Source organism: Pelobates fuscus, chromosome 1, assembly GCF_036172605.1.
Source record: "Pelobates fuscus isolate aPelFus1 chromosome 1, aPelFus1.pri, whole genome shotgun sequence".
Taxonomy (NCBI): Eukaryota; Metazoa; Chordata; class Amphibia; order Anura; family Pelobatidae; genus Pelobates; species Pelobates fuscus.
In genome coordinates this window covers 283,449,141-284,602,573 of record NC_086317.1, presented here as the reverse complement: position 1 = coordinate 284,602,573, position 1,153,433 = coordinate 283,449,141, and the positions used below count along the sequence as shown (strand labels likewise).

The following is a 1,153,433-nucleotide window of genomic DNA, read 5'->3' as shown; positions in this document are numbered from 1 at the left end:
TTATTACATAATACGTTGGTCACAAGTTATAAACAGCTGTTTCTAATTATAATCTTTCGCAATATAACGCAATACATATTTGATTAAAACCAGATATTTACAAAATACCGATATCTTGGACAATTAACAAGAACATTTCGAAATCAGTATTTTTCCAGCAAAAAAGGATTTTATACAAATCCTTTTTCCGAGAAATAAAGATGAAATGCCAAATTCATTCTTTGTTCAAATTAACTCTTATATGGACAGCTAGGATAGATATCGAAATGGATATTTGCATCTACAATTCCCCTCTTAGATCATATCATGATCTATCTTACGGTAAATATCCATGGGAGGCCTACGGCAGAGAAACAAGAGGAGGTATATTCAGACGTGCTAATCACGTCTGCGGGACTTTCATTATTTCTTCACCTCGATTTCCCCCATTTGCTCTGTGCCGTAGGTTTTCCCTTTAAGAGGAGTTCGAGCTGTCGATTTTCAGCTTCTGTAATCATTTGTTGTACACGTTTCTTAAGTGTGCAAGTTAGATAACAATTAAACAATATCATTAATGCAAGTATCATTACAATAATGACAATAGGATAGAAAAAGGACCTTACAACTTGTGCGCCAGTAGGAGACCAACCTGTGAGGGCATCATACCAATGATGAGCAAAATTCTCCTGGATTTTAGAACTAACTTTAATTAATTCCCTCTCAACTATGTGGGTGGATATTTCAGTATGTACTAAGGCATCTTTATTTGCTTTCAAATGTTTAAACATATCCTCTTTTCCTTTTATTAAATTGATTATTATTCCTATAGGAAGTTGATAATCAACGATAGGTAACGCAGGTGGAATATAGGTTATGGACCTGTATATACTGGGAATAGGTTGCAGGAAATAAGTCTGATCTTTCCACTTTATCCAGGTAGCATTTGATATACATCCCACAAAGGGTAAATGTTTATCAACTTCGGGAATATTAACAGGTTGGTTGGTAGCTAGGCACACTATTTGTGGTTCTATTTCTAACATAATTGAATAATCCGATGGATATACATGCCAAGTACAACTACTTATTTGATTAGCTAATAAGCATGGTTCATAGATGGGTGAGGAATGTCTGCATGTGTAACCTTTATCTGCCTTATCACAGTGTTCTAATGAATATGTTTTATTATCCTTGGGGAATATATATTCTCCTGTATAAGTTGGATTCCACCAAGTAAGATTATTATTAAGTACATTAAACATAGGTGTAGGTAAAGTGAAGAACTTACATGCTACTTTTATATGGGTTGGAGCAACTTCATATAACGTAAATCCAACCCTACATGAATAACTCGATATTTCATCTTCTACCCATTCTTCACAATATACATCATTTGACCTTAAACTAATCCAGTAGTTGTCAGTCAATTCCATCATTTCTCTGACTTGCTGTATTTTAGGTACCATAAGAGTATTCTCTAGTCTTAACCTCTGTTGATGCATCCATAAAACTCTAGTGGCACATAAGGTCCAGTCAGTGCTTCCTTTTGTTAGGTTAGTAATAGCATATGTTAGATTACCTAGATAGGTGTACATAGACTGATCTAGTTGTAATTCCTTAAATTGTGCTTGTACCACGGTAGGGGCCCATTTAGCCATTACATGGAATCCTATCCCTAATTCTTTCCCTGCCGTGGATAACTTATTCTTTAGTATTTCCATGTCTACACCATTTAATATTCCCATAGCTGTCCCCGTACCTCCTAATAGGGTATCATACCATTCCCTCTTCTCTCTATTAGGTAGTGGGTTACATAATCGTACATCAGGTGTAGATATATTTAGTGTTATGTGTACAGCCTTCTGAATTACTGTAGTGTTCACACATGATGAGGGTATTGGAATATGGGAATAATTATGAACAGTAGGTGTAGTATGTGGGCTACAAAATAATAAAACAGCAAACCAACCCCTGTTTTCTATTCTAGTACGATTATATATGATACGGACGTATCCTCTTGGCCATGTGGTATTATATGTGCCTTGAACATTATCACCAGTAGCAATAGATGTAACCGGATTGTCTTGATCTAGAGAAACATTAGAATTTTGCAAATAATAAAATATTGAACCAACCCCTTTGTTTGTGAAAGGATAAGGCTCTTCAAATAACCAAGCAAGAGTATAAAAACCAGTAGTGTTAGTAATTGTTATAGAGCAATTGACAGAATCATCATGCAATGGTTTGACCACTACTTGTGCAGTCTTTGCAGCAATACATATTTGACCAATAGTTGTAATATTAAGTACAAGGCAGGTTTCGCCACCATTACATATGAAATCGTCTTGTATTCTAGTCTCTTTGGCACGGCTCCACCAAAATACAGATTTAGAAGAACAGTTGGTTTGAGTTTGTAAAGTCTTGTCTGTGGGTAATGATCTTTTGTGTCTGGTTCTATTAGTAGGATGGTTAAGGCCTAATTGGGCACTGTAAATGGTGGAGTTGTGACTGGTTCTATTAGTAGGATGATCAAGGCCTAATTGGACACTGTAACTGGTTGAGTTGCGATCTTTCCAGAAACAGACTTTCTGGAACTCTCTCATATTCTCATAATCATAGTGGCAATCAAGAAGGACGATCAGCGGCAGGAAGATAATCATGGAGAGAATAAGAATGATGTAGAAATTCTTTGCCCCATGCAAGGGATCCAGTAGGTTTACTTTAGCCATTGCACTTCAGATAAGGATGTTGGGTCGTCAGGGCCAGTCGGAATTGCCTTGAGCTTGTCTCCTACTTCACCCCTCTTTGGACACGGCTTCAGACGGGATGCATGGATCCAGATATCTTGGGAGTCGGTGAGCACAGCGGTTCTTGTCACGGCAATCACAGTGGTAGGAGGGCCAAAAGGAAACTTTCCCTTCCTGCTCTTGTTCAGCTGTCGGATACAGACCAGATCACCAGGCTGGTAAGGATGTGTAGGTTCCTGTGAGGGTAGAGGAAACTGCACGGAAACATCACCATATACAGAGTTGAGTTTACAAATTAACTGTTTAACATACTCTTCCTGGATTAATTCTAAATCACCAGGCTTAATAACAAATCGTCCCTTCATCCAAGGAGTAGGAAATGGTCTTCCCATGAGTATCTCAAACGGTGACAATTTAGTAGTCCTGTTAGGGGTCATTCTTATTTCAGCTAGAATTGCGGGTAAGTATGTTTGCCAGTGAACCCATGTGCCATCGGTGGCCTTCATCAGTTTTTCCTTAATTGTCCTATTCATCCTCTCTACTATACCTGAACTCTGGGGGTGGTAGGGTACATTAAATTTCCAGGTAACCTGTAACCATTTGGCCAATTCCTGTGTAACTTTGCTAGCAAAAGCAGGGCCATTATCAGAATTGATCTGTAATGGGCAGCCATACCGAGGAATAATTTCAGTGGTCAGTATTCTCACCACAGTCCTAGCATCCTCCTTATTAGTAACAAAGGCCTCGGGCCATCTAGAGAAGTGATCCACAATAACCAGTAAGTATTGTTGTCGCTTACCTGTCTTAGGAATGTGGGTGAAATCTACCTGTAAATGGGTGAAAGGGCCTGTAGGTGGTGGGAGGTGTTCGTGTCTAGGCTTGTGTGTGACAGTAGTATTGGTCTGTAAGCATTGGACACACCTCTGTAAGTATACTTGACAGTGGAGAGAGAGATTTAAAATGACAAAATGTTGTTGAATAAGGCCCAAAGTGACCTTAAGACCCTTGTGACCCACTCCGTGTGCCTGGGAAATAAAAATAGGGGCACTACTTTCTGGTATCCCTATCCTCCCCTCTTTGGAATAAAGGCCATTTTGGTCTTTTTCCAAACCCTGCTTCTTCCAGTATGCAATATCCTCATGGGTTGCAAAACCCTGAAGTTCTTGCAACATCTGTTCTTCTGGGCAGGTAGGGGGACTAAAGATTGGAAATATCATACGGTAATAAATGGTTTGAGACGCTACCTCTTTGGCAATTTTATCTGCTAGTGCATTGCCTAAGGATATATTATCCCTACCTTGAGTATGTGCTCTACAGTGAACAATAGACACTGTACGAGGAAGTTGTAAAGCCTGCAAGAGGTCTTCAATTAATGTCTTATGAGAAATGCCTTTACCATCAGCTGCAATAAATCCTCTTTGTTTCCAAATCATTCCAAAATCATGCACAACCCCATGAGCGTATCGTGAGTCAGTGTAAATATTTACATCTTTGTTAGTAAATAGAGTGCATGCACGAGTAAGAGCAACTAACTCAGCAGCTTGGGCTGACATGTTGGGTATGGAATTAGCCTCAAGGACCTTATCAGGTAATTGGACTACTGCATACCCTGTCTGGTACTGTCCGTCAACAGGTCGGGAACAAGATCCATCCACAAACACATCCTCAGAACCTGGCTGAGGGGTATCCATGAGGTCTAAGCGGGGGGAGGTATGTGTATGTATAGCATGAATGCAGTCATGTTCCTCTGGCTGAGCATTGCTCAGATTAGGGTTGTCATGAGTAAGGATAGCATGCAGTACATTCATAGGGCCAGAATTAATAGGGCCATACTTGATTTGTAAATTAGTAGAATTCAAGAGAATTATTTCATAACCACTTAATCTCTGTGCTGTCATATGTTGTGTAGTGAGATTCTTAATCAAATGTAACACTTGATGTGATGTATGGAGAATAGTGGGATGGCCCAGAGTGATAGTAGTAGCAGTCTCAACAGCCATTGCACAAGCCGCTAAGGCCCTAAGACACGCCGGCATCCCCTGAACCGGAACAGGGACTACCTTGGAGAAAAATGCTACAGGACGCATGCCACCTCCATGTTCCTGAGCACAGACCGCAGCCATGGTTTTACAGTTGTCCCTTGCATAAAGATGAAATGGTTTACAATAATTAGGCAGTCCTAAAGCTGGGGCCTGCATAATACCTACTTTGAGTGCCACATATGCATCATCCATTTCAGGTGACCATCTGATATAATCTGGGCTGTCCCCTTTTACAGCCATTCTCATAATTGAGTCATAGTATGAACATTCAGGTATCCACTGACGACAATAATTAATCATACCCAAGAAGGTGAGCAACTCCTTCTTTGTAACAGGTTTGGGTATTTTTTGTATAGCTTCAATACGTTTGGAGCTGAGTGAGCGTGTACCTTGTTGTAATACAAATCCCAGATAATCAACCTTTTTTGCACCTAATTGGATCTTATGCTTGGCTACCTTGTGGCCTTCCAATGCTAAATGTTTCAACAAGCTGACAGTGTCTTGTGTGCTGGCTTCCCAGTCAGGACTGCACAGCAGTATATCATCAACATACTGCAGCAGGACGGAACCATGACAAGGGGTCCATGTGTTAAGGGTTTGCTGGAGCACCAGTGAATAAACAGCTGGTGAGTCCACGTAGCCCTGGGGAAGGCGGGTCCAGGTATACTGAACCCCCTCAAAAGTGAAAGCCATAAGTAGTTGTGTCTCTTGGTCAACAGGGACCGAAAAAAATGCATTACTTAAGTCAATGACTGTAAAATATTTAGCTTCATGAGGAATGGCTGTTATCAGAGTGTTAATATCAGGGACAATGGGGGCTATTGGGATAACTAGATTATTAATAGCCCTTAGGTCTTGAACAAATCTGTAGTCCTTGGTAGCTTTAGGAACCGGGTTAATGGGGGAGTTATAGGGAGAGACTACAGGCCTTAGTATACCCTGCTGAAGGAAGGACTGGATCATAGGTCTGATCCCATCCTTCTTCTCCTGTGACAGGGGATACTGTTTAATATAAATTGGGCTGACATTTGGGCGTAGTTTTGCTTTATAAGGGGTACAATTTATGTATCCTACATCTAGCTTGGACGAAGCCCATACAGAAGCAGGGACCTCATCCATATCCATCTGCAGGAAAATTCCAGAGGAGGGGGCAGTAAGGGAAACTGCCATGCCACCCTCATGGGAAAAATCCACAGTTGTACCCAGTACCCCAAGGAGATCCCTCCCTAGGAGATTAACAGGGCACCCTGGGATTAGGCTAAACTGATGGCTTAGAGAAATAGGGGAGTTGGACAATTTAACTTTCAAAGGGATAGTCTTGAAGGTTTTTGTTAACACTCCATTTATTCCCACAGAAGGTGTTGACTTTTCCCTTAAACCTCTATATACATCCATACATATGGTGGAACAGGTGGCACCCGTGTCTACAATAAAGGGCATATCCCTCCCATTTAGATTGAGGACTATGAAGGGTTGTTCCATAAAACTAGAGGATAATACAGGAAAAGCTGGAGTGTTACCTTCTGGGCACCCCTATGGCCATTGGATGTGATGGGTAGGGCCAGAAGGAGTATTGCGGCCAGAAGGGGCATTAGGGGCAGGAGAGCGAAATTGTGGGGGGTAGTGGGACTGCTGGGGTATCCGTGAGGGACCCTGGTAACCTGGGGCTTGTCCAGTCTGTGGTCTGATAGGATTGGGGCACTCATTCTTCCAGTGTCCCTGTCGTTTACAGTTAAAACAATGTGTCCCTCGATTAATAAATGGTTGGGACCTATTTCCTCCACGTCCTCTCCCCCTTGGGCTCCTGAATCCTCTTTCATTTAATCTCCTATCACCTCCAAAACCTCTTTCTCTTGCCTGATTAGGGTCACAATGCTGTAAACCCTGTGACTGATACAACATACTCTTTCCATCTTTTCCTATAGCAAAACAACCTGCTGCTTCTCTCTCATGTATTTTCTGCAAAAATTTAACTGGAGTTAAAGTTGACCACTCTGAAATCAGCTGTTTAACTAGCAGTGAATATGCTGGAAGCATATTCCCAATGCAAGTCTGTATTTTTAAAGAACCCATACCACTCTCCTCTGAACCAAGTCCAGCTTCATCTTTCCAACATTTATAAAACCTTTTAGTGAAATCTGTCACTGTCTCCTTTGTGCCCTGTTTACAGGACAAAGCAGTGGAGATAGACTGCTTGTCTTTCCACAATCTTATCATCTCTGTTTTCACTTCATCCCACATAATGTCTCTCCCTTTTTCCGTGGCTAATGGATAAGTACTCACTGTGGTTCCATCAAGTGGGACACTTACAGTGGGCACTCTATTCCATTCCCACCCAGATTCTGAGTCATAATCTAATAATCCATCAATAATTAACTTTATGTCAATCTGTGTCATATTTTGTCCTTGGCACATTCTCTTCAAATACATAATACATGCAGAGGGATTCGTTCTAGGATTTGGAGCACCCTTAATTATGTCCTTTAATTCTCCTGGAGTTAAAGGTTTCAAAATCAATTGATCTCCTACAGTTAGAAAAGGATATGTTTGCTGTGTGTCTGACTCATCAAGTTCTTCTTCCTCATCTTCCTCATCATCATCCTTATCTGTTCTTTTAACACCCAGTCCCATCTTTTTCTTATACCTAGTTTGGATACCCTTAGGGGACCTTCGCTGGATATGTTTAATCTTCTCATCTTGGGGAGAGATAGAAAGGGAGCTTAATGGGGCAGTGGCTACCCCCTGTGATCCAACTGCTATAGCAAGAACCAAATCATCATCTTTAGGTGGCAGGCTGGGATATAGTGGTCTATAGTATGGAGTGTAATTAGGAGGGGGCAGTGATTTGCAGCTATCAGCAACAGTCTCTTTAGTTTTCTTTTTATTCCTTTTTATCCTTTTCCCCTCTTTGGAAACAGGGTACCAATGAGGTGCAATCTTAAGCCAATTCTCACCCCCCTGTCTCATGTATTCCTTGTCCCATCCTGGATCTCCCTCATACCAAGGAAAAGATTTCTTATCACCCAAACATAATCCCTTAACCATACTCAGAAAATAATCATCATTAGCCCCGTCTTTAGGGAAGGGAGTTTCACTACCCTGTCCTTGTGTCCACCCTGACATATTATCCACCCATGGATCCACTAAATAATCCCCCAGCTCACCAATTCTGGCAACATACTGTTTGCAAGTCTCCCCTGGATTAGGGCGAGGGTATTTTTTAGACTGGGAAGTACCCATTTCAAACTCAATAAGAATTGGATTTGGAATAACTGATTATTCAGTGGATAAAGAACAGCTGTACGGAATCAAATGTTCCAACAAAACTGCTACTTCTCCACGAGCTGTATCGCTTAAAATCAGAAATTCCAATCCTTTGCAAAAAGCACAAAAGCCAACAGATATATCGCAAGCAAGCAGAACAGCCAAACAGGTTGCAGGACAGCCAAATAACCATCAACAGAGTACGTAGTTTAAAAGAATTCCCTTTCTAATTTATTTTGTTTTAATTATTTTTTTTTTCTTACTTTGCTAAAACATTACAGTTTGCAAAAGTTTTACCTGTACATAACTTTACCGCAGTCTGCTAAGAGACTGAATTATACACCGCAGTCTGTCTAACAGACTGAATTATACACCGCAGTCTGTCTAACAGACTGAATTACACCGCAGCCTGTCTAACAGACTGAATTATACACCGCAGTCTGTCAATACCTGTCAGACTGAATACCTTTTTTTACAACCTTAACAAAGGCAACCTCTTTTCTTTCAAAGAAAGAGGGGTCCTGGGACGTCTCCCACAGTTATGTACAACCTCATCTCCTACCCAAGGAGTGAAAAAAATCTCAAAAGTAAAATTCCCCTTTAAATAATCTAATGTGCAATGTGTAAAGGATAGGAAAAGACAGGTAAAAGAATAAAGGTCAAAAAAGACACCGAATCCTCCTACCTGATTTCCTCCTTTAATTGACCCCACTTCTGGTACCAAGTTGTTGGGGATTAACACAGCTATATACGAAACTCTCTGAGATGGATATTTTGCTGGAGCCGCGCCCTCTTTGGATAGACAGACAGGATCCCGGGAATCAGCCAAGAAGACAAGAGATGTGTTCTATAACCAATTCAAAGTTTATTTAAACGTTAGTAAGATATATACCCCATTTCCATGTTGGTGGGGGTCATGAGCGTTTATTACATAATACGTTGGTCACAAGTTATAAACAGCTGTTTCTAATTATAATCTTTCGCAATATAACGCAATACATATTTGATTAAAACCAGATATTTACAAAATACCGATATCTTGGACAATTAACAAGAACATTTCGAAATCAGTATTTTTCCAGCAAAAAAGGATTTTATACAAATCCTTTTTCCGAGAAATAAAGATGAAATGCCAAATTCATTCTTTGTTCAAATTAACTCTTATATGGACAGCTAGGATAGATATCGAAATGGATATTTGCATCTACAGGGCCGAGGACAGATCCTTGGGGGACGCCGACAGAGAGGGGTTGGTGAGAAGAGGCAGAACCAGAGAAATAAACACTGAAAGAGCGCTGGGAGAGGTAGGAGGAGCACCAGGAGAGAGCAGTATCCCGTAGACCAAAGTTACGAAGAATGTGAAGAAGCTGTTGATGATCAACAGTGTCAAATGTGGCAGAAAGATCAAGGAGGATTAGGATAGAGTATTGGCCGTGAGATTTAGCAGCAATTAAGTCGTTGGATACTTTGGTCACAGCAGTTTCGACAGAGTGACCAGCGCGGAATCCAGACTGAAGGGGGTCAAGCAGAGAGTTGGATTCGAGAAAGTCTGTCAATCTGGCGTACACAACTCTCTCGAGGATCTTGGAGGCAAATGGGAGTAGTGAGATAGGGCGGTAGTTGGATGGGGAGTTGGGATCAAGGTTGGGCTTTTTCAGAATCGGGGTTACGGTTGCATGTTTGAAGGGTGAGGGAAATGTGCCAGAGGAAAGGGAGAGATTGAAAATGCTAGCGAGAGGAAGAGCAAGAAAGGGAGACAAAGTGCGGATGAGATGCAAGGGAATAGGATCGAGAGAGCAGGTGGTGGGGCGGGAGGACAGGAGCAGTGCAGAAACCTCTTGTGCTGTAGCAGGTGCAAATGTGCATAGGGTGGCAGGGGGAGTGGGGTTGGGTGATATAATGATAGGGGAAGGAGAGAGATTAGAGATCTCTTTCCTGATTGTAGAGATCTTCTCAGTGAAATTAGATGCAAAGTTTGTGGCGGACAAGGTGGTGGAAGGAGGGGTAGTCACAGGGCGAAGAAGAGCATCAAAAGTGTGAAACAGGTGTTTGGGTTGATGGGACAGTGTGCTTATGAGGGTTTTGAAGTAGTTTACTTTTGCAGAGGAAAGAGCCATGCTGTAGGAGCGCAGCATGAATTTATAGTGGACAAAGTCAGATGCAGAGTGAGACTTTCTCCAGCAGCGTTCAGCAGTTCTGGAACATTTTTGGAGGTAACGGGTCAGCTTAGTGTGCCAGGGTTGTAGTTGGGGGCGCTTGCTGCGTTTAACTGTAGGAGGTGCCATGATGTCAAGTTGAGAGGAGAGAGTGGAGTTGTAGAGTGAGGTTGCCGAGTTAGGGCAGTTGAGATTTGAGATGGGTAAAAGGAGTGTTTGGAGTGTGGTGGAGAAGTGCTGGAGATCGAGGGAGTTGAGGTTTCTGCGAGGTTGGAGAGTTGAAGGTGTAGAAATTTTGGTATGAGGTATGCAGATGTTAAATGTTAGCAGATGGTGGTCAGACAAAGGACATTGATCAGTGGAGAGATCAGAGGTGGTACAGAGATTGGTGAAGATGAGATCAAGAGTGTTTCCTGCGGTGTGAGTTGCGGAGGAGGAAATCTGTGTGAGTCCAAAGGAGGAGGTTACAGAGAGCAGACGGGAGGCATCAGGGCAGTTGAGCTTGTTGATAGGGATATTGAAGTCCCCAAGTATGAGAGAGGGAGTGCTAGAGGAAAGAAAATGGGGTAACCAGGAGGAAAAGTGTTCTATAAATAGTTTAGGGTGACCGGGGGGGCGATAGATGATGGCAATTCTTAAAGGAGTGGGCTTAAAAAGGCGTACAGTGTGAACTTCAAAGGAAGTAAAGGATAGGGCAGGGGCAGGGAGGATAGGTTGAAAGGTGCATTGAGGGGAGAGAAGGATGCCTACACCACCTCCTTTACAGTCGAGTCTAGGAGTATGGGAGAACTGTAGACCACCGAAACATATGGACACATCACTTTCAAGCAGACCACAGGTAATGTTACTTCCTGGTTTGGTTAGCTCAGTGGAGATAAACTCAAGAGGCAGCAATTACCGAGAGCACCTTCCTTGTACAGACTTCTCATTGAGCTACATTGGAATGTTTATGATTGGACAGCCACAAAAAGTCTGGGTGGAGTTAAAAGGAGAGAGCTTGGAAACGCAGCAGACAAAAAACCTGCAGGCAGGTTTTAGAGTAGCTTCCAGGTATACTGCCAATGAAAAAATGCATAATTAAATGCATGCAAGTTTTCCTTTTAGGAATATATACTAAAAAGTGATTTTTATTTATTGTGTATTTGGGCTGTGGAGTGTACCTTTAATAAAACTTGCTTGAATTAGCTATTCAGTTAAAAAATATATTATAGTTCTGTAAAATATATACTACTATAAGTAGTAACAAGAACACAATGCTTTAACAAGAACACATAGCGCCCGCTGCACAAACAATATTACTAAGACCCCACAATCAAAACTTCATCTCACGCATTCCATGCTTGGATAAGGCAATGGTTTTAGGCCACATCTATAATTGTATGCCATCATTATTTATAGTAATAAAAATAATGGGAAATTACCAGTCACTGTTAGAAAATATACAATACATAAATCTCATTTGCAAGAAATTCTGACTTCCCACTTGAAATTATCTGATCAATCTCACTATTGGACCTTAATAAATGTGCAGAGGAAGGATTCCATCGGACACGTTTCTGGATGAGAGCAATCACTGAGAGACTCTTTGGGGTTCTGAAAATGCACTTCCCATGTCTAGACCTTTGTGGGTGGTGGTGGGTTTGTGGCAGTATATATCTGAAAATCTTGTGAAAATTATAATCACATATTGCTGCGTGCACAAACAGGTGCAGGAACCTGGTCTATTGCTGGATATGTAGCTTTCACTTAATCTCTGGCAGCAGGAAGAGAAAGGTGTTGCTGAAGGACTGCAGGCATAAGCATATCCTTGTAATGGAAAGAATGGTAGGGACAGAAGTTATAACAGAATTCTTCAGCTGTAAATTACAATCTCTAAATCTCTAATAATATTACAAGAATACATGCCAAAATACCCAGAGTATTCTATACTACGTACAAAAAAAAACAAGTCCTGCGCGCAAACTCCTACTACTGTTGGGCGGCAGCAGTGACCATACATACAGTAAAAACCAATGAAAAAAAGTTAAAAGGTAACTTTTTTTTCCATAGGGATTTGGGAGAGAGCGCAGGTAACTTTTTTTCTTTGTTTTTTACTGTATGTATTGGGGCTGATGTGTACAATGGTCGTTCCCAATTCCCTATTAAGGGTTAATAAGTATGTAGGGGTGGATATAAAAAATACCCATCTCTGTCTCATTAGAGATATCTTGGCCAGAAGCTCAAGGAAGCAAGGTGAATGGTTAGTGTAGGACCCATCTAGGGGGGTCTGCCTTGAAGTGGCAGGCGGGTATTCCCTCCAATGGCCATTGGAGTAACTAAATAACCTCCATTTGTATAAATATACATAGGTATTTGGGAGAGAGCGCAGGTAACTTTTATTCTATAGTACGTATCTATGTACAAGTAAAGTATGTTAACTAAATGTAAATATATATATACACACATGCAGATACACAGTGCAGGTAGAGGCTACCCAATCCCTTATTTCAAAGCAGCACTTTATCCCCTCCCCCCTCCCACGCAGCTACAAGGAATTGGCTGTCTCTATGTAGGATCCCATGGTCTCGCGGGATCCTCCATACACCTCATAGTTGTACTCTTAAGCATGTACGAGAGGTTGAGGTAAGTAAATCTCATCTTTAACTGCTCCCCCCTCACCACCTGGGTCACTGGACCATAAGCGGCGATTTCTCCATCATGGGTCTTCGCAAATCCAGCAGAGTCGTCAGACGGTGACAGTGATTCTTTAACACTACCAATTATTTGCTGATAACAGTCAGTCATATGTTATGGTAATTTATTTTTATTATTTTATTAGTAATCTAACATAAGATTATTATGTTTACTTTTTAAATATCTATTTCTGGTTTATTAATTGTTGTTATTATCACACAAACTCATTACATACCATTTTAACATGTCGAAATCAATCATTACTATTAGCACAGGCAATGCAATTAACGGTTTTCTTTCTTAAATAATCACCATTGCATCTAATTAAATCTATTTTCACACATATCACCTAATTAATAGTTCCAACAGTAACTCATTTCCAGTAAAAGTCTTGAAGTAGCCTGTGTCATCCCCATGTCCTCTTAACTTGTTAAGAGGCTTTGTTCCCTTTCTTATCATACCATTGTGCGAAGTCTGTAGTGTGATGTGATCGGATCGCATGTGATGTTATAGGATGACATCAGACATCATTATTGTGAGCCGCATAGAGCTACCCTGCTAATTTCTATATGATGCACACTTTGTGCAGCTCATTGTGGTAGTTCTGCCCCATACCTTCTATTACTAATGATGATAAAGTTATTCATTAAACTCCAAATATGAGCAAATTAAATCTGAATGCTAATTTAGCCAAGCTATGACAATGATTTTCTACATTAGCTATTTTAGCCTCACTTTTACAATTCAGTTTGGTGTTTAGTAAATAATGTAAGTAAAGTTAATGAAAGTGAAGGGAAAATATACTTGGGCTTTACCGAATTCCAAGTGAACTACAACAGTGGCGTTACCTAAAAAACTCAAACAATGGTACATATTCAAACATATATCATTTAAAAAAATAACAAAATACAATCCCATAATACAAGGTCTTTATTCTCACTGTGTGCCTAGTCCACATATTCTGCTACTACTGCACCTCGCAATCCACACTATGGGATTCTGATGTTATGCCAGTCTCATGCCTTATGCCAATATAAATGTGTATTGATAAGTAAATATAGGCTCAATTCATATTAAGTATTCCTCTGGAAAAATAAAGCATGATTGGACATTTGTCATTTGCATATAGCATATTAATTATTTGATAATAGAATAGGTATTTAGAGGTGTTCTTTATGAAATATAAATTTAAAATTACAAAACAGCAACTTTGTGTATAGATTGTGTATAGATCGCTTTTAAGGCAAAGATACAAATTCAAAATATGCACATTTGAACACATTTTTTTTTTCATTTGTTCATCTTTTATATAAATGATTGGAAAATTAAAATATTTAGGTAGTATACAGTATTGTCCATGTTTTACCATCTTCCAAAGATCCATAAGTCCATAGTTTGCCCTCCCTGCCATCTAATTGTTTCAGGGATTGGATTTTTGGGAGAGAGCCTATCGGAGTGGGTCGATGTGTACCTGCATCCAATGGTAAGGAGTTTGCAGAGCTTATTGAAGGATAGCAAGCAGGTTTTGCAGGTGATGAATACATTGGATTGGCAAGATTATTATATTTGGGCCACTTTTAATGTTGCTGCCCTCTGCTCCTCTATTATTCATGATTTGGGATGCAGGCTTTTAATCTCATTTTATGTCACCACTCAAGTTATACTGCAGAAACCCAAGAGTTTCCATTGGACAGTATTCATTTTCTGTTAACTCACAATTAATTTATTTTTTTGATGGGGATTGCTATATACAGAGGCATGTCACTCCAATGGTGATGAACTTCGTGTCCTGACATGCCAACGTGTTTATTGGTTGGTGGGACCAGAGCTACAACTTTGGAGATTGCAACCCTTATTGGGAGTCCATAACTTATTACGGATGTTACATCGATGATTTGTTGTTTTTAAGGTCTGGAGGAGTGGAATTATTACAGTCATTTGTTAAGTTCTAAATATTAATTATGTCAATCTGACCTCTACCTTTGCAGTGATTGCAGAGAGATAGCTCTCTTCGATGTGAAAATAATTGTCCTATTAACCACTGTGTACACACAAACAATTTCTGTAAAGACACAGTGAGTAATTCTCTCTTATTGACTAACAGTTCAATTATTAAACATGAGATTTTTGGGTCTGTTTCCCATAACACAGTTTTAACTTATAACTGTTTATAGACTTGCATGCTTATACGCCCATTCATGACGGAAATATTCTGTCATGATTCCCTTTTATTCCAGAAGTTGTGTCCTTAAGGGGATACGTAAGCTACATAAGATTTTAAAAAATTGTCTGAGGAAGTGTCGGAGTGAACACGAAACGCATCAGATTGATCCAACCCTTCCCCCACACATACCTGAGCAGTGATGTTACTTCAATGGTCCTTGTTGTTTTTTTCCTTATTTCTTGTGGATTGAGTTCTTCATTTTTTTCTTCTTTAGGATGAATGCAGCATTTTCATTCAATATCAAGTTTAAGCTGTCACAGAGCCTACATTTGAAATGATGGTACAATAAAAATGCAAAACTCTGTGTCCTTTACCCAACATAAGATTTTGTTATTGTCTCCAGTAATTTATTGTTTCTGTATACAGTAACCCTTATCCTGCAATATTTCACAAAGTTTCTGAAATATTTGTATAAGAGTAAACCTTTTTTCACATACAATAGGTGAAACAGAACCGGGGCCTGGATGGCAACAGCTTACTAAAAAAACAATAGAATGTAAAAAGAATGTATGTGTTTGATCAGAATGCCCACATACAGTAAGTACAGTTAAATCATGAATTTCTAAAACAAAATGTTAAAAGTTTTAAAGCACTCTCTGTAATGCTAAAATTCACGAGAGGCATACGAGTGATACTGTTCCCTCACCCCCTCTCTGTCTGCAGGAATGGTATGATCTTTAAAGAAAGAGAGGGAGAGAGGTGGTGCCTTTCAGAATTTTTGCAGTTATTAAATAAGTAGAATGGGACCTGGGGAAAAAGTTATCATCTAGCAGCTGGTAAGCATTCCTTGTGTATAAATGTAGGTTAGTGAGACTTTATGGAATACATTTTATTTTGCAAAACACGTTTTGGTAGTGAAGAGAAAAAAAAACAATAAAAGCATAAAAAATAAATAAAGAGCAAGTAAAATAATAAAAAATATATATATTTTAAAGTCCACAAAAATTATATAAAAAAATTAAAAATATAAATGTATAATTTTAAAAATATGCCATTCTTATATAAATATATTTTATAATCTTTAGTGACATTTTTTATTATCAATTAGTTATCATAATTATAGTCATGAAATCTATATTCTTTTGCCTTTCCCTTTGGGTACACAGAAATAAATTATAATAACATAAATGTTTCAATATTTGTATAATTTTATACGATTTTTTCGTAATTTGCAAAGACTCCTGAAGGGACATCGCCAATCGGTCCAGTGGCTGGAGGGGCAAGGAAAAATGAGATTTACTTACCTAAATCTGTCCCTTGTGAGTGCCGCCATCTTCTTCCTGCTGGTCACCACTGAGACCACGAGATCCTCCACATCTAATATCTTTGCAGCCATCACTGGTGACGACTGGGAGTTTGACACTACTAGAGAGTGGTAGCTCCGCCCAGTGTCTAGAAGTGTCAGGTGGAGGAAATATGCTGAGACAAAGTTGTTCCTACTGTGTCTCAGTGTATCTTTTGACTGAGTTGGAATTCCAACACAGTCTGTATTAGTATTTGGAGGGGGCGATTGTCAATACTTTATTCAATTATGTGAATTCGAGGACAGTGACATTTCCCCAGTGATAATCAAACATCCAGGGAGATATGTAATAAAGCTTAAGTGGTACAGAATTACATAAAGGAGAACAATGTGTCACAATATATTTAGCCCAATGCACAGGAAGCTGTCTGGCCTGCCCAACCCATGGACAATGCATTGACATTGTGCTAAGTGTTGGTGCCTGCCTGTAGGGTTTGTAAGAATGCATTTCCTACTGCATAAAAGCATGTTCTTCTTTCTCTGAACAACCTAGAAATAAACGATGACAATCTGGAAATCTGTGTTTCTGAGAATTCAATAGAGAGACACTCAATAATTACAAATAATCAGTATATTGGTCAGTTATATGTTAATATTTTTATGAAGAGGTTAATTGATGTTGGGGTGATCTCAACATCAGAAAAGGGTATTTTTATAAGAACATGGCTGAATAAGTACACTTGACCTGTGTTTTCAACTGTATTTTTCTCTATTTTCTGTAGACAATGTAATTCTTCCTGTTACAACTATTGATTAAATAATTTGCATCTACTGTAGAAACTGTAAAAAATCCCTAACAGCATTTGACACCATTAACAATCAATATTGACACTTGCTCTCATTACTATGACCTTGCGTAAGTTGTATTTGGGGAACCCTTTTGCATCATTTAAAAGTGGATTGCCCATAGTACAGTAGCACCCTTTGTTAACCTACTAAGATCCGTAAACTTAAATTGTTACATTGTATGGCTGAAAAAAAGTCTATTAAAACAAAAGTCTCATTTATTGAAGTAGGAGAAATACTCTGCATCAAAGGTATTGATAATTTTCCACAAAGTCTCAATGACTAAGACAGCAATCACATTAATCCCAGAGTAAATTTCTATTGATTACAATTATATGTAAGCATTTAGTATGTGCTAAATGTATAATTTCATTATCCTTACTGTAGAGCAGTGCTTCTCAAACAGTCCCAAAAGGACCACCAGTTTTGGAATTACCTCATTCTTTTCCATGGGATTTCCGTACCATTGAGGATTCTTTAAAAACCAATCTGAAATTCAGTGATTTATAGACATAGCTTGTACCCTATTTGAATATAAAATCATTTTTAACCTTAAGCACATTTCTTTAACTCCTCCAAAGATGTTAAAACAAAAACTAAGAATGTGTCACTTAGAAATAAAAAATAAACTATTTGCTAACTAGTTATTGTAGTATTATATTTTATATATACTGATCAGCAACAATATCCCTCTTGTGCAGTCAAAACAGTTTTGATGCATTGAGGCATGGACTAAAATATACCTCTAAACATGTCCTATGGTATCTGGTACCAAGAAATTTGCAAGAGATCCTCTAAGTGGTGCAAGTTGCGTGGTGGGGTCTCCATGGATTGGATTTGTTGTTTCAGCACATCCCACAGATGATCAGTCAGATTGAGATCTGGGGAATTTGGAGGCCAACACAACACCCTACAATCTTAGCCATGTTCCTCAAACCATTCCTGAACAATTTTTTGCAGTGTGGCATGGTGCACTAGCCTGTTGTGATTGATGGGGTGTAAGTAGCCTCTAGATAGGTGATACATGCCTAAGTAACATCCACATAAATGCCAGGACCCAAGGTGTCTCAGCAGAACATTACCCTGAGCATAACACTGCCTCTGTTGGCCTGCCTTCTTCCCATAGGGCATTCTGCTGCAATCTCTTCTCCAGGTAATCGATTGACATACATGCAGCCGGCCATCCACCTGATCAGAAGAAAATGTGATTTATCAGACCAGGCAACCTTCTTCTATTGCTCCATTTCCCAGTCCCTATTGAAAGCACTATTGGCAGTGGACAGAGTCATCATGGGCACTCTGACCGGTCTGCGTCTGCGCAACCCCATGTGCAGCAAACTGTGATACACTGTATGTTCTGACACCTTTCTGTCATGGGCAGAATTATGTTTTTCAGCAATCACAGCAACAGTAGCTCTTCGGTGTGACAAGAGAGGTGGGCTAGCCTCAGTGGTGGAATTCAACCAGTTCGCATCGGTTCGTTTGAACCTGTTTCTAAAATTTAACAAGTTAGCCAAACCAATTATTAAAATGGCCGTGAGTATATAAAACCAGCCTCCTCTTCCTGCACAGACCTGCGTGCTGTTTCCTGAGAGAGTGAAAAACTGGAGTGATATCTCCGCTTGCAGCTCTAATGTGTTAGTTGGAGAGGAGACAGAGGACACACCACACAGCACCAGTAAGTGTTTACTGCTGTCAAAGAATTGGGCAGCCGCAGGTACTAGTTGTCAGAGTAGTGTTCCCTATTAAGGGTTAATAAGTATAGGGGTGTATATAAAAAATACCCCTTTCTGTCTCATTAGAGATATCTTTGCCAGAAGCTCAAGGAAGCAGGCTGAAGGGTCAGTGTTAGGACCCGCTTAGGGGGGTCTGCCTTGACGTTGGCAGGCGGGCATTCCCTCCAATGGCCATTGGAGCAACTAAATGACCTCCATTTGTCTAAATATACATAGGGGTTAAGGAGAAAGCGCAGGTAACGTTTTTCTTTTCTTTGGTTTTTACTATATATTGGGGCTGATGTGTGTTGTAGTCCTTGCTGCTTAAGCGCAGGACTTCTCTCTTTTTGTATTTGTATTTACTTTGTATCACACAGCCTGGTTACAATGCTGCTACCCATCCCATGTGTTCCCTATTAAGGGTTAATAAGTATAGGGGTGTATATAAAAAATACCCCTTTCTGTCTCATTAGAGATATCTTTGCCAGAAGCTCAAGGAAGCAGGGTGAAGGGTCAGTGTTAGGACCCGCTTAGGGGGGTCTGCCTTGACGTTGGCAGGCGGGCATTCCCTCCAATGGCCATTGGAGCAACTAAATGACCTCCATTTGTCTAAATATACATAGGGGTTAAGGAGAAAGCGCAGGTAACGTTTTTCTTTTCTTTGGTTTTTACTATATATTGGGGCTGATGTGTGTTGTAGTCCTTGCTGCTTAAGCGCAGGACTTCTCTCTTTTTGTATTTGTATTTACTTTGTATCACACAGCCTGGTTACAATGCTGCTACCCATCCCATGTGTTCCCTATTAAGGGTCAATAAGTATAGGGGTGTATATAAAAAATACCCCTTTCTGTCTCATTAGAGCTCAAGGAAGCTCAAGGAAGCAGGGTGAAGGGTCAGTGTTAGGACCCGCTTAGGGGGGTCTGCCTTGACGTTGGCAGGCGGGCATTCCCTCCAATGGCCATTGGAGCAACTAAATGACCTCCATTTGTCTAAATATACATAGGGGTTAAGGAGAAAGCGCAGGTAACGTTTTTCTTTTCTTTGGTTTTTACTAGTTGTCAGAGAGCTGTTCACTGTAGTTACTGTGCTCTTCAAGAGCATCTCCTCAGGATATTCATCATATGGATTACACTTACTGCATGAGAAGCACCATTGTTGTTGTCTTTGTTCCTTAAGATGCCAGCAGTAGGTGATAAAGGTAGGATTTTCTATTTGCAGTCTGACCTCTCCACCCGGTGGTTGTCTTCAGGGGCCACTTGATCCAGGGAAGGCAGCTTGGGAAGGTTCTGAGCTCTGGGCTAGGGAGGAGCTGCTGTTGACATCTGAGGTGGTGTTGAAGGAGTGCTAGGGTGATGGGGAACCAATCTGGGGTAGTGTTGGTGTGATGGATGCTGTTAAGGTGGACTTGGGTGAAGAAGGGTGTGGACAGGGTGCCCTGCTGGTTGGAGCTTTGCATTTGTTTGCATTTACAGAGACGGTAAGTTCTGGTGTCTCACTCTCATTACTCTCAGCAGGTAGTTACTCTGCACCCACCCACACATAAACACTCCACTTTATCTGTTGCCCACACACCATATCCCCACACAAACACTGTCTGTCACCATCCCAACATAAACACTCTCACCATCCCCACACAAACACTGTCACAATCCCCACACAAACACTATCACAATCCCCCACACACACTGTCACAATCCCCCACACACACTATCTGTCACCATCCCCACACACTGTCACCATCCCCCACACACACTGTCTGCCACCATCCCCACACACTGTCACCATCCCCCGCACACTCTGTCTGCCACCATCCCCACACACTGTCACCATACCCCACACACTGTGTCACGATCCCCACACACACACTGTCTTCCACCATCCCCCCACACACACACTGTCACCTTCCTACACAATCACCATCCCCACACACTGTCACCATTCCACATTTTCATCTCCCACACACTGTGACCATACCCTTACACACTATCACTATCCCCCCACACACTGTCTGTCACCATCCCCACACACTGTTACCATGCCTGCACACACTCCCTGTCACCATCCCTATGCACTGTCACCATCCATCCACACACTTTCACCATCCGCCACACACACTGTCACCAACCCCTCACACACTGTCACCAGACAACAGAATGTTTATTGGCATGATATATAATATTTATTTTTTGTATATGTATATATTTATTGCTCATTGGCATGGAATACCTATTTTTTGTATTTACTGCACATTAGCTTTAAGGTTTATGCATTTAATGCATTAAATAGCATCCCCTTGCCTCTCCCCCCACCCCCAGGTTTTTTTTTTTTGCCACTTAGGGTATATATGCATGACTGCGTCGATGTTAGTGTGTGAAACATGGGAACTGGTTACTTACATTTTTGAATTCCACTACTGGCTAGCCTTCACTCCCCACTGGTCCTTCTTTTAACTACTTTTGGTAGGTACTACCCAATGCATACTGGGAATACCCCACAAAACAATACTTGCCGTTTTGGATGTGCTCTGACCCAGTCATCTAACCATCACTATTTGGCTCTTCTCACTTAGATCTTTTTGCTTGCCTATTTTTTCTGCTTCCAACTCATGAAATTCAAGAACCAACTGTTCACTTGGTGCGTAATGATTCTTACCCCTTGACAGATGCCACTGTAACAATATAATCAATGTTATTCACTTCCCCTGCCAGTGGTTTTACTGTTGTAGCTGATCTGTCTATGTTTATATAGTATTTACAGTACTGTAATTGGGAGATCCTACAAATCTGTGTTATAATTCAAACTAACACAATAAAGACAGTGAGGCTGGCATCCCTGCTCTTAACATTTGATACTTAGAGGGTTATTCACTAAAGTGAGAACTGTCAGACAATGACCACAGTGAATAAAACATTTTAGACCAAAATGGCCAAACTGGAAGCATAGCCAATTCAGATATTTTCACCTCAAATTTGGAATTCCCTTTGAATTCCTGAAAAATCTCACTTTATTGAATAACTCTGCGAATGATGAGGTGGGCACAATGACAGTTGTATGACTCAATTCCAATAAGGGGTCGAATACGATGGTCTTTAGATTATTGTAAGTACCATTGGCCAAGCTGATATCATGGGTTTGGAAGCACAGTCTATTAGGGTTTAGGAAAGGAAAATATGTTTTTAGAGCAACATGATTATTAACTCAAGTGAAGCAGAACCTGTAATGAGAGAAAAGTGTTGTGAAGTAAGAAACATTGTTTGGCAATGAATACTGGGATTTGCTTTATTGATTGATGACTTGGTTAGGCTTATTGAGTTGTCTCATATGTTTTGCTAAAGTAGGAGGGATTTTAAATTTGGGGGGAAGAGAAAGTCCAACAGGACAAATTACATTATTTAATGAACTAGGTACAATAAAGGAGAGAATGGAAGCACGTAATGAGAAATTAGTCAAGCCAATGTATTGATTTAGAGGGGAAAAAAAAGATGTAAACTGCAGTACAGTGCTGAGGGCTCTGTGTGTTAGTACCAAGGTTTTATGACTAATCCTGGAAAATTGGCAAATAATGCAGCTATTTTAGTGCCGTGCATTAAGTGATGCTTTTTATATAATTATAATACTGTGTTTATGTAGAACTTTCTGCGTATTCTGCAACTGTCTTGTAATACATTTTCCTGAATAATTCACTCTTACAAAAAACAAAGCATAAATAATTCCTTGTATACATAACCATAACATTTTATAATTAAGCCAGGTGTTGTCAGATAAGATTAATAATAGATTTAGACAAAATCATCTGGCCAATGATGTTGAAATTCACAGAAGACCTGATATAGTAACTGACATAAAGTAGCAAGTGACAATGCTTAACTGCTGATTGTATATATGTGTGTCTGTATGTGTGTGTGTGTCTTTGTATGTATGTATGTGTCTATGTATGTGTGTCTGTTTGCATGTGTGTATGTGTCTTTGTATGTATGTGTGCCTTCTGTGTGTGTGTGTCTGTATGTATCTTTGTATGTGTCTGTCTGTATGTATGTATGTATGTATGTATGTATGTGTGCCTGTGTGTGTCTGTATGTATGCCTGTCTATTTGTATGTATGTGTCTTTGTATGTATGTGTGTCTTGTGTGTGTGTCTGTTTGTGTGTGTGTGTATGTATGTGTGCCTGTTTGTATGTATGTGTCTTTGTATGTGTGTGTGCCTGTCTGTGCCTGTGTGTGTGTGTCTGTCTTTGAATGTATGTGTGCCTGTCTGTTTGTATGTATGTATCTGTCTGACTCTTCATGGCAGTTGCCGAATAAAGCTAAGTTTATTATTTTTTCACCAATTGAATGTAGTCCCTGGAGTGCTTTTTCCTATTTGATATATATCATTATTGCTGACAAGCACCGGGCTATAACTAATATTTTACTGGAGTGCAAGCATTGGACAGTATTGTCTGTATGTGTCTATGTGTGTGTGTGTGTGTGTGTGTGTGTCTGTCGGGGAGGTGGGGAGAGAGAAAGGGGGGCCCACAGATCTTTTTTGCATTGGGGCCCCATGGATTGTGTGTACGCCACTTCCCATGGGCACTATTACTGTCTAAGCCCTTTGACATCCTCGCTAGAGCCGAGAACAAACTAGCAGCACAAGTTGCACTGTTGACCAGTAGAGCCATTGGAGAACTATGGGCGATAGAGGACATTATTGGCATGGTCACGAGAACACAAAAAAAAAGAGTCAATCGAGATAAATAGACTCCCGGCACAATAACATGACACCCAAATCTGTTCAGGAAATTTGGGGTGCTTGGCTAAATGGAGACATCCTTAAATTTTGTTAGAATCATTTAGTCAGTGAATAAACATCTCACTCTCCTTAATCTCACAAAGCATATTAGCACACTCCCCTTTTCCTTTACTTTCTCCTATATCAGGGGTAGGCAACCTTCGGCACTCCAGATGGTTTGGACTACATCCCCAATAATACTCTTACACCCATAATGCTGGCAAAGAATCATGGGAGGTGTAGTCCAAAACATCTGGAGTGCCAGAGGTTGCCTATGCCTGTCCTATTTCCTCCCATATCCTCTTCAACAGGGCATTCATGCACTCTTTTCTTTTTCCTCCTTTTAACACACACATCCCTACTTTACCTTACTATCCATCCTGATAGATTTGTATATATTTTTCAGTGCCTCACATCTCCTTAGTTTCCAATACTCTATTCTTCATGATTCATGCTATCCCCCAACACCCCCAAGGTAATGCAAGGAAAATCTGTAAGAAACATAATCTTCACATCTCACTTTCCCATTTCTAGCCCTCTATTATTGGTCTTTATTCTGCACAATATTCATTCTCTTAAAGCATTAGGAAAATAAAAACTGTATTTTTAACGCGATAGTGTCCCTCAGCCCTACAGTTATTCCTATGGGGGACTTGTTTCACGCAGATAAACTCAGAGAAAGGCAAGGACGCACCTCTAGTTGCTGTCTGAGAGACTGCCACTTGAGGCAATATTAGCCCTGCAATGAAAGTTGGGTTAAAGGGACAGGACCCTGAACCCAGACCACATCAATGAATTCAAGTGGTGTGGGGGGCCTATAGTGTTCCTTTAGGCATATTACAAGTGGTTTTATCTTGGTAGCTTATTATTATATTATTTATTATTATATTATTTATTTATTTAGCTTATACAAAGTCTATCCAATGACGCACTTAGAATTACTTATGAGCAAGACTTTCAACTTGCTGACTGGCTGTAAACCTACCTACAGAGGATATCCAGTGCTTGGAAGTACTCAGGTACATGTGTAAATTGTTGCCCCTATTAGTAGGGCATAATGCCAAGGTACGCCTATGATCATAACCACTACAGAGGGGTGACAAATTAAATATCCATCTTAGTGAAAAAAAATGGCACTGCCAGATTTTCACTAACGAAGGCTGAAAAGTAACTTATTGCAACCAACCACACTGGCCAAATTGTTGGCAGTCAGGTACAACTTGAAAAGCATTGTGAGTATAGCAATCTACCCATTAACTGACTGTGTCATAACTAATAACTCCCCATGAACAATCATCCAATGACAATTCTAGCTGAAATTATCAAGCTGCCAGTTTATAAACAGTTAAAATGGTTGACGCCTTGCTTGCCACATGCACAGTGTACATAGGAATAATAAATGCTACAATATTTATCAGTTTAGCTCTTTTGTTTTCCTTAGGCAACATTCTGTTATTAATCAGGCTTGTAATCTATCCGCTAATTGCCAATTTGTTTTCATACTTTTCCCCAGATAGTTGGTTTTGCAATGGTTTAATAATTAGTTAGTCATTACCTTAGTCCATTTGACCTGCACTTTTATTGAACTATGTGCTCCATGTGATGATAATGTAAACCAAAACCGCAAAGGTTTATAGCTGGAAAAATAAACAGGCATTGCAACCCTCTAAGCACTTTTTCTGCGTTATTTAAAGAGAAATCTAAATGTATTATAGCCTGCTAAAATACAATTCGTTTTTCTTTAAGAACATACAGTTTGCCAAGGATCATTTTACAATAGAGGTTGTGAGCTTAATAATATTTGTTTTGGATTTTTACAAAACCTCCTAGCAGCAGGTTCTACCTATAAAAAACCTACATACTATTCGCAGGATTTACATTAGGGTGTATTCACTGAACTGTAGTAAAGTGCAGTGAAATTAAGCCAAATTGCAAATTTGAAAAAAAAGCTTAAATTCAGGTACTTTTACAACTTGACTAATCTGGCCTATATTTTACAATTCATATTTTTAATTCATTGCAACTAACTGTTTTGGAAATAACCCCCTTTATAAATAGTGTCTACTAGATTTAATTTAAAATGTTGATTCATTATAGACCTTGTGTTCATACAAGTGTTTATCCTGTAATTGTAGTAAAAAAAAAAAAAATAATCATAAAAAATTAACTGTGAGAAAATGTCTTAAAATGACACTATCACAGTCTCGGTACTTTGTCGAAATCGCAAAGTCCCCCAACAGTGACATCGCCGCTCCACTGGTGGTCCAGTGTCTGCGAGGGGCAAATAAGGGTGAGATTACTTACCTGACCCTTTCCGGCTAATTTTTAATATAGGGGTGACACAGCCGCTGTAATGATTCTCTTTTTTTCCATTAATACATGAACCACCAAAACTTTAAATAGTTAAAACAGTACATGAGTTTGCACTTTTCATTCGAGGGACTCATCATTATTATTACCCAGTTTGGAAGTCATCTTACCCACTTCAAAATGATGTTAGGATGAGTTTACTTTTGATGGGATGGGATACAAAGCAAACACCTGGCTGTATGTTACTAGTTTTGGAACTCTCTCATTCAGTATATAAAAAAAAACAAAAAACTGAACTACTTTGAGTAGCCCTGAGATTTCATGTCTATGTGTTAAAAGTGAAATGTTTATTTTGAGGAGATGGGGCTACCAGCACACACATGTGAAGATAACTCAATTGAATTTTCCTTATAGCAGCATTATAAGAATATTGCTCAATTGTGTGTACCAACAGAGTACAAAAAATATTTTAAAATTAATAAGAATACACAGCTACAACATATACGTGACCTTCTCCTCTACATAAACATGTTCAAAGGTTTTGTATAGGTCTCAATCCTTATCCTCAGAAGAGTACAATGCTGTATATCACCTGCCTAATGCTAAAAGACCTACTTAAATTATCTTGCAGCCAATCACAACACAACAGTCATAGTAAACAATGCTAATATGGTGGATGATTTTAATACTATTTATATAGCCTGCCGATCTTCCTTTTCGGCACCCCGATATAAACGTTTCTGTTTCTACTGTATACCAGGAACAGCACCTTGTAACATGATCCTTCATTTTCAGGTTTACCAAGTTAAGTGTTAAACAAACTACACCTCATATACAGAAAAAGAGGTATAGATATTATACCAAACAAGTGGAGCGCTATAAACAATAGAGGGATACACTCACCCCTTTAACCCCTTCAGGACCGGCCTGTTTTTGCGATGTTTGTACGTTAAGGACCAGAGCAGTTTTAACACTTTTGTGGTGTTTGTGTTTAGCTGTAATTTTCCGCTCTCTCATTTACGGTTCCCATACAAGTTATATACTGTTTTTTTCACGACAAGAAGGGCTTTCTTTACATACCAGTATATATATTATGTCATATATTGTATTTAAAAAAAATAATAAAATATGGTGAAAAATAAAAAAAAAAACATGTTTTTGGACTTTTACTTGAAAAATCTTTTACTTATCTACAAAAGCTAATGAAAAAAACTGCTAAATAGATTCAAAATTTTGTCCCGAGTTTAAAAACACCCAGTGTTTACATGCTTTATTGCTTTTTTTTGCAAGTTATAGGCCTATAAATACAAGTAGGAAATTGCTGTTTCAATATATATATATTTTAAATGTATCAATAGTGACATTGTTACACCGTTATCTGTCATAAATCCCCGAAACACACCTAACATGTACATATTTTTTAAAGTAGACAACCCAGGGTATTCAAAATGGGGTATGTCCAGTTTTTTTTAGTAGCCACCTAGTCACAAACACTGGCCAAAGTTAGCATTTATATTTGTTTGTGTGTTAAAAATGCAAAAAACGCTAACTTTGGCCGGTGTTTGTGACTAAGTGGCTACTAAAAAAAGCTGAACATACCCCATTTGCAATACCTTGGGTTGTCTTCTTTCGCAAATGGTATGCCATCATGGGGCTAATTCTCATTCCTTGGCTACCATACGCTCTCAAAGGCAACCTAACCAATCTGACAAATTTCAATAAAAAAAAAAAAGTAAAATCAAGCCTTATATTTGACCCTGTAACTTTCACAAACACTATAAAACCTCTACATGTGGGGTACTGTTATACTCAGGAGACTTCGCTGAACACAAATATTAGTGTATCAGAACAGTAAAATATATCACAGCAATAATATCCTCAGTGAAAGAGCTGTTTGTGTGTGAAAAATGCAAAAAACTTCACTTTCACTGACAATATCATCGCTGTGATATGTTTTACTGTTTTGAAACACTAATATTTGTGTTCAGCGAAGTCTCCCGAGTAAAACAGTACCCCCATGTACAGGATTTAGGGTGTCATAGAAAGTTACAGGGTTAAACACAGTGCTAGCAAATTAAATTATCTGTACTTTTGGCCTGGGTTGGCAGGCAGGTCCCTCAAATTGCAATCATTAAAATTACTTAATTAGGTAAAAATATTACATAAATATGCACGTAGAATTTTAATATATATACATATTTATATATTTGACGTCTACGTGTATATTTATGAAATTATTTATGTAATTATGTATGTGGACATATGTATATTTCGTATTATTTTTATTTATTTATTTATACATAGATATATATATCATTACATTCTAAGTATATTTTGATATAAATATATATATATCAATATCAAAATACTGTTAGAATAAAACTGAATATATATATATAATTTTTTTTTAATTATTAAAAATTATTTTTATTTTTTGTTATTTATTTTTATTAACATATTATTTGTATTTTATAATAATATATATATACCATATATAGTTATTATATATATTGTATATATTCGTGTGTAATTTAAATATAAGTGTATTTTTATAATTATATACGTATATATAAATATAAAAATACACTTAGTGTGACATTATATATATGATATATATACATATATTATATATAGGTATATATAGATATAATACATGTATATATAGCATATATATACACATATTTTTTTTTTTTTTTACACTTTATTTTGGATTTTTCACTTGCAGGGAGACTGCCTGTCAGCACAGACAGTCCCCCTGCAGGCAGACACATGGACACCTATTGCGGTCATGTGATCGAGTGATCACATGGCCGTGGGGTCCTGATCTGCCGAAGGGGGACTGCCTGGGCAGACAGGCAACCCCCCTGGACCGGGTGGAGCACTGATCGCCGCCGTGGGACCGACGGCGATCAGGTAAGTAGCCCAAAACCGTTATGACGGTTCAGGACCGTCAGCGGTCCAAACGCACGTTTTACCGCTGACGGTCCTGAACCGTCAGCGGTCGTTAAGGGGTTAATGCAATGACAATCCTGAATATTTATGCTTGGGTGTATATATAAAAGGAAACAGAAAGAAAACAAAAATATATAGTGCAGATGGTTCCAAAAAAAAGACAAATGATGGTAATAAATGGCTGAAACCACTCACATGGACAGGAGCCTATGTAATATTGGCTCCGTAAACAGATCCTTTATGCTCTTTGGGCAGCAAACACACCCCTTTGTCCCAAGTGGTACTCCTCCAGGGATATACAACAAGAAAAGAAAACAAAAAACGGCTGTGTAGAATGGCATAAACTGTAATAGTGGTACAGGTGGAAATGCTTATGCTCACCTTTGCCAGAGCCCTGGAATCCCGGCTCTGAGGTTGATGGACAGTGTGCTTTTTTGGGATAGCACTCTCCCAAATTAAGTTCCTGATGGCTAGGAAGGACTTTGGACTAAAGTGTAAAGTAATAGCACTTCAATGAATGCTACTTGATATTATTTTTAAATATGGGACCTGTTTGCCACATGCCTTATTGTGATAGTTCTTGGTGGATATATATTTATTTGTAATGTGATGTTTCTTTCATGGCTGCTAAAATAAATAAAAAAAATAAAAAAGTGAGATAATTTATAAATATGAACATTATGTTAAAAACACATTAATTGAGGATTGGCAGGCCTTGTTTGAATGCACTGGGGAATAATTCTCACTGACACGCATTTTGAATACAGTATGGCTGCAGACTTGTGCTTATTCATTGACATTTAATTGTGTTGTCTGTGAAGGTGGTTGTGTATTAGAACATCTTTGGACATATCTTATGCTTAGCTGACAAGCCGAGCTGACAGAACATCTTCCTTATCACCTTTCAAGTTTCTATAGCACAGACCCATCAATTCCCATCACTTTTGAGCCAGCATACTGTGCCAACATAACATGTTTTCTGTAAGTTTCCATACTGCACATGATTACCGTGTGTGCTTGCTTCATGTTTCAAGAGCTCTTATAATAATCACTTAAAATATTCAAGTGGTTACATGATTTGTTGTTGGAACAGGATGACATCAATGAAAATACCTTCCTTCTACTGTACCACACGACACCCTGAACAGATGTTTTTGTATATTTTTTTTTTTACAGGAAACCACAACCTCTCAAAAAAAATTATTTCAGAATTTTATAAATATTGTTTTATTGAACAAACATGAAGACCCAATAAATGCATTTGATACAAAGTTATTAAAGGGACACTATAGTCATCAAAACTATTTTAGCGTAATTAAGCAGTTTTTGTGTTTCATTTTCAATAAGGTGTAACTTATTTTAAAAGTTTTTTCTCCTGCTCTTTAAATGTAACTTTCATCACATGCAGGAGGCTCCTGCATGGTCTAGCAGGCTATTAACAGAGCAGGAGGTAATACATTCTAAATTTAACAAAATTTGGAATTTGCAATAAAGGAAGTGCAAATATTAGATAACTCTTTACAGGAAGTGTTTAGGATGGCTGTGTAAGTCACATGCAGGGAGGTGTGACTAGGGCTGCAAAAATAAAGTGATTTAACGCCTAAATGGCAGAGAATGAAGCAGTGAGACTGCAGGGTCATGATCTATACACCAGAACCGCTTCATTAAGCTTAAGTTGCTTTGGTTATTTTAGCGTCCTTTTAAGTATTACCTACTTGAATGAGCACTTGCAGTGTTGTGAATCACTTTTCTATATTTCCTCTATATTTCTCCAGCACAAAAAAACCCCAATAAATGAGAAAAAAGACAAAGTGCAATCAAGTTAATTAGAAGTCAAGTAAAGTGCACAATGCAGATTCATCATAACTTAATAAGATAAGTCCTACGCATTTGATCCCCCTTAGGGACTTCCTCAGGGACAGTTCTGTGTTCCAAAAAAGTACAAAGTGCCTACAGATTCCCCCTACCCTTCCCTGTCCTTATATACACCACTACATGAATCCAGCACCATTCTGATAGGTGCTTGGATCTCTTCAGCTATTAAAAGTTCTCTCTGATTCTTTTCCTGATTCCGCCTTTCTTAACACCATCACATCCAAGATGCGATGACATCATGCGTTCCACACATGCAGTCCACTGTAACTGGATTTGGAGCACCACCTTCTCCACTCCCGGAATCCAATGACGTTATCATGCTGTGTGCGTGATAGAGATGTGCATGGACAAAAAAATTGTTTCAGTTCAGTTCGGAAATTAGAGTAAGTAAAAAAATGTGTCTGCCTCGGCAATTTGGACCAATGGCATTCGGTTCAGTTCGGCACTTCCAAAATTCGGAACTTCGGCAATTCGGACATTCATAAGCATTCCTCTCTTGTTTTGTCACTTTTCAGAAATCTGAAGCACTTTGCCACCACAACCACTTACACATCTGTAGGTCTCCCTAACCCTTACTCCTAACCCTAAATTACTCCTAACCCTGTAAATTCGGAACGAAATGAATTGCACATGTCTAGTGCATGATGACTTTTGCATCCCACAATCATTCCACTCAGCAGACTCCTATTCTGCCTGTATATTCAGGCTTCATCAAGAGTTCACATATAAAGTTCATATAGGAAAAATACATGGTAAAAAAAAAAAACCAAGGAATAAACCATTACTATCTCTTAATAATTATTAAATGTAATAATTATAATATGAATGAAAAAAGAGTAAAAATAATCATAAACGATATATGATAATATAAAAAGGTATACCAACTAATAAAAAAAGAGTGATACATTTATGGGAAAAGCATTTAGTTTCTTTAGTTATTTTTTTTTTTTTTTAAACATTACAATTTCATTACCTCTAAAATCAGTCTGTGTCACAATAGTGTGGTTGTTTCCATGTAATCTTTTCTTTGATGCAAGTAGTTTTGAAGAGAAAAAAAAACATTCTTACATCTTTTTTGTAAATTTATTTTTATTGTAGCATTTAGTTTTCCTCCAAGTTATTATTATCCCCATCACATCAAAAAGCATATCATCATTGGGGTAGGTACCTATAAAAGTCAAACAGTACTGTGCTCCAGGTAGACTCGCAGGTCTCTTTAGATGTAGCAGGAGATGCGCAGGTCTCGACAGGTATACGGTGGTATACGCAGGCAGGGCCGGACTGGAGATACAAAGCAACCCCGGAAAAAAAATTATGCCAGCCCCACAGCACGGCATGGAAAAAAAAAGGTGAGTAAAAACATTATTTTTAAACACACACATAAACCATGACACACCTTGACAGACACAGAAACACCTTGACAGACACACACATACCATGACAGACACACACCTTGACAGAAAGACACATGTCTTGACAGACACACACACACACCTTGACAGACACAGAAACACCTTGACAGACACACACATACCATGACAGACACACACCTTGACACACATACATACCATGACAGACACACACATACCATGACAGATACACACACACACCTTGACAGACACACACACACCATGACAGACACACACATACGATGATAGACACACACATACCATGACAGACACACACACACACACACACACACACACCTTGACAGACAGACACACACACACACACACCTTGACAGACACACACACACCATGACAGACACACACACACCTTGACAGGCACACACATACCATGACAGACAGACACACACACACACACACACGCCATGACACAGACAGACCATGACACAGACACATACACCATGACACAGACACACCATGACACACACACACACACACACACACACCATGACAGACAGAAAGACACACCATGATACACACACACACACACACACACTGACAGACTGACACATAATATAGCTACCTGTGGGCGACCGGACAGGAGTCGTGCAGGGCAGACAGCTGGGTCAGGTGTGCTGTTGGCCACAGGGGTGAGTTGGTTGTTCTGGCGGCCACAGGGGGGAGCTGGTTTCTGGCTGTTCCAGCGTCCGCAGGGGGGAGCTGGCTGTGCTGGCTCTGCTCCCCAGCGTGCAGCTTAATGAGACCTGATATTCTGGCCCCGGTCTCGTTAAGTATCGTGCTTGGGCGGGGGAGCAGAGCCAGCAAAGCCAGATCCCCCCTGCGGCCGCCGGAACAGCCAGGAACTAGCTCCCCTCTGCGGCCGCAGGTCAGCTTGCTGTCTGTCTGGCCCCAGGTGCCAACGGCCCACCAGGAAATTTCCCGGTATCCCGGTGGGCCAGTCCAGCCCTGTACGCAGGTACCCAGTGGTGTATTCTGTTTTTTTGCTGCCATTGGCATGATATAACTTGGGCACTCCCCCCACCCTCCTTCCAAATTTATTTACTGACAGGCACACGCCCTCACTGATGCATGCACTGACATACATTCACTGACAGACACACAGTCATTGACACACACACTGTTTAAACAACACACACGTTCACTAAAACATACACATTTACAGACATTTACACTCACTCATTCACAGTTACACACACACACACACACTCACATTCACTGACAGACACACACATTCATCGACAGACACACAACACAACGACAGACATGTATTCACTGACAGACACGCATACACACTCACTGACAAGACACACATGCACACTCACTGACAGACACACACACTGACAGAAATGCATACACACTCACAGACAGACACACACTCACTCAGTGTAAGACACACACACACTGAGACGCATATATACTAACTGACAAACACACATACACACGCACTGACAGACATATACATATATACACTCAGTGCCAGACACACACACTGATGAGACCTGCTTGGGGAGATTCTGCTCTGCATAGCTGGTACTCCAGGGGCCCAGTCAGGCACTTAAAGGTCTACAGCGCCTGACCGGGCCCTTATTTAGCAATAACGCCCATTGGGTGGCCCTTAGTGCGGGCCTCACAAGATGTGCGGCCCCGGTGCACCGGCAGTAGTTCTACCACTGTACACAGCTATATTCAAAAGTTGCATATTACAAGGCAGTCTCCACTGAGGAATCGCCCACTCAAGGAACTGATTTACTTCTAAACAAAGTGCAAAAAAATTTGCACAGAAAAATGAATGCAAGCATAAAATGCAGGTTTTATTTTTTTCAAAGTTCCTAGGAAATGCAAATCTCAAATAAAAAATTATAGGGACTTGATCATATCACGTCGCAGTATTGTGCTGAGCCAAAAAATGCATAAAAGTTCCCTAATATCAGTGGATAAAAAATGTTCATACACATTTGAAAAAATATGTTAATCTGCATTATATTCCCTACAACAGTGCCGTCCAACTAGTGACTCACAATCAGCATGCAACCGTTTTTTCTAATTTTCAAATGTATCCTCCAGCTATTTGTTTAACATGGTTTATCAAATAAATGTGATTTTTTTTTTCTTGGTGTCATCTAAGTGGTCAGCATGAATATTATTTTATTCCTCATCTACTGGTTGTTTTTGTGCAGGAGAAATGACAAGTATATATCTGTGCAGCTTCTTACTGTAAACAAAAAGAGAATTACCGCACTCACAGATAGTGATGTACCGAACTGTCCGCCGGCGAGCAGTTCCCGGCGAACTTAGCGTGTTCGCGTTCGCCACGGCGGGGGACACATGCGCAGTTCGATCCGCCCCCTATTCGTCATCATTGGGCAAACTTTGACCCTGTGCCTCTCGGTCAGCAGACACATTCCAGCCAATCAGCAGCACTCCCTCCCTTCCACACCCTCCAACCTCCCTCCCAGCATCCATTTTCGATTCATTCTGAAGCTGCATGCTTAGTGAGAGGAGGGAAAGTTTAGCTGCTGCTGATTAGATAGGGAAATTGATAGCTAGGCTAGGGTATTCAGTGTCCACTACAATCCTGAAGGACTCATCTGATCTCTGCTGTAAGGACAGCACCCCAAAAAGCCCTTTTTAGGGCTATAACATCAGGCTGCTTTTTTTTTTTTTTTTTTTTTTCCTGTGTAATGTAATTGCAGGTGCCTGCCTGCCAGCTTCTGTGTGAGGTTCATATTGGATACTGTGCCTACTTGCCCAGTGCCACCACTCATATCTGTTTTTACAATAGGTTAAGCTTTACATTTAAAATAAATAATTTTTTTTCACTGTAATAGAATAGCAGTTGTCTGCCTGACAGCTTCTGTGTGAGGTTGGATGCCTTGCCCATTTGCACAGTCAGTGCCACCACTCATATCTGTTTTAACAATAGGTTAAGCTTTACATTTAAAAGAAATAATTTTTTTTCACTGTAATAGTAGAGCAGTTGCCTGCCTGCCAGCTTCTGTGTCAGGTTGGATGCCTTGCCCATTTGCACAGTCAGTGCCACCACTCATATCTGTTTTAACAATAGGTTAAGCTTTACATTTAAAATAAATAATTTTTTTTCACTGTAATAGAAGAGCAGTTGCCTGCCTGCCAGCTTCTGTGCCAAGTTGGATGCTTTGCCCATTTGCACAGTCAGTGCCACCACTCATATCTGTTTTTACAATAGGTTAAGCTTTACATTTAAAAGAAATATTTTTTTTTCACTGTAATAGAAGAGCAGTTAGTTGTCTGCAAGCGTCTGGGTGTCAGGCCTACTTCAGCGTGTGCTCTGCAGACCTGTGCCAGCGTGCTTTGACAGTTGCCAATCATATCTGGTGTCTCTTTAGCGTGCTTTTACAAAGAAAAAAGGTTTCCAGTGTAAGCTAATAGCAGCCAGTCAGTGTCCTTCAAGCGGCTCTGTCAGGCCTTCCTTCAGCGTGTGCCCTGCACAACCCTGCCAGCGTACTTTGACAGTTGCCACTCATATCTGGTGTCTCTATAGCGTGCTTTTACAAAGAAAAAAAGTTTCCAGTGTAAGCTAATAGCAGCCAATCAGTGTCCTTAAAGCGGCTCTGTCAGGCCTTCCTTCGGCGTGTGCTCTGCAGACCTGAGCCAGCGTGCTTTGACAGTTGCCAATCATATCTGGTGTCTCTATAGCGTGCTTTTACAAAGAAAAAAGGTTTCTAGTGTAAGCTAATAGCAGCCAGTCAGTGTCCTTCAAGCGGCTCTGTCAGTCCTTCCTTCAGCGTGTGCTCTGCAGACCTGTGCCAGCGTGCTTTGACAGTTGCCAATCATATCTGGTGTCTCTATAGCGTGCTTTTACAAAGAAAAAAGGTTTCTAGTGTAAGCTAATAGCAGCCAGTCAGTGTCCTTCAAGCGGATCTGTCAGTCCTTCCTTCAGCGTGTGCTCTGCAGACCTGTGCCAGCGTGCTTTGACAGTTGCCAATCATATCTGGTGTCTCTATAGCGTGCTTTTACAAAGAAAAAAGGTTTCTAGTGTAAGCTAATAGCAGCCAGTCAGTGTCCTTCAAGCGGCTCTGTCAGTCCTTCCTTCAGCGTGTGCTCTGCAGACCTGTGCCAGCGTGCTTTGACAGTTGCCAATCATATCTGGTGTCTCTATAGCGTGCTTTTACAAAGAAAAAAGGTTTCTAGTGTAAGCTAATAGCAGCCAGTCAGTGTCCTTCAAGCGGCTCTGTCAGTCCTTCCTTCAGCGTGTGCTCTGCAGACCTGTGCCAGCGTGCTTTGACAGTTGCCAATCATATCTGGTGTCTCTATAGCGTGCTTTTACAAAGAAAAAAGGTTTCTAGTGTAAGCTAATAGCAGCCAGTCAGTGCCCTTCAAGCGGCTCTGTCAGTTCTTCCTTCAGCGTGTGCTCTGCAGACCTGTGCCAGCGTGCTTTGACAGTTGCCAATCATATCTGGTGTCTCTATAGCGTGCTTTTACAAAGAAAAAAGGTTTCTAGTGTAAGCTAATAGCAGCCAGTCAGTGTCCTTCAACGGCTCTGTCAGTCCTTCCTTCAGCGTGTGCTCTCCAGAACTGTTCCAGTGCACATTGCCAATCATATCTGGTGTCTCTATAGCGTGCTTTTAAAAGCAAATTTTTTTTTTCACTGTTATAGATTGAATAGCAGTTACTTGTCTTCAAGCGGGTGTGTCAGGCCTACAGTGTGTGCTCTGCAGAACTGTTCAAGTGCACATTGCCAATCATATCTGGTGTCTCTATAGCGTGCTTTTACAAAGAAAAAAGGTTTCTAGTGTAAGCTAATAGCAGCCAGTCAGTGTCCTTCAAGCGGCTCTGTCAGTCCTTCCTTCAGCGTGTGCTCTGCAGACCTGTGCCAGTGTGCTTTGACAGTTGCCAATCATATCTGGTGTCTCTATAGCATGCTTTTACAAAGAAAAAAGGTTTCTAGTGTAAGCTAATAGCAGCCAGTCAGTGTCCTTCAAGCGGATCTGTCAGTCCTTCCTTCAGCGTGTGCTCTGCAGACCTGTGCCAGTGTGCTTTGACAGTTGCCAATCATATCTGGTGTCTCTATAGCGTGCTTTTACAAAGAAAAAAGGTTTCTAGTGTAAGCTAATAGCAGCCAGTCAGTGTCCTTCAAGCGGATCTGTCAGTCCTTCCTTCAGCGTGTGCTCTGCAGACCTGTGCCAGCGTGCTTTGACAGTTGCCAATCATATCTGGTGTCTCTATAGCGTGCTTTTACAAAGAAAAAAGGTTTCTAGTTTAAGCTAATAGCAGCCAGTCAGTGTCCTTCAAGCGGCTCTGTCAGTCCTTCCTTCAGCGTGTGCTCTGCAGACCTGTGCCAGCGTGCTTTGACAGTTGCCAATCATATCTGGTGTCTCTATAGCGTGCTTTTACAAATAAAAAAGGTTTCTAGTGTAAGCTAATAGCAGCCAGTCAGTGTCCTTCAAGCGGATCTGTCAGTCCTTCTTTCAGCGTGTCCTCTCCAGAACTGTTCCAGTGCACATTGCCAATCATATCTGGTGTCTCTATAGCGTGCTTTTAAAACCAAATTTTTTTTTTTCACTGTTATAGATTGAATAGCAGTTACTTGTCTTCAAGCGGGTGTGTCAGGCCTACAGTGTGTGCTCTGCAGAACTGTTCAAGTGCACATTGCCAATCATATCTGGTGTCTCTATAGCGTGCTTTTACAAAGAAAAAAGGTTTCTAGTGTAAGCTAATAGCAGCCAGTCAGTGTCCTTCAAGCGGCTCTGTCAGTCCTTCCTTCAGCGTGTGCTCTGCAGACCTGTGCCAGCGTGCTTTGACAGTTGCCAATCATATCTGGTGTCTCTATAGCGTGCTTTTAAAACCAAAATTTTTTTTTCACTGTTATAGATTGAATATCAGTTACTTGTCTTCAAGCGGGTGTGTCAGGCCTACAGTGTGTGCTCTGCAGAACTGTTCAAGTGCACATTGCCAATCATATCTGGTGTCTCTATAGCGTGCTTTTACAAAGAAAAAAGGTTTCTAGTGTAAGCTAATAGCAGCCAGTCAGTGTCCTTCAAGCGGCTCTGTCAGTCCTTCCTTCAGCGTGTGCTCTCCAGAACTGTTCCAGTGCACATTGCCAATCATATCTGGTGTCTCTATAGCGTGCTTTTAAAACCAAAATTTTTTTTTCACTGTTATAGATTGAATAGCAGTTACTTGTCTTCAAGCGGGTGTGTCAGGCCTACAGTGTGTGCTCTGCAGAACTGTTCAAGTGCACATTGCCAATCATATCTGGTGTCTCTATAGCGTGCTTTTACAAAGAAAATTTGTTTTTCACTGTTATAGATTGAATAGCAGTTACTTATCTTCAAGCGGGTTTGTCAGGCCTACAGTGTGTGCTCTGCAGAACTGTTACAGTTCACATTGCCAATCATATCTGGTCTCACAGTAGCTTGCACGCATAGTACCACTAATCCCCCAAAAAATGACAGGCAGAGGCAGGCCACCCCGCAGGGGCCGTCGTGGTCGTGGTGCTGTGATTCCCTTTTGCCCTAGAATAATGCCCAGTTTTCAGAAGCCACGTCCCCTGAACTTGAAAAGTTCTGAGGACTTAGTTGACTGGCTAACACAGGACACCCAATCTTGTACAGCCTCCGCTCGGAACCTTGACGCACCATCCTCCTCCAGCTTAGCTTCAGGCACCTCTCAAGATAGCACTCACCCGCCTGCCGCCACCACCAAAACTAGCACCACAGCCGCTTTACTTGGTATGTCAGAGGAGTTATTCACACACCCGTTTGAAGAAATGAGTGATGCGCAACCATTATTGCTAGAGGATGTAGATAACAGGGATATGTCTCAGGCAGGCAGCATTAAACACATGGAGGTACGGTGTGATGATGATGATGTTGTACCCGCTGCTGCTTCCTTTTCTGAGTTGTCAGATACAAGCGAAGCGGTTGATGATGACGATGCGTCCATGGATGTCACGTGGGTGCCCGCTCGGCAAGAAGAAGAACAGGGCGAAAGTTCAGATGGGGAGACAGAGAGGAGGAGGAGACGAGTTGGAAGCAGGGGGGGGTCGTCGCAAGGAGCTAGTGGCACAGTCAGACAGCATGCATTGGCACCCGGGGTCAGCCCGACAGCACGCCAATCAACGCATGCTGTGTCCACCACCAAAATGCCGTCATTGCAGAGCTCAGTAGTGTGGCATTTTTTTTGTGTGTCTGCCTCGGACAACAGCGATGCCATTTGCAACCTGTGCCAAAGGAAACTGAGTCGTGGGAGGTCCAACACCCACCTAGGTACAACTGCTTTGCGTAGGCACATGATCTCACATCACAAACGCCTATGGGATCAACACATGAGTACAAGCAGCACGCCTACTCTAAGTCGCCATCCTCCTCCTGGTCTAGCATCTTCAGCCACGTCAACCACTGCTGTCCTTCTTGCCCCCTCTCAACCATCCGCCACTCCGTCTCCCGCCTTGAGCAGTTCCCGCTCATCTGCCCACAGTCATGTGTCTGTCAAGGACATGTTTGAGCGTAAGAAGCCAATGTCACCAAGTCACCCCCTTGCCCAGTGCAGACAGCTGGCTTATCCGAACTATTAGCCCGCCAGCTTTTACCATACAATATGGTTGAGTCTGAGGCGTTCAAAAAATTTGTAGCTATTGGGACACCGCAGTGGAAGGTACCCGGACGGAATTTCTTTTCACAAAAGGCAATCCCCAACTTGTACTCGATTGTGCAAAAGGAAGTCATGGCATGTCTGGCACACAGTGTTGGGGGAAGGGTCCATCTGACCTGGTCTGCAAAGCATGGTCAGGGCAAGTATATCACCTACACTGCGCATTGGGTAAACCTGCTGACGGCTGACAAGCAAGGAATGCGTGGCATTGCAGAGGAGTTGGTGACACCGCCACGAATTGCAGGCAGTCCTGCTGCCACCTCCTCTACTCCTCCTACTCCATCCTCTTCCATAACCTCCTCGGCTGAGTCCTCTTGTGCTGCTGCGTCTTGCTCCACATCAACGGCACCCCCCCAGCTCCCCAGGTACTATTCCACATCCCGGATACGGCAGTGTCACGCCGTCTTGGGTTTGACTTGCTTGAAAGCAGAGAGTCACACCGGACAAGCACTCCTGTCCGCCCTGAACGCACAGGTGGAAAAGTGGCTGACTCCGCAGCAACTGGATATCGGCAAAGTGGTGTGTGACAACGGAAAAAATTTGATAGCGGCATTGAAGTTGGGCAAGTTGACACATGTGCCGTGCATGGCACATGTGTGTAATCTGATCGTACAACGCTTTGTGCATAAGTACACAGGCTTACAGGACGTCCTGAAGCAGGCCAGGAAGGTGTGTGGCCATTTCAGGCGTTCCTACACGGCCATGGCTCACTTTGCCGATATCCAGCGGCGAAACAACATGCCAGTGAGGCGCTTGATTTGCGACAGCCCTACACATTGGAATTCAACACTCCTAATGTTCGACCTCCTGCTCCAACAAGAAAAAGCTGTTAATGAATATTTGTATGACCGGGGTGCTAGGACAGCCTCTGGGGAGCTGGGAATTTTTTTGCCACGTTACTGGACGCTCATGCGCAATGCCTGTAGGCTCATGTGTCCTTTTGAGGAGGTGACAAACCTAGTCAGTCGCAACAAAGGCACCATCAGCGACATCATACCATTTGTTTTCTTCCTGGAGCGTGCCCTGCGAAGAGTGCTGGATCAGGCTGTAGATGAGCGTGAAGAGGAAGAGGAAGAGTTGTAGTCACCATCACCACCAGAAACAGCCTTATCAGCATCGCTTGCTGGACCTGCGGCAACGCTGGAAGAGGATTGTGAGGAAGAGGAGTCAGAGGAGGATTGTAGCTTTGAGGAGGAGGAGGAGGAGCAAGACCAAACACAACAGGCATCCCAGGGTGCTCGTTGTCACCTATCTGGTACCCGTGGTGTTGTACGTGGCTGGGGGGAAGAACATACCTTCAATGACATCAGTGAGGAGGAGGAACGGGAAATGAGTAGCTTTCATTTTGTCCTGCCTGTTGAGGGACCCTTGTATAAAAAGGCTGAAGGAGAACGACCACGCTACTAGACCCCCGGTATAAGCAGAAAGTGGCGGAAATGTTACCGAATTACAACAAGTCGGAAAGGATGCAGCATTTGCAAAATAAATTAAAAAGTATGCTTTACACAGCGTATAAGGGTGATGTCACAGCACAACGGGAATCTAACAGGGGGAGAGGTGGAAGTCATCCTCCTCCTCCTCCTCCCACGACCACGCCGGCAAGGACAGGATGCTTTAAAGACGTGTTGTTGATGGAGGACATGCGGACCTTTTTAAGTCCTATGCATCGCCACAGCCCTTCGGGATCCACCCTCAGAGAGCGACTCGACCGACAGGTAGCAGACTACCTCGCCTTAACTGCAGATATCGACACTCTGAGGAGCGATGAACCCCTTGACTACTGGGTGTGCAGGCTTGACCTGTGGCCTGAGCTATCCCAATTTGCGATAGAACTTCTGGCCTGCCCCGCTTCAAGTGTCCTGTCAGAAAGGACCTTCAGTGCAGCAGGAGGTATTGTCACTGAGAAGAGAAGTCGCCGAGGTCAAAAAAGTCTAGATTACCTCACCTTTATTAAGATGAATGAGGGATGGATCCCGAAGGGACTGACACTGGGCGATACATTCGATTAAAAAAGGCCTGATGAGATGAGCTGCCTTGGGCTAAAAATGGTCCACACGCTGCTGTATTTTAGCTCTGAATGACGTTTGACTTGCGTGAATTATCCGCCACCAACTAGGGTTCAAGCCGCCATGTTTTAGGGCACTTTCTGCCTGTGAAACAAACATCAATTTTTCTGGCCGCTGCTACAGCAGCGGCTGCAACAATACCAAATTTTTCAGGCATGTGTACATGCCTAATTTTTAGGCCCACTGGTGCAGCACTGTGGCTTCAAAAACCAAACCAAAAAAAAATCCTCCAAGATGGCACCAATATACCAGTGGTCTAAGCATCTTCCCACCTTGGCCTAAAAAGGGGAGGTGATTCAACAATTAAAAATCTCTGCCATTTACACGTCCACTGATCGGAGACGCGGAAGGTATTAAACTGATATGAACAATACTAAACTCACCACTCCTATCTGGTGGCACATTAGCTTGCCCGCGCAGTGCCCCAAATTTCAAGTAAGAGGACCGACCAAGCATCTTCTTCCATCTCCCTGTTACATAAATCAATGCCATATCCATAGAAATTGTAGAGAATATCCAGGATAGTTTTACAGGGCCAAATCATGTCGCCTGTTGAAAGAGGTGACCTTGCTCGGGTCCCAGGTGTGCGGTTCCTAAAAGTGCTGCCATATACACGTCCACTGATAGGAGACGCGGAAGGTATTAAACTGATATGAACATTTACTAAACTCACCACTCCGAGTGCTGTTATTTTTTTTTTTTTTTTTGTGGTGAGGCTTTACAGGACAGAGTGCTTCTCCACGGGACATGTTAACTCACGGGCAGCGGGCTCATCAAGGAACCAGAGCAGCTTGAACGAGGTGACCTTGCTCGGGTCCCAGGTGTGCGGTTCCTAAAATGGCTGCCATATACACGTCCACTGATAGGAGACACGGAAGGTATTAAACTGATATGAACAATACTCCACTCCTATCAGTAGGTCCATCCCATTGTGATTTATGCCCCCCACCCACCGCGCAGGGATGGGGGCCGGGGGGGAGGAAAGTAGGCTCCCCATTGTGATTTATGGCCCCCACCCACCGCGCAGGGGTGGGGGCCGAGGGGGGGAGGACAGTAGGTCCCCCCATTGTGATTTATGGCCCCCACCCACCGCGCAGGGGTTGGGGAGGACAGTAGCTCCCCCCAGTGTGTATCATGGGCTTTGAGGACAGGTGTCAATCCATACCTGCCAAGTGACCCTATGTAGGGGTAACAGTCCCTATTCTGCTCTGTGTCAGTGTGTATCATGGTCTCTGTGGACGGGGAACAGTCTCTATTCTGCTCTGTGTCAGTGTGTATCATGGTCTCTGTGGACGGGGAACAGTCTCTATTCTGCTCTGTGTCAGTGTGTATCATGGACTCTGTGGACAGGGAACAGTCTCTATTCTGCTCTGTGTCAGTGTGTATCAGGGGTTTTGAGGACAGGTGTCAATCCATATCTGCCAAGTGACCCTATGTAGGAGGAACAGTCCCTATTCTGCTCTGTGTCAGTGTGTATCAGGGGTTTTGAGGACAGGTGTCAATCCATATCTGCCAAGTGACCCTATGTAGGGGGAACAGTCCCTATTCTGCTCTGTGTCAGTGTGTATCAGGGGTTTTGAGGACAGGTGTCAATCCATATCTGCCAAGTGACCCTATGTAGGGGGAACAGTCTCTATTCTGCTCTGTGTCAGTGTGTATCAGGGATCATTAGGATATGTGTCAATCCATATCTGCCAAGTGACCCTATGTAGGAGGAACAGTCCCTATTCTGCTCTGTGTCAGTGTGTATCAGGGGTTTTGAGGACAGGTGTCAATCCATATCTGCCAAGTGACCCTATGTAGGGGGAACAGTCTCTATTCTGCTCTGTGTCAGTGTGTATCAGGGATCATTAGGATATGTGTCAATCCATATCTGCCAAGTGACCCTATGTAGGGGGAACAGTCCCTATTCTGCTCTGTGTCAGTGTGTATCAGGGATTTGACTATCTTTATTCAGATTCAAAAATTACAATTCCAGGAAAAATTTAACAAACATTTACAAGAACATGTTATGCACATCATAGAAACAACGTAAACCTCTTTAAAGCCACAAACTTAAGACAAAAAATACGTACACACAATGTGTAAGGGTTTGAAAAAATATTCTGAATCCTTACATGTTTTCTTTATCGTTTGTTTGATTTTTGTGAACCATATATAAACTACAAGCAGCGTGAAAACTATAAAAACTCAAGTGGCCATGCTGATCAAATTAAATAGTATGCTTTACACAGCGTATAAGGGTGATGTCACAGCACAACAGGAATGTAACAGGGGAAGAGGTGAAAGTCATCCTCCCCCTCCCACGACCCCGCCATATCTGCCAAGTGACCCTATGTAGGCAGTGGTGTATCCTGGTTTTGTGCTGCCCTAGGCAGGACAAAACTCAGGCGCCCCCCCTCCCCCGCGCCACCCCCACCCAACCTTTCCCCCCGCCCCGCATTCTAAATACACACACACACACACATTCACTGACAGATACGCATACACTAGCTAACAGAAACACACACTCGCTAACAGAAACACACACACACTCAGTAACAGACAAACACACTCAGTAACAGACACAAACTAACAGACACACACTCACTCACTAGCAGACACAAACTAGCAGACACACACACTCACTAACGTACACACACACTCACAGGCAAACACACACTAACAGATACACACACACTAACAGACACACACAGTCAGACACACACACACACACACACTAACAGACACACATACTAACAGACACAGACACACACTAACAGACACAGACACACACACTAACAGACACACACACTTACAGACACACACACACTAACAGACACAGACAGAAACACTAACAGACACACACACTAACAGACACAAACACTAACAGACACACACACTGACACACACACTAACAGACAAACACTAACAGACACACACTGACACACACACACACACACTGACACACACTAACAGACACACACACACTAACAGACACAAACACTAACAGACACACACACTGACACACACACTAACAGACACACACACTGACATACACACACTAACAGACACACACACACTAACAGACACACACACACACTCACCCACCCACATTAACATATTTTTTTAAATTTATTTTTAACACATTTTTTTTTTTTACACCCCCCCCCCCAGACTCCTTACCTTTGGGAATGCTGGGGAGGGGGGGGTGTATCTTCCTCCCTGGTGGTCCAGTGGCTGCTGGGCGATCGGGCGGCACTGCCTGGCGGGCGGGCGGCCGGCTGGCGAGGGAGCACTTCCCCTGAGCTGTCTGCTCAGCTCCCTCGCGCGCCTCAGAGTGAGGCTGGGAGCCGGAATATGACGTCATATTCCGACTCCGGCTCCCAGCCTCACTCTGCGGCTGTCGAGGGAGCTGAGCAGACAGCTCAGGGGAAGTGCTCCCTCGCCGGCCGCCCGCCCGCCCGATCGCCCAACAGCCCGCCGGCATGTCTGTTAGCCGCAAAGCTAACAAGACATTTGCCTTGGGCATTTGGGGGCGGCTTTTTTTTGCCGCCCCCTGGAAAATGCCGCCCAAGGCAAATGCCTTGTTTGCCTCGCGGCTAATACGCCCCTGTATGTAGGGGTAACAGTCTCTATTCTGCTCTGTGTCAGTGTGTATCATGGTCTCTGAGGACGGGGAACAGTCTCTATTCTGCTCTGTGTCAGTGTGTATCAGGTCAGGGCTTTGAGGACAGGTGTCAATGTTAGGTGATTTCTGCCCTTTATGGATTAAAAGCAGACTCTGCATCAACTGTGCAATTTTCCATGGGAGTTTTGCCATGGATCCCCCTCCGGCATGCCACAGTCCAGGTGTTAGTCCCCTTGAAACAACTTTTCCATCACTTTTGTGGCCAGAAAGAGTCCCTGTTGGTTTTAAAATTCGCCTGCCCATTGAAGTCAATGGCGGTTCGCGCGGTTCGCCGGTTCGCGAACATTTGCGGAAGTTTGCGTTCGCCGTTCGCGAACCGAAAATTCCGGGTTCGCGACAACACTACTCACAGACGCTCACAGGAAAATCAGCAGAAACTGTCTTTCGAAAATGCTACTTTATTATATGAAAGAATCGTACACATGGCAGAGAAAACCAAAACAAGCATGTGTGTAAGGGGGAATAACGTTTAAACACAGACAAAAAATGAGAGGGGGAACACACAAAACAAAATAAATATGAATTAGATGTCTACCAATCGACCCGTTGGTCCTCAAAGGATTAGAAAAGGCAGAGGGAAGTAGAAAAAACATGTTTTGAGCATATTTAGCATCTCTGAGATTTTGGATATTAATGAAGAAAATGGAAGGAGTTGGTCTCGCACCCCACTGATAGAAACACACATGCCGTCTTTACTTACACTGTACTACCTGCTCTCTGTATTTCATGCTACAGTGAGCTGTCCTGGAACCATCAGCTGTTTTCCTTATAATATATTATATGGGGGAATGCTGTACCCACTCTACCCAAGCACTGACTTTGTGGAAAGCTGTCAGGATCATTGCTAGGTTTGTGTATGTCTGTATCACAAAGGCGCAGTAAAACTTTATGTAAAATATGTCTGTTATTTTAGTATGTATATAATGCATGGGAACCAGCTGGCAGAAGAACTGGACACCATGGATATCAAGACCTGGAAATTACTCACTGTGAATGAAGAATTCCACCCGCAATCCAGCACCCAGAGACTGTTCACCAGCCAAAAGAAAGGCGGTTGGGGCCTGATGGGAGGCAAGGTCATAGTCCTATATGAAACACAGGGCATACATAATACATTACAAAGATTGCTCCCAAAGATGAATTGCTAATTGAATGCCTTAAACAACAACAGATAGAATATGTTAATAAGGAGGAGGGTTCCATGGCAAGACAAACTTCTCCATGGATCATTGGAAGAGAGTGGATGTGGCTCACATTATGAAATCCTACCACTGTTTGGAAAAAGAGGACTGATAGACAGCACTGAGGCACTAATCCTAGTAGCACAGGAAAGGTATTCCACATATAGTATTCTAGTGTACACCATCCCTCTTGGCTAAAAAAACATCCCCAAAGGACAACTTACTCGTTTAAGGTGTAACTGATTGGATTTACATGTGTTTAAAGAACAATCTCAAATCATAAAAAGTAGATATTTGAAAAAAGGTTATGATAAGTAAGACATAGAGAAGGCAGAACTATGCCTTAGTCAAACAGAATGGATTTCTTAAATAACAAATATAAGAATGATAATAGATTTAAATTCGCTTTTATAACAAGATACAATTCACAGGCCAAAATATTTTGAAAATGTTCTAAAAAAACCCACTGGTATATACAACAAAAATATGAGTTTCTTAATAAAATTTTACCAAATAGACCTACAGTACTATATAAAAAAGCAGATAATTTGAAGAACAAATTGGCTCCTAGTGTATTACCAGATAGTAAGAATACAATCAAACTCATATTCTAACTAAACAAATACTACAAGGTTTTTTTTCCATGTGGCAAATGTTCTACGTGCACTTTTCAAAAAAGAGGTATGCATTCATTTACAGATACCAAACAGACATACGATATTGGGAAATTCATCCAATGCTCCTTAACCCATGTGATATATTTATTACAATGTGGTTGTGGAGCACAATATATAGGTCATACTATACATAAATTACATACTAGACTTACAGAACATTTTTACAATATCAGAACTCATAAATTAGATCACAGTGTACCTAAACACTGTGTCAGTTGTCCACATTTTAAATGGTAGACTCTTTTGGCCTTTGGGATTTATAAAGTACAAAAGCATTGGAGAGGGGGGGATATTGAGATATCATTAAACATGAAAGAATCCCAATGGATTTACAACTTAAAAACTCTTAAATCTGGACTTATTTAAGAGATAGACCTCACCGGCCTTATCTAATTTCTATTTTCCGATTTTCCTTTTTCATTTTAACATCTTTAGATTTAATATTTTTTCTACATATCCTAATCATTATTTCTTTAGTTTTTAGAGATTGATCCAGGATATACTAGAATTATCCAAATGTAATATTGCTTTCGGTCCATTTCTTGAACAAGACTCAGCCTTTTGCACATTTTATATATTTTTTTATATATTTTATATATTTGTTTTATTTTTTATATTTATATCATATTTATTTCTTATATTTATTTTTTACTTCTTTCTTGTATTTTTCCTATTATTTTTTCAATTTCATTTATTTTCTTTATTTTTAACAAGCATATTCTTAGTTTTCATTGATATTATATATTCAATTTTATTTTTCTATATATTTCTATTTTTTTAAATTTTATTATATATTTAATTTTCCCATTTTCTTCTTCTTTTTTTGATATATTGTCTTATTCTTCATTTTTTATATTTACATTTTTCAAGCAATCAGCTATTATGCTCTGCCTTTCTATATGTTTTTGTATTATGTACATTTTTTCCCCTTTGTTTCCATCCTCTAAGTCCGGTCCGTCCTACTACACCAAAATTGTTTATTCACGTCCACAACCCGGATTTCCTCTGTGCGTTCCAACGTGAGATGCATGTTACAACTAATATCGCCATCCACACTCATGTGATGCTCAACACCTGGAAGTCGTCCCCTGCGACCCACGGTGAAACGCAAGTCGGCCCAGCTGCTGATCATCATTCTCAATACCTACTGAAATATAAGAAGAGTGTCTTAGAACACCTACATTGATCCCTGAAGAAGTCCTAATGGACGAAATATTGTGCAATAAAATTGACATTTTTTAAAACAATCTGCACTATATTCTTTCGTTTTTACTATCCTGAGCTATCCAGAAGATTCCTCTGAAGACCATTAATCTTAACTTCCTGTCCCTATCTGAAATGCTTGATTATACATCTATCTAGTGAGTTCTCTACCACACCCACCCTGATATTTTTATTGAACATACTGCACCATATATATTTTTATTTATTTGCAGAAAATCTTGTGATCATTTATCAGGTTGTACATAATCTTTATTATTCACTTTATTTTTTTTTATTTTTTTTTGGGGGGGGGGAGAGGAATAAACCATTACTATATTTTAAAATAAAGTGGAAATATATAGAAAAAAACTTTTATAAATGTAACAAAAAATGATAATATGAATGGAAAAAGAGTAAAAAGAATCATTAAAAAATATTTTATTATACAAAAAGGTATAACACACAATTAAAAAGAGTGATACATATATCATTATAGGGAAACCTCCCTACATCCCTTCAATGAATGAGATGTCTGCAGTAAACCATGGTAGATATTAAAGAGAAAAATATGTATTTTTTTTCTATTTAAACTCCTACTCACAACCTGGAGCAGTTCACTACATGTTCCCTGGGCCTCTCAGCATTACAGACCAGTGGGGGCTGAAGGAGATCTGTGATCTCCCTAGTGGCTGCTGAGTCCTCTTTTTGGGCTAGCGCTCATATAGCACCAGCTCTTTATTACCTTTATTTAGGTTTGATTGACTTAAATATCAATGTCTACACATTTCATTTGGATTTTCAATCAATAGACATTACTTTCTCAAAGCAGGGGTACTTGGGAATTTCTTTTAGACCTGCAAAGGTACTTCTCTGTAAAAGGTTGAGAAACACTGGCCTATATCATAGAGAAAAGGTAAACACTGCTTCTCATCCATCCAGGCAGCCTGCATTACTATTTCCGGGCAAATCTGCCTATCAGAGGACTTGTGGCAAAAAATTTAATCATTAGAAAACTTACCCAGTGCTTTTTAGGAGCCCACCCGGGACTCTAGCCTGATCAGCCCCCAACCCTCATAGCAATCCCCCTGGTAGCAGCAATACATATTTTTTTTCTGTAATCATTTTTGTGCTTAGCGTTCTCTGAATTGTAACATATATTCACACACAGACTGTAGAAAAATTAAACAAATAAATAAAATGACAAACTGTTTAACTACTATATGTTTCTGTCTGGGCCGCTTCAATGCACGTTTCTCTGTTCGCAGATTAATTGTGTATATAAACTGTGTTTTGTAAGATGTTTGATAGACTACCAGTGCTGGGAAAAAACTATTATTCTTACTGGAGCCTCACTTGTAGAACAAACAATGACAGAACAGATGGAAGAAAAAAAAACAGCAAGGAACATAATATTTTATATAAAAAAATGAATAAATGGACACAAAAGATCTAAAGGAAAACTAGGCCAACAAAATAGGTAGCATTTTGTTTTTTGAAAAGGAGATACAAATATCTTTGATATGGATATGCATACAGCCACGAGAAGACACCAGAATACTGCAGTCCTTCATCAGTGTCACATTATGACAAATGATGCAAAGAGAGCTTCTGTGCCGGGTAACTATGCCGCTTGCTGCCACTGCAACACCTTGGTAAGAAATGCGGATATTTTTAGCATTTGTGCCGCAGAGTTTCATTTCTACGATAATTAATCAAGGGGAAATTTCCATTGGTTTCTCTTCTGCATAGTCTCACATATTTAAATACATGAAGATTTGAAGTGCTAAACTTGTAATGACTTCCAAGCAGCCTTTTAAAGTAATGATCACAAGTGTAGCACCAGGCCTGTTAATGGTTAACAGACAGAAAAACAAGACAGAGCTCTGTGTTGACTTATGGGATATAGTACATCAATTATGTTGTCTGCATTAATGCAGCAAGAAAAAGTTCGATATGGAAATATTCAATTTTACTTTAAGCCGCCCCAATGTTCTTTAGTATCTTATGGCAATCGATGATATGTGCTTAATTAAAGAGACAGTGGCCTTGAATAAGATTTGCTACAATGGCAATAGTCTTAATCACTCAACCTTGCAATGCCTCTCCAACAATCTGTAATTGCTGATTCATTATTCAAGGCATGTATAATAGTTTTGACAAACAGAGGCCAGAATAAAAGAGCTATAAAAAGGATAAGTCCCAAGAATACACTTTCTGCATGCATCGGAAGAACAACTAATTGAAAGATATGAAGCAGGAGAAATGAAATACATTACTTTCTTTCTTTCTTTCTTTCTTTCTTTCATCACACCTACAAACTGTTTTTTTTAGGTTTAATATAAAAAATATGAAATAAGGAATAATGTGTATGTAATAAACATGTTATATTTAATATACGAAATATAATTAAATAGCTTCTTTTTTTGCCATGAAAAATATATAAGCAGTAAATAAATATTGTACATGTGTGAAATTTATTTCCCAGTATAAACAAAGGAGGATATGACGATGCCCTCGTTTTTTTAAGAAGCCTGTTTCTGGTTCTTTCTTGGGTGAAAGAACATTTCCTAGATTAAGATCAGCGTTTGTATTTTCGGCATATTTTTTTTCTTTGTTATATATATGAATTAATTTTAACTTACAGTACTGCACCTTTTTTGTTACTGATTTTTCTTAAAATGCTCTTAATTCTTTCTTAAAACGTTGTCAGTGGGAGACTTACACATATAAGCAACTTCCACATTTCCCTTATAAATAGCAGCCTACCACACTACATCTCAATTGTTTAGGACATTTGAGATAATTTGATATTTTTAAAATGTATTTAACAATAATTGTAGTTTATTAAAGCCTGATAACTCTAATTCAATGCATTTCTTAAGCATCAGTACATTGAAAGAGGTAAATTAATACATTTTGATAAATTGGTATTTTGGTTAAATTATACTTGTAATCACATGGTCAATCCACTAAATTCTAGTCCCCGTGGTACATTAATTCTCATCTAGCATTACTGGCTCCAATAATTTTAAATTAAATCTTACCCCATTCAAATGGGAACATGTAAACAAACACTTCACAATGTATATTGACAGCGTATGTTGGGTCACATGAAAATCAAGGTTCCATTTATTCAGGATTGGATTTTCCATACTTTAATGTTGCTAGAATTAAGTAATATGCACGTGGGCTTAGCTATAGACTGTACTGTACTGTACATCCATCTACATTCTGCTCATCCTTCTCCTCATTGTTAAGATGCCTCTAATACTAAGATAAAAGGAGAAGGGTGTCAGTGTTATCCATTCTATGGAGCACTTAGGGTGTATTTACATTCATGCCTTTCAATATATGGCATTTTGCTCTATGGGATATTGATGTAGATTATAGACTAATCCACTAGACCTAGGGTTTTGCATTTGATATGTAGTCTACTACATAAATAGGAAACCTTTGTTATCCCAGCTTTGTGATTGGTTGAGCCTAGCCAGAACCTTAACCCATAACAGCTGTAATGCTAAATGTACATTACAAAGATAATAACATTAATAAATTAACCCCTTAAGGACCAAACTTCTGGAATAAAAGGGAATCGTGACGTGTCAGACATGTCATGTGTCCTTAAGGGGTTAATAGCTTGGTGTGGCTATCACGGCTTGATGAACATAGCTTCTGAAATTGCAGTCTATTTTCACTTACAACCAGCAGGGGTCCCTAGTGACATTAGAACTATCAACCTTTTCTTTTCAAAATTCCCTAGGAACGTATTTGACTTAATTTAGCAGCCCTAAAATTCAGACTGAGCCTAAAATACCGACAGCAAGAAATGTAATGTTTCTTTTCATAAAACAAGAGCTGTACAGTCATATGGTATAGGCCATCTTCCCTCTGTATTTACCAATACCAAGCAACAGTGTAGTTCTTTTATAAAGAAAGCATAACATTACAGTAATTTTAGTCCAGATTGTCTTGCATTTAGTCAAGACATTATATTTTCTCCAATTCATTTAATTTATTCTCCCTCTTCTCTAGATAATCCAGGTAAGCCAGAGAACATAATGTAAAATGCAGAGGGATATGATAAAGATACTTAAAAATCTAACTTGTCAATGTTGTCATGCATTAATATGTACATTAGTGATGTACCGAACTGTTCGCCGGCGAATAGTTCCTGGCGAACATATCGTGTTCGCGTTCGCCATGGCGGGCGAACACATGTGCGGTTCGATCCACCCCCTATTCGTCATCATTGAGTAAACTTTGACCCTGTGCCTCACGGTCAGCAGACGCATTCCAGCAAATTAGCAGCAGAGTGGGTGTCAGGCCTTCAGCGTGTACTCTGCCAACCTCTGCAAGTGCACTTTGCCACTCATATCTGGTGTCACAATAGCGTACCTTTAAAAAGTAAAAAAGTTTTTCACTGTAAGCTAATAGCAGTCAGTGTCCTTCAAGCGGGTGTCAGGCCTTCAAAGTATGCACTTTGCCACTCATATCTGGTGTCACAATAGCGTGCCTTTAAAAAGCAAAAAAGTTTTTCACTGTAAGCTAATAGCAGTCAGTGTACTTCAAGTGGGTGTCAGGCCTTCAGCGTGTACTCTGCCAACCTCTACAAGTGCACTTTGCAACTCATATCTGGTGTCACTATAGCGTGCCTTTAAAAAGCAAAAAAGTTTTTCACTGTAAGCTAATAGCAGTCAGTGTCCTTCAAGCGGGTGTCAGGCCTTCAAAGTGTGCACTTTGCCACTCATATCTGGTGTCACAATAGCGTGCCTTTAAAAAGCAAAAAAGTTTTTCACTGTAAGCTAATAGCAGTCAGTGTACTTCAAGTGGGTGTCAGGCCTTCAGCGTGTACTCTGCCAACCTCTGCAAGTGCACTTTGGCACTCATATCTGGTGTCACTATAGTGTGCCTTTAAAAAGCAAAAAAAATTTTCACTGTAAGCTAATAGCAGTCAGTGTCCTTCAAGCGGGTGTCAGGCCTTCAGCGTTCACTTTGCCACTCATATCTGGTGTCACAATAGCGTGCCTTTAAAAAGCAAAAAAGTTTTTCACTGTAAGCTAATAGCAGTCAGTGTACTTCAAGTGGGTGTCAGGCCTTCAGCGTGTACTCTGCCAACCTCTGCAAGTGCACTTTGCCACTCATATCTGGTGTCACTATAGCGTGCCTTTAAAAAGCAAAAAGGTTTTTCACTGTAAGCTAATAGCAGTCAGTGTACTTCAAGTGGGTCTCAGGCCTTCAAAGTGTACTCTGCCATTCATATCTGGTGTCACAATAGCATGCCTTTAAAAAGCAAAAACGTTTTTCACTGTAAGCTAATAGCAGTCAGTGTACTTCAAGTGGGTGTCAGGCCTTCAGCGTGTACTCTGCCAACCTCTGCAAGTGCACTTTGCCACTCATATCTGGTGTCACTATAGCGTGCCTTTAAAAAGCAAAAATGTTTTTCACTGTAAGCTAATAGCAGTCAGTGTACTTCAAGTGAGTGTCAGGCCTTCAGCGTGTACTCTGCCAACCTCTGCAAGTGCACTTTGCCACTCATATCTGGTGTCACAATAACGTGCCTTTAAAAAGCAAAAATGTTTTTCACTGTAAGCTAATAGCAGTCAGTGTACTTCAAGTGGGTGTCAGGCCTTCAGCGTGTACTCTGCCAACCTCTGCAAGCGCACTTTGCCACTCATATCTGGTGTCACTATAGCGTGCCTTTAAAAAGCAAAAAAGTTTTTCACTGTAAGCTAATAGCAGTCAGTGTCCTTAAAGCGGGTGTCAGGCCTTCAGCATGTACTCTGCCAACCTCTGCAAGTGCACTTTGCCACTCATATCTGGTGTCACAATAGCGTGCCTTTAAAAAGCAAAAACATTTTTCACTGTAAGCTAATAGCAGTCAGTGTCCTTAAAGCGGGTGTCAGGCCTTCAGCGTGTACTCTGCCAACCTCTGCAAGTGCACTTTGCCACTCATATCTGGTGTCACAATAGCGTGCCTTTAAAAAGCAAAAAAGTTTTTCACTGTAAGCTAATAGCAGTCAGTGTCCTTCAAGTGGGTGTCAGGCCTTCATCGTGTACTCTGCCAACCTCTGCAAGTGCACTTTGCCACTCATATCTGGTGTCACTATAGCGTGCATTTAAAAAGAAAAAAAGTTTTTCACTGTTATAGATTGAATAGCAGTTAGTTGTCTTCAAGCGGGTGTCAGGCCTACAGCGTGTACTATGCCAACCTCTGCCAGTGCACATTGCCACTCATATCTGGTCTCACAGTAGCTTGCACGCATAGTACAATGACAGGCAGAGGCAGGCCACCCCGCAGGGGCCGTCATGGTCGTGGTGCTGTGATTCCCTTTGGCCCTAGAATAATGCCCAGTTTTCAGAGGCCACATACCCTGAACTTGAAAAGTTCTGAGGACATAGTTGGCTGGCTAACACAGGACACCCAATCTTCTACAGCTTCCGCTCGGAACCTTGATGCACCATCCTCCTCCAGCTTAGCTTCGGGCACCTCTCAGGATACCACTCACCCGCCTGCCGCCACCACCAACACTAGCACCACAGCCGCTTCACTTGGTATGTCAGAGGAGTTATTTACACATCCGTTTGAAGAAATGAGTCATGCGCAACCATTACTGACAGAGGATGTAGATAACAGGGATATGTCTCAGGCAGGCAGCATTACACACATGGACGTACGGTGTGATGTTGATGATGTTGTACCCGCTGCTGCTTCCTTTGCGGAGTTGTCAGATACAAGTGAAGCGGTTGATGATGACGATGCGTCCATGGATGTCACGTGGGTGCCTGCTCGGAGAGAAGAAGAACAGGGCGAAAGTTCAGATGGGGAGACAGAGAGGAGGAGGAGGAGGAGGAGACGAGTTGGAAGCAGGGGGAGGTCGTCGCAAGGAGCTAGTGGCACAGTCAGACAGCATGCATCGGCACCCGGGGTCAGCCCGACAGCACGCCAATCAACGCATGCTGTGTCCACCACCAGAATGTCGTCATTGCAGAGCTCAGCAGTGTGGAATTTGTTTTGTGTGTCTGCCTCTGACAACAGTGATGCCATTTCCAACCTGTGCCAAAAGAAACTGAGTCGTGGGAAGTCCAACACCCACCTAGGTACAACTGCTTTGCGTAGGCACATGATCGCACATCACAAACGCCTATGGGATCAACACATGAGTACAAGCAGCACACAAACTCAAAGCCGCCATCCTCCTCCTGGTCCAGCATCTTCAGCCACGTCAACCACTGCTGTCTTCCTTGCCCCCTCTCAACCATCCGCCACTCCGTCTCTCGCCTTGAGCAGTTCCCACTCATCTGCCCACAGTCAGGTGTCTGTCAAGGACATGTTTGAGCGTAAGAAGCCAATGTCAGAAAGTCACCCTCTTGCCCAGCGTCTGACAGCTGGCTTGTCTGAACTATTAGCCCACCAGCTTTTACCATGCAAGCTGGTGGAGTCTGAGGCGTTCAAAAAATTTGTGGCTATTGGGATACCGCAGTGGAAGGTACCCGGATGAAATTTCGTGGCACAAAAGGCAATCTCCAACTTGTACTCGATTGTGCCAAAGGAAGTAATGGCATGTCTGGCACACAGTGTTGGGGCAAGGGTCCATCTGACCACTGATACCTGGTCTGCAAAGCATGGTCAGGGCAGGTATATCACCTACACTGCGCATTGGGTAAACCTGCTGACGGCTGCCAAGCATGGAATGCGTGGCTCTGCAGAGGAGTTGGTGACACCGCCACGACTTGCAGGCAGGCCTGCTGCCACCTCCTCTACTCCTCCTACTCCATCCTCTTCCATAACCTCCTCGGCTGAGTCCTCTTCTACTGCTGCGTCTTGCTCCACATCAACGGCAACCCCCAGCTCCCCAGGTACTATTCCACATCCCGGATACGGCAGTGTCACGCCATCTTGGGTTTGACTTGCTTGAAAGCAGAGAGTCACACCAGACAAGCACTCCTGTCCGCCCTGAACGCACAGGTGGAAAAGTGTCTAACTCCGCAGCCTCTGGATATCGGCAAAGTGGTTTGTGACAACAGAACAAATTTGTTGGCGGGATTGAAGTTGGGCAAGTTGACACATGTGCCATGCATGGCACATGTGTGTAATCTGATCGTACAACGCTTTGTGCATAAGTACACAGTCTTACAGGACGTCCTGAAGCAGGCCAGGAAGGTGTGTGGCCATTTCAGGCGTTCCTACACGGCCATGGCGCACTTTGCAGATATCCAACGGTGAAACAACATGCCAGTGAGGCGCTTGATTTGCGACAGCCCGACACGTTGGAATTCAACACTGCTAATGTTCGACCGCCTGCTCAAACAAGAAAAAAAGCGTTAATGAATATTTGTATGACCGGGGTGCTAGGACAGCCTCTTGGGAGCTGGGAATTTTTTTGCCACGTTACTGGAAGCTCATGCGCAATGCCTGTAGGCTCATGCGTCCTTTTGAGTAGGTGACAAACCTAGTCAGTCGCACTGAAGGCACCATCAACGACATCATACCATTTGTTTTCTTCCTGGAGCATGCCCTGCGAAGAGTGCTGTATCAGGCCGTAGATGAGCGTGAAGAGGAAGAGGAAGAGTTGTGGTCACCATCACCACCAGAAACAGCCTTATCAGCATCGCTTGCTGGACCTGCGGCAACGCTGGAAGAGGATTGTGAGGAAGAGGAGTCAGAGGAGGAATGTGGCTTTGAGGAGGAGGAGGAAGACCAACCACATATCGACACTCTGAGGAGTGATGAACCCCTTGACTACTGGTTGTGCAGGCTTGACCTGTGCCCTGAGCTATCCCAATTTGCGATAGAACTTCTGGCCTGCCCCGCTTCAAGTGTCCTGTCAGAAAGGACCTTCAGTGCAGCAGGAGGCACTGTCACTGAGAAGAGAAGTCGCCTAGGTCAAAAAAGTCTAGATTACCTCATCTTTATTAAGATGAATGAGGGATGGATCCCGAAGGGACTGACACTGGGCGATACATTCGATTAAAAAAGGCCTGATGAGATGAGCTGCCTTGGGCTAAAAATGGTCCACACGCTGCTGTATTTTAGCTCTGAATGCCGGTTGACTTGCGTGACTTATCCACCACTAACTAGGGTTCAAGCCGCAATGTTTTAGGGCACTTTCTGCCTCGGAAACAAACATCAATTTTTATGGCCGCTGCTACAGCAGCGGCTGCAACAATACCTCATTTTTCAGGCATGTGTACATGCCTAATTTTTCGGCCCTCTGTTGCTGCACTGTGGCTTCAAAAAACAAATAAAAAAAGGCACATAACAGGGATTAAATTGATAGGAATAGTACTACTTAACACACCACTCCTATCTGGTGGCACATTAGATTGCACACGCAGTGCCCCAAATTTGAAGTAGGTGGCCCGACCAAGCATCTTTTTCCATCTCCCGGTTCCTAAAATCGATGCCATATACACGTCCCCTGATAGGGCGCCAGCTCGTTATTCTCTTGGGCGCCAGCTCATTATTCTCTTTTTCACTTCACTAGGGACACTTTACTGCACTATGGGCACTTAGTCCCACTCTTTGTCTTGCACACTGTTATTCCTAGCCAGCATCAGTGATGGGAAATCAGGCAGTCATCTAAACGTTTAGATTGAGCTTTAGCTTAGAACACCCTTGAAGGTGTTTAAGGAGATTAGGGCTAGTTTATAGGATTCTTCTTAGACCTCTCTGAGTCTTTATAGCCCTTCTACATATCCAGCATTTCTGGAAACTAGCTAAGAGAAAGGGTGGCTGTGTGTCTGTGATACATTTAACTTTATATCACCTTATTGACACTTTATCACTCCGGTCTCCATACTCTCTGCCTATACCCATCTATTTAGAGGGAATTTCCTTGCCCTGCCAATATTATATAATAGGTAATAGTATTACCATTATTACACAATTAGGTCTCTGAGGACAGGTGTCAATCCATATCTGCCATGTGACCCTATGTAGGGGGAACAGTCCCTATTCTGCTCTGTGTCAGTGTGTATCAGGGATCCTTAGGACAGGTGTCAATCCATATCTGCCAAGTGACCCTATGTAGGGGGAACAGTCTCTATTCTGCTCTGTGTCAGTGTGTATCATGGTCTCTGAGGACAGGTGTCAATCCATATCTGCCAAGTGACCCTATGTAGGGGGAACAGTCCATATTCTGCTCTGTGTCAGTGTGTATCAGGGATCCTTAGGACAGGTGTCAATCCATATCTGCCAAGTGACCCTATGTGGGGGGAACAGTCTCTATTCTGCTCTTTTTCAGTATGTATCATGGTCTTTATAGCCCTTCTACCTATTCAGCATTTCTGGAAACTAGCTAAGAGAAAGGGTGGCTGTGTGTCTGTGATAAATTTAACTTTATATCACCTTATTGACACTTTATCACTCCGGTCTCCATACTCTCTGCCTATACCCATCTATTTAGAGGGAATTTCCTTGCCCCTGCCAATATTATATAATAGGTAATAGTATTACCATTATTACACAATTAGGTCTCTGAGGACAGGTGTCAATCCATATCTGCCAAGTGACCCTATGTAGGGGGAACAGTCCCTATTCTGCTCTGTGTCTGTGTGTATCAGGGGCTCTGAGGACAGGTGTCAATCCACATCTGCCAAGTGACCCTATGTAGGGGGAACAGTCCATATTCTGCTCTGTGTCAGTGTGTATCAGGGATCCTTAGGACAGGTGTCAATCCATATCTGCCAAGTGACCCTATGTGGGGGGAACAGTCTCTATTCTGCTCTTTTTCAGTATGTATCATGGTCTTTATAGCCCTTCTACCTATTCAGCATTTCTGGAAACTAGCTAAGAGAAAGGGTGGCTGTGTGTCTGTGATACATTTAACTTTATATCACCTTATTGACACTTTATCACTCCGGTCTCCATACTCTCTGCCTATACCCATCTATTTAGAGGGAATTTCCTTGCCCCTGCCAATATTATATAATAGGTAATAGTATTACCATTATTACACAATTAGGTCTCTGAGGACAGGTGTCAATCCATATCTGCCAAGTGACCCTATGTAGGGGGAACAGTTCCTATTCTGCTCTGTGTCTGTGTGTATCAGGGTCTCTGAGGACAGGTGTCAATCCATATCTGCCAAGTTACCCTATGTGGGGGGAACAGTCTCTATTCTGCTCTGTGTCAGTGTGTATCATGGTCTCTGAGGACAGGTGTCAATCCATATCTACCAAGTGACCCTATGTAGGGGGAACAGTCTCTATTCTGCTCTGTGTCAGTGTGTATCAGGGGCTCTGAGGACAGGTGTCAATCCATATCTGCCAAGTGACCCTATGTAGGGGGAACAGTCTCTATTCTGCTCTGTGTCAGTGTGTATCATGGTCTCTGAGGACATGTGTCAATCCATACCTGCCAAGTGACCCTATGTAGGGTGAACAGTCCCTATTCTGCTCTGTGTCAGTGTGTATCAGGGTCTCTGAGGACAGGTGTCAATCCATATGTCAAGGTGTCAATATGTCATATTTCAGGTGTCAATCCATATCCATTGTGATTTAGGAATGTTAGGTGATTTATGTCCTTTATGGATTAAAACCAGACTCTGCATCAACTGTGTAATTTTCCATGGGAGTTTTGCCATGGATCCCCCTCGGGCATGCCACAGTCCAGGTGTTAGTCCCCTTGAAATAACTTTTCCATCACTTTTGTGGCCAGAAAGAGTCCCTGTGGGTTTTAAAATTCGCCTGCCCATTGAAGTCAATGGCGGTTCGCCTGGTTCTCCGGTTCGCGAACGTTTGCGGAAGTTCCCGTTCGCCGTTCGCGAACCGAAAATTTTGTGTTCGCGACATCACTAATGTACATGTGTGTATATAAACAGGTATAAAAAAGTCTTTGAGTATTTGTCATATGATTACTTAGTTACTTTCATTGTTTTATTTGATACTTTTAAAATAAATGTGAACATATGGCACTGTAAACATAGAACTTGCTCACGGTTCCCAAAGTTATTTGTTTAGGTAGAACACTGAGAGCACCTAGCACTTGCTATAGAGTTATACACTATAGGATATTTTCTTATTTTTGGATATTAATTTTAAGAGAACAATTTTCCAGAAATATGTGAGGTACCTGCGCATGTAAAATTAAATTCTTAAATTGAAGAAAATGCACACTTTGCTTTTTGTTTTATTCACTAGACGTGAATGCCATACTTATTTTGTGTTGTATATTTTCTAGAATTGCACACTACATAGAGGTTGACTCCGTCACCAGTCCCCTTATTCTGTATTTTTTTTTTGCTGCTGCATGTTTTGCAAGACACTCTATTGCACCTTTTCTGTATCTGTGTAATTATTTGTCTGTGTGCTCCAACTGATGCTAAAATGCACTTAAAGAAGGGCTATATAGACACTAATATGTCTCGCCATGTTCACTAAAGAGTAATTATTCGCTCTTATAATCACAAGACCTGGAACATCATCAGTAAATATGCTAATTAGGCCTGATTAACTAATTGCACATGAATATAAACTGACTCAATGCCGCCAATCTAATTTGGTAAATTTACATTTAAAGAGTTGTTGAAATGTTTCCATTATATTCACCACCAAAATGTCTTGTAGGCATGAAGGTGCTTTTGGATTAAATATAATAATAAAAATATACAAGCAAACAAAAAATTATGTCAGAGAGACAATAATCAGGTAGTTCACTAACTCTTATTTCAAGAAGCTGCAATTGGTCAATTATCCCGTAAATATGTAAGATATGATGTATTTGATCTATATATATATATATATATATATATATATATATATATATATATATATACAGTGTATATATTAAATATATTAAACATATGGCTGGGTTATAACAGCAATGTCTACTACTTTTATAGCTATGGCGATGTCACATATTACTGGCCTGGATATCAATCTGTATGAGGTCAATGCAGTTCATGTGTGCTTGCAATGCTTCTGTACATCCATATTCTGAATGCTTTTAAGGAATCCTCCTACATGCCTTGATATGAAACCTGTTTTAAAATATAGAGATTACAACAATTGTTTTACTTTTATACATTTTCAAAACATCAGTAAACCAGTAGTTTGATCCCTAAAATGGTTCATACAATGTGTTTTATGTTGAACATATTTCACCATCTTTCTAACCAGGCAAGCTGACTGCTTTCATTAAAGGGACAGTGTAGTCATAATAACCAGTTAATCTCCTTGAATTGGTTATAGCGCTTGGAGTTCATGTCACTGTCCCTCCATTCAGTGTTACACCATTTTTTGAGTAGTAACACTAAGGAGGGTCCCTGGTCACCCACCACCTGGCACCTGGAGGTGTAGTCAAAGCAGAGATTACACACTTCCTTCTGGGCATACCAAATCATACCAGCAATGAGCAGTAGGATAGGTTGAAGGTAGGAAGCTGACACTCTCAACCAATCACAGCTGCTCAGCTAATGCCTTCTCATTAGCACAAGCAGCACAGACGGTATAGACTGCTGAGCACTCTTCCACTAAAAGGAAGGATGCAGGGGACTCAAGACACTGTACCCAGTTTAATGAGATTAAGTAGTTACCAAATAGAGAGATCTTCAATTTCCTTTTTTTTAAATCTAATAATATCATACTCTCTAACGGAGAACTGTATAACCAGATGAAATTAGTTTTTTTTTGCACACACTTTGCAGCACAAGTTTTCTAAATGTGTTAAAATGATTGAGTTAGGAAAGACCAAAACCATTCCGTCGATAACAGTAAGATGGGAAAACATTTTTTAATATCCATGTAGAAGAAGAGGAGTGGTTTTCAGCACATTATAAAGTGAACAAATTAGTCCATGGTCTTTCTTTATATATATTGCAATATATATATTTAATATTTTTAATTTATTTTTTACATAGTATATGGTAATTTACATTTCATATAAGATAAGAGAGATATACTAATGGCATTTCCTTTGTTGAAAATTAGGTTAGACAGCGGGATGCAGAATTAAATAATATCTTATTGCCAGAAAATCTTCTTTCATATGATATTCCTTAGTCAAAGATATATATAGATAAGATATGTTTAAGCCCCTCATTATGCATACATTATTCTCAGTATACAGTATAAACCAAGGCAATAGCTGTTATAGGGCACCAGTAACCTCCTCTAGACAGACATTATAGTATCCTTGGCATAACAAAACATAGTGAATCTGTATCTGTGAATATCTAATGTTCCAAACATTTCTCTACTTATATAAAGCATATTAATAATTACCATACTAATGGGAATTAATGAATGTAATTAAGCATATACAATTAAAGTACTATGCAATTATATTGGTTTTGCATTTTGCATTCAGGAGACACAAAGTTACAGAGTGACAGTTTTTTGTAGGCCTGGAGTAAAGGATACAGATAGCATCCTGTGGCCAAGAAAGTACTCATTAATATAAGGCGATGGTATCATTTTCAGATAGTTGCTGGGCTAAATGTTTGCTTCTGCCTTACATAGTTACATAGTTGCATAGCCAAAAAGAGACTTGCGTTCATCAAGTTCAGCCTTCCTCACATATGTTTTTGCTGTTGATCCAAAAGAAGGCAAAAAACCCAGTCTGAAGCGCTTCTAATTTTGCAACAAACTAGGAAAAAAATCCTTCTTGACCACAAAATGGCAGTCAGATGTCTCCTTGGATCAAGCAGCTATTACCCCACTAATTAGAAATTATATCCCTGTATGTTATGTTTTTGCAAGTATTTATCCAATTGCAGTTTAAACATCTGTATGGACTCTGATAAAACCACATCTTCAGGCAGAGAATTCCATATCCTTATTGCTCTTACTGTAAAAAAAACCTCTTCTTTGCCTTAGATGAAATATCCTTTCATCCAGCCTAAATGTGTGTGACCTCATGTCCTATGTATAGCCCTGTTTATGAATAGATTTCTAGATAATGGTTTGTACTGGCCCCGAATATATTTGTATAATGTTATCATATCCCCTCGGAGGCGCCATTTTTCCAAACTAAAGAGACTTCAATTTTTCAACCTTTCTTAGTAACTAATTGCTCCATTCCTTTTATCAAATGTGTAGTTCATCTCTGCACTTTTTCTAGTGCCATGATATCCTTGTTTGTGCCATCTGCAAACACTGAAACATGGCTTTCAATGCCTATTTCAAGATCATTTATAAATATGTTAAATAGAAGCGGTCCCAAAACAGAACCCTTAGGGACACCACTTACCACTTTTGTCCAGCCTGAAAGTTTACCATTAATGACAACTCGTTGTACTCTATCCTTAAGCCAATGTTCTACCCAAGAACAAGAATATTCATCTAGACCAATTTAGTTTGAAGACTAACCTATTGTGAGGAACCGTATCAAATGCCTTGGCAAAATCCAAGTAGATCACATCCACTGCAACACCCTGATCTATAATTCTACTTACTTCTTTGCAGAATGCAATTAGGTTAGTTTGACATGCCTTGTGTTTGGAACCTCTTGCTATGGTCTTGGCGTAATCAGACATCTTCTATCAGACTGAGAAAAAGTTTTAGACCGCTTGATAAATAATGTGTCTAATTTCTATGGACACTATAGGCGCCACACCACTTCATCTCAAAATGTGCCATGTCCCTGTCTGTTTATCCCTGCATTGCAGGGTAAAAATGCCTCTATTGGCTGTCACAATGGCAAATAGACCATCTGATTGGTGCAGTGCGGCGATTTGCCATGCATGTGCACTAGCTTTCCAGTGCTTTCCTATGGGAAAGCATTGGCTTGGCTAAGATTATCAGTCTTGATGATCTCAGCCATGGAGGTGGGACAGCAACGCAGACTCTGGCGTTGTCAGAAAGAAAAGATAAGTACAACAGATTTTTTTTTTCCCTCGGACTGGGGCGGCAGGGTTCCTAAAGTGCTAACAGGGCACTATAGTGTTAGGAATACACATTTGCATTCCTAATGCTAAAGTATTTCCTCAATGTGTGCTGGTTTATTCTGTCTTCTAAATAAATTGTTATTATTGGTATTTATAGAGTGCCAACTTATCCGGCAGCGTTTTAAAGTCTAGAAAACAATTGGTTGAAGGCACATTGATACTGCTCTAAATAAAACGCCTGTGAATAAAAATAGAGGAAATGTTGTTTGATACTGTAGCAGATAATAACCCCCTCCCCCTCCACCCCCCCAAAAAAATTATGGTAAATATACATTTTCACCTGTCCTAGTTAACCAAAACTAGACTTGTCGTGGCAATGCTGTTGGTATGTCAGGCAAAACTGATGGTTCTAACAATCATCTAATATTTCAATTATTATTCACTGTCACTGATTTACATAATTTCAAATTTGAGTTAGGTAATAAGTTATTTATCAACAAAATATAACGATAACACATAAAATCAAGTCAAATTTGTATATGGTTACTGCCAGAAGTGATTAAATGTACATCTGTCGGACAGAGCTAAAGACAGACAAACTTATTGGCACTTACAAATAGAAGAATGACATTTTTTCTTTTGCAATTTATCTAGTAACAAGTGGTATTAAAACAATTAATTACAATATAGTTATAAATAATCTCAAGGTGGATGTGCAGCTGTATTAAATGTAGAATATTGTTTCAAAGAGGTAGAAAGATTTATTCAGATTTGATCACTTATGAAAAGCTTTCAAGTAATCCTACAAGTAAATTTCTCGCTGAGTTTATTAATTTATCTAATGAGGGTTTAGCATTTACCACACTGAGTAGGATGAATGTAATTTTTTTTTTTAATTTCAGACATGTACCTGCCTTATATAGGTTTGCTAATGCTTCTATATTTCAGGTCTTGGTACATTTGTCATCATTTTGTATTTCTGTTTTTTTTGTTTTTGTTTTTTTTTTGTCTGCCCGTTGATGGGGATAGGATATTTTCCTTTTCTTTATCTCTCCTCCCATTTCCCTTTCTTTTTTCTTTTCTTTTTCCTTTTCTCTTCCTCTTCACCCTCCTATTTTTTTCTTTCCTTTTTCTTTCCTATATTTCTCTCTTTTCCTTTTCTTTGTAGCGCTCTTTTTACTGTGTGTGGCAAATCTAGCTACTGTTCATTGTCCTTTATGTATATGTAATGTTATGCATACGTGTATATACCTTTAAGAACCAAGCGTATGTATTCTGTGTAACATGGTTCAAAGGAATCCTAGCATTCATATGCTGCCGGCATACGAAAACCGCCAGCATTCATGTAATCGTTTCACGAACGGTGAATTTCAACACCCTTCGTGAAACGAACAAACTACCGAATGGAAACCACACACAGGAGGTCGTGTGGCGCCCATTAAGGATTGCAACATTGTTGCAATCGGCAATTAAGAGGATTCAGGGTGGCCGTCGTTCGGCTACCGACCACGAGGCGGTTGGCCATTTTGGATCCTTTGTTAAGTTCAGCGGTATTTGGTCGTCGAGCGCCTGGAACTAAAATCGGCTACTCGACGGCACGAATACCGCTGGACTTCCAAGCCGTTCGGGAACCCTGGTCCTTCGGTAATGTGTTTCTACATAGTCATTCGGTAGTTTGAAGGTAACTTAGAAAATATATTTATTTTGTGCGGCGTTCGGTTATTTAAGCTGGGATATGAGCGGCAGTTTCACGAAACGTGCGCTCAGACCCCAGCTATCTACTGAACGTCCATTCATTGAAATCAGACGAATATTGTGGAAATTGAATATTTTTATGTGAAATATTGGTTCTGCTGCACGAGGGGATAATCCACTTAACTGTATACTCTGGTGGGAGTGTCCCTCTCGTGCAGCAGTGTATTGTGGGAGAAATGTCCAGGTTGCTAAGTTCCCCATGTAGTCCCCTACTGTACAACCCCTGCAATGTCAGTAGGGAAACCCCTTGCATGGGGAATTGCATAAATACTGTGACCTGTGAATAAAGCACTCAGTTGACTCCCAGCCTATGTTTCGTCTAGTTCTTGAGAGGGAAGGATTCTTACTACGCTACCTGGAATATTGTATGCTGTACCTGCCTATGCTGATTATTGCCTGTGTTCCTGTCTACCAGCGGAGATCTTGTGGATTATACTGCCTCTCCGCTACACTGTGTTTTGGTCCTTAACTACCCAGCTAATTGTTGCAAACTGGATTCATTAGGGGTGGGAGGGGGGGGGAAGTGATGGTGATATTATTAGTTTAACCTTTCCATTTTACCTATCCAAGTGTCCCAATCTTCAATTTGAGTATATCTATTTCCTAAATTCACCACAATGCCCATTTCCATTCTTGCTTGCTAAGAGACTGGTGTTATTAATTCTTGAATGTGTGGGATTGTCTCTGTTTTCCAGTTTCTTGCTAAAAGTAGATTAGCTGCTGTAATTATATGTAAAGTTATCATTAGTGTTTTTTTGGTCATTTTTGGCCAGTACAAGTTTAGCAGAACCACTTCTGGTTTAAAAACGAATTTTATATCCGTTAGCACTTCCAAAATTTGGCACTTCTGCAATTCGGTTCGGTTTAGCACTTCAGCAATTTCGACATTCGGCAGCATCCAAATGTCATAAATGCCAAAATTCGTTCTAATTTAAATTCAGACCGAACAATTCTCCTTTTAGTTAAAAAAACACTTTATGTGTCCCAGCACAAAGCAAATCTAGAAGCATTGGATTTTCTGTGTGGAGCACAGACGAAGAGACGAAGTACGGCGATTGCTCTCCATGCACCCTGTTTCCCATTGCTTCTCCATGAAGCATCAGATTGACCAGAAAATCATCAGCACTGCTGATCTCCTGGCGGGTGGAGTGGACCATCTCATTTCTGAATTACAGGTAAATAACTCTTTATTTACGCGGGTATTGTGGGGAGGGCACTAATCTAAATCTAAGATTTTTAGTTGTAACGCTTTATTGTTCCTTTAATTTTGATCTAGTCTTGTGACATTGTTACATTAATATTATTTTATTGATATAATCATCCTATTTATTTACAGTTTACCAAGGCATATAGACCTGGGTTCTCTTAGTAGAATATGAATTTACTCTGTTAACTGAATAGCCATAACTCATTTGTCTGTGGGAAAATTGTAATTCAGTAAGCAGAGTGAGCTGTTACTCAACTTAGAGAATCCAGCCCATATAGGGAGAATTATGTATGTTTTGCAGATTCAGAATTATACATTGGACCAGTAAATGCTATTAACATAAAAAGTTCTGCAAACTGACTGCATATAATACAGGCCTTCATTTTTAAGATGTAATAACAACTAAAATTAAGAAGGTGGGAGAATTCTTACATTCTACTAGACATTGTATCTCAGATTTTCAGGATAAGCAATAGATCTCTGAAGATTCTTGATAGGATACCTCAAAACCTTTGCACAAAAGAAGAATAATCAGATATTTAAGTAAAATTCTATAATATATATTTTTGAGATAACATAGAAGGGATAGGTTTGATGAAAATAAATAAATAAACTTTACACTATTTACTGATTGCTTGCTATGATTTTACTGCCAAGAGCAAAACCTATTTGGTTATTAGCTAATGGCACGGTCCATTATGTATTTAATTATGAACATTGCAAACTATTTATTGTATTTATTCCTTGCCCTCTTCTTCGACTTAGGGTCTTTAATTGGATGACACATCCATTTGAACCTTTATTAATAGTCTTTATATTTCCTGTTAATTTCATCTGATTATGTGATTGGTGGAGTGAATAATTGTATGTTATTGTGCCCTGAAATCCCCCACCGTAAGTAGTAAATGTGTTTAAGAATGGTTTGACTTATTATTTGGAGTTTAAATAGATTTTGTTGCATTTTATTATAAATCCTGATATGTAGATATTATGATATCTGTGGTTATTTTTATTTTTTTTTGCTTTTTGATTTATCATGCTATGTTATTCTTTTTTTTCTAATTATGTTTTTCATGTTGTAAAGATACAGTTGTTATAAAAGATAAACTGTGTTTATATTAACTCTTTTTGCAAGAGTTCAGATTTTTAAAAAGTATTTTATTTTTTTATAAAAACAACTATAAACAACAGACTAATGAAATAAATTAACAGATGTAAATAAATCAGCAATGAGAAAGAAATTTCTTCTTAAAACAGTAATGAGAAATACATTTATTTTTGATGCTTTATTTTTGGGATTTTAAACTCTTTCCTTTCTTTATGATTTATTAAGAGTTACAGTTTCTTTATTCTCTACTTTTTTTCTTTTTAAATCTAAATTTATTTTTTTTAACCAATTTTGTAATATCCCTTCTCTTTAACATCTGCAATCTAGTTTGTCATTATCTATGATTGAATCTTTTTGATGAAATGCTTAAGATAATGGCTATGCTCCTGCTTTTTCTATGAGTTACTTTTCTGCTTTTGAGGACAGCATATTGAAAAAACATTTAAACTTAGAAAGCCAACCAGTGAGTTTGCTGTACGATTTATTCATCTGATGGGCTAAAAGTGAAAGCTAAACAAATATACATCCAACCTGACGTGATGCATGAGATATTATGTTTAGGAATACAAGACTACTATAAAGGATATCATTATAGCATTAAGGCAACCAGGACCACAGATTGTGAACAAGGAGAGTATTACATGTTGGTTTTAGAGAGGTTCAAATGAATGCCATGAAAGGAGTCTATGTATTATAAACAAGACACAAGGGGTATCAGATTTCTGGATAAAACAAAATAAAAAGAGTGATGGCAGATTGAAATATATAGATTTGTGCAAAGTGAAAACATCTGGTGATCCCAAATTTGTTCATAGGGTGTTTCGTTTTAGATGAATTTCATTCAGAGTAACTTTTCTCTATAATGATTTAGACAAACCAAAGAGGTGGGAAAAGGTGTCTATTAGTGTACTAAAATACAAAAACTCTACAATTTTCCTAGTCTAATGACTCACCAATATGAGGCAGTCTTGCACTTTTATAATAATAATATAAATTTTTTAATGATTGATTGTTTATCCATTTGCAATAGGAAAATGGGGATCACCAGCAGCAGGAGTTATATCAATTTGAAAAAAACAACAACTGGATTTTAACACATTTTAAAGGAAGAGTCGGTGGACAGTTGATGACCCACTAACCCCTTCCAATCGGAGAAGAACAAAGCTTGGGCTTACATCCAGTTTGTTGTATCAGTAACCATCTTTCAATGTGGAAAACAACAGTCCTCTATCAGATTCTAACAACTGCGTCTCTGGAGTTAGCAGTCGTAGAATACTACAAAACTCAGCCAGGCAGGGTGAAAACTTTTACACAAAAATAAGTCCTACGCTCAGACTCCCACTACTTCTGGGCGGCAGCAATGACCATAGTACACATCAGCCTCAGAGCATACAGTAAAACTCCAAGGAGATTGTTACCTGCACACTTTCCCAAATCTCTATGCATATATAAATAAATTGAGGGTTTTTTTTCCCACTCCAATGGCTAGCCAACCTGCACAAGTCAAGGCAAACCTCTTAGGTGGGTCCTACACTAACAATTCCCCTTGCTTCCTTGAGTAATGAAAAAAACCCTCATGAGACAAACACGGGGTGGGTGGCAGTATTGTAACATGGCTGTGTGATACAAGAGCAAATATACAAAAATAAGTCCTGCACTCAGACTCCCACCGTTGGTGAAAATATTGCAACCACTGACACCACATTTTAAAATGTTTTAAAAACATCAAGAAAAATATTTACATTTAAGGGCAATTTACTTTTGTTGAGGTAACTGGTGTAGTCACACCACAAGATTTACCCAGATAGGGTGAAACCACTACAATAACAGGATTTTTTTTTTTTTTTTTTAAAGGAGGAGCAACAGGAGCAGGAGTAATTTAATTTGAAAAAAATTGGAAAATTCAAGGAAAAAAAAATCAGTGGGCAATTGACAACCCACTATCCAATCCCACCCTGAGAATAACAAAGCTTTTCTGCAGATTCACTCTATAGTGTAAGTGACATCCTTCAGTGTGGAGAAAAAAACAGAGCCCTGTCAACTTATACCAACTGCATCTGCAGATGTAACACCCCAAGAATCAATCATGGAGAAACTAGTACAATTAAAGCCATTAAAAAAAAAAGAGGGGGGGGGGGGAAGCAGTGGCAGCAGAAGTAATTTAAAGGACCACTATAGGCACCCAGACCACTTCAGCTCAATGAAGTGGTCTGGGTGCCAGGTCCATCTAGGATTAACCCTGCAGATGTAAACATAGCAGTTTCAGAGAATTGACAGCCGCTAGAGGCGCTTCCGCGCTTCTCACTGTGATTTTCACAGTGAGAAGACGCCAGCGTCCATAGGAAAGCATTGAGAATGCTTTCCTATGGACTGGCTGAATGCGTGCGCGGCTCTTGCCACACATGCGCATTCAGCCGATGACGTCGGAAGTAGGAGGAGAGTCCCCAGCGCCAAGGGAGCCCGGTGCTGGAGAAAGGTGAGTGTTTAACACCCTTCCTTCCCCTTCAGCCTGGCGGGAGTGGGACCCTGAGGGTGGGGGCACCCTCAAGGCACTATAGTGCCAGGAAAACGAGTTTGTTTTCCTGGCACTGTAGTAGTCCTTTAATTTAAAAACATGTAATTCTATTTTTTTCCATGAGGTGGTTAAACTGTTCCAAATTGATTGCCCTCTGCCTTTTCATAATTTTTCCTGTTGCAGATGATGTGTGGGAAACTCTGTTTTCTCTTTATTTTGCCTTAAGAGCTGCCTATCCTTCACACTACAGTGGAAATGCCAAGAAATCCTCCTGCAATAATGAAGTATGGTTGCCAATAAGGTTGGACTTACTTCACTATCAACTGCCTACTCGGGCATCGGGGGCTGCCCTGCCACCAGAGTGCTGTCAAAAAGAGAAAGCATCCACTTCTATCTTCTGGAAGGGTTATGGTCAGATATCTAAAAGATTCAGTTATTTTTTATGTATTATCTTCTCTTACAAAAATGTCTACATTTGAAATACTTTTTTTTGACATTCTTTATTTGTAGTTTTTCATCATACAAGTATATTGGTAAAGTGAACATCTTTAACTTAGCGGATAATACAGTAATACTTCACTTTAGTCTCCAAACAGGCGTACATATTTACGACAGCAGTCAGTAATAATCGCATACATGGACATTGGTTCGGTCAAAGTAAATAGTTACTGCAATGAGATACATACGTATGACAGTAATACAATATCATGACATGGATAGGCTTACGTAGGGACTTCCCGGCCCAGGGCCGACGTCCTGGTTCTTAGGTGGATCTACAGTATCCTGACTGTTATGATTTAGTTAAGGTAGGCCACGTATCGCAATGTTAGAGTTTCATTACCCAACAGCCCGATTAAACTTCACTTCAAGCTATGTGCGGGTGCTAGTTAGAACTCTAGGCGGGAACAATAGTAGGCACTTCGGTAAGCAGGCGGGTTTTGTCTAATTTGGCATGTCCCCGTACTCGCAAGTTGAAGTTGCGGGCGGAGACAGCGGGGGTGTCATACCTGGTTGGGTGTCATTGTGTCCCCCAATCTGCGTGGGCGTATTCACTACTGATCCCATCTATCGTGTGGTGTATCGAATAACTTCAATGTCTGCATCCCTTGTCTAGCATGAGCCGTGTCATGACTGTTCACGATTGTTTCCCTGCTGTACTGTCGTAGCGGTCGCTAGCGTTAGGTGTTCATTACTAACCCTCCTTCTATCTCCCCCCATGTCTTTAATTGCTAAGGGCGATGGCAGTGTGAATGTGGTTGACTTTTTGAGTTCGTGTGGGAAGTCAGGGTCCAGGGATAGGTGGGTTGTCTTTACGGCCTACGTTCGTGTTATCCTCTACCTAATCTCATTCAGTTGTAAGTCAGGTGATTGCCAGCTCCCTTCCTGATCCGAGAGGGTCTATCGGGATGGCAAGTGCGATGTAGGTCCGTGTATGTTTGCTATCAGGTGCCTGGGTTATGGTGGGAAGGGGCGTGTTTGGCGGTGTTTGGCAGCATCATGCGGTGGTTGTGAGTGTGTGTCTGATGTTTGCCTATGTCTCATTGTTCTGTCAGTGTCCGTTTTCCTGTCATGGTGTGGGTGCTGGTAGCCCCTGTCAGTCTCCATTAGTTGTAGTTGAACCAGGGCAGTCCCTTCGTCAGGGGTCCCTGCTTATGCCAGTGCGTGGTTGTGTTTTCTAAGGGTATCCTATGTATCTCGTCCAGCCTCACTAGTCGTTGAAGTCGCTTGTGATGTCTACACTGTGTCCGTCCCTCTTTTCACCTGTCGAGCACCTGTCCATAGTCATGGTCCGTCTGACGTCAAACTGTCCTGGGTAGGGAAGAAGGAATAAGGAGAAGCGTGGGGGAGTCCCGTCGTAGGTGAGGTCAGTCGGGTGTAATAGAGTCAATGAGTGCAAGTCAACCCGTCGGGATCTCTCGTGCGGCGGCACTGGTGTCCCCGTCGCCTTCCGTGTCGGCCTCCGCTGCTCTCCTAGAAATATAGTCCATCCATGGGAACCACGTCCGGGCGCAGTTGTCCGAGCGGCCTTGCAGGGATGCCGTCATCATTTCCATGTCATATATGGATTCCACTCTGGTTATCCATTGTTGGTACGTGGGCACTGCCGGGCTCTTCCACATCGTTGGAATGAGCGTTTTCGCCGCCGTCAGCAGGTGTATAACAAGACCTTTCTTGTATACTTTTGTCGGCGTAGTCGTGTGATTTAGCAGCATAGGTAACGGCTGAAAGGGGACCTCCGTTCCCGTGATGTCTTTGATTGTTCTTTGCACCATTCGCCATTACGGTATGATGTGCGTGCACTTCCACCATATGTGTATCCCTGTCCCGTCCTCTGCGCCACATCTCCAACATACACTCGAGATCGAATCATGCACATGGCGAAGAACGTCCGGTGTTCTGTACCAATGCGTCAGGATTTTGTAATTACATTCTTGGTATTTGGTGCAGATAGTCCCTTTGTGCGTTAGTTGGAAAAATTTTCCCCAGTCTTCTTCCGTGAGTTCTACCTCTGCATACATTTGAAATACTTTCCCATAATACAAAGGGTCTAAATACACCCCAAAAGCAAATTTTTAAAACAAATGCTGCTGTAGTATGTTTACAGGATTTGTTTCTGATCGTAACCCACCCTTCTTACCCTGACGGTGTACCATTCTTTTGTGCAAAATAAGTCCAAAGGGAGAGTATTAATTCTAGTAGAAAAGCTTAATTATACTATTGCCTCAGAAAATGTGCATGTTATATCAGAGACATACATGCATACAGAGACATACATACATTCATACAGAGACATACAAACAGAATCATACAGAGATATACATGCATACCGAGACATACATACATTCATTCATACAGAGACATACATACATACCGAGACATACATACATACATTCATACCGAGACATACATACATACATTCATACAGAGGCATTCATACAGAGACATGCATACATTCATTCATACCGAGGCATTCATACAGAGACATACACAGATATATACTAACATCAGTTCAACCTGAGGTGCATGCTGTCCGGCACTGTGGAGTCCTGTCTTGCAGCCAAGCCTCATCACAGGGCGCCAGCCGCGCTGTGTGGTACACATGGAGCAGGGATATGATGTCATTTATATCCCCGCCCCCTCCACACAGCATGCAGCAGACACCAGGGGAGGAGGCTGGGCTGGGCAGGCAGAAAGAGGCTGGGATCTGCATTGGAAAGCTCTGGGCTGCGCTAGGCCACGCTACAAGTAGTAAGCGGCTGGAGGGGAGAGCAGTGCGCTTCCCTCCTGCCGGACATCCTGACATTGCGCCCCCAGGGCAGGTGATGATGACTGTTTCAATGTGGCGAATTGTATGACCTGCTGCAATGTCTATTTATTTTATTTTATTAGTTTATTCAGCTATATGTTCTTGGTTTCATATGTGGTAGAACTGCATTTGTGGAATTTGTTATGCATAACTGTCAATTGTTATTCTAAATACATTCTTAATACACATCAAACAAAGAAAAATTGAGAAAGCAATGCTGGCCAGTAGGAGCACTCCACATAAATCTGGACAATCAGGAAGGTGATTTTGCTTTAAAAACATGGCCATGGAATTAAATCCAACAAAATTGTCAAGAGTGGTGGACACATCCCACGGATGATGAGTAAACCAACTGTCCCTGTCCACCCTGCCTTTGTCAAGACTGGAACTATCCTCAACAATCCCCCCTGCACGGGTGGTAGCAGTGGCGGAGATGCTGCTTCTGCTATAGTTGCTCTCCCCTTTTTAAAATGCCTGTCATTGTAGAGGTTTCACCCTGCCTTATGTTTGTGTTTAAAAATGGGTCGCTGCTAAGTGAATTTACTACTACTGTATGCTACTGTGCTTGCCTTTTAAGAGTTACTCCAAGCATCATTAACCTCATTAATGGTTTGCAGCCACTGCAGCCCACAGTACTTAGCTACCCCAGCAACCCCAATTTAATAAAAATAAAACAATGAAAAATCATATATGTATCTAATATTTATACAACAGGGTAACCATTAACATTTGCTGCCCATCTATGTATATGTGATATGTGTCACTGAAAACGTGGTGGATCTGGTAACACTAAACTCTTTACACAGGGTGTTTAGAAACTCTGTGTAAGTCACATGCAGGGAGGTGTGAATATGGCTGCATAAACAAAGTCATTTCAATCCTAAATGGCTAAGAATTGAGCAGTGAGAGTGCACTGGCATGATCTATACACCAAAACTGCTTCATTAAGCTAAAGTTGTTTTGATGGCTATAGTGTCCCTAATGAGATAAGAGATATTATTTACGAGCATGTGCATGTTTTATGAAATAATTCAAGTTTTGAAAGGCTTATAGAAAAAAATAAACAATGGCAATCATAAGGATGGTGCCTATGAAGTCTCGTACTCTGGGGTATACGCTCACCTAGTCTATTTGTAAGGGAAAGGGATTCCAGAACTTCTCAAATGCCTTCTAAAGTTATGTATAGATGTGTGTGCACCATGTTTATATTGTAAATATGTGAATGTAAGAAAATCATTTTTGTACACTGTTGCTGGAAAAAGTTCTGAAATACAGGAATTTATTAATTGTATCTCCTTGTTTGTAGTGTACCTCCTCACCTGTACAAAATGTTTGTTTGTTTGTTGTTTTTTTTTAAATCAAGCATAAGTGAAGAGCTTTAAATAATAATTCTCTTCTTATGAGGGCATTTTATATTTTTATCTGACTCAACATTTATTTTATATTTGCAATATTGTACCATTAGTTTTAAAATTTGTCATTTCATAAACCACACTGAGAACCACCGAAGTCACCAAGCCAACAATTATATCCACAACATGGGATTATACCGCTACATGCTATTACTAGTGGAGCTTGTGCAAAAGATCCATATCATGTGAGTGGGCATTTACGTACGTTATTGTCGGATATCCACCCATTGTAAGCAATCTATCAGTCCCCCTTTCTCACTTTTTGGTTTTACCTGCATCCACTGAGGAAGGATCATTCCATATATGAATCATAGCCATTAGAAGAAAAAAAAAGTTTTGGACTACATTTGGAATTTTATCTTATTCTGATTATTTACATTTTTAAATACATCCTTTTGTATTTGGCGCAACCTGTGCTTGTATCCCTATTTCCGTTCTGTGGGATACAGAGGGGTCTAGAGGGGTCCCTGTACCCATGGTTTGCTGCTCAAGGTGACCTACTTCTGAACCTCTAGCACATATACCCTGGTTACACTTCCTTTTCCTTTTTGGGATATTTTATGTGGCAAGAAAAGAGAAGCTAGTCTACAAAGCAAATGAAGTGGTAAGAAGAATAGGGGTAACCCTTAACTGAGAAGGCAGTAACTGCTAGGAACGTGTGTGCATATTTTTCTCTCCCCACTTAGTTAATATCTCCCTTTGCAAGTTTATTTTCTCACTTTGATTGTTCTGCAAGTTATTATATATCTATGTTGAGTCTTTGACTAGTTGACACGCTGTATTACTTGATATACAATGAAACCTTATCTGTCTACAAGTTACACACTGCCTGTTGAAAAGATAATCTGTGTCATTTTTATCAGCACATATTCTTGACTCGATCAGTATCCCTCTCATTAGTGAATCTGACCAGACAGGATTATAGAATACACTGCTCAGCACTACTATTTTATTGGTATTTAATGAAAGGCTACATCTTCATTTCACGTGTTGAATTGTTTAGAAATGATTGGCAATTGTATTTGAGAATGAAAAAAACTGAACTGTAGGTCTTAATTGTGAGCTTGATATGCTTTATTTTGTAGGCTAGGAGCATTTTGATTTGGATATGAATGACCTGTATCCTTGGTCAGTAAGTGAGGTGATGCTATTTAGCTGGTTTATATAGTAACATTTTGTAGCCGGACTTAATCAATACGTGATCGGAGATTAGTTACATTTACACTATGGCTTTCAGTTTTTGATTACAATCTATTTATATTAAGATCTGGTTTCTATGCTACTGGCCATCTAAGCTCTTTGAAAATGAAGCAATAAGAAAGAAGACATGAATAGCTTACAGTGAATAGAGTCTGATTGTCATTACCTGTTTTTATGATGTTTCCTCATTTCATGATTTATATTGTTATGGTCTAATATGAGTACTTGCTATTAGGGATTTTCTCAAATGAGATTAAAGCCATGTGTCATACTTTTGTTATGGATGCATATTTTATTTATGATGTGTTATTTAAGCTTTGCCTTCTGTTTCTGGTGATGTAAGGGTTAGTTATTTGGTGATTTCTTCTGTCTGTGAAGACAGTCAACGAACATTTTTACCTTTAAGAATGTAGTCAAACGGTACGCAGGAGGGAGAAAATGGGGGAAAAAAGGGAAAGATGTGAGGGGCGCTTCCCCACGACACACTCACACATCACACACAACAGTCTATTCAAAGAACCGAGCCTAAAGCTCTAGGAGTAGCACTGATTTGACATCCAGCCTAGAGCCCCCAGACAATGTTGGTCTCACTGTTATCTGTGTGTGCATGTGTCTGTCTGTGTATGCCATGTCTCTGTGTGGTTGTGTTTTTGTATGCCTGTGTGTGTGCCTGTCTGTGTTTTCCTGTGTTTGTTTGTGTGTGTGCCAGTAAGTGCTTGTATCTTTATGCGCTATAGACTGGGTTTGTTGCCTTTTATTGTGGCCAGCCTAAGGCATACCTGTGCAAAATTCATGCTGTCTAATCAGCATCTTGATATGCCACACCTGTGAGGTGGATGGATTATCTCGGCAAAGGAGAAGTGCTCACTAACACAGATTTAGAGAGATTTGTGAACAATATTTGAGAGAAACAGGCCTTTTGTGTACATAGAAAAAGTCTTAGATCGTTGAGTTCAGCTCATGAAAAATGGGGGCAAAAACAAAAGTGTTGTGTTTATAATTTTGTTCAGTGTATGTAACTATGAGTCTGGGTGTGCTTGCCTGGATGTGTGCTCCTATGTCTTTATGTATGCATATGTGAAGGTTAATGTGTTTTATTGCGTATATCTGTCCATGTCTTTTAGTATCCAACGGTGAGTTTGTTAATGAGTGGGATATGGAAGGAATCAGGTTTGGGGTTCTGAGAAGATATATTTTGGTATTTTTTGACCCTAGCAATGCTTCGGACATACAGTTTTAATTTCAGCGTAATTTTCTTAAGCTTCCTAATACGAGTTTGTACTCTGCATTTTTGAAAGAGAGGTACACTACAGTTATTTACAGAATACTATTAATTCTGACCGTACATATCACTTAGAGGATATAAAAACAAGATTGCGGACCCCTAGGACAACCCATTCAGAAAGCTGCCATAGGTAACTAGGAAAACAGATTTTAGGAAGCAGAGGTTTAGCTTCTTAATATCTTGCAAAACTACATGACAGGTGTCATTGTCGCCATATGGGCAGGAGGAGCTGTCTACTACCTTATGCCAACCCACCCCTAATAAAACACTGACACTCTTAGGTATGGGCCAATACCGACTGAGAAAACCTACCGGCGAAACGCATCTCGGAGTGAGAGGAGAGTCCACCTTACAGAATACTGGGACTGGTATTATTGATCCAAGTTTTATATCTATATTTATTTTGTGATAAGTAATAAAGTGTTATTTATTAATACCATCCAGTGGACCCTCTACTGTTTCCTGACCCTTAAAGTGACACATGCCCTGACACTTAGATCCTAGTATAATTGGCTCTATTATAGGTGAGCAAGTCTTTGTACTGCTATTTTTTTGCTACAACCTCATCTCTACAATCCTGCACTAGAATATCTTGTTTTCTCTTTGTTTCTTTATACCTGAGAACCACTGGGTCAAGAATCTGGAGAAGACTTGGTGTGACCTTACATACCCCTGCTTTTGAGACTTGAGCCTATCCTAGTAAGGCTCTATACCATATGAGTCTAACCCATATCTCCCATATATCATATCATGGTTTCATAGACATACTGCACCATTATTTGTCTGAATTTCTCTATTTTAGAAATTATTGTTTGTATACACCCCTACAAGTGGGAGAATATTGTCATGCGACTCCCCTATTATATGATAGGGTAAGCATATTTTATCAGCGCTCCACTGAATGTGTCTTTCTTTGGTGGGGTGTTCCATGGGGTCCACTCTTTTCTGGTATGGGTCAATATGCCCACAGCTTTAATTTTATTACAATCATAATAATAACAAAAACATATAAATAACTTTTTAAAGTCATTGCCCCACCCCAAATCCTCAGACATCCAAAATTATCACTTCCCCACATATCAAATCACAAGGCAATGACCCATGACATAACATAACATAGTATAACAAACATGTAAATATAACATAAACAAGATCCAACATTTTCCACACGATCCTGGCAGGGGTATACCTTCATACCCCTACACCACCCGGGTTCTGAGCTACCAAGGAGTTTGAAACCCACCAACATCTTACCAACAGCTAACCAACCATATTAACCAGCCAACTAACTACTCTTGCTCTTCTCTTACCTAAGCATGCCCGTTACCCCCTCAACCTTCCATATACCAGCCCGCCGCTGTGACCAAACGGGAAAATCATAACCCATGCATTGAGGGAGGGAGGGACCAACTCAGCCTGGTAAGTCAAATTAGTAATGGAGATTTCTAAATTGGCTGACATTTATATCAACCCAACCCCTAAACCCCACTCACCAATCACCATCAGGCTCCCCCTAAGCCCACCACCAAGCCCTGTCAAGGCCCCTTCTGCTAAGCTGCACTTTTCTTCTTGGGGCTACAAGTTTTTTGCTTTACAAATTACATAGCAATTTTAAAACCTTTTGTACCGGTAAACCTGACCACCATATTGGAAGAACATTCTGTACACCATCCCACACATACCTAGCAGACATGGGTTTTTGTCTGTGTTTTTGTTTTATCAAATGTTTATTATTTTAATAGTCCATTAACTATTTTATAGGTTTGCTTTTTATTTACCACTATCATACATGGAAAATCCATGTATGAACAGACAAGGAGCAATTTATTTAATGAGAATTCCAGAAAACTGACAAGGAAACTGCACATTGTAGGCCAAAATAAGCAAGTTATATTTGTCATAACAATCCCTTGCTATTCTTTAGAATTCTTAGTTTAGTGAATAAGCCCAACTTTGTTGTTGCATACGTGTACCTAGCCATACTGTATTCATGACTACGAAATTATTCTCTTGTTGTGCTATTTAAAATGTTAACACCTTCAAATGACAATAAATCTGCCTCATTAGCAACGGTTTTAACTAAATGTTTCTCATCTGTCACTGTTTCTGATTGAATACTTAGATTAGCTGCAAGGCAAAACAGTTTATATTTAAGTTTAACATATCTGTGCTGAGCAAATATTAGCCGTCTCAGGGGTTGATCAATATTTAATGGGGAATTTAAGAAGATTGACTACAGGATGCATGCTTAAAAATGCAGCACTTGCCCTAGGTAGAGCGTTTTAAAATGCTGCTGAAGTGTTTATAATTATTCATATTTATCTCCTCGCCATTTGCATTGGAAAGTCAAGTAGCATCTGGGTAACTGCTCTTTAAATACTTGTATAAGAAAAGGTGTCTGTTAAACAGAGTCATTAGCTTCAGTAGATAATAACAATTCCCTACTAATTCTCATGCAATGAGAGAAAGACGTCAGAAGAAGAAAATGGTTTTCAATGACTTTGCAAGTCTGCAAAGACATGCTTGGATAAGGAGTTTTCTCTGTGGGGTAGATTTCTACTTATAGTATTCCCTGTAGGGAGAGCTCCAAATGTTTTTGTCAGCTGTATGTGCTTTGGAAGTAAGAAGCTAATTCCACAGGTACTGAGGCAGAGCTGTTGTCTTTTGTTAGAGATTTCAAACATTAATTTGGGCTTTGTATTTGTGTTGCCTAAAATGTTGGCTTGTATATTAGGAATAAATGCTGTATACTGATTTATCTGCTTATCAGTATTGGAAATATGAAGTTGGTTGGAATTTAATACGTAATTAAGTATGTGTGTGTGACTGCATGTGACTGTATGTATGACTGTGTGTGTGTGTGTGTGTGTGTGTGAATGCCTGTGACTGTATGTGTGACTGTGTGTGTGCGTGACTGCCTGTGACTGTATGTGTGACTGTGTGTGTGTGTGTGTGTGTGACTGCCTGTGTGAGTGTGTGTGTGTGACTGCCTGTGTGACTGCCTGTGTGAGTGTGTGTGACTGTCTGCCTGTGACTGTCTGCCTGTGACTGCATCTGCAACTGTGTGTGTGACTGTCTGTCTGTGACTATCTCTGTGTGACTGCATGTACAACTGTCTGCCTATGACTGCATGTATAACTGTCTGCCTGTGATTGCGTGCACGACTGTCTGCGACTGTGTGTGTAACTGTCAACCTGTGACTGTGTGACTGCCTGTAACTGTGTGTGTGAATGTCTGCCTGTGGCTGTGTGTGTGACTATCTGCCTGCCACTGTGTGTGTGTGTGACTGACTGTCTGTGAGTGACTGTCTGTGACTGTGTGATGCTGCCTGTAATGGTGTTACAGTTTGCCTGTAATTGTTGCGTATTACTGCCTGTAACTGTGTGTTGACTGTGTGTGAGTAAATATGTGCCTGGCACTGTGTGCATGTGGTTGTATTTGACAGTATATGTGTATAACTGTGTGCATCTGACTGTGTCTGACTGTCTTCGCCCTGCAGTGAGCCAGCAAGTGGGGTATGACATCATCCCGGCATCGCGTCATTACAGTGCACGCGAGGGACCTGTGCAGGAAGAGCATAGAGATCCCAGCAGCAACCACTGACCACCAGCCCTCCCAGAGCAATTGTATGTGTGTGGATCTGTGATTGTGTATTTCTGTGATTGTGTGTGCATCTCTGTGGCTAAGTGTGTGTTGTGATTATGTGTGTGTTCATATATGTGATTGTGTGTGTAGGTCTAGAATTGTATGTGTGGGTCTGTGATTGTCTGTGTGTCTGTCTGCCTATGACTGCGTGTATGACTGCCTGCCTGTGCCTGCATGTGTTATTGTTTGCCTGTGCCAGTGTGGGTGACTGTCTACCTGTGACTGTGTGTGTGACTGTCTACCTGTGACTGTGAGTGTGAATGTGTATCTGTGACTATGTGTGTGACTATATGCCTGTGACTGTGTGTGTGTGACTGTATGCCTATCACCCTGTGTGTGACTACCTACCTGTGTGTGTGACTGTCTGCCTGTGTGACTGCCTGCGACTGTGTGTGTTACTATCTGCATGCAACAGTGTGTGTGTGACTGTCTGCCTGTGACTGTGTGATGCTGCCTGTAACTGTATTACAGTCTGCCTGTAATTGTGCATGCTACTGCCTGTGTCTGTGTGTGCGTGACTTTCTGCCTGTAGCTGTGTGTGTGTGTAACTGTGTGTGACTGTCTGCATGTAACTGTGTGTTGACTGTGTCTGAGTGACTATGTGCCTGGGACTGTGTGCACGTGGCTGTATTTGACAGTATATGTGTATAACTGTGTGCATCTGACTGTGTCTGTGTCAGGGTTCGTTCCTGAGGTTGGAGTTTGTAGCACAGATATGTTTGCTCTTCCTTGCAGATAGACACAGTCCAAGGTGACCAGGTAAGAAGCCACCTGAACTGTGAATCTGTGCACAGGGGCTGTGCAGGAAAGTTGATTCCAATGCAGTACCGACAAGGACATAAACAGCAGGATAGTCGAGGGATAGCCGAAGTCAAAGGATGCCAGAGGTCAGGATAAACAAAGTGTAGCCGAAGTCAAGGGATGCCAGAGGTCAGAATAAACTAAGACAGAAGCCGGGGTCAATATGGAGTATAAGTTCAAGAGACTAGAACACAGGAACTGAACACATACACCAGGATCAAAGATACCCAGCTAATGACTGATCTTTCTAGAACTATTCCAAAGAATAGGAACTGCTGCGGATGAAAGGCAGTATAGCAGGCCCAGGACAGCAAGGGACCCAGATTCAAATTCCCTGTTAGGCACGTCTGGGGCGGCCATGCGTGGCCGTCTGTATGGCATGGTGAGAACTGTGATAGCCTGACTATCTTCATCCTGCAGTGAGCCGGCAGCTGGGATATGATCGGCATCGACATCATTATACTGCATGCGAAGGACCTGTTCAGGAAGAGCACAGAGATCCCAGCAGCAACCATTGAACTCCAGCCCTCCCATAGCAAGGTAGGTTAGATGGACCTCCTATTAAATATATGTGGTGATTGACTGTGTGTGTAGGTCTAGGTACATACAAACAGGAATGATGACAAATAAGTACGGTAACAGAATTACAACTAAGTCATAAAGATACCCGGACATAACAACCCAACAAATAATACATATAAGACAAATAAATTCATACCAGAAATAGTGAGAAGAGGGGAAAAGTTAACCAGGGAGCTTGCTGGACGATTATTGAAATAGTTTAATCATTTAATGAATGGTCCAATGCAGTCCCCCAATTTCTGTAAAACCATTTTGCAAATGTTTTATAAGTAATGGGACTATCCCAGGCATTCGCCATCCTGACACTCTCGACCGGCTTAGATAATGAGTATGTTTCTTTTCCACCCTATCTGTTCAAAACTGTACTGCATTGGAGGATTAAGTAAAATTTCTTATATTTTTAAGTTACTCACCTTTGAGAATTATTAAGTTCTTTAAAGATTGGATTTCTTACAGTGTGACAGAGCTCATTTGTCATTTCATAAGTTTGGCTTTTTTCTTTTCCTTGAGTATGTACATATCAAAACTAACTGATTTCTAATTGAATCGGTTAATCAACAGCTGATTTTTTTTTTAAATCCAGTTTGGCTTCATGTATGTAACTTTTGGCAAATCTAGTTGTAATTTCAGACTTTTGTGGATAACTCATTTTGTATGAGACAAAGCAAGTGATCAAGATGCAAATGTACAACCCACATTTATTTTTTCAATAAGAAGATTAGTACAGACTAGTGAGAAAGAAACCCACTACAAATCCTATAACCCTTGTTAAAGTACTAGTCCAACATTGGAATGAGAAAACCTTACAAATGTATAATACACAACTTTATTAAATCCCTATAAGGATGATACAAAAACACACCCAAAAAAACAGTGCCAGAAAAATTTGATAAAGTGAAAAAATAGAAAATAAATAAAATTGGACAAGCAGAAGGATCCTTTATACAGAACACTGGTGAGACCTCACTTGGAGTACTGTACGCAGTACTGAAAACCCTATCTCCAGAAGGATATTGATACTTTAGAGAGAGTTCAGAGAAGGGCTTCTAAACTGGTTCATGGATTGCAGGATAAAACTTACCAGGACAGTTTAAAGGATCTTAACATGTATAGCTTGGAGGAAAGACGAGATGGGGGGATATGATAGAAACATTTAAATACATAAAGGGAATCAACACAGTAAAAGAGGAGACTATATTTAAAAGAAGAAAAACTACCACAACAAGAGGACATAGTCTTAAATTAGAGGGGCAAAGGTTTAAAAATAATATCAGGAAGTATTACTTTACTGAGAGTGTAGTGGATGCATGGGATAGCCTTCCAGCTGAAGTGGTAGAGGTTAACACAGTAAAGGAGTTTAAGCATGCATGGAATAGGCATAAGGCTATCCTAACTATAAGATAAGGCCAGGGACTAATGAAAGTATTTAGAAAATAGGGCAGACTAGATGGGCCGAATGGTTCTTATCTGCCGTCACATTCTATGTTTCTATGTTTATAGATAGTCAGAATGATCTCCCAGCTTGGAAATAGACTAAAAAGCACAGAAAGGTAACCTGATACTATGTTACAAAATTGCATATAAATTGAAAGCACCCAGCTAATAGTGATGCACCAAACTGTTCGCCGGCGGAGGGTGAACACATGCGCGGTTCGATCCGCCCCCTATTCGTCATCATTGACTAAACTTTGACCCTGTGCCTCACAGTCAGCAGACACATTCCAGCCAATCAGCAGCAGGCCCTCCCTTCCAGACCCTCCCACCTCCTGTACAGCATCCCTTTTAGATTCATTCTGAAGCTGCATTCTTAGATAGAGGAGGGAAAGTGTAGCTGCTGCTCATTTGATAGGGAAATGTATAGCTAGGCTAGTGTATTCAGTGTCCACTACAGTCCTGAAGGACTCATCTGATCTCTGCTGTAAGGACAGCACCCCAAAAAACCCTTTTTAGGGCTAGAACATCAGTCTGCTTTTTTTTGTGTGTAATCTAATTGCAGTTGCCTGCCTGCCTGCCAGCTTCTGTGTCAGGCTCACAGTGGATACTGTGCCCACTTGCCCAGTGCCACCACTCATATCTGGTGTCACAATAGCTTGCATTTAAAAACAAAAGCATTTTTTCGCTGTCATAGATTAATTAGCAGTTAGTTGTCTGCAAGTGTCTGTGTGTCAGGCCAACAGCGTGTACTCTGCCAGTGTGCACAGTGCCATTCATATCTGGTGGCACAATAGCGTGCATTTAAAAACCCACAAACTTTTTTTCACTGTAATAGATTGAATAGCAGTTAGTTGTCTGCAAGCGTCTGTGTGTCAGGCTCACAGTGGATACTGTGCCCACTTGCCCAGTGCCACCACTCATATCTGGTGTCACAATAGCGTGCATTTAAAAACAAAAAACTTTTTTCACTGTTATAGATGGAATAGCAGTTACTTGTCTGCAAGCGTCTGTGTGTCAGGCCAACAGCGTGCCCACTTGCCCAGTGCCACCACTCATATCTGGTGTCAAAATAGCTTGCATTTAAAAACAAAACATTTTTTTCACTGTAATAGATTAATTAGCCGTTAGTTGTCTGCAAGCGTCTGTGTGTCAGGCCAACAGCGTGTACTCTGCCAGTGCAAATTGCCACTCATATCTGGTGGCACAATAGCATGCATTTAAAAAAAAAAACTTTTTTCACTGTTATAGATTGAATAGCAGTTAGTTGTCTGCAAGCGTCATTGTGTCAGGCCAACAGCGTGTACTCTGCCAGTGCACAGTGCCACTCATATCTGGTGGCACAATAGCGTGCATTTAAAAACCCACAAACTTTTTTTCACTGTAATAGATTAATTAGCAGTTAGTTGTCTGCAAGCGTCTGTGTGTTAGGCTCCCAGTGGATACTGTGCCCACTTGCCCAGTGCCACCACTCATATCTGGTGTCACAATAGCGTGCATTTAAAAACAAAAAACTTTTTTTCACTGTTATAGATTGAATAGCAGTTAGTTGTCTGCAAGCGTCTGTGTGTCAGGCCAACAGCGTGTACTCTGCCAGTGCACAGTGCCACTCATATCTGGTGGCACAATAGCGTGCATTTAAAAACAAAAAACTTTTTTCACTGTTATAGATTGAATAGCAGTTAGTTGTCTGCAAGCGTCTGTGTGTCAGGCCAACAGCGTGTACTCTGCCAACCTCTGCCAGTGCACATTGCCACTCATATCTGGTGTCACAATAGCGTGCATTTAAAAACAAAAAACTTTTTTCACTGTTATAGATTGAATAGCAGTTAGTTGTCTGCAAGCGTCTGTGTGTCAGGCCAACAGCGTGTACTCTGCCAGTGCACAGTGCCACTCATATCTGGTGGCACAATAGCGTGCATTTAAAAACAAAAAACTTTTTTCACTGTAATAGATTGAATAGCAGTTAGTTGTCTGCAAGCGTCTGTGTGTCAAGCCAACAGCGTGTACTCTGCCAACCTCTGCCAGTGCACATTGCCACTCATATCTGGTGTCACAATAGCGTGCATTTAAAAACAAATTTTTTTTTTCACTGTTATAGATTGAATAGCAGTTACTTGTCTTCAAGCGGGTGTGTCAGGCCAACAGCGTGTACTCTGCCAACCTTTGCCAGTGCACATTGCCACTCATATCTGGTGTCACAATAGCGTGCATTTAAAAACAAAAAACATTTTTTCACTGTAATAGATTAATTAGCAGTTAGTTGTCTGCAAGCGTCTGTGTGTCAGGCGAACAGCGTGTACTCTGACAGTGTGCACAGTGCCACTCATATCTGGTGGCACAATAGCATGCATTTAAAAACCCACCAACCTTTTTTTTCACTGTAATAGATTGAATAGCAGTTAGTTGTCTGCAAGCGTCTGTGTGTCAGGCTCACAGTAGATACTGTGCCCACTTGCCCAGTGCCACCACTCATATCTGGTGTCACAATAGCTTGAATTTAAAAACAATGTTTTTTTCACTGTAATAGATTAATTAGCAGTTAGTTGTCTGCAAGCGTCTGTGTGTCAGGCCAACAGCGTGTACTCTGCCAACCTTTGCCAGTGCACATTGCCTCTAATATCTGGTTTCACAATAGCATGCATTTAAAACCCAAAACTTTTTTTCACTGTTATAGATTGAATTGCAGTTAGTTGTCTTCAAGCGGGTGTGTCAGGCCTACAGCGTGTACTCTGCCAACCTCTGCCACTGCGCAGTGCCACTCATATCTGGTCTCACAGTAGTTTGCATGCATAGTACCACTAATCCAAAAAAAAATGACAGGCAGAGGCAGGCCAACCCGCAGGGGCCATCGTGGTCATGGTGCTGTGATTCCCTTTTGCCCTAGAATAATGCCCAGTTTTTAGAGGCCACGTACCCTGAACTTGAAAAGTTCTGAGGACATAGTTGACTGGCTAACACAGGACACCCAATCTTCTACAGCTTCCGCTCGGAACCTTGACGCACCATCCTCCTCCAGATACCACTCACCCGCCTGCCGCCACCATCAAAACTAGCACCACAGCCGCTTCACTTGGTATGTCAGAGGAGTTATTTACATATCCGTTTGAAGAAATGAGTGATGAGCAACCATTATTGCCAGAGGATGTAGATAACAGGGATATGTCTCAGGCAGGCAGCATTACACACATGGAAGTACGGTGTGATGATGATGATGATGTTGTACCCGCTGCTGCTTCCTTTGTTGAGTTTTCAGATACAAGTGAAGCGGTTGATGATGACGATGCGTCCATGGATGTCACGTGGGTGCCCGCTAGAAGAGAAGAAGAACAGGGCGAAAGTTCAGATAGGGAGACAGAGAGGAGGAGAAGGAGACGAGTTGGAAGCAGGGGAGGTCGTCGCAAGGAGCTAGTGGCACAGTCAGACAGCATGCATCGGCACCCGGGGTCAGCCCGACAGCACGCCAATCAACGCATGCTGTGTCCACCACCAGAATGCCGTCATTGCAGAGCTCAGCAGTGTGGCATTTTTTTGTGTGTCTGCCTCTGCCAACAGCGATGCCATTTGCAACCTGTGCCAAAAGAAACTGAGTCGTGGGAAGTCCAACACCCACCTAGGTACAACTGCTTTGCGTAGGCACATGATCGCACATCACAAAATCGCACTGGACGCTCATGCACAATACCTGTAGGCTCATGCATCCTTTTGAGGAGGTGACAAACCTAGTCAGTCGCACCGAAGGCACCATCAGCGACATCATACCATTTGTTTTCTTCCTGAAGCATGCCCTGCGAAGAGTGCTGGATCAGGCTGTAGATGAGCGTGAAGAGGAAGAGGACGCGTTGTGGTCACCATCACCACTAGAAACAGCCTTATCAGCATCGCTTGCTGGACCTGCGGCAACGCTGGAAGAGGATTGTGAAGAAGAGGAGTCAGAGGAGGAATGTGGCTTTGACGAGGAGGAGGAAGACCAACCACAACAGGCATCCCAGGGTGCTCGTTGTCACCTTTCTGGTACCCGTGGTGTTGTACGTGGCTGTGGGGAAGAACATACCTTCATTTGTATCACTGAGGAGGAGGAACGGGAAATGAGTAGCTCGGCATCCAACCTTGTGAAAATGGGGTCTTTCATGCTGTTGTGCCTGTTGAGGGACCCTCGTATAAAAAGGCTGAAGGAGAACGACCTGTACTGGGTGTCCACGCTACTAGACCCTCGGTATAAGCAGAAAGTGGCTGAAATGTTACCAAATTACATTAAGTTGGAAAGGATGCAGCATTTGCAAAATAAATTAAAAAGTATGCTTTACACAGCGTATAAGGGTGATGTCACAGCACAACGGGAATCTAACAGGGGAAGAGGTGAAAGTAATCCTCCTCCTCCCACGACCACGCCGGCAAGGACAGGACGCTTTAAAGACGTGTTGTTGATGGAGGACATGCAGAGCTTTTTAAGTCCTACGCATCGCCACAGCCCTTCGGGAACCACCCTCAGAGAACGACTCGACCGACAGGTAGCAGACTACCTCGCCTTAACTGCAGATATCAACACACTGAGGAGTGATGAACCCCTTGACTACTGGGTGTGCAGGCTTGACCTGTGGCCTGAGCCATCCCAATTTGCGATAGAACTTCTGGCCTGCCCTGCTTCAAGTGTCCTGTCAGAAAGGACACTTGTCACTGAGAAGAGAAGTTGCCTAGGTCAAAAAAGTCTAGATTACCTCACCTTTATTAAGATGAATGAGGGATGGATCCCGAAGGCACTGACAGTGAGCGATACATTCGACTAAAAAAGGCCTGATGAGATGAGCTGCCTTGGGCTAAAAATGGTGACCCTATGTAAGAGGAACAGTCCCTATTCTGCTCTGTGTCTGTGTGTATCAGGGTCCCTGAGGACAGGTGTCAATCCATATCTGCCAAGTGACCCTATGTAGGGGGAACAGTCCCTATTCTGCTCTGTATCAGTGTGTATCAGGGTCTCTGAGGACAGGTGTCAATCCATATGTCAAGGTGTCAATATGTCATATGTCAGGTGTCAATCCATATCCATTGTGATTTAGGAATGCTAGGTGATTTATGCCCTTTATGGATTAAAACCAGACTCTGCATCAACTGTGTAATTTTCCATGGGAGTTTTGCCATGGATCCCCCTCCGGCATGCCACTGTCCAGGTGTTAGTCCCCTTGAAAAACTTTTCCATCACTATTGTGGCCAGAAAGAGTCCCTGTGGGTTTTAAAATTCGCCTGCCCATTGAAGTCAATGGCGGTTCGCCCGGTTCGCCAGTTCGCGAACGTTTGCGGAAGTTCGCGTTCGCCGTTCGCGAACTGAAAATTGTATGTTCGCGACATCACTACCAGCTAAGTCTTATGAGCTGCTGGGGGCTACAAAAGTCTGATATAGTATCCAATATATAACAATATATGTAGATAAAGAATAGCAGACTGATCCTAAGGCAGTTTAATAGATCATAGGCAGAAATTGTAGAGTAAAGAAGGCTCTGTATGGTGTTAAGCAATGCGTCTTACTAAGCAGCTTAACTAATCGTTAGGAAACCATAGAAAGAAAAATAAATTGGAATACATGGGTTAATCCAAAGCAGTGAACCCCAGGCTGAGAAACTATAACAGCTGGGAAACCAACAATTGAAAATGAAATTGTCCTTAGTATAATATCCCTCATGGTCAAGTGCTCAGAGCCAATATATTAATATATAGATGATAGACAAGTATGCAGACCTAAATTGGTCCGCTCATAAGTGAAGGAACAAGTAGTCCCATATAGGATACACCCTGAAGATACAGAGATTAGCCAATAGCATAGAAAAGATAGATAAAAATCTGTAAATAACTGCTTCAGGGTAACCAATCATAAACTACATATAGCCAGTGTGAAATAAGCTAAACATTGCTGCTTCAAGGCAGCCTATCATCTATCTAAAATAGCCTATACTAACTCATCTACTATTGCCTAAAAATAGAAACTGCCTTTTTGCCCAGGGAGATCGGTAAGATTTATAGTAATCGCAAGTTGCTAAGGCATGCAAAAGCTGTCCAAGTATTAAACATGACCAGTAGGAATGGTATTGGGCTTGTTTCTCGCTAGTCTGTACTAATCTTCTTATTGCTTTCTGTGTTGAGTTAGGCCCTAATTACTCAACAACCATTACGGACTCGGTGGGTGTTTCATCATGTTTGTATATTTATTACTAGTGATGTCGCGAACATAACATTTTCCGTTCGCGAACGGCGAACGCGAACTTCTGAAAATGTTCGCGAACGGGCGAACCCGGCGAACCGCCATAGACTTCTATAGGCAGGCAAATTTTAAAACCCACAGGGACTCTTTCTGGCCACAATAGTGATGGAAAAGTTGTTTCAAGGGACTAACACCTGGGCTGTGGCATGCCGGAGGGGGATCCATGTCAAAACTCCCATGGAAAATTATATAGTTGATGCAGAGTCTGGTTTTAATCCATAAAGGGCATAAATCACCTAACATTCCTAAATTGTTTGGAATAACGTGCTTTAAAACATCAGGTATGATGTTGTATCGATCAGGTAGTGTAAGGGTTACGCCCGCTTCACAGTGACAGACCAAACTCTCCGTTTAATGCACCGCAAACAACCGCAAACAGTCCATTTGTACAACCGCAAACTCCCCATTTGCACAAGGTTGGATACCGATCGATGGTTCAATACTCTGATTTACTGTACACGACTATTCGATATTCCCACAAATTTTATATAGCATTTTATGTTTGTTTAAGACCACCTTAAAAATATTGGATATCGCTAAAAATCATGATCACTATATACTTTCTCTACAAACCTCTAAAACGAACCAAACTACTCATCCAGCCGCTATACCACTTTATCCCACCTAGAACTAGTGCCCAGTTAAAATACTTGACTCTTACTTACCCACACTCAGTCATGCCACACACATTTCACCACTACTCTCACTGAATCCCTCTGACTACGGCTAAATTCATATTCTACATCAGAACACTACTCCTAAGATTGGGTTGTATCCATGTCTCGGGTCTTTCATTTAGAATAGGGGCAGCTTCTGTCTCCTTCAACACTGACACTCCAGTGCATATTATTAAAAGATTGGGCACATGGAAATCCTCTGTCTACAACCGATATATTCCTCATCCTGAGAAAGAAATGAGGAAAGCTTTTAAAAGCTTTTAAAAGTTTGGCTTTGTAAATTTGATGCAATAAGTGTGTTTTTCTTTAATACCTTTTCACCCTCTTTGCATGAACCCGATTTACGTATATTACTAATATGTTTCTGAACATATATATTATATTATTCACTCACTCGCTCACTCACTCACTCTCTGGGCCGGCCTAAGACATCATGCTGCCTAGGTCCAACGATAAATGACTATGGGGGATAATGTATAATAAACACAGGTTACTGGCTATGGGAGGGATAATGTATAATAAACACAGGTTACTGGCTATGGGAGGATAATGTATAATAAACACAGGTTACTGGCTATGGGGGGGATAATGTATAATAAACACAGGTTACTGGCTATGGGAGGGATGATGTATAATAAACACAGGTTACTGGCTATGGGAGGATAATGTATAATAAACACAGGTTACTGGTTGTGGGGGGATAATGTATAATAAACACAGGTTACTGGCTATGGGAGGATAATGTATAATAAACACAGGTTACTGGCAATGGGAGGATAATGTATAATAAACACAGGTTACTGACTATGGGGGGATAATGTATAATAAACACAGGTTACTGGCTATGGGAGGGATAATGTATAATAAACACAGGTTACTGGCAATGGGGGGATAATGTATAATAAACACAGGTTACTGGCTATGGAGGGATAATGTATAATAAACACAGGTTACTGGCTATTGGGAGGATAATGTATAATAAACACAGGTTACTGGCTATGGGGGGGATAATGTATAATAAACACAGGTTACTGGCTATGGGGGGATAATGTATAATAAACACAGGTTACTGGTTGTGGGGGGATAATGTATAATAAACACAGGTTACTGGTTGTGGGGGGATAATGTATAATAAACACAGGTTACTGGCTATGGGGGGGTAATGTATAATAAACACAGGTTACTGGCTATGGGGGGATAATGTATAATAAACACAGGTTACTGGTTGTGGGGGAATAATGTATAATAAACACAGGTTACTGGTTGTGGGGGGATAATGTATAATAAACACAGGTTACTGGCTATGGGGGAGATAATGTATAACAAGCACAGGTTACTGGCTATGTAGGGATAATGTATAATAAACACAGGTTACTGGCTATGGGGGGATAATGTATAATAAACACAGGTTACTGGCTATGGGGGATAATGTATAATAAACACCGGTTACTGGCTATGGAGGATAATGTATAATAAACACACAAAAAAAATAAAAAGAATAATAAAAAAAAAAAGAATGCAGCTTCAGAATTAATCTAAATTGTATGCTGTCTAGGAGGTGGGAGGGTCTGGGAGGGAGGGTCTGCTGCTGATTGGCTGGAATGTGTCTGCTGACTGTAAGGTATAGAGTCAAAGTTTACTCAATGATGATGAATAGGGGGCAGACCGAACATCGCATATGTTCGGCATCCGTGGCGAACGCGAACATGCGATGTTCGCCAGGAACTATTCGCTAGCGAACCGTTCGGGACATCACTATTTATTACATTTAGTTTTTGTTAAACATATGCTACCTTAAACATGCAATTTGTAGTAAGAGTTTGTAACCCCTTCAGGACCGGACTGTTTTGGCCATGTTAAGAACCACGTTAAGAACCAGAGCTGTTATAACACTTTTGTGGTGTTTGTGTTTAGCTGTAATTTTCTTCTCTCTCATTTACTGTTCCCATACAACATTATATATAGGGTTTTTTGTCATCATGTCATATAATTTAATTTCAAAATAATAATAACATATGGTTTAAAAATGGAAAAAAACATGTTTTTTGACTTTTAGTTGAAAAATTGTTTACTCATCTACAAAAGCTAATGAAAAAAACTACTAAATAGATTCAAAATTTTGTCCTGAGTTTAAAAACACCCAGTGTTTACTTGCTTTTTTGCAAGTTATAGGGCTATAAATACAAGTAGGACGTTGCTGTTTCAAAATATATATTTTTAACATTTATCAATAGTGACATTGTAACACTATTATCTGTCATAAATCTTTGAATCACACCCATGTACATATTTTTTTTTAAGTAGACAACCCAGGGTATTCGTCTAAGGATATTTTGACACTTTCTATGCAGCAATTTTACCACCAATCTTTGCCAAACTTCACATAGGTACTAAATTCTTTGTTTGATTTTTTTCACATACATTGCAATTCAGGTATAAATTCAAAGATCCTGTTATGTGTGGCTGTCAAAGAATACACCAATATGTGTTCAGCAGTATCTCCAGAGTACAGTGATACCACCCATGCATAGGGTTGTTTTGGGGGCTAAAAGGCATGTGCGCATATCGGTTTTTAGACATGTAGTCAAACTGCGGCCATGTCCGATTTGGGCCAATGTATTTTACCCCCATCAAACCATATAATTTTTTTTTTTAGAAAAGTAGTGTGGTGGAATCTCGGTAAAAATAAATTTAGTAGGCCGAGATTTCCACGTGGCATGTGTACGTGCATATGCTGACGTATCGATCAGTTGGTTGCACGAGGCAAGATACGATCAGTAGTGTACGGAGCATGTGCAAGAATACAGGCTGTAGTATTCCCCTCCTCCATTGTGCTGGACAAGCCATGCGGTCAAGCAGGAAGTTAATTCTTATTTGTATTGATTGGTCAAGAGAATGTGCGGGTGGAGCTTAATATGGGAGGAGTTATGTGCCTATATAAGGAGCCTGCACTATTGTCCGGGGCTCAGAACTTGTGGTATTTTGGTGACGCTAGTCCCTCTGAGTCCCGATCGGTGATCCAATAAAGAATCTCTTCCTTCCTGAAGAAACCTGTGTCCATCTCTCTGTGCTTCGCTTCCGTCAGTTTCTCCGGTATCATTTGGTGCATTGGCCGGGAAGCTCATCGTTCAACGGTAGCTGAGAGGCAGAGGCGTGAGACGGTCTATCTTTGCCCACGTTCTCTACGGCTGCACCCCTGAACTTCTGCGTGGACCTCCCTTCGTCTCGGCGCCACTGGTCTGTTGTCCAGGAGATCATCGGCCTCTACGTGAGAAGTGCTGGGGTGTCCCCGTCGATGAGTGTGAACTCAGGTTCAGGAACGAGGAGGTAAGACAACTGCTGTTTTAGACGGCAGACCCACTAGGGGTATACCGATTGTGCGGTAGGCCCATAAGGGGTTATTTGTGTATGGAATCTGCCCCCTCTGTCGGAGGGAAGGAGCGAAGGCGCACCGCTCAATCGAACGCTCTTTAGTCAGACCGTTTGATTTGGTTAGTCAGGCGGGGTCCTGTGTAAATAGCCCTAGCCGGACACCGGTGTCTTGTCTAGACTAGCGTTCTAGGGTGTATATTACGTTCGCTAGGTCGGAGGGACCGGGAGACTAAGCGGCGCCTGTGTAAATTCGGTTCGCTAGCTCTCAACCTATCTTGGCTAAGTGGGAAGGCGTGTAAATTTGGAACCCACTAGATTTTTGATAGTAATCGACTAAGAGGCGCCTGTGTAAATTCGGTCCTCTAGCTCGCTATATGTGGTGCTTGGGCAGTGTGGCTAACCAAAACGGGTGTATATAGTTTTAGGTAGTCCATCAAGGTACTGGCCAATAGTTTAGTTGGGATTGTAAATGTGTTAAAGATTGTTAGTAAAGTGTATATCTTGTTAGATAGCGCGAGCTCAGCCGTCTAGCGAGAGTGTTAATAGTGTGTTGCTGTATTATAGTGCACGGTACCATAACCCTGTATATTTACTGACACTGTATATAAGTACTAATCATTGTCGTCCATTGCATGTTTAACACCATAACCACTAATAATTGTATTGTGACCTTAACTTGTGCTTTGACCTATGCTAACCGTACTGTAACCGCTATTTGTAAAGGACGATGTTACTGGGGTGTGTTATAGACGGGTAATTCGTATATAGAGAATTATAGCGTGGGTGACTGTATAGTTTCGCCAAAGGGCATAATATTGATTATCTAGTGACTGGTGTAACAGCTGTGTGTGTACGGGAATTCCCTGAGTGTTTATTGTGTTATTGTATACGTTTCACTTGGTAACTGTACCACGTGGTGCTGTTGTCAGAGGAAACGGGTGTGACTGTTGAATAAATAAATACAGTAAAAAAGGCTGCGCACAAATATAAAATCCAATGGTTAAACAAAAAAGGAGAGAATTAGTCCAGCTATTGTGTCCTTACAAGTGTCCTTGGATGTTGAGGTCTTCTACTTGTATAGTGGTATCACTTGGTATGAAAGATAAAAAGGAACAAGGAACAACCAATGGTGTAGTACGTAAAATTCAGGTATAGGTGTGAAAAGTAATAGTATAAAACTCACATTTACCAGAGCTAATGTCCAGCTCTGGAGTGAAGTGCGTACAGCAGTTTGATCCCCGCTTATGGGATATAAGGCAGGTTCCTCTCCGTGAGTGGTTTTCAATTCTCGGGATAAAAAGAAGAAACAGCCAATAGTGCTCACTGTATGGCAATATGAATAAGAATAATAAAAAATGTACTTACAAAATAAGAGCAGACACACTGCTCTTTGATGACAGCTTGGGTGGATTGATCCCCACCTAAGGATTTCTTTGAGTACAGGAAACTTCCAGGAGTATTCAAGGTTTTTTATAAAACCAGTAAAAAATGATAAAAATAACAATAAAAAGCCAGGGTAAAATAGAAGTTATGTGTCTATAAAAAAGATAATTGGCACAAACAAATGACCAAATAATACTTTAATATATAAAACACAATATTTTAAATATCCATAACGCGTTTCGTCACTCAAGGACTTTTTCAAATGGAAAACATGTTTCTCCTGGCAGGTAGATATTATATAGGAACTTAATTATTTGAATTTTGGCGCCAAAACTTGGTCCATCCAATCAGAATTAAAAGCACGTTTAAAACTTAAAATACGTTAATAACTTAATAAAAGCTTAGTTTATAATATAACAACATGATTCTAATTAATATAAATCAAAAACGAGGGTAAAAAAGTATAGATTTAAACATTTCAAAATGGTCACATGACCGGCATCACTTCCGCATTTCGGAAGTGTAGCCGCAATGCTCAATGGGAAATGTAGTTCAATTTGGCCGTGAGCGTTAACGTTTAAAATACATTAAATAACCTAATGGGACTGTTGAATAGTACGCGTGCATAGTATTCGTTGTCAACGACGTTCCATTGATAAGTATGGGCGCGTCGCAGTCAACGATTCCGGATCCCTTAGGTTGTATGGTGAAGAATTTTAAAAAGGGATTCAAAACTTGTGATTTTGGGGTTAAAATGTCTCCTGTACGTTTGGTCACTTTGTGTACTAGGGAGTGGCCTACTTTGGTTGCGACATGGCCGCCACGTGGCAGTTTGGATCCAACTCTGGTACAGCGCTTACACGTGGCTGTATCGGGTAGGCCTGAACTTTACGGCCAGTTTCCTTATATTGATTGTTGGAGACAGGCCGTAAATGACTCGCCAAAATGGCTTCAGACATGCCACGAGGAGCAATGTCGCCTCATGGTAGCTAGGACTTGTTTGTCCACTAGGACTGGTGTTAGGCCCATTTTGGACACGCCCCCTGAGTCCGAGATCCCTTTGCCGCCCCCTTACTTTCCGTTAAGAGGAAGTGACGCAAATGCAGGAAGTCCTGCAACCCTTCCCTCATTACCCTCATCCACTTCTGCTTCCTCCTCCAGTACAGAATCCACCCCCTCTCGTACTAAATCTCCCCTTCCGGAATCAGAGCCAACCCCCATTAAATCCGAATATCCTGATTTGGCGCCACTTCAGACTTCCGGTCAAGCTTCTTCTAGCTCGACTCGAAGTGTTTTATTTACAACCTTTTCCCAAAACCAAGCTCCCACATCCCCATACCCTATTTCTCCCCGACTGGAACCTATGACTGACGCCCCTCCACGTAGCCCCATACAGACCCGACAACTGACCGGTACCCAACAATTAAAACACTATCAGATGCCTCTTTGTCTGAATCCTGGGTCAGCCTATATCGATGCCGCAGGCCAAATGGCACATGCTGACCCGGTCTTTGTATATGTCCCGTTCACGACAACCGATCTCTTAAATTGGAAGACCCATAATTCCTCGTATACTGAGAAACCACAAGCTATGACTGATCTGTTCACCTCAATAGTACAGACACATAACCCGACATGGGCTGATTGCCAGCAGTTATTAATGACTTTGTTCAACAATGAGGAAAGGACAAGAATTAATCAAGCGGCCATTAAAGCACTAGAGGATAAAGCCCGTACTTTAAACCAAGCCAATCCATCAGCATGGGCCGCAACACATTATCCCAACACCGATCCCGATTGGAATGTAAATGGTGCTGATATGGTTCAACTCAGAGCCTATAGAGACGCTATAATTGCTGGCATGAAAGCCGGAGGAAAGAAAGCCATTAATATGTCGAAGACAGTTGAGGTGATTCAGAAAAGTGATGAAGCGCCCAGTGTCTTTTATGACCGATTATTGGAGGCATACCGCTTGTATACCCCCTTTAATCCGGAAGACGCAGATAATTCCAGAATGGTGAACTCCGCCTTTGTCAGCCAAGCTTACGGAGATATTAAGCGCAAGCTACAGAAGTTAGAAGGGTTTGCGGGTATGTCCATCACCCAACTAATGGAGGTAGCGAATAAGGTATATATGAATAGGGAAACAGAAAGTAAGAAAGAGGAAGAGCGCAAGATGCGTAGAAAGGCAGACATGCTAGCGGTAGCGATCGCAGGCGTAGATAGACGGGGCCCAGATAGAGGCGATAGTAGATGGAGTAGGGAGCCTTTGAGTAGGAATCAGTGCGCGTATTGCAAGGAAGAAGGGCATTGGAGGAACGAATGTCCACAAAGAGAGCAGTACGAGAGAGACCAACCCAGGGCAGGTTACGGAAACTTTAGAGGCAGAGCGAGAGGTAGAGGAGGCCCCGGAGGGAGTAATGGTAATAGAGGGAGCAATGGGAACAGAGGAAGTGTTAGGGAAGATAGGTATATCCCAGCAGCGCAAAGGTCCCGCGATAGAGAAGGCAGGGACTTTGTAGGATTGGCTGACACGGTCATGGAGGACTATTGATACCGACCGGGCTCCATCCCCCTTGGTCGAGCGGAGCCTATGGTCGATGCATCAATAGGGGGAAAAAGGAGTGCGTTCATGATCGACACTGGTGCTGAACATTCAGTGGTGACTAATCTAGTTGCTCCTCCATCTGGAAGGACTATTACTGTAATAGGAGCAACTGGAAGAAGTGCTGAAAAAACGGTTCTTAAAAGTCGACTCTGTACATTGGGAGGCCACGTAGTAAAACATCAATTCCTTTATATGCCTGAATGTCCAGTCCAATTGCTGGGACGTGATATGCTATCAAAATTACAAGCGCAGATTACGTTCCTACCAAATGGAACAACATCCTTAAAGTTTAATGGACCTTCAGGTATTATGACATTATCCGTACCAAAGGAAGAAGAGTGGCGACTTTATACAGCGTTGACTAGCCAAAACCCTAGGAGTGATGAGTCATTATTCAACATACCAGGAGTTTGGGCAGAGAACAACCCACCAGGACTGGCCCGCAATATTCCACCTATTAAAATTGAACTAAAACTTGGGGTTTATCCAGTAAGCCTAAGACAATACCACATCCCGCAGAAGGCTAAGAAGAACATCCAATCTTATCTGGATAAGTTCATACGGTATGGTATCCTAAAATTCTGTACTTCCCCCTGGAACACCCCATTGCTGCCTGTTCAAAAGCCCGGTACAGATGAGTATCAACCTGTGCAGGACTTGAGAGCAGTCAATGATGCGGTTGTTAGTATACATCCAGTTGTGCCCAATCCATATAACCTGCTTGCTTTAATTCCGGGCAGGGCTACTTACTTTACAGTCTTAGACCTCAAAGATGCCTTCTTTTGCCTCCGAATTGCCGCAGAAAGTCAATGTATTTTCGCTTTCCAATGGGAGAACGCTGTAACGGGCTCAAAACGCCAAATGACCTGGACAAGACTGCCCCAAGGGTTTAAAAATTCACCTACCCTATTTGGTTCAGCTCTAAGTCAAGATCTACTGGATTTCGAGTCCATCCCAGGAGAGTGTGTATTGTTACAGTATGTAGATGACTTGTTGATAGCAGCAGTTACAAAAGAAATCTGTCAGCAAGCAACGCACGATCTACTACACATTCTCTGGAAGGCAGGATACAAGGTGTCTAGAAAGAAGGCTCAGTTGTGTTTGCCAACTGTCAAATATCTGGGATTCCATATCTCTGAAGGTCAAAGAATTATGGGGCCAGAGAGAAAAGAAGCTGTGTGCCAAATACCGATACCCAAGAATAGAAGACAAGTGCGAGAATTCTTGGGGGCAGCAGGCTTCTGTAGGATATGGATTCCCAGCTACGCGATACTGGCAAAACCTCTGTATGCAGCTATCAAAGGTACAGAGCACGACCCCTTCTTATGGACCCAAGAACAGCAAACGGCATTTGAAGATGTGAAGAAGGCTTTGATGAGTGCCCCAGCATTAGGTCTACCTGATCACACACGACCATTCTACCTGTATGTACATGAGCAAAGAAGAATGGCTGTGGGAGTATTGACACAGTACTTGGGATCATGGCAAAGACCTGTTGCCTACATGTCTAAGCAATTGGATGCAGTGGCCAGCGGACTTCCACCTTGTCTAAGAGCCGTAGCTGCAGCCGCCCTGCTAGTAGCTGAAGCCGATAAACTCACTCTGGGTCAAGAACTTTATGTACGAGTCCCACATGCAGTACAGACGTTGTTGGATTACAAAGGAAATCATTGGTTTAGTAACAGCCGTATGACCAAGTATCAAGCAATGTTGTGTGAAAACCCAAGAGTGCATTTAGAGACTGTAAACACCTTAAATCCAGCTACCCTTTTGCCACAACCTACTGAAAGTCAACATGATTGTTTGGAAGTAATGGATGAAGTATTCTCAAGTAGACCAGATCTTCGTGATTTTCCCATCCAGAACCCCGATGTTCAAAATTACACCGACGGCAGTAGTTATGTGAAAGAAGGGATCCGCTATGCAGGATATGCAGTAACAACAATAGACAAGGTGATAGAAGCTCGGCCACTGGCGAAAGGAACATCAGCACAAAAGGCAGAATTGATAGCACTGACACGAGCGTTACAATTGGCTGAAGGTTTAAGAGTGAACATCTACACGGACTCCAAGTACGCGTTTTTAACCACTCATGCCCACGGAGCTTTGTATAAAGAAAGAGGACTATTGAATTCAGAAGGCAAAGAAATCAAGTACGCAGCTGAAATCCTACAACTATTGGAAGCAGTGTGGGAGCCGAAAGAAGTCGGTATCATACATTGTCAAGCGCATCTGAGAGGAGATGGTGATGTAACCAAGGGAAATCGGATGGCAGATAGTGCAGCTAAGCGTGCTGCTGAATCAGGAAGACAGGAATATGTGGGGCATATAGCTGCTCTTATACCAACTCCACTGTCCCAATGGACTCCAGTTTATACAGCTCATGAAGAGGAGTGGTTAAAGACTGAACCAGGAAAGTATTTGGAGAACAAGTGGTATCAGCTAGAAGATGGAAGAATAGTCATACCAGCATCACTAGCGGTAGAAATTGTCCAAAATTATCACAACGGGACACATTCTGGGAGAGACAGCACAGAAGAATCTCTCAGAAAACATTTCTACATACCAAGATTGTCCAACTTGACTCAGGCCATTGTACGAAGATGTGTAACGTGTGCTAAAAATAATGCAAGACAAGGACCAGTAAAGCCACCAGGAGTCCAGTTTATGGGGGGACTCCCCATGTCCGATTTACAAATTGACTTTACAGTGATGCCTAAATCGGGTGGACATCGTTACCTGCTGGTAATTGTGTGCACCTATTCAGGCTGGGTAGAAGCATGTCCTACTCGTACAGAGAAAGCAGGAGAAGTTGTGAGATTCCTGCTACGAGAAATAATACCCCGATATGGACTACCCTGTTCTATAGGATCGGACAATGGTCCAGCTTTTGTTCATCAGTGCCTACAACAACTGACTCATATGCTTGGTATAAAGTGGAGGCTTCATACAGCATATAGACCCCAGAGTTCTGGTAAGGTAGAGAGAATGAATAGAACTATTAAGAATCAGTTGGCTAAAATGTGTCAGGAAACCCAACTTAAGTGGAACGTTCTCTTACCCATAGCTCTATTGCGAATCCGCAGTACCCCTACCAGAAGGATGGGCCTCTCTCCTTTTGAAATCATGTATGGGCGACCACCTCCCGTACTCGGTAACTTAAGGGGGGACTTGAGTCAGTTGGGAGAAGGAATTACCCGGCAGCAGGTTGTAGAGTTGGGTAAGACTATGGAGGAGGTACAGAAATGGGTACAAGATAGATTACCTGTGAATATTTATCCCCCAGTTCATAGTTATCATCCAGGAGATCAAGTGTGGATTAAAGAGTGGAATAATGTACCGTTAGGGCCCAAGTGGAGAGGTCCTTATGTTGTTCTTTTGTCTACCCCTACAGCGATAAAAGTAGCCGAAGTGACTCCGTAGATACATCACTCCAGGGTTAAACCAGCAGCAGTCGATTCTTGGCAAGTTACAGCAGATCCAGAGAATCCCTGCAAGATCCGGTTAAAACGCACGACTCAGTCGGAGTAACGAGGAATTATTGTGGATTACAAATTTTATTATTTTTGGGATTTGGTGCGTGAGTGAGAAGGCCATAATAAAGCCTGTCCGCCCACCGACGTATAGTTTATAAGCCAGGGAAAGTCTCGAAGGGACTCCTGTGAAGACGAGCAGAACTCCATTCCCTGCAGCCCTTACATCCTGGAAGCTGAGGTGCCTTCGCACGGACGAAGACTGAGGATGACGGCGAAAGATGTGTTGATGATAATGTTTATTTATGTGTATTTTTATATTCAGGAAGGTAGAGGTACCGACATTCCTAGCTGTGAGGTATGCATTAAGACTACAGGAACAGGTAACCATATTTCCCAAACCCTAATTTGGCATTCACAATACGAGTGTAAAGGAGATGTATCGAGATGTAGATACCTAAATATAGACTATAGTGTGTGCCATTTAGGAGTAGGAGAACCTAAGTGCTTCAGTCCAGAGTATCAACCCCGTACAATTTGGTTGACTCTCAGGAATGGAGATCCTCAGGGGACCCTAATTAATAAGACAGTGTTAGAATCCGTACATTCTTCGGGTGTTCTGCTATTTGATGCGTGTAAAGCGATATCAAGTGGTAGAAAGCCGTGGAATGTATGTGGGGATCTTAGATGGGAGAGGACGTATGGGTCTAATGATAAATATATTTGTCCCAGTAGTAAAAATAAATATGTGAGTCCTAGATGCCCAAATAAAGACTATAACTTTTGCCCATATTGGTCTTGTGTGGGGTGGGCAACTTGGGGACAGACAGTAGACAAAGACATGATAGTGACTAAGTTGCCTACCAGCCCATATTGTAAGTCAATGGAATGCAATCCCATCCATATACTTATAAATAACCCCGATAAGTTTTTAGACAAATATGGCAATTTATTTGGGTTTCAAATATACGGGACGGGTTTAGATCCTGGGACAGTATTGTTTATAGGGATAGAGACTGATACGGTATCCTCCCAAACTCATCAAGTATACCATTCCTTTTATGAAGAGATGCGTATAGATAATAAGATCCCCCATAATGCTAAAAACCTGTTCATTGACTTAGCTGAAAGTATTGCCGGTAGTCTTAATGTTACCAACTGCTATGTGTGTGGAGGTACTAACATGGGAGACCAATGGCCTTGGGAAGCAAAGGAGGTAATGTCCGGTTCTGAGGCAGTTGACCAACTAATATCTACACAAGCCGATTATCATATGAGTGTTAGAGGTAAATCTGAGTGGAGATTAAAGACCTCCATCATAGGTTATGTTTGCATAGCAAGGAAAGGAATAATGTATAATACTTCTGTAGGAGAATTAACTTGTCTAGGACAAAAAGCTTATGATGATGATACAAAGAATACAACTTGGTGGTCGGCTTCAAATGTCTCAGAACCATCTAACCCGTTTGCTAGATACGCCAATTTAAAGGATGTGTGGTTTGATTTATCCATCACATCTACCTGGAGAGCCCCAGCAAATTTGTACTGGATCTGTGGTAAGAAAGCCTATTCGGAGTTGCCACAGGACTGGGAAGGGGCATGTGTGTTGGGTATGCTCAAACCATCCTTCTTCTTGTTACCTATTGAAACAGGTGAGACTTTAGGTGTTAAAGTGTATGATGTGAATCATAGGAAGAAAAGGGGACCCATAGAGATAGGTGCCTGGGAAGATGATGAATGGCCTCCCCAGCGTATTATAGATTATTATGGGCCAGCCACGTGGGCAGAAGATGGTACCTTTGGTTATAGAACCCCTATTTATATGCTCAACCGTATTATAAGATTACAGGCGGTGGTTGAGATTATTACTAACGAAACATCACAAGCGCTCAATCTTCTAGCGAAGCATAATACCAGGATGAGGACAGCAGTCTACCAAAATAGATTAGCCTTGGATTACCTTTTGGCAGTAGAGGGAGGTGTATGTGGGAAGTTTAACCTGAGCAATTGCTGTCTTCAAATAGATGACGAAGGGCAAGCAATAGCTAAGCTTACTAGCCATATGGTTAAACTAGCGCATGTGCCTACTCAGGTATGGAAAGGGTATAATCCAAGTAGTTGGTTTGGTAGCTGGTATGAGTGGTTTGGAGGGCTTAAGGCAGTGGTAGGTGGAGTCCTACTGATTTTAATGTTGTGTCTACTCCTGCCGTGTCTTATACCCTTAGTAGTTAGGTCTGTGCAAAGCCTGATAGAAAATATAGCAGAGAGGAAGGCTGCTGCACAGATAATGGCAATTTATAAGTATAAGGCTCTAGATCAGGGAGAACCAATGCAGGAAGATGAGTGTTGAAGATTCACATCATAAGTTAAGTCTGGTCTGGTTCAAGGTAACTTGCGGTGTATGCAAACTAAGGTTAAGTGATGCCTCAAGTAATTGTGAAATATCAAGAGGCATCAAAGGGGGGAATGTGGTGGAATCTCGGTAAAAATTAAATTTAGTAGGCCGAGATTTCCACGTGGCATGTGTACGTGCATATGCTGACGTATCGATCAGTTGGTTGCACGAGGTAAGATACGATCAGTAGTGTACGGAGCATGTGCAAGAATACAGGATGTAGTATTCCCCTCCTCCATTGTGCTGGACAAGCCATGCGGTCAAGCAGGAAGTTAATTCTTATTTGTATTGATTGGTCAAGAGAATGTGCGGGTGGAGCTTAATATGGGAGGAGTTATGTGCCTATATAAGGAGCCTGCACTATTGTCCGGGGCTCAGAACTTGTGGTATTTTGGTGACACTAGTCCCTCTGAGTCCCGATCGGTGATCCAATAAAGAATCTCTTCCTTCCTGAAGAAACCTGTGTCCATCTCTCTGTGCTTCGCTTCCGTCAGTTTCTCCGGTATCAGTAGACAACCCTGGGTATTTTAAATGGTGGTATTATAACACTTTTCATGCACTAATTCTACCACCAGCTTTTGTCAAACTTTTGGGTAGTAATTTATTTTGTATTTTTTATTCACACACATTGTACTTTAGGCAAACTACCAAACAGTCCTGTGTACAGTGATACCACCCATGCGTAGGTTTGTTGGGTTGTTTGGGGGCCATGACAGAGACATGTGCATGTCAGTTTTTCAACTTAATATATAGGTATGCTTGTCCTACCTTCAGTTTGGCATATTTTGCATCAACCAGTTATTGTTACCATCATGAAAGTATATCTTTTTTATAAAGTAGACATGCCAGGGTATTGTAAATTGGGTATTTTAACATCCTTCCCCCAACCACTGTGCTAAGAAAATTTCAGAGAAAGTGCATGGTGGTAATTTTTTAATTCTGCTTTTTGATTTTAGCCAGTTGGTTATATGTTACTGCCAGAAAACACCCCAGTTCGTTTTCTGCAAAGTTCCCTGAGTACACCTATGGCCCCCCCATGCATTGGTGAATGAAACTGATTACCTAAAATTTCCGTCTATAAAAAAAAATACAAAATTGAGGATCAGGAATTCTAAAAAGGTATGTTCCGTGTGGTAGAGCTTAAAACATGTTCCAATACACAGTCCTAGTTTTGAAGGGCAATCGGGACAGTAAAAAGGGGTGTCTGTCCTTTTCCCTTTTTTTTATAACATACTTGGCAACGTTTCTGGGGATTGGCTTTTTTTTTCAGTTGGCGGTATCTTAAAAATAAAATGTGTAGCACCAACTCTGGACTCCTCTGCCACTGATGTTGGAACTTGACTATCTTCATAAATGGTTGTAGAAATCAGCTTGAGCTGAAATTGGAGAAAGGTGTTTTTTCCTGGATTCACTTTTTTTAAAGAGTAAAATGGAATTGTGTGTTGCTACTTGCATCAAATAGATAACCACCTTTTTATACCAGGCTTTTGTCTTTCTTAAGATAAGATATGGCTGTATCAGCTGATCAGAGTAGGGATAGGGTAGGGTTAGGGGTGGGGTTATGGTAGGGTTAGGTGTAAGGTTATGGTAGGGTTAGGGTTAGTGTTGGGTTAGGAGTAGGATTATGGTAGGCTTAGGGGTAAGTTTAGGGTTAGGGTAGGGTTAGGGGTAGGTCAGGGTTAGGAGTATGGTTAGGGATACCGTACCCCTACCCTAACCCTACCCCTACCCCTACTCCAACCACTAATCCTAACCCTACCCCAACCACTAAACCTACCCCAATCCTTAACCCTAACCCTACCCCTTAACCTAACCCTAACCCTACCTCTAACCCTACCTCTACCCCAACCCCTAACCCTACCCCAACCCCTAGCCCCAACCCTCTCCTGTTTAGCCATTTTTCAGAAATGCAAAGAACTTCGGTACTTGCAAAATTCTGCACTTTGGCAATTCGGCACTTTGGACATTCAGAAGCATCCAAACACCATAATCACTACAGCCGTCAGGGCACTACTGGCTCCATAATCACTATAGCATGTAGTAATGGTTATAGTGCCAGGAGTTCCATGGTTTCCCCCTAAGTAAATAGTCAAATCATTTGACTTCTCTCCTAGAGTCCACCAGATACCGTTCCCACACTACTTCTGACAGAGAGATGGATGCTACTGAGCAAGATCTTTCACTGACTCTACTCAGGTCTGAGGTCTGTCCCGTCCATGCTTAGGTCAGGCACAGCCAAAAGCTCTCTGTACCCAACAGACCTCAACTCAAACTATTAAACCATTCTAAAGTGGTTTGACTACTTACTATGGGGGGCAGAGCACCGGGGCACTACAGTGCACTGTAGTGGTTGTGGTGCTTGGAGTGTTCCTTTAAAATAAATTAGTAATATGTGTGAAAACAGCATGCTGTTCCGAACAGAAATCTGATTTTCATTATTGATTCAAGAAGGAATATTTCACCTTTTTGTGGCACATTTGAAATTAGAGTCCCCTTTTTCTTTTTAACTAACAATATATAATAATATAAATAATTAACCACCCAAAGTTTCTATATGATTAGAAACATTTCATTAAATAATGTTTTGAGTAACAGTTTTATTATAAAAACCCACAAACATTGGGGAATTTAATTTGATTAGTTTTTCACTGGCTGAGATAATCATTCCATAATTTAGTCTTCTGATTTTTTTATTAGCAATCCTAGTTCATTATCTATTAATTAAGGAGATTTGTGGGTGTTTCTTGGTCATTACATTGCATGTAAGCCTCATTAAATATTGATGCCTAATGCTCTGAGTTGGTGTCATAAGGCAAATCAGAAATTAAATAAGCAGAACATATGTATTGCTTGCGTAATTATGGAAAAGTTTGTCTTATTGCTTGCTTTAAAACATGTAAAAAAAAATCTCCATGGAGAACAAAATGCTCTCATATCACCATGCATTATCCAATAGAAATGGTAATTTACTACAAATTTAATTATTCAAACTTACCTCTGGAGCCTATGACATTGCGTTGTAAATACTCTCACTGATAAAGGTAGGCAGACAATGTAATAGAGCAGCAGGAAATGCTAGCAGAATGCTTGGTTGTATAGGGAGAGGTATTAGCAGCAGAAAGAGAGAAGTGCTCATGCCATTGTACAGAACACTGGTGAGACCTCACTTGGAGTATTATCCGCAGTACTGGAGACCGTATCTTCAGAAGGATATTGATACTTTAGAGAAAGTTCAGAAAAGGGCTACTAAACTGGTTCATGGATTGCAGTATAAAACTTACCAGGAAAGGTTAAAGGATCTTAACATGTATAGCTTGGAGGAAAGACGAGACAGGGGGGATATGATAGAAACATTTAAATACATAAAGGGAATCAACACAGTAAAGGAGGAGACTATATTTAAAAGAAGAAAAACTACCACAACAAGAGGACATAGTCTTAAATTAGAGGGGCAAAGGTTTAAAAATAATATCAGGAAGTATTACTTTACTGAGAGGGTAGTGGATGCATGGAATAGCCTTCCAGCTGAAGTGGTAGAGGTTAACACAGTAAAGGAGTTTAAGCGTGCATGGGATAGGCATATGGCTATCCTAACTATAAGATAAGACCAGGGACTAATGAAAGTATTTAGAAAATTGGGCAGACTAGATGGGCCGAATGGTTCTTATCTGCCGTCACATTCTATGTTTCTATGTTACTAAAATAATTTATTGCTGGAAGTCAGTTTAAAGATCTGTGAAATTTACTCTCATAGCACACAGGATTGCTTCTGACAATTACTCCGCTCAACCAGAGAACCTATTCTCCCAGTATAAGCATGGACTTTGTGCAACACCAGACCACTTCATCTCATTGAAGTGGTCTGGGTGCACTGTCCCTGTCCCCTTTGTTCTGATAAACTGCAATAATTACATTGCAGGGTTAAGACCACTAGTCTCTAGGCTTAATCAGACAACCACTAGAGGCACTTTCTGCTTCTTAGGTAACTTTGGTCGCCTAACTGACGCTGGACAGCTGACATCAGTCAAATTTCCATAGGAAATCATAACAGCGATCATTTGGGGAGAGACTACTATTAGCACCCCCGTCGGATGATGTCGAAAAAGAGGTGCTATATCTTTATCTATCCCTTTAACTCCTTAAGGACCAAACTTCTGGAATAAAAGGGAATCATGACATGTCAGACACGTCACGTGTCCTTAAGGGGTTAAGCTCCAAACAGCCACACTTTGTCACTGTTTTAAATTATTAACAGTAAAATATTGTATACCTGTATAAGCAGTAAAATAGTGTATATCCTCAGTTCACATGTTCCTGATGGGTGAATATTATCCCAAAATAAACCACATTCAACCATTTAAAATGTAAATATATTTTATTTGACAATATTAAAACTAATATGGCACACATGCTGACTTCTGACAATTGCTCTTCTCAGCCAGTAGTTCTGTTTTTCCAGTGTAAGTGCAGGCTTTGTTCCACACCGGGAAAATGCATCTTTAAATATAGCTGCAAACAGAATCACTGACTAAACTTACTAACTTACTTACTAAAGAGTAAAATGGTGTATACCATATATACCTTTAACTGATATAATTGTTCCAAGCCAAATATACTGCTCACATGTTTCTTCTGGGCTACTATAAAGCCAATGCAAACCAAGACCATAGTCAATCATTTAAAGGTTCAAATTTGACAATATTAAAAAGTTTACTTATTCATAGCTATCTCTCCAAGTCAAAATATAAAGAAAAACCTTAAAAACGCATTCCCTGCTACACATACACACACACTCACTGTTACACACATACACACACTACACTGACTGTTATGCACATACACTGCAGACTTACCTTCATTACCACTCTACCAGAACTTTTATGGGTTCTGATAAATGACTCAATCAGCAGTAATGTTGTGTGGTTGGCTGCTCCCTGCTTCCCTTCTCACTCTAGTCGTTTTGGTTGTAAGGGTGTGACGTTAAGTACCCAATTGGCCTTCAGCTGAATATTGTGCATTGGTATAGAGCAATTGCCATTCTCTGCTCCCTTGTAAGTTCACTGGTTCCCAGTTCTCAATTTACAGCCCCTCTCCTCCATCCTCCACACTATTAGTAACCCCAGGCGTACAGAAGACCAGTAGCATAGCTATAAGTGAGCACTGCATACATTAATTTCAATACATTGAGGATTGCACTCAGCCAGAGTGATTCTTTGTGTGTAGCTCTTCTGTGGGAGACCTGCAGGGTGTGAACAGACCCTGATAGTGTTTCTTTGCATGCCTCTATTCCATTTTGATCAGTGCTGGGCTTTGCAATTGCCTTACAATAATAACAGTGGGACATCATACCTGAGGTGATGATGTCACTTCCGGGGTTGGTGTAATTACATACTGATGGCAATAATAAGTATTGGCTATTTTTTTTTTTTTTTAATGACAATGTTTTAAATAAAATACTCCCTGATAAACCCATGATCACATATAGGGGAGTACCAAATCTAAGAGATAAGTTGGTCCATAGCCATTTCAAGGCTAGTAAACAAGAAAAACATTTTTGGAGAATCAAAAGGATTCAATGGCTGTGGCAAATGTGGGGCATGTAAAAACACAGGCTTAAAGAAAAGACATATCAAAATGTTTAATAAAATTTCAATTTTCAATAAAACAACTTATCACATGCCACTCCAAAAGAGTTATTTATTCAGTTGTATGTACCTGTGGCCTGGGATACATAGACAGAACCGGTAGGACTCTCAACGTAAGAATACAGGAGCACATAAGAAACATAAAAAACGGTTTTGAAAAAACATAGCCTTTCTTCTCATTTTACACATACAATGATCCAAAACAACTCCAATTTTTTGGTATCCAAAAAATAGAAACTAATTGGAGAGGGGAGGATATTAGTAGCAGGGACCTCAACCCCTCTGTTCCTGTGCGTCCATTTGTCTGGTTACAATTACATGTCTGTTCGTCCACCTATTGTTCAGTGCTATGGAATTTGCTCGCACTATATAAATAATGAAATAGTAATAATAATAATTAGGAAAATGGGTCAGCAGGAAATAAAGTGGATTTCAATTTGAATACTCTTACCCCTTTTGGCCTTAATAACGATTTTGAAATATGTAATTTCTTATAATTTATAAACCTTTTATCTAAATAAGAGACACTGGTTTTGAAGTATCTAATTGTGCTAATTCAATCCTTATTTGGCTTCTATATATTTTTTAATCACCATTTATAAACTTGTATTCATGTATGCACCTTATACATTAGACTTATTGGGGACTTTTATACTTTGGGGGGCATTTATATTTGTGAAATAACTGTTTTTTTCTTTCTTCCCTCTTTTATCCCCTTTTTATTTCTGGCATTCATGTTACATATGCTTTTTATACATTATATGGATAACCATGGCTGCATATGGGTGAGGAATACAGAGATCGTTTTTTTCCCCCACTTTATAGCCAAGAATATGCAATTAGCCTTTTTTCACTTATTTCAACCGATGTACCCTGACTAAATATGGCGATCAAAAAATGAGAGGATATGCCGTACAGTAGAGGTAGCATAACGTTACTTCGGAGTTACAGATCCAGGACGGAATATAGCTGTTTTAAAAGGAAGTGACGTGAATGGAGTGGTCACACCACTTCAGCAACGGACCGGGATCTAAATTTACATCACTTGGTAAGAACACACACCCCCAGAACCTCTGCACCTGGAAGAAAAAGGAAATACTGACCAATAGGAGAGGAGGAAGCCCTATTTGAAGGGGAGAATATGCAAGCAGGACATGCCAATTGATAAAGCCCTAAGACAGGGCGAAACGCCTCTCAGAGGAGAAGCTAAGACATTTTTTACTTTGATTATTTACATATCGTTTTTATTTAAAATTATTGTTTTATGCAATAAATTACTTTGCATGATCTAAGTCAGCTACTCCTGTTTCCTGCTTGCAAAGAAGGGTTGTGCCCGTAATAGACACAGAGCGCTAACACCTAGAGCCACGACCAAGGGGCTCTAGAAAAGGTGAACAATATCTATTTTATATATAATTGCCACGCTTTTGTGTAAATATACTACACCAGATTTCTGGTTCTTTCTAAATTTCTTTCCCACATATGCTACCTGAGTGGAGAAGAATGATTTGAGATAATCTTGGAAGGCTCATTTCCATGTGAGTTGGACCATTGTATATTACTCACATACGTAAGTGTTAGCTTTTTTTCCTTTTCCCGGAACTATTCTCCAATCCCTAATTAAGGGTAGGTGTTCACCTTATTGCACCTTGCACGCTCCACTAATTATGTTGGTGTTTAACACATATTCCTCTTTATGGTTGTTTGTATTTACGTTGGGGTGGATTTGAGAGATATCCACCTAGGTGTTGTAGCGTGCAGACCTATACTGTTGAACTTATCATTTCTAAGCGCCTTGGTATACACAGACACTGCGTGTTTATTTGGATTTAGGATTAGTATTAGGTTTAGGGTCCAGATTAGGGTTTGTTTTAGGATTAGGAACAGCAAGGGCAATCCTCTGCTGTCTGAATCCTTCTAACACTATTTCTAGGTTTAAGGTTAAGATCAGCATTAGATTTAGGATTAGAGTTGTGATTGGAGTTAGACAAAAAAATTAGGATTTAGGTTAGGATTAGATTTGCAATTTGGATTTGGTTTAGAATGAATTGTTTTAGGATTAGGGATATTGATAGGATTAAGATTACTTTTCTGCAAAGTTATACATTTGGGGTATTGTCCTACTCAGGAATTGTTGCTGAGTACAGGTAAGATAATTGTATTACAGTGTCCCACTTCTACCCCCTTTTGGACCGGTGGGGGTTATCCCGGTCCCCACTGATCGATCCAATATTTCATTGCTGCTCTGACTACGCTGCAAAGCATGAGAATACTTACAAAATGGCAGGTGAGCAATCTCCTCAAAGGAACACCTTGACAATTACCCCCAAAGTCCACCATGGCTCTATGGAATGATCTCTACAGAGATTAGAAGAAATATACCACAATTTCTGAACTACACTAAAGGCACGTGCAGCAACAAGTCAACTGAACCATCAAGATGGCAATCGTATGGGTGTGAGGCGGAATGGCAGTGAGCCTCCCTCCGATACTGTTCAACTCAAAGCATTTCCTACTTTCCATCATAACCCACCTAGGCTGAAGGTCACTAGAGGATTGCATTGACTACATCAACAGAGGTACAAGCGCAAACAGGAACAATGGATTACCTCAATGCTTTGCAATCCCTTAATTGGGAAGGACTTGGACTTTAGGAGTTTCTGAGTCCATGGTTCAATAAGGCAGGCCACGATAGAGGCTTGGTGCTGTCGGGTTGTTTTGCCTAACAACCGTTCCATTGCTACTCTCAACGATCCTTCAGCACTTACTTTACATCTCCCAAGCTTGTGAATTGGGAAACATGGCACTCTTTGACACATGCAGCCCTATTGTCTAATCTCTAAATCACATTGTGTCGCATGGATGTTTGTCTCTATACCATGTATTTACCTATGCACTATAATTGTGTTCCTTTATTCTTCTTTTTCATCTTCATTTTACTTTGTCTTGTTGATAGTGGCAGGATGTTAGCAATCTAAGAGCTGGTGGTTCCTCCTCGAGTAGTAACGCAGAGTGTGCTTAAACATTATAATTTCAATATTAATATTGTTAATATTGTTCTCCTCTAGTCTGGCTTTCTCAACTAACAAGCTTGGACCAAAATCTCTGTCTAGACATAGTTGCTTACCTACCACATCTCATGAAAAAGTGCATGTAAGGTTGAATTTTCATGTTATACCTAAGCTTTGTATTTCTCTAGACATAACAAGTTGATATGTATCTTCACTGCAAAAATAGAAAAGAAGAAAGAAAAGAAAAAGACTACAATCTATATGTAAAAATAAAAAAAAGTGAACAAATAACACCTCTATAAAGCTTAAAATATATCATCTCAGGGGGGCGGAGCCTGGCTGTGAAGCTGATCAGACGCGTACAGCTCGAGCTACCATCTGATTTTACGATAAAATCGAAATTAACCCGGCTATCAAGCTACAAACTCCACTAAATTACACCAACCAAGTAGGGGATGCAAGGGAGAACAAAACGATCCCACGCGTTAGTAACTAAGCCACTGGGAACTCGAGTTTGAACGTTGGGGCCTACTGCAGCGATAGAAGCTCTGTCTTGCGGCCTGGATAAGGGTGAAGGCACGATTGAGGCGGCCGATCACCCAGCCCAATACCCCCTGGAAGTGGGTCCTGAAGCTGCAGTGGCCCACCCACGAGCTTTCCTCTCCCCCCCCCCACCGGTGAGGGATATCCCGGCACCAGCAGCTTACCTACTGCAGACACTGCTCGCCCCAGAGACTGTCCAATACAAAGAGAACTAATCCCAATATGACGGATGCCATGCACCAGTCGCCAGGCTTGGGGGCCTGTGGAGACACAGCGACTCACTCTCTGACCAGACTCAATGAAATCTTTGCTGCCTTCTGGGCTAGGATCTCAGAGAGGATGTTGCACACCACTCCAAGTAAGCAGACCATTCCCACACGAGAACCCCTGGTAATCTCAAGCCCCAAGGGCAGACGGAGAGTGGCAACCGCAAGTGGCTTCCCAAAGAGACGCAGACGTCGGGACCAGCGGCACAGGCAGAAACGAAGCGCCCGCTCCCTGACCAGCATATTCCACCACTCCAAGCCACCACAACCTCGGACGGGTCCAGAGGTATCCTGCCCAATGGGGAAGCACAGATTCCCCCCATTACACATACCTCTACCGACAGATGCCAGATGCCTGTCTCCTGTTCGCTTATCTGCCCTTGACACTCCAGGGGACAATGGCTTTCAAAGACTGTACTCGGTGCCCAGAGGGGATCGGATGAACATGACCGGGAAACCGGAGTCAGTCAGTCCTCCTCTGACATAGTTTGACTCCCCCACCATGCCTTCTACCACACGAACTGCTCCCTGAATACCGGCAAAACATACAGCAACAACCACTAACCTGTCAGTATTTCATACTTGCTAAGAGACAAAGGTATATTGTTCTACTAGCTTATACAACATGCGGGGCAACCTAAGTCTGATTAATACCCACTAGGTAGCTGTTGGTCTAAAAGCCTGTCAACTCGCTTGAATGTACATACCTATGTATACCATCTTACATACAGGTGAGACTGGTAGCCTGTATTATGCCTGTTTGTTTCACAACTTTATATCTAAACAGCATGCTCCAAACTTGCTTCTCTTGAACGTAAACATAACATTTGTGCACTGTTCTCACATACCCCACTGTTATCATTGTTCTGAACTAAGCAAGTGGACTGCCGTTGGGGTACCACATGCCTGTTTGTTACACCCATATTCACTGCAAAAATATATATATTTTTTTAATGAAATATATCATCTCTACATTTGCAAATAGTATGCATTTATGGAGTAATTTAAATATGTGAGCTACTAAAATGCCTAAGAGGCATACATTATGGGTATTATTTTATTCGGAAGAGTTTGTTGAGCATAATTTGTCAAGTTTGTAGGGGCACATATCAGATTTACAAAATACCCCAAAAAAATTTAATGATGCAAAAAAACAAAACACAACTTTGGCATAAACTGGTGAACAAATATCAGCACGGTAATGCACAGTATACCCTGGAGTGTCTACTTTCACAAAAATTCTAACTCTAAAAACTGATGGTCAGATGTTTATATGGTATTGTAGCATCACAGGATAGTGACAAAGGCATACATTGAGGTATTGTTGTACTCAGAAGACGTAGCTGAACACAGTATGGGGTTTTGCACAGTAGTAGCACACATCAGGTATACAAAATACACATTAAAGATAAATGATATACAATGGTTCAAATGGGCACTTGCATGCCCTCTTTGGGTGCAGTTATGAACACAGTGACACAATTATCATCACAATCTAAAAGTTCATGGGACTGCACACACTAAGCAGATGGATATTTCAATGGTGCCTTACAAACGTGGATGGCTCCAAACCCCATACATACTCTTTCTATGTAAGAATTTCTATGTAAGTAATTTTTGCTTAATTGATTTAACCTATTGATGATGTATAAATACACTATGTTTTTTTTGAGAATAATGTGGCTTAAGAAAGGCTTTGACACTGGGTCAAAATGTTTCTTTTCAAAATCAGTGATGTCCCGAACTGTTCGCTGGCGACTAGTTCCTGGCGAACATCGCTTGTTCGCGTTCGCAACGGACGGTGAACACATGCGCTTTTCGGTCCGCCCCCTATTTGTCATCATTGAGTAAACTTTGACCCTGGCCTGTACCTCACAGTCAGCAGACACATTCCAGCCATTCAGCAGCAGACCCTCCCTCCCAGACCTTCCCACCATCTGGACAGCATCCATTTTACATTCATTGTGAAGCTGCATTCTTAGTGAGAGTAGGGACAGTGTAGCTGCTGCTGATTTGATAGGGAAATTGATAGCTAGGCTAGTGTATTCAGTGTCCACTACAGTCCTGAAGGACTCATCTGATCTCTGCTGTAAGGACAGCACCCCAAAAAGCCCTTTTTAGGGCTGGAACATCAGTCTGCTTTTTTTTTTTGTGTGTAATGTAATTGCAGTTGCCTGCCTGCCAGCCAGCCTGTGTGTCAGGCTCACAGCATATACTGTGCCCACTTACCCAGTGCCACCACTCAATCACTGCTGTCACAATAGCTTGCATTTAAACCAAAAAAAAACTTTTTTTAATGTAGTATAATAGCAGTCAGTTTCCTTCACTAGTGTGCGTTTCAGGGCCTGCCCAGTGCCACCACTCACTCACTGGTGTCACAATAGCTTGCATTTAACAAAAAAAAAAAAACTTTTTGGACTGTAATATAATAGTAGTCAGTTTCCTTCACTAGTGTGCGTTTCAGGGTCTGCCAGGGCACAGTGTCACACCAGTGCAACTCATATCTAGTGTAACAGTAGTGTACATTTTAAAAAAATAATAATAATTTTGACTGTAATAGATTGAATAGCAGTTAGTTGTCTGCCAGCGTGTGTGTCAGGCTTGCAGCGTATACTGTGCCCACTTGCCCAGTGCCACCACTCACTCACTGGTGTCCCAATAGCTTGCATTTAACAAAAACAAAACTTTTTTGACTGTAATATAATAGCAGTCAGTTTCCTTCACTGGTGTGCATTTCAGGGCCTGCCCAGTGCCACCACTCACTCACTGGTGTCCCAATAGCTTGCATTTAAAAAAACTAAACTTTTTTGACTGTAATATGATAGCAGTCAGTTTCCTTCATTAGTGTGCGTTTCAGGGCCTGCCCAGTGCCACCACTCACTCACTGGTGTCACAATAGCTTGCATTAAAAAAACAAAAACCAAAACACTTTTTGGACTGTAATATAATAGCAGTCAGTTTCCTTCACGAGTGTGCATTTCAGGGCCTGCCAGGGCACAGTGTCACACCAGTGCAACTCATATCTGGTGTAACAGTAGTGTACATTTAATAAAAAATATATATATATAATTTTGACTGTAATATGTTGAATAGCAGTTAGTTGTCTGCCAGCGTGTGTGTCAGGCTCGCAGCGTATACTGTGCCCACTTGCCCAGTGCCACCACTCATATCTGGTGTCACAATAGCTTGCATTTAACAAAAAAAACTTTTTGGACTGTAATATAATAGCAGTCAGTTTCCTTCACTAGTGTGCGTTTCAGGGCCTGCCAGGGCACATTGTCACACCAGTGCAACTCATATCTGGTGTAACAGTAGTGTACATTTAAAAAAAATAAAAAAAATACAATTTTGACTGTAATAGATTGAATAGCAGTTAGTTGTCTGCCAGTGTGTGTGTCAGGCTCACAGTGTATACTGTGCCCACTTGCCCAGTGCCACCACTCACTCACTGGTGTCCTAATAGCTTGCATTTAACAAAAACAAATCTTTTTTGACTGTAATATAATAGCAGTCAGTTTCCTTCACTAGTGTGCATTTCAGGGCCTTCCCAGTGCCACCACTCACTCACTGGTGTCCCAATAGCTTGCATTTAAAAAAAAACTAAACTTTTTTGACTGTAATAAAATAGCAGTCAGTTTCCTTCACTAGTGTGCGTTTCAGGGCCTGCCCAGTGCCACCACTCACTCACTGGTGTCACAATAGCTTGCATTTAAAAAAAAAAAAAAAATAACACTTTTTGGACTGTAATATAATAGCAGTCAGTTTCCTTCACGAGTGTGCATTTCAGGGCCTGCCAGGGCACAGTGTCACACCAGTGCAACTCATATCTGGTGTAACAGTAGTGTACATTAAAAAAAAAAAAAAAAATTTGACTGTAATAGATTGAATAGCAGTTAGTTGTCTGCCAGCGTGTGTGTCAGGCTCACAGCGTATACTGTGCCCACTTGCCCAGTGCCACCACTCACTCACTGGTGTCACAGTAGCTTGCATTTAAGAAAAAAAAACGTTTTGGACTGTAATATAATAGCAGTCAGTTTCCTTCATGAGTGTGCGTTTCAGGGCCTGCCCAGTGCCACCACTCACTCATATCTGGTGTCCCAATAGCTTGCATTTAAAATAAACAAAACTTTTTGGACTGTAATATAATAGCGGTCAGTTTCCTTCATGAGTGTGCGTTTCAGGGCCTGCCCAGTGCCACCACTCACTCCTATCTGGTGTCCCAATAGCTTGCATTTAATAAAAAAATAAACTTTTTGGACTGTAATATAATAGCAGTCAGTTTCCTTCACGAGTGTGCGTTTCAGGGCCTGCCAGGGCACAGTGTCACACCAGTGCCACTCATATCTATTGACACAGTAGCTTGCACGCATAGTACCACTAATCGAAAAAAAAATGACAGGCAGAGGCAGGCCACCCTGCAGGGGCCGTCGTGGTCGTGGTTCTGTGATTCCCTTTGGCCCTAGAATAATGCCCAGTGTTCAGAGGCCACGTACCCTGAACTTGAAAAGTTCTGAGGACATAGTTGACTGGCTAACACAGGACACACAATCTTCTACAGCTTCCACTCGGAACCTTGACGCACCATCCTCCTCCAGCTTAGCTTCGGGCACCTGTCAAGTTACCACTCGCCCACCTGCTGCCACCACCAACACTAGCACCACAGCCACTTCACTTGGTATGTCAGAGGAGTTATTTACACATCAGTTGGAAGAAATGAGTGATGCGCAACCATTATTGCCAGAGGATGTAGATAACAGGGATATGTCTCAGTCAGGCAGCATTACACACGTACGGTGTGATGATGATGATGTTGTACACACTGCTGCTTCCTTTGCTGAGTTGTCAGATACAAGTGAAGCGGTTGATGATGACGATGCGTCCGTGGATGTCACGTGGGTGCCTGCTAGAAGAGAAGAAGAACAGGGGGAAAGTTCAGATTGGGAGACAGAGAGGAGGAGGAGGAGACAAGTTGGAAGCAGGGGGAGGTCGTCGCAAGGAGCTAGTGGCACAGTCAGACAGCATGCATCGGCACCCGGGGTCAGCCAGACAGCACGCCAATCAACGCATGCTGTGTCCACCACCAGAATGCCGTCATTGCAGAGCTCAGCAGTGTGGCATTTTTTTTGTGTGTCTGCCTCTGACAACAGCGATGCCATTTGCAACCTGTGCCAAAAGAAACTGAGTCGTGGGAAGTCCAACACCCACCTAGGTACAACTGCTTTGCGTAGGCACATGATCGCACATCACAACCGCCTATGGGATCAACACATGAGTACAAGTAGCACACAAACTCAAAGCTGCCATCCTAGTCGTGGTCCAGCATCTTCAGCCACGTTAACCACTGCTGTCCTCCTTGCCCCCTCTCAACCATCCGCCCCTCCGTCTCTCGCCTTGAGCAGTTCCTGCTCATCTGCCCACAGTTAGGTGTCTGTCAAGGACATGTTTGAGCGTAAGAAGCCAATGTCACAAAGTCACCCCCTTGCCCAGTGTCTGACAGCTGGCTTGACTGAACTCTTAGCCCGCCAGCTTTTACCATACAAGCTGGTGGAGTCTGAGGCGTTCAAAAAATTTGTAGCTATTGGGACACCGCAGTGGAAGGTACCCGGCCTAAATTTATTTGCACAAAAGGCAATCCCCAACCTGTACTCGATTGTGCAAAAGGAAGTAATGGCATGTCTGGCACACAGTGTTGGGGTAAGGGTCCACCTGACCACTGATACCTGGTCTGCAAAGCATGGTCAGGGCAGGTATATAACCTACACTGCGCATTGGGTAAACCTGCTGACGGCTGCCAAGCATGGAATGCGTGGCTCTGCAGAGGAGTTGGTGACACCGCCACGACTTGCAGGCAGGCCTGCTGCAACCTCCTCTACTCCTCCCACTCCATCCTCTTCCATAACCTCCTCGGCTGAGTCCTCTTCTGCTGCTGCGTCTTGCTCCACATCAACGGCACCCCCCCAGCTCCCCAGGTACTGTTCCACATCCCGGATACGGCAGTGTCACGCCGTCTTGGGGTTGACTTGCCTGAAAGCAGAGAGTCACACCGGACCAGCACTCCTGTCCGCTCTGAACGCACAGGTGGATCAGTGGCTGACTCCGCACCAACTGGACATTTCCAAAGTGGTTTGTGACAACAGAAGAAATTTGTTGGCGGCATTGCATTTGGGCAAGTTGACACATGTGCCGTGCATGGCACATGTGTGTAATCTGATCGTACAACGCTTTGTGCATAAGTACCCAGGCTTACAGGACGTCCTTAAGCAGGCCAGGAAGGTGTGTGGCCATTTCAGGCGTTTCTACACGGCCATGGCGCACTTTTACAATATCCAGCGGCAAAACAACATGTTCGACCGTCTGCTCCAACAAGAAAAAGCCGTTAACGAGTATTTGTATGACCGGGGTGCTAGGACAGCCTCTGCGGAGCTGGGATTTTTTTTGTCACGTTACTGGACACTCATGCGCAATGCCTGTAGGCTCATGCGTCCTTTTGAGGAGGTGACAAACCTAGTCAGTCGCACCGAAGGCACCATCAGTGACATCATACCATTTGTTTTCTTCCTGGAGCATGCCCTGCGAAGAGTGCTGGATCAGGCCATAGATGAGCGTGAAGAGGAAGAGTTATGGTCACCATCACCACCAGAAACAGCCTTATCAGCATCGCTTGCTGGACCTGCGGCAACGCTGGAAGAGGATTGTGAGGAAGAGGAGTCAGAGGAGGAATGTGGCTTTGAGGAGGAGGAGGAAGACCAAGCACAACAGGCACCCCAGGGTGCTCGTTGTCACCTATCTGGTACCCGTGGTGTTGTACGTGGCTGGGGGGAAGAACATACCTTCAGAGAGATCACTGAGGATGAGGAACAGGACATAAGTAGCTCGGCATCCAACCTTGTGCAAATAGGGTCTTTCAGGCTGTCGTGCCTTTTGAGGGACCCTCGTATAAAAAGGCTGAAGGAGAACGACCTGTACTGGGTGTCCACGCTACTAGACCCCCGGTATAAGCAGAAAGTGCCTGAAATGTTACCGAATTACGGCAAGTCGGAAAGGATGCAGCAGTTCCAAAATCAATTAAAAAGTATGCTTTACACAGCGTATAAGGGTGATGTCACAGCGCAACAGGAATCTAACAGGGGAAGAGGTGAAAGTAATCCTCCTCCTCCCACGACCACGCTGGCAAGGACAGTACGCTTTAAAGACGTGTTGTTGATGGAGGACATGCAGAGCTTTTTAAGTCCTACGCATCGCCACAGCCCTTCGGGGTCCACCCTCAGAGAATGACTCGACCGACAGGTAGCAGACTACCTCGCCTTAACTGCAGATATCGACACTCTGAGGAGCGATGAACCCCTTGACTACTGGGTGTGCAGGCTTGACCTGTGGCCTAAGCTATCCCAATTTGCGATAGAACTTCTGGCCTGCCCCTCTTCAAGTGTCCTGTCAGAAAGGACCTTCAGTGCAGCAGGAGGTATTGTCACTGAGAAGAGAAGACGCCTAGGTCAAAAAAGTCTAGATTACCTCACCTTTATTACGATAAATGAGGGATGGATCCCGAAGGGACTGACAGTGGACGATACATTCGACTAAAAAAGGCCTGATGAGGGGGACTACTTAACACACCACTCCTATCTGGTGGCACATTAGATTGCACGCGCAGTGCCCCAAATTTGAAGTAGGAGGACCGACCAAGCATCTTTTTCCATCTCCCGCTTCCTAAAATTGATGCCTTATATACACGTCCCCTGATTGGGGACGTAACAGGGATTAAACTGATAAGAATAGTACTACTTAACACACCACTCCTATCTGGTTGCACATTAGATTGCACGCGCAGTGCCCCAAATTTGAAGTAGGAGGACCGACCAAGCATCTTTTTCACTACAACCCTTACACTACCTGATCGCTACACCGTCATACCTGGTGTTTTAAAGCAGGTTATTCCATTTAGGAATGTTAGGTGATTTATGCCCCTTATGGATTCAAACCAGACTCTGCATCAACTATGTCATTTTCCATGGGAGTTTTGCCATGGATCCCCCTCCGGCATGCCACAGTCCAGGTGTTAGTCCCCTTGAAACAACTTTTCCATCACTATTGTGGCCAGAAAGAGTCGCTGTGGGTTTTAAAATTTGCCTGACCATTGAAGTCTATGGTGGTTCGCCCGTTCGCGAACATTTGCGGAAGTTCGCCGTTCGCAAACCGAAAATTTTATGTTCGCGACATCACTATTTAAAATCTGTCTTTGGATTTGAGTAAACGAACAGCTTTCAATTCTATACCATTAGCATCACTAACTCACCCATATAGCTGCCCAACTCTAATTCTCCTTATTTACGACATGCTGAAGATGGCAACTCTGTTGATAGACAGCATATTTGCTGCTCAGTAATGCTGTGTAGTGAAAATGTACTGTATTTGTTAAATATATGACATATACATTTTTTTTGCACTGCTCCCCTATTTACCCCTCTATTGGCTACTCTGTGCTCTGGAATTCGCCCAGCCCAAATTCAGACTGAAAGAAATCTCCAAGTCTAATGGATAATGCTGTACCACCAACACATACTGGTACGGCAGTGAGATTAGTGTTTATTTACCCCTTATCACAGGTATTACAGGCTGCAGGTATTATAATCCACAACAACCCTTGTCCATTCCAACCAGAATTGTTTCTTAAAGTATAATGCAATGGTCGTCTACGTACAGTGCAAGCCTTGTACAACATTAGAAAAGGTTTAAAGACATTTCCTTTTTCTCTCTCATTCTCCCTCCAACAACCCTGAGCAACAAATAATCTGAAACAATCTGGATTTTGTTCTTTTCATTATTAAATTACAGCCAAATTAAATGTGTATTGTTGTTTTTTTTAACAAGGGTCAGTAATCCACATTCTGAAAATTGTTTTAATACATAGTGACCTAGGAGCATCACAGTATACAACACTATGTGATCAAAACGCAAACACTGACCTCAGTTTTACTTTATATTATCATTAACCTTCCATGTACCTGCATGACCGACAAACAACCTTATTATTGAATGCCTTTGTTCTGGATATTCTTTTATTACCTAAGCAGCTTCTCATCACCACATGCCCAGAGGAGATAGGTGATAGCGTAATGTTAACATGCAGATAATCACACACAATCAATATCTTATGTAGAGCATTTTGTGAACCCTTTCAATGCCAGAGGCAAGAGCAAACACATTTAACAAAATAAGTGTGCTCACTCTTCTGGCATGGAACAGGTTACAAAGAGTCTTTTAACGTTGTTGTCCGTGATGGTACCAATAAAAGAAGACAGTTTATGAGAACATTTTTCCTGGTCTCTGTGGTGTATCTATACAAGACAAATCCATTGTAATGCAATAAAACATGTGTAGGCCATGAGCTATGAACAGTCCATTATTTTAGCTGTTGTGGAAACAATAACACATCACCCAGATTTTGCTCTTCAGATTTTGTCTCTCTGGGGCTATATTGAGCCGCAAAAATAGTATTCTTGCCCTAACTTCTTCTTACTTTAGTCTGAACAGCAAAATACAATGATAACATGAGTAGGGAACATCATAGACAAGTGGCTGAGCCCTAGCAAGTTCACTTGAGTAATTTTTGAAGGGAAAATATAGAGGGGAAAATGACCCTCTGTTTTTAAAGCATTTTATAAATAACACATTAATACAGGACATACATAAAGGATTATTTACTAAAGTTAGAATTAAAAGTGAATTTCAAATGCAAGGCAAAAGTAGTCCAAAGCATAGCTGACTTAGAGAACTTTTTCAGTTTGGTTATTTTGATCATAAAGGGATACAGTAGTGCCAGAAATACAAAGCTGTATTCCTGGCACTACAGATCCCTCTGCCTATCCCCTCCCTTTCCCCCCTCCCCCCCCCCCCCCCGGTAAATAAAGGGGTAAAAACCCATTATTTACTTACCTGATCCTAGCATCGATGTCCCTCGGCAGTGGGTCGAAGCTCCGCCCACTCCGACATCCCGGGACAAGCGTGGTCTAATGCGCACGTATTAAACCTCCCCATAGGAAAGCATTGAATCAATGCTTTTCTATGGGGAAAGATCTGACGCTGGAGGTCCCCATGCACAGTGTGAGGACATCCAGCGTCAGATAACGGACCAAAAGTCTGTTACGATTCTGGAAGCGCCTCCAGTGGCTATCTGGTAGACTTAGTGCTGCATTGTAAACATTGCAGTTCTCTGGTCATTGCAGTACTAGGTGCAAAACGGACACTGCACTCAGACTACTTCCATTAGCTGAAGTGGTCTGTGTTCCTACAGTGTCCCTTTAAATTTGAAATTCTCTTTGAATTCACTTTGCATAGGGAATAACCCTATTAATGCACAATTATTAGATTTATGTTATTTACCTTCCATTCAATGCCCAATTTGCACCAGGGAGACTTTTATCCCATAAAAGGGAGTTTATGGGATAGTTTATTGTCAAGAACAGTTCCACTCATCACTTGTAATGATCAGAACTGTTCTGTAAACTGATACCAGCCATGCTGTGGCTAGTGCTACCATCAATCTACACATAGCCTGGCTTTCTGTTGTGGGTATAGGGCTATGTGCAGCTATCAGCAGATCTGCATTGCTGGGAGTAGAAGGATCTCAGTTCAACTTATACTATATGAGTTGGATTTCGAAATTTGTTTTTCAGTTTAGTACTCTTTGCACTTATTCACTAAAGTGGGAAAGAGCAGTGAATTTCAAATTTAAGGCCAAAATAGTCCAATTTGAAAAATTATCTAAGTCAACTATGCTTCCAGATCAAATACTTTGGCCTTAAGTTTTAAATTCACTTTGAACTCTCACCTTGAATACTTATATAACATAATACTGTTTATTGAATAAACACATTGCATTGACTATCACCAATGATGGTAAACCTATTTAAATAACAGAATTGGATATCATGAAAATACACATTAGGGAAAAAACACTATAACCCTTTATAAATGACTTGCTGTAAAAAATTAAACATGCATTATAACGTTTATTATAACGTTTATAAAAATAGTCTTTCTTTAAATTTAAGAAAATATTAAAATTATTCAAAAATGTAATGTTTTATAACTAATCCCAAGGAGCAAGGCATGTAACAATGCAGCGCTAACAAGAACCCACTCTAGCAGGAGATGAACCATGTCAGACAAGAAAATGGTCACACCAAAACGGAGGAGAAAGATCTGCATATGATATGTTGTATGCTAAAATCTGTTAGACAAACCTTTTGGATAGTTGTCCATTATTAATCAGGTTAGGGAAAGGACCCCTACACTGAGAGCATGTGTAAATATGAATTTATTTTGTATTGTCCGGTATAAACATGTCTCCTTTATTAAACACATTCATGTTTCATGAAATATGCCAAACTATTTAATGACAGGTGGGAGAAAGACATTTTAAATAGGGTTTTCTCCCATTCTATACTTCTACAAGCAGAATCTAGAGATGAAACTTTATGGTCTTTCAAAATCACATAACTTGCAGGTACCATGACACGTACCTGTGGCGAAACCGACCTCGCCACGTGTGCTTGGAGGGGGCTGCTTTCCCGCCTCTTGCCTTTGAACTATGGCCCTGGGAGATTCGGCCCTTTTACAAAACGTATTCGGCCCTAACAGAGTGCATGTCACTCATTCTGGCCCTTTAAATACAGTGGGGCCATTCGGTACTTGCCCTGTGTGAGCAGTGATACCCCCAGATAGCTATGCCGTGGAGCCTATTCATATAATGAAAGACTATGGGAAAGACTTTGGCTCCATGGCAATTAAACTGTATTTGTGTGGTCTGCGTGCCATTCACCTAATAATGTGCACGCAGACCTGAGCTATCTGGGGATATGTTACATGTCTGTGTTTAATGTATAAAAAGTAACTTTTTATATTTTAAAACATAATCCTGTATTTAGGTCCCCACATGTGTAATGGAGTTTTGTCTTTGACCTGGGAGATAATTGGATTACTTCTCCAATTATCTCCAGGGCAGAAGGGAGGAAACCAAGATGCATTGTGGGTATGTTTTACTTTTCCTGTTTGAGCAGATTAAAATACTGCCAGCCAGGGGGAACAAAAGATACTTTTACTAACTTTTGAACCCCTGGTCTGATTCATGCCATTTTTTAATATGTTGTTCCCCTGAATGGATTGATTGTGGATATGTATTTTTATGAGAATGCGATGTATGGTTTTAAAGTTACAGAGTATGTGTGGAAACTGTATTTTTACTGTATGTAATAATTATGTTAATTGCTTATCTGAGGGGAGGGGATGTGTGGGTTGTACTGTTGCTTGATTGGTTGTTTTATGCCTCCCCCTGGGTGTGTCCTGTATGTGCACAACTGTAATAAAAACCAGGCTGGGTGTTCCAGACCTCAGATTCTGCTTGACCCTCAAACCGATGTGTCGTCTCGTTTTTGGGGGAATTGGATTGTATGCTGACTGCCAGGAGTGTAAGCGGATTGTATGCTTTTCCTGTTCGGCTGATTCCAGGGTTCGTGTGTTTCCAGTTCGGGAGTTTCCAGAATTCGTACAGTTTGCAGTTCGGGAGATTGGTGCTTGCAGTAGCTGCTGGTCTATGGAAAAGGGGGATATCGCCTAAACTGGGTTTTATCCTCTTGTAAGTGAAACGGTCCGTTACAGTACCCTTTAAGGAAAAGGCTTGTGCACATCATGTACCGTATATACTCGAGTATAAGCCAACCCGAATATAAGCCGAGACCCCTAATTTTACCCCAAAAAACTGAGAAAACTTATTGACTCAAGTATAAGACTAGGGTGGGAAATGCAGCAGCTACTGGTAAATTTCAAAATAAAATTAGATCCTAAAAAATTTATATTAATTGAATATTTATTTACAGTGTGTGTATATGAGTGCAGTGTGTGTATGAATGCAGTGTGTGTGTATGAATGCAGTGTGTGTGTGTATGAGTGCAGTGTGTGTGTATATGAATGCAGTGTGTGTGTATGAGTGCAGTGTGTGTATGAGTGCAGTGTGTGTATGAATGCAGTGTGTGTATGAGTGCAGTGTGTGTATGAATGCAGTGTGTGTATGATGCAGAGTGTGATGGAGAGCCTTGGTGGGGGGTGGGCATTTTTATTATTATTTTTAAAATTATTATTTTAATATTATGATTATTTTTTTATTAGTAATTTTTGTTATTATTATTTTTTTATTATTAATAACTTATTACAATTTTATTAATTTTTTTATCCCCCCTCCCTGCTTGTTAGCTGGCCAGGGAGGGGGGCTCTCACTCCCTGGTGGTCCAGTGGTGTGCACTGTGTAGGAGGGGGACTGGCAGAGAGCTGTAACTTACCTCTCCTGCAGCTCCTGTCAGCTCCCTTCTCCTCCGCGGTGGTCCGGTCAGCTCCCCTGTCAGCTCCCAGTGTAAGTCTCGCGGCCGCGCTCTGACCACGCGGCTCTCGCGAGACTTACACTGGGAGCTGACAGGGGAGCTGACCGGACCGGCTCGGAGGAGAAGGGAGCTGACAGGAGCTGCAGGAGGGGTAAGTTACAGCTATCTGCCAGTGCCCCTCCTACACAGCCCCTTGTCTGTATTATGACAATGTAAATTGCTATAATACAGACATTGACTCGAGTATAAGTCGAGTTGGGGTTTTTCAGCACAAAAAATGTGCCGAAAAACTCGACTTATACTCGAGTATATACGGTAGGCTTCTTTGAAGCATCACTTACAACTTTGTTAAAATCCTTCACCTTGAGAGACCTTAAAGGCCATTTCTGGATTCTTGATTTCTTCGACACAAATATGAGTTGCCTCTGCTCACTCTTATTTACTGTCTCCCTTCACAAATTAATGCATTGGAGCAAATACAGCCTTAAAATGAGGATACAGCAAAAAGCATCAAATACAAACTTCAAGCACAAGTGCTCACTATCCAGACACTTGCTTACAAAGCTGATGATTTGGAAAATGTCAGTTGTTGTAATATATCAGATTTATCTCTTTTCCAAAGTCTGTTATACCAGCTAATCTATCTCTCTTTTCAAATTTTGGTTTGTTTTTGCATTTTTCCTCCACAGGGGGAAGCATGGTTAAAATATATAAAAGTAAGCAATATTGGTACTTTTAATGGTTAACTGGATGTATAATGTGCACAAACAAATAAAGTATATATATACCAGAGTGATGAAAAAGAACAAGTGTAAAAATACAGAAACATATTTTAAAAATGATGTACAACCATTTGGGTTCAAATATATGTGCATATCACAGAGATATCTAAAACAGAAAACAATAGACACGTGCGATTCGTTTCGTTCCAAATGCACATTCGTACGAATTTCATGCCATTCAGACATTCGGATGCTTATCAATGTCCGAAGTGCTGAATTCCCAATGAGCCGAAGTTCCGAGGTGACGAAGGGACGAAATTAGGTAGTTCGGAAGTTACGAAACTCCGAAGCTCCAAAGTGCCGAAATGATTCGGATTTCTGAAAAGTGGCAAACAAGAGAGAGGGATGTAAAATTACGTGAATGATGACAGGAATCTTGATCAATAAGCTAACTCCTTTTGTGCAATGACGTCATATCCTGTATGTGTCACATCGCGGCTACCAGCAGACCCTGAAAGACGTGCGAGGGAGCTGTGCTGCAAGAGCACAGTAAGTACTTTGCTCCCTCGCCACCTGGCATGGGATGTTTGTCCCATGCAGTCTCGCGCAGACTCTACTGCGCATGACTGCATCGGACAAACATCCTTAGCCAATTATTATATAGGATATTTAAAGTAAACATGTGCAATTCGTTTAGTTCCAAATGTACATTCGTACGAATTTCATGCCATTCAGACATTTGGATGCTTATGAATGTTCGAAGTGCCGAAGTTTCGAAGCACCGAAGTTCTGAAGTGACGAACCGAATTACATTGGTCCGAATTGCCGAAGCAGACACATTTTTTTACTTACCCGAATTTACGAACTGAAACAAATTTTTTGCCCATGCACATTTCTAGAAAACAAGCACATCTGTATAACAAGAAAAAGCCAGACTAAATAGTTTGACCACAACTCACATGTACCAGAGCCGTGCCAGACTCTGTATATAAGGCCCAGGAGTGCCAGTACCTTTTATAACAAAAATCCAACAAAAATCTAAATGTAAGTTAGCAGGTACATAGACTAGATCGGGGGTAGGCAACCTTTTGCACACCAGATGTGGTGTAGTACATCTTGCACAATGCTCTTACAGTCATAATGTTGGCAAAGCATCATGGAAGGTGTAGTCCAAAACATCTGAAGTGCCGAAGGTTGCCTATACCTGGACTAGGTCATGGGTAGGTAACCTTTGGCAACCTAGATGTGGCTGTAATGGCATTATGAGAGAAATAGTCCACAATTTCTGGAGTGACAAATGTCTCCCTCCCCTGGACTATGAGGACATATGCTTGAATGGTGGTGACAAAATCTAAACCTAATTTAAAAAAGGCAAGGTGAAGAGTGTGGAGAATTCCTGAGACTGAATTCAGTACAGTACAATCTCACAGGTATTTAGGCATTTTTTTTAAAGTGTCAGACATCTTCATATGTTTTCTATTTCTTTCTTGTTTTTCTTCTTTTGGGTAATTTGCATGGTAAACATTGATTTTATGTGTTAGTTTTTATTTAAAGGGAAATATTATTTTTTTTCCTCAAATTTTACTTTGTCTCAGTGTAGTGTAATCCCGTGGGGCATAGAATAAATGTGATGATGGGACACTAGTTGCAGAGTAGAAGGGGGCATTACATAATGGTAATACCTTTTGGTTGTCAACAAATCTATCTATCTATCTATCTATCTATCTATGGGAAAACAAGGGGCTGGCTGCACTCACCTGAACATGCTTAAATGGGGTGCTGTTGGGGGCCAATAAGTATAGTAAAATTAAAATCCAGTGCACTGGATTTTCATTTTTACTATCTATCTATCTATCTATCTATCTATCTATCTATCTATCTATCCATCTATAGTATCCATCTATAGTATCTATCTATATTTCTATCTATCTGTCTACTATCTATCTATCTATCTATCTATCTCTCTATCTATCTATCTATCTATCTATCTATCTATCTCTCTATCTCTCTATCTATCTATCTATCTATCTATCTATCTCTCTATCTATCTGTCTGTCTGTCTGTCTATCTATCTATCTATCTATCTATCTATCTATCTATCTCTCTCTCTATCTATCTGTCTGTCTGTCTGTCTATCTATCGATCTCTCTATCTATCTGTCTGTCTGTCTGTCTGTCTATCTATCTATCTATCTATCTATCTCTCTATCTATCTATCTATCTATCTAGTTCATGCAATAAAAGTACTTCTATAGAAAGAGCACTGCATGTTTGAGTCTAGCTGGCGCTCTTTCTTGCTATATGACTGTACCTTTAGCAAGTGTCACTAGTGGAATGGAAAAAGTAAAATTTCTTTGCTAAAGAACTAACTGTGCCTTCATTTGCTAAGGCTGCAGAAAGAAACCAGTGAGCAGGAACTGAAGTGCACAAGGCGTCTTTCTCTAGACACATTATTCAGCATGTTGACAGAAAGCTAACATCTCAAAAGCAGTTCTGAATTTCAAATTATCGGGTTCCTGTGGTAAATTAAAATAATTTCATGCACACACAATACCACACAATACCACGTCCTGAAATAGTCACGCTAAGTTTATATACATGCTACATACATGCCTATATATATATATATATATATACACATCAATTGAAAATAAAAATGACATGCCACAAAAGCAGTAGCTCAATGAAGTGATATGAAAACACAATGGAGATTACAAGTTTTAGTTAATGTATTTGCTAATTTCTGCTGAATGATGCTGATTTCTGTTGGAAGAACGTAGCTAAAAGTTATATGTGTTAACATGTCACCATCTGCTTTATTTAAGTTACAATGCAGAATGTTTACAAAGTACCAATTTTAAACGAAATCATGGGCAAATGCATTTGGTAGGATGTACATTTGCAAATTATCGTTCACTTACTTTTTGCAAAGGAAATCATGATTTTATGTACGATTGATATACTATTAGCAATAATAGCCAATGGGCATACAGTAAAAAAAAAAACCTCCAAAGCACAAGGATTAACAAAATAGCTGTTGGCCAGCTTTTACTAGTAACTGTCACACTGAAATGCCAAAAAAAAAACCTATGGGGGGCAATATTATTCCATATTACGTATAGTAAAAATCTCCCTTATGCCCTGTGGCAGAACCAGCCACCTATATGTGCTAAAGACTTAGTTGGTTCGACATCTGGAGTTCCCGAACGTATTAGAGCTATATTGTTCGTATGTCGAACCATCTACCGAACAGTTAGACCACCCAGGGAAGTCATGTGCCTCCAATTGACTGCACTCAAACTTAGAAACCGCAAGGTTCTAGGTGGTCAGCTAGGTGGGCGTCGTTCATATGACCGAACACTTGGCGACGGCAATCTTTGCTCACGAACACAGACTGCAGTGTTTGGTCATCAAGCGCATTGAACTATAATGTTGCACTCGTCAGAGCAAACACTGTTGAACTACCATACCTTCGTGGGTTCATTGCAATTCACCAAGAAAGATCGGCATTCGTATGGAATAAACTATCGAACACAGGACACACGACCCCCTGTTACACAAATGGTTCCATTAATTAATTTTGATGTTTTATACTCCCGAAAGAAGACCGGTCAAAGCTAAAACCCTCTGGAACAATTTTGGGATTTCACCTCGTGGTTGACCGGTCTAAACTTCACAAGAATGGCGTTCCTTATCTACCAAACGGATCTGAGTGATATTTCGAAAGAGTGGGCGCTCAGATTCCTGCCATTCAGTGAAGTATCTTTCGTGGAGTTCTGAACTATATGTATAGGTTTTATGGGGTTTTGAAATATTGTATATTTTCTGTACCTGGGAGATAACATAATTAAAGACTTGTTCTTACTCAATTATGTCCCAGGTACATAGGAGGAGTCTGGGACATGTTGCTTTGTCCCTTGTCCCCAACAACGTCCACCAGTGGAAAACACCTGGAATGCAATTTAAGAAACCCCTTGCATAGGGAGTTGCATAAAAGCCAGCTGTGGTTGAATAAAAATCAGTTGACTCCCAGAACTGTCTATCGTCCGGTTACTGGGGAATTGGGATTATAGTGCTACACTGCACTTCTCTTTTATGTTCTACAGTCTACCAGCGGATATATTGATTTTAATGTTGCAGCTCCGCAACATGCCCCCACCCACCTTGCATAAGTGGGGGCATGTCTACTACAGTTAGTAAAAGGAGGTGACATTCAATGGATTAAATTGATTAATAGGGAACGTCACCCATTGCCCACCTGTGAAAGACCAGATTTGCCAGTATAAAGGTTTTTCCCGCCTTAAAATGTCACCCAACGTAGAGTACTTGAAGGGCAAAGATGGATCATCTTTATTGTGTTACATATTTCGGTCTGTATTTTGCAATTCAGTTTTTTTATTCAATTTCTGCATCATTTTTTATAATGTTTTATGTGGCCTTTTGTGATGAGAAAAGCTTTAAGAAGAAAAGTATAATTGATATACATTTTACAGGTTTTAGATTTATGACCCCCACCCCTCAGAATTATTAGGGCAAGCATGATGGTTAACCATCTGGTGGCTGGCCAGCACTTGTTAGCCAGCAACCACATCACATTTGTTTTTTTTAAATAATAATCAATGGGTGTCAGTATGACCCCAAATTACTATAAGGGAAGTTTATACTGTAAGCATGTCAACTACTTTAAACAAAAGTAGGGACTACCCCATCGATATGAATACCCTTCTGGTGGAGGCTTAAATTCATTAATGGGGTGGACAAGTCCTATTTGCTGGCCACGGGTGGGATTAGGGAAGAGTATATTAGTCACTAGTTAATGCATTTCTGCCCCAACAGAGGGAGGTACAGGGCTACCAGTGACAGATCCCTCCCTCAGTATATCTAGTGATTGGGTAGCATAGCTAGCATTGCCAATTCTAAGTGTCTGTGTCCGGATGTCAGTTGAAATTTGGACCAAGTTCTGGCTTATCTTGAGCTGTCAAAAACACAAAAAAAGTCACCTAAGTTGATGTGATAAGAATATTAAAGCTCATGAAATGTTAATTACCCTTTTACGTTGCAAATAGTAGATATAACAAAGGATTCCTTTTTGTCCTCCAACATATAAAACAACAAAAACGATATATCTACAAAAATACAGAACACAACATACAACTCATAGTGTGGTATAGTACAGACACCTTCTATATATTTGTTTTCAAGGTTGCACTCACATAATTAGTATAAAGTCAGGGTCATCAATATAGTAGTCAGAGGCACATGTGGAGAAAAAGTGCAAAAGAACACATAGTAACACTGCAATATAAAATAATCAGCGCATTTATTGGTTACACTTACAAAATAGACATGAAAACACTGCCCATCAATCTAGTCCTGAAGTCCCAACTCCAAGTAGTCAAATAGGCAAAAAAGTATCTTCTGGCAGGAAACCTCAGGTCCAGTGTTCAAATACGGGCAATAAATAATTTTTTTTTATTAAAAACATAAACTTGAAATAAAAACATTAGGGAAAAAGGGAATAATAGCCCTATGCGTTTCGTCTTGACAACAAGACTTCCTCAGGGGCAAATTAGATATCAGTGTTTACTGTCCCAATGTTGTAATTCAAATGTTCCCATATGTCTTTTATAGGTATCTTGTTTCGTTGGTGAATCGCTTTCAGCCAATCCAGTATGCCGGCATCATCTGTGTTTCATCCGTAATCAGGTTCCGACATCAAATGCCGGAACTACTTTCCTTATAAGACCATGTTCTCCTTGGAACGCACGTGCGTTATACACACAATCATAAAAGTGAATATTTGTATTAACAAATACTAAAAAACCCTAAGTATATCATGTGATAGAAGCCAAGGAGGGGGTTATTGTTTTAACAAATATATTAAAAAAATTACAAAAAAATTGATTTACAAAATTGTATTCAAAAATATAAAAATCTGGAGCTTGGCTAGAAAAAATCCAGACACTGTTAAATAGTGTGAACTTTTTAAACATATTATATTGGGGTTATTTATAATATTTATTGAATAATGTTCAAAAAGGAGACAGAGTTGAGGTAATAATATAGTGATTCACAGCAAATTTCAGCAATATCAGCTTTATTTAAAAGCGTAGTCATCAAAATTATAATAAAATGGCTAGCATTTGGAAAAACTGAACTTTGCAAAATATAACATGGCTAGTATCAAAAAAGTGTTTACAACCTCATGATTAAATAGTTATGGCTACTTTTGGAGAAGAGGGATTGAGGAATAAAGTGGTCTTGTATAGTTTATTAATGCTCTATGACACCTGCAATCGAAGGGATTTAAGTCATTTTACAGTTATTTTGCTATGAGTTGAAGAGTTGAAATAAGGACATGGTATTACCGTTCAATAAGCTGAAAAATGACTTGTGTCCATCATCCAACATCTGTTTCTGCTATTGATCCAAAAGGAGGCAACAAATCGAGTTTGAAGCAGGCAGAGCTTCCCGCATCTCTTCTTACTCTAAATCTACTGTCTTCCAGCCTAAATGGATGACCTTGCATCCTATGTATAGTCTTATTTATGAATAGATTTCCAGACAATGGTTTGTATTGGCCTCAAATATATTTGTATAATGTTATTAAAATGGTCAATTCCCATTATTCATTTTGTAGTCTGCCTCTGCACTTTTTCTAGTTTATTAGTTGTATAGAACAGGTGACTATATTTGCATGTCATTGTGTTGTCTTACCATTGATTTGTAAATAGGCAATACCTTACTGGCCTTAGCAACTGCTGATTCAAATTGGACATTGTTGTCTAGTTTGCATTTTTATAACCATTCCCAAATCCTTCTCCCAACTCACTACCATTCAAGGACCATCCAAGAACAGAACCCTGAGGGACACCACTTACCACTTTTGTCCAGCTTGAAAATTTACCATTTATGACAACTTTCTGTACTCTAACTTTAATCCAATGCACTACCTAAGAACAAGAATTTTCATCGAGACCAATTTCTTTTAATCTGAACACTATTGTGTAGAACCGTATCAAATGCCTTGGCATAATCCAATTAGATCTCATCCACTGCAGCACCCTAATCTATACCTTTACTTCTCCCTAAAATGCAGTTAAGTTAGTTTAACATAGGCATAAAACCATGCTGATTTCTGCTAATTGTATTTTTGATCCCAATTATTCCTGAATATTAACTCTTAATAGCCCATCTAACACTTCTACAGTCACAGTAATCATACTCATAGGTCTATAATTTCCAGGCAAAGATTGGGAACCCCATCTCACTTTCTCCAATCCTTTGGCAAGATTCCTGAAATAAAAAAAAAATCATGAAATATTAAAAACAGAGGTTTGCTTATTGTCACATTTAGCTCCTTAAGTACTTGTGAATGAATACCATCTGCCCCTGGAGCTTTGTTTACATTAACTTTCTTTAGTTGCTGCAGTACCTTGTTTTGAGTTGTCCAGTCACAATCTTTCTGTAAGTTTTTTGCAGCAATCATTTGCAGGTACCTTGCTATAGGTTTCTCTTTGACATATATTGAAGTAAAAGAATACTTTAACATGTTTGCCTTTTCCTGATCTTCGTTTACAAACACACCCATCACTGAGTTTTGTATACACTTTACTTTTTTTAATTTTTAGAATTGATGTAATTAAAAACATTTTGGGGTTGGTCTTGCTATCTTTGGTTAACACTTTTTAAATTTCTAGTTTAGTCCATATAATCACTTTTTTACAGGCATCACTGGCTTCCTTATATTTTATATAGGAAGCCTTTGATTTATTTAATGTACATCCTTTTTCTTTAATATATTGGTACACCTTCGTACTAATTGGTTTTTAATGTTGTTAGTATTTCCCAGAAACATCCATACTGAGACCATAAGCCATTTCTACAACCACAACTGACAAGTATGTTACATTGCTTAAAGGATTTCTCAAACCAAAAACAGTGTTTTAACAATGCATGGTTTTTGGGTAAAGTAACCATTTTTTAAAGCTTAAACTTACATTTGATCCAGCACCGAAGGCATGTTTTACAGGACTGGAAACGGTAGTGTATCACGCAGTATAATGATACTCATTATGATTAGTGGTACGATAATGCCACTGTGCTATCTTCAAAGCTCATTGCAGTAATGTTAATTACTTATTTGAATGCAGTTTTTCATGTAAACATTTGGGATGTCTATTTGTCATGAACTTGTATGATTTTTTTTTATAAGGTAGATTCTAAATAAACCATCAACTGGTGAAAAACAGTACAAAAAAAAATAACACATTTGTACAATGAAAAAAACAAAAACGTACTAACAAAACTAAAAAAAGTTAAAAAAAAGTAAAAAAAAATAACAAATGCAAGCCCCCCCAGATAAAATTAGGAGGTGCTGCCTGGAAAGTAAGATCTAACTCAGTAAATCATAAATCACTGCATTATTAGAAAATCCCAACACAAAAAATAGGCACATATGATACGAACATATTAATACTGTCTAGCTGTCTCATCAAACAAATATAAAAAAGTGGCCCACAGATCCCACCAAACAAAAAAATATAAACCTATATATTCATATTATTTAAGCTGCCTATCCATACTGCAAACAAGCACTAGAAAAGTCTTACTATGATATATGATATATATATATAATTAGTGATGTTGCGAACATAAAATTTTCGGTTCTCGAACCGCGAACGCGAATTTCCGTAAATGTTCGCAAACCGGGCGAACTGCCATAGACTTCAATAGGCAGGCGAATTTTAAAACCCACAGGGAATCTTTCTGGCCACAATAGTGATTGAAGGGGGGGGGGAGACCTACTCTACTTCCCCTCCCCCAGCCCCCACCCCTGGGCGGCGGGTGGGGGCCATAAAGATAATGAGGGGGGGACCTACTGTCCTCCCCCCAGGCCCCCACCCCTGTGCGGCGGGTGGGGGCCATAAAGATAATGAGGGGGACCTACTGTCCTCCCCCCAGGCCCCCACCCCTGTGCGGCGGGTGGGGGCCATAATGATAATGAGGGGGGGGGACCTACTGTCCTCCCCCCCAGCCCCCACCCCTGGGCAGCGGGTGGAGGCCATAAAGATAATGAGGGGGGACCTACTGTCCCCCCCTGACCTCCACCTCTGAGCGGTGGGTGGGGGCCCTAAAAAAACAATAAGGGGGGACCTACTGTCCCCCCCCTGGCCCCCACCCCTGAGCGGTGGGTGGGGGCCCTAAATACTAATAAGGGGGGGGACTTATTTCAAATGGGCCCTAAATACGGCAGGTGGGGGCCCTAAATACAAATGGGGGGACCCTAGTCACCCCCTCCCCCCCAAAAAAAAGAATTATCCCCCTACCTACCCCCCTCACCCTAAAAATAATGAGGGGGACCTTTAACTAAGAACCTGTAAAAAAAATTAGAAAAAAACAACTTACCATTCGATGTTTTCTTTCTTCTAAAATCATTTTTTTTCAGTCCCAAAAAAATCCAAATAAAAAACCATAATAACCGACCCAAAAAAAAACAACAAAAAAAAAACGCAGTGCCAAACATTGTTATATAGGGGAATATTTACTAAATGCCAAACATTGTTGTACAGGGGAATATTCACTAAATGCAAAACATTGTTATATAGGGGAATAATCACTAAATGCAAAACATTGTTATATAGGGGAATATTCACTAAATGCCAAACATTGTTATACAGGGGAATATTCACTAAATGCAAAACATTGTTATATAGGGGAATATTCACTAAATGCCAAACATTGTTATACAGGGGAATATATACTAAATGCCAAACATTGTTATATAGGGGAATATTCACTAAATGCAAAACATTGTTATACAGGGGAATATTCACTAAATGCCAAACATTGTTATATAGGGGGAATATTCACTAAATGCAAAACATTGTTATATAGGGGAATATTCACTAAATGCAAAACATTGTTATATAGGGGAATATTCACTAAATGCCAAACATTGTTATACAGGGGAATATTCACTAAATGCCAAACATTGTTATATAGGGGAATATTCACTAAATGCAAAACATTGTTATATAGGGGAATATTCACTAAATGCAAAACATTGTTATATAGGGGAATATTCACTAAATGCCAAACATTGTTATACAGGGGAATATTTACTAAATGCAAAACATTGTTATATAGGGGAATATTCACTAAATGCCAAACATTGTTATATAGGGGAATATACCAATGTTTGGCATTTAGTGAATATTCCCCTATATACCAATGTTTTGCATTTAGAATAAAAAAAATAATAATAATAATAAAAAAATAAATATAAAAATGCTTGCAGCTTCCAAATGAATCTACAATGGATGCTGTCCAGTAGGTGGGAGGGACTGCTAGGGAAGGTCTGCTGCTGATTGGCTGTAATGTGTCTGCTGACTGGGAGGTACAGGGTCAAAGTTTACTCAATGATGACGAATAGGGAGCGGACCGAACATCGCATGTGTTCGCCCGTGGAGGCGAACGCGAACATGCTATGTTCGCCAGGAACTATTCACCAGCGAATAGTTCGGGACATCACTATATATAATACCAAACGATTTTGCACTCCAGCTATCCCTTGAAGTATTGCCTGGTGCTTGACTGCACAATGTATGGATGGATGAAAAAAGCCAGCACTCTGGGTCTTGTAAAAAAACTTCTCAGGCTTTATTCCAACAGGCAACGTTTCAGTTCCAATAGAACTTTCTTCAGGACATAAATAACTAATGTTAACAATATTGACCATATATAATATGAGGCATATTAATATTATATTGTAATGCATTTTTCATTTACTCGTATATTAGCACATTTGGGAACTTTTTTCATTGGATATGAGTTATTATAATTTTTCACATAGTCATTTTTTGGCACTTTCAAAGTATATGGATGCACTGTCACTTTAATAATAGCACTTTGCATACTTGGGAAATTAATCCTGTGATCTGCACATTATCAATTTACAATTGATACAATTGAATACTTGGTTTACCTATATCTATCATGCACTTTAGTTTATATCCTGGTATATAGATTTATGAGCAGTTGGATCAGCTACAATGACACTTATAATGTTTCACACATTGTGCACATGTAATCCACTTGTTCTCATTCATTCACAAGGTGACGGTTTGTTTCTATGGGTCACCTTGGAAACAGAGATACGGCACCTGGAAGTGACGTCAGTAGGGGGTGGAGCTTAATCGTGCATGCGCATTGGTGATGGCTGCACGCCGACACACAGGTGATCGGAGGCACGGCACCCGGAAGTGACGTTAGTAGGGGGCGGAGCTTAATCACGCATGCGCAGTGGTGATGGCTATACGCCGGCACACCGGTGATCGAGGTCTGGGTGAGTGAGTTTTTCCTTATATATGGTCAATATTGTTAACATTAGTTATTTATGTCCTGAAGAAAGTTCTATTGGAACTGAACTGAAACGTTGACTGTTGGAATAAAACCTGAGAAGTTTTTTTACAAGACCCAGAGTGCTGGCTTTTTTCATCCATATATATATATATATATATATATATATATATATATATGTAGTAAAATTGAAGAATATTATCATATATCTCAAAAGCATAGTATGATAATATTATTCTTTTTCGTTTTATACTGCTGATACCTTAAACATGCATTTATGCTAATATATGCCTGGTTGGTGATTGAGGAGCTGTGGTTTTCTTATAATCAAGGATTTTGAACTTCTGGTGCCATGTATTACAACCCTTACTGCAATAATAAATTATAGTTATTTGAAATCATAACAGGTCTCTTGGCTGCTGCATGGTTAATTAATATTATGTTACGTGCTAAATTGTCCAAATCATCTGCTGGTAAACGTACAGTGCGTACATGCATGACAGGTGCCTTGACAATTTTTTTTTATTTACACGAATCCCAACTAAATTAGAGGGGTAATCTGCCCGCAGAGCAGATAGGCATCTATTAAAAAAAAAATCTATCTTCCATGCCTGGCTTCTTCGAAGTATAAGGTATAGAATAAGGAAGAAGGTATAAAGAAAGAATAAGAAGATGAGTCAGAGGTGAATGCAAAAGGGAGATGAAAAAAGGAAGGGCCAGATGGGATGAGCAGGGAAGCAGATCAGGCATCGGTATTGGAAAAGGCATACAGTGTGAGGAAGGAGAATTGAATAATGTGAGTGATAAATGGAATTAAGGGGGGAAGAGGAGGATGAAGAGATTGAGTAAAGAGAGGAGAGTGAAGTTGGAATAGGGATGGGCAGACTGAACAAGGAGTGGAGAAAGCAAGGATGGAGTGCAAAATGATAGGAAGATAAGGGGGAATGAAAATGAATGTTTATTGTGGAGGTAGATGAGATGAAACTATATATATATATAAAATGTGGTAGGTAGATGAGATGAAACTAGATTGAGAGAAAGTAAAATAAATCTGTCAACCATTGATTGCTGATGCCACAGTCATCTCAACGGCTATGTGGGGTGGTTTGTGAGTAATTGTGTGCGTACATGCATGCATGATACCCCCTTCACCTAGTATCACAATGAATGCAAAGAGTCCTTTTTTATGCAAAATGATAAGTAAGAAAAACCTTGATTGTAATGGTATTATTAATCAGTTAATATCTGTAAAAAGTGTTTTATATTTAATGTTTTTGTGATATTATCTGCATTGGCTCTTTAAATGCACAGAGGGGTAGAAAGGGTTATGGATCCCTCCTCGTTTTATGATTACGGACAAATGAGAAAAGAGGAGATGTAGTACAAAGGATGATTCAAGGGACATGCTGTTACATTTGAAAAAGCCCCAGTAAGTGCAAAATGCACAGTGTGATGTTACACAACGTTATTGTCTAAGCCTGTGTGGAAAACCCTGTACAATCTGTTTAACTCGATAAATGAGCACAGGTCTAGGACTGATGTGGTGAATATGGTTATTTTAAACTTTAATAAAAGAGTGGTTATAATGTTTTAATAAACTTGTAAGCTTTTATTGATATTTTGTGACCTCCCTTTCTGCTAATTATAGATTCCGCACATGCAATACCTGAAATTTACAAAAATATTATCTTTTATTTGATCCTCCCAGAGCTTAACCCCTTAAGACCGGAGGGCGTACAATTACGTCCTTTTTTAAGCGGCTCTAAAAGCCGCCGGGCGTAATTGTACGCCCTCCCACGCTGGCGATCGCGGTTGGGGGGACTCCCAGGGAGCCCCCCGCGGCACGTCCGCCCTCTTCAGCCCCCCCCCCCCGGGCCATGTGAGAGTGAGGTCCTTGCGAGGACCTCACAATCACATGGCCGGGATAGCTGGCTGCAGCAATGCCAGTGTAATGACAGGTAGTCCCCCTGCTGGCTGGAAATAAAATAAAAATAATTAAAATAAGTGTCAAAAAAAAATTATATACTCAGACTTTTTCAAAAGTTACAGCGTCAAATATAAGGCTTGTGTTTCATTTTTTTCACATTAAAATTCGCCAGATTGCTTACACTGCCTTTGTGAGCCTATGGTAGCCCAAGAATGAAAATGACCCCTATGATGGCATACCATTTGCAATAGTAGACAACCCAAGGTATTGCAAATGAGGTATGTCCAGTCTTTTTTAGTAGCCACTTAGTCACAAACACTGGCCAAAATTGGCATTTTTTGCATTTTTCACACACAAACAAATACTAACACTAACTTTGGCCAGTGTTTGTGACCAAATGGCTACTAAAAAAGACTGGACATACCCCATTTGCAATACCTTGGGTTGTCTACTATTGCAAATGGTATGCCATTATGGGTGTAAATTTAATTCCTGGGCTACTATACAGTCTCAAAGGCAACGTAACCAATCTGGCGAATTTCAATTTTAAATGTAACGTGCTATATTTGACCCTGTAACTTCCCAAAACAACATAAAACCTGTACATAGGGGGTACTGTTTTACATGTGAGACTTTGCCTAATACAAATATGTGTATTTTATTGCAGTAAAAGCAAACAGTATTATGACATTGACAGTTAAAATGTCATGTAGAACTGATAAAATAACAACATTTCTTATTTTCTCCCATTTTTTTCATATTAAATTATGTTTCATAGCAAAATATTTGATATTAAATGAAAGCCCTGTTTCCCCTGAATAAAATGATATATAATAAGGGGGGTGCATTTAATTTGAAAGAGGTGAATTACGGTTGGACAGACATATAGCGCAAATGCCAGGTTTTGTTTACGTTTTGTTTTGTTCCCAACGTGTACATTTGGCTCAGTCCTTAAGGGGTTAAAAGGATTCTATGGTATAAGGAATATAAATCTTTATTCCTAACACTTTAGAGCGATCTGCCCACCACCCCCATAATCCCCCACTCTGCCACTGCTGCCACCAATAAGGGGTAAAAAAAACCTTTTGTCACTTACCCGATTCCAGCGACAATGTTCTCAGTGCTTTGTCAGCTCTCCACTACCTCCGACGTCATCTGATGGAGGGAGGGGTAATGCGCATGTGCAGTGAGCGTTGCAACCACATTATGCCTTCTCCTCAGGAAAGCATTGCCTCAATGCCTTCTTAATGGTATATAACTGATGCTGGATGTCCTCAGTTAGGGGACCACAAGTCTGTTAGCAACCAGGAAGTGATTGGAAGCCACTAGAGGCTGTATTAGCACTGTATGGTAATTATTGCAGTTTCTCAAAAACTTTATATTGCATTTATATTGCAGGACAAAGTGGGACAGGGACACTGCACCCACACCACTTCAATGAGTTGAAGTTGTCTGGGTGACTATGGTGTCTCTTTAAGGAGTTGAGTAACACTGAGCTACTCTGTGTTTGTGATTGTCAGTGAATCAATCTGCAATATATTATTATTATTGGTTTTAAAAGAAAACTCCAAGACTCCAAATTAGTATTGAGTGTATGTTTCTCTGTGCATAAACACACGTGTGTTTTACCACGGTCAATCAATGACAATAACATTCTAAAGAAATCAGAAAGCAGGTCAACAAATATATCCTTTTTGTGCATTCTATACTAGCTAAATATAGTGCTTCATAAATAACAGCATTGTTTTCAAATAATTACAACACTATATTATCGTAATATGGAGTTTGATTAAATTTCTTTGCCTGGATGCACAAATGTAAATTGACATTTATTTTTCAGTGCAATTAGTCACCCACTGCAGTTTGCATTAGTAATACAAAATCAGGTCTGGTGGAGATTAGACAGTGTATCTTAAAAATGTAATAATATCAACATCTCCACATCGTATTCATTTACCGAGGTACATTGCTTCAGCCTCCCTTTATTTATTTCAGCGTTCTATGATCAATCATGATTACTTGTTGACCTATATGCAACACCTATTAACCAGCTGTGTCCATCCCCCTGAAAAAAAACTGAAAAACACATTTGAGTAATTAACAGACACAATTTTCTTACACATACTACAGCCCAGGGCCCAATAGATCTAATAAAAACTTCTTTAGATTTTTTTTACAAATGACAGTGACAAGTACTAAATCTATATAAAGTATTTTATTTTTTTTAGAAAAAATCAATTATTCCTTAAACTGGACAACAATTAAATAATCATGTCTAACTTCATGTCTAACTTAAAGAGCATACTCAGAGATGGGATGAAATATTGGATATGCTGTCTAAACCCAAACGTCAACATCAATATAATTCTAATGCCCGTATTTGGAAGGGATATCAGAAACTAATTACATAAAAATACTCATTAGTGTTGATATCTTCTGCAGTTTTGTATGTCCTGTGGCTCTCATAAAATTCAGATGAGCAGTGCCAGGAAGAATTTCTTTTTCAACTTTCCATTGTCAGGTCTACTTCAGTCCGCCCGTTATAAGCCAACTATTGGCCTAGTCAGCTCCAAAACCATTGTAAACCATTATAAACACACGTTCTCAGAGGTAGGCCACTGAATATCTAGGACAAATGCCAAAGTGATCAAGCACAAGGCTAAAGTTCACCAATAATCTCGAGACAGAAGAAGAGGGGTCGGGGTGGGGGGGGAAATGGAAAACAAATCAGTAGTATTATGTCAATATTACTTTAACCAAGGCTATTCATATTTTACAGGGCAGTCAATACTGTGCTAAATGCAGTCCTTCGGTTTGAGGTACTGTATAGCATTGTACTATAAATATATGAGGCAATACTGAAGGCGTTAATGCACATCTGGTTTCTCTCTCACATGCTGTATATTTTTTTTCACTTCCTTCATGCAGACATTTTGCTTCAGTTACATTTTCAGCTGATTGACAAGGTAAGAAAAAAATCATTACTTTCATGGACTCAGAAGATATGTTCTATTAAACTTTACTCCTAAATCACTAGTATCGCTACAAGAAATCCATGTACAAGATTAAAGTAAATCATTTTTAAAAACGATATATTACTTGGGATTATACGTGTCTTAGAATAGTGGTTATGTACTGTTCCATGTTTCTGTAAATATCTTAAAATACTACTATCATTAAATTATCAGACTCTATATCAAGGCGTAGTTCTGTATAACAAAATATACTTTTATTTTTATTACCTTGTTTACATTTTATATATATATATTATATATTACAGTCTTACACTTCCAGGCCATGTGACATATGTCAGCTTCCTCTCTGTAAATCTTTGGACACTAGATGGGGCTAAGGTTGCATTATCAATAGTCCTTTCCAACAGTCCAAGACTTCTTTCAAAAAAGTACGCTAACAAAAAGAAAGACATTCCAAAAAGACAGAAAAAGACAAGAATAAATACAATCACAAGCCATTATTTTATATATATATATTATTGTAAAAATATGTACCGATTACAAGGTAAACTGCAAAAGTCTGGCATCACAATGGTTAAGGGAACTGTTCTCAATGGTAAACATATACAATGTTATTTGTCTGTAAATGGTATGTGTTGCAAATAATTTACAATTTATTAAATACATAGAATCTAGAATAGTTTATTTGTGCATTATTACATTAAATAATTTGTGAAAGAGCAGTTCAAATTTCTCTGCTCATCAGTAACAAGACTTTGGGCACCATTTTGTAATTGTCAAGAATAGAGTTAACCTAGCACACAAACCTAAAGGTAACAGTAAAGGTATATGTACCAGTCCTTAGAGTGGCCGGGTTAGTGCCTGAGACCGATATATGAAATGTCTGCAAGCAGACAGAATAAACGAGAGACAAGCAGAGATCAGGATTAAAGAAATACAGGGAATCGATAGCCAGGCCAAGATCAGGACAAAAGAGAGCAAGAATAGTCAAACAAGCCAAGGTCAGACAACAGGAAATCCAATACAAAGTATAAACACACTCTCAGGCAGGGGCGTTTTAGCTGCAAGGCAAACAAGGCATTTGCCTTGGGCGGCATTTTCCAGGGGGCGGCAAAAAACGCTGCCCCCAAATGCCCAGGGCAAATGCCTTGTTAGCCTTGCGGCTAACTGGGCTGCCGGTCAGGCTGATGGGCTGGGCGGGCGGTTGGTGAGGGAGCTCTTCCTCTGAGCGCTCTGCTCAGCTCCCTCGCGTGCCGCAGAGTGAGGCTGGGAGCCGGAATATGATGTCATCTTCCGGCTCCCAGCCTCACTCTGCGGCGCGCGAGGGAGCTGAGCAGAGAGCTCAGAGGAAGAGCTCCCTCGCCAGCCGCCCGCCCGCCAGCGCACAGCAGCCTGCACGCCCGGCCGGCAGCCACTGGACCACCAGGGAGAAAGAGACCCCCCCCAGCATTCCCAAAGGTAAGGAGGCTGGGGGGTAGGTTAAATTAAAAAAAAATATATATGTTAATTTGTGTGTGTGTGTGTTTGTCTGACTGTGTGTGTGTGTGTGTGTGTCTGACTGTTTGTGTGTGACTGTGTGTGTGTGTGTGTGTGTCTGACTGTGTGTGTGTGTGTGTGTCTGACTGTGTGTGTGTGTCTGACTGTGTGTGACTGTGTGTGTATCTGTGTGTGTCTGACTGTGTGTGTGTGTGTGTGTGTGTCTGACTGTGTGTGTCTGTTAGTGTGTGTGTCTGACTGTGTGTGTGTATCTGACTGTGTGTGTGTGTCTGTTAGTGTGTATGTGTGTCTGTTAGTGAGTGTGTGTGTGTCTGTTAGTGAGTGTGTGTGTGTGTGTCTGCTAGTGAGTGTGTGTGTGTGTGTGTGTGTCTGCTAGTGAGTGTGTATGTGTCTGACTGTGTGTGTGTCTGTTAGTGTGAGAGTGTTTGCCTGTGAGTGTGTGTGTCTGTTAGCTAGTGTATGCGTATCTGTCAGTGAATGTGTGTGTGTGTGTGTGTATTTAGAAGGCGGGACGGGGGGGAAGGGTTGGGTGGGGGTGGCGCGGGGGGGGGGGGGAGAGGGGCGCCTGAGTTTTGTCCTGCCTAGGGCAGCACAAAACCAGGATACACCACTGCTCTCAGGTAACAAAAACCATGACAGGGCAAGGAAACAAGGACAACCAAGAAGTATATATACCCTATACTGGGTAGTTATAGGTCGCAGAGGACAGTGATGTCACAAGCCTGTACACATCATCAAAAAGAGACACATGGGCTGACACTATAAAAGGAGAATACTGGGAGGGGTCCACATTATATATGATGTCATAATAGGGCACCAGGAAGTTAGGGATAAATGTGTGTGCATCAGAACTCAGAAAATACATAATATCTGTGATCACACCGCACCGCGGAGGACAGGTATCGTGACAGTAAAGTCCTTAACTGAAGTTAGACTTTGTGGTTAAGTATACAATAAATGTTCACTTTATATTTAACAATAAAAAAAACTGTCATAGGTACACATTCCAATGACATGTCCAGTACATGACTAATTAGTGCGAATAGGAGTGAGAAACTAGATTTCCAGTCCAAGTCCCTATAACAAACAATTGGGCTGTCCATGTGTCTGTGTTCTGATTTTGTAGTTATACAATTCATGTGTTACAATTCTATTAATCAGATGAAAAAATGTATGTTTGTGAGGTCTGAAAAATGCAAGAAATCACATTACTGTATTTAGCCATGGACAGATTTACATGTTATGCACCTGTAGGCATAGCATTCTAAGGTGCCCCCTGCCCCATAACCCAAAAACAGGACAGATACATTATAATTAAAGGAACACTATAGGGTCAGGAACACAAACATGTATTCATGACCCTATACTGTTAAAAACACTATCTAGCCCCCCTTTGCCATCCCAAATATAGTAAAATCTTATCTTTATTCCAGTCTGCTGGTGCTGGCTGACTTAATCAGAAGTGGTGATCTCAGCCAATCACAATGCTTTTCCATGGGAAAGCACTGGATTTGCTGAGGTTGTCAATTCTGATGATCTCAGCCAAGGAGGAGGGCGTTGGGGTGGAGCCAAACTCTATCCTGGCCAATCAGCATCTCCTCATAAAGATGTATTGAATCAGGTACTGACTATACTCACCAGAACAACTATAACAAGCTGTAGTTGTTCTGGTTACTATAGTGTCCCTTTAATTTATTAACTGGACATTGCAGGCCTAAAACAACTAAAACATATTCATATTCGACAACTGGATATGTATAAATGTATGTGCATATTTCTGCTTGTAATGTATCGTGTTTTAATCTGTGAGTATAGTGAGTGTTAAATTAAAATTAAATATGGCTTAGTAGAGAAGTAAAACAAGAGATTGAAAATAAGAAAATGGCATTTAAAGCATTTAAATTGCACAAATCAGATGCATCCTATAAAAGATATAAGGAAGCCAATAATGTGTGCAAAAAGACGATTAGATTTGCTCAACTTCAAAATGAAAAAATGATAGTCAAATAGAGCAAAACCAACCCGAAAGCATTCTTTAAGTACATAAATTCTAAAAAAACAAAAAATGAAAGTGTAGGTACACTAAAAACTGAAATGGGGGTGTTATTTAATGAAGACCAGGAAAAGGCAAGAATTTTAAATAACTATTTCTCCTCCGTATATATTAAGGAAGAACCCATGGCATTAGATGTGCAAATGATTGCTACTAAAAACTTGCAGAATAATTGTAATTGGTTAACTCAAGACAAGGTGCTGCAGCAACTAAAGAAAGTTAATATAAACAAAGCTCCAGGGCCTGACGGTATCCATCCACGAGTACTTAAGGAACTAAGTGTAGAAATAAGTGAACCTCTGTTTTTAATCTTTCAAGATTCTTTTTTTTCAAGAAGTGTTCCGGAGGATTGGAGGAAGGCAGATGTGGTTCCTATATTCAAAAAGGGTTCAAAATCCTTGCCTGGAAATTATAGACCTGTGAGCTTAACTTATGTGGCTGGGAATATATTTGAAGGGTTATTAAGGGATAATATTCAAGAATTCCTTGAGAAGAACATGGTTATCAGCAAAAATCAACATGGTTTTATGAAGCACAGGTCATGTCAAACTTACTTGATTGCGTTCTACGAAGAAGTAAGTAGAAGTATAGATCAGGGTGTTGCAGTGGATGTGATCTACTTGGATTTTGCCAAGGCATTTGATACGGTTCTTCACAATAGGTTAGTCTTCAAACTAAAATAAATGAATGGTCTAGATCAGTGGTAGTCAACCTTTTTTTACCTACCGCCCACTAATGCAACTTTTTGGGTGAAAAAATTTCCTTACCGCCCACCAGTTTTCGCGCAAATGCGGAATATTTTTTAGAAAGGAGGGTGTTTTACAAAAAATAAATGTACGTACATTTATCTTTTTATTTCTACTTAATGCAGGTTTATAAGGTTTTTAACTTTATAAAGTTTAATGAGAAAACAATAAAGTAAATTGAAATTACCTTTACTAGTGATTAATGAGATCCTTGAGGTTGATGCTGCGAGACTAAATATTTGATATCTGGTTCGATTTTCGTAAGGAACAAACGAAGGTCTCTTTCAGTGATATTCAGACGACTTCTCTGTTTGCGCATAATATGATTTCTCATATTATCTCTCTATGATTTTTCTTGTGCGTCAGCTCATCTCCTCTCCCTCCTCAATTCCCCTCCCCACCTTTTTTTTCCCCTTTTTTCTATTTTTTAACCTTCCTTGTAGCAATGCCCAGTAGGAAGGCTGAGCTAGGTAGCCCACTTACTATATAGTCCACTATAACAGACAGACACACGTACAAGACACACGTACAAGACACACATACAGACACACATACAGACACACATACAGACACACATACAGACACACATACAGACACACACACGACACACATACAGACACACACACGACACACATACAGACACACACACACGACACACATACACACACACACATGACACATACACACACACACGACACATACACACACACATACACATACATACACACACACGACACATACATACACACACACGACACATACATACACACACACAACACATACACACACATGACATACATACACACACACAACACACATACATACACACACAACACACATACAGACACACATACAGACACACATACAGACACAAATACAGACACATAGATACACAAATACAGACACATAGATACACACACACGACACATACATACACACACACACGACACATACATACACACACACACACGACACATACATACACGACACATACAGACACACACAACACATACAGACACACACGACACACACACACGACACACATACATACACACACACATACATACATACATACACACACACGACACATACATACACACACACACACGACACATACATACACGACACATACAGACACACATGACACATACAGACACACACAACACATACAGACACACACGACACACATACATACACACACACGACACATACATACACACACGACACATACATACACACACACACACACACAACACACATACAGACACAAATACAGACACAGATACACACACACACACACGACACATACAGACACACACGACACATACACACACAGACACACAGACACACATACATACACACACATACATACATACACACACACACACACACACATACACAAGACACACACGACACATACAGGAACACAGACAGACACACATACACACAAGACACATACATACAGACACACACACAAGACACACATACCAACAGACAGTCACACATACATACACACACACAAGACACACATATATACAGACACACACACACACACACACACACAAGACATACATACAAAGACACACACACACACACACACACACATTATATTTAAGTCACCCTCCTGTTTCCTACCTTTTAGATTCAGGAGGGTGACTTTCCCTGGGGTCCAGTGGTGGCTCAGGTGGATGGGAGTCAGAGTTCCCACTCTGACTCCCTGGTCTTCCTCCCGCGCGGCTCTCAGGGTTAGCTGGGAGGAGTGATGTGCAGTCACTTCCTCCCAGCTCTGCGATGTCATCACAGGGGGCCCGGTCGCGCTGTTAAAGCGCCCAGCGCTGACCGGGCCCCCTCACAATCCACATCCATCGGGTGGCCCTGACAGCATGGGCCACCCGATGGACCCCTCCATATGCAGCCCCGGCGGTTTGCCGCGCGGGCCGGAGCCGCAATTTGTCACGGCGGTACCCAGTCGCAGGGGTACCGCCAGCTCGCACCCGCCCGCCCGTCCGCCCGGTCGTCAAAACCTGGAAATCCCTACCGCCCACCTGAAATCCTAAAACGCCCACTAGTGGGCGGTAGGGACCAGGTTGACGACCCATGGTCTAGATGATGGTCTAGATGAATATTCTTGTTCTAGGGTAGAACATTGGCTTAAGGATAGAGTACAATGAGTTATCATTAATGGTAAATTTTCAGGCTGGACAAAAGTGGTAAGTGGAGTCCCTCAGGGTTCTGTTTTGGGGCCGCTTCTATTTAACATATTTATAAATTATCTTTAAATAGGCATTGAAAGCCACATTTTAGTGTTTGCAGATGACACAAAACTTTTTAAAGTAATAAAATGTGAGCAGGATATTGCTTTGCTGCAGAGGGATTTCGATAGATTGGGGGACTGGGCACTAAAATGGCAGATTCAATTTAATGTAGAGAAATGCAAAGTTATGCACTTCTGGGTCAAGAATGCACAAGCAACTTACACCCTAAATTGTAGTGAATTAGGGATAACAACAAACGAGAAGGACTTGGGAATTGTTATAGACAACAAACTATGCAACAATGTGCAATGTCAATCATCAGTGTCTAAGGCCAGTAAGGTATTGTCATGCATGAAAAAGGGCATTTATTCTCGGGATGAGAATATCATTTTGCCTCTTTATAAATCACTGGTAAGACCACATATTGAATATGCTTTGCAATTTTTGGCACCTGTTCTAAAGAAGGATATTATGGCACTAGAAAAAATGCAGAGGCGGGCTACAAAATTAATAAAAGGAATGGAACATATCAGCTATGAAGAAAGGTTAACAAATTTAAACCTATTTAGTTTAGAAAAACATCACCTGAGAGGGGATATGATAACATTATACAAATATATTCGGGGCCAATACAATCCATTGTGTGGAAATCTATTCACAAACCGGACATTACATAGGACACGAGGTCATGCATTTAGACTGGAAGAAAGAAGATTTCGTCTAAGGCAAAGGAAAGGTTTTTCTACTGTAAGAACAATAAGGATGTGGAATTCTCTGCCTGAAGAAGTGGTTTTATCAGAGTCCATACAGATGTTCAAACAGCTACTAGATGCATAATCTTTCAATGTAGGGTAATAACTGCTTGATCCAAGGATAAATCTCACTGCCATTCTGGGGTCAAGAAGGATTTTTTTTCCTAGCTTGTTGCAAAATTGGAAGTGCTTCAAACTGTTTTTTTTTTTTTGCCTTCTTTTGGATCAACAGCAAAAAACTAATGTGAGGAAGGCTGAACTTGATGGACGCAAGTCTCTTTTCAGCTATGTAACTGTGTATACAGACATGTAAAAGGGTTAAAGATAATGATAGAAGTGGTTAGGGTAAAGGTTAGAGAGGTTAATGTCAAAGTGAGATTACATAGAGTGTTTAGTAAAACGATTAACAGCTTGAGAGGTGTTGAAGTTGTAGTATGAAGTCTGTATAGGATTATTAAGTTCAAGGCTAGAGTTGTGTTACATTTAGTATTGGGGTACATGCCGTATTATGTTTTGAAGAGAAGATAAACACAGGATTAAGGTAATGGATTTATATTCAGGTTTAAGCTTTGAGTGCTGGGATGGAAAGGATATTTACAAAGTACTCATCCTGCTATGTCTTCTGTAGATCAGTCAGATTGATGATATTATAGTTGGAGGAGTGGTTATACCATATACATCACTACGCTCCTCCTGCAAGGCATTCCCTGTGTGAGAGGCTGTAAGTAGTCAGATGGGAAGTGATCCATTCTACTTCCTGTTTGTTCCACACACAGACCCTGGAGGAGCTGGGACAGCACTGAGTTTTACACTCTCTATAACTGTTCCTGCAGCTCTGCTATCAAGGCTGACTGAACTACAGGGGTCAATGACCAAGGATCCTGCTACTTATCTCTCCCACAAGCCTATATAAGCTCAAAAACATACATTATAAGTGATGAAAACATGTACCTACTCTGCCTAATGGGAAATATGGCCCTGGAAATATATATACTGAGTGCCACCATTTTGGATCCCAGTCAGTCATTTTTATAAACTGTCTTTGAACTGATCAGTCAGCAAAGAGAGGACCGAGGAGGAAAAATAGATATAACATTGGTGTTTCTCCTCTTTCCTCGTAATTTGTGCCCTGGTTTTGCCTGGACTGAACTGGGCCATGATGTTAATTGCTAAAGAACTAATATACATTTAAAAGAAAACACAGCGTTATGTGGGGGGAAAAAAGAGAATTTAACACAAGTAAAGTGACAGGTCCCCTTTAAAAAAAAAAAGAAGAAGCAAAAACAAAAAAAAAAATACCAACCACACAGTCATCTGATATATATCTCATCCTGATCAATAACTCAAACGTATGTGGATTTTAAATAGCTTTTCCCCAGACAATTTTTATATTATCTTACTGGAATTGCTATCTTTCACCTGTTAGCGCTGTCTGATAACACACCAAAAATCATAGCATTTACCCACATCCCCCAAGTGAAACCTTTTGGCTTTCCAGCTTCTGCTGCATTATCTAGGCCACTAGAAACATAGATATTTTAAGATGAGGGTGTCAGCAAGGGTCAGCTTCAACTTGGTTATCAAAACGAACCGTCAAGATGAGAGGATGTACCTGAGACTGCAGGAGCACATCAATCACACTGACAAGGAATAATCAGACAAAAGGAGCCTTTTCAGAAGTTGCGCGAGGATTAAAAAGGTGGCAGAGACAGTATTATTGTTCAAATCAAACAAATGATTTAGGATGGAAGATTTAAGCCAACAAACAAGACCCTTAGCCCTAACATCACTAGGATATGGTCCTGCAATCTTTTGTGTTTCTAGTCATCTGCCTCGGGTCTGTCAGATCTTTCCTCTGTTTTCGTTTCTCATTTTCAGGTGACATTACTGTCTTCCTTTCAAATTTCTGCTCCCATTTTCCAATCTTGATTCTGATCTTTCCTGACGTGACTGAGATACAGAAGTAATTCTGTGTATGGAAGTAAGGTAAATAGAAACATATCAGTGTTATTTTTCAAACGACTATTTTTGTCAAGACTATGAGATGACAGAATGATTCATATGGAGACAGGAAAGGGACTTTTGTTTTGCTTCTACATATTCAGAATTTCTTGACAGAAAACAACACTGTTTTTAGAATGAATCATTAGGAGTGGGAAGGTGTATCTTTCAAAGAATGAATCATCCAGAGTGGAATTGCTATACAATTTCTACTGTTTCCAGTATTTTACTTTTGACGCTTAGCATTTCATTTCCAATTCTTTAATTCCTTTCCCATTAGCTGGTTTGTGGAATGTGGCTAATAAAAAGTGCCGGGATCCTAAGGACAAAGATTTGAAAACTACTAGCCAACTGTTTAGGGAATAACTCTGATTACGTGTTACCATTTTCTATATGTTTTATATTTATGAAGCCTAAATGACACAAAGTGTTGTGCTCATCACTTATCACACATTACTGACTCCTGTGTGTATAGCTGGCTGCAATATACAGCTTGTTACTAAGGAAGAGAAGGGGGATAAACCAATATTAATATTGACAACTACATCAATACATTTCCTATACCTGCAACTACATTAGGGGTAGCGCCTTGTGGTATCATTGTGGGATTAACATGGCATTCTGCAAACAAATGCCAGGGTAATTTATCCATCGATCTATCTATCTATCTATCCATCTATCTCACTTAAGTTATTCTAAATGTTTTTATTATATTATTATGCGTCTACTTGTTATACAAAAGCACTAACTTTGCTGTGATCAGAAGTCAGTTTTATGGTTAAAATTTGAATTCTCTATGTATTACCATATACCAACAACATAAGACCAACATAGCTATTTTTTACAATTAACATTACATTCATCAGAATGCACTGTTTATTGAATAAACACCAAGATTAGTCATTATAATATACTAACAAAATATTATAATTGCTTTAAATATTGCTGCAGAATCTTTTCTACGCTATTGTTTCAGAATACTATTATCACTATTATTATTGCTAACTAATACAAGCATGATAAACACAGTGATTAATTTATTTTTTCACTTCATTAAAATAATATGATGTTTTTAAAAAAGTTTTACATTGCTTATTACTTCTTTTTATATCCAGTTTTTCAATATTTATATTTGGTGTATTACTTTTCATTTTGCGTTTTCAAAACTGTACGCTTAAAAATAACAGCAACCTTTCTTAGCTGTGCATACTGTTATTGATCTCACCTTTCTGCATAGTTTTCAACTTGCAACTTCTTCAGAAAACTACATAAATAATATCATATTCAAGATGAAAAAAGGCAAATACATGCGTAAGATGTAATAGAAGTTCAGTGTGCTCAGACTGTATCTCTTTATTTAAAATTTCATCTGTACAATAGGCTCATTGAGATGCCAAATCTTGTTTTCCCAAGCATCCTGAGGGACTCTGGGCCACCATAAAGTATCTTCAATAAATCAGTTGTTCTGCTCACATATATAAAGCATGAGCTTGTAAAACTAAGGAATGGAAATGTTCCAATAAAAGCTGTCGGTTGCAATACAGGTAGCATAACAGCTTATTAAAAATGAATAACTATCAGCCGTACAGCGTCAATGGAGAGAGCTTTAAAGCCTGAGTGCAAAATATAACATATCAATAATTCTGTAAATGGTTTTAAGATCATTTACTTTGTAAAACAGGTTTGATGTTTATAGTTATAATAGCAGCCCGAAGCAATTTTATTTGAGCTCTTTTGAAGATGTGTAGCACTTTGTGTGATATTTAACGTAACTTAATGGGACACTATAGTCACCAGACCAACTACAGCTTAATGTATTTGTTCTGGTGAGTATAGTCAGTCCCTGCAGGTTTTTTAATGTAAACACAGGCTTTTCAAAGAAAAGGCAGTGTTTACATTGCAGCCGTCAGAGTACTGCCACTAAAGGTGCTTACTGGATGGCGATGCTGAACGCTCCTCATGATGCTGATTGGCCAGGGCTGTGTTTTCATATGCGATAGCCTCCCAATGCTTTTCTTTGGGAAAACATTGGATTGGCTCCGATCATCAATTTTGATGATTTCAGGTACAGAGACAGAGCAAGATGGGGCAAGCTGCATTGATACCAGCACTCTGCTGGAAAAAAGGTAAGAACACCTTTTTAATGTAAGGAGAAGGGGGCGGTAAACTAAAAAGTTATTTTAACATTATAGTGTTAGGAATACATTGATATTCCTTCCTTTAAAGGGTCACTATAGTCACCAGAACTACTACAGTTGAATGTAGTGGTTCTGGTGTCTATAGTATGTCCCTGCAATGTTAATACTGTAAACACTGCCTTTTCAGAGAAAGGGCAGTTCACATTGGTCCCTAGTAAACCTCTAGTCATTCAGATGGACACTAGAGGTGCTTCCTCTCACTGGCATTCAGCGTCTCTTTTCTCTGCAAGGAGATGTTGCCCATAGGGATGCATTGATTCAATGCATCTCTATGAGGAAATGCTGATTGGTGCAGCACAGAAAGCATTGGATTGGCTGAGATCATCAATCATAAGATTGATTATTTCAGCCATGGAGCCTGGGAGAGCTTAAGTACGGTTCTACTCTAATCAGCCATTGGTATTGTGCATATATTCACCATTCTTTGTGATGCTCCAAGTTGGAATTATCTTTATGGCTTTCACTGCTTATATTCCCATATCATCTTTACTCACATTGCAGTAATTAATCTTGTATTATTGAAATGTAAATGTTAAGAAAAGCAGTGAAAAGTCATAAAGGTAATTCCAACGGATGATTAGAGAAGAACAGTACTTAAGCTCTCCCAGGCATAGATCAAAATAGTACCTACATAGCAAGAACAGAGTCATTAAAAATATAATCAAGAACATGTATATATTGTTACTGGATATGAATATATATATATATATATATATATATATATATATATATATATACAGGGAGTGCAGAATTATTAGGCAAGTTGTATTTTTGAGGATTAATTTTATTATTGAACAACAACCATGTTCTCAATGAACCCAAAAAACTCATTAATATCAAAGCTGAATATTTTTGGAAGTAGTTTTTAGTTTGTTTTTAGTTATAGCTATTTTAGGGGGATATCTGTGTGTGCAGGTGACTATTACTGTGCATAATTATTAGGCAACTTAACAAAAAACAAATATATACCCATTTCAATTATTTATTTTTACCAGTGAAACCAATATAACATCTCAACATTCACAAATATACATTTCTGACATTCAAAAACAAAACAAAAACAAATCAGTGACCAATATAGCCACCTTTCTTCGCAAGGACACTCAAAAGCCTGCCATCCATGGATTCTGTCAGTGTTGTGATCTGTTCACCATCAACATTGCGTGCAGCAGCAACCACAGCCTCCCAGACACTGTTCAGAGAGGTGTACTGATTTCCCTCCTTGTAAATCTCACATTTGATGATGGACCACAGGTTCTCAATGGGGTTCAGATCAGGTGAACAAGGAGGCCATGTCATTAGATTTTCTTCTTTTATACCCTTTCTTGCCAGCCACGCTGTGGAGTACTTGGATGCGTGTGATGGAGCATTGTCCTGCATGAAAATCATGTTTTTCTTGAAGGATGCAGACTTCTTCCTGTACCACTGCTTGAAGAAGGTGTCTTCCAGAAACTGGCAGTAGGACTGGGAGTTGAGCTTGACTCCATCCTCAACCCGAAAAGGCCCCACAAGCTCATCTTTGATGATACCAGCCCAAACCAGTACTCCACCTCCACCTTGCTGGCGTCTGAGTCGGACTGGAGCTCTCTGCCCTTTACCAATCCATCCATCTGGCCCATCAAGACTCACTCTCATTTCATCAGTCCATAAAACCTTAGAAAAATCAGTCTTGAGATATTTCTTGGCCCAGTCTTGATGTTTCAGCTTGTGTGTCTTGTTCAGTGGTGGTCGTCTTTCAGCCTTTCTTACCATGGCCATGTCTCTGAGTATTGCACACCTTGTGCTTTTGGGCACTCCAGTGATGTTGCAGCTCTGAAATATGGCCAAACTGGTGGCAAGTGGCATCTTGGCAGCTGCACGCTTGACTTTTCTCAGTTCATGGGCAGTTATTTTGCACCTTGGTTTCTCCACACGCTTCTTGTGACCCTGTTGACTATTTTGAATGAAACGCTTGATTGTTCGATGATCACGCTTCAGAAGCTTTGCAATTTTAAGAGTGCTGCATCCCTCTGCAAGATATCTCACTATTTTTGACTTTTCTGAGCCTGTCAAGTCCTTCTTTTGACCATTTTGCCAAAGGAAAGGAAGTTGCCTAATAATTATGCACACCTGATATAGGGTGTTGATGTCATTAGACCACACCCCTTCTCATTACAGAGATGCACATCACCTAATATGCTTAATTGGTAGTAGGCTTTCGAGCCTATACAGCTTGGAGTAAGACAACATGCATAAAGAGGATGATGTGGTCAAAATACTCATTTGCCTAATAATTCTGCACTCCCTGTATATATATATGTGTGTATGTATATATATATATATATATATATATATATATATATAAACAAGATGTGAGACATAAAATGTTAATAAAAAGGTTAAAAAATTAAATTTAAACCATTATTAGATATGCACTACATGTATATCACAATTCAAATAGTAATATATTTAATAGTATCATATGAACAGTATCTGACTACAGGTACAACTATCATATATTGTATAGACCACATAAAAGAGATGAAAAAGCGCACACAATGATTATGATTGTCTCCTGTAGTTTAAAAACGTATATGTCCAGGGCCGGATTAAGAGCACAGTGGGCCTGGTGCTGACAATTATGATGGGCATAATTACGGAATCTTATCAACCAAAAACACTAAAACAGTCGTACCTCCCAAGCGTCATGTATCTGATGGAGATGGTGCTGGAGGGAAACTCATAGGATGCAGCTATAAGAAAACACATATTCTATGCTAATCTCTCTCTGATTTATGCTTTCATGTTTCAAGTAAATCCATAACCCCTAACAGCTGTGTCCAGTGAAGCAGGAAGACAAAGGGCGGGGTAAAAGGGTGTGCCACTGGCGCGAATCACGTGACCAGACCTGCCAAAAGGGGTGAACATGCCCAAAAAGGGGGCATGTTTGTCCAAAGAATTGGAAGGTCAGCTGGCATGAATGCATGTTAGGCTGCCTGCCAATCCTGCAGGCTGTCCAACTAAGGGCGTACTATGCAGGCAGCACCCTGAGCTTGACATAAATGCGTCTAATGATGCGCTCACTCCATGCTTTCTAAGGACTGTCCCCTAGCACTCACTGGTCCACTTGTCTCCTTATCTTCTTACTAGCAGGCAGAAGTTCCTGGTATATAGTCTGAGACAGAGAAAAGGTGTATGTAGTGAGTGTAGAAGAAAGGGGACATGCCACAGTGTTAGAGAGACCAACGTCTGCATTGCCTAAACTAATTTTATTGTCAGCCAGTCCACACAAGTTTTGTTCCCATACTTCCCTCTTAAGCTTCCAAACTTAAGGGACACTATAGTCACCAGAACAACTACAGTTTATTGTATTCGTTCTGGTAAGTAGAATCATTCCATTCCGGCTTTTTGCAGTAAACAATGTCTTTTCAGAGAAAATAACTCCACTGGCGGCTCCTTAGATGGCTGCTAGAGGTGCTTCCTGGGGCAGTACTGTCTAGTGTGCAGCACTGCCATTCAGTGTCTCCACCCTCTGCATGCAGACATTGAACTTTCTTTATAGAGATGCATTGATTCAATGTATCTTTATGAGGAGATGCTGATTGGTCAGGGCTATGTTGGACTTGGGCTGGCTCTGCCCCTGATCTGCCTAGTTGACAGTCTCAGCTAATCCTATGAGGAAGTATTGTAATTTGCTCAGACCACCACTTCTGATGATGTCAGCAGACAGTCAGTTCATAGGCAGAGCCAGCAGCTGCAGACTTGAATACAAGTAATATTTTACTATATTTAGGGAGGCAAGAAGGGGCCAGGGTGGCGGTTTTAACATAATAGGGTCAGAAATACATGATTGTGTTCCTGACCCTATAGTGCTCCTTTAAGCAAGAGTATGTGAAGAGTAGTTAAGGTTGCCACCTTTCTTGGAAAAAAATACCAGCCATAATCATTTGTATAATTAATCACATGATGTAAATCACAAGGAGTGACATCAGAGAAAATTCTGTAAAATCACCAACAAACTACTCACAGTTTGATTCTGCTGTATAGATGGATTGCTCCCAGTGTCTCCCAGTGTCTCAGTCTCGCAAGTCACCCAGTGTCTCAGTGTCCCTATGTATCACAGTGTCAGTGTCCCCATGTCGCCCAGTCCCCTAGTCTCCCAGTGTCTCAGTGTCCCCATTTCTCCCAGTGTCACAATGTCTCAGTGTGTCCCCATGTCACTAGGATACCGGGGACACAGTGAGACCCGGGGACACTGAGAGACCCGGGGACACAGAGACATGGGGACACTAAGAGACATGGGGACACTAAGAGACCCGGGGACACTAAGAAACACGGGGACACTGGGAGACATGGGGACACTGAGACATTTAAGGAAACTGGGAGAAATGGGGACACTGAGACACTAGGGACACAGACACTGTGAGACATGGGGACACTGAAACATTTGGGGACACTAAGACACTAGGGACACAGAGACATGGGAACACAGACACGGGGAGACTAGGGGACACTGTGAGACTAGGGGACACTGGCTGGGAGACAGACACTTGGGGACACTGGGAGACATGGAGACAGTTGTGGACATAGACATGGGGACACTGAGACATATAGGAACACTGGGAGACATGGGGACACTAGGCACACTGAGGCACTAGGAACACAGACACTGGGAGACATGGGTACACTGAAACATTTGGGGACACTAAGACACTAGGGACACAGAGACATGGTAACACAGATACTGGGAGACTAGGGGACACTGGGAGACTAGGGAGGGGAGACTAGGGGACACTGGCTCGAAGACAGACACTTGGGGACACTGGGAGACATGGGGACAGTTGTGGACATAGACATGGGGACACTGGGACATATAGGTGTAGCGGAGAGGTAGTATAATCCACAGGGTCTCCGCTGGTAGACAGGAAAAGCAGGTAATAATCCAAGTAGGCAGATACAGCATGCAATAATCCAGGTAGCGTTATAAGAATCCTTCCCTCCCAAGAACTAGACGACACATAGGCTGGGAGTCAACTGTGCTTTTAATCACAGGTCACCATATTTATGGGATTCCCCATGCAAGGGGTTTCCCTACTGACATTTCAGGGGTTGTACAGTAGGGGACTACATGGGGAACTGAATAACCTGAACATTTCACCCATCATGCACTGCTGCACGAGAGGGACACTCCCACTAGAATATACAGTTAAGTGGATTATCCCTCCGTGCAGCAGAACTGACAATTTACATTAAAACCCATAACTTTTACATTATTCGTTATATTCTATGCTAATCTCTCTCTGATTTATGCTTTCATGTTTCAAGTAAATCCATAACCCCTAACAGCTGTGTCCAGTGAAGCAGGAAGACAAAGGGCGGGGTAAAAGGGTGTGCCACTGGCGCGAATCACGTGACCAGACCTGCCAAAAGGGGTGAACATGCCCAAAAAGGGGGCATGTTTGTCCAAAGATCCAAAGATACATTAAAACCCATAACTTTTACATTATTCGTTATATTTAGACGAATGGACGTTCGTTAGATAGCTGGGGTCTGAGCACACATTTCGTGAAAGTAACGCTCAGATCCCAGCTTAAATAACCGAACGCCGCATGAAATAGACATTACATTTAAGTTCACTTCAAACTACCGATTTAACATAGGGGAACACAATACTGTGTCTGTATTGTGTCTGTGTCACCATGTGTCCCCTAGTGTCTGTGTCCCCATGTGTCTCAGTGTTCCCATATGTCCCCTAGTGTCTCAGTGTCCCCTAGTGTCTCAGTGTCCCCATGTTTTTCAGTGTCCCCAAGTGTCTCAGTGTTCCCAGGTCTCCCAGTGTCTGTGTGCCCATGTGTCCTAGTGTGTCTGTGTCCCCATGTGTCCCCTAGTGTCTGTGTCCCCTAGTGTCTCAGTGTCCCCATATGTCCCCTAGTGTCTCAGTGTCCCCATGTATCTCAGTGTCCCCATGTGTCCCTGCTGCCTTTCTCCCTATCCCTCACTTACCTGAGCTGTAGAGCTGCTGTCTGGACTCTGCGCTATGTTGCTGCTCCCCCACAGTTCAATGAGTAGTAGAGAGAGGAAGGGATATGCTGTAACTTCCTATCCCTGCCTTTCTCCACACACAGTGACCCCTACTGGCCAGTGCTGGTATTGCAGAGTAATCTCTATTTATTCTGAGAAAAATACCGGCATTTGTATTGCCGGTATTACTGCAATACCGGCACGGCCAGACAGCCTCAAATACCGGCTGTGCCAGTAAAATACCAGTCAGGTGGCAAACCTAAGACTTTTTTTAATGGGCCTATTCCATGGGCCTGGGCCTGGAGCTGCAGCTCCATCAGCCCCTATGTTAATCCGGCCCTGTATATGACATAAACAAAGAAATATCATAATGGAGCATGAATGTACAAAAATAGATTGAGAGAGGGAGATTGGGAAAAATTTGGCTCTAAACTGTGGAGGTGTTAAACAGAAACCTTGCTTCAGGTAGGTATAGGTCCCAAGAGCGACTTGTAGTTACACCTTGCTTCAGGTAAATTGAGATACAATACACTTTTGGGGTGTTTTGCTGCACTGGATTGTGCTTTTATAAGCACCTATTTTCCTTAATTTTGCTGTGTGTTTTAAGATCCTATATTGTATATTCATATGTTGCGATAAATGTGCTCCCTTGTTAAAGGTTCTTGAAAAACCTTAAGTACCTAAAATGATTGCAATGTCAGGTAAATGCATTAATAGCTTTAATAATAATAATGCCTTTCTCCCAGTGGGACTCAAAGCGCTTTTCAGTGCACACTCTTGGAATTAACAAAATGGGCAGGTGAATAGTAATACATGTTGTTATTACCCAGTTGATGGCACACATTTGATTTGAACCTGTGACCTTGCATATTTTAATAGGCTTTGTCATTAGGGAATTTACTGAGCTACTGAGCTACCTCACCAGCTTTAAATAACTCTGCATACGCAGACAAGGGTGTAAGTAAATAAAGAGTTAATCAAAGAGTCAGGGGGCCAGAGATACTTGAGACTTTATCTGCTTAACACCATTAGGGTATACCATGCCATCCTGCACAAAATGGGCTTAAACGCCATTCGGGCGGCATGGTATGCCTAACGATCATGAGCCCTCTCAAACACACATACTCACCTCCTGTAGCGATACGCACAGTTCCCAATCAGGGGGTTGACTGCTTGACAACCCCGTCAGTCCTGCTGCAGCTAGAACTGCCCTAACAGGCTATGTCACAATGACATCAAGATCAGATGGCAGGCTAGTTATAACTGCTAGGTATAACTGCTTGCAGGGGGACTGCCTGGGTTGCCAGGCAGTCCCCCAAACACTAAAATAATGGGGGGAAATTATTTAAAGAAAAGCAATTATTATGTCAAATATATTATATTATGTCAAATACATATAGTAAAGACAACAAGAAAATTGGGGGCACCATTTCGCAGGAATGGTGCTGCCATAGTTACCAAAATGTATACATAATACAGATTACGGAATAGTGCACACATAAAAATACAGTTCTACATTTTATAAGGCTACTTAAAACCACCTATCTCAGCAAACAAATGTGGGGATTCATATCCCTCATATGACCATATTGTGTTAAGACCACCACTACTTCACAGAACCTGCCTTTCAGTGGGTCCTATACTAATTCCATTGTGGGAAGCGAATACAAAATACACTTTAGCCTATCTAGCACTAGCACTAAATAATTTGTCTCCCACGTTGGAATTAATGTAGGACCCACTGATAATACGATAATGGGGTACTGTGAAGTGGTGGTGGTAAAAATTATACATAAATATACACGTAGAAATAATATGTGTTTGTGTGTTTATATATATATATATGCGTGTGTGTTTTGGCAGCACAAGAGGGCTCTACACAATATTAGGCAGGTGGTATTAATGTTGAGACAGATCAATGTATAGTATATTAAATATGTCAAATGTCTCCTATGTATGCATATGCAGTAATGTTTACTTTACTTCTTTTTTAGACTTTTTATTGTTATTATTTCACTTGTCTCACATCTTAAAGGACCAATCCAAGCACCAATCATCAATGGATCGCTGTCAGTCCTGTATCTCTGGGCTTAGCTCAAGCCGAAAGATCCTGGCAGGCCTTTGGGCCAAAGTAGAGGCAGAGAGCAGCACCTAGCAGACCCTAGATAATTGCTGGTTTAAATACACCTTTAGTGGGTGTTTTCCTTATGGCCACTAGAGGAGCTTCTGCTGCAATTATTGCGTTTCACTTGGTCATGTGAAATTCAAACATTATTCAACTGCTGCAAAAGCAAGGTATTGGGTGTACATCCTTGTATTCCTAATGCTATAGTGTTCCTTTAGGATTATTTTTTTTTTTTTTTTAAACAAATGTTGTGAGTGAGAAGATAAAATTTACTATATAATGCATTGAGACTTACAAATTACATATGAAGTACAGCAGTTTTCATCCTTTGTGCCACGGTGCCAACTCACAAGAAGAGAAATGTCTCAGATAGAGGCAAGCTTACTTTGCGCTTAAATGAGACGAGCGATAAAGTCAGATATCCTAAATCTGTTCTTGAATCTGAAAAGAGTAGAATACTTGAGATTGACAGAGTGAGAAAAATACAAATTGTGCCACAAAAGAGCTCTAAAAGTCAGAAGGTAGCACACATTATTCATAGCCACAGGGGCATTTTTAGAAAAACCTTTCCTGAAATTGAGGAATTCCAATCACCACCACTTTTTCCTTATAAAAGAACACAGAATATTGGGCAGTCATGGAATCCTCTATGAGAAGCACAAAACACTTTCAATCCAGTCCAGCTTATGGAATCCTTCCATGCCTAAATTGCAATTGGTACAATTCTATCATTATGGACGACAAGTTCTACCACCTACGTACTAGTCAGGTTAAAGGTCCACATGTGATGCTTATGTTTTAAAGTGGCCGCGTGGTCTCATCACTGTAGGGGAGACTACTAAAAATTAGAGAAGGATAAACCTACTATTAGAACAAAACAAAAGGAGCTCCCTGTACCCTCACATTTTCTAGATTTTAACCACAATGTCTCGCAACTGCACTTCCAGATTAAATACCATATATCACCAAAGAGGAGGGAAGGTTATTGAACAAAATTTCTACTGAAGAAGGAGGCCTTTTGGTTTCCTACATTGGATACTTTATGACCAAAGGATTCATTTTTGAGTTCTTGTTTATGAATGTTGTATATATTAATGTGTATATTATTAAATTGCTAATGTCTCTTTTATTTTTAGTTCTTTGTCTGTGTTTGCTGTGTTTATCTTCATACTGATGACTGTTCCTTTGTGTCCACCTTAATCATGGTAGTTCCCCCTTGATAAAGTTCGACAATAGCAATTATCTATTTATTTATCTAGGTTTCTGTATTCTCTTTTTATTTTTTGTTTTATTCACTGCATGGAGACATGTTTAATTTATTGTACGATTATTTGTTGTTATATACATTGTATCTACTTATTGTGAATATACACTAATATACATTTTGTCCTACAACAGTATTGTCATGTGATTATTTTTTTTAGTGTTTAAATACATATGTAATTATTTTACAATTTGAATTGTTGCTGTGGAAGATTAAGGCCAAATGTTGCACTTTTTGCAGATTGATACTCCCCCAAATAAACATACACCCAACAGCATAACTGGCGCAGTGGCCATTGTCTCTTTTTGAGATCTTCAAGCTCTTGCCAAGGTGTAGTGAAGGCAGCGAGTGGCGCCTGGTGGTCTACATGTAAGAAATCAATCTGCTTGACTCTTTACAATGGGGTAGAGTACCAAGGCACTCTTAGCACATAGTCAGCACTGCGTGCTATAGTGGTTATGGTGCACTGAGTGTTCCTTTAAGACCATTATTTTATACACTTAGCAATAATACATTTTATATTTAAATGCTTTGGATTTTTTTATATGTTACTATATGTTTAGCTTTATTAATAATAGATTAGTGATTGCTAGAGGGAATTTAAATAAAGCTATCCTTTTTAAGCATAAATCTATTAAACTCAATTTCAGGTAGCTTTTCTATTCAGTGATGGCATTTCAACAGTTAAATATACCTTCCAATGGGAGATGATTCCTTCCTCTGACTACATGCAGAATCTATAAAAAATTATATTCCTTAACCATCCCTGCTCAATGCCCCATAAGACTCAGAAACTGGTGTTTAAACTCCTCGCACACTGGTACAGAACCTTGCAACCGGCTGTGAAAACTCTCCCTCGCATCTGGTGGGATTGTCTCAAGATCACACCAAACTGGAGTTGCATTTTCATCCCTATGAAAGATGTAAATATGGGTATTTTAATGTAATTTTCACAACATTTACATTTATTTCCTGTGGGTTTCCATGAATAAAAATGAGATAAGTATTAATTAAATAAAATAGCTATATTTAAATTAAATATCCCCAGGTCTCCAGGATCTGTCAGATTTTAAATAAAATTGTCAGTCATTTTTACGTTTTGTCAAATATTCCCTCCGACTACTGCCACATGAGCACTCGGTTAAATATTGAAAGTTTCAATATGAGTTTTCTTTATGTAAAGCTAAAGGAATCATCGTTTATAAGCTGGGGAGTAAAAATGTCTATTCTACTGCTAAATCTCATTCTTCTTCCATCAAACAATGAATGTAGTGCCATATTCACACAGTTAACAATATAAGAAACTATTTATAGGATTTCATACACATTAGATTTTACTGCTGTTTGTTTCTGTTGATACAAAGAATGAACTTAACTGCATCAATAAACTGAGATTTTTCTGATGCATTCAGACCCCTTTTGTGATGATGACAACCGGATACACAAAGCTCTGTAGACACACTTTGAACTTCTGCTTGAATCCAACCTTCATATCCATCAAATTGTGGGTCTATTTTGTGTTTTGTTTAACCAGTTACGTGAAAAAGGCTATGATTGCAATCAAAAAAAGCAGGAAAGGCCACTGGCTAAAACAGCTTATCAACTTATATTTGAGCAATTATAATTGATTTATTTACCAGCAGAATATCCTACGAAGATCAGCATTAAAAATCAGACTTCTGAAAAATAAAATAGTGTTTGGATGTTACCATATGTGGGAAACACTAATGAATGGGTTAAATATTGCCATTGCAATATGAAATTCATTGAAATTCATAGAAAAATTAATGACTGCATCAAGGAGAAACCAGGGTCAAAATAGAAGAAAATTCCCTGTAGATGTGAGCTACTCTACGAAGAAAGGTGCCTATTATTATTGATGCTAAACTTTCAACATGGTCCACTTTAGCTACCTATTTGGGGAGATATTTCAGCTGTGGTTCCTGAGGTGGGAAAATCGTAAATATTACTTTTGATTTTAAGATATTGGCAATCATTTGCCAGTGGTATCTCTTGGAATCCAGGAATGTGGTAGCTTTATCATACGTTTATTACATGCTAATTCAAGCAAATAAATGTGCTCCAGCTGTGGTGCAGAAGAGATTAATAACCTTGAAGATCACTTTACTGCTTTGATGAGTTTCTTGAACGGAGTAGAGTATATTTAGGTAGAGCTGCAAGATTAGTCAAAAAAAACATTTAATTATTAGTGACACTGCGCAAACGGCTTCATCTGAGTGGAATACCAAATACTTAACTCTCTGACCTTATTATTCAAATAAACACTTCCTATTATAGCAACATGGCTTGTTCGTCAACACATCACATCAGCTGCCTCTGAGGCAGATCGGAACGTCCCCTCTGTGTCATCTCTGAGCAGAAGGACTTCATTAGAATGTTGAATCCACTTAAGAACAGGAAAGACTCAGCAAACTTTACTTTCTGCTCCATTACTAAATGGGCTATAGACACAGGATGTTTTTTTCGAAGCAATCAGATTCTATTTAATTTGAATGCCCAGGGCGCTTACAAAGAAAAGACTCAGATAGATTATGACAGCCATGTCATGAAAGAACATTTCCTAATCAAAATCACTATTTGACTGACCACTATGGAATTTAAAGTGTATTTAGACACATCTGGTCACGTAAATGTAGCTAGAACCTTAACTGAGGTATTACATAGTAACATCATAACTAAAAAGGCAAAACATGTTAATGACATTTCGATCCATGTCATGTGAGATTTCTGCTAACCTCTCATTAGAGTTAAAACGTTCATGCAAGAACTAGCATATTTGTTATTTTGTATTTGGTTGGTTGGTTGTTTTTATTCCTCAGTTATTTTAGTCTATGTTATTACCCACTGTGACAGGTGATGATAAGATTAAACTGGAATTTGTTGGTGAACGTTATTCCAATCAAGGAAACTCTGGATAAGTATGATATTGGCATATTCACACTTAATCTCCCTTTCTTTGACCAGCAAAGCTTACTGAATCCAGCTTATTACCTTAAAACATATGAAAGGACACCAACCTATGTAGTAGTTGATCAGGGTAAAAACAGCCAAAGTCAACTATAGAATGACTAATTAATAAGAGAACGATGGCCATCAGCTGTGAAATGAGTCAAAACTCACAAGGAAATGTTAAGCCACTCCTTTTATCCAGACAATCATAAATGTTATTAAATGTTCACTCTAATCATCATAAAAAAATTGCACCATTGTAAAGGTTATTTTGCTAAGAATATACTACTGGCAGTTTTTCTGGATTATAAATGCAGAGATTTTTCAAAAGATTATTTATGCCCCTCCTTCTCTTGGACATTAAAGAAGCTGCTTCTGACCAGTGGACACAACAACATACATGCATACATAAGCCTGTCACGGTGTCAATAGGATGGGATAATCTCATAAGAACAGTCATTAGGTTAATGTAGATTAGAACTTGACAAAATTGGGTAATTGGTGTTGTGGGCACATTATGCCACCTTAGAAAGTTTTTTTGACACACATAGCAATTTAAGAATACATGTACGGAGAACTTAAAGGGTTACTGCCAAAGAACACCCCAATATGTGTTCAGGAACATCTCCTGAGTACAGTGATACCCTCCATGTATAGGTGTGTTGTGTTCTCTAAGCACTAAAATACCTTACTTGGAGGGTGCCCATTCCAGTTTTCCTACTTGGAATTTCCACAGCTGGTCATCATGCACCCATGTCCTATTTGGGACATTTTTGAAGCCGGCCAATGTAGTTTACCCCCATCAAACCCTATATTTTTGAAAAGTAGACACCCTAGGGTATTTCACATGGTGGTATTTTAACACTTTCCATGCACTAATTCTACCACCAGTCCTTGTCAACCTTGTCAACTACCTAGGGTAGTTTTTTCTTGTGTTATTTTTTTTCTCACATTGTACTTTAGGCATGGATTCTCAGTTCCTGTTATGTGTTACTGACAAAGAACACCCCGATATGTGTTCAGCAACATCTCCCGAGTATAAAAGTGCACTCAATGTACAGGTTTTATTGTTTTTTGCAAACTTACAGGGGCCAAATGTAGGGCTTTCCCCTTTTCCATGTTTGCACATTGAAATTTGTCAGATTGGTTTGCTGGGCCTATGTTGCCTTTTGAGACTATATGGCAGGAATATGAAATAACCCCCTCATGGCATATCATTTTTCAATGTAGACAACCCAGGGTATTCCAAATGGGGTATTTCCCGTCTTTTCTAGTATTGTAATCAATATTGACAGTATTGGCTATTGCTAAAATGGCAAAATAATAAGAAGCTTGCATTAACCATGAAACACTGCCAGTGACCTATTTGAGACTGAGTCTTAGTCTTATGGACAGATTAATCAAAGTGTGACATTTTCAGCTCATTATGTTGAGTAGAATAAGCAAAGCTTCTAAACCAAGAAGCCTACTGCATCTTGTGCTAATGCTATGAAGTACCCTCTAATATAGACCTAGTTGGTCAAGGGTTCATTCCACTGCATGATAATGACCCAAATATCTCCCCAGGCTATGTCAGAACTAGAACAACAAATACAACACTGTAGGCTTCAAATCATGGAAAGACCAGCATAGTCTTTAGACTTAAACCTTATCAAACTGGTTTGGGATGAACTTGACAGAAAAGTAAATACAAAGCAACCTTTATGAGTTGCAAACTTGTGGGAGCTATAGGAACATTTATATAGTTACATAGGTAAATAGGCTGAAATGTCAGACCTTCTCACATGTTTTAGCTTTAACCCAAATGAAACTAAAACCCCAGTTTGAAGAGCTTTCCAATTTTGCAACAAAATGGGGAAAATTTCTTTTTTTCAACCCCAGAAAGGCAGTCAGATCTCTCCGTGGACCATACTGTTACCCCGCATATTAAAAAATATATCTCTGAATATTATGTCGTCAGCAACTCATCCAGTTGCTGATTGTGTTGAAAAGAACTTTCCAAATACAGTGGGACCTCGGTTTACAAACGCCTCGGTTAACATAATTTTCGGTTTACAAATGAAAATCCATTGAAAATAATGCCTCGGTTTACAAAATGTTTTCGCAATACAAAGCAAGTTTCCCCAGGATGCATTGCACCTGGGAGGTTTATAGCTCCGCCCCCTGCATGCTGGAGCCTATGGGTAGCACGTGGCGTCGAGTGTGGAGGTGTCGGAGTGGCTTTTGCATTGAGTTTTGGAGCCACTCTGGAAATTGTCTGCAGTTGTTTTTGGACTTTTTGGTGCATTTCTCAAGCTGTCGAAAGGTAGGGAGCTGAGCTTCATCGCTTGCATGCCTTTTATTGTGTGTTCTGCATTGTGGGTTGGTTTCCACGCCAGCTCATTTTGACTTTTTTTCAGAACGGATTAATTGGTTTTCAATGCATTCCTATGGGAAACCGTGTTTCGGTTTACAAATGTTTCGCAATAAGAAACGACCCGGAGAACGCATTAAATTCGTAAACCGAGGTCCCACTGTACTCTTTGATGGACATTGTAGAAACAATATCACAAGTGTGTTATATCTGCTTGTTGGATGAGTCAAAACTTTATATTACCTCTTAACCCCTTAAAAAATTAGGCAATTGTTCAATATCCAGTTTAACAGTTTCTCTTTATCATATCAGAATGATTTTTATCGTTTTTCAGTTTATTGTTATTTACTTACAGTTTATTGTCTAGCATTGCGCAACATCTCCTTGTAACCTTCAGAATTCTTAGCTGCATGCAGAAATTTAAGTGCTGGAGCCTCAAGCATTAACTAATATTATGAACAATGAATTCAGAAGAGCCCGACTTTGCGAGGCAACAAATGGACCTTATTAAAAGAGGTCAGGTTCTGTAACCAGTCAAACAAATCTCCATTCATTAAGCGTTTATTGTATGTAATATTCTTGAAAGTGGTTTAGTAATGCAAAAAGTAATTTTCTCCTCAAATCCCACTCTTGAGTTTGGGCCACCTAGTACTCAATTAAGATCTCCATTTTGGAAAGCATTCTAATTTTGCAACATTTTTAACACCTACTTAATACTTTTGCATCGTAATGTGTGTATATACCTGTAACATTAGAATTAGTACTACATAAATATGTAGCATACCTTTAGAATATACGCACACTTTTTAAATCAGTTCAAGTTGTGAAATGTTCTTGAGAGACTTAATAATAATAATATTTAATTTGATAGACAGCCTACTTGACAGATTAGTGTTAAAATAGCCAGTAGCCAATTCAAGTTCATATTTAGCTCTGTTTACAGATATACAGTAACTAAAATGTGCATAACTGTAATAAAATATTATGTGAGCATTCTGTGATTTTTTTATATACTCTGTAACCATTTTCATACTACACAAAATGCAATATATACATTAAAAAAAAACCAGGCTATTTTTAACAAGTCTTATCTCCTAAGGTGTGGGTTCACATCTCATTGATGATTGCAGATACATATTACATTTTTAAACACATATCAGAAGATCTACCTACTTGTAGATACATATTTTATCTGTCATGCAACCAGATGCTGGCTCTAAAGCTTCAATGGAAGATATATATATAAAATACACTTGGGTGAGTACAATATACAAGAGACATCTCAGTGTAAGGTTCATGTGAGGAAAAGTCCTTTTTAAAGAGAGGGGTATATCAGTTATCTCAGTCTCCAGATGGCTGATATACGTCAGGAACATAACAGATGCCAGGTAACTACTATTTTTATTTTCGTATTACCAGAGTCAGTAACTGTTAGGAAAAAAAAAAAAATAATAAATAAATAGCTGAATTCCAAAATCACAAGTGTGTATTGATGTTCTTGGACTTAACGACAAAAAGAAGGATTTGGATTTAATTAAAAAATGTTACTGACTTTTACAGCAAAATTGAAAATTGATCAGAAATAAAAAGCCTGCCAATGCATCACCTCAAAGAGTGCATCAATAGCCAAGTTCAGCAATAAAGTATACAAAAAATTACACACTATTCTTAACATATTTAAAAATTCTACTTTAGACTGATTTTCACCCATCTTAAACTATGTTCCCTGATTTTAGTAATAGTAAAAGTAAGACATATTTACTCAAATTATGAAAATAAAGACTATGTTCCACTTAATAGAGCATGCAATGCATTTGGAAATCAGATATTTAACAGTTTTGTCTTTTCGTAAACATTAGAATATATGGAATAAGAAAGACTGTAGTGTATTTTTCACACGCATGGGGATTTTATATGTATTTTACATTGATAGATTGTGAACCTATCTTAACAGATAGGTTCTAAAGCATTACCTATTTTCTTTATCATAAAGATAAATTAAACATTTAATTGCCCCAGGGGTAGGCATGGCTGCCTTGAGAAATTTTGGAGCCCCTTACTAGTGATGTCACAAACATAAAATTTTCGTTTCGCGAATGGCGAACGCGAACTTCCGCAAACGTTCGGAAACCGGCGAACCGGGCGAACCGCCATAGACTTCAATGGGCAGGCGAATTTTAAAACCCACAGGGACTCTTTCTGGCCAAAAGAGTGATGGAAAAGTTGTTTCAAGGGGACTAACACCTGAACTGTGGCATGCCGGAGGGGGATCCATGGCAAAACTCTCATGGAAAATTAAATAGTTGATGCAGAGTCTGGTTTTAATCCATAAAGGGCATAAATCACCTAACATTCCTAAATTGTTTGGAATAACGTGCTTTAAAACATCAGGTATGATGTTGTATTGATCAGGTAGTGTAAGGGTTACGCCCGCTTCACAGTGACAGACCAAACTCCCCGTTTAACGCACCGCAAACAACCGCAAACAGTCCATTTGCACAACTGCAAACTCCCCATTTGCACAAGGTTGGATACCGATCGATGGTTCGATATTCTGAGCCCTCTCTGATTTACTGTACACGACTATTCGATATTCCCACAAATTTTATATAGCATTTTATGTTTGTTTGAGACCACCTTAAAAATATTGGATATCGCTAAAAATCATGATCACTATATATTTTCTCTACAAACCTCTAAAACAAACCAAACTACTCATCCATCCGCTATACCACTTTATCCTACCTAGAACTAGTGCCCAGTTAAAATACTTGACTCTTACTTACCCACACTCAGTCATGCCACACACATTTCACTAGTGATGTACCGAACTTCTGTCCACAATAGTGATGGAAAAGTTGTTTCAAGGGGACTAACACCTGGACTGTGGCATGCCGGAGGGGGATCCATGGCAAAACTCCCATGGAACATTACACAGTTGATGCAGAGTCTGGTTTTAATCCATAAAGGGCATAAATCACCTAACATTCCTAAATCACAATGGATATGGATTGACACCTGACATATGACATATTGACACCTTGACATATGGATTGACACCTGTCCTCAGAGACCCTGATACACACTGACACAGAGCAGCATAGGGACTGTTCCCCCTACATAGGGTCACTTGGCAGATATGGATTGACACCTATCCTAAGGATCCCTGATACACACTGACACAGAGCAGAAAAGGGACTGTTCCCCCTACATAGGGTCACTTGGCAGATATGGATTGACACCTATCCTAAGGATCCCTGATACACACTGACACAGAGCAGAATAGGGACTGTTCCCCCTACATAGGGTCACTTGGCAGATATGGATTGACATCTATCCTAAGGATCCCTGATACACACTGACACAGAGCAGAATAGGGACTGTTCCCCCTACATAGGGTCACTTGGCAGATATGGATTGACACCTGTCCTCAGGGACCCTGATACACACTGGGGGGGGACCTACTGTCCTCCCCCCTGCCCCCACCCCTGCGCGTTGGGTGGGGGCCATAAATCACAATAGGGGGGAACCTACTGTCCTCCCCCCGCCCCCACCCCTGCGCAGTGGGTGGGGGCCATAAAAATAATGAGGGGGTCCTACTGTCCTCCCCCGGCCCCCACCCCTGCGCGGTGGGTGGGGGCCATAAATCACAAAGGGGGGGACCTACTGTCCTCCCCCACACCTGCGCGGTGGGTGGGGGCCATAAAAATAATGAGGGGGGACCTACTGTCCTCCCCCCTGGCCCCCACCCCTGCGCGGTGGGTGGGGGCCATAAAAATAATGAGGGGGGAACCAACTGTCCTCCCCCTGGCCCCCACCCCTGCGCGGTGGGTGGGGGCCATACAAATAATTAGGGGGGACCTACTGTCCTCCCCCCAGCCCCCACCCTTGCGCGGTATGTGGGGTCCATAAGAATAATGAGGGGGGGACCTACTGTCCTCCCCCCCGGCCCCCACCCCTGCGCGGTGGGTGGGGGCCATAAATCACAATGGGGGGCCTACTGTCCTCCCCCCGCCCCTACCCCTGCGCGGTGGGTGGCGGCCATAAAAATAGTGAGGGGGGGACCTACTGTCCTCCCCCCTGGCCCCCACCATTGCGTGGTGGGTGGGGGCCATAAAAATAATAAGGGGGGACTAACTGCGCGTTATGTGCGGTCCCCTGCGCGTTTTGTGGGGTCCATAAAAATAATGAGGGGGGTCCTACTGTCCTCCCCCCGGGCCCCACCCCTGCGCGGTGGGTGGGGGCCATAAAAATAATGAGGGGGGAACCAATTGTCCTCCCCCTGGCCCCCACCCCTGCGCGGTGGGTGGGGGCCATACAAATAATTAGGGGGGACCTACTGTCCTCCCCCCAGCCCCCACCCCTGTGCGGTATGTGGGTTCCATAAGAATAATGAGGGGGGGACCTACTGTCCTCCCCCCCGGCCCCCACCCCTGCGCGGTGGGTGGGGGCCATAAATCACAATGGGGGGCCTACTGTCCTCCCCCCGCCCCTACCCCTGCGCGGTGGGTGGGGCCATAAAAATAATGAGGGGGGGACCTACTGTCCTCCCCTGGCCCCCACCCCTGCGCGGTGGGTGGCGGCCATAAAAATAGTGAGGGGGGACCTACTGTCCTCCCCCCTGGCCCCCACCATTGCGCGGTGGGTGGGGGCCATAAAAATAATAAGGGGGGACTAACTGCGCGTTATGTGCGGTCCCCTGCGCGTTTTGTGGGGTCCATAAAAATAATGAGGGGGTCCTACTGTCCTCCCCCCGGCCCCCACCCCTGCGCGGTGGGTGGGGGCCATAAATCACAATGGGGGGACCTACTGTCCTCCCCCCGCCCCCACCCCTGCGTGGTGGGTGGGGGCCATAAAAATAATGAGGGGGGACCTACTGTCCTCCCCCCGGCCCCCACCCCTACGCGGTTGGTGGGGGCCATAAATCACAATGGGGGACCTACTGTCCTCCCCCCTCCCCCACCCCTGCGCGGTGGGTGGGGGCCATAAAAATAATGAGGGGGGGGACCTTCTGTCCTCCCACCCAGCCCCCACCCCTGCGCGCTGGGTGGGAGCCATAAAAATAATGAGGGGGGACCTACTGTCCTCCCCCCGGCCCCCACCCCTACGCGGTTGGTGGAGGCCATAAATCACAATGGGGGGGACCTGCTGTCCTCCCCCCTCCCCCACCCCTGCACGGTGGGTGGGGGCCATAAAAGTAATGAGGGGGGGACCTACTGTCCTCCCACCTGGCCCCCACCCCTGCGCGGTGGGTGGGGGCCATAAAAATAATGAGGGGGGCCTACTGTCCTCCCCCCCTGGCCCCCACCCCTGCGCGGTGGGTGGGGGCCATAAAAATAATGAGGGGGGACCTACTGTCCTCCCCCCTGGCCCCCACCCCTGAGCGGTGGGTGGGGGCCCTAAAAAAAACAATAAGGGGGGACCTACTGTCCCCCCCAACCCCCACCCCTGAGTGGTGGGTGGGGGCCCTAAATAAAAATCCCCCCCCAATCAAAGGTGACTAGGGGTCCCCAAGCTCCTAGTCACCCAACCCCCCACCTCAAAAGAAGTTACCCCCTACCTACCCCCCTAACCCTAAAAAATAGTGAGGGGGGAATAAAATAACGCGCTCATTTTTTTTTTTCGTTTTTTTTTTAAATTGCGTCAGTTCTTATGGCTTTTTATTTGGCCTTTTTTGGGGCTGAAAAAAAGAAGATTTTAGAAAACAGAAGACGTCAAATGGTAAGTTGAATTTTTCTTTACAGGTTAGTTATTTTATTCCCCTCTCACTATTTTTTAGGGTGAGGGGGGTAGGTAGAGGGTAACTTCTTTTGGGGTGAGAGGCAGGTGACTAGGGGCTTGGGGACCCCTTATTGTTTTTTTTAGGGCCCCCACCCACCGCTCAGGGGTGGGGGCCAGGGGGGGAGGACAGTAGGTCCCCCCCTCATTATTCTTATGGCCCCCACCCACTGCGCAGGGGTTGGGGCCGGGGGGGAGGGCAGTAGGTCCCCCCCTCATTATTTTATGGCCCCCACATACCGCGCAGGGGTGGGGGCCGGGGGGGAGGACAGTAGGTCCCCCCTCATTATTTTTATGGCTCCCACCCACCGCGCAGGGGTGGGGGCGGGGGGAGGACACTAAGTCCCCCCCATTGTGATTTATGGCCCCCACCCACCGCGCAGGGGTGGGGGCCGGGGGGGAGGACAGTAGGTCCCCCCCTCATTATTTGTATGGCCCCCACCCACCGCGCAGGGGTGGGGGCGGGGGGTAGGACAGTAGGTCCACCCCCCAGGGTGTATCAGGGTCCCTGAGGACAGGTGTCAATCCATATCTGCCAAGTGACCCTATGTAGGGGGAACAGTCCCTATTCTGCTCTGTGTCAGTGTGTATCAGGGATCATTAGGATAGGTGTCAATCCATATCTGCCAAGTGACCCTATATAGGGGGAACAGTCCCTATTCTGCTCTGTGTCAGTGTGTATCAGGGATCCTTAGGATATGTGTCAATCCATATCTGCCAAGTGACCCTATGTAGGGGGAACAGTCCCTAATCTGCTCTGTGTCAGTGTGTATCAGGGATCCTTAGGATAGGTGTCAATCCATATCTGCCAAGTGACCCTATGTAGGAGGAACAGTCCCTATTCTGCTCTGTGTCAGTGTCTGGAGGGAGTATCTGCAGTAATACAGAGTGTCTGGAGGGAATTTCTGCAGTTACACAGGGTGTCTGGAGGGAGTATCTGCAGTAACACAGAGTATCTGGGGGAGTATCTGCAGTAACACAGAGTGTCTGGAAGGAGTATCTGCAGTAACACAGAGTGTCTGGAGGGAGTATCTGCAGTAACACAGAGTGTCTGGGGGAGTATCTGCAGTAACACAGAGTGTCTGGGGGGAGTATCTGCAGTAACACAGAGTGTCTGGAGGGAGTATCTGCAGTAACACAGAGTGTCTGGAGGGAGTATCTGCAGTAACACAGAGTGTCTAGGGGGAGTATCTGCATTAATACAGAGTGTCTGGGGGGAATATCTGCTTGTAACATTTATATGCACTGAAAAAAATAATAATAATAAATTGAAAAAAAAAATGAATGCAGCTTCCGAATGAATCTTAAATGGATGTTGTCCAGGAGGTGGGAGGGACTGGAAGGGAGCGTCTACTGCTGATTGGCTGGAATGTGCCTGCTGAATGTGAGGTACAGGGTCAAAGTTTACTCAATGATGACGAATAGGGGGCAGACCGAACATCGCATATGTTCGCCCGCCGTGGCGAACGCGAACACGCTATGTTCGCCGGGAACTATTCGCAAGCGAACCGTCCAGGACATCACTACCCCTTACACAGCTTAAGGCTTGGGCCCCAGGGCCCTGCCCCAAAGTCTATCTACAGAAGTCTATCCACAAGACGCACACACTATTGCTAGCAATTGGGCAAGCACAATATATGAATATAAGTTTATGGTCCACCAGTTAAACTAAGGTTGTGTGTATGAAATGACAGGTAAACATTAAAAGTGAGGATTTAAGTATTTATTCACTAAATAGTGAAATGTAGTGAATTAACGAACTGATGAGCCTGCCAAGCTGCAAAAACAAAACAAAAAAAAACCATTTTAAAGTCACTGTTATTTTTGTAAAATTCTTATGTAATTATTATGTAGAAGTTGGAACTATTTTTCCTTTTCTATAACTTGCAGATTGACAAACCTTGACAAAAAGGGTTGAGCCATAGTCCAGCTCCACGTCCTTTGTTAACTTTGTTGTGAGCAGTTCAGTGGTTTTGCTAGGATGTATTTAAACTAGGAGGGGAGGGGGCAAAAGGGTGATAAAACATCAATCCAATTGTCCCCCAAAACAAGGACAGAAGGTGCCTGTAGCAAGTGTGTTACAAAATGATAAGCTTAGAGTCATGTCTACAAATGCTCGCAGTTTAGGGAATAAGATTCATAAACTTGTGGCAATAATGGCAACTGATAGTGTAGATTTAGTCGCTGTTACTGAGACATGGTACAATGAGAAAAATTACTGGGACATAGCAATACCAGGGTACTCTTTATATAGAAAAGACAGGGAAGGCAGGAAAGGAGGAGGGGTGGCCCTGTATGTGAAGGATAGCATAAAATCTAGCCTACTAAAAGTTAGTGAGGCGAACATAGAGTCCGTTTGGGTTACGTTAGAATTTGGTAATCACACAGTAACTCGTGTAGGTGTGATTTATAGGCCCCCAGGACAAATTGAAGAGTTAGATAATCTACTAGTTGAGGAAATAGCTAAAATGACAATGAAGGGGGAAGTCATCATCATGGGTGACTTTAATCTTCCTGATGTGAATTGGAAAACAAAAATAGCTGCTTTTGCCCGGAGCACACATATTCTAAACTCCCTACTGGAATTGTCTCTAAAACAAGTCGTTGAGGAGCCAACTCATAAAGAGGCCATACTAGACTTAGTGTTAACAAATGGAGATTTGGTATCCGATTGTCAGACCTTCCGGCATTCGCTAACCGTGGACTTCCGGGTAGACGGAGCGCGGCCACTCCCCCTCCTCTGACGTGGTCGCTCCCAGGATACATAGGGAGACCGCGTCAACACCACAGTGCTGGATCAACTTGAAAGCTCCCGCGAACTTCAAAATCTGAATTACCTATTACCTCTACTGTGTATCGGACCCGGACTGTTTAATCGTTTGCCCTCCTTCTCCTCTCCTACGACCTCGGAACTGTTTTTGGATATTCTCTTGCCTGCTGTAACTCGATCCACCCTGGGAATCTATCTCACCAATTTTGGACTATCACTCCTACAAAAGCTAAGTAAAACAAATTGGCTCAAGCTGGATAATACCTATCTTACTTCTCTGCTTGCTCACTATCATCTCCACCTAAACTAATAACTCTGTTCCAACAATTACTAATCAATCAACTGCCATTTATTATTTCTATTTGGGAACTCCTCTCTGGTTGGACTAATTCTGCCTTATCCTAAACCCACTGCAACTCTGCTGCTACTTATTTTCTGCAAGGAATTAAAGAGACAGTTCAAATTGATTATTTCTTTATTCAAAGCAATAAAACATTCTCAGTTTAAGTTATCTGCAGTTGTGTTCCATCTTGTCAATAACTGAGCGTTACAGATTGATCCAGCCATCTAATGGATCCAGCAGATCTCACTTCTGAAATCACAAGATTGAATCAAAGAGTGGATACGCTTACTCAAGGCATGCAAGATCTACAGATTACCAATGAACGAATCCTTACTTATGTAAGGGACTTGCAAACACATACTCCTCATACAGTTACACACTCGGCTAGTGACCCTGCTGTCTCCAACCCCGAAAAGTTTTCTGGGGACAGGTCCCAATACCGAGAATTTATCAATTCCTGCAAATTGTTGATTGCCTTAAAACCTAGATCATATCCCACCGAAAGATCTAAGGTATGTTCTGTTATTTCATTTTTAAGAGGTGAACCCATGGCCTGGGCTCATTCCTTTCTGGAGAATGATGACCCCATATTGGATTCTCTGGATGAATTCTTTGAAGCCATGTCTCTTCTTTACGAGGACCCTAATAAACAAGCGACTGCAGATCTAACCATTAGAACACTGCAGCAAAGAAACAGGCCTGTCGAAGATTACATTGCTGAATTCAAACGATGGGCACCAGAAACTCAGTGGAATGACATAACCCTACGTAACCAGTTCCGTATTGGGTTATCTGAAGCTGTCAAGGATGAACTCTCCAGAACTGAACTACCTACTACACTGAATACTCTGATCCAACTGTCAATCAGCATTGACAGACGACTTAGGGAAAGAAAAGCTGAGAAATCACTCACTAGCTCCCTATGGAAAAAACCCTTCACTTCTTCAAGGGCACCTGAGAAACCTATAACTCCCACAGAACCTATGGACATAGGGGTTTTGAGAAGTCCTCTTACTCCAGAAGAGAGAACCAGAAGAAGACAAATGAACCTCTGCATGTACTGTGCCTCACAAGAACATGTGGTCCCAGAATGTCCTCTATTGAGACGTCCCAGAGGCGGTAAGCATGGTTCCACCACGACTGTAATGAGTGTACTTCCTTCTAAACCAACCTCTCATTTCTCCTCTGTTTCTCTCATATTACAGTGGGACAAAGAAAGAATTACGACTGAGGCCATTATTGATTCCGGTGCTAATGGGGTGTTCCTGGACTCATCCTTTGTTACAAAAAATAAAATTCCTTGTGTTCAAAAACGTAATTCCGTCTCTGTCCGAGTTATTGATGGCTCCTTAATATCCTCGGGGCCCATTCGCTTTGAAACTGTTCCTTTAAGAACCACTACTAATTATATCCATTCTGAGTTTCTTGTTTTTGATGTTATAAATTCTCCTCTTTATCCAATTATATTAGGAATCGACTGGTTACGGACTCACAACCCCCATATTACATGGGCTCCTTTCTCTCTCACCTTTAACTCTGCATATTGTAAGGGAACATGTCTCCAACACATCCCCATTTTACAAATTACTGAAGAATCCACTATACCTGACATCTATTCTGAGTTCGCCGATGTATTCAGTAAAAAGGAAGCGGAGACACTTCCTCCTCATCGACCCTATGATTGTCCTATTGACCTTGTTCCTGGTGCTCCTATCCCTTTTGGACACATTTATCCTCTCTCTGAATCAGAGTTAAAAACCCTCAAGGAATACCTGGATGAAAACCTCCGTAAGGGGTTCATTAGACCTTCCTGTTCACCAGCCGCTTCCAGCATGTTTTTTGTGAGAAACAAGGACCAGACTATACGCCCCATCATCGATTACAGGTCTTTAAATAAAATAACTATCAAGAATCGTTACCCTCTTCCCCTGATCAATGAACTGATCGAAAGATTAAGAACAGCTACCATCTACACTAAACTTGACCTTCGTGGGGCATATAACCTTGTTAGAATCAAGGCCAATGATGAATGGAAAACGGCGTTCAGGACCCGATATGGCCTTTACGAGTATCTTGTCATGCCCTTCGGGCTCTGTAACGCCCCTGCAACCTTTCAGCATTTCATAAACGATATCTTCAGAGATCTCCTGGATGTTTGTGTCATCATTTACTTAGATGATATTCTCATCTACTCCAACAACCTTGAGGAACACAGGAAACACGTGAGATGGGTATTATCCAGATTAAGAACACACAAATTATACGCAAAACCAGAAAAATGTATTTTTGAAGTCAATGAAATCACCTTTTTGGGATACGTTATCTCCCCTCATTCAATAAGCATGGATACCTCCAAAATAGATTGTATTGTCAATTGGTCTACTCCTACTAATACTAAGGACTTACAACGTTTTTTGGGATTCGCCAACTTCTACAGGAAGTTCATTAAAAATTACTCCAATGTTGCTCATCCACTTAACCTGCTCAATAGCAGTAAACGTTCCTTTGCTTGGAACGAAAAAGCTCAAGCAGCCTTTGATGAATTAAAACGGAGATTTACAAGTGCCCCCATTCTCCAACTCCCAAATCCTGCTTTTCTCTACGTCATGGAAACAGATGCTTCTGACACAGCTATCGGGGCTGTCCTTTCTCAACACCAAACGCCTCAAGATCCTCTCCATCCAGTAGCTTTTTTCTCACGATCTATGTCTCCTGCTGAACGAAATTATCCTATAGGAGAAAAGGAATTATTAAGTATTAAAGCAGCATTCGAAAACTGGAGACACATACTTGAAGACACACACACTCCTGTAATTGTTTATACTGACCACAGGAACCTTGAATATCTTCATTCTAACAAAACTCTCTCTGCCAGACAAGTAAGATGGAATCTTTTCTTTGCCCGGTTCAATTTTCAAATTATCTACAGACCTGGATCCAGAAACAAAAAGGCAGATGCCCTGTCCAGAATTCACCAAGATCTTCCTGTAAATGGAACTCCCCCACCTAAAATCATAGGTATCATTTCGTCATTAATAGATGATATTAAACAGCTTAAGGAAGAAGATCTTGAGCTTCCCAAACAAAACAAGCTATCAAAAAAGGACGGTATCTACTACTTCAAGAACAGGTTATATATTCCTCCCTTATTTAGGAATAAAATACTCTCCTTGATTCACGATTCCCCTTTGGCTGGTCATCCTGGTACAAGGAAAACACTGGAGCTGTCTAAAAGATATTACTGGTGGCCTCGCCAGGACAAAACCATAGAATCTTATGTCAAAACCTGTCCAACCTGTCTGAGATCAAAATCTGACCATCATCCACTATTCGGTCAATTATTAAGCCTACCTATCCCTGAAAGACCTTGGCAGTCTATTTCAATGGACTTTTTGGTTGAACTCCCTCCTTCGCAACATCATAACACCATTCTAGTAGTGGTAGACCGTTTCACCAAAATGTCCCATTTTATTCCATTGAGAAAATTACCCTCTTCATCTGAACTTGCCAAAATATTCATCGACAATATAGTGAAACTCCATGGACTTCCTGAGGAAATCATTTCAGACAGGGGAACACAGTTCACCTCCAAATTCTGGAATGAGATGTGTTCCTCCCTCAGTATTCAACGTAAATTATCTTCGGCCTATCATCCCCAAACCAACGGACAAACAGAGAGAGTTAACCAATGCGTTGAACAATACTTACGGTGTTACTGCTCTCACTTACAAGATGATTGGATCACATGGTTACCAATGGCTGAGTTCTCGTACAACAACTCTGTACACGCTAGTAGCAAAATGACTCCATTCTTTTCAAATTTTGGGTTCCATCCCTCTTCATTTCCTGATCAAGGGCTTCCTTCTTCTAATCCCTACGTCTCCAACCATAACGCTTTCATGTCTGCCCTCTTCCTCAAGCTACGAGATAACCTTAAAAATGCATCATGTGCTCAGAAGAAGTTTTTCGATACTGGTAGACGACCTCCCCCTACTTACAACGTTGGGGATCTCGTATGGCTCTCTTCAAAGAACATTGTCACCAACCGTCCCTCAAAAAAACTGAGTTCTCTCTTTCTTGGCCCTTTTCGTATTTTGTCGATTATCAACGAAAACGTGGTCAGATTAAAACTTCCGCCTACCATGAAACTTCATCCAGTCTTCCATGTGTCCTTGCTTAAACCACACCACTCCGACCCCTTCCTGAGGGATGTTCTTACCACTCCTGATCCCATTCTGGTACAGGGAGAAGAAGAATACGAGGTCCAGAGGATCCTGGATTCACGAATCCATCGTGGTTCCTTACAGTATCTTATTCGGTGGAAGGGCTACGGAGTTGACGAAGATTCATGGGTGTCGTCCTCCGCGGTACATGCTCGTCGACTTATCAACGCGTTCCATGCTCGCTACCCGTCCAGACCTCGTTGACTGCATCCGGTGGCTGCTTCTTATGGGGGGGGTTCTGTCAGACCTTCCGGCATTCGCTAACCGTGGACTTCCGGGTAGACGGAGCGCGGCCACTCCCCCTCCTCTGACGTGGTCGCTCCCAGGATACATAGGGAGACCGCGTCAACACCACAGTGCTGGATCAACTTGAAAGCTCCCGCGAACTTCAAAATCTGAATTACCTATTACCTCTACTGTGTATCGGACCCGGACTGTTTAATCGTTTGCCCTCCTTCTCCTCTCCTACGACCTCGGAACTGTTTTTGGATATTCTCTTGCCTGCTGTAACTCGATCCACCCTGGGAATCTATCTCACCAATTTTGGACTATCACTCCTACAAAAGCTAAGTAAAACAAATTGGCTCAAGCTGGATAATACCTATCTTACTTCTCTGCTTGCTCACTATCATCTCCACCTAAACTAATAACTCTGTTCCAACAATTACTAATCAATCAACTGCCATTTATTATTTCTATTTGGGAACTCCTCTCTGGTTGGACTAATTCTGCCTTATCCTAAACCCACTGCAACTCTGCTGCTACTTATTTTCTGCAAGGAATTAAAGAGACAGTTCAAATTGATTATTTCTTTATTCAAAGCAATAAAACATTCTCAGTTTAAGTTATCTGCAGTTGTGTTCCATCTTGTCAATAATTGAGCGTTACACCGATATTACTGTAGGTGAAAGTTTAGGATCCAGTGATCATCAGTCAGTGTGGTTTAATATAAGAACAATGACTGAGTCACACCACACAAAAACAAAAGTTTTAGACTTTAGAAAAACAGACTTTTCTAAAATTAGAATATGAGTAAAGGAGTCATTATCAGACTGGAGCAATTTAAATGGAGTCCAAGAGAAATGGGATTATTTAAAAGTTGCACTACTGAAGGCAACAGAAAATTGCATTAGGCTTGTCAGTAAAAGCAAAAAATTCAAGAAACCACTATGGTACTCCGCAGATGTGACCAAATTAGTAAAAAACTAAAAGTTAGCATTTAGTAATTGTAAAAAAAAACAGAGTGAGGAAGACAGAATGATCTATAAGATTAGGCAGAAAGAGGCTAAGCAAGTTATAAGAGCTTCCAAATCACACAGAGAAGAGAAAATAGCACAGTCAGTAAAAAAGGGGGACAAAACTTTTTTTAGATACATAAATGAGAAAAGAAAAGTAAAACAAGGAATAGTTAGATTGAAAACAAAAGAAGGAAGGTATGTAGAAGAGGATAAAGGTCTAGCTGACTGCCTCAATGACTATTTTTGTTCAGTATTTACAGATGAAAATGAAGCAAAGGGACCTCAGTTAAGAAAAAGGATAAATGAGTAATTTATTACACGTGAGTTTACAGAGGAAGAGGTTCTATTTCAACTCTCAAAAGTAAAGACAAATAAGTCAATGGGACCTGATGGAATACACCCAAAGCTATTAAAAGAGCTTATCGGTGTACTAGCAAAACCATTAACAGATTTATTTAACCAATCATTGATAACAGGAGTAGTCCCAGAAGATTGGAAGTTGGCGAATGTTGTGCCCATTCACAAGAAAGGTAATAGGGAGGAGTCGGGCAACTATAGGCCAGTAAGCCTTACTTCAGTAGTGGGGAAAGTGATGGAAACCATGTTAAAGGATAGGATTGTTGAACATCTAAAAATACATGGATTTCAAGATCAGAGACAACTTGGATTTACTTCAGGGAGATCATGCCAAACTAATCTTATTGATTTTTTTGATTGGGTAACTAAAATTATAGATCAGGGTGGTGCAGTAGACATTGCTTACCTAGATTTCAGTAAGGCTTTTGACACTGTTGCACATAGAAGGCTTATCAATAAACTGCAATATTTAAGTTTTGATTCCAATATTGTTGAATGGGTAAGGCAGTGGCTGAGTGACAGGCAACAGAGGGTTGTAGTCAATGGAGTATATTCGAAGCTTGGGCTTGTCACCAGTGGGGTACCTCAGGGATCTGTACTTGGACCCATTCTCTTTAATATTTTTAGTAGTGATATTGCTGATGATACTAAGATATGTAACAGGGTTGATGTTCCAGGAGGGATAAACCAAATGGCTAATGATTTAGGTAAACTAGAAAAATGGTCAGAGTTGTGGCAACTGACATTTAATGTGGATAAGTGAAAGATAATGCATCTTGGATGTAAAAACCCAAGGGCAGAGTACAGAATATTTGAATATTTGATAGAGTCCTAACCTCAACATCTGAGGAAAGGGATTTAGGGGTGATTATTTCTGATGACTTAAAGGTAGGCAGACAATGTAATAGAGCAGCAGGAAATGCTAGCAGAATGCTTGGTTGTATAGGGAGAGGCATTAGCAGTAGAAAGAGGGAAGTGCTCATGCCATTTTACAGAACACTGGTAAGACCTCACTCGGAGTATTGTACGCAGTACTGGAGACCGTATCTTCAGAAAGATATTGATACCTTAGAGAGAGTTCAGAGAAGGGCTACTAAACTGGTTCATGGATTGCAGGATAAAACTTACAAGGAAAGGTTAAAGGATCTTAACATGTATAGCTTGGAGGAAAGACGAGACAAGGGGGATATGATAGAAACATTTAAATACATAAAGGGAATCAACACAGTAAAGGAGGAGACTATATTTAAAAGAAGAAAAACTACCACAATAAGAGGACATAGTCTTAAATTAGAGGGACAAAGGTTTAAAAATAATATCAGGAAGTATTACTTTACTGAGAGGGTAGTGGATGCATGGAATAGCCTTCCAGCTGAAGTGGTAGAGGTTAACACAGTAAAGGAGTTTAAGCATGCGTGGGATAGGCATAAGGCTATCCTAACTATAAGATAAGGCCAGGGACCAATGAAAGTATTTAGAAAATTGGGCAGACTAGATGGGCCGAATGGTTCTTATCTGCCGTCACATTCTATATTTCTATGTTTCTATGTTTGTCATTGGCTGTCCGCTACTCACTAATCTCCCTCCAGTGTCACGTCATCTTCTCTCTGTGTTAAAGGGACTCTGTAGCCGCTCAGACCACTTCAGCTAATTGAAGTAGTCTGGGTGCTGTGAACCTTTTGCACTTAGTGCTGCAATGTAAAACATTGCAGTTTCAGAGAACTGCCATGCTTACATTGCAGCTCTAAGTCTGCCCTAGACTCCACTAGAGGGCTTCCGGAATCCAAACTGAATTTTGTTCCGTTATCTGATGCTGGACGTCCTCACGGACCTCGAGCGTCAGATTTTCCCCATAGGAAAGCATTAAATAATGCTTTCCTATAGGAAGGTCTAATGTGTGCGCCGCCATTGCCGCGCATGCTCACTAGGTTTCCCCTGCTGGCAGACGTCGGTAGTGTAGGAGCATGGGCGGAGCCTGACCCAGCGCCGAGGGACATTCAGGAAAAGGGGCCCTGAGGGAGAGGGCACCCCAGGAGCCTACAGTGCCAGGAAAATGGGTTTGTTTTCCTGGCACTATAGGATCCCTTTAACTATTACAGCATTATAAGAGTCAACACAGTGTAAGGCAAGCCTCCTGATGTCCAATGCTTATGCCCTAAGAATGGCAGAGGTTGGCTTCTGGACAGCGCTATCTTGGAAACACCCAGATGGCACTGCTGTAAATAAAAATCCGATGGGACCAACAAGATGTGGAAAATGGTAAGTTTAATCATATTAGGGCCACTCAAAATCATTGGTGGTGGGGCGCTAGAGGAATAGAAAAGTTGTTGAACGAAGAGGAGGGAAAGTGACAGAACAACTTTAATGTATTTATTTGGAAATAATTCTACAATTAGTCTGTTAATTCATCACAGTTTACAATGAATAATCCGTAATGTATTGCTCACTTGTCGCATGGGTTTAGGGAATATAAAAATAAAAATAAAAATCTGTATTCTCATCATGAACAAACTGTGATGTGCAAAAGTTTTACTTTAAATTCTAAGTTTAGTACATTCTTTCTCTATACAATTCTTTTATATTTATATAAATAAATATTTTATATTACTTACGTAAGCACTTCACATAGTGACTGGTAAAGTTACTTAGGGTCAAATGATTATTAAAATATGAATTTTTAGCAAAAAATAATACAAACAAATAATTAAATACAAAAAAAATCAATGTTCAGAAGAAAATTGGAAGGAAGAAAAAAAAAATTCTATTCTATTGAAATGCATTGAAGACCTTTCTCGCACTGACTGATTTACATTTGATTGCAATGCATAGTGAAGGTACAAAAAGACTTATCATCAACTTTCAGAAAACCTTGCAGGTCAACAATGTCTGTTTAACTGGATTCTATTAACATTTTTGCAGCTGTATTACTGCTTGCATTCCTAAATATGTTTCAAACTTGAATGTGTTATTGTGTTTATCATAAATGTAACCCATTTCTTACCTCCTTGAGACTTTACTAAGTCTACTTGCTTACTGTCTGAACATCGCCCCCTCATGTTTACTCCCACCATTCCAAACTACACCCATCACTATTTGTACCCATAGACAACTGTACAGAAGCAACCTTGCTCGACTCGGCTTCCCTGTCCAATTATCAACATCTTTCTGTAAGATGTAGGGTGAGCACACTTCAGTGTTGACTCAATTGCCCATTTGATGCTCAAGGCCAGTGTTTTTCAAACGTATCTCAAAGGCACATCAACAGCCTAGAATTTACATATATTCTCACTGTGATCTAATGGGGCCATTGACAAAATCTGGATAATTTGTGTGCCTTTAGGACTTGGTTAGGAACCACTGCTCTATGCAACTAAGGCATCCACCATGGCATACCAAAATCTGCCCAATACCATTAGACATGTTCCCACACCATAGATTGTTTATTTAGGAAAACCAGCTGAGATGGAATACTGTATTCCATCTCATTGAGCAATCCTTTCATTCAGGGTATACAAGCACCAAAGTTTCCACCAAATGCTGGTCTTGTTTTTTTTTTTTATAGGGTCAGCTGAAATAACACAAATAGATGCTCCATAGTCATCAAAGGGGCACTCTAAGCACGAAAACACTACATATTAAAATATGTAGCCTTGTTTACATTTGTCAGTCAAAATCTCTGTAGTCAATCAGACAGCCTTTAGAGGCACAGCCCTTTCAAAGCTTTTAATTTTTGATGACGTGGAACGCTAATTATTCTTCTCATAGAAAAACATTGAGATAATGCTTTTATAAGTAGTAACCAATTAGTGAAAGCAGTGATTGTAACGCATGCGCCATAGGGCGCCTATGATTCTCTATGGGAAGCATTGATTTGATCCAAGATTATGAACCCTGTTAATCTCAGAAGAGGGGCAGCAGCAAGGACTGGGTGACAGTGAACAGGGCCGGCGCATCCATAAGGCGGCACAGGCGGCCGCCTTAGGGCGCAACAAGAGGGGGGGCGCAAAATCCGAATCCTGGGCCCTTTGCCTGTGACTCACATTTTAAAAATATTTCCTGCTCCTGATTTGCTGCCCGGTTCCCAGTGCTGCTCTGATATGTCAGAGTAGTATGATGGGCGGGGCTTCCTCCTCCCTGCATTCCAACTCCCCGGCGGTCTCAGCTGAACGGAACTCAGGCCCAGTGTGCAGCTTCCCTGCATTGAGTCACTGCTGCACCTGGACAGGACACACACAGAGCTGTTGATGGGCCTGGCAGCATCACCAGTGAGCAGGTAAGGAGAGCAGCATGTAAATTTTTTAAATTAACCCCCTCATTACCCCATTCCTCTAGCTGTGTGTCACTTTGATCCCCTATAGCTCTGACAGGGGATTAGGGGGAAATGTGAGACAGAGTGAGGTTAGAGTCTTTAATTCCCTGTCATTGTTTGCCTAAGCCCTGTTTCAGTCTGTCCCAATAATTCCCTGACCACTAGCCCTGTGTCACTGTACCCCTAATCCCCTTAGCACTGTGTCACAGCCCCACTAATCCCCTGCCATGTGTCACTCTGCCCCCCCAGTCCTGTGTAACTATGCCCCCCTGCCCCCTAGGCACTGCCCCACTAATCCCCTGCCCCCTAGGCCTGTGTCTCTGTCCCCCTAGCCCTGTATCACTCTGTCCCCCTAGCCCTGTGTCACTATGTCCCCCTGCCCCCTAGGCCTGTGTCACTGCCCACTAATCCCCTGCCCCTAGGCCTGTGTCTCTGTCCCCCTAGCCCTGTATCACTCTGTCCCCCTAGCCCTGTGTCACTATGTCCCCCTGCCCCCTAGGCCTGTGTCACTGCCGACTAATCCCCTGCCCCTAGGCCTGTGTCACTGTCCCACTAATCCCCTGCCACCTAGCCCTGTGTCACTGTCCCCCTAGCCCTGTATCACTATGCCCCCCTTCTCCCTGGCCCTGTGTCACTGTCCCCCTGCCCCCTAGGCATGTGTCACTGCCCCACTAATCCCATGCCCCCTAGCTCTGTGTCACTCTGTACCCCTGCCCTTTAGCCCTGTGTCACCCCTAGCCCTGTGTCCTCCCTGCCCCCTAGGCCTGTGTCACTGTGTCACACTGTCCCCCTAGCCCTGTGTCACTATATCCCCCTGCACCCTAGGCCTGTGACCTCCCCACCAAACCCCTGCCTCCTAGCCCTATGTCACTATGTCCCCTTGCCCTCTAGGTCTGTGTAACTGCCCCACTAAACCCCTGCACTATAGCCCTTTGTCACTATATCCCCCAGCCCCCTAGACCTGTGTCACTGGCCCACTAATCCCCTAACCCTGTGTCACTCTGTCCCCCTGCCCCCTAGCCCTGTGTCACTCTGTCCCCCTAATCCCTGCCCCATATTACTATTTCACTCTGTCCCCCAATCCCTACCCCCATAATCCCCTGCCCCCGTAGCCCTGTGTCACTCTGTCACCCTAGCCCTGTGTCATTGTAGCCATAATTCCCTGCCCTAGCCATGGGACACTGTCTCCCTGCCCCCTAGCCCTGTGTCACTCTTTCTCCTAATCTCCTGCCCAATAAACCCTGTGTCACTCTATCCTCCTAATACACTGCTTCCCTAGACATGTATCACTTTGTCCCCCTAGCCCTGTGTCACTCTGTCCCCCTGATCCCCTGTCCGCATAGCCCTGTGCTAATCTGTCCCCCTAATACCCTGCCCCCTAGTCTTGTGTCACTCTGTCTCCCTAATCCCTTGTCCGCCTAGCCCTGTCACTCTGTCCCCCTAATCCCCAACCCTGCTATCACTTTGCCCCATAATTCCCTGTTACTCTCTGTCCCCCAACTTTGAGTTACTCTGTCCCAGTAACTTTGTTACTCTCCCTTGTGTCATTGTAATGCCCCGTCTCTCTAGCATTTTGTTCCCTTTGTTTAAATTTTTTTTTTCAATATATTACAAGATCAACAATTTAATAAATAAAAATTTTATTCCTTGTGAGCCGTAGGTGGAGTGCATGGTATGCACCTGTGTCTGGTGCAGACTATTATAATTACTGTCTCATGGTTTTGGTGCCCAGTTATAGAGTCAATGCACTCACACTGGGATTCCTAGCCTGAACTTTGACTCATAACAAGCACCAGACTAGAAGGAGGGGTCTGCAGTGCACCAGTCATAAGTACAGGACATGCGTTTTACCACCAGGCCACCAGGGAATTTAGTTCCCTCAATACAAAAAAAAGTAAACAGGAGTAGAGGTAAAACATATTTTTATTATATGAATTAAACACCCACTACACACAGCCAACACATAAAACATATTACACACAAACCAAACACAGCCATCACACATTACATTACATTATTATGAGGTTTATTATAGTGAAGCTCTGTGGAAGTGTTATACAAAATGCACATTCATTTTTATAGGTGTGGAGCTCCGATTTGTGATACACTCAAAAAATACATTTTAGTTTTTTTTGCTGTGGATCTCTGGGATTAACTCATACACAACACACAATACTGTGAATGTTAATGCCCAGGATCAAGGTAAATGAGGAATACCCAGTCCAAAGCAATAATCTTTGTGTTTGTAAGTGGCGCCTCTGTATACATCAAGGGAGTGATGGGGCGGCAAAATGCATCTCCGCCTGTGTACCTAAAAATTCTTGCACCGGCCCTGACAGTGAATAAAAGGTGAGTTTTGTTTTGTTTGTTTTTTAACTGGAGCTCAATTATCTAAACAACCACTGTAACTATATAACATTATAAAAATATATTTTAAACATAAGAATTTTTCCATTAATGTTTATTGCTTATAATTGGCTGTTAGAGCAGTGTTCATGAAACTTACTTAGTACTGCAAAACTCATATTTGAAACCCAGTAAGTGTCCTTTTGCAAGACATCTAATGATTTACAGTTGTGCTCAAAAGTTTGCCTACCCTGGCAGAAATTGTGAAATTTTGGCACTGATTTTGAAAATATGACTGATCATGCAAAAAGAAAGAAATGGCTTTTATTGAAGGATAGTGATCATATGAAACCATGGATTATCAAATAGTTGTTTGGCTCTTTTTAAAATCATAATGCTAACAGAAATCACCCAAATGGATCTGATAAAAAGGTTGCATACCCTAGAATGTTTACCCTATTTACAGACACACAAGGTTACACACACAGGCCTAATTTCCCACACCTGTGGCTTTTTAAAATGCAGTTAGTGTCTGTGTAGAAACATTCAATGAATTTGTTAGCTCTCACATGGATGCACTGAGCAGGCTTGATACTGAATCATAGGGAGCAGAAAAGAACTGTCAAAATACCTGCGTAACAAGGTAATGGAACTTTATAAAGATGGAAAAGGATATAAAAAAAGATATCCAAAGCCTTGAAATTGTCAGTACTGTTGGATCACTTATTAAGAAGTGGAAAATTTGGGGATCTCATGGAAAAGTTCGGGGATCTCTTGATACCAAGCCAAGGTCTGGTAGACCGAGAAAGATTTCAGCCATAACTGCCAGAAAAATTGTTTATGATATAAAGAAAAACCCACAGGTAACCTCAGGAGAAATCCAGGCTGCTCTGGAAAAAGACAGTGTGGTTGTATCAAAGATCACAATATGACGATACTTGAACAAAAATGAGCTGCATTGTCAAGTTGCCAGAAAGATCCTTTACTGCACCAATGCCACAAAAAAGCCCATTTACAATATGCCCGACAACACCTTGACATGCCTCACAGCTACTGGCAAAGTGTAATTTGATTAACGAGACCAAAAGAGAGCTTTATGGTCACAACCATAAGCGCTATATTTGGAGAGGGGTCAACAAGGCATATATTGAAAAGAATAACATCCCCACTATGAAGCATGGTGGTGGCTCACTAATGTTTTGGGGGATGAGAGCTCTAAAGGCACTGGGAATCTTCTGAAAATTGATGGCAAGATGATGGCAGCATGTTTCAGAAAATACTGGCAATTTGCATTCTTCTGTACGAAGGTGTCACATCCTGTTCCTCGCTGAGGATCATTCTGGCAATGGCTTCTGGTATCCAGTACTCTTTTTACAATTCTTGTTTATTTTTTCTTGTTTTTTACTGGTTTTCTATTCTATGTCTGGTTTTCTTTATGCTGGTTTTTTCTGGGTTCATTCCTGTATTCCGTCCCGGGAATTCCCAGTCTCCAGGGTTCCTTTAAATGTTTTATGTTGCCCACCCGTTTGTTTTCCATCATTCCTTTTGTTTCAGTGTTCCTGCAGGCAGCTGTTCAAGTCTTCTGCCCTTTCTTGCAGGTAAGTGCTAAATGTGTTTCTTTGGTTGGTTTAGCTTGCATTAGGCAGAGTAGGACCTGCCAGATATGGGGTACATTGGCGTTGTTGGCAGGCTTATGCAATGTATGATCATATAATGTGACTCAATCCCCATGATTTTCATATATAGTACTTATTATTTCTCCTCTTGTTTTGCCTATCATATCTTGTCTTGTTTTAGTTTGTATTCCCAGTACATGTACAGTCCTGTCCTGCCCATGTTATGTCTGTTTCCCTAATGTATTCTGTACATTTTCTGGGTTAAGCTTCCTATCCTTCTCCGGTTCTGGGTTCTGTTAGTTCTGTCTTGTTTCCATGTTTGGTGCCTTTCCTAGTCTTTCCTTGATTCTGTACTGGATACATATCTGCTGCAGAGCTTCCCTATTCAGCTCTGGGAGGTCTGCTTAATTCCTGTTCCTAGTTCCTGGGATCCGCATAAGCTGAATTAGGGTTCTGGTATGTGGCTGCACAAACGCTGGTGCTCAACACCAGGGGGCGTGCGCTTACCCTGCACCAGACCCTGCTAATCCTCCTCCACACTGTGACTCCTACTCTGAACATCAAGCATACTGGGTCCCGGTCCTCGCACCGCCGCCCGGACAGTGTCTGGGTCCCAGGCACCGGACCGCCACCCCGACAGAAGGCTGCGTATGGGACGCTCTTGGAGTTTCCAACATTACATTGACCCTTACACAAGGCCAAGTTGACCCTCCAGGTTTTACAGCAGAAAAAGGTGAAGGTTCTGGAGTGGCCATTACAGTCTCCTGACCATAATATTATCAAGGCACTCTGGGGAGATCTAAAACGTGCACTTTATGTAAGACAATTATAATTATAAAGTAATGAGACTCCTGGTAGAACAGGATCTTATAGTGTGTCCACAGAATCTTAGATAGGGGATAACCCTTAATTACAAAATGAATGTAGGAACTGCAGGTGGACCCAAGCCCAAAAAGAGCTCAGGGGCACCAAGAAAGATTCTATGAGTTTACTCTTGTATGGACAAAAAATAAAAACACCTTTATTGTAGGGTATAAATTCCCCCCAAAAAATAAAGGAAACTTATAAATAATGCTAACACATCTAATAAATCGTATTGAGGGAGGTAGTAATATATACAGATGAGAAAGGAGTGAGCAATTAAATCTTACACAGTAAGGTACTTAAGACCCTCTAACCAGGGGATTCTTTAGGTATCTATGTAGTCTGTGTATAAAATAGACAATGCTTGTTGAGGACTAAAAAGCCCTTAAAAGAAATAAGATTGTATCTTTTGTAGGTAGAGCTATTAACTTAGTCAATAGTAGGATTGATACAGTTAGACATTAAAGCCTTAAACATAGTATCAATTGTATCCAGGACTAGCAAGTCTTATGTAATCTATTGCTAATGCTTTTAATTACTGGGCTTCATCAAAGGGCCAAAGATGAGCTGTCCATATAAGGGGTTAAAGATGCCCCAAATGCTTAGTATATTACTTAGCACAAAGATGGAAAATTTATGCAGTAGTTATAATCTCTACAGGAGATTCTGTAGCCTAGCCTAAGTAACAGGTATCCACGCTGTTGCTCCTATTGGAAAGTAGTTAAACCTTCACCTGAGTGCCTAAGATACACTGTCCATATAAGGGGTTAAATGCCCCAAAAGTTAAGTATGTTGCTTAGCACAAAGGTGGAAGGCTTCTGCTGTGGTTATAATCTCTACAGGAGATTCTATAGTGTAGCATAAGCAACAGATAATCACGCTGTTGCTATTGTTGGAGAGTTGCTAGACCTTCACCAGAATGTCTGCGATAAATTGTCTACAAACGGGGTTAGATGCCCCAAGTTGCTCAGTATAATGCTTTACAACCACTGGAAATCTTATGCAGACATAAAGTATTTATAGTCTCTCCAAGAAATTTCAGCATAACATAAAGATACGGATATTCACGCTAGTAGTCCTGTTGTAGAGTTACTAAACTGAGACATCACGGCCACAGGCTTTAAGAAGCCCCAAATTACTCTAATCTGATATATCCATCAGTCTCCTATATTCTCATCTACCTCCCCTCACCTAGTGAACACACACAAAGTGCTTGGTGATAGTTAAAAAAGCATAACCTAACGCACGTTTCGGCGCTATGCAAGCATTATACTGAGCAACTTGGGGCATCTAACCCCGTTTGTAGACAATTTATCGCAGACATTCGGGTGAAGGTCTAGCAACTCTCCAACAATAGCAACAGCGTGATTATCTGTTGCTTATGCTACACTATAGAATCTCCTGTAGAGATTATAACCACAGCAGAAGCCTTCCACCTTTGTGCTAAGCAACATACTTAACTTTTGGGGCATTTAACCCCTTATATGGACAGTGTATCTTAGGCACTCAGGTGAAGGTTTAACTACTTTCCAATAGGAGCAACAGCGTGGATACCTGTTACTTAGGCTAGGCTACAGAATCTCCTGTAGAGATTATAACTACTGCACAAATTTTCCATCTTTGTGCTAAGTAATATACTAAGCATTTGGGGCATCTTTAACCCCTTATATGGACAGCTCATCTTTGGCCCTTTGATGAAGCCCAGTAATTAAAAGCATTAGCAATAGATTACATAAGACTTGCTAGTCCTGGATACAATTGATACTATGTTTAAGGCTTTAATGTCTAACTGTATCAATCCTACTATTGACTAAGTTAATAGCTCTACCTACAAAAGATACAATCTTATTTCTTTTAAGGGCTTTTTAGTCCTCAACAAGCATTGTCTATTTTATACACAGACTACATAGATGCCTAAAGAATCCCCTGGTTAGAGGGTCTTAAGTACCTTACTGTGTAAGATTTAATTGCTCACTCCTTTCTCATCTGTATATATTACTACCTCCCTCAATACGATTTATTAGATGTGTTAGCATTATTTATAAGTTTCCTTTATTTTTTGGGGGGAATTTATACCCTACAATAAAGGTGTTTTTATTTTTTGTCCATACAAGAGTAAACTCATAGAATCTTTCTTGGTGCCCCTGAGCTCTTTTTGGGCTTGGGTCCACCTGCAGTTCCTACTTTATGTAAGACAACCAAAGATTTTGCATGACCTGGAGGCATTTTGCCAAGACGAATGGACAGCTATACCACCTGCAAGAATTAAGGGCGTCATAGACAACTATTACAAAAGACTGCACGCTATCATTGATGCTGAATGGGGCAATACACAGTATTAAAAAGTAAGGGTATGCAGACTTTTGAACAGGGGTCATTTCATTTATTTCTTTGTTGCCATGTTTTGTTTTATGATTGTGCCATTCTGTTATAACCTATCGTTGGATATAAATCCCATAAGATAAAAGAAATGTGTTTTACCTGTTCACATGTTTTCTTTAAAAATGGTACCAAGGATATGCAAACTTTTGAGCACAACTGTAAATCTGTCAAGCTCAATAGATTGCAAGGTCATTTGAGCACTGCCTTCATATATCCTTTCTGTAATTGCAAAGCTCTGTGGAATATTTTGGCGTAATATAAGTGTTAATAACAGTAAGGATAAAGATAGTTTTTAGTTTTTTCTTTAATAGGTATGAGAAGTAGATGAAAATCCATAAAGTGGCATAGAACTATTAAAGTAGAGAAATAAAAAAACAGATGGCAAAAACAAACAAACAAAAAACACCTAAATAAAAAAAGAAAATCCAGACAGAAAAAATAATCCAGGTTCACCCGGCGAGGGCTTTGCGCAGACTGAGCTTGCAGGGTGGGGAAAGTCTTATAAAGGCTTTTTTGCAATAATAATAAAGATATACTGACCTTTTAAAGTCTTTTGTTTCAAAAGACACACACAGGAATTAGCTGAACTAATAACTGTTCTTCTGTTCCAAAAGAGGATATTGTTTTTTGTTAAGAAGTTTTTTAGAGGGAGGAGGGGGTATAATTAGTACAGCATTGGATTTGGGCAGGTTTTTTTGTTTTTGTTTTTTGTCTATGATCATGCATACAAAGCACATGTCATTCTTAATGTATTTTGTAGTGGTTTCTGGTGAAGTTTAAAGATGGCGAGGTGATCCCCCTCACCCTGAGATGATGGGTTTAACTATTTAACTCCTTGAGATGACATGTCCTGTTTTAAACCATCTGTATCTCCAATCATCAGTAAAGGGAGACTGGAAACTAGCAAATATAATCATTACAGATACATGTTTTGCTTCTAACACTTATCAGTAGTCCTTACAGTGCCAATACATTTTTATTGTATTTTTTTTGGAGCAAAAACTGGGGTGTACAGCCCCACCGAACCCTGTGGACCAGACTCCAATGGCATTCTGGTACACTTGTATTGTAGATGTCTAGAATCCTGGAGTTTCCCTTTAACAATTACATTTATTTTTTTAGCATTTCACTCGGGAAATATTTCAAGACAATGACAACTTGGCCTGATGCAAATGATAACCTACAGATCGTTACTATGTGAATAGCAATGCTGTGAGGCTGGTCCCTGAAGCAAACGCTCACCATGTCACTGGGCTATATCAGTAAGGTGTGATCTCGTTGTCATTGTCCTCTTGGTACAGATAGGTTCTTAATCACACAAGACTGCAACAAGATTCTGAACCAACAATTCTCATCAATATATATAGCAGAGAATATTCCTTAGAGATTACTTTCTTCTCGGCGTCATTGACAATCAATTTAGACAGACTTGCTTGTGTTCTTGGTATAGATCTGGGCTGCGTGCCATAAAACTATTAACCCTCCCGAGTGTGTCTAGTCTCTACAATGAAAGAGTCCCAGAGTAGCACTGATAGGACAAAAGTTTAAAATGATAAACTGTAGTACCAGTTCGTCCTACAAGCTGCTACCAAGTTAAAACAGACAGTGTTAATGTGTTCTGGACAGCATTGATACATGTGTATTTATTGGTTCATTCCTACTGATTGGGAAATTAGAATGTACTTTAAAGAAATCCAAACCTTCAACCACTAGACAAGTCAAATTCATGCATAGCATTACAGTGATGTTTTATAATCCAACCACTGGCCACAGACAGCAAAACGTAGACAGCTAAAAAGAACTTGGCTGTTTTGGAGCCCAGGTCCTTTGTATCCCTGCTCTTCCCATGAAATCCACAGGATCCATCAACATGAGTCAAAGTGTGGTGCGTGGTTCTAAAAAGATTGGACAATTTTCACTGCTCCTACTAGTAGAGTCAGGCATTATACGTCTACAGCTCTCTAATGCATGCAGCTGTGCAGGACTGGATGGAGAATAACAATTGTCTGAAACCATTTGCTTCCCTACTGATAACCAGAAATGTGCAACCCTCCTTCCCAGTCAGAGATACAGGAATTAAAGGACCAGAGGAAAGGAGGAGGGGGAAAGAGAGGACGATAAAGGAAAATACCTAGAGGCTGGTTGTAGTGGTAGGATTATGAAGGGACAAGTGGATTGCGAAAAAAAAGATTAGGGGAACTGATTTGTCAACAGATGGGGTCTGTAACAGGTTGCAAGACCACTGGACAGAGCGGGTGGTAAAATGAATGTCAAAGCCACCTCTTTTTAAACAATTGTGAAGATAAAGGACAAGATATTTGTGGGCAGAAGATGGTAAAAAAAAAACCCAACAAGATATCTTTGACAAAGCAGAGGAAGATGAGTTGGGTACAGAGTAAGAGTGGATGGGAATAATCTAGAGGCTACAATTTAGAGAGTAGGGTAGAGACCTGGGGACATTGTTGAAGGTATGGAGGAGTAGGAGAGGGCAAATGTATTTAGGACAAGGGAAAGAAGCAGGATAAAAGGGGATAATAACTGCTAAAGGAATAGGGGAGAGGGATTGCGAGAGACTGGTAGACAGAATGAGAAAGGAGGGTAAGAGGGAATAAGTTTGAGGACAGACAGAGGTAATTGAAAAAAAACAGACATTTAGACTGAGTGGAAAAATAAAGATTGTGAAAGATAAAAAATTAAGGATGAGAGTGGTGGAACAAGTAATAAGTTAGCAAACTGGATATTTACACACAGTAGCATTATCAGATGATGAATTTAATTAGTTACCCAATTAAAAATGCAAAAGTTGTGAGAATGGGAAACACTCATTGCGGTATAATGTCAGTGCTATGCTGCATCATTTCAACATAACAACCATATCCTTATTCATGTATCTCATAAACAGAACATCACATACCTACACAAAACAATGCTTCCAGTGATTCTGAGATTGTGGTGCACTTCAAACGTCTTGCGCAAGACTCTGTTCTCAAAAATGTTGGTTTACTCCCAATATCCAGGCTATTTTAGACTAAATTTTGTCATTCAGGTCACAGTTTACTATGGATTGGATAATTTTTTCCATAAATGTTTTTTAACTTCAGCTTTGCTAGTCACATTTTAATGGACTATGTCTCAGAGTTTAGCAAATTATCCTGACAAAAATGGACAGCCATCAGTTATCTAAAATACACCATAAAACACAAATTATAGTTTTGGCAATGCTTTCTGAAGATACTTGCTTCAAGGAATTCGTTGAGGCAACTTCCAGCATTCTGAAGTCGCACTGTGAACGTAGCTTTTAACCCCTGATCACTACATTCAAACTCAAAATCTGCATTTAGATAATCACATTAGTGTATTGCATTTCAGTGGCATTACTGACAAACTAAAAACTTCAAATACACCTTCTTTCCCGCTGTGTTCATCTTCAGTAACAACACTCATTTCATTTTGTATGTGGTTTATTGTGTATGCACATGGAATACTATGGCAAAGGTATGCCATATAAAAAGTGTTTATTATACCATTATACATAACATGCAATCATATAGCATGGTGGTTTCTTCAGTGACATAAAGATAAATTTATTTGTAGGCATGTGCATGGGGATAAATTTTGGTTCGGTTCGGCATTCCGAAATTTGGGATTTTCACAATTCGGGACTTCGGCAATTCGGCACTTCGGAAATTCGTCAACTTCGGCACTTCGGCACTTCGGCACTTCGACACTTCGGAAATTCGGCAACTTCGGCACTTCAGCACTTCGGAACTTCGGCACTTCGACACTTCGGAAATTCAGCAACTTCAGCACTTCGGCTCTTCGACACTTCGGAATTTCAGAACTTCGGCATTTCGGAATTTCGGGACTTCGCACCTCGGGACTTCTCTTGCAGCCGCTTGGTAGATAACTCCCTAATTCCCACGGTATTAGGGAGTTATCTACCAAAAGGCTGAAAGACCTTAATTGGTTTTTCAGCCATATTTACTAATATTAAGTAAAAATTACTTAGTATTAGTAAATTTTTCCCCTACTCGCTATACCGCGAGTAGGGGCATGTCCCCCCTGGCCCCCACCCCTGAGCAGCGGGTGGGGGCCCTAAATACTAATAAAGGGGGGACCTAATGTCCTCCCCCCCTGGCCCCCACCCCTGAGCAATGGGTGGGGGCCCTAAACAAGAATAAAGGGGGGGGACCTTATGTCCTCCCTCCTGGCCCCCACCCCTGAGCGGTGGGTGGGGGCCCTAAACAAGAAAAAGGGGGGGACCTAGTGTCCTCCCCCCCTGGCCCCCACCCCTCAGCAGGAGGTGGGGGCCCTAAATACTAATAAGGGGGGGACCTAAGGTCCTCCCCCTGGCCCCCACCCCTGAGCGGCGGGTGGGGACCCTAAATTGGAATAAGGGGGGACCTAGTGTCCTCCCCCCTGGCCCCCACCCCTGAGCGGCGGGTGGGGGCCCTAAATAAAATGTCCCCCCAGGTGACTAGGGGTCCCCCAACCCCTAGTCACCCCCTCCCCCCCAATAAAAATTATCCCCCTACCTACCCCCTCACCTAAAAACTAATGAGGGGGGACCTTTAACTAAGTACCTGTAAAAAATAAAATAAAACTTACCATTCAATGTTTTCTTTCTTCTAAAATCTTCTTTTTCCAGCCCCCAAAAAGGCCAAATAAAAAATCATAATAACCGACACAATTATAAAAAATAAAAAAAAACGAGCGCAAAAAAAATAATCCATCTTCACCCATGGAGGGCTCCACGCAGACTGAGCTCTGCAGGGCGGAGGAAGGCTTATAAAGCCTTGCCCCGCCCTGCAATTAGGCTCAGAGCACTCTGATTGGTGGGTTTAAGCCATCCAATCAGAGTGCTCTGACAGGTAAATGAAGAGACAGACAGGTAAGTCTCTACATTTACCTGTCATAGCACTCTGATTGGTTGGTTTGAAATCCACCAATCAGAGTGCTCTGTGTCATATTACACAGTGTGGGAAAGTTCTTTTGAATTTTCCCACGCTGTGTAATTTGACTCATAACTCTCTGATTGGTTACCCTTTTTGTTTTATAATTGCGTCGTTATTATGGTTTTTATTTGGCCTTTTTGGGGGCTGAAAAAAGAAGATTTTAGAAGAAAGAAAACATTGAATGGTAAGTTTTTTTTTTTTACAGGTACTTAGTTAAAGGTCCCCCCCTCATTATTTTAGGGTGAGGGGGATAGGTAGGAGGATAATTTTTATTGGGAGGGAGGGGGTTACTAGGGGTTTGGGGACCCCTAGTCACCTGGGGGAGGGTGGAAAAAAATTTTTAGGGCCCCACCCGCCGCTCAGGGGTGGGGGCCAGGGGGAGGACATTAGGTCCCCCCTTTATTATAATTTAGGGCCCCCACCCACCGCTCAGGGGTGGGGGCCAGGGGGGAGGACATTAGGTCCCCCTCCCTTATTCTGATTTAGGGCCCCCACCCACCGCTCAGGGGTGGGGGCCAGGGGGGAGGACATTAGGTCCCCCCTTTATTATAATTTAGGGCCCCCACCCACCGCTCAGGGGTGGGGGCCAGGGGGGAGGACATTAGGTCCCCCTCCCTTATTCTGATTTAGGGCCCCCACCAACCGATTAGGGGTGGGGGCCCGGGGGGAGGACAATAGGCCCCCCATTATTTTACTTAGGGCCCCCACCCGCCGCTCAGGGGTGGGGGCCGGGGGGGGGGGCAATAGGTTTTTTTTTGTTTACAGTGAGCAGCCACAGCGGTATAGCGAGTAGGGGCATAATTTACTAATACTAAGTAATCTTTTCTTAGTATTAGTAAATTTGGCTGAAAGACCAATTCAGGTCTTTCAGCCTTTTAGTAGATAGCTCCCTAATACCGTGGGAATTAGGGAGTTATCTACTTATTCATCCCTGTCATTACACTGACTGGCTAAGTAACTTACATTTTATATGAATGTATGTTACTTGATTGTTGTAAGTGTTGCAAATGCTTACAGCTGAATCCTGGCTATGTTTGTATTCTTTTTATTTAAAATTGTTTACTATGTAACATTCTTCTTCTTTCACTGGGTAAGTATATTAGTACTTAGACAATACTGTGCTTCGGAACTTCGGCACTTCGGCACTTTGACACTTTGGAACTTCGGCAACTTCGGAACTTTGGCAACTTTGGAACTTCGGAACTTCGGCACTTCAGCACTTCGGACCTTCGGCACTTCGACACTTCGGAAATTCAGTGATTTCGGAACTTCGGGACCTCGGCAATTCGGAACATCGGCAATTCGGACATTCGGACATTCGGAAGTACCCGAATGTCCGAATTGTCCGATATTCATCAGAATTCATATTTGGACCGAAACAAATTGCACATAGAAACATAGAAACATAGAATGTGACGGCAGATAAGAACCATTCGGCCCATCTAGTCTGCCCAATTTTCTTAATACTTTCACATGTCTATTTATTTGTGTTACAGAGAGGAAAGCACACTATTTTTTTTTGTTGTCAATCTTTCTTTTATTAAGGCATGTGCAATGGGGTACAGAATTAAGAGAGGGAAATGCACAAATGTTTTACAGTTTAGGGTTTGTACACCGTTTACAATGCCTAATTTTTTTGTTTTATATCGGTAACATCTTGTTTAATCACTTTATCGATTAGTAACATTAGCGTAGAGTTAATATTGGTTTCGAGTGTCGTCGTTTCAGTATCGATATATTGTAGGGTGAATATTGATGTCGAGTATCGTCGTTGTAATATCTATGTATTAACGGGGTTGTGCTCGACTATGCTTAAATGAGGGGCCTACATTTTGTGCAGTTACAGCTTGTCTAAGTAGTCGTGGTATGCAGTGTATGAAACAGTAAGCTTGCATTTCGGATTATGAGAAGCCATGTTGTTCTGACAAGTGGGTCCCTGCTGGTTATATCCTCGTTAATATGTCTAAGCTTATAGGATAGGTGTTAACGGTTGGTTACCAGGTTTACTAACCATAGACTTGGTTCTCAGCACATGGGAAGCGTTAGATTAACAGTCCGACTAGTCTGTGGATAACCTAGGGAAAAACTTGACATAGACCTATAAAAAAGCTAACTCAAATTATTGAAATGAAGATACCGCTGTTTAGTATGGGCTAAAGAGTGTTCATGTATTTCTGGTCACATTAAGAAGACATAAGTTAAGTCACACTGGCAGAAAACACAGTATACATGGTAATTACATAGACCAATCATATCCCTTTTGCTATTGCCCGCTGTCCTGAGAAATAAGCCCGCTGTGACCCGACATGTGCTGGCCCTACCTGCTAAGCCCCGAGGTGTGTACGGCTAGTGGACCGGGCAAGTGAAAGCATCTTACAGATATGTTTCGTCTGGTAAATTCAGGGGTTTTAGGTCCAAGTCCTGCAAAAGTGATTTTAAGTTTGCGTGGCTGTGGCTAGTGTGTCTGTGTTTTCCCCCTCATACTCCACCGGGTATACAGCATGGTGAGTATTGGTGTAAGTCTCCCAGTGTTGTGGCGGTTCTGTATCCGTGGGCCACCGACCTTCAACCCGAGGCCTTGACAGGAGCTCGTGCCCTTTAGCCATTGATCCTATCAGCGGGATCGTGGGTCCTGGGTTCTGCCGGATCACGGTTTTTCCCCCAGGAAGTATGGCAGGCTACAGAGGGGTTCCTCTTGGTGAGCGCCCAGCTCGGAAGAAGGACAAGATGTCGCACGGGCAGCTCCGTCCACTTGAGTAGCGTGTCGTATAGGGGCCTTAGTGCCTTGCATCCGCTATGACTCTGGACTTTGGTGCCGCTAAATGGTGTGGGTCGTTGAGTGTGTGCAGCGTTGTGTGCCGTGCCAGGTTGTATCTGTTGTCAGCTTCATGCTTTCGTTTCCCGCTCTCGTGGCCTCCGCCATCTTGGCCGCGTGTCTGGGGCCTGCATGGTGGTCTGCTAACACCTCCGTGTGTAACTTGGGGCATGGACCGAGATCACCCCCCCGGTCCAGTGTGGGGGGGAACAGGACCGGGTCCGCCGTTGTGCCTTGTGTGTTCCGGGATCCGTTGGGCCGGATAGTGGAGCGGCGGCCGTCCACTCCACTCACCGCCAGGCAGGTACCAGCTGGATGCTGCAGGGGACCCCTCCTCCGGGGGACTGGAACCCCGGGAGCAAGCCTCTCCCCAGCTCCGGTAGCCCATGTACTTAGCGGGTCGAGGTTGGTGGTCGCTGAGTTCAGCTAAATTCACGATTTATAAGTTAAATTGAGTATAATGTTCGGGAGCTGTTCTTTCCTGCGACTGCTAGGCTTGCGGCCCGGCCCCGCCCCCCTGGAAAGCACACTATTAGCCAGAATCCTAGCAGTTGTTGGACAGAACAGCAACTTCTGGCCACAAGAGGATGCCAGCTGAACCTCTGGTGCAAGTAAAACATAATATGATGGCTCCACATTGTTCAGAAAATCTTTATTATTAAAAGGGACACTATAGTCACCAGAACAACTACAGCTTACTGAATTTGTTCTGGTGAGTAGAAGCATTACCTTCAGGCTTTTTGCTGTAAACACTGTCTTTTCAGAGAAAATGCAGTGTTTACATTACAGCCTAGTGATAACTTCACTGGCCACTCCTCAGATGGCTGTTATAGATCCTTCCTGGGTCATGGCTGCCTAAAATGCATCCAAACATTTAGTGTCTCCACCGTCTGCATGCAGACACTGAACTTTGATAATACAAATTCATTGATTCAATACATCTGAGGAGATGCTGATTGGCCAGGGCTGTGTTTGAATCATGCTGGCTCTGTCCCTGATCTGCCTTCTTGTTAGTCTCAGCCAATCCTATGAAGAAGCACTGTGATTGGATCAGGCTACCACTACTGATGATGTCAGCAGACTGCTTATTTTTCTGAGGCAGACAGGGCAGAGCCAGCAGCTTCAGGCTTGAATACAGTAAGTGTTTTACTATATTTATGGAGGCATGAGGGGCTCAGGGGGGCTAGATAGTGGTTTTAACACTATAGGTTCAGGAATACATGTTTGTGTTCCTGACCCTATAGTGACCCTATAAATCTAACGTATGTCTCATTATTTTACCTGACACCTGTTTAGGGCATTGTAAAGAGCTGGCCTAAACTTATCTAAAATGAGTTGTTTGGAGCACAGAATGAACTCTCAAACTGACTCACAGTTTCACACTATGATATTATGTATTTTATGTTCAAGCTTATTTTTCTGAATGAAAAGTATATTTCCAGTTATTTATAAATCATACTGGATGAGATTTAAGGAAGGCACAACACATGCTATTCTGGATGCAAAGTGCTAAATATTTAGTTATTCCATTAGTTTCTATGGAGATTGCTCCTTATTTCGTATATTGCTTCAAAATAGCACATACATTTGCATTAAAAAATCTTCCCCATTGAATGCCAAATATGTATTTTACAAATAAGCATTTGTGGACTTCACAATTTTTAATTCAATATTTAATAAGTTGTTTTTTGGGACAAGCATTTCGATTTTAAGCTGTACATTATAGATACATACTAGAACCTCTTTTTTTTTTTTTTGCACCTTAGTTTAAAACAAATAGTAATATTAATAAGCATTAACCTGCATTAGACTTTTCCTATTCACACTCTTTCCCTTGATGTCCTTTTTTGTAACTACATTGTGCTCCATATGTCTTTTGTATTCCCTAAATTTTCAAATAATAGACCATGGTTTATTCAGTCATATTGATTGAGCTTAGCACAGAAAGGTCATCTGTGACTCGTAGATGGTATATTTTATGGTCATGTTGCACATGGTTACAATTGTAGGCATTTTTCTTTAATAGTGGAGATTTAGGGACAGCCTCCTGGAGTGTAAATAGAGATTAAAGTGAGTTCTAGGAAGGTCAGATATAGTTTATTTCTAAATCTGATCTAACAAGTGACTCTCTTGAGCTTCTTTATAGCTGCTAGTAAAAAAGAGCTTTATTTAATGATGGTAACTTTAGGCTGTCATGATAGCAGCATCACCCCAGAAATGAAAAGTACTTCTCCGGTCTCTCATGACATAAAGCCACAAAATAAAATAAAAAATATAAAGTTTCACAATTACCTCTCTCTCTGCTTTTCTTTTATCCGTGGCGGAATAATAGCAATGTTGGAAGATTGCTGTGTAAATATCAGCTACCAAAGCAGCTCTATTTGTCAATATTCTCCCTTTTCCATAGTACACGTGAAGGCTGGATTACACCCTGCCTGTTAATCTTACAAGGTATCCATTATGTGCATACTAGCAGTCATCTGACACAGTAAGGAAGTATCAAAGCTGGAAAGTCTAGCTCAAATCTCTATTCTGCTGTGAAAAGGAAATTCTAAGAAAATCTGTGGTGACTTTATAAATGTATCTGTTTTGATGTTATATCTTATATTTTCAGAACTGCACGGGGTGATCAGGAAACTAAAGGCCTATTGTGATTTCCTTATACATTGTGTAGAACAAAAGATCATTGACTCGGATTGCACTGATCCTAATACTATTATTTCACTTGCATTCTTCGAATTTAGAGCGTAGCGAGGACACATACAGAGGAGAGGGTAATGATGTAAAGATCTGTGCCAGTGGAGGTGCAGATCTCTTATTCATGTCACTATACATTTGAGTTATTAGCAGAAGCACTTCAATGCTAAAGATGCTAAAATGTAAGCTCATTATCCTCTTACAAAATGTAAAGATGAAATATAAGCTTATAGTCCTCTGTTTTGCTGCACTAAATACTCCATCCAGAAAAAGTTTGCCGAGTATGTGACTCCCTTGTAATTAACTAATGTTTACATTTTAAAATAAATCATTGTAAATGTGTTGAATTTGTTTTTAAGCAGACCAAATTCTTCCGATGAACTTCGACAACTGACCTTAGCAACTCACTCAACATGTTCTCTAAAGCTGTGTGCCCAGTACAGTTCAAGGATACTCAACTGGAATGCTGTGTGGTGGTCTCTAATTAGTGATTGTCTTAGGAACGCTATTGAAAACTTTTTTTTTTGTTAAAGTAATTGTGTAATTATATTATTTACAAGTGTCTTTTTACCTCCTTTTTACCCTCTTACCTACGTTTTGGTTTATTGGCTTGATATAATTTTAGCTATTATTATTTATTGCGCACGGTTATAACACTTTTGATCTTGTCTACTTTTGTTTTAATCTCACTAAAACCAATTTTGCTTTAATAAAATATGGGTCAAAATGAAAATAGATCATGAATTAACTGAGCTTGTTAAGGAGTCAAGGGAGGTTATGTATCAAGAGTATACAATATGTGGTGCAAATGTTGTACTTGTAAAGTGATTGATTGCTCCAGTTTTGATTGCTCCATTGATTGCTCCAGTTTTTAAACAGAGGGAGATTTAGTAAATTGTTGTGATCTAAAAAGTAAACAAAAGTATTACAAGTAATAAAAGTCCAGTGGAACTATCAGGCACATTTAATCAATACTTGCATTACTTTGATAAACCCCCCCACCCCCACCCCACTTTGTCTTTAAAATGCTATTAATATATAACATCTGCATTTTCCTATAACTATTTAGGACAGACAGAAACAGGAGTACTTAATATTTAAGTGCAAAACTATTTTGAAACTGTAACTGTAATGAATCATAATGAGATTTGTGTGTCCTCAATGGCCCTAGTGTTTATTGACTACCCTGTTCTACAAACAATTTCTTCATAAAAGCCTAGTAGGGAACTAGAGACCATTTGGCAAACCATCTGCTACCAACATCTATAGGCAGCGAGGGCATACACATTATATTTGATGCTATATGGTGTTATATATAACACAAGTTTAGTATGAAGCTCGCTGTAGGCATCAAAAATCCAAAATAGGATGTAATTCGATACATATGAACTATGCCGAGAATTACTCTTAAAATGAACAGAAATAGGAAATAGTATTAAGTACAATTTTATTTATTTTTTATAAAAGTGTGCTAATTTTCACATATCTTAGAGCAGGGGTCAGCAACCTATGGCTCACGAGACATCCCAAATGAATTATTATTTTAAGTAAGTTTTTCATGAGTGGTTGGTAATTGTGCCAAAAGAGAATACACACGCTCCTCCAAGTCCTTTTCCTCTCGTTCATCTTGCCCTAGTTTAAATGTCCGTGAGAGTATGTCTGCTATTGAGAGTAGCATTCCTTGCAGCCCTTGTGGAGCTGAAACTAGAGGTTTTTTTTCTATTTCCATTATACTCGCAAAAGGTTTCAGATCTGTCTCCACTGTTATTTTCTACCCATAGATCTGTTGATTAACTTGTCATATGCTATCACAATGGTCAACATATCCCTTTTTATTTGGGTATAGATGTGTTGAGTAGGAGCCATTGATCTGGAAGCATAAGCCACAGATCTGCCTTCCTGCATTGGTACCACTCCTAGCCCACAATAAGTCATCTGCCTGTATTGTAACCTCTTTATTGGGATCAAAATATTGTAAACCAGTTTCTGAAGTATGCACAATAAGATGTTTCATGTCTTCAAAGACTTTGTCAGTTCATCCAACTCATCAGCTTGCCCTTTTGTAGCAGTTCTCTCATTTCTCTCAGCAGAGTCGTGACATTTCAAAGGAGACAATGGGCAGCTTTCTGTTCATCTGAGATCTTGTTGCGGTCACCGGCCCGCCGAGCCTCACGGCCGTGCCCGACCAGTACGACCGCTGCCGACAACACGAGCTTACCTGCTCGTCGGCGAGCCAGGAACCGCTCTCTCAGTTCTTCCGGGCATCACGCCCGAATCCAACATGGCGCCGACCACGTGGTCGCGTCTATGGATAGCTCCACCCCCGAGAATTATACCAACGTGTGCGTGACATCACGACGTCAACGCACACGCACGTTTTGGGGTCAGAGGTCGCCCTCTGACCAATCATAGCATAGAGAGGGGTATTTAAACCCCTAATTCATCCCAGTACTTTGCCCTGTCGTGGTTTCCGTTTCCTGGTTTCCTGAGAGTGCTATTTTCGTGTTTCTGATTTCCTGGTATCCTGATCTTGGCTTTTCGCTGGTTATTCCGATTTTCTGGTTTCCTTGACTTGGCTTGTTTAAACGGTATTGAGTATTTTCTGGCTTCCTTGACCTCGGCTTTCCCTTTGACCATTCTCTGTCTCTAGCGTATTAGTCCGGCCATTCTAAGGTCCGGTTTACGCTCTGTCCTTTCATTTCTCTTTCCTTTCTTATGTATATGGTTACATAGTTTCTGCGTGCTGGACCACACCAGTAGTCGTGACATTCCGACAGGGACATGGATCCTGCAGAACTATGCAAACATATGATTGCCTGTGAAAATAGGGTGGAGGATATGGACCACAGGTTAGACCAGTTTGCCCAGGCATTTCAGACCTTGCTCCAGAGGACTGCCTATTTAGAGGTCCCTCCTGTACAACCTGTGGTTCCGCCACCTGTAGTGGTTCCCGTACCACATAAACCACCATCCATAACCCTTTCACCTCCCCCTCGTTATGGAGGTGATTCTAACGAATTCAGAGGTTTTTTAAACCAAATTGAATACCACTTTGAGGCTTCCCCAGGTTCATTCCCTACAGATAGATCAAAAATAGGCTATCTGATGAACCAATTAACTGGAAAAGCCTTAACCTGGGCTAACTAACCCCTTATGGGAAAGTGGAGATGCAGTAGCCCGTGATTACAGTGCTTTTCTCACAGCTTTTTAGGCTATGTTTGAACCTAAAGGCAGGGAGAAGAATGCTGCCAAAGCCCTTATGAGAATAAAACAAGGCAGTAGCTCTGTAGCCGATTACGCCATTGAATTCAGAACACTGGCGTCCGAAGCTGATTGGACCAATAGTGGTCTGGTGGCTGCTTTCTCTGAAGGTCTAGCTGAGAGTATACAAGATGAGACCGCAGCTAGAGACCTTCCGGTTAATCTTAATGAGTTTATTGCCTACATGATAGACATTGATAACCGGCTCAGAGAAAGAGAGAAAAACAAACAAAGTAATAGACGTCCTAATTTGTCCATAGCTCCTCGTTTCTCTAACCCAGTGGTGAGTAGCCAAGCTCCTCCTCCAGAACCTGAACCCATGCAATTGGGTAGTGCTAAACTCACTGAGGCAGAGAGACAACACAGACGTAACGAAGGGCTATGTATGTATTGTGGCAAGAAGGGACATCAAAGATTGTCATGCCCGGTTCGGCCGGAAAACTTGCACACCTAAGGCACGTACGGGGACCGACCTTAGGTGTGATGTATATGTCCCCTAAATTGACTAAGAACCGTTTCCTTGTCAGAGTTACCTTGTCTTTTAAGAGGACCACTGTTCAGTGTGAGGCTATGATTGACTCTGGGGCAGCGGAGAATTTCCTAGACAAAGAGTTCTCTGCAAAATATCTCCTGCCCTTAAGACAGAAAGAGAAACCTCTAGCAGTCGAGGCCATTGATGGAAGGCCTCTTACCCAGCCTTTCATCACACACGAAACTCTGCCAATCACTGTCTCAGTGGGTATTCTCCACTCTGCAGAAATGACCTTTCAAATCATATCTTCACCTACATGTCCGATAATACTCGGTTTCCCATGACTCCTGAAACACAATCCACGTTTGGATTGGGTTGAAGGAGAGATTGTGAGTTGGGGTGAGAGATGCAAAGATGTTTGCTTTAAGCAAATCCCACAACCTATTGGTACCATTAATGTTCCTATTGCACCTCCCTTGACCACACAGATACCGCCGCAGTATATGGATTTAAAAGAGGTATTTAACAAGGCCCAGTCAGAGGGGTTACCTCCACATAGACCTTATGACTGTACCAAAAAACGAATTACCAGGGACTATGCCTCCCAAGGGAGGAGTATATGCTTTGTCCCCCCAGGAAAATCTTTGTTTGGAAGAATATATAAAGGATGCTCTCAGAAAGGTTCATATCCATAGATCTTCCTCACCGGCCGGGGCTGGGTTCTTCTTTGTCTCTAAAAAGAGGGAGATCTACGGCCCTGTATCGATTATAGGGGTTTGAATAGGATTACTATAAAAAATGCCTACCCTATTCCCCTTATATCAGAGCTGTTTGACAGATTGAAGGGAGCTCGAGTCTTCACTAAGCTCGATCTCCGAAGTGCGTACAATCTAGTCAGAATTAAGGACGGTCACGAATGGATGACCGCATTTAACACAAGAATGGGGCATTACGAATACTTGGTTATGCCGTTTGGATTATGTAACGCTCCAGCGGTATTCCAGGATTTTATTAACGATGTCCTAAGAGAGTACCTTCACATGTTCGTTCTAGTGTACCTGGACGACATTCTCATCTATTCCCCAGACCTAGAGACACATCACGAACATGTGAGAGTTGTACTTAAAACCCTGTTACAGAACGGTCTTTACTGTAAACTGGAGAAATGCCAGTTTGACCAAACGGAGATACAATTCCTTGGATACATTATATCTCCGTCTGGTTTCCAGATGGATCCCCGCAAGCTGGAGGCAGTCTTACAGTGGCCGTTGCCCAAGGGCCTTAAAGCTACTCAACGCTTTATAGGTTTTGCGAATTACTACCGCAAATTCATAAAGGGGTTTTCTTCCGTAATTTCTCCTATAACCAATTTAACCAAAAAAGGAGCAAATTGTATATCTTGGCCCAAAGACGCAAGAGAGGCATTTGAACAATTAAAATCTTTATTTTCTTCAGCACCTGTCCTGACCCATCCTGATCCAACCAAACCGTTTATCCTAGAAGTGGATGCGTCAGAGACAGGAGTTGGAGCCATTCTGTCTCAGAGAGAAAGTCCTGATACGCCTTTACATCCCTGTGGATTTTACTCTCGCAAACTCACACCTGCAGAGAAGAATTATGACATAGGGAATAGGGAACTCTTGGCCATTGTACTTGCCCTTAAGGAATGAAGGCATCTCTTGGAAGGTTCCAAAGAGACACTTTTGATCTTACTGATCATAAGAATTTGGCTTATATTGGGGACACTAAGAGACTGTCCTCTCGTCAGGCTAGATGGTCATTGTTCCTCTCTCGATTCAATTTCGTAATTAGTTATAGGCCTGGAACTAAAAACACCAAGACAGATGCACTTTCTAGGCAGTTTGAGATAGAAGAGGTTCCTGAACAAGAGATATATCCTATTATACCTCCAGAATGCCTCATTGCCACCACAGTTTCCAAAGTGTCTTCTCCTCTCTTCTGTGCCATAATAGCAGATCAAACTCAGGCACCCGTGGGAAAACCTCCGGACAAACTGTATGTGTCACCTCCGTTCAGAAAAAAGGTACTAGATTTATTCCATGACAACCTCACAGCGGGCCATCCTGGAGTCCATAAAACCCTCTCTGCTATCTCCAGGAGGTTTTGGTGGCCTGCTCTTAGGAACGATATCAAAGATTATGTTGGGGCATGTCAAATATGTGCCGTTTCTAAAGTTCCTCCTAGATCACCCCCTGGACTGTTACAACCACTGCCCATACCTAATACTCCATGGACCCATTTGGCCATGGATTTCATTGTGGATCTACCCAGTTCAAACGGGTTTAATACAGTCCTTATGGTTATCGATAGATTCTCGAAGATGGCACATTTTATCCCACTTAAAAAAATTACCATCTGCTCAAGATCTAGTTCAAATATTCTTGAGAGAGATCTTTCGGTTGCACGGTGTACCCAAAAGCATAGTATCTGACAGAGGTACCCAGTTTATTTCTAGGTTTTGGCGTTCCTTTTGTAAACAATTGGGCATCGAACTCTCCTTTTCGTCAGCGTATCACCCTCAAACAAATGGAGCAGCAGAGAGGGCGAATCAGTCTTTGGAAGCCTATTTACGTTGCTTTATCAATGCCAATCAGTCTAACTGGTATGAACTCTTACCCATGGCTGAGTTCGCCAGGAACAACGCGACTCATGAATCTTCTAATCATAGTCCATTCTTTGTAAATCAGGGTTATCACCCCACTGTTTTCCCTTCTGAATTCTCAGACACGGACATCCCTGCTTTGAACACCCATTTAGAATCAATTCATGATACTTGGGATTACGTCCATTCAGCTCTGCAAAAGGCTTCGTTACGTGCAAAGGTCCAAGCTGACAAGAAACGGGGTGCTAATCCTGTCTATCTTCCAGGTGACAGGGTGTGACTCTCCACAAGACATATCAAACTTAAGGTTCCGTCCATGAAATTTGCCCCTCGGTACATAGGTCCTTTTCGAGTTATCCGACGTATCAATCCAGTGACCTATTCCTTGGCACTTCCGGCTCATATGAGGATTGCGAATACTTTCCATGTGTCTCTACAAAAGCCCCTTACTTGCAATCGATACACCAGGTTATCCACACCTCCTCCACCCTTGGTAGTGGGTGACCAAGAGGAATACGAAGTTCGTTCTATCATGGACTCCAAATTGTCCAGAGGTGTCTTGTCCTATCTTGTTGACTGGAAGGGTTATGGTCCCGAGGAACGTTGTTGGGTTCCTGCTGACCGGGTTCATGCGCCCCGTCTTGTCCGGTCGTTTCACAACCGCTTTCCTCTTAAGCCGGGTCCTTCCCGCCCGGTGCGCGGTCTTCGAGTGGGGGGTACTGTTGCGGTCACCGGCCCGCCGAGCCTCACGGCCGTGCCCGACCGGCACGACCGCGCCGACAACACGAGCTTACCTGCTCATCGGCGAGCCGGGAACCGCTCTCTCAGTTCTTCCGGGCATCACGCCCGAATCCAACATGGCGCCGACCACGTGGTCGCGTCTATGGATAGCTCCGCCCCCGAGAATTATACCAATGTGTGCGTGACGTCACGACGTCAACGCACACGCACGTTTTGGGGTCAGAGGTTGCCCTCTGACCAATCATAGCATAGAGAGGGGTATTTAAACCCCTAATTCACCCCAGTACTTTGCCCTGTCGTGGTTTCCGTTTCCTGGTTTCCTGAGAGTGCTATTTTCGTGTTTCTGATTTCCTGGTATCCTGATCTTGGCTTTTCCCTGGTTATTCCGATTTTCTGGTTTCCTTGACTTGGCTTGTTTAAACGTTATTGAGTATTTTCTGGCTTCCTTGACCTCGGCTTTCCCTTTGACCATTCTCTGTCTCTAGCGTATTAGTCCGGCCATTCTAAGGTCCGGTTTACGCTCTGTCCTTTCATTTCTCTTTCCTTTCTTATGTATATGGTTACATAGTTTCTGCGTGCTGGACCACACTAGTAGTCGTGACAGATCACAGATACATTGCCTGCATCAAAGTTCATTGGAAGCATCTGCATCTTGATTGCTTCCATAATACTTATGTAATGCCATCATTCCCCTTCTCCCCTTCTTCCAAATCCAGTTTAATCCTAAACATACATTTGCTCACTAATGGTATAGTTGATTCTGAATATATTTTATTGACACCCTATAATAACTCTCTAATTTAAGTGATATTCAGGGCACACAGAGCCAGCATGGTGTAACCTCTAGTGGTAGGAGGTATGAAACACACCATGAACCCTAAAACTATACTGTCCGTCAGTGAGGATATGATAAGCACTCACAAGGAAAACTATGTAAGTCTTCCTGTTTACTATAAGAATAGGTATAGCTATCAATGCATTTTTCTCCCCCCATTGGCATTTTATTTATCTATTTCCCTATATCTTTCCCCTTCATTAATACTGTTCTACTTTTTTCCCTCTGTGTTATTTTTTCATTATTGGCAATCATAGCCATTAATCACTTTACAACATTTCTTACCAATGATTGTATCTTATGCTATATTAATGTATTACTCTAAAACATGAAATATACCATGTTAGGATTCCTATGTTAGTGTGTGTTTAAGATGGGATAGATAATTATTTATAAGACTCATTTTATGGTTGTTCATCAATGTCATTGATTATAGGTCACGCAGAAATACTGTTTCACTTTTACAGCTTATTCCATTGAATATCTCTCCAGTTGGTATCGTATTGACTCAATGTAGACATTGTTTAAAACCCCAGATTTTCATATATTGTTCCCGGCTTTTTTGTCCTTGATATTTACCTTCTTCAATCATTCTTCATGATGTTCGAGTTCAAAGGGCTGAGTGGACATGGCTCTGAGTGGTGTCTGAATCTGTGCTTGTGTAAGACTTGCCACGTAAGGAATAGAATGCCATCAGGTTTTGTAAACAAGAAACAAGTTTATTTTTAAAAGAATTACAGATTTTCGGTTGGCGAGTCTCCCAGTAGCACTGCATCGTTACTCACAGATTTCTTTTTTGCATATTAGTTCCAGAATTTTTGTTTGTGACACCATCAGTTTGTCTTAAAAAGATATTCTTTTGTTACACACATGTATATTTCTGAAATTAAATTATTATTTTTTTTCTCATTTAAAGGGACATAGCTTTTTTGTGGTTCTGGTGTCTATAGCACGTCCCTGCAGGCTCAACAATGAAAACTTTGCCTTTTAAGATTAAATATTATATTTCTGCCTAGTATCAACTCTAATCACTCGCGGCACTTCTTAGTCTATTGTGTGCAGAACCTGAATTCAGCATCTCCATGCGCAAAAGCCTCCCATTGCTTTCCTATGGGAAACCAATGTATTGACAGAGATCATCAAGATTGAGGTGGGTGAGGTGGGGCCTGCCGCAGCAAGACCAGAAAAAAGGTAAGTAAAATATATTTTAACTCCAGACAGCGGGGCTGGACATCTAAACATCTATTCCAGCACTAGAATTTGCATTCCCAATGTTATAGTGTTCCTTTAAACATTCACTTTCCATTTTTTTCAGTTAAAGTAGCTTTTTTGGGGTTGAAAAAAAAAAGTATTTTGCATAGTGACACGTGTTGCAGAGACCTGCCTCTGTCATACATCCATATAATAATAAATGTTTATTACTGTAACCTTTGTAAATTAAGCTTATTGAGAGGAACCAACATGAAATCGCTAATATATCCTTAAACCTATAACCATATTGGACAAAAGTCAGTAGCACTGTTCTTCCTTGATACAGATATTGACGTATGAGCAATGTTGCCCTGATAAAGTTCACTATTGATGAAAAACACAAGAAGGAAGAGTTGCAAAGACCCAATTTATATAAATGTTGGTTGAACCCTAAACTAGGATGCTTCTGAATACATTTTAATTATACTTTTAGATACATTTTCCTAAATCATAGTGGTACTTAGCAAACTCATCACACATATATTTGACTCCTTCCGTATTCTGGTACTTTTACATTGTTTTCCAATCAAATCTAACAAAATCACAAAGCTGCTTTCATTCTCTCTCTCTCTTTATGCTTAAATTATCATACGGCTCTATTGAGATGATATCCTCCAGCTTCCAATACTTCACCTAAGAGAATTACAGTTTGGCAATGTTAACTTCCATAAATATTTTGCAATGTGACCTCTCATTTAGATGTAGTATTGATATCAGCCAAACATCCTAAATCTAAGATATGAATATATTTGGTGAGAAGGAGATAGGTTGTGTAGCAAATGCTATAAGTTCAACTATAGTAATGTACTATGAACATAAATTGAGCAAATCCATCCAGTAAACTCAAGTCACTATGTAACTCACTAAGAGCTTTTCTCGTTTGTGATTATAAAGTCCATTATGAAGACCAGGGGTGGACTGACAACGTGCAAGGCCCCTTGGAAACAGCATAGCAAAAGCACCCGATGCATGGATTTTTGGCTACAATGGTGAAGATGCATTTTGGTGCCCCCCTTCAAACTCCTCACACGTTTATACCCTTTTATTGTGGAATTCTCACATAGATAATATAAGTAGGCACCAAGAATTGCTGTGTGATAGCCGCAAAGTATTGACTTCAACCCCTGTAGGACCTCCAAACAGGCCAGAATTTACTTTTAAGGGGTTAATCCAACCAAATACTGTGTTTTAATAAAAACATTTTTTTGGTGGTGTAACCCTTCTGTCATGCCTCCTCCCTCACATTAAAATAAAGAACGGTTAGGGCCTGACATTATTAACACGGCGCCAAAGCATCAAACAATGGCGACACTGCGATGCTGCCATACTTGCATTATATTTATTATGTGAAATGGTTAATTTCTCTTCAGCTAATCTTAAGACACCACATACGTAGTTTGGCACATGACCATCTTTGCACTATCGCTACATCCTCTTATTCTAAAAAGATGGCACCTATTACATTATCCCCCTAGATAAATGTTAGAGCTATAACGCGTTATATGCATTCACCATGTAGTATGCACAAACTGTCCATGCTGTTAGCTAATAGATGTCAATATTTGGCAATTAATTATGCTCCCCCTAATCTTCCCTTTATAGTGTGTTATTAGAAAACCTTTGTTCTGTTTAATAAACAGCTGACATTTTTTAAATTAGACTCCATTGTATGTTCTGTATGTAAGTACTTAAAGAGTGTGGTAAAACCCAGATAGAAGTATTCTATACTACCTCTATGGCAGAGGTATGGTGATCCAAGGAGTATGTTCCAATAGTCTTAGGGGCTCTAGTCCAGAGTTCTGGATAAATACCGACCGGTGAGTGCATAACTGTTTTGTTTTTGTGTGCCTCCCAGGGCGGGATTACCCAGAACACTAAACCTAGTTGGAACAAAGAGACTCCTTCACTCAAGGCAGAAGGTTAAATGCACTGCAAGTGCACGCACATGGGGCTTTTTCCAGTGTGTTAGGAAAAGCAGATAGGGTGGTTTGAGTTCACCCTGGCTTTTTCCTTTGTTTATAGGAAAGCAAAAGGCTTTCAAGTGTTTTAGAAAAATCAGGTTAAGTATCTTCTATCCACATCTAAGCCCGTCCACCAATTGTATAAAGTGGTATACTGTTAAGAAGTTGTTTAAAGTATAGGGCTGTTTTTAACCTACCGTATATACTCGAGTATAAGATGAGTTTTTCGTCACATTTTTTGTGGTGAAAAAGCACCACTCGTCTTATACTCGAGTCAAGGTCTGTATTATGGCAACTTACATTGCCATAATACAGACCAGGACCGCCGGGCACCTCCGTGCAGCTCCCCTGTCAGCTCCATCCTGCTCACAGTGTAAGTCTCACGACACCCGCGGCCGTCAGAGCGTTGCCACGGGTTACCATGGCAACGCTCCACGCGGCACGCAGACACTGTGAGCTGAACGGAGGAGCTGCACGGAGGTGAAGGGAGCTGACAGGAGCTGCTGTAAAGGTAAGTCCCACTGAACAGCCAATGCCCCTGGACCACCAGGGATTCATATAGCCCCCTCCCTGGCCAGGCAACAAGCAGGGAGGGGGGGACAAAAAAATAAAATAAAACAAAAAAAATTATAAAATAATATTAAAATAATAATAATAAATATTAAAATAATATTAAAATATATATATATATATATATATATATATATATATTAAAATAATAAAAATGCTCTCCCCAACCCAGTTTACAAACACTATACAAACACACACACACTCTGCATCATATACACACAGAGTGTGTGTGTATATAATGCAGAGTGTGTGTTTGTATGAATGCAGTGTGTGTGTTTGTATGAATGCAGTGTGTGTATATAATGCAGAGTGTGTGTATATAATGATATATATCCAGTACCAACACTTTACTTAGTCTACCTCAATATAAAAAGAAAGCAGCCCGATCCTCCTTCTCCTACAGAGCACCGCATTTGTGGAACGACCTCCCGCACAAATTAAAATCTTCCCTAAGTTTAAAGTCCTTTAAGAGATCCTTCTCTACATACCTCAAAACAGAATGTACCTGTCATGGTTGATTATATATTTCCTACCTGTTCTATGTTAAATGTTGTATATATTGTATATTAATTTTGTATTTTATTGTACACTAACTGTAACAATGCAATGATTTGTGGACCCAGGACATACTTGAAAACGAGAGAAATCTCAATGTATCTTTCCTGGTAAAATATTTTATAAATAATAATATACACACACTCTGCATTATATACACACACTCATACAAACACACACTCTGCATTATATACACACACTGCATTCATACAAACACACACTGCATTCATTATATACACACACACTGCATTCACACAAACACACGCATTCTGCACTCATTATATACACACACTACACACAAACACAAACACACACACTGTAAATAAATATTCAATTAATGTAATTTTATTGGGATCTAATTTTATTTAGAAATTACCAGTAGCTGCTGCATTAACCACCCTAGTCTTATCCTCGAGTCAATAATTTCCTAATTTTTTAGTGGTAAAATTAGGGGCCTCGACTTATATTTGGGTCGTCTTATACTCGAGTATATACGGTAATTCTTTCCATTCTCAGTTCAATCTGCACACAGAATGCTTGTTAATATTTGCTTACAGGATGAAACAAAAGTGGTTAACCCCAAACGTTTACAAATTTGATGTAGTCAAATATATAATATGATCGAAAATATATGTGTGATGGAAGTGAGATTCCTTTATGTATCCTTTATGGAGGTTATGTCAAGAATGTTATGTGGAACAGCAGCTCCTGGTGGAAATAAAAGACAAGGTGCAAGAGAGTACTGGTGGTAACAACAACAGAGAAATGACGATTTTAGGATTTCAAAAGTCAGGCAGGAATTCGCAAGTGATAATGTTTTATAGGGTTTAAAATTATGTTGGCCAAAAGAAAGTACTTTGTCCATAAATGAAAGTTCGGAATCTGTTAATATGTACAATAGTTATGCCATGTTGCTAGACAGTCAGAGATGAGATAAGAAATACCAAAGTGGGCGGACCTAGTCAAACATGTCCATCTTATGACACATTATATGACTCTCACCCTTCCTATGTACCCTCCCAAAAGGTGAAAACAATGGTTCCACACTCCGTCATCAATGGGGAGGTAACAATGTCCGGACAGATTTTTAACAATCAGCATTTATCTTCTATATTACAAGATTGTCGAGTAAATTTAGTAAGCAGAGATCTTATTACATAGTTCCATCTGAGAATGTTGTTTTATCTTCTTTGTAAAATTATAAAATACTGTATAATATATTGTGTTAAATAATGTCTGATGAAGATACTATGTCATGGCAAAAGGATATTTCATGTTATGTTGTGGTGTTATGTTCCAGCATTTTTCTTTTTATAAGTCTTTATGTTGTTCTGGGATTAATGTTTATATTTTTAGGAAATAGCTAGTTGAAATCTGTTTCTGCAGCCCAGATCGAAAACCTTAAATAAACCTTTAACTATAAATTGTTGATAAATTAAATTGTTGAATTTCAAGTATTATTCAGAATTAGTGATGTACCGAACTGTCCGCCGGCGAACAGTTCCCGGCGAAATTAGCGTGTTCGCGTTCGCCGCGGCGGGCGAACACATGCGCAGTTCGATCCGCCCCCTATTCGTCATCATTGGGCAAACTTTGACCCTGTGCCTCTCGGTCAGCAGACACATTCCAGCCAATCAGCAGCACTCCCTCCCTTCCACACCCTCCAACCTCTCTCCCAGCATCCATTTTCGATTCATTCGGAAGATGCATGCTTAGTGAGAGGAGGGAAAGTTTAGCTGCTGCTGAATAGATAGGGAAATTGATAGCTAGGCTAGGGTATTCAGTGTCCACTACAATCCTGAAGGACTCATCTGATCTCTGCTGTAAGGACAGCACCCCAAAAAGCCCTTTTTAGGGCTATAACATCAGGCTGCTTTTTTTTTTTTTTTTCCTGTGTAATGTAATTGCAGGTGCCTGCCTGCCAGCTTCTGTGTGAGGTTCACATTGGATACTGTGCCCACTTGCCCAGTGCCACCACTCATATCTGTTTTAACAATTGGTTAAGCTTTAGATTTAAAATAAATATTTTTTTTTCACTGTAATAGAAGAGCAGTTGCCTGCCTGCCAGCTTCTGTGTCAGGTTGGATGCCTTGCCCATTTGCACAGTCAGTGCCACCACTCATATCTGTTTTAACAATTGGTTAAGCTTTAGATTTTAAATAAATATTTTTTTTCACTGTAATAGAAGAGCAGTTGCCTGCCTGCCAGCTTCTGTGTGAGGTTCACATTGGATACTGTGCCCACTAGCCCAGTGCCACCACTCATATCTGTTTTAACAATTGGTTAAGCTTTAGATTTAAAATAAATATTTTTTTTTCACTGTAATAGAAGAGCAGTTGCCTGCCTGCCAGCTTCTGTGTCAGGTTGGATGCCTTGCCCATTTGCACAGTCAGTGCCACCACTCATATCTGTTTTAACAATAGCTTAAGCTTTAGATTTTAAAGAAATCATTTTTTTTTCACTGTAATAGAAGATCAGTTAGTTGTCTGCAAGCATCTGGGTGTCAGGCCTACTTCAGCGTGTGCTCTGCAGACCTGTGCCAGCGTGCTTTGACAGTTGCCAATCATATCTGGTGTCTCTTTAGCGTGCTTTTACAAAGAAAAAAGGTTTCCAGTGTAAGCTAATAGCAGACAGTCAGTGTCCTTCAAGCGGCTCTGTCAGGCCTTCCTTCAGCGTGTGCCCTGCACAACCCTGCCAGCGTACTTTGACAGTTGCCACTCATATCTGGTGTCTCTATAGCGTGCTTTTACAACCAAAATTTTGTTTCCACTGTAATAGAAGAGCAGTTGCCTGCCTGCCAGCTTCTGTGTGAGGTTCACATCGGATACTGTGCCTACTTGCCCAGTGCCACCACTCATATCTGTTTTAACAATTGGTTAAGCTTTACATTTTAAAGAAATCATTTTTTTTCACTGTAATAGAAGATCAGTTAGTTGTCTGCAAGCGTCTGGGTGTCAGGCCTACTTCAGCGTGTGCTCTGTAGACCTGTTCCATCGTGCTTTGACAGTTGCCAATCATATCTGGTGTCTCTATAGCGTGCTTTTACAACCAAAATTTTGTTTCCACTGTAATAGAAGAGCAGTTGCCTGCCTGCCAGCTTCTGTGTGAGGTTCACATTGGATACTGTGCCTACTTGCCCAGTGCCACCACTCATATCTGTTTTAACAATTGGTTAAGCTTTACATTTAAAATAAATATTTTTTTTTCACTGTAATAGAAGAGCAGTTAGTTGTCTGCAAGCGTCTGGGTGTCAGGCCTACTTCAGCGTGTGCTCTGCAGACCTGTGCCAGCGTGCTTTGACAGTTGTAAAATCATATCTGGTGTCTCTTTAGCGTGCTTTTACAAAGAAAAAAGGTTTCCAGTGTAAGCTAATAGCAGACAGTCAGTGTCCTTCAAGCGGCTCTGTCAGGCCTTCCTTCAGCGTGTGCCCTGCACAACCCTGCCAGCGTACTTTGACAGTTGCCACTCATATCTGGTGTCTCTATAGCGTGCTTTTACAACCAAAATTTTGTTTCCACTGTAATAGAAGAGCAGTTGCCTGCCTGCCAGCTTCTGTGTGAGGTTCACATTGGATACTGTGCCTACTTGCCCAGTGCCACCACTCATATCTGTTTTAACAATTGGTTAAGCTTTACATTTAAAATAAATATTTTTTTTTCACTGTAATAGAAGAGCAGTTAGTTGTCTGCAAGCGTCTGGGTGTCAGGTCTACTTCAGCGTGTGCTCTGCAGACCTGTGCCAGCGTGCTTTGACAGTTGCCACTCATATCTTGTGTCTCTATAGCGTGCTTTTACAACCAAAATTTTGTTTCCACTGTAATAGAAGAGCAGTTGCCTGCCTGCCAGCTTCTGTGTGAGGTTCACATTGGATACTGTGCCTACTTGCCCAGTGCCACCACTCATATCTGTTTTAACAATTGGTTAAGCTTTACATTTAAAATAAATATTTTTTTTTCACTGTAATAGAAGAGCAGTTAGTTGTCTGCAAGCGTCTGGGTGTCAGGCCTACTTCAGCGTGTGCTCTGCAGACCTGTGCCAGCGTGCTTTGACAGTTGTAAAATCATATCTGGTGTCTCTTTAGCGTGCTTTTACAAAGAAAAAAGGTTTCCAGTGTAAGCTAATAGCAGACAGTCAGTGTCCTTCAAGCGGCTCTGTCAGGCCTTCCTTCAGCGTGTGCCCTGCACAACCCTGCCAGCGTACTTTGACAGTTGCCACTCATATCTGGTGTCTCTATAGCGTGCTTTTACAACCAAAATTTTGTTTCCACTGTAATAGAAGAGCAGTTGCCTGCCTGCCAGCTTCTGTGTGAGGTTCACATTGGATACTGTGCCTACTTGCCCAGTGCCACCACTCATATCTGTTTTAACAATTGGTTAAGCTTTACATTTAAAATAAATATTTTTTTTTCACTGTAATAGAAGAGCAGTTAGTTGTCTGCAAGCGTCTGGGTGTCAGGTCTACTTCAGCGTGTGCTCTGCAGACCTGTGCCAGCGTGCTTTGACAGTTGCCACTCATATCTTGTGTCTCTATAGCGTGCTTTTACAACCAAAATTTTGTTTCCACTGTAATAGAAGAGCAGTTGCCTGCCTGCCAGCTTCTGTGTGAGGTTCACATTGGATACTGTGCCTACTTGCCCAGGGCCACCACTCATATCTGTTTTAACAATTGGTTAAGCTTTACATTTAAAATAAATATTTTTTTTTCACTGTAATAGAAGAGCAGTTAGTTGTCTGCAAGCGTCTGGGTGTCAGGCCTACTTCAGCGTGTGCTCTGCAGACCTGTGCCAGCGTGCTTTGACAGTTGCCACTCATATCTTGTGTCTCTATAGCGTGCTTTTACAACCAAAATTTTGTTTCCACTGTAATAGAAGAGCAGTTGCCTGCCTGCCAGCTTCTGTGTGAGGTTCACATTGGATACTGTGCCTACTTGCCCAGTGCCACCACTCATATCTGTTTTAACAATTGGTTAAGCTTTACATTTTAAATAAATAATTTTTTTTCACTGTAATAGAAGATCAGTTAGTTGTCTGCAAGCGTCTGGGTGTCAGGCCTACTTCAGCGTGTGCTCTGTAGACCTGTTCCAGCGTGCTTTGACAGTTGCCACTCATATCTTGTGTCTCTATAGCGTGCTTTTACAACCAAAATTTTGTTTCCACTGTACAAGGTTGTATATCTGTACAGCGCTGCAGAATTTACTGGCGCTATAGTGTAATGTACAGTGTTGGTGTTTGAAGGGGTGCTTGTATATAGTTATTCTGTTTTAATACAGGGGTGTTTTTGCCTGCAATGTTTGCGTTTGATTGCAGGGGTGGGTCTGAATGTTCACTTTTAAATGCAGATGTACATTTGTGTGAAGTATTTGTGTTTAGGTGAAGGGGTAGGTTTGTATATATATATTTTTTGTTTGTTTATTTGTTTGAATGCAGGGGTGTGGTTGTATGTAATATTTGTGCTTGATTGCAGGAGTGTGCTTGTATGTTGTGCTGGTGTTTGACTGCTTGGATGTATGCACATACACTACCACATAAATACATACATACTTACACAGGTATTCATGCACATAAATACACCGACACATACACACAAATTCATATAGACACCGACATATACACACATATACATACACACCGCCATATACAAACATGCACCCTGACACACACAAATATTGATACATGCCCACACAATAACATAGATACACACACTGACATAAAAACACACTCACAGATGCACATACACAGATGCACACTGACATACACTCAAACTCATACACACTAATACATACACACACACACAAACTCATACACACTAATACATACACACACACACACAAACTCATACACCTACACACACTCAAACCCATACACATACATACACACACACTCAAACTCATACACACACACATTTAAACTCATACACACATTCATACACATACTCAAACTCATACACACACACTTGAACTCATATACACACTCATACACATACACAAACTCATACACACTCATACAAACACACACTCAAAGTCATACACATACACACACACTCAAACTCATACACACACTCAAACTCTCACACACATTAATACTCACTCATACATACACTGACTCAAACTCATACACATACACACACTCAAACTCTCACACACACATTCAAACTCATACACACACTCATATACACACACTCAAACTCATACACCTACACACACTCACAGACATACAAGTGATTTTTAAAAATATCTCCAGCCACCCTCCTGTACCCTCCAGCTTACCTTTTGTGCCAGGACGGTGGCTTGGAGTCCTGTTGCTGTGTGAGTTAGGGGTCTGGAGCTTTTCATGCTCCTCTCCCCTCACGCTGCGGCTGCCTCCGCCCACGCCGACTCCCTGCAGGATGCTGGGAGGAAGTGACAGACTGTCACTTACTCCCAGCCGGCTGACATCACAGACACCCGGTCGCGGTCACCTGACCGGGCCCCTGTTCAGTAGTAATGTTTCCCCGGTGCTATAATCATAACACCGGGGAAACATTACACAGCACCCCTGTGTGCACGTCGTGGCACCACAGGGTGCCGCGGCACACAGTTTGGGAACCGCTGCTTTAACACCTTAGTGACCCGACCGCTTTTTAATTTTCTTTCTGTTTGGGACAAGGGCTGTTTTTACATTTCTGTGGTGTTTGTGTTTAGCTGTAATTTTCCTCTTACTCATTTCCTGTGACCACACATATGATATACCATTTTTCTCGCCATTAAATGGTCTTTTAAAGATACCTTATTTTCATTGTATCATATAATTTACTATAAAAAAATTATAGAATATGATGAAAAAAAAAAAAAAAAACACTTTTTTGTATGTTTGACCTCCAAAATCTGTTACGCATCTACAACCGCCAAAAATCACCTGTGCTAAATAGTTTCTAAATTTTGTCCTAGGTTTAGAAATACCCAATGTTAACATGTACTTAGCTTTTTTTGGAAAGTTATAGAGCTATAAGTACAAGTTGCCCTTTGCTATTTCCAAACCATTTTTTTTTCAAAGTGAACACAAGTTACATTGTAACACTGATATATTTCAGGAATCCCTGTGTAGATGCAAATATCCATTTTGATATCTATCCTAGCTGTCCATATAAGAGTTAATTTGAACAAAGAATGAATTTGGCATTTCATCTTTATTTCTCGGAAAAAGGATTTGTATAAAATCCTTTTTGCTGGAAAAATACTGATTTCGAAATGTTCTTGTTAATTGTCCAAGATATCGGTATTTTGTAAATATCTGGTTTTAATCAAATATGTATTGCGAAAGATTATAATTAGAAACAGCTGTTTATAACTTGTGACCAACGTATTATGTAATAAACGCTCATGACCCCCACCAACATGGAAATGGGGTATATATCTTACTAACGTTTAAATAAACTTTGAATTGGTTATAGAACACATCTCTTGTCTTCTTGACTGATTCCCGGGATCCTGTCTATCACAGAGGGTGTGGCTCTAGCAAAATATCCATCTAACTAAGAGAGTTTCGTGTATAGCTGAATTAACCCCAACAACTTGGTACCAGAAGTGGGGTCAATTAAAGGAGGAAATCAGGTAGGAGGATTCGGTGTCTTTTTTGACCTTTATTCTTTTACCTGTCTTTTCCCAACCTTTACACATTGCACATTAGATTATGATTTTATTTAAAGGGGAATTTCACTGTTGAGATTCTTTTTTTCACTCCTTGGGTAGGAGATGAGGTTGTACATAACTGTGGGAGACGTCCCAGGACCCCTCTTTCTTTGAAAGAAAAGAGGTTGCCTTTGTTAAGGTTGTAAAAAAAAGGTATTCAGTCTGACAGGTATTGGCAGACTGCGGTATAATTCAGTCTGTTAGACAGACTGCGGTATAATTCAGTCTGTTAGACAGACTGCGGTGTATAATTCAGTCTCTTAGCAGACTGCGGTAAAGTTATGTACAGGTAAAACTTTTGCAAACTGTAATGTTTTAGCAAAGGAAAAAAAATAAAATAAATAAAACAAAATTAAAAAGGCAATTGTGTTAAACTACGTACTCTGTTGATGGGTATTTGGCTGTCCTGCAACCTGTTTGGCTGTTCTGCTTGCTTGCGATATATCTGTTGGCTTTTGTGCTTTTTGCAAGGGATTGGAATTTCTGATTTTAAGCGATACAGCTCGTGGAGAAGTAGCAGTTTTGTTGGAACATTTGATTCCGTACAGCTGTTCTTTATCCACTGAATAATCAGCTATTCCAAATCCAATTCTCATTGAGTTTGAAATGGGTACTTCCCAGTCTAAAAAAGACCCTCGCCCTAATCCAGGGGAGACTTGCAAACAGTATGTTGCTAGAGTTGGTGAGCTGGGGGATTATTCAGAGGATCCTTGGGTGGATAATATGTCAGGGTGGACACCATGACAGGGTAGTGAAACTCCCTTCCCTAAAGACGGGGCTAATGATGATTTTCTGAGTATGGTTAAGGGATTATGTTTGTGAGATAAGAAATATTTTCCTTGATATGAGGGAGATCCAGGATGGGATAAGGAATACATGATACAGGGGGGTGAAAATTGGCTTAAGATTGCACCTCACTGATACCCTGTTTCCCAAGAGGAGAGACTGTTGTTGATACCTGCAAATCACTGCCCCCTCCTGATTACCTAAAGATAATGATGATTGGGTGCTATCCTTGCTGTGGTAGTTAGTACCCACTGCTCCATAGAGTTCCCTTTTACCCCCTCCCCAGGAAGAAAGGATTGGGCAGCTCCTCTAAAGCCCTGAGGGTGTCTAAACCAGGTATAAGAATTAAGGGAATAAAATAATTGAGGGAATGTCAAAGGTACATGAGAAGGTGATGATAAATAAAAGAAAAAATAGAGGTTAATTAAAGGGGGTCTACAAATTCATGTTGTAAATGTAGGTGATTATAAATTAATATGAAATTTATATTTTCAGCACATGCTTCATTTCGTGCTGTAAACTAACTTGCTTGCTACAGGTACCTGACATGTTGTAAATGCTTTAAATTGTATGTATTCTGTAGAATTGTGAAAATCTGTAAATTGTTGTCTGGGGATGCAGAGATTTTATTGATTGTGACCCAAATGGTGGACCCCCTGTGCAGAAGTGGGTTTGAAATTTTGGTCATGTAGGATCAGAAACCATGGACAAAGATTTTTACCTGTGTTTTTATGACTTTTGGGAACTCAAATTGACCGGTCAAAATTTTGCCATGCCTTTAACATGGAGTAGTTTAAATATTTTGAGTTTTTGAGAGTTCTGACAAATGCAGGTGATACCATGTCTGTGTAATCTGGTCCAAATGTTCTATAAGCGTATAGGAGAGAAATTCTATTGACAGGGTACATATGTTGCAACTGGTTAATGCAGTTAATGCAAGTGTTATACAAATGTTTAAGTTAAACGCGTTATATGGCCATACGGGATCCCTTCTTTAATAAGAAAACTATTGGTACCAGAACTCCTAAATAATAAAATCAAATAAAAATAAAGAAAATATACAATAATATGTTCTGAATACAGCTGTTAAAAGTTTATTCTGTGTAAATGGTGATTGTGATAAATGTGTTTTGGTTACTCATTTTAAAGTATGCAGTTTGATTGTCATGTATGTTAATGGGTAATTTGCTGTGCTATTTTAAATTATATTTAAACTATGTTTGTCTCAGTATTGACATAGATGGAAATGGCAGCGTAATAATCTATTAAATAACTGATTTATTATTGAATACTAGTCCAAGAGCAATATGAGTTGTAATCCTTAAAGCAAAAGAAAAAAAAAAACACGCTAAGTTTTAGCTGTTTTCCAAAATTCTGTTGTAATAATGGACTTCTTGCCAAAATTCGACTTTCCAGTCCAGCTGCCAGGTTTTCTGATCTTAAAGCAGTACTGCTTGCATAGTTGCAGAATGCACAAACAAGGGAAACCTACATTATGTCTGTGTTTCTTTTGGGTGTGACATTTAATAATTTATTTTGGATTGAGTTAATTGCCTGTCCATTAATGGGTTTTTGTGTTGGGATGTCTGCTGGATATCTGCTACATTCGTTGTGTTCTGTGTTATAAGAGGACATGTGTGATATTACAATGAGTATGAAGACTATTTAAATTATATTTGCATGTCATTAACGCAAGCTTTTAGTGTCTTTTTACAACAGATTAAATGCTGATCAGCTCACGAAAAAGGGGCCCCTGGAAAAAATCTGCTTCTCAAAATCGTGGATCTCTCATTCTTCATATTATTAGGGGAGTATTTAGCGTTATCTTTAACATAAACAATTGTTATGTTATATGGTTATTTAACAAGAAAAAAATTAATGGATATATAGGATAAGTTTTTTCCCAGATTAAGATTAATCTTATATGCCTCATTGATTATAGCAAAATGATGAAATGGTATTTTTAATAGAGATCAGACAATTTATTTTGAGGCAATTCTAAACTACTGTATTATATTTGTATTGGTATATTGAAAGCATTTTGCAGACCCAGGAGAGAATAAATAATATAATAATTCTAAAAGGAACCATACTATGGGAAGAGGTCACCCTATTAACTCTCTAAGGGCTTAAACTCATTTTTGATAAGTATATAACGTTTAGTTTTTGTGGTTAGTCTTTTGATACTCAATTTGAACTCAATTGAAGTATAACAACCATATCCTTATAGGTGTAGGAAACGGCTGCAATATGATTTTAATATTTGCAATATATGTTTTCAATGTATTCTAACAATAGAAAAGTAACTAACTGCATTACATCTATGACCCAAACTGTCAGTATTGCAGACCCTGTAGGAAGACTCTGCTTTCACTGTTTACGTACTAATTCTTCAAAAGCTTATTAATATTATATCTGTGTGGTACACAAAGAAGTGTACACAAAGAGGGGGTGTGGGTTAGGTAATCTCGACCTGCATATGGAATATGCTTCATGAGAAAGATACGGCAGGTTGTTTTGATATAAAGAAAAGTATGTTGTATCGGTCACAAAGGATTGTGATTTTAAGCAGGCGAGACAAGGACATTTGTGAGGTGATAGGAGATTGAATCAGAAATGTTTTAGAGACAGAGGTAGAGAATTTTATCAAAGGGTCTAACTTTTGTAGAGGTGGCAACTTCAGCACTGTTTTAATTGTTTTAATTGTGGAGAGCAGGGGTTCACCCCAAGGTGCTCGTGGTGAACCCGGTCAAGCTGGCCCATTTCCACTGGTACTCCTGGTCAACAACCTCAGCCTAATACACAGATGGTTCATGTTCTTAATGTTTTATATATAGATAAAACAGTATTAATGCTGGCTCTTAGGGAAAGTACAAGCTGAAGTTGAGATGTAGACATTGTTTGCATAGGCTATAAAATAGGATAATAATAAGTATGCTTAGTCAATTTGTAACGTGGTATCATAGAGGCATCTGCAATGAAATAAGTGAGTTTAATATAATATATGTCTACAGTTTGCTGCCCCTTCCTTATCAGAGACCACTTGCAACCTTAGCAAAGCAAGACAACTCTGTATTAAACAAAGCACTTTGCAACAACAGTAATTCATTTTGTTTCTCCTATTTCATTCCTAGTTGTTCTAAAAAAAAAATATTGTCTAAGTGGGATAACTGTATGGAGGTTCCACCATGTATTAAACATGATCACACACATACAGAACTGGTGGCTTTTTGGACATCGGGATCTATAAAAGGCTTTGGTTTAAAAAAAATGTTACCTGGGTCCACAACATTTTTGACAGAATTCAGCATTCCAATTCTATTAAAGTAATTAATTGGGATTATCAAATTAAGGTTTAAGTTTAAGAACAGTATTTTATTAGGAATTATTAGGAATCCAATATGTATATGCTAGTGTTTTAGTACTCAACAAGCATTTATATAGAATGAGTGCTTCTCTCATCTCTAAAGGGAAATTATGTATTACAATTGTATAAAGGACAATGCAATGAAATATAAGCAACACTGAGAGAAGTACATGTTACACAAGTTAAGGATTTAACATTAGTCTCTAATTTGAGTTTAGCCTAGATAATTAATTTATTGATGTCGTACTGATCCTTGTGTTTGTATGATTATAGAGACCATACTGGAGTATTTGTGCCGCCTGATATTTGGGACTACACACCAATCTCTCTGGCTGACCTACCTGCCTACCTACCTACCTTTTTTTGCAATTAAATCTGTTTGGTCAAAATCCATGCTGGCCGAAGAAACTAAAATGCTTACTTATGAGTACATAGACTGACTTGGAAAGTCCTGAAGGTGCAGTGCTGTCTAATGCCGCTATGTCTGTATTAACCCTTTCAACAATTGGGGTGTTGCACAGAGCATTGTGGTGAACATCCAGCAAACAGAAGAATTAAGAACTATGTGGAAGCTGACATTGTCTTGTTGTCAGCCATATTGCTACCCTTAGCTATGTTATGGTGTCTAAGATTATGGAACAAAGTTTATGGTGTCTAACATTCTTTATTCTCCTTGAAAGACTTATTCTATTTTTTAGGACTATGCTGGACTATGCTGGACTATTGAACTATTTTGTTATTTTTATTTTTGTAGAGTTAGCCGGAGAGAGAGGAAGTGTTAACTTATTCAGGCATGGATGTACTATGCGTGTCATTGATGTATGTTGAGTGTACCAAGGATGGATTCCCATTTATTAAGTGTGGATATGACTGGACCATCGAAATAGGGATGTAATTAGGAGACATAGGATGCAAGGTCATGATTGGGATTATTGTTAGAATTACAAACTGATTATAAGTTATCTCATGATTTAATATGTAAATGGGCCTTTTGAAACTAATCAAGAAATGTTTCCCAATCCCGATACCCAACTATTTACTTACAAATGCAGGGTTTTATAAGTCACTAATGCTGTCAACGTGAGGGGATGGCCCTCACTCAGAGTTTCCCCAGATGTGCTTTTTTCCTCAAATATGAGTTTTTGCCACTGGGTTTTTTTGACCTGGCCCCAGATCACCGGGTGGAATGGTAATCCAAGACCCTGGTCCAAAGAGGGGATGGATCTTATTCCCGTTTTGACTATACGAGCTTACATTTTGAATAATAATAATAATAATATTCCCGTTGTTGGGAATAACACTTTGCCTTCACAAATACACTTTGCCTATATTGACCCAAGACTCAAGATACAGATAACATGATGTACACTTAAAAGATGTGTTCAACAGATAATTGAAAAAGCTGAAATCAACAGCTCGAACTCCTCTTTAAGGGAAAACCTATGGCACAGAGCAAATGGGGGAAATCGAGGTGAAGAAATAATAAAAGTCCCGCAGACATGATTAGCACGTCTGAATATACCTCCTCTTGTTTCTCTGCCGCAGGCCTCCCATGGATATTTACCGTAAGATAGATCATGATATGATCTAAGAGGGGAACTGTAGATGCAAATATCCATTTTGATATCTATCCTAGCTGTCCATATAAGAGTTAATTTGAACAAAGAATGAATTTGGCATTTCATCTTTATTTCTCGGAAAAAGGATTTGTATAAAATCCTTTTTGCTGGAAAAATACTGATTTCGAAATGTTCTTGTTAATTGTCCAAGATATCGGTATTTTGTAAATATCTGGTTTTAATCAAATATGTATTGCGAAAGATTATAATTAGAAACAGCTGTTTATAACTTGTGACCAACGTATTATGTAATAAACGCTCATGACCCCCACCAACATGGAAATGGGGTATATATCTTACTAACGTTTAAATAAACTTTGAATTGGTTATAGAACACATCTCTTGTCTTCTTGACTGATTCCCGGGATCCTGTCTATCACAGAGGGTGTGGCTCTAGCAAAATATCCATCTAACTAAGAGAGTTTCGTGTATAGCTGAATTAACCCCAACACCCTGAATAACCCTTCACATATATATATATTTTTTTTTAAAAGAAGACAACCTAAGGTATTAAACTTGGGGTATTTTAACTCTTTTCAAGCAATCATTTTACCGCCAATCTATGCCAAATGTTAAAAAATATATATAATAATTGGTGATTTATTTGACACAAATAGCAATTTAAGAATACATGTACGGAGAACTTTAAGGGTTACTACCAAAGTTCACCCCAATATGTGTTCAGCAACATCTCCTGAGTACAGTGATATCACCCATGTATAGGTGTGTCGGGTTCTCTGGGGGGGTAAAATGCCTTATTTGGAGGGTGCGCATTCCCGTTTTCCAACTTGTAATTTTCACAGCTGGTCATCATGCACCCATGTCCTATTTGGGACATTTTTGAAGCTGGCCAATGTAATTTACCCCATCAAACCATGCATTTTAGAAAGGTAGACAACCAAGGGTATTTTTAGTAGTCACTTAGTCACAAACACTGGCCAAAGTAAGCATTTTTTATTTGTTTTTGTGTTAAAGTTGCAAAAAACAATTATGAATGCTAACTTTGGCCAGTGTTTGTGACTAAGTGGCTACTAAGAAAGACTGAACATACCCCATTTGCAATACCTTGGGTTGTCTACTTTTGAAATGGTATGCATACTGGGGGTAATTCTCATTCCTGGGCTACCATACGCTCTCAAAGGCAACATAACCAATCTGGCACAAGTGGGGCATGTATTATTAACTTTTTATAGAAAGAAAAAAGTATTCTAAAGTGTGGTGTTAGTGGTGCTGGTGATCATCTGCCTTGTTTACCCAACTCAAAAAACAACTAAATTTATTTAATCTTTCTGCTGCTTCTCCCACCCTTTTTCAACTTGTTTTTTATTGAATTTTGTAAGTTGTAATGAGCAAACATATAAGTGGTGTTATAGGGAGTAATATACATGGTAGCATCAATGACATTGAAAGGGTAAACTATGTCACAAATAGCTTTTCGCTATATGTTGTATATATTCGTGATACAGAGTTAAAAAGCAAAGACAATGACATTGAATACAATGGTAGTTTGATATTTCCCTATGAAGTAAACATACTCTCTGAATGAGCATCATGCAGTTGACGTAAATTGGTGTGGTAATCTAGCCCAGTTCACAGTAAGTTCAGTCAGTGTTCATGTATCAGAGAGTAGTTAAACGGTTCTCCCCATTTTTTTTAAATGCCTTTCAATGTAGTGGTTTTGCCCTGCCTGGTTGAGTTTTTCCGGGATTGTTAGCTCTGCAGGTGCATATGATATAAGCTGATAGGGCACAGTTTTCTTTCCCCACAAGTAAGGATGTGCACTTATGCTACAGAATGGATCTATAGGAAAGCTTTGTTCTCACCAGGGTGCAGGTGGGAAGCGGGTGGTCAATTGCCCCTTGTCTTTTTCCTTTCATTTTTTAATAAATCCCCTTCTTTAGATATAAGATAGGAAAAAGATCACAATCAATCATTATAACAACAAGGCATCAATTTTAAAATCAAAGATTTTAGAATAATTTAATATTTTTTTACAACCTTTAAAAATTATTTAATATTATATCAGGATTTATAATAATCTAATTTTGCCAAAATGCCCGTTATTGCATAGTCATTAGGCAGGCAATATTGTGGACGATTTTGCATGTAAGCACAGTCATAGTCACCATCTTTCCTGCTGTTTCAGCGTTCCAACTCTTTTTTTTCAGTACCGAAATTCAGCCGAGTTGAACGGCTGCATGAACTAAACTCTGCCATCCGAAAAAAATAAATAAATACATTCTTCCAATGTATTTCGTAAAAAAAAATATATATATATATATCTTTTCACCATGCGCAAATCAACCAAGCACCTAGAAGAGAATGAACTGAAAATGCAAAGCTGAAGGAAAATTGAGAGCACTCTGTATATTTACTATTTTCAGCAGCAGATGGTAATTTCCAAGGTAGTCCTTAATTTAGCCGCTCATTCATTACTGCTATACCAGGAGAAAAGGTGGGGGAAAGGCAATAGAGAGGCATTATCTGCCCAGCTCCATTTGTGGCATATATACCATAATAAACAGGAGAGAGCCTGAATTAATGTCAGTAGCTGCAAATATCTGAAGATTAGGGGCACCTCCATTGCAGTGTCTATCACATCATGCAATATAGAATATAAATACATTTTGCTATGTGGAAGGCTTGCCCCAGTGTATGGATTCCAGAAAATATATTTAAAATGATTTTAATCCCTGTTTTACTTTAATTTGGAACGCATGCCAGTTACATTGGCTAATGTTAATATGTATGTGCTACACACAGTGAGGGACTGAAGTGTGTATAACTGGATGCTGTGATTGTTAATTAATGTTAGCTTATATATTTCATTAGAACACAGCACAGATTCTCTCTAATTAAGTGATTGTAATAATCATTTGCACATGAATGTTACATTTAGTTTAAAAGTCCTTGCTTTTTTATCATGCTTAATTTCCGTAACTTCCTTTATCTGATACCCCATGTACAAACAAAAGGTCTCAGCAAGCAGATATCCTATTTTACAAGTCCTGGTGAGAAGCATTAAACAGCTAAGTATTTCACTTTTACCATGCAGTAAAAGCCTTTCTAGATCTAATGACTCTGTCCCATATCCATTAAATTACTTTATTTAACTTGTGCTCATTATGGCTCTCTTCTACCTCCTGCATGTGCCACTTACACCTTCTGCCTGTGTGTGTTCTACCCAACACATTGTGTGCGTCTGTGCACTTCCTGCCTATCTCCTCCTATTCTACCACTCATGTGTCCCTCTCCCATCCACTTCCTGTGCTCCTTCTACCTTCTACTTTTAGTGGTGTGAAACCTGTACAATGGAACAGGATACACTCAAAAAGGGGGTGTTGCACGGGCTAGCAATACAGGCTGGCTGTGAAGGGAAAAAAAGTAAATGAGAGAAGAAAATAGCTTGTTCCGAAGAGAAATAAGTGACCATGGGGCATGGGAGTGGTCAAGGAAGAATGAAATTACACAGCTAGAGTCAGGGCACACAGATGAAACAGGCTGAGGAGAAGAGCAAAAGCTGTCCAAATTTCACCTATGTGAAATAGCCACAGCCTCTGCAATTCATGACACCCCACTCAGAGTGTTGCAGTGTACAGTGATGCCTTTTTTATTTGACTGACATAGTGTTTAGGGGACAGACTTTTGAGAGTTTTCCTCTCTTCTTCGGGTCTGGGGCAGTGCTGATCAGTCTGGTGGAGTTTGACACTTGGGACAGCTGGTGTTGGAGAGGGGGAGGGAGGAGGGATGAGTGGGGGTGTCATGATTGGATTAGGCTATTTTTAGCCAACCTGCACCTTTTACTTTCAGGCACATCTTCTGCTATTCATGACACCCCCTCCCCTTCTCTATGATCAGTTGTTTTACGTGTTAAATTCTGATTGATCAATTTTGCTTCAGACCTGAAGAAGAGAGGAAAACTCTCAAAAGCTTGTCTTTGAAATATTAAGTTAGTCCAATTAAAAAGATATCATTGCATACTGCAAAACTCTGGTATTTTGGCATCTTGTCTACTGAACTAATACGGCTAATCCAATCTACAATATATATATATAGTGTTGTCGCGAACCCGAAATTTTCGGTTCGCGAATGGCGAACGCGAACTTCCGCAAATGTTCGCGAACCGGCGAAACGCGCGAACCGCCATTGACTTCAATGGGCAGGCGAATTTTCAAACCAACAGGGACTCTTTCTGGCCACAAAAGTGATGGAAAAGTTGTTTCAAGGGGACTAACACCTGGACTGTGGCATGCCGGAGGGGGATCCATGGCAAAACTCCCATGGAAAATTGCACAGTTGATGCAGAGTCTGCTTTTAATCCATAAAGGGCAGAAATCACCTAACATTGACACCTGTCCTCAAAGCCCCTGATACACACTGACACAGAGCAGAATAGAGACTGTTCCCCGTCCTCAGAGACCATGATACACACTGACACAGAGCAGAATAGAGACTGTTACCCCTACATAGGGTCACTTGGCAGATATGGCGGGGTCGTTGGAGGGGGAGGATGACTTTCACCTCTTCCCCTGTTACATTCCCGTTGTGCTGTGACATCACCCTTATACGCTGTGTAAAGCATACTATTTAATTTGATCAGCATGGCCACTTGAGTTTTTATAGTTTTCACGCTGCTTGTAGTTTATATATGGTTCACAAAAATCAAACAAACGATAAAGTAAACATGTAAGGATTCAGAATATTCTTTCAAACCCTTACACATTGTGTGTACGTATTTTTTGTCTTAAGTTTGTGGCTTTAAAGAGGTTTACGTTGTTTCTATGATGTGCATAGCATGTTCTTGTAAATGTTTGTTAAATTTTTCCTGGAATTGTAATTTTTGAATCTGAATAAAGATAGTCAAATCCCTGATACACACTGACACAGAGCAGAATAGGGACTGTTCCCCCTACATAGGGTCACTTGGCAGATATGGATTGACACCTATCCTAATGATCCCTGATACACACTGACACAGAGCAGAATAGAGACTGTTCCCCCTACATAGGGTCACTTGGCAGATATGGATTGACACCTGTCCTCAGAGACCATGATACACACTGACACAGAGCAGAATAGAGACTGTTCCCCGTCCACAGAGACCATGATACACACTGACACAGAGCAGAATAGAGACTGTCCCCCCTACATAGGGTCACTTGGCAGGTATGGATTGACACCTGTCCTCAAAGCCCCTGATACACACTGACACAGAGCAGAATAGAGACTGTTCCCTGTCCACAGAGACCATGATACACACTGACACAGAGCAGAATAGAGACTGTTCACCGTCCACAGAGACCATGATACACACTGACACAGAGCAGAATAGGGACTGTTACCCCTACATAGGGTCACTGGCAGGTATGGATTGACACCTGTCCTCAAAGCCCATGATACACACTGGGGGGAGCTACTGTCCTCCCCAACCCCTGCGCGGTGGGTGGGGGCCATAAATCACAATGGGGGGACCTACTGTCCTCCCCCCCTCGGCCCCCACCCCTGCGCGGTGGGTGGGGGCCATAAATCACAATGGGGGGGCCTACTTTCCTCCCCCCCCGGCCCCCATCCCTGCGCGGTGGGTGGGGGGCATAAATCACAATGGGACGGACCTACTGATAGGAGTGGAGTATTGTTCATATCAGTTTAATACATTCCGCGTCTCCTATCAGTGGACGTGTATATGGCAGCCATTTTAGGAACCGCACACCTGGGACCCGAGCAAGGTCACCTCGTTCAAGCTGCTCTGGTTCCTTGATGAGCCAGCTGCCCGTGAGTTAACATGTCCCGTGGAGAAGCACTCTGTCCTGTAAAGCCTCACCACAAAAAAATTAAATAAATAACAGCACTCGGAGTGGTGAGTTTAGTAAATGTTCATATCAGTTTAATACCTTCCGTGTCTCCTATCAGTGGACGTGTATATGGCAGCCATTTTAGGAACCGCACACCTGGGACCCGAGCAAGGTCACCTCTTTCAACAGGCGACATGATTTGGCCCTGTAAAACTATCCTGGATATTCTCTACAGTTTCTATGGATATGGCATTGATTTATGTAACAGGGAGATGGAAGAAGATGCTTGGTCGGTCCTCTTACTTGAAATTTGGGGCACTGCGCGGGCAAGCTAATGTGCCACCAGATAGGAGTGGTGAGTTTAGTATTGTTCATATCAGTTTAATACCTTCCGCGTCTCCTATCAGAGGACATGTATATGGCAGCCATTTTAGGAACCGCACACCTGGGACCCGAGCAAGGTCACCTCTTTCAACAGGCGACATGATTTGGCCCTGTAAAACTATCCTGGATATTCTCTACAATTTCTATGGATATGGCATTGATTTATGTAACAGGGAGATGGAAGAAGATGCTTGGTCGGTCCTCTTACTTGAAATTTGGGGCACTGCGCGGGCAAGCTAATGTGCCACCAGATAGGAGTGGTGAGTTTAGTATTGTTCATATCAGTTTAATACCTTCCGCGTCTCCTATCAGAGGACATGTATATGGCAGCCATTTTAGGAACCGCACACCTGGGACCCGAGCAAGGTCACCTCTTTCAACAGGCGACATGATTTGGCCCTGTAAAACTATCCTGGATATTCTCTACAATTTCTATGGATATGGCATTGATTTATGTAACAGGGAGATGGAAGAAGATGCTTGGTCGGTCCTCTTACTTGAAATTTGGGGCACTGCGCGGGCAAGCTAATGTGCCACCAGATAGGAGTGGTGAGTTTAGTATTGTTCATATCAGTTTAATACCTTCCGCGTCTCCTATCAGTGGACGTGTAAATGGCAGAGATTTTTAATTGTTGAATCACCTCCCCTTTTTAGGCCAAGGTGGGAAGATGCTTAGACCACTGGTATATTGGTGCCATCTTGGAGGATTTTTTTTTGGTTTGGTTTTTGAAGCCACAGTGCTGCACCAGTGGGCCTAAAAATTAGGCATGTACACATGCCTGAAAAATTTGGTATTGTTGCAGCCGCTGCTGTAGCAGCGGCCAGAAAAATTGATGTTTGTTTCACAGGCAGAAAGTGCCTTAAAACATGGCGGCTTGAACCCTAGTTGGTGGCGGATAAGTCACGCAAGTCAAACGTCATTCAGAGCTAAAATACAGCAGCGTGTGGACCATTTTTAGCCCAAGGCAGCTCATCTCATCAGACCTTTTTTAATCGAATGTATCGCCCAGTGTCAGTCCCTTCGGGATCCATCCCTCATTCATCTTAATAAAGGTGAGGTAATCTAGACTTTTTTGACCTAGGCGACTTCTCTTCTCAGTGACAATACCTCCTGCTGCACTGAAGGTCCTTTCTGACAGGACACTTGAAGCGGGGCAGGCCAGAAGTTCTATCGCAAATTGGGATAGCTCAGGCCACAGGTCAAGCCTGCACACCCAGTAGTCAAGGGGTTCATCGCTCCTCAGAGTGTCGATATCTGCTACCTGTCGGTCGAGTCGCTCTCTGATGGTGGATCCCGAAGGGCTGTGGCGATGCATAGGACTTAAAAAGGTCCGCATGTCCTCCATCAACAACACGTCTTTAAAGCGTCCTGTCCTTGCCGGCGTGGTCGTGGGAGGAGGAGGAGGATGACTTCCACCTCTCCCCCTGTTAGATTCCCGTTGTGCTGTGACATCACCCTTATACGCTGTGTAAAGCATACTTTTTAATTTATTTTGCAAATGTTGCATCCTTTCCGACTTGTTGTAATTCGATAACATTTCCGCCACTTTCTGCTTATACCGGGGGTCTAGTAGTGTGGACACCCAGTACAGGTCGTTCTCCTTCAGCCTTTTTATACGAGGGTCCCTCAACAGGCAGGACAGCATGAAAGACTCCAGTTGCACAAGGTTGGATGCCGAGCTACTCATTTCCCGTTCCTCCTCCTCACTGATGTCATTGAAGGTATGTTCTTCCCCCCAGCCACGTACAGCACCACGGGTACCAGATAGGTGACAACGAGCACCCTGGGATGCCTGTTGTGTTTGGTCTTGCTCCTCCTCCTCCTCCTCAAAGCTACAATCCTCCTCTGACTCCTCTTCCTCACAATCCTCTTCCAGCGTTGCTGCAGGTCCAGCAAGCGATGCTGATAAGGCTGTTTCTGGTGGTGATGGTGACCACAACTCTTCCTCTTCCTCTTCACGCTCATCTACAGCCTGATCCAGCACTCTTCGCAGGGCACGCTCCAGGAAGAAAACAAACGGTATGATGTCGCTGATGGTGCCTTCGTTGCGACTGACTAGGTTTGTCACCTGCTCAAAAGGACGCATGAGCCTACAGGCATTGCGCATGAGCGTCCAGTAACGTGGCAAAAAAATTCCCAGCTCCCCAGAGGCTGTCCTAGCACCCCGGTCATACAATTATTCATTAACAGCTTTTTCTTGTTGGAGCAGGCGGTCGAACATTAGGAGTGTTGAATTCCAACGTGTAGGGCTGTCGCAAATCAAGCGCCTCACTGGCATGTTGTTTCGCGGCTGGATATCGGCAAAGTGAGCCATGGGCGTGTAGGAACGCCTGAAATGGCCACACACCTTCCTGGCCTGCTTCAGGACGTCCTGTAAGCCTGTGTACTTATGCACAAAGCGTTGTACGATCAGATTACACACATGTGCCATGCACGGCACATGTGTCAACTTGCCCAACTTCAATGCCGCTATCAAATTTTTTCATTTGTCACACACCACTTTGCCGATATCCAGTTGCTGCGGAGTCAGCCACTTTTCCACCTGTGCGTTCAGGGCGGACAGGAGTGCTTGGCCAGTGTGACTCTCTGCTTTCAACCAAGTCAAACCCAAGACGGCGTGACACTGCCGTATGCGGGATGTGGAATAGTACCTGGGGAGCTGGGGGGGTGCCGTTGATGTGGAGCAAGACGCAGCAGCACAAGAGGACTCAGCCGAGGAGGTTATGGAAGAGGATGGAGTAGGAGGAGTAGAGGAGGTGGCAGCAGTGTCCCAATAGCTAAAAAATTTTTGAACGCCTCAGACTCAACCAGATTGTATGGTAAAAGCTGGCGGGCTAATAGTTCGGACAAGCCAGCTGTCAGACGCTGGGCAAGGGGGTGACTTGGTGACATTGGCTTCTTATGCTCAAACATGTCCTTGACAGACACATGACTGTGGGCAGATGAGCGGGAACAGCTCAAGGTGGGAGACGGAGTGGCGGATGGTTGAGAGGGGGCAAGAAGGACAGCAGTGGTTGACGTGGCTGAAGATGCTAAACCAGGAGGAGGATGGCGGCTTAGAGTAGGCGTGCTGCTTGTACTCATGTGTTGATCCCATAGACGTTTGTGATGTGAGATCATGTGCCTACGCAAAGCAGTTGTACCTAGGTGGGTGTTGGACCTCCCACGACTCAGTTTCCTTTGGCACAGGTTGCAAATGGCATCGCTGTTGTCCGAGGCAGACACACAAAAAAAATGCCACACTGCTGAGCTCTGCAATGACGGCATTCTGGTGGTGGACACAGCATGCGTTGATTGGCGTGCTGTCGGGCTGACCCCGGGTGCCAATGCATGCTGTCTGACTGTGCCACTAGCTCCTTGCGACGACCCCCCCCTGCTTCCAACTCGTCTCCTCCTCCTCTCTGTCTCCCCATCTGAACTTTCGCCCTGTTCTTCTTCTTGCCGAGCGGGCACCCACGTGACATCCATGGACGCATCGTCATCATCAACCGCTTCGCTTTTATCTGACAACTCAGAAAAGGAAGCAGCAGCGGGTACAACATCATCATCATCACACCGTACCTCCATGTGTTTAATGCTGCCTGCCTGAGACATATCCCTGTTATCTACATCCTCTAGCAATAATGGTTGCGCATCACTCATTTCTTCAAACGGGTGTGTGAATAACTCCTCTGACATACCAAGTAAAGCGGCTGTGGTGCTAGTTTTGGTGGTGGCGGCAGGCGAGTGAGTGCTATCTTGAGAGGTGCCTGAAGCTAAGCTGGAGGAGGATGGTGCGTCAAGCTTCCGAGCGGAGGCTGTACAAGATTGGGTGTCCTGTGTTAGCCAGTCAACTATGTCCTCAGAACTTTTCAAGTTCAGGGTACGTGGCTTCTGAAAACTGGGCATTATTCTAGGGCAAAAGGGAATCACAGCACCACGACCACGACGGCCCCTGCGGGGTGGCCTGCCTCTGCCTGTCATTTTTTTGGGGATTAGTGGTACTATGTGTGCAAGCTACTGTGAGACCAGATATGATTGGCAATGTGAACTGTAACAGTTCTGCAGAGCACACACTGTAGGCCTGACACACCCGCTTGAAGACAAGTAACTGCTATTCAATCTATAACAGTGAAAAACAAATTTTGTTTGTAAAAGCACGCTATAGAGACACCAGATATGATTGGCAATGTGCACTTGAACAGTTCTGCAGAGCACACACTGTAGGCCTGACACACCCGCTTGAAGACAAGTAACTGCTATTCAATCTATAACAGTGAAAAAAAAATTTTTGGTTTTAAAAGCACGCTATAGAGACACCAGATATGATTGGCAATGTGCACTGGAACAGTTCTGGAGAGCACACGCTGAAGGAAGGACTGACAGAGCCGCTTGAAGGACACTGACTGGCTGCTATTAGCTTACACTAGAAACCTTTTTTCTTTGTAAAAGCACGCTATAGAGACACCAGATATGATTGGCAATGTGCACTTGAACAGTTCTGCAGAGCACACACTGTAGGCCTGACACACCCGCTTGAAGACAAGTAACTGCTATTCAATCTATAACAGTGAAAAAAAAAATTTGTTTTTAAAAGCACGCTATAGAGACACCAGATATGATTGGCAATGTGCACTGGAACAGTTCTGGAGAGCACACGCTGAAGGAAGGACTGACAGAGCCGCTTGAAGGACACTGACTGGCTGCTATTAGCTTACACTAGAAACCTTTTTTCTTTGTAAAAGCACGCTATAGAGACACCAGATATGATTGGCAATGTGCACTTGAACAGTTCTGCAGAGCACACACTGTAGGCCTGACACACCCGCTTGAAGACAAGTAACTGCTATTCAATCTATAACAGTGAAAAAATAATTTTGTTTTTAAAAGCACGCTATAGAGACACCAGATATGATTGGCAATGTGCACTGGAACAGTTCTGGAGAGCACACACTGTAGGCCTGACACACCCGCTTGAAGACAAGTAACTGCTATTCAATCTATAACAGTGAAAAACAAATTTTGGTTTTAAAAGCACGCTATAGAGACACCAGATATGATTGGCAATGTGCACTTGAACAGTTCTGCAGAGCACACACTGTAGGCCTGACACACCCGCTTGAAGACAAGTAACTGCTATTCAATCTATAACAGTGAAAAACAAATTTTGGTTTTAAAAGCACGCTATAGAGACACCAGATATGATTGGCAATGTGCACTTGAACAGTTCTGCAGAGCACACACTGTAGGCCTGACACACCCGCTTGAAGACAAGTAACTGCTATTCAATCTATAACAGTGAAAAACAAATTTTGTTTTTAAAAGCACGCTATAGAGACACCAGATATGATTGGCAATGTGCACTGGAACAGTTCTGGAGAGCACACGCTGAAGGAAGGACTGACAGAGCCGCTTGAAGAACACTGACTGGCTGCTATTAGCTTAAACTAGAAACCTTTTTTCTTTGTAAAAGCACGCTAAAGAGACACCAGATATGATTGGCAACTGTCAAAGCACGCTGGCAGTGTTGTGCAGGGCACACGCTGATGGAAGGCCTGACAGAGCCGCTTGAAGGACACTGACTGGCTGCTATTAGCTTACACTGGAAAACTTTTTTCTTTGTAAAAGCACGCTATAGAGACACCAGATATGAGTGGCAACTGTCAAAGTACGCTGGCAGGGTTGTGCAGGGCACACGCTGAAGGAAGGCCTGACAGAGCCGCTTGAAAGACACTGACTGGCTGCTATTAGCTTACACTGGAAACCTTTTTTCTTTGTAAAAGCACGCTAAAGAGACACCAGATATGATTGGCAACTGTCAAAGCACGCTGGCACAGGTCTGCAGAGCACACGCTGAAGTAGGCCTGACACCCAGACGCTTGCAGACAACTAACTGCTCTTCTATTAAAGTGAAAAAAAAATATTTCTTTTAAATCTAAAGCTTAAACTATTGTAAAAACAGATATGAGTGGTGGCACTGACTGTGCAAATGGGCAAGGCATCCAACCTGACACAGAAGCTGGCAGGCAGGCAACTGCTCTTCTATTACAGTGAAAACAAATTATTTCTTTTAAATCTAAAGCTTAACCTATTGTTAAAACAGATATGAGTGGTGGCACTGACTGTGCAAATGGGCAAGGCATCCAACCTGACACAGAAGCTGGCAGGCAGGCAACTGCTCTTCTATTACAGTGAAAACAAATTATTTCTTTTAAATCTAAAGCTTAACCTATTGTTAAAACAGATATGAGTGGTGGCACTGACTGTGCAAATGGGCAAGGCATCCAACCTGACACAGAAGCTGGCAGGCAGGCAACTGCTCTTCTATTACAGTGAAAACAAATTATTTCTTTTAAATCTAAAGCTTAACCTATTGTTAAAACAGATATGAGTGGTGGCACTGACTGTGCAAATGGGCAAGGCATCCAACCTGACACAGAAGCTGGCAGGCAGGCAACTGCTCTTCTATTACAGTGAAAAAAAAATATTTATTTTAAATGTAAAGCTTAACCTATTGTTAAAACAGATATGAGTGGTGGCACTGGGCAAGTAGGCACAGTATCCAATGTGAACCTCACACAGAAGCTGGCAGGCAGGCACCTGCAATTACATTACACAGGAAAAAAAAAAAAAAAAAGCAGCCTGATGTTATAGCCCTAAAAAGGGCTTTTTGGGGTGCTGTCCTTACAGCAGAGATCAGATGAGTCCTTCAGGATTGTAGTGGACACTGAATACCCTAGCCTAGCTATCAATTTCCCTATCTAATCAGCAGCAGCTAAACTTTCCCTCCTCTCACTAAGCATGCAGCTTCAGAATGAATCGAAAATGGATGCTGGGAGGGAGGTTGGAGGGTGTGGAAGGGAGGGAGTGCTGCTGAATGGCTGGAATGTGTCTGCTGACCGAGAGGCACAGGGTCAAAGTTTGCCCAATGATGACGAATAGAGGGCGGATCGAACTGCACATGTGTCCGCCCGCCGCGGCGAACGCGAACACGCTAAGTTCGCCAGGAACTGTTCGCCGGCGGACAGTTCGGTACATCACTATACAAGACTAAATAGGGACCTGAGATGAGGCACCTGTGACAGGGAGGGGTGCAAAACCAAGGAGTTGGCTAGACTCCCAAATATATATATATGGAACATGGGGGGTGGTTGCACTCACCTGAACATGCTGAAATGGGGTGCTGCTGGGGGCCATATTATACAATAAACAATACACAAGATCCAGCGCACTCTCCTATCTACTAAACAGCAACTTCAATGTTGACATTATTTTTATTTTGTTGCCTAGATAAGGTGTTTTTAAACAAAACCTTTTAAAACTAATAAAATCTGTCAACATTGAAGTTTCACGGAAACTGGAAAACCTTTTCAGGAGATGCAGGATAATTTTTCATGGTGTTTAGAAGGGGCTGTGGTGAAGTGTGTGTATAGAGGAGTCTGTTTATGGTGTACTATGTGTAATTAGGGGCTGTAGTTTGAGCATGTGCTCATGTATAGGAGCTTTTGAGATTGTGTGTGTACTGAGAGGGCCTGTAAAGTTTGTGCGTGTGCATCTAGGGGCTGCATTGTGAGTGTATGTGTATTCGGATTGCATTGTTTGCTTATGCTTATCAAGGAGTTGTAGTTATATAAATATGTATACAGGGCCGGCCTTAGGCATTTAGACGCCCTCTGCGAAAAATCTTCACAGCGCCCCCCCCCCCCCCGTCATCCATGTATGCTGTAATGTTTGTGTTGTCTGTGTATGTGATAGTAGGTATGATGACTGTGTGTGATATGTATGCTATGTGTGATATTTGTAATGGGTGTATTAACAGTGTGTGATATGCGTGTATTGGTTGTATGTGACACACACACACACACACACACACACACAGAGTCAGACGGCCATACACACACACAGGAAGACATCCACACACACACACAGGCAGACAGTCATACACACACACACACACAGAGTCAGACGGCCATACACACACACAGGAAGACATCCACACACACACACACACAGGCAGACAGTCATACACACACACACACACACAAAGGCAGACAGTCTCACACACACACACAGACACACACAGGCAGACAGTCAGTCATACACACAGACACAGACAGTAATACACACAGACACACACAGAGGCAGACAGTAATACACACAGACACACACAGTCATACACACAGACACACACAGAGGCAGACAGTCATACACACAGACAAACACGCAGACAGCCATACACACAGAGGCAGACAGCCATACACACAGAGGCAGTCATACACACAGAAGCAGTCATACACACAGACACACACACAGAGGCAGACAGTAATACACACAGACACACAGTGGCAGACAGTCATACACACACACAGGCAGACAGTAATACACACAGACACACAGAGGCAGACAGTCATACACACAGAGGCAGACAGTCATACACACAAAGGCAGACAGTCATACACACAGACACACACACAGAGGCAGACAGTAATACACACAGACACACAGTGGCAGACAGTCATACACACACACACACAGGCAGACAGTAATACACACAGACACACAGTGGCAGACAGTCATATACACACACACACACACACACACAGGCAGACAGTCAGTCATACACACAGACACAGACAGTAATACACACAGACACACACACAGAGGCAGACAGTAATACACACAGACACACACACAGTCATACACACAGACACACACAGAGGCAGACAGTCATACACAGACAGACAGTCATACACACACACAGGCAGACAGTCATACACACAGACACACAGAGGCAGACAGTCATACACACACAGACAGTAATACACACAGGCAGAGAGTCACACTCACCTGACAATCCCACAGTTACCTGTGGAGGTCATTGTGGAGGCAGTGCAGCTCCTGGTGACTGTTTGGTGGGGAAGCAGGGACTCCTTCCTGCTTCCCGTGCAGCAGTTTTCCGGCTCTTTTAGCTCCACCCCCGCCGCACGGTAAGCTCCGCCCCCGCTGCAAATGTAAAAAAAAAAAAAAAATTTTTTTTTTTTTTTAAATCCCAGCAGGCTGTGCGGCCGCACGGTACCCCCTGCTACATGACGCCCTGTGCGGCCGCACAGCTCGCACACCCCTAAGGCTGGCCCTGTATGTATATATATTTGTAGTCGGGGCAATATAGCCCTATACAAAAATCTAGCATATAATAACCATAACATCAATGAGTAGGAACCAGTCGGTTGTGGTGTGCCGGAACCGACAAAGCAGTAGACCTGTAATAAAAGTGGGCCTACCTTAGAGGGTGTTTATGAATAGAGGGAGTGGTGGGAGGGATGACTCGACAGACCAGCAACTGTAAGGTGGGAGTGGATTGGCAGCCCTTTTAAGGGGAATTCTAGCCCCTCCCACAACTACAGGCCAAGCCTTCAAATATACATATATATCTGTATATAATGCTACAATCTCTACTTTTATATATGTATTAAGGCCGTTTGGCCTGTATTTGTGGGAGGGGCTTAAATTAATTCACTCCCCTATATAAGGGACACCCCTTACCTGACTCATATCGCTTGAGGTCAGCATCAGAATGACCCTCCCACCCACTCCTCATTTCAACACTTTCTCTTTTCTTTCCATTTACTTTACTTTCTTACTCCTTTGTGGGCCCTCTTTATTTACAGGCCTACCGTATCGTCGGTCTCGGCACACCACAACCGACTTGCTCCCTTTATACTATCCTACGCTTATGCTGGATCCTTACTCCATATACGGCTATTTGCCCCTTACACAAATATATATATATATATATATATATATATATATATATATATATATATGAGATTCGGTGAGTAATGGGGTGAAGCATTTATATATGTATGCATGTGTGTGGGGGGTTGAAGTGTGTATGTGGGTGAAGAGATAATGTGTGTGAGGGGTGCACTATGTGTGTATGCAAAGGTGTACTCTGTGTTGTTGGAGTGTACTGTATGTGGGGGGTCTACTGTCTGTGAGGGTGTACTGTGTTCACTGGTGTGTAGAGAGTCTGATAGGGAAGAGCTTTACCATTTTTACTTTATTAATTGTTTAATATATATATATATATATATATATATATATTTCCCTTTCCCTGATCTTACTTTGCAGAGAAGGAGTGGCACAATCAAAGTGGCACAATCAGATCCGTGGTGGCTGAGAAGGCTGTCAATCCATTGGGTACAGGGGAGGTGACAAAATGATGTCTCTCTCTCAGTCTTTACCACTTACACACACACACAGACTGACCCACCCCACACACAGACTGACCCTCCCACACACAGACTGACCCCCCCACACACACACAGACTGACCCCACACACACACACAGACTGACCCATACAAACACACAGACTTACCCATACACACACAGAGACTGACCCCCCACACACAGACTGACCCACACACACACACACACAGACTGACCCCCCACACGCACACAGACTGACCCATACACACACACACACACACACACACAGACTGACCCACCCCACACACAGACTGACCCCCACACACACAAAGTGACCCACCCCACACACAGGTTGACCCACCCCGCACAGACTGACCCACACACACACACAGAGACTGACCCATACACACAGACTTACCCATACAAACACACAGACTGACCCATACACACACAGACTGAGACTGACCCCCCTACACACAGACTGACACACACAGACTGACCCATACACACACACACACACACACAGACTGACCCACCCCACACACAGACTGACCCCCCCACACACACAGACTAAACCATACACACACACAGACTGACATCCCCCCCCCACACACACACAGAGACTGAATCACACACACACTGACTCACACTTACCAGCAGCTGCCTGGGTGCATCTGTGCAGAAATGAGCTTCCTCTCCCTGTCTCTCCTCTGCGCTGCTCTCTATGACCCATGAGGAAGTCCCCGCAGCACAGTGTCCCCTCTGGCCGCTTGTGAGAAAAGTCCACCAGTGACAGTGCTGCTGCAGCATGTGTAGGGAGACTTCAATTTCAATTGGGAGGGCGCTGCATGATGTAGGGGGGCCATGGCCCCCTCTGGTCCCCCTAGCGACACCACTGGCTAGAAGGCGAGGATATGATTTCCATCATGTCCCATCCCCCACATTCCGACACCACATATTGCAAGGAACTGATTAGGCTTGGGAGACAGAGGGCAAGTGAATGAGCCTTGTTTTATGGCTGAGGACCGTCAAGGGCCCTTCAATTGGGGAAAGAAGGCGGGAGGACACGGAGGCAGGAGGAGGGATCTGGGAAGCAGATTGCTTCTTCCGCAAACAGGCTGCGTGGAGTGTTGCAGCGCGTTACCATGGCAACGCTCCACACAGCATTCTGCGTGCGGGAGGACAGGAGAGCCTGCAGCCAGATGAGCTGCAGGCTACATATAACTTACCACCACCAGACCACCAGGGCTGGCTGTGTCCCCCCTACTTCACCAAAGGTAAAAAGAAGTGAGGGGGTATGAAAACGTTATTAATATATAGGATTATTAAAAAAATAAATAAAAAAACATTTGCTACCTACACCCCTTAAACTCTGTAACATACACACACAGCACCCCTCCCCCACATACACAGCACTCCTCACACACACACACAGCACCCTCCACACACACACAGCACCCCTCACACACACACACAGCGCACCCCTCACACACATAGCACCACCCCCCCACACACACAGCGCACCCCTCACACAAAGAGCACCCCTCACACACAGCACCCCACACACACACTCAGCACCCGTACACACAAACACATACACTGCACCCCTCATTGCAGTATGTGTGTGTGTGTGTGTGTGTGTGTATATGTGGTGTGTCTATTCAGCAGTCTGGCAGTCTGGATGTATTCAGCAGTCTGTGTGTGTGTATTCAGAGGACTGTGTGTGTATTCAGCAGACTCTGTGTGTGTTTATTCTGCAGTCTGTGTGTGTTTGTGAGTATGTATTCAGCAGACTGTGTATATGTATACAGCGGACTGTGTGTATGTATTCAGCAGTCTGTGTGTATGTATTCAGCAGTCAGCAGTCTGTGTGTATGTATTCAGCAGTCTGTGTGTACTCATTATTCTGTGTGTGTTTGTGTGTGTGTATTCAGCAGTGTGTGTATTCAGCGGACTGTGTGTACATATTCAGCAGTCTGTGTGTATGTTTGTGTGTGTGTATTCAGCGGACTGTGTGCATGTATTCAGCGGACTGTGTGTATTCAGCGGACTGTGTGTATGTATTCAGCAGTCTGTGTATACTCAGCAGTCTATCTGTGTGTGTAATCATCAGTTTGTATGTGCATTAACAGTTTGTGTGTGTATTCAGCAGTCGGTGTGTGAATCTGTTCAGCAGTCTGTGACTGTATTCAGTAGTATGTGTATGTATTGTATGTATGTATTGCATTTGTTGGAGATACTAATAAATATTAAGATTAATTTTATCTACAATTACAATTTGTATTCCTGTGAGTTGTGTGTAGGCAGGGCCCCAGTGCACTGCTTTGCCCAGGGGCCCATAATGTTCTTAAGATGGCACTGCCCTAATGCTGGGGCCACCTCTACATGCATATGCTATGTAGCTTACTAATGCTGGTGGGTTAGTCAGCCTGTCTGGTTCTGTGACACACAAGCAGACCAGTGCCCAGGATCGTTGCCATGTCTGCCCACCACATTGTTATGCTATTGAACATATGTCCATCCTTTTATAGAGTTTTTTAAAATCCGACATTATTGCTGTTTGGCATATGTAGATCTTAAATAATGACAATGGAAAGATCTCAGTTAAGAGAAAAAAAAAGAAATCAAGCGCCGTCTTTGTAATTTTAAACAAGAATGCCTGAAAATTCTAACACCGTAACAAAAAAAGCAGCACACATGATTACATACGGCACATATGAACCAAAAGAGTCAATTTGCTTTTCCCAATAGTCTCTTTGTCTGTGTACATATTTAACCCAGGCTTACCCATCCAAACTACTTAATGCAGCATGTTAATACTTTGAGATATCCCTGTAAATGGCAGATGCTGAAGAAAGGACACAGAATGTGCTAATTTGCATATATGTGCTCAGAATTACGATTGCTGTTCTAGTTTAAACATCTTGTGATGTTTCACAGACAAAAAGAGGGCATTGTGAGCTCTGCGACTCTAACAGGCAAAAATAAAAAATAAATAAATATAGGCATTTTAGCAAGAATGGAGTCCTCTGATTTCAACAACACTTAAAACACCTTCATAGCTGAGCTGTCAGGTTTAAGAACAAAATCAATATTAAATGATGATTTGGAGTGGATTCATTTTCAAAGCTGTCAGGAGTTCGAGGTAAAGCACAAGAGAGAATTTGGGGAAAATCACATGTGCAAAGACACTTAAAGGGACCAGAAATTTTAGATCGATTGGCAACTTTATATTTCTTTTTAAAGGAAAAAGCTTTAAAACTGCAATCTTTGCTGATAAGCTGAAAAATGTGTTTCTTTGTGTTGTCCTCTAAAGGAGGAGAAAAAAAAACCCTACAGATTGTAAGATCTGTCATTTTGAATGACATGGTGCATCCATCAACCAATGCCTTCCAGACTTGGGGATGTATGCAGACTGGCAGGGAATTAACGTTAAAGAGAGTCTTTCTTAAAATCACCTAAGCATAGTGTTCTGTATCCCGGTAGAAAACTTCAGTGAAATGATTGCAGGTATCTCATACACTTAGGTACCCTGAAGGAGTCAAGCTGAAGAGGAGAAGAAAGAAGAAGATTGCACTCTTAAGATATCCTTTTATGCCAGTTATCTTTCAATTGAGTCTGGTTAACCTATTGATGGCAGCATGAGGATACACACTGTGCTGAGTTGAGAGGCATACTGGCACTTTACAGGTTAAAAACTCATCTATCTGACTGCCTAAGCATTCTTATAAGCAGCAAGGAAATTGGAACTGCTTCTTTGGAAGATAATATTAATAGCAGCATTTCAGCATCATACTATCAGCCATTAACAGAGAGGGAGATGAGAATCAGCCTGCTTCCTCTTTATTTCCAAATCTATCATTTTTAATTACAACAGAAGATATACTGCAGTTATCTTTTCTTCTTATGGTTTATGCCTTTTGATTGAGGGAGGCTCTTAATGTATTAGCTATTAAAGGCACTGTTTTCCGAGGCTGATATTTATTGCTCCTATTGGAATATGTGCTAGACATTAAGGAATTATACTTATTGACAGCTAAATCAATGTGGCTTAATGCAGGTTCATTCTTTTCTACCTCCAGGTAACACTATGAGTTTCTTCCTGCCTTTTTAATGTAATATTTTATTGAACAAATCTGGCATGACATAACACTTAAACATTTAGTTAGAGTAACAGGAGAACTACATGTTCGAAAATAAAGTCATACATTTGGCAAACTAACCAGTAAGCAGCTAATGTGAGTAAAAATAACTTGTTTCACACATTCCACAAATCATATTTAGACACAATACAAAAGTTTGTTTAGTAGAGATGTTGCGAACATAAAATTTTCTGTTCACGAATGGCGAACGCAAATTTCCGCAAATGTTCGCGAATGGGCGAACCAGGCAACCGCCATAGACTTCAATAGGCAGGCAAATTTTAAAACCCACAGGGACTCTTTCTGGCCACAATAGTGATGGAAAGGTTGTTTCAAGGGGACTAACACCAGGACTGTGGCATGCCGGAGGGGGATCCATGGCAAAACTCCCATGGAAAATTACATAGTTGATGCAGAGTCTGGTTTTAATCCATAAAGGGCATAAATCACCTAACATTCCTTAATTGTTTGGAATAACGTGCTTTAAAACATCAGGTATGATGTTGTATCGATCAGGTAGTGTAAGGGTTACGCCCGCTTCACAGTGACAGACCAAACTCCCCGTTTAACGCACCACAAACAACCACAAACAGTCCATTTGCACAACCGCAAACTCCCCATTTGCACAAGGTTGGATACCAAGCTAGCCATGTCCCGTTCCTTGTCCTCACTGATGTCATCAAAGGTCTCTTCCTCCACCCAGCCACGTACAACACCAAGGGTCCCCGAAAGGTGACAACAAGCCCCCTGGGACACCTGCTGTGTTTGGTCTTCCACCTCCTCAAAGCCACCTTCCTCCTCTGACTCCTCTTCTTCAGACTCCTCTCTCTGCATTGCCTCTCTCTGCATTATTATAAAGTGTGTTAAGTAGTACTATTCCTATCAGTTTAATCCCTGTTACGTCCCCTATCAGGGGACGTGTATATGGCATCGATTTTAGGAACCGGGAGATGGAAAAAGATTCTTGGTCGGTCCTCCTACTTCAAATTTGGGTCACTGCGTGTGCAATCTAATGTGCCACCAGATAGGAGTGGTGTGTTAAGTAGTACTATTCTTATCAGTTTAATACCTGCTACGTACCCCTCATCAGGCCTTTTTTAGTCGAATGTATCGCCCACTGTCAGTCCCTTTTGGATCCATCCCTCATTCATCTTAATAAAGGTGAGGTAATCTAGACTTTTTTGACCTAGGCGACTTCTCTTCTCAGTGAAAATACCTCCTGCTGCACTGAAGGTCCTTTCTGACAGGACACTTGAAGCGGGGCAGGCCAGAAGTTGTATCGTAAATTGGGATAGCTCAGGCCACAGGTCAAGCCTGCACACCCAGTAGTCAAGGGGTTCATTGCTCCTCAGAGTGTCGATATCTGCAGTTAAGGTGATGTAGTCTGCTACCTGTCGGTCGAGTCGTTCTCTGAGGGTGGACTCTGAAGGGCTGTGGCGATGCGTAGGACTTAAAAAGCTCTGCATGTCCTCCATCAACAACACGCCTGTAAAGCGTCCTGTCCTTGCCGGCATGGTCATGGGAGGAGGAGGATTACTTTCACCTCTTCCCCTGTTAGATTCCCGTTGTGCTGTGACATCACCCTTATACGCTGTGTAAAGCATACTTTTTAATTTATTTTGGAACTGCTGCATCCTTTCTGACTTGCGGTAATTCAGTAACATTTCAGGCACTTTCTGCTTACACCGGGGGTCTAGTAGCGTGGACACCAAGTACAGGTCGTTCTCCTTCAGCCTTTTTATACGTGGGTCCCTGAACAGGCACGACAGCATAAAAGACCCCATTTGCACAAGGTATGATGCCGAGCTACTCATGTCCCTTTCCTCGTCCTCAGTGATCTCACTGAAGGTATGTTCTTCCCCCCAGCCACGTACAACACCACGGGTACCAGATAGGTGACAACGAGCACCCTGGGATGCCTGTTTTGGTTGGTCTTCCTCCTCCTCCTCAAAGCCACATTCCTCCTCTGACTCCTCTTCCTCGCAATCCTCTTCCAGCGTTGCCGCAGGTCCAGCAAGCGATGCTGATAAGGCTGTTTCTGGTGGTGATGGTGACCACAACTCTTCCTCTTCCTCTTCATGCTCATCTACGGCCTGATCCAGCACTCTTCGCAGTGCACGCTCCAGGAAGAAAACAAATGGTATGATGTCGCTCATGGTGCCTTCGGTGCGACTGACTAGGTTTGTCACCTCCTCAAAAGGACGCATGAGCCTACAGGCATTGCGCATGAGTGTCCAGTAACGTGGCAAAAAAATTCCCAGCTCCGCAGAGGCTGTCCTAGCACCCCGGTCATACAAATAGTCGTTAACAGCTTTTTCTTGTTGGAGCAGGCAGTCGAACATTAGGAGTGTTGAATTCCAAAGTTTCGGGCTGTCGCAAATCAAGCGCCTCACTGGCATGTTGTTTCGCTGCTGGATATCTGAAAAGTGCCCCATGGCCGTGTAGGAACGCCTGAAATGGCCACACACCTTCCTGGCCTGCTTCAGGACGTCCTGTAAGCCTGGGTACTTATGCACAAAGCGTTGTACGATCAGATTACACACATGTGCCATGCACGGCACGTGTCAACTTGCCCAAATTCAATGCCGCCAACAAATTTCTTCCGTTGTCACAAACCACTTTGCCAATCTCCAGTTGGTGCGGAGTCAGCCACTGATCCACCTGTGCGTTCAGGGCGGACAGGAGTGCTGGTCCAGTCTGACTCTCTGCTTTCAGGCAAGTCAACCCAAGTCAACCGTGACACTGCCGTATCCGGGATTTGGAATAGTACCTGGGGAGCTGGGGGGGTGCCGTTGATGTGGAGCAAGATGCAGCAGCAGAAGACAACTCAGCCGAGAAGGTTATGGAAGAGGATGGAGTAGGAGGAGTAGAGGAGGTGGCAACTCCTCTGCAGAGCCACGCATTCCATGCTTGGCAGCCGTCAGCAGGTTTACCCAATGCGCAGTGTAGTTGATATACCTGCCCTGAAAGAAATTTTGTCCGGTACCTTCCACTGCGGTGTCCCAATAGCTACAAATTTTTGGAATGCCTCAGACTCCACCAGCTCGCATGGTAAAAGCTGGCGGGCTAAGTGTTCAGACAAGCCAGCTGTCAGATGCCGGGCAAGAGGGTGACTTTGTGACATTGGCTTCTTACGCTCAAACATGTCCTTGGCAGACACCTGACTGTGGGCAGATGAGCAGGAACTGCTCAAGGCGAGAGACGGAGTGGCGGATGGTTGAGAGGGGGCAAGGAGGACAGCAGTGGTTGACGTGGCTGAAGATGCTGGACCAGGAGGAGGATGGCGGCTTTGAGTTTGTGTGCTGCTTGTACTCATGTGTTGATCCCATAGGTGTATGTGATGTGCGATCATGTGCCTTCGCAAAGCAGTTGTACCTAGGTGGGTGTTGGACTTCCCTTGACTCAGTTTCTTTTGGCACAGGTTGCAAATGGCATCGCTGTTGTCAGAGGCAGACACACAAAAAAAATGCCACACTGCTGAGCTCTGCAATGACGGCATCCTGGTGGTGGCAACAGCATGCGTTGATTGGCGTGCTGTCTGGCTGACCACGGGTGCCGATGCATGCTGTCTGACTGTGCCACTAGCTCCTTGTGACGACCTCCTCCTGCTTCCAACTTGTCTCCTCCTCCTCTCTGTCTCCCCATCTGAACTTTCCCCCTGTTCTTCTTCTCTTCTAGCGGGCACCCACGTGACATCCACGGACGCATCGTCATCATCAACCGCTTCACTTGTATCTGACAACTCAGCAAAGGAAGCAGCAGCGGGTACAACATCATCATCATCACACCGTACATCCATGTGTGTAATGCTGCCTGACTGAGACATATCCCTGTTATCTACATCCTCTGGCAATAATGGTTGTGCATCACTCATTTCTTCCAACTGATGTGTAAATAACTTCTCTGACAGATCAAGTGAAGTGGCTGTGGTGCTAGTGTTGGTGGTGGCGGCAGGCGGGCGAGTGGTAACTTGAAAGGTTCCCGAAGCTAAGCTGGGGGAGGATGGTGCGTCAAGGTTCCGAGCGGAAGCTGTAGAAGATTGGGTGTCCTGTGTTAGCCAGTTAACTATGTCCTCAGAACTTTTCGAGTTCAGGGTACGTGGCCTCTGAACACTGGGCATTATTCTAGGGCCAAATGGAATCACAGCACCACGACCACGACGGCCCCTGCGGGGTGGCCTGCCTCTGCCTGTCATTTTTTTTTTCGATTAGTGGTACTATGCGTGCAAGCTACTGTGACAACAGATATGAGTGGCACTGTGCACTGGCAGAAGTTGGCAGAGTAGACGCTGCAGGCAACTAACTGCTATTCAATCTATTACAGTCAAAATTGTATTTTTTTTTAAATGTACACTACTGTTACACCAGATATGAGTTGCACTGGTGTGACACTGTGCCCTGGCAGGCCCTGAAACGCACACGTGTGAAGGAAACTGACTGCTATTATTTCACAGTCAAATTTCTAGTTTTTTTTTTTTTTATGTACACTACTGTTACACCAGATATGAGTTGCACTAGTGTGACACTGTGCCCTGGCAGGCCCTAAAACGCACACGTGTGAAGGAAACTGACTGCTATTATTTCATAGTCAAAAAAGTGTTGTTTTTTTTTTTTTTTTTTAAATGTACACTACTGTTACACCAGATATGAGTTGCACTGGTGTGACACTGTGCCCTGGCAGGCCCTGAAACGCACACGTGTGAAGGAAACTGACTGCTCTTATTTCACAGTCAAATTTCTAGTTTTTTTTTTAATGTACACTACTGTTACACCAGATATGAGTTGCACTGGTGTGACACTGTGCCCTGGCAGGCCCTGAAACGCACACGTGTGAAGGAAACTGACTGCTCTTATTTCACAGTCAAAAAAGTGTTGTTTTTTTTAAAATGTACACTACTGTTACACCAGATATGAGTTGCACTGGTGTGACACTGTGCCCTGGCAGACCCTAAAACGCACACGTGTGAAGGAAACTGACTGCTATTATATTACAGTCAAAAAAGTTTTTGTTTTGTTTTTTAAATGCAAGCTATAGTGACACCAGATATGAGTGGTGGCATTGGGCAAGTGGGCACAGTATACGCTGTGAGACTGACACACACACTGGCAGGCAGGCAACTGCAATTATATTACACAGAAAAAAAAATGCAGACTGATGTTCTAGCCCTAAAAAGGGCTTTTTGGGGTGCTGTCCTTACAGCAGAGATAAGATGAGTCCTTCAGGACTGTAGTGGACACTGAATACACTAGCCTAGCTATCGATTTCCCTATTAAATCAGCAGCACTACACTGTCCCTCCTCTCACTAAGAATGCAGCTTCTGGGGGGGGAGGGGGAGGGGGGGCTGGCCAGCATGGCGGTCGGATGTGCATGAAGTGAGCTCCCTGCATACAGCCTGCAAAGTGAGACCCACAGAGGGAATAATACCTTTGGAGGTTGCTCACTGAACACTTACCTGTTCCTGAACACCAGGGAGCTTACCCGATCAAGTTTGTAGCAGCCTATGACTACGCACTGTCCTGCGGCCTATCTGCTCTGGGGGTTCTGTGGTAGGGAGAAGCGCCCGATCTCCCGGCCTGGAGCTCTCATCGTGTCTGCACATCATATCTACAGCCCCGTTTCCCCCCCCCCTCCTCTGGACCGGTGGGGGTTATCCCGGTCCCCACCAGGGAAAGGCTAAAGTAACCCACAAGGCTAAATGGCCACTACTCACCCTGACAAAACGAGCCATCATGTCACAGCTAAGATGGCCGCCACTCCGACAGAGCAATCAAGCCCGCACTGGGAAGCTAAGTTCCATGCAGCCTTTGATGCTCTCTGTGCAGCCTTCTGGAATTGGATTGAATCACGGCAGAGGACTTTGCTACTCACCTCACCTAGGATGGAAGAGATCTCCAGAGGTGCCCCAGCATTGTGCTCTCCTTCGGAACAGAGAGCCGGGGGGGGATGGCACGCCAACCAGCCGCCCACGACTGAACAGGACCGATCCCAGAACCTCACAGGTTACTTATACTGAAGCTAGAGGGCTGGGGGTGACCAGGCATCTTCTTCCACAGTGGACTGGGCTCGTGGAGCAAGGGTGCTGATGCGCCGACCTGCTGACCCTCGTGGTCTGAGCGATCCTCTGGTGCACCCGGCAGGCGGTGGAAGCACTACTAAGCGGCAAATGGATGCGAGTAGAGACGACCACTCTCTGAAGCATGTCAGAGGAATTGGCTAAAACATCTCTGCTGCTGAGAATCTAAAATGCCCTTGTTATGAGGTGTAGTCAGTTGTCTAGCATTTAACAGCACTCACTAAGAGGTTATTTAGTCTACTTATTTCTAGTTTTGATATTCTGATTCACACATGTTGAACTATAACTGGTGGTGTTAAGCCCCTTACCCATCTTCAGTTCAAGCATGTGTATTCAAACTTACAAACACTCTCAACATGTCTGACGTTTTCCCTATGCCATGCTTTTCACTTATATCAAGACAAGTTTACCTAGCATGATTGTTTTATATTTTAAAAATGTGCAGTTCCTCTTGACATTTTGTTTCATAACTCTAAGTCTGTATTCCAACGTTTTGCATTGCACCATATGTCATTGTCACTATATGTATGTTCACTGCACTTCAAAAATAAAGAATAAAAAAAAAAAAAGAATGCAGCTTCCGAATGAATCTAAAATGGATGCTGTCCAGGAGGTGGGAGGGTCTGGGAGGGAGGGTCTGCTGCTGATTGGTTTGAATGTGTCTGCTGACTGTGAGGTACAGGGCCAAAGTTTACTCAATGATGACGAATAGGGGGCGGACCGAACATCGCATATGTTCGCCCGCCGTGGCGAACGTGAACAAGCTATGTTCGCCAGGAACTATTCGCCAGCGAACTATTCGCCAGCGAACTATTCGGGACATCTCTATTGTTTAGACCAAATATAAACTCAGATACTCAGCTTGGTATTGTAATAATAAAGTTTAGACCAGGGGTGCCTAAAAGGTAGATCCCCAGATGTTTTAAAACTACAGCTTCCATGATGCTTTGTCATTCTAAATTCATTTTAGAGGCATGCATAGCATCATAGGAGTTGTATTTCTACAACACCTGAGCATCTACCTATTGTGCAGCCCAGGTCTAGACCATTTGTACATTTTTAGGTTGTGCACTAAGATTAAGTATTATCACTCACATATAGATGAAATCGGTCTGCTATAAAATTTATAAGGAGACATATGATCATCAGTCCAGACCGTTGCAACAATGATGCTCAAAACTGCAATTTTAGAAATGATTCAGGAAGAGTGGAGTGTGAAAGACCGTTTATAAACCACAAAGACAATACAACTATTAGTAGCAGAACATCTGAAGTCATATGATATTATTGGAGAGTGGAACATGTGTTGTCCACCCTATAAATATGAAAAATCTGGTTGCTGTGAATACCTTAAAGGAGCAGGTAAAATTAAAAGAAGAGATTAAATGAAGAAATTGTAACTATTAAAGAATAAAACAAAACAATGAAAGGTTTCACAGGATAATGCAACACCAACAATGCAGCTTTCACTAAAACTAAATATATATTTTTTATAGTTTGCAAACTATTAAAATACGATCAAGTATTGTTGTGTGACTTTGTAATAGAAGAGATGTCAAAATCAATGACAAAGCTAAAAGGAGAAAACAAAATGAGAAAAGAGTGAAGATAACTGTCAGTACCAATTCCCCATACAGAATAACAATTTAGAGTCCTAGGATTGGGATCTATCATGCTCCTGTGTAAGGACCTAAATTTACTGCATTGTTCATTGTAAAATAATACAAATTTGCAATGTTCTATTTATTTAAGATTTCATACATTTGTCAGCAATATTAATAAATATAGGAGATTGGCCACAGTAAATAAAACAGTTGAGCAGAGTCTCTTGCAGCAGCTTAAGTAGTAAGTATTGAAGTTAACATGTTTATCTCCCATATTAAAGCAGAACTGTCACTCTAGAGGTCCAGTGGGGGGGGGGGGGGAGGGGCAGGCAAAGTTCAGTTCTACTTACCTGAACCTGTCCATCGTGGGCATCGCCATCTTCTTCCAGCAGATCTTTCACAGCTCCTAATGCTGAAGTGCCAGGAGCTGATGTTACTGCTGTACTCTCGCACATGTGGAGGGTCCCCGTGAGACTACATGATCCTCCATAGATAAAGCCAATTCCTTGCAGCCCTCACTGGTGATGGCTAGGGGAGATTGATACTTTTAGACGGCTGTGGCTCCACTCTGTGTGTAGAAGTGTCAGGCATAGGAAATATACAGAGAAAAAGTAGTCTCTACTTTGTCTCAGTTTATCACTTGGCTGTGTAAGAATTGCAGCAAAATTCCAATACAGTCAATATGAGTATTTCATAAAGATTCTAATTGCCAAATTTCCAAAGAGCCGAACCGAATTGCCAAAGTGCCAAATTGTCGAAGTGCTGAATTTCGGAAGTGCTGAGCAAAATCGAATTGCCGAAGTGCCGAATTTCGGAAGAGCCAAAGTGCTTCGGATTTCAGAAAAGTGGCAAAACAGGAGAGGGATGGAAATTTAAGGGAATGATGACAGTAATCTAACCCTAACCCAAACCCTAGCACTACCCCTACCCCTTACCCTACCCCTAACCTTAACCTTAGCCCCACCCCTAAAAATTATGGGTAAGGTTATGGGTAGGATTAGGGGTAGGGTTATAGGTGCGGAGTAGGGTTAGCGTTAGGAGTAGGGGTAGGGATAGGGTTAGGGTTGGGGTTAGGGGTTAGGTGTAGGGGGTAGGGTTAGGGGTAGAGTTAGGATTATGTAATTGTAGAATTCCCATAGTCCCGAATTCCCGAAGCCCTGAAGTGCTGAAGTCCCGAATTTCGGAAGTGCCGAACCAAACTGAATTTTTTGCCCACGCACATCCCTTTGAAATAGTTTTTCAGCGGTGAGAAGGGGTGTGACAGTGCCGCTTAAAAATTAGTGTAATATTGGGGTACTTGGTGAGTTTAACACAATATGGGCAATTTTTATTTCTAAGATAGGTGATTTTAAGTAGCCTTGTGAAATTTTAAATTATATTTTCTTGTTGTGCACAGTTATTTCAATGTGCATTAGGCCCAGAAGTAATTCATATTTCAGTAATATTAAGTGTATGTTTTGCTCTCATAACTGTTTTTAAGATGGAAGGATTGCTGCCACAGAATGGTGGGATGCGTCAGATCCTGAAAAAACTTAGTGGATTTAAATGAATATGATGGGTGATTCCATATATCCTACATATGTCATATTCCTTTGTTTTGAAAATGAACAAATGTGCTACATGGACCTATAACTGGTGGTTGTGGGGAATTAAAATTCATGAAGTAACAAATTATTATTACTTATTGAAGAATATGTCATGGGAATGTGGGCTTCTCTTTGGTAGTACCCTCTGTGATGCCACAGACCCTACTTTTTATGTTATTCCTTTGTTATCTATCCATTTGGCTACTAACCCTCATGCACTAGGCCAGTGGTGGGATCTGGGGACATACATTTATTTTCCTTTAGTTATTTTTACTTTGCTACATGAATAATGCAGATGGGGAAATATGGTATTTAACACCACTAGGTGTTAATTTATTTTGTGTACTATTGTTTTTTGGTTAATTTAGAGATCTTTCGTGTAATTCAGAGGTGATTTTGCAAAATTTAGTGAATATCAAATGTGTTACAAAAAATTGCTATTGATTTTCTCTAAATTGCCTAAAAGATTATTTTTTCAGAATTTTCTATTGAAATGGGAGTTTAGTGACTTATCCTGCCGTATCGGTACGGTTGATTTTGATTCCAATGATACTAAGTTCACTGTAGTTATTACCTGACTTACTCTTGTCATGCTTGATCTGCCTGTTATCTACTTATGATTGAAGACAGGGATTTGTGAACAGACAATGAGAGCATCACATAACCTTATTGTGACCACAGAAACAGCTGTAGTTGATGCACTGAGTTTCAACTCTAGAATAAGGAATTCCATTTTTCTGTAGCGGCTGCTTTAATTATGTGTCATGTTCAGCACATCAAGCAATTGGCGTCAGAACTCCATTAAATATATGCAGCGTAACTAAATTCACGCCATAAAATTATTTTTAAATCTCCTTTTCTGAAATCATTACAAAGCACTAGTCTGTGAAAGAGAGTTATCTATATGGCATTTTAAATATAATCTCCACTATCAAAATTAAGACGTGCACTTAACATCACAGCCATGATAATTTTAGAGTTTTTTTGGTCTTGTGTATCTCACTGTATTACTCTGTGCTTTCTATAATTTCCTTTGGGTAGCATACATTAATTATTTAACACACCCCATATATAATCTAATCAAGTATTCCAAACCCTGTTCTATGAATGATTCTTTGTACACTAACAGCTAATTAGTGAAAATGTTATTTTAAAGGCAATGTTAACAAAAAATACTGCCTGGTATAGTAGGCTTCGATTTTGAAAGGACACTTGGTAACACCTAAATGAAACCAAGCATCGATAAGCTTTGCCTAAACAACTAGTTGTGTATCAGAGCTCCCATTAACCTTTAGCCAGACTGACATATTTTCAGTAGCTTCATATTTCACCAGTTATGAGATTTCTTAGATATTACTATTACTATTGATAGCACAAATAAAATATGAAAAAGTGGTGTTCTAGACATTGTCTAAAATAAAAAATATGATTTGTTTCACAATATATTCATCTGCATGATTGAATGATATAAGCATATGTGGACAGAGCTTAAAGTAATGTTCCTAGAATATAACAACTTAATATAAATGAAGTTGTTATGGTGCCAGGAGGCCTCTAGGTGAACTCGCACATTCTCAAACGGTTTAACTCCAGAGTTGCCTCCAGCGCCGATCTCATCTCACACCCAGGCAGCATCTGGCTTCTGAAATTTCAGTTCCAGGAACATGCAAAGTGCCACCGGGCAGTTTCAGGAAATGCAGAGTGCCGCTGATTGCCTCAACCAGCAGACTAGAACCCATGCAAGCCACCCTCCGGCACCAAAAAGATAGGATACAGGAGGGTTGAAAAAGTGTGTACATTGTGTGTCTGTATGTGTGTTTTTGTGTCCGTATATATGCCTGTGTATCAATCTATGTGTCTGTATTTGTACCTCATGTCTGTGTATCTATCTGTGAGTCAATGTGTGTATCTGTGTGTCTGCATGTTTGTTAGTATTTGTATGAATGCCGTTGTCTGTATCTGTGTGTCTGTGTATCTGCATGTGTGTCAGTGTTTGTCTCTTTGTGTCTGTATGTGTGTCAGCATGTGTGTCTGTGTATTTGCATGCGTTTTAATGTGTGCACCTGCGTGTCTCTGGGTAGCTGCATGTTTGTACCTGTGTTTTTGTATGTGTATCTGTGTTTGTATCTGTATGTGTCAGTGTGGGTATCTGTGTATCTGTGTGTTTGTGTCTCTGGATCTGTGTTAGTGTGGGTCTGTATCTGCTTGTGTATATATGTGTTTATATGTGTGTACGTGTATCAGTGTGAGTGTATGTGGCAGTGTATATGTATATGGGCTTCCATTTCAGCATTCAAACTCCAACACTACACATATAAAACACCCCTGCATCCAAACATCAACACTACATACAGACAACCCCCTACACACCCATTCAAAGGCAAACACTTCACACAAGTAAACCACTGCTTTCAAATGGCAACAGTACATAAAAATACACACCACACACAGGAAAGCACAAATATACCCCTACATTCACACAAACACGTACTCGATAGAAAAACATGCTTACATTCAAACTCACAAACACTGCTCATTGCTAAACACAAATATACAAGGATGGTCAAATGGTAAATCCCCAGCTGGTAAAGCATTGTGGGAGATGTATGGCAGATATGGATCTACCTTTTGGTCATCCTTGTTATGGTGAGAAAAAATTATTATTACGCCAGGGCCATTTCTTCTGTAGTTCCCCCACAGGATAAAGTTTGCTAAAATTACCTTTTTATTGCAATAGGTAAAGTCTGTATCGGTTCCTGCTCCTCAAAGGCTAAACTTCAAAAAAAATCTAGAAATGTGCAACAAATAGATATCTGATGTTCTTGCGCTCACTATTAAAGCTGGAGGTGTAAGCATCAGAAAAGTCCAGCTTACCATTAGCTATGACAAAGAGAGACATAATATTGTCATCATTGTCAGATTAAAGCATTATTGTTGTTAGTTCTCAACTTTTTTTTTTCATATAACTGCTCAAAAATGTTGTCTCCAAAAATAAAACCACACAGATACACACGGTTTGATTGTTGATTGATTGATATTGACATAGATTAATTTAAGCAAACAAATATGTTTGAATTACTATCTGTTCCTGTCCAAATCTGAGATGATTAAATTGCGTATACGCAGAAGTAAATTCACACTGACACATGGAGTTCAGGTTAAAATAACCAGAAAATTTAATGGCATCTGGTTAAAAAGCGGGTATGCAGACCCTTTTAAAGGCAATATTACATCATCATAGAATATCAAGATAACAACAAATAAACATCATTAATTGGTCTATGTGCTAAGTGGTAAATTAAATGCCCTCCCATCTATATTAGTAATTGGCTTAGGGGTTTAAGTGGCTAGTGGGGCATCCTCCCATCATGGGATGTCGTCATTTCTGACAAGGATGGCACATGAGATTCAGGCGCCATTGTTCTTTAGCACGAGGCTCACTCGATGGGAGGGGGAATCTGGCAGCCAGCCATTTTGAGTACTTGGCACCGTTTAGCTTCGAGGTTAGTTCCAAGGCTTTTTAGTAAATGAACATTTCATTAAAGTAGTTTCTTATGGGCTAGCTATGGTATACTTTGTTACATATTACAGGAACTTGATAATTCCGGTGTTAGTCATGTCCTTCTAGAAAATACATACAATAGCTTCTCTTTCTGTCATATAATGAAGTTAAATGGAGTTAGTGCAAAAATTTAATAAAGGTTTAATAATGTTTTTTTAATAATTCTACATCAATATTGGGTTCAAGCTTACCACCTACCATTTCATGTAGTGCACCAAACATCAAAAAGGACCCTTGCAAATGTATGCTATATTTGGAGGCCATAACAAGTGTTTATGCAGTTGACGTTTGCCTTGATTTAATATGTTGAATAAACTTTTCAAATAATTTTTTGTGTGGAGTGGAGTGTGCCATTATTTTGTACATGCTAATGTTGATGGTAGTAATTTTACTGAGGTGATCCGTAACTTTATTTTTATTTTACTGGTTATCGACATCAGGTATTAATATACCTGATGTCTGCCTCTGCCCTGCGCAAGCACCTATACTATTAAAGGTGCGTTGGAATTTGTCCGTAACACGGACTTGTCTTCAGTTGGTGTTTAAATTGTGCCTCTTATTGGGTAAGCCCTGTACTTACATAATGTGTCTACCTTGTGCATAGATTTTGGAATATATTCGATGATTTTGGTTCACATAATCATATACCTTAGCATACTGTCCTTCTCTCTAGAGGTTTACTGTCTGTTGGGTGTGCCATTTAGCACTTTGTGCTGCTACTCTAAAAATAGAAGAGTCACAAGTCCTGCATGCTAACTGGCAGTCTATGACCAATGTTGCTATTACCGCTACGGTGGAAAAAAAACCCTCTCTAAGGTTACATAGAAAAATAGAATGTGACGGCAGATAAGAACAGTTTGGCCCATCTAGTCTGCCCAATTTTCTAAATACTTTCACTAGTCCCTGACTTTATCTTCTAGCTAGGATAGCCTTATGCCTATCCCACGCATGCTTAAACTAGAGATGTCCCGAATAGTTCACTGGCGAATAGTTCCTGGCGAACATAGCTTGTTCGCATTCGCCACGGATGGCGAACATATGCGATGTTCGGTCCGCCCGTATTCGTCATCATTGAATAAACTTTGACTCTGTACCTCACAGTCAGCAGACACATTCCAGCCAATCAGCAGCAGACCCTACCTCCCAGACCCTCCCATCTCCTGGACAGCATCCATGTTAGATTCATTCGGAGGCTGCATTCTTTTTTTTTTTTTTTTTAGACAGAAGTGTGTTATATTTGAGCATGCTAGGCTGAAAGTGGGTATATCATGGCTAGTTGCACTGAGGGTATGAGTATATAGCTGTACATTGTTGTGAAAGATGGCTGTCATGTTTAGGGTGTAGCTTGCACGTTATCAACTGTGTATTTATATCAGCAGCTCCACCACTAGTTATAAATCAAGTGTGAGTCGCCCCATGAGATGAGACTAGTGAATAACATAATACATGAACGGTTAAGGTAAAGGCATGTAAGGAACTACGACAATAAACTCTTTAGGAGGTGAAATAATGACATGTTTAAACGCTTGCTACTTTACGATTAGTTAATGTGCAGAGAGCAGTTCATGTGATCAAAGGCATGGTGTAGAGGATTGGCTATAGTGGGACATGCTTGGCAGGCTGCTGTTTACTGCTTGTGCTCATCCGATCCCTTCTGGGTGCCAGGTGCAGACCCTGGGAGTCCCTGATACCTGGAACAACAAAGGCAAGTCTCTGGCTGAGTGCCGGGTTTGCGGCTTGAGGTGGTGGAAGCTTGTTTTGTTGGGTGGTCGGATCTGTTTCGTTCCCTCTGTCCTCCATTCTGCTTACACAGTGGCCTCCACTCACATGACCAGATAAAAAGAAAAAGAAAAACCTCCTGGGAGCAGTTCCTCCCCAGGGCTGACCTCCTTGGAATTCCCCCTAGAACTGTTCTCGACCTATTTGTGGCTTATGTTTATACAGATTTTCTCTTTGAAATGTTCCCTACATTTACCATAAATAATCTTGGCAGCCTATGATTATTTGGGGAGAATCAAAGGCTCAAATTCTTTGCTTTTGTTTGTTGTAAATAGTTTACAAGGGTCAGTAAACAGCTATTTATGACTTAATTGAAAGTGGGAGAAAACTCATAAATAAGACCAGAAGGCAGAAGGGAGAACGCAGATGTACCTGGCAACTTGGACCTACTGGATCTTATTTACTGACTCTGCAGACTTTAGGGCCCTCATTAAGTGCGCGGGTGGTGGAGGAGATGTGGGGCACTACAGTAATTATTAGGGACCCTCTCCAGGAATCCCCAAACCTCAAAACATAGCCCCTAAAAGCTTAGCTACTGAGCACACTCACACATTGTCTTGCTCCATGGGTTCAAAGATCAGACCTGTGGCTTGCCCATGACGTTGCTCGCTATTGCAGACTTGTACGACTCAAACGGGGAACTATTCCTACCATTTCCTTCTATATTGTTGCTAATTCATTTTCTTTTTCACTCCCTACAACACCTAATCCACCCAGGGTACATCATAAGAGAGGTGCTGGCCTTCACACAGTGGGCAAACTCTGCCTTCTTCCATTTCGCTTCAGGCTCAGATAAAGTAAGTAAGACACTAAAAAGTCAAGTAAGACACTTTTTGGCGTTGCCCTTTCCGGGAAGGTAGACATACAAGGCTTGCCTCTTATTCCACATTGCACTGTGTGTAGTTGTGTTTATAATAAAAGACTCAATACGTGCACCCGCCCTGCATGGGACCTGTGTGTCTTTTCACTTACTTGTTGAGAACTGCACTTCTTCCTTATGTTTTGTTTTATCTTACTCTTAAGATACCTGCATGTACTAAACTATCTTGTAATGGTTCAAACATTCTGTAAACTCTTAAATTGAAAACGTATTAATAAATAGAAATTTACAAACAAAACAAGATATGGGAGTAACTCAGGCCACTAACTTGTTTACGGTCAGCAGTGGAGGCAGACAGTCTGAAGACCTGTCCCATATCTTGTCGTAAATCACAGAAGCATTGTTTTGATAACAGTTAGATCAGAGACTTTTGGTCCTGGAAATTCTAACACCAAATGTCCCATCTGAGAAATCTTTTACGTGACTCGCCTGCTAGCGAGAATGTTTCTCTGTGTCAGTTGTCAGCAAAGTTAAGCTCTAGTTATGCCTGGTGTCTTTTTGTCTGCTTTCTGGTGTTTGGGCTTTGGATGTAGATGCTTATTCTTATTTATCAGAAGGTGTTACATTTCAGATTTCTTGACTTTCAAAATCTGATCTGGTTTTCTATCCATTTTTTCTTTCACATCCCCAGATTTGCGCGTTTTTGCTTTTATGTCGATATGTAGTGGTTACATCACCTTTGCAGTTTACTCCTTTCAGCTAGTTGCTCATTTCCTATGTTCGACAGTATATGCCAGTCTTGGTTATCACTTTTGCCAAACAGATTTGCTGGTCTTTGTCTCCGGCCAGTATTAAGTCCTCTGTTGGGGCTCACTCTGTTCGAGGCACTGCAGTGTCAATTGCCTTTTCAGCGGATGCGTCTCTCTCGGAAATTCTTTGTTTCTTCGATTGGTCGTTGGAGGATACCTTCATGACTTTTATTTTAATGGGTTTCACACACTGCTTTCTCTATTTTAGTTCAGCATTAAAAGCCTCCTGTCATGTTGTAAAATATTTTCCAAACCTTCCTCACAATTTTTTCTCTAGTTCTTCTTTGGTCTCGGTGCTGGTTAACTATGTGAAGGTGTATTCATGTGGCATATGTTCATATGTGTTTTAGTGTAATATTTATAGTCATTTTATTACAATATGATGAATGTTTGCATATTCTCTTAATGTTATTGAATATCCTCCTAAATATAGCAACATCTTACCTTTATTCCAGTCTGCTGCTGCGGCTCTGCATCTGATATGCTTGCTTGGCTGACATCATGAGAAGTGGTGTTCTGACCCAATCACAATGCTTTCATATAGGAAAACATTGAATTAGCTGAGCTTGTCAAGGAGGCAGATCAGGGGAAAATCAGCACAATCCAAACACAGCCCTGGCCAATCAGCATCTCTATGATGAAAGTTCAGTGTCTCCATGCAGAGGGTAGAGACACTGAATGTCAGTGCTACACAGTGTGTAGCACTGACCCAGGAGACACCTCTAGCAGCCATCTGAGGAGTGGCCAGGGGAGGTTTCCCTTGGCTGTAATGTAAACACTGCATTTTCTCTGAAGAGACAGTATTTACAGCAAAAAGCCAGAAGGAAATGATTATACTCACCAGAACAAATACAATAAGCTGTAGTTGTCCTAGTGAATATAATGCCCCTTTAAGACTGCTTCCACTCATATATACTTTGCTTGCTTTTGATTGGTTCATTGTTTACATGTATTTTTTCTTTGCTCCTATGGAGTTCAGCAGAGAAAGATATGCAGAATATTTGCCTTCTTTTATTACTAAAAATAAGATTAAAAGTACACTAAAGCTAGCATAATCTTCGATTCCATAATATAAATTACACGTATAGCATAGCAATATATAGTATATAATGAAATTTTAGGCTGTCTATTCGGTTTGAGATTAATTGCAATTTGACCGAATTTTGAGTGAGCAGCAGTGTGACAAATGGCCTATTTGCCCCATTTTATTTTTTCCATTCAAGAACTCGCAGCAACATTTTGCTACTATCACTAGCGATGGAATGCACGCAGGTGAAGAACTATAGTGTATGTAGTTCATAATGCCGCTACCCTGGCTTGCAAAAGCACAATGATTTCAGGACAGTGCTACATTTTAAATCCGTGTACTACCTTATTGCAACATGTAGGCTTACAAGAGGGAAATGTAGCAGCTATACTAGTACATGTGTAATATTTTCAGTTGCTCTTTGTATCAGAAGGCCTCAGCTAGATGCCGGGCTGTCTGATGGAATTAGGAAATGTACGTAGCAAACCATTGTACGATGTTTAGCCAGCACAGTAGGAAATGGGACTGAGTCAACAGTGTTGCATCCTGCCTATCGTATGCTTACAGTAAGATGGTCAAGGGGACCCATTATGTTACAAGTGCTGGCAGTGACCAGCAAGGGAACCTGCTAGAGATATCCCGAGGTTTAGCTACGTCATCCCGGGGTGGAGGGGGGAGGGGGGTAGGGATTATGGAATTCTGTGTCTTCTCCATCCCATTCCTTTGTTCCCTGTCCCATTTCCCCACTGTACTCACTGTACCTGTATACTTCTCCCTGTATTATGCAAAGGTGTGTTGTGCCTGTAAATGTACAATAACTGTGTGCTAATACAGTAAATCCAGTTTGTTGGAACTCATTTTACATCAAGAAGAAGCTTGCTTGTCTCTTTCGTGTAACTATCCAAGGTCCGTTGCAGTGCGATCGCTCATAAGAGAGTCTCTAGCAGGTAAAGTACAGGCTAATGCAAAGAATCCCACGGGAAATACCAGGCCTGAACTGGTCCACCTTCAGGGCCAGAGACACCAGAGTCGTATTGTCACAGGCAGGTCATCCAAATTCCATAACTCACAAGTACCATAAGGACTTATAATGCAACAAACACAGCTAATGGGTGAACAGTATTGTTTTTTTTCTTTGTTTGTTTGTTTTTTATTTTTGTGGTTTTAGAGTTCCACAAAAAACAAACAAAAAAGAGATGATTTATTGTTGGGAAACAGCCACTAAATGTTAATTTCATTCACAGATCACATCAGAAGTGACAAATAGAGGGAAACATGGAGGATCAGTAAAATAAATGTATGTTTATATATTGTATTTAATAAATATATAATATCAAAATATAGATTTTGTTACTGCCTTTTTTCCCCTTCCACTTTTTACATAATTTGTGTACCAAATGGCACAATAATTTTATTTTGCACTACGCTAATTAGCCAGTTTTCGCACCCTCATGGTTAGTCTGAATAGTTTGTTCTGAAATGATTGCATGGACAAAAGTTGTTCAATCCAAAAATGCTGCATGGACCAATTTCTATTCACCGAAACGTTTTTTCTTTTTCAAAAATTATTTTGGGAGGTAAATTGGTTTGGCCGAACTGTGACAAATATTTTGAATAGAATACGTATATGCCAGCAAATCATTGTATGAAATGATATGTTTACTTTCCAAAATCAGAAAGAAATGATTTTCTAAAAGAAAAAGAAAAAAAAAAAGAAAAAGGAACAACCAAAAGCAATTTCAGATGCATTTGACAGAAATTGTGCTGCAATCGTTTTTAATCTTCTGTTCGGATTTACAGCAGAGAGTTGCACAGAATAAGTGCAACAAACTCTAGGTCAACAGTATCATAATGATTCCAAAATACTATCTATCTCTTGATGTTATCTTGTTACTGTAGTCATCAGCCTCACATGAAAACATAACACTTCAATTGGACCAATATGACACTTCCTAAAACTTGATGTCACATCACTTCCCAAATTTTTAAAACGTGCCTAACTGATATTTTATTCAAAAGTGTACAATTTTATAATTAAAAGAGTACTGTTACCCTCTTATTAAAAAAGAAAAAGAGGGGGGGCGGAGCCTGGCTTCCAGGCTGCATGGACGTGCTGCAACAGAGCTCCTGAGCACAATGGCACAATTCGGGGCAAAAACCCCAAAAAATATGCACGCACAGCACCTGGAGGGTGACAGAAACGTGGGGGACACCCGGACAAAGCGATGGATACCAATTGTTAACCCACTACTTACCAGGAACCGGCACCAGCAACTTGAGGCCTACTTGAGACCCTGTAGGGGAGAGGCGGCCGCTCTCCTCGCGGGCGACCCTGCACATGGAACCTCCACGCTACTCACCTCCTACCCCCCCCCCCTTTGGACCGGCGGGGGTCATCCCGGTCCGCAAGGTGTGTCCGGAGCCACCAGCTACACGGGGATGCGAAGCGGAAATAGAGCAGCGCCGACACCCACACAGCTCCCCCAAGATGGCGGCGGCAGACATGCTGTTTGCAAACAATCAGCTACAGCTAAAGATGATCCGACGAGACACCGCTAGGCGCCTGAACGCGATATTCAGCCGCTTCTGGGCACAACTCAATGACCGCATGAGAGCAGCACAAAGCACTCAGGAGCCTGCACGGACGGCGGGTAAGAGAGGCAGCTGGCGGCAGGGGCAGGGAAGGGTACCCTCGGGCACAGCGACAGGCAACCCACACACCCACAAACCACAGAGCCCACCCGGGCTGAAGGTAAAAAGGGCGAAGACCCGGACGCATCGTCCACACGCAATGAGGCTTTATCGCCGCAAGCGGCCTAAGTCCAGCAGGCCCTCCATTGCCCCCGAGAGGGGAAACAACTCAAGCTCCAGTAGTTTTAGAGTTCGAGATGCACCGAGATGCAGGCCTACAAAACAGCCTGGGGCTGGAAGGATGTCTTCACACTGCTCACTGCTACTGCAGCCTTCAACACCACTCCGACCAATGCTCACTGTCCCACAAGAGACGGCATCGGCTGATAGAGACTCTCTGCGTAAAGTCCCAAGACAAGTCAGCGCCAAGCCCATACTCCCTTAGTTTAAGCCTGTTAAACCTAGTGTCCAGGACTAACAATCTTACCTACGAAGGACTAAATTGGTTGATCTAATTGCATGCATGCTTAAAAAAAAATCTTTGATACGCTATCCTTGCAGATCAAACTATAACAAGCTAATAGACTCCACTGAAGTTGTAAAGCCTGATGTTTTCATGCTCGCACTATAAAACTGCAATGTTTCACTTGTCTCACTCCCATAGATCAATGTGTAGTTAACATTTAACGTTTATTAGGGTTACAGAGAGGCCTAACAGTTTAGGATAATTTTGATATTGGAACCATGGTAGCTTACTGTACCTCCTATTTGTTATTAAACATGTTCCGAACCCCCATGGCATAAACCATGAGGGGTACAGATTAACCCCGATGAGAGCGATATCAAGCTTAAAGTACATAGCTTAATGTGGGTAGGGAAGCAGACCGCCCGCCTGTACCTCCTCGTTTGTACTCGCGCCTAGTGGATGTTGACTCCTGTTAATAGTTTGCTAACACAGTATAATTGTTGACCTTATTATTTTATCTCTATTTTCTATCGGTTACTCACCACGTCTAGTTTATACGCTTTACTTTCATTTCTGTGTACAACCATAAGACGTATATGTATTACTTGACTAACTTTATACCAAAAAATGTGCTAAACCTAAATGTCATAACTGTACAATGCTGTAATAATACCAATCTTGCATATGCAAAAAAAAAAAAAAGGGATAGTGAATGGTGCCAAACAAATGTATAGTTCCAGGCCCCTGTCTGAACCCTGGGCCGTAGTTGGCCGCCTAGGGTCACCTCATTGTTAATCCTGGTCTGCTTCATGGCAACATTGTTTAGTGACTAAATATATAAAGTACCATCAGATGATTAATTGACTATTAATTTTAAAAAATCCAAGGATCTTGGCCAATGTTTGTGCATGCAGCTTATTTCCTAATCTGTTGTTGCACAGCTGGCAGCTCAGGGGTGTAAGCGGTTTAGATGTTGTTGTACGTCACCCCTTCCTGCCTGAAAAACCCTACAGGTTCCATTGTATAAAATCATTTATTTAATACTGTCTATCTAGCCCTCCACCCAATGCTTCTGAACACTGGGAAGTCCTCCGTAACAATGCGGTGGAGAACACTATACAAAAGCAAAACTGCTATTGAGATTTAAATGTTATGAATGTTTTATAAAGCCAATGGCCTTCTTGAAATAAAGGGTTTAAGAAAGTGTTCTTAAAAAAAAAAAAAAAAAAAAAAAAAGAGTATTTCATAAAGATAGTATCTTCATGAAATACTCATTATGACTGCGTTGGAATTTCACTGTTGGGACTACTTTTTTTTTATATTTCTCCTCTGCCTGACATTTCTTGACACAAGGTGGAGCCTATGTGACAAGACCTGCAGCCGTCATCAGTGATGGCTAAAGCGACAGGAGCTGAAGAAGAGCAGCAAGATCAAGATGGCGGCGCCCGCGAGGGACAGATTCAGGTAAGTAATCTCACCTTTACCTGCAACACTCGGCAACCAGACCAACAATCAGAAACAATGTAAGCGTTGGGGGACTTTGTAAATTCATCAACGTCCCCTGATGGTGTCAGTGCTTCTTCAAATTATAGTAGGTAAATGCATGCGCCCATCCTTATATTGTTATTGGGCGGTATTTGAGTTCTTATACGCACATAATGTGTAAGTGTCCGCTTATAACTTTAAATCTTTGTTCCGCACTGACTGCTTCAGGCGGAACCTTTCTGCCTTCCTCTTGTTTCCAAGGGAATGTTTGGGCAAAAGCTCTCTGTGACTCAGCTGGCAGCACCGCGTGGGAAGGCGATTGTTATCGAGGTCTTTCTAAAGTTGCGCCCCTTGGCAGCTGAACAAACTGGAGAGTGAATTAAAAATTAAAGAGGCAGAAATTAAACTGAAGTTGGATGATGAAAAGACAAGGCTACAACAGCTATAAGCAGAAAATGAAGTCAAGGTAGCAGCGGCACAAGTGAAAGCATATAATGCCTATGATGGTTATGAAAATTGTGAGCAGAAGACAGATCACAAGGTGCCAAACCTCTGCCAAAATAATGAACCTCAAACCTCATTGAATCCTCAAGCTGTGCCATTTCAACCTTCAAATACACCACTCGAGGTGTCAAGACCACAAGAAGAGATTAGGCTAATTCCAGTTCAGGCCTGGTATTTCCCATGGGATTCTTTGCATTAGCCTGTACTTTTCCTGCTAGAGATTCTCTTATGACCGATCGCACTGCAACGGACCTTGGATAGTTATAAGAAAGAGACAAGTAAGTTTCTTCTTGATGTAAAATGAGTTCCAACAAACTGGCTTTACTGTATTAGCACACAGTTATTGTACATTTACAGGCATGACACACTGACATGACACAAAGGGGCCGCTACATAATGTATGTGCTTATCACAGTAGAAGAGCAGGGTCTGTCCTGTAGAGTATGGTGATATACACCATATATCGTAAATGAACAGTTAAAATTGATAACTTTATTCAATGAAAACAACACACAACACAAACTGAACTATATACAAAGGGGGAAGAAGGGGGGGGGGGAGACAAATACATAAGGTGCAAAACACCTAATATAAAACCACTACCTAGCTCCAGTACTGGGTAAAGGGTGCAGGCAACAGGGTACTCCAGTAGTGAGAGACCTGCTGAGAGCGGGTCAGATCCCTTGGTACTGAATTGAGGGCTCAGCAGGGCTGAATACCTCAGTGTACAGGAGATGTTTCGTCAATTCACTATAATAAGTGACAAGAACTATTCAGAGCAGTGTTGATGGTGCTTCCTCTTCCAATGAGAGAACAGCCGAGTTGAATTAACCAGTAATCACTTCATGTGAAGTGTCTGCAATGGTAACAAAGTACATTGGTACACTACTGGGTATAGAGTGTCTGCAGGTATAACAAAGTGCGTCTGTACGGATACAGTGCTTGAGTTAACAGTCGGAGCCTAATGTGTCTGGATACTTCCGTGCACCACTGCCTGTTACAGTTATTGCAAGTGGTCACGGGGTCCGTCTGTGAAGAGATAGTGTAGCGGGTTAGGGCTTAAACTACCGAGGCCAGTTGCTAGTAGGATCAGTTCGTCCTACTTTACTATCTAGATTACAAACTGATACCCGTTAGGCTAGAGAGAAGTTTTCCCCGTGAGGGGGTATTACATATTTCAGTGGTTGCAAATATTACCAAAGTTCATTTGCACATGTCTAATGTTTGTCGCAGGGCTACGGATGGTGAGGCGAGTTGCTTGGAGAAGCAGTGCGTGGTGGGCCACTCTCCGAGATGCAACTGGTTACCATAGAGTAGTCAGCCGTGCGTATGGGCAAGTATCCACAAGGAGAGTGGGTACACTAACACAAGAAGTGAGTGTGTATCAAATCGTATGTGCTAGACCCTATACCTGTGCCCCATGGGTTGTAAGGTAGAGGCTGAAAAAATCGTCATCAGTTACCTAGCAAGAATTACTTGTTTAACCAGCTGGCTTGGTCGAGCTGGATATAGGGTAAAAGAGAGAATGATGCCTTCATGGGCACCAGGTATAGGAAAGAGGTATATAGAGAGGGAAAGTGCAGTCCTTAATTGTAGATGTGCCGCTAACCCTATCGGGTAATGTGTGCGATAATAGTACAGGAGAGAGTCCCAAAAGGGGAATCGGTATGAATGTTAGGTAGTGGTGACCCAGCTTTAAGGTTCAGTGGGTCGGGTGACGGTCTCACCCAGAGCCTGATACACACAGGCGAAACGTACGTCGGGACAGACAGCTGGGAGACCATACCCGACCCTGTCAAAACGAAAACCGACTAAAAGACCGTTTCTGGGTGAGACCGTCACCCGACCCACTGAACCTTAAAGCTGGGTCACCACTACCTAACATTCATACCGATTCCCCTTTTGGGACTCTCTCCTGTACTATTATCGCACACATTACCCGATAGGGTTAGCGGCACATCTACAATTAAGGACTGCACTTTCCCTCTCTATATACCTCTTTCCTATACCTGGTGCCCATGAAGGCATCATTCTCTCTTTTACCCTATATCCGGCTCGACCAGCCAGCTGGTTAAACAAGTAATTCTTGCTAGGTAACTGATGACGATTTTTTCAGCCTCTACCTTACAACCCATGGGGCACAGGTATAGGGTCTAGCACATACGATTTGATACACACTCACTTTTTGTGTTAGTGTACCCACTCTCCTTGTGGATACTTGCCCATACGCACGGCTGACTACTCTATGGTAACCAGTTGCATCTCGGAGAGTGGCCCACCACGCACTGCTTCTCCAAGCAACTCGCCTCACCTTCCGTAGCCCTGCGACAAACATTAGACATGTGCAGATGAACTTTGGTAATATTTGCAACCACTGAAATATGTAATACCCCCTCACGGGGAAAACTTCTCTCTAGCCTAACGGGTATCAGTTTGTAATCTAGATAGTAAAGTAGGACGAACTGATCCTACTAGCAACTGGCCTCGGTAGTTTAAGCCCTAACCCGCTACACTATCTCTTCACAGACGGACCCCGTGACCACTTGCAATAACTGTAACAGGCAGTGGTGCACGGAAGTATCCAGACACATTAGGCTCCGACTGTTAACTCAAGCACTGTATCCGTACAGACGCACTTTGTTATACCTGCAGACACTCTATACCCAGTAGTGTACCAATGTACTTTGTTACCATTGCAGACACTTCACATGAAGTGATTACTGGTTAATTCAACTCGGCTGTTCTCTCATTGGAAGAGGAAGCACCATCAACACTGCTCTGAATAGTTCTTGTCACTTATTATAGTGAATTGACGAAACATCTCCTGTACACTGAGGTATTCAGCCCTGCTGAGCCCTCACTTCAGTACCAAGGGATCTGACCCGCTCTCAGCAGGTCTCTCACTACTGGAGTACCCTGTTGCCTGCACCCTTTACCCAGTACTGGAGCTAGGTAGTGGTTTTATATTAGGTGTTTTGCACCTTATGTATTTGTCTCCCCCACCTTCTTCCCCCTTTGTATATAGTTCAGTTTGTGTTGTGGGTTGTTTTCATTGAATAAAGTTATCAATTTTAACTGTTCATTTACGATATATGGTGTATATCACCATACTCTACAGGACAGACCCTGCTCTTCTCTTGTTCTCCTTCCCATAACCTAGGGTTACCCCCTGCTCTGTCCTTTGACACTCACTATCCGACCATCTCTCTATATGTGCTTATCACAGTAATTGCAGGGCAGCCACTACTCGCTAAAATGCCTGTTGCAACTCTTTTCCAACTGCAAAATTTTAACTGTAGTGAAAGAGCGTTACCAGTTGCTACTTCTGGAAGTCAGCCACTAAGTAATGGCTAACAGCTCTCATAATTTTCTATGGGGACCACCAACAGCTACTTAACAAGCACTTTATGACCCTGTCACTCCCACTGGCTGCATAAAATCATTACACCTGCCTCTGCCTGGTTTTAAGCTAAATCTCAGGTGTGTGTGGTTTAACTACAATGTTGCCTCCAGCGGCAACGTCTACTCCCCTAAGGCGGCATCCAGGCTCCTGAATTTTCCGATTCAGAAAGCACGGAGTGCCGCAGGGAAGGGAAGCTGCTGACTAACTGAGAGCAATCAGCTGATGCTATCAGTCAGTCAGTGACTCTCCATTCACTGATTGGCTGAGAGCATCAGCTGACTACTCTCAGTAAATCAGCAGTGCTCCTACAAGGCGGCACTCCGAGCTTTCTGAAGGTGAAAATTCAGAAACCAGATGCCGCCTAGGGGCCAGTGGACTTCGCCGCGGGAGGCAACTTTGGAGTTAAACAATTCAAAACCTGTTTAACCCCCTTAAGGTAAGTGTGCCTCCAGAAGCCTCTGGGAACAATAACAACTTCATGGAGATTACATTGTTTTGGTGACTGGAGTATCCCTTCTAAGCTGTTTATACTCTGGCTCCTAAATAAGACTTTCCTGGTGAAGCTACTCTCTGATATACAATCTTGCATTCTGCTTGTAGCCGCTGCTGTAAATGCCAGGACTGGTTTTGTGGATTTCTCACTGGAACCAGCCTTTTCCTTTTATCTCCAAGTTTGATTATCTTTAGGTTTTTATAGATCTCTCATTCTCCATAAGCACATCTCCCTCTGCTGTCTAGCAATTAAGACTCTCATTATACAGCACCTGTGCATGCAGCCTGTCGGGGGCATTGGCTTTAACCTCTGATCTGCCGTCTGTTAGTCATACATGTGTATAATATCAATCGAGCATTATTTGTCATGAAATTGTAATAGTGTAATATATTATTTCTCAACCACATAAATGGTCTTAATGTAAACATGGTAAGAACTCCCAAAGTGAAATAACTGTCAATGCTTCATAAAACTATTTGGAGACTGTAACAAATGGAACAAAGTAAAAACATACTTTTTATTTATTTATATGATATATCTTTTACTTCAGTTTATCAATGATTTTGCCTAGAGGTGTTATGAACTGTGGTTAAGTATTTGGGAAGAAAATTAACCAATCAATAGTCTCCTGTTCAATAAATGCAAGGGAAATTGAGACATTTGATGACCAAAATTGCATATTATAACTGACTGGAGAATGGGGTAACTCAGCAATTGGTACAAGTCATGTGTAAGGCAGGGAATGCTAAACAAGGGAACTTCATACAGTTTACACAAAATGGTTTCAGTTAGCAATAGGTTCTAAGGTTCCAGTGGCTCTGAAAACTGGACCAAGCTGCTACTTATGACTGGAGGTCCATGCCTGGCCTGGAAAATTAGTGAAATAATGGTTTTGCTTACCTTTTCTCTAGCTCCTAGACTCCCTTAGTGCTGCCACTCAACCTCCCACGTCAGTTGAGGAAGTTTAGAGGGATATCGTGGAACTTTCCTCAGACAGTAAAAAAAAAGTTCATTGTCCTGAGGAAAGTTCCATAATGGAACTGAAATGTTGACCTTGTTTTTCTTGTAATGTAATAAAAGCTATGAATTAAGAAGACCGAGAGTGCCGGTATGTTCCCTTTTCAGTATATATATATATATATATATATATATATATATATATATATATATATATATATATATATATATTTATTTATATATATATATATATATAATTAAATAGCTAGGAAGTTAGAGGTCTGCTGCCTGAATGAAAGCCATGGGATGTAACCAGGTTAATTTTTTGTAATTTATAAAAGCAACTTTCTAAAGTGTTTTAGCTTTTTGAAGTGCTCCTACTCAAAAATTATTTGTAAACCCAATATAAAGAGTTGATACTTAAGACTCTCTTTAGTTTGTGGTCTTTTAGGAGGGTGCAGTTAACCACTTAAAGTTAAGTGTTCGAATGGAGGCAATGGTCCAAGATGGTTATTCTTATTCAGCGGAACAACCTTTGTGCTCCAAAAACTCAGGAGACCACTTTAGTTTTACTTACGGGGGGTACCATTAAGTAGAGATAGGTAACACACAATTGTATATCTCTCTTATTAAGATATTTGCTGGAAATGCAGCACAGCCAGATACATAATGTTTTTTCCCCAAGATCCACCAGTTGTGGTCACCAATTCTTTTCTTGTTAACCTCGATATCAACTTAATGAGCTTATCAAAGTTATAGCAAAGTTATCAATGGAATCATGGATTAGGTCCTGTTGTAACACAATAACATTTTCTGCCTTTGGTGGAACTACCAAAAAATATTTGTGAAATCTTAATTGCAATCACATTGATAACTATAACACAATACTGCCCAAATTCAAGAATAACATTATTTATCGATTAGCAATGCCGATTTGTAATTTAGATTTTTTTTTCTTTGCATTACTTCTGTTTACTGCCTACTTGAGTAAATAGAACCACAGTAATCTCATACATAAACTGCACCTATATTTGATAGTTACTCTATATGGTTGACGAAAGAGGATTTAAAAATGGCTGCCTTGAGAAAGCATGGATAAACCAGGAGATGTACAGATAATTATGTACGAATTACAATAATACACACAACCTCTATAATAAACTATTAATGGTTAACCTTTTTTTTACCAATGTTAATAAACAATGATGACTGTTTTCCTTTAAATCTTGGAAACTAGTAATGCTGCAATCAAAGTATTACATCTTTTTTTAAAAAAGCTCCAGAGTGATTATACCCTCCTGCACAAGGTACCGCAGTCTTAACCAAGCACTAGCAGGCCCGGACTGGCCATCGAGCATACCGGGCAAATGCCCGGTGAGCCGCGATGGCTGTGGGGCCGAGGCCGGCAGGGGAGATCACAGGATCTCCCCTGCCAGCCCCTGCAGGGCCAGCGCTACCCGAGCACCGGCCCTGCTCTGTGCCTCCATGGGCCGGTGGGGAGATCAAAAATCTCCCTCACCGGCCCAGAGGCAGTGACAGGCGGCCGCCGGCAGGAGAGGGTGTGAGGGAGAGGCAGGAGAGAGGACCGGCCGGCGGAGCTCTATCCAGCAGCTCCGCCGGGTCCTCTCGCGAGGTCTGAGCGTTACCGCGGTTACCGCGGCAACGCTCAGATCTCGCGAGAGTGAACTCTAGCCTACAGGCTAAAGTTCACTCTTACCACTGGACCACCAGGGAAGGATGGCAGCACGGAACACCCCCACCCCCCAGGCAGAACGGATCCCCCCTCCCCCCAGGCAGAACGGATCCCCCCTCCCCCCAGGCAGAATGGATCCCCCCCTCCTTCCAGGCTAAAGGTAAGAAGGGAGGAGGGGGGATAACACTTTTTTATTATTATTAATAAAAAATATATATTTCAATTAAATAAAATATACATTCACACACCCACACACAGCACCCCCAGACACACACAGCACCCCCAGACACACACAGCACCCTCAGACACACACAGCACCCTCAGACACACACAGCACCCAAACACACACACAGCACCCAAACACACACACAGCACCCTCAGACACACACACAGCACCCTCGCTCACACACACATATATATATATATATATATATATATGTATATATATATATATATATATATATATATATATATATATATATATATATAAAATAACCCTCAGTGAATTAACAGACAAAGAAAATTAGAAACCTAGAATGTGACGGCACATAAAAACACCCTCACACACAGCACCCCTCTTACATACACACACACACTGCGCCCCTCAGACATACAATACGTCCAAATATATATATATATTATATACACACACACACACACACTACAGCACTCCTCACACTGCACCACTACACACATTATGCTCCAGATACACGCTAGATCCCTTACCCTATATGCACTCGTAATCCTCTACACACACACACACACAATCTCCTATACACACTCTGGGTCCTATACACAGTAGATCTCCTACACACACACACTGCACCACCTACACACACTACATTCCTTGTCAGCAAACACATACAACATTCTCTAAACACACCCTCTCTACAACCCCTACACACACTACGCCACCTATACACACACACTACAACCCGTATGCACACACTCGCTACATCCCCTATAACACTATGCCCCCTATACACACACTCTCTACAGCGCCTAGCCACACATATTACACCACAAACACAAATTAAATTGACCTATTTACACAATACCACACCACACTCTACACACACGCAATCCCACAAGCAGGCTCCAAACATATGCACCATGCACTTTCCTGGCCCTTTTGTCCTCTGGTATCCCACTTGTGGAGACACCAGAGACAATATAAAAGCAAAGACAGCGCAAGCATGTTATTAAATTTGCTTGCGCTGTTGTCACGTCTAAACATTTGTTATGAAGGAACACAACTGCAGATTTCTTATAGTTTGAATATTTATTATCAAAAGTAAAAGGTATTGACTTTAAGTCCAATTACAGGTACTGTAGCTTTAAGTAGTAAACGATAACTGAAGTCCACAATTACAGGCACTGTAGCTTTAAGTAGTAAACGATAGTAATTAGCAGACACTGAATCAGAAAGAGTCTCTTAGTAGTATTAATGAATTAGGTGATAAGAAGTTACAATAGCTGTTCCATAGACTTTAACTGAAGCGATATAGATGCAGCTAACTGAGACAAAGTATGAGTTGAAGTTAGCTGTAACGGTTTTGTTTTATCGAAGGACTTTGAAGACAGGAAATAACAGCTTTGAAATGCAACGCTTATCACAGAGGTTTTACTTAGCTTCCGGCACATAGAACACTGGTTCCCGAGATCTCCTCAGAGGCGGTTATCCTGAAAGGAGAGAGTTCAGCTTTAGTCGTGGAAGAGGAGAGGTGAAGGGAACTTGAAGTCTTCTAGTCCGGTCTGGTAACAGAGGGCTTTCACAACGATGTTGTAGCCGGTTCGTGAGTACGAAACGTAGTTCAATAATCCAGCGTCGCTCAGCTGGTGCGGTCGGATTAAATAAGGAGACCGTGTCATAAAGGGGTGTGGCTAAGCTCCGTGGAACCAGGAAGTAAGAGGATACCATAGTTAAGGCATGACAGCTGTGCAGAACAAATTCAGGGCCTTTTTCTAATGCCAGAGATCATTGAACTAACATGCTCACTTTGAGAGGGGGCGTGCTTGTCATTAGTGATGACAAAACACACCCTATATGGCCCCGCCCCCTTCTTAGGGGGCCGCTCTGATTGAAAAATGCCCGGGCCTAATTTTTTTCCCAGTCCGGCCCTGAGCACTAGCCAAGACAAAGTAAAAGGTGAACAAGAACTGACTTTATTGAGCAAAGCACACAGATTTAGACCCAGACACCCAGCATGGGGTCTCCATTCACTGTAAAATAACACCGTCCAGGCGCCTCTGTGTCTGGGAGATAATTGAGTCAGCTCTCAGTTAAACTAATTATCTCCTGGACACAGAAAGTGCAAAACACAAACTACCCCAAAAACATATATTAATGTAAAGCACCCCCCACACGCCATATATTCCCAGAAAGGTCTCTCTGGAGCACCCATTCTGTCCAGAAAGCGCACGGATTGGATGTGGGTAGCCCAAATTTGATAGAATCTCAAAGTTCAGTGGCTGCAGAGTTCCAGAATGCTGGGTAGAATTTTCCGGTCACAGTGTTGATCTAGAGTCCCTCCCATTCAGGAGCACCATGTCTCAGCATCCCCTGTGGCAGATGATAGGCGGATCTTGACAGCAAGGAAGGGGTGTTGGGCTAGGACATATGGGCTGGAGGGTTAGTCCGTAATGCTATAGTCTTCTTAGTGAAGGTGGAGGGACGGGGAGCCATGTACCCGGCTTAGGTGACTAGAGGGTCCGTCACAATACAGTTGCTGTAGGTATCTGCCACAAAGTATTAGCTTACTTCCGTATTAACCCTAAATGGCAGGGATTTATTAAAATGACTAATATTCAGACAGCTTCTTATTCAGCTTAACTTTAAAGTAACTTGCAGCAACTCACCATCAGCAGAAAATAGAAGTGCTCTTCTCATTATTTGCATTGACTCTTTGAGATTACAGACTGAGGTAAGCCATAATTTGACTGCAATGAAAATTTGGGTAGGTACTTAAATGGACTCCATATCCCTAAAGCATGTGTGGAAAGTCTGTCCTATTTTTTTGACTTTGCAGATTTCTGTAGAAATGTACACCTTTATAACATAACCTGGTTACACACCCCTGGCTTTCAGACAAACAGCCGGTTCTGTTACTTCCTAGTTTGCTCAGCTCACTGGAGATAAACTGCAAGAGGCAGCAATTGCCCAGAGCACCTTCCTTGCAAAGAATTCTCATTGAGCTACATTGAGCCGTCTGTGATAGCACAGCCACAGAAAGTCTGGGCGGGGTAGGAAGGGGAGGACTGGCAAAGGCAGCAGACAAGAGATCTGCAGCTGTGGCCAGCTGTTTTTAGATCAGACCTGCACATCTTGGCAGTAGGGGCCAAAATTAATATAGGCTACACTTCTTTGATTCGGTAGGTTTTTAGCGCCTCACTTGCCAAGTAAAGATACAGATACACACACACACACACACACACACTGAAAGAACATACATATACACGCAGCAAGACCTACAGATACATAGACACTGACAGACATACAGATGCAGACACACACTGACAGACATACTGATAGATACATACATAGATACAAACACTGACAGAAATACAGATACACACACATGCACTGACAGATATACAGATGCACACACATTGACACATGCAGGTCAAAATATATTCACTTTTATAGTAACCCTCCAGTTTCCTACCTTTTGGGTGCTGGAGGATGGCTTCCCTTGTGTCCAGTCTGTAGACTAAGGCTGTTTGGGTGTTAGGGGCCGGATCTTGCAGCCTGTGCCTCCTCCTTTGTACTGTCCTCCTGTCTCTCTCCTGGTTTCCAGCCCCATCCCACAGGGCTTCAGTCTTTCTGGGAGGAAGTGAAAGGCTTTAATTTCCTCAAAGGCAGCCAATAAGAAAGGGGTGTTAAAGGGTCACAACGGCCGACTGGGCCTCTGCAGACACATGCCCTCCAGGTGGCTAGAAGTACATGGGCCACCCAATGTGCCCTCTTAGTGTGTGGACCCCAGTGCAGTGCACCGGCTGCATCGGCATTAGTTCAACCATTGGCTCCAATGCATTATATAGAATCAACATTTTTTGCGTACTGCTCCAAATCCTTTGGCAGACTGCAAGCGGCTCAGGGGCCATATGTTATGCAGGTCTGTTTTAGATATACTCAAATGGAAAAATGCATTATTAAATGTATGCAGGTTTTCATTTGGGGTATGTATACTAAACATTGATTTTTATTAATTTTGTATTTAGGAACGAAGAAACTGCCATGGTTATAAGGTTGCAATTCCACTATGTTGTTCCAGATTAATTAGTGCAGGATACTAATTAGTTAATAGTTGTAGAGTGTAAAATGCAACGTTAATCTAATAAGTATGCTTTTCATACTGGAAAACATGTGCCATTATCTGACATTTGGTTTTCACTGGAGTTTTCCCTCCACAACTATTAATTCCTTAATGCACCTTCCCTAGAGTAATCAATACAAAATGTTAAAGTACAACACAGTAGGATGTCTTTTATGGTTTATTAATTCAAAGGTTGTTTTAGGTGACAGGTAAACATTCTAAAAAGCTAAAACTCAGAGGAACATGATCATAATTAAAAACAAGGCAATGAGAACCCAGGCAACTTGTTATGTTTATTAACCCAAAAATAGTTAAATTTAATTGCAAATTATTTCTAAAAACACCAGTGACAAAGGTCCTGGTGTCCTGCAACATAGTCTGGTGTAACTCTGTCCTGCTGCAGTCATAATTCATCCTCTACTTTACGATCTTGTTGAAATCTGATGTTTTCATATTTTCATGTGACATTTCTATGTAGGGTCTGGTGGCCTTGGAGTGTAGTTGAAGGAAGGTATACTTACCTGAAGCTGTCCCTTGCAGATGTAGCCTTCTTCTTTATGGGGACCATACAGCTTCTGGCGCTTTACCTGCCAGGATCAACAGAGGATCCTGTAAGACCCTGGTAGCCTTCATAGATCATATTTTACAATGAGAGAGATGATACCTGATCCCCACCATGGTCTCTTCCAACAACTGCTGGGATTTGACAAGAGTTTGACAATGGAGTCCTTTGTCAGTTACTGATAGCACTATACAGATGTTTACAGTTTCAGTACAAATTGCTAAGTGTTAACATGTTCGTTAGCAGGAATACACAACAGACAAGATGTCATCCATTGAGAATTTGAGAAAGACGTTTTCACTCACAGCAGAGCAGAGGTTCTTCATAGTAAGAACAATAAATATGTGGAATTCTCTGCCTGAAGAGGTTGTCTTATCAGATTCTTTTGAAGTTTTTTTGTTTTTTTTAAAAAGGCCTGGATGCTTTTTTGCAAAAACAGGTTTTTGATCCAAGGAAAAATCTGAATACCATTATAAAGTCAAGAAGTGTTTTCCTTTTTCTGTCATAATTTCTGGAAGGGTTGAAAGCTTTTCCTTCTTTTAGATCAACAGCGTAAAATAATAGGTTTTAAAGGCTGAATTTCATGGACTTGAGTCTTTTTTTTTTTTTACCATGAATTCACCATGAACACCTTAGTGTTTTGAAGTGATTATAGTGAGTGAAGTCTTTCTATGCAGCTTTCAGGTTAAAACATTGCACATACAGAGATATACCACCTTACTCACAAAGGTGTAACTCTACTATCGGCTGCATCATTAGCCAGCCTGGAACAATGCAGCTTTAGTCTTTTTTTAATTATTTATTTTCTTCTATTTTTTTTTATTTTGTTTAAAGGAGAAATCATGTCAGCAAGGGATACTCTAACCAATAACATTGGTTTATTAAAACTCTGGGGGGTGGGAGGGGGGGTTTGGCACTAGCTGTATAGGATTACTATATTAGTCACACATCTTGCTGTAAAGCTGAGCCAACATGGGAAATCTTTACAATCTGCTCTAAGAGCAAAGCCTTCTGGGATGGATAATATTTGCAATATATGCTCTAATGAATATGAAAAAAATGGGTATAGCACATTTATTTTAGCATATTTATTTTATTTTTACAACATTTGGTTATTTATACAAATGCATTCATATGTGTTATTGTTTCATAGACTATAATAGGGCAGCGGTTTCAAGCATAGCAGAAAACATTTAAACACTATTTAGGCGACATGGTCTCTTTTAAAGCATAAATGAACCCAGTTGCTTCCATATGCCTGGACAATCTATGATAGATGGATGTACATTTAATCTGTTGCAAAATATAGAAAAATGTATTACAGAATTTGATAATTCATTATGAAACAAAAAACATGTTTGTGTAATATTTGAAAGAACATGGAACACCACGGTTAATATTTCATAAAATATTGTGCTTACAGTAATGACATTTTAAAAATTAAACATTATTATGCACTTAGTGAAAGTAAGCTATGTGAGGTTTATCCAGTGCTGAGATATAAATTAGTAGAGAGTTAAAAAAAAAAAAAAAAGAGAGAGAAAGAAAAATTAGCCGCTTGTTTGAAAACTGTATGCTAAGGTGCCCCAAAATGACTGCAGAGATAATAACCACAAATTAGCTAAACAATATCCACACAAACACTAAAACCTGCTAAATTATATAGCAGCAACAAAAACAGTTATTAAAACCCAGGCTTTAATGAATATTTCACTTACGGGTAACATCAGTGGAAACATATTAGTCTTATTGAATCTTGTAAACGATTAATATTACTAAACACTGTCGTTCCCTATTTAGGAAATATAAAACAAAGGATTCAATTATGAAGGTTAAAAATAGATCCAGCGGTGGTAGCTTTGAGCTGCGAATTCCCTTGGCAGTACTTGCAACCAATAAAGATAAAACCAAATGAAGGCATTTTTATGCAGAGAGAGGCACAACACAGAAAATATGGATCTGGTACAGTAGCTGTGCTATAAATCTTCTAGAGTTTCAAACAGCTATTAATGTTTGTAGACACTTTAAGTGATGATTTCATAATGGCTAGCCATCTATCTATGGCTTTTGCTGTAGATGAGGGTCGTTTGGTTAATCTATGTTTCAGTCTTCATTGCCTTTTAACTAGTTTTTAATCAGTAATTATTGCTGAGTTGCAGTGGCATGCATACTCCTGCTCTCTCATCCCCGGAATAGTGCCAGTCAATATGTCATGTCAATTAGTCTTTTGTGCGTGGGTTGGCATGCAATGCCACTTCGTTTCCTTGTTAAAGGTGCAGTGCATTAAGCTATATTTGAGAGAATACATGTTTCATTTTCATTCAGTTTCACTTTTATTCTAATTTTAATAGACCTAAGAAATTGCACATCCACAATCCCCCCAAGACTCTCAGCCTGAATTACAAATACACTTATTTCCTCCTTTAACTGTTATAAATTCTTGCCAAATTTAACTCACCTGACCTCAACATTAAATATGTTACTTGCGTTGTCTGTCCTGGCTTGTGGGGTTAATTGTATTAAAAATGAACCTACTCCAAAGTGCATTACAACTGTTTCAAATCATTCCTATCCAGATTCCCAGGTACTTTTCTCTCTGCTCTTTAATCTGCAACCTTACATTTTAATTGGGGCGCTCTCCCACACTTAAATTGGCCCCGCTTTATGTCCCCAAATCTAGAGAAGAGCTTAGCTCTTCTTTCTAAAGTACTACCAGGCGTCCCACCTTTCGCATTTCGTAGAGTTGCCTAACACAGCAAACGTGAAACCTAGGACCTTGGTGCTCCTAAGAAAACTCAGGTCCATTCAATAGTCTCCTCTCTTTGGCCTGTCTCAAGAAGCGGACCCTGCCCTCCTCCTATAATGCATTATTCCTGTTTCAAACCAACCCTATCCAGATGCCCAGGTACTTTTTTTCTCCACTCTTCAATGCACATCTTCAATCTTACGTTTTAATTGGAACGCTTGCTCTTCAATGCTAATGTTGGCATGGTCTTATCACAGTCCTGACTTTGCAACATTGTGAAAGGACCTTAAACAAACAAATCACGTTCAAAACCGCTCCAATGATGCTGAATTACAGCAATTCTACATTTAAGAATGAGACAAAATTCCTCTACAGTGACATCACATACTGACCTCCGGGTATAGAAAGCACTTGGTTACAGGTGTTACTGCTAGAGGCGACACAAAGAGTTATTAAGTACAAGGAGGACAATTATCTTTTAAATTGAGCCAGTTACTATTTCTCTAAAGAAATAAAATCATCAGTTAAAAAAAAATTAGATATTGTTTTTAAGTTAATTCGCTCTCTCTTTGTCTTATACTACGTTTTATATGAAGATTTAAAACCACTTACTGTTAACAGACATGTCAAATTAGAGAAAACCAGGAAGGGGCAAATATATTCACTGCATTTTTTTTTTTTTAAATGTGGGTCAACGTCGACCTTGAATATCCCTTAACCATTTAGGGAACAGCTTGATATGGCATATATTACATTGGATAACATTTAGCAATACACTGAAATTAGCCCATTGATAAACATGTTCACATGTCAATGTTATTTGGAATACAAGAAGCATCTACATTTCACTCCCACGGGTGGTGTCATAGAACATATGGTTTTCTAGGAGTGCTAATATTCTAATGCAAAGTATATGACGTTTATTTGTGTTTATGCTGCATACATTTGCAAATTGTTTTAATATAATATTAACAGAATTGCATGTTTTTATTGGTAATTTGTGCATGTAAGAGAATTGTTAAATGCTTATTACGTTGTAGAAGTACTAATGGCAAACAAGCAAAACAAGCAAATGAAATGCTAATATTTTTGAATATATCTTCTACATTTACACTTATCAAAATAATTATTTACCCATTATTGACACATAGTAATTGGCATGATTGGTAGTAAAAGATCCAAGTATTTTGCCATGGTTTTTATTTAACATTTGATTTAAAAAAAAAAAAAAAAAGATGCAAAAATAGTTTCTTTTTGTATGTATTAATTTGTACCTAAATAGTACAACTGTGCTGAAATAGGTTCACTTATTCATCCTGACTCACGGAGTACAAGACAAATAAAACACATTAACGTGATCCATCACCAAATCTCCCTGTCTCTCTGCCTTTTCGTTTTCTAAAACTCTCAACCAGAAGGCTCTTGCGGAAAGGATTTTTTTCAAGCCAGTTTTATGAATGGGGATTCCCTGATTGGCTGACGCCTCTGCCCAATTCTGCAAGCGCATTCTAATTTACAGATTTTTAGAAAACAGAAGGGAAAAGAGGCAGGGAGATTCAGCAGTGGAATACAGACTTTGGGATTAAACCATTTGAGAATGTTTTTACACCTTAAAGTGAAGCAACGTCAGGGACGTCCTGGCACCTTAACAATTTATTTTCAATGGAGTTGTCAAACACTTAGAAAATAAATCCACTGGCTGGGCTGAGTTACACTCAGAAGTCAGCCTGCAAGCCGTGACAGTGCGTGTAAATTAGAGAGCTAGGACAAAACACAAATGCAGCAAAAGAGCAGTCTGGAATGAAAATATATAGTGGAAAATATGTTTTAATATTCTGGTTCCAGAAGTTGTGCTGACATCTCTGAAGTTTAAGTAAAGCTTGGAAGTCCTTTTACGGGTATAATGCTCACTCTCCATTTACAGCTACTGTGGGTTTCCCCATATTTTATTTAAATGTACACTTCAAGCTCCATTACCCACACAGGACAATGTAATGTTTATGGTGCCAGATTGCCCTTTTACTCCCCTCGTAAGTAGACAAAGCATTTTAGAATGGTTTCACTTCTTACCTGGGGACCAAAGGGTACTGCTCTCCCACATCCACTATAGCACAGAGAGCTGGAAGCTCCTTGAAGTGCAGAACTAGCCTAGTGCTGAGCTCAGCTCAGACAGAGAACCTCTTGCTCTATAAAGGATGTAATGGAAATGATAAACAGTGCCCAGTGGGCCCCAGGTAAGAAGTCAGTCCATGCTAAGAGGGGTTGACTACTTATATTAGGGGAGCACCAGGGCACTCCTTGCACCATTACTACTATAGTGAGCTGAAGTGGTCATGGCTTTTCAAAGGTTCCTTTAATTCTTTGGCATTCATTTCATCATTTCTTTTGGCAATTCATCAATCATCTTGGTCGACAGCATCCTCGACATACTGACAAGCTAGTTGACTGCAGCTTGCCGGAGGTTTGGCTTTTTTGGTGCCTCTGTGCACAGTATTAACCAGACTATTATTTTCATTGTGGGTGAAATTTGACAATTTATGCAGCAACTTTTGCCTGAAAGCGTGATTGCCTTATCTATGGTGATTGGTAATGTAGGTGTATGGTCTACCAGCCCCGACCTGCCATGTGCCACTGGCACTAGTCCTCCCACTTGTGCACCTGACACTTTGTGTACTGGCCACCAGAGAAGGGCTGGCAGCCTTAGGCCTTGGGGGCAAATCCAATCAAGTGGCCCATTTCACCAAGAGGAGAGTAAAAACACCTTTCCAATTTGATTAAAAGGGGGGCAGTCACCTAAACAGACACACTCACTGCCAGGCACACACACACCTGCTAATTTGACACACACTAACAAACACACACTCACTGACAGGCACACGCACATGAACAAACACACACAGACACACTGTTATAGGCATACTGACCCACACAGACAGACATACTGACACACACCGGCATACTGGCTGACACACACACACACACACACACACACACAAACTGGCACATACACAGAGACACACTTGCACACACATAGACAGTGATACTGGAACACACACAGACAGACCTACTGGCACACACACACAGACATACTCATACACACACACACACACACCAACTTAACACTTTTAAAGCCAGGAGACAGGGGCTGAGTAAGGGGACAGGGCTGTAGTAGGGGGATAGGGGTTGTAGTGGGGGGTATGAGCTGTAATTGGGGGGATATTAAATGTAGTGGGGGATAGGGGCTGAAGTAGGTTGATAGCTACAATTTGGGAAAGGGGCTGTGGTGTGGGTGATATGGGTTGCAAATGGGGGAGAGGAGCTGTAGTGGGGATGTTATGGGGCTGTGGTGGGAGGGCATGGGGATGAGGAAATGGACAGAAGCTGAGGAAGGGGGACAGGAGCTGAGGGGGGACAGGAGCTGAGATGGGGGACAGGGGCTGAGGAAGGAGGGCAGGGGCTGAGGAAGGGGGACAGGGCTGAGGAAGGGGACAGGGCTGAGGAAAGGAACAGGGGAAAGGGGCAGGGCTGAGCAAGAGGAAAAGGGCTGAGCAAAGGGACAGGGGCTGAGCAAAGGGACAGGGGCTGAGCAAAGGGACAGGGGCTGAGCAAAGGGACATGGGCTGAGAAAAGGGACAGGGGAAGGGGGACATGGTTGAGCAAGGGGACAGGGCTGAGAAAAGGGACGGTGGCTGAGGGAGGGGGATAAGAAAAAAAACAAACTAAAGTGCATTCCCCCCCCCCCCTAGTCTTACCTTAGGCCATGGAGGGGTGGGCAGGAGCCAGGAGCCACCAGCCAGTGGAGTCAGCTGTCCTCTCCTGATGATGTCAGGAGGAGGGGGTATGACTTCCTCTTCTCATCTCCCAGACTCTCCAGCGGTCCTGTGAGAAGAGCAGTGAAAGTCACGCCCCCTCCTCCTGACATCATCAGGAGAGGCCGGCCAACTCCACTGGCTGCAGGGAGAGAGGTAAGTTGAAAACTCAGAGTCCCACCCAGAGGCAATTCGGATATTTCCTTTTTTTGCAGGATGCGGACGGCCCTGGATTTAGGGCAGCCTGGGGGCAGTTGTCCCTCTGCCCCCCATCCCAGCCTGCCCCCTGCTGGCCACCATCGGCCTTCCTGACTCAATACCTTTCCCTGGACCCTGTGCCATCACTGCTAAAGCCCATGGAGCAACACAGTGGGGGAGTGGGCCTTGACAGAGCCAGAAAGTGGGCAGGTGCAAGGAGTTAAGGGGCTGGATTAGGTTAATGGAGCTTGGGGGTGGGGTTATTGGTAGTTAAATAGCAGCCATTTTAGATAGGGGCCATTTTAATTGGAGCTTCACTTACCTCTTAATTGTGACAGGTCGGCTAAGTTCTTGTTTTTTGTTGTTTCTGCAGGTCAATGGCGTCGTTGGAGGAGATCCTCACGGGAGTCCGGGTGGCGGTGAAGGACAGAGGGTGTTGTTTTGAAGGGGGGTTTTTGTGGACCTGTGTTTACCAATGGGATGTTCCGTATCATGCGCTTATTTTGAAAAGTTTAGTACGTTTTTGGAATGGGTAGTATGGCGGGAATCGGCGGGGGCGCGGTAGTGCACTACCTAGATGATTTTCTCTGCGTCGGCCCACGGAATTGGACCGTTGCAGGCAGATACTGGAGGTGTTCCAATGGGTGGCACAGTCTTTCGGGGTCCCCTTGGCAGAAAACAAGACCGTGGGGCCCACCATGTGCCTTAGCTTTTTGGGTTTGGAAATCGACTCCAAACAAGGGGGATGTCGGTTACCTTTGGACAAATTGCAGAGTATGAGGGAGCTGGTGCCTATAGTTGGGAGGGCTAAGAAAGCGACACTACGAGGGCTACAGTCTTTGGTGGGGAGCCTTAATTTTGCGTGCAGGGTTATACCCATGGGAAGGGATTTCTATAGACGGTTGGCGCGAGCAACGAGCGGGGTGCGGCGGCCGTCGCATTACATCAGGGTTTCGGCGGACATGAGGGCGGACTTAATGATGTGGGATCGGTTCCTATGGGACTTCAATGGTAGGGTGTTTTTCTGGGAGCCGGCGTCATCGTCGGAAACCATAAGGTTGTTTACCGATGCTTCAGGCAGCGTCTGGTTCGGGGCGTATCTAGCGGGGCAATGGTGTGCCAAGACGTGGCCGGAGGTGTGGAAAGTGAGCCCCTTGATAAAAAACTGGCATTTTTAGAGTTCTTCCCTGTCGTGGTAGCGGTGGCGTTATGGGGGTCGGAGTTAGCGAACAAAAAAGTAGTGTTTTATACAGACAACATGGCAGTGGTGCAGGCAATCAACAGTTTGTCAGCATCTTCCCCCCCAGTGTTGTGCTTATTACGGCAGTTGGTACTTCTCTGCATGTCTTTCAATATAGTATTCAGGCACATCCTGGGATTTTCAAACGTAGTGGCTGATGCGCTCTCTCGTTTTCCGTGGGAACGCTTTCGGGAAGCAGCACCGGACACGCAGGAACGTGGGCAGGCTTGCCCGGACGAGATGTGGCAACTCGGGATGTCATTGTAACGGCTACCCAGGTAGTGAGAGGGTATCAGCCGTTGGAGACGTCCTTTTTCCCAGCAAGTTGCTGTATAGTAATGAAGCTGGTTATTCCCATCCACAAGATCCAAGAGGAGAGTCAGGTTCAGCTGTTACAGTAAAGTAATAATGCAGTAAAAAAAATCCCCTTTCAAGAACGAGACGAGGCTACGTTTTGAAGGGTCAAGAAGAACTGAGTGCTGGCACACCCAGCCTGGTTTTTATTACGGTCTTGCACATACAGAACACACCCACGGGGAGGTATAAAGTAACCAATCGAATAACAGTACAACCCACACATTCCCTCCCCTCAGATAAACAGCTAACACAATTAGTATACACACATTTTTACCCGAGTTTTGGATGTACCCCAAATACTTGCCCTAATCTGGGGGAACCACATATTTAAAAATCAGCCCATTCGGATAAAGGGTTCAGGAGTTATGGTACTTTAAAGTTTTGACCGACCGCACAGGCACACTAGCCGAAAATAGTTCCATAAGTTTTGACCTTGCGGTCGGTCCTTGTTCGTGAGGTGAAAAGGCACGAAAATCCTGCCATCCGTGAGTTTCCTGATGGTCGCTACAATCCCTGTATGTGGTATAGTCTTTCTACCGAACGGCAGCACGGTCGGTAGTTCCAGCACGAATTTACGGTGTTCTGGAGGTCTCAGCGGTGTTCGCCTACTCGAGTGTCCGATTTTGGTTCCAGACAATCGACGGCAAATCACCGCGGTTCGTGAACTAAGATGGGTGCGAACACGTGTAAAAGTCCCGAAATGGCGGCCACCTAGTAACTGGAACAAAGAGTTTGTGCGTTTCATACAAATGGTAAGTGCCGACCTGGGAGGTAAAATACCACATAATTAACTAGCAGGGTGGTCCGGTGTTCGGTAGTTTGTGTTCATTCTCATAAATGCTGAATCTCTACCGTATGGATTGCACAAAATAGACGAAAGTGTTTAAATGTCCCGAATTGGGTTAAAAGTAATCCACATGAACCAGGTAAGCACATTCCATTGTGGTTATAGTCTCTGTTAATGTGCATGTACCTGGTTAGTGGTTAAAGGGCCGGTTTAGCAATAAATGTTCCCAGGCAAAGTTAAGGTTCTGTTACAGTTGTGCTTGGGGAATATATAAGGAATTCATTGGCGCCGTCTTATGTCAAGGTTTGGAAGGAGTGGGAGGAAACAGTCCTGCAGGTAGGAGGCAATCTGTCAGCAAGTCATCGGTTGGACGTATTTTTGTGGCTTCTGTGTCGTTTGTTTGCGAAGCAGGCATCGCCGGCCATGGTGGACAGACATATGTCTGCCTTTGCCTTTTTGTTTAAGTTTAATGGGTGGGAAGATATCACAAAGCATTTTTAGTACGACAGGCAGTACGGGGTATTCAGAGGGGTAAGAAGTCAGTGGACACGAGGAGACCAGTGTCGTTTGAGGTGCTACGGGGGTTGGTGGGGACGTTGCCTGGGATATGTCCTTCACCTTTCGAGGTTGCGCTGTTTTCAGGAGCGTTTGTCTGGGCGTTTTTTGGGGCTTTTCGGATAGGGGATTTTTTTTGTGCAAGCAAGGCGGGGGTTGGCGGCTTACAGCTTGAAGACGTGGAGGTAGGTAACGACAGGGTGCGGATCATGCTGGGCCGATCTAGAACTGACTTTTTTTTGGCAAAGGCTGCTTAGTGGTGTTGCACGAATTACAGGGTTCGGGGGCGTGCCCGGTGGCTTGCGGCGTGGGGTACTTGGACATCCGTCCAAGGGTCAAAGGAAGTTTTTTCTGTCCCGTTTTCAGTTCATACGGGTTTTTTGTTTAGGTCTACAGAGGCTGGGCTTAGAGCCTAGGCAGTTCGGGATGCACTCGTTCCGTATAGGGGCGGCACCGGAGGCGGCGCGTTTAGGTTTGGGGGACGAGCGGATTAAGAGGATTGGGAGGTGGGAATCCATGCGATTCCGCTCGTACGTGAGGCCCGACAGGTTGATGTGCATGGGAACGCAAAAGGGGCTTGGAAAGGTGGAAGTTGACTCTGCCATGGACTGATTTTGTTTCTTTTCAGGCCACTCGTACATGTTCTGGGCTCAGAAGATGGCTGCAGTTAGAAGAAATGGATCACAGCTGGGGTTTCCTCTGGAGCGGGTGGCATTATCATGGTTTGGTTTTCGGGGGTTTATTTGGCAGAGTTTAAGTAGTGTATTGTTTAGAAAGGTTGCAGAAGGGTCGGTCCCGGATGTAGTTTGGGTTCACGGCGGGGGGGAACGACCTAGGGTTGATCCCCCAACAAGAACTGGTAAGGAGGATGAAGAGGGACATGGATTGGCTGCGGGAGCTGGTCCCTGGCGTGGTGGTGGTATGGTCTGAGATGGTACCTCACTTTACATGGCGGCACGCCAGGGACCCGGCTGCAGTAGCCCGATGTAGGGGTAAAGTCAATGAGAATATGGCAGTTTTAATCAGACGGTTGGGGGGAGTAGTGGTATGGCACCGGGAGCTGGAGGGCATGCTGCCAGGATATTTCAGGAGGGACGGAGTGCATTTGTCTGATGTAGGGAGTGACTTACTGAACTTGGGTTTTCAGTAGGGCATAGCCCGGGCCCTGTTTAAGTGTGGTGGGGGTCACACATGGTCTTAAGGGGGGGTCAAGCCATGTGCTGTGGCGGAACAGAGCGTAGTTAAGTTGGAATTTGGCATGGAATTGGAACTGGACAAGCCAAGGTCTAGGATGGAGTAGGCCGGAGAGAAATAAGTATTGGTAGGTTCTAGCTCTTCGGTAGCTACGAACCTGCGGGTGTAGAGGTGTCTGGGTACACCGCTACAGTTAACCTTATGACATGGGGCCTCTTTGGTAGGCCGTGTGCTTCAAGTTATTTGGTTGTTATTTATTGTTCAAGTGGTAGGGTCATTGTCAGGGGTATTGTGCGGGTGGATAGTAACATAATGTCTATTAGGACAATGACCCTAAATATGTTAATTTATTATTATAATAATTTGATAAAGCTGTGGACTTTATACTCCAACAGTATAAACGGTGTCTGTGTCTTATTTAAGCTTAAGGTTTTATAGCATATGCCGAATAATGTCAAATGTCATGTCCCGTCCAGCCTCCCTGCACTCCATCCTGTGCTTGATTCAGATGCTGTCACTGATCCAGCGGTGAACCCTTGCAGTCACTCACAATGTTACAAATAGATTCTTAATGTGTGATGGTTTTAAAAATATTAAAACACGTGTAGAATATTGCAAAAATATATGTACCGTATTTATTCGAGTATAACGCGCACACGTGTATAACGCGCACCCCTAATTTTCGATTAAAAAATTGGTATAAAATCTAAAATTAGGGTTGCTCGTTATACTCGAATAAATATTAGCCCAGCAGAAGAGGGAGGGGGTGCTCCGATAATACCTCCCAGGACCGCCGGGCAGCAAGCGTTTACTCACCTCCCTGCAGCTCCTCCAGCTCCCCAGTGTAAATCTCGTGAGACCCGCGGCCGTCAGAGCTGGCCGCGGGTCTCGCGAGATTTACACTGGGGAGCTGGAGGAGCTGCAGGGAGGTGAGTAAACGCTTGCTGCCCGCCACCCCAGGACCGCCGGGCTTGTAATGAGCCCGGCGGTCCTGGGAGGTATTATCGGAGCACCCACTCCCTCCCTCTTCTGCTGGGCTAATATTTATTCGAGTATAACGCGCACCCCTAATTTTAGATTAAAAATCGGTACAACATTTTTCGCGTTATACTCGAATAAATACGGTATCTCTGTAATGTGTACCATGTTTATCTTTGACCTGATGCTCTCTTCTAAGCTCCTTGACTCTACTGCCTCACAAGTTGTGACATGAGTCTGCCAGTTTTGCTCCTAAACCTTATTTACACAAGAGGTTGACAGATACACACATTAATCTTACCACACATTTTTATATTCATTTGCACAAAGTTTATTTCTCAATTAGAGGCATGGCTAATGTTATGCATTATGATGATTTTCACCAAAACTAGTAAATCATCCTCTTTGGATGTGGAATGTATTTAAAATACATTATATTACAATATGTGCACAGGTTTGTCAATAGCTCGTGCCCAGCAGCATATCTAAGCTACACAAATATTTGATACGATATTTTACAAGATGACCCCCATATCAGAGATAGCAGAGAGAGTAGGTAGCATGAAACTCTGTGACACCACTGATACTACAAGTGTATAAAATATGTACAAAAAAACTAATGTAAGAAGAAAAATAAATATTGAAATTGTCGCATACATTAGTTGCACGTCAATCTCCAGAAAAATCACTAATGCCAGTGCAACAGTGGTCTGAAAATGTAAAACAGTCCATTATTATTTAAGCATTTTTGAAAATGATTTATTAAAAAGAAAAATATAGCATTAGTATTGTCTGTTCACGTCCTATTTTGCATTCTCTTCTTTGTTCCCAAAGCTGCAGTAATGATTGCACACATTTATGTTCACATGTACAAACACATTCTGATCACTGATATCTTTATTACATATCAGATACAACGCAAGAATTAGCTCTTACATCTTATTCCCAAGATATTTTTCAGCATAATTTTTAATGATATATGAAACAAACACATTATGAAGGCTGATCTATAAATGTTGCATTGTTTTAATTCTATTTATACTTCCAGGTTATTTGTAGGTGATAGATCTACTTTTGAGCGATATATATGTAGTTGCACATGCTAATGGAAAGACGTATGCTAATAAATATAAATTGCAAAGGGAGTGCTACAATTGATGTTTCGCATTATAATGGAATTCTCTCTATTTGTTTCATGCATTTAACATTTGATTTGTGTTTAATATGCATAAGGCCTCAGGCAATACTATTACAATATATTGTTTAAGTGTAATGTTTTAGTAAATAGTATAGAAGGTAAGAAAAGAGCTGTCACATATTGAGATAAACAAATGGCTCAGATATTCACTCCAAGCATCTTAAAACCTATCCAGCTTGAAAATGACAGGACTATTAAACTAAAGTGAAAATTGCAAGGGATTCTAAATAAATTAAAAATTTAAGCTCAAAATAGCTTAACTGATTTTGAGAGTTTTTCTAGTTCAGCTGTTTCGGCCTAAATTTTTAAATTCGTTTTGAATTCCTGGCAATTCTTACTTTAGTAATTAACAATTAAATCTGTTATGAAGAATGTTTTTTTTATGTTTTTATCCATACTATAGCATCAATTTCAAAAAAGGCAACAGATCGTAAAATGAAAGTACCATGTTATTCCTGTAATTTATTTGTATGGGAGAGCAGTAACTGGCTAAATGATTTCAGCCACTCCTGTATTGCTGAGTAGTGGAGAAGAGGCATGTTTAATTGAATGAAAACCCCAGCTTTGTATTTTTTAATACAGTAACTGTAAAGTATCTTTAAAAACAAGTGAGTCACCATTGATTACACCCATTAGTAGAAATTCCCTGTGTCCTGATTTAATCAATGCCTATGTCCTGACTGTTACTGAAATAGTTCATTTTACATTGACATGTAATGCTGCGTATCTGGCTCTGCGCTTGACAAACCCTTGCTTTGATTCCTGCATCAATACAAGTTAATTGACTAACATTTATGGTCCATCTTAGGTCCTCACTTTATCATTATCCTACGTAACCCCTCTTCACTTAGTCCTCACAAACTGCTCGTCATGTGTTTTCCCTGGAAATATCATTTATCCTGTTTATATTTTTATTAAGGGCCAATTAACTCTTAATTACTACCTGCTAGTGGTAGCAATTCACTTCTCGGTTCATGCACTGTTCTTAGAATAATATATTTGACTGCTCATCAATTTAAGAATTGGCCTATAGATCACAACACAATTATTTTATAAAAAGCTATATAGGTACCATCCCACAGGAGCTTCTGCTTCTATAGTTTTTTATTATTAAAATTTTAATGAAATAATTAGAAGATTTCCCTTGAAAACCAGGCACTCTTAACTTCTCAGAAAATGTCCCCACGCTTCTGCATCAACTCCCAATGTGCTCAGTATTCAAATAGAGGTGAAATTAAAGAAGTAAGTTCACCACTTTAAATTAGGGAAAATTCCATTTGTATTACCTAAACCCTAAATATGCAGCCAGATAGCAAAATGTGTTTTTGACAGCCAAATCAGCTTTCGATAAATTAGTTTACGTATTTACGAAAGGCAATATACTCACCAAATGTACTTATTTAATTTGGAGTATGTTTGGTATTGGATTACTGTAAGAAGTTTGCCAATCTGGTAAACAAATCAAGCAAATACAATATGGGGAGGTAACATATGAAACCCAAGGAAAAACAAAGAAAAAGAGACCTCGTTGGTATGCAGACAAAACAAAGACAACAAGATAGATAAAGTAGAAAAAGAGAAAGAAGCAGAAAGACGGATAATAATGAGATGTGGACAAAATATAAACTACAGCATGCTTTAGTGTTTATGGTGCTTGGAGTATCGTTATACTGTTGTGTAGCACTATGTTAAATCGTAATTGCCCTAGAATTGCAAAAAAATTAATTAGTAGCTCCAGCTTGACCAAATATAGCTGTGTATATCTTGATTATTGTACATTGTATAGCGCCATGGAATTTGTTGGCGCTATATAAATAATAAACTAATAATAATTACCAGGAACTGATATAATAAATGAGGACTTTAAAAAGCATATTAAATTCTACTGAAAATATAAGTTTTTAAAGCAAAAATGATAAAAAAAAAATAAAACTAACACAAAGGGAGGCTAGGGAATAGGGAGTAGAATTAGTTTTAATTGTTACACACTGCACCTACTTATAGGCTATTATAGATAGAATAGTTACAAGTGTGGGATTTAGATTGCCCTCACTTGTTCCAGTCAAGCTTGCCTTTTCTTTTTTTTTTTTTTTAATTCTTTATTTTGGTTTGTGCATTGCAAAAACTGGTGAGCCACCACGGCTCATACAAATATATCCTGTAGCATGTACCCTATTACAACAGTAAACGTATGACAGGTATTGCGTATGTGCACATTTCAGTTTTGGTGAATATAAACAGTAAAAACATTTGCGTTCGTCAACACAGCTCTGTTCATCCGCAATATATTAGTTACTATAGGACTATTTCGTGTTCTCCGCACGTCAGCACAGGTTTTGCTGTACCATCATACTGTCCTTCCCACTGTATCTAAGGTGCTCTCTTTATGTTTGTGGCATATGGCTGTATTGTCCTTCTGGGAATCTAAGACGCACCCCTTGCGAGTTAATCAGATCCCTGGGTACCTTACTCGGCTCATTGGCTGTTGTTGTTGCTTGGAGATCTCATTAGCTATATTGTCCTGCTTTTATTCCTGCAGATGACCGGGCTGTGTTCTAAAAAAGGCATATGTGAGTAAGAGAAGGAGAAGCAGAACGGGGTTTCAATAAAGCGAAACCTGGAATGTGTGAGTACATAGAGGAAAAGAGGAAGTGGACATGTAGAGAAAGAACAGCAAAGATAGAAAGAGTAGAAAGAAGAAATGGAAAAATGAAGATTCAAGGAATTTGGCGGGGCACCTGAGGGCGAAACGAGTGGGGGACGCGGGGGACCACGGGGCAAGCGACCGAGGGGGGCCGAGGGGGGAGACCGCGGCGATCCCCCAGAGTAAGCTTGCCTTTTCAATTGACAACATTATCTTCTATCCGTAGGGTTGGCACCTGGCCAGTAGTTTACAAGCATAGCTGGTATTTGAGGCTGCCTGGCAAAAATATCAGCAATAAAAATGCTTGGTATTTTTCTCTGATTAAAATTCGACTGCAATACTGGTGTCGGCCAGTAGGTGTCCCTGTCTTTGGAGAGAGGCAGAGATAGAAAATTACATCCTCCCCCTGCCTCTCTTACTGACTGAATCAGTAGTAAGTGAGGGCTGGGATAGAAAAGTTGGTGGACAGGCTGCAATGAGAGACAGTGGGAGACAATGAGAGATATAGTTGGAAATTAACAGATGGCGAGAGATACAAATCATGGGGGTTAACAGGTGGTGAGAGACACATACCATGGAGGTTAACAGGTGGAGAGACACATGGGTGTTATGACAGGTGGAGAAACAAGGATGGGGGTTTGGACAGTTGAAGAGACACATATGAGGTTTTGGACGGGTGGAGAAACACAGATGAGGTTTTGGTCAGATGGAGAAACACAGATGGGAGATTGAACGGGTGGAGAGACACACATGCCTTATAAAATGTATCCCCAACATGCTTAAATACACAAATGTATTCACCCAAAGCAACATCAAAACCAAATTGCAAAATCCAAGCCATAAATAGCCATACTGGGACATAGTTTCCAATGTGTCACCTGTAGAAAGGTGGCAAGGGGTTTAAAACTAATTTCTGTTTCACTAGGGAGTAAGCCTAGCTGCATTCTACAATAAAATAGTGATGGCTTCATGTTGGGAAAATGGAAATATTCATCTAGGGTCTGGAACTTTCGGTCAGGGAGGATTAATTCTCCAGAGATCTGAATGGTTAAAACAAATAGGAATACAGAGTAATCTTGCATTTTTTTTCATGGGTGTATATCTGAAATGGCTTGCAAAACCTGCCAATATCTTGTTTGCTGCCTTTACAAGCCCTCCCTTTCTAAACCAGCTGGCAAATCACAGACTTCCTAAAGCAGCTCAATGAGAAGTTTAACCCCTTAAGGACACATGACATGTGTGACATGTCATGATTCCCTTTTATTCCAGAAGTTTGGTCCTTGAGGGGTAACTGGATGCATACTTGCAAAAACATAATATTCAAGGACATCATAAATAAATTGTAGGGTAATAGCTTCTTGATCCAAGGATAAATCTAACTTTTTTTTTTTTTTTTTTTGGTTTTTTTTTACTTTGAAGCAAAGAAAAACAAATTAGCCTCTGAGCAAAATATGATTTGTTCCCTTATTGAGATTTGAGATGTGTCCTGGATGATTTTAAAGGAGAAAGACCACAGGCTTCAGTCCAAAGTACATTGTATGGCCCATCCTACATATATTGACTTAAGCCCCTTTGAAAACCTCACCCTATGTCCAAACATAAACCCTAGCATGGTCTATGAACCATATTATGGCACTAATGGCCTTATTCACTGAAGTGAGAGTTCAAAGTGAACTCTCTCAATATTACATTGGAATCAGTTCTTACAATGAAAGGGTTTCAATGCCTAAATTACATCTGTGGCTCTGTTAATCTCCTGGGCCACTAGAGACTGAGCATCTAACGTGCCTCATTATTACACTTCCATTGGGGTGAAAGATGGTATAGTGGCAACTTATCAGGCCCCTACCAGACATTATATGGATCCAGGGAGCATGGCACTATTTTGTCTTCATTTAATTTCTTTATTTAATAATTGTATTAGCAGAGAGAAACAATTGGCTATGTATTTGTTAGCCAATCATCTTTCTCTATAGGATGCATAGAGCGATTGGTAGTTAATTTCATTTTGTTTGTTTCAACCAGGCAGACACATTTTAAACTTTGAGGGATAGTGGCAAGGTTGGAAACCAGATTCTAAATTGAAACAAGTATCTAAAAGTTCTCTATCTAATGTCTGTTCGTAATTCCCTGTTGCTAATAGTGAGAGTTTGTAGTGAAAACTACTTACAGCGAGTAATGACTGGTCAGTAAATGTTACCAACAGCACTGAAAAAGTGCCTTAAACGTATTATAAATTCATCAAGAATATGTTGTTAGAGGCAGGGCTATTTACTAAAGTGAGAGTTGAAAACAAATTTCATATTCGCATTCCCCCATTGACTGAAACAAATCCATTATTGATATATATATATTTAGCCAATCCACAGTCTCATAAAATCATCTGGGGCTACTTTATGTGCTGTAATAATTTATAGTGATACACATCCCCCATATATTATTATACAAATAAGGACACTGGTCCCATTTAATGAGGTAGCGACAGTTACAGTGATTTATTTTCATGGCCACCAGCACATTACTCAAAAGCGACAACAATGGAAGTGGTGGAGTGTTGTCAGCATAATTATCAGCAGAGTATATCGTCACCCAATGCATTAGGTAAGCATGTACGGACAAACTAATTACATTAATAACAAATATATTGAAAAAATGCTAGTTATTTTTCTTTAGCATCTGGTATATGAGTGGAAGAGTTACAATAAATTAATTTATACATTGTTATATTACATGACATTGAAGGTCCCCTCTTTTGAAATTAGTGATTTCTATTTATAATGAATTGCCCATAAATGATGGAGATATATATGCTTTGTGCAGGCATTCGTTGCATATAGGCAAAGAGATTAAAGGGAAACTCCAGTGCCAGAAAAACGATCCGTTTTTCTGGCACTGGAGGGTCCCTCTCCCTCCCACCCCCCAATCCCCGGTTACTGAAGGGGTGAAAACCCCTTCAGTCACTTACCTGGGACAGCGGCGATGTCCCTCGCCGCTGTCTCCGCCTCCGCGACGCTCCTCCTAATGATTACGTCGGCCGGTGGGCGAGACTAATCTCGCTCACCGGCCGAGGAGACCTAATGCGCATGCGCGGAAATGCCGCGCATGCGCATTACGTCTCCCCATAGGAAAGCATTGAAAAATCTTTTCAATGCTTTCCTATGGGGTTTTGAGCGACGCTGGAGGTCCTCACACAGCGTGAGGACGTCCAGCGATGCTCTAGCACAGGAAGTGACCTCTAGTGGCTGTCTAATAGACAGCCACTAGAGGTGGAGTTAACCCTGCAATGTAAATATTGCAGTTTATGAAAAACTGCAATAATTACACATGCAGGGTTAAGGGTAGTGGGAGTTGGCACCCAGACCACTCCAATGAGCAGAAGTGGTCTGGGTGCCTGGAGTGTCCCTTTAAGCTAAGTGGACTTGCCAAGCATGCATAGATGTATGTATTGGTTAGGTTATGAGGTTTTTTTCAATATTGAGTCACATATAATCCAAGGGATTCTTAATTAAGACATACACGACCACATGTCCTGTATTCCATGATGGTTTTGGATAAAATCTAACACTGATGTTTACATTCTACCAAAAAAAAGCTCTGAAGTAAGTTTGTTTCTCAGTTAGCCTGATTAAAACAGTAACATGGAAACCTGTCAGCTTTAGTATACCCAGTGGCAAAATTACCGCCAGTGCAGCTGCACCAAGGCCCACACACTAAGGGGCCCATCAGACGGCCCATGCACTTAGGGCCACCCGGTGGGCATGTGTCAACAGGGATCTGGTAAAGTGCTGTGGTCCTTTAACAGCAGGACCGGGCCCCTATAGTATCGTCAGGTTGGAAGGAAGAAAGAGCCTGTCACTTCCTCCCAGAGAGACTGGAGCTGCATTGGAGAAAAGAGTATGCAGAGAGGAGGGGGCACGGACTTGGAGAGCCAGACTATAACTCACAACTGCCTCAACTTGCAGACTGGACCCCAATGAAGCCACCCTCCTACAACTGAAACTGGAGTTTCAGTTAAAAGTGTAATTGTGACCTGTATGCATGTGTGTATGTTTTTCAGTGATAGTGTATCTGTGTGTCAGTAAGTGTAACAGTATGTTTGTCTGTGTATTTGTATGTGTGTCAGTGCATTTTTCTCTCTACCTGTAGGTTGTCAGTCTATCTGTGTGTGTATCAGTATTTTGTCAGTATGTGTATCTGTTTGTCTGTACGTCTGTCAGTGTTTTTTTGTGTCAGTGTGTCTTTGTATCTTTATGTGGGATACTGTGTGCCTGTGTATCTGTATGTTGTCAGTATGAGTATCTATGTATCTGTGTGTGTGTATCCTTGTATCTGCATGTGTGTCTGTGTGTGTATGTATATTACAGTGTGTGTGGAAGCGTATGTGTATATGTGCATACATCTCAGCATTCAGACACCAACACTACACACAAATACACCTCTGCATTCAAATGGCAACACTACATACAAACACACTTCTGTATTAAATGACCACTATAGGCACCCAGACCACTTCAGCTCAATGAAGTGGTCTGGGTGCCCAGTCCAGCTAGGATTAACACTTTTTTCTGTAAACATAGCAATTTCAAATACTGCTCAGTGCTATATACAACCCTGCAAGGTTGGAAAATAGTAGAGGCCCAGCTGTCAAAGCATTGTGGGAGTTGTACAACAGATGGGGATCTACCTCTGTGATAAGCGGGGCCCAAAAAGATAATTCAACCAGAGCTCTCTCTACTGTAGTTCCACCACTGAGTATACCTCCTCCCTTCCCTCTTGCAGAACTTGGGTCAGAATCCAGAAAGTAGAGTAGAGCATTTTATGAATCCTTAGAGGTGGTCCAGCTAAATGCTATCAAGAGAGACAATCATAAACGAGAGGACAAGCCAAGGTCGGGATTACAGATTTACACAAATATGAGAAAACTAGCCGAGTCAGAATTGCAAAAATACAGGGATCTCACATGTACAGACAACGATATAAGCATGTTTGTACTGTCAGTGATACAATCATATAAATTAAGGCAGGCCAGCAGTGTTCCACATTGGAGTTAATGCTAGAACATGTAAGGGAAGGCTGAAAAGGCACCGCAAGTGCCAGCAGCATTGAAACATGGTGCTGAAGTGGCGAATTAGCTGCAGGTAACCTAATACTATCAGTGGTATCCATAGATCCATGATATCATTCAAACCCCTCTAAACTCATCCAGTCATTGTATAGTTCACATAAGGTTGGCCTATGGTGCAGATGATTAAAGGATATGATTTTATATTGCTGACATGTATTTTTCCTCACCAATGACCACCTCTAAATTCTAGATTTCATCAGTCCTTTTAATGTTAAAAACAGGATAGAATTGGCTCGGAAACAATTTGACTATCACTAGGGTCTTCATCAATCTTGATAGCACAGCACTGTCCAATTTGTAAGATTAGTTAGGGAGAAGCATTTAATCACGTATAGACAATAGTGTAAGTTTAATGTGCATCAATACTGATCAGCCCTATACTAACTTCCTAACAAACCTTGCTAGATCCAAGCCTGTGTGTGAAGCTCAGTGATTGCACTATAAACATGATATACGTAGCACGCGGGGGGGAGGCCATGCCATAAAGCGTATGGCATTGTTACTCCAATCTACGCAGAGTATAATCTATACACATGATAAATGTCTATTCAGGGCAGAGAGAATCTGTTTATAGCAATGTATCTATCAACAAAAGAGGAAGAGCTCCTTCTGGCCTTTGCAGATGGTTCATCCCCACAAGATAACAAATTTACAAGATAAGAAAAACATAAGGCTTTAAAATGCAAATTAACAGCCGTTCTAATGGTTTCAGTTGACTAATGGAGCAATGATTATTTTGTTTTTCAGATGTCGTGCAGTAATTCTTTGCAAGCCAGTTTACATAAATAAACCATGCGTGTTTTCCCCTTTCCTCGGCTTCAACAAAGAAAGACAAGCTATTTGCGCAAATTCTTGGATGACACATTCATACCCTTCAGCGTTTTCTTAAACATTTATAAATATGTTGTTTTGCGGATATAAATAAGTAGATTAATAATCTATTTTTAAATAGATGACATATAAAAAAAAGGAATGTAGTCATCTGTGAGCAGTAAGATAAAATCTTGCAGGACACAGGTGCAAAAATGTATCTCATAGATCAATATTTCTAATGTATCTTTTTTTTTTTTTTTTCACCAACATGTTTTATCATCGTTTATCATGTATCGCATGAAGTTACTATGGATCTTGAAATGAGAATGTCATGACATAAGAACAAAACAAACCTACCACCTGTACTATAAAAAGGTCTGGACCAGAAACAGAACTACCAACAGTGCAGAGTTGGAGAGAGACCGAGAAAGCCAGCTTTCACTGCACTGCATGGAAGCAACTCTCCTGAAACCAAAGGTATATAAACAGGAGGGTGGCTAATAAATATATGTAAATTGTAATTTGTATCTTTGTGTGTGTCAGTATATATGTGTATCATTGTGTATCTGTCTCAGTGTGCATGTGTATCTGTCATTGTGTGTATCTGTGCCAGTGTGTGCATCTGTATGTGTGTGTGTGTCAGCGTGTATTGTGTGTATCTTTGTGTGTGGCTGTTCATACATCCCAGAATTTACATTCAAACACTACACACAAATACATCCATCCATTCACACCCCGGCACAACATACAAATACACAACTGCATTTAAACACCAACGCTGCACACATATACACAACTTAATTTAAACGTTTAAAGGATTCCTCATAGATCTGTTGGGACTTGCAGCCAACTTTGCAGCCACCAAAGCCAAAAATATCATCATCGACTAATGAATAAAATATGTTGTAGTTGGAAGGCAGTGTAATTTGTTTTGTTAAACTTCCCTGGTCTGATCTAGTCACAACATTATCATTGATGTCATGATGGTTTTGAGATCATCAGAGTCCAGAAGTTTGGCTGTGCAGCATATTGTCCATAGGATCTTCAGCGCTGATTTGGATTTGCATTTGAAAACAACAAATCACAATATCTACAGGATATAAATATATTGAAAAAAAAAATCCTGTCATCACATTGGGTCCTTAACAGCAGCTTACTTCAGGGTTAAGCAACTCACGAAAGTAAGTTAAGGAAGTTGATCCATAAGAGTGCAAGGTTCTCAAAGTCAGAGCATCTTACTCCAGGGATCCAGAGATCAATGGAGAGGTAACTGTTTGCTTGCCCTTCTCCCATCAGCTTTAACGTCTCACTTTAGTCCTCTTCCTTTCATTATTTACATCTTCTGCTGATTCATCTCAGTGTACCTTGTTTTTCCTTACAGTTTCCATGTGAATAGAAGTAGGACTTGCTCTGTTTATGCACTTTATAAATCCATAAATAGATAGATTAAGCTACACAATGGCTTCAGTTTATTATCTAAATACAACAAATGTGTTGGCATAGTGATTTATCTTTTCCTATTTATTATTAAAGAGACAATATAGTCATTCAAAACAACTACAGCTTAATGTAATTGTTCTGGTGTATAAAGCATGTCTCTGCAGTCTTTTTAATGTAAACACTGCCCATAACCCCTTAAGGACCAAACTTCTGGAATAAAATGGAATCATGACATGTCACACATGTCATGTGTCCTTAAGGGGTTAAAGAGAAATGACAGTGCTTACATTACTGCCTAGTAACACCTCTAGTTGTAGTTACTCAGATGGCTACTAGAGGAGCTTCCTGTGTAAGTGCTGCATAGTGTGAAGATGCTGAATGTTCCCTATAGAGATGCATTCATTTAAAGTATCTCCATGAGGAGATGCTGATTTGCGCAGTGCAGCGTTTTGCTGCGCATACACAATAGCCTCACAATGCTTTCCTATGAGAACTTGATGATGTCGGCCATGGAGGCGGAACAAGGCCAGGCTAGCTTGTTGTTTTCGTCATGTAGGATTTTCAATGAAGTTATTATTTTACAAGCATTTTTTGTTGGTGACTGCAAAATCCACTATTTGTTGTGTTTACCAGTCTGACCCTTGTGTGAAAAGGTACATTTAACCCCTTAACGACCGAGGACGGTTCAGTACCGTCATCGGCATTTTTGCATTGCCGACCGATGACGGTCCTGAACCGTCCTAACGGTGCAATGTACTTACCCGATCGTCGTCGTTCCCCCGGCGGCGATCGGCTGTGCTCCCGGTGTGGGGAGACTGTCTGCAGCCCAGGCAGTCTCCCCATGGCGGATTAGGACCCCTGTGGCCATGTGATCGCTCAACAGGGCGACCACATGGTCACAATAGGTGTCCATGTGTCTGCCTGCAGGGGGACTGTCTGTGCTGACAGACAGTCTCCCTGCAACTGTAAAATCATTAAAAAAAATAAAGTTAAAGTTAAAAAAATAAAAATAATTATATATGTGTATATATATATATGATATATAGACATATATTATACCTATATAATATACGTCTATATATTATATTTTTAGAATGTCATACTAAGTGTATTTTTATATTAATATGTACATATATTAATATAAAAATACACTTATAATTAAATTACACACGTATATATATAATATATATAATAACTATATATATTATATATATATTATTATAAAATACAAATAATAAGTAAATTAAATTAAATTAAAAAAATTAAAAATAATAATAAAATTTCAAAAAAAATTACATATCTATATGAAATTTTATTCTAACTGTATTTTGATATTAAAATATATATATTTATATCAAAATACACTTAGCATGAAATTGTATATATATCTATGTATATATAAATAAATAAAAATAATACGAAATATACATATGTCCATATACAAAATTACATAAATAATTATATAAATATACACGTAGACTTCAAATATATAAATATGCATATATATTTAAATTCTACGTGCATATTTATGTAATATTTTTACATAATTAAGTAATTTTATTAATTGCAATTTGAGGGACCTGCCTGCCAACCCAGGCCGAAATTCCAGAGAATGTAATTTGCTAGCACTGTATTTTACCCTGTAACTTTCTATGACACCCTAAAACCTGTACATGGGGGGTACCGTTTTACTCGGGAGACTTCACTGAACACAAATATTAGTGATTCAAAACAATAAAAGCAATGATATTGTCAGTGAAAGTGACTTTGTTTCGCATTTTTCACACACAAACAGCACTTTTACTGATGATATAATTGTTGTGATATGATTTCCTGTTTTGAAACACTAATATTTGTGTTCAAGAAAGTCTCCCGAGTATAACAGTACCCCCCATGTACAGATTTTATAGCGTTTTTGAAAGTTACAGGGTCAAATATATGGGTCAAATATTTTTACATTGAAAATGGTCAGGTTGGTTATGTTGCCTCTGAGAGCGTATGGTAGCCCAGGAATGAGAATTACCCCCATGATGGCATACCATTTGCAAAAGAAGACAACAAAAGGTATTGCAAATGGGGTATGTCCAGTCTTTTTTTAGTAGCCACTTAGTCACAAACACTGGGCAAAATTAGCGTTTAATTTAGTTTTTTGTTTTTTCACACAGAAAACAAATATGAACGCTAACTTTGGCCAGTGTTTGCGACTAGGTGGCTACTAAAAAAGACTGGACATACCCTATATTGAATACCCTGGTTTGTCTACTTTAAAAAAATATGTACATGTGGGGTGTTATTAAGAGACTTTTGGCAGATAATAGTGTTGCAATGTCACTATTGATAAATTTGAAAGAATATATGTTTTGAAATCGCAATATCCTACTTGTACCTATAACCCTATAACTTGCAAAAAAAAGCAAAAAAGCATGTAAACACTGGGTATTTTAAAACTCAGGACAATATTTTTAATCTATTTAGCAGTTTTTTTTATTCGCTTTTGTAGATGAGTAAAAGATTTTTCAAGTAAAAGTAAAAAAAAAAATATTTTTTAAAAATTTTCATCATATTTGTTTGTTTTTTAAAATTAAATTACATGAGATTATATAAATAATGGTATGTAAAGAAAGTCTTTTTTGTCCTGAAAAAAACAATATATAATTTGTATAGGAACAGTAAATGAGAGAGCGGAAAATTACAGCTAAACACAAACACCACAAAAGTGTAAAAAGAGGCCTGGTCGCAAATGTACAACATCGCAAAAACTGTCCAGTCCTTAAGGGGTTAAATATAGACTAATTAGGCAGTGAGTGTCATAGGTTGCCACACCAATGGTATTTAAATTTCATGTATATAAAATGTAAAAACGCAAGGATTATGGGTGTTTCCACAAACCTCGTAAGCAAACCCATAATGGGAGGAATTTATTATGGCTCTGTGACTTTTGAGCTTATAATAAAGATAGAATATTCTACTCATATTCATATTTTGGTCTGTTGGAATACTTCCCAAATGCTCACATGTGTACTCCCACATATACAGGAGAGAGAAATAGGGACTGCTCTTGGCAGGTGAAGTCACCAAAGACTGAATAAGCGTGGTGGCATGAACATGGCATCATGGCTAACAGCCCATCCCTAGCAAATAAAATGTATAGATCCCACAAGTGGCGGTGCTGTTTTAAGGTTGCAGAAGTTGCAGTGAAGTTGTAAGCACATGAAAACCCTATTTTTGTGTAGAACTTAAAGTATATCTGTGATCACGAACATGTTTTTTCTTTGTAGGGAATGCAGTTACTCTTCATCTGTGCATATGCTAACAATTTGGCTTGCTAGCATGTACATAAATGGAAAGATATTTTAATAAGTACTTTTTCACCCATCTTGGTCTTCACTAGACTTCACAGGTAAATCTCAGATAAATCAATTCGTTGGGATGTACAATGTAGCGGATTTCTGTTCAAGTCTAGTCTTTGTTGCTATGTCATTAGCATAGTGATAATGACCACAAAATATAGCACCAAGGGGCAGCTGCATGGTGCCTTTGTTATATCTCTTAGCATGCACCTGACTGTCCCCACACACAGTCTATGGATGACAGTTTTTCTTAAACACTATCTAATAATCTATCTCTGTGTGATATCACTTCTTATTTGATGACTATAAGACAATTGGAAGAAAAATGTCTCCTACTCTTCAATGTTCTATGGCATCCGTTTTAAAATATGGTCATGGTTGTCACTCTTTTTTTCTCTTTCACTTAAAGGACCACTATAGGCACCCAGACCACTTTAGCTCAATGAAGTGGTCTGGGTGCCAGGTCCATCTAGGAATAACCCTGCCTGCAGTAAACATAGCAGTTTCAGAGAAACTGCTATGTTTACAATAGGGTTAATCCAGCCTCTAGTGGCTGCTTTATTGACAGACACTAGAGGCGCTTCCGCGCTTCTCCCTGTGATCTTCACAGTGAGAAGACGCCAGCGTCTATAGGAAAGCATTGTGAATGTTTTCCTATGGACTGGCTGAATGCGCGTGTGGCTCTTGCCACGCATGCGCATTCAGCCGATGACGTCGGAAGGAGGAGGAGAGTTCCCAGCGCCGAGGGAGCCCGGCGCTGGAGAAAGGTGAGTGTTTAACCCCCTTCCTCCCCCTTCAGCCCGGCGGGTGGGGGGCCATGGGGGGGGGGCACCCTCAGGGCACTATAGTGCCAGGAAACCGAGTTTGTTTTCCTGGCACCATAGTGGTCCTTTAATGCCTGTTTTTTTCCTGGTGTGTTTTATACTTTGCGCTGTGGATCTAATCCAACAAATGCTAAATAAGTTTTCTGTTGTTGTGATATTTGTACTGATCATGTTTTTGACATGATGATACAGCTACAAATGAAATATAGTTATTCTTCCACTTTTCACTAGATGGGATGTGACCAAGTAAATGTTGCACTATTGACTCCCAATTTCTGATCTGTTGTTCTATTCTGCCTCCTATAAGAATTTTGCCTGCATTTGAAACCAGACTAAAACAACAAATAGTGTGAACCATTCTGAGTTAATTATAAAACTAAACAATTTGATGATGATGCTGGGGTTATACATATTAAATAATTATAATAATTGATTTTATCACCCCTCCTGGGTGGTATGTTTATTCATTATTCTTGGGTCCTCCACTAAAGGCCTAGGAGTCTGAGAGTTCTGCAAAGTATCTAAGCTGTTCCTAGAACTGCACTCTTCTGGAGAGCGATCTCAGATGTCCCACCTGGAATCAGCTGAAGCCACTGCCCCAACTTGGGAGTCACAGCCTCGAGTGCTCCTATCAAAACTGGGGCTACTACTGCCTTCACATTCCACATTCTTTCTAGCTCTTCTTTCAGTCCTTGGTATTTATCCACCTTCTCATGTCCCTTATTCCTGATGTTATAGTCACTGGGTATTGCCACATCTACCATGACTGCAGTCTTCCATTCCATGTCTACCCCCGTGTTGTCGGGTTGGTTGGCCAGCACTTGTTTGTCTGTCTGGATCTTGAAGTCCCACAGGACGTTTAGCCCTGTCATGCTCAACTACCCTTTGTGGTAACTCCTATATGGACTAATGGACTATATGGTCCAATCCGTATTCTGATGTTTCAGTACACAATCCCAGCAACTTGGTTGTTTCTCTCAGTGTATGCTGTCTTGTATGCAAGTCTTGTGTGATGTTCCTGGTACCCAAAACTGGTTTACGGAAGGACAACTGGTCAACCGGCATCAGGGTCTTGGACACCCAAGGTAAATTGATACACATGGGGAGTGAAGGCCTAGCCTCTTTTGACCAAGTGTCGCACAACCAATCATTTTCTTAAATTGCCACAAAACCAGTTATGGATGCGACATCTGTCCAGATTGTAAGAAAATTATCTGTAGAGGTGGAAGAAACATAGACTTCCCATTCCACTGTGTAAAAACCTCTGCCACGTGTCAAGATCTGCTGTAGCTTGATGGCTAGACTATCCTCTTTGTGTAGATCAGTTAATAAACAGAGTAGCCTGGAAAAGACTGGCCTTGAGGGATTATCCTCATGGAAAAGTAAAGGCAGCCTAGCTGAGATTAAAGTTTCTTACGACTGGAGGAACCTCGCTGGCTAAGAATGTGGATATTATCAAGAATGTGATACATTTTCCTCTGTTGAAGGCTGGCTTCCATGGTTGCTGAGTCCAGCTGAATGACTAGGAAATGTATTTTAGTGTCAAGACCTTTGGATGTATTGTTTGAGATTGGGACACCTAGATTATTGAATAACTGAATGGTGTCTTATAAACTGCTTAAGGGCTTAGAATAATTCTCTACTGTAAGAAAATCATCCAAATAATGAATGGCTGTAGAGAATCTACATGAATTAAGTAATAACCAGCATGGTGTCTGTATGAAAATATCAAAAAGCCTGGGGCTGCTTTTTCTTCCAAAAGTAAGCCCGATAAAGAAATAGTAGCAGTTTTACCATTTGATCCCATGTAGATGCCAGAAGGATGGGTGAATAGGGAGGAGTTTAAATGTGTGTGCCATGTCTGTTTTGCTTAACCATGCACCAATTCCAGCTAACATGAGTGCTTGAATGGCATTGTCTATTGTAGTGTACTGTAGCGAGAATTAGATGGGATTAATTAATTTAGGCTAGGCAAAGTGGGGGGCTGATAGGTCAATTAAAAAAGTTTTTTTTATTTCATGTTTTTCTGCAGCAATCCCTATTGGGCTAGTACACATTGCAGAGAATGGGGGAAATTTAAATAGGCCAATTAGTACTCCTTGTTTTAATTTTGTTTTTTAAAGGAGTTGACTGCAACAGGATCTCTCAAAGCAGATTGCAAATTATTACATTCCAATATGCCTGTGGGTAAGGAAAGTAAACCTGTGTAAAAACCGGGAGTAAATCATGAGATTAGGAACTTCTTTAAGTGTAGGAATGGATGGTTAGACAGTAGTTGTGACAAAAAATACATTTTAACTGATTCAAATACTGCTAAGAGTACATTTTATAAGGGCACATGGTCTTGGCCTGTGCCCTGAAACATACAGAACAAACGTGTAACAACATACAATAACTAAAACCACAAGAACAAGCATTGAATTTATTGCAGATTTGGGCTTTTGCAAGAAAAACAATAGCGCGACCCAGTTTGCTGAAGGATAGTGGTAAGAGGGTTAGTATTGGTAGGGCAAAAGTTGGATGAATGTTACGTAGAAGCACATATTACACATTTGGTGTCCTAAGGCCTGCAAAATGCCTACAGAAGAGCTCTGTATCCAATAGAGGTGAGGCCCTGCTAGGTGCCAAGTAGCTTGAGAGGTATGCATTGGGCTAAGGGGAGTTGAGGCCATTGAATGTGTCAGGGTTCAGGCGACTCAGTGACACATATGAGCAAACAATAGCATGGGAGTGACAGGTGAGGCCCTACCTATGAAACCTTGCGAGGTGCTAGCTATGATTTGGGCCAAGGGGAGAATACTCTTGAATATGAGGGTAGGCGTTGTCCTTGCGGGACCTCTAAGCTAAGGCATGGAAGGCCTAGAAACCTATATTATTGAGCTTCTAACATTACTCTATAGCCAGTAATGAACTTAACTATGACTAATTATAATGTAGGGAGTCAGCATTAATTGTACATACTTATAAGTGTTATTTGAACTTGGCGTAAGGAGGCTGATCAATAAATTGCACCCCAGGTCTAAAAGGAAATGTGCATAAAAGAAAAATATAGCAAGTGCTCAACTGTCTGGGTTAATGAGTGTAGCATGCACTAATAGTGGACAGGGTGCTAAATGGGGAAAAAAAACTGTTACCACTCGAGGTCAAGCACCACCAGAAAATAAGGAAACCCACAGCACACCATTATGCACAGAATATAAACATTATTCACATAATTTGTATTTACTAAATACATTCAATATTAAGTGCATACAAGTAAAGTGCACAACATAATGAATTGTACACCAGTACCAGGCACACATAAAGTGCATATAGTAACCCAAAAGTGCAATATTAAATATACTGACCAGAGGCTGAAGACCTGAAAGAGCCCCCAACGTTTCAGCAATGTGCCTTTTTCAGGGGGATCTTCCTTGAAAAATTGCTGAAGCATTGAGAGTTCTCTGTTACACTCTGTAAAATTTAGCCTTCGTTTTTGCAAACACAGAGAAGGCCTAATGCTGGAAATTGGATTTAGCAGTGACCGCAAACCGCATGAAAATCCGCGTTTGAAAAACACATGAATCTAGGAACTGGAAGTGACATGATGCACCAATCGTGATACGGTTACTGGCTGGGGTAGATTAATACTTTAAATATCTGAACTAGCCCCTCTTACAACTCCAGTAACCCTCATTCTATTTCATAGTTGATATTTCTCCTTATTCCCCAAGCCAACTTTACTAACATCGAAATTTTATAAAAAGATCTACAGCATGAATATTTCTAGAACTGGCCTTGGCTCTCAGTACAAGCTTCACAGCAAAAAAAAAATAAAAACACCGTGTGCATTGTATTTGTGTGTTTTCCAACATTTAACAAAAATAATTGATATTTTATGTGATAATTATGTGAGATTATTTTGGAAGTGCTTTTATTTGTTAGGTTTCCAAATCCCTGCTCTTGCTGCCAAAGATTACAGGCATCAATTATTCATTAAGTAACATACACAATTAAGATTTATAGTGCCCTCTATGCATGATACATTGAAAGAGCAGAGATACCCAAGACAGATAAATATTAATATATCATAATCATTTGTGCAATCTTAAAATTAGATTATTATTCCCTTCCAGCTTGTAACATACTAATCAGAGCTCAGCATGAAGTGTTCCATCTTGCTATTGGGCTATAAACACTTTCTTTTCCATTTTATCACCCACACATAACACCAATGAAATTCTCTTGGAGGTTCACTGTTTCTCAATAAGCAGATACTATCTTTTACCTTTACCACTTATTCCTAAAACAATTTAAAATGTAATAAGTTGGATATTGCCAGTTTATTGCAGTGTATTTTGGGAAGCAAGTTTGTGTGAACATATCCATTATTACTATATGCTGTTTGGAGATTGTCATCAGAATTGTATGTTTAAACATATGTTATGTTTTTTACATATGTTTCTTTACTAAGCCATTATAACATTGAGTCTTTTTTTTTTTTTATACATCTTTTTTTACAATGTGTAAATAATACATACAATACATTGTGATAGGAAGGTAATGACAAGTGAGAAACATGTATTATATATGAGTGGATGACCTAACAGAATTTGTGGGATTGCAGGTTTTATTTTTATAAAAGTAGGATAGTATACCCAGTGGCGTAGCTAGAGTTTTTGCCGGCTCGGGCTGCCCCTGAGTTTACCGCCCCTATCTCAACCCATGTTATGTCCGGTGCAGTCACGGACGTCCGTGGCTGCACCAGAGATACCTCTTTTAAGTACTCAACGCATCTAGCCCAACACAGTTTACAACCTTTTTAAGTTTTTTAAGATATACACCCAATGAATACCTGCATGAAAAAATGAAAAATCCATGCATGTAATTAATTGGGGGCATGTCTACTAAACCATGTGTAGCGGAGTAGTAGTATTATCCACGGTATCTCCGCTGGTAGACAGGATGAAGCAGATAACATGTATGTAAAATGCAGGTAGCGTAGTTAAAATCCTTTTCTCCCAAAAACTAGACGACACATAGCTTGGATGTTAAAACACTGGCATCTCACCAGGCTGAGTCAAACTCTTTATTGATTACAGCTTACTTTTAGCACAGACCTCCGCAGGGGGGGCTGCATTCCACACAATACACTTCCCTTAGTCCCAGGCAGGAGGGGGTTGGGTTACAGATAGCCATCTCCTGCCTTAGGAGATACCAAGCAGTACACAGGAATACACTTTACATCATATTACATTCATGGGGGGTTACACTTTAAGTGGCTGGTTTGGCCACAGATAGGAATAGCAATGCAGTAATAGCAAGATATATACAAGGACATTTCGTAAGTGGCTAGGTTTGCCACACCATGATTTTATGGGGGGTGGGTTTGCCCATTTGGGCAGAGTGTTCCTTTAAATAATTATTGTTACTTCAGTATATTTAACTTTTTTGGTGTGAAAAGAAACAGCTTATTGAATTTAATTTTTTTTACACATTTTACACATTTTAAAAATATATACTTTTATTTTTGGGGAGGGAGGGTGTGTGTGGAGGGTGCAGGGACAGAGTGGGATCTGTGGAGAGGGGGGATGGTGCAAGGGAGAATGGATCTGTGCAGGGCAGGGAGGGTGACTGTCGGGGTGTTGGGGAGGCAGAGGGAGAAGGGATCTTTGCAGGTAGAGAGGAGATCTGTGAAAGTACAGGGAAGGGAGGGGGAGAGGGGATGTGTGCAGGGGAGGCGGGCGAGAGGGGATATGTGCAGGGAGGGGGCTGTCATGGAGGCAGGGGGATCTGTGCAAGGGAGGGAGGAGAGGGGTTGTGAGCAGGGGAGGCAGGGGGAGAGGGGATCTTGGCAGGGGATAGAGGCGGGAGAGGGGTTGTGTCCAGGGCAGCAAGGGGGAGAGGGGATCTGTGCAGGGAGGAGGCTGTCAGGGAGATCTGTGCAGGGGAGGCATGGGGATCTGTACAGGGGTGGGAGGAGAGGGGTTGTGTGCAGGGGATGCAGAGGTAGAGGGGATCTGTGCAGGGGGTGGAGGGGAAGCGGGGTTGTGTGCAGGGGAAGCAGGGGGAGAGGGGATCTGTGCAGGTGAGGGAGGGGGTGAGGGGAGCTGTGCAGGGAGGGGGCTGTCAGGGAGGCAGGGGGTGAGGGGAGCTGTGCAGGGAGGGGGCTGTCAGGGAGGCAGGGGGATCTGTGCAGGGGAGGCATGGGGATCTCTGCAGGGAAGGGAGGAGAGGGCTCCCTCAGAATATGGATTGGACCATATAGTCCATTAGTCCATATAGGAGTTACCACAAAGGGTAGTTGAGCATGACAGGGCTAAACGTCCTGTGGGACTTCAAGATCCAGACAGACAAACAAGTGCTGGCCAACCAACCCGACAAAATGGTGGTAGACATGGAATGGAAGACTGCAGTCATGGTGGATGTGGCAATACCCAGTGACTATAACATCAGGAATAAGGGACATGAGAAGGTGGATAAATACCAAGGACTGAAAGAAGAGCTAGAAAGAATGTGGAACGTGAAGGCAGTAGTAGCCCCAGTTTTGATAGGAGCACTCAAGGCTGTGACTCCCAAGTTGGGGCAGTGGCTTCAGCTGATTCCAGGTGGGACATCTGAGATCGCTCTCCAGAAGAGTGCAGTTCTAGGAACAGCTTAGATACTTTGCAGAACTCTCAGACTCCGAGGCCTTTGGTGGAGGACCCAAGAATAATGAATAAACATACCACCCAGGAGGGGTGATAAAATCAATTATTATAATTATTTGATATGTATAACCCCAGCATCATCATCAAATTGTTTAGTTTTATAATTAACTCAGAATGGTTCACACTATTTGTTGTTTTAGTCTGGTTTGAAATAAAGGCAAAATTCTTATAGGAGGCAGAATAGAACAACAGATCAGAAATTGGGAGTCAATAGTGCAACATTTACTTGGTCACATCCCATCTAGTGAAAAGTGGAAGAACAACTATATTTCATTTGTAGCTGTATCATCATGTCAAAAACATGATCAGTACAAATATCACAACAACAGAAAACTTATTTAGCATTTGTTGGATTAGATCCACAGCGCAAAGTATAAAACACACCAGGAAAAAAAACAGGTATTAAAGGACCACTATAGTGCCAGGAAAACAAACTCGTTTTCCTGGTACTAAAGTGCCCTGAGGGTGCCCCCTCCCCCCCCCCATGGCCCCCCACCCGCCGGGCTGAAGGGGGAGGAAGGGGGTTAAACACTCACCTTTCTCCAGCGCCGGGCTCCCTCGGCGCTGGGAACTCTCCTCCTCCTTCCGACGTCATCGGCTGAATGCGCATGCGTGGCAAGAGCCGCACGCGCATTCAGCCAGTCCATAGGAAAACATTCACAATGCTTTCCTATAGACGCTGGCGTCTTCTCACTGTGAAGATCACAAGGAGAAGCGCGGAAGCGCCTCTAGCGTCTGTCAATAAAGCAGTCGCTAGAGGCTGGATTAACCCTATTGTGAACATAGCAGTTTCTCTGAAACTGCTATGTTTACAGCAGGCAGGGTTAATCCTAGATGGACCTGGCACCCAGACCACTTCATTGAGCTAAAGTGGTCTGGGTGCCTATAGTGGTCCTTTAAGTGAAGGAGAAACAAAGAGTGACAACCATGACCATATTTTAAAACGGATGCCATAGAACATTGAGGAGTAGGAGACATTTTTCTTCCAATTGTCTTATAGTCATCAAATAAGAAGTGATATCACACAGAGATAGATTATTAGATAATGTTTAAGAAAAACTGTCATCCATATACTGTGTGTGGGGACAGTCAGGTGCATGCTAGGAGATATCACAAAGGCACCATGCAGTTGCCCCTTGGTGCTATATTTTTGTGGTCATTATCACTATGCTAATGACATAGCAACAAAGACTAGACTTGAACAGAAATCCGCTACATTGTACATCCCAACGAATTGATTTATCTGAGATTTACCTGTGAAGTATAGTGAAGACCAAGATGGGTGAAAAAGTACTTATTAAAATATCTTTCCATTTATGTACATGCTAGCAAGCCAAATTGTTAGCATATGCACAGATGAAGAGTAACTGCATTCCCTACAAAGAAAAAACATGTTCGTGATCACAGATATACTTTAAGTTCTACACAAAAATAGGGTTTTCATGTGCTTACAACTTCACTGCAACTTCTGCAACCTTAAAACAGCACCGCCGGGGGGCGGAGCCAACTGCCGAACAGAGCAGACGCACCTCAGACAGCTCCGTGCTAAATTAGGCAAACAATTGATTTTAGGTGAAAATTGGGCAACTACTTACCCACAACTTACGCTACACAACTACGACACCACGATGGGCAGGAAAAACAAGAAGCCCAGGGCGGACAAGACTCCTGCTAGCCATGATATTGGCGAACTGTTGCGGAACTCCAAGAAGGCCGCATGGGAGAAAATGGCGCTGGGGGAAGAAGGGTTTTCAGACTCCTCCGAGGATGACTACACTGAAATGAGAGAGGGACCCTCACTGAACAGACCCGCAGGGCACAACGCCAAAACACCCACATCTGGCGATCCGATTACTGCAGACCTCCTAAAGAGCATGTTCGCCGAACAAAGGCAGAACTTAGCCGAGGATCTGGCCTGCTTCAAGGATGCCATAGCAGGTGTCACCACGAGGCTAGACCTCCTAGAGACTGCAGCTAACGCTCAGGACACCCGGCTAACCACTGTGGAGAAACGGATCACTGATCTCCAAAAGCAGCAGCTCGGCACTGCAGAGAAAGTTGAGGCCCTAGAGGATTACAGGAGGAAACACAACCTCAAAATCAGAGGGGTACCGGATGATGTCGATTTAACCGACCTCCCACACTACCTTAGACGCCTCATGGCCACACTGCTACAGCCAAAACTGGTCAAAAATATGTAACTGGACTGACTGTTCCGGTTGCCGAAACCCACAACAGCACCACCCACAGCCACTGCGGATCTTATAGTGCGGTTCCAGTCCCTACACGATAAGGCCACTCTGCTGGCAGCAGCCCGGGGGAAAACGCAGCTGACCTTCGAGGGTTCCCACATCTCCTTGTTCCCAGACCTAACGAGGAACACTCTCTCCTGGCGCAAATCCCTGCAACCCCAACTGCAACGACTACGAGACAAGAACATACCCTACCGCTGGGGAGGATCAAGACTGCTCACGGTTACTCATCAAGGGATTACTCATCGGACAAGGAGCCCTCAAGAACTGAACTCACTTTTCGGCCAACTGGGCCTCTCAGCCGCTCCGTCAGCTACGCCGACTACCCTGTCTCACCTGGACCCCTCCTTGATGGTAGAATTCATCCCGAGACCGCAACGGCGACAACAACCATCGGATACAGATGTTGGACTGACCTAAGATGAAAAGGACGCTTGTCCATAATAGAAGACTGCCTCACTTTCCACCACCGCAACCAGAGTATATCTGGATAAGTTTTGAACGTTAAGTTGCCTTGTTTACCTTATGTTTGCCTTATGTTTGCCCGCTAATTATAATTTTACTTTTCCATATATCTTGAGCCATGCAACCCAGAACGAGCAGAGTGGGAGGATAAACCCCCCACTTGTAGCTCCCTTGGATTTCATTTGGCCCAGTTAGTAGGGACATAGTCGTGCAAACTGCGCGAGACGTCCCATCATAGGCTGGCTCCACTATTCCCCCCCCCCCCCCCCCCTCCATGCTCACGCTTAACATCGCCCCAAGAGCTTCGCCCTGGAGGGGGTGACATCCCCAGAGGCGCATAAGCCCAGCGGAATAAAACACCCCTAGATTGGATTATCTGAAGTGCCCCACTGGGACATTAATGTTGCGTCCCACCAGATGTACTATCTTGCTTTTCTTTAGAAAATTAAAAACCTCAATCTGCTTCTTATGCCACCTAATCCGCCAGGAACGTCACATAAAATGTCTGTTTAACTGATATGGCGGTAGATCACTTGATATGTTTCCTCCATGCAGAGCGTATATATGCAATGTTTAAATTTTGACATACCTTAGTCTGACATACAGCTGCGATCTCCTCTGATAGCCTACATAGCTAAGGAAATACTACTATGTTGTGTTCAGTTCACACTGAACTGTGGCGACTGCCACTAAGCTACTCTACTGCCTACATACTGTATAACTGTATGATATTTCTTCTTGTTCCACGCTACACCTTTTTCTAAAAAAAAATTTGTGCAAGTTTTATTTGTCAACCATTTCATATGTCGACTATGTATTATGCTGTTTGTGTCAACTGCTGACGTGGCATGACATATCTGTTTGTTCACCTCTGCGCAACAAAAATAAAGAATTAAAAAAAAAAAAAACCAGCACCGCCATGTTCATGCCACCACGCTTATTCAGTCTTTGGTGACTTCACCTGCCAAGAGCAGTCCCTATTTCTCTCTCCTGTATATGTGGGAGTACACATGTGAGCATTTGGGAAGTATTCCAACAGACCAAAATATGAATATGAGTAGAATATTCTATCTTTATTATAAGCTCAAAAGTCACAGAGCCATAATAAATTCCTCCCATTATGGGTGTGCTTACGAGGTTTGTGGAAACACCCATAATCCTTGCGTTTTTACATTTTATATACATGAAATTTAAATACCATTGGTGTGGCAACCTATGACACTCACTGCCTAATTGGTCTATATTTAAATGTACCTTTTCACACAAGGGTCAGACTGGTAAACACAACCAATAGTGGATTTTGCAGTCACCAACAAAAAATGCTTGTAAAATAATAACTTAATTGAAAATCCTACATGACGAAAACAACAAGCTAGCCTGGCCTTGTTCCACCTCCGTGGCCATTTAAACTCCTCCCTATTCACCCATCCTTCTGGCATCTACATGAGATCAAATGGTAAAACTGCTACTATTTCTTTACCGGTCTTACTTTTGGAACAAAAAGCAGCCCCAGGCTTTTTGATATTTTCATAGAGACACCAGGAGAGAGGGGATCTGTGCAGGTAAGGTTGGGGGAAAGGGGATCTGTGCAGGAGAGGGGATGTGTGCAGGGGAGGCAGGCGTAGAGGGGATCTGTGCAGGGAGGGGGCTGTCAGGGAGCCAGGGGGGAGGGGATCTGTGAAAGGAGGGGGGTGTCAGGGAGGCAGGAGGAGATGGGATCTGTGCAGGGAGGGGGGCTTTCAGGAAGCAGGGTGAGGGGGAATCTGTGCAGGGAGGGGGACTGTCGGGGAGAGAGGGGATCTGTGCAGGGAAGAACTTACCTGATGTCTCTGCCAGGCTGTTCTCCCTCTTCACTCCGCAGATCAGGAGAGCACAGGAAGTGACCTCACTTCCCATCCCTCCTGCCCTGCCTCTTCCCCTCTCTCTGCACTGCACGAAGACCTGGAAAGCAGAGCAGGATCGCTGCCAGGTCTCACTCAAAAGGTGGGAGGGGGGTCCCCAAAAAAGAGCCGGCCAGGGCGGACCGCTCTGTATACCACTGAGTATACCACAAGGGAACTGTGCATCCTGCTCCTAAGTAAGACGTTGTATGTCTCATAATTAGACAAGTAGATGCATAGAGCATAAAATTCCTCAATAACAATTAAGAGTAGATAGAGGTTAAATAACAGTAGACTGCAGAGGCTTAAACACTCAGTATGACATGGATATAATCATGATGGGGAGAGGGGGGCATGATGGGGAGTTAACCTCCACTGGGCGGCAGGTAAAGGTCGAACTAGAGCATTAAATGGTGCTCCTAGGAACACTCCATATGTCACATAGAAATGCTTTAAAAGCAGAATAAATGCAAACATAAACAATACAATAAAGAGGCAAAGAGTCATGGTATCGAGGCAGATGAGGGATCCCCTCACTTAGTTGCTGGCACAAATGGGCGAACCCCCTTACGGTCTTAGTCGGCCAGTCTCGCAGAGAGTTTTGGTTTGGTCGGCTCAATGAGGTTGGCGTATAGCACAAGCATCTGTAACATGGATGCCTTTCTAATTTTTAAAGTGCCAGTGTCACAAGTCATCAGCAGACATCATAGCATACCCCATTTGTACTGCACCTTGTGAGTGGCAAGTTACTTGGTTAAGGGCTGCAAGGACCTCCACCTGTCCATATTGGCTCTAGACAAATCAGTAAAAAAATCAGAGAGTGATCTTCAAAGTAAAATGGAGATTTATTGCGGATGGCCGCTATGAAAGCCAACTTCTCTAGACTATGTTGGAATTGGTCTATGCTATCCCTACTTGCCATAGGGTCGCCAGTGGCTGGTTTAGGAATCTGCTACCATCCATCCAGAAGCATGACTTTGGCTTGTTTGGCAGAGAAGAGGATGATAAGGAACCTACTAAACAGAATAGCCTCTGTAGCTTCCGGCAGGCCATGCATTTTTATGTTTTTCCAAAATCTCTGTCTTTCATGGCTTTCATTGTCTGCAGCCTCTTTTCCAAGCTCAATATGTGATTCATGAGCATCAATAATTAACTCTGTGTTGGGAGGCTTGCCAATATTCCCTTGATCTTCTCCCTAAACCGGCTTATGCCAGCAAAGCTCATCCTAGAGGTCTCTCAGTGTCTCATCTGCTTCACAGTAGTTATATGAGGTAAGTTGGTGTCTCCCCTTGTGACTATTTTGCCTATCCCGGAGCTGTTCTCTTCCTCAGTTCGCTGACAAGTTCCTAGAATTCAATTATGCTTCCCCCGTATTAGGTATTATAAACTACCAACCACCGTCCACCCTTCTGGCTCATTCAGTACAAAGAAACTGCAGAATTAAGTGCTCTATCTGTGTGGCCGCCATTCGTATCACTGAATGCCACGTGGTGGAGATAATGGCAGACACTTTGTCCCACGAACGCAAGACGAACAAACACTACCAATTAGCCAAGGGAACAGTTTAACAGTTTATTCGCATGGAACTCCCGAAATGGACCGACCACTAGCACTAAAACTCTGGAACTGTTTTGGGCAGACACCTCCTTAGTGGTCGGTCCAAACTTTACCTCGGTGGTGATTCGACTGTGTTCGTGGGATCTAAGAGCTATTTGGACAACTGAGGTGCTCAGATCCCAGCTATCCGGGGATGTAAAATTTGTGGGTGTTCCAATGTATTTAATATGTGTTTTTATGTATTTTCATATTTTGTGTAATTATTGCCTAGTCATGGTGACACGGTAATTTGGGGACCTTTTGTGGGAGTGTTTATGGGAGTGTCATGGGCGTGTTTGCTGTGTCTCTGTACTGTATAAAAGTGGGCCATTGAGCCTTGATTAAACAGATTTGTTTTACCCTTTCATCGAGTCTAGGCTGATGTTTGGGGACTTGGGAGCTATAATAACTTTTCGCTTTGGACATACTCAGCCGGAGTATAGGGGGTCCGTTACATTACTTTTTTTTGTTTGGTTTTTAATCTTTATTTTTGAAGTGCAGGTTCAAATACATGTTTCCAATATTTAGCATTAGGAGAATATAACAAAGCATAGTTGTGAGTAGTCATGAGGTGCTGCACAAAAAAAAACCAAGAAAACAACAATACAATAGTTACACATCATGATAAGTTGCAAAAGTGATAAATAAAGGTTGTACTGAGGGACAGTTACTGTATATGCCGATTTGGGGTAATAATTAAACTAACATGCTTAACACAGATCAAGATACAAGTTTAGACCACCCAAGTGCAGTATATATACAATGAATATAAAAAGATAATTACTTCCTTTTGATATGGTATAACAAAGGATTCCTCTCAATCCTCACTATAAATGGGAAAGTAAGATATACCTAAACACCTAAACAGAGAAAGAAAAAAACTCATAGGGCAATAACGTTAATTAACAATCAGCCTCTAATTTCAATGTTGCACTCATAAATTGGAGGAATATTCAGGCTCATCAATAATGCATGGCCTCTCACAGGTTCACCATCGCTCAGATATCCAGTGATGCATGAAAATAATATAAATAAACATAGTACAGCGCTGACATAAAATAAAATCACACGCTTTAATAAATGCACTCACAGTGTACAAGGAGTTAAAAAGCCCATCAATACAACTCTGCGTTCCGAATCTATATGGTGTTGAATAGAAGATTCTTGACAAGAGTAGTAGGCAGAAAAAGACCATATATATATATATATATATATATATATATATATATATATATAACAAAAATTAAAAATAAACTCTACACGTTTCGTCTAATATGTTAGACTTCATCAGAAGTAAAAAGTTAGATGATACACAGATAAAGTGCTTAATTCATTATGAGGACCGAAGCTGTAATTAAAAGTCCCTCCTACAGGTGTCGGAATCCATTCAGCCAAGCCGCTTTTCTCAATTCACTTGCTTCTAATTGATCGTTTAGTCTCTTCCTTATATGGAGTTCCGGCGGACGTCCATGGAATGCATGTGCGTTTCACCGATCAGGAAGTAACCTGCCTTCTCCCATAGACAATGTTGACGCGAATAGCGTGCGGCTGGAACGCATATGCGTTCCACTTCGTCTTTTAATCTCTTCACAGGGTTATCATAACAAGTCCTCGTTAATTGATTGGATACCAGACAATAACATGAAAACAAAAGTATATTAACAAGTGTTAATGGCTCATTGTATATAATTATAAATACAAGAATGTATTTTCAGTATCCAAATTCATAAAAATATAAAAATATACACAGTCAGATATATACTTAAAAATGGTGTGTTATAACAAAAAATTGAAAACATGCATCACACTACCCTCAAGGTGGTCTAAAGGACCAAGAGATAATAGAAAAGAGGAGGAAAAGGAGTAAGAGAAAGGGAGGGACTTTAGAGACACCAGATTGAAAAATAAAGTAAGCAATAAAGAGAAATGATAACAATAATGAAAAAATATAAAATATATATAGAGAAAAAAGAAAATATATAAAAAAATATGAACAAAAGCAAGGAAAAAAAGAAATAATCCAATATTTTTCCCCGAAACCTCCCAGGATCAATTAAACCAATCACTTTGCCCCACTCACAGATCAAGATACCCCAACGAAAAAGAGGAGAATGAGTCCAGAAATGGAAAATTAGACTTAGAGTTACGTAACAAAGAGGAATATATGGGGATATTCAATATTTCCAAGGTATCTCTAACTGAACAAAAATGTTTAATTTTGAAAAAAGGTCTCAAGTACACTCCAAACGTCCCTCCAAATCCATTTCAAATCTACATAGATATGCAAAAATGCATTAGGAAACTGAGCATCAAAATATTTTTTTATTAAAAAAAAGTTGGAAAATCCCTCTGATAAGGAAGCTACATTAAAGTATAAACAAAATCCACTTAAACAATTTAAACCGCGATCTACCTTTTGCCCTTATGACAAGGGGAGTCAGACTGAAGTCTTCAATAAAATGGTAATGAAAAATCTTGACCAACTAACTAATAAAAAAGAATATTGTAATAATATGAACAAAAAGTAGATGCAAACCTTAAACCAACTAAAAAAGAGAGAAGAACCAACTAAAAAAGAGAGAAGACATAGTCATTAAGAACTCAGATAAAGGGGGAGGCATAGTCATTATGTCTGTAGATTTCTACTTGGGAGATGCTTACAGGTTGTTGGGAAATACCGACACGTATGTCAAACTCCATAATAATCCCAATGTGATTTTAAAAAGGAATTGAAAGTTTTATTAGAGAAAGCTTTAGCCAATAATGTTATTTACTTATACTTTCTTCCGAAAGTTCACAAATCTAAAGAAAATCCACCTGGTAGACCAATAATAAGTGGAATCAATTCTCTTACATCCAGATTATCTCAATTTATTGATCATTCATTACAAAAATATGCACAAGCAGCAAAGCACCATACATTTATTGCAAGAACTAGACCCCATTGAATGGCATAGGGACTACATCTGGGTAGCACTAGATGTAAGCTACCTATATACAGTTATAGACCATGATTTGGGTTTGGAGGCCGTTAAAAACAATCTTGATAGAGATACAACTTTGGATCAGGGTTTTGTTTCGTTTTTGCTTGAGGCAATCAAATTCCTGCTGACACACAATTTTTTTTATATTCAATGAAGAGTTGTTCCTACAAGTCAAGGGCACAGCATTGGGCACCAGGTTTGCCCCTAGTTATGCCAATATATTATGGATTATTGGGAAAGTGCATCTATTTGGGCCAATAATCCGTATAGGGTGAACCTGGTGCTCTGGTGTCGGTATATCAATGATATCCTTATTATATGGAAGGGGTCTGATAAACAACTGCAAGATTTTTTCCAATATTTAAACAACAACATACTTTCACTGGTGTTCACCTCGGTTTTTAGTTCTGTTTCTGTTGATTTTTTGAATTTGACTATTTTTATCAAGGATTCTGAAATTAAAACTAAAACATACTTCAAGCCAACTGATACGAATAGTTTTATCGAGTCCAACAGTGGACATCATCCCAAATGGCTTACAGGAGTTCCAAAAAGTCAATATACCAGACTTAGACTGAATTTTTCAGACCAAACAATGTATGTAGAGCAGGCAGGGATTTTGCCCAATACATTTTTGGAAAACGGGTGTAAGAGAGAACATCTGCAAACAGAAAATCAGAGAATTGGGGGTATCAACAGAGGAGATCTACTTGTTGATAAATCCAAACAGATGTCTTATTCCAACACCCAATTTGAATTCTCCTTTAAAATATAATACAACTCCAAGGCTTTCGTCATTAATCAAATCCTTAAGGAACACTGGTCAATCCTCCAACATGATGAGTATCTAGGACGTAAATGACCAGATATTCCAAGGGTCATTTATAGAAAAGGGAGGAATCTCTCTTACCTTACACCTAATTTATTCCAGGATAAGAATACCAATAAGAAAACCAACACTAGGAAGGGATTTTATACTTGTGGATATTGCAAGGCCTGTAGATTTGTGCCATCTCATACTCATTCATTCTCCAGTACGACTACTGGAGAGGAATTTAAAATTCACTGAGGGGTTACCTGTTCTTCCACACATGTTGTGTACCTCCTCACGTGTGGATGTGGTGCACAATATGTGGGGAGGACGGGGAGAAAAGCCAAAACTTGTTTCTTGGAACATTTGAATAATATCAGGAAATAAATTAAAAGCCAATCTATTCCTGTACTCTGCAACAAATGTCCATCGTTTAAAATCCAGAATTTTCCTGGGTCATTTTTTTCAATTTTTTGTTATAACACAACAATTTTAAATATGTATCTGACTGTGTATATTTTTATATTTTTATGAATTTGACTACTGAAAATACATGCTTGTATTTATAATTACATACAATGAGCCATTAACACTTTTTAATATACTTTTGTTTTCATGTTATTATCTGGTATCCAATAATTTAACGGGGACTTGTTGTGATAACCCTGTGAAGAGATTAAAAGACGAAGAGGAACGCATTCCAGCCGCACGCTATTCGCGTCAACTTTGTCTATGGGAGAAGGCAGGTTACTTCCTGATCAGTGAAACTTCCTGAGCGGTGGGTTGGGGCCCTAAATACCAATAAGGGGGGGACCTATTGTCCTCACCCTGGCCCCCACTCCTGAGCGGTGGGTGGGGGCCCTAAATTAGAATAAGAGGGTGTCACGTCTAAACATTTGTTATGAAGGAACACAACTGCAGATTTCTTATAGTTTGAATATTTATTATAAAAGATATTGTGACGTTAAGTCCAATTTACAGGTACTGTAGCTTTAATTAGTAAACGATAACTGAAGTCCACAATTACAGGCACTGTAGCTTTAAGTAGTAAACGATAACTGAAGTCCACAATTACAAGCACTGTAGCTTTAAGTAGTAAACGATAACTGAAGTCCACAATTACAGGCACTGTAGCTTTAAGTAGTAAACGATAACTGAAGTCCACAATTACAGGCACTGTAGCTTTAAGTAGTAAACGATAACTGAAGTCCACAATTACAGGCACTGTAGCTTTAAGTAGTAAACGATAACTGAAGTCCACAATTACAGGCACTGAAGCTTTAAGTAGTAAACGATAACTGAAGTCCACAATTACAGGCACTGTAGCTTTAAGTAGTAAACGGTAGTAATTAGCAGACACTGAATCAGAAAGAGTCTCTTAGTAGTATTAACGAATTAGGTGATAAGAAGTTACAATAGCTGTTCCATAGCATTTAACTGAAGCAAGACAGATGCAGCTAACTTGTATAGTGAATGAGTTGAAGTTAGCTGTAACTGGGTTGTTTTAAAGAAGGACTTTGGAGACAGGAAATAACGGCTTTGAGATGTAACGCTTATCACAGAGGTTTTACTTAGCTTCCGGCACATAGAACACTGGTTCCCGAGATCTCCTCAGAAGCGGTTATCATAAGTGAAGAGAGTTCAGCTTTAGTCGTGGATGAGGAGAGGTGAAGGGAACTTGAAGTGTCTTCCAGTCCGGTCCGGTAACAGAGGGCTTCCACAACGAAGTTGTAGCCGGTTTGTGAGTACGGAACGTAGTTCAATAATCCAGCGTCGATCAGCTGGTGCGGTCGGATTAAATAAGGAGACCGTGTCATAAAGGGGTGTGGCTAGGCTCCGTGGAACCAGGAAGTAAGAGGATACCATAGTTAAGGCATGACAGAGGGGAACCTATTGTCCTCCCCCCGGCCCCAACCCCTGAGTGGTGGGTGGGGACCCTAAATAAAAATGTAACCCCCCAGATGACTAGGGGTCCCCAAACCCCTACTCACCCCCCTCCCAAACAAAATTAATAAACCCCTACCTACCCCCCTCACCCTAAAAATAGTGAGGGGGAACCAATAACTAGCTACCTGTGAAAAAATAAATACAACTTACCATTTGAGGGTCTTCTTTTTTGTAAAATCATATTTTTTCAGCACCAAAAAAGGCCAGATAAAAATCCATAATAACCGTCGCACTTTGATAAAAAAAAAAGTAATTAATCTTCACCCATGGAGGACACGACGCAGACTCTGGCTCAGAGAACTCTAATTGGTTGGTTTACGCCATCCAATCAGAGTGCTCTGACAGGCAAATGAAGAGGCTGACAGGTAAGTCTCTACATTTACCTGTCACAGCACTCTGATTGGTTAGCTTGAAATCCAGCCAATCAGAGTGCTCTGTGTCATTTTACACAGCGTGGAAAAGTTCTTTGGACTTTTCCCACTCTGTATAATTTGACTCATAACAACACTCTGATTGGTTGATTGAAAGTAACACAGCGTGGGAAAATTCCAAAGAACAGTAAAATGACACAGAGCACTCTGATTGCCTGGGTTTCAAGCAAACCAATCAGAGTGCTGTGACCTGTCAGTCTCTTCATTTACCTGTCAGAGCACTCTTATTGGATGGCTTAAACCAACCAGCCAGAGTGCTCTGAGCCTAATTGCAGGGCAGAGCAAGGCTTTATAAGCCTTTCCCCACCCTGCAGAGCTCAGTCTGCGCGGTGCTCTCCATGGGTGAAGATGGATTACTCTTTTTGTGCTCAGGTTTTTTTTTTTTTAAGTGCGGTTATTATGGATTTTTATTTGGCCTTTTTTGGGCCTGGAAAAAAGATTTTAGAAAAAAGAAGACATCAAATGGTGTTTTTTTATTTTTTTACAGGTACCTAGGTTTTGGTCCCCCTCACTATTTTTAAGGTGAGGGGGGTAGGTAGTGGCTCATTAATTTTGTTGGGGGGTGACTAGGGGTTTAGGGACCCCTAGTCACCTGGGGGTTACATTTTATTTAGGGCCCCCACCCACCGATCAGGGGTGGGGGCCCGGGGGGATGAATATAGGTGTCCCCCCCTTGTGTATAGGTGTCCCCCCCTTATTGGTATTTAGGGACCCTAAGGTGTGTCCCTCTTATTGGTATTTAGGGCCCCCTATTTAGGGCCCCCACCCACCACTCAGGGGTGGGGGCCAGGGGGGAGGACAATAGGTCCCCCCTATTCTAATTTAGGGCCCCCACCCACCGCTCAGGGGTGGGGACAATACCCTTTATTGGTATTTAGGGCCCCCACCCGCCGCTAAGTGGTGTTGGCTGGAGGAGGAGGACAATAGGTCCCCTCAACCGTATTCTAATCTAGGACCCCATCCGCCGCTCAGGGGTGGGGACCAGGGGGGAGGACAATAGGTCCTCCCCCTTATTTTAATTTAGGGCCCCCACCTGCCGCTCATGGGTGGGGGCCAGGGGAGGAGGACAATAGGTCCCCCCCCTTATTTTAATTTAGGGCCCCCACCTGCCGCTCATGGGTGGGGGCCAGGGGAGGAGGACAATAGGTCCCCCATTACTTTACTTTAGGGCCCCCACCCACCGCACAGGGGTGGGAGACGGAGGAGGGCAATAGGTCCCCTCCTTATTCTTCTTTAGGGCCCACACCAACCGCTCAGGGGTGGGGGCCAGGCAGGGAGGACAATAGGTGCCCCCCCTATTTTACGGGGGCCGGGTGGGGCAATAGGTCCCCCCTTCAGTTTAAAATCCCCCACTCACGACCTGGCGGTTGAATGAGTCATTGTTAAGTGAACACACATTCCTACAACAGGTGAAAGTAGAATTAGAAGAATACTTCCAAGCAAACTCTAAAGGGGAGGTACCCGACCAAACCGTGTGGCTAGCACACAAAGCTGTAGTGCGAGGACTTTTCATTAGGCGTTCCTCATATCTCAAAAAGAATAGACAAAAAACCCAACTAGAGTGTCAGAAACTATTAGCAGTAGCAACGACTCAAAACAAACTAAACCCATCTCCGGCCTTAGCTAAACAGGTGCAGACCCTTACGAGTCAATTAACGGACCTGAATGCAGCGAAAACTACCTACTTTCTCCAAAGGCTAAGGGCAACCACTTACCACCATAGTGGTAAAGCCACAAAATATCTAGCCAATCGCCTAAAAGCGAGATTAGCACACTCCAAAATCTCCCACTTACACACCGCCGCGGGAAGAAAGGTACAAAACCCCATGGACATAGCACAGGAGTTCGCAAATTACTATGCAGGCCTCTATAACCTAGGGGACCAACCTGGTATGAACCCCTTAAACGATACCTTGATTCGCTCACACCTGACAGAACTCCCCCTCCCACGACTAGACCAGTCCCAGCTCTCGGCACTACTTAAGCCGATTACCATAGATGAAGTCCTAAGTACCATCCACCAATTGCCCGCAGGTAAATCTCCGGGGGCAGATGGCCTATCCAATTCATACTACAAAACCTTTGCGGATATACTTGGCCCGTGGCTGGTGAGGACGTTTCAGATGGCAACTGACACAGGGCAACTCCCCCCCGAAATGCTCCTGGCCACAATAGTGACCCTGCCCAAGCCAGGAAAACCCCCAGATCAATGTAAAAATTTTAGGCCCATCTCATTGCTGAACTCAGATGCCAAAATCTACGCTAAAATATTAGCCACCAGAATGGGTAAAATCCTTCCAACATTGATACATGATGACCAAACTGGGTTCGTGCTGGGGAGGCAGGGGATGGACAACGCTAGAAAGCTGCCCCTGGTTTTGGAGAGGATGCGGGGGGCTGGCCCGGGGGGTCTACTACTAGCTTTAGATGCAGAGAATTCTGCAATTTTCTAGACAAAATCCAATGTTTATTGAATAACCCTGTGCGTGTCATATAATGTATATCACTAGTGTAGTCAAGGGTAATTTGCCCAGAAAACGTTTATTTGTTTGTTTTTTTCATACCCCTTATCAATTAGAAAGTATGTGTAGTTTTTTCATTGAATAAAAATATGCAAAAAAGCTAACTGGAAAGCAAGTTTTCAACATGTGGACTACATTTTAGGGATGTCAATTCACCACATTGTATTGTTCAGTGAATATTTTTCTAGGTTTCCCTTGTCCCAGTCAATCTGTTTTGAATCACCCTAACATGGCAGTGTTTCAGATTATTCCTCTATTAATACAGTAGAATTTCTTAGGGAAATAATGTCTTGGGACCATTATCTGTTTGACCATATATAAGGGGTGAGTTCAGAAACATAGCTGTAGTAGTGGGCACCAGACATGGTCAAAATGAGATGTGTATTATGTCTGGATTTTTATTTTTTTAAATGATAAATCATTTAGCTTGACACGTTTAAGAAAAAATGGGCTTTCTTGAACTGTCTGACAGGTGTCAGCAGCGTCTCCATGTGGGGTTCTTTCTCAGTCTATTAAACTTTTATAAGTGAAACAGCAAATTAGTTTAGCCATCTATCTGCTCACAGTTTGGTCAAAGCCTTCACGTTGGAAGAAATAAAATTTTCTGAATCTGGACATAGCATATATGCATGCAGATGTCGTATCTACAGAGATGCCAAGGAGAACATCATTATTTTTCTGCCATTTGATCAAATGTTTTTTGACAAGTTATGTGAAAGGGTCCTCATCGGGCACATACTGCAAAATGTAATTAGTTCCTCACAGTATGCACAGCATGAAACATTCACACCTCCTAATCCTGGAATGTAAACCTTCCAATAAATTGCCCATCATTTTCCACTGACCAGCACTGCATAGCAGGAAAATTTAGTAGGTACCAGTAAATGGCACTTGAAGTCAGCAAATAATGCAAGGGAGGGAGGTTATTAAAGTGCAGTCTATCTCTGCATAGCACATTTTGCTCTTCCTGTTATTACCCAGCTGCCTCTGCTCCTTAGAATTCTGCCACTTCCTGTCACATAAATCTTAATAATAAAATAAATAGGCAAGCATTGTGGTGGTCAATAACACAGTAATAAGGAAAGAAATGTGTCCAGGGTCCATGAAAATTAAATAAATATAGTTAATACCAAAAATAGAAATGTGTCAGTGTAACTTGGAAAAGAAGGAAAGGAAACCTAAGTGGTAGAATCAATAGTAAATAGCCAGACAAGCCAGAAATAACAATTTTGATTAAAACAAATACACTGTGGATAATCTTTGTTTTGTTTCTTTCTTTTTTAGGACTGGGAGTGTCAAATGGTTCAAGAGTTACATGTTTTATTATTGGCAGGGTCAATCAACTTTTCCTCCTTCCAACGTTAATGACATTTTTGCATTCTTAATCTGGATAATAATAACAATGAGAAGATCTGAGAACACGTTAAATGGGCAAAAAAACGTATTGCTTGCCTTTTAAGGTGGGTTCAGTCTCATATGTACAGCGCTGCGGAATTTGTTGTAGATAATAATAATATGTGACATTCCTGGGTTCGGTCTGTAGTGGCACCTATGAACAAAAACATGTCTGAGACCTGAAGGCGGAGCTAACCAAAGGGCAAACTTTTGGGAGAGACCCTAAGGAGGTAAGGTGTGGTTAGAAAAGGTAAACAAGGGGATTGGATGTAAACACAAGAGGGTTAAAGGGGGTTAGGAGACACACAAAACAAGTAAAGGTTGTAGAGACACAAGGAGGTTATAGGGTTTAAAAAAACACACAAGGGGTAATGCTGGTAAAGAGAGATACACAGATAGGAAAAAAAATTCAGGGTTACACCTAAGGACATACAGCTAGGAAACAACTACACCAATCACTATGGTGATTTGAATTTGTCATGGTATGTCATGATTCTTAGTGGTGATGGTGTTATCATGGCTGGAAGTCCCTTTAGGCACCTGCCTACTGTGTCTGTCCACATGGGTCACCTGTTTCCAGCACTTATAATGTGCCTTTGTGAGCACAAATAGTCTGGTGGGAGAGATAAGTAGTAGAACCAGGAGTAATTTCATTCCTACACTCCCTAGCCAGCAATAGCAGCGCTAGCTAGGGAGTTTCCATAGCAACCACAGCACAAGCGCTCTTATTGTTATGCCTGGGAAAGCAGAAGGACTACCTTTAAAAGGTATTGAGTCTATGCCCAAGATGTGAGTGGAAATGGGAAAAAGCCCAACTTTTATATAGGTTTTTCTCCTAATCTATACATTTGCTAACAAAACTGCCAGCTCAATTTATAGATGGCATTCCATGCACTTTCAAAAGAGCATAAGTGAAAATACTCATGATGGGTATTGTTTAAATGAATATCACATTTTAATAAAAAGAAATACAAACACGAAAATCACTAACATAAGTGCTTTTTATACAGTATACTGTAAACAAACATTAAATACATTGTGCTGGCGAGGTGGCCACGTCAGTCTTTAGTTAAACAGGTAGTGGCCAGGCTTTCCCATGCTGTCTTTCAGGGGACTTTATCCTTCTACCATGTGGAGACCAGGGCTTCGGTACTTTGAACGTACAGCTTCCCATGACTCACACTGTTCTTCATATGAAATCATATATCACTTCAGTGCACACAATATGGACTGATTGCATGCGTCATCTACACCTTGCACCTTTCTGGAGCAAGGGGGATTAAATTAACATACATGTATCCGGCATGGGTACCACGTGCACTGGTGTCCCGGGGGGATCCATCTCTGAGAGCTGGTCCGTTAGCAGGAAATCTGAGGAAGTAACCCAGGAAGAATCTGTGGGAAAGTCATAGTACCAGAGTTGAGCTAAAGAAATCAGCAGAAGAGCAGAGGTACCAAACAAGTTACTTGGAGAGGACAAAAGGCTGAATGACAATGGTATTATACACATGGACAGCAGACATGGGAGACTCAATAAACATCTCCAAAGGGGTTAAGCATGAAGTGGATCTTAATTAATTAGTCCATTAAACATATGTGTCAACAATTAGCTGAAATAAACCAAGTTAAACTTGCTCAGGAGTCATTCCAACACGTTGCTTGAAGTCTGTATGTGCAGCATGTCAGTATGGAAATGATACACAAACAAAATTAATGTATTTTGCTGCCAGAGGTTTAACTCAACTTTTTGTCAGTGTCACCAGCTCGGGTTGAGAGTTCTGGGACGCTTGTCTGTATCTATGCTGTGTTAATTTTTACTACTCATAGCATGCTGAAATAGAATAACCAATGGAGGCATAGGCCATCCTCCATGCCATCCAAGACCTCCGACAGCTAGGCCTTCTGGATTTTGCTTCCTGTGAGGGGTTGATGTAGAAGGAGGAGGGTTAGGCTGCAGGGAGAACTTGTCCTTAGAGTTGGATTGCTGTTTCATTATTTCTTTCTTCAATTTTTTTTTTGATTTTGTATAGGCATTTAAAAATTATTTTGGCTGTAACAGCCAACATTCTCCTCCCCTGAACCATAGGATTTACAGCAGAAAAGCATTTTGCCCCACCAAAACTACAACACCAATTAAAAAATGTGTCTATGCCATTGTAGTTTCTATGGTTTTCTATGTTTTTTTTGTCGGTTTCCGCTTTATTTTTATTTTTAGCCCAAGAGAGCCATTGTATATTTTGGATGTGTGTGTTTTTTTTTTCTATCAATACAGACCTCTGTATTTATTTATTACTGGCGTTTATAAAGTGCCAACATATTCAGCAGCGCTGTACAATTCGGAAAACAATATATTATAGACAGACTGATACAAAAGGTAGATGACCTTACAATCTAAAGGCAAAATATGGAAATGAGACAAGAGGTAGCAGAGGATATTGCAGCTGAACTTAATTTCTATTGTAAACCACACATCTCTTTTCTACTATATCCATGTATAGGATAGAATGCAGTTCCCAAGCCCAACCAAAAAAAAAAATAAATTAAAAATGTATCTTCTTTTTTTGCGGCTTGCATTAAAGTAATTACAATAAGTGTGTTAATAAATGTTTGGGCTACAATTAATTCCCCTCTTTATGGATCCATGAATTAGATGGGTTTTATTTATTTATTAATTTTTATTTTAGCTCTAATTCCAATCTTATCACGTCCTCTGATCAAAGCATCCCACTTGTAAGTATTCAAAGGACCAATTTCCTGTTTGAAGAAATAAAAGAGATTGAAACTTAGCAGATAAAAAGGAAACGAGGACATAAAGCAAGACACCACACATGTTTACCACATCAAAAAAGGTTAAATGTACTTTTTGTAATCATAAAAAATATATACATAATATAATGGAAATAATCTGTGCTTAGTACATGTAATTCCCATAATGAGAATAAAGGTTGGAAGCTGTAATATATGCACAGATCTATACCTCAAAAACGTAAGTGAAAATAAATATAATTTATTTACGTTTATGATAACTTGTTCAGCACTAATGACCCACACATTTGACGTCTTCATTTATGACCTAATGGAAGTAAGATAAAAATAATGCTGGAACAGATGCTTCCGAACAAGTATGTATTTGCAGTTTGCCTAATACAACTTGGTGGCTGAGGTTTTTGTTCAGACATGATAACAAAAGTTTTAATAACCCATTTGTGGCTTTTTTTTTCGAGATTCTGTGCATTTGGCATTTTGCAGTGTGTTCTTTTATCTTTAATTTAACGTCTTCTATTTAAGTGCACCTATACACTTAATATATGAGCAATTTTACAGTTCACGCAACTGTTGGATAAATCATTTATTTATTTTTTTATTCATATACGTTTCATTTCCATGGGGAATTCCATAGATCATGTGCCTCCTACTTTAACCCCTTAAGGACCAAACTTCTGGAATAAAAGGTGTCATGTGTCATGTGTCCTTAAGGAGTTAAAGACCTCAGATTTGTATTCTGCCTAGTATAGCAATAATTAAATGTAGTTCTTTAAAAGATTTGTGACATATTATAGGTTCAAATTACGTAAGTTACAAACTTCAAATTTTTAGTGATTCATTTATTGGGTTCATGTCTCATTTTGGACGGAATAATAGCTACTATATAATAGAACAGAATAGCAGCAACTACACATAATCCACAATCCTTGTGACATACCATTTGCAAAAGAAGACAACTGATACTTTTTATTTATGTAGCTGTTGTAGAACTCTGGATCATTTTAATTTTACCTTGACCAGTAAATGTTAATACGTGATCCTGACTCTAGTGTTACCTTCTGCTGCTTTCTTCCCCATAAATAAACATGATCTTATACCTAAAATGTATGCGTCGCTACTATCCCACTCTCAATACAGGACAGGCCCGATTTTGGGGTGCTGTCCCACCGTTCCTCCTTAGTTTCCTAGTGTCCAGCATCTGGGTACACCGTGGGAAATGCTCATGCTGTGCAATGGGCTTCAGCTGTGCTCCCTGCATGGTCCTGATAGCTGAGGAAAGGCCATGCTGCCTGTCAGGTGCTGTGCCTACTCCTTTTTAATTTGGTCCCTTCTCTTTTTGATTGATTCCACCTCTTTTTCAGTTGGTCCCACTTATTGTGGGCATCACTGGTGACATGGCTCGTGTCACAACACCTCCTCAGGACTCCGCCCACGCGTTCCGACTTAACAAGACCGGAAGTTGGCAGGTTTGAAAACTGCCTGGATTGCTTAGTGGGATACCAGCAAAACCATTAACAGATTTATTTAACCAATCCTTGTTAACAGGAGTAGTCCCAGAGGATTGGAATTTAGTGAATGTTGTGCCCATTCACAAGAAAGGTAGTATGGAGGAATCGGACAACAATAGGCCAGTAAGCCTTACTTTAAGAGTGGGGAAAGTAATGGAAACCATGTTAAACTATAGGATTGTTGAACATCTAAAATCACATGGATTTCAAGATCAGAGACTACATGGGTTTACATCAGGGAGATTAGTCCATTGTCTTTGTTAATTGTATCACAGGCAGATGGGAGGGATTGTGTACACTGTATGGGAGTGACTGAATGTAAAATACTGTTTTGACTGTGTCCCTGTACCCCACAAGGTTACCACCCATGTGGTGAAAACTGTATAAAAGACAGTGTGCCACAAAACCTTCAGTTCCTTTTTTACCCTCAACATAGAGTCTCTGTCTCATGTGTGGTGGGAAAGGCTACATCTACACTGGGGATTGCTATACTCTGTATACTGGGCTATAATCACTAAGCTCTTTTAAGAGCTGTTCCTGCTTGACTCTCTGGAGGAAGAGAGGTTCACTTTATCGTAGGTCCAGGGTGGGTAAGAGACGGTTAGTTCCCAGCCAAGCTGTAACGCTGGACGGGGGAACAGCTGATGGTGTCTGGTGAAGTGCTTGGAGTCCTTGGTGAGCACTAGGAGCATCCGTCGGCGGAGGTACCCAACTGGGGTACAGGAAGCTCCATTACATTACCTTTACTAAGTGAGGAGGGGGGACACTTCTCGATCCCTGGTGGTCCGTGGGGAATCCCTGGTGGTCCCAGTGGTGAGAGTGAACTCTAGCCCGTAGCTCCAGGGCTAGAGTTCACTCTCGTGAGATCCGGAGTGTTGCCGTGGTTGCTCCGTGGCAGGCTGAGCTCACGAGTCCTCTCTCCCTCTCCCAGATCCGCCACTGGCCAGGGACTAATGAAAGTATTTAGAAAATTGGGCAGACTAGATGGGCTGAATAGTTCTTATCTGCCGGGACAGTCTATGTTTCTGTGTTTCTACATACATGTGTTATTAGCACAAAACCTGCTAGCCAAAACCATCTGATAATGCACTTTCATTTATTCAGTATATGCATTTTAAACATAGTTATTCATTAAAGGAACACTACTGTGAATAATAAACATATATCACTCTGCCCCAGACTGGAATCTTTTAGCTTTCAATTCCCCTTTTTATTCTACAAACTTGTATTTACAAATTAGTCCATTACTATCCTAGAATTTAGTATCGAGACAGCCTTTTGTCTACATCCTGATCCACCTCAGCTGATGTCAGAAGCATTGTGGACTTAATCAAGTGGGGGTGCTTATAGTGTCCCTTAAAACCAGAAATTGTTGAGAATTTTTGACTAAAGTGGAAAACTTTTCAGCTCAGCTGTTTTTCTTGCTCAGCTATTTTCCCTGGTCAATTCCTGACAATTCCCAGTTTATTAAATACGTGTCATTCAACAAAATATGAATTGCTGGTAATTTCATATGAAAATGGCAAATGTTAAGCCATAATATCAAAATTGGATCGATTCTCCAAGTCAGTTGTGTTTCCAGCTTAGCTGAAAAATTAGAATTCAAACAAACAAGTTGTTTAAATCATGAAGGAAATTATTGTTTTACATTCCTCTACTTGTTTTTGATAGCTATGATAATGGGTGATAGCAAGATTGATGGTTTGACTCAGTGCACATCTTGCTACATGTATGCATGCCTGGGTGAATCCGTGCAGTGTCCATCCCTCTGTGGCAGGTGTGAGGGAGTAGCTTCACTAGAAGTTTGGTTCAGATGTCTGGAGAAGCAAATTGCAACATTGAGGGAGATTGACAATCTTGAAAGGGGTCTGCTGCTCCATGAGCAGAGTTTAGTGGGGGCAGGTAGTGGAGTGGGAGGAGATGAGACAGCTGGGGAACATGCATATCGCTGGTTAACAGTATCACAAGATACGGGGTGGAGAGTAAAGAGGAAAGGTTCAGCTTGTCCTGACTTTTTACAACTTAGCAGACCTGTTTAAGTGAAGGTGTTGGGAGCTTCAGCTCAGGGGCAGCTGTATTGGAGGAAGCTGTTCCTTCTAACAGCTGAGGGAACACACCCTCTAGTACAGGTGGGATTGAGAATATAAGAAAAGCTAGACACATTGTGGTGGTAGGGGATTCTATTATTAAGACAGTAGATATGGTAATCTGCCACTCTGATCGGCTCAACTGGACAGTTTGCTGTCCCGGGTTGAGCCGATCCCGGGTCTTGCATGTTGCTGACAGAGTGTGCTGTGATAGACGACAGGGTGGCTAGAAAGTTGGACGATATTTTAAACTAGTGGTAGGGGGCGAAAGACATAGGAATCCTGAGTCTATGGGTAAGAGGCTATTTTACAAGGTTCTGTTACCGCAAGTAATGATTGGGTCCACACACACGGCTCTAGCTGTGTCTAGCATTAAAAATAATGTAGCCCATTCATTAAACAAAACATTATAGTGAATAGTAATATATCTGATATAGAAATATTCTTCAACTCCATTATTGTAACAGGCTTAGTATTTAAGCCATGATGTTTGAAATGCTTTCCAATACACTAATTCATTACAATTTGTTGTTTGACTTTAATGTTATTCAACATTTACTATGGAATGAGAAAGTCAGCATACTCAGAAATAATTATACCTGTTGTAGTCTTGCTTGAAGATCTAATATTTTGTTTTTCATGATTTGGCCAATAAGACATGACTTTGTAAAACAATAAAACTGTACTAAAATAAAAAGATAATTGCCTGAGCGGGAAATTCATGATAATAATAGATATCTTATAGGCTTTTAAATGTTCTGTCTGTGCCACATTTATAGCATTGCCCACCCCTTTGGCCATAATTATTATTTTACATAAGATTATTTATGTTTTCATATATTTGAAACACAGTTATAATCTAAAAACACTATAGTCTAAGGTACTACATAACCTTATAAAAAATTGTTATGTTGATTAACACGCTGTGTAATAAAAATAATAAGTAATAAGAACTGTTGATTTTTAAAAATAAAAATGATGCTTGCTGTTGGCACTGGAGACAGAAACCCCATTCAACCTTTCCACTAGTTATACATGAGCAAAACTTTAGCTAAACTAGGTTTTTTCCTATTCATTCCAAAAGTATTTTGCCAATATACTCTCGCACATCGGCAAGGTTTTTTAACACTGATTTCTTATCCTAACCATTTATCATTGCTAATGGCACCTGCCTAGGCTGCCCACTATCCCCTCTTATTTTCATATTAAGCCTGGAGGTGTTGGTAACACATATCAAACAGCAATCAGAAATTAGTGGCCTATTCACTCCAACTGGAGAGGCATAACTTACACTCTTTGTCGATGATGTGCTGTTGTTTTTAACTAAATCATTATCAGCACTACGGCATCTACTTAGACTTCTTGACAGATGTGGTCATATATCCTATTATAAAAACAACTCAAAAAAAGCTCAGGCATTACCACCCAGATTCAAAAATTATATATATACCACTAAAAATAATTAAGTGAAAAAGAATCTCCTAAAATGTGTCCCACTAACACTCAAATAATATATATAATACACAAAGTATACAAAAAATATAACAAAACAAAGAAACTTTAGCTTTAAACATGTATATCCACTTGAAAAAAATGTATAAGTAGTCTCTACAATAAATAATTAATGCAACCTGATAATTGTAATGATAATAAACCTAAAAGAAAAGAAAAGCAGCAATAGTGTAATACAGCTACAAATATACAGGGGAGGGAGGAGAGGTAGAGCACTCACAAGATGGTGTTCAATAGTAGGCTTATCTACCCCAGAGGGGTTTCTCCAAGTATAAATCCTCTTCCAATATTGATTCTGTAGTATGGGAAATTCAAATTATACAATAAAAAAAAGCAGCAATAGTGCAATATTGTAAGTTGTACAAATATATTTAGTTACTGGTTGCACTTACAAGGTGAGTTGGTCATGGTTGCATGGGTAATCGATTCCCTGTCAAAATGCTTTCTCATTTTTACAATGCTATCATTATCTCAGGTGGCATCGAAAAACGTCCTCAAATGTTACAATGGGAAAAAGAACTAGAAAAAATATTTCCCCTCTCTTGCTGGACACAAGCAATACAACAGACTAAAAGCTTCTCCAGTAATTTATCTCACTGGGAAGCATACTTATGAGATGTAAAACTATCACACATGTATGCAAATATAACCTCTACATGCTGGAGATGTCAGAATGATGAAGGATCTTTCAAACATATAGTCTGGGAATGCTGCATCCTCACACAATTCTGGAGAAAGCTAAATGGGATTCTGATGGTAGTAACAAACAATATTATGCCCTTCCAGCCAGCATGCTTCATACTACATTTAATTCCAAACTTAATTAACAATAAAATAATGTTTCTCCATTATTTGCTTGGCTTATAGATTAAAGGGCAAAGAAAATAATTATAACAATGTCTGGAATTATATCTACTTTATGTATTAGCCCATGCTAGACAAGGTATACGTTTTTGTTTTGGGTGGTCGATTGGTACCTAGGTATGTCAAATATCGATGTTACTTTGAAAACATATTGGCAAATCTAACACTTGATGGCAGATTTCTTTACCTCTTGATTTTGACTGTCTGACCTTATTCAATCCCCGTTATCCTCTCCCCTCTTCCTTCATCTCGTTTTCTTATGTTTCCCCTTGTTCCGTCTCACTTTGTATGACAAAGACCCATAGAATAGCAAGTCAATGTTAACAGGTGACAGGATGGATTTACTACACTCATAAGAAGCGCCATACTAAAAATAGGTGATTAATAATAAGTAATAATCGGTTAATTCAGTTTATACACATTATGTAATGATCTGTTTACCAATGTCCAAAAAAATGTCCAATACAAAAGACTTTGTACATTCTGTTATATGACTAAATTGCAGTGAACACCATATGTTCATTCTGTAATTGTATATACTATATTGTTTATGATATGCTTTAACTACTGGATTTATGGTAATACTGATCTGTACCATGTATATGTCTACGATGGATGTTATTTTGTCTAAAATGTTTCGATAAAATGAAAAATTAAACATTAAAAATAAAAAACAATTTTTGCATTAAAATAATTATGATGCAAGTAAGATGGTGAGCAAAAGAAAGCATATATAACATAAACTATATGTTCCAGTGAGCATCAATGTAATTCAAAAACCGTAAAATCACAGTGGATCCAACTGCAAATAGAAATATACACAGGGGATTTAATTATGGGCACTCTGACAAAATAGCCTTCTCTCAGGAGAATGAAGCAGGAAAAGTGATAATTATTAAATCATAAAACAAGACATACATAAATGCTGGAGCTAAGATCATTTGGGAATGTTTCATTTCCCAAATGAGACGGGTGCTGTTAGGTGCTTAATTTTCAGCTTCTGCAATTGCTAAGACAACAAAATGTCAATTATCTCTGTCTCTGCTTTGTACACATGCGGGGAGCATACAGATGTAATATCCCTTGTATTCTACAGTTACACATTTCCAAATGAGTATACTATTGGTTATTTCATCAAACTAGCCATCGTGAACAGCTGACAAGGGAATTGCACACTTTTAACAAAAAAAAAAAATGCCAAATCATCTATTTTGACATTTTGACATACAATTTGAAATTGTCTTACCAGTTCTTACACAATCCTTAGCTTGGTGAATAAAATCCTTCGTGAAGCAGATAGCATAAATCTGCAAAACAAGCAAGTAGATCTAAAGCCTTACCCTAATAATATAAATTATTTACCTTCTCCTTCCTGGAAGGTCACACATCTTCATATTTTTAAAAGAAACATTAAAGCGCTCTGTTCTTTTACAGAAATATGTGGTATATGTAATGAATGAGGACAAATAGTGAACAGATAAACGGTGTGCACATTATAAGGGAAATGTTGGGGAAAAGGGGGGTCAGGGGAAACTTCCATTTCAATATAAAAAGAGCATCTAGTACAATTTATATTTAAAGAGTTGGACTGCATTAATCAATGAGGAGAGGACGTGAGGTTTTGGTTCGCACATAATAACAGCCTAGGGGACATTACTGTTGCAGCAGATATCTTCAACTATCAAGACAATGCAGATTCTAGAAAACAATCCCAATCTAGCCGTCAATACAAAGAGAGAGAAATACATTCTAGAAGTTGCAGACTTTTATAGTTTCTTCTGCCAATGTCAACCCACCCCAGCACTTAAAGTGTCCTTTTAAGTGAAGTGAGAAATGAATCAAGGATTTTTATAGTGAACGCTTGCAAACTAGATAGTTGTATATTTGATTATTTTTTGTCACTTTTTTATTTATGTATTTTATTTTATTTATGTATTAATCCAAACCACAGCTTAAAACACATTTGGCCATGTACCCCACAACAACAAAAAAAAAACTGTTTGCTAAGTTTGAGCTGAGTTTTATGTCAGGGGCTCCCAAGAGCAAGCACCTCTGAGGCGTCTCCAATATTGGAAGCTATCTGTGACACCTCACATACACGCAATGATATCAAGATGCGCTAAGCAGTGTACTGTGACCAAAGGGGTGATTAGGTCACGCGTATTACCAGATAACTGCTGACTGAGGACTGGCTTAATAATGCTGGCGTTGGAGCTATCAGATCCTGCCTGTTCAACTAGCAGTATGTATTCTCAAGTTGCCCTATGCGCTTGATGAAGACTCTGACCATCTTCAATCCCTGTGTAAATGTATTAGCCGTCTGGCAAACTGGATGACCTGGTCCTTAGTGGCTTCCCATTCCTAAAAGGAGGATGCATTTCTATTTGATATATTCATGAGGGCCATTTAGAGAGCTCTCCTGTAGCAATATGTAAAAGGCAAAGGTGGTTTGTAATGCATACAAAGGCACATACTACATTGATCAGGATCAGCCACAACATGAACAGCACTGGCAGGTGAAGCGAATAACATTGATTATATTGTTATAATGGCATCTGTCAAGAGTTGGGATTTATTAGGCAGCAATGACAACTAGTGAAGACGAACCCCACTAGGCATGGCGTCAAAGAATTTAGCACTAAAAAACATCACTTTTATTACAGTAAATATATAACTAAGTACAATATAAAATAAAATATAACAATAAGTACTAGATGTTATATTTTATTGTGATTATAAATCATAAGGTGATAGAATAGATAATATGTACACTGATCAGCCACAACATGAACACCACAATCGCATCAGTCCAGGAGTGGCATATAATAGACACAAATTAACAGATAGTTCTTGAATAGCATGTGTTGTAAGCTGAAACAATGGGCAAGTGAATAGGTCTGAGTGACTTTGACTAGAGCCAAATAGTAATGACTGGATGACTGGGTCAGAGCATCTGCAAAACAGCAAGTATTGTGGTGTTTTTTCTGGTATGCTGTTGTTAGTACCTGTGACGAAGTGCCCTTCGCCACTTGGGCCTGGAGAGGACTGCTTGCCAGCCTCTTGCCATGTGATTATGGTCCCTGGGAGATTGGGCCCTTTAAAAACAGTATTCGGCCCTAACAGAGTGCATGTCACTCATTCTGGCCCTTTAAATACAGTGGGGCCATTCGGTACTTGCCCTGTGTGAGCAGTGATACCCCCAGATAGCTATGCCATGGAGCCTATTCATATAATGAAAGACTATGGGAAAGACTTTGGCTCCATTGCAATTAAACTGTATTTGTGTGGTCTGCGTGCCATTCACCTAATAATGTGTACGCAGACCTGAGCTATCTGGGGATATGTGAAATGTCTGTGTGTTATGTATAAAATGTGACTTTATGTATTTTAAAGAGTTTTATGTTGTTTTGCAACCATGTGGTTAATGGAGTCTGCCTCTAGTCCTGGATAATTGGATTACTTCTCCAATTATCTCCAGGGCAGAAGGGAGGAAACCGGGATGCATTGTGGGGATGTTTTTCTTCTGTTTGAGCCAGATTTTGCCATGCTGCAAGCCAGGGCCCAAAATATACTTTTACTAACTTTTAAACCCCTGGTCTGATTCATGCAATTTTTGAGTATGTTGTTCCCCCGAATGGATTGATTGTGAATATGTATTTTTATGTGAATGTGATGTATGGTTTTAAAGTTATGAAAGTTGTGTAAAAGTATATTTTGAACTGTATGCATAATGGGATTATGTGTCACACTAAGGAGAGGGGATGTGTGGGATGTAACATCTATGTCATTGGTTATTTTATGCCTCCCCCTGGGTGTGGCCTGTATGTGTACTCATGCAATAAAAACCAGGCTGGGTGCCCCAGCACCTCAGACCACTGCTTGACCTTCAACACGGAGCCTTGTCTCGTTCTTGGGGGGATTCACTGTATGCTGTTGGAGATTGACTGCTAGGAGTGTAAGCTGATGTCTGCTTTTCCTATTCATCTGCTAGCAGCTATTCGTGAGGTTCCAGTTTGGAGTGCTATTTTGTATCCAGTTCTGGAATTTGGTGTTCTGCAGTAGCGGTGCCTGTCTCTCAAAAAGGGGATTATCGCCTAAACGGATTTTATTCCCTTTTATGCTGAAACGGTCCGTTACAATTGGTGGCAAGCGGCGGGATCGTTCCTACAGCCAGAAGGACAGCTACAGGAAACACCATTTCTTTGGATTTACAAGTGGGGGCAACGCATGTCCCAGTACAGCGACTCTAAAAGCAACAGAATGGAACCAGCGGTGTTATACGAGGAGGAGGACCTGGATCGCCGGGATGCATTAAGGAAAAGCATCTGGTACCAGGCCCTGGATGTACAATACCAGCGGGGTGAGAGTCTCCCCAGTGAAGAGCAGCGGTTGCAGAAGCAAGTGGCCCTGCGGATGCCCTTCCTGGGAGAGCAGCCCCTGGAGGAATGGGTGAAGGAATTGGAGCTCCGAGTATGGCAGGAGATTTGGCTGGAAGATGCCTACCAGGCACTCTGGTGGTATATGGCACAGTATATACCCTGGACAGCCGAGCATGACAAGCCATGACAAGTTTGATGGTCCTGGCTTGTTATGGGAGTCCTTTGCAGAGACGGACTTCGGGAGCCCTGCGCAGACCAGACTTCAGGATATTTTCTACACAAGGGAGGCTAGGCATGACTGGGATGACCCCCATGAGGTAGGGCAAGACCTGCTTCACCTAGCAACCATGGAGTGGGAACTGGAGCAGGACTACCGAGATCTCTTCCACTCCATTGGGAAGGCTCAGCAGGACAGTAAAGTGACAGACCCAGATCCAGACCCATTCCGCTGGGAAGGAACCCCAGGCGGCAGGTGGAGATGGGACCAAGGTCTCTCCACCGGTATTGCAGGGAATTGGGAGCCCAAGCTCCATTCCCCAGCGGCAGGCTGAGTTACAGGGGGCAGAGACAAGTGGTCCTGTCCCCCAGCAGCAGTGTACCTTGCAGGGAGAGGAGAGCAGCGTCCTCCCTTCCCAGCGGCAAGGTGAGCTACAGGGATGCTGGGCGGTCGGCTCAGATCCCCAGCGGCAGTGTGATATACAGGGAATTGGGAGCCCAGTCTCCATTCCCCAGCGGCAGAGTGTCCTACCGGGAATAGAGAGCCCAGTCTCCTTTCCCCAGCAGCAGGACTCTGTATTGGGAGCAGAGACAGTCGGTCTCCCTTCCCCGTGGCTGGAAGTATGTATGGGAGAGGAGCTGGTTACCCCCTCTCCCCAGCGGCAGGCTGAGTTACAGGGGGCAGAGACAAGTGGTCCTGTCCCCCAGCAGCAGTGTACCTTGCAGGGAGAGGAGAGCAGCGTCCTCCCTTCCCAGTGGCAAGGTGAGCTACAGGGATGCTGGGCGGTCGGCTCAGATCCCCAGGGGCAGTGTGATATACAGGGAATTGGGAGCCCAGTCTCCATTCCCCAGCGGCAGAGTGTCCTACCGGGAATAGAGAGCCCAGTCTCCTTTCCCCAGCAGCAGGACTCTGTATTGGGAGCAGAGACAGTCGGTCTCCCTCCCCCGCGGCTGGAAGTATGTATGGGAGAGGAGCTGGTTACCCCCTCTCCCCAGTGGCAGCTTAATGTACCAGGGGGAGACAGTAAGCCCCACAACTGTGCAGATGGGACCGTGGTCTCTGCACATACAGCACAGGGGGTAGGGATGGTCGGTCCGGCCCCCCAGCGACCGGGCTGTTTAGCCAAAGAGGAGACAACCGGTCTCTCTTCCCAGCGGCAGCCTGATTTCCAGGAGGAGGTGATGGTGGATCCCTCCACCTTACAGCAACCAGCGTCCTGGGGAATGGCGGCAACCGGCCCCCCTCTCCTCCACCAGCCAGAGGTACCTGAGGTAGTGGACCTCATAGATTTGTCCTGGAGACACACACAGATGGCAGGTGGAGATGGGACTGAGGTCTCTCCACCGGCCCTACAGGGATGCTGGGTACCCGGCCCAGATCCCCAGCGGCAGTGCATCTCACAGGTAGAGGAGACAACCGGCATCTCTTCCCAGCGGCAGCCTGAGTTCCAGGAGGAGGTGATGGTGAATCCCTCCACCTTACAGCAACCAGCGTCCTTTGGAGTGGGGGCAGCCGGCCTCCCCCTCCCACCGCAGCAGGAGATACCGTGTGAGGGGGAAAACAACCGTAACCACACTGGCACAGATGGGACCGCAGTCTCTGTGCCAGTCCTACAGGGATGCTCGACGGGCGGTCCAGATCCCCAACCTTCCCCACAGGGATACCAGGAGGAGGTAAGCAAGCCTTCCCCTCCCCTGCTACATCCCGACCGGGTCCTGGGGGCAGTGGATGAGCCTACGATACCCACTGACCCCCTTCCAGCTGAAGAGCTGGCATCCGGGCAGAGTGTTGCTAGCCTCTGCCCTCCCCTTTTCCCTGGTCCAGAGCCTGATTTACCGCAGGCTAACCCAGCGGAAGAGCTGGCAGCAGAGCAGAGCGCTGCTGGCCTCTGCCCCCCAAGTAACCCCAGCTGTCTGCCTAGCTGTGCCAGGGAGACCAAGGTGGCTGAACTGTCCCACTACAACCTGGAACCTACAGGCCAGTACCATTTATTGTGGGGGGGTTACTATGTGAACTGTTTACTGTGGGTGGGCTGCCCGACTAACCTAGGTACTGACCGGCAGAAGGTCAGGTACCTGTTTAGTCTTCCCCCCAAAGGGAAGATGTGTGACGAAGTGCCCTTCGCCACTTGGGCCTGGAGAGGACTGCTTTCCAGCCTCTTGCCATGTGATTATGGTCCCTGGGAGATTGGGCCCTTTAAAAACAGTATTCGGCCCTAACAGAGTGCATGTCACTCATTCTGGCCCTTTAAATACAGTGGGGCCATTCGGTACTTGCCCTGTGTGAGCAGTGATACCCCCAGATAGCTATGCCATGGAGCCTATTCATATAATGAAAGACTATGGGAAAGACTTTGGCTCCATGGCAATTAAACTGTATTTGTGTGGTCTGCGTGCCATTCACCTAATAATGTGTACGCAGACCTGAGCTATCTGGGGATATGTGAAATGTCTGTGTGTTATGTATAAAATGTGACTTTATGTATTTTAAAGAGTTTTATGTTGTTTTGCAACCATGTGGCTAATGGAGTCTGCCTCTAGTCCTGGATAATTGGATTACTTCTCCAATTATCTCCAGGGCAGAAGGGAGGAAACCGGGATGCATTGTGGGGATGTTTTTCTTCTGTTTGAGCCAGATTTTGCCATGCTGCAAGCCAGGGCCCAAAATATACTTTTACTAACTTTTGAACCCCTGGTCTGATTCATGCAATTTTTGAGTATGTTGTTCCCCCGAATGGATTGATTGTGAATATGTATTTTTATGTGAATGTGATGTATGGTTTTAAAGTTATGAAAGTTGTGTAAAAGTATATTTTGAACTGTATGCATAATGGGATTATGTGTCACACTAAGGAGAGGGGATGTGTGGGATGTAACATCTATGTCATTGGTTATTTTATGCCTCCCCCTGGGTGTGGCCTGTATGTGTACTCATGCAATAAAAACCAGGCTGGGTGCCCCAGCACCTCAGACCACTGCTTGACCTTCAACACGGAGCCTTGTCTCGTTCTTGGGGGGATTCACTGTATGCTGTTGGAGATTGACTGCTAGGAGTGTAAGCTGATGTCTGCTTTTCCTATTCATCTGCTAGCAGCTATTCGTGAGGTTCCAGTTTGGAGTGCTATTTTGTATCCAGTTCTGGAATTTGGTGTTCTGCAGTAGCGGTGCCTGTCTCTCAAAAAGGGGATTATCGCCTAAACGGATTTTATTCCCTTTTATGCTGAAACGGTCCGTTACAGTACCTATCAAAAGTGGTGCAAGGAAGGCATCAGGGTCATAGGCGCCCAAGGCTCATTGATGTACATGGAGAGTAAAGACTAGTCTGTCTGGTCTGATCACACAGAAAAACTTTGGTCATGATAGAAAGGTGTCAGAGCACACAGATCCTTCCAGTTTGCTTTGTATGGGGCTGCCGAGCCATAGACCATTCAGAATGCCCATGTTGAGCCTAGTCCACTGCCGAAAGACTCTTCAACGGGGACATGACCATCAGAACTGGACCAGCGAACAATGGAAGACGCTTGACTGGTCTGATGAATCACGTTTTCTTTTAGATCAGTGGATGGCTTGGTGCGTGTGTATCATTTACCTAGGAAAGAGGTGACAGCAGGTTGCTATATGGAAGAAGGCAGGCTGGCAGAGGCAGTATGATGCTCTTGTCAATGTTCTGCAGAGAAACCTTGAGTCCTGACATTCATATGGATGTTACTTTGACACGTACCTATCTAGAGATTGCTGCAGACCACGTACACTCCTCCATGGGAATGGTATTCTCTGATAGCAGTGGCCTCTCTCAGAAGGATAACGCACCCTGTCATACTGCGAAAATTGTTCAGGAATGGTTTGTGGAACATGACAAAGAGTTCAAGGCAATGCTTTTGTCTCCAAATTCCCCAGATCTCAATCTGATTGAGCATCTGTGGGATATACTGGAACAAAAAATCTAATCTATGGAGGCCCCACTATGCAACTTGCAGGATTTAAAGGATCTGCTGCTAATGTCTTGGTGCCAGATTCCACAGAACACGTTCAGAGATCTTGTGGAGTCCATACCTTGACACATCAGAGCTGTTTTGGCAGCACAAAGAAGACACCCGATATTAGGCAGGTGGTTTTAATGTTGTGGCTGATCAGTGTATATGAGGAGGTGAATTCCTACATATTTTAGTTTGCAAATCTATATCAACCCCATAATGTCTGAGAACAAATAATCCCCATTTTTTCTATTACAAGCAGAATAAAAAAAAGAAAAAGAAAAGAAAATCAGCTATCAAAACCATACATTTCCACTCTAATCATTACACTGATTTTGAATAGTGTATCTTAATAATACACTATATTATGCAGCTAACATTGACCAAAGAGCTAAAGAGGTAAATGAGTGCAAATTGAGCTAATAATACAGAGAATTGCCTATGTTTTGCTTGCATGTAACACCTGCTTTGCTTTCATAGTCTGGATTCGATTCAATTACAGTTTAGATTAAATGAACTGTTTAAATACAACGTTTCAATCTATTTGTTACTGAGAAAGGAAGGATCATTAAGAAAAACTCATTGAGGCACAGAAAAAAAAATGATACATGCTGCCAGCAATTCCACTGCCAAACAGCAACCTTGAAAAATCTGTCGTACTATTGGTGTATGAACTGCTGACAGTAGAGGGCACTTGTGTGCACATGTTACAAGATATAGAAAATATCAAAATCAGGACGAATATTAATATGACTGTAAAGGAAACAGCTGTCACGGAGTGTCTGAAGACTAGGATTTATTTACGGCAAATAAGTGCAGATTCAATTCAGTCTTTCAGCCTTCCAAGGTCAATGAAATGATCACCATGAAATGAGTACAGCTGTCCTGGGCAGGAAGCTAAACTGAGACTAAAGTCTGTGTTTCTTGAATAGAAGTGGTAAGACTGGATTGGTCAATTCAAATTTTTCTATCCAAATATTTTGTGTTCTTGGTAATGTTTAACTTGTATAGAGTAGACTTAGTGGGCTCCCATATGGAACCTCGTGCAGGGGTAGGTATGTACCAGAGGAGTTCTTTTATCCACAGGTTTAGCACCTGTAGTAATGATAATCACTGAAGAACATTCATTAAAGCCTTTGTACACACACTGAGCCTATATCCACACACTATATCCCTAGCACACACATACTACAGACACACAAACTCTCCACATTCCTTACACACACATATTACATTTCCTACACACACAGGCAGTGGCAGATCCAGTAGCTAATCTCGGGAGGGGCACTGGCAAATAATTTAAAGAAACAATCCAGGAACAATAACCACTACAGCTCTCTGTAGTGGTTTTCGTGCCAGGAGTTGCTGGGGTGCCCTACCAGAATAAGTAGTCAAACCGTATAAAAAACGTTTGATAACTTACCCAGGGTCTGCTGGGATAGGGGCTGTAGTGTGTATGTGTGTGAGGGGTGCAGTGTGTGTGAGGGTCGCAGTATGTGTATGGAGGGGTAGTGCATGTGTGAGAGGAGTGCAGTGTATGTATTGGGTAGCAATTTGTATATTGGGAGCAGTGTGTTTGTGTGTAAAGGGTAGAGTGTGTGTATTGGGAGCAGTGTGTTTGTGTGCGAGTGGCGCAGTGTGTTTTTGTGTGAGGGGTGCTGTGTGTGTATGGCGGGCAGTGTGTGTATTGGGGGCTATGTGTGTAAGGGGGCTGTGTGTATAGGGGGGCAGTGTTTGTATTGGGGGCTATGTGTGTTTATGGGTGGCAGTGTGTGTTTGGGGGCAGTGCGTGTATGGGGGACAGTTTGTGTAAAAGGGGGCTGTGTGTGTAAGGGGTGGCTGTGTGTGTAAAATTGGGCTGTGTGTGTATGGGGGCAGTGTGTGTAAGGGGGGGCTGTGTGTGTATGGGGGCAGCGTGCGAAAGGGGGGGCTGTGTGTAAGGGGGGGCCGTGTGTGTAAGGGGGGGCTGTATGTGTAAGGGGGGGTGTGTGTAAGGGGGGCTGTGTGTGTAAGGGGGGCTGTATAGTTGTGTGTGGTGCAGTGTAGGGGGTTATAGTTTGTGTGAGGGGATAGGGGGGCAGGTAATATTTTTAAATTTATTAGTTAATAACTAAATAAATATAATTAATATCCCCCCTCCCTTCTTACCTTTGCTGAGAGAGGGGGAGTCATTGCTTTCTTTCCAGTCCCTGGCAGTTCTACTGGTGAGAGTGAACTCTACCCTGCAGCTCGGCACATATGCACACTCACTACATCCCCCATACATGCATCCGCTACATCCCCTATACACACTTTATAGCCCATACAAACATGCACAATCTCTTTCTACAGCCCCCAAACACATGCCCAGAGCGCCCAGCCAAGCATACTACAACACAAAAATCTATTTACACACACACATAACACGACAAAATGCCTTTTCTACACGCAATCCTACATGTAGCATTCAAATGTATACACGATACCCTTTCCTGGACAGCGGCTTTTAAGTAGGGCTCTGTACATTCACTGCCCTGAAAGAGCATTGAACTGACATGCTCAACTCTGGAGAGGGGGAGGCGTGTGGGGGGGTGGGTGGGGGGGGGGGGGGGATGGCATGCCACTGATGATGATACAACAAACTCCCCACCCAGCCTGCTTAATTTACATATACAGTTCTATCATTGCTAAATGTGTTGGGCATTCCATTTTGATACAGGTTTGATATTACTGGAATTGTTCTACTAATGCTCCTTAATGGGTTTAAATGACCAAAATCATAACTAATAAGGCCTGTGTACAAATGATATCCTGCAATAATGATCTCAAGGAGTAGCGCTCAATACAGTGCACCATACGGAGTTGTCAGAACTATATGTTCTTGTGATCTTACTTGTATTTTAAAAGAATAGACCGTTTTTTTTAATCAAATTTTAGAAATTGAGCAGCATTAATTTAATGAGCTTGTGCAGGGCCTGGGTTGCAGCCTTACTCTATATTGTTCAGCATCTCATTATACTAAGCAGCAGTGTAGTAATGATAGAGGGGACTGGAATAAATATCCTGTTCGTGCTAATTTACTCCGATTACCCAGATAATGATATGTGTTATGAGATACTGCCATGCCCTATGTAATAAGGATTTATTGTATACTGCCTGTGAGAAGCAGCATTTTCTTTGCTAAATTAATTTTAATAGATGATTTTATTTTTAACTGTAGGAATGTAGACAACCAGGAATCGTCTGCCTGATTAATAGTTGGAGTGGAACTGAATAAATTGCCACAGAATTGTACAGAATTTGAATCTATTGATTTATGAATGTCTTGCTGTCTCTCTGATTATATGTATGTGTGCTTCCCTAACATATTACATACATTAACCCCTACTCTGCCCCTACCTGCACTGCAATAACCCCAACTTGCCTTACAACTAATCCTAACCTAAATATGTAAGGTGATATAAAAGATACATAACACTGAAGCTTGTATTTTGGTTAAAACATTTGTTTTAAAAATGCCATCACAGAGTTCAGAAACATTTACATACCATTCATCGTTTGTTCTTATGGTTTATTATTATGTCTCCAGAAGCCATCAATCAAATTAGTATAGGACCCACGCTCTGCATGAGGACATATTCCTTTTGGATTGAGCACCCTGCCCCTATACTATTGGTGTCCCTTTGAAGATGACCACAAGAAAGCATAAAGCACAAACCGGACCAACCATGATCCAGAAAATAGGGTGTGAGCTCAAGGGGACTGCTGATAATAGAGAAGAAAAAGAAAAAATACATATATGAATATCTGTCTTCCCAAGTCAATGTCTCTTTCACTGTCACCGGTGAAAGAGACATCTGATTTGTTCACTTTGGATTCATATCCACCCATATTGTGTCATCACATCGTCATCATTCATTCATCATTCATCTACTGCCCCCCCAGTTATCCTAGACTATTCATTGAGCACTTTTCTTCCTGGCTTCCCCACTTCCTCTCATCTAGCACTCCTTCCCTTATACTTGGGGATTTCAATATCCCAATCAATAACCCCAATTGCACTGATGCCTCTCGTCTGCTCTCTGTAACCTCCTCCTTTGGCCTTACGCAATGGTCCAATTTAGCAACCCATACAGTGGGAAACACTCTTGATCTTGCCTTCACCAACCTCTGTACTGCCTCTAATCTCTCCAATATTCATTTTCCTCTATCTGACCACCATCTGCTGACTTTTGACATTGGCATACCTAAGACCCAATTGACACCACCGTCTGAACATCACTCTCACAGAAACCTCCAATGACTTGACCTAGAGCATTTCTCCACTAATCTCCAAACTCTCCTTTTACCTATCTCAAACCTCACCTGTCCTAGTTCTGCAACCTCCTTCTGCAATTCCACTCTCTGCTCTCAACTAGACATCATGGCACCTTGTACATTTAAACGCCGCAGGCCCCCCCAACAACAACCCTGGCACACCAGGCTCACTCGATACCTCCAAAAATGCTCCAGAACTGCTGAACGCTGTTGGAGAAAGTCTCACTGTGCATCTGACTTTCTCCACTATAAATTTATGCTGAGCTGATACAGCTTGGCTCTTTCCTCTGCAAAAGTTAATTACTTCAACACCCTCATAACCACACTCCCCCGCGAACCCAAACTACTATTTCACACATTTAACTCTCTTCTTCGCCCTGCTGTTCCTCCTCCACCTACTTACTTGACTGCCTCAGACTTTGCAACTCACTTCACTGACAAGATCTCTACAATTAGAGAAGAGATCTCTCATTTTTCTTCTTCCCCTTACAATACTTCCCCTAACTTCACTCCCTCTGCTGTTCTATGTTCATTCGCACCCGATACATTGGAAGAGGTTTCCGCTCTGCTCCAGTCCTCCCTCCCCACCACCTGCTCCCTAGATCCAATTCCCTCGCATCTCATCCGTACTCTGTCTTCTTCTCTTTCTCCACCTCTCACTAAATTTCTCTCTCCCCTCTGGTATATTTCCATCGCCCTTCAAACATGCAACTGTAACCCCAATTCTAAAGAAGCCCAATCTTGACCCTAACTTCCCATCCAACTATCGTCCTATCTCGCTACTGCCTTTTGCAACCAAGATCCTCGAAAGAATTATGTATGCGAGATTGACAGACTTCCTCGAGTCCAACTCTCTGCTAGACCCGCTTCAGTCTGGTTTCCGCGCTAAGCATTCTGTGGAAACGGCACTGACTAAAGTATCCAATGCAATGACCTACTCGCTGCAAAATCTCGTGGTCACTACTCTATCCTAATTCTCCTTGACCTGTCTGCGGCTTTTGACACTGTTGATCATCGACAGCTTCTTCTCATCTTCCGCAATATCGGTCTATAAGATATTGCTCTCTCCTGGTGCTCCTCCTCCCTCTCCCAGCGCTCTTTCAGTGTTTCTTTCTCTGGCTCTGCTTCTTCTCCCCACTCCTCTCTGTTGGTGTCCCCCAAGGTTCAGTCCTTGGTCCCCTACTGTTCTCCATCTATACTACCTCCTTGGTAAACTCATTAGCTCATTTGGCTTCCAATATCATTTCTATACAGATGACACGCAAATCTGCCTGTCCTCTCCTGATCTCTCCCCATCCCTCTTGACTAGTGTCTCTGACTGCCTCTCTGCTGTTTCTGACTGAATGGCTGCCCACTTCCTTAAACTAAACTTGACCAAAACTGAAATTCTGGTCTTTCCTCCCTCAAGTGTTGTTACTCCTGTGTCTGTCTCCCTCCAAGTCAACGGTGCTACCATCAGCTCCACCACGCAGGTTCGCTGCTTAGGTGTTCTCTTTGACTCCGACCTCTCCTACAAGCCTCATGTTCAATATATCGCCAAATCCTGTCATTTCCATCTCAAAAACATTGCGCGCATCCGCCCCTACTTAACGCCAGATGCGACTAAGGTGTTGGTCCATTCCACTGTCCTTTCTCGCCTTGACTACTGTAATCCGCTTCTCAGTGGTCTTACGTGCTCCCAACTTGCGCCGTTACAGTCCATAATGAATGCGGCGACGAGGCTCATCTTCCTGTCCGCCCGCACTTCCCATGCCTCACCCTTCTGTCAGTCCCTACATTGGCTTCCTATAAAATATAGAGCTCAATTTAAAATTCTGGTTCTTGCTTTCAAATCTCTACTTAATGCTGCTCCCACCTATCTATCCTCCCTGATACACAAGTATGTCCCGTCTAGGCCCTTACGATCTGCTGAAGACTTACGTCTATCTTCTGTCCGTACTCCCACCTCTGATGCTCGCCTTCAAGATTTCTCGAGGGCTGCACCGTTCCTGTGGAACTCGCTGCCCTCCTCCGTTAGATGCTCACCCAGTCTCCACTCCTTCAAAAAATCGTTAAAAACCCACTTCTTCATAAAAGCGTATCAATTAAACTGTTAATAGCTCCCAACTGATTCCTCTTCTGCAACTGTCACTAGTCTAATACTATCCTTACCTTTTGTGTCATTTTACCCCACTCCCTCTAGCATGTAAGCTCATCGAGCAGGGCCCTCAACCCCTCTGTTCCTGTGTGTCCAACTTGTCTGGTTACAACTACATGTCTGTTCGTCCACCCATTGTAAAGCGCTGCGGAATTTGACGGCGCTCTATAAATATCATAAAAGTAATAATAATAATAATAATTCACCGTTATGTTGGTTTATTTTCATATGTTCACAGCATATTTACCCAATAAGGACCTCGGACGTATCAGGTACGTCCATCAAAAAACGGCCCTTAAGGACCGCGGGCATACCTGAAACTTTGTGGCTAATTAGAGCGCTGGCTGCTCTAACGATATTGCAGCGATGCCTCGATGTCGAGACACTGCGCAATACAACCCCTCACTGCCAAGCCACCGGGTGATCGCTCCCCTGGTTGCCCCATATGGTGCCCGGCAGTGAGGCAGAGCATCAGAAGCCATCAGGCAGGCTTCCGATGCTCTGCCTGTGCTTTGAGGGGTCGGAGCACTCAGTGAAGATAAATTAAATTGAAAAAACATTTTTAAATAAATACTTTTTTAAAAATGTAACTCCTTCCCTCCCCCTCCTTCCCTCTCCCTCCATATGTACTTACCTGATCGCTGCCATTCCCCTGCCGGCACTCTATGTCCTGCTTCTATGGGGGGACTGTCTGACAGCCTAGACAGTCCCCACTCTGCAAATTAGGACCCCAAGGGGCAAAGTGATCGCTCCATAGTGCTGCCAGCCCCCTGCTGGTGAAAAAAAACTTTTACATTTTTTTAAAATAAAAATATTGATGTTAATTGAAAAAAATCTTATTATCTTATATATAATGTCATACTAAGTGAATTTTTCAGTATTAATATATACATATATTAATATAAAAATACACTTAGAGTAAAATTACAAGCGTATATATATATATATATATATATATATATATATATATATATATAATATATATATATATATATATATATATATATATATATATATATATATATATATATATATATATATATATATATATATATATATACAAAAATGATGGGAGTTGCACTCCAGCTTTCCCTCAGTGTTATGCCCGGTGCTCAGCTGCACAAGTATACAACATATGAAAAAAGCTAGCACTCAAGGACTTCAATAGGTAAAAAGTAAAAAACCTTTTATTCCAGTGTGTCAAAAAAGCAGGGTCGACGTTTCAGTCCACCGTTGTGAACTTTCTTCAGGACATAAAATACATTGTACAATGTTCAGTTTAAATAAGGAAACTAACTTACCCAAACACCTTCACATATAGGAACTGTATTGGACAAATAATTATCCAATACATATCTAAATGAAAAAACCTAGGTTATGGTCAGCATCCTATTTATTAACTGGGATTATAGTGTAAATTCACTTATCCCCATAACTGGGATAATGGTACAAACTCACATATCCCCAGGGGCTGATTTATCCATTAGAGGGGACTATATATATTTTAGTTACCAGGACTCAAAAATAAATAGGATGCTGACCATAACCTAGGTTTTTTCATTTAGATATGTATTGAATAATTATTTGTCCAATACAGTTCCTATATGTGGATACATTAGTCCGTATTGCTTATATAGTAATTAGGACTTTGATTAGTATCTAGGATTTTTGAACTCACATGGATGTGTGTTAGCCAACCATTTGTTTTTTAATATTAGAGTTACCATTAATTATATGTTTAGAGGTAGTTTGCTTTGTCACACAGTCTGGCCATACCGCCCCTCGGTAGCCATATGCCTCCCCTTCTATAATATATTGATTAGATAGAATATAGATTATGTTTGTTTTTCATGCATAAGTCACTTTGAATCACTACTTTTGTTTGTATATACATACACCAAAAATATATATAAGCTTGTTTTTTTTGCACATGTCACTTTAAGAAGTTACCACAACATTAAGGCTTTCACATTATGAGCACTGTTTAGCACGTTTGCCTTTATATATCTCTGGGTAAATTTACAGTTACCCCTGTGTTCAGCATACTACACCTTACCACCAACACAGGGATAGGTGTGTATAATATAGCTATTTACATGGATCGTGACACATGACAGGCTACTAATATGCCTTCACACACATTTTTCTATTTTCGTACATCACGATCGGTTTTGTAAGTTATTCATAGCTTCACCGGGTGTCACTAGGTCTGTGCAGCTACTAATATCTAGCTGCAGTATTGATACTGACTAATTGCCAAGTCAATACAAGGATAAGTTCAAATAGACCGCTGTTTTTTGTGATCTATTTACCCGTTTCCATGGTGACGGATTCATATGCACTTTGATACCGGAAGGGGATGAGCGGATAGCCAGCACACAGGTGAAGGTGTTTGGGTAAGTTAGTTTCCTTATTTAAACTGAACATTGTACAATGTATTTTATGTCCTGAAGAAAGTTCACAACGGTGGACTGAAACGTCGACCCTGCTTTTTTGACACACTGGAATAAAAGGTTTTTTACTTTTTACCTATTGAAGTCCTTGAGTGCTAGCTTTTTTCATATGTTATATATATATATATATATATATATATATATATACATATAATATATATAATAACTATATATTGTATATATGTATTACTATACAAAATAAATAATAATCAATTAAAAATAAATAGAAATGTTTCAAAATAATAAAAAAATTATTTAACCCCTTCAGGACCGCTGACGGTTCAGGACCGTCAGCGGTAAAACGTGCGTTTGGACCGCTGACGGTCCTGAACCGTCATAACGGTCTGGGGCTACTTACCTGATCGCCGTCGGTCCCACGGCGGCGATCAGTGCTCCACCCAGTCCAGGGGGACTGCCTGTCTGCCCGGGCAGTACCCCCTCGGCAGATCAGGACCCCACGGCCATGTGATCACTCGATCACATGACCGCAATAGGTGTCCATGTGTCTGCCTGCAGGGGGACTCTCTGTGCTGACAGGCAGTCTCCCTGCAAGTGAAAAATCAAAAATAAAGTTCAAAAATAAGGCAATCAGTGTAAAAAAATAATAATATGTATATATATATATATATATATATATGATATATATACATGTATTATATCTATATATAATATATGTATATGTATCATATATATAAAGTCATACTAAGTGTATTTTATATTTATATATACGTATATTAATATAAAAATACACTTATATTTAAATTACACACAAATATATACAATATATATAATTACTATATATATGGTATATATATATTATTATAAAATACAAATAATATGTTAATAAAAATAAATAACAAAAAATAAAAATAATTTTTAAAAATTAAAAAAAAAAATATATATATATATGCAATTTTATTCTAACAGTATTTTGATATTGATATATATATATATATTTATATCAAAATGCACTTAGAATGTAATGATATATATATATCTATGTATAAATAAATAAATAAAAATAATACGAAATATACGAAATATACATAACGGTATGTCCATATACATAATTACATAAATAATTTCATAAATATACACGTAGACGTCAAATATATGAATATGTATATAAATTAAAATTCTACGTGCATATTTATGTAATATTTTTACCTAATTAAGTAATTTTAATGATTGCAATTTGAGGGACCTGCCTGCCAACCCAGGCAGAAAGTCCAGATAATTTAATTTGCTAGTACTGTGTTTAACCCTGTAACTTTCTATGACAACCTAAAACCTGTACATGGGGGTACTGTTTTACTCGGGAGACTTCGCTGAACACAAATATTAGTGTTTCAAAACTATACCGGGCACATACCCCTAGCTATGAGATACCACTTACTAGGCTGCGACTAAAATATAAAAAGTGCAAGAATTGAAAGGCCACACAAATGTTAATGAATATTGTTGTATTATTCTCTGGCACAAGCTGTTGTGGCTGTGCAATAATATATGTTCTTCTATGCACGGTCAAAATAAAGAATTTAAAAAAAAGAAAAAAAAAACCTATCACAGTGATGATATTGTCAGTGAAAGTGATGTTTTTTGCATTTTTCACACACAAACGGCACTTTCACTGATGATATTATTGCTGTGATACATTTTACTGTTCTGATACACTAATATTTGTGTTCAGCGAAGTCTCCTGAGTATAACAGTACCCCACATGTAGAGGTTTTATAGTGTTTGTGAAAGTTACAGGGTCAAATATAAGGCTTGATTTTACTTTTTTTTTTATTGAAATTTGTCGGATTGGTTAAGTTGCCTTTGAGAGCGTATTGTAGCCAAGGAATGAGAATTAGCCCCATGATGGCATACCATTTGCAAAAGAAGACAACCCAAGGTATTGCAAATGGGGTATGTTCAGCCTTTTTTAGTAGCCACTTAGTCACAAACACCGGCCAAAGTTAGGGCTTTTTGCATTTTTAACACACAAACAAATATAAATGCTAACTTTGGCCAGTGTTTGTGACTAGGTGGCTACTAAAAAAAACTGGACATACCCAATTTTGAATACCCTGGGTTGTCTACTTTAAAAAAATATGTACATGTTAGGTGTGTTTCAGGGATTTATGACAGATAACGGTGTTACAATGTCACTATTGATACATTTAAAATATATATATATTGAAACAGCAATTTCCTACTTGTATTTATAGGCCTATAACTTGCAAAAAAAAGCAATAAAGCATGTAAACACTGGGTGTTTTTAAACTTGGGACAAAATTTTGAATCTATTTAGCAGTTATTTCATTAGCTTTTGTAGATAAGTTTTTTTTTTTTTTTTTAAATACAATATATGACATAATACAAATAATGGTATGTAAAGAAAGCCCCTTTTGTCCTGAAAAAAACAATATATAACTTGTATGGGAACCGTAAATGAGAGAGCGGAAAATTACAGCTAAACACAAACACCACAAAAGTGTTAAAACTGCTCTGGTCCTTAACGTACAAACATTGCAAAAACAGGCCGGTCCCTAAGGGGTTAGAAAATCATATATATATATATATATATATATATATATATATATATATATATATATATATATGTAATTTTATTCTAACTGTATTTTGATATGAATATACATATATTTATATCTAAATACACTTAGAATGAAATTATGTATATATATATATATGTATATATAAATAAATAAATAAAAAAAAATGAAATATACATATGTCCATATACACAATTACATAAATAATTTCATAAATATACATGTAGACTTCAAATATATAAATATGTATATATATTTAAATTCTACGTGCATATTTATGTAATATTTTTTACATAATTAAGTAATTGTATTGATTGCAATTTGGGGTACCTGCCTGACAACCCAGGCCGAAAGTCCAGAGAATTTGATTTGCTAGCACTATATTTAACCCTGTAACTTTCCAAGACACCCAAAACCTGAACATGGGGGGTACTGTTATACTCGGGAGACTTTGCTGAACACAAATATTAGTGTTTTAAAACAGTAAAACATATCACAGCGATGATATTGTCAGTGAAAGTGAGGTTTTTTGCATTTTTCACACACAAACTGCACTTTTACTGATGATATCATTGTTGTGATGCATTTTACTTTGAAACACTAATATTTGTTTTCAGCAAAGTCTCCTGAGTATAACAGTACCCCCATGTACAGGTTTTGAAAGTTACACGGTCAAATATAAGGCCGGTCTTTCCCATTGAAATCTGCCAGATTGGTTATGTTGCCTTTGAGAGCGTATGGTAGCCCAGAATTACCCCCATGAGGGCATATCATTTGCAAAAGAAGACAACCCAAGGTATTGCAAATGGGGTATATTCAGGGGTATGTTCGGTATTTTTTAGTAGCCACTTAGTCACAAACACTGGCCAAAGATAGCTTTTGGTATTTTGAATACACAAACAAATATAAATTAGAACTTTGGCCAGTGTTTGTGAGTAAGTGGCTTCTAAAAAAGACTGAACATACCCCATATTGACTACCCTGGGTTGTCTACTTTTCAAAAATATATGGTTTGATGGGCGTAAGTTACATTGGATGGCTTCAAAAATGTCCAAAATAGAAATAGGAATAGGACAGGGTGCATGATGACCAGCTGTAAAAATTTCATGTTGGAAAACTAAAATGCGCACCCTCCAAATAAGGTCTTTTAGCCCCCAGAGAACCCTACACACCTATACATGGGTGGTATCACTGTACTCAGGAGATGTTGCTGAAAACAAGTTGGGATGTTATTATTTGGCAGTAAGCTTTAAAGTTCTCAGTACATGTATTCTTAAATTGCTATGTGTGTGAAAAAAAATCACCAATTATTATTATTTTTTTTTTTAATTTGGCATAGATTGGTGGTAAAGTGATTGCATTAAAAGAGTCAAAATACCCCTAGTTTAATACATTAGGTTGTCTTATTTAAAATATATATATATACATGTGAAGGTTATTCAGGGATTCCTGACAGATATCAGTGTTAAAATGTAAGTGGCATTCATTTTGAAAACAAATTGTTTGGAAATAGCAAAGTGCTACTTGTACTTATAGCCCTATAACTTGAAAAAAAAGCTAAGTACATAGTAACATTGAGTATTTCTAAACTCAGGACAAAATTTAGAAACTATTTAGCATGGGTGTTTTTTTGGCAGTTGTAGATGCGTAACAAATTTGTCGGTCAAAGCTAGAAAAAGTGTGTTTTTTTACATTTTTTCATCATATTTTATCATTTTTTTTTATAGTAAATTATATGATATGATGGAAATAATGGTATCTTTAGAAAGACAATTTAATGGCGAGAAAATCGGTATATAATATGTGTAAGTTCAGTAAATGAGAAAGAGGAAAATTACAGCTAAACACAAACACCATAGAAATGTAAAAACAGCCCTGGTCCCAAATGGTAAGGAAATTGAAAAGCGGTCTGGCCACTAAGGGGTTAAACACAGCATTATGTTTTGCACATTGTCTTGGAAAAAGTCCCATTTAGAGGTCTGAAATATTGCTTGTTTTGTTTGCTTTTTTCCTGCATTTTACAATAAAGTGGTGGTTGTTACCTTACAAGACCCCAGAGTGCTTTCTGTCAAGTTTATTTATTTATGTGGCTGGCGTACAGCACCGTAGCAAATATTAATTGGAGACATAAAGTGCAAAGCCCAAGTTACAGTTATATGTAATATGAAATATTTAGGACACTGACACTATTTTCATAATTTTGGCTCTATACGCCACTACAATGGATTTAAAAAAAACAACCAAGATGCAATTGAAGTGCAGACTTTCAGGTTTAATTCAAGAGGCTGAACAAAAATATTGTACGAAACTTTTATCAATTGCAACCATTTTTATACACAGTACCCTTATTTCAGGGGCTCAAATGTAATTGTTCAAATTAACAAATTAGAAATAAAATGTTAATATTTAATACTTTGTCAAGAATCCTTTTCATGCAATGACTGTTTGAAGTCTGGAATGCATGGACATTACCAAACGCAGGTTTTCCTCCTTTGTGATGCTTTGCCCGGCCTTTACTGCAACTTTGTTTGTTTGTGGGTCTTTCTGCCTTAACCCCTTGACGACCGATTACGGTTCAGGACCGTCATCGGAAACATACATACGTGATCGCCGTCGGTCCCCTGGTGGCGATCAGCGTTCCTCCAGGTCCAGGGGGATTGCCTGTCTGCCCAGGCAGTCTCCCTGCAGCAGATCAGGACCCCGCGGCCACGTGATCCACTCGAAATCACTCAATAGGTGCCTGTGTATCTGCTTGCAGAGGGACTGTCTGTGCTGACAGGCAGTCTCCCTGCAACTGAAAAATACTAAAATAAAGTAAAAAATCAATTAGTGTAAAAAATATAAAAATATGTGTATATATATATATATATATATATATATATATAAGATATATATACATGTATTATATCTATATGTAATATGTATATATATCTTATATACATAATGTCAATCTAAGTGTATTTTTATATTTATATATACGTATATTAATATAAAAATACACTTATATTTAAATTATACACGTATATACAATATATATATATAATAACTATGTATATTGTATATATTTATTATTATAAATTTTAAATAATATGTTAATAAAAATAAATTTCAAAAAGTAAACATAATTTTTAATAATTAAAAAATAATATATATATGTAATTTTATTCTAACAGTATTTTGATATTTATATCGAAATACACGTAGAATGTAATGATATATATATATATATATATATATATGTATAAATAAATAAAAATAATACGAAATATACATATGTCCATATACATAATTACATAAATAATTTCATAAATATACACGTAGATGTTAAATATGTTATATTTTTACCTAATTAAGTAATTTTAATGACTGCAATTTGAGGGAGATGTCTGACAACCCAGGCCGAAGGTCCAGAGAATTGTATTTGCAAGCACTGTTAACCCTGTAACTTTCCAAGACACCCAAAAACCTGTACATGGGTGTATTGTTTTATTCCGGAGACTTCGCTGAACACAAATATTAGTGTTTCAAAACAGTAAAACCTATCACGAGGGGGGCGGAGTTAACAGCCGAGCTGGAAAGTCGCATAGCACATGGGCTCTTGCTGTACTAGCCAAAAAAGCATTAAAAATAGCCGTTTGCCACCTCCAAACCGGCAACCTTTCAGCTCAAGAGAGCGCCAGGCACTTCGCCATCAAGATGGGGCGTAAAACGAAGAAGCCGAGACCGGATAAACCGAGACAGGGCCCCAACATCGCGGAACTCTTGCGACAAACGCAGGGGGCGCCAGGGCCCAAAATGGCCGCTTACCCTGAGACCTTCTCCGAACTTTCGGATGATTTCTCCTCTGGGGAGGAAACACCAGACTTACCCCAGATGGCAGCGCCAAAGCAGAATGCCCGGGTAACGGACACCTCACCGGTGACAACGGCGGTTCTCAAGTCCCTGCTAGCCGACCTCCAACGGACTCTACAAATGGACGTGGCGTCCCTCCGGGCCGACATCCACGGCCTAACAGGAAGAATCGGAACCCTGGAGGCATCGACTACTACCCACACGGCACAGATAGCTGCACTACAGCGAGAGGTACAGGGCCTCAAAAGCCAGAATGAAAGGCATGAGAGCCAGTTCGCAGCAATAGAGGACGCAAGACGGGCCAAGAACTTAAAAATCAGAGGCATCCCGGAAGATATCCTGGCCGCGGAGCTCCCACACATGCTGAGGCGGCTATTAACGGCACTGTTACCGCCGCGACAAGCCAAAACAGCGCAGCTGGACGGCTTCTTCCGAGCCCCGAAACCAGCAAAGGCACCTACCACGGCATCCCGAGACCTCATCATACGCTTCCAGCACCACAAGGATAAGATGGCGGTCGTGGCAGTGACCAGGGAATGCTCCCCTTATAAATTTGAGTCGATGTCTCTCTCGTTCTACGCTGATTTGACCGGTAGTACACTCGCTTGGCGCCGGTCATTCAAGCCATTTACCAAGCTGCTGCAACAGCAAGAAATACCATACAGATGGCTGAAAACACGCGCCATATGGCTCCAGAAGGGTGAGACCAAATACACAATAAGCTCCCTTGAAGATGCAGCAGCTTTGCTACACACCCTGGGCCTGCCTAGACTCTCTTCAACCTACGGCGAACCAAACAGGGCCTACTTCGACCCACCAGTAGAATCCTGACCGGGTGCAACCCTTTGTCCCACGCAGAGCGGAACGGGATCGAGTTGAGGCTACAGCAACATGAAGCAGCCAAGCCCCAATAAGGACACTTCGTTAACCCATTGTTCTCTCTTTATTTTGTTATGCGTTATGATGTTTTTTACCGTTAGCTAATCCATGTACAGTTGCCGACTGGACGAGACACTACACCCCTACCTCCTCCGACTGACTGGCGTATAAGCCATGATCCACCTCCCTCCCCCCCGCTTGACAGGTTCACAACGAAGAGCACGCGACAACACCTGACACAGCCCGGTGTAATACACACAGCGAGACATAACAGGACAGGACCTTACCGTGTAGGGAACCTGCCCCCTGCACACTACTCACAATAAGGTACGGCCCGAATAGATCCACGCACATACTACGAACCGATCAGAGACCCACTGCCACGACTGACCTCAGACCACATAAAGGCTATACCTGGCCAAGGAACCTAAACGGGACGACAAGTCCCCACCACTATACCGGGCACATACCCCTAGCTATGAGATACCACTTACTAGGCTGCGACTAAAATATAAAAAGTGCAAGAATTGACAGGCCACACAAATGTTAATGAATATTGATGTATTATTCTCTGGCACAAGCTGTTGTGGCTGTGCAATAATATATGTTCTTCTATGCACGGTCAAAATAAAGAATTTAAAAAAAAGAAAAAAAAACCTATCACAGTGATGATATTGTCAGTGAAAGTGATGTTTTTTGCATTTTTCACACACAAACGGCACTTTCACTGATGATATTATTGCTGTGATACATTTTACTGTTCTGATACACTAATATTTCTGTTCAGCGAAGTCTCCTGAGTATAACAGTACCCCACATGTAGAGGTTTTATAGTGTTTGTGAAAGTTACAGGGTCAAGTATAAGGCTTGATTATACTTTTTTTTTTTTTATTGAAATTTATCAGATTGGTTAGGTTGCCTTTGAGAATGTATGGTAGTCCAGGAATGAGAATTACCCACACGATTGCATACCATTTGCAAAAGAAGACAACCCAAGGTATTGCAAATGGGGTATGTTCAGACTTTTTTTTTTTTTTTTTTTTTTTTTAAGGATTCTGACTATTTTTTATTTTTTTTTTAAATTCAAGGTTTATTTGCATAGTTTTTACATACAGCAGTAGAGACAAATATGTGTATCAAGAGTAATCTGTAGCTTTACAATTACACGGTACAGCACATTGTTTGATAACATAACAGAAAATAATATGAGGCTACTGCACATTTAACCTGAGTATGTCTCAGTGTATGTCAGTCTCAATACGTTATTTTAATTTAGGTCCGAATAGCACAGCAGTGTCAAGTCTTGGCATTGGTTTAATAACCAGTTATGTCAGGCGGTTCTGGTTTTGGTGGAGTTAAAAGTGGTAGGTTCTGTTACGTGTAGTCAGGGATTAATTATGTTTTGTTTGCTGGGTGCTGTTGGCTCATGATAGTAAGACGGTACATTTAGGCCTTGTAGCAGAGCCTATTACATCTTAAGGTGACTATCTAGTATATCCAGCCTACTCGGTCTATGTCAACGTCCTCGAGTTGTTAGCCTAAGGCAGTAGAAACCTCTGTTTAATTTTAAAGCATTAGAGAGGTTGTAGTAGTCACTAGTGGCACAGGTTTCCAGTGTTTGTTTGGGCCGTTCGGTCCATCATTGCCTGTATGCTGGTTCAGAGCCAAATTAAGTACATTTGGTCAAACAGTAATGACATAAGACTGTGCAAAGCGTAGTATAGGTCACGTCATGTGTTGTAACAAAGTTGTTCCCTCCTTCCAAAAGGGGGAGACATAAAAAGGGAAAAAGGGCCTATGTGAAGTCGCCATTTAATCACCAGTGGGAGTGTCTCCCAGCGGTCTAAAAGGGCCTTGTGCCGTGCACGCGCGGCCGGGCATAGTAATACACCCTGAAGTTGTAAAAGGAAAAAAGTAAGGTGGTGGCATTACAGATATGGAACAGGTCTCCTCCCCGCCCCACCCCATTCAGGCATGGCCGTCCATGACAGTCAGGTGTAAACAAGCAATATATCTTACAATGTGTGTCTTAGCTCGTATCCGTGTGCTGTGTTTAAGCGATAGGCCTTATATAACAACTGTAGCGTTAACAGCGTATTCATTTTTATAACAAGGTTATATAGAGCAGTTAAACTAATAGTACATGAGCAGTACAGTTAAAGCTACAAATGTGTAGAACGCATTGTAATAGCCTGGCTTAATATATAATAAAGCTATCTAATTGTAATATAATATATATCAAGCTGTTTTCGGTACAGTGCAGTTATTGTAAGAATGTAGTATTAACAACTTTGACTCTCGTAGCCACAACAGAGCTGGACTGTTCTCAATGTCTGTTCGCTGGGGGTTGTTCATTGCGCAACTGCCCTGCAATCCTTAGGCCGCTGGGCCTCTGTCTGTCCACCCTGCAACAACCCCAGTCCATCTCCAGGGCCCTCCGTAGCTTTGTGGGCACTCGGGAGCAGGGGCGGTCCATTCGACTCCCACACCTAGAGTCCACGGGCCCCTCTCTCCCTGCACCTCCCCATCGCCACCCAGTGCCCTAGACTCAAAGGCGTGCGCCGCCCTCAGTCTCACCCGGTGCCGGCCACTTGCTTGGAGCCGGCGTGCACCCCCCCGGCCACCGGTCTGCCAGAGGGGGTCGCGCAGACCTGCCCCACCGGGCTCACAGCATCAGGGACATGGCCCTCTGGGGACCCCACATACCCATGGGCCAGGGCACCCACACCTCCAGCGGGCCGGCAGTCCCCGCAGGGGATCCATCAAGTGCTCAGCTGTGCCCAAGTCCATTTGGGCGGTCTCAAATGGTCCTCCGACCCAGCAGCAGTGCCTTTGTGGAGTATTTGCCAGTGTTAGGTAATTGCTGTGTGTATGATTGGGTTGAGATAATAGATTGACTCAGCCATTGCACCTTGTGGTGAACCCTCTGTATTTACTCTTGTGAAGTCTTCTCTTTATGGTAGACTTGGATAATGATATACCTTCATCCTGGAGAGTGTTCTTCACATGGCTGGATGTTGTGAAGGTGTTTTTCTTTACCATGGAAAGAATCCTATGATCATCCACCACTGATTTCCATGGACGTCCAGGCCTTTGTGTGTTCCAGAGATCACCAGGGCGTTGTTGTTTTTCTCAGAATGTACAAAACGGTGTATTTAGCCACTCCTAATTTTGTGCTCTCTCTTTTTTTTTCTGGATAACGTGTTTCATTGTTGCAGTGCAAGCTCCTCTGAAAACAAGTTGCAGGTTCACAGCAACAGTTTCCAAATATGAATGCCACACCTGGAATCAACTCCAGACTTTTTATCTGCTTACCTAATGAAGAAATAACAAAGGAATAGCCCACACCTGGCTATGGAACAGCTTATTTTAGCCTTGAACTGCAGAGAGCCCCAGATGGAATTTCTTCCCCAAATAAGTGGGTTAATATCATAAGAGCAGACATTAGGCTGTTAGAGTAGGACCTGCCAAAGATGGGGTACATTGACGTTGTGGCAGGCTTATGCAATGTATGATCATATTATGTAACTAAACCCCCATTATTTTTGCCTAGATTAGGTGTTGTTTAAAAAGAACTAATACAAATCTGTGAGCTGTGAAGTTGCTGTTTAGTGGATAAGTGAGTGCGCTGGATCTTGTGTATTGTATAAATTGGCCCCCAGCAGCACCCCATTTATGCATGTTCAGGTAAGTGCAACCCCCTGGTTTCATATATAGATATATATAAAATCTTAATAAGGATTGCGTAACAGAAACTAGATTTTGAATCTTTATTTAGATTAAAGTCTCTATATTCAGTTTCTGGCAGTTATTTTGATCAAAGAAATATTTCGAGATGCAAATCCACTTTCACCACATTACGATTATATTTGATTGTCATTATTATATATATTTTTGAACTGTATCTTGGGAAAGAATTGTATCTTGACTTACATGCACATTTATTACATGCGGGATTGCAAGGTACCCTAAAGTGGTTGGGTTTTTGTTTGACATTGAATTATGAATCTATGCAAAAACAATGTTACACAATTCATCTTTTTTACTAGTCAGGATTCGGAACTGATACTGAAAACAAAAAGGTTCCTACGTATATAACATGTTTCAGATGCAATAATTGTAAAGTGTGGAATTTCCTGTGGTTTCTGAATTTTCTCATCATCATAGTGGTTGAAAGCAATGATAAAAACAAGAAATACAAAAAAATGTTACAACAAACTTATATTTGTGTCCATGTTAAATATCAATATATAAAGATAATATATGTTATTTTAACTACTAGTCCACTGTGCCAATATGAAATCAGCAGGGCCGGTGCAAAGATATTTGGGTAAATAGGCGAATATGCATTTTTCCCTCCCTCTCTTCCCTCTTTTCCCTGTCCCTTGGTGTTTCTCTCCCCTCCCTGTCCCTAGGTGCAACCCCCCACCACCTTAGTGGTCACACTCCCCTTTCTGATGTGCCTCCTACCTCTCTTGTAGCATTGCTGAGCGGAGCAGATCCTCTACAGGAGCTTCAGTTTTCTGTACCCGGCTGGACTGACAGGAAGTGCTCTCTCAGTGAGCATCTCCTGTCAGTCTGGCCGGGTACAGGAAACAGAAGCTCCTGTATTGCGCTCCGCTCCGCTCCGTCACTTTACAGACACACACACTCACAGACAAGCACACACACTCACACATACACTTACAGACACACACACTCACAAACACATACACACACACTCACACATACACTTACAGACACACACACTCACAGACAAACACATACACACACATACACTCACACGTACACTTACAAACACACACAAATTATTAATATTAAATGTCCACCCAGCCTCCCTACCTGGAGAGCTGGCGTGGATCTGTCCCTGGGGTCCAGTGGAGCTTCAGTGCGGCAGGCGGCTGAGTTCCTGTCAGAGGCGGCGAGGGAGCTCTAACCTCTCTGCTCTGCTCCCTCGCGGGCTGTCTACTGATGCCGGGAGCCGGAATATGACATCATATTCTGGCTCCCACGGCATCAGCAAACGGCACACAAGGGAGCAGAGCAGAGAGGTTAGAGCTCCCTCGCCACCTCTGATAAGAACACAGCCGCGCCGGGGGTCCAGAAGGTGACTGAATTCTGAATTATTGCGCCCACAGAGCCTTATGGACACGCCGTCCCTGGAAATCAGAGGAATAAATTAGACTCTATGAAGCCCCTGTGCCCCTCTGATTTTAAGAATGTATTCATCAGACTTACCAGATGGTGGCAAGTTATGCCTTTTTAACAATTTTCTTTTGAACACAATAATGCAAAAAAAAACATATGGTCACATAATCATTATTTTTTTGTCTTAACTACCACAAGCTGACCATCATCTGTTCCCTCAATGCCAGTTGTACTCCCTACAATTCTTAATTCCTTATCTATTATGGAGATCATAATTTCACAAACACATAACAAAAACATAACAACAAGAACTGACACCATCCAGTGCAGGATGGTTTATATGTATACTGATATATAAAATAAACTGATCAGACACATCATCAAAACCACCTAACTAATATTGTGTAGGCCCCCCTCATTCTTCCAAAACAGTTCTGATGCATTGAGGCATGGAATCCAGCTCCATATACCTCTGAATGTGTCCTGTGGTATCTGGCACCAATACATAGCAAAATATTCTTTAAGTCCTGCAAGTTGGGGCCTTTATGGATCGGATTTGTTGTTCCAGCACATTTTCATAGATGCTCAATCGGATTAAATCTGGGGAATTTGGAGACCAAAGGCAACACCTTGAACTATTTTTCATGTTCGTCGAACCATTCTTGCACAATTTTGCAGGGTGCATTATCCTGCTGGAAGAGGCCATTGCCATCAGTGGACACCTTTGCCATGAATGGGTGTGCGTGGTCTGCAACAATCTCTAGGTCAGTGTTACGAGTCAAAGTAACATCCACATGAATGCCAGGACCCAAGGTTTCTCAATGGGACATTGTCTCCATAGTGCATCCTGTTGCCATCTCTTCCTCAGTTAAATGATGCACACACACCTGGACATCCACCTGATCTAAAAGAAAATGTGATTCATCAGACTTCTTCCATTGCACCCTAGTGCAATGCTGATGCGCATGTTATCATGGGCATTCTGACTGACCTGCAGCAAAATGCGATGCACTGTGTGGTGCTACAGAAGCTCTTCTATGTGATCGGACCAGACGGGCTAGTCTTCCCTTCCCACATGTATCAATTAACCTTGGGCGCGCCGGTTGTCATTCCTTACATCACTTTTGATAGTTACTAACCACTATATACCTGGAACAACCCCAGATGCTCTGGCCCAGTCGTTTAGCCATTACTACTTGGCCCTTGTCAAAGTCACTCAGATCTTTTCACTTGCCTGTTTTGTATGCTTCCAACACATGAAATACAAAAAACTGACTGTTCACTGGCTGCCTAAAATATCTCATCCATTGACATAATCAATAATGTTGTGGTTGAAAAGTGTATATAATCTATTCTATGACCATATGGTTTATAAACACAATGGAAATAATCATGCAAGCATGAGAAGCTGAATAACATTAAAATTAAACAAGCCAATGCTTCTCAATGAGGATTGGTAAGGTCAGTGTTTTGTGTACCGACAAGGTTTTACTACAATCTTGTTTAATATCTTGGAAGATGATGTAGGTTTATGAACAATTCATATCTGTTCACATCCACCTGTGTTTCATTCATGCTGCCGTTCCATACGTTACCATGTCCATGGACGTCTTTGTCAGATATTGTGCCTTGACTCATTTTATTAGTGCTAAGATAGTCACTGGATAATTTGATGTTGGGCAATTTTTTTAAAATCAAAATTGTCCATGGAATGTGTTCCTCATGAGCACACATAAAATGGTGATGATGGACGTGTAATGGTCGCACGGCACCTTTCCCTCAGCCTTGCCTCTAGGACATTCCACCCCCTCATGAGCACACATAAAATGGTGATGATGGACGTGTAATGGTTGCACGGCACCTTTCCCTCAGCCTTGCCTCTAGGACATTCCACCCCCTGCTGTAATGTCATGGAAAGATGATCGAGCTGCAGGGAGAATTTGGCCTTGGCACAGGATGTAAAATTAATCAATCTTTCTTTCTTTCTTCATATGCATCTCTGTTTTCAGTGTGTCTACACTTTTTTTTTTCTTTTTTAAGAATTTATGAAATGTTTTTATTATCAATGTTGCTAGGGATCCAGCATCCACAAAAGGTGCTTGAAGATTTTCTGATGAGCATGCTGGGGGTGAGCAGCAGTTGCTAGGTGTGCGGATTGGTTCCCCTTGAACAAGTTGGCTTTTACCTAGTCTTCTAATCAAGACCCACCAAAGACAACTAGGGTGCAAGCGTTAAGGGTAACTATAGCCAGTGGATACGTGTAATGTACACAACATTGACACATATCTTGAAAACCTTCTTCAGTGTATTAGGCCTAGGAATTGAAGCTATTTAGAATGAAGGACAGTTCACTGTTTCTGCACCTGCACCCTTTTTGTTAAAAAAAGTCAAACAGAAACAATAAAACCTTGCAGATGAAAAAGTAGAACTAATGTGGCCTGCCCTGACCAGTCATTCAACAACCAGTATTATTCCACAGGCAGACACCAGTCAGTTATCCGCCTGAATCAAGGGGGGGGGAAGATATATATATATTAGTAGAGCTTGGAATTACATAAATTGAATATTTAGAGATGAAAAAGCTTACCATCTGTGAAAATTTGAGGTAGGCAGATATGTATTGTCTTTCCTAAGGACACTTACTGGTGAGGTGGTCTAAACCTGTGTTTTCTGGTTCTAAGGCTACTACTAGATAACAAATTAAACTGGTGTGGTGGATGCAATGTAGTCCAAGAAGCTACATTTTGTTCTTTAAAGCAGACAACTCCAATGTATTGTCTTTTTAATGTACTAATGCAGTTAACTTATGAATGAAATTTGATTTGTCGGAATTGATCGTAAAACTTGGATGAGCCATATTGAACAAACAATTTTTTATTTTTTTTGTGCACGTGTTTAGTACTTAGTTCAAGTATTCTGTCTGTCTTTTTCTCTCTCTCATCTGCCCACTCGCCTTATTCTAAATCTGTATTTCTTGAGGGGTTTGGCACTTTGTGACAGAGAGAGAACATGTTACTCTGACACATGATTTTAAAGGTGTCAATTTCAAATGTGATTAGATGCTTATTTTATAGTTCTTTCAGAGAATGAGATTCAGAAGATTATGAGGAATATATTTTATTGACAAGGGACAATCCTAGCAAATAGATTATAGCTCAGCATCAACCATACTTATCATATTGATTAATTAAACATCATCCTATTCCACTCATATTTCTCTCAATAAGGGTCTAGTTAAACCATAAAGCGGTTGAGCCAGTCCTCTCTGTCTGTGGCTTATGCAAATGTTATGATTTAAAAAAAAAAAAAAATTACAGAAATAATTTAACATCCCGAAGGCATTCTTAACTTATTCCTTACTGTATGCACTAAGTAACTGAAAAGTGATCTCCAATAATTGCATACAACTTTACAATGCCCTTAAGTTGCTCTCATTTGGGAAAGGCCCTGCAAGAAGCAATCTAAGTGGCCCTACCAGCAGATATATAAAACAAGGATAACCACAAATTAACCCTCTCAGTGATACAGGGCTTTAAGAAAGTAAGTAAATAAAATTACACTACTGGTGAATCCCATGATCATGATAGAAACTAGATGGGGGAGAAGAGATTACGTATTCTTCATTCAATGTGTATAATGTAGGAGTTACATTATAACAAATGGGAGGCTTAAGGACGCTCTACAATCCAGATAGGAGTCATGTGACTTCTACATCCTCTATTCTAAAATGTGCTGTGAGTAGATATTCCAGGGACAAAATCAAGCTGGGTTTCTGAAGATCCCAAGTAGCCCTGGAAGACCATATAGATAGTATTATTCCTCAAAAATAAATAGCCAAAAACATTGTCACAGTTAGGAATCGGGCTTTAAGTCCAAAGAGAACTAAATAAATCAAGCTAAAACACTGCATATACAGGCTCCTTGCACCATGACTGTCAGGATCCCGCGGGCGGCTGTAAGGGGAGGCTGCAATCTGCTTGCAGCACTTACCCTCAGTTCTTCGCCGCCCATGGTCTCCTCTTCCCCTACCTGTTGGCGAGCGGCGTAATCACAGCCCCGGACGGCGCTCGCATCCTCCTTCTCGTCTCCCAGCGGCAGCATGTATAACGCTGCATGCTGGGAGAACGCGCATTCATATAACCGCCGGGGTCAGCCACGTGACCCGGCGTTAAAGTCACAGCACTACAATCACAGTGGGAAGTATAGATATCTCCCACGTGTGATTGTTAATTCTGATTGGAAATTATCCAATCAGAATTAAACACAGGATTTATATACTTACCTTTCCTGTCTCTCAGTGCCCTGTTGTGGTCTTTGCTTCCTAGTATTGCTACTGAAACTTGTGCTTCTGGTTACCTACTCTCTGTCTTGTTTATCTGACTTTGTGACTTTCTCCTACCCTTTGACCTCGGCTTGTTTCTCGTTATTCTGTCTTCTGGTTCCCCTTCCTCGGCTTGTCTCCTGACTATTCTTTGTGTGCTTAGCCCGGCCACTCTAAGGTCCGGTACAGCGCCTTTTCTGTGTGTGTGTTAGCGTGTTTGGTTCCCCGAATCGTGACAATTACTTCTTCAAAAGATTAAAGTGGACATGGTGCTTAGAGAGTTATCACCTGCAACTTTAGCTTGTGCTTTTTGTTGTATTGATCATGCCCCTGAACTCTTACTGCTCAATGCTCTGTCATTTGACCCAGGCAAAAAATAGGGGGAAACCCAAGCACAAACTCTGAAACAGGAGGACTTCTCAAGAAGAAACATGAAGGGCCCTGTGATGGTAGTCACCATTACCTGGACCTTCAGACAGACTATTTATGTAGGTTGTTGGACCTTTCTTATGTTTTAGTCACCCTGTACCCATTATAGGTGCATGGTGTGTGTAATGTAATTGTTTATAATGTGTGTGTGTGTGTGTGTACTATTAAATGTTTTGCCTGCTCTCCTGTACTGCTGAGGATTGCCACCAACTAGGTGGTGTGCTCTGGAATATAAAGTGGTGGAGTGACACTCTTATGGGTGAGGTATGTGAGGTCATGTGTAATTGATATATGTTTCTTTGTTGTAGTGGCTGCAATTTTTCAGAGGTAAATGAAGAGTTAAGCACAATATGAACCTCTGTGTCTTGAAAGATTATTGATCAGTGACACTGCAGGGACATGATCCCTACACCATAACTGCTTCATAAAGCTAAGGCTGTTTTGTTTCAATAAAGGAAGTGTGCCCCATACTTTAATTCTATAGGTAAGATATATATATATATGGCCCAGAACATACCACTAGATGCTAATTTAGGTTTGGAGGGTAGCTGACAGAAGCTTTCTTGTTCCAGAAGGATGTCTGGCTGCAAGAGTTGTGCTTTCCCAAGTCCTGCATGTACTTTAACAGCATGTGACTATTCATAATGCATCCTACAGTGCAAGCCAGTTGCTGTTCTGATCTTAATGTAGGAAGCACCATGCGTCTGCCTTGCACCACTAGACAGCATGTACAAGCCCTCCCAGAAAACATCACAGAAAGAGTTCCCATTTTTTAACAGAAATTTGGAAAAGTGCAAGCATGATATCATGATATTCGGAGCTTCAGTTTGTTAGTTTATTAGAACTAGGAATTGAAGCTATTTGGAATGAAGGACAGTTCACTGTTTCTGCACCTGCACCCTTTTTTGTTAAAAAAAAGTCAAACAGAAACAATAAAAACTTGCAGAAGAAAAAGTAGAACCAATGTGGCCTGCCCTCACCAGTCACACTTTACAGAGCTCTCAACCACCACCTTCCCCAAAAAGACTATGATCACCAATTTATTTCCCCCTCCAGACCATGTCCCCCACCTCAGCACACTATCCAGCGGTCCCAGGTATATCAGCGCACCGGAGTAAACCTACAGAGGCATGGCGCGCCTGATCAGGAGCAACCAGAAAACCACTTGGAATTCCAGATCGAAACACAGAGTTCCTGCGATCCAGTAAAACTTCTTCAAGGGTGCGCTCAGTCCCAGGAACAACAAATAGAGTGTTAATTAGAGGGGTGTCATGGGAGGTGTTGAGGCATTAAAAAGTACAAGAATGGGCTCTTCAGGGGCTATCCGAGGATGCTGGCATGGGAATCTCAGTTTTTCTATATCTAAATGTTATTAGGCGCCAAAGTATCTGGTCAGGTTTTTCTTCACCTTACACTAAGTCTCGGCTAGTGTTTGGGTTAGACAGCTATAATCACTCAGCTATAATCGCTAAGCCATGATCACTAAAGGGGGAAATAGAGTCTTTGGCTGCAGCACTCCCTTACAAGTATGCCATCACACCCGTTATATATACTTTTAATAATTAATAATTAATAATAATAATAATAATAATAATGTACTGGGTGACTGAGACATGAGACCTTGTTTATGGCAACCAAACCATGATCGGGATATAAAATACCGTACTGTAATGGAACCATTTGAGACTATTTCTGAATTGTCTGCATTTGTTTTCTGCCTTGATTTATCCAGCTGATCATAAAAATAGAAGTAAAGAACATTATGTTTATATGCTATACTAATGTGCCAGTAGAAGACAATTACTCCTCTGTGCTAATACTTTACAGTTTAGCTGTTGTTCATGCGCTTAACAGAATGAGTGGTCTACCGCAGGTTGCCAATTTTTGGGATGTTTATTCCATGACAATCTTCATTCATTACCTGGACCGAATCCATACAAAGCTTTTTCTCCTCTAAATGCTGTTTCAAAAAGCTGTGCCTGTTTCACAGCTCATCAAACCATTTCCATCTAGAGCAATCAGGACCAAAAATGTGTGAGGTGAGACAAACAATTACATGTCTTATCAGCCAACGCTTTATCATTCTTTTATAAAATACAAGGTTCACTGCTTAGTTATTTTCTACATCTCATTGCTCGCTAAACACCTTTATCAATGGTGAGATTTCACCCCTTTGCAGTACTCATGCATAATCATGGGGGAACCTAGATAGGATAATCTTGTTTTTTGTTTCGTGGAAAATTGAGTAATGTTAAATAGCAAAAATCAGCTCATAAAAATGGATGTTCTTCACATTTTAAAATAGGTAGCTTGATAGGAAGGTGCAGACATGTTTATGTATTACTAATTAAATATGTAATTTTTTTTTCTACCTTGTGTTAATTGTATTTTCTCAACAAGCCACTATTGGGAAAAAAAATTCAATTCAGCAAATAAAATATAAATAGGTTAACTCAAAATGCAATCTACTAGGAAACTTGCTTAAAGGGATACTATAGTGCTGGAATGCAAAATAGTAGCTCATTTGCACTTCCACCCCCCACGCCCCCCCTTCTCCTGCACTGGAAAGGTTACCCTTACTGTACTTACCCGATTTTAGCGCCAATGGTCATCGGCACTTGGTTGGCCTCCTGTCACCTGTCACCTAATGTGCATTGAAATTGAGTATCTGTGGGATGTGCTGGAACAACAAATCAAATCCATAGAGGCCCTACCTCACAACTTGCAGGACCATAAGGATCTGCTGCTAAAGTCTTGGTGCAAGATACCTCAGGACACATTCACAAGTCTTGTGAAGTCCATGCCATGACGCATCAGAGCAGGTGGTTTTAATGTTATAGTGGAAATATGCACCTTAACAAAATTAATGTATACAGTCAGTAGTTTACTTTAAATAATATAGGTATTTATAGCTGTAAACCACATTGGAGAAAATAAAAATTATGAATACAGGATGTGCATACTTCTGCCATCTGTCAGTCCTAGGATAACTTTCATAGAGTGCCTCTAAGGGAGCATTGTTTTTATAACAATCTGTTTTGGCTTTTTGGTTATTTGTGTAGTTCTTTTATATCACTGTTTGAGCTGTAGTCCCCCTGTGAGTATGAGCATCCTGTATTCATAATTTGTATTTTTTATTTTCTCCATAAAATGGTAGGCAACAATAAATACCTATCTTTTTTAAAGTAAACTACTGACAGTATAAATTCATTTAGTTGAGTGTGCGTTGTTCTACTATTTTTATTGTTTTACTATTTTTATTATTGACTTTTTTTTGAGAGCCAGGGACTCTCCTGGAGCTTGATGCACCTCTTCTAATTAATTGCCAGGGTATATAATTAACTTGGTTTTAATGTAATGGCTGATCAGTGCATATGAGCTTGTTGACATGGTTAACATGTTTCAAATGATTTATCTACAAACTTTGAAAAGTTTTTCCAATTTATTGTGATCATTTTGAAACTCTTATCCAAAATGATTACATCAAGGCCAAAGTTTGACGCGCTTAACTGTCACAAACATAGTTACATAGTTACATAGTTACATAGCTGAAAAGAGACTTGCGTCCATCAAGTTCAGCCTTCCTCACATATGCTTTTGCAGTTGATCCAAAAGAAGGCAAAAAAACCCAGTCTGAAGCGCTTCCAATTTTGCAACAAACTAGGAAAAAATTCCTTCTTGACCCCAAAATAGCAGTCAGATGTCAATCAGATATTACCCCACTAATTATATCCCTGTATGTTGTGTTTTTGCAAGTATTTATCCAATTGCAGTTTAATCATCTGTATAGACTCTGACAAAACCACCTCTTCAGGCAAAGAATTCCATATCCTTATTGCTATTACTGTAAAAAAAAAAAATTCTTTGCCTTAGATGAAATCTCCTTTCTTCAAGCCTATATGTGTGACCTTGTGTCCTATGTTTAGCCCTGTTTATGAATAGATTTCCAGATAATGGTTTGTACTGGCCCCGAATATATTTGTATAATGTTATCATATCCCCTCTCAGGCGCCGTTTTTCCAAACTAAAGAGATTTAAATGTTTTAACCTTTCTTCATAACTAAAATGCTCCATTCCTTTTATCAATTTTGTAGCTCGTCTCTGCACTTTTTCTAGTGCCAAGATATCTTTCTTTAGAACAGGTGCCCAAAATTGCACAGCATATTCAAGGTGTGGTCTTACCAGCGATTTATAAAGAGGCAAAATTATATTTTCATCTCGAGAATTTATGCCCCTATTTATACATGACAAAACCTTACTGGCCTTAGCAACGGCAGATTGACATTGCATATTGCTACCTAATTTATTGTCTATAACAATTCCCAAATCCTTCTCGTGTGTGGTTATCCCTAGTTCACTACCATTTAGGCTTGTGCATTCTTAACCATTTACGCTTGTGCATTCTTAACCCCGAAGTACATACATTTGCATTTTTCTATGTTAAATTTCATCTGCCATTTTAGTGCCCAGTCCCCCAATCTATCCAAATCCCTCTGCAGCAAGGCAATATCCTGCTCACATTTTATTACTTTACAAAGTTTTGTGTCATCTGCAAACACTGATACATGGCTTTCAATGCCAATTTCAAGATCATTTATAAATATGTTAAATAGAAGCGGTCCCAAAACAGAACCCTGAGGGACACCACTTACCACTTTTGTCCAGCTTGAAAATTTACCATTTATGACAACTCGATGTACTCTATACTTAAGCCAATGTTCTACCCAAGAACAAGAATATTCATCTAGACCAATTTATTTTAGTTTGAAGACTAACCTATTGTGAGGAACCGTATCAAATGCCTTGGCAAAATCCAAGTAGATCACATCCACTGCAACACCCTGATCTATATTTCTACTTACTTCTTCGTAGAATGCAATTAGGTTAGTTTGACATGACCTATGTTTCATAAAACCATGCTGATTATTGCTAATACCACAGTTCTTCCCAATGAATTCCTGAATATTATCCCTTAATAGCCGTTCAAATAATTTCCCAGTCACAGAAGTTAAGCTCACAGGTCTATAATTTCCAGGCAAGGATTTTGAACCCTTTTTAAATATAGGAACAACATCTGCCTTCCTCCAATCCTACGGTACAATACCTGAAACAAAAGAATCTTGAAAAATTAAATACAGAGGTTCACTTATATAGCTCCTTAAGTACTGTGTCCTGCAGCATTAGCACTCTTTTACCTACATATGGTAGGTAGCGTTCTCTTGGCATCTTCCAGATCCAATTCTTCCTTTAGAGTTCCATATAATGAATGATGCTTCTTCACACTATATAGCACATTTTCACTGCTCCAGTGGCGGTGTAGTTTACATGACATTGAGCATGTTCATGTGAGGCTTGAATATAGCTGCTCAACTATGGAAATCCCTTTCATGAAGCTCATGATACCTTGTACCTTGGAGACCTGTAGTGAGTGGTGCAACCAATGATATGTGAAGGGGGGGTCTTTTTTTCCCCAAACGTTTATTTTAAATATATTACATGTACAGAGCAACATTAAAAATGGCAATCATACATTCATAGGACACAAGATCCATGCAATATAGGCTAAAATATAGAAGTACAATCAGTGGGTAAATAGGATGTCTGAAGAAGTCCCAGAGTTTGTAGACGTAATCTTATCTAGATATTGAAGTATGCATAAGGTAAGTAACAGAGGGACACATCTCAGTGGTCATCAGGTATGATATATGACGATTAATTGAACTGGGTGAGTGAACAACAAAACAAATTAAACAAACATAACTTTTGCTGCCTGGGGAGCAAGGTTGGCAACCAATGCAATATATTAAGGCATATACACGTACTATATTGGTGTTAATTTAGGAAGATGTGGAAGCCATCCTTTGTGACTCTGTGGGGCCCTGAAGAAATGTCAACCATGATATCCATGTGTGTATAGTGTGAGTATTTGTGTATCAGTGAGAAGCATGTTTCCTCCATAATCTAACTTTTTACACCGAGGCCCTTAATAAGGGCAGGTAATTCTCTTTAAAAAGAGGAATAAGCTAATTCACTGCAGTCAGCAGATGCTTCAATAATATAGGAGGTAATCATTGTTTCGGGTGTAGGCGGGACTGTTACTCTCGTAATGAGGATGAGGTGAAGATCAAAGAGGCTTTACGTTTCCAAAAACATTGTATGATTGAGCATTGCTACCATATATTTGAGGCAGTTCCCTTAGATAGGTGGCATCTCCAGCACCTGTCAGAGGATGCAGGGAAGAGAGTGTGCAGCTGATATAATGCCATCGGGACAGCTTTTGATAGTTGCTTTCGTGTGTGGCCATGTTATGCGAAGACTTGTGAGTGAAGAGGAAACATTTTTCCCATTCCTTTATAGTTACATTGAGCTGTAATTCTTGCGCCCACTGGTGGTAACTTTGGGCAGTGCATTATTTTGTATGGTTTGAATTAAATTGTGTGATATGTTTTGCATTTATGCCTTGAGTGGAACAATGAGTCTCATATTTGATTTGAATGATGGTGTTTCTTATGCTTTCTGCAATCCAGAGCATCTCTGTGCAAATACGTGCATTATCTACCTCTCCAGGCTGGGCCATTGTTGCTCCTGGTAATAACATCACAATAATATCACTTACAGTTGATCGGAGTAGATTCAGTAGAGCTTTGGCTAGTGGTAAAGGTGGCATCCAATTAGAGTGGCACATGTAAAGTATTGTTTGCCTAAGGAGTTTTCATGGCTCTGTGCAGGACTTTATACATTTGTTAGCAAAGAGTAATGCTGAAATCTGAGTTCAGTAGTTGGTAGGGGTGTCCACATACCTTTAGCTTTACATAGTGTACATCTGCACTGCCTCAGTCAGTTCTCCCACTGTACTCAACAAACACTCACATTGCACTAGTTATTGACTTATATTGCTCAGAGCTCTAACCACATTGCACACTTCTCCCTAGCCACGTTGAAATCAATTCAGAAACATGTTTAAAAATGGGATCAGTTGTAGCAATGGAAACATAATGGATGGAAGGATAACCATAAAATGAAATGTTATAGACAGAACAGACTACAGGAAATGGTTAGAGAAAACAGCGAGAGGTGTGAGTAACCATGAGACACTTGAGGAGAAGTTACACAAATAGATACAATGAGATAAATCAGGAAACGTGGTTTGGTGAGGAAAAACTTACAGGCAATAGAGATTAGCAAACGTTAGTACGTGACACAACTGGATAAAACTGTAGCCGGCCTGCCGAAGACCCAACTGGTTGCCCTTGCTCAGCCATGCCTTGTCCCTCGAAGTGAATCAGCAATAACACAAAGAGACCCATTTCCCACCCAGTAACCAGACGACACACAGTCCTGGGGGTACAACAACAACTTTATTGGCCACACTCGGCTTTATACTTTCCCCATGGAAGGGGTGGATCATACACAACGGGGGTCGCATTACAGAACCGGAGCCCTCATCCCTTCATCCCCTGTTCCCACCACTCCATGCCCCCTCCCAGGGTCCTCCCCCAACTAGGGGCCTGTGCGTGTGACAGGAACTCCAGTCCCATTGTCCCCAGTTTCTGCCACCCATCCTCAGGGTTTCCCACCTCCAGCCAAACCGCCATTATCCCCAAGAGAGTGTCCCAACCAATCTCAGGGACCCCCCAGAATGTTAACCACCTCCACTTGTGGGGTCCCCGGGTGAAACCGGGCAAGGAATGTCTCCTTTCGGGACAAGAATGCTCCCCCTGGCCGCCGTTCGTCTATACGAACGGTGGCAACCCAGGGAAGCACTCATTAATTACTTCCCTTGCGGTTTCACACTTATGTTGCAAGTTGCCAACGTTCTAATTGATTGGTGTGAACACTCCAAGGGGCACTGGGGAGGTCCTCATTTGGGAACCGAACGAGGTGGGAAGCAATCCACAAATTCTCCCCCTAGATGGCATTCGTCTAACGAACGGACCACCACCCTGGGTCAACATGCTTCCCTTGCAGTTTGTGGTTTTGACACCTCGTTACGAGGTGTGAACATTCTAAGACAACATTCTAAATTAGGTTTCGTGGTGGTCCCCGTTCGAGAGGCAAATGGAACTCGTTCGTATTGGCTCTCCTGAACAGGGAGCAGGTAAAACACAGGAATATAACACAACATGGGGAATAACACATAGCAATTCACGATCAGGCAGTGGTCCTGCCACAGATACCACAACACAAAAATGGCAAGTGACAAAGATGGATCAGGAGAGAGAACAAAAGGCACCGATAGGAGGTAAGATGGAAGACAGAGGAAGGAAAAGCAGAAACTACAGGTTGAGTAACAGAAGAAATCAGAGTCAAAAGTGTGGGAAGATGGAGATTTATTGAATTTAGAAGCACAAATTTGGACATAGAGTTGAAACAGAGAATTAATTACAAAGGGAAGGAGTAGGGAAGGAAAAGAAACATTGGGATTAAGAGAAGTGAGAGTTGTCCACTGATCACAATTTAATGAATAAGCCCCAGGCCGGTATTAATTATAATCCTCCATTAGCTGGGTCCATTTCCGTATATTAAGAAAGAAAAAAATCAAATTAATTTATTAGTGCAGCATGTTTGTTTGCTGTTTAAATATACATAATCCTTTCCATTCCATTATTCGTTAGTTACATGTCAAGAGCAATTGTATTGAAAATATCCAGAATAATGCTGAAGGTTCTCTAACATAACGATACAATCAGTGTATCAGTGTAGCATTCTCCAATTATTTATCAAGATCAAGTGCTAAAACAATTTGCTCATTTATCCATTTTAGTGTTTAATGTCTATTTATCAATTGCATTTGTGTCACAATTAAGGGATTTTCATTGATAAACAATAACTACACTGTGAGTGTGATAAATAGGCAGCATTAGAATGCCACTTAATCTTTAGCATTTGCATGAAAACTGTGCTGCTACCTTGACAGCTATAGCCTCCTGAGAGTGGAGTTCATTTAAAGTCTGTAGCTCTTATGCTATTGATTGCCTTCTAAGGATGTTATTTAGAAAGGTGATGTCATTTCAATCGTCATGGCAGACTTAGTGCAGAATAGAGAGCGCTTGTTTTGATCAGCACTGGAATGAAAAGCTATTATTCAATCTCAAGATGCCACCAGGAAAAATAAAGTTGCATGAATGATCTAAAGAAAACTTTAAGCACCATAACCTCTACAACTCACTGCAACAGTGCTATTAGCCTTTGGATGCAGTCCCACTGTTTTCTGTCACACTGGTTTGAAGCAAACTGGATCTTTAATTGGCATCCAAAGCTTAGCGCTTCTGCTGTAGTTTGAATACTATGTAAGATTAATTTGGGGGGGCAGTCCGCCTCAGGTGCTGCCAGGTAGGGGGTGCCACCAGGGCTGGCCAGGCTTAGGATTGTGTGAGCTGTGTGGCTGCACAGGGCGCCATAGCAGCAGGGGCGCCGGGCAGCTCACACACGCAGGGACCGACCGGGAATACAGCAGGAGTACTGCACGGAGAGTTGGGGGTGGAGTCAGATCAGTCGTGGGGGCAGAGCCAAATCGGATGCGGGGGCAGAGCTATTGACAACCTCTTACTGCTGCATCCCCCAACGACTATGCATCAGGGATTGCAATGAAACAACTCCTCCTCCAGCGCATACTGTCAGTAAGTGAGCGTGGCTGTGTATGCGTAACTATGATTGTGTCTGTCTGCCTGTGACTGCCTGTGACTGCGTGTGTGTGTGTGTGTGACTGTCTACCTGTAACTGTGTGTGACTGTCTACTTGTGACTGTCTGCCTGTAACTGTGAGTGTGACAGCCTGTGACTTTCTGCATGTCACTGAGTGTGTGTGACTGTTTGCCTGTGACTGTGTGATGCTGCCTGTAACTCTGTTACAGTCTGCCTGTAACTTTGTGTGTGTGTGTGTGTGTGTGTGTCTGTCTGTCTGCCTGTAGCTGTGTGTGTGTGTGTGTGTGTGAGTGTGTGTGTGTGTGTGATTCTCTGTCTGTAACTGTGTGTGTGACTGTCTGCCTGCAACTGTTTGTGTGTGACTGTCTACCTTTAACTGCGTGTTTGACTGTGAGTGACTATGTATGTGGGACTGTGTGCATGTGGCTGTATTTGAAAGTATATGTGTATAATATGTGTATAACTGTGTGCATTTGTCTGACTGTCTTCGCCCTGCAGTGAGCCGGTATATAACGGCATCCCAGCATCGGCATCATTATAGGGTGCGCAAGGGACCTGCATGTGTGTCAGTGTGTGTATATGTGCATACATCTTAGAATCTCGCCAAAACTACACACAAATACACCCATCCATTTCAACATCAACACTACATACAAATGCATGCCTGCATTCAAAAGCCAAGACCACATGTAAACGCATCCCCTACATTCACTTACACATACTCCATTCAAAAACATGCTTACATTCAAAAACACAAACACTGCTTAGCGCCAAATAAAAATTGTTTTTTTTTGTAAATTCTTTATTTTTGCGTTTTCATGAGTTTTTCATGCTTGGGGGTTACAGAAAAGGAGAAGGTTACAATGTATTACAAGAAGATGAGGTTACATTTTCAGATTTTACATTGTTATTTTTGCATACATTCATATTTTCTTGCATTATGTTGTTTTTTGCTGTTGGCATTCATAAGTTTCCGTTACTCAGGGTTGGGAGTAACACAATAGGTAGAGGGAGTGGGGCAGTGGTGTATTTTGGAATTGTGCTGCCCTAGGCATGACTAAATTCGGGCACCCCCAAAGTCTAAATTTGCCCCCCCCCCCAATTCGTGTTAAGGCCATTTTTTTGACTGACAGACACATGCCCTCATTGATACATTCTCTGATATACACTTACGTCACTGACAGATACACAGTCATTGGCACACACATACAGTCATTGGCACACACTGTTTAACCAACACACACTTTTACTGACCGACACACACTGACACACCCACTCACTGACAGGCACACACTCTCAGATACACATAAAATGACATACAAACAATGACACACACTCACAGGCACACCCATTCTCACTAACAGACACACACTGACAGCTATACTCACTCACTCACAGCAAGGTGGACAGCCCCAGAACACAAGGCAAACAAGGCATTTGTCTGGGAGCTTGGGGTGGCATTTTTGGCGCCCCCCCTGAAAGTGCCGCCCTAGGCAAATGCCTTGTTTGCCTTGTGGTAAATACATCCTTGGAGTGGGGGTGTCTTCCCCGATTGATGTATCCACCAACGCCCCTATTCTTAGGTTCTTTGTTTTGGGTGCTAGTCCTGGTTTTTGTTGTGTTAAGCTCGTTAGTATTTAATGCCCGGTTCTTTAAATGCTTGAGTGAGTGTGATCTCGTTCTGTACTTTACGTTATGGTGTTAGGCTGCGAGGGCTGCGGTGTTACATCCGGGGTCAGGGGTATAGAACTTGGAGTTGGTGTGGGGATTGTGGTTGTAGGGGAAGGGGTGTTTGCCCCCATCAAGAATGGGGGTTTCCCATGTGTCTTTGGGTCGTTTTATGGTGTTTGGTTGTGATCTAAATGTTTTCTGTGTTCGGATCGGTTGTCGTTCTTGTATTTGTTATGTCTATGTGGGTAATCTCGGGTGGTAGAGGTGTTTGTTTGGGTGATGTGGGGTATCCGAGTGGGTGGGTGTGAGATAAGTGTGGGATGTGAAGGAGAGGAGGACTATCTGTTCTTTCCCCCTTCCCCCCCCATCCGTCTCCGCCATCCAAATTACTCTACAATGCCAACCAGGGGTCCCAGATTTTGTGGAAGGATCTGGTATTTTCGTGTATCAGTGCGGACAATTCATCCATTTCCATAGCCTACAAATAATACATACAATAGGTGGAGCACACGTCAGTAGGTTTCTAGAAGAGAAAACAGAGCATCATAGTGTAAAATGTAAAACTAAAGTGCAATGAACAGCAACAGAGCAATATTACTCACAAGCCTGGAGTATTGCTCTGTTGCTGTTCATTGCACTTTAGTTTTACATTTTACACTATGATGCTCTGTTTTCTCTTCTAGAAACCTACTGACGTGTGCTCCACCTATTGTATGTATTATTTGTATTTCTATGCAAGTGGTAGAAGGGGTTTCCACTTAGGTGGTCTGTAGCTTTTCAGCTACCACACACACTGTTTTCTCACTGTATATCTATTATTTTGTCAATTTCCATAGCCTCCCTAATCTTTTTCCGGGCCTCCGGGGTCGCCGGAATCTCCGAACTTCCCCAATGGGTAGCTATTGTTCTACGTGTTGCTAAGGCCACCTTTGCTACCAACTTGTTTTGTGCTCGGGTCAGGTTTTCGTGGGGTTTCGACAGGAGCCAAATACATGGATCTAGGGGGATGTCAGTTTGTAATGCTCTCGAAGTGATAGTGGCCATTTCTTTCCATATTTGTGTTATGTGCCTGCATTCCCACCACATATGGATGTACGTTCCCCTCTCACCGCACCCCTTCCAGCATCTGTCTGAGTCTGTTCGTTTCATTTGTTTGAGTCTCAGGGGGGTGAGATACCACTGGAGCAGAGTTTTATAGGCCTGCTCTTGTGGTTAACACATATGGTCACTGTTGCTATAGATTCCCAAATGACCACCGAATCCGATGGGTCCCCTGGGGGGCCCAGGTCCCTTTCCCAGGCCTTCACGTAGGGGGTTTTAAGTGTCATGGTGTTGTATAGGTTGGATATCTGGCCTTCGTGTATTGAGTTGCTCAGGCAGCCCCTTTCAAATGCCGTTGGCCATGCCACAGCCGCTTCGGCTATGCTGGGGGTGGACAGGAAGCTTCGGAGCTGGAGGTATTGGAAGTGATCGAACGTGTTGTATGGCGTGTCGTTTGGTAGGTCCGGCAAGGGGAGGAGGCGGTTATTTCGGTAGAAATGACAGATCCTAGTGAGTTTGTTGTCTTCATAGTGGGTAAAGTGTTGGGGTGTCATTCCCGGGGCAAATTGAGGGTTTCTTAGTATGGGCATTAGGGATGAGGGTGTGTTTATGAGGTTGTATTTGTCTGTCACTCTGTTCCATGTGTGGATAACTGTCATGAGGGCTGGTGTCGTGTTTGGCGTCTGTGGTCTATGTGGTTTCGGTATCCACAGATAAAGTGTTGGGAAGTCCCGTCCGAATAGGTCATGCTCTAGATCCACCGTTTTACCCCTGGGGGGCATGCATGGTTTGAATTTGCGCTAATTAGGATGCTTGGTGTAATCGCAGAAGCTCGGCAGGCCTAGCCCTCCTTTTTTGTGTGGGATATATAGGGTAATTTGTTTGATTCTAGCTCTTTTTCCAGCCCAAATGAATTTATCTAGGGTTTTTTTTTTTTTTTTTTTAAGTGGGGGTGGGGTCGTGCCAAAAATAGGACCGGCCCCGAGGACCAAATGCTCTAAGTGCGCCCCTGGGTAGGATGTCTGTCATGTATGAGGAAAAGTAGGTTGTTAGAAGAGTTTATAATAATTGTTTTTTTTTGGATGACACAGTAGCAAGAAAGGGAATCAAGGTGGGTTACTAAGGTGCGGTGAGGCAAAGCTGTTAATAGTTTAATTGATATGCTTTCCTGTAGAAGTGAATTTTCACAGATTTTTGAAGGAATGGGGACTGGCTGAGAGGCTGATAGAGCAGGGTAGGCTGCTCCATAGGAACAGTGCAGGCCTAGAGAAGCCTTGAATGTGAGGTCAGAAGGGCAAATGCGAAAAGAAGATAGACGTAGGTCTTTGGGAGATAGTAAGTTCTGGGAAAGAGTGGTATGAACAGTAACAGCATTAGTGGCAGAACCAATGTAGAGGGGGCCAGGTGCAAAAAATGTTTTGAGTAAAGGTAGCTAAAAAGTAAATACCCATCTACTGTACAATTCTTATTATGCTATGCCAGCTGGGGATCTATAATTTGCCCATCTTGGAAGGGTTGTAGTTGTGAGCACTTTTTGTGCATTTGTATGTCAGTGTTTTTGTATGGAGTATGCATGTGTGCATGCAGCAGTGTATTTGTATTTACTAGTGCCATTAGAATGCAGTGGTGTACTTCTACATAATGTTTGTGTTTGAATTTAGGGGTGTATTTTTTTTGTAGTGTTGGCTTTTAAATATGGTAGTACATTTGATGGTGTTTAACTGTATGGGTGTGTATGTATGTACTGTTTGTGTTTGATTGCAAGAGTGTGTGTTTGCATGTAGTTTTTGCATTTGATTGCTGGGATATATGCTCCATACATACATACATACTTGCACAGATACAAATTCACATTGACACACACTAATACACACACTAACACATACACACATGCTCAGCTACAGACTGACACACACACAGAAACAGATACATATATATATATATATATATATATATATAGGCACTGACATGCAGATACACACAAACACATACACACACTAACACATATGCAAACACTGACACACACACACATTTACACACATTGGCACGCAGATATAAACACTGGAACACATAGATACACACACTGACACATACACTTATGCTGATACATACACACACAGTGCCACATAGAGACACACACTGACACATATACATGCTGGCCTGGCACATACATAGATACACATACTGACATACACATACTGACATACACACACTGACACAAAAAGATGCACGCATTGACACATACACACACTGACACAAATACACACTCTGACACACTCACTGACACACACAACGACACCGACACAGAAACAGTTGTAATCAAAAGTATTCAACACCCGTTGAAAATCAGGTTTATTGTCCAAGTTTACAGACTTTCAGCTGTTTGCAATGAACAAATCAAACAAAAGCAACTGAAATAGCTCAACACAAGGAATGCTTCAAGTGTTTCCCAAAATTCAACTGAAAATGCAACCTATAAGTAATGCATTTTATGTAAATTATTTAACCCCCTGAATAGAATCCCTCACAACAGCAAAAATATGCAGTTGTTGTCTCAAGCACACCTGATGCAACTAATCAATGGCTTCATTAATTGCACCAGGTGTGCTTGAGCTGGAACACTTGAAATACCTGAACTGGCTAGGGGTTTGTTGAGTGGCACGTTTGACTGCATGTTAGAAATATGTCTAAAGAATGGTCCACAAAGTTAAGAGAAAAGATCCTCAGCCTTCACAAAAAAAGCAGCAGCATACAAAAAGATAGCGAAAGTACTGAATGTTCCTAGAGACACCGTTGGAAGCATAGTTTGCAAGTTCGAAGTTAAAGGAACAGTGGTTACAGTACTTAGACCAGGCAAAAAAAGAAAGCTATCAATGGCTGCAGCCAGATTTCTGAGAAGGCAGGTTGTGAAAAACCCTTGAGTGACAGCAAAAGACCTGTAACAAGACTTGGTGGCAACAGGCACTGCAGTTTCAGTGAGCACAGAAAGGCACGTACTAAATGTGGAAATGCGGAAAGGGGAGAGGAACACTAAGGGACAGGGAAGAGAGGGGAGAGGACCACTAATGGACAGGGAGGGGAGAGGACCACTGAGGGACAGGGAGGGGAGAGGAACACTAAGGGACATGGAGGGGAGGGAAGAGGAGCACTAAGGGAGGGGGGATATGAACACGAAGGGGCAAGGAAGGGAGCGGTGAGGAGCACTAAGGGGGGAGGATCACTAAGGGACAGGGGAGGGAGGGGAGATGAACACTAAGGAACAAGGAAGGGAGGGAAGAGGAACACCTAAGGAACATGGAAGGGAGGGGAACACTTAAGGGACATTGAGGAGAGGGGATAGAAACACTAAGGGACAGGCAAGAGAAGGGAGAGGACCACTAGTGGATTAGGAGAAGAGAGGACCACTAAGGGACGGGGAGGGGAGAGGAACACTAAGGGAAAGGGAGGGGACCACTAAAGGACAGGAAGGGGAGAACACCAGTAAGAAACATGGAGGGGAGGGGAACACTAAGGGACATGGAGGGGAGAGTGGCACACAGGGGGGCCTGAGTGAGGAGAAAGACACACAGAGGGATGTGAGGGAGTAGAAAGACACACAGATGGAGCTGGGGATGAAAGAGACACACAGAAGGACCTGGGCAGTGGAAAAACAAAGGGGATGGGGCAGGGGCGTACCTAGAGCATTTGGCACCCGGGGCGGACCCTGAGTGTGGCACCCCCCCCCCCCCCATAATAAAAATGTAAGAAAACACCCACAATTTTTTGCTTTCCTATTGACTGTTTGAATGTGCGCGCACCTCTTGCCGCGCATGTGCATTCGGCTCCACTCGGGAGCTGACATCGGCGGGGGAGAAGAGGTCACCCCTTAAAACCCATTCAGCCACTTACCTTTCTCCAACGTCGGGCTCCCTCCCTCCCCCTGCCGACGTTAGATCCGAATGCGCATGCGCGGCAAGTGCATTCAAACTGCCCATAGGAAAGCATTACTCAATGCTTTCCTATGGACGTCCAGCGTCTTCTCACGGTAAGTTTTACAGTGAGAATTGCGGAAGCGCTTCTAGCGGCTGTCAGTGAGACAGCCACTAGAGGCTGGATTAACCCTCAGTGAAACATATGTTTTCAGCTGCAGGGTTAAAACTAGAGGGACCTGGCACCCATACCACTTTATTGAGCGGATCCTTAGAAATAGCATAGGAAAGGGATTTGAGTTCAAAAGATGTAGCGGCTAGGGCAGAGGTTTTGTAGAAGGGGGCCAGGGCAGGGGTTTTGTATAAATGCGATATTTTTGTAGAAGGGGGAAGACAAGTGCTTTTGTAGAAAGGGGCTGGTGAGAAACTTCTAGAAAACTCCTTCCCTGCCCCTTTCTACAAAGCCCCTGGTCTCGCCCCTTCTAGAAAACCCCTGCCCTTCGCCCTTCATATAAAAACCCTGCACACTAATCACATAAATTTCATACACTCCGTACACATAAAAACCCTGCACCCCGATCACATAAATTTCATACACTCCCTACACATAAAAAACCCTGCACATCCCCCTTAATTAAAAAAAAAAGCTGCACACCCCCTTAAAAAACCAAAAACCTGCACAACCCACCTTAATTAAAAAAATCATGCAAACCCTTAATAAAAACCCTGCACACCCCCTTAATAAAAAACAAAAACTTTCACAACCCCCTAACAAAAAAACATGCCCCCCTTAATAAAAACCCTGCACACCCCCTTAATAAAAAACAAAAATCTGCAGTGCACATCCTCCCTTAATAAATAAAATACTGCAACCCCCTTAATAAAAAAAACAACCTGCACCCCCCTTTAATTAAACATACCCCCTCTAAATAAACTTCCCCCGTGCTGCATCCCCTTTAATTAATCCACAACCCCTCTTTAATTAATCCACCCCCTCTAATTAATCCACCCCCCTCTAATTAATCCACCCCCTCTAATTAATCCACCCCCTCTAATTAATCCACCCCCTCTAATTAATCCACCCCCTCTAATTAATGCACCCCCCTCTAATTAATGCACCCCCCCTCTAATTAATGCACCCCCCCTCTAATTAATGCACCCCCCTCTAATTAATACACTCCCCTCTAATTAATCCACCCCCCTCTAATTAATACACCCCCCTCTAATTAATACACCCCCCTTTAATTAATACACCCCCCTTAATTAATCCACCCCCTCTAATTAATCCACCCCCTCTAATTAATCCACCCCCCTCTAATTAATCCACCCCCCTCTAATTAATCCACCCCCTCTAATTAATACACCCCCCTCTAATTAATACACCCCCCTCTAATTAATCCACCCCCCTCTAATTAATCCACCCCCTCTAATTAATACACCCCCCTCTAATTAATACACCCCCTCTAATTAATACACCCCCCTCTAATTAATACACCCCCCTCTAATTAATCCACCCCCCTCTAATTAATCCACCCCCTCTAATTAATACACCCCCTTTAATTAATACACCCCCCTTTAATTAATACACCCCCCTTAATTAATCCACCCCCTCTAATTAATCCACCCCCTCTAATTAATCCACCCCCTCTAATTAATCCACCCCCCTCTAATTAATCCACCCCCCTCTAATTAATACACCCCCCTCTAATTAATACACCCCCCTCTAATTAATCCACCCCCCTCTAATTAATCCACCCCCTCTAATTAATCCACCCCCTCTAATTAATCCACCCCCTCTAATTAATCCACCCCCTCTAATTAATACACCGCCCTCTAATTAATACACCCCCCTTAATTAATCCACCACCCTCTAATTAATCCACCCCCTCTAATTAATACACCCCCTCTAATTAATACACCCCCTCTAATTAATACACCCCCCTTTAATTAATACACCCCTCTAATTAATACACCCCTCTAATTAATCCACCCCTCTAATTAATCCACCCCTCTAATTAATACACCCCCTCTAATTAATCCACCCCCTCTAATTAATCCACCCCCTCTAATTAATCCACCCCCTCTAATTAATCCACCCCCCTCTAATTAATACACTCCCCTCTAATTAATACACCCCCTCTAATTAATACACCCCCCTCTAATTAATACACTCCCCTCTAATTAATACACCCCCCTCTAATTAATACACCCCCCTCTAATTAATACACCCCCTCTAATACACCCCCCTTAATTAATCCACCCCCCTTAATTAATCCACCCCCTCTAATTAATACACCCCCCTCTAATTAATACACTCCCCTCTAATTAATACACCCCCCTCTAATTAATACACCCCCCTCTAATTAATACACCCCCTCTAATACACCCCCCTTAATTAATCCACCCCCCTTAATTAATCCACCCCCTCTAATTAATACACCCCCCTCTAATTAATACACCCCCCTCTAATTAATACACCCCCCTTTAATTAATCCACCCCCCTTTAATTAATCCACCCCCTTTAATTAATACACCCCTCTAATTAATCCACCCCTCTAATTAATCCACCCCCTCTAATTAATCCACCCCCCTCTAATTAATACACCCCTCTAATTAATACACCCCCCTTTAATTAATACACCCCTCTAATTAATCCACCCCCTCTAATTAATACACCCCCCTCTAATTAATACACCCCCCTCTAATTAATACACCCCCCTCTAATTAATACACCCCCCTCTAATTAATACACCCCCCTTTAATGAATCCACCCCCTCTAATTAATACACCCCCTTTAATTAATTCAGCCCCCTCTAATTAATACACCCCCTCTAATTAATACACCCCCTCTAATTAATACACCCCCTCTAATTAATACACCCCCCTCTAATTAATACACCCCTCTAATTAATACACCCCTCTAATTAATCCACCCCCTCTAATTAATACACCCCCCTCTAATTAATACACCCCCCTTTAATGAATCCACCCCCCTCTAATTAATACACCCCCCTTTAATGAATCCACCCCCTTTAATGAATCCACCCCCTCTAATTAATACACCCCCCTTTAATTAATTCAGCCCCCTCTAATTAATCCACCCCCTCTAATTAATCCACCCCCTCTAATTAATACACCCCCCTTTAATTAATACATCCCCTTCTAATTAATCCACCCGTTCTAATTAATCCACCCCCTCTAATTAATCCACCCCCTCTAATTAATCCACCCCCTCTAATTAATCCACCCCCTCTAATTAATACACCCCTCTAATTAATACACCCCCTCTAATTAATACACCCCCCTCTAATTAATACACCCCCTCTAATTAATACACCCCCTCTAATTAATACACCCCTCTAATTAATCTACCCCCTCTAATTAATACACCCCCCTCTAATTAATACACCCCCCCTTTAATTAATCCACCCCCCTCTAATTAATACACCCCCCTTTAATGAATCCACCCCCCCCTCTAATTAATACACCCCCCCTTTAATGAATCCACCCCCCCCCTCTAATTAATACACCCCCCCCTTTAATTAATTCAGCCCCAGACATAAAATAACTACTTTATACTTACATTTTGATGATGCCTTGCTTGCCCGCCGAATCCGACCACTGGGTGCCTCACCGCCCGGAAATGGATCCTTCCGCTGAAGATCCGTGAAGGCGGACTGACGGCGTTGCGCACGTCGTCATCACGTTGCGCGACGCCGCGGCCCGCAACGCTCCTCCCTCTCCTCCTCATAAAGAAGGAAGTCCCGCCGGTGTTTGGCCGCAAAGGTGCTGCGGCTGTGCGCAGCGTAATGATGGGGGGTGACACATGACACTGGAAGTCATGGCACCCCCCTAGTCAGTGGCACCCGGGGCGGGCCGCCCCCCCCTTAGTACGCCACTGGGATGGGGTGAAAGAGACACAGAGGGGCTGGAGAAGAGGAAAATGAGACACAGCAGGCTGGGGGAGACAAATGGGCTGGGGGTGAAAGAGAAAGACACAAAGTTTAGGGGGGGGCATCCTTGCACCGGCCTTGGCTCATGTTCCTCTGGCACTGGAAACCTGCAGCATCTGGAGGGCAAGATGGATTCATTGAAGTATTAGGAAATCCTAGGAGAAGCTTGGGCATCATTGGACCTTCCAACAAGACAATGATCCCATGCATATCTTAAATTTCCAATCTTGGAAAATTCTACAGTGGCCATCACAGTCACCTGATTTGAACACCAGAGAAAATTTCTGGTGGGATTTGAAGAAGGTAGTTGCAACACACAAAACCAAGAATTTTGCAGAGCTGAAGGCTACTGTTCATTAGCAATGGTCTAAGAATACTCAGGAAGACTGCTAGAAGCTGGTGTCTGGCTATGTATCTCGTTTGCAGCAAGTCATAACAGCAAAAGGGTGCTCTACCAAGTTGAGGCTGGAGAAGTCATTATAAGTTGCTGTCAGGGTACCTGTGGTCTCTACCTCCGAAAGAGGTAGAGACTTAGCTGTTCCTCCATCCAGACGGCCTGATGGCTCCCTTCCCCGCGGTCTATCCGGTCATGCAAGGCCGGCCGCGAGGGAGTGACTGCCTTTTACAGCATCTAGGCAGGAAGTTGTCATCAGGACACTCCTCCGGAACGACCTGTCACTCAAGTGCTGCAGGACCAATCAGGACGCCTTGGAGGCATGGTTACTGCTCTGAACAGGGTATTTAACAGAGCTTCTTTCATTAGCTCATTGCCCTGTCGTGGTTCTAGCTTGTTCTAGTCACTCAGTGCTTGTGTATTCTATTATCCCTTTTGGTTTTGACCCGGCTTGTTTACCTTACTCTGCTTATCTCTGTTACCCTTGATTCGGCTTGTCTCTCGCTTACCTGTCTTCTGTTACCCTCGACCTCGGCTTGTCTTTGACCATTCTATACTGTACTACTTACGTTAGTCCGGCCATTCTAAGGTCCGGTATTCGTATCTGGCTACTGTTTGTACTCTGCGTGTTGGATCCCTGTCCCGATCCTGACATTACGACAGGGACCAATGGATCCTGCAAGTACAAACAGTCAGCCGGCTTCTCCTGATCCTAGGTTTGAAGCCATGGATCACAGAATGGATCAGATGGCGCTTGCGCTACAGGCTTTATTATCTCGTGCCAATAACCCACCAGAGGAGATACGTAATACCCCTGTTTCTCCTGTCAGTTCAGGTCTAGAGGTAGCCACAGTGGGTGCTTCTTCTCGCATTACCCCCCCAGTACGCTATGGTGGGGCTCCTGAGAAGTGTTGTGGTTTCTTAAACCAAATTAGTATCCACTTTGAATTGCAACCTCGCTCTTATCCTACAGATAGGGCAAAGGTAGGATTTATTATCACCCTACTTATTGAGAAAGCTCTGAGATGGGCCAACCCATTATGGGAGAACGATAACCCATTAGTTTATAACTATAACGCCTTTGTAACTGCTTTTAGAAGAACATTTGACCCTCCAGGTAGAAGGGTTAATGCAGCCAGATTACTGTTGCGTCTGAAACAGGAGAACCAAACACTGGTGGATTATGCACTAGAGTTCAGGTCTCTGGCGTCAGAAGTCAAGTGGAATGAGCAGGCGTATATGGATGTATTTTTGAATGGCTTATCCGAAGTAATCCTTGATGAGGTTGCTACCAGAGAACTCCCTGAGAATTTAGAGGATTTAATTTCGTTCATCTCTCGTATAGATGAACGTTTAAGAGAGAGACAGAACACTCGAGAGAGGAACCGGAGACCTTCTTTTAGGTTAGCCCCCGCTTTTCCAAGTCCTGACTCCACGGTATCTTTGCTTCCTGAACCTATGCAGATAGGGTATACCCGCTTCTCTGAGGAGGAAAGACAGTACAGGAGAAGAGAGGGTTTGTGTATGTATTGTGGAGCTAAGGGTCATTTACTCTCGAACTGTTCTAACCGCCCGGGAAACGCTCGCACCTAAGTCTCTCTAGAGGACAGGCCTTGGGTGTTTCTATTTTGTCCTCTACTCCTAATTATAAAGATCACAGGCTTCTGCTACCAGTTTCCTTAACTTGTGGGAGGGAAGTAGTAAGGGCTATGGCTTTGATAGATTCCGGTGCTGCTGAGAATTTTATCGACCAAGCCTTTGCTAGTAAAAACAATTTCCCATCTCAGCTAAGGGAGACACCCTTGGCTGTTGAGGCCATAGATGGTAGACCACTACTAGACCCTGTTATCTTTCGTGAGACCATACCCATTGAGTTAAATGTTGGTATCCTACACGTGGAGAATTTATCTCTTCTGCTCATTTCGTCTCCTTCCGTTCCCATAGTTCTGGGGTACCCATGGTTGAAAGAACATAACCCTATTATCAATTGGGAGTTAGGGGAGATACTCTCGTGGGGCCAGGGCTGCCAGGATCGGTGTTTGTGCAAGGTTTCTCCATTAGCTAATATTAACATACAGGAGAATCCTACTCAGTCTACAGAGAGACAAATACCAGACCTTTACCTAGACTTAAGGGCAGTGTTTGACAAGAAGAATGCCGATTCTTTGCCGCCACACAGGTCATTTGACTGTAAAATTAAGCTTCTACCCGGCACTATGCCTCCGAGGGGCCATGTATATCCTTTGTCTGTTCAGGAAAACTCGGTTCTAGAGGAGTATATTCGGGAGAATTTAGAAAAGGGATTCATCAGGAGGTCTTCTTCTCCGGCCGGGGCTGGGTTCTTTTTCATTAAGAAGAAGGATGGCACGCTGAGACCTTGTATCGATTACCGAGGCTTGAATAAAATAACTGTCAGAAATGCCTATCCTATCCCACTGATTACCGAGTTATTTGATCGTCTTAAGGGCTCCAAAATCTTCACCAAGTTAGATCTCAGAGGGGCTTACAATTTGGTGAGAATCCAGCAAGGTCACGAGTGGATGACGGCATTCAATACCCGGTATGGCCATTACGAATACACTGTTATGCCGTTTGGACTATGCAATGCTCCTGCAGTATTTCAAGATTTGATTAATGAGGTACTTAGGGAGTTTCAGCATGATTGTGTCATTGTTTACCTGGACGACATACTAATACACTCTAAGGAGATTGAGACTCACCATAGACAGGTCAGAAAGGTGTTACACAAACTTCTGCAACATGGCCTATACTGCAAATTGGAGAAGTGCAGTTTTGATCAGTCTCAGGTAGACTTTCTTGGGTACGTGATTTCTGGGGAAGGTTTTAAAATGGATCCTGGTAAACTCCAATCTATTTTAGACTGGCCTTTGCCCAAAGGACTCAAGGCTATCCAAAGGTTTATTGGTTTTTCCAACTACTATAGGCGCTTCATTAAGGGTTACTCCTCTATCATTGCGCCTATTACCAATATGACCAAACAAGGGGCTGATACTAAGTTCTGGTCTGAGGAAGCTCTTGGTGCTTTTAAGACTCTCAAGGAACTTTTTGCCTCAGCTCCCATTCTAGTTCATCCTGATACGACTCTGCCTTTCTTGCTCGAGGTCGATGCTTCTGAGACAGGAGTTGGGGCTGTTCTGTCTCAAAGGTTAGGGGTGGATAAACCGTTACACCCTTGTGGTTTCTTCTCTAAAAAATTTTCTGGGCCTGAGAGCAGATATGACATCGGGGAGAGGGAACTGTTAGCGGTCATTAAGGCTTTAAAGGAGTGGAGACATTTACTGGAAGGGACACTACACCCTGTTACTATTCTAACGGATCATAAGAACTTGTCTTATATTGGGGAGGCGAAGCGCTTGTCCGCCAGGCAGGCTCGCTGGGCCTTGTTCCTCACTCACTTTAATTATGTACTTACGTATAGACCTGGTTCTAAGAACTCTAAAGCCGATGCATTGTCTCGTCAATATGAACCATCCACTATAACTGAACCACTTCTGTCCTCCATAGTTCCTAAGGGGAATATCATCGCGAACACGAATCTCAGGATTCACTCTCCATTGCTTTCTGAGATCATGAAGTTTCAGCATTTGGCACCCAAACAGACCCCTGGGGATCGACACTTCGTTCCTGCCGCTCTCCAACTGGAGGTGCTACGCTGTCTCCATAACAGCAAGGTGGCTGGGCATCCTGGCATCCGCAAGACTTATGCGCTGGTCTCTAAAGATTTTTGGTGGCCTGACTTACGCAAGGATATTAAAGAATTCATCGGGGCATGTGAAGTTTGTACCAAGACCAAGCTACCCCATTTGCTTCCATGCGGATTTCTGCACCCTTTAGAGGTTCCTGAAAAGCCTTGGTCCTGCCTGGCAATGGACTTCATTGTTGATTTGCCTATCTCTAAAAAGCAGACTGTCATCCTCACTGTGGTAGACAGATTTACTAAAATGGCTCACTTCATTCCCTTACCTAAACTCCCATCTTCGCCCGAATTAGCGGAGATATTCGCCAGGGAGATTTTCCGTTTGCATGGGATATCTTCCCAGATTGTCTCTGACAGAGGCTCCCAATTTGTTTCCCGTTTTTGGAGATCATTCTGCTCCCAACTAGGCATCAAATTGAATTTCTCCTCTGCCTATCATCCTCAGTCCAATGGAGCTGCTGAACGCACTAACCAAAAAGTTGAACAATATTTACGTTGTTTCGTTTCAGAACACCAGGACGATTGGGTCGGTTTGATTCCTTGGGCGGAGTTTGCACATAACAATCTCATTTGTGATTCTACGCATTCTAGCCCTTTTTTCTTGAATTATGGCTTTCATCCTTCCATCCTTCCTTCGGAGTCTTCTTCTCAAGGGATACCGTCGGTGGATGTTCATGTTGCCAATTTAAGAAAGTTGTGGGATCAAACTCGACAAATCCTTCTGCACAATTCTACGCTGGTTAAAAAACACGCTGACAAACGTAGAAGGGCAGCACCGGTGTTTGTTCCAGGCGATAGAGTATGGTTAAGTACTAGAAACATTCGGTTAAAAGTGCCGTCCATGAAGTTTGCTCCTCGATATATTGGACCTTACAGGGTACTGTCTCAAATTAACCCAGTTGCGTATCGTTTAGCGTTGCCTAATGCCTTACGCATTCCTAATTCATTTCATGTTTCCTTGCTAAAACCATTAATATGTAACAGGTTCTCCTCCACGATCGCCCCTCCCCGCTCAGTTCAGGTGGAGGGTCAGGAGGAGTATGAGGTCAATTCCATCGTTGATTCTCGAATCTCCCGGGGGAAACTGCAATATCTGGTCGATTGGAAGGGTTATGGTCCTGAGGAGAGAAGTTGGGTACCTCAGGAGGAGGTGCATGCTCCCCGTCTCCGCAGGGCGTTTCACTCTCGATTCCCTTCTCGCCCTGGTGTATTCCGCCCGGTGGGCGTATCTGAGAGGGGGGGTACTGTCGGGGTACCTGTGGTCTCTACCTCCGAAAGAGGTAGAGACTTAGCTGTTCCTCCATCCAGACGGCCTGATGGCTCCCTTCCCCACGGTCTATCCGGTCATGCAAGGCCGGCCGCGAGGGAGTGACTGCCTTTTACAGCATCTAGGCAGGAAGTTGTCATCAGGACACTCCTCCGGAACGACCTGTCACTCAAGTGCTGCAGGACCAATCAGGACGCCTTGGAGGCGTGGTTACTGCTCTGAACAGGGTATTTAACAGAGCTTCTTTCATTAGCTCATTGCCCTGTCGTGGTTCTAGCTTGTTCTAGTCACTCAGTGCTTGTGTATTCTATTATCCCTTTTGGTTTTGACCCGGCTTGTTTACCTTACTCTGCTTATCTCTGTTACCCTTGATTCGGCTTGTCTCTCGCTTACCTTTCTTCTGTTACCCTCGACCTCGGCTTGTCTTTGACCATTCTATACTGTACTACTTACGTTAGTCCGGCCATTCTAAGGTCCGGTATACGTATCTGGCTACTGTTTGTACTCTGGGTGTTGGATCCCTGTCCCGATCCTGACAGTTGCATTTTCAGTTTAATTTACGGAAACCACTTGAAGCATGTGTTGTGATAAGCTATTTCAATTGCTTTTGTTTGATTTGTTCATTACAAACAGCTTAAAGTCTGTAAAGTTTGACAATAAACTTGATCTTCAATGGGGGTTAAATAATTTTGATTACAACTGTATATATTAAATCAATTCTCTGTTAGCAAATTAAGGAGTATGAAAAAGCAAGCCTAAGTGTATCATGTTCTCATGACAATGCACAAATCAGCAAAAAATAATCATTTAAAATTACTGTTACAGCACCCATTTAAAAACTCTGCTCGTCATTGAAAGTATAAGAAATATGATTTTTACACATACGTCTACAGGTAATGTCTGTTTCAGCTGTTATATAATGTTTATTTTTGTAGTGTCTCACACCTTTATTATTTTCCAAGTTGAACCATTAACAATGGCAACGAGACTAAAATTACACCTTTCATCTGGTGTCCAGCATCGTTTTTGACATTACCAGCTCAGGAAAAAAGGTTCTAAGTCTTTGTTAAGCAGTCAAACTTAAAAGAATACTATAGCATTAGGGAAACTAAAATATGTAAGTGTCCAATCCAATGCTTCCCCAAAGGAATACTTTGGGAGGCTAGTGCAAAGGCATGGCAAATCACAGTGCTGAGCCAATCCCTAGGAGAGCCACTTCATCTATAATTTAACTTGGTTATAGCTGACGGTCTTTCCGATAGCCACTAGAGGCGTGTTAACCCTGCAATGAAAAAATTGTGGTTCTTGCAAAACGACAATGTATTATTTGCAGGACTAAAATGAAAGGGGCATCGCACTCATACCACGTCATTGAGATGAAGTGGTCTTGGTGCCTATCGAGTACCTTCAAGCAATTACATTTATCAACACATTAATTGAACCATCTTTAATTATTAATTTTAACAGTCAACATTGCTTAATATAAACACATTTCAACAAATTAAGGAATACCTTAAAACTTATCAAACTTAACAATGCTCAAAACACTCATACACAATATGATATTTAACCCCTTAATGCCGTTACGGGGTTCTATGCCGTCCCGCATTAAATGGGCTTTAAAGCCATAGCGGCGGCATAGAACGCCGTAACGGCTGAAGCCCCTGGAGCGCCCGGTATACTCACCTTCCCGGCGCTCCGCTTCGGGAGGACTGCCTGACAGCCCAGGCAGCCCTCCCATGGCAAAAGAAGCCCCCGGGGGCAATGTGATCGCTCTCAAAGAGCGATCACATGGCCCCCTATAGCTGGCTGTGGATCTGCCGGCAGGGGGACTGTCTGAAATGTCAGACAGCCCCCCTGCTGGTGGGAAGTATAACAAAATATATATTAGACGTGTAAAATTAAAATAGAAATGTATTTATACATATAATATTTGTATATATATTATATGTAAAATTAAAATAGAAATGTATTTATATATATATAATATATATATATATATACATATTATATATATGTAACGTCATACAAAGTGTATTTTAATATTAATATAAGTACATATATTAGTATTAAAATACACTTAGAATGACGTTACATATATATATAATATATATATATATATTATATATATATAATAGATATATACACACATATTATATATATACGTATAATTACAATAATAAATAAATAAAATAATAAAATAAATAAAATATTGAAATAAAATGTAATATAAATTATATATGCATATGTAATTTCATTGTAACTGTATTTTGTTATTAATATATATATATATATATATTGGTACCAAAATACACTTAGAATGACATTATTTATATATATATATATATATATATATATATATAAAATACAAATAACCGCAAATATATATATATATATATATATATATATATAAAAATACATATAATTACATAAAAGATTACATTAGTATACACATAGAATTTAAATACTTATAAATGCATATATATTAAAATTCTACATGTATATTTAAGTATTTAAGTATTTAAATTTAATCTTTTAACATAATTATGTGATTTGATTAATTAGTGGCTACTAAAAGAAGACTAAACATACCCCACTTTCAATACCTTGGGTTGTCTACTTTTTCAAATGGTATGCCATTATGGGGGTAATTCTCATTCCTGGGCTACCACACCATCTCAAAGGTAACTACTAATCTGGCAAATTTCAATTTGAAAATGGAACGTTCTATATTTGACCCTATAACTTTCCAAAACACAATAAAACCTGTTAATGGGGGGTACTGTTACAAATATGTGCTTTTTTGCAGTAAAACCTAACAGTATTATGACCTTCACAGCTAAAATGTCAGACAGAATTGTCAGACACAATTTTTTTTAAAAATCTTATTTTCTCACATTTTTTAAAATTTTATTCATAATAAATTATGTTCTATATATGCATAGTTAATGATAAATTAAAGCCCTGTTTCACCTGAACAAAATGATATATAATAAGTGTGGGTGCACTTAATGTGACATCAGTGAATTACGGTTGAACAGACATATAGCGCAAATTCCAGTTTTTGTTTACGTTTTGTTTTGATCAGAACGTGCACTATTGACTCCGTCCTGAAGGGGTTAAGGACAGAATCTTACACAAACACTTCCTATCTGATTGATTACAGCAAATACAGTACAACAATCCCTGTTAATAATGTAACAACTACACATTTCCACTGTCCACTTTAAACAGCCATAGTTATAATGTCAGTTTGGAACACAACAGGTTAATGCCACATTTTATCTGTGATCCTTACTACTATGTGGAAATCATACCGCCTGCAAAATCACAATTTTGATCATTAATCTCATTAGATATCATTATCTATAACAATCTTTGCATATTGATCTGGAGATTGTGTGATGAGCGAGGATAACAAAAGTTAAGTCTGGTTTTATAGTGATAATGATTTCTAACTTTGATAAATTGATTTTTTATTGTGATCCTGTTGAAATCAATCATACAATGCATGTTATTGTTATCAAACGAGAGATTGGATCAAGGACTTTGTGACCTAAATCTGCAGAATCTTTCTGCGTATTTATATGGATATTGTGCCTTATTTTTTTGCCCAAGAAAATAATCTACTAATTACCTTGATAAATTTGCCATTGCTTGTTAATTCTAGGTCTCAGTCATAGGCCTCATTTTAATCTTTTTGTATAAGCTTTTCAAATGATTACAATATATTAGAAAAAATGACGGATCTACAGAAGACCCCATTAAAAGTCGGTGGGAATTTATACATAAAAGATTTGAATTTTTTTTTTTCTAACAGATTGTACTCATTTGGAAAGCTTATCCAAAAATATTAAATTGAGGCCATAATCAGAAGCATGTCCCCAGGGCCGGCGCGTCCATAAGGCGGCACAGGCGGCCGCCTTAGGGCGCACCGGCTCTGGGGGCGCAAAATTCAAGTGACCGGCAGGAGAGAAGCGCTCCCTCCTGCCTGGTCACCTCCTGGATCCCCGGAGCGGCGCGGCGTGCGGCTGAAGTGGATTAGGAGGCGGCGAGGGAGCTCTGATCTCTCTGACCGGCTCCCTCGCGCGCCTTTTGCTGAAGACACGGGAGCCGGAATATGACGTCATATTCCGGCTCCCGCGGCATCAGAAAACAGCCTGCGAGGGAGCCGGTCAGAGAGATCAGAGCTCCCTCGCCGCCTCCTAATCCACTTCAGCCGCACACCTCCCAGCAGCCTCACTGGACCACCAATGAGAGACCCACGCCAGCACTCCAGGTAGGGAGGCTGGGTGGGAAATGTTAATTTAATTTATTATTAATTACTTTATTAATTACTGTGTGTGTGCATGTGAGTGTGAGTGTGTATGTCAGTGTGTATGTGTGTCTGTGAGTTTGTGTGTGTGTGTCAGTGTGTGTGTGCATGGGAGTGTGTGTGTCTGTCAGTGTGTGTGTGTGTGCGAGTGTGTCTGTCAGTGTGTGTGAGTGTGTATGTCAGTGTGTGTGTGCGCATGTCAGTATGTGTGTGTGTGTCTGTCAGTGTGTGTGTGTGTGCGCTTGTGAGTATGTGTGTCTGTTAGTGTGTGTGTAAGTGGGTCTATGAGTTTGTGTGTGAGTGAGTGTGTCTGTCATTGTGTGTGAGTGTGTATGTCAGTGTGTATGTGTGTCTGTGAGTTTGTGTGTGTGTGTCAGTGTGTGTGTGCATGGGAGTGTGTGTGTCTGTCAGTTTGTGTGTGTGTGTGTGCGAGTGTGTCTGTCAGTGTGTGTGAGTGTGTATGTCAGTGTGTGTGTGCGCATGTCAGTATGTGTGTGTGTGTCTGTCAGTGTGTGTGTGTGTGCGCTTGTGAGTATGTGTGTCTGTTAGTGTGTGTGTAAGTGGGTCTATGAGTTTGTGTGTGAGTGAGTGTGTCTGTCATTGTGTGTGAGTGTGTATGTCAGTGTGTGTGTGTGCGCTTGTGAGCATGTGAGTATGTGTGTCTGTCAGTGTGTGTGTTCCAGTATGTGTGTCTGTGAGTTTGTGTGTGTGTGTGTGTGTGTGTCTGTCTGTCAGTGTGTGTGTGTGCGCATGTGAGTATGTGTGTCTGTCAAGGTGTGTGTAAGTGTGTCTATGAGTTTGTGTGTGAGTGAGTGTGTCTGTCAGTGTGTGTGAGTGTGTATGTCAGTGTGTGTGTGCATGTGTCTGTCAGTGTGTGTGTGTTCCAGTATGTGTGTGTGTCAGTGTGTGTCAGTGTGTGTGTGTGTCAGTGTGTGTGTGTGCGCATGTGAGTATGTGCGTGTAAGTGTCTCTATGAGTTTGTGTGTGAGTGAGTGTGTCTGTCAGTGTGTGTGAGTGTGTATGTCAGTGTGTGTGTGCGCATGTGAGTATGTGTGTCAGTGTGTGTGTGTTCGAGTATGTGTGTCTGTGAGTTTGTGTGTGTGTGTGTCTGTGTCTGTCAATGAGTGTGTCAGATAAGTGAGTCTGGCTGTCAGAGACATCTGTGTGTTTGTCATTGAGTGTGTGTGACTGTCAGTGTTTATACACCCCTGACTGTAGCGTGGCCAAGCGGAGTGTACTTCTGTTTCCTGTACCTGGCAGGACTGACATGAAAAGCTCACTGTACCAGGATTCGCTCCGCTCAGCCACGCTACAAGAAAGGTAGGAGGCACACCAGGAAGGGGAGGGGACCACTACGGGGGTGGGTGAGGAGGGGAGAAATACCCTGAGGTACAGGAAAAGGAGGGAGGGGGGAAAGGAACACTAAGCGACAGGGAATAGAGGGGGGAGGGGAGAGGAACACTAAGGGACAGGGAAAGGAGGAGAGAGGGGAGAGGAACAGTAAGGGTCAGAGAAGGGAGGGGACCATTACGGGACGGGGAGAGGGGCTGGATGTGAAAGAAACACACAGCGGGGCTTGAGAAGGAAAGAGACACACACAAAGGAGCTGGGAAGAGTAAAAGACACAAAAGGGCTGGGAGAAAAGGAGTCACACAAAGGGTCTGGGAGGAGTAAGACACACAAAATGTGGGAGGATGTAAGAGTCATACAAAGAGGAGACATAGGAGACACACAAAGGCAAAAATAGGAGATAAAATATACTAAATGGAGTCAGATATTTAAAGACGGGATAAGAAACACAAAAGGGAGGTTAAGAGGCACACAGGTGCAGATGTTTTTGGGGGGCAGAAAAATGCATCTTCGCCTATGTACCCCAAATTCTTTGCACCGGCCCTGCATGTCCCAAACTATAAAATATATTCCCGAATGAAATAACTGAAACATTTACATGGTTGTGTGGTTATTGCTCCTTATTTAAGACTTTGCTCCAGAATAACATTTATTTTTGCCTTTATAAATCTCCAACATTATTAATTAACTGTACATTTCTTTCATAAGCACAAGCTTGTTCTAATCTTATTTTCTGGTTCCTGCTTAAAGTTCAATAGTATTCTCAAAGTAACAACAGGGCAGCTATCTGATCTATGACAAAATGTCAGTGAACTGGCACCCATACACTGAAAGGTTGACAGAACATCACCTTTATAATACAAGCTATGACATATATTATTTGGAACTCAAAAGTATTGTACAGACAGTATCAGCTACATTAGACATCAGGAACATCTATTTCACAAATGATGGCCCTGTCCCAGTGGCGTACACACAACCCATGGGGCCCCGGTGCGAAAACTGATCCGTGGGCCCCCCCGCGCGCGCGCTTACGCTGCGCGGGCAGGGGCCGCAACACATGGCGGCGGGCACCGGGTCGCAGGGCTGCAACCTGTGTGACCGCAGTATGTACGCCAGTGCATGCATAAACACATACAATTTAAGGACCACTACAGACACCCAGATCACATCAGCTCAATGAAGTGGTCTGGGTGCCAGGTCTCTAGTTTTAACCCTGCAGCTGAAAACATAGCCGTTTCAGAGAAACGGCTATGTTTCACTGAGGGTTAATCCAGCCTCTAGTGGCTGTCTCATTGACAGCCGCTAGAGGATTTTCTGCGATTCTCACTGTGAAAATCACAGTGAGAAGACGCTGAACGTCCATAGGAAAGCATTGAATAATGCTTTCCTATGGGCGGTTTGAATGCGCGCGTGGCTCTTGCCACGCATGCGTATTCGGAGCTGAGAGGCGGAGAGATTCCCAGCGCCAAGGGAGTCCGGCGCTGGAGAAAGGTAAGTGCTTAAGACACACACACACAGACTCTCATGAACAGACGCACACATTTACTGACAGACACACACTCAGTGACAGACATACATACACACTCACTAACAGATGCACACAAACATACTCAGTAACAGACACACACACTAACACACACTCTAACACACACACACACACACACACTAACATACACTCACACACACACTCTAAGACTAACACACACACACTCACACTCACACACTAACATACACTCACACACACTAACACACTCACTAACACACACTCACACTCTAACACACACTCACACACTAACATACACTCACACACTAACACTCACAAACACACACTAACATACACTCACTAACACTAACATACACTCACAAACACACACTCACTAACATACACTCACACTCACAAACACACACTCACTAACATACACTCACACTCACAAACACACACACACTCACACACTCACTAACACTAACATACACTCACACTCACAAACACACACTCACACCCTAACACACACTCACTAACACTAACACACTCTAACACACACTCACACTCTAACACATATTCACTAACACTAACATACACTCACACTCACAAACACACACTCACACTCTAACACACACTCACTAACACTAACATACACTCACAAACACACACTAACATACACTCACAAACACACACTAACATACACTCACACTCTAACACACACTCACTAACACTAACACTCACAAACACTTTTTTTTTTAAATCCCCCCAGCCTCCTTACCTGTGGGAGAGCTGAGGGGATTCCCTGGGGTCCAGTGGTGCTGCTGGGCTCCTGGGGGGCCGGTCACCCGGTGGGCAGGCAGGCTGGCGGGCGCGCGAGGGAGCACTGTCTCCTGGGTGCTTCCTCTTCAGCTCCCTCGCGCGCCGCGTACTGATGCCGGAGCCGGAAGATGACGTCATCTTCCGGCTCCGGTATCAGTGCGGTGCGCGAGGGAGCTGAAGAGGAAGCACCCAGGAGACAGTGCTCCCTCGCGCGCCCGCAGTACCGGCCAGCCGGATGACAGCAGGGCCAGCCTCGGGGGGCCCGGAGGTGGCCGGCTCCTGGGCCCCCCAGGAGAAGAGGCTGGCCCAGTGACATACATACCGGGTCGCAGGGCGGCCGGGCCCCCTGGTGGGCCGGGCCCGGTCGCAGCCGCGACCCCTGCGACCCCGGTATGTACGCCACTGCCCTGTCCAAATAACACAAAGCCAGGTGTTTGTGTTTAATAAACAATTAATAGATTACAATTCAGAGTTAAGCACTTTGTGTGTGCCTCTTGTTGTAGAAAATAATTTAATGGTGTTAATACATTTGTGTATATAGGCACACGGATGCACACGGATGCAGATGGCAGCCAGTTTGAAGCCGAGTTTAAGGTTCTCTACAAACAGGTTAGGATATCTGAATTATATATAGAATATTGAGAAGAACGCTAAATGGAATTTCTAACCTTTCTCAAAGTATTTGAAACCCTTGGTTAATGAGTAACTGTAGAAAACATTTGCAGCAGCATAATCAATTGATAAATCCTTGATACATATATTCATTATTTATATAGCCACATGAATATTAAACACTCACATCATTCCATCCCTAGGTCCTAAGAGTTAAATTGGAAGTCCCTGACAACATCGCTGATGACTTGTCTTTATCCACAGAGTCCAAGTGCAATCTTAAAGCAAGAAATGCATATTTTATATTTAACCTCCCATAATGTGTCCCTAACATGGTCTAAGGTTTTCAAACAGAACAATCACAGTATCCAACTTGATAGTCCAGTATCAATCCATTAATATGAGTAGAAATGTAGGAAAATTTTGAGGAACATACATTTGTTCCTCAGCTTAAACAAACCTGTACAAATGCATGGCCTTAGAAACCATCAGAAATACAGTAGAAATTATTTTACATCCTAGTGTTGTGGCTCATTCAACTAAGCAGGTACTTAAAGAGAACCGTGGAAACAGGGTTGTAATTCTGCATAAAACCAGGTTGTGTCCTAAAACCTAGGTAACTGGATGGAAGGACAAAGAGCACATGGTAGGGAAAATACTGCCAACGCATTGGGAAAAAAATGTTGGAAAGTGTACAATGAAGAAATAGAGGGCAGGAGAAAGAAACAGTTTCTAGGAGGGGATATAAACAAATGTTATGGGGAAAGAAGGAATTGAATGCAAAATCAAAGCAAATTTGCATGTCAGCAAAGGTTGATCTCCAACTTTGTGCTGTCTGATTTCAAGGGAAAAGGTGATGCAGGGAAGTAATCCATAGAAATGAAAATATGGTCTGATTTTTTTTTTTCGATTAGGATATTCATTTTGGATAAAATTTGTCCAATATGTTTGATTTAGGATTTCCATTTGGACAAAGGGAATGCTGCAACTACATGAAAATCTCTCCCAAATTTGGTATTATCTGCAATATGGCAATCCTACACAAGGATACCAGATTGGGGAGCTATCTACTTAACAGCTTAAAGATCACAATTAATTCAAAATATACAGGCATACCCCGCTTTACATACACTCACTTTAAGTACACTCACGAGTACAGACATTCCCGCGCCTCTTCTGTCTGTGAGTGAACAGGAAATGGAAGGTTCTATTCTCGCCCTGAGCAGCTCAGTTCAGTGTCATTGGGGCAAGAACTTTTCACACCTTCTGACATGGCACAGGTTAATCATCTCAGATGTATAATGTCTACTCCTAGCTGAACATATATATATATATTTTCTGCCCCTACATTGTCCATATTCTGCAATCGGCAGCCATCAAGTGAAAGGGTTTACCCTGCCATTTTCTATAACTATGACTTAGCAGCTTGCATTAGCCACAATTCTGAGGAGTCAAAGTTAAACCATAAATGCTTAAAGTGATGAAGAGGTGTTTCTAAACAAAGTATGTGAATAAACTGCTAACAAATACAAATTGGCACTGGATTAACAGAAAATGGCCCAGTGGGCAGGTTTATTTTACTTTTCCTCCCAGTTTAAGGTTGTCAGATGAGTAAAACATTAAAGATAAATGGTACAATCTGGAATGAGATTTCTCTTTTTACTGTAAATCACTGGAAATAAAATCACTGGAAATCTGCAGTTGCAGTATCAGTTATGCCTGTAAATTACTATTGCAATGCAATGCAGAAAGAAGAGCTTCTAGATCTTCCACCTCTGATGGAGGACTGTCCTCCTCTCCATGGCTGGGATCTTCCATATTCTCTACCTGCTCTGTATGATATTGTGTCCCGAAAAGATGAATAATCTGGATTTCATTTGGAACGAAAGTATCCTCTGGGTTAACGATCTTGTGGCAAAAAAGCTTTTTTCCATTCAGCAGCCCTTTCTATGCATTCATCTAGATTCTTTCCAAATAGCATATTTCCATGAAAAGGTAGGGCACATAGACTCATGGGCGTCCACCTGGATTTTTCAGCATGTTCTGCTAATTTGCGTGTGAGATTGAAAATACAGTGCAATACCGGCGCAGGCCAGAAGGTGGCGCTGTGTATGAAGAGAGAAAGGGCTAGGAAGCTGCATCGTATCCGGCAAGGAGCACAACAGGTAAAGTAGGAGAAGGAGCACAAATGAGCAGGAAGGGTCTGCAAGGAGCACGAAGGGTCAACATGGAGAAGGAAGGGTCTGCAAGGAGCAGGAAGAGTCAACAAGGAGCAGGAAGGGTCAGCAAGGAGCTGGAAGGTAAAGCAGCACAAAGGTAAAGTAGAAGGAGCAGAAAGGGTCAGCAAGGAGCTGAAAATGGCAGCAAGGAGCAGGAAGGGACAGAAGGAGCACAAAGGTGAAGTAGGAGAAGGAACAGAAATAAGCAGGAAGGGTCTGCAAGGGGCAGCAATGAGTAGGAAGGGTCTGCAAAGAGCAGAAAGGGACAGAAGGAGCACAAAGGTAAAGGAGCAGAAAGAATCAGAAGGAGCGCAAAGGTAAAGTAGGAGATGGAGCAGAAAAGGGTAGCAAGGAGCAGAAAAGGACAGCAAGAAGCACAAAGGTAAAGTAGGAGACGGCACAGAAAGGGATCAGAAAGAGAAAGGAGCACAAGGGGGAGCACAATAAGCAGCAAGTAGCAGAAAGGTAAAGGAGCCAAGGAGGAGAGAAGACAGTGTCAGAAGAAAAGGAAGACTGTGTCAAATGAAGGAGAAGAAAAGGAGATTGGAGCAGGAAGGACAAGTGAAGTGAACCCTCCACTTTATTCTGGACACCACATCAGAAGGCTTTGGTAGCTGGGCCTGGCATGGTAACTTTGGACCTTCTCATCTCCCCAGGTAAAAAAAAATATCAGTTTTAATGTGTTCACTTTTATTTACTGAGTGTCAGGAAGCACAGAGGGCCACTGGGGAGGGGTGTCGCTGATTGGCTAGAGCGGTCAGCTGGCACTCTAAGCCAATCAGTAGCTCCCCATTCATAAAAAAGTAAAACATTTTTATGAACCGGGAACTAGCGATTGGCTTAGAGCATCAACTGACCACTCTAGCCAATCTGTAGCACCCATGCCTGACGTCAATCTGCACTTTCTGGCACTCTGTTTCAGAAGCCGAATACCACTGAGCGACCTGGAAATCTGGAGCTGGAGGAAGCCTTTCGGGTTAAACCATCTGAGAGCGGTTTAACCCCTTAACGGAAAGAGAGCACCCAGGGACTTCCTGGCATCATAGCATTTTCATTTAGATGAAGTTGTTTTGGTGACCAGAATGTTCCTTTAATTCATGACACTGTAAAAAAGGGACCAAGCATGGATATCATTTCAATTCCTGCGGACGCCCATGCACAGACTGGATTTGAATGATGCATCAGCAGACCAGGATCGATCTGAGTCATAGTGCTCTTCTAGCTGAGACTGAGAGAGCCATGTTTCTTGCCAATGCTCTAACCATGTATACTGAGGATTCCAAAGTAAAGTCCACTGCTAGCTTTATGTTTTTAAGGCTGTCTAGAAGCGAGGATTTGCTTCTGGCCTCTTGAATGTCTTCCTTCAGATTTTCAATCCAAATCTTTAATGCTCTAGAGACTGATGTGAGAGCTACTGCTGGATGGAACCCTGTGCCTGCTGCAACATAGGCTTTAGAGAGGTGTAAGTCAATCTTTTTATCCATGGGATCTCTGAATGATCAACTGGTAGGGTAGTGTGTTTTGCCAGCCTGACCACTGCTGCATCTACCTTTGGAGCATAATCCCACATTTCCCAAATGGATAAAGTCGTGAAATTCTACCTTGTGCTGAAAATGTCTGTCTGTATTGGACCATTCATTCATAATTAAGTCCTTAATCGTATTGTGCACAGGAAACATAGCTCTCTTTCTCCTTAAATCTGCAAAGTACATGCTGGAAGTACAGGGTTCTTCTTTAGAAACTTCCTTTAGGCTTAAAGACTTTCGCACTCTGGATATTAGATTATCCACTTGAGCTGGTTCCAGAAAATCTGCAGCTTGAGGTTTTTCCTCTGAAGAAGACAATCTTTCTCTGTAGGATTCTAAATCCATGGATTCATCAGATGATTCTTCCTGTGAGTAGTCCAAAGGATCAGGGAGCCTTGGCCTTTTGCATGCTTTGCTTGCCTCTTTAATCCCTTGAGATACTGCCTGTTTAACCCCTTAAGACCGCAGGACGTTCTATGCCGTCCCCATTTTAGTGGGTCTAAAATCCGCAGGACGGCATAGAACGTCCTGCGATCTTATGTACTTACCCGGTCGCCGGCGATCGCGGTATGGGGGACTTACCTGGGAGCCCAGGGAGTCCCCCTCCGTCCTCTTCGGCCGCCCAGAGCCATGTGATCGCGAGGTCCTTGCGAGGACCCCGCGATCACATGGACGGCATAGCCGTCCAAGGCAGTGCCAGCAGGGGGAGTGCCTGTAATGACAGGTACTCCCCCTGCTGTCTGAAAATAAAATAAAATCAGTTAAAACAGTGTAAAAATAAGATTATATATACTTAGATCATATATATATTTATTATATATATGATCTAAGTATATATATACACATATACACACAAACACATAAATATACATACACTGTCTACGTGTATTTTAATATTAATATATACATAATTATATATATATTAATATCAAAATACATGTACAATGATATTGATTAAATATATATATAATTTTCATTATATATATTTGTAACGGATCGCCTGGCACCCCGACCGGGTACCTCCGTTAATGGATGCTCCTAGCGCTTCCTGAGGACTCCAAGCACTCTGGCAGACACCATAATCACCGAATCCGAGAAACCTTTAAATTCTCCCAAGCGTATGAATGCTGTAGACCATTGAATAGGAACCATACGAATAGGCTTGTACTCCTAGCAGTCAACTGGAACAGCATGCAATAAATCCTTCCCCCCCAATAATGAGACGACACATCACTTTGAGGGTAAAACAGGAACTCTGGACTGGCTCATCCAGCCTGGCTTTTATTACACTAATCCACATACAGGCCACACCCAGGGGGAGGCATAAAATAACCAATCACATACATGGTTCAGCCCACACATCCCCTCCCCTCAGATAACATTAAACCCAATTATCCGGTACACTTTTTCAGCCAAGTTCTGGATGTACCCCAAAACCCAGGGGTACACCTTTCAATCCAGCATCGCTGGATAGCCCTTATTCAGGGGGACAACATATTCAAAATTCAAGTAATTCGGATGAATGGTTCGTGAGATATGGGGTTCCAAAGATTTGACCGACCGCATGGGTAAAGTATCCGAAAACAGTTCCATGCATTTTGGCCCTGCGGTCGGTCACAAACAAGGGAATGAAAACAGGCGAATTGCCTGTGTTATAGAGCCTGGAGAGGGTTTGAATGAATTCCCTTGTTTATGGGGCTCTTTCTACCGAACGGCGGGTCATTCGGTAGTTTCCATACGAATTTCTGGAAGTATGGAGGTCTCAGCGGTGTTTGCCTAGTCAAGTGTCCGATTTTAGTTCCAGACACTCGACGGCAAAACACCGCTGTTCGGTAGTTTAAGATGGCCGCCGCCACGTGTTTGTTTCCCGAATGGCGGCCACCCAGAGGACAAAGAATACATTACACTGATTGCCAATTACCTGTTTGCAACATTGTTGCAAACGGTAATTGGAGGCACACTCATTCCTGGGTGGTCTGGTTGTTCGGTAGTTTCACTCAATATACTGAACAATCAGAATGCTGCATACAAATCACCCAGGATAAACTTAACACATCTATAAATACATATATAATATTACAGGCAGTACACTTGAATATGCTTCACAATCTTAAAGGGACAGTAGTCCCAAAAGTCCCAATATGTCCATAGATGCTGTTAAAAGGGCCAGTAGCAGCAATATACAGTACAATATGCCCCAAATAACCCAGGGGCCATAGTCAGTAGGTAGGAGGCTAGCAAACAGGCTTCTCCAGGGCCCAGTGGCGAGGTTGGTTTCGCCACAATATTTATATATAATAAAAAATAAATATATAAATACGTTAAAAAATAAAATTAAAAAATAATAAAATGAAAAAATAAATAGATAAAAAATATATAACCATGTGTAATTTCGTTCTAACTGTATTTTAAAATTAATATATATATTGATATCAAAATACATGTAGAACGAAATAATATATATATCTATATACATAAGTATATACGTATATATACCTATATATAAATAAAAATAATTTTTAAAAAATGATATATATATATATATACACACATATATATATATATACACATATATATATTTCTATAATTCTACGCATATATTTATGTAATAATTTTACATAATTAGGTCATTTTATTAATTACAATTTGCAGGAACTGCCTGACAACCCAGGCCGAAAGTTCAGGGAATTACATTTTCTAGCACTATCATGATAGGGAATAAATATCCACTCTCTTTTGTTTGTAATAAGCAAAAAATATACGACAGTAAAAATAATGGCCTACCTATAACTTTTGGAGTGTGACCTTTGTTTCTGCACAGATGCATCTGAGTCTGATGAGAATGATCCTCCTTTGTCCATTGTTAGCAATTAAAGAATTGCTATAATTGAAAGAATTAAAAATAATATACTAAAGCAGTATAAAATAAAATTTTAGAAAAAATGATGAAATATACCTTTAAGAAGGTAAAACACTTACCTGAAGCACATGAAATCCTGTATAATGAATTTCAGTCAAAACCAAGAAATCAGGCAATGCAGAAGATCTCTGAGGATTAAAGAACCTAAACGGTGTGCGATGTCACTAATGACATCACTACGCATGGACCCGTCGGAAGCCATGCACATGCGTGAATCGGCACTTCTGCGCATGAGTTGGAATTGCATGACACGAGCATTCATTCGCGCATGCGCAGTCCGTCAACCCGGACACCAGGAAATATGACGGCTCCCTATTGTCGGGAGCTGTCAAAAACAACAAGATATGACCCATAAATTGCAGCGATAAAACACGCAAAACACAATCTGGCATCCACATATATAGTCATACATATACTTATAATTATATAGATATATATAGTAAGGTGTCAGATAATTTAAAGAAATAGGATTGAATTTTGTCCATAAAGAAAATTCTTCTTGCCACTTCCTGCTACCTCTTGGTCACTGCAGGGAATCCATGTTATTGGCATTTTTTTCCCTTGCTACCCCTAGGGTCACTGCAAGTTTAACCCCTGGTCACTAAAGGGGATTTCTTCAGGGGGACACCTTTGCATAGGGCCGTGTACTGAAGACTTCCCAAGGGAGAGAGGCTGAACTCCCTTGGGGACAAGAAGGTAAAGACCCTCAGGTAAGCCAAAAAGAAAAATATTTATTAGTCCTGAAATGACTAGTTGTCCTATAGGGATAGGACAGGAACAAAAAGACTGAGGGAGGAGGGAGTATTTAAATTAGTTCCCATCTAAATAGGAATAGGGAGGAGCTACCCATTGTTGTGCTGTTGTGGCCAGGAAAATAATATATATATATATATATATATATATATATATATATATAAATATATATATATGTATATATATATATATATATATATGTATATATATATATATATATATATATATATATATATATAAAAATATTGAGATATACAAATATCAAAGATAAGAACCTTTGGAAGAGCTTTGGAAGTGCTTTTTTGAGGCCAGTCTGTTATCTACCTTAGTGTTCAAGTAGACAAAACTTTTAGTGCAGATGAGGAATTCTGTTGTTGGTGTCTCATATGAGATAAAACACAAAATAAACCACCAATAGTGTAATCCAGTACAGTATATACAATGTGTTAGGTCAAATTAAAAGAAAATACACTCACAGAGAGCGCTTCCAATCCGCTCTTAGATAGGACTCTGAGCGGTACAATCCTGGCTCAAGAATAAATCTGGAGCTGTCCTCTTTAGATGTTCACAATGTTATTTATTTATTATTCCTTTCCACTCGTTGCCTGTTGGGATTTTGGTTTACATTTCCTTTTCCTCGATGTATGACATTATTTCAGTGGTTTGAAGATGTTTGATCCCGTTCATGGTTCCACAAAAGAGAGAGGAAGTGACTACGGTTCTAACCCTTTGCTTTTTTTTCTATTGGTTATTTTGTTCTATGTGTTTGCTGCTGTTTTCGATGCAGTATAGAAACTATAGCAAATATTTGCCTCCTGTCCTTAATAAAATTAGGATAATTTCTTCACCTAGGCTAGAATAATCTGAAACTACTTCTTCGGATGCTGTTACTGTTCTGCAGAGGAAGGGTCTGCCTGTAGATGGGCAAACTAACAAAGCAATGCATTGGCAGGAATTAATTATTCATTTTTGTGTGTATTATCTAAATAATGCAATGGAAATAGTAGTAAATACATGTACTGTAGATGAGCAACATATTTTTTTTTTTTTTACTTCTGGTGGTATTAATGTTGGTAAAATACCTTCTTTACAAATATCTACAAGCAGTGTATTTGAGCTTTTTTAAAATATCTCTTTTTACCATACCAACAGTATGTCATAATCTAATATCTTCCTTCATGGGGATATTTTAGACCCTGAAACATTACAATGGAATGTAAAGTTACCATATAATTTCTAAACATGCGTAGCTCCAATTTGTGTGTGTGTGCATGTGTTTGTGTGTGGGTATTTCTAAAGCACATTCTAATATATTTATGCTGACTGGAGTATGAGCCTGCAACCGAACTAAGGAATATCAGCTTTCCTAATTAATAATAAGTTCATTTAAACTACTCCCCCACTTTTTTAGAAAGCTAATTTTGTCTGGTAACCTTTCTACAGAGGAAATAGTTTAAAAAAAAAAAAAAGGTGGACTTTTTTCCCCAGAATGAATCATATATCAATAAGACATAGCTAGATTTTAAACTCCTTGTTACACTTCAGACATAAATGTTTATGACTGGAGGGAAAGGAAGTAAATCACATTTATATCACTGTTTTCTTTTTTATCAGATAACTAATTTGACAGGCAACCAGGGAAAAATATATTTTTTTTTTTTGCTTATTCCACAACACTGCTCAGACTGTGATTTAATTTCAGTCGCTGGGAGGCAAAACACAAAAGCATATATTTTATTTCCAGAGTTTATATGAAAAAGTCCTATTTTTAAAGAGGCCCTTACTAATACCACAAAAAAAAAAAATATGCCTGAGGCTTTCCACTAAGACAGACACCACCCATCTCAGATACTAGCCATAATTTATTATGGTTTGCACAAGAACAAGGCTACATAACTGAGTTGCACTGCATAACTACTTATTTATATACAGTTTATGGCTTGTTGTTTGCATGACTGTAGTATACCCATTTGCTCCATTAGTGAAATTTCACATCAAACATCTGAAATACTGATATTTGCATTGGTGGCTGAAAAAGTTTAAATATGGCGAAGAGCTAGACTCTGCCACCTTATTTGTTGGAGTTTGTCTATTTAACCCCATGTACTAAACTCCCCATCTTATGATATGTCATGCCCTGTTTCACACCATAAATCTCTAAATGTATGGATGTGGGTAACAACAACCACCTTAAAGATGTCCAACTTCACCGCCCGATGCTGTAATCCAATAACAGCCTCAGAATATAGAACAATATGCAGACCTGTCATTTAAGGCACCCATGATCTGATAATCATGTGTGATACCAAAAATCCTGTTAGCACATACTAAACATATATGAGATATCTATACTAGGATCTTGGTCATTTTCCAAGAATGCCCCAAACTCTTGACATGATTAGTCTTGAGCGATCAATTAGTGGGGAATGGAGAAAACTACGGAACTAATCATGACAGACACAAAACATTGTTTTTAATAGTCACTTTTGATTATTCCTTACTATGTCTGATGCATCTGGTTTTGTAGAAACAATAAGTGTGGGTGACTATGGACCGCCTCCTCTGGATGGATACAAGGTTAAATAAGATAAATGTAACGCTAATGGTGCTTGGAGTGTTCCTTCAATGAGATATGAAATCCTGACACTAGTTCAAATGGTAAATGATATATATATATATATATTTCCAGGTCCCATCACTCTATGTTCCCGGTCTTTTTGTGCTCCGGTGCACAATCTCCAACCAAAATATTTATACCTAGTAGAGAGCACTCTGGAGTCTTGGTGAAGTAAATTCAAACTGCTGCTTTATTAAGCAAACACAGTGATAAACACAATAGTCGACATATCAGTCTATGCAGACTTTTGTACTGAAACGTCGACTATTGTGTTTATCACTGTGTTTGCTTAATAAAGCAGCAGTTTGAATTTACTTTAAGACTGCAGAGTGCTCTCTACTAGGTATATATATATATAATGAATACTGTACAGGTAAAAAAAAACCAGAGAATAATTATGATACTTTATTCCTAAAATCATAATATATATCACATACTACAAATAGAGTAGAAACGAACAAACAAACAAATGTGCAAAAAAACTTCACATCCTTAGAAAAACAACAATAAAAAATAAATACCATTAAGGGGAAATTAATTGTGCAGAAAAACTAAATTATGGCAATAAATGATGTAGAACGGCTGTTAGAATAGTATAAAAATCATAACCCGCATAAGCAAATAGTCTCACTGGACAATTAAGAAAAACATCAATCAACTTTCTATACAAACACTAATAACAAGTGGAAATGTGCAGCATTGCTTAGTAATAGACATAATGAAGTTCAAAGATTCACTGTGAAAATATAAACCTGAAATGAACCTTGACTGACCAGAGGATAGGGACTGAGAAAGCAGTGAGAAAACATACCTAGTGGGTCTCTAGTAACAGTAAAAGCAGAGGACGAGTATATGTGTTTGCTCTGCTAGAAAGCATGAAATTAGCATATAAAGCAGCTCACGAATGATAAATGAAAATGCTCATAAAATGTAATTAATTCAAAAACCATTTGTGTTTTCATTCATTTAATATTCTTGATACAAGTGCCCTTATCCAGCCCTACTTACATTAAAGGAACAGTGCAAGTACCATAACCACTACAATACACTGCAGTGATTATGGTGCCAGGAGCGTCCTGGTGCTCCACCACTGTAATTAGTCAAACCGTGTTAGAAAGGTTTGACTCCTAACTTGGGGTAAGGAAGGCAACACTACCCACAGCCAGTGGTGTATCCTGGTTATGTGCTGCCCTAGGCAGAACAAAACTCAGGTGCACCCCTCCTCCCTCCCCCCCCCACCCAACCCTTCCCCCCGTCCCGCCTTCTAAATACACACACACACACATTCACTGACAGATACACATAAACTAGCTAACAGAAACACACACTCACTAACAGACACACACACTCACAGGCAAACACACTCACACTAACAGACACACACAGTCAGACACACACACACACACACACACTAACAGACACACACTCACTCACTAGCAGACAAACACACACACACACACTAACAGACACGTACACACATTAACAGACACACACACAGTCAGGCACACACACACTTACACTAACAGGCACACACACACACAGTCAGACACACACATTAACAGACACACACACAGTCAGACACACACTCACTAGCAGACACACACACTCACACTAACAGGCAAACACACACACACACACAGTCACACACACACACTAACATTAACATATATATATATATATATACATATATATATATATATATATATTTTTTTATTATTTAACCTCCCCCCAGCCTCCTTACCTTTGGGAATGCTGGGGGGAAATCTCTTTCTCCCTGGTGGTCCAGTGGCTGCCGGCCGGGCGGGCAGGCTGCTGTGCACTGGCGGGTAGGCGGCTGGCGAGGGAGCTCTTCCTCTGAGCTGGCTGCTCAGCTCCCTCGCGCGCCGCCCGCAGAGTGAGGCTGGGAGCCGGAATATGACGTCATCTTCCGGCTCCCAGACTCACTCTGCGGCGCGCGAGGGAGCTGAGCAGACCGCTCAGAGGAAGAGCTCCCTCGCCAGCCGCCTACCCGCCAGCGCAGAGCAGCCTGCACGCCCGGCCGGCATGTCAGTTAGCCGCAAGGCTAACAATGCATTTGCCCTGGGCATTTGGGGGCGGCGTTTTTTTCCGCCCCCTGAAAAATGCCGCCCAAGGCAAATGCCTTGTTTGCCTCGCGGCTAAAACGCCCCTGCCCACAGCCAGATGTTCCTAAGTAAGTAGCTCTGTTAGCTCTTGAGAGCTAAGACGAACAGTACAGAACTAGCTCGTTGGCTAAGAGCATCAGCTGATCAGTCTCAGCTAATGAGCTAAGCCCTGCACTGCAAGGCTTAGCTCACACAGGAAAATAACACAATAGCACACTGTAGTGGTTATGGTCCTTTTATTAGTAGAAAGACAGTTGTTTCAGTATTAGAAGTGAGTGGTATCAGACGTGCCTGTTAGTATACTCCTTTCTGCTTTTATGGTTTTTGTGACTTTTGGGAATTGAATTACAAAAGGCAAGCATCTCGTCCACTAAGGGCTGCAGATTACAATATTCATGTCAATATATTGAGCTATTTCACCCATTGGTCATTTCATATCTTCCATTTGAACCTACTGCGAAGACCTAATGGAGTAATGATACGCTATTATTTCAGGTCCCACCTGCTGTTCCTACTCATTTATTCTCTCCCGTCTTTTCAGGAACCAGACAGAATGCGCAGAGTAATGTGATATCCCAATCACAGCTACTAGTGAAAATAAAAATGACATTTATTTATGTTTTTATAACAACATGATATTTTTCCTATTCTGGTAAAACTATCATTACTTTTCATTTTCATTTATTTGTCTATTAGTTCTACACATCATTGAATTATTTGATTTTATTATTTTTTCAGTAGTATTTATTTGTACACATGTAAATGAGCATTTAACATCTATCTATTTTATTGCGAGACTCTCTAATTTACTTATGAATTTATTCCTCTTTAATCCAGAGTTTGATATAAAATATTTAGAACAAAAGTGCTGCACATTATAAAACAAAGGAGGAGAACCAAATATCAGCTCTATGGCTTTAATAGACCTACCTCTGCCATGAATTTGTGCTAACCTTCAGAAGGCTTCTAGTGGATGTTTTTTATTCAGGATGGCAAAGCATTGTCTCCCCATTACCCCCCCTCACCATCACCCCCACTCACCATCACCTCCCTCTCCCCATTACACCCTCTCACCATCACCCCTCCTCACCATCACCACCCTCTCACCATCAGCCCGCTCTCTCACACCATCACCTCCCCTAATTCTCACCATCACCCCCTCTTACCATCACCCCCTCTCCCTCTCATCATCACCCCTGCCCTCTCACCATCACCCCTCTCCCTCTCACCGTCACCCCCATCTCCCTCACACCATCACCCCCCCTCCCTCACACCATCACCCCCTCTCACAATCACCCCCATCACACCATCACTCACTCTGCAACACTCACCCTGTCACATTAACCCCCATTAATCCTGTTACACTCGTCCCTCCTACAATGCCACAATTGCCCTGACACACTTACCTCCACTCGCCCTGTCACACTCCCTCATCAAACCATGTCATACTCCCTCATTCTCTCTAACAACCCACCCGTCGCCCATCCCATTTACCCCCTTTGCCCTGTCACACTCTCCCTGCCACTGGTACCCCATCATACACACACAGTCAGGATACATTGCTTTGTCATAAACACAATGCACAAAGGCCCCAGGTAGATCCCCATACACACAACACACTTCAAGCAGCTACCCCATACACATACAGTCCCAGACAAAAATGCAAACATGCTCACAGAGACATACATTCACACACACAAGGATACTCTCTGGCAGACACACACTCTTAGGCACATACACAGGTAGACAGTGCATCAATGTGTATATGTGTGCATGTATTGACACTTTATTTTTTTCACTTTGGCATTAGCGGGGCCTCATAAAGTCTAGAGCCGCCTCTGCCTCTACATTATAGGGGAGATAGCTACATGTCATTATTAGTGATGTACCTAATGGTTCGCTGGCGAATAGTTCCCGCCGAACATAGCGTGTTCGCGTTCGCCACGGCGGGCGAACATATGCGCGGTTCGATCCGCCCCTATTCGTCATCATTAAGTAAACTTTGACCCTGTGCCTCACAGTCAGCAGACACATTCCAGCCAATCAGCAGCAGACCCTCAATTCAAGACCCTCCCACCTCCTGTACAGCATCCATTTTACATTCATTGTGAAGCTGCATTCTTAGTGAGAGGAGGGACAGTGTAGCTGCTGCTGATTTGATAGGGAAATTGATAGCTAGGCTAGTGTATTCAGTTTCCACTACAGTCCTGAAGGACTCATCTGATCTCTGCTGTAAGGACAGCACCCCAAAAAGCCCTTTTTAGGGCTAGAACATCAGACTGCTTTTTTTCCCTGTGTAATCTAATTGCACTTGCCTGCCTGCCAGCTTCTGTGTCAGGCTCACAGTGGATACTGTGCCCACTTGCCCAGTGCCATCACTCATATCTGGTGTCACAATAGCTTGCATTTAAAAACAAAAAATTTGTTTTCACTGTAATAGATTGAATAGCAGTTAATTGTCTGCAAGCGTCTGTGTGTCAGGCCTACAGCGTGTACTCTGCCAACCTCTGCCAGTGCACAGTGCCACTCATATCTGGTGTCACAATAGCTTGCATTTAAAAACAAAAAAAGTTTTTTCACTGTTATAGATTGAATAGCAGTTAGTTGTCTTCAAGCGTGTGTGTCAGGCCTACAGCGTCTACTCTGCCAACCTCTGCCAGTGCACAGTGCCACTCATATCTGGTGTCACAATAGCGTGCATTTAAAAACAAAAAAAATGTTTTCACTGTAATAGATTGAATAGCAGTTAGTTGTCTGCAAGCGTCTGTGTGTCAGGCCAACAGCGTGTACTCTGCCAACCTCTGCCAGCGCACAGTACCACTCATATCTGGTGTCACAATAGCGTGCATTTAAAAACAAAAAGTTTTTGACTCTAATCTAATAGCAGTCAGTGTCCTTCAAGCGGGTGTCAGGCCTACAGCGTGTACTCTGCCAACCTCTGCCAGTGCACAGTGCCTCTCATATCTGGTGTCACAATAGCTTGCATTTAAAAACAAAAAAGTTTTTGACTGTAATATAATAGCAGTCAGTGTCCTTCATAAGTGTGTGTCAGGCCTACAGCGTGTACTCTGCCAACCTCTGCCAGTGCACAGTGCCACTCATATCTGGTGTCACAATAGCGTGCATTTAAAAACAAAAAAGTTTTTAACTGTTATATAATAGCAGTCAATATCCTTCATAAGTGTGTGTCAGGCCTACAGCGTGTACTCTGCCAACCTCTGCCAGTGCACAGTGCCACTCATATCTGGTGTCACAATAGCGTGCATTTGAAAACAAAAAAAGTTTTTGACTGTAATCTAATAGCAGTCAGTGTCCTTCAAGCGGGTGTCAGGCCTACAGCGTGTTATCTGCCAACCTCTGCCAGTGCACAGTGCCACTCATATCTGGTGTCACAATAGCTTGCATTTAAAAACAAAAAACGTTTTTGACTGTAATATAATAGCAGTCAGTGTCCTTCATAAGTGTGTGTCAGGCCTACAGCGTGTACTCTGCCAACCTCTGCCAGTGCACAGTGCCACTCATATCTGGTGTCACAATAGCGTGCATTTAGAAAAAAAATATTTTTGGACTGTAATCTAATAGCAGTCAGTGTCCTTCAAGCGGGTGTCAGGCCTACAGTGTGTACTCTGCCAACCTCTGCCAGTGCACAGTGCCACTCATATCTGGTGTCACAATAGCTTGCATTTAAAAACAAAAAAGTTTTTGACTGTAATCTAATAGCAGTCAGTGTCCTTCAAGCGGGTGTCAGGCCTACAGCGTGTACTCTGCCAACCTCTGCCACTGCACAGTGCCACTCCTATCTGGTCTCACAATAGCGTGCATTTAAAAACAAAAAAAATTTTTCACTGTTATATATCGAATAGCAGTTAGTTTTCTTCAAGCGGGTGTGTCAGGCCTACAGCGTCTACTCTGCCAATCTCTGCCAGTGCACAGTGCCACTCATATCTGTTGTCACAATAGCGTGCATTTAAAAACCCCAAACCTTTTTTCACTGTTATAGATTGAATAGCAGTTAGTTGTCTTCAAGCGGGTGTGTCAGGCCTACAGCGTGTACTCTGCCAACCTCTGCCAGTGCACATTGCCACTCATATCTGGTGTCACAATAGCATGCATTTAAAAACGAAAAAAAAAATGTCACTGTTATAGATTGAATAGCAGGTAGTTGTCTTCAAGCGGGTGTGTCAGGCCTACAGCGTGTACTCTGCCAACCTCTGCCACTGCACAGTGCTACTCATATCTGGTCTCACAGTAGCTTGCACGCATAGTACCACTAATCCAAAACAAAATGACAGGCAGAGGCAGGCCACCCCGCAGGGGCCGTCGTGGTCGTGGTGCTGTGATTCCCTTTTGCCCTAGAATAATGCCCAGTTTTCAGAGGCCCCGTACCCTGAACTTGAAAAGTTCTGAGGACATAGTTGACTGGCTAACACAGGACACCCAATCTTCTACAGCTTCCGCTCGGAACCTTGACGCACCATCCTCCTCCAGCTTAGCTTCGGGCACCTCTCAAGATACCACTCACCCGCCTGCTGCCACCACCAACACTAGCACCACAGCCGCTTCACTTTATCTGTCAGAGGAGTAATTTACACATCCGTTTGAAGAAATGAGTGATGCGCAACCATTATTGCCAGAGGATGTAGATAACAGGGATATGTCTCAGTCAGGCAGCATTAAACACATGGACGTACGGTGTCATGATGATGATGTTGTACCCGCTGCTGCTTCCTTTGCTGAGTTGTCAGATACAAGTGAAGCGGTTGATGATGACGATGCGTCCATGGGTGTCACGTGGGTGCCCGCTCGGCAAGAAGAAGAACAGGGCGAAAGTTCAGATGGTGAGACAGAGAGGAGGAGGAGACGAGTTGGAAGCAGGGGGAGGTTGTCGCAAGGAGCTAGTGGCACAGTCAGACAGCATGCATCGGCACCCGGGGTCAGCCTGACAGCCCACCAATCAACGCATGCTGTATCCACCACCAGAATGCCGTCATTGCAGAGCTCAGCAGTGTGGAATTTTTTTGTGTGTGTCTGCCTCTGACAACAGCAATGCCATTTGCAACCTGTGCCAAAAGAAACTGAGTCGTTGGAAGTCCAACACCCACCTAGGTACAACTGCTTTGCGTAGGCACATGATCGCACATCACAAACGCCTATGGGATCAACACATGAGTACAAGCAGCACACAAACTCAAAGCCGCCATCCTCCTCCTGGTCCAGCATCTTCAGCCACATCAATCACTGCTGTCCTCCTTGCCCCCTCTCAACCATCCGCCACTCCGTCTCTCGCCTTGAGCAGTTCCCGCTCATCTGCCCACAGTCAGGTGTCTGTCAAGGACATGTTTGAGCGTAAGAAGCCAATGTCAGAAAGTCACCTCCTTGCCCGGCGTCTGACAGCTGGCTTGTCTGAACTATTAGCCCACCAGCTTTTACCATACAAGCTGGTGGAGTCTGAGGTGTTCATAAAATTTGTAGCTATTGGGACACTGCAGTGGAAGGTACCCGGACGAAATTTCTTTTCACAAAAGGCAATCCCCAACCTGTACTCGATTGTGCAATAGGAAGTAATGGCATGTCTGGCACACAGTGTTGGGGCAAGGGTCCATCTGACCACTGATACCTGGTCTGCAAAGCATGGTCAGGGCAGGTATATCACCTACACTGTGCATTGGGTAAACCTGCTGACGGCTGCCAAGCATGGAATGCGTGGCTCTGCAGAGGAGTTGGTGACACCGCCACGACTTGCAGGCAGGCCTGCTGCCACCTCCTCTACTCCTCCTACTCCATCCTCTTCCATAACCTCCTCGGCTGAGTCCTCTTCTGCTGCTGCGTCTTGCTCCACATCAACGGCACCCCCCCCCAGCTCCCCAGCTACTATTCCACATCCCGGATACGGCAGTGTCACGCCGTCTTGGGTTTGACTTGCTTGAAAGCAGAGAGTCACACCGGACAAGTACTTCCGTCCTCCCTGAACGCACAGGTGGAAAAGTGGCTGACTCCGCAGCAACTGGAGATCGGCAAAGTGGTTTGTGACAACGGAACAAATTTGTTGGCGGCATTGAAGTTGGGCAAGTTGACACATGTGCCGTGCACATGGCCGTCTCAGGCCGTAGATGAGCGTGAAGAGGAAGAGGAAGAGTTGTGGTAACCATCACCACCAGAAACAGCCTTATCAGCATCGCTTGCTGGACCTGCGGCAACGCTGGAAGAGTATTGTGAGGAAGAGGAGTCAGAGGAGGAATGTGGCTTTGAGGAGGAGGAGGAAGACCAACCACAACAGGCATCCCTGGGTGCTCGTTGTCACCTATCTGGTACCCGTAGTGTTGTACATGGCTGGGGGGAAGAACATACCTTCATTGAGATCACTGAGGAGGAGGAACGGGAAATGAGTAGCTCAGCATCCAACCTTGTGCAAATGGGGTCTTTCATGCTGTCGTGCCTGTTGAGGGACCCTCGTATAAAAAGGCTGAAGGAAAACGACCTGTACTGGGTGTCCACGTTACTAGACCCCCGGTATAAGCAGAAAGTGGCTGAAATGTTACCAAATTACAACAAGTCGGAAAGGATGCAGCATTTGCAAAATAAATTAAAAAGTATGCTTTACACAGCGTATAAGGGTGATGTCACAGCACAACGGGAATCTAACAGGGGAAGAGGTGAAAGTAATCCTTCTCCTGCCACGACCACGCAGGCAAGGACTGGACGCTTTACAGACGTGTTGTTGATGGAGGGCATGCAGAGCTTTTTAAGTCCTACGCATCGCCACAGCCCTTCGGCATCCACCCTCAGAGAACGACTCGACCGACAGGTAGCAGACTACATCGCCTTAACTGCAGATATCAACACTCTGAGGAGCGATGAACCCCTTCACTACTGGGTGTGCAGGCTTGACCTGTGGCCTGAGCTATCCCAATTTGCGATAGAACTTCTATCCCAATTTGCGATAGGACCTTCAGTGCAGCAGGAGGTATTGCCATGGGGAAAAGAAGTCGCCTAGGTCAAAAAAGTCTAGATTACCTTACCTTTATTAAGATGAATGAGGGATGGATCCCGAAGGGACTGACAGTGGGCGATACAGTGGGCGATACTAAAAAAGGCCTGATGAGATGAGCTGCCTTTGGCTAAAAAATGTCCACACGCTGCTGTATTTTAGCTCTGAATGCCGGTTTACTTGTGTGACTTATCCGCCACCAACAAGGGTTCAAGCCGCAATGTTTTAGGGCACTTTCTGCCTGGGAAACAAACATCAATTTTTCTGGCCGCTGTTACAGCAGCGGCTGCAACAATACCTCATTTTTCAGGCTTGTGTACATGCCTAATTTTTCGGGCCCCTGGTGCTGCACTGTGGTTTCAAAAACCAAACCAAAAAAAGGCACATAACAGGGATTAAACTGATAGGAATAGTACTACTTAACACACCACTCCTATCTGGTGGCACATTAGATTGCACGCGCAGTGCCCCAAATTTGAAGTAGGAGGACCGACCAAGCATCTTTTTCCATGTCCCGGTTCCTAAAATCGATGCCATATACACGTCCCCTGATAGGGCGCCAGCTCGTTATTCTCTTGGGCGCCAGCTCGTTATTCTCTTTTTCACTTCACTAGGGACATTTTACTGCACTATGGGCACCTAGACCCACTCTTTGTCTTGCACAGTGTTATTCCTAGCCAGCATCTGTGATGGGAAATCAGGCAGTCATCTAAACGTTCGGATTGAGATTTAGCTTAGAACACACTTGAAGGCGTTTAAGGAGATTAGGGCTAGTTTAGAGGATTCTTCTTAGACCTCTCTGAGTCTTTATAGCCCTTCTACCTATCCAGCATTTCTGGAAACTAGCTAAGAGAAAGGGTGGCTGTGTGTCTGTGATACATTTAACTTTATATCACCTTATTGACACTTTTTATGACAGCATCACTCCGGTCTCCATACTCTCTGCCTATACCCATCTATTTAGAGGGAATTTCCTTGCCCCTGGCAATATTATATAATAGGTAATAGTATTACCATTATTACACAATTAGCCACTATAGGGGAATGAGTATAGTATCCCTTTGTTATTTATAAATGATACAATAAAGACTTTTGTCCATTACTCAATTTACTTTAACAAAGGGTACTAACCACGGTATTAGGAAGCATTACTCTGCTTTCCCTTTCTCCCTCTATTATACACCTATGCTCATTAGGATTTGTAGGTATCACTTTATTATTGTTGTCTAACCTTTTCCTATGCCAGTTTTAGATCTCCTTCTTGGGAGATTTTTTCTTTTTTCAGTTTATTAGCATACCTGGGTACAAGCCCTAGGTGGGGCTGGCACCACCACCTGACCACATTTCCTCGTTTCTTCCACTCATACCGCTTTTTCCATCTTTGAAGGGGTTTGGTGAAACAAGGAAATAGTCCTCTACTCGTAACAGGGATTAAACTGATAAGAATAGTACTACTTAACACACCTTATAATAACGCAGAGAGAGGCAACGCAGAGAGAGGAGTCTGAAGAAGAGGAGTCAGAGGAGGAAGGTGGCTTTGAGGAGGTGGAAGACCAAACACAGCAGGTGTCCCAGGGGGCTTGTTGTCACCTTTCGGGGACCCTTGGTGTTGTACGTGGCTGGGTGGAGGAAGAGACCTTCAATGACATCAGTGAGGACAAGGAACGGGACATGGCTAGCTTGGTATCCAACCTTGTGCAAATGGGGAGTTTTTGGTTGTACAAATGGACTGTTTGCGGTTGTTTGCGGTGCGTTAAACGGCGAGTTTGGTCTGTCACTGTGAAGCGGGCGTAACCCTTATACTACTTGATCGATACAACATCATATAGTAGGTCCCCCCTCATTATTTTTATGCCCCCCCCCCCTTATCCGTATTTACTGAATATTCCCCTGTACAACAATGTTTGGCATTAGTGAATATTCCCTATTCTGCTCTGTGTCAGTGTGTATCAGGGTCTCTGAGGACAGGTGTCAATACATATTTGCTAAGTGACCCTATGTAGGAGGAACAGTCCATATTCTGCTTTGTGTCAGTGTGTGTCAGGGTCCCTGAGGACAGGTGTCAATCCATATCTGCCAAGTGACCCTATGTAGGGGGAACAGTCCCTATTCTGCTCTGTGTCAGTGTGTATCAGGGTCTCTGAGGACAGGTGTCAATACATATCTGCCAAGTGACCCTATGTAGGGGGAACAGTCCCTATTCTGCTCTGTGTCAGTGTGCATCAGGGTCCCTGAGGACAGGTGTCAATCCATATCTGCCAAGTGACCCTATGTAGGGGGAACAGTCCCTATTCTGCTCTTTGTCAGTGTGTATCAGGGTCTCTGAGGACAGGTGTCAATACATATCTGCCAAGTGACCCTATGTAGGGGGAACAGTCCCTATTCTGCTCTGTGTCAGTGTGTATTAGGGTCCCTGAGGACAGGTGTCAATCCATATCTGCCAAGTGACCCTATGTAGGGGGAACAGTCCCTATTCTGCTCTGTGTCAGTGTGTATCAGGGTCTCTGATGACAAGTGTCAATCCATATGTCAAGGTGTCAATATGTCATATGTCAGGTGTCAATCCATATCCATTGTAATTTAGGAATTTTAGGTGATTTATGCCCTTTATGGATTAAAACCAGACTCTGCATCAACTGTGTAATTTTCCATGGGAGTTTTGCCATGGATACCCCTCCGACATGCCACAGTCCAGGTGTTAGTCCCCTTGAAACAACTTTTCCATCACTATTGTGGCCAGAAAGAGTCCCTGTGGGTTTTAAAATTCGCCTGCCCATTGAAGTCTATGGCGGTTCGCCCGGTTCGCCCGGTTCGCACGGTTCGCCGGTTCGCGAACATTTGCGGAAGTTCGCGTTCGCCGCTCGCGAACCGAAAATTTTATGTTCGCGACATCACTAGTCATTATCAAACAGGAAAGAAGTTAAGTTGATGTCATCCAAAATGCTGTAAATTTGTGGATCCCTTAATCTGGTACTTGGTCACTGCCCTTCAAGCCCTCTAGGTGGAGCCTTATCTGAATTCCCTGTTCAAAAAACTATTTGTTTTAGTCTCGCTTTTTTTTTTTGAGAGAAAAAAAAAATACAGAGGTTAACTATGTAATCAGTATGAAATTGCCAGCAATCAGATAATATTGAAATGAGAGGGATAGAAGAACGGAAACCATCTGGTTTTTAAACCCAATCACCGGTGAAATATCCCTCCTTCCGCATGAAGAGAATAGAATATTATTTATCTTTTAAGAATACAAGTGGTTTTGAAATTGTGAAACCAATTTCATTCTAGAGTAGAGAGAAATATCCATAAAAGTCATGAATATCCTAGCCTAAATACAGAGCAGCCATGCCTTCTGCAATCCACCGTCGAATGCAATGAGTGTCTAAAGTGATTTATGGTTTAAACAGAAAAGAGATGACTAATTCTATTTTACATTTATTTCTGTCAAGAATCATCGATATATGCTGCACTGTACATGCCTAAACAATACAAAGAAAACGTGTTTGCCTTGAGGGACTTTTATAATTCATCTATGATATGTGAAATCACGGAAATCAGAATTTACTAATGTTGTCGAATGGTTTCTCCATAGATAAACCTGGTGGAGATTAAACTGATATCAAGAACACAAATAGGAGGCGGGCCACCAACTCCAAAACAGTCCAATAGTGCAGTAACAAAACTGCCCAAAATGTGTACCAGAATTCTGCAAGCAAACTACACTGTGCAAGCGGTGTGTACAAGGAACACAAACATTTCAATGAGATCAAAAAATATCTTATAGAAAAAGGCATGACTACATGTATAAACAAAACAGAAGCCATAAAGGAAAAAAATACGCAAATTAACACCACAATAAGTGATAAAAAAAAATGAATCTAGAAATATGAATATAGAAAGGTCAACATCTAAAAGAAAAAAAAACATATATAGTTTAGTATTATCAGCCCAAGGGGTAGATGGGGGTGGTAAAAAATAAATAAAAAATCACTGGATGGATATATAAGCAGGCTTGTCTCCCTCAGTGGAAGGGTAAAGCCTGAATAATATTCTTGTAATTTTGAGGGTCAATCTTCTTAGCTACTCATAGAATAAAATAGACATATATATATATATATATATATATATATAGTATAGAAGGTAAAAACAGACAAATTTATTAATAATTAATGCACTTACAAGAAACCAGATAGGTATGAATCTGCAATTTTCTGTGGAACTCCCTGCCCTTCTCCGTTAGACTTTCACCCAGTCTCCACTCCTTCAAAACATCTTTGAAAACACACTTCTTTAGGAAAGCATATCATTTAAACTGTTAGTGGATTTTCATTCCCCCCCATGACTCCTCTCCTGCAACTGTCAAAAATAACCTAACTCAGTGAAATGTGCGTTCATTTGTCTGGTTACAATTATGTGTCTGTTAGTCCACCCATTGTACACCCGCTACAGAATTTGCTGGCGCTATATAAGTAATAAAATAATAATATCTCCACATAAATAGTGGTATCCACAATAGAAGGGAGAGTCCACCTCACCACCAGGAATCCAAGTAGTACATAAAAAACACAATAAAAAACACTAAAAACGATAAATTAATCCTATGTGTTTCGTCCCTTAGAACTTCTTTAGGGATATATAAAATTGATCATTAACTGTTCCTCTTAAATATCTTTACTGATTGTCAATGATTGTCGGCACCTGTAGTGGCGTGGTTTACACACTGGGGCGCATTTCGGCATGCATTCCACGCTGAGATGCATTGTGATTTCCTGGATCTTCGCAGCACGTCATATATTAAAATTAATAATAGAAATAAAAAAATCATGGGTAATTTAACGAAAAAAGAAAGAACGGCAATGTAGCAAAAAGGACTCTATAATAGTATAATTTCTCAGGAGGAGTTTCATTTTATTTTTAATCACCATTGCAAAATGGCATTTTCATTCCCCCAACCCAAATTTAACAAATTAACAAATTTAAACCTATTTAGTTTAGAAAAACGTCGCCTGAGAGGGGATATGATAACATTATACAAATATATTCGAGGCCAATACAAACCATTGTGTGGAAATCTATTCACAAACCGGACTTTACATAGGACACAAGGTCATGCGTTTAGACTGGAAGAGAGAAGATTTCGTCTAAGGCAAAGGAAAGGTTTTTTTACTGTAAGAACAATCAGGATGTGGAATTCTCTGCCTGAAGAAGTGGTTCTATCAGAGTCCATACAGATGTTCAAACAGCTACTAGATGCATACTTGCAAAAACAGAATATTCAAGGATATAATCTTTCAATGTAGGGCAATAACTGCTTGATCCAAGGATAAATCTGACTGCCATTCTGGGGTCAAGAAGGAATTTTTTTCCTAGCTTGTTGCAAAATTGGAAGTGCTTCAAACTGGGTTGTTTGCCTTCTTTTGGATCAACAGCAAAAAACAAATGTGAGGAAGGCTGAACTTGATGGACGCAAGTCTCTTTTCAGCTATGTAACTATGTAACTATGTAACTATGTAACCCCCCACTACCCCCCCCCCATGACTCTCCTGCAACTGTCAAAAATAACCAAAATTCTCAGTTAATACCCTTTGTGTCACTATACCCCACTCCCTCTAGCATGCAAGCTCATTGAGCAGGGCCCTCAACCCCTCTGTTCTTGTGCATCCATTTGTCTGGTTCTAATTATGTGTCTGTTAATCCACCTACTGTACAGCGCTATGGAATTTGCTGGCACTATATAAATAATAAAATAATAATAATCAGAGAACACCATTGCCATGAAGAGGTGTATGTGGTCTGCAATAATTTCTAGGTAGGTGGTATGTATCAAACTAACATTAACATGAATTCCAGGATCCAAGGATTCCAAGCAGAACATTGCACAGACCATCAGACTGGATCCGCCGGCCTGCCTTCCCATATTGCATCCTACTGGAATCTCTTCACCAGTTAAACATCGCACACACCCGGCTATCCACCTTATCTAAATGAAAAAGTGATTCCACAGACCTTGCAATCTTCTTCCACTGTTTCATGGTACAGTTCTGATGCTCGTGTCCCCATTGAAGGTGCTTTCGGTGGTGGACGGGGGTCATCGTGGGAATTCTGACCAGTCTGCAGCTACGCAGCCCCATAAGCAGCAAACATTTCCAGGATTCATACTTAGGGGGGCACATAAGGGGCCAGGGACAAAGAGGGGCAGTTATAAATGATGTGTATGAGGGGTGCACTGTGTGTGTATGCAAAGGTTTACAATGTGTTGGTGGGAGTGTACTCTATGTGGGGGTTCACTGTCTGTGATGGTGTACTGTGTTCAGGGGGGTGTAGAGAGTGGGATAGGGAAGAGTTTTACAATTTTTACTTTAATAATTGTTCAAAGAACAAAAAAAAGAATATTCCCCTTTCCATGATCTTATCTTGCAAGGAGGGGGTGGCACAATCAGATCCATGAGAAGGCTGCCTATCCATCGGGCACAGGCGAGGTCACAAGATGAGAGGTATTTCTCTTGGACCCATAAAAACCCACAGACTGACCCATACAAACCTACAGACTGACCCATACACATACACAGACTGACACAGACTGACACACACAGGCACACACACAGACTAACCCATACACACACACACACAGACTGCCCCCCCATTCAGACTGACCCACACACACAGACTGAACCTCCCACACCAACACACACAGACTGACCCCCCTACACACACACAGACTGAAGCCCCACACACACAGACTGACCCACCCCACACAGACTGACCCCCTATCCCCCAACACACAGACTGACACATACATACACACACACACACACACACAAACAGAGAATGACCCCCCCCACACACAGAGAGACTGAAACACACACACACAAACACACACACTGACTCACACTTACCTGCAGCTGCCTGGATGCCTCAGTGCAGAGCTAAGCTTCCTCTCCCTGTATTTCCCGTGCACTGCTCTCGGTGACCCAGCAGTTCTTCCCAGCACAGTGTCCCCTCTGGCCGCTCCTGGGAAAAGGGTGGAACACAGTTCCACAGTGACAGTGAAGGGAAGAGAGACTCAGTGCTCCAGACTTCAATTTCAATTGGGAGGGCACCAGGGCCACCTTTAATATAAATTGGACCCTGGGTAAGCATTTGCTTGGGCCCCCAAGCCCACTTTGCCCATTAATAACTATCACAGTCAGAGCCGCCATCAGGGCATGACAACCATAACGGTTCTCATGGGCCCGGCAGTCCTGGGGGGCCCGGACTGCTCTGGGAGTCCCAGGCCCCACATTCTATTTGTGCACATATAGATAGCGATTATCGCTCTCTATATGCTCACCTCGGGCCACGGCTACCTGTACAATGTAGATGGGGGCCAGCCAGCTCCATCTTAACTCTCCAGCTGCTCCTGCCTGTAAGTCTCGCGAGCTCCGCGGCCGGCAGAGCGTTGTCACGGGTAACCATGGCAACGCTCCACGCGGCAAACAGGCACAGCTCATGAGACTTACAGGCACAGGAGCTGCTGGAGAGTTTAGATGGTGCTGGCTGGTCCCCGACTACATTGTACAGTGGCTAGCTCCCTCCACCAGACCACCGGACCACCAGGGATGCGATCTCCCCCCTCCCTGGCCAGGTAAGAAGCAGGGAGGGGGGAATAAAACGTAAATCCCACCCCCCACCCCCCAATCCAGCCCCCACATTAACATACACTAAAACTACAACACACACTGCATACACACACTAAACTACAAAACACACACTGCATTCACCATACACACACACTAAAACCACAATATTCCGCAATACTGCAATTGTTTTACTATGTCAAATAGATTTAAATAAACATTAGATATGGAATGGGATGGATAGTGGAGAATGTTTGCAATCATACCATAGACATTGTTAAGATTAATAGTGGCAGAAAAATAAGTGGCTAAATAATTCTGACAGCAATTATGAATTGATTGCTAATAATGACCATTTGCCAACAGTGATATGATCGATCGTATGCTCTCAGATCACTAGATGTAAAAGGATGATGATGATCTTTATGCAACAGTATGTAATAATTATAAAGCAGATGATATACGGATGCCATTTGCTGTATAATTTTCTTCTTTACTGATGAGAAAATCACATTAGTAAACAGAACAGGAACCAGCAGTGTAGGCAAGTATTATTTGTACACTATATTGCTGGCTAACTCTTTTACCTTTTGTATTTTAACATTTAGCACTTTGCTCCAGAATAGCACGTGTTGCATTGATATGTCTCCCTGGGAGGATGAAACCAATCTCACTTCCCTGAAATCTACGTCATTCTTCCATATAAACATACTTCCACTAAATGTCCTATACTTCTTTAGCCTAACCAAAGTAATATATGCTTTATTTTAAGCCACTTCAGGACATGCACACATTGGAAAAGGAAAATAATTTTAAAAAATCCAGTATTCTATAGCCTACTGGAGAAAGGCTAATTATATTCGAAAGAGAACCCTCCTCATCAGGAAGTCACAAGTGAGCAAAGGACTCAAATTTTCTAAAAGTTCATTCTAGTTCCTCTGCGAACTCAATCTTATCAGCACAGACAGGATTTTTGCCTCTACACTTTTCCTAATGCCGCAGATCTGCATAGGACCAACTTGAACTTTTCATGGAAATATGTTTAATGTTTCTGTCAAGTGATTGATGCCTTTTAAATTCTTGAGTTAAGTATCGATGCATTTAAAAAGGTTATATTGAAGTGGTTTTTGGATCTCTCGTGCACTGTTTCAACTTTAAAAGATGATAAAAAGATTAAAATTGGTGCTTTGACAATACATTGTGGCATAAGAATTTGTTTGAAAGTTAAACCTTCTACATCAGTTATACTTGCCTTGAAGAATCATTATTGGTGAATAACAATGAACTATCGTACAACAAATGCTAGAATGTGTTGAATTGTCTAGCTATTAAGTTGAAAGTGTACTCAAATGCATTGCTTTAAATAACACAAATTTAGGCTTCCATTATGCCTCTGTCAAGAAAAGAGGCAATTATGAACACATTACCATGTCTAAATCTAGGCACAAATGTTTTTCCCCGAATCAAACAATTTAAGTTGCTCAATCTACGAATAGGGCAGTAGCATTCAAATGAGGATTTTGTTTCTATTTTAATTTATTGCTTTATAATATATATATATATATATATATATATATATATATATATATATATATATATATATATATATATATATATATTGTTTTTACCATCTTTGTTTTAAAGGGCTGGTCGTGCTTTCAAATGTCAAACTTCACATTGAATGATGTCAAAATTTGAATGGTGTGACTGACACTGTGCATATTGGAGCACTGCCCTTGACATACATGCCTGCCCAAGATTAGTGGGAGTTGCTATTTACTGGTACTGTATATTTGATACCCTAGTTCTAGGCTTAAAACTTAAAATTACCCTAGCATTAAATATCAAGTAAAAAAAAATATACAAAAGGCTAAAGCTTGTATTGTGCCATTTCTGTTTTCTGGAGAGAGTCATAAAGCACTTGCCCTAATGATGTTTCCAGAATACATAATTGGCATCAATATAATAATACTAATTATTATTATTATTATTATTATTACTATATAAACATTTTCGATTAACCTATTGTGTCATGTGGACAAATGCATCTGGCTAAAATTAAAGTATATAGCGACCTTTAATAGATTTATATTGTAAAAAAAATTAAAGACTTAGGTCTATATCTCCAAATTAAATGGACATTCTTTATAGGGATTCTGAATCTGGTTTTATATATTGGGACACATTTAATATGGGTCAGAAGGTCAGTGTTATATTGTAGACCGTCTATAAACTAGCGAGAGAAATTGACAGAGAGGGCTATGATAGCCATCTATGTAAATGTATTTCTGAATAATCAGAGTAAAACTGATCTGATGTATAACTGGGGCATGAAAACACTAAAATATCTAAAATGTGTGAATATGCACATAAAGGCAAAATTAGGTTAGCTGAGAAAATTGCTAAGAGATTGCATTTAGTTTTGTGCTTATTATGATACAGGGTTATGGGCACCAGGGCAGATCTTAGTTCAGATAAGAAGGCAAGAAGAGAGGTGAGAAAAGGAAGAACGTAATTAGCAAAAAGGCTATGAGCATATAATTCCCCTTTCCTGGCTAATCATGGCAGCATATACATATGGGTTAGCTCCTCCCCTTACAACCAATAGGACAGGAATAAAACAAAAACCTTTAAAAAGGAGTATCCCTGCATAGGTCCCTCAGTCTTTTTTCTTGTCCTACAGCCCTTAGGATGTGGGCTTTTTGCTCCCTTTACTAATGGACATGTATGTTTTTTCTCTTCATTACTTTATTTGTTTTTGCTATTTTAGGGTACCTTTATTCTGTGGTGCCTTTATATTATGGTGCCTTGTAGATTAGGGTGCTTTATACTGTGGTGTGTGGTACTTTTACACTGTGATTCATTTAACCTGTGGTGCATTATGCAGCTGCCCCTTAAGGTGTAATATCTTTAAACTGTGGTGCATTATACAGCTGTGCCTTTACTGCCTTATGCTGTGATGCCTTTTATACTAAGATGCCTTTAAGTTTGGTTATTTTTTGCACCTTGTTGCCTTTTTATTACCTTGCAGGCACTTTTACTTTATACTTCCCCTCGGTCCCAAAGATTTTTTCCCCAGTTCCCTGGGTGTTCAGGGGCTATGTATGCTGCAGACCGAGTTCTCTCTCCGGTCTCTAGCCAGCAAATGCACTTGGAACTGCATGTGCAGTTTGTGCCTTAAAGGCCCAATACCGATGACTTACATTATGAGAATACAGATTGCGGTAGCCATCTTGGATTAGGGCAATTGCCAGAAAGTACCTAAAATGGAGGCAAAATTACTGTAAACATCCCATACTTATTTGCAGGTTCTCCAGACATGGGTAAGTGCTGTTTTCAGCCAGTTTTAAATCTGTTTGACTGTTTTTTTGGTTATAGAATTTGACAGTGCCCTTTTTTACTTTTATACTTCTCCACATGTAATATTTATTTTGTTTATTTTATTTCTGAATCTACACCATGTTATGATTGTGATGGAAATGCAGTGGTATGAAAACTGTTATGCATTGCCTGTCTTTAGAAGGTAACATCTTCAGCTTCACCTATAGCTGCGCAGCCACAGGACATGCTGGCATAGCTTACAAAGGAAGTTGCAAGGTATTTTCTGAATCTGCACCATGTTTTGGTTCTGATGAGAAAGCAGTGTAAGAAAAACAGTTATGCTCTGACTGTCTCCATAAGATAGCAGCTTCAGCATCACCTATACCGGCACAGCCACATGACAGGTGGAACGATGCTACCGCTTGACAACTCTGCTTTTTTTTTTTACGCAAGCCTATGGATCAAAAGTGGACGCAGACCTGTCTGAATTTTTACGTCTGCTGATGCAGGTTGTCATCCAGCTGTAGTTTTCACTGCTGTTTCTAGGACCATGAAAAGAGTGTTTAAAGATCTAAATACTACTGTGGATAGAGATATCAAGAGCCAAGATTGAAGATGCAGTCTGGAGTCTTCAGGTTTCAAGTGACTTCTTCACAGAAGCTTCCTTAGATGTAACTAGGGTATTCTTTCGAACAAATTGCTTTATCTATAGCAGCTAGGAAAGCATGACTGCTGACTCCTTCGATCACCATTCCGAATAAGTAACACAACACCATGTTAAGTGGGTAAGGGCAACGGCCACAGCTTTATATAAACCAGCATAATCAAATACTGTCAGCTGCTGGTTTTACCCAGCAGACAGGTACACTTTAAACTTCTTCCAGAGCCTCTTCAGCGTGTTCTTCGTCATCAACCAAATTCAGGCTGCGACTCCCCAAACTTGCTGGTGCAGGAAGCCTGTCACCGCAGACCCCCACCACTACTAGAGGGAGGGGAATGCGTCCCCCAAAGCATGCACCTGTGTAATTATTGATTGTAACCTCATATTAAATGTATCCAAACCGACATGAGTAAGATGTACCAAATCAGTACGCATAGAATTATGGTTATCTCCTAGTTCAATCACCAATCCACCCAAGCATTGTACAAATCATGCTTGGGTGTGTATGTGTCTGTTCGTGAGAGTGTGTGATTAAAAACCCCTTCAGCACTTACCTTTCTCCAGTGCCGGGCTCCCTTGGCACTGGGGATCTCTCCACCCGATCCGCCTCTCAGCTCCGAATGCGCACGCATTCAAACCGCCCATAGGAAAGCATTACTCAATGGACGTCCAGCGTCTTCTCACTGTGATTTTCACAGTGAGAATCGCGGAAGTGCCTCTAGCGGCTGTCAGTGAGACAGCTACTAGAGGCTGGATTAACCCTCAGTGAAACATAGCAGTTTTTCTGAAACTGCTATGTTTTCAGCTGCAGGGTTAAAACTAGAGGGACCTGGCACCCAGACCACTTCATTGAGCTGAAGTGATCTGAGTGCCTATAGTGGTCCTTCAAATGTATGTATCTGCATGCAGTGGCATACATACCGCGGTCGCAGGGGTTGCAGTCCTGCGACCCCTGCGACCAGGTATCCGCCACCATGTGTTGCGGTCCCGGCCCACGCAGAGTAAGCGCACGGGGGGGGGCACATATCAATTTTCGCACCGGGGCGCCATGGATCGTGTGTACGCCACTGCTGCAGCCCCAAGCACCGTATGTGTGCTTACAGTGATATTGAGAGCCCAGAGCACAACCTGGTTCCATTATCTGGATGATTTACTACTGGTAGCCTCAGACCCACAGAAGGCAGGCGCACTGAGGGATAGAGTTATTTCTAAACGCCTAAAGTTTGGCTGCTTGTAGGCATGGTCCTCCCCCCTGGCCCCCACCCCTGAGCGGCAAGTGGGGGCCCTAAACAAGAATAAGGGGGGACTTAATGTCCTCCCCCCTGGCCCCCACCCCTGAGCGGTGGGTGGGGGCCCCAAACAAGAATAAGGGGGGGGACCTAGTGTCCTCCCCCGTGGCCCCCACTCCTCAGCGGCGGGTGGAAGCCCTTAATACTAATAAGGGGGGGACCTAAAGTCCTCCCCCCTGGCCCCCACCCCTAAGCGGTGGGGGCCCTAAATTGTAATAAGGGGGGGACCTAGTGTCCTCCCCCCTGGCCCCCACCCCTGAGCGGCGGGTGGGGGCCCTAAATTGTAATAAGGGGGGGACATAAGGTCCTCCCCCTGGCACCCACCCCTGAGTGGCGGGTGTGGGCCCTAAATACTAATAAGGGGGGACCTAATGTCCTCCCCACTGGCCCCCACCCCTGAGCAGCGGATGGGGGCCCTAAATTGTAATAAGGGGGGGACTTAGTGTCCTCCCCCCTGGCCCCCACCCCTCAGCGGCGGGTGGGGGCCCTAAACACTAATAAGGGGGGGACCTAATGTCCTCTCCCTTTGGCCCCCACCTCTGAGCGGTGGGTCGGGGCCCTAAATACTAATAAGGGGGGGACCTAGTGTCCTCCCCCCTGGCCCCCACCCCTCAGCGGCGGGTGGGGCCCTAAATAACAATAAGGAGGGGACCTAATGTCCTCCCCCTGGCCCCCACCCCTGAGCGGTGGGTGAGGGCCCTAAACAAGAATAAGGGGGGGACCTAATGTCCTCCCCCTGGCCCCCACACCTGAGCGGTGGGTGGGGGCCCTAAACAAGAATAAGGGGGGGACCTAGTGTCCTCCCCCGTGGCCCCCACTCCTCAGCGGCGAATGGGGGCCTTTAATACTAATAAGGGGGGGACCTAAGGTCCTCCCCCTGGCCCCCACCCCTGAGCGGCGGGTGGGGGCCCTAAATTGTAATAAGGGGGGGGACCTAGTGTCTTCCCCCCTGGCCCCCACCCCTCAGCGGCAGGTGGGGGCCCTAAATACTAATAAGGGGGGGGACCTAAGGTCCTCCCCCCTGGCCCCCACCCCCGAGCGGCGGGTGGGGGCCCTAAAAAAATGTCCGTCCCCCCCAGGTGACTAGGGGTCCCAAAACCCCTAGTCACCCCCTCCCCCCCAATAAAAAATATCCCCCTACCTACCCCCCTCACCCTAAAAACTAATGAGGGGGGGACCTTTAACTAAGTACAAAATAAAACTTACCATTCAATGTTTTCTTTCTTCTAAAATCTTCTTTTTTCAGCCCCCAAAAAGAGCAAATGAAAAACCATAATAACCGACGCAATTATAAAAACAAAAAAAACGAGCGCAAAAAAAAATAATCCTTCTTCACCCGGTGAGGGCTCCGCGCAGACTGAGCTCTGCAGGGCAGGGGAAGGCTTATAAAGCCTTGCCCTGCCATGCAATTAGGCTCAGAGCACTCTGATTGGTGGGTTTAAGCCATCCAATCAGAGTGCTCTGACAGGTAAATGAAGAGACTGACAGGTAAGTCTTTACTTTTACCTGTCACAGCACTCTGATTTGTTGGTTTGAAATCCACCAATCAGAGTGCTCTGTGTCCTTTTACACAGCGTGGGAAAGTTCTTTGGTATTTTCACACGCTGTGTAATTTGACTCATAACTCTCTGGTGGATTAAGTAACTAATCAGAGATTTAGGGAGTTATCTACTTATTGATTCCTGTCATTACATTGACTGACCAAGTAACTTACATTTTATATGAATGTATGTTACTTGATTGTTGTAAGTGTTGCAAATGCTTACAGCTGAATCCTGGCTATGTTTGTATACTTTTTATTTAAAATTGTTTACAATGTAACATTCTTCTTCTTTCACTGGGTAAGTATATTAGTACTTAGGCAATAATGTGCTTTGGAACTTCGGCACTTCGGCACTTAAGCACTTCGGAACTTCGGCACTTCAACACTTCGGAAATTCGGTAATTTCGGAACTTCGGGACCTCGGAACTTCGGCAATTCGGACATTCGGAAGTACCCGAATGTCCGAATTGTCCGAAATTCGTCGGAATTCATATTCGGACCGAAACGAATTGCACATGTTTAGCTGCTTGATGAATACCAACAAGAGCAGTATCACGCCAGCTCAGAGGATGACTTTTCTGGGTGGAGTATTCTATATTCTTTCCCCTATCTCAGGAACAGTTTCACAGATGGTGGAAGTTTTCTCTTCCAGTTTCTTCATTTTTGCTTGGTAACAGCAAGAAAGTAGATGCAACTACTAGAAATCCTGTCTTCCATCATCAGACTTGTCAGATGGGCTCAATAGCATCTCAGGATTCCTCAAAGGTCCTTCCTATCTCAGTTCAACAAGAAAAAGATTAATTGGAGCCAGCCACTGACGATGTCACCATCAGTAGAGTTACAACTTACCTGGTAGCCGAAAGAAAGAAAATGTCTCTGGGGCAATTATAAACTCGGATTCCAGTTTTGAAGGATTGGATACACTTTATCTGGACCATGTTACACAAGGTCTCTGGATAAGGGAACAATATTTCCATCCAATGTTATACAATTATTAGTTATTTTCAGGGCTCTTCTTCACTTCGGAAGGTTGCTGAAGAACAAGTGGGTACGAATTTGCTCAAATATCAATGCAAATGTATCCTTTATCAATCGTCAAGGTGGGTCTCACAACCACCTATTGATGAGGCCATTACAGCCCATGATGAGCAGGGCACAGAAGACCAACCAGTGGCTCAGAATACAATGGCTGATTACCTGAGCCAAGTAACAGTGGTAGAGGTGGAATGGCAACTTTGTCCCAACGCATCCTCAGGGTTGACTCAGATTTGGCTGATACCCTCTGTAGATCTGATGGCCACTTCTCGGAACTACCATATCCAGAAGCTTTTTTCTTGGTTTTTAGGACCAGAATACTCAAGGTCAGGATACTCTGACTCAAATTTGGATTCTCAGTCTCATGTACATATTTTTACTGTCTTTAACGTTCCTACAGGAAATTCAAAGGAGACAGTGGAAGGCCACGAAGACTTTTAATTCCTATGATGAGTAAAATTAATCTGGAACCTCCAAGAGAAATTCCAGTGCGTCCAGACCTATTATTGCAAGGTCCCTTGACACATCAAGATCCTTAAGCTCTGGTGTTGAGGCTGGTGTCTCTAGAAGCATAGGCATCCCTGAGACGGTCATTAAGATCCTCTTACAGTCCTATAAATACTTTACAGATTACAAACTTGGCATGCATTTGTCTGTTGGTCTCAAGAATGGAGGTTGGAATTACTCCTCAATCAGGCCTTGATATGGTCTGAATTCTGACACTTATGAGGAGCACTCTAGAAGAGCACAGGACCACATGGATGGGTACCCATTGAGCATTGGAACCCCTAGTGCTTTGCTTCATGCAAGCAGCAATTAATTTCAAGCCTCCACTGAGGGTGTTGAAGTCCACCTACCTCTGGTCTTACAGGCTCTGACTAAACCACCATTCAAATCTCTAGCAGGAGCTTCCATGATGTCAGCACCATGGGCGTCCGCAGGAATATTTTTTTTTTGGGGGGGGGGGGCATAATTGTAATGACATTCATGCTCGGACCCATTTTGACAGTGTCATTAAGGGAAGGAGCACAGTCATTATCACATGAAGCGCAAGCAGGCAAAGAGTTAAGAAGCCTGATACAAAATCTTATTAGAAGAAGTTGACATTGTCTGACTTAAGTATTGCAATGTTTAATCTGTTTTAATATTAACACTACTCAGTGCACCCCAAGAGTACACCCATGATCAAGGCACCATCACTGAATTAAAAAAAGTTAAAATGTGTAATCTACATTTCTTTTGTTGGTGGCTGGTACCTCAGCACGGTGAATGTGTGAACTCCAGACTTGATCCTGTGTACCTCCATTCACTAATTTTCAACAGGATATGGTTGTCTTCCATTTAGCACCATAGATCCTGCCCAAAGTGAAAGCTTTTCAATGCCATTCTCTACCTGTACCCAGTGGTGTATCTTGGATTTGTGCTGCCCAAGGCAGCACAAAACTCAGCCCCCCCCCCCCCCCGCGTGCGCACGCGTCACGCCCACCTAACCCTTCCCCCCTGCCCAGCCTTCTAAATACACACACATTCACTGACAGATACGCATACACTAGTTAACAGAAACACACACTCACTAACAGACACACACACACACACACACACACTAACATACACACACACTTACACTCACTAACAGAAAGACATTCACTCACAGACACACACAGACACACACTAACAGACACACACTCACTCACTAACAGACACACACTCACTCACAGACACACACACTCACTAACAGACACACACTCACTCACTAACAGACACACACAGTCAGACACACACACTAACAGACACACACACACAGACACTCACTCACATTAATACACTCACTTCTTTTTTTATTTACCCCCCCCCCCCAGCCTCCTTACCTTTGGGAATGCTGGTGGGGGGGTTCTCCCATTCCCTGGGGGTCCAGTGGCTGCTTGGCGTCATATATCGGCTCCCAGCATCACTCTGCGGGCGGCGCACGAGGGAGCTGAGCAGACAGCTCAGGGGAAAGTGCTCCCTCGCCAGCGCCGCCCGACCGCCCATCTGCCTGCCTGGACTGTTAGCCGCAAGGCTAACAAGGCATTTACCCTGGGCATTTCGGGGCGTTTTTTTTTCCGCCCCCTGGAAAATGTCGCCCAAGGCAAATGCCTTGTTTGCCTCGCGGCTAAAATGTCCCTGCCTGTACCAAAGGATTTCGGGGCACTCTCCACTAGTGCAGTTGCAGCATCGTGGGCTTCCATGGAAATGGTCTCTGCTGAGACTTTATAAAGTTGGCATTTGGACCTCTTTGAACTTGTTTGTCCAGCATTACATACTGGACATTGAAGCAATCAATGAGGCGCAATTTGGACATCACGTCCTTAACTCAATTCAAACTGCTTGCATTGCAGAGTTAAGACTGCCTATAGTGGCTATCTCCAAGGCACTTTCTGGCCTTCCCTGGGGGTCCAGTGGCTGCTTGGCGTCATATATCGGCTCCCAGCATCACTCTGCGGGCGGCGCACGAGGGAGCTGAGCAGACAGCTCAGGGGAAAGTGCTCCCTCGCCAGCGCCGCCCGACCGCCCATCTGCCTGCCTGGACTGTTAGCCGCAAGGCTAACAAGGCATTTACCCTGGGCATTTCGGGGCGTTTTTTTTTCCGCCCCCTGGAAAATGCCGCCCAAGGCAAATGCCTTGTTTGCCTCGCGGCTAAAATGTCCCTGCCTGTACCAAAGGATTTCGGGGCACTCTCCACTAGTGCAGTTGCAGCATCGTGGGCTTCCATGGAAATGGTCTCTGCTGAGACTTTATAAAGTTGGCATTTGGACCTCTTTGAACTTGTTTGTCCAGCATTACATACTGGACATTGAAGCAATCAATGAGGCGCAATTTGGACATCACGTCCTTAACTCAATTCAAACTGCTTGCATTGCAGAGTTAAGACTGCCTATAGTGGCTATCTCCAAGGCACTTTCTGGCCTTCCCTGGGGGTCCAGTGGCTGCTTGGCGTCATATATCGGCTCCCAGCATCACTCTGCGGGCGGCGCACGAGGGAGCTGAGCAGACAGCTCAGGGGAAAGTGCTCCCTCGCCAGCGCCGCCCGACCGCCCATCTGCCTGCCTGGACTGTTAGCCGCAAGGCTAACAAGGCATTTACCCTGGGCATTTCGGGGCGTTTTTTTTTCCGCCCCCTGGAAAATGCCGCCCAAGGCAAATGCCTTGTTTGCCTCGCGGCTAAAATGTCCCTGCCTGTACCAAAGGATTTCGGGGCACTCTCCACTAGTGCAGTTGCAGCATCGTGGGCTTCCATGGAAATGGTCTCTGCTGAGACTTTATAAAGTTGGCATTTGGACCTCTTTGAACTTGTTTGTCCAGCATTACATACTGGACATTGAAGCAATCAATGAGGCGCAATTTGGACATCACGTCCTTAACTCAATTCAAACTGCTTGCATTGCAGAGTTAAGACTGCCTATAGTGGCTATCTCCAAGGCACTTTCTGGCCTTTCATGGAGTTAAAGTCATTGACACCATGCTGGATGTCCTCAAGCTTTTGATGAGGACATCCATTGTCTTAAAAATGCCAGTAGGAAGGGAGCCTGACTGGCAAGCAGAGCAGACGCAGTTGGACAAGCTCCTGAGCACAAACTGCCTAATCTACCCTATACACCTGCCAACCTGCTATTATCCACACAAAACGTGACTCACCGCATAGTGAGGATCCTGCTGATTCAGGTAGTACTAAACTCGGTGCTGTACTGTCTCGGGAAACTAACATCTCACTATTTGCGGCCTACAAGCTGGACAGGCGTCAGAGGGACGGACACTCTCCAGACACCACGTCTTACTTCACAGCGCGGACTCCAGCTCCCCCACCCCTGGACCGGCGGATGTTATCCCAGTCCCAGGACATCCCCTATGGCTACTCCAAACACCTCAGCCAGTGTATATATATATATATATAGATAGATATTATTTGAGTACACTGAGTGAATCAAACTTGCAATGTATCAAAAGTTATATGGAGACTCTACGTCACAATGTTCACTTTGAGACTAAGATAATATTTACTACACATTGGTTTACTAAAAGTATCATCTTCCTACCATAAAGTTGTACTTCTGTTGTTGCCGATCCAAAAGGAGTCCATGGTGTTTAGTTAATAAACTATCCAAGGCATTTCATTTTAGTTCATTTGTATCTCTGTAATAACTGTTAGTGTACCATAAATGCTAACTGGGAGCCATGAGTATTTCACTATGCTACAAGTAAAATATATGAGCTCCTTTCATCATACATAGTGACGTTATTTACTGCGTCCAATAATCTATATGAACTTTTATAATTAATGAAAATAAATTTAAAAACTGCCATGTTGCTCAAACATACAGTAAAGATTGCATTTTACAAAGCAATGTTCAAGTGTCAGTCTTTTATTGAATACAATTGCCTAGAACAGAAAAAATGACATTTTACATACAGTGTATGGCTGAGGGATATCATAAAGAGCTCTTCACGCTTAGAGCATCTCGCTTTAAAAAGACACTTAAGCAGGGGCGTACCTAGAGCATTTGGCACCCGGGGCGGGTCCTATTTTTGGCACCCCCCTGCCCCCCCCCCCCCCCCAAATTTAAATATAAAAACAACCAATTTTTTTTATGTATTTAGCACTAAGCAGTGTTTGTGTGTTTGAATGTATGCATGTTTTTGTATGGAGTATATGTGAGTGAATGTAGCGGTGAATTTGTATGTAGTGTTGGCGTTTGAATGCAAGCATGCATTTGTGTGTTGTGTGGTATTTGAATGCAGTGGTATGGTTATATATAATGGTGGGGTGTGTATGTAGTGTTGACGTTGAAATGCATGAGTGTATTTGTGTGTAGTGTTGGCGAGATTGTTAGATGTCTGCACATATACACATACACGGACATACACACATGCAGATACATATACACAAAACACAGTCACACACAGATACACATTGACACGCATGCAGACATCGTGGCGACTCTAGGAACAATATATATGGGGGGGGCACATAAGATACCACAGTCAAAACAGGAGGGGGAAGGGGAGCAGTAAAACTTCTCACTAGGGGATGGGGTAATATGCTGCCATTGGCTGTCTGATGCCAGCATGCTGTGTTCTGCATGCTGGCATCTGACTACACATTTGCATATTATTCACATTAGCCACCCAGATTTCTTGTCGTGGGCTGGCTGACACCTCTTAATTGCAATCTTTGTTTAGCAGATAACTCCTCTATTTGCTATCCTTTGTGGGATTGCCATATTTAAGGACACCAAATAAGGTGCTATCTGCTAAACAGCACCCTCATTTGGTATCTTTAAATATGGAAATCTCACATACGGGCACCAATTCAGGGAATGATCTACTAAACAGATAAAGGATAAAAAAAATGCCCTTTTCTTATTTTCAGTTGTTTAGCAGATAAATCCCTTTATTTGTTATCCTTATGTGGGATTGCAATATTTAAGGACAGGAAATAAGGGAGCTATCTACTAAACACATACGCAGAGATACACATAATCACAGATTTACACAAACACAATCACTGACCCACAATCACATACACACACACAAATATTACATACATACACACATTTAATCATTAAGAGGTCCACCCTGCCTCCCTACCTTGCTCTAGAAGGGCTGGAGTGGATCCTCAGTCCCTGGTGGTCAGTGGTTGCTGCTGGGATCTCTGTGCTCTTTCTGCACAGGTCCATCGCACGCCCTGTAATGATGCCGAGGCCGCGATGACATCATATCCTGGCTGCCGGCTCACTGCAGGGCGAAGACCGTCAGACACAGTCACTCACACACAGTTACAGGCACAGTCAAACACGCAGGCAATCACACAGGCAGACAGTCACACATACACACACAGATTCACAGACAGTCACACCCACAATCACAGGCAGACAGTCACACATACACACAACACAGTCACAGGCAGTCACTCACACACACACACACAGTCACAGACAGTCACTCACACACACACACAGTCACAGACAGTCACTCACACACACACGCACACAGTAACAGACAGTCACTCACACACACACGCACGCACGCACACACACACACAATCACAGGCAGACAGTCACACACAGTCACACAGACAATCACAGTCAGACAGTCACACACACAGTGGCACGCACACACACACAGTCACAGACAGTCACACACACAATCAGAGGCAGACAGTCACACATACACACAACATAATCACAGACAGTCACACACACACAATCAAAGACGGTCACAATTAGGGATCGACCGATATTGATTTTTTAGAGCCGATACCGATACCGATAAGCTGTGAACTTTCATGCCGATAGCCGATAACTTGCCGATATTCTGTACATTTACCATTTTGAAAAAATAAACTCTTTCTAACGGTAAATGCACAAAATATACATGCCACATGTAGTGGATGAAGTGTATTTAGACAGGGGAGCTGTGTGTGTAGTGGATGCAGTGTGTATTTGTGTAGTGTGTATATATAGTGTATGCAGAGTGTATAGTGAATGCAGTGTGTGTGTATATATATATAGTGAATGCAGAGTGTGTATAGTGAATGCAGAGTGTGTGTTTGTGTAGTGTGTGTATAGTGAATGCAGAGTGTGTGTTTGTGTAGTGTGTGTATAGTGAATGCAGAGTGTGTGTTTGTGTAGTGTGTATGTATGTAATGCAGTGTGTGTGTATGTATGTAATGCAGTTTGTGTGTGTGTGTGTGTGTAGTTTGTGTATGTAATGCAGTGTGTGTGTTTGTGTAGTGTGTATGTAATGCAGTTTGTGTGTGTTTGTGTAGTGTGTATGTATGCAATGCAGTTTGTGTGTGTTTGTGTAGTGTGTATGTATGTAATGCAGTTTGTGTGTGTTTGTGTAGTGTGTATGTATGTAATGCAGTGTGTGTGTTTGTGTAGTGTGTATGTATGTAATGCAGTGTGTGTGTTTGTGTAGTGTGTATGTATGTAATGCAGTGTGTGTTTGTGTAGTGTGTATGTATGTCATGCAGTGAGTGTGTGTGTGTGTGTGTTTGTGTAGTGATGTAATTTGTGTAAAATGGAGGGGGGGATTTTTTATGTTTATTATAATTTTTTTTTTATATTTAAATTGTATTGTTTCTTTTAGTCCACCTGCTTCTTACCAGGGAGGGTGGGATATAGTATTCCCTGGTGGTCCGGTGGCTTGTTAAGTACTGTGGGGCGGCTGGCAGCAAGCGCTAACTTACCCTCCCAGCAGCTCCTCCAGCTCCCCAGTGTAAATCTCGCGTCCCTTAGTGCCGCGCGGAGCGTTGCCATGGTAACCCGTGGCAACGCTCTGCAGCCGCGGGTCTCGCGAGATTTAGACATGGAGCTGCAGGAGCTGCTGGGAGGGTAAGTCAGCGCTTGCTGCCGGCCCCCCCAGGATCGCCGGGCTTGTAATGAGCCTGGCGGTCCTAGGAGGTATTATCGGCAATATCGGTAGCTATATTGGCCGATACCGATATTTCCGAAAATAACGAATATCGGCCGATTATATCGGTAAAACCGATAATCGGTCGATCCCTAGTCACAATCACAGTTACACACTCACACACAGTCAAAGACAGTCACAATCACAATTACACACTCACACACAGTCAAAGACAGTCACAATCACAGTTACACACAGCACACACAGTCAAAGACAGTCACAATCACAGTTACACACAGCACACACAGTCAAAGACAGTCACAATCACAGTTACACACAGCACACACAGTCAAAGACAGTCACAATCACAGTTACACACAGCACACACAGTCAAAGACAGTCACAATCACAGTTACACACAGCACACACAGCACACACAGTCAAAGACAGTCACAATCACAATTACACACTCACACACAGTCAAAGACAGTCACAATCACAGTTACACACAGCACACACAGTCAAAGACAGTCACAATCACAGTTACACACAGCACACACAGTCACACAGTCAGACAGTCACAATCACAGTTACACACTCACACACAGTCAGACAGTCACAATCACAGTTACACACAGCACACACTCTTTCACTTACAGTAAGCTTGGGCTGGAGTAGGAGTGGATCCAGTCCCTCCTGTGCTGTAGTTGGGGAAGCAGGGACTCCTTCCTGCTTCCCCTCTCTCTGTGTGCAGCAGTATGAGGCTGCATTTGGCTCCGCCCCCGCATCCGGCTTGGCTCCGCCCCCACGGCCGTTTTAGCTCCGCCCCCAAATCTCCGTGCAGGTTTCCTGCTTCCAGCCCCTGCTTGTGAGCTGTGTCGGCTGCCCGGCGCCCTGCTGCTATGGCACCTGGTGCAGCCACACAGCTCACAGAATAGCAAGCCTGGCCAGCCCTGGTGGCACCCCCCTGCCTGATGGCACCCGGGGCGGACCGCCCCCCCCGCCCCCCCTTTAGTACGCCACTGCACTTAAGGATGCCTAATACAATAGTGTAAAGCTGTGATCACAGAATTAATAAACCAATAAAATAAATGTACTATTATTTTTCTTATTATTGGCCAAGTTTTCAGTAAACAGGCAGCCACACCAATGGAACAAGTTCTCTGCCTGGTATAACATGATTGCAATGGCATACATACAGACTTAAAGGAACATTGCAAATAATCCATCACAATGTAGTGGTTATTGTACCTTAGTATACCTTAATGTAAATAACCACACTGTTTTAGAATGGTTTGACTTCTTACATGGGGTCCTTTAGGCATTGCTTGTCGCTGGGCGGCAGCATTGACCATAGTACACATCAACCCCCATACATACAATAAAAAACAAATAAAAGTAAGGGGAATTGTTGTTGTGTGTTGGAACCACCTAAAAGGTTTGCCTTGATGTGGCAGGTGGGCTTACACCTAATGGCCATTGGAGTGAAACAAAAATCCTCCATTTGTCTAAATATGCATAGGGATTTGAAGTAGTACACAGGTAAATCTTTTCTTTGGTTTTTATTGCATGTATTGGCAGTGGCGTATACACATTCCATAGGGCCCCGGTGCAAAACTGATCTGTGGGCCCCCCCGTGGCCTCCCACCTTCCCTCCGCTATCTCGCCCGATCCGTGGGCCCCCCAACACATACATACAGACACACACACACAGACAGACACACATACATCCCCCGACAGACACATAGACACATACACACATACACACACATACATACATACAGACACACACACACAGACACACACACATACAGATACAGAGACACACAACATACAGAGACACAGACACACACACACACATACAGAGCCAGAGACACATACACATACAGAGACACACACACGCATACATACAGAGACACAGACACACACATACAAAGACACACACACACACATACATACAGAGACACAGACACACACACACATACAGAGACACACACATACAGAGACACAGACACATACACAATGTTTCCTGTTTCCTACCTTTTGTGACTTTCCCTGGGGTCCAGTGGGGGCACACTCTGACTCCCTCCTCCTTTATCCTTCCTCCCGCGTGGGCTCTGATAACTGAAAGGAGTTGCCAGGGCAGTTACTTCCTCCCAGCTGTCTGATGTCATCACAGGGGGCCCGGTCGCGGTGTAAAAGCGCCCAGCGCTGACCGGGCCCCCTGATAATCCATATCCATCGGGTGTCCCTGACAGCATAGGCCATCTGATGGACCCCTTGAAAGATGGTCACGGCGGGGCCGCAAAACGTGGCAGCTGGTACCCAGTCGCAAGTTTCTGCAGGGCGGCCGGGCCCCCTGGAGTGACGGGCGTGGTCGCAGCTGTGACCCCTGCGACCGCGGTATGTACGCCACTGTGTATTGGGGCTGATGTACACTATTGTCATTGCTGCCACACAGGAGCAGTATCCATATACTTGCGTACACACACCCCCACCTACTATATACCCACATATATACTTACATATTTAGATATTGTATATTTGTATAGCATGCTTATCTACAGAGCTTGTGAGCCTGGCAGAAATTATTACAATCAGTTGCGACACCTATTTAGGGGAGCCAAGTTTAATTACATAGTATAAAAATCGATATATCTTAGTAAGGGGCCTTATACCGTAAGCTGAAAGAGGCATTGCTGTAATGCTATGTTGATGAAAAGTTGAATTGTACTAACAATGAAATTTGCCCTGAATAAACAAAACATACAGTTTGAGAAACTGTTAAATAAGACGCAGTTTGTCAGCCATGGTAGCTTCTATGTATGAGGGGGGAGTGGCTTAACTTAATGATGACATGTGTTAGTACCATAATTATGATATATCCCATATATCCGATAGGCGTGGTATTGCATGTAATCTGTAACCTAATTTACTTACCCGTTGGATATCTTGAATGTACAGAAACACGTACTTAATATTGATTTATGTTACATAGTTACAGAGTTACATTGCTGAAAAGAAACTTGTGCCTGTCAAGTTCAGCCTTCAAATGCAACGTATGCTCAAATTTGTATGGAGGACCCCTGCGAGGGTCAGCGTAAAGTCAGAGTTCTGAATTGTATTTTAAGACGTAAATGAGAACAGTGAGGTCTTGAATTTGATATAAACGTGGATGAAATGTAATGTTGAATACCTGAAAACAAATTCATAGGGTAAATTGTTTATATCATTTTGTATACGACTTGCTAATGGCTTCTACCTGAATTGAATTTGCAATGATTGTCATATGCGTGTTTACTGATAAACCACAGCAACTTCACATACCTAATATTGGTTTAACACATGATATTTCAATACAGTATTACTGTAACAGAAGGAACTTACCTTTACCTAATAGTACCTGCCACATAACTTTTTTTAATACATTTAATTGTGTAAGTTATTTAAACCTGCCTAATAGAATTATACAACAGGGCAGGTTTCCAATTCTAGACACAATTCTAATACTAAGCAGTTGCTTCCCTTCTATAAACCTGTTTAGCAGGTGAGGGGGAAAGGTATTTGATCCCCTGCTGATTTTGAACATTTGTCCACTGACAAAGAAATGATCAGTCTATAATTTTAATGGTAGGTGTATTTTAACAGTGAGAGACAGAATAACAAAAAAAAAACTCTCTTAAAGAGAGTGCTCCTAATCTCAGCTCGTAACCTGTATAAAAGACAAATGTCCACAGAAGCAAGCAATCAATCAGATTCCAAACTCTCCACAATGGCTAAGACCAAAGAGCTGTCCAAGGATGTCAGGGATAAGATTATAGACCTACACAAGGCTGGAATGGGCTACAAGACCATAGCCAAGCAGCTTGGTGAGAAGGTGACAACCGTTGGTGCGATTCCTCGGTGCAGAATCAGCCCAGAACTACACGGGAGGATCTTGTTAATGATCTCAAGGCAGCTGGGACCATAGTCACCAAGAAAACAATTGGTAACACACTACGCCGTGAAGGACTGAAATCCTGTAGTGCCCGCAAGGTGCCACTGCTCAAGAAAGCATATGTACAGGCCCATCTGTAGTTTGCCAATGATCATCTGAATGATTCAGCGGAGAACTGGGTGAAAGTGTTGGGGTCAGATGAAACCAAAATCGAGCTCTTTGGCATCAACTCAACTCGCCGTGTTTGGAGTAGGAGGAATGCTGCCTATGACCACAAGAACACCATCCCCACTGTCAAACATGGAGATGGAAACATTATGCTTTAGGCGTGTTTTTCTGCTATGGGGACAGGACAACTGCACCGCATCAAAGGGAAGATGGACGGGGCCATGTACCATCAAATCTTGGGTGAGAACCTCTTTCCCTCAGCCAGGGCATTGAAAATGGGTTGTGAATAGGTATTCCAGCATGACAATGACCCAAAACACAAAGCCAAGGCAACAAAGGAGTGTCTCAAGAAGCACATTAACCCCTTAAGGACCAAACTTCTGGAATAAAAGGGAATCATGACATGTCACACATGTCATGTGTCCTTAAGGGGTTAAGGTCCTGGAGTGGCCTAGCCAGTCTCCAGACCTTAATCCCATAGAAAATCTGTGGAGGAAGCTGAAGGTTCGAGTTGCCAAACGTCAGCCTTGAAACCTTAGAGTGGGACAAAATTCCAACTGAGATGTGTGCAAACCTGGTGGCCAACTACAAGAAACGTCTGACATCTGTGATTGCCAACAAGGGTTTTGACAGCAAGTACTAAGCTGAAGGGGTCAAATACTTATTTCACTCATTGACATGCAAATCAATTTATAACTTTTTTGACATGCGTTTTTCTGGATTTTTTTGTTATTCTGTCTCCCAATGTTAAAATACACCTACCATTAAAATTATAAACTGATTTCTTTGTCAGTGGGCAAACATTCAAAATCAGCAGGGGATCAAATACTTTTTTCCATCACTGTATATATGTATGTTTGTGATTTGATAATTTGCTTATAAAGCTGTTGATGGTACCTTATGTGTCATTTAAAAGTTCTGCTGTGATGCGAGGTATAGTCCAAGATATAATAGAAGTAGGACTAGCGATGTCCCTTTTGTATGAAGTTGTATCGGAGATAGTTGGAGTGCTGGGCAGGGACAGGACTTTCCACCTTCTTGTCGTTGACACATGTTAAATAATATAAAGTAATTGTGTACACCCTTATAGCCTACTGGCTTACTAGCTAATCCCAAGTGGCGAAACCATTAAACTTGTAGATGTTAAGTGGTTTGAGAGGCTCTATCTATGCGATGGTGCAAGGGGCTTTCACAGCCACAGAACATTGTAGCGGGGTGGTGGCCTCTCGGTGACTTTTAAAGCATAAGATAGAATGGCAGTGACACATGAGGCCCTCTCTATGCCACCATGCGAGGCGACTAACTATGAGTTGGGCCGATGGGCGTAGTACCTCCGAGTATGAGGATGGGTGTTGGCCTCACGGGACCACTAACCTAAGGCATAGAGGCCTGAGAAATTATAAACTATTGGACTCCTGGTGCCCTGTCAGCAAGTAACAAAACAAACTAAAGGAGAAAGGGTAAGGTATGAAATAAGTACGTGTAATTTGACGTACCTGAGAATGAGTAAGTCAGTAATGCGATTTAACACAAGAAGGTGGATTGGTGCAGATATTGTAAGAAATTTTGGTATGTTACGTAAAATTATAGATATCCTGGTATGCCTACAGGATAAGTAGCGAAGTTAGGTTCAACCATAAATAGGAGGTTGTGCAGTATATAGTAGATACCTACCACCTAAAGATACGATGATGTAACATTCATGTGTGAGATGTAAGGGCCAGCTCCTAGACCCAACTGAATTCACCTATAACAGACCTACCTAACTAAGTCTAACTATTTTGTTATTTACTCAGCTTTTCCCTGACTACTCTGCTTTCTGCTTCCCTTGACTCTGCTCTGGTATTCGTTTTTGGTTTTCTCTGGTTCCCTTTCACTATATAAATATAATGCACCCCAGAATCCCAGTTATATACTTTCTACCAAAGATCCATAAAAACATAAACAACACCCCAGAACGCCCTATCGTATCTGGCATAGGATCACTTCTTTCAAATCTTTCCGAATACATCGATATTATGTTACAACCAAATGTCGTAAAAACAAAATCATACCTTAAAGACACTATGGATCTGTTAAAAAAAAACTAGAAAAGATCACTTGGGAAGAAGATTTTATACTTATGACATGCGATGTTAAATCATTATATATTATCATCCACCACAGTAAGGGATGTCAGGCAGTAAGGTCTATACTAGAAAAAGATAACTCCATGATTCAGGACCAAATAGATTTTATAATTGAAGGCATACATTTAATTTTGAAACACAATTCTTTTGGTTTAAAGTTTTTATTTGCAGAAAAAGGGGGACGGCTATGGGTACCAGGTTTGTAGCCAGTTATGCTAACCTCTATATGGCTGAGTGGGAAGACATATCAGTCTGGAGGGGACATTACTGGGTGGAAAGCCTGGTATCCTACTCCAGGTACATTGATGACCTTCTTTTTATTTGGAGAGGATCTATTTCCTCGGCACAAGGAGACAATAATGAGGGCATAATTTAAACTGCAGATTTTAGCACCACTACAGTCACTTACCTTGATCTTGACATATATATTAAAGACAACAAGATACACACTAAGACACACTTTAAAGAGGTCCATGTAAATAATTATAAATACTAAAAGTTGCCACAATAAAGTATGGTTGGATAGTATACCAAAGAGCCAGATGATGAGATTGAGGAGGAATTGTTCGGAAACCCCTATCTTCACTAAACAAGCTAACGATTTGAAAAAAAGATTTATTCAAAAAGGCTATGAAACTGCTAACGTAGAATCCACCATTAACCAAACATTAAATAGAAGAGAACTTATACATTAAGAGAAATGTTTTTTTTAAAAACACAATTTTTCTTTACCCATTGTGACAAGATCAATCTCGCCACTGTACATTGGAGGAGCCTGGTTGCCCGCCTGCTGCCTTTAGACTATGGCCCCATGTTGAAACGCTTGATTTTCCCCTGCAAAGACATGAAAGTCAGGTCATTTGGTGCTTGCCCTGTTTGAGCGGTGATCCCCCAGATAGCTATGCCATGGAGCCCATTCATATAAAAGACTATGGGAAAGACTTTGGCTCCATGGAAATTGAACTGTATGTGTATGATCTGAGCGCCATTCAGTAATAATGTGTGCTCAGACCTAAGCTATCTGGGGATATGTTGCATGTCTGTATTTTATGTAATAAATGTAACCTTTTATTTTATTGTATTTATTGTCTTTTTACTGACATGTGCATAATGGAGTTTTGCCTCTGTCCTTGGCGATAATTGGATTACTTCCCAATTATCTCCAGGATAGAAGACTCTGTGGAACTGGTTTTGGGCAGAAAAGCCATGCTTCATTTGGTCACAAAGGACTATGATCTATCTTTTGAACCACTGGACCAATTTGGTATCACAGGCAGAGGGGAGGATTTTGTGTCGGAGTGTCTGAGTGTATTGTACGTGTTTATTGGTTGTTTTCCAAAACCCTGTGGGTGGTACTAATGTGTATATAAGAACAATAAACCCACAGCTCTGTCTGTTCACTGCCTGACCCTCAACAAGGAGACCCTCAACAAGGACAAGGAGCTTTGTCTCGTTCTTGGGGGGATTTACTGTATGCTGTTCCAGTTTGAATGCTAGGAGTGTAAACCTATGTGTATGGTTTTTCCTATTCGGCTGTTTACAGCATTCGTATGGTTCCGGTTCAGCTGTTTACGGCATTCATATGCTTCTCCGGTTCGGTGTATTGGTGTCTACAGTAGCTGTGCCTGTGTCTCTGGAAGGGAAGATCTGCTTAACGGCGGTTTAACCCTTTTATGCCTGGGGGTGCAGTTACACCAATTGTGATAGATTATAACAATAAGAACAAACACCTCAGAAGCATTTTAAACAAACATTGGCACTTGTTGAAAGAAGACGACCTACTAAAAAATATTATTCCAGACAAACCCAAAGTGATATTTAGAGGCGCTTCCAACCTAAAGATGCACTTAACAAAAAATTACACAAGAACTAGTCCATTAAACTTGACAGTTTTATGTCAATTAAAAAAGTTTTTTACAAATGTAATTGTTGCATACCCTGTAAAAAGACTACACCAACAACCAAAGTAATTTTTTTACTTTAATTTTTATAATGATTATTTATAGGAGTCCCCTATGGGTACCCTTTTAAATATACCATCTTATACTTTTTAGTGTTCTTTAATTTTATTGTTACAATATTAAGTCTCCCACCCATATTACAACCCTCCTCCTATCAAATTCCCCAATGGATATTTAGTTCTGGATGTAATTTTTAGGTTTATATCCGCACTCTGTTCCATTTTGGACACCACTCGAAATTCATGGGTGCCACTCACTAGGGGGGGTTCCATGACCACTGACCAGGGCTGGCATTAGGAATGTCCGCTGGGGCACCGGGCGGCCGACACACCTCATACACGCAGGAGCAGGCAGCTGCACGTAAGAAAAGTGGAGGCAGAGCTAAATCGGTGTGTTTTACACTGTCTGCCTGTGTGTGTGTGTGTAACAATGTCTGCCTGTGTGTGTGTGTGTGTGTGTGTCTGTGTGTGAAACTGCCTGCCTATAACTGTGTGTGTCTGCCTATGACTGTGTGTGTGTGTGTATGTGTGTGTGTGACTGTCTGCCTATGAATGAATGTGTGTATGTGTGTGTGACTGTCTGCCTATGAATGTGTGTGTGTATGTGTGTGTGACTGTCTGCCTGTAACTGTGTGTGTGTGTGTGTGTGACTGTCTGCCTTTAACTGTGTGTGTTTGTGTGTGTGTGTGAATGTCTGCCTGTAACCGTGTGTGACTGTCTGCCTGTAACTGTGTGTGTGACTGTCTGCCTTTAATTTTGTGTTTGTGTGTGTGTGTGACTGTCGACCTTTAATTTTGTGTGTGTGTGAGTAACTGCCTGTAAGTGTGTGTGTGTGTGTGCGACTGTCTGCCTGTAACTTTGTGTGTGTGACTGTGTGCGAGTGACTATGTGCCTGGGAGTGTGTGTATGTGGCTGTATTTGTCAGTATATGTATACAGTGGCGTACTAAGTGTGGGGTGGTATGCAGGGGTTTTGTAGAAGGTGGGCAGGACAGGGGTTTTTACAAAGTTTACAGATTTGTGCAATACATTTTTAAAAATTGTGTTAAAAGATGTGAGAGTGTTTTTTACATTTATGGTTGGAGGAGATTAAAGGGCTGAGGGGGGGCCAAACTCAGTGCCAAATACCTTAAGTACACCCCTGAGAAGGGTTATTATTCTGCGTGTCGGGTTAACCATACGTGACATACACACACTCAAATCACAGGTCATATGTTTAGATTTGCAGCCACCATCCTGTTAACATACTTATGTCTGCCGAAGTGTGGCTTGCTTGCAGTGCTGCTTGCTGAGGTTGATCTGTGGAGGGCTTGCAGCAGCTCACTCCCCACTGCTTCCTCTCTCCATCCATCTCGGCGCTCCTATGTCTGGGCTGAAGTAAACAGCCGTCACTTCCTCCCAGCATGTGATACTACACAGCCCTGGTCGTGCCACATATATTATTATTATTATTTAATTTTTTATATAGAGCCAGCAAAATTCCGTAGCACTGTACAATGGGTGGACTAACAGACACGTAATTGTAACCAGACAAATGGACGCACAGGAACAGAGGGGTTGAGGGCCCTGCTCAACGAGCTTACATACTAGAGGGAGTGGGGTATAGTGACACAAATGGTATAAGTAGAGGTAATGAAATAGGTTGCTAGAAATGTTTTCACTGGGAACTTAGTAGGTTATTTTTGACAGTGGCAGGAGAGGAGTCATGGGGGCTAAGGGGGGAATGAAAATCCGCTAACAGTTTAAATGATATGCTTTCCTGAAGAAGTGTGTTTTCAAAGATTTTTTTGAAGGAGTGTAGACTGGGTGAAAGTCTAATGGAGAAGGGAAGGAAGTTCCACAGAAAAGGTGCAGCCCTGGAGAAGTCTTGGAGACGAGCATCAGATGTGGGAGTACGAACAGAGGATAGACGTAGGTCTTCGGCAGAGTGCAGGGGCCTCGACGGGACATACTTGTGCATTAGGGAGGATAGGTAGTTTGGAGCAGCATTATGCAGGGACTTGTAAGCAAGCACTAGAAACTTAAATTGAACCCTATATCTAACTGGAAGCCGGGAGTTTAAACACTTGAGGGAGGAAAGACCAGAAGTTCTGTTTTGGACAGCTTGATTTCAAGGAAGTGAGCAGTCATCCAATTGGGAAATTAGCGGAGAGGCAGTCAGAGACAAGAGTCAAGATGGGTGGAGAGAGATCAGGAGAGGCCTGGTAGATTTGCGTGTCATCTGCATATAAATGATAATGGAAGCCAAAGGAGCTGATGAGTTAAACAAGGGGGGCAGTACAGATGGAGAACAGTTGAGGACCAAAGACTGAACCTTGGGGGACACCAACAGAGAGGTGTTAGGGAGAAGAGGCAGAGCGAGTGAAAGAAACACTGAAAAAGCACTGGGAGAGGTAGGAGAAGCACCAGGAGAGAGCAGTATCTTGTAGACCGAGATTATGTAGAATAAGAAGAAGCTGTTGATGATCAACAGTGTCAAAGGCATCAGAAAGATCAAGGAGAATTGGGATAGAATAATGGCCGCGAGATTTAGCAGCGATTAAATCGTTGGATACTTTACATAGTTACAGAGCTGAAAAGAGACTTGCGTCCATCTAGTTCAGCCTTCCTCACATATGTTTTTGCTGTTGATCCAAAAGAAGGCAAAAAAAAAAAAACTTCAAATTTTACAACAAACTAGGAAAAAATACCTTCTTGACCCCAAAATAGGAATCAGATGTCTCCTTGGATCAAGCAGCTATTACCCCACTAATTAGAAATTATATCCCTGTATGTTATGTTTTTGCAAGTGTTTATCCAATTGCAGTTTATATCTGTTTACATCTGTATGGACTCTGATAAAACCACCTCTTCAGGCAGAGAATTCCATATCCTTATTGCTCTTACTGTAAAAAAAAATAAAAATATTTGCCTTAGATGAATTTTCCTTTCTTCCAGCCTAAATGTGTGACACTGTGTTCTACGTATAGCCCTATGAATAGATTTACAAATAGTGGTTTGTTTAATTTAAAATTTCATTTAAATTTACGATTAATGACAACTCGTTGTACTCTATCCTTAAGCCAATGTTCTACCCAAGAACAAGGATATTCATCTAGACCAATTTCTTTTAGTTTGAAGACTAACCTATTGTGAGGAGCCGTATCAAATGCCTTGGCAACATCTATACTTCTACTTACTTCTTTGTAGAATGTAATTAGGTTAGTTTGACATGACCTATGTTTCATAAAATCATGCTGATTATTGCTAATAACAAAGTTCTTTCTAATGAATTCCTGAAAATTATCCCTTAATAGCCCTTCAAATATTTTCCCAGTCACAGAATTTAAGCTCACAGGTCTATAATTTCCATGCAAGGATTTGAACCCTTGATAAATATAGGAATGACATCTGCCTTCCTCCAATCCTCCGGTACAATACCTGAAACAACAGAATGATGAGCGTGGAATCCAGACTGAAGCGGGCCAAGTAGAGAGTTGGATTTGAGGAAGTCTTTCAATCTCGCATACACAACTCTCTCAAGGATCTTGGAAGCAAACGGCAGTAGCAATATAGGGCAGTAGTTGGATGGGGAGTTGGGGTTGAGGTTGGGCTTTTTCAGAATTGGCGTTATGGTTGCATGCTTGAAGGATGAAGGAAATGTGCCGGAGGAAAGGGAGAGATTGAAAACTCTAATGAGAGGAAGAGCAAGAAAGGGAGACAGAGTGCGATATAGAGATATATACAAAATAAATATAAGATATAAGGAAATGATAGAAGGACAGGCAATGAATAGAAAGAAAGAGAAAAAGGTTAAAAAAAGAAATAAAAAGAAAGAGACGAAACTCGAGGGGAGTAGAGAGGGAACAAAGTAGTCTCAGGATATTGAGGTATATTTTAACCAAGGAATCCAACCTTTATAAAATGCTCTGATGGACAAACACATTTAATGAATATCTTATATATAAATCTCTATGCAATGTATCAGTATATTATCGCGTACTGGACCAACACATTTAGATTATGTTATTATACAGCTGGTCCCATTATCATTATAGTTGTTGCTCTCCTTTAGGAGTTCATTATATAGACAACTTACAATCTTATAACCTTACATATGATCACTGTGCCTTCTCTGGCCTCTGGGTTTGCAGGCATATGTATTTCTTTGTTTGCAGGGGTAGAAATTGCCTGCCACTTATCTTCTTTATTCCTACATATTCAGTATCAGATTATTTAACTGTCAAACAGAATAGTAATGTATTTTATTTTTAACAGGATGCATCTATTCAAATATAATTCTACAAATGAACGATTGCAGTACAAATCTGCTTGATTATATTTCTGATCAGCGACAATTTTTATTTTCTCCTATAACAATTCAGGACAAACTGTTTTCATTTTAGTAGTAGTGGCAGTGAACTAAGCTCGATATTGCAAAACCTCTGATGAACTCAAGACACTATTCATTTAGAAAGCTTGACTCAGGTTATTGATGTGCACAGTTTCCTAGAAATAGCATATCACATCTCACTAAGAGCAGAAAAAAGCAAGGGCATTACTACTCCTGGAAAAGGATTTTCTCGAGCATTTGATTGAGAGGTTTGGTTTGTTTCTCTCTGGCCTTAAGCTGTAAGGTAACAGAACTGAGGACTAGTATTATGTACACGTGAGGCAGAGATTACAGGATGGTGAGAGGACATAAAGTCAGAGTTCCACAGATATTGACAAACTCATGGGAAACATTTGTTTCTATGTCTTAGTATTGATGCTTCATTGCTGGAGTGTGAAAAAGGTTATTATCAATGTTCAATACTAGACACCTGGACACCAGATTTCAATACTAGACACCAGACTGAAAACTCAGTGGGAAGCAATAATAAAACATTGTGAAACTTGGTGACTGTATCTGACTACTCACCAGTGGTGTACTTAAATTTTGCGCTGCCCTAGGCATGACTAAACCTGGGCACCCCTCTAATCTAAATTTGCCCCACCCCTTCCTGTCAAGGCTGCACCTCTTCCTCTTTAAACTATACCTTTTCCTACTACTTTTAAAGGGAACCTATAGTGCCAGGGAAGCAAAGCTGTTTTCCTGGCACTATAGTTCCCTATAGTGGCCCCCTCGGCAATGAAAGTGTTAAAACCCATTCTGTCACTTACCTGTGACCTCCTCTGCGCTTCCATTAGGCTTCCCCATAGGAAAGCATTGTATCAATTCTTTCCTATGGGGATTTAGCAGACGCTTGATTTCCTTGAGCACAGCGTGAGGACGTCCAGCATCAGTTAGACGACTTTTGGTCACCTAACTACCCTGAAGTCCCTCTAGTGGCTGTCTAGTAGACAGTCACTAGAGGTGGAGTTAACCATTCAAGGTAATTATTGCAGTTCCTGTGAAACTGCAATAATTACACTTGCAGGGTTAAAGAGATTGGGACACTGCATCCAGACCACTTCAGCTCCTATAGTGTCCCTTTAAGCACACACTCTGACACACACATTCACTGATAGACACACACTGGCAGATACACACACAGACATCACTGACAGTCAGACACACTGATTTGACACACATTTATTGACAGACACACTGTCACGATTCGGGGAACCCAACACGCTAACACACACACACACACACAGAAAATGTGCAGTACCGGACCTTAGAGTGGCCGGGCTAAGCACACACAGAATAGTCAGGAGACAAGCCGAGTAAGGGGAACCAGAAGACAGAATAACGAGAAACAAGCCGAGGTCAAAGGGTAGGAGAAAGTCAAAGTCAGATTAACAAGCCAGAGAGTACGTAACCAGAAACACAAGTTCAGTATCAATACTAGTAAGCAAAGACCACAACAGGGCACTGAGAGACAGGAAAGGTAAGTATTTCAATCCTTGCCTTAATCCTGATTGGATAACTTCCAATCAGTATTAACAAACACACGTGGGGGATATCTATACCCCCAACTGTGATTGTTGCGCTGTAGCTTTAACGCCGGGTCACGTGAGTGACCCCGGCGTTCTGATATTAGTGCCGGCTCCCAGCGTGCAGCGTTAGACATGCTGCCGCTGGGAGGAGGAGAGGAGGACGCGAGCGGCGTGTCAAGGGGAGAGGACCGAGGGTGAGTGCTGCGAGAGGATTGCAGCCTCCCCTCACAGCTGCCCACGGAGCCCTGACACACACATTGGCAGATACACACTTACAGTCACACACATACACTCAATGACAAACACAGACTCACTGTTTTGACACACACACATTCACTGACACACACACTCATTCATTGACAGACACAAGCGCACACTGACAGACCCACACTGACACTCATTGTCAGACACACTGATAGTCACACAATCAGAGACTCTCACTGATTTGACACACACACGCATTAACAGACACACGCATGCACTAACAGCCACTCAGACACTCACAGACACACTCCCGGCATCAGTACTCATACACTCACAGACATACAAACACACTCACAGACTCACACACACACTCACAGACAAACATACAAACACACACATACACTCACAGACATACACACACACACACACACACATATACACTCACAGACATACACACACAGACACACACACTCACATACACTCACAACTTATTAATGTAATTAAAAAAATTCCACCCAGACTCCCTACTCTAACAATTAATTTTTTTGAGTCTTTCTTTAGTTATACCATTTTCATATGTATTAATATTCGTGTCCTGTAAAGCAGGACACCGGTGTAAGAGATTATAAGAGGAGTTGGTCTGCGATGTGAATGAGAATGGGGGCAAGTCTGCCTAAATTACAGACAGAAAATGTTACTTGCGCTTTCTCCTTAATCCCTATGTATATTTTTTTTATTTGTATTTACTTTGTATCATACAGCCTGGTTACAATGCTGCTACCCATCCCATGTGTTCCCTATTAAGGGTTAATAAGTAAAGGGGTGTATATAAAAAATACCCCTTTCTGTCTCATTAGAGATATCTTTGCCAGAAGCTCAAGGAAGCAGGCTGAAGGGTCAGTGTTAGGACCGGCTTAGGGGGGTCTGCCTTGACGTTGGCAGGCGGGCATCCCTCCAATGGCCATTGGAGCAACTAAATGACCTCCATTTGTCTAAATATACATAGGGATTAAGGAGAAAGCGCAAGTAACATTTTCTTTTCTTTGGTTTTTACTATATATTGGGGCTGATGTGTGTTGTAGTCCTTGCTGCTTAAGCGCAGGACTTCTCTTTTTGTATTTGTATTTACTTTGTATCACACAGCCTGGTTACAATGCTGCTACCCATCCCATGTGTTCCCTATTAAGGGTTAATAAGTAAAGGGGTGTATATAAAAAATACCCCTTTCTGTCTCATTAGAGATATCTTTGCCAGAAGCTCAAGGAAGCAGGCTGAAGGGTCAGTGTTAGGACCGGCTTAGGGGGGTCTGCCTTGACGTTGGCAGGCGGGCATCCCTCCAATGGCCATTGGAGCAACTAAATGACCTCCATTTGTCTAAATATACATAGGGATTAAGGAGAAAGCGCAAGTAACATTTTCTTTTCTTTGGTTTTTACTATATATTGGGGCTGATGTGTGTTGTAGTCCTTGCTGCTTAAGCGCAGGACTTCTCTTTTTGTATTTAAATTACAGACAGGCGAGCCTTGCATGAATGCAAACCAGGCACCTGCCAATCAACAAGGCTGACCTTCCAAGGGCAGACCATGCAAAGAGAGCTCTGTTTTAGGGCTCTCTCCATGGCCCTTGTTTCCTGAGTGTAGCTGGAGCACATCTAATGATGAGCTTGCACTATGCTTTTTGTGGACCGTTCCCTTATGTTCTGTCTTATAATCGGGACTGTCCCATCAAAATAAGGACAATCAAGAGGCCTCCACTTTATCTACATAACTCATGCCCTAAATGTTTAATAATTTTGTAAAAATTAATTTTTATTCTTTTCACTGAATTTAACAGTAACTCAGCTTCCCATAATCCTCAAAGAGAGGAATGATACATGTAACGAATGCTGGTATTTCGTATACCTATTCATTCATATCCTCCCAAACTGCTGGGTACTCAGTGATTATAGCCCGCAGTTCGGAGCGCCGATTCGTAGGTTCCCCAGAATCAAAGTACAGCATGCAAGTAAATCCAGCGGTTCATCTGTCACATACCCAAACATCAGCCTAGACTAGATGAAGGGTACAACAGAAATTGCCTTTCTTCAGCCCAAATTTCGAGGGGATATAGTATACACGCCCACAAAAACTCCCACAACACGCCCACAAAATGGTTAAAAATTCCAGTATCAGCATGACTAGGCATCAAATACAAAATATTAAAAATACATAATAATACACACAAAACAGATGGGTACCCCCATAAATGTCATATCCCTGGATAGCCTGGTTCTGAGTGCCCAAGTTGTCCAAATAGCACTCAAATCCCACAAACACAGCCGAATCGTCACCGCGGTAAAGTTTTGACCGGCTGCTCATGCGGCGCTTGCCCGAAATAGTTCCATAGTTTCCATGGTAGCGGTCGGTCAATTTCGGGAGTTCTAAACTGAACAAAACAAAGAACGATTCCTCTGGCTCATAGGTAGGGTTTGTTTGCCTTGTTCGTGGGAACAAACCTATCGAACAGCGCTCTTCTGGTTTGTCTCTGAAAAAAAGTAGGCGTTCGCGAACTTGACCGGTGTTCATGGGGTCTAGTGTCCGACTTGGAGTTCCAGTACCAGTTAACTAGCTGTATCTCTGTAGTGCATGCAACGTAATGATTGTTTAGAGTAGCCCACTCGATGTGCCCTTAACATTATGCAACTGCACCTCAGGAAAATAGATCAAATAATAATATCAAGAGATATAACCACAACTTGTATTACAGGAGAGATGGGTAAAACAAAATGGCGCCCTCATTTGCAGTTAACAATTTTGTGCAGGTCATATGGCTGAAGCCAGGGTAAATTCTCATGAGTGATAAGAGCAAGACACTGCCCAGATAGTCCTCCTGCATGTCTGCAGACCGGTTCCAATGCTGTGTGCCTCTCCCGCTCCAGACCCATGCAAGGGTTGGCTTTGTCACCCCTGGGACTCTGAGTTTCTAGCTGGTTTGTTTCTGCTCCCTCCGTTGGCAGCAAGAGGTTGTGTCTCCACACCCGGATGCGCCTCAGTGGGGCCATGCTGCTTGGGACTCTCAGTCCTGACTTGTCGGTGAGCCACCGAGGAGGTTTTGGAGAAAGTATGCTCTCCCACCCTCTGCTTCATGCTTTCTTCAGCATCCTCACAATGCTGATCACGGTATCCTATTCCACACTCCATTAAATGCTGCTAGAAGAACCAGAACAGTTCATCCAGGCGCTGTAAGTAATAATCAGTGTTGCCACTTTGAACTTTATTTGATAGGCCCAACTCTATCACGCTCAGTGAGCAGGCATCTTTGAGGTTCAGCCCCGTTATGACTATGGACAGGAGGTAGATGCAGCTGAGATGGTTGGTAGCTGTCCAGTGGGGACTGGGGTAACCTCCGCTGGCCCAAATTGGAGGGGGGTAGGATGTTAGCAATGCTGCACAGAGAGTGTAAGAGTGGGAAGAGTGTCCATCTCTCCCCAGCTCCGTCGCAAATAGGCAGCAATGTGGCGTTTTGGGCTCTTAGTGGCTGTATATCTTGTATGAGGACTTAAATGGATGGCCCGTGCACCCCCGAGATGGGTAGTGCATGTTGGTGAGTATCCTGGCCTGAGAACTGGGGTAAAATCCCCAATAATAAGGTTTTACAAGGGAGTACGTCCTGCACACGTCTGAACATCTCCCAGGTCAGGCTCCATCCTCCCTGCCCCTTTTTAATTGCAGTGAATAAGCATTGTTTTTCCAATAAAACACTTAATGTATCTTACATCTATTCGGTATACTGAGTGGGTTTACTTTAAAAGTTCTTATCTGTTCTGTTAATTACCTGCTAGTGCTGGCAAATAACACTGCCAGCAGCCTCCTGTGTGGGATTAAATAAAGAAACCAAGGCTTGATTGAAGTGACTAAAAGTACATTTGTGGTATTATTCCAGCACAATGTCAGTAATTGCATTCAAACATTATACAAGTATAAAATAGTATTTAATTATTTAATAATGTTAGAAAATTGTTTTTTTGGATATGTACCTAATAGAACTCTGAACCTCTGCATATTGTATATTTTTCTATTTCAATGTTTCAACAAATGGTGCCTCTATTTAATGACTTTATTTTTCATGGAAACCATGAGACAATGTCCATCGTTCATTGAGTTCTACTGCTTTCCCTAATTGGCCATGCACATAACATGGCTTTCAGAAAGGACAGGCATCATTCTTTCTGTGGTCCCTGTGCTTTCAAACTCCTAGAATGTGGACAGCTGTTTGTGTAACTATTTTTTTTTTTATTGTAAACCAATTACTTTCAGCAGCAGAATGTGTATGTTTCTGAGGTCCATGCATAATGCAGTATTCTTTCCTCTATCACAGATGCATTCAAGTAAAAGGCTGTAAAGCAACATAATAACAGACTAATGTACAATATCTCACTAGCTTTCTTCCCTTAGCACCAAAAGACCAACTACAGAGTCCAGCTAGCTGGACATTCAATATTATGTGTCAATAATGACTTTCACATAGTAGTTCCAAGTTTTAAAAATAAATCTATAACCATGGCGTTTTGTGGGAGATTCTTCTGTAAGCACCAATTTCTCAGCAAATAATTCTGTAAATAAGCAATTAAATAAATAAATAGATACTTGCAACATACTTGAAGACCTTTAAGTAGCCACTAATTGCAAAAATATAGGGGGCGGAGCCTGGCAGCAGAGCTGTATAGATGTGCACAGCATGCGCTCCTGCAACTGGCACAATAAACTCGACACTTATGCAAAGCCAAATACTGATCGGGCAGCAAAGCAAAGCTAAACTTACTCCCGACACGCCGGTGGTTCCGGGGATGTCTCTTGCGGGACTCTACTCCACCGGCAAATCCGACTCGAGGCTTTGCGGCCTACCAGTGACCAGGCCGAGGAGGGACGACCGCTCTCCTGCTGATCTAACTGGCGGTAACAATCGACAAATGTTGTGTCCCCCCTCCCCCCCTATGGACCGGTGGGGGTTATCCCGGTCCTCCCTGGCATGCTCGACACAACTGGGAAGCGGACACCTGCCACAGGGAGCACCCGGCAGGAACATCGCACCAGAAGCCTCGAACCCCCTGGGCGCCCAAGATGGCGGACACACAAAGCTCACATGCTGCAAAGCACTCCATGGAGCAGACACTCCGACAAATAGACGAGCTGTTTGACCGATTCTGGGCCACACTAGACAGGCGGGCAAAACTCACTAAGAGACCGACTCAAGGGGGCACCCAAAAGAGCGTTAGCCCGGGAAAGGATGGCCTCCAAATGGGCACAGACTACCACAAACAAGCTACCAAACCTAAGCTCAACATACCTAGACCGAGGACCTCCAAGGGAGCTACCCCGAGGCGCCTACAACATAGACGGAGAATACTCCACCGCAAGCGGCAACCAAGCACCAGGACCCTCCGCCACCCATGCGGCGGGCAGGACTTGGACTCTCCGAGTCCCCAGGCCCATGGCTCAAAGATACTAGCACTCAACCGGGCCCAACGCCGACAAGGAGAAGCGCACTCACGCCACCGCTCCGCACTCCCAAAGACACCATTAGCCTTCAGAAAGCACATACCTGCCGTGGGGGTCGGCTGAGACTGGACTGCTTCACTGAGATGAGCGGCCGCTGGCCGCACTAACCATTAAGGACCATGAAACTTATTCAGGACTAAGTGCTCCCTCGTGAGACTCTAATGCTTTGTGCACTACACTAGTAACCTTTATTGTTTGATTTTTATTCTTATGTTTTCCATGCTTAGTTAGCCACTGTGCAATCCTAGGCAAATCTTCTTAATCATACACCCTATCAGATTAAGCTCTTAGATGCATTAATAGGCCTGCATTAGCTCAACCTGCATTAATAGGCCTGGAACAACGAATACCCTCCAAATAAGCCACGAGGCACAATGTATCACGCAATCAATAGCACATATTATTTGGAAGTAACAAGAAGGTTCCACAACACGGATAGACAAGGCAATCACCATAGGAAGCGCGGGGAAACACAGGACCTGCTTGACACACTTAAGCGTATCACGGACCAGCTCAATATGTCACATAACCGCATACCAACGCACATATAATCCACACAACCTGCCAGTAGTGAGACCCACAAGCCTCTTAGGCTATCACATGAGCACACTATGCTTAGCCCCTAGGGATTTGCCTATACAATCAGCCGGTACGGCTTGAACTCACACCATATGTTGTGTTGTTGCAACACTGAAAATCACTCAGTTTTTTTTTTTTTTTTTTTTTTTTTTTTTTTAATTCTTTATTTTATGTAGTGCATTGTCAGGTTCACAAATAGACAGGACATGTTCAAATATAACATTGAAATTTGTCATCAGGTAGCTTACTTTACATGTTGAGAATACTGCACTATTTTTGGTATAAGAAACTATGGAAAAAGAAAACAAAACACATTACACAGTGCCTAGATGCTTAGCTCACAAACTTCGTCTGACAAATAGGTGCGGTCTATTCTCTGGCAGAGATTATACTTAGTAAGTATGAAATTTGAGAAAACCACAATAGGGAACAAGATGTTTAACATGGAGCTCTGGTTAGCGAGGCAGGTGAGCCAGCCCTAGGCGTTCGTATAATTGGGGATACCACTGAGGTGAACCAGGTTAAACTTTTGTGTGATTTATGCTAGCTTTTGCTTTAGGCGGTACAGGTTGGGGGTTGCTTGGGTAGTCAAGTTAACCTAGCATAGGGAGCTGAGTACTCGATATTCTCCTGTAGTTCTAGCTAGGTATAATATCAACTGGGCTTACATTGTCTCGACAACCTAGTTAAGCAATTCAGAAGCAGACATAGTAAGACATTGGTGTGGCAGTCGAAGAAATGGTGCACAATTCTTGATTGCTTATAGCAGAAGAAACCAGGCTTGACATTTAAAGAACAATATCGTTTTGAGCCTGCCGTTATATATAGACATATTAACAAATATTATAGTTTAAACTGATAACGTAAATGCATCAAATACCACAAGTAGTAGAGTTACTAAAGGAGATCATTGACAACTTTGCTTATCTGCAGGAAAAAAGAGTCCCCGGCAGTCCAGGATTAGGCATGACAGCCATGAAGGTAGGAGCAACAGGCGTCCCGGTAAAGTGTGTAAAGCAGGTGTGGGACACATGCAGCCAGTCCACCCTAGTCCCTCACCCCACGCCAGATCTCGAGGCCCGCCGCCTGGCAGCAGGGATTTGTTCGGCAATATGTTGTAGCCCGCCGTTTCGTAGGAGGCAGGATGTTATCGTGACAGCGGGATCGGAGCTCTGCTCTGGTGAGGTGAGCCTGATAGCCGGAGGCAGTCTGCTTAAGGAGGTGTACCGCAGACCGCGAAACCAAGGTGCAGGCAGGTGGGCTGAATTTCTCGCTAAACCTGGGGTGCTGCACTGTACCTCTGATCGATGCAGTACTCCAGTCCGAGGTCGCATGTAGGGTTGCTTCCTAGCCGCTTTGTCTCTAAGTGAAGCGCGGCGTCTGACCCTCCGGCGTGCCACCTCCCGTAGGGCCGGTGGGGCTGTTGGTTTGGGTTGGATTCTCTGGGGTGGGTAAGTTTCCGTTTGCTGCTTTGCAGAATGGAGCTTCCGACTTCTTAATTGTTGCCATACGTTAGGATAGAGTCTATCTTGCCTGGCGGGGATGCCACCCTGGGCGTCGCTGGCATGTGTGGCCCGCGTGGTATCTGCCATTTTAGGTAAGGTGTTGTTCGGCCCTCCCGCTCTCTCGCCTCGTGGTCGCGGGCGTGCGGTCGGTAAGTGTTCTTCCATCATGGTGTGTGCCCCAGCCTGCCTTTCCGCCAGTTTTGTCCAGAAGGCTGCAAATGTGGCATCCAGTCGCTTGAGAATGTCGGGCCAGTGCGCCTTGTCTTGTGGCTCAGGGGCGTTTGCCGCCATTTTCTGTTTAGTAAGCGCTGCTAGGGTATACTTCCCCCTGGGCTGTTGGGGTCTTTCAGGGACCGGGATAACCCCCGCCGGTCCATAGGGGGGGGGACGAGGGTCCAGCCGCCAGCTGTGTGGCTTTGGGTGCAACCGGGGAGCGGCCGTCTCCCCAGTGCCGTGTGGGCTTGTAGGCCGCAGATGTTGCACCGGTGATTCTTGCCGGGATGGCATCGTGTTTGGTGTCAGTGTGAGCCCCGCTAATTCACCTCTCGATTGGTGACCCATTTGGGTCGTTTGGGGGACACCTGCGGCTTGTATGTAGCGATTTTTGCCTGAGAAAGCAGGAGACGTTCTGTTCTGCATCCTCTCGGTTCGACGGTCAGGCCCCGCCCCCCATCACTCAGTTTTTTATTTTCTTGATAACTTCATAAAAAATGTGCAATTATATCCTAAACCACAACTGTTATCTCGTTTTTATATCGATACATGCTACTGCTGTTGTGGAAAGGCATGAAAGTTTGTTATATTAACTCATGCACAAAAAATAAAGAATTTTAAAAAATTCAATAAATGCAAAATTATAATTCACAGAAATGCAACACATTTGGATTTTTATGTTTAATCAGTTTTCTTTTCTTTTTTTAAGTGGACCTGTTGACTTCACAGATGTTCTCCTTGCTAGGGGAAGCCATGTTGGTCTGATTAGAAACATGACTATTACTGCTTATTGAATTATTCCTCCTAGTTGATGCATGTTTAAACAAAATGGAAGCGTCATAGCATACTAGGCAACCATAACTGACAGCCCATTTTTCCATTTATATATGACATTAAAAAAATGAATGCCTAATAAAACAGAAAACAAACTGACAAAAAAGCAAGAATTCACATTTGGCACTTTCCTTCAAAGTATACCTAAAAACCAAAAAATAAATTACAAATTGTGTCTAGCCTTTTTGGCGATCTTGTGTCGCTCCCTACTGTTTACACTTTCCTCTGAGGGAATATTTTCCATTGTTAGATTAGAAAAGCAGTCTGCGATGCCAGCTTCGACCAATGTGTGATTTTGACACTTTCACTAAACATGTCATTTCTGCATTTCCATTAACACGGACTTTGATTACACTGTCTGAGTTTCTAAGATATTCTCCATTCTGACAGGTATTTTCTCCCCACCTGGGAAAACCGTAACGTCGATTATCAATTTTCACTCATGCCTTTCGGAGTTTCAATTGCTCTCATGGTGATTTTTTTTTCCCACCACAGCCTTTATTTACTTGCTTTGAATTCATTCTCTACACAACCCACATTGTTGGATTAAACAAAGCCCTGAATTTCTCTTTTAGAGGGAAGAAATATCTGCATTTAATCATCTTTGAGTGACATTAAAAGATAACTGATGTTGCTATATTATGCCCAGAGTGACATTATACTAAAATAACTTCTTAACCAGTGTTCACAAATTGAAAAATGCCATTTTATATTACACAATTACATTACAGCAGTATTTCCAATTTAACGTAATTAATGATTGATTAGAGGCTGTAAAAAAAGAATACAACTGTTTGGGAGTTTGGTTAAAATGTAATTTTACATGAAGCATAAGCCACATCATGGTAATGTAAAATGGAACTTTGAAGTGCGTTATAAATAGGCTTTTTTCAATTGTCAATTTTCTTTTCAGTTTCTACATTGTTTGGCGATGATTCATTTAGCTATGCTTTGCAGAAAAGAGTAATATTCCTTTAGGAATAACGGTATTATTGCACTAAAGAATCAACTGTATTAAGAAAGATCTAACCGCAACAATTTGATTAAAGTGATGAAGCTTGATTTTTCCGTGTGTAAATTTGTAAGAAAAAAAAAACTGAATATTAAGTAAAAAGAAAAAACAAAACAAAAAACAGATTGCAATTAAATTCACTAAACTAGGTATTATGTAGCATTGACAAACTAATTGCACTTTATACAAAATATCTGGGCAGGAAAAATTTGTAAACGTGTTTTATTTTTTTTCCAGTTCTGCTATTTTGCCCTACGATTGTAATAATGTCACTCTTCAGGGAATAAAATACTTTCAATGGGTATCAGTAACTTATAAAAAAAAAAGAAAATAATTAGGGTAGGATTTGGTTTAATGCAATGGATATTGCTAACAATGAATCCTCAAAAACAAACAAGGGGAAAATGACAGCATTCTCTGTACAATGAGCATGTTTTTCTTCTCCTATGAATGGTAGGTACATCTAGTGCTAGATTGTGGTCCTCATTGGCCTGGACCTGAAAAATATGATGGACCCATTTGTCATTTTAATTAAGGACTACATATGTGACATACATGTAAAGAAAAAAACAATGCTTTTCACAATCTCAAAGACAATTGTGACTCGCTGTGTATCCTGGAGATGTACAGTAGTCTAAACAGAAATACTTAAATAGTATTAGGATATCCCTAAAAGGTGAGGGTTATAAAATAAAAATAAAAATAAAGTGCCTAAATGCTCCACAATATATGGAAAATATATAGATATTAGGATTATATCAGGTATCCACTATGAGCTTTATTATATCTGGCTCAGTGGGTAACCGCAATGCTATCTATATAAAATCTAATATATTAACCAAAAAACAAAGAGAAACAGAATACTCTAAAGTGCTACCTCTAATTAGCACAAGAAACACTCCATATTAGCATACATATCCAATGTTGCCAAAAAAGATCCTCTATAGTGAAGTCTAAAGATTAAATTATCAATTAATGCTGGATTGGTAATGCTGGTAATATTATAATCCAAAAAATACACATATCAGAGAATAAAATAAAAGGAAATTAAGTATATACAAGACTTCAAGAAATAAAAGTCTTGTCTCTCTATATATATGTGTAGTGGAAATAAATGGAGGAGTGTTAGATATAGATTTCATGATGCTTAGAATGTTTAATGATACATCTATAGACAGATAAATAAAGTATAGAGTATATAGTTATAAGAATACTGCATATCAAATCTACAGTGACAGATAGTAATAACCCATCTCTCCTTTCTCATACACACCTCTAAACAAAAAGTGGAGCAGACTAGATTAAACGAAAATTAAACATAGAAAACCCTATAAGGCAAGCTAAATATCATGGCGTGATATGTGTTAAGTGCCCATTAGTGAAAAAAGAATAATAAAACATATAGCAAACCTATTGATGGTCCATACAGCCTCTACGTCCTGCGTTACTGCAATGTCACATACCTGGCTTAGAAGCTCCACACACAGAAACAAGAAACCCATTCTCAAGCACAATGCGGATTGTGTACAAGGAAGACATTAATAAACAAATAGGCAATTTGATATGAGTGAGGAGCCATCATAGGTACAACAGTCTTTTTCATAATTAATGATAAAAAAAAAAAGAAGGAAACTTTATGCTGTGGCTGCTTTGGATCTATATCAAAGTGTCTGTTCCAGTGACACCTATGTTAATCTGCGGCTTCCTCTTTAATTTGTTTCCCTAATGGTGCACCCACTCATTGACTTTCTCAAGTAACTCTCTGCACTGAAACAATGCGCTAGTTCAAACTCAGTAACAAAAGACGCAAATACAATATACACCTCAATTATATTAAATAATAGGGGAAAAACGAAGCTCAAAGTGCTTTCCAATATTTGAAAAAGTGTCTGTTTTCATATTGAGTGCCAAGACAATGTATTTATTTATTGCAATGCATACATTTGATTAGTTTACAACAGAAAAAAAAAATTACACTTGCAAGTCATGCTACAGAGGCTACAACTTAACATTATGCAGATAAATATTGATAATGCTTATATGTTCATTAGCCCTGTTTGAAGTATTACATAAGTAGGCATTCTCTTACACCATAGACAATGTTTAAAAGAACAAGTGGAAAAAAAGTGTGGGTGTACTAGGGGGGCCCAAGGTGGTAGAGTATGGTGTTGCAGCTTCGACTTGTAAAAGATGTCCCATGGTTGCCATATCAGTAGGATTTTTTTAGTGGAGTCTGACAATCTTTTTGCCATCCCTTCATAGTTCCTAGTCAATTGTAAAGAGCTATAGATTGTAGGCGCTACCTCTAGTTTCCAATGTCTAACAATATTTATCCTGCCAGCAGGTTGTGAAGCAATAGAGTTTTGTGGGGACCTCCTATCATTGTGGGGAACATGGTCACAAGGAAATACTAAGGTGAAACCAGTAAATTGTTATTGGTGATATCTTTAATGAGCAGGTGGATCTGTGCCCAGTAAGAGAAAAACTGTGGGCATTTACATAAAACATGACCATGGTGCCAAGCTTGCACCTCCAACATGGGTTGAAAATTGTAGGATCTATGTCAGTCTTGCAGAGACCAGGTAACAACAGAGCAACATATTTCTGCTTGCCTTCAAGGGAAGTACACATTTAGAAATGTGTCATATTATTTGCTGCAGATTTCCACTCTCTGGGAAAAACATCAGATAGAGTTTGTGTTCCCATTGGTGGATATAGGAGGGTTGTTCTGGCAAAGTCTTTTCCAACAGATTATTAATATAGGCTTACATGAGGTTTTAAGACAACAGCAAAACTTGTGAAATGGCTGGGCTGCTTTGTGGTGGCTGTCAGGAGCTTTTAATCGACTTGTAAATATAGCGTGGTTCAATTAGCTGCCAGATTAAGCCCCAAGTAAGTTGCTTGGTTTTCCAGTCAAAGACGTATGTTTGTTGGAGAGCTTGGGTTGTGGCAGTAAAGTGATATAATGGGAAAGCTTGCGTTTTGCTAGTGTTGTTGTTAAAGTAAGAAATGTGGCTACGATAGTCTTGCAATAATGTAATTAAAAAGGTAATTTAGGGGGCGGGGCCTGGGCATCATGGCAGCTGGCTGCACATCGAGTGAGCTCCTGCTCTCACTCACCAAATCAGCCTGAAATACAGGCAGCCAGCTCGCTCCAACAGGACAACCCAGTTGCGCAACACTACCTGAAGCCCTGGGGGAAGCTCTCGCAAACCGGAGCAACTCACCTGCTGAGATTCCCCACAGAGATCACTGACGGATGGGTGAAATGGCTGATCAACCAGATTATGTGGCACAGTTACAAGTGAGACCTGCCACCTACCCCAATCCCCCCCCCCTCCCTCTGGACCGGTAGGGGTTATCCCGGTCCCCACTTGGGCAAGCACTTGAGAAGCGATCTGCTTGCAGAAACAAGGCACACAAGGCGAATCCAACATGGCCGCCGGATGGGTGACACCGCAACCACAAACAAGCAAGGGGGTGCAGGAGTGGCTGAACTCCTTCAACGACAGGTTTGAGGCACTATGCCAGCGATTCTGGTGCCGACTAGCCAACCAATCTCGGGTGATCTCACTCCCTGCTGCCCCACAGTTCCACAAGGACACCCTTGTAGCCAGTCTCCCAACCAAGCTAGCAGCATCCCTAGAACAGAGCACACATCAGCCTGCACCTCTTGTAGCACAGTTGGGTGGTACTGCTGGATTCCTTGCTCGCTCTTCTTCCAAGCCGGGCGCTCAATTGGAGGTTACCCCCCACTGCCGTCCATACACCCATGGGTGTATTTACAACTTAGAATGCCCAAGGGCCCACGATCCTGCTGAAGGGATCAATGGACCTAAAACAAGGGCTCCTGCCAAGGCCTTATGCCGAAGACACAAGGAACAGAGACCCTGCGGATCCACACCCTGGCAGCGGGTGACAATGCCTTTACCACACTGAACTGGAAACAGGAAAGGCATGGCGAGAGGCGACGTGCCTCATCAACTGTGGCATGGACTTTCCAGCTATCTGAAGGGACGGACACACAAGGGAATCGGCTGAAAGTCTGGCAAGTCCAGGGGGACTCTGACTAGCTGAACCTCAGCAGCACCTGCACACACCTCTTGCTAAATGTGCATGTCTTTACGTTTTCTTTCGGCCTGTTGCCTTTTATTTTAGTTAACTCAAGCCATGACACAACCATGCCAATAAGTTACCCCCCTTAGTAGAACTACTCATCACGGCCCATTACATGACACGCTACTACCCTTTTTAGCACAATAGCTAATAAGGAGGGCATTTAGAATTTTTTAAGGGGTGCTCTCGAAGGCACAACAGAGTAGGGAATTTCATTAACTGCAGATACGATTGCCACTCTGTTCTTTTACTGATACACTACACAGCTCTCCTCTGGGCAAATATGATATGATACAAATGTAGCATTTATATGTTACATTTTGTTACATTTAGGTTACATATAACGTTTGCATGGTGTAAAACCAATCTTTCTCTATGTGGATAAGTCGGTTACTTTTTTGTTCTATGTACACACATCTTACATAGATTTGATATACATATTTATTCTTATCTTTATTTATCCTCACAATTACTATATTGGTTTAGATTTACACCCTTTCTTTTGCTAAATAGGGAATTGGAACCTAGATTATATTATACTATATGTATATAGTCCTCTCCAGGACCAATTAATCTCTCCAGGTTTTCCTTTTTCCTATTTTTGTGGATATTTATTTTATTCATGATCAGATATTTTAACAAATTTATTAAAAGTAAAGTTTTATTCCATTTTTGGGGTTACTCTCTGTCACCAAGGGTTTACCTTCTAAATGGTTTCTCTGGGTGTTCTCTTTTTCCCCCCTTATCTTTATATAATTGTTGTTCAAAAATCTGTATAGACTCTTATAAGACCACTTCTTCAGGCAGACAATTCCACATTCTTATTGCTCTTACTGTAAAAAAATATTTCCTTTGCCTTAGACTCAATCTCCTTTCTTCCAGCCTAAATGTGTTACCTCTGTATAGCCCTGTTTATGAATAGATTTCAGGTTTGAATTGGCCCTGAATATATTTTTATGCGTTTTCATATACCCTCTAAGGCGCCATTTTTTCCAAACTAAAGATATTTAAATTTGTTAACCTCTCTTTATAACTAAAATATGCCATTCCTTTTATTAATTTTGTAATCCGTCTCTGCACTTTTTCTAGTGTCATAATATCCTTCTTTAGAACAGGTGCCCAAAATGAGACAGCATATTCAACATGTGGTCTTATTAGTGATTTATGATGAGGCAAAATTATATTTTCATCTCAAGAATTAATAAACCTGTTGATACATGACAATACCTTACTGGCTTTAGCAAATGCTAATTTACATTGCACATTGTTGCCTAGTTTCTTGGCTATAACAATTCCCAAATCCTTCTCGTGTACTGTTATCCCTAATTCACTACCATTTAGGGTGTAATTTCCTTGTGCATTCTTTACCCCAGAGTGCATTTTTCTACATTAAATTTCATCTGTCATTTGAGTTCCCAGTCCCCCAATCTATCTAAATTCCTCTGCAGCAAAGCAATATCCTGCTCACATTGTATTACTTTACAGAGTTTTGTGTCATCTGCAAACACTGAAACATCAAGATCATTTATAAATATGTTAAATAGAAGCGGTCCCTGAACAGAACCCTGAGGGATACCACTTACACTTTTGCCCAGCTTGAAAATGTACTATTAATTTACAACTCTCTGTACTCTATCTTTAAAAATGTTCTACCCACAAACAAGAATTTTCATCAAGACCAATTTCATTTAGTTCAAACACTAACCTATTGTGAGGAACCGTATCAAACTTCTTGGCAAAATTCAAGAAGATAACATCTACTACAACACCCTGATCTCTACTTCTATTTACTTCTTCATAGAATGCAATTAGGTTAGTTTGACATGACCTATGTTTCATAAAACCATGCTGATTATTGCTGATTATTGCTAATAACAAAATTCTTCCCAATTAATTCCCAATTATTGTTGCTTAAAGGACCACTATAGGTACCCAGACCTTTTCCTATAGATGAATCTTACCTGTAACAGTAAAAAAGAAAACTCTTAGCAAAATCTTAGACAGTTGAAGATTCTGTAAAACTCTTCAGAATATATCCAACCACACACTTTGAAGCAGCACTTGGATGTAGCAACCAAGCTATATTAGCCAAGCTAATGACCACAACCCTTATATAACTCCTAAAAGCACCACCCACTAGGAATGTTTAACACCTGGGTAGGCCTATGCTTATTTGCAAACAATAGCTAATTAACCAACAATCAATGGCAAATAACTAGCTAATCAAATGCCTTACCAATTACCAACAGGTCAAACCTTGTGCAATCAGTAACCTTTTCCTATTGAGGAATCTTACCAATTACCAATCTCTAATCACACACTTTGATAGCATCCAAGCTATAGTCTAGATTCGGATAGTACCCAGTAAGTCAAATTACACATAAAAGGTTCCCCACCAAAGGGTTAACATAATCCTTTAAGGTTCTAATGCTTATATATTCCCCTGGAATTGCTGGAGAAGCATATATATATAGTAAAAATGAAAATGATTTTGGTTTTGCACCCCTCCCTGTCACAGGTGTCTCAACTCAGCACCCTATTTAGCCTTGTACTGCAGAGAACTCGAGATGGTAGGATTTCCCCATGTGAGTAGCTCATTTAGTAGACAGTTGGTTGTTAGAGTAGGACCTGCCAAAGATGGGGTACATTGACCTTGTGGCAGGCTTATGCAATGTATGATCATATAATGTAACTAAACCCCCATTATTTTTTGCCTAGATTAGGTGTTTTTAATAAAACTAGCAAAATCTGTCAGCACCAAAGTAGCTGTTTAGTAGATAAGGGAGTGCGCTGGATTTTCATTTTTACTGTACTTATTGGCCCCCAGCAGCACCCCATTTAAGCATGTTCAGCTGAGTGCAGCCAGCCCCTTGTTTTCCTATATATATATATATATATATATATATATAAATAAAAAGAATAAGACAGCGCTAGATAACTTATGGCAGCAACCTTAAAAAAGGGAATCCCTCAAACCCTTTGAAATAAGATAAATAAATACAATAAAAAAGGCTGCGCACAAATATAAAATCCAATGGTTAAACAAAAAAGGAGAGAGATAGTCCAGCTATTGTGTCCTTACAAGTGTCCTTGGATGTTGAGGTCTTCTACTTGTATAGTGGTATCACTTGATATGAAAGATAAAAAGGAACAAGGAACAACCAATGGTGTAGTACGTAAAATTCAGGTATAGGTGTGAAAAGAAATAGTATAAAACTCACATTTACCAGAGCTAATATCCAGCTCTGGAGTGAAGTGCGTACAGCGGTTTAATCCCCGCTTATGGGATATAAGGCAGGTTCCTCTCCGTGAGTGGTTTTCGATTAAAATAAGAGCAGGCACACTGCTCTTTGATGACAGCTTGGGTGGATTGATCCCCACCTAAGGATTTCTTTGAGTACAGGAAACTTCCAGGGGTATTCAAGGTTTTTTATAAAACCAGTAAAAAAAGATAAAAATAACAATAAAAAGCCAGGGTAAAATAGAAATTATGTGTCTATAAAAAAGATAATTGGCACAAACAAATGACCAAATAATACTTTAATATATAAAACACAATATTTAAATATCCATAACGCGTTTCGTCACTCAAGGACTTTTTCAAATGGAATAATATGTTTAACCTGGCAGGTAGATATTATATAGGAACATAATTATTTGAATTTTGGCGCCAAAACTTGGTCCATCCAATCAGAATTAAAAGCACGTTTAAAACTTAAAATACGTTAATAACTTAATAAAAGCTTAGTTTATAATATAGCAACATGATTCTAATTAATAAAAATCAAAAACGAGGGTGAAAAAGTATAGATTTAAACGTTTCAAAATTGTCACATGACCGGCATCACTTCCTCATTTCGGAAGTGTAGCCGCAATGCTCAATGGGAAATGTAGTTCAATTTGGCCGTGAGCGTTAAAATTTTAAATTACATTAGATCACTTAATGGGAGCTCTTTTTATAATATAGCAACATGGTTCTGAATGATATAATTCAAAAACGAGGGTAAGAAAGTGTGGATTTAAAAGTTTAAAAGTTTTAAAATGGTCACATGACCGGCGTCACTTCCGGTTTTCGGAAGCATAGCCGCAATGCTCTGTGGGAAATGTAGTACAATTTGGCCGCGAGCAACGGCCGTTTCCCATTACATTAAAATTTAAACATGTATTTACCCATATTCGTTTGTTGCTAATTCAGAGATAGATTTTAAAAAACGAAAATGCCAAATATTATTTTTGAACAGTAAAAAGTGGTCACATGATTTTCGGCAATAGAGGCCGATCCACAGAAATCAAGCTCAAATGGGAAATTGCTACTTTTAAAAAATATATAGATGAGCAAATCACTCCCCGTGGATTAAGGCTTCTAAAATTACCCACTTCTGACCAAGACGACCTTGAGTTCATGGAGGAGTGGAATAATAAATTAGAATTATGTACCTTCGGGTTAATGGAAACTTTAATAGTTAAAAAAAGCAAAAAACTGTCTATTTTAGATATTGAAATAAATGACCTTAGAGAGAAACTTTTACCATTCACCGAAACGAAGGCTTACAAACAAAACTCTGTACTAATTCAGAACAAAATTGAAAAAGTTGAAGTCGATCAAAAACACCTAAAAATCAAAAAATATATCAGAGACAAAACCGACTACTCTAATAAGCAAGTGCGAACATACCATCTTAAAAAAAGGTATACTTCAGATAACTACCCCTCCAGATCTAACCAACAAAATCATATGTACAATTACTCTCACTCCCACAACAATGTATCACACCAACCACCCTCTAAATACCGTAATTATGCCACACGGAGAACCCATCACCAGTCCCCTTCCACAACAAGGCCGCAATACACGTCCTCTCATCAAAATCACGTCCCTTCCAAAGTATTCTATCAAAATAATAACAACACGTACCAACTACCCTCACATAAACAAAGGAAATTCCCTCACGAAAACCACAACCCTATACCCCAATCGCCCAGATACCAAAACACTTCTGGCTTCAATTTCTCACCAAAACCACAAAGATTTAGGTATACCAATAACCACAACGAATATTCAAATTACTCAAAATCACCTACTATCCCAAACCACACCAACAGATACCAGCTGCTATCAGTCGATTCTGACTTTGATGGAGAGGATCATTTTTTAGAGATACGCACCCACCAACCTGCACTAGCTCAGACACCATACCCACCACGTCCCCAAAAAAGAACTCTAAATTTAGAGGAAGACGAAGTGGAAGACGTGAACAAAAGAGAAAGACTGGAAAGATAACAACACCCTCCACTAATTCTTGTAACGGCATTTTTAATCTCTCACAAAAAGTTTTATCAGCTGCACAACTGTCTGTTTTAAGTAAGGGTCTTAAATTTGCCCCCACTTCCTCTTTTAATTCTTTTCAAGCTTTTCTTGATATAAATAAATTTACCAGGAAGGCTACACTGAAAAGATTTTTTATAAGCAAAAATGATGAAGAACATGCTCCATCTACGCTACCCTCATCTTTTGACACAACAAATAGTCCTTTTCTAAATACGCACCTTAGAGAAAAATCTAAGTTTTATCCATCCCATTTTAAATCAGCCCCCCTGATTTTATTTGAAAAACTTGTCCTTAAAGATTTAGAAAAAATTAAATACAAAAAATACGACCCAAATAATCTCACAAACATTGAGAGACAAGCAATTAGAGAACTCCAAAAAGACCAAGATATTGTCATTAAATCAGCTGACAAAGGGGGTGGAGTAGTTATCCAATCAAGTGAAATGTACATAAATGAAGCTCACAGGCAATTAAAAGACGAAAATGTATACGAGCAACTTTTAACTGATCCCATTAAGAATATCCAAATTATTTTACTTAAATTTTTAAACAAGGGCCTAGATTTAAAAATTTTAAACAAACATGAATTTAATTTTTTAAATAATAAATTTCCTATTACCCCTGTTATTTATTTTCTTCCTAAAATTCATAAAAATGAAGAACATCCCCCAGGTAGACCTATCGTCTCTGGGATAGGATCACTTTTAAGTAACCTCTCACAATATATTGACACCTTACTCCAACCTTCGGTAAAACTTATGAAATCGTACCTAAAAGACTCCATGTCACTTTTAAATTTTTTAAATGATTTTACCTGGAATAATAATTTTATACTAGTCACTTGTGATGTCCAATCGCTTTACACCATTATCCCCCATGATATTGGTTGCCAAGCTATAAAGGAAATTTTAACCCAAGAAGCTAGGATTCCTGGTATCCAAATCGATTTTATAATAGAAGGTATCAATATTATTTTAAAAAATAATTATTTTTGGTTTTTAGACTCTTTTTATCTACAAAGGAGAGGTACTGCCATGGGGACCAGGTTTGCCCCCAGTTATGCCAATTTGTTCATGGCTGACTGGGAAAATGAAGCCATCTGGGGTAATCATATCTGGCGGGCAAACCTGGTCTCTTATTTTAGATACATAGACGACCTTTTTTTTATCTGGGATGGACCAGAAAAACATCTTATTGATTTTATCAATCATTTAAATACCAACAATAGAGGCATAATCCTTACCCATGAATTCAGAAAACAATCCATCAATTTTTTAGATCTTAATATTTTTATTAAAGAAGGCCAACTCCAGACAAAAACTTTCTTCAAAAAAGTATGTGTAAACACAGTGATAGACAAATCCAGTTGCCACTATAAGCCTTGGTTAGAGAGTGCTCCTAAGAGTCAGTTTTTACGCCTCCGTAGAAACTGTTCTGAACTCATAGATTTTAATGAACAAGCAGAGGTTTTAAAAAACAAATTTATGGAAAAAAAATACTCAGAATTAGATCTAAATACCACAATTAATACAGTAAAACAAAAGGAACGAAATGAACTTTTGATATACAAAAACAAAGAAAATAATGAAAATATATCACTTCCAGTTATTTTTAATTTTAATAATAAAAGTAACGATGTCAAAAAAATAATAAAAAAACACTGGCACATACTAAAACACGATGAGGTACTCAATCCCATTATACCCGCTCACCCAAATATTGTTTTTAGAGGAGCACCCAATTTTAAATCAATTTTAACTACAAATTTTACTAAAAAATCTCCTCCCAAAAATTTATCCTTTTTCCCTCAGACTAAAGGTTTTTACAGATGCAAATTATGTATTGTGTGTAAAACTGTGGATCATGTTATTTCATCCAAAGTTACAAAATTCATGTCTAATCAAACCAAAAAAGTGTATGATATTTATGATTTTATATGCTGCAATACTAAAAATGTTATCCATCTGCTCGAGTGCCCATGTGGCCTCCAATATGTGGGGATGACCACAAGGTGCCTAAAGATAAGACTGAGCGAACATTGCAGAAATATTAAAAATGGATACCTAAACCATACAGTATCCAAACATTTCATTATGCACAATAAAGACCCACGCCTATTAAAATGTGTTGGTATAAAAAAATGTTCTACCTCCTGGCGTGGAGGTGATATAAAAAAGTTACTTGGTAAAACAGAGATGGAATGGGTGTATAAACTTCAGACTCTTATACCCCATGGCCTCAATGCAGATTTTGACTTACATAATTTTTTATAAATATTTATATAATTTGATGCCTGTACCTTTAAAGCAAGATTTTATTGTTATTTATTTTCTTTACATATTTTATTTACATATATCCTGGTCTTATTGTTACCTGCAAATCACCCAACTTTTTATTTAATCTGTCCATTTTATCAGTATTGGCCCTTTTTAATATAAGGTGTATTTGTTCCTTTAATTATATGTATTTATGTTCTCTTCCTATTTTATTCCCCTTATTTTATTAGTCCCCTTTGGGTATTTGCCTCTTAATTTTCAATCTTTTAACTACATTTCCCATAATACAATTCGGCCTCTATTGCCGAAAATCATGTGACCACTTTTTACTGTTCAAAAATAATATTTGGCATTTTCGTTTTTTAAAATCTATCTCTGAATTAGCAACAAACGAATATGGGTAAATACATGTTTAAATTTTAATGTAATGGGAAACGGCCGTTGCTCGCGGCCAAATTGTACTACATTTCCCACAGAGCATTGCGGCTATGCTTCCGAAAACCGGAAGTGACGCCGGTCATGTGACCATTTTAAAACTTTTAAACTTTTAAATCCACACTTTCTTACCCTCGTTTTTGAATTATATCATTCAGAACCATGTTGCTATATTATAAAAAGAGCTCCCATTAAGTGATCTAATGTAATTTAAAATTTTAACGCTCACGGCCAAATTGAACTACATTTCCCATTGAGCATTGCGGCTACACTTCCGAAATGAGGAAGTGATGCCGGTCATGTGACAATTTTGAAACGTTTAAATCTATACTTTTTCACCCTCGTTTTTGATTTTTATTAATTAGAATCATGTTGCTATATTATAAACTAAGCTTTTATTAAGTTATTAACGTATTTTAAGTTTTAAACGTGCTTTTAATTCTGATTGGATGGACCAAGTTTTGGCGCCAAAATTCAAATAATTATGTTCCTATATAATATCTACCTGCCAGGTTAAACATATTATTCCATTTGAAAAAGTCCTTGAGTGACGAAACGCGTTATGGATATTTAAATATTGTGTTTTATATATTAAAGTATTATTTGGTCATTTGTTTGTGCCAATTATCTTTTTTATAGACACATAATTTCTATTTTACCCTGGCTTTTTATTGTTATTTTTATCTTTTTTTACTGGTTTTATAAAAAACCTTGAATACCCCTGGAAGTTTCCTGTACTCAAAGAAATCCTTAGGTGGGGATCAATCCACCCAAGCTGTCATCAAAGAGCAGTGTGCCTGCTCTTATTTTAATCGAAAACCACTCACGGAGAGGAACCTGCCTTATATCCCATAAGCGGGGATTAAACCGCTGTACGCACTTCACTCCAGAGCTGGATATTAGCTCTGGTAAATGTGAGTTTCATATATATATATATATATATATATATATATATATATACTTACAAACATTACAGATTTTAAACATTCTTTATTTAGATATTGTTAAGGTACAATGATACATTGAAAACATGAGATTTATCCAGATTTTGGCTTTACATTCGGCATTTTTCCAAAATATACCTGGATTACAGCCTCAGTGTTCTCATTTTAGGTGACAGATTAAAAGTTGACATGGTCTTTTGCTTTAGTAGGCCCTCATCATCAGGGCTTCATATAGTGTAGTTTGTGATACCCGTCTGCCCAACATTATAGTAAAGTGTGCTAATTTGAGTGTGTACAGCCATTAAGACAGTTCTTATAATTCTTCTCTGATCTCAACTATTATTTTTTTTATATATAACTGCCTCTAACTGGACAATTTATATATTACAGGATTCTCCACGAAGAAGTATGGAGTATGTGAAAATCCAGGTGTCAACTCTGGCACCAACATTCAGAGAAAGCTCAAAATTGCTCATAGTGGTGACTTGTGGAGAATACAGAGCATTTTCCCTAAATCACAGGTACAATCCACTGGTGTGTGTTATTTTAGTTTTTCTAATGTTTCCCTATAACTAATTCCCTATGCACACTCTGTTATGGATGAAACAGTCTATGCATGATTGCTTTCTAGTACTGCACTTCCTCGGCTGTCTCAAAATATATTTTGTTCAGCTTAGGTCCATGCATAATGTGAATACAGGGGGTTATTGATTGAAAGCCGGGAAATCTTGGTCATGACGTGCTGACGTGCTGACGTTGTGACGGAGGAGGAGGTGCGGCACCTATGGGGAGTTTTGAGCGCGTGGAAAGCTCTGTTTGGCGGCTTATGAACTAGACCATGTTTGTCCATTCCCTTGAAAATAAGACTCGTGCTTTTCCTACAAGCGAACTAATCTCAAAATTGCTGTGCACAGCTCGACAACAAAAAGAAAAAAGGAGGAGAAAAAGGAAAAACGAAAAAAAAAAAAAAAAGAGGGAAAGTAAGAGAAATCTATACAGGCGTGTTTGCCGCGACTGTGTTTCCTCCATATGCTGGGCTCAGGTTGCTTGAGATCCATGAGGTGATCGCTCCTGTTGCTTGGAGGGGAGACAAACTAATTTTTGGCGGTTCTTGTGGATTTGGTCGATCCAAAGAGGAGTATGCTGATTCTGGCAACTTTCCAGGGGTAACGTAAAATAATTTGATTCAATATCGATATGCGCGCCTTTCAATAGGTGACTACTATCTAAATCTGAGTACGAAATATAAGCTACGTTCACTTTTTTTTTATTTTTTTGTGTGTAAGAAACCTTGCTCCAAAATGCTTGATATACAACTGCTCACATTGTTTAGTTCAAAGCAACTCTAAACCATATCTATGTAAAAGTAAGGTGAACCAGAGAAAATGAATAAGGCAATTAATTGGTGAGAGAGAAGGCTAGGAAGAGAAAATGAGCAATAGTGCAATAAAGGAGCAATAGTGCAAAAGAGCAAGAAAAAGAGTATAACAAACAAAGCTAAAGAAGAAAAGAGACTGCTCTGTAAATATTGCCCTTGGTGTAATATAATAATAAGTCAATTTAATTATGACCTCCAAAAAATCATATGACCTAAAATCCACCACCAGAAAGGAGAAAAAAGAAAATGTACAAGATAAAACTCTGTATTTTTCACCCCACCAGAAAACTGATAAACATATTGTTTTGAAACCCTCTATGGACGACACTATCACAAGTCAAGAGAGCTTAGAGTTAGACGCCAAAAAACTTTCTTCTGATAAAGAACCTATTACAACAACACAATTACAATTAAGTCTCAGTGCAAATCTGGAGAATATAAAAAAGGAACTGATCGTTATGGCAGATGGGATTAAACTGGAGATTAAACATGAAGTCAAACTACTAGCGGACAAATTACAGAAGGTTGAAGACAAAGTTAAAGAAATTCATTTTTGTGTAAATAATTTAAAAGATGAAACTGAAAAATTACAACGTAGGACGCTAGACCTTGAACTTAAATTAAACGATCTGGAAGATCGTAGCAGACGAAAAAATCTTCGCTTCAGAAATTTTAAGGGGCAAGACAAGAAGACATAAAACAACTTATGATAGACTATTTCATCGCATTGGGAATTTCAGTCAACGTTCAAGACCAAATAATAGAACGATGCCATAGAATTTACAAACCGAAAATAATTCCGTCTGATAGTCCAAGAGACATAATTGTTTGCTTTTATTCTCAAGATTTCAAGTTCTAGTTCTAAAAACTACAAGGGAAAAACATCCAAACTTGGATCGTTTTCGCAATATAAAAGTCTTCAAGATATATCATATGATACAAGACAGAAAAGAAGGACATTCACTATGGCCACTCAAATATTAAGAAAACACGAGATCAAATATAAATGGCTATATCCCACAAAAATAAGTTTAACTTATGAGGAGAAAAGGCACACATTTAAATCAAATGAGAAACTAGTGGAATGGATGAAATTGAAAAGAATAGAATAGACATATGAAATGCTAACAGGGTTTTTTTTTTTATTATTATTATTTTTTTTATATATATAAATACAATAGGGGGAGGGATTGCTCCAATGATTAATTAGATACTATACACTTATCACTTATAACTGTAACTAATCTCTCACTAATATTTTAATATTGTATACAATTCACAGCAAAATGAATGATATATACTATAGGCTCACCATTTATATGTGGGATCTTTAGGATTAATGTTGCGCTGATTCTGATGAGTGATATCATATAGGCTTTACAATAAGACCTAATATAACAATTACATAATGTTACTTTCTATTGCCTAAAAGTGTTACTGGTCAATAATTAGTGTTTCAATGTACTTCAAAATCTCTTTTCACAGTACCTATATTGGCTTATACAATAGATTACAATTTTTTTTCACATTTTTAGTTATTTTTTTTTTATTCTTTATTTTTGTAGTGCATATGAGGGTAACATACAGGCACATGGTACCCCAAAGGGAATCCACATGCATATTGCAAAACAAAGAGTACATAGCATAGAGAGCATTAGGGTATGGTAGTACGGTGCACTATTTTTATATATATATATGATCACGCTTAATTCACGCTGTTTAGGTATTGTATAGATTGAGATTCTATAAAGCATCAAGATAATATACAGGAAGATAGCTTTGCAATAGAAGTATACGGTTACATGCAGGTAATATGTTTAGTTTAGTTAAGTACATGCTTAGGTATGAACGATATAATATCACCCTTTACGCCCCTTAGCTACACATGGATGCAGTAGGTAAGGCCTGAGAGATACACTGTCAACCCCTAGCCGCTTATAGCTATACATGAATGCATTTAGTACAGTAAGGCGGGTAGCATTTCGGTATATTTACACTGGGGAGAGTAAGGACTATTTGTGTCTGGAAAGTCCTGCCTTCCGTGTAGTCAGCTTGTTCCCACTGTTGTCTGGTGGTCTGCTCGTGTTGCGGCTGCTGTGGGCTGGGTAGCCAGTGCTGCATGGGATGCTGTGCGACATCCGATTCTCTGGACTTGGACCCCGGAGTTTCCAAAGGGTGATGTGGTGCAGAGTGAGGGCTGGTATGCTCTGCCGGTCTAGTAGTTGCAGGCTTGGTGCGTTGTGCCCTTTTTCCCGCCGCTGGTTGCTGATCTCTCACCTTACCGGAGCTGAAAGCTTGAAGAGAGTTCCACGAGGTAAGTGTCCCAGTAGGGCGCCATAGTGCAAGTACACGGCTGGAGCCTATGGGTGGCTGATCCTGCAGTGCTATTGAGCCATGTTGGATGCGGCGTTTGTGGGGTAGGTATCTCCCGCTGAGATCTTGAAGTTAGGTGCGTGTTCTCCGCCATTTTAAATTCTGCCTCTGGCAGTACTGTGAGGCCTCAGTCCCAATCGTGGCGGTCAGGGTTTCAGGGTTTCAGGGTGAGGACCGGGATCACCCCCCCGGTCCAGGGGGGGGGGACGGAGCCGGTTCCTCGAGGGCCTAGGCCCCAGGCTGGGTACTGTTCGGCGGGATAGCGGGGCGGCGGCCGTCCGCTCCACTCACCGCCGGAGTAGGCCTCAATTGCAGCATCGAAGATTTTCCTCCCAGGGGACTAAAACTCAGCGAGCTAGCCTCTCCCTGGGTCCAGGGCACTATGCCCGTCGAGGGCCGCCGTTGCCGGTCGGAATACTTGGCAAAAGCTGCAGTTTAATTGCTGAAAGGCTCAGGTTTTGCTGGAGCTGGTCTGTCTTGCGACCATCCAGCTCGGCGGTCCGGCCCTGCCCCCCTTAGGTTTTTTTATGTTCACTATATATTAATGGCAAAATTGCTATATTAATCGTTTACTATATTAGAACACAGTTACCAAATTTATGTAAGGGTGATATGACTGAGGAAATCCACTATTTCTATGACTAAATATGTTTGTATTTTTTTTTTCTCTCATATAAATATAATAGGGGGAGGGATTGCTTTAATGATTAATTGGATACTATACACTTATAATTGTAACTAATCTTTCACTAATATTTTAATATTGTATACAATTCACAGTAAAATTAATGATATATATAATAGGTTCACCATTTATTTTTATTTTTTTAAATTCTTTATTTTATTTGTGCATGGTTTGACAATGAGCATGCAGAGCCACGACAGCTGCTACAAGCAGTTTCATAATATCACATAACGTGGCAGATTAAACAGCACAGTTTTTTTTCCATTTTCATCATGAAATTAACAAGCTATAAGACAATAGTGGTTTGTGATAAACACGCTAGGCTAAGTGTGTACATATTAAAGTCGTTGTCGCTTGGTGTTACAGTGTGGTATGTTACTTTGCTTTACGTGTAAAGGAGGATGTTTATAGCTAGGGCAACATTGCAAGTAGACATTCTCGCTTGGTTGACTACATATGTTGGCGTATGACATGCTGCAGTGTGGTTGCGGTGTGTTGGTTGTGCGTTGCCTGTAGGGTAGCAATACTTAGCGTGTGCTTATGAGTGCCATAGGGTTATTACGCAAAACAGTATACAATACATAGCGCAGAAGAAATCAAAGCAGGTCGCTGTGGTAGATCTGTCACCCTGATGTATCATGGAGGTTTCCCAGGTTTCTGCCGTGGGTCAGGGCTGACTTCAGGGTGTTTCCGAGCTCACACAGACCGGAGGAGTGAAACGATTAACCGATACCTGCTCTGCTAGTACTCAGTAGCAGGTTGCAAGCGTCCGTCAGAGCAGGCGTCCTGGCATAGTCCATCCATGCTGTCCTGTGGGTTCCTTGGCGGGTTCTCTTGGGTGACAGTCGCTTGCTGTGGAGCTCGCAAATGTCGGTTGTCTGGAGGCTGGAGTCAGGTCTGGCCGAGAGCTCGGCGTCGGTCACATGTGTTTGCTGTTTTCGGGGTGTTGCATTTTGAGTGGCAGGATGGTGCGAGGTGGTTCCTCGTGCGGGCGTAGCTCGCTTGGTGGCGGGTTCCGATATCCTATGTGGAAGTTGTCGTGGCGCAATGTTTTTCCCCCCCGGTGCGTTTGCTATGCTTTACTCTTTGGGGTCTCTTGTGCCGCTCAGCTTCGGCATGTGTGGCTGCCGGAGTAGGGTTGTTCGCCCCTTTTTGTTGCAGGGCCGGGGTGTTGGGGTCCAGTTGTCTCCCGTAAGCATGGAGATGGTGCAGGTCTTCTTCCCGCCACCCCACGCACATGGCGCCCGCCATCTTGGTAGCCGCTCTCGGGCCCCCCAGCTCCCTCTGTGTTATCCTGAGAGGGGCCTCCAGGTGAGGACCCCCGCTGGTTCAAAGGGGGGGGGGAGGGGATCCGGATCCACCTGTAGTTGCGCCCCGAGATGGGTACCGTGGTGCAGGATAGTGGGGCAGCGGCCGTCTGCCCCGCTCACCGCTGGAGAAGGCCCCGTTCGTGGCGGCGAGAATATCTCCTCCTGTGGACTGTAGCTCGCTGAGCCAGCCTCTCCCGGGGTCCAGCAGTCCCTGTGTTCTGGGCACCGTCGCTGGCGGTCTGATTGTAGGTAATAAGGCATTGTTTTACAGCGTTAATGTCGGTATTTTGCAGGAGCTGCTTTTTTGTGCGACCGTCCAGCTCGGCGGTCCGGCCCCGCCCCCCCAGGTTCACCATTTATATGTGGGATCTTTAGGATTAATGTTGCGCTGATTTTGATGGGTGATATCATATAGGCTTTACAATAAGACCTAATATTACAATTAGATAATGCTACTTTCTATTGCCTAAAAGTGTTACTGCTCAATAATTAGTGTTTCAAGGTACTTCAAAACCTCTTTTCACACTACCTATATTGGCTTTTACAATAGATTACTAAATTTGTTTTCACATTTTTAGGTTTTATAATGTTCACTATATATTAATGGTAAAATTGCTATATCAATCATTTAATATAATAGAACACAGTTACCAAATTTATGTAAGGGTGATACGACTGAGGATAACCACTATTTCTATGACTAAATATGTTTGTATAATTTTTTTTTTCTCACAGTATTTATATTGGTTTATACCAAATATTCTTTAATCCTCTTCACATTTTTATGCTTCATAATATTCACTGTATAATAACTGGTAAAATTCCTATATTAATTATTTAATACTCTCAAACACAGTTACTAAATTTTTGTAAGGGAGACATGATTTAGGATAATTTTTATTTATATGAATAATTGTGAATCTGATTCAATACAAAACACCCTAAACACTTGATAATATTTATTTAAAATGTTCAAGTGTCTCATTTATATTATTGTTTTTATTTTATTTTTTTTCCTGTTAGGGAATGAGTCACGTCTCCTCTCCTGGGAGGCCGCACCTCTTTGTGTAGTTTTACTACATTGTTTTCGATTAGCTCTATGAGATTTTACAGATTTAAAAGAATTTTTTCGTGGGTAATTGTCTATTATATGTCTGTATGAGAACATTTCATGCTCTCTCACTGTGGGGTGTGTGTTATATAGTTTTATATCAGAGCAGGAGAGTTCCAAATAAAATTGCTATACTATTTCTATGTTAAAATGACTGTCCTTAAATGTTCAGGGTTTGAACGTCAATTGTAAAAGAAACAGGCTTTACAATCTGTTGATGGAACAAAAAATTCAGGTAGCCTTTATACAGGAAACCCATTGGCTATGTGGATCCCAACAAAAATGGGGAGGCTCTAATTTTTCAAACATTATTCAGGCCTCTCTACCTGATAAAAAAAAAAAAGAGTTGTTGCACTTATTTTTAAGAAGGATTTAAAATTGGAAATGATTCACTTAGAACAAGATAGGCACGTTATATCATTTTGGTCTGTAAAATAAATTATAAGATATACACTTTGGTTAATGTATACCTCCCAAATATAGATCCAATGGCTTCTTTTTCACGTATAATGGACAAAATTTCCAAAATCATTAAGGGTACATTGATAATTGCCGGTGATTTTAATTGTGTAGCTAATGTTAAACTTGATAAAACGTATATATCTCCAATTGCTCGAGATAAGAGAGCTTTTAAACAAGCTAAAAAGCTACAACTTATTTCTAAATTATACAATCTCTATGATGTCTGGAGATTACTCCATCCTTTAGAAAGAGACTATTCTCATTTGTCTAGTGCTCAGAATACCTATTCACGGATAGACTTTTGTTTAACTAATGCTAGTTCTATTTCCCACTTTAATAAAGTAACAATTAATGACAATCCCTGGTCAGATCATAGTTATATTCTGATGGAATTAGGTTTAGTTCTGTAACGAGAATATACCCCTACACGCAGGATCCAGCTAAACAGAAGGCAGTACAGAGGTGAGATACATCTACCGGACCTTAGAATGGCCGGACTCGACGTATATAGGAGAAGTACAGAGTCAGGAACAATCCGAGGTCAAGGGCACAAAGAGACAGCGTAAACGAGGACAAGCCGGGGTCTGGTACACAGGAAACAGCAAGCCGGCAAACAGAACAGACAAGGATAAAGCGAAAACGAAGTCAGAATACAAAGCCAAGGTCAAATACGGAGGAACACAACTGAACACAACAAGCGCTAAAGGGAACTGAGACAGAAACCACGATAGGGTAAGTATAAGTAGTTTCAAAACTAATGTGATTGGCTCCTGTCACTTCCACACCCCCAAAAGGTAAGTGTATGGGGTGTGTGGGATGACAGGGGCCAATGGGAGCCTTTTGGCAATTTAGGCTCCCACTGTCTCTTTAAGAGCGCGCCCGAGACTCGTGGCGCGCTCTTAGATTCAGGCGGGACATGTGACCGCATCTCGCGGTCACTGCCCGCCTTCCTGCCAGAAGCGTCGGATGAGCCGCGCGCGGCTCGTGCAGCCGCAGGACCGCGCGCGGCTTGAAGAGAGGACCGCGGCCGGCCCCTGGGAAAGGTGAGTAATGCTACAAGTTCAACCACCAGGTAGAACCACGTGGAAGGTGAATGATGCCCTTATTAAAGATCAAAAGAATAGAGAGGAAATGATCAAATTATTAACATACTTTTGGGAAGAAAATCAATCAGTAGATACTTCTCCAGCGATAAACTGGTGCACGCACAAATCGGTTATGAGAGGATACATAATCAAACTGGGCAATATTCTTAGGAAAAAAAATGGGGGTAATTTGTCTGACCTGTATATTGAATTTTATAATCTTGCTAGTTTAAATAAAAAAACATTCAACTCCAGAATTAAAGCTTTGCTTAAACAATATACAAAAGAGAATTAATTTAAATGAGGAAAAAATTAGGGCTAATATAAATAAATTAAGGCTCACAAATTACTATACCGGGAATAGGACGAATACAAATCTTACAAAGAGATTGCAAAATCAATACGCAAAAAATAGGGTGGACCATCTGATAGATGGACAAAACATCCACTCTTCCCCAGAACAAATCGGAAAGATATTTAATAAATTCTACGAAGATCTATACAATTTAAACTTAAATCCTAATATTTCTGACATTAGAGATTATCTATCGAATATTCCGATCCCCAAAATAACCGATTCAGATTTGATAAAGTTAAACAAAAAAATCTCGTTTGAAGAAGTTCAATATCAAATAGACAAATTACTTACTAATAAAACACCGGGCCCTGATGGTTTTACTAACCTATATTATAAGTATATGAAGACTCATCTGATAAAACCATTAACTGAATTGTTTAATTACATGGCTGATAATAAAATCATCCCTAAAGAACTCCTTCAATCCAATATCATTCCTATACTTAAACAAAATAAGGACAGTTAAAATCCTTCAAATTATAGACTGATAGCTTTGATCAATGTAGACATAAAGATATATTCTGCTATTATCGCCGAGAGAATTAAAAAAATTATAGCAAACATTATTAGCTCTGATCAAATTGGGTTTATTCCAGGAAGGATGGCCTCAAATAATGTTAGAAGACTTCTAGATATTTTGGATAAGGCCCACAGACAAAGCTTTCCCCTCCTGACCCTGTCTCTGGATGCAGAGAAAGCTTTCGACAGGGTCGGGTGGGGTTACTTAGCAGAGTTGCTGACCGCTTTCGGCTTTAAAGGTTGGATATTTAATGCAATTTTGGTTTTGTATTCCACCCCCTCGGCCCGAACGGTTTGACCTAATATAGTTGCTGGTTGGTTTGATCTGCGTAATGGTACGAGGCAGGGGTGTCCTTTGTCCCCATTATTGTACATCTTGTCCCTCGAGCCTCTTGCTATCTATATTAGAAACAATCCCTTGATTAAGGGTGTTTCAATAAAAGACAATGATTTCAAAATCTCTTCATATGCGGATGACTCATTAATCACTCTTACCTCTCCAGAACTTTCATTACAATATTTAATGCAGGAAATAGATAAATACTCTAAGGTTTCTAATTTTAAGCTAAACATTACGAAATCTACTGCCCTACATATGAATATAGATAATTCTACTATAGAAACTCTATCCCATAAATTGAATTTTATTTGGACAAAAAATGAACTGAGTTATCTAGACTTAATTATTCCATCAGACATAAATAATACAATGGAGAAGAACATTGTATATCTAATGAAACACACAAACTTGAAACTAAAAACTTGGAAATATTTGGAAACTTCATGGTTGGGCAAAATAAATATTATTAATTCATATATACTCCCAAAGTGGTCTCATCTTTTTTATATGATTCCATTTAAAATTTCAAATTCATGCCTTACAATGATACAAGTAGGTTTTTCTAAATTTATTTGGAAGAATAAAACTCCTAGGATTAGTCGAAACGTTTTGTCAAAAAAAGTATCGAAGGGTGGTTTAAATTTCCCAAATATTACCTATAATTACTATGCTAATATGATTAGACATATATACTTATTACAAGATCCTTTGATGATCCAAGAACCTTGGTTTATTATAGAGTCTGATGCCTCCCCTACCTCGAATTTGCAATATATTATGTGGATAGAGGATACTAAAAAAATCAATAGGTCTCAAATTAATTCCACTACGTTGTTGCAATCCTTAGAGGTATGGGAGGAAATTAAGAAAATTTGGGGTTTTCGTCAACGTATACCAAGATCGACTAGACTTAAGCTATTAGAGATAAATATTGAAGATCTTTCATTAAGCCGTTGGGCAGATACTGATAAGATGAGAATTTCTGATCTTATGATAGCAGACAATATAATACCTTTCCAGCAGATCGTTGATATTCTACATATTTCTCGTCGGGAAATTTTTACCTACCTTCGAATAAAAAATGATATTGATCAAAATGTCATAAAAAGTTCTTCTCCACTTTCAACTCATATAGAACATATTTTTAATTATAAGTCTTTAAACAAGGTTACTTCAATTGCTAACAATATGGTGGATTTATTAAATGTCACTCCTTATAAACTTATTAAAACATGGGAACAGGAGTTAAATATAGAGATTTCCGAGGCGGATTGGTGTATTTCACTAACTCATATCGCCAAACATATCTATTGTTTAAACTTGGTGGAATGCCATTTCAAACTTCTTTTTAAATGGTATTTCACCCCAGCAAGAATCGCTAAGATGTATGAGAACTATGACCCTACATGTTGGAGATGTGGAAGCCACACAGGGTCCTATATACACATATGGTGGTCCTGTCCGATGGTTCGCCCTTTATGGTCTTGGGCTTTCTCTACTTTTCAAACATTGTCTCACAGATCATTAGAGAAAAACACGGCAATAGCTCTTCTGAATTTGAATTGGAACTTCAAATTAACAAAAGATGTTTCAATTGCTACTCTTTGTTTTGTGGCCGTTAAAATTTTAATTGCCAGAAATCGGAGATCGTCTATTTCTTTCCACATATATATCTATATAAATTTATTGGTGTCAAAGGTGATCTCGAGACATATGGTTTATCGCAACTGGTTTGTGAGGTATTTGATAGTCTGTGGATAGAATTTTGATACGACATAATCAGCAACTCTCTCCTGCTCTGATGGGGTGTGGGTGTATTTGTTTGTTTAATAATTTCCGTCTGTTTTTTGTTTTGTTAAATTCTAATATTATTATTGCCATTGGATATATCATAACTCTGATGTATTATTTATTGATACTGAAATCTGTATAATATATTCATTGTTATGATACTCATAATGAATTTTTTGTATATGTTTTATGTGTAAAAAACAACAAAATTCTTAATAAACATTTATTACAAAAGAAAAAATATTGATTGAAAGCCAGGGCCGTCTTTCCCACAGCGTTTCTTTTGATCTTCCCTGCCGTCCCACAGAGAGCCGGCCCTGCTTACTTGTTTTGGGCCCTCTCGGGCTGGTGGGGAGAACAAAGATCTCTAGAGAGAGGGAGGGCGGGGGGAGAGAGGACCTGGGAGGCAGTTCCGGCACAGCTTTTTGCTAACGGCAGGAGTGAAGATAGCCTGCAGCCAGAGGAGCTGCAGGCTGTAGATTTATACTACTCACCATCGGACCACCAGGGTTGGCAGTGTCCCCCTCCTCCCACCAAAGTTAAGAAGAAGGGTGGGGGCACTGAGGGGTGACATTTTAAATAAAAATAACAAACAAAAAATCCCTTTTTCCTATGCACCCCCTCACTTACACACACCCCATCCTTCACACACAGCACCCCTCACACAAACAGCACCCCCACACACAGCACTCCTCAAACACCACCCTTCTCACACACACATCACCCCTTTCACACACACACACACACAGCACCCCTCTCACTCACACAGCACCCTTCACACACTGCACCTCACTCACACAGGACACCCCACACACAGCACCTCACTCACACACCACCCTTCACATACACGACACCCCCCACACACAGCATCTCACTCACACGCCACCCTTCACACACACAGCACCCCTCACTACTGTCTGTCTTTGTGTATGCAGCAGTTTGTGTGTGTGTTTAGCAGTCTCTGTGTGTATGTTCAGCAGTATGTGTATGTATTCAGCAGTCTGTGTCTATGTATTCAGCAGTCTGCATGTATTTTGCAGTCTGTGTGTGTGTATTAAGCAGTCTGTTTATGCATACAGAAGTATGTGTGTGTATTCAGCAGTCTGTGTGTGTATACAGCAGTCTGTGTGTGTGTATTCAGCAGTCTGTGTGTGTGTATTTAGCAGTCCGTGTGTGTATTCAGTAGTGTGTATGTATACAGAAGTCTGTGTGTAGTCAGCAGTCTGTGTGTGTATTCAGCAGTCTGTGTGTGTATTCAGCAGTCCGTTGGTGTATACAGTGGCCTGTGTGTATTCTAAATTCTCTGTGTGTGTATTCAGCAGTCTGTGTGTGTGTATGTTCAGCAGTATGTGTATATATTCAGCAGTCTGTGTACATGTATTCAGCAGTCTGCATGCATGCAGTGGTGTATTTTGAATTTGTGCTGCCGTAGGCATGACAGAACTCATTGACCGGCACACACTCTCAGATAATCTGACATACACTTACTGGCAGACTCACATACTCACACACTCACACACAGATTTGACACAATCTGGCAGACACACACAATTACTGGTTTGACACAATCTAACAGACACACACAATCACTCAGACACGCACTGAAAGACATGCACACACTCACTGACAGACACACACATTGACAGACGTACACACACACACATTCACTGACAGACACACACACACCCACTCACAGAAATACACATACTCCCTCACAGAAACACACATTCACTGACAAACAAACTCACTTACAGACACACTCACACACATTCACTGACAGACAGACCCATACACACACTCACTGACACACACACTAGCAAACACACACTGACATACAAACACACTCAGACACACACAAACTGACAGACATACACACACACACACAAACTGACACAGACATACACACACATTCATTGACAGACAAGCAAACTCACTGACAGATACACTCACTCAAACACACACAGATTTAACAACACATTTACTGACAGACTAACACACACATTCCCCCCAACATTTACAAATAATTATTAACTTTTTATTTAAATCCACCCAGCCTCCTTACCTCCTGTTCAGCTCCCTTGAGCGCCTCTTTGTGATGCCGGGCGCCGGAGTGTCCAGCGCCCGGCATCATTGCAGGTCACATGAGGGAGCAGAGCAGGAAGAGCTCAGATCAGCGCTCCCTCCCCGCCTGTCTGTAAAGAAACTGTCCAGGTGCCCTGGGGGGGCTCAAGGGTGGCCAGCCGGCCAACTCTTGGGCTCCCCATAAATCAAGGCAAACAAGGTATTTGCCAGGGCACTTGGGGGGGCGGGGTTTTTTTGCCGCCCCCTGGAAAGTGCCGCCCAAGGCAAATGTCTTCTTTGCCTTGTGCTAAATACAACACTGCATGCATGTATTCAGCCGTCTGTGTGTGTGTATTAAGCAGTGTGTTTATGCGTTCAGCAGTCTGTGTGTGTGTACTCAGTAGTCTCTGTGTATGTACTCAGTAGTCTGTGTGTATGTATTCAGCAGCCTGTGTGTATTCTGCAGTCCGTGTGTGTGTGTATTCAGCAGTCCATGTGTCTGTATTCAGCAGTCCGTGTGTGTATTCAGTAGTCTGTGTGTATTCAGCAGTCCGTAAGTGTGTGTTCAGCAGTTCGTGTGAATGTATACAGCAGCCTGCGTGTATTTTGCATTATGTGTGAGTATTCAGCAGTCTGTGTGTGTATATTCAGCAGTCCATGTGTCTGTATATTCAGCAGTCCGTGTGTGTGTGTATTCAGCAGTCCATGTATGTGTGTTTTCAGCAGTCTGTGTGTTTGTATTGTATGACAACATTATGGGCCCCTGGGCAAAGCAGTGCACTGGGGCCCTGCCTACACAACCAGTCACAGGAATAAAAATGTAAATTAGCGATAAAATTCCACTTAGATTTATTGGTACCTCCAACAAATGCAATACATTCATACACACAGACTGCTGAATACATGGACACAGACTGCTGAATACACACACGGACTGCTGAATACACACACACAGACTGCAGAATACACATGGGCTGCTGTATACACACCCATGCTGCTGAATACATATACACAGACTACTGAATACACAAACAGACTGCTGAGTACAGACTGCTGAATACACACACAGACTGCTAAATGCATAAACAGAAAGAAAAAAATAATTTTCTACATCTTCATATTAATATTTCTATTTTTCCTCCAGTATAATTATCACTGGATGAGTCCCAAACTAATGATAGATAGTATTATGCATGATACTTTTTACATAACTACATAGCATCTAATTATGCTCAATGTCCAATAATCTATTTTGTTCATACTTATATTCTTGTATATAAGGCTTTTTATAGATTAATAGGAACTCAACTGGCTCCATGTTTTCGATATGATCATTACTGCTGTTATTCTAGCTGTCATTTTCAATGGAAATTGTTTTTTCGTTATACTCGTCAAACCGGAAGTGACGTCATGCGGACGTAACATGCGTTCCACAGTGGAACGCACGCCAACACCGGCGATCATTTGAAGCATTACCAGACGGATATTTAAGAGGACTCCCATCCCCATCACCACTACATATCCCTGAGGAAGTCCAGAGAAGGACGAAACGCGTTGGATCCGTTAATGTTGTTTTTAAACCGAACTTTTATTTGTATATTGTTTGGTGATGCTACTACTGTTCCTGATTCTGTATCCTGGTCGGTCCAGTTGCTGCTTTTGAATACCACCCAGTGTGGAGACATGCTGTTTTTACTCTGATACACTGTAAGTGCAATATATGCAATAACATTTTATTTTTTTAATACAATCTGCACTATCCATTGTCTTTTCTCTGTTTGGAGTGCATTAGAAGATTTTGTCATCAATTTATACTGAGAGCCATCGCTGGAGGTTTCCTATACTGTCCAGTTCCCTAATTACAGAGGGAGATATGCCTGAATTCATCTTACTTTTGTGAGTTTTTCCACCACCCATATTTCTTAGTGGTCCTTTACAATATTACCCTATGTATTGTTCATATTTTTTGCAGATACCATTCTGAGCTCTTATATTTCTACATATTTACAGTTGGTATTATAAATATTTATTTACATATTATCACTTTGGTGATTCACATTATTTCGTACCTTTGGTTTTTCTTTTTTCTTGTCATAAATGCATAAACAGACTGCATAATATACACATACTGCTGAATATACACACACAGACTGCTGAAAACACACACACAGACTGCTGAATACATACACACACACAAACGGTTGAATACACACAGACAGACAACAGTGAGGGGTGCAGTGAGTGTGAGGGGTTCTGTGTGTGAGTGAGTGGTGCTATTTGTGTGGCGGGGAGTGCAGTGTGTGTATGTGTGTGTGTGTGAGGGGTGCTGTGTGTGAGGAGTGCATAGGGAAAAATGATTTTTTGTTTGTGATCTTTATTTAAAATTAATAAAAAAAAAAAAAACTACATGTCCCACAGTGCCTCCACCCTTCTTCTTACCTTTGGTGGGAGGGGGACACTGCCATCCCTGGTGGTCCGGTGGTGAGTAATGATCTAAAGCCTACAGCTCCTCTTCCTGCAGGCTATCTTCACTCCTCCTGCGAGCAGAATGCTGTGTTGGAGCGTTGCCATGGCAACGCTTAGACCAGCATATTCGCGGGAGGAACTGCTTTGCAGGTTCTCTCTCCCTCCGGCCCTCCCTCTCTCTAAGGAAGGGCCTTTGGGCCAGTAAGGGAGATCTTTGATCTCCCCACTGGCCCCAAAGGTCCAACACCAAGAGAGCAGGGCAGGCTCTCCGTGGGCTGGCAGGGGAGATCAAAGGGGAAAAAAAGGCACCCAATAATGACTCATATCGTGCAAAGATTCAGAAACAAAGGAATTGCTGGGGAAGAACATGCTGCTTTGTTCCTATGTCCTAATGACATCTGAAAAGGTTATCTATGGACCTCATAGATATTTGCCGTCAGTTTTACCAGGGATATAAGACAGATATTTATAAACATGGCATTATATTATCGAGAAGTGACCAGGTATGGAGTTAGGTTAAATTACATTTATAGGCTTGATGTTCAGGTGGAGAAATACAAATTTAGACTATGGATGGTTATGAATGAATAAGCTGTGGGAGGAATTTTGATGCAGTAAATGCAGAAAATTAAATATACTGTGTGGCAGGGTAGGATGTGTGGATCTGGTTGTACAATTACCGTATGTACTCGAGTATAAGCCGACCCGAATATAAGCCGAGGCCCCTAATTTTACCCAAAAAAACTGGGAAAACTTATTGACTCGAGTATAAGACTAGGGTGGGAAATGCAGCAGCTACTGGCAAATTTCTAAATAAAATTAGATCCTAAAAAAATTATATTAATTGAATATTTATTTCCAGTGTGTGTATATAATGAATGCAGTGTGTGTGTATGAATGCAGTGTGTGTATGAATGCAGTGTGTGTGTATGAATGCAGTGTGTGTGTATGAGTGCAGCGTGTGTGTATGAGTGCAGTGTGTGTGTGTATGAGTGCAGTGTGTGTGTGTATGAGTGCAGTGTGTGTGTGTATGAATGCAGTGTGTGTGTATGAATGCAGTGTGTGTATGAGTGCAGTGTGTGTGTATATGAGTGCAGCGTGTGTGTATATGAGTGCAGCGTGTGTGTATGAGTGCAGTGTGTGTGTATGAGTGCAGTGTGTGTGTATGAATGCAGTGTGTGTGTATATGAGTACAGTGTGTGTATGAATGCAGTGTGTGTATGAATGCAGTGTGTGTGTGTGTGTGTGTATGAGTGCAGTGTGTATGAATGCAGTGTGTATGAATGCAGTGTGTATGAATGCAGTGTGTGTATGAATGCAGTGTGTATGAATGCAGTGTGTATGAATGCAGTGTGTGTATGAATGCAGTGTGTGTATGAATGCAGTGTGTGTGTATGAATGCAGTGTGTGTGTGTGTGAGTGCAGTGTGTATGAATGCAGTGTGTGTGTGTATGAGTGCAGTGTGTGTATGAGTGCAGTGTGTGTATGAGTGCAGTGGGTGTATGAGTGCAGTGTGTGTGTGTGTGTGTATGAGTGCAGTGTGTATGAGTGCAGTGTGTGTGTGTCTATGTGTGTGTGTGTGTGTGTGTGTGTGTTGCAGAGCCTTGGGGGGGGGCAATTTTATTATTTTTTTTTACATTATTTTAACATTTTTTTTTCATTATTTTTTTATTTACTTATTATTTTTTTTAATTATTTTCATTTATTTTTTTTTTTTACATTCTTTATTTTATTCGTGCAAATGGAGAACAATCAAGTTTGCCCTGCCACAACAGCTGGTGCAAGCAATTAGGTACATATAGCATTAGCATTACAACCTTTGTATAGCATTGAAAAATAAACATTGCACTTTTTTTTTTTTTTGTTTGGTAGACAGGATAAGTATCAAGATGGTTGCAAAATATTGAACAAGCTTAATTCAAGCTAACTTGGAGTGTGTCTGCTGTTCCAACATATATAATAGTGATTAAACATTGGTTGACAATTACTGCGATGTAGTTAATATGTGGGTGAAATACAGCAGACATGTTAGGTGTTAATTAAGTAGATTAGGCAGACAAGTGAACAGTCAGCAAGACTGAATAGGCAGTATACTGAACCCCCTAGGCTTTCAAAACATAAAGGGCATGCCAAACTGAGTGTGCGTACAGATTAGTGTGTCATGCATAGAGAAGTAGACAACATGCATATACTATTAACTGACGCTAATGAGTGCTAGGTATCACCCCCTCGCCCCCCAATTACTCGTACAGTCCAGGGTTATAGACTAACTTTGTGTGGCAATGAGACTTGCTTTCAAAGTGTTCTCACGTGTATCTCAATAGTCTCTGCTTGGTTTGGACTCAGCGTGTTCCCGCCGCAGGTCAGCTGCCTGTGTGTGGCGTGTCTCCGTCAGGGTCGCTCGGCAGGGTACCTCTGGATCGCGTTATCAGAGTAGTGACCATTTGCAGTTCAGGGTCCTGCGGTCTGTTCTGTGTGGCCGATGTTTGTCTGTTTAGCCTCCTTCCCCGCTGCCAGTCGCGGTCTTTTCCCTCATCCCTGTGCATATCTCAGTTTCGAGGTCTGTGTGGCTCGTTTAAACACAGGGGTGTCCGTGGGTGGCTGCAGTAGTGGACTGTGTTGCAGGTGCCTTCAATCCCTCCTGGTTGTTGCCACTCCGGGTAAGCAGGTAGATGTTGGTTTCAGTACCCGCACACGTGGCCTCCGCCATCTTAGTTTCGAAGTTTCCATTGCGGGTCGGGGGCGCCTTTGCTGCGGCACCTTGGGTGCTGTGTGTTGGTCAGGGCTCAAGGGTGAGGACCGGGATCACCCCCCCGGTCCAAAGGGGGGGGAACGGAGCCGGTTCCTCGCGGGTCTGGCTCTTGGCGGAGCACCGATATGTGGGATAGCTGGGCAGCGGCCGTCTGCCTCACTCACCGCCGGAGTAGGCCTCTGTGTGCCAGTGAGGTTTCTTCCTCCAGGGGACTAAAACCCTTCGGGTCAGCCTCGCCCTGGTTCTGGTGCTCTCCACCCGGTAAGGGCCGCCGTCGCTGAACGTTTTTCACGCTGGAAATCTCAATTTTGTAGCTTAATTAGGCTGCAGTTGCTGGAGCTGGTCTTGCGTGCGACCATCCAGGTCGGCGGTCCGGCCCCGCCCCCATATTTTTTTATTATTTATTATTTGTAATGTTATTTTTTTTTTCTTAATTATTATTTTATTATTAATTTATTTTGTTTCGTCCCCCCTCCCTGCTTGCTAGCTGGCCAGGGAGGGGGGCTCCTTCCCTGGTGGTCCAGTGGGGGGGCTGTGGGGGCTGCAGAGATGTTACTTACCTGTCCTGCAGCTCCTGTCAGCTCTCTCCTCCTCCGCGCGGTCTGTGCAGCTCCCTCTGTCAGCTCCCACTGTAAGTCTCGCGAGAGCTGCGGCTCTCGCGAGATTTACACTGGGAGCTGACCGAGGTGCTGAACGGACGGCGCGGAGGAGGAGAGAGCTGACAGGAGCTGCAGGAGAGGTAAGTAACATCTCTGCAGCCCCCAGTCTGTATTATGGCAATGAAAATTGCCATAATACAGACTATTGACTCGAGTATAAGCCGAGTTGGGGTTTTTCAGCAGAAAAAATGTGCTGAAAAACTCGGCTTATACTCGAGTATATACGGTACTTCATTAAAAGCAGTATTTCTCAACCTTTTTCAGAGACGTACTCCTGCAGGTAAAAAAAAAAAAAGTCTAAGTACCCGGGCCTTGAGAAAGTAATTTCTATTGATTTAAATTCCAAATGAAACATGTAGACACTAATATTTAGGTTAATCCTATATTGGACAACAAGTCTGATTAAAGCTAGTAAAGACTATTTTTAAAATAAGTATGACATAATGTGAATATGGTGTATGTAAGGAGGGGTGTATGAGCTATTAATCTAAAGTATAAAAGTCGCAAAACTAAAATATAATGCACATATAATAGGTACACAAAGAGGACACTGACAAACAAACCAACACATTTACACACAGAGGACACTGAGACACACTCACTGACAAACACTCACACACTGACAGACACATTCTCTCACAGATTATTATTTATGTATTTATTTTTTATTTAAGTCCACCCAGCTTCCCTACCTCTGGAGAGCTAAAGTGGAACCTCTTCCTGGGTCCAGTGTGCTGCTTGTGTAATCACTGCTCTCTCGCTTGCTGTTTAGTGATGCCGGGGCTGGAGTGATGTCATAACCCAGCTCTTGGTGAGGAGCACATACAGCAGTGCTCCCTTACTTAGATTGGCCTTTTAAGAAAGCTCTTTGTTGCATTTCCTTTGTGTCCATTTCTCGTCCTTTTCTTTACTTGGTTATCTTTACAAACACACATTACTGAGGTTTCCACCATTCTTCTTCTTTTATCATTTTATAACAAAAATAATTTTAGTTTTTCCAAAACACTTCATCAAAAAAAAAAAAATCCAAAATTTAGTTCATGCCGTTGTTCAACTGGCTACGGACTATCGGCCATTTTTGCAATGTCAATTCTGAGTTGCCAAAATTACATGAATACATTTCTGAAAAAAAAATATTAAGTGAGAGCACTTTTTGTAATAATTGTAATCTTTTTCCTTCTTTTATTTCCTTTCCTATCTTGTATTATGAAAAATGTGGAGCAGGAGTCATTATAAGTTCATAATAATTCCACCCAGCTTTCCCACACATCCAGTCTGTAGCATGTGTGACCATCCTTCAGGTAAAAAACAAACAAACTTTGCTGTAGCAGGAGCCATTTAAGTGAAAACATGGGATTTAAAAACAAAGGCGCGTGAAACACGTCACGCATATGTCACTTGAGAGGCGGACCCGGAAGCAGATCACATGATTGAGACGGACGCAACCAGGAAGTGATTTTCGTTCTTGTCGCTTTATATGCCTTTATGTGGGTAGCTTTGCAATACAATAAATCATTTTTGATATTATTCAATTGGAGGTCCTGCCTCTCTCTACCCTTTATTTGCCCAGCACTATCAAGTTGTTTGTGGACATACTGCTTGGAGTCATCTTCAGTGTGGGGATATCCCCTCTCCAGAGGAGCATTGAATACCCAGAGTCAGGGTTGATAGGGCTTTAATTTACCAGATGTTAAGGGGTCCTATTGTTCCTGTCCAACCTGTCTCTGTTGACTACTGGCACTATCCTCATCATTTAGTGTACTCTGCCTTATAGTGGTGGCAGTAGTAGTGGATGAGATAGAGCTGGTGGTAGGTTGTGACAACTGCTCAGAATCAGATACAGCACCAGTGGCCCTGCTGCCTGGCCTCACAATACAGATGTATGGTATCTGTGTAGATGTTGCTTCATACTGGCACTAGTGAGATGAACATTCACTCGCCCTTTACTCACTTCTTTGCTGCCCTATTTGTACTTGCATTGGAAGGTGGATTTGCATTGGTGGCAGAAGAGGTTGGCACAGTACTAGCCTGTTGATTTACATTAATGGGAACATTGATGGAGCCAGTACTGATGATGCTGATTGTGGCAAACCTAGCCACTTCAGACTATAGAACTGGGTCTCTAAAGGTTGTCCTAAACACTGCTGCCATATTGTGTTTGAATGTAATTTGCACTCTGTATTGAAATGTATGGTTGCCGGTATTCCTATAGTATTCGCATGCTAGCAGCCGGAAGCCGCTGGCATTTACATGGTCGTTTCACGAACAGCAAGTTTACCGGCTGTTCGTGAAACAAATTAGGTACCGAACCCAAGCCCACACACTGAGGATCGTGTGGCACCAATTACCAGATTGCAACATTGTTGCAATCGGTAATTAAGTGTGTTCCTAGGTGGCCGTCGTTCGACTACCGACCACGCGGCGGTCGGCCATCTTGGATCCTTTCTCTTACCAGCGGTGTTTGTTCGTCGAGCGCGTGGAATTAAAACGGCTACTTGACGACACGAACACCGCTGTACTTCCAGGCCGTTCGGGAGCTCCGGTCTTCTCCTATTGTGGTTCCCCATCGGTGTTTCGTACTTTTAAACGAATTGAATAAGTAAATGTATTTCGTGCGGCGTTCGGTTGTTTTAGCTGGGATCTGAGCGGTATTCACACAAAATGTGCACTCAGACCCCAGCTATCTACCGAACGTCTGTTCGTGCAAATAATGTGAATATTGTTGGAGTTATGGATTTAAATGTGAAATGCCGGTTCTGCTGCACGGAGGGATAATCCACTTAACGGTATATTTCAGTGGGAGTGTCCCTCTCGTGCAGCAGTGCCTGATGGGAGAAATGCTCCAAATGTTAAGTCCCCCATGTAGTCCCTTACTGTATTACCCCTGCTAGGTCAGTAAGGAAACCCCTTGCATGGGGACTTGCATAAATACTGGAAGCTGAGACCTCAGTTGACTCCCAGCACTGTGTTTCGTCCGGTTACTGGGGGATTTGGGATATTGCCTTACTTTTCAGCGCTGACTGTGGATTTACCTTTAATACAGCGGAGATTGTGGGATTTAATATTGCCGCTCCGCTACACTGATGATAATGAAATTGGTGGTGGTACTGGCAATATTGACAGTGGGTGAGCTATTTGTGCCAGTGTAGCAGATGCAGCTGATGTCTCAACTGTCTCAGTTGGATAAAATGATTCTATATCTGATACAAATGGACTTGGCTATAGTGGAAAGGATGCTGGAAGTGAGTGCACAATAAATGCCAGAATGCACACCAAATGCAAAATACTGGGCTGCTCCCTGTCCTCTACAGATTCCCCTCTTCTAATTCCTCATCATACTCCTAGTCGAGTAGCTCCTTGGCCAGAGGTGAATGTACTATGTCTGCAGTGCTGGGGGAAACAGATTTCCCGTCACTGCCACCACCATACCAGATACAAGGTATACTACTTTGGTACTCTGTGCTAGGTCCTCACTAAAGAGTGGCTCTGAGGGCTACACAAAGTACCCCCACAAAGTAGACAAATGCTCCCTATTCACAAAAATATGAAACGGTTCTCAAGCTGTTTTGTGAATGGAAAGCTACTGATCTGTTACACTCTCAGTCTATTAGCAGCATTCCTGTCCAAAGCTTCCTGATGGGTAGAGCTAAACAGAGCTGGATTCAACACTAACTAGGTTTAAAACATTCGTTAACAGTTTAACATCTAAAGGTAAGATGGCTCCAATGACCTCTTGATAAAGTTGTTGTGGTGCTTGGAGTGTTTCTTTATGATTCCTGGTAGGCTACCTGGTTACTTCACTTCCTTGTTTTTTTTTGTCAATCTTTCTTTTATTATGGCATGGCATGTGCTTCACAAAGTACAGTTAAGAAGAGCGTTATTACATGATGAAACTAAATAAAGGTATCAACATTGTTCGGAATACAGTCCCAGGAAAGACTGCCACATTTTTATAATATATGGACAGATTAATACAGGCTAGGTTTAACTATGACGTGAAATTAATTATAAAAATACGTAAACTGTGCTTTACACATGAAAAATATAGTAAAGTAAACATGCTATACAAGATGTAGGCTCAGTGCAAGCTGAATTAGTATGTCTAATGCAGTGAGTCATGTTTGGGTCAACAAGCTTGTGTCATGAAATATATATGCCTGCTCAAAAAGTGTTAAATGTGTTAAAGTTGGCTTTCAGGAATATTGAGAACAAGAATGAACAGTCATAATTCAACTACTGTATGTTAGCTTAAATTGACAGGCTAATTTTACAAGAGAAATGCACATTTTTATATGTAGTAGTAATGCTTATATCATAGCTTGATAACCCTGAGCATTGTTGGTAATAATGAATTATCACCAGAGAAGCATTATGTAAGTAAGGAATAGATGTTTGGCTTAGCAGTTAGGTAGTGGGAGAGTCCGGTGGTTCATAAGCGTGCGAATGTTAATAAAATGCTTAATGCTTGATATACAGTACGTCATCCTCGACATAGCCAAACTGGGAGTTATTGTAGTTTTCCTTTCAAGGACCCCAGAAACTTGTCAGTTTCTGGTGGTGTGTGAGTGTATCTTAGCTTATTTGCGCTATGACAGCTCATGTTTGTCGTCTGTGTGCAAACCCTTATTATGAGTTAACTTTGTCCGTCTTAGCTAGCACTTGACAGTGTTATACGCTTTTTGCCCTCCGTAGCCTTAATCGGTGTGTGGCCGTAAGGTGTTTTATATCCACTATGTGTGTGTACCTTGCTGCCTGTATGTTGCATTGAAACAATTTGTGTGTCAGTATAGAGCTATGGCCAATATGGGTCGAGCTAAGCAGTGGTGTTCATCCATACACAATCAGGTTAATTGTATTTAGCAGTTCTGACCCAAAAGGGGCTGTGGCCCGTGTGTGCCGTGGGCCTCCGTGTGGGCTGTACAGCTGCCACCTCGTAGTGGGGAGCTGCCGGTGTTCAGGTGTCCATCTCAGTCCAAATTAAAGTTCCAGTAATAAGTGAGTTGCAACAGTGATCAATGAGCAGTAGGGGTATTCAGGGTTAGATATGACATCAACGCTTAACGTCAGGTATGGCCTCAGCAGTTGGGAGCGTGAAACACAGTTCAGTTAGGTAGTGAAAGGCTGTGTGTTGACTGTCCCGACCGCGACTTGGTGACTCTTGAGGTGCGGTGTACTGTATGTTCAGTGTACATGTGCTTACCGTCGTAACCGGTAGTCCGTGTGGTCGCCCATCGCTGTTCAAGTGGTGATGGTAGCGTATGGGTCCGGTGTGAGGCCTTGTGGGACGAACGGGACAGTTCTGGTTGGGTCCCTTCTGTGTTGAGGGGAAACTTGGCTCTTCTGGCCTTTTGGTTTGAGGGAGTCCATAGTTAGGCCTAAGGATTGTAGGAGTGGTGCCGCGTCACATAAGTCCCGTATCTGATGCAAGTCAGGTCCCTGTTGGACCGTTAGGGTGTGAGATGGTCGCCAGCGGTAGCTGAGGCCCTTTTGGCGGAGGAGGGTGGTAAGTGGCTGGAGGGACCGTCTCCAAGCCAAGGTGCCGTTGGAGAGGTCTGCGTAGAAACTCAGAACCCTGCCATCAAACTCTGGTGGCGTCTTGCCCCGCAGGGCGTCCAGTATCGCCATTTTGTCAGTGCCGTTCCGGAAAGCGACTATGGTGTCCCTGGTGGACCCAGCGGGCGCCTTTGGTGACTTGGGGACCCTGAAGATGTGTTCTGGGTGAATGTGCTCTGCCTGTGCTGGTGGCAGTATCATTGTGAGCAGGCATTTGATGACCTGTGGTAGGTCTGCATCTGTGGTGTCCTCTGGGAGCCCCCTGAGTTTCAAATTGTTACGCCGCCTGGCATCTTCGTTCTCGGCCATGCGGTGTTTGTGAGAGCGTTGCTGTAGTTGTAGCTCCTGCACAGTCCGTTTGAGTTCCCTTATGTCCTCGGTGTTCGTTTCGGTTCGGTTCTCCATTGTAGTTAGGCGGCTTGTCACCCCCTTTAGGTCTCCCCTCAGCGCAGTGATCTCCTTGTGGATGTCGTCATGGTGGTCCGCTAGCATTTGCTTAAGGATCGCCACTGTCACTGGTGTGGAGTCCTGTGTGGCGTTGGTCGGTGGTGAGGGTCATCCTGCTGTGTGGGTTGGTAGGTATTCCTCACCTGAGAGGTCATCAGAGAAGTCCGAGCAGCCTCCGTGGAGCGCCGCCATGTTGGCTTCGTTTGCGCCTCGGGCCTGCCGCCACATGTCTCCTATGGTGAGTCCCGGGTTGTTTTTCCCCGGGGATTTTTTGTTGGTTTTGCAACCCATATTGTTAGGATGTGGGCCAGGGGCTTTTGCCGTGGTTCGGTTGCAGGTTAGATGGGTATTCGTCTGTTTTTTCTCGTTTGGGCCTCGGAGCTCCAGAATAGTGCGACCGCTTATCTCGGCTGTCAAGCTCCGCCCTCACTTCACTTCCTTGTTAATATTGTACTTCATGCTTATTCTTTATCACCAGAGTCCACATAAAATGTTCTATTAAATATACGATTAAATATACGACTAGCACACACAAATAAACGACTAGCACACACAAATGATTGCTCATAATAAGAAAAATCCCCATAATCAGCAGCGTACATACCGCGGTCACAGCTGCAACCGGGCCCGTCACTCCAGGGGACCCCTGCGACCGGGTACCAGCTGCCACATTTTGTGGCCCCGGCCCGTGCGACAAAACGCTGGGGCCACATGTTAAGGGGTCCATCGGGTGGCCCATGCTCTCAGGGCCACCCGATGCATATAGATTTCAGGGGGCCCGGTCAGTGCTGGGTGCTTTAACAGTGCGACTGGGCCCCCTGTGATGACATCACAAGCTGGGAGGAAGTGACTCCCCGGTCACTCCTCCCAGCTATCAGCCCGCGCGGGAGGAAGCTGTAAGGAAGAGGGAGTCAGAGTGGGAAAGTAACAAAAGGTAGGAAACATTTTTTGTGTGTGTGTCTGTATGTATGTGTGTGTCTATGTATGTGTGTGTGTATCTGTATGTATGTGTGTGTCTGTGTCTCTGTATGTGTGTATGTATGTGTGTGTGTGTCTCCGTATGTGTGTGTGTCTGTCTCTGTATGTGTGTGTCTCTGTATGTATGTGTCTGTGTGTGTTTATGTATGTGTCTGTCGGGGTGTGTGTCTGTATGTGTGTCTCTGTATGTGTGTGTGTCTCCGTATGTGTGTGTGTCTCTGTGTGTGTTTGTGTCTCTGTATGTATGTGTCTGCATGTGTGTATGTTTGTGTCTGTGTGTGTTTATGTATGTGTCTGTTGGAGGGGTGTCTGTCGGGGTGTGTGTGTGTGTCTGTTTGTGTGTATGTGTTTGTATGTATGTGTCGGGGGAGGTCAATGTCAGGAGGCAGAGGGTCAGGGTAGAGGGTGGGGGGGGAAGGGGAGGGCCCACGGATCAGTTACCAGGGGCCCCATGGATTGTGTGTACGCCACTGCCCATAATACTGTACTATTACTGAAATTCTCAATTAAATTGATGGCCTGTCATTGCTGGATACAATATGATATGCGGTATAGTAGCTGAAATCATTAAAGGCTATAGTATGAATTGCCTCGAACTGTACAATTAAGTGCTGTCACACTTTTCAATTCTTCCAGCAGCTTAGTTATGTGTGTGGGATCACAACAACAAACACAAGCTCCTTCACTTTAAAGCACTACTAGGTTACGTGCTATTTATACTGCGAACTGGGATGATTCATTTTCATTGAAAATTCCACTTTGTTGCTACAAAGGTCATTGGCAAATCAAGAAAACCATTACCAAAATAAATTCAAGAAAAGTGATATTGAATTAAGCAGCAATGTTACAGTACTGCCGCCCCCTTCTTTTTCCTGTTAAGGGTTAATAAGTGTGTAGAGGTTGAGAAAAATAGCCCTCTCTGTCTCATTAGAGATTTTCCATTTTAGCTGAAAGTAACAAAGTGAATTGTTAGGGCAGGACTCAACTAAGAGGTTTTGTCTTGATGTGACAGGTGTAGCTATGTAAAGGTGCGTAGGGATATGGGATATTGTGCAATGAACTATTTGTGTTTTATTGTATGTATTACTGTATTGGGGCTGGTGTGTACTGTAGTCATTGCTGCTGCCCAGGAATAGTAGGAGTTTGACCGCAGGTCTTACTTTTGCATGTTTGTATTCTTCTCCTGTCTTACAGAGCAACTAGGCACAGTTTTTTTTTATATTGCCACGAGTAAATTAAGAAACGGGTTCACAAATGTGTGTGAAAGTATATATTTTATTTATTTCATGAGATCTGTTTCTTGTTTTATTAAGCTTGCTAGATATTTTAATGTTTTCCAGTTATTTAACATTACATATGCCAGTCGGCAACATTTTCAAACCTTCAGCTGGTATTGTTTGTTTCCAACATATTATATGTCTACAAGAGAGAAAGAATGCAATAATGAAAAAATACCCTTTATTGCATCGACACCTAGCAATGTTTATCCAGCAATGAACAAACAATAAAGGATGTGCTAAATCGTTATAAATGTTTCATAAAGACCTTGATCGATTTGAAATGTTACCTGTTTGTTCTGTGCACCGGACCATGCATCACCTTCATTTGAGGCTGTGCTGGACTATTTGGCTTTTCTTATAATTGTATTGTTTTGTGGGCTCAGATGCAGGTGGTTCAGAGATTTCAGCAATGGGCTAACATGACTGGGCAACTCTTACAAACTAAATGCCACAGCAATCCCTCCTAGTGAACAGGTAGGCTGAGAGGGTGTATCCTTGCACATATGAGACTGCACAACTTCATATTTCTTTTTCTGAGGGTCGAATGGTGTATACTTACTTGTATTAGGTGTGAGTGCGTGCACTCTTGCAGGTGCTAGGGTTGGGTTAGGGACAGTCTGTGGAGTCAGAGACATTCATGTTTCACTGGATGCATGCCTGCATGTATGCATGAGGGTGTGTGCATGCGTAACAAAGGCATGCATGTTTTATTGTTGGTATAGGAGTGTACACAAAAAACACTTCATCATATAGAAGTGGTCTTGGTGCATAGATCCTATCCCTTATTTATTGTAATGCAATATATTGCTATTTTAGGGAACTACAACGCTTACATTTGGCTCTAGAGACTGTCAGACTGACAGGAGACTTTTGAACATCAAAAGTCTTTGAATTTGGCGTCACAGTATCCAGCTGAAGATGATCAATACTGTTAATGCTTCTTATACACCAGTATCTGATTGGCAGAGTACAACACTGGATAAGGCCAGGAAATCGCCAGTATTGATAATCTCATGTAGAGAGCAGCAAAAGTCAAGAAGAGATTATCGCAGTGCTGGGTTACAGGTAAGAGGGGGTCCAGTAAGCTAAAAATATTTATTTTTAAAGTTAAATGATCCTTTTAATGTGTTTGCGTGTATATTCCAAGTGCCTTTTTGGAGAGTGGTGTACGTATTATGGGTGTTATGTGTGATGTGGGTGACTGACTAATGTGCACTTGCTGTGTTCTGTATTGACATATTTTGACAGGCAGTTGGAGGAAATGTGATGATTGAGTGTTTTTGGACTGCTATGTTTTACTATTAGAAAATACATTTATGTTTGAATTACCGGCTATAAATAACAAAGGCCAGTGTGAGAAACATCATCCCATATGTATATTTATTTCTGATCACGTAATAAAGTTCTGAAAACACGAAGATACCCTTTATTTAAATTATGATCACTTCTAAGTTGGAAATAAAGCAACATGTGTTTTCAAAACAGTTTATTTTATTTATTCTTTTTTTTTGTTATCAGACAAACACATTGATTTCTGGACCACAGTAGAGGATGGAAACCTTTCACAAACTTATTTATTTTGAAAATACAAATATAAAATTATACTTTCCACATCTATGATGTGAGAGACCCCCATCCACATAGTAAATTACATCAAGGCTTCGGGAAGCCGTACACAAAGACCTGAAAGATGCGATGCTTGAGAGATATATATATATATAGATACATACATATGTATATATTTAAAAAAATAGTCACTACCAAAGTTCTCATCAGTTCATACTAAAGTATAAAAGTAAGGGCTAGGTCTGCCACAGTGCCATTAAGGTTAATTTGTGTTCAGATACGTAAAACCACCAACGATGCTTACATTGGCTTTACGTGAAAAACTCAGAATCTGGAACTCACAAGATACATTAAATCCTAGATTTGACAGCACACCTCCATTCCAGAAGAGGCACACAGATCTTGCACTGGTTGCTTTGTGCGGTATACAGTAAGCATTGGTGACTTTTTTTTTTTCTTTTTAAATTTTATTTTCTATCTACCCTGTTAGATCAAGAATAAAATAAGAAGAAGATACTAAAAATAAATGGAACTCAAAAATTGAAAATCTTCTGAAAAACAGTACATTCTGATTGTTCAGTGATATACGCGCAGATCAAGTGGGCAACTTGGGTGTCTACTGTAATTCTTTTCTTCAATAGCCTATCGATTTCTTTCAGTTATTTTTGGTAAAACTCATTACAGTATTTTGTAGTATTGCTTAACATACAGAACTATTGTAGTGTTTACACATGTCAAAATTTGAACACTCATGAATACTTGTACAATGTTTATAGCATGACCTTATGAAACTACCAGTGTATCTCAGTAGAACTTCATTCTATTAGTGCTAAAACAGACGTGTCAAGGTCCTTAAAACCAAATCCAAGATGTGTAACAAGCATGATAAAATCATCTTTTCAAGTTAATTACAAGTTAGTGTTTTTTTGTAAACAATTGTACATAACACACAAAGGATGGATGATTTCATTAACAATGTAATAAACTATATTGCTTTAGTCTTGATCATGTGTATGGCAAACATTTAAAACATTGGTGTGGCTATGTCCCTAGCCCTCATTCACACTTAAAGGTACATAGAATTGACATTTAAAAAATAAAAACCTGAAACAAATAATAAAAAATAAGAATAAAGTTCTTACACCTTTCAGGTCGTCATTACCAACAATTACCCAATGATTGAACTAGTCTAGTACAATGTGCCTCATTCATCAGCTGTAAATTGCTGTACAATGATAAATAAAATAACAGCAACAGAGCCATGCTACCTTAAAGTCCAAGCTACAAGTTCAACTTAACGTGAACATAATGGAACCTACAAAACAAATAGGACAGGAGAGACTTTATCTTAACCAAGGGGGTTGTGCTCACTTGTGCATTTTATAAAAAATAAAAAACAAGCACTCAAAATGAGATGCCTGTACCCTACTGATCGAAAGAAGGTGATCTCAAATGATTAACTAGATATTGTGCTTGAACACATGACTATAGAGTAATTTGGTGTTAAACTACTAAAGGTAGAAGTGAATTAACATTCCATCAGTTTCCGAATGTACTATTTTGAGAGGTATAAGTTGTTTTTGTTTTTTACATAACTGACCTATAGTATCATCTTAATGTGTTTCTCTACTACTGTGTGCCACACTAAATGGAATTGAATTTAGAAAGTTTAAAATCTAAGGACAAATCTCCCTTCTTCTTAATAATGTTCTAAATTGTTGAAGGAGTGCAAGCCTTTGCCATGTAATCTGCTAGCCTATTAAAATACTAATAAATTCTAGTTTTACACAGGATGCTTAATATGTATGTCTAAGTGTATTAACGATTATTAAGTGAAATGGGAATAGTTGTACGTGTTTTTACTTAACAAGGTTTGCAGAACAAGCTTGAAATAAACTATTATGTTGCCAATACTCAATATAAAATGAAAGTACTTTATTTATTTTATAGCACATTTGGACTCTAGTGATATTAGCATGAAATCATTATTAACAAGGCACTGCTAGGAAAAGAGAAGAGATGATTAAGGCATACACCTCCAGCGAAAATAAATTATTTTGACAAATTATATTGTGGGTATTTTTTTTTAAAGAACATCTGCAAAAAGGCATCTGGTCTTATTTCCCAGATAGGATATATTTATAATCTCTTCTGTATAGAATATATTAATAACCTCTACTTTCGTAAAGGGGGACAATAAAGATTTATTTTCCATAGCTGTATGCGTGATTTGTTTAGCTGTGCGTGTTTAGTGATCACCTGTATTATTTTGCTCTTGTCATGTTTAGACAAGCCGAAAAGACCACTTTTTACAGGTAAACTGTACTGTAACAGATTACACAAACTATTTACTGGTTATGAAAACAACAGCTCATTCTGACTTTAACACACTAGAGAATACTGTGTAAAATTCCAAAGCAAATGCGGATCTTAAATCAAAATGCCTTGATTATTTCAAAGGTACAATTCTATTGTATGGACTTGACCTGTTCCTACTAGGTCAAACAAACTGAGGCATTTATTTAGAAAATCACTTAAAGTATGGTGGAAAAGCAAAAGGTTACATAGTAGGGGGCTCTTCGTAGTGAGTCAGTTTGAACTTTTATGATATTTATTAGCAGACCTCCTATGAAATGTGCAAAGGGACTCTCTAAAAAGACACCATGCTCGAGGTGATGCTGGTTAGTTAAATAATCTTTTAACGGTAGAGAATGTTCAATCCCAAGGATTACATAATCTAATCATTCAGCAGTGACAATTCAATATTTAATCTGTTGGAGGTCGATAAAATGAGTACCATTGAGCAGCGTAATAATAACTTTCATATCTCTGAGCATATTTGAAAATCTCAATGTATTACACTTTGATTAAAAAGGCATAGTACAATGCGGTTTGAGTTAACCAACTGTGACCCCATAATATGCTAACAGGAATAGCAAGAGGGACTAAGAGACCCACTGACAAAAGGTCTTGTAGATCATATCAGCCAAGTTCAGTGCAGTTGTCTTTCCAGGCTAGGAATTGATTAGAATACAAACAAGGCTAGGAATTGATTAGGCAAGTGTAATAAATATAGTAATCGATAAATGCACACTGTTGGCATGTGTTTTAATTTGAAATATGTGACCAAGATATTATTATTATTATATGACCGCAAATGTATGTTCTTGTAAGTGTTGTTTTTAAGTGTTCCTAGAAGGCTGGGAGATAAACTGAATATTTAAAAAAAATATATATATATATAATAGTTTGCGCACAGAAAAAGGTGGGTGCATACAGTAATAACAATGAACAGTTTCTGCCTATAGCACTAAATGTATTTTTAATAAAATACATATAGGATGAAAGGCTTAACCATTGACTATTGTAGTGTGAATGTGTGTATGTATGTGTATAAATACATATACATACACACATATATATATATACACACACATAGGGTTCTCAACCATCCCAAAGGCAGGATAGTCGGGTTCTCTCCCGCTTTTGAGGACACCAGAAAAGTGAGATCAACAATCAACGAATCATTAGATGTCCTTGCACTATGCTCAGGACATTAGAACCCTGCAGACAGCAATAAAACAGAGCTCCGTGCATTGGTTAGCCAGCCTACTTGATTTGTCTATCTATTCTATGGATACACACACACAGTTTTTGGAGGTAGGTTTGTCACTTTTGGGTGGAGCCAATGACCAAAACTGCATCACTGGCTCACCTCCTGTACTCATTTTATCAGCCTCATTATTTTTCACCATTTGTAGTGTTTACCATTTTTTTAATAGCACTATGAATTTGTTTTTTTGTTTCTTGCATTTGAAATCGTTATGTTAATGAATGCATGTGCGTGATATTGCCTGTAGGTGGCTCCCTAGCTGCTCCAGAAATACATTTATGCGCCGTCACGCTTCGTTGGTGGAAAAACGTGGGAGTTGTTGGCTACCCTTTGTGCTGGACATTTTACAAAATGTCAAGTATGAGGTATTACATACAAGTGAAGTATGCTACATACATACTCCTCACATTACTATTATTATTTGTGTTACTCTATTAGATGGAATTGGTAAGCATTCTGCCTGTGGTAAATTTATTTTGACTCTATATCTTTGGAATCCTTCTAACCATAATGTGGCTGAAATTTTATAGACTACCATAAATAAGCAATGTTATACAGGGCTTGAATTTACACAATGTGTGAACTGTTTTGAACATAATATCTCAAGTGGATGAGCTCTCAAGTGACCGAAAAAGCCTTTACAATATGAGGGTTCAGCGCACTTTAACACACCATGCAATTACATGCAGGTGTAATTTAATAAGCAATCTGTTATATATTTTTTTTTTAGTAAGCGGAAAGGACAGAAACGCCAAAATACTATCAGTCTGTGAAATGTGATGCTGTATATTTTTATCATTTAGAAAAATGTGGAATTGTTACCAGATATAGCATTGAGTTGCAACACTCATCAATGAAAGAATGTGCATCGTGTTTACTAGATTATAGAATGAATATGAAACTGCGATATGTCTTTATACTAATTAACCGGCAAACATTAGCAGACACTGGACGTAGGGATACATAAAAGAAAGTTAAATAGGGTTTTACTGGATCACTGCTGCCCTAAGTAGCAGCTGTATTTGGTTTTGGAACTTACTAAAATAACCCCGTTGTCTGCTAAAAAAAAAAGTGGGGTGTATGACTTTGCTGTAATGCTGGGTAAGGCACAATATGGTTCCCCAATATTAGACTGCACCGTAACAGCCCGGAATACCTAGTGTTTGCCGCAAGAGTCATGTCTCAATTATTCTTTGCCGACATTACAATCATAGATTGATTCGGTGTTGCTACTTATATTCACATGTAAGCTTATGATTACCTTCTTAACGAGAATGGGCTAGCGAATCCGATTATAGTATTAAGGGGTTAAGGAAATGTATTCAAGTGTATGCCTAAACTAAATGGGAGGAGATTTGATTTACTGTATCAAGTAAGTCTTCTAAACTAAAGAGAGAGATTTAAAAATTGAATAATCCTACTGCTGGTGATGTGCATGTAGCAAATTCTTAAACAGGACACGTGTTTTTTTAGAAACAAGTATGAGCTAAAGCTTGTATAAACTTTAATAGAGCTCTGCTGGTATCATTGACAGAGAGGCATTATAATAAATAATTGGAGATCACCTTCAATTAGTTATAAACTAAGGAGACACAAGCCACTGTCCTTGAGTAAAATAAAGACACCCAGAAAACGTTGTGCTAGCAGAAGTAACAAAACCACAAAAGTACTACACAAGGAGGAAACTCGGGTGTATCTTGGTATAGGCAGCCACAATTAAAACATAAGAGGTTCCACAAGATTTAATCTATGGGCCAATGGGACTCATCAAAGGTATATAGACATTTAAAACATATTCACACAGATTATCGATTTTCTTCTGAGCATTCTTAAAAAAATAATTGTTTTTCTCTTAGTAAAATCATTTAATATACCATGCCTCCCTCTTTTAAAAAATAAATTAAAAAAATCCAGTTTTGCATATATAGCATTAGCATTTAAGGTAGTATGGCATTCCCCTTTCAAAAACAAGGGAGGGAAGGGAGATCTACAAAATGCCTATTATAGAGTTTGCCAGCATTTTAGCGTTGTGAGACCTTTGGTTAGTTGAAACCACATCAGATCAACAAAATAACAAATGATAATAATTATTAAAATAAAAAAAAATAAAAAATAAAAAACTGCTCCAAAAATCATTTTCGGTAAATTAGAGAAAGTTCTATCCTTACTGGTCCTAAATCTGAAGAACTACATCTATTGTTTTATTTAATCTTAATTACAATACACCTACCATTATTTACTATAAGAGAAGAAAATGAATTTAGTACATTAGCATCAGGACAGCACACTTACACAACAATCACTATATACAGTGCTAAGATATACCGATGAGAAACAAATCATTTTTTTATGAGGTGACTGGGAATGAAAAGAAAAACAAAAATATGTATGTGTGTGTATACGTATGTGTATATATACACACATATATAGATATATATATATATATATACAGATATATGGAAGTACAGTACATCTTCAACTTTGACAAAATATTCATAAAAAAATTCCCCTGATTGGATATTAAATCACCGGGAATGGTTTTTCTTTTTTTTTCTTTTTTTTTTTTTTTACATTAGAACAGTTTGGTTTTATTTATTTTAAATGACTGAATTTTCATATTAAAAAAAAAAAAAAAATTTACTTTAGAGAAACAAAAATGTAAATAGATTTACAGAGTTACTGTGGAAAATTAACAAGCAAAATGAAAAATGAAAAAAAAACCTTTTCTTTAGCCCCTTCACGACAAGGGTTCTGGGATCCCTTACTTTCATGACCATCCTGGTAAGTCATGTCCAGTCATGAAGGGGTTAAGGGAGCATGATTCCCCTCCCCCCATTGCTTGTTTGACATATCAATTCTATTTAACTTCTATGTTATCGCTACCTGTTAGGAACATTTATAAAAACAGGAGTGCAGCAGCTTTTGTCTCAGAAATGTAGCATTCAGTGTCTTGTACTGGCTGTACGAAATGAAAAAGTACCAATTTCATACATGTAACAGTTTATTAAAAAACAAAAAAACAAAAAAGAAACCCTCAAAAAACAAACAAAACCCCAAAAAACCTTGGCATATGCTAATACATACATGTGTGTGAATGTATATAAATATATATATAAATATATATATAAACACAACAGTATGCTATAAATGCCAGATATACCAAGTTGTACTTCTATTTTGCTGTCTTAGGCCTATTTATTGATATTAAAAAAATTAAATAAAAATATCCTTCATACATTTCCCCAGTAGAGGAACATATATAAAATAGCCAAAATAAACTTGTGCAAATAGGAAATTGTCAGTTTTCCCTACCAGTCACAGTGCAATGATGTTCTATACCTTTGTTGTTATTATTATTATTGTTATTAATTCTACAATAAATTAAAATTTTCATCTCTTCTATTGTGATATATTGAGCACTGAGGTATTAAAACAAATTAGTTGTATTCCTAATTTATTAAACAGAGAAAACAAATGTTTTAATGTAACAGAGGGCAGAAGATGCCTTTCCTATCGTGCATATGTCGGTCACTGAAGACATCAACCTACGAATTTAGCTCTAGAAGAGTACTATGGGTAAACAGAGCAGCTGAAATGACTGGACAATATATTGAGCGAATTTAAATTATCGAGAACATTCAAAAATAAATGGTGCGCTTCGAACGTTAAATACTTTTAAATATCAAATCTGTAGCTTAACTTTTTAATCTGGGTAAAGTTCTTTCGCTTTAACCTTAAAACAACATAAAACTAGAACCAGACTTTTTAAGCTGTGCACGTAGTTTAAATAGGTAATATGCTGGTATGACGCTAGTACAGTTATCAGGTCTAAAACACCTACACAACAAGCTTTACAGTGTTAATCTATCTAAAAAGGGCACACGTTGGCACCTCACTCAGGGTTTAAAGTTTAGAATGATGCCTTTAATTCCCTATTTTGCCAGAGATGCTGCAGATAATATGCCCTCACAAAAATATTTTTTAAATTTCTCTTTCCTACAAGTTTACATATAGTTAATGGAAGAATATTTACAGTATATTTGTTTTAAGAACGAATTTCAGAAAAAACCTTAGAATATCACCTTTTTCAACAAGGAAAAAAAAAGCACTTATAGAAAAACCGAGGACTCAAAAATTTTATGTCCTTAAGTTATTGCCGAAAATAGATAGAATTAGTTTAATAAAGATAGACATCACAAAAAAAAGAAAAATCTAAATATTCACTTTAGTCAGCTGTTCTTATACATTATGTACATCATGACGCTGAAAGTTGACTTCAGTAACATGTTACCCTACCTTAATTCAATGCTTGCTAAAACCCAACGCAGCGTTTCTTTCGTTGAAGCACACAGTTTGGGTTATTGTTTTCTGTGTGTATGTTCGGATTGGTAACAAAGCTTTATATGCAAGTTAAAATCTCAATCTCTGCTTGAAGTGAAAAAAAATCATGAAGAAGGGCAAGTAAAAAGAAATCAACTATAGGATTATCTACTCTGGTTAGCTTTAACTAAACACAAAAAGATTAAAAAGAAATAAAAGAAGTGATACACAACTCCTAATAAAATGTAAAGACAATACAATAAAAACACAAGCAACAATAAAAGCAATATATGATGTCTGCATTTTTTTTTTTCTTGGAAAGAAAAAGCGGTAGTTCCTAGAACACAGGAGGTTCATGAGATGACGAGATTGAATCCGTTGCAGTCTGCAGAATGCCATCTCCAGTTGTGTGTCTGTGTGGTTATCTTGTACTAGTGATGATGTAGTACTCTAGGCAGATGACATCATCCCAACGTGGGATCATTTAGAAACTTCGCCCGGTCTTCCCTGGGCATCCAGACAAATTCTATAAAAACAAGTAAGAATAAATAATAAACAAACTAAAAATGAACAAGTATGTAAAAATGTTAAAGAATAATTAAACAAACATAAAATACAGTTCAGTGTACCCAGTTAAAACAAGCTTTTTTGTTCGTTAAATATTATTATTATTATTATTGCCATTTATATAGCGCTAACAGATTCCGTAGCCCTTTACAATATTATAAGGGGGGTGGGGGGAGGGGTTAACTATAAATAGGACAATTATAAGAAAACTTACAGAAACGATAGGTTGAAGAGGGCACTGCTCAAACAAGCTTACAGTCTATAGGAGGTGGGGCACAAAACACATTAGGACAGAAAGTAGCAGTCAAATTAGGTGGGAGTAAAGCAGAGCTGGAGGAGAGAGTAGAGTGCTTCCCTTTAAGAGAGAGCAAGAGACAGGTATGTGAGGTAGAGGTTAGTCTCGGAGGCCATAGGCTTTCCTAAAGAAATGGGTTTTAAGGCACTTCTTAAATGATTGGAGACTAAGGGAGAGTCTGATGGAGGAAGGCAGGCTATTCCATAAGAAGGGAGCAGCCCGCGAGAAGTCCTGGAAGTGCGAGTTGGCCGTACGGGTGCGAGCAGCAGACAGAAGGTGGTGACGGGCAGAGCGGAGAGACCGAGAAGGGGCATACCTATGGATCTGTGAGGAGATGTAAGAGGGGCTTAGATTATTCAGTGCTTTTGTAGGTATGGGTTAGCACTTTAAATTGACTCCTATAGTATACAGGAAGCCAATGTAAGGACTGACAGAGGGGTGAGGTGTGAGAGGACCAACTAGAGAGGAAAATCAGTCTGGCGGCAGCATTCATTACATACTGTAGTGGGGCAATTAGGAGAGAGTTACAATAGTCCATGCGAGAGATTACTAGAGCATGGACCAGCTCTGTAGTAGCATCTTGTGTAAGAAAGGGGCGGGTGCGGACAATGTTTTTGAGGTAGAATTGGCATGATTTGACAACAGACCGGATGTGAGGCTCAAAGGTGAGGCCAGAATCAGAAGTAACACCAAGACAATGTGCTTGTAAGGATGGGCTGATATGGATAAGACCAATCAGAAGGGATAGAGGAGGATTAATATTAGGAGGAGGAAAGGCAAGAAGTTCAGTTTTGGAAAGATTCCGTTTCAGAAAGCGGGAGGACATGCAATTAGAGATAGAAGAAAGGCAAGAGGTGACACGTTGCAGGACATCAGGGGAGAGGTCCGGGGAGGAGAGATATATCTGGGTGTCATCAGCGTACAGGTGGTATTGGAATCCAAAAGAGGTAATAAGTTTGCCAAGAGAGGCAGTGTAAAGAGAAAATAGAAGGGGACCAAGGACAGAGCCTTGGGGGACTCCAACTGAAACAGGACAAATGGTGGAGGTATCATTAGAAAAGGAGACACTGAATGAGCGTTGGGAGAGATAAGGGGAAAACCACGAAAGGACAGAGTCACAGAGACCTAGTGATTGAAGGGTTTGGAGAAGGAAAACATGGTCAACAGTGTCAAAAGCAGCGAAGAGGTCAAGAAGAATTAGTATGGAGTAGTGACCTTTGGATTTAGCTGTGATAATGTCGTTAGTGACTTTGATGAGGGCAGTCTCAGTAGAGTGGAGGGGGCGGAAGCCGGACTGAAGAGGGTCAAGGAGAGAGTTGGAGTTTAGGAAGCAGGCCAGACAGGTGAAGACTAGTCTTTCAAGAAGCTTTGAGGAAAAAGGGAGCAGGGATATAGGGCGATAGTTAGAAGGGTCGAGACATGGTTTCTTTAAGATGGGTACTACAGTAGCATGTGTAAGGACAGCAGGAACAGTGCCAGAAGAAAGTGAGCAGGTGAAGATGTGTGTTAAGGAGGGCACAAGACAAGGGAGCGAGATCTGATAAGGTGAGACGGGACAGGATCAAGCGGGCAAGTGGTGGGGCGAGAGGAAAGGATAAGCGCAGCCTCCTCTTGTTCAGTAGCCTGGGAGAAGGTCGGAAGGGTTGGAGATGCATGATCCAGGTGAGGTTGAGAAAGTGAGGGGCAAAGTGGTGAGAATTCTTTCCTTAACTGCTCAATCTTGTCAGTAAAGTAGCAAGCAAAACTGTTGGCTGTAAGGTTAGTTTGGGGGGTGGCTGCAGCAGGGCAAAGAAGAGAGTGTGAGACTTCCTCCAGCAGCGTTCAGCAGAACGGGAGCATCTTTGCAGGTAGCGTGTTGATTTAGTGTGCCATGGTTGGGGGGCGTATTCTCCTCGAGGAGTGTATTTGGAGAGAGGCTGCAGCGTCCAGGGCTGAGGTGAGGGTAGAGTTATATGAGGAGATAACATTGCTATGTTACATAGCCAATTGCTATGTTCATACAAAGTACAAACATTTCTGATTGTTTTTACAATATATATTGAAGAAGTGTTTAAATGTGTTTAAAAATCAAAAAATGTAAACAATAGCATATATTACTATTAGAGTAGATCACTAAACTAGATATTATTTAAGTGTGTTCCTGGAAAATATACTTTAAATCATTGCATTTAACTCCTATTATCAGTGGCAATTTCTGTATACCCTGCTGGGTGTATTTAAGATCACATACAATTCTGACATGCCTGGAGTGATAAATTGTCTGACTTAGTGTTGTTAATTGTGTTAGGGTCCATTTCTATGTCCATATAAGAAAAATCAGATAGCGGTCTCAATGTAATTCCTGATTAGGTAAAAAAGAGCTTTATTGGTATGGCTCCAATGAAATATATAAACCAGGAGTATTAGAGTTAAAGCAACACTATAGTCACCTAAATTACTTTAGCTAAATAAAGCAGTTTTAGTGCATAGATCATTCCCCTGCAATTTCACTGCTCAATTCACTGTCATTTAGGAGTTAAATCACTTTGTTTCTGTTTATGCAGCCCTAGCCACACCTCCCCTGGCTATGATTGACAAAGCCTGCATGAAAAAAAAACCAACGGTTTCACTTTCAAACAGATGTAATTTACCTTAAATAATTGTATCTCAATCTCTAAATTGAACTTTAATCACATACAGGAGGCTCTTGCAGGGTCTAGCAAGCTATTAACACAGCAGGGGATAAACAAATCTTAATTAAACAGAACTTGCAATAAAGAAAGTCTAAATAGGGCTCTCTTTACAGGAAGTGTTTATGGAAGGCTGTGCAAGTCACATGCAGGGAGGTGTGACTAGGGTTCATAAACAAAGGGATTTAACTCCTAAATGGCAGAGAATTGAGCAGTGAGGCTGCAGGGGCATGTTCTATACACCAAAACTGCTTCATTAAGCTAAAGTTGTTCAGGTGACTATAGTGTCCCTTTAATATCTGAGTATATTATTTAGATGAGTCTGAGTAATCCTAAAGTGCAGCTTCCAGTAAAAAGTCAAAACAGACAGGAGTAATTAACAAATTGTCAAAGTACTCCTTCTGAATACTAGTGTCTTATTAGGTTGTATAGATATATATCAACAGGTGATGGTGATTATAACAACTAGTCTAACAAGCTGTCCAATGGAACCATTCTGTCTATAGACAAATATTGTACTCAGATAATCACAGAAAGCAAGTAATAGAGAGGAAGGGATAGCTAGAAAATTCTAATGTCAGTAAAATACTCGCATGAATTAGTAATGTAGCAAAGCCTCTCTCCCTGGTAATCTTGCTAGATAGACATAGAAAAAAAGGGAGGTAATTTAACAACATGTTAATCAAAAGTAAGTAAAAAAAAAATAGGGTGCCCAGTGAAAAAGTGAACACCCAGAGCTTCAAATGCCCAACGCGCTTTTCGGTGCAGTGCTATATGCACCTTCGTCAGGGAAAAACGTATAATGGCAAGGATCTCTTTTTAGATCCAACTATGAGTGTGGGGGAGTATCTGAAACAACCAGTGGATGTCTTAGACTGTGGGTGTGTAGATTAGGAAACACCCTCTTTTATATCTATCCAATCCCTGTGAGGTCAACTGTTAGGGGGATCGGCTAAGTATGAAGTGTGGGCGTGTCCCTAAAAGAGGTTGAATTGTGTATAGATGTTCGTTCATTTATTAGATTGAGATCTAATATATACCGCCCGATCACCTAAATGCATCAATGGAGTCCCTAGTTATAAGAAGCCACTCATATATGTCATGATGGTGCTCACTATCAAGTACACTTCCCTTACAGTCATGTGTCGCCCCTATCATCTTTTCCCAAATAGTATCTCCGGGAAAAAAAGGGGTTGGGAATATTTGCTTACCTCTGTTATAACAAATTACATGCCCGTCACCCGGCCATACACTAGAGTGGCAGATCTCCACATCTGGTGCTGGTCGCCAAGCGTTTCCCCTGCCTTACCATATCTCACTCTCCAATGTCTACCAGAGGGCACATTATATCTATGATGATAGGCAGCACCGGCAGACCTCCACTTGCGATGTCAGTGCCCCAATAACTCTGACACATTGTGGCATGATTCATTGTCTTATTAGAGTATTTTTCTTCTAAGGGACTCTCACTAGTCCCTAGGTCGTTATCTTGGATAGAGGGTATATCCACTAAATGGTAAAGTAGGTCACCACATACTTAGTCTCATAGGGAAAGCATTGGATTGGCTAAAATATGCATGGGGCGGGACCAAATGCTGTTTTGGTCAATCAGGACCTCCTCATAGAGATGCATTGAATTAATGCATCTATAGGAGGAAAATTCAGCGTCTCCATGCAGAGCGTGGGGACGCTGAACGGCATTGTTGTCTACTGTGCAGCCCTGAGCCAGAAAGCCCCACCAGTTGCCATCTTAGGAGTGGCCACTTGGAGGTGTCCCTAGGGGCAATGTAAACACTGCCTGTTCTCTGAAAAGGCAGTGTTTGCATGAAAAAAGCCTGAAGGGAGCTATTATACTCACCAGAACAACTACATTAAGCTGTAGTCGTTCTGGTGACTATAGTGTCCCTTTAGGTACCAACAAATATATCTTACACAGTATTAGCACAAAAAGGGCTACGGAGTCTGCTTTACGGACTGCTTTAAAAGTTCACTTGGATAAAAAAAAACAACATTGCAAGTACTTGTGAAATGTAGGCAGATCAAATCAACTACACTGTAATTTCAAACCGTCTACAGCAGAGCAATTTTTCAAACAGGGGAAGCAGTCCAAATGCCTAAATATTATTGCAGCTTCACAAGAGAAAATTAGTTTAATACTCCAGAAAAAAATTGCAGTTCGATTTTTTTATTCCTGAAAGAGGTGCTTGAAGTGCATTGTGAATGACAGGAAAGCTCGCATTTATGTAAAATGACTAGAATTTAGAAAGAAATATACAGTGATGAATTTAAACATCTGGTTATTTCTTTATTTTCTTTCAAGGTAATCGCTTAACTGCGCTCTCACAACTACAACACGCAGTAGAGAGCGGCGTGAGGAATAGATACTCCCCCTTTGTGTGGCATCTTGTTAAGAGAATACAGAGAGACCGTTGTGATAAAGGCTACTTAGCATAACAAGGTGGTTATTCCCTGTTGCAGAACACAATTGAAATTAGCTGATAAATAATGATAAAATCATCTCATAACCTACAGTGATGAGAAAGTAATTGAATAGCTGCTTCAGAAAATTATATTCCATACAGGCGTTAACTTTTTTTTTTGTCTCGCCGCTTGGCATTGTGTCCTTCAATCAAGCGTATGCTACTGAGCAAAGACTTATAAAAAATCTTTTAATGTGATGTATTTTCTTTACACTTATTTTACAAACATGTTTATTAGTAGAGCATATCCTGAGCCAGTCTAAGCCATATAAGGCAATTTACTAAGTAAACTGACTAAATTGACTAGGTAAACCTAACAATTAAGACGAGAATCTGGTTAAGATAAGATGGACACTGGGACATGGATATATGTTAACGATGTATAAATGCATCTCTTGAGCAAAGTTCTAAAGATAGAGTGAAAAACACAAAAAAGACAGAAATATTCCTGCTGATTGTTCCATTTGCAGAATATTCTACCACAATTGGTCTTTATAAATAACCCCACTGTCTAGCACAGCAGTTCTGAACCATTGGTTGAGACTTAAACTTTGGTCACCACACCGAATCAGTGTGTCTCTATAGGCAGGAATAGGATCATCAAATTGATCATCTTCCAGGCAACTGCGCACAATATAACCCAAATTTTGGGGTTTTGTCCTGCTGTCTTAAATTAGTTCCTTGGTGTCCTCCATCCAAGGAAACCAGGTAACTGTCCTGGGACAGCAGAGCGTGAGTGCATCATCAGATATGTTTGCGCTGAGAACCATGCAGAGACTGCTTCAACAGCGTTCTCTGCGTGGTCCTGCAATTAGGAAGTAGCCAGGAGGTGGTCTGTCAGCCTGACTTGCTTGGAGCGAGGTTGACACACTCCTTTCAGTGGGCAGGCCTGTGTGTCGTGGGTGTTGCCAGTGACACAAGTTGCATCACTGGTGACCCCCCTGGAAGGTACACCCACTCATCCGCATTGCATATGTCCAAATGTTAATATAAGATATATAATCGGGTCACTGTAAAACAGTTGAAAATAACTAATCTAATGGAAAGGAGCTCTGAATCTCAGAGGACATCTGCTGATCTTATAGGTAAAGAGATAAGGAAAATATTGCTACTATAGAAACTACTGGTGTAAACAGAATTTTATATCCTCATAACTGCATTCATGAGCTAAGACATTACATTTTGCATTTAATACATGTAATTAAGCTACGGGATACCCTCTCCTGCTTATGTTCTTGTTCAATCACTATGCCGATAAAAGTTCAATGTTGTCCATATCAATGCCATCCATTTTTAGATGACATAGTGCACTTTACATGTCACTTAATGGTGTGTATATTCACGGAGATGTCTGAAGCCCAGCCCTGAATAATGACATTTATCGCAATGCTGAGTAAACAAGAAAACAATCATTAGATTTGTTTGTGCTACACAATTATCTTGAGGTCAAACTGACTCATTAAATGTCTGTGTATCCTGCTGTTACTTTCTGTCAACTTCAGAACAACTTGCAACATAAAAGGCATGCAATATTAGAATTGATATTTATGTAAGCGTGCATTACAGAGCAAACTCACAGAGTTAGCATTAATGCATTTCCTGAACACAAAAAAAGTTCAATGATTACGTGTTCATACACAGGAATATGCCAAAACAAGGTACGAAATAACAAGCACACACAAATAACTAGAGACAATCAGAAGGGTATGAAACTGGCGTTCATCCAAAGTTAGTAAGCCAAGGTGAATTCTTTAATTGGAAATGTATAGTTATATTCTATCTAATTGTTCCATGTTTATTGGAGGGAAAATGTCATCTTTTGACTGTACTATTGGCACACTACTTAATTATGGAATGTGTCATTCTCTGCACTGTGAAACACTCTTGTCGGGCCTTATTTAGCAGATAGCTTTCCTATAACACATGCATTTGTACACTGTGTATTATCCTTGTATTATGGACTACTCAACAATGATTAACTTAGATTTCCACAATATAATACATGATTTACAGAAATATTAATTATAAGAGATGAAGAATATGGACAATAAATTACATCTGAATACAATTTACTTCTCTCATAGTTTATGAATATGTAAACAAAGCTGATATGGATAATGGTCATAATGTGTAAACAACAGTGACAAATGATATCTGACTGGTATCTAGAATGAAAAAAGACAAAGTGGTCCTAGGTAATTCATTTCAAGGCAGAGAGAAAGGATAACAGTTTAACTCCATGGTGCCTGTTTCTTCAGCAGGAAATATGTCAATTGCTTTAAGCATTATATATTTACATATTACACCCCAGAATTAGCAGACTGGATCAACCCGTTCCAGGGATATCGACTGAATTGCAGATAAGTAAATACATGTTAGCTGAAAGCATATTAAAGGACAACTAAAAGCACAAACAAGAATTAGGCCGTTTCAAAGGCACCACTGAGCTAAAAATAGGGTGAAACATCTATAACTACATAAGAAAAGAATAAAGCAAATTATATTGATTTCTGTAAAATTTCCATAAAATACGATGGTAGAAATTAGAATACCTCAAATTGAGATGGCAACCAACCCCATCAAACGTTTCAATGGTATCCATTTGTAAAAGCCGTTGCAATCAAAGGCCCCTAAAATTGTACAATCGTTGAGTTTGTCAGTACTCTATTCAAGAGGAACAGATTTAGCAGTTCATCTACACACATATTCTAGGCTGGTAAAAATGAGCACATGTCCTGCTTGTAATGATGGCATGAATATCTGTTTCTCAATAAGCAAGTTGTTTATTATAACCTCCATTTGCCTTATCTTGGACAAATCTGATAAGACTTTGCAGGAGAGGGCTGTCACAATACAATTGTGGTGCATGTGGACTATAGATTTTCATCTAGTCAACACTATAATTTTTAAGTTACTGTCCAAATTCAAAATAATTAAAATTATCACCATCAATAGAGCCTGCCAATCAGGCACCCCACCTATAAAGAATTTGCATGTCGTGAATTGGATACTGCACTTCTGAACATCTGTGAGGTCCGAGCATTCACATTTTGAAAGGTGACTTACTTTGGGCTTTACCAACAGGTAAGACATACATACAAAGAAACACTTTTGCAATGGTAAGAAAGGGTAATCTGCCCTAGAAATGTTAGCAGCTGGATAGTCCACATTTGACAGTAGACACAGCCAGATGGGATTTTTAATAATGCTTTGGTGACATGATATTCTGAAGAATGATCACATAAAGTTAGGGATTGGACTAGCATTGGGAAAGAAAACAGGATTATTTAAAGGAAATAAAGTGCAATGTTGCAAATTTGGTTGAAATATTTAAATTTAAAAGTGGGTCTCTTAATAATTTCAGAGGAGATCTTTATACTGAACCCCATCCGAGATGTACTGAAAAATATGTAAGATTATACCAAATGTGTGCAATTCTAAATGCTAAATATTGTAAATTAGAAAAATATAAAGTACCAAAAAAACTCCTGGACAATGTTTTAGAAAAACATGAAACAAAGAAAGTATTATGATTTTAAATACTGTCTTTGGCACTCCAGATGTTATGGACTCCATCTTCCCTGATGCTCTGCCAGCATTATGGCTGTAGGAGCATTCAGGGAGATGCAGTCTGCAACATCTAGAGTCCCCTGCTTTAGGGATTCCTCAGCAATACTACACTGCATTATCTTGTTCCATTCAACCATTCACTGTGACAATTCATTGTTCTGTTCCTAGTGCGTTTTTAAATACAGCAAACTGTATTCAGAATAATTTTGGCTGTCATTTTTTTACAAAAATGAAAGCTTATTTTTGGTGTGCCATTCAATTACATAATCATATTTCTCTTCGTAGGGTGTTATGATTGGCAGCCTCATCACAATTAAATTCGCATTCATGCCATCATACAGCAAAAAAACACTTTGCTATCTGAAATGAAAAGCATGCAAATTGGTTAAGTCAAATTTCCATCCACATTTATAAATCACAGCAGCATAGCAAAAACAAAATGCATTTTTTTCATAGGTTATTTGATACAGGTTAGTAACTTGCTAAAATTTAACGATCTTAAACATTAACCCTGATGAGGGTGTTTGGCGTGATAAAATATCACAAAAAAAGCACGCAAATAATCACATCCCCTTAGTGCCCTGTATATCTGTTGAATGGGGAAGGTGCAGTGGCATATAATTTACCAGTAGTTATTCCCACTTTAACACTCACAGCCGTCTAAGAGAATTAACACTAATCATTGGATAATTACTAAAATGCATTCATTCTGCCACAATTACCTTGTACGTGTTCATGGCCTATGGACAACAGACAATATTGTGAAGGAGAAGTCTGCTTAGAAAATACAGGATTTTGTCATTGGGAGATGCAGCATAATGTGCGGCTGAGGAAACTATTTGTTGGACAAAGTTACAAAAATGGAGCATCATGAACATTCTAGCTCTTATTGAAGTTTTTTTTTACATAGTTCCTTTCTGCTCCAAGTTTAAAATCTGAACTAAACATATTTATATCTTCAATAAATATATATAAAAAATACTGTATGTAAAGCAGACTTTGTGATTATTCTTTTTATTAAAAATGTTTGAATATCTTTGCATAGGCCATATTCCATAATGTTTTAATTATTCATAAAAGTGCATTCATATATTGTCTATTAATCCATACTAGTACATTCTGCATTTAAATACATGTGTGGTTTCCATCGAATGTGCAAATGATTATTTTTATTAAAGCGGTTACCAGAATCAAGTTGCAGGAAGCGGGCACAAAGCTACGTAACAAATGTCAAAATGTGCACAGAAAAATGAATGAAGAAAGGGCAGCCAGCATATTTTTCTATGATTGTGAAAATCCATTTATTCGGCTGTGTTACTGTGTTGTTAGGCATATTGCTTGGTATTTACTGCCTCCTGTATACGAGCCTCTCTGTCTGTCCTGTCAAGGCATACAGCAATATATTTGTGAAAATTTGACAAGCCTGTTTTTCTATATGGGTTGTCTCTTAGCTATTGTTAGGTTTTATGGTGTATTACATTTTCAATAAAAAAAAATGGATGCTTGAAAAGGGTACATTTTACACAACCCACTATGATTTATTTTAATAATCTAAAACACCACACATTAATATGGGATGACTTGCACAGAGTGAGAATCTGTACATTTTTGGAAAAAGGTAGAACTACAGTAAATAAACTATTACAGTAATATTTAATTTCACATATATTGGAAACTGTGTGGTTATTTGTTTTAGAACAAATATTCAAAGAGCTAGATCTTCAGTTGTTGTCTATCTTCAACTTCCCTGATTCTTTGCCAAAAAGGTCATGGCTAATCCTGCATTAAATATGTGGGATGTTATGTATTTAAGGTCACAGATCCAAAAGATAATCTTATCATCTATCAACTATTTATTCGTGATACACATATTTTAAAGCTAGATGTTTTAAATAAACATAGGCAGTGCATCAGTGCTGGTAGGTATCTTACAGAGTACAATTTTGCAACAAATTAAAGGGACACTCTAGGCACCCAGACCACTTTATCTTATTAAAGTGGTCTGGGTGCATTATCCCTGGGTGCAATGTATATATTGCAGGGTTAAGACTACCTCTACCAGACAGCCACTAGAGGTGCTTCCTGCAGTTTCACAGAGTTTGACTCCGTGAAACAACGCTGGACGTCCTCACGCTTTGCATGAGGCTGTCCAGCATCTTGCAAAACGCCATAGGAATACACGGAGTCAATCCTATCATAAGGGGAATGCATAATGCATGGATGGCACTTGCCACAAATGCACATAAGGTTCGGAATTGCTGTAATGATGGTGGAGAAATCTGAAGCAGCGCTGAGGCAGTGAAGTGAAAAAAGGGTTTTAACCCTTTATTTGCAGCTGGGGTTAAGGGGGCGGTGGGGGATAAGGCAGGGGAGTTACAGTGTTGGGAATACAGTTTTGTATTCCAACACTATAGTGTTCCTTTAAATGAAACTTATCTGAACTTTCTGGCAAATATTGTCACAAGCAGTAGCTAAATGTGCAAAGAGACCATGTGCAACAGGTAGGCAGCTAAAATGAATTAGCAACTAGATCTTAAAGAGGTTTACGGCCGTTATGCACCACCATTTTCTGACAAAGCACAGCATTACACTATGGAGTCTGATATGACAGAAGTCAAATAAGACTCCTATAGGTCATTGTTCAGGTTGAGCAGCGCAAGTGGTTCACCTTGGTGTACACCAGAAAGTGTTGGGTGAAAGCTGCTCATTTTACCCTTAACGGATGAGCAGATATCAGCCAATAGAAAACTATTACTCTAATAATTGAAGAGACAGCTTGGCCACTGAAGTGTGCAGCTTTGAAACAGGTCTATTAGTATATTCTGCAGCATCTATAAAATGATAGTATGGAGTGTCAATAGGCTAAGTGAGCCTCATAATGAACAGTTGTGCGTGTAATCACCTAAGGGTATAAGAAGTGAATGGGTTAATGGAAAACTGAAATACAGACAGCAGTCATCATTTCACTATAAATATTAAAGTTAACAGGATGCTAAAAGTACTGTGCCCATATCTATGCTTCAAAGATCCGTGACTAGCAAGCTTAGAGAAATACCATTGTTTAAGTAAAGGGATATAAATACAAAAAAGGTACTAACTAAAACACAGAGATCCAGCACGGAATGCCAAAATATCCCAAGCAGACCTGTTAATCATCTTGTGCTTTTGATTAAATATATTAAATAATAGAGCTTCAAACAAAATAATCTAAGTCTTAGAAGAATGAATATTTATAAATCACAATTAGAAACATTAATGAAGATAGATACTTACAGCCATTGCATGGCTAAATCCAGATCCCGGTTGAGGGCTAGCTGCGCTAATGTAGTTACCCACAGCAGTGTCTTGGCTAGCCGTTCCATAGAGATCAGCAACTGGGCCCGGGCTGTTGGCCCCTGGAAACCCACCTGGCCGACCTGGGTTGGTGCCTGCTGGGGAAGCTGGTGCGCCATAATTCGGTTGAGCACTGTAGCTATTCAAAACTGGTGTGCAGAGAACAAAGCCATATATGAGAGGAGAATCCTAACATGCATTGCTTACACACAAAAAAATAAAACAATGAGGAAAAGCCAAACGCTAGAGGAAGCAGGCTGGGCCCGACTTCTCAAATCATGGCCATGCGGAGAGATAGCAGGTACTCAATCAGAGCTTCAGCCCACACTACCACTAAACAAGCCTGGATATAAAAACCTAGTTACATTTAGATTAAATGGCAATCATTTAATAGTTTACTTCCCTAAGACTGGTAAGGCTCAAAAACAGATGTATGAAATGATCTAACAACAAACACGGTGCTCATGCAAGTAAATCATTTTTTTTCCAGGTTATTATACTTTATTTTCTAAAGGGTAGGGGTTTCTTTTTTATTGGGTGAGGGGTAACATATCTGGATACAGCATTCACATCCCATGCAAACTACAAAGGAACTGGGCTGAACACTAAATAATAGACATAATATTAATAAACAGAAATTAATCAAGTACAAAATACCAAAACTGTTGTTATAAAACTGATTATTAACAGTTTTGTGTTATATAACAAAAACATCATTATTTAAAAATAAATAAAGCTGCAATGAAGTAATTTTAAAAATCTGCAGTAAAACACAGCGTTTAGGGCAGGTAAATGAATATAAACATAGAGCAGGCATAGATGGGGACACTGGGGGAGATGGGGACAATGGTAGACATGGGGATACTTGCAGACATAAGGGACACTGGGAGAGATGAGGACACTGGGAGACATGGGGACACTGGGAGACATGGGGATACTGGGAGACATGGGGACACTGGGAGAGATTGGGACACTGGGAGACATGGAAATACTTGGAGACATGGGGATACTGGTAGAACTGAACTGCACTACAAATTGTCTGGGAAATACTCTCTCGGGTAAAAAAAATAAAAAAATAAAAGTGTGTAAAGAATGTGCCCTCTATTTCTATTGAAATCCCTGGGCTGGGGAGATTGCATGGGCAGCAGACAAGAGATTGGCAGCTATTGCAAGCTGGTTTTAGATATAAACACATGAAAAAATGCACAATTTAATGCATGCATGTTTTTTTGATACCACCTGGGTGACTTAGGTTCTGTCTCTGCAATCCTAATTGTTTGCCTGATTTTGTAATTAAAATAATTTATTTCCACAATACGGCCCTCTTCAGTCTGCAGCGCATCTTTCAAAAATAAGTCATAGGAATGCTGGTAGGTTGGTCATGTTATGAAAAGGACTCTAAAGGGATTTCCTTCATTTTAAGCTTATTTCTTCTATAAATATGACTGCCCAATGCTCATAGTAGTTTCTTTCATTTTATAAAAAATATATTATCGTGTAGCTTTGCTTCCATTTACGCAAAGCAGTTCTAAAATCTGGAATTAAATATATAATAAGGGCCAATGTTGCATATTGTTGCAAATCCAAGTGAATTCCTATAATTCATATCATAACTATAACATTTACTAAAGCTTAAGGGCAAAAGTTATTTCCAAAAGCTGGTGCAAACAGCAGTTGACTTATTTAGCAGTTGTTCTAATCAAATCTTATAAATAATCCAAGTCAATCCATTTGTTCAATTAAAACAGAAGTATTGGAATACAAAGGTTAGGGCATGAATGGAACTAGAACCTTATAAAATAGACTTCTGTTACATGCACAGATGCCGTACCAAGAGCCTAAGTAATTTAGCAAATACAAATGACGTGATCAGACATAAATCAGAAAATGTACTTTCTGGCATTTAGTGGAGTTTCTATAACATGTAAAATCACACAATCTTTCCGGTCATTGACCTAGCATTTATAACCTGACCTCCATATCTAGTGCCACAGTCTTCCCAGCATGGTATAATAGAAAATAGTGATTTATTCAAGACCCTGCTCTTTTTGCTTGAACCGGTGTAGAACTGAACCCCATTTTAAAGGCATCACTCATTCTTCTCTATGTTAAATGTGATTAAGGTGGGACTTGAAGTAGGAAAACAGGAGAGGGGTGACTTATTGAGTATTGCTGGTGACGTAGTGAGTCCCTACCAAAAGGTAAGTCAGCATGGCGTGAGTGTGCCCAGGCTTACTAGGGTTTCGTTTTGGCTAGCCTCCCTTAGGGTTGCCGGGTGCAACACTCTGTTGAAGGACCTGATATCAATGAGCATAACTGATAATGAGCTTGAATTGAGCCCTGTCTAAGGATATTTATCTGGTGTATTCACCTCTGTGACCTGGAAGTCAGTTCTGGTATTTTTATTAACGGCTCGTGCATTTTTCTAAATGGGAATCTAGTGATGAGCTAAGAGTGTCAGCTGAGAGTTTCAACATATCACCAGTGGTCAGTCAGAGGCTACCTAATTAAAGCCAAGGGGTAGGAAGAGGGAAGTGGAGTACAGGCACCATCTGGAGAACTTTGGGATTAAACCCTTCGTAAGCGATTTAATTCCTTAAAGTAAGAGGGCGCCAAGGATCTTCAGGGACCATTACAGCTTCATTGAGATAATGTTGTTATGGTGCCCTGGGTGTTGTCAGCCTTCTCAAAACAGTAATATGTCGGCAAAAAAGTTAGGGAGACATAACAGCATTCTTCCCGTATTTTCAACTCTACCTGGACATATTATTAGGGAAAAGATTAAATTAAAGTGGCAGAAGCATAACTTACACTAAATTTAGGAAATACATAAAATGGATGTCCTGGTGATGACATTAGATTAAAGAAGTCCTAACCCTACCACTTAAATTTAACTCTAAATAATCATGTTATATAAAAGATACATAATGTTGAAGTGTGTGTTTAGTGAAATTGAATGACATGTATGAATCACTTGACTTAGAGTCTAATTTTCATAACAGCTTGATTTAATTAATTTCCCATAAGACAGCTTAATTTATGTGTATTTGATAGCATCTTCCATTATATTATGATATGTAATACATTTTCTAGGGATGAAAACAAAACAATAAGTGTGAGTCCCTGCACTAATACACGTGTTCCGGCATTATATGATATCATAATAACCAATATACTGAGTAAATTACCATATAGTGGAACTCTCAAAGATGTTGGGATTCTAGTTCTCTACTCAAATGTCATGATCGGATCACAGAGCATTGGGCCCCAGCTAAATAAACATATAAGAATCCTAGGTACATGTATCTAGAGAAGGAGGCTTGGGCAATAGAGCACCTGTTATTTATTAAACTTTGAGTCGTCAGAAGGTGACCAGAGAATTTTAGCCAAACATTTGCAACTCACTGGTCCATTCTCAGTTTAGTGAATAACTCATTTTCCCAAAACATAAATAGTACTATGTGCTACACCTCCTTGCACCCATGTACCAAACTGATTACTTGGGGGCAGCAAAATAATGTCATATTTAGATATAGATATTAAATCTCGTTTGTAAACAAATGTCTATTTTTATTCTGCTTCAAATTGAGTGTGTATATTATATGCAGTTATAGTAGATATGGCGCTACTGGGCTGCGTATGCTGTCCCTTAGTTCTGGTTACCATTTTCAAGTGGTTTGACCAAAACCTGGGTTCTTCGAGGCAAGGGGGCTCTCTGGAATTGCTAATACGAGAGACCCACTTCTACTAGAGTAATATCGATTTTGTTTATATTTAACCCCTTGAGGACCAAACTTCTGGAATAAAAGGGAATCATGACATGTCATTTAAGGGGTTAAATATTATTTGTAGGCTGATTGAGTCAACTGATGGTCTTGGTCTATTACTATTGTTCTCACATGGCCAAAATTGGTATTGCTAATATGGAAGTGAAACTTCCACATTATCAGTACAGACAGCCTGGCTGTGGGTGTCTCAGCGATTTCCAGTTTTGGTTAAACTGAAGATGATTGAACTGAACATAGAGCATAATAGCAGCATAACTACTACAATGGCATGTAGTGGCAGTGGTTACGGTGTTAATCCTGCACCTTTTAGTATTAAAAATGAACATTTTATCTGTATATTGCCAGTCTATTAAATAAGTGTACAAATATACAAAGTATATATTTGTATATCCATACATTTATTATGCGGTTTTCATTTCACACAGTACTATATTAAACTATTTTGAAATGCAGAAATCTATAGAGACATTTCTGCTGGAAAAATTGCACATGAAACTCGTGTTATGATCATATTGAAAAATGTAAGTAAAAAGACTGAAGAATAAAATGTCAAGCTATGAATAAAATTATGTGGGAGAGTGTGTGTTTATAGTCAAACCTCATAATTTAAAGTAAGTGATAACAGCGTAAAATCATTTTAGCTCATTGAACGCTCATATACTGCAGAATTCACTTGCAATGATCACAGAGTTGAGAACGGAATTATGTTTGTGACAAAATCACACCTACACAGTCATTATTGTCTATGTTTTTCATGGGAGTGGTGGATGTTCAAGTTTATGCATTAAACAAACAAATAACGGGGTTGAAATGCTACCTGTAGGAGGGAGGCATAGATATTTACAGATAATAAATCTGAGAAGTCACAGCAGGGAAACAGGAACGTATAATTTATTATATAAATCACCTGGTTTTGTAAGCGGTATAATCCAGCACTGATCATGTTTATTAAGTCAAGAAAGGGAATAGAGGTCCTGAGTTTACAGATTCACTTTATCCGTTTTAATATATATATATATACACACACACACATACACACGCACACACACGCACTGTGACAAAGATATTTTGTGAGCTAAGCCATAGCTTAGATCATAGGCTCTCAACCTGGGCCATGCGTTCTGGGGTACTCTAAAAGTTGTCTGGCTGCCCATCATAGGGTCCCCGGGAGGCCAGGTGTGTGCTAAGGCAGAGTAGGCACCTGTTTACCTGGTGAGCAGGTGCCTACTATCCCCGAATGTGCGGTGTCCAAACGGGTGGCGAAGGAGCTCTAATGTCTGTGCTATTCCAGCACTGTTCCCTTGTGCACCCTTCGGTGATGCTGGGAGCCGGGTTATGAGCCGGGTCACTCCAGCCCTGGCTCACTAAACAGCAAGTGAGGAAGAGCACTAAGATTGCACAAGTCCCACACTGGACCCAGGAAAAAGGATCAACTCCAGCTCTTCCAAAGGTAGGGAGGATGGGTGGATTTAAATAAAGATAGAAACATTAACCATTTGTGTTTTGGGGAATGTGTGTCAGCTAGTGTGTGTCAAATCAGTGAGAGTGTGTGTCAGTAGGTGTGTCTGTCAGTGTGTGTCAAATCAGCGAGAGATTGTGTCAAATCACTATGTGAATGAATGTGTGTGTAAAGACAAAAAGGAATTGGTCGCACACCCAGACTGTGCATTTTGCAGGAGGAATGGTGCTGCCATAGTGACCAAAATTCATATATAATACAGATTAAGTTACGGCGCACACATAAATATACAGTTTTAAATCTTATAAGGCATATGGTAGAACTGAATCCCCATATCTGTTAGCTAAGATAGGCGATTTTAAGTAGCCTTATATGATTTAAAAATTTATTTTTATGAGTGAATGTGTGTGTCTGTATGTCTGTCAGTGTGTCCAATCAGTGAGAGTATGTGTGTCAGTGTCTTCTGTGTATAAATGTCTGCATGTGCTAGTGTCCTCTGTGTGTAACTTTCATGTTTGTATTATATTTAAATTTTTGGGACTTTTACACTTTAGATTAACACTTCAGACACTCCTCCTTACATACACAATATTTATCTTTATTTTAAAAATAGTACACTGAACAAAATTATAAAGGCAACACTTTTGTTTTTGCCCCATATTTTATGAGCTGAACTCAAAGATCTAATACTTTTCCTATGTACACAAAAGGCCTGTTTCTCTCAAATATTGTTCACAAATCTGTCTAAATCTGTGTTAGTGAGCACTTCTCCTTTGCCGAGATAATCCATCCACCTCACAGGTGTGGCATATCAAGATGCTGATTAGACAGCATGATTATTGCAAAGATGTGCCTTAGGCTGCCCACAATAAAAGGCCACTCTAAAATGTGCAGTTTACTGTTTTAGGAGGATCTGGTGCGGTCCGAAAAACAGTCAGTATCTAGTGTGACCACCATTTGCCTCACACAGTGCAACACATCTACTTCACGTAGAGTTGATCAGGTTGTTGATCGTGGCCTGTGGAATGTTGGTCCACTCCTCTTCAATGGCTGTGTGGAAGTTGCTGGATATTGGCAGGACCTGGAACACGCTGACGTATACGCAGATCCAGAGCATCCCAAACATGCTCAATGGGTGATATGTCCGGTGAGTATGCTGGCCATGCAAGAACTGGGATGTTTTCGGTTTCCAGGAATTGTGTACAGATCCTTACAACATGGGGCCATACATTATAATGCTGCAACATGAGGTGATGGTCGTGGATGAATGGCACAACAATAGGCCTCAGGATCTCGTCATGGTATCTCATGCAGATGAGCTTCCCTGAGACAGTTTCTGACAGTTTGTGCAGAAATTCTTTGGTTTTGCAGTTGTGGAAGGCACTGTGCAGTTGCAAAGAACTACTTTGAGCATGAACTTTAAAAGTTGTCAGGCTGCTGTCATTTTCATGTTGTTCCCGTTATGTTTCATGCAAAATCATTAACAGTCATTAAAAAAAAAGCCGTTCAGGTTCCTGGGATGTCTCTTTAAAGGCATATTATTGATGGAAATGCGGTGAGATTAGAATCAAGATAGAGTTTTAGACAAGTATGGAAGGAGTTTAATGATCCCAGTTAACTTATTTGAAAGACGAATATTGGGAACAAGCTGGGCAGTCATTTTTCTCTTAATAATTATTACAAGGGCAGTGGGAGAAAGGTGGAGGAATTATAACAATAATGGGAATTTAAATGAGCAGTGTAGGCACTACTTATTATGCCATTAGGTTGTCAGCAATGATCTCTGAGTTCAAGCTTCCACAATGGTAATATCCATCCATATTCTAACATCATTCAGAGCATGAGCCTCTTGGCTAATCCACTGAATGGCAGTAAAATATGGATGAAGTTGACAGTTCCAATGCAGAGTTTGAACATCTACATTAGCAATTGTGAGAAGGGGGTTGGGTCCCACATTTCTGGTAGAAGCACTAAGAAATTGTTTGCCCCAGTACCAGGGAACACCGTTGTGACGGTAGTCACTATCACCTGGGGTTTCAAACAGACATTTTTTATAGCACCCTGGACTATTCCTATGTTTAAGTCACCCTGTGTCCATTGTGGGTGCAGGGTGTGTGTGTAATCTGGTTGTTTGGGGATAAAGGTTATTGTGCTCTTCTGTCTGGCTAATAATTGCAATCATCTAGGTGGATTTGGTTGTGGAGCCTGTACAGCGCCACCTATTGGTTGCAAGCATCTAGCAACAGTTATATGCACAACCTGAATACCAAGGCTTGCTAATTTGCATATTGCTAATTCTGCAGGCAAAAGAGATATTTTCTGTTAATTATTGTCTTCCCTATCCTTTTATAAATATGTTATTATAATTTCCTGTTTATTTTGTTAAATGTTTTGCTATTTGAATCTTATTATGTTTGTCACAGCAATCTAAATGTAATGATCCTATGGGCTAGTCCTAAGAAGAGATGTGCATGTTAGCTCCTTATGGAACTTGTGTCCTGTGTGGATTTGTAGGGATCTCAGTGATAGAGTTTTTGGACCTGTTTACAGGATCCTTCTAACCTGAGAAATAGTAAGAGAGCAAGGCCTGAGAGCTGCAAGTGTGTTTTTAAAAATAAGAGCTATACCATTGCAGATGGCTGTGGATACCTGTCTGATAGAACGGCTGCAGAGGGGACTATACCTGCCTGGAAGGAAAGCTGCAGAGGAATAGGCACAATCCTTGCCTGAAAGCAGGTTTGACGTGTATGAGGCAGGGGGACGATACCTGCCTGGAAGGAGAGCTGCAGGCTGGTCAGGTGAAAAAGCTCTACAAGGACCCCAGTCAAGCTTCGGCGAATAGGGCTGAAGGTTCCAGGGTCGCTGCAAGCGGCTAGGAAGCGGACTGGGCGGAGGTACTCGGTCGGATTACAGGTGCTCTGTCACAACCGTCTACAAACATGCAGTGGTTATGGTTTCTAGATTGTTCCTTTTATTAAAAATATCGATCAAACGTGGGTCTCAGGCTAAATCAAGATAGACAGTTTTAGACTTTAGACAGTCTTTAAAGTTATAGTTCATACATTTAGCATCTTTACTGGTCGGAGTTCTATGAATCCAGCTCCTTGTAACAATATAGCTACAGGGTCATTCACTAAACTCTGAATTTTAGTGAACTCATAACTCCCAACATTTCAAACGGACAAAGAGACACTTTAATTTTAAGAGTGTAAGTGGGGAGAAGGGGTGTGGCAAGAGGCAGGGCTGTTATGAGAAATTTTAGGTGACTTACTAAATCACAATATATACACTAAAATGTAATCTAGAACACGATAAGTGTATAATATTTAAACAGATTGATTTCGAAACACATTTATTGTAGTTTAAAGACACACATATTACTGTGAGTATTATTGCTGTGGACCTCTGTTATGCACTCAAAAACACCAACAATATTGAGCTCCTAGAAAAGAGGGACAGGGGGATGTGGGCCCAAAATAGGACTGTCCTTCCTAAACAGAGACAGTTGGGAGGTATGGTGAATTAAATCTAAATGGTTAATGGAAAAATAGGCTAGTAATGCCAAAAGGAAAACATTTCCAACCAAATCTATAGTAGCAGATAAGCTACTTTAGTTTACATGTTTGCACTTGGATTTAATTCACTACAGTTTATGATTCAGTGCTTTACCCTGCAAGTCTATTTTCTAGAGAGTTCGTAGAGTTGTTTTCTTAGAGAGTTCCATGCTAGTTAGGGTTAAACAACGCAGGAGGAGAGGAGGGAGTGAGCTACAGGCAAGTGATGAACAATACGACCTAACTTGTATTATAGACTATTGGCTGTAGGATGATCACTATATCTGCTTAAATAATTTAAACATACTTTTATTAAATGGATAGGTAGATAGAAAATATATACTTGGCTGTAGATCATTTTCACCACCTCCATGACGTAAAAAGAGGCTTGGCATTCTACAAATGCTCCCTAAGAGTTGTGTGATGCTAATCCATCACTTGGCAAAGAAGTGACTGCAATCATATTTACAATTGTTACCAGGATATATATAACATAGTGGTAAATATCCCAGCATGTCTTTGTCAGCACAGTGTCCTTTTATCAAAATGCATTTTAATACTGTGAAAAGCAGTAAACTTTCAACCACAAGCTTGATAAAGACCACTGCTGTGGTCGAGACACTGGTGTTTTAGGTGCGTTAATAAAAGTACACAGTGCTGACAAACTCAAGAGTTTGAATATATACAAACAGAGCCCATGCCATCCTTACCTTACAGTATTTCACACATAGAGCCACTAACATATGTATATAACGTGCTTCGTACTAATTAGCAAAATGCGCACAGACGTATCATATACACACAATAAAAAATAGATACAGACTTACACAATCAGACACAAAAACTCATTCACTAACACACAATGTAACATCCTTCCTTCAAACACATGTACTAAGAAACACACACTAACACACACTAACACACATTGAACTAATTATCCCTTCCCTCTTGTTTGCCTGTCTGAGGAGGGAGGGAGTGATGAGCCACTGGACTGCCAACCCCAGTATCTAATGTTGGGTGAGCAGAAGAGCTGTTCTTTGACAGGTACAGTCATCCATCCTAATTGCCATCCACAGCACAGCAGCTCGTAGGTTTTGGGATATCATCCTGGCACCTGCTTCCAGTGACTTATCTGTTCTCTATTGACCAGTGGGTGTGAGAGTCACAATCAACCAAATGTCATACATGCTAAACACATGTATATCTATGTGAGAGCCTCAATAATATGGTTCCCATAACTGCATGTCCTCCCAAAGAGCAAAGTCAGGGACCAGAGCCCTGCTTGCTCGCCCAAAGGACGGGTCTACAGAAAGCCACCAATTTTAATCTTCAGCTCCCCTTTCCTATACTGATTCTTATAGGTGGAATAGAAAATTAGGAAGAGTAATGGGAAATCTTTGTTGCAAAGATAATATAGAAAAGTTGTATTTCTCATACAAGTAAAAAAATGTATCCTAGTGGGCTATGATAGCATAATAAAAACATATCGACTGTCCATTGATGTCCTGATCATTGTAAAGTGCTACGAAATTTGTTGCCACTATATAAATATAAAAATAAATAAAAAATAGGACCATGTAGAAGACAAATGTTCCTCCAGAGATATGGGAACAAAATACGTTGTTTTATTTTATAATATGACAATGCATAATATAGAGGCAATAATGTGGATCTTAGGCTGTAACATAACTTTATCTCCCATAACTTAGCTAGATACATGTCTAATAAACACAATTAGTTATACTATTAGTTAACTATATATTACTTGACACGATTTCCCTATAATGCAATTTGGAATGTGCTTCAGTATGGATTCTATTTTTTTTTTTCAATCTTTTGGATCAAGAGCAACATCGAGCTATAATTTAATGTTTAAATGTGATCGACAATAATAATAATTTTATAGTCAATTAAACAGGCTGAATGCCAAGAGTGGCAAATGGCTATTACATTTGGGCTTCTTTTGTTTTTTTTTAAGCAGATATGAAAGATTTAAGGGTATTTCATTTAACTTCACCAAATATTCCATGTTTGTACATAATAAAAAAAAATATATATTTTTTTTATTTTAGCCCGTCATTCACATCCACACATTGTGCATTAGTATAATCTGTCCTGGGATATAGATATTTATGTAAGTGGTTGAGGAATTGCTACTATGCCACACATCTGTGGATCCAAAAGCTGTACATAATACTTAGGTTAGGTTATCTTCCAAGCTGGCTTATAAATGACTACACTGTGCAAGCTGTGAGCTAAGAGCATCCTTGTAAATGTATCCAGAGCTGGATGTGAAAGGTCGACATTACATGATAACCCCTTGACTGATAAAACTCTGTGCAGTTTCAAGTCATGAGTCATTATGGCATTTTCCTGCATTTCATGGGTATTATTGCACTGTAGAAATCCTTTCATAACTCAGAATAATAACATCACTTAGTGAAAATCAATTCTACATACAGGGAAGGGCGGAACACAGAAATAAATTGATTAGAAACATATGAAAATGCAAATGTTATACAAACGTCAGGACACTAATGAAAACAAGTGATTGCCTGCTAAACAAAATGCTGAAAACAATGGCAAATGTAGATTGTAGCCACGAAATAACATGCTGTGAAAAGGTGTTTCATACATACTCAAGTATATATAAAATGCATTGGTATTCTTCACACCAAACCTACGCCTGCTCTAAAGGTGCTATTGTCATTTTAATTAGAATTGGCACAAAGCCTGCGCATTAAAAATACAATACAGTCTTTGGGCAAAGCATTTTGCAGGGGTGTATTTAAAGTGGGCATCATTAATAATTGTTACCTTTTCACAAGTGGCAAATAAATGCAATATTTCTGTATATATATATATATATATATATATATATATATATATATATATATATATATATATTTATTTGTTGCCATTATTTAAAAAGTGAAAGGAGAGTTAAGACATTAAATTTAGATTAAAAAAATTAATTGGCATTAGAGCCAGATCTTAAAACATTCTTTATATGCCTAGGGATTAATACATAATTAAAAACAATAACCTGCTGTTATTTATGCAAGGCATATAAGCACATTAACATTAACACTTGTGTACGTTTGACCTGCATTATTACAGTTTGTTTTCAGAAGAGAAACTCCCTTTATTAACACAGCTATAATGTCACCTCGGAGAAAATGTCAATAATTAAAAACATGCAAAGGTTAGGATGCAGGCCCTGGTTTGTGTGTCATTACCCGCCAAAGTGATCCCCTGCTCACCTTTCCCCAAAAACAATAAAAGGCTGTACAAACCTGGGCTCTTAAACTGATCCGGGCTGGGAAGGTGATGGAGGGGGGAGTTACTTGCTGAGGCAGCATGCTCACTACGAAGCATCTGTGCCGCTCGAGGCCCCATGGAACCATAATCCGCGAACGACAACGTAGCCCGTTGATCGCCGGGCGAGGTATAGAAACCATAATCTGGGATTCCTAAAGACATATTGACTGCATCACTGTGTGTTCTAAATTGTGACTCAGCACATTAGTGCACGCAAAAAAAAATTATTAAATGCAAGAATTTTGGGAAAAACAACAGAAATTTCCAAACAGGTAGGCCGCCAGCCCTTGACATCAATTCAAATGTACATTACCGCCAGATTTAAATCAACCAGTTATTTATTAGATGTGTGAAAATTAAACAAAGACATTACTTGCACAGTTTGTGTAAAACACCTTTTCCAATAAAGGATTAGGCATTTTTAGGATGGAAACATGAAAAAAAAAAAACACAGCAACAACAGATTAATATGCAGAACATGTAAGCAAACATTATAACCTGAGTCACCCTCGCAAGAATGATAAAACATCTGACACGTTTTGTTTTAGCAACAAATCTATAGGCAAAATACTGGCCTTACTGTTACACATACAGTATATAAACACATTGATACTTTTACTGTTTTTTTCCCAACAGGATACTTCATTTAAAAGGTAACGCTCGTTTACACATAGGTAGTGAAAAAAGCTTAGTATTTCTTGCAAGAATAAGAAAGGGAAAAACTATTTATTAATAACTTGCTAGCTGATTAAAACAAATCTGCATGAGCCCACTAATGACATAATAAGATTTAAAAAATGACAAATAAATCTATATGTTGTGTGGGTACTTAATTTACATGGACATTTTAATGAATGTGCATTCAAACCTTGTCTACAGAGATATAAGAAAACCCTTTGTGCAGTAGAAGACATTAACAAAGACAGAGTTTGTGAGCTATTAAACACAATACTGACAATGTTTATGGAAGTAATAGACATACTAAGTAGGCAAAGTAGACACTTTTTTCCCCCCAAAGGAACACTCCAAGCCCACATAGTGGTTATAGTGTCAGGTATTCCCAGGCATCCCCCACCCCAATGTAAATAGTCAAATTGTTTGCTACTGGTTTAGACTTCTTATATGGGGTCCACCCGGCACTGCTCCCTGCCTCACTGTCAGCTGAAAGCTAATCCTGCAGGGCTTAGCGCACTGGCTGAGAGTGATGCTGTCATGATTACTGGAGTGTCCCTTTAAAGAGACAAGTGTTTCTTCCACAGGGAGCAGGCTAAGCACCATAACCATAATTTGGCTTTGCAGAGGTTATATAAATATAACAAGATATCAGTGTACATAGAGTCACCAGTATTAAAGTGTATGATATAAACACACAGAAAATACAACCATATCAATAGATTCCACCGGGATATCACAGAATACCTAAAACAAAATTAAAACAACATAGTGTGTATTGTATAAAAATATAAAATGTGAGATATAAAAATAGGACTACCACTCACATGGCCCAGTGCCGTCCCAGGCTCTGTATTGCAGGCTCAAGGGTGCCAATACTGGCTACAGGGTCCACGTTATCACAGAAGGATGTTATGTTTAATTTTGTTTGAGGTATTCTGTGATATTCCAGTGGATTCTAGTGCTATGGTTGTATTGCCTGTGTGTTTATACCATACACTTTAATACTGGTGACTATGTACACCGATATCTTGTTATATTTATATTTGTCACTTTGTGTTTGTTTGGGGAAGCACTTTCTATATCAGATACATAATTATGTTTTAGGGACCTCACTTCTATTACCAGTATTTTATCCATCCGAAGTGCCTTTACACAATCTTCTTGTATACTTTTATTTGCAGAGGTTATGCTGCTAGTTGGCAACAGACACATGCAATTTTCAAGTGGTTTGACCAAAATGGTGGGTCCCACAGCCTAACACACAGCTTCCCTACTTCCACATTAGCAAAATGAATTCTGCCCATATCATAAATGAATTCTCAGCCTAACGCCCAGCTTCCCTACTTCCACAATAGCAAAATGAATTGTGCCCATATCATAAAGGAATTCTCAGCCTGACACAGCTGTCCAGTTATGATAATTATAAATCATAATGAACAAATCCTTAGTCTGCCAAAACTAAAAAAACAACAACAACGATACCTTTTAAAACACTCATGTATACACTACACTTAGTCCACCTCTGACTTGCCTCTGCGTCGTCAGACCCTGTGCCCCTTGTTTTACCAAATGTATCAAAATGGGAAGTGTCTTGACTCTAATACACCTGGTGAATTAGCTTATTTTAGTAGATTTTGTAATCGTAATCGTAATATTTTAAGCCAGATGTAAATTGTCTGGAGGGATAATGCTGCAGTGAACATTGCTGTGAGAAGACAGTCCAACAGTCCAACTAAATGCCATCAAATACTCCATGCCATCAATGGAAGCCCATTCTGTGTAATTTCAAGACACTTGATAGAGTTGTAGAACCAGCAAATATATAAATTGCTAGGTGTTGTACAAATGACATATTCACCTGTTTTAATTTTCTATAGCAGATGGCTTGTTGTACTAATATGTTCAACAGAGGTTGACATCCCTAATATTTTGCAACAGCATATATAATGTATTATTGAGGGAGGGTACATATACCGGTGGCATACAGTACATGATTTAATATTTTATAGCAAATGACATATCTATAACATGTGAACTATTTGTTATGTGCCTATCCTGTGCAGCCATAGCCCGACATGATAAATAACAAAATATCTACATTTGCTTGGTATTTGGCTAACACAATGCATACCTGAAACAGAAGGGGAATAAAATGTAATGCTGCCACAATATAAATGACAGAATAGCTCTAAATGTAGTCTCTGGCACACTCTGGAATCAATGCTATGAACTTGTGCAATACCAGGAGGCATCGTGGCAAACAGATGTGCACTATTGTGCACTAATACAGCTACAAATTCGAATTTTGATCGTAACCCCTTGTATATATAGTTATACCCCAAGCTCTAACTAGCTGAGGTATAAAATATTCCTGTCAGTTTAACAAAACAAACATTATCTTTAGAGTTCTAGCTAAGGGCAATCAGATGTTCTTAGATTGGTGCCCCTTTAACCAAAACCATATAATTATCTTCTTGGCCAGGTGCATGTGCTCTGACAATTTAGATTGCTATTTAATTTGATTAGTTATATTTATTCACATATATATCCATCAAATCTTTTTAAATTAACATCATTTGGAACGATTGGGAAGATTTGACCAAAGCATCACACTTTTTTCAGTATGGTTGCATAAGTTATGATCATTTTTTTTTAATTAACATATATATCATTTATTTTTTTGTTAAAAAAAAAAAAAAAAAAGAAAGGAAAATTCCAGTACTTATTTATTCTTGCAAAGAGCTCTGCATAAATTTCACAGATCAGGATATGAGTTTTGTTCTCTCCAACAGTGCATATACAAAACACTGTTTTCCTTTTCATTTAGCAAGGGGAAATTACAACTTATTGTTTTGCATTGCCAGGCAAACTCAGGCACTGTGAGGAAATTTGTCCCCAACACCTGTGTTCCTGCTCACCCCCTACAAACAGGTATAATTGGTCTGAAGCATTAAACAAGCTCAGGCTTGCAGCTCCACACCACATGGAAGACATAAGCCGCAGACCTCCGAAAAGCTGTGCATTTATTCAGGAAAACACAAAACATCAACGTTCTCATTAACTGGGCAGTAATCGGCGCAAATATGTGTCTCGCTCTTTTATTTTTATAAGGAGGGTTGTTACTTTTTTCATTCCAACTTTCTAATTAAAGGTCGAGAGATGCCATCTCCGGTGGGAAGTCAAGTGAAATAACACCGGCAAGCAGGAAGACTGCGCCTGCTGTGCATCAAAAGGTGTGGGCAGATGGGGAGAACAGAAGATTTTCCTACAAAAATATCTTCCTGCCTTTTCTTGTTTCTCTCTCTCTGACTAGTTATGCCTGGGATGCTTTTAGATTGAAAGCTCGTTTGGGCAGGGCCCACTTCACCCGCTGCTAACCTCCAGTTATTGTAGTTTGCAATGGCATGCCAATCTGCATTGTTCTTATATTAAATAAAACAAATGCAACAGGTTATCATTACAACGTAATTAACTAACATTTGAGACAATGTCTTCAATTAACATTAATGAAAGCGTATTCAGGGATTGTTTTTGTAGCATGATTGTGTTAATCACGTCTCACAATCAGGGACATATACTTTTAAATTAACTAATGAAGCAAATAGAGATAAAACAATACTAAAGAAAAAAGAAGTGTTGTTTTATCTCTATCTAACCAATAACGTAGGGGTTACCCTCCTACTACCACCACTGAGTCTCCTCTAATCATACAGGCTCCATTCTGTCATTTATACTATGCATCATTCCTATATCATTCATCTTATCTGAGCATATACAAAGTACTTTTATTTCTAGAGATTACAAACTGGCAAAGAAAGGGGGATTACAAAAACATACAAACTAGTAAAGGTTTCAGATCATGTACCGTATATACTCGAGTATAAGCCGACCCGAATATAAGCCGAGGCCCCTAATTTTATCCCAAAAAACTGGGAAAACTTATTGACTCGAGTATAAGACTAGGGTGGGAAATGCAGCAGCTACTGGTAAATTTCTAAATAAAATTAGATCCTAAAAAAAATATATTAATTGAATATTTATTTACAGTGTGTGTATAATGAATGCAGTGTGTCCGTATGTATGTGTGTGTGTATGAGTGCAGCGTGTGTGTATGAGTGCAGCGTGTGTGTATGAGTGCAGCGTGTGTGTATGAGTGCAGCGTGTGTGTATGAGTGCAGCGTGTGTGTGCATGAGTGCAGTGTGTGTGTGCATGAGTGCAGTGTGTGTGTGCATGAATGCAGTGTGTGTGTGCATGAATGCAGTGTGTGCAGGGCCGGTGCAAGGATATTTGCCGCCGTAGGCAAAAAATATTTTGCCGCCCCCTCCCCCCCCCATATGTCCTGACTTCCCCTCCTCCTCCCTCAGTGGTCCTTACCTCCCCACCCCCGTGTTCCTTCACTCCCCCCCCAGTGGTTCTGACTCACCCCTCCCCTAGTGGTCCTTACCCTCCCCTCCCCTAGTGGTCCTTACTTCCCCCTCCCCTCCCATAGTGGTCCTTATCCCACCCCCTCCCTCTCATAGTGGTCCTTATCCCCCTTCTCCCTCCCATAGTGTTCCTTATCCCCCCCATCCCTCCCATAGTGGTCCATATACCCCCCCCCCTCCCTCCCATAATGGTCCTTATACCCCCCCTCCCTCCCATAGTGGTCCTTATACCCCCCTCCCTCCCATAGTGGTCCTTATACCCTCCTCCCTCCCATAGTGGTCCTTACCCCCCCCCCTCCCTCCCATAGTGGTCCTTATACCCCCCCTCCCTCCCATAGTGGTCCTTACCCCCCCCCCCTCCCTCCCATAGTGGTCCTTATACCCCCCCTCCCTCCCATAGCGGTCCTTATACCTCCCTCCCATAGTGGTCCTTAACCCACCCCTCCCTCCCATAGTGGTCCTTATACCCCCCCCCCCTCCCATAGTGGTCCTTATACCCCTTTTTTTTATTATTAATTTTTTATTTCTTATTTTTTTTTTTTTTTTTTTTTCCGTCCCCCCTCCCTGCTTGATATATGGCAGGGAGGGGGGCTCTCCTTCCCTGGTGGTCCAGTGGCAGTTCAGTGGGGGGGAGAGGGGGGCTGGCAGAGCTGTACTTACCTTTCCTGCAGCTCCTGTCAGCTCTCTCCTCCTCTGCGCCGTCCGTTCTGCTCTTCTGTCAGCTCCCAGTGTAAATCTCGCGAGAGCCGCGGCTCTCGCGAGACTTACACTGGGAGCTGACCGAGGTGCTGAACGGACGGCGCGGAGGAGGAGAGAGCTGACAGGAGCTGCAGGAAAGGTAAGTACAGCTCTGCCAGCCCCCCTCTCCCCCCGGTCTGTATTATGGCAATGCAAATTGCCATAATACAGACTCTGACTCGAGTATAAGCCGAGTTGGGGTTTTTCAGCCCAAAAAATGGGCTGAAAAACTCGGCTTATACTCGAGTATATACGGTATTTATCATTGTGATCTTCTTCCAGCTTGAGACCTACTTAGTGAATTTATAAGAAATATTTAATGGCCAATAACTGAGCTGGGTTCATCAATCTTCCATTCAATGGGAAGCTAACAATCACAGCTGGTAGAATTCATTAGTCTGCACTCACCATCAACACTGGAGGTCTTGTTTGTCCTTTTTGTTAAGAGAACATTCCAAGCACACTAATCCTGCTGTAGTAAATATGGTGCCAGGTAGGTAGTTAAGCCATTTTAGCATGGTTTGACAACTTACCTGGATCCCCCAGGCGCACCAATCGAATATCTCATGCAGGAGAATCCAACGGTCTCTATAGAATAAAGCATGAATGGTCTAGGACTTTGATAATTGTCTGAGTTGTCTGTTGACCTGCTTGGCCCTGCTTTGCTCTGTACAGCTAACAGAATTATCCAGTTTTAAAAACTAGAAGCAAGGGTTTACTGTGGGCTTTCCGCAGGATCCAGGTAAATTGTCAAGCCATTCTAAAATGGTATTAATACTTACAGTTTGAAGGTACTAGGACACTCCTGGCACCAAGAATTATAGCAGGTTGTAGGCAGGGCCGGTTAAAGGATTTTTGGCTACACAGGCAAAGATGAATTTTGCTGACCCCACTCTCCCCCCACACAAATAAAATGCATCTTAAGCAGTCTTGCACCCACTTGTATGTCTCTTACATCCCCCCTTGTGTATCTCTGTTTTCCCCTAGCCCCTTTATGTGTATCTTTCTTTCCCACAGCCCTTTTCTGTTGTTCTCTTCACTCAGCCCGTTTTTTTTGTGTGTCCCTCTTCCTCTCAGGGCCCTTTGTGTATTTTTCCCTCCCAAGCCATATAGACAGATATATAGCAACATGCACATAGTCACAGAAATATGCAGGCACACAATCAAACAAACACAGTCATACAGGCACACAGTCATACAATTAATACATACAGGTACACTGTCATACAAACACAGACATACAGACACACACAGAGACATGCAGACACTGTCATATAGAGAAATAAAGACACAGTCACACAGAGATATACAACCACAGACATACAGTCATACAGAGACATAATGACACAGGCATACAGAGACATACAGACATGCAGAGACATGCATACACAGGCATGCAAGGACATATATACACAGACATAGTCACACATAGATATACAGAACAATGCATACAGAGACATACGGACACAGTCATACAGGGACATACAGAACAAGGCATACAGAAACAGTCATCTAGGCATACATACACAGTCATACACAGACATATAGTCATAGAGAGACATACAGACACAGGTATACAGAGCAGGGGCAGATCAAAATCTAATCTTGGGAAAGGAGCTGGTAGTAAGTTGTAGTGGGGTGATAGGGGCTGTAATTGAGGAGTTAGGGGCTATAGTAGGGACACAGGGGTTGTAGTTGAGAGTTAGGGGCTGTAATTGGGGGCTTAGGAAATGTAGTGGGGGATAGGGGCTGTAGTAGGGGGGTTAGTGACTGAAATAGGTTGATGGCTACAAGTGGGACAGGGGGCTGTAGTGTGGGAGATATGGGCAGCAATTGGGGAGAGGGGCTGTAGTAGGGGGTAATAACTGTAGTTAGGGAATATGGTCTGTAGTGGAGTCATGGGGTGTGGGGGCTGCATGTGGGGGAATAGAAACTGTAGTGGAAGAGATGTGAAGTAGGGGCTATAGGGGCTGTGGTGGGAAACAGGGGCAGTAGACGGGACACAGGGACAGTATGGTGGGGTTAAATGGGCAGTAGAGGGGGAGACAGGGGCTGTAGGGGGGCAGGGGCTGTATAGTGGGGCACAGGGGCAATATGGTGGGTGGACAATGACTGTAGGGGGGCAGGGGCTGTATAAGTGACACAGGAGCAATATGGTGGGGGCACAGTAGCAGTAGAGGGGGGGCAGAGGCGGTAGACAGGGGCTGTGGAAAGGGGACCCGGGGCAGTAGAGGGAGGCAGGGGCAGTATAGTAGGTGCAGGGACTGTAGAGTGGGCATGGGCAGTATGGTGGGGCAGGGGCTATAGAGGGAAATAGAAGGCCTGTAGAAGGGGCTGGATGAAGGCTGGGCAGGGGCTGTAGAGGGACATTGAGGGGGCACAAGGGTAGTAGAGGCGGTTAGTATGGTAGGGGAGGGGCTATAGAGGGGACAGGGGCAGTAGAGTGAGGGCAGGGGCAGTATGGTGGGGCTGGGGCTGTAGAGGGCGCAGGGATTGTAGAGGGAAATAGATGGTCTGTAGAGGGGGCTCATGGACAGTATAGTGGGGGCAGGGGTTGTAGAGGGAAATAAAAGGGCTGTAGAGGAGGCACAGGGGCAGGATGGTGGGGGCAGGGACTGTAGAGGGAAATAGAAGGGCTGTAGAAGGGGCAGGGGCAGTATGGTGGGGGGCAGGGCCTGTAGAGAGGGGCTGCTAAAAACAAACACAATAAAAAACTTTTGATGAAAAAAAAAAAAAAAACACACTGAAAGGTCTTCCCCCCCCCTCCTAGAGGATTACCTTGTGCTAGTGAGGGGGAGGAACCGTATCCCTTGTGGTTGGGTGACTGGAGGCTGGAGCTGCAGATAGTCAGGACCGCTGGGGAGTCTGGGAGCAGTGAAGCCCCACCCCCTTCTGACATCATCAGAAGAGGCTGGCGGACTTCACTGCCAGGCTCCTGCTGTGCTGGCTGCAGGAAGGGCGAGGTGAGTTTAAAAATCCCCAGCCAGAGGCAGGGCCAGATGGATGCGCCGGCCCTGGTTGTAGGAGCAATGATATTTGAAGTGTTCCTTTAAAATGATTATTATTATTGCCATTTAAAATTACTTTTATAAATTTATAGTAAATTTGCTTTTTTGCTGGCCTTTTCATTAATGCTCATGTAAGCTTCTTAATCCAAGGAGAGGTCTGACTGCCATTCTGAGGTCGAGAAATATTTTTTTTCCTAGCTTGTTGCAAAACTGCAAGGTGCTTCAAACTGAGGTTTTTTTGCCTTCTTTTGGATCAACAGCAAAAACAGATGTGAGAGAGGCCGAACTTTTACACAAGTCTGTTTTCAGCCTGTACATCTATATAACTGTAAAAGATGGGCAATGAAATAAAAATACACAACGCTTGGTTAATGTTGAGATACATTCCAGTGAGTATAACACACAAGGCATGTAGGTAGCAGTTTAAAAAAATAAAATAAAAGGCAAAATTGTTTAAAGACTGTAGGCAATGCTTTACTCTGTCCAGAATGTAAAGGGTTTATCATGATTAGTGAACCTGAATGACAAGCAATCTCCCTCTGACTTACGAAATGTAATCATGTCTGGCGAGCAGCAAGAATAGGCCAGCAGAGGTGAGCCTGATTCTGATGGCAGGGGCACAGTCAACAGATAACACATTAAAAGAAATTGCTGGATGATTGCTAAACAAAACACGACAAATAGCAAATAAATAAATATGTCAAATCAAAAGAAACCACTCAGCCTCACTTCATCACAAAAATAGACGAAGTACGGTAAAATGTAAAATATTTTCTGAAATCACCATTGAAAAAAACAATACCAATTCTTGTGTATTTGAAGATCCATGGATGGATTAGAGTACCTATGATAAATTTTATCTCTACTTTTTATCTCCAACTTTATCTCCCCACTCTGAAATACTTTACCTACCTAAAGTATTTGTCACGACTACTAGTGTGGTCCAGCACGCAGAAACTATGTAAACATATACATAGGCAAGAAAAGGAAAATAAAAGGACAGAGCGTAAACCGGACCTTAGAATGGCCAGACTAATACGCTAGAGACAGAGAATGGTCAAGGAAGCCAGAAAATACACAATAACGTTTACACAAGCCAAGTCAGGGAAACCAGAATTCAGAATAACCAGGGAAAAGCCAAGATCAGGATACCAGGAAATCAGATTCACAAGGATAAACGCACTCTCAGGAAACCAGGAACAGGAAACCACGACAGGGCAAGGTACTGAGGTGAGCTAGGGATTTAAATATAACTCTCTAAGGTCTGATTGGTCAGAGGGCGACCTCTGGCCCCAAAACGTGCATGCGCGTTGACGTTGTGACATCACGCGCACGTCAGTATGAACTTCGGGGATGGAAATACGCCATTTTGGATCCGGGCGCGACGGCCGGAGGATGCGGGGAAGCGGCTGTCGGCTCGCCGGCTCGCAGGTAAGCTCGTGCTGTCGGCGAGGCTGTGCCGGTCGGACACAGCCGTGCCACGCGGCGAGCCGGCAACCGCGACAGTATTCTGGAGTAAGCGCAGGACAGAGAGTTAAAAATAAACCTAAACCCTCTTCTAAAAATAATATCACCAATGGTGTAAGAAGAGACTAGTCCTCCTTTGGTAGAATACATACAATTCTTCTAAAAAAATATATAAAAAAAATAATGTAATTCTACAGATGTAAAATAGCATCTCAGTGACCATCCTAGTGGCTGTTGTTTTTTTTTTGTTTTTTTACTAACCTTGTTAGCTGTAGTGTTTTTTTTACCTGCATATCCCATTAAAACCACAAGCTTTAATAATCATTATCCAATGTCTATGTAAAAATATGAACAACATGAAGAGTAATTAACACAAGTTTAAAGTACCACTTAAAATGCACAACTAGCAGTTTAACCATTGGTCTAAAACATCTTTATTGTTAAAATAACAGAATTAATCAGGCTTTGCAAATCTGTTTTCTGAAAAAAAATCAATAGTTTAAATAGGGCACATTCTAGAATTCTCATACCTTCAGGAGGGCATGAGTAGTGGGAAGAATATAACTTCACCTGCAGAGGCAGAAAGCCACTGTCCATGCATGCAAAATGATTACATTTTGGCATTTGGATTGCATCGCTTTTAACACGCATTTAACACTTGGAGTTTTTAAATCAGGATTGAAAGGGGCAGGGTCTGATTAGGTAGTAGTGCAAATTGCATCAGCGATGTGTGTAATTGTGGGTTACTTCTCTCATACTAACAATGTTCAAGTATAACTTTCCTGCAGACATACCATTACAGGATGCACAGTCATCCAACACTGATGTAACCCGGGCAACCTATGGGTCATTTATTGGCTAAATAATAAAAATAAATTGCTACTTAAATATTTCAAGCCCAGTCTCATTCTGCATTCATCTCTGCTCCCAGTTCCCACTATTAGTTTAAACGGTTACCCTACTGAGACACTCCCAGTCTTAGTATCTCAGTCTTATCTCTCTTTCCCACTCCAATCAGTCGTTTTCATCCGAAGTCAACCAGTCTCCATTCCTTATCACCAATTTCTATTTTCTCCCACCTCCCCTTGCATTTTCCACTGCTTCTCCAACTTTCTCCTTTAGTTATATGTGACTGCATGTGTGTTATGAGTTCTGTGTTACTGCATATGTGTGCATACTTTCCAACATTATAAATCTGCAAAAGTGGAAAGGTGGACCCACAGGGATGGCCGCAGAGAGTGATTAACCATAAGCTGACCTTGGCAGCCACCTAGGGCCCAGGTGTTAGAGAGGGGCTGCAGAACAATGACTGGCTTGGTCCCATTCAATATCCTATTGTGAACAGTAGATGGTAGGCCCTAAATCAATAATCAGCTGTGGGCCCTGTGTGATCTTAATCCTTCGTGACTGGGACATGACTACACAGATAGAGCTTGTGGAAACCTGGAGTGAATACACACAACGATGACATACAGACAATGATGCAGTGCTCCTCGTGCTTGGACCATCTAATGATGCCCAAGCCAAGGACAAAATATATATAATTTGCCTTCAACAGAAATTATATTTTTTGTAAATTGCTATGGAGCCATTAGTCTCAGAAAATTGCGGCTGCTAATTGCTTTGAATAATGGAAAGAGATTTACTGTGGTAGTATGGAAGATTGTAAATGCAAATTCAGTAACATCCTCCATAGTGACTATGCAAAGCAGCACCTACGAAATGAAATAGCACTACACTATATATAAAAGTGGACTGGAACATCATTTTGAATTGCTGAAAAAATATAGTTTTTCCACCTTTTTAAATGGATGTACTCCTTTCTTAAAACAAACCCTCAATGAGACTCAGAGTTGCTAGTCTTCAGCTACTGACAGTATTTTAACACTCTCTGTGTGTTTCCAATGATCTGCCAGGTCTGCCCCATTCCTTGAAGTGTCAAACAAGAAGATAGTCTGTCTGCTGATTACTGCCACCCACCTGTCTGCTCTGAAGCAGGGGGTCTTAGGACAGCAAGTACAAAAGTGTATTTCTGTTATAAACCCATGTGAAGCAGAAATTTCCAGTTCAGTACTCTTATAACGGGTCATAATAACACTTTATAGCTAACAAGATTTAAGATGAATCGTTATTTTGGCTCATAATGCTGAAAAAGAAAATAGAAGATATTCAAGAAAAGAAAGTAATTGAACAATAGATGAAAATAATATTCTGACCAATTTTGTCAAAATCTGAACTATTTCATTCTCAGTGCTGCTATCAAAGTATTCTAGCTTGTGCATACGGGTAAATGGTGATGTGGTGCAGGATGACAAACAAGATTACATTTCCTAGACATATCCACAGCTACTGGAGAAAGCAGCCATACGAATGTGAATGAAAACACATCAACGTGCATCTTTTCTAGTGTCAATAACAAAAATAAAAATATTTCCCAATGCCCGCAGACAAAACAGCACGCAATGCATCTAATCAGTTTACTCGGATAATAAATGCATTGTATGATCATACACAGACAGTGGATTCTAGTCATCTATTGGAGGCATGAAACACACACACACTGGAAGGAACAAAAACTAGAAATCTTAATAAGAAATCATACATTTAAAGGGACACTATAGTCACCTGAACAACTTTAGCTTAATGAAGCAGTTTTGGTGTATAGAACATGCCCCTGCAGCCTCACTGCTCAATCCTCTGCCATTTAGGAGTTAAATCCCTTTGTTTATGAACCCTAGTTACACCTCCCTGCATGTGACTTGCACATCCTTCCATAAACACTTCCTGTAAAGAGAGCCCTATTTAGGCTTTCTTTATTGCAAGTTCTGTTTAATTAAGATTTTCTTATCCCCTGCTATGTTAATAGCTTGCTAGACCCTGCAAGAGCCTCCTGTATGTGATTAAAGTTCAATTTAGAGATTGAGATACAATTATTTAAGGTAAATTACATCTGTTTGAAAGTGAAACCAGTTTTTTTTTCATGCAGGCTCTGTCAATCATAGCCAGGGGAGGTGTGGCTAGGGCTGCATAAACAGAAACAAAGTGATTTAACTCCTAAATGACAGTGAATTGAGCAGTGAAATTGCAGGGGAATGATCTATACACTAAAACTGCTTTATTTAGCTAAAGTAATTTAGGTGACTATAGTGTTGCTTTAAAAAATAATTAATGGCAATCACAACTAAAGTTTTTGAACAGCTGGATGAAAAGACTTTCTTCACACATTAATAATAGTAAAAAAAAACAACGATATATCAATTATAGGTTTCTGCTACTGTTGCTTTTTCCATGCTGGATATGAGCAAATCTATTAAAAACTCTGCAACTCCAAAACAAATATTGTTAAAAAAGTGAACTGTGGGGGTAGACCCGGACTGCCATGCAGAGAAATTGCATGCACCCAGTGTCGAACTTACCAGGTATCTTACTCACCTTCTCCTCAGTGCTCTCATGGGAGCAAAGTTTGGATATCGTAGACTCTACCACCTGTAGTGGCTGGTCTGTCTTACAACCTGGTGGTTCATGCAGAGCGGATGACGCAACTGGTCCCCCAGCTTCAATGTCCTGCAGGTCCTTGCAGACCATTCCTCCCTCCTTGGCGCAGTAGGGGTCACCCCAGACCACCACAGTAATACCTAAAGACTGTCTCTAGGCTCTATGGGCCCCGGTGTTCGGGCATAGACACAAGAGAATATCGCAACTCAACTCGACTTATCTAAGATGGCGGCTGTCTGCACTGAGATGGGTCCTGTATGTCACGCTGATCTCACACACCCATATAGTGGACTGCTAGCATGATTTGATCCGTGCCTGCATTCGGTTGGTGGTTTCAGGAAAAGCTGGAGGTAAGCGTCAGAATGTGGACAACACCACAGCGCAGGGCCGGATTAACATAGGGGCTGATGGAGCTGCAGCTCCAGGCCCAGGCCCATGGAATAGGCCCATTTAAAAAAAAAAAAAAAAAAAATTTTTTTTTTTTTTTTTTTTTACACACTACTCTTAGGTTTGCCACCTGACTGGTATTTTACTGGTTTGCCACCTGACTGGTATTTGAGGCTGCCTGGCCGTGCCAGTATTGCAGTAATACCGGCAATACAAATGCAGGTATTTTTCTCAGAATAAATGGAGATTACTCTGCAATACCAGCAACAGCCAGTAGGGGTCACTGTGTTTGGAGAGAGGCAGGGATAGGAAGTTACAGCATATCCCTGCCTCTCTCTACTACTTACTGATCTGTGGGGGAGCAGCAACACAGCACAGAGTCCAGACAGCAGCTCTACAGCTCAGGTAAGAGAGGGATGCAGGGATGCAGGCAGCAGGGACACATGGGGACACTGAGATACTAGGGGACACTGAGACACTAGGGGACATATGGGGACACTGAGACACTAGGGGACACAGACACGAGGGGACAAATAGGGACACAGACACTAGGGGACACTAGGACACATGGGGACACAGACACTGGGAGACCTGGAAACACAGACACTTGGGGACACTGGAAAACATGGGGACACTGAGACACTAGGGGACACTGGGACACATGAGGATGCTGAGACACATGGGGATGTTGTGAGACATAGGGACATTGGGAGACACTGAGGCATTGGGACACAGAGACACTGTGTCCCCATTTCTCCCAGTGTCCCCATGTCCCCCATCCAGTGTCGCTAGTATCTCAGTGTCCCCAAGTCTCCCAGTGTCTGTATCCCATGTCTCTCAGTGAAATGGGGACACTGATACACTGGGAGACTAGGGGACTGGGTGACATGGGGACACTGACACTGTGATACATAGGGACACTGAGACACTGGGTGACTTGAGAGACTGAGACACTGGGAGCAATCCATCTATACAGCAGAATCAAACTGTGAGTAGTTTGATGGTGATTTTACAGAATTTTCTCTGATGTCACTCCTTATGATTATACAAATGATTAAGGTTGGTATTTTTTTCCAAGAAAGGTGGCAACAATAACTACTCTTCACATACTCTTGCTTAAAGGAGCACTAAAGGGTCAGGAACACAATCGTGTATTTCTGACCCTTTTATGTTAAAACCACCACCCTGGCCCCTTCTTGCCTCCCTAAGTATAGTAAAATGTAACTTGTATTCAAGGCTGCAGCTGCTGGCTCTGCCTCTGAACTGACTGTCTGCTGACATCATCAGAAGTGGTGGTCTGAGCAAATTACAATACTTCCCCATAGGATTGGCTGAGACTGTCAACTAGGCAGATCAGGGGCAGAGCCAGCACAAGTCCAACATAGCCCTGGCCAATCAGCATCTCCTCATAAAGATAAATTGAATCAATGCATCTGTATGAGGAAAGTTCAGTGTCTGCATGCAAAGGGTGGAGACACTGAATGGCAGTGCTGCACACTAGGCAGTACTGCCCCAGGAAGCACCTCTAGCAGCCATCTAAGGAGTGGACAGTGGAGTTATTTTCTCTGAAAAGACAGTGTTTACTGCAAAAGGCCTGAATAGAATGATTCTACTTACCAGAACAAATACAATAAGCTGTAGTTGTTCTGGTGACTATAGTGTCCCTTTAAGTTTGGAAGCTTAAGAGGGATGTATGGGAACAAAACTTGTGTGGACTGTCTGACAATAAAATTAGTTTAGGTAATGCAGACGCTGGTCTCTCTAACACTGTGGCATGTCCCCTTTCTTCTACACTCACTACATACAGCTTTACTCTGTCCCAGACTATATACCAGGAACTTCTACCTGCTAGTAAGAAGGTAAGGAGACAAGTGGACATGTGAGTGCTAGGGGACAGTCCTTAGAAAACATGGAGTGAGCACATCATTAGATGCATTTATGTCAAGCTCAGGGTGCTGCCTGCATAGTATGCCCTTAGTTGGCCAGCCTGCATGATTGGCAGGCAGCCTGACATGCATTAATGCCAGGCTGTCCTTCAAATTCTTTGGACAGACATGCCCCCTTTTTAGGCATGTTCTCCCCTTTTGGCAGGTCTGGTCACGTGAATCGCACCAGTGGCCCACCCTTTTACCCCGCCCATTGACTGCCTGCTTCACTGGACACTGCTGTTAGGGGTTATGGATTTACTTGAAAGATGAAAGCATAAATCAGAGAGAGATTAGCATAGAGTATGTGTTTTCTTGTAGCTGCATGCTATGAGTTTCCCTCCAGCACCATCTCCATCAGATACATGACGCTTGAGAGGTAAGACTGTTTTAGAGTTTTTGGTCAATAAGATTCCGTAATTAGGCCCATCATAATTGTCAGCACCAGGCCCAGTGTGCTCTTAATCCGGCCCTGCCACAGCGGCCTACCTCTCTTCAGCCTAGCTACGCTGCGACAGCTCCTAGGGTAGTCCTGACTAGGCCGCATCGAAAACACGGCAGAGGTGGGAGAAGTTTGAGGCGGCAAATAATCCATTTACCTGATATAGCCACCACTCCAGCGGGTGGCAGTCTCAAGGCTTAGTTTGCCAGGCTCTGGCTTCTACTTGGCCTTGAGCTTGGTCTCATACATCATGCCTCTAGAGTTGGCGTGGGGTGACTGGCATGAACTGATCCAGGGACTAGTCTTACCCTAATGTGTAACTCAGCAGGTACAGTCCGAATAACTTGCAGTTATTTTTATTTTATTTTTTTATGTTTTCTGAGTGCCTGTGCCTTCCAGTTTTTGTTTAGTTCCCGCTCCACTGGACCTTTAACTTCCATGTCAGTCTTAACACTAAATGCTACATGTTGGGCAAGCCTGTATATATGTATTTTATTAAAGTTTCTATAGTTTTATACAAGCTTTGTTTACTACTAATATTGTTATGGTATTCAAGTTAGCTCTGCTCTATCAATGCAGATTTAGGCCTTCTGTTAAGTAATGCCATTTACATGTGCGTTATCTTCAGTTTGCTTGATTTTGTCTTAGATCTAATTCTATACCTGCCTGGATTATCTTGTTTTTAATTTATTCCAAAAAGTGCAGCTTATTTTGACATTTTGTGATCTACGTATATGCCTTTCATCTTTGTTTATATTGATATCTTATGTCATTGCTGACTTTTGTACTTACCTCTACAAAAATAAAGAACGTAAAAAAAGTTAACTGCTTATTCCATCACTACTGATGGACCTGCAACGTTTCGAACATCTGTATCTTTCTAGGCAGATCAAACTCCTATATGGTTAAACCATTGCCAGGTCCATCCCTGATTATGAAATAGGCAGTTATCTGTTTTGGAGTTGTTGAATCTTTTTTTCATTTGTTTATATTCATTTGGTATATGCGAAGACCCTGGGACCTGGAAAACTCAACTACTCTCTTGACGGGTGGTGGAGTAATGAGCTCTCCATTGTATGGAATATTCCCATTGGATAGGTGAGAGAGGGAGCATATTGCTATTGTCCTGCATTATTAGTCAGTACAGTGTCACTGAAAAGTTTAGGGAGGTGCTTGTAAAACTGTACAGGATAAGTGTAACATATTATACAAACTGCAGATCTGCATACAGATCATATAATTGGGAATATGCATAGAGATTAAATGAATTATGATATGTACAACCATCATTATAATAGGGGATATGCACAAAGATCATGCAAATGGGTAAAACGCATAAAGATTATTCTAATTCTAAGATATGTGCAAAAATCACAATAGGAGATATCTGTATTGGTTATAGTAATGTGAAATAAGCATAATGATGATACTAATGTGGGATATTTATTGAAAGCTTATATCACTATCAAACATTTTGTGTGTGTATGCGCGCATGTGATTGACTATTTAATTTGACAGATACTTTATGTTACAGTTTATATACAGAAAAACACTGAATTGAATAGTCACTTTTAGCATGATAGGTGTGCCAGCAATTTTAAAGCAAAAAATTTGCTTTCCTAGTTCCTATATTCCTGACTTTCTGCTGCCACTTTTAAATTATGTGTTCAAATATATCTAACCCTTGAATGACATGCCACCCAACCATCTGGAGTTTGGCAAGACAGTCTCAATTTTAAGATCCAGTCCCTTGGTTCCAACTTTGTTCCCTGGTGTCTCACATTTTGGGACACCATGGAACTCTTCCCAAAAAGCATAGGGCAAGTTCATCATTAGACATGTTTGTGCTACACACACAGGCCTCTAGGATCATGCATGGAGCACTGAATCAGCATTTACACCAGGCCAATCTGCCAGTAATTTTGGTAGACCAGTCCTCTTTCTTGGTGGAGCCAGTGGCATAATCGTGTCACAAGCCTGCTTCCTTTACCTCCATCAACACCAGTGTACTGCTTCAAAAGAGATTGTAACATGCAATGCATGCACTTTGTCTATATTTTTATTTTAATAAAATGTGATAAACTCACATATTTCTGTTACTTTCATTTAAGGCATCAGTTGAGCAAATGATTCTAAAGTGAACATGCCACCACTGGATCACCAAGGCTTGCAGCATTATGTCCCCCCTCCCTGGTAAAAAGGTAAGAAGAAGGGAGGGGGAGACTTTAATATAGATTTTCACATCTCACCCACCTACACACAGCATAGACCCTATGCACCCTTCACACACAACACCCCTCACACACACACGCACACTGACTGCCCGCCTCATACGCATTGCACCCCTCACACACTCACTTCCCCCTCACACATGCACAGCAACCCTTTACACACGCACAGCAGCTCTCTCACACACACTGCACCCCTCACACACACACACACACAGCACCTCACAGACACACATAGAAAACAAAGTAGAATAGAAAATAGAAAAATAATAGATTCTATTAAGTACATATTTAAAAAAAAAAAAAAACCTTTCTAAAAATAAATGAAATAATTGCACTTGCGTTATAAAATTAGTTACTGTGGCAATGGTGGGTGGTAAGGAAATTTTACCATCAACAAAAGATACAAAAGTGGGCAGTAGGTATTAAAAGGTTGACTTCCCCTGATCTATACTATAAAGAGTATATGTTCAAAGAGAAGTGAAATACGGAAATACGAAGTTTGTCATCTTCAAAGAAAAGTGAATGAAAATTAGCCTTATTGTTACAATCATTAAAGTTTGCACTTGTGGCTGTAACGATATAAGCTCTGTCTCAATTCAACTGCATCTTATTTTTTCCTCCTTCTTTTCACTACGTTCAATATTTATTGCCTAATCACACTGCCCATATCACAAGTTAATGGTGTCACTTCATCCCAAGGTTGGAGGGCCAGGCCCACTATGGTTGCATCCTCACTATGTGAAGCTGCAATCAGACGGCTGGGCTCTTGTCGCAGCCCTTACAAAAGGATTTCCACTCGAGTGGCTCATCTTTAATCATCATAAAAGTACAGAGGTTTAATCCATTTTTGATGTAAGCGCTAATAGCTTTGTGTCCTTGAAGTTCAAAGTGGTCTTCGTGCATGTCGCTAATTAGCCAAGCAGAGCAGCCATCCAGCTCCCTCTCGTGTTTCTAATTAGATTCTCCGCAACAAACAAACGTCGACCTCACAAAGCTTTGCTGTGCTTCCTCCCGTTAGTTACTATGTTTCGAAGGATGCAGTCACTGTTTGGCGCCAACATTCTTCTTTTCATACTACAACAGAATATCTAAAATGATGCAGAGGGAAAGAGGAACTCCCAATGTCTACATAAGTGGTGAGATTCCACCCTCCCCCCACTCCCTCCAAATGCAAATGCCAAGTCTATGTAACCCCAGCTAGATATATCTATTTGGCAGCCCTACAGATATGCATACATTGTGAGTGATGTCTGTATATGTGATGAATATATTGCATAGGTGTGCTTGCTAGATTTGTGTAATGTATGTGCTTACTGTATGCCGATGTAATGTGTGTATGTTTACGCAATGTATGCTATGCTGGAGTTTGTAAAGAGAAAGGCTCAAGCAGTAGGCAAAATGAGATGGCACTCAGATGTCATGCCTTAATCCTGAACAGAACATCACAGTAACCCTCCAAGCAGCACTAACGTCACTGGGCATCTGGCAGATCATTAACAACTAGTTGTTGTTTTGTACGCTGAGAAATCACTGTGGGACAGGAGAGGGCTAGACACCAAGCAGCTAATGCAAGCATACAAGTGGCTGCGTTCATCAGAATAAATAATAATCCAATGTTATTGGATAGTTTGGTACAGAGTTAAAAGCAGATTAACACCTATTGCCTCACTCAAAGAACTGAATAAATCAGCCCAGTACTTGCGTGACATCATTGTAAGACATGATGCAAGCTGAAACCATGATGTCATACACACGTGCCTATGAAGTGCATTCCCTGAAATATTGTTGCAAACCACAAATGCTTCTGCAGTCCAACCAAACAGCCGAACACTGACTTAAAGGGACATATACTCACTATTTGTTCTGTGAGTATAGTCAGTCAGAGAAAGTGCAGTGTTTACATTACAGCCTAGTGAAAACGCCACTGGCTACTCTTCAGATGGCTACTAGAGGTGCTCCCTGGGGCAGTGCTGCACAGTACCATTCAGTGTCTCCACCCTCTGCATGCAGACACTGAACTTTCCTCATAGAGATGCATTGATTTAAGGAGAAGATGATAGTCCAGGGCTGTGTTTGGCTTGTGCTGACTCTGCTCCTGATCTGCCTCCTTGACAAGCTGAGCCAATCTAATGCTTTTCTATGGGAAAGCATTGTGATTGTCTGAGATCACCACTTCTGATTATGTCATCTAAGCAGGCAGATCAGGGGCAGAGCCAGCAACAGCAGACTGGAATAAAGGTAATATTGTACTATATTTAGGAGGTTCCAGGGGGGCTAGATGGTGGTTTTAACCCTATAGGGTCAGAAATACATGTTTGTGTTCCTGACCCTATAGTGTTCCTTTAACTGCAACTGTATTTCACATGCTCAGCAAGTTTCTATTCACTCACGTGCAAAAATGTTGTCCAAGCATGGAAGTGAGGATACTACTGTACATTCATTGCAGCTCTCTGACAGGTGAAAAATTATACTTATATAAAGACTGGCCAAAACTTTCACGCTAGTGAAAAGGGTGATTAAGTGTCCATGTTCTCAAACAGCTCTGAGAAAAATAAATAAATAGCTATCATGGATGTGTTATATATATAATAAATAGGTGAGTTATATAAGAGTCCTGGAGTGCTCTTTCATATATATGTATATATAATTCTATAAACCATTGCTTTAAAGGCAACATAACATATATCTTACATATATATCTCAAATACTTTTTAAATCGTTTTGCTATTGCAAAGATCTTCAGAATGAAAAAAAAAATTTAATAATTATGTACTTGACACGATATGTGTCACCAGGGCTTTGGGCGCCGTGAAATGAAATTAAGTACATATTAATCCTTGGCTGCAGGAAAGACTATCAATATACATTAGTACGAGAATTAATATAATTTTGCAGGATCCAAGACAATCACACGAGAGATTAAATAAATCGTCTCTAAGTTTCAAACTGTTAATTTATCTACTCTGGTCATTACTAGACCTTATCCCTGTAAATGAGCTATATATTATGAGAAGGCCCCCAACAGGGAGTTTGAACTATGTTTAAGCCACAAAAGAAACTCAGCTGGAGAAGAGTTTAGGTACAGAGTAAAAACATGGTACCTCCATCCACAGTCTATCATCTGGCATTATGGTATAAGGAGAAAATGTACAGATTACTGTTACCAAATATTTGCACACCTAACAGTTCTTGTGAAGACACATCAACTGTCTCTGTTCACTAGAGTTCAGGAAGTCCTGGATCAGCATTCAATTGAACAAAGCAGTTGCCTAGTCTGCCAATGAACATGGCGTGCCAAATCAGTTAAATAATATTGGCACTTGGATGTAAAAATAAATTCTGTGTTGCAGTGAAAGGTAATGTAATACTACCACCTCTCTTTCACTAACCAATATGTGAAATTCCTGCACATGCCCAGCATTCACAATTGCCCAAAATTCGGACGGAAATTTTGTCCATTCATTCGTCAGAAAGGCGACTGAATTAATAAAAAATTTCAGATGAACAAACAAACAAACACGAAATATCGGTGTTCATGTTCGTTTGTTCAGTTTATTACAAGGAGGCAGCTCCCTCCTTGTAATATGTAAAAATAGAAACCCCCCATGTCCTCCCTCACTCTATGGGGGTCAATTTGACCCACATATTAGCATTAGGGAGATTGAAATCTCCCGAATGCCCCTAGTCGCTATGCCGCGAGTAGGGGCATGTATACTAAATAGCGAGCAGCCTGTGGGTGGAGGCTATGCAACTAAATAGGTGTCCTCCCCATTGCCAACACCCGTCGCCCATGGTTGGGGGCGACAATAGGTTCCCCCCCATTGTCATTTAGGGCCCACACCCGTCACCCATGGGTGGGGACAATAGTTCCCCCCATTGTCATTTAGGGCCCCCACCAGCCGCTCATGGTTGGGGGCCGGGGAGAAGGACAATAGGTTCCCCCCTCCATTTTTATTTAGGGTCCCCACTCGCCGCTCATGGTTGGGGGCCGGGAAGGAAATAGGTTCCCTCCATTGTCATTTAGGGCCCACACCCGCCACTCATGGGTGAGGTCCGGGGAGGAGGACAATAGGTTGCCCCCCCCATTGTCATTTAGGGCCCCCACCCGCTGCTCTTGAGTGAAGGTTGGGACAATAGGTCCCCCCTATTTTCATTTAGGGCCCCCACTCACCGCTCATGGGTGGAGACCAGGGTAAGGAAAATAGCTGCCCCCCATTGTCCTTTAGGCCCTCACCCACCGCTCATAGGTGGAGGCCAAGCAGGACCCTATGTCACCCGTTTAATTGAATAGCCCCCAATCGCAGGGTACGGGTGGGGACACTATGTCCTACCCGCAAGTTTATAGATGCCCCACCATGGGGCCATATTATTGGTGCATGCCTGCATGCACCGAATTAAATTTTGAACCGACCTAAAAGTACAGAATGTCGCCCTAACATGAATGAAAAAACTGTTCTCATTCTGTCAGGACAAAATTCAGTAGTTTCGCCGGTGTTCTGTCTAAATGACAGGACGTTCAGGAATAATAAAAGCAAGCATTGCGAGATCACGGAGAAAAGGGTGAGTATTGTGGGAAAATTTCTTTGACCCACTAGAGCTGGTCAGGCGTAGGAAAAATACATAAGCAAAGTCGTTCTTACTTTGTCTTATGATTTAAATAAAACTAGAGCAGACAGGAAGAAATGAAGTACAGATCATTAAAGAGGGAGAGAAGATGAATTGATTGGGGAAAGGTAAGTTCTACTGACAGTGCCGCTTTAAGTTTGCTGCTGTCGTATACTGGGATTATGACCACAACTGGAAAGCCAATTGAAAGTATATAGCAGGAGCACATGTGAATTAATAAGACAAAACAACTATTTTGGAGTTTTTCCCAACTCTCCTGAGACACTGGTACAGTATATAGCAGAACAGCTAAGCACAGGTTCCAAATAACATCTGTCCTATTAAAACCAAAACATACAGGATTATCCATTAAAATTAGAAATTCAAGTCCAGTTAGCCGAGCTGGAAAAATTCTCTAACCGAGGTATGCTTTCAGTTCGGTTACTTTGGCCTAAAATGTAAAAATCACTTTTAATTCACTTTGAATTCTCACTTTAGTGAGACCCCTGTTTCTCATTGCCCAGCCAAATATCCCTCATAGAAACTCTACCTTCCTATAAAATAACTTAAACAATAAAATAACTTCCTATAAAATACCGTTACGAGACTTAAAGTAACCACTAGCTGTGTACACTTGACATAAACGTAACCGTGGTTTAGAAATGTATAGTGTCATGTTCCTAGACTTGTTACAGATTAAACTCATTGCGACATCGTGTAATAAGTAAACATTGAGTTTACAAACAGGATATCACATCACATTTACTATAGCAAGTCGAATACCAGGGTCAGGGGATGAGGGAGAAGACAGAGAGACAGATTGGCTGCAGTAAGGATATCTAACAAGCACCGATGGAGAAAGTGCAGCTTTTCTCTACAAGACGTGATGTATCACAGACATCTGACAGAGTAAATATGAAATCAAGAGACTGGCAGAAATGCCTATATGTCACAAAGTAATAAATCTGGAGCTATCCTGCCAAGGGGTAGACGCATTTGCATTCCTTGTTTACTATGTAGCCTGGACAGATCTTTTATTAATATTAATGAATAGCCAGGAACAAAGGGCTTCTTTATTTTTAGCCAACTCTAATTGTGTAGTAATTACTCATCTACAAAACAAATGAGCCAAGCTCGGGAGTCATGGAAACCAAAGCTAAGGGCTCTCACAGTAATGCATTAACTAGCTATCATTTCAGCTAATTTCAGGCTGTAGCCTTTTCATGCAGGGACTGAAAGCGAAGAAGGAAAACAATGCAAGCCTTTCGTTTACTGAATGAGATTATGAGTGTGTTTTGTCATTGCAGTGCACCCAGTGGACCTATAATATGCCCCTTAAAGACTAATGGAATGTTATTATGTCCAGGTCAATTAAAGCTGATATTTGGAGAATGCGTAGCAATTAAAAGATTGAGGGGCTCGTTTATAGATCACTGCCGGCTATACAACACAAGACTAAAACGTATGGCTGATAAATAATCTCGACAGGTATAGGGGGCTGAACACCAAGTAACATATACGAGCGATAAAAGTACAGAAAAAGTTTAAGCCCCTGTCTTGGCGTGTCATAAATAAATTATAGGCGTTCCTGAGTTTGAATACCAATAAAAAAACACTATGATCTTGCATCTATCTGTGTATACACACAGTAGGAAAACTCACAAACTTATAAAACTCAGACAAAGTGAACCATACAATTTACAGCTTAAAGAATAAAGATAAATATTGAGCACGTTAACAAATCACATCCAGCACAACTCTTTGCCAACATACTTGTTGTAAGCATTTGTAATATTATTGATAAAGGCTTTCTCCATATTGCGCACATCTAATGCTAATGGTAAAATATTCAGCCCTTTGTGCTTATCACCTAAGGATATTAGAGCCTAGCTTGTCCTTAATCCTCAAAGCAGGTTCTGACACCAATTACATTCTAGGTGCTTTAACAAGGGCACAGCACATCCTGCTATTGCTAAATTATTGATTGAGGTAGATATATTTTACCTACTCAACAGTTCAAGCAAACGCTCTGTAAAACACCTAATGCTGAGGTCGGTCTGGCAGCACAGCATGTGATCATAGATTCAGAAATGCTACTGAAATTTTTATGGGGCTTTGAGGCAGGTTAAATCCCTAAAGAATTTAGAAAATGCCTCCTAGAGTGTGCCCTTGCATGAAGCAAACAGAAGTGAGCACTGCTATGCCAAGCAATGCTCCGGCAACCCTCCCTTTGAGGAATGGGCTTCAAAAAAAGTACTTCCTTACTCTATAGAGAAAGCAAAATGTCAAAGCTTAAATGAACTTTGAATAGGATTGAACTGAAGTCAATCACTGAGCCATGTATAGCGAGATCATTTAGGAAAGGCAAGTACAGCTCTATAAAGCCTTGTTAGTTGTTAATGTATGCTTTGGATACAAGGATTCCTTTTCACGCTTTTCAAGCAGGAATGATATGCCTTCTTACATGGACTCACAGGGCTAAGAGCAACTGCAGGGATCACAATCCTGATAAATGAAAATACAAATCACCTTACATAGAAACATATAATATGACGGCAGATAAGAACCATTCGGCCCATCTAGTCTGCCCAATATTTCTAAATACTTATAATTAGTCCCTGGCCTTATCTTATAGTTAGGATATCCTTATGCCTATCCCACGCATGCTTAAACTCCCTCACAGTGTTAACCTCTACCACTTCAGCTGGAAGGCTATTCCATGCATCCACTACCCTCTCAATAAAGTAATACTTCCTGATATTATTTTTAAACCTTTGCCCCTCTAATTTAAGACTATGTCCTCTTGTTGTGGTAGTTATTTTTCTTTTAAATATAGTCTCCTCCTTTACTGTGTTGATTCCCTTTATGTATTTAAATGTTTCTATCATATCCCCCCGTCTCGTCTTTCCTACAAGCTATACATGTTAAGATCCTTTAACCTTTCCTTGTAAGTTTTATCCTGTAATCCATGAACCAGCTTAGTAGCCCTTCTCTGAACTCTTTCTAGAGTATCAATATCCTTCTGAAGATACGGTCTTCAGTACTGCGTACAATACTCCAAGTGAGGTGTCACCAGTGTTCGGTACAATGTCATGAGCACTTCTCTCTTTCTACTGCTAATACCTCTCCCTATACAACCAAGCATTCTACTAGCATTTCCAGCTGCTCTATTACATTGTCTGCCTACCTTTAAGTCATCTGAATTATTAACTCCTAAATCTCTTTCCTCACATGTTAGGTTGGGTATCAAATATCCTATACTCTGCCCAGTGGCGGATCCAGAGCCTGATCTTGGGAGGGGCACTTGTAGATTATTTAAATAAATAATCCAGACACAATTACCACTACAGCTCAGTGTAGTGGTTATGGTGCCACTAGTGCCGGGACCCCCTCCCAGAGTAAGTAGGCAAACCGTTTAAGAACAGTTTGACAACTTACCTGAGGTCTGCTGGGAAATGGGGCTGTCATAGGGCATAGGAGCAGTGGTGTGTGTGAGTGGTGCAATGTGTGAGGGGTGCAGTGCGTGTGTGTGAGGGGGACAGTGTGTGAAGGTTGCAGTGTGTGAGTGAGGGCGGCAGTGTATGTCAGGGGTGCAGTGTGTGTGTTAGGGGGGCAGTGTATGTGTGTGTGACAGTTGCAATGTATGTGTGTATGGGGGGCAGTGTATGTGTATGGGGGGCAGTGTGTGTGTGCATGGGGGGCAGTGTGTGTGTATGGGGGGGCAGTGTATGTGTGTCTGGGGCAGTGTGCGCGTATGGGGGGCAGTGTATGTGTGTCTGGGGCAGTGTGCGCGTATGGGGGGCAGTGTATGTGTGTCTGGGGCAGTGTGTGTGTATGGGGGGCAGTGTATGTATGGGGGGCAGTGTATGTATGGGGGGCAGTGTGTGTGTATGGGGAGCTGTGTGTGTGAATGGGGGGGCAGTATATGTGTGTGAGGGGGGAGGAGCAATGTGTGTGTGTAGGGTGTGAGAGTGTGCTATAAGGCATGGGGGGGCTTTTTTATAATATGCTTTTTTTTAAAATGTATTTAATTAAAATACATATTAATTATGTCCCCCCTCCCTTCTTACCTTTACTGGGAGGAGGGGGGACATTTCCCTGGTGGTCCAGTGGTTACAGCTCCAGGGCTAGAGTTCACTCTCGCGAGATTTGGAGCGTTGCCGTGTGCAGGCTGAGCTCCCGGGTCCTCTCTCCTCCCTCTCCCTCCCCCCGCCGGCTGCCAGCATAGTGCCTGCGGACGGGGAAGGAGATCTCTGATTTCCCTCCCCGGTCCGTAGGCACATTGCAGGGCTAGCACCTGCATGTGCTGGCAGGGGAGAGGGAGACCGTCGGTTTTCTCGGGGGGGAGGAAGTGACTTTCAGTGCTGGGAGGAAGTGACTTTCAGTCATCAGCCCCAGCCACCCTCCCGCAATGAAAAGGTAAGAAAGAGGAGGGTGTGTGTGTGTGTATGTATGTATGTATGTATGTGTGTGTATGTCAGCATGTATGTGTGTGTCTGTATGTATACATGTGTTTGTCTGTGTATTCTGTGTCAATGTTTCAGGACCTGTGTATGTGTGTGTGTGTGTCTGTATGGGTATATATCTGTGTGTGTATGTGTCAGTGTGTGTGTATTTTCATGTGTGTCTGACATTCAAACACAAATTATTTGTATATGTGTGTGTCTATAACACACGCGATGTATACACACAGGGCATCCACTACACACACATTGCTTCCACTACACATGCACTAACACACACTGCAGCCAATACACAAACACACACTGCATCCACAAAACACACACACTGTATCCACTCTACTGCTTCCTTGTGGCTTTGGAGGCAGGTCCTGTGGGTGGGATTTGGGGGCAGGCTTGGTGGTGGGCACTCAGGGGCCCCAAAATTTCTGATGGAGGTTCTGCCCAGGTGCCTTATATTTGAATGAGGATTTAATTTGCAATTCCTGCAGATTCTCTTTACAGATGCCCGTTCAATTATCTTGTTCAGAGAGTGCATGACAGTGACCTGAACCCTCCCTATCTCTTACCAACCCCCTCCCTCATATGTCCCATTACCTCCCTCCTCCAGCCCCTCTATTAGTCCCATTACCTCCCACCTTGAACAGGTGGAAATATGATAATATAGAGCTGTCTGGGAAACTGCACAAATGCTCTGGTAGTATTGATGGTAGAAGAAAAAAAAATAGAATTAAATCACATACATCGTATGAAATTAGTGATATTAAAGCAACAACAGCAGGTAATAGCAGTGATTGTGATGGGAGATTGACTGTGGATTTATCACAGGCTCTGAATCTGCAGAGTAGTTGGTGTGTGGTTTCAACACCACTGCTAACTCTGTGTAAGTACATCAACAGAAATACCCTCTCTGCACATAGTGCACTCAAGTGAGTTTGTCCGTTTCTCATAGGACCTATATCTTATAACATCACTGACACCCCCCTTATCTGACAGTCTACTCAGATCCAAATTCCTACCACTCAATGTTTGAAGATATGTGACTGAAATAAATAGCACATTATCAAAATAAGAGAAAGTTGCTTTCTCAATACACATTCAGGTAAGGAAACAAATCTTTATAATAATCTATTTTTATAATGTTTCTCCCCCAAGGGCACACACAGTGCTATATAGTACACTCTAGGACTCTGACCTAAATCAGAAGTTGATTAATAGACATTATTAACCAACTCAATAATATGAATTGAACTCAGAGGGATTAAAAGCCGAGTTTACATTTTTTCTTGTAACAGACCAACTTTAACCAAAGCATATATGTAGTGATTACTATAGCTTGGTGCCTCAATAAGCCAATAAAGTGGCAATGTAACATCATAATATTAATCCGTTAAAAAACAATAATGCAAATATATGAATGTAGTCTGCTAACCAAGCTATAGTTTAGGTGGAATTACCACTTGAAGATCTAACCATTTTTCAGTGGGTTACTACAGTGCACAACATGGTTCTCTTACACTAAGATAATGCCCAACATGCCCAAGGTTAGCTAATAATCTTTTATTATTTATAATAATTATTAGATTTTGTAAATGTCAATTTAAAAAAAAAAAAAAATAGTCATCACAATGTACAGACAGTTTTAAAATTGTTATATGATGATGTATAGACAATTTGTGACGACAGAGCTACTTTATCATGAACCTACATATCTAAACACCTAAGACATGGCTACACTGACTCATATAAGAACATCACACAAACATGTCACAATGACAGTTGGCTCCACATAGTAATGGTGTTATAAGTTTGTAGAACCTACAGGAACACTCCAAATACCATAACAACTACAGCCTGATGTAACCGTTATGGTGCAAGGAGTGCACCATATAATAGTAAGTAGCTAATCCTTTTAAGAACAATTTGACAACTTCCCTAGGTCCTGTCTGGAGCCCTCCACCATATCCCTTTTTGCCGTAAGATCCTGAGCTAAGCCTAGACAAGCCTAGTTAAGTAGGGCTGCGTTCATTGGCTGTAACTGTTCAGCTACCACACTCATCCAATGAGTGCAGCCTTACAAAGTCAAATTTGGCCTAGTGAAGCCAGCTGGGAATTCCCTGTCAAATGACAATAGGGAGGTGGCAGTGGGTACCTGGCAGGACCCATGTAAATTGTTAAATTGTTCTTAAACGGTTTCACTACTTACTCTGGGAGGGAACCAGGGCATGCCCGGCACCATAACCACTACAGCAAGCTGTAGTGATTCTCTGCTTGGAGTTTATCTTTAACAACAACTTAAACACTCTCACCAAGTCTTTCCTATTTAAGCTACCTGGCTACTAATGCCACGTACAAATAAAATATCTGCTATTTTCCTTTTGCTGCTGTCAATATATAATGCGGCACAAGATTTTAACTGTTAATGAGTACAGAGAGATGCTTTTCCTCCGGTATATATCTTCATTGTCTCTCTGTGATGGAACACTCTGTGGTAGTTCCTGTGTTCATTAAAATTATGGTTAGGAGGAGGCTGAGGTACAGCGGAAATAGCCCCTTCCTTCAATTTCACTTTCTGATATATATATATATATATATGTATATATATATATATATATCTCAGGAAGTCTTGTGTGTTTAATTAACTAACATTTAACCCTTTGCATTCTATCGGCACAATGAATACAACAAGGGTTCAAACTAATTTCAGACAGATTTTTATGCAATTCATACAATAACTATAAATAGATCACAAAATAAACACCTTCAGTAATTATTATGATTACTGAACACATGCAATAAGCCAGGATCAGTGCAGCTTTCTTTCTTTGCTTGCCTTCCTACTTTGAGACAGTATGAAGTGTGGTATACGAGACCGGATCTTGGCTACAAAAGCAGAAACTGTTTCCTGTGCAATAACTTTGTTATTTACAAAAATAACGATGTTTTATGTGTTACGATAATATTTTACTGTAGTGTTATTTTAAAACAAAGAATCTTATTAAACTTGACATCTCACATTGCCATAAAGCTTCTAAGGAGTTTAGCAATTTGATGAAAGCAATTCCACCATGTTTCAACCATAAACTGGGCACAACAGGTAGGAGGTAGAAATTGAGTTAAACATTTATATAAAAAAAATATATGTAAAAAGAAAAAACCAAGACATAAAGCTAACATAAAAACAAATAATGTGGTATAGCTGCCACAATGATCCGATCTCCAATTCCACATCTCTATAAACCAAACTATGTGTTTTATAGAATGAGCCATGCAAACTCTGGATAGTTTGCGTGGCTCACAACTTCAGTCATTGCAGAGAATCGTGGGTAATGGCATGTTGACGATTACATTGCAATTATGTTTCATTTGTCCTGTTAAATTGGTGACACAAGTACTTGGTCAGTCAAACTAACACTCTGTGGTTCAATATTTGTGACAGCACTTCATCAAGATGTTCATCAAAAAAAAAAAAAAAAACACCACAAAAAAACAAATTAGCAAAGCAATTTCCACAACTCTATTTGCTGCTACTCATGTCCATTTACTATAGTGCATGCACCAAGTGCAGTCAAAATAAACAGTTTAGGAACAAGCAAGAGATGTGGGTATGTTATGGAAGGGAAGGGAGGGGAGGGGAGGGGAGATAGTGCTGTTTGTAAGTTGTTTTACTATTCATATCACTAAGGTAAAAATAACTACACACCAAACAACAAAAGTGCACAAAAAGAATTAAGTAAAACATATAGAGTTGATAAAGACAGTATCTTTAGTTGTTTTGTTTTAACAAGCAAATCATGCAACCAGCTGATACCGACATGAAGCTGGACATGGAGAGAGGGTTAATCAATTGGTATGCACAAACCTTCCTGCTGAGAGCGCTCAGAAGAGAGTTTGAGAGGAGGTGTGCAGGCCCGAGTGTAAGAGAGGCTCGAAACTTTGCCTCAGAGACACTCTCTCTCACAGCAGCCTCAAACAAGTGAGAGAAAAACAACAGACATAAACTGCTCACGCTCACCATCAAATTTAAGCATAATAGCTCATTGTTACTTGGCTTAGCGGGTCAGGAGGTAGAAAGGGCAGTATATGGGTTTTCACGCACAGGGTCGTTTTAGTTAGTTTGCAATATTATGAAAAACTGCATGTACATCTTTTAAAAGAGTGCCCTGTTTTATTTAAAATACTACAAATGTGCTTCACCTTTAAAATGTGGACAATGAGGCACATTTGGATGAAGTATAAAAAAACTAAAACAAGAATCGGGAACCACATGGGCACTCCTGGAGCACAGTCTGTCTGCCATCTTGTGTATTCCTGTCTCAGAATAAGATCAAATAAGGTTTTTTTTTTTTTTTTTTTTTTAATAGTATTATACAGTATAATGATTTGCTCATTGCAGTCATCAACAAACAAGTTTTATAAAGTTACAGTGATTTTAAAGTGCGCATTAATACCCCACTGCTCTGTGTACCTGCCTAACCCCAAGGGCTGGCGTTAAAACATTTGTTAAATATAACCTTTTTTTACAGCACAGAATCTCACAAAATATTTCAAGGAGAGATCAGATAGAACAAAAACACAATTGAGTGAAAGAGAAAGAAAATAATAAAAATAGTCCTAACCTTCAAGCCTCAAATTACAAAACATTACTAACATTGGCGAAAGCTCTAGTGGCTTCCCAAGTACCTGTTTCCTTGGGCACGGCAAAGGACAAATCAAATATCAATACTTGGAATACTTTTTCTATTAAAGAGTGCTTATTCTGTAATCTGGGTACAAGCTAATGAGCAATAAACAAGACACTAGTACTATGACCTATCTCATTATTAAAAGGACACAAGAATCCTTTGCAGCCTGCAAGCAGTGCCAGTTTGCATGGAACGGAGCTTGAGAAAATCTAACGATTATCCAACTTATAACAATACAATGCATGATGTGGCATATAGGTTTCTTACAAGGACAGGACATGGACATGTTAACCTGACACATATTGGCATGTACAGTGGTATTAAACAAAGTGGGACAAGTTTGTAGCGCAAAATTGGAAAACCGTTGCAGTTAAAGTTTACAGCACTGCTCAAACATATATTTACATCGATTATATTGTTTGCTGCTAGATTTTTGCTTTCTCAAAAATCAATTTAGAAAGCTTAAGTGGTTAATGTACTTCATTATTGAGGCTGTTTGGTAACATCAGTATAAAATGATTTTGCGCTGTAAGCTTGTAGTACTATATTGATGTATTGGTAACCAATACATCAAGATGCAGGTGTAATTAAAAAAAATACCTGCTAGTAACTGGTAATTCAAGTTGCACAGTTATACTTTTATGCACTTTGAACATGTATAAGAGAACACACAGTTAGAGAAACAGTCATGTTTTTGCTTGTAATTTTTTTTAAACCTCCAGTAAATACTACAGTATTTGCCGGGGCAGAAATGTGTATTAACGTTGCTACAGGAAGTAGCTAATCCTTCAGGGATGATGATCAAGTGATTCCTTATGCAAGTACTTGCTTGTCATTTATTTATTTTATTTATTATTGCCATTTATATAGCGCCAACAGATTCCGTAGCGCTTTACAATATTATGAGAGGGGGATTTAACTATAAATAGGACAATTACAAATAAACTTACAGGAACAATAGGTTGAAGAGGACCCTGCTCAAACGAGCTTACATTCTATAGGAGGTGGGGTGTAAAACACATTAGGACAGGAATTTGCAATCAAATAAGGTGGGCTGCCCTTTAGGAGAGGGCAAGAGACAGGTATGTGAGGTAAGGGTTAGTCTTGGAGGCCATAAGCTTTCCTAAAGAGATCGCAAAACTGGGTAGAATATGCTGCTATCTTATGTCCTTCTGCAAAGGCAAAGAAGGGCATCTGATGCAAATTAAGTGTAACTTCCATGATTCCTTGCACATTTATTTCTAGTACTGGCTGAATATTGACTGCAGAGCTCAGTCGGCACCATGCCCTCGCCGGGTAAAGATGGATTAATTTTTAGCGTGGGGGGATGGGGGGGGGGGGGATTGCACACTGTTTTTTTATTTTATTTATTTGATAAGTTCGACGGGTATTACCGTATATACTCGAGTATAAGCCGACCCGAATATAAGCCGAGGCCCCTAATTTTATCCCAAAAAACTGGGAAAACTTATTGACTCGAGTATAAGACTAGGGTGGGAAATGCAGCAGCTACTGGTAAATTTCTAAATAAAATTAGATCCTAAAAAAAATATATTAATTGAATATTTATTTACAGTGTGTGTATATAATGAATGCAGTGTGTGCGTATGTGTGTGTGTATGAGTGCAGCGTGTGTGTATGAGTGCAGCGTGTGTGTATGAATGCAGTGTGTGAATGCAGTGTGTGCAGGGCCGGTGCAAGGATATTTGCCGCCGTAGGCAAAAAACATTTTGCCGCCCCCTCCCCCCCCATATGTCCTGACTTCCCCTCCTCCTCCCTCAGTGGTCCTTACCTCCCCACCCCCGTGTTCCTTCACCCCCCCCCCAGTGGTCCTGACTCACCCCTCCCCTAGTGGTCCTTACCCTCCCCTCCCCTAGTGGTCCTTATCCCACCCCCTCCCTCTCATAGTGGTCCTTATCCCACCCCCTCCCTCTCATAGTGTTCCCTATCCCCCCATCCCTCCCATAGTGGTCCATATACCCCCCCCCCCTCCCTCCCATAGTGGTCCTTATACCCCCCCTCCCTCCCATAGTGGTCCTTATACCAACCCCTCCCTCCCATAGTGGTCCTTATCCCTCCCCCTCCCTCCCATAGTGGTCCTTATACCCCCCTCCCTCCCATAGTGGTCCTTATCCCCCCCCCTCCCTCCCATAGTGGTCCTTATCCCCCCCTCCCTCCCATAGTGGTCCTTATCCCCCCCTCTCCCTCCCATAGTGGTCCTTATACCCCCCCTCCCTCCCATAGTGGTCCTTATCCCCCCCCTCCCTCCCATAGTGGTCCTTATCCCACCCCCTCTCTCCCATAGTGGTCCTTATCCCCCCCCTCCCTCCCATAGTGGTCCTTATCCCCCCCTCCCTCCCATAGTGGTCCTTACCCCCCCCCCTCCCATAGTGGTCCTTACCCCCCCCCCCTCCCATAGTGGTCCTTACCCCCCCCCCCTCCCTCCCATAGTGGTCCTTATACCCCCCCTCCCTCCCATAGTTGTCCTTATACCCCTTTTTTTTGTTATTATTATTATTTTTTTATTATTATTTCTTATTTTTTTATTATATATTTTTTTCGTCCCCCCTCCCTGCTTGATACATAGCAGGGAGGGGGGCTCCTTCCCTGGTGGTCCAGTGGCAGTTCAGTGAGGGGAGAGGGGGGCTGGCAGAGCTGTACTTACCTTTCCTGCAGCTCCTGTCAGCTCTCTCCTCCTCCGCGCGGTCTGTGCAGCTCCCTCTGTCAGCTCCCAGTGTAAGTCTCGCGAGAGCCGCGGCTCTCGCGAGACTTACACTGGGAGCTGACCGAGGTGCTGAACGGACGGCGCGGAGGAGGAGAGAGCTGACAGGAGCTGCAGGAGAGGTAAGTACAGCTCTGCCAGCCCCCCTCTCCCCCCAGTCTGTATTATGGCAATGCAAATTGCCATAATACAGACTCTGACTCGAGTATAAGCCGAGTTGGGGTTTTTCAGCCCAAAAAATGGGCTGAAAAACTCGGCTTATACTCGAGTATATACGGTATTATTTTTTTGGTGCTGGAGAAAGAAGGTTTTAGAAAAAAGAAGACTTCTAATGGTAACTCTGATTTTTTTTTTAGTATTTAGTTTTATTATCTCCCCCCTCATTATTTTTACGGTGAGGGGGGTAGGTAGGGATTGATTTGATTTTATTTGGGTGGGGGTGACTAGGAGCTTGGGGTCCCCTAGTCACCGAGGAGGGGTATTTGGACACTTAGCCTCACCTGTCGCCCATGGGTAGGGGCAGGACAATTGATTACCCTTATTGTAATTTAGGGCCCCCACCCACTGCTCATGGGTGGGGGCCAGGGGAGAGAACAATAGGTCCCTCCCTCCATTTATATTTAGGGCCCCCACCCACCGCTCAGGGTTGGGGGCTGGGGGGGAAGAAAATAAAGATTGCATCAGATGCCCTTCTTTGCCTTTGCAGAAGGACATAAGATAGCAGCATATTCTACCCAGTTTTGCGCTGCAAAAGTAATTCGATTTCTCACTTACTTAAAGCGGCACTGTCATGGCCGAATCCCGTTTTTTTTTTTTTAACCCCCCCTCCCGACTCCACTACATCTAATTGTCCCTCTAGACACCCCCAAATGCCCCTAAGCCTCCCATATTACCTAGTTTTTAATCTTTATTTTCTTCCCCCCCAGCCCCCAACCCTGAGCGGTGGGTGGGGGCCCTAAATATAAATGGAGGGAGGGACCTATTGTTCTCTCCCCTGGCCCCCACCCATGAGCAGTGGGTGGGGGCCCTAAATTACAATAAGGGTAATCAATTGTCCTGCCCCTACCCATGGGCGACAGGTGAGGCTAAGTGTCCAAATACCCCTCCTCGGTGACTAGGGGACCCCAAGCTCCTAGTCACCCCCACCCAAATAAAATCAAATCAATCCCTACCTACCCCCCTCACCGTAAAAATAATGAGGGGGGAGATAATAAAACTAAATACTAAAAAAAAAAATCAGAGTTACCATTAGAAGTCTTCTTTTTTCTAAAACCTTCTTTCTCCAGCACCAAAAAAATAATAATACCCGTCGAACTTATCAAATAAATAAAATAAAAAAACAGTGTGCAATCCCCCCCCCCATCCCCCCACGCTAAAAATTAATCCATCTTTACCCGGCGAGGGCATGGTGCCGACTGAGCTCTGCAGGGCGGGGAAAGGCTTATAATGCCTTTCCACGACCTGCAATTTGACTCCGAGCAATTTGATTGGTTGGCTTGGAATACAACCAATCAGAGTGCTAGTCATTTTACACAGCATGGGAAAGTTCTTTGGAATTTTCCAACGCTGTGTAAATTGACTCAGAGCATTCTGATTGGTTGGATTCCAAGCCAACCAATCAGATTGATCTTAGTCATTTTACACAGTGTGGGAAAATTACATAGAACTTTCCCACGCTGTTTAAAATGACACAGAGCACTCTGATTGGTTGGATTTCAAGCCAATCAGAGTGCTGTGACAGGTAAATGTATAGACTTACCTGTCAGTCTCTTCATTTACCTGTCAGAGCACTCTGATTGGTAGGCTTAAACCAACCAATCAGAGCCATCTGAGCCTAATTTCCGGGGCGTGGGAAGGCTTTATATTTTTATTTGCCCTTTTTTGGGGCTGAAAAAATAAAGTTTTATAAAAAAGAAGACATCTAATGGTAAGTTTTTTTTATTTTTATTTCTTTACAGGTATTTTGTTTTATTGTCTCCCCCCTCACAATTTTTAAGGTGAGGGGGTTAGTTAGTGCTTCATTTTATTGGGGGGGGTATCTAGGGACTTGGGGACCCCTAGTCACTGGAAGGGGGGGAGGCGTTATTTTTACACTTAGCCCCCACCTGTCGTCCATGGGTTGGGGCATGAGGGGAGGACAACATAGGCGTGCGCAAAGGGTGTGCCTGGGCACACCCTAATCCCCGCGGCATGCCTATGGATTGAGACCGGCAGGGGAGATCTCAGGATCTCCCCTGTCGGTTAATGCAGAGCCCGCGCTATCCAAGCGCCGGCTCTACTCTATGCCTCCATGGGCGGGTGGGGAGATCAAAGATCTCCCTCACCAGCCAACAGCAGCAGAAGAAGACCCGGGGAGCTCTAGCCAACAGCTCTGCCGGGTTCCACTCGCGAGATCTGAGCGTTGCCGCGGCAACGCTCAGATCTCGCAAGAGTGAACTCTAGCCCCGCAGGCTAGAGTTCACTCTATACTGGACCACCAGGGATGGCACATAAGGTAAGAAGGGAGGGGCGATATTAACTAATCTGCCCCTACCTCCAACCCCACAATCCCTCCAAACATACAGCACACACACACACATACAGCACCCTCACACACACACACACACACAACACCTACACACATACAGCACCCTCACACAGCACCTACACACATACAGCACCCTCACACATACAGTACACTAACAGCACCCTCACAAACACACACACACACAGCACCCTTACAAACACACAGCACAGTAACAGAACCCTCGCATACACACACAGCACCCTTACAAACACAAAGCACACTAACAGCACCCTCACAAACACACGACTCCCACACAAAGCACCCTCACACACATCACACATACAGCACCCTCACACAGCACACTAACAGGACCCTAACAAACACACACACACAGCACACTACCAGCATCCTCACACACAGCACACAAACAGCACCCTCACACACAGCACACTAACAGCACCCTCACAAACACCCTCACACACACATCACACTAACAGCACCCTCACACACAGCAGTGTATGTATGTGTTTATATATATATACATATATATATATACATACATATACACGTGGCGTGTGTTTGTGCTTTAGGGTGCACACCCTAATGCAATAGGCTGCGCACGCCTATGGAGGACAATAGGTGCCCCCCCTTATTGTAACTTAGGGCCCCCACCCACCACCCATGGGTGGGGGGTCCAGGGTAAGGACAATAGGTACCTCCCCTTATTGTAACTTAGGTCCCCCACCCGTCGCCCATGGGTGGGGGCAGAGGGAGGACAATAGGTCCCCCCTTATTGTAATTTAGGGCCCCCCTTCATTTTAATAGCGCCCACTCGCGCAGCATTAGACTGAAATTCCGATCCGAACAAAGTCCCGAATTGCGTCCTAACATGAATGAACAAACTGTTCTCATTCTATTAGAATGCAATTCGGTAATTTCGCCAGTGTTCAGTCTAAATGACAGGACGTTCGAGAATACTGACAGGAAGTATCGCAAGATCACGGAGGAAAAGTAAGAATTGTGGGAAAATTTCTCTGTTCACAGGAAACGGAGCACACTTTGCTCCTCCGCTGGTCAGAGATGGTCAGGTTTAGGAAACCCCCATAAGACAAATAGTCCCTACGTTGTCTTATTTTTTTAAAGAAAACTAGAACAGACAGGAAGAAATGAAGAACAGATCCCGAGAGAGGACGAGAAGAGGAATCGATTAAAGAAAGGTAAGTTCGGCATGACAGTTCCGCTTTAAGCTACATCTCTAACAATATTTGCTAGTTCACTCTAGCAATTATTGTCACATTGTATATTGGAGTGGATAAAAAAAAAAAACTATGCCAAACAAAAACATGTCAGTTAATCTTTAAATATATCCTGTCTGGAAAAAAATAATGTATTACATACGTTGTGTATGTATCTTGCTAGAAGAGAAAAACCCCAAAGCACTAAAATATCAGCGTGCAACTTGCACTCGAACAGTGATTTCATTTAGCAGAGTAAGTAAGGATGGTGACAGAGAACAGCTCTCATATAAACAAAGCAATTGCATTTGCTGAACAACTCTGTGTGGTTGGGAAAGGCAAATTACGTAACACAGAAAGGAGGAGAGACATGTTTCTCTTAATTAGGGAAAAGGCCGATTTAGCATTGGCAAAGAGTCAATTGTCAAATATGTGTTAATGTCTTCCAGAAAGGTTTTACAATGTAAAAAGACAGAGCTGATCATCATGACTGTAAGCAGTAGCAGCACTTAATAATAAAATTGTATGGCTCAACATGGGAAATGTGTTTTTAAAGGGATATTCTAAGCACAAAAACATATTTAGCTTAATGAATTGGTTTTGGTGTATAAATCATGCCTCAGCAGTCTCATTGCTCAATCCTTTGCCATTCAGGAGTTAAATCACTTTGATTATGCTACCCTAGCCACAATTCCCCTGCCTATGAACAACACTCACTTCACATGTCATGTAAAGAAAGACCTAATATTCAAACTTGTGTTTCATTTAGAATTTTGTATATCTTGCTTTGTTAATTATCTGCAAGATCCTACAGGGTGAGTGAGTTAAAGTTCAATTAACAGAGCAGGAGATAACAATGTCTAAAGCAAGCATGTCAAACTCAAAGGCTAACACGGGTCACATAATCAAGGTTTAAGTTTATGTGGGCTGCAAAAAAACAATAACTTAAATTTTCATAGAAACTTAGTTTTCAAAAAGTGCAGTATAAAAAAAAGAAAGAATGTATATGGAAGAATGTATATGGGAGGGCTGCCTGTGGCCTTTGTGCACTGTGTTTGTGGCGTATTATGGCTTTGTGTGTATGATGATTGTCTTCAGGGGTGACTGTGACAGGGCAAGGGAATTAATGAGACAGGGTTGGGGGTTGAGTGTGTCGGAATGAGGGAAGGTGAGTATGACATGGTTGGAGGAAGGAGTGTTACAGGGTGAGGGGAGGAAGTGTGACAGGATTGAGGGTTAATGTGACAGGGTGAATGTGGCATGGTTGGTATGTAAGTACAACAGGCTTGGGTTGAGTGTGGTATTGTTGGAGGAATGAGTGTAACAGGGCAAGGGGTAGTGTGGCAGAGTGAGAGGGTGAGTGTGACAGGATTAGATGCGTTAATGTGACAGGGTGAGTGTGGCTGGGTTGGGCAGTGAGTGTGACACAGTTGGAGGAGGGAGTGTTACAGGATGAGGGTAGGTGAGCATGACAGAGTTACAGGATTTGGGTCAGTGTAGCATGGCAGGGGCAGAATGAATGTAACAGGATTGGAGGGCTTAATGTGACAGGGTGAGTGTGGTAGGGTAAATGCGGATGAGTGTGATAGTGTGAGAAAAGGTGAAAGTGACAGGATTAGGGGCGTTTATGTGATAGGGTGAGGTGGTAACCTGCTGCAACGCTCTGATTGGCTGAAGATTGCGAGATTCTTCAGTCTGCAGCTCTGCAACCGGCGGAGCTCCATTCTGACTGTAGTGCTGGCTCTCTCTCAGGGTAGACTGAGGGAAGGACCTCGCATCCGGCGGCATGTTAGTCTGCAGAGGACCCGGCATGTTAGTCTGCCTAAATCGCCTAATTGTAGAGAATTGCCTCTGCTGGGCCGCAAATATAGTCATTGCTTCGTCTAACGTAAAACACGCTGTGCTGTCACATCTGAATTAGAATGAAACATTTTTTTTTCATGGAGGATATGCCAAGGCCAGGCGTGGCTAGGGCTGAATAGACAGAACCAGAAGTGATTTGATTCCTGAAAGGCAGAGAATTGAGCAATGGTACTGCATGGGGCATTAGCTATAAACCAAAACTGCATGATAAAGCAAAAAGTTATTTTGGTGCTTACAGTATCCCTTTAAGTATCCCATTGCAAACTCTGAAAAGTTATTATCTCTTATATTAAAAGCTCTGTCTTGATACACATTGCTGACATTGTGCAATGGGAGTAAAATGTCCATTCCTGGAGAGCACTTGCAATAACATTTCTTGCCGCAATTTTTAATATTATGGGCTATGGATAACAGCACTGGACAAAGTTCAGTGGAGAAATCAGCAGGCACAATCCATTATTTTTTCAAGTTGATTGCTCTACACTTAGAACTTTGCTACAGAATTGCTCGTTACCATAAATGCATTCAATATAAGTGTTAAAAAGAATGGAATCAAAGAGATGTGCAAACGATATCAACGCTAACAAAAGCCCTAATCCCTATTTAGTTAATCTTCTTTTCATATATATAACCTGCACCTATTTCTAAGATACACTGGTGCCCAACCATGTCACAAGTACCCCTACCTGATCCTCTAGCTGCCGCCACAGCCGCTGCTGCTACTGGTCCATAGGCTGCTGCTGCAGGAAAACCTGTCCAGAAAGAGAAGAAGAAAGCTCACAGTCCAGCCCATCCAGAGATAGCTTGTCCCCTGTGTCCCATGATATCTTGGGTTTGAAAAATGTCTGTTTTATAAGGCAGTCCTGTTTAATAATGACTCATTTTATTAATATAGTTTATTTCAGCAGCAATGGACATTTAAATCAATTACTACGTATTTATAACCGTTCCATAGCAAGGTTGTGGCTAATACACTGAGAGTCCTCAGTTTTACTAGTTTAATTAAAGTGTAATTAATTAAAAGCAGACATCAGATGGAGAGTTAGCATTAAGAAGCTGACTGCATCCGTAATTTCTTAACCTGAAAATCTGTGAAAATGAATAGAATGGAAATGTCATATAATTGACAGAAAAAGATATGTCTACGTAGCAGTTAATGACCACCACTTTAAGGTCAGTCTATATCAAAGCACACTTCCAGAAGTGCAAATATATGTTTCATAGAACATTTCATTTCATAGAAGACTCCTATTTGCACTGATTTTATCTGTGTCATAGAATTTACAGTTGACTATTACTGGAAATCTAACTGTATTAGAATGTAATAGTCTTTATTTAACTGCCATTTATTTGGTAAAATAGTTCGCTGAGTACAATAAAAGTAAGCATCTAACGATAACATCATATATAGATTGAGAACAATTGTACTTCACATAATCTGATTTTTTAAATTATTATTATTTTTTTATTTTTAACCTCTGCCAATTTAATCACATGCTTTCTGCACAATGCAGATTAGTAATTTGTAAATATCTCTGTAAGCATTTCTCAATGCGCTCAATATTACAAAACAACCCTGGTGACCAATCAAACATTACTAGTTGTTGATGCCTAGTAAACATGAACATTGGGGTAGAAATACATTTCTTTAAAGGGACACTATAGTCACCAGAGCAACCACAGCTTATTGTATATTTGTGGTGAGTATAATCATTCCCTTCAGGTGTTTTGCTGTAAACACTGTGTTTTCAAAGAAAATGCAGTGTATACATTACAGCCTATGGATACGTCCACTGTCCACTCCTCAGATGGCTAATAGAGGTGCTTCTTGGGGCACTGCCATTCAGTGTCTCCTCCCTCTGCATGGAGACACTGAACTTTCCTCATTAATATGCATTGATTCAATTTATCTCTATGAGGAGATGCTGATTAGTCAGGGCTGTGTTTGGCTTTGCTGTGTTTGACAGTCTCAGCAAATCCTATGGCAAAGCATTTTGATTGGCTCAGAACGCCACATCTGATGATGTCAGCCAGCAGGCAGATTAGGGGCAGAGCCAGCAGCTGCAGACTTGAACAAACGTAAGGTTTTACTATATTAAGGGAGGCAAGGGGTGAACAGGAGTGCTAGGTGGTGGTTCTAACACTACAGGGTCAGGAATACACACTTGTGTTCCTGACCCTGTAGTGTTCCTTTAACTGAAAGCTTAAAGAGTGTAAAGAAATTATGTTTGCTGTCAGAATGCAATGAAGGGGCTACAAAGAAATGGTTGAAAGGTTTTTGGGAAGACTGTATATCAAAAGAATAGAGGGAAAAAAAGATAAATGTATTTTTCCTTGTAATATTGTGGGAGGAAACGTGTAACAAACTATTTTCTTAACGTTAGTGTTTCCAGTTGAAGGCTATTAATTAGAAAACAGATAATAATATCAAAAAGTCAGGCCTAACAGTAGCTAAATCTGGAGATATTCCACATCCCGAATAAAGGGAGACAGCTGTACATAATGCCATTCCTTAAACACTAATCTAGGTGAATAGACTGGAGCGACTTGGAAACACAGAGGCTGGCTTCCATTCTCAAGAGGAGGAAAATATAAAATCCCAGAATGTACTGTAATGTGCCATAAGTATTTAATGACATTTATTTAAAGAAAAGGAAAAAAAATACAAAACAACAAATGGACAAATCAGACAATTAAAAATAAACAAGCTAGCGCAGCCTTGATATTGACTTAAAATGGGAATTATCTTATATTTCACATGTTACAGGTTATAATACATTACCGTTGCAAAACTCCCCCCAAAAAACTATGTTTTGGGAGATTCAGGGGCATGATTTTAGCACTGTTTTAAAGCTGCTGCATTGGATCAGGCTGTCTTTAAAGTTCACATTGACACTCTAGGATGGAATCAGCTTTGTATGTTACACAGATATTATAAGTATTCACCCTTTATACACTGCTAGGTTTAATGCATCCATGCAGTCTGCATTCTCTATAAGAGATTTGACAGTGCTACTTGTGGAAGACAAACTCTTATCTAGACATAGAACTACAGTTGGCATGCAAGCTACACATACAAAGGCGTAACTCGAAGTATCACTTTACTACTGAAAATAATATCACACATGACAACTAGACTACAATCTCTAAGCTATGGTATAAACAATGAAATAAGACATACTTGCATTCAAATAGGGTAAAATTGCTGTTAATAGAGAGAGAGAGAGAGAGAGAGAAACAACTGAATCAATACACACATCAAAAAGTCTGATGTGTTCATTGTATCTTAGGAATCTGTTATAAAATACACGTTGAAGAATTAGTCTATAGGATAGAACAAAGTATAATTAAATAGAATACATAAATCAATAATTCCTCTGTCTATATGTGTGTACGTGTGTATTTCTATCTAGCTATCACAAGTAAAATCTGCACTCAAAGGTCGGATCTATCTCAGTACCTAGTGGCTAGTGCTCAATCTGGTGCAATTCTTTCTATAAAAATGAAATTTTTTAATCTGTTATTCACTGTAATTTGAATTATAGCAAACTGAAATCCAAAAGGAACCATTAAACCATTTCAAACCAATTTGACACTGAGCAGAGGAAGTGCACCAGGGAAATCCTTGCACAATCAATTAAAAGTAGAGTTGAAGTGGTTATAGTGCCTAGAGAGACCCTTTACAGAGGAACCACTTCTATGATTAAATCTAACAGTAAAAATCATCCAAAACCTTTTTTTCCCCAGCATTTCTCTGTTTAGTTGTATATGTATATTAAAGATTTAGTAACGGGCATCAACATTCAGTTCAAATCTGGAACACATTGCACTGGAGAAGAGGAAACAATAAACTGATTTCTTTATGCTGATTGAGATGTGCAACGGCTATTTGTTTATAATCCTGTTTAGATCTACATATCTGTATTTAAAGACCCATAAAGTCATGCAACATTCTTCTGAGATACATGATTTTCTAACATTGCTCATGATCACCTAACAGGCTGGCTCTATTACACTGGCAGCCACGGTAAGGGCTTCTGTGGCACTGACCAAGTAAAACTCGGTTACGTGATGTGGAAGCCCCCAGGAGAGCACAGATATAGTGATTTCACATGGGGAAGCTTATATGTACATCAGATCCCCAATACTCCTGTATGGCGTGACGTTGCTGAAGGAGGACAGAAAAGGAGTGCTGAGGCCCCCTCAATGCTGTAAAAAAGTAAGTAAAACTTTTATTTTTAAAATGTTTATTACAAATGGGGAGGGGATCTATATAGATACAGGTTTGCATTCCTAACACTAGTGTTCCTTAAAGAAACTAAAGTTAATGTACCGTAATTTTTTTGGGACAATTTATGGGAAAAATATTTGTCCTAAGTTGTACAAACACAGAAAAGTCGACTAAACCGTCAGCTAAATTCTAGGCCGGTTAAAACAAGACTGTCAATTCATTACCTACCAGAGTAGGATAGTTTACCTCTACACATTTAAGAGCACATCAGGCTGAAAATGTGGACAAAAAACATCTTGCACAGTCATAACTGAACAATATTTGTAACTTCCCTATCTACACAAACAACCAAATACATGACTTCAAAGCGCCAGGAAAATAACAAAAAAGGCATTATTCCTTCAGGCACATTTTACGCCAAGTTTCCGAAAAAAGGTAGAAAAGAATTGGTCACTTAATGCTTACTATTCACAATGTTTACTTCACATAATAGACAATGTGTTGCCTTGCAACCACAGAACAGAACAGAGCTGGCTTATGTGCCCCATACAAAAGGTATTTTTTTTTTTTCATCAAGAGAATCTAATCTTGCGAAATTGTGTGGACAACGTAGCCAGGAAGAAGAATCTATTATCCATAATCTTGGATTAAGAAAAGTAACTGTACGGGGATCAAGCTCAAGACAATTTCCATCAGGCACAGTCCATCATGTGATCGAAGAATAATTGTCAGTGCACCTACGGAAGATGGAGGAATGGGGCACCGAAAACCACATCTAGCATTTAGCTGTTATGCTGATTTCAATATTAAAATGGGCAGGAATCCTGGCAAAATAAAAATTTTAGAGGATAGAGGCTTATTTTCACAAGAACAATGGTTAAATGTTTGGATATAATTAATCTGCTATATAATTCTTTAACCCCTGCACACTGATTGTTTGATACTGTGAATATATAACATCTAGTTTTTTTTCAGCACCACACAGATGTATATACAAATATGAATATAGCTCTGTCTATCCATACATGAGAACTGGCACTCATTGAGCAGTGTGTATTAATGTGTCAGTCTCATAAGCACATAGCACACGTGCACATAGTAGTAGAGCAGGATAAAGCCCAGGGGTTAGACAGGGGTCCCTGAACCATGCTTGCCTGGCCCAATTAACTATACCTACATGAAGAATAAAGAGGAGGTGCAAACTGGCAACCTACCGTATGTAGGGCACCAGGGGATCTAATTCCTTCCCTGCATAGAAGACAGTGTTCCAGTAGCTGCACCTTCTGATTACGATGTTGGGTGGATTTAACATCTTTTCAATGGATTTCACACATAATAGATGGACAAATAGATCTCTAAATGTGTGCACTGCCTGAATTGTATTATTGACTTACACAATCAGTGACACACAAGAATGCACATGCTTTCACTCACACACCATCACTTAGCATCACTCACTCTCTGAATGTCACATTAATTTATTGTTTTCAGTGAGTACTCTAGATTCACTACTTCTGCACACAGACTGTTTGTGGAAACCAAGTCATGGCTGACAGTTCCCAGATCCTAGGACTTCTGTTGATTTCAATGGGGCACGTGTTTTCATAAGATTCTTTGGCATTTGGAATTCTTCTACATCATCTACATCAGACAGATTCTACATTCCTGACCTTCTCCAAGCAGCAGTGTGACCTGCTGTGATTTGGCACAACGCAGCATTCTGCCGAAAATGACATCCCGTGCTTCTTGCTTGTCTCTCCATTACTCCCTCCATGTTGAAATGCTTATAACATTGACCTCTAATCACAAAGTTTCTTTTATAATGGAATTATTCCATCCAAACATGTTTTTTTTCTTCTTGTCCTCAATAAATACAACTAATCCCTGTCTTAGCTGTCTATCTGTCTGACTGAACCCTTTCAATATTAGGTTTTAGTGATGTCCCGAACAGTTCGCTGGCGAATAGTTCCTGGCGAACATCGCATGTTCGCGTTCGCCACGGACGGCGAACATATGCGATGTTCGGTCCGCCCCCTATTCGTCATCATTGAGTAAACTTTGACTCTGTACCTCACAGTCAGCAGACACATTCCAGCCAATCAGCAGCAGACCCTCCCTCCCAGACCCTCCCACCTCCTAGATAGCATACAATTTAGATTAATTCTGAAGCTGCATTCTTTTTTTGGGGGTATTCTTTTTTGTTTATTATACATTATCCTCCATAGCCAGTAACCTGTGTTTATTATACATTATCCTCCCATAGCCATTAATCTGTGTTTATTATACAGTATCCCCCCATAGCCAGTAGCCTGTGTTTATTATACATTATCCTCCCCATAGCCAGTAACCTGTGTTTATTATACATTATCTTCCCATAGCCAGAAACCTGTTTTTATTATACATTATCCTCCCATAGCCAGTAACCTGTGTTTATTATACATTATCCTCCCATAGCAAGTAACCTGTGTTTATTATACATTATCCTCCCATAGCAAGTAACCTGTGTTTATTATACATTATCCCTCCAAAGCCAGTAACCTGTGCTTATTATACATTATCTCCCTCATAGCCCCTATTCTAAATGAAATACCTGAGACATGGATACAACCCAATCTTAGGAGTAGTGTTCTGATGTAGAAGACGAATTTAGCCGTAGTCAGAGGGATTCAGTGAGAGTAGTGGTGAAATGTGTGTGGCATGACTGAGTGTGGGTAAGTAAGAGTCAAGTATTTTAACTTGGCACTAGTTCTAGGTGGGATAAAGTGGTATAGCGGATGGATGAGTAGTTTGGTTCGTTTTAGAGTTTGGTATAGAAAGTATATAGTGATCATGATTTTTAGCGATATCCAATATTTTTAAGGTGGTCCCAGTGCCACCACTCATATCTGGTGTCACAATAGCTTGCATTAAAAAAAAAAAAAAAAAAACTTTTTTGACTGTAATATAATAGCAGTCAGTTTCCTTCACACGTGTGCGTTTCAGGGCCTGACAGTGCTCAGTGTCACACCAGTGCAACTCATATCTGGTGTAACAGTAGTGTACATTAAAAAAAAAAAACTAGAAATTTGACTGTGAAATAATAGCAGTCAGTTTCCTTCACAAGTGTGCGTTTCAGGGCCTGCCAGGGCACAGTGTCACACCAGTGCAACTCATATCTGGTGTAACAGTAGTGTAAATTAAATTTAAAAAAAAATACAGGGGGCTTGTTGTCACCTTTCGGGGACCCTTGGTGTTGTACGTGGCTGGGTGGAGGAAGAGACCTTCAATGACATCAGTGAGGACAAGGAACGGGACATGACATGCTAGGTATCCAACCTTGTGCAAATGGGGAGTTTGAGGTTGTGCAAATGGACTGTTTGCGGTGCGTTAAACGGGGAGTTTGGTCTGTCACTGTGAAGCGGGCGTAACCCTACCCGTACACTACCTGATCGATACAACATCATACCTGATGTTTTAAAGCATGTTATTCCAAACAATTTAGGAATGTTAGGTGATTTATGCCCTTTATGGATTAAAACCAGACTCTGCATCAACTATGTAATTTTCCATGGGTGTTTTGCCATGGATCCCCCTCCGGCATGCCACAGTTCAGGTGTTAATCCCCTTGAAACAACTTTTCCATCACTATTGTGGCCAGAAAGAGTCCCTGTGGGTTTTAAAATTCGCCTGCCTATTGAAGTCTATGGCGGTTCGCCCGTTCGCGAACATTTGCGGAAGTTCGCGTTCGCCATTTGCGAACGGAAAATTTCATGTTCGCGACATCACTATTAGGTTTCAATGGCATACAAATTACTAGATCCATTTAAAGTTAAAGATTCAATGATAATTAAAGTATGAAGGAAACAAATGATTGAAAGGTATATACAGAAATACATTCCTCATATACAGTCCCTAATTTAGCAGAAATCCCTGTTTTAGAAAACTGGAGAATTACAATTTAAAGAAGAACAATCAAGACATTATCAATGCCTTGTGCCTCTTTCCACATCTTCACACACTATAGGCCTATACTCCATGTTCTTTCCAGATTGCTTGTAACTGACTGATTATGCACGCTTAATGACACATAATAAGTCCCAAATGCTTATGGACAGTCACTCACACACCATAACAAAACACGCTGACTTTTACTTCAATAAATGATGTGTTGAGGCACTCACGGATAATGAATAAGTAATATATGCCTAGTCTCTGTGCTGCGGAATTTGTTGGCACTATATAAATAATAACATCAAAATAATAATAATAACTCCAGTGCCACAGTAATAGTGCACAATCCACAGGTTCAATAGTACAGGGACATACATTAAGGTTTATTGGCAACAGGAACATTAATAAAATATACAATGTTTTGACCAATAGGCCTTAATAATGTGTACAGACAAACAGTGACTTACTATATATACTCAATTGCATATAATAAGTCACAAATGCATGTGGACAATCACTCGCACACCATCACAAAACACACCCACATACTGACATGCAAACACTCACTGACATCATCAATAAACAATAAGGGACTCACTGACAGTCATAAAGTCACTCAAACACCACTCCAACACACTCATTCAGTCACTGACCGTTACACAAACACACCCTTAATGCATTGGTATCGAGACGATCACGGACTACCACTTACTGAAGCTTATTGAAGGTACCGAATCTGAGGTGGTGTTGTGAATCAGTGTAGCATTTAAAGTTTTATGAAGTAAATACATACATTTTTTACAATCACGATTGTGCTGACTTGCTATATTCAGACACACAGATTGAATTAACTCTGTTGCAAAGGCATAATTTAAAGAAGATAATGTTTGTAAAGAAACAAAAAAAAAAAACAAGCCAGCTCCACCATAAGAAGAAAAAAAAGGCTATTGTTCCAACGTGTTTCCCTGTTTGGATTGTTAAATACACTGTACATTATGAGGAGATGGTGATTGAAAGGATTACACTTTCGGCCCTCTTTTTGTGTATGGTCATCTTCAGTTTAGATGTTTAAAAGCAAGCGCCAGAATGAGTCAGGCAGACTTAAACTCAGCTCCACTCCCTACCGGTAGCTAGGGAGTAACTGGAATTAATGAGCTATGTTAATGCAGCAAATAACCATCTGTTGTATTTAAAGAGTTTATACTCAAAGATTTAATGAGGGACAAACATAAGAGGATTCATTTTGGATCACATCTCACCACCATATTATGGTTATGAACTTGCTAAGTTTCCCCTAGTCTGTAACAATGGGCACAGCAGCATGTTGTATTTATGGAAAAGAACATTTGTTGCTGTGTGTATTGTTGAAAAGCGTGTAGAATGAAGAGGAGATAGACGGGAACTAATTCAGCATTTTTATTCAAAGGGAGCACGTTGTGGTGACAGTAGTAAAGTGGTGTTGTTTAGGTTGGGATTCAAACAATATTAAGTGACCATTTGTGAATACGCCGAGTGTGACGTAAACAGGTTTCCCGCCTCAGGGGGAGCACACAGATATTTAACCCCTTAACGACCGAGGACGGTTCAGGACCGTCATCGGCATTTTTGCATTGCCAACCGAAGACGGTCCTGAACCGTCCTAACGGTGCAATGTACTTACCCGATCGCCGTTGTTCCCCCGGCGGCGATCGGCGGTGCTCCCGGTGTGGGGAGACTGTCTGCAGCCTAGACAGTCTCCCCATGGCGGATTAGGACCCCTGTGGCCATGTGATCGCTCAACAGGGCGACCACATGGTCACAATAGGTGTCCATGTGTCTGCCTGCAGGGGGACTGTCTGTGCTGACAGGCAGTCTCCCTGCAACTGTAAAATCATAAAAAAAAATTTAAAGTTAAAGTTAATTAAAAAAAATAATAATTATATATGTGTATATATATACAGGTGGAAGCTTGGCACTCTCCTCCAAAGATAATACAGTGTATCTCATATGCCTGGGTGTAAATTGCTGGCGTCAAATATATATACAAATAAATGAAAAATCAAAATGCACTCACAGGTCTTTGTGTCAGTAGAAAAACTGGTGCTTTATTCGTTCATCAATAGTGTACCAAAAAATCAATCGACGTTTCGACCCTGCCGGGTCTTTTTCAAGATCTATGTGTATATATATATATGATATATAGACATATATTATACATATATAATATACGTCTATATATCATATATATAATGTCATGCTAAGTGTATTTTTATATTAATATGTACATATATTAATATAAAAATACACTTATAATTAAATTACACACGTATATATATAATATATATATAATAACTATATATATTGTATATATATATTATTATAAAATACAAATAATAAGTAAATGAAATTAAATTAAAAAAATAATACAAATTTTAAAAAATTACATATCTATATGAAATTTTATTCTAAATGTATTTTGATATTAAAATATATATATTTATATCAAAATACACTTAGAATGAAATTGTATATATATCTATGTATATATAAATAAAAATAATACGGAATATACGTATATATCCATATACAAAATTACATAAATAATTGCATATTTAAATTCTACGTGCATATTTATGTAATATTTTTACATAATTAAGTAATTTTATCAATTGCAATTTGAGGGACCTGCCTGCCAACGCAGGCAGAAATTCCAGAGAATTTAATTTGCTAGCACTGTATTTTACCCTGTAACTTTCTATGACACCCTAAAACCTGTACATGGGGGGTACCGTTTTACTCGGGAGACTTCACTGAACACAAATATTAGTGATTCAAATCAGTAAAACCTATCACAGCGATGATATTGTCAGTGAAAGTGACTTTGTTTCGCATTTTTCACACACAAACAGCACTTTTACTGATGATATAATTGTTGTGATATGTTTTCCTGTTTTGAAACACTAATATTTGTGTTCAAGAAAGTCTCCCGAGTATAACAGTACCCCCCATGTACAGATTTTATAGCGTTTTTGAAAGTTACAGGGTCAAATATATGGGTCAAATATTTTTACATTGAAAATGGGCAGGTTGGTTATGTTGCCTTTGAGAGCGTATGGTAGCCCAGGAATGAGAATTACCCCCATGATGGCATACCATTTGCAAAAGAAGACAACAAAAGGTATTGCAAATGGGGTATGTCCAGTCTTTTTTAGTAGCCACTTAGTCACAAACACTGGCCAAAATTAGCGTTCAATTTAGTTTTTTAGTTTTTTCACACAGAAAATAAATATGAACGCTAACTTTGGCCAGTGTTTGCGACTAGGTGGCTACTAAAAAAGACTGGACATACCCTATATTGAATACCCTGGTTTGTCTACTTTAAAAAAAATATGTACATGTGGGGTGTTATTCAGAGACTTTTGGCAGATAATAGTGTTACAATGTCACTATTGATAAATTTGAAAGAATATATGTTTTGAAATCGCAATATCCTACTTGTACCTATAACCCTATAACTTGCAAAAAAAAGCAAAAAAGCATGTAAACACTGGGTATTTTAAAACTCAGGACAATATTTTTAATCTATTTAGCATTTTTTTTTATTCGCTTTTGTAGATGAGTAAAAGATTTTTCAAGTAAAAAAAACATGTATTTTTTAAAAATTTTCATCATATTTGTTTGTTTTTTAAAATTAAATTACATGAGATTATATAAATAATGGTATGTAAAGAAAGCCTTTTTTGTCCTGAAAAAAACAATATATAATTTGTATAGGAACAGTAAATGAGAGAGCGGAAAATTACAGCTAAACACAAACACCACAAAAGTGTAAAAAGAGGCCTGGTCGCAAATGTACAACATGGCCAAAACTGTCCAGTCCTTAAGGGGTTAATAATGCAGTTACCACAACATATTTAATAAGCATTTCAATGGCAAACTGCACATGCCAAGTAAAAATCTATTTATTTTATTTAGAAATTATTTATTTTATTTAGTTCATTTATAAATATACCGTTTTGTTTTGACAAAGTTTGTATATTTCTTTAATATTTAAAAATGTCTGTTCCTGACAGGATTTCTTTGTTAGCAAAACTCACTTCCGTCAGGGCAGTTGTTGGATAATATTTATTGCAACATTTAAAATGTAGTCATTCATTCAGCTGGGAAGAGGCATTTCACAATTACAATATTGTGTTTATTGTTTCATGGCTGATTTTTTTTAAAAAAACACACACACACACCAGGAGGGGGATGCTTCCATAATCAACATCATCATGTGATCTCTCTCACATAGCTGCTCCACTACACATACAACTACCCATCATACACATTTGTGTATATACATATATATGATATGTAAATTGGGAACCAGTTGATTACCCTGAGGCTAACTACTGCCATTTTCAATTAAGTCCAACCATAGAAATGCGAAGTAAACATGTTATCATATTTTGCAATTTAAAATAAAAGACTAAATGCAATACAAGTTCTCTGTACGGCATTAGGTGACCATCTTTAAAGATCTGTTTTGTCACTAGTATCATTGATCCACCATGAAGGCATTTAAGAGCTACAATGATTTCATGCATAGCATAGTTTGTAACATGTTCCTTCACCCACCTCCCCCAAAATAGTTCATATTCCTGATGGTCATGTCATTTTACTCACAGCAACAATATAACTTAATGTGTAGTAATCCTCACAGCTTGCTATACCACCCCAAAGCTAAACATTTGTAAGAGATGGAATCTCCCCCTGCCCAGAGGCCAGTTCTAGCAGGGTATCTCAACGTCAGGATATTCCCCCAGAAAGTAAGGGAATTATAGCGCCAAGCACCTCCCTTAGTACTTCCTGTTTTTACCTTAGCTTTTTTTAAGCCTGTAATTGGATGCCATGCTGTCATGATGACACATATCATCACAAATAATATAGTCCTTATTATGCAATCAATTGTACGTTTACTATAAAGTAGAACCTATAGTTCCACCAACCTAACATTAATCTATCAATGACACCGAAAATAATTAACTGTCTCTTATGCATTGCTATTAATAGAAACACAAATAGAAAAAAGATTTTTTTCGAATCGAAAAAAGAATCGAAATACAAATAACAATAAGAATTTTTCATACTGTGCACACTGCCATTTGCAAAGTGGTAGTATAAGATGGTGTTTTTATACTGACAGACCCACACGTTTACGGTGTTGTTCAATATGCTTTGCATTTGCACTCTTATGTAAATGAGTGTATTCCCATGTATCAGCTAACTCTTCCTGCAAACATGATCCCTTGCCTTTCTGTGGGCATACTTCTTTTATAATTGCCTACAGGAGCAACGACGCTCAAGCTATTCAAAATGACTAAAGTGGATTTAGGCACTTCAATTAGCAGATATTTTACAATAACTGTTTTGAAATGGGCTCATATGCTGTCCGAGAAAGCCTCAAGGCTTTTAGATCAATTTCATGTTGCCTTATTACGAAGCAGCAACTGAAGCCAGTATCCAAAGTTTATTTTTCACAGATATACATATATAAATATATATATTCTTTTTTTTTTTCTCCTGCGTCAGTAGCTCCAGTTTAAATAATGAAGAATTCTTGTAATGGAAAATGGCACATCTGTCTATGCCCTAAAGCGCTAATTTACTGCGGCTGTCTGCAAGTGTTTGTTTTTTTCGTTTAATACGTAAATAAGCCCTTTCTCTTCAGTGTAAGAGGAAATTAACAACCAGGGTAACATGGCAACAACATAAGCGGATGCTTTAGAGTTTAGGTAACCTAGTGCTAATAACATGTTGGCAGCATAATGAGAATGTCTAGACCAACGCTTTGCCGCGCATTTATAAGGTTATTGCCCCATTTTTTTTAGCGGTGGTGGCAGAACTTTTCTCACAGAAGCTAAAATTCAACAACAATTCAATAACAATTGTTAACTTGAGATTAGGCATGAAGAACACACAGAACCAACTGCTTTTTGCATTACAGCAAACATTATGCTCAGCTAGCCTTTGTTTATCCAGGTTTTAAAAAGACAAAGACAAAAGACAGACTGATAGAGAATACGTTAGATACACTGTAGCGCTAGCCAACATATAGCCCATGAGTTACTGTGAAACTAAAGCTATACTGCAGTGCGTAGTCACAATCATGTTTATTTTAGGATGACTGATGAGCATCATGGGACTTGTAGTTCCAAAACTGTTAAAGAGATAGCTACAGATTATCACTAAGTTATAGGCTACATTATTTATTAAAAATTGAAGCCCCTATGATTGCTTTTTAATACACATGTTGGTACCTAGCAAAACAAAATCTATTGGATTAACAGGTAATCATTAAAGTGACCAAAAATGCAGAATAGAAGAGATGTCTGATAGCTTAACTCATTTAAAACTCTGTTGGCAACATATGCACTATATGCAACAGCTGCTTATAAATAATGATGGTGATGGATTGTTCGGCCACAGCCTCTCGAACAACTGGAATTTTGCTTTAAAAAAAATAAAAAAAATATATTTTAAGCATACAGTTGGTGGACCAGCAATGAAAAGCATTTTGTTATGAGTATTACGGTTGAATTCAATAAAGATGGGTTTGCATATAAACTGGACAAGTAAGACCATTGTTTCCGTTTTATCCATTTTTTTTTCTTTCTTTAACTATGCATATTGTCTTCTTCTGTTAGCTTCCCCCTTTTCTCTGTCTGAACTACAGTTTTGAGTGATCTTTGGTCGGAATCAAACACTAATTGATTAATGATCACGTTTATCTGCCCAGCAGATGCATGTTCACAGGGCAGTGCACACAGAGGTAGCCTTCACTGCTTTGGATAATGTTTGATTCAGACCCCAAATCACTCAAAATAGCAGCATTAAAAGGACTGGGAGCTAACAGAGGAAAATAATGAACAAAAATCAACATTGATTATTAGGCAGCAAGAAAAGCAGCATAATATGGAAGAAAAAGCATAATGCTTTAAAAAAAAAATTAATTACAATATTCAGTTACATATTTCCTTTAAAGGACCACTATAGGCACCCAGACCACTTCAGCTTAATGAAGTGGTCTGGGTGCCAGGTCCAGCTAGGTTTAACCCTTGTTGCTGTAAACATAGCAGTTTCAGAGAAACTGCTATGTTTACCTATGGGTTAATCCAGCCTCTAGTGGCTGTCTCATTGACAGCCGCTAGAGGCGCTTCCGCACTTCTCACTGTGATTTTCACAGTGAGAAGACGCCAGCGTCCATAGGAAAGCATTGAGAATCATTCCTATGGACTGGCTGAATGCGCGCGCGGCTCTTGCCGCGCATGCGCATTCAGCCAGGGACGTCAGAAGAGGGAGGAGAGTCCCAGCGCCGAGGGAGCCCGGCGCAGGAAAAAAGGTAAGGGATTAACCCCTTCCTCCCCCTTCAGCGCCACGGGAGTGGGACCCTGTGGGTGGGGGCACCCTCAGGGCACTATAGTGCCAGGAAAACGAGTACTACAATATAATTCTCTGCTAAGTTCTAAAAGTGGCGTAATTAGTGGGGACTTTCCATTAGCTTCTAGGTGATTGCTCCAGAGCTGCTATACATAAACTTCTGTTGTTTAAAGGGACACTATAGTCATCAGAACAACTACAGCTTATTTAATTTGTTCTGGTGAGTAGAATCATTACCTTCAGGCTTTTTGCTGTAAACACTGTCTTTTCAGAGAAAATGCAGTGTTTACATTACAGTCTAGTGATAACTTCACTGGCCACTCCTCAGATGGCTGTTAGAGATCCTTCCTGGGTCATGGCTGCCTAAAATGCATCCAAACATTCAGTGTCTCCTCCCTCTGCATGCAGACACTGAACTTTCCTCATAGAGATTCATTGATTCAATTCATCTCTATGAGGAGATGCTGATTGGCCAGGGCTGTGTTTGAATCATGCTGGCTCCGTCCCTGATCTGCCTCTTTGTCAGTCTCCGCAAATCCTATGGGGAAGCATTGTGATTGGATCAGGCTACCACTTCTGATGATGTCAGCAGACTGCTTTTTTTTTTTTTTTAGGTTTTGCTATATTTATGGAGGCATGAGGGGCCCAGGGGGGTCTAGATGGTGGTTTTAACGCTATGGGGTCAGGAATACATGTTTGTGTTGCTGACCCTATAATGTTCCTTTAATATTTGCATGTTATCAAATTGCAACTAATCATTAAATCAATGTATAACCATCTTATCATAATTCAAGATCAGAGGTCGGCAACCTATGTCACTCCTGATGCTGCAGACTAAATCTCCCATAATGCTCTTACAGCCACAATGCTGGCAAAGCATCAGGGGAGAAGTAGTCTACAACAGTGTTCCCCAACCCCCGGGCCGCGGACCGGTACCGGTCCGTGGATCAAACGGTACCGGGCCGCCCAGGGGTGTGGGGTGTGCGAGCCTGCCGGCTAATGCAGGGCTGGCATTGCCCAAGTGCCAGCCCTGCAATGTGACTGCGGACCGGCGGGGAGATCAGAGATCTCCCTCCCCGGTCTGCAGGCACATTGCTGACAGCCGGCAGGGGAGGGAGTGAGAGAGGACCCGGAAGCTCTTACCTGCAGCTCCTCCGGGTCCTCCTCTCGCGAGATTTGGAGCGTTGCCGCGGTAACCACGGCAACGCTCCAAATCTCGCGAGAGTGAACTCTAGCCCTGTAACTAGGCTAGAGTTCACCTCACCACCAGGGAATCCCCACCGGACCACCAGGGACTAAGAAATGTCCCCCCTCCTCCCAGTAAAGGTAAGAAGGGAGGGGGGACATGAATATATTAATTTTAATTAAATAAATTTTAAAAAAGCCTCCTTACCCCCCATACACACACTGCCCCATACACACACTACACACACTGCCCCCACACACACACTACACACACTGCCCCACAAACACTGCCCCATACACACTACAAACACTGCCCCATGCACACACTACACACATTGCCCCACACACACACTACACACATTGCCCCACAAACACTGCCCCCATGCACACACTGCCCCACAAACACTGCCCCCATGCACACACTGCCCCACAAACACTGCCCCCATGCACACACTACACACACTGCCCCATACACACTACACACACTCCCCCACAAACACTGCCCCCATGCACACACTACACACACTGCCCCACAAACACTGCCCCATACACACACTACACACATTGCCCCATACACACACACTACACACACTGCCCCATACACACACTGCCCCACAAACACTGTCCCCATACACACACTACACACACTGCCCCACAAACACTGCCCCATACACACACTACACACATTGCCCCATACACAGACTACAAACACTGCCCCACAAACACTGCCCCATACACAGACTGCACACACTGCCCCACAAACACTGCCCCATAAACACACTACACACATTGCCCCATACCCACACTGCCCCATACACACACTGCCCCATACACACACTGCCCCATACACACACTACACACACTGCCCCACAAACACTGCCCCCATACACACACTGCACACACTGCCCCACAAACATTGCCCCCATACATACACTACACACACTGCCCCACAAACACTGCCCCCCACACACACACTGCAACTCTCACACACACTGCCACCCTCACATACACACTGCACCGCTCACACACACATACACACAATTTTGAGTCTATGTCTTTATGTGACTGTGTTTGTGATTTTCTGACTATGTATGTGTCTGCGTGTTTTTTTTAATATATGTGACGGTTTGTTTGTTTTTTGTCTTATTAAATCAAAACAAGCGGGCCACGGAAAAATTATCAAACGTTTACCGGTCCGCGGCAATAAAAAGGTTGGGGAGCACTGGTCTACAAGATCTGGAAAGCCAATTATTATGTATCCAAATCCGGTACCACAATTTTGTACTCCAATGTTTGGTTTCCCCAAAGTTTGGTTTTTGTAAGTAAGAGAAAAAACAGAGGGCATGGCAAGATTTGAGTGAAATGCATTCCAAAATCTAGTTTCCTTTATTTACTTGCTTGTGCTGCAGGAGTACATATATTTTACTTCAACAGAAAGTTTGGCTTGCATGTTGTGTAGTAGAGTGTACACAGCTATAAGGCATATTTACTAAAACAGGAGGAGAAACGATAATACATATAAAAAAGGAGGATGCAGCTCCTTAAAACAGTACACTGAATCTCTGACTATACAAACACTGAAACAAACACTTGGCCGTTAATTCCATTTTTTCATATTACATTTTGGCTAATATAATAGAGGAACTGTAACCCTAAAGGAAATTATTGAAGTAACAGTGAGTTGGTGATGCACAATACAATATAAACAAATCACTAATTCTGCATATTTCATGGCCCTAACCCCTAAGTTGCTCGATCTGCCTTTCAACTACTCCACATCCAATCGATCCTGGGAAAAATTGACTATACATTCGCCAGACACTCACCTAGAACAGGAATAGGCAATCTTTTAGTAGTACTGTGCCAAAACAAGATCTTGAAATCCCTTGGCGTGCCGGTCCTATTTATTTAAACTGTGGTGTGTTGCCATATTGTGCTTGTGTTATTTATGGGTGCTGACGTTGCTTTGTATCCTCTGTATTTGTGTGTATGTGGGCTGTTATATTGTATATATTCATGAGTAGTTTATGGTACTGTATTGTGTATGATTCCTATATCTGTGGGCTGTGTATGGGCCTGTTTCTGGAATTGTGTGTCTGGATGATGTCACATTGTGCATTTGGTGGAATGTGTGTGTGTGTGGCTGCTTGTGGCATTGCATATGAGAGGCTGCTTGTGGGCTTGTGTTCATGTACGTGGATTGTCAGTGGTGTTGTGTTTGTGATTTGGTGATGCACAATACACTATGAACAAATCACTAATTCTGCATATTTCATACCCCTGACCATAAAAATATGAAAAAGGAGGATGCAGCTCCTATACAAACACTGAAAAAGTGTGTGTTTTGGCTGTTTGTATTATTTATATGAGGGGGAGGCTCTGTGTATATCGAACAGTGTGGGTAACTTCCCTGGAGTTCAGTGGGTACAAGGCTGGCCAGGTACGGGTCAAGGGCAGGAGATGTGATAGCTGCTTTGGGCTGTTCTACTCCAGTGCAGATTCCCATTCAGCAACTAAATGTGCTTTTCTTTTGAGCCATCAGATTTTTAGGCACAATTCAATGTGCGCGTAACTCTTTACTTAACAACAGTTGTCCTACAACTTGAATATACTAATATACTGAAACAAAAGATGTAGAAGCTGATGTGTTTTTATTTAATACGTATCAACATGAGCGATAAAAAACTAGAAATGAGGGTGGTTGTTGCATATACCATACACAGGCATTAGACTATATAGCTCTCAACATGATGATTAAAAATTATTTTAGTAGAAATTAAAAGAACACATCAGCATTACGTATAAATACTTTATTTATAATGCTTGATTGCTGTTGGGTCTCATATGCCCCCTTTTTTTCTGCCTTTCTTTCTTAAATGAGGGGTTGACATACTTGTGATCCAGAGGTGAGATGGTCCCTCGCTGCAGCTCTGCTCTAACCATGGGAAGATACACTGACTATCTCCCCTCCAAAAGAATGCTTCTCTTAGAGAGGCATGGGAGACAAGGTGCATGAGCAGCAATCGTTACACTGCACCTGTAAAGCCAGGAGGATGCATATTTTCACCTTCACAAAACTTCCCATTTTTCTTTGAATTGACAATTGTATAAAATGTGAAAGAGGAGACACTCTTTCATAGCAAGCTAAAGTGCTTTATGGGCTTGGAGTGTTCATTTATAAACTATTTGATATCATTTAAAATCCACATTAAGGATGAGGTTTACGTGAGAATAACATGTGAGAATGAACTTACAGTGATAAAAAATGGCTAATAATAGAGGCTTTGTTTAGTCTGTGTAATACTACCTCTAGATCCAGTTGGTGGTTTACAAGAAAGTTTTGGAACTTCGTCAAATGAAACAAAAGTAAAGCCATGAAACATCCTAACAATGTCTATATAGCAGAGCTGTTGTTAATTAGTGCATGGCACTATTCGACATACTACTAATAATGTTATCACCTAGAAATTACCCACAGAGATGTTTCAAAAATAAGACTGCAAAAAACTGAACAAGAACGTTCTCATTCCCTCAGCTGGACACCAAACAAGGTTTTCACAGTGTGAAGGATCAGAATTCTCTTTAACTTATTTTTCAGTTGTTTCCCTTTCAAGTCTTAAAGAATTTCTATTAAAGCCTCACTAAAGCCGATACTGAACACTGTAACCCATTTATTTGAATCTTATTTATCATCAATGCAGTTGTGTTATTATTATATATTCTGAGAATGAGTCCAGGGGCTGCAATTGGATTTCCACACTGAAAACCCAAATCTAGTCTGCATTTGGTAGCATCAACGCAATAACTACTAAAGTACTACACTTTGCAATCTGTGTAATGCAGGGGTGCACAAAAGGTAGATCCCCAGATGTTGTAGTACTACAACACCCATGATGCTTTGCATGCCTTTAGAATGACAAAGCTTCATGGAAGCTGTAGTTTTAAAACATCTGGGGATCTACTTTTTGGGCACCCCTGGTGTAATGTATTTAGCATAAAAATTTAACACAAGGAAAGGAATCTCATGATTGTGTATCATCATTTAGTCTTAACAGAGAAGGTGAGAGTGGTATGTTAGATGTTTATTAGGGCTCATTTATCACCTCAGATAATAGGTGGCAAACATGGCATTCAAAACTGGCTACAAAACTGCTATACCTGTGAACCTTACCCAACCATACACATTACAAAATGGTGTAAAAGGTTTGTGGAAGCTGTGGTCCCTATAAAGATGGATGCCTATAGTTGTTTCTATCACTTTAACTACATTAAATAAACACTCCAGTCTCCTAAACATCCTAAAGTATTTTAGGGATTAACTGAAGGTTATCTCTGCTTTATTTGATAAAAGTGCAGATTTCAAGAGAAATTGACACCTTTCTAAAAAGTCCTTAGTTGCACGTTCCTGCCTCGCCCACTTTAAATGCTCCATCTCATAGAGAAGCACTCAAACTTGAGGTTTTACGTAAGTGTATTATATTATACATCCTATTTCTGTGTTGTTTTAATAATATGTCCAAACGATACCATCTCGACTAGAACATGAGATTACCGTAATGTATATAAAAAGTGGACCTGGCCTGTTAGCTGAGAAACCATTTTCGTTTTCTTTCGAAAGAATATCAACAGGCCCCAGTTCCCATCTCAAAACAACATATAATTTAAAGCTAGATTTTTTATCTGAAAAGAGCAATTAACACTGTACTTTGAAAACAATTTTAAATGCGCTATCAAAGACCAGCTAACAACCCTTGCCCTTCCCATTTACAGGGATGAACATTAGTAATATTTACTTGCGTTCACAGAAACAAATTACAAGGAATGCAATATTAGATCACGTTCGGGCTAAAAAATAACTGTAACCTGCAATCATCATATAGCATGTTATGAAATGACATCTAATACAGAAAGTGAGCCCTATATTGCTGGAAGGTCTGCAGTGTATAAGAAATTGCACATCTCTACGGAAAATACGCTCAGTTTTGTTTCACAGAAAACAATTCCCCAAAGAAGAAAGCCCAGCTCAAAAAGTTCTCTGTGGGCTTATTTCTCCAAAGAAAAATCCGATAAACAAAATGTCAGAATAAATCAGAACTACCAACTGAGAAGTGATATGTATCGTATCTATGTAGAGATTGCTTAGTGATATCCTTTGACAGGGCTGTATGACAATAGACAGTGCTGCAACTAAAAAGGTAATTTAAAAAGATTCGGGAAAACTGAAAAAAACTAAACAGTCAACCAACTCCCCCTCCAAAAAAAATAAATAAAAAAAATTCCAAAAAACAGTTATTGGCTTTACAATTACGTGGATTCGTTGTGTTACTTAAATCCACATTTATTTAAAGCAACGACACTGTGCGCACTCAAAAACATAAGCTGAACTTTATGAAAAATGATATTTGATTCTAGCAAGACGTACTCAATACAATCAATTCCAAAATACGAGATGGATTTCAAATGCTGAAATCTGCATAATGGTGTCATATTTGCCAATGTGCACCTGAGGATAATGTTGTAGTCATGTTGTAAATAACAGTGAGGCATTCATACCTAACAAATGAGTGCTTATTGCCCTGCTAGGTACATAATCTTTAGTTCCACACAGGCACATTGAGAACGATGTCACTCTTCAGTGCTTATTCATTTTCCCAGAATTACTCTGGTGATATCCGAGGAAGCTTCAAGTCGAAGAAAAGAACAGAAATGACAGAAAACCATTTATGTTTCCCTGATTAACAAAATCTATGCCATGGCAGAAAGACGGTCTGTATACTAAACAGATCCAGGCAGCGGGGGAAACTATAGGAAACAAAACCTGCGCAAAAAAATATATATCTGCAAATCTAGTATTCTAACTGGAAGGGTTTGAATGAAAAATAAACCTCAGAGATCCTTAAAGCATTAAGTTATTTAGCAACTTGAACGCAAATAACGCTATTTTCCAAGCAACAAACCAATTCTATTAACATTTCATCCACCTGCTTGAATGTCTGTAGCGCCTTATTGTGACAGCTGCATTAATCCGTTTTCTTTGTCTTTAAACGCTGTGTTCCATGGAGCTTATTAAAATCTATTTTACTAGGTTAGGAAATTAGCGAACTCAAGACATCGCCCACCATGCATGAAGAGACTTCATTTAACACCTAACTGGTTTGAACCAGGAGCTGCTCTCTGGAGTCAGCAAATAAATGCACAGCAGATAAGGCTGGGTTTAACTAAGGAAAGCTTTCTATGCAAGAGAGGATTCTGATGCCATTCACTCAGGCACGCTGCCCATTTGCAGTCAGATGTTATTACAATCAATAATTCTTCTGCTAGAGCGATTAGTGGCTGACAACTGCTAATTACAAAATTGGCACTTTCCATTTCTGGGTGATGCAGCCATTCTTCAGTACTCATTTGAAACTGTTTTTTTTTTGGGAAGATGTGTCAGGAAAATATACAGAGGTATAACCCAGTTCACTGTGCTGCTGTCAAAGGCAGTCTTCCTAGCATAACAGATCGAGAGGTTCCAGATTTGGACAGAGATTATAGATCATATGAAGAAATGTGATATGTATACATATGAGTTCACATATTATAAACACACAAACACATTATATTCTGGAGAGATTATATTATAAATGTCTACTTACATATGTCTTTGGAACGTCGAGATAGCATTTGGCTTTCTATCTCACATTTTACCATTATTATATCACATAATAATTGTAGGACACAGTTAGTGTGTGAGGGGTAATGGGTAGGACTTAATGTTATAGATTTGTGGCAGTTATATAGCTGGGGAACTGCTATTTCAATTCCTGCCACTACAGGTACACCCCAAGCACCATAACCAACACAACTTGGAGTAATGGTTGTGGTGTTCTGAGTGTTTTCTTTAATTCAGCTCAGGGGAATGGTGGTCACTGCTGCTTGGGAGTGGATATCCATTACAAACTTGTACATCTGACTTTTGTTTTGCACCAAAATAAACCAGGCTCTACCAATTGCAAGTATTGCTGTTAAAAGGAAAACTGATTTTTGTCACCAAGGTAACCTTCACAGAGGTCACCATATTGACCCACACTATATTTTTACTACATTTGAGCTAGCTAAGGGGATTAGAGTGTGTGCTTTACTTCATATACATACACACACAGGCAAATGCGAATATCTGGGACCTCACAAATTTGAGTCACAGCAGGTCGTAAGTGTTGCTTTTGTATATTTATGCAGTTTTCTTCACATGGACTAACTTAATGTATAAACCCCTGCTGAAAGTTTATACTGCAAAAGAGTAACATTGGGTAAAGTGAAAAAGAACTATTCTTAACATCTGTGCGCTATTACATCACAGTTTCTATACAAACCCCTCTGTTCTGCCAAGGCCAAATGCCTGTCCCTGGATTCTATTTAATAGCTCAATATTTTATTTAATGAGGCTGAAGGGGGTTACACAATATTATTTCCTGAGAACGTTGCAATCTATCAAGAACTGAGCAGACCTGTAGGTGTGTTTGGGCTAACGAGCAATAAATTGAGTGCAATTAACCTTTGAATTGATGTTCTAAGGATAACAGCAGGCAATTTTGCCATTTAAAGGTGAAAGAAAAAGAAATGCACTACCAGATAGTGTCCCAGTTAAGTGTTTTGCATTGTGACATCTTAAATGTTTAACTCTTTATGGTCCTCTGTAAGTTTCTGTACCTTACTACTTGCTTGTTCAAACGTATTGCTATCAATGTAATACATCATTTTATGATCATTCTACAGGGGAAGACGTGATGGGGAACACCTCTCTAACACGGGTAAAAAACATTAAAAGTTATCTGTTTTTAATATATAGTTTTACAATTTATAGTTTCCAATTGCTCAAAATCCTAGGAATTTCCAGTAAATATAATCAAGCATATAGCTGTGAAATGTGTGTAAAATCTTAAAACCATATGCAGTATAGGCACACCGAATAGGAATTACGGTAATATCTCCAGAGAACATTTAAAACAAGTCTGTTAACAAATTTTAATTTTTACTTTTGTGGGTACAAGTGTCAGCTATTACATTATGCAGACTTTAAAGGGACACCATAGTCACCAGAACAACTACACCTTTTTGTATTTGTTCTGGTGAGTATAATGATTCCCTTCAGGCTTTTTGCAGTGTTGCGGCGTTTTCAGAGAAAATGCAGTGTTTACATTATAGTCTAGGGATAACTCCACTGGCCACTCCTCAGATGGCTACTAGAGGTGCTTCCTGGGGCAGTGCTGCACACTGTGCAGTGCTGACATTCAGCATTCAATGTCTCCACCCTCTGCATGGAGACCCTGAACTTTCCTCATAGATATGCACTGACTCAATGCAGCTCTATGAGGAGATGCTGATTGGCCAGTGCTGTGTTTGGCTTGTGCTGGCTCTGCCCCTGATCTGCCTCCTTTACACGCTCATCCAATGCTTTCCTATGGGCAAGCATTGTGATTGTCTGAGATCAACACTTCTGATGCAGGCAGAACAAGGGCACAGTCAGCACCAGAAGACTGGAATAAAGGTAAGGCTTTTACTATATTTAAGGAGGTAAAGAGGGCAGGAGGGATAGATGGTGATTTAACACTATAGGGTCAGGAATACATATCTGTGGTCCTGACCCTACAGTGTCCCTTCAAACATTTTCTTTAAAAGTGGCACTGTCACGCCTCCTGAAAAATGAGTATTTCATAAAGATAGAATCTTTATTAAAGGATCACTATAGGGTCAGGAACACAAACATGTATTCCTGACCTGTAGTGCTAAAACCACCATTTAGTGCCTTGCCCCCCATCAACCCCCCAATAAAAGTTTAAAACTCACCTTATTTCCAGCGCCACGCGGGTCTGCCGGCACTGGCTCCGCCCCCTTTGTGACATAATCAAAATGGCAGATTTTTAGCCAATCCAATGCTTTCCCATTGGACTGGCTAAAATCAGCATGGGGGCGGGGCCAAATGCCATTTTGGCCAATCAAGACCTCCTCATAGAGATGCATTTGATCAATGCATCTCTATGAGGAAAATTCAGCGTCTCCATGCAGCCCCACTCATAAGGGACAAGTTCAGGTAAGTAAATCTAAATACATGTAAGTAAATACAGGCACCAACACAGTCTATATGTATTTTAGAGCATTTTGGCCTAATGTAAGCTTTATTTTTTTTACATACATTAAGTCACAGCTCCCTTCCTACCCCTCCCTCCTAAACTCCCAAGTACTAAGTTTTGATTTTGTTGTTTTTTTAATATGTGGTTTCAAGATTTTTAAAATTATATATATATATATATATTTTTTTTTTTTATACATTTTTCATTACATGAACATAAAACACTAAACAAGTAGTTTATACATATAGTGGTACATAAATCAAAATAAAATTTGATATTCGTGGTTATCATATCTAACATGCTTTCAACATATATACAGTATTTACATAGCTTATTATATGTGAATATGGTTCCATTTACTCCAGAAAGAATACTTTTTTAACCCCTTAAGGACACGACATGTCTGACACGTCATGATTCCCTTTTATTCCAGACGTTTGGTCCTTAAGGGGTTAATCAACTGGTAGTAGGGCATATTTAATCATAGAATATATTTGAATCTCCTTTTTAGGGGTATTTAATAATAAGAGGAGAGAAAAAAAACCCACAATTTGTTAGATTGCTATAGATTTCTATACTTTGCCCTATAATTAGCACTTCGTTGTTATATTTAAATGATCTAAGTCTATAAATAATCTTTCCTACTCAATTGTAGGATGCAGAATAGTATTTGTAAGGTTACATGAGGTTCCAAAGATATCCTCCAATGACTTTGTGATCTTTTTACATCCCTACCAGGTATAACAGAAGGTCCCTTGAGACGCTTCGTATCTCTAACAGAGAGTGCTTAGGCCTTGATTGTATTTAGCTAGTATATCTGATTTTTTTCCTTTTCCACATGGGGGATTTAATGTATGGTATTTCTCCACAAATCTCAAATATGAAGAACACCTAATAATGACTGCGTAATACTTATAGTTTATTCTTATATATATTTAATATTATATTTTATGTTATCACGGGAGGGGAGGGTGATGTTTTCTACACAGTACAAATTCTGTACTATGTAGATAATAATGTAGGAGAATATTATTTAGATATTGCATTGCTAAGCTGTGTAAAAAGAGTATGTCACATTGCAAGCTTGGTGACATGAAAACACTATGTATTCCTCCTGTAATTTTCTAACCTAACTTTGATTAAAGGGTCAGTCTACAAAAAATGTGGGCTGGTAACACTGGGAGACCTCTAGGTTTTACATCAATCCCTGCAAAGTAAATGCATTAATTGAGCCCAACTGGGGCTTCCATTGCGGAAGTAGTTCCAAATGGGGTTTTTCGATGACAGAAAACCCATACGTTTTACTATTCATGCATAGCACATCTTGCATAAATGTCTCAGGCCCTTTAATAAGAAAATGCCCCACACAGGTTTATAGAAAATCGACACCTTCTCCCTTTCTCTAAGAACTTTTGTGGCAACAGGGGGGCAGAGGGGTCTTATGGAATATGTGGTTTATCCCTAACTTGAGATACATTCATCACACAGGATGAATGGAACTACTCAATAAACTGATAGCATATCGTGGCTGCTATCTGTTTATAAACAGCCACGTTCACTGACTTGCTGTGACCCGACAAGTCGCATTACATGTATGTGTGCAGTCACAGTTAGGTTTTCCCCAAGTGTAAAGAGAGTATTTTAAAGGGATACTATAGTCACCAGAACAACTACAACTTATTGAATTTGTTCTGGTGAGTAGAACCATTAACGTCAGGCTTTTTGCTGCAAACACTGTCTTTTCAGGGAAAATGTAGTGTTTACATTGCAGCCTAGTGATAACTTCACTGGCCACTCCTCAGATAGCTGTCAGAGATCCTTCCTAGGTCATGGCTGCCTAAAATGCATCCAAACATTAAGTATCTCCTCCCTCTGCATGCAGACACTGAACTTTCCTCATAGAGATTCATTGATTCAATTCATCTCTATGAGGAGATGCTGATTAGCCAGGGCTGTGTTTAAATCATGCTGGCTCTGCCCCTGGACTGCTTCTTTGTCAGTCTCAGCCAATCCTATGGGGAAGCATAGTGATTGGATCAGGTTACCACTTCTGCTGATGTCAGCAGATTGCTTGTGTTTTTGAGGCAAGCTTCTTGCTTGAAAACAGTAAGATTTTGCTATATTTATGGAGGCATGAGGGGCCCAGGGGGGCTAGATGGTGGTTTTAACACTATAGGGTCAGGAATACATGTTTGTGTTCCTGACGCTATAGTGATCCTTTAAATTGTGCGTGGGGTCCTATCAAGGTGGGCATAATCGACACAGTGAAAGCTTCCTGTTGCTGTGTCAAAGCCAGGGGAGTCTGGCTTATAGCTGCAACAATTTTTTATAAATTGTTGCTGTTTAAAGCCACTCTCAGAAGGGAAAGCAAGTGCTAGGTACTTTCTTCACCATAACATTTCCAGTGATGCAAAGTTGTTATGCTGTTTACGCTGATCCTTTAAAATATAAAATCAGTTTAATTCGCTGATGGTAAAATAAACAACTAGCAATTTCTTACTTTTATTGATGAATACATAATGAATAAAATGACAGGAACTTAGCCGTATAGCACAAAAAGAGCTGTGCTTTGATGCACCCATATATTACAGCTTACATGAAGAAATGCTGCAGTTCTTTATTTGGAATTATATGTTCATATTCCGTAGTTCAGAGGGGGATTTTTTTTCTCCCGAACATGAAAAGCTGCTTTTAATGGTTATTGTTTTCATTACAGACCATCAGGGAGTGATCTACAGAATGATTTTATGGAAATATTGCAATGGTTTTACATAGCACCAGCTGTGTTGATAGTGAGAAAACTCTTGTAACATTTTTAAAAGCCTCTTAGCTGCATATTGCCAGGGATCAGGCTGTGCGCACTGCTCAGCTCTCCACATCAGACGTTCTATACTCCAGAGTCAAGCTACAAAGCTGTCACTTCGTGGCCCCTTATGGTAAGCTGTGAATTCACATCAATACAGATTGTTCAGGTGTAATTATAACTGGCAATCTAGAAGTGATAGCTTTATGAAACAGTTGCTTCATCCTGCCTTGAGTGTAGGGAAACAACGTGAAGTGAAGTTATGACATACTAATATATCAGAAATCTTGCTCTTCATCTATGAGCTGTGAAAATACACTATATGCTTTAAAGGACCACTATAGTGCCAGGAACACATACTCGTTTTCCTGGCACTATAGTGCCCTGAGGGTGCCCCCACCCGCTGAAGGGGGAGGAAGGGGATAATCGCTTACCTTTTTTCCAGTGCCGGGCTCCCTCGGCGCTGGGGACTCTCCTCCCTCTTCTTCCGTCATCGGCTGAATGCGCATGCGTGGCAAGAGCCGCGCACACATTTAGCCAGTCCATAGAAAAGCATCCTCAATGCTTTCCTATGGACGCTGGCGTCTTCTCACTGTGAAAATCACAGTGAGAAGCACGGAAGCGCCTCTAGCGGCTGTCAATGAGACAGCCACTAGAAGCTGGATTAACCCATTTGTAAACATAGCAGTTTCTCTGAAACTGCTATGTTTACAGCAAAAAGGGTTAAACCTAGCTGGACCTGGCACCCAGACCACTTCATTAAGCTGAAGTAGTCTGGGTGCCTATAGTGATCCTTTAAACTACAGTATGGTACATAGCAGTGTGGTGTTATTTTTGCTCCTAAGTAAATGGATGGGGTAGTTAAATGCAATTCAATATAAAAGAAAAATGGGCAGAATGTTTACTTCTATAACTCCATACAAAGTGCACAAAAAGTCATGTAATTACATCAAAGTGCCTACATTTCGTAAACTCACTATTTCTAAATGATTTTAAACCCATTCTTTGGAAATTGATTATACGGCACATCATGTATGCAGAGCTAGGCAAGTCTGAGTTCTAGGATGTTATGAAGTCAATAATAATTATATGAGACCACAAATGTATTCTACCTAGACTATGGTGACTTCAGTGTGCCTCTACAGAACAATGATTCCTATAGTCAGCCTGCTGATATTGGTTGCATAAAAAATGTTGGGGTTTATACAAGCTCTAATTTTGCCCCTTTTCAACAGTTTATAATAGCAACTTTTAGTATCTTTGATGAGCGATCATGTTTAATACGAGGCTTATATCTACCAGACGTGATTAAAGAACACTCAAATAAAAATTGCTCTGTCGCTACCAACCAGCTAATGGCAAAAAATCTGGAGGACATAGCGCAGTGAAATCGATTAATAGTAACAGGCGATGTAAACTATGGTTTACGATAAAACCAGTGAATACGTAGGTGAGCTCTGTTACACTTGCTGTGTCAAAACATACTATAAAACTCTTTCACATTTCCTGTTATTCTTGTCTTGAAAATGGCAAACCGCACAATGTGAAAAACTGTATAGCTCTTCCATCTCACTATTCATGTACAACTCTTCAGTGGTGGAATAAGGCAAGATCCATTAATGATACCCTTGTGGGTTAAAACACAGGTTCAAAATGGGACTTTTAGACAATATTGTGGTTCTCAGAATGAAAACAGTTTGCCTAGATATACAACTGACTCACTGAGATTCCTAATGTCTTTATGCATACTATAAATTCAATATGCAGAGGGGTGTCTAACGTTGACCTTAAAGGGATCCCCACCATTATAAATGCAAAAACAATACCTCAAAAGTGTCGTTCCTTATCATTCTACCTATATCACAAACCTGGCAATGCTTTCCTAAGACACTGTCCAACTTGACAAACATTCTTAAAGAGCTAACATTTTGCCAGATCATCACTTTGTGCACCTCATAGCCTGATCTTTCTTATGGATCCATTTGCCTCAAAAATTGCTTAAGGCCTCGTTTTTCTATCTATCACCAATGCCTAGCTTACTCGATTAAAGAATCAAATTCCACGTTCTTAGGATTTGTCAAATCAGGCTGGTCTTATGTTCAACAAGACTTTCTTATAAATGTCCTCTAATATTAAGTTCGATTGCTGGGATTTATTTTCTCTTTATTGTTGGTAATGATGGTATATTGATTCTTTTGAGTCCTTCTTTGGCTTTTATGAGTAACCTATTTGGTAACCTGCAACTTAATTTTGAAGCATTTAATTCAAGGAATAGGAGAAAACAATAGTCTCGATAAAAAGCCATGCACTGTCTATTCCCATGTAATATTTATACTTTATATAATTAATATTTATTTTAAGTTACTCCTTGGTTATTAACCCTTCTACCATATTAATTTATGGCAATAACTTTTGTTTATGTTCTTCTATATGGTATACATCAGCATTCGAACAATTACACTCTGAGCAGTATTACTTTAGAAAAAATTATTTAATTATTGGTTATTTATTCTAAAATACATGTGATACTTTTTAATACCATAGGCATGAGAGCTATATAAACAGATCTGACCAAAACATACAAACAGTACTTTCTGAACGGCACTTGTAGTAAGTACATTTGGACATAAAACAGATTACAAGTGCTCCTTCGTATATAGCATTGAAAATACAATAAATATTTATTTTAACATAGTTTGCAGCCAACACATAATGCACTAGAAAATTATTTTATCATGTCTGTTCCTATAAAATCCCAACCATAACATAACATAACATCATTAATTTTACTTCACTAGAAATGTTCTAAATTTATTATGTTAGTCTGGAAATACTGAGTTCCGAGTTCTTTATATATAACCCATCATTTAAAGGGACACTATAGTCACCAGAACAACTACAGCTTAATGTAGTTGTTCTGGTGAGTATAATAGCTCCCTTCAGGCATTTTCATGTAAACACTGCCTTTTCAGAGAAAAGGCAGTGTTTACATTGCCCCTAGGGACACCTCCAAGTGGCCACTCCTTAGATGGCCACTGGAGGGGCTTCCTGGCTCAGTGCTGCACAGTAAGCAGCCCCGTCCCCTTGGCTATTTTAGACAATCCCAATCCAATGCTTTCCCCATGGGAAAGCATTGGATTGGCTAAAAATCTGCAATTTTTATAATGTCACCAAGGGGGCGGGGTCAGCGCTGGCAGACTCGTGGAGAGCTGAAAATAAGGTGAGTTTTAACCCATTCGAGAGGGCTAAGTGGTGGGCAAGCCACCTAAATGGTGGGTTTTCACTATCGGGTCAGGATTGCATGTTTGTGTTCCTGACCCTATAGTGATCCTTTAACCCCTTATGGAGCAATGGGATTCTTTGCTATGATCATAATCTGAACTGTGAAGGCTTTAACCTTACAAGGACACAGCTTGAGTTTGCGTGTTCTGTACCTAAAGGACCACTATAGGCATCCAGACCACTTCAGCTCAATTAAGTGGTCTGGGTGCCAGGTCCCCCTGGTTTTAACCCTGCAGCTGAAAACATAGCAGTTTCGGAGAAACTGCTATGTTTCACTGAGGGTTAATCCAGCCTCTAGTGCCTGTCTACCTGACAGCCACTAGAGGTCAGCTTCCGCGATTCTCACTGTGAAAATCACACTGAGATGATGCTGACGTCCATAGGAAAGCATTGAGTAAAGCTTTCCTATGGGGGGTTTGAATGCGCGCGCGCGGCTCTGGACGTGCATGCACATTCGGAGCAGATGCTGGCAGGGGGAGGAGAGGTCACCAGGCCCATGGGAGCTCGGCGTTGGATTAAGGTAAGTGGTTGAAGGGGTTTTAACCCCTTCAGTCCAGCGGGTGGGGGGGCACCAAATAACCCTATAGTGCCAGGAAAAAGAGTTTATTTTCCTGGCACTATAGTGCTCCTTTAAGGACACAAGATATTTCGTCATTTGTGTGTGTTCAATTGTAATTATCAATTTAATGAGCCAACACATATTATATATGGTATTTTGACAAAAAAAACATTTAATTTGGTGGGACATATACATATATAAATTCCCATTTATAACAAAAAAAATACAAAAATGGAATGGGAAAAAACAGTCCACCTCCACACAGTTTTGGTAATAATAATATGTACATAACTAGTGCAGCTAAAGAAAAGTAATTCAAAAGAAATTAAATTGTCCTGACTTACAGAATACTTAAAGTGACACTATAGTCACCAACACAACTTTAGCTTAATGAAGCAGTTTTGGTGTATAGATTATGCCCATGGGTCTCACTGCTCATCTGCCATTTAGGAGTTACATCAATTTGTTTAGGCCACTATGGCACACCTCCCTGCATGTGACTTACACAACTTTCCGAAATACTTCCTATTAAGAGTCATCTAATGTTTACATTTCCTTTATTGCAAATTCTGTTTAGTTCAAATTTCTTATCTCCTGCCCTGTAAGTAGCATGCTTCACCCTGCAGGAGGCTTCTGTGCGAGATTAAAATTAAATTTACAGAGCAGGAGATACAAACTTCTAATGTAAGTTACAGCTGATAAAAAATTAAACAATGTTGTTTTCATACAGGCTGCGTCAGTCACAACCAGTGGAGGTGTGGCTAAGGCTGCATACAGAAACAAAAGTGATTTAACACCTAAATAGCAGTGCATTGAGCAGTGAGATTGCAGAGCAATGAGCTATACTTTACACCAAAATTGCTTCATTAAGCTAAAGTTGTTTAACATGACTATTTCAATTTTTGTAGACAGAATTTTGATAGATGAATTTGATATTCATATTTGATATTTAATAGCCTGCCCATTGCAGTTTTTTTTTTTAAATGGCAAATTGTAGATGGGTGTGTTTAAGCTTTACTCAGGGGTCATTTTTCACAATTTTCTTTACAATTTTGTAGTATTCATTTTATTTTATATTTTATACATGAATATTGTATTTTCCCCGCATATTTTTAAAATTTAAAACTAAACACAAAGTTTATGCAACGATACAAGGCCAAATTAGTTATCTACATCTGAGATCATTTTAACAATAAAAAGTTTTGTACGTTTAAATATAGTATAAAGTCATGCAGTTTAGGGGCGAGTCAAAGGTCTGTAAACACCAGGGTACAGTTCTTTTGCCAATCTATGTATGTGATGAGGTTAGCCATACCCTTCATTTTCTCATTCCTTATGCTTATTTTACATTGCCTACTTCCTACCTCCATGCCAATACAAACATTAATTATTGTGCATTGTGTCCATTCAGGTATATTTTAGGTATACTATAAATTATGCATATTTTGCTCCATATTATCAAACATTCCAGAACATGCAAAAAATAAAAATTATCCATAAAACTAATCAAAGACTCACCTATTAGTTTTAATCGTCTAGTGGCAAAAATATGGGGACACAAGGGAAAATGAGCACGTGTCGGAGCAAAATGTTAAGCGTGGAACAATCAAAAATCAATTCCATGATTGCTCCAAATCAATTTGCCCCATCATTGTACACCTATTTTATCATGGCAAATATTACTAACAAGATATGCTTTAAAAGCTGCTATATCTATAACAATTTTGAGACGTGCAAAGATTCTCCCTACTACAATATGCATTTCGAACAGCTACTGAATTGGAAACAAATTAATCTATGACCTATAAGAATTTATTTAAAAATATCTAATATGGCTGCAGTTACACATTCAAAATTATGTATGCTTTATGTTTACAAACAAAGCACAGAATGTAAGTTTGCCAAACATTACAGTTGTCCATCCATTAACTTTATCTATCCCGTACTGCTCTTTATAATTTTAATTATAAATTACTTTGTGCTTCAAGCAGGCTTTTAAGCTTAGTGAAAAAAAAATATCTCTTCCCAGAAAATGGTCTACAATTATCGTAGAACTATAAGAATCGTGTTCCTAGACATCATATGGATGGAAGGAAAAGGTTGAGTGGCTAAAAACAACGTGATTGAAAGCCTTCTTAAAAGTGAATAGCTTCCCATAACAGCATTGCCATATAGTTCTTGTTGTGGATATTAAATAAAAAATGAATGAATATTTACAGCTGAAGAAGATGACTAATAGAAAAATGGTAAGAGTCACTCATTTTGATAATGGGTTCCTGCTTGTTTCTACAGAACAGAGATTCTCAAACTAATCTTCAGGAACCAATCATGACCCAGGATCTCAGACTTATCCATTTGTGGACTGGTTTTAGAACCAAAGTTCTATTGGTTATCTTGTTCGGGTGGTTAGAAATCAGGATCAGGAAAATGTTATCACATATCCAACTTAGCTTAATGTCTGTCCATTTTATTCCATGTGTGCATTCTGCATAGATTTGGTTCACGGCTGAAAACAAAAGCTGGAGGATTAGACGTATGATAATTAAGTGCACTCTAGCAGATTTAATGTGGATGGCAGTTCAATAGGGAAGCAGTTTATGTGCCATGGACAAAGGTAATTGTTGAGGTGAAACAGTGGATTTGTTTTATTTTACAGAAATAAACTGTAGATTCAATCAATCACAGCAAGAATGAGAAGTGGCACTCTGCAATACCCTTAAATACATCCATGCTGCGACTGCTACATTTTGGAATCTGTGGGTGTAGTGCATATACATATACAGCGCACCTATATCTGTTTTTTATTGTATCGGAGTATATATTTAAGGCTATTTGCACTTTTAGGTTCTGCTTTTTTGCACAATTTGCACATTGTATAAGGATTTTTTTGGGACATTTTTTTAAGCGCCATTTGTTACTTGTCACTTTATTCAATAATGAAAATAAAGTCTGATTTAAATGACTTGTGGAATATACTCTGGGGTCAATACGGTGGTCAAACTGTGTAGAAATGAAAACAAATATATAGAAGGCGTATGCCTGAAGTTGTGGGAGGGATTTTAAGCCTATTTAAACCCAGCAAACCCCTTACTCACCTGTCTTCGACGATTTCGGAAATTCCCTCCCACCACACCCTTTTTATATATCATTATATCTGGGTGGGCCCTCTTTTTGCAGGCCTAACCTCACGTCGGTTTCGGCACACCTCAACCGACTCTTATATATTAAAAACTACACACACTATAATGTGCGCCCCTTCCATAATCCCGTACACAAATATAATATATTTATCCATTCATTTCTCTATGAACACATTTTGTAACAACATTACTGAGTTCTAGTATCCATACCATATAGATCAGTGTAAGGCAACCCAGTGATAGATAATCATAACATTCCAGATGTCTGAACTCCATTGCCTATTATATAGATCCAGCCTTGGCAATACATAATTTGGTTGGCATAGTGTAATGTGAAAAGTAGTTAATGGACTTCTGTGCTGATGGAGTTAGCCATTACTGGAGTACACACACCAATAGTTTACATTTGCTTATTTCCACATAATCACAGATGCATTGTATGGGTAAGGAGACTAGACACTGCAATGTAACAGAAAGTCTGAATCTATACTCTCAAACAACTCCAGAAATTACAACCTGTCCCTCTATCAGTCCATGAAATGCAATCAATTGTTCTTTACCTTGCACCTGAATGCATTACTTTTGGCAATGATGGTCTTGGCACTGGAAAGATTGGAAGAGTATTTACTGAACTGCTCTGAACGTTCCTTTTCTTGAACACCTCCTGATCAAAGTGATTTAACATTGTTATTGTGGCACAGACATAGAGCCAGGCTTTCTTTAAACTAGGAACTCCATGTTCTTTAATGTTATGACAATGCAGTCATCAAAATAGTGACCAAGAGATTTATTAAAGTAAGAATTCTTGGGAATTTAAAGTGAATTTGAATTTTAGATTAAATAAAAAAAACAAACTGGAAACAGCAATTTTTAAAAATTCAGCTAAATTGGCCATAAATTTGAATTTTACGTTGAATTTCTGACAAGCCTCACTGTAGTGATAAACGTTGTGAGAACTTGTATTTTAAATGCTTGATATTCCACAGATCTCAAAATGTCTAAGGATTTTTTTTTTTAAATCCTGCATAGCTCCCATGTGTCCTTATTTAGGAGTGATAATTAATAATCAAGTTACACAATTAGTTATTTGTTGGTCACAATGCCACCTAACATGGTATAGAAGAATATTACCCCCCCCCCCCCCCCCCCCCAGCCACATAGCCAAACCAAAAGTATTTCTCTTTTGGCAATATTATATGTTAAGAGGTATGGATCGATATTTTTGACTGTGTTGGGATGTATAGATTTGGGAGTGTTCTTTGCCAGTACACAATAAAATGCTTGATGTATAAATCTACACTATAAGAGATGGACACAAAGTTTCACCGTTGTAAACCATTTATTTTGTTATATTTCAAGTTATTTTACAGAACAAAAAAATGAGGGTTGTTAAAAAAAAATATATACATAAAACAAAAATAAAATATGTACACATGGAAAGCAAGTTAATTCACAATGGCTAAAATGTTTCATGCACATTATGACAAACTTTTGCAATCTGCTGCCATAACAACAAAAAACACACACAAAATAAAAAATAAAAGCATTTTTTTTTTTTTTTACAAATAAAAAGCAACAATGTGAAGCAAAAGAAAATGGAACCAACCAAATAAGTAAATAAGCAGTATATAACAGCAGGACAAACTTAAAGATGACTTAATATAAATGGCTGTCTTGTACACATAAAGAGGAATTTGGGGGCCAAAGTGCTGGATACGAAATCAGTGGAATGTCCTTGGTCCTCATATATAAAGAACAATTCTAGGACACAGTGTTTTAAGCTGCCACGTGGATTTTTGTAACAGTTACATGTGTGCTAATGATTACCCAATGAACCCCTTAATGACACATGAAGGAAATATTCCGTCATGATTCCCTTCGATTTCTGAAGTTGTGTCCTTAAGGGGTTAACAGCACTATTGAGTTTAGATTTGCATATTTCATTTGGATATTACATATTAAAATCATTCCTAAACAATCAGAACAGCCTGCAGGCAGAATAATCAAAATAAGTCAAATACTGACTGTCCATAGAGGTGGGAAGAAAACCAGAACACGTGAAGTATTTTGGCTTTTTAGTAACGGAGTTTACCAACTTGGAAAAACAATGCCTGTGACTAGGAAAGCAAGCCTTTTTTCTTGGCTTCATTTTTCTGTAATGATTTTCATGGTTAACCATTTCATAAGTGAGAAAACAATGTCTTTGGGCACAATCTTTAAGTAGTGCAATTTCATGAAGATCGCTGTCATTATAAAATGGCATGTTTATTACTTTTTTACTGTTATGAAGTTACTCAGATGGCTGAATTTCATTTTCATCACGTCCCCTCTCCTCAATAAATGTTCTCCAGACTTTTAGTGTTCTGAAAATAGTTGATTGTGACGATACCAAGCTAGCATTATTCTAAGAACATTGGTTTAGGCTTTCATCTCTAGGCTTGAATACTAACCACATTTAGCAGAGCAACGAACATAATGAGGCAGCACCTAATTATGGTATATTCATCACCATGAGTAAGACAAAGATGGCTCATATAGAAAATGTAAATAGAATTTAGCTGGCCCTTAGACATACATTTCTGCACTGGACCATAAAGTAAACATGCATACGTTAAAAAAACACAAACATATTATTCATGGTAGTTTCCCTTTAATAGCAAACCGTTTAAATAAAGATGCTGTTATGTACTGCTAATTCACGGTACGGGCCTATTTAGTGTTATTTAACACATGATATATGGAAAGGGCCTGCATTTAACAACAATCCCTCATAAATCGCTAGCTTAAAAGGCAAAATAACACTTAATTATGCCTTTGATAGAATCCCCAGCCCTGGGAGGATTTGAGGCCTAAGAGGTTGGCTCTATTCTCTGCTTCTTCATGCAACCCTGCAATGTAAAGTACTTTGCAAGTTCCATTTCCCCCCCAAAAAATACTGGATGAAAAGCAACTGAGTGAAACAAGTGATTGGTATATTAAAGCATGTGATTTAACAAAAATTAAAAATTAAAAAAAAAAAAAGAGGGGAAAAATGGCATATAAATAATGTTAGAGACACATTGTACAGAGTACTTCTCACAAACCTTCCACAAGCAGGATGGAGCAATGTTTTAAAAGGCACAGTCTAGCAGAAAAGTTAAATAAGCATCACAGCACAGTATATGATGTATTTTAGCGATATTAAATGAAAGGAGTATAAAATGAACAATATATACACGTTCTGACCACTGCACACGGATATCTCTAACAGATACAGCATTAACAATACCCAGGGTTTACGGAGGGTGTATGTGATGATGATAATGTCTTTGTGCTTAACTTTGTTTGAAAAGTAGATAATATATCCTGAGAAAACAACTTCTGCCATCAGGCAGAAAACGTACTGGTTTTGACACAGGACTGAGATTTTAACACTGGTCAATAAACAGTACTATAAATGTAGTGTCCAATTAGGTAAGTACATATAATTCAAATAGCCATAGTAACAATATAAAATATTGTTTCACTTTGTTTAAGTCAAACTTTAAATGTAAATGTTTTCAAAATAAACTGCTAGTATAATATATATATATATATTTAAATAAATATAACTGCTGATCAAACAGCCAATGCTAATACTAGAATATACATAGTTGTTCAGGTTCAAAAAAGACTACAGTTCATCAATATGATCTCAAACATCTGGATTAGCGTTGATATCTATGCAACATGGCACAGCAGCTGTGAGTCATATTTTCCCACAACGCTTAAAGATTAGAGGCAGTTGCAAGCTTAAACGGACACTGTAGTCACCACAACAACTTAAGCTTAATGAAAGAGTTTTGGGGTATAGATCATACCCCTGCAGTCTCACTGCTCTGCTCAATTCTCTGCCATTTAGGACTTAAATAACGTTGTTTATGCAGCCCTAGGCACACTTCCCCTGTCTGTGATTTACACAGCCATCATAAACACTTCCTGTAAAGAGTAATCTAATGTTTACACTTCCTTTATTGCAAATCATGTTTAATTTAGAATTTCCTATCTTCTGCTCTGCTAATAGCTTGCTAGACCCTGCAGGAGCCTCCTATGTGTAATTAAAGTTAAATTTACAGAGAAGGAGATGAAAACTTTTAAATTAAGTTACGTCTGAGTGAAAATTAAACCATTTCTTTTTTCATGCTGGCTGTGTAAGTCACAGCCAGGGGAGGTGTGGCTTTGGCTACATAAACAAAAAACTGATTTAACTCCTAAATGTCAGAGAATTGAGCCGTGAGACTGCAGGGACATAATCTATACACCAAAATGGCTTAATTAAGCTAAAGTTGTTTTTGGTAACTATAGTGTCCCTTAAACTATTGTTGGACCTGGTCCATAAATATATCATACTGACATAATTTTAGACATGAACCTGTGAGGGAAAATGTCTGAAAAGAACACTTTCTGGTCACAGATGAAAACAGTTCAATTGGTTACTAACTATCATCTAGGGAAATGTGAAAGAATTAAGAGGTTGGCAGCTTGCAAACCTTGGATAACAAAAAAAAAAAAAAAAAAAAAAAGATTTAAAATGATCTTAAAATGCATTAATTGATCACACAGAAATCAAACCAGTTGAAAAAGTAAACTTAAGAAAAATATTAAAATGTTTCTTTGAGGAAATGCTAACGAATTAAGCCAGATATACTGTATCCAGGCGTAGCAGTCTTACAGACTATGCTCACACTGACATAACCATCATCTGTATCTGGCTCATGGATGAGGAGAGGTCAAATGAATCAGGCTGTAATCCACATAATTAATGTTGCACATGGACAGACGTAATTTATGAGTGCAGCAATCAGCCACCTGTGGTTGGCACAGTGGTGGGAGTGAGAGGGGTCACTTACAGCAGGTCTTAGAAGATATTATGGGTAGAACTCAGGTGTCTAGAACATCTCAGCGTTAAATATCTTTTTATTTATTCCCTTAGTGTGGCTTGTTCAGTCTGACAGAGTAACTCATGTAAGGCGTTTGTACCTTGATAATAGGCTATCACACTAGCAGTTAAAGCTCTCTTACACAATGACATGTTTTCAGATCCATCCATCAGATGCCTATGATTATGACTCACCGTTCAGCAATGCAGTTGGCTTTGCTAGTCTAAACTGCAATAGGGTAAAGTACCAGTTGTGCAGTCCTTTCTCAAAATGACAAAACTGTGTTAAGATTTTATTTTTAATGCGTCTCTGAAGCTTTTAATGATGGCAGCTCCTATAGCCCATGTACAAGGAAACCAATGTGTCTGCTAATTATGCAGTGGCAGTGTCAATGTTTAATGTGCAAAGATATCATTCATTTTAGATAATAACATAGATTTTCTATATCGCCTAACTGCTTGATGATAGGACATCACTCGTTAACACTCTGAGCACCTTAAAGGTTATTTTTCTTGCATCCATCATTTTGCCAGAGTCTGAAAAGGCTCAGGCATGCCTGTTAAAACAATCTCCGCTACAAATCATGCCATACTGATAGTCAGCAAGAAGGTTGTGAGAAGTTCTTTTTCTGCATTATGTTCCCTTATCACAGCCACAAAACATTAACAAAACAAGTTTAAATTATTTTTCCAGTGTCTTAAAAGGATGAAAGAATGAAAAGTGAACAGATGTGATGAGCATGGAGAAAATGAAAAAAAAAATCACAATTAAAAAAAATATATATCTTGTTTTTGTTTTTAAGTGTCAACCAGTAGATACAAAATGTTAGAAGAGCTGGTGAGATTTTAATACTGCCACTTCGCTCTCTCCCTTTAGAACAGCAGTAAACCCCTGGTTAATGTGTTATGCCTCTTTAAGAGCTAGTTGATAAAAATTATGTCTTGTGATACCGGCAAATAGTCTGCAAAGTGAAATGAGAACAGGAATTAATAGTCTGAGCTGCAAAGTTATATCCCAAAAAGGCATCACATACAGGGATTTGAGGGTAAAATTAGGAAAAACAAAACAAAAAAGTTTACTAATACACAAAGCGCTACACAAAGGGTGAATCTAGAGATGGTACAATATGTTTCAGGAATGAAACAGTAAAAAAAACGAAACATTTACACATAAGTTACTAAGTTCTGTATAGCTACATAGCAGGAGACCTTAACCAAGCCCATGAACTAAGACTTCAGACAAAATACCAGTAGCAGCTGTGCAAACACAAAGGGGTGTTACACTGATCCTACATGAATTTGCAGGTTATCTATACATATCTCTTGTCATACTGGCTCATGGTAGCTCTTTTCCAGGTTTAAACATATTACTGAAGAGTTATGCGACCATATAACTGATTTAAACGTATTAATAGTTATGCGACCATATTAAACACATTAGTGAATAGTTTTGTGATGCTACAGGGTTGCTATCTGGCCGGTATTTTATCGGCACTGCTGGTATTTGGTGCTCTGTGGCCAGTGCCAGTATTGCAAAAATAACGGTAATACAATTGCCGGTATTATTCTTTGAAGAGAATGTTCTGCAATTTCGGCACCATCCACCAGGGTGTGCAGTGTTCTCGGGCCGTACTAAAAAAACTTGTTGGTACTTGGCTGTGTGGAGAGGGCTGAGATGGGATGTCGCAGCTTGTCCCGGCGCTCTCCGCTGATAGAGTCCACATGGGACGAGTGGGAGGATTAGGAGCTGCAGGTCAAAGAGATGGAAGCATGGCAGCAGGAGCTGTGTCTTGAGAGCGGCGTGTGTGTGTGTGTGTGTACTCAACAGTCTCTCTCGGTGTGTGTGTGTGTGTGTGTGTGTGTGTGTGTACGTACCCAGCAATATGTGTGTGTGTGTACTCAGCAGTCTGTGTGTGTCTGTACTCAGCAGTATGTGTGTGTACTCAGCAGTTTGGGTGTATGCACTCAGCAGTGTGTGTGTGTCTGTATTCAGCAGTCTGTGTGTGTACTCAGCAGTTTGGGTGTATGAACTCATCAGTCTGTGTGATTCTGTATTCAGCAGTCTGTGTGTGTGTGCTCAACAATCTATGTGTGTGTGTACTCGGCAATCTCTGTGTGTGTACTCGCCAATATTTGTGTGTGTACTCGGCAGTCTGTGTGTGTACTCGGCAGTCTGTGTGTGTGTACTCGGCAGTCTGTGTGTGTGTACTCGGCAGTCTGTGTGTGTGTACTCGGCAGTCTGTGTGTGTATACTCGGCAGTCTGTGTGTGTATACTCGGCAGTCTGTGTGTGTATACTCGGCAGTCTGTGTGTGTGTGTACTCAGCAGTTGGTGGGTGTGTGTGTGTACTCAGCAGTCGGTGGGTGTGAGCTCAACTTCTAGCACCAAAAGGAATTCTACTACTTGCAGAGGTTATGATAAAGAAGGCCCTTTGATCACAAATTTGGGACTGTATCACTGAATCTGGCACTGTTAAGAGATCTTTATATCTGCAGAATTTGTAAAAAATGCTGCAACTTTAATCCTGCCCCTTTTCTACCAGACACCAGAGGAGGAAACTGCACTTCCACCTTTGACTGTACAAAGGTTTGTACAGAGTTTGACACACTGCTTGATACCCCATAAAGTGTAAGAACCCTGGTCGCTGCAGCTCATTAAAGCATTTCTCTAAAATGTGGAGCTTCACACCTGCAGTAAGATGTAAGACTGGAAGGCTCAACATTTCCATATGCATATGATTTTATACGTGTGTGCTATTTCATTTAAAGGCTATTTATATTTAGGTGTCTATGCCTTTAATCACACAGGTTTATGATCCTTTTGATAGTCAACTACCTTTGAGGGTATACAAAATCGAAAACAAAAACACGCACGTTTTCCGAGAATCAAACACTGCCGTCAAACAGCATACTGTGGAAATGACTAGTTTTTGTTTTTAGTTTTTCCTGGAAACATGACTGGTTTTAAAGATCAAAAAAAAATAAAATATTATCATAGAAAGAAATAACAACAATGCATTGCTCTGGGCTGTAATGCCAGAAAATGTACAGAGGAAAAGAAATGTCAACCTCCAGGTTTTGTATAAGTTTTGACTTACATGACTATTGTGCTGTGCATGTTGAATGACATACATGTGCATTTCAAAAATCATTGTGATCGATGTACCTGAAAAGTGTTTGTATAATATGCACACACACACACACACACACGCACACACACACTTTTCAAAAGTGGTGACAGAAGTTAGTTTAGCTGCAAAATGTGCAATCTCCGTCTTAGATATACTACACTAATGATATAGTGCAACTGTGACTTGATCAACACAGGCAATTCAGTTTATATCCAGCCCTACCCTTTGAAAAATAGAGAACAAAGCAATGAATTAACCAAATTATCATTCAGTCTCTAAGGATCAAATAAGATTAACCCCTTTACTGATGTGTGATAAATCAAAGCTGCTATTCTTGCTTGCCAATGTGACAACTTTTAAAGCCTTAGCGGTGTAATAGTGGTTTAAAATAAAGTGGGTTTTTTTTTTATCCTAAACTGTGAATTGTGCATATTAGACAAGGGATTTGCAATTTGTAGGCCAAATAAGTAAAGCTGTGAAAAAGAGGGAGAAGTATGACTATTTTTGCATGCAACTTAAAATGATGTTGTTAGTTCTTAACTCTAAGCTTAGTTGATACACTCCATGCTCCTAGACCAGGGTCTTCAACCAATACAACTCTCACATTTCTCTGCCAGGAGTTCTTTTAGTTACATTTATTAATTTGACTAAGGCACTGATGGCTAATATTGCACAATTTAAGATGGTGATCTAGCTTTTAACAGCATGGGATGCGATCCAACATAACATCCAGGAGACCTTACCGAAAGGGGTAGGCAACCTCTGACAAGAGAGGTGCCTTTGCATAGTATGCAATGCTGTCAGATCCAAACAGGCTCCCCCTCTGAGCTGGCCTTACAAGGGTCTAAGTGTAACTTATTAAGATATATGTACTCGATTGCAACGAGCGGTGAGGGCAAGCCCTTAATTCACTTGTTATTTCAGATCACTTCATTCCGGCATTGACTGAGACGGATAAAAGGGCATGACAGTAAAGCAGCCCATTGTAGCCTCTGCTGTACCTGGCCAGGTCACTTACCACTAGAACCCAAGGAAACCACACTGCTGTGGCTAAATGGTAAGCAAAAAGGAGGGTGGACAAAAATAACAGCATTGTCAATGTGTGGGTGTAGTAGAGTGTGTGCTTACCAGTATGTGTGTTTAACATTGTGAGCCTTGCAGTGTGCGTGCCCTGGTAGTGTACTTGAGGTAATGCATCTGTCAGTGTGTATTAGGGTTTGGTTGGTGTGTATCTCACAGTGTATATTTGTGGCTATTTGTGTAGCTGGAAAGGATTGTCTTTGTGTGGGAACATGTGTTAGACACGTATACCAGCGGATACTATAACTAGCCTACATGCAAACAGCTTCAATTCTTTGAAGGGATTATCATGGCTGGACCCATACCTCGGTTCACTATTAAACTATTTACTCAGAGTTTAACAGTGAACTAGGGTTCATGGCTGTCCATGGTGCCCTCCTGCTGCTTCTGCTCTGGATAATACTTTCTAGTTATCCAGAGGTGGACCTGAATTTGCTTAGGCTCAAGCCCCTGGTAATTTTGGAATCTAGCAATGTCCCTGGTCAATTCATTTTAATAACCACGGCAGCCTCGCAAGGCAATTGCCAGAAAACCCCTTTTAGTTAGTCTATAAACTCAAGATTATGGCAAATCAGAATTAAGAAATGTTCATTATTTCCTTCCCATGATTACCTCAAGTCTCATACTTGTATATACTTAATGTTGCCAATGGTTTAGACATTAATGGCTGTGTGAGGAGTTATTTTGAGGGGACAGCAAATTTACACTGTTATACAGGCTGTACACTTACTACATTACATTGTAGCAGAGTGCCATTTCTTCAGTTTTGTCACATGAAAAGATATAATAAAATATTTACAAAAAGGTGAGGGATTTACTTACTTTTGTGAGATACTGTATGTACGCTGCAGTCATGTTCCCAACATCAGTTATCCATTTCCCCATGGCCACAATACTCTACACATGCTTACAATACCTCTTCTAACAAGTTACTGTGCCAAACTATGCATAACACCGGCAGCCATGACAGCCTTCCCTGGCCATCCATGTCCCATTCACATTTTATGCATATTTCATCCCATATGTTCATTTCCTCAGCCACCATACATCCAAATCTCCACATTGTAAATGACCCAGAGGAACCGAATGCATACATGCTGGTTCTAAAGATGTGCGAACCCTTTCTCTTAGTGGCTCTGAAGTGATTGTGTTCTTGTCGATATTGTTAACAGCTCATCGGCAGCCATTAACATGCTGATCAAGGCCATAACAGTATTAGGTCATAGGTAATGGTATATAATAAGGGAAGCTAATTGATGTAAACACATTTTACTTTGGTCCCAGGCATCGCTGACTACTATCTTGTTCTAGCCCCCTTTTTCTAATCCACCCCAACACCCCCGTGGGAGACCTAATTGCAGCTATAGTCAAGCTTACTTTTCCAAGTTGGAAGGTTTGAATTAACAACTTGCTCTTTATACTATACCCGATTTCCTTTTCTTTGATCCCCACATCCTAGTGATACTATACTAGTATTGTTACTTTTTAGCCTTCTAGCCAGAAGACATTCTTACAGCATTGTTACAGTTGCATCTATTTAAGGGGATTCGTATTGAGATTTTGAGGCTTTACGTGGGAGGCTGGGCAGCTTTCCCTTTTTTATCATCACGTTTTTTTCACTGTATTTTTGTGTTTTTGTGCTTTCTACCATTATATGTTTGTACTATGTGACATAATTACTCCTAATAAAGACTAGTTTAATGGTTTCTTATACCAATAGAAATGTTTCTACTAATAGTGGGGGTATCGCTTTGAGACTCAGTGTCCACGGTGCTTTTCTATCGAGGACTACGTCTTAAAGCCCTTTTTCCTTTCTAAGTGTGTTTCAGTTTGGGTTGAGCCCTATATACCCACCCAGTCCAATTTGATTCCAGGGCTGGATTTATCTATCCCTGTAGTTGTGTTGTTTCTAATATAATAGGTAATAGGTAATGTTATATAATATGGGCAGCTAAATGATGTAAACACATTTTAAGCACTGCCGTGACCATGGGCAAAAAAACTAAATACAGTGAACATCAGGTTTGTTTAAATCTGGTAAATGTGCATTACTGTGCATAACAAGGGATGCAAAAAATCAGACTGGCCAAGATGAAGGGACTATAACATAACAGATAAAACACTAACAGGCAACATCATTCACCAGGGTACCGCATGATGATCAAACCACACACTTCCAGCACGTATTATACAGTTTAACCTGTTACACATCAGCAAAGTGGCAAAGAAAACCACTGATGTGTGAATGCCAATCTTGCACAAACAGTTAATATCAACAAAAAATGCTTAGGGTCATCTACATCTTTGCCCTCTCTATTTTCTGTCTGTTTCCCATACAGTCAATTGCTTCATCTTGCCACCTTCATCTTTGTGACATTTTTCAGAATATGACCTTTTCTCAGAGAAGACACTACAAAGGTACTAATGCAGTCCCTCATCATATCTTGCTCCAAATCCTGCAACACCCTCCTAATTGGCCTTCCCTCCGTTATACAGCTGTGACTGCCTGACTTATTCACCTTTACCACCCCTCTTTGTGTGATGCCCTGCACTCAGCCAGTCACCACACTTACTTTGTCACTATAACAGCACAGCTTCTTACAGTATAGTACCCAACACAATGGTATGGCTAAACAAAACAACTTCGTCCACTTTCTTGGAAATAAATAATCCTGATATAGAGTGACTTTTCCCCACAAGTGAAAACAATCTTCTGGGGTTGCTACATATATCTGAATAGAGTGCATCTAGCAGGTATTTCAGGTCTGGATGTCCCTGTGGGAAGGCGAGGCGTGGACACACTCTGAAATGGGCGATTACCTATAGGTATACTATTTGGTAAAATTGAATTCCAGTTACCAATGATCATGTTGGTCATTTAAAAATGGCAAATTCGATTTTATCGCAATAATATTTGATCTATCAAATGCATACATTGTTAACACAGTAGAACACATGCATAAATCCCCAAACTCTGTCTTCTACACGAAAACATTTTGTTTATCTGCAGTGGAGACCACCCTGGATGTGGTCATGGAGTGAAAGGCAAGCTGGTCTTTTAATCCTATTTTCAAAATATTTAGTTTTATGATGTATTTCTTAAATGTGTACACCTACCTGAGGGTGACCCTTGTTTTAAGTGGATAACAGGACCATTTTAAAACAGAAAATGAGACAAAAAGAATAAAAAAGAAATATTGTCCCACAGAAGTAAATACAATTCACCTTACCTCCTTGGGATAGGGCTACTCTAAGCTAAATTCAAATGCTATGCTTACTTTCCTTACGTTACTGACTGAATCCAGCAAAACAATTGAATTTGTGAGTGAGTACGGGAGTAGGTAAAATATTTGTGATTTCTATGGCAGCGCTGTTTTCCATCCAGACATTATATAAAAGGAGCGATTAATTTCAATAAGAAATAATATTATGTTCACATATTAAACGTTGAAATCAATAAAAATGGTATGTTTACATTTTCTATTTCACAAAAACAAAAAGTTGGCAACTGGCCTTATCGTACAACTGTATGAAAACAAATGTATTTTTAATATTTTTTGTAAAATTTGATGTTGTACAACTGGTGAGGCCTGTCGTTAGTACAAAAAAAATAAAAAAAAGAGTTCGAGCTTAATGCAAGGCAGCAATAAACTGTACAAGCAAATGTGACACGATTGTAACAAATTAAAATGGCTGGAGGGAAAACTTGCATAATACTGTGGATATTGTGCAGCGCAAGCTGTAGAAAAAACAGGAGGTTATTCAGATAACTAATGCCAAGCAATGACGTATCTATAGACACATAAAGCTGAGGACAATGTAATAAAGACAGAAGTCTTCTAAAATGCAGCCATTACAGAATGGAGAAGTCAGTAACTTAGAGGTGGCTACATTTTCTCATTCTAATGGCAGACATGAACACTAACACAACTTTGTGTACACATACATTGAAAGAGACAATATAAAAAAGAAACAAAAAAACATAAAATACCTGGAAACTGATAGCTGTAGCTGGGGGCAAAACCAGGATATCCCCGACCATACGTTGCAACAAAATTTGGGTAACCTTGAACACACAACAAATAAAAAAAAGAAAAATGTTAGTTATACAACAAACACTACGTCAAACTATGAAATCTGAACAAGTTAAATAAAAAAGGGGCTTTCTTCAAAAATAAACAATGTGCGTTCCTTCAGTAAAGCAGATACATAATAAACAGATTGATCAGTATGAAGTAAAATGGACTAATTCCAATGTGGCCCACTGGATTTGCAGATCTAAAACAAATAATGTGTAACTTTCCACCTTGAACATACACCTGATCCTGGAGCTCATTTTCATTGCAGATTGGAACAGAACACAAAATAATAAATCACATCAGGTAGCGCTCAGAGATCAAAAAGGAGAGGCTGAATAAAATGTTTTGTTACGTTTCTACACAACTTTATTATTCATGTGCATATTGTTCATTTGGTTCTCGATTGAACAACAAGTTGACAGATGTTCCCTGTTTACCCAGATTTTCCACTTTAAGCCACGCCATGTATAGATTCTAGTGTTGCTATTGCGTGCTATTTTACAAAGTGCTGTGGTTCCCATAATAATGAAAAAAAATGCAGATTTCCAAGCTTGATCTCAGGGGGTAAAGGGACAAAACACAGATCACAGTCCGCTGCCGAGCTACAACTCCAACAATGCCTGGCCAGACTTATGAATGTCAGAACATCGCGGGAGCTTTAGTGTTAAATCAGCTGGGGCCTATTTTCAGTATGAGTTGTTAGAAGAAATCCCATTACGTCATGACAGTCTTGACATTTGTCTTGAAAGTGTTCACAAGAAAATGTAAACTATCAGTATGAATAGTGCTTTTTTGTTTGTTTCTTTGATTGTCAAGTAAAAAAACAAAACAAAAAATAGCCTTTTGGCCTTCTAATATTTTCCTTGTTCTCTATACTCACACTACAGCTTAGTGAATAGATGGTGGTTATTGTATCGTGTTGTATAGGGGTGCTTTTGAAGCTGAGTAGCTATAAGAGTTAACGTTCTCCTGCTGAATGCAGGCACCGGCTGACTGTTTTATGTGCAGTAATTAAATGCACTTTTGTACCCTGAGACAGATGAATGTCCATACCTTTTAGTTGGAAGAGTAAATGCCAAGCGCTCAAGCTAAACACAACACAGGTTTGCTGTGACATTTGGAGAGCTTAGAATGGATGTACTTTGCATTACAGCTATTGACAGTTTGAGATAAAGGTACTAGTAATGCTTTATCCCTGGTGCCCAGAGTACCATAGTTAACATATCAGGGCTAGATTGTGAAACTCGATACACTCTGTGAAATAACAAAACAAAAAGATAACACTCGTGTCCTGCAGGGAAGCATTTGGAACCAGAACAAGCAGGGTATACACGTAACTGGTAGATTGATAGGTAGCCCACCCCGAGCAAACAAACCGCAATGGCCATTAAAGGACTCAAACATTATTTTGGATGCAATGGCTCAGCTTTAAACTATATCCGCATATATGCCTTGTATTTCCTTTATTTTTGTTAAAGTGAATTGCCACTTAGCGACACTGTTTCCAATGCTTTTTCTGGGCGAGGACTTCTGATGTAGTGGTGGTGCGTTTGAGATAATACCTTACAAACAATCTTCTCACAATAAACTATGCAAAGAAAAATACAAACATAGAATTACACTGTTAAGTGTTTGTATTATTATTTGCAGAGTTTATTTTGATAAGACTAAGTATTATCCGAAGTGCACCACTGTTTTAAGGCATTTTGTTGAATTTGTGTTTCACTTTAGGTGAGTGTTGCTGCTTTTGTATCCGTTATATAAGTACTTCTGATGTAGCATAACAGAGCTCCTCGTGACTTCTCTTCTTGATTTGCAATAAAAAAAATAATGAAGGAGCAGCTGCTGAAACTATTGCTGTCCGCCTCCTTTACGTTTGCCAAGAAGAGAGGTTAGAGTAGGCTTCCTCAAACTCCAGCCCTCCAGATGTTGCCGAACTACAACTCCCATGATTCTATGAATGAAATAGATAGGCTGAGAATCATGGGAGTTGTAGTTTAGCAACATCTGGAGGGCGGGAGTTTGGGGAAGCCTGGGTTAGAGGAAATGCACAGTTCAAAACAGAGACTTATGGGGAGATGGCGGTGTGAGAATAATTTTCTGGTTGAGGAAGAATCACATCCTTCATATTTGCACCAACAGAGTTCAATAAAGTTGTTTTAATGCACCTATTAAATAGATATCCTATTTGGTAACCAGGTTCTTCCATTGGGACCTGAAGATAGACGACTTTTTTCTACATCAGATGAAAGGGTTATTTATGGTAAAAACAAATAAAGATGTAGCATTATCTGCATCTTTATTTTTTCAGCTGTTTTATAGATTCTTCAGCAATTAAAATATCTGGATGAACAGAATATTTGAGATATATGGAGGAACAGGTTGTTGACTCATGGGTAAATCTGGAGTAAAGGAGGATATTCCCTCTTTTTTGTGGCATCAAACTGTGTTTTTATAACTAAATGTGTCTGTTGGGGCCATTTACATGGGAATATATAAAGGTTTATACACTAATATGAATATTGTTCCTTTAATAACCTGTTTATACAATGCAGGCCAAAACAGCTGACCGGGAATGAATAGTGTTGGTTGCCATCTTATTGCCGCTCACTGTTTAGTAAATATATTGTTTACAGCTTCCTGAAACATATTACACTTAACGAGCCAGAGACATATAAATATAGTGCTTCATTTTTCATGCTTTTTATGTTGGAATACACACTATGCTTCTTAAGTGTGTGGCTATAATAAAGCATAAAATTACCATATTAAAATACGAGTAAAAATACAAAACACAATCCATCTGCAGATAATTATTGTGACACCTGCACTGCATTGCTTTTATAAGCAAAGCTTGTATTTATCTTACAGTGCTGAGATTGCACTTCTTGGTTAAAGAAAAACTATTGAGCAATATCACAGAAAGGTTAAATATCTGATCTCTGGAGTTTGTGTTCTTTACGCAAGTTTCACGGGTAGAAACATTTTATAAAATTTGACTCCTTCACCCTCAGACCAAAGAACAAAATGGATGTGTGCATTATCCCACTTGGCCAATGCTTGCTTCTCTCTCTGGCTCCTTTTCATGAGTCTAACCAAGATAAAATGTGTTGCTTCTGTGTTTGACGGGTCTAATCATAAGCCCCATCGCTGAACATCTTTCAGGTCATGGCAGATGAAATCATAAATTTATAATACAACATTACTTCAATTTTCCTCATCATTTGCTTCTGTGATGCCCGGCTCTGCTCTAACGAGTCACAGCCCGGACTGTGCGGGGGAAATTGGCTGGCTGAATATCAATAGCACATTAACACCATGCCCATGTGGATGCTTCATCAAGCCAAATTATGGGCAGGATGACCTATCCACTGCTCCCATTAGGAGCTGTGCTCATCCTGCGCTGGCCGCTGAACAATTTGTTTGCTTCAATACTTCCTGGGAATGATCAATCTCACAATAATTATGTCTTGTCACTAAGCTCAAAATAAGAAGAAATCACAGCTCTGGTTGGATACCCTGCTTCGTATATGTGGCTTTTCTACTAAAAACATCAGGGAAAATGAATAGCTTTAACCCCTTTATTGACCTGCAAATAAATTCGATTGTTGGACATCATATACTTTAAGGATATCAGAGTATCTAAAATTATGATGTAAAATGCACATCAGGCAGCATGAACCTTGCTGACAGTTACATCAATACACACACTATGCAAAACTATAATATTTAAAACGTGTTTTATATCTTTAAACGTTTTACCGACCTTAAATCCTTGAGTATATTATCTCTATAAATGACAGTCACCTCTCCGTCAAGAAACGACATGAAATATCCTTGGCTCAACTTAACGTATGAAGCCAATAGTGTAAAATATGTTGATATGATAAACAAAAGAGATTCCACTGATCCACTACTGTTGCTATTTTTGTATGTTGTTACTGCCATATCTAAGTTGGCAGCTAGCAAAGCTGCACAAAAGAGCAGACATTTAATGGCACGAAAAACACTAAGTGAAGGCTGTAGAAGTGGTGAGCAGCATTTGTTTCTAGTGTCAATGCAGGTCTATACTATTATGTAGACATCAATAGTACATGGTATTCAACGCTGTCAGCTAAAATTATTGCAATATCAATACCATCATTGTAAATTAGAAGTCATTTGTCTTGATCAGGTCAGGAAACATAATTAGCACCCGCTAACACTTAGAGTTTTATTCTTGAAAAGCAAACTCATAAAAAACACTAGAGCATGAACTAATACATTCTGTGTTTAAAATCAAATTGAGGCGGGGGAGGGCCCATGCCACTAATAAAATAGATCAGGGGAAAAAGGAATATTTAACCTTAAAATTGATAAAGACTGACAAGAAAAGGATGTAAGCTTGTTTAAGCTGGGCCCTCCTCAGCCCTTGTTCCTCTTCCCTTTAATTTGTCAATTACCTGTATTTGCTGTTTTAAACACCTATCAAAAGATTGCTAAGTGCGAGGAAAATATAATAAACAATATGATATGCATACGCAAAGCATATATTGTAATCTTTGATCATTTCGTTTATTTTATGAAATGTCAATCTACGGTATTTCCCTTTTACCTTTGTGTAAACATACCCTAGTTTTAAACTCTAAACATGTTTGAACTGACTATCACATCCCTTTCTTGCACGCTGAACTTGCTTATTCGTAAATTTATATGTATAGTTTGTTTGCCAAGTAAGCGACATGTGGAATATGTTGATGAATAAATAAAAACAACAGACATATTGAATAAAAGACATTGCCAATTCATCTTGCTTACAGGTATCCCTACACTTATGGTTAATACTTGTCTTTTATCTTGCAGGCAATGATTCTAGCCAAAACATCAAATGTAACATTGGTACCCAAGTATGCTCCTGTTCATATTTTAGAAACTATTTGTACCTTTGCCATCCACTTGATGTGTGTAACCACATGTGATATGAAAGAACAAATAGCAAATATGAAAGTAAATTCAGGTCACACAGACAACTGTGTTGTGCTCCATAAGGACTGTTGATATCCCTTCTTGCTGTCACAATGTAGTCCCTAAACATATTATGCCAGTACGGAACGTTACGTTTATTTAGCATCTGCAACTCTACACACTCCTACTGTCACAAACCGAATCGGATATACCATTTCCATAAAGGACACTGATATTGTTTTGATGGACTTTATAAAGCACCGATCTGAAATTAGTTTGACAGGTGCCAGTAAAATTAGTTTTTATTTATCTGGTTGCACACTAACCTCTACTTTAATTCTGCCCCAAATTATGCCAATTACTCTGGGTACAAAGTAAAATGAAAAATTATAATATACTAGCGGTACTGTAAACACCCATAGCCAAGTAAGATTCTGGTGTATATTATATCATTGGCATTGCTAAGGATCCCTATGAATGTATAATTCTATTATGTACAAGGGTAAATGTATTTGGGAAAAAAGGAGACAAAACACAGTAATTAAAGAATCCATCTCCATCACTAACACAAATCAGTCATCACAAAATGCTATGAGTATGATTTGATGTTAATCAGATCACTTTAAAAGCCTCTTAGCAAAAAGATGAAGAAAAAAATTATTAGCTGCAAATCACAGAGGTTTTTTCGCAGGTGTATAAGCACACTCATGCCTTTAGAAAAATAGGCTGATTTGATAAATGTGTGGGATATCATTTAAACATTTTAAATATGGAGCTTGTTCACTCAGCCCACCACACTAAGTGCTCGCCTATGCCTAGTGAGCCTGTCCCTTGAAATGAGATCAGATTGGTTATTATGGAAAATGTAAACGGGTACTGCCAGCACCCTAACCACTACAACTTGCATTAGTGGTTATGGTGTTAGGAGGCATCCCCCTCCCACTACCATTGTAAGGAGTCAAACTGTTTTTGAATGGTTAGATTACTTAACTTGGGTCCACAACACTGCTTCCCACGTCCACTGCATTCTCCTGAGAGCTTTAGCAGGAACTTCCTTAAAGGAACACTTTAGTGTCAGGAATACAAATATGTAGTCTTGGAATGCAGGATTAGGTTCCCGGCCCCCCTCAGATTGCTGAAATCAATTGGTACTTCCACTAGAGGTGTATCTAGCCAAGCAATGTAAACACTATATTTTCTCTGAAAAGGCTGTGTTTACAGTTTTAAGGCTGCAGGGACATGCTATACACACCATAACCACTACATTAAGCTGCAGTGGTTATGGTGACTAAAGTGTCCCTTTAAGTTCTTCTGAGCTAAGCCCTGAAGTGATGAGCGCGATCAGCTCCCAAGAGATTGTAGAGGAGAAAGAGTTGCCCTATATTGTGGGCTTGGTAGGAGAATAGCAGAGCATCAGCATGGCATCACAATATATATATATATATATATAATATATATGTATATAAATATAGCGATAATCGGGAACTCTTTCAAAAATACCCACTGCTAGCACGGACATGAGAATGAGTTTCCCCAGAAAGCTTACAACTAAGTAAAAAAAAAATAAGAGGACAGACAAAACTACTGCATACCCTCCTTTAGAATAAATGAAGCAAGTAAACCACTGTTTACCTGATCCATTTATCTCGAGGGAGGGACAATTCATGCATAGCAGTAGACTGATTAAAACTCCAATAGCCCAAAAATAATGCTATGACAATTCAAACAATGTAAATGTATAAATATATGCTGCATTATTACCTTAATCTAAATACTCTTAATGTATGTGATTACACAGTTTGCTTATTATAATAGTAGAACTTCTTGCCATTGACTAAACTTAGAAACCAAACAAATTGGAGCAAATATTAATGTTTAAGTATTTTTCTCCCAGTCTCTGAGTTTTGAATTACGTAAAAACCTCCTAAAGGGTGTAGTTGAACAAAACTAGGCATTAAGTGTCTCCTTGTATGTGTTTCAGTGTGTGCATGTGAACGTGGAAAAGAAATCATGTGTAAACATTCTTCTGAAAAACAAGACATTTACTATAAGATAAAACGCCAATGCTAATATTGCAGTTTACCTGATCTTTAGAGACAGTGCGTCCCCTAATGAGCCAATAAAGATTAACATAAAATCAATCCATTTTAGAGAGTGCAGCACAGGGATTGAGCAGATATTCAGGTGTTGGTGCTATAACGACCCTTTCCATTCTTTTGCATATCGAGAAAGCAGCTAACAGATACTCCACTCCTATAGATTATCACAATCTCACACAGTACAGGTGGTTGGGTAGATTTACTTGAAAATAAAATGGGAACACGTTAGGACATTTCTAGATTTACGTGTTTTTTTTCCCCCTCGTCTTATCTTAGGTCCCTAGTTGCTTTGGCACAATAACACTTTCTCTATAAATAACTTCCACCTCCAATTTGCGCATACCAATTGGGGGATTTTATCTTTAAAAGCCAAAAGACCAGGATACAGAGCATATTTTAACTGAAAATGTCAGAGGAGGCTCTGCGCAAGGGCTCTTACAGAAATAATTTAACTGCTTTGGCACAGAGAGCCTGACACTGCTTGCAGCTCAATTTTCAGAGGGAATATTTCTGCTAGTGATCACGTGGAAATGGCATTCTAGCAATCAGTAATTGAATGCTTTTTTTTTTTTTTTTAATATTTTGTTTTAATTAGCTAGCAAAAAAAAATGCATTAGTAAATTAAGATAAGAGCTGATAAAACTGCTTGAGATGCTGTGCTACGTTTCAGCAAATGTATGTAATATTTTTTTATGTTTTTTAAATAATTGTCCTATTCAGGGACCCATATTTATCCAGCCCGCCCTAGTAGATAAATTTGCGATGGCTTACATGATTAGTGTGTATAAGTAAATCACAGAAATCCACAGCAGTGAAATGCAGAAATATGCAATGAATACAAGCATACGCCAGAATCCCAAAGCAATAAACTGCACATTACTGCGTGTAAACCACGGAAATGTGTCTAAAAAAAGTTTACATAAATCAGTGCATTTCCTAGTTTTCTAAATTATTAACAATAGTTCAGATAGATTAGTTTGGATGGATTGATAGATACGTTAGCTAGATAATCTTCAGTGCATTAACCTGTTGTTTCAGAAGGATATCAGCAAGGGGCAGAAACTGCTGGGCTCCAGGGCATAGAATCAAAGAAGGGCCTTAAAAGAACACTATAGGGTCAGGAACACAAACATGTATTCCTGACCCTATAGGGTTAAAACCACCATCTAGCCACCCTTGTCCCCTCATGCCTCTCTAAATATAGTAAAATCTTACTTGTATTTAAGCCTGAAGCTGCAGGCTTTGTCCCTGTTTCCTTTTGACCTGCCCACTGCCTGCTGAGATCATCTGAAGTGGTAGCCTGATCCAATAACAATGCTTTCCCATAGGATTGGCTGAGACTGACAAAGAGGCAGATCAGGGGCAGAGCCAGCACAATTCAAACACAGTCCTGGCCAATCATAGAGATGAATTGAATCAATGAATCTCTATGAGGAAAGTTCAATGTCTGCATGCAGAGGGAGAAGTCACTGAATGTTTGGATGACTAGGCTGTAATGTAAACATTACATTTTCTCTGAAAAGACAGTGTTTATAGCAAAAAGCCTGAAGTTAATGATTCTACTCACCAGAACAAATTCAATAAGCTGTAGTTGTTCTGGTGACTAAAGTGTCCCTTTAATTGTCATGGAGGGCCCTATTTTAAAAACAAATCTCTGGTGGTTCAGTGGACAATTAATTTCAGGGTGCTGCTGGTCATATATTTGGGGTAGGGTCTTGTCACACGCTCTCCCTGACTGGTACTCATGGACTGTGTCACAGCATTTCCATGGTAATTTGGTAACATGTTTGCAGCACTCATTCTCCGAGAGCTGGGATCGTGAGGGACTGTTTACCACGTTGTGGAGTGGCTGTTTAGGTCCATGGTCCCCCTCAGATTAAAAAGGTATTTTACTCAACTTTTCTCCCTCAAAATTACTGGTCCCACCTCCATGGCTGATGTCCTCAATCTCAATTGATGTCCTCAAAGATCTCAGCCAATCCAGTACTTTCCCAAAGAAAGCATTAGGAAGATATAGTGCATGCACAAAACACCACATTGCGCCAATCTGCATCTACTCATAGTGATATATTAAATCAATGCATCTCTATAGGGAGCATCCAGCATTTACATGCAGGGTGTGGACACACTGAACTTAGGTTCTGCACACTGTGCAGCACTGAGATAGGAAGCAACTCTAGTGACCGTCAGAGTTACTGTCACTGGAGGTGTTACTAGGCAGTAATCTAAACACTGCCTTTTCTCTGAAAATTAAGTATTATTATTGCTCAGCCAGCAGGAACATGCTATTGACACCAAACACCACTAAATTAAGCTGTAGTAGTTCTGGTAACTATAGTGTCCCTCTAAGGGTAGTTCTGGTGACTATAGTGTCCCTCTAAGGGCCTGGCTGGTAGTGTAGTACTTGAAATTGTAAGCCCTGATAGTTTATATATTATGTCTATATCCACCTGAGACATGTTTTGTAACTGGAAAAGTCTCTGCAAAATGTTTTAGTAGAATCTGCATACATTAAAAAAAACAAAAACAACAAAAAAAACAAACAGTTTTAAATTCTACACATTCATGCATTACTGTAAAGCATGAAGAAGGCGGAGGGTAGTCCCTTACACATTTAACGCATATAATATCTGGAGATTTTATGGTCTTAATAAAAAAAAAATTTCCTCTTCTCCATGAAGTCAAAAGAAACGTAAGAAATAACAAAGTGCAGCTATAACCCACATTCTCAGGTTTGTCACAAACGCTGATTTTTTTTTTTTTGTGGGTACGTTTTTTTGTTTGCAAGTGGACAACGTGTACACTCAGAGACTTTATAATCCTGGGACTTCCTGATGGGCCACAGCTGGGACCTTTATTTATTCAGCCTGCTCTCATTACAAACACTGACAGCCAATGAAAGGGAACTGTGACAACAAAGCTCGCTGGCAGCCGTAACAGTCCCATTGTTTTGTAGCAGACAGATTCAGGAACCAGTTAGTTATCCACATGAGTAGGAAATAAGAAGGAGAGAGAGGAAGAAATGATTTAGGAAAGCATGCCTTCATTTTTCTTTCCTAGTTAAAATCAATTTTAGCTTACAATTTGTGAAGGAAAGTGCTAAGTCGCTATGTTTAAGCCATCAGTGATCTCAATGTACAAACTTAGAAATAAAATGCAGACTGCTCCTATGACACCCTTCCACTGGACTTGCTTTAATAATGAATATATAGACAGGGGGCATTCCAACCAAATAAACACTCCCTAACACTTACCAGCTCTTCCTTACTGTGGGACCTAAGTAAAGGAGAAAAAAGGAAACTGCCCAGTGACAAGGTATGCCATATTTTACATACTGACTGGTGTATTGCATTCTGGGAGAATAACTTACAGGAATGCACATGGCAGAGCATCACGCAAATTATTATATAAACATTTTTCTGCATGATCCATAGTGGTTGTTGCTAAAAACACTTGGGACGTTGAACTACCTCTAAATAGCCAACGAGAAAATGTGTAGCTAGCTATAAAGAATACAAGCTTTGAAGCATCATTTTCCCTTACAATTGCATTATTATGCATCCGAAACCCCCTACCATGCAGGACAGGCTTACATGATGTTACAGCTAGCTCTCAAAAATCTAAAGGAAGACCAGAATTGGTCAGCCGACCCTTGGTTTCTACAGACATCACTACAGAACTGACTGTCCACGTGGTGCCATTTTTTGTTTTTTGTATATGTTAATTCAGTATGTCCATAATGGTTTAAACAAACCCATAAAAGTCAACTGCATCGCGCAGCAGCGTTGTACATTAGTTTAAAATGCAGTATGAATATACAGTCAGTCATTACTGTTAAAGCTTGGGCTAGTATGAAACACTATCAGTGGAAATCAGAAATTAGGACACCTTAGAACCAGTCAGTCCTACCCATGTCTGACACCAACTCTGTATTATATATAGTTGTAGACCCACTCTGACTCAAACTATGCATCAAATAGAGGTGTAGGCCCACTCTGACACCAACTCTGCATCATATATAGGTGTAGACCAACTCTGACTCTAACTATGCATCAAAGATAGGTGTAGATCTAGTCTGACACCAACTCTGCATCATATATGGGCTTCACTGTGCAGAGGATAAAGCTACGGGAGTAAAAATTGATATTTGTGAGGTTGCTTTCATATATCACAGTCTAATGCCCTCTACGCCCCCTACCATAAAAAATTTTGGGGACGAGAAACTGGAGCGCTAACCATACTCTTCCCACTTATGCCTCTCTATTTCTCTCTTTGTTCCACCATTCTCCTTACTCTCAAAGATCTATACTAACCCCACACATCTAAGGGTTGTGTCAAGGACAAGGGGTGAGGCGACTGGGTCATGGGACTGTCAGAGTGCAGATGGGGGACGGGACTCAGAATGCGTACTCTGAGCTATATGGGGACCCCGGGACTCATCATTTTTTGTTTGTTAAACTGTTTATTTTTTACTATTGAACAGCTAGATATCCTGACTTTTTTTTGCTATACTTGCAGCACAGGACTGCAACTGATTGAGATATTAGAGATGTTATAGCATCATGTTATAATGTGATGCAAGATCTATGTGTTTGCAATGCAAGGAACCTGCGTGCCCCACTGTGATACCAATCGTTTGGGGATCTGCAAGTCCTACTTATGTCTGTTTGAAAGAAAAAAATGTGAGAAAAAAAAAAGTGCCAATTTATGTTGAGATCATCACGTTTATAAATTGTCGCAAATTTGACTGGCTCCAGACTGATACAGTAATGAATTAAGCTTACGTGCTTTATGTGTGCGCTTTGTCTCTTTACATCACACCTGAGCCAAGAAAATATGTTTCTTATACTATACAAACAACATTCCACTGAGGACTTAAACTTCAGGTGACAATATTTTTATATAAAAAATATACAGTCTTTTTAACAGCAGATGTTCTAGTGCCCGATTCAGTTCATCCTCCAAAATCTATGATTTATGTTTAGATGTGTACGTATGAATATATATGTGTGTAAAAGCCAAGGCCTGTTCTAAGCAAACTTCTCCAATACTTGTGCTTAGCCGAGGTGGACCCCAAAAGTGAAAACAGTAAGGCCTTTGAACATCTGCAACCACAACAGGGATCTTTAAAACCCTATGTGTTATGGATGCTGCTAAGAAGATTTAAATGAAAGACTAACTTCTCTGAGATACAAATGAGCACATCAAACTTTAATCTGCAAACATTATGTAGCATTACAGAGCGGTGTATGTTGCTAAAAGTCGCCACTAAATCATCCTTATTTTAAACACATTTAGCAGACCTGTGTCATTATACAATTTCTCCAGCACATATAAACTCCATAAAAAGCCATTTGAAATAAGCTCTGTGGATCTGTCAAAGCTACATTAGGAGATGAAAATAAATGTGTGACTCAATTTCTCTCCAGGAGAAAGGATCATTTTTAGTCAGAATGAACATACTGCATCCTTCATCATTCTATTTTGGTGAATAAGAGTAAAACAGTCTATTTAAGACATCCATTTAAATGCAAATGTGGATGTCCCAGGAGGAAATGTTAATCATTTAAAAGGAAGAGAATCTTTAAGACCATTCCTGCAGCAGAAATACCAGTTAGCTGAAGTTATTTTTTATTTTTATTTTATTTTGTGTGTGTGTTGGCATACACAACAGATCCAGGATAAAGCTGTGTGTGTGTGTTGGCATACACAACAGATCCAGGATAAAGCTGTGTGTGTGTGTGTGTGTGTTGGCATACACAACAGAGCCGGGCTAAGCACTGCAAGGCTGATACAGAATATGAGAGTCACTTGTCTCTCATAGAATGCAAGGGATGATACCTGATTTGGGTCTATTAAAGGTTGGTGCTTGCCAGACACAGCCTGTGTTTTGTTAATGGATACTCCCCTGGTAGATGATGCAGCCAAGTACATTAGCACGCACCTCAAGAGAAGGCAATACTGCATGAAAACCAAAATTTCTCATTTTTAGGAACTTATTTCTCTCTAAACGTTTGGTTGCTGAGTGGCATGGACACTAAAAATCCAGAGCAGAATCTTATTTTAATGAAAGAAAAGGGATTCTGTAATAAAAACGGTAAATATGCTCATTGTATTTGGACTTATCTCAGCGGTCTCCTCATGTTTATAAGTAGTTGGTTAAGGTGAGCTGCTCTAAAACTATATACAGCCGAGAATGCAGGACACTCACAAAATACAACAGATTTCAACCTGACCTTTATTCCACCACTCAAGTAGCCCATGAGAAAATGGTATGAATAATAATTTGTTATACAATATCCTATCTTCTTTATTAGGTGGTGGTGGAACCTGCAGGGTGTCTGTGGCATCATCAGTGAGATTCAAAGTGAATTCAAGGGCCAAAGTAGCTGAACCTGAAGCGTAGCCGACTTAGAGAATCCTTCCAATTCAGCTATTTTGACCTTAAATTTGATATTCATTTTTAATTCACTTTAAATTCGTACTATAGTGAAAACCCTGTGATAACATTGAAAGTGTAGTAGAATAGCTTGAACACAACCTCTGGTACGTACCTGCACTGTGCACCATGCTTATTTTAGGCTGCGTTAAAGATATAATCAGACTGGAAATGCGTTTAGACCTTGCATATCAGTCCATTTTTGTCCTTTAGTACTCAGTAAAATATTGAGCTAGCTACAGTTAAGTAGTTTATTTACAAATGGTATGATCTTCTTTTGGAGTTTGGAAGCTGTTCGGCTGTTAGTGTAATTGGTACCTGGTAGCTCTCCTACAGGAATTTGGCTTATTCTTCTTCAATACATATAAGAAACATATGGAACAAAACAATAACAAGTGGCTAACTACATAAAGAAAAAAAAGTTCACATGGAATATACCAACAGAAAAGGTGTGTGAATCTAAAATAAAGCACAATAGTTACGTAAAAGAATAAAGCTGTAGCATTCGAAATGGTACTTTATGTTTATAGGAAAGTCAAAAGCAATGTGTGTCTGAGTAATTATCCCATCAAAAAAATGTTTTCTTTAATTTATTAAAGAAAGAAACACACACAGACCATTTTAGTCTTAGGGAAGAATAGTGATCAAATTCACGGCATACATTTTTTCACATGCAAACCGAACTTTTAAATTCCAAATAAATCTGATGCAATCAGTACCTACATACCACAGGAGGAAGAATGGCACTCTAACATATCCACAGAGCCACTTACCAAGCATTCCCATTCCCAGCATGAATGCATCCATGGTGTATGGCAGGCCCCTCGCTCGTCCTCTTGTTCCGGGAGGAAACATGACTTCTTTAGGTTGTGCCTTCTTACATTCAACCTATTGAGAGAAGACAATCAAAATGAGATGCAAATGTATTCCATTCAAATGTCATATAATAATACCAAAGGCAAGAGTAAAACACATTAAAAGTGCACTATATTATCTCGCTTTCTTGTAAACTTTATAGTTGAGGCCAGTTGGCAGCACAGAAGCCTGGATTATAAAACATTGATTCAGGGGTCTATTCATTACAGAGTGAGTAAGTTGTATTGAGTTCACGACTGACTCAGACAAGTAAGTTCGAATAACTTGGAAAATATCAATAAATCAGCCAGAGATTTTATCACAAACTCAACTATAGGAATATGTTTTTTTTTGTTATCTGGTATCTGCTATAAAAATACAGTACAGTAATTATAGAAATATTTAAAATGTGTCTATTCAAACATACCGTATACAATATCAGAACAGTATGCACATTCCAAAAATAAACAGTAAGGAACATGATTAATAAAATGAGGTACTTCAACTCATAGCTAATAAAATAGCACTTGTCACCCCTATACCTTTCTAAGATTATTTCCACTGACCGCTTACTCCCACACATTCCCTAAATAGCATAAATACAGTGTAGGGAAGTATTCACAATCAGCATTTAAATGGTTATTAAAAGCACCATCACTATTTCGTTGTTCTGAAATGAACAAAGTGCCTGGAGTTTATTTATGCAACGTTGCACTATGATGTTTTTCCATACAGAGTTTAACCCATTTGCATCCTCCTTGCCACCATTGCCCTTCCACTACATGAGGAGGAAGAGAAGAGTCCACAGCTCCGAAATAGATGTAACGTTTAGCCTTTTCTGGTATTGGAGAGGTGGGATAGGGCAGACCAGAACAGTAAAAGTTACTCTTACTAAATCCCTATTTTATGTCAGGGCTATCCCTTTAACAAACTCACAGGCTGTTTCCATCATTTTTTTTTTTTATTAAATGAGGGTGTTCCTATAATTTCTGAAAATTTTACAATATGATCTTGCTAAACGGACTAAAAGAAAACACTACATCAAATATATATATATATATATATATATATATATATATAAAACATATATCAATAAATACATTTGCTCTTGTTTGTCTTTTTTGTGAGTCATGTTGATGTCACCTGACTTGCTAAATGTAAGCCACGTTATATGGAAAGGTACCCATATAACTAAATTTGACAAATCTCCCCCCTCCAAAAAGTCTCTTTTGGGCTAAATTCTGCAAGGAAGTTGTTAATTCAACAGAACATAATAAAAAGGCAGAGTCCTCCCATTATAGACTACTGCTAATTTAAACTATTCAGAATTCTAACCAAGCAGGTATAGCGTTACAGTAATATTACTTAAAGGACCACTCTAGTGCCAGGAAAGCATACTCGTTTTCCTGGCACTAGAGTGCCCTGAGGGTGCCCCCACCCTCAGGGACCCCCTCCCGCCCGGCTCTGGAAAGGGGTAAAAACTTACCTTTTTCCAGCGCTGGGCGGAGAGATCTCCTCCTGCTCTCCTCCTCCGATCCTCCTCTTCTCCTCCCCGTCGGCTGAATGCGCACGCGCGGCAAGAGCTGCGCGCGCATTCAGCCGGTCACATAGGAAAGCATTCACAATGCTTTCCTATGGACGCTGGCGTGCTCTCACTGTGAAAATCACAGTGAGAAGCACGCAAGCGCCTCTAGCGGCTGTCAATGAGACAGCCACTAGAGGACATAGGGGGAAGGCTTAACTAATTGATAAACATAGCAGTTTCTCTGAAACTGCTATGTTTATGAAAAAATGGGTTAACCCTAGAAGGACCTGGCACCCAGACCAGCTCATTAAGCTGAAGTGGTCTGGGTGCCTAGAGTGGTCCTTTAAAGGGTATTCACTCAATTCTAAATTTTCATAAAGGACCTCTAGAGTCACCAAGACCACTTCAGCTCAATTAAGTGGTCTGGGTCCCCCAGGTTTTAACCCTTCACATGTAAACATTGCTGTTTCAAAGAATGCCTATGGGCATTTTTAATAAGCGTGCGGCTCTGGCCCCGCATGTGCATTCAGCTCCACTGGGGAGCTGACGTCGGAGGGGGAGGAGAGGTCACCAGCGCCGAGGGAGCCTGGTGCTGGATAAAGGTAAGTGGCTGAAGGGGTTTTAACCCCTTCAGCTCAGCGGGAGGGGGACCCTGAGGGTGGATGGAACCCTAAGGATTATATAATGTCAGGAAAACGGGTTTGTTTTCCTGACTCTATAGTGGTCCTTTAAATTAAATCCAAATGGAAAAAACTAACTAGAGCAAAAATATCTTATCTGAAAAATGTCTCCAACTCAGCTACAGTCACAAGTTGGCTATTTTTTTCCTCAATTTTGCTATTCAGCGTTAATTCACATAAATTCAGCGTTTAATGAATAATCCTATTAAGTGTACCCCTGACTGCATTTTCTGGTGCAGAGCTTTGTGGAGAGCCAACTTCAAAGATGTCACTATATATTAAAATAAAGTAAATACTTTTACGGTAGAACAGCTTCTTTGTATGAGTTCTTAGTATCTTCTTTCCCCAACTGATCAAAAAGAAAATCAAAGAGTCTGGTCAGCTACAGTATCACCTCTGATGTAAATTTTCATTCATTATCAATAAGAGATATGAAACGGATCTCTTATAGCAGTTAGTGGTGAAACAAGGCTCCTTCTCTCTGCAGATGTAGTAAGTGAAAACTGTTGTTTAACTGAGACCTCTCAGCTGAAGCTGCACAAATATGAGTCTGACAGGCATTAAACTTGCCACTAAAGTTTAACTTCCAAAAGCACATCAGCCTCTCCCATTGTTAATAAAACTGTACAAATAGGTCTATTTCAGACACCTGCTCTAACTAGCGTACAGACCCTGTGGGTATCTAAAACAGAAATGAATCGTTTTCTAATGTATAAATACTAAGATACAATATAGAATGCAGGGCTCGGTACAGTAATTGCTTTACTTTCACACATTAGAACACTGCATACAAAGCATTGTTACAATTTAGCCTTCACACGGTTAGACAAACCTCTCCATAGTTTTATTATGTGTGAACGCAAAAGCCTTAAGAAAGATATTTTTTAAAAGTCAGTAGCACAACAAAAGCCATTATTTCTCAGGCAGAGTGAGATATTGGTGTTTTGATTTACAGATTAATTTATCTTGCACAAGGTAATGTGCGAGCTTGTGCTTGTTGCATTCACAGGAACCAGCAGAGCTGGGACTTATTCAATCTGTGCAAACCGTGGGAATACAATGGTTAGCACAGGTTCTACAATGATTACACAGAGACTCATATGTCCCTCTGTGTCTGACTGTAATAGTCTAATAAGAGATTCTTTTCTACCTATTACTGAAGTGGAAGGAGCAGAGATGCGAGATAAATCCCTGGCACAATCATCATTTTCATAGTTCACCGTCATTTGGGTATGAACCTCATCCGAGAGCAAGGCAATTACAGACTAGTGATCATTAACACAGCACCCCTTATTCAGGGTGTCTGCTCCAACAATACACCCATCACAAGTAAAAGCGGCAAAGAAAAACACCGCTCCAAAAACTCAAATTACTAGTTTTATTAATTGTATTATTTCCAGATAGAAAAGGAATCTTTGAAACCACTTCCATCTGCAGCCAAGATGTACTTTTAGCAAGTGTTGTAAATTAACTTCTAGAACACAATGTAATGTCCTGACATTATTTCTATTACATGGAAAGCAACATACATACCCACCATAAAACCTGTCAGCACTATCTGAGTTGAAAAAGTGCACATATATAACATCATGTACTGTTATATGCTCTATAATATCATGCAATCTGGGGGCAAGAAGCACTCTCCTCATGTTTAAATTCTGTAATGATTTGCTACATGTTTAGTGCATGCAGAAGTGATGATTTCTTCCTCCTATCGTTAGACAATGTGCATACAATGTGTACCATATGTTGGTGTTTTCTTTCCAAGGTTCATAGAGTTTAAGATATACGTCTCTTCTTTTCACCTACAGCCATTACCAACGTAAAGAACTGGATCACTCAATAACAGAGACAGATCTATCAAAATGATTTGTATTTGCATACAACTTGTGAGGAAATGAAGGAACGCCACAACAGATTAGGATTAGACACTCACTGAGAAGACAAACAGACAAAGCTTTCTGAATGGCTAGCATCTATTAAAAAGTCTTGACAAACTTGTGGCATTTCTGATCTTTATCCATAACTATCTAACCTCTAATTTAAGACCTCTTGTTGTGGTAGTTTTTCTTCTTTTAAATATAGTCTCCTCCTTTACTGTGTTGATTCCCTTTATGTATTTAAATGTTTCTATCATATCCCCCCTGTCTCGTCTTTCCACCAAGCTATACATGTTAAGATCCTTTAACCTTTCCTGGTAAGTTTTATTCTGCAATCCATGAACCAGTTTAGTAGCCCTTCTCTGAACTCTCTCTAAAGTATCAATATCCTTCTGAAGATATGGTCTCCAGTACTGTGTACAGTACTCCAAGTGAGGTCTCACCAGTGTTCTGTACAATAGCATGAGCACTTCCCTCTTTCTACTGCTAATACCTCTCCCTATACAACCAAGCATTCTGCTAACATATCCTGCTGCTCTATTACATCGTCTGCCTACCTGTAAGTCATCTGAAATAATTACTCCTAAATCCCTTTCCTCAGATGTTGAGGTTAGGACTCTATCAAATATTCTGTACTCTGCCCTTGGGTTTTTACGTCCAAGATGCATTATCTTGCCCTTATCCACATTAAATGTCAGTTGCCACAGCTCTGACCATTTTTCTAGTTTACCTAAATAATTTGCCATTTAGCGTATCCCTCCTGGAACATCAACCCTGTTACATATCTTAGTATCATCAGCAAAAAGACACACCTTACCATCAAGACCTTCTGCAATATCACTAATAAAAATATTGGTCCAAGTACAGATCCCTGAGGTACCCCACTGGTGACAAGCCCAAGCTTCGAATATACTCCATTGACTACAACCCTCTGTTGCCTGTCACTCAGCCACTGCCTTACCCATTCAACAATATTATAATCCAAACTTAAAGATTGCAGTTTATTGATAAGCCTTCTATGTGCAACAGTGTCAAAAGCTTTACTGAAATTTGGTAAGCAATGTCTACTGCACCACCCTGATCTATTATTTTAGTTACCCAATCAAAAAAATCAATAAGATTTGGGTTATGGTAGGGGAACTTGTCAGGCACTGAATTCTAAAACATTATTGAAAATAAAAACTAATTTTACAGGTTAAAACTCTCGTGTGAGCTCAAACACATTTACTCTAGATTACAGGAAGATATATATTCATGAAAGATCCATCTGAATTAAGAATTAGAACACATTGAAAGAAATCTTGTGGCAGCAGCAGACAGATTTAACTATCCAATCAAAAAGGTGTTAATTGTTATAAATTACTTTTAGATGACTGTTTATTTTAGAAAAGAGGGAGCTAATTTGGAGAACCTGAGTGGTACAATGTTACCTGACTGCTGCATTAGAGCAACAAGCTGCAGGCAGGTGAGAGACTGGTTTTGGCTAAATGGGATATAAAGTGAGCAGTTTCTCAGACCAGGTTATGACGCAGATTGCTATACCCTTAATATACATTCAATAGAAAACAGAGCATCATGTGAGGTTAAAGGGACACTACAGTCATCAGAACAACTACAGCTTAATGTAGTTTTTTTAGTGAGTATAATCATTTCCTTTAGGCATTTTCAGGCAAACAGAGAAAAGGCAGTACTCACATTGCCCCCCAGGGACACCTCCGGATGACCACTGGAGGTGCTTCTTGGGGCAGATGTGCACAGTAGGCAGCACTGCCGTTCAGTGTCTCCATGGAGACACAGAATTTTCCTCAAAGATGCATTGACTCAATGCATCTCTATGAGGAGGTGCTGATTGGCTAAAACAGCGTTTGGCCCCGCCCAATCCCACCTACTTGTCGATTTCAGCTAGGTGCTTTCGGAATGCCTTGGATTGGCTAAAAATTTAAATTTCTGATGAGGTCACCAAGGAGGCGGATCGGGTGAAATAAGGTGACTTTTAACCCCTTCTTAGGGGGCTACGGTGGGGCAAGCCACCTAAATGGTGGTTTAAGCACTATAATGTCAGGAATACATGTTTGTGTTCCTGACCCTATAGTGTTCCTTGAAAAAGTGCAGTTGATTTTTAATATTTTAATAAATGGTTCAATTGTACGTGGCGGTTTTACGTTTTAGCAAATTGATCAGCAATAGTTTATAAACTTCTGTGAGTGGAATATCTTCTGCTTGGTGAACTGCTTAGGAGCTCAAACCCGCAAGAAACATTATAAATGACATTATAAATGAAAACACCAAGTGACTCAATTCATTGAGGTGCACTCAGATGGCCATTAAAGTTTGATAACCCCAAGATAAAAATTAACAGTATGCTCAACTTTGACAAAACAAAAATAAAACATTACAACATAGCATTATGTATAATGCAATCATGTGCTACATGGTTTTCATACTAGTCAACAATATTCAAGAGGCAATCTGTTTAGTGTAACCAAAATGGTTTTCAGAGACAGAAAGATCTGTATGCTGTCACGTGAGCATATTCATAAACATGTAAAATTGCTTTCATCAACATTTAAATAGCATTTTAGATTTAAACAGGGTAAGACTTAGCATTAAATAATAACACATCATTTCCCACATGTGCTTTATTTTTATAACAATGCTCTTTACCCATCGATCATGTTCGGAATTGTTTTGCCATACAAATGAAAAAAAAATAAAATCACATGACTGAAATACACCAGTCTCTGTAGAAATAAGTTCTCATTCAGTAGTAAATTCGATCTTTTCATTTTTCTGCAAATTTAGGGTTACCCTTAAAGGGACACTAATATCCATAAAACATGGACGACAGTTCGCTTCAGGCTGCTATACACAATGTATGCATTGAGGCAGCTAAACAGCACAGATTAAAAGGAACTCTTATTTGACCACACAGGCATCTTGCAAAATGGTTGCTGAAAATGGATGTCACCCACCGACATGTAAATGGCTGTCTATGGAAAATAATAAAAAAAAGAGAGCTATAGTGCCACGAAAACACCTTTGTTTAAATATTTTCACTCTCTACGATGGGTCTTAAAGGCAAACTAAAGTGCCAGGAAAACAAAGGGCAACTAAACATGTACAGAAATGGAATGCTACTGAAATGTGTTTACGTGTACATAATGTGCATGACCCAGATATTTAAACATTCCTGGTAAGAGCAGAATTCTGACACAATTGTAGTTTCTCCACTAAATAAAGAGTATAGGCATGGTCTGGTGAATTTAATATGACAATGTTAGTATCCCTTTTAAAGGCAGCACAGTCTCCATAGAATGCACTAGTCTCTCTCTACTCCAAGAATATTTAGCAGAAACATGTCTATTCCACAAAACAAATATGTCCCCTAAGATAACATAAAGTGTACATTTAAAAATCCAGAATAACTGAATCTGACATTTAGATTTGTTAGCACACTTGGAGACCATCCATTTACCAATCTTTTTTTAAGCACAAGTGTTGAAATAAAATTAAAGTCCCCACAGATTTCCTTTACGACTTTCTTTAGACTATAAAATAAGAGAACACTTTAAGATATGATTTTCAACAGCTCATGAAACTTCAAAACAGTTTGAGTTAAACATTATGGTTTATTACAGATCTTTTTTCAATAGGATGTATGCCAAAAAATGTTCTGTTACTGTATTTCAAGGGAAGGCCTCAATATGAGCGCTGCCTGTAAGAGCCGTGTACAACATTAACTGATCATTACACAAGAAAAAAAAGAAATAACGGGATGTAGCAAAGTGTAGCTAAACATCTCGCTGTCTAATACCCCTATCAGTGACAGTCTATTCATTGTCTTCTAGATACCTGCTGCTGGTTACTAAGCAACTCCATCAAAAGAAATCTCAGGTTTATACAATTTTCATTTAGGTAGCAGAGGTTAACTCACGGTAATGGGATGATTTAAAACAAACACACCTACCCTTCGCTTTCCACTGTTCAGGCATGATACCCAAAAGCACAAAAGGAGAGAGCGCGGAAAAACATTTTATTTTATACTGTGACACATCCTGACGTGTGAAATATTTCTCTTTGATACATTTCTCAAAACACCTCCATATTTCACAATCTTTGTCATGTTGTTACTGACTGCCAGACATTATTTGACAGGAACCTGGGAAGGGAAATAAAACTAAGGAAACCTTCCCCCACACTCAACAAAGATGAAGGAGACGGAGAGAGATTGGAGTACTAAGCGAGAGGGAGATGAGAGAGACGAGAACAGCATCGGCTGCTCTCAAATACAGCACATGCAATGCGCAATTACGGTATATTAAATGATATTTCTGACTAATAGGATGAGTGTATATCTGAGTAGTGTGTACATATATATATATATATATATATATATATATACACACACACACACATACACACACACACACACAATACGGTACTATTGAGCTCAAGTATATACACAGAAACACACCAAATCAAATAAATATACTAAGTAAGAATCAATAGGAACTGTCAAGTAAAAGTGCTCAGTTCTACCATTCTACTCCTATCATTAGCTAATATTTACCAGAATTCCTATGCCTATCAATAACTTATAATGGCAGACAACATGAATCAACTGCATATGGTGACACCAGAAATCACTCTCCAAAAACATTGACAACTGTCTCAAGTTTACCAAGATGACATGGACAACCCAGACAACTGTTGGTATTATGTATGGTGGACCGATATAGCAAAAGTGGAACTATTTGGCATAAATTGAAAACTGGGGCTGATTAAGTATTCAACAATTAATGCAAAAGTTTTGCAGCCACCTCTTGAATACTCTTTAATATACCTCCAGCAACATGAATTAAAATATGAATGGAAATTGTCAATTACAACACTACAGTAAGCAGTACACATAGAAAATGACGAAGGGATTTGAAGTGGTCATGGTGCCTGGAGTCTGATTGCTCATTGACTATCTAATGCTGCACATAGATTATCCCCCCTGCTGCCAGAGGTGTCAGTCTACCTCCAGCAGCATCAATCAAGATTTCTGCGCATGATGGACATCTACCATCAGCACATGGTATTCTGGCGACAAGTGTCCAATGGTGGCAAAACGTCTCCCTTTTGCTTCCCATGTCCTCTGTCAGCCCTTGCTCCCTCTACGTCCCTCCCCTAACAGCTATTGGGAGGATTGGACTGAGTGAAGAACTTGGCTTTGGCGCTGGAACAGAAGCTAAAAAGTTCTACTTTTATTTATTTAAACCTTGACCACTGGAGACCAGGATAAACCAAAACCAGTGTTTACTTAAAACACTCGTTTTGTGTTGAAGTTAGCCTTTATTTAAAATGCAGAATGTATAAAATATTGAATGTGACAAAATAATCTGATAATAAAAAAAAACAAAAAAAAAAAGAATAAATATGTACAAAACAACATGCACAAAATGTATTTTTCTATTAGTGTTCTCTGATGTCTCTGGATACCAGTTTAGATATGTCAATGTCCTCTCCAACAGGTAAGTCGCATCATTCTCATACCTTGTGTGGAGAGCTAAAAAAGACCTCCCACTTGTTTTGGGAACCGAAGAATAAGAAATGCAAAATCATTTATAAATCAAAATTACTCAATACATTGGCTGGACTTAATTAATAACCTCCCTTATATTTTTAATTCTGTTGTCCTTTGAAAACTAAAAGGCATTCAATTTGAAATCCCTCTGAAGGAAATACTTAATTGGCCTAAAGGAAATTACAAAATCAAAGAAACACCCTGAGCTTAGTCCAGCTTGAATTAACTTGATGTGAACGGTTCACACACTAAAGCATCAACATGCACTCATGTGTTAACATCTTAGAGGAATGGAACTTATATTCTTATATATTTGGTGTCATACTAACAGCATGTCAGTCTGTTCGTGCTTACCATAACATAGAAAATTACAGTAAGCATACATGTACATTTACATCAGAATGGCTGGAGTGGCGATACAAGCTTTGAAAAGGATGTTGACCTAATTAAAATGTGGTAGGATGACATGAAACATGCATTTCAAACACTGGATACATCAATGAACGAAAGTAATCCTGTAGAGCGCAATAGGTCAAAATAACCCAAAACCTGTGTGCGGTATCAATAATCAGTCGCAGGAAACATTTGATTGCTAAAGAAGATGCCACCAACTACTAGATCTAAAGGTTAAAGGGACACTATAGTCACGCAGACGACTTCATCTCAAAGACAATGATTTTATTGCAGGGTTTAAATGCCTCTAGTGGCTGTCACTCAGGCAGCCACTAGAGGAGCTTCTGGCTAAACAGCAGAGTAAAACTCTGCTAATTTCTACCAGATGGTCTCATTGAGAAGATCTGATTTGTGTGCATGCACACTATCCTTCCAATGCTTTCCCGTGTGAATGCTTTATATTGTCTGAGATTATTGATTATGATGACAGAGCAGAGACATAGGCAGCGAGGGAGAAAAGGTAAGTGAACTATCTTTTCCACTCCCTACAGTTGGGGCCAAGGACCTAAACAAAATTTTTTCCATATTTTTTAAAATAATACAGGGATATAGATCATTCTGATGGCAGGGCTTACAAATGCTCTGTAACTTTTTCCTTCCATCCTAGGTTTAGTAATGTCACTAAATGTTTGTAAATACAGTGATTGCATCACTAAGCAAAAATGTCACATATACTGGCACACTATAGCCACTTAAATATTAAAAAATAATCTCATGCCCCTCTAAGAATTTCCAGGATGTTTGCATAGCTTATGTGGCTTATCATTAAAGAGTAAAAAACATTAACAAACATTCACGCATTGAACTACGCATGTATACAAATGCCTTCTTCAAATCCATACACCAAATAATTCTAAATATCACACAGCCAACTCCCTGCATCCTTTCATTACAATTGCTAAGGATAATAATACAATCTCCTCTGGCTGGATCAACAATTAACAAGAAAATGCAGTTTGGATTAACGCTGTCAGAAACAGTCACCCGGTAATTAGCTTCTGCAACCACATAACAGGCGACTGCTGATATCAGAGAGACAAGCGCTGTTTAGGATTTTCACAGCATACGAGACCAGACACAAAACATTTATAAACAGACGACACATGTCAACGGAGAAAAGAAAGTTAGGCTCTGTAATAGAATGCAGAATAATTGCATGGCGTACAGGGATTCTTTCGCAATCCCCATTGAATCAACAAGAAAAGAGAAGTGTTAGACTTTTTTGACTGGTAGACAAAGCATGGCGAGAGGTGTCTAATTGTGGGGTAGAATACCCGCGGCGTACAAGATAACCAAGGGAAAGTAAATTCTGTCAGCAATAAACCATATATTAAAAGGTAATCTTGATAATTCGCAATTTGTATGAAACTGATTATATAGTTCCACTGTTTTGTAACATTTGAGCAAGCTCAGTCTAAATCTATATGCATGTAATTGATGCACAAATGCAAGTCACTCTTCATACACCACATATGTGTATGCATGAGCAGACTGCAAGGTCACTAAAAAGCCATTTGGTATTGCGTGTAGCAGTCTAGGCACAACACGCAGTCTCAAAAACCTTCGTCTTTTACTGGATGTACGAATGCATGCTATTTAGTAAAACAATAGGTATACTATACACACATCCAAATAAGCCGTAAAAAACAAAACAAAAAAACACCCCAGATATATCAGTGCAACTGTAAGTGGAGATCCCTTAACAAGCAAATGTGCAAAACAATGTAAAATACATTCAAAAAGCAATCTGTAGGGAGTCCCCAACCTGTATAGCCCATATAACACAACAATGGGTCTAGGAATACAGTGGAAACAGACTTATTTCTCCTCTCTTTTAGTCTTTCTTGCTCAATCTTTTTTTTCCCCCTTCCATTTATGTTACGTGCCATCCTGCTGCTTAAATGAATTAATCTGCATAATAACCCTATCATCACTCTCTTTCTAAGGATTCTCTCCAGCCTACGAAATGTGAGGATTGTCAAGACAGGAAAAACAGCTGCAACTAAAATGGTGTTCATTAATATACATAACAATTACGATGAGAAATTAGAACGCACTTAATTAGATATTTGAGATCAACCACTCTTTCAGACTGAGGGTGACCAGTACCTCTGAAGACAATCAATCAAACTCACTCTCTCTGCCTCTCGCTCTAATTCAGGAATTGTAATTTGTACTTTGCTTCAGCACTATACAGGCAAAGTATGAAACAGACCAAATAGAACAAACACAAATTAAACACAAAAAGTAATACGTTTGAACTGGCAAGATCAAGTGGTTTTGATTGCTGCTCTGTTTATGGATTTGTATTGAACTATTTCCCTCCCTCCCCCCACTTTACTATTTATTCCGTTTTTTTGTGAACTGTCCAGGCTGTTTTAATACAGATCAGCCCATAAGGATTCTGTACGGATCTAAAATTAAACAATGAAGACAGAGTGGATGCAGTATGCACATTTTAAAATGAAAGTATTTGTATTGCTAGATTGTGCATGGTTTTTGTGCAGTAAAAGTAATTAATACAATCTCATTGCCTTCTGCAGCAATACATACCTTCCAAGTGTCCCTATTTAAGAGAGATTTGCTGTGCCCAAATCACTCTGTCCCACTTTTTCTAATGTCCCTCTTCTAGGAGATCCATATTGTTGCGTTTGAGTGTATAACAGAGCTTCACAGCTATAGTGCTCCCAGGAATGTGTCTTTAGGGCCACCATAGTCACCAGAACAACTACAGGTTGTTGTATTTGTTCTGGTGAGTATAATCATCCCCTGCAGGAATTTTCATGTAAACACTCTCTTTTCAGATAGAATGCAGTGCTTACATTGTCCCCTAGGGACCCCTCCAGTGGCCACTCCATTCAGCATCTGCATGCAGTGCGTGGATTCAATGCATCGCTGAGAAGGTGCTGATTGGCAATGCCGGTGTTTGGCCCCACCCCCATCCCACCTCTTTGCCAATTTTAGCCAATCCAATGTTTTTCCCTATGCTGCCTAGTCCTCCCATATAGGCGCACCCAGAGGGGATTGCACAATGATAGAGACAGGAACCCCAGGATAGTACTCTATGAAAGGTCATGGGACCTAGCAGACATATCTGGAAACCATGCTAGCCAGGACTTTCTTTCTGAAATGGCTTGGATTACACTCTTGCAGGGAATATAATCCCTGAGAACTGGGGAATGTCCGAGGTAAGAAGGTGTAAAAAGGCATATAAGGATTATGTATAAAACGTGTTGTGGTTCTGTTTTTCTTGTGATCTTCCAAGAATGCCTATTTATTTGATTATTTGAGCAACAAAAAAATACTCAAATATTCAAAGAGTGGAGTAATTGTTTTATAAAAGAAGATGGCACACCGCACACGTGTACAAAACTAGAGCAAATGGGAAGGCAAATGCATCAATTTTTACACATAACCTCTGATGTGTCTACAAGGCTTTCTGGACTGGTTCTACCTCTACAGTTGGGGATGCAATTCCCACAAGCATTGGATTAAACCAAAATAAATTAATACAGAAATTAATTAAACCAAAATAAAGAAAAAAACAAAAGGTCAGATACCTTAATTAGAATTAGGGTGTACCACATTGAAGATTCAGAAGAATTGATCATACAATTGCTGCAGTAAAAATACAGCTGGTGTCATGTCCAAGACGAATGCCAGTGAATGAATTATTTAAAACTAAATATTTAAAAAGCAGTTTGTTGATGCAGCAGCCACCTTTAGACAGAATCAGAATATGATTTAGCCTATCTCAATAACCAGCCCACAAAAGAAAACAGTTGAATTCAGCTATTCAGTCAATATAACGTATACGTTGATCGATTGTGTCTTTTAAATGTCATGCTGGCTTACAGCGTATGTAGATCCCTATATGCTAATTTGCACTTTCTACAACATAGAATAAAGAAATTGTGTATTCTGTAGGCTCCGTAAAACACACAGTGACCATTCATACTATACAAACGGAGAGTGAAATGACTTCACATCATTCTGCAAATATTTATTCTCTGCTCAGACAGACGCTGCATGGAATACGATCTGGAACAGAAGGCACTTAAAAGCAGTAAATATTGGTAAAACCAACTCAAATAATCAAATCTGCAGAAAGTGCTTTCATATAGTAATCAGATATACTGATCCATTGATATGATTTTTAAAGATAATGCAGCAATCTACAGTGAGCTTGCATCAATTCATCCAAAAGGGCCAGTGGTGATTCAGCACAGCCAAATCGTCATATAACTCAACGTCTCAGTCTCTGGGAACATGGTGTTAGTGTGCATTGCTTGGGCACGTCAATGGACAATAACCAAAGAGTTTTATTCACTGGAGAGCGTGCATTGGATCACAAACAAAATCAACATAATTTCATTAAAAAATTTGACAAAAACAAAACAAGAAAACCCACAAGGGATTTCTGTCATACCCTTCTAGCATCAAAACCATTGCATTGAGCTGCGTTGGTTAAGGTGCTTGGAATGTCCCTGGAAAAGTGCCTACTGATTAAGCTAATATTCATTGGAACATTGCTTCTGGCCATCTGACTTTTACTGTTAAGACCTACAAAATTCCAAGGGGGGGTGTGCTTTACACATGTTCAGGAATGGACTTGAAATTAACTTTGTGTTTGTAAAATAATACTAATAGCAAAACGATGATGTGAAAAAGCAGTTACCACCATGATCAGAACTGAGATGGGGCCAATGCTAACTCTGGAAATGTAAAAATGTCATATTACCAGGTACTGTCACACTTATTAACTGCACAGAATACAACTGTAATTTACTTTGACAAACAGCCAATGTAACAGTTGAGACCTTGTGAGTCACTGTGAGTTCCAATAGCTAAAAGGAAATAAAAATATATATACTTTTTATTGCTAATTTATGCAGCTGCTTCTTACGCTAGAAGCTTACAGGTGTTACATTACTTTTATATTTGTTTCTTTTTAACTCTTTGAGTGCTAAAGGAGAGAACAGAATGAGCCACACACACTTTTTGTAAATATATATACGGTAGTTATTTATTTATTTTTATTGAAAATTAATCTCGTAAAATCACCAGCACTAAATGTAAAGTCCATTTATGCCTCAATTTAGAGATCAGCACCACAGGGCATTACCAACAGCATCAGAGAGCTGCTGTTTATAAACATAAGTGCTACAAACACAGTCAACATCAGTAGATTTAAAAAAAAACAAAAAACAACAACAACAACAACATTGACATTAAATGGAAACCGACGCTACACAAGGCAATTTAAACCTGTACACAGCAACATAGTGGCTGGTTTCTTTTAGCAAGAATATCACCTAAGCTGACTTGAAACGCTGGCCTTTTGTTTGATCATTACTGTCTAGGTAAATGTGAAAATAAAGCGTATTGCTTGTCACTGTCGACACAGCAAAAGGCAAATCACTAAAGAGTTGCTGTAGGTGTCTGGATGTTCCTTGTAGTGTTGATAGAGGATGACGGAGTGTTTTACGTATGAGCCATCCTCTCAGAACTGAAAGAGTGCCTTCTCCTTATTGTGTTGCTTTAATAAGACCATTTATTTTGACTTCATTTTACTGTCTACGTCTGTATTGCCAGCATCCTGCTGTGTTTGCCAGATAACAGATGTAAGTGACAGATCTTTACAGCCTCGGGTTCTCACAAGGAACTGTAGCACTTGATACCACAAAAACTGCCTCAGAAGGCAGCAACAGCACTAAACCTCCTGTGCACAATCAGTGCATGCGCCAAACAAACAACTTCACCAAGAATAGTTGTCTTGTCAGATCTGGATGTCGCACACTGTGTGACCTGTCTTTCCTCAGGAAGTGTGAACAAAAGGAAATTTGCAAGTTTGGACATTTAAGCATGATTAACCCCTGAGGGCCACGGCCACATGTGTTATTAGAGAAAAGGATAATAAGTAAAAGTAGTTTTTTTTCACAATTCCAGTCTCAAATGTACTCTTCTTTATAACTGAACTCTCTGTACCACCTCCAACATAAATGTGTCCTTAACATATTGGAGGATACAGGATTTTGGAAACCTTACATTCCTGTATCTGAAAATGCCCTATATTTACGTGATAAAGATTTGTCAGAGAGTGATTCATTAGAGTGATAGAGATTTGTCAGAGTGCAAATTTCTGTGAAAACCTTCGGAATTTACTAAAACCATCACTTTTTTTAGATCACTTTAATAAATACGATGAAATAAATACAGATTGTAACCACCACTTTTCGTAAATATCCCACAGTGTCATTTATACTGTGAAGTTTGGCAGCATGATAAATCTTAGTCGTGTCTTTCGTATTTAGTTATACAGTGGTGACTATACAACTCAGAGCATTTCCCAATATTTTTCATACTGTATGCTGAAAATATTACAGTCAGCTACTTAACCCCTTAAGGACCAAACTTTTGGAATAAAAGGGAATCATGACATGTCACACATGTCATGTGTCCTTAAGGGGTTAATAATACTTATTAAGCCACTTTTGGCTATGCCTACACTTAAGTGAAACAGTATTGACACAGAACCAAAAACTAAATTGTAATACTTCTAAATGTGGTAGTCCGTGGATACCAAGCAGATCCTTATTACACGATTGTCTCCAATATACAATGTATTAACAGAGTAAGGTTACAGAAAACATTTCAGTTTGTGACACATGCGTTTGGGAACACAGACATAGAAAACATTGAGAGCTATAGAGGAAAACACAGTGATGAAGGAATAGGTGTACATATAGAAAAACAAAATAGACACATGGGAACTGAGAAACAAATCGCACTGCTGTAGCACAACTTTCTGAGTATATGTTCACTGTTGCAACATGTATCACCTCTTATCTAAACTGTCAACCAATAAAAAAACATCAACTAGACCAATATTGAAAGGTGACACGACTAATCAGAATGTCTCAAAAACTCCCAAAAGGACAATGAGCCAGGGAAGTGAGTACATATGAGTTGAGGAACCAAAACGAAACCAGATGTGGCGTACCTACCACGGTCGCAGGGGTCGCAGCTGCAACCGGGTCCCTTACTGCAGGGGGCCCAGCCGCAGCCACTACCCCTGCCACCGTGGGTTGCCTAGATCCCACCCCCTCCGCTCGCTCGCTGGCCACCTAATGGACCTCCCCCAGCGGGTGGCAGAGTTCCTGTCAGACGCAGTGAGGGAGCTGTGTTCTCTCTGCTCTGCTCCCTCGTGCGCAGTTTGCTGATGCGGGGAGCCGGAATATGACGTCCCAGCATCAGTAGACGGAGCAGAGCAGAGAGAACACAGGGCACATTTTGCACTGGGGCCCCGTGGTTTCTAGTTACGCCTCTGCCTTGCATATGTTTCCATGGGTATAAGAGCACTAGAATCACTACAGTGGATTATCAGAATGATAGGGTTTAGAGTACCACTAAGCATCATAACTACGATAGCACACTGTATGTGTTATACAGCACCTTCCCCTTGTTCTGTATAAAACCATTTTCAAGTAGTTTGAAACAACCTGGGGGTTTCCAGGTTGACTATAAGCAATGACTCAGTTGACAAAACTGATATTGGACAAAATCGATATTGGTAATGCATAAATGTAACTTATACAACATCATAGGAAGCGAGGGGCCAGGCCATTGTGCACCCGGGGAACTCTCTGTTTGTGTCAAATCACTTGAAAACAGTTTGAAACAAACTGGGGGATGGCTGGTTTAATACAATCTCTCCATAATGGACTCCAAAAGCAATTATGTTTGTTTTTTTGGGGTTTTTTTTGGAATTATCTTGAACTTGACACATCAGCAGAAGATGTGTGATGAATTTAGCTGAATTTAGAGGACAAGCATAAGCATAAAGCCTTTGCATCTAAGGTCATGAGGGTAAGAACTGTTAAGGCCTTATTAACAAATGATCTGCTTTACACTCCATATGAGTGGTAAGGCATTATACAAACCTCCCCGGGAAACCTATCAGAACTATCTAGGAGCAACACTCACTAGCCAATATAAATCAAAATATGGGCAAGAATAAATGTGTAAAAATAATAAAAAAGAAACATCTTCAAGTAAATATTTTTTATGTGTAAGATATATCCTCCACCTTTTAAAGGCACAATTGATAACTGCTTTCCTTAAAATGTTGGATCAACAGTAGCCACAGGGGATACGTGAAATGATGACTTCATGGGCATAAAACTTTATTTCAGACTACGTTTCTATATTAAAAGGAATTCTTATTACAATGTGTATTTTTGCTCCTGGTCTAAAAGGAAACAAATTGGGTACAAACCTGTGTTCACAGTGAGGAGTGGACCATGAGAGATGAGATTAGACAGGCCAGAGCATTTTACAGTGGCAGTGTGCGGGAAGCCTGCAGCTCACTGTGAACGTTGACATACCTGGCTTTCACAATTCTTTATACGCAGCAAGAATAGTTATGGAAAGTCTAGCACTGCATTTCTTTCTAGCACTCAGATAAAAGTGGTTTATGGCTAGATAAATGTGTTAAACATAGGTTAATTGTGATAAGGCAATAATTAAACTAAGCAATAGTTCCACCATTTTCATATGTAATAACCGCCTTGTTAAACTAGTTCAGTAAAGGCCTTTGGGCATCTGTTCAGGACATCACATCTTTTTATTATTTATAGTGATTAAAGGAACACTGCAGGCTGGCGTTTACCAATCCCTTTGTTAATATATGATCATTTTCATAACACATTAAACAGTTTAGAAGAAAAAAAAATTCATTCATACACACACACACACACACACACACACACACACACACACACACACACACACACACACACACACACACACACACACACACACCTTCCTGGTAGATGGCCTGCCATGATGTTTTATAAAAAATATAGTATAGTATCAGTCAGAAATATCAGCACACAACTGGATATGTTGACATTGTGGCAGGCTTATGCAATGTCTGATATATGCTGTAACTGAATCCCCATTGTTTTTTCTGGCTTAGTCAGGTTTGTATGTGCTGCTAGTTACAATTTTATTGCACATTCCTAACCTTGTAATGTTTATAGTGCAAAAATTAGGCAATATCAGGTAATAGAGAATTCGGCAAGAAACATCCATATGTGTTTAAAGTTGTGCAAGACATGTCAGCAGTAACATTGTTCAATATTCTGCCTTAATATAAATGTCACTATATCACAGGTGCCATGCCATGTTTTGCCTATATGCAGATATTACATGTATCTTCAATTCATCATCTTCAAGGTCAGTGAATCACCTATTTTTAATGGGTGCGTACCAAGTTCCCTACCACATTCCACTTTCCACTTTCACTGTTTACACATAATGATCTAAACTGGAATTTGCAAAACACAAATAGCCTGGGTGTGAGTTAAGGGAAAACCCTACCTTTGAAACACCCATAGCAGAATTTATTTAAATCTCAGTTCACAGACTATGTAATGGGGCATCTTCAAAATACATTAATCACCATTTTGTCAAGATGCTAAAACATTGTTAACGCTATAGATCTCACAATGCATCATTAACTCTGAGAACAGATATTAACCAGCATCGTGTGAGAAGCTGGTATGGTTTGCCAAGGTGATGGTACGGAGAATGTGAAGCCATTAATTAACTGGGATTGTGCTGACTGGAAAAAGCTACACTGAAACTCCTGATAAGTCAATGGAAGGTTGTAACACAATGCTTTCATGAAATTAGTGTATAGCTCACACAAGCACTATAAAAAGAGCACTAGACATACAAAGTGCTGAGTTTAAAGGGACAGCAATGTTTTGTTATCAGCGTTTTTAATTAGAAAAAGCACAATAACACAGACATATCCTGGCGTAAACTGTGTTTATTACATATATTTAAAATATTTTAGTTTACATTAAAAATTCCAATAATGTTTTACTGTTCCAAATGTGTAAAGGAACAACTTTTGTATTTATGTTTAGTTCTGTAATAAAATCAGTGTTCTTCATTAAAGTTGCAATAGTCAGGAATTGAAAAGCGGATTTCAAATTTTAGGCCACAATAACTGAATTGCACACATTCTCAATGCGTTTTAATTTGGGTTCTTTTGGCCTTAAACCTGAAATTCACTTTAAATTCCCATCATTAAACAACCCCCCCCCCCCCCCCACCATGATGCATAATGTGAATATGTAGCGATTGTCACACTTTCATTAGGACTTCCCCCTACAGAAAAGCATTGTATAATGCTGAGTGACGCTGGATGTGTTCATGCAAAGCGTCAGGATGTCCAGTGTCAGGTGACAGCCACTTGAGGTGGAGTTAACCCTCCAAGGTAATTATTGCAGTTTATCAAAAACGGCAATAATTACCTTTGCAGGGTTAAGTGGACCGATACAGTGCACCCAGATCACTTCAATGAGATGATGTGGTCTGGGTGCCTATATGGTCTCTTTAATTAAAATAAAACATGTATATCACGTTATAAGACTTCCCTGTTAGGCTCGTTAGAGAAAGGAAGTAATGAATGCTGCAGAGAAAAGCATGTTAAATAGACACTAGGACAGGCATAGGCAACCTCCGGCACTCCGGATGTTTTGGACTACTCCTCCCATGATGCTTTGCCATCATCAATTTGGGTGTAAGAGCATTATGGGGGATGTAGTCCACAACATCTGTGGTGCAAACAGTTGCCTTGCACTAGGATATACAAGAGGGACACAGGGATTAGGTACTAATTGTATGGCGCTGTGGAATTTGTTGGCACTTAATAACTAATAATAATAATAATGAAGTGCACTAGCTAGAATCTATCTGACATTGCCACTGGTGAGAGAGTTGGGAGGATTATTTCAAATATCAACACTTTTTACAGAAATCAAATAAAGAAGATCCCCGTGTTACATATTGCATGCACATTACAATTACAAAGCACAGATGGCTTAACTCAAATAGCATGCAAACATGTCACCACCTACTCACCCACCAGATTATATACAGTAATGAAGACCACAGTGAAGGCTGAAACAGAAGTCTAGCTTGAACAGATCTATGACAGACATTCTGTCTCACAGCCTGCACACCACACTTAGCATTCCAAGGTTTAAATCCCTGTTAACCCATTCATCAGGGACCAGCAAACAATATTTATAGATTACCCAAATTTCTGCTTCTAAATCCTTATCAATAAAAAAATAATGACTAGTGGGGGGGGGGGGGGGGGAGGCCTTTAGGACTGGCTTCAAAAAGAGTGGTTTCCACACAGCACATTGTCCTGAATGGTAAAAAGAAGCAAGTGCAAATCAGAGAATGAAATTCCATCATAACGCTCTAAGAAGAAAAAAAAAATACATTCTGATAGCTGGAGTTATACCTGGTAAGCAATTAAAGCCTCAATGGCTCTTGTGATTAAATGCTGTATTGACTCGAGCTGAAAACTGAACGATGCATAATGTGTACCTCTCATAATAACACACAATCCATTGTAGTAAGAAGGATACTAATTGCCGAGGAGATCAATTTCTGGAATAAAAATTAGAGATGCTCTCTCGTTTTACAATACAAAGGATTGTGCAGCTATATTCCTGTATTTTCTATTTTTTTTTAAATGGCAGAAGAGGAATTAAGTTTGCTGAATGAAACGACAATAGGGTGAAAATATATTATACAAAGGGTGTTTTTTTTATAACATATTTTCAATATAATATGAAGTACACATTCATTACAGATTTGCTTCCATTAAATGAATAACTGGCAATGCTGGAATTGTAATTACACATGCTTTATTATAAGACTGAAAGGGGCGTCTTTGTTGCATTAAAGGGAAGGAAAATTGTGTTTCCTTTCCAAGCTGACACGTTAACTGCACAGTAAGTTATTTAACACAAATTAACGTAGGATGAATTGTTTAGCACAGATCCACAAGTAGAAAAGGTCCGATGTGATAAGACCATTTAACCATGCTATCTATGGTGGATTCCAAAGACCATATAGATTATCGTACACTGGTGGGGGCTCAATCTGGGAATAAAAGATTTTATTTCGGTCGGTCATGAACAAACCACACCAGCATTTCTATTCTGCTGGCATTTGTTATGTGTGGATGCACATGGCTAGTAGACACCGGAGCATAGTAACAGTGATTGGCATACATAGGAAGCTTTTAAATAAGCAGATCTTGCATATGCAAAATATTTTCATTGTCAAAAAGGAAAATATTCTTTACAGCGGCATCTGTAGGCAAACAGAAATTTAAACATACACACAGGTACACAGGCATTTATATATTCATACACATAGATTTACATATACACAAACAGACACAGGAAATGAAGCATACTAGTAAGAAATGCACCAGACTGTTAGCACCTGAAAATGTGCACTTGATCTTCATGTTTTTTATTTAACACTTTAAGGATTAAGATCAAACTAAGAAACAACATGGATGTGGTGGTTTTATCCCTTTAATAGCAAGCTTGTCTCTTTCACTTATTCTCTTTGAAGGAAAAACAGACTTGCACATTCATGTTCAGCACCATGGACAGAGGACCTTCTGAACGTAAAGAGAAACATACATGGAAACAATTACACCATGTCCAATGTCGGTGATGGAACATAAGTAATTTTCAGGGCTACTCCATGCAATGCTCCATCTCAACAACATTTCACTCTGAAATGTCCGCAAAGCATTGTGGGTCAGATCAGGAAGGATGTCAGTGACATGCATAACATATATAGAATGAGTTAGAGATTTAAATAGGTCTATGTCATGTTATGCATGTAAGCATAATATTAACATAAAACCAGTACGATCGGAAACAGAAAGTGGTTTAAGCACAAATGGTCTTTCAGGATGGTACAGCACAAATATGTTAGGACAATGGTGTAATACTGAGTAGCAGAAGCAATGTTATATTTCACTAACACCTTCCAGTTTTGCCTCAGCAGGAGAGATCCTGATAAGTAACTGGTATTGGCTGACTAGTCATGGAAATGAAAACAAATATATAAAATAAAGTCAATTTAAAGTCTCAATCACCAACCATACAATTTATCTAATCTGCTTATAAATAGTTTTCTCTTTCTGAACCTTTATTTTTTTCCATGAGTGTTCTATTTAAAAAAAAAAAAAAAAAAATGTGTAACGAAAATGAGAGACTACTTTTCTTTATGTATAGCACTTAAACAGACAAGGCTTGACAATGGGCAAATCTTAGACAAGGTTCTGTTTCAGTTGTCAATCAAACGTACCCACAAACCATCAGTCAAATCAATCACACAGAAGGGCAAACTGCAGACATCACTATAGTCACCAGAATAACAGCTTACTGTAGTTGTTATGGTGCATATAGCCTGTCCCTGCAGGCATTTAAACGTTCAGCTGAACATTCCCCATAGAGATGCATTGATTCAATGCATCAGTATGAGGAGATGCTGATAGCGTGGCATTGTACAGTGTAGCCTCCCAAAACTTTCCTACGAGAAAGCATTAGATTTTCTGAGATAGACAATTCTGATTATCTCAGCCAAGGAGGCAGAGCGTTGGTGGAACCAAATAAAGGTTTTCAGCCTTTTTAAGGGTGGCAAGAGGGGGGGAGGGGCAGCCAACTAAAATGTGTTTCTAACACTATAGGATTAAGTTTGTACTCCTGACCCTATAATGTTCCTTTAACACAGAGGAAGGACTAAGCACTAATTAAAATGATGGACAGATGTGGGAGTTGCAAGGAAACAGGCGGGTTTGCAAATGCTGTAGTCAAGAGATCTGTAACTTTTGCAAGCTGTGTTTAGATATACTCCCAATGACAAACTGCATAATTAATTGCATGCACATGTTCAATGGCGGTATATCTACTGAATGGTAATTTATTTTTATGTATTTATTTATTTATTTTGTATTTGGGCAGTGGACTGTACCTTCAGCAAATCTGATAAGACAAGTAACAAAAATGTAATAACTTTAATACCAAAAGGAAGTAAGTTACTTACAATCAGAGTTGGAAAGCAACATGAGCCGCAGCCCTATAATCTCTTACTACTTTGAGGGAGCTTTGGGGTCTGCCTCTCTATCTGTGCATATCTCTTTAAGAGCGCCCTAGAGGTTTGCTGGCACTTCTCAGTGCACCATAGCCAGTGTTCTAAGTCATTGACTAAGCACTAGGGCTAAGAAAGCTCTTAATATTGGTTCAGACAACATGGCTCCACAATGGTCACCCAAGGATTACACCCTCTCCTGCTTGGCAGGAGAGAGACAAATTAAAAATGTCTCCAACACTACACACAACACTCCCATACACACACACACACACACACACACAAACCACTTGTTAATCAAACAAAATTCAGCCACTACACACAGGCACACTCAACCATCACACACACACACACAAAGGTCTCAGCCCTCCCTCACACACACCACTCAGTGACTTCACACACACTCTCACATATGGAACATTTAGTATCCACACACACACACAATACTCAGCCATCACACAGCCACATAAACAGAGCCCATGGTTCCCTAATCTGGAATGCTACCTAGGCCCCTAGGCAATCTTAATCCAGCTCTGCTTGCAGCAAGTCCCAACAATGCAAAAGCACACATGGGACACGTTATTAAAATGACCAAATGTCGCACCATTTTCAAATAAGGCACAACCTGTTATTGTTGCAAAACCTTACCTGTAGCATCGAGGCTGTTAAGCAAACAAGACCTGCAATCGCCCTATAGCTGATTTACCACTCCTTTGTTCTTCCTTGTTAAAAAATATCACAATAACACAATGGGCATCTCTCTGCAGACAGGCAAATTTTAACAGACTGTAAACACAGATGATCTGTGGTGTGCATATTCAAGTTACTACATATCCAAAGTCTGCATAAGAATAGGTGTAAATAGGAAAAGGATGCTGGCTGAGTCAATCCCAGACCCAAAGTGTCCACAGCATATGGGAAAGGAATATAAATGTATCCATAAAAAAACATGCCGAGTGGCAGAACATAACCAGTAGGTGGCAAGATGGAACATGCAGCAACAGGGGTAGGAGAATTGCACACAGCAAATGATGGTTCTCTCATATCAGTGGTCTATAAAAGACTAGAATAGAATGTTGGTATGGAACTAGGATGTATTCATCTCAGATAAAGCTCCTAGTATAAATATATTATTTTCAGTTCGATTTGGCATATTCGAGTTAAAGATTATTTTAGCCTAACCCTTTGTTTGCACTGAATGGCTCGCTGATCTCGGAAAGGTTAAAGAACTCTTCGAGGTCGTATAAAAGTGTGTTATGTGTGAGCCAGTTTGGCACAGACAGCTTTTAAGGGAAACCAAAGGAGCTGCTACACTAACCAGCCTTGACATGGGGACTGATGCAATGCACACTTTAGGAATAACGGCATAACACAAACTGCAGTTCAATGAGTATGATGCACAGTAAATGCCAATGGGCCGAATCTGCACAAATAACCACATACCAACTGTGAGCATTAAACTAAAATGAGATGATCACACAGCAGCGGCTCCTTTCGTTCCTGAAATGCTTTTATTTACTGAAGGCTTTTATTTCTCCTCACCACTCTTTATAAACCTACTCTTTCATTCCACATTTCTTTGAAACCATTGAAAAATCAAAAGGTTATGTGCTCGAACCTTCAGGGGCTACCTAGAGTCTTGCAAAAGTACAGAAATACAATAAGTTTGTAGATTTATACGATGATTAGGATCACAGATAATCTTAAATAAGCAGATCATTTTGTACTCTTTAATAGTGACTCTTATTCTGCAGTCTGCAAAATAAACAAACTGCATCCTTAACTATTAAGTGGGTACTCCAAACTCTAGGGACTTGGTAAATTGTATGTAGCATGTATCAGGGCTGTGGAGTCCGTACACAGAACCTTTAACTCGGACTCCTTTTGTGGCATCATATCATTTGTGTGTAAAAACAGCTGACTGGCTAGGGAGATATGTACCATTGCACATATGTGCCATCTATAAGCAAAAACATAAACAACACGTTCATATTTTGTTTGCATACGTTTATACTCTGGCCATCCTATTGATCGTAAATATATATAATAAAATACCCTGATATATAACAAGATACAGTAAGTAAAACATTAATAATTTTATATGAAACAGTACTTTTTGTTGACTTCTGCTGCCCACCCTAGGCCCAAATCATAAGCATATGAGTCCATAGACCTAGCCTAGGTACAACATTTGCACATTATTTTGTCCAGCAAATATAGGACTAAACCTGTAATTCTGGCAGAGAATTATGTGGATTAGAATATAAAAGCATGTGGCAGAAACAGTATCAACACCATTAGGAATACATGGACCTGGTTGTTATTTAAAGAGTTATTTAATAATTGTCAGTAAAAGCTTCTCCTATAGTATAGTTAACTCTTCAGTACACTGTAAAAAGTAGAAAAAGTTAAGCTGGTGCTGGTTAGTGTTCCCTTGAAGCTTTATTCATCAATCACAAGAGAGACCTGCATTTCAACCTCCTCCTGTACTTTCTTTAACCTTGAATAGTTTAATGTGCCTATGTATTGTGGCTGTGGTTTAACATCTCGCTCTTTAAGGTGCCGCCACATACATCAGTTTCAAAAGGTTTTATCTCTTATTGCGACTCCAATCTCTCGCTTGGTCGATCGCCAGTAACACAAAGAAAGAGCTAACTCCACTAGGAAACAGGTTATTATATTCCACAGGTGTCAGCAAGCCAGAGCTCGGAATTATAACCAGCTGAAAGATGAAAGCCTTAAAATGTCAGTTGTCCAAAGGGGGGGGGGGGGGGGGGGCGCAAAACTAATTTAAAAAACAGACCAAAACACACACAAAGGAAAGGATGAAGGTGCACAGAATTGTCCAGCAACTTCAGATCTAACACACACATTAAAAGGAAATCCAGGAAAAGGAACAATGTGCTATATATCTGAGCAAAATGGACATTTGTTTTAGATTCTGCCAGTCACTAAAAATGGTTTCACTGTTGGGATATCAAAGGAGGAAGAAAGCTACATATTTCAAGAAGGTGCTATGTTTTCCCAGGAATACATCAAAAACAAAATGTATGCCATTCACAACAGTTGAAGTGCAATCGGCTTTCTAGGAAATGCTGATATAATGTCAAAATACACATCTCAAACAGATTAATGGAAACAAGCATTCAAAACAAACAGACATCCAAATATGTGATTACCCAGTTCGAAGGGCTGTGTAATGGCCCACTGACTAATGCAGCTAAGTAATACAATGCTATTCTGTAATGAACCAGTACATAACCCTTTTATACCAGGTGCACATAATTCCTCCCACATATTAGCACACCCGTAATGGATTAAAGGGATAATCTAATCACCAACACCACTTCATCTTACACATGTGCTACTAGAGGTCTAGAGCATAGACTACCTCCTAGTGTGAGCATGGAATACAAAGAAGCCCAAAGAGCATCAAGGGAAATATAGTCCAACAACTTTTGAAGGGCTGGACATTCCAGTTCTAAAATGAAGGATAGACTTTGTTTGGAGCCAACCAAACTATTATTATTGGAGTTTTTTTAATGGAAAGAATAGATGCCCTTATCAATATCTTTTAAAAGTACCCAAGATTTTAGAAGGCAGCATTAAAATGATTGGTATATTTGCATCCTGGGTTTGTCAAGCCATGAACTATGGGATAAGAAGGAGACATAACACTTTGGCACAGTGTATAGATGAATTTGCATATTTTATTTCAGCAAGTATTTCTTTCACTGTAGTTCGCCATATAATCTTCTTTCATGTGACACATGTTGAGGAGAGTTTGCAGATTAATGTGACTAAGGACTGGTAAGTCAATTGCTATCTTATTTGTATTAGTGCTGCAGCAGTTATTCAATAATCATTTATTACAATTAAGATGATTAAAGATTTAGCAATCAACATAGCTGATAGAGCCTCAATGTCATCATATGTGGTATCATTAGTCATATCACATTATGTTACAAGCCATCAAAAATCACATGGACCCTTACAGGTGTAAGTGAACATATTAAGTACAAGCCATGTGCTGTGATTAAGCCAAATTACTATCGGCATAGTCTAAAATGTGGGTCTTCTCTAATGTATACATTTTAAAAGAAATTTTTCATTCTTACAAATTGATACATGTCCAAGAATTAATATATCAGTATATGTTTGGTGTGTATAATTTTAACAAACTTTTCCTATTAATTTTACTATACAGTTCAATAAGAAAATATACGTTTATCATAAATATTGACCGAATCTAAACTCGGCTAAGAGACACCAGTTTTAATTCTTAGAAGGTGCAAAAATGGATTTACATTCAGACAATGCATTATTTTTAAAACTTGTACATAAAAGTAAAAACAAAATTAACAATATTATTCCCACAACCATTTTAACACAGTTTCCCCACTTATTTTACTTTAAAGTTATATAATAAAAGATATCTTTTAAGAGATCTATGGCAATAAACCTCAGCACAGAATGCACCTGTCATGGTTGAATATATTTATTACCTGTTATGTATTAAATGTATATATGTGTGTGTATATATAATTTGTATATTGTATTTTTGTAATATTGTATCCTATTGTAACAATGCAATGTTTTGTGGACAAAGACCCAGGACACTTGAAAACAAGAGAAATCTCAATGTATCCATCCTGATGAAATATTTTATAAATATAAATATAAATATATAAATATGCTTCATCATAAATATTTGCAGAACCTAAACCCGGCTAAGATACACCAATTTTGATTATTTGGAGGGGCAAAAATGGATTTTATAATGCATTATTTTTTATTCTTGTTGTACGTAAAAGTAAGAACAAAATGAACAATATTTCCGCACCCTAGGAAAGAATTAGCAAGTCAAATATTGAGTCAGGCCTCCAGCATATGCTAAGAAGATTGCTTTGATCTTATCCGCTCTAAAAGCTCCATTATTGAATTTATACTCTGTGAGCACATACAAGACCAATATACAATGCATACATAACGACAGTGTTTGGAGAAGCAAGAACTATGCTTGACAAAATGAGGAGATAGAGTAAAAATATCTACTAATACACACAGAAAGAGAGACAGACAGAAATGCAGTAGTAGGATTAAATTAGAATATACATTAACATACATTTTCTGTTTCTAGTGGAAATAGAGTATCAGAGGAACAATGCACCCATGGGGGGGGGGGGGGGGGGGGGGGTTTGGAAGGTGCAGTGTATAAAGCCTTGTAGATAGCTGCTTGCAACCTGTAAAGTTCTGCATGAACATTACCCAGCTGTGAACTATTGCGTGATAAGGATAATATCACCTAACCATCGGGTACAATTTGCTCAGCATTTCAGCTGCATAGAGGATGGAAACCATAAATATACAGGCATCATTGTAATGGTTAAACATAAGCGCCACTTTTAGAGTGCAAGTGACATTTGAAAATTGCTACAACTGCAAGCCCATCCTTCATTATGATTTCACATGGGAAAGCATTGGTGCAAATACACTGCTCAAAAAAATAAAGGGAACACTTAAACAACACAATGTAACTCCAAATCAATCACACTTCTGTGAAATCAAACTGTCCACTTAGGAAGCAACACTGAGTGACAATCGATTTCACATGCTGTTGTGCAAATGGGATAGACAACAGGTGGAAATTATAGGCAATTAGCAAGACACCCCCCAATAAAGAAGTGGTTCTGCGGGTGATGACCACAGACCACTTCTCAGTTCCTATGCTTCCTGGCTGATGTTTTGGTCACTTTTGAATGCTGGCGGTGCTTTCACTCTAGTGGTAGCATGAGACGGAGTCTACAACCCACATAAGTGGCTCAGGTAGTGCAGCTCAGAAGGTTTGCTGTGTCTGTCAGCGTAGTGTCCAGAGCATGGAGGCACTACCAGGAGACAGGCCAATACATCAGGAGACGTGGAGGAGGCCGTGTGAGAGCAACAACCCAGCAGCAGGACTGCTACCTCTGCCTTTGTGCAAGGAGGAACAGAAGGAGCATTGCCAGAGTCCTGCAAAATGACCTCCAGCAGGTCACAAATGTGCATGTGTCTGCTCAAACGGTCAGAAACAGACTCCATGAGGGTGGTATGAGGGCCCAATGTCCACAGGTGGGGGTTGTGCTTACAGTCCAACACCGTACAGGATGTTTGGCATTTGCCAGAGAACACCAAGATTGGCAAATTCGCCACTGGCGCCCTGTGCTCTTCACAGATGAAAGCAGGTTCACACTGAGCACATGTGACAGACATGACAGAGTCTGGAGACGCCGTGGAGAACGTTCTGCTGCCTGTAACATTCTCCAGCATGACCGGTTTGGTAGTGGGTCAGTAATGGTGTGGGGTGGCATATCTTTGGGGGGCCGCACAGCCCTCCATGTGCTCGCCAGAGGTAGCCTGACTGCCATAAGGTACCGAAATGAGATGCTCAGACCCCTTGTGAGACCATAAGCTGGTGCGGACGGCCCTGGGTTCCTCCTAATGCAAGACAATGCTAGACCTCATGTGGCTGCAGTGTGTCAGCAGTTCCTGCAAGGCATTGATGCTATGGACTGGCCCGCCCATTCCCCAGACCTGAATCCAATTGAGCACATCTGGGACAACATGTCTCGCTCCATCCACCAACGTCACGTTGCACCACAGACTGTCCAGGAGTTGGCAGATGCTTTAGTCCAGGTTTGGGAGGAGATCCCTCAGGAGACCATCCGCCACCTCATCAGGAGCATGCACAGGCGTTGTAGGGAGGTCATACAGGCACGTGGAGGCCACACACACTACTGAACCTCTTTTTGACTTGTTTTAAGGACATTACATCAAAGTTGGATCAGCCTGTAGTGTGTTTTTCCACTTTAATTTTGAGTGTGACTCCATATCCAGACCTCCATGGGTTGAAAAATTTGATTTCCATTTTTGGAATTTTTGTGTGATTTTGTTGTCAGCACATTCAACTATGTAAAGAACAAAGTATTTCAGAAGAATATGTAATTCATATAGATCTAGGATGTGTTATTTTTGTGTTCCCTTTATTTTTTTGAGCAGTGTATATATGTAGGGTGGGGAGCATATGTCCCAGAAAATATAGGAAAGGAGATTTGTGAAATTGTAAGGTTTATTCACTAAATGCGAACTGAAAACTGAAATGTTTTTTTTTTCCCCAATTCATTCTAAGTCACTGTTTAGTGATTACATTATTAGTTATAGAGAGGGTGAATATAAACAAACCACGTTCTGACGAAGCCGTAGGCGAAATGCATAGATGTGCGCAGTGACGCCAGGCGGTGGGCGGAGACATGGAAGTACGCAGCATATTTGATCGCTAATAGAACTGTTCCGGAGACGGAGCTGCGCGGTGGGAAACGTTGTCATCGAGACTGCACTGACACACGGATAAAGCTTTCGTGAGTAGCGGCAGATGTGTTACATAAACTCACCTATTCTCATCTAGCGTGGGACAGTCATTCTTATCTTCCAGACCTGTGCTACAGAAATATATATTCTGTTTGGTTTTAAATTAATTGTTAATAAATCTTGTACTATTTAATGTAAGACGCATCTCTTTTAGATGTTATAATTTTATGATATATTCAACAGGATTACACTGTTGTCTATTTTTCTATTTCTATGTGCATATGAAATTCCTCAACTTGGAGTAACAATATCAACATAAGTATACACTTTTATTAATTTTCTATATTTATTTTTGAGTGTACTCTATAGATGTGTTTTGCTCTTCACTTTTTAACTCATTGTGTGTTATGGGTTTTCAATCCCTAATGGTGTTTGGCACTTAAGTATGTAGATGCTTATTTATATATCTTTCATTAAAATACATTAATTTTTAAACCATATTGTTACTATTTGAAAGTGTTTTTCCCATTTTTTTATAACCCTTTTGAATGCCTTTTAGCGCTCTTATCTGCTCCAATCATTTTTATATAATGATTGTTATTAGCATCTATACAGCACCAACATATTTTGCAGCACTTTACAATTATAGAATGGAATATGAAGAAGGACCTGCTCAAGCGAGTTACAGGATGTGAGGGAGGTGGCTATAAATTATCAAGTGAATTACCATAGGAGACTAACTAGTTTCAGTGGTGTGGCCAGGATTTGGACCTAGGATTCCTGATTCTAAGATACCCCTGCTCTTACCAGCCAATATAGGCCATAATTTCATATTTTTGGATAAGATTTTAAATTATTTTATTTCAACCTTTTTTAATTCAACCTTTTTTTTTTAATTGAGTGAAAATGTCTTAATACAGACAAGGCGAAATGCAAAAAGACAATGATAGTGAATACAGATCGTTTTGGACTATTGCAATTAAACTAGGGATCGACCAATATTGATTTTTTTTTTAGAGCCGATACCGATAATTTACCGATATTCTGTACATTTACCATTTTGAAAAAATAAACTAGTTCTACACTAATCTACTGTTAACTAAACATGTTTATTATTTATTTTTCTGCAACTTTTTTTTATTTTTATTAAAGGACCACTATAGTGCCAGGAAAACAAACTATAGGGTCTCTAGCGGTCCCCCTCCCTCCCGGCTCTGGGGGGAGGAAGGGGTTAATCCCTTACTCTCTGCCTCCTTTCCCCATCATCGGCTGAATGTGCATGCGTGGCACGAGCCGCGCGCGCATTCAGCCAGTACATAGCATAGCATAGCATTCTCAATGCTTTCCTATGGACGCTGGCGTCTTCTCACTGTGAAAATCACAGTGAGAAGCGCGGAAGCGCCTCTAGCGGCTGTCAATTAGACAGCCACTAGAGGCTGGATTAACCCATATGTAAACATAGCAGTTTCTCTGAAACTGCTATGTTTACAGCAGGCGGGGTTAATCCTAGATGGATCTGGCACCCAGACCACTTCATTAAGCTGAAGTGGTCTGGGTGCCTATAGTGGTCCTTTAAGGTAAATGCACAAAATATACATTCCGGTCAGTATTTTTTTTTATTTTCAAGAATATGTGTGTGTAGTGGATACAGTATTTGATGAGAGTATTTGATTAGTGAATGCATTGTGTGTTTGTGTAGTTGATGCAGTGTGTGTGTAGTGGATGCAGTATGTGAGTTTGTCGAGTGGATGCAGTGTGTGTTTGTGTAGTGTATGCATATAATGAATGCAGTGTGTGTTTGTGTAGTGTGTGGGGGGCGGGCATTTAAATTTTTAAAAAAATATTTGAAAAATATTTTTTTTCGTCCCCTCTCCCTGCTTCTTACTTGGCCAGGGACTGTGGACTGTGCAGTGAGGGCCCGCAGCAAGCTTTTACTTACCTTCCCAGCAGCTCCCTTCAGCTCCTCTGTCTAAATCTCGCGGCCAGCGTGCCGTGCGGAGCGTGTCCATGGTAACCCGTGGCAACGCTCTGATGGCAGCAGGACTTGTGAGATTTAAGATAGGGGAGCTGAAGGGAGCTGCAGGAAAGGTAAGTAAGAGCTTGCTGCGAGCCCCCCACAACCACCAGGCTTGTCATGGGCCCGGTGGTCCTGGTCTGCATTAACGGCAATATCGGTATCTCTATAGGCCGATGCCGATATTGCAGAAAATACTGAATATCGGCCGATAATTGGTCGATCCCTAAATTATACATGCATATTCTGCTTAAGACTGAAACAATGCGTGTTGATGAAAAGAGACATCATTTTTGTACAGAATTGACATTAAAGTGAAAATTTAATTACCCTTCCCCGCCAAAAAATTTAACTAAGGTACTCTAAAATCTCAACTAAATAGGTTTGCTCTCCCAAAATTTTCGCTCTGCTACATAGCATTGCATACACATTAGATAAATAAACTCACAAAATAACACATAAAAATAAAGTAGTCAGAATTCTATCACTTATTGAGACACAATGTGCTAGATGAATAGTTATCCATAAAGTAGATCGTTTGAATCCAAACTACAGTAATATACTTTACAAATTCATGCTTTCAACTGTTAAGGAATGGAAGTATGAAAATTGATTACCCACTTAACCCTAAACGTATATTCTTTTGAATAGTAAATGGTAAATTCAGTAGTTAAAGTATATGACTCAAAGAGCAGCATAAAAATGAAACAATTTGCTATGCATAATTCAAACAGACCCTGCACTTCAGGCAATGCGCAGAACTGGGGTCATAACCGCTTAACGTAAATGAGGCGAATCAACAAGTGGAATGAATTATTACAATAGTGATCTCACTCGGAGATCCCGTTGTTCACCTCACATACTGCAAGATAATTTACAATTTATCACAATTATAAGACGTCTAGATTTAGATATATATATGGACTTTTATTGCAAAACAGAAAATGTTAACATTTGAAGTAGACTTGGATCCTTTTATTTGGTGCATGGAGCAATCACATTGCGTGGTACAGTGCACAGAATATTAATTATGTTGAGGAGGGCACAAGAAGCAGATCTAGCTTGTGGGATAAAAGTTACTGTTGGGTATCTAATGCAGTTACAACTGTATACTTAATGAACAAAACATACACTGCAAAAACAACATGTGAACTAACTCTCAAAAAAGCCTAACATTCCTAAAACCCTCTGTTGTTTGCCGTCAGCAACTATCCGTGTTTGCCGTCAGCAACCATCCGTGTTTGCCATTAGACAACAACACACCGTAGTTCTAGCCATATTCTCTGTGCAGGTATTTTCAGAAAGCTTCTCTACACCAAGTCCTGCATCTTCCAACAATGGTGCTCATTTCATATTTACAAGGCTGCAAACTATTCAGTCATTGTAATTTATATGAGTTGGGCTATTCAAAACTTTCGGTACCAAGCATCAACAGAGTGTTCAAATCATGACAAACTGCTAGAAGTGCAGAAGCAATCCTTTCATAGCCATCACTAATGTAGGACTGCTACAAAAGAGAGGAAAGGGAAAAGAACGAACGATCAACGTTCACATTTAATAACACTGCTCTAACAAACAGCTTTATGGCCTTTATCTTAGTCCATCACTGGCTGAAACACAAAATGTTGCACCCATGTGCTCACATGTAACTATGACTGATTCTAACAAAACACGAGACACCAAGAAATGTTTTAGAATGCTTGAACATCCATTACCTGAAAATACTATAGCAAGGAAGGCCTGCACGATATGTATTACTATCATGTTTTACTTCTGAAGTGCCAAACATATTTCAAAGGGCTATTGCATGCCTCTGATTACTCCAATAAACTGCTCATGCCCAATATCTAGGTATTTTCCCCTTTTGAAAAGACTGATCTTTCAATCTACTTGTTTAAATTGCACGTCTTGAGGAATAAATGTTCATTCAATTACATTGGATTTGACAGACATTTCTTTGGCCGCTGCCACCATTGGTTTTAATCACATTATTTTGTTTCGGCATTATGTGATTAAGAAACGGTTTTGCAATGTTAAGCTCTGAATATGCTCACCAGAAGCACACAGTATCTTATTTTAAATCTCAGTGCAACACAATTCCATTAGTCATCTCTCTCACAACCTTGCTGAAGTAGTGGCTCTGTGTACAGGCATCACATCTTGCTAATACATTGTACAGCGCTATGGAATTTGCTGGCGCTATTTAAATAATAAAATGAAATAATAATAATAATAATAATAATAATATAAAACTTCCCACTAGTTATCATATGGAATATATCTTACAGTTTCAGTAATACATTTTCATATTAACTATCAGTGATCATCTAACTGCTTGAAAGTCTATAGCAAAGAATAAAGAACTGCTGAAAGAGCAGTCAAGTCTGCATATCATAAACTAAAAACGCAAATACTATATATAGAATATACAAAGGTTTTCAATTATTTCAAGGACCACTTAGTAGACACATAAAACTCCTCTCTAGTATTTATCATATTTGTTCACATTTAAAATCAGGAATTATGCAATTCATAACCCGGTGCTTTTTTAAAATCAATTATCAACATGTATATGTACTGGTATTTTTTAAAAATTATTAAGTGTAAATATATCCAAGCTGTAAAATAACAGCCACCAAAAATGCTAACTTAAAAAACAAACAAAAAAAAACATATCCAGCAATACAGTCTTTCCCCGAAAATAAGACCGGGTCTTATATAAATTATTCCCCCCCAAAAAAGCACTCGTGCTTATTTTCAGGGGGAAACGGTAGCAAACATGTACTAAAAAGCAGGTCTGCATTCGGGGGAATTCCCCCGAACATAGACCAGTTCACTAGGGCATGGAATCCCAGCGAATCTATGTTCTGGGAAACCTCCACCAACATAGTTTAGATTACTAGTGTATGGAATCACGCAAATCAATGTTTGGGGAAAATTCCCCGAACATAGATTAGCGAACTAGTGACTAGGGCTCATTTTCGGCATAGGGCTTAGGTTACGAGCATCACCCGAAAATAAGCTAGGGCTATGTCTTATTTTTGTGTAAGCAGAGTAGTTAATTCACTAAGCACCCAATTAAAGTGACATTAAAAATAAACTGCAACATTTCGGCAAAACTACGTTGTAACTAAGGGTGGGTAGGATGTTTTTTCAAAATTGGCTATTCCAGCGATTTTACATGATGCCCTCTGGTGACCTCAAGATGCAGTACACAAGAGAACAAGAGAAATAATTTTGCATGGTGAGACAGAGGTCCAATTCACACATTTACCTTCAGCAAGGTTTATATATCCTTGGGACAGATAATGACTTTTTATATGTCAATGCAATGGTTACGGTCAGATTTTGATCAAGCTAAAAAAAAAAAAAAAAAAAAAAAAGAGCATACCATTTTGTTGTTTATTTCATGGAAATGGATTTCACAGACTTTTTCCACAACATCTTCATTTTCAAAAGTTACAAAGCCAAAACCTGAAATGAAAACATTGTGTTAATTCAAACAAAATAATGAATTGTCTAAACAAAACAAAAAAACATTTTGACTAGAATTAGAAACATATTCTTAGTATTCTGCAATGCATAACAAGTTTAGAATTATTATTTTATCAGATTAAGGGCTGGAAGTAAATAGTGTGCACCACAGGCCTTACTGGAATGGAATCAAGTCTCTCGCAGCCTAACCTCAACAACAAAGAGAGTAAGGGGGGAAAAAAAGATTAAACATCATTCACTATTCCTTTCTCTGATTCTGTAAGTTTCTCTGAAAATAATTATAATTATTGGCTTTTTTTACCATTCCCATAGCACCAGCTTTTTTTGCAGTTCCTTATAATTACACAAAGGAGTTATTTAATAACAAGTAATTGACATACAGCTAGAATAGGATAAGAAGGCTTTGTTCAAATAATCTAAGAGGAAGGGGTAATGGAACACAAGATTCCATGTTAAAGGGGGAGGAAAGAGGTTGATCAGACCTCCCAACTCCAGTGTCCACAGAATCGGGACGCCGGAGGGTAGAAATGATGGGCCAGGCTGCCTGCTTCTCTTTTAAGGTCAGCTCAGCTTCAGTGCTCCATGAAGGACCCTAGTGCCCTGAACATTATGCATGTAAGCCTTATGATGCTTGTGTTATGCTTGTTATGGACACTTCCATGGTGTGCCCAAAAACAGAACACCAGGGAACAAAACTGGGACTGTTCTGCCAGAATCGTGAGGATTGGGATGCATGATTGATAGATAAGATGTCTAAATAAACAAACAATCTAGCATTAGAAATACAAACATGTATTTCTAATAGTTGAAATACTTATTGAGATGTAGGGAAAAATAAAATAGTGCAGTGTTCCCTAAATTTTATCTCTCGCTGTGGTCACCACACCTATCCTGGCTGTGATCACTAATGAAAATGTCATCCAATCCAATACTTCCCCATATAGTATGATTGAGTGGGCTAGTGTACACACACATCAATTGCCACATTGTACCAATCAGCATCAGAATCTCCTTATAGAGGTGCATTGTCCCAATGCATCTCTACGGGCACCACTTGGTGTCTTGATGTAGAGCGACAAGACATTGAACGACCATATTCTGGTGCTTAGAGCATGTATACAAGATTATTAATACAGCTATTAGCAAACTAAATAAATACAAATTAACAAACTTTAGCCATGTCAATATTCCACCCACGCCAGGTTTAGTTTTTAAAAGGAAAAAAGGAGATGGTCACTTACGGTATTTGTACAAAGTGGTGCTTAATATGCAACAATTTGTCAGAGGTAAATTGCAACCCCAGAAAGTCTATTCTATTTAATACAATATCCCGTAGATATTTTATTTACAACAATACCCACTGTTTTCTGTTCGGAGGGGCAAATTGCCAAAGCCATCAGTAACAGTAACTGTGCAAAGCTACATTCCACATTGTTATGCGAATACCTGGGGTGAATCATCTCTCTCCCTGCAGTAGTGTATCATAGTAAAATAGTTAAAGGATACTGCAGGCACCTACATAACATACGTGCATTTCATAGCTTTTGACCTCATATTCATGCTGTTTTTTGCTTATTAGAACTACTCTGAGTACATACTTAGAACAGTTTTGTAATGCTATATACAGGACAGTGATTGGCTGTGGGGTTTAGGCATGTCAGCATTGGCTAGACTACACTGTGTAACATCCAATCAGGAAGACGTTTTGTAAAAAGGAGGGTAGTGATATGAAGCAGAAAGCAGCAAATGTCTAAAGAGATTTGAATGTAGAGGAGAATGAACATGAGGCTAAAACCAATCAAATATATTTATGTTACCTTGCTACCTATGTTACCAGTGCCCAGCTGTTCCTTTAAGCGAGTAGGTTTGGGAATAATTCAAAACCATTTTTAAAACGTATTATAACTAGCAATCAAGGCAATGACAGGCATTAGTGGTAATGATACCATGGTAAACTAGCGGGAAAAAAATATTTGCTAAATAATAGCATTGTGCATTTCATGATAGTGTGTGGAGACATTAAAGGATTTTAGGTCACCAAAATAAAGGTTCAGGAACATAACACTAAACTGAAAATACACATCAATCCTTCAAGGTGTTCTTTCCAAAAGACGCTCTTTTGTGACTCAAATTGCATGGTCCCCTTTCCCAATGATGGCGCGTATGTATTAATGTTTTATCACCTAAACTTTTAAAGAGGGTCTGCAAGCATACACACACATACACACCTGCAACCTACCTAACTATCTACCTCCTTTCATACAATCTAAATAAAAAACATTTTACATTTCTCATAAAGTTGAATATATCTGTGATTTTTTTATCAGCTTTTCCTTTATACGCAGACACTTCAATGTCAGAGTCTATGTTCAGGGCAGCAGGTAATAGTTCAGGCCAAAGTAGCTAGGCAAGCCGCAGATTTTGTGAAGCTGGTCAGCACCTCTATACTCGTCAATGAGCTTTAGAGGGCTATGGTGCTAAAAGTTTTATTCAGTACCAGAGATCTGAAAGTACACAATATAGACACAATGTCACTCTGGCATTGCACACCCTAAAATGTTTATACCGTGTTTTTAAATATAATGCAGAATAAACAATGCTTCAGGCATTCTGGAATATCAGAAATAGCAACTTTATTGTGGCAAAAGCAGCAACGTTTCGACCCAACCAGGTCTTTACCAATCTTGATAAAGACCCATTCTGCTTTTACCCCCAAAAAGCTGCTATTTCTGTTATCTCAGAGTGCCTGAACCGTTATTTATTCTGCATAACTTGGAAGGGAGGCCTGGCCAGCCGTGGTTTCAGAGCACCTGGGTTATTTGGTAAGTGCCGTGTCTACTATGTTTCTACTTTAAAATAATGCAGTCAAAGTTGTATATAGTGTAGTAGAATGCTATGTATATCTAGGCATTTAAATATAAATAAAGTTGTACAAGTGGTATATGTCAGTGTTAATTCTCTGTTAACCTTGTTATTGTGATAGTAATGAAATACTGTGATTATGATAATTAAGTTTTGGTAGGTTTAGAGGAACAGTATTGCTAGAACTATATCAAATAGATACATCTACTTAACAGAATACAGAAAATGCATTACTCAACAGACCTGCTATATTGTTTGGATAATTTTCCACACTGCCCTCTTTTGTTTTGTACACTACATAAACCCTAGCAAAGGCCAGAATTATTCTGCATGAGAAGCATTCATATGGAATATGGCTGGAATGATGTTCAATGGTAAAATGCATTATCATTCTAATAATCCAACATAGTGGGATTTATGGAAAATCTTTTAGATTTTATAAGGTTCCACTTCATTATCTTCTGTGAACAACTGACACTACCATAAATGCTTCCGCCAGTATGAGAAATTAAATCTGCACAGTGCCAGCAATGGCAAAATACTGTATTTTAAAGGATTTTAGCAATATTTGGAATATAAAGAATCTGCAAATGACAGCAAAATTCACCAAAACACCAGAGTGCAGGGTAAGAACACTTGTCTTGACTTTCCGGACTAACGAGGAAAGTTAATGGGTTCAGCGAACATGAACACCCACATTTAGCAGTTAGGAACTGCCGGAGAGAAAACAGGGAGCTTACTTGTCTGATATTTATAAGGGTCAAAAGACACGGGCAGACGGCTTTGCACTCACAGGAACGCAGTCAGTATAATAATAAAAAGTACTCTTTGAATCAACTCAGGTCCACGTCCGCCTTTGAACGCCCTGATGTGGTCAACCCTGAGGGGTCAGCCAGCATCCGGAGATGGTTATTTGTCCCTTTCTTCCTGAATTACTTCCTCTAATACCTCATCAGGACATCCTGAGGCCTTTTAAGAAGCTATTAAAGTTTGAGGCTTCTGATGTGAACGCTCGTCTCCCTCTTCGTTGCTGCATCAAACAGAAGATGTATTTGGCCCAGTTAAAGGCTGTTTGATGCATGCTGCCTGACCATCAGCTATGCGGTCTATTTACTCTACCAGGCCCTGGATCTGCCAGACAAAGCCACAAGGAAAAGGCTTTTGGCAGGCAGCTTTAGCTCTGCATATCGATTCCCTCTTTAAAAAAAAATAATACAAAAATCAACACTGTAATTTTCCTAACAACTGCTCAATACTTAAACAAATAAAGCAAGAGAGAAAAAGAAATATAGAGATTTCTAAAGACAGATTCAAGTCAAATAAGTGATCCCCAAAAAATATCGACTTCCCAAATATAAATGCAAACTATTTGAGCTCATCAAAACTAGTTTCTTGTATAAAATTGCTTGTTAATGGTCAGATCACACGGATGATACATAGAAGGACAGATACGGCCTGCGAATCTGAGAAATACACTTGTAAATGCCTAATTACCAGTGATTTCAAATAAGTAGTCCAACCTATGAGTCAGAAAACACTTGAAATAGGTGTCATTTTAAGCTATTCATTTCCATGTAGTTCTGAAGGTGCAAAAGCAATTTGCTGGGATGGCTGAAAGCATCACCCGCCCTCAGACGCAGACCTTGCGTGGGAAATCACAAAGTAATTGACAGAGAACCCGATCTCCTATGGTTTTTCTTATTTTCGCAACATTTTAGGGCTTTTCATACTTAATGCCAGTTGATATTAAGCACTGTGTGACCTGCTGTTGTACACAGAGAAGAGACAGAGTGTGCAAATACAGTCTGATTTTTTTTTTTTTTTTGACAGTCATTTGTCAGGAAAGCAGTCTGTGACATCCGAAGGCTAAATCCTTCACAACATCATGGCACACTCCGTCCTTACCATACCCCTACACATAAAAATATATTTCTTTTTGGTAGAAGTTAAAATAAAACATCATTCAAAAACCATGCCACTACTGACTAAATCTTGTATAAGCACTTGCTGTCTGGAATTTCTTAGGCTCTCTACCCCTTCACACAACTCTGTATTACTTTGTTGTCTAAACTTATAGGCTATTTATTTTATAGTACAGGGCAATAATAAAGGTTTTTCTGTCTATCCAAATAGTTTGGGGCTGTCCTGGGCAGGCACAGCATATTTTGAACCCTATTACAAGCTTTCAAATCGCAGTGTCTTATCCTAGAACCATACAGTCATCATGGTGGCCCAGCATTTCCCATACTTTCACCCCAGCAACCTCTTGGCCTCATGATTCCGGTCTCTACTGAGCATCAGGAAGCAAAGCATGGGTTGAAATAATGGCAGTGTGTCCAGTGTTATCTAGTGATACCAACTACATGAAGCAGCCATTTATTGTGCTCGATTTGTGCCACTTGCCTGACAAGTCTATAAAACTCCAGAGCTCACTCCATGTGGTGCTTAGTCATTTTGTAACCTTTGTGTGGGTAGCTCAGAATTCCGTTCCTGTACCTGTTACCCTTGCCCTATCTCTCCATTCCTGCAATCTTACAGTCTTCTGTATTGAATCTCCGATATCTAACCTCTTCTTTTAGTGCCTGCCCTGGCATTCGGACCAGAGCTGACCTTCCTACTTATTCCTTGTTATATTTGACACTTCAGACCATCATGCTTCCTGATTTCAGTTTCCACAATATTCTAAATTTCTTCTATATATTTTCTTATAACTGGTAGTTAGTTACAAAATTCCTTGCGGTGTAACTCTTTGCCCAAGCCTTATTGAGAAGTGGTAATCGGCAAAGTTGTGCTGTTTTCTTACAACTGCATCACAGCTCCATGATATAGGGCCCCTTGTCCAATGCAATGAATAACACTTGCGAAATCCACATGAATAAAAGGCCCCATCAGTGCCCATACACAATAGTTTGCAAACTGTACAGGATATGCATGCTGGTCAAGCTAAAATGTATACCTCCCAAGTGTCCTTATTTAGGAGGGACAGTCTCTATTTTGGGCCCAGTCCCTTTTTTATATCCTACCCTTTTTTATAACCTAATATTCCTCTTTTGTAGGGGCTCTATATTGTTGATGTGTGAATACCAGAGCTCCACAGCTAAAAAAAAATACTAATTCATGTTCTAAATTACATTTTGATTTCATAAATTATTAGTAAGCCCACTAAAATGTCTCAGAACAGCCCTGAACCTGGCCACACCCCTAACATTAAAGTGTCCCTCTTTGTCCATTTGAAATTTTGTAAGGTATGTACAATTGGAAAGATATCATGCTGAAGAGTTACTTTCTTCACCATCTTCCATACCTATGGTGTCTAGTCTGTTTTCAGGCTCACAAGGGAGGTCTCAATAAAAACCTTCATGCCACAAAGAAAAAAAAGTCTGGTAACTTTAAAGGGACACTATAGTCACCAGAACAACTACAACTTATTGAATTTGTTCTGGTGAGTAGAATCATTACCTTCAGGCTTTTTCAGAGAAAATGCAGTGTTTACATTACAGCCTAGTGATAACTTCACTGGTCACTCCTTAGATAGCTGTTAGAGATCCTTCTTGGGTCATGGCTGCCTAAAATGCATCCACACATTCAGTATCTCCTCCCTCTGCATGCAGACACTGAACTTTCCTCATAGAGATTCATTGATTCAATTCATCTCTATGAGGAGATGGTGATTGGCCAGGGCTGTGATTGAATTGTGCTGGCTCTGCCCCTGATCTGCCTCTTTGTCTGTCTCAGCCAATCCTACGAGGAAAGGATTGTGATTGGATCAGGCCACCACTTCTGATGATGTCAGCAGACAGGTTTTGACTATTGACTATTCTGAGTCAAACAGCATGCAGAGCTACAGCTTCAGGCTTGAATAAAAGTAAGATTTTGCTATTTTTAGGGAGGCATGAGGGGCCCAGGGGGGCTAGATGGTGATATTAACACTATAGGGTCAGGAATACATGTTTTTGTTCCTGACCCTATAGTGATCCTTTAACAGAATATCTTTGCAGTGATTTGCATTTCAGAAACGGGAAGCTCTCCAAGATTTCAATATCCGTCAATAGGAGTTTTGTTTCCCTGAGAAAACAACACACAAAAAAACAAAAACAAAACAACTGTCCTCTCTAGATAACATATAAACTGCATAGAAAGGTTTGGACACCACTATTTTCACAAAACAATATATACAAGAGCCTTAGTCCATCATGGTCTTGTCTCTTTGAAATAGACATACAAATTTCTTTAAAAAGGGAAAAAAAAAAGATGAGAAAAAAATTACTGAGACTTATATGAGAAACAAATGTCGAGATTGCTTAGGAAAAAAACAAAGAAACAAGAGATCACTTGTTCAGCATCGGCAGAGGTACTATGGAATGATGATCTATATATTCTAGAAGTCATGTTTTCAGGTGTTTTAAAACAATATCAATTCTGATGTGAACGAGGCTTGTATTTTACTTTCTTACAGAACCTGGGAAACGAATAGAACATTTAAGTCAATACATTGTTGATAATAAGATAGTATTCGACAAGAACCTCCAAAACATATGATAAAGGGGGAATTATTTGCCTAGAGCAGCACAATTTTGTTCCAGAGGTGTGTTATTTATACACCTGCTTTCTTGTTTACAGGGATGCTTTAGCAGCTGGCTCTCGTAAACTGTAATAAAATGCCTTTCAGAAAATGAAGAAATGTGACTAGACAAGCCAAGCATAATAATATTAGAGCCCGTGTCAATTAATTTTTCTTCCTCTTGATAAATGAGCCCCATCCTATCCATTAATAACGAAGGGAGAAACAAGAAAAGTTGACACGGGCTTAATTTATTTTCCCAACTTGCCTGGTCATATCTCTTTTTCTGCTGTTAAGCTTTTTTCTGAAGCAACTGGGAATTGTGTGCGGCTCTCGTATAGAGCACAAATAGATTGGTGTGAATCAATGTGGTCTAGGTTTTTTCACACATCCTTCTCCCCCCCGTAATCAGAGTGAAAGTTACTTAATAAGCTATGTATAGGACCTGAGACTAGCTTGTCTTAAAGAGAGATAAAATATATCTCAGAGGTGCATAACTCATGCTAACTGCCTAACATCAACTTCCTTTAAAGAGCGGGTACATACCTGTGGAAAGAAAAAGTGAACGCTTTCCACCACTCAAAAAAATTAAGAAAAGTAAAAAAGAAAACACAGAAAAAAACCTCAAACGGAAAAAAAAAATCAACTTTGTCTGGTGTTTTGTTTCCTTCTGAGTACTATTCTGGGACTACTTCATGTGAACTTTAGCAGCGACTTTAAATTCAGTTGTAACCCTAATTCTACATTAGGCCGCTGCCATCATAAGAGTGGTGGAACTTGGTCTAGAGCAATTTCAAAGTAAAGTAAGCTCAATACCAATATATATATATATATATATAAAAAGAAAAAGAGGAAAAATTCTTGCACACATATATATTTTTTTTTAATTTACATGCTTTGCTGGGAAAGTCAGGCAAAGTGTAGCAGTTAGTTTACTCCTGTATTGCATGCATGTTCAGTACTGTGTTTATGGGAGGAAAGTTACCGTGTTTAAGTAAATGTGTGTGAGATCAGGACCCTCAGTACCCCTTGTTGAAGTCTGACAAAGCTGGCTTGTTGATATTTCTTGTACCTATTACCCAAACACTGTAAAAAAAGCTATACACTATGGGGGCACTTTCTACATATTATTTAAACCAAGCTTGGCTGAATGACTTTTTGTGACATTTATGTTTGGGCACTTCCAATGATAAAAGCCTTACTTAGAAAAGGATGTTCTGTGAGTGTTACCTATTCTACTAACTATGAACCTGCATAGGACCAAATAGTGTGCAGTATGTGAACAAGATATGTGTTCTTAAACAGGTCTCCAAATGAAAATAATAATCTCTACACGGTTTCTCAGACGTTCCAACTTTGGCAGGTCAACTAACAGGAAGAGAGGACGATGGCAGGGCCAGCAAGTCCATGGCACAAATAGTGCCGTAGACGACCTGCCTGTTGTACAAGAAGCTGATCGGAGCTGCCCATATGCCGAGCACTACTGAAGGACTTGCACATGGATTTAAATGCCCTGAAACTTCACAAAAGTACAAGCTTGGCTAAAAATGAACTTATGAAGAACATCCCTAAGTCTTCGCAACATCGGGTAACAAAGGCGGTCTGTCTGGTAAACATGAGGATTAAGGCAAAACCATCTGTCAATCGTAGTGATTGTGTGACTGTAGAACTTGTTTGTACACTGCTTGTGTACACTGCACAAAAACATGTAGACTATGACTTAAAGGGAACATACAGCTAAAATGCAGCATGATTTTATACATAGGGTTTTTCTGATCATTTTCAGATATGCAGGTGTATGGTACTTTAAAGTTACATTAATGTGATAACATACAGAAAGAAAAGACAGAGTAATAAAAAGAATGCCCCCAAAAATATTTTGGTTGTGTGTTAACTTTCTGCACTGGAAATAAGACCTGGCAGGAAGTGAAGAGAGTGACACCCTTTAGTTTCCCCTGCTCACTTAAAAAAAAAAAAAAAAAAGTTCTGAAACACTATTAACACTTTTTCTAAAATGTTACAGCTTTCATTTTAGCTCGGTTGCTTCCATTTAATGATTTTGACTTCTAGGCTCTTGGTTCAGTTAAAAAAAAAACCCTCTAAGAGCAGAAACGTTTAAGATCAAGAGTCATATAGAACTGAAAAGGAACAGACCATTACGGGAGTGTGATTGTCTACAAAAGTCAGAAAGAAAGAGATGACCTTTCTGATGGTACTTGAGCTGTTTACTTTTCCTCAATACTATTTCACTTCAGTAAAGGGAAAGCAAAGCAAAACTGACTATCCGTGGATTAAGGTCTGAATTACCAAATCATGTAATCCAAGCTTTTTAGATTTTAGCCACAGCTTCATCTCATAGCAGACCTCAAGACTTTTGCATCCTAATGCTTTCATTTTCCAGCAGCAGGATTGAAGAAGCATTGGAAAAATGTTAAGCTGCATACACCACCTGGGCATTTTGAATGAAATAGTGAGAACCAGATCTGTATTATGCTGCAGCCACAAGCATGCCGAGGGGACTAAATATATAGGACAACGGTGTGCCTGCTACATGGTTTTATCTTTTTTAAATTTATCTAGAAAATATTCTAGGTTTACGCATTTTTTTTAATGGACTTTAAGTGGATACCAACACACATAGATTAGTAATAGCCAATTTAGTGCACCAGTTATTATGTAACTAAATCCGAATATTCCTCAGAAGGTCAGTCAGCCACAGATACACAGCATTCAGACAGTATTTCGACTGCTTCAATTTGTAACATTTAATGCTGCAATTGTTTAAGAAAAAAATTTACACTCAGTAAACTTAGACAGAGTAAAAATAAGATTTTTGCAAAACTCTGCAAATTGTTAATAAAATATTCGGGGCACCATAACAACTTCATTGTAATTAAGTTGTTATGGTGCCAGAAGGTCCCTGGCATAATCATACATTTAGAGGTTAAACCGTTCATGAAGAGTTTAAGCCTAAATTTCAGTATCCCGTGCCCAAGTGCTCTACCCGCCATCCTTCCACTGACAAGAATATTTATGTTTCTCAAATCGTTTTGTGAAGGGGAACTACTGATTGGGTTAGAGCATCTTCTGACACTCTCAACCAATCAACAGCACACCTGGCAGAGGCTTCATCTTTCACGATTTGCAGCAGTGGAAGGGCAGGAGGCAGAGTGATCAGGTGCTGGATTCTGGACTTTGGAGTTAAACCGTTGGTGGAAAGCCAATGTTAAGTACAAATTGGCACCAAAAAATGTATCTGCATTTAAATTGTAATGGTGCCTGGGAATGTTCCTTTAAAAAAAAAAACAAAAAAAAAAACTATGACACACCCACACCATGTGATTCGTAGCACTTCTATTTTATAATCCCTAAAAAATTTACAGAGTAAACATTCTAACAATAAATTATAGCTTAGATGGAGCCCCACACTCACTAACAATAAATAATAGAATAGAGAACGTATGGGTCTTTAAAAGAAAATATCAGTGTTTATTTCCCAAGTAGTTCCCAACATTTTGTCTGTTTATAATCCTTATCCATATCCAGGGATAGATTTTTATTTGTTTTAATGTGGGATAACAGCTTATTTATCTAAATAGACATCTGACTGCCATTCTATGGTTAAGAATACATTTTTCCCAGTTTGTAGCAAATTTTTTATTTTATTTTTTGCTTTCTCTGTATCTATATGTTACTTAGTAATATCTGAGAGTTCTCATCTATTATATTTGTTAGAGAGTATACATTTGGGAGACACCCCTGCTTTAATGTAATAAATGATGCTGATAACAAGTAATGAAAACTAACGAATCATTGGTTTGCCGTTTCCTCTCTTTCACAGTAGAATTGCCTGGCACTTCAGTATGGAACCATCTTTATGGCATAGTCACCTTTAAATTAACGCCTGTGAGTGCACCCTTGATTGGAGTTTGTATCCTGCCATTTCAATGTAAAATATCATATAATACATATGTACACAATCATTTCAGATTTTTCTTCTCCGTAGCAGATTCTGTGGCAACTAGTCCGCAATGACAGGCTTTGCTGTGCATGTGTAGTACCATGCAGGCCATGGAGAATTACTGCTGTCAGGTCTCTTGCAGCTCCGTAACTAAAACTTCTAAAATATTACATTATTCCATCATGTCAAATTCCACTTTATTGTGTTTGACAATACGGGTAATCACATACCATATGCTGCAATGTTTTGAAAAGAATTTGTGTTGACAGACTTTATTTATTTATTTTTAAATATAATGATATGGGCGCAGGCCGGCTAGGGTTCTGTTTGTTAAATTAACAAGTATCACGGCTCCAACTGCCTTGTGATTTTCCAGGCATGACAGCAGTCTGGTTAATGTGCTAACCACCTACCCAAGGGGCTAACGAGTGAGCCCTGCATATACCCCATTTTGACTTAAGACATTCTCTGACGTCTCCTTTTCGAATATAATATTCCATAGTCACAGCTTACATGTTCCAAAGCTTTGAGCAAATAGATACATCTTCCTTTTCAAATAAACAAGAGAATTTACTCAATAATGGTCTTTTATGAAGATTTTGACTAGATGTATTTATTATACATATCCATGAATAAATTTTCGTATTTAAACACCGTATTTTTAAGGATTATTAGCAGAATAGCATATTCCCCCTCTTGCTCCTTTAATTTGAGCAGAAGGGGGAAAATGCTAAGATAACTAAGGCATACATTAAACGTTGCCACTGAACCTGGGACTGAACTGAACAGATTTGCACTGGCATTCAGATCTAAAAGAAGCAAAGCAAGCTTCCAGGGGTTCCTATTCTATAACAGTAGGCAGGTTTGCTTTAGAAGATGTCCACAGGGCCAAACAAATTGTATGTACATTCCATTCTTCTAGGCTTAAATACAATCATGAAGTACTACGTATGATCCCACCATTTTAATGGTCACTTGGTAGAATATTTTCTTTCGTACCTCTCAGATGCTTTGCATTATCTCTCCTATGTCTCCCTGTATCTTTTGTAGATTCCTAACACATAGAAGCAGAGTTTTCTGAAATTAATCCATAAACAGAATAAATGAATGTAGGCATCCCACTCTTTGTCCCTCAGAAAGAGACAGCAGCTGACGGCAGGAACAGGGACTGTGGTTATGGTGTTCTTCAATGGTGTATATACCAGAAGCAAGCAATGGGATAGAGGGTGATCATCTTTCTACAGCAGCAGGAATTAATAAAACAACCAGGAATTTAGAAAAGCAGATGACACCTACAGTTTAGGAAAGCAACCATCAATAAATGCTACAGATACAGGTAATTCACACTATTGTTATGGCAATTGAGCTCACAGGTAAGTTAAATATATTGGCAGCACAATTTGTTGGTTTTTAAAATTTTCATAATTCCAGTAATATCACAAAATAAATGTTTACAGGTATGCAGAATGTGTGCTTATATATTATATTGCAGAGAAAAGCCATGATAGCTGATGAAAACTCTTAATAAACTCATCAAAGTGTGCATATCTCAGTGTTCCCTGGACCATCTGTTAACATGACATCTCGGGAATCACATGGAGAGGAATGCATTTAACTCTAGCTTGCCAAGCGGGTTTACTTCACTTAAAGGGACACTCCAGGCACCCAGACCACTTCTGCCCATTGGAGTGGTCTGGGTGCCAACTCCCACTACTCCTAACCCTGCAAGTGTAATTATTGCAGGTTTTTTTTTATAAACTGCAATAATTACCTTGCAGGGTTAACTCCACCTCTAGTGGCTGTCTACTAGACAGCCACTAGAGGTCCCTTCCTGGTCTATAGCACAGGAAACCTGTGCTAGAGCGTCGCTGGACGTCCTCACGCTGTGTGAGGACCTCCAGCGTCGCTCAAATCCCCATAGGAAAGCATTGAAATTATTTTTCAATGCTTTCCTATGGGGTGCGCTAATGCGCATGCGCGGCATTGCCGCGCATGCGCATTAGGTATCCTAGGCCAGTGGGCGGGATCAGTCTCGCCCACCGGCCGACGCAATGGAGAGGTTGAGCGTCCCGGAGGAGGAGACGGCGGCGAGGGACATTGCCGCTGCCTCAGGTAAGTGACTGGAGGGGTTTTCACCCCTTCAGTAACTGGGGACTGGTGGGTGGGAGGGAGAGGGACCCTCCAGTGCCAGGAAAACGGATCGTTTTCCTGGCACTGGAGATTCCCTTTAATGACTTTCTGTGTCTTGTACAGAAGATATTATTAGAATAGGCCTGAGCCTGCACTACAGATTCTGTCAAAATGTTAGACACAGACAGGAAGCACTCACTTCCAGTGAGTGATATTTGGCATTCTAGTAATGGTGGTTAGCAAAACAATTGTGTACTTCCTCGAAAAGGTAACTCAGTTTACATATGAACATCCATACACATCCAAAGACAGGACAAACAGATACCAATTGAAATGCCCTGTTGATTAGAAAGTGCCTGAGGAAGAGAGCTGTAGCAATAGTGGGGGATTTGTTTTGCCAAACATAGAATAGCAGCTAAGCTCCTATACACATATGTGACCATTTTTACATAAAAGGAGAGTACATGGCATGGCAGTCAGAGAAATAAAGCAATTCTAATAGCAATGTGATATAAAAGCGTGTACTATATACATAATGTAATCCAGTTTAAAAATGGACAATAAAAAAAATAAAAAAATTCTAAGAGTTAGTTGTTGAACTATATCTGCTCATTTACCGCATAATTTCCTATCCAGGCATGGTCTATGTCAGTACTTCTTGAATGGGGGCGAATGAAGAACATCTTTAAATTTCTGTTGGAGTTCAAATAGGAAACCTAATTACTAGACCGTCGTGGTCAAGAGACACACTATGCTGTGGAAAGGATCTATAAAGGAACGCTCATACTTGTGTATATTGAGATTAAATTGCTGGCAGACAAAATATTTGCTAAAGATAATTATGCTTTAAATTAACTCCCTTTAGATACAAATTATGATTGTCATGCGCATAATATAGCTTTCATAAGAGTCCAATTCAAGTTACTACATCTTTAAGGGAGTAAAATCTGTAGACTGCCCCTTGACACAGCCCATCAGTTACTACTAAATTGAATCTTTTGAGTGAGCAGGGCACAGATGTGTGCCGTTGTAGACACAAATCATTTATTGCACTCTTCAAACAGAAGACGGAGAATGTCGCCATAATGGGTGGAAGACGGACACAATGAGGGCTTGGATAATTAAAGTTTTGGGCAATATTCACGGCAATGGTAGCTGCTGACGTCTTTCATCCTACTAATCGTCAGCGTATATATTTTCCATACAAGGCTAATAACTGTAATCATAGCTGTTCCAGCTTTTTTGACAAGTAACTATGAGTGAATAACACAACCATGGTAAGTAGCATCCCAGAAAAAAACATCAAGATTATAAAAGTCTAAAGCAAGCAATTCATAGTTACATAGTTACATAGCTGAAAATAGACTTGTGTCCATCAAGTTCAGCCTTCCTCACATTTGTTTTCTGCTGTTGATCAAAAAGAAGGCAAAAAACACAGTTTGAAGCACTTCCGATAATACACTTAATTAAATAGAAGACTGAAAACGTAAACATATAATATTTTGAAAGATATGGTGCAGAAATAATGGCTAAGAGCACCTAGTACACTCCCCATCAAAAGTCGGTGGTCCAGCAGACAGTTCCAATCTGGGAACACGGTTCCACAGTCACAGATTACAGTGTGATGACCCACATCTGGAAAGACTCACTAGAGGAAGGTCCCAAATGACAGCGGGGCTAGCGCAACATTTGAGAACAATTGATGTAAAATATAAATGAAAAAGAAACACTTGTTTAATGTTGGACACGCTCATTAATCACAAGGTATTCAAAATGTGGCTAAATAAAGTCTCAATCACAACTATTACAACTGAGAGTAACATACTTTATTGGCTTTATACTAGTTTAATTCTGACTTCATGCATCTTTATGTTTTTCCAAAAGCTACGCTTTACCACCCAGGTTAGATTGATCTTTCCAGTGTCTCTTTGGCCAGGAAAAACTCCTTTAATATCAAGCCCTATGGATCCATTCAAGAATCATTTTTGTTTCACCAGTAGGTGGCATCAGAATCCAAATGACTACTGCTTACGTTAAGAATACTTGGATCTGGAATGTCCTTGTTTTATAATAACATATTCCAGGTCTTCAAAACAAGCAACACAGTCTACATGGCTGGAACCAGAGTAAGGTTAAAACACATTTTCTTAGAATTTAAGGGCCAAGTCCAAAGGTTTGGAACTACGCATATATTTCATTAACCTTGCGTGTGCAAAGCAAAGGTTCCTCTAGCACTCAGAGATAAAAAAAATACACTCTTATACTCAAACATCTAATTAGCTGCACACACTAACATACAACTAACACATCAAAACATACAATTAGTAAATAACTCACACCTACATAATATCATGCCCTGACTGCCCTGCATAGAGTACTCCGTGAACCTGGCATGGAAGACTGCTCCAATCTTCATTGGATGCCCAGTTCAAACTCCTATATTAGCCACTTTTGTGATGGCATGCTGCTCAGACTTTTCTGCAATTATTACTGATACTTAACTGCACTGACCTACTGTGTGGATCTGACCACCTCTTCCTGGTAATCCCAACCACTGTTTTCAATAAGGGTAGACTTTTTTCGGTTTTCTGGCAGAACCGCCGCTGCCTTTAATATCAAGAAAACCAAATGTATGCTTTTAAGGCAAAAAGGAAGAAGAAACATATCCATAAAAACAGATATCAAGTGAAACTTAAAAATACACATCATACACACACAACTGTCTTAAGCAAGAACACATTTAAACCGTATCTTTTTAGATAACAATAGGACGACAAGATTGGCTATCCTCCTAAATGTTTCTTAAGGGAATTGCAATTCAATGACTTATCTGTGAATGACCACCATGCCCGGAACCAATATGCCATGCTGGCTCTTCCATGATACTCTCTCCATCTGAATGTTACTGTATGGAGGTATACATGCAAAAATAAAGCTTTTTTTTTTTTTTTTTTTAAACTTAGGAGAAAAAGCAGAGTACAGCTCTCATAGCAATTATCACCTTTTTATACAGTCAGATAATTTTAACAAACCTAATGAGAAAATTTTGTTCACATGATGTTGTAATGTAAGCATGGTCAATGGCTGAGCTGAACAAAACCAACGTCGTCACTTAATGAGCCTGTAGCAGATGTAGAAAGCAGTGCCCACATCATTGGCTGCGCTGTTCAGGGAATATGAGTGTAGGGATTTCAGAAATAAATACTGTTCTGGCACCCAACAAAGCTGCTAACTCTGACGTCAACAAGTGTGTTAAATTAAAATGATGAAAACAAAAGGTGGGGGCATCTTGGCGCACACATGGACAATAAACACACACAGACACTAAGCGTTGGCATCATATAAAAGGCAGCAGCAGCAGGGATAGTGTTTTTTTTTTACATTTGTATATCAAAAACATGTTATATTATACCCGGCAAAGATATTTTACTTCATTAGTTAATTAAAAACATAAAAATCAACTGGCATGTAAGGTACCGCGGCTTAGAAATGTGATTGCTTTTTTGTTATTGTACAGACTTGACCCTGCATTATGGCCTTAGCTCTAATTTAACTCAACCAGTCACATTATTGGGTCCCTGGGATTTATAAATGCATATCTGCACTATACAATTCAAGATGTGATCCTTACAGATAATCACAGCTTTGTCCATATACATTGGACCACCAGACAGTTCTGTCTATACAGGCAGCAAGTAGTACAATTCTGTGTGGGAGTTCACCACATCATCTGGGTCTGGGTGGAACTAACCCAGTTTTATCTGTCACTAATTTAAACACATTTTTAAAAATCCTAAATTGCAGTTTTCAGATACACCCAGTTTTAATATCAATACATTATTTTGCATGAATCTAGATGGCTATACTCTGTACAAATTGTTCAAGAGCATAAATGTATCCATTATGAAAATGTACTATAATTGTGTCTTGCCATATATAATGTATTGACTTCATTAACATTAAAATATACTATATCAGGGGTTGGCAACCTATGGCACATGTGCAATGCATGTCATGCAGCGCTACTGGACCCAAATGGGCAATTGGCAGAGCCCTAGCGCAAGGGAGCCTGTGGTCTGTTCTTACAATGGGTGCAGATATCATAGGAAGCTCTCCATTGTTCCACAGTGATTCAAAGCATTGTGGCTGGTTATCATGGCAACAATAACACACTGGTAAAGCGCCACGTAGGACTGAGAGCTAGAAGGAGTGCGCCCACATGCTAGGTGAAGTCCACAACGGACCTTCCCTGGCCAATGGTAGGTAAATGGAAGGGGCAGAAATAAGTTTACAATAACTTCATTTTAATAATTAATCCCTCCAAACAAACTACAGCATTCACCACATCCAAACAAGCAACCCGCATACACACACCCACATCCCAGACAGCACACATACACAAAACCACATAGTACCCCATTACACAAATACTATATGCAACTCGCAAACACACACTAATTATCACAGACCGCAAACACACACAAAATTCAAGATACCCCCACTAACATTGCACAACATTCAGGCCACATACACACACAGAATACCACAAACAGTCTGCACCACACACATAAATATTAAAAGCAACTCACATGCATGCACTTAACATCACAACACACACAAAACGACAGTCCACACACATATGCAACAAAAACATAACATGTACACAAACAGTACAAAGAACTGTCTATACACACATGCAACACCACAGACAGTGTTCCATGCATACATTTATCACAGACAGACCACACACATGCATACTACAAACTGCTAACAGGCATGCGTCACTCATAAAGCAGCTGAAATACACAAATATCACATACACACACATAATACCACAGACAGCGCCCATAGATAGATGCCACAGACAGGGCTCACACACACAATACCATAAACAACCCACACAAATAGCTCCCAATACACACAATGCCACAAACAGTACACATTCACACACAAAACCCTGCAAGCAAACCCCTCCACACCCACACACAACAAAAAACAAGGTACTACAATACATGGCCATATATACACTCGCATAAAATCACAGACATCCCACACATACATACAACCTCACAAAGGATCCGTCGCAACTATATATAACGCAAGCAGAATTTCTTAGTTAGCGTCAGCACCCTAAGGGACTTCAAAGTTTTACTTTGGTAATGAGCTACCAAAAGGTTTCCTAACCCAGTACTATAGCAACAATTGCTACCCTTGCACCCTGGTAGCTTGTGTAAAGACTTGTTGTGCATCATGGGAAATGTGGTTAGCCATCACTGCTCTATAGGAAAAGAATTGCTGATATACATACACCTTTAGCTTTAACATAATGTGGCACAGATAGACAGCAATATTAGCCCCCATTAGCTAAGAAACAGGTAACATTAATACAGAAAAAACAACAAGATCAACTCTTTTTCACCCAAGTTCATCTCTTTAAATGTTTTATTTTCTTATAATTCCCCTCTTGTCTCCATATTCATTCACTAATTTATAATCTACAAATGATGGAAATGCTTTCTGAATCAACAAAATGACTGTTTTCTGACAAGTAAAATACCGTAAGAATCACTTTTAACTACCCTGTTATAGGGAATAAAAAAAATATAAGAAAAAAAAAACTACACTGTATAATCAAAAAGAACAATTATCTAAAGTCAGCTCTTTTGTTTGAATCTATCACTACACAAGAGAAACAAGCAAGATCTCAAGGACACAATAGGTGGCACTTTACACAGTCATTCAGACGAGAACAAAAAGTATTTTGCTTTCCCCGCTTATCTTGACAGATGTGTGTTTAGAAAAGAGATAGAGAGACCTTCAATTAGCCCTTTGGATGCTAAAGATGCCTGTACCACAGCGTTCCATAATGCATCTAAGGCCACACCGGGAGCAGAAGATTAAAATAATACTGGCCGCAAGGTCTGAACATGATATAATTTCATTGCATGTGCAAGATATGTTCCACAGTTACACAACAGGGCTGTTTGTTCCAATAAGCACAACGCTATGGGTAATATGTTCAACCACAGAGCAAGCCAAATCTCTTTGGAAAGCTGAACACAAGCTTGTCAGTAATGATGGATTGTGACAGTGGCCCCCCTTAAGGCAATAGGGAAACAATAACATTTGACACCTTTGTTTTACTGAAGCATAGCATGATTTTGTGAACACATTGTGTTTAATTGTAAAGGTTGAAATCCAGTCCCTAACACTAACTTGATTTGTTACTTCCTGAACTGCAACAGCAAACTCTCAATCATGCGTCATTGATCTGAATGGCACTAAAAGCATTACAGATAAAGTGAATCACAAAACAACAAACAATTCATGGTTTTCATACTTTGAGGAATAAAAAAACAACCTATTAGTGCTGCACACTGTTACTACTTCCTATATATATATACATAATTTTACGAACAAGTGTATTTTTAAATTAAAAAAAGGTGTATAATTACTGGTGGCATTAATACATACAATGGGGGTTATTCACTAAAAAAGAAAAAGAAGAAAATTAGCATAATAATTGTAAAATGCAAGGCAAAATAGCGAATGGAAAAATTCTTCAACACCAACTTCTTTAGTCTTTGATTTGCAATTCCATTCAAGTCGTCACAACTCGCAGTTAGAGGAACACTATAGAAGTGGTTTGGGCGCCATTTGCATCCCCCTCCCCCCAATTGCATTTTTTCCCCCCTCAGTTGATGGTTAATTTTTTTAAAATTTCATACGGTGTGTATTTAAAGGTTTACTCCAAGCACCATAACAACTTTAGTGTTTTGAAGTGGTCATGGTACATGAAGCATTTCAGTTTGAAACACTGCAAATACATAGTTAAGGGCCTTTGCTGAGGTGTAACTCCATCTCCACTGGTGCGGTTCGACAACCTGGATTGAGATTCCCAGAGGCTAGCTAATGTTACATTTATGCATAGTGGGTGCATGCAGACAACAGACAAGCAAAAGCAGCACAGACACTTCTTCCAACCAGCCACATTTTCCCAGTTCACTCTGGGAAGTCTCCACTCTGAAGCTGCTTGGCTTTGGCATGGGATTGCAGGTCCATTTTTAGTCGTAGTAATGCTTTAAGGAACATACAATTATATACTTCCTGTAAGGTTTCGCAACGCTTACTTGTAAAGAGAAGATACAGGGGATTTTCTCTTTCATTATTAAAAAAATAATATATATTTACATCTTTAAAAACAAATAAAACCCAGGCTGATCATTGTAAAGACACACAGCATTAGATACCTGGTTGCAGTTCATATGGAGTGTATATAAATGCACCCTTCCCTTATCCTGTTTTCACGTGTATGTTATGATCCATATAAACCCAAAGCAAAACAAGTAAGCAATGCCTAAAAGCCAGTCTGGAAAGCAAGGTGGCATATATGTGTGAGGGAGATCACTTTGGAAAGAGCACTACTTAACATTCTTCTAGAAACCAAGGAAACGGGCAGGAGGTAGCTGGTTTGGGTAAACATGAAATCTGTGACTTGTCCCAACAGCCTGTCTATGTTCAGATGCACTTTCAACTATAGTGGGTTCATTTCCTTTTCAGATATACTGCTAAGCCATCCACAATCTGCTGTCTCCTGCTCTCTTTGAAGTTTGCTCAGTAAGACTTGGGCTCATGTTTTCCTGGCACAGATTCACCACAGATTTGTTGGTTTTAAAAAGAAGAAATCAGTTGAATGAAGCTATCCGAGCTACCTACAGGCTTCTCGCCCCACCTAGTCTTCAGAAAGATTGCTAGACAGAAACAGAGAAATCCAGCATGCATAACAGATTTGCGTGCATGGTTTTGTTCCGTACTTCCTTATTAGAACTTTATCACTGTTACGGGAGGCCCAAGCAAGGTCCCTAGCTGTATCTGAACTACAGTTTCCAAGTTGCTTTACCAACCACAAGGCTGACCAGGTATCATGGGAATTGTAGTTCTGCAATACCTTGATTTGATAACATGAGTGAGCAAGGTGTTGAAGAAAAGTCTTATTTTGTATATTTGGTCTTTCCTTGTAATACTTGACAAATAAAACTGTACTTGCCATCTACAATTGTGTGAATGATCAGGTCTGCTTCGGGTAAAGTATATGTCATTTACAATGTAAAGTCAACAAGCAAACTTAACGGTTCGAGGATTAATACACTAACTGGATCTTTCTTAACACAAAACAAAACGATTAGCTTTAAGAAACCTGTTTTCTTTCATTTGGAAAGGAAAATCTTCATTTGCTTTTCACATATCTCCAGTTGTGATGAAATTGTGGCTATTCTGCAGTTAAAATGTTTACTTCTCTTTATAGAGACTTCTGATGTAATAGTACACCAAAGCAAATTTTAATTCTAGGCCAATATTTCTCTAAATCCTATTAATTTTCAAAAACAAGATCGACACATGGCTTCCCACTGTTGGCTTTATTTTTGTCAAATACATATTGACATGGTGTACATGTGTTGTGTTCATGTGAGGTTGTATTTACCTATTTTTAAGACCTGCTCAGGAACAGGTGATTGTTATGTATTGATATGTAAAAAACATACTATTCAAAGAGGGTGTACTTTCTTTTTCCCATGACTGTTCACTGCCTCATACAATGAGAAATTACATGGGGTGTCCGGGAGCAGTGTGTATGAACAGTGGACGCTGGTTCTTAGGGAAAGGTCTGGCAGTGCCCTCCTATAATTTTGTTGCAAAAAAATTATAATAAAATAAAAAATAAAATCCTTAATTAGTGTTGTGGGAATGAAAGTTTGAAATTTCGGTGGTGAAGCTGGTCAGTTATCCATGTGAATATTTTCTGTCATTTTTTAAGAGGAAAGAAAAAAAACAGAACAACAACACATTTTCTGTGACTACTCAGATAGGTTTTTACATGGAGCCCTCAAATCCTCAGACAACGTAATAGACATGCCGGTATATTATAGAAAAGATGGAGAGAGGTATTACCTAAATGCGGTATTAAAGAGCTCCCAGTAATATGTGCTGTGTATGAGATATTACAGAGCTCCCAGTAATATGTGCTGTGTATGAGATATTACAGAGCTCCCAGTAATATGTGCTGTGTATGAGATATTACAGAGCTCCCAGTAATATGTGCTGTGTATGAGATATTACAGAGCTCCCGGTAATATGTACTGTGTATGAGATATTACAGAGCTCCCAGTAATATGTGCTGTGTATGAGATATTACAGAGCTCCCGGTAATATGTGCTGTGTATGAGATATTACAGAGCTCCCGGTAATATGTACTGTGTATGAGATATTACAGAGCTCCCGGTAATATGTGCTGTGTATGAGATATTACAGAGCTCCCGGTAATATGTGCTGCGTATGAGATATTACAGAGCTCCCAGTAATATGTGCTGTGTATGAGATATTACAGAGCTCCCAGAAATATGTGCTGTGTATGAGATATTACAGAGCTCCCAGTAATATGTGCGGTGTATGAGATATTACAGAGCTCCCAGTAATATGTGCTGTGTATGAGATATTACAGAGCTCCCAGTAATATGTGCTGTGTATGAGATATTACAGAGCTCCCAGTAATATGTGCTGTGTATGAGATATTACAGAGCTCCCAGTAATATGTGCTGCGTATGAGATATTACAGAGCTCCCAGTAATATGTGCTGTGTATGAGATATTACAGAGCTCCCGGTAATATGTGCTGTGTATGAGATATTACAGAGCTCCCAGTAATATGTGCTGTGTATGAGATATTACAGAGCTCCCGGTAATATGTGCTGTGTATGAGATATTACAGAGCTTCCAGTAATATGTGCTGTGTATGAGATATTACAGAGCTCCCGGTAATATGTGCTGTGTATGAGATATTACAGAGCTCCCAGTAATATGTGCTGTGTATGAGATATTACAGAGCTCCCGGTAATATGTGCTGTGTATGAGATATTACAGAGCTCCCGGTAATATGTGCTGTGTATGAGATATTACAGAGCTCCCGGTAATATGTGCTGTGTATGAGATATTACAGAGCTCCCGGTAATATGTACTGTGTATGAGATATTACAGAGCTCCCGGTAATATGTGCTGTGTATGAGATATTACAGAGCTCCCGGTAATATGTGCTGCGTATGAGATATTACAGAGCTCCCAGTAATATGTGCTGTGTATGAGATATTACAGAGCTCCCGGTAATATGTACTGTGTATGAGATATTACAGAGCTCCCGGTAATATGTGCTGCGTATGAGATATTACAGAGCTCCCAGTAATATGTGCTGCGTATGAGATATTACAGAGCTCCCAGTAATATGTGCAGCGTATGAGATATTACAGAGCTCCCGGTAATATGTGCTGTGTATGAGATATTACAGAGCTCCCGGTAATATGTACTGCGTATGAGATATTACAGAGCTCCCAGTAATATGTGCTGTGTATGAGATATTACAGAGCTCCCAGTAATATGTGCAGTGTATGAGATATTACAGAGCTCCCAGTAATATGTGCTGTGTATGAGATATTACAGAGCTCCCAGTAATATGTGCTGTGTATGAGATATTACAGAGCTCCCAGTAATATGTGCTGTGTATGAGATATTACAGAGCTCTCAGTAATATGTGCTGTGTATGAGATATTACAGAGCTCCCAGTAATATGTGCTGCGTATCAGATATTACAGAGCTCCCAGTAATATGTACTGTGTATGAGATATTACAGAGCTCCCAGTAATATGTGCTGTGTATGAGATATTACAGAGCTCCCAGTAATATGTGCTGTGTATGAGATATTACAGAGCTCCCGGTAATATGTACTGTGTATAAGATATTACAGAGCTCCCGGTAATATGTGCTGTGTATAAGATATTACAGAGCTCCCAGTAATATGTGCTGTGTATGAGATATTACAGAGCTCCCGGTAGCTCTTACAGAATTACCAGTTATGTTTGAAGTATCACAAAGCCATTTACTTCAGATATAGATGTAAAATACAGTTAATACTCCAGTGTATAACATTCAGGTTCATAATGCCAGCAGTACAATAGGTTAATAACCAATGGGTTATTATGTAGTCCGTATGCTCCAAACCAGATACAGGCATTTAGTGTGACAACATTTTTGGTACTGCTATACCTTCTGCATATCTGACAACATTTCAAATGGACAAAGAGGGACACTGGTATTAGGGATGTGAGTGTGGTCAGGGCAGGGCTGTTCTGAGAAACATTAGGTGACTTACTTATAACAATTTATGCAACTAAAATGTAATTTAGAAGAAGAACAATGTATCTTATTTACATAGACAGATTTAGAAACATGTTTATTGTAGTTTAGAGACACATTACTGTGAGTATTTTTGCTGTGGAGCTCTGTTATACATTCAGACACACCAACAATATAGAACACCTTAAAAAGAGGTACATTGGGATAGAAAAGATAGACTGAAGGATTTGGAGCCAAAATAGAGACTGTCCCTCCTAAATAGGGGCACTTGGGAGGTTTGCTATTGATGTCTATTGGCAATTCTTCATGGCAGTTGCAGTTCTATAACAGTGTGGGGTCAAACTTTCGTCTTCCTCAGAGTGCAGAGAGCAAAGTAAACAGGCTTCTCAGCTATGGCAACCTTGTTACATGCTCTTCTTAAACACAGTCTTGTTTAAGGAACAGAAGCCTGGAGAAGACAAGGGTCAATGACAGAAGGTAATTTCAATGCATTGGAAATCTCTCTGAAGAGAGGCGCAGAGTGCAGAACAGGTTAATGCGACTAAACTTGATAGTAACCCAGCATGGACAATATTATGAATGACACTTGCAAGCTGGCAGCTCAGAAAATCATTACTGTCAAGGTACAACATGGCGGCCTGCCAAGCCCTCAGCTTTCACACTCACTGTGCCAGAACATCCACACACAATTTAATTGCATTATAATTTCAAAAGTGCTTTTCAAATGGGGAAAAAGGCATTCACTGATTAACCAGCGAAGAGCAAAATTGTTTATGAAATTGAATACAAAAAGCTACAGAATGTAATTGGGTCGTTCTAGCACCTAATTTTCAAGCCATTTTCCCACTTATTTAATCATGGGACACAAAAGGAGCTGCTGAACTGACTTCATAGTAATTAGATTATTCTCTCTGATATGCCAAGTCTCCATTCCAAACGCATGGCATAACTGTTTTAAAAGAGTTGAGAAGTCATTGATGATGCAGTAAGGAGAGTGGGATGGTAGTAAACAGGCATACATTGCCACCCTATATAATAAGTCATGGCACTATGTGTCACTGTGGTAATTAATTAGCACCAAGGGAATTAGATGACACAAGCTGTCATCAGAAGACGGTGAGCAAACACGGGGTGACATCAAAGGTACTTCTTTAGATGTTAAATCAAAGGCAAAGAGTCCATACGGCATGTCAGTACAGGCTAGCCTTCGCTTTTATGCTCTCTGTTTGCACTGGATGAGCAGTCTGTACTGTGAATATAAAGTTTTCACACATAGTAGCGGTCAGATTTATTAACTTTTCCTTATGGAAAAAAAAGAACAGGTAATGTAAGTAATGTAGATTAGCCTTACAAAAAAAAACAACAACCCCAAAACATGAAAGTTCATATTTACCAAGAAATATGTCTAATAAAAAGTCACTGATTTATAACTTAAATGTATTTAGAATAGAGGTCGTAATACAAACCAGTATTCCTAACACTACAGTGTCCCACTGCCTCTGTGGCCAAACTTGGTTTTCCCCTGACCATGAAGCACCTCAGCGCTGAATCAGTCTCCTCCTCCTAATGCGCTAGACCCCTTTAGGAAATCATTTCCAGTGGGGTTTTTGCAAGGCGCTGGAAGTCCTCATGCTCGTCCGGTCTCGTTTCACAGAGTTAGAATCCAAAAAACTGCAGAAAGTGCCTCTATTGGCTGTCTGGTAGACAGTCACAAGAAGCAGTCTTAACACATTGCATAAAACATTGCAGTTTCTCTAAAACCAGACCACTTCAATACGATGAAGTGGTATGGGTGCCTATAGTGTCCCTTTAAGAATTACAGCCTTCGTCAAAATAGAAAAAAGAACTGATAATGGTTTAATAAAATGATTCCAATGAAGCTTAGTTTCATATTTTAAGCAATAGTAGAAATTGTCTACTTTTTTATTCTAATCACAATTGTTTCACGTATATTATTTTCTTAAATAATAGTATTTCATTATTTGCAAAATAAAACGCAAGCAAAAACTGCAAAGGAAAAAAACAAACATAAAAAGGTTCCATCGCCATACTGTGCATACATCATTTTATATATCTTTTTTTTTTCATGCAATATTTTGGTGCAATACCTTTTAAATGACCTGTACTATAACTAGAGGCAGCATAATTAATGATACAATAAAATGCAAAGTATTAAATCACCATGAAAGGGGTGGCAATTTACAGGCCATTGCCTCAAAAAATATTTAACATCTGAAGCGGACACATACTTTGGATAGGGATAAGCACAAAGGATATTCTTCAATGAGGCATAATTAGGACTAAATGTAGAGGTCACCTTTTGAAGCTTTTGAATTCCATGGAGCATGGCAGTCGAGCCCTCCAGCCGTTTCCAATTCTTCAAAAATACAGTTAGCTAATGTAACATGGTATATTGGGGACTATTAGACATAACTGCCAATACCATTTTTGCCAATAAAAATAAATAAATCTGAAGCAGCAATTCAAAATATAAACCACATTGATGCAGTCACACGCATTCTCTACTAAGGTTGAACCATATTAACAGTCACTGTGCCACTCGAGATGTCTTCATCATGATATTTCACTTATCATCTACCTGGATATCAAGCGCAAGTCAGAATAGACTGGGTTTATGACAGATTCCTGCCATTAGTGCTGCAGTGCAGACCACATATTTTGTGAGACTGACAAACTTCTGGAAAAATAGCCCAGGCATCACACACTATTGGCAACTGCAAAGTCAATCGGCACATGCCATAGTTCCATAGCATTATGAAAATATGGAACTTCTTCTCATCATACATGAATGCTAACTGGTATTCTGCAGGATGAAACTTGTAACGCTCTTATTCTGCAGCAACCTGTTCCTATGACCAGCCTGAGGCATTCTGCAGATTATGTTGACTGGTGATGTAATGGGCATACCAGACACAATGGCTGCAGCTTCCTTTTAATGGAAACCATAGAGAAGTCTTTTTTTTTTGGTGATCCATTTCCTATCAATCAAGCAAACAGAACACAAACAGAAGGAAAGGTAGGATTCACGATATTAACAATAAGATAATGGTATGTTATTTCCCAGTCATTCACTGTAAGCATATAAATATATAGCAAACATGGCCTGAGCTTAACTATATAAGTTATAGAAATTCAGTCACAGTGGCTTGTACATCATACTATGGATCTCTCTGGGAAATATCTACCGCTCTTCAAAAACATCAGATGTAGAACTTCTTTCCTGGATCTAGCCCACAGAATTATGGAAGATAAAAAGTACAGTCATGTGGCAGGACTTTGGAACTGGCTACATAAAACAAATGATAGGCCTCATTTTCTCAACAGTGGGAGCCAAAATGGGTCTCGTATTTGCTTGGGGACAGGACAAAATGGAGAGAGGGCATGGGGCAAGGGCAAAGGAGGGCACGGGGTTGGAGGACATTTGGTATGATTCTAAGCTCATCCAAAGGAGACAAAACGAGTTTAATTTGCTTATACTTCAGAGAGATGAACCAAAAGGGAGACACCAATTATGTGCACATATCAGCACCTGTGAGCAAGTGCAGTCAGTGTATCTGCAGTGAAAGAGTTAAGATCAGACTACACATGAGGAGGTGGCCTAATAATTTTCATTTTGCTTTAAGATTTGAAGGCAACAGTTCTTTGTTCAAGACCACAGGCAAGGTTAGAGATAAGATCAGTTTCTTCAGAGCAAACATGCTTATCAAAGAAACCAGGATGAAAGTGGTAAAGGAAGAGAAAACAGTAAAAAAAAAAAAAAAAAACACCTGGAGAGAGAGAAAAAGGAAAGCGACAGACTGAATGTCTCAGGAGAAAGAGGTGCATCTGTAAACTGGAGAGGATTTGGGAAGGAGGGGACGGTACAGCTGTCAGGACGTTTAGATTCGCTAAAATATTGCCCCCCAATGCCCTCTTAGTCTTTGGAAAAGAAGATAAAATAATATTAATGATTTCTCAATATCCGTGGCTGTGATCAGGAGGAGAGAGATAGCTATACAAAACGAAGTAGACAAACATTAAATGTAAATGATAGATGAAAAAAAGAAGACAATTACTTTGTGTGGTTAAAGCCAAATGATGGATGGCATTAAAGTAATCACTTTCTTAGACGGATATATACAGAGGACATAACTATGAAAAATGTCAACTACATAAACACTGCTCTAAAAACTCATTTCTGTCATCTGCAATGACAGCCAGATAATAGCTTGTAGATGAGCTGATTGGATTTGTCCCAAAGGCACTGTTAATATATATTAAAGTGCAAACGGGATGTGTAAAGGTACATTTCCTCAACAGCTGTCAGTGATCATGAGGAGCGACATTTCATTATTCTATCTGGCTCAAAGCAAAAGCATCTCTCTGAGTCTTATTTGGGAGGCTGGGCAGCAAATTCTCAGTGGTGTGGAGGGGGAGAAAAGGGGAAATCATCAAATTAACCCATTATAACAAAATACTTTATTTGTGACAAGATAGGGGGTTAATAAAGCATCCTATACAACTGCTACAAGGTAAAGTCTCTTGTTAGGTATTCAAATGATCTTATCTAGGTTGATAAACAAAATAGAAAGTGTCTCTATGGAAAGTCTTACAAAATATGTTATCACCAATAATTTTATGGTGACTGTATCAGATTGTAAGCATATAGCAGGAAAGGCTGAAACTGGTGCAAATATCATGCAGGTCTCAGGGATCTAAACCATACTTGTATTTTAAGCCAATTTCTTGGCCAGTGGACCCAAAATTGCCGATTCCTTCACATGAGCCAAGATCCTTATACAGGACCTTGGTGTCACTTGAGATTCTAGGCTGGTATCGAGCCAATCTGGTTTTTTTTCTCCCCACTTGCATTAATTAGGTAATGTATGCATAAAGAAACAATACAACATAAAAGTTGCATTTGCCATAAATTCACAGGCTTTGCATTTCCTGCAGTTCACATTTTCCAAACCAAGGTACTGTCAACAAATTAGGATAATTCAATACATTACCTATGACCCTTTATAAAGATATGGTTTACTCTATAGATTCCTGCACAGCTGAGCTTCATGGGCTGAAAAGTGGTTTCTAGAAACTGTAATCCAGCTATCCATTTACTTATGAAAGTGGTTAGCCAAAACCGTTGTAAGAAATCTTTGCTGTATTTTGTGATGCAATGAACAACAGTGTTACTAGTGAAATACCACAGGATAGGAGGGAGGACTAGCAAGAAAACTGTGACATCACATACCTCAGTAACAAGAGAAAATAAATCATTTTAGATTGGTTGAGATGGAGATAATTACTTTGGCCAAACATAAAAAAATACATTGTACTGGTGCCTGATGTCACTGAGAATTATGGATACAGTGAAATTTAGTGGTGTAAATAATGACTGGAACAATATAAAGATACATTAATATTGTAAAAATACATATCCCTATCATAAATGACTTAACCCATTACATATGTGAACGAGTAATGAAGACACCAGAAAAATTCCTGAAAGAGTTCTGCATGGGTTAACATAATTATTAACATCCCTAAACATACTTCCTAAAGCAAATCTCCTTTGGCTATTTGGAGTGATGAGATCTATGGTGACACAATAATAAATCCTAACACCGTTTATCCAAGCATTGGGACAAGAAGTTGCAGTTAATATACTGCATCATTTTCACCTATGGCAGGTGATGGATACATTTTCATTCTTAGTGGCTGCTAAACGTCTTGTGGCACATTAGCCTGGAGCTCCCAATCATGACGAATGAATGCTGTGTTATATTGCAGCTTTATGCTCTTTTTAAGGTTGAAAAGGTCAAAATAGTCGTGCGTAAATGTAAACTCTACATTTAAAGGCATGTACATGCATTGCAAGTCTGGTACTCTTTACACTTATGCACTGTGAGATTATACAAAACAATTACACTGGAAATGATTTATATTTTATCAGTGTTCCTTTTTTAAAAAAAAATCTTTATTACAATTAATTTTTTATTTAAAGGGGAGTCAGTCAAACAGCTCATTAATTGAGTTTAGAGAAACACATCAAAATAGCAGTGTTACTTTTCCGTTTTACTTTCATGTGGCCACATATTTTAATGACTTTACAGGAAGATGGTTATTCCATGCATGCTACAAATCTGGCCTGTGGAACAGCAGCCTGAGGACAGTAGGAGCTGTGGCTCCCAAACAGCTGGAGAGATCCAGCTGCCCTGCCGAAGATTGTTCCATACAAGTGTTGCCAAGTTATTTCAGCGCTGGGATTTGTGGACTATAAATGTACATCAAGGTTGATGGAAAGGTCAGCTAAGAAAGAAGTGACTGACTGCTGAAGGTGATTTTGAGCTCTCAGAACCCCACAAGACAATGTGATGGATGACTACATTTCTCTAGTTTTCCAGATTATCATTTTTCTAGGGGTTTCCAGCAGTCACAAGTGACTACACAGCTACATGAGCAAAACGTTGCTTACAATGTTGCAGTCCCCACAGCATTCTATGTCCACGGACATAAGGTGAAATGTGTAAACATAACTTTAATTTTATGGCAAGACAGGAGGCTTCATATTTGCTTTATCTTTCTTTACTGAACCTCCCAGCAGCAAAGGAACAGTTAACAGTAATGTAAAAAGTTCAACCAATCAGATAGTATAACAGTATTATATGATGTCATCAAACTCCTCCCATATCCTCTTTCTTTGCTGCTTGCCTCCCAGGTGAGTCTACTCCAATTATATTGCTGTATCATTTAACCTTTAATACACTATTTCCTATTAAAAAATGTATTACAATGGTCATATACCTTTAACACTTTATTCACTTATCACTTTAACAACACTTTCTGTGGAAACATTTATGCTCTATTTATTTTAATTTCATTCTATTCAATCTTGGACTACTTTGTCAATTTCCTATTAAACTTTATTTAGGTTTCCCCTTTAAATCGCAGGAGGTTTTTCCTCCTGCGACTCATTACTGCTTTTTACTATTCTCAGTTTCGCGCCCTCGCGTTACCCCGCCCGTTCGCATCAGCACTTAGCAAGTGCATTGTTTCCCGCCCTTTTGCTGGCGGCGGCCATTTTATTTGCATTCCAGTCACCAGAGCAGCGATCAACTCGCCTGACTTCGGATCTGGTAAGTACTATTTTCCTCTTCTGTTATAGCACCTTAAACTGCTAATACCTGAATGTCTTTTAGTGATTTTTTCCCCCCTTTTATTTCCTTCTCAGGATTTTTTCCAACACCTGCTGTATTATCATTGTTGTTACTAAATAAAGGAAGGCTTTGTGGGTGACCCCCACCATTTTATTATCTGCCACTTCATTATATTGAGTGTCTTTAATATCAATTCTTAAGGTGTTTCAACACCAATATTACTGTTAAGGGTGACCCCCTTATACAAATACACTATAATTATAGTGATACAACACTTTAATATCAATTCTTAAGGTGTTTTAACACCAATATTACTGTTAAGGGTGACCCCCTTATACAAATGCACTATAATTAAAGTGATACAACACTTTAATATCAATTCTTAAGGTGTTTTAACACCAATATTACTGTTAAGGGTGATCCCCTTATACAAATGCACTATAATTAAAGTGATACAACACTTTAATATCAATTCTTAAGGTTTTTTAACACCAATATTACTGTTAAGGGTGACCCCCTTATACAAATGCACTATAATTAAAGTGATACAACACTTTAATATCAATTCTTAAGGTGTTTTAACACCAATATTACTGTTCAGGGTGACCCCCTTATACAAATGCACTATAATTAAAGTAATACAACACTTTAATATCAATTCTTAAGGTGTTTTAACACCAATATTACTGTTAAGGGTGATCCCCTTATACAAATGCACTATAATTAAAGTGATACAACACTTTAATATCAATTCTTAAGGTGTTTTAACACCAATATTACTGTTAAGGGTGACCCCCTTATACAAATGCACTATAATTAAAGTGATACAACACTTTAATATCAATTCTTAAGGTGTTTTAACACCAATATTACTGTTAAGGGTGACCCCCTTATACAAATGCACTATAATTAAAGTGATACAACACTTTAATATCAATTCTTAAGGTGTTTTAACACCAATATTACTGTTAAGGGTGACCCCCTTATACAAATACACTATAATTAAGTGATACACAACACTTTATTACTACTCAGTGGTGAACCCCACTGTCTATGGTTATAATTAAGTGGTTAACCCCACTGTTTACTATCATAGTGGTACAACCCACTTGTGTATATTTTAGTGGACAACCCCACTAAATATTGAGTGCCGCCTACGTATTAAACTACACAAATATTTTGGGTGACCCCCATCTATACTCTGAAATAATTTTGGGTGAACCCCATTCAACTCCATTCTTTCAAATTAATATACTTAACTGTTTGGCAACCGCGCTAAGACATACCATGTCTGACAATAATGAGCCCGCTATATCCCAGGTACTCAGAGCCTGGTTGGTTTCAACCATTGCAGATTCCATCCCCAAGGCATTAGCAGCCTTTCATGAGAAACTTCGGCCGAAGTCACCCCTACTGCACGTCAACTCTCTGATTCCGAGGACTCTCAACCCTCGGATCAGGAGGTTACACGCAAACGCCCCTGGAAAGGGGAGAGTAGGTCTGCGGGCAAGGGCAAGGCTCCTGCCAAGTCCCAAAAATTGATTGCCACTCGCCCCGTTCAAGCTAACTTTACCCCTTAGAGGGTCTACATCCCACACGTTAGACGGGGTTGACGATTATTTCCTTGGATATTCTGGTGAGGACCCCTCGGCGAATGCGCTAGGGGATACCCCATCGGAATTTGTCAAGGAAACCTTTCTCACACATAAAGATCTAGATGCTATACTACCTAATCAAAAGGACCCGATTCAGACATCCTTCTGGATGCTTCGGGTGATCCTTTATTTGACCCCAGGGTCATCAGACACCCACGGTCGGCAGAATGGGCTCCACCAGAGCACATTTCCAACTTTTGTAAAATGTGGTTATGCAAACCACTGGACAAAGAAATTAGGGCAAAACTCAGAGCCGAGTGCCCTCGACCGACCATTCCAAACAAGGTAGCTCTCACGCCAGATTTGACCCAAACACAGTTAGAGAGTGGGCCCAGAGAGCCTTATGCTTACTAGGCAACGCTAATGTGGCCATGTCCACTGAGAGACGCTAGGCAGCACTGTACAAACTGGATGCAAAATTAGCCGATCTGAGCTCCCGAGAACTGGGACCAGAGGCAATGGATTACTGTTTGGGGACTCGTTCATGAAAGACCTTTCCAAACATGTAGCGGTGTTCACCACCCTAAATAAGGCCCAATCCTCCTTGCGCAGGGTTTTTCGTTCTCAGTCAGGCCGTTTTTCTGGGAGAGCTGGACGTTATAGAGGCCGAACGAACAGCAGAATCGCCTTCACAGGCTACAGGCCTCGCCCCTCTGAAAACTATTGGCAATCGGGACAACCCCGACCCTACCACAGGCAACTATTCACTAATAGAGGGTCTATCCGGGGACGTGGATCTGCCTTCCTACGCGGAAGAGCTGTTCCAGGTAATAAATCTCCCTTCTTTCAATGTACCTATAGCAGGTCGATTAACCAGTTTTTCCAACAGTGGGAATTACTTTCTCAGGATCTATGGATCCTACACACAGTCCAAGGGTTCAAATAGATTTCCTTTCCACCCCTTCCAGGACACCCCACCTACACCACTACAGATGTCTGCAGCAGACAACCTGACACTACAAACCGAACTGCGCAAGCTAGTAAAAAAAAAAAAAAAAAGAGCCAATAGAGAAATCCCCTTTCCCGCATACTTTTCTAAGCAACATTTTTTTTGGGCCACAAAAAACTGGAGACCTATGCCCAATTATCAACTTAAAAAAACCTGAATCACTTTGTCAGGTATCGCCACTTCAAGATGGAGGGCATCCATCTACTCAGGGACCTCCTTTGCGTGGGAGATTGGTTCTCCAGCTTCGATCTCAAAGACGCATACCTCACAGTTCCTATTGCTCGCAACCATCGAGCTTTCCTTCAATTCCTCTGGCAAGAGGAAATCTGGCAATTCACATGCCTCCCGTTCGGACTATGCTCCGCACCATGATGTTTCACGAAACTGATGAAACCAGTGATGGCGCTACTCCGATCACAGGGGATTCGATCCATCATATATTTGGATGACATCCTGATAATGGCACAAGACATTCGCAAATTGTTATCAACCCATCAGATTCGCTTACGCGATCTGGCCCATACTATAGGCCTACTGTCCGCCTCTATCCAAGCCATTTACCCAGGACCTTTACACTACCGAGCCATGCAACGGCTCAAGACATACTACCTACACCGTTCCACCTCCTACGATCAGTACATACAACTGACAGACGAAGTTCGTATAGAACTTCACTGGTGGCTTCACAATATGGAAGCCTGGAATGGCAAAGCCATCTTCGGATCACAACCAGATTTAATTCTGGAATCCGATGCCAGTCTCCTGGGATGGGGCGCCACATGCGCCCAAGGGTCCACAGGGGGACTTTGGTCCCCATCCAAACAAGCACTGCACATCAATTGTTTGGAATTGATTACAGGATCTTTCGCAATTCGCAGTTTAACGAAAGACTGTTTCAACTGTAGTACTGCGCATGGACAACGTCTCTGCAGTGCGCTATGTGAATCGGTTAGGAGGCTCCCGATCCAAGCTACTATACGATCTGACCAAAGATCTTTACCAATTCTGTCTAGAACGGAACTTATCTATCAGAGCGGAATATCTTCCGGGCACGGACAACCTAGTCGCGGATTGGTTCTCTCGCCATTGGAGGGATGTAAGCGACTGGCAATTAGACCCCCGCGTGTTCCACCAAATTCATTGCCTTCGCGGGCCCCTTACACTGGACCTGTTTGCATCCCATCTGAACCGCCAGACGGAAGCCTTTATCAGCTGGCTCCCAGACCCCAGTCATGGGCAGTCGACGCCTTTCTACATCCTTGGCCGGAGACAGGAGCCTATGCATTCCCACCTTTCTCCATGATCCAACGCACCCTCTACCGGGTCAAAGCCCATATAGTGACGATAGTCATTGTCACTCCACTAAGGAGAACCCAGACTGGGTCAGCTGGTGTTTTTCAGCACCTCTGACGATCAACCTAAATTTTCTGTCTACCCTATTTGATCAAGGTAAATCCTATCGATCAATTAATGTCTATAGATCCACTATCTCTGCGGCCCATAATCCCATTGACAATGCGTCAATAGGGAAACATCCTTCAGTCTGTAGACTTTTACGAGGGATCAGGTTAGCCAGACCCCCTCTTCCTAAATACTCCTGTTTCTGGGATATCACTCAAGTCTTTTCTCTTTTAGAATCCTGGACCGCTAATGAAAATTAGCGAACAAAACGAATTCTTCCTCCGTATTCTACCTTACTTTCCTAATAGACAGTCACTCTGCGTGGCACTCTGCGTAAGGCATTATTTAGATGCCACCACCACTCTACGCCCCCCTACGGGACCCCTCCTCGTGTCTTATGTAAATCCACACAAACCGGTATCCGCACCCACCGTCGCACGGTGGATCAGATGGATACTAGCGCAAGCAGGCATTGACTCAAATTTTGGCGCATATTCAGTCAGAGGAGCAGCCACATCCTCAGCCTTTCGCGCGGGAAGCTTCCTCTCAGACATTTTGTCATCTGCAGATTGGTCCAGAGAGTCCACGTTCCGTACATTTTATTTCAAACCTATGACACATGCTGCATCTTCTATCATATAGGAGCGTTAAAACAGCAAATATGAAGCCTCCTGTCTTGCCATAAAATTAGGGATTATTCTAGCTTTAGTGACTGAATAATCTAAATTTTATTAATGACAGGAGGCGAATATTTTCCCCCCCTTCTTTATTTTCACTTTCTAACACCCGCCCAGGTAAGTTACTATGCATTCCAGTCTACTGGTTACACACACTTTATACACCATCTGCCATAGGTTCACGCCATAACACTTCTAATCTAGTGTTTGAAATATTCAATATTATATTCAAAGAGTAACTACGATTTGTTCTTAACATACATGCCATACATTGCATTCACCTAGTATGAGAACCTATACTCTCACGTCTCTTCTCTATTCCCTTAGTGTGAAAAATACCTACCTTTGTATATACGGCTCCTTCAAGCATGCTGAAGATTCCACATGTTGACTACTTCAGGACTCCAACTTAGTCCGCAGTTCATCGTTACAGTTTACACGGTTGACACAGACATATCATCGACCACAGCAAGAAAGAGGATATGGGAGGAGTTTGATGACATCATATAATACTGTTATACTATCTGATTGGTTGAACTTTTTACATTACTGTTAACTGTTCCTTTGCTGCTGGGAGGTTCAGTAAAGAAAGATAAAGCAAATATTCGCCTCCTGTCATTAATAAAATTTAGATTATTCAGTCACTAAAGCTAGAATAATCCCTAATTTTCTTGCAACAAAGAGAATCCCTAAAACTGACTGAAAACTTAGAAATCAAACCATAAAGGAGTCTCAATATTAGGGATAGACCGATAATCGGTTCTGCTGATGTTATCGGCCGATATTCCGGACTTTGGCAAATATCAGTATCGGCCACTATTCATACCGATGTTGCCGATAATGTGAGAGGCAGCGATGGCCCAGTGCACGATGGGCCAGCACTTCCAAAAGGCGGCACAGGTGGCTGTCTTAGGGCGCACCGGCTCAGGGGGCACAAAAATCGAGAGACCGTCAGGAAGGAAGCGCACAGCGCTCCCTCATACCAGTCACTCAGTGTAGGGTGGTTGAGTATGGTGGACCGCAGTACAGGAGATTCAGTTTCCTGTACCCAGCTGGACTGACAGGAAGTACTCACTGAGAGAGCACTTTCTGTCAGTCTGGGTGGGTACAGGAAACCGAAATTTCTGTACCGCAGTCCGGTGCGCTACAAGAGAGATAATGAGGCACACTAGGGAGGGGAGAGAACCACTAAGGAGGGAGGTGACTCACACACTAATGGACAGGGAGGGAGAGAGGATGGAGGAGAGGACCACTAAGGGGCAGGGAAGGGAGGTGAGGAGAAAGAAACACAGGGAATGGAGGGGAAGGGAGAGGAACACTAAATATTCTTGAAAACAAAAACATTTGACTGGCATGTATATTTTGTGCATTTACCACTTAATATCAAAAGATTTGCTAAAACAAAATATTAAATAAACATTTTCAGTAAACAACAGATTTGTGTAGAAATATTTTCTTTTTTGAAAATGGTAAATGTACAGTATATCGGCTTCGGCCTAAAAGTTCACAGATTATCGGTATCGATATTGGCTCTAAAATATTGTTGCAGGCGGGTGGTGACGAAGTGGGACAGGCCGCAAAATGTGTAATGATGAAAAGGGTTGGGTTGCCAAGAAGAGGGATGTGTCAACTGACTGACAACTTCTCTTGTCCAAAGTTTCAGGTCAACTAATACAGCAATCAACCTATCTAGCAATGCAGCAATCTATCTACATTAAGCATCTACTTTGAGAAACAACAGCCTTATCTAAAAAGCAAAATTAACAATTACCCTGTCATCACTTGCCTGATGGAATTGCGGGTTAAGGGGGCGCGCATCTGAAGCTGTAGCCCCTGCAAGCCAGCCCCTAGAGATTTCAAAGTTGCAACTCATATGTTTGCAATTATTATAAACCACATCGATCCAAAGTAGGTTTCCAAAGGGAGAGAATAAGAATCCACGTGCCCACTGGCATACCCATCAACACTAATTAGCTGTTGACCAGACTCCCACAAGCCATGCTGTGCAGTGGATTATAGTAAAAAGTGTCAAGGATGGACACATACATGTTAAAAAAAATAATAATAAAGCAGAAAAGTTTTGTTTTTTTTAAAATGTAAAAAAAAAATGTACATTAAAATTTATATATATAAACAACGTATTTGGTGGCACTATTCTTTTGAAGGAACACTAAAAAATTTAATAATAATTCAAAGAGACTGAACAACCTAAGTAAACATTGATAAAATGATAAACATTACAGAAAAATACAATAAAAATATTTTAGATTCCAATTCTTAGAATACAAATAAACATTAAAACGGTTCTCACTAAACTGAGAATTTAAGGTGAAATTCAAATGTAAGGTCGAAATAGTCAAACTGGAAAAATTCAGTTAGAAATCATTTCATTTCAGCCACTTTGACCTTAATATTAAAATTCAGTTTGAATTCTCACTTTGTGACTAAGCCTGTCGATGTCATAAGTTCCAACACTCAAACAAAGCTTTCCCTGATTATTCATTATTTTAAGTTTATCCAAAAATATTAAATTCAGGCCATAAACAAAAATCCCATAGATTTTAACTGTGACTTCTGTAATTATTATTATTACCGTATATACTCGAGTATAAGCCGACCCGAATATAAGCCGAGGCCCCTAATTTTACCCAAAAAAACTGGGAAAACTTATTGACTCGAGTATAAGACTAGGGTGGGAAATGCAGCAGCTGCTGGTAAATTTCTAAATAAAATTAGATCCTTAAAAAATTATATTAATTGAATATTTATTTACAGTGTGTGTATATAATGAATGCAGTGTGTGTGTATGAGAATGCAGTGTGTGTGTATGAGAATGCAGTGTGTATATGAGTTCAGTGTGTGTATATGAATGCAGTGTGTGTGTATGAGAATGCTGTGTGTATGAGTGCAGTGTGTGTATATGAGAATGCTGTGTGTATGAGTGTGTGTGTATGAATGCAGTGTGTGTGTATGAATGCAGTGTGTGTGTATGTATGAGAATGCTGTGTGTATGAATGCAGTGTGTGTGTGTATGAGTGCAGTGTGTGTATGAGTGCAGTGTGTGTATGAATGCAGTGTGTGTGTATGAATGCAGTGTGTGTATGAATGCTGTGTGTGTATGAATGCTGTGTGTGTATGAGTGCAGTGTGTGTGTATGAGAATGCAGTGTGTGTGTATGAGAATGCAGTGTGTGTGTATGAATGCAGTGTGTGTGTGTATGAATGCAGTGTGTGTGTGTGTGTATGAATGCAGTGTGTGTGTAATGCAGAGTGTGATGCAGAGCCTTGGTGGGGGGTGGGCATTTTTATTTTTTAATTATTATTTTAATATTTTTTTTGCTTCATTACATTTTTTTATTATTATTTTTTATTTATTATTATTTTTTATTTTATTATTATTTTTATTTTATTATTATTTTTATTTTATTATTATTTTTATTTTTATTATTATTGCTATAAATACATTTTTTCGTCCCCCCTCCCTGCTTGCTAGCTGGCCAGGGAGGGGGGCTCTCCTTCCCTGGTGGTCCAGTGGATGGGCACTGTGTAGGAGGGGGCTGTGGGGGCTGCAGAGAGATGTTACTTACCTGTCCTGCAGCTCCTGTCAGCTCTCTCCTCCTCCTCGGTCAGCTCCCAGTGTAAATCTCGCGAGAGCCGCGGCTCTCGCGAGATTTACACTGTGAGCTGACAGAAGAGCTGAACGGACCGGCGGAGGAGGAGAGAGCTGACAGGAGCTGCAGGAAAGGTAAGTAACATCCCTCTGCAGCCCCCACAGCCCCAGTCTGTATTATGGCAATGCAAATTGCCATAATACAGACTCTGACTCGAGTATAAGCCGAGTTGGGGTTTTTCAGCACAAAAAATGTGCTGAAAAACTCGGCTTATACTCGAGTATATACGGTACTATTATTATTTATAAAGTGCCAACATATTCCGTAGCGCTGTACAGTGGGTGGACTAACAGACACGTAATTGTAACCAGACAAGATTGACGCACAGGAACTGAGGGCACTTCTCAATGAGTTTACATGCTAGAGGGAGTGGGGTAAAGTGACACAAAAGGTAAGGCTAGGGTAGAAAAGTTGGATACTAGGATAGTATTCATTGAGGGCTTAGTGTTTTGATGACAGTTTCAGAAGAGGAATCTGGGTGCGGGGAGGGAAAGCTGTGGACAGTTTAATTGCTATGGTTTCCTAAGGAAGGAAGTTTTCAAAGATTATTTGAAGAAGTGGAGATTGGATGAGTGTCTAACAGAGAGGGGAAGGGTGTTACATAGGAACGGTGCAGCCCTGGAGAAGTCTTTAGGGTGAGCATCAGAGGTAGGAGTACGAACAGAGGTTAGGCATAGGTCTCTGGCAGAGTGTAGGGGCCTAGACGGGACATATTTGTGTATTAGTGAGGATAAGTAGGTCAGAGCAGTATTGTATAGAGATTTGTAAGCAAGTGTCAGGATCTTAAATTGAGCCCTATATCTTATGGGAAGCCAATGGAGGGACTGACAAAGGGGGGAGGCGTGGGAGGTGCGGGCGGGAAGATGAGCCTCGCCGCCGCATTCATTATAGATGGTAACGGGGCAAGATGGGAACACGCAAGACCAATGAGAAGCGGATTACAGTGGTCAAGGCGAGAGAGGACAGCAGCATGGACAAGTACCTTTGCAGTATCAGGCGTTAAATAGGGTCGGATGCGCACAATGTTTTTTAGATGGAAGCGGCAGAATTTAACGATTGATTGGACATGAACTTTGAAGGAGAGGTTGGAGTCAAAGAGAACACCTAGGCAAAGCCTTATACCTAGAGCGGATGGTAGCACCATCCACTTAGAGGGACACAGCCAAGGGAGTAACAACACTTGAAGAGGAAAGACCAGAAGTTCTGTTTTGGACAGGTTTAGTTTAAGGAAATGAGCAGCCATCCAGTTGGAAATAGCAGAGAGGCAGTCAGAGACACGAGTCAAGAGGGGTGCTGAGAAATCAGGGGAGGACAGATATATTTGCATGTCATCTGCATATAAATGATACTGGAAGCCAAAAGAGCTGATGTGTTTACCAAGGGAGGCAGTGTAGATTGAGAACAATAGGGGACCAATCATTTGAACCTTTTATCCAAAACATTAAATCATATGAAAATAAATAAAGGCCTATTTGATATCAATGTCAGTTTTCCCACAATTCGGTTACTAAAATATAACATTATACACACACAGCAACACACACACACTGCACAATTCACACACACACAGCATCCCTCACACACACACACACTACTGCCCCTATCCCCTATTAAAGGCCCTATTCCCTACTGTAGCTCCTATCCCTACAGACCCCAGGTAAGTGGTCAAACTGTTCTTAAAAGGTTTGACTACTTACTCGGGAAGGGGGGTCATTGATGTCCAAAGGTAGCCTGCCATTTAATGAGTAGTGTGTACTGTGCTTTATGTGGACCTTCGCTGATGTCCTTAGATGTTGAACACTAAAAAAAAAAAAACAGGGCAAAGGTCCAAAATGTGAATTGTTCTGTCAGATCTTGAACAGTTGGCAAGGGAGTATGTAAACTGCAAAACCCTACAGAAAATGCAGGATAAGACGAAAGTAAAAGGTCCCTTTTCAGTCTTTTATTTGTTCACATAGGTAAAGCCCATTCTGATTTATTTTTACTAAACGTACCGTCTCAAATTAGACCAATCGGCTACTGGTTTTTTTTTTTTACATTTGCTTCTAACTTGGCAAGAAAATGACTAATTTTGCTCAAATTTCACGCAAAATTAATTTCATAGAGGTTTAGTCAATCAAAGACATGAAATCCAATATACACTCGTCTCTCCCCCCCCCCCACCCCCCCACTTGCCATAGACCTCCAGCAAAATCAACTGAACAGATTACTTGTGAGATATTGTAAGAGAACATTTGAATAATCAGGTCAGTAACTAAATATTTGAATATTAACACACTTCATTACCACAGTCTTTTAGTGGATTTCATTGTATTTGATTAATGGCAGTGACTAAATAAACCATTAGTTGGTCATTTGTTGCGAGCCGTGTTGCAATGCTGCCAATAGTGAGCATGTTTACCAGCAGAATTTGGATCTGTCATGCTCTATAATGTAAAAAATCATTTCACGTGACAAGGCCCTTAAACTACTTTACAGACATATGTGTGCATATTGAGATAGAGACTCAAACACATTTACGCACTTGATGTAAAACAGTCTTAATATCAACATTTTTAAGGCCTGGCATAAAAAAATATTGTCAATTTAATCTAAACTCAAGGTAGCAAAATAACAAGCAAATGCATATATGCAAATGTTTCCATTTAATTTTTTTTTTTTAATCTTCAGTGCTTCACTCCTATGCCATTTGATTTAAGTTAAATATGAAAATTATGGAGGGTGCATACAACAGAACACTGAACAGCGATTGCCCTTAACAATTCATAACATGCACCAAGAAACGTGATTTGTGTGCGGCACTTCTAACACACATACAGGATACCATGTCGATACCATGTCGTTTATTCTTGATTTATACATTCTCTGGGAATTGTTGCCAGCACATTGGACACCATAAAGAGCACTGTAGTGTTAGGAATACAAGTATGTATTCCTAAAGCTATAGTGTTCTAGTAAATTAAAAATGGGTTTACTTACTTTATTTCACCCAAGCCTGCCGGTCTACGTGCAGCCTCCCCTGCTGAGATCATCAATCCTGATGATCTTAGGTAATCCAATGCTTCCCCTTAGGGTGGATCAGGCAAGGGTACACAAGCAAGCCAAATCGCTGTGCTCACCAATCAGCATCTCCTCTTAGAGAAGCACTGAAGTTTCATGCAAAGCGTGGAGATTGTGAACATCAATCCTGTAGTCTTTGCAGGACAAAACTCAGAGAGTCCCACTAGGGGCTGCCAGAGTGACCGCCAGTGGAAGTGGTGCTAGACAGCAGCGTAAACACTGGATTTTCCTAGAAATGGAAGAGTCTAAACTGCTCAGCCCTCAGGGTGAAGCTCTATGCCCCAAAACTAGTGTTTCTAGTGGCTAAAGTGTGCCCTTAAAGCCACACCAACCTTCTAGTCATTCACACACTATGTATATACATGGTAACAAAACATTCTTTTTACAAGAAGGCAGTATTGTGCATGGTGCCTTGCACAAGAAAATACCCAAACTGCCTACATCAGAGTAGAAAATAGCCAACTGCCTACATCAGAGTAGTGCAAATTTAACGCAACTGGCGGAGAGAAGGAAGGTTTTGTTCAAATAATACTTTAGTATTTTAAACCTTTAGCACAATACTTAAATGGACAATCCACTGTCCAAATGCAAAAGCAAATTACAGTTTATTATATATGCTCTTAATGAAAACATGCATGCCTTTAATTCTACTTTTTTTTTTTTTGGAGGGGGTTCCCTTATAGCCCCACCCAGAATCTATGTGGCTGTCCAATCACAGACTTCCCAATGCAGCTCAATGAGAAATCAATGTAAGGCACTACTCTGAGCAATATCCTGCCTCTTGAGTTTAGCTCCACTGAGCTAACCAAACCTGAAAGTAACAGGACCTGTTGACAGTTTTACATCCAAGGAATGCAAGGTTAATTAATAAAAGTGGACATTTCTATTGACATCTGCACTTTTTGTAAAATGAAAATATAGGACACACTCTTCACACATAAAGTCTGGCGTGTCCCTTTATTATAAAAACATATTAAATACAAAGAAAGTAAAAAAAAAAATGAGTAAAATAACCAGTGTATCTGTGCTGATTTTGATATGAACCTTCTAATTTCCAGTTCACATAAAGCGAAGCACAGAAAGGTTGTGTTCGGCCAGTGTAAAAAGCAAAAGGAGCTGTGTTTATGCCATTCTGCATTTGCCATTGATAAAGATAACCCTATTTATAGAAGGAGATCATTAGCGGTATTAATACTTTTTAAGTCCTTGCTCTCCATGTCATTTTTCAACAACGCCTTCCTACTGATGGATGCAGGATGACAAACTGCAGCGCTGAGTGGAGGTAATTATATGCCAGTTCAATAGACTGAGACCACAACTGTGCAGAGTCTCTCCTTGTAATATAAGCATGTCTTTTCCCCCTGGGGCTTTTATTTAAATATTATGTCAATTCCTAACACTTACTCATACAGGAATATTCAAGTGCAGCAGTATTCCGCAGCACCCTTTTAGGCTGACTCATACATTTTCAGGCTTAGAAAAAAAGAAGAAGAAAAAAATATATATTTAAACAAATAAAGACCTATTCTGCTCAATTGGAACCTATGAGAACATGTCGATTATACTTGTTGGGTGCATATCTAGTTTATATACAAATCGTATTGTAAATGTTTTAGGCACAAGTAAGCATATATTCCCAAAACAATAAACTTCCTCGTTGTATCTTTTTCCTATTTACTAAACTGGAAATAAGTGAACAAAGGAAAAGAATAGTAGCTATGGTTGCTACAGACAAAAAAAAATATTTGGAAGTGTAGCCCTAGAAAAGACAAAATATTCTATTTGTTTACAAAGTCCCAGAGTATTATTACAGCTACCCCATTGTGCTTCCTCTGTCCAAGCCATACTGGTCTTACACTTTTCATCTGGTGGTAAGGGTGATTACCTAGTGTGGCGACTGGTTTTTGGAGGGGCCTGTTTGCCAGCCTCCTACCCTGTGACTATGGTCCCTGCTTGGACCTGGCTAAAATACTTTATTAAACAGGTTCTGTTTGCGCAATTGGGACTATATGGTTCGGTTACCGAACAGCCGCACTGACAGTTACTGATCCAATTATGTCCCAAGCAGAGGGGAGGGATTGTGTGCTGTGTGTGGGAGTATCGTGCCTTGTAACCTTATTGTTATTGGTCTGTGAGGTTGCAAATCAGTCCCCCACAAGGTCCCTGTGGGCATACCCCTTGCATGGGGATTGTCATATAAGGCCAAGTGTGGCTCCCATTAAACGGAGATTCGTTTACCCCTTCATGAAGTCTTGGCTCATGTTTGGGGGATTGGGGAACTACATTCACTCTGGGGATTGCTATATCACAATACTCCCCTGAGTATAATCACCAGCTCTTATAAGAGCTATTCCTGCTAGGCTCTCTGGACTAGAAGAGGTCTACCCACTGGAAGCTGGATCCTGTCTTGGGTCCAGGATGGGTGGAGGATGGCAAGACCCCAACCAAGCTGCAGCGGTTCATGGGGTCTACGGTGGTTATGGTGTTCAAGTACAGTGCTTATGTTGCTCGAAGGTACTAGGAAGCAGCTATGGACGGAGGTACCTGGTCGGGGTGCCAGGCGGTCTGTCACACCTAGTACATGAACACATTTTATACAGAGGAAAAGATTTAGGACTACTACTAGTTTTTCAGGTCTCAGGTCTCTTTGCATGCTAATCCATGCTATTTGTCTTTAAATGTGCCCAAAACAAATAGTCAGCAATGGCTCCTTTTACACCAGTCTCACTTACTGAGTGGGCTGTCACATCACATCCTTCTTTCTCATTAACGGAGAGGTGATATGGCTTTATTTTTCACGTAATGCTCAATTTTTTTGTAATTATATATTACATATTTAGCAAATTACATCACAATCCAGCTGGCAAAAACTGCACTTGACAAGAAAACACAGAGACATTGTGTCTGTTTAACCTCCTACACATATAAGTTATAATCAATGACCATAAAATACAGCTTTCAACAAGGCTTGACAGGGACCCAAGATGGAGGCAATCATTTCAAGGATACAACAGAGTGGATTTTTACATTTTATTTTATTTTTCAGACCTCACAGACAAGTACTTGTTAACCCTTTAAGGACCAAACTTCTGGAATAAAAGGGAATCATGACATGTCACACGTCATGTGTCCTTAATGGGTTAAATATAGCGGATAAATAAAATATAAAAAATCCTGAAAAGTAACATTTCCCTTTAACCCCTTAAGGACCAAACTTCTGGAATAAAAGGGAATCATGACATGTCACACATGTCATGTGTCCTTAAGGGGTTAAAGGGAAATGTTACGTGCATGTACCCTTATCACCGGGTTGCTTCAATAAGCTAATGCTAAGACACTTGTGAAATCTTGAAATGTGTGCTGATGAGCTATTTATACAAACTCTATAAATCAGATAAGACAGTAAAATGACACCAATAAAGGACTGGGTGCATTATCAGGCATTGCTTTTATAGGAATTATGAAGTTAAAAGTCTTTAACCCCTTAAGGACCAAACTTCTAGAATAAAAGGGAATCATGACGTGTCACACATGTCCTGTGTCCTTAAGGGGTTAAACTAGAAGACCTTAAAGGCACAATTTCCAAGTTAAAGAATGTGCTGTCCCACTTTGCTCCAGTTAAAGCATGTCTCACTGAATAGATTTGTGGCACGTTGTGTACACACATTCAGATTGGAAAGTTTAGATTAGCACTCCACAGGTGCCACTACAGGTTATATGTTTTAAAGTCATCTAACTTGACGCAGCGCTACTGCTCCAGTGAGCTCCAAAACTTGCTAAGCAAGCAAAGTGCAATTACCATGCCATGCCTCTCTGCATTTCCGAGTACCTCTCCTTAAACTCTTGATAATAAGAGCCCCTCATTAGGAATACTCCATGTAGTTCTTGTTCCCCTGGTTGTCATGGCGGCAGCATAGCACTCCACATGTCCTCATGGCCCTGCACATCTTTATTAGCACCCATGGAACAGAGACAGGGGAGGGCTGATGATTTGAAGATCACTAATCCCTTTAATCTTCATAGGGAAATCCTTTATCATTAGAAAACACCACCAAGAAAAAGGGACAGTTTACGGACCCTGTTTGGTGCCTAATAATGTTTAAATCTGACATTAAACCACTATATTATGCCCTCCCATGCCCCGCCAAGTTATGGATGCTGCCTTTGTAAGTAGAAACCCTGTGTGCTGCTTTCATCTGCTCTTGCAAGAGGGAGGAAGACGTTTAGATGTAAATTTAGTCCAGCGAGTGTAGCCCGCGGCCCCTGCCTCACCAAAGCACTCTAGCCAGACTGCACACTTCTGATAAATATAGGACTTTTATGAGGAAATAAATTATATCGTTTTGTGCCTGGGAGCAAAAATGGAAGATGTGCAGAGGACACACACTTTATTTCCCAATGCTCAATAGTGGGAAATCTTTAATAGATCGCAAACACAGATAAAACTCAAAGTGAGTACAAGTTTAAAGGCAAAGAAATAGAAATAAAACATCCCACACAGAGAAAAAGAGCCCCATATGATGCTTTTATAACTGTGCTTTACAGGGAACAGATCAAAAAGCACAAGTGGAATGTATCTTGGTACTTGTACATATATAGACACATCACATTACTAGTCATATCTATATTATCTAGATCTATGTATGTAAAAACATACATAAAATACAAATACATTCTAAAAAGTATGGCTTTATAAAGGAAGGCCTATGCACAGCAGAAAATATCTGTACATAACCAATATTTTGAATAGGAAAGAAGGCACTTCATTTACAAATACGATAGGGCTTTAGTGAGAATATATAAGTGATTTTTATTATCTAGCCTTTGCTACCAATGCAATCACTTAAGCTGTTTATAACAGGAAACAATTATTTTATCTAAACAAGCTTACATTTTAACTAGCTAATCACTAGTTTGCCTTTAAACCACAAATTACTTTGAGTTGTATTGCTGCGGTGCATTGAGGTATATCCACACACCAAAGATTTGTAGCTCCTACAAAAGAGAGCACACAGATTTGGATTTCAAAGAGAGACAGATGTGGGACACATGCAAGATATTGCCCAGTGCTATTCAACTCAGGGCTTGAAGCACAGATATGGCCACAAATGATTGTTAAGTACATCTACCAGGAAACGCCAACATTTTGAGCACTATAACTATTTCATTTAATTGAATTGGTTATAGCACTGGGTGTCTCCTGGTGCTATCCCTACATTCAATGTTAAAACACTTTAACAGTGAATGGTGGTCCCAGGCCATCCATCGCCCGGCAACTATTGGAAGTTTGGCTAATGCAATGATTACAAACTTCATAAAACCATACTAATTCATACCTGCAATGTACAGCTGTGATATGATAAGAGCGGACAGCTGACACTCTCAGCCATCCACTGTCGCCAATGGCTGCTCAGGCAAATGATATACTGAGACAAAGAAGGGACTTCAAAGACCCTGGTATAGACTGTATTTCCACAATACTTTGTTGTTTGTTTTCTATGTAAAACAGAATAACACAAAGCTATTTAAACGGATCTAGGGGCTCCACAAAACAGATATCTGCAAATGTAAGGCTTCCAAAGAAAAACTTATTTGACATAAAATCAATAGAGCACTTTAGAGCAACTAGATTATACTTGAGACTAATTCTACATAGAAATGGCACAGAACCTATTCGTTCACTAGGAAAATAAACAAGTTAAGTGAAATGAGGTGTGCAGCAGATAATGTTAATTAAAAGTTTGGACAATCTATGCAAGCAAAAGCTCTATTTGTTAACTGAGAGTTAATAGGTAGATAAGGATCGTGTTATTGTTAGCAAAATGCAGCCTACTCAAACATACAGGTCTCCGATACTTATTGAGTAAACAAAAAAAACCTCCACATCATCCATGACATTAAAAGGGGTATTCTAAACACCATGAATACTACAGATTGTTGAAGTGGTTATTTTTCTAGCAGGCCACTGGCAGTGTCTCCATTTCTGCATCAAACTGTTTTTGAGGGGTTTGAAAGAAATCGAGGATCCTCCAAGTGCCCATAGCTCAGCCCCTTCCTTGCTGTACTACCAATTCAGAAGTGACAGTTCATAATTAATAATGTAAATGTTCTCCATGAGTTATGTATATTCTCCCTGGGCTTGGTGACGTGCCTCTGGAAGCTGCGGCCATCATCATTCGTTGACTGAGCATGTCAGCTGACCGCTCAGGCAATAAATGCAATTCTGTACAATTACAGCTGTTTGGTGGTTAGATGTTAGATGTTAACAATCTGGAATCAGATACATTCTTGCAAATACACTAAATTCATATGTCAGTATCTTTTTTATACTTTATTATTCTGGATTGGTGGATTGGCATAATTTTTAAACCATTTTCTGTCTGGTTCATTAAAAAAAAGATTGTGTCAATTTCAGCCTGAAGCTTCCCTTTCCTTTAATGCCCACTCTTGAGTGTAGCTCCCACTCATCTTGGGCTGTCCAAAATGCCCCGATGTCGCCCTGCAATGCATAGTGTCAGTCACATTGTATTTTATGGGTTTCCAATACACTGTGTTATGTCATCCATGGACACGTCTACATCAGTTTACTGCTGTCATCTAATGTTCATATTGATATTTTTTCTAACTTAGTGGATGCTAGCATTAGTAGAATGTGTATTTTTTACAATTGATTACATTAGCTACATTCACAGAATGGCTAGATAGACAGATAATGCAGTCCGAGGTTGTGAAAAATCTTCAACTGCAATGTAATTTATTAGAAATATTCACAGAGCTAAAATGGCTAAGCTGAGGTTGAGTTTATATGCTTTTCAAATGAGTGTCATTAATCTGCAAAGCCCTTGTGTTTTCACTCTTAAGGGCGCAGCACTTCGCTGGTTCCCTGGCATCCGTTTGAAACATCAGTAACAGTGCCCATGCAAACAACTATGGTCCGTCTGTGCTTTATGAGCAGACAATTTGGGTGTTTCTCTACCCCTCTGCAGAGAAGGCTACTCAATAGATAGTTGGAGATTCTCCTCCTTCACTGTTGTACATTGTTTAGTACAATCTCTGAATTCCGCAATCTTAGCTCGCTTCGATAACAGAACTTGCCAGCCTGCATCACAATATATTCAATCACAATAATGCTAATTAAGATGCCGTTTCGTTAAGAAGGAACAGTTACACAAATAGATTATTAGTTATGAAAATAAATAAATAAAAGGATAGAATGATATTTGTGTTTCTTTCGTCTTAACTTGAAATCTCCTCTACCTACCAGCCTATCTAGGCATCCCTCCAGCAAACAGCCAACTGGGAAATTCATTCCTATTAACCTCAACACCTGCGCTCACCAGCCAGGCACATCAGTGCGAGAAGAGAAAACCAGTATAATAACAGATTCCTTCATTGGCTTATGTGAAATGTTGTCTTTTATTATTAATTTACAGAAAAAAAATAATAAGAAACGAACAAAAACAATCATTCCTCTCTGCAATACTTTGCTCCCCCCCGCATATCTCACTTTCTACCCACCTGTGAGACGACACAAGACGTAGCAGATAATTTCATCCTCAAGGCCAGCATTAGCGGTTCCTGTCTCTCAACTAATCAGCAGGCAATTAGCTAGAAGAATCCAGGATATAGCTTGAGACAGAACCGAGGCAAACCTTCTATCTTCATATAATAAGACTTTATTAGAATTTCATTGAGATAATATTGCCCCCCATTTACCTCTAGGAAATGACATTGTAAAAAAAATATTAAAAATAAAGAGAACAAATCTCATTTTTCTTCAATTCATTACTTTATTTTGAGAATTAAAGCTGGTTCCTGAAGACGTCTATCAAATTGTATGTACATAGAAAAAGCTAAGGAGGAGAGAAATGTTATGGACCTGGTTTCTCAGATTATAGGATATGATTTCATTTAGAATGAATATTAAAACAAAATGTCAATTAGTTTCAATGCCTGCAGCTTACCTTCTCATAACATATTACCAGAAAGTGCTGTGAACGCCTGTAATTCCATTCTCATTAGTACCACATTTGCATTACATAAACAAGGCACATCTCTTTAAAACGTTTGTATTTCTAAGGTAGAAGCCTCAATAACAACTCTGATAACAATAAGACGTATGGACAGACAGTGTGCTTCTACAATTAGGTTAACTATAAATAGGAGTATGACTCTTTGAATACCAGCCAATGAGTAGAATATTATATATTTATACATTATTCAAGCCACTACCAAAGGTTAACATGTTAGACTCACCTTTCGCTCAAAACCTAAAGGGACCATACAGCCACAAGAACAACTTCAGCTTATTGTAGTTGTTCTGGTGAGTATAGTCAGTACTTGCAGGCTTTTTGTTGTAAACACAGTCTTTTCTCTAGTGATCACTACTCAGACACCACTGGAGCTGCTTCCTGGGTCAGTGCTGCACAGTGTGCAGGACTGACGCTCAGTGTCTCCACGCTCTGCATGGAGACGCTGAACTTTCCTCATGAGGAGATGCTGATGGGCCAGGGCGGTATTTGGCTACCTCCTCCGTACATATTACAAACTTTAAAATTGGTGCTTGCTAGGCCTCGTTCACTGGAAATTATGCAGTTCTATTATATATGTGATCATGTATGTGTACTTTCTCTGCTAAAACTACAAACATTCAATTAAAGTGATGATAATAAAACAATGGAAAATATCCAGAGCAGGATTTACATTTAATTCACTAGCCATATCAAAGGTAATATATTCTAGCGTACATGATTGCAGCTATTTGTACAAGTATTGTAACATGCTAAAGCAAGCATGTCAAACTCAAAGTCTGGCATGGCCCACATATACAAGGTATACGTTTATGTGGGCCGCAAAAAAAACCCAAACCTTAAATTTTCATAGAAATTTAGGTTTATTTTTAAAAAATACAGTATAAAAAAAACAGCCCCCCTCTCTACTAAATCCCAGTCCCCCCTCTACCACCCTGTGCCAAATCGTATCCTGACACACACATACACACACACACACTGACAGACACAAATACTCACTGACAGACACACACATACTCACTTACAGACACATACACACACACAGACACTCACTGACAGACACACACAGACACATACAGACACTCACTGACAAACACACACATACTTGCTGACAGACAGACAGACACACACACACACACACACTCATTGACAGACAAAAAATATATAAAAAATGTTGCCCATTATTTAATTGCAACTGAGCTCTGGATCTCTTAGGAAAATAAACAGTAAGGTATAAAAAGAGACAAGGGGATTAACACAAAGTTTGAAGATTGGGAGGTATGCAGCGGGTTTAGTCTCTGCTTTCTCTGGCTTTCAAAAATGATGCAGCAGCTTGGCAATGAAAGAGTTAGTGTTCTAGAAATACTCCCCTAACTTCTCTAGTGACCCATAACCTACAGTTAGATATGATAAGCTGTAACGGGTTATACGCAGAATACGGATGGCTAGTTTTAGTCTCTTACTATAACAGAAGACTGAACTGAACAACTAAAGCATGGCAGTATGTTTACCAGGCCAGGAAATGAAACATACTTTGGAAAGAAAACATGCAATAAGTAATGAACACTGCTAACCTGTGTATCATTACACTGCATGAAGCTCACACAGTTATTGCTTTTACTTAATTTCTCTATAATACAAAACATATTTGGTTAGAATTCCACCTATGAGGACCTATATAAAATTGGTGATTATAGTCCCCTTAATACAAATAACATGCACGTCACCATTCCCATGCTAAGTGAAACATAAAATTCAGGCCTTGGTTTAATCAGCTTTCTAAATCATTCCATACTGTGAGAAAAGCTATCTGAATGGTTTATCTACAGAATTCATGTGAAAAGTTCTAACATTATCGTATCATTGGGAAAACTGCTCAAAGCCAAAGTGTCAGACCTCCATTTGAGCTGCACAGCAGCCACAGAGGCATTTGTCTTTGTTATAAATAGGACACTATGCACAATAACTGCTATAAATCATTGCGGTGGGTATGATGCAGTATTTCTATGGGTGCCATCATTTTATTTATTTTTTGTGAAACCATTTTGGAGCAGTGCTTCTTCCCAGCATCCACAGCCTGCCCTATCTCCATAATTAAACTGGCAGAGTAATCAGTGCACACCTCCTTGCAGGCCTCCATACAATCACACAATTTTAGGGTGGTGCCTGCCATTCTGCTTTTGTTCCCTCTTATCCTACATCTGAGGAACTATTCCGGGGCAGCACAGCGCACGTGCATCATTAGACATGCTCATGCTGTGCAGTGGGAACTAGGACCATGCAGAGAATGTGCCGAAGGCGGTCTGTCAGAGGGCGGGCCTGCCAATTATTAGCGTCGCTAGTGACGCAGGTCGCCCTTCAGGGTACCACCCCTCATCCAGATTCTCCAGATCTCCAGATTGTTGGGAGGTATGACCTTGTAACCAACAAAAAGGGGCCATGCTAGCACTGCAAACATACCATCCAAGGTTCCCCATGTGCATTGTGCTGCTGAAGCTCACTCACATTGGCAGAAATACTGAAGCGTGGACTCGGAGGTATTAGGAGACTGGAGATTGGCATTTGTGTATATCAAGAGATGAGATGTTGACAAACACAACACACCTACAGCACTGTCAGTCCCATTCTCCCTGCTATGTAAGTGTTGCTGTGTTTTTTTGTATTTTTCACTCTTGATAATGAGTATATGAATTTATGTGTAGGCTGTTTAGAGTATATACGTGAAGGACAGATGGCAGGCACTGGATCAGATGACACAGAATGGGACAACTACAAACATACAGATACAACAGCGAAACTGACAAAGCAATGCTTTTTATTTCTCTGACCTTTTCCATCAAACTCAAATATTAAAGGCCTCACCCATTCTATAACTATAACCAAGATATGTTTCACTTACAGTTAAAACTAAAAGAACATTATAATAGCCCCACCAGTCACACATTAGATTTGTTTTTTCAGTGAATGACAGCAGTCGACATGGAAAGAAGAGGAGAACAAGAGGGGGGACTCTATATTAAGCACACGTCTTAGCTGAAGGTCAAAATATATCAATTATAATCAATGTCACTCAAGGAGTTCATGTTCAGTTTTCAAAATAAATGCAAGATACGGGTTTCTAATTTTCTTCCATTGAACAATGTAACAGACGCTCGATGACACTGGAGGGATTACATGGATTTCGAGGCTTCTGCTGATCTGCCTGAGAGAGCCAGGCTGAACAGAACAGGTCTATCCCAGGCCCCTTCATCAAATGAGATCCCAGATCAAACCATACAGTTCATCCTGGAGCTTACAGAACAAGGACACAAATACAGTGACACATGGCTAAAAATAAACTGAAAGACACTGCAGTGGAGAAACAGAAGATAAACAAATCTCATAAGGTTTTAAGGAACCATCTAGGGGTGATGGAAATGGGTGCTGGTGCTTGTGAGAACAGCACAGCTAATCAGCTTTAAAAATATGCCCTTACATTTACTGAATCACGGACAGTTTCACACCAAGAAGGAACTTGACAAAAGATCTACCACACAGTCCGCAGATTTGAGAGATCATTATCGGACATACAGGAACGTGCATACATTTTCAGTTGGGGGAGGGAATGGAGCATTTAGCTTTGTCAACATTCTGCACTAAATCAGCAGTACAGTGGCCACTTTACAGGTAGTGCTGCAGTGAATTGGCCCAGACATAAACTTCTGCTCAGGCCACATTTTTTATTTGCCTAGGGACAGAGAAACTGGGAGCTGGCCAGGTCTCTGGCATGCCAATGTAACACGATAGACACATATGTCAGGTATAACTAAAACAGGATTAATACAAAACTAAGTAACCAGATATGAATCTAGGGAGCTTTCAAGGTTATGTATTCTCCAATCTTGTTTCCAGTAAACCAAATTCTCTTGGTTGCGCATGTAATAGTGTGCCCTTGGTGCTGAAATCAGATTTCATTAAACTCTCTGCTTGTTTAATTACACTCACACACCTTCTTCTATGTCAAGCTCTGCATGGTGACAGATTACCCTTTTTAGTGTGTCTTTAAATCATGTTGGAAACAACATAAGAAAAGAGTCGCAACACCGAAAATGATTATAGGACAATTATTCCACCACGTGTGGAGCCAGCAATGTTTCGACCCAACTGAGGGGTCTTTGTCAAGTCTAGCCTCCAAGTTACAGTGCACAGCTTAAATACACATTTCATTGTCAAATAAACACCTCTTAGGATGGAGTTTACAAAACAGAGCATTTAACCATAAACACACCACTTGTATAAGTTATCCCTTAATAATACGAATATATATTACATACATAGTAAACTATATACACAATTTATAAAATCAATTGCAACCCCTCCTATAGTGTGACACTTGTCCCGTACATATAACAACATATTGATTTTGTACATCATGTATATAGTGTATCATTTATGTATTATGTTTTGTACTATTAAGTGGTTGTTTTTTTGTATCTTGAAAGGTAATTGAGAAGGGTGAGACTGCACCCATATTGCATCTAGTGGCGTGCCAGTTCTTTCTATGGTTTGTCACTTTAAATCAAGTTAGGATATCCATCAGAAACAAACAGTTAGATAACTAGGGAGCATCTACTTAAAACATGTTAGCACTGGTTTCTCTTTAAAGTTTTCTACAACACTCTATGCAAACAGAGTAAACGGTTATCCATCGGTGAGTTGTAGTTTATTCCCACCGCATAGTTGTCCGGGTAGTTTGGCATGTATATTTTGAAATTCTTGTCAACATTCTTGTCAGCACACCACACTGTTTAGTAGTTAAACAATTAAGCTGAGCTACTATGCATATATGTTTATATGGGTCACTATTTGCATAAAATGCTGGTTAGCCCCAATGTGCACTATAACGCAGGATGCAAAATATGCTAGCAACAAATGATAACCCAAAGGTGAAATCAATGGGTTAATTGCTGTCACAACTGGAAGCATGACCCCAATTTCTACCTTTGTTTCATGTCGAAACAAAACATACAGCCTGAAAAACAAAGCAAGTGGGAATCATTGGGAAAGCTTAAAATATGCCTGCCAATTGAGCCCACGCAGCTGCTCTCTGTTGCAGTCTCCAGAGCAAAAGCGCATGAAGGACAACCGAGTGGTATGAAGCACTCCAGCACCACCAAATCGCAGTCCTGTGTCATGAATCATGATGGGAACATATGACACACTTCATAAGATTTTAAATGCCATTTGAGAAGAACAGATGCGCTCAGGTTTGACTTGAGTAAGTGCCTCTGCGCTCAAATAACAGCAGCAATCTATGTAGCTAAGAGTAACATAGGAGGAGGCATGGTGGGGTGAAACAGAAACAACTGGAGTTCGGTTTAAGAAACAAAGTTCAAGTAGACGCACAGTCACTATAGGGAAAAAAATAATTCTTCCTGGCATGTTTTCCCCTTTAAGAACTTGCCCCACAATTGCACTTTGTACACTGCATTATACATAACTCCACAACATCAGAGCAGGTCCAACACCAGATCCACAACTCAGGCCCATAATTACGTAATGCTTTATTTGGCTATTGTAATTCAAAACAGCTATACTTGGCACATCGTTTTAAGTCTAATAGATTTAAGAGGTCTTTCGGTTTATTAAACTTTTAACCTATCTAGAACAATGAAATTCTTTCAGAAGCGGATAAAGCTGGACACAATATACGTTTGAAGAGAAAAAAAAAACAGGAAGGCAACGTAGCTTTATTATAAACTTTAAAAGCATGTAGAAACACTGGAACAGAAAACCAAAACACGGGCCGCAACACACTCATGGTGCCAATGTGACCCATACTTGTCTTCCCAGCTGTGCATTTATAAATTCGTTTTGTTTTATGTTTTAAAAAACATATTGGGCATTTATTGCACCCAGATTAGCATTTACTGCTTGCTTTCACACAATTAGTATACAGATTATAGTTTATGAGGTGGGAGGTCTCCATGTGCTAGAAATCGTTTCACAAAAACCCACAACAGCTACCACAGACTATCAACAACTATCTGTTCTAGAAGTCTTGCAACTTTACAACTAAGCCGTTCTGCCATGTTCTTTTTAGAGAGAAGAGGCTTTCTCCTGGCAACCCTTCCAAACAAACTATATATGTTCAGTCTTTTTCTGTCGTATACCATCATGAACATTTACATTTAACATCCTGAGGCCTCTAAAGCGTGAGATGTAACTCTTGGGTTTTTAGCAATTTCTCTGAGCTTTGCACAGTCTGACTTTGGGGCATATTTGCTGGGATGTCCACTCCTGGGAAGATTGGCAACTTGGATGTTTTCCACTGTGTACATGGCAGATACAACTAAAAAAAGAAAAAACAATAATAGGAGTCCAGAGGTACACTTCCGGTTCAAATGGAACGCAAAACCACGTTTCCAGTTCAGCGGAAGTGTACCTCTGGACTCCTATTATAGTTTTTTCTTTCTTTTTATCTTTGTTATCTCTTTGCCTTTCCTGCCATGTACACACAGAGGTAAGCTACTAATATATCATTGTATTTTTATATATGTATGATCTGTTTAATCACTGATGTGAATGTGATACATGTAAATCTGTTATTGGCTGATTATTTGCATTTATATACACACTGAGTGGACTATGTGGCGTTAGCGTGACAAAGACCTCTTGGCAGGTCGAAACGTTGCTGCTTCTTTTTTTGTTCCAAGAAATCTGCCTGCGACTTGAGTACCTGGAGATTTTATTTTTGTTTGCCTTATAACTGTGGGATTGCTCGTTCTGCTCCAGTGTACCCAGTGTACCGGGTGTTTGCTGGGACTAAGTGCGGCTCCTATCTTCAATTTTTGCTTACATAGATATATCAAGAAAAGTCCTGGAAGAATTGCCTGCAAGGAGATGTAACAAAGTTGACAAGTGGAAGATGCTGTTTGACCACAGACATCAACAGGATCTTTACGGCCTCTTCTTGCGCATTCCCCCATATTTACATGTAATGCAGAGGATTCCATGATTGCTGCCCAGTCAGGGCGTGAGCGGATTATAGGACAGGGGATTTTAAAAATCTGCTGTGTGTCAGCATTGCATAGGAAGACAGATATTTCACCTTTTGTTAGTAACTTTAAGTAAAAGGCAATTAAACAAATAAAGTGTAAATCAGTATTTTTTGTACCACAATGGCAGCTAAATTTGTTTCTTTGTCCTGTGTTACGCACATTAATAAAAGGCTGACATGCAAAGTGCTGGGTCAGCTTTCTACAAAAAAGAGAAACATGGTGACTGTGGCAAAGTAGGTCTGCTAACGATCTGCCATGGATGGTTTAGAATCGTTATACAGAACACATCACTGACACTTTTGTGTGTTTACAGTATAGCAATTAAAGGGACACTATAGTCACCAGAACAACTACAGCTTATTGAATTTGTTCTGGTGAGCAGAATCATTACCTTCAGGCTTTTTGCTGTATACACTCTCTTTTCAGAGAAAATGCAGTGTTTACATCCTAGTGATAACTTCACTGGCCACTCCTTAGATGGCTGTTAGAGATCCTTTCTGGGTCATGGCTGCCTAAAATGCATCCAAACATTCAGTGTCTCCTCCCTCTGCATGCAGACAATGAACTTTCCTCATAGAGATTCATTGATTCAATTCATCTCTATGAGGAAATGCTGATTGGTCAGGGTTGTGTTTGAATTGTGCTGGATTTGCCCCTGATCGGCCTGTTTGTCAGTCTCAGCCAATCCTATGGGGAAGCCCTGTGATTGGATCAGGCTACCACTTCTGATGATGTCAGCAGGCAGTGGGCAGGTCAAAAGGAAACAGGGACAAAGTAAGCAGCTCCAGACTTGAATACAAGTAAGATTTTACTAGATTTAGGGAGGCATGAGGGGACCAGGGTGGCTAGATGGTGGTTTTAACGCTATAGGGTCAGGGATACGTTTGTGTTCCTGACCCTATAGTGTTCCTTTACTTACTAAACAGTGACCTGAAAGACAATCTGCAATGGCCAAAAAACCTAATACAGAAAAAATTCAACGACAACTCTGCTTATTTAGCTTAAATGTGGCAATCTATTTTTTAAATCATAAGAATTCACTGTAAATAAATCCTACAATGTTCAGTTGGTGGTTAGAACGATATATATAAAAAGAAGAAAGTAAAGAAATAGAGTAAATCAACAGACATGAAATAGGTTGTTGAAACTGAGGCATCGACCCACAAAGGCGACTGTGTTCATCCTAACAATGATATAATGGTGCTAAAACCTGCTCTGCTAGTTATGAGCGGCTCTGTTTATTAACGGGAAGTGATACCAATACAAGATTTTATCTAGGTCCAGGTGCACAGAGTAGGAGAGATAAAATGGTTTTTAAAACACAAACTTTAGTTAAAACTGTATTATCTTTGTTCCACAAAGGCCAAGGCTAATAACTTTCTATATTATTATTCACAATCCACACTAATAGTTACATAGTTACATAGCTGAAAAGAGACTTGCGTCCATCAAGTTCAGCCTTCCTTACATATGCTTTTGCTGTTGATCCAAAAGAAGGCAAAAAAAACCCAGTTTGAAGCACTTCCAATTTTGCAACAAACTAGGAAAAAAATTCCTTCTTGACCCCAGAATGGCAGTCAGATTTATCCTTGGATCAAGCAGTTATTACCCTACATTGAAAGATTATATCCTTGAATATTCTGTTTTTGCAAGTATGCATCTAGTAGCTGTTTGAACATCTGTATGGACTCTGATAAAACCACTTCTTCAGGCAGAGAATCCCATTTCACCCTCACTATAACCACTTGCATTCCATTCCTAACAGACATACAGAGACAAACCATAAAGAGAACCACAGTAAGCATTTCTTGCTGCTCTCATTCTTTCCATGGCCTCTGCTGTTATAACTCTGAACACGGAATCAAGGTGTGAATAATGCAAAGCTATTTGGTTGCTTAGACGTGACCTTTTAAATACTATTCCTTGATGATTGACACACTGCAGCCCCAGTTTGTTATTTAATGGAGGTTATGTATAAAGAATAATTCTGGGGGAAATTTCTACATGTCCAATGGCTTCCATGCTGACAGCTTCACATTTAGAATTTTGCTCTAGAATTGGTCTTCACCAATAGCTCCGACACTTACAGTGCTAGAAAATAATTAAAAAAGCAACCAGCCTCATGCATATGGGGCTACACAACAGGCTAAATGTCTGAGACTGTGCTTTAATAATATTATATACCTAGAAATGCTGTGAACACCGCTGTGCATTGTTTCAACACAAAAAGCATGATGATACTTTGTACAAAATCAATTACAATGTTCTCTACTAAAACAAGCAGATAATAATGTTAAAAAAAAAAAAAATCCAATTCATTGCTTTAACAAACCCGCAGGTACATTTAGCCATTTCCTTGTACATTCACTGCCCGGCAGTTTACTTTTTCTTAGTTCACCCCGGTGTTTACGTCTCTTTGTCACCCACTGGCCCAAACTGTCCCTACTCACGGTTTCTTCAAGACAAGTTAATAAGATGGGAGGCTCCCGAGAGGCCTGAAGTCAGTGGACATTATCACTTGGAAGTAAGGCAGAAATACTGACACATGGGAAATGACTTCAAGGCTATTAATTGCCCTTTCTTCCCTGACAGATCTCTGAGTGAAAGCCTGACAAATTGAAAGGAAGGACAGCTCACCCTCCCCTAATCAGCATCATCCCCCCAGTAACACACACAGCACGTCTGCATCAAAGTGCACCCTTACCTTAATATCAATTGCTCACTTTAATATACAGCTTTGTGAACAATGCATTAGTCAAGAACAAATAAACCACATGCACCATTTAGAGAAATCACTTGGTAATACATTTAAGTGGGGCATCAGTATGGGTATACAGTTTAAATGCCACTCAGGCTCAAACTCAGCAGTCCTGTTTAAAAAATAAAACATAAGGTCAAAATATAGATGTTTTCCGCTTGATTGCCTATATGAATAAATCAGGTGTCGAAGTCTGTAAAACAGGGTTAAAGGACCACTATAGGCACCCAGACCACTTCAGCTCAATGAAGTGGTCTGGGTGCCAGGTCCCCCTAGTTTTAACCCTGCAGCTGAAAACATAGAAGTTTCAGAGAAAATGCTATTTTTACATTGAGGGTTAATTCAGCCTCTGGTGGCTGTCTCCCTGACAGCCACTAGAGGCCGCTTCCGCAATCCTCAATGCGACAATCGCATTGAGGACACGCTGGACGTCCATAGGAAAGCATTGAGTAATGGGCGGTCTGAATGCGCGTGTGGCTCTTACCGCGCATGCACATTCGGAACTGACGTCGGCAGGGGGAGGAGAGGTCACCAGCGCAGAGGGAGCCCGACGCTAGAATAAGGTAAGAGGGAGTGGGGCATTGAGGGATGGGGGGACCTAATAACTCTAAAGTGCCAGGAAAACAAGTTTGTTTTCTTGGCACTATAGTGCTCCTTCAATAAATACTTTGACAGTTCTTTCTACAAAAAATAAAATAAAAAATAATTTTTGCCATACATTTACTTGGCAGTTGTATCTGGAGAAACATACATGTTGCAGATGAGTCAAATTGTACAGGACCATACACTACAGAGGACCAAACTTCTTTATCTAATGCTTAAAAAAAGAATATTATTGAATCCCAAGACCTAATTCACATTATCCCTCCCTCACTTCTCCAGAAGCTCCTTGGGTGTGCAACAGTAATAAACTAGCAAAACAAGTTTAGAAATACGTTTGTGGAAACAATATACTTATTCTAAAATTTACTTAAAAATAACATGAATGATTATCAGTATATAAAATGTTGACCAGTCCCACTTCCTGGTCACACCTCCAGTGAAAACCCTATAGACTTTATTGGCTCTACCACTGGGAGTCGTGCTGATCTGGCATAAGGAGTAAAACAGGGGTGCCAAGTCTCTGGATCAGGAGCATTTTGGTCCCATGCACATCACATTCACTCCATGAAGTGCCTCTAGTGGCTGTCTGGTCGACAAATACCAGAGACAATCTTAGTTTCTCTAAAACTGCAATGTCATTACAGGACTAAGGGGGACAGGAACAGCGCACTGAGGCCACTTTAATGAGAAGTGCATTTCATGTGCCAAGGCAATGATTCTCAGAACTACTAAATGGCTTCTGCACAGCTGCACATGCAGCCACACATTCTATGCATTATATGTCTCCTAGAGGAGAAAGTTACTATCTTCAGGTAAGTGTATCTACGATCATATAGATTGAATGTTAGACATAGTTAAAGTTGTAATTGCAATGCATATGGGTTAACCAGTCATTTAATTGTTTACATATAGAGGAATAGGTTATTCTCACAAAAATGTTGCGTTGTGAGCGAGAGAGGCGCATGTTCACTTGGGTGTAAACATTCACATATGTTATCTGTAACACTGTCATATAAGTGCATGGAAAGTTTACAGAGTACTATTCCTTTAATGGGTGAATGATTCTGTGAGTGATTCTGAGCTCGGCCTAGTCAAAACAGCAAGATCCATTCAACATGTGCACAATTAAGTGTCACAATTGTAACTATATGCATTTGAGCATCTATGCTCCCATTCCTCCTCCTTGCCTCTACCGGCGGCGCCAAATTTCGATGTTTAACTACTAAAATGAGAGATGGGTAACTTCTAGTACCATAACCACTAGAGTGCACTGTAGTTGTTGTGGTGCTTGAGTGTTCCTTTAACCGGATTTAGATATGTATTATTTCTGTATGAAAAGTTTAAATATACGTAATTCTATGGGGAATATTCACTAAATCCGTCAGAGATACTACACTCTCTTAACTCTCGAAAGCCTTTAGCCCCCTAACCCCTCAAATATAAATATATATATATTCCAAAAAGCCAAAGGTGCAATATTTCAGTGGCATTGAGAGAAGTATACATGATTATATGTAGACTAAGATAACCCGACATTATCCATCCCAGTTTGGTAACATCATGCAATCTTCACATCAAAATCCTGCACAGTAATATTTTCTCTGTATTCCCTCAGTTCCCTTCTGCCTCAAATAAGAACAAATAATTGTCGGAATCACAACTAACAGCTTGAAGCAATGGGCTCATTTATACGGCACGTGCAAAACGGCTTTCGCATAAAGATTTTATGCAGGAAGCATATAAAATAATGATTGTGTATTTATTTCCCAGAGTGCTTAAGCTATGACATTCCTAATTTTGATGCAAAGCAGGAACTGAAGTGGTGATGAGTACCGACACTGGTAAGACTTTATTTTAGGGTAGTTTTGCACAACGGCTGTGTTATTTTTCTTTCTTTTTTTTTAACTTGAGCACAATTACTTAAAACTGCTTCCTGGACAAAACCCACTGAGTCATTAGCTCTTTGTTTTTAGTGTCTTTTGTAATTAACAAGAATCGTATTTCAGAAATATATCTTCAGCAGCACTTATCAAAACACATCCTCTATTCTATCAATTAGTATTACAATAACCTCGCTCCCTTGTTGCTTTTGCTATTAGCATTTTGATTGAACGTCTGTTGAGAAGTGACTGCTAACAGAAGATTGTGCTCACAAAGTAATATTCCTTTATTCGCTTTCATTGAAGCTTGTCTGGTTGTATCCAGTCCCTACACAAAGCAGACAGGACACTTCCTAAAGCAAGCACAGTCAGTTTAATCATATTTTTATGGGCACTGATAGACCAGTTATAGAAGCGCAATCCAACATCCCTGTCTGTGCAGTGGAAAAAGTAGTTACTGAAAGTGGGGAGATGTGCCAGGGACATTCGAAGGTAATACCCAGAAAGAACAGTCTGTTACGAGAACTTGTACAGGTTTAGTTCCATGTACATGTACGCATGGACTAACCCAGACATCATTTCCTGTGTGCGTTGGTAGGGTGTTCTAAGGGTAAAGAGATGCACTTTCATGCCTTCCAGTGTGTGTAGGTGTGATGGATGGTTCATTGTTAGCAGCACATGAGAGTTCCAAAGACTACCAATCCCTGTCTTCGGAGATATCCAACTGTCCAGATCTATAGATGCTCTTCAACAAATGGCCTGCATGTCATTACAGCTGAGAATCAAGCCTTGCAAAATACGAAGACCCTTCCTGCAAAATATCAACTCAAGCAATCTGTCATGTCGATTAACTAAAAAGCATCACCGGCTGCAAAGTGTCTACACTTCCCAAAGTACCAGCTTTTTTGCTTATTTAATCCTTCAAGGCCAATAGATATGCTGATGTAGGCAAAACCACCGTCTGCAAAATCCTCTGATTCACAGTAAAACATTTTATAGGATGGATTAATCTGAACACTAACAAAACGACAGCAGTTCTGAGGTTTATATCTCTAGATGGCAACCTTTGTGGTGACAAATTCAAATACTATATGCTCATAAGCGTGCAGTGATCGGGATATATTAGTTGGAATAGCATAATTAACCCTTTCAAGGTCACACTAGTGGCAAGCCTAGTGTGCATTCACTTTGTATAACCTAAAGAAAAATCAGGATGATTCTGTTTTCTAGTTTACATTCCTATATATATTGTTATCATGAAGTGGCCATTTGCTGTACCTGGGGATTTTTCTTAATGGGTTTACATGTCATTCGCTCATGGCAAGTATTCTGTTTTGACATTTATGAAACAGAGGCACCGAATGTTCCAACAGAGAATTCTGGATGAGGTCCCCTGAGACTCCCGTCACAAGGTGCATATTATGTGTGGATGACTTTGCTGAAAATTCTCGAATTTAGCCAGGGACCGAGTCAGGTTAATTATTTTACCTTCACATGTATAGCGGTTTGGTTAACAATGTATAGGTTAAATTATATTATAACACACTATATATAGTGAATGCCAAAGAAAGGCAAGTTCTTGCAAGGAAACTACCTCTCCCATGCTGTTTCCATCTGCATCAAGTGATCATTGTATGTTCCTGAATCTCCCATTCCTGAACTGTTATTAAGTCCACATTTAAAATAAAAGGAACTGTTATAAAGCCCCCAATAAAATATTTTAACACTTGCAAAATTTCTTAGACATCATTCCTGTCTGGCATTTTAGTTCTAAATCATCCGGAGTTTGCTAAATGATAGGAAGGTATAAACCTCTCCCTGCATTTCTACTGGCCGGACCAAATGTATACACCCACTCATACACCCAAAATGTTCTTCCTTTGATCTCCAATAATGAAATATTCTACTAGACTAAGTCCTTGTCATCAGGGCCCTCAGCTACATATTTTCCAGTAGCAATGTTCTAATTATATATTCACTAAACCGTCCTGTGATAGACCTGCATGATAGATTGACCCCACGATCTGGTATTGCTAAAATGGAAACATTACCAGCAGTTATTCAGAAATAAAAATGGGACCCTTGGATGGAGGTTTTTGCCCCTCAATGCCTCCTTCTGATCCACGTAGTGGAGTAGTCCTTTAGCTGAGCGTCCTTGTGGGGGAAGACTTGCCAACCTCCCGTCTCCTATCCTACATATTCTTCTGAGTATGCATTTTTTTACTCTCTAGTTCTGTGTTATTTCCACTACGATAAGGGATTGGATTATGTTCCTAATTCCTTTGCCTATTAAGCGCTACCTGCATCCTTCATGGATGTTCTGACTTCTGGTTATTGTCTTTTGTGTATTGACATAAAACCTTAATAAAATATGAATTACAAAAAATATTTAAAAGAAAAACTAAAATTGGAGTAAAATACAAAAGTCTCAAAAGCTCCTGTCAACAAAACCGTATATGCAAATGTATTAATAATACGAATGTATTATCAGCATAAAAAATGTTTGTCAAATCTATTAAAATACAAAAAAAGCCTAAGAAATAAAACCATGTTTACATTCACAGCCATTTTATTGGAGACATGCGGTTTTGTCTTCTTACATACTTGACTAGCCTCTGCCGCTATATAATTAACCCATATGTTACATATGACTCCAATGGCCTGATTCTTTCTCTGGAATTGATTACACTGTGGAGGCACTGCCAACAGAGGATATACCGGTATGTAATAAAGTGTAGTATACCCAGTGTTACGAATGCTCTATGTGCTCCACGATGGCCAGTAAGCCAGCAATGTTAGTGAGCTGCAATTAGAACACCATATCTTAGATACAACACCAGAGTGAAGAATAGGTTACGTGGAACACAAGAATGAAAGCATGACTTGTGTATTTCGGTCAATCTGAACATACAAAGTGTTTAGATGCTTGCATAGCTATATAGTCTAACACATTAACTGATTCTGCTGGGGTATGAATAGGTGGTTCTTACATTCTTTATTTCTATTGCATGAGGTTATTAATCTGGCTCAGGTGGACCACAATGCAGTCATATATCGGGGATGTCTAAGTATGGCATTGCAGGTGTTTAATGAAATACATATCCCATGATGCTCTACCTGACTAGAGCTTCTACGGGTGTAATGTAACATGTATTTCATAAACATCTGCAGTGCTACAATTAGCCATTACTGTTAGATAGCAAGTTAAATAACAAAACATTATTTCTTAGAAATGAATGAGTTCACTCATAACATACAATACATACATTATATACAACATAAAAAAAAACAAAAAACTAATTTCTTCCACCACACAGGGGTCAGCTGACACTATCAGACAATTAAATAAACTTTGCACTGCAGGGCTTAGCTCAGGAGAGCTAATGAAAGTCCCTTCCTAGGTGTGACTACTTTCAATGGTGGGTCCTAAAGCAGTTGTGATGGGAGAAATATGCTCTTAAGTGGAAAGACTAAATCAAATGTTATGTCTGCTTCTAAAGTTTTTGCTTTTCAACTTAGTTCTTCAAATGACGGTTTGTGAACATCCATAGCAGCTTCTCTCCACATAGACAGAAGTGAATTGGTACCAAGAGAACATATGGAGAGGATATTGCATTATTACACTTTTGGAACACGGTGCATGCCAGATTTAAGTGTCTCAAAGCAGTCAGGTTAAAGAGACACTAAAATGTTTTGTTTGTTTTTACATTTCATGTTGAGGTTTGATTGTACTCTTTTAGATTTATCGTTCAACTATAACACTATAACTGAAACACTGAAATCATACCTGCACTGCAAGTTATATAACCCTACCTGAACAAAATGCTTTCCCCAGCTGTTCCCACTTCCTAAAACCTCCGATCCAATAACACTTTACTTAGTCTACCTCAATACACAAAGAAAGCAGCCCGATCCTCCTTCTCCTACAGAGCACCGCAATTGTGGAACGACCTCCCGCATAATTTAAAATCTTCCCCAAGCCTAAAGTCCTTTAAGAGATCCCTCTCTACATACCTCAAAACAGAATGCACGTGTTATGGTTGATTATATATTTCCTACCTGTTCTAATATTGTTTTTGTATTTTATTGTACCATAATGTATCAATGCAATGATTTGTGGACCCAGGACATACTTGGAAATGAGAGAAATCTCAATGTATCTTTCCTGGTAAAATATTTTATAGATAAATAAATATTAGAAAATAAGATCCAAAAAGGAAAATAAGATCCTAAAAACAAGTTGTGGTTTTTTTGACTCACCTAAAAATGAAAATTAAATAACGTTAACTTACCTAATTTCCAGCACTAAGCACTAAGCCTGTGATGTCTTCCATGATCTCATGCAATGTTTCTCATGCAGAGGCATTGGACTAAAAATATGCATGTGCAGCCAAACGCCACGCTCATCCAATTAAATTCTGTTATGAGCAGCATTTGATCGCAGGAGCAAGTTGTACTCAGTTCTGCAGGATGAAGTGCCTCTAGTGGCTGTCATTAACACAGCCACTAGAGATGTATTTAACCCTGATATGTAAACATTGCTGCAGTGTTTTACATCGCAGGGTTAAAATGACAGGACCACTGCACCCGGGCCACCTGATTGAGATGATGGTTTGGTTACCTTAGTGGTCCTTAAAATTACTTTCCCTGGCTGAACACAATACATTTTCACATAGAAGCAATCAGAACAAAGAATGTCACATTTTCTTCTCTCCTTGGATCATGTGTATAAGTTCTTTCATCATGGCACCTGTCAGAGATAGCTTTGATTAGACAGGGCAGGACAAATGCGTTTTGCCAGTTTGCTATGGCACCCAAAACTTGGTGATGGGAAACCCTAATTTTATAAGTCAGTTTATTGATGCAAGAATTGTATGTACTACTTGCAAGTTCACGTCAATGACAGCATAAATTACAACAAGCACCAAACATAAGACTGAGTAAGAATGATTCCGTTTGTCAGACAATGACTTTAAAATACAGAGGTAAGTAGGCAGACTGACATGTTCACCCGTGCTGGTTGGACATACACTGCATAGTTTAGAATTATCAAGTTAAAGTTCCTGTGGATTTATAAATGTCCTTTTTTTCTTGATCTTTTTGGATAGCTACATGTAGAAAAACAACACAAGATGTGCCTTAAATAAAATCACAAATTGCTGCAACTATTAATCAGTATCAACAAACTGGTACAGGCCTTTAAAGACAGTAAATACAAGCGAGGCTATCAAAGTGTCTTTCACAAGTGCATTTACGCAGGGCAATATGACATTAAAAGAAAACGCTATCATTCATTATATAACCCCTGGTGGTTAAAAATGATGCTATTGTGATTCAAAGTGCCTTTGTACTCTCCATCACACGGAGCTCTAGAGTGAGAACACTTTAACTAGCGTCATTAGGAGAGAGAACCACAATGTATTCTCCAGGTATAATGAATTATAAAGACAAGACTTCATTAAACCCACCGTAGTCAAATAAAAATGACCTGCCATTTACGACAGTTCTATTTACTCATATTCCCTTTGCTGATGCCTTTCACTGATAAATTAAATGCACCAGTCGCAGCGGACAGACATGGAAAATGGAAAAATGCTTCAATTACAGACTCCACTTAACCCGTATGCTGCTGCAAGGTGAAAAGAGGTTGGTTCTGTCTGCGGCGCAATCCCCAGGACAAGCTGTTTATAAAGTATAGGATGATGGTTTTTTTTTTTATTGAACAGATAGATTTCACCATATATTTTCCAACACACTTTATAAATCTTTTAAATTAATTTCATGGCTGTGCTTTTAAAGTGCAATAGCATATACATAATAATAACGACTGGGTCACTAATTTAACATCACCTTCCTACAATTCGGCACTCACTATTTTGTTTATACCTAAAAAAAAAAAAAAAAAAAAAGTTGAATGATTTTCATGAATGTGAAATTTGCCAGTCCCTTCATAGGATATAAGTTAATGAAGAGTACATAATCAGCAGGGTGAAAATACCCTATCAGTGACAGTAACTGTGCATTATACACAGCATGATGTTTAAATATACAGATGAACAGCCACTACATGGACTTTTTAATATTATGTTTAAAATATATATAAACATATATATATATATATATATATAATAAACAATACACAAGATCCAGCGCACTCTCCTATCTACTAAACAGCAACTTCAATGTTGACAGATTTTATTAGTTTGTAAAAGTTTTTTTTAAAAACACCTAATCTAGGCAAAAAAAAAATGGGGATTTAGTTACATTATATGATCATACATTGCATAAGCCTGCCACAACGTTGTGGCAGGCTTATGCAATGTATGATCATATAATGTAACTAAATCCCCATTTTTTTTGCCTAGATTAGGTGTTTTTAAAAAAAACTTTTACAAACTAATAATCTGTCAACATTGAAGTTGCTGTTTAGTAGATAGGAGAGTGCGTTGGATCTTGTGTATTGTTTATTGTATAATATGGCCCCCAGCAGCACCCCATTTAAGCATGTTTAGGTGAGTGCAACCATCCCCCCATGTTTCCTATATATATATATATATATATATATATATATATATATATATATATATATATATATATATATATATATATATATATATATATATATATATAAAATAAAGAGAAACTGACACTTGTATCCGAGCTCTTCCATTCTGACTCCTTGTCGATAAGCTCTGTCATTTTTTTACCTGGCATAGAGAAAGCATACAGAGAGGAGAAGAAATAAAACAGTGTTCTCCTCATTAGCAATGTATGCCCTGGCTGGACCTCACTTGAACTGGATTGTTAGGTAATTTATTAAATTCTTGAAATGATTATTATAAAAATAAAAAAAACGAGAAAAACAAACAAAAAAAATGGGTCAAAAGTAACATTCAAAGTTTTAATCTGAGGCATAATTTCAAGAAAGTGACGGCTCCCCAGCAAATGAGATTGACTTCAAGAAAATCTTTCAGTTGTTTTTTTGCCGCTTGATTCCTTTGATTGCAATTGTAGTCAAGCGACATACAATACCATGGAGTATATGGGCAAGGCTTGTTAAATCTCTGTTTTACTGATCAAAATACCATCATGCAGGACTGTTTACGCCTCTGTAAGAAATCTCCGTCATGAAAGGACCACTCTTACACTCTGTCTATTAACAGACGTTGCGTATCTGCTGAGTGTCCTTTATATTTCTTTAAAGTCTTTAATTTTGACTGCCCACCAGGGTATCATGTGCTTAAAAATGATGACAGACTCTGCTCTTCCGACTGTTTTTATCCTACTAATTACCATGGCGCCACACACATCCACTACTTTATAATGTAATCTGATGTGAGGACATTTATTCTCCTATAGAAATAATCAGCAAGGCATTCAAGTACCATGGTTAATGACAATGTGAGCAGAAAAATGCCTACAAACTGTTACCTCGAACGTTTTACCACACCAGTATAATAAATAAAAATCTTTATTTAAGACACTGGAGTTTTTAAAAATCTGTTTAAATTGTGGACCATCCTCCCCCCCCGTGCATCCCTAAATAAAGACTACTAACCCAGAGACGAGAGCTCCACAGCTCTACTCTACCTCCGGCATTATTCTTTTAATGTGGAGTTTATTGGGTCTATTCACTAAATTCTGAACAACCAAGGTCTCTAAATGTAACCATTTCAACAGAAAGCATGCTATGTGAAACTCATTCAGCTTTTTACAAAATGCAGCTTTGGTTATCTCTGGCATATTTGCACCTCCATTCAGTGTGCTATTCATGTGCACGTTTGATAACACGGCTATTCACAAATAAAATAATGCTTCCAAACCCCTTCATTTGTTTGATTCACTTACCGTGATAGAGTCTAGAGACATTGCTCCACTAACCCTAAGTCACCTTTGCACTTCACCCGATCTCTCTTAACCCTAAACAGTCAATCCAACCCTAATTTTGCTTAGAAGCATTTATTTTCTTATAGCCAGGAAATCTGGCTGATATTCAGTTAAACTTCAGCTCTGACTTTACTGAGCTATTTTCATACAAATCTTGCTGCAAGGATGAGGACCAACTAAAATTGAGTTGAATTTGGTTTCAGTTGGGTTTATTGTGAATAACGTGATGCTCAGAAAAATGTTATTGGCTGATTTCAGCTCAATGAAATTTATTGCATTTGATATTGCAAATATATTACTATTATTATTTTATTATTTATAAAGCACCAGCAAATATATAAAATATAAATAAATCTAAAATAAATTTGCCTTCCCTTCACCCCAGTAATTATTCCCCATCACAGTAAAGTCGCATTGCCGAGCAATGCTTTGAAAATAAGTGTATGATAGACCTATCAAAGCCCTTTCGTTGACACAAAGCATTATATGAATTAGCCCCTACATAGAATGCAGTTTTACACTTTGCTGCATTCGGTTATGCACATAATTGTGTTGGTGATTAATTTCTTTTACAAAACATTGCATTGTGAATTTATGGGCACAGTCTTCTTTGGAGGAAAATCTTCATCTGGAAAATCCACTGTGTGTATTCCCCTTTTTATGATTTTAATCAACATAGTGTGACCTTGTAAGCATCTGCTCTTAATACACCATTTTATTATTTATCAAACCAATTCTTTTTGGAATGACTAATTTTATATCCACAGCTGCTCCCTCCTTGCCTTCACAGCTGTCTGTTCCAGTGAAACATATTCAGTATTATCTTCTCTTTGCCCAATAAAGCTAGCCTGACTGCAGCCCAGACCCACTGACCCTATGGAGATGCAAGAGACGTTATCCATCGTGTCTGCATGCTGCACAGGGACTCTGGGGGGAAAGCACTTCTAATCTTGAGGTGACAAACCAAACAGCAGAATATTTTTTCACCAATTACTGCAGCAGCAACAACTTCCAGGTGGCACCAGAGTACCGATGTATCCCCTACAGCAGTGTTCCCCAACCCCCGGGCCGCGGACCGGTACCGGTCCGTGGATCAAACGGTACCGGGCCGCCCGGATCCCCCCCCCGAGATTCTCCCCTGCCGGCTAATGCAGGGCTGGCATTGCCCAAGTGCCAGCCCTGCAATGTGCCTGCGGACCGGAGGGGAGATCAGAGATCTTCCTCCCCGGTCCGCAGGCACTGTGCTGACAGCCGGCAGGGGAGGGAGTGAGAGAGGACCCGGGAGCTCTTACCTGCAGCTCCTCCGGGTCCTGCTCTCGCGAGATTTAGAGCGTTGCCGCGGTAACCACGGCAACGCTCCAAATCTCGCGAGAGTGAACTCTAGCCCTGTAACTGGGCTAGAGTTCATCACACCACCGCTGGGACCACCAGGGATTCCCCACCGGACCACCAGGGACTAAGAAATGTCCCCCCTCCTCCCAGTAAAGGTAAGAAGGACATGAATATATTAATTTTAATAAAATTAAAAAAAAGAAAAAGCCACCCTATCCTCCTTACCCCCCATACACACACTGCCCCCATGCACACACTACACACATTGCCCCACAATCACTGCCCCCATACACACACTACACACACTGCCCCCATACACACACTACACACACTGCCCCCATTTTTATTAACTCTCACATGAACATGCTATATACATTCAGTCTGCGTATGTGTGGGACCCTGAACCAACAATTTTGAGTCTATGTCTTTATGTGACTGTGTTTGTGATTTTCTGACTATGTATGTGTCTGTGTGTTTTTTTTAATATATGTGACTGTTTTTTTTTTTTGTCTTATTAAATCAAAACAAGCGGGCCACGGAAAAATTATCAAACGTTTACCGGTCCGCGGCGATAAAAAGGTTGGGGAGCACTGCCCTACAGGCATCATACCGAATCAATACACAGTATGAAATGTGCAAAGCCAAAACAGAGAGAGTGAAAAACAGCTACTAAACAGCCAATAGGTATTAAACCAAAATCCATCTTAAAACTATTTCAAATGAGAACTGTAACTGCACCGCTACTAAACAAACCTGTTAAACCCCCAATGGAATGTCTGCTAACGTGCTTTACAGCACAGCATATTCACATACAGACAGCTGATGCAAAGCCTTGCCATTATATTATACAGAGTTAAACCGGTCAGTATATGATGTCTGCGGCTTTAACCCCTTAAGGACCAAACTTCTGGAATAAAAGGGAATCATGACATGTCACACATGTCATGTGTCCTTAAGGGGTTAAGTAAACCTCTCACCTTCACTGCTGCTTCCCCAACAAGGGGTAATTGTCTGGTCCTGATGTAAATGATCACAATTATAATTATTCTTTAATTGTAATGTATTATTATTATTTTATGAAGTCATAAATTACACTATTTCCTATAAAAAGGCATGACAAGCAAAAGCATTTTTACAGAGGTAAAAGTGTACACAACTAAAGGTTACATTTTGTACAGTATTACATTTGCAAAATCACCATGGACATTTGCTAAATCACAGAATTAGAATTGCTCCAATCTTAGCCTGGTGGTCTTTAGAACAAATCTATTCAAAATAATAGCACAGCTTCACAAGCCAACCTTTAAAACGGCCGTGAATTGCAAATTGAATTGCAAAATATAAGCTCAAATGGACAATCTGTGACTGTAGCAGGGCTGGTGATTTTTTTCCCCCAAAAGTGCTATTTGTGCCTACGATTTGCAATCTGGTTTTCAATTCATCCCAATCTCGAATTTCTACTCATAAAATAATCTACCACTTCACAGAGAGAACATACTAAGCAAATTAACAAATGGTATGGGCTCATGAGCATAAGTATATTAAAAATATTTGCAAAAACATTACTCTAAACTCACCTAAAGTTTACAATTTGAAAAAACAAGACACAATAGAGACATATGTATTTCTCATGAGGTATAAACCTTAAGTAGTGAAAAAATCCCCACAGGACTGTGTGTGACAAACAGCCTTTTCTGTCTCTATTAGCTAAGGACTTGAGAACATTAGTTTCTGGCTCCCAAGAGGCTCCTTAGCATAAGGAAGCACACAACTTTACCTATGAGGCATCTGTAACAAAATAAAAGCAAAGACACTTAAATACATGTATATCTTCGCATTTTTTTATTTTATTTTTTTTTTGTATTTTAATACTTATCACTGTAACCTGCATTGAATCATTTTCTTTTCAGCTAGGTTTCACTTTGAATTCCTACTTTTAGTTCCCTTTTATTGGACACAGAGAGATCATTGCAGGTTAAGCTCTACTCCCTTAAGTCTTACAAGCAATGCTACATACAGATCTGTCTCAAAGCCAGAATAGTTGATACGAACATCTTGCATCACATTCCTGAATTTTTTCACGTTTACTGTACTTCAAATAAGCCATTTAAGAACAGAGCCATGCAATGATTAAATTCCAATAATACAAAATAAGTACATTTCAAACTGATATGAGTTTAGACTTGTAAAATTATTTCTACCATAAATATACACCATATGTGAGTTTATTGCATCTCAAAATAAAAATAAATGAAACAATGAGCCTAGCTCCTTCAAGACTTATGTTGCATAATTGGAACAATAAGATACAATACTTAATTACAAATTATTTTTTGGCCTCTTTTTCAATAGAAAAGATAGAGATAACCACAATTTTAAAGTTACATTTTAGATCTCAGCTTGTATTTTTTACCTTTTGTTCACATATGATGTCAAATAGATCAATTTAAAAAAAAAAAAATGTGAATTGGAGCCTTATTTAGTACTATAACCAGTGCCTTTAATTCACTCCCTAAGGTTAAGTGTTTAACTGTTTGGGAATCTGTCTCTGCTTGGTGCTCTGTTTGACTCAATGGAGATTGCAGATTAACTGGCAGCTGGCAGACCATGTAACACTAAGGTAGCATGAATCAGTGATAATTAGAGCCTCCTGCATTCAAGTTTAATAAGACATGCAAGGAACATTCTAAAGAGGGCTCTAGCGATATGTGATCAGGGAGATATATAGCTTTATACTGTAATCTCCCTGTACTAAAAGAAAGTGAATAAATTCTCAAAGAAAAATATCTGAGACATATTTTGATCAATTCTAAGTGACATCGACCACCTATTATAGATGTTGCAGTCGTAATAACTTAAAAAAAAAAATATCACTCACCAATGGGCCCTTAAACACCCCCCTTTAAAAATAAAGTATCTGAGTCTGCTGGCTTAGAAAATGTCCAAAAGCCCCTATCCTACATGACAGCAAAGACCAGTTTGTTACAGTGATAATACACTACAAATTATTTTATTTATAGAGAGACCTCATTTGCACACCTATGTGCAACACATGAAAAAAAACCAAATCAAACTACATATGACGAATGCTTATGGTTTTGTACAGATTTAAAGAGTTACTCCAACACTATGGCCACTTCTGATTGTAGAAGTGTTCATGGTAGTAGGAGTTTGTATGAGCAGCGTTACTGTGGGTATATATGAAAAACTGTGCATCAGTGACATGCCCACTTACTCTTGTCATTAACTTCCAATGTTAGGTGATTAACCAAAAGGCAACTCAGAACTATAAATAACACACAAGGTCACCCATTTACACTGTAAGGAGATTTAGTCTAAGGCAAATAAAAGGGTTTTTTTTTGCAGTAAGAACAATACTGCTGATACAGATGTTTAAACAGCAACTGGATGAATTCTTTAAAAAATAAAAAATCGCAATATTCAGGGATATACTTTTTATTATGTGGGGTAACAGCTTCTTGATTCAAGGTCAGATATGACGTCCATTCTGGGGTTGAGAAGCAAGTGTTTCATAGTTTGCTGACAAATTGGAAAGCAAATTGCCTCCATTTTTTTTTTTTGCCTTCTTTTGGATCAAAAGCAAAAATGGATGTGAGACAGGCTGAGCTCGATGGACACACGTCTCTTTCCACCCTATAAAACTAAACAAAAACCTTCTAGGATCCAGAGGCCCAGGAACCATTACTATGCAAAGTTTGAGGGGGCCAAACTGGTAACCTGTTTAGGGTCTGGTAAGGTGTTAACGTCTCTGGGTGGTTTACTATTCTCAGGGCATCTGCACAATTCTACAAATTGAGTTTTGTCCTCCAAAAATTGAGTAACCTGTTTAAATACAAACGTGGTTGATTATCTTTGAAAAAAAAAAGTTTGACAAACATCTTACTAATGAAAGTGTAAATTGTCAAAAATCCGAATTAAAGGTTGAAATAGCTGAACTGAAAATATAGCGGACTTGGATTTTTTTCTTCCAATTTGGATAATTTGATGTAAATCTTGAAATTCACTTTGAATTAATGAAAATCCACACTGTGAGGTGTAATTTAAATATATGTATTATTTAATAATGATATTTTATATGGAAATTATTGTGCAAAAGTTCCAAATTGATGCTAATAACACCACAACCTGTTTGGGACAAGCTCGTTAATGAACAAGAACTGCTTCATTTACCGTGTTCCAAGTCAGCAGAACCCTGGCACCTTTCAAAAGCCTATAAATATACACAGACACACAAAATGGAATGTAGAGCCATATTTAGAAAGCCTTAATTTAGAAATGTTCTCAGAATATCCCTCAGGAGGACCAATGTCATCCCGGTGAACTTCAGGTGCCAGGTGGCTTCTAGACTCAGCCACAGATTTGTCCACATATAAATACATTAGCTGAATCAGGACTTCCTCTAAGCTTTATAATTAATCACCCCAATAAGGGGGAAGAAATGTAAGCAATGGTTTGTTCCTTGAGTAAGGAAGGTATCCGTTTACCTGTTTAGCCTTTCTCACCTAAAGCAAAGTACACTAGGACATACAGTACTTCCCTATTCTCCCCGGCTATTGAGTCATTAATACCTCCTAACATTTCAGATGGACAAAGAAGGACATTATATAGGGGAGATGAGTGGGGTTGTGGATATGGGCAAGGCTGTTCTGCGAAATTTAGGGCGACTTACTAATAATAATTTATGCAATTAAAATATAAATAGTAAGAGTCTGTATCTTATTTACACAGACTGATTTCTAAACATATTTGTTGTAGTATGAAGACATATAACTGAGTATTATAGCTTTGAAGCATTGTTATACACTCAAAACACACCAACAATATGGAGCTTCTAGATTTACGAACAAAATAGGAACACTTGGAAGGTATGCATTAGAGTAGTCTGAGAATGCAGAGGTGTCTACATTTTATACCTAAAACATTGATGTCAAGTAAATCCTTTAATACAACCAACAAGCTATGGGAAATTGATTTAACAGCTTAGAACACACGCTGTATGCTTGCAAACCACTGTAGAATAAGATTTGTATTTGAGGACCATCACCTTAATCAATTTGCAATTATACCAAAACAAACAGAAAAATAATAAAATACTTATATATTTATTATTTTTGTTTATTTATTCTGAGGGATATCTTCTGGTGCTGGTAAACGCAACCCACAGTTTTAGATTAAATTATTGTATGGAATATAATGTTTTTGTAAAGATCCCATTTTCTAACTTTAAGGCCCTATGTTATAGTAATCAAAATAGAAAGTCCCTATCACTAACTATGACAAGACTGAACAGACCTACAAATGCTAAAAAGAAAAAGACAAAAAAAAATCCCCAAACATAAAGCATACCGAAGTTTGATACCAGCATTTCAGAGGCACTATAATGTCAGGAATGCAAACGTGTATTCCTGACACTAAAGTTCTAAAACCACTGTTAAGTGGTGGGCCTTCATTTCCCTCGGGTAAAAAAGGTATTTTACTCACTTATTTTCCGCGCGGCACAGGGGTCCTCATGCCTGGCCCCACCCCCAATCTGCCACCTTGGTTGACATCATCAGACTCGATGATCTCAGCCAATCACTATGTTTTACCATAGGAAAGCACTGAATTCGACTGAGATTGTCAATTCTGACAATCTCAGCAAAGAGGCGGGATGGGGCGGAGCCAAACACCAGTCTGGCCAATCAGCATCTCCTCATAGGAATGCATTGAATCAATGCATCTCTATGCAGAGCGTGGAGACACTGAACGTCAGTGCTGCACACTGTGTAGCACTGACACAGGAAGCACCTCTAGTAGCTGTCTGAGTGACTGCCACTAAAGGTGTTCCTAGTCTGCAATGTAAACACTGCCTTTTCTCTGCAGCAACAAGCCTGCAGGAACAGGCTATACTATACTCACCAGAACAAGCAAAATATGCTGTAGTTGGTCTGGTGACTATAGTGTCCCTTCAAATACAACTGTTCTTACACTGTTAAATAACTGTTCTGACGCTAATGGACATATTACTAAACTACAATTTAAAATTTTGCATATAAAGTTTACAGTTGTTTTTATATACCCCTTAAAGGGACATATTATGAATCTGTGAACTAAAAAAAGTTTCCAAACTTCACATTTTACAAATTCCCAATACAATAGGGTAAAACACATGTTCTAAACTCTGTTGGCACTGTACTAGAGAGTGAATGTGTTTGTAAGTAATGGAATCACTCAATTGTACAGATTTATATCCTAACCTTGCATTACAAACCACAATGTGATTGCTGTAATGTCTGCCAAAAGGGACATCAAACACATTTCTTAACCACACATTTCATCATTTCACATATTGCTGAATAATAATATTGGATCATTTCTCTGCACGGTTTGGATTTATTTAACTGTACTGTGTTAAAATCACAGTATTAACTATTTTAAAACATTTCCGGCTGAGAAATAATACTTTCAACCTTTTGTGAAGCTCAAATAATTATTATAGTTTAACAAGTGGATTTTTGTCTAAAGCCACATTGTTACACGCACTGGATAATCAAATAAAATCTGAATATAAAATGTAGGTTAACTCATTTCTGGGCAAGAGTTCTGCTATACTTATTTTTAGCACACCGGGCCAAGTTTTAATAATATCTCTGATGAACCATGGGTATTTTGACCATTGGCTTAATCATTGAGACCAATTAAGCTGTGCGTCGGCAAGGCTATCCATAAATCTGACTTGTTAGCATGGATTTGAGATTTAAAGTGGATTTATATGAAGACATCCTGTCATTTCATAGATATATTGTGTCACCTTCAAGGACCTTCACTGAGGCAAAAAGATACATCTCATCTTAGGAGCCAAATGGTGATTGGACAGTTGTATCCACAAACACACATTGAATTCACTTTTATGATAAGCATAGCTTCTGGACAACTCCATTTGCAGAACAAGCCTTTTTACAATGTACTGGACAAGAGACGTCTCACTGATTGGACTGCTGGCAATTCTGATCTATATTATAGGACCAGCGTATGATTATAGCATTGAACCGTGAACATGTGAGTTTTCTGTGCAATGTATTGACAGTACAAATCTGTACTCTCACTCTTTGCAAGATTTGTATGTGTTGGGAGAGTTTTCAGGATGACTGGTTGATCTAAATGTTTTACTTATTGCTGATTTGTCTCATTTAAACCCTCTCTCCCTATGTACCTACCCATCAAAAATAGATTTTTCTTCCCCACAAACAATTTGTTTATCACGGTCCTCAAAATGACAATTGTTTTTGCAGACTGACTGCCAGCAATCTATAGGAGGCTATACGAGCTATTATGGAATTACAGCTCCATCAAAGGACTAGCTAAAATACAAAAAAAAAAGAATAACCTATCACTGTTCTTGCTATAGCTGAAGGCCCTTCGCTGCAGACAAACACCATGACTCAAAGACTAACCTGCCCTGCCAGTAACTCCGAACGTCATATGCTGATGACTGTACTGTTGTCACACAATGAGCACCACTGTCAACAGCAGGATGCGAAAAAGGGAAGCAGACACAAAATTACATTCTCAAGCGCAAGAGAAAGAATTCAAGTGTATTGTTTAAAAAAACAAACAAAAAAAATCTTAACATTAATTTATTCAACAGAATTTGACCTATCAAAAAAAAAAAATGAAGGTTTCTGAAAATAAATCTTTAACTACTACTAACCCAAATATGTATGCATTTCTGAGTAAAAAAAAATATAAAATACTGCACTTTCAGCAGAAAACAGCAGTTAGAAGGTTACTTTGCTACGATTCACACTGATTTGATTTATATGAAATCCACCCTGATTTAAAGTCATGTCTATATCAATATCCCCTTGGCAGATCAAACACTGCTGAACCTACAGTTTAAAGAAAGGTGTTTTTTTCACAAGGTGAATTTCACAGTGTCCAAACATGAATTCTCTAGTCTAGTACATCTGGGTTTTAATGAGGGTGTGTCTGCTCGAGAAGTAATTTTATCTGACGGCTTCTGTCAAAGTCATGTGCAAAATTAAACCTATTCAGTACACCTGTACTAGAAGGCAGGAATAGGCTGCCTTTTAGTAGTACCGTGCTAAAATAAGATCTTGAAGCCCCTTGGTGAGGTGTGTATGTTGCCGTATTATGCTTGTGTTATTTATGGGTGCTGCTTTTGCTTTGTAACATTGTATATGTTCATGAGTAGTTTGTGATATTGTGTATGATACCTATGAATGTGGCTGTGTAAGAGGGATGCTTGTTGAACTGTGTGTGTGTGTGTGTGTGTGTGTGTGTGTGTATGTGTCACATTGTGTGTCTGGTGGTGTGTGAGGCTGCTTATGGTATTGCATGTGAGAGGCTGGTGGTGGGGTTGTGTGCCTGTATGTGGAATGTCAGTGGTGTTTGTGTGTGGGTTGTTTGTACTATTAGGATTAGGGGGAGGCAATGTGTATATCTAGCAGTGTGGGAGCTGGCATACCTGCTCTGTGCTGCTCTACTCCAGTGCCGATTCCCATTCACAATTGCTGTGAGAAAGTGATCTCAGATCACTACCTCTAAGTGCTGCAATGTGTAAATTAAGGATTTTCCCTCACCAACTGCAATCACCGCCCCCGCATGCCATAAGTTGATGGTCCCTGCTATAGGGACTACTGAAAGTAGATTCACAATATAGATAGCTGGGATTGTTGTGTCATATAAAACTTAATTTAGGCAGTCTAGTGGTAATAATAATCATAATAATAAAAATAAAAAAAAAACTGGTCATGTCTCACACCTTTATTTAAATTCTAATTATCTATTGATTTATTTTTTTAATGTCCTGTTTGTTTGTAGTGTTGTAGTAGTTTTCTACGGATACACATTGAAGTGATTGTTCCCGTCGCAATCATACTAGCTAAGACCCCTTAGTTTTATATATTCAGCAAGGGAAAAAAACAACGTTTTGAAGAAAAAAAACACCAGTATATATATAGAAAAAGTCCAATGTGCTTGCACTCCTGTTTCAACTGTAAATGATGCCCGGTGCTGATCCAGCAAAATCCATACATATCCAAATGAATGGATAGCACTCCAAGGTCTATACATGTCATGTTTGTATCCTGAATTAAGGCTCCAGATGTGAGCCGAAACGTTGATATTATTTTTTATTTTATTATGAAATAAAAGTTCTATTTTATTTATGAAGACCTTGGAGTGCTATCCATTCATTTGGATATGTATATATATATATATATATATATATATATATATATATATATATATATATATATATATATATATATATATATATATATATATATATATATATATATATATACCAAAATCCAATTAGGTTATGGTGGGGAAAAATTGCGATTAAAAACCCCTTCCACCTGAATGTGGGCTCCTTGTTGTGTTACGTATGGATGTAGACTGTCTGAGGTTTCGTGTTTGCGGTCTCTGATGGTAAATGTGTATGTGGATTGCTTGTAATATTTTAGTGTGTGGGGAGGCTGCCTGTGGTATTGTGTGTATGTACACTGCCTCTTGTGTTATGTATGTGCGGTGGGCTGTCTGAGGCTTTGTGAGTGTGCTGTGTGTATGTTGGCTGCTTACAGTATTTGTGTGTGTGTGGGGGGGGGGTATCTATGGTGCTATGTATGTAGGCTATTTAAGGCATTGTGTTTGTATGTAGGATGTTAAGTGTGGATTGCTTGCAGTATTTGGGTGTGTGGTAGGGATTGTCAGTAGACCATTTTTGTGTGGAGGGGGCAACCTGTGGTGTTGTGTGTATATGTGGGCTGCCTGTATTGTTATGTGTACGTTGTGTGTGTGGGAGTTTGCAGGCCATTTTTTTTGGGGGGGGGGATTTAAAAAAAAAATAATTTTATCAAAACTTTTTTTTTTGCGCCACTCCCTCCTGCCTAATGTTGGCTAGGGAGGAGGGCATAAACCATTTACCCCTGGTGGTGCATTGATAGAATGTCTGTACATTCTGTATATGCAGACCCTCGGTCCTCACTCTCTTTTCATGCTTTACCAGTGAGTCAAAGTGTTGCCATTGTAATCCACAACAATGCTCAGACACCCTAACAAACTATGGATTGCAAGGGAAAGCTACCTGTAATGCTGCAGACTGCAGGCTTCCTTACACTCTAGACACTGGGGCACTGTAAGTCGGCTTTGGGAAATCCTCTGATCTCCCCATTTGGATCATGTGTCATATGTTGTTGACCCATGATGTAGATACTGGGGATCAAACTGGGGGAAACAATTTCCTTGGGCAAGATTCCTGTTACAAACCCTAACTGCATCCTCATCTCTTACTAGATTAATCCATAGAATCCCATGCAACAGCTCATTATAATTTCTGAAAAGAGAACTCAAATTTAAAGGGACACTGTAGGCACCCAGACCACTTCAGCTCATTGAAGTGGTCTGGGTGGTGTGACACTTTTGCACTTAGTGCTGCAATGTAAAACATTGCAGTTCCCGAGAACTGCAATGGTTACATTGCAGCTCTAAGTCTGCCCTCTGCCAGACAGCCACCAGAGCTCTGTGCCCCTCTACCAGACAGCCACCATTATTTTCATTACATATATGGTTATTAGCAATATAAATATCCAAGAATAGGAAAGCTCCGCAAACAAGAGATTTGTAGATTTTCCAAGCCATTTATATATAACCGCCTGCTGCCACCCCCTCCTGCCCTCCAAAATGCATAATTAAAAATATGCCTGCATTTCTTAGGGGTATATGTACTAAACAGTGATTTTTACTTTGTATTTGGGCAGTGAAGTGTTTCTTTAAATCCCCTAAGGGGCCAGTTTTAGTCGTCCTAAGCTAAATGAGTGGGTGTGATGGCTACTCGTATGCATGAGAGTACAGCATTGAGCGCTATGGAGGGTCCCTCGAGACCTCCATAGATACTGCAATATCTCTGCCGCCATCACCAGTGAAATTGACACTTCTAGAAGTGTCAGGTGTAGGAAATATAGTGAGACGAGACTTTGTCTCAGTATGTTACAACACAGCAGTATGAGCATTTCATAAAGATATTATCTTTATGAAATACTCATTTTGCAGGGAGGTGTGACAGTGCCATTTTAAATGGAAAGTATTGCTTGCAATTCGCCCTACTAGCTGCTGTGATATTAATCCTCCCCCAAGGAATAAACTTCAGTGAGAATTAATGAATGTAAAAAAAAAAAAAAAACATTGCAGTGCAGCAGCCCGCTGTAATACATGGAGCTGAGTGGATCTTTAACATAATGTCACTTATTCAGTATCTCTGACTTAGCAACCATCCTATACTTAGATCATGAAAAGCACAACGTCCAAACCTATTCTGATCTGCTAGCATCCCGAGAGCTTGTTATTTCTAGAAGAAGCACGGAGAGGGAATATAGAGAGACTTACGTTTTTTCCAGCACACAGTAGCACTGAGCCTTCTACTTTCAGATCCGTTAAAACAACATGAGAAAATGACAAGATTTGCATCTCCGAGGAGATGCCTAATTACTTATCAATTCCGCTCTAAGATTGAAATAAAAAAAACAAAAACAAAAAGGGACAGCTGCGTTCAAAACACATTCAAAACAAGATATTGTGATATTATCTATCAAGCAAAAGATTCTATTTTCTGAAATTCTGTATCAATATACAGGAGAGGGTATTCACATCTACGGTTAGCATACACCTCAATATTGTTCAAAAAGAAGTTGGTGCAGATGGCAGATATTTTTCTATAACAGAGTTAATTTTAGTTAAATAGATGATTGGACATATGTGAGAGTACCACATCCTGCGAGAGCCTCCATAGACATATCAATTTCCTCAGCGTCATTACTAGTGACTTCCAGGGGAAATGACAAAACTTGACGGCTGTATCTCCGCCTTTTGTCAATGGTAGGAAAAATGCCAGAGAGTATGTAGTCCCTACTTTGTTTTATGATGGCTTCACTAGAATTCCAACACAGTCAACGTGCAACATGCGTATTTCATAAAGATTTCAGCCACTTTAAAGGGACACTCCAGGCACCAACAATAATATATGCTAAAACTTTTGACCTAAATTATTAGCTGTATTTTTTTTTATTTTTTTTTTTAATCCTGAACAGTTTGTAGGAAATAAATGTTTTGCAGCATTCTACACTTTAGCTCTGCACCCTCTGGGCAGCTTCGCTATTGTTAAATGCTTCCTTTTTGTTGGTTGCTGTACCTGTGTATGTGATGTGCGAACAGGTTTCATAATTAAATGAACAGATAACTGAACCACAAGTTCAAGAAACTCCTGAACAGAATTCAGTTTGTACACAAAGAGATTTATAATTTGATGCTCAGCCCCTTCTCTTCCACACTGGCAATGCTGGCTTAACCCCTTAAGGACCGAACTTCTGGAATAAAAGGGAATCATGACATGTACACATGTCGTGTGTCCTTAAGGGGTTAAAGGCACCCAGACCACTTCATTTCATTAAAGTCTGGGTACACTGCCACTGTCCCACATAGTTCTGCAATGTTAAACATTGAACTTTTTGAGAAACTGCAATATTTACATTGCAGGACTAACGCAGCTTCTACTGGCTTTCTACCAGAGAGCCACTAGAGGCGCTTCTGGGAGTTTACTGGGCTCGGGAGCAGGCAAAAGTAAAGGTCGATATTGTAATGTACGTGCATTTGCATTTGCATAAAACAACATGAATCTAAATAAATAAATATGTTTGCCTGTATATATTGCATATATTTTTCATACAATAAAAAACTAGGCTCACTTCCAGTCTCAACTGCCCCTTTAACAGTCTGTTACATTCTACATATAAAGTACATGTAAAGTGAAGTGAAGTCTATTTTTGGAACGGTCTTAATAATGCTTTAGAAAGGGCATGTATTCCTGGAGTGTGCCTTTAAGAAAACGGTGCTCTAACATTGCACAGGACACACCCATGATACCAGTATAATATATGAGGAAGCCACCGAGTTTAATTGATGGATGAATGAGAATTGCCTGCTTTCCAAACAAATAATACTAGCATGTAGATGAAACATATGAAAGATGTCTGGTCAAACTAAAACACCTCTTAGGGCAGTCCCGTCATACTGCAGACATCCACATGCATAGGCAACCTTCGGCACGCCTGATGTTTTGGACTACACCTCCCATGATCCTTTGCCAGCATTATGGGTATAAGAGCATTATGGGGGATGTAGTTCACAACATCTGGGGTGCCGAAGGTTGCCTATCCCTAGGTTTTGCATGTGAAGATGTCAATTTTCTGCGCACAAATATTTAACAAGCAGCCAGAGGATTTGTGTGTGTGATTTGGGGGAGTGGGGAGGTTCTGATCACAGCTTGTGAGAGCTGGAATAAGTGACCTTCAATAAACATTGTACTAGTAACGCTTCACGGGCTTTAAACTGATTAACCATGAAAATAAAAGCATGGAAATTTGTCTGGAAAAAAATTACCCAAATCGCAATTCTGACAGAGAGGCTTTTTAAAACAACTGTGGGGAGCTCAATTACAAAATCCAGCTTGCTGTCTGCATATCATTTAGAAGGAGAATTAAACTAGGAGGGTTTTTTTCTTCAAATTATGCTCTCCTACCACACAACAGATATAAGGCTAATGAGTATACATCGAGCATTGGTTCCAATTTAAAGCGAATCTGTTGTGGCAATAGAATTTCGGAATATTTCATAAAAATAAATTCAGATTAAGCTGCTGGAATTCCATTAAAAAAAACAACAAAAAAAACACTAACACAATCAAAAGGTATCAGAAGACACAAGTAAGGACTACTTTGTGCTATGTACAAGCCTGAAGTTGACACAATTTGACAAAAGACAGAGCTTCAGCTGCCACATTTTGCTGGTTCCCACAGTCATCTCCAGGTGTAGGAAACACGTATTTTCCTCCACATCAAGCGACTTGGTGTATGGAGCATCCAGCTGTCTTGTGGGACTCTTCATAGACCTCTGAGCTGTACTAGTAAACATGCGTGAATGAATGTAAAGCAGTGACACAGGTTGCAGGTGGATAAAGCATCAGGAGCTGAAGAAGGCCAATGGGGATGTCCACGAGGAGAAGTTTATTTACCTTTCTGCTTCAAGTCACCATACAATGAGTGGTTTATATAACCATAGCAGGCGTTTGTCACTTTTATAATAACTACTACGAGTTTTACAAATTCTACTGTATGTCCACTCTCTGCTCAAATGCTAAATATACTGTTACATATTGACACAACCCAGGCGGAGTGTCGTGCGCATGGCAAAACAGAGCAAATGACATTAGTGAAAGGGGACATATCACAATTTCTATATTTTTAGAGGGCAGCTGGAAACATAATTCCCAATGAAGCACTGCCACCTGTAACATTATGGAATATACTGTGCCATATGCAATGGTAGGCTACTTGCTAGTCAACCCTCCCCTGCACTTGCAGAATGAGCCACCCCAATAAATGTAAGATGCCTATGGAGTCATGCCATACACTTATTGGTTTATGTTATTATTAATAATCCCATTTAATATGTTTTAAAAAATATGAACATATAAAACTAAATATTCATATTACAAAGTTTATGCATTTACTGCAAATACAAACGGTTTACAGTATCTGCAGACCAGCAGAGAACAGGTAGTGGCTCAGCCAATAAGCATGATTCCACTATTCAAAGGCGCCAAATCCCTTTAACTCTTTGACATGACATTATTGTTAGGCTAAACTCATCATTGCCATTATTGAGTATGCCAACAAGTATAGTGGATGTTACAGATGCATGAAATAGTTTATTACATAATGGGAGTTATTAGAGTAATCCAGAAGTAAGCATTTCACTAGTATTTAAGTAGTTTTGGACTTCTGACTCATCTTGTCTCTAGATAGATAGATAGATAGACACACAGACAGATATCTAGGCAAACACACCACATTTATGTTTAATAGTTCTTGATATAAAGCAGCTTTTTTAAGAGGATTTCATGAATTTACTCAATTGTGACCTAGCTTTACAAGCTTCTTTATTGATGCCATAAAATGCCATGTGCAGAAGGGAGTAAACTTACATCAAAAAAAGAAAAACATACCAGCAGCATGCTGGAGAGACAGAAGCAGTAAAACGTTCATACAGAACAATGTGAGAAGCACCCCGTGCTAAATTAGAAATTAGATTTTTTTTTTGTTTTTTTAAATTGGCTACATTTAAGTGTTATGAAAACAAGATCCTATGCAAGCTGATTTATTGTCAATCATCTGTCTTTGAAAGTATGTGAAAAAGTGCAAAAATGATCAGGTTACAATATGTAACAAACAAAAAACAAAAAGATTCTAAGAGCCTCTTTGAAGGTTCATTTGGGTTATCCCTTAAATGTCTATGGAAACCTGCCTGTTCGCCGTCTATGCATAAAGTAAAGCAAAGAGCATAGGGAAATCCATGGATAATAACACATCATAGAAATATGGAAATATAGGATCATACCCAAGTAGAATTTGATCAAACAATATTGTGAGTTATTGAAATAAAAGGGATATTTACTGCGAAATACAGAAGAAGAGATAGCTATAGAAGATAGAGGGGGAAAAAGATGGGGGGAATTTGAAATAATATACTTGTCCAAGGGACTAAAATGGCAGCCCAATCTATTTGTCCATCATGACAATCATCTTGTCCTCACACAAAATTTTTAATGAGAAAGTATGGGGACCCTGCTTAGACCTGGGCTTTGGCAGGGATATTCAATAAACTCTGAATCTTGCCAGATTAAATCTGAAAGAAAACCTGAGGCCAAAATAGCTGATCTGGAAAAAAATTCAACACAAAAGCTATTTTTTAATTCGGATTGAATGTGTAATCGTTTGGAGTCTATTGTATCGCCCACTATCCTCCCCCATACTGCGTACATGTGTGTTTGGTGTAATATATGTGGTGTTTGCTGGTTGTATGTAATGTGCGTGGCATGTACTCGCTGTACATTATGTGTGTATGTTGGCTGTACGTAAAGGGTGTGAAGTGTGCTGATAGTATTAAGCATGTGCTGGCTGTACGGTGTGTGTACTGGCTGTGTGTAATTTGTGTGTTGTCTGTAGGGTGTGTGCGTGCTGGCTGTGTGTAATGTGTGTGTTGGCTGTATGCTGTATGTCTGTTGTGTACTGGCTGTGTAGTGTGTGTGTGCATGCAGGTTCTGTGCATGCTGTATGCTGTGTGTCTGGTGTGCTCACTCAAGCCAAATATTTTCAAAACTTTACTGGGCTCCAACCTTGGTAATTGCTCCTCGTGGTTCCGGCACTCACTGAGTCAGAGTCCGTGCCTGGAGTTTGCAATGCACTCTCACTCAATAGAGCGTGCTGGAGCTGCAGATTAATCATCTAATGAGGTTGATGCAAATTACACATACCTGTAATGAGATACCCCACTAATAGCAGACAAGTTAAGAATTACAAACATTTACAGAGAGTAAAACATACAGCAATAAAGGCCTCAAACACATTCTAAAAAGATTTTTACATCCATATTTAAGGTCCAATGACTTTTGCCAAAATGCAGCAAAGCAAAATATTTTTTCCAAGCTTCATGAGGTGATTGGCAAATACATTATTAATCAGGTTCCAACCTAGGGACAATGGTACATTTACACAGTTTATTGAAAGTGTATCTGCAAAACATCTAAATGTTATGACTTTCTCTGGCTCTGAGACACTGGAGATTAAGAGAATTAAACAGAGGTGACGGAAACGGAATAAACATTTTCTTTAAACATTACTATGAAACATAACTTTCCTGTTATTGCTAAGAACCTCATCATGTGCCGGGCTAGTGTGAAAATGATAGCGCTATAAAGTTAAAAGCCAACAGATCTTCTCAGATACAAGCAGTAACAGGTGCCACTACCCTTCAAACCCAACGTCTCAATGACCAATCATTGAATCACCTACAGAGCTTTTCACAGCTCTGCCTTTTGCAGACTCGGCAGAATCTAAATGTCTGTGTCAATGATTATCAGAAATGCAAATGGATAGATATTCTCCTTCCTATCTGTCATGGTGCAGTGCATTGTAGGAATGCAGACAGACACCCTGGCACTACATAATCTCAAACAGGCCGTGAATGTTAAATATTTGTCATATGGAGAAAGAAATATTTAGCGCAAACTGCTGCCCACTGCTAATGGATAGTAGTGTGAGTTTTGGCATAAGGGAGCATACTGGTAATGAGGTAAACAGTCTGTCGTGCTCTCTACACCGTGTGTGTCCACAATGTCCACGAGTTAAAGCTAGAAGGCTTTCTTAGTAAAACAGTAGTAATTAGAGCAATCACCAATACTACCACAATAAGATTCAATATAGTTCAAAAAAGAATAGAAAACACAAGTCAAGAGCACTTCGCCCCCCAGAACAATGGTTTTCTTATTAAAGTCAATTGCTCATTTCAACAGAAAGCACTCATTTCGGCAAAGGACAGGGTGACGATGATTGGCTTCCCGGTTCCTGTTCTCGCCCCTGTCTTGGTTGATGATAAGCAAAGCATGAAGCTGAACACAAAGGGAGAGCATCCTTGCCCAGGGGTGTATACATTACTCTAATTCCCATAAAGCTGCAGCCCAGATACATTGGTCTACCTATTGTGTAAAGAGAGGAAATCTCAGACCAATAGCAGTTTAATAGCCAAGCAACCACTGCCATATCTTATAAAATAGAGCAATTAATAGTGGACCAGTGTCACACAATGGCTTCTTCACACACATTAAATAAATAAATACAAGGCATTCCAAAGGACCATGGATAAAGAAGTATTGTTTGTAGAGTCCCATCTGACAAAAGGCAGTAAACACCACTTCAATGTCATACTGCAACAGGGATTTCATGTTAATTCACTAAATGGTGGATCGTAGCACACAGAAAGCAAAAGTTGGGCAAAAACTGTTGATCTGGAAACATTCTCCTATACAGGTTTTATTCACAGCTTGGCTACTTTAGTCTGAAATTTGCATTTACATTCTGCAGTTTAGTATGGAATCCTCTGTGTTGTCAGACATTTCTGACCCTACAGAAGTTCTTCTCTCATACAAGGTGACAGAATATGGGCGTTAACATACACATGCTCTGTGAGTATGTTAACGCACATCTTTTTGTTGAAACGAGCAATTGATTTTAATAAGTACAATTTTGCTTATATGTCTGCACAAATTTTCTTTCCTTTCAAGGTTCTGAGCACTTTGTGCATAATGTTGTCCTACCGGTCACATGATAACATGTGGCTAGATTATTTGGTCTTTTGGGACCTCCTATGGCCATGACTGGAAACCAGGTTAGCATGTGCTGCAAAAACTTTACTACTGTTAATTAATAATAATGGCGATGGGAGGTAAGTATGTTGATCTATTAGTGAGGAAGATTATAAAATGCAATGAAAGATCTTCCCGGGGGGCTATAAGTCATTCATACTATCACAGTAATAAGTATTCAATATAACTTCCTCCATTAGCTCATTGCAGGAAAATGAATAGGGATAGACAATTTCTTGGACATCAATGCTACAAGCAGGGAATACCAGCAACACACACAGAAAACAAAAACATAGCATGCCATTACTATATAACTCAAACAAATTGATGGCACAATTGCTAGGGAGTTACAATTTACAGAGTGGATCCGCATAAACATTTTTAGATCAAAACCAAATTATTTCACAGACAGAAGCCCAATTAGCGATCCGCAAACTCCCACTAGGGAAAAGCCCGGGCCCTGATGGCTTCACAGCTAAATATTATAAGACATTCACAAATGAACTGACAGAACCATTCCAACACGCCTTTAATTCGGTAGCACTCACTGCCTCCCTACCCGCCTCTGCTCTAGAAGCACACATTACCCTCATACCTAAACCAGGAAAAGACCCGACTAATTACGGAAGTTACCGCCCGATCTCCCTAATCAATATAGATCTAAAAGTTTTCACCAAAATATTGGCCAACAGATTGAGACCGCTGCTTAGTTTACTTATACACACCGACCAGGCCGGATTTGTCCCAAACAGAGAAGCCAAACATAATACCACCAAACTCCTGAACTTGATCTATCACGCACAACGCCTTGTTTGATAGGGTAGACTGGGTTTGATAGGGTAGACTGGGCACTACTGCTGGCGACCCTGAAAACAATGGGAATAGGACCCAAATGGATCAGGTGGCTACAAGCCATCTATTCAACCCCTACGCGAAACTACGGATCAACGGACAACAGTCTGACCCTGTTCACATACGAAATGGTACGAGACAGGGGTGCCCCCTCTCTCCCCTCCTATTTATTCTCACCCTAGAACCCTTTTTAAACGGCATCAGAGACAACCCAGACATAAAGGGCATTATAATACGACAAACAGAATATAAAATCGCGGCATTCGCCGATGACCTGCTTTTTACAATAGGATCCCCGAACACATCGCTAGCGCCCCTCCTAGCCGAGATCACACTCTATAATACAAAATCCAACTTCAAACTAAATCTCTCTAAGAGTGAAATTCTACCAATCAGACTCGAACCCTCTACACGCGAGCGCTTGCAAAAACTGTTCCAGTTCGTCTGGGCTGAAAAGGCCATCACATACTTGGGAGTCCACCTACCAGCAGACCTAAAATCTACATTCAGCCTAAACTTTGAACCCCTTATCCAATCCCTCAATAAGGACCTTCTCAACTGGCACAAACCACAATTTGATTGGCTATGTAGAATAAACATCCTTAAGATGACAGTGCTCCCCAAGGTACTTTATCTGCTCCAAACCTTGCCCATCACTATACCCAAATCATACTTCACCAAACTAAGGCAACTTTTCACTACCTTCATCTGGGCCCATAAACGACCTAGAATCCCCTACGAAGTCCTAACCAAACACAAAGTTAGTGGAGGCCTAGGCCTACCCCGCATGGAAAGATACTACCAAGCCAACATTTTATCCAGGATATACAAATAGACCAATAGTCCACCATCGAGACAATGGGTGGCACTCGAGAGCGCCGTATTTACAGTACCCCTCTACACAATCCCATGGCAAAAAACAAACATACCCACATTACTTACTCAACATGCATCCCACCCCACTATTCACCCTACACTCAGGATCTGGTAACAAATAAGAAAACTCCAGAACATCTCCCCACACTCATCTCCTCTATACCCAATTACGCACAACCCACTCTTCCCTCCGGGCTTACAAACGGCCACCTACCAAAATATACAGGACTCAGCCGATACGCTTTACCTCACACTGGGGAGAGTGCTAGACAACAATACTACCCGCCCTCTCACCGACCTGACAAAGCAAGACAAACCGACCACACTGACAACTTTCCATTATGCACAATTGACCCACTTCCTTGAGTCCAACCCAACACTAAAAAAGGGTTCCCGCACACTCACGGACTATGAACTACACTGTACAACACATAACGTCAAAACCAAACACCTATCGACGTTTTACAAAACTATTCAAGGCAACCATAACGACCCAGCACCCAGATTCACGGAGTCATGGGAGAAGGACCTTAACATAACTGTCACCGCCCTTCAGTGGAAAACTATATTTACACAAATCCACAAAACCTCCATTTGCAACAGGTTACAAGAAAGTGGATACAAGAGAATATCTCGTTGGCACTATTCGCCGGAGAAACTGCACAACCTCTTCCCACAGACACCAGGAACGTGTTGGAAATGCCACCAGCAGGGGGCGACTTTAGCGCACATATGGTGGCAATGCCCTAACATACAAATATACTGGAACCACATATTGTCAATGATCAGAATAGTGACAGGGCTGAAACTCCCCACAACACCCCAAGCCCTACTGTTTCTACTTCCGCACACACCTTTACCAAAGCCATTACGCATGCTAGTAGTGCAACTGCTTATAGCTGCCAACACCCTCATCCCTGCAAAATGGAAAAACCCTGAGATCCCCACAATCAGAGAATGGATCACAAAGGTAGATGGGATTAAAGACATGGAAGAAAACCACGCTTCCATAACACACACGTACCCTCTCTTTCGAGAGGTGTGGAGTCCCTGGGTGAAATTCCTGACCAAACCAGACCCCACGACTCACACTCACACTTAATGACACACCCATAACTATCAATCGCCTAGAATACAAAGGCAATGTCTAGATTCAGCACCGGTCTACCCAAGACCCCCCCCCCCCCTTAAGTTATAACCACCTCCTACCTTCCTATCCCTCACCCTGGGCATTAACCACATTTGATGACCATACTAGGAGGAGATGCTCATGAGACGCACGCCCACGGACTAAATAGAATCACCAGCTAACACTTAAATGTATCATAACCCATGCCGAAAACATATAAGGTCGCCCCGAAGCCTATACACAACGAGTTCATCTAACTGGAGACCATGTCCACACTCCGATCCGGAAATTCACCACACACACCAACAAATATAGGTGACAAAACTGTACAACACCTCAACCACGAGCCAACTAGGCACACCTCACACTATGCCGTAATCACACGGCCTGGGTAGGAGATTACCCATCATTACAATTAGTCGCTATTAACCCTCAGTAGAGGCATAGTATACTGGCTTTGTGATAACTGTAAATACACTCTGAAAAGTGATAGATGCACAAAATATAACAAGACTCAAAAGGGTGAGATGACCCCCCCCCCCTTTCTATGTAGCCATATCGTTCATCCACTTATGACTTCACAGAGTGGACTTATGCCTAATTCATGTAACCCTTCCTGTTTAATTTATCCACCTTGTAATCCCCGTGTCTAGCTATTATCTATTTCTGTAATATGCGTTTATGACAATAAAGAATTAAAAAAAAAAAATTTTTTTCACAGACTAAGTATGACCAAGTCTTGATTTTTAACCCCTTAAGGACCAAACTTCTGGAATAAAAGGGAATCATGACATGTCACACATGTCATGTGTCCTTAAGGGGTTAAACACAAATATAATTACAACAAATTCCCTCTGGTCTGGATTAATATGAATGCACAAGCTCCAGAAGTGTTTTATTTTATAGGCCAACGCAGTTGCATATAACTGTGTATTACATTGTCTCTTATTTGTATTCATTACCAATATGCCAATATCTCATATCTGCACTGTGCTGTTTTATGGCTCCTCTCTCAGTACACTGTTATAGTGTATAGTGTATTTGGGCTGCTCCATGGCGAGGGAAGAGCTTTGGGTACCAACTTACATAAGGTCTGCCTCTGCCACACATCTCAGAACCTCTCTGCTTAGCTAACGCTCATGCAATGAGCTGACCATGCTCAGGAGAGCTAATGAAAGATCTGGGCAGAGGTTTCTGCCTCTCAATGGAAGAGGAGGAGAACAGCTTGTCCAGCCGGCAGACTTCCAGGTAAGTTGTAAAACTATTATATTATCAATCCTTAATGCAGCATGCTGTAGTGGTTATGGTGATTAGGGAGTTACTTTAATAGTTACAAAAAGTTAATTTCTATAATTATACCCATCATAACCTTCAGGTCCAGGCCCATAAAGCCTTCAAATCTCCACTGGATGCCCATTCTCTAGCTGCCCAAAATCCCTATCTGTGAAGGAAAAGCTCAAAGTACCTAGGGTACCATATGTTACATGCAGCTTGCTTTTCTCTCTAGCAATGAAAAGGTTCAGTACAAACAACTCCAGGTAATGAAAATTATATTGTGTACAATGCTGCTGCAAATTATAGCACACTTTGTTCCAGGAGAAACCATTGTAAAATTGTGCCTCTCTCCATTTTGCTTAGCTCCTTTTAAATGTCATTATGTATAACTATTTCTGTAAGAAATCCCACTGATCCATCAATTCTGTATACTGCATCCAGCATGATGCAAATCTACCAGATGAGCATGAAAATGCAGAATACAACAAGGGGAGTTTTCAGCGTTAAAAAAAAAATAATAGAATTTACTTTTTTTTCTTGACATCAAATTTAAGTAATGGTGACAAGAGGTCCCTGGTGATGGCTAACCATTTAGGGGTTAAACGGTTTTTCCCAAAGTCTCCTTTGCAGTGTGGATCACTCTACCCGTCAACATTCGATTGCTGAAAAGATTCTAAATAGAAGTCTAGGACTGCTGTAGGCATGGGCGCCGCTGATTGGCTTAGAGTGGATAGCTGACGGTCTCAGCCAATCAGTAGCTCCCCATTCATAAAAACAGCTTGAGAATAATATTTAAGTTATTTTTTTGGGTATCCAAGTAGTGGCACCGTGCTCACAGCAGTTCTAGGCTTCCATTTTGATTATTTCCAGCAAACAGATGTTAGAGGTGGCAGAGCTATCTGACACTCTATAGGAGATTTCATGGTTAAACTGGTCATAAACAGTTTAGCCCATGAATATAAGCCAGCACAAGGAACCTCTTTATTTTGGTGAAGTTGTTATGGTGCCTATAGTGTTTATTTAAAGAAGACTATACGAAGCAAATTTACAATGAGAAAAAAATTAATAATCTAACAATTAGTATGTGTAGAGCCATATCATCCCAGTGTTGGTGTTGGTAGCAACACATACAAATGGAAGTGAAAGGGCTAGTATTAACAGAATGATCAGTAGAGTGGCCACATAAGGGATGAGGTTTCAAATATTGAGAAAATTGCAATCTGATCTTTCATATTTGGAACATGTCAACGGCTGCTGATGAGCCATTAACTATGTGAAAGTGATCAGAATAACACCAATTCAATCCTTTTCAAAAACTGTTGGACTATTATTGGATTAGTGAAACTGATCCGTATACCATATGTTAAACAAAACAATGACAATACTTTGAAGAAGAGTTATAGTTACATTATTGAAACCATCAGACACTTACAGAGTTAAACACCTAAAAAGACTTGAAAAGTCACTAAAACACTTTTCTTACAATTAACACATACACCAAATTATTCCCAAGTATTTGCGTACAAGCCGAATAAACACCCCAGACACCTCCTTTGGCTAGATAATATGTGAAAGAAATGTCAACATTGCTCATTAATGGACGTCTGTATTGACCTTGACAGCTCCATCTCAATGGGTGGTCTTATTGCAGTGGTCCTACCATTTTAACCCTTCAATGTAAAAATGTAGAAAGAGCAATGTTAACATTGAAGGATTAAATATGCTTCTAGTTCTCCAAAACTAATAAATAATAAAGAAAAAAAAATCCTAAACAAACTGTAATCCAGGGCCAGGACTGTCTCCTCACTGCAACCCAATCCACCTTCCTTGAAATTGTAAATCTCAATACATTTTGTCCAATTAGATACCTCCCAGAGAAACATGGAGGACACATGGTACATGAGTGGAAATCACCTCGATCCACCAACTAAGTGCTTTTCTGTCAGGACAATTCAAAGTGAATTAAAAGAGAATTTCAAGTTTAAGGTCACAGTAGCCAAACTGAAATTTAGCTGACTTTGCAGTGTTGACCTTTAATTTGCAATTCACTTTGAATTCTCACTTCTAACTCTGTAAGAGAAGCAATAGACCTACTGTGCATCCAGTGCCAGCATTTTGTACAAATAAACCTCAAATTGTCAGAAACTGTGACAGCCACTAGTAGGCATGGGCATTGCAAAACGTAAGCAGAGTTGTTTGCATTTACAAGGCTGCAGGAGCCCCCAAAACCACTTCATTAAGATGAAGTGCTTTTGGTGCTTAGACTATACCTTGAAAAAGACACTGAGATGCTCTATCTAATTTTAACAGTCATCGAATTAAACAAGCGTATGTAATGGGAAGCAGTGAATTGTGCAGATTGATTTGTGAGGAGGGCATGTGACTAAACGCAGAGCAAAGGCTACTCTCGTTTTCAAAAAGGAAACGGTCAAAATCAACACTGACTAGGTATCAGCCTGATTCAGCTCTTCGTTTCCTAATAATGTGATGGAGAATCCTTTATCAGGTTCCTCCTATATTTAATGCCCCTGTCTGTTGCCTTTTGCTAATAACAGGATAAAGGTAAAGGTAACAAGGAGTGAAATGATGGATGCAACAGCGCAGCAGCATGTAGTGGGACACACACTGATATAATTGCTATTTACCCAACAAACATCTGACGATCAAGCAAATTCAGCAAGGAACGGGACACATGTAAATGAACATTACGGTCATTGTTTGAAGCCTTGATCCAATAACATTTCTCCTGACTAGTAGTGTTAACCTTTATTCATATTTCACACAGCAATTCTGATAGATTGCATTAGCCAGCAATGGAATGGGGAAAAAAAGGTCTTACCTCTATGTCTGTTTGTTGTTTTGTCGAACATTAGCATGGCATCCTCGACCTGAAAAATAAATGTGTAATTAATAATCTTAAATTGCTTCCAGTTTGTATATTTATATATATATTGTCATTTCTCAGAATGTTCAATTATTCTGCAAACATTCATGTCAAAACACGTTGCTAGGTGCAATGAATGATAAAATGCTAATCTCTGCTCATCACAATATCAAAGGGGTTGTAATAAAGGTGGCAGAAACACAAGCTGTCACGTACCATATTATGGTATTAGGGGCTGAACACACACATGGCCAGTTATAAAACATGGGAATTAGATTTAAAGGACCACTATAGGCACCCAGACCACTTCAGCTTAATTAAGTGGTCTGGGTGCCTGGTCCAGCTAGGTTTAACCTTTTTTGCCGTAAACATAGCAGTTTCAGAGAAACTGCTATGTTTACCTATGGGTTAATCCAGCCTCTAGTGGCTGTCTCATTGATTTTCACAGTGAGAAGACGCCAGCATCCACAGGAAAGCATTCAGAATGCTTTCCTATGGACTGGCTGAATGCGTGCGCGGCTCTTGCCGCGCATGCGCATTCAGCCGATGACGCCTGAAAAGGAGGAGGAGAGTTCCCCTGCGCCGAGGGAGCCCGGCGGGGGGAAAAGGTAAGGGATTAACCACTTCCACCCCCTAGAGCCCGGCAGGAGGGGGACCCAGAGGGTGGGGGGGACCTAGAGACCCTGTAGTGCCAGGAAAATGAGTATGTTTTCCTGGCACTATAGTGTTCCTTTAACCCCTTAAGGACCAAACTTCTGGGATAAAAGGGAATCATGACATGTCACACGTGTCATGTGTCCTTAAGGGGTTAAAGCATACCTACATAAAACAACCAACCAACCAGGGAGAGAATGCAAACCTCATTCTGGGTACTATTTCATTATTTTAACAATATCTTCTAATGAGGCGAATCGCTTAAAACAAATGAATCTTATGGACTATTAGATTTTATTGTTCTAATTTATGCAAATATTAACCTTACCCACAGACTAAACCGTGATATCCCTGAAGATATCCCTTTATTTGTAATTTTATTATATATTTTTCTGCTTTTTAATTTGCCTGCGGCCAGAGTTGGAATTTTTCCGGTTTCCAGTTCCACCACGCTGTGGTTTTGTTCCACTTGAAGTGGAGATATGCCTCTTTACATCTATCTGTCTGTAAGTGTAATCAAATAAACATATTTTGTACTTTTTTACCTTCACCATGTATGGTTCTTTTCATCCATTCCTTTGAAGACATTCCTATTACCAGAATCTACTATCAAGTCCATACTATATACCCCAGGGGGGTGAGAGGTCTGATTTTGACTTATGTTTGTGAGTTTGCTACTAGCACCTCATTTCCTGTATTTATTATACTGTGTTACGCTATGATATTTTCTATTATTCTAGATTCACTATTATTCTTGTATAGAATATTTCAGCCTTGGATTCTATTTTCCAGGTTGTATTCCATTTTTGTAAACTCATTGGATGTGGTTCCAACTTTTGTTGTCTTTATCTTTGGGTGTTAGTGAGGTACACCTGGGATCCCTCCAATTTAGCGAATACTATTCTGTCTTTAGTGTGTATTCTGTTTTCTTTATCACTTAAACCGTGATACATCTTACTCAGAGATTGATATCATTTTACAGACACCTACATATAAAACCAGAGGTTGATACAACCTTAAAGTGCTACACCAAGTACCATAACCACCTCAGTGAGTTGAACAGGTCATGGTGCTTAATGCCTGTATGTACAGTGTTTCGCTATAAAACGCTGCACATACAGAGATTAACCCCTCTGTTGCTGGGGCTGGAACTCTATGTCCGGCAGCGTCACCCGAGTTCTGGGTCAGCTAATGTCAATTCTGTCCATATTTTTAAGCACAGAATTGCAATCATTAGCTGAGAGCAGCCAGCTGATCCTCACAGGCAATGAATAGCCAATAGGATCGTCATCTGGCTCTGCAGCTCTACAGAAGCCTGATGCATGTCACAGCCAGCCGTTTTTTTTTGTTTTTTTTCCCTGGTGTTCTGGTTTTTCCCCCTCTTTTGTGCTGCTGCTTGATTGGTTGGGGTAGTATTCATTAATTGCACCTGTGTGGGATTTGTATCCCCATAAAGGCACACCCCAAACTCACTGAGCTTGCTCACATTACTTGAAAGCAGACTCTATTAAGTAGACTCTTTCAAGTAGGAGTTAAAAAACCAGGAGTTAAAACTAACTAGGGGTTTAAACTATCAAGGTAATTTTTAATTTTTTTTATTTATATATATAGATTTTTTTTTTTTTACTTATTTATTTATTTATTTTATCTGTATCTGGGGAAATGAGTGTTAGCAAGATTGTTAGTTTAACTCAATGCACATCTTGTTGCATGTATGGATGCCTGGATGTACCCGTCCATGGTCCATACCTCTGTGATGGTTGTGTGCGAGTGGCTTCTCTGGAAGCTCAGATTGGAGATCTTGAGAAGCAAATCGCAACTTTGAGGGAGATTGACAATCTTGAGAGGAGTCTGCTGCTGACTGAGCAGAGTTTAGTGGGGACAGGTAGTGGAGAGGGAGGAGATATGACAGATGGGGAACAGGCATGTAGCTGGGTGACAGTGGGGCGAGGAAGCAGGGGGGGAGGGAAGAGGAAAGGGCTAGCTAGTCCTGATTTGGTGCAACCTAGCAGATTTGCCCGTTTGAGGGAAGATGTTGGGAGCATCAGCTCAGGAGTAGCTGTATTAGAGGAAGCTGTTACTTCTAACAGCCGAGGTGACAGCCCCTCTAGTACGGGTGGGGATCAAAACGTAAGGAAGGCAAGACAGGTTGTGGTGGTAGGGGACTCTATCATTAGGAGAGCAGATGGGGCAATCTGCCACTCTGATCGGCTCAACCGGACAGTTTGCTGTCTCCCGGGTGCTCGGGTCCGGCATGTTGCTGACAGAGTGGATGGATTATTGGGAGGGGCTGGGGATGACCCAGCGGTCATGGTCCATGTTGGTACCAATGACAAAGTAAGAGGAAGATGGAAGGTCCTAAAGAATGATTTCTGGGAATTAGGTAGCAAACTCAAGAAAAGGACCTCCAAGGTGGTATTCTCTGAGATATTACCTGTGCCACGTGCTACAGTGGAAAGGCAGCGGGAGATTAGAGAGGTTAATGCGTGGCTGAAGTCTTGGTGCAGGAAGGAGGGTTTTGGGTTTTTAGAGCACTGGGCCGACTTTGCGATTGGGTACAACCTATATAGTAGTGATGGATTGCACCTAAACGGAAGGGGGTCTGCAGTGCTGGGGGATAGGATGGCTAGAAGGTTGGAGGAGATTTTAAACTAGTAGTAGGGGGGGAGGGTCATAGCAATCTACAAAATGGAGATAGGACAGAAAGGAGATGGGCTTTAGAACAGTATAAAGAGGGTGGAGACGGGGGGAGGGGCAAGCTCAGAACAGAGAAGCTATGTAATGTTAGTAATTCACAAAATAAACAAGAGATGCATGATATTAAATGTATGCTTACTAATGCAAGGAGCCTAAATAAAAAAATGGGGGAACTAGAGGCATTAGCATACACTAAACAATATGATATAATAGGCATAACTGAAACATGGTGGGATGAGACACATGACTGGGCAGTTAACTTAAATGGGTACACATTATTTAGGAAGGATAGGAAAAACAAGAAGGGTGGTGGGGTATGTTTGTATGTCAACCATGATTTAAAGCCAAATCTTAAGCAAATTGAATGCGATGAGGAAAATGTGGAAGCTTTATGGGTAAATATCTGCTTGGGGGAAAAGAAGGGAAACCAACTATTGGTTGGGATATGTTATAAACCACCTAATGTTAATATTGACGAGGAACAACAGCTGTTTGAGCAAATTGAGAAAGCTGCAAATCTTGGTAACACTTTAATTATTGGAGATTTTAATTACCCAGACATAAATTGGGACATAGGGACTAGTAGCTCAGCAAAGGGAATTAGGTTTTTAAACTTGTTAAATGACAACTTCATGTCACAACTTGTACAAGCACCAACTAGAATGGACGCTTGTCTGGACCTGGTTTTAACAAACAACGTTGATCTTTTGACCAACATTCAAGTAGGTGAGCACTTGGGAAATAGTGATCACAATATAGTGTCCTTTGAAATAAACTCAAAAAAACAAAAGCACATGGGGTATACTAAAACATATAATTTTAAAAAGGCCAATTTCAATAAGATAAGGGAAGCTTTACAATATATTGACTGGCATAAACTCTTTAGTGAAAAGAACACTGAGGATAAATGGATCATCTTCCAACAAATATTAGAAAGGTACATTTCTCAGTATGTACCATTGGGAAATAAGTATAAAAGAAACAAATTAAAACCAATGTGGCTTAGTAGAGAAGTAAAACAAGAGATTACAAATAAGAAAAGGGCATTTAAAGCATTTAAATCAGACAAATCAGATGCATCTTATAAAAGATATAAGAAAGCAAATAATGCGTGCAAAAAGGCAATTAAACTTGCTAAACTTCAAAATGAAAAAATGATAGCTAAAGAGAGCAAAACCAACCCCAAAGCATTTTTTAAGTACATAAATTCCAAAAAAACCAAAAATGAAAGTATAGGTACACTTAAAACTGAAACGGGGGTGTTAGTTAATGAAGACCAAGAAAAGGCAGGAATTCTAAATAACTATTTCTCCTCCGTATATATTAAAGAAGAACCCATGGCAATAGATGTGCAAATGATTGCTACTAAAAACTTGCAGAATAATTGTAATTGGTTAACTCAAGACAATGTGCTGCAGCAACTAAAGAAAGTTAATATAAACAAAGCTCCAGGGCCTGACGGTATCCATCCACGTGTACTTAAGGAACTAAGTGTAGAAATAAGTGAACCTCTGTTTTTAATCTTTAAAGATTCTTTTCTTTCAGGAAGTGTTCCGGAGGATTGGAGGAAGGCAGATGTGGTTCCTATATTCAAAAAGGGTTCAAAATCCTTGCCTGGAAATTATAGACCTGTGAGCTTAACTTCTGTGGCTGGTAAAATATTTGAAAGGTTATTAAGGGATAATATTCAAGAATTCCTTGAGAAGAATATGGTTATCAGCAAAAATCAGCACGGTTTTATGAAGCACAGGTCATGTCAAACTAACTTGATTGCGTTCTACGAAGAAGTAAGTAGAAGTATAGATCAGGGTGTTGCAGTGGATGTGATCTATTTGGATTTTGCCAAGGCATTTGATACAGTTCCACACAAAAGATTAGTGTTCAAACTCAAAGAAATCGGTCTTGATGAAAATGCTTGTTCTTGGGTAGAACATTGGCTTAAAAACAGAATACAAAGAGTTGTCGTTAATGGTAAATTTTCAAGCTGGACAGAGGTGGCAAGTGGTGTCCCTCAGGGGTCTGTTCTGGGACCCCTTCTATTTAACATTTTTATAAATGATCTTGAAGACAGCATTGAAAGTCATGTTTCAGTGTTTGCAGATGACACAAAACTTTGTAAAATAATACAATGTGAGCAAGATATTACTTTGCTGCAGAAGGATTTAGATAGACTGGAGGACTGGGCACTCAAATGGCAGATGAAATTTAATGTTGAAAAATGCAAAGTTATGCACTTCGGCGTAAAGAATACACAAGCAACGTATACCCTTAATGGAAGCGAATTAGGGATAACAACACACGAAAAGGACTTGGGAATTGTTATAGACAACAAACTATGCAACAATGTGCAATGTCAATCAGCAGTGGCCAAGGCCAGTAAGGTATTGTCATGCATGAAAAAGGGCATTCATTCTCGGGACGAGAATATCATTTTGCCTCTCTATAAATCACTGGTAAGACCACATATTGAATATGCTGTGCAATTTTGGGCACCTGTTCTAAAGAAGGATATCATGGCACTAGAAAAAGTGCAGAGGCGGGCTACAAAATTAATAAAAGGATTGGAACATATCAGCTATGAAGAAAGGTTAACAAATTTAAACCTATTTAGTTTAGAAAAACGTCGCCTGAGAGGGGATATGATAACATTATACAAATATATTCGGGGCCAATACAAACCATTGTGTGGAAATCTATTCACAAACCGGACTTTACATAGGACACGAGGCCATGCGTTTAGACTGGAAGAAAGAAGATTTCGTCTAAGGCAAAGGAAAGGTTTTTTTACTGTAAGAACAATCAGGATGTGGAATTCTCTGCCTGAAGAAGTGGTTTTATCAGAGTCCATACAGATGTTCAAACAGCTACTAGATGCATACTTGCAAAGACAGAATATTCAAGGATATAATCTTTCAATGTAGGGTAATAACTGCTTGATTCAAGGATAAATCTGACTGCCATTCTGGGGTCAATAAGGAATTTTTTGTCCTAGCTTGTTGCAAAATTGTGCTTCAAACTGGGTTTTTTTTTTTTTTTTTCTCTTTTGGATCAACAGCAAAAAACAGGTGTGAGGAAGGCTGAACTTGATGGACGCAAGTCTCTTTTCAGCTATCTAACTATGTAACTATGTAACTATATGAGACCAGGCATGCAGCAAAACCAAGTAAGAGGGCCAACCATTGTCAAGATATGGAGCTAGGAAACTCCTGGCAAGTCAAAGAACAGTTTTCCAGGCATTTGAGTGCTTCTTTAAATTTACTGAGGCTTACACGCACCCTATTATGCACCCTTAAGAGCATGGGTATATATTTAATACATGGAAGCACCCACAGATAGAACCTAATATTATCAATAACAAACAGTTAACTCTCCCATAAGTCTCATCCAAAAACTGGAAAGCTATGTGTTAGCTATCCTCAGATAGAACATTTTCACACAATCACATACCTAACCTCAGAGATATAGAATGCTACAATTACCAATAGATTACCTGTGATTCATGAGTCAAGTATTGAGACAGTTGCTATGTATAAACACTAATAGCAGGCTAGGTAAAGCAAAGTTTGTGCTTGTTACATGTCTCCGCGGACCACTTATTTTGGTTGTACTTTCATTCATGTGTATGCATTTTACCTTTTATCCTAGCCTCAATGAAAAGAAAAAGGCGACATCCCTCATTTAGTGCTTCTGGTCAAAACTGGCAATTTCTAAATAATGAACAAATGCACCAAACTAACAATTTCCAAATGATAAACAACCAGTTTGACAGATTTCCCCCAGGAGCATGATTTGAGGGGAATGATTCAGTGGAAGGCAGCCAACTTTCTCCAGGTGCTTAATCTACCCATAGATAAAAGGGAAGGAAACGATATGCAGAGATATTTATTCTTATTTTGTTTTGTTTGCTTTTTAAATGCTGGCATTTTAGTAACAGAGGTAAGATCAAATACCTCTGGTCAGTATTGGGAGTAGATACTTGTGTCTGCAAGGATATTGCAAATACAGAGTTGCTTTTGCTGCCTCACCCATTCCCTATAGAATGAAATATGTTGTAATAATTTAAATAATACGCTCCCACTGGGTTCAGTTCTAGAACGGTGAGCAGTTAATGCTGTAGAATGTCTTTTGTCAAGTTGAATATTCTTTTGCCTCAACAAAGGACTTTCAATCCCCAGTATATTTTTGTTCTTTAAACAGTCTTGAAAAAAATAAATGTATTCAACAAAACAGCATGTTAAAAGTCTGAGCATTCACAGGGAGAAGTTGGCTTGAGTTCGCAGCCAGCTGGGCATTTTGCAATTTTCCAATTGGTGTATTTGGGAAGAGGACTGTATCACTTGGGCTTCAAATCAACTCTGTTTGAGGCTGCTTAGCTATTGAAGCGGCTCCTACAGATGAGCTAAATAGTAGGATTTTTTCAGGCTTGTTGGGCTCTATAATTACACTAACCCTCCTGGAACGATCTCCTCAGTTTGGCCACAATGCCTGGATCACAACCATTAAACAAGCAGAACTATAATCAAACCAATTTAGAATACAAATTAAACAAAAATGAAAAGAAAAAAAAGTGGCATCCATTTACAGAGCAGATATATTTAAAAAAAAATTTTTTTTTAGCTCTGAACCAGACTTAGCAAACGTATGTGCAACCTAGACAGATTTGAAGTTTAAAAAAATCAGCACGAATATCTTAAAAGTAGGACTTCGGATTACACAAGGATACCAAGAAGTATGTTCTTTTGAGTGTCATCTAACAGGATGGAACTACAGTATATCAATATATGACTTCCTCGGTATAGTGTAATAACCAGACTACTTGCAAATATATAGTTTAAAATTTGTTCAAAATTGTTTTGACATTTAAACTTTACCTCCATGCCATCAGTACACGCATGAAAGAAAATACATTTTGCACAAGCAACCTCTTGCACCAAATAATTCTACACACTAAGCCACCCCATCCATTGTTATAGCACTCTTCTAAAGGATGGCTTAAGCTATAAAAAAAATACATTGTTCTCTATACATTATATAAGGATTAGATTTTCTGGGACACTGTCAATTACATGTTTTTTAAATTAAAGGAACACTATAGAGTTTAAAATACATGACTACAGGGAAACTACAGTTTACCTCTGCTTCTGCTCCCTTCGCCACGATAGGGTTAAAAACGCTTTTGATCACTTACCTGATTCCAGCGCTGAGGTTCCTCAGCACTGAGTCGGGTGCCTCCGACGCCAGCACAAACCAGAAAAGCACTGACTCAATGCTTTCTCATGGGATTTTTCAACCAAAGTGTGAGGACGTCCAGAGCTGTTCCAGTTTCTGGAATAATCTTAACCCTGAGGCGATTTTAAAGGATCACTATAGGGTCAGGAACACAAACTTGTATTCCTGACCCTATAGAGTTAAAACCACCATAAAGACCCCCTGGGCCCCTCATGCCTCCATAAATATAGCAACATCTTACTGTATTCACAACACCAGACTTACCATGGTGGAACAGCAGGTAGCAGACCTAGCACAGCAGCAGATCGCTACAACAGATAGGCTAGATGCCATAGAAGATCAGAGCAGACGCTACAATCTGAAAGTCCGGGGGATACCTGAGTCGGTTAAAGTAGCTGAACTACCCCACTAGATAAGGCGATCTTAGGAGTCCTGCTCCCACCAAAGCAGGTGAAATCATTGAGGCTAGATGGTATGTTCCGGTTACCAAAACCAACAAGGGCGCCGGCAACTGCAGACCTCATACTTTGATTACAAACCCTTTCAGATAAAGCCTCACTCTTGGCCGCTCTGAAGGGCAAAACCCCCCTGCTGTTTGCGGGCACCTCGCTAACAGTATTCCCAGACCTCACCAAGAGCACCCTAACCTGGCAAAAATCACTGCAACCTCTCCTGCAACACCTTCGTGCCAGAGAGATTTCCTACAGATGGGGAACTCCACAAGCTATATTGTTTACTCACAACGGGACTTCCTACAGAGCACAAGGCTGTCAGGAGCTGGAATCGCACCTAAAATCAGCAGGCATACTACAAGCCGCACAAACAACTGGAACATGACTGTCCCAGCTGAACCCGGCTACCATTCAGGAATTTACTCCAAGAGAAATCCACAGAGCCTCACCTGTCAGGCCAGCCTCTGAGGAAACGGAGGCTGGCCCACTCAAGGGGACTCTTAATTACACCATTCACACTCAACATGTTTACCACAGTTAGAGATTTCTTTGTTTTATGTTTTTTGTTATTCCCCCTTTTTTTTTTTCCCTCGTTTTTAATTTTACTTTCCTTGCAAAGTCTACTAGATTACCATTCTGATGTGACATACATGTTATGCTAGTCTTATAAGAACCCACGAAGTGTTCTTTACAAGCGGAAGCATTCAAATTAAGCAACAAATGCTAAGTGTGTCTCCATACCGAGTAGCCACACTCGATTATTTTTTTTCCTCCTCCCCCCCCCCCCCCTCCCCTTGCCAGTTAATGGTTGGCCTTTCTACAATACTCATTTAGTCTCTGGAAAAGGGGTAAACCCCTTTGTGGTCATCGCCTAAATTGGAGATTAACACTCTCACTACAACCACACAGGGCTCACTGGCTGTTTCTTAATGTCTCTTTGAATGTAATTCAATAATATAAAATGTGCAATGTTACTGGATGCCCACAATTGTTTCTGAATGTTGATAACTTTGCTTGCGACTGCAGTTGTGGCATTGCTTGCTCCTTTGTATTCTACACACATGATAAAATAAAGAATAAAAAAATATATATATATATTTTTAAGTTGGAATCGCTCATGTCTAAAAACACACAGCGTTATAAAAATAGAGTGCTTTAAAGACCCCCACCCACCATTCTTCTAAATGTCAGTCATTGTTCCAAAATAATAGCATTCTTTGCTCTAAGTTAAGGTCATACAATGTGGACTCTAATAATGTGTGTATAAAGAAGGTAAAAGATAAAATGTTATCAATGCTTTAGCTGAAGGGACATATATGCAAACACACAGACATACCAAACAAAATATAGGAGGGATAGAGAGGGTTACAGGAAAACAACGATTTTCTAATTGCAGATGAACAGTCCTTTCTTAAAAAAAAAAAAAAAAAAAAAAAAAATCTCAATGTGCTTGCAAAGCACAAGGACTGAAACTAAAATACTCTAACCATACAAAGCCTGAACAGAGTAAAAGGAAAAAAAATGCAATCCTTGCCTTAACAGCTAGGTTCTCACGGTTCTCTGTGAATCAAAGAAAAACAGCTTGCATGAGACTTCAGCAAGGAGAAACAAGGGGCAGAGTCAAGGTCTTTGATTGTGCACCCTTGATAAAGCAAAATTATATCTTTTTTTTTTCCTTCTCCCTTCTCTTTGTCCTAAAACAAAGAAACGTAAGCAAAGCTACTGGTAAACTGCTCTAAATCTAACATTTAAAACTATACCCAATATATCTGCACTTTTACTAGTGTCAATTTCATAGGCTGTTGTATTCAGGGCAGCCTTTGGAAGAGTTTGGAGTATATTGCTGTCTTGCCAAGGAGATAAATAATTATTTAATCTCTCATTTTTATGTAACAGTATTGGAAAAGAAATGAAACGTTTGGTAGATTTTGTTATCTGGTTCTACGGGATCTCTCTCTACTCATGACCTCGGAAAACTGAAAGCAAATGTTCTCACCTATCTATGGGTACATAAAATACCCTGCCCCAGGCCTGGGATTCAATATAGACCAACCAGGTCAAAAAGCATTGTCTGGAAATGGACAAGCTATCTATGGAAAAAGTCAAGAACTGAACTACTTAGTAACTAACTTGATTTATTTATTTCAAATCTTTACAAACCCAGTAAATATACATACACACACACACACACACACACACAAACCATTATTTTTTTTTTTTACACAGAACACTTTTTTTTTTTACTCCAAACCCCTAATTTACTTGCTTTAATGCTGTGTGTGATGCTTGTGTCCTCTTTTTTAATTTTACCAAAAAAATGCAGATTTTAATAGAAATTATTAAACTGAAACCAACTGATAAGTCCTTGAGTGCTGACCTTTTCTGGAACATATTTATTTATTGCACCGGTATAATTGTTTAGGAAACTGAGTGCAAGATCTCCCAAAAATTATAATATAATTTACTCAAAATGTTACAATATTTCACAGTAGATGAATGCTACTTTTTATCTATTACTATGATTCTTAGAAGTTGTTATACTCAAAGGTTTACTCCAACCACCATGACAACTTCCACCTCCGGCAGCGTCATCCAGGCCTCCAAACAGTCCCACTTTTGGGGTTCTGTCACGCTGTCCAGCTTTAGTTCCCTGTTGTCCTGTATCTGGAAAAAACAGGGAACTGTCCTCGAGTATCACAACGGCAGCATCTCATGGCTGGAAAGTTTGGAGTGGGTCAGGCAACATGTGAGTGGGAGAACTAATCCTTTTTCTAGATGGGCACACCCATTATGGGCATTGTTACAGATCCATGTCACTGGAACCCCCCCCCCTCCTTCCCCAGGGGCCTGCAAACCCATCTAAATGTTGTGGGCTTAAATGTTGGTATTAGAGATTTTTGTTGGAGTAATCCTTTAATCATGACACACATGGATAATGCAAAACGCACGCAAAATTCATGAAACAAATAAATCAAAATACATAAATTAGATCGCGGCTTGCCTAGTTTACCAAGTATCTTTGGTTAGCTCTGTCAGGGACTCTCATAAAATAAAAATTAAACCAAATTGAAAATTGTGCTCTTATACACATGGCTTGTGGAATACGTGCTACACAGGGTACATATTTAACGCCAGATACTAGTTACATTTACTTTTCTTTTTTTTAATGTTTATAAGGGTTACTTGAACAGAAGACAAACCTGCTACAAGCAGTAAAACAGTTGAGAAACACGGATCTAGACTTACTTTGCTTCAAGGTACAACACAATCCTTTCATCGGCAATGATGAGAGTTCTACAATGTCCTGATACTACCGTGTTATTAGCACAGCCTTGAGACATGCCATTATTTGCTTTAATATTGATTTACACGCCTTTTTCAGCACAGCCACAAGAATGGTGCCTAAAGCATGCAGCCTGTAGCAGCCCAATTCTACCACCACAGAAGAGTCTCCAAAGCTCAATCCAGCTTAAGGCATGCATTAATCAGAAGTAATTAAGAGCCTCTGCAGACATAGACTTAGAATAAATATTTTAAACATTACAAATTGACCATAACAAGTCCCAGGCAGCCAGTGAATGCTCGGTCTCGTACAGCATGAGCCAGACAGTAAATTTAACCTGCTCAAAGTCAGAGACAAAAGCTCGTTTTGGAGCAGGGCTCTTCCAGTGCCTGGGACTGCGCAAGGAGGACAAACCAGGGAAAAATAAGGAAACGTCTAATTGATGCCTGAGAGAGGAAAACAAAATGTAAACCTGCAGGAGATAAAAGTTTTAATAATCCAAACAGTTCCTGTGCGTGGCTTAAAATAGAAAGACCAGTTCACACCAGATGGCAAAGAGACAAAAAAAGAGGATTTTGGCTTCTAGCAGCAATATATCATTTAAACAAGGCAGTGAAACTAAATAGATATTAAACATTTTCACATGCTCATCTTGGATTCCCAACTAAATACTTTTCACATGTGCTATTATCTAGTACAAAATCATTTGTAATTGTGTAATAGTAAGCTTATTGCATGTTATTTTATAAATAAATCCTTCTGCTTTTAGAGGTCAGTAGGTTGGGACTGCTTCGGGAGCCTGTTCTGGAATTAGAGCTGTTTTTTTTATTATTATTATTATTTTCCAACAGCTTAAAGCAAAGCAGTCACTTCTTCCCTATAAAATTTGAATACAATATTTAAGACTCGTGTCTCTTGTGCTTAGAACAAATTTACCAGCATGTATCTGATTGTCTCTTGCTACCTAGGGCCTCAATTTGATTCTTTTGGATAAACCTTTCACACACCGGTCAAATGATTTATCTACAGCAGTCGCCATTGTAGTCTATGGGAATGTTTGTAGATAGATCATTTGAAAAGTTTCCCTAGCAGACTGTGATTATTTGAAAAGCTTTTCCAAAATAATTAAATCAAGGCCATAGGATTTTCTAGGTGATGGATGATTTAAAAAAAATGTAAAAAAATAAAAATGTCCAATATGCACTTTAAATATAGACCGCTTCCATTGATACATTACACTATGTTAGGTAAATGAATGGTCATGTTAAAGTCATATCATTTTTAATTTATTTCTTTTAACGTGGATATATGTCATCTAAATAACGCCGATTAGGGGTTTCTGGTCCCAGAATGCAATGTGTAATAGCATGCAGCCCTACCCCTGAGAAAAGGGGGACAAAGTACAATTTAATCTTGACATATAATCTCATTGGTTACCTGATGCACGCCTCTTCACACCCATTCATTTAATTTTAGAATTCTAGTAGGAATGGGAGAGCCTGCGCAAAAACATTTATTCCTATTTTTTCAGTTATGTGGAACGCCATGTCAGCACAGGAGCGCTGATTGAACACATGAAAACGCTATGAAGAGGGGAAATTACTAGGAGACAGTGCTACTTTTAATAAGTCTTATGTTAAGAAATTTTACCTTTTTCCTGTTCTCAGCTGGTGAACTTTACTGATGAAAATGAATGAAGGCTATTGTGGAATACAAGTGTCATTTCAAACTAGAGATCTTAATTAAGTGCCAGTAATCCACTTATATATAGGAAAGTCTATTCTTAAATACTAACAGTTTAATGCTTTGGGACGGTTTAGTCTTTAATATCATAATGGTCATATATGTAATAGGTACTGTCATGGCACTGATCAGGTCAAATAAGGACTTCAAACAGGGTTAATTTAGGTTCTTTATTAGAAAGCTTTGACATGGTTAGTCTTGAAATAATAAGAGTAGCAGGACTTAAAGGGAAGTGGAAATAATAAAGACAAAGGGAGACAGTAGAACCTACAAACAAAATTACAGGTAAATATATTGAGGGCTATAAAATAAAGAGTTTAGCCAATAAGCCCCAGTTAAAGTAGCAGGAAAACCTATAAGTGAGATTATAGACAGAAGGTGGAAAGAGAACCTATAAACAAAATTATAGGCAATAGTAAGAAAGAGAACCTATTAACAAAAAAGTATAGGGAAGTATAAGGAGATTATAGAAAACAAGAGTTGGGCAATATGCCCCAGGCAGGTTTAAGGTAGCAGGAAAATCTATGAGTGAGATTATAGGTGAGTCAAGATAAGGAAACCTATAAATTAAACTATAGGTTCCAGGTAGACAAAATACAACTAGACAGACATATAAAGGATGAAGTAATTCATGCTAGTTTAGACATTAGGGTGATCAGCCTTTTTGGTTTGGAGGCAGAACTGCAGTTTCAGATAGTTCTAACAGGATCTTTTTAGGATAGTTGCAAATAATAGGAATGTTTGTAATATCCGGGTTAGTTGTGTAGTTTCCGGTAGGTGTACAGTAGTTTAGAAAACAAAGCAATAAGGAATCAAAGTCCACTATGGAATAAAGCAGCAAGGTATTGAAGATCAGGTTTCCCCCCAAAGCGTATTGATAGAAAGCAGGTTGGAAGGATAAATCAGGTTGGTTCAATGGTATTCAGAGTAGTGCAGGATTTCTCAGTATGAGGAGCCAGGATCAGAACATACACTTCAATCAATGTGAAGGCAAATTGCTTTGGCAGGATGTATCCTCTTATACCAGATTTAATGATCATGCTATGCAGGTGAGAGTAACAAAGGTTAGACTAGTGGCTAGGGAGATCACTAGTGATGGAAAACTGTAATTGTAGAAAATAAAACAGCAGAAAAGAAACATAATTTTGGTTGTCAGGATAGGATCCTGACAGGTACTTTGTTTGCATCAGGAATTATCAACTCAGTGAAAGCACTAACATGTAGCTAGGACAATCTTGGTGAATGCAGCTGAATTTCACAAAGTCCTCTGGCCAACCCACAGATCCATTTCAGATAAACACAGAAGAAGACTTCTGCAGAGTATCTAGAAAATGTATCTGTAATATCTGCCTGTGTGTTTATTTAGTTGAATAAGTCTTTTATATATATATATATATATATGTATATATAGTCTTGGGCCAAATGCTCGCCACAATAATATATGTCTATATTATTGAAAAGTATTAATACGCAATCTGACGTTCTTTATAAAAAATAAGTATTTATTCTACTTCAATAGCAAATCATAATATACTTAACAGATGGTATGTCTTAATGGTTACAGAGTCGTCTTTGTATCAGCAATTCAGGACATCGGATCGTAGCAGGAAAGGCAAGAGAGCGTGGTCCTTTGTCCTCTGCCCTTTATAGCCCAAATTACGTCATAACCTGTAGTTTAGAATAGCCATATAAGGAAATTCCCCATATAAAGACCACCCCAAATCTCTTATACAGCAAATTCCAGAGACCTCATGGTACAGAATAGGAAACACCATCTGTTCTGTTTAACCCATTATACAGCCACACCTTAATATGTATTTGAATAGGAATATACAGAATATGCAATATTCTACAGTATCCTTTACTGCAATCTCTCCAGGGGTTTAAGTTAATTAAGCCAAATACTATCCCTAAAATGAAATGGTGGCCAATTAGAAAGTCTAAGACTTATTAGAAATGTATTACATTTAAACAGAACCCTGATAGGGGGTCATGTGTCATTTTGTATGCTTGGCTCAGCTTAGGCAAGATACATTTCTCAGGAATTTCCTAGAGGCCTACAAGAAAGTTTTAAATGTCAAACAAAGTGTACTACCTGTCATCAAAAGCAATTCATTCTTCTTGGCTTGGACACTAACCAAGGAAGGGGTACACTATAGCATTTGGAATACATTTGTATTCCTAATGCCTTAGTAAAGTATTACACCAAATCAGAAGGCATAGCAGGATATTTAAGGGACCACTTTAGGAACCCATATGTCAAACGTCCTCTAATACTGATCATCGGGTCAGTCTTGGCACTGATAAAAAGGTGAGTAAAAACGTTATTTGCCTTTGTTTTAATTTCATTTAGTGGGACCCCAGATTCTAAATAGGGAGTAGAACACTATAGCAGTAGGAATATATGTTTGTATTCCCAACGCTATAGTGTTCCTTTAATTTAAGAAACACATGTATGAATAGAGATGACTTTATTATACCAGACCCTCCCAGAATCATCAGCTCTTCAGTGAAAAGCCGAAACAACGGCCTAATTCCTGAAGTTATTTACACAGGTTATATGCCATGTAATCAGTACTTGGTCTTTGGAAACAGAAAAGTCTTCTGGCTGCTAGTAAAATGTCAGGTGCTATTATTTGAAATATACCAGCGAGATCTCCAACCCACCAACGCACATGCCTTAAGATCTGCTTCAGCTCCCCATGTAAATTAACAAAGACAAATGCTTCCAGCTCAGCCGACTGTCTGAGAAATCAGTCTTCCCGTTTCCTGCCCGAGGTTGAGATTACAAGCATAAAAACAGAAATGCTTTAATCTTATTTTCGATGTAAGGTTTGTATGGCTAATACCTTTAAAGTGCCATTCATTCACAAGGAAAACACCCAGGAGCTCAGAGAAATCCTCCACTCATACAGACTTGATGTCAGAAGTAAGAATTCCCCTTAGGCTGAGGAAGGAGGTTCCCTTCTGCTTCATATACTAATTATCGATACAGAAGACTGCTCGTAAGATGCACCAAGAATGTAATAAAGGCAGCCACAAATTACCGGAAGCATATATACACTAAGACGCTACTTTTTAAGAAGCAGCTTGGCTATAGAGAAAAATTAAATTGCTCTTTAGCCTGCAGTACTTTTCTAGAGATGCAGTATGCAATAATGTCTCAATGCTAGTTGGATTTTGTACTATATATAATCAATTTGAGCTAAGACAAATGTGGCTCCCTTAATATATATATATCCCAACATACGAATCTGTAATAGAAATCATATTTGTATAATATATGTAATAGTATTAAACTTAATATATACGCAGAAATGTACCTGCCCGTGTTTAACTGGTCATATGTATATCTATATATTATATGTCTATGTGGGTTACAGTAAGAACCGAGAAAAGGCTTATTATGAGCAGTAAAGGGACACCACAGTCACCAGAACAACTACAGCTTAATGTATTTGTTCTGGTGGGTAGAAGAGCTCCCTTCAGGCTTTTTCTGAGAAAAAAAAGCAGTGTTTACATTGTCCCTAAGGACACCTTCAAGTGGCCACTCCTTAGATGGCCATTGGAGGGACTTCCTGGCTCAGTGCTGCACAGTAAGCAGCCCTGCCATTCAGTGTCTCCTCCCTCTGCATGGAGACGCTGAATTTTCCTCATATAACACATATATCTCAAATATTATTATTGGTATTTATATAGCGCCAGCTTATTCCGCAGCGCTTTAGAATAAAATATATACACACACACTCATACATACATTCATACATACATTCATACACACACATTCATATACACACACACACACTCATAGACACACACTCATACAAGGGATTTTTTTTTTTTTTTTTTATATCTCCAGCTACCCTCCTGTCAGCTTACCTTATGTGCCAGGAAGGTGGCTTGGAGTCCTGCTGCTGGTGGGAGTGAGGGGTCTGGAGCTCTTTAGCTCCTCTCCCCTCACGCTGTGGCTGCCTCCTCCCGCGTTGTCTCCCTGCAAGATGCTGGGAGGAAGTGACAGGCTGTCACTTCCTCCGAGCCGGCAGACATTACAGGGACCCAGTCTCGGTCTTAAAGGACTGTTCAGCAGTAATGGTTCCCGGTGCTATAGTCATAGCACTGGGGAAACATTCCGTGGCACCCTTGTGTGCACGTTGCTGCGCCCAAGGGTGCCGCGGCACACAGTTTAGGAACCCCTGTTGTACAGTACTATCGCTCAGAATGCAACTGCAAAATGCAATTCTGGTATTAAATCATGTGCAAACCTATCAAATAATAAAAATATCTTTGTAGGCTTTGTACTGCAAAGACCATGGCGTCTGTCAGCCCGAGCAAGTGCCATTAATTTCTTAATAACTAGTGTTTCTACCCAACCAGCGTGGCTATAAATCATTCTGCTTATTTATCACATCTATTTTTGTAACCTTCTGTTCTTTCCCTTGGATAGAATAAAACCAGGTTACTTTCTCACCAGATGTAGGACGGCGTGTCGAGACCGTCACGAGCGCTGCTAAGTCACAAGCCAACAACGAGGCAAGCAGTCAGCACACTGGCTGCCAGCACAGCAAATATGTCTCAGCTTCAAGTGAGCAGCAAAATCAGCAAAAATGATTCCTGTTTCATGCACTGTAGAAGGGGAAGGTGAGAGGCAGGATCCAGGGAAGCTGAATCCCGAGGGAAAGCCGCCTAACCGCTAATGGCCCCGGGACGTGAATGTGCATGAGCATCTTGTCAGGCACTGCTAAGGGAGACCCACTCCAAGAGTGAATATGTAAAGTGGACTGGGGGGTATCAAAAAGAGCCTTAAAAATGTACTGTGTGTAATAAATATGTGTGTGTGTGTGTGTGAATGCATGTGTAGGCGTGTATGTATATATTATTTGTTTAGATTAATTTTAACAGGCAGATGACAGTTAGAGTCCTGTACTGCTCAGATGGCGATCATCCATACAGTGTTCAATATAATCAATGTGGAGTTCAGGGGGGCCTAATCTTGGACAGCCAGAGATTACTGGGACCTTTGGTCTTGTGGTTTATAATGAAGTCTCCAGAACCACTCAATAGCATGAATTCCTAATTATTCACACTTCATTTTTATGGATCCTCTCTCTCTTAGCCCCCTTAATACTGTCTAGTCTAGAAAGGATGTTACAATCCTATATCAGATACACATTAATGGATTCATGGTGAATAAAAAAAATAAAAATACATTGATCTACTTACGGTCACATAAAAACACTCCAAACAGCAAAAAAGATGTACCTTTTAATCCTTTAAGTGCAAATACAACATTTAAAGAACTACATTTCTCACAAACCATGCACTCAGCAGGTTTAACCCTATGGGTGCCATAGGGACGTGCAACTCACTGCATAACGGCCATCTATCCAGGTTGTTAAGCAATATTCCGAAAGAGGCGTTGAGACTTCCCCTGAGATCAGCTAGTTAATCTACCCTTGTAACTAGTATATCTCTTGTGTCAGGGATATTTCTTACACATCTTCAGGGATGGGAGTAATATGACCCTTGGATTAGCCCGTTTTACTGCCAAAAGTAATCACATGCTTTCTAAAGGAGCATCTTAAATATCAAAAGGTGAAAGAAAGAATAATATTTGTCCTGGATCACAGAATATTCACTATCCAGGTTCAACAACCTCAGTACACTAAAAGTGCAAAGCAAGGCATTTCCTGAGCACGGCAACCATGTTCTAATTACCTTAATCCTGAAACACTGACTTTGATTTCTCCTTAATTATATCCCATTTGACACATTAATAGACAATAACAGATATCACTGCAGCTTGTGTAAAAGTGAATGAACAGTAGCCCATCAGCCTTCCTTGTGAGTACTTCCTATCATCCCAAAGCAAATGCTGGCATTGGGAAACTTTATTTGGCAATGATCTGACATGGCCCCAAACCATATAGTCCAGGCCAATAAAATGACTGCACCATTTAAGAGGTGTTTAACTCCTCTGCACTATTAATGTTGCAAGGGTATTTAACAGTACAGGGTTCTCAGTTCACTGCATTAAACATGACAAGATAGAACTATAAACACCATATTGCTTTCTGTTATTGGCTGTGCTTCGCATTTCAGTAAACATTCTGATTAAATTTACAATGTTTCCCCTACATTCTACACAAGCCATATGCAGGGTCTATGGATCCAAGCACATTTAGTCACGATGACTGTATTACAATAAAGAGAAAATGTCAAAGGCAAGCACATGCCAGACATACAATTTGAACATGAAGCTTTGCTTAGCACATTATACTTTCTGTGAACAAGAACAGGACAAGTGACACTGTTCACTGTAACATAAGTGGATACAGGACACGTTCAGCTGCAAGAGAGTCTCTGTGTCTGTTAGAAGGAGAAACGTTCACTTGTCAGGATGTTCAATATATTCACTTATCCCTTATATTTAACAAATATATGTTTGTGAGTAGAACAAATACAATTCAAATGCTGAAATTCATAACTCTTTATTGTACAACTTGCCATATCCATCTTGGCTGCTTGTCAGTGAATTGTCAGCTCTGCTATTTGCACTTGGTATTCATCATAGAGATAAAAGAGAATGGAACCATGATTTGTTTCTCCTCCTTGTTTGCAATATGTGCCATGACTGTGCCATAACACAAAGCATCACATTTAAGAATGTGGTGATTAATCTTCCATGTGATGTACAAAGCTCAGGTCTAGGGACGGGCAAGTGAAAATGAATGGCCATTTTATAAGCACAGAACTCAGAGATTTCTGATTCGAAGATCCTACTAAAGAGGACCGTGTGATTTATGGAATTTGACAGATGAAGGCTGCTAGAGTGGTGGGCCATGACATTATGATATATCTCTGCAACCTCTGTCAATAGGACCTGCACAGCATGACGGCATATTCACAGAGATATGTACAGACAATTTCACACAACAACTCCATTTCCACCAATGCCAGACAACATTTGTCTTTAATTACATGATCACTGTCTCATCTCATCCTGTAGTCACTTGTAAACATCCCCCAAACATTCTCATCACAATCAGGCAGCCTGGTCAAGCTCAGATGATGTAGTCCACCAGTATGTACCGCATTGGACCAGTCCAGGCCCGGATATTGCAGGCTACTAGCCCATACACAAATCCACATCGTGCTGGGTTAGTAAAGCTATTTTAATCTGCTGAAAAATGGTGGTAGGCAGCATCCCATAACCCTTGTATGCTAGTGGCTCAAAAGGCTATTGTCCCGTCCCCACCTCGCAAGTACTCCCATGCTCCCATCTTTTGTACAAAGCATTTCATGTACTCTTTATTCAAATTCTCAGTGTTTTATCTAATAATGATATAAAAGTCTGTGCTAGTAACATATTGTACTTTCCCACAAATAAATGGCAAGATCCTGTATTTTCTAGATCACTGAGCAGCCTTCATAGGGAGTGTAAGTGAGAAACACAGCTGGTTGGAACACTTGGGTGCCCCACAAAAACGCAGATGGGCACTGTGAACACCCAAATCACCACTGTGAACACCCAAATCACCACATCTTAAATGTAGAGGCTTTGTGTCAACAGAAGCTGTCGTTTTACCGTAATACGTAAAATATTACCATTCCTGAAAAAGGCTAATGTTTCCTTTAATCGTAGAACACGCCTCTAGTGTTTATCAGACAGACATGATGATGCTAAACAAATCCAATGCATCTCAACGGATTGACATTGATTGCAGTGTATGAGCCATATGTCTAATTTTGCTAAGTTTTGCTGTTGTTTTTTGTCCATGACAGTCACTATAAGTATTTAATCCCTGCACTGTAAAGATTGCAATTCCTGCAGAAAAGCAATATTTTACACTACAGGGTAAAAACAAAGGGGTTATGGCACCCAGACCACTTAATTTAGATGACTCTGTGTGCCTAGTGTCCCCCTTTAAATCAAAGATGAACACATTTGGCGCTCTAAATTGGTACATGTGTAGAATAGATGTAAATCTACGGGATTTATTTCAAGTAACAGGGGTAAATGGAAAATATAGATTGAAAAATCCAGACTAAAATAGCCAGCCAGCAATGATTTGAAAAGTATTTCCTACTCTGCTATTTTGACCTGAATTATGCAACATTATCATAATTTACTGTTTAGTGAATAAGCTCTTATGCGATACAATAAATACATACATAAACTTTTAGGATTTTTTTTTTTTTTTTTTTTATCACTCAGCCTTTATTGAGCAACAGAAGAAGAACAGTGTACACAAGTGTATGCAAAATAGTAAGTGCAAAATCAGTAAGCAAGATGTAAGTAACCAAGCATGACACTCGGTAGGTCAGAAAAACCAAGTAGAGGAACATATGTAAAAGTAAACAGTGTCCCAAAGGATCGTGTGTACATTTATGAACCATGGTCTTTAGACATCGATCTGAAAACACATTACGAGTCAGGTATAAGGGACAATTGGTAGCATGAGATAACCGGCAAGTCCAAGCGGCCCACAGAGCTCTGTGTTTTGGAATGAGGACAAAAGAAGTTAGAGAAGCCAAAAAGGATGAGAGAAAGTTCAAATAGGAGAAAAGAGAGAGAGAGAGGTCAGACAGCGTAATGTAAGAAGGAGCATGTGAAAGAATGGCGCAGGCAGGGATATCATAGTAGGCCGTGGAAGCCAGGCCCAGACAGAATTTAATTCCCAAATGGGGAAACTCCATTTGTACGTAGAGTGTAGAGGATCACTACCCCAGTTTGCCCTCCCCCTCAGGAGCTGACAACTTTCCAGAATGCCAATGTATCCAGTGAAACTAGGTATCAGTGCAGAATTGGTGGTTGTCAATGGCCGAAAGAATGAGTTGTTTGTAAGAGCGAATCTCCTCCACTCTAAGGATCCAGTTCTGCATGGAGGACACTTCCCTCCTCTTCCAGTAGCGGAGTACAAGGCTGTGAGCAGCATTCATCAAGTGGGAGAGAGCTGATGTCCAGTAATACTTGACCAAATGGGAATTAAGATGCAGCAGGTATGGGATTATCTGAGTCTTTTGGCACAGCCTTTTAAAAAGCAAACGCTGTGATGTACCTTCAACAGGGACAAGGTTTCTAATGCACTTAAACTGACACTTGAAAATGTATATTCCTGAACTAGTGTTACAAAACAAGGCAAAATAATTAACATTCATTTGCTTTAGCTAAGCTACTCTAGGTTTAGCTCAAATTACCACTTAAAGTTCTGTCCAATGTTTTGTGTGGAGTAGACCATCTTAGATTTGCATCACACTTTTTAAACCCTCAGTTACCCTCTAATGAATCCATTATTTGATTTATGGAAACAGATTCCAAGTAAACCAATTTTACCACTATCTACAAGTTCAGAAATGGTCTCTACTTTATTTTATGATTATCTGTTGATTTATTTCTAATTTTTTTTTGTACATCTCTAAAACAATGTATTAAGGGATTTTCCTAGAGATTCTATTTACATGCAAACCCCAGAAGTGACCATTCCACTTTAACAGTATCCTCTCGTCACTTCCAGTATTGCATACACATGGAAGCCAAGTCTTAGTTACACGAATACGATCACTCATTCACTGCATAAGCCGCCTACAAAATAGTGTTTCTTCTTCTCCTGCTCTAACCCACAATTATTTTGTTAAAATAAAAATGTCATCTGGTTTTGTCCAAAATCTCTCTCTGGCAGGCTCTTCCCCTCTGAAAACTGGACAGTGGTTTAATATAATGCCATTCCCCAGACAGCTGGAAGACAGCACAAAAGCTGAAGTAGAATGCGAAGGGCTCGATACAGTCAGAGCTTCCTGTGTGAATAGAGGGGAGCTTCAGACGTCCACTGTCCTTCAGTAAATACCTGCTGAATAGGTGTGAAGATAAGACAAGGATTGCATTACCTGGTTTCCTGATGCATGAAGGGCTTTTTATTGCAAAGGTAAAATGGAAACAATTGACACAGTAAGACCAAGGCAAACAGGCTCAGCTGCAACATGTGAGACAGTCATTTATTAGCAGCACACAGAAAATAAAAATGAGCCCGCTCTGCTTTCTCTCCCTCTCCCCACTGTAATGAAAGACTTTTGAGTTTATTTCCTGCCAGATTCAATCGTTTCTTTTGTTACTTTTTTTTTTCCTGCTGGTAATTGAGTTGTATTGGAGACGCCAGAAATATAGCAGCAACTGGTCATCAGCGCTTAAACTGGGAAGAGGACAATGGCTGCTGTTGTTGTATCGACTCACAAAAGGTACTCCAAATTCACAACCGCGCAAGAGGAGTCCGAAAGATTGGTCAAAACTCCCACCTACTGGCTGGAAATTTCCCCCAGCCTGGGATGAAGAAGGGGCAGGACAAGTGGGAAAATAACCAACATATTCCTCTGAGAAAGATTAATAATTTTACACTTCCCCATGCGAGATTATTACAAAGGGTGGCATCACATGTTGGCACTAAAGTGGTTGGTGACATGTCCCATGATGGTCAGGCAGCCTTCAGGGATTGTATCACATTGAGTATCCGTGTCTAGATCACAGTTGTCCAGCTAGATACCCACAGATTAGGTATACAGGTTTCACTCAGACTGAAATTTACAAAGGCTCACGCAGTGAAGTTATAAATCACATAAGAATCAAAAATGTTATGTTTATCAAGGAAAACAAGCAAAGGATCTGACAACCTTAAAAATGAACTATGCTAAGGTTAAACAATTTTGGGAAATGATTAGAAATCTTCCTCTGAATCTAGAGTTACTACAGATAGGTTTTGAATTAGAATAATTTATTTTACACCTCACATGGCCAAAATTGAACAAATTATCTTAATATCTGATCACAAATATTCTGATTGCGGCCAAAATATTACTAGCAAGATTCATGCGGATTCAGACCAAAAACCAAATAACCTATCAAAAGGATTTTAAAAATGGTTATCATGTATTGAGAAATAGCGGAAGAAAGATCAGATAGATAAGAGTGTCCTTGAACAATAACGATAATAGTAATATCTACAAAATAGAATAGAGAAAACACCATGGCTGTGCGATAATAAAAGGGAAATGTTGTGTATATTTGTATTTTGTTTATACGTTTAGATATATGCTAAGGACATTATTTAATTGTGACATGGAGAGCACAGATTGAGTAATTGAATTTAGTACTAATTGTTTTAACCCAAGGCATATTCGTATGTTTATATGTTATGTTTGTATGGAAGTATATGTTTTTTTGATAATGGAAGCAAAACCAATAAAGATATATCTAAAAATAAAATTAAACAAATGACCTGTGGCAACAATTAAATGGACAGGTACCATCCAGTCACACATTAACAGCAGATCTATTCCTATCTCCGGCTGCACAGAGACTCATGGATGACTAATTAAACACTATTAAACACCAAATGACTGTGTCTATAAAAACACATGCCAGACATAGCAGAGTATATGTTCACAGCTAATTCTAACACTGGATTATGCTCTTGTCAGTGTAAGGACTGAAAATGTAGCAGTAATGGGAAATTCTGAGCTTGAAAACCGTAGGTGAAAATGTAGGGCTTCCGTATGCTGCTTAGAACTGCATATCTTCCTATGAAACACAATATGGTTTCCGGATGTTTGAATACTTAAGACGAAAGAAGCAACAGATATTACACTTTATCTAAAAGGCAACTTGGAATTGACTGATAGCTATGGGGCGGTGCCTGACTGCCAACATGAATGGACATATCCTGATGTAGTTTCTCCATCTGTGTAACATCTCAACACTGTATAGTCCAAACTTATCTTCAATGCAATTCCTCTGGTTGTGGCAGCACCATTATTGAAGCGACAGGTACAATTATATTGGCCAGGAGCTTATATCTATGCCAAGAACTTCGGGATACGGCTGGAAGTAAATCTAAAAGGAACATAGAAGCATACAACAATAGTGAAGCACAATTAACACGTTTATATGCGCTGAATACAAATGCACTCACAGAATTAAGTAGAATATATCGCTCATAGGGTGCCTCCCCTGGCTGAATTATAACGAAGGTGGAACGCATATGAACCGTAGGTGGAACGCAAATGGAACGCAAGTGGAACGCGGAAGTGAGGTTCAACCCCTACTTCCGGTTCCGGTTATTCGAACGCGCCAAAATTTGATCACAGCAATACGAGGAGGATGAAAAGCAGCTGATCAGCTCCCTCATAGAACCAATCATGCAACGGACACTGGACACCACCCACGGAACCACCAATGGACACAAGGAGTAGCACTATTTAAAGAGGACTCGGGGATGGGGGGAATAGGATGTATTTTTTACATGCTGTAATTGCATATTGATTTTATTTTATTCTGTATACGGTCCCTGATGAAGTTCTTTGCAGAACGAAACGCGTAGGACCATACCGTTCTTTCTTTTAATTATATTTTATATTGATGGTGATTATTCACTTTTAATCAATAAAAACATCTTTTCTACCATTACCCGTTTGGAGTCCTGAGCATCATTAAGGAAGCCGATAAAGGAGCCAAGGGATTATCAACCCCCCATTTCAACCAGGGGAGGCACCCTATGAGCGATATATTCTACTTAATTCTGTGAGTGCATTTGTATTCAGCGCATTTAAACGTGTTAATTGTGCTTCACTATTGTTGTATGCTTCTATGTTCCTTTTAGATTTACTTCCAGCCGTATCCCGAAGTTCTGTGTTGTTTTTGGTTATCTATGTATGAAAAGGTCGTCTTCTTTGGGTAACGATCTTGGGAGGCTGTATTATAATTAAGTTAAGTATTTGTATACATTTCACGACAGTTACTATCTATAGTAGTGTGTATATTATATTGTACCATTTATATCTATGCCAGGCTGGTTTTTAAATGTCTCCCTGGGGGTATTATATCACATGTTATGTTATTCACACAATTTACTCTGATTTTTCTTTTACTTTCTTTTATTTTTATTGCTTATTAGTTTAATCTTTATCTAACAGCTCAGTTAACGGCTGCGTAACATTCATCTTAAGCAGAGCCAATTATTAGCTATTACCGCAATATCAAATATTCCATTATTCTAATGGAACAGTTCTCATATGAGCATACTCTGGGCTATTGGCACTATGTATATATGTGCAGTTGTTTGCATCTAAGACGACCGCTATATGTTAATGTTACATTACATGTGTGCAAAACTCACTATAAAACAATATTTCTCATTCATTAGTTGAAAATTTGTGCAGAAACAGACATGTATTGCATGCTCTCTTTGACACTCTTTGCTGTCATACAATGACATGCCTTTGTTTACAAAATAAAATGTAAAAATAAATTTTATATATATATATATATATATATATATATATATGTGGGGTGTTATGGATAAAAAAAAAACAAAAAAACAAGTTAAGCAAAATATGTGTATTTTCACATTGAGGAGCTTGTACATTTCAAATGAGTGGAGCTGCTTTTACAGCAAATCAGCTGCGCAGTACATATATGGTAGGTCAAAGGATGGAAGAGGCAGGTTAAAACACTCTTCGAGGACATACTAAGTACCTGCACACAAAAATCCACAACTCCCAAAACTTTCCCATCGAAGATATTAAGGACAATTTTCGGCTTGGAGGAGGAGAATATTTTACAATCTGTGCAAGATGTCATTTTAAATGGAAGATTATTATGATGGATTTTTTGTAGACACAAATCAAAATGCATTGGCCTCCTACCAAGTAGATCCCTACCATCCAGGTAATGAAAATGAAACCCCTGGTATCATTCCACTGACACGAAACGGATAGCTGCACCTTACCCTGAATATGAGGAAGCCAGGCGTGACGGGCACAGAAGACTACTGTGACAACCACTTATCTTTCATATCCAGTTTAGAATTCAACTGCATTAAGGAACACTTGAATCAGCTGTGTCAATGCCTGCACTGTATAATGTATCACGGGTAAAGTTTGCAGCTCGATGTTCCGTTTTCAACCAATATTAACTCTTTTACATCTCACAGTAACTGTACTTTTAAAGCATGAATAGCCAATGGCTAGATTCACAGCTCTAAGTAAGCCGTTATAAGAATGTACACATCATTTAGAGCTAGGATATGAACTGAATTTAAACACAGAGCTTTTGCAAATATTATAAACGGTTTCAATATTAAACCCTTAGCAATAACTCAAAATATAATACGTATATATCTCAACATGGTTCCTTTTTTGTCATGGCACTGTAAATATCTCTTTGTGTCTAGATTTGAGCTTTGTCTAAGGAAAGCCCCTCAGCAAACACGCCACTGTTGTGCACAATATATGCATCCACATTACAAGCTGTGAGTCTGTTGTGGGCTGGAAGTGGTCCACATGCAGCTGATATATTCCGCAGCATTACCACAGGCTGGAATTGGTCCACATATGGTTGTGGAATTCTACAGGTCTTTTGTGAGTCGGTGGTGGATAACTTATGGATGTGATATTGGTGGATCACATGTGGTTCTGCAGCTGGGCCACTAAAAAATTATCAATGGGTGCAGAAATTGAATTTCAAATTTAAATTAAGACTAAGTGATTAAGGCTACAAATTTTCAAAGATTTTGTTTCTGCTTTTTGTCAGTGTTCCCATTTTTGTTCAGCAGTAGCTGCAAATTATAAATAGGGGAAAAAGCTATAGACATCAGGTTAAAAGCAAATTGCCTCGGTTTTGATAAAGTTAGTACTTCTCTATTTAACAGACTTCAACATTGCATGCGATTGCATTGATGACATACATTTTATTAAACTCTTTATTTTATTTTTATTTTTTTTAAAGGTACACTCTGGTGGATTTCTGGTGCATTTCTGGAGCAATGTCTTAATTTCTGTTCTGTTTCACTTCACTTTTTTTCTGCCACTTTAAATTTGACGTTTTTTTTTTTACAAAATGGATATGTTTGTGAAAATGGTGGAATTTCCGTAAAATCATTTTAGACTACTTTTAGAACAGACTCTCAACTTATCACACTTTATATTTTCTTTTGGTGTAAAACTAAGGATGAGGCTCACAAGTGTGAAGCTGTTTAGGGATTTATTACTTGATATATCTTAGCATCTTCATATATACAGTTATTTGTGCAATTTATTTTTAGAACAATCCAATATATAGAAAGTTTTAAGAGATAGATGAAACCACAAACATAAACACACATTTTGTTCAATACACACGGATACAAAAATGGTTAAAACATATATTGAGCACTAGCAACCATAAGCAGAAGATGGAAACAAACAATCCCACCAACAATAGACCAATGTATCAAAGCGATAGACGACTCCAAATGCTATGAACTGATGGCAAGGAAAACAAGACCAAAAGCAACATACTACTCTACAGCTTGGGAAATGTGGGACAAAAATAAGCCGGGACCTCCATAAAGAGCTCTTACCCAAAACACCACATATGGGCATCTAACCACCCTCTGATCATAAGCTCTACGATGGCAGCACTTATCTCTCCATGCCACCACCCCAAAAAAGAAAACAAGATGAATCTAACCCTCATGCTACGTCACTACCCCTCCCCCACGCCCCCCCCCCCCAGGGAACAATACAAACACAGGCATACTAGCTCATGCTGCCCTCATACAACGACCCACACTCCTAGGGATAAGCTAATGAACCCAAGCAAGTTAGGTACGGCCCCAAAAGCAGCAGAGACGAGACACAAAGACAGCACCACGCAGGCACACCCCAACAGGGCAAATGCTCCCCCCCCCCCCCCCGATTCTAGAACACCCTAAAGAACACACAACTTCTGTAACCACACACCAAAAGCAGAAAACCCAACATGAGGTACAAACGAACAAGGGGCTAGCAGCAAACCACTGCAAATGTGCAAATATGTTGAATCTTGCATATCTGAATCAAAATGCTGATTGTAAAAATGATTACGTGTACATGTACTAAGCATGAATACTGTATAACTACGTTTCCCCTACCCCCCCCTATTCTCTTCTGTAACCCCATCACTCCAAAACCGACAAAATAGAAATTGTCAAATTCAAAAAAACATATATTGACATGTGGTTCAATGATCGTTTTGATCATTGAACCACATGTCAATATATGTTTTAACCATTTTTGGATAAACCAAAAAAGTGAAAAAAAAAACAAAACAAAACTAAACTAATCCCCCACCTCCTCCAACGACTCCAGGTCATTTTCTCCTACATTTCACTTTAAACCTACACCAGTGATACCTCCAGACTCAATTACTGTGTAATGGTACAATTATAGGTGTAGTTTCAACCAGTACAACATGAATTTCAGCTTGCTTCATTGAAGAATAAAAAGAAGAAAGGTAAACAAGTCTCTCCAAAAAAGGATTGTATCCCTTGGACAGTTAGGAGCCAAAGTTATATTAATTAAAGCTCCTTAACCACCTACAGAATAAACTTTAATACAGGATGTCTAATTGGCGATTTTGGCACCAGTGATTTTTGCAGAACGGAAAGGAATGTCATTGAAGAAATGTTGCAGCCTTTCACCGCTGTAGGCCATAAAACACATTACAGATTTCTTGACCCTTCAAGTGCTTACAAAAATCCCTAAGGCCTCATTGAAAACCCTAAGTTGGACAGGATGCAGGTATCTTGGCTTTTCTAACACACATGCTGCATGTGGTGACTGCTTCCGCTCTCCCAATGGATTTAATTTATTGGGTTTGGGGGTTAGCAGACTGCAGGGTGCGAGGGGGTCTGTGTTAAACACAGAAAAGTAAAGTGAGATACATTTACCATAATTTTACACTTGGTCAAAAGCTGATTCAAATCAAGCAGATCTACAGCATGGTGCTTTTACATATCATTTCCAATCATTAAGGTTTCACATTATTAACTGCTCCTGTTTTAAAGACGTATTAATATTAGCATTTATATAGCACCAAGATATTCTGCAGCACTTTTAGAAGTGAGAAAAGACCTTTCTCAAGTGAGCTTTCAATCTATGAAAATTTAAGGCAGGTGGATACAGATCGTTCGGGGTCTTGTCCAAGTACTCTTACTGGTACGATGGTGTGACCGGGATTTGAATTAGCATTTCTCAGTTCTACGGCAGTGATGTTACCACTGCTTTATCCCATAGTCAAATCTCATTACACCATCATTATGACAGTCCTGGCACATCATCTGTCATTCTGTCTTGAAGTAATTACAAGGTGCGATAGTCAATGTTGAGGGTGTTTTTATTTATTTATTTTTAATAAAGACAGAATCTTGAGATTAAAAAAAATCACATAGACTGCTGAAACTTCAAAAGACATCACAAGACAATAGAAGGACGTATTTGTTTTATGGAAAGAAGATTTTGATTCCACATTTTGACATTTCTTATCAGGGAGAACAGTTATCTTTTAACACAATCGGCAATGAATCATACACCTATTCATTGTGCCTATGCATGTTCACATATGGAGGATTCAGCAAGACCTTCCACAGGTGAAGCTGCCAGAAGCTGAGGACAAGGCTCGATAAGGACAAAATCACAGCATGGAAAAAATAGAGATTCCAGAAATACTAGTATTATTTCCCCATAGGTGCCACCATATAAACGGACATGTTACCTTTGTGGGTGTCTTGACAAAAAATAATAATAATAATAATATTAACAATAAAGTAATTCCAAAATTTAGGTGGCATTTCGAACCTTACTGAGTTGTAAACAAAAAAAAAAAAAAAAAAACATATATAATAATTAAGCAAGTAGTGTCAGGAATCTGGGAACCTGAACACACAGACAGAATCACAAAAAAGAATATTTGTAATACCGGTCTTTAGAATGGCCATGTTATACAAATAAGCAGAGTCAGTATACAAGAGGTAAGGAATAACCATCAAAGCAAGCCGAGGTCAATGGAATAGAGAGAGCAGGATAAACGAGATACAGAAGGAACACGCTACTGGGCTAACAAGAAACCACAACAGGATAACAAGGAATGGGAGAGGTAAGTATAAATAGGCATCACTTACTTCTGAATGGTCAAATTCCACTTGGTATTGACCACTATTCGTGGAAGGTAGTTGACCTTCCTAATCTGACCTCTGATGTCATTTTCAAGCACCAAATTTGGTCTACCAAACTCCATATTCATTGAGGTCATGGTCTCACCATGCCATACAGACATGGATGTGGTCACCCTACAAGTGCCAAACAGGGGATTTGAACCTGGGTCCTTTGCTGTCCTGGGCCTGCTAACTGCCTTGGAGCCACAGCAGTTCCGATTCCTTCAATTTGCTTTAGCCCTATTATTCCTGGCTATGTCTGCAGCACTGGGGGCTGGACGAATTCTATGGTCATTGCTGTGCTTCACCTGAGACTGATCAATCATCTGCTGGGTATATAAACTGCTCCTCCCTGAGACCAATATTAAGTCTTTGATCCTGGTGTATGTGTTCAGTTCCTGGTTTCAAGTCTCCTGAACTTGTATTCCATATTGACCATGGCTTCTGACTGCGGCACTTAGTTTATCCTGATCTATTGCATCCCTTGACTTTGGCTACACTTTGTTTATCCTAATCTCTGGCATCCCTTGACTTTGGCTACACTTCATTTATCCTGACCTCTGGCATCCTTTGGCTATCCCTCGACTATCCTGCTGTTTGTGACCTTGTCAGTACTGCTTTGGAATGCCTTGCTTGCACAGACCCCGTGCTCAGATTCACAGTCTAGGTGGCTTCTTAACTGGTCACCTTGGACTGTGTCTATCTGCAAGGGTGAGCAAACATATCTGTGCTACAGACTCCCACCACAGGTAACACCCTGACAGGAGAACACTGAATTTGGTAGTTCATTCTGGTGCATACTTAAACAAAGTATGTGGACATAGTGGGCGGAGCATTGTGGGCGTAGTGGGTGGAGCTTTGTGGCAGTGGGTGTGAATTGTGTTTATTAGAAAACCTTTTCCCTAAAAAGCAGACTCTGAGAAGCAGCTTTCAAGCTCTATTTGCAGTCAGCCTCTTTTTTTATAACATGAAGTACCTTTTTTTTTTTTTTTTTAAATATATACTTACCTGTGGAGTATCCATATATACAGCTTCTACCCCTTATCCGGTTCCTGCATATATCCTTGGGTGGGGTTATTCCACCTCACGCTCTTCATACCAGAGCAGGATATTGCTCTGGGTTACGTAAGTAGGACTCCCAGAAGAACTCCCAGATACTACTGGACAATCTGTACCCAACTTATTGTCTTGAAACTACAGATACCACGCACAGTTTAGTCAATAGTCCCTTCACGTATGTGGGGTACTTTATGCAAGTCTCAGACAAGTGTTGATTTGATTTATCATTTTTTGTTTTACACACTAGTGTTTTTGGGTGTTGACTCTTCTGACCAGTTTTAACATATTAGCAATTTATCATCAAAAGTTAAGTTTTAATATTCACGCATTAAAGTTGCACGTTAAATTCTCCACTGTACCCTTACTGTTTCCTACAACTAGTAGGGTATTCGACACCACAGGATACTCTACCAATATCCTTTCTCTCCTGTTCCCCTCACACTTTTGAGAATATACATACGGTACAAAGGCATTCATAAATCTATGAATACAAAGCAAAAGACAAAATTATGGTGCAGTACAATTGGTAGACTAAGGGGGATATATATATATACTACTATAATAATACTATATATGCTACTGCATACCTTCTATCTTTGTTTTTGTATGCATATTCTATTTTACCTTTTGCGCTGATCACCTCCCATATTTTATGTAGTAATGTAAACACTGCCTTTTCTTTCAAAATGCAGCGTTTACAATGCTAACACCGCAGGGACATGCTATATTAAGCTGTTGTGGTTCTGATGACTATACTGTCCCTTGTAAATAAATGCCTCCAAGCATGGCGGTAAAGACCCAGGGAAGGCTGATAGGAACCCACACACCCACCTTTACATAAGGTTGTAATGAACTATACGAGAAAGGACAAAATGTAACAGTCCATTTTCCCTCCCTGAATGTGGTCCTTCCTGCTGTCAACACTCGCACTGGGAGTCTGTGCATCAATCGGTTCTGATTGACAGTCTCCCCCTACCATGCCAGACTCTGCTCTACTGACTGGCTTTATTATGCTGGAATAACACAGCCTCCCATAATTAAGCTCAGATCTCAGCGGATTGTTCGCAGTGATAATTCCACCTTTTGTCATTCAGCTTCAAATAAACCCCTTTTGTTCTGCATTATAACACAGATTCTGGTATCATTCAAGTATATTAAGTTTAGCCTATTACTGTCACATAAAAATGTTCCCTGAGCCATGGCAAAAAGACTCCCCAGACAAAACTTTATGTCATGTTAATCCAAGCTTTAATAAATATGGGGATATGTAACTGTATTCTAATTGTGCTTTGTGATCCTCCACACACAATGTAGGAAGGGAGAGAGCTGCTATTAACATCTTCAGCACTGCGGGGCTTATAAATAAAAGGCAATACTACAATAGGGTTGTTACGTGCATTTTGCAGCCACAGCAAATTTGTCAAATCTTCCCATTCCTCCTGATGTAAAGGTAGCTTCTTACTGATATAATGGCCAGTTCAGCAGGTGATCTGTGTGTCACCATGTGACCTTGTTAGTTTAATGTATTGGATCTCTGGGAACAATGCACCATATATAGAGATGCTGATATAGCGGGTATATTAACTTACACTATTAGAATTCTGTGCATGTTAACATGAACAGAAATTAAATGTTTGTGATCGTTTATTTTGTGGAAACGACCATGCTTTTTATTGAATGAATTAGAAAACTGTGGATGATAATCCGTTTTCTCTTTTTTAATTAAAGCATCATAATGCTTAAACATAAAATGATATTTTGTAAAAGAGGATATTTAGAGAAGTTTAAACACATATGTAAAAGTTACAGAAGTTGCTTAATTTTAAATGTATTGCTCCTGAAACTGCTTAATTCAATCACATGGGTACATTTTTTCTTCACTGACCATGTTTCAATGGAAGATTACAAACATCTAAAGCTCTGCTGCATGCTCAAGTGCTTTATTGGTTAGCAAGAGCTTCCTCACACTTTACGAAAGTGCCAATATCATGAGAAAAATTGCACTCTGATAAAGGTGGTAGGTTCAAACAGATAGCTGGGAGGGTGCTCTTACTGATTTGATTTTTGTGCTGTGGCACAAAGTGGAAAGCAGTATTTCTCAAAGAGAAGCATTGGATTCAATGCTTTGTGTGAGAAGTATTGTAGCGCTTGTGCCCTCCCAATGTTTACAACAATTTCAATATGAGTATTTAATAAAGATGTTATCTTTATAAAAAAAAATGCTCACCTGCAGATAGGGGAGGGGTGTGGTTGACATAAGCCACTTTAAAGGGACATTATAGTCACCCAAACCACTTCAGCTCAGGTTTTAACCCTTCACACGTAAACATAGCAGTTTCAGAGAAACTGCTATGTTTACATTGCAGGGTTAATCCAACCTCTAGTGGCTGTCTTCCTGACAGCCGCTAGAGGCGCTTCTGCGATGCTGGATGCGAAATTCGCATCCAGCATGCAGAACGTCCATAGGAAAGCATTGAGAAATGCTTTCCCATGGACTGTTAGAATACCGAGCATGCACATATGCATTCCGCTCCTTTCGGGAGCTGACGTCGGTGGGGGAGGAGAGGTCACCAGCGCTGGATTAAGGTAAGCTTCTAAGGGGGTTTTAACCCCTTCAGCACCACGGCAGGTGGACCCTGAGGGGGAGGGTCCCCCAAGGATGACATAGTGTCAGGAAAACGGGTTTGTCTTCCTGACACTATAGTGATCCTTTAACTAAATGGTTAACTGTGGACAAGTTACAGGGGTACTGCAAATTAGGCCAAGATATCAAAAAAATTAGATTTTCAATTAGGTTGCCTTAGTAATCCTTTGCAATTCTCAGTTTAGTGCATACCCATTATAGTAAGAGAGAGAACTAATCTTGCCAGTCTGCCTGCAGGGGCATGCCAAAGAAGAAATGTAGATAAACTAGGTAAAGCTAATTATTAATAACTACAAAGAAACTATAGGCAAGCTTCCCAGATGAGGGGATATATGAATCCAGGAGTTTGCAGTACTGTGACCAGATCAGGGCCGGACTGGCCCACATGGATACCAGGAAATTCCCTGGTGGGCCGGTGCTCCTGGGGCCAGCAGTGCTGCACATAACTATTTTTTCCTCCTCTGACATTTTTGTTTGGGCTGGGGCAGAAAGTTTGCTGGATGACCGCAGTGAGGCTGCCAGAGGCCGGTAACAGAAAAAGGAGACAGCTGGTTTGCAGCAGAGAGCAGTGAGAGAGCACTGAAAGTCTCTCTCACAAAAGCTTCTTCTTAGTTTCCAGCTCTGCATGGACAGTCTGGCAGGTCCAGCCCAAGCACTGGGGCTCTGCCTTCCTGCCTCACCCTGGTGACCTTTCACACAGGAAGTGGAAGAGCTTAATTAAAATAACTCATATTGCACTTGAAGTCCAGTTACAGTGAAGTTACAGGTATTTATTTATCCACTAAGCAGCCCATGATTGATAGTGTGTGTGTGTGTGTGTAGAGCTCGTAGACATTTAGTGTTAGTCAGTGAGCTTGTAGTGAGCGTGTGTGTGTGTGTGTGTGTGAGCATGTCTGTACTGTACTTGAGTGTGTGTCAGTAAGCCTGTGAATTTGTCTGTGTTGAGCTTGTACTAAGCATGTCTGTGGTGAGTTTGTGTGTGTCAGTGAACTTGTAGTGAGCTTGTGTGTATTTGTGTCCGTAAACATGTCTGTAATGTGCTTGTGTGTCAGTGAGTTTGACTGTAGTGAGGTTTTTAGTGTAAGTGAGCTTGTAGTAAGCTTGTCTTTAGTGAGCTTGTGTATGGGTCAGAGCATTTCTGTGTGTCAGTGAGCTTGTTTGTAGTGAGCTTGTGTGGGTCAGAGAGCTTGTCTGTAGTGAGCTTGTGTGTGTCAGGTGAGCTTGTCTGTATTTGTGTCAGTGAGCACGTCTGTAGCATGCTTGTGTCATTGAGCTTGTCTTTAGTGAGCTTGTTTGTGTGTCATTGAGCTTGTCTTTATGAGCTTGTGTGTATCAGTGATCTTGAGTGAGCTTGTGTATGGGTAAGAGAACTTGTGTGTGTCAGCCTGGAGGGTGGGTATTACAGCCCTGTAATACCCATGGATCATATGGAGTGAGGGGCTGCAGGTAAGAAACAATATAACTGCTCCCAAAGCACATTGAGATAAAAAAAAAACAACAACAACAAAAAAACACATGTGGCACAGTGAATTTTAAGGCTGGAATAATTTTCTTTCCACTGCTGCTTTCTGTTCCTAGTTCAACCCTGGACCAGATGCCCATAAAAACAGAGGGGGAAAAAAGATTCAAATATGCTGGGTTGTTTTACTTAGACTTCTAGTGATTAAAACCAAAACCAGGTTAAGGAGATTCAGTACATGTTGCCAATGTATATGATCTCCTTTGTGTCTCTACATATGTGTTTGTACTTAATACAGAGCTGTTTTTGCTTACCTTTTGATTACCAGGGAATGAATTGGGCAGCATTCTGGCATTCAACGCGTTAATAGAACACAGTGTACGTTTACAATGTTTCAAACTGTTCTGTATGATCATTTGCTCAACCCTTTCCTATGGGCAGATCTGCCCAAATCTAATAAGAGGAGAAAATAAAAGAACATAAAATAACACCCTAGCAGACTTTCAAAATGTCTGCAATTGACAGTGATCATCCCCACGTGTGTATTTAGTGTCGCTGTACAGAAGTTACATGCTGCTGTAAAATAACAGCTCAGAATTATTGGTGCCATATTTCTCCAAGCATATTTTTTATGAGACAGAACTTTATAACAAGGCCTCTGGAGCAGAGCAGGGATGGAAAATAAACCAGTGGATCTAGATACCAAACGAAGATGTTAACTTACTTATTTGCAATGTTTTGGGATCATGATGAACTGCTTTCATTGAAGATGATCAGGATAGACAAATTATGTAGTTTAGAAAATAATCTTTGACTCTGAAATTTATTTTCTATTGCGTTTGCTAACACAATAATGTGTATATACATTATGGCCAATAACAAAACTAACTAGCTAAATGTTTTAAAGAAAAATAATCTTTTTAATACAAATTTCTAATACTTAAAACAGTAAAATTTACATGATCCAAACAAAGGAACTGATCATTTAATCAGTCTTTACATGCCTCCCAAGTATCCCTATTATTAATGTCCCTCTTTTCTAGGGTATCTATATTGTTGGTGTATAACGAGCTCCAAGAATACTCACAGTTGTGTCTTTACACTACAATAAATGTGTTTAGAAATCAGTCTGTGTAAATAAGATACATTGTTCTTGATCTAAATTACATTTTATTTTAATAACGTATTAGTAAGTCACCTAAAATCTCTCAAAACAGCTCTGGTACTGGCTCCCCTCTAACACCCGTAAAATGAATGTGTCCCTCTTGGTCCATTTGGAATGTTAGGATGTATGGTGTTTGTATTTGGTATGCTGCCATACTTTATCAAGACTACTCCTCAGCATATTAGGAGTACCTATTTTTTTCCCTTTTGCCTGGAGTGCGCTATGTGTACCGTTTACACAGTAATTTTTGTAAAATAGTTTAAATAAATAAATTCCTGATGACACAGACAACAATATGACCCTACTGGGATGTGATTATTTCCAGCTAAAAGAAGTATGTGCCTGCGAATGGTAGCATGCAATGTGGGCTTCAGAATAATCTGGCGCAGAGAGGATACCAGAACATGGATGTTTCTGTGAAGATACGCTAGATGAGAAAAGTGACAACACAAAAGACAATTTACACAGATCTGTGATAACATACAGCACTTTAAAATGAACACAAAGCTAGTGTGACTGTTATAGAGATACTAGGTAACATAACTCATGTTAATTAAGCTTATGGCGCAAATAGATCCTTGGTCACCGTTTCCTTGCACTCCAACTTGAAGTCTGCATCTATGCGGAAATACACAGGGAAGTGATACCTTCCCACATTTCAAATGGAAAAGGAGTGACTCTTTAATATTAGGGGTGTGAGTGGCAGTGTGGCCAGGGGCAGGGCAGTTCTAAAAAAATGTAGGTGGCTAATTATTTTTATTATTATGTATAAAGCGCCAACAAATTCTGCAGTGCTGTACAATGGGACTAATAATGTATGAAAATACAATGTCATTTAGAACAAGAACAATGTATCTTATTTACACAGACTGATTTATGAACATATTCATTGTAGTTTAAAGACACATTGTAGGTATCACAGCTGTAGAGCTCTGTTATACACTCAAACACACCAACTATATGGATCCCCTTGAAAAGAGTAACATTAGGATAGAAAAGATGGACAGAGGGATTTGTGCCCAAAATAGGGACTGTCTCTCCTAAATAGGGACACTTGGGATGTATGGGGAGCTATGCTTTCCCATGGGCATATCTACACATTTAAAGCATGCACATGATCTACATCTCTCCACTACATCTGGCTCCCTATAAATGGAGCAATTCCACGCACTGACATAAGCTTGCTCTGTTTGGACCACAATTCCATGCAGGGCAGCGGGGTGTATAGATTCCAATTAGATTTGTGGTTAAGGCAACTTACTGAATTGAGAATAGCTCAATGTGAATTTTTTTTTTTACATCCTGGGGGTTTGATAGAATGTTCTTTTTAAGAGACATTTATATGGCTAACAATCTCAGCTCAGTGCTAGAAAATAATCACTGCCTGCAACAACCAGCATTTAACAGGTTAAGACACAGCATGCCCCTTAAGAACCTATCTTTCTGCTTAGTGAAAACACATGCTTTTTAATTGTGAAACAGCAACACATGAAGACCTAACAGAAAAATAAATCCTCAGCATTATTTTATAGCAACCCTGATTTATATCTGCTAATCAACATAAACGATACTACCTCCTCCCTGATGATGCAAAGTAAATGGCTGCCATATTTTACACATGGATTACTGACAGGAGATGAAGAATTTACTAGCTCTGTCATTGCATGTGGTCGGTCGTGGGGAAACATTTTCTGATTAGGCAAAGGGAGTAATTTTACAAAACCATAAACCTCTGAGAGGCAAGAAAAAAACAGCTTAAGAGTATGTGTAATTCAATTTTTATTTAATAAACAAAGCACACATTAAAAGAGCATAAAATGATAAAACAAATTACTGAAAATGTTAAAAAGGGCGAGCAATGAAACAAATCATGATCTGAATTAAACTAGAATTATTGTTTCATAAATTTTACTACTGCTTTTATTTTAACACAACTGCTTTTCAATACACCTATCACATTTTTCTATGGATGTTACCACTACGGAGAAGGTATGTTACTGGCCTCAATAATATCATCTTTAAAGGGACACTCCAGGCACCCAGACCACTTCTGCCCATTGGAGTGGTCTGGGTGCCAACTCCCACTACCTTTAACCCTGCAGCTGTAATTATTGCAGTTTTTTTATAAACTGCAATAATTACCTTGCAGGGTTAACTCCACCTCTAGTGGCTGTCTACTAGACAGCCACTAGAGGGCACTTCCTGGATTATAGCACAGAAAACCTGTGCTAGAGAGTCGCTGGACGTCCTCACGCTTTCCTATGGACGTCCTCAATGCTTTCCTATGGGGAACTCTAATGCGCATGCGCGGCATTGCCGTGCATGCGCATTAGGTCTCCCCGGCCGGTGGGCGGGATCAGTCTTGCCCACTGGCCAACGTAATGCAGAGGAGGAGCGGCAGCGGAAGGAGAAGCAGCGACGTGGGACATGTCGCTGCCTCTGGTAAGTCACTGAAGGGGTTTTCACCCCTTCAGCAACCGGGGATTGGGAGGTGGGAGGGAGAGGGGACCTGCAGTGCCAGGAAAATGGATTGCTTTCCTGGCACTGGAGTTTCCCTTTAACAAATAACTAGAGCAGCAGCACTTAGGATAACAACTTTCAGCCTCTTTTGGCAATGTGTTAAAGTGACACCCCTCTCACTTATTAAACCAGATAATACACTTAAAGTGACACTGCTTCTTTAATAGGTTTTTCCAAAAACCCATTTAAAATAATAATGAAATAGGTAGAGCATGCCATTTTCAGGTAGCAATACTAAAGAGTAACTGCAATTACGACTAAGTTATTTGTCCTTAAAGTGTGAAGGAGGCCATCTTGAAATTTCATGAACCGTCAAAGACCCAAAGGGAACTATTGCTGTTGTAAATTTCTGCATTTATAATGGACACAGAGATAAAGGAACACCTTGGACCATAACCTGTCCAAGGTACACAGATGATTATGATGTTGGTATATCTAATTTCCACTCCCCCATTTTTGTATAATTTTATGCAATAAAGTTGTAAAATACCAAACACATTATTACAATAAAGACACAGGTCTAAAATAACAGCTTAACAGGTGGGGTTGATGATCTGCCATTCTGATGGTTCTTTATGCACTCAATAATGGTTTATGTACATTACGCACATATCGTACAGGTAAATTTGCCTATAAATAATTTGACTATAAATATTTTATACAACATACTATATTATAGGTAAGTTACCCTCAAATGTTAAACTGTCGAGAAAGAGGTAAAGCTAGTATGAAAGTTGCGCTAGATAGATATGCATTTAGACCATTTAGTAAGACAGAAAAAAGGTTTATACGACCAATGGACAGCAGACAGAACTTATTTAATATGGTGTTTAACCATCCCCAATTCAGTTTGAAAAATTAGTGGGGTATGTAAACCTCTGAGTGAAAGAAATAGGCATTTATGAAATGCATATAAATAAATTGTTATTAAGCTTGCCCAGTGAAGGATACTATTCTGCTAAACCAAGTAGCCCCAATTTATTGGCACACATGCAATAGGTGCACAGGGGAGAAGACAGATCACCAAATTACACATGATTACACATCCTTCAAATAATCAGCCCAGGTAGCTGTAAGCTTAATGAAGGCATTCTGTGTCCATTTTTATTATTTGCAATCATGCACATGCTGTCAAGCAATGACTTCTTAAAGTGACAGATGTGGCTAGCATAAACAACTGAAAACGACCGGCTGCCCAGTACAGCTAGGGCAGGCTGAAACTTTTTTTTCCATTTACATATGCCGTTTCAGAAATAGCAAGGTAAGCAAAACTTCCCATGAAATACTTGGTCACATTCATATCACTCCCAAGATGTATCTATCCAGTTATTTCATATTAAAGACATGCCTTTAATAACGTATTTCCTGTCTTACTTAGAATGTGTGATATGTGAATTAAACACTATCCGTTACTGTACTTCCATCTGCACCAGAGGAAAAAGAAATGGCTTATGCTCCTATGCAGACTCACCATCAAAATGTTCTAGCGAATGGTTATTTGCATGAAAAAGATTATTTCCACTGGCAATGTAATAAGTCATACACCGGATGGATGTCCCGCCTTTTTTAAGAATAGGGGACACTAACATACCATATTTAACTACTAATGGAAGTGGATGAAACCCAGAGACCACACTCAAACAGATCTTTAGTCCAAGCTAGAGAAATCTAGGAATGCATGTTGCTTTACAACTTAATATATCTTATTTATTAGCCAACATAAACAGCCACAAAGTAATACGAAATCTCGTTTGACACATGATGGCTGGGTTTTTTATCCCCTTCCTTTCTTTTTAAAGAAAATTTACAGTCTTTACCGAGTTTCCTGTTAAGCCCCAAGCGGACCATACGGATCAAAACCACATCTGCCTTAAGTGTCAATAATTCAAAAACAGCTCCTTAAATTCTCCAGACTCTAATTAGAGGGATTTCACTGAATGCATCCTGGGCCACATCCAAGGCTGGATTTTTAAACATTTCCGTAGCAGATTTTCTATTCTTTCTTTCCCATTTTTCTTTTGCTAATACTGGCACCAACTAGTCCAGGACGGTTGCTAAACATCACTTCAATCATAAAAGAAGATTTAAACACATTGTGCCTCAGGATATCAAGGCCCAATCCTTCATCCATCTTTAAACCTACCCGCCTCCTGTCTTGCACAAAATGCGCGACGTGTGATTAACCCTTCCCAAGTCAGATTTAAAACCTAAAAGAGTAGAGTGAAAAATAGGAATTGTGCCTTCCCTGGTTTAGAGATGTGAAAAATGGAGCCCAATATTTTAAAATTACATAGCAATCTTTAAACCAAGTTCAGCCAAGCACAAAGTGTCAAGTAAAAGGAGTTTCATAAATCACAAGAAGGAAATATGTGAAGGATGGCATAGACGGGAATGTGTAGCGTAACTGCAATTCATTTAGCATTCAGTATACGTGTGCCACCAAACGCTACATGGAAAACACAGTGAATCAATCCCCTAGCTACTCTAATTAGCTCTTGCATCTAGTTTATTACAATAGGATCAGGTATAAAGCATGGCAGTCTCCATTTAATCTGTTCTACTACAACTAATTGAAGCAACATACATTATTAGATATGTAATGGTAATATTTCGTTAGCCAGAACTTTGTCCACCCTTGTTTCAGAAAAGCCAGATTCTAGAACAGAAATGTGAAATGAAAGAGGATAATACCTTTGCCAGTGCACCATTAGCATTGTCAAGGCTACTGAAGTCGGGGAAGTCGACAGGTGCTAAGGAATGCCCCGGTTTTTGTCAACCGCTCCTGATCATCTGACACAAAAATAGGTGACAAGGCACATATATTCTCTGCACCATAACCAGTATGATGATCTGTAATAGATATGGTGCTTTGACTACGCTTTCAAGTAAAATAATGTGTGGCGGTAGATGTGTAGCGGTGTAGCAGAGTATTCTGCATAACTCATGTTTGAAACCCTTACAAATATGTCCGCAGAAAGTAACTATTCCCAAACCAACCGCTGTATAAAATGCCAGGGTTTCAGATTTGTTTTATGCTTGATATCATGTCATCTACCAGCCATGGAGTGAATATATCAATACATATTTGTATGTTAGAAGAGAGATTTCAAAGTCTGTGCAGCATGATCCAGCGTTAACCAGTGTTCCAAGAACGACAATGCCTCAAATTGTATAGAACAAGATGAAAAGTAACACATGTAAAGATTGGTGGCTGACAGCTGACCTGACAGTGATTATCAGGAATTGTCATATGTGTGTGGCATAAGGATGGGCTTAATGGCTGAAAGTCAGTCAGCAACCATATATTTCCCAAGGTATTTAGCATCTCATTCAGTGATTATTAGGTTTTAATTGATTAATGTGCAGGAGAAATAACTCATTTTAGCCAGCTGGCAAGGCATCTAGCGCTCTAAGTTGATTTTATTTTTGGCTGGAGAACCTATGCCAGAGGTGCTGTCATCAATACTGCAGCAGAAGAGATGCCCACGTAACATTTTTAACCCAAGTCTACCTAAAACACACAAGCACTGCTCATTTGTAGACATTAATGTGTCCGTTATGATAAATATATATATATTTATATATATATATATATATATATAGTTAGTGATGTCGCGAACATGAAATTTTCTGTTCGCGAATGGCGAACGCGAACTTCCGCAAATGTTCGCGAACGGGCGAACCGCCATAGACTTCAATAGGCAGGCGAATTTTAAAACCCACAGGGACTCTTTCTGGCCACAATAGTGATGGAAAAGTTGTTTCATGGGGACTAACACCTGGACTGTGGCATGCCGGAGGGGGATCCATGGCAAAACTCCCATGGAAAATTACATAGTTGATGCAGAGTCTGGTTTTAATCCATAAAGGGCATAAATCACCTAACATTCCTAAATTGTTTGGAATAACGTGCTTTAAAACATCAGGTATGATGTTGTATCGATCAGGTAGTGTACGGGTTACGCCCGCTTCACAGTGACAGACCGAACTCACCGTTTAACGCACCGCAAACAACCGCAAACAGTCCATTTGCACAACCGCAAACTCCCCATTTGCACAAGGTTGGATACCAAGCTAGCCATGTCCCGTTCCTTGTCCTCACTGATGTCATTGAAGGTCTCTTCCTCCACCCAGCCACGTACAACAACAAGCCCCCTGTATTTTTTTTTTTTTAAATGTACACTACTGTTACACCAGATAATGCATAATAAACACAGGTTACTGGCTATGGGGGGGGGGGGGGGGGGTAATGTATAATAAACACAGGTTACTGGCTATGGGAGGGATAATATATAATAAACACAGGTTACTGGCTATGGGAGGATAATGTATAATAAACACAGGTTACTGGTTGTGGGGGAATAATGTATAATAAACACAGGTTACTGGTTGTGGGGGGATAATAGTTACATAGTTACATAGCTGAAAAAAGACTTGCGTCCATCAAGTTCAGCCTTCCTCACATAATCAGGGCCGTCTTTAACGCGGGGCAAACGGGGCAGCTGCCCCGGGCCCAGTTACTCAGGGGGGCCCCAAGCAGCTGCCCCGTGGGCCCTGCTGCCCTCTACTATTTTTTTTTTTTTTCCCCCAGAAGACTAAGAAGGCTCACCGGGTGGCCCATGCACTGACGGCCACCCGGTGGGGCTTTGTAAGCAGGAGTCCGGTCGCACGCTGTGTCCCTTTAACAGCGCGACCTGGCCCATGCACTGGGAGGAAACGGCCGAGCGTCACTTCCTCCCAGTGAAAACATAGAGCCGCGCGGGAGAGATCAAGGAGGCAGTGAGGAGGGGGGTTGGGCTGCGAAAGCCAGCCCCTAACTCACAACAGCCTCAGCCACCACTCTGGACACCATGGAAGGCACCCTTCAAGGTTGGAAACAGAAGGTAGGTTAAAAGTATATTGTGTGCATGTGAATGTGTGTCAGTATGTCTGTCAGTGTGTGTGTGTTAGTATTTGTCAGTGTGTGTGTTAGTATTTGTCAGTGTGTGTGTGTCAGTATGTCTGTCAGTGTGTGTGTGTGTGTTAGTATTTGTCAGTGTGTGTGTCAGTATGTCTGTCAGTGTGTGTGTGTGTGTGTGTGTGTGTTAGTATTTGTCAGTGTGTGTGTGTGTCAGTATGTCTGCCAGTGTGTGTGTGTTAGTATTTGTCAGTGTGTGTGTCAGTATGTCTGTCAGTGTGTGTGTGTGTCAGTATGTCTGTCAGTGTGTGTGTGTGTTAGTATTTGTCAGTGTGTGCGTGTGTCAGTATGTCTGTCAGTGTGTGTGTGTTAGTATTTCAGTGTGTGTGTGTGTGTCAGTATGTCTGTCAGTGTGTGTGTGTGTTAGTATTTGTCAGTGTGTGTGTGTGTGTTAGTATTTGTCAGTGTGTGTGTCAGTATGTCTGTCAGTGTGTGTGTGTGTGTCAGTATGTCTGTCAGTGTGTGTGTGTGTGTGTGTGTGTGTGTTAGTATTTGTCAGTGTGTGCGTGTGTCAGTATGTCTGTCAGTGTATGTGTGTGTGTGTGTTAGTATTTGTCAGTGTGTGTCAGTATGTCTGTCAGTTTGTGTGTATGTCCATCACTAACGCAGTCAGTGGATGTTTCTGTGTATGTCAATATGTCTGTCAGTATGTGTCAGTATATCTGTTACTGTGTGTGTCAGCATGTCTGTCAGTATATGTGTGTGTCCGTATGTCTGTTTGTGTCCGTATGTCTGTGTGTGTTAGTATGTGTGTGTCAATATATCTGTCAGTAAATATATGTATGTCAGTATGTTTGTGTGTACGTATCAGTATGTCAGTGTACATGTTTGTGTAAGTATGTCTTGTACCTCTCTACTTTAGTTCCCCCACTGTGTCATGGTGAAATGTGTGATTGCCCGCCAGGGAGTGGGGGCTGGTGGGGGGAAAGAGGGCAGAGTACAGGGGGCCCAAGAAAATTATTTGCCCAGGGTCCAATTAATATTATAGACGGCTCTGCACATAATGTATAATAAACACAGGTTACTGGCTATTGGGGAGATAATGTATAATAAGCACAGGTTACTGGCTATGGGGGGATAATGTATAATAAACACAGGTTACTGGCTATGGGAGGATAATGTATAATAAACACAGTTTACTGGCTATGGGGGGATAATGTATAATAAATACAGGTTACTGGCTATGGGAGGATAATGTATAATAAACACAGGTTACTGGCTATGGGGGATAATGTATAATAAACACAGGTTACTGGCTATGGGGGGGATAATGTATAATAAACACAGGTTACTGGCTATGGGGGGTAATGTATAATAAACACAGGTTACTGGATATGGGGGGATAATGTATAATAAGCACAGGTTACTGGCTATGGGGGGATAATGTATAATAAACACAGGTTACTGGCTATGGGAGGATAATGTATAATAAACACAGTTTACTGGCTATGGGGGGATAATGTATAATAAATACAGGTTACTGGCTATGGGAGGATAATGTATAATAAACACAGGTTACTGGCTATGGGGGATAATGTATAATAAACACAGGTTACTGGCTATGGGAGGATAATGTATAATAAACACAGGTTACTGGCTATGGGGGATAATGTATAATAAACACAGGTTACTGGCTATGGGGGGATAATGTATAATAAACAAAGGTTACTGGTTATGGGGGATAATGTATAATAAACACAGGTTACTGGCTATGGAGGATAATGTATAATAAACACAGGTTACTGGTTGTGGGGGGATAATGTATAATAAACACAGGTTACTGGCTATGGGGGGATAATGTATAATAAACACAGGTTACTGGCTATGGGGGGATAATGTATAATAAACACAGGTTACTGGCTATGGGGGGATAATGTATAATAAACACAGGTTACTGGCTATGGGGGGATAATGTATAATAAACACAGGTTACTGGCTATGGGTGGATAATGTATAATAAACACAGGTTACTGACTATGGAGGATAATGTATAATAATCAAAAAAAAAAGAATGCAGCTTCAGAATTAATCTAAATTGTATGCTGTCTAGGAGGTGGGAGGGTTTGGGAGGGAGGGTCTGCTGCTGATTGGCTGGAATGTGTCTGCTGACCGTGAGGTACAGGGTCAAAGTTTACTCCATGATGACGATTAGGGGGCGGACCGAACATCGCATATGTTCACCGTCCGTGGCAAACGCGAACACGCGATGTTCGCCGGAACTATTCGCCAGCGAACCGTTCGGGACATCACTATATATAGTATAAGTTCTGTCATTTCGAAAGTATATTTCGAAGAGAATTTAGCAAGGTAGAAATGTATTCTGGTTTAACACAACAAATGCAGTAGTTCATCTTTCTATATCTGACTTGGAATTCAATTTAGCTATTTTTTTAACACTAAAACGGACATGGGCAGGCCCTTATGTTGTGAAACCTCAATATTTAACACTCTCAATGTTGAAATGTAATAAAGCCATAAGCAGACTTCATATTAATAGGTTGTAGATAAAAAAGGCTTATTTTTAATCTGAACGTTTAGGCTTTGTAAGAGGTCTGTCTGAAAATGTATATCTCTGCAACCAAAATTACTGTATCAGAAAGGCATTTCATTTTATAAAAACCTTGAACAAAAGTTAATGCAACACTACCAGAAAAAAAAATAAGTTGTTTGTACATTATTGTATAAGACAGGCTACTTTGACAAAAAATAATGCCATTTGTGTGTATATAGTATATTTCTGAATTTCAACCCTCTACACAACCACCTTACCTTGGTGCTCTACTGAAACATAGATAGCCAAAGTAAACAATAATTTGCTACATCTAAATTTCCCAATTTGAATATTTTAATTTTTATTTATTTACAAATCTGTTGCTTCCATTTCAGTTTTTTTTTTTTATGTATTATGTGTACCTTTTATTCTGTGAGTACTGTACACTCGTCATGTCTTTCATATAATTTCTCTTAAAGGACCACCAAAGTCACCCAGGCTACTTCATCGTAATGAAGTAGACTGAGTGCAGTGGTCCAGTCATTGTAACTGTTTACAGACAGCCACTAGAGGCGTGCTCGATGCATCAGTTAAGTAAAACTCAGTCACATTCAACGTCGAACAGCATCAATCGCAGCACAGTAAAGAACTCAATGCAATGCTTTCCTATGGGGAAACTATCAGGAGCACTGGATTGGACCATGAACAGATGAAGCCATGCCTCTTCATATACATCACAGCAAGAAAAGTGAACAGTGCCAAGAAAGTCTCGGTGCTAGAGAATTTGATGGTAAAAGGAATGAATCAGATAGGAACAGGGGCAAAAAAATATATATTTCTATCTTGGTACCTAATGCTTCACTGTTCCTTTGAGTTTCTCAATTTGTATCTGATGCGCCTTTGACAGTGTAGCCACAAGATTGAGTTTTGGGTCACCGTTTGTTTTAATTTCATAGTATTGCTTTAGGCAATTTAATAATGTTCTCTGAATTCTGATGTCACTTATATCCAGATAGCATTTACATACTTTTTCCCCCCCTTGGAACTCCATCTATATCATTTTGGATTGTGAGAATTGCGGTCTCTCCTCTGACTAACAAAATGTTTGTCTCTGACCTCACTTCTTATTCTCACATATAGTCCAGCTCTTCTGATTCTCTCAACCTTACAAATAAAACGTATACATGCCCCTTTTGAACAAAAGATGCAATAAAAGGTTATGTTCATGCACTCAACCTCCTGACTTCATTATAGAAGCCTACTATTTGTTGATCACATGTGCTCAAATCAGATTACCTCCTTACTGACCGTAAGGAATGTTGCTGCCAGGCTTATCTTTCTATACATGACTCTTTCACACATTTGTTAATCTGTATACAGTTATAAAACACAATCTACCGCTATTAAAAACCAAAAGATTCAGATAAGCCAACCACTAACCCCAAAATATATACAGACGCAAAGAAGATTAGCAATTGCTTCACCTGGCTACCTTAGCAAATCCCAGCACTCCAATTAATATTTCCTCAAAAGATGAACCTCCTATTATACATAGTAATCCCTAGCTTCTGCATTTATAATCCGTATCGCCCTGCTAGATTTTCTTCCAGTATTGCTTTCATAAATCTCCTGTTTCATTCGACCCTTTCTAGCATAAGATGCAATCAAAGTTTTTGTAACCCACTGAGATTCCTGTCTACATTAAGAAAACATGCTGCTTGTTGGTCAAAACTAAAATCAGATTAACCCACACGGACAATAGAGGAACTCTGACAATTTAGAAAAAAATAAAAAATGACATTATCACAGGGAATATATTAATCAGAAACAATGTGACAGGCATAAATAATGTTTCAAATATTCCACTTTTTCAATCTGTTTTCACGTACCGTTATAGGGCTCTTAAAATCTACTATATAGGTTTGTTACTGTCACATTAAGTTTTGTCTCACTCTTTACTTAACGTATTAAGCTGGAATAATTTAGTGTTGCCATATATGCTGTATAAAATATAACTGGTATATGCAAAGCAGAACAGATGTAACAAGACAGATCTTAACACTTGTAAAAATGAATAAAATCCATGAATTTATTTATACACTTCGATCATCATATTTTAGCTTGTTTCAGCCGTGTAAATTGCTTTTTTGATCAATTTCATCTATATCAAGAGTCGCTGTTATATATGGCAGGCAGGGCCTTTTTTCTTTGTTGTTGTTTCTCTTGTTCAATTGTGGTCAATAACTTGTTTAGTGATGTTATCCCTACTTATCCATAAAGAAGGGGGAAAAAAAAAAACTAGACAAGGAGCCGCCACAGTCTGAAAAACTTGCGGCATAATGTCAGGATCAATATGTCCACCTAACGAGTCATGGCAGATTTAGTTTCTTCATGATGTGATCATTATCTCTTAACCTGAAGTGCTGCAGCATCTGTCACTTGTACAGGCAGGATGATTACTTGAGATTACTCATAAAACTCAGCACTTTTCATTTCGTTTGACAATCTGCTGTTGGCAAAGTGAAAACGTAAGCAAGCTTTCTCCATTTTGAGGAGTTTGTTAGGTACCGTTGAATCACAATACCGCAGCAGCTTCCCTGTGCTCCAGTTGCTTCACCATTATATGGTGAAATGGCGCATCATGTTCCATAGACCACCACTCATCTGTATAAGACGTCAGACATAGGTAAACAATGACAGTATTTGACAGCAGTCAGTCGCACACAGGCTGGCAATGCAGGATAGTTTAAAAAGGGAAACAATATGAGGAACAGCATTTGAAGATCGTTTACGTTTGTTTTAAAATCTGCTGTAAAAATGAAATTTGTCTCTTGATCGCCTTCTCAGGCAGCTGTGTAGAGGGAACCCATTACTACCGCCCCTCGCAGTATTTTATCTGAGGATGAAAGTAATTTGCATTTGAGGATAAAACTAATCTCACAGTCAGTCCAAGCATTAGAACACACACAAACTCCATCATGTTGCCATGTATATTGTATGATCTACTCATCATGAGAGCAAATGGGGAGGAATGACAAAAACGTTTACCGTATATACTCGAGTATAAGCCGAGTTTTTCAGCACATTTTTTGTGCTGAAAAACTCCAACTCGGCTTATACTCGAGTCAGTGTCTGTATTATGGCAATTTACATGCCATAATACAGACTGGGGGCTGTGGGGGCTGCAGAGTGTTTACTTACCTCTCCTGCAGCTTCTGTCAGCTCCCTCCTCCTCCGCGCCGGTCCGTTCAGCACCTCTGTCAGCTCCCAGTGTAAGTCTTGCGAGAGCCACGGGGTCATAGTGCGGCCGCGAGACTTACATTGTGAGCTGACAGAGGGAGCTGACCGGACCGGCGCGGAGGAGGAGGGAGCTGACAGGAGCTGCAGGAGAGGTAAGTAATAGCTCTGCCAGCCCTCCTCCTACACAGTGCCCATCCACTGGACCACCAGGGAGTGAGAGCCCCCCCTCCCTGCCATGTATCAAGCAGGGAGGGGGGACGAATTTTTTTTTAATAATACAATAAAATAAAAAAAATAATAAAAAATAATTAAATTAAATAAAAAAAATTATTAAATTAATTTTAAAAAATAATAATAAAATTGCCCACCCCGCACCAAGGCTCTGCAACACACACACACACACGCTGCACTCATACACACACGCTGCACTCATACACACACGCTGCACTCATACACACAACTGTACATAAATATTCAATTAATATAATTTTTTTAGGATCTAATTTTATTTAGAAATTTACCAGTAGCTGCTGCATTTCCCATCCTAGTCTTATACTCGAGTCAATAAGTTTTCCCAGTTTTTTGGGGTAAAATTAGGGGCCTCGGCTTATATTTGGGTTGGCTTATACTCGAGTATATACGGTGCTTTTTTTTTCTTCCAATAAAGCTTTTTTTCTTAAATCCATATTCAATGATTTAAACAATAGTGTACTTCCTGGATTTCCATCCATGCGCTTTATACAGCTTAGCTCTGATGGGATAGACCCACATGAAGTCACCAGAATTTAATAGAACATCTATTTCTGGCCATTGGATAGCACTCCAGCACAATGTTCTGTGCATGTGCAGATCCAGGTGGCTCACTGGCTGGAATCTTTACTCTGGCTCAGTGCTGTTCTATATTAAATGACACTTGGTCATAAGTCAGGAAAAAAACACAAGAGGAAAAAAAGAAGTTTTCTATTTCCCTCTCGAAAGGAACTACGACAGAGTCTAACAGGAAATACAGGTTTACAGACCATGTTACCTGTAAAGTCATTGGCTGGGACTGGTGTATATCATTTGCAGGTTCATTTTGTCAATACTGTTTGTTAGTCACAATGGTGGATCATGTACGTAGATTGTGTTGTGGAAGCTGTAAATGTGTGGTGTGGTCAGTAGATTTAGCAGCTTCAGTGTAGACAGCACGTGACATCTGATTTCTATATTTATGGCCTGGCTACAAAGAAAAAAGTGCAAGAACCACAACTATTCTTCCTTATTCTAAGGATGGAAAATCAAATCACACTTGCACAATACTTATCTTTACACAGTAGTGGGCAGATGGGCAGTAGTCATAGTTATACATGTATACATTCCGCCGATCCTTATACATTATTTTAACTGATGCCATACAGGTGTTTACCTTTTAATGCCCTCTTTGTCTTTGTTATAGTTGCCGATGACCCATTTACAAGAACAATGCTGGGCAGGCTACTTAGTGTGCTTCTGAAGCCTTTTTAAAACTCCACTTAGACACACAGCTTCAGTTTCCAAGAGACTGACTATATTCTGATTGCCCATCACTGTGAGTTAACAAAAGTATGGATGACAGGTTAACAATTTAATCTATACAGTATGCAAGCAAAATGCCAGCACAGACTAAAAACTATACTTACCTGATATTCACATCCACCTTTCCACACTGTAACCACACTGTCATAGTGGATGTAAGTGTATTCAACAAATGCTTAGTACACAGTACACAATATAAATACTATACTGCATTCACAGGTCATGGGCAAAAATATGTGAGGATATCTGTATGTATCACCACATATGATTTACATCTACATCAACAGCAAAAAAACAAAACAAAAAAAAAAAAGGCTAACCCCTCTTCAAATAAATATCATGCTAGGAGTTACTAACTGTATTAGTATGAGTTATGTAGCTAAAAAGAAAAGATTATTTTAGCGCCTTACAATACATTTTCTTACTGGATTAAAACATTTGGGAATGGCAAGCCTTAGCAGACCAAAAAAACAAAACAAAAAACAAAAACCCTTGCACTTCAAATCGGAGGTAAAATTTAAACAATACAAGGATGGACTTATAAAGGCTTATGTGGTGTCCAGTTGCAGTGATGGAATGTGTACGATGATCTACCTGTGCTATGCTAAGAGCTCCTTCCAAATCGTGTTGCTACTTTTTTGTCAGCCAGCTGCTACTTACTACAGTTAGCAAGTAATGGTTGTTTAGTGACAGTAGATTTTCCCAAATAGCACCATAGAAGGCCAGTCCATAGGTATACACCATGGCTATCTCCTGCTACGGCCAACCATAGGGTGAAAAATGCATGCTTCAGGTAAGCAAGGTGTGGTTGCTATGTCAACAGGCTGTTTCTGTGCTGGTCACAGCTTTATCCCAATTTTGGGTGGAATGGCATAAAGAGCAGTGTTACAGATGATTTTACTCAGAAAAGGGAGTGCTTCAACAGCAATCTGCATTTAAGAAGGAACATCGCCAGTGAGATTATTAGTATTATAGACACAGCCACCTGTTGGCCTCGCTCACACCCACCGCTTTACCACTTGCAGACCTACTAAAATGGTCAGGTATGCCTAAGTATAATTGTAATGACATAAAGGGTGACTTAGTAGAGGTTAGCACACTGGGCAAGTAAGGATATTGCTTCCATACAGACACTAATGGTACTCGCTAATGCAAACCTATGGCAGCTTCAATATATATCCAGAAGCAAACAGATGAATACGCACAGATGCACTTACCGTATTAGCATCTGCGGACAATGGCCCCTCGTTAAACTGTTGGATGGGTGAAACCCTTTGTATGCTTATAATTATTAGCAGTCTTTTAATAATAGAAAAACAATGTATTTGCAAACAGGTTTCAAGTGTGTGAAGTGTGAGTTTTGGTCTATTTCCAGCTCATGTGAAATGTCTCTTTCAGTTCTCTCTGCAGTGGATCTCCCTGGACAACAACAGATAAAGAGGCAATTTATCATTCAGCTGAAGGTTGTGCATAATGCATTATCTGCCTTCCACAAGGATCCACTTATTTTATGTGAGGCCTCTGTCCAAGGAGTGACCTACAGTCCTCTTTTTTTTTCCCTTTAGAAGGCTATAGTAAGGCCACGTTAACCCTTTTTCCTAGCCAAAAGGCTCCCGCGACATGCTGTGAGTTTCATCTTATAAATTCTCAGTACTGAAGTCACCATTTGCTCCTTCTGCCCCGCAGTTAGTATGATATAATATGATTTACTGAGCAATCAAAGGATATAACAAACACGTAGATAAACAATGCTTTTTATAGATGTTCACATCATTCACTGAGGGAAGAAGCATAAAAAATGTGCAGCAATAACACGCTTTAGACAGTGGCTTACACATGATAGATTACACATTATTAAATAAACCAATTGCCACTTGAATGGATAATCTAAGTACTATGACCAATATATGAAGACATAGTGGTGTAATTAGGCTGCCAGCACCTCCCCCTAGTTCGAGGTCAAACAGTTTTTGAGTGGTATGACCAAAAGTCAGGGTGCCACCCATAGCCTAACTGCACCATACCAACTACATGTTGATGCAGTGGCTGTGGTCTCAAGACTGTCTCTTTAAAGTACTGCTCAGCTCTGACTGCAAACAAATTGCAACACAGGCAAAAAATGACAGATGTATACAAAAGCAGAAAGGGTGCCAATGCCTAAATATTTTGTAATAAACGTTTGTTTAATTATTCTTTCATTTGGCAGTTACTCTGCATCTCGACCATATGGCATTTACTTCCAGATGTGATTAGTGTAAGAATTAATCACTCTGATTATTTGTAAATAAGCAATCTAGTAATACAATGCGTCCCCTCGCATTTGAAAAGAGTTCTCTGTTCAAAACCAGCAAAGTGTCATCAGATTTTACCAACTGATGTCATGAAAAATAAACAAGATATAGGATAATCCATAGGCAAACAGAGTAATGTTTAAAGAGAATATAGATATATACAACTCAAAAATTGTTGCAAAACAGCAACTGATCCCCTGATAGGGAACCCACTGCCTGTCTAAAGCATAAAACCAGTAACAAATGGGATGAGTTGCGCTAAATGCAATAAAATATGATTGAAAAAATATTCCAAAATCACAGTGTAGTAGCATATCAAACAAACGTATTGTATTTAGAGCAAGTCATCATATTTGTTATATTATTAACCCCTTAAGACCGCAGCCAAATGTACAAGTTGTGATCCAAAAAAAACGTAAACAAAACCTGGCATTTGCGCTATATGTCTGTCCAACCGTAATTCACCTCTTTCATATTAAATGCACCCCCCCTTATTATATATCATTTTATTCAGAGGAAACAGGGCTTTCGTTTAACATCAAATATTTAGGCATGGAACATAATTTAATATGAAAATAATATAAAAAAATGGGAGAAAATAAGAATTTTGTAAATTGTTTTAGTTCTACGTGACATTTAAACTGTGAATGTCAAAATACTGTTTGCTTTTACTGCAATAAAATACACATATTTGTATTCAGCGATGTCTCACGTGTAAAACAGTACCCCCTATGTACAGGTTTTATGGTGTTTTGGGAAGTTACAGGGTCAAATTTAGCGTGTTACATATTTCAGTTTTTTCACATTGAAATTCGCCAGATTGGTTATGTTGCCTTGGAGACCATATGGTAGCCCAGGAATAAGAATGACCCCCATGATGGCATACCATTTGCAAAATTAGACAACCCAAGGTATTGCAAATGGAGTATGTCCAGTCTTTTTTAGTAGCCACTTGGTCACAAACACTGGTCAAAGTTAGTGTTAATATTTATAAATGCAAAAAACTAATTTGAACGCAAATTTTGGCCAGTGTTTGTGACTAAGTGGCTACAAAAAAAAACTGAACATACCCTATTTGCAATACCCTGGGTTGTCTACTGTTGCAAATGGTATGCCATCATGGGGATCATTTTCATTCCTGGGCTGCCATACGGTCTCAAAGGCAACCTGGCGAATTTTAATGTGAAAAAACTGAAACGCAAACCTTATATTTGACTCTGTAACTTTTGAAAACACCATAAAACCTGTAAATGAGGGGTACTGTTATACTCAGGAGACTTCGCTGAACACAAATATTAGTGTTTCAAAACAGTAAAACGTATAACAACAATTATATCGTTAGTGTAAGTGCCATTTGTGTGTGAAAAATTCAAAAAATGTCACTGTCACTGACAATATCGTCGTTGTAATATATTTTACTGTTTTGAAACACTAATATTTGTGTTCAGCGAAGTCTTCCGAGTAAAACAGTACCCCCCATGTACAGGTTTTATGGTGTCTTGGAAAGTTACAGGGTTAAATATAGTGCTAGAAAATTTAATTCCCTGAACTTTCGGCCTGGGTTGTCAGGCAGGTCCTGCAAATTGTAATTAATAAAATGACCTAATTATGTAAAATTATTACATAAATATATACGTAGAATTATTATATATATATGTGTGTATATATATATATATATATGTGTATATAATTTTTTAATTATTTTTTATTTATATATAGGTATATATATATAGTGATATATATACGTATATACTTATGTATATAGATATAGATATTATTTAGTTCTACATGTATTTTGATTTCAATATATATATATATTAATTTCAAAATACAGTTAGAACGAAATGATGCATGTGTATATATTTTTTATCTATTTATTTCTTATTATTTTTTAATTTTATTTTTTAACATATTTATATATTTATTTATTTTTTATTATATATAAATATATATAATGAAAATTATATATATATTTAATCAATATCATTGTACGTGTATTTTGATATTAATATATATATATAATTATGTATATATTAATATTAAAATACACGTAGACAGTGTATGTATATTTATGTGTATATGTGTATATATATACTTAGATCATATATAATAAATATATATATATATGATCTAAGTATATATGATTTAATTTTACACTTGTTTAACATATTTTATTTTATTTTCAGGCAGCAGGGGGAGTACCTGTCATTACAGGCACTCCCCCTGCTGGCATTGCTATGGACGGCTATGCCGTCCATGTGATCGCGAGGTCCTCGCAATCACATGGCCCTGGGGAGTCGAAGAGGACAGAGAGGGACTCCCTGGGCTCCCAGGCAAGTCCCCCATACCGGGATCGCCGGCGACTGGGTAAGTACATAAGATCGCAGGACGTTCTATGCCGTCCTGGGGCGTTTAGAGCCACCAAAATAAGGACGGCATAGAACGTCCTGCGGTCTTAAGGGGTTAATATCACTTAAAAAGACTGAAAAATAAATAGAATGTTGATATAATTCAGAACACAGATAACCAACAGTTGACAAACACCTTCAGCGCCAAAGACCTTTATTAGTATAAAAGCCGAAAATGCATCATGAGTGTACAGCGTAGGTGTCTAGACTACAGAGCAGAGATCTCCCCTGCTAAGATATAGTTACCGGTACTCACTGCATTATACACTGTCTGCCCAGGATTGGGACAGTAAGGGTAAGGCAGCGCTTGTCAATCAGCACTATAAACGTTTTATGTTACACTTCAGTCAAATACAGGTTACTGCTACAGGTTTGCATGTTTATCTATCCTTTCCTAAGACAAGAAAAAACAAAAGCAAGTGGTCTATTTGAAATATTTTGCATAAAAGTCAATTACACTGATAATCTTTTTCACAGATCATATTTACTGTGTTGCACTGCCTGCCAACATTAAACTACAGTTAAATAAAGCTTTAGCATAATGGGGAAAAAAGAAAAGATTTTTCTAGGACTATCAGAAATGTCATTCGGAAGCCTTCTTTGCTGTATTAATATCACTGAATTCAATCTACCATATTGTCACTTTAAAATCCCTAGACACATTCACTTACTGGCAGGAAAAATAAAAGATAAGTGGAGTTTCAATGACAACTGCAGAGTGATATTTATTTTAAAAAGGAGTCTTTAACGCAATCAGCAAGAGATACTGTTTTAGTGGAATAAAAAAACATCTTGTCACTCAAAACGGGGGTACTTGTAAAAACAATGCAATGACAATGTAAGCATCATGTTTGACAGAACTCAATGCTCGCACTTTCTATACGATTGTGGTGCGTGGAGTATAACAAGACACATAAATGGGGGGCTGGCTTTCAAATAAATCAGTAATCATGACTATAAAGTTGAAACAAGCAATACGCATATAACTTAACACAGAGATTCTCAAACTATTCCCCAAAACATCAATAGTTCATGATTTAGGAGGACCTGTGATGCCCAAAATATATAATTTCACTATTACAAAGCTACAAGTTTCCAAAGTATACTTCTAAACTAGCGGAGGTCTCTTTTAGACCATTTAGTACTAGACTACAGGTGTATTTTCAAACTAAATTTTGTCAGCTCTGGATGGGTGCAATTGTAGTGACAGATTGTGTGATTTAGTAGAGGTTAGATCAGTGGGCAAATAAGGGCAGCTGCTTCTATGCAGACATTAATGGTCAGTGCTAAACCCATGGCAGCTCCGCCGTACATCCAGAAGCAAACAGATGGACACTGACGGATGAGCTCATTTACATCCACAGAAATCAGCATGGATACAAATGTAATGTTCTCACTAACTGCTCCACCTTTACAACTTTTTGGCAACACTCACCATCACCATGGAACCACAGAGCACAGATCTTTTTTGTGGGGGTGGGGGGAGAGGATATAAGGTAATTAAAATGTAAACTTTATTAAGACACAGAGGTGATTATTAGGCTGATTCTCTCTTTTTTTTTTTTTTAATTCCCTCAGCAGCAAACCATATTTGGATAAACAGAATATAATGCACAAAATAGGCTAGAAAACATGAATCAAGTTACAGCATACAATATAAAAGTGTAGTCTACTGACTTCACATCCTCTTTCTTCGTTGCTGCCTCAGTTAAGTATACTGGTTACCTGTGCTTTTTCTGGGTAACCAGTTCTTTTGTTAGTATAGCGTATGTGAATGTACTGTGTATGCAAGTATTATTGTCCCCTTTCCCCTTATTGTCTCTTACCCTGAAAGCAGTTACCCTTCATTCAGGTCCCCTTGGCTTCCCCTCTTTGTAGGCTCCATTTGGCTGTCTGTCTGGGTGCATGCGTGGCATCCAGTTTGAAGGAACCAGCTGCGCAAGAAGCATTTGGTGTGGCACAGCGGCCATTTTGCCTGAATTCCTCGATATCTAGGACTGTTAGCCAGGCCTTGGTTTCCGCAATGGGGATGATGTTGTCATCTATCTCCCACTCCATTACATAGGCTCTACTGCAAGCTCAGGCCTCAACCACCTTACACCTTATTAAAGTACTGACTAAACTTCAATATGCCTCAATAACTCCTTTGATGGACAGTACACTACCTGTCATGGATGGCGCACCAGCACAAGAGAGCCCTGAGCCGAACTAAATCTGCTTGCAAATCGTGCACGTGCCCACTCTGATGATTAGAAGGATCCCCATAATTCCTACTTTAATTATTTCAGTGATCTTTCTTCAGAGGAAACTGAGCAGACAGCCCTGAGGAACCAGAGAACCAAACCAACTGATGGTGACCATTCTTCAATGAAGATCTCAGGGGTATGCAAAATTTTAAATCCCCAAGGGGAACCACATATGACATCCACATTCATCTGAGTAGTCCCCCTCATGATATATTGTTCAATATTGGCTCTAAGAACTTGTAAGTCCTTGAAAAGGCTAGCCGGAACAAACTGAAGGATGAATGCCTCAGACAAACCGTGTCTGATAATGTGGAAATTAAATTATGCAATTTTTAGGCAAGATGGGTTGGAAACCCTGTGCTGCTGCCGGGATAGGATTCCTAGGTTTCATGGTTAACTCCATTCAACAGATGTTACAGTTGCCAGTAAGCAAATTCAAGACCAGCAAAAAGAAAATGTATCATAGACGCAATGATCTGACCCTCAAACATCTGCCAGCATGATCGGTCTGTTATCGTCTTCCACTCAGGCGATCTTTCCCAGCCCTCTCCATTACTAGGATCTTTAACACTTGAAAGCAACATTCTGCATCAGGGTCTCTCATACGAGGCACAAATATCATTGGATACAGAAGCCAACAAAGGATTGTGCAGGTGGCTCCAACATATGGAGGCCTGGAATGGGTGTTCCTTTTTAAGGACTCTACCAAATGTCATCATAGAATCAGATGAAAGCTGTATGGCTGGGGTGAATGTTGTGGAACTATATGTACAGGAGGCAGATGGTCCAAGGTTTACATCAACTGCCTGTAGCTGCTAGCTGGATCCTTTACCATGCGCAGTTTGTCACCGGAACGTCTGATGTTCTATTTTACTAAGAATGGACAATGTTTCTGCAGTGAGGTACATCTATTATTTACAAGGCACACGGTACAAAATTCTAGCGACTCTGGCCAAAGGCTTATGGCACTATTGCCTCCAACACATTTTAATAATAACAATAACATATTCTGGGACTGGCAAATATGGAGGCGTATTGACACTCCAGACATCTTTCAGATTTCATGGATTGATGACTACACAGTGAGGTAAGTTAGACATAGAAAAATTGTGGGGTCCATTGGACTCTATTTGCTTCTCGCTTGAATACGTACCTTCTTAAGTTTTTCAAATCCAGATGCTATGGAAACAGATGCGTTCTTACAGGAGTTGCCTGCTCAGACATTATGTTAAGACATCATGTCTTCCCACCATTTGCTATAATCTGTTGCACCTTGTCACATCGGAGACATCATTGGGGAATAGTGGTAATAGTAGTTCCATTGTGGCTGGCTCAAGCACAGTTCCCTTTGTTCCTGGAAATGCTCATGGACTTGCCTCGTCTTCTTCCAACCTTTGGCTCTCTCCTGCTCAACCCGGACGGAAATCCTCATCGAACCAAAACCTTGTCCAAATCTGTGTTCTATCTTTCTTTTTCTAGCCACCCTAAACTTTACCCAGTACACTGCCTGAAAGAATATGAACTTGTGTGGCTCCACTTCAGTAGCCACATTCTTCTCCTTTATTTATTGCAAACCATATTCTCCAGTTTCCACTCTGACCTTGCTCGTTAGGTTAAATGGATCGTGTCTATCGCTGGCATTGATACGTCTACATTCTATGTACATTTTGCAAGGGATGCTCTGGCATTTAAAGCTTCTTTTGTGGATTGCCATTTAGAAGACATTCTGAAGATGGCTGATATGTCATCTGAGTCCATTTTTTGCATTTCCAACTTTCGCCCAATTTGGAATTTTTTGACACAAGTGGTTCCTCAGCTTTGAACCGGCCTAATAAGAGCCTCTTTGTCTTATGTAAATTGTAAAATATGGTAATTTTTTTTAACGTAAACTCATGATTATATTAATGACGCGGAGGCGAGTATTACTATCTCCCACAGAGGTCTTTGTTTAGAGCTCCCACATGTTTTCTCTACAAATGACGGTAAGCTTTTTTTTCTCCAGAATGGTAAGCTCACAGTTTTTCTGTGATTTTCATAGTCTGTTCTATTGAACAGTGTAATTTTTTTTAAATCATGACTTTACCTAATGTAAATAGCAAAATCTGTTAGCTGGCAGTTAACTGACTTAAATGTACCAGATGCAAAGTCTACAAGGCAATAAAGCAAGTGACGAATTGGCAAAACCTTGCTCTTGATCATCCTGGATACAAGGCAGATTTTCTGGGGAGATAAACTCCCCAGAAATTCTTTAAATGCCTGCCATATGAAAGAATTCCCAGCAGGCATGCATACGGCATCCCAGACATGGCAATCACTCCATTCTTTTTACACCCATCAGGTCCATAGTTGCATGCTGGCAGGTTATACATTGTGGCACACATCCAAAGCCACAAATCGTCCATCTCTGTGATTCGTTACAATTAACCCACCCTACTGGCCAACTCAACATAACAAATTATCTTTTCGGAACGCTAAAGTCAATTGTGATGGATGATTTTGTGAATGAAGTAGCTGAAGGAAATGCTGTTCTTTCTAAAAGTTCCCAAGTTATTCTTGGCATCAGGGATTGCCAAAAGCAGCTGAACTGTAAAAACTAATTTAGTTTTGAGTGTTGTTCACTAACTTAAACGTCTTCACTTTTTTCCAGTGTTGAAAATATTCACCCATCATACTACTTTTTCTACTCAATGTCACTTATTTATCCCCTGCTCTCAGCACAAACAATCCAAACCGTTTTAGAAACAGACACAATCATGCATAGAAACCAAATAGATTGTAATAGACCAGATGAGATCTGTATTTGAATAATGCAGCCGCAATTTGAATGAGAGATGCCCGTAAGTACTAATAATTTTATTTTAAATAGTCATCTTGAAATTCTAGGAAGGTTGAATAAAAATAGCCTAGTGGGGCTTGATTCTGACTATAATATACTGGCCTATAAATATGCTACTTAATTAAAGCATGAAATGCTCGGACAATCCTAAAACTAAATTGCTAATTATTTTCAAATGACTTATCTTTGATAAACACCAAAGGATTATTAATAAAGAGTCATTCTGCAGCAATATTGTTTATTTAACAGTTAGGCAATCGTTATAGAAAACCAAAGTAGTACTCCTGCTGATTACTTCACTTGTAGCACCTTGCCACACTATAACGCTTGTTAAAAGCCATATTGAATACTTATTTTAAGATATAGAAATACACTTCATTTCATAAAATACCCATGCACATATATATATATGTATGTCCGTACTCAATTTTAAATAACCACAGCACTTATGAAGGATGCCCGGCCCAGTAAAGCCTGCATGCGTTTATTAGGAAAAGTTTGATCTGTCAGAGCTGAGTCCTCATACAAAACAGTTGAGTTTTATTACAACGTGGAAGCTGGGTGTTATTTCATTTCGGTGTCTATAACTAGAGAAACACATTAAAAGGACAGTCATTGACAATCCGAGCTGTCAACCACTTCAGAGTGGAATTTTTGATAGGCTGTCTGATTTCCACTGGCTAGTTGACTTTGAATCCATTAACAATCGAGACATAGGGGTGGAAAATACAAAATGAAAACAAGAACTAAATTAAATCTAACAACCTGATCAAAACACATGACATATGACTATACAAATCTACAATACTCACACCAAATGAAAGACGTGGAGAACAAGAAAATAAACATTACGGTAATAAAAAGCAGTGTATTTCCCTACTCATTTACATGTATGTAGAAATACAAATGTGTATTCTTGACACTAGAGTTTTAAAAACACTGTTTAGGAACCCCTCCACCCTTTGCTTGCATTTAACCCCTTAAGGACACATGACATGTGTGACATGTCATGATTCCTTTTTATTCCAGAAATTTGGTCCTTAAGGGGTTAAAAAGGTTTTAAACTCACCTTATTTGCAGCACTGTGCGGGTCCTGTTGCAGCTGGCTCTGCCCTGCCTCCTTGGCTGAGATTAAACTTGATGATAAACGCGACAGCCACTAGAGGTGTTCCTAGGCAGTAATTTAAACACTGACTTTTCTCTGAAAAGGCAGTGTTTACATTAAAAAGTCTCCAGGGACATACTATATACATCAGAAAATCTATTTTAAGCTGTAGTTGTTCTCGTGACTATAGTGTACCTTTAACAAAACTAAAATACTAAAAACTAAAATATGATTGGGGGTGTATAGGGCAGGGGGAGAAGAACACCTGCCATTTCAGGCAATCAAGTAAACACGATAATGGAAAGTATTGAAATGCTATTTTCTGACACTAGGTAATTGAATATGCAAAGGAAAAAAGCAAGGCAGATAAAACCAGCAGCACTTCAGAAAAAAACGCTCAGAAATCACAGTCCTTCTTAAAACAATAGATAGGCTTAATTGAAGTGTTTCATTATATGGTGGACTCCGATAAAACCCTCTCTTTTCCAAAGCATTTTTTTTCTCCTTTCTCTCTACCCATTTCAGAGTGCCTCGGCGGTGTGTGTTATTGTCAGACAGGTAATGGGATAAGATGCTTCATTTAAATCACCCACTCTAGCTGGTTTATTGTCTTTATTTTCCTTTGTTCTTCTTATTGCAGTCACACAGAGCACCAGAAGTCTGCCTCTCCTTACATGTAGTATACATGTAACACATTACAAGCCTACAAATTGGGAAAGGCAGTGATGGCCACAGTCCATTAAACCCCAGTGAATGGTTACAGGAAAGGACACAAATATTGGGCCTCGTTTAAAGATGGCATTATAAAGCGGAATCCCTTTGTGAACAAATAAATCATCGGTGTGCACTGGCATGCATGCAAGGACCCCTCGTCTTTGGCCAAATAAAATCCCAAGGTCAAATTTAATTCACAACAAGATCATCAAATCCTTGTAGGAAAAAAGGTTTGATGGATTGACCTTTCAGTAGTAAATTTATTATACTGTGCAGCGGGAACATTGAAATCTCAAGGCAACCAACCCCCCTAAGAAGCCACATATTGTTCTTGGGTCTTACACTAGCTGCACTACAAGCTACTATTTCTACTAGACATAGATCAGGGAGTTTTGCTTTTCAATTAAAGGTAAATAACCAGATAAAACAAAATTAAAGGAGCCAATAAACTACGGTATAAAGTGTATTTTATACAGAACCTCTGATATTGATTTATAAATGTCAATTTTAGATCAGTCATCTATTTTAGCCTTGTAAGCCATTCAGGCATACTATTAAATGATGTAAAAAAATAAATAAAGTGGCACTGTCATTTTACAAGTCTGCTTTTTTTCTTTTTATTTAGGCAATTTCTCTCTCTCTACATATATATTATTTATAAAGTGGCAATAAAATTATGCAGCGCTATAGAATGGGTAGACTAAGAAACACGTAATTGTAAGCAGACGAGTTGGAAGTACAGGAACAGAGGGGTTGAAGGCCCTGCTCAATGAGCTTACATGCTAGAGGGAGTGGGGTAAAGTGACACAAAAGGTAAGGATAGGGTAGGACAGTAGGTAGTTAGAATAGTATTCACAGAGGGCTTTTTGTTTTTTTTATTAGTGACAGTTGCAGGAGAGGAATCATGGTGGGGGGGAGCTATTAACAGTTTAATTAATACGATTTTTTGAAGAAGTGAGTTTTTAATGATTTTTTTTAAAGGAGTGGAGACTGGGTGAATGTCCAACGGTGAAGGGAAGAGAGTTCCACAGCAATGGTACAGCCTAGAGAAGTTTTGAAGGTGAGCAACAGAGGTGGGAGTACGAACAGAGGATAAACGTAGTTCTTCGGCAGAGGCCAAGATGTGACATACGGGTGTATTAGGGAGGATAGATAGGTAGGAGCAGCATTATGCAGAGATTTTTAAGCAAGAACCAGAATTTTAAATTGAGTTCTATATCTTACGGGAAGCCAATGCAGGCACTGACAGAGGGGTGAGGCGTGGGAGATGCAGGCGGACAGAACGCATCATTCATTATAGACAGTAATGGGGCAAGTTGGGAGCACATAAGACCACTGAAAAGAAGGATAGTGGCATGGACCAGCACCTTAACTGCAATATACATATATGAAAAATGATGGACTAATAATTCTTATGAAGCGTGTGATCGTTGGCAATATCTGGCAAGAACTGGTGGAGCTTAAGGGATACTATAAGTGCCAGGAATACAAAGCTGTATTCCTGGCGCTACAGCTCCCTCTGCCTCACCCCTCCCTTGCGTCCCCCCACTCCGGTAAATAAAGGGATAAAACCCCTTTATTTACTTACCTTTTCCTAGCGCTGATGTCCATGTCCCCTCCAACAGCCCGCAATGTGCGGGTGCTAATGTGTATGTGCGGCAAATGCCCCGCGCGCATTAGACCTCCTCACAGAAAAGCATTGAATCAATGCTTTCCTATGAGGAAAAATGTGACGCTTGATGTCCTCATAGGACCAAAGGTCGGTTTCAATTCAGAAAGCCCTCTAGTGACTGTCTGGTAGGTACCTTTCCTAAAAACATTGATACTATTACCAATATATTGTCCTACATAACATCACTTAACAAAGAAAGATTCCATTCTAAAATAATGTAAGTGGAAGTGTTTAATTATAGTATTAAAAGACAAACTTTTTTTGGGTTAAATCAGCAACAGACTTTGTATATCCTTTTAAATAAAGTTTTAAAGAGACACTTCAGATATTAAAGAAAAAGTATTGTACCAAAATTAGTCAGATATTTTTTTTTTTTTTGCAAACATCTCTTACATCTTGCAATCACTCATCTTTCTTACTGCAACCTAAAAATAAAGATACGGTAAATGTTCCAGACACCCTTGTGCAGCGTTTTGACGGTACAGTATTGACAAGCACAGCAGGGGGTTATGGGAATTCTACAGCACTCTCACAGAAATAAGTGGGAGGACCAGGCATCTAAGCAATTTCCAGATTGAACAAATTCACCGGGGAAGTATTAAAGCCAGGGGATTTTCTGGAAAATAGACATTTAAAGATAGTTATTTTTCATAACTATTTTGTTTCATTTATTTTTAGTGAATTATATTTTATTGAAATGTATCCAAATATAGTACACACTATAGTAAGGGCAACATAAATTAGGAGTACAACAAAGCAAAATATAAATGGGGGAGAAGTGAGGGAATAATATCATGTGACTCTGAAATAAGCAATTTAAAATTATTCTTTATTTATTCTGTTTTATGCATTAAACAGGTAGGGAAATCTGTCCTGCAGTGTCTCAAACTGTGCAATATAGAAAATAGGTTTGATTTTAGAAGTCGCCATCAATCCTCTGCACGTCCATTACATTTTTTCATCTCTGTACTTAAAAGTGCTATTGGCGTCAAATAAATCTATATTTCTAAGAAAAGAAAAGGAAACAAAAAATCCAAAAACCCTCATAGAGGTGGAAAAAAATAAGGGGAAAAAAGGAGATAAAAAGAAAGCAAATTCTGATCAGTTACTAAAATCTGAACTGCCAAAGTGTGGATTCAAGGGCAGAGGGTTAATAGCTTAATTTGCCACAGTCTTCAGGGATCCAAATTGAATATGCACGCAACGATTCTCAAGATTGAAGTGCTGCAGGGTTCACAGAAGAAGAAAAAACATCTACACTTGTTCAACATCTTCGAACAAGGCTGGGGGAAAAGTCACTTTTTTGCTTTTATGGTTTTAGACTCACAAGCCTCTCTTCGCCATCGTCTAAAGGACAATTAAATAATTCCTGAGCTCAGCACCCGGGGACTGCTAGTCCGTGCCGAGTTTAATTTTCTAGTTATTTGAAAAGAAAATAACCCCCACCAGGCCGGTGGACGGGAAGTGCCCCTTGTCAGGAAATGATTCGGATTTCATTTCCTACGCTGTCAATGAATTCCACTCATGGTTATGGTCTGAAGCTGGCCAAAATCCATACAGAAGCTAACCAGAAGCCCTTTGTACTTCTAAGGAAAGCAGATGATGATTTTGTTAAGTGCAGCAAAGTCACAGACAGAGCAGTCTCTACTTTAACCCTTTAGTGACAGCAGTGACATGTGTCTCTCTCTGCTCTCCAGCACAGCCAGTGAATTTGAGAATGGTGCATGCTTTATCAATCCAATTACTCTCAGCAGGTTGATGCAGAATTATAGTTAATATACAGGCCAAAATATGTATATTAATTCACCAGGGTATAACAAGAATATGCAAACAAAACGTATCTTCCTTTTCATTAGCCTCAGACATTCATTTAAATGAAATGCACTTCTGCCAAAAGGAGTAAATTATTACCGTGACATTTACTAATAAGGAATATGTTGGAAAAATAACTTTACAGAGCAACAAATATCACCCATGGAGCAGTAATTTAACATCACGCTGCAGTGTCTTTACTGTTAAATATATGAACCGCAGCACACTGGGTCATTAATAAAGGGAATATATTATATATTAACAAGTCCCACTTACTAAGAATACGCATGTGGGCTCAAGTTCCAAAGTGCAGATAAGGCCTAAAAGCTACAAACTACTGAATAACACTATTTAAAAAATGCAATAAATAAACAAACAGTAGGGTTTTGCCTCTAATGGTGCGAGAGTTGAAATAGAAAGAAAAGGAATAATTTTGTTTTTCTGCTGTGTGCATGATCCCTCTCCCACCTCTCCATTTGCAAACAAACAATGTATGTACTGTGTATCCTGTCCTCTCCAAATATAAGAGCTCAACATGACTCCCAAGAGAGCTAAAGCACTGTCCAAAGTGAAGACTAGTCAGGCATGAAGAGTCTGCTTTCTCCTTCCTGAGTATTCTTAAGGAGTGAAAGGGAATAAACAAAAAACTAAACCTGCTGCCTTTTATTTTTACACAATTACATTTTCCCCTGCATGTGTGAGGACCGAAAGACAGTACTGTTGATATAGGGTGTTTAAATAGAGGTTGGCTATGTCATCTTCAGTCAGGGAAGGTCAGGCTGCTGTCAGTCATTCTCATGTGTATGGGGTCCAGTAAGAGTTGACTATATCTTACAGTTATAGAGCATTGGGTGGGGGGAGGGGTTGGGGGTATCAGACACATATCGGACAACAATAATAAAAAAAAAAACCTCTGCTCCATAGGTATAGGAAAATAAATAAAAAGATTATTTAGAAAGAAAGTCACCTGTAAATGTATTGTTGCATGGTATTATTAAAATGTGTGGTGTAATGTATTGTGTCACCTAACCTTCAACATTATATAAAAAGTCTATAAAACTATTAAAGGAAAAGTTCTATAAACATAGGGCCCATATATCTCTTGATGGAAATATATCCAAGACATGTATATGTAGATACTGGATATCTGCATCATAGCAATACATGTTATGTAACTTGAATTGATTAGAATGTGGCTGCCATTAATGTATGGAGAAAAATAAACATTAAAGGGACACTATACTCACCTGAACAACTACAGCTTAATGTGAGTTCTGGGATGGCTGTGAGTTCTGGGATGGCTAAATTCAAGTGACCCAAGATTTGCATTGCAGTGTCAGTACACCAAATAGACAGACTCAGCTAAACGATCTGCCTCACGTAGAAGAGGTACATCATCAGTGTTTGCTAAATATTCTAATAATAAAAATGCAAATGAAGCCCTGGGCTCAAGCTCCCTCTACTCATGGGTGGCAGCAATGACTATAATACACATCAGCCCCAATAAAATGCTGTGTGATACTAAAGTAAGTACAACCATACAAAATTAAGGCCTGCGGCACTCAAACTCCCATTATAATCATTGCTGCTGCCCAGGAGTAGTGGGAGTTCTAATGCAGGGCTTAATCTGTATGTTTTATTTGCTTTTGCATTACACAGCCATGTTACAATGTTGTAGCCCACCCCATGTGTTAGAGTGATAATAAAAAATGTCCAGTTATTTAAATGATAGGGATTTGGGATAGTACGCAAGTAACTATTTTCTCATAATAAACAGTTAGGTCTAAATGCTAAAAATAGAAACAAAAACCTGCTCTTACATTAAATAGATTTTTACAAAGAGGACATGCTTAATCCTCTAAGTCTAAAAAAGTGAACTACAATACTACACAGATTTATCCCCTATTATATTTTTCATTCTTTTTTTTTTTAGCCTCATCAGAAGGGCAAAGGACCATTTTCCCCTTGGCTCTGCTCCTCGCCACTCTTGTTATTCACAGCTAAGTGTAATGGAAAAAATTGACTGTGTTTGCTTGGTGCAATAGGGCATGACACTGCTTACACAGAAATAATAGCCAAACTGTGATGGATTCTAAATCTCCATTACAGTGAAAGATTTGAGAGAAAAGCAGTTGGGAGGAAAAAAAAAAAGTAATAATTGTTTTGAGTTTTTGTTTTTTTTCCCGTTTAGTTTAGCTTAAAAAGGCTGTGCTGTTTAAAGATCAATAGCAAGGCTCTATCTGGATCTCAGATTGGAAAGGTCTTACTACTCTCTATTAGGTCTGAAGGTGAAAAGCCAAAGCAATAGTAAACAAACATTAATATACCGTACTGACGGCATAAAATAAATAGCGCATGTCTAAAACAGTGTTTACATCTGTATCATTCAGGACTCTGGCCCTACATACAGCTACCTTCTTGCGTCTCTAAATAATCATCCTGTTTTCTTAATTCTGAATGTCCTTCATGTCTCCTTCCATCCTCCCCTCACATGCTATCTGGTATCATCAGTCTCCCCTATCCTCCAAAACTCCCAGCACAACTCGCAGTCTGACAACAATGAGTGAAATTTGAATGGCAAGGTCAAAGAGATGTAATTGTACATTGTATTGGCAAAATCATTAGGAAATGTATAGTTAAAACCGCCTGTCTCCTCCAAGACAGCCGCAGTGGTGAATAAAAGCATGTATGTGCATGTACCCACCCAAATTGAAATGTATGACAACAAGCACGAAAAACACTTTAATATTTATACTGTTGATGTCCCCATTTATAGACTGGTTATTTAAATAGGCCTTTAGAATATTTTGCATGTATAATACATATAATACACTATAGGCACCATAACCACGCCGTATAATTAATGTGGTTACAGTATCAGAAGTCCCATGGTGTGATCCCACAGTTGAGTGTTTTCAACTGGTTTGAACTGAATGAGGGTCCCAGGCAACTGCGGCTCTGCCTTCCTCTTAAAGTAAGGCAAAATAGAACTCTGCATTATACTACTCAATAGCAGTGATGGACGGCAGAGATAGGCTGTGAGTGCACAACTGACACTATTAGCTTATTATTGCCACCCATTGCTTCTCATGGTTGTGTGGAAGATTTAGTAAAGCAACACAGAGGGGACCCTTCTTCGGTGCCAAATTATGTAAAAATAGCTAACAGTAGGGATGGCAGCAGGGAATCTTAAGCACCATTATCACTTCAGTGAGATGAAGTTGTTATGATGCCTGCAGTGTCTTTAAAATAAAAAAGCATGCTGTTTTAACCATGACAAGAAAAGTATTTACACCTCCATAGAGCACACCAAGCAAGCGTGTGCTTCTATTTATTCTTAGCCTATATAGTAACCTTAATAAATAAATAATTAGAAAACCCAGTGTTACACTTTCTTTATATTGTATGCATAGGCATACCTCATAAGCAATTTACATTTTATTCACCATATGCATATTTAGATTGATTTCTTGCTGGACATTTGATAAACCATGTCAAACTAGAAGTACAGTAAACATCTGTTGTAGGGAAACAGACCTGCATGAGGACGTCCAGCGTCAGATTATTCCCCATAGGAAAGCACTAATTCAATGCTTCCCTATGGGGAGGGCTAATGTGCACGCAGCATTTGCCGTGCTGGCGCATTAGACCCCGCTCGTTGCGTTACAGAGCTTTGACCCAGAGCCGAGGGACATCGGCGCAGGGATCAGGTAAGTAAATATTTACCGGGGAGGGTGGCGTGAGGAAGGGGAAGGCAGAGGGATCGGTTGTGCCAGGAATACAGCTTTGTAGTATCACTTTAACTGTGAATGACAGTAGAAGGACCAGAATTAGTAGGTCTACCAAAAGTTATCTATGGATAAAACAGTCTAATGGGATCAATTCTAATAGCAGAATTGGATATTCAGGAAACCTGACATTTCTATTCAAATCACTATATTAGTTATTTTAGGTACATAAACAAGTGCAAATTCATACAATACTGCGTGGTCAAGTTTTGGCTATTTTGGCATATTTAATTGTTGCAAGTTACTGTAAGCCAATTTTATCACCAGAACTGAAAGGAACCGAGAACAGTAGAATTAGGGCAAAATAGAATGTGTATCAGTCCTGAATAATTAATCTATCAGGCCTGCTGGCTGTGGACACAGTAAAAAAATAAAATACAAATATACACAAAATGGATTAGAAATCCTCATGACCACCATGGTGGCTGTATGCCCACCCCCCCTACCATCCCCTTGCTTTATAATGGTGGTGTGAGGGTGAATAGGAGCCTGCCTCATCCTTCCTCTAGTAGAATCCTCCCTTAAACCTGCACTGTCATGCCATACTCTTCACAATCGCTTCCTCTTCTTTTCCTCTTTCCTACTCGGACTTTATTTTTTTTCCATCTATTGCTAACTAAAAACATAAGACAAAGTCTGCTGTTGTCTTGGTGAAAGGTTTTTGCCACAACTAAACATCTATATATTTTTTTTTTATTTTAAGCTAAATAAAAGCTACGGTATGTTTTATTTTATATCCTGGGAGGTGATGGGACGGGACTGGACAGGGACGAGACAGACAGACACACTGGACTGGACGTGGACGAGACAGACACACACACACTTCTTAAGAACAATTAAAAAATAATTAAGACTTATCACACCTGTTTTACAAACAAAAGCACACGAAGTAAGCATCTAAATTATTTACAGCTGCTCTCATTATTTTTGTGATAAGACCCAGCAAGGAGTATATTGGTGAAAGCGGCGCTGGCATTTGCAATATCCGTTGCAGAGATTTCAAAAGATGAGCAGTCTGTTTGATATCTCAACCTCTGCTTACAGCAGGCCACATCGCTTTAGGTCATATATGCATACAAAAGAATGGATGCTGAGCAGCCATTATGCTCAGCGTTTTAATCTGTTGTTAGGCGGTGGGATCTGTGGAGTAGAGGTTAGCCTCAGACGGGGAGAACCTGTGGAGCGGACATTAATTTTTCAGAAATTTCTGCGTGGTTGGCCTTTCAAAAGCAGCCAGGGGAACATTCCCGTAATAATCATTATAAACGTCATTTGGAGATGCAGTTGTAGAGATCATGGCTACCCACATTGCCACAGCACGTTGTAAAAAGCATGAAAATGTGCAAAAATGGACACAAAAATAAATCCCTCTTCACTATGAGGTCTTCCTGGGGATGCAGACATGAGCATGATACAGGACGGAAAAGGAGCTATGCCAAATATACGGTACTTTAATAATCTGCCTGTGAAGTAAAGTTTCAGGAAACCTTGCCTGAAAACCTGTTCTTGCCTCCCGCTGACTTCCTGAAGCGAGATTAAAGGGAGGTGTGCAGCACAACGATAAGATCAAACCTTCAAATTGAACCATTACTGTGCAATATGCCAAGATAAAACCACACGTTGCTGGGTGCTCCCAGCAGAAAAGAATTAGAAGGAATAAACATGTAAGAATGATTAATGGGAGCTATATGGGTGCATATACACTAAATGTATAGGTGTTTATAGATCATAGAAACAAGCCCAAAATCTAACTGCACTGTGAAAAACCTTCAGCTATACATATATAAACATTGACTTGACATGTGTCAACAAAATATCTCTAAATAGGGAAAATTCAGCATAGAGAAATGATTTGTGAGTATACATTTTACATAGACAGATGTATATGCATTTATATATACACATACACACATCAATCATGAAAATAGGTACCGTATATACTCGAGTATAAGCCGACACGAATATAAGCCGAGGCCCCTAATTTTACCCAAAAAAACTGGGAAAACTCATTTACTCGAGTATAAGACTAGGGTGGGAAATGCAGCAGCTACTGGTAGATTTCTAAATAAAATTAGATCCTAAAAAAATTATATTAATTGAATATTTATTTACAGTGTGTGTATATAATGAATGCAGTGTGCGTGTATATGAGTGCAGTGTGTGTGTATGAGTGCAGTGTGTGTATGAGTGCAGTGTGTGTATGAGTGCAGTGTGTTTGACTGCAGTGTGTGTGTATGAGTGCAGTGTGTATGTATGAATGCAGTGTGTATGTATGAGTCCAGTGTGTATGTATGAGTGCAGTGTGTGTGTGTGTGAGTGCAGTGTGAGTGTGTGAGTGCAGTGTGTGTGTGTATGAGTGCAGTGTGTGTGTATGACTGCAGTGTGTGTGTATGAATGCAGTGTGTGTATGAGTGCAGTGTGTGTATGAGTGCAGTATGTGTATGAGTGCAGTGTGTATGTATGAATGCAGTGTGTGTGTGTGAATGCAGTGTGTGTGTATGAGTGCAGTGTGTGTATGAGTGCAGTGTGTGTATGAGTGCAGTGTGTGTGTATGAGTGCAGTGTGTGTGTATGAGTGCAGTGTGTGTATGAGTGCAGTGTGTGTATGAGTGCAGTGTGTATGAGTGCACTGTGTATGAGTGCAGTGTGTATGAGTGCACTGTGTATGAGTGCACTGTGTATGAGTGCAGTGTGTATGAGTGCAGTGTGTATGAGTGCAGTGTGTGTGTGTGAGTGCAGTGTGTATGTATGAATGCAGTGTGTGTGTATGAGTGCAGTGTGTGTGTATGAGTGCAGTGTGTGTGTTTGAGTGCAGTGCGTGTATGAGTGCAGTGTGTGCAGTGTGCATGTATGAGTGCAGTGTGTGTGTATGAATGCAGTGTGTGTGTATGAGTGCAGTGTGTGTGTATGAGTGCAGTGTGTGTGTATGAGTGCAGTGTGTGTGTATGAGTGCAGTGTGTGTGTATGAATGCAGTGTGTATGAATGCAGTGTGTATGAATGCAGTGTGTGTGTGTGAATGCAGTGTGTGTGTGTATGAGTGCAGTGTGTGTGTGTGTGATGCAGAGTGTGATGCAAGCCTTGGTGGGGGGTGGGCATTTTAAATATTTTTTTTTATTATTATTTTAATTATTTTTTTGTTGTTATATTATTATTTATTTATTTTTATTATTATTTTATTATTATTTTTTTGTCCCCCTCCCTGCTTGATACATGGCAGGGAGGGGGGCTCTCCTTCCCTGGTGGTCCAGTGGCATTGGCAGTTCAGTGGGGGGAGGGTGGCTGGCAGAGAGCGCTAGCCTCTCCTGCAGCTCCTGTCAGCTCCCTTCTCCTCTGCACCGGTCCGTGCAGCTCTTCTGTCAGCTCACACTGTAAGTCTCGCGAGAGCCGCACTATGACCCTGCGGCTCTTGCGAGACTTACACTGGGAGCTGACAGAGGTGCTGAACGGACCGCCGCGGAGGAGGAGGGAGCTGACAGAAGCTGCAGGAGAGGTAAGTAACCGCACACAGACCCATTGTCTGTATTATGGCAATGTAAATTGCCATAATACAAACATTGACTCGAGTATAAGCCGAGTTGGGGTTTTTCAGCACAAAAAATGTGCTGAAAAACTCGGCTTATACTCGAGTATATACGGTATGTAGTTCTTCAATTATGTGGTTTTAATGTTGACAATTATAACACAAACATGTGGACTGGTGTTTCAACCTCTCCAGGCCTTTTGCAAGATATAATTATATATATATATATATATATTTATTTAAAGGGACACTATAGACATTTATATCCTTTCCTATAAGGAGGGTTAATGCGCTTCGAGCGCATGCGCATTAACCAAGCCCTGTCGGAAGCTATCGGAGGAGACCGAGCGCCGATCTTCCTCGGGTGAGTACATAAAATGAAATTGGGTGAGTACTTAAAATAGTTTTTTTTTGAAGAGCTGGGAGGAAGGGGTGGAAGGGCTAAATAGTGTAAGGAATACACTATATAACACATACATCTTCCAATATTCATCTGTTTTTTTTCTATCCACATGATGGCAACAAATAAAGAGACTCAAACCATGTGAATTACAAAGTCATCCACGTGGTTTAATTCTATTTTGGGAGGCTGTTGTGCCAAGGAGCTTGGCACAGTATATTGATATGTACACCAAGTACAAAGATTATTTGTAAATATTTGCTAGGTAGAAGGCTAGCACAATGTATATATTACATTAGCATACATACAAAAAGAGACCATGGCAAGATTGAGTACCCTCCCTTTAAATTCTCAATTGCTTTCTCGTGATTAATAGTCTTTTATGACTCAAGCTTGTGGTCTATAGTATTGTGGGAGAGGAGTGTGTTTCCCGGGAGGCTTCCCCGGTGAATCAGGCTTTAAGTCCCGTTATGGTGATCTGAGGATGAGAGCATGCTGGCGTGCTCTCAATTGCTTTCTCAACACCTCTTTCTTTACATTTTCGATGAAGCTCATCTATGCTCCCATACTCACTCCTGTTTCCCAATCCCCACCCTCCTATTGTTTTATTTTATTCCTAATGTTTCATTCTCTACTTCATGACCTATACTCTGTATTCCTTTCTATTTTAATGTTCAATTCTCCACTCTTTCGATCACAAGAACTACTATAATTCTCTGTCATTAACATCACTTTGCTCCCACACTCAATCCACTATTAACCTTCAAAATCCACATCCTCCTAGACACGAGCAAGCTAAATCCGACCTGTGCAACAGCGAGACCCACAAAGCCAACACATGGCACAGAGAGCTACATTCCAATAGTGATACAGAACATTCTCCTTCCACCTAATCCTATCTCAACATCCTGCCAAATGAAGGATTTACCCAGAAACGACATCGGCAACAAGAGATGCACAAATACCAACTGCTCTCACAACTGGTCTACTGTAAAATATTGCTGGCATGATAAATGATCCCTCAAGGTGTGTGTTGTAAAAACATGTCATGCTGCCTGGTACAATTTCATTCTGAAAAGAAGTTCCAGGTCAGAACCCCATTTTTTTTTTTACCTCTCTGCAGGATAGAGCAGTAAGGCACTGATTTGTAGCTGTGACCTAAGATACCATCAGATCGGGACCTGTACATACCAAATGCCCTAGTTCTGAGACAGGAAATGTAATGTCATGCAACAAGCAGGATTGTGTGGCCCCCAATGGTTCACTGTAGTACATGGGACAGTGAAGGGGAGGGATGTAATTTGCAATGATTACAATGTAGAACGTAAAAGGTAACATAACGATCGAATTAGGATTTTATATTGTGTATAAACTATCAAGACAGATATAGCTGTTAAAAGCAATAAATGTAAAAGGTGAGTCTCTCCCTAGAAAGCTGCTGTGTGGACACCATGCAAGTGTCGAGGAGATGTGCCTAATATTTCATTTTTATAGACTGTTTTAGCACTCATGGTGGAAATAAAATGGGATAAACACACTTGCAGATACGAAATCCATGAGAATATTCATGCAGAGCCACAGGTTCCTGTGAGAATTATGGAGACAGGGCCTGTGAGAAGCAAAATCCAGCAGCGAAACAGCCCGGTCTCCTATATAAACAAAATCTGACCTTGATTAAACTAATAATAATACATAACTTAACATTTCACTTCCTCTCATCTGTTGGCTCCTTAAGATACACTCCAAAGCAGATAATATAAGTTTTCTCCCAGCTGCACAGAGACTATTTTTCTATTGCTCTTCCTCTATAAAGGCCTAAACAGTCTCTCAGACGGATTAATTTTTAATAAGTCAGCACTTTGTATTTTATGTACCTATTAAAATTTAAGTCGGTGAGCCATTGACCCCTGTAATTTTTCAATAGCTGTAACCACGGTGTCAGGGTTGGCTAATTATGACTGAACAGCTGTTTGAGATGACCTTGCCATCAAGTGAGAAAACTGATGAAATGCTGTCAGTCTACAAAGATTTAGGAGTTTTGTAATTTCAGATTGATTCACACGTTAATTACATGGCATAATTCAGAGGGTTATTTGGGAATAAACACATTTGGTTGTACTGCTATTTTAAGGACCAAAGCTGAACACGGCTCCTTTATTTTTAACTGATCTGGACTTTGTAAAAAGATAAATATTCACAGATCAAAAAAGGCAGTTCAGCAGGTCCCTGCTATTACTAAAAGGGTCTAGCAAAGAACCATAAGCACTTTCAATTATTGCAAAATGCATAGGATGTTAAGAGGTGTTGACATCTAAATTTTATTTTATTTTTTACATCTCAGAAATCATTTTTTTGTAAATACATGGGATAGTCACACTGTAAGCTCATTGAGCAGGGCCCTCAACCCCTCTGTTTCTGTGTGTCCAACATGTCTGGTTACAATTACATGTCTGTTAATCCACCCATTTTTCTTTTCAGAGAAAATGCAGTGTTTACATTACAGCCTAGTAATAACTTCACTGGCCACTCCTTAGATGGCTGTTAGAGATCCTTCCTGGGTCATGGCTGCCTAAAATGCATCCAAACATTCAGTATCTCCACCCTCTGTATGCAGACACTGAACTTTCCTCATAGAGATTCATTGATTCAATTCATCTCTATGAGGAGATGCTGATTGGCCAGGGCTGTGTTTGAATTGTGATGGCTCTGCCCCTGATCTGCCTCTTTGTCAGTCTCAGCCAATCCTGTGGGGAAGCACTGTGATTGGATCAGGCTACCACTTCTGCAGGTCTAAAGGAAACAGGGACAAAGTAAGCAGCTGCAGACTTAAATACAAGTACGTTTTTACTCTATTAAGGGATCCATGAGGGGACAAGGTTGGCTAGATGGTGGTTTTAACCCTATAGGGTCAGGAATACATGTTAGTGCTCCTTTAAGCATCAAAATCCCCTGTTTCGGAAGGTTTGACAGTATTATTTTAATTCATAACACTAATGTTCAACTAAATAAAATGCGACCCAATTCCTAAAGTTTTTTTTTTCTTTTTTCCTTTTGCTACTTATTAACAAAGTTATAATTTAATTGTTCACATCGGTTCTCTAAAATATGAATTTCAGGGCATTTAATTTTCAGGTCATAAATGCAAACCATGAAAAATTCACAGAACGCACTGTTTAGTGGATATATCCAAAGTTGCCAGCAGATCCCTCCAGGTCCAGTTACAGAAGCTCCATACAGTGTCTCCTTACATGTTACATTTATGAAGATTTATCCTCTAAACTCCAAAAATAGTTTATGGGATAAGACAAGACAAGATGTTTACCCTCAACAAACAGTTCCAATTATCACACAATATTTTTGGAGCTGCATTATAACCTGACTGCAGTCGTACTTCGGATGCTGTCAGTTAATAAACTCCTCAGTTCACTGGGTTAGTTAACTGGGTTGAATTGTTGCTGCATGCACAATCTGCTGTTCAACTCTACAAGGAGAAGACAGCATTCTTAATTGTTTGTACAGTGTGTTCATGCTGTACACGTAAGATGGACAAAAGCAATATAAGGCACTCTGAGTCTAAGTGTTCTGAGCTGCCTTCCTGACAGCCTCGGGTGCTGTTTTATAGAGGCAATGATTTTTAAAAAAAAATCACTTCTGCTATAACCTTGTTGAAACAAACGTGGGCTAAGGATGCTTTAAGCACCACCCAATTAATGACAGATACCTTAGCAAAAATGTGCACTGTAAATAGATTATATAATGATTAATTCGGAACTTTGGATTACATTTTGAAGAAAAACAAAACAAAAAAACTTGCATTCCCTACAGTAAAAGTATTACAGTGAAAAAGTATGCTACTCTCAAAGCATGCTGGGCCATGATTCTATTTAAACAATACATTAATCATACTTTCGCAAACAGGGTAGTGCTTGTTCTGGATTCTGAATACAATGCCTCCTATGGTGAAGAGTAAGCAGACTTTATTCTAAACTGTCCAATTAATAAAACGTTTAACTCAAATACTATATTTAAACAAAACAAGGATGTTTTTAATGGTCTAAACAGGCGCACGCAGGCTTCCTCAACTTACAATGAATTTACAAAAAATGCTGTGCTCTCAGTAGTCTTTGGTTTCAACTTACTGTAATGTGGCTCTCTAAGCACCATAACCACAACATCTGCTAGCACCACCCGTTTTAAGAAAAACAGTTTCTAGAGGTTTAACAAAATCTCTCAGCATATACTATCAAGCCTTTCTGTTGAACCTTGCCTAGTGCAGAAGCGACTCTATCCATGGCCATCTATCCAACTATAATATCTAGCTATTTAACTTGTGTGGCAATGGTAGGCAATGAGCTGAAATGGCTCTTTAATTAGCATAATCACTTCAATCTCAAGCATTTATATGGTCCTAATGACATATATAACAATAGTGTGTAGTATGACGGTGGATTTAGAAGGTAGTTATTGAATCACATTGTACAGCGCTGCGGAATCTGTTGGTGCTTTATAAATAATAATACTGACACAGGAAGATAGAGAGCGGATTAGGAAACTATCTCAAAGACACTATTGAAGGTTGCCATCTGATAACTGCATGGCTGTGAAAAAGGGTTTATAATGAAATACTGAAAGACTCATGAAACTAATAGAAGAGTTAGTGCTCTGCTATTAACACTCTAGTGTCTGAGGTGTTTGTGATGTATTACCCACCCTGTCATTAATAGAATGACACATCAAAGAAAAATGATATAATAAATTATGTTATTTTAATGTGCACCAACCCTTATCTAAACCCACTGTACAGAATCTAAATTCAAAATGCGCCTTCTGCCATGAAGAAATCTCTTGCCACTAAAAAGGATTCACGCCAAATTTGTGCAGCCAGGTTTATTTACAGATCAACTTTCTCAACATTATGTGAAATTCTCAGCAGCTGCACAGGAAGCAGGTTTGAGAAGCCAGGCTGTAATTTCTTTTGAGTGGTTTGAGTACGCCTTCTCCTTGTCGGAACCTGCTGCCGGTGACAGGTGGTTTGTACTCTCCCATATCTGCAAGCTCTGGGACCTTTAACATGCAAGCCTGCCAGTCCCAGGCCTGGTGTAGTGCTATGACATTTGCACCACAAAGGATGACAGGTAGGAAGGAACGAGGAATGGGCTAAATGAAGCAACTCAGTGATCGAAAAAAATGTCTACCAAATAACATACCTACTATGAACCTCCACAAAGTGCCAAAATACATTCATGCAAACATAAGCATAAAATGTGGTGGTTTTTAATGCTGTGAAATGACCATCAATATATGGAATTTAACTGACTTTTTTTTTTTTTTTTTTTTTAATATACCGTAAAACATGAACGGTTTCTTTAAAAGAAAAATCATTTTCAACCTTGCGAAATGAATACAAACAATATAATGCACTTCAAAACATGCTGTGCAGCCCTACGTGTTTATACACAATTATATGTGGATCAATAATTAACTTCTGGTACGTTAAACACATTTTATGCAGAGGTTCTTCTTAAGATATACATCAATCCGATTCCCAAAGTTGGATTTCCACATGTAAAATAAAATAATAATAAAAGTTGGTGGTACCGGAACAGTTTTAAACACACAAGTCTCATACACGCTCTATAAATTAATGCAATGAATAAGTCAGTCTCTCCACCTTTTCCTTATCTCGGATCGTCCGTCCGTCCGTAGTGCACAAACAAACTTACAAAAAACCATGTCTAATCAATGTCTTTTAAGTAGATTCTAAGTAGGCGTGTTTTTGCAACTTTGTATTAAAGAATCAGCTATATAAAGAATCAATATATCAATATATAAAGTTGTAAAATGATGTCCCTTTAAAACAAAAAAAAGAAGAAGAAGAATGAAAAAAAACCAAACAAACAAGAATAATTTAGCAAGTTAACAATAAAGTCATCAATTGAGCAATGAAATATTGTTAAGAAAAACATTTATCCACTCTGGTGTCCCAGCACCTCTTTTCTAATAAATCTCTAATCACTCTACAAAGTTTATCATTTCAATGAACTAAAAGAAAAAGCATCTGAACCGCATTCCCCTAAGTTCCCTCATAAAAACAAGCCCTGACTAATTGTGTACTGTAATAGGCTTCTTATCTCACCCAGTCAAATTAGAACGATTGTAATAAGCTTTGAAAAACATTTCAACTCAGAGACTGTCTGCCCGTCACACATCTCAATGCTCCTTCTGCAATTCACAGGGCACAGAGAGGGAGGCAGCAGAGCTATCGATCAGCAAACATAAAGCCTGTACTGTGTGTATGGAGCAAAACAACCTTAAATCCTAGATACACTGGGATCTTTGTAGAACGTGGCAAATGTGGACTAGATTTTGACAGTCTGTTGTCATTTCAACACAACTCACTGCTTAGTGAACAGATCCCCAAATCTCAATTTAATATGATGGGATTTTTCATGAATCCTTACGTGAGTCCTGCTTCCCCGCATCACAACTTCTATTTGTCAGGTACAAACTCTTATATCATAGCATCCCAAATTGATAATATGTGGTTTGTGATATGATGGTGTGTTTACTGGACAGAACAAATAAAAGATGGTAAAGAATAATGAAAGCCATTAACAGACTCCCAGGGTAAGCGTCACCTGACATGTGATGTCAATTGTTTATTCTGTTTGGCTTTATTTAGTTTTTTAAATCTAAAATATGCAATTCACTTTAAATTCCCAACAATAGCTAGTAAATGTTTTTACACAGCATTCTGTTATTTTTGCAAGTATCTACTAATGCCACGCTTTCTTTAATCTGATTAATTTCTTCAGTTTTTGACAGAAGAAACCGCAATACCGTGGTTGAGACCACATTTGAGTTTTCATGTAGACATTGGTCAAAACAGGCATATTGAATTGAGCAGATGCCAAGCAAGTGCAAACAAATGATGTACTGGTTACTTATTTACGGTTATTATAAGTGTTAGAATGAAGTTTGTGCAAAGGATTCATGCGTGTGAAAACTTTGTATCAACTGTTGTAATTTAAGGTTCCCAATGCAAAAATAAAAACCCAAATTAATTGGGGGGAAAATGTTATAAATCAGTCTGTAATAACATAGTGTTTGAAAGGCTACGAGAGACACATATAGATAGTAATCAGACAGCCATTCCCCGTGCTACGGAAGTATAATGTATTATATTTGAAAACTGTATTCAGTCTACAAGATCATCAATACACATAGTGAAAAAAAAAAAAAAAGATATTACGCTCTCTTTAACAATGAAAGCGATACCGTGCTATGATAAGTGTTCATTACCGTCTAAGTCAGCCAACCTGCATAGATGTTGGAAACGCATTGTAACTTGATCAGAAGTGAGTGGGTGTGGAACTAGTTGGAAAGAAAGGCCAGCCAAACCACTCTCCTACAGAGGACAGCTTACAGGACAACAGACACCACACCATAAGCAATAATAGCAGATATGCCTGTATTTAATGTATTTGTACTGCCTGCATGTAATGTGTGCGCAGCCTTCATGTAATGTGTGTGCACTGCCTTCATGTAATGTGTGTGCACTGCCTGCATGTAATGTGTGTGCACTGCCTGCATGTAATGTGTGTGCACTGCCTTCATGTAATGTGTGTGCACTGCCTGCGTGTAATGTGTGTGCACTGCCTGCATGTAATGTGTGGGTGTGGTGTGTACAGCCTGCATGTAATGTGTGTGTGGTGTGTGTTAGTTGTATGTACTGTATGTGTTGCTGTATGTACTGTGTGTGTGAGCAGATTTTTATTCTTTACAATTTAAATGTTTTATGCATATATATTACCAATTCTTATAATATATACACATGTAAATATGAATGTAATACACATATATTCATATGCATATATATGCATAATACTCTAAAAATGCAAGTATACATTGTTTATAATCTATACACACAAACGCCAACACACAATCACTGACCCACATACTGTCATTCTGACACAAACTGACTAACATACTATTCATAGTCGCATTGCATCTTTCACATTACCAGCAGGCTTCATGGTCCTGCAGCCCCGGACATGACATCATGCTGTATCCTGGCTACCATAAGCACTGTGCATCGCAAGGAGCGACTCCAGCTTCTCGCACCTTCTCATTCTGCAGCCCCTTGCTTGCGCTAGGTGAAGGTGGACAGCCATTCCACTGCACCCAGTACCCCCCTGGCTAACAGAGTACAAAAACGACATGCCAGATGCACATAACTGCATGTCCTGGGTGTTGAGTGATATAAATTCCACAGCCCTGCACAGTATAGCCATTTATAGCTCACTACAATGTCCATATATCTGAAAGAGATATTGTTCACATAAATAATGTATTAAAGTAAATTTGCACAAAACTTTTTCATATAAATTACATTTACTTTAAATAAATACATTTAAACAGCACATTTCTGAAACCTGCCTGATTGATAAGCCCCTAATGAAATTTTTACTGGGTAATGTTAATTAAGCAGAAAGTCTACTTGAATTTTATTCAGCTGTGCATTATTATTATTATTATTTTTTTAACAGAGGTTATATATAGGGAAACACTTTTCAGCAATACTTCCCAACAGTCCTGTATCCAACAGTAAAATCTGGATTTAGGTCCTTTGTTCTTTCCTTTCTTTAAAAAAAATACATATTACTCTCTCATTAAGAAAGCATGTCATTGAGATACGACAAAAAGGGCAGCAGTAAGAGTAATAATTGCGCCGCAAAATAATAACACCATCGAACTGGGGCTTTGCTAGGTATTTTGTTCATTCAACAGTTCTTCAGCAGCTCCCTGCACATACGCAGCTCTGCTTGGCTCACTGAAACATCCCCATTTATCTGGCATGCTTATCTCTAGGTCACTGACATAGTACCATTTATCTCTCCCAGTGTTGGGAAGTAACCAAATGGCAAAACATGTACAAGACATCCTTTGTACAGATAAAGCATGTATTAAGAACCCCTGGGTTAGAGTATACTTTTGTTGCTCCACTCGAGCCACTCACGGACTCTGTGCCAGGCTTGTACTGATGGCGCCTACAATGTGGCCCACACTATCCTCATAAGGGATAGCTTACAAGCTAAAACTAAGATTCTAATCACTAAAAGAGGCTTTTCTTTTCCTGAAATCAAGTACATATTTGGTATGGTAGTAATCTGTTCCTTTACATGTTAAATGTATTCTCTGTCTTTGGCCTAAATGTAAACCATATGTCCAGTTCTCTGTTACCCAATAAATCCATGTAAAAAAAAGCCCAGGCTGTGTGTGGAGGTAAATATCCCTGTATTATTTCAATAAGCACTGCCAACACAAGCGGAGAGACCCATCTAATTGGCATGTGTTAGGATCTTCCGGCACAGCTGCTAAAGGGTTAAAATCCAACTGTTGTTCACTAAATTGCACTGACCTTCTCTCCTCCCTCCATCCTCTCACCCCTCCCAGCCGTGAGCCACAGAAATTAAATGGATTCAGTCTATCAGCACTCTGCATCTAAGTGATTAAATTCAGCTGCTGGAAAAATCTGTCGCCCGCTGCATCTGAGAAATGATCCTGCCAGACTTGAATAAAAAAATAAAGCAAAATATGCCCCAACCACACCATAGGTTATCTAGAGAAGCATCAGTGCAGGGTGGGCCTAGGGGAGAATGGCAGTCAATGCAAGTCATGGGCAATAATACAGCAAGGTGGTACAGTGCCGGACGTTTCCTACAATGCACGCTTAACTACACATTAGCAAGTCACAACCACACAGTGACACTCAGTGAAGATCACTGATTGAGCCAAGGCAACTATATCAGAGATTACCAGGCTTTCAATTGCATGGCTGGGATTTTCATCAGGTGGCTTTCTCTGCCAGAAAGTATTAGAGGGGAGTTTTCATTTATCAGGATATTTAATTTGTTTACTTCCCCCCAAGATATAACAGATAAATATTTGTGAGGTGGAAAAATAATATTAAATGTAGAAATCCTGCGACTGGGCACCTCCATCTTAGCTCCCTGCCAATCATTATTATAAGCTCCTGTGCACCTGGCAGTCAGCACCGAGAGAGCATACAGAGAAATTAAAAATCTGAAGGTCGCATGTAAAAAGTGTCAAGTCCGCTTTTACGTTTGTATGAGTTTTGTTGACATGCACAGGTTTAGAGACTTATACGTCGCCTTTTATACATTGGTGACTTTTCTATTTTGCTTTTTCTGTAATGCATCAAAATAAGTTTCCCCAGTAAACGTTACCACTTATTACATTCACAAAATAAGACAAATTGTTACAATTACTAGGAAAACAGATGCATTAGTAGTTTGATGGGGGGGGGGGGGGGGGGGTTTCCTGTCTCAGAAAATGGCTATTCTGACAGTGGCAGAAAAATCTGTCAGGCAAAAAACTTTTTATACAGTGGAAGCAACACGTTTGTGAACTAAAAAAAAAAAACATGTTTGAAATTAAACATTAAAATAATATAATGGAAATGGAATATTTGGGCACAAATAGGGAAATAGATAGGCACAAATAGGAACTCACCATATAAAGTGAGCATAATACTTCTGATACATAACCCACCAATATTTCTACTTCTCCTTATTACCTGAACTCAGTTTCACTGGTCGAGCATTTATCTTTAATATAAATTTAAAAGAAAACAGAGCAGCATATAAGAAAGGCTAACAGAGGTTATAGATTTTTAATGTTTTATTGAGTTTCGTTCTTTCCTGAAGTGGTGATTGCCCTTTAACTTAGTATCTGGAATGACACTTGTTATTTGTGCCTACATGACAGTATTAATTTGTAAATAAAACATAAAATCTATGTAAATGTATCTATTTGATATATTGTGAGTGGTATTCAATGCTCTGCTATCCAGGTAAATTATTCACTAAACTGTGAAGTCCCTGATGTAAGACCAAAACAGCCAAACTGAAAATAGAATTGACTTTCAGATTTTTTTGGGGGGGGGGCTATTTTTGCCTGAATTTTGAAGTTCACCATCAAAACAATCTTGTCTTTAACCATCCTATTTGATGAGTTCTGTCTACACACAAGTAGTATAGCATTTAATACTGGAATATAGTTTCCACTGGCCAGACTCTGGAGACATCAAAGACTGTCAGCAGTTAACTCCAAAGGCTTAGAAAACACTATAGTGTTAGTACTAGAAACACGTGTTTCTAATGCTATAGTCTTCAGTCTTGATGATCTCAGCCGATCCAATGCTTCCCCATAGAAAGCATTAGAAAGTTAGTGGGCATGGGCACACTATCACCTCCCTGCACCTATCAAATGCTCTGTATGCCCAGCTTTTGACTGAATAACTAAGTCTGACTTTGTTATTCAGTGATAGCGCCTCTAGTGGCTGTCAGGAAGACAGTCACTAGATGTGTGCTAACTCTGCAACGCAAACATTACCGTATCTACAAAACAGCAATGACATACATTGCAGGGCTAGAAGGACAAGACGACTGAACCTTGAACATGTTATTGAGATAAAGTGGTCAGGGTGCCTATAGTGTTCCTTTAACACCTCTGTAATACATACAAAGTACTAAATAATTCCAAATATGAAACTGAGAAATATTCTTTCCTTTTACCCTGTTTTGTCTACAGCTTTAAATACACAGGCTATCTTGACAATGTAAGGTTTCAGATCACCTGCAAATAGAAATTTGGCTTCACGACTGGTCTGGTTTGTCTGATATCCAAGAACTTGCAGCATCAATGGCCAAGGTCATATTCATAATGGTCACTGCCTAAGCTAACACTGCTCTTACTGTTCGGATTAATGCATACAGCTTCTCACTAGCTGCAAGCTATACGCCGGATTAAACTCCCTCCCATGCCTTCCCCTTCTCAGTACTCTCCAATATCCTGTGCCACTGGCTTGTACACTGTGTAAGAGAAAGACGGAAAACGCCTAATGCACGGCTGCATTCAGAGACATCGGAATATTTACTCTTTCTAGTCAGAGGAGATCTTAAGGGGTCAAAATCTGGCATGTAGGTCATTGATAGTATGTTACATAATACACTTGAAGCAGTCATGTATATAAATCCTATTAATGTTCACCTAAGAGCTTCAGTGAAACATAAAGGCATTTGTTGAGTGCAGATACTACGTAATAGTCCTGAATGTTAGTATTACAAATTAGCAAAGGAGACTACGGCTCTCCATTACCAATCACTGGACTATGGGGAATAGAAGGTCAAAAAATGTTTTTTAAAAAAATGCTCTAATCTGTTCCCAGAATGCATCACTTGCCCAGTTGCCAGCTGCTTTTACGTTACACACTGATCTAATGTTGCTTACGAGCAAACTGACCTGCCAAGACACAAACTGTTCCTGGAAAAGAAATGTATCCATGCATGCGTACACGGAAGGAGAACTCTTAACAGGAACACTGGGCTATGTACAACGGGACGGCTGAAGATCTCTGAAAATCACCCCCACCTCTTCCCGTTTATTTATACAAGAGAAACGCTAAATGTGTTTCAAAGAGATGCATGAGCTTCATCGGAACAAGTGAAGCTGGTAAATAATTAAGCAAGGGAAAGTCTCTACTGCTGAAACCTCAAGGTGACACCATAAGCACTACCTGTGAATAAAGAGATCAGGCACCCACATCAAAATTAAGTCACACTTCACCTCCCAAGATCATTTGAAACTGAGCTGCCCTCACTGTACGAAGGACCGTCACAATGTATTTCTACCAAGAACGGGGGTGACAAGGTTAAGGAAGAACTAAACGTTTCTCTCTTCTAATACAAACATTTTCTTGGTGGACGCAGACCATGAAATAGCTTATGGTACCTAGAGCTGGCACACCGTATTTGGCATTGGAATAAAAGGGGGGTAGGGGGTGTCTGAGCTAGTTAAAATGTAAGCTCCTGGTTCTATGCTCTTGCAATGTATTACTACTCTGTAGTGTTGCATTGCGTTGTAATGCAATCTATTTTCCCCAAGGAAGAGACAGCGAGAAATAAGGAGCTAGAGAGAGAGAGGGTTAAGAGTCATAAAGATGATGTGATGTTCAAGTCTTTTATATGCTCAATTGATAGGTAAAAGATGGCTTTAAAGGTAACCGAATCAAAACCCGCTATATGAGAAGTGCAGCATGGCTGCATTCAGTGAAACACCAAGCAGCATCTTAGAAAGGTTTATCTCCATGGCAAAACGCAGTCCTTGCCATCGAGACGGTTATTTGAAATCAATAAACTCACTCATCGCTATCCCAGCTATGACACGCAATTACATTACAGTGCCTCGACTGCAAGACTTCTCCAAATTGAGAAGACTATGAATGTGATGTAAAGCACGTTTATACAGTTTTCAGAAAAGTGAACCGAAGCATTTAAGCCAGGAGATTTCTGGACCCCTAAATAGAGCCTACGCACTTTGGGATCATTACATGATTCGAAAATTGAAAAAACTTGGAACAACGCCACCAAAACTTACAAATTCCACTATCATAAGTCTCTGAGCATAAATAAAAATCCATAAAGGTAATAGAGAATTCCCCATTTATCCAAAAGGAAGATAGGTTGCCAGGCGTACAAACTCCAAATCCAGTAATAAAACAAAAAATAGAAATAACTCCACTGCAAGCGCTCAAAATCCACAGGCGGTTTAATCGACACAAAACAAAAAGTAACAAACGGGGGTAAAGATCACACCAAAAACCGTTTCGGACCTACAGTCATAGGAATCTAAGGACCTGTAGGTGCCAAACGCATAATGTGTTTGGTGTGGCCATTCCCCCGCTTGCTACTTTTTGTTCTGTGCCGATTAAACCCTCTTTGAGCGCTTGCAGTGGAGTTATATCTATTTTTTGGCTTTGTACCATTACATGATTGATTGGCGTGTTAAATCATCATTATTAGCACTAACACAGCACTGAAAACTCGGTAAGTGCAAACTTTGAGATGGCAAATGTTTTCAGTTTGGGCATTCATATTTCTTCTAGGGGCTATGACGCAGCAAGTACTTCATCTTTATCCTTTAATGCACGGCTGTGAAGACATGATTAGTATCCACAAATATCAGTTCACAATGATGATCACTAAAGTTGTTTTAAGACTTAGTAACAGAATCAATTGATCAATGATCAATTACCCCATCTAGCTTTAAATAGGGATGGTTCATGGGGATAAGCTAATTAATTGTTCCGGGGCTCCTGTCTAATGCCTGCGCCCTACGTGGTCGCCTTGGGTCGCCTCTATTGTTAATCCTGCCCTGCCTAGTAAAGCACTCTACATTTAATATCATTCACTGGTGGTTCTAGTTGCCTTCAGCCACATCTTCTAAATCTACAATTTTACCTCAAGCATGTTAAATGAAGCTAACATACAGCTCACTCCGTATCATGAAGTTGCTTTCATTTTACCTACAAGTTTATTTGCCCTTATTTAACCTCTCATAAATCTCATCATTATTATCACTAATTTTATTTTGGACTAGCATATTTACCAGCACTTTATAATTTTACATTGGGGGTATTACCGACCATCTAACTAAATACATGTATGTGAGCAACACCTATGCACATCATATCAGTCCTTATGACTCCTTTAACATTTTATTTCATCTAGTAACCTTTCCGAATAAAAACTGGAACTTTTTTATTTCATTTTTTTTCATGGCTGCTGTAGGTTTAAGTGGGTATTAAAAATGAAGGTGCAATAATAAAATGACTAGTTCATTTATGACTATATCAATGAAATTTAGAAATCTACACTTTAATGTAGTAAAAGGAATAATTGGTGTCAAGTACATTACCAAACACGGGTAGGCAAAAAGCTAATGATTTAAAATGGACAACATTATTTTACTTCCGTAATTATTTCCCTCGTCTTGCATCAAGACCATTAACATTAATAACGTGATAATAATAACAATAAAAATGGAGCAATTAATTTGAGTAAGCCAAATTGACTTTTAAGCCGTTTAATGCCAAGTGTGTCTCATCAATATAAACCGATCTAACTACTTTTAATGAAATGAACGGTGCACCCCACTGTTCAAATAATACATGTACCTTCACAATTATATACGCAGGAAGAGAACAGGCTGTTCTGACTGAATGAGGTGTGTGCTGCAGAGGCTGTAACATTACACAATGTAAAGGTTGTACGAAATAATCCTGCACCCCATAATCGCAAGCATGAACCCCAAGGCGCTATCCTACAAGTGCACATCTCTTACAAGCCCTTCTAAGCATCAGAGGAAAGCCAAAAAAGTTGTGCGTTGTAGTCCAACAAAAGACCTATATTGTAATGTAAAACAATGTTAACGACAAAGTCTTCGAAAATTCAGCGCTGGGCTTGTTAGACATTCAACTACCTCTCCAACTATTCTCCAACTCGCGAGTACTGAAAATGCAAATTTTAACAAACTTTATCCCATAAAGATGCCTTTAAAATGTCATGTTATTTCCAAAAATGAACTGTCTGGGTGCCATAGTACGTAAGGTAGGCCTCTAGATACCCCGATTTTGTATCACACACCATTAGACGCACTCTCGCTATGCTGAGGGCAATCATGCCATGCAGAGAATGACTTAGCATGGCTCTCTGCATGCCTTGACTGAGGTCAGGGAGACTGTCAGTAAGCCTGAAATGAAGGCAGAACAGGATGACACATCCCCTCTGTGGGCAGCCCTGGCTCCTTTCCAGACAGGACTGCGAGTTTTGGAACAGTAGATGGAGCTCATTCGATGGAGCAGTGTGCATACTGTATACTGTGGAGTGTGTTTCTATATGTGTCTTCACTTACCAGGGATACTCTATTTACTGTAGCATATTTGATTTAAAAAAAAAAAAAAGTTGGCTATCCATACCATGTATAATCAGTTATGTCAATGTGATACCCTTGTTGTACTCTACCACAAATCAACTAAACTGGCTGTAAAATAACTTGGATAAAAGGACAATAGGGTATACCAGCATTTGAGTGAAGTGGCAGGGATCTAACAATCAAAAATGATATACAGTAATTACATAGACAGGCCTTCCAGTAGAGATGGTGGAGACTAATACACTGAGCAAGAAAAAAAAGTATACTTTTACCTTTACCATAGGTTTACTGTGTGGCCCATCTTACTTTTGTTCCGGTGAAAATAATCTTTTTGTATAGTGAACTTTGTTCACATTGTTTGCCTTCGATTTATGCTGTGTAATGAGCCAGGCTCCTCTGACTAAACAGTTCAAAACAGATGGAAGTTTTGTAAATCCTCTATATGTGTTCAAACATGAGACTAGCTTATTGTGTACGTCATGAGTCCTAAACAATGGCCATCATTTATTTTTAAAATACAGCTAAAGCAGCGTATAGCACCGGACATTTATTGTGAACTATCGTACATAAATTCCAAGGCACAATGCAAGGATTAAAACTACCAAAATATTTACTTTACAGATAATGTTGGAAATCTTTATTTTGCCTAATTCCACAGCTTGTCCTTTGAGAAAAAGTGACATGTCAATGTTACCCACACGCACGGCTTCCATACGAACAAGGGTCAGCTGAATTTGTAATTAAGAGGTGAATAGATCTACGGGGCATTTTATATAACAAGTGCAAATAACCAGATAGGGCCTGATAACCACAAAGCTTACTGCGAATCTACACAAGGTAATGAAATGAATGTTCTACTACAATAAAAGATCTATAGTATGTGTTTAGGGAGGCAGCAAGGTACAGTATATTGGCAGATCTCATTTTGAGTAGAGGTGTCTAGATGAACAGAATATGAACACTTATGCACAGAAGAATACCTAATTATGGGCTGTTAATTCCAGGCTTGCAATGGATGGCTGGAAATAGAACATTTTATCAGCACACTCGCTCTCTAAACTGTGTTAAGACAGGAAATTGGGGGGAAAAAAAGCTTAGGTTAAAAATAAAATAAAAAAGATCATTCTTTTGCAAGCAATAGTGACTTAAATAAATTATACAGAAGAGAAAATCTAATTGTTCTAACCACAAACTGCTTCCATATGAGAATGTGATGTTTAAGATGAATGTCGTTTTGTACTTCTACACTGATGGGAGTAGGGATTCTTCTGACTTGCTTGTAAATTTATTAATCCATCATTGCACAACATATAGACTGAAACTGGGGCAGAAATTAGAAATTTCAGTAAAATGTAGTATTTCCATGCCCTGTTTCCACTTTCACACATATATATTTTATATCTCACCCACTCGTTTTTCTCTGTTCCCCACTACAGTCCATTAAACCTTTCTGTTCTCCACTATACTCCTCTCTGGTTGGTTCTCAATCTCGTTACTTGTGTTCATACGACTTACTCACAGCCACCATATACCTCATCATACATGGTTTCCCTATTATTTTCACTCCCCTTTTGTGCCTTTGACCTTGGTTTCAACCTGGGCACTCTTTGATGTGTTCCCTAATCCCCTTTCTTTTCCTAATACCTTTGTGTTTGGGAGTCTTTTCCCCCTTTTTCTATTCTGTAGTTTCCCTGTGGGGTTTTGACATTTCTGTACTGTCACGGTTTTCTGTGGTTGCAAGAAGCAAAGCAGATACATCAGCTATATCTGTGTGTCACTGATAATTCACTCAATAGCCTTTGTGGGGTGGTGGAACAAATTGTTGTGTTTTATTTTGGGGGGAGGGTTGTTTGCTTTTCAACACACACACACGGTTATTCCCTGTAGTGAGAATTCAAAGTGAATATCAAATTTGGGGGCAAATAAGCGGAACTAGAAGCATACTTGAATTGCAGATTTTTCCCTTAAATTTGAAATTGATTTTGAATTCACACTTTACTGAATAACCCTCTAGTGTCAGGTACTTTCTATAAGCTCCCCATTTTCAGTTCTCCATTTCCCACTTAACTGAAATGCAATGATTCGCTGTCTCTTTTTTCCATTTACCCAATTCACCTTCTCCATGGAGGCATGGAGGCTCGGGATGTCTAGAAATTCACAGTGGCTTTGTTAAATAGAGACTTGCAGTATCTGTGCGGGAAATGCCTTACGCAGCGTATTCCACCTAGAACCCAAAGGTTGTCATCCACATTGAGAACTCATGCCTCGCTATGTAACCTTTAATCTCATAAAGGTGTCATTGTAGAAGGCACAACACTTTTATTGGAGATAATTGGAAAGAAATGTTGGCCATTACAGTATTGCTGAATTCTACAATTTCACTTCAAGAACAATTCGTTTACGTAGAGAAAAAAGCTTAAAACAGATGCATTTTATTTTACATCATATGCTGTGTCACAGTTTAAGTCACTTAAAGAAGGATCGAAAAAATTGTATTTATTCTAAATGTATATGAACTGGAAGAATTGGACCATGCAGGTTTAGATTGTCTTTATAGAGAACAATTTGAATCAAGCTGGGAAAAGAGTATGTCAGATTGCTCTACACAATAAGAGAGAGAATTTTGAAAAATCATTTTAAAATATATAAGTGTAACAATTTTTGCTCATTTGTGGCATCTTAGATGTTTGGCGGTGGAAGTATGTAACATTGATTTCAGATGGTGGCTAAAGACACACCAACAATAGGACTGCTTAAAGGGGCACTGTAAGCATCCAAAACACTTAATCTCAATGTCGTGGTTTTGGTGTACAGATGTTGCCCCTTTTTTTGAACAATGTAAAACTGCCATTTCTGATAAAACTACACTACATTTGTCCAATTCTTCAGCCACTCACAGCTATGAGAGGCTCTTTCATGTGAAGACTTTGGAAAAGCAAAGATCTTCATATTCAACTTCACAGCATGATGACATCAAACAATTCCAAAGTATTTATTGGTCCTATTCCCAATGAGTTATCATTTCAGGTAAAGGTGGAGTGGGTACTCCCTTTAGACTGATTTCACCAAAATTGTAGGTGCTTTACTTAGACCAACCTTGCGCTGGTATAAAGGTGAGTTTTATCGTATTTTAGATATACAAATCTTTAATTTTATTTATATATTTTCTAAAAATATATTCATTTTTAAAATTAGATTTTCTTTTCAATGTATTCACTGACTGACACTGATACATTTCATGTAGTAACTGGATGCTGAAACAGGAAGTGAGCAAATAATGGGGACACACAGGTGGTTTAACTTTGATGTAACTAAATCACATCAGAAATGCAGCTGCAATGGTTATAAAAGAAGCCTGACAATTAACACTTTGATTTAATTTATCAAAGCAACACGAATCAACTAATACATTTCCAAAGAGGCCATATTGGTGTCTGAATAGCAGGTGCATCAGTCCCTAAAACAGCTAAATTATTTCATGCATAAACAGGGTGTCTAAACAATAACAGCATTAAACGAACAATATGAGCTAGGAAAAACAGTTGAGGAACAGTTGTCTAAAGTTTACACTAGGGAGGGGTTCTCTTTAAAGGAACACTATCACATTAGGAATACAAATCTGCTATGCCCACCCTTTCTTCCAGCACCAAGGCTTCCTCGGTGCTGCTCACCTCTACTCGTTGATGAGGCATGGCTTCCTTTGTCAATGGGCAATCCAATGCTCCTCATAGAGGAGGACATTGGGGACATGTTGAGTATGTGCTGTGAGCACTGCATCCAAATCCAATGCTTCTCATAGGAAAGCATTGAATTCAGTGCTTTCCTTTCCCCTGACTAGGCTTTACTCCGTCACTGTTAGAGAAGCCATTAGTATGGCAGCCACTAGAGGCGTGTTCAAACCTTCAAGGTAAATGTTGCCCTTTCTCCAAAAAAAAATAAAAAAAATTTACCTCGATGGGTTCATACAGAACCACTGCACCCAGACCACTTCAGTGATATGGCCAATAGTGGTCTTTTAGCTGGTGTTCATGATTTTTTTTTTTATTGCAATTGATTATGATTAGGTTTACTCATATTATTTAAAATATTGAACACCAATATGAAGTAGCATTGCCTTTAACGGGGAACTGTCAATCCACAGAATTACTAGTATTGTGTTTATTTATCCCCCATATAAAACAAATATTGATTTGTAATTAGAGAGAAATAAAATTAAATGTAGAAATCAATCCATCTTTTATCCTGCAACTGGGCGCCTCCATCTTAGGTCCCTGTCATTCATTGTTATAAGCTCTGTTCTTTTAACCTGGCAGTCAGCATAGAGAATGTAAACAGCAAAGAGGAGAAATTAAACATCATTTCTGTTTCTCCTCCCCATTTGAAATGTGTGCCTTGGCTGTGCCTGGATTGAAAATGGATTGTGATATTATTTGCTAACTTTGCTAAAACATTTTCAAAGTTTTATTGAATGGTGTAATTTTCAGAGAAGGTACAACTCTTTCTTTAATATCATTTAAACTTCAAATTTCCAGTGATTTTCAGTGGGATATTCACTTAATGGGAAATTATGGAGAAATAAAACGGGAATTGCACATTCTAACAAACATGGCCAGCAGGATGTTTTGCGGATTCTGCTTAATATTACCAGACATCAAATCGCAAATGTGCTTTGGCGGCTATATAAACAAAATTAGTGCTAAGTATTATTCTACAATTTAATGAATAACTGTTAGTACACCTGCTACCAAAGCCAGACCCATATAAACATGGCAGGCATCAACAATATGCTTAGACAGGCTTCGCTCCTGCGTTAACTAGGCAGAACAGCCTAAATACAGTGAACATTTACTGCATAAGTTATTTTATGTACAGTGTACTTTATAATAGGCAGATATAAGAGTCCCAAGGCAGATATTTGGCTTCAGAAACTTTCAGACTCCTCAGCATGATCATATAAAAAGCCAATATATCAAGATATATTAGTCCTGGCACATTTGTTTTTTCATCCCCTCCTCCAAAAACCAGACATCGTTGAAATCGCATTTAAATTGGCCCAAGAAAGACAGAGAAGAACGAAACCCCGTAGAATAAAATGAATTGCTTCTAGCCAGTAAAATGTAGCGTGCGCCGACATTCTATTACATGTACCTGGCTGAGCTTGCCAAGGGCTTCTCCAATGTCTTGCGGACCACAGAGAGTTACCATCCCCTGTGAGCCATTAACAAATATAGCAAGAAAAACATTGGCACTTCTGCTAGTTCAAGTTTGCATTATCGTCAGCCATCTCCAGGGAGAACTAGGCCGCAGAAATAACCAGCTGGAACATCCCAATGATTGCCCCTGCAGGAGATGTATATAATAAAAATTGAAAGCTGCAGTATGAACTTCTCACATACTTGTCCTTTTGGTTTATTCATCAGAAATAATTATCTGTGCTAGCTTTCACGGGAGCACATATTTTATGATGTACATTAAAATTTAATGGATTTTTAATATTGTAACTACAGCAAGAAGCCAACCGAAAATTAAGCAATACATTTTTGCTGCGGTTTGTTGTTAGCCAATGCATCAACAGGGTTTAAATGGATTAACAGATTTAAAAATAAGCATTCACACCAATACAGTAATAAAACTTCAATTTTACAAGAGCTGCAGGGGGAATTTTCATTATGGTGCTGTAATGTCACCATGTCTAGAACTTCCAGCTTTTGGGAGTGGGCAGTTTATTTATGGCACCACGGTGCTTTGTGACAGCGGGAGGTTAGTTTCCGGTTGTAGATAAGGTGAATTCCTGGTTGCCTTAAGATTAATACTTAGAATTGTAAATAGTCACTACATTTCTCAGACAGGAGGGTTTTTATATTTTGCTTTGTATAATTACTCCCAACTCCCCCCCTCTCCGCCAAACCTCCCCTCCCTCTCCGCCAAACCTCCCCCCCCCCCCCCCAGCCTATAATTAAGCTCTGCACAAAGAAATATATCAATCTAAACCAGGAGGGAGGAGGAAAACGATTTAAAGGCAACATATTAAAATTGGCAAATTGTAAAGCATTATAATTAAACCATGAGAAAGTTTATACAGTATTAAGACAACAACAATTGTAATAATAATGATAAGAAAAACCAAAGTATTTAACCAGTAAGCATACTATTAGCTTTCACTAGAAAAACATTGGTACTTTTATTATCCAAATTAATAGTAATTATATCATTGACATTGCTGGGAATGTAACCTGCAACCTTGAGGGTTTAAAAGACCGCATTACTTTTAACTAAATGTATGAAGAAAGAAAAAAAAAAAGAAAGTTTAATGACTGTACAGGGAATTAATTACTAGATTCTAGACATTTATTGGTGAATATTATGTTTTGTCATAGAAAAAGAGGTATTTGTGTCTATTCTTTAGTCACCAAAGTATTCAGCATTGTCTAAAAGTAAAGTTTTTACAAACGTGCAAATTAAATGTGGACTTTAGGCGTTGGGCAGTCATCTCTAACAAATAAACTTGCACCACCTGTCAATAAAAGCAAGAAAAACGTCGGTTTTAGCCATTGTGTACCTTTATAGAGGCTGAGATGAAGTTCACATTGTACAAAAGTGATAAAGACAAAAAAAAAAAAAGGACTGACATTTGCCTCAACCTGTGCAGAGCCATCATTTCCGGGAACAAATGTGTGAAGCAGAAATGCTTGTGTCTCAACTATCACCATTTTGCATTCTTAGATGGACCAACATGTCAGCTTGGCAATATTAAATTTGCAGAAGTTAGATTTGTCATCAGCCTGAAAATAGACAAAATCACCGTCCACCAGTTTACAGAACACAGATACCTGCTATCTATTCCTGGGCAACTACACTGTATTCTACAGTATTTCAAAACAAGAATTAAGACCGAGAAGCCAAGCAACCTTTCTCGATTAAATGATAAAGTTGTCAAGAGAGCCAAAAGGCCTAATAACATTTCTTACGGAGTCACATCACAGTAAATCTTTCAATCCCATCAGTTCGTCTCCAGTACGTACATTATTGGTTATGACAGTAAAAAGTATGAACCCTCTCCATCAGAAAGGCAGAGCCAGTTACTCATAACACTTGGCGGGTGGCTGTTTCCACAGTTATCAATAAATAGTTTCCTTTTTTTTTTCTTTAAAAAATAACTTAAGGCGTTTGCCTTATAAATTGCAAGTACCAAAACTAAAGCTATATGAATTCACATTTTCTTGACTGGTATTATTAGGAAATGGTACATCATTCTAATGTGAAACAGCTTGCGCTATTGCATAGATGAGGTCGGGAAGGAAATCGTGTTCGATGCTGATCTAACTGTAACACACATTTACTAGAGCTGACTATCATTATTGGAGTAAACTACTGTTCTGTGGTCATAAAGAAATAAAACAGCCTCTAAATAGTTGCACCAATATTATAGCTGTTGATATAAATTATATCGGAGAAGCAGGGAAGAAAAGGGAAAAAAAAAAACCTAAAGATGTGAAAATGGAAGCAGTTCAAACTTCTTTTACAGTAATAGTCTCCAGTTGAGTATAATCACCAAAGCTACAGTGATAAGATTGCCAAAAGTAGACAAACATCTGCGAGAGGAATTCATCTCCGAGGGAAAGCCAACAGCTTGTTATCATTAAAGAGGCGATGTGCGCTCGGCGTTTGAACTGCAGGCCGTCTTGTTACTGCGTTTTCTGAGGCAATTGCACCAGATGTTGGCAACTATCCTCAGATGGATGACAAGCACCTGCTGTTGGGGAAATTAAATGCTCCTCTGCCTTTTTTTATATATATATATTTATTATTATTCTGAGGGGAGGAAAGGAGAAGACAATAAATAGCTGACCCTTAGAAATAACCTGCATCTCACAGATGGAAACTAAGTGACTGAGAGAATGAAAGAGACCATGACTGGCTTCAGTAGAAGAAATAAGAACACAGGTCCTCCCAATGAATGCAGTGTTACTTTATTTGGTGCTTCCAACCAAGTGACCACATTTCAACTTCAAAGAGATCTTTCTCTAACCTGGCCCACACAAGGTCAAAATGTTGCCACGTCTTTAAGCACCAAATAAGTAATACCAAGTTTACAGGGAAGAGCGCTGGACCTTATTTATATTGTACCAGTCTTGCAAAAACAGGGCCATATGTAGCCTCCTTGGAAGCACTCTCTCCTTTTTTGTTATTGACATAGTTTGAGAAGAAGACTTCCTTTGGCTGTTCATCTAACCATCTCTTATTTATGCTGTGCTATTACCAATGTTAGCACCTGTCCAGCAAAGCATTAAAGTTTAACAAATTGATTAAATAGACTCTTGGTAGGCAGGGTAACGTGTGTGTGTGTGTGTGTGTGTGTGTGTATTAGACTAAAAGGCAGGCAAACATATGCGGTTATTGAACACACACTGTGCTTTACCCGCTCCTCTGCAGGTATCAGTCTATATCATGGAAAGAGGTTAATGCTTTTTTTGCAGCATATGCATTAGCAGTAATGCCAGCACAGAGTGCACTGGCTCACTGTAATGTCTCCAGTATCCCCAGCAGATTGTAAGGTCAGCTGGCCAAGCATCACCTCGTTTCACCTCTATTTATCTATTTCTCCTGCAGTTATATTTCCAGCTCACCTGAAAGAGAGCCTGCTGGGAATCCCTACATATGTACTTATACACATAAACTTTTACAAACACACACATGCACGCATTCATACAAATTTAACAAAGTTACAAATAAAACGTGCAAGTTTGTGATGGTGTGATAAAGGTTATATTGTTATGTACATACACTTAGCGGGGCCTGTGGCAGTAAAATATTCCATGTCCAGGACTGTAACCCATTATTAAAAAAAAAATTTAAACATGAGCTACAGGTAACATGTTGTGTGAGACAGTTAACATGCGCTAAGTGTTTCTACCACTGTACAGATTTTCTTTCATATCTATCAATTATTTTTTATTTTCTTTACCATGGTTTTCATAGCTTCATAATAGCTATTATGAATGGTCACGTACATCATACTGTACAGCTCAGAGCGGTGTGCAAACCCACTAGTGTATGGCTCTTGAAGGTGAGAGCATCTCATCCAACAGAGTAGGCCCTAGACACCCTTTACAATGTCTGTAATCCTTGTTCTAGACAGATTAGCCAAATTAGACTGAACCACTTTGACCTTGTCCTTATTTATGTGAATGCACGCAGTAGGAAGATAGCAAAGAAACAAGATAATGCATGCCGCAGACCTAAATACGTGAACTTATGGCCTAGAACACGAAAAGTTCTGAAAATACATATCATATAAATTGCATATTTTGGAAAACCAAACACTCTATGACGGTAACCTGGAAAACCACACTAATAACACCATGGCCTTTGTATATAACACTGAGAATACTATCTTCCTAGTAATGTGCCGTAGAAAAAGAAAAAGATTTCAAAGGGACACTACTATCAGTGCAAGGCAGTCCCTATGTACTGGTCTCCCTGCCCACATTGGGTATGCTTGCTGCGAACAGAAAAATCTAAAACCTTTTCTTTTCGATGGCAGACCAAACATGTACAGGTTGTTTATGCCACATGCACTTGCGGGATAGCATCCACCACGCAACTCTATCTCCTGTGAACTGGTGCTGCATGTATGGGCAGGTAGGTGGCTTGGGAGAACATTGTACAGTGCTCTTATTCACAAAACGTAAAACAGAGCTGTAAATAAATTAATAGCAGCCATGGTATGGAATGCATTCAGCTTATTCAGCAGTTCCACTTATCAATCTAATGAATGGAACAGTGGCTCAGGGCTGAATTAACAGAGCTAACTAAGAGCTCTCAGCCAGTTCCCAGAAGAACAGGAATTCACAACACGTGGACTTCTAAGGAGGGGAGGGTGGGGGGGAATAGAAAAAGATATGGCATTTTTTTTTCTTTTCTATGCATTTGAATGGATTATCTACAGAATGGAAATATCTAATAATATTTCCTTAATATGGAAGTAATATCTATGTATTACTTGGAAAAACATAAATGGTCTGTAATTCGCACTGCACTGTGCCTTTAATCTTACCAATACATTTGTATGAACGTATGTACTCAGAAAGCATACACACATTCCCAGTTTCATCTTCAAGTCATTCAGCTTGGTGACTCCGTCAGTAAAAATCTACAAAGTGCCAAAGCAATCCATTAACAGTCTCTAAATATCATTCAGCTGTCGCCAGACAGAGTGGAAAAGGCAACGGTGAGTTTAACAGTAGCCATACTATACTGTATTCCACATCCTTACACAGACACAAAAAAACAACACAGAACCGTCAGTACACAGATAATATGTAAAATACTTTTTAAAGGATGGAAAGCCTGGCAACAGCCAAAGGCTGACAGCGTAAAGTCAAACTGTAAAATAAATATGACTGTTACCGGACAAGTGTGGGTAACTGTACTTTGTTCAACTGAATTTCTCTTTATTTATATGAATGAACAAGAACAACACTATTGGGTGCGCTTATGTTTTCTACACAATCATGGCATGGGGAGGATGGGATGAAAGGGGAGGGGAGGGGAGAGTGCAGCCTAAACTTACAAACAAAACACTTCATTACCCATTATAATTTCTTAAACTGCTGTTTAGGATTGTGTGTTATCCAGTTTGAACCACCAATAGTAACCCCTTCTAGACCAATGACATTTTAGGACTGCCTCAATAGGTACCTGTAATTAGGCGAACTCTGGTCCTTACATGGTTAAGGATGTCTCAATATGACAACTGATACAGAATGATGTATAAATATAGAGTCTGCTTTAGTTCTCTTTATCAGTTTAAGTTAAAGTTGTCTGTATAATAATGCACCAGCTGGGGCGGGGCCTGACCGCAGAGAGAAATGGATGCCAAACTGAATAGCTCCTGCTCTGAAGCGATAATTAGATAGACCCCAGCCAACATAACGGGACCGAATCGACCTAAAAAGGCCACTGGGCGGAAGGTGACAAGCAGGGGAACAAAACGATGCCACACAAGCGACTACCCCAGCAAAAATCACCTGTTCTTCCAGTGAGGCCTACAAGCGTGGTCGGCAGGAGGGAGACGGCCGCTCCCCCGCTGACACCCATGGCTGACAAGCGGAGACCGGACCCTCGCTCCCCCCCCTCTGGACCGGCGGGGGTTATCCCGGTCCGCCCTCGGGAGACCCTGGTGCAGCCCGGCAGGTATGCTGAGGTGACAGGGGGACCTGGGACAAACGGCGGCATTGCATCCAAGATGGCGGAAGCAGCATGCTCCTCCAGCACCCAGAGCGAGCAGCCAGAGGTAGAGACCCGGCTGGATAGAGCCTTCCAAGTTTTGTGGGAGAAGCTGGAGGCACTTCTGTACTCAAAGAACCCAGAGAACATGCCTGAAACCCGAATGCATGCTCACCCAAGTAGAGCCACACATAAGAAGACACAGCCACTCCAGGCACCGAACCACCCAGAGGGACAAAAGAAGCGGGAACATAACGGACAGCAGGCGACCCGAGACCCATCAGGCGGCAACAGGAACAAAACAACAGCCACAGGGAACCGACAAGTAAACGCGCAGAAGCACTTCAGATCGCCATCCCACCAACCTGACAGTGATGGTCCGACACCAAGAGACAGGGACCACCCGACACACAACCCGCCGGCGCAAACTTTGCCCACACTAGGCGTAGGCTGACCAGCGAAACGGGAGTGAGAACTACCCCAAAACCCTGGCGGCACCTACCATCCACAAACCGATCGGACACTCATTTAGGACACACTACCATACAACTCCCTCATGAGAGGCTTACTATCGGTGACAAGACAATGCCCCTGGGGCACACATACTAAACGGTGACCCTTATGATTTCTTATGAGCCTGAATGACACTCTATTGCTTAGCAACCAACATGATTACTATTACTCTGTAGAGTGTTGCTTGTTTATACCTAACACAAAGTAGTGCTACTTTCTGATCTAAGCAGTTATGGTCTAAACTAGTATGTCTTCTTCTATCTAGCTTCACAATCTTAGTTATTATGCTCTTAACTAACAGAGTAGTATTGCTTTATGATTTTTACACGTACGGTTTAAACTAGTATGTCTTCGTTTATATATCTTCACAATGTCGTTTATCACGCTTTCAAAGACACACACACAAAAAAAAAAGTGTGCTGTTAGAGAATGCCATGATGCTGTATAATATGTCTTATCTCGCTAGCTTGTACTCGCTATCGTGGCGACACAAGCATGTATGTTACTACTAAACACTGCACAAATAAAGAATGAAAAAAAAAAAAAAAATAATGCACCAGCTACACTAATACAGTATTGTATTAAGTGCATATTAGTTACCAGATTTGTAAATTTCCTACAATTACTAGTACAGAAATATTTATGCAAAGCCAGTGAGTATTGTTACCTGCAAATTGTGAAACATATGGTATTAGAGCACAGCTCACTGTGCTGTTTGAATTTCACTTCCATTACTACAGAATACCTCTCAATAATAATTCATTTTTATAGCTCTTTTCTCCCTGTGGATATCAAAGCCCTTTACAAGTATATGCATAAGGAGAGTGAATAGCTCATTAAAGGGAAGTGCACAGATCATCAAATGGCCAATACAAATGGTAAATTCCTGACTGGCACCTGTGAACCAATGCAATGTTTAAAAGAACAGGTACATTTTAAGTTTCTTTTTAAAGTCTGAGATTTTTTTTTAAACCTCATGTTGTGTTTCTGGCACAGATGATATAAAAAATGTGGAGGGTCGGGGGCGGGGCCAGGCCGCCAAGCAGGACGGTCGCATGTCGGACCGGCTCCTGCAACTTAAATTGAAATACGCATAAAAACCAGACTTTAGGCATCAAAAGCCGACCATCTGCGGTGGACCTTACCGGGTGGAGAGTACCGGACCCAGGGTGAGGCTGGCCGGTCTGGTTTCAGTCCCCTGGAGGAAGAATCCTCACTGGCGCAACGAGGCCTACTCCGGCGGTGAGTGGGGAAGACGGCCGCTGCCCCACTATCCTGCCCATCGGTGCTCAGCCAGGGCCAGACCCGGCGGGAAATGGCCCCGTTTTCCCCCCCTCTGGACCGGGGGGGTTATCCCGGTCTCCAACGGAGGAAAATACCGACTTCCACTGGCCCACCACCCAGCCACGAGCTTAGGCACCAAAATGGCGGCAACACAACACATACCGCGCAACACCGCTCTGCCTGCCCGCAAGCAGAAACAACAGCTTGCTGAGCAAGACCCCTGCCTGCAAACCACAAGCCTGAACACAAGCGATGGCCCATCTTGAAAGTCACTACCTACCTACTCACGGAGGAAGCTTGGCTGCCGCGACTGCCTCCCTGGGCCTAAAGACCAGCCTGTACAGGATCCCCACTGATCGCCACGAGGAATCAGCAACAGCATGGTACCCAGAACGCACAGCACTGCGGGGCATCTAACCGCCGGCGAGGACATGACCACGCCACACAGCGAATCGGTCTGCGGGGATACCCCAGAGATGTCGGCCGGTCAGACCAGCCGACCCATCTGGCAGGGCACCGGTGGACTAAGTCAGAACCCTGGGCTTACCTGGAAGACTGTATGTTTAACGTTGTGTTGCCACCTATTTTTGTTCTAACCCTTACCAGCCAGGACAGGCATATACATCTTGGGACACTCATAATTTTACTGCCGTCTAACACAATCTTTACAATGCATATATGTTTAGTTAATGATGTGCTACTGTCCAAACTCACTCAGCAGATTGTATGTATAACGGTGCCCGGCAAGAACAAAGTTATTGTTACATAGATAGTCAATCTAGGGAGCCCACCCATCTTCTCTGCTCCCATTTCCTCCTCTAAAACCTGTGTACTACTCTGCACATTCTCCACCAGTTTAGACTTTAGCTTGCATCTTACCATATAAAATGTGCTGTCTAATTGAATCCCATGACTAAGATTAACTTAATACCCTTCAGCTACTGTCACCACTAGTCTGGGTAATTCATTTTGGACAACCAGCATGTACCCAACCTGTTTTCTCATCTATTGTTTAAAAAAAAAAAAAAAATTGTGCGCACTTGCTAAATGCTTCACAACTGTCTGAACTCCTGTATGTTTAGATTACCTAAGAATGCTGTTGTGGCATTACAGTTCAACGTTTGTTATACATGCACATCAAAAATAAAGAATTAAAAAAAAAAAAATGTGGAGGGTCTAAGTGACATTAATTACCTTAATGTCTTCAATTCGGGGCCATAGTATCAAAGCTTGCACACAAGAGACAAGGAGGACTGGGCATCCCACTCTTTAAAGCTTCCAATCCGATATAGGCTTGGATAAAGGATATCTAATTTGCTAAGAAGGTTGGTTGCACTTGTTGCATTTGTCAAATTTAGAGTGTTTCAGTATTACAAAGCAGCTTGTTTGGTATGTTGCATGAAACCATGATTTTGAGGGTCATTAAAGAGACAATCTAGGCAATAAATCAACTTCATTTTATTGAAGTGGTTATAGTGTCTGGTGTCTACTGATGACATTCCTCCATTTCTAAACAGATTAGCACTGATTAAGGGTATCTGGCCTGATGCAGATGTGTTAGCCCAAGCAAAGTTGGGTGGCAATGATTGGTGTCGGCAAAGAGCTCTCAAATTCCCACTGCTGGTACAAACTGACATAGCTAAGGCAAAGTGAAATCTCCAGCTTAGTCATGCCTCCAGTGGTGAATGCAGGCTGCTGGAGTCCTTCGTTCTGCGTTAAACCATCCAAAAATGTCTAGAGTAGACTTTTTTTTTTTTAAATATAATCTTTACTAGTGTCCCTCTTACCCTCTTTGTTCTAAATAATATGTGTCTTGTAGTTGTGGCTATAGGTTCAGCTTTGATCTATATGATGTACTATCCGTTAGATTTGTGCACAACTACGTTTCAGCTGGGACAAGCAAATCAAAATCCTTTTACTCTACATCAAACCAAATGTATACATCCGCAACATACCTGTAAAATCGTATTCACTGAATAAAACTCCTGGATAGATAGATTCGTTCAGGAATATATTAAAAGGAATGTAGCTTGTCCGTATCAGCTGAAACACATTTTTGCACAGGCCTACTATACATTTTTACTGAAATTTTCATCTTCTAGTTTATTAGCTGGGGACTTAAAAGGGACTTACTTCATTCTGCCACTGTCATCAATTTTTTACATCTTATTTTCCACCACGGTTGATCATATGATAGAACATATGTAGATTGAACTCCATGATACCAACCCCAACAGTAGGTATGTCTGCTGTTCCACATTCTGCTTTCCCTAAAAATCTATCACTGACAGTTTTAACTTAGCACGTTGTTATGGCTAAAAATGGGGGGGTTTACACTGAAATCAAAGTGCATTATATGAAAACAGTTAGTAATAAATCATCATACATGGCATTTAAAAAAAATATCAACATAAAGCACCAAATTCAAGGTTGTTGTCTTCTTTTTATTGTGGGATTAACAATCTGGAAAGGCTTTTTTATTACGGTACGAGTTTGTCAGGTTAGCGCCAGCACACAGATATAGTAGAATCTTACAGTTTAGTATAGTTCCAACAAAACAATAGCATGCTAGAGGCAAGGGTTATGCAGACAGAGAATGGAATTTTATTTTTATGTAAACATGCATACCTAGCTCTTTACTGTATTAACTGAGGATGAAAGGGAATGAACAAGGAAAAATGTAAAAAATTACATTTAAAAAATAAGTCATTGCCTGAAACGCTCCTAGCTACGATAGTTACCATCCCCAAACTGGACAAAACCCCTGATGCATGTAAAAACTATAGACCCATTTCCCTCCTCAACACAGATGCGAAAATTTATCCTAAGATCATTGCAAACAGACTGAACCCAATCATACCACACCTAATCCATGATAACCAGTCGGGCTTTGTGATGGGCCGCCAGGGACTAGACAACACACGCAAACTTACACTGATACTGCGGGAGCTGCGGGGGGTCGGGCCGAGGTGGGCATCTGCTGGCCCAGGACGCAGAGAAGGCCTTTGATCGCCTCGGCTGGGGCTTCCTCAGACAGGTGTTGGGCAGATATGGTTTCTCACCTCAGGTAGTCCGACAGATATTTGCACTATACTCCTCACCCTCAGCACAAGTGATTCAATCGGGATTCCTCTCCCCCGCGTTCCGAATCACGAATGGAACGAGACAGGGGAGCCCCCCACACTCCTCTATGTCCTTGACCTAGAACCACTATTGCATCTTATCAGGCAGTACCAGACCATACGTGGAGTACAACTGGGAGATAAACAGATAAAAATAAGCGCCTTTGCGGATGACGTTCTGTTATACATATCAAACCCAAGGGAATCTCTTCCCACCTTGCTACACATAATTTAAACCTATGGGCAGGTCTCATACTACTCAGTGAATGCGGCCAAAACACAGGCTTTGCCTATTGGTATCCCGAACTCCCTTCTCACCACCCTTACCCCAGCTTATGAGTTTGAATGGAGAAAAGACTCTATGAAGTATCTAGGGATTACAAAAAATCAAGCGGACCTTATGGTAGCGAATTACATAAAAGGTTGGAAAAATTTAACCAACTGTTGAAACAATGGGCACCACTTTACTTGACTTGGACAGACCGCATAGTGGCGATAAAAATGTCCATCCTGCAGAGGTTATTGTACCTGTTCCGCACTATCCCGCTTCGCCTACCCCCATCCTATTTTAAGGCAATCCAAAGCACGAGTTCCCCTTAAACTGTTACAAACCCCCAAGAAGCGAGCACTGCTCAACATACAGGCCTATTACCAAGCGGCTGTCCTATCCGCTGCCGTTCCCCATATTGTTTCCACGCCAAGACCACAATGGGTTATCTTGGAGAGAGACCTCATGGGAGGTCATGAAATTACTAATCTGCTTTGGATCTCGAAGCAACACAGACCAAATGTATCCCTCTACCCCCCTCAGGTCCAGCTCCTGTTTTAAATCTGGGACAAATACAGGCCTGGCGACCCCGCTCAGAGCCCTGCCGTACTCTATCACTATGTTTAACCCAATGCCATGGCATTGTAGGGGTGCAACACACCTTTATCACCTGTTTGAAGTCGACAAACTACTAGACTATCCAAGTCTAACCACTAAATATTCCCTCCTACAGTCCTCATTAAATTTCTACTTACAGTTGAAATCCTACCTGTCCAAGGTATTGAGACACTCCACTAACACAAACCTTACTACTGCATCACTCACTACCTGGGAACACATGTGTATTAATGCAAAACTTTCACCACGATGTAAACCGATCTCCATGTGCCATACCCTAATCTCTAACTACTCCAGTTTCTCCGCATCCAAGTATGCAATGCGCTGGGAAGCAGACCCCCAATGCACATTGACATCTAAAGACTGGGATACCAAAATATCTAACCCACTTAAATTACTTAGATCATCCTCCCATTTAGAACAACATCGCATAATCCTCTATAGGTGGTACCTAGTGCCAACCAGATTACATAAAATTTCCCTTCCACTTCCCCAGATTGCTGGAGATGTCACAGAACCTCGGCTCGATGTACCATATCTGGTGGGACTGTTCTCAGTTGACCCAATACTGGACAGTAGTCCACGACCTGGCCCAGGACATAACAACCTCCGCTCTTCCCTTTTCCCCTAAAACATACCTGTTGTTGGATCTCCCAATGGAGGTACCCCAGCACAAGAGGAAAATTATTACACTCATTGCCCTGTCGGCACAACAATTATTGGCAAGGAAATGGAAATCTTCTGTATTCCCCACAAGAGGAGACCTACTCGGGGAATAACATAAGCAATGAATATATGAGACTTCCTATATGGCCCTTCCCTCCCCCCCCCCCCCCCCCCCCTCAGCACTTTATCTGAAAATATGGGAGCTCTGGCACACATGGAGATCTGGTAACCCAAGATGATTGCGGGGTCATGTGTACTCTACGGTCCTAATCTTGAACCTTCCTGTTTAAATGCTATGTTGAAAACGAATAGGGGAAGACACCCCATAACTTTACTTTAATATAATGTGATTACTCATACATAGAACGTTGATGTTTGGCTGTGATAGAATTGCTGTGAACCAATGCTTGCTCTCCCCTCCCCCTCCCTTTTCTATTCTGTACCCGCTGCCTGTCTTTATTTGAAATGCAAATAAAGTTCCAAATAAAAAAAATAAAATTAATAAATTGTGTACAAAACAAAAAAGCAGGGGAACTTTTCTTATATTCTGTCTGCTACTGTCGATTCAGAAATCACAGGGATCATTTAAGGCAATTTTCTGTGCCTAGTTTTACAGAAAATGAATGTTATTAGTAAGTCAGCAATAAAGTGCTCTACAAATATTAAAATATAGGTCAATCATTTTTGGGGGTCTTTACATTGCACTGCGTTCAAGTATTGCAATCACTGTAAAGTAGGTCCAACGTGCTATTGATGGGACTTTGAATAGCCATTTACAGACTTGCTGGAAGGGCTCCATAAATTATACTGTGCAATTAAGATTTGTTTACACTTTTAATTTGCTGGGCTTCACAGCAAGGAAATGTCAGTACTATATGCTACCTAACCAGTGAGATGCTTGGAGAATGCAGAGTTTTTTACATAATAAGTTATTGAATAGTTAGCTAAGTTTTATTCCTTTTATGCAATTCTCAGTTAGCAGAAGGACCTTTTCGGTGAAAAGGAGGAAATCTACATATCAATGTCTATGGAGATTAAACAATTCAGCTCCAGTGTTGTGCCAAGACCAGATGAACTGTTCTTTCAAAAGACCATGAGTCCTTGCACCCATTGGCACTAGTTCACCAGCTTCCATTTTAGGAATCCTTTCTAAATCTCAAAATTAACCCGCATGAATAAAATACTTATTCTCTCGTGCTAACAACTCAGTCGAGTCGGCATTCCCATCATAATAATGGAACCTCAAAGAACCGAGAAAAACATAAGTTTCTAAAGCTGCTAGTTTGGATATATATATATATATATATATATATAGAAACACTTAATAAGCCTCTCATATAGAGATGAAATGAACACCTTAACACAAACAACATGTAGATTATATTAGCAGCATCAGATCCTTAACTATACCTACTATGAAACAAGACCCAACTTTAATGGGTTTCCGCAAGTATCATAAACACTACAACCTGCTGTAGTGGTTATGATGACACAAGTACCTTGGCCCCATATCCCGGTAATGTAGCAAACTTACCTAGGGGCACGTTAGGCATCCGCAGTCCTCAGAGCTGCAGAAGCCGGAGGTCGATCCTGACGGCCATTCATTGACTCAGAGCATCACCTGACTGCTCTCAGCCAATGAATGCAGTTCTGTGCACAGAGTTCACATTAGCCAGCCAGCCTGGAACTCTAGTATGAGACAGCAGAAGGGCTAAATTCAGTATATGCTGAGTTTCAAAGTGAAATGCTGTGCATAGAGACTCCAGGCACCATGACCACTTCAAATAACTTTCAGGTCCCTGGCGTCTCCCCAAATGTAAGCAGTCAAAAATGTTCCTAATAGTTGGACAACTTACCTTGGAGTGTTCCTTGAAAGTTCCTTTATAGTTTATCAGCCAACATAATTCATCAAGTGAATGAAGCTGCTAAAATTAGAGGAAAAGACCTGGCAGCTCTATCAAGATTGTGAAAGCTTCTCTATAGCCTTGAATTAGAGATCATGTGTGCAACTCACATGTTATATACACACACATCTGCTCACTAAACCCCTAAAGTACTTGGTGAGCTTGTTACTCACAAAGTGAGCAGTGTAAAGGAAAAGTTCATCACTTCATCACCATCAAAGACTATCCACAGACTATTTCAGATCTCTCATATACAAAAGCACAGGACTCTTTGAACCAAACAAATCTGTACTTTTAACAAATATATATAGTTTCAAATGTGAGCACTTCATAGCTATTAAACAGATTAAGCCAAGCTTGCATATTAAGACAAATGTTGCTTGATTTTCAAAACCACCATAGCCCTACAGCTCTGTCTTTTAAAGTGGCTAACTCAGAAAATGGTCCACTTATGCTGGTGTAACAAGTCGCTACACATTTGCACTGGTGCATCTGTAGATCACCGTCTGGAACCAAAATTTTAATTACAAGTTACTGCCATAAGACTAGGCTACAGACTAGGCTACTGAACGTGCCAGTTTGAATTTTTGCTTGGGAGAAAATATCTGATCATAAAAGATTTGGCCATTACAGTGCTGGTTTCTAGATTGTACTTTACACATTTTTGTTTCTATTGCCATTTATTTTGAAGTTTAACCAGGCTCTGTGGGTTAAGCATGTCATCCCTCCACACACATTCGATTATCTGGAGAAGAATATAAATTGGAGGAGAAACCTCATGGAAGTTAAAGGAATACCATAGGGTCAGGAACACAAACATGTATTCCTGACCCTATAAGGTTAAAACCACCATCTAGCCACCCTAGTCCCTTTATGCCTCCCTAAATATAGAAATCTTATTTGTTTTCAAGACTGGAGCTGCTTGCATTGTCACAGTTTCCTTTAGACCTGCCCACTGCCTGCTGACATCATCAGAAGTGGTAGCCTGATCCAATCACAATGCTTCCCCATAGGATTGGCTGAGACTGACAAGGAGGCAGATCAGGGGCAGAGCCAGCATGATTCAAACACAGCCCTGTCCAATAAGCATCTCCTCATAGAAATTAATCAATAAATCTTTACGAGGAAGGTTCAGTGTCTGCATGCAGAGGGAGGAGATACTGAATGTTTGGATGCATTTTAGGCAGCCATGACCCAGGAAGGATCTCTAAAAGCTATCTGAGGAGTGGCCAGTGAAGTTATCACTAGACTGTAATGTAAACACATTTTCGCTGAAAAGACAGTGTTTACAGCAAAACGCCTGAAGGGAATGATTCTACTCACCAGAACAAATTCAATAAGCTGTAGTTGTTCTGGTGACTATAGTGTCCCTTTAAATAAGTTATAAACAAGTAGTTAGCAATCTCTGTGGCCAAAACTTAATATTTTTTACTTGAGGTATTTGCTCTTAAGTAGCCATAAAATACTCTAAACGCATGATGTTCCCCTCTGATGCCAGAGACAGCCATACAACCACAGCAAATTATGAGCCTGTTTATACATAGTAGCCTAAAGAAAGAAACACATCTTCCAAATATTTGTTTAACTTCTTCGATCATGAAAATCCTATTAGATAATTGTCCCAAGTACATAATAAAGGTGAGACATTTGTTTTGAAACAGTTGTTGTCTTAACTGTTCAGACTTTCCACCCAAAAAGGGCCACAGGAGAAGTTCTAGCCACTGATGCTAGAAAGAGTTAAAATGTCATGTCAGACAACAAGGTTTGGAAAAAGTCCAGAAGGCACATGGGAACCGGGGCAGCAGAGTTATAAAGGCCTGATTGTAGCAGCCCACTGGATTGGAAATGACTTGTAGGCCTAATGAAACAAAACTTTGGCAGGAAAACAGAATGAACGGAATGAGACAATAAAAGGCAGGAACAAAGGGAGCAGAGTTGTTTCAGCTTAGCAAAATAAGCTCACTTTGTTGTTGGGAAAAGCCAAAGCCGATTAGGATAAACCAATGACTAAGCATAAGTCTTCCAAACTAATTACACAGTTCACCATGTGAAGTGTGATTGCAAGTCTGAAAAGAGGGAACTACTTTAATTTTTCAATGTAACACAACAAAAAAACGCTACTATGTACATAAGCAAAGGAGTAGAAGAAAATGGCCCTAGATAATGAAACCATGGATACAAACGTAGATAGGCAGGGTAAAAGGGTTGATTCCCAAATAAAATATCAACTCTGATCAGTATCTGTGATGTATACTACTATAGTAACGGCACACCATGTATGTCAGGTCAATACCCCATATGGGCAGTTGTTACTTGTGGCGACACTGCCCATGATCTAATGATAATTAGAATATTACAATTTCTAAATATAAAATAGATAGTATACCTTCTTGAGCTACACAATGTGATCAGAACCAGAAAAGGATAGAGCGTATTACCAGTCATTAAGACTGACTGGGCCATGGTCAAAATAAAAAAGTGCTTGCCAAACGCATTTCACTGTATATCTTGACACTAACACAAATGCTAAGGGACTACTCACTACCGCTGTATACTTGCAAACTAATGATGTCATGAAATGGCGAATTTAACTCTTATTTACAACTGAGCACAGAAAAATAAAAAAAATAAAAAAGACTGACTGGGCTTAACGCAATACGGAAATATAACAAAAACATAAGACAAGTTAAGGTCAGGAGACGTACACCGTATCGATAAAACTAGGTCAGGATTACAAAAGTGCAAGTGATTAAAATTAGCCAAGGTCAACTGTACCAGAAAACACACAATAATAAGTGTGTGCTTATAGGGAACGAAATAAAGAGAGACTGCTACAGGGCAATGAACAGGGGTTTAAATAGGCAACAAATCATGCCTATTGGCCAGCCAAAATTCCAGAACGTGCGAATACAGTGATGCATATATGACGCAGGAACCCACGCATTCATTTTGACGTAAGCGCCAGTAGAGTCATAATATGATGCAGGGCTGGGGAACAACGTTGAGTGGTGAAAATTAAGACTCAGCAGATGTATGAATTCATTAACACAAGTGTATACAGAACCACGACTGAAGGGATCACCTTTAATGAACACCATTAGACACAAAAAGGCAGCATTTCATATTTAGTAAATGGTAGTGCACTATAGGTGCTTTATGTAAATCAGAAAATATTTACATATAATAAGATACAATGGGTTAGTGGGAAACATAAATGCACAAGGAGAAAGAATAAATTCAAGATACAAGGGAACAAAAAAAAGAAATGAGATGTGCAAGTTTTCAAAGCCACTGTTTAATCTTACTATGTTACCATATTATCGAACGCTGTTGTGGCGCATGACTATACTCTGTACCCACCTGCACAATAAAAAAAAAGAATAAAAAAAAAAAGAAAGAAATTAGTGGATAGGAAAAACGATAAGGGAGGGGAGAGGTATCAATTTTGTACCTTTTATTATATATAAAGTAGGTTTCACATGTCATGTAATAAGGCGAAATACAATTCAGATATTAAAATATGAAGCAGTAAAGGCTCTTTTTTAGCATGTTGCAATGAGCACCAAAATAGAGCTGTGATTGTGAAGTGCTGAAGGTCTGTGAAATTCAACAAAGAAAAGAAGTAATAGGAAGTGGGTGAAGTGTTCATCTTTAAATACCAAGCTTTTCTTCTGCGATGACAGTATATGATAAAAGGTCACGTACATCATGGAAAAATAAAGAAATAACTGGTAACATTAACAAATGAGCAGATTAGTAGGAAGGAATGGAACTTTTTTTCAGGTTAGGACAAATTTCCAATATTATATGTCAGAAGTCTATACATGTAACCCCTGACTACTCCTGTTTAAAGCATGCTGCTGTTTGTTTATCTTCAGACACTTTCTTTCATCTAACTTGCAGTGTAAAGAAAAGGAGATAATGGAATCTTTAAATCCTGCTGTTTAGTTTAAGAAGTGATAAGCACTGCAACCAAACATCTATCACCCAGATAAAAACATAAAACAAACCTCATGCCATCCTCAGTGTACCAATAGTGCACGGTGGATATAATTCTCTGGGCAGAAATAAGACTGTACTGAACACAAATAAATTTGGAATGGCAGAGCTCCAATATTCAGCCAGAGTATCTCCGCCAAAGGATCTCTCCTTTTCTCACTGAGTGATCCATGATATAGCCGCTCATCCAAACATCAGTCAACACTTGATGAAGGGTTTAAATTTATTGGTTACAGTACATATATTTATACACAGACCCCCGGTATGGGGTCCCTAGCAAAAACATTACAGGTCCCTCTGTGTCTGGGAGAAAACTAGACTGAGAACCACTTATCTAATTAACCTCCAGTCTTTGGGGCGCTGTAACAAAGTACCCTAAAACATACATTTCTCCACCAGTAAACCCCACATACCAGGTATTCCTGGATAGCTCAACTCGTTAGCTGTATACACTTCAAATATCCCCCTCATTCGCTTAATGATGTAGGATCGCCACATAGTTAAAGGTTTGACTGGCCACGGCTGACTTCCGAGCTGGCCTGAGTTGGAAGGCTGCTCCGGAGGACCTAATCTGCATAGATAGGTACCGCGGTAGTGGTCAGATTTCAGGGTGCTTGGTCAGGCAGTGTCTGCTAGGGGAAGTCAAGAGCCACAGCAAGGTAATTATAAGTCTTTTCTACTTAAAGTTAGTTATAGTCTCGTAAAATGGCTTCACAGTCCACAGTCTGGCAGAAATGGCCAAATCCAGATGGGTTGGCTTGGGGATGTCCAGGTATACTTCACTTTAGGATTTGAGTTTGGTTTGCCCAGGCAGCATCATTGATCTATTTTCCTGGCCAGTACTGCATCGGGAAGTTATATGGCTGTAAGGCCAGGCCTCATCAATCTGGAATTGTGTCTGGTTTCCCTGTTTAACCAGATGAGGGGATTATGGTCGGTCATCAGGGTGAAGGATTGACCATACAAGTAGGATTGCAATTTCTTTAAAGCCCAAAGCAGGGTCAGACCTCTGCGTAGCTGACTCCCCACGGAACTGATGAGTTGGCATGCTGCTCCAGAGGACCTAGCCTGCATAGATAGGTTACTGAATAGTCGAATTTCAGGGTGCTTGATCTGGTAGTGTCTACTAGCGGAAGAGGCAAGAGCCACTGAAAGGTGATTATAAGTCTTTTCTGCTTAGTTAGTATAGTCTCTTAACATTCTGGTCATACATCGGAACTATTGTGGTTTTATCCAAATGAAATTTTATTTTAAGAGGAAATTACAATGCTGCTTTAAAGTCCTTTCCACTATGCCTAGAGCACCATAGCACAGTTACTGAAACCATATGTGCTCCTCTCTGTGACCTGTCTATCAGTTCTCTTTCCTGCTTCCATCAGTGCTACACACATTACCTTATGTTTTCTATTAAAATGTTTCCTATTTGCAAGGCATTCTGTCAGACTCAAGTGACAAGAACTTTGGCCATTGGCATAGTGTTTACGGTGGAACAGTCCACAGAGAACATCGAGCTCACAAATTACTTAAGATCAGTGTTACCGGTTAAAACAATTCATATTAGCACTGTATAGGGCTAGTATCCTGATTGCTGTGTGAAAAGCAAGGTGTACGATAAGCTGTGTGTGTTCCAAGTGAAGAGTTTGCATGGAATACAGTGTACAGCCTCTTCATGGCTTTAAATCAGAAATCACATTGCTGCAGATCAACGAGGAGGTGAAAATAAAACCATAAAAGCTAGAGAATAAAAGCCACAGTCAAAAAAATAAAAAGTTACTGTTCCACATGACATCAAGAGAGTGCAATAAACATGTAGGATGGGGAGTGCCAAGGTATCATGTCAGGGGTAGAAAAAAGCAAAACCTTAAAAGATCAGGGCTGTTCTGAAAGAAAATATCTCAGATTTGAACAATGACTAGGAAAATAAACTGGGAATATATGAATATAAAGCAAAAAAATACGAAAAACAAGTACAAAAACAACCAACAATCTGGTGAGCTAAATAAGGTTTGTAAATAGTCCTCTCCGCAGGAAACATGTGAGGGAGGAAAATATGCATTGTCTCTAGGTACAGTAGGCCGATTTCATATGATTCATCAGCAAAAATGAATGTGTGAGTATTAAAGAATCTTTTTAAAAATGTTTAAATCGTGAAAAAAATGTGCGCATAGCATTGGGATAAAATTACATTCACTGTTAATGTAAAAGGACACTCCAGGCCCTCTCCGTGCACCAACACAACTTAAGTGCATTTGATGTGTTTTTATCTCATATTCATGCTGTGTTCTTCTACACATTCGAATATATTTAATTTGGGGAGGTAGGGAATTATGCTTTCAGCAGCATAACACCCACACCTTAGCCATTGAGAGAAGAAAACCAGCATGAATATGAGCCATCAAATGACAAGTTACTACAATCCTTTCTCGTTAAAAATATTTTCACCAGATTTGGGAGGCCAACCATTCCTCCTTAATCTGTGTGTCCCTTCAGGAGCAAGCAGTTAAAACGATGCTCCGCTGGTACACTACTCCAGTCAAACTGTACCAGATGAAACAGACCACAACAGATGTGTGTTGGAGGGGGTGCGGACACAAGGGAACATACATTCATATGTGGTGGGAGTGCCCACAAATAGTATGCTTTTGGACGCAGATTAGAGACCTGTTGAGCCAGATTTTCAATAGAGCCCCCGCACTAGACCCTTGGCTATATTTACTCAGCAGATCAACAGAAGGGTGGTCAAGACACGAACAACGAGTTATACATAAAATTACTTTGGAAGCTAGGAGAGCGGTCGCAACGGACTGACTCAAGCAGAGCACCCCCTCGATAACAGGGGTCATTAAAAGAATTAAAAGAGGTACACTTAATGGATGATGACAGCCAGGGTTAGGGGCACTGAGAAAACCTTCCAGAAAATCTGGGAACCATGGGAAAGCAGCCCATTGAGTAACTAACAGGGCTTCGAAGCTGGGTTCCAGGCTGCTTAACTCATGTATGGCCCAGGCACAAAAGTGCAAATATATCAGTATGTACAGTGTTTCAAGCAGAAATGCTGAACATTCAGACTCGTACCACAACGACCACTTCTAATAGCAGATGTGATCATGGCGGTTGGAGTAACTCTTTAAAGCGATACTTTCACCGTCTGGGGGCTTTGCCGAATTCGCAATAGACTTTCAAACTTTACACCAAATCATGTATGTTGGCTTTGCATCTGACAGTCACTCAGTGCTTGCCACAGTGAGGGAATCATTTCATGCAGCCGTAGCTACTGATTAAATTGACTACGAAATGCATCAGAAATGACCCAGAAGATTTGATCTTTCAGGTAGCAGTAAGGGGCAAGTACTGTAAACCTGCATGTATCTGTAAACATACATGTCTTTTTTACAACACTTATCCAGCACCATTATTTATTTATTTATTTATTTGTGCTTCTAATAATGCACCAGCCTTGCGAAAACGAAAGCAGGTTAGCTATCAGTGTTCTATGCTCATATACATCATAGTAAATATGCTGCTCAGTGCTATAATTCTATGCGACTAAACCACAAACATTTTAGGATGTTCTCCCATCTCATTGAGCAGAACTGTAATCTATACATTTGCGAGGAAAATGTACATATTAATGGTACTACTAGCATGTGCGTGAGGTCCACTCAGATGACTCTTTAATTGGTAAACAGTTTTGTGACTTTACTCAATAAAGGAGAACTACAGGGAACTGACACAGAGTTTGCTCTTGCTCAGCAAGCCAAAATTGTGGGGTGGCGGGGGGAGAACTTTGCTTAATCTATAATTTTGACTTAAAATGTGTCATTAAATTTTGAAAGCTACACTTTTCCAGCTTTAGTAAATAATCTTGAAAGTAAAATCAGGCAGGTACTAATACTGATCCATGGATGTCCTACACATATCTCACAATGCCATTATGTAGAAAATATCTCAGATATCAGGATATCATTATTTATGTAGAACAGTTGTGTAACAAAATTCTATAAGTTAAATAATTGCCATAGAATCTAATGGAAAGTCCATCAGGATTGCTCTACACTTAGAACTTTGCCCCAAATATGTATTCCTAATGCTACAGAGTCCTAGTCACCTAAACGATGACTAGGGCCCCTTCCGTGGCAAATAAATGGTTAATCAATCATTTATTTGCTTACCTTAATCCAGCGCCGGGCTCCTTCGGTGCTGGTGACCTCTCCTCCTCCATCGACGTCAGCTCCAGAGTGGAGCCTAATGCGCATGCTCAGCCAGAGGTGCGCGGGCATTCAAACCTGCCCATATGAAAGCATTACTTAATGCTTTCCTATAGGGATCTTTTTTGACACTGAAGGTCCGTGAGGACGTCCGTGTAAATGGCGGAAGTACCTCTAGTGGCAGTCAGGGATACAGACACAAGAGGCTGGATTAACCGTGTAGTGTAAACATAGCAGTTTATATGCTATGTTTTCAGCTACAGTGTTCAAACTAGGAGGACCTGGTACCCAGACTACTTCACTGAAGTGGTCTGGGTGCCTATAGTGGTCCTTAAGCTAATGTGCCTGTGTAATTTACATAAAATCACAGCACTTGACCAGACATTTAAAAAAGTATGGTAATACAAATGTATCACCAACATATAAAAACCTGTTACATTGGATCACATGGTGCAAATACACATTGTACAATAGGCTATTCCAGTAATACTGTCAATTCAGTGAAACTACAGAACTTAAATCATATGTAACTGTTTGATTTTATGTTTTCAGGACCAACAAGAGCTAATTGACTTTCTGTTTTGTGTAAAATTCACAGTTTGTCAGCATTGTACATCCCCATGATTTGGTCCAGCTCTGTAGAACTTGTTTGTAACTCTATACATTATCAAACCAATTCTCCTTATGCAATATTAGGTGGAAACCATATAAAAAGTTTAAAATAGGTCACAAAGAATAATAACATGTACTATATTTTCAAGCTCATGAAACATTAAATAATGCACAAGGGTTTATTAAACCTTTCAAATATCATTTTTACAGTTACAAATAGCTTTACAAGCTGTGGGGTCTCTACTGAACACTGATCGATCATCAACAGGCTTTCTTCCCCCATGTTTTAATTTTTGGCAGCCTAATGGGCTATATACGGTAGACTACGTATATATGTATTTCCAAGTAGTCTTAACAGAAGTGGACAAAATCAAACTTTATCGCAGCGTTATATTTGGGCGTAACAGCACGTTTAAAGCCCCAGTGATGGCTTTCTACTGTCAGTATGATAGAACAGGGTTCTGAGCATGTCACTCTAACTTTAAGAAGTTTCTCAAGACATGTTGATGAACCAGGTTTTATCACATCCTCAAAAAGTTTCTAGATTCTACCAGATCAGAATGAACTACAGGTAATAGTTGGCATGTTATGGAGAAAACCAGACTCTGGCTCACTGATTCAATGGAGAGATTTTTAAAACATTCACAAAGATACTTGACAGAAAACAAAGTAGTTGCATTGTAGGCATCTTGTTTTCTGCGCAAAATATTAATATAACAAAAATATCATATAAAAAATACATTAATATATCATAACATTTAAATATTAAAATATTTTCAAAATATTAAATCATTTTAAAAGCTTATCTAAAAATCTTACATTGAGTCCCAAATTATACCAAAGTCACAATAATGTAGTTGGATAGTGAGACAAAGACCAGAGGTTGCCATTTAAGTGGTTACATTCCAACACTCCATAAGTATCATAACTAATACAGCACGCTGCAGTGTTTATGATGTCAGGGGTGCCCTGACATCCTTCCAATGTAAGTAGTCAAACCAGTTGCTAATGGTTTGACACTTTAAGAGGGGACCGCTGGGCACCAGTCACTCCTTCATCACAGCAAAAAGTTATCTGCATGGAGCTAAACCTGGATATATAGATCTTAGCTCATTGGCTCAGTGACCAGCTTACGCTCTCAGACAATGAGCTTGCCATGCACATCAGGGTTTCGTTCGGGAATGTTAACGGATGGTCCATGCAGGAGCTTCTGGTTCTCAGTGGAGGAAGTGATCAGCACCCACTGGACCCCTGGAAAGCAAGACCACTCCCCAAATGTAAGTGTACCACAACAGTACATATCTTACATTAGGGGAATGGGGCCACACAATGGTACACTTCAGTGGTTATGGTGCCTGAAGTGTTCAAATTTAAAAATTGGGTTACAAAAGTTAATATACTGTATAGTTGGGAGACATGACTTCTTTGCCACTCTAAGCATTCTGTTGAAATGTGCAAGTGGCATGATTTGATTTTACAAATCAAAGTGGAAAATAGAATATGTCTGGCACAGAAACAAAATGAACAATGGCTGCAGCACCATACTATTCCATTTTATGAAGTCACACATTAAAAGTTAACATTTGTTGGATTTTGCACAAGGTAATCAAAAAATGCTAAAAGAGAACATTTCTACAATTATGATAAAAACAGGTTCAAGAGAAAGAATATTTTTCTGCTGTCCAACAACAAAATATTATCTTTCTCTACACACAAGTGTGTAGCAACCCCATACATTATTAGCAAGATATCCACTTAATTACATTTATAGAGTCCTACGGCCTTTCACTTCATAAGATATCAACGACTGGGACTTACCTTGCCAAACTGTTCAAAGTATTGCTTTACATCTTCTACTACAGTATTCGCTGATAATCCACCTACAAATATTTTCTTTGTTCTCGTGACCATCTGTAATGGAAGACAAAAAAGGGGCACATGGTTTAATCAAGCTATTTGTCACAACAAAGTAGGACAAAAATATCAGATACCGCTGGTAATCCTATTAATTTGAATAGTTCTCCATGAAAGAAATTTATATAGCTGTATCCAATTACATTAACTGTGCTTAAAGTGCAAGGCATATGTAGGCCTTAAGAGAAATGAAAAACAATATACTGGATAGGGAATCAAAGACAGCCAATAAAAAACAAATTCCATTCTTTCCCTGAGGACTTGGTCCTGATTCCTGGGATTATGAACTAGGTGTATGAAGCAAACACTGAACATATTTCAGAAACCACAATAACAAGTAAACGAATAGCCACAGTCATTCTACAATGGCCTAAAAAGAACTACAGATCCGGATAAAAGCCTACCCTGTAAAAATATCTACAAATTCAATCTGGAAATTTAAAGTGGCTATGTCTACTCAAACTTGTCTTTCTCCCAATGTTTCCTCTTCTCTTCCTCTTTCAGAATTTGTTCTTTTTTTAATTTCTGATCTATTTATCTTTAAAACATAAGACAAGCTATTTTGTCTTATGTATTTTTCCTACACTTGGCAATCTTGACAAAGGGTGGAGCTTAAGGCAAGCTTCACTTCAATTGTTATCAAGATGTGTGTGTGCTAGTGAATGTGTGTGTGTCTGTCTGTCAATGAGTGTGTGCCTGTCGGTGCGTCAAATCAGTGAGGGTTTGTGTATGTCAGTGTGGGTCTGTCAGTGTATGTGTATTTGAGAGTGTGTGCCTTTCAGTGTGTGTCTGTTGGTGAAAATTAGTCTTAAAGGGACAATCACTGCCAGATAAAAATAAATAAATACAAATGACTGTTTAGTAGATATGCCCCTAATGAAAACTTGGAATAGCTGCAGTTCTCCTGCCTGCTGCTTTTGCAAGCCTTCCACTTCTAACCCTGCCAAGATATTATGTAATTGTCCAATCAACATGGGAGGGCTGATGGAGTAAAAACACCTTTCCCATTTGATTGAAAGGGGGGGCAGTCACTTAAACAGACACACTCACTGACAGGCACACACACACTTGCTGATTTGACACACACTAACAAACACACAATGTCTGACAGGTGCACACACACAGACACACACACAGTTACAGGCATACTGACTCACACAGACAAACTGGCACACACACAGATACATACTTGCACACACTGACACACACAGAGACATACTGACACACACACAGATAAATACTGACACACACAGCAACTTTACACTTTTAAAGCCAGTAGGCAGGGGCTGAGTAAGGGGACAGGGCTGTAGTAGGGGACTAGGGGCTATAGTGGGGGGGGTATGAGCTGTAATTGGGGGGGTTGGAAATGTAGTGGGGGGATAGGGCTAACATAGGTTGATGGCTACAATTTGGGAAAAGGGCTGTGGTGTTAGTGATATGGATTGAAATTGGGGGAGACGAGCTGTAGTGGGGATGTTATGGGAGCTGTGGTGGGGGCATGGGGCTGAGTAAGGGGGACAGGAGCTGAGAGGGGGGAAACAAGTACTGAGGGGGGGAGACAGGAGCTGAGATGGACGAGACAGGAGCTGAGAGGGGGTCGGGAGCTGAGAGGGGGAGACAGGAGCTGAGAGGGGGAGACAGGAGCTGAGAGGGGGGACAGGAGCTGAGAGGGGGGACAGGAGCTGAGGGGGGGGAGACAGGAACTGAGATGGGTGAGACAGGAACTGAGATGGGTGAGACAGGAACTGAGATGGGCGAGACAGGAGCTCAGATGGGCGAGACAGGAGCTCAGATGGGCGAGACAGGAGCTGAGATGGGTGAGACAGGAACTGAGATGGGCGAGACAGGAGCTCAGATGGGCGAGACAGGAGCTGAGAGGGGGGTCAGGTGCTGAGAGGGGGGTCAGGAGCTGAGAGGGGGGTCAGGAGCTGAGAAGGTGGACAGGGCTGAGGAAAATGTCAGGGGAAGGGGAACAGGGCTGAGCAAAGGGACAGGGGCTGAGGAAGGGTGAAAGGGGCTGAAGAGGAAAATAAAAAAAACCTAGAGTGTATTTCCCTACCCTTCCTGAGTCTTGCCTTAGGCCATGGAGGGGTGGGCAGGAGCCAGTGACGTCGGCCTTTCCTGATGATGTCAGGAGGAGGGGGCGTCACTTCCTCTTCTCTTCTCCCAGACTCCCCAGCGGTCCTGTGAGAAGAGCAGTGAAAGTCACGCCCCCTCCTCCTAAATCATCATCAGGAGAGGCCGGCTGACTCCACTGGCTGCAGGCTGCAGGGAGAGAGAGGTGAGTGGCAGGGGATTCGGATTTTTCTATTTTTTTGCAGGAGGCAGATGGCCCTGGATTTAGGGCGGCCTGGGGGGCAATTTTCTCCATGACCCCCCATCCCAGCCAGTCCCTGCCAATCACTGACTTCCCAATGCCGCTCAATGAGAAGTCTTTGCAAGGCAGGTGCTCTGGGCAATTGCTGCCTCCACTTGGTTTGGTTGTGGAGAATATTATTTCTCCACAACAAAATCATGAAATAATATGTCCTGTTGTCCTGCTTTAAAGCCAAGGGGGTGTAACCAGGTTAATTTATAGAAGGATACAAATTTCAACTGAAATCTGCATTTTTTCCAAAATGGAAAAAAAGGACACACTCTTCACACACAAAACATTTCAGCAGGCCAACTGTTTTAGGGGTATAGAGTATCCCTTTAAACAGGAAGATGTTTAGCCTTGACAGGTAGGGATGGGGCAAAATTAGATTAGGGGGTGCCTGAGTTTAGTCATCCAGGGGCAGCACAAAACTAGAATACACTTTTTGTGGGTATATCTTAAAAGAGCTTGTAAAGGCTGCATTTCTTATGAACTGCAGCCATGGTAAGCCCTCCCCTTCCTCCCCTGGAAGAGACGTTCAGTCACTTCATGGGGGAATAACCAATCAGAGACTGTGCACTTGTGTGCTCCTTGTGTACTTGCACATATCTGATCTGAAGTCTGGAGGAGTTAATTTGTGATCTGTGTGGGAGAAGGCAGGTGCTCTCAAGTAGAGCGTGCGTACCACTTCTGTTACCTCAGGGGAGCAACAGAAGAAAGTAGTAAACCTCCCTGGCTTTTTGACAGCACATAACCATTGTTTATATATAACTTTATTCAAGAATATTAAATAATTTGGAACTGTTATCCAACAATATTAAATTGAAGCCTTAAATCTTTCCAACCCTTTAAAATCTAACCTAAAAGCTAGGAATGCTGATGCACAGGTTAGTGGGTAGCACCACTCTCTGTATCTTCTCTATTCTATTCCCTGATGCCCACCGGTATCTCAGTACTGGTATCTATGTCCACCAGTACTGGCAGTATCAATGTTACCCTGTGCCCCAGTCCTGATCAATGATTCGAAATTGTACACGGTAGGGAACAAGTCCGAGCACTCTGAGAATATAATAGAAGCAATACAAAATAGAGACGAGTCTTATAATTTCCACGCCACAATTATAAGCACTTCAAAGATAAAGGCAAGTTGCAAACAACGTACGGTTTATACCCCAGCTCAAACCCTCACGATGCCCAGCCATCAAAAAGTATATTTGACGTTGTACTGCAGAGCTACTGATGTGTCTGAGCGTTCCTCTGTTCATAGCAGAGCATATTCGATTTATGTTTCTCCTGAAGTGTGTGCAAATAGGAACCCATGTAGAACAATGACAATGTGAGAAGCTCCCAACTGAGGATAGCATAAGAACTCATGCAAATCACGTAGCAACTGTGAGAAAATGTATTCTTCTTTGTTGGTTAAGTGACGTTTAATTGTTACTTTATAATTTATTGCACAGTTCACTGAGTACAAAAAGCCCAGTCCGGCTTTTATGAGATGAAAACTGCGTGCACCCATTTTAGAGCAGAAATTATAAATCAGCTGGTAAAAGTGTTGAATGGGGAAAGAGCATTGATAAGAAAGGTTGCTTTGATATTTCCGCCCGGCTGTTTATTTGTTTATATGCGTGGCATGCTAGGCACCGAAGACTAAAATATCAGCTGTCTACTCCTTCAAGGATTGAGCATCTGGAGGAGGCGGAAAAAAGACCTGCATCCCATCTCTGGGTGTCACCGTCAGGTCAGGATTCTAGGACATCCAATGCATATGCAAAAACATTTATTTTCACATGCAAATCAAGGCTAGTTTGATTTTAAATACAAGTACTATATGTAAATTAAGTTAAATGCATATGGATAGGAAAGAAATCTGCAAGCAGAACCATTTTCAGTGATGCAGCCTTCATGAAAATTATTATCCACTGAAATAAATGTTTAACATATTTTATACAGTGTGCATATATATATATATACGTGAAGAGTGAATAAAAGATATGGGGTAGTACAAAGCTTGCATCGTGCTTAGTGTTTTGGGATAATACATTCGGACATACCAACATTATGGAGCTCTTAGAAAAGAGGGACACTAGGTTAGAAAAGAGGGACACTAGGTTAGAAAAGAGGGACACTAGGATAGAAAAGAGGGACACTAGGATAGAAAAGAGGGACACTAGGTTAGAAAATAGGGACACTAGGATAGAAAAGAGGGACACTAGGTTAGAAAAAAGGACACACTAGGATATAAACGAGGGACACACTAGGATAGAAAAGAGGGACACTAGGACAGAAAAGAGGGACACTAGGACAGAAAAGAGGGACACTAGGATAGAAAAGAGGGACACTAGGACAGAAAAGAGGGACACTAGGATAGAAAAGAGGGACACTAGGACAGAAAAGAGGGACACTAGGTTAGAAAAGAGGGACACTAGGACAGAAAAGAGGGACACTAGGATAGAAAAGAGGGACACTAGGTTAGAAAAGAGGGACACTAGGGTAGAAAAGAGGGACACTAGGTTAGAAAAGAGGGATACTAGGATAGAAAAGAGGGACACTAGGATAGAAAAGAGGGACACTAGGATAGAAAAGAGGGACACTAGGATAGAAAAGAGGGACACTAGGTTAGAAAAGAGGGACACACTAGGATAGAAAAGAGGGACACTAGGTTAGAAAAGAGGGACACTAGGATAGAAAAGAGGGACACTAGGATAGAAAAGAGGGACACTAGGATAGAAAAGAGCGACACTAGGTTAGAAAAGAGGGACACTAGGATAGAAAAGATCTGGGCTGAAAATAAGGACTGTCTCTCCTAAATAGGGATACATGGGATATATGTGACGGTGGCAGAAACCATCTGAGTTTATATAGGTGTACTCATTATATTCCTACATTGAGCAGAGTGATTTTGATTAGTATGAGAGATGAATAGGGATTTTCTAGCCATATAAGGTAGTGGACTTCAGGTTTCTGCTATTGCTGAGCATAATAAGCCATACCTGCTGTTTTACACTTTATCACGCCATACATCTAAACACATGTATGTAAATATAATGCCTGCCTTCTGGAACCTAACCTAACTATAGCACTTTTACCCTCAACTTTGAGTGTTTCACTTTATAATAGTACATGGTTCTTCATCTTGTTTGATGAGGGTTGCATTAGTTGTTAACTGACTTGCTTTTTGGCTAAAGCAAAGGTGATCTTACATGAACTACAGTAATTTTATCTGACATTTATCACATACGGACCTGACAGCTTTCAAAGAAGCAATTCCATATTGAGATTTTATAACAATTTTAAATCATAAACAACCGCAAATTACATACAAGAGGCAAAAAAACACATAGCCTATCATAATCTACAATTTGCTGATTTGAGCTGATTAGCAACTAGCATTTGACTGTGCATAAAATAGTCTACTCATTATTAGGCTGTTCAATGGACCCTAACCTGTGTACTGAAGGAATTCTAGGTTAGCTAGACATTCTCCTTCAAATCCATAACTCCCTACTAAGTTCACACAAAATACATGAACATGGCTGAACAGTCAATATTTACACCAACTCCATATTACCCCAAACGTAGTAAGCATATTCTTCTCCATTCTTAAATCTGAAACAGATCCAAGTCAATCATGCAGTCTCTTCCTGTTAATTATTACATTAAACCAAAACACAAATTATCCTTAACAGCTGAGAAGTAAAAACTTTGTACCTACAACATTGTGGCGAAACCAGCTTCGCCACTGTGAACTGGAGAGGCCTGGTTGCTAGCCTCCTGCCCGCTGACTATGGCCCCTGGACATGCTGCACTTTAAAAACTATATTTGGGCATGTAATAATTTATATTGCTGCTACTGGCCCTTTAAAATCAGCGATGGACATATTGGGACTTATGTCCCTTTAAGACTTTGTAACATATCACAGTAATACTGTCTTAAATATTATGTAGGTATTTATGTGTTCAGTTAAACTGGGGATATGTAGAAATGTGTGTTTTATGTGTTAAATGTATCAGTATGTAATTTTATGTCTTTTACTGTCTTTTTGCAACCATGTGGTTAATGGAGTCTGACTCTAGTCCTAGATAATTGGATTACTTCTCCAATTATCTCCAGGGCAGAAGGGAGGAAGCCGGGATGCATTGTGGGGGATGTTTTACTTCTGTTTGGGCCAGATTGTGCCATGCTGCAAGCCAAGGCCCAAAAGATACTTTTAGTAACTTTTAAACCCCTGGTCGGATCCATGCCATTTTTTAATATGTTGTTCCCCTGAATGGATTGATTGTGGATATGTATTTTTATGTGAATGTGATGTATGGTTTTAAAGTTATGAAAGTTGTGTAAAAGTATATTTTACTCTGTATGCATAATGGGATTATGTGTCACACTAAGGGGAGGGGATGTGTGGGAGGTAACATCTATGTCATTGGTTCTTTTATGCCTCCCCCTGGGTGTGGCCTGTATGTGTGAGTTGGAAATAAAAGCCAGACTGGGTGTCCCAGTCTAGAGTTCTTGCTTAACCCTCAAAGCGATGTGTCGTCTCGGTCTTTGGGGGAATGGGATTGTATGCTGACTGCCAAGAGTGTAAGCCGATGTCTGCTTTTCTTGTTCAGCTGTTCCAGTGTTCGTGTGGTTCCAGTCGGGAGAATGGTGTTTGCAGTAGCTGCCTGTGCATCTGGAAAGGGGATTATCGCCTAAACTGGGTTTTATCCTCTTGTAAGTGAAACGGTCCGTTACAAACATAAACAATAAAAACAGCACCATGGAGACAAACGTGTGCACCTGTTCGAATCATACAGATGTCTTTCAGAGGTTTTCTCTTTTAACATGTTAACAAACGTTAAAGTTTCATAAGAAACAATGAAAAGCTGAAGCCTATTCAATAGGTTATTCAAAAACATTTAGTCCGGTTAATTCTAGGGAACGCAAAGTTCACCTCTTATCCTACATAATATCTAAAGGGTTAATCGAAGTACTATGACCACTTCCATTATTTAAAGTGGTCATGGTGACTGGAGTCTATATTTAAAGTGTTCCGCTTTGAAATGTTACACATACAGAGAATAGTCCCACTGCTGCCGGAATTCTAACTGCATCCTAGGGGTGTCATTAGCCAGCCCGGAACAAAAATTACAGGTGACTAATGTTAATGCTGGCGCCAGACAGTCCATGGCTGCATGTGCACTGGCCATTTTGCGCATACTCACCACCCCTGTCCTCCCCTCAGTCCTTTCCTTTTCTTCCAGCCACGGGGAAGAGGGACACTAGGTTAGAAAATAGGGACACTAGGATAGAAAAGAGGGACACTAGGTTAGAAAAAAGGACACACTAGGATATAAACGAGGGACACACTAGGATAGAAAAGAGGGACACTAGGTTAGAAAAGAGGGACACTAGGTTAGAAAAGAGGGACACTAGGACAGAAAAGAGGGACACTAGGATAGAAAAGAGGGACACTAGGTTAGAAAAGAGGGACACTAGGGTAGAAAAGAGGGACACTAGGTTAGAAAAGAGGGATACTAGGATAGAAAAGAGGGACACTAGGATAGAAAAGAGGGACACTAGGATAGAAAAGAGGGACACTAGGATAGAAAAGAGGGACACTAGGTTAGAAAAGAGGGACACACTGGGATAGAAAAGAGGGACACTAGGTTAGAAAAGAGGGACACTAGGATAGAAAAGAGGGACACTAGGATAGAAAAGAGGGACACTAGGATAGAAAAGAGCGACACTAGGTTAGAAAAGAGGGACACTAGGATAGAAAAGATCTGGGCTGAAAATAAGGACTGTCTCTCCTAAATAGGGATACATGGGATATATGTGACGGTGGCAGAAACCATCTGAGTTTATATAGGTGTACTCATTATATTCCTACATTGAGCAGAGTGATTTTGATTAGTATGAGAGATGAATAGGGATTTTCTAGCCATATAAGGTAGTGGACTTCAGGTTTCTGCTATTGCTGAGCATAATAAGCCATACCTGCTGTTTTACACTTTATCACGCCATACATCTAAACACATGTATGTAAATATAATGCCTGCCTTCTGGAACCTAACCTAACTATAGCACTTTTACCCTCAACTTTGAGTGTTTCACTTTATAATAGTACATGGTTCTTCATCTTGTTTGATGAGGGTTGCATTAGTTGTTAACTGACTTGCTTTTTGGCTAAAGCAAAGGTGATCTTACATGAACTACAGTAATTTTATCTGACATTTATCACATACGGACCTGACAGCTTTCAAAGAAGCAATTCCATATTGAGATTTTATAACAATTTTAAATCATAAACAACCGCAAATTACATACAAGAGGCAAAAAAACACATAGCCTATCATAATCTACAATTTGCTGATTTGAGCTGATTAGCAACTAGCATTTGACTGTGCATAAAATAGTCTACTCATTATTAGGCTGTTCAATGGACCCTAACCTGTGTACTGAAGGAATTCTAGGTTAGCTAGACATTCTCCTTCAAATCCATAACTCCCTACTAAGTTCACACAAAATACATGAACATGGCTGAACAGTCAATATTTACACCAACTCCATATTACCCCAAACGTAGTAAGCATATTCTTCTCCATTCTTAAATCTGAAACAGATCCAAGTCAATCATGCAGTCTCTTCCTGTTAATTATTACATTAAACCAAAACACAAATTATCCTTAACAGCTGAGAAGTAAAAACTTTGTACCTACAACATAAACAATAAAAACAGCACCATGGAGACAAACGTGTGCACCTGTTCGAATCATACAGATGTCTTTCAGAGGGTTTCTCTTTTAACATGTTAACAAACGTTAAAGTTTCATAAGAAACAATGAAAAGCTGAAGCCTATTCAATAGGTTATTCAAAAACATTTAGTCCGGTTAATTCTAGGGAACGCAAAGTTCACCTCTTATCCTACATAATATCTAAAGGGTTAATCGAAGTACTATGACCACTTCCATTATTTAAAGTGGTCATGGTGACTGGAGTCTATATTTAAAGTGTTCCGCTTTGAAATGTTACACATACAGAGAATAGTCCCACTGCTGCCGGAATTCTAACTGCATCCTAGGGGTGTCATTAGCCAGCCCGGAACAAAAATTACAGGTGACTAATGTTAATGCTGGCGCCAGACAGTCCATGGCTGCATGTGCACTGGCCATTTTGCGCATACTCACCACCCCTGTCCTCCCCTCAGTCCTTTCCTTTTCTTCCAGCCACGGGGAGTAACATCAGCAGGAAAAGATCGGGTTTGGAGAGAATTTGACTCAGTGTTGTGAGATACTTTTCGCTGCTTAATTGTTTTTTAAGTTGGGGGGAAGGGACAGCAGGACAAGGGTTGCTTTACCCAAAAATAGTGTTTTATAAATAAAATGTTTTAAATGCCTGATCCACATGTGGTCCATGCCAATGGGATGTGACAGCCTGTTTTCTCAATGACAATGTAACATTTACCTGGAGATAGTTGGATTATTGAGATATTTGCACACTTGATGACAGAAATAACTGGTAAGTGATCAAATTTCAGTTGAGTCCCGAGAGATTCCTTTCTACATACTGTATTGATGTGGATGCGTATTTGCAGCATGTGATCCACCCTAGCTGATGTTTAAAGTGTTTCATATATCTAACCTATGGTACTCAGGCTGTCATGAACTATGTTTCCCATGAGTCTAAGATAACAGAATAGGAAACATAGTCCATAACACTGGAAGTGCCAAAACGTTTATCTGTCACTGTTTCGGAGCAACATTAACACAATACAACAGGAGAGAATACACCAAATATAAACCGATGGATTGTTACATAATATCACCCCAAGCTAAAGGAAATTCACTCTTGCCGTATTTTAACCAGAGACCAGGAGTGGTTTGAGAAACATAGCTCTAAGGTCCTAAAAAGATTAAATGGAGTTTGAGAAAAAGAAATCAAACAGATCACAACTCTCCAGGGTCACTCGACCCTTTCCAGAAAGGTTGCCAATAATAGTCAAGAACAAGAGGTTGTGATAATAGCATGCTCCAATTTCTCTTATAAAAAGCTGTTAGTAGGGGCAGCAGATAAGGTAACCATGTAAGTGCTGGAAGAGATCGGAAAGCAATGCTTTGTAAGTGAAGGGTTAATAGATCATGGCTGGCTGCAGCCTAATGCTAATCCTTCGCTCACATTAATCTATAAACCCACCTCGCAGGAGACTGAAATTAAATGTACATATGTGAAACACTGCTCTCCGGAGCCATTTATGCCCTTCAGTCTGCTTCCATTTCTGCATTTCATTTACACGGAGTTTGACGGCTAGCTTCAATACAAAATACTCTATTTGCATCCCAAATTGCTTAAATTAATTTGACTTCAGAACAAGCTAATTGCATATAAACCAAACTGTTTCTCTGCATAACTATGAATTTGGGAAGTATTAAAGCCTGTTTACTGAATCACTAGCTTGGCATTTCATCATTTTTATATAATGTAATATCTAACAAACGTGGACATGATAGGAAAAAAAAATCACTCGGAGTCGAAGGCTAAGCCCGGCATTATAATTCATATCCACATGGATGCCCCACTATTAATACTAACGATAACTAAGAAAGGAAAGGGTTTTTGTTTTTATTAACTACATTGTTGCTTTGATCAGTAATTAGCACTCAATTACTTAACTGGGAAAAAGGGAATTTGACGTGTTGGTTAAAAAGAGACTGCTTTCTTTTTAAAAACTAATTTTTAGTAGCAGTTTAACTTGAGGTTTGCCTTTTGGAAGCTACGGGGTGTGTGGCTGAGCTAAAAAAAATAAAAAGCTGTTTTGGCTAGAGAGAGCTTGCAAAGATGCAGCAGGGCTTAGTCATAAGCACAGAACACTGAAATCAGAGAGAGAGGAGCAGGTCTGGTCCATAATACCTGCAAACAGGACAGATGGTAAGGATTTCTCCTCCTGCCAATACACACCCAACCAGAGATAAAACATCTGCCCATTGCATGATAAAGACCAGTAAGGGAATTTAGTGATGTCATTACAAGTAAGTTATGTTGATACTTTTGGGCAATGTTCTGTTCTTATGGGGATTGGCACAGTATTATGGCTACCAAGCCTAATGACTTTCACTCCATATTTGGACCATTTTCACACCATGGACAGGAATAAAAAGAGGGTTACCGAGTATTGTGCAACTCCATCCCTTATGGCATCATACATTGGTTTTAGGAAGAGGGAAATTCACTGGCCTTGCATTCCCTGCTAACTGTAGGTTCCTGGCAACCATTACACATTTTATAGTGACAGCATGCCACTATAAAACTAATTACGGGTTTTGCCTGGTAATTTGATGGTCTTTGGTGTCCCCGATACTATTTTGTGTCTGTGAGTTGCTGCTCATAGTGAGCAATGGCAAACTTGCAATTGAGGGGGAGGTAATCAGCCGTGCCTACCAAAGTCTAGCATGTCCATATTCACACATAAAAAAAATTGTAACAAAAAAAGAAAGACATATTGGTCAACTGCCAAAAAAACTGTTTTAGTTCCACACAGCATGCTCACTTAATGGATTTGAGAAATAATTTAGTTATAAATATAAAAATATTTATTTATTGTTCGTTAATATAGTTGTAGTATGTTTCCCCTGTAAGCAGTAGCACATCAACATTTACACACAGGTTCATGCCGTCATTTATTTTTTTAGTCCACATTTTTCTTTAAATTGCAAAAGGAAAAAATACAATACAATAGTGACCAAGACACAACGTTACATATAGTCACTATGTGTCATTAACAAGGAAAGAGCAAAAATAACTTGCAAAATAGAGGTACAACACGTGGGATCTTAAATTGCACAATATTTCTTTTGTCAGCTCAGAAACTGCTCAGAACTGTTCTAAACCACCGGTGCACTGGGAATGTTCTAACACTTTGAAAACAGCAAATATAATTTCCAAGGTGCTGTGCTAAACCCCTACAAATTACTTCCTCACAGATTGGGAATGGCATATTTAGCAACAGGTTCCCTTTCAAATATGTTCCATCATTTATTGTTTAAACTAATACCGTTGTATCTCGGACATGCTAGTGACAAGGCTGAACAACTCAAAGTCCAAATTAAACAGAAGGCCGCCTCCTAGGAAGGTTTTCTACTTGTGACCTAAATTAAAAAGAAGCAAAGTGGTGAAACTAATTTTGTATGAGGAGAATAAAAAAAGGGGGGAGGGAGGTGCTGGAATTGCAGTAATATAAGAGAGAAAAAGAGGGAATGAATCGATGGTACTGGAATACAGGAAAACATCTTCATTGCCCAGGCATTGATAGAAGACACGGGGAAATTTCTCCTCTTCAGCACAAACATCTGCTAAAAATGGGCTCCAAAGAGTGACAAATGTGTGTGTGTTTTTGTATATGTGTGTTATTTGCGCTGTGAAAATAAACTGCATGTGAGGTTAAGACACAGCACTCCATCAATACGTTGGGAAAATAAAGCACTTCTTTACTGAAGTGGCAATGAAATAATGGCTATGCATCTGTGTTAGAAGTTCTGTCAAAACCAGCTGCTCAGATACACACAGGGGAGCCAGGGTCCATTTGTGGCTTCAATTTGATAGGTTGGTCTCTAGACTTGCTGCTGGAGAAGCTGGCAAATGATTTATTTTCACAGCTTTATTCATACACCACAACCTCAGAAACCCTCACATTAATTCCACAGGACTTCACATCTATTTTTATCACCCCTAAATTAATTTATATCAATTACTAGCGTGGCCAAAGCACAATACTTTTCTGTGTGCCATAATATACACATTGAGGAAACAACTGGAGAAATCATTCCCCCATATCAATCCTGTCTTCTTCATTACAGCTGAAGGAACCTTATTATCTATGAATTGTCATTGGGATGTTTTGCAGAAAAAGGTGGATGACCAACAACACATGGGGGTTATGCATTTTCTAAACAGGTAATTGTGGAGATAAGATCGAGATTGCAGATTAAAGGCCAAGACAGCCAAGTGGGAGAGGTAGCTGACCGTAACAATTTTCCAGTTTAGCCTAAATGCAACTATTTTCTTATAGATAATTCATAGCTAAGCAAATAAACCAATCTTCTACAGGCCATGTATGAGGAACCAATGACTGGTCATGTATTTCTTACAAGATAGTGCAAGTTTGGGTCAAGAAAAGAAAAAAGAAAGAATCTTCTAATTCTGAATTCATTAAGTACGTATCTGAAAACTAAAGGAAGAAGAGGGAAAATACCAGGCCTGCTCTTTTAGAATGTCTGCAGACTGTTTTCGCTTAGATTGTAGTCATTACAAATGAAACACAAGAGCGCAGTTAAAAATCTTATGCAACAGACAAGCAGGCACTGAGCTCCTTGGACAATAACAAGTGATATACAGTATTAGAAAGAAGTTTTTAAACTACAGCAAATCATGGAGGTATGACGAGGCCCAATAATAAAGCAGGGCAGAGCACGGTCAGTAGCTCAATGTCAACAGCTAACGTCATGAGTGTGGCAACCCCCGACTTGTAAAATATGTATCATTTTTATTCTCACTGAAACCTATGATGCAACAATTTCTAAAACACCGAACCCAAATATTAAAACACAGAGAGAGAAAAATATTATTTGAGATCATCGGTTCACAAGTCAGAAGAGATAAAGGAGGGAGAGAGAAAGATAAACACGTCTGCGTTAGATTTTGTTTCAGAAGAAATGTACTGGTGAAAATCACCATCTTTCTACATTTTAACCCCTTAAGGACCCATGACATGTGTGACATGTCATTATTCCATTTTATTCCAGATGTTTGGTCCTTAAGGGGTTAAAACAGCTTGCATGCAGATCATTGATATCCATCCATCTATCTGTCTGTCTATTTAGATATCTATCTCTATCTACATATACATCCACAAATGCAAACACACATTTAATGGTATAAAGATTTATTTCCCCCTTGCAAGTCCACACAAATCCCATTTGTTTTATTTGTATAGTTGCCAAGTAGTGCTTTTCTACTGGGGAATGACTGTAACTCACGCTGTATGTTTTAATTTACTCAACACATATTTCAGGCAGTCTTTCAATTGTTTGATGGAGTCTTTCACTTACAATTAAGACATATTGCTTGATATGCCAGATGTGACACTCAAGGCAATGCTAGACAAGGGGAAGGAGAAGATTTTCACTGACTTATAGCTACTTAAGATCTAATAACACAGTTCAGCTTCATTAACAAAAAAAAACTACTTAGTTAAAGGAAAACAGGAAATGAGAGCAGTCTCAATATATTCATTCACGGCATTTAATCACACAAGCACTGGGCAAAGATACATTTCCTTGAATCATTCCCTTCAATGCCAAAAAACAATCACTCTCCGTTCTGACGTGCATCATCTACATATTAGTAAGGAGATGTTGTGAAACAACCGGGGTACTTGGAAGCATTTGGTCAGCTCAGCAAACTGAGGGAAATAAAGTGTGTGTAAAACAAAAAAACACTATATGCGACAGATCAGCATTGACTTATACATGAAATGCTCTGATGTCTATGAATTATATAAATAATTGCTTTCTTGAGAGAGTACACCTACATTCTGTCTGTCTTTTAATAATAATCCATGAACACAAAGATCAGTTACAGGCCCATTGTATATTTTTCGTGGTTTCCTATTTTTGTATGTAACATGACTAATTTATACATATAATATTTCAAGTACAAAGAAATATTAAAAAATGTGCTACTACACGTTTAAAGCCTGGTTTAGATTCATGGGAAATGTAGTTTACAAACATTTGCAGTACCACGGTTAATCATGACAGCATGACTGTCCAACATAAGAAAGTCAAAACTCTTTAACGGAAATATATTTTGTGTATTTCCCCCCTAATTTTCTGGTGAAAGTTAGAAGGGGCTCACTTAAGTAGCTATAATGTCAAGAGTCCCCTGGCGCAGTCTTTCCATTTAACACTTATTATTTTTTAACGCTTTATTGCTAAACCAGAGTCCATGGCAGTTCATCCCATGTGTGCTGCTTATGCTAGTCAGGAAGAATTAGCCTGAGCAGCAATAGGTAGCTGTGACTGGCTGAGAGTGTCAGCTGACTGCTTCCAACCTATCACAATGCCCATTGCTGGTATGAATTGCTATTGCTAGAAGCAAATGTGAACTTTCTGCCTTAGCCATACCTCCAGTGGGGGCCGGCTATGGGTGGACAGGGACCCTCTTTTAGTGTAAAACTGCTCAACAATAGTTGAATACTGAATGGCTGGACAGCTCCAAAGGACACTAGGCACTATAACCAATTAAATGAGAAGAAATGTTTAGAGTGCTTAGAATGTCCCTTTAAATTTGGTGACAATGCAAGAGATTTAATAAAGTGTCACCAACACTTTTACATTTCACAACTAGCAACTTTTTGGTGACATTTTTTAAATCCATCAGATTTCTTTAATCTCTTGCTTGTTTTTTTTTTTTTTTTGCTTTTTTGCGGTACTTTATTTTATACAGTGACACTACAAATGTATTTTTCTGCAACTTTATCCAAAATAACAACTGAGGAATTTACTCAGCAACAGCAAATCTGCGGTTCTTCTGAAACGGAAAATTTTGCGAAAAAAAAATGGCAGAATTTACAATAAAGAAAACGATCACAATTTAGATCACTTTAATAAATAATGAATTGACCAATGTCTCAAAACAGACAATTATCTTGTCATAATTTCTAGTTGTGCTTCCTCTATGTGTCTTCCAATAGAGGAAGTTGGTTCAATTAGCCAGCGGCCTGATCTACCACTCTTATTGTGGACATTTAAGTCACTCTGTGCGAGTTGCTGTCACTCTGTCCCCCCACTGTCTAGGTGGTATCACTAGCTCCTGCCTGTCTCACTGTGCTGATTGCTGTCTCTCTCAAAGCCGCCCATACTGTGCAAGCAGGTTTCACTCTGTGATCCCTTACTCACTGTGCAGGTTGTTGTGCCTTCCATTTCTGGGTAGGATGCTGTCACTCTCAAACAGTTGGTTGCAGCCAATCTGCCAATGTTGGACTAATGACTGCAGTTCGAGAACACAGGTAGGAGATACGGACTTATTTTCATTAAACATCATAGGGAATTAGAGTGGTTTCCCAGGTTTCCAAACAGAGCTTCTTTGATAGAAGCCTGATCCAAAACAGGCCACATGCCTTTTGTTATGTAGCTACTAGTTTCATACCCCATACTTCAGAGGAATAGCATCGTAATAGTCAAGGTAAAAAACACTTCTAGTCATGTGCTGAAGGATGAGGTACAATGGTAAAGTATGTGCGAGTTGTTTTACAGAAGGCCCACAAGTTAAGAAACAAATCTGACAGAAGGTCCATAAGTTAAGAAAGGCAAGCAGAATAGGCAGAGAAGAAAAATATGCACACACATATAGACATATACATAATTTCCATGTGCATGACCATTCCTCAGAATCTGGAAAGCAAACCTCAGACATTTCTGGGGCTTCGAGGTGATAAATGCTGGCAGATATGGATCACTCATAAAAAAATAAAAAAAATTAATTTAAAAAAGGACTAAAACTTCTTGTGAAAGAGATGCATCAGCAAAAACAGTATCTTAAAAATAGCACAGATCATTCTGGATTGGCTGGAGTCACTGAGCATGGAAAAAGGTTTCTGAGGTGCAGTGAGATTTAGTGCAATCAAATATGTCAGCAGAGTTTAATTTAGTTATTTCTAAGCATGACTGAGTTAGCAAAAGGTTCCATTAGCTTACTGTTTCGTGTTCCTGTGCAATCGCATCAACATTTCAAATTTCACGTAATTAGAACAACTTGCATATAATCATCAGATCTTTAATCATTTCCAGTGCTGCCATTGTTTTACGGCCAAGCTGGGTAATCCAATGATATTCGAGTGAATTGTCACGCAAAATGAAAAAAAAAAAAAACAACAACAACAAAAAGCATGCAGACACACACACACACACACAAAAAAATCATCTTCTGAACAGGGTGAAAATATACTAACCTCAATTCATCCAGAAAAAAAAACAGCAACTTTAACCTTTACCCTTGATTAATTGAATTTACATATTCCAGATGAACATGGCAATCAGTGACTGATGAGCAAATGTGTACCCTAATCTGCTGAGAAAAGATAATGGGTGGTGCTATAACTGTATCTGGTTGACCAGTAGAAAGTGTGACCTTGAGAGAAGCAGCTCTTCTGTCAAGGACAAACTATTTTCTGCAGCTCCCCACATAGGAAGGGCTTTGCAGAGGGAATGTCAAATGATATGGGAAAAAAGGATCTCTGGAGCTGTAAAAAATAAAAGGATGTTCAACAAACAAAGAAAATACCCTGTGTCTGTTATTTCTCATAAAGAGGTTTAGTTGCAGAAAATTGTATGATTTCATATAACGGTATGTATTCTTTAAAATAATTGTTTATCATTTGAGGGGGGGGGAAATACAAACAGTACAAATAAGAAACGTAGCCTCATCTGTAGGACGTGTGTGTTATTAATATTATAATTTTTTTTTAAATCAAAATCTTTGGTACTTGTGGGTACTGGTAGCATGCACACCCGGATTTTATGATTGCTATGATAGTTTAGCTAAGTGATCCATGCTGCAGTTTATTTAAATGACTGAAATTAAATTGCAAAAAAATGAAGCACAAAGGATTTTTACTCTCTTGGTAGAGATATACTCAAGGGCATAGGGCAACACTGGTTCCCAGAGAATGAGGTGGTATGAGACAATTATAACAAACAGCTGCAAAAACAGGCAATTAATAAAGTTATGGCAATTAAAAGTATTAATACCTTAAAACAAGTAAACCGAATAAATGTATTTTTTATCCTTCATTTTTTTACTTCATTTACTTTGCCTTTTCTTTATACAATCAGCTGATCTTTTCTTTTTTTTCTCTTTTAAGGAGCACTTAAGCACGAGCGCCATAACCACTAGACCACCTGCTGTAGTGGTTATGGTGTCAAGAGTGCCCTGGCATTTTCCTATGGTAACCACAAGTTAATTCACCTTTTAGGGAAAACGGCACGTAAGCACGTCTTTCTTGTTTTTTACGTAGATTTATCTAGGTGTCTCTAACTAGCTTCCCTTAACTGATTGCATATAAAACAAAGGCTATCAGAGTTCTGTTCTAAAAAAAAAAAAAAGAAGTAGACTAAAGTACTAAAAGTGGAGCACTTACCATGGAAATCAGTGGAATTGATAATTCCTACCTTTTTATATTTTTGCACCACTCTTTAGAACAGAACACTTTGATAAATCTCCCCCCAAGCTATCGAACTAAAATACTAGATTTAAACTACAAGTAAATGCATAAACTCTAGTGAAATCATGCATTCATGAGGGAGAAGGGGTCAAACACACACACACACACACACACACACACACACACAAAAGCAATAGTAAGCAAACGCAATAGTCTAACATTAGCTGTCTTTGCTGTAAAAAGTATGAGAACCGTTCACTTCAGTAACTAGAGGCATCTCTTTCCACTGCAATGACTTCAAGCAAACCTTTTTAATTGATCCATTCCTCACACTGGTTTGGAGGAATACTGTATCCCTCTTAATTCATTTATATTTATGGGCTGTCCTCCATGAAATGTTCAGCTTCAGGTCATGACACAACATTTCACTTGGGTTAAGGTCAGAACTTTGACATAGGATTGCGGTCATGCTGCAAAACCCACATTCAGTTAAGATTCAGCTCACAGATGACACCCTGACATTTTCCTGTAGAAATAGCTGTTGGAATCCAGAATCCTTTGCTACCTTAGTGACTGAAAGCTGTACGTGTCCTACGGCTTCAAAGCAACCCCGATCCATAAAAATCTAACAGACTTGTTTCACAATTGGGATGGGAATCCTTTGCTGGAACGCAGTGTTTTGTTTTAACCAAATGCGACAAAATTAATCATTACTGATAAAACGTTCCATTGTCATCTTAAATGTCCACAGAACTTTCTTTTAATGACGGTCTGGAACATCCAGGCTGTTCTTTTCAAAGTCAAGAAAGTTTGCAAATTGCATTAGGGTGTAAAGACACACACACTTCCAGTAGCCTCCCTTTTTAAACTTGCACTATAAAAGAAAATGCACCATGTCCGATTTAAAAATAAGGTTTATAAAACCACATTACAAACAGAAAATCGAATTAAATAAAACGCTTAATATATTGGACACAGAATGTTATGCTTTCCTACTTTGTCATCCAGCAGACACAGGGAGGGTGCATCAAAAATGTAGTCCTCTACAATGGCATCACCCTCACCACTTGATTCCCAGCAGCAATCAGTACTAATGATGCAATTTGGCAGAGAATGTTGGCACCACCTCTGAGTGACAACCAGAGAGTCCTGATGGAACTGCTTTTGAACCTAGCAAGGCACTTGCCCTGAGACCAGAAAACTTAAATTGCATAGCACTTTAAATGTTCTAAACATATCAGTAAGTAAAAAATCATAAAAAAAGAAATATGAGAAATCTAATTTTTCACATGGTCATTTCCATGTAGTCCACAACATCTGGGGTGCTGAAGGTTGCCCATCCCTGGCCTAGACTATCCTCTTATTGATGTGGTACTATGGCTGCCCATTCTGTTTAATTATTGGTGTATACCCTAGCAAGTTAAGGAAAGAGGAGAGTGAAGAAAAAGGAAGGCACATGATAGGAACTTAGCTTTTTGATACTACACCCTTAAAAAAGAGAAAAACACAAACGCATTAACTACATTTTAATTAATCACAAAACCTGAAAAATAGCCATAGAAAAAGCCTGAACACTGCACCTGTAACAGAACAGAAAAAATGTATTTAACTATGGAAGACACAGACTGTCTGCATGGGTTGTGGTTTGAAATGAACTCAACCAGCACATCTTTCTGCTCAGTGACACAGGACTCTCCAGAATAAATAGCCATAAACCTAGCAAGTGAGCCAGAGTAACCAGCTGACAGCATTCAGAGAATATTGGTGCCTCGCCTTGCTAACCACTTATACCCTGGAATAACGACACACCGCACGGTGTGTTTAAAACTCAGTCAATGAATGCTTGTGCGGTAAACACCAAACACACATGCTTCTGAGACCTGTATCGAAAAGGAGCCTGCCAGTCCTAAATGCAACGCTATCCTTCAACTCAGTTCCCATTAATCAGCAGCTGCCATATTTATATATTTATGCATGAAGACATACATTACCTTAATTAAAACACGGTTAATTTTTTTTTCCTAGTCTAAACTATTAACAGTACTCATTCAAAGCAATAAATCCTTTGAAAATTGATTATTCCCAGCTGTGAAAGGCTGCTTTGTCAGGTAATTGCCATTAGCTCTGCCTTCGGATAACTGATTTATTGCGGTGTGCCCCTTCTGAAGTGAAACCTGATTTGGAAGTTGTCATTAGTCATAATAAAGCACTGTATCTCCATAAAGACGGCACCCAGGGACAAGCTGGACTTGTTCGGTTTTGGCAGCAACTTCAGCCACACAAAATTTATGTAAGTTCCAATAGAAGGAATATCCCATGAAGGCATGTGAGCTCATTAGTTTCACCTCTTGTCAAGCAGCATGCTGGGTGAAAAAAGAAACAGATAGTGTAATGCAGTACATAACCAATGCACATTTTTTTTTATCTACATGCAGGTGTAGTTAAGGTCCAGCAAACTGTTAGAGTCCTGTTGTACAGCTCGATTGAAAATATAGAACACTATAGATCAAGGCCAGAGAGTCGTGCTAGCTACATACACGTATTATAGAGATATAACGGCTGTGGGTTTCAGGAGAGTCTGAGGGAGTGTGTGAAGAAGGTGAGGGAGGGTCAGAATCCTCACAGTTCAGGTGGGAGATATTACAGAAGACATGGGAAAGTGCATTCTGGTAACATTGCTTTACGATTTAGACTAAAGCACTCGGTTAAGGTTTTGCGTGGATGTGTCAGCACATGTTTAATCAAAGATCACTGGAAAACCAGCTAAGGAACTAAAATTAGGGTTCGTAATAGAGTTTGTAATAGAGTGTAAATAAAGGGGGAGAAAATGTGTACACATTTAGACCGTAGCACGGTGAGGCAGAGAATGAAGGTACATAGAACTCACACAGCCAATAATTGCACAGAGCATATTGTTAGGTCTTCTAATGAATGGTTCTACTAGGTAGTATTTAAGAAATAGAACACACCCTACTCAAGTATAAAACCTTTTCCTTTCTGTGAGTTTTTTTTAAATGCAAATACTCCAGAGACCAACTACTTGAAGACTCAGCGAATTCACAATGGCCCTAAGAACTCATATAACTCATGGGCAGTCCATGATTGTAAGCCGGATATAGTTAAAGAACTAGTGTCAAAATATGGCTTTTATGAGTTTAGTGTTTTAAAGTTGGAGTGGTGCAACAAGCCTGTATGTTTAGTGTATCAGTATGAAACGCTGCACATCCACAGATTTTTAAGCTAGATACCGGAGGTGAAACTACACCTACACCTACACCTCATTGGACAGCCCAGAACTCGAGTTCCAAGCTGGCTAATGTCAAATATGTGCATACTTCTTGCACAGAGTTTAATTCGTTGGCTCATCTGACATGCTCAGCCAACGAATGGCTGGGTCAGTATCCAACTTTGCAGAACCCGGATGCCGGTCAGCTGTCATTAAAAGATTTCTGTCCCATACAGAAATCAGTTACGAGTAAAACCATAGTAAAGCGGTTTGCCCTCCTAGAAGGGAGTGCCAACATGGTACTCCTTGCATCATAATCACAACAGCATGCTGTAGTGAAACATTTGTCAAACAACTCCGATCTGATAAAGGCTAGCAAGGCATCATGGGAATTACATTTCAACAACTGGGTAGGTTACTTGTTGGTCATCTCTAACCAGTGGTGGAACTACCACGGTCGCAGCTGCGACCGGTTCCACCTTCCCAGGAGGCCCTGTTGCCCTGCGACTGCAGTGCCCGCTGCCATGTGTTGTGGCCCTGGCCCGCGTGGTAGAACCACACGTTAAGGGGCCCATCGGATGACTTATGCTGTCAGGGCCACCCGTTTAAATTCATTTCCAGGGGGCCCGGTCAGCGCTGCAGCGCTTTGAAAACGCGACCGGGCCCCCTGTGATGAGGTCAGAGCTGGGAGGAACTGACTGCCCCGGTCACTCCTCCCAGTTTACACCGGGAGCCGCGCGGGAGAAAGAAAAGGAGGCAGTCAGAGTGGGAACTCTAACTCCCATCAGGCTCAGCCACTAGACCCCAGAGAAGACACCCTCCTGTACCTAAAAGGTAGGAAACAGGAGGGTGACTAAAACAAAACATTTTGCATATGTATGTGTTTGTGAATGTGTTTGTATGAATATGTGTGTGTATGTCTGTGTGTGCGTGTCTGTATGTATGTGTCTCTGTGTCTGTATGTGTGTATATGTCTGTATCTGTATGTGTTTTGTGTATGTATGTGTCTGTATGTATGTATGTATATGTGTGTGTGTGTGAGGTGGCGGGGGGGCAGTTTTTGGCCCCGGGCCCCTTGGTTTCTAGTTACGCCTCTGTCTCTAACTTAATACAATAATAATCCCATCATTCTCATCAAACACGCTCTCTGGGTTATGCAGTTCCTTAGTTCCCTATGTACACTGCCATTCTGACAATAATATAATAAAACATATCAGATGCTACTAAAAAAACTGAGACATGGCATGGATGTAGTTTATTCTTCATATACAAATGTTTTAGAAAACAAGCATTGCATGGCTGAACTCAACTCATGCCCAAGGCATTCAGGACACCAATTTCCTGTTCTGTTTCTTGACGCACTGGTATCACCCTAGTGCTCTTCTCATGGCCATATGTCTAGCATGTACATGGTCACACTAGCTCAAGGCTATCAAAACTATAAATCTTTCATAAATAACACACTTTTGGCCTTCATTTTTCTATTCCCCTTTATATATAATAAAAAAAAAATAAAAAAAACCTCCAAGAAAGAAACGTTCAACCATCTATCCATAATGAAGAATCCTTAGGGAAATTTTACGTAAATGTATCTTTAAAAATACCACTCGGTGAAAGTGTAAGTTTCATTGCTAAAAAATAATTTTCTTTCTTCGTTCCATTATAGTCGAGTACAAGAAATAATGTGAATTACACGTTGAACCACCATGATTTTAGTATGTGACCTGTTTAAATCAGGTAAACATAAATACTGCTCAATAAGTGGAAACTCACATTAGCTGGCCAAGATTAGCAGAAATACTCCACACTTCGCCACAGTTATCGATGATAACAAGACTGGATATTGTCATTTCATAATGGTCTGTCTGACGAAGGAACACTCAGGATTTGACTCTAGTATCTCAACTATTTTGTGCTTCAAAATTAAATCCCATCTTTCCAGAATTTAGACCTACACAGAGGGGGTACCAAAGCACATGCACGTGGATCCTGTTTTAAAGATAAATGGCCATTTTAAATGTCTTGTCAGAGTAATTATGTTGTAGCTTGTGCGTGTAACATGCATTTTCCCACATGTGTGTCTTCTAAACATAAGACAGTGGCAAGTGGCGTACTGACAGAAACCAGTGCTCTTGGTAATCACACGTGAGGAGCTAAGCAGAAACACACAGACATCTCATTAAAGGAGCAGGCTCTCAAAGTGCAGTGATGGAGTGCTGTTCATTCGCAGACACAGCTTTACGTTTCTTTTGAACAGCGAGGCTAGCGGTAGGTTTATATGAATGACTTATGTACTAGCGTACCAATCCTTCACTCACGTTAAATCACAGACCACACGCCAAGACCTAAAGACGTATTTATTCACTCTGGAGGCTAGCATGGGAATGATTTCTGCCAAGTGCCGCATGCTAGAACCAGATGCTTAAAATGCTGGTCACAATACGTATAGTGCTTCAGAAATTACTTTTGATATGTTTAACAAAACCATAATATGAGGGCAGATTGGGGAAGGGAGATGAGACATTTAGCAGTATCCTTCAGATGAATCATGCTAAAAGACTTTTACCATATGCAAGAATTGATATAGGCAGTATTTTGTGTTACCTGCTTAAAACCCAGCAAAAGAACCTCAAGCTTTTGCAAGAGACTGAATTATAATAATATTAAAGTATTTAACCAGATAAAAGGCCTTTTTCTCTAGTTTATTAGTATGCCTTGGGTCTGGATGTTATTAATTCCCAACTTAATGACACTCATTTTATAACCTCAGAAGAATCGAAGGATAAGATTACCTTTCCAGGAATCAAACCTCTGATCCTGTAATAGTGAAGTTGTCCTATCCATCCACTAAGTTGTTTACTGATGGCCTGTATGCTAATATATATATATCTCATACGCAAAAAGCAAACCAAAAGTGTTTTAAAATAAATAGATATTCCTATTCTGCACTACTGAGGTGGCACAGCAATACAGCCGTACACGTTTCCCTCTCATATGGGTGTGCTTTAGTGATCTCAGCTGCAAGTACATCCAATATAACTTCCTTTGCTCAGCTTATTCCATAAACTTTGGTGGAATAGGCAAGGAAACCTATCCATTTTCCAGGTGTTTCATCTACACAAATTAGAGATCAGTTATGCTTCTCCAAATGGCATTAACAGACAGGGGCCCAGAGTTTTTATTTTGTTGGGTTTTTTTTTGCTAGGGAAAATGAAGGTAGGGACAGCTTCCAAGCCATTACGATAAAATGTAGTGGTTATGGTGCTTGTACATCATTTTAACAATTAAAACCGAACATGTTTAGCCCCAAATACAGTAAATAAAATGTCATTACTTGGAAATTAAGTTAAATGTAATGCCTATTTTACAACCAGCCACATTTGTTTTCTTCAAAAATGTTTCTTGATAAAACCTCATTCAAACAAGAAACAACCCGTAAACCCTCAACAATGCCCCCAAGCTCCTTCAGGTGAGGTAGAATGAGATCAGTTATGTTATAGGTGGCCTTCCCTCCAAAACTTAGTAGGTCCGAATTTGTACGTTCAAATCGTTTTTTTTTTGTGTTCCAAGTATGTCCACATCAAGTGAATTAAAGTAGGTTTGCCAGGTTTGACATTTTATTTAGTTTTCTCATCTTTTTGTGACATTAACTCTATCCAATGTATTTGTAAAGTGTGAAAAGGTTGACTTTTGGTCATCTTACGATGCAGACTTGTTTCACTGTCAAAGAGGTTATGTGCTGCAGCCTCACACCATATTTTGGCTGATTCATATCTAAGGGAGACGTGTGGTAGGATGTCTGTTATATACTGCAGGAGAGAGGCAGCAGGAAGGACTGTGCTTTGTTAGTTTGGAACTATAAGCTATAACACAATTCAAAGGATTTGCTTATTTTCACACGTCATCATTTATTTCCAGAGTCTATAAGAGTTTTTCTAGATAATTGTATTCTATGAAATTTGTGAGTTATTACAGCTTTTTACTGGGTTTTATTAACTAGGTTTTTTTCCCCCATAAAATAATTCCTTAATTTATAGTAAAGAAGAGGTAGAAAAAAAAACATCAAAAAGTTTTAAAGTTTACTGAAAATCGCAGTCAATGAGGCAATCATTTCTCAAAACAAGTAAGAGATCTCGAGCCAGACAAATGACTAACTGCTAAAAATCTGCGTGGTAAAAGAGGAGGTCTGGCTTCCTTCACCCACAAGGGAGAGGAAAAAAAGCCATAATAGTCATTATCTTAACTTTTTTAGTACCTGACTACATAAAAATAAACAGGCAGGAGAATAAAGGCTCATCCTGGAAAGAGAAATAAACAGAGCAAGTAGAGACACTCCGTAATCAGACTAGCGCTGACACCACTTACACACTATACACAAACACGTGTTTCCTCTTAATAATATACCATCCCATACTGATTGAGTAGCACTACTATGTACATACAAAAGGAATTCACTTAAATTAGGCTCTCCAAATCCCATCAATCTGAGCTGGATAGGCAGGTGCACAACTACAGAGTGGCACACTGTATATGAATTCTAAAATATTCCAATAGTGTGCTAACCAAAATTGATTTAGGCTGACACACAGACAAATACACACTAGCCATTTGCGAGTAAACCTAACCAAATGAATGTGGCATTGACTCTTTGGGCTTGCATTGGCAATTAAACACACATAGTAATGCCCAGGGCTGGATTAACATAAGGGCTAATTGAGCTGAAGCTCCCAGCCCAAGCCCACAGAATAGGACCACTGATTTATATTTATTTATTTTACTATTCTTTACACGCTCTTCCTTTGTGCAGCGGGAATTGAGTACGGGGACTTTTGAGGGATGTAGATGAACTAAACTTGTGTGGGAACCTTCCACAATCCACCATCGATGTACTAATAAGTGTAATATGGCCAGCACGCAGTGAGTGACAGTGAATGTGTATACCACCGAGCTTCTCTGTAGGGAGTTTGTTTCTGTCAGTAAGTTTGTGTATGTATGTGTGCAACAGTGAACTTGACTGTAGTGAGCTTGTGTGTGTTTGTGCGTTTCAGTGAGCATGGGCGAGTTGTGTCTGTTAGCTTATTTGTAGTGAATGTGAGTATGTGCAAAAGTGAGCTTGTCTGTAGCGTTTTTTTGTGTCTGTGAAATTGTGTGTAGTGAACTTGTGTGTGTCCATGAGCTTGTTTGTATGAGCCGGTTTGCTAGATTATATGGGTGGGACATATTGGTTGCAAAAGTTTTTGCCTTGGGGGCAAAAAATGATAGCGCCATTCATGCTTCTGCTTGCTAGTAAGAAGGGAAGGAGCGGACATGCAAGTGCTGGGGGATACCAGGGAATTGTTCTCAGAAGGTGTAGAGTGAGCACATCATTACACGCATTCACAACAAGCTCAATGGTGCTGAAACAGCACTGTCTGCATAGTCTGGCAGTCTGGCATGCATTCAGACCAGGCTGACCTTCCAATTAGTCTGACAGACCTGCACCAATCTCCAGGCTGGCCCACCTCTTTTTACACCGCCCACCAACATCCTACTTCACAGGACGCCGTTATTGAGGGCATATGGATTTGGTTGGGGGATGAAAGCGAAAAATTTGCATAGGGCATGTGTATTCTTATAAATGCATCTTGTGTATTCTGTCGACAAGATTCTGTAATTAGGCCCATCATAATTGTCAGCACCACGCCCACTGGGCTCATAATATGGCCTCACTATGTTTGTGATCATTTAAAAAATCTGGGAGATTTTAGGCTTTTATTTGGAATTTTGTCTATTTGTTACAGTAAGAATGAATAGGCAGTCATCCATCAATACAGTATTCTCCAATAGAAACAAAAAAGAAAACCATGGTTTTTTTATCAGTTTGAGTGATATAAATATTTTATTTCTCCCCATCAAAAAAACCTACTGGTAGTCCCAAGAAAATTCTTACTGACATATACTGCATTAAAAAAATATATCTTATTCTCACCTTATCCCTTTCTGGTGCCAAGCTGTGTGAGGGGTAAGGAAGTAATAAAAAAGTTGTTTCTTATCCCTCCAGCACCTAAAGAGTTAAATATGATGAGTTCTATGGTCCTTAGCTGTAGGGTCATACCAGCTGGCTCTATATTTGCAAACCTAATTTGCATAGCACATTTACAAGCTTGGAAAACAAGCCACCAGGTTTAGCCCATCGAGAGCTAACTCAAACTGACAGCCATAACAGTGACGGCTGCCAGACTTGATTGATTGGTTGGATATATTTAGACTTTGAAAAACGGTAATGCTGCTGAACTCAAGTATGTTGAAGGGAAAAGGATAAAACATGAAAATATTGTTTTCTGGGCGCCTGGCAGTAGCAGTGAGGTGTTCGCAAATTTCTCTTACATGTAAAATGCGTTACATAAGAGAAAAGGGGGGGTATATCTTGAAGGCGGTGGCTTAGTCATTTTAAAGCAGGTTTCAAGCCTGCGCTGCAGTGGCACACACCTGCAGTCTGAGGCACTCTAATGATATTATAGAAGAGGTAATGGATGATAACTTTGACTTGACATGGCTAAAATTGTCGTGACTGCATTACTGACCCACGTGACAGTAATCTGATCTTTACCGTGGGAGCATGAATCTGTTCTACAGTGCTATGGCATACACATTCATAGTTCTGGCCTTAGCATTTTGTTTTCGCTTTATGGGAAACAAGCATAAATTGTTGAATGGAGCATTAATTTTTCAAATCATGAATGCAAAAATGAGCACTAATATTTCAACTCATTATTAGCACTGCACACTACCCCCATTGGTAATGAAAATTGCAAAGAGCAATGTAGCATGTACACAGAATACACACTGCATGCTTTGTAAAAGATCTAAATATAGATCACATGGAGTGACTATTTACTCGTCAAACACCACTCGTCAAACATTTTCTAAACATTCACACACACACACATTCTCTATTGATAGATGCTGGAGAAACCAGACACATTTACATTTGGGGGAACTCTTTTCTTTTCAAGGAGCCAACAGAGCGGAACATTCCTTAAAATCTATATAAAACAAATACTTACTCAGAAAGGTGCTAGCGGTAACATGACTAAAAAATATGACTGTGGTTTTTGTGGCATATCAAGCATTAAAGGAACACTATAGGGTCAGGAACACAAACATGTATTCCTGACCCTATAGTGTTAAACCCACCATTTGGGTGGCTTGCCCCTCCTTACACCCCCTATAAAAGTTTAAAACCTGCCTTATTTCCAGCGCCGCGCATGTCTGCCGATGCTGGCTCCGCCCCCTTTGTGACACCATCAAAATGGCCGAGTTTTAGCTATTACAATGCTTTCTCAAATCGGCATTGAATCAATGCATCTCTATGAGGAAAATTCAGCGTCTCCGTGTAGCACTGAGCCAGGAAGCACCTCCAGTGACCATCTGAGGAGTGGCCACTTGATGGTGTCCCTAGAGGCACTGTAAACACTGCCTTTTCTCTGAAAAAAAGCTTGAAGGGAACTATTATACTCACCAGATCAACTACATTAAGCTGTAGTTGTTCTGGTGACTGTGGTGTCCCTTTAATATATCTATAAACCATAAACAACCGTAGACTTGCAGGCAGCTAACTAGAATACCAACCTTGTCACCCTAAGCTCATGGTTAGCTAAATGTTATGATTGCAGGAATGCAACAGCAGTAAGAGATCCATGAAAACAGTATCTGTTACTAATGTTTACAGTGAGTGCACACATGATATAATAAAACGAATGCAGAAGGAATTAAAGGCTGTTAACACAGGAGCTTGCACTCTAACTGGATGTGTAATGGGAGGCAAAATTCTGGGTAACTCCTTGGAGGATGCTGGACTGATTGTAAATCAAAATAAAGATGGAAAGGAACAGTTACATTGATAGACTGACAGAAATAGGTAACACATTCTCTAGAGAAAAGAAAGAATAAAATGAAGCAGTGCTTAAAAAGGGAGTGAAGGGAAGCTGTTACAGTACATTTACCACTGTGCACTGAGATATAGTGGGGTGCAGTGTTATTAAATGCTTTCTTTAATGCATAAAATATTGTCAACTTAATTCTGAGGATATGGATGGAAAGTCCATAGACTGACAGAGAGAAGCATGTCAGTCCATGTCAGACAATGATGAATGATGGGCGAGATGGATGAGTCTGGCAGAAGCATTAGGAACGGATTACTCTACACGAGAGAGGGAGACTGATTAGGAGGGGACTGCAGTCATGGAGGTGAGACATTATAAGTGAGTTAATTACAGTTTTAAATGAGTCCTGCGTGAGGAATGGAGATACTTTTAAGATGTTGCGCTGATGTGTGCGGCAGAAATTAGTGAGCACTTGACTGTACATATTCTCCATTCTAGTAAACATGCCAAACAACCATTCATTAAGTAATATGCACAAACCAACAACATTAACCACTTGTTTATTCATCATAATAAAATAATATACTCTACAAACATACACAGAAATATTTATTTCCAATATATATATATATATATATATATATATATATATATATATAAACATGAGCTAACATTTTTTTATTTCAATTCTTTATTTTTGTTGTGCATGTGAAAAAACGATAGCACAATATACAAATATTTTTAAAAAAATAGGTTTGTCAGATATAAACAGTTGTACACTGAAATCGGCACCTTTTTTTTTTATATAATCAGGCAAGCATAGTGCATATGTAAGTAGACTTTGCAATCAAAGGATCACTTTAGGGTCAGGAACACAAACATGTATTCCTGACCCTATAGTGTTAAAACCACCATCAAGCCCCCCATGGCCATTCATGCCGCCCAAAATATAGCAAAATCTTACTGTATTCAAGCCTGAAGCTGTAACTCTGCATGCTGTTAGACTCATAAGATAAAAACAAGCAGTCTGCTGACATCATCAGAAGTGGTAGCCTGATTCAATCACAATGCTTCCCCATAGGATTAGCTGAGACTGTCAAGGAGGCAGATCAGGGGCAGAGCCAGCACAATTCAAACACAGTCCTGGCCAATCAGCATCTCCTCATGGAGATTAATTGAATCAATGAATCTCTATAAGGAAAGTTCAGTGTCTGCATACAGAGGGAGGAGACACTGAATTTTTTGATGCATTTTAGGCAGCCATGACCCAGGAAGGATCTCTAACAGCCATCTGAGGAGTGGCCAGTGAAGTTATCACTAGGCTGTAATGTAAACACTGCATTTTCTCTGAAAAGACAGTGTTTACAGCAAAAAGCCTGAAGGTAATGATTCTACTAACCAGAACAAATTCAATAAGCTGTAATTGTTCTTGTGACTATAGTGTCCCTTCAACTTTGAGTAACAGGTAAGGTCTGCAGATAGGTAAGTAAGAAGTGATAGGCCACCAGGTTGTGGCAAAGTTGCTTAGGCAAAGTAAGTGACACTAGAGTGACAAAGTTAGATGCTACATTGACTCATAAAGCAAAGTTAAAACTATAACTAAAATGTCTATCTTGAAGCTTGTGAGCTAACTGTGAGGATAGACTAAAAATGGGTCATTGATGTTGCTTCAGGGGATACCACAGGTATGCCTCACTTGTGAGCTGATCATGCTTCCAGGCACAAGTCTCCAGATGATTTTCATGTTGCTTTCCAGCTCCACATGGGGATCTCGATTTCCCAGCTTATGGGAATGAATGTTGCGGGACGTCATTTTCTCCCCTCTCCGTGCCCAGGTCACAGTATGAGTCGGTGCATTGGTAGGAGTGCGGTTCTTCAGGGTTCCCACTCTGCACGCCACCCCACAGGGCTGTGGACAGCACCTCCATCTTGGCTCCCGGCCTGGAGGAAGGACAGATCGCTGGAACACCGCTGGGAACATCTCCTGTTGCGGTCGAGGTGGGTGGTAGTTGCTGCTGGCAAGACTCTGTCCGGGACCAAAAGGCTGCACATATGGCATCAAGAGCCGCGTTAAACTTTTCTTCCCAACGGGACACTGGGTGTTCGGTCGGTGTGGCGGCCATTTTAAGTATGCCACGAGGTCCTGGCTTGTCAGGCAGATTGCAATTTTCTTTGCCTATGAGGATTAGTCGCTTGTTCTGGTGGGGACTGGGATATCCTCCACTGGTCCGGGGGAATGGTTAACGGAGCTGCAGAGAGGCTGTAATGAGCAGTGCCTTCTCCATGCCGTCTGGTGCACTAGGCCTTGAGACGAAACACTGGTGAAAGCCCGTCGGACCGGAACACTCCAGACATATTATCAGTTCAGGCTAGTATAGTGTTAGTCCGCAGCTGTGTCAGGGGGGCTTCTGCGTCTTAGAAAAGCAATTTAAGCCATAGTTTAGTGTTAGGAGAGCCGGAACTATGCTGAGACACGTCTGGTCTCCTTGAGCGTCAGGCCCTGCCCCCGAGCTAACGTAATTTTTAACCCTTTCAATAGCACTCCCTTTTACTTTGTACTGTGGTGATGCAGGAAAAAATGTTTTGGTCTGCTTGTGCAAGTTGTTACTAAGGTGATTTAATTCTCAGATTTTTATTGAAAATAAAATATATATGTGCACACACACATATCTTCTAGTTCATTTTAGGCACTGTGAAGGCCTTGTGTATCTCCCTTTGGTAATGTGGTTGACCTTTCTTAGGAAAGCAGGTTTTGTGCTTCTAGTGGAGATGGATGCTGTCCTTCGCTCCTTTTGATGTTGGCCGATCAGGAAATATAAAAGCATTATAAAAGGCAAGTCATGAATTCAAAGCACAAATGTCCAATTGGTAAATGTTAAATGCATTCACGGCTAAGACCAACTGCCCTCAAATGGAGATGCAATTAAACCCTTAACCAATTCACAACTGAACACACAGAAACAAAAAAATAACTTTTTTTTATGACATGCCAGTGTTTATGTTGATTTCACAAAGGTATCCTTTGTGGCAAGTTTCATTCTAAGATACTATGTTAACTAGGAGATCATTTATGTGACTCAAAGGTCTATTTAATTTTTTTTTTTATTTTTTTTTAAACAGGAGTTGCAGAGTTAAATTTTGAGGTTTTGAAGGGGCTAGATTAAATCACTAGTGTGAGCTGGGGTACAGGCCTGTTTTACAATGTAGCCTCTCACAAGCAGGAGCCTCAATGCCTTTTAATTTGTGAATGTACACTCAATGCCATTGTATTGTGCCGAGTAGAAGTATATATTGCACCTTCAAAAAAATCTCTCGAAAAAAAATCTCTCGACAGCTGCAAGTAGACCTGCCACCTTGACTATTTTTTATTGGACCTATAAATTCCATATGTAGCACAGGAAACAGTAGATGCCGAGGGCAATTCATTAATTCATCATCGTGTTTTTATGGGATTATTTATTTCCATCAATGTATTAATGCTACATACTCAATGCAATATATTTCATATACAAGCAAGCGACATGTGGCCTGTATTTGTGAGAGACAAAATAAATGCTTCTGGAATGGTAGCTTGTTTTTTAAAGGTACAATTTAAGCACCATAACAACTTTGTATCACTGCAAAGGATGTGGTGCAGAAGTTCCCTGCATTTTGTATCCTTCCCAGTAACCTTTTTACATTTAAAGTGTGTGTTTGTGCACTGGCGTACATACCGTGGTCGCAGGGGTCACAGCTGCGACCGGGCCCGTCCGCCCTGCGGACTCCTGCGACCGGGTACCCGCCTCCATGTTTTGCGGCAAACCGCCGGGGCCACATATGAAGGGGCCCATCGGATGGCCCATGTTGTAAGGACCCCAGGGAAGGTCACCCTCCTGCAAAAGGTAGGAAACAGGATGGTGACTTAAACATTTTGTATATGTGTGTGCTTGTATGTATGTGTTTGTATGCATGTGTGTGTGTGCCTCTGTATGTATGTGTCTGTATCATACAGACACATACATACATGACACACACATACAGAGACACACACACATACATACAGACATACATACAGAGACACACACACATACAGACACATATATACATACATACACACACACACACACACATACAGACTATATGTGTGTGTGTGTGTGTCTGTCTGTATGTATGTGCCTGAATGTATGTGTGTCTCTGTATGTATGTGTCTGTATGTATGTGTGTGTGTCTGTATGTATGTATGTGTCTGTGTTTATGTGTATGTCTGTCGAGGTGTGTGTGTATGTGTGTATGTATGTATGTATGTGTCTGTCGGGGGGTGTATGTGTGTGTGTGTGTGTCTGTATGTGTGTGTATGTGTCTGGGTGGCGGGGCCCATGGATCAGTTTCGCACCGGGGCCCCATGGATTGTGTGTATGCCACTGTGTGTGTGTAAATTTTTGTCTTTTACAGCAGCAAAACTGATAAGAAATGCACTTTCCATGTGTACCTCCAATTCCCTTTTTGTCTGTGTATATTTGAAAGACTAGATTCCTTTTGAGTTGAACTCCTCGCCCCTCCCATCCCAAAGTGGAATTATCCTGCTCATTTTGTGAAATCAAAGCTGTATGGAGCAACGTATACAAAAAAGCCAGGTGTACTATGTTAGCATTAGGTTTTTAGACATACATATATAGTGTGTGCAGATAGATAGACAGATATCCCCCTAACATTTTATTTTTTTAGTGAGAATCTACCATTAATGTTGCATTGATTGTGTACAGAACAGTAGCTCCAAAAGTTGCGTGTGAAGTATGGTGCACTCACTGATCTTGAATGATTGCTATTAGTTTATTTCCAGCAAGATAACCTAGAATTGACGTTTCAGTTCCTATTTGGAGCTTTTATGGATAAATGTTCCAAACAGAAACTGAAACATCAATTTTATGTTATCTCGCTGGAAAGAATCTAATGGCAATCATTCAACATCAACGAATGTATCATACTTCGTACTGTGTGTTTGCCGAACAAATACACCCTAGTGTAAGATACACTAGATGGATGGAAAAGAATATCACTGTTATTATTGCTCCTACTACTAGCCAGGCCTTACAAGTTACTCATCTCTGCAATCCTGGAGAGTCCATAGAACATTGAGTTTGTACTTGCCAAGGCTAAATGGCTAGTCACTGTCAAGCGGACATGGACACACACTTATATATACAAACAACATACACAATCCAGCACACTCACTCATTCACTAAACAGCATTTTCAAGTCTCACAAAATGGAACGATTTTATTTGCAAACACCTCACCTAGGCAAAGAATAATGGGGGTTTAGTTACAGTATATGATTATACATTGCATAAGCCTGCCACATGTCAATGTACCCCATTCTTGGCAGGTCTTACACACACACACACACACACTAAAATATAACGTGTGATGACAAGGACAATACAGAGAAACAAAATGAAAAATAATATGCAAACTGTCAGAAATGCATTTTCTTTCATTTCTAGCTATGAAAAAATAGATGAAGCACAGCAGGGGCCCATGAAACTCAATCTGTAAGAGCTGCAGCTCTTGTAGGGCAATCAGAGTTATGAATGTACCAGTAATTAAAAGGCAACAATGCTGGCAGACACTAAATAAAGCAGCAGTGCATTCTTCATTTCAACAGCTACTTCTAGGGACACAACTTACAGACTGCTTCACTCAGAATGTATAGATTCTGGAAGCGGTACCTAACTGGTACAATGTTTTCAGACTTTTACAGATCGGAAAGAATCACACGTATTAAAGATAGCTAGCCAGACAGACATCCATCTCTCTACCTACCTCCCAATCTGTCTATCAGCCCATTTCAAACATCATCTGATAACAGATCCAAATTACATTCCTATAAGCCTTATAAAAAGACATTTGCTTCGTCATCATTACTACCTCAAGAAAGACTCTAGGTATACTCATTCTACAGCAACCACAGCCTCCAAGATGTCAAGACAAAGCAGTCCAATTAAAGAAATTAAAAACTAAAGAAAGAAAAATAAAAGAAGCGTAGAGTGTTCAAGCTCGCCAGTAAAATGATACCTCTAATTAAGCCTGTACAAAGTCAACATCCTGCTGTTCTCTCCGACGATGACGGGGATAGTGAATCTGAGCTTCCTAAAACAGGGAAGTTCTCCTATTGTATAGCACTGTGTTGACATTCAGCTTTCAAGGTTACACTTCATTCTTAGCAGCAAGACATAGGAATTATAACTATAGCTGGGAACTACAAATCCATTCTACATCATTATGGATTTCATGCATTGCCAAATACATTGTTCAATAAAATATAACTAAGTCTTTACATCAAATCACAAGGAAATAACCCTTCTCAAATGACATCCTCTTCAGCAGGGAAGTGGCAACAGTTGCACAGCCAATCCTGGTCCTTCCACAATTTTCTAGTGGAGATGTGCTGAATGTTAAGTCAGCACTGTCATCTTTTTTTCAGTTTTCCTTTCCTTAGGCCCCCTGTGTCTTACGGATTATACTCCCACTTTCCTTTACTTACCTTAACTCCAGCACCGGCTGCCCGCTCCTCCCCGCATGATGTCATCCTGGGGGCATGTTTCCAGGATCATGGTCCAATCCAAAGCTCGCTGCAATCTGCCAATGATCTGTCATAGAGAATCATTGAATGCAATGATTGTGTAAGACGAACTGTGACTGGACTGTGCATACACACGTACTGTAACAATATGCCTGGGTATAGCAACTAATATCCAGGGAGCTTGGAGGCATGGCTTGTAGCCGCACATTCAAGCCTTCACACTGCTAAAATATCACATTGTGGGGGCAAATTAAAGGGGGGGGGGGGGGAAATTACTGTAAGCACTTACTATACTGCACAGTGGGAGGAAGGGGCTAAAGTGAAGTAGGGACATGGATAGTATAGTGTTAGGAATATAGAATTGTGTTTCAAACGCAATAGAGTCCCATTGCCATATGCCTTACTCTATAACTTAGAAACTAATGTGAATTTAAAAGAAACACTATAGTGCCAGGAAAACAAACCCGTTTTCCTGGCACTATATGGTTATTAGGTTCGCCCCTCACTCATGGCTCCTCTCCCTTCCGCCACTTACCTTAATCCAGCGCCGGGCTCCCTCGGCACTGATGGGCTCTCCTCCCCCGTCGACGTCAGCTCCCGAGTGGAGCAGAATACGCCAGAGAGGCGCGCGCATTCATACCGGCCATAGGAAAGCATTACTCAATGCTTTCCTTTGCTGATCTGAACTCATGCTGCGTGAGTTCAATGCGATTTTCACAGTGAGAATCGCGGAAAAGACCTCTAGTGGCTATCAGGGAGACAGCCACTAGAGGCTGGATTAACCCTGCAGTGTAAACATAGCACTTTCTCCGAAACTGCTATGTTTACAGCTGCAGGGTTAAAACTAGACGGACCTGGCACCCAGACCACTTCATTGAGCTGAAGTGGTCTGGGTGCCTATAGTGGTCCTTTAATAATAGTAAACACAAGGAGAAATAAAAAGGTAAAAAAAGTATTTATTTAGTAACAAAATCTGCAAAGTGACTGAGTCACTTTAATGCAAGGATGATATCACACAGTGAAACAGAAAAGGCTTGAACATGAGAATTGCTAATTTTCAAAAATCTTGTTGAAGTGAATGTGTTGCTGAGAATGCACAAACCGTGTCACTTCAAAAGGGTTAAAAGAAACCTGCAGCTGTAGGTCTCCTAGGTGTTTTACCACATACATGCAAATTCTACTAAAAATACAGTACAAAATGCACCCAGCACATTGTACACAAAAAATCATTTTAATACAAGGATTTTGTTTATGTAGAAAGTGTTTATAAGAAAGAATGCATCGCTACATTAACTAAACAAGATCATCAAATTAACATTGTACATATTTAAGGGGGGCTTGTCATGGTTGGAGTTAAATGTCTTGAAAAAGTATGTTTGTTACGTTTGACCATTTTCTGAGCAGAATTAATGATACTAAACAATAAATGATACTATTATGAAGATTCAAATTCAGAGGTGCTCTTTGTCCACCAGTACTGAAAACAACAAGTTAATATTTTTGTATTGCTGCCCGAGCAAGTTAGTCGCAAGTTAGTGTTTCTGAAATCCTGCTGGCCTAGCAAGTGTTGGGTTAATGTTTCTGCACTACTGCAGGCCCAGCAAGTAGTGGTTAATGTTTCTGTAAAACTGCTGGCCAAGCAAGTTGTGAGTATTTGTTTTGCAATCCTGTTGACCAGGAAAGTAGTGGGTTAAAGTTTCTTCAATCCTGCTGGCCCAGCATGTAGTGGGTTGATGTTTCTGTAATCCTGCTGGTCCAGTGCACACAGAACGTGTTGATTTTTTTTGCATATGGTTGTGATGTGAATGCACAGGAAGGGCATTATTGGGGTAGAGGTCAAGCAGGTCGTCACAGGGCCTGTGACAGCAAAGAGCTAATTTACGCAGGCAGGAAGCAATCCCCACAAACAGCTACTTACATTTGCCCTTGGTTAGTAATTGCCATGACTTGTACTCATATCAGTGCTACATAATATAGCAGGAGAGTCAATTCCTTGGCCATTGAACAAAGCGCTGAACTCTATCACATTAGGCTTTGCAGACATTTCTACTGGTGAAAGAAGACTTCATGGTAAACACTGCATTTTCATGTGAATAAGAGCAGCTGGCAGGTTAATGACACCATGAAGGACTTCTTTCAATCCTGATTTAACACTTTCCAGTACAAAGCCACCAACTCCTTGTTCTGTAAGAAATAAGCCAGTTCCACCTCCTTCTAGGTTTGCCACATGGCACATCTGAGGCTGCCTGGCAGATGCCGGTATTGCAAAAATGCCACCAATACAAATGCCGGTATTTTCCTCTAATTGAGATAAGGCTGCAATAATGGAGTCAGCCAGTAGGAGTACACTGTGTGTGGAGAGAGGCAGGGAGAGGAAGTTATATCACCCCCCTGCCTATCTTTAAAGGGATCCTATAGTGCCAGGAAAACAAACCCGTTTTTTTGGCACTATAGGGTTATTAGGTCCCCCCCTCCCTCGGAGCCCCACTCCCGCTGGGCTGAAGGGGTCAAAACTCCTTCAGCTACTTACCTTAATTCAGCGCCAGGCTCCCTCAAGCTGGTGAGTGGAGCCGAATGCGCATGCGCAGCCAGAGCTGCGCGCACGTTCAAACCACCCATCGGAAAGCATTACTCAATGCCCCCCCCCCCCCCCCCCCATTTAGTAGATGTACACACACACAGTATTTTTTTTCTGCACAGCTTGCTGTCTGTAGCCACACCATCTTTCCAGACACAGACTTTCAGTCATGCAGTTGAATGAGTGCTGTTCATTGAGAAGGGGGAAAGGCAGGAATGCTCTGTCGAGCTAACGGAAGTGGAAGAAAACTTCTTGGCTGTATCTGTAAAAGTGCTGATTTCTCAATGTCGGAATGGAATGTAGGCTTTTGCCTCCTTTTAAATGTATCTCAACAGCTCTGTTCACAACATAGTACGTTTTAAGTGTTAAGTGCCTTATTTTTTTTCTATTTCTTTTTCGTTGTTTTTCTCAGTACCATATGTACAGGGTTTATCCTGATGTACTGTATTGCTGCCTTTTATAAGCATTTTCATTTATTTTTTAGATGACTTACACCAGACACATAAAGCACTTCAGTCTGTAGTGTGCCTATATCATGCCTTATAAAATTCCACCCAACAAGCTTAAATACGCAAATCCATTCACACAAGCCAACATCAAAAATAAATTGCAAAATTCAACCCATACTGGGACTATAACAGAACTGGAGAATTTTTCCAAATCCACTATTTGGCCTTAACTTTGTAGTTTTGTTTTCAATTCTCTACACTACATTCTTTAATTTAGGGAATAAACTACAGATGTTTACTCATTAAACTGTGAAATGTAGTGAATTCAATTAATTAATTGTAAATTATAGAGAAAAAGAATTGATTTGATAAAATTCTCCAATTCAGCCTAGGCACAGCTTGGCTATTTTAACCTACATTTTGCAATTCTGATTGTTATTCATTACAATCTGGTGATTAGTGAATAAACTTGTATATTTGTATAAGCGGACTATGATGCAGACAGGGATGTGATGGAGACAGCCTGCTGCTGTGTCCATTCAGTGCGCACTCAGAAGAGCTGTCCAAAGTGCAGAGCAATGCCTCTATACAGAATCAAATTGTACATTGTTTTTTTGTTGTTATTTACAGCATTTTTTTTTACTCTTATGTCATACCTTGTGTTTTGAATACTGTGATGTCATATCCTGTGATATCACATATATATAACTAATTATGCAAATTTTTCCCCCTTAAAAGGTGGCAGCCCTACTTCCTTCCCAGCTTGAAACAGTAATTACGTATTAAACACCAGAAAGTTGGACTTTGTGCACAGGGTTTCCGAAATGCATTTGTTTTGTTTTCTTGTCGCTGGATTAAATCCTTATGTACAGGGGAAAGAATGATCAAAGTGAGACGTTGGGGCCCAGGCACTTAACTCCTGTCACATGTTTGCACAGGCTGGGCTCCGACTAGTGTTGCAGCTTTAGTAACTCGTGCCATATGTAGCCAGGTGTTTGGCTGATGTATTGTGTAGGAGGGCAGATGGATTCTACAAATCAAACTCAGAATCTGAAACTGGATTCTGCTGAAAATGACCGCTTAATGGATATTAAATATCATGAACACTGGATCAACAGTGAGCGGATTATATGGTCTGGAAGTTTAAGTCTCTCACCGGGTGTATAGCTAACTGCTAGAAAGATTGTGGTGAGTCCAAACACAATAAAACTCCCCACAGTGCGAATTGAGAAATTACTGTTGTGCATCACCTGCGTATTGAAAGTTGGGCGCTGCAAAGTCTTCCTTAGGCACACAAAGTCTGAAAATGATGTTTCTACAACAATCCCTGAGTTCCTAGCTTGACATGCAAATGAACACTGATAGGCATTGTGTTTCAAACGTCACTGTGCATTTCTCCAGGTATCCTTCGCAATGGAGGCTATTTACAATGTTTTCTTTGTAAGTCATAGTTGTGATCCAAAAGGACCAGAAACCAACCATTCACACACAGCTTCCACCTTTTAGACCTCATCAGCATAGCATCAGTTCTGGTATGAAAGTTGAATTCCCTCTGAGAATGTATAGCTAGTTAGGTGCCAGAAAGATTGTGGTGAGACCAAACACAAACTTTGCATCCATTGTGTTTGTATAGCTAGGTGCCAGAAAGATTGTAATGAGACCACTATCAGAGCGACTTCAACTTCCAGACCAGAACTGGTTGCCATGCTGATGAGATCAAAAAAGGTTGAAACTGCAGTCTGTGGCTGTTCTTGGCTACTGGTGCTTTTCGATCACCACTCATGCTTTGGTTTAAAACATTCTGTATTGCTAAGGGTACCTTGATAAATACATAATAAAGTCTCTATGTGATCATTTGCATGTCAAAGGTAGAACACTGGGACAGTTGTAGAAACATTTCTTGAATTTTTGTGCCTCAGGAGGACTTTCCAAAGTCCAGTTTGAGATAGATATGCAGGTGATCCACAACATTATTTACAAAATAAATAAAATTACTCTTTAGTAGATATATCCCCAATGAGAACATGTATGCATAACAGGAATCAATCAATGTCACGTGTGTGGATCTGTGTAGCTCAAACCCTGTGGGGTCGTCAATCAATGTATTCAGTAAGCAGTGTCCTGCAAACCTCTCCTTAGTGACATGTTTAACAAATCAGATTCTTCTGGCACCCTACATGCCATAGGCATGAATGCCTCTGAAAAGGATGAGGGGACAACATCAGTGGAAATTATATAGCTATGACTATATGTAGGATCTATGTCAGAAGTGCCCAAAAGGTAGCTCCCCAGATGTTTTAAAACTACAGCTTCCATGATGCTTTGTCATGCTAAAAGCATGCAAAGCATCGCGGGAGTTGTAGTTCTACAATATATGGAGATCTGCCTTATGGGCACCCCAAGTCTATGTGTAGTTTAGTAGTTATAACAATGGAACATACCTGCTAGTTCTACTGGTATAAGTAGTGATTGTCCCATTTATAGAACTCTGCTTCACGTTTATGGGAATTTTACAATCCTCTGCCATGGTATCAAAATGCTTAATAGATTGGGGAAAAAAATGAATTTTCTTCCAATTTTACTACAAATAGAATGCGTAATCTTCAAAAACTTAATGGCATCTTTGTACCCACAGTGTGGCATTGTCAGTGCACGCAAATGATGGTCAAGTTGGGGAGCATAGGAGATATTTGTAAAATATTTGTTAAATATTAATTTGTGACTTGTGAGCTTGGTCAATTATGGCTAATAACATAATTAATACACCATTTATTTGTATGCATACATGTTCTATTTGCAATTCCTATGCTCAGCTTAGAGCACACTGGTGCATGTGCATGTTATACTTTATAAAAATAAAAAAGTGCACATGTGCAATCCATATCAACATTGTCTTGTCTCAGTATGTGTACTTTGTCTGCAAAAGCAGACAGCCAATTTAGCATTATAGCCTTGTGAAATTAAGCAATTATGCCAATAGTTAATGAATTTAAATTGACATTCATACAGAGGAGGTACAATAAAATAATTACAAAATTACAAAACTCTATAATCCCAGGCCACTGGATGAGGAACTCAGTGGAAAAAGTGCGGGCTTCATTAAGACCTTTTTAGGCAAGCCTGGCCTCGCTTTCCAATGAATATAGCCATAGGCAAAGAATTAGCAAGTGCTTGAAAGGTAGAGCTCCATGGAGATCTGGCACAGCATGAGAAGATAAAGAGTCAATTTATATTAAGTATTTAACATGGTAACAAAATGTTAAAATATTCAGAGAGGTATTTAACCTTTAGATTTCTTCCCCCCCATTGGTTTCTGCCCTTTTTGCCTGTTCTTCTCCAGCCTTGCATCCTGAGCTCCCCTGTAGCGGCTGCACTACTGGAGGCCTCCCAGGTTATAATTTTCCCCCTTCTGGAACATCTTCTCAGCTAGCAGCTAAGAGCTGCTGCATTAAAGACATTTTCTCTACCTTGTTTCCTTCCTCAAAGTACCACCCACAGACAGCAGATGAGTATTAACTGTGGTGCGCAAAACAGTCACAAAAATCAATGAACTCAGAGGCACTGCAGACCCACTACTCATCTTCCTCAGCCATCTGTGCTTCTACGGCCCATCAGACTGGTAGACTAACAGCTTCCTCCCTCCCAACCTGAATGACATCTAACAGGACAAAAAACATACCTCTGGGCTGAAACGTTAAACAATTTTTCGATGGTTTTTCCAACTTGTTCTTTTAGAAATCTGGGGTTAAGAACTACCGTAATAGTACATTTCAATCCCTATTACCTGTGCATCTGGCACATTAAATATACAGGATAGTTGCAAAGCCCAAAGATTTTACCATCATAATACATCAAAATCACCATGTTTACATTAGTAACACTGCAGTTACCGTAAGTCCTCTTAAAGGGATGATCTGGAGGTTCTGCATTGTGATTGCTAATGAATGAATGATGCACGGCAAAAACCAGGCCCTACACATCAAAAATGCACTTAAAATGGAAATATAAAACGTCATAACGTTGGCGTAAATATATTGTATGTACTGTATTGGCTGAAAACAGACTAATCTGTAGATACAATTTTATTTTATGATTCTAAACTGGTGGAACATCATATATACCCTAAACATTTTAGTATGGCTGGAGCAGGGGTGCTGCATGCATCCGTGCACCCCCAAAATACCAGGCATGCAGTTGTGCATTTAGTATTATCGGAATACACAGATGTTCATGCAGGCCACAGTTCAGATTTACTGCCTATCGTTCGAATAATGCGGAATTTTAGAACCAGAAGAGGAACAATGCACTCCTGGAAAAAGAAATGTCCCCAGTAAGGATAATTTTCCATTTATAAAACCTCAATGTAAATTTTGAAACAACATTACTAAAACATATATTAATTATATGCGTGCAATGAAACATTCAAGTGTTGCTATATTAAAACATTTTTTTTTACAAACTTTCCTCCACAGCATGTCGTAAGGTGGAACAAAAGGAAAACCAAACAATAAAAAATAAAAGTATTTTATTGCAAATTGCCTGCTAATTTGCCTCCATCACAAAATAAATATACTTTCTAATGAACTGATGATTATACAATCCACAATGAATTAATTACACTGTACCACTCCAAGGGTGTTTAAATTACTATTCATTGGCTGTGCATAATTAGATTTGTCCTATAGGGCTAAGGCATTAACATACCCATATGGCTTAATTTCCATCCCGACCGTTAAGGGCACGAACGAGCAACTTTGTAGAGATGCAAGCAGCACTTTGAAGCGCTGTGATTCTCTAGAATCAATGGGTAAGGTAAACAGGGCATCTAGACTGTCTGTGGCTGACTGTTTCAGCTTCTAATGCGTGTACAGGATGTCCGTGTCCCAACGAGGCGTTTTGCCAACATCCCTCAGATCCACATCAAATATAATTTTCAAACCAATTAGCTCGGAAAGCATCAAAACCAAAGCAGTGCCTTCCACATCTTAATTACCAGGCCATCCTATTCAATTCCTAATGAGGGAGAAGACAAAGCCCGTATATGCATTAGGGTCTACTTCAAGAATTCTTTTTCTTTTTGCAAACAGATCCTCTTTTGTACTGTTTAAACACCAATCACTAAACGCTCTCTAACATGCAAATGAGCTGAAATTAGGGCACCCTGTATCTCGATCCCGCTCCACTGCAAATTTAAATTATAAAAATAAAAAAGGCACCCCACACACACACAAGTGGCAGTAACCCTGTGGGGAGGGGGATTGGCATTTCAATTGCTTTGTACAAGTACAATGCCTTGTTAAAAAATGGTTTCTGTGCGGTCTGCAGCAGCTCCTATCTGTTTCAGACGAACCAGGTAAAAGAGGAGTAGGAGACTGGCTCAGGTAAGTAGCGCTCTACCACAACCTTATCCCCATTCACCTCTGCTTAGACAAATTTGTTATTCATTAGTCTAGAAAAGAGTGCAGGACAGCCACACATAGTTTTGAATCCTTAAAGCTGCTGCTGCTGCTAATAAGTGCCTCTCAGCTCAAAGAATCCAGAGTAAAACATACCATTAAAGGACTGCCAAACAAGAAGCAATGACCCCAACAAACATTAAATGCGGGTGACGGAAAATAAATGTCTTTCTGATAGGGTTCTCACAGCTATAACCTGTGACAGTACCAAGCTTGCAGATAATTATGAGCAGTGCGGTGTACTTACACTTGTTAAAACATGGCCATTAACAGCACCCAGTTGCGGAACGGCTTACTACATGTCTGTGCATTTCAAAGATCAACACACATGAGTTCATTTTCCAGCATTGTCCTCTTACAATAAGAGTTATGAATGGTATTTTTTATATGAAGGGTGGTGCACAGTATTTCTTGCGAGTTCATAAATCAGAGCAAAGCAGAAAATGTTTGTAAAGTAAAGTCAAGTAAAATGAAAAAATCCATTCTGAGATCTATGATGTCAATGCTGTCATAACTACTCAAACACAATATATTTATAGTGCACGGTAGTGGTTATGTGTGTAGTGGAGCCCCTTCATTATAAGTAGTTGAACCAATTCAATGATGCCTGATGTCCTTACCTGTGCTAAACCCATCACAATCCCTCCTGAGCTAAGCCCAGCATTGCAGTGATAGCTCAATGGCTGAGAGTGCTACCTGATCTCTTTCAGCCAATGAGCTCTGCCCTGCACCGTTGCACTAAGCACAGAGAGAAGCTTGTGGCTATATGTCTAAAGTAGCAAAGGAGAGGAGTGGTGTGCAGTGGACCCCAGTTAAGAAGCAGTTTGGCTACTGAGGAGATCTAATATAGCCTTTGTTATGTATTATTTTGTAAAGGATACATGTATAAAGTGAATAGCTATGTATTCAGTGAATCTCATTACCCATCTTTAGTCCTCGTTGGTGGAAAGCACCACTTAGTTACTGAGACAATTTTGAATTAAAGGCCTGAAACAATCCTAGAGGATTTTTTTTTTTGTATAACTAAATGTCTATTAATTTTCCATAAAAATAAACAGGAAAAAGATACGTAAGTAGAAGTGAAAAGGTGTCTAGTTAAAAACATTCAGCTATATCCCATAACTTTCGTTATATGTGACTGTAAGCTCGTTTGCGCAGGGTCCACATCCTCCTACTTTTCGTGTAACATTGTGTACTTGTCTCATTTATTGTTAAATTTCCCCCTTTTATAATATTGTAATGCACTGTAGAATATGTTGATGTTATGAAATGGTCTGGACGATTACAGTGTCCCTTTAATGCTTTAAATACTGCATAACCATTTAAACATTGCTCACCAATTGCAGAATTGTGCGTCTAATAATCCAATGAGTATACCATTTTCATGTCTATAATATGTGCCTATTAATCATTTCTTCTGGCCAGAAACAAGTTAATTTATAGATAAACAAACCTAGTGAACTAAGTAGGTGAAGTAATACTTTAAGTGCTCTAAATGGATTTAAAGTATTTTGAGCAAATATATTAGCGCCGTGTTTATAAATGTCAGCTTTATTCTGCACCCCTCACATGTATCCTTTAACCATTTACTGAAAGGGAAATCCTGAATGTAATAATAATAATAGTAGATTGCAATGGTTTCTTTTTCATATACATATTATGTCATGGATATAAACAGTCAATGGGGAGTACAGAGTGGGTTGTGCAAATTAAGAAGAACTTAAAGGAACACTCCAGGCACCAAAATAACTACATCTGTATGATGCTGTTTTGATGCAAGGAGGCCCTCTAGGCACTCTTACCTCAAGGGGTGAAACCCTAAGTTGCCTCTCGCGCTAGTCTCTGCTCCCCCCCCACCCCCCCTCCCCCCCCCCCGGCAACATGTGTCTTCAGAATTTTCATTTGAAGGAAGTGCAGAGTGCCGTTGATTGGCTGAAGCTCTCAGCCAGTGACTCCTCATTCACAAAATTGGCTTGGAAAAGGTATGTTTGATTATCAAATATTACCAATTTTACATACCTCCAAAATTTCTTTATATTAAACTACAATAAATGTGTTTAAAAATCAGTCTGTATGAATAAATAAATACATTGTTATTGTTCTAAGTTACATTACATATATAAATTATCATCACGTCACCTAAAATCTCTCAGAATACCCCCGCCCCTACTTACAACTAAAATGACAGCTCTTTGTCCATTTGAAATGTGGGAGCTATGATATTATTTCTTATTCTATTTCCTAATTTATTACATTTTTGATAGTAACATCCCTAATACGAAGACTCAAAAGGCACTCCTCGCCCAAGTTGGCTATGCACAGCGTTCCCTGCTTTTAGTGTACACAACAGGCAACTCATTTACAAAGCATTAGAAATGAAGAATTACATTATAAAGGCTAAGAATTTACTTAGTTCCTTATAATTTATAATTTCACTCATTAAGCCTGAAGAACAAAGAAAAGCAATGCTACTGTGTTGTAAAAATCCAATAAGGAACAAACATGGAGAAAACATAGCCTGTTGGGCTATTAACGGTTTCTAATAAGCTTACCATTTTTGATGGCAAATAAAAAGCTGCTGCTTTCCAGCATATAAACTTACTAGAGAACAAAGGTCTGCTAATCTATATAAATCTCTGGGTTATTTCGGGTAATGTCTTATTCCAGTACAATTCTAAGTACAGCAACTAACAGAGAACTCAATGAACAAAACGTATTTACAGCTTATAAACAAGTTGAAATGAAGGGGAGAAAACACACAGAAGCTCTTTTACATAATTAAAAGCTTACTCTTTAAAATCCTATACAAAGTCTCCACACAGTCTGCATTTCTCATACAACATTTTGGGTCCCTTAGAGGATCAGCCTAAGCACCATAAGCACTTTGCATTACTGCAAAGTGCAATATGGTTAGAGCACCCTAAGCCCACTTTCATGTTTGGGTTGGCCTTATAGCAGCGACGGCATGCTCAAACGGTAAACATGAAAGGAAGGCTCTCTACAGCTCGAAGAGAGCAGAGTTGTGGATTGCGCATGCATAGTCAATAGCTCTACCATGAGCAAAATACAATTCCCTTCACAGATATATAACCGCTATCAGTTTATAACTTAGTTCCAGTCATCCTATGTGATGACTACAACTGCATGGAGATTTGACCAGTCCACACATTGACCAGTCCATGTTTCTTACCCTGGGGTAGAAAGGATCTTTGTGCAACATTAGGTATGTGTCCCGAACAGGCATTTTGCAAAATGTAACTTTTTTGTACTTGATTTGTACTTAATTTTTTTTTAATACTTTATCTATATCATGTTTTAAAATACATGGGCTAAACGTTTAAGACGACAGTTCCTTTAACAAAAGCTACTGCACTTTGGGCGAATTAGAAAGCATTAGACAAGATGTCTAAGAATGTTTGATATAAAGTAAAATATATATTTTGCAATACAAAACATCAGTCTGGGGATTAAATAGATAAACATGCACACATGTACTCATGCTATCCTCAACCATTAATTACGAATCCTCTTCAGACTTCCTGTATTTGTTTAAGATCTTAAAGACTGTGACGCAGTACAGAACAACAAAGATGATGTGTAAGAAAATTTTAAGTTCTGCTTCCAGGAGCACACAAACTGGACAATAGGATATACAGAAATAACAACATGAACAAACAATATTCAGGCTATTAATCCAGCTGGCCTTCTCAGTTCTCCAGGGAGCTGTGACATGTTATATAGGTCCCTGGGCAGTTTGAAAGAGTATCAGACCCTGGCCTTTATAAGAGGCCACAATAAAACAATGCAAATGGCTATATTATATTAATAAATACAACTATGAAAATAAGGAACCTCTATCGGAGGCAAAGACATCCAGGATGCTGTTCTGATACGCAGTAAAGACTGTGGTCCATAGGCATTCACAAGCACACTCTAAATAAGGGCCGATTTGTATAATATGACCTATGCAGTGTTACCTGCATTTTTAAAAAAATTATTTTAGTTGCTAACTATCTGTTAAGAGAAACAGCATAAAAGTTCAGTCTTTCTTTGTATACACCTGCTATAACTAAGCAAAATGTGGGTGCTTTGTGTTCATATTTGTAAAGTAAACATAGATGATAACAAAATGTTTAGTTTGTGGATGAATTAAAATAATCAATTAATTAATATTTGTCTTTTATATTAAAAACAAAACAAAAAAAACATCCACTGGGTGTGCAACCTAATGAAATGTACCATGCACGCTTCTGCTTACATATACATGGGAAAAAAATGTTAAACAAAGATCCTGGCCGTGTGAGTGAGCTACCAAAAGATATCAGGAGGGCTTGTGTGTACAAAGTGAGTTGCTCTTTTAGGCATTCTGTATCAGCCAGTTATAGTGTCTCACACGGGGAAGGTGTAAGATATAGAGAACAGTGGTTTATGCCAGGACCATTCTCAGCCTAGCAAATCATCATTGTATTGTTTTGACTTCCGCTAATTAACTGCCCTAATACACTTGTGAATCTCAGATATTTAAGTCATTCTCTCTGTTAACTTTGATTATTAAGTCAAATGGTACATATCCTAGCAAATAAATACATTTTATGCAGAAAAAAAAGAAGAAATAAATAGACGAAGAAAGCGCTTTGTAAAGTCTGTTCTCAACAGTGTGCGAGTCTGCTTTATTTACCATTAAATATCACACCCTAAAAGCATTTTGAGTTGCAAGATCATTAAAGGTACACAAAACACCATCTAGATATCACGTTAAGTAACTAAGAGTGTTCCACTGCCAATTAAAATGTCATTCCACTGCCAGCGAGGCACCTACAACGGTATCTGGCCCTGCCACAGGATGTGTGCTGTGTTCCATTCAATCATTTTCTGGGAAATAAAGATCTTTGTAAACTGGTCCTTATTTACAGCTTCATCAGTGTGGGGTCTATGGGAAGGATTTCAGCAGGAAACTGTGGCTTTTAACTGTAAATCCTCCATGTTCACCCTCCCTATTTGTGGTGTAACTTAATTGCAAAGAGCCCAACCACACAACTCATTTTTTTTCAAAAAGTCTCTGTGACTGTAGATATGAGATCCCAGCTGTATAAGGCTGGTATAAATTAAAATAGCAAGCAGGCTGCTCTCCCACACAACACCACCTTTGGTTCAGTGTGCCTTTCATACTTTGGCTACAAAACAATACAACATGTGGACTGTTCCAAGCATTCCTACTTCTCTTTCCAAAACATCTTATTAAAAGGAGCAAACCCTGTCTTAGTAATGGGCAACCTAGCCCAAACATATACCTGGTAAAACGGGTCCACTCTTACTGAAAATCTCAATAAAAGTCAAACACACGCAAAAACTGAATAACGCTGTCCCATCACCCTCTGGTTGGTTTAACATCTTTATGGTTATTGCAATCAGCACAGATTGTGGGGATTAAATATTCCCTGATCTAATGGATGTACACAAACCAACTGAAAACTACTTTTGAGATGAACAAAATATCACCATTCAGTCCAGAATTCTGCAAGCATTTACTATGTAAAACTATAAGCACCGTCCATCTCTGAGCAACATGCTGTACTCTATGCTGAAATCCTAGACCAACTTAGGCAAATCAAAACAGGAAGCAGCACAATTAAAGAATTCTCAATTAATTGTACCTATTGAGGTCACATCATAGATTGTAAGCTCGTTTACATTGTGTATTGCTCTAGCAAGTAGTAGTAGTTTTGTGTGCATTTCGTTAAAGGGTTGTTGAGATATGTACACCGTTATTGGCTTACAGGGTGAGACCCACAGTCATCCGACCCACTCTGAGTCAACCTGTTCTTATACTTAGTGGTAACAAACCGCTACATGTCTGTTTGCTTCACACTCGGGAATAAATTCAGGGAGGCGGCAGGGGAGCAGGTCCCCCATCCCACATTAAATTTCAAATGGACATTTTAATTTTAGGAGTGTGAATGCAGATGTTGCCAGGGGTGAGGCTGTTCTGAGAAATTTTAGGCAAATGATTAATGACAATTTATGCAACAAATAATGTAATTTAGAACAATGTATCTTATTTACACAGACTGATTTCTAAACACATTTATTGTAGTTTAAAGACCGATTACTCTACTCTCACATTACTCTGTGGGGCTCTGTAACAAACTGAGACATACCAACAATATGGCGTTTTTAGAAAAGAGGCACATTAGGGTAAAAAATAAAAAGGGCCCAGAGATTTGGGTGACAAATAGGGACTACCCTGTAATTAGGGACACTTAAGGAATGTGGGGCAGGCATGCAGCTTATGATGAAAAGCTATTTTTTTTTATATAAAGATTAACAAAAATGAGCACAAATAATAACACTTCTAGAACTAGGATATCCTGAACTTTCCTTTAGCCATTTTGTACTTAATTTCCACAATAAATCTGCCAGCAACTGCTGAAGCCCAACGATTAACACCCTGGTTTAGAAATGGTCATTTTTTTTACACACAAGAGAACTCATAAACTAGGTATGGGTTAAACTTTTCTAGCAGGGTATAGAAGTTACTTTTAGACTACACATAAAATCTCCCCTCCCAATATTCTAGGTCCACCAGATGTGATTGTGAGTAGAATAATAATCGGAGCGCTTACATCCCAGTGTTTTGTTGAGTAGAATAAAACAAAGTACAGCCTAAAATTAAATAAATACATGTAAAATATAATATATTCCAGCCAGCACTATAAACTGTTCTGTGGAAAAATATTAAAACAAAGTTGTTTTTTTCTCTGAATGCATAGCTACCTAAAGGATGGCTTACTTAGCATACTTGGTAAAAGTCTAAGAAAAACTAAAGCAGATTATTACTTTAGATCAAGATTACCCATTAATTACCAAATACATTAGCTTTATCACATAGTGATGAAGCGGAATGGGTGCAGTGTCCTTGTCCCCTTGTCCCAGCAAGTGAAAACATTGTAAGTTTAGAGAAACTAGCAGAGGCTTAATCCTGCTTCTAGTTGCTGTCTACCAGACAGTCATTAGAGGTGATTCCTGCTGTTTCACACAGTTTCACGCTTGGCCCGAGGATGTCCACTGTTTTCTAAATTTGTTCAATGCTTTCCTATGGGGAAGGCCTAATGTACGTGTAGCACTTGCCGTGCATGCGCAATAGGTTCCTGCTCACAATGACGTCAGAGAAGGCAGAGATAGAGCCAGCACAGAGGAATAACTGTTCAGAGGGTTATCCAAACCTTTAAATGGTACAGGGGCATAGGGACGCTATAGTCTTAGGAATATAGCTTTGTATTCCAAACACTACAGTATTATTTTAAGATTGCATAACCAAGCAATCTGAAAGAAAAAGGCTAATTTGTTAGTAGTCTAGGACTCATGCCTATTTTTTCCGAGCAGATAATTGTAAAGGTCTTTTGGTTATTCTAGTCTGAATATAAAGCAAATTATCTGCCATGGTCCCATTCTGTGCCTCAATATCTCTGTTGGGGGAGTGTAAACTGTTGCCCCCTCCTGTCTCTTATACTCAACTGCAACCATGGAGTAATAGTTTATTTTAATTTTTTTGCAAATCTTTATTTAAAAAGAGTTTTATATAGTATAATACGAAGGTACATAAACAAAGTACAATTTATTTTCATCTTACTTACTATATTTTAAAATAAATAAATTTTGCTGTAGATTCCTTCTGAAATATTGCAAAAAAAGATGCAAAATAGTCTGTCAAATATTTTAGTAACTGAAGAATGAATGAAAGAAAAGATTATGCTTGTGTGAATGTACATACATTTATATTGTATTTGTATGTCTGAATAAATAGCAATATACTTGCTGTTTAACTCACATGTATGTGTTTGCAATATGCCCATGTTTTAATTAAATGTTATTTTTCCTTTATAATGAAAAGATCAAGTGGAATCATTAAGACAATATACTCGAGTTTCAATTGATCTTTTTTGCTAAAAATGCCAGGTTAAGAACTGATCACGTTTGATCATGGTGTTAGAATACCCAACTCAATAGATGAAGGCACATCATTAAAAAGCAATTGTTCATTAATGACGTTAAGATAGGTAGAATAGTTTAAACTGTAGAATATACAGATTTGTTACCCTGAACAAAATGTGAAGAGATTCATTTACTAATCAGTGAGTTGTGGTAAGTTGCCATCAGGACACAGGTTCCTAATCAAGCAGTACCCAACTACACATGCATTGCCATGCAAAATAAATATGGTCCAAGAGTACAAATACGAAAAGATAAGTCCTGCGCTCACTCCCATCACTCCTGGGCGGCAGCAATGACCACAGTACACATCAGCCCCAATAAATAGTAAAAACCAAAGAAAAAGATGGTGGCAGGCGGGCATTTCCTCCAATGGCCATTTGAGTAATGACCTCTATTTGTCTAAATATACAAAGGGATTAAGGAGATGGTCCAAGAGTAGGTCACTGCAGCGCCTACAACATTTTAAAACAAATCAACAGTCACAAACAGTGTTTAAAGGACCACTATAGGCAGCCAGACCACTTCAGCTCAATGAAGTGGTCTGGGTGCCGGGACCCTCTAGGGTTAACCCTGCCTGCTGTAAACATAGCAGTTTCAGAGAAACTGCTATGTTTACTTTTGGGTTAATCCAGCCTCTAGTGGCTGTCTCATTGACAGCCGCTAGAGGCGCTTCCGCGCTTCTCACTGTGATTTTCACAGTAAGAAGACGCCAGCGTCCATAGGAAAGCATTGAGAATGCTTTCCTATGGACTGGCTAAATGCGCGCGCGGCTCTTGCCGCGCATGCGCATTCAGCCAATGACGGCCAAAGGAGGAGGAGAGTCCCCAGCGCCAAGGGAGCCCGGCGCTGGAGAAAGGTAAGTGTTTAACTCCCTTCTTCCCCCTTCAGCGGAGGGGGGCCATGAGGGTGGGGGCACCCTCAGGGCACTATAGTGCCAGGAAAATTAGTTTGTTTTCCTGGCACTATAGTGATCCTTTAACTGAAGAGCACTGTGACATACAAACATTTCAAGCTATAACCCTTTATCAATGTCCATGGAAAATATGGTGAGCCGTGCAATTCCAACTCCAAAACAGGCACAAATTGTACATATTGCTATACTTGTTTTCTCACATGGGCCCGCACTTTGCAAGAATTGGTGTTAAATTTTAAGCCCCTGGACCGCCTCTTCTCTAACTAATAGTATGAGTGATCTCAGGCCCTCGTTTTAACCCTGCAGCTGAATGTTTTCATTATAGGGTTAACTTGCCTCTAGTGGCTCTCATACTTATAGCCACTAGAGGCGCTTCTGTGAAATAGCAGAGATGCTCCACTTAATTAAATGGATGGTCTTATAGAGAAAGGAGTGAGTTGGCTGAGATTATCGATCTCCGTAATCTCCGTTAGAGGCATGCCGGAATCGAGTGCTTCGAGGAATAAACCGTAAATAAAATCACCTTTTCAAGGCAGCGGGTTCCCAGACACCTAAACAAGGTCTAGGACACTATAGTGTTAGGAATACACAATTGTATTAGTGCCCTTTTAAAGATAAAAATTATGAAAATCAACTCAATTATTTCTGCTTACACTTGGTTATCTCAATAGCAAATATTTGGTATTAAGTGTATTTATTTTTAAAGTTATTTAGTAATAGGAATAAAAAGATTTTAAAAAATGTACGTTTTTATAATCTAATGATCAAAACCAAATAAACTTTGCACATGTAAATTGCCTCTCTATGTTGTAATTTATAAATAACTTTATTTATTCAATAATGCATGACAGAAAACTAGAGAAAGTGACTTTTAAACCAATCTGATTTGTATGTTTAGTTAGATATAGAAAAAAAAGTTCATGTTGGTACATAAAGGGATTTGCGTTAACAATACTACTTTTGAGCTAAAATACAGCACATGAAAGGAATACTATAACCACAAAGACAACATCATCTCAATGAAGTAGACTGGGTGCAGTGGTTCTTTAGTTTTAGAAATTACAACGTTTATATTGCAGGGTACATCCACCTCTGATGACTGTGTTCCTGACAGCCACTTGTCTTAGAGGTTCTTCCTCCTTCAGATAAAGTAAAACTCTGTCTGGTAATCAAGTGATTGGAGGAGTTTTTGGTCATGCATGCGCACCTCTGACACATTGCTTCTCTATGAGACAAATAAGGAGGTATGTTGACATCTTCGAAGGATGAACTAGATTGGAGGCTGCAGATGAGGAGTCTCGGTGCTGGAAACAAGGTGAATAATATTTAACTTTCATTTTTAATCTAATGAGGAATTTTGATCTAAAAGTACTGAAATCACGATTGTTATTTTTGGGACTATAGGTTTCCTTTACCCATCAATGATTATTTTCATCTAGAGGCAGAAACATTCAGATCCAAACCCCATCACTTTACATTAAAATATGAGGTTGCCAGTGTGTTTGCATTGCATTTACCCAAAGCAAATTATTCCGTGGCAATGCAGCCACCCTGTCACAAAAAACCCTCCCAGCCTGAATACACTTCCAGGTTAGATCCCACTGCTTCACACTCCAGCCTGGCACCCTCTGAAATAACTTCGGCCTTGTCGTTTCCATTGTCTCTGGTTCTGTGACACAGAATTCTGCCGGCCTTGTACCGCCAGAGGCATCCTTACATGAAACATCGTTCATCACAGAGAACAGTCTGGAGTGAAAACAGCCTCTCTGTGAAGAACGGTGACATTTTCTTTTTTGACAATTAGTTTTAGTGGCTATTTCTTCAGAAGGTTAATACTCGTGTTTTATAAGATCTTACTTGTGGTAAGACAAGGAATTGTGTTTTCCTTCTGATGTGATTTTATATTACAACATTTACATTTTTATGTATTAAATAAAATTGTTTCAACGTGAATAATATATCAAAACTTTCTATTCTTTCCAGGTATGTCCACAAAGTATATATAATATCATTACCCAGCCCATTGATATCAACCTTAGAAGAATGAAGTAGAGCCGTCCCTTCCAGGAATAGACACTGCAACCCTGACGTTTAACCAGATACTGATGTATTAGCCACTTTAGCACTCACGCCTAAATAACACTAACCAGGATCGTGTACAGCTAATAATCCTGTTTAAAGGTCAAACTACTGCTGGTTTCCGAGGTTAGTGGAGAGAGTACCAGGCGTGAATTTCCTAAAATACAGAGAGAGGCAATTATATTAATAACAAAATTTGATAATACCAAAGAAATCACCCCCTGTGATAAAGCAGTGTTACTAAATGAATGAATCCATGCCTTCTTCATGATTCTAACTTACAAATGGTTGTGTGAAGGCATGAGGATCACCCACAGTGGACGGAACAGTAGAAGAAGATTGTGTGCACAGCTGTTTTGTTACTAGTAATGTATCTCCCCCTATACTTCAGGCACCATGACCACTTCAACTCACTTAAGTGGTTGTGGTGTTTGGAGTAACCCTTCAAGACCCAAAGTGCTACATTAGTACGCAAGGCCAGGGTCCTGGACCGTTGTTCATGATGCCATATATGTTCTTTATTTATTTCTCTGCATTAAAATTCTATAAAAGTAAATTGATTTGTTTTTTTTTATTGTTTTACATTTTAAAAGATTATAGTCTATTTCTCTTTTTACACTGGGTTTACATTACAGGTATGCATTGTAGGTCCTCGTCTCAGTAATGTCTAACCAAATGTCTGTCCACTTTAGTTGTGTTGTTCATTCATGTCTGAACAGGATCTGGAAATCTCCGAGCAGTCCCAGTCTTCCGTTATTATTCAACAACAAACAAGAACTATATTTAGAAATGTTTCCATGTGCTAACGGTATTTAAGGGTCGTCTGGCTGGGACGCATTTGTAGAAGCAGGAAGGTCTGATTTGATCTCAGTTTTATTGCACAAACTGCTCCAGTCCACCACTGGCTGCAATGTCTCAGATTTCCAATCCTGTAATACAGTGTCTTCACTCCTGTTTCCGGCATTCTCCTTTTTGAAACCATTCTTAAAGATCAGAAGTAATCCCGTGCACACAAAAACAGACTAGGAGAAAAATAATTTACTGAGCCATGGCTGCAATTGTAATATCTGGGTCCCAATACTAACATTAACTCCTGGAACAGCCTTTCCGTCTATGTCTTATTAAATTAACACTGTCAATTTGTAGGTTTTGTTTAATTAATCTGTTTTTGTTCCTCTATTTCCGTTTGTTTTTATTTTTGGAAAATTCACCTTTTTAACCCCTTAAGGACTGAGCCAAATGTACACGTTTTGATCAAAATAAAACGTAAACAAAACTTGGAATTTGACTATATGTCTGTTCAACCGTAATTCACCTTTTTCATATTAAGTGCACCCACACTTATTATATATCATTTTGTTCATTATAATTTTTGCGAATTGTTTTATTTTTTTTAGTTCTGCATGACATTTTAACTGTGAATGTCATAATACTGTTTGCTTTTACTGGAGATGCTGAATTTTCGTTATAGAGATGCATTGATTCAATGCCTCTCTATGAGGAGGTCCTGATTGGCCAAAATGGCCTTTGGCCCAAGCCCCCATGCCGATTTTAGCTAATCCAATGCTTTCCCCATGGGAAAGCATTGGATTGGCAAAAAAATCGTCCATTTCTGTGATGTCACAAAGGGGGCGGAGCCAGTGCGGGCAGACCCGCACGGAGCTAGAAATAAGGTGAGTTTAACACTTTTATAGGGGGGCAAGCCACCTATATGGTGGGTTTAGCACTATAGGGTCAGGAATACATGTTTGTGTTCCTGACCCTATAGTGATCCTTTAATTATGTAAAAATATTACATAAATATATATGTAGAATTAAAATCCATATTAATATATTATTTTTTTTTATTATTTTTCATTTTTAATTTATATATTTTTGATTTTATATTATATATATATAATTAATATCATTTTACATGATTTTTTATATTAATGTATATATATATATATAATGTTTTATATATATTAATATTAAAATACACTTAGACAGTATATACACTTAGACAGTATATGTATGTGTAAGTGTATATATATATATATATACTTAGATCATATATATATATATATATATATATATATATATATATGATATATATATATATATATATAGATATATATGATATATAATATATATATGATCTAAGTATTTATTATTTTATGTTACACTGTTTTAAAACTTTATTAAACCTTTTTTTTTCAGGCAGAAGGCTACCTGTCATTCCAGGCACTCCCCCTGCTATAAGAAAACTTCAATCCTCATAATCACAACATCCCATTGTAGTGGTAATGGTGCCAGGGGAAATCAGAAGACAAAATGGATGAGATGGGATTATTGAGTTGAACGTAAAGGACCACTGAAGTCATCCAGACCACTTCATCTCAACAAGGGTTAAATACAGCTCTAGTCTTCCTGACAGCCACTAGAGGCCCTTTCACCTCCAGAACCGAGTCCAACTCGATCCTGCAATGAAATGCTGCTCATTACATTTAATTTTAGGAGTGCAGCATTTGGCAGCTCATCATCCACCAGTGCTTCTCTTTGAGATGTATTGGATTGGACAAGATTGTGGAAGACACATCAGCAGGTTTGGCAGTGAAGGCAAATGCAATGAAGGAATTCCAGTGCTGGAAATAAGTAATAATTATCAACTACAATTTTTATCGGCAAACAGGGGTGTAGACAGTGGTCACAAAGATAGAAGAGAATGCATAGTTTCAACAACAAAAAAAAAACAGTTGTTATTGTTGGGCCTGTGGGTTCCCTTTAATCGGTTTTACAGGTTATTTAAAAAAGTAGATAGGCCTTCTAGAGCAGGTGATCTTCAAGAAGCATTAAGGGTACACTTATACATAAAGAGCCATGGGCTCATGGTTGCAGGGCTCTAAGCATTTCCTTTCTGTATTATCTAATATGGATTCACGTAGCTTATAAATAGAGAAAGCCCTGCTTCTTTTTGCATGTTATATACACATAAGGGGAACTCCGGTTACTGTAACCATTCAGAACCATTCAGCCTGTTATGAAAGGTCTACTTCTAACAAATACCATTCATACTAGCACTTGATTCTGATAGCCTGAGATTCCGTGCACATGTGTGTAGGTAGCGGTTACGTGTGGTGCGACACAATGCATCACCCCCATTCAAACCCTTAACCCAATCAAAACTAGGAAACATATATGTGTGGTATAAAAAGGCCACAGCTTTTATTTATAATTTATCAAACATATTTATAAAACCAACCATAAATAAAACAAGGTATAAACATTATTTAACTTGAACTAGTCCTTGCCAACCGTACCACCAACCCTCTAGGGTACACGCCCTACCGAGGCATCAGCCCTCCCCCCTCGTCCATGATACCTGGCCTTCACCTTGGCCTTCCAATACCACATGCCAACCCCTGGCCACCATTCCTGGCACAGAGGGCACGCGCAAATACCCAAACCTTTCCCGAGGTTAGGGGAGGGGGCCCGACCCAGCATCCTTCTTTTTCTTGTACTCCTCTTCCCAATTGGTTCGGCAAGGACCATACCCGCCGGCTGTGACAAGATATTGAACACCTACAGAGAAAGGAAACAAAAACAGCAAAAAAGGGGAGGGAGGGAGATTGTCACCTTGCCGTTATTTTAAGATGGCTGAGGTGAAGGGGACAAAATGTCCGTTATTTATACAACCCCACCCAAACCCTTAACCTAAATGCCACACCCATTTTACACCCACACCCACCACACCCACACATGCCTCCTATCCGGCTAGCTTTCAGCCCGCCTCCTCTGGGCCTTGTGTGTAGGTAGCGGTTACGTGTGGTGCGACACAATGCATCACCCCCATTCAAACCCTTAACCCAATCAAAACTAGGAAACATATATGTGTGGTATAAAAAGGCCACAGCTTTTATTTATAATTTATCAAACATATTTATAAAACCAACCATAAATAAAACAAGGTATAAACATTATTTAACTTGAACTAGTCCTTGCCAACCGTACCACCAACCCTCTAGGGTACACGCCCTACCGAGGCATCAGCCCTCCCCCCTCGTCCATGATACCTGGCCTTCACCTTGGCCTTCCAATACCACATGCCAACCCCTGGCCACCATTCCTGGCACAGAGGGCACGCGCAAATACCCAAACCTTTCCCGAGGTTAGGGGAGGGGGCCCGACCCAGCATCCTTCTTTTTCTTGTACTCCTCTTCCCAATTGGTTCGGCAAGGACCATACCCGCCACTAGCCCCGCTGCATTTACGCCTAAATCAGCGGGCGCGACCCCCAAGCAACGCCATGGCCTGCTCCGACGCATCCTGCAGCTCTAGGTTAAACAAGTCCAAACCGACATCAGTGAGATGGACCCCATCCGGGCGGAAAAAGATAGCCGCCTCCCGCTCAAAAGTACGGTGTCGAACTGCCAAGCCCCCGATACCTAGCACAAACTTGGAAACCCGCTTATTTATCTTTATGCGACAGCGCTCCATAGCACCCTGATCGCGTGCGCACTTCCAATAGTTCCTGGAGACTATTCCTGACCATATTAAGCAAATTTTTGGAAAAAGTACTCGCAAGCGCGCCAAGTCTCGCCTGATCAGCTCCCCTAAGCCCCACGCGGGCAGCGAACCTAAATCGTTCCCTCCCAGATGCACCACCAAGATATCCGGGATTCCTAATAACGTGGATAACTGCACGACCTCAGGCAACAGCTGACCCCATTTCATGCCCCGGAACCCGAACCACCGGACCTCCGCCAGCTCCCGAGGTATTCCAAGCCTTGTCCCACCCGGGCGAACCCCAGCCCGCAGGTGGGCCCAGTAGATGTAGGAATGACCGATTATCCAGATCCGTCGGCCGGGCCCTGTGGAGAAAACACAAGGGGAATACCGATCAGCCGAGTGGGCCGAACATAGGACCGAAACCTCCCCGATTCCCATCTACCAATCCTTTGAATGGCCTGGTCCGAGAAACCTAAACGAGAGGCTTCCGTAGCGGCCCCAATCCGAAAAGAGTGACCCCCAAAGTCTGTGCTCGAAATACCCAGATGTTCGAGTGCCAGACGGAAAACCCGGAGAAATTGGAAGCGAGAAAGAAAAGACCCATCCCCATGGATTAACAATGGGCCTACAACATCCGGGCGACACAGAAGGTAAGATTGAAAAGCTGCGACGGGACAGACAGCCGAGCCGGGAATGGCGCGAAGGGACACCCATGCCCCCCTACCAAAAATGTCAGTTTTCGACTTTCGCACCAAAAAACGCACCGTATCATCCACGACCGACACATCATGGAACAACAAGCCGCCTGGAATCCGCTTGCTAGGGCTCACAAGTTCCCCAATCCGCAGAGCACCAAAGAAGGCGAAAGAGAAAGCCACCCGAAACAAACGCGCTTCGAAATCGGACAAACAGACCCTGGATAAGACCGACGCGATACCAAGTAGCAGTGCGCCAGAAACCGGTCTCCTGGAATCCCGAGGCTGCGGACCTCTACGCCAGCCACGCATAGCGAGCCGGACCATGAAATCTTTGGTCACATCCGGCACGCGAGTCAGGTTGAACCAGAAGCTCAGACCTGATAGCTTCCCTGCTACCGTGGCTGGGGAACAACCACTGGCCTCCCAAAACCAGAGCAACCGTAAAACCCCCTGAACCCTCTCCGCAGATGAAGAAAACCCACCTTGGTCCTGCTCCAGAGCGACCCAGTCACCCCATGCCTTACCGTACCGGGCCCAAGTAGCATCCGACACTGAAGACCGAATCCATTCCCTTATTCGCTCAGGCCAAGGGACCATAGCTCTCTGGGACAGGGAAGGCCCATCGTATCTGCTTCGGGCGCGATCTGACGAAACACCTGCCATTGGAAACGAGAAAGGGCGTCAGCCGTGGTATTCTCTACACCGGGAATATGCACAGCGCGACATGTAACGTTCAAAGACAGGCAACGCAGAACCAAGCTCCGCAGGAGCCTGACCACCGGAGGAGAGGAGGCTGTCAACCGATTAATGGCCTGGACAACGCCCAAATTGTCACAGTGGAACACGACACGCCTGTCCTTGATCTCCGGCCCCCAAAGATGGAGAGCCACCACAATGGGAAAAAGCTCCAAGAACGCCATGTTCTTGGTCAGGCCCGAGTCGAACCACGATCTTGGCCAAGGTTCTGCGCACCATTGTTTTCCCATGATAGCCCCAAAACCCGACGAACCCGCGGCATCCGTAAACAGGTGCAGCACTGAGTTTGCTACCTCGGGCTGCTGCCAGTAAGACCTACCATTGTACTCTTCCAGAAAAACCGCCCAAACCGCTAAATCCTCCCTGAGCGGTTTGGTCAGGTGGACGAAGTGGAACGGCTTCAGTATCCCTGACGTGGCAGCCGCCAGGCGTCGGTTAAATACTCTACCCATGGGCATAATCCGACAGGCAAAGTTTAATTTGCCCAACAAGGACTGAAGTCGTTGCAGCGTGATCTTCCGCAAGGAGCTCGCCTCCTGGACCACCCCACGTAGATCAGCCAACTTGTCCAACGGAAGCCGACATTCCCCGACGACCGAATCAATCTCGATCCCGAGGAAGCACAAGCACGTGGAAGGGCCAATCGTTTTGTCAGGTGCCAGCGGCACGCCGAACATACAGGCCACATCCGACACTGCTTGTAAGATCTGGGAGCATATCGGGGAATGCGCGGGGCCCACACACAGAAAGTCATCTAAGTAGTGAAGCAGGGAATCGTAACCGGACTCCATTCTCACTACCCATTCTAGAAAAGAGCTGAAGCATTCAAAATAAAAACAGGATATTGCACAACCCATGGGGAGACACATATCCACGTAATAATGACCTTCAAATGCACATCCCAAGAGATGATGACACTCTGGGTGAACTGGTAGGAGGCGAAAAGCAGACTCGATATCAGTTTTTGCCATGAGTGCCCCGGGGCCAGCGGCCCTGACTATGCCCACAGCAGCGTCAAAGGACGCATAGGAAACGCGGCATAATTCAGCTGCAATGTCATCGTTTCCCGAGCACCCATGAGGGTGCGACAGGTGATGAATCAGCCGGAACTTTCCCGGTTCCCGTTTGGGCACCACGCCCAACGGTGAAACCCTTAGATCGGGGAGTGGCGAATCCCGAAATGGGCCCGCCATTCGGCCCAGCGCCACTTCCTTCGCCAGTTTTTCCCTGACCACCCCTGGATATTCAGAAACAGATCTCAGGTTTCTGCAAAAACCGGAGACCTGCCGAGGCCGGTGAGGGATCCAAAACCCCTGCCCAAATCCCTCCAGCAATAAGGCAGCCGCCTTCTTATTCTTATAACGATTTAGCCATGGGCGCATCGCGTCGACGTCCACCGGCGTCTTCGCTCTTAGCGCCCACGGAGTCCCCTTTGTCGCCAGTTTTGGCTCGTTTGAAGCATTTTGAAGCGGGGTGGGACCCACCGCACCCCGAACACTCATGCTTGAAGCGACAACTAGACCCGAATTTGCATTGGCCATCGTTATATTGCCAACAGCAGCCTGTTTTACGTTGCCCGGCCGACGCTGCGGTTGAAGAACCCGCGCCGGCCCCCCCAAGAAAGGACGACAGGCCCCCTTGATGTGAGGCTGGGCGGGTCATGATAGCTAACCACAAGCCAATGTCCATTTGATCCCAGCCCATGGAAGGCCGAACCGCTAAACGTTGGCGGAACTGCTCATCATACCGCCACCACCCTAAACCGCCGTACACCCGACAAGCGGTCCATATGACGTCCTGGTAGCAGAATAGGGAAGAACATTTGGCGGGAGTCTTCTCACCTATCACGCTGGCTAAGATCGAAAAGGCTCGGATCCAGTTTCCGAAAGTTTTCGGAATCTTCCGGTACCGAAACTTTTCTTTGTCCTTTTCGGACTCTTTAGCGTCAGCGTCAACCCGGGGAAGATCTTCCATAGGGAGGAGGGAAAAAATTTCAACAAATTCCCCCTTGTCTATTTTGGCGCGCAATTCCGGCGTGAGATGGAGGCCCAGAGGACCTGACCAGCACATGTATGCCGCACCGTGCGCAGCCGGAGCAACCCCCAAACCCGAGAGAGCAGCGGCGTCCCCGGCCGTGCCCACTGCAGTTTCCGGCGTCACCGGCAGTAACGCCGAGGTTGAGGGGATGGGGGCCTGTGTCATATTAGCGGGCATTGGCGCCGCGACTGCAGAAGGATCAGACCCTGCGGAACCTGCCCAACCCGCCCGAAGTTGGTTATCTAACGCCACCGGGGGGGAAGCCCCGGGGCGATAACCCCGCTCAAGGGTTAGCAAAACCTGCTTCATAGCCTGGAGTACAGAACCCAATTCTTGCACTTCCCCTGCGCCAGCGCCCCCCAAACCCGACCCCGTTATACCGGAGTACTCACCTGCAGGAGCTGAATTGGCAGGTAGTAGCGGGACTTCAACATGCCCACCAGGCTGCAACGGCCCCAAGGGAACTGCGACCGCAGGAAGCACTGCACCAGTCACAGCATCAGGGAACCGACTTGTCAGCCGACCAGGGGTGACCTGTGAAGACAGGACAGGTGAAAAAGAACCCTGCCCACCCAACCCAGTTAACTGGGGACCCGCAGAAGTGGTAAAGACTGTGTGTGAAACTGGCATGGCAGAAAGAGCCCCAGAGGGGGCAGCATGGACCGTGGGTAATGGCGGGGCAGATGCAGAGGGCATCAGACCCATAGGGAGGGGGCCAAGGGGGGTAGGATGGGCAGGAGATAGTGTTGGGAGAGCTTGATGGGCGGCTGAGGATGATGAGAATGCAGGATGAACGGATGAGGTTGATGGGAGTGCATGCTGTCCGGCTGAGGATGATGGGAGTGCATGCTGGCCGGATGAAGCTGATGGAAGTGCCTGTTGAACGGATGAGGCTGATGGGAGTGTGGTAGTGGCCGGGCCAGGGGAGACAGAGCGGGGAGGATGAGAAGGGGGGGGGCTGTGCCCACGAGTAGCCGGACCTGGCTCCATACCCCGACCCCCCGAACCCCCCAACCCCCTACTGGTTGCCCTGCCGCCTCGCGGCCTACTCACCACTCCTGAAGAAGAGCCGGCCGCCGACCTCACTTGCTCGCGCTCCGCCTGGGATCCACCATGAGCCGAGCGCCTGTCAGGTGCTCGGGTTGTCGCCATCGTTGTGCTGGAAAGTGATCTCGCGGACGACCTCCTGGAGGCCCGCGAGATCACAGGAGCAGGAACCGGCGCGGAATGGCCATCACCTCCCCGAGAAGCGGCAGCCGCACGGGTAGCTCTAGACCGCCTCGGGGAGGAGGCGACAGGCTGCACTGACACGCTGCCGCCCGCGGCCGCGGGGGACCTGGCGCGCGGGCCGGCAACGGGGCTCCTGCTCCTACCCCTCACCCGACCCTCCCGCGAGGGGCTATAACGGGTAGGAGGACGCGCCCGGCGGCGCGGAGTACCCTGGCTGCCGACAGAGGGAGCAGCTACCAGGGAGGCACCCTGCAGCCTTACCAGCTGGGCCTGCAGGTGCCGGCCACCGTCCTGGAGGGCCTCAGCCCGAAGAGCAGCAAGGATTCCGTCAATATCCATGCATCTGGCCGTGGGGTAAGCAAAAGTAACACAATGATAGGAAACAGGGGGAGAGATTGTCACCTTGCCGTTATTTTAAGATGGCTGAGGTGAAGGGGACAAAATGTCCGTTATTTATACAACCCCACCCAAACCCTTAACCTAAATGCCACACCCATTTTACACCCACACCCACCACACCCACACATGCCTCCTATCCGGCTAGCTTTCAGCCCGCCTCCTCTGGGCCTGAATTGACACCTCAATGACGCTGCTGGAGTTGGAGTTACACTTATGGCAGCTAAGGGGTTAATCTGTATCAGTGTTTCAAAGCAAAACAGACACAGACTCCAAGCATATTGACCACTTCAAATCAACTCTCCAAGCATATGTGATGACGCTGAACATTACTCACTCACTGACAGACAGACACTCACTCACTGACAGACAGACACACACTCACTCACTGACAGACAGGCACTCATTCACTGACAGACACACTCACTCACTGACAGACACACACACACACACTCACTGACAGACATACACTCACACATACTCACTGACAGACACACACACACACACACACACACTCACTGACAGACACACACACACAGACACACTCACTGACAGACACACACTGGCAGAAATACATTCACTCACTGACAGACACACACACAGACACATACACACTCACTGACATCCACTCACTCACTGAGACATTCACTCATTCACTTACTGACAGACACACACAGACACTCACTGACATACATACTCACTCACTGACAGACAGACACACACACTGACAGACATACATTCACTCACACAGACACACACACACTCACTGACAGACACACACTCACTGACAGATAGACATACACTCACTCACTGACACACAGACATACACTCACTCACTGACAGACAGACATACGCTCACTCACTGACAGATAGACAGACATACACTCACTCACTGACAGACAGACACACTCATTCACTGACAGACACACTTACTCACTGACAGACACACACTCACTCACACAGACACACACACACTGACAGACATACACTCACACATACACACTGACAGACACACACACACAGACACACTCACTGACAGACACACACACACAGACACACTCACTGACAGACACACACACACAGACACTCACTGACATACATACCTTCACTGACAGGCACACATACAGACACACACACTGACAGTCAAACACACACACTCACTGACACACACACATAGGCACACACTAACTGACATAAATACACTAAGTCACTGACAGACAGACAGACACACACAGGCAGGCAGACACTCACACACACTCTCACTGGCAGTCAAACACACACCTCCCTGAGGTCCAGTGTGGGGCAGCTCCTCATTCCTCTTGCACGCTGTTTAATATGCCGGGGCCGGAATTACGTCATATTCCGGCTCCCTGCACCACAGAGGGCGCGCTAAGGAGGAATGAGAGACTGCAAGAACAGCCTCCCTTGCTGCCTTCCTTCTCTGCCCCCTCTCCTCCGGACACTGGGATTTGTTGGCAGAGCAGGCATCTGCCATTAAGGTAAGCCGGTGCCTGCTCTGCCTTACCTAGCGCACAGCTTTGGGGGCGACCTGAGGTGGCCAGATGGCCACCTCCAGGCCCCCCTGTGACAGAGATCCTCTCGGCTCCCCCATTTTTGGGTGCATTGAGGATCGGCCCTGCGCTGGGGGAGGAAGGCTAGAGAGCCGTTCGCCCAGCGCTGCGGACCCAGACAGGGGCAGGCAGCCCACCAGGGAGCATCCCGGTCGGCGCCCCCAGCAGACCGGCTCCCTAGGCGAATGCCTAGTTTGTCTAACGGTGGCGCCAGCCTTGGGCTGAGGGGAGGACTTGGGGCATGAGGAGAAGGGGCATAAGGTTACCTGTTGCCAGCATGCTGTGTGTGCTGACGACAAACATTCAATATGCACAGAACTGACATTAGCGGCCCAAAACCTTGTTCTGGGCTGACTAATTATGCCATGATGATGCTGACAGAGAGGGAGTTACAAGTAAATAGCTGCACATACAGGCTCCAAGCACCATGAACACTTCAAATCACTGGTGTGGTCATGAAGCTTGGATAAATCCTTTAACATACAAAATAATATGACATACACAAGACGTGAAAAGGACTCTGCTCAAATTAACTTATTATGCAGAAGGAATAAATGGAAGCATTAAACTGGACAATGAAGTAGAGAGGGCAAGGTCTAGTGTGGAGTGTAAAGATGATAACCATGTGTCTGTCAGCAGAAAACTGACATGATACCACACAGACAGTAGTAAAGAATGCATTACATGGATGAGCTAATTAGAACACGCTGTCCTGGCTAGAGATAGTTATATGGATTAGAATGATTGGACAGGAAATTACTCAATAGCAAGTAATGGATTCTGCTCTCGGCCCCACTTGCAACAAAGGTCAGAGGCACAATGTAATTATTTCCTACAACTGTTTTCTTGGGACTAACTTCTGAAGCACCTGGTGCGGGAATGCTACTTGAAGCAACACTATGGGCAATTTGCAGAACATCAATCAGCCGGAAATATTAACCTGTTATTCACATCCTCATCAAAACCACAGCAATTACGGCTAAAAGTTACTCTGAGTCCTCACAGATTTCACAAAGACATCCACTATCTTGCAGAAAGTTGGAGTGAACATATAAAGAGACATCATGCAGCCAAAATTACTTTCTCAAACCAAGACACCTTCTGCTAAATACAGCTCAAGACAAGTGCCCAGTGGGAAGCTAATAGTCTCTGCATATTTTATGTTAAAATGTCTTGTGAATTTCATTAGAACCAGGCTGCTAATAGACAGTCTTACCCTTTTGAAGAATTATTTTTGCGCAATGTTGCTGGAGAAGTTATATTTAGCACACAAGGTACGGAGCGCGGCAGCTTGATGCCGTTAAAGCAGGCTCTTTCAATGGCTCACACACACATGAACTCCAACGGAAGACACAATCAATAGTTACGGCTTCCTTTGTCTTTCGCTAATTTCACTCCATACAGGAGCTTTGCAGAGAGCGAGAGAGTGAATAGGCAGGAAAGGGGAGTCTGGACTTTTCATTAATCATTCCCCAAGCACTGGTCTTTGCAGCTCCATTGTCTTAACATACAGACTGGCAGCTGCTAAAACCTTCGCTTACATCTTTAGCAGTGTTTTTTACATTTATTTTTTGCAGAGGTGAAAAGGCCACTTGCAGTTCATATTGTTTCATGGAGATTTAAACGCATAGCCAAAGTACATGCATGACTCCAATAAGACAGATATTTTTTTACAATTTCAATAACTTAATTTCCTCTGTAGTCGTGCCCTCTGAACCAGTGAATGGCATACCATATAATAACATAATATGATTTAATCAGGATAGAACGAAAGTTGGCAAATTTTCGAGTATAAACTTGAACACCCATTATTAGCCATCTATGCTTCAAGTAGTATGCTTCAAGCACAAATAACTTTTTTCTTTGGTTTTAATTGCATGTATTGGGGCTGACGTGCACGTCAGTCATTGCTGCCGCCAAGGAGTAGTGGGAGTTTGAGCTCAGGGAATCATTTTGTATGTTTGTATTATTTTTTCTATTACATAGCCATGCTGCCACTCACCCCATGTATGGGTTAATAAGTGATAACATCCTGTTATTTAAATGTGCATAGGGATTTGGGCTAGTATACAAGAAACTTTTTGTTTTTTACTGTATGTTTTAAGTATGACTTATAATTATAGATATATCATGACCCAGTTCAATGCTTCTCCTTTTATTGACCTTGGAAGAAGAAAGACTGCACTGATCACACCAGCCATTGAACCCATGCTCCAGATAGTTTGCCAGATAGTTTGAGTCGGCCTAAAACTGCAACTGACATTTGGTAACTAGAGTTAGGTAATAAGGGGGTGGAATTAGTTAGCAAAATCTCTAGATATAAAGCCATAGGAGCACTGCTGACAATCAGGAAGCTACAACTACAATAAGCATGTGAGCAAAAAAGCCCAGCTCTCAGAATTTTATTGTACATTTGTATTTAACAGAGTCAAATGCAACATCTCGGCGTGACCCAGAAAACATACATGTTAGCACTCTGCAAAGAACGCCAGACTGCCAGGTAGCAGGCACAATATATGAGCCATTACCGCAATTAGAGGCATCAATGTACAGGGTGCATGTATAGTACATAAGCAAGACCTTTTATTTCCCATACAAAGACACCATCCCCCCGCGGCTCTGCGCTACTCAACGCAACATTGGAGACAAGAAACAGATTGCTCTTGGACAATGGTGTACAGGCTTCTGGCTAATCAATACTAAACATAAAACATACTGAATACTCATTTAGACGAATCAAGCTTGGAAAGTTAACAAAATTGAATAGCTCCACTGTAAACGAACTTCTAAAAGACCTTTAGACCAAATTAATAGCATTATCCATTGGTTTGTTCTATTATGGTTGTTTGAAGGGAAACACTGTTTAATTGCTTTGTTTAAGAAACTGCCCAACTTGTATTTCCCTGCAAAATCTAACTGGAGGTAGCAATTCAGGCCAATTACCATGTTAATAATAATAACGGTATACATACAGCTAAATATACAGGTAAAGACATGCATATGTGTAAGATACTACCTGGTACCAAGTACTACTGCATTTGCTGCAATGCCCTGTTTCTTAACCTGCCGTACATATACCATGGGCAAGAGGTACGTGGAGGGGTCACCTTGCCTCTCTGGGGGACGTAAAAGAAATGAAAAGGTCCCCTTGCTGGCCCAGCACCACCTTACTATAGTGAGGGAGAATGTGGTCTGCTCTTCCAGTGGGTGCAGATCACTCAGCTCCATCCCAGTCTTGGCACTCAGTGAATGAATCAGAGCACTGCCAGGTTACAGTGGTATCATTGTGACTCATTCATATAGTGCCAAGACTGGAAAGGATCCATTACAGTGAGCTGCACCATCTGGACCATCTGTGAACTTACCCCACTAGACAACTAAAAGACAATCTTCCCACACACACACAGTCTTTCGGTCCCCACACACACTCATTCATACAGAGCCTCTCCCACATGTACACACATGCAGTCACACAGTCGCTTCAGCTTACACACAGCCTCGCACACGCATTCACTGACTTCCTCTACACACGCAACACTACAAGCAGTACCCACGACATACAGTCTTCAAGACATACACATACAGATTCGACACACACAGACTGTGACAGTGAGAATTGGTAGCAAGGATGAAAACCGAGAAGAATGAGATGCTGGCAGAGAAGTAGCAGGAAACAGTCAGAAAGTGTAATGTGACTTAAAAAGAAAGACACTAAAAAAGAAAGACTCAGAAAAAGTAAGACGTTTCTGGCAGAGAGAGAACTAGAAAGCAGAAAAAGATGGGAGACTAGAATAAAGAGCGAGGTTCTAAAGGGGTACTTTTATTATAAAGTTTGAAACACACTGTACTGTGGGACGCTCTGGGCACGCTCCTTATTCACACAATGAAGCAGTGTGCAGTGTTCTGTGTTAAGATCTATCTGTAGGATAGCAAGACAACTACCTGTGTCTGTCTATAATGAAACTACAGGAGAGGCAGCAGGTTAGTTCATGCTCAATAAACACATCTAGGATTCTCCAAAGACATAACAAATCGGTATTAAAATGGACACCCCATGTTTCAGATATTTGCTGCCAAAATATTAAAAGACCCACTCTGTATAACACATTGTTCTATGTTTTGGTCTTTTTCCTTGTTCCTTTATATGTTCATCTGGAGAATGTCTGCAAACATAAAAAAAAAAAAAATCTGTCTGGCTTATTCACTAAACTGTAATGAATTGAAAAATAAATGCAATTGACAATTTTGAAAAACTCACCCAACTCACCTTTAGTCAAAACTAGACTACTTTAGCCTCAATCCTACCGATTGATCCACAACAATTCTGTGTTCAGCGAATGAAGGCCTGACATTTCCAGCTCAATATTAGAGATAAAAAAAATTATAATATTTGGTATATTGAAAGTCTACGTGAGACTGAGATCTGAAGTGGTGCCGACAAACGTCTTTGAACCATCGTACACCATAAAGCGATCAATGCTTTACTGATTTTACAAGCTCTCTACCACTAACCCCAAAACCTAAGATCAACCACATCAAAATAAGTCTCTCAGAGCTCATCAAGCCAGAGCAACCATCTTCACTAACATGATCCCACATTTAGGCTTCAATCAAGCTTTGCTACTGTGAGCTTCCATACAAGTTATTGCTTAGCTTGTCAGCAACATTCCTCACAATGTTATACGGTGATAAGGCAACAACTGTTGCATGCTCTTCTGACACTCAAGGGGTTAAGAGACGTCTTACTAAACTAATTTCAATGGCATGGTTCTAAAGCTAAAAAAAAAAAAAGGATTATTGTCTTGCAAGACAGTAAGACAGTATTGCTTTATATTGCAGTCTGTTCTGACTTGCACATTAAATATAATATAGGAACATATGTATGGTGCACCTTTCTCTGTGCAATCAAACCGAAAACAAGAAATCCCCACGCTCTGTGATTACAGACATGCTGTGGCTTGCACAATATCTAATAGAGTCTCCACGCACTCGTACTGATGAAATGAACAGGGAAAATCAAAAGCTTGCTGCCATTTCATTTACTTGGATTAGAAATTAAGACAGATATTATTTATGGGGTTTTTTTGTTTTTCGTTTTTGCTTTTGTTTTGCTCACATTTTTCCTTTTTTTTTTTTTTATTCTGGAATCACAAGACAGGACCTGCCCTCCCTTATATAGCAGTCAAGATTTATTTCAAATAAATAAACTACATTAACACGTTCAATGTGACCCTTGGGAAACCAGCTACAACATTCAAACATAATTATTAGCATGGTTTATTTCAAGACATTCAAAAGCAAATGTAACTATTTTAAGGACTCACTATTATTTTGAGACCTGCTGAAAGAGAAGTAAAAAAAAACACAATGAGAGACTGCATCCAAAAGCATACCATCTGAATCCTAAATAAGAGGAATTTGAAAATACATTTACTGAGAGCATATGGGGTGACTACTTGTGATAGCGTTCATTGGTGTCATGAAACAAGTTCATGGAAGAACAGTGAAGATTCCCCCAAAACACATGAACCAATTCATAAAGTTCATGTGTTTTTTCCACGTCTTCCGATCGTATTCAAGAAATCAAGAGAACATAAAAATAAAAAAAAATAAAAAAAAATAATAATAATAAAATGAAATTAAAAAAATAATACAATTTTACAAATTCTAAATAAAACTTTGCTGTAGGTTCAAACACAAAATAAGGAGCCAGAATAGAACTGTGCAAATCATTATATAGTTGTTTCAAACCAGTCTGCATTATGCAAAAATGAACCAAGGTTTTATGGCCCCATTTATGGCTCACATCCTCAATCTTCCCCATAAAAAAAAAAAAGTCCAATTATTTCTTTTCACCAATAATCACCTAAGAATACCAGGTACAACTGGTATGCAAACACCATAACATGCTTTATGAAGCTTTGTGATACCTTATACTACACCCATATACAAAGGCCTCTCCTGTACATGGAACAAATAACCACTTTCCAAGGTTTTTTTTACCAAGACATTCTTAGACACGGCAGAGTCGCAAACAAGGGCTATTGCTATTAGCAATGTTTTCCTATCCCCTTCCACAAGGAACACACAGAAACACAGCATCTATTTTAAGGCCAGAAAATCTGCAAGCTTGTTTTTTTTTTTCCAATGAGAATAGATGGAGATTGGCAGTTCCCTAAGGGGAATACTTCCATACCCTGCTAATGTGCTTACGGAAAATGGTCTATTATATACAAGTATGGGACATACCAACACCGGCACAAGGATAAAAAAGGATCTTCCTTCACTAGTCACCCCAGCAGGCAATTTATACAAAGGTTTAGAGTTAGGAAAAACAAGTGGAAGAGCAGCTTGCTTATACGTGATATAATGAGGTATAAGACACATGCAGTGGTACTTAGACAATCAAAGTACCATAATTCTAAAGCATCACATGTTATTGGATGTTGCTGCAAGAAGCTTTGTTGTCCTGTTATACTTAATTATTTCCATTACAGCTGCAGCAATTTTAAAATAAACAGAATTGATGCACCTAGATGTATCTGCTCCCCCTCATGTGTTATTACATAGTCACATGAGGAAGCTATCATCCTTCCCTCAGCCATTAAAGTTTTTGTAAAAATTCTACATGCGCGGTATTTGTACTCTGGAAAAGTCCTGGGAAAAAACATGAATGGACCTGGCACGCTGCTTCTAATGGCATTCTGGGAAGATTCAATAATGACTTTTTATGAATGAAACATCACAAATCAGCTCATAAACTACTACTGCACAAAAACTTATGGAATGTGCAAAATGCACTCACTGATAAAAAAATATATATATATAACGTTTGGTTTCCTACAAAATAAGCAGACTAAAAGCAGACAAGGAATATTCCAAGGCATCTCTTTATTTACTTTGGAGCTTTTTTAATGATGTAAAATGGCAAGTAACTTTTTTTTTTTTAACAAACAAATAAAGAAAGGTAATTAACCCCTTAAGGACACATGATGTGTCTGACACGTCATAATTCCCTTTTATTCCAGAAGTTTGGTCCTTAAGGGGTTAAACACACATCTTTGAACATGGCTCTATGTGCAATTTCACAAAATATAAAAGGGCACTTAGCACCATAACCACAGAATCAGTTATTGTGCAAGGCGTCTGAGTTCGTCTGTTGCCGCCGAGATAACGCGGAATCCATACAAATCTGTTCAGCTCTAAAAGAAACAATACGAGGCGGCACCCACTAGGGATGGCTTAGTCAAGTACTTGCACCATATCACTGCTGTTCGTAGTCGTATGAGTTTGGACAGAATGTGGAACTAAAAGTTCTGAATTATCACGTTCAGTGTCTGAGATGCAGAGTTTTGTCCTGATCGTTTGTCTGCACCAAAAGACTCCGTGAATGATAAGCACTACAATAAACTGTGGTGGTTGCACTTTAAGGCATTACTAACTCTTTCATAAATACATAGATGAAATATCACCTATTTACCTGCATAAACCTGTTTCCCCAACCTCCTTACTAACTCATTATATTATTAATAAATAATTAGAATTGTATGAATACAGTCAAGTCATTCCAGATGGCCAAGCAAGGAAGACTGTGAGAAAGGTTAATGAAGTCATCCGAACTGTAAGGATTTGGGGAGCACTGTTAAACCTGAATAGCCATCTGCACTTTCACATCTACCAAAAGGTCGGAATGCATTGGGTTTAGATAACCTTGCTTGCTGCCAAGTTTACTTTTAAGCTGAGCTCAATTAATGTGCATGGTCTGCATTAAGTAAGCCACAGAAACAGCACGAATCCAATTAGTACGATGTTAAATTAAGAATCTACCAGGAGACTTCCAGTGAAGACAACTACATAAGAGCAAAGAGGAGAATACAGGCTTCATAAGGATAGACAGTACGGACACATTTGCCAAGAAACATTTTAATCCACAACGGTCAATGCGACTGATATGCAGCTGGTTAGATACTAGCAGTCACTATATGGGAGTTGCACCAAAAACATTCTTTTTAAATCAAATAAGCATTCTATAGGTTTGCACTTGTATTGGAACTTTTCCCCTGAAACACTATATATAAATATATATCCCATATACTACTATATTAAATATAGATAGACATTTTATACAAACATTTTCTTTAAAATATGGGATCTCATTATAATTTAATTTACAATAACTGGAATGAATATCCAATATATTTAGTATACAGGGCACTGTGGAGACAAAAGACCGGAAAGGTGCCCTAAGCATTATGCGCGTCAGGCAAATATGTCCTTAGTGAAGAACAAGAATAAAAATACACCATCCTAAATTAATTTCACAAGCTGCTTTATTAAGCAGATCGTTTTAAGGAAATGACTATACTTTGAACGTCCTTTCAGTCACTGTGTAGTGATCAGCCTATTCACCTTTACATATAACGTAAACACAGTTGTGAATACAATAAAATAGGAACACACGGAAATCCGAGCACACTAACAATAACACTCATTATATAAAATATTACTGTTGTCAGTAATAACATGGCTCACTGAGATCAGGGGACAACTTATAAACTGGAAGCTAGGTTCTCTCTTAGACATATACAGCAAGGTGATCATTTCATGTTAAAGGACCACTATAGTCACCCAGACCACTTCAGCTCGATGAAGTGGTCTGGGTGCCAGGTCCCCCAGGTTTTAACCCTGCAGCTGTAAACATAACAGTTTTAGAGAAACTGCTATGTTTACATTGAGGGTTAATCCAGCCTCTAGTGGCTGTCTCATTGACAGCTGCTAGAGGCGCTTCCGCAATCATCAACGCATAAATCGCATTGAGCACGCAGAACGTCCATAGGAAAGCATTGCGTAATGCTTTCCTATGGGCGGTTTGAATGTGCGCGCAGCTCTGGCCATGCATGCGCATTCGGCTCCACTCGTCAGCTGACGTTGGACGTTTTAACCCATTCAGCCCAGCGGGAGGGGGGCCCTGAAGACGGGGGTGACCTAAGGACTATATTGTGCAAGCAAAATAAGTTTGTATTCCTGGCACTATAGTGGTCCTTTAAGCATATGTTAAGGTGATAGTTTCCTTAACCCCTTAAGGACACATGACATGTGTGACATGTCATGATTCCCTTTTATTCCAGAAGTTTGGTCCTTAAGGGGTTAATGTATATTTAAATAATGCTCACCTCCAAGTAAAATGTACACTATGCACATGCAATTAGGGGATTGCTTTTATATAATACCCAAATAATGTCTTCATAACAATGGAAGTTAGAATAGCATATTCTAGGAAGTACAGGTTGGACTTGAACAGGATTTTTTAATAACATCAGCATATCTATTTTTTATTTAGCCTGGCTAATACCTCCAGGGTTCAATACAATTCCCATTTGATATAAAAGCTGAACAGGAAATTAAGATGTCTGACTATAGACAAGGTACTATGTCCTTGCATGCATTGTTTGACTGACACTCATACTATAAAAACAGTTTGATGCAGATTTTCTTTTATTTATCCCCCCAACCCCCCAAATAGACTTGTCCGTTTCACGCTCTGATTTGTTCCTATATAAAAATGGAACTCAACAGTACAAACAGTAGTCAAACCCATTACACTTTCTGACCATGGGCTTCTTTCTTCTTACGAAAACATAGACCCAGCAGTACAATTGGGACAGCTTCCAATCTAAAACAAGCCAAAACACTCACTATCAGGGATATTCACTAAAGTGAGAATTCAAATACATTTTAAGGCCAAAATAGCAGAATTCTAAATATTTATTAAGTCAGCTATACTTCAAATACAGCTAATTTGGCCTAAAATATGAAATTCACCTTGAATTACAACTGTAGTAAATATCTCCGTAAATATATATGTGTGTGTGTGTATATATATATATATATATATATATATATATATATATATATATATATATATGCATATGCAATTTCTACATCAACACAACATTATAAACTTGTCACAGCAAAAATGTGTTAGACCAATAAATAAAGAGATTACAAGATGTAAATATACCACTCTCAGCCAATCAGCAAAGCCCCCGCCCATTGGCACGTTTCCTGAATGTGACATTCCACAAACCGGATGCCGTCTGGCGGGAGTGGAGATCGGTGCTGGAAGCAATTTTGGGGTTTAATACCTTAAGGTAAGAGTGAGTCTGGGGGGTCTCATGGCACCATAAAAACTTAATTTAGATTCATTTATTATGGTGCCTTAAGGTGACTAAACTGTACCTTTAAGCTTGGGCAGATCTGGACATACATGTTCCCGTCTTCATGGAGTTGGAGTTATAATCCTGAGCAATGATGCTGGGTGTGACCACACTGAACGCAAAGATCTTTAAAAATCTGACGGACTTTAGTTAGAAAGTGCCTCTACTACCTATTTCTCAGACATCAACTAAAGGTATGGCTCAGGAATTTCTCTGAAACTGCAATGTTTTACATTGCCAGATAAAAGAGACAGGGTCCATGCATAGTGTACTACTAGGGACGGGGTAAATGCACTAACCCCTACAATCCCTTAACACACTATACATTAATACCCAACACTACCCTAACACACTATACATTAATACCTAACACTACCCCAACACACTATACATCAATACCTAACACTACCCTAACACACTATACATTAATACCTAACACTACCCTAACACACTATACATTAATACCTAACACTACCCTAACACACTATACATTAATACCTAACACTACCCTAACACACTATACATTAATACCCAACACTACCCTAACACACTATACATTAATACATAACACTACCCTAACACACTATACATTAATACCTAACACTACCCCAACACACTATACATTAATACCTAACACTACCCCAAACACTATACATTAATACCTAACACTACCCCAACACACTATACATTAATACCTAACACTACCCTAACACACTATACATTAATACCTAACACTACCCCAACACACTATACATCAATACCTAACACTACCCTAACACACTATACATTAATACCTAACACTACCCTAACACACTATACATTAATACCTAACACTACCCTAACACACTATACATTAATACCTAACACTACCCTAACACACTATACATTAATACCCAACACTACCCTAACACACTATACATTAATACATAACACTACCCTAACACACTATACATTAATACCTAACACTACCCCAACACACTATACATTAATACCTAACACTACCCCAAACACTATACATTAATACCTAACACTACCCCAACACACTATACATTAATACCTAACACTACCCTAACACACTATACATTAATACCTAACACTACCCTAACACACTATACATTAATACCTAACACTACCCCAACACACTATACATTAATACCTAACACTACCCTAACACACTATACATTAATACCTAACACTACCCCAACACACTATACATTAATACCCAACACTACCCTAACACACTATACACTAATACCTAACACTACCCCAACACACTATACATTAATACCTAACACTACCCCAACACACTATACATTAATACCTAACACTACCCTAACACACTATACATTAATACCTAACACACTATACATTTATACCTAACAATACCCTAACACACTATACATTAATACCTAACACACTATACATTAATACCTAACACTACCCTAACACACTATACATTAATACCTAACACTACCCCAACACACTATACATTAATACCTAACACTACCCCAACACACTATACATTAATACCTAACACTACCCTAACACACTATACATTAATACCTAACACTACCCTAACACACTATACATTAATACCTAACACTACCCTAACACACTATACATTAATACCTAACACTACCCTAACACACTATACATTAATACCTAACACTACCCTAACACACTATACATTAATACCTAACACTACCCTAACACACTATACATTAATACCTAACACTACCCCAACACACTATACATTAATACCTAACACTACCCTAACACACTATACATTAATACCTAACACTACCCTAACACACTATACATTAATACCTAACACTACCCTAACACACTATACATTAATACCTCACACTTCCCTAACACACTATACATTAACACCTAACACACTATACATTAAGCCCTAACACTACCCTAACTCACTGCGTTATCACAAAACATTAACTACTACACTAATTCAGAACATTAACACCTAAACTACAGTAGGCATTATCCTCTAGTCTACATAGTACTCTAACTGTATTAGGGGAAAATAATGCCATCTTGGGGTTTATTAAGATGTCTCCAGAACCTCTTTAATTACACATTTAAGAAAGCAATGCTGTGAGACTGTTCTCCATGTATTCTAGTTTATGGCACGGTAACGTTGTATTGAAATATAGGATAGATACCAAGCTGCAATTGTTCGTACTAGCAGTACAGCTTGGAAAGAAGGAAGCCGACGCATCCGAGTAAAACAGGGTCAAAATATATAGTGTGAAACATGAGAGGAAATTAGTATAACAAATTTCTCCTATCACCACTGGGCTCCGTGTTCTATGAAATCTGTAAGGCAATCGTTCAGGTATTCTTCATTTAGAGGACAGTATGCAGGATGCAATGGCAATGTGTGAATTCACTCAAACACCCTGAATATAGCCCTACGAGGTATAAACTGCGATGCTGGGAAATAATATTCTGGGTTTAACTCGCTTTAACACACTCTCTCTAGGCTGCAAGGGAGGACCGGGGGACTAAATAGTGTTTTTAACAGAATAGGGTCAGGAATACACGTTTGTATTTCTGACCCTATGATGTTCCTTTAAAATCACGACATTGATGATAACATATCAAGGAAACTAAATTAAGATCTACCCAGAGTGGAAAATATATTTGACTGCAGCGTTCCCATAAAATAATTCAATTTTCAAGCTTGGATTACTGTGGGGCAGATGGACACTGACAGGAATTCATTAAAGGGACATTGTAGTCACCAAAACAACTTTAGCTTAATGAAGGCATTTTGCTGTATAGATCATGACCCTCCAGTCTCACTGCTCAATTATCTGCCATGTAGGAGTTAAATCACTTTGTTTATACAAAATTAGTCACACCTTCCTGCATGTGACTTGCACAGCCTTCCTAAACACTTCCTATAAACTGTCATCTAATGTTTACACTTCCTTTATTGCAAATTATCTTTAATTTAGAATGTCTTATCTCCTGCTCTGTTAATAGATTGCTAGACCCAGCAGGAGCCTCCTGCATGTAATTAAAGTTTAATTTAAAGAACAGGAGATAAAAACTTTTAAAGTAATAACATCTGACTGAAAATAAAACCATTTTATTTTCATGCAGGCCATGTGAGTCACAGCCAGGGGAGGTGTGGCTAGGGCTGCATAAACAGAAACAAAAGTAATTTAACTCCTAAATGGCAGTGAATTGAGGTATGATCTATACACCAAAACTGTTTCATTAAAGTTGTTTTGGTGACTATAGTGTCCCTTTAATAGCCCAGACTAAGGTAAAATAGTTATCTCCGCACAGTCAGGCCAGACACTTGAAGAAGAGTTGGATTAAAATTGAACAGTTCTCAAGACAGTGTGGGATGTGTGTAATGCATATTATATTTAAGTTAAGATTCTTACAGAAACATGATCCTTCTATGTGGATAACATAGCATTCCATACGAACGCATTTTGCTGTATTCGATCACTGACATAACAATCCTTAAACATTTAGAAAACGCAGCATTTCGAGAAAATATGTATCTTCACCGACACAATAAATCTAGATTTAATATATTTCACACAACATTGGAAATAAATAAAAGGGAAACAGCTGAAAAATGCAACTAAATTAATATATATATATTATATTATATTATATTATATTATATTAAAAGTGAAGTTTACATCTGTTAACATCAGGAAGCTACCAATAAGAATAATAAAGAAATGGGGAAAAGTAACATAAGTGTTATTCAAGTTATACAGAGTGGAGTTCCCTATTCAATAGAAACAAACTGTATCCAATTTGTTTTTGGAAACATTTCCCTAATCATTAATTTCAGTGTCCCAATGAGGTTAACCACGAGAGCTGGGAATGATATCCAAGTAATGATGGTATTAAACTCTGGAAAAGGATCAGAAACTGAGGGAGTTAAAGACAGCATCTATATATGCACAAAAATATAATCCTTGTTTAAAAAAAAAAAAGAAATGTAGTAAAGTAAAAGAAGTAAAGAATTCTGAAGTAAAAGTACACAATAGACAGATAGAGATAGGGAAAGACAGGAAGAAAGTCTGCTAGACAGATAAGTAGAAAGACAAAGAGATTGATCAATACCTAGAAAGACAGACAGACAGACCAATTAAATTAGTGATTTCCTTCAGAAGAACCTATTGCTTTTAAGTTAGGAGTGGTATTGCATTTTCCTTTGGAGGCAAATCGGCCCAAGATACAGACTGTTATGACACTAGCATTTAAAATGCGTAACCATTTACACAACTTGTCACATTATCCAGAATGAACTTGGCACTAAACCCACTAAAAGATCACGCTGGCTCCCAAACAACCTATGCAGTACCTGAATGTGAAGTCTCGTACACAGTGCACGTCTTATATGTCAATGCTTCTCACAAGCGGTTTATTTATTATATTTTTTATTTTCCTGTGGTGGTGCTATACTCACAGCCATGATTCGGTTTCCACATTATTAATAAACTACACTTAAAACACATGATTTCATGAGACAAAGGGGCATTTGTTAGGTATATGATATAGAAATACATATCCCTACAGATGAGGCAGACAGACTGAGAATGAATTTCATAATTTATATAAAATAGGTAAAAAAAAAACAAAAAAAAAAAAACTTACGCATTGGCTAAAAAGAGGCCGTTGCTAAGGAAACTCATTGAAATATGTAACACACTGCATGCTGGGACGGTGGTGACAGACAGCATGTTGGGATTTGTGGTAGTGATAAAGTAGGCGTCACATTGTGTTTAAAGTTGCTGTTTTTGTTTTTAATCTTCCACCAATGCATGATTCCTGTATACTAGTATTTTACACATCATAAATTGCGCACAATGTATACCATATACATTAACTGTACACGCACACACAGAATTTGCCTCATCAAGAACTGGTTTAATCCACTCATTCAGCTTTAGACTATGCTGTGAGCTGGCTGTAAAGTACACGGCTATTTCTGTACAAATGCTATGGCTGGCGTGAAAGGCTATTCACAATAATCTGCTCGGCAAGTTTCAAGTGGGAGGAGAAGAAAAGGGGACTTCTGGGTAAGGTGAGCACATCTGCTGCATTGTTACATTATTGAAGTAATTACCTGTGTGGCTGGAGACCTGGAATAAGATACCACCGGGTACCACTCCCTGAAGACTAATTTATGTGCTTCTGCATGCAGCAAAGAGCTTAAAATATAATTCATTATCCTCAGTGGTTTGTGGAAGAGGTATACAATATTCTGTACAGGTATATACTTCTCCTGTTTCATTAACCCTCAGAAATCAAACAAAATGGCTTGAGTTTTTTTTTTTTTTTTTTAATTCATTCTTTCTCTACTTCAGTATTTCTAAAGAAACAGGAGTGCGAATGGAGATTTAAAGATGGAGAAGTTTGGAGATGCTTTAAAACACGACAACACTGCACTAGGGAAGGACAAAGGCAGCATAAAGCATTCTCTGTTAATCTTCCAGTTCCCACCTTCAGTAATAAGGGGCCTGTAACATAGCGGAACCCCTGTGGAATTGACACAGTTAATGCAATAATGAGCTGATTCCTTCATAATCTGCAATGCAAATATTGAAACCTGTAGGGCTAAAACTCTTAACACCATACATTGTGACTGTGAGAGATTAAGAATGACGTGTAGAAACAATTCAATATTTTCACTGTGATGCTGAAGCTATCAGCATGCTCCAGTTTTGACACCTGGCCACTAGAGGCAGCTCAAGTACATCTCCCTACAGAACAGAGCAGGTGTGGGCAACCCTCCCCCACAGCAACAAGCCATATAAGCTAGCTAAAGAATAATTCTCCTACTAGCACCAGCAGACACAATGCTTCAATTATTCCTAAAACCATTCACAGTATTTAAAATGTCTTGTGGGTGTTATAGGATATCAGTACACTTCTTTTTTACACACACATTTAATATCAACTGCATGCATGACATTAGATGGGCTTGGGTAAGACATGATAATTGCTGCCTTCATAGTGCTTTAAAACTCAGCACGCCTAAATAGCACAGTAATACCCACCTTCAGGTTTCCATTATACTGTTTGAGGTGAGATATGCAAATGTATAACAGAGACAGTGTAAGCAGTCAAACCGTTTTAGAATGCTTTGCTTTCTTTATCTATGGTCGGCTGTGCTATCTAACTAGTCGAAACCTGGAGGAGCAAAACGCGGAGGAGCGGGGCTCTAAGGACCCCAGATAAAAAGTTGAAGCGTTCTAAAATAGTTTGACTACTTAAAATGGCAGGGGGTGGGGTGCCTGAGCACTCCTGGCAATTTAACAACTGTAGTGATAATAGTGCGTGGAGCGTTCCTTTAAGAGAGCTGCCCAGTCATTACGGTACTCAGCTGTTTCACACCGAACCTTTGTTTTTCAATAAAACAAGAATTGTGTGAAACTATCAGTTGAACTTTTCCCCTCAATATATTCCTTTATATGGAGAAAGTTTTATTTTCTTCTAATACCATGTATATTTGGCCTAAAATATCAAATTCCTGCCCTCTCTCTACAATTCTTCACAATTTTGTGAATAAGTTATTCTAGTTCTTGGAGAGGTCTGGCAAACTACAACATTAGTTCGACTCGAATTTTCTCTATAAAAATATAAGAGCAGACTCAAAACAAAGTGTCTGTATATGGTAGATAGGCATCAGCATCTCTAGGATGTGACCAGACCAAATGACAGTCAAGCCTTCTCTTCCCCTGTTGACATTAAAATGTATTGGTAATATAACTTATTGTTTGTATTGTGTCCCCTTTATCATAAAGATTGTAGTAGGTATTTAGTCAACACTTGCAAAGAATGGGTGAATACAAAATAATGATGCAAACATACCAGGCAGTATGAAAAAAATGGTATCTGGTCAGGTGTGCTTGATGAGGCATACATTCATATCATACACAACCTGGGTGTCAATCATTCTCGTCGGAATCCATACCAAGAACGTCAAGCAAAAGTCACAACTGATTAGCGCAGGAGGCTCACACAATTAGTTATGTGAAAACCCACAGGAAGGTATTTTGTTTTCTTCCTGCACATGTACATTCATGGTGCACATATCTCTCACAATGTCTGATCAGTTAGAGAAAGTCAGTCTGTTTCCTGTAAATTCAGAGAGACATGAGCACAAGGAATGCTTGAGATAGGACAATGCCAAGCAGATGTAGAACTTGTGATTACTGTACATATGTATCAAAGGGGAGGGGGGGGAGAGAGGGGGAAGGTGCAAAGAAACAAATTAAACACTTTATTAGTCATATGTGAAGGATTATGTGAAAGGCAAACTTAACTGCTATAGAGTTTCTTTCCTGTGCTCCATACGCTAGGAGCATAGCAATATGAAAATCTAAATAATAGCACATCTTTGATTTAGCAATATAACAAAACATGAACACAAAATATATCAAATCAGCACAAGTTAAATATTTTGTGAGAATACACAAGTGACTGGCTCAAAGGCAGTATAATGATAGCAAGACATTAGACATTGCAGTGCAAGCAGAAGGAATCCCTTCTAGCTCACGTTGAATGGGAAACGGTCCTGTACCAACCACTAATGGCTAGTGTTGTTAGACTACTGGACAATAATTGTAACACTATGGGCATTATATAATGAGTGCATAAACAGGAACATTAATGAACACTCCTGGCACTATAACAACTTCGTCAAGTCTAAGGTGAGCAGGAAGCTGCAGTAAAGCAGTCCTGGTGCTGGAAAGGAGGTAAATAATCTTTATCTAACTTACTTTTTTAAACATAAAGAGGGTGGACAGAAGGGAACCTATAGTCCCTAAAAAACAATTGTTATTTTCGTGACTAAAGGTTTACATTGACATCAATATCAGGAAAAATAAATAAATCGGAGGGGGGGGGGGGGGGGGGTGGGACAACAAAAAATCAGCTTGAAACATTACTTTAAATAATATTTTATAATGTGTACTGCATTTTACATAAGTTTTCAATGAAGTCAATACATAATAGCAGGCTGAATTTAAGAAATTAATTAAATGCAGCTGCAACAGTATCAGCTACCCTGTAAATCCAAAACAATTTCTACATCTTTTTTTTTCTTTATTATTTAAAGCTCTACAGATCCGTTGAGACTATACAGAAATACATTTGCCCTTCTTCAGATTTTCAGTGTCAGATTAAACTCACCAATTCATAAAATAAACCAACACGATGAAGACTGTATTTACTTAGAGTGTGTTTATTTTATCACCCAAACAGCGTTGTTTGATCATCAAATATTTCTCCTCTCTGTTACTTTCCTCTCTGATTCCAAACCAGTAAAACCTTACTTATCTATTGCTGAAACCCTGTGCAAATGTTGGTCTGTGGCCTGTGATTGTTTTGAAGCCATTCACAGTCCTTTCATGTTTGCACAGACTTGTAATGAAAGTCACCCTGTGTAAACCTCGGTTCGTACTTTCCCACTCTTTCCGGCAGTCACTTTTCCTTTCTATATAGATATGATGTTTAAATTATCCTTTTAAAAAGAATATTAATGAGCCACATGTAACACATGGTTATATTCACTCAACTATGTCTGCCCGAGATGTGAATTTGTTGCTGAAAACCTTACAATTATCATCAAATCCAGGACTAATTCTGCAGGTTCTCAAAGGGTACTGCAAAATGCACAGAAAGTTTACTTATACAGGACAGTTCAAAACAACTACAATCACAGTTTTTCCTTTTTTTTTTTTTTTTTTTTTAGCAATACATCTCCCCTCTTCTCCCTTCTTGCTTCATAACTAGGGAATGATGGTAACTCTATCAGGATATGCCTTTGCTGTTTTAGAGATGGGACTCCTAAGAATTATTTAACATGTTTGCCAACTCCAGTCATTGTTACTCTAATTTCTATTTAAACTTGTATTCTTTAAAATTCCCTAAAAAAAATCGTAATTGCAAAAAAAAAAAAAAGTCATTACACAACAACATAATTTATTTTACATTTTATAGAGTGGCATTTAAGCTCACAGTTTAAGAACATAAATAAAATGAGCGATGTTTAATGGGTTATTTCAATCCATTTCTAAAAATAAAATAATTTCTTCGTTTTCCACAATAAATAATCTACATTGTTATGGTTCAAAACGTTAAAGAAACAAGCACCAAAACTACTAGATCATGCAGGACGGCATCTGAGTGCTCTCAGCCAATGAGCGCGATACTACGTCATCCGTGTTTTGCTGCAGAGAAACAGCTTCTCTTGCTACAGAAGTCCTGATGAGGTACCAGCATTTGGGGGATCCAGGTAACTTGTCATATCATTCTAAAATGGCTTGTTGAAATTATACTGGGAGTGCGCATCTTAGCACTTCCCTTAACCCCTTAAGGACACATGACATGTGTGACATGTCATGATTCCCTTTTATTCCAGAAGTTTGGTCCTTAAGGGGATAAGGAATCAGTCTTTACTGAGGTTAATTTATAGATCTCCCATTAATATCCAACTACCATTAACATGGATCACACGGCTTAGTGTGTGCCTGATTATGTCCATGATATCTAGCATAAGCATCTGTTGGCATAGACTAGTCATATGCACAGTTTTCATTTCATTCTAAGGAGAAATCTAGGCACCATAGAAATACAAAATCTTTGAGCAGTTTAACCAAAGCCGTGGAGCCCTGAGAAACTTTCACTTCCACAAAGCTAAATATTTCATTCATATTTCGACTCTATTCATTTGCGGACTTCTTCAGCTGACCTGTGATTATGGTGCATGGACTGCTCCTTTAATGTTGGGTTACATACGCCCAGTTTCTTTCTGCTAGTAAAAAAGAAATCTGCTAATGACGTCTGATAGTAGCAGCATTATAAAGATACTGGCCCCAGGGAGGTTGCTTCATATACAAAGCCAATATCCTCAAGCTTGCTATTGACTACTGTGATCCCGAGTGTAAATCACCATTTGCAGATTGTAACTGGGCCTCTCAAACTGTACAGTACAGGCTGTATAGGCTTTTCTTAACCCCTTAAGGACACATGACATGTCTGACATGTCATGATTCCCTTTTATTCCAGAAGTTTGGTCCTTAAGGGGTTAAAGGAGAGCTATTTTGCTATTTTGATTTTGTCAAAGGTGAAGGTATCAAGTGAGAAGGCATTTTAAAGATGGTTTTGTAAAACATTTCTCTGGAAAAATAAATATCATCACAGAAAAATGATTAATGGGAGTCTTATTCTACAACATAGCATTTGTATTCTAACAAAACATTCCTCTCCTTCTTGGCAGAAAAAAAAACCCCACTCTTAGCCTTTTCATAAAAATGATTTTGAACACTGTTGTAACATAACACCTAAACAGTCTCACAGTTTGGGAATAATACAGATCCAAATGCCATTGGGTGTGGAATTGACAATTTTAGTATAATTTGACAATTTAGTTATGCAGGGCAGCGCACACGTTTGGAATTCTCCTGCAGAAGAACCTGGCTAATTCTTCAGAGGTAAACAGGGCAATGCTGGACCACACTCACTTTTTAAGCGCTCTCAGCCATGGAGCACGGTACTGTACCAGACATGTTTATTTCTATGAAGACAACCAGATTATCCTTCAGGAGAAAAACATGGATGTGAATAAGGCACTTGGGGGACACAGGTAAGTAGTCAAACCATTCTAAAGCAGTTTGAAAATTACAATGGGAGAGCCCCTGTGCACTCCTGGCACCATAATCACTACAGCGGTATACATAAACCTAAATGCATACACATACCTGTTAAATGACAATCAGGAAACATGCTAACATTCGTTCATGCCAGTAAATACACACTACAAATTAGAGAAAGCAATGCTAGCTACATCAATTTTAAAAATTGTAATTGACTGTTTTCTAGTGACAGGCAGAGCATAGGATACATATGACATGTTGTAATCATGTACTACTTGGTATGCAACTATGTCTTTACTTTAATTATTCCATCTAATCTAGAAATCTGCTTATACAATAAAAAAAAATGTTACTGATAAAGTCTAAATAATTATCCCAAAAGAGATCAATTGATAAGGATATACACAGGAGAAACAGCAAAAAAAACGGATGACACTTTCTATTAAATATGCAGTTCTCTTCCATTTACTCTTATACTGATTACACATTCTGTACAAAGGCAAACAAGGGCTGTGTACAAGGAGAAGCAATCAGCTTTCAGCGCCATACGCTTTTACAAATAATCAAGGGAAGCTGGCAGCTTATTGAAGAACCATTTGCTCCAATATATTAGCAAGAAGGGGCATTTTTCTTCCATCATTAATATCTTGGGAAAAACTAGAATGAGCCGTATAATCGGATGTCTATTCAATAATAAAATATTTAAAAGGTGCTTTAACTCAGTAGCTAGTGCATTAAAGCAATGTCTTCACCTTAAGTGTTTATGCAGTCATGTGTATACAGATCAGAAGAGAGAAATGGCAAAGGCAAACTTTCATATATGCTTGGTGATTTAGCATAGCGTAGGAGAAAATGATGTAACGGGAGTGTGTACCATTTGCTGCATAATCAAATGCAATACAAGAACAAAACGAAAGAAAAGGCAGGTTTCTGAAGAGCTCGGCAGACAACAATTAACAGGAATCCACTGTCATGATTCCTAGAATGTTTAGTCAGATTGGGAGGTCAAACATTTTTGTGGTTTTAAAGATCAGAAGTTTCCTTTCGTCAGAATGTTATTTCAAGTCAATAGAGACAGGTCATTGATGCTCTTCAACAACTTCTTATGCAGCAATCAAAATTACTGAGCACATGTGCATGCTTTCTGACCCTTCTAATGGTGGTCCAGGTATTGGCTGATGCAGAACATAAACAGGTGGTCAATGGATTTTCAAACTTTTTGAAAGCACATGTATTTAATTTAGTGACTATATATGTATTCAAATAGCACACTGGTAGCAGTCTATTCTTTTAAATATCTAGGTATGTTGCTAGGCCCCAATCTATCCTTTGGCCTTCATATCGAAAAAAGCTCTTCAAAACTTTACCCAAAACTAGGTACCCTGTACAGAAACAAATCCTGCCTAAGCCCTACAGTAAGGAAACAGATGCAACAAATGCTAATGCCGGTCATTGATTCTGGGGATGTAGTGTATGCAGCTGCACCACAAACTCACCTTAATAACCTTAATATGTAATATAATTCATTCTGCCGCTTTGTACTAGAATGTAATTTCTTTACCCACCATTGTGACATGTTAAAAAAGCTAAACTGGATGGCTTGGGAGCAGCGCAACGGAGCAGTCGCATCTCCTGGAGCTCCGTCCTAATACCGACCTAAAAGAACCATTTGTGGGTTAACCTGAACCCAAAAGTCCCGGCAAAGAACGCTGCAGTATACCAGCAGAAAATGGGCCGGAAAACAAAAAAGGCAAAGGCCGACAAAGGTCCCCAGAACAGAGACATAGGAGACATGTTGCGGAACACGCAGCAGGCCGCATGGTCTAAAATGGCGCTCACGGACGACTTCTCCTCTTACTCCTCCGAGGATTTCGCCACGGACCTCATGGAGGGAGCCTCCTTCCAGCACACACCCACCCGCAGCACTGAACCCACGAAAACAAGTGACCCGGTCACGGCAGAGCAATTAAAAAAAATGCTTGCGGAGCTAAGGAAGGATCTAGGGGCAGACATGGCCTACTACAAGGAGGCGATGGAGAGAGCAACGGCCAAAATCACCCACTTAGAGGCTTGCACGAACACCCATGACTCCAGACTCACCAAGATTGAACAACGGGTGACAGACCTGGAGACACAGCAAGGCGCCACCACAGATCGACTGGATGCCTTAGAGGACCAGAGGAGATGGTACAATGTAAAAATCCGAGGGATACCGGAAACGGTCGACCTCACTGAACTACCCCACTATGCTCGACGTCTCCTCGGAATCCTGCTACCTGCGAAACAGGTCAAAGCCATAAAACTGGACGGGCTCTTCCGACTGCCGAAACCAGTTAGAGCCCCGGCATCCGCGACGGCGGACCTTATAGTAAGGTTTCAGACGCTAGCAGACAAGACCTCCCTCCTGGCTGCATTAAAAAAGAAAACCCCTTTGATGTTCATAGGCAACGAACTGAAAATATTTCCAGACCTCACTAAGAACACCCTTACCTGGCGAAAGTCAATGCAACCACTCCTGCAGAACCTCCGCGATAAGGGGATTTCATACCGCTGGGGAACACCACGTGCGGTATCCTTCACCCACGAAGGGACCACCCATAAGGCTAAAGACCACAAGGAGCTGGAGTCCATCTTGTCAGCAACAGGTATATTGCGAATGCCACCGATAACCAAACCAGGACTGTCCCTGATAAACCCTGCTAACATTCGAGAGTTCACCCCTAGAGCGCACCAAGGAACACCGCCTACCAATGGCACCACTTGAAGTACCAGCAGTCAACCAGCTCCAGGGGACAACCTGCTCCACAACTCGAGATGGACTTTAAATTGCAAAGTTTGAGACTATAATTTACTCTTTTACCGTTTAAATTGCTTTTAATTTTATATTTCCGCTGCAAGCCGCATTGAGGGCACCAATCTCGTACCTTACTCTCCTAGCTGACACTTACTTCCTCCTAGCAAGGCACCGCAAACACCTAGCAGACATTTACACACACACACCTCGGTTCTCACACCAGCCAACAAGGTGTATCACAGACCTACGGCTAGAAGCATCGTACCCCGAGATCACAGCTAGACTGATACCACTTCCACATGCCCTACCTCTGAGGAACAACCCCCCCCCTCCCCGCCAGCCATCAGACGTACCCTCCACCCCGTACTTCTATGTCGGTAACCGGCAAAGGGAGATCCCCTATGTGGCTTAACACACATGAGGAACACATCACGAGCACTACCACAAGGGGTTACCACAAGAGTCGAACACCACATCTGCACATCCTAACATAAAAACATAAAATGTGTACTGTCCACAGATGCCAACTCTGTTCTTGAATGTTGTTCATTAAGCAGACATATGCTGTTGTGGCATTGCCTGTAACGTTGTTTTACCATGCACAAATAAATAAAGAAAAAAAAAAAAAAAAAAAAGCTAAACTGGCTGTCGCTGGAATCCCGATGCACTCTTCATCTTTCCAGAGCATAAGAGCTTTTCTGGGAAGCTCCCACCCTACCTGAGTAGAATGCTCTCCCTAGCTGTTCCCACCTCCTATAACCTCCAATCCAGTACTAGCACAATTTTTAGAATACTGTAATACAAAAATAAAATGGCATGATCCTCATTTTCCTACAGAGCACCGCAATTATGGAATAACCTCAGGGACACAGTCAAATCTTCAGTCAATCTAAAATCTTTTAAGAGATCTATGGCAATATACCTCAGCACAGAATACACCTGTGATGGTTGAATATATGTATTACCTGTTATGTATTAAATGTATATATGTGTGTATATAATAAATTATATACATGTGCTTTCAAAAAGTTTGAAATATATATCAGAGCAGTAATGAATCTCAACTACTAAATGTGCAAGTACAGTACAGTTCTTGGTTGTATGGCCCGTTTCTTGGGGGTCCCCTCTATACATTAACTTACAAAACTGGGTTTTACAAAAAAAATGGTGATATCTTTGGTGAGTTATAGTGCATGCAAATTACTGAAACCATTATTAGGAAACTGCCAGAAATGTGTCTCATTGAAAATCACATCATACCTAATAAAATAAAATAAACACGTATAATCAAAAAGGTTCCACTGAAGAATTAGCTGCCAAAGTCAACCTCCCTGTGACACAGCTTACTTTTCAAATGCTAATCGGAATCATTTATTTCACAGAAGCCATTCATGGATAAATGTATAAATAAAATAAGAAGGGGGGCTGTACATAAGTGTTGTGCAGCAGGATACAGTTAGACAGCAATGAACTAGAAGTGTGATTTTTACTCTCTTTCTGGCAGCTTAGACAGGGCTGATTACATTTAAAATGAGATTTCCTAGTACAAAGTTAATCTTCCATAATAGCCATTAATGTTGACAAAGGTTTTACTCCAACAGTATGAGGGCCACAACTGGGCAGTCCCTAACCTATAGACAAACAAACTCGCTTGAATTGGAAGATACTACAATAAGGAGAGCCAATACAATACTGTTGAATACTGATGTGTACATTTGTGTGCAATCAAGCCTTACATGCAAATGAACGACAGCACTGCAGCGTAACTCATGGTCAGGTCAATGTCAGAAACGGAATCACAAAGGTTCTCCTTCAAATATATATTTTTCCAGGCTCTCAGGTGCCAAGTCTGATGTCCAATAATTCCAGGTTTAAAAGAGAAAGAAAGTGGAAGCACGTCTGTACAATTACACAAGTACTTAGAAACTATGCAAATCCCAGTCAGACAAAAGCACAGGCAAGTAAAGAGAAAACTAGTAATTATGGGAAATAGCTAAAGGCACAGTCTAAGCACCAAAGTTACTCCATCTTAATGAATTCATTTTGGGATACAGATGGAGCTCTAGAAGTCTTGCAAATGATAACTGCTATTTTACAGAAAGGGTACTATTTACATCTTGTTGTTTGCACATATACTAGTGGCTGTCATCCATATATATACTGAATTACTGAATTTATTTTACATCCAGGGCCGGTATACTGTGTGTACATCCAATGCCTCTCTTTGAGAAGCTCTGGATTCATTGCTTGTCACGGGCAAGCACTGCTAGCGGACTGTGTCAATTGCTGGCATGCCCCATGTGTCCTCAATGATTCTCTATGATTGGACAATAGTAACCAGGTTTTATGGATTCACTGGAGGATTGGGCTGTTCCAGAGCTGGGCACTGTGTTTTTAATTAATAAAATTAAAAAAGGGAAGGGGGGGGGGACGCAGGCAGTGATCTAAATAGCTAAAATACACATATAATTAGAATAAAAACAAGTGTTTTAAATTAAAGTGTTCTTTGTACAACTATGCATGCATTGCTCAAACGTCTACCACTAAGATAGCTGACATTTAACAAAGTATCCTAAAGGTATTACTGCCATCAGTAAACATTGACACGATGTGATCTCTATTTTGATGCATGCTCTGTAAGTCAAAATCATTAATCAGCTTTTCCAATTACACACTAAAACCAATATCATATGCAAAAAAAAAAGGTTATAGGAACTTGGCACCAAGCAACTGTAAGGAAGCTGGATTAGGAAATCAACCATGGCAACAATGAGGGCTATTCACATAACCATCGCAACATAAATCAATCTGCCCTGCTGTGAATGTAAATGGAACCTTACAGACTTATTCAGAAATCAGACTCCATATTGAACTGAAGTACAAACGCCTCTCCCACTTCATTTAGTGGCTTTCTGAATGTATTCGCTTTACTTAAACCTTTACACACACACAAAGCTACATTTTGCACATTCTATAAGAGTTACCCAAATAATAGCATTTATTTTTATGGATGCTTTTGTGTTATGTATTGACTCAGAAAGGGAAGGAGAGTATAGTTTGCTCTTACCTTTTTTGTGATAAAGAATTGCTTCACTAGGATTTCTGTCTAGAGAGTAATTCTGAAGCCAAATTATAATTTTTCCTGCAATTTATAAATCGCCAACAAATTCTGCAGCGCTGACCATGGAACCAAATGGAATGTCCCTGCTGACCGTACCACTTTCAAAACATTGCCCCAGAGTTGCAATATGCACTTTAAATATGCAATACCTGCAAAAGCGTGGTTCCTGCAATGTAAAAACTGTTCTATATGGCACACTAAAGTCCGTGGACATAAATTAGAAGTGGGGATGGCTGGTTTTCAAATATCTGAAATTGTTAATATATTTGTATGCCTCTGAATTTAAACTGTGAAACGAACAGCAACTGTGAGACCTGATTCTTTTAAGACTTTTCATTTTTAACAAAATATAGAGGGGCTCTCTACACTGTGATTTGATTTTAATAAGTGCACACCATCAAACTGAACTCCTGAAAATAGGGTCATTATGGTGGAAAAAAAGGGATTGATGGATTCAAAACAGAGACTGTACCACCTAAATAGAGATAGTTGGGAGGTATGTGATGGTCATGATGCAAGACATATTGTGATACATATTGCTAGTTATTGGAAACAAGGTCCCACATCACTCATGGGATATCACATACAAAAAAGGAAAAAGGCTGCACTTTCAAAGCATCCAGTATAAATAAATATTCAAGTTAGACAAAAATACAGTATTAAACACACTGTTTTGCATTTTGTTTGGGAAGTACTTTAAAAATCCGAATTGCAAGATTGATGCTAAAACGGCCAAGCTGTAACTATATCAGAGTTGGAGAACATTTCCCCATCTGCTATTTTAGCCTTAAGTTAGCAATCTGGATTGCAATTCACCACAATTCAGCATGTAAAACGGCACTGTCACATCCCCGCCGAAAAAGGAGTATATCATAAAGATAGAATCTATGAAATACTCATTAAGACTGTGATGGAATTTCACTAAAATTCCTTCTTATTTAAGAGATAGCGACTACTTTGTCTCTGTGTTTCTCCTCCGCCTGACTTTTCTTGACATAGCTGCAGGGCATTGGCTGTGTCTATGGAGGATCTGTGGTCTTGAGGGTTCGCCCATAGGCCTCAATGCTGTACTCTTGCGCATGCCACGCCAGACCCAGATTGAGGCACCCAAGAAGAACAGATTCATATAAGCAAACTCACCTTTACCTGCGTTCTCCCCCGGCCACTGGACCAGCAGCAGCAGCAATGTCACTGTCGGGGGACTTAGCGAATTTGTCAAGGTTCCCAAATAAAGACAGTACCGCTATAATGGAAAATCTTCACTATATCATAACAGTACCAATAGCAATAAAATACACATTTGTGCACTTATTCCAGAAAATACAGTAATCATCAGTAATTTAAATTTGTAATAAAAGCCAAACACTGAGTGTCTCCTGTAATATGCCCACAGGAGGGATTCCATCATTATGCCCGCCATATAGGTTGCACAAGGCATAGCACTTAAACATGTCACACAGGTCTAACACCACAATGTATAGAAAGTAATTTGTGATTATTCTTTATGCTATATCAATGAACAGACCAAAGTTAATACTGGGTGACAGGTTGATTTTAAAAATAGTAATGAAACAGCATGACAGACATTTCACAGCAGAGAAAAATAAAACCTGCCTTAAATAATGATAATGCATAGAATAAGCTGAACAATATATCATGTTGTTTTTCAAAATAAATAAAGAGGCGAAGGAAAAGTTTGAGAAAAAACACAGCACTGTAAAAAAAGTTACGGGTTACAAATGGCCTGCACACATTTCGAGATATATGTCCAGTACTGGCCTGCTCTTATGGAATTAAATCCATTTTCAGCAATCTATTACATAATGGCATAATCAAGTCACAAGCCATAAATGATTGGCTGACTGAGAGACAGCCAATATCTTTTCACAGTAAACTTTCAAGATACCAAGGAGCAATTCAATGATAAAACTTGAGAGGTGCAGATAGTATTAATCAATATTAGAGTAATGGCACTGCAGCATGCACAAACGAATTGCGTTTCCCCATCATGTTCACTCTTGGTCTATAGGGGGGCTTCCATTTGAGTTTGGTTAGCACGTCACTCTACACATGTTGTGTGAATGACCAGATTAGAGAGAAGATGCATTTGCATATAAAAGTTGAGAAAAGACTTATGACATACACATCAAAACCGTTAAGTTTCACAAAACAATGAAAAGTCTTGTTTAAAGCTATTTGCGAGTGAAAATGTAGCGCTGACGTGTTGTTCACCCCTGTGAGAATACCATGGCCTGCAGTGGCAAGCATCCATTAAGGTCACACAAACACACACAATTTTGCCAATTCAAATTGTAAGTTAAGTCCTGACTTAAGACTTTAAAAGGACACTATAGTCACCAGAACAACTACAGCTTAACGTAATTGTTCTGGTGAGTATAATCATTAATTCAGGCATACTCTTGCTAACACTGCCTTTTCAGAGAAAAGGCAGTGTTTACATTGCCCCTTAGGGACTCCATCAGTGGCCACTCCTCAGATGGCCGCTGGAGGGGTTTCCTATGGAATTTCCTCATAGAGATGCATTGATTCAATGCATCTCTATGAAGAGGTGCTCATTGGCCAAGCCGATGTTTGCCCCACCCCATTCCGCCTCCTTGCGTTTTTCAGCCACCTAAATGGTGGGTTTAGCACTATAGGGTCAGGATAAATTTTTGTGTTCCTGATCCTATAGTGATCCTTTAAGTGCTGAAAAAAAAGATCCTGTAGAAATTAGAAAACAAAAATTCAATGAATATTGAAACAGTCATCACATTAAACTGGTAAACAAAATAAAACACATACACTGGTATTTAAAGTAACAAACTATACTCACAGTTCTTGGTGAATTGCGCAGTAGATGCATTTGAAAGAGGAGCACAATTGTAACAAAAAGGCTATTCAGGAATAAAATTGTGTTTCTTTTATCTAAGAGGCTTTAGAGATTTCAACTTTAATTATATTTCTATTAGAGTGTTCTGTCACATCCCCTTATCCTGCAAAAAGTTATTTCTATCGAAAAACCAGAGGAAAGCACCTTCTTTGATGCAGTTCAGAGATAAGTGAAGACAGACTAGGGCCAGATAATGCATCTTTGCATTTGTAAACTTGCTCTGGCATCGGAGCAGTAGAACTCTATCTGCTATATAATATTATATAAAGGACACAATCTCCACTGGCCACTAGCCATGGGCAAGTGAAAATTTTGCCAAGACGAGTAGAAATTCAGCTCTGCTGAGCTTAATATAGCTTGCAGAGGCGAGTAACGAATAACTTTTAAAGTATATATGTATCTATAGTGAGAGAGAGGAATATAAATATAAATTGATAGAGTGAATAAAGCACATAGGGAAAACATCTGAAAGAATGCAGGCAGTCACAATAAATATGACAGGCAGCAATACTGATTTATAAGTACGCATGCCTTATTTATTTTTGGTTAATCGTTCTCAAAAGCCGTTTAAAAGCAATGAGTTGGCGTTATCCCTAGCTCTTCTAAGCCACACTGTTTTGTGGGTAAGTACAGTGCTGTTTACAGTAGCACAGATTAAAAACAAATGATCTGAAATATTTGTGGGCATGCTTCATTTCCTCCTTTCATCAAATACTTCCACCCCCACCCATTCTTCTACTCAATAATGTCCCTTAACCCTTTAACCAGCAATAAGCCATAAATGTACATGAGCAGAACTGTGATACAAGAGCAGACATTATACATTTCTAATCACTGCTGCTGATCAACCTCTTTAATGTGAGTAGGAAGTGGTAAATAATACAAGGTGGTCATGTTTTTACAAAGCTGCAGTTGAAAGGATGGGTTTTTAATTCTAAACATTAATTGAGCAATGCTGAAATGACACTGCGTTCATAGGAGTAAAGCCCGGCTGAGAGTGACAAGAGTTAATCGCAAATATCTTAACCCTAAATTTACATGTATTTGATTGGATGAACCCAAATCTAAACGTACATATAAAGCAGTTGATAGGGTTTAGCTTTTTTGCAGCAGACATAAAGAACCTTTATTTCAAGCATGACCATAAAGACAAAAAGACACAAACAACATCTCGTCTCCAAAAGCACCTACACATCGATAAGATGCATTTTGGATTTGTATAATTTACCTCTATTTTTAAACATATGTTATATTAAAATATGTTCTTTTTTTTTAGTTTGTATATTCAAGGATATATATTTATATATATATATATATATATATATATATATACACACACACACACACACACACACACAGTGTATGTATATATATATATTTATTTTTTTTATTTTATTTTTTAAACTACCCTATAATTTGTTAGCAGTATTTTTTACTAGGGAGACTGATTATCGGTCTGGCCGATATAGATACCAATATTGCAGGCATGGCGATGGGGGTGGAGTTTGGCTGTGGTGGGGCGGAGCTTAGCAGGGCTAAATGTGTCCTGAACTGGTAAGTGTGGGGTAAGCTAAAAGGAGTCCATGCTCCCCATCTATCTACCCCAGTGCCCTTAGAACCCCATCTAGCCAAGTGCCCCTACTACCCCATCTACCCCAGTGCCCTTACAATTCCATGTGCCCCTACTATCCCATCTACCCCAGTGCCCTTACAACCCCATGTGCCCCTACTACCCCATCTACCCAAGTACCCCATCTACCCCAGTGCCCTTACAACCCATGTGCCCTTGCTACCACATCTACCCCAGTGCCCTACTACCCCATCTACCCCAGTTTACTTAGAACCCCATCTACCCCAGTGCCCCTGCTCCCCAGCTACCATAGTGCCCCTGCTCCCCGTCTACCCCAACGCCCCTGCTCCCACCTCTACCCCAGTGCCCCTACTCCCTGTCTATTATAGTGCCCCTGCTCCATATCTACCCAGTGCCCCTACTACCTCATCTACCCCAGTGCCCCTACTACCCTGTGCCCCCTGTCTACCATAGTGCCCCTGCTTCTTATCTACCCCAGTGCCCCTGCTCACCATAGTGCCCCTGCTTGCCTATCTACCCCAGTGCCCCTACTACCCTGTGCCCCCTGCTCCCTGTCTACCATAGTGCCCCTGCTTCTTATCTACCCCAGTGCCCCTGCTGACCAAAGTGCCCCTGCTTGCCTATCTACCCCAGTGCCCCTACTCCCTGTCTATCATAGTGCCCCTGCTCCATATCTACCCAGTGCCCCTACTACCTCATCTACCCCAGTGCCCCTACTACCCTGTGCCCCCTGCTCCCCAGCTACCATAGTGCCCCTGCTCCCCGTCTACCCCAACGCCCCTGCTCCCACCTCTACCCCAGTGCCCCTACTCCCTGTCTATCATAGTGCACCTGCTCCATATCTACCCAGTGCCCCTACTACCTTATCTACCCCAGTGCCCCTACTATCTCATCTACCCCAGTGCCCCTACTACTGTGTGCCCCCTGCTCCCTGTCTACCATAGTGCCCCTGCTTCTTATCTACCCCAGTGCCCCTGCTCACCATAGTGCCCCTGCTTGCCTATCTACCCCAGTGCCCCTACTCCCTGTCTATCATAGTGCTCCTGCTCCATATCAAGCCAGTGCCCCTACTACCTCATCTACCCCAGTGCCCCTACTACCCTGTGCCCCTTGCTCCCTGTCTACCATAGTGCCCCTGCTTCTTATCTACCACAGTGCCCCTGCTCACCATAGTGCACCTACTCCCTATCTACCACAGTGCCCCTGCTTGCCTATCTACCCCAGATTCCTACCCCACATATTTACACACAAACACACTGCTTCCACTACACACATACACATACACACTGCATCCACTACACAAACACTGCATTCACTAATCAAATACTCTCACTGTATCCACTACACACACATATATTCTTAAAAACATACAAAATTCTGACTGGCATTAAAAAAAAAAAAAAGGTTTACAAAAAAATAATAATAAACATGTTCAGTTAATAGTAGATTTCTGTAGAAATAGTTTTGTTTTTTTTAAAACGGTAAATGTACAGAATATCGATATCGGTAAGCTATCGGCTATCTGGTTCACAGATTATCGGTATCGGCCCTAAAATATCAATATCGGTCAATCCATATTAGTAACTATAAGATATAAAGTTAGCAGTTATTCTGATGGAGATAGATTGGTTTTATGAGAGGTCAGATTAATATTACACTTGAGCTAGAGGTTATTCCATTATCAATTAAGCGTTCTGTTCTACGTGCTAAATATTGCCATTGTGTCAAGGTCTAAGTAACTTCCTCTAACTTACTAAAACACAAATAGCAGGTTCTGCCTTCAGATCTCCTACTTGGCATAGGATCATGGGAGATGTAGTCCACAGTACGCATCCACTAATTCTAAAGCTCCTCTTCCAAACAATATGCATTATAGTCAGTTTCTCTCTCTCTCTCTCACTCTCTCTTGCAGGCCTGTCAGTTTTGAAACAAACACATAGGGTAGGTGATCGTAAAAAAGAAGTCCACTCGCTGTTGTAATTTTATGGTTAAATTCATGTTGAAATGCAATCTATTTCTCTTCATGCACATCTCCATGTTTTGCTTGTGATATAAAGGTAACCGTTTTAATACAACACCAAAGTGCGGCTTTTTGAGCTTAGTACATCAAAAATGGAAAATGGCACACACACGGTACAAAGCAGTTTCAACAAATCCAGCACAAACCAAAACAAATCTATTTTAAGTAAAGTTGTGCTGATTGCTAAATTTAAAAGCAGGTGTGATTTTTTTAAAGCATGTGATTATATATCATGGAAATATACAGGCTAAAACCACAGAAGAGGAAAAAACAAAATACTCCAATATTCATCCTATTTTTCCCCCCATGAGCTAACTCCTCTGCTGTATTACAAAGGGTTTAAAGGGACACTGCCACACAAAAAAGATTTTGAGAATCTTTAAACATATGCAGGTTTGATTTCACCTTGAGATTTTTATTTCATGCACAGGCCTACTGCCACGTATGCTGCTTGGCCCTATTAAGGGCAGGGTTGCACAGAACACTGTCTGATGATGTGCTTGTCCTACACTTATTAGAAACTGTTCCTTGGAGTCTCCAAAAGCAGAGCACCGAAGAACAAACCCAGGATGGCAACATACGAGTCTAAAATCTGTACTGATCTGACAGATTCAGGGCAATAGAGTGGTATGGGGTTATATATGCACAAGAGAAAGTGCAATCAAGTAAACAATTAAGATGAGAGTAAGTTTAAATGTTTCAAGGTAAGCTGAAAGTAGTCTCCATTAACAAAACCATGGGGTAAAGTCCTGGCTTTCACCAGAGCCAGGATTGCTTAAATTATTATACATTTTGAATATGCTAAAGGAACACTGCAGGATCAGGATAAACGTATTCCTGACCCTATAATGTTAAAACCACCATCTAGCCCCCCTTTGCCCCCTAAATACAGTAAAATCCTACTTGTATTCCAGTATGCTGCTGCTGGCTGTGCCCCTGATCTGCCTGCTTGTGCTGACATCATCAGAAGTGTTGTACAAAAGCCAATCCCAATGCTTTCAAATAGGATGCTGGGACTGTTAAGGCGGCAGATCAGGGGCAGAGCCAGCACAAGCCAAACACAGCCCTGGTCAATCAGTATCTCTTTATAAAGATGCTTTGAATCAATGCATCTATAGGAGGAAAGTTCAGTGTCTGCATGCAGAGGGTGAAGACACTAAATGCAAAACAAACAGAATATAGGCGCTCACTATAGTGTGAACAGGTGATATTAAATGGGCAGCAGTGATCAGCACAAGGATTCCCCACCTTATGAGAAAATAATAGTGAACAACAGTAAAAGAAAACCGCGCCCCTATTGTGATACGAACATACGTACTCAAGTCCTTACAATTTCAGCGGTATACCTCTGTTGTAGCTCGGCCACGCTACAACAGAGGTATACCGCTGAAATTGTAGGGACTTGAGTACGTATGTTCGTATCACAATAAGGGCGCGGTTTTCTTTTACTGTTGTTCACTGAAGACACTAAATGGCTGTACTGCCCCAGGAAGCACCTCTAGCAGCCATCTGAGGAGTGGTCAGTGGAGATTTCCTTAGGCTCTGAAAAGACAGTGTTTACAGCAAAAAGCCTGAAGGAAATTATTATACTCACTAGAACAATTACAATTAGCTGTAGTTTTTCTGGTGACTATAGTGTCCCTTTAAAAACAACTCTATAAAGTAACTTTTCCCAATTTGTTTGCCTGGTTAGCTACTAAATTCTGGATATAGACAAAGGTCGTCCTTCCTGTTTAAAATACCATTTATCTCACACAAAAACTGGTTTTATATATACCATTCTTTCCATTTATAATGAGCATGTGAATATGCTCCCAGAGTTGTCAACACGATGGCACAATCACCAATGTGCACATCTAGGATGGCATGTATTAGATAAACATTAGCTTGCCAAGCATTACCAGAGGTAGTAGGAGAAGGGACATTGTTTTGTAGAAAGGCTGTAAAGCAGGTGACACACAGAGCACTGAATTGAGGCATTGCATATTACCACATTACATGACCTCTATTTCTAGCACTTAGCAGACAAAACGTAAAATTATAGTGTGTTTCCATAACATATAGCATGCCGACTTTGTGACAGCCAAATAACTTAAACCTTACTAATAATGCCTTGGAGTTTACACCGTAGACGCATGTGATTTTATATGGCAGCATGAACTTCCCGTTCCATGACAGCCTTGTAAGAGCACAGTCATTTCTTGAGAGTGATTCTATGACAGGAACACATACAGTTACAGGTGGAACATAGCAGAATGTGTGCAATAAATCCCAACAGCTCAAGGCACAAAACACAGATTCACAGCATGAATTTAAATACAGCCCACGTACATGAACACTAACAAAAAGACTTATAATAGCCATCTTTACTAGGACCATGAAGATACTCTCCAAGACAATGAGTGTTCACTTTAAAAGGACACTGCACGGTTAGCAGATATGCCCCCAATGGACAAAAAAGCATAAATAAATGCATGTGTGTTTCCATTGGGGGCATATCTAAAGACAGGTTGCAACAGTAGCAGCTCTCTTGTCTGCAGCCTTTGCAAGCTTCTTTTAACCAAATTTCTGTTGCTGTCCAATTAAAGACTTCTCCAATGCAGCTCAATGACAAGTCTTTGCAAGGCAGGTGCTCTGGGCAATTGCCTACTTATTGAGTTTAGCTCCACTGATCTAATCAAACAAGGAAGTAACAGGACCTGCTATATGCTTAAAAAAATGTAAAAAGGTTAATTTCTTTAAAAAAAAAAAAAAAAAAAAACAATTGCCAATTTCTATTTAAATCTGCACTTTTTGTAAAATGGAAAATGTGAAGTGTGCTTTAGGGGTCTGGAGTGCCCCTTTAAGGCCTTCCTTGCAGTGCACTGTGGGAATCACTCTACCTGTCTTTATCATTATCTGCAAGCACTAAAATGTAAGATCTTTAGAACAAGGCTATTTATGTCAGTATATAATATTAGAATCCATTCAACCTCTAAATATTAACCACTTGAGTGCCAAAACATAGAGCAATTATGTATCCACTTTCTTTTAATGTAATCAGAACATTATTTTTCTTTCTTAAATTTGTCCAGGGTCCTGTTAATGTAAACCCATGTAAGGAAGAACCCAGGCTGTGGCTCACAGGGCTAGAAATATGCACTATAATTAAACATTTTGCATGTGTCAGAATGGTTCTATGCTGCACAAACACAGCCAGCCATCCATCCAAGCCCCAATATGCTGCTCAGAACTTCTCTGCACAACCACTCCAAAAAGAAACAGAGCTAGCCTATAATATAGCCCAACCAGTGGTATATATACGGACAGCAGCTCGAGGTCTCGTTTTATAGTGGTGTAGAAAACCTCACCACTGCCAACTTGCTTGCCCTCAACAATAACGGTTTCTAAGTAAACAAGTGATGTTTATTTAGTACAGGAACTGGACATGCGATGAGGACTATCCATGGATTACAGCATAGAACCGATAGACTAATGTGTAGGTGCTGAACACACTTGTACTATATCTGTATAAATGTTGCACCTCCCATCCGCAGTCATATGCCAAGAATATTATATTAAAAAATATACACAGCAAACATGAAAGTGCTCTAATTATGCATAGTAACAGATCCCGAATTACACACAATTTCAATATCTGTTCTGTGGCTTGTTTGTTTTTCTTCTTGAATTTCTATTATCGTGTTCATTCAGAAACTTTAAAAATAATTTTAAAGAATAAAATAATTGTATTTTGTATATCACAAAATAGTTATTAATAACTCATTCCATTTATAAACTTAACTGGTAATTTCAAGAGAATCCTTTGAAGAAATATGAGTTATGGATATTGGTATAAACATAATACAGTATGGTACCACTCACATATGGTGCACAGGTTACAGTTCCATACCTCCCAAGTGGCCCCTATTTAGGAGAGACAGACCCTGTTTTTAGCTCAAATCCTTGTGTCACTTTTTTTTCTTCTGTAATCTCTGTCTTTTCTAGGAATTTTATATTGTTGGTGTGTTTGAGAGTATAACAGAGTTCCACAGCAATAATACGCACAATAATGTGTCTTTAAACTACAATATATGTGTTTAGACATCATGTGTAAATAAGATACATTGTTCTTGATCTAAATTATTTTGCAAAAATTGCAAGTTAATAGTTAGTTACATTTCTCAGAATATCTGAACTGGCAAAAAAACTCATTCACACCCCATAAATTAAAATGTTCCACTGTGTCCATTTGAAATGTTGGGTGGTGTCTACAAAGTCAGACCAATTCAAAAAATAAGGAAAGAATCCACGGGATTATAAAAAGTAGTAAAAATTACATAAAGCATCCATGACACAAATATAACACTGTCAGCAAAAAATATTTAATGATGATGAAGAGGAGGTGGCAACACCAAATTGCAGGAGAGATTGTGTTGTTTTTTTGCCAGGTAGGCTTTGAAGTTAATTAAAGCAACACTATAGGGTCAGGAACACAAACATGTATTCCTATAGTGTTAAACCCACCATTTAGGTGGCTTACCTTATTTACAGAGCCGCCTGGGTCCGCCGGCGCTGGCCCCACCTCTGATCCGCCTGCACTGGCCCCACCCCGATCTGATGATGACATCATCAGAATTGCTGATTTTTAGCCAACGGAAAGCATTAGATTGGCTAATATCATCAAGGAGGCGCGATGAGGGTGGGGCCAAACACTGTTTTGGCCAATCAGCACTTCTTCATAGAGATGTATTGAATTAATGCATCTCTATGAGGAAGATTCAGCAGAGCGTGGAGATGCTGAACGGCAGTGCTTCCTACTGTGCAGCACTGAGCCAGGAAGCGCCTCCAGTGGCCATCTGAGCAGTGGCCACTTGGAGGTGTCCCTAATGGCAAATGATTATACCCACCAGAACAACTATATTAAGCTGTAGTTGTTGTGGTGACTATAGTGTCCCCTTTAAGTCCATGGTGTTTGAATATATAGAGAGTTAGTGGGGTATGTACAAAGCATTTCTGCTGAGTGTACATGTAGAGTATGATCAGCATGGGTGTTGGTTTGGTTCATGGAGTGTACAGAGTTCATGCAGTGGCTGTATTCTGTGCATGTATACAGTGTGTGCTGGCGTTGTAAAGTTACTGCTTTAAACACAAACAGGGTTATTCACAATAGTATCAACTGCCAGCAATTTAATAGGAATGTCAAATGTTATAGCCAAATAGCTGAATTAGAAAACAAATGACCAAATCAGCAATGTTTTCAATTTAGCTTTTTTGACTATAAGTTTGAAATTCATTTTAAATTAATTGATTTTCTGACGATTCAGACTTGAGTGTATAACCCTGTAAAGTAACGCATTCTGAACTATCAAGTACACAGCAAAACATAGGCCAGCTGAATTGAAATAAAACAGTTTCCATGCAGCTATTTTGACCCTTCATTTTTAATTTGGCTGTTAATTCATCACTTTTCTTACTGTTTGGTAAGTGAGCTTATGGGCTCGGGGCAAGATTTAGCAAAACTAAACCTACACTATCACGATAGTCATTTTATAAGCACATATCAGTCCTGGTTGGGATTGTCTTTTTAAGAAAAGACAATAAAAGCTGCAAAGGTAGCAGTGAACAATGAATAATACAGGACATTTTGGCCTCAGGAGGGAGCGACTCAAGGTTTAGAGTTCAGGAAGCCCTGACATTAAGCCCCCGCCAAAGGGATTATCCAACATAAGCTGCACAGTCATCGCTGGTCGTAGAGCTTTGTTTTAAAGTGGCAGCCCGGCTCTCGCTATACCCAAGCAAGCTACATCATAACACTGCTTATTGACTAAGTACACAGAACCCAGTGCCTTTCAGGAACCCTTACAGATTGTTCAATTTTGTGCTGCTTGGATCAACATTGCACATTACATCTTCCCGACGCCCTCCCCATGTACATATTGATTTCCAGTACAAATCAACAGCATTTTAAGCAATCATTTCTGACAACAGGCCGTTATAGGCTCCCTATGAAGCTGTGCCTGTCTAAGACCCCTCTCTAGCATCACACCCCTGTACATAGAGCTGTGCAGAATTTCCACTGGGGTCCAAAAAAGAACTTTCGGAAATGAGACCACTGAAGCGTTCAAGTGAAAATAACACTTTAGTTGATAGAGAAGCAGCACAGCAGTGCATTGCATTGCAAATCTGTAGCAAGCTCTCTAGTGAAAGGAACATTAAATACACCATTTATTAAGGAAAGAAACAGATGATCTTCAAAGGCATGCAGTGTATATATATATATATATATATTTATATATATATATATATATATACACACACACACACATATATATATATATATATATATACACTGAGAATAAATACTAAAGACACATACAGGTGGACCCAATTATGTACAATCCAATGATGACATAGAACAATGATCTAAATAAAGCAATACAAAACATGCAATTGCTCATACACAAAAATATATGGGAATACAATATTCTAAAACCAAGCTGCTATGAATGGTGATTATACAGTGTCACAACATCTGTGTCTGTGCAACACAAAAAGGTCAAAACACACAGTGAGCATCACTCAGAATATTATTATTATTATTATTGCCATTTATATAGCGCCAACATATGTCCTCTATTCTTGTAAGAAAGGAAAAAAATGCCTCTTTTTCTGTACATTAATTCATAGAAATACTTACACATACCCATACATTGTACCAAATATCCCCCGAATACCTGAGGGGGCCAGTACCCCACAGACTGCCCCACACGGGTTACCTCATACATGTTAGCACTCTTCAGACCGAGGGGTCCAAGAGCAGGTACAAAGACAAGCACACGCAGACACGGATACTCTTTCAAACCCTACACAGCAACTGAAAGACATTAGCCGTGAATCTATGTACTCCTTGTTAGCAATGGACTCTGGTTACGATATTACCCTAGTTCTGTACGCTTCTCTATTCCAAGCTATGACTCCTGTGTTCTTGCTATATTTTATGTCAAAAACTGTACTAAATTAATTCAATAAAAAAAGATTGTCTAAAAAAAACAAAAAACAAAAAAACTAATGATTTTGTGAGCCATGATCACCATTAAAATTGTTAAAGTGTGCAGATTTGTTCCCCTGTTTCAGCGACATCTCCCTCATCCCTCCACCAATAGAAGCCCATGTTCCTAATCACATCATGCCTCTAAACATAGGACTAAGGAAATCACGTAGCTGCTGATGTAGAACATTATCAGATGAATACATATTCAGTATTCACATGCACAGTATGTAATATCTTCTATTTATAAAAATGCCAACCTACTCAGTAATGGGGGACAACAGGGAACTTAACAAAAAGACATAAAAAAGTCACAATTTTATCATACAGTAAAATGGAAGGTAGTGCAGGACTGCATTTATTTTATTCTTGGCAAAAAAAAAAAAAAAAAGTATTTTCCCAGTTTTTCTAATTTTTTTTTTTTTTTTTTATGATGGAAAAAATCTGGGCCAACAGCTGCAGATAAAAATGCCAGGATAAATAGATGTACAGAGGTTTGAAGAAGGAAAAATAAATCAAAGGCCATGATATACAGTCTTATTAGGTTTAATGCTCAGCATAAAAGAAAGTCTTTTGTGTTTTCATTTATAAAAGGAGACTCTTTGATGGCACCTTTAAAGTGCGCCCCTTAGACCTTTCAAAAGGCTTAATAATTATCAAAGGGCAAAGATTATTTATGCCCGGAAAGAGCAACGGAACCTGCACAATAGAAACTGGGAACTCATAAAATGTCATTACAAGGTGCTGGTGTCGTGTTTAACCCATTCATTTGTGGGGGAGATTGAAGTATATTAAGCCACCGATGCTGAGTGAGGGGGTTTCTAAAAACTTGCTTGCAGTAACTCCCTAGCAAAACCTATTCTTACACTTCCAACTTAAACCTTATGAACTAGAAAAAAAAAAAAATAGGCGGAAGGAGAGGCAATATTTATATAGCAAATAGCAGTAACGTCTAATTCAACATTGCAATGGTTAAACCCAACTAATAGGAGACAGCCCTGCTACTCAATGGCCTCTGCTGAATTCAGTGCAGCTGTTACCTACAACCTCACCCACTCTATAGGAACCCACAAGAGGAACGTGTAATTTGTAGATGTTTTTTTACATTGCTATTGTTATAATTGAGTGCTACTTTTTGATTTAATGTATTGACTCTTGATCTTCCAATGCTCATCCAGCAGGGAAAAAATATATATATTTGGTAATAAATTAGTTACTCTAAAAATGTATTTAGTTCAGTAGAAACATGGTTTCCAGACATTCAGACTTATTTCTCTGTCCTAAATTTAAGAAATCAAATGCCATAAAGATGGAGGATTTTCAAGACGTTGTACCAAGTTCTAATGTCACACATTGGCTAATGATGATCAATAACACACCACAGAGGAAAAAGGGCAATATTTAATATTTTTCATATTTGGACATAATTTTATCACGACAGGAGGCTTCATATTTGCATTAACTTTCTTTACTAACTCCATAGCAGCAAAGAAAAACTGTTTAAAGAAAGAACCAATCAGAGTCAGAGAGTATATAAGCCCAAGCATAGCCAATCATTTCCTCTTTCTTTGCTGCTCCATCACAAGTCAGGTCAGAGTACTGATTCCTTAACTGTCACTTTATGTACATGTTAGTATGTTAATAATGCTATTGTATACATAGTTTGTTTGATCTACTTATATATGTACTGGGGGGTGACAGGGTAGCAGTCATTGGGGTACCCCTTTAACGGTTTCACCGCTGTGGGGGTCTCCCCTGTTTTTACTTCAGACCTGTTCTGTGGGGAAAGCCTCATTCCCTCTCCCTCCCCTCTCTTTCCTCGAGTGGCTACGTTCGCCACTTTCATAGGTTTTCTTCCAATTGAGCGAATGGAGCGGGCACGCTCAGTTCGTGCCTCTCCTGCACGAACGCGAGGGAAGCCCCAGTGCGCTCAGTTGCACAAACGGACTGGGTTCATATAATAACCCAGTCCGTTCGCGGCTTCTCCCTCAACGGGCGTTCGGCAAATTCAACAACCCACGAACAAAGCCGTTCGTGAGTTTTTGCCGAACGCCTTACTGTTTTTTTAAGCCGTTTTCTCTGGCTTTCTTCATGTTCTCCACGGCGGCCATTTTGTTGGTGTTACGGTTTGGAGTTCGACTCACAGCACTGCAAGGCTCACGCTTACAGTGATCTTCTGAACTAAAAGGTGATTTCGGATTTGGAGTTAACAAGGTGGGTGTTATTACCCTAGGGAAAAAGGCCACCAATAAAGGCAAGGTGCCTCTAAAGCGCAGTAAACGCCCTATGTCACCAAAGCGCACATACGCTAAGGAACTCTCCTCGGATGAGGAAAAAGACGTGCCACACTCCCTCTTCATCCTAGATGAATGGCAGACGGATATCTCCGATTCGGACGAAGGCGATTGGGTCTCCAACGCCTACGTCACGGAGACCTTCCTGGGTGAGCCCCAGGGTAAAGGAGACGAAGAAGCCTCCGCCTCCACCATCACACAGGACCAAGAAGTATTCCGGGACACCACGGGGCAGAAAATGTCGGACCCCAGAAATATCCGGCACCCCTGCTCGGGGCAATGGGCCCCGCCTGAGCACCTCCTTAGGTTCATGCATTTCTGGATCCACAAACCCCTAGAGAAACACGTACGCAAGCGCATGAGAGCGGAGTGCCCAAAACCATCATTACCTGATAAGGTAGCCTTCATGGAGCAGGGATGTCGGGACCCCCGCAGAGGGATAGAGAGGAGTCTAAAAGGGGCACAAGACAAGCTCCTGGACACAATGGGGCCATTGGCCCGCGTAATGTATCTGGTGGATGATGCCTACGCCAGGGCGGACTCTTTTAATGCGGACATGATAAGAGAGTGGGCACATGACATCCGAGAATGGACCCAGAGGGGCATCTGCTTTCTCGGGAACACCAATGCGGCCCTCTCAACAGAGCGGCGCCGTGCAGCACTATTCCGCATAGACCCCAAACTAGAGGATCTGGGGGTAAAAGAATTGGGCCCACAGGCACAGGGCAAGCTCTTCGGGGAGGCCTTCCTCAAGGAGCTAAATAAACATGTCAATGTCTTCACCTCACTAAACAGAGCCCGTTCATCTATGCGCAAGGTTTTCCGAGGCAACCTCGCAAGGGGTGTTTTTCCCAGGGCTGGTCGGCAGCGGGGCCGTGCCACCAGCCGATTCTGGCCATCGGGCCCCGCACGGGACAACCACAACAATTTTACCCGCAACAGGGTTACCAAGACGCAGGCTTTCGACAACGCTACCCCTACTATCAGAGGGGAACAGACAGAGGACGTGGAGGTCGCGGACGAGCCCGCGCAAGATTTCCCACAGGTAAGAAAACAATCCTTAGCTATGTCCCAACTAACCATATCTGCAGGCCGTGTTTCTCTTTTTTCCCAGAACTGGGCGAAGCTATGCTGTCCTTCCATTCAGGTGTGTTTTTTTTTTATTTGGTGTTTTTTCAGTGTTTTGACATTTTAATGCAAAATGGGAGTCCCCAGCCGCCCATTTCCTTTGTGATGCTTGGGCTAATGAGAAATAATTAGCCTGATCATCACTGGGTGGCTGTGATTGGCTGAGTGTGTTAGCTGACCATTTTCACCCTATGAGAGTGCCAGGCTGTAGGTAGCCAAGGAATCTTATTTAGTGTTCAACCACTTGAAAATGAACATTAAATGGAGGGACTCCGCTAGACGACTACTGGCACTATTCAATTCAATCTCACTGAATTGAGATAAAACGGTTATACTGCCTACAGTGTCCCTTTAAAGTGTTAAGTGTGCTTTTTTTTTTTTTTTTTTTAATAAAGCACCAGTAGTATTTACTGATTTAAAAAAAAAAAAAAAGTTTTTACCTTAGTTCTATATTTAAATCTAACTTAAGGGAATAAGCTGTCCTTTCTTTTTACATTTATCACCGAATCATCATCACTAACACTTTCCAGTAGATGTTTTGCAGGATTCTCATAAAACTGCTATAATAATATAATCATTATGCCAAAGTCAAGGGCTAAAACGAACAATATGAACATGCATGCAACATATTGCCCCGGGTGGCTGAATTCAAGATTCCAGCCAATGTCCATGCACCGTTGTTATGGCCTGTAAGCCTGCAAAGCAATCTTGGGGTGAATAAAGGAACACTATAGCGTTATGAATACTGTCCCGTCGTTTTTGTGAAACTAAGAACACAGACAAGCATCTCACATACATTGCTGATGTTGCAATAGATCACAGAACATGAAATTAAAAAACATAAAAGAAATAAAAAGTTAGGTGTTTCAAGAAAAGTAAAACTGCAATTAACTGAAAAGAAATCTTAATTGAACAGAACTTAATTCCTGCGAAGGTCTGTTTAATCTTTTTGTTGCTAGTTTCCCCATTGTGATGCACTGAAGCCTATTACAAAAAAAATTACTTGCCTATCTTCGCAGACGCGCGCAGTCATTTTTTTCCCCTTACTTAAAATATGGAAAACTTGTATTTTAGACTGCATGTTTCTCTAGGACTTCGAGGAAATTATGGTATAATAATGCCATAAATACATGGTATATTATTAAATGCAAAATAGCGAGAAATTCACAGTGACATGTTTAAATGGAAATGAAAGTAGCTAAGAGTACAATTTAACGAATATTAAAGAACACTCTAAGCATCAAAATCAGTTCATCTTAGTGAAATGGTTTTGGTATAAAGATGCTGCCCTTTAAGTTAGATGACTGAAGACTGTGCCACTTTTGAGAAACAGCACAGTTTCTCTTGCAATCCCTTCAACCATAGAAGCTGTCAATCAGTTGCTATGGAGTAACAGATTCACTAACTATATCTATAGCACCTCAGTCACAAGAATGCAAAGTATGACACCAGATGCTGGGTATGCAATCAATTCTACTCTAAGAGAAAAAAAATGGATCACACAGGCTGTTGTGGTTATGGTGCTTGGAGTGTTGCTTTAAATGAAATAGCTTTAGCACATGGATGTGAAATTACTTGGCAACAAAGAGGTTTTAGGGATACTATAGCCTGGATTTGAAAAACTCTTCATAATGCATTAAATAGATAGCACATTAAAAAAATAAACCCAACTATAGGCACACATTTGAAGTCCTTGCATTTACTGCAAATCACCATTCTGTGCAGCATAACGCAAGCAGTGCTTTATGGATACGACTGTTTTGTGTAGTCATAGTTCAATGGGCAAGTTTCTGCTGTAGAAAATCAACACTGAACTCCAAACTCCCAGAATTCAAAGCCATGAACTGGCCTCCCAACTTTGGCAAGACAGTCCCAGTTTCGGAGTCCTGTCCCGATCTCCCTGATTTAATTCCATGTTGTCCAGCTTTGGGGACACCGGGTAACTGACCCCAACAAGCATAGCGTGAACGCATCAACAGACGCGCCTGCGCTATGTTCAGGGCAATAGAACTCTGCAGAGAGCACTGAGACACTGTTATGTAAGGTCTGCCCTCATTAAAGGACCACTATAGGCACCCAGACCACTTCAGCTCAATGAAGGGGTCTGGGTGCCAGGTCCCTCTAGTTTTAACCCTGCAACTGTAAACATAGCAGTTTCAGAGAAACTGCTATGTTTAACTAAGGGTTAATCCAGCCTCTAGTGGCTGTCTCACTGACAGCCGCTAGAGGCGCTTCCGCGCTTTTCACTGTGAAAATCACAGTGAGAAGACCCTGGACGTCCATAGGAAAGCATTGAGAAATGCTTACCTATGGACTGTTTGAATGGGCGCGTGTTCTTGCCCCGAATGCGCATTCGGTGCTGACGTCGGCAGGAGTTCCCCAGCGCAGAGGGAGCCCCTTCAGCCCCCTGGGAGTGGGACCCTGAGGGTGGGGGGACCTAAAGACCCTATAGTCTGTTTTCCTGGCACTATAGTGGTCATTTAAGATTGCCTTACATGGTGGCAAGCAGGTGTATGTGCATTCTTGTCAGGCAGGCTTGCCGATATTTTGGCGGAGCTAGTAACATAATTTCATCACTGTACCCTCCTCCCTGCCCACTTTACCCTCCCCCCAACAGTGATGGGAGGTATGCATAAACGTCATCTATACGCGTGGTTTTGAAGCAAAAAAGTTAAATTGTATGTTGTGGAAGTGGGGGGGGGGGAGAGTGTATGCAATTCAGTTAGACGAATTATAAAAAATAATATATCTTATTAAATGTTAAGCCCAGCGGTGCCGGGTTTAGTTCAGTTGTACTTAGAGAAGCTCATAGCCGGAGCTTCCAGCTGCACAGGAGGCATTGACAAGCGGACCAAAGGGCAGTTGTAAAACCACTCTCGAACAATTTGATTATTTACCCTGGGAGGGAGCCTGTGCACTATGGGCATCCTAACCACTACAGAACGATGTAGTGGTTATGGTGCTTGGAGTGTTCCTTCAAACAGCAATGTAGAAAAAAGAAGGCATTGAGTGCAAAATGTAAACCTGTGGTTTTACGTGTGACGCAGATTACAATGTGGTATAAGTCTTCATTAACCACTACAGTGGATATTCACAAACTCGAAAATAGTAAATAGGCAAAGTAGAAGATAAAAAAAATGTGAGTATACAATATGCTTGTGAGAGCAGCCTATGATAAGATGAAAATTTTGCCTGGCTAGGTAAATCTTTCAAGTCCTATATTAGATAGAGTATTTTGGAACCGTAAATATAACATTTCAAGGCTCGTTACTTAGACTTTTGCCTCTCTATGAATTATGTTAGAGTTTGTACAGGTACCCACCTCTTATGAAACAATAAGCTGTCACGTAATACTAATGATCTTTCAAAACAGCAGCAGGCTAGCACTTAAAGCAATATTCAATTAAATTGCTAATACCTGTTTACTATGGTAATAAATTTACCCATGCCACTATGTGACCAAAAGCAGCAGCCCTTGTTCCACATTATAATAATTATAGAGTACTTACAGAATGCTAGCAAACCAGCGGCCATCCCTGAATGAATGGAAAAAAATACAAAGAGATAGCAAAATATTTGGTTTTCTGACACTCCACACCTACCGACCAGATTCCGTTCCACCGGAAATTTTGAAGTCCTATGATACTAGCCAGACCTTAAAGGTTACTCGCCACTGCATGGGATGAATTTTTATATCCCATTGCTAAATTGTACATTGCCAAAGTGGTGTGTGGAAATTTTCAGCCCAGCTGAAACTAAAGCAGTGATTGGTTGTCTTCTGCAAAGAATGTCCGTGCTTGCTCCAACAAACTACTATTTGTGAAAGACACACACACACGGATATGTTCATTTTAATACAATGGCTTTTCTAAATGGTTTGGCATAAACAAGTGATTAACAATACCCTAGAAAATAAAAAATGTCTTGTTGTACACATAATACTCCCAGAGACAGCCAAATAGCAGGTATACCACACACACAATATATAAAAAATGAACAGCAATAACTAATGGCACACAGCCCAAGTCATGTTGGTACATCGGTTTCTTAATTCTGTGTCTCAGATGCTTCCTGGTTCCAGGTTGGCAAACACCATACACTACGTGGCACTTATTCTATACACAAATACTGCATACAAACACAAGGACTTCAGTGCATTATGGAGTCAACAAGTAGAACTATAATTAATATCCAGTGCACTGGAGCCCAGCACTTATACAGCCACGGGTGGACTGGTCAATACATGTTTCTCTATAATTAACAATCTAAAAAAATGTGAAGAAGTCACTATTTGTGATCACTCCATTAAAGGGATAAAAATTTATGTGTCGTTCAATCAAGCTGTTGAGGGCGGTTTATATTCTGTTTAAACAGTCCAAATTCTGTCCAGAATACAATAGTTTCGTAAGTAAAATAGGCAAATTGTATTGCAGATTTCATGAAAGAAGTTTGAACTTCACCGACATCCAATTATCATAAGGCTTGTACTTCTGAACACAGCATAAAGAAGGAACGTGCATCGGTAAAGAGGTAAGTTAGAGCAGTTTTACAGTGACAGACATAATCTTTTAAAATTAGAGTTTTCACAAATCTTCTAATGCTCTATTACAGTAAAGTAAATAGAGAGTGTCACCATCACTTTAAGTAAGGTACAACCTGGTTGAAGAAAAGGATGCAATTATTGCCTGAATACCATACTATCAGAAAAATATCACCCTCCACGGATTCTGCGTTCTTTAGAGATTAACAAAATGTTACCTAGCATCAGACAATTAGTAACCATGGTTAACCTTACCATTACTGATGGATGTGCGACACACTGAAAATAGTCCATAGGTCACACTTTTACACACACAAGATACAGTACAGAGCTCTACCAGTGAAAACCAGAGGTGTAGGTAGCATGGTCCCACCAGTGATCAGGAGGCTGTATATTCATAGGCTATCTCCACCGGGAATCTTACACACACACTGGGTAACACACTGTGGACCTCAGCTGTTGTCAGACTCCAAATTCCCATAACATTCTGCAATAGTCATAGGCACATCTACGGGGTGAGGTTACCATACAGATTGCTAAGCACAGCCTAGTTTAACTTGTCAATACATTTTTATTTTTTTCATAGGCTTTCTGCAGCAATGGGTAATCATAAACAGACTTCAAGTACCAATACTGGTGTCATGTCAATTATTAAACAAATCTCTGTAAGAAGTCAAACACTCCACGATTTACAAAAGGAAAAAAAATAAAAAATTAATGAGAAATTAAAAATGAATCCAGCAAGAGTAAGAAAAAAAAAAAAAGGGAAATAAAAGCAAGAGGAATACAAAGCTTATCCCCAACAAAGGAGTATGAGGTAAATTGCCTCACTGAAGGTTAATAATATCCTGTCGTTGAGGTAAAAGACTCAATTACAAAACCTTCAGAACAGTTCCTGAGGAGCAGATCAGCCTGCAGTGACAGCCAGGGCTTAAACAAGCAAAATATAGAAAGAACCTGGCAATTGTACCCAGAGGAACAAATAAAATGCACAGCTCACACAGGACGGATATTTCACCCGTTAGGAAAGGCACCAAACTCGTATAGCACAAATATTTCAAGCTGTATAAACGTATTCACACCAAATAAAAATGATATTTATTGAATGATTTTATAAAGATAAATTCTCTTCAGCATTATTTCTCTCAGTGTGACATTTATAACACAACAGTGATCATCAAACACTCATGTAAGGCAAAAGGTAGGCATCATATGGATGATCAGCTCTGTAAAAATATCTGAGACTGTACCAACAAAACTCCCATATTCTATTAATAAGAATGGTCTATAAAGAGCAATTTTTGTGTGCAAAGTTCTAAAATGAACAACACTGCATGGCGATTGCTTCACTTTTCTAATTGTTCTTTATACATAATCACAGGCAAGTGATTTAAGATATCATGATTGTGATTGTGATATATATATTTACTAAATGAAAAGGTTGGTACACTCAAGCCATCTTTTAAATGTAACGGTGCTGTACCACCTAAACCAGGCTTCCCCAAACTCTGGCCCTCTAGAGGTTGCTGAACTACAACTCCCATGATACTATGAATGAAATAAATAGGCTGAGAATCATGGGAGTTGTAGTTCAGCAACATCTGCAGGGCTGGAGTTTGGGGAAGCCTGACCTAAACAAACCAATGAACAAATCCTCTGGTTGGTTAAACATCTCCAGTAATTGTTTAAAAAGCATTCTAATTACTTTTTGGGTTTTTTTTACATCAAGGACAACAAAGGCAACTCAACCTATCACTACATTCGTCTTGTATCATATGACTACAAGTTAGATTAATATGGCCCGACAAATCTGGCACAACTGTATGTAGATAAATAATTAATCCCATCCATTATGTTCCTAATGCTTATTAACAAAGCACCTCCTTTAAAGTTTGGCAAGCTCTGTTCCTTTCATTTGTTTAAAATGAATGCATAATCTGTTTTTTCTATATTTCAACATTTACCTAAAGAAACACACTGTATTGTTTAAAATCATTTAACAGAAGCTTAACTTCTAGAACAGGGGTGCCCAAACAGTAGAACCCCAGATGTTTTAAAACTACAGCTTCCATGATGCTTTGTCATTCTAGAGGCATGCAAAGGCATACAAAGCATCATGGGAAATGCAGTTCTACAACATCTGGGGATATAAAGAGTTAAAGAGTTAAAGGACAAGACTCTGCAAGTCTTGTCTAATATTGGTTTCATTTCTATGTAATGCTAGGAGTTAAATTCAACATATGTCCTTGGCATGTTTACTGTTAGTCTGCTGTATCATATATATATGATAACATACAAACTCAGTAGACAGCTGTTTGATTGACAGCACATCAAGATTACATAAGTATTCTTTCACTCACACTAGGATAACCTTTCCTTGAGCTTCTACTGTGATAGAATACAGTACCTGGCAAATAATAAGGTTTCCTTATTACACCAACAATGTTAACGAAAAGAACTCAACTTGCCATTCGTGGCTGGTAACATGCCCTACATTTTCAGTCACTCGGTTCACATGTAACATTGAACTGTGGGAAATTCATTTCTCAACCGTTTCCTAGATATATCAATAACAGTAATGTAAAGGACATGTAGGATTCAACATCACCTTGCTTATATAGCATTCCTTGACCCGTTCTACAGAGGCAGGCCATTCATCTGTGCTGTTATAAACCGTTTGTCATTTTGTATTACAGTCGCCTGGCGATGAGCACAAGGGTTAAAGCAGAGCACCACGTTAGCTAGAATAGGTTAGAAGAAAGTATTGAGGTGTCCCAGCTGAATGCAAAGCCACTTTGCAGGAAAAGTGACACTTGGCAAGGTGTATAGGAGGTGAAATAAAATGAAAGCGAGGGGTGACAGGACACCTTCCCTACAGTTTTCTTTTAACAATTGTGTCAAAATTTCAGATGTGTTTCATTAGTTTTTAAGATATGATGTGAACAGAAAATGGATGGGGATCAAAGCAGGGTGGAGAGACAGGCCTGTTCTTAAAAAAAATATATATATATTTATTTTTTTAAAAGAAGCAATGCCTTCTATTTCAAATACTCAGTAGTATGCTATAAAAACGACAATAATTGTTAATTCAATAGATTTCACTACAATGAAGTTGCTGATTATAATTTAGCAATACCAAAGGCTTAAAAAGATATTCCAGGCACTGAAACTGTTACAATGCACTGTCCACTGGTAATCTGTCAGGCTGTTTATAAACAGCATGAGATTTACCTGTTGTGTCAAGTGCTCACAGACCAGTCTGAGTTGGTCTGCTCACCGTTCTGCCTCCCCCAACATAATAGAAGCATGGGCTCCTCCGGCGATGTTCCAATCAATGCTCTTTATAGAGGAGCACTGAGAACATGATGCGTATGCACGTCGTTCATTAAGATGAAGTGGTCTGGGTGACCTAAGTGGCCCTTTAAGCTATTTATCTTATTTTTTCCTAGCGTGCTGGTCTCCGTGCAGATGTCCTGCCCACGCTAGCTGAGATCCTCAATCCTGATTACCTCAACAAATCTAATGCTTTCTCATAGGGAGAAATTGTGAGGCTATTGCGCATGCACAGCAAATTTTCATGCCCCATCAATCAACATCTTGTTATAGACATGCAATGAGTGATTGTATCTCTATGAGGAGCATTAATTGTCTTCATGCATAGCGTGGAGATGCTGAACATTGATCCTTCAATCTTTGCAGGACTACACCTAAAATAGCCCTCTACTGGTTATCAGAGTGACCGCGACTAAAATAAACTTTAAGCAGTAGTGTAAGCATTGCTTTTTCTCACAACGTTTACACTGCTGTAAAACGATACATGGACAGGCTATATGTCCCATAACCACTACATTAAGCTGTAGTGGTGCTGGAGCCTATAGTGTCCCTTTAAAGGAGGCCTTTAACCTCTCTGGAAACTACACCACTGAATACAATACTGAATATCACATGTAACATGTGCTAACCTTTTTCTTTTCATGTGATAGTTCATCTTTTTCAAATGTATATTAAAAGATTTAGCATTTGACATTACAATCCATTTTAGTACAGGCACGTGGGAGGAGAAACAAACAGTGTGCATTGCTATGTTTCATTTTCCTTTTCACACCTCACAAAAGCACATACATGTTAAATATAAGGGTTAAGTAAGAATGATATTAAAAATCCTTGTAAGTGATGGTCCCCATGAGGTGCACAAAATCTTCAAAATGCAAATAGAGAGTAACAACCAGAGACACAGATTTAGGAGGAAAATCTTTGAGGTATTTACAGATGTAAGAGGGGGTAAGTAGGAGACTGACAGATGGGTGTCATTTAGTCGTAATTCATAAGTGTTTTTCCTCTTCGGACATAATTGCTTGTCTGTTTTGAATGTCATGGAGTGACACAGTGCCATAAGGCAGCTTGCGCGTTGCAAAGGGCACAACCTCTGACCTCTACCCTGCTCATAGTGTGCCTCAAATTGCAAAGGCTGTTACTTCTCCATTTTATTCTCAATCTGCCAACTTGCAGGATTGCTGCCAAAGCAGAGCCTTCAGGTTAAAATGACTCCACATTTCTAGGCCCAAGGCCAGAGTATTTTGAATGACGGCTGTGTAATAGGAAACTTTAGCTACGATACATCAATGACCCCAATCCACCATTGAAAATATATCCATGCTTAAACATAATATACTCTATATATTTTTTTTAAAGCCTTGCTGCCCAACAGATCAACACATTGCACATACTGTAATATCATTATGATTTGCACTAACAACTTCATGCCCAGAGCGTCCATTCTGCTAGATTAACGAGTTAACTCTTGTGCTGTGTGACGGTCTGGCTGCAGCTAGTGGACATGTAGAAATAGGATATGCAGTAGATAGACTAACCTTCAGAGATGGCATTAAAATATTTTACAACATTAACCCTTTAAGAGTTTGTCGTGAAGATGCTTTGTTGGCACTCGTCCACAATTCTTGCATCCTAGTGATAAACCTGTCTGGCCTTCATAAAAATTACTTAAGTGTGTTTACTAACCTTTACGGAGGACTGGATTTCAATAATAAAATATAAACCATAAAAATATGACATTAAATGGGATTGGGCAGAAGTAGTGTCTTCAGATTTGAGTGCAATATAAAGAATTGTGCAAAACTACAAAGGTGCCCCCATACAAAAAAAGAGGTGAGTCCCAGTTATTTATGTGTGTGTGTGTGTGTATATATATATATATATATATACATATACATATACACATACATACATATTTAGATGTATATATATATTTCTCATCTACATCTGATATATATATATATTTCTCATCTACATCTGATATATATTTCTTATCTATGGCTAATATTATGTCATATGAATAAAGAGCACGGGAGTTAAAGTTTCTCTCTCCTATGGCACAGAAGATAAAAGTTGTTCTGTATTGCAACTGACAGCACGACTGCAACTGACAGATGCCACCATAGAGTGGTTTTGGTGTGGTATTATACCCTACAGAAGCTGTCAGTGTATCGCTATAGTGGAAGGATGGTAAGATCTACAACCGCAAGAACTATCTGAGTACAGATGTAGAGATTAAATAACACAATCAATTGTCTTTTATTTACAGGGGAAAAAAACACATTCTTTTTTTCCTTAACGATGAGGAAATAATACTGTATTCTTTATGTCGACTGGGTGTGTATGAGACTTTTCAGTTTAATAACAGTAAAATTGATACAGGCATTTAAATAATGCTTGTGCGCTTATTTTTATGTTATTGTTCCCATAACGATGGGAAACTGCGTGCATTTTATTATAAGACATACTTCCCAGTACTGCCCGTACTACAAGTACCACGTCAATAAAAAAAAAAAATTGAAAAAAAGAGAGAGAGAGAAATAGCATTGGCAAATCACTGTATAGAACTTTATAGATAAACGTAATGCCTTTGACGAAGATTATAGTTTTATCTTAGTTAGGCCTCTATTCAACATTATTGGATAAGCTTTTCAAAATGATTCAATATTTTTGGATCACTTTTTATAATGATTTAATATCATAAAAAATATTTTGAAATATTGATATATTTTTCTTTAGACTTTCCCTTCTTCTTCAGTCTCGTATTTTTCAATATTTTTCTTCATATTTTAATATTTTCTGGTAAAATAATAATTTAAAACGTGTATACAAAAAATATTAAATCAAAACCTTAATTAGAAGACAGTACGCTACACAACACAACAAAAGTCCTCCCTTAAGGCTTGTCTGGGGGCTTTCGATGCTCTACAAAACTATGCAGCCTGCAGCGACTGGGCATGGAACCCTCCAGCTGTGCGTTCTCTATTCTGAGGTGCAATTGGGAAAGGATGTGTGCGACTTTCAAAAGCATGGAAAGCCACCCACAGAGCAGTAGTATATTGGACCTACCTCAATAGGATATCAAGGTCATTTGCAAGATAAGGAACACATGCACTTAAAGCAAACACATTTATTTAACAGGGGCCTTACAATCACACACACAAAAAAAGTAATATTTATATATTTTTTTTAATGTTGCCCCCTGTTTAAGGAAAAATTCAACAAAAAAATACATAAAGCATAAATCTCTACACTGTATGTTAATATAGGGGTTTGATTAACATTTAGCAGAGCTATGAATTTATTTCATTTGTCAAAACAGGGAAGTTAAATGCAAACACAACAGAAGACATTGATTTAACAGCAATATAAAAAGCAGGGCCAAGGACAAATTTTCTGATGATTAGACAAGTAAAATGAAGAACTTCTACTAGAATGTCAGGCTTTTACTCATCCACACCGCCTTTGTATAAGTCATCTAGCCAGCAGAATCTTTCTATGACGTCTTTCAACTATCACCGTCCTTGGGGTCATATCATGACCCCCTACTGCTTTAAATTCTATTTAGTTGGCACAACGGTGTGTAGTAAAATTTTGACACAAGGCTTACCTTTCTTTAAGGAAGAACGGTCAGATCCCCAGGATTTTTTATATTATGTTTAATTTTCCCCTAAATTTAACAAATATGTTTGTGAGGTCGGACAAATAAAAATGAAATGGGAATCCACTCAAGCTGTATTTACTTTTGGAACTGAGCACCTCCCTCTAAACCCCCTGTCAATCATTGCAATAAGTTTTGCTCTTTGTACCTGTCATTCAGCATAAAGCAAGATGAGGAGAAACAAAACCACTGGGGGAGATTTATCAAAGTGTTTGTGAATTATCTGCACATTTCTGGGTTTTTTTTCTAGTTTAAATGATCAATTCTGACCCTTTTCATTACTTTTGCACCTTCAATCTTTTTTTTGGTTTGTTTACTTCATTCACTCAATTAGGATTTCCAGCTTATTTTGTATTTTTGTACCAGAAAAGTATTCTATTTCCTGGCGCTGTTTTACACCGCTTTTACTTTGGTGCACAAAGTGAGGCAGAATAATTGCAGAATAGTTGCACAGCATTAGGACATAATTATGGAGGCAAAAATATCAGTCAGAATGTATTTAAAAAAAAAAAAAAAAAAGACTACTTTTAAAATACTTTAACAAACTGGGACTGCTTTTTTTTAACCCTCACCCCATCCCATCTTCCATTGTTTTTATTTCTTCTCCCCAAAGGAATGTGGGCTAAATTCTACTGTGATGTAAATTAAAACTATTAAATCTTTAATATACATTTGAGATTCACCTGTAATGTTAATCTCAGATGACGTTTCATTTTTAAAAATATTTTATTCCATAGTGTCAATTCCAGTTAAATTTTAAAGGAACAGCATACTGTACACTAGTCTGCGTTTGGCTGAATACATTTGGACAAAAATTACAATTACATTTTAGACATTCGTTTATTCGGTTCACTTGAAACCCGGCCAATATTCTTGGCTCGGAATTTCCATTTGGACAAATGGAATGCTGCAATCGCTGCCAAATCTTTCAGTTATTAAGATAAGTCTTAATTTTGTACCCTTATGTGGGACTGCAATATTTAAGGGTATTAAACTAGAGTTTACTGTGTTTAGAAGATAAATCCCTTTTTTTGGTATCCATAAATATGGCAATCCCACACAAGGATACCAAATAAGGGAGCTATATATTAAACGGCTGACAGATTAAAATTAAGGAAATCCTTTTTTTTGTTTGTTTAATCTTTCAGCTGTTAAGTGGAGAGCTTGTTTATTCTGTACCCTTATGTGGGATTGGCAGTATTTATGGATACCAAATTAGGAAGCTGTTTAGTAGATAGCTCCCTAATTTGGTATCCTTATGTGGGTTTGCCATATTTAAGGATAACAAATTAGGAAACTAGCATAAAAATAATACTTCCCTAATGTAGTACCCTGCAATGTGGTAATCTCACATAAGGGATTATTGAATTCACAAGAACTAATGGACTAACAAATCGCGGATGGAATAATTTCGGTCATCCGTGAGTCATTTACTAGTCCATTCTTCCAATGTGCCGTTCAGAGATTCGGAATTCAGATGAATGGCCGAATGACTCGATTTTCAATTGTGATTATTTTCTAAACAAATCCAGAAATCTATTGAGTATTCAAATTAACCACTAAAGCAGTATGCAATTTTGTCATAATAAAAGGCTCATTGCAGAGCTCTAATTGGGATCTATACAGTTTCTTAACCACTGGCTAGCAAGTCTATTTACTGTAGTTATTGTCTAAATAACCTCTCTCTACTCCATGATACAGCTCAGTAAAACCATGTAAATCACTGGTAATGACATATAATCCACAATCAATTTAATTTAGCTTAACCCAAGTTATCTTGTGACCTCCAGGATGTCAGTTCAGCCAAAGGAAATTAACAATAGAAGAAATGGCACGCTTTAAATAGTGCAAGGCTTCTTAAATAAAAGACATAACTATTATTATACTAATATCGCATGCAAGCTATAGCATTATCCTAGGAGGTGTGGCAGTAAGGACAATGTGCTTATAGACTATTTACATGGAAGAAACAATTCAGAGTAAGGTTTTCCTGCAGAAAACACGCAAGCTGATCTAGCTAGTGGCTGGAAGAACAATAAGCACTGCTGTGGCGCACCTGATCAAATTACTAACCTTGTGTGAAGGTGTCTAATATTCATGGTCTATTGTGCAATTTCAAGGAGATCTAGGAGAATTGTGGATTTAATTAAACACATTGGGGTGTAGCCTGGAATATTAAAGTCACGTGAAAATTCACAATAGGTCCACAAACACCTACAATGCTCTAATGAGACTAGATGCCCCATTTAACTTGGGATGAATTTGGAAGCTTCTGCTGTAGGGCTTTACCTAAATCACTGCTTTCTGCAAAATGCCCATATATAATATACAAACGTATTCATATTACATATACATTCACTATAAAAAAAAAAGAACAAAAAATTAAATTGACATATGCACATAGGCAATATTGAACATAATAATGTCTAAAACACGATGTCTGTCTGTGCTCATTTGCATGTTTAGCTGGGAATTCTGGGAGAATTGTGGAAATATGGTTTGTCAGGATTACTGTGCATACAGTGAACCCATGGTCTGACCTGAGATGTATTGAAGATGCATAAAAGTAATTTTGGAATTTACATAAAGCCATGGGGAGTATTATAGTATTTGGTCTCACCACAACATATTTACTACTTAGCTATATGCTTACAGTCAAACAAATCCAGCACTATTCTAATCATGCCACTGGCAATTGGCAAGTGAATATTTGTCGCTTGAGAGTCGGAATTTACTCCTGATGTGTCATTCAGAAAATGGTTCAGGACTCAAAGAGAGAGTAGGATGCAGAGGGGTAAGAAAATGTCAAAACTAACCCAGGCAAGAAAGAGATTACATAAACTGAACACAATTTAGAGATTAACATTTCATTAAATATCAGACATAATATAAGACAAGTAAGAGGTGATGGTGTGAGAGTTTTTAAAAGCATGTGCCAGGAATACCTGTATACATGCAAGCAGAATATATATGCTGGACCTGGATTACAACCTGAATTTTCCATTTAATCCTGAATTTACGACTTTTTTTTTTAATATCATCTTCATTTCAAAAATTCCAATTTCTGGATGTTTTTGAAGTTTCTTTTAAGTATTTTTTATTTTTTAAAAGGTTTTGGAAGATGAGATACATGAGACAAGAAATGGGTGTCCAACTGAGATATTTGTTTTCTTGGTATTTTTTTTTTTTTATGTCTATGTAGGTTCATCAAATTGAGTAAGATAGACAGTCCGACAATATGCATACACAAACGTTTGTGTAAGGGTTAGAAGTATTCTATAGTGTTAGGAATACAAAGCTGTAAGCTCGTGGAAGAAGAATTTGCTGTCATATGATGCAACAGAAGTTGAGAGGCTGCAGTAACAAGGCAGGGAAATGTGTAGCCCTGGTTTCCAGGACAGGGAATAGTACTCAGATCCCATAGAGAACAGAGGCAGCAAGCAGAGGGACTGATTGATTACTGTGTGTGGTGTGACAATCTGTGACAAGGTCTGAGCCTGTAATAAACTCACAGGGGATCAAGGTAAGGTATGTGCAGGTGTTTGATTTCAGCTTTTGTCTCTCTTAGAAAGGTGATCAAACTAACAGATTACTGCAGGAAGTCCTTTCCTCTATAGCTAAACTGGAACTCAAGAAAAGCAGTATTACACAGGGCTCATTCTCCTAGCACTGCAGAAATAAATGTATTGTTTTCACAGACTGGTTTACAGTTATTGCTAAGCAAGTTCTTGTCTTAGTCCCTCAATACATTAGCACATAAACTTAATACAAACAGAGGGTACTCTAAAGGAAGGAAGTACACTACGAAGATTAAATACCAGCCTACCAAAACGTGCCATTTAAATGCCATTTTCATCATTTCGCATGCCATTTTACACACCTCTGAAATGTCACACATTCATGGGAAATCACCCTATTACAAGAGACCTTGGTCAGGATTTAAAAACCTCTGGCAGTCCATTAATGTCATGCTCTGCCAACGTCTTGGTAAAGTATTGTAGTATGGTAAGTGAGCACTAGAGATTCACTAACCTTCTTAAGGACAGTTTTCCAACCAACCAAGACAAAGGTAAAAAAATATACAAACTCATACACACGTATATTGTTTGGGAAAGGACAATTATTGTATTTTTAAACATGCATAACTTGAAAAGTAAACCACGCCAAATAAATTAAATGAGACAGTAAAATAAATCAACGTTGACAAAAGAAAGGGAAACATTTTTCAACGTAAATTCAAGTTTTTAATAAACATTTTAATCATGTGTTGGGTGACATGATCATTATGCTTTTATTTTGCACATTCATTTAAATACATTGTTTGCCATTAGGAACACGTGAGAATGCGTCCCAACTTTTAACTTTGTAATACAGAGCTAAACCTGCAAACAGGCTTAGGAACTTCCGAGAATTTAAAATGCTATGCCCCATGATATTTGATGTATATGTTGGATTTTCAAACAGGCTACAAAATAGTCGTTATCAGTCACATCTGTTCCGATTAATAAAAAGTTAACAAAAATTAATAAAAATTAACAAAAAAAAACAAAAAAAAACTGGAAATCTGAATTTGGAAAAATAAAAGCAATACAATTAATTTACTAAAAATAACTTATTTTGTTTTAGAGAGAAACTAGTTGTCAATTGTTTAACCCCTTAAGGACACATGACATGTGTGACATGTCATGATTCCCTTTTATTCCAGAAGTCTGGTCCTTAAGGGGTTAAGCAACTTGGTTCAGATGCACGCTCTTTTCATTACAATTCACATTCACCCCCTGCCTCACAGTTTTCTCTACCCACCCCAACAAAGCAGTCCACCAGCAGCACGCACAACTCCAAGGTTACAGTGCACTGTACATTCTTGTGTGGTCATCAGTTTTGGGGCCATCTCCAGGTTTAGTCATGCCACCCACCTATAGATAAATAACTGTATGAAATCATTGCAGCAGTAAAAGCGAGGCAGCCCTTTCCTTCAATTCACCTGCATGGGAGCCTCATTAATGTCACTCAAAATCAGTATTGCTACAGTAGTTTCTCCTGAACTTTACTCCTTTATATCAGCTTGAAGCCATCCACATTGTTACCACAGTGCACGATTCTGTGGGAAAATGCTGGAGATTTTTTTTTTGTTTAATTATTATCATAAAGAGGATCCTTCTGAGGGCCTCTCTCTTTGTAATCTTTCTTCTTTCAACTGTGGCCACTGCCCCCATCCTGTTCTTTTTTTTTGCCTTATGAGTAGGCACAGAGCTCAAAACATTAGCAAAGTTCAACATTTTAAAAGAGAAAAAGAGAGAGATTTAAAAAATAAATAAATAAAACACACATGTGTGTGGGTCTCACTGACCGCAGGTGTCCTAGAAAAAATGAGTGGCTTGGGGCGGAAGAATTAAAAAAAAAATCTTTAATAAGTTGCAGAGAAGAATTAAAAAAAACACCAACAAAAAAACCAGTGCAGATAAAAATAAAAAAGTCCTTTTACAGAAATCTGCTTGCTAAATCTAGCCATGTAATAATATGTGATGATAGATTGCAGCCTCTTTGGAAGCAATGTTCTAGTTTGCCTTTGGTCCAAAGTCCGTTTTTAGCAGGAATTTAGTAACCCACCATTTACACATATCTATTACATAGATTCTTCTCAAAAAGGAACCTCTCTCTTCTGCAATAGACAGCTAAACCTTTCCCATAGCACATGCCTGTTACCTTTAATTTAAAGGGGCACACCAAGCACCATTATAACTTAGGACAAGTTACAGCAGGAGTCTCACAGTTAATCAACCTGAGGGCAAGTAGCAACAACATCTTCTCATAGTGGCATCTCATCCATACTCCCAGACGCACACACAGAGCCATACTCACAGACACGCACTCACAGATCCACATCAAAACACAGATTATCACGTCCGCATGTAGGCACACACTCACAGATACACACAGTGGCACAACCAAGCATATACACAGAATCACACAAATTCACTGATAAAGACACAAAGGCACTCCTGAGACAATGCCCCTAATGCACCATAGACAAGTTATCTCCTGAGGAGGACGATACTTCTGTCAAGACTCTCCATTGAGGATCCCGCAGAGAGAAAGTCTCCCTCTCAGGACCTGACTCAGCCACACTACATTGGGAAAGTGGCCAGCAGCTTAATTACGAGATTCTCTGGTCAGACACCAGCAACGGTTGAATAAGTGCCTGACTGGACAGTCTTGTAAGTGAGATGCCAGCAGCTTCCTCCTGCGCCCATGAACCAAGAGAAGGAGGTTAAGGGGCTGCATCACCTATAACAATCATTAGCTACTAGCTCAGTTAAGGAAAGTGGCTCAGCACCTTGAGTTAGAAAGTGATGAGTAATATTAACAATCCCAGCCTCTGGACAGGATGGAGGTGGGGCTACATCCACTCTAAAGGCAGGCATAACGTTGTGGTTGATCACTCTCTTTTTAATTAAGCCTTAGCCTTTCCTGAAGATCTAGAATCTCAAAGAACACGAGAGCAGAAACCTTATTGCATCAATAAATACACCAACACAGTTCATAATACCTCTACATTTATCACCACTATCCAGTCAAGCATAATCATTTGACAAGATTCTTTATGTAAAGCTTTAATGAGGATTAAAAATATGGTATGAAAACAGGCCACTGTTATACTGCAGACGGAAGTATTTTGTTCGAGTGCATTTTAGCTCTGCCCCACCAGTGCAAATTGCACATTTTAGAGAAAAAAAAAAGATTTTCAGGGCTCTTGAAATGCACGATTATTACATACATACAAGTGGAAAAATATAAATAAATACATGAATATAGTATATATGTCTTAAAGATATTCCAGATACACTTTAGTATAAGTAATAATTCTGATAAGTGAAAACTATGCTTACACTTACACAAGATAATCTGTGTGTGCATGTTGTATTCACAAAGAGCCAGGAAATGTATTGAGTTCATTATAGTTCTATTAAAAACAAAGGTTAAAGTTAAAAAAGCTAAACTGTTAATAGGAATTAAACCATTGCAGTTGGATAACCCTTTATTTACCTCCCTGCCTCTCATAGTGCCAGCCCTCACTGTAATAGATTATTCATCAATCCTTCAGTTACGTCATCCTTTTAGATCTACCCCTCCCTCCAACCCGTCCATGTTTACTGTTTTGGTCAATCCACCTAGGCCAAAGGGTTGCTCCGGTGTGCCTAGTGGAGCATTGGATTAAATGGTTCTCTATCTTGAAAAGCTAATTGGACTGTGACTCGGAATGACGTTAAAGAAGGCATGGAAAGGTTAGGAGAGAACTCTGGGGCTGGATTGTAGGTAGACACTACAGTCACCAGAACAACTACAGTTTATTGTATTTGTTTTGGTGAGTAGAATAATTCCCTTCAGGCTTTTTGCAGTAAACACTGTCTTTCCTGAGAAAAGTGTTTACATTACAGCCTGTGAATACCTTCATTGGGCACTCCTCAGATGGCTGCTAGAGGTGCTTCCTGGGGCCGTGCTGCACCATTCAGTATCTCCTTCCTCTGCACGGAGACACAGATCATTCCTTATAGAGATGCACTGATTCAATACAACTCTATGAGGAGATGCTGATTGGCCAGGGCTGTGTTTGACTTGTACTGGCTCTGCCCCTGTTTTGCCTCCTTGACAGTTGACAGCCAATCCTATGGGAAAGCACTGTGATTGGCTTAGAACAACACTTCTAAAGATGTCAGCCAAGCAGGCAGATCAGAGGGCAAGGGGGAGGCAGGGGGGCAAGATGGTGATTTAACACTATATGAATACATGTTTGTTCCTGACCCTATAGTGTTCCTTTAACCTTTAAATTTTTCTTAATTTTTGAGCCAAAAAAAATGGTCGGGTGTGGGTCACGATTAAGTGCCAACTTCAAAATAGTATATTTAAAGCAAGAATACACAATGTGAGGACACAATGTAGTAAACCTTTAACATTAACATATATGCAGAGTTTACAGTTGTGTAAAAAGTTTATATATAAAGCTACAATACTGGAAGAGTTTGGCCTTTATTATTACATAACATAGGTAAACAATGAGTGAACAATGAACTTTCAGAGTAAGTGTACAGCATATTTTATTTCTGTATATTTAATTGCATTGATAAAATGATGTACACTTCAGAGCTTTGCTCCTGACATTTTATTCAAAGATTCTAAATAAACAAAATAAAAAAAAGTAAAATAAATAATTTTACTGTTTTAATAATTTCGAAGGATCCAAAGGAAGCATGGGACACTACACCCAGTAAAAATTATAAAGAATATACTACCGGTATATACACAGAAGCAACTGGGGGATATTAAAGGACAGGGTGGGTGCATTTGTTAAACACATTCCAGGAGCAGAACAATATGTTTTGGTGTTCAAACCCCTTTCTCAATATATCAAAAACTTCACAAGATCGCATCGTTCAAACTTAGTGTTCCAGTTTTAGATCAGAAACAAAAACAAAAAAATTTGAGTCACTAAAATTTTCCTTTGTCTCACCGTGTATAAAAAAAAAACAAAAAAAAAAAAACACCCATAGTGTTATTCTGTAAAACCCTTTACTAAAAATGCTTTACATACTACTTTATTGCCTCGGAGCATTTGATCAAGGAAGGCAGGGAAAAGTTAATTCCAAGAATTTGGCAGTATGAATCGTACGATCTTATATAAACTGACACAAGTACATAAAACTGAAAGAAAAACGCTGCATGCCATGTCAGTGGTTCACAGTAAATAGGATTAGATTTTATTTTTTTTTAAATTTTAAAAGAAGGGAACTGAAACTGGATAGAATATTTACATTTAAGAATAGTCTAGAGCAATGTGGCACAGCATTCGGTTTCATATAGACAGCAATTTGCATCAAACTATGTGTTGATGACTGCTATAATCATGGAATAGACACACATGGCTCATAGAGACAAAATTAGACCTCACAAGATAGGAATTCCAGACCAATAAAATGATTAAAAAAAATAAACCTGGCACTTCAGTTAGCTATAACTGTAAATTACACAACAGCAGCATATGCTTTCATATTTTGTACCTTTTTAGAATCCATTTTGCTAGATTCCACTAATTATGTAACGATTTTAACCATTTAGAGTGAGACAAGTACTTTAATATTTCATTTTTTTTTCATTTACCCATTTGGCCCTATAGAAAAACCAGGAAAAAAAAAATAATAATAATAATAATAAAATACTGTTGCAAAGTGAAAACACACCAAAATGTAATTATCTGCTAAGAGACACAGCTTGGTTGATCCCTGTCTTTGTCTATTATACATAATGCTTTAAAAAGACAAACACAACAAAAAAAACACCTATGCATGAAAAATAAAATAAAAAAGACATTAGCCTTAGAATATTCTGTGACATTCCACCTAATTTTACCAACAGCTCCATGACTCCTTAAAGGGACACTCCAGACATCAAAATAATTTAATCTAAATGAAGTTGCTATGGTGCCAGGAAGCCTTTAGAGGCACTCTTACATCAAGGGGTTAAACCATTTTCCATTGGTTTGAACCCCAAGATGCGGGTTCAGAATTTTCACTTTCAAGAAGTTGACTCAGTTGACTCTCTCTGCCAATCAGTGACAACCCTGTTCACAACATTGGCTTGGAAAGAAACATAGTTTTCTCAAGCCAGTTTAGTGAACAGGGAGCCCCCTACCCTGTAGCACGTTGCACTTCCTGTAAGTGAAAATTCTGATAACCGGATGCCGCAGGGGGGGAAGCTAAGACCGGTGCCTGGATTGTCACTTAAAAGTAACAGTTGTCTCACTCTGCAAGCTGAAAAAAAGCTCTTATACTTTACATGCCCTCTTTAAGGAGTAAGAAGGGCACTTATCTAACCAGTGTCCTATCCCTAGGAATGCTGGAAAAGTGTATTGGGCAGCCTGACAGATTTACACATGTACAGCTGGAATATGTCTTCACCTTGCAACATCCTGACAGAGGGAGAAGAGAGGAAGTCTGACCAGGGTGAGCATGCAGAGCAAGCTCTGGTATCAGGTTTCTCTCTTCTGCTGCTGAATGATGTCCTGTTTCTGTCATTAGTGAACTTGAGATTGGTGGGTAAGAGTGGGCATTGATGCTGAAATAACTCCTCTAGCTGAGAGGCAAGTCCAACAAAGCAATCTGACCATGTTTATAGTAAGTTTATAAATGTTTTTTTGCATACTTCTTAACGTTTTCTTACTTTATTTTGGTTTGTATATTTGTTTAAAATGTTTGCTTGCTGGTTTAAAAAAAAAAAAAAGTCAACTGATGCCCCTTTAATAGTAAGCTGTAAAGGAGCTAGTTAAATTAGTCAGGGACACTGTGTGCTCCATAATCTGTTCAAGAAGAAACGGGTATTATGGTGTGCTCCTTTAAATTAAAATAATAATCATTGGTCACCAGTAAAGTTGTTTTCCAAATGATTCAATGCTGTTGAAAAGTTTCCAAGTGATTTATCTACAGAAGTCACCATTAACGTCTATGGGAATTTTTGTAGACATTTTTGGGGGAAATTTTTCTAACACTATTGAATCATTTAGAAAACATATTAAATTGAGGCCAAAGTTGGGTAAGGACCCAAAAATCGTGACTGTCCCACTGAAATTGGGACCTTGGGAGGCCTGCACTCATGCTCCTTTGAAAGAGCATATCATTTATTTGTAAATTGTTCTAGCATTATTGCTACCAACTGAATAGATTGGGAGAAAAACCTATTTAAACTTATTTATTTTTCCAATTTCTCAGTCAAATCTTTGGCACAGATTCTAAGCCGGAGATTTGACTGAAAAGGTAGAGCGGAAATTACCATGCGCAGCCAGTCCCTCTGCCGTCCGAACCATCGCACCCATAGTGTATGCGTTGTGAATGCTATGGAAACTACCTATCCGACGTTGCTAGTGCTGGCTACAGAGCTATAGGAACAGAGCATTGGCATCAATTAGGAAGTATCCACAGGCAGGACAACTCAAAGACAGCAGAAGGAGATGAGGATGAACCAGATGTGGTTGTTACATGAAGAGTAAAATCCATAAAATTCTGTAGAGGGCGGTGCTGGAACGGAGGTGAGGTGAGTATATCTCCATATATCATATTGAATATATAATGTATATTTGTGATATGACATATTCAATATATTTGGATGCAATTTCAAAGTATTTGATTTAAGGTACGTCAGTGTAATTTTTCTTAACAGGTTCACTTTAAATACATAGCCAGTCCATGTGAGCAGGCCAATAAGCAGGTATGCATTTTGGATTTTCTGCCCATGCTTTGTTCTGCCCAAAAAACTTTATACATGCCGCCAAATCCTTTTACCACACATTCATGTATCCTACCATCTCCTCTCTGATCCAAACACAGTCCCTTCCTGCCTAGTTGTTAGTGTTTGTCTTTGATAACACATTAAAGTCTACTTTATCACTCCCTTCCTTAAACGGTTACTCCAGGTTTTGCTGTGAAAATTTCCACATACTTCTTTGCTGCAGTCAGCCGACGCTCTCAGCCAATGAATGAGCGGTAAGATCGACATCTGGCTGTAAACATGCCAACAGAGGCAATCTATTGTAAAACGATTTCCCATTACCTGGGAACGGCGCCAGGTTACTTCTACCATCACAACCACTAGGGGGCACAGTTTTATCAACATTTTCTCCCTCCCATCACAGCCATGTGTCAACCTTTCCATCCCCCATGCAACAATGTCACTCCATCCCCTTTATGCATCAATGTATCAACACCTCGGTCTATCCTATGCAGTTTTGCCACCCTCTCTACCTCCATTTGCTGCCATGTGTCTCTCTATGTACCCATTATATGTCATCGTTCCTGAGTTTTCAGTCAAGAAATTTCTCTGCTCTCTCCCTCAGGCCACTTCATATACACAAATATCACCCCAACCACAAGAGTTCAGATTTATTAGCTCTCCTTTAGCCAAATTCATAAATACGAGCAAAGCATACATATTAAAGGGACACTATAGTCACCAGAACAACTACAGCTTAATGTTGTTGTTCTGGTATGTAGTGTGTCCCTGGAGGCTTTTAAAGTAAATACTGCCCTTTGAGAGTCCTGGTCAGTGCTGGACAGTGTGCAGCACTGACTTTCAACAACTCCACACTCTGCATGGAGGCGCTGAGCATTCCTCATAGAGATGCATTGATTCAGGGCATCTCTATGAGGAGATGCTGATTGGCACAAGGAGGTGTTTTTCCAAGCATGCGCAACAGCCTCCCATGGATTGGCTGAGATTGTCAAGTTTGATGATCTCTGCCAAGGAGTTGGAGCATTGGCGGGACCAGCAGTGATGAAACCTGCATGACACTAAAATAACTTTGGTGACCGGGGGTGCTGGCCCCCTAAACTGTGTTTTCACAGCTATAGTGACAGGAATACATGTTTTTATTCCTCTTACTATAGTGTTCCTTTAAACATGTTTAGGCCCTGACAATGGTATCGGTTTATAGTGAGAGGATATAAGCAGTTGGGAGAAGCTGGTGACAATACAAAGATATTAATTCATTCTGATCCCCTACCTGTTAAACAGAAATATAAGGCCTAGTCAGACAAGACCAATATTCACTGCTTGCAGAGAGGGCTGGAAGTTGCATGCATCTATAAGGGCTTTTATAGGGCCTACTATCTTCTAATTCCATCTAAAAACCAGATGCTCTAAGTAGCTGATGGGAGGGGGTGAGAATGGCTAAAGGGGTTAGAATAGAAACATGCATAGCCCTTAGCAAAAATAATAAAATACAATTAAAACAAAACAGAAAAACAAAGGTAAATGGCAAAGCAGTTTCTAAGAAAATAAACAAAAGAGGTGACCTTTAAATATCATATTGCACTCCAACAATTTGTTTTTTTTTTCCCTTAATGCAAACATTGTGAGCGCTACAGAGGCTCTGTTATGGATTGTGTATGTTTTGTGCAAAGTCTGTTGCCACAATTTTCACTGAAGCCATTCCCAGGACACTTCTTAACCTAATATATTTTAAAGCATTTAGAGTATTGGTATCCTTAAACCTTTTTCCTACAAGCAAAATAAATACAAATATTTGCGTTAAAATGCTCTGCAGCCTCTTCACAACTAAAGGGTTAACAGACTGAGAAGCACTTAGTGGACTGACAGAAATAAAATCCCTGCAAGCGTCTCCCTCTTAACCTCTTCATTGTACTGCATAACACATGCCTAGTGCACAGAGCTGCATAGTCCTCAGACACAGGATCAGCACTCCTCCAGCACTGAACAAGTTAATTCTGGTCTCTGTCCAAGCCGGATACCCAAGGACGTCACAGCTCCCACTCCCAATAGCTCAAATGAAAGCTGAATCAAACACACCAAGCGTGCAATGACCGGAAAAGCAATCAATCTGTTGAAGCGACAGAAATGTGACTAAGTATATGAACTTGCTGTATACAAGCACATTACACATTACACATTAAACATCAGGATTTTCATTGAACTGCTGAATATCCAGATCTTTGTAAATAGTGTTTTGCTGAATGTAAACTATAGATTTACAGTATACAGTCCTTACAAAGCAGTAGAAAATAAAATAATATAATAATCATATATGACTATATAACTTTAAAAAGCTATGCAGAGAAAATGTTATTGGCATTCTGGGAGATAAAAAGTCATCACTGATACGGCTTAACTGGGCATCAAAAGTATAGTTAAACAATTACTGTCAAGTACAATGAGTACTGACACTGTTGCTCACCAAAATCACAGCAAGTCTTTTTTTTTTTTTTGGATACACGCATCAGTCTGTATTTCTAAAATCCAAGCAAGTTACATAACCAGTGTCTCAACCCAAAGATGGTCGGCTAGATATTTTTTCTGTGCAACGGAGAGCTAATTCCATGCGCTTTGCTTTTCTACCATGACTTCATAGAAATAGTTTCCAGTAAGGGAAAACATATGAAATGCTTTTTTTTAACTACACAGTGAGCTTCTTCACTGAGAAAATAAGTAAACAGAAAGAAAGTACCTCATGAATATGAAACTACGTCCCCCCACCCACATGTGTACCCTTGAGTTTGCTTGCTATTCCTTGGGAACGTGGCCTGTGTGTTTAAACAGATCCCCAGTGAAAAAAAAGAGAGAGAAACAGACCCTGCTCAGTAGTAGCAGCCGTACTTAGATGGAAAAATCAACTTGTGTGGTTTTACTTTTTCACATTAACACAACTGCACACTTAGCAACTCACAAGTTCCGCTTTTTTTTTCAGTTCACTTCCCAGAATCCCAGGAGTTTTAAGGCAGTAAACAACATCGAGCCACTCTAATGATCCCTCTTGTAACCTGGGGATACAGTTCCTGAATTAGACCTTTAATTGTCCCAATGAGAACCCGCATATCTGTGGGTAGGAAAAGCATGTTCTACTCACAACAAAGGATAAAACCAGAGAACTCGAGGGCTTCACCGTTCCTGTGGAACTCACTTCCCTCCTCCATTAGATGCTCACCCAGTGTCCACTTCTTCAAAAAATCATTAAAAACCCACTTCTTCGTAAAAGCGTATCAATTAAACTCTTAATAGCTCCCAACTGATTCCTCTTCTGCAACTGTCACTAGTCTAATACTATCCTTACCTCTCTGTGTCATTTTACCCCACTCCCTCTAACATGTAGCTCATTGAGCAGGGCCCTCAACCCCTCTGTTCCTGTGTGTCCAACTTGTCTGGTTACAACTACATGTCTACCCATTGTAAAGCGCTGCGGAATTTGATGGCGCTATATAAATAACATAATAATAATAACTCCTCCTTAGAATACAAGTGTATATGGTCAGAATGTTTATTATTCTTTACTCTTTGTTAAAGGGGAACCATTACGCCAAATAATGAAATAATGAAAATCACCTATAACTTTTTTTTTTTTTAAATAAAACACAAATAACTAATATAATAAACCTGCTTAGTCCAGGTACAGCCAGGTCCCATAATTTACTGGACAGAAACAATGGGCAATATTTATTAAAGTATAGTGTAAGCAGTGCTAAGTTTGAAAACAGGAAGTGTCACCAATAGAATACGCCTGCTGGTGCCACTGGTTTCCATGGTGACTCACACTTTGAAAAAGGTCCCCTCAGTATTTTTGGTTATCCGTGCACTATGTTCATTGACAGAAAGGGCAGCAATTATAACAATGATTGATGGGATGCCAAGATGGAGGCATTTATTCCAGGACCAAGCTGAATACAGTGGTTGTGCATTCATTTTCACAATTAATTTTTGCAGGTATTACAAATAAATATTTGTTAAATACAAGGAGTGAGTAATCATAATTTAAAAAATCCTGTGGAATGGACAGTTTCCCTTTAACTCGTGTTTTAGGTGCACAGATGTTGTGTGGAGGCTTTGGAGAGGGAAAAAAAAAGGCTTTGTCAGTATTGTGTGGAGCAATTTCTAAAGTATGCAGATAAGCATTGATTTAATAAAGAACAAGTGATCAGTAAATAAAGGGGGTTGCAGAGTGCTAGTAGACTTGAAACTTGCCTCAAGGCTTTCAGCACCAGCGGCAAAAAGCAAATTATTTTCTGCTGGGGTCCTGCCTGACAGCAACCCCTACCCCTAGGAAGTGATTTATTCTACCTACATGTGTACCTGTACTGTCTGGGGAGAATGTCCAAAACATGGCAAACTGTCAGTGTCCCCCAATTAAATAAGGTGACAGCAAACTGTCAAAACGAGCCAGAAAAAGCATATAACCTTCAATTCTTTCCATGGTCATTCGCCAGCTGCTGAAATTTCATCATTTCATAACCCATTCCCTTCTGGAATCCCAGCACAGATCAAAAATGAGGAGGCACAAAGGGACTCCTACATGGTATGTTTGGGGTTGGGGCCAGGGGTCTTAAAACAGAGATCAAGAAATCCAAAAAAGCTAATTACAGCTGAAATACTAGAAAAGACAAAAAAAAAAAAAAGCAAAAGAAAACACAGCACATTTTGAAAGTCAATTTCTCAGATTTCTGAAAGGGTAGAGCAATTACATAAGGGGGCATAGATGTTTGTTATCTGCAGCAAGCCCTAGTCATTGTAGCCATTCCCATCTGAATGTCTTACACCACACTAACACATTATCGCTGCTTTCACTCATCCATAGGAGGTTACACATGATGCGCTGTATGACGCTGCTGACAAGCCTGCGAAGGTCATCCGAAAATAGGGAAGGATTTCTCTGCTCTTAGAAATGTACTGCTCACTAACCAATTTGCATGAGAAAGAAAAGCCTGCAAAAACACATGAGTCTGTGTGGACAGCAGTTAAATGTACAATATATATATACACACACACATGTTTATATACCAATATTTGAGAAGATGTGCAGACAGATGTACAGATTTTCCCCAAAATGTGTTTTATTAAGGATGCTGCATAAACCTGACAAAATTACGGTGATATACTAAACACTTTGTGGTACAAGCACCAAAACATGCGTGTTCGTGTGTGTGTATGTGTGTGTGTGTACACACACACACACACACACATTCTCTCGCTCTCTCTCTCTCTCTGCAAAATAATGCAATCATCTTCACTTCAACAGCTAAATAACCATATGTAAAAGAAAAGTAAACCATTGTGGGTTGCAACAGGGCATAAATAGTAGGTTATTTATTATGTAACAAAAACATCTGGTGTAGATTAAGATTAATTTAATTTCCATACAACTGGGTCATGTTAAAATATCAGTTAATAAAGGAAGCTGATTAACCATTCTTGACAAATCCAAAAAAGGGGGGAGACCCATTGGTCCTAACATTTTTAGTACAATTCTTAAAAATACACCTATATTCTGTTCAAACAGTCATATAGCGATATTAAAGGACTACTATAGGAACCCAGACCACATCGGCTCAATGAAGTGGTCTGGGTGCCAGGTCCATCTAGTTTGAACCCTGCAGCTGAAAACATAGCAATTTCAGAGAAACTGCTATGTTTCACTTAGGGTTAATCCAGTCTAGTGGCTGTCTCACTGACACTTGAGTAATGCTTTCCTATGGGCGGTTTGAATGCACGCAGCTCTTGCCGCGCATGCGCATTCGGATCCGACGTCGGCAGGGGGAGGAGAGGTCACCAGCGCCGAGGGAGCCTGGCACTGGAGAAAAGTTAGTGGCTGAAGCGGTTTTAACCCCTTCAGCCCAGCGGTAGGGGTGCCCTGGGGGTGGGTGGGACCTAATGACCTATAGTGCCAGGAAAACAAGTTTGTTTTCCTGGCACTATAGTGGTCCTTTAAGTATATAACTTGCATTTGTGATTCATACATATATTTAATATCTTGGCGTTAGCAATATCATCCATATGTGGACTGCACTAAAAGACTGGTCAGATGATTTGGTGTCATGTACAAGGTAAATCTAGAATTCTTACCTGCAGGTATAGGCAAAAAGTATTGATGTTAAAGTAGCTAGAACACCAACACAGTGTAAAATAACTAAGCAAAGCCAGTAAATAAGCCGGTGTCAGGATTCAAGAAAGCAGGTAGCAAAACAAGCCAAGGTCAGGATAGGTTGTAAGTAGGGAAGGTCAATAAACAAAACGGATCAAAATAAGAATACAGGAACACAAGTAACGCCAAACACCGCAAACTGACAATGAGAGTCGTCCATATAAAGTCCTAGGCCAATTATGTCACGAGGATGCATCCGTCCATTACATGCCAAAATTGGCATCAACAAAAGACACACCTATACAGTGGCCAGCTTCAAACTTCTAACAGTCCAAGGCAAGCATCAAAAGAGAACACAGGGTTATGTCAAAAAAGAATGATGGCTCACGTCAAAAAGAACACAGACTTGCATCAAAATGAGAATCAACTAGAGCAAATCTGGAATCTTGGGGACTCCAAACTCTGGGAAACAAGTTTGATTCTGAACTGGAAGAATTGTGTCAGCAGTGTCTAATAGCATCATAACCATTAAATCAGCATGTAATGGGCATGGTTTTAGGCTGGCCCAAAGTGAAAACTAAAATTCAGTAAGTAAGGGCCTACTTTGTCAATTCCATGTTAATAGCATTATTCAATAAAAGAGCAAAGGGAACCAGTTGTGGCAAGGTTAGATAGAAACATAGAATGTGACGGCAGATAAGAACCATTCGCCCATCTAGTCTGCTCAATATTCTAAATACTTTCATTAGTCCCTGGCCTTATCTTATAGTTAGGATAGCCTTATGCAATATGCATATCCCACGCATGCTTAAACTCCCTCACTATGTTAACCTCTACCACTTCAGCTGGAAGGCTATTCTATGCACCCACTACCCTCTCAGTAAAGTAACACCCCCTGATATTATTTTTAAACCTTTGCCCCTCTAATTTAAGACTATGTCCTCTTGTTGTGGTAGTTTTTCTTCTTTTAAATAAAGTCTCCACCTTTACTGTGTTGATTCCCTTTATGTATTTAAATGTTTCTATCATATCCCCCCTGTCTCATCTTTCCTCCAAGCTATACATGTTAAGATCCTTTAACCTTTCCTGCAATCCAGGAACCAGTTTAGTAGCCCTTCTCTGAACTCTCTCTAAAGTATCAATATCCTTCTGGAGATACGGTCCCCAGTACTGCGTACAATATTTCAAGTGAGGTCTCACCAGCGTCCTGTACAATGGCATGGGCACTTCCCTCTTTCTACTGCTAACACCTCTCCCTATACAACCACACATTCTGCTATCATTTCCTGCCTACCTTTAAGTCATCAGAAATAATCACCCCTAAATCCCTTTCCTCAGATGTTGAGATTAGGACTCTATCCTCAAAAACATACCTTACCATCAAGACCTTCTGCATATTAACGAGAATGGGTCCAAGTACAGATCCCTGAGGTACCCCACTGGTGACAAGCCCATGCTTCGAATATACTACATTGACTACAACCCTCTGTTGATAATGCTGCAAAAAATCTAGTAAAAGGCAGTTTGCAAAGCTGGTGGAAATAAATTAAAACTCTACAGGAAGCCCACCATTGACTTCTTTCATGATATGTATTAAAGGGTCACTGTAGTCACCAGAACAACTACAGCTTACTGTAGTTGTTCTGGTGTCTATAGCCTGTCCCTCTTTTCAGAGAAAGGCAGTGCTTACATTACTGTGTAGGAATACCTCTACCTCCTGAGTTAGTGCAGCACTGACATTCAGCCTCTATTCACAGCGCTCCCCATAAAGATGCGTTGATTCAAGGATTGAGGGGATGGTGACGGGCGCAGCACAGCGTTTTGCCACTCGTGCAATAGCCTCCCAATGATTTTCTATGGGAAAGCATTGGGTGTCTGAGATCGTCAAATTTGATGATTTCAGCCATGGAGGTAGAGCGGGGCAGATCCAGCAGTAGCAAGACCTGTTCGGCCCTGGAAAAAAGGTGAGTAAAATAACCTTTTTAAAATAAGGAGGGGCGGCTGGGGACATGATAGTGTCAGGAATACATGTTTGTATTCCTAACACTGTAGTGTTCCTTTAATTAACAGGAAATGGTCACTTTGGTACAGTATAGCCATTGCTGGTGTAGACTTGTGCAAAAATGTGTTTCATCCATAAATAAATATAAATTCTAATAAAAATTTATTTTGCACAAGTCCAGTAAGAAGGAATTAAAAGGTAAGCAAACTGCTCAACAAGCATCAAAGGGTACTCTTATGGAAAGGAGAGGTTTTCAGATACAAATCTGACATTGGATATTGACATGCTATTACAATAGCAGAGAACTTAGATAGCTGTTCTACAAGGAGCAGCAAGGCACTCAAACAACCTCTTAACCGTTCAGCAGGGGCATGTACCATTAACAAATGCTTTCCAGACCAAGTAGGCAACAGAGAAACAAATAAAACCAGTCTGTTAAGAAACTGACCCAGCGAAACAAAAGCTTCAGCATACAGATATCTGCCAATGGCATACATTTAATAAATGTATATGTACTGCCACATAATACACATATTTTAGGTGCTAACTGATCATAAGAGGCCAAATAATGTTGACAGATATGGTAATACCGAGTAGCTCATCATGGCATAGCTATAAAGGGTACAGATATTTTTTATGGATTCACTTTCAAGTGTGTCTGTCATTTCTGAATAACACGGTGTAAAAAGTGTTCTTTTTGTCCTCAGGATGCTTGTACCCACACAGGTAGTTTAAACGCAACTTGCTTTAATTGTCTTTGCACCAAAGAGAAAAAAAAAGGCAATTTAGAAATCGGGATGACTGAATTACACAAACTTGAAAGTGGCTTAAAGCGGCACTGCCACCCTCGCCCTACAAAACGAGTATTTCATAAAAATAAAATCTTCATGCAATACTCATACTGAAAATAGTTTGTCTCAGTATTTTTCCTATGCCTGAAACTTCTACACCCTGGGCGGAGCTACTGCCGTCCAGAAGGGTCAATCTTCCTGTCGTCAGCAGTGACGGCTACAGAGAATTAGCTAGGTCTCACGGGATTCTCCATTGGCCTCAAAGCTGTACTTTTACTCATGTGCAAGAGCACAGCAGTGACGTTGGCTTCTGCCACTTGAACGGAAAAGGACATAGGCAGAGCTTCAAACATCTTCTGCAGCATCATCATGCCATTTCCCATAAGCTGTCACTCACAACGGGAGATGGAAACAGGTATTTTCTTGCACAGTGCACAATACCTACCTATGGTATCTCGTGCAATTTTACAATGCACTGATCCAAACCAAGTCTACACTTAAACATAAGCAATTTAAATTGTATCCATATTTTATTGCCACTGATTGCCAGAGCAGGTCAGCTGGAGCTCTCAGCCAAAGAATGGCTTGCTAATATAACTAAAATGTATACCATTTAAAAACAGTTTGAGCAAAAAACAATGGATTTGGTCCACAGTACCATGACCACTACATCAGCACATAGTGGTTATAGTGCCAAGACAGCCTCTGCATTTTTAACAGACTATCAAATCTGTAAGGCTCATGTTTATCCACTTAATAAAATGCAACTGTATTTTGCTGTAAAAACCACTGAACATTTACTGCACAGCTGGGATAAATGAACTGTTGAATTCAAAATCCTTAATTCAGCAGGCTTTAGCAGCTAATTAAAAACAGGTCAAAACAAGTTTTTTTGGGGGGTGAGATGCATTAAAGAATATTCTGACAATACGAATTTTAGTCTTATGAGAGTTCATTTTCCCCTATATTAAGTTATGTATTTCTTCGATTATATGCCATATATTATATTGTCAACTTTATTATTTGGTGATCAAACAGGATGTGATGAATGAAAAGTAAATAATTCAGTACATAACGTTGTAATTAAAGCTGCACTGTCACTTTAGATTTTTTCATAAAGCTTGCATCTTCCAAGAAAAAAAAATTATATATTTTTTAAATAGATTCGTAGTATATAGGCTCTGTTAGCTTCACTAAGATTCCATCACTAAGATTAGGATATAAGAACATAGGAAATCTTGCAGAGACCCAAGCTCTGCTCTCCCTTAGTGGTGGTGTTTTTTTTTATTGGAGGAAGCTAAAGGCAAATTTAAAGCAGGGAGTCAAAAAGCAATAGCATCCAGTAAATATATATTTTTCTTAGTACAAGAAGCTGCCAACACAAGCCAAAAAAAAGCAAAGACTCTAAGACAGGGGTGCCCAAAAGGTAGATCTCCAGATGTTGTAAAACTACAGATCCCATGACGTTTTGTCATTCTAAAGGCATGCAAAGCATCATGGGAGTTGTAGTTCTATGATATCTGGGGATCTACCTTTTGGGACCTGAAAGATAAAACAAGCATATCCCTAGAGATTCACTTATTAATGGCCCAAGCGAGCTATAACTCATGAAAGTTGTGCATGAATCAATGAGCAAACTACTGAGGTTTTGCTCATTCTTACTGGGTTATTCACTAAAATGAAAATTCTAAGTGAATTTAAATTTTAAGGTAAAAATAGACGAACCAGAGAAATTCGCTAAGTCAGCTACGCTTCCATTCTCGCTACTTTGGTCTTGGTGAATAACCCTGTCAGTGTTTTCATAAATTCTGTATTCGCTGATACCTATATTAACCCCATGTCATTGCCTCATCGAACATTATAAATGAAAATATAAAAGCGTACTTTCTTAGTAAACACAGTTAGTTCCATTTCAAAGCCATGGAACATTGTATATTTTAAAACATGTAATTGAAAAATACATACACATGCACACATGCTTTCATCAATTGTGTATCAATTCTAAAGAGAGTCGTAAGTCTACCAGACTTTACAAAAGAATGATGTTTTGAAGATGTATGGCTCCCTATAGTAACAGCACGCAGAACACACTAATTGAGCTAGTGGTTTTTGAACGAGACATGCATCTTTATTTGAATAATCAAGTGACTACATTAACGCCGAGGGGTGCGGAATATGATGACCCGGATCGGTGATGCTCCAGTCACACTCTTTTACTTACATTTTACCTAAAATGGGGATAGATTTCTCAAATAACCCAAGGGGTATTAAATGTGTCTTTGTTTAAAAGCATCTCGCTACTCTGATAAAATGGAATTCTAAACATCAACAGAAATATTTTGTGCATTATTTTGCAGGTTATATTTTTTATGATATATATAACGAAATAACATTTCAAGACAGAAACTGCTACTAAATAACATTAATATTAACATACTTTGAAACAAAAAACATTGCAATTTTTGAGAGGAGTCAGCACAGGTAAAACCACCCAAAACCGCTGGCAGCAGCTTTTTTTTCATTGCTGGCTTTGTTTCTTGCAAGACACACACTGCAGAGCATTTCATGATCCAATGGTAAATTGCACGGATGAGAGATCCACCTTACAATACTTTCCCTGTGCTGCTATGAATCTCATGTCTCAGGCTCCATGATGTCATAACATCACGGAGAAAAGGAGACATGAAAGAATACAGAGGATCTTAACATTCCAAGCCAACATCTACTAGAGCTTAGCTGCCCTGCCAAGACAAGGTCAGACACTATTATGCAGGTTTAACTTATTATACAATACAAAAGGAAACAAATGCATGCATATAGAAATATTCTCTATGCATAGTTTATCCATGGGATCAAAAGGGTTTTAATTTATTTCAAGTGCATATAAGCAAAGATCTAACATTTAATGTTAATGCAGGAGCCTATCAAATAACGGGATGTGTTAAGCATGTATAGGTCTACTAAATTTGATTTACAGTAACCGACAGGGCCCCAGTTTTATTGTTCAGATGTCTACTGCAGGTTTATAAGCAGAACTTTAAAAGGGAGGTCACATTCTTGAGGAAAAGGGTGCATTCTCTCTGTTTAGAATAGAGATACGGTGACTTTTACTAAACTGGGAACTATGGAGAACTATCAAGGGGATTTAGACAAATATAGGCCAGTGAAAAGAAATAGCCAAGTTATAGAAGTGTTATGCTATTTTGGATTACAAATGTCCATTTCTAGGTTGATTTCCACCTGATATATAACATAGCATGTGGTTTGTGAAGGGCTACACAATGTCTTGAATGCAGGTGTACAGAGGCTGATCTAATGTGCTTTTAGAACAGTCCTTAGCATTGCAGAATGAGAATATATTTTATAATTCTGGTGCCTAAACTCCCAGGCTGCTTTCCGAACTCAGAATGGGTCTTATTATAAATATACTAAAACATTTAAACTAGCAGATCCAGGACCAAAATAGCTCTTTATTATGTTTTCCGCAAAAAGTATTGAGGGGGGAAAAATGTCTTAATTTATTGTCTTCTCTACAACCTATGAAAGACATCTTTTTTTGTTTTTTTTCAATATAATTAGACAGCAGCTGACTTACAAAGACAAAATTACACAAACATCTTGTTTTGTTTGACACCTTTGATTTCCTCACTGCAAAAAACAAAACAAAACTTTAAAACCATCTAAAACATACATAAAACCATTGAGCTGCTCTATTCTATTTGACGTACATTGTATGTACATCATTTAAGCGTTAATTCAGCAAAAGCTGTACGTGTTGGAAAAATGGATAGATGGGAAAAACGTGGATGTATGCTTCTTCTGAAAAGCAAACTTATCTATAAGAAACGTTAACACACAATTTTATTGCTATACAGACATTACCAAAAACACAACAATATTCTAACTATATTAGTATAAAATAAATAGGTTTATTCACTAAACAGTGTTTTGTGGTGACTTGAAAACAGAAGTTAAAAAGTGTAGGCATAAAATGTAATTTGGAAATATATCTAGCTATATTGTATATATTGTATATTGTACAACATACTTTAAATGGTGCACTATAGAAAAAGGCTGATGCAACTGAGTTGCTCTTCAAGGAGATATGTCTTCATTTCTCAATATTTCTGTTCTAGGTGACACTGACACCCAGAATTCCCTAGTTACATTTCTAGATTCACCTTTAATTGGGACAGGCATTAACCAGAAGGCAAGAGCAAAAATTAAGATAAGTCTTAAATGAACTTAACACTTTAGTAAATTAAAGGGACAATCAAAGCACTAAAATTGCTTAATCTTAATGAATAGATTTTCCTGAGAAACAGCACTGTTTACATTTTGCAATGCCCAGGCTGTCAGACAGATATCATCCAACATCGGTATACAAAGCATGTTAATACTGGACGTTCTATGATAAGCATTGGATTCTAAGATTTCCACGCATGCACGGTTTGTCCTCAGACCTCCTCTGGTGATTTCACATTTAATTGATATATTTATAGAATTAGATGGATTTTTTTCAATTGGAGTGTTTCTTTAAGCATTTAAAACATTTTAAGCTTTTTGAAAAAGATCATCCCTTAAAACACATTTTAGGTTATAAAAAGGTATAACAACTTGGGATACATTATAAGCAATTTATTAACTTTTTTTTAATTTTTATTTTTAAAGGGACACTATAGGCACCAGAACAACTGCAGCTTAATGTTATTGTTCTGGTGAGTATAGTCAGTCCCTGCAGGCTCTTTCATGTATACACTGCCTTTTCAAAGAAAAGGCAGTGTTTACATTACAGTCTAGGTCAGTGCTGCATGGGGACGCTGAACTTTCCCCCCTGATTCAGTGCATCTCTATGAGGAGATGACGATTGGCCAGGGCATCATTTGGCTATTGTCTATGGAAAAGCATTGGATTGGCTGAAATCCTAAATTCTTATTATGTATGCAAGAATGTGGGTTGGAGGTGGGGCCAGTTCTGGAATACAGGAATACAGGTTTGTATTTTTGACACTTTAATGTTCCTTTAAATAAAATTCATTTCTAAATAAATAAAAAAAAGCTGTATGTGGGAAGAGCAAACCCTTACCATCAAAGAAAAGGGTGCGATAATTATAGATAATGAAACCAGTGGGAATGTGAAGTACATTTATATAGTGTAGCAGTACAGTAATATTATTTATAAAAAATATAATAGCCACATTTAACACATGAAATAACACCCTAAAAATGTAGTTAAATAAAGATCGCTCAGGAATTAAGGAACTGAGTGTTTAGTTTGTAAGCTTGTTTGGGCAGGGCCTCTTCACCTACAGTTCCCACATTTCAAACATGTCTTGTTAAGATTAAAATTTTTTTATTGTTTACCTATTGTACAGCGCTGCAGAATATGTTGGCTCTATATGAATAATGGTAATAAGTCCATAGTGAGGAATGAGTTGCTACACTAATTTTTCTTAGGGAAAGTCAAACCGTAAAGACATAAAAATGTTAGTTATGAAAAATTTTCCCAGACATATGTAGACAAGAAAAGGCCACGTGTAATGAAGGGAAGAACTTCCTCTCAGATATATGGATGTTTTGGGTATCTTGCAAAGCCCATGGTGCAAAGCTCTGATGAACAATCAAATCAAAGCAAGGAGAATACATATATAAAGAAATATATATTTTATTATTTATTTTTTAAAATGGAGGACACAAACCATTCAAAGCTGTATTCATCTAATAACAGAAGGGCTTAATACAATCCCAAGCCAATGGTGCACTGGGATGCTGGAAGCCTAGCTTAATGCATTAATGCTTTCCTTATAGTCTCACAGGCTCTTTACAGGAGATAAAATGGAACCTAAATAAAAAAATTACACAGCCAACGGTTCATACAAGAATTCCCTTAGAACATAATATATTTGCAGTCTATAGTTGGCAGAGAAGGCTTCTGAAAAAAACTATTCTGATACTAGGAAAAACTGATCACTGTGTAAGCCAGAGGTAAGCAGTGTATTGGCAATTTCAGTAAACCACTAGGTTTCTTGACTCTCCAACATAACATTGACATACCGTACTTATCTATAAACATACATACTATAAACAATGTAGATAATATCTTTAAGGAGATGCCGTTTAATTACTTGTGTGTCATTCATAAAAAGAGGTATGTCATTTCTAAATCTATTCATTTGGATAACACATATACGGTACTTTATTTTCTGTATTCCAAATCTAGTTTCTATATAATTCTATAATAATAATACATTATTAAAATATAAATAATATCATTTTAAAAATTACTATCACATCCCAATAAAACTGAGGATTGCTATTTTCAGGGATTAGTATACCTACTGCTGACAAAAAGCAAAAAGCTTATTTTAAGTATTCATTTTAATTATGTTTGTTTGAATAATGCACTTTACTTGGTTAATATTATCAAATGTCATCCATCTGAATATATAGGAGAAAAAACCTTCATGTGAATACTATTGTATCCAAGTATAAAATAATTCTCTTTTATTCAGCGATTAAAGCGGATATTTTGGTGTGTGTGTGTGTGTGTGAACATGTATATATGTCTGTGTACATCACGCTAAACATAACATACTTCAATATACATATCACGGCTGCCAAATTTTGAAAGGAGTCACGTGACCATTTCACATACTTACATTCCTCCTCCGACCCAACCTGAGACTGCAACAGTTAACTTCATTGTGTCTCAGCGTTTGAGAAAGTGTGATGGGTGTTGCATTCCACAGCAGCTAATCAACAGCTCATAAAACACACTTAAAGGGAAACAGTATGCTATGAGGAAATAATAAAACACACCACCTCAAGCTTTATTTTCTAGGATCACCGTATATGTATGTTTAAGTATATATGTTGCTTTCCCAATTGAATAAAGGTCTAGTAAAATATAACTTTTTTAAAAGTGACAACACATGTATCCTAAAAGAGAAAAAAAAAAAACGCTGTAATCTTAACGCTAACCTTGATAAGCTCAGGGGTACACTTGTGCAGATCTAAGGCCCAAGTAGAAATGCGTGATGAAAGGTGGATGTGGATGTATAATTCACATCATATATGTGAAATAATGGATTGATAGCTCAGTATGTCCTATCAGACACATTTAACAGGAAAAGCAAACAATAAAATGTTCACTCCTCGCCAGATGCCCGATATTAAGTAGAGACACAGTGCAGCAAAGGTTTATAGATTTACATTTCCTAAGGTCTTACACAAGCATCTGCTTTAACCTTTCCACTCTATCCACAAATGGAGTAGCAATGCAATTCTTTATACACACACAAGGTTTTTATAGCACTTAATTCTTCTGCTCTCCTGCTCTGCAAAGGACTATTCAATTCATGGCGCCAGTTTTTAAAGATTTAACGTTTATACTGTGGTCAACGGTTCAGGATTTTAATTATAAACCCAGGCTAGCCACAATTGCTCATTATTCATTTCTTAAAAGTAGACATTCATACATATTGCATTATACTGGGGTGAAAAGGCAGTATTAAAATAAGGAAACAATTGTATTTGAAATACGTGATGATGATCACGTGCTGCTTGCATTCTTTAACTGTAGATCTTCATAAGCGACTTGAAATGGCAACCTGTGACTTTAAGGAATAAAATGTCTCAAACACAGCACTAATCTGACAACATAATCCTGCAGCTAAAACACAAGCTGCCCAGCACAAAAATAACCCAGCCTTCTTTTTTTCTCCCTAATTAATATTAGCTGGAGCCTAGGAGGAGGTAAAAGGGCCTTAAGAAAGTCTGTTTAACTATTTTATTCCATGTTGGTTCGGAAGGCTCTAGTCATTAAACATTTACAGCATGAGCAGAATGAAATGACTCTGAGAGGGATGAATTTAACCTGTGTCTCTCCAGCAGCTGATAGACTGATGGCTGAGGATATTGAGATGTTAACAGAAGCTGATTTTTTTAATGAAACTTTGCATAACCTAAGGTTTCATGTGATTTTATTGTATCAGTGGTGTTTGGAACGAGACATCTAAAAGAGGTATGCAAAACCTTTAGAAGTCCTCAAACGTTCTTCAAACAGAATGTCTTAATTTATAAAGGGCACAAACAATACATTCAAAAGGGAGCTCACATTTCTCTTTTGTGGGATTTGATCTTTATATTTTTGCAAATATCAGCAACAGAGTTTTTTGGTTTTTTTTTACTAGGGAATAAAACAAATCGAAAAACAGAAATGTGTGTGTGTGTGTATGTGTGTGTGATGTGTTTCACCTCAGACTCATATCCAGTAGTCTACACAACACATCCACTGCTTTAATGCTTAAACCCCATATCTAGGGCCTAGGCAAGTCACAAATGAATACAACCCTCAGAATATCCATGAAGTTAGTAAAACAATGCAAATATCACCCGAAATGAAGCATACAATGCACACAAAGTAGGTGAGGACTCTCCCTTGTGGTTGCGTAGCGGGAAGGAACTCAAATATGTACTTCTGTTGGATATGGGTACTAATTTTATACATTATATTCACAAATCCAATGCAAACTTTAATGTTTTCCTTCTTAAAAACCACTGTCCAACAAAACATATCTCTACTGCACAAATACCTCTTGAAAAAAATTGGATGCTTCATTTCAATACAAAGAGTGCACCTCTCATAGTGCCTCTCATTTTACAGTGTCTATATGCATGCTCTTTGTGAGATATCCTGATAGCACACAGCATTATCAGCTATGGATGAGGTTAAGCACAACACTGCACATAAGAAATGACACTAATGCAGGCTTGGGAGTGATTTATTTTGGCTGCCTCCTAACAGAATCAGAGCTGCCTCCCCAACCAAAGAATATATTTTATTATTAATACTTATTTATTTCAGCAGTTCCGTCATACAAAGTTAAATATTTTGGATATACCATGCACAGGTCTGACCCTCACCATGTCTGTTCTAAATACTCCACAAAGCCTGTTTTATTACAGACTCTTGCCTGTAACATAAGGACTAAGCCTCCGTGCAAGACTTCTGCAGCAAGTCACATCATATCAATATAATAAAACTGTAGCAAAAAGAAAAGTATAATCCCTATGTGAACTAGCACAAACTGTTCTACATTTTCATGCTATGGTTTCTGAAATGAGGCAGCCTTTTTTTCAGAAGGGTCAAAAATAGCACAAACATGCAAAATAGTCTAAATTGGTACAAAGTGATGACAACTCAGCATGTTCAAGAAACAGAATTATGATTTTTTTGCTTGTTTACTAGACGGGACTTTCTATATGCCTGTGTCATCTGAAATTGTAAAAAAATTATTTTTCTTTGCAGACAAATAACATTTTATATTGATCCGTAGCAGAGGCTGTGCAGTGTCCCCAGAATACCAGCTATCGCAAATTTGGTTTCCATGGTATAGCATGGTTAACAATAAATGAAAGTGTATCTCGCAATAAGCAAGTTCTTCCCTAAAAACTATACACACATACAAAAAAAAAATCCATACTCACATTCACTTCAGTATAGAGTTGACCAATGAAACATGTTATTGCAAACCCGTTTACAAAGAAACGTAGAAAAGCCATGCCCCGGGTATTGGTCTGTACACCCAGGGGGAAAGCTGTGAATTCATAACCTACATATACAAGGTTGGCCAGCCTTATGTAACTTCATAATGCCAACAGTGATATTTATCTTAGCAAAAGTATGCCCAGCTTAAGAACAGGGAAAGTCCACTCAAGGCCAACAAGTAGAACATGTAGCAAATAAGACAAAATAAGATTTTACGCAGTAGACACTAGTGTATAGCAATCTATAACATTTAGGACAAAATAACCAAATCTTTGTGTTTTAGGATTTGCAGACAAAGTTCCAAATCAGATACTCTGGCCTAAATATTACAATTTGGTTTTCAATTCACTACTATTCGGTTTCTCCCTAAATATACCTCAAAATACACACGCACACACACTGAGCAACTTTCGGCATCTTTTGCAGTGCGGCTATGAATCACACCTCTTTTATATTACAGCACAGTTAGATGTAAGATAGATGAGCAGCTTTTGTTTAACTAAGACTCATTATTTACTAATGGTGTGGTAGCTGTAATTTAACAAGGGGAGGTCCAATTCATGGCCACCATGCATCAGGCTGAGGGTCATGGTAGTAGTAGTCCAGTAAAAAGAGACTGCCAGAGAAGGAGCATTGTATTACAGTAACTATATATTACTTCATAATCGCACAAGGACCTTTTCACGGAGGCTCAACCTACTAATTTCATTCTTTGGTTTGTCAGATATGAACCATTTGCATTAACATGCCTTTCCTAAAAGTTCAGAGAACACAAAGACAATACATTATATTTGTTTTATTTGTTATCATCATATAAAAGCCAGAAAATCCAGATCCAACACCAACACTTCTGGAAGACAGGTGGAATGTGTTGGATGTATATTCCCCAGACAGTAATGTGTTCAACTGAAATTCACATAAAGCATACCTCCTTTCTGACTAGTCTCATATTCACAAGAGGGCTTAATTCCTGCTAGCCTCTTCCAATAAGCAATTTGTACGTTTTTTATACTCGAGTTGGAGGAAGTTAAAAAAAACACTTTGAAAATGGCAGCATAGCGAACACGTGCAATTATATCAAAGAGAAGGGGGTGCAATTTACATGATGGTGATAATTTCTCCTCAAATCAATGCATAAAAAAATACAACAAAGATCTCAACTGGATATAGTTATAACAATGTACCTGTGCATAGTAATAAAACCCATTGCTACATAAAGCAAATTTTACACAAACACAACATACATTCTGGCATTCGCTAAATATTCAATTTAAAACCTACATTAAAATAAGGAAGAATTCTACACAGCCTTATTTAACAATAAACAAGTCACGGAAAACCCCAATACAACGACCCATTCATCATTCTTTTATAAAAAGTCACATAACACCATCAGAGAATTTTTATCACATGGGAGCAAAGACTATATTAACACTATAGACTAGATAAGCGCAGATCTACAATTCAAACACATGGACACAGCACACACTGCCAAACTGCATTCCTCTTTTCATCCAAAAGGAAACAGTGACATTTCTCTTTAGGTTCCATGTAAAAAAAAAAAAAAAAATAAAAAAAAAAAAGGTTAACACTGGATCCAGCAAACAAACTGTTAAAGCAGAGCCTTACAATACAGCTCTCCTGTAGTTTCCCAGCCATATGCTGATACCCTTAAGACGCCATGCGCTTCAGCTTTAAAAGCTTTCATCTCCAATTCCCTGTTTCAAAAAAAAAATAACTGCTCGGTAACAATGACTCTCTGTGTGCTGAAAATCCTATTATTGATCCACCTACTTACCTTGGGCTGTGCTCTCCTGGGAAATGCAACTTTAGGGTCAATCTAAAGAGAAGGGGAGAAAACAAGAAAGAAGAAGAAAAAAAAATATCAGCGAATGGCTTTAATTATTTTTCGTGTATTAGCATACAGAGTAATGGCTCGTTTTTAAGGGAGACATTATTTATATTCACATTCTCGACTCAGCGGAAGTGTGCAGTGCAATGCTCTGCAGCTCTTTTTAAAGTCAGAGGGGTTATTCTCGTACGAGAGGACAACAAAGCTACAAAGCAAATGTGCTCCGTCTGTACCTTACAGAAATGACATTGATTTACTTTATTACAATGTATTGAAAAACTAGAACTCCCGAGCACACAAGAGACTGAATGATATCAGTATAACAAAGTACTTCTCTCTCGCTCAGCATGTTGAACAGATGTTTGGGCCCCATAGCTAAAAACCCAAAACTTATTTGCATGTATTTCATAATGCACCATACTGCAGAGGGATGTGCAAACAATCAGCAATAGGAACCGTCACCTAACAGACAATGATGCTCAAACTCAACCAGGGCTACAAGTCCCCGCAGCTCATCACCAAGTGACAGGCAGATTTCAAGAGAGAAACATGATTGTTTAATGTGTACACCATGGGCACCAGTACCTGCTTCAAAAAATAAATCCCTTCATCTGCTAAAAAGCAACATGCACTTTATTACAGTTCAGTAATAAATTGGTGGATTTTCCCCCAGAGGACTTGAAATAAGCAAATGTTATGGCTGGCATTAAACTAAGTGTAAGCCTCCAAAATGTTTCTGAGATAAACATACAAATCCAAGCAGCTCGAGTCTGAAATCTGTTATAATATATTTGATTATTTCATTCCACCCCTCCTTCCTTAGAAATCACAGTTATGTATTGCATTACCATCTAAGCTATGTAAAGTATATAAAATTGAAATCACATTTCCCTTGAAAAGTGGGGTGGAAGGACTTGCATGAAAGGTTTAGTAAAAATACTCAAATATATTTCTCTTACTTGGTTTAGCAATGCTATGTGTAAGACACATTATGTGTTTTATTATAACTCCGGCACAAATTCACAAACAGCTCTATTTATTTTATTATTTTTAATATATTCTGCATAAGAAAAATCTCCCTCTCCTCCCCCCTCCCCAACGTTTTTTATGTTTTGGTAAGTATGTAAAAATATGATATACCCGTTGGTTAATGTATACACGTATGAATGCATGCAATAGTAACATCACATAAAATCAACACATGGTAAGAAACACTAAGCCTGACGTTACCTTGGGGCATTGTAACAAGAGCTCCTATTCAGGTATAAAATACACCTGAAGGCTAAACAGCAAGTTATTTGGAGAAAATAAAAATAAAGGCATTTGGAAAGGAATTAGATATATTTTGGAAGAAATTTTAAAAAGCAGGCACTATCCAGCACACAGCTTCAGTTTGTCTCAAAATTAGAATATGAAATCTCTCCATTAAAGAAACGAAATTGACAGTCAATGGCAGACTGGAATAAACCGAGAGAAAAAAAATAGAGAAATACATGTTTCGGTACAGACAAATATTCTGCCATATGGATCAAATATCATTAAGGGGGTGAATACACGACCTTAGAAAGGAGCCATTATTCTTTTTTCAGACATTCCTTTTTTTAATCAAGTAAACAAAAAGACATTAAAACATTTCAATATCCTTTTCACAAGAGCGTTTACAAAAAAAACAGTGCTGAACCTTCAGAGGTGCACATCTAGAAAAGCAATGCAACAGGTGAGAATTTTCTACTTAGCAAGCTGAAACCCAAAGCTGTTGGCAGTCACATTGTACTGTGTAATTAAAGATAGGTACCTTTATTTAACCCTGCAAGTCCCAGAGAGTAATGAAATGTGCTGCTCACCCCTTATTGCACTAAATTTTTATTTCATTTTATTTATTTATTTTTTTTTAAAGGGCCAACATTATACAGTGGCAGAAAAGAGTTAAGCCCCTTTAACCCCTTAAGGACACATGACATGCGTGACATGTCATGATTCCCTTTTATTCCAGAAGTTTGGTCCTTAAGGGGTTAAGCTATTCAGAAGGATCCTTTAATATAATAAAATAAATATATATTTTTATTTTATGAGACCTGAGGACAGTGGTATGCACTTCTTACATGGGCAATCTCAATTTCCTCATTAAATGCACTTCTCGCAGAGGTCCCAAATGCCTTTCAATAATCAGATCAGCCTGCATTGAAATAACTCACCTCTTGCACCGCCTGCTACAATTACATACATTAACCATCTACCATGAAGAAAATAAGTTAGTCAGAGACAAAAACTCTACTTACTGTAGCTACAAAATCCTCTAGAAAAAAAAAAAAATGACTATGGTACTAGTGCTGAAGTATATGGGCCATTACCTAAAATCAAAGCTTTTAATGCAAGCGTAAACAAGTGCGGTGATCCCGTGTCAAAACCCAACCGAGCTGTTTCCTGCGCTGAATGTTGAAACATGAGTCAAAGGCTACATAAAGCTACATTAACAATCATTAGGAATGTGCTGATGTATAGCAACAAATCTACACAAATACGAACACAAGGTAAATGGCTTCTGTGGCCCACCATATCTCAAACAAGGAAATAGGTATCAAACCAAAATAGGTAGGTAGGCCACATATAGGGCAAAGATTAGATCTACTTGTAATGTATTTTAACCATAGACTTGGCCATTTTCTTTGCCACACAGGTTTCCCCAGCAGAGGAAAAAGGTCAATTATTTTGGGGGACTATAATGTGCTTCACCCAATCATGCATTCTTTTTAATAGTCACATAAAAATGATGTTATATTGATTAATCAGTAGCTGTCCAAACCTTAAACAAACATGTAAACAAATACTGGGACCCCAGTCCAAACAAATGTGCATCAAAGAAAAATGTATAATATAGTTAATATATATTTCTAGTTTAGCACAACACAAGCTGCAGTAGTGACAGTCACATACAGCCGATGAACTACAGTGATGTTTTTTAGGCTTTGTGCAATTATGTAGGTGCATACATATATCTATAGACAGCTAAGTGCATATGTGCAGACACACAAACACAAACAACAAGAAAAGCTATCCAACGAGTCTATAACATTCACGTGGAACACACAGTTGCTCTGATAATGCCATTGTGTAGAATGCTTTCCATCCTCATTCAGATTTGGGGCTGATTTCCAGCTTTCGAAATATACAGTTAATATCCTGACATTTAAAGGTTGGTTTAAAAAAATCCTCCATCTAATCAGTGTAATTAGCTCACCTTTCCCTCCTCATTAAACACGGCAGGAGCAATAGAGAGATATCTTTTGTCACTGTCCCTTTTTTGCTTTGTTAAAGTATAATTAAACTGGGTGATAGGGTGCAAAAAAGCAAAGTTTCTTTCTTTCTTTCTGTAAACATGAGAGTCTCCAAGTCAGATTCCCATAATACTAGAATCCTTTGTTAACTATATAAAAAAAAAAAGGCTTCACCATATTTTTGTCTGTACTTTGCATCCCCAAAAAACATTGACGAAATGGACAGAAAATTTGGAAATTTCAAACTGATGTTCTACAGGTATACAAGCCCCTTGTCTAATTAAGCCATCAAAAAAGCAATTACTGAAGTGTCAACTGCATTTAAAATCACCATTGCTTTAAGAGGTCAACATATAATGATTGCATCCCTTTTCCTTAGTATGCTTTCAGCATTAAAATGCATCACAAAAATATTAGTAGATAGTTAGAAAATATAAAATAATTGCCCTTATAAGAAATTCAAATTTGGAATTTGAGCCTTCATAAGTAAAATATTTTATTTTAAATTGGAACCAATATAAAATGTCTCTGTATCTTTAACTAAGCCTAAGCCTCTCACAGAAACAATATTACAGATTGACACATAATCAAAAGCAAAAAGAAAAATGAGGAGGGATAAAAAAAAGAGGACAACATACCGTCTTGGAATCTAATTCATGGTGGGGTTGAGCTAATACTTTATCTACACTTGCAGGATCTGCAAACGTAACGAAACCGAAGCCTCTGAAATGAGACAAAGAACAGGAAAAATGACGATGAGTGCTAAACATGGAGCACAAATCAACAGAAATTAATATAGATATATAAAAAGATATTAAAACACATTTACAAGTTTAAAAAAAAAAAACATTATCAGAAGCAGACATGCTGGGTATCCTCTTGTGTTTTCAAAGCAGCATTAAAGAGAGTGTTTGGCAGTGGAACAGAGAGAAACAGTTCTATTTTAAAAGACAAAAAAATATTACACAAACTGTTTCTCCCACATAAGTGTAAGACTTCTACCTGCATGATCAAAATATATAAAGAAATATATGATATAAACACATGCCACAATAATTTGCAAACATGCAATTATTTTATAAATACATTGGAAAGGATGGGAGCCAGAGAAGAACTTAACTAGTTTACCTAAAATGACACCACCAGAATTCTTGGAAATATAATATTTTAGAATCCTGATTGGAATTTAAAAATAAGAACCTTGCGAGAATCACACCACCACTGTGATTCCTAGATTGTTACTAGACAGATTTGCAAAAAGCATGGAATTGCTGTGCTGCTCGATTGGTACTTCCCAGTGGGATAAAAACACAGCTCCAAAATAATGTTAGAATAATAATAATAATAATAATAATAATAATATACTAGATGAGGAAAGGTAATTGATATGTGTGTGGTGTTTTTTTTTTTCCTTCTACAGATCACAGATTTGCAAACCAGGCAGAGGGGCTGTGAGACAGGGGGGTGTGACAACCGAAACGTATGGACCACATTTTTCCGTAAGACCACTTGCCCAGGCAGAAATACCAGAAAGCAGCCAAAGTTTTACCAAAATCCTAGCAAACGCGTATTTAAAAAAAAAAAAAAACAGAGGATGATTACCTGGATCGTTTAGTGGTGGGGTCCCTCATCACCATACATTCTCTGATTTCTCCAAATTTGCTAAAATAGTCTCTGAGGCTATCTGTGCACAAGCATAAAAAACAAGATGAGAAGGAGCAGGGGCTGTCAAAAAGGTACCACTACCCAGCCACCCCATCCCTCCATCCATCCCATGGATTTAAAGAGCCCCCAAATAACGATAGGGGTCGAATAGAGGACTCGGAAAGGAGAAATAAATAAATAAGGAGAGCGAGAAGTGGGAGGCAAAAAGCGTGTGCAGGGAGAGAGAGAGAGACAGAAAGGGGGGGAAGCTGGAGCCCTACAACAAAGAGCCATAAAGGAACCCAGTGGGAAGGAGAGCTGCCTTACCTGGGGAGGTCTGCCAGCTCAGGCCGCCGATAAACATTTTACTAGAAGAGGAGGAAAACACAACACAAGTGAGCACAGATGTCAGATCGGCCATTTTGACGTGTAACTTACAAAAGCTAAAGGGAGAGAGGGACAGAGATAGTGAGAAAGGGAGGCCCCTCTGTCTTACGGATCAAGACACACTAAAGGTGTAACTATAGCCATCAGGCAGGGTAAACAGTACTGGGGGGATGTGAAGCCCCCCCCTGCCCTCCACCATCTCTTCTTCTTGCTGTTCAGCCCCCTCTCTGCCCACCTTGGGCACTTGCCCCCCTGCAGAGAAGGGCAGGGTGCAGGGCATGCCCCCCTATCTGTCAGTGGGTGATGCACACAGGACACCACCATCCCACAGTCCCTTACAACTTACCCGGGGTCATGCTGAGAATCGGCCGGACTCCCAGAGGTGGCCTGGCTCCCATCTGCCTCCATAGTATCCCTTTCAAACAGTTATTTAGAATGTAGAATGTTGTGTTAGAATTGAGAGGAGGTGAGGGGGAGAGGTGACAGCCGAGCCGGGCAGGCAGTGCGGTGTGTGAGGGGAGAGGGCGGCCCGGCACACACATGCAGGCAGGCGGGCACTGGGCACTCTGAGTGGGGGAGACAGGCAGCAGCTGAGCCCGGAGCCGCTACGAGAATATTATTGAGCCGGGAAGGAGCTCGTCACACGTGGGATCAGCTCGGCATTGCCTCCTCCCGCCCCCCGACAGACCCTCCTCCTTCTCCTCTCCCCCCCGGGCTGGGGGAGGGCTGGCACGGGCTGGCGTCATGGCTCAATCCCGCTCCGCTCCTCCTCCACCTGCCCGCCGCTAACAATAACAAGAGCGCCCGGGACATTGCTCGCAGCTGGGGGTAGTGAAGGAGAGACAGCGGGCAGTCTATAGCCAGTGACAGGCAGGTGGTGGGGATCGAACCCGCGGTTAGGACATAGTGTGAGCGGATATCAGTCGGTGTAGCTATAGGTGAACTCACCTGGACAGGCAGGTAGTGGGTATCGAACCCGCGGTCAGGAAACAGTGCTAGCGGAGATCAGTCGGTATAGGTGAACTCACCTGGACAGGTGTGGTGGAGCCAGCATGGCACTGTAGAGGGGTGTTTGCATGTTTTGGGTCATTTCAAGGTTCACTGCTGCTTGGGGGCAGTGTCTGCAGTCTAGACTGACTGACTCTCAAATCCCATCCAGCAGTGGAGTCTAAGCTGAGCTTGATGGGAAGTTTGGTTTACAAAGAACTGGGGTGCAACACTGACCTAAAGAGAATCTCACTTTTTTTTTTTGTCTACAGTTATGATTTATCTCACCCCAGCAATTACTACTGAAGGGTTTACTGGATTAACCCCTTAAACCATGACGTGTGACATGTCATGATTTCCTTTTATTCCAGAAGTTTGGTCCTTAAGGGGTTAAAGTGTGAAGCCAGATAAATAGCAAACATTCTCCTCCAATTCTGTGTGTCCGACCAGGTGATCTTACTATGAAACTGCTCTTACATGCACATTGTCCATTTTGTCCATACACAAGGGATCATGGGAAATAATGTGCAGGGAATGCCAGTCTGTGCCACAACACTTTGAATTTTATAGAAACACAAACTCAAATAAAAAATAAAAAAAAAACACATGGGGCTTATTCACCAAACACTGAATTATTTTGAACTCTAAAATAAATTGCTATATTTAGGCTACGGCTTCCGCAATTTCAACCTAGCATTTAGTGAATAAACCGCTTTGTATGTAAAGATTAAATTATTTTGTTGCTAGCATTTTATAGTTTTTATGCCTACTTTAGCACAAATGCATGAATGAGCATTATCTTTTTTGACAAGTTTATTCACATAACTTTGTTATGTTGTGAATTAAAATCGTATTGGCAATATTTAGGCACAAATCGCTGATCTGAAAAACAATCTCCATCTCATCTGTAGACATAGCTTGGCTATTTTAGCCTCATTTTTGCAGTTTGAGTTTGTTACAAGTTTAGCAAACTCTTTGCCAGTTTCTTTCAGGATAGAAATTTAAGCCACTCTTTCAATACAGTTATCTTTGTGATGGGCTATGAAATGGTTAATAATTTTGAAGAGTGCTCTGGATAGTTTATTAAAAAAAACAACGCTTAACCAATTAGATATCTAGTCGCCAGACGTGGCAGTCCCTACAGAGAGGAGAGTCACATTCTTCCCTGCTCTCTGTGCAAGGATGCCAAATTACTTTTTTTTTTTTTCCTGGGACTGACACTCAGGGACACTTGATGCATATGACATCAGCACTTGGGCACATCAGCTCACGTGACAAGTCCATTGCTGGCATCATTTCCAATGAGTGTCTCTAAGCAGCTGTCAGTCTAAAATCTTGGAAGAAGACAACATGCCCATAGCCCTCCCACTGCCAAATAGGGAGATGACATAAATGTAGCCATGTGAGAAGAGTCAAAAACAATTTTGGAAAACACGTATGGAATAAAAGAAGTGGAATAAACTGTGAAGGAGGACACAGGGAAAACAGACGCATGGTGATTATAAAGAGAAGAAGAAAAACGGAAACAAAACTCCACCCAGAAGACCCCAATATGCTTAGAATTATAGATTTTATTATTTCCTTTTTAACCCTTTGACCACTGGCTTCATTTGTGTCAACAGGGAACACTGCCCTATCCCTAGTTCTTAATACCCATACCCCTATGGTGTTAATACCCCTACCCCTACAGTGTTAATACCCCTGTGCTGGGGTAGGGGTATTAAGGACTATGTGTGCTGGGATAGGGGTATTAACACTGTGTGTGTAGGGGTATTAAGGATTAGGGATAGGGGCATTAATGACATGGGGTAGGGCTACTAAGGGGTATGGGCATTAAGGGCTATAAGTGCCCCCAAGTCCTTCACTTACCTTTAGTGAGATGGGCTTTCCAAGTGTTCTTCAATAGCTTCATTAGAGCGGCGACCGGTCCAAGATGGCTACCGCATTTCTCGCGCTCAGCAGAGAATGCGGCATCTAGGTATTCTATATCTATGGGTATAAGGAAGGAGAAAAAGGTGGTGCCACAGAGATAATATATGAAATGAAATATAACCAAGTAGTAATATAGAAATAAACAACAATATATAATACAGAGAGAGAATAATAAAAATAATAATTATATATATATATATATATATATATATATATATATATATATATATATATATATATATATATACAGGGCCGCCACCAGAAATTTTGGGGCCCCTGACAAAGCACAAAGTCTGCCCCCCCCTGCCCAGCCGGCCTGCCTCCCCCCAATGAATGCAGTATGTGTGTTAGTGTAGTGGATGAAGAGTGTGTGTTAGTGTAGTGAATGCAGAGTGTGTGTTAGTGCAGTGGATACAGTGTGTATGTTAGTGCAGTGAATGCAGTGTGTGTTAGTGCAGTGAGTGTTAGTGCAGTGAATGCAGAGTGTGTGTCAGTGTAGTGAATGCAGTGTGTGTCAGTGCGGTGGATGAAGTGTGTGTCAGTGCGGTGGATGCAGTGTGTGTGTCAGTGCGGTGGATGCAGTGTGTGTGTGTTAGTGCAGTGAGTGTGTTAGTGCAGTGTGTGTTTGTGCAGTGAATGCAGAGTGTGTGTCAGTGTAATGAATGCAGTGTGTGTGTTAGTGTAGTGAATGAAGAGTGTGTGTTAGTGCAGTGAATGCAGTGCGTATGTGTCAGTGTAGTGAATGCAGTGTGTGTCAGTGCAGTGAATGCAGAGTGTGTCAGTGTAGTGAATGCAGAGTGTCAGTGTAGTGAATGCAGAGTGTCAGTGTAATGAATGCAGTGTGTGTCAGTGTAATGAATGCAGTGTGTGTCAGTGTAATGAATGCAGTGTGTGTCAGTGCAATGAAGGCAGAGTGTGTGTCAGTGTAGTGAATGCAGTGTGTGTGTGTCAGTGTAGTGAATGCAGTGTGTGTGTCAGTGTAGTGAATGCAGTGTGTGTGTCAGTGCAGTGGATGCAGTGTGTGTGTGTTAGTGCAGTGTGTGTCAGTGTAGTGAATGCAGTGTGTGTGTCAGTGTAGTGAATGCAGTGTGTGTCAGTGCAGTGGATGCAGTGTGTGTGTTAGTGCAGTGTGTGTCAGTGCAGTGGATGCAGTGTGAATGCAGTGTGAGTGCAGTGGATGCAGTGGGTGTGTCAGTGTAGTGAATGCAGTGTGAGTGCAGCGGATGCAGTGTGTGTCAGTGCAGCAGATGCAGTGTGTGTGTCAGTGCAGCAGATGCAGTGTGTGTGTCAGTGCAGCGGATGCAGTGTGTGTGTCAGTGCAGCGGATGCAGTGTGTGTGTCAGTGCAGCGGATGCAGTGTGTGTCAGTGCAGCGGATGCAGTGTGTGTGTCAGTGCAGCGGATGCAGTGTGTGTGTCAGTGCAGCGGATGCAGTGTGTGTGTCAGTGCAGCGGATGCAGTGTGTGTGTTAGTGCAGTGTGTGTCAGTGTAGTGAATGCAGTGTGAATGCAGTGTGAGTGCAGTGAATGCAGTGTGTGTGTGAGTGCAGTGTGTTAGTGCAGTGAGTGTCAGTGTAATGAATGCAGTGTGTGTATGTGTTTAGTAGTGTATGCATGTAAATGTAGTAATAGTAATTTAAATGTATTTTTGTTATTCCCCCCTCCCTGTTTCTTACCTGGTTCAGGGAGGGGGGAAGATCCTTTGATCCCTGGTGGTCCGGTCAGGTGGAATTGTGGGCCCCCCGGCTCCCTATACTTGCAGAGGGGGCCCAGCGGACTGCAGGAGCACTTTACAGCATTTCCTGCTCTCACTCCTGCGAGATGTGGTGTGCGCGCCGCGCGGAGCGTTGCCATGGCAACGCTCTAACGGCCGCCCGTCTCGCGGGAGTTAGAGCGAGTGAAATGCTGGAAAGTGCTTCTGCAGTCCGCTGGGCCCCCTCTGCAAGTATAGGGAGCCGGGGGGCCCGCGGCTGCACATATATATAGCGATGATCGCTATACATATGTGCAGAAAGTAATTGTGGGGCCCTGGACTGCCAAAGCAGTCCGGGCCCCCCAGGACCGCCGGGCCCATGACAACCGTCACGGTTGTCACCCCCTGATGGCGGCCCTGTATATATATATATAAAGAACAGTCCAAAAAGAGTCCAGTAAAACCTTTGGATGAGAGACCAATCACAGTTCTATCTGAGGTAGAGACGTCTATGGATTAGTGGGATTGAGGAGTTCGTGGGATCCGTATGAAAGAGAAAAGATAATCTAATAGTGCAATAAAACCCAAATATGTAGCCGCCGATAAAAAAGGCCAAATATGTAGCCGCCGATAAAAATATGGTCCTACTCACGTTTTTGAGAGCTAAAAACTAGCTCTAGTATAAACAGCGTACAGTAGTATACTCCCCACTTAAGGGATACATGAGGGAGTGTTGTAAGTAGGTATCTCATCAGATGGGGACCATATGTAAAATAAAAAACAACACTAGTGCCCACTGTGATAAAACCAGGAGAGTGTATAAAATAACCAAATAATTACTCACATTTAATTGGGAAGACGCACTGCTCAATGATAGGGCGTAAGTGGTATAATTCCCACCAAGGATGCTTTGGAGTAGTATGTCTCTGGAACAAGTATAACTCAGATGCCCGGTAGTAAAATAATAAAAATGGTAAAAAAAAAAAGATAAATGGCTAACTCACAACAAAGAAAGTGGCCAAAATACTGTTATAAAATACAGTTAGTTAAAATTTCCACAACGCATTTCTCCCCTTAGGGCTTTCTCAAGTGGATAAAAACATGTACCTGACAACACTGGCTTTATAAAGGTCTCAAATTACTTACATTTGGCGCCAAAATGACATCATGGTCACATGACCTCTTTTTTTGTTTTGGCATGTATCAGCCAAGTTAGGGAGGGCAATAGTTAGGGACGGCAATAAAACTTGTGTCAGCCATATTAGGGATGGCAATAAAAAAGTAGAAGGAGGGGAGCAGCCATATTGGAAGGGGAAACCAAATAAATCTAATATAAAAAGAGTGAGTGATGGGGAGAGAGTATAATAAATAACAGCTGATAACAATAATAAACAACAAAATGGACTAGTAAACTAGTTGGGTATAGCAATAAAGTACATAAGGAATAAACCACACAACATATATATAAATGAAGGAATAAAACAGATATGTGACAAATAGCAAGTGCAAATATGGTTACTCAGACCAGGGTTTTGTAGCATACATTTTAAAACAGCCAATGGTGAAGTGTGAAGTTAATTATCATAAAAATAAGTATAAAGGGTCACAGTAACATCAGAGAACATCTCCAACATTTTGTGTATCCCCTCCCAGTATGGCTTGATCATCTCGCAATCCCACCAGATGTGTTTTGTGTTGCCTAGATCCTATCACACCTCCAGCATAGCTCGGGGTGGGCCGGGTCTATTTTGTGGAGGAGATGCGGTGTCCTGTACCAGTGTGTTAGTACCTTATAAGCCGTTTCCTGTGTTTTGCTGTGTACTGAGCAGTGATGTGTGAAATAACACATGGTTTCCCACTCTGTGTCCGAGAATGTGTTGTCTAGTGCCGTTTCCCATTTTCCCATGAACTGGGGTTTCTCTTGTGGGGTCTCGGTTTGGAGCAGGGAGTAGAGTAGGGACACTCCGTGTGGGGCTGGGGCTGGTTGCAGGCATGTCTTTTCGAATCTGGTTTGGTCCCTTGTGAGTGCTAGTCCCTGAAGTAGGGTGAGGACAAAATTGGCCAGTTGAGTATGTTTAAAGCGATGCATGAAAGTGGGGGTAGTGTCTCCTTGCATGTCTGTTAGAGGTTTACATTTCCCTCCCCGTATTATGTGGTGTAGACGTGGTGTAGGAGTTGGGAGGATGTTTTTAAATGCCTGTGGGTCTAGTCCCGGTGGGAAGGTGTCATTGTGGGTCAGTGGTACTAGCGGGGATGGATACGGTGCCAGGTATCGTTGCCTCGAGACCCTTCGCCATACGCCTAGGGTGTGTTTAGTATATATAGACATTTCCTGGCTATCTGCGGTCTCCCGCACCCAGGGCATCCCGGATATCGGTCTGCCTGCCTCCGCCTCCTCCACCATCTTCCATAGTTTGTGTACTCAGTCTTTTGACCACTCCATCACTCTCTGTAAGTGTGTGGCGACATAGTAGAGATGGAAGTCTGGCAGGGCCAGTCCTCCCTTGTCTTTGGGTTTCATTACGGTGGTGAGTCTAATCCTAGGCCTCCCTCCGTTCCATATGTATCTGGTCATTGCGGTACTAAGAGTGGCAAAAAACGTTTTAGGGATCGCGATAGGGCTGGCCTGGAGGAGGTATAGGAGGCGCGTGAGAAAGTTAATTTTAATGACCTGAACTCGCCCTAACCACGATATGTGCGGGTACGACCAGTCTCTCATGTCTTTTTGGAATGTTTTAAGCATGTCTGCGAAGTTCTCTCGAAACAAGTCACCGCTCTTCCTTGTCAGCCAGATGCCTAAGTACCTGATCCTGTTGTCAGCCCATTGAATTGGGAAGCTGCGGCGTAGCGGTTCGGCTCGCTTGGTCGGTATGCTAATATGAAGTATGTATGACTTGGAATGGTTGATTTTCAGGTTGGAGATATCTCCGAACGTCTGAAGAGCTTTCATGATGTTGGGTAGAGAGACCTCTGGGTTGGAAACTATGAAGAGGAGGTCGTCCGCGAATGCAGCTACTTTGTGGTGTGTTTTGTCCGTTTCTAGTCCGGTGACGTCTCTGTTATGTCGGATGTGTGTCAGGAATGGTTCCAGGGTGAGTACAAATAGCAGAGGGGATAGGGGACAGCCCTGTCTGGGGCCGTTGTGAATGGTAAACACTTCTGTAAGTGCTCGGTTGACCAATACTTGGGCCGTTGGCTCTAGGTATAGTGCCTCTACCCATCTCCGTATGTGTGGTCCCAGTCCCAATTGTGTTAGAGTTTCAAATAGGTACGTCCACCGGACCCTGTCGAACGCCTTCTCCACGTCTGTTGACAGCTGGAGAAGGCCCCCAGTTTGTCCCCTCTTTCCGTGCATAAGGGCAAGCGTCCGAATTGTATTGCCCCTCGCCTCCCGCCCCTCCACGAAACCCACCTGGTCTGGGTGGACCAGCGAGGGGATGTGCGTTGTGAGCCGCGTTTCTAGGATTTTGCCCAATAATTTAATGTCGCAGTTGATGAGTGAGATTGGCCTATAGTTCCTGCAGTATTCCCCGTCCTTACCCTCTTTAGGGATAATGGTTATATGGGCTGTTAAAGTTTGTTTGGGTATGTGTTGTCCGTCCCTAACTGCGTTAAACGCTTCCACCATCGGCGGGTAAAGGTGTTCGGCGAAGGTCTTGTAATATTTTGTCGGGAGCCCATCCGGTCCTGGGCTTTTGCCCTGTTTTGTGCGTTTGACTGCGAGCGCTAGTTCCTCTACTGTGATTGGTTCATCTATTAGTGTGGAGGTGTCTCTGTCTAGGGTCGGCATTGGGAATTTAGTGAGATATGACTGGATAGTTTCCCATAGTCGCGTTTTTGCCGCTTCAGTTTGCGGTTGCGGCAGTGTGTATAAGTCCGAGTAATAGGCGCGGATCGTCGTCAGTATGTCAGTCGGGAGTCGGTGTAGTGTTCCGTGTGTATCCCTGATTTTTTCAATGTATGTCTGTTGTCTTCGCTTGTTCAGCATCTTGGCTAGTAGTTTGCCGCTCCTATTCCCATGTATGGCAAAAAAGGCCTTGTGTCTGGTTTTATGTTTTGGAGTTGGTAGGTTGGGATATGTGAGGTGCCTGCGGAGCAGTCCCAGGTGGGGTCAAGCGCAATGTTGAAGTCCCCTCCTAATATGAGTACCCCTTCTGTGAAGTCCTGGAGTTTGCGAAGTGTTTGTCTGATGAAGCGGTAGTGTTTTTTGTTCGGGGTGTATATGTTCGCAAACGTGTACGATTGACTCGCAATTTTCCCCTTGAGGAATAGAAATCTGCCCTCTCTGTCCGCCCTGCATCCCCTCTTCTGGAATGGCACCTTCCTGTTTATAAGTATTGCAGTCCCCCTGGATTTACCACCTTGGTAGTCGCTGTAGTATCCGTGTGGGTAGTGATGGTTAGTCAGTTTGGGCCTGGCTCCCTCCCGGAAATGTGTCTCTTGAATCATAACTATGGAGGCTCTGTGTCAGTGGAAGTCTCTCAATGCCCCCGATCGTTTCTCTGGTCTATTCAGTCCTTTGGCATTAACCGTGGGGATAGTGAGGTGGTCCGGTGTTAGTGCCATGCCGATTGGGTATTGTAGTGGGGGAGGTGGGGGTCTCCCCGGTCGTCTCTGTCCAGTATCGTCCCCGTCCGGGGGAGGGTGGGGGGGAGGGAGGGAGACGAACGGCAAAGGAGGGGGGCTTAACGGCCTGTTATAGTCCCAGGGGTGGGCAGCGGGGTGGTCTTGGTGAGTAGTATTGGGGGGTTTCGGTAACCTTCCCCAGTTCCCGTAACCGATCGGCGACGGTTAGGGTGTAGGCGTCAGGGAGCTGGGAGCTAGGGTGTAGGCGTCGGGGATCCGTATATTTTGTCGTCGACCTCTATTGTCTAAATCTTCTAAATGCAATGCCATTTGGTGGAGTTGTGTCTCCTGTCGTCATATAACGCCGTATTTGCGGCCTGCGCCGTTGCCATGTGGTCGCAGTCCGCTTCCAGTTGGGCCAGCTTATTTTGCATACCTTGCATGTCCTCTCTGAGAGCATGTAGCTCTTCCGTTATGGATCGTTGCAGGGCTGCGTTCGCCTCCTTCAGATCTGCTTTAGTAGGCAGATTGCGGATTAGGGCCACCCAGTCCGGCTGCGGTGGGTAAGTTGGATCTTGTGAAGCATCGTCGGGCTGGCTCTCCTGCGGTGAGGCCGGGGAGGAGAGGTCCGAGGCCTCCGCGTCTCTCGGGGCCCGGGTGATTTGTTCCGCCGGCGCTGTGAGAAATTGTCGCATGCCCGCCGGGTGGGACCCCCGTGGGGTGTTAGCTGTATGGTTGGCCTGTGATGTCCTGTGCGTCTTGCCCATGGTGTCAGTCGTGGGTGCTAATTTGGCGGGGTTTTGCTCTGAGCCTGAAGTGAGCTCTCGGGTCACGCCGCCATCTTGTCCGGCGTCCAAGCCACGCCCTTTAATGATATTCTGACAATGTTCTGCCAGTCTAATTTTGAGGCATCTTGAAGTCATCCCTACATATTGGAGGCCACAAGGGCACTCCAATAGGTAGATAACATTCTTAGTGTTACAGCATATGAGGTCTTTGATAGGATAAGTAATATTAGTATTATTGGAAATAAAATGTGTGGTTTTGGATTTGATGTGTGGGTCTGTTGTTCTCAAAAAAAACTTTTGATTTGGATAGGAAGGATGAATTGGTGAGAATAGATCTAATTTTTGGTGAGAATAGGTCTAAAATTAGGGGCTCCTCTAAAAATGACAATGGGTTTCATTGGGATAAAGTATTTTGATATGTCATCTTGCTTTAGAGTGTGCCAGTGTTTGTTGATGATTTTACTTTTATTGTTAAAATTAAAAATGACTGGCATAAAATTGGTGAATTTTTTACTTTGTATTCTAGGACATCCTTTCTACTTTTTTTGTTTTACTATCTCCAATGTTTTATTAAGGTTTGGATAGAATATTAGATGCACAGAGGAATTAATCGCAACCTTGCAAAGTTCTTATTCTCTCTATTGTCGAATATGACAACCTTGGAATGATTACTTTTAAAATTACTCATTCCATAGACACGGTGGACCAACAGGTACAAGTGCTATGCCTCATTGACAAACTATTACACTTCAAAATTGTATTGCAAAGCCAGTTTTGTGAATGGGGAGCCGCTGATTGGATGAGAGCGGCACCCCAGCCTGACAGCACTCCACGCTTCTGAAACTGAAATTTCAGAAGCCGCATGCCGCCTGGGGGGGAGTGGAGATCAGCACTGGAGGCAACTTTGGAGTCAAACAGTTTGAGAATGGTTTAACCCCTTGAGATAAAAGTGCGCCGGGGGCCTCCTGGCACTATAATAACTTAATTTAGATTAAATTATATTTACCTCTTCTGCACTGGAATGGCAAGTGTTTCATTTGCCCCTACATTGCAATGCTTCTCTGCCCCTTCTAATGCCTATTCTTGCTCTCCTTGCCTGGGGTATCCTTGCTTTGCATCTGTTTCAAATCCTTCTGAACCTTTTCTTAGCCCTTCATATCTTTTTCCTAATCTTCTCCCTGCGATTTACTGTACACCACAATCACACTCTCTTTCACTGCCATACACATAAACACTCCCTTACACACCGTCAATCATACTGTCAATATATAAATGTGTTGTTTAAAATAATGCTGTTTGTATATGTAAATGTATGACAGCGTGAATATGATAATGATGGTGAAATGTGTATTATGTGATCAATGTGCAAATGAAAACATGAATTCCTCTCTAAACCATTTTAGAAGTAACATCGCTATATTTAACCCTGTGCTATAACTCTCACAAAGAAACACAGCTAATCGCATTGATGTTATGAATTTGTAAAAAAAAAAAAAAAAACTGTACTTCATTGGTCTTAAGTTTGATTTCTTAGATAGTTACATTTTTTGAATGATTTTGCTGAGAGAGTTTCTATCTCAATCATTCCTCCTTAGCACATGTGAGCTGCCGTTTATCACATTATTTCACCATAGCGTCAGACTACAGATGCAAAGGAACTTGCTTCTCAGTTGATAGGATCAGCATACAATGAAATGGGGATTTGTGCAAAAAGCAATAAAAAATGTTTATGGTTCTTTCTAATAGAAGTGACTCATAATCTGTGATTACTGAAGTGTGTGTCTTTGTATATACATGCACATACTGAAAAGTGAGAGAAATGTTGTGAGCCTGTTATAATTCTGGGGTAAATTACAATCTCACATTCAGCATATATCAGCCTGTTAAAGGACCACTATAGGCACTCCTGCCGCGCATGCGCATCCAACCGAGGAGGCGGAAAGGAGGAGGAGAGCTCCCCGCCCGGCGCTGGAGAAAGAGGTAAGTTTAACCCCTTCCTCTCCATCCAGCCCGGCGGGAGGGGGTCCCTGAGGGTGGGGGCACCCTCAGGGCACTATAGTGCCAGGAAAACGAGTATGTTTTCCTGGCACTTTAGTGGTCCTTTAACCCCTTAAGGACACATCATGATTCCCTTTTATTCCAGAAGTTTGGTCCTTAAGGGGTTAATGGCAGATGATGAGCCATTTATGATGTTGTTGTGATCATAATCGAACTGTTCTGATACGTTTCGGGAAAAAAGGACCCTATACATTGCATAAAACACTCAAGTTTCTGCGATCGCATGTAGAAGAGCTATTGGCCCCATTGGCTACTAGTACTATTGGATACTTGGCAAATTCAACACTTAAAAATACGAGAAAACTTCATGGCACCCCATTTTCTATTGAATAACCTGTACCACAAAGTGTGCCAAAAGTGTCTGGGCATACGCAGAACGAACACATCAGCTTCTCTGACTTGAAAATGTGAAATGTGAAATCAGTGTTAAGTATTGATTCGTCCATTTATTTTTTTAAATATATTTAAATAATTTACTTATTAGACCAATTAAAGGACAGAAACAAAAACACTGTAACTACAGTATAACTTAGCAAACTTTATAAAATAACAATGACGCATGCACACGATATGTAATATCAGTTGTTATGTTAAAGAAATACACACAGCAATATCCATAGAGAGCATACTAGGTTAAAATGGAAACTGTATGTTCTCTAGAAACTATAACATCGAATAAACAATTTAAAACCACCTATACCTTGTGTTTACTTCTTTCACATCTTATTTACATTTATAGTAAAGATTTACCAGATGACATCACAATGCAATTCTGACATCACAATGCAACTCTGACATCACAATGCAATTCTGTCCTGTCATAGCCAGCCACATGTTGTAAATGAGGAGAAAGCAAATTTAGCTGTGAAAAGACTTACTCTGTTTAATGAATAGTAATTTTCCAATAGACTTCAATGAAGGATTTACTATTCAGTAAGCAGAGTAAACCCTAACTTAGCAAAGAGAATCCAGCCCACTATTTTATATTAAGTCTCATCGGTACACTCAATGCTAACTGCCAGGTGCTCATAACAATACATAAGAAAAACTCAAATGGAGGCCTCCAGTTGCCGGATAAAGAGGTGTGCATATTTATGTTTAATTTTATTTTTCATGTTTTACAAACTAAATATAGGAAATAAGTAAACATAATATTAAAAAGCCCCTAAAGTGACAGTTTCCCTTTAATGCACCTGTCTCGCATTAACTTCCTCAGTGCACTTGGTTGACCATACCTTGTGATGCAGTTGATAACCTTGCAAAAGTTAAATTTTTTGTTGTTATTGTTAATCTTATCAAACTAAACATTGTAAAATTAAAGGTACACTATAGGCATCAAAACAACTTTTGTTAATGAAGCACTTTTGGTCTCACTGCTCAATTCTCCCCTACTTAGGAATTAAATCACTTTTATATCTGTTTATGCCTAGCCACACCTCCCTTGACTGTGACTGACACAGCCCGCATGAAAACAAAATGGTTTCATTTTCAAATTTGTTAACTTGCTTCAAAACTTTTTTCTTCTGCTCCGTAAACTTTAATTGCACACAGGAGGCTCCTGCAGGGTCTTGTAGGCTATTAACAAAGCAGAAGTTAACAAATTCTAAATTAAATAGAATGTGCAATAAAGGACGTTTAAACATTAGGTCTCTCTTTACAGGAAGTGTTTAGGAAGGCTGTGCAAGTCACATGCAAGGAGGTGTGACTAGAGCTACATAAACAAAGTGATTTAACTCCGAAATGGCAGATAATTCAGCAGTGATACTGTACGGGCACGATCTATACACTAACACCACTCCTGTCTCTTTAACAAGTAAATCATGAGTTAGACTCAGCAGATAACATTTTCTGACGTCTGCATTAGCAGCATTAAAATGGTAAACAAAATTTGCATTGTTTTGTGAAATTCTGCCCAGAATTTTTTTTTAATTGGTTACCTACACAGGATTGCAATATACACTTCCGTGTGTTAGAGTATCAGTTTCACCTATAATGATTTGATACTTCCAATCTACTAGTCGTCTGTATTTTGTGAGTAAAAGATCATTAAAACCTTGAATTATTGAGTAAAATATGCTGTTTGTTCAGACTGGATTAGCTAAGGGCATTATGCCTCATTATTCATCATCTGTCCAAAAACCTAATAACAGATACTAATAAAGACTATGAAAAAGTTATGATAATGATACACAGAAAATCATGCTTGTTCATGTTTTTTCTTAAATGTTTTATGTTTCAACATGCACAGTGTGTATTTGAATAATTATGTGGGTCCTACAGCTGTTGTTGAACTACAACATTCGTGATTCTCTGCCAATGTTTGGGGTCCACAGTTTGAAACACCTTAGAATAGTCAGATCTATTAAGCGGATAGCCTGTGATATGTGATAATATTCAGTGCTATTGGAAAATTAGACTGCTAAACATATACACAATGCATCTGTTTATTGCATATAGTGACATATTGCACTATAGTTGTATAATTTTATGTTTTTCATGAAGACATGTTGCGAGTTCCAGGAAATATCCTTTTCACCATGAATAAGTGTTATTTCATAAATCTTGTTTAACATTAATGCACTAAAATAATTTAACTAAAAACATTTGTCCTTTTAACCTCTGCTTCGCACACGTTTGCATGTGTGTGTACGTGTACTGATACTACACAAAATATATGGTTTTCATTTAATGAATCAACACAAATAAACATATAAACAATTTACATACTTTTCTGTACCAGCTATAGCCTAGAATTACAATATTTGCGTTCTTAAGGTTGAAATCCCTGCATCAATTAGATTTGGAGCAGTTAGAATGAGACAATTGGGGTTGAGTCATCATCAGATAACTGCGCCCTAATGGGTCACATCAAACCGCCATCAAATAATATTGTCCTAATAAGCTTTATAGAATAAGCCTCAGGCAGTATAGCTGTGAGCAGGGACTACATGAGCCATCAGCACATAACTACTTACTGGTGACCCAAATCATTACTGCGTAGCTTCTGCCGTTCTAAGGAAAATTATTTTGCTGCTTTTAGTAACACTGTGCTTTTCAGACGTGCCGTAAAAGGTGATTTGAATCTTTTAATTTAATTCTAATTTTTCCAGTATTTGACAGACAAAGCAATCTGACGGTTGCAATTTATTTTGCTTAATTTTCTTTCTTAGAGGAGCAGCGTACGTGTTTAATTTTTACTAACCTACTCTTGCCGCAGAAATACCCATAAATAAATCGGACTGCAGAAAAAAAATGAGGCCTTTTAATTAATTTCGATTTATTAAAGGGCACTAAAAGGTGTTGTATTTCTTTTTTGTTTTTTGTTTTGTTTATATCTAAGTCTTTCTGTGGAAAATGAGCAAAGCAACTGGTAGAGTTTCAAGAGCAGAATGGGTTAAATGATGTCAGGCATAGTGTAGCGAGCATAGCGTTTATATTTGCATTATGCCCATCTGTTCCTCCGTGCTGGCTAATCACATTAAATGCGTCTGACTCTGCTCCCCCTACAATGTGGTTTCTGTTTAAGTCAGAGCTTCTTCATAGAAATCAATATTCAGTTATGGGCTACATGGCACTATAGAAGGGGTACAGAATGCCAGAGATTTGCTAATTAACATGTTGTTAACCAATTAACTTTGCTGTAAGTGTTATCCTGAAAACCTAGTGCGTCTGTCACTGTTGCCCTCAAGGAAAGGATTTTGACACCCCTGCTCTATAGGGATATGTCTGAACAAACTAAAGCTCTACTGCATCCCTGGCAATGCTGCGAAATACAATTTAGGTTGTTTTGTTATCAAAATAAAAATGATTGATCTTAAAGACATGTAATTTTTAAATTGTCAACAACAGCGCCTAATATTTAGATTGATCTGCAAGTATTCCTGCGACTAAGTGGATGCTCCAGAATGAAGGTGACCCCCGTTTTCATGCATTATATTGATGATAATGAATTTAACGAAATTTGCAACAATAAATAAATAAAAATAACATAGATGCCCAGCTGGATTTTTTGGGATATATAATTCAGGACAAGACACTTGCTCCATCCATTAGAAATTAAGAAGATGCCATTACTGCCCAAACAAATGGAAGTTTTCTGGCCCCTATTCCACTGTCCCAGGTGTCTTTTAGTGTACACCAAAAATCTTATTGCAGCTGCTTTATATATTTTTCTCAGGATACATTTATCCATACGATAGTGCTTGTCAGGTGGCACACTACGTTTATGCCTACGAGCATCATCAGTGGTAGGTCATGCAACATCCCCCAATCTGACTCCCTTTCCAACTGCATAATTGGTAGCTTTGACAATTGTTATGAAATGCCATAAACTTACTAACAGGTATAATATGTATATGATACATTGTTTGAGATAGGAGACTCCAGGAGGCTAAAATCGCACGGGGCTGTAGGCAGCTTACCAGTGTAGTCGTGATGTAACATATTGAAGTGTAAGATTAAGTAGTGGTGTATTTTTTATTGTGTTTGTAAGTTATATAAACAGCCAAGAGGCCAGTGTTACCTTAGATTTCACCTGAGGAAGACCTGCACATAGGTCGAAACCCGTTGTGCTGCTGTTTCAGCTTACTTTTATCTGTACATTAAAAAGTATCTGTGATTTAAACATTGATCATCTGATTCCTGTCTCTTCTGGATACCTCCTTATTCCAGCAAAAGATCTTACTATAATTCCAATGGTGGATAAAGTGCCACAGTTCAGAGCCATTCTTTAAGGGCTCTTGAAATTGTGAGTGTGCCATTGTTAACCATATTTTGTGATTTATATACAGATTGCCCTATGGTTTTTCTGCTTTATGTTCACATTATTTAGGGTCTTCTTATCTGAATGTATGTTACAAGACCCTCCTCATTGTTTTTTAAAAAGTAAAATGTAATTTAAAATTTTTTTTTAAACATTATTTCTTTTTGCTGTGCACGAGTGAACAAGAGTTTACCATGCCACAATAGCATAAGCAAGCACAGAATTATCAAAGTTTTACACATATATGGCAACAAGATCTGGCACAATTTTATATAATCTAAAGATAAACTGGCTAGACGTACACGTCTGGTTGTAGGTCACAAGAGTACGATAATGATGAGAGATAAAAACGAGAGATTAAATCCTTTATGTCGTGGCTGGTAGGGTAGTCGTGATGTAACATATTTAGGTGTAAGATTACGTAGTGGTGCATTCTGACATCACAGCTAGTCTGGATAACACTTGACTACCAACTGCTTTGTGAAAATAATGATAATAATAAAGAAGTTAATAAAAAATAATAAAATAAGAATAAGATAAAATGATTAAGCAAACAAACAAGATAAGCATTACAACCATATCGAGTGGCTTGTGCTCTGTATGGTGTATATTCAAGATTACAGTCTTCCTTCGTTTCAGCCGAACCAGAAGATCTTGCAGCCTTGTATCGCCATCGGTCTGGCTGAGCATGGTGTGAAGACCCAGCATGATGTGAGAGCTTGGCTTGTGCTGCTTCGCCAACTTTGGGTCCCAGCTCAGACCTGCATCCTGCGCCCTCACATCCGGTGCTTCCATGAGCCGACCTCTGAATCCCCGTAGAGGTTAATACTCCTGGGGATGTGAGGGTATGTTGCTCTAGGCCCGTTGGGTGAGTAGATGCAGGGTACAAAGCCTGACTGCTGGGTGTTGCATTGCGAGTGTTCAGGATTATTGATCTGATTGCCTGCAGCAAAGTCATGATGGTAGGGACTTAGGCAGGAGCTAAGTGATTCCGTCGTTAATGAGTCGTCAGGCAGGCTGGTGTTAGATGTCCGGCTCGAGTGTGCTCGGCGGGCCACCATTTTAGCAGCAGATTAAAGTGAGTGTATACTTTACTCTGCAGAGCAGTCTTGGGTTCAGATTCTCCAGTGGGGACCGGGATAACTGACACCAGCCCAGGGGGCGGGGGAAAGGACCAGCAGCTGCCCTAGAGAGCAGATGTGTGGTATCTGTGTGGGGGGGGGGGAGCAGGGCAGCGACCGTCCAGCCCACCTCGCCTCCCAGTAGGCCGCGGACTCCGAAGTTTCGTGTCGCCTATATTGGCTGTAAAACTCCCGATCTCAGAGTCCAACTTAATACCCACAGCAGCGTATCAACTTCAGGTAAGTTTCTTGGCTCGGGTTGAGTGTCCAAGTAGCGTTTGTTAGCTTAAAAGACATAATCCCTCAGGAGCTTCTCCTGCATGCGACCGGTTAGCATGGCTGCCCAGCCCCGCCCCCCTAAAAGGTAAAATTGTAATAATTTTGTGCGCTTTAACACTTTTTGGTTTGGTTTTCTAAAAACACGACTGTAACTATTTAAAATACAATGTGATTTTTTGTAATTGTATTATTTTCGTAAATTATAGTACAAGGGAGTGCAATGTAATTAAAAAGATGGAGAGAGAAAATAAATCAAGCTATGGCACGTTTTACAAAACTGTAATGTTTGAGTACTTTCTCGTTTAATGTAACTGAGTGCAATTTTGTGCTATTTATTTGGAATCTCTGCATGTAAGAACTCGTATTGAACTCAATTTAGACTGCAGAAAAAAGTGACACTGCTTTTTAAGGCATGAATACCATTCAATAGCTGGTGAAATAGTAGAACAGCAGGACTTTTTGAGCCCTGTGGAAAGCAATAGAATCAGCACTGGCAATCACTATTTGATAACTGGTGCCGGCTCTAAAACAGACAGACACTACTTTCAGTTCTCAGTATAATCCTACTCTTTGAAAAATCAGGTTTAAGTCCCTTTTTAAACTGCTCTCCAAGATCCGGTTACCTAGAAGACCCCTAGAGGGCTTACTAAGCACTCATTGCATTCATGTTTGCAGTATCATAGTGGGGAGCAATGTGATCCACAACCACTACACTACACTAAACCATGTTGGGAATTTCTGGGACCTCATATTAAACATTAGATAACAAAATAGCTCCAACTCTGTAAAAAAAACAATACCAATTTCACCTGTTTCAATTAGAGTGATACAATTAAATATTAGACAAAATGAAATGTACATGTAGTTGATTTATATAAAAAAAAATTGGTCATGTGTCTGTTTTTTTTTGTACGGATCTCTGTCAGGTGGTCTGTCATCAGCATTCTTGCATGTCTTTCTGTCTGTCTATTATCTCCAGGACTTGGTGTCTCTTTGTCTGTCTACTTCTCCATCTATTATCTACCATCAAAAAGAGAATGGAATAACCTGGAGACAGATTCTAGTGTTTTATCTTCCCTGGGGCTATGTCTCCATAATGTACTATGTGTCAATATCTGATGTAGGAAAAATATTGGAGCTTATAACATTCAGCCTTGTTGTTTCTACATTGTACCAATATCACTGTTTTGTTAATTATGAATGAGTTTATACACAGTTTGGGTATCATTCATTTTAAACATGTGCAGCATTGGTTGTTTATAGCAGCACTTTTTGTTTCACCTTGAGCAGCCGCATGAAGATGCAATAGGTAGAATCCATGCACGGTGTGCATTTGCTACAAGAAAGCCACTTGAAACATGCCTGAGAAAAGTATAAAAGATCCTCTATACAGACATCCACCCTCAGCTAGAGAGACAATGGGGTTTATTTACTAAACACTGAACTTTGGTGTACTGAAAATCAAACCGCAACATTCAGCCTAAAATGTCTGATTTGGAAAAAAGACTCTCCAGTTGAGCTATTGTAACAGCTTAGCTATATTTTTCTTAAATCTTCGAATCCTTTTTTAATTTTTTTTTTTAATTCACTATAATTCAGTGTTTAGTGAATAAATCCTTTCTGTTTATAATAAAGGTAGATGCCATTGTTTGTTAATAAAACTGCTGTTTTTTTGGTTTCTTGTCTTTTTGTGTTCTTTTTTTTATAAAATCTACATTGTTATTCAGCAAAGGAACTCATCTCTAGCAATCTGTTGGAATCAGAGGAAATCATTGCTTTGTGTTTGCAAGTACATCAATCTATTCATCAATTCACTTTGAATAATATTGTTAACCAATCATTTATTTTGCTTTCTTTTCTATTAGTACCAGTTCACCCAAAAATATTACTGACTTGTAATGCTGTATTTTTTTAATGTAGAGATTTTGAAAAAAAAAATTAAAAAACTCCAGCGCTTAAATTATTTTCAAAACATCTTTGTTAGCTATTTTCACCTTCTACTTAATTAATACATCATAATGAGGAGTGATTATGCATTATTCCTAAGACTAGCACATATTAGTCTCACTTCAATTTGACATGTTTTATGTATGATTATCTCATTTACAAAATAAAAATTGTAATGCACAATTTTAGATATTCTCTTTACCACTTTCTTATATTTTTGAAATGCTTAATACGGTACAAATTAAAAACAGAAAAAGCAAAACACTAATTTTATATGTACATAAAATCATGCATTTCTTATTTTTTTTATTTTTTTATTTTGCAATTATCATAAATCATAATCTTGTAGATGCAAAATTAAAAAAATCTAAATTATTAGCCAGTCCGGAAACAGCTTGGTATCTGCTTGCCAGTTTTAATTGTATCTAAAAGTAGAAAATAATGTAGAAAGTATTAACAAAATGGGTACACACTACTGAGCATTACCAAAACAAAGTACAGAAAGTTTTTTTGCACAAGTATGGGGGCCATGTATCACATTACATTTGGGAGTGCATATCCTGCATATGCATTGTTAGGCTGAGGCATTTAAGGGGGGCGTGTCAGGTTTGTATTGCCTATCAGGACCATGGACAGTGGTTAAGACATTTATGCCTTACAGCTAAAAGTAATTCCCTATACAACCACTCTTACCTAAAATTGTGTTAAGAGTAAATGCAATTTTAAAGGGAACATTTTCATCTCATAAAATTTACATCTTTTTATATTATTGAAGTTATTTTATACTAACATACAATAACTGCTAATAGAATTTTTTTTTTACTTTTTGTTTAATATAATTCTTTAATAATATCTGTTGGCAGCCATCTTACGAGGAGACTGCTCTGTTTTTGCAGACAACAAACCATGCACCATGCAAAACAATGATGATGTCACAAGCTGTGATATTGAAACATCGGCAATCATGACAGGAACTGCCACATCAACAAACGTGGGTACTACTATATATATATATATATTTTTTTTTCTTCTGTACATATATGTATATTTTGTAAGTAGATGTATATTACTACATATGCTCTGTGAATTAAAAAAAATAAAAATAAAAACGTCAATGTGCAAATAGTATGGGTTCCCTCTGTAATGGCACAATTGAGCTAAAACTTCTTAGAGACCTCCTGAGTGGGTGACTACCTAGAGAGCAAGCTATTGAGCTTTAGTCTGTTCTTGATGTGTATCTATTATGCTTCGCTTTTTGTGTGTTAAAGGCATCCGTGATTGTTAATTTTAATCATTTTCTTCTTGTTCAGTAGCAACAGTCTGAAATAGAATTGTCAGTTTGCACAGAACAACCCTTAATAAAACCCCTGGTTCACAGCTATCCACAGTAATGCATAACCGTGGGAGCAATCACAGTGATATTGACATTGGTAAAAAGCTACCAGTCATTTTAAGTGTTACTACTTAAGGGCCCATGGAAATTCCGATAAAAGTCAGGACTGATTGGAAAATGTGAAGCCCACATGATTTGGAGTATTTGTTGGTAAAATTACTGTATGCTGAGCCTTTCCAACTTGGATCTGTGTAATACATTGGTTTGTAACATTTTAAAACAGAGATTCAAATTGTATACACATATATGCACCTTTTTACCAACCAATTCTTCAGATGTAATATTAATTATATATGTTATGCTTTGAGAAACAAACACAGACAGATAAAAAGATAATTGAATTAGAAGCAAAGATCACTGACATAGAGGACAGAAACATACCTGAATCGGTAACCTCAGAACAATTGGAAAAATATCTTTTAGAATTATTTGAAAAATTACACATTACGAAAATTGAATGTCATAATATTCTTTTCAACCTTCAGATTTAAATCCCAGGTTTTAAGAGCATTTATGGACAAAAATTCAATCCCAGAAATCTACCAAAAATGTAATGTATTCCAAGACCAATTTTATAATACAAGAATGGCAAGACAGAAATATAGAAACTGCACAATCAAACTAAGATAAAAAGTAATACGATACAAGTGGGGTTTTCCAACAAGTGTGCTATTGATATATGATGGACAGAGATGAGTATTTAAAAATCCAGCACAGCTAGATGAATGTCTTAGAAAAAATTAACACTTAGGCTCATATATATTATTTGCTCCCGTAAATAATACGGATTGATGATGTTTGGAGTTTAATGGAGCTTTCTTTATGTATTTATTTATGTATATATTTTTTTCTCCTCTCTTTCTTCGTCCTTCTATTAAGATTGAATATTCAGTAAATGTAGCAACTGAAGTGAGAAAAAGGGTTTAGAAAAGAGATCATTTACACAAATTAAGAAAATGAATAACTTGCACAAAAAGTACACACAAAACAGAAGAAAAGAGTTAATAATCACGTTTTTCTTTAAAGAAGAAATGGGTAATAGGTTTAACAGAATGTAATTTCTAGATATATAAATAATGTCACAATAAGATTGAAAATAACAATTTTAGATTAAAAAAAAAAAACACGCTGTACTAAAAATATAATTCGGATAAGATCTACACAATAAAGGGAAGAAAGACTATACTGTAGTCACAATATAAAAAAGATAACAAGACCCTGACATACCTTCCTTGTGCAGCAGCATCCAGAGACTCTCCCTCCATACCGAGCTGAGGCACTGGCTGACATCGACATACTACCCGAAGCACATCAACCGCATTTCTCAAGGACACACTTCTACATGTTGCCCTTCTGCACCCGTGCTGATGTCGCTGTTAATTTCATGTTATAGTTTATTTTCTAGTTGCATGCCCCTATCTGAGTACACTCTACACTATGTAGTGGCGATCCAGGGATTAACCTCACTAGTAACATAACACAGGCTCACCTAGATAGCTTATTCCATAACACATATTTTATGCAAACACACCATGCTTATACTCCAGCAGATCATTATAATTAGTGTTTTCTTCTTGTCTACACTGAAGGATAGCATGCATGTTGCTAACTATTATCATGTGCCTAGCATGAGCTACTTTATATTACTCTCCTGTACCACAATCTTACTCCATATACCTACTAAGCTAATCATCAGAGTTCCATCAACTATGTTAAGCTTGTTTATATATATAAAAATTGTAAACAAGAAGAGGTGGAATGGGCTATTGAAAATAAAAAAAAAAACCACAAAGCACCTGGTCCTGATGGATATAGTGGAATGTTTTATGAAATAATAAAGGATAACATCAGTGGCTATCTAGCAATGGCATTCAATGAAATGGCCAACAGGGGCCACTCTCCAGAAGAGTTTCTAAGGGCTAACATTGTTCCTATTCTTAAAGAAAAAAAAGACCCGGAAAAATGACGAATTATAGACCAATTTTGTTAATTAAGTCAGATGCAAAATTGATAGCGGCTATTTTGGCTAAGAGACTAAAACAGATACTCCCTGATATAGTACACAGAGATCAAATTGTCTTTATATCAGGAAGAAAATCATATAGTAACATCAGAAGGATAATAAATCTGCTTGACAGAGCAAAAGAGATAAACAACCTCTTATAACAATCTCAATAGACACTGAAAAAACGTTTGATCGTGTGGACTGGGAGTTTTTGTTTCAGTCTCTAAAGAGTTTTGGTATGGACAGGTTTATGTACAGCTCCATTTAAGCCCTATATTCATGCCCCTCAGCGAGAACGGCGGGTCAAAATATACAGGCTGATTGGTTCCCACTTAGCAATGGGACTAGACAGGGATGCCCCCTGTCGCCTTTACTGTATTTACTATCAATAGAATCATTAGCTATTGAAATAAGAAACAACTATAATATGAAAGGATTCAATATAGGACAAGATGAGTATAAGATCAGTTTATATGCAGCTAATCATTAAGAAGTATGTCAAAATCATTTCAAACTTATATGTCAATTTCAAACTGTAAGTTAAATACAGAAAAGACTATGATTATGCATAAATTAATTTAACTATAAATGGGTAAAAGATGAATTGAGCTATTTAGATATCTGAGTATTACTTCAGATCCAAAAACTATGATGGAAACAAATTTTATGAAAGTACTTAAAGAGACTAATATTATGTTCAAACAATGGAAAAACATGCCTCTGTCATGGTTAAGGAGGATACATATATTTAAATCATATATTCTACCCAAGTGGACATATATTTTAATTATATACCTTTAAATATTCCAGAAGGCTGGCTTAATTCAGCACAGTCATACATCTCTAAATTCATATGTGCAGGAAAAAAAGCTAGACTCAGTAATACAATTTTATCATTAGATATTAAAAAGGGGGGTCATGGACTTATATAAATGAGACAAATATTTGAGGTCAATATATTATATCATATATATATGTTACATAATAAAAACAACCTCTCAGAAGCTTGGTACAGAATAGAACGTGATACGTGTAATATGAAAGACTTAACACAGATATTTTGGACACAATTCCAAGATTAATTAATAGAAATGGAACATTGAATAACATAATTGAAAATCTAATACTCTCATGGTATAAATCAAAATCTAAATTAAAATGAAAAAATTAAATTATAAAAACTTTAAATATTGAAATAATAACATATAATATTAAAGATATTAAATTGAAAAGCTGGAGAGAAGCAGGTATCAAAAATTACTTAAATGAAACAATGTGTAAGATACAAGACAACCCAATGGGAAAAATGGAATGTTTATTTTAAGGGAAAAATAGACCAGAATGTGCATTACTGCACATGATAAATAGAAACATACTGGAGAAATATTTAATTCTAATAATTCATGTAATGATAGTCTCAAAGGAGGTAATAGCCAGAAAATGGAAACAACAAATTGTACCTAGTATACAAGAACTCATACAACAGGTCAATTATCAGATGAAGATGGAAAAAATGATATGAATGGCTAAGTGAAATATGTATACAAACTGGTTAGAATATATAGATAGATTTAAACTCAGACAGCAAATATTATAAATAAAGAGTAAAAATACAGGGAAATAACCAAGAAATGCATAGGAAATAAGTCTACAGAAATATAAACCATGTCAAGTCTCGAGCAAGTTGTATGTTTGATGTCTGTTTGTTAGTACGTTATATGTCAGTATAAAAATTGAAGCATGTACTATAATTGTATGTGATACTTTTCTCATAAAATACTATTAAAAATTATTTTTAAAAAAATACAAAAAATGTGTTTTGTCTGCTCATATTTTCTTTACAAACTGGTACATATATTACCAATTCTTCAAGGGTAGGCAAACTTTTGAGCACAACTGTATGTGTATGTAGATGTATATACAGTCATAGGGGTAAAAGTACACTCTCTTAGAATTCTATGGTTTTACATATCCGGACATAATAACAATCATCTGTTCAGATATTAAAATGAGCTAAATTCAACCTCAAATTAACAACAACACATGACATATTACACCATGTCATGATTTAACAAAATAAACCCAAAATGGAGAAGCCATGTTTGAACAACTAAATACACCTTATGATTCAATAGCTTTCATAACCACCTTTACCAGCATTGACTTGAAGTAATAATTTTCTGTATGAATTTATCAGTCTCTCACATCGTTGGTGAGGAATTCTGGCCTACTCTTCTTTACAATGTTGCTTCTGTTTATTGAGGTTTGCTGGTATTTGTTTATGCACAGCTCTCTTAAGGTCCCGCCACTGCATTTCCATCAGGTTGAGGTCTGGACTTTGACTGGACCATTGCAACCATTTTCAGCCATTCTGTTGTAGAGTTGCAGCTGTGCTTGGGATCATTGTCCTGTTGCATGACCCAATTTTGCCTAAGCTTGTGCTGTCAGACAGATGGCCTCAAATTTGACTCTAGTATACAGAGTGGTTCATAGTCGACTCAATGACTGTAAGGTTACCAGGTCCTGTGGCTGTAAAACAATCCCAAGTCATCACCCCTACACCACCAAAACGTGGTGCACAGCACATTATGGTTAAATATCTCCACTTTGGTCTTGTCTGTCCAAAGAGCATTGTTTTGAACGTCTTGTGGTTTGTTCAGATGCAACTTTGAAAGCCAAAGCTGTGCTGCAATGTTATTTTTAGACAGAAGAGGCTCATTCCTGGCAACCCTTCCATACAAACTTTACTTGTTCCATCTTTTTCTAATTGTACTGTCACGAACCTTAACTTTTAACATGCTACCTGAGGCCTGTAGAGTCCGAGATGTAACTCTTGGGTTTTTTGAAATTGCACAGTCTGACCTTGGGGTGAATTAGTTGAAACATCCACGCCTAGGAACATTGGACACTGTCTTCAAGGGTTTATACTATTGAATAATCTTTCTAGATCTGTAGAATGACAGACTTTACATTGTTTGAAAATTGCCTTATAACCTTTCCAGGTTTGATGGGCAGCAACAATTGCTTCAATAAGATTATTGCTGATGTCTGCCCTCCTAAGCGTTGTGTTAACACACAACTGAATGCTCCAGCTCAGCAAACTGCTAACACTTTGGATTTTGTAGAGGTGATCACACTTGCTAAGGATTAATTAATCACGGGTATTTGATTAGCAGCACCTGTCTGCTACTTAGCCTCTTAATTCCAAAGGAAGCAATAAGGGTGTACTTAGTTTTTCACACATGGCTTCTCCATTTTGGCTTTATTGTGTTAGATAAATCATGACACGGTGTAATATGTCATGTGTTGTTGTTCATTTAGGTTGTATTTACCTAATTTTAAGACCAGCTAAGAAAATTGATGATTGTTATTATGTCCTGATATGTAAAACCATAGAATTAAAGGGGTACTTTTTTTTTTTTCCCATGACTGTATATATATTGGGTCTACTATAACTATCATGTTGTGGAGACCCAGATTTGAGACCCCATCTATGAGTTAATGGGCCTGTCATTTTACCCCGCAAAGTAAATTATAGCAATTTTGTTGAAATTACAATGTTTATATTGCAAACAATGCACTGACATTGCAAACCTCCACTGCACTGAGCAAGTAAGATTTGGTGATGTGACATTGTAACTCATATGAAAGCATTATTATTAGATGACATTGGATGTGCGTGTGGTGCTCACCGTGTATGCACATCAGGTCCCTAATGCTCCTCTGTGACGCTCCATTATAAAAAAAAAAATGGGAGACAATACAAATGTAAAATTCTTTTTTAGTTCTACATGACATTCTAACTGTGAATGTCATAATACTGTTTGCTTCTACTGCAATAAAATACACATATTTGTATTCAGCAATGTCTCACGTGTAAAACAGTATCCCCTATGTACAGGTTTTATGGTGTTTTGGGAAGTTACAGGGTTAAATATACCATGTTACATTTTTCAGTTTTTTCACATTGAAATTCGTCAGGTTGGTTACGTTGCCTTTGAGACCGTATGGTAGCCCAGGAATGAGAATTACCCCCATGATGGCATACCATTTGCAAAAGTAGACAACCCAAGGTATTGCATATGGGGTATGTCCAGTCTTTTTTAGTAGCCACTTGGTCACAAACACTGGGCAAAGTTAGTGTTAATATTTGTTTGTGTGTGAAAAATGCAAAAAACTAATTTGAATGTAAATTTTGGCCAGTGCTTGTGACTAAGTGGCTACTAAAAAAGACTGGACATACCTCACATGGCCCAGGGGGGCCGAAGAGGATGGAGGGGGACTCCCGGGGCCCCCAGCTAAGTCCCCATACCGCGATCGCCAGCGTGGGATGGCCGGCGACCGGGTAAGTACATGGGACGGCTGGGACGTGCTATGCCGCCCCCCGGTGTTTAGAGCCAGGTCTCTGAATACAAATATTTGTGTTTCAAAACAGTAAAACGTATTACAACAATTATATCGTCCGTGTAAGTACCATTTGTGTGTGAAAAATGCAAAAAATTTAACTTTCACTGACAATACCATCATTGTAATATACTTTACTGATTTGAAACACTAATATTTGTGTTCAGCAAAGTCTTCCGAGTAAAACAGTACCCCCCATGTACAGGTTGTATGGTGTCTTGGAAAGTTACAGGGTTAAATTTAGCGCCAGCAAATTAAATTCCTTGGGCTTTCGGCCTGGGTTGTCAGGCAGGTCCCGCAAATTGTAATTAATAAAATGACCTAATTATGTAAAATTAGTACATAAATATATATATACGTGTGTATACATATACACCCTGTTCCAAATTATTATGCAAATTCTATTTGTCACAAAGATTAAATATTTTGTTTTTCAGTGTAACTCATGGATGGCATTGTGTCTCAGGGCTCTTTTGATCACTGAATACAATCTCAGACACCGGTGATAATTAGATTGCCAGGTGAACCCAATTTAAGGAAAAACTACTAAAGGAGGGTGTTCCACATTACATAGTTACATAGTTACATAGCTGAAAAGAGACTTGCGTCCATCAAGTTCAGCCTTCCTCACATATGCTTTTGCTGTTGATCCAAAAGAAGGCAAAAAACCCAGTCTGAAGCGTTTCCAATTTTGCAACAAACTAGGAAAAAATTCCTTCTTGACCCCAAAATAGCAGTCAGATGTCTCCTTGGATCAAGCAGCTATTACCACACTAATTAGAAATTATATCTCTGTATATCATGTTTTTGCAAGTATTTATTCAATTGCAGTTTAAATTTATCCAATTGCAGTTTATTATTAAGCAGAGCACCATATTCATGTAATATGGGGAAGAAAAAGGATCTCTGCTGCCCTAAAGAATGAAATAGTTCAATGCTTTGGACGATGTATGAATACATTAGATATTTCACAAAAACGTAAGCGTGATCATCGCACTATTAAAGGAACACTATAGTCACCTAAATTACTTTAGCTAAATAAAGCAGTTTTCATGTATAGATCATTCCCCTGCAATTTTACTGCTCAATTCACTGTCATTTAGTTAAATCACTTTGTTTCTGTTTATGCAGCCCTAGCCACACCTCCCCTGGCTATGATTGACAGAGCCTGCATGAAAAAAAAAAAAACTGGTTTCACTTTCAAACAGACGTAATTTACCTTAAATAATTGTATCTCAATTTCAAATTGAACTTTAATCACATACAGGAGGTTCTTGCAGGGTCTAGCAAGCTATTAACATAGCAGGGCATAAGAAAATCTTAATTAAACAGAACTTGCGATAAAGAAAGCCTAAATAGGGCTCTCTTTACAGGAAGTGTTTATGGAAGGCTGTGCAAGTCACATGCAGGGAGGTGTGACGAGGGTTCATAAACAAAGGGATTTAACTCCTAAATGGCAGAGGATTGAGCAGTGAGGCTGCAGGGGCATGTTCTATACACCAAATTTGCTTCATTAAGCTAAAGTTGTTCAGGTGACTATAGTGTCCCTTTAAGAGATTTGTGACTGATTCAGAGCACAGACAGGTTTGTGCAGATAAAGGCACATTGAGGAAGATTTCTGCCAGATCCATGTATCGGATCAAGAGAGCAGCTGCTAAAATACCATAACATAGCAGCAAACAGATATTTGAAGCTGCTGGTGCCTCTTGAGTCCCACGGACATCAAGGTGTAGAGCCCTCCAGAGTCTTGCAACTATGCATAAACCTTCTATTCAGCCACCACTAACCAATGCTCACAAGCAGAAACGGCTTGATTGGGCAGAAAAATACATGAAGACTAATTTTCAAACAGTCCTGTTCACTGATGAGTGCCGTGCAACCCTGGATGGTCCAGATGGATGGAGTAGTGGATGGTCGGTGGACGGCCACCCTGTTCCAACAAGGCTGCGATGTCAGCAAGGTGGTGGTGGAGTCATGTTTTGGGCTGGAATCATGGGAAGAGAGCTGGTCGGCCACTTTAGGGTCCTTGAAGGTGTAAAGATGACCTCTGCAAAGTATGTGGAGTTTCTGATTGACCACTTTCTTTCCTGGTACAGAAGGAAGAACTATGCTTTCCGTAATAAAATTATCTTCATGCATGACAATGCACCATCTCATGCTACAAAGAATACCTCTGCATCAATGGCTGCTATGGGGATAAAAGGAGAGAAAGTCATGGTGTAGCCTCCATCCTCCACTGACCTCAATCCTATTGAGAACCTTTGGAGCATCCTCAAGCAAAAGATCTATGACGGTGGGAGGCAGTTTACATCCAAACAGCAGCTCTGGGAGGCTATTCTGACATCTTGCAAACAAATTCAAGCAGAAACTGTCCAAAAACTCACAAGTTCAATGGATGCAAGACTTGTGAAGCTGGTATCAAATAAGGGGTCCTATGTTAAAATGTAATGTGACCTGTTAAAATGTTTAAAATGTTTGATTGAAATAGCTTTTGATTTCAGTAAGTATGCTGCAAACACAACAAATGACAATTTTCAGTTCTTTACAACCTATAATGTGTATTGAAACTTACTGTGCATAATAATTTGGAATAGTGCATTGTAGGTTTTTTATGTTTTAAAAAATACTGTTATCATTAGGAGGTTTGTTCCATAAAATTTGAATTGTACTCTTAATAGTTGATAACATGAGAATTATGCTGACTGTTATTTACATTAATTATTTAGGTAAATGAGAAAAATATAATTTGCATAATAATTTCAAACAGGGTGTATATGTGTATATATATATATGTCTATAATCTTTTAACATTATTTTTATTTATATATAGGTATATATAGTGATACATACGTATATATTTATGTATATAGATATATATATATTATTTCGTTCTACGTGTATTTTGATATCAATATACATATATATTATTTTAAAATACAGTTAGAACGAAATTACACATATATATTTTTTATTTATTTATTTCGTATTATTTTTTTAATTTAATTTTTTTACATATTTACATATGTATTTATTTTATATTATATATAAATATATATATAATCATAATTATATATATATTTAATCAATATCATTCTACGTGTACTTTGATATTAATATATATAATTACACATAGACAGTGCATGTGTATTTATGTGTATATATATATATACTTAGATCATATATATAATAAATATATATATATGATCTAAGTATATATTATTTAATTTTACACTGTTTTAAACTGTTTAATTTTTTTTTCAGGCAGCAGGAGTACCTGTCACCCCTGCTGGCATTGACATGGACGCTATGCCGTCCTTGTGATCGCGAGGTCCTTTGTCCTTAAGGGGTTAAACTTACCTGGCCCTATATTCTGTGCCCTATTATGGTTTCTGTTCACAGCACCCTTTAGTGCTCTAATTAGTATTGTATTCTGGTATTGACCTTGGCTTTGTTTCCTGACTCTGAGTTTCTCTTTAACCCTTGCCTGTCTTGTTTGCCCTTCTGATTATTACCATGTACCTGACTCTGGCTAGTTCTCATTTTCGCTGTCTCTCCATTACACTGACCTCGGCTCGTATTTCGACTACGTTTTTCTCTGTCTAACGTTAAGTCCAGCCACTCTAACGCCTTGGAATCTACCTCAATTTGCCTAGTTTGTTTATGGTAATCGTGCATTTATGGGAATAATCACAGTGAGGTTTGTGGTGTTTTGTTTTGAATTGTGGTGGTATTTTGTCTATAATTATATAAATAATATTTAAATTCTGAATCTCAAAAGAAAAATAACGTCACTAGCTAAAAACCGCCCCCTGCGGACGCCCCTACATACAGACACAGACATACATACAGACACACGCACACATACACACACACAGACACATACACACATACAGAGACACTTACACACAGACACACACATATATACAAACAGATACATAGACAGACACACACACACACACATAAACCCCGCGACAGACACACAGACACATACATACATACAGACACACATATACACACAGACAGACACACACATAGATACAGACAGACACCCACCGTCAGACATACACACAGACACATATATGCACCCACACACAGACACATAAACACAGACACATACATACAGACACACATACATACAGACACACACACACAGACAGACACATACATACAGAGACACATACAAACACACACACACACATACATACAGACACACATACAGACAAACACACACACACACACACACACACACAGACACATACATACAGAGACACACACATGCACACAGACACACACACACATATACAAACACACACATATACAACATTTTTAAGTAACCTTCCTGTTTCCTACCTTTTGCAGAAGGGGGGCCTTCCTTGGGGTCCAGTGGGGGCTCAGCCCTCCTCTCCTTCCTCCCGCGTGGCTCTCTGGTTGCTGGGAGGAGTGACCGGGGCAGTGACTTCCTCCCAGCTTTGTCTGATGTCATCACAGGGGGTCCAGTCGCGCTGTTTTGTTTGGACAGCAGTGGCTTCATCCGCCCATGAAATCCATTCTTGTTTAGTGTTGTACGTATTGTAGATTCGCTAACAGGGATGTTAGTATTTGCCAGTGACTTTTGTAAGTCTTTAGTTGACACTCTAGGATTCTTCTTCACCTCATTGAGCAGTCTGCGCTGTGCTCTTGCAGTCATCTTTACAGGACGGCCACTCCTAGGGAGAGTAGCAGCAGTGCTGAACTTTCTCTGTTTATAGACAATTTGTTTTACCATGGACTGATGAACAGCAAAGCTTTTGGAGATACTTTTATAACACTTTCCAGCTTTATGCAAGTCAACAATTCTTAATCGTAGGTCTTCTGAGAGCTCTTTTGTGCGAGGCATCATTCACATCAGCCAATGCTTCTTGTGAAAAGCAAACCCAGAACTGGTGTGTGTTTTTTATAGTTGAACCAACACCTCCAATCTCATCTCATTGATTGGACTCCAGTTGGCTGACATCTCACTCCAATTAGCTCTTGGAGATGTCATTAGTCTAGGGGTTCGCATACTTTTTCCACCTGCACTGTGAATGTTTACATGGTGTGTGTGACAAACTGCCATTTGCCACTGGGCATTGGAGAGGACTTATTGCTAGCCTCCTGCCCTGCGACTATGGCCCTGGAATGTATTGCCCTGTAAGAATTACATTTGGGCATGATGGATTTTTGAATGCTGTTCCCTTTAAATGCTTTGGAGCAGGGTTACAACTTTTAAACTGGCACTTCGAATGCAGTCGAAGTGCCGAAGTCGTCGAAGTGCCGAAGTCGTCGAAGTGGCCGCCATTCGACCCATGAACGCGTGGCAGCGGCCATTTTATCTTATTCGAACTGATTAATAATATGTAACTGTTATTAATATTGGATGTATGGTTTTAGAGTTATGAAAGTTGGGTAAAAAGTATGTGTAAAATTGTACGGATATTTGGGTTACCTCTCAGGCTAAGGGGAGAGAATCCGGGGGAATGTAACCATTGTGTGATTGGGTAATGTCTAATTGTATGTGGGCGTCTCCCTTGCAGGGGAGAATTGCATAAAAGCAGAGTTTGTGTAATTAAACAGAGTTCTTCTTGACCGTCAACACGTAGTCTTGTCTCGTGATTGGAGGGGACAGCTATATTCACACTGGAGATTGCTATGCACTGCATACTCCCTTGAGCTTTAATCACTTAACTCTTTTGAGAGTTTGTTCCGGTTACGCTCTCCTTGGAGAGGTCTTCCCCACATGGTTCTGGATGCTGGAGGTTCATAGAGGGTGGAAGGAAGACGGCGCTGCTCCAGTTAAGCTACGGCGGTTGTGGAGTCTGTGGTGGTTGTGGTGTCGTCTGCAGTGCTTGGAGTCCTCAGGAAGCGCTAGGAGCATCCGTCAACGGAAGGTGTCCGTTACAGTGTGTTCAATAAAAACATGGCAACATTTCACTATTTGTGTGTTATTAGTTTAAGCCCTTAAGGACACATGACATGTGTGAAATGTCATGTTTCCCTTTTATTCCAGAAGTTCGGTCCTTAAGGGGTTAAGCAGACTGTGATTGTCTATTGTTCTGACTTAGATGATGATCAGATCACATTTTATGACCAATTTGTGCAGAAATCCATATCATTCCAAAGGGTTCACATACTTTTTCTGGCAACTGTAATTATTAGCAACACAGGGGTTAAACTCTGTACAGAACACATACATATAGAGGCTCCAAACACTGTAACCACTTCAAATCACTGAAGTAGTCATGGTGCTTGGAATAACACTTTAAGATTAAGATTACTAGCCCGTTCACAATTTCACCACTACCTGCTCCTTCAGCCATGCTTCTCTCTCCTACAACATAACAGATTATCAGGAATCCTATGGTGGTTCCTGTGATTGCTTAGGCCAGGGATAGGCAACCTTCGGCTCTCCAGATGTTGTGGACTACATCCCCCATAATGCTCTTACATACATAATGCTGTCAAAGCATCATGGGAGGTGTAGTCCAAAACATCTGCAGAGCCGAAGGTTGCCTATCCCTGGCTTAGGCTAAAGCCTGCTCTTAATGTCACTAACATTCTTCCTTTACCCCAGCATTAAGGAACAGAAGCACTAACTAACATCTTTATTTGGTTGATTCAATTCCATCTCCATTTATTTGATTCAACCCAGTTTTCAGAAGAATTGGATCAACAGAATGAAGGATATTTAGTTGAAGTTCAACTAATATTTGGCTGTTTGTGAATACAGTGGGACCTCGGTTTACGAATTCAATGCGTTCTCTGGGACGTTTGTTATTGCGAAAAATCTGTAAACCATAGGAATGCATTGAAAACCAATTAATCGGTTCTGGAGGTCAGAAAAAAGTCAAAATGAGCTGGCATGGAAACCACCCCACAATGCAGAACACACAATAAAAGGCATGCAAACGACAAAGCTCAGCTCCCTACCTTTCCACAGCTTGAGAAATGCACCAAAAAGTCCCAAAACAATTGCAAACAATTTCCAGAGTGGCTCCAAAACTCAATGCAAAAGCTGCTCCAACACCTCCACACTCTACGCCACGTGCAACCCACAGACTCCAGCATGCAGGGGGCAGAGCTATAAACCTCCCAGGTGCAATGCTTTGTTTTGCGAATTTTTTTTGTAAACCGAGGCATTATTTTTTTTAATTTTTTTTTTTAAAATTCTTTATTTTTGAGTGCAAAGTACAAAACAGCCCGCCTGGCCAACAGCCTTGCAGGTGATGGTTTTTACAAGACTTCACAGCATAGTCAATGCATACTTTTGTCTATCAGTTCCGAGTGTGATGTCAGCTAGACCTGCACTTTTTATTTTTACAAGTCGACTAGTGTGGAGCTAAGGCCGTCATAGAGTGTTTACATAGGGTATGTCATTCCCCCTCGAGTTCCGGAATCGTGTTAGTTCGGGGTGTGGGTACCTGAAGGTTGTCAGTCTGCAGGTAGTTGTCAGCGTGATTGTACACCGTGATGTGTTTCGTGTTGGGGTTGTGTGTGTGTGCGCATGGCTGTCCTTAGTGTTGATCATGTCTGCGGGTGAATTCTATGATGTCTGTTTATGTCAGCGTGTGTGCGTGGGGCGAGCGGAAGTGCTCATGGAGCCCGTTTATTCTTAGTGGTCTACCGATTGGTTGGGGTTTTGACTTCTAACCAAGGAAGTCACGGGGGGTGGGAGAGGGTATATTCTCCCCGGAGCCTGTGATGTTCTTTGTCCGAGCACGTCATGGCTGATGGCGGTCAGTCGCTGTTGTGGTATTGCGAAAGCTATACTTGTCGAGTGTGTGTGTAGTAATATCAAAGCACAGAAACCATAAAAATCATAAAAAACAAGCACAGGGTAAAACAGGGTATAACAAGAGGTGAGCCAGCCCGCAGAGCTCTAGAGAAGGGACAATGTCTGGATAATGCGTTAAAGTTGCTGGCCACCATTAATGCAGTTCAGATCAGCTGTTCCTCAGTGCCTGTGGAGGTCACATAGGAGGTCGAAGACCTGGCGCAGTGGGGCAGTTCAGGTTGGGGCTTCGTTTCTCTCAGCGTTCCTGGGAGTGAAAGAGATTACTGTCTCTGGATTCCATGTGTGTGACGTCGTGGCTTTCTCCTTTACATTCTCTCTTGTTTGGGTTAGAGCTGGCATCCCCAGTGCCCTCAGGAATGGTTCCGCATCCTGTAGCGAGTAGAGGCTGTGCGTGGTACCCCCCTTGGTCACTGTCAGGGATCTTGGGAATGACCATTTATATTCGATCTTTGCTTCTCTCAGTTGATTTGTGACCGGGGCCAGGGATCTGCGCCACAGTAACGTGTTGCGAGTCAGGTCTTGGTAAAAGGTAATTTGAGAATTTTCGAATGATAGTGGAGTCTTTCCTCTGACTGCCGTGAGAAGCTTAATTTTGTCGGTCACGGAGTGACATCGGATAATGACATCTTGAGGGGCATCCGTTGGCGCTTGTCTGGCTTTTCTGATTCGGAAACAGCCGTCTAAAACAAGTTTTTTTGCCTGAGCGGGTGGCAGAAGCGTTGCTATGAGACGTCTTATGTATTGAGGTAGTTCTAAGGAGTCTATGGTGTCTGGGATCCCCCTTAGTTTCAGATTAGCGCGTCTGTTGCGGTCTTCTGTTTGGTCTAGTCTTGTGATTAGGGCGGTCTGCGCGGCCTGCATATGGTAGCAAGTGTCTTGTATCTCTCTCACCTCTCTTTTGAGATCTAGGATGTCCTCCTCTGTGGTCTGTGTGCGTGCGGTCATCGCTTGCATTTCTGTCTTTATCAGGTTGAGATCTGCTGCATGCATTCTCCTCATTTCCCTCAGCAGGTCAGCAATATCTTGCTTAGTTGCCGGGGTTTGTGTGTCCCGGACGGTTAGTAGTTCTGTGACTTGGGGTGCGGTGGGTATCTCTAATCCAGCCCCATTCTGTTCCCCCTCGTCTGGGGGTGCTGGTGTGCGTTCCGGCGGGGCCGCCATCTTGGGCGCCATCGGCCTCAGCAGCATGTCGCCGATATCTTGGGTGTCTCTGCCGGCGGTTGGTGGAGGCTTTTGGGACCTGCGACCCATTGTGTAGCCGCCTGGTTCCACGGGATCACTTAAAAGGTAAGTGCCGTGTCGAGCGTCTATTGCTGCGACCTCCGTCGCGTACCTTGTGGTTTGGAGTGTCAGGTAGGCCCCAGATTTTCGCCGGGTCTTTTTACCCGTTTGCGGGAACTGGAATGGCATTCGCCCGTGCCTTGGGCTCTAGGGGTACTCGGGTGGGTGTCTGGGTTGTCGGATGGCACCCTGGTACCTCGGATTGAAGCAGGTTTTCGTCGATTGTTCGGAGCTCTCTGTAAGTGCGTCCGTTCAGGTTCAGCTCCAGGCTCCGCCCCCCCGAGGCATTATTTTTAATGGATTTTCATTTGTAAACCAAAAATTATGTTAACCGAAGCGTTTGTAAACCGAGGTCCCACTGTACATGCAACAGCCAAGTTAAGAAGTATTTTTGCACATTCAAACAACTGAACAGCAGACAGACGGAAAAGCAAATCCAGTTAAAAGAACCAAATCTGACCTTTCTCAAAACGCAAATGGACTCCTTTCAATTTAACAGTGAAATGTGACAAGCAATTGCCATTCGCCTGCAGTTGTTGCAATTTAGCATTTAGTGAGTAGACCTCTAATGTTTTTGAATGACCTTCATAGTCCCCAGTCCTGAATATTATTGAAAATCTCTGCATTGATTTCAAACATGCAGTCTGCAAGAAACAGCTGAACATGCAAATGTACAAAGACAGGGATCATGTTTCAGACTTCATCCTGCATATCTGCAAGCACTCCACAAACCATGCCTTGGTTTGAATAGCTTATTAAGAACAATGCTCCATTGCTAAGTGTGTTGGCAGAAATGCAATATGAAGTGTGATGCCGCAGTTGTAACAGTTGCATGCCATGCAGTCTAGCAAGACAAAGCATTGCCAAACTTTATATGGTGCACACGGGTTCCATAGCCCTAAGGCCAGGCAGCATTGTGGCAAACTCTGATTGACATTAAGATCTGAGGGGACTTATCTCGTTCTAAACCTAGTATACAACTAGTTTTCACCTATCTGTTATTAGTTATCAACAATGGGATTGTTTGGCGGGCTAATTTGTGTATCAATTATTTGTATTCTGCTATATTTTGTCTCTCAATAAAGTTTTGTTTGAAAAGGACCCATATTTATAATTGGAACTCTAATTCTGCATTATTGCGATATTATGTTTCCTCCATATAGAGGGCCAAATTAAAATAAGGGCTAATGGAACTGAAGCTCCAGGCCCATGCCCACAGAATAGTCCTATTGATTTAAAATAAATAAAAAGTTATTTTATATATATATATATATATATATATATATATATATATATATATATATATATACATTTCTTTTTTACTGCTCTTAACATGCTCTTGCTGTAGAGAAAATTGAGTTTGGGGTCTTAGGAAGGATGTAGGGCAAGCATGTCAAACTCAAAGGCCTTCAAGGGCCAAATAAAGAAGGTTTAGGTTTATGTGGGCCGCAATAAAACATAAAACTTACATTTTCATAGAGCTCTCTACTAAACCCCAACACCCTCCTCTACTAAACCCCAGCCCCCTCTACTAATCCCTAGCCCCCCCTCTACTAAACCTCAGTCTACCACTTTACTAAATCACAGGCCCCCCTCTGCTAAATCCCAGTCCCTGCCCCCTCTACTAAATCCCATTCCTCTCCCTAAACTAATCCCAGTCCCCCTCCGTGCCCCTGTTTAAAAAAACCAAAACCAAAATTAGCCAACAAGCAGACTCCACTCCGCTGCCAAAATGTGACTCCGGGGTCCGGCTTCTGGTATACCCCCAATGGCGCCATCCGCACCCTGTGCTAAAGCATATCTTCCCGCTACTCCTCAAAACCCTGTGAAGGCGGGATGTGACGTGGCGTTGCGTGTCTCCATGCATCTCCAGGTCCTCCACTTTCCAGCCGCGGCCATCGCAAAACTGACCACACACACCCATTGACAGACGGGGGGGGGGGGGGAGGGGGAGGACTGGGATGTAGTATAGGGGCAAGACTGGGATGTAGTATAGGGGGAGGACTGGGGTTTAGTATATTGGGAGGGCTGGGATTTAGTATAGGGGAAGGACTGGGATTTAGTAAAGGCGAAGGACAGGGATTTAGTAGAGGGGGGGGCTGGGATTTAGTAGAGGAGGGGCTGGGGTTTAGTAGAGTAGGGTTCTGGGGTTAAGTAGAGGGGGAGTTGAGTTTTTGCTTTTTTGTGGGCCCACATAAACTTAAACCTTGTTTATTTGGACCGTGCTAACCTTTGAGTTTGACATGCTTGCACTACACATACACACACACTGCATCCACTCTACACACACTATGCATCCACTACACACACAAACACACACACACAAACTTCATCCACTTTATACACACTGCATCCACCACACACACACACTGCATCCACTATACACACACCCTCTGCATCCACTACACACACACACACCCTCTGCATACATGATACTGCACCCACTATACACCTACTCTGCCTCCACTATACACACTGCATCCACTATACACACACCCTATGCATTCATGATACACACACAAATACTGCATCCACTACACACACTCTGCACCCACTTTACACACACTTCAACCACTTCACACACACTGCATCCACTACACACACACCCTCTGCACCCTCCACACCCACACACACTCTATCCATTACACACTCTGCATCCACTACATCCACACACTACATCCACTATACACACACACACTGCATCCACTACACACACTGCATGCACTATACACACACCCTCTGCATCCACTACACACACTGCATGCACTATACACACACCCTCTGCATCCACTACACACACTCTTCATCCACTACATACACAATGCATCCACTATACACACTCTGCAACCAATACAGGGAGTGCAGAATTATTAGGCAAATTAGTATTTTGACCACATCATCCTCTTTATGCATGTTGTCTTACTCCAAGCTGTATAGGCTCGAAAGCCTACTACCAATTAAGCATATTAGGTGATGTGCATCTCTGTAATGAGAAGGGGTGTGGTCTAATGACATCAACACCCTATATCAGGTGTGCATAATTATTAGGCAACTTCCTTTCCTTTGGCAAAATGGGTCAAAAGAAGGACTTGACAGGCTCAGAAAAGTCAAAAATAGTGAGATATGTTGCAGAGGGATGCAGCACTCTTAAAATTGCAAAGCTTCTGAAGCGTGATCATCGAACAATCAAGCGTTTCATTCAAAATAGTCAACAGGGTCGCAAGAAGCGTGTGGAGAAACCAAGGCGCAAAATAACTGCCCATGAACTGAGAAAAGTCAAGCGTGCAGCTGCCAAGATGCCACTTGCCACCAGTTTGGCCATATTTCAGAGCTGCAACATCACTGGCGTGCCCAAAAGCACAAGGTGTGCAATACTCAGAGACATGGCCAAGGTAAGAAAGGCTGAAAGACGACCACCACTGAACAAGACACACAAACTGAAACATCAAGACTGGGCCAAGAAATATCTCAAGACTGATTTTTCTAAGGTTTTATGGACTGATGAAATGAGAGTGAGTCTTGATGGGCCAGATGGATGGGCCCGATGGATGGGCCCGTGGCTGGATTGGTAAAGGGCAGGGAGCTCCAGTCCAACTCAGACGCCAGCAAGGTGGAGGTGGAGTACTGGTTTGGGCTGGTATCATCAAAGATGAGCTTGTGGGGCCTTTTCGGGTTGAGGATGGAGTCAAGCTCAACTCCCAGTCCTACTGCTAGTTTCTGGAAGACACCTTCTTCAAGCAGTGGTACAGGAAGAAGTCTGCATCCTTCAAGAAAAACATGATTTTCATGCAGGACAATGCTCCATCACACGCGTCCAAGTACTCCACAGCGTGGCTGGCAAGAAAGGGTATAAAAGAAGAAAATCTAATGACATGGCCTCCTTGTTCACCTGATCTGAACCCCATTGAGAACCTGTGGTCCATCATCAAATGTGAGATTTACAAGGAGGGAAAACAGTATACCTCTCTGAACAGTGTCTGGGAGGCTGTGGTTGCTTCTGCACGCAATGTTGATGGTGAACAGATCAAAACACTGACAGAATCCATGGATGGCAGGCTTTTGAGTGTCCTTGCAAAGAAAGGTGGCTATATTGGTCACTGATTTGTTTTTGTTTTGTTTTTGAATGTCAGAAATGTATATTTGTGAATGTTGAGATGTTATATTGGTTTCACTGGTAAAAATAAATAATTGAAATGGGTATATATTTGTTTTTTGTTAAGTTGCCTAATAATTATGTACAGTAATAGTCACCTGAACACACAGATATCCCCCTAAAATAGCTATAACTAAAAACAAACTAAAAACTACTTCCAAAAATATTCAGCTTTGATATTAATGAGTTTTTTGGGTTCATTGAGAACATGGTTGTTGTTCAATAATAAAATGAATCCTCAAAAATACAACTTGCCTAATAATTCTGCACTCCCTGTATATACACACTGCATCCACTATACACACTCACAGACTGCATCAACTATACGCGTTCATGCCGAAATCAGGGTGCTGAAACAGCACTGTCTGCAAAGTCTGCCCTTAATTAGCCAGCCTGCATAATTGGCAGGCAGACTGGCATGCACGTATGCCAGGCTGATTTTCCACTTTTTTGGGAAGACCTGTAACCATCTCTTGGTGGGACCGCCCATGATTCATGTTGCTCATCTGCCTCTTATTACCCCGACCAACAACATCCTGCTTCACAGCATGCTGATGTTGGTGGGTATGGATTTGGTTGGGAGATGAAAACAAGATATTAGCATCCGGTATGTGTATTCTTATAAACGTAGCTAGTGTTTTCTTTTCAAACTATTTGTATTGTTTTGTTATTTTCCTTTTAAAATTACATCTTGTGTTTTCTGTCGAAAAGATACTCAAATTTTGCCCATCATAATTGTCTGCAGCAGGCCCAATTTGGCTCTTCCTGTATTTCCATACTATCTACTGACTAATAGGGGAAATGTTTAAAGGTAAACAATATTGGTATTTAAAAAGGTTCTATGCAAAACACTATTGTCTCTTTAAGTAAATTACTTTTAAGAAAGGTTTATTATGGTTCACTTCGTTTTTATGAGCAATGCTTTTAATTAACATGCCCAAGGGATACCTTAAAACAAGCAGAATATGTTCTTTAAGGGGGGCATTTGAAAGGCAATCAAAATTTGTTAAGAGTTATTTCCATTAATAGACATTATTCAGATAGCCTACTAAATAAGTTCCAGCAAGAATAAAGTTCAGCTGACAGACAGATTTTATTAAAAATTAAATGCAGAAAAAAAATGATTTAAATATTCAATTATAGTAGTACATTCAGTAGGTTAAAATATGTAAAAGAAGCCTCATTAAAAACCTTGGCACATACTACAAAAAGAAGATAATTGCAACTTAACCAAATACACCATGGTTTAAATCAGTAATTTGTGTACAGTCTGTTATTTCAATTATATAATAGTTTTCTGTCGTTTTAAAGAAACATTTACTTATTTTGTTGTTTTACTGCATGTCTTGTATCAGGCTGTGTTGTGTGTATCTATCTATGCATGTCTGTGTATCCGCATTTCTGTACCCGTGTATGTGTTTATCTGTGTGTCAGTGTTTGCAACTATATGTGTGTTAGTGTGTGTATATGTATCTGCATGTGTATCTGTGTGTCAGTTACAGTATGTGTCTGTATCCACGTGTGTGTCTGTATATGCATGTATCTGTGTATGTATATGTATCTGTGTGTATGGCAATGTGTATATATATACATCTTAGCATTGAAATGCCAACACTACACAGAAATACACCCCTGCCTTTAAAAGTCAACACTATACATGGACAAACCGGTATATATTCAAAGGCAAACACTGCACACAAGTAAATCACTGCTTTCAAATGTCAACATTACATAAAACACACAACACTATACACAAATACTCCATACAGTCACACAAACATACTCCATACAAAAACACGCTTCCATTCAAGTACACAAACATAACTCAGTGCTAAATGCATCCCTTCAAGGATGGGCAAATGGTAGATCTGCAGCTGGCAAAGCATTGTAGGAGTTGTAGGGCGGATGGGGATCTACCTTTTAGCAATGGGGAGGGGGGAGCAAAACAATCTTATGCTGTTTCAAATAATACTTATGTTTCAACCTACAATTCTAAACTGATAATCATTAACATCTGTTTGTTATAATTTAGTTTTTTCTTCTGTTCACTTACTTTGCATTTAGGTAATTAATACAAATAAACTATTAACATTTCTATTTTTTTAAAGCATTTTTACTTGACAAAATTTTATATCACCTGCAGTTCTTATGGTTCCTGGAGTGCCCTGGGGCCTCTCAGTGTAATTTATCAACCTGTTGAAAACATCTCTAGCTACTGCTTCCTGATTCTTCTTCAAAGGGGTGTCCTCAATGTCTATAGTGGTGGTTATCTATAATTCTGTTTCCACCACCACTGCAGACATAGCACTTTTACCTCTGGCCCAGGAGCTACAATTATGAGTATCTCCAGCAGCAATTGTGCATTTGACTTCTGCATCTTCTCTACCATCTCCATGTCCATCTGCATGTGCTTGGAATTGTCTCATCCAAAAGAGACTGTTGTAACATCAGCTGCCCACAAGTAGCTCTCCCACTGTCATTGTTACTATCACCTTCACCACCACGACCTCGACCAATACCACCAACACAACATCACCAATACTAATGCCAGCAAAATTTCCATTACCATTAATCAACCAAGTGCTAGAGTACAGGATAGTATTGCAACAGCTTCCACTGCCAATAAAACAACTCCACCTGCATCTTCAACAAACGTAAGGTGGAGGGATCATGCAAGGCAATGTGTATGATTACTTTGAGTGTCTCCAAAAAGGTTGACTTCTAAAGTGCAAATTATACAGCAAAGAAGTGAGCCGAGGGAGAGTGGTGGGTCAGTTCACTAGTACTGGTATGAAGCAACATCTGAAAAGACAACACAAGTCTAAAATAAAGTTAACTGCTGCTGCTCCCCCTTTTATCAAATGCTGTTTATTTTAGTAGTTTCGACCTGCCTAAATGAGTCTTGCGGTTCGTTATTTTCACAAACTTCAAAAAAGAGAAGTTGACTGGTAGTTTTTTTTCCCACACTGGAAGACAGTCACACACTCTACAGCAAGCATGTCAAACTCGCGGGCCGCATGCGGCCCACAATGGACATCTTTACGGCCCGGCGAGCCGTGCGTACATGCTTGCTGTTAAAGCAGAGTAGGCACCTGCTTTCCCCACATTGCAGGTGCCTACTCTGCTGGGGAGGAGGGCCAGCAAGTGAGCTCGGTGTTCCTGCTCCTCACTGCTCCTCCGCGTGTGCCGTCTGTAGTGAAGCCGGGTGCCGGACTATGACGTCATATTCCGGCACCCGGCGTTACTAAACTGCGCGTGAGAAGGAGCAGATAGAAGATCCCCACTGGACCCCGGCTCCTCAGTGTGTGTGTGTGTGTGTCTGTCAGTGTGTATGTGTGCCAGTGAGTGAGTGTGTCTGTCAGTGAGTCAGTGAGAGTGTCTGTCAGTGTGTGTGTGTCTGTCTGTCTGTGTGAGTGTATGTGTCTGTCAGTGAGTGTGTGTCTGTCAGTGAGTGTGTGCGTCTGTGTGTGTGTCTGTCAGTGAGTATCTGTGTGTCTGTCAGTGAGTGTGTCTGTTAGTGATTGTGTGTGTGTGTGTGTGTGTGTGAGAGTGTGTGTGTCAGTGTCTGTGTGTGTCTGTCAGTGTGTGTGTTTATGTGGCCCGTGCTAGACATGCTTGCTCTACAGACTGGATGTATGAGAAAGCTTTGTGCTTTTCGGAGTGGAATGGATCATCAATTTCCCACTCAGTACTTCCTTTCCATTTTTTGAAGCATTACATAGCCTTATCAACAGTTTGGTTTTTGTGAGGGATAATGTAACAAGCAGAATCATGATTGAGGGGTTAGTAATGAGTGAATGTTTGAGGAAAGAGGTTTGAGTAAAGTACAACATTACTCATTATAGCGCAAACAAATACAGATTATATTAAAAATATGGTAGACCAACTTCAAAGACCATGTTACCTTAGGTCACTATGAAATTTGTGATGAGATGAACCGGGAGTTGTATTACCATTGATATATCATCTTCTGTGAGAACCTATACTAACCTCCTCTTATGAAAGGAATTGCCTGCACTGGGCCCCTTCCATCTTCACCATCATTAAGACTGCAGCCTGTTTCATTGTTGTTATTGTAAGCTGCTTACCCTGTTTGAGGTAAACAGATTGTTAATTTTGTTAATGAGATGTTTTGATGTTTTTTTCTAATGATAATATGTAGTTACATAGTTACATAGTTACATAGCTGAAAATAGACTTGCGTCCATCAAGTTCAGCCTTCCTCACATATGCTTTTGCTGTTGATCCAAAAGAAGGCAAAAAACCCAGTATGAAGCGCTTCCAATTTTGCAACAAACTAAGAAAAAAATTCCTTCTTGACCCCAAAATAGCAGTCAGATGTCTCCTTCAAGCAGCTATTACCACACTAATTAGAAATTATATCCCTGTATGTTATGTTTTTGCAAGTATTTATCCAATTGCAGTTTAAACATCTGTATAGACTCTGACAAAACCACCTCTTCAGGCAAATAATTCCATATCTTAATTGCTCTTACTGTAAAAAAACCTTTTCTTTGCCTTAGATTAAATCTCCTTTCTTTAAGCCTAAATGTGTGCCCTCGTGTCCTATGTATAGCCCTGTTTATGAATAGATTTTCAGATAATGGTTTGTACTGGCCCCGAATATATTTGTATAATGTTATCATATCCCCTCTCAGGCGCCGTTTTTCCAAACTAAAGAGATTTACATTTTTTAACCTTTCTTCATAACTAAAATGCTCCATTCCTTTTATCAATTTTGTAGCTCGTCTCTGCACTTTTTCTAGTGCCATGATATCTTTCTTTAGAACAGGTGCCCAAAGTGGCACAGCATATTCAAGGTGTGGTCTTACCAGCGATTTATAAAGAGGCAAAATAATATTTTCATCTCAATAATTTATGCCCCTATTTATACATGACAAAACCTTACTGGCCTTAGCAATGGCAGATTGACATTGCATATTGCTACCTAATTTGTTGTTTATAACAATTCCCAAATCTTTCTCGTGTGTGGTTATCCCTAGTTCACTACCATTTAGGGTGTAAATTGCTTGTGCATTCTTAACCCCGAAGTGCATAACTTTGCATTTTTCTACGTTAAATTTCATCTGCCATTTTAGTGCCCAGTCCCCCAATCTATCCAAATCCCTCTGCAGCAAGGCAATATCCTGCTCACATTTTATTACTTTACAAAGTTTTGTGTTAACTGCAAACACTGATACATGGCTTTAATGCCCATTTCAAGATAATATTTAATTATGTTAAATAGAAGCGGTCCCAAACCAGAACCCTGAGGGACACCACTTACCACTTTTGTCCAGCTTGAAAATTTACCATTTATGACAACTCGTTGTACTCTATCCTTAAGCCAATGTTCTACCCAAGAAGAACAAGAATATTCATCTAGACCAATTTCTTTTAGTTTGAAGACTAACCTATTGTGAGGAACCGTATCAAATGCCTTGGCAAAATCCAAGTAGATCACATCCACTGCAACACCCTGATCTATATTTCTACTTACTTCTTCGTAGAATGCAATTAGGTTAGTTTGACATGGCCTATGTTTCATAAAACCATGCTGATTATTGCTAATAACACAGTTCTTCCCAATGAATTCCTGAATATTATCCCTTAATAGCCGTTCAAATAATTTCCCAGTCACAGAAGTTAAGCTCACAGGTCTATAATTTCCAGGCAAGGATTTTGAACCCTTTTTAAATATAGGAACAACATCTGCCTTCCTCCAATCCTCCGGTACAATACCTGAAACAAAAGAATCTTGAAAAATTAAATACAGAGGTTCACTTATTTCCCCACTTAGCTCCTTAAGTACTCATGGGTGGATAAGGTCAGGCCCCGGAGCTTTATTTACATTAATTTTCTTTAATAGTTGTAGCACCTTGTCTCAAGTTATCCAATCACAAGTTATCTGCAAGTTTGTTGCAGCAATCATTTGCATATCTCTTACCATAGGATCCTCATTAATATATACTGAAGAAAAATAGTTATTTAAAATGTCTGCCTTTTCCTGGTCTTCATTGGCTAGGAAAAGGCAGAAATTTTGAAATAACTATTTTTCTATGTAAATTGTCATTGTTGTGTCCTGCAGTGTTATACCACCTCATACCTCCGCAGGAAACGTTTATATCAACTGATAGGACACTGTTTTTCTTTTAAACTGAAGGATGGTCACCCATACTACAGATTAGGCATGTGCATGGGGAAAATGTTCGGTTCGGCATTCCGAAATTCGGGATTTTCGCAATTCGGGACTTCGGCAATTCGGCACTTCAGCAACTTCGGCAACTTCGTAAATTCAGCAACTTCGGCACTTCAGCACTTCGACACTTTGGAAATTCGGCAACTTCCTCTCTTCGGGACTTCAAAGTGAGTAGGGGCATGTCTAGTAAACAGTGAGCAGCCTGTGACTGCTCACTGTTTAAAAAAAACCAAAACATATGGCCCCCCGGCCCCCACCCCTGAGCGGCAGGTGGGGGCCCTAAAGTAAAATGATGGGGGGGACCTATTGTCCTCCCCCCTGGCCCCTACCCCTGAGCGGCAGGTGGGGGCCCTAAATACTATAAGGGGGGACCTAATGTCCTCCCCCCTGGCCCCCACCCCTGAGCATTGGGTGGAGGCCCTAAACAAGAATAAGGGGGGGACCTAATGTCCTCCCCCCTGGCCCCCACCCCTGAGCGTTGGGTGGAGGCCCTAACCTAGAATAAGGGGGGACCTTATGTCCTCCCCCCTGAGCGGTGGGAGGGGGCCCTAAACAAGAATAAGGGGGGGACCAAATGTCCTCTCTCCTGGTCCCCACCCCTCAGCGGCGGGTGGGGGCCCTAAATACTAATAAGGGGGGACTTAAGGACCTCCCCCCTGGCCCCCACCCCTGAGCGGCGGGTGGGGGCCCTAAATACTAATAAGGGGGGACCTAATGTCCTCCCCCCTGGCCCCCACCAACCGCTATGGGGTGGGGGCCAGGGGGGAGTACATTAGGTCGCCCCTTATTCTGATTTAGGGCCCCCACCCACCGCTCAGGGGTGAGGGCCTGGAGGGAGGACAATAGGCCGGGGGGCGTAGGGGCCGGGGGGCAATAGGTTTTTTGTTGTTGTTTTTTTTTTTTTACAGTGAGCAGCCACAGGCTGCTCACTGTTTAATAGACATACCCCTACTCGCGGTATAGCGAGTAGGGGCATCATTTACTAATACTAAGTTATCTTTACTTAGTATTAGTAAATTTGGCTGAAAGACCAATTCAGGTCTTTCATCCTTTTAGTAGATAGCTCCCTAATACCGTGGGAATTAAGGAGTTATCTACTTATTCATTCCTGTCATTACACTGACTGGCCAAGTAACTTACATTTTATATGAATGTATGTTACCTGATTTTTGTAAGTGTTGCAAATGCTTACAGCTGAATCCTGGTTATGTTTGTATACTTTTTATTTAAAATTGTTTACAATGTAACATTCTTCTTCTTTCACTGGGTAAGTATATTAGTACTTAGGCAATACTGTGCTTCGGAACTTCGGCACTTCGGCACTTTGACACTTCGGAACTGCGCCAACTTCGGAACTTCGGCACTTCAGCACTTAGGAAGTTCAGTACTTCGGCACTTCGACACTTCGGAAATTCGGTAATTTCGGAACTTCGGGACCACGTCAATTCGGCACTTCAGCAATTTGGCACTTCGACAATTCGGACATTCGTAAGTACCCGAATATCCAAATTGTCCGAAATTCGTCCGAATTCATATTCGGACCGAAACGAATTGCACATGTCTACTACAGATTGGATTTATGGGAAAGCTTTGTTGTTGCCATGGTGAAAAGGATGAGTGAGCGGTCAATGCCCACTAATAATTCGCTTATTAGAAAAATACCTTTTTTGCAACTTGAATTTACTCCTGCTTCCCATTTTGAATTAATACAAAATATCAAAAGGAAAAAGATTACAATCAATTATTATAAAACTCTCTCACATACTAGAAAGTTCTCTCATAATATTTTTTTGTTTTTTAATTCTTTATTTTTATTGTGCAAAGACAGATAGACAGATTGACATACAGATTTTAAATGCCATGACAGCGGTAATAATCAGTCTAGGAACATACATCAAAATGTAGTGTCATAGCATTTGAGGATTGTGCACATTTTTATAAGTTTAATAAACAAGCTAAAATGTTGATCTGACTAAGATTCATGTTTTATCATGTTGGGGTTACACACCAGAGATATTAAGCCACTGGCCCTTGACACCAATTATACAGCCTTAACTAACTGTGATAATTAACAGAATAAGCAAAGAAAGCAATATAAAACAATGGAGCATATTAACGGTACTGGGTGCCTGCTCTGCCAGCAGTGTTAAGTAGCTAGCAATGGAAAAAAGCAAGCTAAGCTAGATGGGTTAAGTACTGCTGTGTGTGGCCTAGCATGGTGGGAGGCCTGTGGCAGGGTATGGCCCAGTGTTTGCAGCTACCCGATGCCCCTAAGTGGGTATGTACAGTCTTGGTCAGTGGAGTGTTCAGTCAGGCAAGGGAAGTGCAAGGCTTTGTTTGTCCCTGGTGAACTCAGGTAAGTACAGGCTTGGGGAGTAGCGTTGATCATCACCTGGGACAGCAGCCCTCCTCCTTGGTGCTTTTCCTTTTGATGAACCAGATCTCTCACCGGGTGCGAGTTGTGCCGTTGATGGTAGGGTTCAGCCAGAGCGAGTCGGTGGCCCCCGGCAGGCCTCCCCACTTTCAGCGAAGCAGCAGTACTTTGCCTGGTGGGCTGTGACTTAACAAGGTATTGCAGGTGAGTCGGCTTTGCTATGACTCTTTTCCTCTTACGGACTGTCCTCCGCTTCTTAATGCGAGTCAATGCTTGTATGATTACCGATGAGCGGCAGACCCCTGTGGTGTGTGGTCGCCAAGTGGAGGTTACCTGTCCGTGGGCCTCCGGTGCTTTAGGTGCAGGCTGGTTTCGGCTCTTTGTAGCTCCGTTGCCTCTCCTCGAGCTTACGCCAAAATTTTGTGAATATTACATCCAGCTTTGCAAGTGTTGTGTCTTTCGGGTCTTGTAGCACGGTGTGAGGACCTGTGCCCGCCATCTTGGCTCCCGCCGATTCTTCTAGCAGGGACGTGTGCAGGGTCGCATGGCCACCGGGTGGTCGTGAGTACGGTGTGGGTGCTGGAGCCGGGATAACCCCCACCGGCACGGGGGGGGGGGGGGAACAGGAACCCTTGTTGTGTCCACCTCTAGCAGCCGGATAGCCAGCAGGAAGATCGGTCGCTTCTTCCACGCCAGCCCCTCCGTGTAGGCCGCAGTTGTGTGTCGAGAACAGTCTGCTCATTTTGTGCCCAGAAATCTGCCAAGTGTTGCAGAGTTGAAGTCCGCTTTTGCCTGCCTTCAGATAGTCAAGCATGCTGAGTGAAAAGTTCTAAATTAGGGCTTTACTGGAGTGTTTTACACGGAGCACACTCTGCATTCGGCCATCTTGGTCAGCAGCCAGGCCCCGCCCCATAATATTTTTTTTAAATATAATACACTGTATAATAATCTAATTTATCTCAGCTTTGTGGGCGATGTAGTTTGGTCAAAACAGTTATTTTCATTGTGCACAAGTCTTTTAGCTTTTTAGCAATTTCACCGAAGAGATGTCGAAAGGGTGGAAAACTTACTGGAAAACATTATAAATCAGTGTATCATACATAGGCACAACGTAGCTAAGACAAAACAAAAAAGAATGCCAAACTACAATTTGACATGATTCAGAAAGAAAATATGAGACTAAAGGTTCAAACTGACCCGCTGTCTCTTTCTTTTCTCTCTCTCTTAATTGCATGCTTGATTTTACTTCCTATTGAACTCTAAGATATTGCAGCTGGAGCACTTGCTACTGATCTATTTAATATGCATGACTGAATCTGGTTTCACTACGGAGACCTTCTTCAATGACCATTGCTTCATCCTTCAGGAGTCCTCACTACCACTGCGCTATCAATCTTGAAAGTCATATAACTTTCACACTAGTGATGGCTGTTGGGAATTAACCAAAGTTAACTGCAGAAATATTGTATTTTTTATCCATCTTTGGATTTGCCCATAAGATACTTTATCTTCTGAAATCTTTTTATCGCAGTGGAATTTTAATAAAATGAAACAATTAATGTGAGTATTTCATTAAGATTTTATCTAGGTGAACAACGGGGAAATTACAGGACCTTTTTAAAATAGGAACTGTAATTTATTCGTATTTTTAATAGTATGTTTATTTATCCATTGTATTTACCAAATATGTGTATTTTAGGTCCAAGTCGAAATAGAATTCCATGTTGAAATCCACACTACTTTATCTTGAGGTGAACACCTCCGCCTTTCTCCCTGTCATAATCCCCACCCATTTCTATCGCTGAATATGATAAGATTAGGAGGGGGATTAGAAACACTGTATCTTTTTCCCATCCTCCACTGCAATGTGTGCCTTGGCTGTGCCAGGACTGAACTGGATTGTGAAGTCAGCTACTAAATATACATTTAAAAGAAAACTAAGCATCCCATTAAAAAACTGTTTGCACAAATTATAGATGATTTTCCATGTTTTATTAATTGATGTAATCTCCAGAGAAGTGATGGTTCTCCTTTAAGGCACAGTGACTAATTATTTAATATATAGTTACATAGTTACCTAGTTACATAGCTGAAAATAGACTTGCGCCCATCAAGTTCAGCCTTCCTCACATATGTTTTTACTGTTGATCCAAAAGAAGGCAAAAAAACCTAGTGTGAAGTGCTTCCAATTTTGCAACAAACTAGGAAAAAAATCCTTCTTGACCCCAAAATAGCAGTCAGATGTCTCCTTGGATCAAGCAGCTATTACCCCACTAATTAAAAATTATATCCCTGTATGTTATTGTAAGGAAACCAAGTGTATTTAAACCTCCTTCAGTAGTTTCCTCCCAAACCGCCAGAGCCTAGTATATATAGCTCTCCGTTCGGTAGTTGCAATAGACAAAATCCATACAAAATACCAATAGCTTCACAAGATAATTCCCTTACTAAAGCATATGGATTCCAAATAACAGCCGAAGTCAAGAAGCAGGGTACAAGACGAACTGGCTTTAATTAACACACACAGGCTTTTATGCAAGTCCCCATGCAAGGGGACATCCCACAGGGAGGGACAACATGTAACCAATCCCGTACAGTAAAAACATAAAACACACCCAGCACAAACATATCATTCCCTCCCCTAGCCCTGGAGATAATCAAGTCTGATAAAGTAATAACTTGATTATCTCCAGGCAGAGAAATCACTATTTCCCCCCCATATCTGGAACACCCCTTTATACACGGAGTATCCCTACAAATAATATGTCCCCTGATAGCCCTGATCTGGGTGACCAACATATTCAAATTTCACACAGATCGGTTCAGGGGTTCTCAAAAACCATGGAAGTCCTTTGTGACCGGTTCACCGTGGGTGGGCTGCCCAAAATAGTTCCACAAGGTTGGGTGGTTTTGCCGGTCACTTTAGAAAAAGGAGAAAATGAACAAAAGTACAAAATGGATTCCCCTGGCTCCTAGCAGCGATTGTTCCCCTCATTCGTATGCACAACCGTACCGAATAGCGCTCTTCTAGCTAATCGGTACATATAGATCCAGCATTCGTGTGTTTGAGACCGGTGTTCGGGAAGTCGAGTGTCCGATTTTAGTTCCAGACACTCGACGACCAAGTCCCGCTGCCTTTGTTCGTATGAAAAAAGATGGCCGCGGTTTTCTCAGCAGCGTGGCGTTTGGTAGTACAAATGCTGGCCGCACACATAGAGGGTTTAATTGATGCCGGCTTTGAAGTTAAATGAGCCAGGGGGTGGTCTTAGTTCGGTAGTTCCATCTACCGAAGGGAAACATGAAGAAATGCCGAATAAAAGTGTAATTTCTTCACAGTTATGTTTTTGCAAGTATCCAATTGCAGTTTAAACATCTGTATTGATTCTGATAAAACCACCTCTTCAGGCAGAGAATTCCATATCCTTATTGCTCTTACTGTAAAAAAAACTTATCTTTGCCTTAGATGAAATCTCCTTTCTTCCGGCCTAAATGCGTGACCTCGTGTCCTATGTATAGCCCTGTTTATGAATAGATTTCCAGATAATGGTTTGTACTGGCCCTGAATATATTTGTATAATGTTATCATATCTCCTCTCAGGCACCGTTTTTCCAAACTAAAGAGATGTACATTTTTTTTTACCTTTCTTCGTTACTAAACTGTTCCATTCCTTTTTATCAATTTTGTAGCTCGTCTCTGCACTTTTTCTAGTGCCATGATATCCTTCTTTAGAACAGGTGACGATGTAGTTGCATGTGACTGGAGCTCCTCTGAGAAAATAATTTAATAAGCCTGATAACTAATCTGAACTTTCAGGTTTTGGCACAAACCGGGTTTACTAAACTAGAGAGCACTCAGCTGAAAGTACAACCTGCTCCTGTCTGGCTCCAACAAGCTTGACCCATGTTTGATGACCTGCCGGACAGTAGACTTGCCTGAGGCGGGGGAGGTGGCCGATCCCCTGTTGGGGATACCAAGAACTTGTTCCTGAACCTTGTTACTCCCAGTTTGGATCGTTGGGGGATATCCAGGTCCCCACTGGATGAATTTTGTGGCCTGCTCGGCAAGGTTGTGCAATTTACAGCAGTTTTGAGGGTTGAGGCCTACTTGTCAAGATGGCTGCCGTACCAGGGCTGACTGCACCGCGGGCCTTCCTGCAGCCTCCTTCCCATGTGGACCTGCTGCTGTGAGTCTATGACCGCTTGTGCACACAATCCTGGGCAAATCTATGCAATCAAAACCTACAAAACACTCACCTGTGCCGAGCTACAGATTTTTGGACCACAACTGCTAGACACGGCTGCAGAACAGGGTCTCTCCTGGGTGTCCCCCACAGAACATCGCGGAGGTGGAGGTGCAGATGAACCCCAAGGTCGGCACATAAGCTTTGATGATCTGGTACTTCAGACAGCTTCTCCCCGCTGGGACACCAGGTCTCTAAGGACTCTCTCCCTGGGCACAACCTAAGCATTCAGCAGATTCCCACCATGCATCCCTGGCTTTCTCACACAGGAAGATCCTCAACCAACGCTTTATTACCTAAGAGCACTACAAAATGGGCTCGGTGGGAAGATCTACTCACCTTGGCTAGACTCCAATACTGGCAGGGAAGCAGCTCATCCTCTGCAGGCTTCGAGTTGGTCGCAGACTTCTACAGCAAGGCTTATTTACCTTCTGCTATATATATATTTATATATATATATAAAGTGCAACATATCTTGACAACTCACACCTCTATCTTATTATCTTATCTCATGTTATCTCTACCAAGGCATGCATTTAACTCTGCACTTCCCACAGGCCATGACATTGGGGCTCTAGGAATGCAAAGTGCATAGGTTACTTTTTTAAAACAATCCTTTTACATAATATGCAAACTATATGTACTAAAACTGTATGTCCTTTGTAAGCTGCATATATCCACATAGTTCAGATTACAAATATGGAAATTCTGTATAATTTGTAGCCACATCATACCTAACTTATGCCAATGTTTCCAAATTCTTCCTTCAACCTCATCTTATGTATTTTATATAAGGAAAATACATTTTCTAATTTGTGTTTTTTCTACTGGATAAAAATATGTTTGTTTAGTTTACACTAATACTTTATTGAATTAGATTGTATGTACAGTTGCCATTGGAATGCAGTTGTGTACTTGTATGTAATGTTTGCTTTTAAATGCAGTTGTGCTTTTGTGTGTATGGTTCATGTTTCTATATAAGTTTAGTGTGTATGTAATGATTTAATTTGTGTGCAGGGATTTGTTTGGATGTAGTTTTGTATTTTAAATTCTGATTTATATTGTGTGTAGTATTGGTGTTTGAGTGAAGGGGTGTGTATTTACATAATTTTGGTGTTTGAATTCACAGGTATGTTTGTATGTAATGTTTGTGTTTGCAAGGGATATATGCACATACCTACGTACACACACACATATATATATATATATATATATATATATATACACATTACCACACAGATACACACATATAAACACACTGACACGCACACACACATAGACACAAAGATACACAGAACTGGACACATGCACACACCTTGACACCTTGACACATGCTACACACAGATACCTTGACACACAGATACACACACTGGCATATACACAAATCCATAACCTACCTTTTATCTGCAGGAGGGCGACTTTTTGGGTTGCTACTTGCTAAGGCTCATGTTGATCAGCAGCAGCTCACTGTCTACTGCTGCCTCCTCCCTCCCTCCCTCCCTCTCTGTTTCAAGTTGGGAGGATGTGTTCGGCTGCCACTTGCTCCCAGCTGGCCAACTAAACAGGGGCCCAGTCGCAGTCTTAGCTTTGAGGTGCTAGACTGTTTAGTGATGCCCATCACATGTCTCTAAGTACATAGACCGCCTGAAGGAGCCTACCTCAGTGTGCGGGCCCCTGTTTCTCCACTGCATTATTATTATCATAGGCATGCGCACGGGGTGTGCACAGAAACACCCTAATGCACCCGCTATATAAGTGGCAGCCAGCAGATTTCCCTGACCGATTCCTGTGTCCCCTTATGTTGCGTGCAAGCGTTCCTGGTGGGCCAGCCACTGCTGCCAACAATTTTTTCAACTATCATCTTCCCCACCCTGGAGCAGTTGTGAAAAGATGCAAGGAGCTGCAGAAGCAAGTCGCTCCTTGTGATATTAAGACAGCTGAAGGTCGTCTGCATTTATAGTGATGTCAGTGATGCCTCGGGTGGGGAGAATGGAGGACAGGCATCAGCAGACAGCGAAGCACCCAGGCAGCTACTGGTAAGGTCACTGTGTGTGTTAGTGAGTGTGTATGCGGATCACTGTGAGTGTTAGTGAGTGTGTAGGGGGTCATTGTATGTGTCAGTGAGTGTGTTTTTGATCACTGTGTGTGTCACTGAATGTGTATGGTTTTATTGTGTGTCAATGAGTGTGTATAGGTCATTGTATGTATGTTCCAGTGAATATGCATGTGCATCACTGTGCATGTGTATCATTGTGCTTGTTTGGGTCACTTTGTGTGTCTTTATGGATTGTCACATATATCATACATACATCCACGTTATACACAATCAAAACATATACATTACACACAGCTGCCCCAATTACAGTCACCACATTGATACACAGCATACAATTATTCCCCACACACAGTATTTACCTCACTGTTTTGGCAAACTGACAATCTCCATAGGTCCACCAGCCAGGTACCTGTGCCAAACCTAGTCTTCTCCTGCAGAGGACCCTGGATGTCTTCAGAGCTAGATTACAGCCTCTCCAAGGAGAGTCCAGAAACAGGGGCAGCAAGTGCCAGTGCCCCATGGGACCCAGTTAAGTTGGTAAACTGCTCTAAAACAGTATGTCAAACCCTTGGAGGACACCAGGGCAGTCCTAACACAATAACCATTATAGCGGACTGTAGTGGTTATGGTGATTGGAATGTTCCATTAATAAATATAAAAAAAAAATATAGAAATTGACTGACCTTAAGTCAATTTGATATGTACATATTGCATATATTGTTTGCTTAGTTCTTTAAATTTGCAAAGCACTCACATTGTTTGATTAGATACATGGATGAATCCTTCCACCCCCTTTTTCCATTTTATTGTTAGTTACTTTTGATCCTGTATTCCCTCAGCAAGCAGATTGATAATCACCCATTTTTTCTACTTTATTGCTACTGTTGTTTAGATAATATTTAGATTTTTTTTAAATAAAATCTATTTGAAAAGAGAGAAAACTCATGGGTGTACACCCTAATGAAATGAGATTAACATTAGCATTTATATAGAACCAATAACGTTAGCAGTGCTTTACTACAATTCAATTGTACAATTCAGTACATTATATATATATATATATATATATATATATATAACATTATATATATATATATATATATATATATATATATATATATATAAACATTAGGATGCTCCCTGCATTTTTTTAAATTTAATAACCCCAACCAATTACAATCAAAGGATTTAGCTCTCTAAAAATATATGTTTATATATGTTGTTGTCTTTGAAATAGCAAGCAAGTTATTATTTTTATTCTCTACAAATAATGATATAAATACAAAAAGGAACTGACAGTGAGAATGGGGATAATGAATAAATAAAATAAATCACTAAAGGCAGGGCTGCATCACATACAGGAGAGCGACTTGTATGACTGAACTAGAAAAATATATATCTGGTATGTGAGCGCTCCAATAAATAATAAACAAATAATAGTAAAATAGTGACCACTATAGCATTAACACCACAATAACCGCCAAGTTAGGGATCAGTATAGGAACTGGCATAAATACTGGGTTAATCCACCTAAATGGATATACTATAAACATATACAACGTATATACAAAACATCATTTATTATATATAAAAATAATCCATAATTGATACAGTAAAATAGATCATATCAAAAAACACATCAAATGTCCAGATCAAATATCTGTAAAGTAGATGGTATGGGGCCCCTTTACACCGATAAGATGATATCTGGAACTGGGGATGTGCACACAAAAAATATATGAAAATAGTAGATTCAAATGTAAAAAATGTATTTCCCAGAGAAAATAATGTTGTAAATAATACCCAGATGTATGCACCGTCTCAGGTGGAGGGAGCTCGTAAACCAACCAAAATACCGGGTCGGGACTAAGGGGGTTGCAATCGGGAAATCCCCAAGAGTAAAGCAATGTATGCAAGATATTCTGGGGGTCAACCGTAGCAACTTACCCTGTTCGTCCAACCTTCGGATAAGGTAAAGGCAGCACGCCAACTCCAAACGATGGAAGGTGCAGACGATGCCGTTCCCGCCAGGCCAGCAGCCGAAAATCAAAACCGGACCGTAAATGGAGGACCAGGTGAAGAACCGGGTCGGCAGTGTAGTGAAGAAACTAACAGCACGTCTACGCGTTTCGTCCTTACTAGAGGACTTTCTCAAGACGAAGTTATGCTGTCTAAGAGCAAAGTATATATACCCCCTCTCACTCTTAAAGTGGCCACAAATATTAATTAATCAATTAGATCTAAATGATATTACACTCATGATAGAACAGTTATTTAATACTGTATATTACTGAAGTAACATAAAATACAATAAAGTGAAATAGAATCCTTGCTAATACTGAGGAATGTCACAATCACAAAAATAAAGATAAAGGATATGATTGAACATTGTGATTGAATAATTAATTATCCTTTTTCACAATATTTAGAAAAACTCGGTTACATTGATAGACATTAATTTTCTAACCTTTTCTAATTATCAATAACCTGGAGAAGTAATGAGCGTGACATTAAAGTGATACTAAAAAACTAATATACAACTCATATAGGCACAATAATGAAACAAATGGTCAAAATATATACCAAATCAATATATGAAATTCCCATTCAATCCTCCTCCACAAAAGGAATCCAGAACTTATAAAATCCTCCAATACACAATTATTCCAAGGTGGGGGATATACACTATAGATCAGATTTTAAATATTACATTCCACTTCTTCATTTAACACATGGGGAGTGAGAGTATTAAGCCTGAAGATCCATTTGGTTTCCGCAGTGATCAGGGCTAATTTTCTATTATGAATCTTCTCCGCAATCTGCTCAATACCCATCACTACTAAATGAGCAGGATTACTCTCATGGGCCATTTGGAAATGTCTAGCCACAGAAGATTTTCTATCATGATTACTGATGGCTCGCCTATGTTCCCTAAACCTGGCTTTTAGGGGTCTCGAGGTCTGACCTACATAAAGTAAGCCACATGTGCATATCAGTAGGTATACCACAAAGGGAGTGTTACAGGAGATTCTGGTGGATACATAGAAATTTTCATTTTTGGAAGATGAACAAAAATTCCTCCTCCCATGACATATGTACTGGCACGTAAGGCATCGAGTGGCACCACATTTAAAATTTCCCACTTCACATGATACGGATGTTTTATTGATTTTTATGGTCGGAAATTTAGAGGGAGCTAATAAATTCTTCAAATTCCTATTTTTGCGAAATGTCACCCTAGGTACTTCGGGAATACTAAATCGAAGCCATGGATCCAAACGGAGAATTGACCAATGATTTTGCAATATTAAAATGATCTGGTTGTATGCCCTATTGAAAGTCGTAGAAAAAATCGGACCTTTATTCTGGCCCACATCTCTAGTACTAATGTGAAAATCGTTCCTTGGTGTATATCTTCTTTTAATTGAATGATTTTCCAGTAGTGATAGAATCTCCATATGTTTAGCTGAGGGGAGAGACGGTGGAACCGATGTATCAACCTTGGACTTGGGATCAGTGGGGGGACTTCTGATGCCACTTCCAGTCTTATGCGGATCAATTAAGGAATCTCTATTAAGCCTTCTAGCCTTCTGGTAGGCCCGGCAAATGATGTTTGGGTCATAATTTTTATCTAAAAAACGCTGGCACAGGTCCAAAGACTCCTCTTCAAAATTCTCCAAAAGGGAACAATTACGGCGTAGTCTTGTAAACTGACTAAACGGAATGTTATTAATCCACATGGGATGATGACCACTAGTGGAATGTAAAAATCCGTTGACATCCACCTGTTTTTTTATAGGTTTTGGTGAGAACATGACCTGGTTTACCACATAAAACTAAATCTAGAAATTCAATAGTAGATCTGTTTTTGTTACTCGTAAAGGAAAGCCCCCACTCATTGTTATTGAGACCTTGAACGAATTCCTCAGCTTCATCCAAATCCCCCTCCCAAATGATCAAAATGTCATCGATGAAGCGCTTATAAAATCTCAGATGTCACTTCAAAATTGGGTTATTGAGAATATTGATGTGCTCCCATAGGCCCATAAAGATGTTGGCATATGCTGGGGCAAAGCTTGCCCCCATTGCCGTCCCTTTCTTCTGTAGGTAAAATTGCCCATTAAAACAAAAATAATTGTGGGTCAAAATAAATGATATACTCTCTACAATTGCTTCAACTTGAGATAATGGAAGAAGAGGGTCTTCTAAAAGGAAGTGCTTGACCGCTTTCAAACCTAAATGATGGTCAATGTTGGAGTATAGAGCTGCCACATCAATTGTTAACCAACAAAAATTGTCCTGCCATATGACGTCTTGCATCAGAGACAACACATGTCCTGTGTCTTTAATATATGAAGGTCATAATTTTTTGGAGATGAATATCTACCCATTTGGAAAGTGGTGCAGTGAGGGAACCAATAGATGAGATGATGGGTCTCCCCGGCGGGTTAATGAGTGACTTATGTATCTTTGGGAGAAAATAAAAAATGGGGATATTGCCCTCACTGGAGAGAAGAAATCCTTTCTCCAATTTATCAATCACCTTCATCTCAAACATCTTATTGACCCAAGCTCGTAGATCTTTAGTAAATAGGGTTGTGGGATTGAAGGTGAGAATTTAATAATAATTCTGATCTCCAAGGATTCGGTTGGCTTCCCCCAGCTAATCTTCTCTATTGAGGAGGACAATCCCTCCTCCCTTATCCGCTCCCTTGATAATAATATTTTTATCCTTTCTAAGATCCTTTAATGCTACCATTTCGAAATTTGTAAGGTTGTGTTCCAGTCTTCAATCTTTCTGTTGCTTATTGAGGCATGAGACAAGATGTTTAAAATCCTTCAACACCAATTCGTAAAAGATAGGGATAAACCCTCCTTTGTCAGCTATGGGGTAATAAGTGGAGCGAGTTTTTAGTCCTGTAGATATGCTGGCCTCCAACACTTCCAATGCGTCGACTTCTCTGAGAGATTCAGTTTGTTCACTTAGGAGACCCATTAGATTCTTCAAGATAATTTTATCTTGTGGGTCATTGGCATCCTTAATGTTGAAAGATCTGGTTAAGGTTAACTTTCTGATAAATTGATTGAGATCTCGAAATAAATCTAGGATCTCCGGATTCCTAAAAGGGGCAAAGCTCAAACCCTTATTAAGTAAAGAGATCTCAGATGTAGTTAGAACATGAGTCGATAGATTGAAGATTCCAGTTACGGGAGGCATCTCATCTTGTTGGGGTTTGTTTCCCTTTCCTCTTGTTCCCCTGTGGGTGCATCTCTTTTCTTGCTCCCTATTTTGGAAAAAAGTGGAAACGTTTTGGGTAGATCTACGGGACGCTCTTCTAAAAAATGAGCCTCAGCTAAGTCATCTGGGTGGTGTGATCTGGGCAGCTTAGGACGTGCTCCTAATTCCCCATGTTTGATAAGGGGACCTAACCTCTCTGTTGAGCTCTGATCTTTGGTCTCTAATAGGGGGATAAGGTTGGGGTTGTCCTGTCTCTTCTATCGATCACGATGTGACATATTGGGGGTATAGCGGGTACCTTTATCTTTCTGATAATGGTTGTTTCTGGTATAATGATTTTCATTAGAAAGATTATATGATTTAGATTTGGCTGTTCTCTACAACCTTAACATTTTACATGGAAAAAAAATGCTTAAAGGAACAGTAGAAGCACCATAGCCACTACTGCCTGCTGTAGTGGTTATAGTGTCAGGGGTAATCTCCCAGATAAATAGTCAGTGGGCTATACTGCTTTTAATCTTTGGAGTAATTAAAGGTATGGGTAAAACTTAAGGGTAGTTCTCACCTAGGATTATTTGAATATAGCTTTAGCTTGCTCATGCTATTAAAAAGATCTTCTATTGGAATAGGAAATTGATCCCACCATTGAGGACAGTCTAGAAACATCAGGTGTTTTCGATTAAAGGGAATCTCCAAGCACCATATCCACTACAGCGTCTAATAAACGTTCTGCTGCTATGAAGATAATATGTCCAATCCCCTTATTATCGGTAAGTTGTTTTCAGTTGATTTGACAGAGTCCTAAAGAATCTTTAGCAACTAACGCCTCTTTTTATCTATGTCACACTCTGCACAGGCACTCTTTGGCGCAATACACACAATTCTACAATTTGTGTGGGGATCAGGGTCAGATTTACATTACAAGTGGCACAGAATTCTCTAGCACCCACCAATGCCCACCCTTCCATACTAAAACAAAAAACACAGCTTGACTGTTTAATATGGTAACATTTGTTGTAAATACATACACATACATATACTGAGTAGCGATGTGTATGGAGCACTATGTGTAGTAGTATGTGGAGTGGTGTATCCTGGTTTTGTGCTGCCCTAGGCAGGACAAAACTCAGGCCCCACTCTCCCCCCCCTCCCCCCCGCACCACCCCCACCCAACCTTTCCCCCCGCCCCGCATTCTAAATACACACACACACATTCACTGACAGATACGCATACACTAGCTAACAGAAACACACACTCGCTAACAGAAACACACACACACTAACAGACACACTCACACTCAGTAACAGACAAACACACTCACTAACAGACACACACTAACAGACACACACTCACTCACTAGCAGACACAAACTAGCAGACACACACACTCACAGGCAAACACACACACTAACAGACACACACAGTCAGACACACACACACACACACTCACTAACAGACAAACGCACTCACAGGCAAACCCACTAACAGAAACACACTAACAGAAACACACCAACAGACACACACTAACAGACACACACACTAACAGACACACACTAACAGACACACACTAACAGACACACACTAACAGACAAACACACTAACAGACACACACTAACAGACACAGACACACACTAACAGACACACACTCACCCACATTAACACGTTTTTTAAAATGTATTTAAACACCCCCCGCCAGCCTACTTACCTTTGGGAATGCTGGGGGGGGTGTCTCTTCCTCCCTGGTGGTCCACTGGCTGCTGGGCGAGCGGCACTGGCTGGCGGGCGAGCGGCACTGGCTGGCGGGCGAGCGGCACTGGCGGGCGGCTGGCGAGGGAGCACTTCCTCTGAGCTGTCTGCTCAGCTCCCTTGCGCGCCTCAGAGTGAGGCTCGGAGCCGGAATATGACCAGCGAGGGAGCTGAGCAGACAGCTCAGAGGAAGTGCTCCCTCGCCAGCCGCCTACCAGCGCCGCCCGACCGCCCAGCAGCCCGCCGGCAGCCCAGCATGTCTGTTAGCCGCAAGGCTAACAAGACATTTGCCTTGGGCATTTGGGGGCGGCTTTTTTTGCCGCCCCCTGGAAAATGCCCCCTGGAGACACACACTCGCTAACAGAAACACACACACACTAACAGACACATTCACACTCAGTAACAGACAAACACACTCACTAACAGACACACACTAACAGACACACACTCACTCACTAGCAGACACAAACTAGCAGACACACACACTCACAGGCAAACACACACACTAACAGACACACACAGTCAGACACACACACACACACACACACACACTCACTAACAGACAAACGCACTCACAGGCAAACCCACTAACAGAAACACACTAACAGAAACACACCAACAGACACACACTAACAGACACACACACTAACAGACACACACTAACAGACACACACTAACAGACACAGACACACACTAACAGACAAACACACTAACAGACACACACTAACAGACACAGACACACACTAACAGACACACACTCACCCACATTAACACGTTTTTTAAAATGTATTTAAACACCCCCCGCCAGCCTACTTACCTTTGGGAATGCTGGGGGGGGGTGTCTCTTCCTCCCTGGTGGTCCACTGGCTGCTGGGCGAGCGGCACTGGCTGGCGGGCGAGCGGCACTGGCTGGCGGGCGAGCGGCACTGGCGGGCGGCTGGCGAGGGAGCACTTCCTCTGAGCTGTCTGCTCAGCTCCCTTGCGCGCCTCAGAGTGAGGCTGGGAGCCGGAATATGACCAGCGAGGGAGCTGAGCAGACAGCTCAGAGGAAGTGCTCCCTCGCCAGCCGCCCACCAGCGCCGCCCGACCGCCCAGCAGCCCGCCGGCAGCCCAGCATGTCTGTTAGCCGCAAGGCTAACAAGACCTTTGCCTTGGGCATTTGGGGGCGGCTTTTTTTGCCGCCCCCTGGAAAATGCTGCCCAAGGCAAATGCCTTGTTTGCCTCGTGGCTAATACGCCCCTGAGTATGTGTATGTGTATGTGTCCAACATTTTTTAGTTGGTCATTTTGACCACAGTCCCATCTCTTCCTCTTGCCCGTCCTGTCCCCTGTACCTCCTGCAGATCGCTGTGTTCAGTCTGAGGGGACAGATCATGCACAGATCAGGCTCCTGCAGACTGAATATACAGACCCCAGACAGGAGATAGGAAGGGTTCTATTAACAGGCGGAGTAGGCGTCCCCTGATGGGAAATCGCCCTGGTGGGTGTGCCAGACAGGATTGCCCTAGGTGTAAAATACCCTGGGTGTGCCTGTGCCTCATTCTACATCCACATTTTTGTATAGTTTCTTGGGAAACCTGCAAATGTGGAGCATTGAAGGTACATACCATTTTTTATTTTTATTATGCATATTGTTAGTGCATCAGCTACAGTATATAACACAAATATTGTTTTTCTTAACACCGCTTGCTACACGATTGATGATGGAGCACCTTTTTTTTTAAAGAAAAACTGTCAGAGACAGTTATAATTTATTGTCACTTTGTCATATCTTACCACACATTTCCCACACATTTATAAAAAATAAATGTGTTTTATTTAATCTTCAGTCTTTTTTTTCCAGTCAGGGCATCCCGCAATACGTTTATTTTGTGCAAGCATCTGATAGTGTGTGATAGCAATGTTCATATCAGCTACCTGCTGTTCATCCTGCATTTGATCTATTGCTGTGATAAAGGCAGTGAGATTTGCCTTTTGAACCTGTATTCCCTCAGCAAGCAGATAGTTGCCGCTAGTGCAGAATGACCTGTTGTAGCAGTTTTTGTTCATTTTGCATATGCTGTGAGCTGATATTATAGGTCCATATGGCCGAGCTGGTCACTATGGCACCTGTTACATTACGGGAGTGAGGTCAAACTCAGGAGCCCCAGAACAGTTTTTGTAAGTTTTTTTTCCACATGTCTCCTGTCTATTGTCAGTTTCTGTGTCACTGCTCAATGCGATGCAGTTTTAAAACATCTGTTGTCGTGAATCTTAGAATGTGAGTTTATGTTAAAAACAGTTTGCTGAGTTTTTCCTTTCATTGTCACACTGCACATTAATGGATTTTTCTCTTCATTTCCACACTGTCTCCTGTGAGCATGTGCTCTGAGCTGGTGAGAACGGTCCAATCAAATGCCATTCTATGAGAAGCATTTGATTGGACCACAGAGAGTGGTGGAGTCATATCAGACAGGGCGTGAAGACCAGTGAGGAGAGTTTCGCCCAACACTGGATTCCAGGCAAGTTTATTCGTTTTCATGAAGATTTATTTTAAACTTAAAGGGACACTATAGTCACCAGAACAACAGAATAGCTTAAAGGGACACTATAGTCACCTGAACAACTACAGCTTAATGTATTTGTTCAGGTGAGATCTATAGCTTCCTGCAGGCAATCTAATGTAAACACTGTATTTTCAGAGAAAATACAGTGTTTACATTGATTGATAAGAATACCTCCAGTGGCCGTCACTCAGACGGCCACCAGAGGGACTTCCTATCATGCAGGGCCCTAAAAAGGCCCTGTACACGTCAGATGTATTAAAATACGTCTGACGTGTGCAGGAGAGAGAAGGCACTGTGTGCGCGCCTTCTCTCTCCAGCCTGTCAGCAGAGGAAAGGGGCGGGCAAAGACCGCAAGCTGAGCTGTCAGTCAGCTCAGCTCGTGGCCACGCACACCGCGCGCATGAGCGGTAGTGCGCTCAGGACTTCAGAGGGCGGCATGAATGCCGCCCTCTGAAGTATGTGCGCATGTGCGGCGAAGGATGAAGTGTGTACTAAATGTGGTGTGTGTGTATAGTGTGAATAGCGAATGTAGTGTGTTTGTAATGAGTGCAAAATGTGTTCAGTGAATGTAGTGTGTTTGTAGTGAGTGCAAAGTGTGTATAGTGAATATAATGTGTTTGTAGTGAGGTTAGACAGTTAGACAATCTGAGAGAATCTGAAAGGAAGACAGAGTGTGCTGCTGGGCCCCCCTCTGCAATGTACAGGTAGCATAGAGAAAATATATATATGTGCTCTTAAGGAATGTGGGCCTCGGACTGCCAGAGTAGTCTGGGCCCATGACAACCGTTATGGTTGTTATGCCCTGATGGCAGCCCTGTGATTTGTGAGACTTTCTTGAACACAAATATGAGTGATTTAAAACATTAAAACTTGTTATGAATATGTTATCTTCAGTAAAAGTGCAGTTTGTGTTTGAAAAATGCAAAGAAATATAAAAATATGAACACTAACTTTGGCCACGGTTTGTGACTTAGTGGCTACTAAAAAAGACTGGCCATAACGCTTTCTGATTACCCTTAGTTGTCTACTTTTGCAAATGGTATGCCACGATGGGGATAATTTTCATTCCTGGGTTGCCATATGGTCTCAAAGGCAACATAAGCCCATCAAACCAATCTGACATTCTGAAATGGGAAAGCCCTATATTTGAATCTGTAACTTTCCAAAACTCCATAAAACCTGTACATGAGGGGTATTGATTTTCTTGTTAAACATTGCTGAACACAAATATGAGTGTATTAGAGCAGTAAAACATACATTGACAATGATATCATCAGTGAAAGGACAGATTCTTGGAAAAAAAAAACCTATAAACACTAACTTTGGCCAGGGTTTGTGACTAAATGGCTACTAAAAATGACTGGACATACCTATTTTAATAATACAATGCTCTTAGAGCAGGGATCCTCAAACTCCGGCCCCCCAGATGTTGCTGAACTACAACTCCCATGATTCTTTGAATTACATAGATAGCCAGAGAATCATGAGAGTTGTAGTTCAGCAACATCTGGGGGGCTGGAGTTTGAGGACCCCTGTCTTAGAGTTTAAATAAGGGCAAAATATGACTGGAACCTCTGGATTATTTATTAAAGGAACACTTCAAGCACCATTATCACTTAGGTTTGCTATATTTGTTATGGTGGCAGGAGTGCCATGGGTGTCCAAACTGCATCTGGCTTTCTACCATAGGAGAAGCTGTATATCTCTATTCAGCACGCAGCTGATACTCTCGGCCAGTGAGTGCAGTCCTGCTCAGCTCAGTAGAGATAACCACCTTCTCTTAAAGGAGAAGACAGGCAGCACAATATACTGCATGTCCTTGGTGAGACCCAGGTAAATTGTCAAACCTTACTAAAAGGAAAGTATAAGAGATGGAGAAAGTAAGAATTGTCTTCACTTCCCTGGCTTTTTGGGTACTTCTTAAGTATACATTTAATATATAAGTGTGAGGCATTTTGAGACCCTTTTCCCCCTTTAAACACATGCTTGTTTAAGTGGAGTCATATGATCTCATCTTTCCCAAAGGTATGACTCTACATGAAAAAACTGGAAACTCATTAATTGTTATATTCCAAATACCACTCAAAGTAACAATGGCAGTATCCAGCAGCATTCTCAGCTAGTTAGCACAAACATGCTTTTATCTTGCCCATCATATTCTGCAAAAAAGCTCATGTTCCAACTTTGCATTACGGAACTATATTTCCGTCTTTTGGACTACAGCCCCATGTTTGGTTAATTTGATTGATATATCAATTCACTGCAGCCAGTATTCAGGGACTGCAAATCAGAAATATAAATGGACAGTGGTCAGTTAATTAAAATGTCTATAAGAATTCTGGAATATATAAGATATGTGCCAGAACCAATAATTACATTGTTTTACATCATACACTGATCAGCCACAACATTAAAACCACCTGTCTAATATTGTCTAGGGCTTTTGAGCTTCAAGGCATGGATTCCACAAGACCTCTGAACATGCCATGTGATATCTGGCACCAACACATAACCATCAGATATCTGCATGTTGTGAGGTGAGGCCATCATGGATCGGATTTGTTGTTCCAGAACATCCCACAGATGCTCTATTGGATTAAGATTTTGGAATTTGGAGGCCAAGATGAAACCTTGAACGTTTTGTCATGTTCCTCAAACCACTCCTGAACAATGTTTGCAGTGTGGCAGGGTGCATTGTCCTGCTGAAAGAAGCCACTGTCACCAAGGAACACCGTTGGCATGCCAGAGTGTGCATGGTCTGCAACAATCTCTAGGTAGGTGGTATTAAAGTAACATCCACCGGAATGCCAGGACCCAGGATTTCCAAGCAGGACATTGCCCAAAGCATAACACTGCCTCCACTGGCCTGTCGTCTTTTCATAGTGCTTCCTATTGCTATCTCTTCCCCAGGAAAACGAAGCACAAGCACCCAGCCATCCACCCAATCTAAAAGAAGCATGACTCATCAGACCAAACAACCTTCTTACATTGCTGTATGGTCCAGTTACGACACTCACATCCCTATTGAAGGCGCTTTCGGAGGTGGACTGGGGTCATCATGGGCACTCTGATTGGTCTGCAGCTATACAACCCCATACACGGCCACATAGGTAGGTAACTATGATGCACTGTGTGTCCTGACTCCTCTCTATAATAGCCAGCATTAAGTTTTCAGCAATTTGAGCTCTTCTGTGTGATCAGACCAAATGGGCTAGCCTTTGCTCCCGATGTGTATCAATGAGCTTTGGGCGCTCATGACCCTGATTCCAGTTCACCGGCTGCCCTTCCTTGCACCATTTTTGGTAGGTACTATCCACTGCATATTGGAAACACCCCACAAGACTTGCTGTTTTGGAGATTGTGACAAACGCTCCTTACCCTGGACGTTTGCCAAAAATTCCTTGTGCCAAACTTAATACTGTTCCCTTCTGTTCACAAGACATTTCCCTAGTTTGTTTTATATAGTTCCCGAACAGAAACACTTTTCCTGCGTTCGGTAGACAAATCTACCGAACACTGACCAACCCCCCTAGCTCATTGACTACAAAGAAACCACAGACTTAAGTGCTCTCTCTGTGTGGCCATCTTGTTGCATGAACCCAAGCAGCGGGACTTGGTTGTCAAGTGTCTGGAACTTTAAATAATACACTCAACCTCGCAAACACCGTTAAAACCATACGAATGCCTGCTTCTTTCCGCGACAAGCCAAGAGAGCGCTGTTCGGTAGGTTTGTTTGCACGAACAAGGCGAACAAACGCTACCTATGAGTCAGGGAAACCATTTGTCTTTTTGTTTGTTTTGGAACTTCCGAAACTGACCGACCGTTCCACTGAACGTCTGGAACTGATTTGGGAAAAGCCTCATGTGCGGTTGGTCAAAACTTTACCCCGGTGGTGATTCAGCTCTGTTTGTGTGATCTGAGCGCTATTTGAACAACTTGGGTGCTCAGATCAAAGCTATCTGGGGATATAATATTTGTGGGGGTTTCTTTATGTATTATATGTGTTTTTATGTATTTTTTTATATTTTATGTTTTATGTACAGTCATCCTGACTAAGAAATTCAAGGGTATGTTGTGAGTGTTATGGGCGTGTTGTGCGAGTGTTATGGGCGTGTTTGACTGTATCCCTGACGTGTATAAAAGCAGACCATCTGGCCAGAATAAATTATTCCTGTTGTACCCTTCATCAAGTTTAGGCTGATGTTTGGGTAGCTCAGAGCTCTAATCATTGCTTCACTTGGAAATTGGGAGAACTACAGCGAATATACTGAGTCGGAGTATAGGGGATCCGTTACAGTGATGCTCTGACCCAGTCATCTAGCTATTACTATTTAGCCCTTAACAAAGTCACTCAGATCTTTTCGCTTGCCTACTTTTTCTACTTCCAACACATGAAATTCAAGAACTGACTGTTCACGTGCCGCCCAATATATTCTTGACAGGTGCCATTGTAATGATTTTAATCAATGTTATTCACTTGTCAGTGGTTTTAATGTTGTGGTTGATCAGTGTATAGCATATGCAGTATTGATGGTTTTTAAAGAAATAAAATAGTGAATGCGTCATTCTCTCTCCCGTTTAGTGTTTTAGAGGTTTTATTCCCTGACAATTCACATAAACCTGTAAATTTTCTCCTGTAGGCAACATATTGTATCTCAAGAGGTGCTATGGCTCTTACTGTGCGGCCAAGAACTCTCTATAGAAGAAAAATTGTGCTCTCTCAAACTCTCCTGCTTCAATTCTCCACTTATTCAAAGTACTTCAAGGGTCCACCAAACAGTCCTCAAACCTGTGTGACTGTCAACTGAAAGTATGTCACATTGATTTTGTTCTGCTTCCTTTTAGTACTTTTGCAGAGTATCCTTTGCACTTCTAGTTCTTTTGTGCAAGTTTAAAAAAAAACAAAAAATCAAAACCAAAAAAAAAACCCTTTAAAAAAACCTCCTCCACTCGGCCACCTGGGCTTAGGCACATCCAGCAAAATAGTTTTTTTGAAGGAAAAAGAACAATAATTCCAAAAGCTTCTGTTCTACATTTGGCAGTGGACATTGTGTGCCTACAAGCAAAAAACTCTGCATATTTTCTGATAAAGATATGAGAGAGAAAATAGAAAGAAAATGCTTTGAGTATCAGAAAATGCCTGTCTTAATGAGTGGAAAAGTTGCTAATCACTTCGTAACATGGAGTCAGACACAACAATCAATTTCTTTCCCGTTTAGCATGGATAATGTACTTTTCTCATCAGCTTGTACAACAGAAAATTCCTGCATTCTGAATATACTCTTCAATAAACACATGCTGTTTTCCTACCTTTACTAAGAAAAGGGACACATAATGCTGTAAATGAGACACTTTTGAAGCAATTAATCTGCAGCTTGCTGTTTAAAGAAGAACTGTCACCTCACTCGTTATTTTACAAAAAATGCTAGCTAGGAGTTGTACTGTTTTTATTCGTTTTAATGAACATTATGTTTTTTTATTTATAAGGCCTTTCAAGTCACAACAAGGTATATTATAAATGTATCATAAATTCCATAATGCTTCAAGGGCACATACACTAAGTATTGGGAACTGGAGAAGCCAAGTAGAATTTGGAATATAATTTAGACTATTTTCCTGTTTTAAGGAGCCACTATAAAGGAGCCTTCTCAGATCTCTATTAAAGGAACACTTTAGTATCAGAAATACAAACATGTATTCCTGACACTATACCTCTAATATCGTTGTTTAGGTGGCCGACCCCACTTTCCCTGCAATAAATAGTAGTTTTACTCACCTTTCCAGTGCTATGCGGGTCTCCTCGTGTCTTACCCGCCCCCACTTGCATTCCAATACATTCCTATTGCGCAGTCACGGCAAAAGGCCAAGCTGCGCCAATCAGCATCTCCTCATAGAGATGCACTGAATCAATGCAACTCTATGGGAAATGTTCAGCATCCTCTTGCAGAGCGTGGAGAAGCTGAACGCTAGTGCTGCACACTCTGCAGCACTAACCCAGGAAGCACCTCTAGTGACTGTCTGAGTGACTGCCACTAGAGGTGCTCCTAGGCAGCAATGTAAACACTGCCTTTTCTCTGAAAAGGCAGGCTTTACATTCAATAGCCTGCAGGGACAGGTTGTAGACACTAGAACAATTCTAGTGACTATAGTGTCCCTTTAAAGCATTATTCCAAATACCATGACCACTTCTGCTTTTAGAAGTGGACATGGGGATAGGAATCTTTACATGCAGCTTTTTCTGCGTGAACTGCTGCACACACACAGATATTTGAACTTTTGTGCTTGGAGGCTAAATGTACCTCTGGGGCTCTGTTCCAGGTTCCCTAATTGCAATTTTGTGGCAAATGTATGTCTATCATCAGCATCCCCAGCAAGCTGGTGACAGATATAATGATATGCTCCGTTGCAAGGGGCGCTTCTGCAAGGAGAAGCATAGCTCACCCCTCCCCACCTTTGTACATTCCCTTACCCTCTCTGCATTGCCTGTTCTTTGTTTTTGTTTACATTTCCTCCCTCATTCTCCTGTCTCTCTTCCACCTACCCATATAAGAACGCATATATGCACTCTGAGCTGGTGAAATGGTACAATCAAAGGTTTCTCTATGAGAAGCACTTGGTTGGACCACGACTGGGAATCGTTGACATCCGATAGAGGCATGGAAGGCAGTGCATAGAGTTTTGCCCGGTGCTCGATTCCAAGTTAATTTAACTCTTTATTTTTAGGTTTATAAGTGGGAGAACATAGTGAATACACATGCTGTCATTAATTGAGTGGATCGTTCCATTTTGGAATATAGGAAAAAAAAAAAAAGAAAACTGTTTTTAGGGGGGAATTCAGGTGTGCTGTCTCTTACTCCGTTATTTAGCGCTGGCTTATTTTCCTCTTATTTCCCATTTTGAAATGTAACCCATAATGAATATATTATATAAGAACAGACTGTCTTTGGCTCGTAAGGTGCTGAACAAAAATTAGGAAGCAGAGTCTGTGAACCACTTAAGGTACTGCCTGTGTTATAGCAGGTGGATAGACACTGCTCTTAGATGAAGCCACTAAATGTTTTCCACAAAGGTGAAACCAGCTTTTACTGACCCCAAAGTACAGGCTTTTTTGGGGACATAAGTAAGTTTATTAACGGTCGGGATATGGCCTGTTAATCAGGACAGTGCATACACCAGTGCAAAAAAAATGGCTGTAGGGAGAAAGACCTATTGGGTGTTAATTGGAAGCATAAGAACAAATACAAGAGTGGAAATGGCAAACAGAACACAAATGGATAGGGTCTAGATCCAGAATTTGGAAGCAGACATAAAGAAAGCTCCGCAGCTGATGGTTACCTGGAGAATTTATAGAGACACAGTTGAAACGTTGCTGTATTGCCAATAAAGGGATATCATTTTTTTTCACAATAAAGAGCTATTTTTTGTTTGTTCTTTGTGAATTTGGAAGCAGGGATAAAGAAACCTCGGATCTGAGGTTTACCAGGAGAATATAGTATGATTATGTCAAGTCCTTAAGAAAGAGTAGGAGGTGCCATCAACAGAATATAAACAACATGTTGCGCTTATTCCAATAAAAGGTCTGCAGTATGATGGAATATATGTGTGTGGACTAGGTATGAGTCAAGCTGTCATTAAGGCGACAGATCAGGAAAGGAAGGCAGTGGTAAAAAGAGTGTAGGCACTGTTAGAGAACAAAATTCAAGCATGTTGGCTTTTTGAGGAATTTCTAGTATTGATATGAGTTATTGCACATGTGCAATGTGGTAAACTAACACATTGTCTAATAGATCTTGGTGCAGGCACTTATTCGGTAATGATTATGGGCTCTTGTTTCTGAAGGTGAGTCATGCAGAGGATATGCATAGCAGTTTGATCATGTGATGTCAATAAGGCATAATCCTCAGTCTAAGACAATATGTAAAAGGGTTACATCAAAAGGAATAGACTGGATGCAAACGGAAACAGACCTGAAGGTTGCTTTTATAGAAAAGGAATAACAAAATAAAAATAAGGAGGTAGACTTTACTTTAAGACTGTATCTCAGGAACACACCAATAGGAGATAATGTCTAAATATGATATAGTGACACCTACTGTACATCTTGATATCCACACTTAGTTATAATAATGTTATAATTCCAATATTGGTTTACTCTGATGTGTGGCCTGACAAGACCATTTTACCTCCTCCACGATGTCTGTCTAAGTGTTTCCTAAACACATTCAGGTTACTATTGTTAGAAATGCTTTAGGACCTCAGAAATCAGAGTAGTATTTGTCAACAGGTGGAGTGGGCGCTTGCCTGCAGTTGCACATCTTTTATGGAAGCACTTATGGAAGTTCTTTCATATTTATTTGTTTCTTTTCATTAGTGTGTTACTGGTGTTCACTTGTGTCTGTAATATGAGGGGGAGGAGGTAGAGCATGATGTCATTGCTGACATGATTATGTATGGTCATGGGATCACACTCTACCAGTATGCATCCCCTATTGCTATTACCAACCAGGAGGACTGGAACCCCATCAGCTGTCTCTCAATCATAGGGCATATTCCTGACTGCTTTCCTACCTACTGCTCCTCACTGTGTGAGCTGGAGGTGGCGGGGCAGAACAGGTGAGTGTGAAGAGGGAGGCATTCTATATTGCTTAGAAAAACATTGAAGAAAGCAACAGCTGATCAGGTGACAGTGGTGTATGGGAGCAGGGTGTGGGTGATTGTTTAAGGATGGTGTTTTTATACCAGACAGTATAAGATAAGTCATATATAAGTTAATGTTACATATTTATTTATTTTATATTTATATAAAATGTATAGATTAGAAGAAAAGCCTATTTAAAAATAACTGACAAGGGAGAGCAGAAAATACCTCTCACCGGAGGTATCTCACGGCCCGGTGAGCTTTACACGAACACCCACAAAGCTTGACGATAGCGACGCTGGAGTGAGAAAATCTGCTTGTTTTCCAATCTGATCAGACGCCATTTCCATCAGCTCCTCAGGAAATCTCCTAATCTGATTAATCTCAGTAAACCTGACACCAATCCAGCTGTATAAAATTAATATCAGGATTCTACTAAGTAGGCTGCATCAATAGATGCCTTTTGTCATAGTACAAAAACAGCCTAAACGGTGGCACAGGTCTGGGCCCTACCTCACACGGACATTCTCAGGCCTCGAGAAGTTCCTCGGCAAGACTACTGTGGAGAGCGTTGGTATTGCTTCCTACACTGCTTACCTTGGAAGTCTGTATGTGGGCCATGGGTCGCTGATCACAAAAGCCTAACTCTGTTGCTGATCAGCCAAAACTTGCTCCTGCGGAAAACCTGCGTGTGGCAGATGTTCTAGCAAACCGATGGGAGCCGGACTTACCGCTAAACTCCCAGGCCTCACAGCCTACACCATCTGAACCCTCTGACAACTCGTCCCCAGCAACCTAACATGATCTGAAGGTCCTACTAGAAGACATTCACAAGCTACTGGCAGCTGATTCTGCCATTCTTAAAACTGAGGTGCAAGCCGTTACAGACCGGGTAAGTGCCACAAATGAGGACCTTGTGGACATACAAACTAACCTGACCACATTACAGGACTCAGTACAACAGCTCCAGACTTGCCAAAGGGTCATGTCAGTCAAACTCATGGCCACGGAGGTCCGTCAACATTAAAATTCAAGTTATCCCTGCTGCTTTTTCAGTAGAGGAGCTGCCACACTGTATTAGGCACCTTCTAGCTATCATACTACCCCACACTGTGGCATGGAAACTGGCTGATGATGGAGTCTACCATGTTCCCAGTACTATCCACAGAAAGCCAAACATGATCCGGTATGTTATCCTTTGTTGTATTACAGTACAGAACAAGATCCAAATCATGACAGCTCCGATAGGCAAAACACCTCTTTCTTTTGAGGACTCTACATCCACCTTTTTTTGAAGATCTTACTAGAGCCACTCTACTTTAGTGAAAGTTCTATGGATCCATTACTAATCAACTGTGCTCAGCAGGATTGTCCCACAGATGGGGGGCAATGGCTCTCTTGTGGTAATACACTCTGGGACTACACGTGTTCTCAATACTATGGAAATCACATCATCTTTCTTGTGGAAACTGGGCTTGCCTCTCCCGAATACAATTCCGAGCTTACAGCCCCGGGGGGAATTTTGGGATCCTGCTACTTTCACCTGCTGTCTCCCAAGGGACTTAAGCGCACAAACACCAGTACCATGAAGATGATGGAAGAATGTCTATGACCCAATGCGTCTGTAACCAACTGTCGTTCCACTTTCCAAATGTATTAATGTTGTAGATTACTGTCTTTGAGTTTTTTTAGTTCTTCTATTATGCTTTGTTCATTATTCTGAGTAATTCTTGATTGTCACTCTGCATGTAAAGTACCTAGCTTAATTTAGGAGCATTCCAGATCAGAGCGTATTAGCTCTTAAGGGAGCATTGGATCTCACACTTCAAATATATGGCGCAAATTCTAACTTCCCCTGGCTGCCCCCTTGGTCAACCCTAACCAATCTAAATGCATAAACCCCACCTCACTATCTCGTATTAGAAGTATTCTTAAATACTGGCATTTTGCCCCGGCACATTAGACAAATTACCCTTACTGCTCATTCATTATATGCACCCTTTGTCTTTAACTTGTTCTAGCATGTTCCTGCACTCATTTATACATCAGTGAAGTATTGTTTATTTTGTATGATCTTGAGATACCTCCCTGGGTGTATTTACTTCCTCGTCAATGGAGATCAATGTACACACGATACTCTTGTTTCTTATGGTACAGAATCATATATCACTCTGTTGTCGCTAATTTAAAGTTCTCTTGTTTATTTAAATGAACAATGGTACGTAATTCGTTAAAGTATGTTTGTTTCTTGTAATTTCTATGTCTACCGTACACATATCTAATGTCTACTATGTGATTACAATGGACTACCAAAATAAAGAATACAAAATAAATGAATAAATCTCTGAATTTCACATTGAACACACAATGTATCTTTGTGATATATAGTGTTCTCAATGTATATGGGACTGATTCTAGGCAAGAAAACAT

General features: G+C 40.4%; 1 protein-coding gene across 8 annotated transcripts; it reads right to left on the bottom strand.

The window, feature by feature from the left end:
* Positions 1-529,936: 529,936 nt before the first annotated feature.
* Positions 529,937-1,077,443, bottom strand: MSI2 (musashi RNA binding protein 2). 8 transcript variants are annotated; one of them, XM_063457454.1, is made up of 16 exons: positions 1,077,134-1,077,443; positions 1,076,728-1,076,768; positions 1,076,359-1,076,440; positions 1,075,395-1,075,479; positions 1,071,428-1,071,469; positions 917,652-917,744; positions 795,630-795,678; positions 697,485-697,567; positions 660,558-660,672; positions 646,215-646,289; positions 600,654-600,677; positions 598,159-598,224; positions 556,579-556,755; positions 544,422-544,630; positions 540,131-540,208; positions 529,937-532,093 (listed from the first exon to the last, which is right to left on the bottom strand). In XM_063457454.1, the coding sequence occupies exons 1-15, from the start codon at positions 1,077,193-1,077,195 to the stop codon at positions 540,167-540,169; spliced, it is 1,245 nt and encodes a 414-aa protein (XP_063313524.1). In that variant the 5' UTR covers positions 1,077,196-1,077,443; the 3' UTR covers positions 529,937-532,093; positions 540,131-540,166. The 8 variants fall into 8 exon arrangements, with proteins under 8 accessions (XP_063313524.1, XP_063313525.1, XP_063313528.1 ...); XM_063457455.1 differs by lacking the exon at positions 540,131-540,208; XM_063457458.1 differs by lacking the exon at positions 556,579-556,755.
* Positions 1,077,444-1,153,433: the final 75,990 nt, after the last annotated feature.

Bases quoted from the DNA above. Each gene is read 5' to 3' on its own strand.
- MSI2 (XM_063457454.1), bottom strand. From the start codon at position 1,077,195: ATGGAGGCAGATGGGAGCCAGGCCACCTCTGGGAGTCCGGCCGATTCT. The intron at 1,076,769-1,077,133 runs GTAAGTTGTAAG...CTCCTCTTCTAG, and splicing joins GATTCTCAGCATGACCCCGG to TAAAATGTTTATCGGCGGCC. The intron at 544,631-556,578 runs GTTTGTACAGCC...TCTGCACACCAG, and splicing joins GGATCAGTTTAAGAGCCCAG to TTTTGAATAGCTACAGTGCT.